Raw genomic sequence first — 1,153,433 nt, 5'->3', positions numbered from 1 at the left:
ATGCTGATGGGATTCTTCCTCTTGCTCAGAATAATCACCTGAGAGGGCATAAATTCAAATTGAGGAAAGACAGATGTAGGGTAGATGTGAGGAAATTTGCCTTTAGCCAGCGGGTGGTTGGTTGGTGGAACAGACTTCCATCCCTTGTCGTGGAAGTTGATAGCCTAAATAAGTTTAAGGCTCAGCTGGACAGGTATTTCAAATGAACAGAGGGGTGAAGTGGAAGTGGTTATTTTTTATTTATTTATTTTTTTTTTTTTTTTTTGGCTGATGCTGCATAAGCTTGCTTTCTTGCATCAAATGCCTCTACTAATGCTAAATGCTAGATACCATATTAGCCTATTATTGACAATTTTCTCCAAGATCTTACCCAAGCAGCTATAGGGCAATAGTTCTGTTGGTCTTTTCCCTGCTTCAGGAAAGCTAGTACTATTGCGTGGTGCCATTGATCTGGAAATGTATTCTCAAGGTATATCTTATTAAATAAATGTAACAGGGCTAATTGCGATTGTTCATCTAATTATTGTATCATTGCATAATGTACTTCATTGGGACCAACTGTGCTGTGTTTCGTCTGTATCAGGGTTTGTTTTAATTCTGCTACCTTGAGCAGCAAGTTGTATTGTTCATAGTGATTGGTGGAAAATTTTAGGTTTATTTTTTTCGGTCTCACTCTTGTAAGTTTTTTGAAAGCAGCTGAGTATGTGCAATTGGCAGATGTATTGGCAAAGTTTTCACCAAGCACATTGACAATATCTGAGGGGGTATTTGTGCCTAACGGTCCTTTCCACTTTAGTAATAGTGTTGGATTTATTTGGGAACTGTTTGTCATCCTTCTGATCTTCTTCCAGATAAGTGTAGCAGGTGTAGAACTGGTAAGGTAATAGTGGATGCAAATTTGATCCAACTTGCTTTTTTTGCTGATTTTGTGTGCTCTCCTGATCTTAGCTCTGGCTCTCTTGAATTGTATCAGGTTGTCCATTGTTGGATTTTTGCAAAAGTGATGCCAGGCTCTATTTTTCTCTTTTTTAGCTTCCTGGCTGTTCCACCACAGTTTTGGATATATTCTAATGTTAGAAGACGTTTTAGGTATTGTCTTTTCCAGTTTTCCAGTTTTAGATATTGACATAGTCCACTGCTGTTTGTACTGATTCTTGTTTAATGACATTCCAGTCTAGTCTTGCTAGTATTCTGAAGGTTTCCCAGTCTGCATCATATATTTCCCATCTAGGATGCTTGGTGCTGGGCATGGGGTTTTCTTCATAATTTTAAAAATTATGGGGTAGTGGTCACTGCTCAATGGGTTCTCATACACAATCCATTGGATCTTCGGGAACAGATTGATAGATCTATTGCAGAGCTGCTTTTTGATAGTAGGTGGAAATATGTGTGTGGGTGCCATCATTCAAGATCATGAGGTGGTTGTCGTTTATTATTTACTCAATTTGTTTCCCTTCTGATCTATTTTGGGATCGCCCCATATGGGATGATGTCCATTTAGGTCACTAATATGCAAAATGGAGAAGGCAACTGAGCAATCAGCTCTTCGAAATCTTTCAAAGGGAAATCTTGACTAAGAGATATATATACTGACATTATGGTGATGTTGAAACTTATTGCTAGTCAGGCTGTGACTGCTTCTAAGGGTGTGTTCAACGGTATTGCTTGGGATGGCATGTGTCTGTTAACTAATACTGCAACTCCACCTCATGTTTTTGTATCTGATATGAGGTCCCCTCTATATATGGTATAATTTTTGATTGTATTGTTGTCCTATAATTTTAAATAAGTTTCTTATAGGCAGACACTTAGTGGATGATACTGGGTAATGAGGTCTATGATATCATTAATGTTTGAGCAAAAACTTCGAGAGTTCCACTGAATAATCATATCTGTCATTTAGGGTTAGATAATCCCTCTGATTATTTCATTAGGGCTGTTTTCACTTTGTCTGCCTTGGTTTTGTCTTTCTTTGGAAACTGGGGTCTTCCATTTCTTCTTCAACAAAAAGTTCAAGATTCTTTCTGTATCCATTTGTTCTGTCATTTTTCTTTCTGTATTACTTTTGTTTCCTTTGATTACTTTTCTTCTTACACTTTCTGCATTTTCCGGTGGAAAAGGCAAAGGTGTATTGACCATTTTTTCTTGTTGCTTTTGTGGTGGAGATGTATTGTACAATTCATGAGCCCATTCTGAGATTGATTCTCTTGAAGGAATTGTAACATTTGTTTGTGTTCCAACAGATTTTGAATTAGGAAGTCTCATTTCCAGAATCCTTTTGATTGTAGTAACTTCAGCATAAGTTCGTTTGTTTCCTTCTTTTTTTTTTAGCTTCTTGGTATGAAATGCCATTTTCTGCTTTGTACTTTTGGATTCTTTTTTCTTTCTTCCAGATTTCACACTCTTGAATATGCACTATGACCTCCTTTACAATTTTCACATTTATGGTTGTCTGCTGTACAAGAAGAAGTGGCGTGCTCTTGAGAACCACAGTTTGCACACGTTGCCTTACCTCTACATACAGTCTGCTAGTGGCCAAACTTCTGACAATTGAAACAGCAGCGAGGATTCGGGATAAAGTAAAAAAGTAAAGTGCAGCCATTATCAACCCACTGCAGGATGGAAGCCTCCTCAACAATTCATGCTGAGGGAAATGGACCATAATCTGCCACACTGTCCAGTGCGGGTTGGCAGATTGACCGTATTCAGCAGTCAGGGGCTTGAACCCCGGTTTACTCAAAGATCAAAGAGCATGTGCTTCTGCACTCCGGCTCCTACCCACTCAGCTATGGAGGCTGTAGATTCGGGATGTCCAGCTTTTACTGATCTGGGTGGTTTTGGTGTGTTAAAAGTGAGTATCAGGTTCCTAGTGGTAGTAATTTTCCCTTCTTTTTTAATTGTTATTCTTTTAACATTTATGACTCCTTGTTCCTGAAGTTCATTTTGAATTTCCTCCTTGAGTACATTTAGAAGGTCCCATTCCATAATGACACCTTTTGAGTTATTTACAGTATTGTGAGGGGATACTGTTACTGGAATTCCAGCAAAGGTTGTCATTTGTAACAATCTTTCAGATTGTTTAGAGTATACTGTTTCTACTAAAATATCACCTGATTTTAATCTCAACATTTTTTGGTGGGCCGACATAACTCTCAAAGGTTTTTTGTATGAGAAAAGGTGACAATTGGCCTACCGATTTCTCAGTGTTTGAGTGTATTATAAGGTAAGTTGGGGCGTGTTTAAAGCCTTTATACCTGTTTTTAATCACTTTGCGGAGACAGAATCATTTCTTTCACCTTTTCTAATCATTCTAATTGTATCTCCAGGAAGACTAGATTCCTCATATCTTAAATCAGTTATAATTCAGATCCATTTCACCCTGGCAGAGAGAACTTTTCCCTACGAGATTATCAGCCCTGCCACACGGAGGCAGGAACATTGACACTCTGTGACCAAGCACTAGAAGATTAGTAGTTAATATGTGAAGGTTGCTTTCCTTCTTAATCTAGTAAAGTTGTTTTCTTTACTATAGCTTAGTTAATCATGTGTTAATGATACTTTAAATAAGGAAGCAATTTCTATTTCAACAAAGAGTGCTAATTCAGAGCAATATACTGCTTGATCACAGAATCACTTGACACCTGGAGCCTTCTGTCTCTAGAAGTGTAGGTGAGAAAATGTTGGAATGGGAGCAGGTTCTCTCAGGTAACGCTATCATGTTGGCAAAATTGGATAGTGAGAATGATAGGGATGATAAGGACATTGCACTTTTGACACCATGTAGATCTCCTGAATATCCCATCAAAACATATCATCAAGGACGGAAATGCTATAGTGGGGAACAAAGTTCAGTTGGATCACTGTGTTCATCATGCAGTAGATCTCCCATTGTAAGATGAAGTAATAGGAAAAAGATCAAGATTAATACTCCTAAGAATGATTGGGATAAGGAATTACATAAAGTTAAGAGAAATGTTCTGAGTTATATGGATTTGGCTGAGGAAAATAAAAATTATTTTGCTAAAAACTGAGAATGAGAAAGGGAATGACACTAAAGTGAGTAGTGTCTAGATGGGATCTTGAGGCCGGTTTTGGAACTTGGAAGGATAGAATGTATGCATGAATCTGCTCAGAATTATAAGCAAGATATGGATAACCGACAGAATCAGAAACTTCATAGCAATGTAGTTAAGAGCGACGTGACTTCTGCTGCAAAGGACATTGACTTGAAAGCAAGTTCCTCAGATGATAAAGCAGCTAGATCATATGACGGAAATCAGGTTTTATTAATTCAAGCTAATGACGATTCTGTACTTAAAAGTAGTGAAGATGTCCGAATTGCTGTAGGTAAGGAAATAAGAAACTCATTGAGAAGGGTCAGGATACAGGAAGTAAGAAACGTATTTGACTGTGGCATTGTTTTAGAGATGCAAACTAAAAAAGGCATAGAAGAAATTAAAAAGTGTGAACAACTGCCACATCTTGGGTTAGCTTTTGGATTTCCAAAAAGACCTGGAATGAAGTTAATTGTGTATGATGTTAGTAAGGAAATTCAGAAGGATGATCTTCTACATGACATGTATGAGAAAAATCTTTTGCATTTGGGATTGAAGAAAGAGGAGATGGTTGCTGAGGTCACTTAGCATTAGTAGAGGCATTTGATGCAAGAAAGCAAGCTTATGCAGCATCGGCCAAAAAAAAAAAAAAAAAAACCACTTCCACTTCACCCCTCTGTTCGTTCGAAATACCTGTCCAGCTGAGCCTTAAACTTATTTAGGCTATCAACTTCCACAAAGGATGGAAGTCTGTTCCACCAACCAACCACCCACTGGTTCAAGGCAAATTTCCGCACATCTATCCTACATCTGTCTTTCCTCAATTTGAATTTATGCCCTCTCAGGTGATTATTCTGAGCAAGAGGAAGAATCCCATCAGCATTGACATGCTCAAACCATTCAAGGCTTTATACACCTCTATCAGATCACCTCGCTGGTGCCTAGTCTCCAGACACTGTAATTTGCAAAACTTAAACCTTTCTTCGTAAGAGCACCCCTTTGTTCCATTCACTAATCTTGTTGCCCTTTTCTGTACTCGTTCCAGCAGCTCTACATCCTTCTTGAAATGAGGCCTCCAGACCTGTATACAGTACTCTAGGTGTGGCCTGACCATTGCCTTATACAAGGGAATAATCACCTCCTTATCCCTGCTGGAAAAATTCCTGTATATCATTGACAATACTCCATGAGCTACTCTTGCAGCCCGTCTGCACTGTTCAGAGAACTTCATATCTGCCTGCACAACCACCCCCAAGTCCCTTTCATTCTCTACCACTATCAGTGTAGTACCACAGAGTTGATACGTTGCTCTGAGGTTGCTGTTTCCCATATGTAGTACTTTACATTTGTCAATGTTTAACTTCATTTGCCACCTCTCAGCCCATCTGCTCAACCTTCCCAGATCGTGTTGCAGTAGCATAGTGTCAGTAGTGTCCTTGACAACCCTGCCAACCTTCGTATCGTCTGCAAACTTGGACATTAAGCTTGATATACCATCGTCAATATCATTTATAAATACAGAAAACAATAATGGACCCAACACTGAACCCTGAGGGCCTCCACTGATAACATTAGACCACAATGAGCAGTGTCCACTGATTACCACTCTCTGTCTTCTCTCCTTCAACCACCTCTTTATCCATAGCAGCAATATCAAAAGCCTTTCTAAGATCCAAGTATATAATACCAAAGTTATTCCCTCCATCCAGTTCTTTTGTGACTGCATCATAGTATCCAATGAAATTGGTCAAGCAAGACTTCCCCTTAACAAAACCATGCTGTGTCCGAGCTATAACTGAAGTCTTGTCTAGATGATCCTGCAGAGCTTCTTTAACCAGTGCTTCCATTAATTTTCCTGGAACAGAAGTTAAACTCACAGGTCTATAATTACTTGAGTCAGCCTTTGATCATCCTTTGTGAATTGGGGTTACATTTGCACATCTCCAGTCTGTGGGTACCTCCCCTGAGTCCAAGGAAGCTCTCATAATATACCTGGATAGATCCCATCCACCCCAGGTGCTTTCTTGTCTTTATCTTCAACAATTTCTCCTCCACTTTACTCTCAGTTATTACAAGACACTCTAGCTTACTGCCAGAGTTGAATACACCTCTGGCATTCCCCTCGCTGAATAACTCCTCATGTGTGAATGTTGTTGCAAAATATTCATTTAGTTTGTTAGCTACATGAGCAGGATCATCAACAGTTGACTCATCGATATCAAGTGGACCAATCTGATTCATCCCCTTCCTTCTGGAGTTTACATAAGTAAAGAACTCTTTGCTACTTTTCTTTGCATCCCTTGCCAAAGATTTCTCGTAATCTGCCTTCGCCTGCCTAATCGCCTTTGTAACTTGGTTACAGATCAACTTGTATCTATCATAGGCTTCTGTGCCACGTTAATTTGTATGTATCCCATGCATTTTTCTTCTCTGCCATACGTCTCATTAGTTCATCTGACATCCATTTAGGCCTAAACCTTGAACAATATTTCTTAGTTGGTATGTAAAGCCTAGTAGCTTCCAAGATACGTTTTTTGAATGCTTCCCATTTTGAATTTACTGTCGGTAACATCATCAGTGGGTCCCACTGTATAGAATTTAAATACTGTCTCAGTCCATCGCAGTCGCCTTTACGAAAGCAATAACCCTTCCCTTTACCCCTAATGGTAGTTACCTCTTTGAGTAAATCCCACTTCAGCTCACTGTGATCACTGCCACCTAGTGGTTCATTTATCTGCAGATTCTTAAAGCATGAAGAATCACTACTGATAATCAAATCAAGAGTATTACTCCCTCTAGTTGCCTCCTAAACATGCTGACGTAGAAAACAATCATCCAATAAATCAACAAAAGCCTTGCTAGTGTGAGTGACCAGCCCCCAAATTCCAGTCAATATCTGGGAAATTAAAATCCCCCATTATAAGACTCTCTGATTTACTGGCCCACTCTATTTCCCTATACAGTTTCTTATTATAATCATCAGGGTCATCAGGCCTATAGCACACTTTTACTCTCAATTTTGATCTCCCAATGCTTATGTCACATCAAACTGACTCGACACTGCACTGTCCAGTGATGTCGACTGGCTTCACTTCCTTGGATTTTATGTGTTTCTTAACTAATAGCATAACCCCTCCTCCCTTCCTATCCTGTCTATCCTTTCTGTACACATTGTACTCCCCAAATTCCAGTTCTGCATTCCTTATATTTGTGTGACACCACGTCTCTGATATCCCAACAATATCAGCCTTTGATGTTTTGAGCAATACCTAAAATTCATCAAATTTATTTACCAAACTCCTAGCATTGGTGTATATGCAAGTACACATGCACCCGTTCTTATTCTTAGCTACTCGAACACAGCCCATGTGTTTACTTGTACCGCAATGACTCCCAGCAGTCTCTGAAATACCCTGCATCTTGTTTTACAGGCTGCTGCTCATTCCAATAGAAGCAGTGACAGAATCACTTTCACCTCTGCCAGTGACTACTGTTAATCTATTAGTCCTTGTATCCCCCAAGCTAGCAGTTTTCCGACCCACCTAACACTGCCTCGATAGCAACAGCAAATATTCTTGCACCCTTTCTATTTAAGTGTATCCCATCCCTGTAGAAGCAGTCTCTCCTGTTAACAAGTACAGTCCAGGCTGAAAAAAATTCTACCCCTTGAGCCTTGCACAATATTCCCAGGGCCGAATTGATCGACAAGGCTCTCATCTTATATTCCCTCCTATCGTGTCTGGGCAGAATTGCAGACACTTTCAATTTCAATCCTACATCACGGCTTTTTTTCGACAATGACCTGTACTTGTTTAGTAATTCTGCCGGTCTCCTACTCTTGATATCATTAGTGCCAACGTGTACAACTATATAGATGATATAGTTGTACACGTTGATGATAAAAGATGATATCCGCTCTACAACATCATCAACCTTTGCCCCTGGCAGACATATCCTGGTCCTGTTCCACCTATCCTTTTTACAAAGGATGTTCCCCGTTTCCCTGACAATAGAGTCACCAACAACTACTAGTTCCTGTGGGACCAGCGCATTCTGCTTTGGAGGTTGCCGCTGTGTTGCGTGATGACCAAGTGCAAGCTCTGGGGTTGATGTGGGCAGCTGAGAGCTTGATGGGCTCCTCAATTTAGTTCCTTCGAGGGCATCCACCCTGTCCTTCAAGCTCTCATATAGGCCCATACAATGCTGAGTTGTTGCCTGATTTCTATACACTCCTTGCATCGTGCATACACACACACAAAGACATCCCCCATGTCAATATCATGTCCCGTACCTGAATGCTCCACAAACATCATGCAATCAGTGCATTTTAAAAGGCTGTGATTCAGAAGGCAACTGCCCCCCTCAGTTCTCCTCTGAGCCACAGCACTTCCATTAGCTTGAGCTTTTTGCTTTGCTGCTCTGGTCTGAGTCATGATTTCTATTAATTTCAATAAAATTTCAATTTCAGTTCAAAATTATAACCCTAAACTTGTATCCCAACACAGTTATAACGGTATATATATTTTTCAGTGTCAAGTATTAATTATCTACGAGTTCCCTTTATATAACTTCTGTATCAGTTATGTATTAATTAATTATGTTACGTTTGTAATCTAAGTCGTTATATGTATTTAATTAAAAGTACAATTTAATTGACAATGAAGTTCAACAAGTTAAATAGATTCTACCGATTCAACTGACAACATTATAACCTATACTATACTAACGCTATCTAGTTCGGTATATAATGTATCATATGACAAAGGCGGCAATTACGAACGGTTAATTAACTTTCAAATCTCACTGTCTCAATTCAGAATAACTTACGATCCTTACTAGGTCTATATGCTACTTGCAGAAAATAATTTGATGTAAAAAATATTCAATAAAACAGCTAAATATGGCTAAAAAACCTCTCATTCAGCGGAGTTGCAACTTGTAACACGTGGATTTGATACTCTTACCGATACTTTTATGCAATTACAAGGCCAAGTAAAGAATAAATACACCAGATTAATCATAAAATCATAAAATAATGCTATACTACTACATTTAAATCAAATGTTTTAGAAAAACAATAATTTCAAATCAAAAAATAAGAAAAATCCACTTAGCAGCTTTGAACACGTCTGGCTCCCACTAGCCTCGTCAGCACTTTTCACTTCATAAGTAGAAACACGGTAATAACTGAATTTTGGAGATTTCGCAAAGAATTAGAATGTTTCTAATGCAACAGCAGTGTTTCTTTGTTGGACTGAAGTCATACAGGTTAAAAAATTTCTATCTTGTGACTGTATGCTACAATTGTTTGGGCATACTGCCAAAACATGTAGACGACAAGATCCTATAGGTAGCCATTTTGCTGGGAAAGACCATACATATAAAATTTGCAAAGACAATAACAAACAGGCTGTATTGCTAGAAATCATATGGGAGACCATTCTGTTCTTGATAAAAAGTGCCCAGAATATTAATGAGTGCTTAAACTAATTAAATTGCATACAGTTGATTCCTTTTGTAACTATGGCCAATAGTCCAAATTACTGTAACTCAAATCAGTAAGGTCCCAATATCAGTTTGTTTAAAGGTTTGAAAATAATGTAGCTGAATGTGCATTCATTCTTGATCTGTTGCAGATGAAATAAAAATTGTATGTCAAGGAGAAAATATTGATGTTGCTTGCATCCAAGAACCTTATTATGTGAATGATAAGATATTTGGTTATCCCCTTTCCTGTAGAGTCATATATTCTCCTGGTCCAGAAGTGAGAGCTGCAATAATTGTTTTTAATTCTGAGTTAGTATTAACCAAACCTGAATCCTTATGTAGCAGTAATGTGGTTTATATTAACATTCAGTCTAGCATTGGTGCATTTGTGTTTGTTTCAATGTATTTTAACAACACTGACATTGCTTTAACAACCATTGACCCGATAGTTGTGCCAGAGGTTTACAATAAATCATTAATACAAACTTTAATCATATTTAGCAGTCATTGGGCTTGAACCCCAGTCCACTCAAAGAGTGAATGCTACTCCACCCTCACTTCTTACCACTCGGCTGCATTAGGTCTTTCAGCCATATTTAGTTTGTATTGATAGACTTAATAGACTAGGTTCTTGATAGGCTAGGAGATTGTTTGCAATTGATTATAATGTCAAGAGTTCACTTTGGTTCAGTGGCACTATTGATGATAGAGGCAAAGCTTTAGATGATATGACAGTGGTGCAGAAGCTTATGGTTCACAATCAATCTGGGGAGTACTCTACCTTTTGGACAGTAAATGATGAATCAAACATCAACATAACTCTTACTAACTCAATTGCCACTAGATTTGTCCCCAGCAGCTTTCACTCTCCCCTCTTACAGCAGTAAGAAGATCAGAGTGGAAGAAGAATATGCTAAGAATCTCTGGGTACGACCAGGCTGCATACAAGGAAACTGAACTTGGCCTGTTACAATGTAAGATTGCACATCGGTGAAGATGGATACTAGAGCTGGAAAAGGAATTAGAAAATGTGAATTGGAATATCGTCGGTTTGGCTGAAACAAGAGGAAGAAATGAATCACTTATAGGTTTATCAAATGGAAATCTGCTGTACACCAATGTGTACAAACAGTGAAAGGAGCAAAGGTGGAGTTGGTTTCTGGTCCATAAAGATATAAAAAACAACATTTTGGAATTCAAAAGTATAATATCAAAGGCGTCAAGATCACTACTCAGGATTCTAAGAGGTACAAGCTAATGGTTATAATGATTTATGCACCAACATTGAGCCATGAGGATGAAGAGGTTGAAGAAATGTACACTGAAATTGAGTCTTCTAGATGAGCGGAAAACCTACTACACTATCATTATGGGAGACTTCAATGCTAAGGTTGGAAAGAGACAAAACAGTGCAGAAAGGTGAACTATAGGAAATTGTGGAATTGGTGAAAGAAATGAAAGAGGTGAAAAACTTGTGGAATTTGCAGAATCTCGAAGAACGCTTTTTTCAAGAAAAGTGTGAACAGAAAGTGAAAGCGGAAGAGCCCAAATGGATTAACAACTAATGAAATCAACTTTATCCTCACTAACAGAAGATATATCGTGAATGATGTTACCGTCCTGAACAAGGTAAATGTTGGAAGTGATCACAGAATGATAAGATGCACACTTGATATAGATGTAAGAAAAGAAAGGAAAAAACTGACTCAAGTAAATAATACAAAGGTCTTTGAGATAACAGAAGAGGAGAAAAGGCAGTATATTCTGGAACTTAAGAACAAGTTTGAGATTCTGCAGACTGTTCAGGACCAAAATATCGAGGAGGAATACTACACCTTTCTGAAAGTTATAAAGCCCAAGAAACCTATAGGTAAAAAGAAATCAAAAGAAAAAAAAATTAATCAAGAAACACTTGTTGTGCTGAACCGAAGACGACAAATGAAGAGCAAGATAAACACTGACAAAAATAAAACTGAGTATACTGAGTCATGCAAAGCCATTAGAAAGAGACTCAGAGAGGACATAAGAAGATTTAACACAAGAAAAGTGGAACAAGCATTAAGGGAAAACAAAGGACTTAAATCAGCAGCCATGAACAGTAATATAGAAAGAAAGACAAATGATAATGAAACTGAACAATAGCAATGGTGTACTTATAAATAGCAGAGAAGGCATAATTCAAATATAATTCAAATAGCAGAAGCTACTATAGAGAATGGGGCTTAGAGGGGAACAGGTATCCTGTGTGTTATCAGACACTCAGCCTAAAACACTGATGGATCCAATATCTCTCTATTACAGAAGATTTAGAAGAAGTCCGGTTGGCCTGCCTCCCTAAAATCCACTCATGCACACCTTCTCGATGGTAAGCCCTGTTACGTCACTTAGATGGCAACGAACGTGTAGAGTGGTTCTCTTCAAGATGCCTGGTCAGCGTGAAGAGGAAAAGACCAAACCCTCCAGCATATGACAGCACAACAAAGCAAATGGCCCTCAGTCCCCAGCAGCTTTCACTCTCCCTCTTACGGCAGCAAGGGGATCAGAGTGAAAGCAGAGGGTGCTAAGAATCTCTGGGTATGACCAGGCTGCCATGCATGGAAACTGAACTTGGCCTGTTACAACATAAGATCACTCATCGGTGAAGACAGGATATTAGAGCTGGAAAAGGAATTAGAAAATGTGAATTGGAATATCATCGGTTTGGCTGAAACAAGAAGAAGAAATGAATCACTTATAAGTTTATCAAGTGGAAATCTGCTGTACACCAATGGAAACAGTGAAAGGAGTGAAGGTGGAGTTGGGTTTCTGGTCCATAAAGATTTTAAAAACAACATTTTGGAATTCAAAAGTACATCACCAAGGGTGTCAAGACTAATACTCAAGATTCCTAAGAGGTACAAGCTAAAGATTATAATGATTTATGCACCAACATCGAGCCATGACGATGAAGAGGTTGAAGAAATGTACACCAAAATTCAGTCTTCTAGATGAGCAGAAAACCCACTACACTATTATTATGGGGGACTTCAATGCTAAGGTTGGAAAAAGGCAAAACAGCGCAGAAAGAGAAACTATAGGAAATTTTGGAATTGGTGAAAGAAACAAAAGAGATGAAAGACTTGTGGAATTTGCAGAATCTCAAGGACTGTCAGTAATGAACATTTTTTTTCAAGAAAAGGGTGAACAGAAAGTGGACATGGAAGAGTCCAAATGGATTAACAACTAATGAAATCGACTTCATCCTCACTAACAGAAGATATATTGTGAATGATGTTACCGTCCTGAATAAGGTAAATGTTGGAAGTGATCACAGAATTGTAAGATGTACACGATATAGATGTAGGAAAGGAAAGGAAAAAACTGACTCGAGTAAATAATACAAAGGTCTTTGAGATAACAGAGGAGGAGAAAAAGCAGTATGTACTGGGACTTAAGAACAAGTTTGAGCTTCTGCAGACTGCCCAAGAAACCTATAGGAAAAAAGAAATCCAAAGAAGAAAAAATTAGTCAAGAAACACTTGTCATGATGAACCGAAGACGACAAATGAAGAACAAGAAAAATACTGACAGGGAGAAAATTGAGTATACTGAGTTATGCAAAGCCATTAGAAAGGGACTCAGAGAGGACATAAGAAGATTTAACACAAGAAAAGTAGAACAAGCATTAAGGAAAAACAAAGGATTTAAATCAGCAGCCATGAGCAGTACACTTGAAAAAGATATAGGACTGTCAGTAATAGAGAAAGACAAATGATACTGAAACTGAAGAATATCGATCGTGTACTTATAAACAGCAGAGAAGGCATAATTCAAACAGCAGAAGACTACTTTGGAGACTTACACAAGGAGCGAGGGAATAATGCCAGCAGTGGGGAAGATGGATTACAAAGTAGCAACACATACAACATACCCGATATTCTTCCTGATGAGGTAGAACATGCATTGCAGAAAATGAAGAATCAGAAAGCCCCGAGGGAAGATGAAGTTACTGTAGAGTTGATAAAATTGGGAGGAAGAGACATAACACAAAAACTGGCAAGGCTCTTCACAAAGTGCATTAGAAAAGGTGTGATGTCTAAGCAGTGGAATAATGCAATCATAGTTTTGCTGCATAAGAAAGGAGATAAATCAGAAATTGGAAATTATAGACCAATTAGTTTGTTATCCCACATCTACAAGTTGTTCACAAGGATCATTACTAACAGATTAGAAAGAATACTTGATGAGAATCAACCGAAAGAGCAAGCTGGCTTTAGGACAGGATTCTCAACTATGGATCACCTTCACATAATATCACAGCTAATGGAGAAAGCAAATGAATATAAAACATCATTATGCCTGGCATTTGTGGATTATGAAAAGGCATTTAACTCCATACAGCATTAGGCAATGTTTCGGGCACTGGAAAGACAAGACATAGATACTCCATATATTATGATTTTGAAGAAAATATATGAGAGTGCTACCTCCTTTATTAGACTAGACAAAGACAGTAGAAAATTTAAAATCGAGAAAGGAGTTCGACAAGGAGACACAATATCTCCGAAGCTGTTTACTGCTGACCTTGAGGAAGCTTTCAGAAGATTAGACTGGTCGCAGAAAGGAGTCAATATGAACGGAGAGTACCTAAACCATTTATGATTTGCAGATGACATTGTGGTCATAAGCCACGATCCCAAAGAATTAGAGGAAAATCTTAATCAGTTATACGCAGTTAGTAAGGATTTTGGACTAAAGATGAATATGGCTAAAACAAAAGTAATGATGAACAAGTATGCCCAGAAAGGAAAATAATGATTGAAGGAGCAGTAATTGAAAAGGTGGAGTCATATACTTATCTGGGACAAGTTATTAGTTGTAATAATGATAAATGGCTGGAAGTCAAGAGAAGAATAAATTTTGGATGGATAGCATTCAGGAACTATAGTCACATACTGAAGAGCAATATCCCAGTTTGTCTGAAACGTAAAATAATTTTACGAAGCAATACTCGTGACTGTGAAGCTTAATGCCTGTTTAATTGATTTAACAGCAATCTACATACCCTCAGCTCCAGATACCGCAACAGCTGACGATGCTACTGGCTGGATAATGAGTAAGTTACACCCTTCTGCTATGCACATACTCTGCGGCGATTTTAATCTTCCACCCCCACCTGAGCCCTCTCTTTCAACGACTAATGAACAATCTCTCTCCATTAAAGTTGACGATTATCAATGAGGAACCAACGAGAGGCACCAATCGCCTTGACTTGATTCTATGTTCTGGAATTTGCAGAGTCGACATTCCACCAGAAACGTCCTTCAATTCAGATAACGACCCAATTGCATTACTTCTTGTTTTGCCTATGCCAACTTCAATTGCCATAATACTGTTGAAAAGAAAATCATATTCTCTCCAAATTTTCTGGATCAAAAAAAGTGCCTCGAGGCAGCGCAGTCTATTCCATGGCATGTGCTTGATGGATGTGACCCAATCCTCGCACTAGAGCCGACCGGGCTAGCCGAGTGGTTAAAGTATCTGCCCGGCAACCCAAAGGTCGCGGGTTCGATTCCCGCCTTGGGCTTGGATCAAAGCACTGCAAAAACCTTGGGAGGTGCAATATGGCCACAGAAGCCGATGCGCCAACAACTACCAAATCAAAAAAAAAAAAAAAAAACCCTCGCACTAGATGGATAAATACAGTCACCCTCTATGCGTCAGCTAAAACCATACACATTTCTCCAAGAACTAGAGCTTGGTGGACCAAAGATCTAGCGTGCAGTTTCCACAACAAACAGTATCTTTACAGGCAGTGGAAAATCTCTGGCACAACCCAAGATGGAATCCTATACTCCAGAGCAAGAGCTATGTTCAACAGACTCAAGGCATCAGCATTAAAGAGATACACTGATGCTACCTTGTCTAAAGGAAAAGCGCCATACTCATCAAGACACAGTCGCATTAATTCAAATCTTGATCTAGATAACTGGATGGACTACATTTCAAGATTCAATACCAATTCCGCCTCTGCTGAAATTCCTCTCCAAAACTCCCAATTTGCTCCTACTGATGACCTTTCCACAATTTCCATCACAAGACAGCAACTGATATATGCTATTAACTCCCTGCGACCATCTAGTACCGCAGGCCGTGATAAGACACCTAATTTCATAATTAAATGCCTTAGCCCCTATATCCTAGATGCATTACTCTCAATCTACAACTCTATTCTTTCCACACGAGTTTTCCCTGCTCAGTGGAATGAATACTCTATGAGGCCACTGCTTAAGGTCAAAGCACCAACAAGCCTAAAAGATTTCAGACCAATCTCAACTTCTTCCACCCTCCTCAAACTTCTAGAAAAGGTACTCCTTCCGGCATTAAACAAACAGCTGATGCCACAGAAGCCGAAACAGTTCCATTTCGCAGTAGAAAATAGATCCACCATAACAAACCTCATGGCCGCACAGACATCAATTCTTCAAGCCTTCGAAACTAAATCTGAATTAGCTATAGTGTACGCTGACATTGAAGCTGCTTTTGACAGCCTAGATGCCACAGCCCTTCTCAGACTCCTGCAATTCTTCTTCAGGATTAATGGAGACCTACTAGCTTTCCTCACCGCCTTATTGAAGAATAGAAGTGTCCACCTCACTTTGAAGAAAACCCACTTTACAAGAAAAATTGATCCAGGAGTCCCTCAAGGTGGTGTCCTGTCTGGCCTTCTCTTCTCAGCGATTCTGATTCCTTTCATGAGGCATCGTGATGATGCTCTAATATATGCCGACGATATAAAGTTTCTTATCTTAATCCCACCGTCTGCAAACCTAATGGAAATTACATCTTCCATCACAGAGAACTTGACCACTCTTTCAACTTACTTGAAGATGTTTGGATTAAACCTTAATCCATCAAAATCTGCAATAATGACTTACTCATTGAAACAGCAACCAACAATAATTCAACCTTCAGTTTTAGGTACTCTAATTCCAGTGGTTACCTGCCATAAAGATCTCGGGGTCTATTTTGATCCGAAGCTGAAATTTAATGATCACACAGAATACCTCCGGAAGCGTTTTAACACCCTACGCTGGAAAGCGAAACAACACTTACTTCATTCCAACGATGCCGCAACCACTACCAGATATCTTCAAGCCACTGTTTATCCGGCTATTTTATACGCTGCTGAAATTTGGGCATCTGCGTCGCCTTCACTTCAAAAACCGGTGTTCTCGTGTGAATACTGGACCCTGAAATGTGCCACAAATAAGCATCGCCGACCCCCTCAATTGAGAACAACTGACATGGCTGAGCAGCTAAATGTACCCAGGATCCCGAGGTTAATTGACAGCAGACATTTAATGACTTCAGTAAAAATGTACACAGGAGTAATAAACGCCCCAAACATCTGGGATTTCTGTCAGTGGCACAATCCTACGCCATCCTTGAGGTGAGAGCCCACACTAATCCTCAAATACAACCGGTTGAAACTGTGTAGTCGGTTCCTACCTGCCAAGGCACTCCCCAAAATTCAGGCACTGCTCCGTCTTGGAGTCGACCTTCAGAAATTAGCTACCGACTACAAATACCGTCACATGCTCCTCGAGTGGATTCCATCTGTTTAACTAGGATAATTTCCTCCATATGACGTTTAGTCCTCATTTTTCATTATTATAATTTACATGTTTGTAACTCATAATTTCCATGTAACGGGTTTTTTTTTTTTGCCAATTAATTTCATTTATAATTTCATTTATAATGTAAGACTCCTGGCCATGTCGCCGTGTTGAGTATTATTGTCTCTAGTACATGTCCTGTACTTATTAGCAATAAAGAATTTATTTATTTATGACTTATGGAAGTGAAACTTGGGCACTCACCAAAAGAATGGAAGAGAAGCTGAGAACTACACAGCGAAGAATGGAACGAATTATATTGGGAATCAGACTGTTAGATAAGAAGAGAAACACATGGATTAGGCAGCAAACTCAAGTAAAGGACATTCTTATCAAAACTAAAGAACTAAAATGGTCTTGGGCAGGACACATTGCTCGAAGACATGATGACAGATGGACTAAGAAAATAACAGAATGGTACCCAAGTGGAGCTAGAAGAAAACCTGGAAGACAAAGGCGGAGATGGATAGATGAAATTCATGAGTTTTTGGGTAGTAAATGGTTGGCCAGTGCTCAAAACAGAAGGAACTGGAAAGTTGCTGGAGAGGCCTTCATCCTGCAGTGGATTGAAAATGGCTGATGATGATGATGACTATAGAGAATTATACAAGGAGTGAAGGAATGATGCCAACAGTGGAGAAGATGGATCACAAATTAGTAACACATACAACATATCCGATATCCTTCCTGATGAGGTAGAACATGCGTTGAAGAAAATAAAGAATCAGAAAGCCTCGGGGGAAGATGAAGTTATTGAAGAGTTGTTAAAATGGAGGAAGAGACATGACACAAAACCTGGCAAGACTCTTCAGAAATGCATTAGAAAAGGTTTGATGCCTAAGGAGTGGAATAATCCAATCATAGTTTTGCTGCATAAGAAAGGAGATAAATCAGAAATTGGAAATTATAGATAGAAACTAGCTTGTTATCCCACATCTACAAGCCGTTCACAAGGGTCATTACTAACAAATTAGAAAGAATACTTGATGAGAATCAACCGAAATAGCAAGCTGGCTTTAGGACAGGATTCTCAACTATGGATCACCTTCACATAATGTCACAGCTAATGGAGAAAGCAAATGATTATAAAATACCATTATGCCTGGCATTTGTGGATTACAAAAAGCCATTTGACTCCATACAGCATAAGGCAATGTTTCAGGCACTGGAAACAAGACATAGGTACTTCATATATTATGATTTTAAAGAAAATATATGAGAACGCTACCTACTTTATTAGACTAGATAAAGACAGTAGCAAATTTAAAATTGAAAAAGGAGTTCGATAGGAGACACAATATCTCCCAAGTTGTTTACTGCTGCCCTTGAGGAAGCTTTCAGAAGATTAGACTGTTTGCAGAAAGGAGTCAATGTGAATGGAGAGTACCTAAACCATTTACGATTTGCAGATGACATTGTGGTCATAAGCCACAATCCCAAAGAATTAGAGGAAAATCTTAATCAGTTAAGCGATTTTGGACTAAAGATGAATATAGCTAAAACAAAAGTAATAATGAACAAGTATGCCATAGAAAGGGATAAATCATTGAAGGAGCAGTAATTGAAAAGGTGGAGTCATATACTTATCTGGGATAAGTCATTAGCTGTAATAATCATAAATGGCTGGAAGTTGAGAGAAGAATAAATTTTGGATGGATAGCATTCAGAAAATGTAGTCCCGTACTGAGGAGCAATATCTCAAATTGTCTGAAATGTAAAATAATGAACCAATGTATACTTCCCCACCATGACTTATGGAAGTGAAACTTGGGCACTCACCAAAAGAGTGGAAGTGAAGCTGAGAACTAACACAGCGAAGAATGTAATGAATTATATTGGGAATCAGACTGTTAGATAAGAAGAGAAACACATGAATTAGGCAGCAAACTCAAGTAAAGGACATTCTTATCAAAACTAAAGAACTAAAATGGTCTTGGGCAGGACACATAGCCCGAAGACATGATGACAGATGAACTAAGAATAAGAAAATAACAGAATGGTGCCCAAGAGGAGCTAGAAGAAAACCTGGAAGACAACGGAGATGGACAGATGAAATTCATGAGTGTGTCAGTAGTAAATGGATGGCTATTGCACAAAACAGAAGGAACTGGAAAGTTACTGGAGAGGCCTTTGTCCTGCAATGGATTGAAAATGGCTGATGATGATTGTCTGTGGATGGAAAGTCAAATCTCACTGGATATTAATGTGTTCATCTTCGATATTTTATGAAATTAATACACATATAAAAAACAGTGTTGCTTTGATTCAGTTACGGTGCTTTGCTGCTAAGGTTGCAAACTGGGATAACTTTGGAAAAAAGTCTTCAGCTGGCTATGATCACAGTCTCTGAGTTATCTAACATGACAGGAGGTAACTCTGTAGAATTTTCGCAAAAGTTATCTATGATGTGTGTGTGTGTGTAGCTGCTATGAAACAGAAATAAATAAAACATAGACTGAAAAAAACAGGTTAATAAGGCTAAGAAGCAATTTCAGAAGAGCAAACGTTGGGAAAGTGCCTCGAAAGTTACTCGATTAAAGAAAGACTATCAAAGTCTTTGTAACGAATACGTCCATGTTATCGCTAAACAGAAATATGACTACTGGAAAACGGTGAAAACAGCAGGAAAATAATGACCCTTGGGGACTGGTTTATAAAATATGTACTGGCAAATTCAGAGTAGCTGATGATGTTATATATTCTATTGACAAGGGCCTACTGAAACATGTAATTGGGAAGATTCCATGAGTGCAATCTAAGATCATCGTATAGGTAATGATAGAGTGAGTGAAGCGAGCTTTTTTTTAGTCACAGAACACGTTTCATCTCACAACATATTCACTGAACACTTACAAAACACAAGTTTAGAGGGAACCAAAGAACTATTTGCTAATATTTTATTACATATTACACACTGCGCATCAGGAGCATCTTTATTTCCAACACATGTAAAGCCGAAATTCAAATAACTGTCATTATACTTTCGTTTGGTCTTTTATTAGTTGGTTCCTGTTTTTTCACTTTGAATTTTTGGGGAACAAAAGGGTGCAATTGTTCTTCCTCACTTTGACATGTGACAATATTGTGTTTGTTTTCATTGACCACAGTTGCACTACTAGAAGTACTTTGCTTCTCTTTTTAAAGTTCCTTTGTTTCAACCACAAATCCATGGTCACATATTTTAATAATAATATTTCAAAACACTAATAATTATCAAAAACATTATACAAGGAGTTCAATTATGATATCAGTTTGCTTCCTCCTCTCCTTCAACCCATGTACTCCAGGCTAAATTACATACAAATGGCATATTAGAGCACTACATTGCTACTTTTTTGTAGATGTCATTACCTCTACGCATACTTCTCTATGCAAAAGCCTGCCAAAATAAAAAATTACAATGATACAAAAGTGGTGGTGTATGCTACAAATTTGCAAAATTTATTTATTTTTTTTTTTAATTATTAATTACGATTTTTCACGGAACACTTGTTCACATCTCATGGAACACAGTTTGGGAAACACTGATCTAGAACGTCGTCATGTCATATGCATGCATTGAATGAGTCTTATGGTAATGATACTGAAGAATCCTTTACCCATGATGAACTTCTCACTGTTCTTAAGTCCATTAAAAATAACAAATGTCCAGGTATGGACCTACTGGACCACAAACACCTAAAGTTCCATACCTGGACAGGAACTGAATTATAAATATACCTTGGGAATTTTTGTAGAATTTGCTAGTGCCTTTGATTCCATTAGTTGGGTCAGTGTATTGATGATGTTGTGCATGGCTAAATGTTCTTTTAATATTTTCTCTGTAATTAAAGATTATTTTAGGGATCGCACAGTAACAGTTAAGTCAAATTTTGGATCAATTACATGTCGTGTGACTCGAGGCTGTCTGCAGGGATCTGTCTTTGGCCCTTTAATGTGGAACTTGGTTTTGGAAGATTGATTCAAGAGAGAATTTAACCACTCCCATACAATAGCTTATGCAGATGATATGGTAATACCTGTGCACAGAAATTCCAGAAAGCAGCTTGAAATGAGATCTCATTGCACATTGAAACAATTATGCAAATGGTGTAGAGTACATAGGTTGACAATCACTACATTCAAAACTAAAATCATGATGTTGAAGGGTAAGCTGATTCTTAGAAGACGTCCTCTCTTAAGGTTCAATAGTATTTCCTTATGTTGCAGTGTGGTTAATGTTCTGAAAGGAATATACTGGCTTTACTGTTTTATAAGTGTAAACATGCTAAGGTTTTTGCAATAATCAACAAAAGTTGCTCTTTCAAAATAATTACGTATAAGCACTCTTAATTTCTTTACTTCTTTCTATACTAAGATAATGTAAGGTATGATATTGAATCTTACTGTTACACAATATTTCTTCAAACATTTATCTATATTCTGTTTATTGTTTTTGCATGGATTACAAATATTCAACAGCAAGTAATATTCAGGGTTACAGACCCCCTAGTTAGCAGGTGTACAATTATGCATAAAAACCATATAGTGCTTATTTTAAAGTCAACTTATCAGCTTTTAAACACTGAGCTGCACAAATCTAGTTATGCTGATGACAAAAATGAAACTTAGCAATCTTTGTTATTACATGTGAGTTGATTCAATTTCTCCATAGTACAATGTTATCTTTCTCTTTTCAGCTAAATTAACATGTTAGCCTATTTTTCACAAACATACCACCAAAATAAAACAAATTCTTAACATTTAAAGTAAAAGAAGTGAGAAAATTCTCTGCAGAGAATTCTCTACTGTAAAAATTTCTCTTGATTAATACTGACACGTTCTTAGCTCAGAAGAATTTTAAACAGGTTTAAAACAAAGTTTTAAACCTGTTTAAAACAAAGCAGCCACATTTTGGTCCCTCGAACTTCAAATTAACCAGGTTTTGTTGTATTTCTAAATCAGATACCTAATCTGTTGGTAATGATACTCTACAATAAAATAAATAAATCATGGATTTACCTTCTCAACTGATAATGTATCTGCATTCCTTGCTTCCTGTTCTACAACCTCATGTTTAGTCAAAGACAGAATAACTTTTTCTTTCTCTTGTAGCTGAAGCTGCAAATTATTAATGGCAGCCTCTGAATTCTTCAGAATTTCAGTATGTTCTTTCTCCTTCCTTTCCAACAAACCTTTAGTTTCTTCCAACTGTTTTTTGAGTATAATCATTTTTCCTCGATTTCTTGAATCAGATAATTCAAGAGTAGAATTACCTTCTTCCTGAAACAAAAAATTACAAATAAGGCCTGAGGCTAAAATGCAAATTATGAACTGGCCTAAAATGAAATTTATTAATTTATTTTATTTCTCTTTCACCTACACTTTATTTAGAAGTATTAATAATCTAATAACTAAGTTGATAAATACTGTGAACAGTTTCTTGTGCAATGTTATTTCTATAAATAACATTGCACAAGTTACAATCACAGCAGGTGCTAACCAAAAGCCAGCATCACTTGTTTAGAAACAACAAAGGCAAGAAGTTTTAAGCTGTCTGAGCATTTTTGAGATTTGCACAGGAAAAAAAAATAATAATAAAAAAAAAAAAAAAAAATATATATATATATATATATATACAGTGGATTCCGATTATTTGGGCCACCGGTTAATCGGGGCAGTCTTTTATTTGGGGCAAATCTTAAAAAACAGAAACCAACCGAGAAAATAGCCAGGGTTTACTTCACTTAATTGGACAGCATGCCGTTTAATCGGGGCAGGAGACCGCAGCACTGGAGATTACCCTACAATTGTCTCTGATGGTACCACGTGGTTCAGTCGAAATTCTGGAGGTCACAACCATAAAACAATTAGCAGTCACCTGTTTATTGGGCTTTTCTGTTAGTGAAATCTATCATAAACGGACAGTAAACTTGATCTTACTGAATTTGCGATAATACCGACAGCTGGAATTCTATGGATTATTATGGTGAAATGTGCTTACCCTTCCATGGAATCTTCTATCATATAAAAAAATTAATTTTCAGATCTTCTCTTCATTCCTATTTTTAAAGCTTTGTAACTCGTTACTCCGTTCTCACTTGTCTCACTTGCGCATATCGTGTTACTTGCAATTTGTGTGTGCCGTATTCTTTGTTATTGATTACTTATCTTTTTACTGTTTTAAATTTTAACCCCCGCCCACAAATGTCAGTGAACAGAAATGTCAACTAGTTCGTATGTACATATTACAGTACGTATTAATTATTCCGATTATCACGTATATTCTTCCGATTTTCACGTATCAATTTTTTAATTGGTAAGGTAATAAAAGGTAAATTTGTGCTTAATATATCTTTATTTTTATAGCCTGTGGATTTCCTCCTATTTTCCCTAATTAGAATCGCTGTTTAATAGAATTAAAATTCAATTGACAAACGTGATCACAATGACCGGCACTTACTACATATCGTATAGTGAACGGTACTTTACTATGGTGAGTTCGTCGTAACGTGATTTGATTGTACAGTGAACCAATTGTAAAGTGGGGGGGTATGTTGTATTTTTAACTATTTACGTGAAACTTCGGATAATTGGGGCAGCCACTTAATCAGGCCAAAATGCACTAGCCCCGATGTGTCCCCGATGTTATAGACAAAAAGATAATTATCAGTGTATTTGTGTATTTGGTAGGGGAGTTGAGCTATCAAGTATAATAACCATGGAAGAATTGAGAGAACCTATATGCTAAAAATACAAATTACCTGAAATAAAATGCAATTAATATAAGCATAATTATTGTAAGTACCTAAAGTGTCAGTCCTAGAACTTTAACTACTTCATCAGGGGGGTCAGCAGCAAAAATCGTAGGAGCCACCACAATAAGCCAGGTCTTTGTTTCTGTTATTATGTACACGTAAAAAAGTATCGTATATATCACAGCCAGCCCAACAGAGACCAGAAGGGAGAATAAAAGAATAAATAAACTTTAAAAAATAAAAATAAAAAATAATAATAATAATAAATAAATAAGTTCATGCTGGTAGAATCCTGTGGAAAAAAAATGAAATATAAAATCAAAGAAATCTAAGAGATGGAGCAAAACAAAAATACTTACTGTCTGTATGGACCAGAAGATGTAGAAAGTCAGTGGGGACTAAAGGAGAAAGCAAATGTTCGCGTGTGGTGTATATATGTCGGTTGAAGTAGCCCCGTGTGGGTTGGGGAAGGTTCATAAACAGGAACTGTACCCGTGTGACGGGGATGTGAGCAATTAAACAGATGAGGCAAAAAGAGAAACAAAAACTAACAAAGTAGTGTGGAAAAAAACAACTAAACTGTATTGTTGTTATTTGGTTTTTAGGAGCATTAGAAACTAAGTCCATATTGCTCCAAGGATATGCGGTGGTCATTCCCTGACCTTTCCGCATCCTCCTTATTTGGTGGTAATGGGCTCGAACCCCAGTCTAATCAAGAAGCGTGTGCTACGCACTGCTGCTCCTGCCCACCTGGCTACAGAGGTGGCATTAAACTTTGTAATAGAAGAAACAAGTAGCAATAGTAGAGAAAAAGCATCTCGATATTGCTTTCGGCCAGCTTAATTGCTCGCGAGAAATAAAATGTAGTAAAAAAGAACAGTAGAAAGTAATTGGAATGCAGGTGAATAAAGTAGTGCTCGGGCTGTCCAGGGTTGCATACCCGTACCATAGTTGGTCCCTGGACAGATATGACTGGACAATTGCCTCATGTGTTTAAGTCAATAATGGCAATATTAATGAAATTAAAACCGAAATATTATTTTTAAGATAAAAAATAAAATAAGCAATAACAAAGACAGGACAAGACAAATAACATAATACACATCCATATATAGACAAACTATGGGCACAAGCTTTCCACATTGTGAGATATACCTAATATATATACACCACGACAGAGTCTTGGGGGTATAAAACTGTACAATATGTATAGGCCCGAAAGGAAGTTAGTCTACTAACATATTGTTTAGAACTAAGTCGTAGTTTGTAATGTTTTTAAATTTAATAATTTTAAATGTTTTTTTAAAGTGATGGTAGAGGAAAGCAGCCAGGAATTTATTTTGTAGTAATTTATTGTAGAGTATTTTAATGTTGTCTGAAAATAGACTGATGCTTTTGCATAATTGTTGCAATTCTTATACATTGGGAAAGAATTATGTTTGCATGAAATTTTTTAGAAATGTTAGAATGCCAATGGGTAAGACTGACTACATTGAAGCTAAAAGCATCACCTATTGTATATGTTGATAGCAGCATGAGGGATGTTGATATTTATGTCTAGGTAGTTGGCTGAAAGGTCATTATTATTTGTTTTATCCAGGATCAGTTCTGAGGGGTAAAAACCTACAGTCCTGTTTAAAAGTAGGGTAGTTGAAAATTATCAAGTCATCAATGTGGTAGTAGTAGTGGCATGTGATGCAAGAAAGCAAGTGTAGGAGCTTATGCAGCATCAGCCAAAAAAAAAAAAAAAATCACACCATTCCCTCTAAATGCCTGTCCAGTTCCTCCTTAAATTTATTCAACCTATCAACTTCCACAACGACAGATGGAAGTTTGTTCCAGCAATTAACCACCCGCTGGCTAAAGGCAAATTTCTGCACATCTATTCTACATCTATCCTTTCTTAATTTGAATTTATGCCCCTTAGGTTCGTAATCCGAACAAGTGGAAGGATCCCATTAGAATTCAGCGTGCTCAACCCATTCAAGGCCTTATACACTTTAGCATTAGCATTAGCATTAGCATTAGTAGAGGCATTTGATGCAAGAAAGCAAGCTTATGCAGCATCAGCCAAAAAAAAAAAAAAAAAAAAAAAAAAAGTAACATAAATAAATAAAAATAACCACTTCCACTTCACCCCTCTGTTCGTTCGAAATACCTGTCCAGCTGAGCCTTAAACTTATTTAGGCTATCAACTTCCACGACAAGGGATGGAAGTCTGTTCCACCCACCAACCACCCGCTGGCTAAAGGCAAATTTCCGCACATCTATCCTACATCTGTCTTTCCTCAATTTGAATTTATGCCCTCTCAGGTGATTTTTCTGAGCTAGAGGAAGAATCCCATCAGCATTGAGCATGCTCAAACCATTCAAGGCTTTGTACACCTCTATCAGATCACCCCGCTGGTGCCTAGTTTCCAGACACTGTAATTTGCAAAACTTAAGCCTTTCTTCGTAAGAGAACCCCTTTGTCCCATTCACCAATCTAGTTGCTCTTCTCTGTACTCGTTCCAGCAGCTCTACATCCTTCCTGAAATGAGGCCTCCAGGCCTGTATACAGTACTCTAGGTGTGGCCTGACCATTGCCTTATACAAGGGAATAATCACCTCCTTATCCCTGCTAGAAAAATTTCTATATATCATTGACAATACACCATGAGCTACTCTTGCAGCTCGTCTGCACTGCTCAGAGAACTTCATATCTGCCTGCACCACCACCCCCAGGTCCCTTTCATTCTCTACCACTGTCAGTGTAGTACCACAGAGTTGATACGTTGCTCTGGGGTTGCTGTTTCCCATATGTAGTACTTTACATTTGTCAATGTTAAACTTCATTTGCCACCTCGAAGCCCATCTGCTCAACCTTTCCAAATCCTGTTGCAGCAGCATAGTGTCAGTAGTGTCCTTGACAACCCTGCCAACCTTTGTATCGTCTGCAAACTTGGACATTAAGCCTGATATACCATCATCAATATCATTTATAAATACAGAAAACAATAAAGGCCCCAATACTGAACCCTGAGGGACTCCACTAATAACATTAGTCCACGATGAGCAGTGTCCATTGATTACCACTCTCTGTCTTCTCCCCCTCAACCACCCCTTTATCCATAGCAGCAACTTGCCTCCAATGCCACACTGCTCCAATTTGTGCAGCAGTCTTCCATGTGCAACAGTATCAAAAGCCTTTCTAAGATCCAAGTATATAATATCAAAGTTATTCCCTGCATCCAGTTCTTTTGTGACTGCATCATAGTATCCAATCAAATTGGTCAGGCAAGACTTCCCCTTAACAAAACCATGCTGTGTCCTAGCTATAACTGAAGTCTTGTCTAGATGATCCTGCAGTGCTTCTTTCACCAGTGCCTCCATTAATTTTCCGGGAACAGAAGTTAAACTCACAGGTCTATAATTACTTGTGTCAGCCTTTGATCCCCCTTTGTGAATTGGGGTCACATTTGCACATCTCCAGTCAATGGGTACCTCCCCTGAGTCCAAGGAAGCTCTCATAATTATGGCTAAGGGTTTGCTTACCTCCTTTGCTGCCTCCTTTAATATAACTGGATAGATCCCATCCACCCCAGGTGCCTTTCTTGTGTTTATCTTCAACAATTTCTCCTCCACTTTGCTCTCAGTTATTACAAGATTCTCTAGCTTACTGCTAGAGTTGAATACACCTCTGGCATTCCCCTCGCTGAATAACTCCTCATGTGTGAATGTCGATGCAAAATATTCATTTAGTTTGTTAGCTACCCGAGCAGGGTCATCAACAGTTGACCCATCGATCTCAAGTGGACCAATCTGATTCATCCCCTTCCTTCTAGAGTTTACATAAGTAAAGAACTCTTTGCTGTTTTTCTTCGCATCCCTTGCCAAGGATCTCTCGTAATCTGCCTTCGCCTGCCTAACCTCCTTTGTAACTTGGTTACAGATCAACTTGTATCTATCATAGGCATCCGTGTCACGTGTTAATTTGTATGTATCCCATGCATTTTTCTTCTCTGCCATATGCCTCATTAGTTCATCTGACAACCATTTAGGCCTAAACCTTGAACAATATTTCTTAGTTGGTATGTAAAGCCTAGTAGCTTCCACGATAAGTTCTTTGAATGCTTCCCATTTTGAATTTGCTGTTGGCAATATCATCAGTTGATCCCACTGTATAGAATTTAAATACTGTCTCAGTCCATTGTAGTCGCCTTTACGAAAGCAATACCCCTTCCCTTTACCCCTAATGGTAGTTACCTCTTTGAGTAACTCCCACTTCAGCACACTGTGATCACTGCCACCAAGTGGTTCATTTATCTGCAGATTCTGAATGCATGAAGAATCACTACTGATAATCAAATCAAGAGTATTACTCCCTCTAGTTGCCTCCCGAACATGCTGATGTAGAAAACAATCATCCAATAAATCCACAAAAGCCTTGCTACTGTGTGAGTGACCAGCCCCCAAATTCCAGTCAATATCTGGGAAATTAAAATCCCCCATTATAAGACTCTCTGATTTACTGGCCCACTCTATTTCTCCGAACAGTTTCTTATTATACTCATCAGAGTCATTAGGCCTATAGCACACTCCTACTCTCAATTTTGATCTCCCAATGCTTATGTCACACCAAACTGACTCGACACTGCACTGTCCAGCGATGTCGACTGGCTTCACTTCCTTGGATTTTATGTGTTTCTTAATTAATAGCATAACCCCTCCTCCCTTCCTATCCTGTCTATCCTTTCTGTACACATTGTACTCCCCAAATTCCAGTTCTGCATTTCTTATATCTGTGTGACACCACGTCTCTGAAATCCCCACAATATCTGCCTTTGATGTTTTGAGCAATACCTCAAATTCATCAAATTTATTTACTAAACTCCTAGCATTGGTGTACACACAAGTATACATGCACCTGTTCTTTTTCTTAGCTACCCTAACACAACCCATGTGTTTACTTGTACCCCAATGATTCCCAGCAGTCTCTGAAATATCCTGCATCTTATTTTCCAGGCTGCGGCTCATTCCAATAGAAGCAGTGCAAGAATCACTTTCACCTCTGCCAGTGGCTACTGTTAATCTATTAGTCCTTGTATCCCCCCAATCTAGCAGTTTTCCGACCCACCTAACATTGCCTCGATAGCATCAGCAAACATTCTTGCACCCTTTCTATTTAAGTGTATCCCATCCCTGTAGAAGCAGTCTCTCCTGTTAACAAGTACAGACCAGGCTGAAAAAAATTCTACCCCTTGAGCCCTGCACAATCTTTCCAGGGCCGAATTGATTGACAGGGCTCTCATCATATACTCCCTCCTATCGTGTCTGGGCAGAATTGCAGACACTTTCAATTTCAACCCTAATTCACGGCTTTTTTTCATCAGTGACCTGTACTTGTCAAGTAATTCCGCCGGTCTCCTACTCTTAATGTCATTAGTGCCAACGTGTACAACTATATCACCTTTTGTGCCCTTAAAAGATGATATCCGCTCTACAACGTCATCAACTTTTGCCCCTGGCAGACATACCCTGGTCCTATTCCACCTATCCTTTTTACAAAGCATGTTTCCCGTTTCCCTGACAATAGAGTCACCAACAACTACTAGTTCCTTTGGGACCAGCGCATTCTGCCTTGGGGGTTGCCGCTGTGTTCCGCGATGACCAAGTGCAAGCTCTGGCATTGGTGTGGGCAGCTGAGAGCTTGATGGGCCCCTCACTTGTAATCCTTCGAGGGCATCCACCCTATCCTTCAAGCTCTCATATAGGCCCATAACAACGCTGAGTTGTCGCCTTATCTCCTTACACTCCTTGCATCGCACACACACAAAGACATCCCCCATGGCAGTATCATGTCCCATACTTGACTGCTCCGCAAACATCAAGCAAATAGTGCATCTTACAAGGCTGTGATTCAGAGGACAACTGCCCCCCTCAGTTCTCCCCTGGGCCACAGCATTCCCATTAGCTTGAGCCCTTTGCTTTGCTGCTCTGGTTTGAGTCATGATTTAGATTTACTTTCAATAAAATTTCAATTTCTGTACAAAATTAAATCCTAAACTTGTATCCAAACACAGTTATAACGCTATATTTATGTTTCAGTAACGAGTGTTATCTACGGAATATTTACGTTTCAGTAACGAGTGTTATCTACGAAATATTTACGTTTCAGTAACGAGTGTTATCTGCGAAATCCCTTTATATAACTTTCGTATCAAGTTATGTATTAATTTCTACATCTATCCTTTCTTAATTTGAATTTATGCCCCTTAGGTTCGTAATCCGAACAAGTGGAAGGATCCCATTAGAATTCAGCGTGCTCAACCCATTCAAGGCCTTATACACTTCAATCAGATCACCACGCAGGTGCCTAGTCTCCAGCCACTGCAATTTGCAGAACTTATGCCTCTCTTGGTAAGAGAATCCCTTCATTCCCTTTACCAATCTTGTTGTCTTCTCTGTACATGCTCAAGTAAATTTACATCCTTCATAAAATGAGGCCTCCAGACCTGTCTAGGTAGTTGGTATGCAGTACTCAAGGCGTGGCCTGACCACTGCCTTATACAGAGGGATAATCACCTTTTCCTTGCTAGCAAAATTCCTATATATCATTGACAAAACCCCATGACCTGCCCTGGCAGCTTGTCTGCATTGCTCAGAAAACTTCATATCTAACTGCACAATTACTCCCAGGTCTTTTTCATTTTCTACCACCTTAAGTGTAGTACCACACAGTTGATACGTTTCTCTGGGATTACTTCTACCCATATGCAGTACTTTGCATTTGTCAAGGTTAAACTTCAGTTGCCACTTCTTAGCCCATCTGCCCAAATTATCCAGATCCTGTTGCAGTAGCACACTGCCATTACTGTCATTAACAACCATGCCAACCTTTGTATCATCTGCAAACTTCGACATTAAGCCTGATATACCTTCATCAATATCATTGATAAATATACAAAACAACAGTGGACCTAACATCGAACCCTGTGGGACTCCACTAATAACATTAGTCCAAGAACAGCAGCACCCATTGATTACCACCCTCTGTCTTCTCTCACTTCACCATCCTTTTATCCATTGTAGCAACTTACCCTTAATACCATTCTGCTACAATTTGTACAATAGTCTTCCATGCGCAACAGTGTCAAAAGCTTTCCTGAAATCCAAATATATGATATCAAAATTATTTTTTGCATCCAGTTCCTTTGTAACTACATCATAATATCCTATCAAATTTGTCAGACAAGAATTTCCCTTAACAAACCCATGCTGTGTCTGAATTATTGCTGCAGTCTTGTCTAGATGATCCTGCAATGCATCTTTAACCAGTGACTCCATTATTTTACCCAGAACAGAAGTTAAACTAACTGGTCTGTAATTACTCGTGTCACCCTTTAATCCCCCTTTGTGAATTGGGGATACATTTGCACGTCTCCAGTCCGTGGGAACCTCCCCTGAGTCCAAGGATGCTCTCATAATTATGGCTAAGGGTTTGCTTAGTTGCTTTGCCGCCTCCTTTAATGAGCAGAAGCCTGAAAAACAAGATGCAGGATATTTCAGAGACTGCTGGTAGTCATTGCGGTACAAGTAAACACAAGGGTTGTGTTAGGGTAGCTAAGAATAAAAACAGGTGCATGTATACCTGCGTGTACACCAATGCTAGGAGTTTGGTAAATAAATTTGATGAATTTGAGGTATTGCTCAAAACATCAAAGGCAGATATTGTTGGGATATCAGAGACGTGGTGTCACACAGATATAAGTAATGCGGAACTGGAATTTGGGGAATACAATGTGTATAGGAAGGATAGACAGGACAGGAGGGGAGGAGGGGTTATGTTATTAATTAAGAAACACATAAAGTCCAAGGAAGTGAAGCCAGTCGACATCGATGGACAGGGCAGTGTCGAGTCAGTTTGGTGTGATATAAGCATAGGGAAATCAAAATTGAGAGTAGGAGTGTGCTATAGGCCTAATGACTCTGATGAGTATAATAAGATATTGTACAGGGAAATAGAGTGGGCCAGTAAATCAGAGAGTCTTATAATGGGGGATTTTAATTTCCCAGATATTGACTGGAATTTGTGGGTTGGTCACTCGCACACTAGCAAGGCTTTTGTGGATTTATTGGATGATTGTTTTCTACATCAGCATGTTCGTGAGGCAACAAGAGGGAGCAATTCTCTTGATCTGATTATCAGTAGTGATTCTTCATGCATTAAGAATCTGCAGATAAATGAACCACTAGGTGGCAGTGATCACAGTGTGTTGAAGTGGGATTTACTCAAGGAGGTAACTACCATCAGAGGTAAAGGGAAGGGTTTTTGTTTTCGTAAAGGCGACTATGATGGTCTGAGACAGTATTTAAATTCTATACAGTGGGACCAACTGATGATGTTACCAACAGCAAACTCAAAATGGGAAGCATTCAAGGAACTAATCTTGGAGGCTACAAGGCTTTACATACCAACTAAGAAATATTGTTCAAGGTTTAGGCCTAAATGGTTGTCAGATGAACTAATGAGACATGTGGCAGAGAAGAAAAATGCATGGGATACATACAAATTAATGGGTGACATGGAAGCCTATGATAGATATAAGTTGGTCTGTAACCAAGTCACAAAGGAGATTAGGCAGGCAAAGGCAGACTACGAAAAATCCTTGGCAAAGGATGCAAAGAAAAACAGAAAAGAGTTCTTTACATATTTGAACTCGAGAAGGAAAGGGATGAATCAGATTGGTCCACTGGATATTGATGGTTCAACAGTTGAGGATCCTGCTCAGGTGGCTAACAATCTAAACGAGTATTTTGCATCTACATTCACGCATGAGGAGTTATTCGGGAAGGAGAATGATGTAGGTAAAGTAAACATTGGCAGTGAGCTGGATGATTTTGTAATAACTGAGAGGAAAGTGGAGGAGAGATTGTTGAGGATAAACATAAAAAAGGCACCTGGGGTGGATGGGATCTATCCAGTTATATTAAAGGAGGCAGCAAAGGAAGTATGCAAACCCCTAGCCATAATTATGAGAGCTTCTTTGGACTCAGGGGAGGTACCCATAGACTGGAGATGTGCAAATGTAACCCCAATTCACAAAGGAGGATCAAAGGCTGACACAAGTAATTATAGACCTGTTAGTTTAACTTCTGTTCCAGGTAAATTAATGAAGGCACTGGTTAAAGAAGCACTGCAGGAACATCTAGACAAGAATTCAGTTATAGCTCAGACGCAGCATGGTTTTGTTAAGGGCAGGTCTTGCCTGACCAATTTGATTGGATACTATGATGTAGTCACAAAAGAACTGGATGCAGGGAATAGCTTTGATATTATATATTTGGATCTTAGAAAGGCTTTTGATACTGTTGCACATGGAAGACTGCTGCACAAATTGGAGCAGTGTGGCATTGGAGGCAAATTGCTGCTATGGATAAGGGGATGGTTGAGTGGCAGAAGACAGATTGATTGGTTGGTTGGTTGGGTTTTATTGGCGCATCAGCAACTAAGGCTATAATGTGCCAAAACCTTGTCATAAAAAAAGTAAAAAACGTTCAGTGACCTAATGAATTAGGTCACTAAGTCAAAATATAAAAACCAAGTATAAACTGTAAAAGATAAATATCAGTAAACAAGTAACAATAATAAGGTAGATTTTTTTAAATGTGCGTAAAGAGGTTTACTGATTTTAGAAAGCTAAAAATAGAAGACACATGGTCATTGTCAGATAAAATCTGACTGAGTGTATACGGCTCAGTCAAACGGTTAAAAGTGATAAAACGAGCATTTCTAAAACTAGTACAGTCACATAAAATATGTTGAACAGATAAGATGGTGTCGCATTGCTCGCACATAGGAGGGTCATCAGCCCTCAGCAGAAAGGAGTGTGTCAAATGACAATGTCCTATGCGGAGCCGAGCAAGAACAACTTCCTCTTTGCGATCCCTGCGTAAGCTGGACCGCCAAGGATGGATCACAGGCTTAATTCGACATAGTTTATTTGTAATAACCAGGCGATGCCACGAATCTTGCCACTGAGATTGTAGGTTACGACGGATCACTTGCCTGTAGTCTGTACAGGGGACTAACAGGCCAGGATTAACCATCAGTGGTGTCGATTTGGCTGCAATGTCAGCCAAATCATTTCCTCTAATCCCGATGTGACTGGGGATCCAGCAGAAGCGGATATCGAATCCACTTACATAGAGGTTGTATATTATCTGCTGAATTCGGGACAGGGTTGGATGATTAGTATGTGACATCGCTGTTAAAGCCTGTAGTGCACTCATTGAATCGGCATATATAATACACCGTTGGTAATGGTGTTTTCTTATGTGATCTAGAGCTAACTCTATACCATGCAGCTCTGCAGTGTAAATGCTGCAGTCCAGGGGTATCTGTTCTGATATGGTATCCAGAAGACAGAGAGTGGTAATCAATGGACACTGCTCAACGTGGACTAATATTATTAGTGGAGTTCCTCAAGGTTCAGTGTTGGGTCCGTTGTTGTTTTCGGTGTTTATGAATGATATTGATGATGGTATATCAAGTTTAATGTCCAAGTTTGCAGATGATACAAAGGTTGGCAGGGTCGTTAAGGACACTACTGACGCTATGCTGCTGCAACAGGATCTGGAAAGGTTGAACAGATGGGCTGAGAGGTGGCAAATGAAGTTTAACATTGACAAATGTAAAGTACTACATATGGGAAACAGTAACCCCAGAGCAACGTATCAACTCTGTGGTACTACACTGACAGTGGTGGAGAATGAAAAGGACATGGGGGTAATTGTGCAGGCAGATATGAAGTTCTCTGAGCAGTGCAGACGAGCTGCAAGAGTAGCTCATGGTGTCTTGTCAATGATATACAGGAATTTTTCTAGCAGGGATAAGGAGGTGATTATTCCCTTGTATAAGGCAATGGTTAGGCCACATCTTGAGTACTGTATACAGGTCTGGAGGCCTCATTTCAAGAAGGATGTAGAGCTGCTGGAACGGGTACAGAGAAGGGCAACAAGATTAGTGAATGGAACAAAGGGTTGCTCTTACGAAGAAAGGCTTAAGTTTTGCAAATTACAGAGTCTGGAGACTAGGCACCGGCGAGGTGATCTGATAGAGGTGTATAAGGCTTTGAATGGTTTGAGCATGCTCAATGCCAATGGGATTCTTCATCTTGCTCAAAATAATCACCTCAGAGGGCATAAATTCAAATTGAGGAAGGACGGATGTCGGATAGATGTGCGGAAATTTGCCTTTGGCCAGCGGGTGGTTGGTTGGTGGAACCGACTTCCATCATTTGTTGTTGAAGTTGATAGCCTAAACAAATTTAAAGCTCAACTGGACAGGTTTTTCGAACGAACGGAGGGGTGAAATGGGAGTAGGGGTTTTTTTTTTTTTTTTTGGCTGATGCTGAATAAGCTTGCTTTCTTGCATCATATGCCTCTACTAATGCTAATGCTAATAACTGGATAGATCCCATCCACCCCAGGTGCTTTTCTTATGTTTAACTTGAACAATGACTCCTCCACTTTTCTTTCAGTTATTACAAAATCATTAAATATCCTGCTACAATTTGATAGCCTTCTGCCATTTTCAAACCTTAATAATTCCTCATGTGTGAATGTAGATGCAAAATACTCATTCAGTTTGTTTGCTATCTGAGCAGGATCATCAACAGTCGAACCATCGATGTCAAGTGGACCAATCAGATTCATCCCCTTCCTTTTAGAGTTTATATAAGTAAAGAAATCCTTGCGGTTTTTCTTAGCATCTTTTGCCAAGGATTTCTCGTAATCTGCCTTCGCCTGCCTAACCTCCTTTGTGACCTGATTACAGACTAGCTTATATCTGCCATAGGCCTCTGAGTCGCTTGATAATTTATATGCATCCCATGCATTTTTCTTCTCTGTTACGAGTCTCATTAGTTCATTAGATAACCATTTAGGCCTAAACCTTGAATAATATTTCTTAATAGGTATGAAACTTTTAGTAGCTTCCACAATTAATTCCTTGAATGCTTCCCATTTAGAATTTACTGTTGGTAACATCGTCAGTTGGTCCCACTGTACAGAATTTAAAAACTGTCGGAGACCACTGTACTCACCTTTATGGAAGCAAAAACCCTTTCCTTTACCCCTGCTGGTAATTAAATCTTTAAGTAAATCTCACATCAGTACACTGTGATCACTGCCACCTAGTGGTTCCTTTATCTGCAAATTCTTAATACACGAATGATCACTGCTGATAACCAGATCAAGAGTATTACTTTCTCTGGTTGCCTCTTGAACATGCTGCTGCAGAAAACAATCATCCAATAAATCCACAAAAGTCTGACTAGTGTGTGAGTGACCAACCCACAAGTTCCATTCAATATCTGGGAAGTTAAAATCCCCCATTATAAGACATTCCGATTTACTAGCCCACTCTATTTCTCTGTACAATTGTTCACTGTACTCATTCGAGTCATTAGGCCTATAACACACTCCTACTCTTATTTTTGCTTTCGCAGTGCTTATGTCACACTAAACTGACTCAACAGTGCACTGTTCATCTATATCAACTGGATGCAATTCTTTTGATTTTATGTTTTTCTTAATTAACAGCATAACACCTCCTCCCTTTCTATCCTGCCTATTCTTTCTGTACACATTGTACCCCCCAAATTCCAGTTCAGCATTCCTTATATCTGTGTGACACCACGTCTCTGCTATCCCAACAATATCCGCCTCTTATGTCTTGACCAACACTTCAAATTCATCAAATTTACCATAAAATCTGAGGGTATAGCTGTCTCGGACCAGTATAGGTATAAGTTAGCTAAGGCGCAGCTAGCAGGGCTACCCATGGGGGTACCTATGGTTTGTAAGTAGATAGATTTACTGTCAAAAATGTAATTGTTGGAAACACAAAAGATTAACGAGGTTGTTCCAAAAGACTACTTACAACAAATAATATTTATGTAGTTGTTGTAAATTATATTTAGCACAGATTTTAAATTAGCTTGGTTTATGCTGGTGAATAGACTATTGAAGTCAAAGGTTTGCACATGAGAGATGTTATTTGTTTTTCTCACATCTATTCTATAACTGCCTTTCCCCAATTTGAATTTATGCCTCCCTCAGGTTTGTAATCTAAGCAAGAGGAAGAATCTCATCAGAATTGAGCCTGCTCAACTCATTCAAGGCTTTATACACCTCAATCAGATCACGTCACATGTGCTTATTCTCCAGATGCTGAAATTTGGAGGACTTAAGCCTTTCTTGGTAAGATCACCCCTTCATTCCCCTTGCCAATCTTGTTGCCTTTCTCTGTATTCACTCAAGTAACTACACATCCTTCCTAAAATGAGGCCTCCAGACCTGTAATGCAGTACTCAAGGCATGGCCTGACCACTGCGCTATACAAAGGGATAATCACCTCCTTTTCCCTACTAGTAAAATTCCTGTATATCACTGACAATACCCCATGACCTGTTCTGGCAGCCTGTCTGCACTGCTCACAAAATTTCATATTTTACTGCACAATTACTCTCAGGTCTTTTTCATTTTTTACAACCCTAAGTGTAGTACCACACATGTTGATAAGTTACTCTGGCGTTACTTCTACCCATATGTAGTACTTTGCATTTGTCAGTTGCCACTTCACAGCCCATCTGTCCAACTTTTCTAGATTCTGTTGCAATAGCACACTGTCATTAACAACTCTGCCAACCTTTGTATCATCTGCAAACTTCAACATTAAGCCTGATATAACTTCATCAATATCATTGATAAATATACAAAAAAACAGCAGGCCCAACACCAAGCCAGTGGGGACTCCACTAATAACATTAGTCCACAAAGAGCAACATCCGTTGATTACCACCCTCTGTCTTCTCCCACTCAACCATCTTTTTATCCATTGTAGCAACTTACCCTAAGTGAATCAGCAGTTGCTTAGTGCTGATTCACTTAACGTTGTCTTCGAGAAGTTGATAGTATATAACAGAGCCATAGTGCTCAATACATTCTAAGTTGATATCAATATTTGTAGAATAAAAGAAATTTACCTCAACTTGATACATAGAACACTTCTGTATGATACTCTCCAGAAATTAAAATGAATAAAAGATTAACGCAAAATGATTACAGTAAAAAATCAATTAAAAACAATTAAAAAATCAATTGAAAACAATTAAAATTCAAATAACAATTAAAAAAAATTAATTAAAGTTAAACATAAATTTGAAAAACAATTTTCCTTCCTGTAGCAGATAATGCTATTCGACAGTATGTGTGATCACAGGAATGGAAATTACAAAGTGCGTGGGCTTGAATCTTAAATAGAGAGGTTATTCATCCTCACACATGTGCATGAATGGCCGCAATTATTTGTCTTCACGCATGTGCACAAAAGACCACAAGTCGGAGATTAGATATGGATGGCGAACATTAATAGAATTCTCGTGTAATGTAATTTTTACGGTTTCTGCAATTAACAGTCTCATAATTACATTGGACACTAAGTATTTTGGCCTAATTAAATAAAAATGTATGTTTATCGTTAATGGCAAGAAAGGCTAATTCTGACGCTGCTGAACAAGAAGCACGAACTGAGGACGCGTGCTGTTTATGCGAACAGTCAGCAGGAATTGCACAGATCAATGGTAAGACAAGTCATAATCGCTGCAAGAAAAGTTGTATACCAAGTCATTTATTTGTGTCATGAAAGAGGAAAGAACTGAGTGATTGTTCAGTATAGCTTGTAATCTCCGAATTGGTCTGGCCACAATCTTAAATTCGGTATCTTTAAAGAATCTGTTAAGTTGCTTGTGCCACTGTTCAATGTATGGAACAGAAATAAAGTATTTTTTGATGTTACTATTGTTGGTTGGTGTAGTTTTTTTGTATCCTATCCTTAGTTTGTACCCTAATTCAGTTTATTGTAGCAAGGGGGTAAACTCTGTTTAAGAATCTGCTGGTTAATATCTGTATTTCTGAGTCTAAAGCAGATTCCATCACTGAATATTTATAAGCATTGAGAAGCTGATTAAAGATAATAGCCCTTTCGTAGGTGAATGGGTGATAGTTATAATGTAGAAAATGTAGAAACACACTGGTGTTTGTTGGTTTACAATAGATGTTAAATTGGATTTTATTCACATCTCGAGTAAGCGTGAAATTTAGAAAATTTAATGATTTAGTATCTGTGTTTTCCCTTTCCAATGTAAAATTGAGTCTAGGATTAATATTATTAAACGAATGTAAAATGTCTCGAATACTGCTATTATCAGTAATAACCAGAACATCATCTAAATACCTCCTGCAGTATGTGATACAGGGTAGAAAAGGCATCAAATTGTTAAGAGATAGACCTCGGATAATAAGCCGCTTAGACTCAATCCCATTGGCAAACTAAAAATTTGTTTATATACTTTGTCTTGAAAGGTGATATAGTTGGCTTCAACTAAAAGTTTAATTAAATGAAAATTTCTTTAATAGAAAGAATTTAAAATAAAGACATTATTATTCAGAGAGCAGATAAAAGAGACACAGTTGTAATACTTGATAAAACTGATTATATAAATAAGTTAGATTCAATTATATCAGATACCTCTACTTATCTTTAGGAAGACCCGGTACTATTTGTCAATTTGGTCAATCAATACAATAAAACGTTAACCATATATCAAAAAAATTACTACACTACCATGTCTTCACATGGTAATAACACAGGAATGAGAGAACATTCGTGGTTTTTATTTATTTTTTAATCACATTGCAACAGCATCAGTCAGTCTTGGATGAGGTGTCCACAGTTTTTCTTTTCTGGAAAGCGGAGTTTTTTTGTCCAGCAAAACAGGCAAATATAACACAGAATTCATGTAATTTACATTCACAATACACTCGTGCTTCACAGCCTTAACTGCCTCGAGCCTGACCACTCAGCTATGGCAGAATTTCCTTCCTTCTCCTTGCAAACAACTCTAACATAGAAAAATGTTGTTTCAGACCAGAATTACTCTCCAGGTTCATTTCCACAGTTCTGGAGAGCAATTCTAGAAAACATTCTCTGCTGCCTCAACCATGGGCGGTAAATAATTAAATAAACGTGAAAAATATTGCTACTCTTTGGTTTTACTAAACAATGCTAATCAAAACTTCTGGTGTGTCAAACATCTCTTAACATAATAATTTCACATTAGCATTTCTGAACATGGCTTGTTATTGTTTTATATTTCTCTGTTGTGTGAAATTATATTCAATAAATAAGAGATTCAGACTAAGCAATTCAAGCAGAATCAGACCATGAAAGAGATGCATCCAAAGATAAAGTGACTTTTGCAAAGAACTTCAACATTACTGCAGAAACTGAAGGTGATGACAACAATGAATCCTTGTAAGAGAACTTCGATGTTTATATCAGGAAAAATAAAATGATTGTATGTAGGAAATCTGCTGCCTTGTCAAGAATTCACAGACCTCATTTTAACACTGCTATTCATTTTCCAGGTGTGAAAGCTGCAGGTAAGAATGTGAAAATGCCAGTTGATTGTTTTTATTGTTTTTCAGTAATGAAATTATAAGCCATTTAGTGATTCATGCTAATTTGTATATTGTGAACGTCACCTGAAATTTCACACAGAATTAGAATGACCAACAAAAAAAAAAAAAACCATGATGAAATTAAAATTTTCACTGCGTTCTTTCTTACAGGAATGTGCCTATCAAGGCAACAAAACCTAGATTTGTGGAGTAAATGATAGGCTTAGTTTTGAAATGGTTTCAGTGACTGTGTCTCTGAAGAGATTCTTTCTTCTTTGGGCCAAAAGGTTCAAAGGCATCATGACAGATGCATTATAAAAGAAATGGACCAACATGCAGTTTTCTGCAAATTTCTGTCTGTGTGTTTAGACAGAACAGATGGCAGAGATATTATTTAGTTTCAGAGTAGTGGTGACAGTGGTGTAAAGGGTAGATGTTCATTCTGGCAATATCTATCAAATAAGGCAGCAAAATTGAATTAAAGGTTTTTACAGTATGTTACGAAAGGAGATATTACATGCTGAACATGGAAGTTTATGTGGAAAGACAATCTCCTGGGCACATATGCATTTTAAAATGCACCCCCAATGCTGTGATGTGGCTTGTGCACCCAATCAAAGGCACCAATCATAATTTGACTGTACAGAAATTAATTGTAAAGTACTGCAGGTTCTGCACTACTTTCCAATTACACTACCCAACATGATTTTTACCTCCAGCAAATCAATGGTTGTTTCTGGTCAAGTTTTATATATAGAATTTAAAATCAATCATAAAAATTTCCTATCACATCTCAGTTTTAAGATATAGATAGATAACTGGATTCTGTACAAAGATATCATTACTGTTTGAAATACAATTTTTAAACTTATTTGGTTGGTTTTGTTTCTTGGGCTAAAAGTTAAGCAAGTACATCATTACTGTTCTTGCAATTCAGTATATTTTGATTTTGATGCACTTTTCCAGACAAGTCAGTATTTTTATTAATTTTATTACACCATTCAACTGTTCAATATATAGCGTATGATAAACTATGCTACAAGAATTCACCTTCTCTTCAAATTCACAATTGCTTTTACTGTTTTCAGGTTAATGCATTGTTAAAATGGAGAAGACAAAGCACAGAACTTGTGTCAATCACCCAGACGTCTGAGATTTTTGTGGATATATTAACCCCAAAAACTCAGAGGAAGAAAACATACAATGTCACAAAAGTCACATATTCATTGTACTTCAGCTGCAAGGTCAGTGACCAAGAAAAAAATTGGGCTCCACATATCTGTTGTATTACTTGTACAACAAACTTAAGGCTGTGGTTATATGGCAAGCTGAGAGCATTACCTTTTGCCATCCCTATGGTGTGGCACAAGCCCAAGAATCATTTCGACGACTGCTATTTCTGCATGACAAAAATAAAAGGTATTTCCAAAAAGAGCAAGCACTGCATCAAATATCCAAATATCCCATCAGCAATTAGGCCAGTGCCAAACAGTAAAGAATTGCCAGTACCTGTGCCACAAAGTCTTGGGGTATTGGAAGTAGTGATGAAAGTACAGAAGGAATCGTTTTACCAGATGCCGCGGAACCATGTACTTCACATGATTTGGACTACAAGCTAGAAAAAGAAAAGGCCCCCACACTACATTGAACAAGAATTAAGTGATTTGATCAGAGACTTGGGCTTACCCAAAGAGAAGGCAGAATTACTCGGATCCAGACTACAACAGTGGAACTTACTCACCAAAGGTACAAACATTACAATATACCGTAAGTGAAATGAAGAGTTTAAGATATTTTACAATAGAAAACAACATGTGCGTCTGCAAAGATGTCGTTGGTCTTAAGCACAAACTGAACATTGATCATAATACCTCTGAATGGCGTTTGTTCATTGATGCATCAAAGCTAAGTTTGAAAGCAATATGGCTTCGTAACTTTACCATCAATTCCTCTTGTTCGTGCTGTAGGCCTGAAAGAAACTTTTTTTTTTTTTTTTTTATGAAAACCCAAAACATGAAAGGTATCAAAACCTATAGTACTTAGTACCATGCATGGGTTGAAGGAGAAGTATGGGGGAGGGGGATGCCGGAAACTTTGCTCTAGAGACTAAACATGGGTTTCACCGCTTCAAGCCTCCAATAAGCAAAGTGGTGGTATTTCACCGGTTGATGAAAGTCATCTACCACCTCTTACGATAGTATGTCCCAAATTCTTGCTGCTATACATTACAATGACTATGGTTGGAATATATGTAGTGATTTCAAAGTGATTGGACTGCTTGTTGGGTTGCAAGGTGGTTTCACTAAATACTGTTGTTTCCTGTGTTTGTGTGATAGTCATGCAACAGCCAAACACTACGTCATACAACATTGGGACAAGAGAGATGAATATATTCCCAGCAAAAGTAATGTAAAGTATGTTTCACTGGTTGATCCACAAAAGGTTTTTCTTCCCCCTTTATGCATCACGCTTGGAGTGATGAAGAATTTCACTAAGGCACTGGATAAAGAAAGCAGAGGATTCACATATTTACTGAAAATATTTAAAAATTTATCTCATGCAAAGCTGAAGGAAGGAATTTTCATAGGTCCTCAAATAAGAAAGTTCCTAAAAGATGAAGAATTTCAAAGAAACCTGAATGATGTTGAACAGGCTGCATGGAGATCTTTCAAGGCTGTGGTGCCCGGATTCCTCAGAAAGAGAAAAGAAGAGAACTATGAGCAACTGGTGACAAACTTGCTGAAATGCTACAAGAACATGGGGTGCCGAATGTCACTGAAAATGCATTTCCTTCATTCTCATCTGGATTTCTTTCCTGAAAACTTGGCAGATGTCAGTGATGAACAAGGAGAGCGCTTTCACCAGGACGCATCTACAAATGGAAAATACCAAGGTCGCTGGGACTCTGCCATGATGGGAGATTACTGTTGGTTCGTTAAACGGGAAAGCAATCTGGAGTATAAAAGGAAATCATTGAGTGGGAAACATGTCTAAGTATCATATATTGCATACAATTACATATATTGTGTACAATTACAACCATGTATGCTGATATTGTATAAAAACAAGGAATTTAAAAAATGCATATATCTTTTGATGTAGACGTGACAGAAGTAAAAGATTGATATTTTCATAATCAGGACATTAATTTTGTTCAGAATAACCAACTTTCATTCCAGAGGTATGATGGGAAAAAAATTTTGTTGGGTAGTGTTATTAGAAAGAAACACAACTCTTGCTGACATCCTTTAGAAAATACATAAATATTTAAAACTTCCCCATGCAATACTCCAATTCATTTAACACAGGACAAGAGAAAAAAAATTGTGCTGACAAACTTCCCCTCCCCTCCTACTTTGCCATAAAGGCATTTTTGCAAATTCCTTTCCTCGTGATTGGACTGGGTAGAAAAGACCCACTTCCTCCCCAGAATGGAAAATATATTTTTGTTTAGATCTCATATTGAAGAATTTAGTGAGGGACCCCCCCCTCACTAAATTCTTTAACTACATCAAGCTAGCATGATAATATATTATTTTAATATCTATTTTATTACATTAAAATACCTATTGATAATTTCATTTCTCTGCATTATCAACAGTCCTAATATCACTCAAAAAGGTAAACAGAGTTGTTTGAAAAACTGTTTCACCACAGCTGATTATGCGTCATATACATGTAGTCTTTTAGTGAGGATATGCTTTCTAAGTATGGCTGAATGATTAATTCTTATATTTAAAAAAATGTATATTATATGGAATGTTAAGTTAAGGTGTTTTGAAATTATACTCAAAGTAAAAACAAGAACAGAAAGGATTACTATATTTGCAGATAAATGAAGTATAAACTGATATTAAACCGAAAAGTTACAGAGGTAGTGAAATGATTGCTGGACACATTACATTACACAGCATTAACATTAGAAAAATGATGCAATAAAGCAAGTTTGTACGGCAAAAAAAAAGGCCAATTTTTGCATGTCAATTCTGCAACCACCTTTTTTCAATTTAAAAATATACCCGTGTGTGTGTGTGTGTGTGCATGTGTTCAAAATGAACAAAAATGCCATTAAGTTTACTCAACCCTTTCAAAACTTTATAAGACTTTTGGATCACCACACAGATGCCTACTTGCCAGATGCTGCAACTTAGCATCCCAAGCTTTCTTGATAAGAATACCCTTTTTTGCCTCCAGTCCATCTCATTGCTGTTTTCTTTACCCTTTCCTTCTTCCAAAAATGAGGTTTCCAAAACTTCATGCAATATTCAAGGTGAGGCCTACCATTTCTTTTTACAAAGGAATAATCACTTATAATCACCTATTTATCCCTGCTGGCACAGTTTCTGCATTTCAACAGAACCATATAACCTGTCAGTACTACTTCATTGTCAAGACTATAAAATTACCCCTAGGTCTTTTTTCATTACCAACTACTTGAGTGGTGCTACCTAAATGATATGTTATTTTAGGGTTACTGCTATCCATATTTTTTACCTTGCATTTATCTATATTAAACCTCAGTTTTTATATTTCAGCACAGCTACTGAGTTTATCTAGATCTTTGGGCCATGTTTGCCACTTTTTATCATCAGCACACTTGAAATACCTGTGTCAATATCATTAATAAATGTAAAAAAAAATACAGTTCCCAACACTGAACCCTGTGTTCCCCACTAATAACATTAGTCTATGAAGAGCAGTTGCCATTTACAACTACTCTCTATCTTAACCACTCCTTTATCACAAATTTTGCCTATAAATACACAACTCTCTAGTTTATACACCAACCATTCATGTGGAACAGTACAGAAATGCATTATTTCCCACTTAACAAATCCATGCTGTTATTGCCTTATAGTTCCATTTCTGTTAAGCTGATCTTGAGGTTATTTCATCTTCAACTATTAATTCCATTAATTATTTATTTTTTTTCTGGCACAGAAGAATCAAACTTGTAGGTCTGTAATTATCCACTTCATCATTGAACCAAGCCAAGTGATGCGCCCCCGATTCGGGTCATAGAAAAGAACAGCCAAGTGCTTACTTCTCTGGTTGAAGGAGATTTAGTTTTGTTGGAAGATTCTATTGTCAGGAAAATAGGCAACTTCTTCTGTAATAAAGTAAGTGGACCAGAACCAAGGTGTGTTTGCCAGGAGCATCAATTGATGATGTTACCAACAGATTGTCAATTTTTGGTGGGGGGGGGGAGGGAAAGCATCATTATTTATGTGATTTAGTTATTAAAGGAAAATCATGTTTAATTAACCTGGTAAACTTAAAATATTTTGACTTAATTAATTCAAGAGCTAGATGTAAGGAACAATTTCAATATAGTTTATTTGGATTTTAGCAAGGCATTTGACTTGGCTCCTCACAAGAGGTTACTGCATAAGCTAGAACCATCTTAGGATTAATTGGAAGAGTATAAAATGGCTTGCAGAGTGGCTGCAAGGCAAAAAAGTAGCTGCAAAGGTAGAGAGTTATGATTAATGGATATTCTTCAGAATGTAACATCAGATGACATAAATATAGACTGGGAGAATCATTAATGATCTGTGCCAAGCAGCACTCCTTCAGGATGACTCACTTCAATAATGGTCAAAAAAGTGGCAGCTATGGTTGAATGTAGAAAATGCAAGGTCTTATGCTTGGAAAATAACAACCCCAAATAACTTATACACTTGCTAGGGTCAAATTAAAAACAGTAGAGGAAGAAAGGGATCTGGGAGTTACAATATGGGCAGATATTAAGTTTTCCAAGCAGTATAAACAGGCCACCAGGAAAGCCTGTTGTGTCCTATCAATGATTTATCAAACAATATCCTGCAGAGATAGGGAGGTCATAATCCCTGTACAAGGCACTTGTAAGACTGCATTTGGAATACTGTGTCCAAGTATGGAAAACTTATCTGAAAAAAGACCAAGCTTCTTCAAAGAGTCTGAAGATGGCAACTCACATAGTGAGATCAGCAAAAGAGTGAACATACAAGGAAAGACTTCAGTTATGTGGACTACAGAGCTTGGAAATGAGGCACCTTAGAGGGGGCCTGACTGACATTTATAAGGCTCTGAGAGGGTTTAGTAAAATGAATGAATGTGGAATTTTTACTGTTATAAAGAACTAGTGGCCATAAATTCAAATTATGTGGAGAGAGAGAGAGAGAGAGGGTTAGACTAGATTGTAAGGAGTTTTCTTTTAGCCAAGATAGCTGTTAATTACTGAAACAAGTTTCCTCTGGAAGTAGTTGAAGCTGACAATTTCTTCAAAGGTCAACTGGATAATTTCCTACATGAGGAGTTAGCATAATTTGTATTATGCTTCTCAACTTTTTTTTTTTTTTGACTGGTGCAGCAAAAGTCTCTGGCTTCCTTGCACTATATGGCTAATAATAATACTAATCCTTTTAATCCCGGGGACTCACATCTGGTGAGTATGGGCTTGGCACACCCAGGGTCCTGAGCTGGATATCATCATTCTTCTCTTTCTTGGTGATTCCCTTCTACTGTTTACTCTCTCTGTAACTCGGGAGCTTTTTTTTTCCTGGTGCAGCATAAGCCTCAGGCTTCCTTGCACCCTATGGCTATTAATAATAATAATAATAATAATAATCACACTTGTGATGGGAGACATCCGTACATCCAGTCTGCAGAGATTTCCCTTGAACAAAGCAACTTAGGTGGCTGAAATGATTGCTGGAGAAAGATATATTATATAATTATTTTGATATTTATTCAATACTGTCACCTCATACAATTAACCATCAGTAATAATTAAACATACTAAAACAAAAAATATTTTTTTAAGTTATTCCTTCACTGATTAATAACATGAAATATGTTGCATTAAAAAAAAAAGCCACACTACCTTCTGTGGAATGGAACTCTCTTGTGCTTTTAGCTGACTTGTTAACTGAGAAATTTTAGCTTTTGATTGTAGTTTCAGCTTTTGAAATTTGAAAGAAATATCCTGTAAAATGTTTCAACATAAATAATGAGGGAAAAAAGGCCTGAATCACAGAAAATTTATGAGCAAAAAAAATTATATATGAAGTAAAAGACATATCCTGTAAATGTAAAATGCTTTGATATAAATAACAAGCAAAAAATTCTGAATGTGATAATGAAACTTTTATGAGCAAATCATAGAAGTCAATAAAAAGGAGGTGATTATCCCATTGTATAAGGCAATGGTCAGGCTACATCTACATCTCCAGTACTGCATACAGGTCTGGAGGCCTCATTTTAGGAAGCATGTATATCTGTTGTAATGGGTGTACAGAATGAGATTAGTCAGAACAGTAGGGTACACTTACCACATCAATTCTGCAAAATGCAGTATCTGGAAACTAGGACCATGCAAGAAGACCTGATTGAGGTGTTTAAGGCTCTAAATTGATTAAGTAAGTTTAATGCCAACAGAATCCTTCTTCTTGCTCAGACTATACAGGTGAGGGGACATAAATTCAAAGTGAGAAAGGAGGGTTGCAGTGCAGATGTGCAGGAAATTTTCCTTCAGCCAGTGGGTGGTTGATCATTGTTAGTTCAAGGTAAAACTATTTTCTTTTATAACTAAAAATAAAATAAAGTACACTGTAAAATTCAACACTTTACAATCTGGAATTCTTTAAAATCTGGCACATTTTACAAGAACATCAACACTTTACAAAGCTGGAATTCTTTAAAATCTGACACATTTTACAAACTAGAAATATGAAGAAAGCAATCTGGTACTCATATCAATGGTGACATTTGCCTTTAATATGTTTTTGTGGCCAACAAGGTTCAAACTACATAGAAAATGCAGTGGTCTTAAAATCACAACAGAAACAAACCTGCCTTTGCAAAGAGTTTCCTGGGTATTGCACTACTTGATATTACACTAGATGGATTTGTGAAAAGTTAATCAGCCCAATTGTTTAAAAGATGAGACTGCTATGACAGCATGTTTCAGGACCAAATGATCAACAATGATCAAAATTACTGACTAAACTAACCTAATCAGATAGCAGCTGGTCTATCGTGGCAACTAGAGTCCACCTGTTAGTAAACAAGATAGTAAACCTGCTATTTAAAGTTGCATGTAAACAAGATAACTGTAAAAAAAAAAAAAAAAAAAATTGTCTGATGTGTGATAACACACTAACATCTTTCAAATCACTTTTTGCAGATGTAATATAATTATCTGTTTTGTCTGGGTGTTGTTACTAAAGACCACTGGCTATCTGATGAAGAACAAGTTAGTCCTAAAACAGGCTGTCATAGCAATGTCTCATCTTTTAAATAAATGGCTGATAAACCTTTTGGCAAGGCTATCTGTTTGAAAGTAGTACAATGCCAGTGCAACACATTTGTTTTCTTCTGTGAAAATTAAAGATATTACATTGTCAATGAAAATTTAAATGCTGCAAGACACAAAAATAGATTTAAGGTCAAGACAGCCCTGGAACAAAGTTATTTCTCTGCAGCCACATAGCCATACACTCAGAAATATAGTGAAAACTGCTCTTGCAAATTACAGATATGTCATAGAGTTTATACAGTGCTTGGGTGAGCTGGTGACATTTGTACAGTGCTTGAGTGAGCTGGTGCCCAGTTTAATGTCACTTTAATCTCTGTTCCAACTAAGATGGAACAGAGATTGAAAATGTCCAGTATGTATACAGCTGTAAAAATATATGGCTCATTAAATCTGCAATTAATCTCTTCTATAAACAACAACTTACTAACGTGCACAAACTGATTGAAATTCAAAAAATGAAGGGTTTTTTTTTTTTGTCTACATCATAGCTAAGCATACAGCTTGTCAGGTGCATGACTAAAGTAGGGATAAAAACAACAGGCAGCTCTTCACTTGAATTCCCACTCCATATTAACACTTTGGAAGAGAAAGTCCTGTGTGTGTGACCTTCAGCCTTCTGTCATTTACCTCTCTAATATAGTTATAATGGTGGCAAAAATGAAACAATATTTTATAATTATATGCATGAAAATTATTGAATTTCTCTAATTAAAATGTCATGAAAATGATGAAGACTGCACAAAAAACCTCCACAGTGCCAATTTTCAACTTTCAAAAGCTGCTGCAGATATTTGTAGGTATTTGTAGCAGGAGGAAAAGTTGAGGTTTTTTTGGACAAAACAGGAAAAAAATTGTATTTTTTCAAAATACAGTTCTTCCCAAAAAACAATAAGAAAACATGACATTTTTCAAAAAAAGCAAGAGGTTTTTAAGTCTACGCTGTATTAGAAATTAAATTACAATAGGATTGTTTGCCGGTGCAGTACAATTTTAAACATCAGCATACCTACAGGGTTTGGAGCATCTTTCAGTATCTTTCTGAAGTGATTAGAAACCATTCATGATTAATGGATATTCCATTAAACATGAATGGTTTCTAATCACTTCAAGAAAGACACTGTTGCAGACTTCACCTTTATCAAAATGTTGAGTCCAAGTTTTATTCCTAATAATGAGCTTTCTATCAAGATTTAGCTGTCAGAAGCATTTTTGTGAAAAGAAAAGATCTGAAATCAATTTTTGTTTTTCTAATTTGGCTGAATACTCTGTGACAGCATTGCTATGAAGAATCATTAAAATGTCAAGAATGATTTGGGATAACTGTGTATGGTCCATGCAGTTCTGTTCACTTGCAGCTCCCTGATCAAAGACCACTAAATATAATTTTTTTGTATTTTAGCATCTCACAGGTTCTCACACTGGACTTCAAAGATCTACTTCTTTAGCTTCTATAATATTGAGAAATAGTGAATTTTTTTTTTTTTTTTTTGCAAATTGATTTGTTCCAAAAAAACCCTTCAGATTCTCCAAATAGATTTGACAAATTAATAACGCTATTTGGAGAAAAATAATTAAATCCATTACTATTTAATTACAAATAACAAATATATTTAAATTAATGTCTCTGATAACTCAGTTGGACAATTGCTATGTAGGAATTCTGATTCTTGCTAATCGTGCAAATTCTGAGAATTTGCTTCTATGAAATTTGGAGATAAGAGACTTTTGATTGCTATAAATAAACTTTAGTCATATGACTTTCATACGATTAGTGTTTTGGGCATATGAAAGTCATAGAGCTTCTGCTATGAGTGCATTAAATATATGACATTGTAATGGTTAAATACTTCCTATCAGCAAAAAATGATCTTAATGGTAGATGTAAATTTGCACTAATGCTGATTTTGCTTCTTTTTTTGTTATGCATAAAACACCTTACAGAAAAATTTTAGCACATTGCTCTGTTTTGACATTCAATGTGCATTGCATCTGTAGTTGTCTCACTGGTCTTTGTAATAGTGGCTGACAGGGAAGGCAGCCTTTACTAATTTATTAACAGTTGGAAGGCAGCATTTTGGCTAATATTTCTAGATGATCGCTAGTTAGGAGCTGAAATTGCACAATTTATTTTTTTTAAAAAAAAAATCTTTAAAGATTTGGTTTCAATGAATAAACTAAATTTCTTTATTAATCTTCACTGCTTTCTAAATTGGGAGAGGAAATCATCTCAGTACCATACCATATGCATGTACTGGAAATTAAAACCTGCAGAATAAAATTTATTTATGACTATCCGAGATGAATAAACTTAGCCACACTGTCAAAAAAGCTCTAATAAAAATTGCTTGCATCATTGATGGGATTCAAATGCAAGCCATTTTCACCCGGTGTGGAAAAGAGACTATAACTATTTTGCTACCCATGAGGGCAATAACTCTACAGTATGGAACTTTATTAATACCACTGTATATCCAACAATTTCTACAGCAGTGAAATCCAGGTCTCCGCAGCTCCCGCAAATGTTAAAAATAAATTTCACTCTTCTGAATTTTACCTACTTAAATAGACATTGGTGAAAACAGTAATGAAATTTAAAAAAAATTCACAATTTTTTTTATTCTAATTTCAATGCACTTTTACTTTTTTTTTTTTTTTTTTTCAAAAAGGAAAAGACTGACAAAAATGGCGTTCTTGAGAAAGACAAAACTCTAGTCTAGAGAATGAGGAGTCAAATTCAGCCCAAAAAAAAAACAGATTCTCAATGTAAATCAAGATAACTGACAGTTATGTTACTCTGTAAGAAGAACAGTTCATTTTTTTCTTGTCCTCCAATGCAAAAGTATTTTACCTCTGAAGTATATTCATAAATAATGTGACCACAATTCACAAAGGAGGCTCAAAGGGCGACACAAGTAATTATAGACCTGTTAGTTTAAATTCTGTTCCGGGAAAACTGATGGAGGCACTGGTTAAAGAAAAACTGCAGGATCATCTAGACAAGACTTCAGTTATAGCTCTGACACAGCATGGTTTTGTTAAGGGAAAGTCTTGCCTGACCAATTTGATCGGATACTATGATGTGGTCACAAAGGAACTGAATGCAAGGAATAACTTTGATATCATATATTTGGATCTTAGAAAGGCTTTTGATGCTGTTGCATGGAAGACTGCTGCACAAATTGGAGCAGTGCGGCATTGGAGGCAAATTGCTGCTATGGATAAAGGGATGGTTGAGTGGGAGAAGACAGAGTGGTAATCAATGGACACCGCTCATCGTGAACTAATGTTATTAGTGGAGTCCCTCAAGGGTTCATTGTTTTCTGTATTTACAAATGATATTGATGATGGTACATCAAGCTTAATGTTCAAGTTTGCAGACGATATGAAGGTTGGCAGGGTTGTTAAGGACACTAATGACAGTAAGTTGCTGCAACAGGATCTATAAAGGTTGAGCAGATGGGCTGAGAGGTGGCAAATGAAGTTTAACATTAACAAATGTAAAGTACTACATATGGGAAACAGTAACCCCAGAGTAATATATCAACTCTTTGGTACTACACTGACAGTGGTAGAGAACGAAAAGGACCTGGGGGAATTGTGCAGGCAGATATGAAGTTTTCTGAGCAGTGCAGACTGTCTGCAAGAGTAGCTCATGGTGTCTTGTCAATGATATACAGGAATTTTTCTAGCAGGGATAAGGAGGTGATTATCCCATTGTATAAGGCAATGGTCAGGCCACACCTTGAGTACTGTATACAGGTCTGGAGGCCTCATTTTAAGAAGGATGTAGAGCTGTTGGAACGAATACAGAGAAGGGCAACAAGATTAGTGAATGGAACAAAGGGTTGCTTTTATGAAGAAAGGCCTAAGTTTTGCAAATTACAGTGTCTGGAAACTAGGCACCTGAGAGGTGATCTGATTGAGGTGTATAAAGGATTGAATGGTTTGAGCATGCTCAATGCTGATGGGATTCTTCCTCTTGCTCAGAATAATCACCTGAGAGAGCATAAATTCAAATTAAGGAAAGACAAATGTAGGATAGATGTGCGGAAGTTTGCCTTTAGCCAGCAGGTAGTTGGAACAGACTTCCATCCTTTGTTGTGGAAGTTGATAGCCTAAATAAATTTAAGGCTGAGCTGGACAGGTATTTGGAACGAACGGAGGGGTGAATTGGGAGCGGTTTTCTTTTTTTTTTTTTTTTTTTGGCTGATGCTGCATAAGCTTGCTTTCTTGCATCATATGCCTCTCTACTAATGGTAATGCTATATTCACTGATATTCTAAAACTATACCGGAACTTAGAATTGACGTTATGGTACATGAGAACTTTTGCTATGAAGTTGTTTGTCATTTGTTTACATATAATGAATTGAACTTAACTGCTATTTACATTTTAATCACCCCACTGCCTTTAAGTCAATGTTTACAAATGTAAATAAGTTCAGTTGTGAGTGCTTAATTATATTATATTATATTGTTGTTGTTGTTGTTATTTGGTTTTTAGGAGCATTAGCAACTAAGGCCATATTGCTCCGGGGTTATGCAGTGGTCATTCCCTGACCTTTCTGCATCCTCCGTATTTGGTGGTCACGGGCCCGAACCCCAATCTAATCAAGAAGCGTGTGCTACGCACTGCTGCTCCTGCCCACCTAGCTACAGAGGCACCTATATATATTATATTATTTAATTATATTTATTGAAATGTGCTTCTCCCAAACTGCTCAACCACTAGGTTCATGCCTTTCTACAATTTTAAAATTTGATATCTTTCAATCCCCAAGGGGATCAAGATTTTAAAAAGTTCACAGTATCTCTATAAGAAAAAAAAATAAGTTCGAAGATGATAATCCCAATTATCAAGAATAATAAAGTGCATTACTTTCATAATATAAACAGATACCTCAATTTCTTTAGTTTTCTCTTTCAACTGATTTTCGTTTTCTCTCTGCATACTTTTCAGTTCCTCAATGACCAAACATTGCTTTTCTAGCTGCTCCTGCACTTCTGGTGTTGCAGTAACTGAAGTCTGGAAGAAAAAAAAAAAAAACACACACAATAGAATCTTAGTACTGATTTATGAATATAACTTTAGTGATTATTAAATTCCATTTATTGAATTTGTAAAAAATACAGAGTTCCTTAAAGGACCTCATTCCTTGATACATCCACACAAAGACACCACTCAGCCAAAAAGTCAACCAAAGGTCAGCAGCAATTAAAATACAACAGAAAGACATAAAACAAATACAATGTGTATAAAAAAGGACTAGAAAATAAGCCACAAAATATATGAAGAGATACAGAGTAACCATGCAATATTAAAATAATCTAGTTAAAAATAATGTGAGAATTATACATTGTAGTCAATGGATTTAAAGTGTAATTTAACATGAATAACTAAGAGGAAGAGAAAACAACTTCATATATAGTGACGAATGGGCCTGGAGTACTGGGGTCCATAGTTTCAAATACAGATAAATACAGTTATACCCAGTTATTTATTAACAAATAAAGTACAAATAAAATAAAATATAAGTACAAAAACCAGTAGCTTTCGGAACACGTGTCCCTTTATCAACTGATAAGTTAATATAAAATTTGAATACATTACAAGCAAAGTGTGGCACGTTAATCATGCGTCATTGTTGTAGCACGGACGTGTGCTGCTTTACGCCAGTGATCATCCATCAATAAAACGGTTGTCTCTAGGATGGGATGTAGACGCATGCCTTTCTGGCGATTTAATGCCTTAGGATTGTTTATTATGTTTAGTGACTCTAGCCATAGGCGGTGGCGAAAGTGTCGCGCGTGGTCCACTATCTCAAAGTCGCGCTTGGGGTCAAGATCGAGGCTCGCGATATGTTTGGACAGTTCATACGTTGGGGCACTGCAGCAAGACACTATAGGTCTGAGAGGAATCCCCGGTTTGTGGATCTTTGGTAATCCGTAGAATTGCGGTAGTTGGCAGCCAGTAGCACGTAGAAGATGGTGAGTCGTGGTCGGGATCTTCTTATCTTTAAGCCATGCGTGGACAAGTTTATTAACATTTGCTTCCAGACGTTTCAAGACTTTAACGGGAGGATCAGGTAGAGGTTCATATACGTTAGGATCGAGTAATAGGGTCAAGGCTTTCTCTCGGTAGGCTGATCGGTCCAGCACAACAGTCCGGCGCCCTTTATCCGCAGGAAGTACAACGATGGAGTTGTCTTTTCTTAAAGATGACAGGGCGGCACGCTGGCGGTGGTTGAGGTTTCAGTACGTTTTTCGAGTGTTGCGGAGGATTGCGGCAGTCTTGAATCGGAGTAGTAGCTAACATCGCCATGGAAGATCTGGAGGAGCAGATACACCAGAACCCACCTACACCTATTACAACGTGGTGTAGATACGTCGACGATATTTTTACCATAATACCACGTGGTTCTGAAACGGTACTACTAGAACACCTCAACTCCCTATCCAATTTCATCAAGTTTACCGTAGAATCAGAGGTGAACAGTTCGCTCCCGTTTCTGGACGTGCTAGTGCATCGCGTAGGCCCACGTCTAGAGACCTCAGTATACCGCAAACCCATGTGGTGCGGTCAATTCACCAACTACGGGTCCAGCCACGCTCCAAGCCATCTCAATAGCACTGCCCGCACCCTATTCTCCAGGGCCTGGAGCCATTCCAGCACCGACACAATTAGACGTAACGAGATCTCCCGGGTGAAGGCGGACCTAACCAGATGCGGTTATCCATCCCATGTACTAAATAGATGCTTGTTACAGGCAAAGAACTTACATCCAACCCAAGACCTCCGAAGCAAGTCGGCATATCGTCCACCTACATTCCGTACTATCCAGGAGTGTCAGGACGTATCTCGAAGGTCCTTAGATGTTACAACATCAAATGTGTGCAATTACCCGGTAGGAACCTACGTTCACTTGTCTCCAGCGTGAAGACCCCTGTCACACCTGTCTTATGCAGCAATGTAGTGTACCGTATCACCTGTAGGGCCTGTAACAGTTGCTACGTAGGTGAGACATCGAGACGTCTCCAGGATCACCTCACGGAACACAACAGAGCAATCCGGCTTGCCGAAACTGACCAGTCCGCGGTCGCAGAACATTTTTGGGCTACCAACCACGATCTTGACCCCAAGCGCGACTTTGAGATAGTGGACCACGCGCGACACTTTCGCCACCGCCTATGGCTAGAGTCACTAAACATAATAAACAATCCTAAGGCATTAAATCGCCAGAAAGGCATGCGTCTACATCCCATCCTAGAGACAACCGTTTTATTGATGGATGATCACTGGCGTAAAGCAGCACACGTCCGTGCTACAACAATGACGCATGATTAACGTGCCACACTTTGCTTGTAATGTATTCAAATTTTATATTAACTTATCAGTTGATAAAGGGACACGTGTTCCGAAAGCTACTGGTTTTTGTACTTATATTTTATTTTATTTGTACTTTATTTGTTAATAAATAACTGGGTATAACTGTATTTATCTGTATTTGAAACTTCATATATTTATAGCAATTCCATACCGCATATATGGCATATATGCGGTATGGAATTGCATCACTATTCCTACTGGCATCACTGTGTCTACTGGCAAGAGAGTAATTATGCTGTTAACCATGTGTAATAGCAGAGTCCTGTGCAGGTCCATTGTATTAGACTTTCACCCAAACTGCACTCAAACCCTAACCACACAATTTGTACCCACAAACAAAAAAAAAAAAAAGCTGTATAAAGAAAATCTGTCTTAATTTTTTTTATATATCAATAATAATTCAATAAATCACTGGATCAACAATACCGATTTTTTTTATTGTATATAATACACAAAATTAAAAAAAAAAAAACAAATAAAGAGAAAAAAAAATGTACTGAAAATATATTAACAGCATAATTAATTTTACACATTGTTTAAACTGCTATGCAGAAAGAGGACATCATCAATAGTTTCCAGGTTGAACTGAGCAGAATGGAATTGCATCACTATTCCTATTATTCCTTCCTTGGATAAGAAATCCTGCTGAAAAGATAAGAATTCCTGCTGATTCCTTCCTTGGATAAGAAAAAAATCACTTTCACTAGCTGCACTGCTGACAGGGATGGCAAGAATTAAATGAGTCATATTGCAAGATTTGGAAAAAATGCGTTATTTTTTCAACTTCAACAACTGAAAATCTTCTCTATTTGTCAAAAATTTATTATCACAATTATATCATTGTGATATAATTTTGAATTTCATCAAGTGGGGGTTTAACATTTTCATCACTTGGTGAAACCAAGTGATGAAAATGTTAAACCCCCACAGCAACTGTGTTTTCCTCTCTTCCACAGCAACTGTGTTTTCCTCTCTCCTTCATAATTATTTATTTACATATTTGGCAAAAGATGTATTATTTTTGGATGATCTGTTCAGTCGTTGTTATAAGTACATATTTTAAAATCGTTATTACAAGGAGCTTTTTGTTGTTTTTTTAACAAAACCCCAAACACAAGAGGTATTAGAACCTATAGTATTTAGTAAAATGCATGGGTTGAAGGTTGAGAAGATTAAAAAAGATATCCGTTGACATTAGACATGAACTTCTGTAAATTGAAATTTTCAGAAAATACATACGAAGGAAGGTTGTTCCAGAAAACAGAAGTTGAATGAATAAATGAGAAAGCAGAAAACTTGATTCTCTGATTTTGAAGTTGGACAGTAAAAGGATGTTGACTAGTTGTGGCATGAGTTCGGACTGTTTTGGAAGAGAGAGCAGGAATTATAGAAGCCAATTCAGAAGAACAGTGCCCGTGAAAGTATCTATAGAATAGGCATACAGCAGAAACAGCACATACATGAGACAGAGAGTGAATCGACGACACTGTTAGAGATTAGTCATTAATTAACTCTTTTGAATGGAATTGAGCAGCCTGAGAGAAGTTTTGGTGGCACTGCCCCAAATTTGGGAACAATACATGTTAGAATAAAAGTAGGATGCTAGCAGGTGAGCTTTATATCTTTGGCTGAAATGACAATAGAACTATCTGGTTTTGACAGAGATAGTAACAGAGATGGGCAAAAGTTGTGGCCAATAGTTTTGGCCACACACCACAATGCTCGACAACCATTTGGACAAGAAGCAAGTTTTCTACTCTTACCCTGTTTGAAATCTAGTTTGAGAGAGAGAGAGTCTTTATTGAAACCTAAGAAAAAAGATAGTTACAGACAAATGAATGTTGAACCCATCATGGCATACAGGCTAGTGGTTAACAATGCTGACACACAAAGTGAAAATAAACTAGAAAAAAAAAAAAACCTCAGTAAAACTGCTATCATTGTACGGAAAGCACTTGCTTTCTATATCTTTTATCACATACGAATTTGTGAAGATCAGCATCTAGTTTGTAGACCTGGGAGAGCATCTGAAAAGGAAGGAAACGATCTGTCAGGAAATGTCACAAATTCCGGGTGGCCAGTCTAGGAGTAGTCCGCAAGACAGAAATAGGGATGGTCCAGCAGCATGTATCCCACAAGGATGGCTCAGAGATAAGTCCTGTAACCATTTTCCCTGTGATGACCAACCTCTGATCAACAGGCTCAGAGAGACAAGACAGAGAACCCCCATTGCATTTGCTAATGCTATTGTTCTAGCTTGTAGCAGCAGACTGGATTTCCAACTGGCCCATTTCAGTAGACAATATTCAAATGCAATAAGAGGCTTTGAAGTCATTTGGGTGGCTGAAATCCAGACTTCCGATGCGTGTAGTAATGGTGGATAGATAATTGCTCTCATTTATTTGGTAATGATTTCATGATCCTTAATGTGCAGCACATTTTGTTTTGTTGTCCAACAAAAACTCGAGGCCCACGAGGCAAGTTTACCCATCTGTATATTAAAACAGACTTTAGGGTTAAACATTAAACTAGGCGGAAAGTGAATGCATTGAACCATTGAGGCTAATTATGAGAGCATCACTAGACTCTGGAGTGATTCTGTTGGATTGGGAAAATGCCAATGTATCTCTAATACATATGGAGGGGGGGTTCTAAGAGTGAAGTGAGAAATTATCGACAGGTCAGTCTAACTTCAGTAGTGGGGAAAATCGTGGAGACAATGATCAAGGTTGGAATTCAGGTTCATTTAGATGGAACTGGAATTCTGAAGCATACTCAGCATGGTTTTGTAAAGGGAAAATCATGTTCAACTAATCTGGTTAGATATTTTGACAGGTTCACTCAAGAGCTGGATTTAGGGAATAATTTCGACATTGTTTATTTGGATTTCAGTAAAGAATTCAGTCCCACATGAGTGGTTACTTTATAAGTTGGAATCACAGGGAAAATCCTTAGATGGATAGCTGGATGGCTTCAGGGCAGAAGGCAGAGGGTTGTGATAAATGGTTATTCCTCAGATTGGGTTGATGTAAGAAATGGGGCTGCCAAGGATCAGTATTAGGACCACTGTTGTTTTTGATTTTTCATAAATGACACTGATGAAGGGGCAAAGAGCATGATGTCTAAATTTGCAGATGATGTAAAGATTGGTAGAGTAGTTAATGATCACCACCAAGCAGAGCTTCTTCAGAATGACCTAGATAGACTTCAGGGATGGTCAGAAAAATGGCAGCTATGCTTTAATCCAACAAAGTGTAAGGTATTACATCTGGGGAACAGTAACCCCACAATAACTTATACACTTGGTGGAGATAACTAAAGCCAGTAGTGGAAGAAAGGGACTTGGGTGTTACGATACAATCAGACACAAAGTTCTCCAAGCATTGTAGACATGTTGCAAGGAAGGCCCATGGTGTCCTATTGATGATATATCAAACAATTGCTAGTAGAGTTAAGGACGTCATAATCCCATTATGTAAGACTATTGTTAAACCACACTTGGAATACTGTGTTCAAGTATGGAGACGGCACCTAAAGAAAGACATTATGCTTCTTGAAAAGGTCCAAAGACGGGTAACTCACCTGGTGAGATCAGCAAAAGGGCATCCACATGAGGAAAGACTTCGAATATGTGAGTTGCAGAACTTGGAAACTAGGTACCTTAGAGAAGACTTGGAGGTGTTTAAGGCTCTGAGAGGCATAAGTAAAATGAATGAGGAAGAAACTTTCAAGGTATAAATGATTCTAGAACTAGGGGCCGTAATTTCAAGTTATGGTTGAGATGTTTAGACTGGATTGCAGGAAGTTTTATTACAGCCAGTGAGTTATAAATTACTGGAATAAGTTACCTACATAGGTGTTGGAGGCTGACAGCTTGGAGAAATTCAAAGGTCAGCTAGATAATAACCGAAGGGAAAAGGGAAATGCATTGATTGTCTATTTCCTTTTCTATTTCTTTTTTAAAAATTTTCTTATTATTATTATTTTATTTATTCATTTTTATTATTTATTTATTTATTTTATTATTTTATTTTATTTTTTTGGCTGGTGCAGCATAAGCCATAGCCTTCCTTGCACTATGTGGCCATTGCTAACACATTTAAATGAGAATGTGAAGTAACAACAGTGATTTGGGTGTTACCAAAGGCGGGAGCAATCACAAAAGGATTGTTCTTCATCATCACCTTGATGATTGAACATCATCACCTTGGTCTAACCGGGGTTGATCTTTAGGCCAAAGTGCTGTAGAAAGGATGCAATTTCCAAAAAAGTATTATTAATGTGGTTAGTGTCATGATGAGGTTGGGACTGCACCCAACTGGGGTCAGAATCTTAAGGTCATCAGCATAGAATATGATTTCTTGGTTATTCCACACCAGCTGGGAAATAACTGCTGTGAACAACAATCCAGAGAGGAATGTTGTTCACAACCCCCCCCCCCCCGTGGGACTCCAGCTGTAATAGTCCTCCAATAGCATCTTCCTCAAGAGTCAAGTCACAACAACCTCTTGCTAAGGAGAGCAGATAGAAAACACAGCATGTCTCCATTGATGTCATAATATGACTGCAAAAGCCACAAAAAAGAAGGGACATTCACAGCATCAAACACAGCCTCGATATCTAAGTAAATTATGGCAAGTTCATGATTGATCTCAAACACTGCAAGTATGGCATTTGTGATTGCGAGTAGGTTTGTAGTTGTCAATCACTGTGAGAGAGTGTAGCGAATCTGGGGAGGCTTATCTGCAAGTATTTGTTTGGTGAGGACTGGTAGCAGCATTTTTTCCAATAACTTCAGAAGTGCTGAGGCTTCAGAGATTGGGCAATAACGTTTAATTAGTGATGGGTTACGGATCTTGGGTATAGGACTGACACTATAGCTGTTGCACTCAATTGGAAAGGAACGGGCCTTCAGAATGTTATTGTAAATAGACAGCAGCGATTGAATAATAAAATGGCTCAGACACTTAACGATGAATTGGGGAATATTAACAGCAGTGGGAGCCAATGATTATTTGTAGTGATTAATTACTGCTTTAGAATTGTTGCAAGCTTTGGTGAAGGCACAAAATGAATCTTCAGATTTGGATACATGCCAATTACAATATGCAATATTCTTCCCTTGAATATCCATTTCTTGGAAAAACAAGGCTTAGATGTAGAAAGAGATTTTAAGTTTGAGTGTAGAATAAAGGATTTCAGCCCTATAAGAATAATTTCACCAACACAATCTGAGCAAATGTTGACATCAGAAGATTTGAAACAGTAATCTGACCAACAAAAAGAAGAAAAGAAATCTTGCAAATCATCCCATTTTGCATTCTTGTAATGCCAAACAACATGAGGATGAGAATGGCCACAAGAGAAAGCCTCCATTGGAAAAGAGACCATTACCAAGTTGTGATCTGAGGTGCCTAGAGGACCACTCACCACGACCATGTACTTAGAAGGGTTGTTTGAAAGAAAAACATCAAGCATGTTGGCTACATGGTTATGAATGTCAGATATTCTGGTAGGTAAATGAACAATCTGTGTGAGGTCATTAGTAATTGCAAAAGCCTCAACATCTTGATCAGCTGGGTCCATGTGACTAGAAAATGAAAGACAGCTGGAGTTGTGAACATTAAAATCACAAAGGAAAATTACCTCACTGTTAAGAAAGCTGGACTGGAGAAAGCAAAATTTCAAAGAGAGGGAGGAGGTAAAAGAGTTTCAAGTGATTAGTAGAGTTGGGAGAATGATAGAGGCAACAGATGTATTTGACAGAATGTGGTAGAGAGATTTTAAGCAGGAGAAGATTGAAAACAGGAGATTCCAAATTACTGTTCTCAGACAGTGAATATCAGAACAGACATATGCACAAGTACCACCTCTGAAGTGAAAGGAATCATAACGAATAATTTGGACAATTGAAATAAGCATTGGTTAAATCAATTGATAACTGGGATTCTGTCAGAAAAAGTATATCGGATTTGGCAGAATATAAGTGAAAATGGAAATCACTGAGATTAAAACTGAGACCATGTATATTTGTTAAATAAATGAGGAAGTTTAGATCTTTTTGCAGATTAGTTTGTTCTATTAGCTTAACAATTCAGAAGTAAGAAAAAGTGGCAAGGACATGCTGAATGAAGTAATGAAATTTTTGGACATGACGTACCATGGTAAGAATATACCAAGCTCCTCAGCATAATGTCATCACGCAACAAATAAATACATGGACTGTTTTAGGGAAACTAAGAGTAAGAACAGGTGCATATACACCAATGCTAGTAAACAAATTTGATGAATTTGAAGTGCTGGTCAAGACATCAAAGGCGGTATTACTGGAATATCAGAGACGTGGTGTCACACAGAATGTATGTGACATGAATGCAGAATTGGAATTTGGGGAGTACAATGTGTACAGAAAGGATATACAGAATAAGAAGGGAGGAGGGGGTTATGCTGTTAGTTAAAAAACACATAAAATCAAAGGTAGTGCATCCAGTTGACATTGGTAGACACTGCAAAGCTGAGTCAGTTTGCTGTGAAAGCAAAAATAAGGGTAGGAGTGTGCACTGCGAAATCAAAAATAAGGGTAGGAGTGTGTTATAGGACAAATGACTCTGATGAGTACAATGAACAACTGTACAGAGAAATAGAGAGGGCCATTAAATCAGAATATCTTATAATGTGGAATTTTAACTTCCCAGATATTGACTGGAACTTGTGGATTGGTCATTCACACACTAGCAAGATTTTTGTGGATTTACTGGAATGATTGTATTCTACAGCAGCACGTTTGAGAGGCAAACACAGGGAGTAATACACTTGATCTGATTATCAGCAGTGATTATTCATTCATTAAGAATTTACAGATAAAGGAACCACTAGGTGGCAGTGATCACAGTGTATTGATGTGGGATTTACTTAAAAGATGTAAATACTATGAGGGGTAAAAGTGAAGGGTTTTTTATTTAGTAATGGTGACTACAGCAGTCTCAGAGATTTTTTAAATTCTATGCAGTGGGACCAACTGATGATGTTACCAACAGCAAATTCTAAATGGAAGTATTCAAGGAATTAATCTTGGAAGCTAGTAGGCTTTTCATACCAATTAAAAAATACTGTTCAAGGTTAATGTCCAAATGGATATCAGATGAACTAATTAGACCAGCAGCAGAGAAGAAAAATGCATGGGATGCAAATAAATTATCAGGTAACAAAGAAGCCTATGGTAGATATAAGCTAGTCTGTAATCAAGTCACAAAGGAAGTTGGGCAAGCGAAGGCAGATTATGAGAAATCTTTGGCAAAGGATGCAAAGAAAAACAGCAAAGAATTCTTTACTTATAAACTGGTGTTCAAAGAAAGTGCATCACCTAGGAATTTCACATTTCTAACCCTTTTTCGTGATGGTATGTTATATTAATTACTAGTGCCACAAATAGAAATATAAACAAAAGATATTTATTAATAGTTAAAGCAAAGCCAAGTAATATTTGACAATGTTTGTTGTTTGTTTGTTATTTGGTTTTTAGAAGCATTAGCAACTAAGGCCATATTGCTCTGGGGATATACGGAGGTCATTCCCTGACCTTTCCACATCCTCCGTATTTGGTGGTCACAGGCTTGAACCCCGGTATAATCAAGAAGTGTGTGTGTGTGCTACACACTGCTGCTCCTGCCCACATGGCTACGGAGGCACCTAATATTTGACAAATGCACTCAAAATATTCCAAAATGAGCATTTGCAACAGTTATACAACAGTTTTGGTAAACACGACAATTATGGCTGAAATGTTATCAGAAGCCCCTCACAATTTGCTTCAGTTTTTCATTCTAAATGGAAAACAAAATTAAATTTCACTAGGTACAAACTAATATTTAGTCTGGCCCTGATGACAGCAGCACACCATCAAGGCATCGACAAGATGAATTTCTGAAGATAATCACTGATAATTCGTGGTTTCAAACACGAATTACGGCTTCTTGAAGTTCATGAAGGTCTTTGGTTTCTTTCTGGCAACTGCAGATTCCACACGATACCAACAGTTCTCTATAGGATTCAGATCTGGACTGTTTCCTGGCCAGCTAACAGTTGTAACGGATTGTCCTTCCAACTATTTTTTCACCTCTAACAAATGTAAACACATTACTGTCGAACTTCTAATGCAGAAATGAAGTTAAAGTAACTACAGAAGTGCCTACTTACACTTTTTGCCTGATGACAAGGAGCAAAGTTGCAGTGAAAGATGCAATTACTTGGCAGGTTGAAATGGTCTCTAATGGTTGGCAGCAATTTGTCTTCCAATATAGCCAGGTATCCATTGGCATTTACGGAACCTTTTATAAACTGCAGGTGACCTACTCCGCGATACGAAATGCATCCCCCATATCATTTGGCTGGTAGGGAATTTCACTGTAGACACCATACAGTCTGAATGGTATTCTTCACCACGTGTACCGCGAATCATTTGTCTCCCATCAGAGCCATGCAGGTTGAATTTCTTCTCATCCAAGAAAACAATTGACTTCCACTACTTGGTGGGGGTCCATTTGACATGCTCCTTACACCAAATTACACTCCTGTATATTCTTCCCATTCTCTTTTCAGCTCAGACAAAGAAGCTTTATGGTTTTTAAGGCATAAGTGCTTCAAAATGTGGTCCTGTTTTGGTGTAGAGTCCGTTTGTGTCCAGTTCCTTTTTTCCTATCAGCAGAACCAGTATTATTCAGTCTGGAAAGAAATCTACTCACTGTCAACTGATTACAAGACACTCTATAAGCAATATGATGGGAAGAACATCCTTCCTAACATAAAGCAACAATAGCACTCTTTCTTCGTGGCTGCATGTAACTCGCCATTCTGACAGAATCAAGGAATGACTGCAACTCTTGCAGATCATGCTTATATAGCTGAAAGCAACAGCTGATGAAATATTGTCATCACCTACACGTCTCAATCTTATCTGACACAATCTGTAAGAAATATTGCCATATACTTAAGTATTTGGATGACAATTACAATTTTAAGGGGTGATGCACTTTCTTTGAACACCAGTGTATATACTCTGAAAAGAAGGGGATGAATCAGATTGGTCCACTTGATATTGATGGTTTGACTGTTGATGATCCTGCTCAGATAGCTAACAAACAATGAGTATTTTGCATCTACATTCACGTGAGGAATTTTGTAGGGAAGTGGAAAACAAAAGCTTATTAAACTCTAACAGGGAGCTAAATGATTTTGTAATAACTGAGAGCAGAGTGAAGGAGAAATTGTTGAAGTTAGACATAAGGCACCTGGGTTGGATGAGATCTATCCAATTATATTAAAGGAAGCAGCAAAGGAAGTAAGCAAACCATTAGCCATAATTATGAGATATTGTTGGACTCAGGAGAGGACCCCCACAGACTGGAGATGTGCAACTGTATCTCAAATTCACAAAAGAGGATCAAAGGGTGACAAGAGTAATAACAGACCTGTTAGTTTAACTTCTGTTCTGGGGAAAATAGAGTAACTAGTTAAAGAAGCATTGCAGGATCACCTAGACAAGTCTGCAGTTATAGTTCATACATGGCATGGGTTGGTTAAGGGGAAATCTTGTCTGACCAATTTGATTGGATACTACGATGTGGTCACAAAGGAATGCAAAAAATAGATGCAAAAAATAATTTTGTTATCATATACTTGGATTTCAGGAAAGCTTTTGATAAGGTTGCATATGGAAGACTACTGTACAAATTGCAGCAGAGTGGCATTAAGGGCAAGTTGCTGCAATGGAAAGAATGATGGCTGATTGGGAGAAGATAGAGTGGTAATTAATGCTGTTCATGGACTAATGTTATTACTGGAGTCCCCCGGGTTTGGTGTTGGGCTCATTGTTGTTTTGTATATTTAGCAATGATATTGATATCAGGATTAATATCAAAGTTTGCAGATAATACAATGGTTGGCAGGGTTGTTAGGGACAGTAATAACATTATACTACTGCAACAGGATCTAGAAAAGTGGGCAGATGGGCTGAAAAGTGGCAACTGAAGTTTAACATTGACAAATGTTAATTGATAATACCAGTTGTGTGGTACTACACTCATGGTAGTGGAGAACAAAAAAGACCTGGAGGTAATTGTGCAGTCAGATATGAAGTTTTCTGAGAAGTAGAGACAAGCTACCAGAGAAGCTCATGGGGTCTTCTCAATGATATACAGGAACTTTGCAAGCAGGGATAAGGTGATGATGCCTTTCTATAAGACAATGGTCAAGCCACACCTTGCCCTTCTGTACACTCAGTTGGTAGAACGAGTATACAGAAGGGCAACAAGACTGGTGAGGGGACAAAGGGGTGCACTTACAAAGAAAGGCTTACATTTTGCAGTGTCTGGAAACTAGGCACGTAATAGTAATAGACGCATGTGATGCAAGAAAGCAAGCATATGAGCTTATGTAGCATCAGCCAGAAAAAATTCACACAACCATTCCCTCTAAATGTTTGTCCAGTTCCTCCTTGAATTTATTTAAGCTATCAACTTCCACAATGACAGATGGAAGTTTGTTCCAGCAATTAACCATCTACTGGCTGAAGTCAAATTTCCGCACATTTATCTACAACTCCCTTTCCTCAATTTGCACTTATGCCCCTTTAGGTTAGTAATCTGAGCAAGTGGAAGAATCCCATCAGAATTCAGCATGCTCAACCCATTCAAGGCCTTATCAGATCACCTCAATCAGATCACCTCGCAGGTGCCTAGTCTCCAGCCGTTCCAATTTTCAAAACTTAAGCCTCTCTTGGTAAGAGAATCCCTTCATTCTCTTCACCAATCTTGTTGCCCTTCTCTGTACACGCTCAAGCAAATCTACATCCTTCCTAAAATGAGGCCCCCATACCTGTACGCGGTACTCAAGTCGTGGCCTGACTATTGCCTTTATACAAAGGGATAATCACCCTGTATATCACTGACAAAACCCCATTACCTGCTCTTGCAGCTTGTCTGCATTGCTCACAAAACTTCATATTTTACTGCACAATTACTCTCAGGTCTTTTTCATTTTCTACAACCCTAAGTGTAGTACCACACAGTTGGTAAGTTACTCTGAGGTTACTTCTACCCATATGCAGTACTTTGCATTTGTCAATGTTAAAAACTTCAGTTGCCACTTCTCAGCCCATCTGCCCAAATTTTCTAGATTGCAGTAGCAATCTAGAAAATAGTTGCAGTAGCACACTGCCATTACTTCATTAACAACCCTGCCAACTTTTGTATCATCTGCAAACTTCAACACTAAGCATGATATACCTTCATCAATATCATTGATAAATATACAAAACAACAGTGGGCCCAACAGAGAACCCTGTGGAACTCCACTAATAACATTAATCCACGAAAAGCAGCATCCATTGATTACCACCCACTCAACCACCCTTTTATCCATTGTAGCAACTTACCCTTAATACCATTATGCTCGTACTTGTATAGTCTTCCATGCACAACAGTGTCAAAAGCTTTCCTGAAATCCAAATTATTTTTTGTATCCAGTTCCTTTGTAACCACATCATAGTATCCAATGGAATTTGTCAGACAAGACTTTCCCTTAACAAACCCATGCTGTGTCTGAATTATTGCTGCAGCCTTGTCTAGATGATCCTGCAGTGCATCTTTAACCAGTGATTCCATTATTTTACCTGGAACAGAAATTAAAATAACAGGTCAGGTGATCTGATCTTATTAAGGTGTATAAGGCCTTGAATGGATTGAGCAGGATCAATGTTGATGAGGTTCCTCCTTTTTCTCAGATAAAAAAACCCGAGGAGGCATAAACTCAAATTGAGGAAAGACAGTTGTTGAATAGATGTGCAAAAATTTGCACATCTTTAGCCAGCAGGTAGTTAATTGCTAGAATAAACTTCCATTTGCCATTGTGGAAGTTGATAGCTTAAATAATTCAAAGAAGTGGACAAACTTTTGGAGCGAATGGATGGGTGATATGGTAAGGTTTTTTTCCCTTATGCTTTTATTTTTGGCTGATGCTGTATAAGCTTGCTTTCTTGCATCATATACCTTTGCTAATGCAGCTTTGACAATGCCCCTGGATACAACACTACTTGGAAACCCTTCAGTCACTATCTGGCAGAGCATAGGCAAGGAGATTATGCACCAGGTGATCCGAAAACCTCTAGGAGGTTTCCGGATCACCTGGTTTATAATCTCCTTGCCTATGCTCTGCCAGTATGATGAACACCCCATGGTGGTCTTCATACCCTCAAAAGGAATCAATCATACTGCATGATGGATGAGATAGTGGGGTGGGTTGCCAGCGCTTTGCTCTGGAGATTAAACATGGGTTTCACCACTTCAAGACTCCAATAAACAAAGTACTGGTGTTGCACCGGTTGATGAGAGTCAACTACCACCTAGTATTGCCTGGCAATACAGAGGATTGGCATTCCTCCATGTGGTGTGGATACCACACCTCATCCCCTGCTAATGTTGGTTTGCACATAGGTGTCATCCCCAGTATGCTAGGTGCCGTATTTCAGGACTTGCACCTACAGATTATATGCAGGGTTACTAACAATCTCAATATCGTGAAGGTGCATGCTAATGATTTGGCTGTCAAGGGACCAATCGGACTTCACCAAAATTAGATCCACTTGATTTGAGTGTCACCCGAATAACAGTTCCATCAACATTTTAAACTCCCTGGGTAGTAAGCAAAGCTTGGCATACCTCAGAGAATGTCTGTGACAGCCTCCATGGCATTCTAATATGGACAATTTAAAAAATAAGTTGCATCTGTTCAAAGCCTGGGTTTTAATTTCAACAGTATCTTCAAAGCTGTATCTTCAAAATGTAACTAACCATAATGCACACAGCATTTATAGTTAGTAACCTTATGGTTAGTTTCAAGCACATATGATTTTTTTCCCTCCCTTTTCTATGATTATTAGAAGTAGAAAACAAATACAATTATCTTCTTATCAATTAATTACTAAGACTATAACTCTAGCCTTATTGAAACTCTAGTTTAACATTCACTAAACTTAGTCTCTCAGTTTAATTACAATTATAATATTAAAAATTTTCTTCCTTCCCCTCTCTTTCTCTCTAACAAGTAACACCATATTCAACAGTCTTACATAACAAAAAAGGTCCATGTATAAAAGGTTTGCCTAAAGTTAAAAAATACTACATTACAACCATGTTTAATGTATGAATTTTTTTTTTTCTGACAAATTGTATTAGGAAAAATAAATAATAATTGCCGATTTCTATTTGTCCAACTTTAATGAAACTTAGGATTGATTGACAAATCTTTCTAAAAAAGAACTAAATATAAAATTTCATCAAAATCCATTAAAAGGGAGTGTCAAGTTGTTACAAGTGAAAGGAAATAGGCAGACATTGTGAAGACAATAGGTTCTTATGCACATATACTGTATATACATGGATTCTGGTTATTATAGTCACCATTAATCAGGGCAGCCATTTATTTGAGACAAATCTTAAAGAACAGAACCTAATCGAGAAAATAGTCAGGGTTTTCATTGCTTTGCTTAATTGGGACAACATGCCATTTAATCGGAGCAGGAAACTGCAGCACTCTAGATTACACCCTGATTGTCACCAACAGTTAGAGTCAAAGACAATTGTAAGCCATCGCAAAGTTAAATAAGTAGGCTGTGCTTAATATGTTCGTTGGTTAGTAGAATCAGCCAATTTATAGAATCCAATTTCAAAAAACCAATTCAAATTATTAAAATGCACTAGACTTTCATCATTATCATATGTTCAGTTATAAGAATCAATTTTGAACGCCTTTGTGATAATTTTTCTAAGGCACATTTCTTTCTCTACCATAAAACAATAAAAAAAATTTGAAGTTTCCGGTTTATTGGGCTTTTCTGTTACTGCAGTCTATTATAAATGGGTAGTAAACTCGATCTGATTGTATTTCTGATAATACCGATAGCTGGAATTCTGTGAGTTTTTATGTTATTATCATGAAATGTGTTTCCCCTTCACTGAAATCTTCAATCATATAAAAAATAAATAAATTTTCAGAAATTTTCTCTTCATTCCTATTTTTAAGCTTCATAAACTTCTTACTCCTTATCTCACTTGCGCATATCATGTTAGTTGCAATTTTCAAGAATATTTGCTGATGCTATCAAGGCAGTGTTAGGTGGGTCGGAAAACTGCTAGCTTGGAGGTGGGATACAAGTACTAATAGATTAACAGTAGCCACTGGCAGAGGTGAAAGTGATTCTTGCACTGCTTCTATTGGAATGAGTATCAGCCTGGAAAACAAGATGCAGGGCATTTCAGAGACTGCTGGGAGTCATTGTGGTACAAGTAAACACATGGGTTGTGTTAAGGTAGCTAAGAATAGGAACAGGTGCATTTATACTTGCATGTACACCAAAGCTAGGAGTTTGGTAATTAAATTTGATGAATTTGAGGTATTGCTCAGAACATCAAAGGCAGATATTGTTGGGATATCAGATATAAGGAATGCAGAACTGGAATTTGGGGAGTACAATGTGTAGAGGGAGGAAGGGAGGAGGAGTTATACTATTAGTTAAGAAACACATAAAATCCAAGGAAGTAAAGCTGGTCGAAATCGCTGGACAGTGCAATGTCGAGTCAGTTTGGTGTGACATAAGCATTGGGAGATCAAAATTGAGAGTAGTAGTGTGTTATAGGCCTAATGACTCTGATGAGTATAATACGGAACTGTACAGGGAAATAGAGTAGGCCAGTAAATAAGAGAGTCTTATAATGGGGGATTTTAATTTCCCAGATATTGACTGGAATTTGTGGGTTGGTCACTCATACACTAGCAAGGCTTTTGTGGATTTACTGGATGATTGTTTTCTACATCAGCAAGTTCGGGAGGCAACTAGAGGGAATAATACTCTTGATTTGATTATCAGTAGTGATTCTTCATGCATTAAGAATCTGCAGATAAAGGAACCGCTAGGTGGCAGTGATCACAGTGTGCTGAAGTGGGATTTACACAAAGAGGTAACTACCATCAGTGGTAAAGGGAAGGATTTTTGCTTTAGTTTGTTTGTTTGTTTGTTTGTTATTTGGTTTTTAGGAGCATTAGCAGCTAAGGCCATACTGCTTCGGTGGTCATGCGGTGGTCATTCCCTGACCTTTCCGCATCCTCTGTATTTTGGTGGTGACGGGCTCGAACCCTGGTCTAATCAAGAAGCGTATGCTACGCACTACTGCTCCTTCCCACCTGGCTACGGAGGCGCCCTTTTGCTTTAGTAAAGTTGACTACGGTCGTCTGAGATAGTATTTAAATTCTATACAGTGGGACAAACTGATGATGTTACCAACAGCAAATTCAAAATGGAAAGCATTCAAAGAACTTATCTTGGAAGCTACTAGGCTTTACATACCAACTAAGAAATATGGTTCAAGGTTTAGGCCTAAATGGATGTCAAATGAACTAATGAGACATAGGGCAGAGAAGAAAAATGCATGGGATACATACAAATTAACACGTGACACAGAAGCCTATGATAGATACAAGATGATCTGTAACCAAGTTACAAAGGAGGTTAGGCAGGCGAAGGCAGATTACGAGAAATCTTTGGCAAGGGATGCAAAGAAAAACAACAGAGTTCTTTACTTATGTAAACTCTAGAAGGAAAGGGATGAATCAGATTGGTCCACTGGATATTGATGGTTCAAATGTTGATGATCCTGCTCAGGTGGCTAACAAACGATGAGTATTTTGCATCTACATTCACCCATGAGGAATTAATCAGGGAGGGGAATGCCAGAGGTGAGTTAAACTCTGGCAGTGAGCTAGATGATTTTGTAATAACTGAGAGAAAAGTGGAGGAGAAACTGTTGAAGATAAACATAAAAAAGGCACCCGGGGTTGATGGGATCTATCCGGTTATATTAAAGGAGGCAGCAAAGGAAGTAAGCAAACCCTTAGCCATAATAATAAGGGGAGGTACCCATGGACTGGAGATGTGCAAATGTGACCCCAATTCACAAAGGAGGATCAAAGGAAAACACAAGTAATTATAGACCTGTTAGTTTAAGTTGTTCCAGGAAAATTAATGGAGGCACTGGTTAAAGAAGCACTGCAGGATCATCTAGACAAGACTTCAGTTATAGCTTGGACACAGCATGGGTTTGTTAAGGGAAAGTCTTGCCTTACTAATTTTATTGGATACTATGATGCAGTCACAAAGGAACTGGATGCAGGGAATAACTTTGATATCATATATTTGGCTCTTAGAAAGGCTTTGATACTGTTGCACATGGAATACTGCTGCACAAATTGGAGCAGTGTGGCATTGGAGGCAAATTGCTGCTATGGATAAAGGAATGGTTGAGTGGGAGAAGACAGAGAGTGGTAATCAATGGACACTGCTCATCGTGGACTAATGTTATTAGTGGAGTCCCTCAGGGTTCAGTATTGGGTCCATTGTTGTTTTCTGTATTTATAAATGATATTGCTGATGGTATATCAAGCTTAATGTCAAAGTTTGCAGACGATATGAAGGTTGGCAGGGTTGTTAAGGACACTAATGACAGTATGCTGCTGCAACAGGATCTAGAAAAGTTGAGCAGATGGGCTGAGAGGTGGAAAATGAAGTTTAACATTGACAAATATAAAGTACTACGTATGGGAAACAGCAAGCCTAGACCAACGTATCAACTCTGTGGTACTACACTGACAGTGGTAGAGAACAAAAAGGACCTGGCAGTAATTGTACAGACAGATATGAAGTTTTCTGAGCAGTGCAGGTGGTCTGCAAGAGTAGCTCATAGTGTCTTGTCAATGATATATAGGAATTTTTCTAGCAGGGATAAGGAGGTGATTATCCCCTTATATAAGGCAATGGTCAGGCCACACCTTGAGTACTGTATACAGGTCTGGAGGCCTCATTTTAAGAAGGATGTAGAGCTGTTGGAATGGAACAAAGATTAGTGAATGGAACAAAGGGTTGCTCATACGAAGAAAGGCTTAAATTTTGCAAATTACAGTGCCTGGAGACTAGGCACCTGCAAGGTGATCTGACTGAGGTGTATAAAGCCTTGAATGGTTTGAGCATGCTGAATGCTGACTGAATTCTTCCTCTTGCTCAGAATAATCATTTGAGGGGGCATAGATTCAAATCGAGGAAAGACAGATGTAGGACAGATGTTGGGAAGTTTGCCTTTAGCTAGCTGGTGGTTGGTTGGTGGAACAGACTTTCATCCTTTGTTGTGGAGGTTGATAGCCTAAATAAATTTAAGGCTAAGCTGGACAGGTATTTGGAACAAACGGAGGGGTGAAATGGGGCGTGTTTTTTTTTTTTTTTTTTTTTTGGCTGATGCTGCATAAGCTTGCTTTCTTTCATATGCCTCTACTAATGCTAATGCTAATTTGTGCATGCTGTGTTCTTTGTCACTGATTGCTTATCTTTTTTCAATGTTTTAATTTTACAAACAAACAAAAAAAAAAAAAAGACAGTGAAAATATATATCAATTAGTTAGCATGTACTATATATATTACAGTATTAATTAAGCTATGTAAGCGAGTGTAAATTTATTTTAATTTTGCTAACTAGTGGAAAATATTCTTCTGATTTTCACATATCAATTAATTTTGTTAATTGGTAAGGTAATAAAGTATAAATTTATTTTTACTTTTATTTTCTTCTTTTTAGCCATTATTGTCCCACTGCTGAGCAAAGGCCTCTCCAAAAACTTCCATCTTTTTCTGTCCCGCACCATGGTTGGCCAGTTTCCTCCAGCAAACTCCAACTCATCACACTGCACCATCTCCTTTTTTGTTGACCTCTGTTTCTATGTTCTTCCAGTGGCATCCATTCACTTTACTCATGCGACCTGCCCATTTCCACTTTAAATGTTTTGCTTCCACTATAACATCCATTATACAGTTCTTTTACTTAATTCCTCTTTTCTAACTCTATCTTTGAGTGACAGGCACAACATACTTCTTTCCATTGCTCTTTGTCCTACTTGCAATTTTCTTTCTTGCACCTTAGAAAGGGACCAGGTTTGTGCTCCATAGATAAAGATGTGCACGGAGATAAATGTATTGCCAATTCACAAAGGGAATTGGAGGTGCCTCCGTAGCCAGGTGGGTAGGAGCAGCAGAGTGTAGAACATGCTTCTTGATTAGACTGGGGTTCGAGCCTGTGAGCCACAAAATACGGAGGATGCGGAAAGGTCAGGGAATGACCACCACATATCCCCAGAGCAATATGGCCTTAGTTGCTAATCCTCCTAAAAACCAAAACAACAACAACAAAGGGGATTCAAAGGGTGAACAAATAATTACAGACCTGTTAGTTTCCCTTCTGTTCTGGGAAAAATAATGGAGTCACAGGTTAAAGAAGTGATGCAGGATCACCTAGACAAGACAGAAGTAATAGTTCAGACACAGCATGGGTTTGTTAAGGAAAAGCCTTGTCTGACCAATTTGATTGGATATTATGATGTGGTCACAAAGGAACTGGATGCAAAAAATAATTTTGATATCATATATTTGAATTTCAGGAAAGCTTTTGATACTGTTGCACAGGGAAGACTACTGTACAAATTGGAGTGGTATGGCATTAAGGGCAAGTTGCTGCAATGGATAAAGGGATGGTTGAGTGGGAGATGGCAGAGAGTGGTAATCAGTGGACATTGCTCTACGTGGACTAATGTTATTAGTGGAATACCCCAGGGTTCGGTGCTGGGCCCATTGTTGTTTTGTAAATTTATTAATGATATCGATGAAGGTATATCAAGCTTAATGTCCAAGTTTGCAGATGATACAGAGGTTGGCAGGGTTGTTAATAAATAATGATAGTAAAGACAGTATGCTACTGCAACAGGATCTAGAAAAGTTAGGCAGATGGGCTGTGAAGTGGCAACTGAAGTTTAATATTGACAAATGCAAAGTACTGCATATGGGTAGCAGTAACCCAAGAGAAACGTACCAGATGTGTGGTACTACACTCAGGGAGGTGGAGAATGAAAAAGACCTGGGGGGGGTAATTGTGCAGTTGGATATGAAGTTCTCTGAGCAGTGCAGATGGGCTGCCAGAGCAGGTCATGAAATTTTGTCAATGATATATAGGAATTTTGCTAGCAGAGATAAGGAGGTGATTATACCTTTGTATAAGACAATGGTCAGGCCACACCTTGAGTACTGCGTTCAGGTCTGGAGGCCTCATTTTAGGAAGGATGTAGAGTTGCTAGAATGAGTACAGCGAAGAGCAACAAGACTGGTGAGGAACAAAGGGGTTCTCTTAAATTCTCTCAGTTGAGCCATCTGGAGACTAGGACACCTCAATTCTGATTGAGGTGTACAAGGCTTTGAACGGTTTGAACAGGCTCAATGCTGATGTCATACTTCCACTTGCTGAGATTAAGAACCTGAGATGGCATAGATTCAAATTGAGGAAAGACAGTTGTAGAATAGATGTGCGGAAGTTTGCCTTTAGCCAGCGGGCAGTTGATTGCTGGAACAGACTTCCATCTGTTGTCGTAGCTTAACTAAAATTAAGGCTGAACTAGACAAACATTTGGAGTGATCAGATAGGTGAAATGGGAATGTTTTTTTTTGTTTTTTGGCTGATGCTCTATAAGCTTGCTTTCTTGTATCATGTGCATCAACTAATTGTAATGCTACATACAGGGTTTATGTATGTATTTAAGAGCTTTCTTTTTAGACAAACCAGCAGTTCTCCCTTTATATAGTCCCCGAGCATTCAGTACTTTTTCCAGCCATTTTTCAATCTCATATTGGTCTTGAGTGTCTGTCGAACGTGAAAAGATAGAATTTGCCCCAGATGCATGAACTGATCAACAAATTTGAGGTGTGTTATCAAGATTTATAATGGGATACCGCTGGCAATTTGTCATGATTTATGTCTTTTCGAGATTGATGTCTAAACCAGCAGTTGCACTTTCCTTCCTTAATTCATCTAGATTTTTGCAATTTTTGTGCACCTTCTGAAAACAAAACAATATCGTCGGCAAATCTTAGATGGCTTAATTTCTTTCCCAAGAAATGGGATACCGCTTCCTCTGCTTTCCCAGTTTAGGTTTCTGAAAATATACTCTAGTGTAGCTGTAAACAGTTTCGGCGAGATTGTCTTGTTTAACCCCTCTCTTAATCTTGAATTTCTCTTAATAATCTATCCAATTTTATTTAAGCTGTCCTTATAGATTTGCTGTAGTATGGTGATGTATTCTGTTGAGATACCCTGTTGCCGTAGGGCCTTGAAGAGTACTCTGTGGTTCATGGGGTCAAAAGCTTTATTGTAATCAATGAAGGCCAAGTAAAGTAAGTATCTTGTTGCATTCCTGGTACTTCTCTATTATTTGATTTAAAGTGTGTAGGTGGCTAGTCACTGAAAAGCCTTTTCTGAATTCGGCTTGTTCCCCAGGTTGGTTCTCATCTAGCAAGCAGGAAATATGTTCTTGAAATATAAATACTTTATAATTTTGCAAAATCAGGCTGATTGGGCAGTAATTGGCAATATCTAATTTACTGCCTTTCTTGTGGAGAAGTATTATATGAGACCTTAGCCACTGTACTGGTAAGATATTCGTTTGCAGATATCCTCACAGTATTTTATTGTAAAGTAGTTTTAAATATTCAAGTATTTCTTTATATCCAAATTTTATTATTTCCACTGTAATGCCAACTGGACCCAGACTTTTATTGCTTTTTAAATTCTTTAGTGAATACCGTATTATGTTCTTCAGAAAATACAGTATTCAATAAAGATACATTGAATCCATTTCAATGTATCTTCAGTCTCGCACTTGCAAATCCCTTTGTCTTGAGGCAGGCCCAGCCCAAGATATTTTAGCTTGGGCTTGGGCTAAAGTCTTATAATGGGGGATTTTAATTTCCCAGATATTGACTGGACTTTGTGGGTTGGTCACTCGCACACTAGCAAGGCTTTTGTGGATTTATTGGATGATTGTTTTCTACATCAGCATGTTCGTGAGGCAACAAGAGGGAGCAATACTCTTGATCTGATTATCAGTAGTGATTCTTCATGCATTAAGAACCTGCAGATAAATGAACCACTAGGTGGCAGTGATCACAGTGTGTTGAAGTGGGATTTACTCAAGGAGGTAACTACCATCAGAGGTACAGGGAAGGGTTTTTGTTTTCGTAAAGGCGACTATGATGGTCTGAGACAGTATTTAAATTCTATACAGTGGGACCAACTGATGATGTTACCAACAGCAAACTCAAAATGGGAAGCATTCAAGGAACTAATCTTGGAGGCTACCAGGCTTTACATACCAACTAAGAAATATTGTTCAAGGTTTAGGCCTAAATGGTTGTCAGATGAACTAATGAGACATGTGGCAGAGAAGAAAAATGCATGGGATACATACAAATTAATGGGTGACATGGAAGCCTATGATAGATATAAGTTGGTCTGTAACCAAGTCACAAAGGAGATTAGGCAGGCAAAGGCAGACTACGAAAAATCCTTGGCAAAGGATGCAAAGAAAAACAGAAAAGAGTTCTTTACATATTTGAACTCGAGAAGGAAAGGGATGAATCAGATTGGTCCACTGGATATTGATGGTTCAACAGTTGAGGATCCTGCTCAGGTGGCTAACAATCTAAACGAGTATTTTGCATCTACATTCACGCATGAGGAGTTATTCAGGAAAGAGAATGATGTAGGTAAAGTAAACATTGGCAGTGGGCTAGATGATTTTGTAATAACTGAGAGGAAAGTGGAGGAGAGATTGTTGAGGATAAACATAAAAAAGGCACCTGGGGTGGATGGGATCTATCCAGTTATATTAAAGGAGGCAGCAAAGGAAGTATGCAAACCCCTAGCCATAATTATGAGAGCTTCTTTGGACTCAGGGGAGGTACCCATAGACTGGAGATGTGCAAATGTAACCCCAATTCACAAAGGAGGATCAAAGGCTGACACAAGTAATTATAGACCTGTTAGTTTAACTTCTGTTCCAGGTAAATTAATGGAGGCACTGGTTAAAGAAGCACTGCAGGATCATCTAGACAAGAATTCAGTTATAGCTCAGACGCAGCATGGTTTTGTTAAGGGCAGGTCTTGCCTGACCAATTTGATTGGATACTATGATGTAGTCACAAAAGAACTGGATGCAGGGAATAACTTTGATATTATATATTTGGATCTTAGAAAGGCTTTTGATACTGTTGCACATGGAAGACTGCTGCACAATTGGAGCAGTGTGGCATAGGAGGCAAATTGCTGCTATGGATAAGGGGATGGTTGAGTGGCAGAAGACAGAGAGTGGTAATCAATGGACACTGCTCAACGTGGACTAATGTTATTAGTGGAGTTCCTCAAGGTTCAGTGTTGGGTCCGTTGTTGTTTTCGGTGTTTATGAATGATATTGATGATGGGATATCAAGTTTAATGTCCAAGTTTGAAGATGATACAAAGGTTGGCAGGGTTGTTAAGGACACTACTGACGCTATGCTGCTGCAACAGGATCTGGAAAGGTTGAACAGATGGGCTGAGAGGTGGCAAATGAAGTTTAACATTGACAAATGTAAAGTACTACATATGGGAAACAGTAACCCCAGAGCAACGTATCAACTCTGCGGTACTACACTGACAGTGGTGGAGAATGAAAAGGACCTGGGGGTAATTGTGCAGGCAGATATGAAGTTCTCTGAGCAGTGCAGACGAGCTGCAAGAGTAGCTCATGGTGTCTTGTCAATGATATACAGGAATTTTTCTAGCAGGGATAAGGAGGTGATTATTCCCTTGTATAAGGCAATGGTTAGGCCACATCTTGAGTACTGTATACAGGTCTGGCGGCCTCATTTCAAGAAGGATGTAGAGCTGCTGGAACGGGTACAGAGAAGGGCAACAAGATTAGTAAATGGAACAAAGGGTTGCTCTTACGAAGAAAGGCTTAAGTTTTGCAAATTACAGAGTCTGGAGACTAGGCACCGTCGAAGTGATCTGATAGAGGTGTATAAGGCTTTGAATGGTTTGAGCATGCTCAATGCCAATGGGATTCTTCATCTTGCTCAGAATAATCACCTCAGAGGGCATAAATTCAAATTGAGGAAGGACGGATGTCGGAGAGATGTGCGGAAATTTGCCTTTGGCCAGCGGGTGGTTGGTTGGTGGAACCGACTTCCATTCCATCACTTGTTGTTGAAGTTGATAGCCTAAACAAATTTAAAGCTCAACTGGACAGGTATTTCGAACGAACGGAGGGGTGAAATGGGAGTGGGTTTTTTTTTGGTTTTTTTTTTTGGCTGATGCTGCATAAGCTTGCTTTCTTGCATCATATGCCTCTACTAATGCTAATGCTAATGCAAATTGTATCTCTCTCTCTCTCTCTCTCTCTCTCTTTCTCTCTCTCTCTCTCTCTCTCCCCCTCCCTCCCTATTCATATGGTCCTAAAATATGTTCTTCACATTCTGATCTCTGGCCCAAATAACAGTCCAGGTTGTTCTAAAGTTGCTTATAGTTGAATTTAGTTGACCGTAGAATTCCTCTATTTCATCATCTTCATGGCTGCTTTTTTTTTTTTTTTTTTTATGTGGACCCCAAACACGAGAGGTATTAGAATCTATAGTACATAGTACAGTGCTTGGGTTGGAGGTTGAGAAGACGAAAGAAGATATTTGTTGACATTGGACTTGAACTTCTGTAGATTGTAATGAGGAAGATGAAAAGTTGGTTCTGTGGGTTTGAAGTTGGACAGTAAATGGATGTTGGCTGGTGGCGGCACGTGTTCGGACTGTTTTGAAAGAGAGAGAGAGAGAGAGAGAGAGAGAGCGGGAATTACAGAAGCCAATACAGAAGAACACTGCCCATGGAAGTATCTGTAGAAGAGGCATACAGCAGAAACAGTACGTCTATGAGAAAGCGAGTGGAGAGACTCTGTTAGAGATGAATCAGTAATTAACCTAACTGCCCTCTTCTGAATGGAATCAAGAAGCCTGAGAGAGGTTTTGGGGGCACCACCCCAGATGTGGGAACAATATTCCATGGCAGGGCGAATTTGCGATTTATATAGAGTGAGCAGCTGTTTGGAAGAAAAGTAATGCCGAGAGCGAAAGAGAAAACCAAGTTTTTTAGATGCAGAGGAAGCAATATTTGTAATGTGCTTGTGCCAAGAGAGATTAGAAGTCAGGATAATCCCCAAAAGAGATATATCATTTTGCCTAGAAATCGGAGTGTCACTAAAGATAAGCATAGCAGCAGAAGAATCCTTTTTGCGAGATATAAGACAAGACTGAGTTTTAGAAGGGTTGAAATCAAGTTGTCTTTGCCCCACTGGAGAATTACCTGAAGATCGGCATTTAAGGAATTGGTAGCAGATTTTCGAGAAGTTGAAGCTGATTGATCAGGACAAGGTTTCTCAAAATGGAAAGTGGAATGCAATGTGCTATCATCGGCAAAACTATGGATAGGATTTCCAGTTAATGGAAGAAGGTCATTAATATAGAAGAGGAAAAGAGTGGGGGAAAGAACCTTGGGGGACACCGGCATTAGTGAAGAAGTTAGAAGACAGAGAGCCATCTACCATCACCTTCAGTGAGCGATCAGAGAGAAAACTGGATAACCAGTTACTAAAAACAGTTGGCAAACCATAAGATGGAAGCTTGTTTAGAAAACCTTTATGCCAAACACGATTGAAAGCCTTTGAGACATCAAGAGCAACTACTTGTGTTTCACCGAACCTTTCTATTGAATTAGTCCATAAATGGGTAACATAAGCCAGAATATCACCAGTGGATCAACACTGACGGAATCCATACTGGCGATCGTTGATCAGATGGAAGGTTTTTAGGTAGTTTAAGAGTTGGCGGTCAATTGCTTGTTGGTGCGTAAATATGAATCAATGTTAGTATGATGTTTTTGTTAAAATGGAGTTTTAAAACCGCTATGCAATCTGAGACACCACTAAATTCTTCAATATAGTTCTTCCATCTCCTATGAATTAGCATTAGCATTAGTAGAAGCATTTGACGCAAGAAAGCAAGCTTATGCAGCATCAGCCAAAAAAAAAAATAAAGTAAAATAAATAAATAAAAAATAACCACTTCCACTTCACCCCTCTGTTCGTTCGAAATACCTGTCCAGCTGAGCCTTAAACTTATTTAGGCTATCAACTTCCACGACAGGGGATGGAAGTCTGTTCCACCTACCAACCACCCGCTGGCTAAAGGCAAATTTCCGCACATCTATCCTACATTTGTCTTTCCTCAATTTGAAGTTATCCTCTCTCAGGTGATTATTCTGAGCAAGAGGAAGAATCCCATCAGCATTGAGCATGCTCAAACAATTCAAGGCTTTGTACACCTCTATCAGATCACCTCGCTGGTGCCTAGTCTCCAGACACTGTAATTCGCAAAACTTAAGCCTTTCTTCGTAAGAGCACCCATTTGTTCCATTCACTAATCTTGTTGTTCTTCTCTGTACTCATTCCAGCAGCTCTATATCCTTCTTGAAATGAGGCCTCCAGGCCTGTATACAGTACTCTAGGTGTGGCCTGACCACTGCCTTATATGGGATAAGGAGGTGATTATTCCTGCTAGAAAAGTTCCTATATATCATTGACAATACACCATGAGCTACTCTTGCAGCCCGTCTGCACTGCTCAGAGAACTTCATATCTGCCTGCACAACCACCCCCCAGGTCCCTTTCATTCTCTACCACTGTCAGTGCAGTACCACAGAGTTGATACGTTGCTCTGGGGTTGCTGTTTCCCATATGTAGTACTTTACATTTGTCAATGTTAAACTTCATTTGCCACGTCTCAGCCCATCTGCTCAACCTTTCCAGATCCTGTTGCAGCAGCATAGTGTCAGTAGTGTCCTTGACAACCCTGCCAACCTTCGCATCGTCTGCAAACTTGGACATTAAGCTTGATATACCATCATCAATATCATTTATAAATACAGAGAAACAATAAAGGACCCAATACTGAACCATGAGGGACTCCACTAATAACATTAGTCCACGATGAGCAGTGTCCATTGATTACCACTCTCTGTCTTCTCCCCCTCAACCACCCCTTTATCCATAGCAGCAACTTGCATCCAATGCCACACTGCTCCAATTTGTGCAGCAGTCTTCCATGTGCTACAGCATCAAAAGCCTTTCTAAGATCCAAGTATATAATATCAAAGTTATTCCCTGAATCCAGTTCTTTTGTGACTGCATCATAGTATCCAATCAAATTGGTCAGGCAAGACTTCCCCTTAACAAAACCATGCTGTGTCCGAGCTATAACTGAAGTCTTGTCTAGATGATCCTGCAGTGCTTCTTTAACCAGTGCCTCCATTAATTTTCCGGGAACAGAAGTTAAACTCACAGGTCTATAATTACTTGTGTCAGCCTTTCATCCTCCCTTGTGAATTGGGGTCACATTTGCACAACTCCAGTCCATGGGTACTTCCCCTGAGTCCAAGGAAGCTCTCATAATTATGGCTAAGGGTTTGCTTACTTTCTTTGCTGCCTCCTTTAATATAACTGGATAGATCCCATCCACCCCAGGTGCCTTTCTTGTGTTTATCTTCAACAATTTCTCCTCCACTTTACTCTCAGTTATTAAAAGATTCTCTAGCTTACTGCTAGAGTTGAATACACCTCTGGCATTCCCCTCGCTGAATAACTCCTCATGTGTGAATGTTGATGCAAAATATTCATTTAGTTTGTTAGCTACCTGAGCAGGTCATCAACAGTTGACCCATCGATATCAAGTGGACCAATCTGATTCAACCCTTTCCTTCTAGAGTTTACATAAGTAAAGAACTCTTTGCTGTTTTTCTTCGCATCCCTTGCCAAGGATCTCTCGTAATCTGCCTTCGCCTGCCTAACCTCCTTTGTAACTTGATTACAGATCAACTTATATCTATCATAGGCTTCTGTGTCACGTGTTAATTTGTATGTATCCCATGCATTTTTCTTCTCTGCCATATGCCTCATTAGTTCATCTGACATCTATTTAGGCCTAATCCTTTAACAATATTTCTTAGTTGGTATGTAAAGCCTAGTAGCTTGCAAGATAAGTTCTTTGAATGCTTTCCATTTTGAATTTGCTGTTGGTAACATCATCAGTTGATCCCACTGTATAGAATTTAAATACTGTCTCAGTCCATCGTAGTCGCCTTTATGAAAGCAATACCCCTTCCCTTTACCCCTAATGGTAGTTACCTCTTTGAGTAACTCCCACTTCAGAACACTGTGATCACTGCCACCTAGTGGTTCATTTACCTGCAGATTCTTAATGCATGAAGAATCACTACTGATAATCAAATCAAGAGTATTACTCCCTCTAGTTGCCTCCCGAACATGCTGATGTAGAAAACAATCATCCAATAAATCCACAACAGCCTTGCTAGTGAGTGAGTGACCAGCCCCCCAAATTCCAGTCAATATCTGGGTAATTAAAATCCCCCATTATAAGACTCTCTGATTTACTGGCCCACTCTATTTCTCTGTACAGTTTCTTATTATACTCATCAGAGTCATTAGGCCTATAGCACACTCCTACTCTCAATTTTGATCTCCCAATGCTTATGTCACATCAAACTGACTCGACACTGCACTGTCCAGTGATGTCGACTGGCTTCACTTCCTTGGATTTTATGTGTTTCTTAACTAATAGCATAACCCCTCCTCCCTTCCTATCCTGTCTATCCTTTCTGTAGACATTGTACTTCCCAAATTCCAGTTCTGCATTCCTTATATCTGTGTGACACCACGTCTCTGAAATCCCAACAATATCTGCCTTTGATGTTTTGGGCAATAACTCAAATTCATCAAATTTATTTACCAAACTCCTAGCATTGGTGTATACGCAAGTATACATGCACCTGCAACCCATGTGTTTACTTGTACCCCCATGATTCCCAGCAGTCTCTGTAATATCCTGCATCTTATTTTCCAGGCTGCTGCTCATTCCAATAGGAGCAATGCAAGAATCACTTTCTCCTCTGCCAGTGGCTACTGTTAATCTATTAGTCCTTGTATCCCCCCAATCTAGCAGTTTTCCGACCCACCTAACACTGCCTCGATAGCATCAGCAAACATTCTTGCACCCTTTCTATTTAAGTGTATCCCATCCCTGTAGAAGCAGTCTCTCCTGTTAACAAGTACAGACCAGGCTGAAAAACATTCTACCTCTTGAGCCCTGCACAATCTTTCCAGGGCCGAATTGATCGACAGGGCTCTCATCATATACTCCCTCCTATCATGTCTGGGCAGAATTGCAGACACTTTCAAATTCAACCCTAATTCACGGCTTTTTTTCATCAGTGACCTGTACTTGTTAAGTAATTCCGCCAGTCTCCTACTCTTAATATCATTAGTGCCAACGTGTACATCACCTTTTGTGCCCTTAAAAGATGATATCCGCTCTACAACGTCATCAACCTTTGCCCCTGGCAGACATACCCTGGTCCTGTTCCACCTATCCTTTTTACTAGATACTAGGAAGCCAATGCCATTTTGCTCTGGAATGTCATTCTTGCAATACAGTACATTTCCACTTTGTCTCTCTCTATACGAATGATTCTGTTTTTCCTTTGACCTGCTATTCCAATGATATCCCAACATATGTGGAGTAGAGCATTTTCAAGTTCTGCAATCCTCAATTCAGTTCTTAACGTCCTTGTATTTAATGTACCAATTTCCAATCTTAATCTACTCTTGTTATATAAAAGTCAGAAGTTGAATTTTGGTCCAGGAATTTCGGTCTTGATCACTACGGCCCTTCTTTTTCTTTATGTTTGGGAGGTACGGCATAATCCCCTCACTGCAGGAATCTGTTTCTAGGGAATGCATTTTATACCTATCTGCCAGGTACCAAAAAAAAAAAACAAAAAAAACAGGCATTCCTAACATGGGGTTCAGACGGTGTTGTCAGCCACCCATTCTGGTCAAATACAGGTTGGAGTACTTCGTCTGGCCCCTACTCTTTGACCTGTCCGGCTGCTGCTGGACAGGTCAAAGGGTAGGGGTAGCAGTAGGAGTAGCTGGTGATAGCTACCTGCTGGTAGCTAAGCTACTGCTGGCATATCTCTCAGGATCACGGGGCATATAAGCTCCACCACCAGTGACAAGGTCCTGTACTCTGTAGGCAGAGCTTTACTTTTATAGCCTGTGTATAAATGATTCCTACTTTCGCTTATTAAAATTGCAGTTTAATAGAATTAAAATTCAATTCACAAACCTGATGACCGGCGCTTACTACATATCATATAATGAACGGTATTTTATTATGAAGAGTTCAACGTAAAGTGGGGATCCACTGTATTACAACTGAGTTTAGCCACTCAGAAGGCTAAACTCAATTGTAAGTTTAGCCTCCTGGGGGGCAGTCTTTGTTGTAATTGCTGGAAGAATGTCCATGACAAACCTTGGTAACCAACTGGCAAGCATGCCACTTTGGAGGCTACAGTAAAATTTCCCACCAGACCCTAAACTACAAAAATTAGAATAAATTCTTACCTGTCTATCACCAGTACCATTTTCAGAATCTGGAGCTACTTGATTCCACATTTTAATATCAGAATTTGCAACTATCTGAAAAAAACAATAAAGAAATATATAAAGAAATATATAAAAGAAATATATATAGGGCCAATAACCAACAGCTTGATAGTCAAGTATTTTACAGCTTCTTGCTACAGAATGAAATTCTAATTCATCTCAGCCAAACACAGAGAATGTCATAATGAAAATCTCCTTTAAATTACTTAATTATCTAAAAAAAACCTTGTTACAAAATGCATATGGGGAAATTTTTTTTTTTAATATAATGAAGCAGTTTAGATTAACAATAAAGAAACTGGTAGTCCACTCTTCAAAATTAGTAAAATGTTTCTGAGGCATTTGCTCACTGCTTTCTAGGGGTGTCACAAAAAAAAAAAAGTTTGTTTCAAGTTCATACCAGCTTAATTTTTAATAATTTATTGCTTTCATTCAATTCTAATGTTATTTATTAAATACTTCATCATTTTTGTATATACATAATGTTATAATACCATAGCAATTTCATGCATTGTCACTTGCATAGAGAAGTTTGGAAAATATCACTGTGAAAATGTTTCTAAAAGGCCCTTTCAATTGGAATTGTTTAATTGATTTCAGGTAAACATAATAGGTTGTGCAGGATATTCTGGTGTTTTTTCCAGCAGAGAAAAATGCAAAAATTGGCCTATGAATAAACCATGTTCCTTGAAGTTCATCATAGACATTCTCTCAATAATTACAAGCTAGAGCTTGCTACCTGGCAGTCAAACACCGATGGAAATAACATTTTGTGACACATGCAAACCAAGTGGACTCAATTATTGTGAAGTCCTTTCATTCTGCAACAACCAAACCTCTGATTGCACCTTCACAATGGTGGCACTATGAATATATTGTGCAAGTCTTGAAATATTGCACCTAGTATACTGAAAGTGACCATACAGGTGTGAACAAATGTAAACAGAAGAAAAGGAGTGGTGCCCACCAACACACAGAAAGACCATCTTTCTAATACTAGGTAGTAGATTACTCTCATCAACTGGTGCAATATCACCACTTTGCTTATTGGAGGCTTGAAGTGATGAAACCCATGTTTAGTCACCAAAGCAAAGCTCTGGCAACCCGATCTCTTGCATCATTAGGTATGATTGATGTCTTTTGAGGTGTTGATGGGCATCATAGTGAGATCCAATCTTCCTTACAGTTCAAGGGTACAGATCTAAAACAGCCACAAGATAGCCCACTGGAGAGAATCTATTCACAGCTCTCTAGGAGACGTCTAGATAAAATAGTTCATGATCTCACTTTATCAAGGCCACATTCTGTGAAGATGTAAGGTATATTCTTGCTGCATGTACACTATATATATATATTCATTACTTCATAAAACTTGTCCCCCAATCTCTAATTTTACTTTATTTAGTTAATGCATTAGGAATAGTCTAAATTGATAGATAAAACTTATCTGCAAAAATATCAAATCTCCCAAAAACTTCCTCGTTCATTAAACACGTGTGGTCTCAGTTCCAATCTCAACGATGTTCATTTCCACTTAGTCTTTCATACCCAGTGCACTTTTTCATTCACAACCTCAGTTATCAGGTGATTCAACCACTGCTTATCTCAGTTGTCATAATTATTTGGTGTACAATTCATTTCAGTTCAAAGGTGCTAGTTTTGCATACATTGGCTCTGATATTCCCCATCAAAGACTCATTAATTTGGAACTGTTTTTTTTTTTCATGCAAACCACAAACGAGAGGTATTAGAACCTATAGTACTTATGAAAGGTATTAGAACCTATAGTACTATAGGTTCTAATACCTTTCATAGGTTTCATAGGTTCTAATACCGAGAGGTATTAGAACCTATAGTACTATGAAAGAAGATATTTTTGACATTAGACTTGAACTTCTGTAGATTGCAATTTTCAGAAAATATGTTATGAAGGAAGTTTATTCCAGAGAACGGAAGTTGAATGAATAAATGAGGAAGAAGAAAAGTTGGTTCTGTGAGTTTGAAGTTGAACAGTAAAAGGATGTTGACTGGTTGCAGCACGTGTTCAGACTGCTTTAGAAGAGAGAGTAGGAATTGTAGAAGCCAGTTCAGAACAGTGGCCAAGAAATATCTATAGAAAAGGCAAGCAGCAGAAACAGAATATCTATGAGTCAGAGAGTGGAGAGACTCTGTTAGAAATGAATCAGTAATGTAAATGCCCTTTTTTTGAAAGGATTCTAGAAGACAGAGAGGTCACTCCCCCCCCCCCCAAGGTGGTAACAATATTCCATGGTAAGGCAGATTTGAGACTTGCACAGAGTGAACAGAAGAACTATTCAGAAGAACAGCTGCTTGGAAGGAAAGTAATGCTGAGAGCGAAAGAGAAAACCCAGTTTTTCAGATGCAGTGGATGCATGCGCTGATGCCAAAGGAGATTAGAAGTCAGGGTAAGCTGGAGTAACCTACCAATTGTATCATACTACACTCCACTCAGGTTACTGGAAAATTGAATAATACCTGGGATAATTGTGTATTTATATATGAAGTTCTCTGAGCGATGCAGACAGGCTGCCAGGACAAATCATTGAGTTTTGACAATGATATACAGGAATTTTGCTAACAGGGAGGTGATCATTCTAATGTTTAAGGCAATGGTCAGGCCACATCTTGAGTAGCATTAGCATTAGTAGAGGCATTTGATGCAAGAAAGCAAGCTTATGCAGCATCAGCCAAAAAAAAAAAAAAAAACACTTCCACTTCACCCCTCTGTTCGTTCGAAATACCCGTCCAGCTGAGCCTTAAACTTATTTAGACTATCAACTTCCACAACAAGGGATGGAAGTCTGTTCCACCAACTAACCACCAGCTGGCTAAAGGCAGATTTCTGCACATCTATCCTACACCTGTCTTTCCTCAATTTGAATTTATGCCCTCTCAGGTGATTATTCTGAGCAAGAGGAAGAATCCCATCAGCATTGAGCATGCTCAAACCATTCCAGAATTTATACACCTCTATCAGATCACCTCGCTGGTGCCTAGCCTCCAGACACTGTAATTTGCAAAACTTAAGCCTTTCTTCGTAAGAGCACCCCTTTGTTCCATTCACTAATCTTGTTGCCCTTCTCTGTACTCGTTCCAGCAGCTCTACATCCTTCTTGAAATGAGGCCTCCAGACCTGTATACAGTACTCTAGGTGTGGCCTGACCATTGCCTTATATAAGGGGATAATCACGTCCTTATCCCTGCTAGAAAAATTCCTATATATCATTGACAATACACCATGAGCTACTCTTGCAGCCCATCTGCACTGCACAGAGAACTTCATATCTGCCTACACAACCACCCCCAGGTCCCTTTCATTCTCTAACATTGTCAGTGTAGTACCACAGAGTTGATACGTTGGTCTACGCTTGCTGTTTCCCATATGTAGTACTTTACATTTGTCAATGTTAAACTTCATTTACCACCTCTCAGCCCATCTGCTCAACCTTTCCAGATCCTGTGGCAGCAGCATAGTGTCAGTAGTGTCCTTGACAACCCTGCCAACCTTCGTATCGTCTGCAAACCTGGACATTAAGTTTGATATACCATCATCAATATCATTTATAAATACAGAAAACAATAATGGACCCAACACTGAACCCTGAGAGCCTCCACTAATAACATTAGTCCACGATGAGCAGTGTCCATTGATTACTCTCTGTCTTCTCCCCCTCAACCACCCCTTTATCCATTGCAGCAATTTGTCTTGAATGCCACACTGCTCCAATTTGTGCAGCAGTCTTCCATGTGCTACAGCATCAAAAGCCTTTCTAAGATCCAAGTATATAATATCAAAGTTATTCCCTGCATCCAGTTCTTTTGTGACTGCATCATAGTAACCAAATTGGTCAGGCAAGACTTCCCCTTAACAAAACCATGCTGTGTCCGAGCTATAACTGAAGTCTTGTCTAGATGATCCTGCAGTGCTTCTTTAACCAGTGCCTCCATTAATTTTCATGGAACAGAAGTTAAACTCATAGGTCTATAATTACTTGTGTCAGCCTTTGATCCTCCTTTGTGAATTAGGGTCACATTTACACATCTCCAGTCTATGGGTACCTCCCCTGGGTCCAAGGAAGCTCATATAATTATGGCTAAGGGTTTGCTTACTTCCTTTGCTGCCTCCTTTAATATAACTGGATAGATCCCATCCACCCCAGGTGCCTTTCTTGCCTTTATCTTCAACAATTTCTCCTCCACTTTATTCTCAGTTATTACAAGATTCTCTAGCTTACTGCCAGAGTTGAATACACCTCTGGCATTCCCCTCGCTGAATAACTCATCATGTGTGAATGTCGATGCAAAATATTCATTTAGTTTGTTAGCTACCTGAGCAGGATCATCAACAGTTGACCCATCGATATCAAGTGGACCAATCTGATTCATCCCCTTCCTTCTAGAGTTTACATAAGTAAAGAACTCTTTGCTGTTTTTCTTTGCATCTCTTGCCAAAGATTTCTCGTAATCTGCCTTTGCCTGCCTAACCTCCTTTGTAACTTGGTTACAGATCAACTTGTATCTATCATAAGCTTCCATGTCACGTGTTAATTTGTATGTATCCCATGCATTTTTCTGTACTGCATATACGTCTAGTGGCCTTATTTTCTCTTACCAAGAAAGGTTGTAGTTCTGCAAAATGTAGCATCTACAGACTAGGAACCTGTAAGATGATCTGATTGAGGTGTTTAAGGTTTTGGATTCTTCTTGCTGAGACTACACACATGAGGGGACAAATTCAAATTGAGGAAAAACAATTACAGAATAGATGTGCAAAAGTTTGACTTTAGCCAGCAGGTGGGTTGATTTCTAGAAAACAAACTTTTATCTCTTGCAGAAGTTGAGGCCGACCGGGTTAGCCGAGTGGGTAAAGTACCTGCCCGGCAACCCAAAGGTCGCGGGTTCGATTCCCGCCTCGGGCTTGGATCAAGTACTGCAAAAACCTTGGGAGGTGCAATATGGCCACAGAAGCCGATGCGCCAACAACTACCAAATCAAAAAAAAAAAAAAAAAAAAAAAGCAGAAGTTGATAGCTTAAATAAATTCAAGGAAGACATAGACAAACCATTGGAGGGATTGAATAGATGAAACAGGAAGTTTTTTGTTTTTTTTTTTTTTGCCTGATTCTGTATAAGCTTGCTTTCTTGCATCATTTGCCATGGAAGTATCTACAAAAAAGGAATGCAGCACAAGTAGAATGTCTCAGCACAAGTAGAAAGACAAAGGGTGGAGAAGTTTTGTAAGAGATGTGTCAGTAAAGTGTGTTTAGGGTCAAGTGGCACCAGGGGGGTTCCCCCCATCTCTGCGTGGTTTACATTACTTTGTATATGTGTGATGCCTTGTACCATTGTTCATCTGGTCATTTAGCCGCCAGACCCCTACTGAGGCCCGACGTTGTCCCACTTTCGCCCTGTGGAGGCAAACCAGGTTCACTGGTTTGCCTCCACAAAAAAAAAAAAAAAAAATTGCGTACTAGGAGAAGTCCAAAATGTTGGGTAAAATTAATTTAGATTGGTGAGGCGTGTTCACGTTGCTGTCAGATAGAGTGGGGTGAAGGCTGAAGACTGGGGACAGATAGACAGAAATATGGAGCCAAAAGGGAAGGCAAATCCAGTTTACAGTGGGGCATGCCCATGCCCCACCAGAGGGAAGAAATAGGGTAGCGGGGGGACAGCATACTGTACCCTCCCCACCCTGCCAGGAAGAGGCGAGACAGTGAGCCAAACAAGAGAGCTGGCTCAGGTTGCCAATGTGGCCTGTGTGCATGGGTGGGAGCAAACCAGACCACAGGATCAGGTCTGCACCATCCAGAAAAACTTGAGGCCCAGCAGAGGTGATCCAATGTTGGTTTGGCTGATTAGGTTGTGCAAAATGTCATAGTTGGGAGTCATTCATGGGGCGGTTGTCCCGTCCGGTAATCAATGTTCTGGGAAGTGGAGTTTTTCACTTCTCAGAAGAGTTCCAGTTTTGTCCTGAATGAAGGATCAACCAAAAGACTCTGAGAAGCTTTGTTTGACATGTTTATTTGAAGTTTGCAGGCAGATGAATGGTCAATTGTCTGGCATACAGGTTCTGGACAAACTTGGTAAATGCTATGTATGAGGCTTCGTCTTCCAGTAAGTAGTATTCCCCGTTTTTGGGATTAAGGCACACTTGGATGATTAATTCAACACGAAGTATTGAATTAATCATCCAAGTGTGCCTTAATCCCAAAAACCGGGAACACTACTTACAGATGTGAGGTATGTTGTAAGGTGTAAGGTATGTTAGTGTCTAACGGCTCCTGGGATTTCTCCCATCTCCACGAGTGTACATTGTATCGGAGCCAGAGATTTGAAGTGTGTGGGGGTCATGTGCTGTATATTGTGTTGTGCCCTTTGTTCCTCCAGTCTATTAGCCGCCAAGGCCCTAGTGGAACCTGACGTTCCAACACCGTGCCACGGGGAAGCTGACCGGGTGCACCCCTGATGCTAGAGTACTCTGGCGTGTCCTGCCACCTACTTTCCTGGGATTTCAGTGGCTAGGACCAGATCTGAGAATGAGATGATTGCCATTTCTTGAGCAATGGTTGTAATTTTAGCAGAGCGTAGGGTTGTTCGCTTGTTCTAGGGCCAAATAGGTCAGATAACTTGTTCTAGGGCCAAATAGGTCAGGCAATAATTTTGATGTATTTAGATTTAGACCTGTGGGGCATATATATATATATATATATATATATATATATATATATATATATATATATATATATATATAAAAAAAAGTTGTGCAAGAGAAAAGTAAGGAAGGAAGGCAGAAGACTGGAGAGTAGGAAACAGAAGAAAGGGGCCAACAGGAAAATCATTGTGTAAGAGAAAAATAGGGGGGGGGGGCAAAAGGACGGATGGTAGGAAACAGAAGAAAGAATCCAAAAAAAAAAAAAAAAAAAAAGAGAGAGAGAGCCGCAAGTGCAGGGTAGGTACAGCTAGCACGGCCAGTCAGTTGGAGCCGACAACTTGCTGGAAATCCAGCAGGGTGAGTGCTGCTATGGTGGATGGGTTATGTTCAGGAAGGTCTAGTCCAGGTGTCGTCATTGGGACTCCATTTGGTAAGTCTGTGTCGCATCCAGACTGAAGGCTGGTCCAGTAGTCCATGATAACAAATAGTGGGGTGGTCAAAACCAAGAGTCGAAGATATGATGGTCAAGTCCAGGGATCGATGGTAGGTCTCTTCTTCATAAGATATGTCACGTCTGGTCGGGAGAAGTTGGTCCAGGAATCAATGATGAGGAATTTGTCAAGGTATGTGTGGACCCTGTCTTTGATTGCACTGCTAGTATTGTCCCAACCAAGTGGGGAGACCAGTTGACTACTTGAGATGTGAGGGATCAAGTTGGGTTCTGGGATCAAGTTGGGATGGTTTGTTGGTCAAGTCTTGTGTAATTGGTCCAAGGCGTTAGCATCCATGGCTCAATGATGCAGAGCAACAATTGGCAGTCATGGGTGTTATGACCTATTGGTTCAGATACTAAGGTGGTGGTAGTGCTTTCTGCCTGGTAAATAGGTCCATTGCAAATTGAGTAAGGGCTCGGTAAGTTTCTTCATTCTGTAGGGTGAGGTGTTCTTGATTTTGGTAATTGAAGCGTAGTTTCGTTATTAGGATCCTCCCGAAGTCCTCGTAGATTTCACAGCTGTGGGCAAGGTGCTCCTACGTCTGATCCTCTCCACAGTGGCAGCGGGGCAAGTCTGAAATTCTGAAGTCATGTAGCTTTTTCTGGAAGGAGCCATGTCCAGTGAGGAGGTAGGTAGCATAGAGTCCTGGTGAAAACCAGACAGGTGTGAGGGGGTAGGAGGCCCTGCCATCTGGGAGTAATCTTTGGTGACAGTGCCTTTAGTTGAGATCTGCCATCTTTCTTGCCAGGTGTCTGTTAGATGTTCATTAAGTCTCTTCTTTTCAGCGTTTCTATTATTTGCTGGGTCAGTGGTACAAGAAGGCCGTACAGTGGTGAAACCTGCACAGGTAACTGCTCTTCCTTTGGCTATTTGGTAGAGCAACCCATGACGAACAATCTCCAGGTCCAGTGGAAGAGATCCAGTGAGGACATGGAGTGCATGGGTGCTGACAGTGCGACAGGCACGCAAGGATGAAAGGAGAAGAGAGCACTGGATAGTTCCTAGGTGTGATCTGTTTACAGGTTGTATTGGCCTTCTTGTACCAGACTCCAGAAGCATAGGTGATAACGGGGATGAAAACTGCCTTATAGAAGAGGGGCAGCATTCTTTAAGCCCCAGTCCTTCCGGGCAATTCTTGAGACTTGGGCAGCATACTTTTTGATCTTAATCCTGAGTTGGTCTAGATGAGGAGTGAAGGAAAGGTTTTTGTCTAAGATCAAAACCAGATATTTAAGCTCTGTTTTTAGTTTTATTGTAACACCATTGACCTTGATTTGGGGTGGTCTTCTCAAATCAAGGGTACCTTTTAGTAGATCGAATTGGTTTTCTCTGGGGAGATCTTTAGGTTGTTATGCTCTGCCCAAGCTTGAAGGGTGGAGATGGCCTGGTTGGCAGTTGCTTCTAGATGGGCTCTGTTATTGGCAGAAAAGAGCATGACCAGGTCATCTGCATAGGCCTGTGTCTGTACATTGTTGAGTTTGGTGTTCAAGAAATCATCCAGCACCAGATTCCAGAGAAGAGGCCCCAGGATAGATCCCTGAGGGCATCCCCTGAAGACTGGTCTGGAGACACTGCAGTGGGGAGCGGATACGACAACTCACCTGCATCAAGACCTGGAGATAGGTCTTGATGCATCTATATAAGTTTTCTGGGACTTGCGCCCTCTGGAGCCTGCCCAGGTGGCCTGGCCACCAGAGGGAATCAAAGGCAACAGCAAAGTCAAAGGAGATTAGTAGAAAGTATTTGGAGTTGCAGTTGGTAGCAGCTTCAATGATTGTTTCCAGTGCATCTACCATGGAACATCCTTTCCAGAAACCGTACTGGTTAGGTGATTTTAGTGGGCCATTTTGGTGGGCTTCTATTCTATGGAAGATCATCCGTTCGAGAAGTTTGCTGAAGACTGGCAGCAGTGCAATGGGCCAGTAAGATTGTGGCAGATCATGTGGTTTGGTTGCATTCTTCAATATAAGTCTAACGGTTGCAGTCCTCCACTGTGTGGGGAAGAATCCTTGGTGGAGACAGTGCTTTAACAGGTTGAGTATGGTAGTGAGAATAAGTTCAATGGCTTTCTGAACGATTTCTGGATCGAGCATGTCTCTGCCCAGAGCCTTCTTGTTTCTGATTCTAGATGCAGCTAAGTTGAGCTCGGTTTGGGTGAAGGGGTTCTTCAATTCCAGTTGTGCAATATATTTCATTATCTGTGCAGAGCTGTAGCTGTTCCGTTGTATGTGGGTCAGCAGGCTGCTAGAATGTAGTGTCTAGAATATTATTGATAGTGTCTTGCCACGATCTGGTGTAGAGTCTGTTCGGTAATTTTGTGGTTGATATGACCTCGCCTCAGGGGAGCTTGTTAGTGATCACTTTGTACACAACCCCCCCCCCCCCAGGATCAGCATTCCCTTCAGTGCTTACCAGGACTTCCCATGAGCACCTTTTGCGCTGTTTTATTGTTGTGGTGTACTGGTTCCTGGTCACTCGATATTGCTGCAGTAAAGCCTGTTTCTTGCTGCAGTAAAGCCTGTTTCTTGCTGCAGTAAAGCCTGTCTCTAACTCAACCTGTTAAAGCACTGTCTCCACCAAGGATTCTTCCCCACACAGTGGAGGACAGCAACCGTTAGACTGGAACTAGAACTGGAACTGGAACATGGAGGCCATGTTCTTCTTGCAAGTTGATAGCGTTTTCGTTGGTAAATGACTTCGCATCTAAGAGCCTGGAGTTCTGGTGACCACCAGGGGACACCACCAGGTGTATGAATCTCTTCTTTTTGATAGCCTTGTTTGCAGCATTAGTGATGAGCTGTGTAATTGCACATTGATGCTGGTCTGGGCTGAGGCCGCTAGGATTGAAGTGGCTGGCTGCACTGGTCAATTCCTCTTTAAAAAGGTTCCAGTCAGCCTTATTTAGGGCATATCTTCTTTGTTGAGTTCAGTTGGTGGGTTGAATGACTAGTGAACGGTGTAGCTGGATTTGATTTGATTTGGGTTTTATTGGAGCATTAGCAACTAAGGCTATAATGCGCCAAGACCAGTGTAGTTGGAAGGTTAATACCATGTGGTCAGAGGTGGTCCAGTCCTCACGGACTGTCCAGGAAGCAAGGTGCTGAGCAATGGAACTTGAGGCTAAGGTGACACCTATTGTGGCTTCCCACAGGGTACTGGAGAAAGTTGGCAGGCAGTCAGGTTTGTTTAGAATGACCAGGTGCTGTTAGACAAGTAGTCCTCAAGACGTTGGCCATTTCTATTTCCTCTGTGATTTTGAGTTCGGCTGTGCCAGGCTGGGGACCTGCAGTTAACATCAACCCCTATAATGAGTTTGGCATTTGTAGCTGGATGGTCTGTAGATATCGGGTGGCAGGAAGAATATCTTCCCCTGGTCAACAGTATATCGAAACTAAGTAGAATTGCCCCAGTGGTGAAATATGGGCACACACAGCACAGCTAGTACACAGATCAGTGATTTTGGTGACAGTCAGTTCGGGGTTGCGAATGATGATCGCGGCCCAGAGTGTGTCACTATCAACCTGGACCACTTTAAATCTCAAGGAGTAGCCTTTTCCTCCTTGTTATGAGTTTATGGCTCCTGAAGAAGCAGCATATCTAAGTTTTTTCTCTTCATCTGCCTTTTTGACCAGTTGCAGCAACAGCCTTGGACCTCTGAGCGTTAGGTTGTGATATTTTCACAGTGGGGATATTTAGATTTGGTCCGTTACTCCCCATATTCTACTCATGATTGTTGAGCACTTCTGGCTTTGAGATAAAGTGTCAGTATAAGGTATGTTCGTGTCAGACGGCACCTGAGATTTCTCCCATCGCCGCGTGTGTTTTGTTGTATCGAGGAGAGTACACTGTCAAGCCAGAGACTTGAAAGTGCATGGGCCGTGTCTGTGCAGTGTGATATAAAGTGTAAAGTGTAAAGTGTAAAGTGTGTTTAGGGTCTAACGGCACCAGGGGTTACCCCCATCTCCGTGTAGTCTACATTGTCGCGTGTTACAGAACACTGTAAAGGCCAGAGATTTAAAAGTGTATGGATATTGTTGGATGTAGTGTCGTGTACCGTTGTTCATCTGGCTATTTAGCCGCTGGACCCCTACTGAGGCCCAACGTTGCCCACACTTAGCCCCGTGGAGGCAAGCCAGGTACACCAGTATTTTTAAATAAGTACTCTGGCAGGTCCTGCCACCTAATTTCCTGGGATTTCAGTGGCTAGGACCAAAAAAAAAAAAAAAAAAAAAAAAAAAAATGGGGGGTGCGCTAGAGGTTGGGTCAGGCCAAGGAGTTTTAAGTTATACAGTGTGGAATTAAGAATTTTGGGTGTAGGGCTAGGATAATTTTGACATGGGATGAACGCTAGTTGGAAAGCTAGAGGGGGGAGGGGAGACTAAAGGCTGGGGGGTGAGAGACAGAAGTATAGGGTCGATAGAGTAGATGACCCCAAAATCAGTGAGGCAGGCCCATGCCACACCAGAAGGAAAGGGGGGGTGGCGGGGAGAAACAGGGCCGCGCAAGGGAGCACGGGTTCAGGATCGCCACGTGGCATTGGCAGCAATGCTGCGTGAAGTCATAGTTGGCAGAGTCCACTCCGAGAAGGTAAGATTCGAGTAGTGCAGTCCTGGGACAGACAGGTCCCGGCCGGGTGGTGAAGTCATTTCAGTAGTGAGCTGCATGATGTATTTGGTAGAGTCAATCAGAGAGGATCAAATCCGAGTAGTGTCAATCCTGGGACAAAGAAGTCCCGTCCAGATAGTAGAGTCATTTCAGTGGTGAGTCAACTTGGTGGGAGGCGAAGCCGGAGCGGCAGTCATGGTAGATGAAGGTGATGTTGAGACTACATTGTAAAGGCACAATTATTGTGCAGGTTGAAAGTCTTCACGGGGATTGCAGTGTGCTGAAGCAAGTAGTGGTCTTAACACATGGCTGTTTAGGCCGTTTCATTGTCTGGTTGGGTCTGATTCTGTGGTTGTGGTAGGGTTTTCCGCCTCGTGAAGAGGCTCTGAGCAAAGTTCGAAAAGGCTGTGTAGGTATGGTGGTCTTCCAGGAGATGTTGCTCCTGATCTCTCGGGATGAAATGAATTTGTGTGATGAGAGAAGATCTGAGGTCATCATATAGTAGGCAGTCATGCATCAAGTGGTCCCAGGTTTCCTGGGCACCACAGGTGCAAAGGGGGCTGTCCGAAAGTCCAAGAAGGTTCAGTTTGCTGCGAAAGGCACCATGCCCTGTTAGGAGGTACGTGGTTAGAAGGCCTGGGGAGAACCAGGATGGTGATTTGGGATATACTTTGCATATGTCTGGTATAAATTTGCGGGTGATGGCCCCTTTGGTGGATTCAGACCATCTGGCTTGCCAGGTCTGTTGTAAGTAGGTTAGGAGTCTGCTTTTTTCACTGGAATAGGTGTTAGCAGGATCCGTGGTAAAATCAATAAAGGTGGTAGACTTTCCTCTGCTGAGTTGATACATCATCCCCACATGGGCCACCTCAAGGTCTAGGGGCAGTACACCGGCGAGGACTTGTAGGGCGTGCGTGCTGGAGGTGCAACATGCTCTGGTTATCGTAAGGAGAATTGGCCGTTGAATGATGTTCAGCTTTCTTCGTCCTACCACAGTGGAGGCTTTGGTGAACCATATGCCAGAACCGTAGGTGATAGCTGGTATGAATATGGCTTTATACAGTAAGGCTAGAGTGCGTTTTTTGAGCCCCCAATCTCGGCGGGTAACCCTGGCAACCAGTGCAATGTAATTTCTAATTTTCTTTTGTAGATAGTTGAGATGTGGGAGAAATGTTAGTTTGCTGTCGATGATAATGCCAAGGAGTTTCAGCTGAGTAACAAGCTTGATGGTTGTGCCATGTATCTTGATTTGAAGCGGCCTCTGCGGATCAAGATAGCCCTTCAGGAGAATGGATTGAGTTTTTGTGGATGAGATGGTCAGATGGTTTTCCGGACCCACGCTTGAAGGGTGGTAAGAGCTCTGTTGGCAGATACTTCAAGCTGAGCCCTGGAGTCCCCTGCCAGGATCAGGGAGAGATCATCAGCATATGCCAAGGTCTGGACATCGCCTAAGTCAGTACTGAGAAGCTCGTCGAGTACAGAGTTCCAGAAAAGGGGGCCCAGGACAGAGCCCTGAGGGCAACCTCGGTGGACACGACGTTCCACGCTGGAGAAGGGAGCCTGAACCACAATGCTCCTGTCACTGAGATAGTTGGCAATGCAGTTGTAGAGATTTCCTGGGAGCTCAGCGCGTCTCAGCCGTCCGAGGACGCTAGGCCACCATAAGGTGTCGAACGCCCCAGCAAAGTCGATCGAGATGACAAGGAGGTAGTTCTGGATGCAGTTCCTGGCAGCATTTGTAATAGCCTCCAGCGCATCGACCGTAGACATGCCCGGTTTGAATCCAAATTGATTTCGTGCTGGTAGCTGTGCAGTATTGTAATGGTTTTCCAGTCTCCGTCTAAGGAGCTGCTCAAAAACCTTACTCAGCACAGGAAGGAGAGCAATAGGCCTGTACGAGTCAGGGCGATCATACGGTTTAGTTGGATTTTTGAGTATGAGCCGAATGGACGCAGTTTTCCAATCAGTTGGGAACCATCCCTTTAGCAGGCAATGGTTGAAGAGGTTTAGCAGGGTTTCTGGAGCGAATTCAGCAACTTTTTTAATTATTTCGGGCTCGAGCATGTCCAGGCCTGGTGACTTGTTATTTCTCAGTCTCCCAATGGCCATAGAGAGATCCTCGACGTTGAAAGGCTCTTCCACGAGTGTTGAGTTATAGTTGTTATTGTCGAGGCAAAGCTGCTGTTGTTCTGGTGAGTTGTCATCTGGTGGCTGTTTGAAAGAGTAATCAAGTATGTTTGAAATTGAATGCTGCCAGGTGGAGGTCATGTGGCCTTGTGGGGTGATTGTGGAGCGAATAACTTCTCCCCTTGGCAGTTTGTTTGTTGTTACCTTGAACACGACACCCCAGGGGTCAGAGTTACCAACTGTTGATACCAGGTGCTCCCAGGACAGTCTTTTACGCTGCTTGATCATCGCGTTGTAGGCGTTTCGAGTTTCTCTGTACTCCTGCAGGAGGTATTCAATTTCTGCAGGGGGCCAGGATCGCCTGGCTCGTTGGAATGCACGCCTCTTTTGGTTTACTTCACGTCTGAGGGCCTGAAGCTCTCCTGACCACCAGGGGACTGCTCCAGGGATGGGATTTTTCCGTTTTATTGCTGTGTTTGCAGCGTTCGTAATTATGTCCGTGACCTTGCGCTGATGGGAGTCTGGATGCTGAACTTGCACATTCTCGGTTTGTAAGTGCAATATCCCATTGATGAGTGTTTCTTTAAACAGGTTCCAGTCAGCTTTGTTCAAAGCGTATCTGTGTTGCTTCTGTCTGATAATTGTGGACTGAGTAATCGATCTGTACATGTTGAAAGTTATGGCCCGATGGTCTGAGGTGGACCAGCCCTCCCGTACGGTCCAATCCGACAGAAATCTAGCAAAGGACCTAGTGGAGAGAGTCACGTCAATCGTAGATTCCCAAAGTGAGCTGGAAAACGTCGGCAGGCTGTTGGGCCTATTTATGACTTCCAGACCACTATTGGCCAGGAACTCCTCCAACCGCTGTCCATTTGCAGCACTTCTACGCCCTGGGGTCTCACTGTGCCAGAGGGCAGAGCGGCAATTTACGTCAGCACAAATGACAATCTTTGCACCCGCCAGTTCTGTTAAGACATATTGTAGGTACTGGACTGCAGGTAGAATGTCCTCTCCCGGCCTGCAGTACAGAGAAACGGCATAGAAGTCGCCCAGAGAGGACATGATGTGGGCACAGGCGGCCCATGGAGAACAGAGATGAGATATCTGCATCACAGTCAAGTGAGGATTCCTCACAGCGATCGCCGCCCAGGGTGTCACACCAGGAGCCTGGACAATTTTGTAGGACAAAGGGTATCCCCTTATTTTGTTTGAATGAGTGTAGGGTTCTTGTATTAAGAGAATATCGATGTTTTCCTCATCTGCCTTCTGTCGGAGTTGTGCCACAACGGCCTTTGCCCGCTGCGCGTTTATTTGCAGGAATTTTATCTTGTTGCTGTTATACTGTTTATGCAGTGTCCCCATAATTTATTCGTTGTTGGAGCGTGCTCTTGGCCTTGATGTAGACAGGGCATTTATTATCCCGAAGTGAGTGGGCATGAGGTAGTTTCTGGCTTTTACAGTTAGCACAGATTGGTTCATTGGCCTTGTTCGGGCAGGTTTCATAGCTGTGGCCTTTATCGGCACAGTGACCACAGGTCTGTTCTGTCTGGGTGCACGTGTGGGTCGTGTGACCGAAACGACAGCATCTGAAGCATTTTGGGACAGCTACATGCTCCTTGTAGCGGTGAGAGCCCCAATTTATGTACACTCGATTGTGGTGGGTCAGTATGTGCCAGGCTGTTGGTGCCAGTTCTACAACCCAGTTGAAGGAAGTGCCACTTCTAGACTTTGTTTGGTACTTTGGCTTTATTAGGTTAGCTGGGTTCTCTTTTGGGAGTGCATGTTGGAGGTTGCGCCTGTACAATTCATCTCGTATGTTGTTGGGGTCCAGGCCCTTGTCGATGTCATAAATTACTATTGAGGGTGCCTTTTTCCTTGGGGGCTCAGCTAGAAGGCCCAGGGTAGGTATCTTAGCATTTTTTAATATCATATCAGCGTCGTCCTTCGAGTCAGTTTCTATGATGATGCCAGTATTTCGGGTCTTTCGAATGGATTTTATTTTAGTGTTTCTCAGGTCATCAGTAAGGGAAGCGATTACAGTCTTCTTAATCTCCTCGCTTGTTTTTGGTGCATTGGCTGTGGCCGGCTTGACAACTACCAGGTGTGGTGTTGGTAGTAATGTCTTTCTTTTTGGTGGCGGGTCCGTTCTCGTATTTGGCTTTGTGTTCCTCAGCGCATCAGCAAAAGTTGGGGCGCGCTGTAGCATTTGTGTGCCCCTACATTCGAGGTATGCCTCGAGTTTGGCCTCATTCCTCTCAGAAGCAAGGTGAACGTTGCGCAGGATGGTTTCAAGCTTTGCCCAGATACCAACAATCTCGCCCCGAAGGGTTGAGGTAATGCGGCTGGAAGACTCTTTTAGTTTATTTTCTAGTTCAACTCGCAGGGCCAATACCTGCTCATTAACGGTGCCCTCTGGAAGAGTTGGGTCGATGTTAGTCGACTCTTGCTGTTTTGTCGTCTTTTCGCGGTTGTCTTGTATGGGGCCCTGGGATCCCTGGGGCTCTTGAGACTCACTTTGCGAGCGGGTTTCCCTGTCCGATTGGGGAACTACCCGTTTTCTATGTTTCTTTTTGGATACCGGTGTCAGCCGGACATCCTCAAAATTATCCGTGATTTCAATGTCAGGTTGGTCACTTTTTGTATTATCAGTGGTTTGTTGAGCGCTCGATGAACAAATCAATTCAGTGGGATTTGTACTGGGTGTATCCATATTCTCAGATTAGTTGGAAATATTGGTTTATCGGGAATATTCGGATAACAGATTATTGCTGCACAGTTTGATAGAGGTTGAGGAATGACGAAGTTTGGTGCCAACCACAGGTTTGTGGCTAAATTTGAAGCCAGATAGTGCACGGATGTCGATTTGGGCTATCCCCCACTGTAACGTGAGGGGGGGGACGCACAGCCGTAAGATAGCCTTGGAGAACCTGTGCTACTTTCTTCTAGCGTTTTCGCAGCCGCAGAAGCTTATGGTAAAGTCTGTTTTTCCACTATACAAGCAGGAACGAAAGTAAAAGCTGTCCATGGTAAGTCTATTGCAGCGGTGGGGTCACTGAAATCATGATTTCACCGAAAATTGTTCCCTAACATAGTTTGAAGATATTGGACGTTATCACAGTTCAAGGTTTCACAGGTGGAATTGCCGTCCCCAATCAAGGTCATAGCTGAAGGGGTAGATAATTCACTAATCCCTGCGCCGGAGGGGAGTGCTACACATTCCTCCCAAGTCTAGTGCAGGGTATTTGCGTGGCAACCACAGTATAATTGGTGCCTCTCTATAGCCCTGCTGTCAGCCGCATGGTGACCAGTACGGTCTGGCAACAAAGGATATAGATAAAAAACGCAAATAATCTGCAAAGTTCCCGTTAAATAATCAAAAGTTTCTCACCCTGAGATCCACTGTAGTAGTTATACTAAGGAGTAAACTTTTCAAAAACTAGTAGACACTGTTACCACATATTAGTGAACAAGATCCAGGAGCGCGGAGAACGTGCGTCCACACTAGACGGCGGCCATACTCGTGCAGTGTGATATGTTGGCCCACTGTTTATCCAGCTTATTGACTGCCAGGCCCCTAGTGGGGGCCTGACGTTGCCCATACCCTGCCATGTGGAGGCTAGCCAGGTGTATCCAGTATCACAACAAACTGCTCTGGCAGATCCTTTCACCTAGTTTCCTGGGATTTCAGCGGATAGGACCAACAAAAAAAAAAAAAAAAAATTATGTGTCTGACATTAATGCTTAATGGGATTGCTGTTAGGAAATCACTGGTTGGGGTTGAACGCTAAAGAGATATGTTAAACGCCAAATAGGTCGGGCAAAATTTTGATGTTATTAAATTTAGATATATGAGGCTATACGCTAGATAAAAGCTAATAATGTTAGTTGTCTTATAGATTTACACGAAACCGGTAGAATTTAGACATTGATTAGAATTTGGCAACATTGTTAAGGATGTACTCAGTCGATTTAGTGAGAGAGGGTGGGGGAGACTGAAGACTGGGGGCAAAAACATATAGACGAAAAGGGACGATAGAGTAGGCATCCCCAAAGAGGTCAGTGGAGACGAGCACCACCAGGCGAAGTATGGGGGGTAGGCAGGGAGAGAGGAGACAGAGATCCGTCTTCTTCCTCCCCTGCCTGGGGATGGGGTTTTAAAGTTTAGAGTACCCAGTTCAGACCGCCAATGGCGTGTTGGCAGCAAAGCCCCAGAATGTCTTCATCGGTGTCATGTCCAAGGAGTGTTGAATACGGTATGAAGTTCAAGCTGCCCATCCCGCTCCGGGGGTGGGATATGTTAGCTGGCAGTGGGGAACCCACCAGGCAAGGGGGTGGGAGACACACACATTTACTTCATTCATAATCTGCATTCTCACTCTACTTACATTCTTTTCTTTTTTCATTAGTATTTTTTTATTTATTTTTTATTTTTTTTTTTAATACTTTTTTTCTTATTTTATAATTTTTTTCCAAGTTTTTTTTATATATATATATTTTTTTTTTTTTATGTGAACCCCAAACACGAGAGGTATTAGAACCTATAGTACTTAGTACCATGCTTGGGTTTGAGGTTAAGAAGACAAAAGAAGATATTTGTTGACATTGGACTTGAACTTCTGTAGATTGTAATTTTCAGGAAATACGTATGAAGGAAGGTTGTTCCAGAAAACGGCAGTTGAGTGAATAAATGAGGAAGATAAAAAGTTGGTTCTGTGGGTTTGAAGTTGGACAGTAAATAGATGTTGGCTAGTGGCAGCATGTGTTCGGACTGTTTCGAAAGAGAGGGCGGGAATTATAAAAGCCAATTCAGAAGAACAGTGCCCATGGAAGTATCTGTAGAAGAGGCATGCAGCAGAAACAGTGCGTCTATGAGAAAGCGAGTGGAGAGACTCTGTCAGAGATGATTCATTAATTAACCTAACTGCCCTCTTCTGAATGGAATCAAGAAGCCTGAGAGAGGTTTTGGGGGCACACCCCAGTTGTGGGAACAATATACCATGGCAGGACGTATTTTCGATTTATACAGAGTGAGCAGCTGTTTGGAAGAAAAATAACGCCGAGAGCGAAAGAGAAAACCAAGTTTTTTAGATGCAGAGGAAGCAATATTTGTAATCTGCTTGTGCCAAGAGAGATTAGAAGTCAGGGTAATCCCCAAAAGAGATATACATTTTGCCTATAAATCGGAGTGTCACTAAAGATAAGCATAGGAATCCTTTTTGTGAGATATAAGACAAGACTGAGTTTTAGAAGGGTTGAAATCAACTAAGTTGTCTTTGCCCCACTGGAGAATTACCTGAAGATCGGCATTTAAGGAATTGGTAGCAGATTTTCAAGAAGTTGAAGCTGATTGATCAGGACAAGGTTTCTCAAAACGGAAAGTTGAATGCAATGTGCTATCATCGGCAAAACTATGGATAGGATTTCCAGTCAATGGAAGAAGGTCATTGATATACAAGAGGAAAAGAGTGGGGGCGAAAGAACTGAACCTTGGGGGACACCGGCATTAGTGAGGAAGTTAGAAGACAGAGAGCCATCTACCATCACCCTCAGTGAGCAATCAGAGAGAAAACTGGATAACCAATTACTAAAACCGGTTGGCAAACCATAAGATGGATAGAAGACCTTTATGCCAAACACGATTGAAAGCCTTTGAGATGTCAAGAGCAACTACTTGTGTTTCACTGAACCTTTCCATTGAATTAGTCCATAAATGGGTAACATAAGCCAGAATATCTCCAGTGGATCGACACTGATGGAATCCATACTGGTGATCGTTGATCAGACGGAAGGTTTCTAGGTAGTTTAAGAGTTGCCGGTTAATTGATTTCTCCATTACTTTAGAAAGAGCAGAAGTAATTGCAATGGGACGATAATTGGATGGTAGGGATTCGTCACCCTTTTAGGAACTGGCTGAATATGAACAAATTTCCAAGCAGAAGGAAAAACACCTTTGGAATAAGAAAGTTAAAAAAGGCGGCAAAGAATAGGAGTAAGTTCAAGAGCACAGGTTTTGAGAACAAGTGAAGAAATACCATCAGGACCTGGAGCTTACTTAGCATCAAGATTCATCAAAATCCTTCTGATATCCTTTTGACGGAAGACCACAGGAGGCATTGAATGGAGCGTGTTGGGAATGGTGGGAGGTGTTTTACCAAGATCATTAATACATGAGCTGGAAGAAAAATGGGATGCTAGCAGGTCAGCTTTATCCTTGGCTGAAGTGGCAACAGAACCATCTGGTTTGGACAGAGGTGGGAGCAAAGATGGGCAAAAGTTGCGGCCAATACCTTTGGCAAGAGACCAGAATGCTCAGCTACCATTAGGGCAAGAAACAAGTTTTCTACTCTTAGCCTGTTCAAACTCTAGTTTGGTCTGATTAATAACTGCTTTACAACTGTTGCGAGCTATGGTGTAGGCAGAAAATGAAACTGAAGAATTAGAAACAAGCCAATTACGATATGCAACATTCTTCTCTTGGACAGCCTTAGCACATTTATTGGAAAGCCAAGGTTTAGATAAAGGACGAGATTTTAAAGTGGAGTGTGGGATAAGGGATTCCATTGCTGCAAGAATAATTTCACTGACACGATCTGAGCAAACGTTGACATCAGAAGTTTTGAAACAGTAATCAGACCAAGGAAAAGAAGAAAAGAAGTCTCGCAGGTCATCCCATTTTGCATTCTTGTAATGCCAAACAACACGTGGTTGGGAAAAGCCATGAGATAAAGGTTCCATTGGAGAAGAGACAATCACCAAGTTGTGATCTGAAGTGCCTAAAGGACCTCTCACTTCGACCTTGTACTTAGAAGGGTTGTTTGTGAGAAAAAGATCGAGCGTATTGGCTGTATGATTAGGATTGTCCGGTAGTCTTGTAGGTAAATGAACAATCTGTGCTAGGTCACTAGTAATTGCAAAAGCCTCAGCATCTCGACCAGCTGGGTCGGTGTGACTAGAAAACGGAAGCCAGCTGGAGTTGTGAACATTAAAATTACCAAGGAAAATTACCTCACTGTTAGGAAAGTTGGACAGGAGAAAGTCAAGTTGCAAAAAGAGGAAGTCAAAGAGCTCCAAGTGATTAGTGGAGTTGGGAGAACGGTAGAGACAACAGATGAATTTGACACAATGAGGTAGAGAGATTTTAAGCTAGAGAAGATCGAAGAGAAGAGATTCCAAATTGCCAAGTCTTTGACAGGGAATATCAGAACGGACATATGCACAAGTACCACCTTTGAGGCGAAAGGAATCATACAGCGCATAATTTGGGCATCTGAGATGAGCAGTAGATGAATCAACCAATAACTGAGATTCTGTCAGAAAAAGTACATGGGGTTTGGCAGACTGGAAGTGGAAATGGACATCGTTGAGATTAGAATTGTAACCACGTATATTTGTGAAATGAATTAGGAAGTCCTTGGGAGGTTTAGATCTTTTCCCAGATAAGCTTGCTCTATTAGTTTGACAATTCATGGTGTATTCAATAGTAAGAAAAAGTGGGTGGGACATGCTGTATGAAGTAATGAAATTTTTGGATATGGCGTACATGTGGTAAGAATATACCCAGATCCTTGACATAACGTGGCCTCGACAATGCTCCCTGCATACACACTACTCGGACTCCCTCCAGTCACTATCTGGAAGAGTAGAGATTATACACTAGCTGATCCGGAAGCCTCCTAGAGAGTTACCAATAGGTTCAGTCCGTTTTAGAGCTGTACCCTCAAAATGTAAGGAATATTGGATCTCGCCACGACGTTCATCATAACCTCAAAAGTCATTAATCATACTGCATGATGGAAGAGATAGGGAGGGGTTGACCGGAACTTAGCTCTAGAGACTAAACATGGGTTCCACCACTTCAAGCCTCCAATAAGCAAAGTGGTGGTATTTCACCGGTTGATGAGAGTCATCTACCACCTAGTACTGCCTGGTAACATAGAGGGGTGACGTTCCTCCATGTGGTGTGGGCACCACACCTCGACCCCTGCTTACGTTGGTTCACACCTGGATGGTCACCCACCATGTACTTATGCATGGAGGTTATACCCAGGATTACTAACGGTCCCACCATCGTGAAGGTGCAAGCAGAGGATTTGGCTGTCACAGACCGTCCAGACTTCGCTGAAATTGGGTCCACTTGACTTGAGTGTCACCAGAATATCAGTTCCATCAGCGTTTTGGACTCCCAGGTAGCAAGTACAGCTTGTCTGGCATATCTGAGAGAATGTCTGTGACAACCTCAAGGACCAAAATATATATTTTTTTTTATTTTATTTTTTTTTTGTAATACTTTTTTCTTATTTTATAATTTTTTTTCTTCCAAGTTTTTTATATATATATATATATATATATATATATATATTTTTTTTTTTTTTCTTTATTTATTATTATTTTTTTTTTTCACTCAACTCGTTCATCTTTTTCTCACACACCAGGAGGGGATGCAATGATGTGTAGTGTAAATTTAAATACTAATTAAAACTAGGGTTAGTGTGTACTTAACTGTAGCATTTATGGTTTGTATTCTTTTTCTCACACGCTTACACTTTTATTCATTCTTCTAGCTCTCATCTCATTTATTCAACTCTTACTTTCTGCACTGCACTCTCTGGGCACCGCAACTTACTGTTATTCTTCAGTTGTGGTGCGGGCCTAGCCGCAAGTTTTTTTTTTTTTTTTGTTTGTTAGTACAGTATATATAAAGTAATGTAAGTTATTTTTAACTTTGTATTCTTTCCGCCAATTACATTTGCTCTTCCACTCATTCCCATTCACTCTCTCTTTCCCTCATGCTAGGTCACTCTTTCTTTCACCAAAACTGCCATTTATTCCCTTTTACCATAATTCCTAGTTCACTCAGTGCCCAGCCTATTTATTTTATCTTTCATTTTCATTCTGTCTTTCATTTTCATTCATTCATTCTACATTGCATCCCCTTGCTACTAGCTTACTGATATTTTTCAGTTAATCTGCTTCCCTGGCTGCCTGTACATCTCCCTCCCCTACATGGTGACTTATTTGGTGTGGGGGCCCCAGGTTCCTACACATGGCAGGGTAGTCCTGGGGAGTTTTATTATTTAAGGTTTCTGTCAGGGTGCAGAATACTGCTATCCTAACAATTTTTAAGTCATCGTCTGGGTGTGGTGGGAAACTTGGGCAATTTTACTATTGATTATTGTTTAATTGTTGGGAGGGGGGGCTGAATTGCCATTCTTTGCATTGCTCTGTGCATTTTGAATACTTTCTGTGTGAAAGATGTAAAAGCTTTATAATTTTGCTCTTCTATGATGAACAGATGTTCTTCTTCCCTGGGAAGGGGACCAATCTGTGCTATTAGCTCTGTTCTGGGGATGTCATATATTATACATTCATATAGAATGTGTGCCCAGTCTTCACTTTCGCCACAGGTGCTTGGGTCATCGGTCAGGCCTAAGGAGGTTAGTTTTGCCTTTAGGGAGCCATGACCTGTCAATATAAATGTTGTAAAAAGTCCAGGGGCATACCACTCAGGTGGCTTTGGGCTAACCATTGACACCCGTGGCAGAAACCGTTTGGTAACCAGACCTCTGGTTTCCTGCTGCCACTTTGTTTGCCATAGCTCATTGAGCTTTGTGGCTATTTTTTTCTTTAATCATTGAAGGTGTTGGTTGTATCAAGGGCTATCCCCAGAAATTCTGTGGGTATGCCCTTTTTAAATCTGTAATATAAGCCTCTTTTGGCTACTTTTTTTTTTTTTTTTTTTTATGAGAACCCCAAACACGAGAGGTATAAGAACCTATAGTACTTAGTACCGTGCTTGGGTTGGAGGTTGAGAAGACGAAAGAAGATATTTGTTGACATTGGACTTGAACTTCTGTAAATTGTAATTTTCAGGAAATACGTATGAAGGAAGGTTGTTCCAGAAAACGGCAGTTGAATGAATAAATGAGGAAGATGAAAAGTTGGTTCTATGGGTTTGAAGTTGGACAGTAAATGGATGTTGGCTGGTGGCGGCACGTGTTCGGACTGTTTTGAAAGAGAGAGCGGGAATTATAGAAGCCAATTCAGAAGAACAGTGCCCATAGAAGTATCTGTAGAAGAGGCATGCTTGTTTGTTTGTTTGTTTGTTTCGGGATTTATTGGGCGCATCGGCAACTATGAGCATAGTGCGCCAAAGAGGCATGCAGCAGAAACAGTACGTCTATGAGAAAGCGAGTGGAGAGACTCTGTTAGAGATGAATCATTAATTAACCTAACTGCCCTCTTCTGAATGGAATCAAGAAGCCTGAGAGAGGTTTTGGGGGCACCACTCCAAATGTGGGAACAATATTCCATGGCAGGGCGGATTTGCGATTTATACAGAGTGAGCAGCTGTTTGGAAGAAAAATAATGCCGACAGCAAAAGAGAAAACCAAGTTTTTTAGATGCAGAGAAAGCAATATTTGTAATGTGCTTGTGCCAAGAGAGATTAGAAGTCAGGGTTACCCCCAAAAGAGATACATCATTTTGCCTAGAAATCGGAGTGTCACTAAAGATAAGCATAGGAGCAGAAGAATCCTTTTTTGCGAGATATAAGACAAGACTGAGTTTTAGAAGGGTTGAAATCAACTAAGTTGTCTTTGCCCCACTGGAGAATTACCTGAAGATCGGCATTTAAGGAATTGGTAGCAGATTTTCGAGAACTTGAAGCTGATTGAGCAGGACAAGGTTTCTCAAAATGGAAAGTTGAATGCAATGTGCTATCATCGGCAAAACTATGGATAGGATTTCCAGTCAATGGAAGAAGGTCATTGATATACAAAAGGAAAAGAGTGGGGGAAAGAACTGAACCTTGGGGGGACACCGGCATTAGTGGAGAAGTTAGAAGACAGAGAGCCATCTACCATCACCCTCAGTGAGCGATCAGAGAGAAAACTGGATAACCAATTACTAAAAACAGTTGGCAAACCATAAGATGGAAGCTTGTTTAGAAGACCTTTATGCCAAACACGATCAAAAGCCTTTGAGATGTCAAGAGCAACTACTTGTGTTTCACCGAACCTTTCCATTGAATTAGTCCATAAATGGGTAACATAAGCCAGAATATCACCAGTGGATCGACACTGACGGAATCCATACTGGCGATCGTTGATCAGACGGAGGTTTCTAGTAGTTTAAGAGTTGGCGGTTAATTGATTTCTCCATTTCTTTAGAAAGAGTAGAAGTAATTGCAATGGGACGATAATTGGATGGTAGGGATTTGTCACCCTTTTTAGGAACTGGCTGGATATGAGCAAATTTCCAAGCAGAAGGAAAAACACCTTTGGAATAAGAAAGTGAAAAAAGGCGGCAAAGAATAGGAGTAAGTTCAGGAGCACAAGTTTTGAGAACAAGTGGAGAAATACCATCAGGACCTGGAGCTTTCTTAGCATCAAGATTCATCAAAATCCTTCTGATATCCTTTTGACGGAAGACCACAGGAGGCATTGAATGGAGTGTGATAGCAATGGTGGGAGGTGTTTTACCAAGATCATTAATACATGAGCTGGAAGAAAAATGGGATGCTAGCAGGTCAGCTTTATCCTTGGCTGACGTGACAACAGAACAATCTGGTTTGGACAGAGGTGGGAGCAGTGATGGGCAAAAGTTGCGGCCAATAGCTTTGACAAGAGACCAGAATGCTCGGCTACCATTAGGGCAAGAAGCAAGTTTTCTACCCTTAGCCTGTTCAAACTCTAGTTTGGACTAATTAATAACTGCTTTACAATTGTTGCGAGCTTTGGTGTAGGCAGAAAATGAAACTGAAGAATTAGAAACAACCCAATTACGATATGCAACATTCTTCTCTTGGACAGCCTTAGCACATTTATTGGAAAATGAAGGTTTAGATAAAGGACGAGATTTTAATGTGGGATAAAGGATTCCATTCCTGCAAGAATAATTTCACTGACATGATCTGAGCAAACGTTGACATCAGAAGTTTTGAAACAGTAATCAGACCAAGGAAAAGAAGAAAAGAAGTCTCGCAGGTCATCCCATTTTGTATTCTTGTAATGCCAAACAACACGAGGTTGGAATAGCCATGAGATAAAGGTTCCATTGGAGAAGAGACAATCACCAAGTTGTGATCTGAAGTGCCTAAAGGACCTCTCACTTCGACCTTGTACTTAGAAGGGTTGATTGTGAGAAAAAGATCGAGCGTATTGGCTGTATGATTAGGATTGTCCGGTATTCTTGTAGGTAAATGAACAATCTGTGCTAGGTCATTAGTAATTGCAAAAGCCTCAGCATCTCGACCAGCTGGGTCTGTGTGACTAGAAACCGGAAGCCAGCTGGAGTTGTGAACATTAAAATCACCAAGGAAAATTACCTCACTGTTAGGAAAGTTGGACTGGAGAAAGTCAAGTTGCAAAGAGAGGAAGTCAAAGAGCTCCAAGTGATTAGTGGAGTTGGGAGAACGGTAGAGACAACAGATGAATTTGACACAGATGTAGAGAGATTTTAAGCCAGAAAAGAAAAGATTCCAAATTACAAGTCTCTGACAGGGAATATCAGAACGGACATATGCACAAGTACCACCTTTGAGGCGAAAGGAATCATACAGGAAATAATTTGGACATCCGAGATGAGAAGTAGTTGAATCAACTGATAACTGAGATTCAGTCAGAAAACGTACATAGGGTTTGGAAGACTGCAAGTGGAAATGGACATCGTTGAGATTGGAATTAAGACCACGTATATTTGTGAAATGAATTAGGAAGTCCTTGGGAGGTTTAGATCTTTTCGCAGATAAGCTTGCTCTATTATTTTGACAATTCATGGTGTATTCAATAGTAAGAAAAAGTGGGTGGGACATGCGGTAAGAAGTAATGAAATTTTTTGATATGGCGTACAATGGTAAGAATATACCCAGATCCTTGACATAACGTGGCCTCCACAATGCTCCCCGCATACACACTACTCGGACTCCCTCCAGTCACTATCTGGCAGAGTAGAGGTAGAAAGATTATACACTAGCTGAACCGAAAGCCTCCTAGAGAGTTACCAATAGGTTTGGTCCGTGGTACTATCTAGCGGCCGGCCTGCGAACACCGTTTTAGAGCTGTACCCTCGAAATGTAAGGAATAATGGATCTCGCCACGACATTCATCATAACCTCAAAAATCATCACTCATACTGCATGATGGAAGACATAGGGAAGGGTGGGCCGGAACTTAGCTCTAGAGACTAAACATGAGTTCCACCACTTCAAGCCTCCAATAAGCAAAGTGGTGGTATTTCACCGGTTGATGAGAGTCATCTACCACCTAGTACTGCCTGGTAACATAGAGGGGCAGCGTTCCTCCATGTGGTGTGGGCGCCACACCTCGACCCCTGCTTACGTTGGTTCACACCTGGGTGGTCACCCACCATGTACTTGTGCATGGAGGTTATACCCAGGATTACTAACAGTCCCACCATCGTGAAGGTGCAAGCAGAGGATTTGGCTGTCATAGACCGTCCGGACTTCGCCGAAATTGGGTCCACTTGACTTAAGTGTCACCCGAATATCAGTTCCATCAGCGTTTTAGACTCCGAGGTAGCAAGAACAGCTTGTCTGGCATATCTGAGAGAATGTCTGTGACAACCTCAAGGACTTCCAGGTAAAGTGGGAGAGTTCTGGCCAGCAACTGTAGTGCAGGTGTGCTTACTGTGCGACATGCTCTGGTAATAGTGAGTAGTATTGTCCTTTGTATCGATTCTAATTTATTCCTATTTCTTACTATGGCCGAGCGGATGAACCACGCACCGGCTCCATAGGTGATAACAGGTAGGAACATTGCACAGCATTAGCATAGGCATTTGATGCAAGAAAACAAGCTTATGCAGCATCAGCCAAAAATAAAAAAAAATAAATAAATAAAAAATAACCACTTCCACTTCACCCCTCTGTTCGTTTGAAATACCTGTCCAGCTGAGCCTTAAACTTATTTAGGCTATCAACTTCTACGACAAGGGATGGAAGTCTATTCCAACAACCAACCACCCGCTGGCTAAAGGCAAATTTCCTCACGTCTATCCCACATCTATCTTTCCTCAATTTGAATTTATGCCCTCTCAGGTGATTATTCTGAGCAAGAGGAAGAATCCCATCAGCATTGAGCATGCTCAAACCATTCAAGGCTTTATACACCTCTATCAGATCACCTCGCCTGTGCCTAGTCTCCAGACACTGTAATTTCCAAAATTTAAGTCTTTCTTCTTAAGAGCACCCCTTTGTTCCATTCACTAATCTTGTTGCCCTTCTCTGTACTCGTTCCAGCAGCTCAACATCCTTCTTGAAATGAGGCTTCCACACCTGTATACAGTACTCTAGGTGTGGCTTGACCATTACCATATACAAGGGAATAATCACCTCCTTATCCCTGCTAGAAAAATTCCTATATATCATTGACAATACACCATCAGCTACTCTTGCACCCTGTCTGCACTGCTCAGAGAACTTCATATCTGTCTGCACAACCCTACAGATCCCTTTCATTCTCTACCGCTGTAAGTGTAGTAAGTGTAGTACCACAGAGTTGATACGTTGCTCTGGGGTTGCTGTTTCCCATATGCAGTACTTTACATTTGACAATGGTAAACTTCATTTGCCACCTCTCAACCCATCTGCTCAACCTTTCCAGACCCTGTTGCAGCTTCATAGTGTCAGTAGTGTCCTTGACAACACTGCCAACCTTCATATCGTCTGCAAACTTAGACATTATCAATATCATTTATAAATACAGAAAACAATAATGGACCCAACACTGAACCCTGAGGGACTCCACTGATAACATTAGTCCACAGTGTCCATTGATTACCACTCTCTGTCTTTTCCCCCTCAACCACCCCTTTATCCATTGCAGCAATTTGCCTCCAATGCCACACTGTTCCAATTTGTGCAGCAGTCTTCCATGTGCAACAGTATCAAAAGTCTTTCTATGATCCAAGTATATAATATCAAAGTTATTCCCTGCATCCAGTTCTTTTGTGACTGCATTATAGTATCCAATAAAATTGGTCATGCAAGACTTCCCCTTAACAAAACCATGCTGTGTCCGAGCTATAACTGAAGTCTTGTCTAGATGATCCTGCAGTGCTTCTTTAACCAGTGCCTCCATTAATTTTCCTGGAACAGAAGTTAAAGTCACAGGTCTATAATTACTTGTGTCAGCCTTTGATCCTCCATTGTGAATTGGGGTCACATTTGCACATCTCCAGTCTGTGGGTACCTCCCCTGAGTCCAAGGAAGATCTCATAATTACCACTAAGGGTTTGCTTACATCCTTTGCTGCCTCCTTTAATATAACTGGATAGATCCCATCCACCCCAGGTGCCTTTCTTGTCTTTACCTTCAATAATTTCTCCTCCACTTTACTCTCTGTTATTACAAGATTCTCTAACTTACTGCCAGAGTTGAATACACCTCTGGCATTCCACTTCCTGAATAACTCCTCATGTGTGAATGTCGATGCAAAATATTCATTTAGTTTGTTAGCTACCTGAGCAGGATCATCAACAGTTGACCCATCAATATCAAGTGGACCAATCTGATTCATCCCCTTCCTTCTAGAGTTTACGTAAGTAAAGAACTCTTTGCTGTTTTTCTTTGCATCCCTTGCCAAAGATTTGTCGTAATCTGCCTTCGCTTGCCTAACCCCCTTTGTAACTTGGTTACAGATCAACTTGTATCTATCATAGGCTTCTGTGTCACGTGTTGATTTGTATGTATCCCATGCATTTTTCTTCTCTGCCATATGTCTCATTAGTTCATCTGACATCCATTTAGGCCTAAACCTTAGAACAATATTTCTTGGTTGGTATGCAAAGCCTAGTAGCTTCCAAGATAAGTTCTTTGAATGCTTCCCATTTTGAATTTGCTGTTGGTAACATCATCAGTTGGTCCCACTATAGAATTTAAATACTGTCTCAGTCCATCGTAGTCACCTTTACGAAAGCAATAACCCTTCCCTTTACCCCTAATGGTAGTTACCTCTTTGAGTAAATCCCACTTCAGCACACTGTGATCACTTCCACCTAGTGGTTCATTTATCTACAGGTTCTTAATGCAAGAAGAATCACTACTGATAATGAAATCAAGAGTATTACTCCCTCTAATTGCTTCCCAAAAATGCTGATGTAGAAAACAATCATACAATAAATCCACAAAAGCCTTGCTAGTATGTGAGTGACCAGCCCCCAAATTCCAGTCAATATCTGGGAAATTAAAATCCCCCATTATAAGACTCTCTGATTTACTGGCCCACTCTATTTCCCTGTACAGTTTCTTATTACACTCATCAGAGTCATTACGACTATAGCACACTCCTACTCTCAATTTTGATCTCCCAATGCTTATGTCATACCAAACTGACTCGACACTGCACTGTCCAGCAATGTCGACTGGCTTCACTTCCTTGGATTTTATGTGTTTCTTAACTAATAACATAATCCCTCCTCCCTTCCTATCCTGTCTATCCTTTCTGTAGACATTGTAATCCCCAAATTCCAGTTCTGCATTCCTCATACGTGTGTGACACCACGTCTCTGATATCCCAACAATATCTGCCTTTGATATTTTGAGCAATATCTCAAATTCATCAAATTTATTTACTAAACTCCTAGCACTGATGTACATGCACCTGTTTCTATTCTTAGCTACCCTAACACAATGCATGTGTTTACTTGTAACGCAATGACTCCCAGCAGTGTCTGATATATCCTGCATCTTGTTTTTCACGCTTCTGTTCATTCCAATAGAAGCAGTGCAAGGATCTCTTTCACCTCTGCCAGTGGCTACTGTTAATCTATTAGTCTTTGTCTCCCCCCAAGCTAGCAGTTTTCTGACCCACCTAACACTGCCTCGATAGCATCAGCTATTTTGGGTTTTTTTTTTTTTTTTAGGGGCATTAGCAACTAAGGCCATATTGCTCCGGGAATATGCAGTGGCCATTCCCTGACCTTTCTGCATCCTCCATATTTGGTGGTGATGGGCTTGAACCCTGGTCTAATCAAGAAGCATGTGCTGTACACTGCTGCTCCTTCCCACCTGGATACGGAGGCACCTCGATAGCATCAGCAAATATTCTTTCTATTTAAGTGTATCCCATCCCTGTAGAAGCAGTCTCTCCTGTTAACAAGTACAGTCCATGCTGAAAAAAATTCTACCCCTTGCAAATATTGCAAAGACAAATGTCACTGAAGAAATGGTAAGAAAATACCACAAAATGTTTGGTTCCATTATATACATATTTCCTTCACATTCTCTATAATACAGCAATAATCGCACAGAATGATTTTCTTCGGTAATGTCCAACATGTGTAAAAGGTAACAAAATAAAGCAGAAACTGTGAAATTGGAGTTCAGATCTTATGGAAGAATGCAAAGATTTATACTATCACTTCTTAAGAATAAAAAAGTTTCTCAAAAATATAAACTTTAATACTCTCCTAAAATTGTAAATAAACAACCAATGCTAAATATAACTAGTGACAGAGGATAATTCTCCAGAAGAGGGGTCAAAAATTTCACAAAGTAGAACACCGATTAATAAATTATACCTTAATTTTAATAATCATGTAAACACGAAATTAACAATGTTCTGGTGCACTTATTAAAAAATCTGTGGCGAGAGCTTCCTATTTCTAAATTTATGGTGTAAAAATCTTAGAGACCTTGAGAATTATTACATGGGTTGGCACACCTAGGGTCCTGTGCTAGATATCATCATTCTTCTCTTTCTTGGTGATTCCTTTCTACTTTTGACTCTATGTCTCTCTCTCTCTCTCTCTCAAGGTAACTCGGGGAATTTTTTTTTTTTTTTTTGGCTGGTGCAGCATAAGCCTCAGGCTTCCTTGCAGACAGAGGATAATTCTCCAGAAGAAGGGTCAAAAGAGAAAATTTCGCAAAGTAGAACACCGATTAATAAATTACACCTTAATTTTAATAATCATGTATACATGATATTAACTATGTTCTGCTGCACTTATTAAAATCTGTAGTGAGGGCTTCCTATTTCTAAATTTATGGTGTAAAAATCTTACAGACTTTGAGAATTACTACACTTTCCTAAAAAAAAAAAAAAACACTACGTTGTGAAACTGGTGATGTATATTCGTAAAGCGCGCTAAAAAACCATTGGTATACATCCTAAAACGGTTTTCGTTATTGATAAGCATGTTACGTTTTGGAAGTAAAAAAATTAAAAAAAAAAACAGGTTATATTCAAATTATCAATACAACGTGGGTGTATAAAAACAAATATTATGTAAATACCTGCTTGTGATTCGACACAAATTAAGACATCGATGAACAGAAATGCACTAATTTTCGCGTTTCCCAAACTGTGGTCCATATATCCCTGGGGATCCGCGAAAGATCAACGAATTTTTTTTGTTTTAAAACTGAAAATATTTAGAGTATGGAAAGAATTTTGTTTAGCTTGAGGGAGCGCGAGACGGGATCCTTATGTCACTAGTCAAAATCACTGATTTAGATTACTACAGTCATTCCCCGAAGAAATCAACTTGACAATATATTCGCTATTTCTTATTCAATGTTTGATATTATTTGTATAACGTCCTACATATATTGTTTTTCATGAGGTACGTTTCCATACAATTTATATACATACATGTTTATTTATTTACTTTTCTTGTTACGTACATTACTACCTGGCACTTGCGAAACCACCAAGTGGCCGAAACCCAACAACCACACCACGGCAAACGTTTACCCGGAGAGTTACACGAGGGATCAATTACATACTGATACTGCATTTCCATACAGAGTAATCAGTATTTAGTATTCATTGATATATCTCCAGATTTCTAAAGATGCTTATTGCGCAGATTACTATTACATTTACTGCTTATTTACTTCTCTGGTTTTAAGAGATACTCGAAAATAACGCATTGATGGAAACTGTCCCAGTAATATTTTATCCAGTCACTAGTCAACTTTTGCTTCAGGTGTGTCAGAAGCAGAGGTGTGAGACGTGTTGTATCGTCGACACATGTAGTAAAAACTTCAAAAATTTTAATAACGAATCAAAATATTATTTTTTATAAATAAAAAATACAGAAAGCGTGTAATGCAACATTAGAATTAAAGCTTAAATTTAAATATCAATTGCACGTAGGTACATTCAAAGATTACATATTGAAAACAGATGGTATCGATTACTTGAGTAAAAGAGGGCGTAAACGGAACGATTTAAAAAAATAATAATAAATTAAAAAAGAATGTAAGGATTAGCCAATCATGTGACCTAAACCCAGTTTTCGGGAAATTCTCACAGAAAAAGAAAACTCCATTTTCTCATTACTCATACATGTAACAATCAAAGAAACGTTAATCATCATAAAAAAATCTTAACCCATGGAAGGAAATAATATTATGACAAACTGCGGAGTTAATTAAAAGTTGTATAAAAGATAGCATGGTAATCCACCGTCACGCACGAACAGACAGTTATACTGTATTTGCTTTCAAAATGAACTCATTAGTGGCAGTCTAGCAGAAATACATTAGCTCCAACAACAAAGCAAAGACTACTTATGTGAACACTACAAGTAAGGAGGTGAATCACAAAGGTAAAAAATTCAAATTATTATATTAGGGCCATCCGTAATTTCTTACATAACCCGTTTATTTGAAAACGAAATGCACAAGGCATAATCCTTATGGGTTTTGGTAATTAACTATATAATATCGGTTACACCATAGCTACACCATAGATAGCTACCAGTTATCTCGTTGTGAAGGCAACGACAATATCAGATACTATTAAAACGATGCCTTTTACACTACATATGTAGTTCACATTTATGGGTTAATTATGGTGTATCTACACCGATATTACATAGTTATACTCATTTATATATTATATCTGTAAATTAGCATTAGCATTAGTAGAGGCATATGATGCAAGAAAGCAAGCTTATTCGGCATCAGCCAAAAAAAAAAAAAAAAAAAAAACCCACTCCCATTTCACCCCTCCGTTCGTTCGAAATACCTGTCCAGTTGAGCTTTAAATTTATTTAGGCTATCAACTTCAACAACAAGTGATGGAAGTCGGTTCCACCAACCAACCACCCGCTGGCCAAAGGCAAATTTCCGCACATCTATCCGACATCCGTCCTTCCTCAATTTGAATTTATGCCCTCTGAGGTGATTATTCTGAGCAAGATGAAGAATCCCATTGGCACTGAGCATGCTCAAACCATTCAAAGCCTTATACACCTCTATCAGATCACCTCGCCGGTGCCTAGTCTCCAGACTCTGTAATTTGCAAAACTTAAGCCTTTCTTCGTAAGAGCAACCCTTTGTTCCATTCACTAATGTTGTTGCCCTTCTCTGTACCCGTTCCAGCAGCTCTACATCCTTCTTGAAATGAGACCTCCAGACCTGTATACAGTACTCAAGATGTGGCCTAACCATTGCCTTATACAAGGGAATAATCACCTCCTTATCTCTGCTAGAAAAATTCCTGTATATCATTGACAAGACACCATGAGCTACTCTTGCAGCTCGTCTGCACTGCTCAGAGAACTTCACATCTGCCTGCACAATTACCCCCAGGACCTTTTCATTCTCCACCACTGTTAGTGTAGTACCGCAGAGTTGATACGTTGCTCTGGGGTTACTGTTTCCCATATGTAGTACTTTACATTTGTCAATGTTAAACTTCATTTGCCACCTCTCAGCCCATCTGTTCAACCTTTCCAGATCCTGTTGCAGCAGCATAGCGTCAGTAGTGTCCTTAACAACCCTGCCAACCTTTGTATCATCTGCAAACTTGGACATTAAACTTGATATCCCATCATCAATATCATTCATAAACACCGAAAACAACAATGGACCCAACACTGAACCCTGAGGAACTCCACTAATAACATTAGTCCACGTTGAGCAGTGTCCATTGATTACCACTCTCTGTCTTCTGCCACTCAACCATCCCATTATCCATAGCAGCAATTTGCCTCCAATGCCACACAGCTCCAATTTGTGCAGCAGTCTTCCATGTGCAACAGTATCAAAAGCCTTTCTAAGATCCAAATATATAATATCAAAGCTATTCCCTGCATCCAGTTCTTTTGTGACTACATCATAGTATCCAATCAAATTGGTCAGGCAAGACCTGCCCTTAACAAAACCATGCTGCGTCTGAGCTATAACTGAATTCTTGTCTAGATGATCCTGCAGTGCTTCTTTAACCAGTGCCTCCATTAATTTACCTGGAACAGAAGTTAAACTAACAGGTCTATAATTACTTCTGTCAGCCTTTGATCCTCCTTTGTGAATTGGGGTTACATTTGCACATCTCCAGTCTATGGGTACCTCCCCTGAGTCCAAAGAAGCTCTCATAATTATGGCTAGGGGTTTGCTTACTTCCTTTGCTGCCTCCTTTAATATAACTGGATAGATCCCATCCACCCCAGGTGCCTTTTTTATGTTTATCCTCAACAATCTCTCCTCCACTTTCCTCTCAGTTATTACAAAATCATCCAGCTCACTGCCAATGTTTACTTTACCTACATCATTCTCCTTCCTGAATAACTCCTCATGCGTGAATGTAGATGCAAAATACTCGTTTAGATTGTTAGCCACCTGAGCAGGATCCTCAACTGTTGAACCATCAATATCAAGTGGACCAATCTGATTCATCCCTTTCCTTCTCGAGTTTAAATATGTAAAGAACTCTTTTCTGTTTTTCTTTGCATCCTTTGCCAAGGATTTTTCGTAGTCTGCCTTTGCCTGCCTAATCTCCTTTGTGACTTGGTTACAGACCAACTTATATCTATCATAGGCTTCCATGTCACCCATTAATTTGTATGTATCCCATGCATTTTTCTTCTCTGCCGCATATCTCATTAGTTCATCTGACAACCATTTAGGCCTAAACCTTGAACAATATTTCTTAGTTGGTATGTAAAGCTTGGTAGCCTCCAAGATTAGTTCCTTGAATGCTTCCCATTTTGAGTTTGCTGTTGGTAACATCATCAGTTGGTCCCACTGTATAGAATTTAAATACTGTCTCAGACCATCATAGTCGCCTTTACGAAAGCAACAACCCTTCCCTTTACCTCTGATGGTAGTTACCTCCTTGAGTAAATCCCACTTCAACACACTGTGATCACTGCCACCTAGTGGTTCATTTATCTGCAGATTCTTAATGCATGAAGAATCACTACTGATAATCAGATCAAGAATATTGCTCCCTCTTGTTGCCTCACGAACATGCTGATGTAGAAAACAATCATCCAATAAATCCACAAAAGCCTTGCTAGTGTGCGAGTGACCAACTCACAAATTCCAGTCAATATCTGGGAAATTAAAATCCCCCATTATAAGACTCTCTGATTTACTGGCCCACTCTATTTCCCTGTACCAGAGTCATTAGGCCTATAGCACACTCCTACTCTCAATTTTGATTTCCCTATGCTTATGTCACACCAAACTGACTCGACACTGCCCTGTCCATCGATGTCGACTGGCTTCACTTCCTTGGACTTTATGTGTTTCTTAATTAATAGCATATCCCCTCCTGTCCTGTCTATCCTTTCTATACACATTGTATTCCCCAAATTCCAGTTCGGCATTACTTATATCTGTGTGACACCACGTCTCTGATATCCCAACAATATCTGCCTTTGATGTTTTGAGCAATACCTCAAATTCATCAAATTTATTTACCAAACTCCTAGCATTGGTGTACACGCAGGTATACATGCACCTGTTTCTATTCTTAGCTACCCTAACACAACCCATGTGTTTACTTGTACCGCAATGACTCCCAGCAGGCTCTGAAATATCCTGCATCTTGTTTTTCAGGCTGCTGCTCATTTCAATAGAAGCAGTGCAAGAATCACTTCCACCTCTGCCAGTGGCTACTGTTAATCTATTAGTCCTTGTATCCCCCCAACTAGCAGTTTTCTGACCCACCTAACACTGCCTCGACAGCATCAGCAAAAATTCTTGCACCTTTCTATTTAAGTGTATCCCATCCCTGTAGAAGCAATCTCTCCTGTTAACAAGTACAGTCCAGGCTGAAAAAAATTCTACCCTTTGAGCCTTGCACAATCCCTCCAGGGCCGAATTGATCGACAAGTGTGCAACAATATCAACAATATTTATGTGCAACAATATCAAAATATTTCCTGAAATCCAAGTATATGATATCAAAATTACTTTTAAATATTTTAAATATTATAAATATTTAAATAAAGAAGCATAACAGAGTTCAGACACATGCAGAAAAAAGGAAAACATGCTAATGTCTTAATTTCAATATTTTGGATCAGTAAAAAAAATTCTTACATGTATTCTCTGGTCGATTTGTCTGAATGGAAAAATCCCAGGTTCTTTGAAAAACCCTTATTATCTACTCCAGAGACCGACTAACTTAGCCATGGAAAAAAGAATATTAAGTTCCTCGCGTCATCCGAAACTGGGCCTTTTCCATCCGATGTGAAAATGACGGTGACCATAACACTGTGCTACCGCACAAACAATCACAAAGATAAAACAGAAATGAATGGTTAAATGTTGATGATCAGCTCAGGTTGCTGACAAACTAACTTCGTGGGAAGCACAGTTGGTAGAATCGCTCTCCTCCCCAAACCGGGTGAAAAAGACTGGGTTCCAATCCTGTCGATGACGGAAGGAATGTTTATGGGTCTTTTTCACAAACTGGCTGAGTTAATTGGTCTTAGGCGAAAGTAGCATGGTTCCCCCCCCCCCCCGGAAACTCGGAATTTCCGTCCAGCATATAGAAAATCGACCTCAGAACACACTCAATTTATATACAGTATAAACGGAGTAACATGACCTTAGTCGCCGATCATTTTAAACTCAATAATAACAACTCACAAGCTGAATAGATATTTTGCATCAACATTTGCACATGAGGAATTTTTTCCAGAAGGTTATCCAATTCTAGCAGAGAGCTAAATGAATTTATAATAACTGAAAGAAAAGTTGAAGAGAAATTGTTGAAGCTAAACGGGAAAAGGACAGATGTTATCGGCCACTTAAAATAAATGTAGCAGCACAAAAAACATACAAACCAAAGCTTCACCTATTATTATGAGAGCATCCCTAGCTTCACCAAAGCTTCGTCTATTATTATGAGAGATTAGGTCTCTGTGGAGATCAGCAAATGTACCCCCAATTAAAAATTAAAACGGGGGATCGAACGGTTATATTAATAATTACAGACCTGTTAGAATGACTTCGTTTCCAGGGAAAACAACGAACTCGCTAATTAAAGAAGCAATGGAAGATAATCTAGATAGGGATGCAGACCTATTGCAGTCACAGCACGGATTTGTTAAGAGGCGATCTTTTCTGACCAATCTGATTAGATGCTATTATACAGTAATAATGTTTAGTAACAAATTAATTGAATGCAAAATAAATAATTTGGATTTCAGAAAAGCTTTTGATTCTATTGCACATAAAAGACATATAAAAATTGGAGCAGTGTGGGAAATGCTAATGTTATTAATAGAGTTCAGCCCAAAACCTGGGCTGAACTCTATCAATAACATTAGCATTCATCGGACTGATGTCCGATTAATGTTCTCTATATTCATTAATGATATTGATGAAGTTAGATCCGGCTCAATATCTAAGGAAGAAATTAACACGAGGGTTGCCAGGTAGAAGACCTGCCGCTAGATAATACACCGGATAGGACTTATTGGTAACTCTCTAGGAGGCTTCCGGATCAGCTAGAGTATAATCGGTATAATATTGCTACCACTACTCTGCCAGATAGTGAATGGAGGAAGTCCGAGTATTGTGTATGAATGGGGGGGGGGAATTGTCGAGGCTACGTTATCTCAAGAATCCTGGTATCTTCTTACCATGCGTACGACATATCCAAAAATTTCATTATTTCATACAGAATGTCCCACCCACTTTTTTTACTATTGAATACACCATGAATTGGCAAACTAATAGAGCAAGCTTATCTGCGAAAAGATCTAAACCTCCCAAGCACTTCCTAATTCATTTCACAAATATACGTGGTCTCAATTCTAATCTCAAAGATGTCCATTTCCACTTGCAGGTCTGCCAAACCTCATGTACTTTTTTCTGACAAAATTTCAGTTATCGGTTCATCAACTACTGCTCATCCCAGTTGCCCAAATTATTCGCTGTATGATTCCTTTCGCCTCAAAGGTGGTATTGTGCATATTTCCGTTTTCATATTCCCTGTCGGAGACTTGGTAATTTGGAATCTCCACTTTTCGGTCTTCTCTGGCTTAAAATCTCTCTACCTCATTGTGTCAAATTCATCTGTTGTCTCTAACGTTCTCCAAACTCCACTAATCACTTGGAGCTCTTTGACTTCCTCTCTTTGCAACTTGGCTTTCTCCAGTCCAACTTTCCTAACAGTGAGGTAATTTTCCTTGGTAATTTTAATGTTCACAACCCCAGCTGGCTTCCGTTTTCTAGTCACACCAAACAAGCAGGTCGAGATGCTGAAGCTTTTACAATTACTAATGACCTTAAATATATTGTTCATTTATCTACAAGAATACCGGACAATCCTAACCATAAAGCCAACACGCTTCCATTTTTCTCACAAACACCACTTTTAAGTACACGGTCGAAGTGAGTGGTCATTTAGGCACTTCAGATCACAACTTGGTGATTGTCTCTTCTCCAATGGAACCTTTATCTCATGGCTATTCCCAACCTCGTGTTGTTTGGCATTACAAGAATGCAAAATGGGATGACCTGCGAGACTTCTTTTCTTCTTTTCCTTGGTCGGATTACTGTTTAAAAACTTCTGATGTCACCGTTTGCTAAGATCGTGTCAGTGAAATTATTCTTGCAGGAACGGAATCCTTTATCCCATATTCCACTTTAAAATCTCGTCCTTTATCTAAACCTTGGTTTTCCAATAAATGTGCAAAGGCTGTTTAAGAGAAGAACGCTTCATATTGTAATTGGCTTGTTTCTAATTCTTCATTTCATTTTCTGCCTAAACAAGAGCTTGCAACAATTGTACAGCAGTTATGAATCAGTCCAAACTAGATTTTGACCAGGCTAAGAGTAGAAAACTCGCTTCTTGCCCAAATGCTAGTCGAGCATTCTGATCTCTTGCCAAACCTTGGTTTTCCAATAAATGTGCAAAGGCTGTTTAAGAAAAGAACGTTTCATATGGTAATTGGCTTGTTTCTAATTCTTCATTTCATTTTCTGCCAAAACAAGAGCTTGCAACAATTGTACAGCAGTTATGAATCAGTCCAAACTAGATTATGAACAGGCTTAGAGTAGAAAATTTGCTTCTTGCCGAAATGCTAGTCGAGCATTCTGATCTCTTGCCAAAGCTATTGGCTGCAACTTTTCCCCATCTCTGTTCCCATCTCTGTCAAAACCAGATGGTTCTGTTGTCACTTCGGGTAAGGATAAGTATGACCTGCTAGCGTCTTATTTTTCTTCCAAATCATGTATTAATGATCTTGGTAACACACCTCCCACCATTCCCATCATTCTCCATTCAGTGCTTCCTGTAGTCTTCCATCAAAAGGATGTCAGAAGGATTTTGACGAATCTTGATGCTAAGAAAGAAGCTGGTCCCGATGGTATTTCTCCACTTGTTGTCAAAACCTGCACTCCTGAGCCCTGCTCCTGCTCTTTGCCACCTTTTTTCACTTTCTTATTCCAAAGGTGTTTTTCCTTCTGCTTGGAAATTTGCTCACATCCAGCCAGTTTCTAAAAAGGGTGACAAATCCCTCCCATCCAATTATCGTCCCATTGGAATTATTTCCAATAATGGAGAAAATAAAAAATAAAATTCTAAAATAATGGAGAAATCAATTAACTGCCAACTCTTAAACTAACTAGAAACCTTCCGTCTGTTCAACGATCGCCAGTATGGATTCCATCAGTGTCGATCCACTGGTGAGATATTCTGACTTATGTTACCCATATATGGACAAATTCAATGGAAAAGTTTGGTGAAACTCAAGCAGTTGCTCTTGAAATCTCAAAGGGCTTCGATTGAGTGTGGCATAATGGTCTTTTAAACAAGCTTCCATTTTATGGTTTGCCAACTCTGTTTTTTTTAATTGGTTATCCAGTTTTCTCGCTGATCGCTCACTGCAGGTATTTGGCTCTCTGTCTTCTAACTTCCAGTCAATTTCCATTGACTGGAAATCCCATCCGTAGTTTTGCCGATGAAAGCACATTGCATTGCACTTTCCATTTTGAGAAATCTAACCCTGCTCAATCAGCTTTAACTTCTCGAATATCTGCTACGAATTCCTTATATTTCGATCTCCAGCTAATTATCCAGTGGGGCAAAGACAACTTAATTGATTTCAATCCTTCTAAAACTCAGTCTTGTCTTATTTCTCGCAAAAAGGATTCTTCTGTTTCTATGCTTATATTTGGTGACACTCGAATTTCTAGGCTAAATGATATATCTCTTTTGGGGATTACCCTGACTTCTAATCTCTCTTGACACAAGCACATTACAAATATTGCTTCCTCTGCATCTGAAAAACTTGGTTTTCTCTTTCGCTCTCGGCGTTACTTTTTTTTCCAAACAGCCGTTCACTCTTTAAAAATCGCAAATCCGCCGTACCATGGAATATTGTTCCCAGATCTGGGGTGGTGCCCCCAAAATCTCTCTCAGTCTTCTTGATTCCGTTCAGAAAAGGGCAGTTAGGTTAATTAATGACTCATCTCTCTAACAGAGTTCCTCCACTCGCTGTCTCATAGACGTATTGTTTCTGCTGCATGCCTCTTCTACAGATATTTCCATGGGCACTGTTCTTCTGCTTGACTTCTACAATTCCCGCTCTCCCTTTCAAAACAGTCCGAACACGCGCCGGCAACATCCCTTTACTGCCCAACTTCAAACTGACAGAACCAACTTTTCATCTTTTTCGTTTATTCATTCAACTGCCGTTTTCTGGAACAACCTTCATTCACACGTATTTCCTGAAAATTACGGCCTACAGAAGTTCAAGTCCAATGTCAACAAATATCTTGTTTCGTCTTCTTAACCTCCAACCCATAAAGTGGTGTCGCATGGTACTAATCACTATAGGTTCTAATACCTCTTGTTTTGGGGGTTTACATAAAAAAAAAAAAAAACACTAATGATGGTGCGCCGGTGCAAAAAAGATCTGGAAAATTAAGCAGGTATTATTATTATTATTATTATTATTATTATTATTATTATTATTATTATTATTATTGTTAGCCATATGGTTCAAGGAAGCCTGAGGCTTATGCTGCACCGGCCAAAAATAATTTTTTACCTGTTACCCTGAGAGAGAGAGAGAGAGAGAGAGAGAGAGAGAGAGAGAAGTAGAAAGGAATCACCAAGAAAAATGAAGAATTGTGATATTCAGCTCAGGACCCTGGATGTGCCAAGCCCATACTCATCAGTTGTGAGCCCCCTGCAGGTAGGGTGAGAAGTTCCAACCGAACTTTAATATTGGCAAATGACAAATGCAAGGTACTTCATATGGGTAGTACAAATTTCAGATTGACATACAAACTTTGTGATACTATGCTAAAATGAGGTGGTAGAAATGAAAATGACCCAGGGGTAATTGTGAGTCAGATATGAAGTTCTCTGACCAATTCAAGGAGCATGCCACCAGGACAGTTATTTCTGATTTATCAATGATATACAGGACTTTTTACAGTAGGGTGAAAGAGATGATTATCCCATTGTCCAAGGAAATGGTCAAGGCACATCTTGAATACTGGATATAGTCCTGATGGCCCTCATTTTAGGAAGAGCATGGATCTGTTGAAACGGGTGCAATAGACAGCGTCAAGGCAATCGAGGGGAATAAAAGGAATATCAGGAGAGACCTCGGACCTGCAAATTTCAGCGACAGGACACGAAGCATCTATAAGGAAATCTGACTGAGATGTATACTTTGAATGGATTGACCAAGCTCGCTGGCAATGCAATCCTTCCTATTGCTCAGACTACGCACACGAGGAGCCATAAATTCAAATTGTGGAAGGTTGGTTTTTAGAAAGTTTCTGTTTTTAGACAATACAGCATACATTTGGCCCAAATCTTTAATTTCCACAGATATTTTATAAGAAGCATCCGATAAGGGTGTAGGCAGTTTCTATGCATCAAAGGTACGATAGGATATGTTACGTTCCTCTTACTTGCATAACATCCTTGACCACAGCCAATATCACTTCCCACACTCTTCCTTCTAGTAGGACACGGGCCTGTCCCACTGTCAAATGCAGGAATCAATCTCTCTATCTATACACCTTACTTCCAACTCTGCTACCCAGTCTTCCGTCTCCCGACCAATCCTGTCTACTTCTCACAGCGTATGCCCCAAACAGTCGAAACTTAAGTATAGGTAACGTTGGGTCCCATTAGGGGCTCAGCTGCTAAATGACCAGATGAACAACGGTACATAACACTACACTGTACAATATCCATACACTTTTAAATCTCTGGCATTTACAGTGTATTGTATCACACGGCAGGTGGCGCTACTGTTCATTCTCTGTGTTGCAGCGAAGTTTAAACTGTTCACATGAAGTGCGGATTCTGCTTTAGATTTTCGGTTCCCTGGACTGCGTTGGCCGTTTCAGTGGATGCAGCATCGCTTCCTCTACTTGCGGGTGAAGTTTTGTTATTTTTTGGTGTGGGAGGGCCGTTTTGCAGGCAAGTGAATGTGTCGTCATCTGTTGAGCCCCATGTGGTTGCCGTAGCGGTGGTTAGTCGCAGAGGCGGTGTGGCCTGCGAACTGTGAAACTGACTTGGAGTGGAGTTCTCCCTGGAGGCTTTTTGACTGGCCACCTCGCATTCGTCTTTGTTTTGGGTTTAGCAGTTTGTTTTGGCTTATTTGTCATGTTTTTCTTCAGTCTCCTTTGTTCGTCACCGTATTATTTTGCTTGGCGAGCCTGCATGTTTTTCAAGTTGGCGTCAGCGAGTTTCCCGGTAATGACCGTAATTCTGACTGTTTTCAGCTATTTCAAGGAGAAGAGAAAAAGGAAGTAATAACAGATGGATTGATGAACAATAATAAAGTGAAGTGAAGTATGTTGGGGATTTGGATCTCAAACTGGAAACAGTGCCCCCCATGGTTGTGCTTTTGCGCCCTTCATGCAGAGAACGGCACTCCTCAAGCAACGAGGAATTTATTAAAAACATCTGCCCACACTCTGCTCCGATTAAATGGCTCAACAACAAACCAGCTAAGTTAGGCACTGATGTTTCTCACAACCGGATTTCAATAATAGTAATATTATTGTTGATGACGAGTCGAGGATATGAACACCAAGACGAACAACGCCACCCCTCCAGCTGAGCGAAAACGGCTAAATCCCAAAAAAGTCAATAAATCCACTAAGACCTGCTCACAGGGAAAACCTAGAAGAGGACTGAACCCCATGCAGTCCTCAATGAATAAGGATTGTTCTCACCTGGAGAAAATTATAATCCTCAGATCCATAATGGAATGCTGCCTTCACTTTGAAGAAAGTAGAATAACCAAGCCAGCTGCCCAAAAAGTTACAGGCTGCTCAGGTACCCTGGAGAAAATGGTACAAGTCTTCATACTCCAGAATGAACAATTAGGAGCATTCAATGAACAACTGAGTGAAACAAATTATATTCACCAGTTCAGCTCAGATCAGCCATAGCACCAAAAACTCTTTACTCCCAGATCTTACAGCCCAATCAAACCCCCAAACTCGGCCAGCACTGCTCCCTACACCTATCTCAAAATCGACTCATGCTGCTATGGTACAGCGCAAAAAATTAATGCTCCTCCTCCCATTCACACTTCCTTACCAATAGTCAGTAATGCTACCGCTTTATGGCCAGTGAACCGAATAACACATTTGATAATTACAAAAAGACCAAGAACCGGGAACTAAGTGAAATGCCACAGCGCCTCCAGTCCAGCGGCGTCGAGGATAAGCCAGAGGATAAACCAATGACAGATAAGCTATTTGCTCCTCCCAATACCAGACATAACAAACAACAAAACTTAGTCATTGTTCAGGATTGCGACTTTCTGGAGTTCGTTGTAAGTGTTCTCTGGGAGACCTATTGCTGCTAGGCTGCTATGTAGAGTCTTTCTAATTTTTTCCTCATGGGTTTTCTGGACATAGCTAGTGTTGGGCACCGCTATGTCAATCAGTTAGGTAACCTTTTCCATCTTGTCCACAAGAGTTATTTTATTATTATTACTATTATTTTTATTATTATTATTATTATTATTATTATTATTATTATTATTATTGTTGTTGTTGTTGTTGTTGCTCTTATTCCCTAATTGGGGAGTTCCACTCCGTGACGGGTACTGCTACCAAGTACACAGGGTGGTCGTAATGTCTGCTGTTACTGTCGGTCGAGGAAATCTCTGACTATCCTACAGGTGTTCAGGATTGCGACTTTCTGGAGTTCCTTGTAGTTGTTCTCTGGGAGACCTACTGCTGTTAGGCTGCTATGTAGAGTCTTTGGTACCATACCGGTGGTTGATACGTTGATTGGAATGGTTGATACTTCTTGCATATGCCACATCTCCTTGATCTCATGTCTCAGGTGCGTGTACTTCCTAATTTTTTCCTCATGGGTTTTCTGGACATTGATAATGTTGGACACCACTATAACAATCAGGTAGGTAGCCTTTTCCATCTTGTCCACCACAAGGGTTATGTCCGGTCTGTTGTGCGGGATGGTCTTATCCGTATTATGGCGCAGTCCCAGTACAGCTTGTGAGTTGGGGTCTCTAATACTGCCTGGGATTCATATTTATAGTATGATACACTTTCTTTGGTCAACGGGTATTTCCTCGCTAGCTTCTGATGTATTATCCTGGCTACCTGGTCATGTCTGTGGGAGTACTTATTCTGGGGAGTCACCTTGCACCCCGCAGTGATGTGTTGGATCGTTTCGAGGCCAGGTGGCATCGCCGACATGTGTCATCTGACATTCCGGGCTTCTTTGCGATGTATTTTCTAAAGTATTACCCGGCATTGGATGGCTAGCATGAATCCTTCAGTCTCGGGGAAGAGCGTCAGCTTGTGAGCCATGCATTGGAAGCAATGCTGTCAATGTGATCTTGATGGAGGTCATTGTAGTGTCTGCCATGGAGTGTCTTCTTTGCCCATCTTTCTAACTTCGTTTCATGTACTGTCTGGGCGGGAGGGGTTTTCTCGCTTAGATTGAGTGGAGTATACCAATTATATATACCAATTATCTATCTTCGTTATGGCCTGATGGAGTGGTGCTGTGTTGTTCTCGAAGTAATCCTTCAGGTTAACTATCGCTGCTTTCTGTTGTTCTATCAGGCCCTTCCTCACCCTTTCCAAGGTATTGTTATTCTCTCCACTGCTGACTTCGGGTGGTGTTGGTGACTCGTGGTCATCATTGTCCTTGTCTTTCGCAGCTCGGTGTTAGTCCAATCTATGACCCCGAATGTTTATGTTAGTACTGGTGCTGCATAGGCTTTTATGGCTTTAACTGTGTTCCCTCCGTTCAATTTTGCTTTCACTATGCTTCTGAATCTCTGATGATATTTTTCGGTCAGGCACTTCTTGATTTCCTTGTGCTCTAACTGCTCAGCCTGCATCATCCCTAGCTATTTGTAGGTCTTTCTTCCCTAGGTATTTGTAGGTCTTTCTTTCTGTCATAGCTTCGATCTCTTTACCTGTCAGCAGCTGGTAGATTCGGCCAACTAATTTTCCCTGGTGCAGTGTGTGGGTCTTGCATTTTTCTAGACCAAATTCCATCGTGATGTCCTTGCTAAATTCTTCGGTGATCCGGAGTAGTTGCTGTAGTTAGTTCTCGGTTTCCGCGTAGAGCTTGATGTCATCCATGTACATTAGATCGGTGAGGGTGTACAGGTTCTTTCTTCCTTCTTTGAAGTTATATCCATGCTTGCTATTTTTGAGCATGGTGGATAGCGGGTTGAGTGCTAGACAGAACCACAGTGGGCTCAGAGCGTCTCCCTGAAAGATTCCTCTTCTAATGGGGATTGGCCTGGTTGTGATGTTATCGACTTTAATGGTGGTACTCCATTTCGCCACTGATGCTCCTAGGAAGTTTGGCACTATCCGATAGGTTTTCTATTAGCCAGCTATGAAGTACGGAGTCGAAGGCCTTGCGGGCACCGATGTAGACCGTGTATAGGTTACAGTGCTTCTTGACGATTGCTGCATCACTGCGGAATTTATGGTTAATTGCTCCTTGCATCCTTTCTGCTGTTCGGCCATTATGTTCTGACTCTCTAAGTGGTCTGATATCTTAGTTATGCAGCTGGTCAGGATCTTGTACATCGTTGGGAGGCATGTGGTTGGCCTGTATTTCGACGGGTTTCTTGTATCTTCATCTTTAGGCTTCAGGTATGTGACTCCCTCAGTTAGAAACTTCGGTATTATCTCCGGATTGCTTATCATTCGAGTAAACTGCTCTGCTAGGTGCTTGAGTGTGCAGGTGAGCTTCTTGTACCAGTAGCTGTGGATATTATCAATTCCCAGGGTTCGCCAGTGGGGGTGCTCCTGAACGCTGTTTTACTTCTTCTTCTCGAATCTCCCAGTTTCTCATCTCTTGTATGTCCTTCGTTTTCTTCCGTTCTACTTCTATCCAGGGTGTTCTGCTGTTATGTCTTACTTCACTGCTCCAGATTTGAATCGTCTTCTTCTCGGGTGGTCTACTTCCTGCTTTCTCATGTTCACCCGGTTTCCTGTAGAAGGCTCTTTAGTCCTCATCGAAGATTCGGTTGTTTATTTTCCTCTGGTAGCTCTCTTTGTATCGGTGTAGTCTCTTGCTGAGCGCGAGGAGGTTCTGCATCGGTGTGTGTCTAAGTATTCTTCTTCTTCTCTGATTTCTGGTCTCATGTTTGCTGTGGACGCTGTCTCTCTTGATGATGCTCTTCACCTTTCCAATCAATTTCTTACTTCTATTACCCTGTTGGTACTGGCCAACTCACCTATCTTGAATCTCTATCTTCTGCTGAAATCTTATTTTTCAAGCTGGCGGTTCCTTCTGTTTTCGTTTCTTCTGCTGCTGGTCTCTCGTTTCTTTTCCATTAATCGTAGTGGCTACTATGGCAGCTCAGTATACGGTTGTGTGGATAGCCTTCAGAGTTGCACAATTGTTGTCAAGGTAATTTGTCATTATTGACCGAATTAGGTGGTCCGTTACTCTCCACAGGATTTTATTTGGCCTCTGCTTAGGTATCACATGGATTCTTGTGGCGTCCATTCCTCCGAATTCTGTTAGGACCTTCTTCCACTCGTCTTCTATTTTGGATAGCTTGACGTCGTCTCTTTCCACTTCAGCTACTCTGGGTTGTATTTCTTTTTGCTTTTCCTCCTCTGCTTCCAACGTATGCTATTTCTCCTCTGGTTCCATATTCACCATATTCTTTGTGCTTTGTAGCAGATCGCTGACATCCTGCTTGATTTTTTCCAAGATGGCAGAAGTTAATAGGTTCTTTGTGACGATGGTCCTTCTTTGGTCTGCTAATCGCTGTTCGGTGACCTGAATATCCGGGTATGCTTCCAACCTCTTGGTATGTAGTCGCGATCTGTACATTGTGGTGTACAGATCGCGATCAAGGTGTGGCCTGATCATTGCCATTATACAAAGGGATAATCACTTCCTATTCTCTGCAAGCAAAATGCCTGTATAATATTGACAACACCCCACGACCTGCCCTGACAGGCTGTCTGCATTGCTCAGAAAATTTCATTTCTGACTGCAAAATTACTCCCAGGTCTTTTTCGTTTTCTTTCTACCTACTTAAGTATAGTACCACACAGTTGGTACGTTTCTCTGGGGTTACTTCTATCCCTATGCAGTACTTTGCATTTTTCAATGTTAAACTTCAGTTGCCACTTCTCAGCCTATCTGCTCAAATTTTCTAGATTCTGTTGCAGTAACACACTGCCATTACTGTCATTAACAACCCTGCCAACCTTTGTATCACTGCAAACTCCGATATTAAGCCTGATATACCTTCATCAATATCATTAATAAATATACAAAACAACACTGGACCCAACATTGAACCCTGTGAGACTCCACTAATACCATTAATCCACGAAGAGCAGCACCCATTGATTACCAGCCTCTGTCTTCTCCCACTCAACCATCCTTTTATCCATTGTAGCAACTTACCCTTAATACTATTCTGCTCCAATTTGTACAGTAGTCTTCCATGCGCAACAGTGGCAAAAGATTTCCTGAAATCCAAATATATGATATCAAAATTATTTTTTGCATCCAGTTCCTTTGTAACCACATTATAATAACCAATCAAATTTGTCAGACAAGACTTCCCCTTAACAAACCCATGCTGTGTCTGAATTATTGCTGCAGTCTTGTCTAGATGATCCTACAATGCATCTTTAACCAGTGACTCCATTATTTTATTCGGAACAGAAGTTAAATTAACTGGTCTGTAATTACTCGTGTCACCCTTCGATCCCCTTTGTGAATTGGGAATACATTTGCACATCACCAGTCCGTGGGGTCCTCCCCTGAGTCCAAGGATGCTCTCATAATTATGGCTGAGGGTTTGCTTACTTCCTTTGCTGCCTCCTTTAATACAACTGGATATATCCCATCCACCCTAGGTGCTTTCTTATGTTTAACTTCAACAATTTCTCCTCCAATTATTCTTTACTCGGCCTTGTAATTGCATAAAAGTATCGGTAAGGGTTTCCACGTGTTTTCAACTCCGCTACCGTTCGCAACTTTCCCGTCTTTGTGATACGATAGTTATATACCGTACTAGATAGCGTTAGTTGAACTTCGTTAGCAGTTAAATTGTACGTTTAAATAAATACATATAACGACTTAGATTGCAAACGTAATATAATTAATTATATTTAACATAATTAATAACATAACATAATTAATTATAATTAATTAATAAATTAATAGAATCATGACTCAGACCAGAGCAGCAAAGCAAAAGGCTCAAGCAAATGGAAGTGTTGTGGCTCAGAGCAGAACTAAGGGGGGCAGTTGTCCTCAGACTCACAGCCTTATAAAATGCATTGTTTGCTTGATATTTGCAGAGCAATAGGGTACGGGACATGATACTACCAAGGGGGTCTTTGTGTGTGCGCGATGCAAGGAGTGTATCGATATCAGGCAACAACTCGGCGTTCTTGTGGGCCTATATGAGAGCTTGAAGGACAGAGTGGATGCCCTCAAGGAAACTAAATTGAGGGGCCCATCAAGCTCTCAGCTGCCCACATCAACGCCAGAGCTTGCACTTGGGCATCGCGTGACACAGAGACAACCCCCAAGGCAGAATGCGCTGGTCCCGAAGGAACTAGTAGTTGTTGGTGACTATTGTCAGGGAAACGGGGAACATGCTTTGTAAAAAAGATAGATGGAACAGGACCAGGGTATGTCTGCCAGGGGCAAAGGTTGATGACGTTGTAGAGCGAATATCATCTTTTAAGGGCACAAAAGTGATATAGATGTACATGTTGGCACTAATAATATTAAGAGTAGGAGACCGGCAGAATTACTTAACAAGTACAGGTCACTGTTGAACAAAAGCCGTGAATTAGGGTTGAATTTGAAAGTGTCTGCAATTCTGCCCAGACACGATAGGAGGGAGTATATGATGAGAGCCTTGTCGATCAATTCGGCCCTGGAAAGATTGTGCAAGGCTCAAGGAGTAGAATTTTTTTCAGCCTGGACTTTACTTGTTAACAGGAGAGATTGCTTCTACAGGGATGGGATACACTTAAATAGAAAGGGTGCAAGAATATTTGCTGATGCTATCGAGGCAGTGTTGGGTGAGTCGGAAAACGGCTAGCTTGGGGGGAGACAAAGACCAATAGATTGACAGTAGCCACTGGCAGAGGTGAAAGAGTTTCTTGCACTGCTTCTATTGGAATGAGCAGAAGCCTGAAAAACAAGATGTATGGTATTTCAGAGACTGCTGGGAGCCATTGCGGTACAAGTAAACACATGGGTTGTGTTAGGGTAGCTAAGAATAGAAACAGGTGCAGGTATACTTGCGTGTACACCAATGCTAGGAGTTTAGTAAATAAATTTGATGAATTTGAGGTATTGCTCAAAACATCAAAGGCAGATATTATTGGGATATCAGAGACGTGGTGTCACACAGATATAAGGGATGCAGAACTGCAATTTGGGGAGTACAACGTCTACAGAAAGGATAGACAGGATAGGAAGGGGGGAGGGGTTATGCTATTAGTTAAGAAACACATCAAAACCAAGGAAGTTAAGCCAGTCGACATCGCTGGACAGTGCAGTGTTGAGTCAGTTTGGTGTGACATAAGCATTGGGAGATCAAAATTGAGAGTAGGAGTGTGTTATAGGCCAAATGACTCTGATGAGTATAATAAGAAACTGTACGGGGAAATAGAGTGGGCCAGTAAATCAGAGAGTCTTATAATGGGAGATTTTAATTTCCCAGATATTGACTGGAATTTGGGGGCTGGTTACTCACACACTAGCAGGGCTTTTGTGGATTTATTGGATGATTGTTTTCTACATCAGCATGTTCGGGAGGCAGCTAGAGGGAGTAATACTCTTGATTTGATTATCAGCAGTGATTCTTCATGCATTAAGAATCTGCAGATAAATGAACCACTAGGTGGCAGTGATCACAGTGTTCTGAAGTGGAATTTACTCAAAGAGGTAACTACCATTAGGAGTAAAGGGAAGGGTTATTGCTTCCGTAAAGGCGACTACGATGCACTGAGACAGTATTTAAATTCTATACAGTGGGACCAACTGATGATGTTACCAACAGCAAATTCAAAATGGGAAGCATTCAAAGAACTTATCTTGGAAGCTACTAGGCTTTTCATACCAACTAAGAAATATTGTTCAAGGTTTAGGCCAAAATGGATGACAGATGAACTAATGAGGCATATGGCAGAGAAGAAAAATGCATGGGATACTTACAAATTAACACATGACACAGAAGCCTATGATAGATACAAGTTGATATGCAACCAAGTTACAAAGGAGGTTAGGCAGGCGAAGGCAGATTACGAGAAATCCTTGGCAAGGGATGCAAAGAAAAACAGCAAAGAGTTCTTTACTTATGTAAACTCTAGAAGGAAGGGGATGAATCAGATTGGTCCACTTGATATTGATGGGTCAACTGTTGATGATCCTGCTCAGGTAGCTAACAAACTAAATGAATATTTTGCATCGACATTCACACGTGAGGAGTTATTCAGCAAGGGGAATGACAGAGGTGTATTCAACTCGAGCAGTAAGCTACAGAATCTTGAAATAACTGGGAGTAAAGTGGAGGAGAAACTGTTGAAGATAAACACAAGAAAGGCACCCGGGGTGGATGGGATCTATCCAGTTATATTAAAGGAGGCAGCAAAGGAAGTAAGCAAACCCTTAGCCATAATTATGAGAGCTTCCTTGGACTCAGGGGAGGTACCCATAGACTGGAAATGTGCAAATGTGACCCCAATTCACAAAGGAGGATCAAAGGCTGACACAAGTAATTATAGACCTGTGAGCTTAACTTCTGTTCCAGGAAAATTAATGGAGGCACTGGTTAAAGAAGCACTGCAGGATCATTTAGACAAGACTTCAGTTATAGCTCAGCACAGCATGGTTTTGTTAAGGGGAAGTCTTGCCTGACCAACTTGATTGGATACTATGATGCAGTCACAAAAGAACTGGATGCAGGGAATAACTTTAATATTATATACTTGTATCTTAGAAAGGCTTTTGCACATGGAAGACTGCTACACAAATTGGAGCAGTGTGACATTGGAGGAAAATTGCTGCTATGGATAAAGGGGTGGTTGAGGGGGAGAAGACAGAGAGTGGTAATCAATGGACACTGCTCATTGTGGACTAATGTTATTAGTGGCGTCCCTCAGGGCTCAGTGTTGGGTCCATTATTGTTTTCTGTATTTATAAATGATATTGATGATGGTATATCAAGCTTAATGTCCAAGTTTGCAGACGATACAAAGGTTGGCAGGGTTGTCAAGGACACTACTGACACTATGCTGCTGCAACAGGACAGCCAACTTAGACTCTTCAAAGCAGTATGGCTGTAGACCAGGATGCTCCACTGAAGACGTTATGAACAATCTCCTCAACCACAGAAAAAATATCTACTGGCTATCTCCACTGACTTTGCTGGTGCATTCGATGTCATCTGGTGGCCCAGCTTTGTGAGATTACATCAACTCAATATTGCACTCAACCTCTACTGCTGTCTCCAAAACTACCTCTTCAATCACTCAGTAACTGTGCAAACAAATTTTCAGAAAACTTCCCTAGTTGTCAGAGGTTGTCCACAGGGCTCAGTTCTTGGCCCCTACTTTTGGAACTTATTACTAGATGAATTTCTTCTTATGGATTTTTCTTTGTGGACTGCATGGCCTAAGCGGATGACCTCATCCTCCTAATCAAAGCTGATTCTAGAACTAAGCTTGAGCAAATTGCCTCTCCTGCCTTAACGATCCTCCAAAATTGGGCAAACCACCACACGTCAGTCATCTCTGGAGAAAAACGAAGACTATCTTCCTCAAAGGATCCTTGGACATAAGAAGACTACCCCAAATTAAAATCTCTTGGCAGACATTGCAACTCAAAACGGAACTCAAATATCTAACAGTAACCTTTGACTCCCGGTTAACATTCTTACCTCATCTTAATTACCTCTCCAACAAAATACGTTGTTATATCGCCATGATCATAAGAATTAGCAGGGCAGACTGGGGTTTGAAGAGGACACTCATGCTACACTACAAAACAATTTTCTTACCAGCTGTGTGCTATGGTGCACGCATATGGTTCCCTCGCGCCATCATTGCATGTAATAAAGCAAAGCTACATACAATTCAATGCCTTATCCTACTCACTGTGACTAGAGCTTGCCGCACAGTCAGTAATCCTGCTATCCAGTTCTTAGCAGGTACTCTTCCTCTGGACCTGGAGGTATTCGTCGTGGCCTTGCATACCGCATAAAGAGAGGAATTCCACCACTATTCTGGACATAATACTCGATCTAGCTAATGATCCAAAAAACGAAATGAAACAGATTTTCTCCAAGCTGTTCCAACATTGGCAATGATCTTGGGAGCAAACAGCCAATGGTGAAACAACTAAAAGATTTCTTCCACAAGTTATGATTACTGCACAGAAGCCTCCGCCGTGGTACTCACCAGGCCTTCACATCTCGTTCTTCCTCACTGGTCATGGATCGTTCCAGGCCAAGCTGCATGCCCAGGGTCTCACAGATTGTCCTCTCTCTCTACCCTTGCAACAACAATGAAGACTAGATTTACTTCATGTATAATTGCCCTCTTTATGATTTACCCAGAAGTTTCCTAATTACCAGAACTGGAAATATACCCAATCAGCAGAAACATCTCTACATAATTGACGAAACCAACTACAAAGCCTTCACTACTTTGGCCTAGACTGTATTTGAAATGAGTCAAATCTACATACAGCAAATTGTTCAGCACACACCCCTCTTATAATGGACCCAAAACTCAATTCACAGAATATCTTCTGAATGGAATCAAAGAAAACGCCAACAGGATACTGATCTTTATCCTGAATAACAGGAATCTCTTGACGCTCACAAAGGAAATTCTCTTACAGACCCACCAACCCAAAAGGACTTCTCTACATTAGACACAAAAACTCCAAGCAATCTTTGAGCTTCAAGAATCCCTATGCCTCCACCCATTCCCTAACTTGAGAAGATGACCCATATCCCCTGCACAGGGAGGGACACTGCTCATTGCCTTCAAGTTACCCTTGGCCGAGGAAGATTTAATTGCTGATGCTGGGCCCTTACCCAGGGTGCAATCCACTCACTTGCTGGCACCTCTTCTCTTCAAGGTGTGGGACAATATCTGCTTTTCCTATTAGAGTAGTAACTCACATAAATACTCCTCCTGGAGTGGGACTGGCATTTGGCTTGTCAAATGCAGGGTCATGCCATTAGGCAACCAGACTTTGTGGGTCACCTGACCTCACAATCTTTTTTCCTTTTCCTGCGGTTGGGTGGGCTCCCCCTTTTTACCTCGCACTGTCTCTTCTGTTTACTTGCTTTCTTCTCCTCAGTCTCTCACCCCTTCTATTTCAAAATTTTTTTATTTATTTATTTTTTGGTCCTCCTTAGGAAGCTCAGGCTTACCCTGGGATTAGCCATCCAGAGTTCTCTTCCTACTTACTTGGTCCGGCTCCCAGTGATGGTAACTAGCGGTCTGTGGTGTTCCACGGATTCTAGGCTAAGCAGCCAGATGAACAACATAACACACAATAAGCAAACATGAACATACACTAACATATGCTATCTGGCCTCAACAGTACTGTCTTACTTCAGAAGGGATCCAAATGTGGATTTGTGCGAAAGCAGAGGTGCCACTTGTCAAAAAACACTATGTACCACACGAAAAATGTAAACTCGCAGTAATGGGAGAAACCCATTATGATTTAACCCTCGACACACTGATCACTGTCTGTTAATTGCTTCAGCAGCAAAAGGGTGTAAACTGCAATCTTGAAATGGAAATTTAGTGTGTACAGCAGCCTTAATGTATATTCAATCAATATATATCAGTGTAGATACACCATAGTTTACCCATAAATTTGAACTACGTATGTAGTGTCAAAGGCATCGTTTTTAGAGAAGACTACTGTTCTAGTAGAGAAGACATCTCTACTAGAGAAGCGTTATTTATTTGAAGTAGTGCAATACCAGCTATCTCGTTGTGAAGGCACCCACAATATGAGATACAATTAAAATGATGCGTTTGACACTACATACATAGTTCAAATTTATGGGTAAACTATGGTGTGTCTACACCGATATTATATAGTTAATTACCTAAACCCATAAGAAATTATGCCTTGTGCATTTCATCTTCTATTTCAATCAATATGCATGAAAGCTGACGTACACACTGAACATTAACTTTTAAATTTCGACTTTAAGTTTTATTTTATTATTTATTATTTTTATTTATTATTATTTTTTTTTAAAAATAGAACCTTTACAAAGTGCCAACTGGTTCATTTACTGCTTTGAGACTGTCACTATTGTAGAGGTGGCTACCAACAGCGACAAAAGACAGTAAGACAAAGCAAATGGAGTAAGAAATTTCTCCATTCACATCTTTTTATAGGCCTTTTCCGCATCGTGGCTGAGTTAATTGGTCTTGAACGAGGGCATCACGGTTTTTCTCCAAGAAATTTGGTATTTCCCTTTAGCAAACAGGTAAATCATGGGTACAGTATTAGCATTAGCAAGTACACATGATGCAAGAAAGCAAGCTTATGTAGCAAAAAAAAAAAAAAAAAACATTATTTCACCCATCCCCTCACTCCAAATGTTTGTCAAGTTCTGCCTTGAATCTATTTAAGCTATCAACTTCTACGACAGATGGAAGTTTGTTCCAGCAATCAACCACCTGCTGGCTAAAGGCAAACTTCTGTACATCTATCCTACAACTGTCTTTCCTTAATTTGAATTTATGCCCTCTCAGGTGATTATTCTGAGCAAGAGGAAGAATCCCATCAGCATTAGGCATGCTCAAACCATTCAAGGCTTTATACACCTCAATCAGGTCACCTCACAGGTGCCTAGTCTCCAGACACTGTAATTTGCAAAACTTAAGCCTTTCTTAGTAAGAGCAACCCTTTGTTCTGTTCACTAATCTTGTTACCCTTCTCTGTACTTGTTCCAACAGCTCTACATTCTTCTTAAAATGAGGCCTCCAGACCTGTATACAGTACTTAATGCATGGCCTGACCATTGCCTTATACAAGGGGATAATCACCTCCTTATCCCTGCTAGAAAAATTTCTGTATATCATTGACAAGACGCCGTGAGCTATTCTTGCAGACCGTTTCCACTGCTCAGAAAACTTCATATCTGCCTGCACAATTACCCCCAGGTCCTTTTCATTCTCTACCACTGTCAGTGTGGTACCACCAAGTTGATACGTTACTCTGGGATTACTGCTTCTCATATGTAGTACTTTACATTTGTCAAAGTTAAACTTCATTTTCCACCTCTCAGCCCATCTGCTCAACTTTTCTAGATCCTGTTGCAGCAGTATACTGTCATTAATAACTCTGCCAACCTTCGTATCATCTGCAAACTTGGACATACAAACTTGGATGGCCTGATATACCATCATCAATATCATTTATAAATTCAGAAAACAAATTGACCACAGAAGACACTATTATTTTTAGGCCACCCGAATAAATAAATTCATTCTTTATTGCTCCCTCGAGAGCAATAAAGTGAAGTGTATCCAAGAGTGCTTCTAAGGCATAGTCTATTTATCCAGTTGAAATTAATCAGCCATTTCAAAATTACATCTGTTTTTATATACTTGGTTGAGAAGATAACATCAGTGTTGTTTTCCCACCTCCAGTTCTCTTTTTGTCTACCTGTTTGACTTCTTAGGTTGAACTGGATTGAGAGAGGGATGTGATCAGAAGCAAAGTGAGTTGTACTATCAGTTAATGATGGGTACAGTATTGTAGTATACCAGGTCAGGTGCTACGTGCCTCTTGTGAGGGGTATTTCAAGTTGTTTCATTGACAGGTACATAGATTTGTGCGGTTTCCCTCAGAGATGCACCCTCCCATCTGCTCAGAATAACTGGGAATGGAACTCATCGGACCAGGAGACTCATTCCAATCATCTAAGGTCCAGTGACAATGTTCTCTTGGTCAGTTGAGGTCTAGAGTCCTGTGTTGTGGTGTTAGCAATGGGACTGTGGTGGGTTGGTGGCTCCCATAATTTATTACTGCTAATGACTGCATGATGGTCTTGGTGGAAACATTTATGGCACCTCCCTCATTGAAGATGGTGGTGATTTGTGCCACTGTCACTCTCCGGTTAGCTGAAACAATGCAAGACAGATGTCGACAGCCGCATTCATCCACCACCTTTCTCCACCCACAGCACTGTCTGCGATGAGATATTATTCTGGAAATGGTGTATTCCCAATACACTCTTGATACTATCAAATGGTGATAGTGCAATTTCTGGACTACCTCTGTGATAGAGTAACTATGCGTCGGGCACACACTATCATCCCTCTTTCAAAGTCAGTTAACTTACGTTTTTCCACACTGACATCAAATTACCATCTACGTGAGTGCAGTGTACCTATATACCTGCCAAGCAGTGCATTCGTCCACTAGCAAGAGGGGGGGGTGATAGTGTCGCATTCCCAGGAACCAGGTATCTCATGAATTCTGTCCTTTCAGTGAAAAGACTGCTGTGCAAAGAGTCATGTAGCATTAAAGGCAAGTTGTTGCTATGGATAAAGGGATGTGTGAGGTAGAAGACAAAAGAATGGTAATCAATGGACATTGTTCTTTGTTGACTAATATCTGTTGTTTTGGAAGTTGATAGTTTAAATAAATTCAAAGAAGACCTAGACAAACTATGGGAGAGAATGGATTGGTGAAATGGGAAGTAGTTTTTTTTTTTTTTGGCTGATGCTGTATAAGCTTGCTTTTTTGGATCATTTACCACTAATATTAATGTTAACTTGATTAATTAATTAAAGCTAACTGAAGCCTCCATCAGTATCATTGATGAACACTGAAAAGAATGGTATCAGTACTACTAGGTACTCCACAAATAATATTTGTGCAAGAGCAGTTCCTATTGATACCATATCTTGTCTTCTCTCACTCAACTATCCCTTTATCTGTAATAGTAACTTTCCTTGAATGCCACATTGTTCCAATTTTTACTACTGTCTTCTCTAGAAAAGTATGAAAAGGTTTTTGGAAATCTAAATATATATCAAAATAATTTTTACATCCAGTTCCTGTATCATTGTGTCAGAGTATCCAATCTGATTGTTCAGACAAGACTGCCCTTAACAATTCCATGTGACTGCAGTATAAATGCACTGCTGTCTAGACAGTTCTGGATTTATTAAATTAACAATGATTCTATTATCTTCTGTGGAACAGAAGTTAATGTAATAGGTTTGTAATTACTCATGTCGTCCTTGGATCCTCCTTCGTGAATTGAGGATACATTTGCACATATGCTGCCCATAGAGATCTCCTCTGATTGAAGGATATCATAATTATGGCTAAGGGTTTGATGAACTCATATACTGCCTCCCTAAATATAATTTGATAGATTTCATGAGCCTCAAGTGCCTTTTTTACATTTAGCTCCAATTTTAATTTCCTGTCAGTTATCACAAAATCATTTCACTCCATATTAGTATTTGATATCCACATCTTGCATCCACTTCCCTAAAAAATGTCCCATAAAAATGTGGATCCAAAATACCTATTCATTTTTTCAGCAACCTGAACAGGTTCACTAATGGTTAAACCATTTATGTCCAGTGGACCAATGTGATTCATTCCCTTCCTTCTAGTAATCTTCTTTAGCTTTCCTAATCTTCTTTGTGACTTAACTATAGACCACTTTAAATTTACTGTAGACTTCCGTAACACCACATTTTTATTCCCTGCCCCAAGTCTTATTAGTACATCTGACATTGATTTAGGTCTAAGTCTTGAACGTTATATCCTTATTAGTATAAAGAGCCTTGTAGCTTCTATGATTACATCCTTGATTACTTTCCATATAAAATTTGCTGTTGGTACCCTCATCATTTGGTCCAATTGCATATAAATTAAAAACTTTCCGAGATTGCTCTAGCCACCTTTACATCAAAAGCCCTTCCCTTTGCCCTTAACCGCAGTTACCTCTCTACTTAAATCCCACATCAATATAATATACCGTGATCACTGCCACCCAGTGTGTCTTTTACCTGCAAATTCTTAATGCATGGAGGGTTGCTGCCGATAATAAGATCAACGGTATTGCTCTCTCTTGTTGCATCTTTAAATTTCTGGAGTAGGAAAAAATCATCCAAGAAATCCACAAACTTCTTGCAACTGTGTGAGTGACTAACCCATAAGTTCCTGTCAATATTTAGAAAGTTACAATCTCCAATTATAAAACATTCTGATTTAACGGTCACTCTATGTCTGTACAGTTGCTCATTATATTTATCAGTCATTAGGCTCATAACCAGTGGTGTGCTGGTAAATTTTTAACAACCAGCTCGCCCTTTTTTTACAACCCCTGCCTTTGGGAAACCACATACGATTTCTCCCTTTGTGAAAATTACAACCCCCCCCCCCCAGAACGTATAAATGAATTCCGTGATCAGCAAACATCCGCTTAATTTTTACTGGGCTTCTTCTTCTTAGGTTAATGACCTTATAAGGTACATGACAATTCTAGCAGTGTGAAATCTTTGTAGTGCAGTTGCAGACATCAGGCATGGGAATGTCATTACCTTAAGAAGAAGCGGCCCAGGCAAAATTAAGCATCTGTTTGTTGGAAATAATATTCCCATAAAATTGCTAGCTGAGATAATCCCTAAACAGGCTGCAGTGCAAGGAAAGAGGGAGGGGAAAGGAAGCACAAAGAGTGCCGAAATAAGCATGCTAGCAGATTTTTCTGTGTCACTATATACAAGCTTATCATGCAAATGCTGCTGGCCATTGCAGATTGAAGTGCGTGCTGCTCTACAGTTTATAGCAATTGTCGGCTTAACAACCAGCTAGCAAAATTCTTGAAAATTTAACAAAGTTCGTGTGAGCCGGCTCTGGCACACCACTGCTCATAACACAATGCTACTCTAATTTTTGTCTTTCCAGTGTGTTTATTTCACACCAGATTGACTCCACATTGCATTTGACACCCATGTCAACTAGAAGCTCAGCCACAGATTTTGTGCTTTTTAACTATTAATATAATTCCTCTGCTGTTCTTTCTGTACACATTGTACTCCCCATACTCAAATTCCGCATCCCTTATATCTGAGTGACATTATGTCTGTAATATCCCTATATTGTTTGAAACTGATGACTTGACCAGTAGTTCAAATTCATCAAATTTATTTACTATACTCCTATCACTGGTGTACATGCAAGTATACATGCACCTCTTTTTTCTTTTAGCAACCCGAACACAGCCCACGTATTTGCTTGTTATATGAAGAACCCTAGCAGGCCTTGAAATTCCCAACACCTCATTTTCCAGGCTGCTACATGGTCCAATAGAAGCAGTGCAAGAATCACTTATATCCTTACTTGTGGCTGCTGTGTGGCTGATTCCCTCGAACTAGCAGTTTTCCCAAACAATCTAACACTGTCTTGACAGTACTAGCAAATAAAATTTGCATCCCTTCTATTTAAGTGCATTCCATCACTGTAGAAAGTCTATCCTGTTGACAGAGACCATGCTGAGAAAATTCTACCCCATGTGTCTTGCACTGTCTCTCCAGAGCCAAATTGATTGCTAAAGCTCTGATCATGTAGAGAAATCTTTATTGCAACACAGACATATACAGTTACATAGTAGTGCAGTTGCAACTGCCCATAACAGCATAGTGGCCAGGGGTTAACAATGTAATATAAAGACTGAGTTGCCAGAATAAAATAAAAAAAATACGAGTAAAAATAATAATGAATAAGTTAAAAAGTATTAAAAAAATAGAGAAATGAATTGAGTATACTAAGCATTAAGTGAGTGTACAGACCATTATTTACAAAATACATAAGAGTAACATCGAATTGAATTGCATAATTATATACATTGAATTAAGAGAATACATTGATTGGTGCTCAGGGTTATAATAGTGGTGGTGTTGGCCATCCACTATGGAGTATTCTTTTTCTGCATTGTCGATCTTGATTAAAAACTTGTTGAAGTCGACATCTAGAAACTGGACGAGTGATAACATCTGCTGAGGAAGCAACTGATCTGACAGGTGGAGGAGTGTTTGAAGAGGGCATGGCCATGGAGTTGCTCACAGATGCACCACTGGGATCCTCCATGCACAGTTATCCCAGACAGATGGAGACAAGATGGGACCAGTCATGAGCTTGACTGTAATGACAAGTTACCTTTCATCAATAAGCCACATGAGTCGTGGGATGTTGAGTGTGTTGGCCATAGCAGAGGTTTGGAGCTGAGGAGGTAGGCTGAGCTTGTGGCAAGCCCACTTGAGGAGCCAGTACTAGGAGAACACTGGTTTGGTGGTAGAAGGAGATGCAGATGCCCAAATCTCTGTGGCATAGAGAGGCGGGGGATCAACTAGTGTTGAAATGTATCTGATTATGGTGGATTTGCCTGTTACATGTTGCAGATGGTGCTTGCATATCCATCTCAGTCTAGTGGCTTTTGTGAGAAGCATATCTATATGTTGGCTGAACAGAAGCTTTGGGTCGAATCTGATCCCTAGGTCAATGTGATTTTGAACAATTGGGATGGAAGCTCCATTGAAGGCTGGATGGATTTTTGTTTAGTTTTGTTTTAGCGAGACTGTGCTCTCTCTCCTATCACGCGGGGAGGATTTCAGAAACCTTAAAATTATGAGCATAATCAATTTTTTTACACTCTAATACATGAGCTGATTTATAAAGTTAAAATAAAGATTGATTCGAGTAGCGTCATGCTATTTCTTTACGTGTTTGCAATAATCAATGTGAATCCAGTGCAATGCATCTGTTGTGACTACATCCATAAGCTAGCCATTGCAACAGTGCCATAAGGAGCACCAATAGTGAGTATGCCACAAAACTAAAATGTAAATTTCAAGAGTTGTGTCCAACTATTTTACACAGGCCTCCATAGCCGAGTAGTTATGAGCAGGAGTGCAGTAGCACACGCTCTTTGAGTAGACCGGGGTTCAAGCCCCTGACTGCTAAATACGGTTGATCTGCCAACCTGCACTGGACCAGCATGGCACATTATGGTCCATTTCCCTCAGCATGAATTGTTGAGGAGGCTTCCATCCTGCAGTGGGTTGATAATGGCTGCAGTTTACCTTTTTTTTACTTTACACATAAATGTTGCCCTCTAGGAATGCACACATATACTTCATTAAGAAACTTGAAATTAATGATTATACTGAAATCGACCCTTTAAAGTTATTCTCTTACTTCATATTTACTGCTTCTATTCTCTTCTACCTTCAAGACAAGCAGCAACAGTAGCAGTGAAATTTGGAAACTGCTTCTTTTGCTAAAATTATATTACATGCCACATTGAAACATAGATATCAGCTTAATGGTAATTTGTACTTATTAGCGAACAACTGTGACTTAAAAGTATATTACATTTACTGCCCTTCAAAGTGGCAACTAGTTCAGCTCTGGTTTGAGGGCAGCATCTCCTCACACACACACCTGACAATCCATTTTGTCCCATGGGTTATAGTCTATAGGACTGAGGTCAGGATTTTGGGCTGTTCATTCCAACTTTTCAATGCTCACATCCTCAAACTGGTTTGTCATAAGCAGTATTATATGGAGTTTTGTCCTGATAATACACATATGGACCTTTCCTGATATGAAGCCACAGTATGGGTAACACATTGTCCAGAATGTTTAGATAGACCTCAGAATTCTTGGTCTTGTCGAAAACAACCAGTGGGCCCAAGTAAAACTATGAAAAACAGGCTCAGACCATCATTTGGCCCCTGCCAAACTTCATTGTTGAGATGACTGCTCTATGCACCCTCTAAATGCAGCCATGACTGTCAGACCATGTACTGTGATGCATCACTCCAAAGCACAGCTTTCTATTGGTCTATGGTCCTGGATATTACACCAAACTAGACAATGTCTGGTATTAGTTGGGATGATTTGTGGCTTGTGAATGGCTGCATGATCATGGTAACCAATATCATGCAGTATCCTGCTCACTGTAATGATGCTACGTGTCCCAGTCACTTCACTGATGGTATGGGTATGTTGCGACAATGTTGATCTGCATTCCAAGTGTATGTATATGTATATACAGATACAGATGTGAGCAAATTTTCTAGATATGTTCCCTTAGTTCCCAAGGCAACTAATGTCATGAGGAATCAGTATATAGCAGGGGGGTGGCCAAACATAACCATAAGCTCAGTACAAGATAATTTTTGAAGATTTGAGAAATACAAAGTGCATAGGTAACTTTTAATAAAATTTACATAGACTGTAAAAATTTACTTTTCAGATTGAGCCATTTCAAAATTGGTTACTAGCTTCATTTTAACCACTACATCTAATATGCTCATTAATGAATAAAGTAAAAAAAGAACACACACACACACACACACACACACACACACACACACACACACACACACACACACACACACACACACACACACACACACACACACACACACAATCTTATAACCCATTGTAAGATGAGAGAAAATACAGCCAAAATCATAATCCATATTTTCCTGGAAGCTGCAGTTCAAGTGTCAATCAGTCATATATAAGTTGTGAGAACCACAGTTTAACCAGACCTGGTATATAGTTTGTAAATTTCATGTATTCTAATCTTTTGCCTATTTTGTAAGATGAAAAACTTGAGTTTCAGAAAAGCAAAAAACATGCAAGCCTCAGTGGAGATTGGCTAATTTGGCCATGGTATGAAAAAGTCTATAAAAATTCTTCCCATTGAGATGACAATTGAATCTAGCACTTCCCATGGCATGCAAAACTAGCAATAATAACCACTTAGGAGAGGATTACATTTCAAATTCTAATGTGAATAAATGTGTATTATCACTGATGTGCCTCATCCAAAAGCTTCCATGACTCCACAGTTTGAGAACAAAATTTTGAAGTTTTTGATCTATAGAACATTTGGTTAGAGTGGTGTTTTTAATAAATTAACTCTAAAATAGGTTTTTATATTTAGAAGCTGTTTTGAAGTACCTTTTTAAATCCGAAAACACTTCACATCTACAAGATTTTTTTTTTTTTTTTGGCATTAAAAGTGGCTCAGTTTTGTTATGCTTTTATTTTGGTATAATATTAGGCACTCAGTCTTCTACACAGAGCTAATATAATTAAGGTGCCATAGTTTGATTCAAGATGCATGCAGAAAAGTCAGTTTCGGAAATTATTAAAGCTATGCTTTTGTTTAGTTCAGAAGTATAAATATATTTGGCATGTTCAGACACTTTGCAAACAATCACAGATTTACTGAGTTCTTTTCCTTATGCTTAATTTTATTTCAATATAATGTTTAAGATAAATGATCTATAGAAAATGTGTTTTATAAATGTGGCCAAACATATTTGACTTTCACAGTCAAGGGTATTTCATTCAAATGAGGAGTGAACTAGTTAAAAAAATATTTTTAACCGTCTGCTGCTAGTATGCATCTGACACACAACAGTGTTAAATGTTATTATTATTTTTTTAAATTTGTAAATGAATTCAAATCCTCCTGTGTATACCTTTTCCCACCAATATTCCATAACAGTTATATATTTTCTGTTTGTTTGTTATTTGGTTTTTAGGAGAATTAGCAATTAAGGCCATATTGCTCCAGGAAAATGCGGTGGTCATTCCCTTGACCTTTCTGCATCCTCCGTATTTGGTGGTGATAGGCTCGAACCCTGGTCTAATCAAGAAGTGTGTGCTATGCACTGCTGCTCCTTCCCATCTGACTACGGAGGAACCTCATATATTTTTTGCTTTCATTTTGATACACTGCAAGATAAATTACAAGAGTTGGAATTTTTGTTCAGCATTTAACAGACATTAGACATTAGGTAAGCAAAAGCATTCTTCTAGGCAACTCCCATTCTAGATACCAGCAACAAGTGTTTAATCTTGCTGTAGAGCTTGGTTTCACCATCTAAATGTGAACAGCTGACAAAAATAGAGATGTTCACATTTGCATCTGCAAGATGCCATGCAACGCATATGCATTTCAATCTGGGGAATGGGTGACCTTGAAAATTCTAAAAAAAATTATGATACACTTAATTATTATTATTGCTTTCATCTTGTTTTTTTTTGATCGATCTAATGGAGTGTCTTACAACATTGGCGTTTTTCCTAAACTTCTCAGTTTGCAAGTGACAGTGGGTTAAAATAATTTTTACATTTGTATAAACAAAATACTATATAAGTCTTTGGAATTTCATCTCTTTGCACAGTTTATATTTTGAATTCCTTAAATTAATCAACCCGTTCATTCATCAGATGACCCTAAAAATATTTTATGGTGTTTTTAAAAATTCAATTTATAGGATAATCTGCATTTTCATAATTTTTTTTTGAAATTTAAAGAAATCTATGTTATTGTCAATATATTGTGAACAAACACAGGTTCACTCTATTAATACAGTACATTATTCAAAACACTGGAAATTTTTAAGCCAATTTCAGTGATCCTCTTCACAGGCAAAACTATATTTAAGTGTCATTTAAATAAACAAATTGCAAATATTTAAATATATTAGCTATTTAGAACACACTGTCAGTTCAATATAGTGAACTAACTATAAGTTACAGAATAAGTTTACCATATTCCTTTAAACAGATCATGAAAAATGAAACAAAGAATGCATAAAGCATGGTAACGTTGCTTCCTTCCTTCCTTGATTTTATACCCAGTCATCTCTCTCTCTCTCTCTCTCTCTCTCTCTCTCTCTCTCTGTCTCATGCTAACACTCAGCGTATGCCTCGAATTTTCCTCAGAGCACTAGTAACGATGCATAAATCTCCTTTGAGCTCACTAACCAGGTTCGCAATCTTTCGTGTATTGCTCAGTATTTCCACAGATTGGGTGTAGGGATTATACCGAAGACCAAAGGGCCGTTTAATTGTATTGGCAAAGTCCCTGATAAAAGGAGAAAAAAAAAAATCACCAAATCAGAGGAGCACAGTCAAATTCTGAAGGAATCAAATAACATAAAGGAATTCACTGAATAGCAAACTAATACAATCATTATTTATAATAATAAATAAATAATATTGGTGTAAAAATCCCATAGACAACTCTTAAAGGAATGATAACTCTTAAACTCTTAATGATGCTGTTTACTACTATCATACTACTATGATAGTAGTAAACAGCATCATTTCAACTGTATCTCATATTGTGCTCATCCTTTGCAACAAGTTACCATGTATTGCACTACCTTGAATAAGTAACACTTCACTAACAGAGAAGACTATTGTTATTTATTCACCACCACCCAGACTGCACTGTTTCAAGGCTTGTTGGCCTTTCATCGGTGGGTGGGCAGGCACCCTGTTATAGCAAACATGACAACCCAGTTGTGAAGATAATCCCACAATATGAGAGATGCCAAAAGGTGTACATGATAATGCTTAAGTAAGACTAAATGCAACTGGGCATAATATTTTTAAGAGCTTTAATTATCTATATAATACTGGTGTAAAAACACCATAGACAACTCTTAAAGGAAACATTATGATAGTAGTGTGAATGGCATTATTTCAACTGTATCTCATATTGTGCTCCTTCAGAACAATATATATTCACAAGCTATACCAGGGTACCTGCCCACCCACCGATGAAAGGCCAACAAGCCTTGAAACAGTGGTGGTGGTGCCCACCGAGAATAAGTAACAATAGTCTTCTCTATTAGTGAAGCGTTACTTATTCGAGGTAGTGCAGTACATGGTAACTTGTTGTGACGGATGAGCACAATATGAGATACAGTTGAAATGATGCTGTTTATACTACTATCGTAGTTTTTTCTTTAAGAGTTGTCTATGGTGTTTTTACACCGATATTGTATAGATAATTATAACTCTTAAAAATATTATGGCCATTTGCTTTTAGCCACTACTTAAATGCATTAGTTTTTCATCTAGTGAACAGCCTTATAGTCGCTTTGGTGTAAAAACTATACAGAGACAGATATTTAAGGTTTATCGTGTTTAATAACATCAGTTATTGATAATGGTAATATTTAAATATTACTCATCAATTGCATTATCAAATAAAATAGTTTATGGTTTAAAATCTACTTTGTAGTGTTCTCAAGAAGTGCTGAACAAAATGTTACTACACGATGTTCGCATCATCAGCAGATGTGAGTTGGGATTTGAGTAGTATTACTTTTATGGAGCGACAGGCACACAGGATTAAAGGATTAACTTAACATATCATACAACTGAAAAGCTCACTAAGAATATTCCATATAAATGCTGAAATTATACAAAACTGCTATTTCAAGCTTATAGTGATATTTCTCTCAGTAAAAAAAATGTACAAAATCAAAACTGGCCTCAGGGTCAACCGATCATATATAGTGTTAGTGATGCTTGAACATCTGACACAGTTTCATCTAAAATTTATGCAGTTATGTGCAAAAGAGGTAGATTACAATGAGACCAACGAACAATAGTAGATTTAGTACTTTCAGAAATTAAAGTGAGAATACATTTCTATTTCTGGGACCCATTTCATTTTAAAAAATACAAACACAAGATATTGCAAATAACTGTATAAGCATGTACACTATATTTCCAGAAGTATCTAGGCAACTCTGTGATTTGGCGGGGTGGGAAACCATACCGCTATCTATGCATCAAGAGTAGGCATAAAAGCAATTTGTTCATGTTGGAAGCAAACAAGTCAAAGTAACAAAATAAATGCGACAAGGACCCATTTATTTTATTTTGTGTTGGGCTTAGAGACATACAGCATCCTATGATAACTCCCCACTGGAAGTGGGGATGCTAACAATCATAGGATATTAGATCAATCTATTTGTGTCACTGATTTGTGTTTGTGTCAAATGGCAACATATATTAGAGATAGATGACATATAATTACTAAATGGAAGCATTATGGCATTGTAATAACTGAGAAATGTTTGAGTAGACCAAAGAAATTTATGGAAAGAAACTAGAGGGCACTCAGAAGCATCAGATCAGGAAGACTGCAAGAACTGATATCAGCATGAGGAAAATACAAAGGGGCTGCACAGCATTGGGTTTTACTAAAAGGTGTAGCACAAACTAAACAGCACAACACAATGCACAATGTTGACTTGCCTGCTGACAATCTACTCTAACTAGTCCTTAAAACATCAGAAAAACAGGAACAGTTCACAGTTTTCTGATCTCATGTAAATCTGTTGGAATCTAGCAGATGCCTAAATATTATTACCAGGGTGTTGTCCCAGCTATGATTAACTCTGTTTGGTGGAGGTGCTGTCATGTCTGGGATTGTTTCTTGCAGGTTGAGGTTGGATCGCTGATCATCATTCCTGAACAATGAATGGCTTGCACTACATTGATATTTTTAACAATTCTGTTCTTTCTTCACTGAAGCAGATGGAGAAAGCCCTTTCCTGATATTAATTATACTATAGTACCACATTCTTTTATTGTGCTGCACACCTGTAGTGATTGATTTAAAGTCTTTGATATGTAAAAGCCTCTTTAGCTTTCCCAAGGCCCAAACCTAAATCTCAGAGGAACTGGAATGTCAGTTTCAGGCCAACCTACTTATAATCAGTGAAATACTGCTTAATTATACATTTTATCGTAACAAAAATTGGACAATTATCCAATTCTCAATTCTATCAAGAATTATCCAATTCTTGATAGATTGTATTAAATTCAAATTAAGACCAAAGGTGGGCCACCACATTATTAAACATTGTATCAGTTGTTGTTGTTATTTGGTTTTTAGGAGCTTTAGCAACTAAGGCCATATTGCTCCGGGGACATGTGGTGGTCATTCCCTGACCTTTCCGCATCCTCATATTTGGTGGCTCACTGGCTCAAACCCCAGTCTAATCAAGAAGCATATGCTACGCACTGCTGCTCCTGCCCACCTGGCTATGGATGTGCCATTGTATCAGTAAAAAAGTTCTTTGAAACATGCAGGTGTCTGGTTATTACTATGGCTTAGTATTTACTATATACATGACTATATTCAAAGTTTACTATGATATTTTATACACCTACATATGTAGATTATAACATACTCGCGTTTTTAATGATTAACTCTAAAATAAATATATCAATTCCAAAATATATATCAAGAGTGTCAACGCTTGCTATTGTGCTTTAGGTATTGAGCTTTTTTTTCAGAAGGTTGACTACAAGGTCAACCCTGTGAAAAACAGAAATGGTTTACCACCAATGCAAACAATGGAGTTCATGAATTATTTGAAATACAGTTGTTCATCACACAATTTTTTCAGGAAAAGAATATATTTCCTTAAGTGATTTTTTAAGATGATCAACCTTTCCATTTCATTATACTATGAACGTTTGGGGTGGTAAAATATTTTTATTATGCAAAATATTAGCATTAGCATTAGTAGAGGCATACGGTGCAAGAAAGAAAGCTTATGCAGCATCAGCCAGAAAAAAAAAAAAAAAAACTGCTCCCATTTCACCCCTCCATTCATTCCAAATACCTGTCCAGCTCAGTCTTAAATTTACTTAGGCTATCAACTTCCACAACAAAAGATGGAAGTCTGTTCCACCAATCTTCCACCAATGGAAGTCTTTTCCACCTGCTGGCTAAAGGAAAACTTCTGCAGATCTATCCTACAATTGTCTTTCCTCAATTTGAATTTATGCCCTCTCAGGTGATTATTCTGAGCAAGAGGAAGAATCCCATCAGCAATGATGCATGCTAAAACCATTCAAGGCTTCAATCAGTTCACCTCACAGGTGCGTCTCCAGACACTGTAATCTGCAAAATGTAAGCCTTTCTTTGTAAGAGCAACCCTTCGTTCCATTCACTAATCTTGCTGCCCTTCTCTGTACTCATTCCAACAGCTCTACATCTTTCTTAAAATGAGGCCTCCAGACCTGTATACAGTACTCAAGGTGTGGCCTGACCATTGCCTTATACAAGGGGATAATCACCTCCTTATCAATGCAAGAAAGATTCCTGTATATCATTGACAAGACACCATGAGCTACTCTTGCAGACCATCTGCACTTCATATCTGCCTGCACAATTACCCCCAGTTTTTTTACCTTTTCATTCTCTACCACTGTAGAGAAAATGAAACCACAGAGTTGATACGTTACTCTGGGGTTACTGCCTCCCATATGTAGTACTTTACATTTGTTAAACTTCATTTGTCACCTCTCAGCCCATCTGCTCAACTTTTCTAGATCCTGTTGCAGCAGTGTACTGTCATTAGTGTCCTTAACAACCCTGCTAACCTTCGTATCATCTGCAAACTTGGACATTAAGCCTGATATACCATCATCAATATCATTTATAAACACAGAAAACAACAATGGATCCAACACTGAACCTGAGGGACTCCACTAATAACATTAGTCCACGAAGAGCCGTCTCCATTGATTACCACTCTCTGTCATCTCCCACTCAACCACCCCTTTATCCATAGCAGCAATTTGCCTCCAATGCCACACTGCTCCAATTTGTGCAGCAGTCTTCCATGTGGAACAGTATCAAAAGCCTTTCTAAGATCCAAATATATGATATCAAAGTTATTCCTTGCATCCAGTTGTTTTGTAACTGCAACATAGTATCCAATCAAATTGGTCAGGCAAGACTTCCCCTTAACAAAACCATGCTGTGTCCGAGCTACAACTGAAGTCTTGTCTAGATGATCCTTCAGCCACTGATAAATATACAAGACAACAATGGGCCCAACACCGAACCTTGGGGGACAACGTTAATAATGTTAGTCTGCAAAGAGCGTTTGATTGATTACCACTCTCTGTCTTCTCCCACTCAACCATCCTTTTATCCATTGTAGCAACTTGACCTTAATGCCATACTGCTCCAACTTGATATGCTTTTATAATGTCTGACATTAGACTTTTTGCTCCAAATCTGAAAGGATTCTAATAATGAATGTCACTGTTAGTGGAGCCATAAATTAAGGATTAATATTAATTATTTTAAGATTTTTTTTCATTTTAGATCTAAAAACAAAATTTGCAGATGGTCATAAGGACATTCCTGCAAACAGATATCTCAAATTCACTCATGGAAAATTATTACTGATTTAAGCAGATGAAACATACCTAGTGCACATGATGAAAGTCTTTTATATTTACTGCATATTTAATTTTCATACCTATATATGGAGGTATCACTTAGGGCAACTTTCATTATCAAATGGAGTTTTCAGGTGTATTAATTTAATTCACACCACAAACTTTACTTTACAGTTAGATGATCTCTGGATTTCTATTAAATTTACAATTGGTAGAATCAATAGCCAGTTGATATGTATAAAATATAGTAATATAGTATAATATTTAACATATGTAAAACTTTTTAAACACAGGTCCTTAATCTGACCATTCACAGATTTGCCTTTTGTGGACTTATTTTAGAACATAACTCCTAAACAGCAAGGTCCTGAATATCTATTATTATTATTATTATTTTTTTATTTATTAAAACTGAATGAAGAGGCTTACCTCAATATTTTCTTATGAAACCCTTGTATTCTGATACTCACTATATTACAGAAGTTAATATTTTATAAATTACTTAAATGAATTTTTTAAACACTGGAAGAAAGCGGACGATTCAAAATACGCACTATCAGCAATTGAAGACTCCAACCCTGATGCTTGGAATTATTTATAATGTGAAAAAGTTAATATTTTATAAATTACTTAAATGAATTTTTTAAACACTGGAAGAAAGCGGACGATTCAAAATACCCACTATCAGCAATTGAAGACTCCAACCCTGATGCTTGGAATTATTTATAATGTGAAACAAATTGAACTTTGTTGTTCTTATTTATTTTAATACCGTTATTATTTATTATTATTATTATAATAATTACATTTTTTTTTTTTTTTACCTCATCTTTTCTTTAGCCTCTTCAAAACTATTTGTATAAAAATAAAGTTCTTGAAAAGTTGTAATAAGGGGTTCCTGCTGAGAAGTGCGTTCTGGCTCAAAAGGCAAAATGCTAGCTGCAGGTGAAAGTGCATGCTAAATAGGAAAAAATTTGAATAACAAATCAGACACTAATTAAAAACCAAGTTTTAAGAAATAATACTGAAATTAGAAGTTACAGTTCAGAACTGTTGGTAAGCAATGTAAGATAAATTATACAGGTGATTTTTATTTCACACAGAGACTTCATTAATTATTATTATGCCAAAATGGCTACAAAACATATTCTAGTAAATAAAAATGTAATAAGATGGTACCTATCTATGAGGGCGCATCAATAATTTCAATGTCAAAGTATCTGCTGGCCCAGATGGGCAATCTTCAGTTAATTTTAAAAATGGACCTTTCCATGGCGCCTCTGTAGCCAGGTGGGAAGGAGCAGCAGTGCATAGCACACGCTTCTTGATTAGACCGGGGTTCGAGCCCATCACCACCAAATACGGAGGATGCGGAAAGGTCAGGGAATGACAACCGCATATTCCTGGAGCAATATGGCCTTAGTTGCTAATGCTCCTAAAAAGCAAAATTACAAACAAACAAACAAACAATAACCTTTCCATACCTGAAAACACAACTCCTACATCTGAATGTTCCTTCCAGACTGGCTACTTTCTACTTCCCTTAAAACGTTTTTATATGAACCTTGTTGTTCTCATATATTTTATTATCATTATTATTTATTATTATTACATTTTTTTTTTTTTTACCTCATCTTTTCTTTAGTCTCCTCAAAACTGTTTGTATAAAAGTAGAGTTCTTGGAAAGTTGTAATAAGGGATTCTTGCTGAGATTTTCTAGATCCTGTTGCAGTATGCTATTGCAACAGGATCTAGAAAAGTTAGGCAGATGGGCTGAGAAATAACAAATGAAGTTTAACATTGATAAATGCAAAGTACTGCATATAGGTAGCAGTAACCAAAGAAAAATGTCCAACTGTATGGTACTACACTCAGAGAAGTGAAGAATGAAAAAGACCTCGGGGGGTAATTGTGCAGTCAGATATGAAGTTCTCTGAGCTGTGCAGACAGGCTGTCAGAGCAGGTCATGGAGTCTTGTCAATGATATATAGGAATTTTGCTCGCAGAGAAAAGGAGGTGATTATCCCTTTATATAAGGCAATGGTCAGGCCACACCTTCAGTACTGCATATAGGTCTGGATGAATCATTTTAGGAAGGATGTAGAGTTGATAGAATGAGTACAAAGAAGGACAACAACATTGGTAAGAGGAACGAAGGTGGTGCTCTTAGCAAGAAAGGCTTAATGTAAAGTTGCGGTGCCTGGAGACTAGGTACCTGCAAGCTGATCTGATGAGATGTATAAGGCTTTGTTGAATGGTTTGAGTAGGCCCAATGCTCATGGGACCCTTCCACTTGCTCAGATTACAAACCTGAGAGGGACATAGATGCAAATTGAGGAAAGAGAGTTGTAGAAAAGATGTGGGGAAGTTTGCCTTTAGCCAGCAGATAGTTGATTGCTGGAACAGATTTCCATGTGTTGTTGTGGAAGTTGATAGCTTAAATAAATTTAAGGCTGAACTAGACAAACATTTGGAGTGACTGGATGGGTGAAATGGGTGAAATTTCTTTTTGTTTTGCTGATGCTGTATACGCTTACTTTCTTGCATCATATGCTTCAACTAATGCTAATGCAAATATCACTGTTTTATTCAAAATTTGCTCGACTCTTCCAACAGAAGAAATATTATTAATTTTTCAATATGAAAGGCATAAATTATTTACATACTACGCAAAAACACCGTACTATGCAGGAGTGGATATATGCAATTGACAGTAATTGAAAATTAAGCTTTAATTTAGCTGGAATTTTTTTTTACCTAGCTTTTATGCAGTATACAGGCAAAATGAACTAGGCAAAACTTTAATATTATCATAAATTTGTTCAATTTCCTCAGGTTCTTGTGGGACAATCAAGTTCTAAAGAAATTTAATCGGAGTGCGGGTCAGAAACAACCTAAAAATGTCCAGGTACCTCTACTATATAATGGCAATGTGAGAATGCACACACGCGCGCACGCACACACACACGCGCACGCACGCACGCACGCACACACACACACACACACACACCTTCAATTATTGAGGAATCACTACAATTTAAGTATCTTAAGAAGTTTAGCATCATAAAGAAATAGTTCCTAACCTCTCCTACAGTTCAGATTCTACTCCTTATGACTTCTTTCTATTTCCTAAAGTCAAGGATAACTAAAGAGTTTAATTTTCCATCAGACACTGACTTGAGCATTAGCCTTTTAGCATTAGTAGAGGCTTACAATGCAAGAAAGCAAGCTTATGCAGCATCAGCCAAAAAAAAACACTTCCAATTTCACCCCTCCATTCATTCCAAATGCCTGTCCAGCTTAAATTTATTTAGGCTATCAACTTCCACAACAAGAGAAGGAAGTCTGTTCCATCAATCAACTACCCACTGGCTAAAGGCAAATTTACGTACAACTATTCTACAACTGTCTTTCATCAATTTGAATCTATGCCCCCTCAGGTTCTTAATCTGAGCAACAGGAATAATCCCACCAGCATTCAGCTTGCTCAACCCATTCAAGGTCTTATACACCTCAATCATATCACCTCGCATGTGCCTACTCTCAGGGTGCTGCAATTTGCAGAACTTAAGCCTTTCTTGGTAAGAGCACCCCTTTGTTCCCCTCACCAATCTTGTTGCCCTTCTTTGTACTCATTCTAGCAACTCTACATCCTTCCTAAAATGAGGGTTTCAGAACAGTGCACAGTACTCAAGGTGTGGCCTGACTACTGCCTTGTACAACAGGATAATCTAGTCCCTGTCCCTGATAGCAAAATTCCTATATATCATTGACAAGACTCCATGACCTGCCCTGGCAGCCCGTCTGCACTGCTCAGTGAACTTCATATCTGACTGCACAATTACCCCCAGGTCTTTTTCACTTTCCACTTCTCTGAGTGTAGTACCACTCAGTTGGTACATTTCTCTTGGGTTATTGCTACTCATATGCAGTACTTTGCATTTGTTCATGTTAAACTTCAGTTGCCACTTCTCAGCCCATTTTCCTAACTTTTCTAGATCCAGTTGGAGTAGCATACTGTCTTTAACAACCCTGCCAACCTTTGTATCATTTGAAAATTTGGACATTAAATCTGATATGCCTTCATCAATATCATTGATGAATACAAAAAAAAAAAAAGGGGGGGGGCCTAGCACCGAACCCTGGGGAACTCCAATAATAACATTCATCCATGAAGAGCAGTGTCCATTGATTACCACTCTCTGTCATCTCCCACTCAATGCTGTACAAATTGGAGTGGTAATGCCATACCACTCCAATTTGTACAGCAGTCTTCTATGTGCAATAGTATCAAAAGCTTTCCTGAAATGCAAGTATATGATATCAAAAGACAGTCTTGTCTGACAAATTTTATTGGTTAGACAAGACATTCCTTTAACAAACTGATGCTGTCTTAACTATTACTGCAGTCTTGTCTAGATGATCCTGCAATGCTTCTTTAACAAGTAATCTAACAAGTAATTTTTCATAATCTAAGGGTTTGCTTAATTCCTTTGCTGCCTCCTTTAATATAACTGGATAGATCCCGTCCACACCAGGTGCCTTCCTTTGTCTATACATAATAGATATCACTCAGGATCTTAAATTATCCCTCACACAACAGCTTCTCAAAGTATTTAGGTATGGGCAAAGAGGTAAGGCAGGGCAGGGCATGTCCAGGAAGGGACAATTGCAATCATCAATTCCAAACTCTGTTCCAGAGCCTTAGTAAATTGGAAAAGAAAATACTATTTTGATTTATGTTATTAAGTTGCATGGTAATTCCTCATGGCTATATGTATATTATATACAAGCTAGTTAAAAATTCAAGCTCAATTTATTATCAGTTACATATATCATCATTCCTCCTCCTAAAAAATAAGTATGGATTCATCCCTGCACAAGTTCAGAGAAATTGATGGTGGTTATGACTAAAAGGAATAACCAACAGAAGTTCAAAAAATGTTTTATATTTTTAATATAATTTTCTCAATATTTTTTTATAATCTCTTGTATACTGTGAATAAGCAGACCACTTATTTCTTTTGAGGCTATTTGATCACTGCATGGTTTCACTGCTGAGTATTCAGTGGTGAATGACAAACTTAATGGCACCTGAGATCAATATCAAATAATCTACAGACTGCTAAAAAAATAAATCAGTCAGATATTATTTAAACTGATCTGGCCGAAGCTTTTGACTCCATCTGCATTTAGCCATACTGGCCATACTTTTGACTAAACTGAAATATTGTGGTTTAAAGGGGCTTACATCACTTGGCTGTTTGTGATAATTTTCAAAGGCACCTGACAATACCAAAACAGAGAAGATTGTGGGGGGGGGGGGGGAATTATGTGGTTTATATAATAATGCTATTAAATATTCCTTATTTGTTCTGTTCCCTTATAACTATATAGACCTCTTTTTCCTTATACCACCACTTACACATCTGACCTTGCTTCACAGGAGAATTCTACATTCAAGGAAACTTCTCAATTATGTATAATTCCCTTCGGAAAGGCTGAGTGTTCAAGAATAACAAACTCACAAATTAATAAACAACAAAGTTTATTTACATATATATATACAACATAATATACAATTGAATAAAAAAACATGTAATATGACATACAAAGTTAAATCAAGGATACCTTGCATAAATTATTCTTATTCCTGTTTCCCTTCACTAGCTAATCTGAGTTGACCATTATATGAAAACACTTGATTCATTCTTCTTGCCCTAACTAACTCCTAACACTTATACACATTCACCATACCTATTTCACTTACTCCTGGATAAAATTCTGTTTCATATATTAACAATCAATATGCTATTTTCATCATTATACTCTGTGTTTTCACCATTCTGTTACAAAGTACTGAAAACCAATCTTAACTTTCCTAAAGTCTCTATTTGTTATTAGTCTTTCAGATAAACCAACAATTCTTCATCAATACAAACACTATATTCAGATTTTCTCATATTTAAAAAAAGTAAAGTGCAGCCATTATCAACCCACTGCAGGGTGGAAGCCTCCTCAACAATTCATGCTGAGGGAAATGGACCATAATCTGCCACGCTGGTCCAGTGCGGGTTGGCAGATCGACCGTATTCAGCAGTCAGGGGCTTGAACCCTGGTCTACTCAAAGAGCGTGTACTACTGCACTCCCGCTCCTGCCCACTCGGCTACGGAGGGCATTCTATCATTAAAACATATTCAGAGTTGCTTGCATAACTCAATTATCTATCATTAAAACATATTCAAAGTTTCTCTTTATAAACTTTACTACCCTTCTAACACATTATAATTATTTGAACAACAATTTAATCTATTACTCATCCTTCGTTTCCCTTGCATTTTACAATAACCTTTTTTAACATAATAACTCTGTTAGTATATATAATTTACTTCAGAGATAATTTATCTATCACTTTACTTTCTAGTGCTACCCCCTTTTTTTTAATTAATTACTATACTGTTTCACTAACAGTCCTTGTTAACTTACAGTACTTACTATATTTCTCACCTACTTCTATCTTTTTTCTTTCCTTTCCAGGGAGGTTTCAAACTTTCATTTTTGACTCTCTGAGGATCTCCATCTGCTTTCACCTGAATCTGCTACAGATAATTTTTTGGAACTCTTGGCTGCATGAGTCTGGTGCCCTTTCTCTGTCTTATTCAGGCTACCTTCCATTCGCTGCTTCCTTCCTTCTCATCGAGCTACTAATTTTGTGGATTTCGCTCCTTCTCTCTCTCCACCTTATTAAAACTTATTCACAAAAAGAAAACTCACAGGGTTGAGAAGGAGTTAGTAGAGAAGGAGTTAGTGTGAGCTACTCTCACACTAACTCCTTCTCTAATCCACTTTTTTACAGCTCATCCACAAGGCGATAGCTCATAGGGTGCCACCCTCGCTTCTCCGCTCCACCTTTTAACATTACTTAACATTTTAACATTTACTCATTTCCATAATCTATTAGTCCTTGTATCCCCCTCCCCAACTAGCAGTTTTCCAACCCACCTAACACTGCCTCGACAGCATCAGCAAAAATTCTTGCATCCTTTCTATTTAAGTGTATCCCATCCCTGTAGAAGCAATCTCTTCTGTTAACAAGTACAGTCCAGGCTGAAAAAAATTCTACCCCTTGAGCCTTGCACAATCCCTCCAGGGCCGAATTGATCGACAAGGCTCTCATCATATACTCCCTCCTATCGTGTCTGGGCAGAATTGCAGACACTTTCAAATTCAACCCTAATTCACGGCTTTTTTTCAACAGTGACCTGTACTTGCTAAGTAATTCCGCCGGTCTCCCACTCTTAATATCATTAGTAAAACTCAACATAAAACTCAACTCGGGGTTCTGTGTTCTCTCCCCCTGTTCACTCACACTTTGTTCATCTGAATTGCGTCCGCCCTTGTTCTGAGTCTTAACCAATCTTTCTCATTTTATCAACTTTCACTCTGTCCCTATTTGCTCATGTTATCTTTTCCCAAGCTGTCCCCTTATTGCTCGATCTAACTTCTTATTTTACGAAATTTGTAAAATTTCTCAGGCTGTCTGTACCTTTGAAGTCAGCCGCTTATAGTTATACTTTACCAGACTTATTTCACAAGACCTACAAAACTTGCCATCACCGACAGCCAGACGCCAGTCTTAACTCTAATTCTAGCATTTGTCCCGTATTTACTACCTGTCTCTTCTCCAGGTGTCACCGATCAAAGAAATGTTCCGACAGTACCGTGGTCCACCGCACCATTGTTTTCCAGAGTTAACACATATTACCAACAGCCGTTGCTACCAGTTTCCATTGTTTTGATTTGTCCCTGTGTGCTGGGAACCGAAGTGTACCCAGATTGCTAATAGCCTTTCAGCTTACCGCTCCCCTTCTATAAACGTTGATTCAATCCCTTGCGAGTGACCTTAGTAATATTCTTGACTTGTAAGGTTTCACTCCCCCATATTGCTATATTATAAGTTTTACTTTAAATTAATCTCACTTTTCTATAAAATATTATACTTGTAAGATTTTACATCTTACAAGATGAAGAAGCTCCTCAGTGACAATTTCTTATCAGCTTAGAATTTCTCAGATTTAGTGTCTCTTTTTTAGCATTAGTATTAGTTGAGGTCCATTTCCTCAAAGGTCCATTATGGTCCATTTCCCTCAGCATTGTTGAGGAGGATTCCATCCTGCAGTGATAATGCAAGATGGTTGATAATGGCTGCAATTTACATTAGTTGAGGCATATGATGCAAGAAAGCAAGCTTATACAGCATCAGCCCAAAAAAAAAATCTTCCCATTTCACCCATCCGGTCACTCCAAATGTTTGTCTAGTTTGGCCTTAAATTTTTTTAGGCTCTCAGCTTTCACAACAACAACAGATGGAAGTCTGTTCTGACAATCAACTACCCGTTGGCTAAAGGCAAACTTCTGCACATAAATTCTACAACTGTCTTTCCTCAATTTGAATCTATGCCCCCTCAGGTTCTTAATCTGAGCTAGCAGAAGTATCCTGTCGGCATTGAGCCTGCTCAAACCATTCAAGGCCTTATACACCTCAAACAGATCATCTCGCAGGTGGCTAGTCTCCAGATGCCGCAACTTGCAGAACTTAAGGGTTTCTTTGTAAGCGCACCCCTTTGTTCCTCTCACCAATCTTGTTACCCTTCTCTGTACTCATTCTAGCAACTCTACATCTTTCCTAAAATGAGGCCTCCAGACCTGTATACAGTACTCAAGGTGTGACCCTGACCATTGTCTTATACAAAGGGATAATCACCTCCTTTTCTCTGCTAGCAACATTCCTATATATCATTGACAAAACTCCATGACCTGCTCTCGCAGCCCGTCTGCACTGATCAGAGAACTTCATATCTGACTGCACAATTACCCCTCATGTCTTTTTCATTCTCTACCTCCCTGAGTGTAGTACCACACAGTTAGTAGATTTCTCTTGGGTTACTGCTACCTATATGGAGTACTTTGCATTTGCCAATGTTAAACTTCAGTTGCCACTTCCCAGCCCATCTGTCTAACTTTTCTAGATCCTGTTGCAGTTGCATACTGTCTTTACTGTCATTAACAACCCTGCTAACCTTTGTATCATCTGCAAACTTGGACATTAAGCCTGATATACCTTCATCGATATCATTGATAAATATGAAAAATGATAAATAAACAATAAAAAAAACGATAAATATAATACACAAAATAACTTTTCAACTCAAGTGACCTCAGAATCAAAAAAAAAAAAATCATGTTACATAAAAATTTATTCTAATATTAATACAAATTGCAAGACTGGCATTTGTACTAATATTAGAATAAATTTCTGTTTATTCTTGGGCTGGCTGAGGACAGAAGAATTTTTATATTCAACACAACTGCATACAATATTCAATTAAGGGCAACCAGATTTTTTTAGTTTCACTACCATAGTTCACAAGAGGCCATCACCCGCAAATTTATACCAGACATATGCAAAGTATATCCCAAATCACCATCCTGGTTCTCCCCAGGCCTTCTAACCACGTACCTCCTAACAGGGCATGGTGCCTTTCGCAGCAAACTGAACCTTCTTGGACTTTCCGACAGCCCCCTTTGCACCTGTGGTGCCCAGGAAACCTGGGACCACTTGATGCATGACTGCCTACTATATGATGACCTCAGATCTTCTCTCATCACACAAATTCATTTCATCCCGAGAGATCAGGAGCAACATCTCCTGGAAGACCACCATACCTATACAGCATTTTCGAACTTTGCTCAGGGCCTCTTCACGAGGCGGAAAACCCTACCACAACCACAGAATCAGACCCAACCAGACAATGAAACGGCCTAAACAGCCATGTGTTAAGACCACTACTTGCTTCAGCACACTGCAATCCCCGTGAAGACTTTCAACCTGCACAATAATTGTGCCTTTACAATGTAGTCTCAACATCACCTTCATCTACCATGACTGCCGCTCCGGCTTCGCCTCCCACCAAGTTGACTCACCACTGAAATGACTACTATCTGGATGGGACTTCTTTGTCCCAGGATTGACACTACTCGGATTTGATCCTCTCTGATTGACTCTACCAAATACATCTTCATGCAGCTCACTACTGAAATGACTTCACCACCTGGCCGGGACCTGTCTGTCCCAGGACTGCACTACTCGAATCTTACCTTCTCGGAGTGGACTCTGCCAACTATGACTTCACGCAGCATTGCTGCCAATGCCACGTGGCGATCCTGAACCCGTGCTCCCTTGCGCGGCCCTGTTTCTCCCCTGTCCTGGCGGGGAGGAGGTGAAGGTCCCCTTGTCTCCTCCCCGCCACCCCCCCCTTTCCTTCTGGTGTGGCATGGGCCTGCCTCACTGATTTTGGGGTCATCTACTCTATCGACCCTATACTTCTGTCTCTCACCCCCCAGCCTTTAGTCTCCCCTCCCCCCTCTAGCTTTCCAACTAGCGTTCATCCCATGTCAAAATTATCCTAGCCCTACACCCAAAATTCTTAATTCCACACTGTATAACTTAAAACTCCTTGGCCTGACCCAACCTCTAGCGCACCCCCCATTTTTTTTTTTTTTTTTTTTTTTTTTTTTTGGTCCTAGCCACTGAAATCCCAGGAAATTAGGTGGCAGGACCTGCCAGAGTACTTATTTAAAAATACTGGTGTACCTGGCTTGCCTCCACGGGGCTAAGTGTGGGCAACGTTGGGCCTCAGTAGGGGTCCAGCGGCTAAATAGCCAGATGAACAACGGTACACGACACTACATCCAACAATATCCATACACTTTTAAATCTCTGGCCTTTACAGTGTTCTGTAACACGCGACAATGTAGACTACACGGAGATGGGGGTAACCCCTGGTGCCGTTAGACCCTAAACACACTTTACACTTTACACACTTTACACAGTTCACAAGAGGCCATGCATTTTCTTGGAAGGAGAACAAGCTGGAATCCACAGCCTCCTTAGCATTAGCATTAGCAAGGGCACATGATGCAAGAAAGCAAGCTTATATAGCATCAGCCAAAAAAACCCCCCTTATTTCACCCATCCCCTCGCTCCAAATGTTTGTCAAGTTCTGCCTTCAATCTACAAAGTATTTATGCTATCAACTTCTACAATGACAGATGGAAGTTTTTTCCAGCAATCAACCACCGGCTGGCTAAAGGCAAACTTCCGCACATCTATTCTACAACCATCTTTCCTCAATTTGAATTTATGCCCTCTCAGGTGATTATTCTGAGCAAGAGGAAGAATCCCATCAGCATTGAGCATGCTCAAACCATTCAAGGTTTTATACACCTCAATCAGATCAGATCACCTCACAGGTGCCTAGTCTCCAGACACTGTAATTTGCAAAACGTAAGCCTTTCTTTGTAAGAGCAACCTTTTGTTCTGTTCACTAATCTTGTTGCCCTTCTCTGTACTCATTCCAACAGCGCTACATGTTTTTTAAAATGAGGCCTCCAGACCTGTATACAGTACTCAAGGTGTGGCTTGACCATTGCCTTATACAAGGGGATTATCACCTCCTTACCCCTGCTAGAAAAATTCCTGTATATCATTGACAAGACACCATGAGAGCCTCTTGCAGACCGTCTTGCAAGACACCCTCTTGCATAATGTCTGCACTGCTCGGAAAACTTCATATCTGACTGCACAATTACCCCCAGGTCCTTTTCATTCTCTACCACTGTCAGTGTGGTACCACAGAGTTGCTACGTTACTCTGGGATTACTGCTTTCCATATGTAGTAATGTATCAACTCTCTCAAATATATGATATCAAAGTTATTCTTTGCATACAGTTCTTTTGTCACTACATCATAGTATCCTTATTGGTGGTAGCACACTAACCAAAGGACAATAACTGGCACTTGCTTGACAGTGCAGCAGTGTACTGTCATTAGTGTACACAATTAACAACCCTGCCAACTTTCATACTGTCTGCAAACTTGGACATTAAGCCTGATATACCATCATCAATATCATTTATAAATACAGAAAACAACAATGGACCCAACACTGAACTCTAAGGGACTCCACTAATAACATTAGTCCACAAAGAGCAGTGTCCATTGATTAACACTCTGTCTTCTCCTACTCTACCATCCCTTTATCCATAGCAGCAATTTGCCTCTAATGCCACACTTCTCCAATTTGTGCAGCAGTCTTCCATGTGCAACAGTATCAAAGGCCTTTCTAAGATCCAAATATATGATATCAAAGTTATTCTTTGCATACAGTTCTTTTGTGACTACATCATAGTATCCTTATTGGTGGTAGCACACTAACCAAAGGACCATAACTGGCGCTTGCTTAAATGATCCTAGGAAGTGGACTTTTTTCTACTTCTGCAAAAAAAATAAATAAATAAAATAAAATGAAATCACTCATAGTTTCCCCATCACCAAAAAGTGATTCTCCAATTGTCCTTTGAACTCAAATTCTCTGCCTCAGTCACCATGGCATTTATAATTTATTGCTTTTCAAGAGCCAGCCTTCTGTTATTCCCCCATATTTTATCTTTATCTCTCTCTTCCTCCCTCCCTCCCTCCAACCATTGAGAACATATACCTTTCATTATTTTTCTGATTCCCTTCAGAGCATTATACACCTTGAGTATGCCCCACTCCTTCTTAAGATGTTTAGTTGGCAAACTTTGCAGCCCACATCTTTAGCTGTTCTACCTATGAATATTACTTAGTGCCCTTGACCAATCAGGTCACTCTTCTCTGAACCCTCTCTGGATGCTTTTATTGTCTTATACAAGAGGACAATGAATCCTTCCCTCTATTTTCAAAAGTCCCACAAATCACAGAGAGAACACCATGTGCCTTTCCAGCTTGTCTCTTTATGCTGAATGGCAAATTTCTTATTTGATTGTATGATATCCTTAAGTCTATTTTGTCCAGAATCACTTCTAGCTCCTCCTCTCATCTCCAGCTCATAAGTAACTCCAAGATGCAAACCTTACATTTAGAAGCAGTAAATATTTATTATTATTATTAGCCACGTTGTGCAAGGAAGCCTGAGACTTTTGCTGCCAACCAAAAAAATATTTCTGAATTACTCTGAGAGAGAGAGAGAGAGAGAGAGAGAGAGAGAGAGAGAGAGAGAGAGAGAGAGAGAGAGAGAGAGAGAGAGAGAGAGAGAGTCAAAAGTAGAAGAGAATCACCAAGGAAGATGATATCCAGCTCAGGACCCTGGGTGTGTGCCAAGCCCATACTCACAAGATGTGAGCCCCTGGGGTTACTTGTCATTTTTCAAATAATATCTGACCAAGTCATTCTGAAGTAGCATGGCCTGATTCTGGTTGTTAACACTGAATAACATGTGGTACCCACATCCTTCTTAAAATGAGGCTTACAGACCTGTTATGTATGCAGAATTAAAAATGTAGCCTAACCTTTGCTTTATACAATGGGATAATCACCTCCTTGTCCCTGCCAGCAAAATTCATGAATATCATTGACAAACCCAATGGCCTGTCTGCACTGCAGACAGGCTACTGGGCCAGCTTAGAAAAACTGTTCAGAAAACTTCGTCTGACACACAATTAGCTCTGGATCTCACCACCTTTAGTGTCGTATCACCTAATTAACATGGAATACCGCATATTATTCAGAGATTACTACTCTGAATAATATGTATACTGCTGCCGATATGCAGTACCTTACACTTATTAACGTTAAATATAGTGAATTTTAAAATAAGCACAAGGAAGCAGAGTAGTGCACTTCTGCTTCCTTGCGCTTATTTTAAAATTCCATTAAATTAAATCTCATTCCCCCTTAATGCATTAACTTAACCATTCCACCTTATATTTAGCTATCAGTCTTTTCATAAAACCATTACAGATTATATTCAAGGTGAGTACCGCACTTTAAGCATTTTGCTATTTTTATATTTAGTATAATTTCAGTTTAACTCCCATTCAGAAACAGTCCCTTTTTCTTACTTGCTTCACATACTCTCCTCAGAGTTCCTTTCAGATGATGCTTGGAATTGCAAATTAGCGTAGCATCATCTGCATAATGAAGATTGTTTACCTTCAGTCCTCCAATTTTGATGCCAGAGTCTAAATCTTTCACAGCTTCATGCAAAATATCTTCAGCATAAAATGCAGCCCTGCCTGACACCTTTCCCGATTTTGAAAAAGTCTGTGTTTTCCAATGTTGGTTCTTACAGTTCCTTCTTGTTTCTGGTATAGTAGCTTAATCAGCTGAATTATGTGGATTGTGAATCCCATATTATTCATCATTTCCCATAGTTTCTCACGTAGAACACAATCAAATGCTTTGGAATAATCTATAAAACACAAAATGACTGGAACCTTGAATTCTTTGCATTTTGTAACAATCAGATGTAGACTTAAGATCTGGTTCTTCTGCCCTTTCTGAAACCTATTTGCTCTTCTAGCATTTCTTCTTCAAGTTTCTTGAAATTCCTGTAATTTGAACAAACTTTCAGATTTCCTTTTTTTGGAAAGGGAATGAAAACTGATTTCTTCCAATCTGATTGCCCTTCTCTGTACTCATTCTAGCAAGGATGTAGAGTTACTAGAATGAGTACAGAGAAGGGCAACAAGATTGGTGAGAGGAACAAAGGGGTGCACTTACGAAGAAAGGCTTAAGTTCTGCAAGTTGCAGCATCTGGAGACTAGGCACCTGCGAGGTGATCTGATCAAGGTGTAAAAGGCCTTCAATGGTTTGAGCAGGCTCAATGCTGACAGGATACTTCCACTTGCTCAGATTAAGAACCTGAGGGGGCATAGATTCAAATTGAGGAAAGACAGTTGTAGAATAGATGTGCAGAAGTTTGCCTTTAGCCAGTGGGTAGTTGATTGTTGGAACAGACTTCCATCTGTTCTTGTGGAAGTTGATAGTTTAAATAAATTTAAGGCTGAACTAGACAAACATTTGGAGTGACCGGATGGGTGAAATGGGAAGATTTTTTTTTTTTTTTTTTTTTTTGGCTGATGCTGTATACGCTTGCTTTCTTGCATCATATGCTTCAACTAATACTGATGGCCACTGTCCTGTCCTGTTTCTCAAACGTTTAGAATCATTTTACGAAAAACCTAGGTGCCCTTTATACCTGAATCTTTAATCAGTTCTGCTGGGATTTCATTAATTCCAGATGACTTGCTGCACATCAGTTTTCTAATGGCTTTTTTTGACTTCTTGCTTCTGGTTCATGATCACACTCTTGAAAATGGTGTGGCAGATCATTAGTATCAGCAGGTGTTATAAACAGCTGCTTAGTATTCTTTCCAGCTTTCTTAATTGAATTCTCCTCTGTTAAAATTTGCTCTTGCAGCCCTTAATTACATTAAGTTTTGGATGGAACTTTTGTTTAAGGACTTAATAACATCATGCATCTTCTTAGTGTTGTTTCATTTGTTGTAGTATTAAATTTCTTTGCACTTTCGATTGATATAATCCTGTTTGTCGTGGATTAAACAGCGCTTGATGACTTTGCCCAGTTTCTGATACTCTTCGTTTCCTTGAACACAGGGGTTTTTTTGCAATTCATCTCTGTTCAATAAGTTTAAAAGTGGCTTCTGTAATCTACTGCTTCCTAATATTTTTCCTTTCTCTAATGTATCTATTTTCTGAATCCTTAATAATGCTTTTTTATTTTCACACATTTCCTCAGGCAGCATTTCTTCATCCAGTTCTAACAGAGCTGGAAAACGATTGCTTGTTTCAATTATATAATCATTGGGAATATTTTCTATATTCCATCACCTAGGGAAAACAGTCTTCATGATCTTTTTCAGCTTCAACTTGAGATTGATGTGAAGTTGTTAATGATCACTGCCACAATCTGCACCAGGAAGTGCCTTTGTTGTGATAACACTGGAACACCATCTTTGCTGAATAAAGATGTAATCAATTTGATTCTTTCGTTTACAATCAGGAGATTTACATGTGTAGAGTCCCTGTTCATTTTGGGTGTTGCTGAAAGCGGGTGTTACATATGACAAGACTGTTCAAAGATGACAAAATTCAATTAATCTTTTCCCCTGTTCATTTCTAGTGCCAAGACCAAACCTTCTCCATTCTGGACTAGAAGAAATTGTCTTGCCTACTTTTTCATTGAAATCACTCCTCTAGATTTGCCATGTTTTGTGTTAACAGGGCCATCTTGGGAAGGATGTGGTCACCATGCACGGACAGCCTTAGGTAAGGAGAGGCTATGTATGACACACCCTTATTCCCCTGGGAATGAGGACCAGAACTAAAAGTGATGGTGAGATGAAACTGTCCTCAAAATACTTAGCCCCTCGTTTGGTATAACAAAATAAATATCATCCACTCCTGGAGTTTGACCTTTCTTCAAAGCCAGTAACTTTTCGAATAGATTCCTTGTCCCTGTTTCCCCATAGTTTGAATGGGCCTCCAGTAAATAGTATTGCAAAGTACCTGTTCAACTCATTTACCACTTCTTTTGGACTTTTTATGATTCCTCAAGATTGATATAGTAAGGGGGGTGGACGACCGATTCAATCTCTTCTTTTTTGTATTTACGTACAAATAATTTGCTAGCAATTTTCCACATTCAGCTTTTACCTGTCTTATCCTCATCAGTGGTTTTGTTACAAATGTGTTTGTAATGCTCATATAAATCAGTGTCATGTGATAGCCTGCAATTGTCCCATGTTCCTCCCTCCCCCTTTGCCAATTAGACTTTAACCTCTCATCATCCATTTTGGGAACTTTCTTTTGTGGAACTTCTCCACCGGAGGGAATGTTTTTGGTTTCCAGGATAATTCCTTGAAAACTTCCCATAATGAATTTATATCAAATAGCATACAGTTGTCCCTCCAGTTAACAGAGATCATGTTGAAACTGAAACCTTCACCTTGAACTTTGACTGCAGAAATCTCTTTCATTTCTGTGATCAAAGGAAAACAATGAGCTTTTTGGCCATTACTCAACAAGTTGAAGTTTTCAATGTAGTTTGGAACCCTAGTGAACAATTCATTGAGGATATCAGAGCCCTTTTGAAGAAATTCGTAGGTTAACTGGATAGTTACCAGTGTGAAGAGAGTGCATAATCTGTATCTACGTGTTTTTTATTTTCACCAGTGCAACAAAAGCCTGTTGCTTCCTTGCAATAATATGACTAATACTAATACTAACATATCAGCAGTCCCCAATTTCCAATCTGTAAAAGGAAAGTGCCTTAATTTTTTTTCACATTCTTCAAAATTATTTCGCACATAATATGTCCACACTTGGCACATAACAGGTCCTTGAGGTTGTCACAGACATTCTCTCAGATATGCCAGACAAGCTGTACTTGCTACCTGGGAGTCTAAAACACTGATGGAACTGATATTCGGGTGACACTCAAGTCAAGTGGACCCAATTTCGGCGAAGTCCGGACGGTCTGTGACAGCCAAATCCTCTGCTTGCACCTTCACGATGGTGGGACTGTTAGTAATCCTGGATGGTCACCCACCATGCACAAGTGCATGGTGGGTGACCATCCAGGTGTGAACCAACGTAAGCAGGGGTCGAGGTGTGGCGCCCACACCACATGGAGGAATGCTGCCCCTCTATGTTACCAGGCAGTACTAGGTGGAAGATGACTCTTATCAACCGGTGAAATACCACCACTTTGCTTACTGGAGGCTTGAAGTGGTGGAACCCATGTTTAGTCTCTAGAGCTAAGTTCCGGTCAACCCTTCCCTATCTCTTCCATCATGCAGTATGATTGATGACTTTTGAGGTTATGATGAACGTCGTGGTGAGATCCAATATTCCTTACATTTCGAGGGTACAGCTCTAAAACGGATTTCGCAGGCTGGCCGCTAGTTAGTACACCGGACCGGACCTATTGGTAACTCTCTAGGAGGCTTCCACATCAGCTAGTGTATAATCTTGCTACCTCTACTCTGCCAGATAGTGACTGGAGGGAGTCCGAGTAGTGTGTATGCAGGGAGCATTACGAAGCCACGTTATGTCAAAGATCTGGGTATATCCTTACCATATGTACGCCATATCCAAAAATTTCATTACTTCATACAGCATGTCCCACCCACTTTTTCTTACTATTGAATACACCATGAATTGTCAAACTAATAGAGCAAGCTTATCTGCGAAAATATCTAAACATCCCAAGCACTTCCTAATTCATTTCACAAATATATGGGGTCTCAATTCTAATCTCAACGATGTACATTTCCACTTGCAGTCTGCCAAACCTCATGTACTTTTTCTGACAGAATCTCAGTTATCGGTTGATTCAACTACTGCTCATCTCAGATGCCTAAATTATTCGCTGTATGATTCCTTTCGCCTCAAAGGTGGTACTTGTGCATATGTCCATTCTGATATTCCCTGTCAGAGACCTGACAATTTGGAATCTCCTCTCTTTGATCTTCTCTGGCTTAAAATCTCTCTACCTCATTGTGTCAAATTCATCTGTTGTCTCTACCGTTCTCCCAACTCGACTAATCACTTGGAGCTCTTTGACTTCCTCTCTTTGCAACTTGACTTTCTCCAGTCCAACTCTCCTAACAGTGAGGTAATTTTCCTTGGTGATTTTAATGTTCACAACCCCAGCTGGCTTCCGTTTTCTAGTCACACTGACCAAGCAGGTCGAGATGCTGAGGCTTTTGCAATTACTAATGACCTAGCACAGATTGTTCATTTACCTACAAGAATACCGGACAATCCTAATCATACAGCCAATACGCTTGATCTTTTTCTCACAAACAATCCGTCTAAGTACACGGTCGAAGTGAGAGCTCCTTTAGGCACTTCAGATCACAACTTGGTGATTGTCTCTTCTCCAATGGAACCTTTATCTCATGGCTATTCCAAACCTCGTGTTGTTTGGCATTACAAGAATGCAAAATGGGATGACCTGCGAGACCTCTTTTCTTCTTTTCCTTGGTCGGATTACTGTTTCAAAAGTTCTGATGTCAACGTTTGCTCAGATCGTGTCAGTGAAATTATTCTTGCAGGAATGGAATCCTTTATCCCACACTCCACTTTAAAATCTCGTCCTTTATCTAAACCTTGGTTTTCCAATAAATGTGCTAAGGCTGTTCAGTTCAAGAGAAGAATGTTGCATATCGTAATTGGCTTGTTTCTAATTCTTCAGTTTCATTTTCTGCCTACACCAAAGCTCGCAACAATTGTAAAGCAGTCATTAATCAGTCCAAACTAGAGTTCAAACGAGCTAAGAGTAGAAAACTTGCTTCTTGCCATAATGGTAGCCGAGCATTCTGGTCTCTTGCCAAAGCTATTGGCCACAACGTTTGCCCATCTCTGCTCCCACCTCTGTCCAAACCAGATGGTTCTGTTGTCACTTCAGCCAAGGATAAAGCTGACCTGCTAGCATCCCATTTTTCTTCCAGCTCATGTATTAATGATCTTGGTAAAACACCTCCCACCATTCCCAACACACTCCATTCAATGCCTCCTGTGGTCTTCCGTCAAAAGGATATCAGAAGGATTTTGATGAATCTCGATGCTAAGAAAGCTCCAGGTCCTGATAGTATTTCTCCACTTGTTCTCAAAACCTGTGCTCCTGAACTTACTCCTATTCTTTGCCGCCTTTTTTCGCTTTCTTATTCTAAAGGTGTTTTTCCTTCTGCTTGGAAATTTGCTCATATCCAGCCAGTTCCTAAAAAGGGTGACAAATCCCTCCAATCCAATTATCGTCCCATTGCAATTACTTCTACTCTTTCTAAAGTAATGGAGAAATCAATTAACCGCCAACTCTTAAACTGCCTTGAAACCTTCCGTCTGATCAACGATCACCAGTATGGATTCCATCAGTGTCGATCCACTGGTGATATTCTGGCTTATGTTACCCATTTATGGACTAATTCAATGGAAAGGTTCGGTGAAACACAAGTAGTTGCTCTTGACATCTCAAAGGCTTTTGATCGTGTTTAGCATAAAAGTCTTCTAAACAAGCTTCCATCTTATGGTTTGCCAACTGTTTTTAGTAATTGGTTATCCAGTTTTCTCTCTGATCGCTCACTGAGGGTGATGGTTGATGGCTCTGTCTTCTAAATTCTCCACTAATGCCAGTGTCCCCCAAGGTTCAGTTCCTTCCCCCACTCTTTTCCTCTTGTATATCAATGACCTTCTTCCATTAACTGGAAATCCTATCCATAGTTTTGCCAATGATAGCACATTGCATTCAACTTTCCATTTTGAGAAACCTTGTCCTGCTCAATCAGCTTCAACTTCTCGAAAATCTGCTACCAATTCCTTAAATGCCGATCTTCAGGTAATTCTCCAGTGGGGCAAAGACAACTTAGTTGATTTCAACCCTTCTAAAACTCAGTCTTGTCTTATATCTCGCAAAAAGGATTCTTCTGCTCCTATGCTTATCTTTAGTGACACTCCAATTTCTAGACAAAAGGATATATCTCTTTTGGGGATTACCCTGACTTCTAATCTCTCTCTCTCTTGGCACAAGCACATTACAAATATTGCTTCCTCTGCATCTAAAAAACTTGGTTTTCTCTTTCGCTCTCGGCGTTACTTTTCTTCCAAACAGCTGCTCACTCTGTATAAATCGCAAATCCGCCCTGCCATGGAATATTGTTCCCACATCTGGGGTGGTGCCCCCAAAACCTCACTCAGGCTTCTTGATTCCATTCAGAAGAGGGCAGTTAGGTTAATTAATGATTCATCTCTAACAGAGTCTCTCCACTCGCTGTCTCATAGACGCACTGTTTCTGCTGCATGCCTCTTCTACAGATACTTCCATGGGCACTGTTCTTCTGAATTAGCTTCTATAATTCCCGCTCTCTCTTTCAAAACAGTCCGAACACGTGCCGCCACCAGCCAACATCCATTTACTGTCCAACTTCAAACCCACAGAACCAACTTTTCATCTTCCTCATTTATTCATTCAACTGTCGTTTTCTGGAACAACCTTCCTTCATACGTATTTCCTGAAAATTACAATCTACAGATGTTCAAGTCCAATGTCAACAAATATCTTCTTTCGTCTTCTCAACCTCCAACCCAAGCACGGTACTAAGTACTATAGTTTCTAATACCTCTCGTGTTTGGGGTTCACATAAAAAAAACAAAAAAAAAACACTCTCATCTCCCCTTTATTGCAAGGTCATCTCACACTACAGCAGACTCAAAGCCCATCTGAACTTGATCTCTGGTTAGCATCATGTCTCCATTAGCCTTACCATATCAGCATTAGTTTACTTGATACAAAGCTAAAATTTGTTTATTTTACAATACTCTTTTTTAAATTTTGTATTTTATTCTTTTTACAATCCTGATAGCCCATACAGCTGTTTAAGTACCCCTATATCTTTCCCCTATATGCTGTTGCTAACTGAGGCTACCTACTAATTGATGAGGCGCCTCCATAGCCAGGTGGGAAGGAGCAGCAGTGCGTAGCACACGTTTCTTGATTAGACCGGGCTTCGAGCCCATCACCACCAAATACGGAGGATGCGGAAAGGTCAGGGAATGACCACCGCATATCCCGGAGCAATATGGCCTTAGTTGCTAATGCTCCTAAAAACCAAACAACAACTAATTGATGATGGAACTAAACAGTTTTCAAATCAGTCGCAATAAATAAAAGGATTCGCCTTCTTGGTTATGTCACTGAATAAAAATGGCATTAGTAACTTTAGGTTGACTTGTGGATAAATTATAGAAAAGACACTGATAGTGGTTTTTTTACTATTTATTAAAGAAAGAAGTATGGGTTGAGATCCATACTTCTTTCTTTGATGATGAAGGAACTAAACAGTTGTGAAACTAGTCACAATAGTGCCTAGTTTCACAACTAGGCACTATTGTGAGTTTTTAATAAATAAAAGTATTCACCAGTTGATGTTATTTGTTTAAAAACAACAATAGTTAATTTAAGTCAACTTGTGAATAAATGTAGTTTCCATCACCAAACAAGAGGGACAATAGTGTTTCCCTGGAAGTAAAGACAGAAAAACATAATGCAAAGTAGTGCTATTTTCTCAAACACATTGTGCACTTATTTTGATGATTGGTGGAAGTTCAACCCATGAGTTTTGTAAGGGAAAAAAAAAAAATTCTACAAAAATGGGAATTTATGATAATAAGCTAAAATTTTACCACTAAAATTACTTTATTAACATTTTTAATGCAAATACACACATTTTGAGATGTTTATCATTACTGAGACATATCTACTTGCTACTTATTATATTGGAAAAACATATATTTTTAAAATTGCAAATATTAATGAATTTTATTTATCCTTTAAACAAAACTTGTAAATTCTGGGACAACTTCTTAGAACACAATGTAATTCACTATGAACATCTATCAATTTGTTTCTTGCTTTACATTAAACTGACACCACACTAGAAAATCCAAGCTCAAAGAGAGGTGGTCCTAGTGGAAAAAACCACTAGGACCACCTATTCTGGTAAGCTGAAAATATTTTTATATTTTCCCTTCATCTTTAACCAAAACTATAAGCTTGCACCAGAATCTTTCAACATTTTGGCATCTCTATCTTAGCATAAACATTTACAACATCTCTTCTACAATAGTTACTTGGCATAAAAAAGGATTTTGAATGAGGGGAGAGTCATTGAAAAGTTGGGATAACCGGAAAATATTGCTCTCGTTCCATTTTTAGTGTTCACAAATATTTACAAATAGAAACTTTAACCTCACTTAGATCTACCTCATTGTCTTCTATAAACTGTGCCAGTGTGGGGAAAGCAGAAAAATGTGACTTCTTGACTTTTACAATCCAAAGGTTAAGCTTTTCTTGGAATGCACAAATTTTCTCTGTTGTGTCAATGATTGTTTTTTCTCATCCCTGTAATGTTTTATTCAGTACATTGTTTGCCAAAAATGTCTGCTAAATAGAACAATTTAGAGAACTATGTCAAATTCTCAAAATACAACAACTCATTCTTCTTCTTCTTCTGTTGTCTCAGAAATAAAGCTACTTCAGATAGGAGCTCAAACATTCAAGAACCCTTCCTCTCAATAATCAACGTACTTCCACAACGTACTTCCACATGAAAAGCAGCATTTCCCACATCCATATCCTAGCACAAAAGATGAAACAGGTGAGTTTTTAAAGAACTTCCGTTGATATATTTAGTACTTGTGACAACTATTTCTAGAACTGATTTCAAATTATTCAGGTAACATTTTCTTGGCTAGAGCTTCTCAGTGTAAAATACAATGATGGCTAATAATGTTTGAAACAAATGCCAAGCATTAAAACTTAAAGCCCTGATGTGATCTCTATCATAGCTTCTGCACCATCTTCTTGTGAATTCCACAGAGTTTATGACAGAGCAAATTATGTTGATTACCAAAATCTTGCAGTTTACGAAATATATCAGCTGCACAAGTGTGCTGATCAAGAGACAAGCAAAATAAAATAGATAATCTTGTTTAAACATATTGTCATGCATCCATCCCACAAATGCCATTAAACGTGCAGTGCTAGTAATGTCTGTGCCCTCAATGATTTGAATACCCTATGCTTTGATTGTTTGTAGCTCCCCAATCAGTTGCTCCTTAATATCCTCTGCCATAGTAAAAATCTGTCATTTTACTGTTGAATTACTCAGTGAGGTCTGGTCCAATAATCCAGCTTGCTCCTTACCAAACAGGTTGTAAATGATTAATTTTTCTGCTGGAATTATGAGTTTTTCAGCAATGGTGTGTGGGTTTTTTTTTTTCCTGCACAATAAGTAAAGAAACCTTGTAACTTACGGTCAGCGCTGCATGACAAGCCCTGTGTGAAACACTATAGGTGTCCAGTCTTTGCCACTTCACATTCTCTTCTTTCAGTTTGAAGTAATCAACCTCTTTGTTTGAAAGTTCAGGATGATGTGTCTTAAGATGCTGTTCCAGCTTGCTTGGTTTTAATGATTCTGGTGATAGAATCAACATGTAGACAACATGCTGAGGTTGTCTTTGTCTTCTCCATTTCAAATATACTATTGAATCCAAACTTGATTAAGGCTTCATTGTAGTTCCTTTTTTTTTTTTCTCATGTTTGCTGAAGATTATTTGCTAAAATCAAAAATATCACGCAATTTTTATATTAAAAAGTTTCAAAATTAGCTCTGATTCGATTAAAGTTAACAAGTTAAGTAACCTTCACCTCAATTCAAACAAGATTATACCCGATCAGGTTGGACTTACAGAATTCACTTATAGTAATGGATATGTTTACTGGCCAAGGCAAAAAAGCACAATTAATGCTAAGCACTGACTGCATGGAAATATATAATGTGAAAATATATGGCGTCTCTTAGAATTTTTATTGTAGAAATTTAACATATTGAATTTTAATTACGACTCATTCCACACAGCCGCACATAGATAAATACTAATTAAAAAAAAACTGTTCCAGATATCTTTTCAAACATTCACCTAAATGTTCACAGTGCATAATCATTGGATTGACTATTTCACTAGAGTGTAGTCAAGGATTGAGAGAATGAGGGAAAAAAAATTGTTGAACTAGTGAAGGCTGCTTGAAATCCCCACATAAAGAGGTATCTGCATTGTCACTGTCTTCTCCTTATAGTTACTGATTTATCCTCTTCTTGTACTGATCTAGAAGGCTTTGACTCTAAGCTGTTAGACTCAATTAATATATGGGTGAAACTATTCCAATGATTGACAATACACTCCCTAATGCAAAACACAAGTATCATTTAATATCACAAAAATTTCAACTTCGATTTTTTTACCCATCTCAAAGTATTATAAACTTAAGACTTATCTCTTCTAACGTACTTATGCAGTTAGCAAATTCTGCAGTCCACATATTCCAAGTTTCTTCTTGTATGAATGCCATTTGTACACATTGGCACTAATAATATTAAGAGTAGGAGACGGGTGGAATTACTTAACAAGTACAGGTCAATGTTGAAAAAAAGCTGCGAGTTAGGGGTGAATTTGAAAGTGTCTGCAATTCTGCCCAGATACAATAAGAGGAAGTATATTATGAGAGCCTTGTCAATCAATTCGGCCCTGGAGAGATTGTGCAAGGCTCAAGAGGTAGAATTTTTCTCTGCCTGGTCTGTGATTGTTAACAGGAGAGACTGCTTCTACAGGGATGGGATACACTTAAATAGAAAGGATACAAAAATATTTGCTATTGCTATTGAGGCAGTGTTAGGTGGGTGGGTGGGTTGGAAAACTGCTAGCTTGGGGAGATACACAGACTAATAGATTAACAGTAGCTGCTAGCAAAGGTGAAACTGATTCTTGCACTGCTTCTATTGGAATGAGCAGCAGCCTGGAAAACAAGATGCAGAGGATTTCAGAGACTGCTGGGAGTCATTGCAGAACAAGTAAATACATGGGTTGTGTTAGAGTAACTAATATATGTTGTTGCGGTTATTTGGAGCATTAGCAACTAAGGCCATACTGCTCAGGGAATATGCAGTGGTCATTCCCTGATCTTACCACACCCTCCGTATTTGGTAGTGACGGGCTCGAACCCCGGTCTAATCAAGAAGCATGTGCTACGCACTGCTGCTCCTTCCCACCTGGCTACGGAGGCGCCTAGGAGTAACTAAGAATAGGAACATGTGCATGTATACTTGCGTGTACACCAATGCCAGGAGTTTGGTAAATAAATTTGATGAATTATTTGAGGTGTTGGTCAAAACATCAAAGGCAGATACTGTTGGGATATCAGAGACATGGTGCCACACAGTTATAAGGAATGCAGAACTGGAATTTGGGGAGTACAATGTGTACACGAAGGACAGACAAAATAAATAGGTGAAAATGCTGTATGTATAAGCTTGCTTTGTTGCATAATATGCTTCTACTAATGCTAATGTTCAGTATTCAAGAACTGCACAAATTTTTTTAGAGCAGCATGTAAAAAGTAAAAAAAGAGTGAGAGAGAGAGAGAACTTAATTCTAATATAGGGGAAAAACTATGATAAAATGCAGCTCACATATGTAAGAGAATTAATCATTATTTTTTCCCTAAGTAAAACAGTTTAAAAATAACTTTCCAGCTTTATCATCCATCAGTTTGCAGCATTATTTTATACTTATATTTGAGTTTGAAATGTCTAACTGAAATGTGGTCAAAAAATTGAAGGGATTACATAAAATACAAGATGTGTTTATCATTCACATAAAAATACTACTTCATATAAAATGTACTAATTCATATAAAAATATAAAAATGAGATCAATTATTCCACATACTTTTAAAAAATGCCATTCCACTATAGTGTAGTTTCATTTGAAAACATAATGGAGACGTACACAATACAGAAATAAGTACATTTACCTGCAATTCAGCAACAGAAGAAAGCAGGCCTGCACCAAATACTCTCATTTCACCTCCCTGTTTACACAGTCCAAACTCCACCGTGAAGAAGTAACACTATTTAAAATTTAAAAATATAATAGATAAAATTAAGAGTTGAATTCTGACATTTGGTGATCAACTAATTTAAAACGTGCATGCACGCACACACACACACGCACGCACACAATATGATGTGTTACATAATATGGGTTGTACTTTCAAGATTGATTCTGGACCTGGAAAAACAATGAAAGATGTATATTTAAACTTCTTTCATTTTTTTTTTTTTTAAATTCAATCACTATTGTCTTACACCACAATGAGAGAGAGAATGAATCAATGTTAAAGTAATAGGAACCACAAATATACTCGCAGATTTTGATGAATGAATGTCTCATGTTATCATTCTCCTCCCCCATTCTTTTTTGCCGTAAATGATTCAGTTGTCAGCTGCTTACACATGTCAGGGGTTTTCTCTCTGTTCACTGTTGTTGATTGTTGTATATTATGTTCACTGTTGTTGATCTTGTCTAAGCTGAGAAAGAGGCTCGCCATCTTGAAAGTTACTTGTCACATACTCTATGACCTGTAATTTTTCTTACGTTATCTTACAGTTCTTACTTTTAATTGTATATAATTTTCATATTTAATTTTATGCAAGTACGTATTTTATTGCACATTTTAATCGTAATCTACTATTTTATGTTATTGTTTTTAATATATATATATTTTCAGTTTTAATTGAAGATATTTTACTAATTTTAATGTTAATAAACTGTCAAGTAAGTGGAAACTGTATATTTTTAATATATAAATATTAAAAAAATAAGAATAAACACAGTTGTAATTCAGCATGAATAAACATTTTACTAGGTTGTCTGTGTTCTTATTTATTATTTTTACCACTGAAAACTCTGTAACCATTCAGAATAAAACACATGCTCATATAAAGTTTTTCCATTGTTTACAGGTCCTGAATTTAACCATAAAATACAGCCATATGATATTCAATGACCCCTATACTGTATATCATATATACATAGAATATTTAACATACATAGTATGTATACACACTATATTTCCATAAAACAATGGACAGCTCTCAGGTTTCTAGGAATCCTGTATTGATAAAATATTGAATATAACATGTCAGCCCACCATTTCTTTGTTAAAAGACTGTGAAACATTTTTTGATAACAGGAAGACAGTATTATGATCCATTCCTCCTTCAACACAGTGATAAACACAGCTCTTATTTGGCCACTTTTTCCTGGCTCATAGCTGAAGGTCCAGTTCCTTATAAAATATTTAAGTAAGTTCTTCCTAAAGTGGGATTAAGACAGGGACTGGGGATGGGCCAATGAAGTTTTTGCATGTCCATTTCATCAAACCAAGTACTACATGACACAGTATGACACGGTGCATTGTCATCCTGAAACAGGATAAGGTCTTGCCTATACCGCTGCCATACTGTGTGAAGAATGGAATAGTCCAGCATGTCAACGTGCCATATGGCATTTGTTGTTCCAGAAATGACAATGACTAATTACCTTGTACCTTGTTTGGTAAAAGCCCAAACAAGGAGAAACAACAACCCTAGATGGTAACAGCACCTTTTCCGATTGGGACAACACTATGGTAAATAACATTCTCTAGGCACCCATTAGACCCAAACAGAGCTATCAGATTAGAAACCTGATTTGATAGTTGTGTTTTGTCATCCCATGTGTTACAGTGATTTGTGAGCACATAAAACAGCTTCCCAATTCCAGAGACCAATTATCAAATACACTGAATACTGTAATGGTTTGTTTGTGTGATGCAGCTCTTCCATAAAATTTTACACTATGCAGTTCCCTAAATATAATCCTTTTGCTAATATCAGTTCCTGTGGCTTCCCTGAACTCTAGATTGGCAGTATTTGATGAGGACTGATGGTATATATGTACCACTCCTCTGAGCACCTTATGGTCTCTTTTCATCAATTTCTGTGGTCTACCCACACATTTCCTGGTTGTAGTAATATCATGATATTTCTACTGATTACACTACCCAACATGATTTTTACCTCCAGCAAATCAATGGTTGTTTCTGGTCAAGTTTTACGTATAGAATATAAAAGCAATCAGAAAAATTTCCTATCACATCTCAGTTTTAAGATATAGATAGATAACTGGATTCTGTACAAAGATATCATTACTGATCAAAATTGAGAATAGGAGTGTGCTATAAGCCTAATGACTCTGATGAGTATAATAAGAAACTGTACAGGGAAATAGAGAGGGCCAGTAAATTAGAGAGTCTTATAATGGGACATTTTAATTTCCCAGATATTAACTGGAATTTGTGGTTTGGTCACTCACACACAAGCAAGGCTTTTGTGGATTTATTGGATGATTGTTTTCTACATCAGCATGTAAAGGAGGCAACTAGAGGGAGTAATACTCTTGATTTGATTATCAGTAGTGATTCTTCATGCATTAAGAATCTGCAGCTAGAGAAACCACTAGGTGGCAGTGATCACAGTGTGCTGAAGTGGGATTTACTCAAAGAGGTAACTACCATCAGGGTAGTAAAGGGAAGGGTTATTGCTTTCGTAAAGGCGACTACGAGGGTCTGAGACAGTATTTAAATTCTATACAGTGGGACCAACTGATGATGTTACCAACAGCAAATTCAAAATGGGAAGCATTCAAAGAACTTATCTTGGAAGCTACTAGGCTTTACATACCAACTAAGAAATATTGTTCAAGGCCTAAATGGATGTCAGATGACCTAATAAGACATATGACAGAGAAGAAAAATGCATGGGATACATATAAATTAACATGTGACACAGAATCCTATGATAGATATAAGTTGATCTGTAACAAAGTTACAAAGGAGGTTAGGTAGGCGAAGGCAGATTACGAGAAATTTTTGGCAAAGGATGCAAAGAAAAACAGTAAAGAGTTCTTTTCTTATGTAAACTCTAGAAGGAAGGGGATGAATCAGATTGGTCCACTTGATATCGATGAGTCAACTGTTGATAATCCTACTCAGGTAGCTAACAAACTAAATGAATATTCTGCATCGACATTCACACATGAGGAGTTATTCAGCGAGAGGAATGCCAGAGGTGTATTCAACTCTGGCAGTAAGCTAGATAATCTTGTAATAACTGAGAGTCAAGTGGAGGAGAAATTGTTGAAGATAAACATAAGAAAGGCACTTGGGATGGATGGGATCTATCCAGTTATATTAAAGGAGGCAGCAAAGGAAGTAAGCAAACCATAATTATGAGAGCTTCCTTGGACTCAGTGGAGGTACCCATAAACTGGAGATGTGCAAATGTGACCCCAATTCACAAAGGAGGATCAAAGGCTGACACAAGTATTTATAGACCTGTGATTTTAACTTCTGTTCCAGGAAAATTAATGGAGGCACTGATTAAGGAAGCACTGCAGGATCATCTGGACAAGACTTCAGTTATAGCTCGGACACGGCATGGTTTTGTTAAGGGGAAGTCTTGCCTGACCAATTTGATTGGATACTATGATGCAGTCACAAAAGAACTGGATGCAGGGAATAACTTTGATATTATATACTTGGGTCTTAGAAAGGCTTTTGATACTGTTGCACATGGAAGATTGCAGCACAAATTGTAGCAGTGTGGCATTGGAGGCAAATTGCTGCTATGGATAATGGGGTGGTTGAGGGGGGAGAAGACAGAGAGTGGTAATCAATGGACACTGGTCATCGTGGACTAATGTTATTAGTGGAGTCCCTCAGGGTTCAGTGTTGGGTCCATTATTGTTTTCTGTTTTTATAAATAATATTGATGATGGTATATCAAGCTTTATGTCCAAGTTTGCAGACGATACAAAAGTTGGCAGGGTTGTCAAGGATACTACTGACGCTATGCTGCTGCAACAGGATCTGGAAAGGTTGAGCAGATGGGCTGAGAGGTGGCAAATGAAGTTTAACATTGACAAATGTAAAGTACTACATATGGAAAACAGCAACCTCAGAGCAAAGTATCAACTCTGTGGTACTACACTGACAGTGGTAGAGAATGAAAAGAACCTGGGGGTAATTGTGCAGGCAGATATGAAGTTCTCTGAGCAGTGCAGACGGGCTGCAAGAGTAGCTCATGGTGTCTTATCAATGATATACAGGAATTTTTCTAGCAGGGATAAGGAGGTGATTATTCCCTTGTATAAGGCAATGGTCAGACCACACCTTGAGTAATTTATACAGATCTGGAGGCCTCATTTCAAGAAGGATGTAGAGCTGCTGGAACGAGTACAGAGAAGGGCAACAAGGTTGGTGAATGGGACAAAGGGGTGCTCTTACGAAGAAAGGCTTAAGTTTTGCGAATTACAGTGTCTGGAAACTAGGCACCAGCGAGGTGATCTGATAGAGATGTATAAAGCCTTGAATGGTTTGAGCATGTTCAAAGCTGATTTGATTCTGCCTCTTGCTCAGAATAATCACTTGAGAGGGCATAAATTCAAATTGAGGAAAGACAGATGTAGGTTAGATGTCTGGAAATTTGTATTTAGCCAGCGGGTAGTTGGTTGGCTGAACAGACTTCCATCCCTTGTTGTGGAAGTTGATAGCCTAAATAAATTTAAGGCTCAGCTGGACAGGTATTTCGAATGAATGGAGGTGTGAAGTGGAAGTTTTTTTTTTTTTTTTCTGGCTGATGCTGCATACGCTTGTATTCTTGCATCATATGCCTCTACTAATGCCAATGCTACTGTTTGAAATATAATTTTTAAACTTATGAACGTTTGGTTGGTTTTGTTTCTTGGACTAAAAGTTAAGCAAGTTCATCATTACTGTTCTTTCAATATAATATATTTTGATTTTGATGCACTTTTCCAGACAAGTCAGTATTTTTATTAATTTTATTACACCATTCAACTGTTCAATATGCAGTGTATGATAAACTACGCTACAAGAACGCATTCACCTTCTGTTCAAATTTACCAATTGCTTTTATGGTTTTTAGGTTAATGCATTGTTAAAATGGAGAAGACAAAGTACAGAACTTGTGTCAATCACCCAGACAACTTCTGCTATGTTTGTGGACACTTCACCCCAAAAACTCAGACAAAGAAAATATATAATGTCACAAAAGTTGCATATTCTTTGTACTTCAGCTGCAAGATTAGTAACCAAGAAAAAAATTGGGCTGCACATTCCTGTTGTATTACTTGGACAACGAACTTAAGGCTGTGGTTATATCAGCATTAGCATTAGTAGAGGCATACAATGCAAGAAAGCAAGCTTATGCAGCATCAGCCAAAAAAAAAAAAAAAAAAAAGCCCCTCCCATTTCACCCCTCCATTTGTTCCAAATGCATGTCCAGCTCAGCCTTAAATTTATTTAGGCTATCAATTTCCACAACAAAAGATGGAAGTCTGTTCCACCAATCAACTATCTGCTGGCTAAAGGCAAATTTTCGCACATCAATTCTACAACTGTCTTTCCTCAATTTGAATCTGTGCCCCCCCTCAAGTTCTTAATCTGAGTAAGAGGAAGAATCCCATCAGGATTCAGCTTACTTAACCCATTCAAAGCCTTATACACCTCAATCAGATCACCTCGCACGTGCCTACTCTCCAGTCGCTGCAATTTGCAGAACTTAAGCCTTTCTTCATAAGAGCACCCCTTTGTTCCCCTAACCAATCTTGTTATCCTTCTTCGTACTCGTTCTAGCAACTCTACATCCTTCCTAAAATGAGGCCTCCAGACCTGTACAGTACTCTAGGTGTGGTCTGACCATTGTCTTGTATAACCGGATAATCAGATCCCTGTACCTGCTAGCAAAATTCCTAGCAGGTACTGACAAGACTCCATGACCTGGCCTGGCAGCCTGTCTGCACTTCTCAGAGAATTTCATATTTCACTGCACAATTACCCCCCCAGGTCTTTTTCACTTTCCACTTCCCTGAGTGTAGTACCACACAGTTGGTAGGTTTCTCTTTGGTTATTGCGATGCATATGCAGTACTTTGCATTTGTCAATGTTAAACTTCAGTTGTCACTTCTCAGCCCATTTGCCCAACATATCTAGATCCAGCTGGAGTAGCATACTGTCTTTACTGTCATTAACAACCCTGCCAACCTTTGTATCATCTGCAAACTTGGACATTAAACCTTATATACTTTCATCAATATCATTGATAAATATACAAAACAACACGGCGCCTCCATAGCCAGGTGGGCAGGAACAGCAGTGCATAGCACATGCTTCTTGATTAGACCAGGGTTTGAGCCCGTGACCACCAAATACGGAGGATGCGGAAAGGTCAAGGAATGACCACCGCATATCCCCAGAGCAATATGGCCTAAGTTGCTAATGCTCCTAAAAATCAAATAACAAAAACAAAACAACAATGGGCCCAACACTGAACCCTGGGGAATTCTACAAACATTTGTCCACAAAGAGCAGTGTCCATTGATTACCACTCTCAGTCGTCTCCCACTCAACGAATCCTTTATCCATTGTAGCAACTTACACTTAATGCCATACCTCTCCAATTTGTACAGCAGTCCTCCATGTACAACCGTATCAAAAGCTTTCCTGAAATCGAAGTATATGATATCAAAATTATTTTTGGCATTCAGTCCCTTTGTGACCACATCATAATATCCAATCAAATTGGTCAGACAAGACCTCCCTTTAACAAACCCATGCTGTGATCTAACTATTACTGCAATCTTGTTTGTTTGTTTGTTATTTGGTTTTTAGGAGTATTAGCAACTAAGGCCATATTGCTCCGGGATATGCGGTCGTCATTCCCTGACCTTTCCGCATCTTCTGTATTTGGTGTTGATGGGCTCGAACCCTGGTCTAATCAAGAAGCTGTGCTACGCACTGCTGCTCCTTCCCACCTGGCTAAGGAGGCACCATCTGTAATCTTGTCTAGATGATCTTGCAATGCTTCTTTAACCAGTGATTCCATTATTTTCCCTGGAACTAACAGGTGTATAGTTAGTTGTGTCGCCTTTTGAACCCCCTTTGTGAATTGGTGATACATTTGCACACCTCCAGTCCATGGGGACCTCCCCTGAGTCCAAGGAAGCCCTTATAATAATGGCTAAGGGTCTGTGTGCTTCCTTTGCTGCCTCCTTTAATATAACTGGATAGATCCCATCCACCCCAGGTGCCATTTTTGAGTTTAACTTCAACAATTTCTCCTACACATTGCTCTAAGTTATTACAAAATTGTTTAGCTCGCTGTTAGAGTTTTAAAAATTTCTGGCACTTCCCTCATTGAAAAATTCCTCATGTGTGAATATAGATGCAAAATACTCATTCAGTTTATCAGCTACCTGAGCATGATCATCAATAGTCAACCCATCTATGTTAAGTGGTCCAAATCTGATTCATCCCTTTCTTCTAGAGTTTATATAAGCAAAGAACTCTTTGCTGTTTTTCTTTGCATCCTTTGTTAAGGATTTCTCATAATCTGCCTTCGCCTGCCTAACCACCTATGTGACTTGATTACAGACTAGTTTATATCTGCCATAGGCTTCTTGTGTCATCTGATACTTTGTATGCATCCCATACATTTTTCTTCTCTGCCACGAGCTTCATTAGTGCATCTGACATCCATTTAGGCCTAAACCTTGAACAGTATTTCTTAGTTGGAATGAAAAGCCTAGTAGCCTTCAAAATTAAGTCTCTGAAGGCTTCCCATTTAGAAGTCAACATTGGTAATGTCATCAGTTGATCCCACTGTACAGAATATAAAAACTGTCTGGGACACTCCCCTCTTTCCTAGACACCTTTACAAGCGCAACAGCCCTTCCCTTTAGCCTTGATGGTAGTTACATCTTTAAGTAATTCCAACATCAGTACACTGTGATCACTGTCACCCAATGGTTCTTTTATCTGCAAATCCTTAATGCATGAATAATCACTGCTGATAATCAGATCAAGAGTATTACTCCCTCTGGTTGCCCCTTGAACATGTTACTGCAGAAAACAGTCATCCAATAAATCTAGAAAAGTTTTGCTAGTGTGAGTGGCCAATCCACAATTTCCAGTCGATATCTGGAAAGTTAAAATCCCCCATTATAAGACATTCTAATTTACTGACCCACTCTATTTCTCTGCAGAATTACTCACTATATACTCATAATATGACAAGCTGAAATCATTACCTTTTGATGTCCCTATGTTGTGGCACAAGCCCAAGAATCTTTTCGACAACTGCTATTTCTGCATGACAAAAATAAAAGGTATTTCCAAAAAGAGCAAGCACTGCATCACATATCGAATTATCTCATCAGCAATTGGGCCAGTGTCATACAGTAAAGAACTGCCAGTACTTGTACCACTGGTATTGAAAATAGGGATGAAGGTACAGAAGAAATCGTTTTACCAGATGTTGAAGAACCATGTACTTCACATGATTTGGACTGCAAACCAGAAAAAGAAAAGGCCCACACTACATTGAACTAGAAGAATTAAGCGACTTGGGCTTACCCAAAAAGAAGGCTGTATTACTTGGATCCAGACTAAAACAGTGGAACTTACTTGCCAAAGGTACAAAAATTACAATATACCGTAAGTGAAATAAAGGGTTTTCAAGATATTTTGCAATGGAAAACAACGTGTGTCTGCAAAGTCATTGTTGGTCTTATGCACGAACTAAACATTGATCATAATACCTCTGAATGGCATTTGTTCATTGATGCGTCAAAGCTAAGTTTGAAAGCAGTATTGCTTTGAAACTTTACTATCAATTCCTCTTGTTCGTGCTGTTGGCCCAAAAGAAACTTACGGTAGCATGTGCTGTGCTGTGCAGTGTGCGTGTGTGTGTGTGTGTGTGTGTGTGTGTGTTTCATTCCTTGGATCCATGGGTGGAGCACAGATTCCCCTCTGAATACTGTGTGAGCATGGCCAAAATTTTGGCATTTTAAGGAATATGAGGTAATATCTTGCAATTCAGGTATCCAGTCTTAACTGTGGTTGGAAGGGCTAGTGTAGAAAAAGTCAGTATAACACTGCATGTAGTATAAAAGATCACCATCTTTCTTGATTTTATCTTTTTAATTCTTCTTCAGAAACGTTTAGTAAGTCCCATTCAGAAAGGAGTACCACATGCTACCCTATATACCTGCATCTGGAGGTATATAGGGGCAGCATGTGGAGTAACTGTGACAGGAATATTTTCAAAGTTTGATATGCAGAGTGAGGCTTCAGAATAGACATTCTGAAGTAATGGTCTTAAGTAAATCTCCAAAGCAGAATCATTTTGCCATTTTAGGTGATCTAGCAGCATTTGTGAGACATTTCTTCAGAATTGTCTTGAGAAAAGTAATGAAGAAAACATGCATGTATTGATTGGCTTGTTTTGGAATGTATTATTATTTAGAAATGAAGATGATTAATTAAGAAGTACGAAGCAGGACAAAGTTTGTCATCTATTGCATGGAATTAGGTCTTGCTGCTTCAACAGTGAATACTATTTTAAGGGACAGTGCGTGTATAAAAGAACATGTTAAAGGATTAACACATTTAAGATTAATAGTGATAAAAAACAGCATTCAGGTGCTATATTGAAGATGGAAAAGTTATTAATTATACATGGATGGAAGATTCAGAAGCAAGTGCCCCAGAGTCCAATGGCGATTCAAGCAAAAGCAAGAAGTATTTATGAAGATATTAAGGATAAATACAGAGAATCCCAAGCCAAGTTCATGGCAAGCAATGGGTGGTTTTATAGGTTCAAGTATTGCACTGGTTTCCAAAACATTAAAGTATGAAGTGAATTTTCCACCACCAATTCTGCAGCTGCAGAGAAATTTTGTGATGTGTTGGAAAAAACCCCTTCTAAATCTCCACAGCCCTCACCTTCTGCAGCGCCGTGCTTATCAGCTGGGGAGTTCATTCTGGCAATGATGCTCGAAAGGTAAAACTTGCTGACATTATGCCTGTCTTCTCTCTCTCTCTCTTTTTGTAATTTTATAATTTTAAAATTTTTGTAATTTTGTGCACTTTTGTAATTTTTCCTGCACACAAGATAAAAAAAAAATGAATAAATAATTCTATTTACATGTTCGTTGAACATTTCTTTTTTGCTTCATTCAAATTCAGCACACAGTTGCTAGTGCTGCATAAGCACTTAGGGAAATTTCGACTTACATAAAATTCAACTTACTTAGAGTTCGGTGGAACATAACCCTTACGCAAGTCAGGGAGTGACAGTATAAGCTAGTCTGTAATCAAGTCATAAAAGGTGCCTCCGTAGCCAGGTGGGAAGGAGCAATAGTGCGTAGCACATGCTTCTTGATTAGACAGGGGTTCGAGCCCGTCACCAACAAATACGGAGGATGCGGAAAGGTCAGGGAATGACCATCGCATATCCCGGAGCAATATGGCCTTAATTGATAATGAACTCCTAAAAAAAACCAAAAAAAAAAAAAAAGTCATAAAAGAGATTAGGCAAGTGAAGGCAGATTATGGAAATCTTTGGCAAAGGACACTAAGAAAAACAAAAAGGATTTCTTTACTTATATAAACTCTAGAAGGAAGCAGATGAATCAGATAGGTCCACTTGATATCAATGGTTCAACTTTTGATGAACCAGCTAAGGTAGCTGACAATCAGAATGAGTATTTTGCATCTACATTCATACACATGTGGAGTTATTAAGGGGGGAAAATGCCAGTAATTTATCAAACTGTAATAGGGTGCTTAATGATTTTGTAATAACTGAGAGCAAAGTGGAGGAGAAATTGTTGAAGTTAATCATAAGAACAGCACCTGGAGTGGATGGAACCTGTCCAGTTATATTAAAGGAGGCAGCAAAGGAAGTAAGCAAACCCTTAGCCATAATTATGAGAGCATTCTTGGACTCATGGAAAGCCCCCACGGACTGGAGATGTGCAAATGTATCCCCAATTCAGAAAGGGTGACACGAGTAATTACAGACCAGTCAGTTTAACTTCTGTTCTGGGATTCACTGGTTAAAGATGCATTGCAGGATCATTTAGACAAGACTGCAGTAACAATTCAGACACAGCATGGATTTGTTAAGAGAAAGTCTTGTCTGACAGATTTCATTGGATACTATGATGTGGTTATAAATGAACTGCATGAAAAAAATAATTTTGATATCATATATTTGGATTTCAGGAAACCTTTTGACACTATTGCTCGTGGAAGACTAGTGTACAAACTGGATCAGCATGGTATTAAGGATACGTTGATACAATGAATAAAAAGGTGGTTGAATGGGAGAAGATAGAGTGGTATCTTCGATGAACAATGAACGCTTCTATAATCAATGAACGCTGGGCTAATGGCCCAACACCTAACCCAGGGGAACTTCACTTATCAGTGAAGTTAATGTTAAACACCTAACCCAGGGGAACTTCACTTATCAGTGAAGTTCCCCTGGGTTAGGTGTTGGGCCAATTGTCGTTTTCTACATTTATTAATGATACTGATGAAGGTATATCAGGATTAATATCCAAGTTTGCAGACGATATGAAGGTTGGCAGGGTTGTTCATGATACTAATGACAGTAAGCTATTGCAACAGGATCTAGAAAATTTGGGCAGATGGGCTGTGAGGTGGCAACTGATGTTTAACATTGACAAATGCATAGTACTGTATATGGGTAGCAGTAACCCCAGAGTAACAACTGTGGTGCCTCCGTAGCCAGGTGGGAAGGAGCAGCAGTGCGTAGCACACGCTTCTTGATTAGACCGGGGGTCGCGCCGGTCACCACCAAATACGGAGGATGCAGAAAGGTCAGGGAATGACCACCGCATATCCCGGAGCAATATGGCCTTAGTTGCTAATGCTCCTAAAAACCAAATAACATCCCCCAGAGTAACATACCAATTGTGTGGTACTACACTCAGGGTAATGGAGAATGAAAAAGACCTGGGAGTAATTGTACAGTCAGATATAAAGTTTTCTGAATGATGCAGACAGGCTGCCAGAGCAGGTCATGGGGTATTGTCAATGATATACAGGAATCTTGCAATGGTTAGGCCACACCTTGAGTACTGCATATGGGTCTGGAGGCCTCATTTTAGGAAGGAAGTAGAGTTGCTTGAGCATGTATAGAGAAGGGCAACAACATTGATGTGGGGGAACGGAGTCCTCTTACCAAGAAAGGCTTAAGTTCTGCAAATTGCAGGAGTTGGAAACTAGGCACCTGCGAGGTGATCTGATTAAGGTGTATAAGGCCTAAAATGGGTTGAGCACACTGAATTCTGATGGGATTCTTTCCCTTGCTCAGACTATGAACCTGAGGGGGCATAAATTCAAATTGAGGAAAGATTGTAAAATAGATGTGTGGAAATTTGCCTTTAGCCAGCGGTTGGTTAATTGCTGGAACAAACTTCCATCTGTTGTTGTGGAAGTTGATAACGTAAATAAATTTAAGGAGGAACTGGAAAAAACTTTTAGAAGGAATGGATGTGTGAAATTGTTTTTTTTTGGCTGATACTACATAAGTTCATACACTTGCTTTCTTACATCACATGCCACTATTACTACTAGGGGGTATATATGATAGTAATACTATTATATATATAACAATAATAGTATTACAATATATATATAATATTATAAATATAATAATAATAGTATATATAATAGTAATTATATTACTATTAATATTATATTAAATCCAGGGGCTCACATCTGGTGAGTATGGGCTTGGCACACCCAGAGTCCTGAGCTGGATATTAGTATTAGTATTGGCCGCATGGTACAAGAAAGCCTATGGCTTATGCTACACCAGCCAAAAAAAAAAAAAAAAAAAAAACCAAATAAAACAATGATAAAAAAATAATAATAATAATTAATAAAAGAAAAGGAAATTAAACCTATCTTTCCTGACCCGAAGGTACTATCCAGATGACCTTCGAATTTCCCTAAACTGTCAGCCTCTACCACCCATGTAGGCAACTTATTCCAGTAATTTATAACTCGCTGGCTAAAATAAAACTTCCTGCAGTCCAATCTAAACATTTCCCCCCGTAACTTGAATTTATGTCCCCTAGTTCTAGCATCATTTATAATCTTTAAAATTTCATCCTCATTCATTTTACTGATGCCTCTCACCTCAATCAAATCTCCTCTAAGGTGTCTAGTTTCCAAACTCTGCAACCCACATATTCAAAGTCTTTCTTCATAAGGATGCCCTTTTGCCGATCTCGCCAGGCGAGTTACCCATCTTTGCTCCCTTTCAAGTAGCTCGATGTCTTTCTTTAGGTGCGGTCTCCATACCTGAACGCAGTACTCCAAGTGCGGTCTAACAAAAGCCTTATATAATGGGATTTGCAAAAGTTCAATAGATCATCGATAGGACACCATGGGCCTTCCTTGCAACCTGTTTACAATGTTTAGAGAATTTCATGTCTGACCGTATCGTAACACCCAAGTCCCTTTCCTCCAGTACTGGGTTTAGTTGAACTCCAACAAGTGAATAAGTTATTTTGGGATTACTGTTTCCCAGGTGTAATACCTTACACTTTGTTGGATTAAAGCATAGCTGCCATTTTTCTGACCATTCCTGAAGTCTATTTAGGTCTCTCTTGAAGAAGCTCAGCTTGACAGTGATCATTAACTACTCTACCAATTTTAACATCATCTGCAAATTTAGATATCACGGCCTCTATCCCTTCATCGATGTCGTTTATGAAAATTAAAATATCATCATTCTTCTCTTTCTTGGTGATTCCCTTTTACTTCTCTCTCTCTCTCTCAGCCATAAAAAAATTCCCAGGATAACTTGGGAATTTTTTTATATCTGGTGCAGCATAAGCATCAAGCTTCCTTGCACCATATAGCTAATAATAATAATAAAATAATAATTACTATTACTATTGTCAGGCCACACCTTGAGGATTGTATACAGGTCTGGAGGCCTCATTTTAGGAAGGATGTAGAGCTACTGGAAAGAATACAGAGAAGGGCAACAAGATTAATGAATGAAGGAAAAAAAGGGTTGCTCTTATGAAGAAAGGCTTAAGTTTTGCAAATTACAGTGTCTGGGGACTAGGCACCTGCAAGGTGATCTGATTGAGGTGTATAAGGCCTTGAATAGCTTGAGCAGCTCAATGTTGATGGGATTCTTCCTCTTGCCCAGATTAATTGCCTGAGGAAAATAAATTCAAATTGAGGAAAGATAGTTGTAGAATAGATGTGCAGAAATTTACCTTTAGCCAGCAGGTGGTTGATTGCTGGAACAAACTTCCATATGTTGTTGACAGCTTAAACAAATTCAATGCAGAACTAGATAAACAGCTGGAGTGAATGGATAAGTGAAATGGGAAGGTTTTTTTTTTTTTTTTTTTTTGGCTAATGCTATATAAGCTTGCTTTCTTGCATCATATGCCTCTACTAATGCTAAATAGCTCAGTCACAAATCACTTGGCACCTGGCACTACCAATGAGGTGGTAGAGAATGAAGAGACCTGAGGGGGCTGACAGTTCAATGTGAAGTTCCCTGAGCAATGCAAGCAGGCTGCTAGAAAAGCTCACATGATTCTGCCAATGATGCGAGAGCTATTCAATAAAAAGAATGTTTATGATTTTTCATGATACCGCTTCTCTTTCTATCTGAGCTGCAGAATTTAACATCAAGCCAAGCAAGATCACAGCAAATGTGCAGCTGACTTGTACATACAGTGTGATCTTGGTGGTCAGTCAAGTTTATGCCTGTTTAGTTCTGTGGAGGCCTACATAACTATGGACATGACACCTGAGGAATGATATATTACTCTCAAATTTTGTTTCCATCTCCATCTCAAGGAAAAAATCGGCTGAAGTATATGAAATGTTAAAATAGGCTTTTAACATTCAGCATTTAACAAAAAAAACAAAATGTTGAGAATATCAGTAGGAAGCGCACACAGTATTCTCCATGATCATCTCCATATGAAAAGTTTTTGCATATACTGGTTTCCAAGACTATTTACATGAGCAACAGCACGTTCGAATGAAGGTTTATCAGGAGCTGCAACAGTATGCATCTATATAGCACAGCTTGCAGGTAGTTTAGAATACTTAAAGATGGGCATGATTCTATAACAAAATTTGGTGGTCCTGGAGCTCCAACCACTGCTGCCACCCAGAAACCATAAACACAGCTTCTATAATCATGATAGAAAATCATCATATAACAGAAAAGCAAGATGTTGAGAATATCAATGGGAAGTGCACACGGTATTCTCCATGACCATCCCCATATGAAATGACGTGTTTGCACATACTGGTTTCCAAGATTATTTACATGAGCAACAAAATATTTGCATGGAGGTTTGTCAGGAGCTGCAACAGATGTTTACTGATGGTGAGATTCTGCACAAGGTGATAACAGAAAATGAGACATTGCATCATCATTTTGACCCAGAGAGCAAGCAAAAAAACTCTGTTTGGAAGTTTACATCATTGCAAGCACCAAAAAAAGCAGAAGCTGCTGCTTCTGCAGGAAAGGTTATGGTGAACTCATTCAAGGAATGCTTTACCAGCATGTTGTGCCATGTCATACGACTGTTACAGGACGTTATTATACTACACACTTTTGGGATCAAATTCATTGCAAATGACCACAAATGCAGGCAGGTGGGTGGATGCTGTGTCACGACAATGCGAGACCTCATACTGCTTGTACTGTCATTGAGTATTTAGCTAGCATTTATGTCAAATGTGTTCCTCATCCACCCTACATCCCTGACCTTGCACCCTGCAATTTTTATTTTTATTTTATTTACAAAGTTAAAGAAGGAACTGCAAGGAAAATGTTTCTAGTCATCAGAAGAAGTTGTAAAGACATTGGAGGTGATTCTCAAATGCATATCAAAAAATGGATTCTATCATGTTTTTGAAGAACGGCAGAAACATTGGAGTAAGTGCATTTCATCAAATGGAGACTTATTTCTTAACTTCAGTCAGTGACAGTAATCAAACCCAAATTTTTCAACACAGTACAAGAAAACAGTGATACTACTAAGTGTGCAAATCATAAGGGTTGCACAGTAAATACTATTACCATTTTCTTTCAAGGAACTTCAAAATATTTATTGAGGTAACCAAAATAAGGAAACATTTTTTTTATCTAAAAATATAATGGTGGATGGAATTCACAGCAAGACATAGATAAATTTTTAATAATTATATAATTAAATCATAATGAAATTAGATCTTTAAATATTAAATCAAATGTGCCATATAAATAAATGCATTATACCGTTGCAAGCTTATCAACCTCCTCTTCAGAAGCTCCAAGAGAGGCCAAACCTAGTTCTTGAGAAAACTGTGCAAAGCTTGCATCAGCCAGCAAGGGTATATGCCCTAGAAGCTCATGGCAGCAATCTCTGCAAAAGGAACAAATTTACTAAGCAGATTACATAAGCAGTATATCTAAAACTAAATTTTGAAACTGAACATACAGAATACTAAGTCCCTTCATGTGAAATGTTCAAATCAAAATACAGCATAATATCCTATGGTATGGTATACTTTGTTTGCAACTTTGAAAGACCCAATATTAAATTAGTAGTAATAAAAAAGTACTGCCAGTAGTGCCATCGATACTCTTAAAAGTGCCCGTCACCAACAAATACGGAGGATGCAGAAAGGTCAGGGAATGACCACCGCATATCCGCACATAAATAGTGTGGACTAGCACACTATTTATGTGCTAGTCCACATGATTCTAAAGAAAGAAAGGTTAGGTTACCCCTCCTAGTTACCTTCCATTTCAGGAAGGGTTCAAGTTCCCATGGGATTTAAGTGGAGCAATATGGCCTTAGTTGCTAATGCTCCTAAAATCCAAATAACAACAACAACTCTTAAAAGTACTGCCATTGATACTCTTATTTTCACAGCATCTTTGGATAATTCTGAGGATTTACACTTTAAATAAGTGCTTATATGTTGTGAATGTATACTCTACATGGTGTCTCAAAAATACACAGCATAACTTCAGGAATGAGTTCCTCATATGTAAATGATAAAAATATTTTATATCAATATAGTTCCGGAAATGCTTGGTTTCCAAGTTTTGAAGGTCTGTCTATGACACTTAACTGTTCACATCACCTTATAGTAATTGTTCAAAATGTCCACCTTCTGCCTGAATATCACTGGCAGAACATTACTCGAGCAGGGTAATCTGCTGGTGACAAGGCCTGTACCCGTTTCAGATGGTAAGGATACAGTTGGTGTTCCCGCAACACTCTCCAAATAGTCGAACGTTGAACAGCCAGTTGCATTGCTGTTCTGCGTGTGCTGATTCCAGGAGTGGCATGCATAACATCCAAAATCTCCTCCTCTACTTCAGGAGTCGTAGATCTTGGTCATCCTCTGTCGGCAGCACGAGGTGTGAAGGTCCCAGTTCACAAAGGTGGCAATGGATACCTTCAAACATTTTCCTGTCTGGACATCTTCATTCTGGGAACCTTTCGTGGTACAAATGACGAGCCTCCAGAGCATTGCCGTCTGCCAAACCATACATAAAGTGCATATCCACTTGCTCCTGATTTCAGTACGTGGTCGGAATGGAAAACCACCAGATTCTGTCAGTACCTTGTGATGAAGGAAATCACCTGCGGGAGATAAGTTTCATTTCAGTTAATAACTCGGGAATCAAGCATTTCCAGAATTATGTTGATAAAAAATATTTTGGCTAAGGTAAAGAAAGCCAATACGAGAACGACAAGAAACGTCGGATAACTTACGCAGAAAATTAGTTTTCCGACACCGGACTCAAGTGCTGCTCGCTTGGTAAACAGACGGCGTTATCGGTCTGGAACCGAAATCGAGAAGGATATACTGATTGATAGGTAGGCGTGGCAAATGATGAAATGATTGGTGGTGAGCGCAACAGAGAACAAGCTGTGTAGTTATTGGTTGGCATTATAATGTATATTTATGAGTAAAGAACGGTGCATAGTAGTTTTGTAATGAACGGTAAACAGGTAATAGTAGCGATGAATATTTTAAAGATGGAAGAAATTTGTAAGGAAAATAAAACGGTTGATTTTTTGATGAAAACTAAATTAATAAAAGTTTTGTTCTGTTCATTTTTATGTTATTCATTATGTTTTTTTCTCATTATTAAAAGCAGATTTTTGGAGTTCGTGAGTGTTTTTACTATACTGTTGATTTAGGTTTGGTTACGAAAAAAGGAAAAGGTTTCTTTATTTTTTGTTATATTTCGTAACCTGACCTTAAATGGTAGGTTAGGAAATAATAGAAATGGTTTCCTTATATTTAGTGATCTAACCTTAAACGTTAGGTTAGGAAATAATATAAAAAAAGAAAGAAAGATTCTATATATATATATATATATATAGTGAATAGCTGTTGAGGTGTTGATTGACGTTACGATACGTGTGTATCCGCACAAGTGTCTTTAAAAATAAAAGTACAGTAATAAAAAAATATTTTGTTAATAAACAATTTATGTGCTAGTCCACATGATTCTAAAGAAAAAAAGGTTAGGTTACCCCTCCTAGGTACCCTCCATTTCAGGAGGGGTTCAAGTTCCCATGGGATTTAAGTGGAGGAAACCTGACCTCTTTTCACCATTAGGGCATATTATTGAACAAGAAAATAAAAATAGTCATAAAAAAATAAATTTTTTTATGAATGTATTTCTAAATATGACTGTGATTCTAAAGAAAAAAGGTTAGGTTATCCCATCCATTTCAGGAGGAGTTCAAGCTCCCATGGGATTCAAGTGGAGGTAACCCGACCTTTTTCAACCATTATGGAAAGCGTTCATTAGGGCAAGTTACCATTAGTGCTTCTAAAATGATACTAACCCAATGTTATCGTGTGTTGTGTTCGCGCACCAGTCAGCATATTGTTTGCCACGCCTACCTGTCAATCAATATATCATTCACGACTTTGCTCCAGACCAATAACACCTACCATCTGTTTACCAAGTGAGCAGCGCTAGAGTGCCATATCGGGAAACTAATTTTCTGCATAAGTTATCCGACGTTTCAAATCGTTCTCGTGTTGGCATTTGTTTACCTTCGCCAATATTTTTATTGTCTACATATGAGAAACTCATATGTAGACAATAAAACCACCCTGTATAAAAAAAAATATATTTATTCTAAAATAACAATGTGCCTTCTCATATTGTTTAAAGGTTCCATTGATCAAAGATCAAGAAAGAAATTTTCCAAAATTATAATTATATCAGTTTATTCATCTGTGTGAAATATATTCCTGATATTAATTACATTCAACATTAATTGAAAAAAAAGCCGCAAGTCATTAGTCGAAAAAAAAGTCAGGTGTTATGGTTAAATTTGAAATTGTCAGCAATTTAAAATTTGGAAGCCTTGTCAACTAATTTGGCACTGGAGAGACTGTGCAAGGCTCATGGGGTATGTGCAGTGTGTATGCAGGGGGAATTTTTCTCAGCATGATCTGTGCTTGTTAACGGGAGAGAGTGCTTCTACAGTCTCTTTGGCTTAATTTTAAAATAATGCTTTTTATCACCAATTGCATTTTTATATATATTCTAGTAAAGTCCAGATTTTTCTAGTCCTATACAAACTTCGAGTTTAAGGTTAATACAGCATGTTTACATTTTTTTCATGTGTGCAAGTCCTGAAATATGGCACCTAGTATACTGGAGGTGACCACCCAGGTGCTAACCAACATAAACAAGGATTGAGGCATGGCATCAACAACACATGGAGGAATGCCTCCCCCTCTGTTACTAAGCAATACGTGGTAGATGACTCATTAACCATTACAATACCAACCACCACATTGGTTTTTGGAGGCTTAAGGTGGTGGAACCCATGTTCAGCTACCCTCCATCTCTTCCATCATGCAGTATGACTGATGTATTTTGAGGTTATGATGGGCATCATGGCAAGATCCAATCTTCCTTACATTTTCGAGGGCACAACTCTAAAATAGTGTTCACAGGCCAGCCACCAGATAGTTCACTTGGTTGAACCTATTGGTAACTCTCTAGGAGGCCTCCACATCAGCTAGTGTATAATGTTACTGCTTCTACTCTGCCAGATAGTGACTGGAGGAAGTTTGAGTAGTGTGTATGCAGGGGGAATTGTCGAAGTCATATTATTATTATTAGCCATATGGTGTGAGGAAGCCTGAGGCTTATGCTGCCCCAGCTGAAAAAAAAATTTCTGAATTACCCTGAGAGAGAGAGAGAGAGAACAAGAGTCAGAAGTAAAAGGGAATCATCAAGAAAGAGAAGAATGATAATATCCAGCTCAGGACCCTGGGTGTGCCAAGCCCATACTCACCAGATGTGAGCCCCTGTGGTTAATATTACGTCAAGGAGCTGGGTATATTATTGACGGTATGCCACATCCATATCATAACTTGATATGGAACTTATATAAAGAAACTCGAAGATAATACTTGACACTTAAAAAATATATATAGATATATTGTTACAACTGCATTGGGATACAAGTTTAGGGTTATAATTTTGTACTGAAATTGAAATTTTATTGAAATTGAATCAGAATCATGACAGACCAGAGCAGCAAAGCAAAAGGCTTAAGCTAAATGAGTGTTGTGGTTCAAGGAAAAACTGAGGGGGGGGGAGTAGCCCTCTGAATCACAGCCTTTTAAAATGCACTGTTTGCTTGATGTTTATGGAGCAATCAGGTACGGGACATGATATTGCCAAGGGGGATGTCTCTGTGTGCGCACGATGTAAGGAGTGTGAGGAAATGAGGCGACAACTCAGTGTTGTTATAGGCCTATATGAGAGCTTGAAGGACAGAGTGGATGCCATCAAGCTCTCAGTTGCCCACATCAACACCAGAACATGCACTTGATCTTCACCAACACAGCAGCAACTCCCAAGGCAGAATGCACTGGTCCAACAGGAACTAGTAGTTGTTGGTGACTCTATTGTCAGGGAAACAGGGTACATGCTATGTAAAAAGGATAGGTGGAACAGGACCAGGGTATGTCTGCCAGGGGCAAAGGTTGATAATGTTGTAGAGCAGATATCATCTTTTAAGGGCACAAAGGGTGATATTGTTGTACACATTGGCACTAATGATATTAAGAGTAGAAGACTGGCAGAATTACTTAACAAGTACAGGTCACTGCTGAAAAAAGCCATGAATTAGGGTTGAATTTGAAAGTGTCTGCAATTCTCCCCAGACACGATAGGAGGGAGTATATGATGAGAGCCTTGTCAATCAATTCGGCCCTGGAACAATTGTGCAAGGCTCAAGGGGTAGAATTTTTTTCAGCTTGGTCTGTACTTGTTAACAGGAGAGACTGCTTCTACAGGGATGGGATACACTTAAATAAAAAGGGTGCAAGAATATTTGCTGATACAATCAAGGCAGTATTAGGTGGGTCGGAAAACTGCTAGCTTGGGGGATACAAGGATTAATAGATTAACAGTAGCCACTCGCAGAGGTGAAAGTGATTCTCGCACTGCTTCTATTGGAATGAGCAGTAGTCTGGGAAGCGAGATGCAGGGTATTTCAGAGACTGCTGGGAGTCATTGCGGTACAAGTAAACACATGGGTTGTGTTAGAGTAGCTAAGAATAGGAACAGGTGCATGTATACTTGCATATACACCAATGCTAGGAGTTTGGTAAATAAATTTGATGAATTTGAGATATTGCTCAGAACATCAAAGGAAGATATTGTTAGGATATCAGAGACGTGGTGTCACACAGATATAAGGAATGCAGAACTGGAATTTGGAGAATACAATGTCTACAGAAAGGATAGACAGGGTAGGAAGGGAGGAGGGGTTATGCTATTAGTTAAGAAATGCATAAAATCCAAGGAAGTGAAGCCAGTCGACATCGCTGGACATTGCAGTGTCGAGTCAGGTTGGTGTGACATAAGCTTGTTGTTTGTTTGTTTGTTTGGTTGGTTTTTAGGAGCATTAGCAACTAAGGCCATATTGCTCCGGGATATGCGGTGGTCATTCCTTGACCTTTCCGCATCCTCCGTATTTGGTGGTGACGGGCTCGAACCCCGGTCTAATCAAGAAGCGTGTGCTACGCACTGCTGCTCCTTCCCACCTGGCTATGGAGGCGCCCTGACATAAGCATTGGGAGATCAAAACTGAGAGTAGGAGTGTGTTACAGGCCTAATGACTCTGATGAGTATAATAAAGAATCGTACAGGGAAATAGAGTGGGTCAGTAAATCAGAGAGTCTTATAATGGGAGATTTTAATTTCCCAGATATTGACTGGAATTTGTGGGTTTGTCACTCACACACTAGCAAGGCTTTTGTGAATTTATTGGATGATTGTTTTCTACATCAACATGTTCGGGAGGCAACTAGAGGGAGTAATACCCTTGATCTGATTATCAGTAGTGATTCTTCATGCATTAAGAATCTGCAGATAAAGGAACCACTAAGTGGCAGTGATCACAGTGTGCTGAAGTGGGATTTACAATCACAGTGTGCTGAAGTGGGTAACTACCATCAGGGGTAAAGGGAAGGGTTTTTTGCTTTCATAAAGGGAATTACAGTGGTCTGAGACAGTATATAAATTCTATACTGTGGGACCAACTTATAATGTTACCAACAGCAAATTCAAAATGGGAAGCATTCAAAGAATTTATCTTGGAAGCTACTAGGCTATACATACCAACTAAGAAATATTGTTCAAGGTTTAGGCCTAAATGGATAATGAGACATGTAGCAGAGAAGAAAAATGTCATGGGATACATATAAATTAATGGGATATGATAGATATAAGCCAGTCTGTAACCAAGTCATAAAGGAGATTAGGCAGGCAAAGGCAGATTATGAGAAATCCTTGGCAAAGAATGCAAAGAAAAACAACAAAGAGTTCTTTATCTATGTAAACTCTAGAAGGAAAGGGATGAATCAGATTGGTCCACTGGATATTGATGTTTCAACTGTTGATGATCCTGCTCAGGTAGCTAACAAACTAAATAAGTATTTTGCATCTACATTCACCAATGAGGAGTTATTCAGTGATGGGAATGCCAGAGGTGAGTTAAACTCTGGCTGTGAGCTTAATGATTTTGTAATGAAGTGGAGGAGAAATTGTTGAAGATAAACATAAAAAAGGCACCCGGGGTGGACAGGATCTATCCAGTTATATTAAAAGAGGCAGCAAAGGAAATAAGCAAACCCTTAGCCATAATTATGAGAGCTTCTTTGGACTCAGGGTAGGTACCCATGGACTGGAGATGTGCAAATGTGACCCCAATTCACAAAGGAGGATCAAAGGGCAACACAAGTAATTATAGACCTTTTAGTTTAACTTCTGTTCAAGGAATATTAATGGAGGCACTGGTTAAAGAAGCACTGCAGGATCATCTAGAAAAGACTTCAGTTAGAGCTCGGGCACAGCATGGTTTTGTTAAGGGAAAGTCTTCCCTAACCAATTTGATTGGATACTATGATGTGGTCACAAAGGAACTGGATGCAGGGATTAACTTTGATATCATATATTTAGATCTTAGAAAGGCTTTAATACTTTTGCACATGGAAGACTGCTGCACAAATTGGCAGATTATGAGTAGTGTGGCATTGGAGGCAAATTGCTGCTAGGGATAAAGGGATGGTTGAGTGGGAGAAGACAGAGTCTTAATCAATGGATATACTGCTCATCGTGGACTAATGTTATTAATGGAGTCTCTCAGGGTTCAGTATTGGGTCCATTGTTGTTTTCTGTATTTATAAATGATATTGATGATGGTATATCATGCTTAATGTCCAAGTTTGCAGATGATACAAAAGTTGGCAGGGTTGTCAAGGACACTACTGACGCTATGCTGCTGCAACAGGATCTGGAAAGGTTGAGCAGATGGACTGAGAGGTGGCAAAGGAAGTTTAACATTGACAAATGTAAAGAACAACATTTGGGAAACAGCAACCCCAGAGCAAAGTATCAACTCTGTGGTACTACACTGAGTGGTAGAGAATGAAAAGGACCTGGGGGTAATTGTGCAGGCAGATATGAAGTTCTCTGAGCAGTGCAGACGGGCTGCAAGAGTAGCTCATATCAATGATGTCTCATATCATATCAATAGTCAAACCAATAAAACAAACTTATCTGTGAAAAGATCTTTTAGATCTAAAAGATGTAAAGACTTCCCAAACAATTCCTCATTCCCTTAATAAATATGTGGTCTCAGTTCCAACCTCAATGATGTCTATTTCACTTAGTCTGCCAAACCCAAATATTTTTTCTAACAGAATCCCATTTATTCACTGTATGATTCCTTTCACTTCAAAGACGATACTTGTGCATATGTCCACTCTGATATTCACTCTCAGAGACAGTAATTTGGAATCTCTTCTTTTCGATCTTCTCTTGCTTAAAATCAATCTACCACATTCTGTCAAATGAATATGCTGCCTCTATCATTCTCCCAACTCCACTTGGGACGCCTTGATTTCCTCTCTTTGAAAGCTGACTTTCTACAGTCCAACTCTCCTAACAGTAAGGTAATTTTCCTTGGTAAATTTCCATTTCCGTGTTCAACAACTCCAACTAGCTTCCATTTTCTAGTCTCATAGAACCAACTGGTTGAGATGTTGAGGCTTTTGCAATTACTAATGATCTTACACTGATTTTTCATTAACTTACCTGCCAAGATATCAGACAATCCTAACTATACAGCCAACACTCTTGATATTTTTTTCACAAACCCTTACAAATATATGCTCAAGGTTAGTGGTGCTTCAGGCACCTCAGATCACAACTTAGTGGTCTCTTCTCCATTGGAGACTTTCTCTGATGGCCATTCCCAACCTTGTGTTGTTTGATATTACAAGGATGCAAAATGGGATGATATGTGCATTTTTTTCTTCTTTTCCTTGGTGGGATTACTGTTTTAAGTTTTCTGATGTCAGTGTTTGTTCAGAACATGTCAGTGAAAGGATGAAATTCTTGTAGGGATGAAATCCTTTATTCACACATCATCTTAAAATCTTGTTCTTTATCTATTTTCTGACTACACCAAAGCACACAACAGTTGTAAACCATTTATTAATCAGTTCAACTAGATTTTGAACAGTCTAAGAGTAGAAAACTTGCTTCTTGTTTAAATGGTATTCGAGCATTCTGGTCTCTTGCCAAAGCTACTGGCCACAACTTTTGCCTATCTCTATTCCCACCTCTGTTAAAACCTGATGTTTCTGTTGCAACCTCAGCCAAAGATAATGCCAACCTGCTAGCTTTCTACTTTTCTTCTAACTCTTATATTCATGATCATGGTAAATTACCTCCTACCATTCCTAATACATTCCATTCAATGCCAACTGTGATCTTCTGTCAAAAGGATGTCGGAAGAATTTTGAACAGTCTTGATGCCAAGAAAGCTCAGGGTCCTGATGGTATTTTTCCACTGGTGCTCAAAAGCTTACTCCTGTTCTGGTGTTACCGTTTTTTTACATCCACTTTCTTATTCCACTGGTATTTTTCCATCTGCTGGAAATTTTCTCATATTCTACCAGTTTCTAAAAAACAGGGTAACAAATCCCTGCCATCCCAATTATTGTCCCATTATGCTTACTTCTACTTTTTCTAAAGTAATAGAAAAATTCATTAACCACCAACCCCTAAACTATCTACAAACCTTCCATCTGATCAATGATCTCTAGTATGGATTCCATTAGTGTTAATCCACTGGTGAAATACTGGTTAATGTTACCCATATATGGACAAATTCAATTGAAAAGTTTAGTGAATCTCAGGCAGTTGCTCTTGACATTTCAAAGGCCTTTGTTTGTGTTTGGTAAATAAGCTTCCATGTTATAGTTTGCCAACTTTTTTTTATAATTGATTATTCAGTTTTGTATCCAATTACTCACTGGGGTGATGGTAGATGGCTCTCTGTCTTTCAATTTCTCCACTAATGCTGCATTCCCCACGGTTCAGTTCTTTCTCCTACTATTTTCCTCTTATATATTAATGACCTTCTTCCATTGACCAAAAATCATATCCATAGTTTTGTTGATGACAGCACATTGCATTCCACTTTCCAGTTTAAAAAACCTTGCCCTTCACAAACAGGCTTCAACTTCTCAAATATCCACTACCAATTCTTTAAATGGTGATCTCTGGGTAATCCTCCAGTAGGGCAAAGATAATTTAAGCCATCTCTCCATTCTCTGTTTCATAGGCATACTGTTTCTGGTGCATGCCTTTTCTATAGATACTTCCGTGAGCACTGCTCTTCCGAATTGGCTTTTCTAATTCCTGAAACTCACAGAACCAACTTTTCTTCTTCCTCATTTATTCCTTCCACTTCTGTTTTTTTTTGGAATAATCTTCCTTCATACGCATTTCCTGAATATTATAATCAACAAAACTTCAAGTCTAATGTCAACAAGTATCTTCTTTAATTTTCTCAACCTTCAACCCCTGCATGGTACTAAGATGGTACTAAACCTCTTGTTTGGGGGTTTCATAAAAAAAAAAAAAAAAAAAAGAAAATTATTATTAAACACTCTTTATTTAATGCATTTTCAGAATGTTTAATTATTTAAAAAATTCACAATCTCTTTGCTAATAGAAACATAGTTGGTGTAACTGACCCTGTAAATGTACTAGTTTCATAAACTTATCAGATTGATACCAGCTAAATGGCTTTTTACTCTGTGTGTGTGTGTGTGTGTGTGTGTGTGTGTGTGTGTGTGTGTGTGTGTGTGTGTGTGTGTGTGTGTGTAAAACTGTAAAAATAATGTTTGTGTGCATGTGTAAGACTGTAAAAATAATGTTTAATAGTAAAAATAAAGAAAGAAAGAGTTGACCATGAACATAATAGGCTGCAAAAGCAATATCCAATAACATATCACATAATATATAGAGGCAATATGGGAGGGGGAAGCAAAAAATGAATGAAGAAAGAAATAAATAACAAACACAGAAGTAGATATTCCTTCCACTCTCCTTCCATTTCTACTTTTGTCTTCATTATTTATTTGTTTCTTTGCTCATTTTCCACTTTTTTTTATATTGCCTCTATATAGGTATATATAAACAGAAATATGTATGCATATGCAAGTCTGAAATCTCACACCATTAACTGTTTTATGAACTTCGAAAATGGAAGGGGAGTAATAGTTTCACTTTCTATTTTATGCTTATGTTTTTTTATTTGTATATGATCAAGGTTTTATTTTCTTGACAATTACATGTGTAAAAAAAGCTCATTTTAAAATTTTTCAAATTTTTATTAAAAACAAAAAATTATATATAATAATTAAATGCAATCCATTGGTGAAATGTTACACATCGGTGTACTACAGAAAGTATATATAATAATTAGTATCTATATAATATCGGTGTAGATACACCATAGATAACTCTTAAGAAACTACGATAGTAGTTTGTGTGAGAGGCATCATTTGCTCTATATCTCAATATTGTGCTCTTCCTTCACAACGAGTTGCCATGACTACCTCGAATAAGTAATGCTTCACTAATAGAGAAGACTATTGTTACTTATTCTCAGTGAGTACCACCACCCAGATGTACCTGCAATACTAGGGTACCTGCCCACCCACCAATGATAGGCCAATAGCTTTGAAATGGTGCCGCCTGGGTGGTGGTACTCACTGAAAATAAGTAACAATAGTCTTCTCTATTAGTGAAACGTTACTTATTCGAGGTTGTGCATGGCAACTTGTTGTGAAGGAAGAGCACAATATGAGACAGAGCAAATGATGCCTCCCACACAAACTACCATCGTAGTTTCCTAAGAGTTATCTATGGTGTATCTACACCGATATTATATAGATATTAAACTTTTACTCTTAACGTATTATGCCTTGTTGCATTTAGTTATTTTAAATAATAATTAGTACAGTTCATTACATACTGAGTTGAAATGTTCGATAAGCATGTAAATAGAATTATTCAATTTTATTTATATCATGCACAGGAAAAATTACAAAAGTATTCAAGCTTACAAAAATTTCAAATTTATAAAATTACAAAAAGAGAGAGGAGACAGGCATAATGGCAGCAAGTTTTACCTTTCAAGCATCATTGCCAGAATTAACTCTCCAGCTGATAAGCACACTGCTGCGGAAGTTGATGGCTGTGGAGAATTAGACGGGATTTTTTCCAACACATCACAAAATTTCTCTGCAGCTGCAGAATCGGCACTGGCGACTCCTCCACATACTTTAATGTTTTGGAAACTAGCACGATGCTTGAAACTATTAAACTACCCATTGCTTGCCACAAACTTGGCTTGGGGTTCGCTGTACTTATCGTTATCTTCATAAATATGCAAGGCAATGGTCAGGCCACACCTTGAGTACTGGGTAATTGTGCTGTGAGATATGAAGTTCTCTGAGCAGTGTAGATGGGGGTAATTGTGCAGTCAGATATGAAGTTCCCTGAGCAGTGTAGATGGGCTGCCAGAGCAGGTCATGGAGTTCTGTCAATGATATATTGGAAATTTTCTAGTAGAGACAAGGAGGTGATTATTCCCTTATATATGGCAATGGTCAGGCCACACCTTGAGTATTGCGTACAGGTCTAGTGGCCTCATTTTAGGAAGAATGTAGAGTTGCTAGAATGAGTACAAAGAAGGGCAACAAGATTGGTGAGGGGGAATAAAGGAGTGCTCTTACCAAGAAAAAAAAAGTTCTGCAAATTGCAGGGCCTGGAGAGTAGGCACCTGTGAGGTGATCTGATTGAGGTGTATAAGGACTTGAATGGGTTGAGCAAGCTGAATGCTGATGGGATTCTTCCTCTTGTTGTTGTTTTTTTTTTTTTTTTTTTTAGGAGCATTAGCAACTAAGGCCACATTGCTCCAGGGTATTTGTCTAATTAAGAAGCATGTGCTACACACTGCTGCTCCTGCATACCTTGGTACGGAGGCGCCTTCTGCCTCTTGTAATAAGTAATCATTGTAATAAGTAAATTGCTCAGACTTCAGACTAAGAACCTGAGGAGGCACAGTTTCAAATTGAGGAAATATAGTTGTAGAAGAGATGTGTGAAAATTTGCCTTTAGTCAGCGGGTGGTTGATTGGTGGAACAGGCTTCCATCTTTTGTTGTGGAAGCTAATAGCCTAAATAAATTTAAGGCTGAGTTGAACAGGCATTTGGAATGAATGGAGGGGTGAAATGGAAGGGGTTTTTTTTTTTTTTTTTTGGCTGTTGCTGCATAAGCTTGCTTTCTTGCATCGTATGGCTCTACTAATGCTAATGCTAAATACTTCTTGCTTGAATGGCCATTAGATTCAGGGGCACTTGCTTCTGAATCTGATTTTCCATCCATATTATTAATAGCTTTTCCATTTTCGATATAGCACCTGAATGCTGTTTTGTGATCACTGTTGGGGCAGACTGGCCCTAGTATGAAATATGTTGATCCTTTAACATGTTCTTTTATACATGCACTGTCCCTTAAAATAGTATTCACTGTTGAAGCAGCGAGACCTAATTCCAGGCAATAGATGACAAACTTTGTCCTGCTTTGTACAGGGGATCCTCATTATCCGAGGATAATTGGTTCCAGAAAATTCCACTTAAAACAGGGACCAATTTTTGTAATGTTTATTATTTAAATAAAACTAAATGCAACTAGGCATAATATTTTAAGATTCTATATCTATATAATATCTGTGTAGATACACCATAGACAATTCTTAAAGAAAAACTAAGAAGATAGTAGTGTGAAAGGAATCATTTAATCTATATCTCATATTGTGCTCATCCTTCACAACGAGCTGCCCATGTATTGCATTTCCTCGAATAAGTAACGCTTCACTAATAGAGAAGACTATCGTTACTTATTCTATGTGGGCACCACCACCCAGACAGCACCATTTCAAAGCTAGTTGGCTTTTCATCAGTGAGTGGGGCAGATACCCTGGTATTGCAAATGAAGCCTTACTAATTCAAAGTAGTGCAATACATGGGCAACTCGTTGTGAAGGATGGGTAGAGATGGTCTATCTACACTGATATTATATTGTAATGTTTATTATATACTTGTACATGGTAAAAAATGTATGAAGGAACTGAAAGATGAGAAAATTATTTTATTAGACATTTTTTATTATAATACTTATAATACATTGTTACACAATGAGTTGCACAAAGTTTATTGAAGTTGCACTATTTTTTAATTGTACAAATAAAGAATGAATCCACAGTTGTTCGTGTTTTTTTTTTTTTGTCATAGTTTTTCAGATAAAACTGTGTTGTAGTTATGTCTTTAACTTTGCACTTAACATCTGTTGCACGATCATGAAGAAGATCGTTCTCACAAAAAATATCCAAGTGCTTGGTCAGTTTTCTCAAGGGAAAAAGCTTTAATTCTTCAAATTTTAAATCCTTGTAACTGTGTGGATTCAGATACTAGGGACCTCCCTGTAATTTTTAATTAATCAATTTTGTTTCATTTCGTTTCCTAGCATTGCCAGCACTTGCACTTTCCGTTGGTCACTTTCCCTTCATCATTGTAATAAGTAAATTGGAATGAAGAGAAGATTGCAAATGCAATAACATCAAGTTTACTACCCGTTTATAATTAGATGCACTAACAGAAAAGCCCAATAAACTGGAAAGTGCAATTTCTTTTATTGTTTTATGGTAGTGACCTCCATATATTTGTTTTAGAAAAATATCACAAAGGCATTCAAAATTGATTCTTATAATGGAACATATTATAATGATAAAAGTGTAGAGCAATTTCCATTATAAAAACGATCTTTTAGAGTAGTGGTGCTCAACCTGTGTGCTGTGGAACATTAGTGTGCACAGAGTATGCTTCAAGTGTTCTGCGAAAAATACAAATTTAAAAAAAAATAGTAAATCTTTAGTGGCACCCTGTTTAAAAAATTAAACAGGGTGCCACTCCAGAATGCTTGAATACATCCTGAATTAGTGGTGTAACATAACATAACATAATCTTTTTTTCACTGTAGTGCTAATCATTAATTAGTTGAATCCATCCTGCATTGGCGGCATAACTAACCTAACCTTTTTTTTTTTTTTCACTGGAGTTGCATCTTCTTCAAAAGTTAGCAAAAAAATTTATAAATCTAAGTTTTATAATGAAAATTAATTTTCGTTTTGTTTGTTTTATATAATTATGTTAATTTTTTACATATTAAATATTTTTTAATATGTAAAAAAAACATAAAAAAGAACATACATAAAATATTTCTTTTAAATATTTTATGTATGTTCAAAAAAAAGACATTAAAAGCATTTTAAACAAATAATAATTGCATTATTGAATATACCCAACAGAATCCTGAAATAATAAATTTTAGTGTGCCACAAAATTTTAGTGTCTTTTATAAAGGTGTGCTGCAAAATTTTAGTCTTTAAAAGTGTGTTGTAGCAACGAAAAAGTTGAGAAACACTGTTTTAGAGAGATAAATAGCTTAGTTATATAGCGAAAATTTCAACTTCCGAGGTCTTGGAACGAATTACGAAAAAAAAAAAAAAAAACACTGTGTTATTGGGTTCACATTACAATATTTTCACGATACCTCCATTTATTCCTATGTGATGCAAAATATGTTTCCATGATATTTTTTAAGTTTGCACCAGCTGGCAAAAACTTACGTAAAGTCGAATTTCCATATATTGCCCTAAAATTTGGCTTACATGCATATAAATGTTTGTAATTTAATATATTCATGCTTATTTTATTTTAAAATAATGAAATATATGACAATAGATGATACAAACATTGGCAGGTTTAATAACAGTAAAAAGGGTACAGTACTGCAACAAGATCTAGAAGGATTAGGCAGATGGGCTGAGAAGTAGCAACTAAAGTTTAACATTGACAAATGCAAGATAATGTATATGGGTAGCAGTAATCTCAGAATAACATACCAACTGCATGATACCACACTGAAAATAATGGAAAACATAAAGACCTGGGGGTAACTGTGCAGTTAGATACGAAGTTTTCTGAGCAGTGCAGACATGCTGCCATGGAGTTTTGTCAATGTTATACGGGAACCTTGCTAGCAGGGTTAAAGAGGTGATTATCCCACTGTACAAGGCAATGATTAGACCACAAATTGAGTACTGCATACAGGTCTGGAGGCTTCACTTTAGGAAGTGATGTTGATCTGCCGGAATGGGTAAAGAGAAGATTGGTAAAGGAAATGAAAGGGTGGTGTCACCAAGAAAAGTTTCAATTCTGCAAATTGCAGTGTCATCTGTGAGGCATCTGTGAGGTGATCTGATTGAGTTGTTTAAGGCTTTGAATGAATTGAGCGAGCTCAATTCACTGATGGCATTCTTCCTCTTGCTCAGACTACACATATGAGGGAGTATAAATTCAAACTGGGAATGAATGGTTGCAAGATAGATGTGCAGAGGTTTGTCTTCGGCCTGCAGATAGTTGATTGTTGGAATAAACTCCATCTGTTGTTGTGGGAGTGAGTAGTTTGAAAAATTAAAGGAAGAACTAAAGAAATTATTAGAGGATGGACAGATGATGTAGACTTTTTTTTTTTTTTTTTGGCTGATGCTTTATAAACTTGCATTCTTGCATCATATGCCACTACTAATAATAACAATAATAATAATAAATAATACTTATACACTTGGATTAAGCAGGGTTGTGTAATCATGTTTTTATCATTAAAATAATGTGAGAATTATTCAAATTTAAATTTTGGCACACATCTTCAAAAATTTAAGAAAATAAACAAACAACAAAAAAGCAGTAAACTAATTCTTCTCTGTGTTTTTCACTCTAAACAAAGAGGATCAGGAAATTTACAAAGTTTATACAGTAGATTCTCGATTTTCCGGGATAGATGGCAAAAAAACAAATTCCAGATAATCGATTTCCCGGTTAATCCAAAAATACAAAAGTCCCTGACATACATAAGAGATATGTTCCAGGACTTCTTACTTCGTCGAGTTTTATGTAATTCGGGAATGACTAATAACATATTGCTACTATATTATTATTGACAAATCTGAATTCCACGTGATACTTGTTAATGTTTTGCCATTTTCATACATCCTTATTAGTTTAATTTTCTGAACCAAATCGATGGCTTTCCTTTTGTTGGTAGATTTACTAGTACCGCTGTCACTTATTCTCTTAGTCGGCACCATAATAACGGTCGAAATGAAATTTTCTGAAAAGAACTTCACAGGGTTAACCGAAAATGCAACTCTTTTGCGTTTACCCATCATTTTCGCGATTTCTAAACAAATAAAAAAAAAATTACCATAAAAAACTTCTGATATCCCTGACATAAATAACGAAACAAAATTTGTCCTTTTGTGCTGCAACGGAACACAATAATCAACGCGATGCACTAAAAACAAACTAAACGTTTGGTCTCTTTTTTTTTTTTGAGCGGCGGATGCGAAGACATCGGGAATTGCAAGATAATAGGTACACTAATCTCCTAATGACGACTTATAATGCCGGTTGCTTGTGACTTATTTACGACTTGCAAAATATCTGTTTATACCTATTCTAGTTATTACTTGAATTTTTTGATTTCTGGTTGATTTTTTTTTTTTTAATTTGGAGTCTTGAAGTGTCCCAGTTAATCCGATCTCAGTTAATCGAGAGGCTGCTGTATATATATTTATTTACCCACATTTTAACTACTAGTTTATATATTTTCATCTACCTACATTTAAAATTACAAATTGCATACAATTTGCTTTAAAGAAGACAAGGACTGACCTCATTATGAACTCACTCTCTCTCTCTCTCTTCCCCCCCCCCTCGCATTTCAAGTTGTTGTTGTTATTTGGTTTTTAGGAGCATTAGCAACTAAGGCCATATTGCTCCGGGATATGCGGTGGTCATTCCCTGAATGACCTTTCCGCATCCTCCGTATTTGGTGGTGACGGGCTCGAACCCCGGTCTAATCAAGAAGCGTGTGCTACGCACTGCTGCTCCTTCCCACCTGGCTACGGAGGCGCCTCGCATTTCAAGTATTGTATCAAAAAATATAAAATTTTAGCATATATACTTACGGTTCTGGAGTGTAGAAAGGGTCAGAGCTATGTCTAATATACTGAGTGCAATGAAATATTCGGAATGCTAGTCCTGCTAGAAAATCCCGTGATGACAAATATCCTGCTACAGGACGAAGTTGAAATCCAGTACGCTCTATTTAAATAAGCAAAATAATAAAAACTTCCAACCAAGCAAGAAAAGGAAATATCTCATTCCATTTACATATAAACAACAAAAAAAGAAATTCTATTTTAAACTAATGAAGATTCTGTTAATTAATAGAGCTTATGTCAACCCTGTTTCAGGATAAGAGTAAAATCATGGGCTCATGGCCTTAGATTTCTTGGCTATTCTAAGGCTACACTGTTGTCTGTGGAAGTAACAGTTTTTTAATGTGAATATTTTAATTTCAGATAGCAAGGGAAAAAAAGATATAGGAAGTGATGGCATAAAGAATATAAGAGAAAATGGAGAAAAGATTTTTTTCCTCTGTGTTTTTACACCTCAACTGTTTTTATGCAGTCCCAGCAAAAAGTTAATTACTTCTATTCTCAAACAAAACATGGAGCATCATGTTGACCTTAATGGAAATTACTCACTCACTTTTAAGGACTCAGAAAAGCATCACTTTAAGGGAGGTTTCACTTTGGATGCTGAGCAAATAATGAATTACAGAAAGTAATATTTTGCTACACTTTGCTACACTCATCCCATTTTCTTTTCTTTATCAAATGATCCATATGTGATAATTCTGAGACATAGGGGAATTCACAAGAGAACCACTACCTTTATCAATCAGTTTCTTCTTAGTATTGAGTTAGGAAAAGGCTCATTCAACAAGATTAGTGAATGGAACAAAGGGTTGCTCTTACGAAGAAAGGCTTAAGTTTTGCAAATTACAGTGTCTGGAGACTAGGCGCCTGTGAGGTGATCTGATAGAGGTGTATAAAGCCTTGAATGGTTTGAGCATGCTCAATGCTAATGGGATTCTTCCTCTTGCTCAGAATAATCACCTGAGAGGGCATAAATTCAAATTGAGGAAAGACAGATGTAGGATAGATGTGCAGAAATTTGCCTTTTGTAGGATAGACGCGTGCGGAAATTGTATCAAAAAATATAAAATTTCAGCATATATACTTACGGTTCTGGAGTGTAGAAGGTTGGTGGAACAGACTTCCATCCCTTGTTGTGGAAATTGATAGCCTAAATAAATTTAAGGCTCGGCTGCACAGGAATTTCGCATGAACGGAGGGGTGAAATGGGAGTGGTTTTTTTTTGGCTGATGCTGCATAAGCTTGCTTTCTTGCATCATATGCCTCTACTAATGCTAATGCTGCCAGCATAGAATCTGTGTGGTGTAAGTTAGTTGGAAGCAAAAGGTATAATAACAGCAGGAGAAATCTACAGACAAGATGGTTGTGTTGTTTGTTGTTTGTTATTTGGTTTTTAGGAGCATTAGCAACTAAGGCCATATTGCTCTGAGGATATGCGGTGGTCATTCCCTGACCTTTCCACATCCTCTGTATTTGGTGGTCATGGGCTCGAACCCTGGTCTAATCTAATCGAACCCCGGTCTAATCAAGCGTGTGCTACGCACTGCCACTCCTGCCCACCTGGCTACAGAGGCACCACAAGAAGGTTGTGAAGAGTATAATGAGAGTCTCTACATGCAGATGGAATGGGCAAGCAAGTGTGAATTTCTTATTATGAGTGACCTCGATCTGCCCCTAATTGATTAGAATAAGTGAAAGGGAAGCACATCATGGGAAACAAAATTTTTAAATAAACTAGATGGTTATTATTTATTATCAGCATGTTAGAGAAAATACTAGGGCTAAAAATATTTGAGACCTCAAAATTAGTCCTGAATCAGATGACATCACAGGCTTAGAGTAGAGGAACCATTGGCAGGTATTGATCACAGTCACTAATTTTGAAAAATGAAGAAGGATGTTGCAGTAGTTAGATGTAAATGTTAGATGCATAAGTTTTAATTTTAGAAAAGGAGATTATGGCAGTTTAAGGTCCTATGGTATGTATTAATTAGGTGGATTGCAGAGGGATAGTGAATACATTAGAATCATGGAATACCCTCAAACAATAATCACAGAAGCCAAAACGCAAATATACCACTAAGAAAATATAGCATGAAGAGAATGCCGGGATGGATGAATACTGAGATGGCCAGTGTAATAGAACAGAAAAAAAACAGCATGGGAAAGTTATTATAGAGCAATGAAAAGTATACTGACGCCTACCTGTGGTAATAGTACCACAGATAAGATTAGGGAGGCTAGGATGAATATAAAAAAGCACTGGCTAAGAGAGCAAAAAATGGGGACAAGGAATTTTCCATGTATGTGAATACAAAGATTTCAAAATGTAAGAGCAATTAAGCACAGTTTTTCCTACTTTAAATACCCTTGTTTAAATATAAGTTCAATATCATACTTTTATTGTAGGAAATCTTGACCCGATGCTCAGATCAAACTAATCCGATTAATGTAATATAAAATCTTTAAGTATTAAAATCTTTAAAACCACGAACATATCCCTATTGAAGGGATATGTAGTGAATACAAAGAAGAAGAAAATGAATCAGATTGGACATTTGTGCACTGGGCGTGGGAAAGTCTTAGATAACCCAACTGATGTTGCTGATGAACTGAATAGGTACTTTTCATCAGCCTTTACTGACAAAAGAAAGATTGTTTATGCTGAAGAGAAGCTGTGCGAGTGGGGGCTGGGCCATTTGAAATTAGTGATTTCAAAATTATAGATGATTGTTTGTTAGAAAAATTTGAAGCCTAAAGGCAAGTAAGGCTTCTGGAGTTGATGGCATATACCCAGTAGTTTTTAGGGAGGTGGCCAGAGAGTGTATTGAACCACTGAAATTAATTATAACAGCATCTTTGGACTTGGGAGACATTCTACTACTACTACTTAGTCACATGGTGGAAGGAAGCCTGAGGCTTATGCTGCACCAGCCAAAAAAAAAAAAATTCCCAAGTTACCCTGTGAGAGACAGCGAGAAGTAGAAGGGAATCACCAAGAAAGAGAAGAATAATGATATCCAGATCAAGACCCTGGGTATTCAATATAATGATTAGCATTAGCATTAGTAGAGGCATAAAATGCAAGAAAGCACGCTTATGGCAGAATCAGCCAAAAAAAAAAAAAAAAATCCCATTTCACCCCTGGGATTCGTTCCAAATGCCTATTCAGCTCAGCCTTTATTTAATTTATTTTAATTATGACATGATACTCACACAGCCAGTTCTAGCCTAAATTTATTTAGGCTATCAACCTCCACAACAAAATATGGAAGTCTGTTACACCAATCAACTATCCACTGGCTAAAGGCAAATTCTGGCACATCTATTCTACAACTGTCTTTCCTCAATTTGAATCTGTGCCCCCTCAGGTTCTTAATCTGAGCAAGAGGAAGAATCCCATCAGCATTCAGCTTGCTCAACCCATTCAAAGCCTTATACACCTCAATCAGATCATCTCGCAGGTGCCTACTCTCCAGGTGCTGCAATTAGCAGAACTCAAGCCTTTCTTGGTAGGAGCACCATTTGTTCCCCTCAATAATCTTGTTGCCCTTCTTTGTACTCGTTCTAGCAGCTCTACATCCTTCCTAAAATGAGGCCTCCAGACCTGTACTCAGTACTCTAGGTGTGGCCTGACCATTGTCTTGTATAATGGGATAATCACCTCCCTGTCCCTGCTAGCAAAATTCCTATATATCATTGACAAGACTCCATGACCTGCCCTGGCAGCCCATCTCCACTGCTCAGCAAACTTCATATTTGACTGCACAATTACCCCCAGGTCTTTTTCACTTTCCACAGAAGGATATCCTTGCCATTTGTCAGCCCATTTGCCTAACTTATCTAGATCCAGTTGGAGTAGGATACTGTCTTTACTGTCGTTAACAACCCTGCCAACCTTCATATCATCTGCAAACTTGGACATTAAACCTGATATACCTTCATCAATATCATTGATAAATATACATACAAAACAACAATGGGCCCAACACCGAACCCTGGGAAACTCCATTAATAACATTTGTCCACAAAGAGCAGTATCCATTGATTACCAGTCTCTGTCGTCTCCCACTCAACCATCCCTTTAAACATTGTAGCAATTTAACCTTAATGCCATACCTCTCCAATTTGTACAGCAGTCTTCCATGTGCAACAGTATCAAAAGCTTTCCGGAAATCCAAGTATATGTAATCAAAATTATTTTTGGGATTCAGTTCCTTTGTGGCCACATCATAGTATCCAATGATTAAGCCACATCTTGAGAAATGAATAGAGATTACAGATCTGAAAGCCTCATTTTACTAAGGATGCATATCTATTGGCATGTATGTGGGAAAAGAGCAACAATATTAGTTGAGACCACAGAAGGATACCCTTACCAATAAAGAATTTGGTTCTGAAAATTGCAGCTTCTGGAAAAGAGGCATCTCCATGGAGACCAGATTGAAGTGTTTAAGGCTTTAAATGGATTGAATAAATTAAATGCTGATCACATCCTAACTTTTTCTCAGACACTAGACTCTACAGAAGGTATGCATGCCAGTATAGAATCAGTGTGGCGTGAATTAGTTGGAAGCAAAGATATAATGAGAGTAAGTGATCACATCCTGTACTTGCAAATGGAGTGAGTTGGTGAGCATGGGTAAATGTCTTATTATGGGTGATTTCAATTTGTCCTTAACCAAATAGAAAATGGGAGGGAAACTCACAAATAGGGAACAAAATTTTTAAATCAACTAGGTGATTATTATTTGTATCTGCATGTTAAGGAAAGTACTAGTGGCCAGAATATTCTACCTTTTATCATCACTCATAAAAAAAAGATAATATCACATGGCTGACAGTACTGAAGTGATTACAGCATTTCAGCTGGAAGAATAGAGGGGACAGAAGTCGTTAAAGGCAAAGGAATGGGTTTTAATTTCATGAAAAGAGATTATGACAGCTTAAGGTACTACACAACCTCTATCGGCTAAGGTAAAGAAAGCCTGCATGAGAAGCATGCAAAAGTTTGATGAAATTTACCGGTAAAAGCACTTTGCTGTAACGACATTTGTATTGTTGCTCGCTTGGTAAACAGACCATGGGTGTTGTCGGTCAGGAGTAGAAATTGAATCCCATGGGAGATTGAAACCTTCCCGAAGTGGAGGGGGTAACCTGACCTTTTTTTCTTTAGAATCACTGGTGGACTAGGGGATAAATTGTTTATTAAGAAAAAAAAAAAAAGGGAAGCCCACACCAGAAGCATGGCAATTTTTGAAAAAGTTTACTGGTGAAACTACCTTACAAACATTTTTTACGACGCCAGAACTTCCAATATGACTCTGTTCGTGATTCAATTAGTTAATTCAATTAGTGATTCTAAAGAAAAAAGGTCAGGTTACCCCCCTTCACTTTGGGAGGGTTTCAAGCTCCCTGTGGGATTCAACTTCTACTCCAGACCGATAACACCCACCATCTGTTTACGGAGCAAGCAACAATACAAATGCCGTTACGGCAAAGTGCTTTTACCAGTAAATTTCATCGAATTTTTGCGTGCTTCTCGTGCAGGCTTTCTTTACCTTAGCCCCTCTATCATCTGACAGAGAGCAAATTAATTAGAATTATGGAATACCTTTAAGCAATAGTCAGAGAAGCAATGAATGCATATATGTAATTAAGAAAATTTAGCATTAAATGTTGAGTCTTTTGATGCAAGAAAGCAAGCTTATTGAGCATCAGCCAAAAAAATAAATAAATAAATAAAAATAAAAAATGAAAAAAAAACCCCTTCCCATTTCACCCATCCGGTCACTCCAAATGTTTGGAGTGACCGGATGGGTGAAATGATGGATGGGTGACTGGATGGGTGAAATTTATTTAAGCTATCAACTTCCACAACAACAGATGGAAGTCTGTTCCAGCAATCGACTACCTGCTGGCTAAAAGCAAACTTCCGCACTATTCTACAACTGTCTTTCCACAATTAGAATCTATGCCCCCTCATGTTCTTAATAAGCATGAGGAGGATGCTGAGATAGATGAATAACGAACTAGCCAAGAAAGTTACAGAGCAATGAAAAGTAATGAATCACATAAAAGCTGTAAGTTGATCAATAGCAGTATCACAGAAAGAGGTGGGCTGGCAAGGGCAGATAATGAAAAATTACTGAAAAAGACAGCAAAGAATGGAGACGAGTTTTTTTTTTTTTTTTCATACATGCGAATAAAAAGAAGAAAACAATGAAGTAGAATGGCCTCTTGTGTTGTGTGTGTGTGTGTGTGTGTGTGTGTGTGTGTGTGGGACAAGTAACAGATTACCCAGCTTATGTTTCAGATGAATTGAATAGGTACTTTGCATCAATATTTACTGTAAAAAAAATAAATCAATATTTACAGATGAAAGAATCATTCATAGTGAAGAGAAGGTGTGTTAGTGAAGCTGGGAAGAATGAAATGTTCAATACTAAAATTACAGATGATTACTTATTAGAAAAAACATTCAACATAAAGGCAAGGAAAACTTATACCCTGTAATTTTGAAGGAGATGGCAAGAGAGAGCAAAATGAAATGAACCACTAAGGTTAATTATGAGGGGCTCATTAGATTCAAGAAGTTCTAATGTATTACCAATACATAAATTAGGTCCTAAGGTGATGAGCAGAGGGTAACTACTGACCAGTCAGTAGTTACCCTCTGCACTCTTTAGAAAATTATTTTACTCTTATAAAATGGAAAAGAAATTCCATTTATGTACAAATGACCCTAGACATGGTTTTATAAAGGGAAAATCATGTTGGCAAAGGTAAAGAAAGACAACATGAGAACCACAGCAAACTACGTGAAACTTACCAGACAAACTGGTTTTCCGCTACCGCAGTTTCTCCCTACATTTTCAGTAAACAGACGATGCATGTTATCGTAGCAGCAGTAGAAGTTAAGAACATTATATTGATTGCCACATAGACGCGACAGACTATGTATAGATTGGTGTGTGAACACAATAGAAGATAACATCATAGCGTTAAATGATTGACTGATGTAATGATACACATATATATAAAGAAGCTTTCTTTCTTTTCCTATTATTTCTTAGCCTAACATTTAAGAATGTTATTGTTACACCTGAATTAGTGGTGTAAACTAACCTAACCTTTTTTTCACTAGCCAAAAATGAAAGTCTATTAAAAAACCCACACAATTAAAAAATGCAGATAGTCTGGAGTGCACATTCTGTTCTAAATTTAGCCGAAACCGGTAAACCTTTTCCTTTTTTCCTAATCTTTGTCAATCAATATATCGTTCTCGACTTCTACTGCTGCTGCTGCTGATAACATGCACTGTCTGTTTACCGAGAATACAAGAAGAAACTGTGGTAGTGGCAAACCAGTTTGTCCGGTAAGTTTGCCATGGTTCTCTTTACCTTAGCTATCATGTTTAACTAACCTAGTTATCTATTTTGACAGTTACTCATGAGATGGATGTAGGAAATAATTTCAACATTATTTGAATTGAAGTAAATATTTGATTCAGTCCCTTGTGAAATGTTATTGCATAACCCAGAATGTGTTGGGATCATGAGCAAGGTCCTTAAATGGATTGCAGGCTGGCTGTAAGGCAGGAGAAGCTGCAATTGATGGTTAATTTTCAGACTCTGTAAAGAAGTGGGGTCTCACAAAAATCAGTACTGGGACCACTGTTATTTCTGATTTCTTAAATGACAAAGGGATACAGCATATGATGTCAAAATTTGCAGATAAAATCAAGAGTGGATGAGGAGTTAATGATCAATGCCAATGCACTGCTTTTCTGGGATGACTTAGAGAGGCCTCAGGGGTGGTCAGAAAACTGCAGCTATGCCTTAATGTAGAAAAATGCAAGGCTTTAAATGTGGGAAATAGCCAAAACAAAGTAATTTATACATTGTGGGGAGTGAGTTTAATTGAAAATAGGAGAAGCAGAAAAGGATCTGAGAGTACAGGTGGACATGAAGTTTTCCATGTAGTGTAGACAGGTGGCAAGGAAGACCCTGGTGTCCTATTGATGATTTATCAAACAATTGCTTGTAGAGATAGAGTGGTCATAATCCCAGTGTATAAGGCAATGTTAAGACTGAATTTGTGTACTGTGTCAAAGTGTAGAGACTACACCTAAAATATATCAAGCTTCCTGAAAGGGTCCAAAGATGGGCAAAATTTTTTGAGATCAGCAAAAGGACATCTATATGAGGAAAGACTTTGAATATGTGGGCTACTGAGCTTGATAAATGAACAATTCTCACAACTTTATACTCCTCAATTTGATAAATTGAGGAGTATAAAGTTGTGAGAGGAGACCGTAATGAGTAAAAATTTTACTGTTATAAATGAATCCAGCACTAGGGGCCACAAATTCAAATTACAACAGAGGAGGTTTAGACCAGACTGCAGAAAGTTTTCTTTTAACCAGCAAGTTTGAAAATTACTGGAATAAGTTTCCTCCATTGGTAATCGAGGCTGACAGCATGGAGACATTGAAAGGTCAGCTGGATACCTACCTATGTTAGGATGGAATCACATAGATAGTTCATTTATTTTATTTTATATTATTTGTTATTTTTTTGGCTGGTGCAGCAAAAGTCACTACATGGTTAATACTTATACTAAATGAATCCTTACCTTTCAGGAATTGGCTCAGATCTTCAAGCTGTGGAATGTTATCTTCCCTGTAAGAAAATTAAGGAGGAAAATGTTAAATGGTGTATTGCTGCTTCCATACTGAATAAAAATCTATACATGTGGCATTTATTGTTAAAAATTTGATTTACTTACCGATACCCACTGAATTTGATAAGAAGATTAAAGTTTTCCAAGAATTCCCTACAGGCATGAGTAGGATAAAGTTTTCTTAGCTGATTAAAAACAATTCCCCTGCAAAAGCATAAAATGTTTGCCTCTTACTGATACTATTTTCTGGTAGAAATGTAACCACAAAGTGGTAAAGATTCAATAATGCACTGAGAAAAAGATATCAAGTAAGTTCTTGCATATTTAAGTTCATACAAAAAAACACACTGCACTTCATGTGTAATTAACAAAATGATTACTTTCTTGATCTATATAATACAGGAAACAAAATTTCCCACACCCAATACACTAAAATAATTTCACTTGAAGTACAGCATTTTTTTTTTTAGATAATTATCTAAAATTAAGGAATCATATGGCATGGTCTTTGTAGCCGAGTGGTCAAACACCAGGGTGCAGAAGTACACATGCTTTGAGTGACTGGTGTTCAAGCCCATGACTTTTTTTTTTTTTTTATTTATTTATGAGAACCCCAAACACGAGAGGTATTAGAACCTATAGTACTTAGTACCGTGCTTGGGTTGGAGGTTGAGAAGACAAAAGAAGATATTTGTTGATATTGGATTTGAACTTCTGTAGATTGTAATTTTCAGGAAATACGTATGAAGGAAGGTTGTTCCAGAAAACGGCAGTTGAATGAATAAATGAGGAAGATGAAAAGTTGGTTCTGTGGGTTTGAAGTTGGACAGTAAATGGATGTTGGCTGGTGGCGGCACGTGTTCAGACTGTTTTGAAAGAGAGAGCGGGAATTATAAAAGCCAATTCAGAAGAACAGTGCCCATGGAAGTATCTGTAGAAGAGGCATGCAGCAGAAACAGTACGTCTATGAGAAAGCGAGTGGAGAGACTCTGTTAGAGATGAATCATTAATTAACCTAACGGCGCTCTTCTGAATGGAATCAAGAAGCCTGAGAGAGGTTTTGGGGGCACCACCCCAGATGTGGGAACAATATTCCATGGCAGGGCGGACTTGCGATTTATACAGAGTGAGCAGCTGTTTGGAAGAAAAGTAACGCTGAGAGCGAAAGAGAAAACCAAGTTTTTTAGATGCAGAGGAAGCAATATTTGTAATGTGCTTGTGCCAAGAGAGATTAGAAGTCAGGGTAATCCCCAAAAGAGATATATCATTTTGCCTAGAAATCGGAGTGTCACTAAAGATAAGCATAGGAGCAGAAGAATCCTTTTTGCGAGATATAAGACAAGATTGAGTTTTAGAAGGGTTGAAATCAACTAAGTTGTCTTTGCCCCACTGGAGAATTACCTGAAGATCGGCATTTAAGGAATTGGCAGCAGATTTTCGAGAACTTGAAGCTGATTGAGCTGGACAAGGTTTCTCAAAATGGAAAGTTGAATGCAATGTGCTATCATCGGCAAAACTATGGATAGGATTTCCAGTCAATGAGGAAAAGAGTGGGGGAAAGAACTGAACCTTGGGGGAAAGAGTGGGGGAAAGAACTGACTGCTAAATATGGTGCTATTTCTCGTATTCTATGTATTTTGTGAACTCCTCTGACCATGTGGTCATCTCAGAGTATAAATTTTTTTTTTTTTTAAATATTCATTCTGCAGTTGGTGAAGCACAGACTGTAAAAAAAGACATTTCCAAAATAATCTGAAATTATAACAAAAATGAAATAAGTGACTGCATTTAGAATTTCAGGTTGCACTTAGGTTGTTAATTTGTAGAGTCTGTATATTCCTCCATAACTATTTTCCTTCATCTCTGGTAGAGATGAAACTACAAAATCTGGTACATGACAATCATGGTTATGTCACATAAACATGAAAAACCACTGAATTACACAGTATGGACAGCACAATCTGAATTAAAAATTTGCAAGAGAATATGTGAACTAAAAATGATTTAGTTCTATCTATTTGAGCATATTATCTAACAATAAAAAAGATTAAATAACAATATCTATTTAATAAAATAAATGAAATATACAAAAACAGTAAATAAAAATAAGATCAAAAGAAAAAATACAAAAGATTAAGGAGGCCAGAAAGGGAAAAAAAAACCTAGCAAAATTGTAAATACAGATTAGATAAACATTACATACCAAGTTTTTACTTCTTCTGCAGTGTACTGTACTCGTGGAATGGGTTCACCACTATAAAAAAAACTCAGATTCACTAATGTTAATTAATTAATCATGGTTAAAATATTATTTCAAAACAAAATCCTAAGAGGGCACTGACTGTCTTAGCAAGTTACAGCTGTGAATTACAAGCTCCAAAAAAAGCTTAAGTGTTTTACTGTTTTATTTACTTAACTGTCTATTTATATTGTACTTTATAAGTAGCTTTATAGTTCTAGTTATGCTCGCTATTTTTATTTTTAATTTATATTGAGTTTTTGTATGTTACTATTTAATATACATAAAAACCATTGTTTCGTTCGGATCTTGCAGCCATTGTTTTCATATAGAGTGAGTGGTAGGGAATTCAAATTTTTATTTGTGGTAAATAGGTAGCTCTAATGTAAAACTAGATAGCGTAATACGTATCACTGCATTTAGGAATCTATAAGGTAGTGTACTACTGATAATTAATTATTAATTAAATTTATTAATCTTATTAATTTTAGAGTTGGGTAGATGCCCTTGAAGGTAATAAAATGGGGGACCCATCAGGTGTTCAGCTGTCCAACTCAATGCCAGAGCTCACTCTTGTGCATCAGGTTGTTATTGTTGTTATTTGATTTTTAGGAGCATTAGCAACTAAGGCCATATTGCTCCGGGGATATGCAGTGGACATTTCCTGATCTTTCTGCATCCTCCATATTTGGTGGTCACGAGCTCGAACCCTGGTCTAATCGAGAAGCATGTGCTATGCACTTCTGCTCCTGCCCACCTGGCTCCATTGCATCAGGCAACAGAGTGGCAATCTCCAAGACAGAATGTGCTGATCCCACAAGAGTTAGTTATTGTCGGTGACTCTATTGTCAGGGAGATTGGTAATATATTGCATAAAAAGGGGTAAGGTATGTCTGCCAGGGGCAAAAGTTGATGACATTGTAGAGCAGTATCTTTTAAGGGCACAAAGGGTGATACTGTTGTACACATAGGCAATAATGATATTAAGGATAGCAGATCGGCAGATTTACTTAACAAGTACAGGTCAATGTTGGAAAAAAGTCATGAGTTAGGGTTAAATCTAAAAGTGTCTGCAATTCTGCCCAGACACGATAGGAGCGATTATGTGGTGAGAGCCTTGTCAATCAATTCAGCCCTGGAGGATTGTGCAAGGCACACGAGGTAAAATTTTTCTCAGAGTGGTCTGTGCTTGTTAACAGGAGAGACTCTTCTACAGGGATGGGATACACTTAAATAGAAGGGATGCAAGAGTAGGGATGCTATATAGATAGAAGGGATGCAAGGGATCAAAGAAACATTAGGTGGGCTGGAAAAAATGCTAGCTGTGGGGGGGGGGGAATTCACAGACTAAAAGGTTAAAAGTAGCCACAGGCAGAGGTGAAAACGATTCTTGCACTGCTTCTATTAGAGTGAGCAGTGGCCTGGAGGGTGGGGTGCTGGGGGTTTCAGGGACCTTTGGGAGGAGCCATGTAACAAATAAATACATCGGCTATGTTAGGGTAACTAAGAATAAGAATAGGTGCATGTATACTTGCATGTACAGCAATGCTAGAAGTATAGTAAGTAAATCTGATGAATATAAAGTACTGGTCAAGATATCAAAGGTGGATATCGTTTGGATATCAGAGACGTAGTGTCACACAGATATAAGGAATGCAGAATTGGAATTTGGGGAGTACAATATGTACAGAAAGGATAGACAGGACAGGAAGGAAGGAGGGGTTATATGTTAATTAAGAAAAACAAAATCAAGGGAAATGCATCAGCTGATATAGCTGGACAGTGCACTGTTCAGTCAGTTTCATGTGAAAGCAAAAATGAGTAGGAGTGTGTTATAGGCCTAAGGACTCTAATGGGTACAACGAACAATTGTACAGAGAAATAGAATGGCCCAGTAAATCAGATTGTGGTATAATGGGGGATTTTAACTTCCCAGGTATTGACTGCAACTTGTTAGTTGATCACTTACACATTAGCAAAACTTTTGTAAATTTATTAAATGATTATTTTCTGCAGCAGCATATTCGAGAGGCAACCAGAGAGTGTAATACCCTTGATCTGGTTATCAGCAGTGATTATTCGTCCATAAAAATTTGCAGATAATGGAACCACTAGGTGGCAGTGATCACATTGTACTGATGTGGGATTTACTTACAGATGGAACTACCATCAGGGATAAAGGGAAGGGTTTTGCTTCCATAAAGGTGACTAAATTCTGTACAGTGAGATCAACTGATGATGTTACCAACAGCAAATTCTAAGTGGGAAGCATTCAAGTAACTAATAGTGGAAGCTACAGGGCCTTTCATACCGATTAAGAAATATTGTTCAGGGTTTAGGCCCAAATGGAGGTAAGATGAACTAATGAGACTAGTGGCAGAGAAGAAAAATAGATGGAATGCATATAAATTATCAGGCAACACAGAAGCCTACAGCAGATATAAGCTAGTCTGTAATCAAGTCACAAAGGAGATTAGGCAAGCGAAGGCAGAGTACAAGAAATCTTTGGCAAATGATGCTAAAAAAAACAGCAAGAACTTCTTTACTTATACAAACTCTAGAAGGGGATGAATCAGATTGGCCACTTGCTATCGATGGGTCAACTGTTAATGATTCTGCTCAGATAGCTGATAATCTGAATGAGTATTTTGCATCTACATTCACACATGAGGATATTAAGAGATGAAAATGCCACCAGTTTATCAAACTGTAACAAGGTGCTTAATGATTTTGTAATAACTGAGAGCAAAGTGGAGGAGAAATTGTTGAAGTCAACAAGAAAGGCACCTCAGTAGATGGGATTTATAAAGTTATATTAAAGAAAAGTAAGTAAGCAAACCCTTAGCCATAATTATGAGTGAATTCTTGGACTCAGGGGAAGTCCCCATGTATTGGACATGTGCAAATCTATCCCCAATTCAAATGGGGGGGATCTAAGGGTGTCACGAGTGATTACAGACCAGTTAGTTTAACTTCTAGGGAAAATAATGGAGTCACTGGTTAAAGTAGCATTGCAGGATCATTTAGACCACAACAGACTCAAGGTTCTTGAGGCTGTCGCAGACATTCTTTCAGATATGCCAGAAAAGCTGTGCTTGCTACTTGGGAGTCTAAAACGCTGACGGAACTGACATTCGAGTGACATTCAAGTCAAATGAACCAATTTCGGTGAAGTCCAGATGGTCTGTGACAACCAAAGCCTCTGCTTGCACCTTCATGATAGTGGGACTGTTAGTAATCCTGGGTATAACACACATGTGCAAGCACACTTTGGGTGACCACTCAGGTGTGAACCAACATAAGCAGGGGTTGTGGTGTGGCACCCACACCACAGGGAGGAATGCCGCCCCTCTGTGTTACCAGGTGATACTAGGTGGTAGATGACTCTCATCAACTGGAGCAATACCACCACTTTGCTTATTGGAGGATTGAAGTGGTGAAACTCATGTTTAAGAGCTAAGTTCCGGTCAACCATCTTCATCTCTTCCATCCTGCAGTATGATTGATGTCTTTTGGGGTTATGATGAACACAGGCGCCTCCGTAGCCAGGTGGGAAGGAGCAGCAGTGCGTAGCACACGCTTCTTGATTAGACCGGGGTTCGAGCCCATCACCACCAAATACGGAAGATGCGGAAAGGTCAGGAAATGACCACCGCATATCCCGGAGCAATATGGCCTTAGTTGCTAATGCTCCTAAAAACCAAATAACTAACTAACTAACTAACTATGATGAACACCATGGCAAGATCCAAAAATCCTTACATTTTGAGGGTACAGCTCTAAAATGGTGTTCGCTGGCCAGCCACTAGTTAGTACACCAGACTGAACCTATTGGTAACTCTCTCTCTAGGAGGCTTCCGGATCAGGTAATGTATAATTACTGCCTCTACTCTGCCAGATAGTGACAGGAGGGAATATGATTACTGTGTTTCCGGGGGGGGGGGGCAATGTTGAGGCCACATTCATGTCAAGGATCTGGGTATATTCTTACCATGTGCATGCCCTATCCAAAAATTTCATTACTTCATACAGCATGTCCCCCCCCCCCCGCGCACTTTTACTTACTACTGAATACACCATGAATTGTCAAACTAATACAGCAAACTTATCTGTGAAAAGATCTAAACCTCCCAAACACTTCCTAGTTCATTTCACAAATATATGTGGTCTCAGTTCTAATCTCAATGATGTCCATTTCAACTCAAGTCTGCCAAACCCCATGTACTTTTTCTGATGAATCTTAGCTATCGGTTGATTCAACCACTGCTCATCTCAGTTGCTCAAAGTATTCGCTGTATGATTCCTTTCGCCTCAAAGGTTGTACTTTTGCATATGTCCATTCCGATATTCCCTGTCAGAGACTTGTTAATTTGGAATCATCTCTTTTTGATCTTCTCTAGCTTAAAATCTCTCTCCATCATTCTGTCAAATTCATCTGTTGTCTCTACTATTCTCCCAACTCCACTCATCACTTGGAGCTCTTTGACTTCCTCTCTTTGCAACTTGACTTTCTCCATTCCAACTTTCCTAACAGTGAAGTAATTTTCTTGGTGATTTTAATGTTCACAACTCCAGCTGGTTTTCGTTTTCTAGTCACACCAACCCAGCTGGTCGAGATGCTGAGGCTTTTGCATTTACTAATGACCTTGCACAGATTGTTGATTTACCTACCAGAATACCAGAACAATCCTAACCATACAGCCAACATGCTTGATCTTTTTCTCACAAACAACCCTTCTAAATACACAGTTGAAGTGAGCGGTTCTTAAGGCCTCTCAGAGCCTTTATGGAGCCTTTATCTCATGGCCATTCCCAAACTCGTGTCATTTGGCATTACAAGAATGCAAAATGGGATGACCTGCAAGATTTCTTTTCTTCTTTTCCTTGGTTGGATTATTTTAAAAACATCAGAATGACGTTTACTCAGCTAGTGTCAGAGGGCGCCTCCGTAGTCAGGTGGGGAGGAGCAGCAGTGCGTAGCACACGCTTCTTGATTAGACTGGGGTTCGAGCCCATCACCACCAAATGCGGAGGATGCGGAAAGGTCAAGGGAATAACCACCACATATTCCCGGAGCAATATGGCTTTATAACGAAACAGGCCTACGCGCTCTGGATTCATTAAGAGTTTATTACAGTTATACACAGAGCGTACAAATAAAGAAGAAATATATGAGCTTTCGGCTATATGGTAGCCTTCATCAGAATTAAAAATACATGAATGGCAGTTGGAATGAAGATGTGCACTGCCAGGTGCGTGAGACGCGAGGTTTAATTGTTTGTTGACGTCTGTGGCTGTGACGCATGATGACGTGGCCAGCGCTTGTCCAATGATAGAACTACTGACTCTGTGATCGGGTTGACTTGGCAACCACTGTTCCTGTTCAAGGATTTATCCGAAGATTTTATATTTAACGATTCCAACCAGGTACGTTTTAGGTAATGGTGGGATCTGTCTACCACCACGACATCGCGGTGTGGGTCGATGTCGTGGTGGGTTGTCCAGACATGTTCGGCGATAGCTGAGTGTTCTATATCCGCTAAACGGATCGCTCTTTTGTGCTCCGAGAGACGTTTCTCGAGTCGACGTCCAGTCTCTCCAAAGTAGCAGCTAGTGCAGTCACGGCAAGAGATGCGGTAGACCAAACCGCTCTGCAGAAGGGTGGGGACAGGTGTTTTCACGTTGGAAATGAAAGAACGCAGTTTCTTGCCTGGGAGTTGGATGCACTTTATTCCGTGCGTTCTCAGGATTCTACCGATCTGTTGTGACAGGTTGGGGTAGTATGGGATGAATGCCCTCGTGGATGGCTCGTCACTGTTGGTGTTGTAGCTGGTCGTCACGATGTCACGTGTCTGTAGATCACACCTGTCGAGGACGTCAATGGGGTAGCCACACCTCGTAAGGTCTACTTTGACCCTAGTGACCTCTTTGCGTCTTTCTCCAGCTCCGCTGATGAAAGACGCAAAGAGGTCACTAGGGTCAAAGTAGACCTTACGAGGTGTGGCTACCCCATTGACGTCCTCGACAGGTGTGATCTACAGACACGTGACATCGTGACGACCAGCTACAACACCAACAGTGACGAGCCATCCACGAGGGCATTCATCCCATACTACCCCAACCTGTCACAACAGATCGGTAGAATCCTGAGAACGCACGGAATAAAGTGCATCCAACTCCCAGGCAAGAAACTGCGTTCTTTCATTTCCAACGTGAAAACACCTGTCCCCACCCTTCTGCAGAGCGGTTTGGTCTACCGCATCTCTTGCCGTGACTGCACTAGCTGCTACTTTGGAGAGACTGGACGTCGACTCGAGAAACGTCTCTCGGAGCACAAAAGAGCGATCCGTTTAGCGGATATAGAACACTCAGCTATCGCCGAACATGTCTGGACAACCCACCACGACATCGACCCACACCGCGATGTCGTGGTGGTAGACAGATCCCACCATTACCTAAAACGTACCTGGTTGGAATCGTTAAATATAAAATCTTCGGATAAATCCTTGAACAGGAACAGTGGTTGCCAAGTCAACCCGATCACAGAGTCAGTAGTTCTATCATTGGACAAGCGCTGGCCACGTCATCATGCGTCACAGCCACAGACGTCAACAAACAATTAAACCTCGCGTCTCACGCACCTGGCAGTGCACATCTTCATTCCAACTGCCATTCATGTATTTTTAATTCTGATGAAGGCTACCATATAGCCGAAAGTTCATATATTTCTTCTTTATTTGTACGCTCTGTGTATAACTGTAATAAACTCTTATATGGCTTTAGTTGCTAATGCTCCTAAAAACCAAATAACAAACAAACAAAAAACATAGTGTCAGTGAAATTATTCTTGTAGAAATGGAATCCTTTATTCCGCACTCCAAGTTAAAATCTCGTCCTTTATCTAAACCTTGGTTTTCCAATAAATGTGCTAACGCTATTCATCAAGAGAAGAGCATTGCATATCGTAATTGGCTTGTTTCCAATTCTTCAGTTTCATTTTCTGCCTACACCAGAGCTCGCAACAATTGTAAAGCAGTTATTAATCAGTCCAAACTAGATTTTGAACAGGCTAAGAGCAGAAAACTTGCTTCTTGCCCAAATGGTAGCTGAGCATTCTGATCTCTTGCCAAAGCTATTGGCTGCAACTTTTGCCCATCTCTGTTCCCACCTCTGTCAAAACCAGATGGTTCTGTTGTCACTTTGGGCAAGGATAAAGCTGACCTGCTGGCATCCTATTTTTCTTCCAAATCATGTATTAATGATCTTGGTAAAACACCTCCCACCATTTCCAGCACACACCATTCAATGCCTCCTGTGGTCTTCCGTCAAAAGGATGTCAGAAGGATTTTGACGAATCTTGATGCTAAGAAATCTCCAGGTCCTGATGGTATTTCTATACTTGTTCTCAAAACCTGCACTCCTGAACTTACTCCTGCTCTTTGCTACCTTTTTTCACTTTCTTATTCCACAGGTGTTTTTCCTTCTGCTTAGATATTTGCTCATATCCAGTCAGTTATTAAAAAGGGTGAAAAATCACTTGCATCCAATTATCATCCCATTGCAATTACTTCTACTCTTTCTAAAGTAAATGGAGAAATCAATTAGCAAAATTCATATATATCATTGACAACACTCCATGACTTGCCCTGGCAGCCCGTCTGCACTGCTCAGGGAACTTCATATTTGACCGCACAATTACCCCCAGGTCTTTTTCACTTTCCAGTTCCCTGAGTGTAGTACCACACAGTTGATACGTTTCTCTTGGGTTATTGCTACTCATATGCAGTACTTTGCATTTGTCAATGTTAAACTTCAGTTGTCACTTCTCAGCCCATTTTCCCAACTTAGTCTGAGCAAGAGGAAGAATCCAACCCAGTTGGAGTAGCATACTGTCTTTACTGTCAACCTTTGTATCATCTGCAAACTTCGACATTAAACCTGATATTTCTTCATCAATATCATTGATAAATACTGAAAACAACAATGTACCCAACATCGAACCCTGGGAAAATCCACTAATAAGATTTGTCCACGAAGAGCAGTGTTCACTGATTACCATTCTCTGTCTTCCCCCAATCAACCATCCCTTTATCCATTGTAGCAACTTACCCTTAATGCCATACCTCTCCAATTTGTACAGCAGTCTTTCATGTGCAACAGTATCAAATTCTTTCCTGAAATCCAAGTATATGATATCAAAATTATCTTTGGCATTCAGTTCCTTTGTGACCACATCATAGTATCCAATCAAATTGGTCAGACAAGACCTCCCTTTAACAAACACCTGCTGTGTCTTAACTATTACTGTAGTCTTGTCTAGATGATCCTGCAATGCTTCTTTAACCAGTGATCCCATCATTTTCCCCAAAACACAAGTTAAACTAACAGGTCTGTAGTTACTTGTGTCACCTTATGCACACCTCCCATCCATGGGGACCTCCCCTGAGTACAAGGAAGCTCTCATAATTATGGCTAATGGTTTGCTTACTTCCTTTGCTGCCTCCTTTAATATAATTGAATAGATCCCGTCCACCCCAGGTGCCTTCCTTATGTTTAACTTCAAAAATTTCTTCTCTACTTTGCTCTCAGTTATTACAAAATCGCTTAGCTCCCTGTAAGCAAGCATTTGATAAACTTCAGGCAAACACTAACAGGGAGCTAAGTGATTTGCCAGAAGTTTATCAAACTTCTGGCACTCCCTTCATTCAATAACTCCTCATGTGTGAATGTAGATGCAAAATACTCATTCAGTTTATCAGCTACCTGAGCATGAACAAACTATTTTAAGTGGTCCAATCTGATTCATCCATTTCCTTGTAGAGTTTACATAAGTAAAGAACTCTTTGCTGTTTTTCTTTGCATCCTTTGCCAAAGATTTCTCGCAATCTGCTTTCGCCTGCCTAACCTCCTTTGTGACTTCATTACAGACTGGTTTATACCTGCCATAAGCTTTTGTGTCACCTAATACTTTATATGCATCCCATACATTCTTCTTCTCTGCCATGAGCCTTATTAATTCATCTGACATACATTTAGGCCTAGTTGGAATGAAAAGCCTAGTAGCCTCCAATATTAAGTCCCTGAAGGCTTCCCATTTGGAATTCAATGTTGGTAACATCATCATCAGTTGATCCCACTGTACAGAATTTAAAACCTGTCTGAGACCTCTGTAGTCATCTTTATGAAATCAAAAGCTGTTTCTCTTTATCGTTGAAGGTAGTTACATCTTTAAGTAATTCCCACATCAGTACATTGTGATCACTGTCACCCAGTGGTTCCTTTATCTGCAAGTTCTTAATGCACGAATAATCACTGCTGATAATCAGATCAAGTGTATTACTCCCTCTGGTTGCCTCTCAAACATGTTGCTGTAGAAAATAGTCATCCAATAAATCCACAGAAGTCTTGCTGATGTGCGAGTGACCAATCCACACGTTCCAGTCAATATCTGGAAAGTTAAAATTCCCCATTATAAGACATTCTGATTTACTAGCCCACTCTATTTCTCGGCACAATTGCTCATTACACTCATCAGATTCATTAGTCCTACAACACACACCTACTCTCATTTTTTCTTTCCCAGTGCTTTCACACCAAACAGACTCAACACTGCATTGCCCACCAAAATCAATTGGATGCACTTCCTTAGATTTTATGCATTTTTTAACTAACAGCATAACCCCTCTTCCCTTTCTGTCCTGTCTATCCTACCTGTGCACATTGTACTCCCCAAATTCCAATTCTGCACTGCTTATATCTGTGTGACACCACATCTCTGATATCCCAACATACCTGCCTTTGATGTATTGACTAGCACTTCAAGCTCATCAAATTTATTAACTATACTCCTAGCATTAGTGTACATGCAAGTATACATGCTCCTGTTCCTACTCTTAGGTACCCTAACACAGCCCATGTATTTACTTGTTCCACTACAACTCCCAGCAGTCGTGGAAATCTCCATTAACTTGCTTTCCAGGCTGCTGCTCATTCTAATAGAAGCAGTGCAAGAATAACTTTTGCCTCTGCCTGCGGCCACTGTTAACCTCTTAGTCTTTTTTCCCCCCAAGCTGGCATTTTCCGACCAACCTAACACTGCCTCGATACTTCTCCACTAATGCTGGTGTCTCCCAAGGTTCAGTTCTTTCCCTCCACTCTTTTCCTCTTGTATATTAATGACCTTCTTCCATTGACCGCAAATCCTATCCATAATTTTGCTCATGAGAGCACATTGCATTCCAATTTCCAGTTTGAGAAATTTCCCTGCTCAATCAGCTTCAACTTCTCGAATATCCACTACCAATTCCTTAAATGCCGATCTCCAGGTAATTCTCCAGTAGAGCCAAGATAACTTAGTTGATTTCAATCCTTCTAAAACTCAGTCCTGTCTTATATCTCACAAAAAGGATTCTTCTGCTCCTATGCTTATCTTTGGTGACACTTCAACTTCTAGGGAGGATGACATATCTCTTTTGGGGATTACCCTGACTTCTAATCTTTCTTGGCACAAGCAAATTACAAATATTACTTCCTCTTCATCTAAAAAACTTGGTTTTCTCTTTTGCTCTCAGCATTACTTTTCTTCCAAACAGCTGTTCACTCTGTACAAACTGCAAATATGTCCTACCATGGAATATTATATTGTATTTGCCCTTAGGCAGTTGTTGGTTAATTGGTGGAACAAACTGTCATCTGAAGTTGTGGAAGTTGATAGCTTAAATAAATTCAAGGAGGAACTGAACAAACGTTTAGAAGGAATGGATGTGTGAAATTATTATTATTATTATTTTTTTTTTTTGGCTGATGCTAAATAAGCTCATACACTTGCTTCCTTGCATCATATTGCTTCATTACTATTACTATTAATGGCATTAAGTTTCAGAAGGCAATCTCATATGATTTGCCATAATCCTTTTTACACTTGTTTCTGATAAAAAAATTAATGCCTCGAGGACCTTCATAATCACACAAGAAATGTATTACTAATAATAAATGTTACACACATAAATAATTATAAATTACTACTTACTGTTTATAACGCATTGCAAGATCTGTGAAATACTTGCGCCTCTGCCTGTAGGTATTATCTTTAAAGCCCTTTGAGATGTCATTTTATAAATGAGGTAAAAAAAAAAAAGAAATTAAATTTATTAGTGAAATTCACAAAATAGCATCAATTAGTTATTAACAATTTATAGTTAGTAGGGTCACAATTACTGAATGAATGTTAATACTTATTGATCTGTGCAATCAATTTATTTTTATATGGAAACAATTTAGATGTGTATTGAAGATAAATTTAGCTGTTTATGCCAGCTCTTAATCAGTCCACGAAAACATTGCTAATTTGGAGGGATGTCATTAATTTAATTTAAGATCACATTTCCTTCTTAGCAAAAAGAAGGGAGCTTGCCAAGACTTATCCAGGAAACTTATGCCTACCGAGTGGAGTGTGTTAAATGGAATATATGGATGATAAAACTATTTTTTGAGATTTTTTTTCCAATACTAGGTTGAGTCTTGCAGAAAACTGGTTTTTCATGAATTTACTAGCAAACTAGTAAATTTTTCTACTAGAAAAAGAAAACTGTTTTTTTATAAAAAACAAATGTAACTTCTAAAAATGAAATATATCCATAAGATGGACTGAGCTGCCACCTGCACTAATCTGAACAATCCAACCATTACCCACTTTTTTTTTTGTTGGATAGTTTTTAACCATTTGAGGGGGAGGATTTTTAACCCTTTTTATATCATTTTTATCAATTAGAAGGCAATCTCTTGGATTAAACTGGATTAAAGCCAGTTTAATCCAAGAGATCAAGGATTCCAGTAAAGATGCTGCAACGTACTGCTGAATGGGTTTTATTGTGAAGGGTGCAGATAATTCCTATCAATCCTTAAAGACTACTCAAAGCTTTTTTGTACTTATTTGTGAAGATAAGTCAATTTTAATTTAATTTACTAAGGAACAATATACCATATAGAAATCAAAAACCCACAGCCGAAACTGGTCAAGTGCAATGACATACAAGTAAGCATATTTTGAGTGAAACTGGTTCGAGCCTGCGTGACTGCTAAATATGGTGCTATTTCTTGTGTTTCTATCTTGTGAACTCCTCTGACCATGATATGGTCATCCTGGAGTATAAACAAAAAATTTATTTAAAGTTTATTTATTAATTAAATATAAAATTAGTGAAATTATTAAATGAAAATACTAGCTGCTAGACTGAAACAAAAGCAAATGTACAGATAAGATGGGCTAGTTCACTGACCTTAACTCTCATTTAGATATCGTTTTTGTATTAGTGTTTTGGCGTGTTTTGGAGCAATGTTATTTTTTCAATAGTTCTCTATAATTGTGCATTTGTATGATGAAATATAAGAAAGCAGAATGACATCAAACTAGCAGCTTTTTAGGCAGTTTGTTTTGTTTCATAAGCACAATCTGCAAATGCTTATCATCATGAAGCAATTTCCTTAAAATGTCCATAGCAAGGAACAAAATAGTCAATAGTTCATAAGGAAATGGAGTGAAAATAAGTTTACATGATTCTTTATGCTTAATTCATTAAAGTTTCATATAAATGAGACTATAAAGAATGACACTGCTTTTAATTGCATAATTAAATATATCAATTACATTATGTGTACCAATGAAACTATTAGTCTAATTTGATATCCTATATTTTGGTCATTTTATGCAAACTGTATCATAATAATAGACATTGACAAATGTAAATGAAGGTCCCTCCCCCACTGGATGTCATTTTATTAATTACCATATCGAGAGGCTAATTTCATTGCCTTTAAAGGATCATACACTGTATAAACAATCTATGGATTTCCTATATTCTCATAGTTACTTTGTTAACTAAACCCCTTTATCCATTGGTGAGCTGTGAATATTTTAACAATGGGCACGCAGTTTTCCGGACTTTCTACCCAGTAAATTTTATCGGTCACAAAAGTGACGTCATCCGCAGCTTCCACTAGAGGCGCTTCCCACACTAGCACTACAAATAGTATGATTAGAGCTTGTGACATGTTTTTCATGACTGGTATGATATCTCAAGTAAGGAAAAGATTTCGAGAGGTGGACAGATGCGGCTTATTACACTCTTAACCCTGCATATAAGTGAATGTTTAAAACGTTCCTAGGTCTATATAAAAGCGGCGCCTCCGTAGCCAGGTGGGAAGGAGCAGCAGTGCGTAGCACACGCTTCTTGATTAGACCGGGGTTCGAGCCCGTCACCACCAAATACGGAGGATGCGGAAAGGTCAGGGAATGACCACCGTATATCTCGGAGCAATATGGCCTTACTTGCTAATGCTCCTAAAAACTAAAATAACAACAACAACAACAACAATCTGTATAAAAGAAAAAAAAAAAATAAAGCTTAAAAACCTTGTCGTCATGCCTCGACATACAATGATGTTGTTGTTGTTATTTGGTTTTTAGGAGCATTAGCAACTAAGGCCATATTGCTCCGGGATATGCGGTGGCCATTCCCTGACCTTTCCGCATCCTCCGTATTTGGTGGTGACGGGCTCGAAACCCGGTCTAATCAAGAAGCGTGTGCTACGCACTGCTGCTCCTTCCCACCTGGCTACGGAGGCGCACATACAATGATAACTGGATATGACAGTGTCTGGAGTTCTAACTTTTGAGAGAATTTTTGAATAATATGATATCACAATCATGCTTCCTGAAGTTACTACTGCAGTAAGTATGATTGCAATAATAAAAATATATTATATATTATAAAATATATTATATGACAACAATTTCTTTTTACGTCTTGCATTTTCATTACATTCCATTATTAGGTTCCTCTAACAGCTGCGTATGTCACTTCAGCTACAAGGTCAGTACATCAATCAGTACTGTTTTACAGAGATATTTAGATACGTTGCACTCACAAGTATACATCTCTTACTTTAGTTACAATAAATCCGTTGTATCTTGTCTTCCAGAAATTATGAAAATTTGTGAACGATCAATAAGATATTTACAATAAAAAAGCTCTTTTATTTCTTAATCGATTTCTTTTATTTTTTATTATTTTATGAAAACCCAAACACGAGAGGTATTAGAACATATAGTACTAAGTATCATGCTTGGGTCGGAGGTTGAGAAAACAAAAGAAGATATATGTAGACTTGAATTAGACTTGAACTTCTGTAGACTGTAATTTTCAGGAAATACATATGAAGGAAGGTTGTTCCAGAAAACGGCAGTTGAATGAATAAACGAGGAAGAATAAAAGTTGGTTCTGTTAGTTTGAAGTTGGAGAGAGTAAATGGATGTTGGCTGGTGGCAGCACGTGTTCGGACTGTTTTGAAAAGGAGAGCAGGAATTATAGAAGCCAATTCAGAAGAACAGTGCCCATGGAAGTATCTGTAGAAAAGGTAGTAGTAGTAGTAGTAGTGGCATGTGATGCAAGAAAGCAAGTGTATGGAGCTTATGCAGCATCAGCCAAAAAAAAAAAAAAAAAAAAAATCACACCATTGCCTCCAAATGCCTGTCCAGTTCCTCCTTAAATTTATTCAACCTATCAACTTCCACAACGAAAGATGGCAGTTTGTTCCAGCAATTAACCACCCACTGGCTAAAGGCAAATTTCCGCACATCTATTCTGCATCTGTCTTTTCTTAATTTGAATTTATGCCCCCTTAGGTTCGTAATCTGAACAAGTGGAAAGATCGCATCAGAATTCAGCGTGCTCAACCCATTCAAGGCCTTATATACCTCAATCAGATCACCGCGTAGGTGCCTAGTCTCCAGCCACTGCATTTTGCAGAACTTAAGCCTCTCTTGGTAAGAGGATCCCTTCATTCCCCTCACCAATCTTGTTGCCCTTCTCTGTACACACTCAAGTAAATCTACATCCTTCCTAAAATGAGGCCTCCAGACCTGTACGCAGTACTCAAGGCATGGCCTGACCATTGCCTTATACAGAGGGATAATCACCTCCTTTTCCCTGCTAGCAAAATTCCTATATATCATTGACAAAACCCCATGACCTGCCCTGGCAGCCTGTCTGCATTGCTCAGAAAACTTCATATCTGACTGCACAATTACTTCCAAGTCTTTTTCATTTTCTACCACCTTAAGTGTAGTACCACACAGTTGGTACGTTTCTCTGGGGTTACTTCTACCCATATGCAGTACTTTGCATTTGTCAAGGTTAAACTTCAGTTGCCACTTCTTAGCCGATTTTCCCAAATTATCTAGATCCTGCTGCAGTAGCACACTGCCATTACTGTCATTAACAACACTGTCAACCTTTGTATCATCTGCAAACTTCGACATTAAGCCTGATATACCTTCATCAATATCACTGATAAATATACAAAACAACAGTGGACCTAACACCGTACCCTGTGGGACTCCACTAATAACATTAGTCCACGAAGAGCAGCACCCATTGATTACCACCCTCTGTCTTCTCCCACTTAACCTTAACCATCCTTTCATCCATTGTAGCAACTTACCCTTAATACCATTCTGATCCAATTTGTATAATAGTCTTCCATGCGCAACACTGTGTCAAAAGCTTTCTTGAAATCTAAATATATGATATCAAAATTATTTTTTGCATCCAGTTCCTTTGTAACCACATCATAATATCCTATCAAATTTGTCAGACAAGACTTACCCTTAACAAACCCATGCTGTGTCTGAATTATTGCTGCAGTCTTGTCTAGATGATCCCGCAATGCATCTTTAACCAGTGATTCCATTATTTTATTCGGAACAGAAGTTAAACTAACTGGTCTGTAATTACTCATGTCACCCTTCGATCCCCCTTTGTGAATTGGGGATACATTTGCACATCTCCGGTCCATGGGCACCTCCCCTGAGTCCAAGGACACTCTCATAATTATGGCTAAGGGTTTGCTTAGTTGCTTAGGTATGCAGCAGAAACAGTACGTCTACGAGGCAAAGAGTAGAGAGACTCTGTTATAGTAAAGTAAAGTGCAGCCATTATCAACCCACTGCAAGATGGAAGCCTCCTCAACAATTCATGCTGAGGGAAACGGACCATAATCTCCCAGGCTGGTCCAGGGCGGGTTGGCAGATCGACCGTATTTGGCAGTCAGGGGCTTGAACCCCGGTCTACTCAAACAGCGTGTGCTACTGCACTCCCGCTCCTGCCCACTCGGCTATGGAGGCCATCTGCTGCCTTCTAAATGGAATCTAGAAGCCTGAGAGAGGTTTTGGGGGCACCGCTCCAGATGCGGGAACAATATTCCATGGTAGCGCGGATTTGCAATTTGTACAGAGTGAACAGCTGTTTGGAAGAAAAGTAACACCGAGAGCGAAAGAGAAAACCAAGTTTTTCAGATGCAGAGGAAGCAATATTTGTAATGTGCTTGTGCCAAGAGAAATTAGAAGTCAGGATAATTCCCAAAAGAGATATATCATTTTGCCTAGAAATTTGGATGTCAGCAAAGGTAAGCATAGGAGCAGAAGCCTTTTTTGCAAGAAATAAGACAAGACTGAGTTGAGTTTTAGATGGATTGAAATCAACTAAGTTGTCTTTTCCCCTGAAGAATTACCTGGAGATTGGCATTTAAGGAATTGGTAGCAGATATTCAAGAAGTTGAAGTTGATTGAGCAGGGAAAGGGTTTTCAAAACGTACAGTGGAATATGTGCTATCATCGGCAAAACTATGGATAGGATTTCCTGTCAATGGAAGAAGGTCATTAATATACAAGAGGAAAAGAGTCGGGGGAAAGAATTGAACCTTGGAGGACACCGGCATTAGTGGAGAAGTTAGAAGACAGAGAGCCATCTACCATCACCCTCAGTGAGCGATCAGAGAGAAAACTGGATAACCAATTACAAAAAACTGTTGGCAAACCATAAGATGGAAGCTTGTTTAGAAGACCTTTACGCCAAACACAATCGAAAGCTTTTGAGATGTCAAGAGCAACTGCTTGAGTTTCACCAAACTTTTCCATTGAATTTGTCCATATATGGGTAACATAAGCCACACTATCACCAGTAGATCAACACTGACGGAATTCATACTGGCAATTGCTGATCAGATGGAAGGTTTCTAGGTAGTTTAAGAGTTGGCGGTTAATTGATTTCTCCATTACTTTAGAAAGAGTAGAAGTACTGTAATTGCAATGGGGCGATAATTAGAAGGAAGGGACTTTTCGCCCTTTTTAGGAACTGGCTGGATATGAGCAAATTTCCAAGCAGAAGAAAAAACATCTTTGGAATAAGAAAGTGAAAAAAGGCAGCAAAGAAAGGAGTAAGTTCAGAAGTGTAGGTTTTGAGAACAAGTGGAGAAATACTATCGGGACCTGGAGCTTTCTTAGCATCAAGATTCATCAAAATCCTTTTGACATCCTTTTGACGGAAGACCACAGGAGGCATTGAATGGAGCATGTTGGGAATGGTGGGAGATGTTTTACCATGATCATTAATACATGAGTTGGAAGAAAATGCGATGCATTAGCATTAGAATTAGCATTAGTAGAGGTATATGATGCAAGAAAGCAAGCTTATGCAGCATCAGCCAAAAAAAAAAAAAAAAAAAAAAACCACTCCCATTTCACCCCTTCATTCTTTCAAAATACCTGTCCATCTGAGCTTTAAACTAATTTAGGCTATCAACTTCCACAACAAGGGATTGAAGTCGGTTCCACCAACCAACTACTCACTGACTAAAAACAAATTTCCGCACATTTATCCTACATCTGTCTTTCCCCAATTTGAATTTATGAGCTCTCAGGTGATTATCCTGAGTAAGAGGAAGAATCCCATCAGCATTGAGCATACTCAAACCATTCAAGGCTTTATACACTTCTATCGGATCACCTCACCAGTGCCTAGTCTCCAGACACTGTAATTTGCAAAACTTAAGCCTTTCTTCATAAGAGCAACCTTTTGTTTCATTCACTAATCTTGTTGCCCTTCTCTGTACTCGTTCCAGCAGCTCTACATCCCTCTTGAAATGAGGCCTCCAGACCTGTATACAGTACTCTAGGTGTGGCCTGACCATTGCCTTATACAAGGGAATAATCACCTCCTTATCCATTCTAGAAAAATTCCTGTATATCATTGACAAGACACCATGAGCTACTCTTGCAGCCCATCTGCACTGCTCAGAAAACTTCATATCTGCCTACACAATTACCCCCAGGTCCTTTTCATTCTCTACCACTGTCAGTGTAGTACAACAGAGTTGATATGTTGCTCTGTGGTTACTGTTTCCCATATGTAGTACTTTACATTTGTCAATGTAAACTTCATTTGCCATCTCTCAGCCCATCTGCTCAATCTTTCCAGATCCTGTTGCAGCAGCATACCGTCAGTAGTGTCCTTAACAACCCTGCCAACATTTGTATCGTCTGCAAACTTGGACATTAAGTTTGGACATAAACCATCATCAATATCATTTATAAATACAGAAAACAACAATTGACCCAACACTGAACCCTGAGCAACTCCAATAACAACATTAGTCCATGAGGAGCAGTGTCCGTTGATTACGACTCTCTGTCTTCTCCCCCTCAACCATCCCTTTATTCATAGCAGCATTTTGCCTTCAATGCCACACTGCTCCAATTTCTGCAGCAGTCTTCCATGTGCAACAGTATCAAAAGCCTTTCTAAGATCCAAATATATAACATCAAATTTATTCCCTGCATCCAGTTCTTTTGTGACTGCATCATAGTATCCAATCAAATTGGTCAGGCAAGACTTTCCCTTAACAAAACCATGCTGTGTCCGAGCTATAACTGAAGTCTTGTCTAGATTATCCTGCAGTGCTTCTTTAACCAGTGCTTCCATTAATTTTCCTGGTAGAGAAGTTAAACTCACAGGTCTATAATTACTTGTGTCAGTCTTTGATCCTCCTTTGTGAATTGGGGTCACATTTGCACATCTCCAGTCTATGGGTACCTCCCCTAAGTGCAAAGAAGCTCTCATAATTATGGCTAAGGGTTTGCTTACTTCCTTTGCTGCCTCCTTTAATATAACTGGATAGATCCCATCCACCCCGGGTGTCTTTTTTATGTTTATCCTCAACAATTTCTCCTCCACTTTCCTCTCATTTATTACAAAATCATCTAGCTCAATGCCAGAGTTTACTTCACCTCAGGCATTTCCCTTCCTGAATAACTCCTCATGCGTGAATGTAGATGCGAAATACTTGTTTAGTTTGTTAGCCACCTGAGCAGGATCCTCAACTGTTGAACCATCAATATACAGTGGACAAATCTGATTCATCCCTTTCCTTCTAGAGTTTATATAGGTAAAGAACTCTTTTCTGTTTTTGCCTTTGCCTGCCTAATCTCCTTTGTGACTTGGTTACAGACCAACTTATATCTATCATAGGCTTCCATGTCTCCCATTAATTTATATGTATCTCATGCATTTTTCTTCTCTGCCATATGTCTCATTAGTTCATCTGACATCCATTTAGGCCTAAACCTTGAACAATATTTCTTAGTTGGTATGTAAAACCTAGTAGCTTCCAAGATAAGTTCTTTGAATGCTTCCCATTTGAGTTTGCTGTTGGTAACATCATCAGTTGGTCCCACTGTATAGAATTTAAATACTGTCTCAGACCATCATAGTCGCCTTTACGAAAGCAAAATCACTTTACCCCTGATGGTAGTTACCTCTTTGAGTAAATCCCACTTCAGCACACTGTGATCACTGCCACCTAGGGGTTCCTTTATCTGCAGATTCTTAATGCATGAAGAATCAGTACTGATAATCAAATCAAGAGTATTACTCCCTCTAGTTGCCTCCCGAACATGCTGATGTAGAAAACAATCATCCAATAAATCCACAAAAGCCTTGCTAGTGTGTGAGTGACCAACCCACAAATACCAGTCAATATGTGGGAAATTAAAATCTCCCATTATAAGACTCTCTGATTTACTGGCCCACTCTATTTCCCTGTACAGTTTCTTATTATACTCATCAGAGTCATTAGGCCTATAGCACACTCCTACTCTCAATTTTGATCTCCCAATGCTTATGTCACACCAAACTGACTCAACACTGCACTGTCCAGCGATGTCGACTGGATTTACTTCCTTGCATTTTATTTGTTTCTTAACTAATAGCATAACCCCACCTCCCTTCCTATCCTTTCTGTACACATTGTACTCCCCAAATTCCAGTTCTGCATTCCTTATATCTGTGTGATACCACGTCTCTGATATCCCAACAATATCTGCCTTTGATGTTTTGAGCAATACCTCAAATTCATCAAATTTATTTACCAACTCCTAGCATTGGTGTACACGCAAATATACATGCACCTGCTCCTATTCTTAGCTACCCTAACACAACCCATGTGTTTTCTTGTACTGCAATGACTCCCAGCAGTCTCTGAAATACCCTACATCTTGTTTTCCAGGCTGCTGCTCATTCCAATAGAAGCAGTGGAAGAATCACTTACACCTCTACCAGTGGCTACTGTTAATCTATTAGTCCTTGTATCCCCCCAAGCTAGCAGTTTTCCAACCCACCTAATAGTGACTCGATAGCATCAGCAAATATTCTTGCACCTTTTCTATTTAAGCATATCCCATCCCTGTATAAGTAGTCTCTCCTGTTAACAAGTACAGACCAGGCTGAAAAAAATTCTACCCCTTGAGTCTTGCACAATCTTTCCAGGGCCAAATTGATTGACAAGGCTCTCACATCATATACTTCCTCCTATCATGTCTGGGCAGAATTGCAGACACTTTCAAATTCAACCCTAATTCACAGCTTTTTTTTTCAATAGTGACCTGTACTTGTTAAGTAATTCTGCTGGTCTCCTACTCTTAATATCGATATATTCTAAATCACAAAAATTCGTTAGAAAACCATCAACACTTTCTATACTGGAAATCAATGGAAAAGAGTCTAACAAATTCTGGACTTACTGATGATGCTCTATAAAAAACAATTTTAACAGAAAAAGAAAAATGAGACGAATTTTAAAAATTATTCTGGACGCAATATTATTTTGTGCAAAAAATAATCTTGCATTAAGAGGTTCAATGTTTGTTTGCTTGTTGTTCAAGAGCATTAGCAACTAAGGCCACATTGCTCGGGGATATGCGGTGATCATTCCCTGACCTTCCTGCATCCTCCGTATTTGGTGGTGACGGGCTCGAACCGCAGTCTAATCAAGAAGTGTGTGCTACACATTGCTGCTCCTTCCCACCTGGCTACGGAGGCACCAAGAGGTTTAAATGAGATACCCCTTGAACTAGCAGAATATATTGATGATGGTATATAAAGAACTAGCAGAACAAATTTCAAATCATTGAAAAGGAACTGTGAATTATTTATTGTATAAAAATTCAAGACAAATTTATATGTTTAATTGGAAATGAAATTTGGGCCAGTATTATTTCAAAAATCCAAGTACTTCTCCTTTTTAATTGATTGCATACTCGATTTATCACATCATGAACAAATATCCCAAAATAGTTAGATATGTGAAAATTATTGACGGAAAAATATCAATAGAAGAGTGTTTCACTGATTTTATAGAAAGTAAAGAAAAGACTGCCACTGGATTGGCGACAGAAATTCTTACCAAATTAGAAAAGGATGGACTTTGGCATTAAAAATGCAAGGATTCAAAAACAGAGTCATTATGGTGGGAAAATATAAAGGCAATACAGGCAATAATTGAAAAAAACAAAATGAATTTGCAACATTTGTGCCATGTGCAGCACATAGTCCTAATTTAGCTGGTGCACATGCAGAGTCAATAACATCTGGGATGATAAGTTTTTTTGCCATTGTTCAAAGAATATTTACCTTTTTTTTCTGGTTCCACTAGTTGCTGGGAAATTTTAATAAATACTTTGAAGATTTCACTTAAAGGACATACAGATACGAGATGGTCGTCCAAAGAACAAGCTATAAAATCTTTGTTCTTACAAATAACAAAAGTTCGTGAAGTCTTAATTAACATTGAAGATATGTCTGCAAATGTGGAACTATCAGTATTGCTCAAAGTCTGCTTTTTTTTATGCAGATTGGCTATATGAAATAAAATTCTTCATAATACTGACTGTGTAAATAAAGCATTGCAAGCTACAAAGCTTTGCACACATAACTCCTCCCAGTTAATAAGCAGATTGATAAAAAATCTCCAAGAAATACAGGAAAGTGAATTTCAAGATATTTTTGGATATGCTTCTACCAAAGCAGAAAAAATGGATATACCAGCTATATTTCCAGATGAAAGTAGAAGGAAAAACAGAATGATGCTTTATCTACCGAGCAACAATTTTTTAATGAAATTAAATATGTTTTGGATGTTCTGATGAATGACTTAAGCACTAGATTTGAAAACCTGAATACTGTTTCTTCAGATTTTGAATATCTATTTGGAACTTCACTCACAAGTCACATTAATAAATGTGACTTGCAGAAGGTTGCTTCTGACCTTGCATTAAAATACAACAAAGATTTGAATGCATCAGATATTTCAACAGAAATTGAAAGTTTCAAAAAATCATATTTTATCAATTCTGCATGATATAAAATCTGTAACCTCTTTACAACTTCTCCAATTCATTCACGAGTATTGTCTAATAGAATCTTATCCAAATATAGAAACAGCATTATGAAATTTTCTTATCCTGCCTGTAACAGTAGCTTACACGAAAGGTCCTTGTGAAAGGTCCTTCAGTAAACTTAAATAGATTAAAAATTACCTTAGATCAACAACTAGATAAGAACGACTAACCAACATACCAATTATATTTAAGGATGTAAGGATCCTTCAAAAAGGGAAAGATCATCCTTTAGAAAGTGATGTAAAAAGCCATCAGAAGAGAATAGAGCCATCAGAAGTATAAAGAAGTAAAAATAATGCAAAGGGAATAGCAAAGGAAGAGAAGAAATGGTTGGAGAGATGGTTCAGGATCTACAGGATGATAATAATAGGAAAAAGATGTGGTGAAGAATGAGAGGAAGGATATGGAAGAATAATACTACCTATATAATGGAATAGGAAATATAATTACAGATGAGGAAGAAATAGAGTTGGAAAGGCTATTTTAAGAAGTGATTGGACATGGAAGAAAGAAAAGATACATTGTAAGATAAGAAAGGAGAAAGAGAGACAGAAAGATAACAAGAAGAAGAGGGGAAGTTGAAATGGAAAAGACAAAAGGAGAAAAATATAAATGGTAAGATGAGCAAGATAAGCAGGGCTGCAATGGATGACAAAGTAATGAAAGCAGTGTGGGAAGAAAAAAGGGTACAGGGGATTGAAAAAAGGACTGTTGTGCCTATACATAAAAAAAGAGATAGGAAAAAGTATGAGAATTATAGAGGAATCACTTTGACTTGGAGAAAGTGTACAAAAGAATATTGGAGAGGAAAGTATGAGAAAAGGCTGAAAGTAAAATGATGGAAGAGCAAAGTAGTTTCAGAAGATGCAGACCAACTAAGGAGGCAAATGATGGAAAAACATTGAGTACAGAAGGAATTTGTGTGTGTGGATACAGAAAAGATGAGAGAGAGAGATATGGTGGGAGGATAGAGCTATATGGAGAAAACTGGTTTCCTTACCAACCCAGAAAAAACTAGAATGGCAACAGTTAAGTAACTGAGTATTCCATTTACTAGTATAACATTTTAATACATGTATAATATATATATATATTATTAATACATTTATAATGTTTTAATGTATAAATGGTTTAGAATATTCTAATTCAACTCCTACCCACCTTCCTCCGAGCAAGCTTACATGCCACCTAAGGAAAAATCTTTGTAACCTATCTTTATTGTGATCAGGCATATGCTCCTTACAGATTTATCATGAAATAATAAATAACTCAATAAATAGAACACAGTGATAAAAATTTTAAGTGTTTTATTAATATTACACTCATTCAATGGCAGTTAATGGCCAAGTTAAAGGTTTGCAGTGAATCCACACCTATATTCAATGGTATTTCCAAGCATATACAGGATTTCCAGAGATCATCATAACAATAAAGCTTGATTGGATTGCACAACATTTGTAATTCAGTGGCTCAATGAATGCTTTGTTAGAACACCATATTTTGTAGTTCCTTGGGTTGGGACAAGTAGAGAATTATGTGATTACAGCAACTTTATAAATATAATTTAGTTTTAAATTTAAAAATTTTACCTACATTATCAAAAATTATTACTTAAAATTATATAAAGTAATGATTTTTGAAAATTTGCAGTTTCAAAAATCAAAATGCAAGTTGCAACCACTAGTTTTTTATATGACAAATTGGCACTGCACTCATAATCCTATGAACACTAATATTATCATATATTTTTCTTTAAAAGAACACTCATGCAAATTTCTAAAAGTGTGAACATTTTTAGAAATACGAATCTTGTATCTGATCCACCACCTACTAAGATTTCAATAAAAATTTGTGCAGACATCTATAAATACGTAACTCATAAAACCCACCAAAAACAAAAAAATGAATGTGCAAGTCACAAAAATGTAATCGATTCAGAAAAATCATACAACATTCATGATATCAATGAAGGTATTTTAAACAGAGCATTACAGATGAACAGGAGTTTATATTGTTGTTGTATTTTGATACCATATGACCTAAAGCTAAATATTAGTTGATGTGCAGACATTTTTCATTGCATCTGATTATAAATACAAGACACTAGTTGTATTTTGATTTTGCTGCTCATAAATTGACTGCAACTTTCCTTTACCTTGCAGTTATAAGTCTTGTTTCTTGGATCTGTACTCATAGAAAACCTTGACAATCAAATAACTTAGCAACCTTCACATGTTGAAAGTCTATCTCCATAGTTCAACAGTTCATCACCAAGAGTAATCCAGATGGTCTCTCACTCCAATGTTATATGGCACTTAAATCAATAAACTAAGTAGCAAAACTAGTTTACTACTTGGTGCATCGATTTAAAGTCTACTTAGTTCTATGTACAGAATTAGGCTATGCTCCCCTTAGTATAGTGAAACTTCCCTTTAATGGACAGCCATGGGGAACAAAAATGTGTCTGTTAGAGAGAAGTGTCCACTAACAAGAAGTCTGAGGGAGAAAAAAAAAAAAAAAGAAAGAAAGAAAGAAAGAAAAATCGTTAAACGTTTAATGTAAAATTAAATTAAAATATATACAGATTTTGAACAATATTTTTGTAAATAATATACAATTACATACACAAGAGATATAGAAAAATCATTACACGTTTAATGTAAAATTAAATTAAATTAAATTTTTTACAGATTTTGCACAATATTTTTATAAATAATACACATACAATTGTGCTATGCATATTATGACTTTATCTTAAGAAAAATACATACAGTAATCACTTATTTTCTTCTGCACCTTCTTCCAGCTGATAATTTTGTTTTCAACATTCGTTTGGAGTGAAGAAACCATCGAAAGTCCTTCAGTATCTTCTTCAGCGGTGAAAAACATTTTTAAACGACTGATTTGTATGAGCGCTTCTTCTATTTTCATCGGTGGTTCATCGTTAATATATTCTTCGACAGAATGACCTCCTTCCATTTCTTCATCCTCATGAGGATCTTCTTGAAAAATATCGATGATAATGTCGTTGATATCTATAGCACCATCTTCTGTAGTGAGGTTCGAGTCTATATCTTTGTAGCCAGGGTCACTTGTAGCTGAAGTATCGTACATTATCAATAGATGTTGAAGTTCTTGTTCTTCTTGGTGCACCACATTGCTGTTCACAACTTCAATTTTTGCGTTTGGGAAGCCAGACTTTACAAAACAGTTCAGGACAGTTTGTTTTCTAATTGCGTTTACTGAAGAGGAAATCCATTGAATCGCATCTAGGATGCTGATTTTCTTTGCAAGGTCACTCGCACATGTTACATCATTCATGTTTGCAATGAGATGTCTTAAAACACGTAGTGAAGTTTAAAATTTTTTAATATCTCTTGATCCAAGGGCTGACACTCTGCAGATGTGTTTGGTGGCAGAAAAACGATTTGAATGATACAATTCAATGTGCGGGTGAGATGCAGCATTATCCATGAAAAGAATAATTTTTTCTGTTTTGACGAATCATGTTTTGGTTAAAGTGACTTATCCATTCGCTCATGATATCTCGTGTCATCCACGCTTTTTTATTAGACTTTCAGTCAACATTCAAAAGATTCAACTTTATGCCCTTGAAACAACGAGGATTTTGTGGTTTTCCTATAACAAGAGGTTGTTCAAAGTCTCCCAGCATATTTGTACACAATAGTACAGTCAAGCATTCCTTAGAAATTTCGCCCTGACACTTTTCATTTTTTAGACTCATTGTTTTTTCAGGAAGAGCTTTAAAAAGCAACCCTGTTTTGTCACAGTTGTAAATATCCTTAGCTTCAAAATCACAACATAAATCTTCCAATTTGACGGTCCACTCTGTTACAACCCCAGTATCAACAGATCCACCTTCACCACTTACGGTTTTCCAAGAAATTTTATGCCGAGTTTTGAACTTGTCTAGCCATCCCACAGAAGCTTTGAACTCATTTACTCCCATAGATTTCGCAACCTCCAAAGCCTTTTCCCTAATAATAGGCCCATTAATGGGAATTTTTTTAGCACGTGCGCGACAAAACCACTCATACGTAACATTGTCAATTTGAAGTCCAACAGTTTTTGGGAATGATTTTTGAACCTGATCATTTCCGTGTTGCCAAAATTGTTTTAGCAGTTCATTTTTTTTTCTTTGGGATGTTGCTTACCTGCATCTTCCCGATTTTGAATTTTGCAGCGAGATTGCGAACACTATTTTTTTTGCTGATCATACGCATTAATGAGTTCGACTTTATCTTTTAAAGTTAAATGTTTACGAGAAGACTGTGCACTTCACACGACACTGAACAAAACTGAAAACTGAAAGTGAAAAGACGAAAGGTCGACCATATTCCCTACCTCCCTGCACACACAGAATTCATCAGAAGTTTTACATGTGCCTTAAAATTCTTGAAAAAGGGTTTAGAACCGCGACGTAAACCTTAATAAATTTCAGAGAATCGGAAATAGAAAATAAACACACGATTGAGGCAATATGTGGAACAAAAGTTCCTAGAAAAAGGGCCGTAAGCTCGCCCGCTGTCCGTTATGGGGAGATCAAATTAAGTGCTAATCTAAACGAAACAGTGCAGATTGCCTGTCCGCGTCCGTTACAGAGAATGTCCGCTAGACAGAAGCTGCAAACACGTTAAAACCAATGGAGGTGAGTTGGGGAATTTGAAAATGTCCGTTGTAGAGAGACGTCCGTTAACGAGAGGTGTCCATTAGGTGAAGTTTCACTGTATTAGTATTAACAAGGCTAAATGATACATGGAACAATGAGCCAAAAAAATAAATAAAATAATAATATAAAACAAGATAATAATAGAATAAAACAGTATTCATACTTCTCAATCTCACAAGGTAATCATCCAATTTTGCTGCTTTGAATTTGGCCTGACTCATTACTTCTACCATGTTGGGAGGCAATTTATTCCAGGCTTATATAGCGCCCATTGCCCACAGGAAAAACTTCATGAGATATCTTCTGTTATTTCCAGAGATTTCACATTTGTGCCCTCACCTTCCTCACAACACACCTTCCTCATTCATTTTATTCAACATCTTTAGCATATTATACACCTCAATCACCCCTTAGATGTTTACTCTTCACACCAGCCCACATTTTCTAAGCCATTCTTAATATGAGCATCAATTTGTACTCATTAGCATTAGCAAAGGCACATGATGCAAGAAAGCAAGCTTATATAGCATCAGCCAAAAAAAACAAAAAAAAAACCTCCTTATTTCACCCATCGATTCACTCCAAATGTTTGTCAAGTTCAGTCTTGAATCTATTTAAGTTATCAACTTCTACAATGACAGATGGAAGTTTGTTCCAGCAATCAACCACCCGCTGGCTAAAGGGAAACTTCTGCACATCTATCCTACAACCGTCTTTCCTCAAATTGAATTTATGCCCGCTCAGGCGATTATTCTGAGCAAGAAGAAGAATCCCATCAGCACTGAGCATGCTCTAACCATTCAAGGCTTTATACACCTCAATCAGATCAGATCACCTGGCAGGTACCTAGTCTCCAGACACTGTAATTTGCAAAACGTAAGCTTTTCTTTGTAAGAGCAATCCTTTGTTCCATTCACTAATCTTGTTGCCCTTCTCTGTACTCGTTCCAACAGCTCTACATCTTTCTTAAAATTAGGCCTCTAGACCTGTATACAGTACTCAAGGTGTGGTCTGACCATTACCATATACAAGGGGATAATCACCTCCTTATCCCTCCTAGAAAAATTCCTGTATATCATTGACTTCATATCAGAAAACTTCATATCCGCCTGCACAATTACCCCTAGGTCCTTTTCATTCTCTATCACTGTCAGTGTGGTACCACACAGTTGATACGTTACTCTGGGATTACTGCTTCCCATATGTAGTACTTTACATTTGTCACTGTTAAACTTCATTTGCCACCTCTCAGCCCATCTGCTCAACTTTTCTTGATCCTGTTGCAGCAGTGTCCTTGACAACCCTGCCAACCTTCGTATCGTCTGCAAACTTGGACATTAAGCCTGATATACCACAATCAATACCATTTATAAATACAGAAAACAACAATGGACCCAACACTGAACTCTGAGGGACTCCACTAATAACATTAGTCCATGAAGAGCAGTATCCATTGATTACCACTCTCTGTCTTCTCCCACTGAACCAACCCTTTATTCATAGCAGCAAGTTGCCTCCAATGCCACACTGCTCCAATTTGTGCAGCAATCTTCCATGTGCAACAGTATCAAAGGCTTTTCTAAGATCCAAATATATTATATCAAAATTATTCTTTTCATCCAGTTCCTTTGTGACTACAAAGGTACTGGATGCAAATTAGTCAGACAAGACTTCCCCTTAACAAACCCATGCTGTGTCTGAGCTATAACTGAAGTCTTGTCTAGATGATCCTGCAATGCTTCTTAAACCAGTGCCTCCATTAATTTTCCTGGAACAGAAGTTAAACTAACAGGTCTGTAATTACCTGTATCTCCTCCCCTTTGATCCTCATTTGTGGATTGGGGTCACATTTGCTCATCTCCAGTCCATGGGTACCTCGCCTGAGTCCAGGGAAGCTCTCATAATTATGGCTAAGGGTTTGCCACCTCCTTTAATATAACTGTATAGATTCCATCCACCCCAGGTGCCTTTCTTCAATTGTTTATCTTCAACAATTTCTCCTCCACTTTACTCTCAGTTATTACAAGATTATCTAGCTTACTGCCACAGTTGAATACACCTCTGGCATTCCCCTCCCTGAATAACTCCTCATGTGTGAACGTCGATGCAAAATATTCATTTAGTTTGTTAGCTACCTGAGCAGGATCATCAACAGTTGAACCATCGATATCGTGGACCAATCTGATTCATCCCCTTTCTTCTAGTTTACATAAGTAAAGAACTCTTTGCTGTTTTTCTTTGCATCCTTTGCCAAAAATTTTTCGTAATCTGCCTTGCCTTCACCTGCCTAACTTCCTTTGTAACTTGGTTACAGACCAGCTTATATCTATCATAGGCTTCTGTGTCACATGTTAATTTATGTGTATCCCATGCATTTTTCTTCTCTATCATATGTCTAATTAGTTCATCTGACATCCATTTAGACCTAAATCTTGAACAATATTTGTTTGTTGGTATGAAATGCCTAGTAGCTTCCAAGATGAATTCTTTGAATGCTTACCATTTTGAATTTGCTGTTGGTAACATCATCAGTTGGTCCCACTGTATAGAATTTAAATACTGTCTCAGACCACCATAGTCACCTTTACAAAAGCAAAAACCCTTTCCTTTACCCTTGATGGTAGTCACCTCTTCGAGTAAATCCCACTTCAGCACATTGTGATCACTGCCACCTAGTGGTTCCTTTATCTGCAGATTCTTGATGCATGAAGAATCATTATTGATAATGAGATCATGAGTATTACTCCCTCTAGTTGTCTCCCGAACATGTTGCTGTAGAAAATAGTTATCCAATAAATCTACAAGAGCCTTAGTGTATGAGTGACCAACTCACAAATTCCAGTCAATATCCAGGAAATTAAAATCCCCCATTATAAGACACTCTAATTTACTGGCCCACTCTATTTCTATGCACAATTGCTCATTATACTCATCAGATTCATTAGGCCTATAACACACACCTACTCTCATTTTTTTCCTTTCCCAGTGCTTATGTCACACCAAACAGACTCAACATTGCACTGTCCACCAACATCAATTGGATGTACTTCCTTAGATTTTATGTGTTTCTTAACTAACAACATAATCCCTCCTCTCTTCTTGTTCTGTCTATCCTTTCTGTACACATTATACTCCCCAAATTCCAGTTGAGCACTGCTTATGTCTGTGTGACACCATGTCTCTGATATTCCAACAATATCTGCCTTTGATGTCTTGACTAGCATTTCAAGCTCATTGAATTTATTAACTATACTCCTAGCATAGGTGTACATGCAAGTATACATGCACCTGTTTCTACTCTTAGTTACCCTAACACAGCCCATGTATTTACTTGTTCCACTATGACTCCCAGCAGTCCTGGAAATTCCCATTGCCTTACTTACCAGGCTGCTGCTCAATTGCATTTCAATAGACGTAGTGCAAGAATCATTTTTACCTCTGCCAGCGGCTACTGTTAATCGATTAGTCCGTGTATCCCCCCCCACCAAGCTAGCAGGTTTTCAACCCACCTAACTCTGCCTCGATAGCATCAGCAAATATTCTTGCACCCTTTTTATTTAAGTGTATCCCATCCCTGTAGAAGCAGTCTCTCCTGTTAACAAGTACAAACCAGGCTGAAAAAAATTCTACCCCTTGAGCCTTGCACAATCTTTCCAGGGCCGAATTGATTGACAAGGCTCTCATCATATACTCCCTCCTATCATGTCTGGGCAGAATTGCAGACACTTTCAAATTCAATCCTAACTCATGGCTTTTTTTCAGCATTGTCTTGTACTTGTTAAGTAATTCTGTCGGTCTGCCTCTTAATATCATTAATGCCAACGTGTACAACAATATCACCCTTTGTGCCCTTAAAGGATGATATCTGCCCTACAACGTCATCAACCTTTGCCCCTGGCAGACATACTATGGTCCTGTTCCATCTATTCTTTTTGCATATGTTCCCCCATTTCCCTGACAATAGAGTCACCTACAACAACTAGTTCCTTTGGGACCAGCACATTCTGCCATTGGGGGTTGCCTCTGTGTTGCATGATGTTCAAGTGTAAGCTCTGGCATTGATGTGGGCAGCTGAGAGCTTGATGGGCCCCTCAATTTAAATCCTTCGAGGGCATCCACCTTGTCCTTCAAGCTCTCATATAAGCTCATAACAATGCTGAGTTGGCGCCTGATTTCCTTACATCACGCACACACAAAGACATTCCCCTTGGCAATATCATGTCCCATTCCTGATTGCTCTACAAACATCAAACAAGCAGTGCATTTCAATAGACTGTGATTCAGAAGACAACCGCCCCTTTCAGTTCTCCCCTAAGCCACAGCACTTCCACTAGTTTGAGCCTTTTGTTTTGCTGCTCTGGTCTGACTCATGATTTCTTTTCAAGTTCAATAAAATTCCAATACAAAATATACCCTGAACCTATATCCCAATGCAGTTATAACACTATATATATGTATTTCGGTATCGAATATTATCTCCAAGTTATATTATATGACTTTCTTATCCCCTGTCAACTTATATGTATTAATTTATGATGTTACATTTGTAATAACTAGGTCGCTATATTTATTTAATTAAAAAAGTACAATTCAATTGACAATGAAATTTAATAAGATTAATAAATTTTACTGATTAATTGATACTACTATGCTCATTATCTAGTTTTCTGTTAAACCTACGCTATCTAGTTTTCCATTACACCTTACGCTAGCACAGTTGTATTGTATAAGAATGGTGGCAAGTTACGAATGGTTAATCTATGGACACAAGGTATTATTTACTTTCCAAATCGCGCTACCTAAATTCAAAATAAACCACGGAGCTTGACTAGGTTTATAAGCTACTTATAGAAAATAATTTAATCTAACAATTAAGTCAATAAATCGGCTAAATATAATTAAAAACTTGTCCACACGTGGATTTGATACCCTTACCGATACTAAGTAATAACCTACAAAATCTCTATCTAAATTCAATTTAAACTAAAGTATTGTTACTAGAAATATAAAGAAACTATAAAAAATAAATTAATATGCAATTTAAGTCAATAAAAAAAGCAAAAACTTCTCTAGTTGCTGGAGCCATAAAAACTTCACCTGTTCACATGTACTCTCGCACCCATCACTAATCATTTCTCATCACTAATCTCGCCATCCCTCTTTGAATCTTCTCCAGATCTATTCTTAATTTTTTTTTTTAATCTTTTTTTAGGTGTGATCTCCATATCTGAATATAATATTCAGAATGCAATCTAACCATCATCTTATACAAAGGTATAAGATGATATCATCCTCCCTACTGACAAAGGTTCTATAAATCATGGGCAGGACACCATGTGTCCTTCCTAGCCACCTGTTTACACTGCACAGCTTATAAGTTACTCCAGGATTTATGTCTCCTAAATGTAACCTTACACTTAGTATTAAATTTTAGTTGCCATTTTCTGGACCAAATAAACAACTGATTCAAGTCTTTTTAAAGTGTTGTGGCCTGCATCAAATTGTTAACCACCCTTCCCACCTTCAAATCATCAGCAAATATTGACAATTTCCCTTGGCTACTCTTTTCAATATTATTTAAGAAAATTAGAAATAGAATTAGGGTCCAATTCTTAAATGACCCCACTTGTTATGCTGGTTGCTCTGAAGACTGGCCATTTATGACAACCCTTTGTCTCCTACATTTTAGACAGCCTTCAATCCAGTGTCGGATCTTACCAGTAATTCCAACTTCTTCCAGTTTATACAGCAGCTTTCCATGAAGAATGGTACCCAAAGTTTTACTAAAGTTTACATATATGTCAAAAAAATTGTTATCTGCATCCAACTGTGTTTGTTTGTTGTTTGTTATTTGGTTTTTAGGAGCGTTAGCAACTAAGGCCATATTGCTCCGGGGATATGCGGTGGTCATTCCCTGACCTTTCCACATCTTCCGTATTTGGTGGTCACGGGCTCGAACCCCGGTCTAATCAAGAAGTGTGTGCTATGCACTGCCACTCCTGCCCACCTGGCTACAGAGGTGCCTATCCACTTGTGTAATGAGTGCATCATAGTAATTTACCAGATTGGTCATGCCTAACCAATCTGGTAAATTACCCCTAAACAAGCCCATACTGAGATACTGGACACTATTCTTGTCAAAACTGTCCTGAATCACATCCTTAACAATAGATTCTATGATCTTCTCCTATTGCAAAAGTCAAACTCCCTGATCTGTAGTTACCCAACTCCTATTTAGCACAACCTTTGTTGATTAGGGAGATATTAGCACTTCTCCGATCAAAGGGAGGTTTGACAACAATATTCCATACAACCTTTTGGAATATTATGCCATCTCCTGGAACAAACAAGATATCACATTCAAATAGGCATTCAAAATCCTTACTATCTTCACTTATGGTTGGTCTTCCCCCCCCCCCCCTACTGGTTGCTCTCTGCTACAGTGAATTGTTTATGTGGTATCCCTGTGAATATAAAATGTTGCTCAAATGTATTCAGTATCCATGCAAATTCAAAATGATTTGTATATCAGAATGATGTACACTGCATTCATTTGTGGTTTCATCAGTTCCTTTTACTGTGTGCAGAACTTAAATTTTATTTACAAATGCATGCAATCATGATATACCTTAAATTTTGTCTACCAGTGTATGTTTGATTTCCCATCATTGTCTGCAACAGGAATCATGGCCTGTTAACCATTTTGATATTAGTGAATTTTATTATCGCCTACTGTTAGAGTGGAGTTGTAAAAATATGACAGTGGAGGTAATACCCCACTCAACTTAAAGAAAACATAAATTTCATTCACATATAGAGTAATTTCCTCACTTACTGGGTGGTCTGCATCCAATTCAGCACCATACATCAAAACACGACAGGCTGTTTTATCCAAATCGGAGAGTTTACGTGGAAACCACGGCATTGCTTCAAAATCTGCAATTATATAAATTCTTTATTTTGAGAAGCAAACAGAAAAAAAAAGTATAGTAGACTATTTTTTTGTATCTTTCAACATCTAATTAAGCTAAGCTTGATAAAAGCTGCCCCAGCTTCAGAAGACATGCATACCAGTACAAAATTTGTGTGGTATGAGTTAGCTGGAAGCAAAGTCATAATGGGAATAGAAGCAATCTATAGATCATAAGATTGTGAAAATTATTCCTACTCGCATTTGCCTTCCATGAACCAGATGACATCTTAGGGCTGACAGTACAGGAACACAAGTAGGGAGTGATCACAGAGCTCTATGTGGGATGACGAGGAGTTTGGTAGCAGTTGTTAAAAAGCAAAGAAATGGATTTCAATTTCAAGAAATACAATTATATCTATTTAAGGTGCTATGGCTTTATCAACTGGGGAGATAACTCACAGAGTGCAAATACATTAGAATTAGAGTATAATTTTAAAGACATAGTTGCAGAAGCCTTTAAAGGGTATACACCATTAAGAAAATATACCACAGGGCATTAATAGGGCATTAATCTGAAAGATAATACGACAGTAGAGTATTAATCATTATCTAATTCTTGGCTTTAATATTTTCTAAGGATGTTACATGACCGTTTTCCATTAAGATTATTACTAAATATAATACCATTCTTATACCACACAAAATTAATAATATAGTTTATTAAACTATTTGCCTAAACTACTATACTGTAATAATACTGTTCTGTATTATACTATACCATACTATACTGTAATAATACTGTTCTGTATTATACTATACTGTACTATACTGTAATAATACTGTTCTGCATTATACTATACTGTACTATACTGTAATAATACTGTTCTGCATTATACTATACTGTACTATACTGCATTTGCCTAAACTACTGTATAGTAGTTTAGGTAAATAGCTTAATAAACTATATTATTAATTTCACGTAGTATAAGAGTGGTATTATATTTAGTAATAATCTTAATTTAATATTTTCTTTATTTGTTTTTAATAGTTTTTATGGATTATAATAGTTTATTGATGGCCTTCTTGAAGAAATAGCAACACTCAATTGAAGTATTTTATATTACTTGATTTTTATTGTTATTTGGTTTTTAGGAGCATCAGCAACTAAGGCCATATTGCTCCAGGGATATGCGGTGCTCATTCCCTGACCTTTCCACATCCTCCGTATTTGGTGGTCATGGGCTCAAACCCTGGTCTAATCAAGAAGCGTGTGCAGGAGCAGCAGTGCTACACCTCCGTAGCCAGGTGGGCAGGAGCAGCAGAGCTCCTGCCCACCTGGCTATGGAGGTGCCTTGATTTTTATGTTTTCTTTCTGCACTTCCACATTTCTATGTATACATTTCTCCTCTGCATCGGTAAACAGTGCTAAACACCTGTATTTTTGTTTCTTTGGTTATTGTTTTAAATCTGTTATTACTATCAGTTTAGGTGAGTCCCAGAAGTGATCACAATAAGCAGCATCCACTGTACTTAGATTTCAGAAAAGCTTATGACACTGTTGAATATAAAACACTACTGTACAAATTGAATCAGTATATGGCATTAAGGGAAAGTTAGCAATATGTATACAGGGATGATTGAAGGGGAGAAGACAAATATTAGTTAACAATGAACATTGATCTTTGTGGACTAATGTTATTAGTTGGACTCTCCCAGAGCCATGCCGAGCCATTTTAGTACCTGAGGCAAGAATGAAAAATTGTACCCATCCCTAAAATAAAAAAATTTTAATTAAAAAAATATGACATTTAAAATACATTTCTGGTACCGTTTTAATAAAAATTAAAGGATGAAAAAAAAATTAAATAAAACTGTTTAAAATAATTTTTCTTTTTTAGTGCATAGCACATGCTTCTTGATTAGACCAGGGTTTGAGCCCATGACCACCAAATACGGAGGATACAGAAAGGTCAGGGAATGACAGCAGCATATCCCCGAAGCAATATGGCCTTAGTTGCTAATGCTCCTAAAAAAAAAACAAATAACAACAATTTTTATTCTCATAAGCAGTATTTATTATAAATATATTTATGCGTCATTATTTCAAGTATGTTCATGCAATGAACATACTCGAAACATGTTTTTTTCAAAAATATCACAAATTAGAATAATTTTAATTATAAATAAACAATATTTCTTTAATCAAAATGAAAATGTTGGCAATTATTTAATCTTTCTTTTAGTGCCCCTTTCAGCTTTTAACCTGAGGCAAGAGCCTTGTTTGCCTCACCCTTGGTATGGCTCTGCACTCCCCCAAAGTTTAGTGGTGGGACCATTGCTGTTTTCTATATTTATTAATAACACTAATGAAGGCCTATCAGGCTTAATGTCTAAGTTTGCAGATCACACAAAGGTTGGCAAGATGGTAACCACAATAACTCAGGTAAGCTACTGCAACAAGACCTAACATTTTAGGCAGATGGGCTGAGAAGTGGAAATTGAAGTTGAACACTTCAAATGCCACTTCAACACTGACAAATGAAAGGTACTACATAAGAGTAAAAGTATCTCAGATTAACATACCAACTGTTTGGTATGACACTCAGTGTGGAGATGAAATCAACCTGGGGGTAAGTGTGCAGTCAGATATAAAGTTCTCTGACCAACATACACAGATTGCTACAACAGCTCATGTGGTTTCATCAATGATATACAGGAATTTTTCTAGCAGGGATAAGGAGATGATTATCCCTTTGTATAAGGCAATGGTTAGGCCACATCTTGAGTGCTGCATATAGATCTGGAAGTCTCATTTTAGGAAGGATGTGGATCTGTTGGAAGAGGATACAGAAAAATGCAACAAGACTGGTGAGGGGAGCAAAAGGGGTGCTCTTACCGGTTAGAATGCAGTTAAGCCATCATTCTGATGACTAAACGTGAAACTGCGTGACTTGCAGTTTGTCATCGAGGAGAGGGAGGTGCTTAGCTTTGATTGTGCAGAACAAAACACATATTAATGTAAAAACAATTCAAAACATATTAATATTCTGAATTGTTTTTACATTAATATGTGTTTTTGTTCTGTTACTGATTTATGCCATTAATTCAGAACAGATTCCAGTAAAAGAAGTGTGGGTTTTTTAAAAGACTTTCATTTTTCGCTAGTGAAAAAAATGTTAGGTTAGTTTAAGTCACTAATTTGGGACAGATTCAAGCAAAAGAAGTGTGGGTTTTTTAATTGACTTTCATTCTAATTTATCAGTTTTACATGTACTGAAAAAATATGAAATTACGAATTGTGTGAAATGTTTAGGTATAATTTAGCAGGTTTCTTTTTCTTTCACACACTGTATGATATTTCTACAGTTTGTTCAGTTGATGATATCACTGGCCACCCATTTTCTATAATTACAGCTTGCTTCTAGTCATAGACCTTCTATAATTACAGCTTGCTTCAGTGTACAGAATTATTGTTCATCGAATGGCATAGATAGATTGACTTCAGCCCAGAGAAGAGAGAATGTTATGATATACCTTATTGAACAACAGAAGAAAGCTTAGTGTCATGTGCAAGTGGAGTGGAAAGCGACGTATGGAATGTGGCTTGTTTCTGCCAATCACTATTGCTGCTGCTCCTCCTCGCCTTCGCCAAAGGTAATTCACATTAGTTTCGTGTTTAGTCATCAGGACTGCCAGATTAAATGCATTTTTACCTTCTTACCAAAAAAAAGGCTTCAGTTCTGCAAATTACAGCATCTGGAGACTAGGCACCTGCAAGGAAATCAGATTGATTTGCCTTAAGGTTTGAATCAATTGATTAAGTTCAATGCAGATGGAATTCTTCCCCATGTTCAGACTTCACACGAGGAGGAATAAATTCAAATTGAGATGGAGGGTTGCAGGATAGATGTACACAAATTGGCCTTCAGCTAGCTGGTAGTTGACTGGTGAAACAAACTTCCATCAAGTTTATGGAAGTGGGTAATTTGAATAAATTTAAGGACAAACGAGACAAACTATTGGAGGGAATGGACAGGTGATGAGGAAGTTTTTTTTTTTTTTTTTGGATGATACTGTATAATCTTTCTTTCTTCCTGCCACTACTAATACTACTAATACTGCCTTGTTTGTTGGTGTTTTTTTTTTTTTTTTTTTTTTTGTGTGTCAAAAAGATGGAATTTTCTATTGAGGACTGGGCTTTTGTTTCCAGGTCACAGCCATATACTCACAATTCATCAACAATGGAAGAAAGTGAGTGACCAGCAAATTTATGAAGATCATGACATACAAAAACTTGCCACTGTCTTTCATAATCAGCAAGCAAGTGAGGCAAAAACTTGGCCGAATCACGACATTCTCCCAAATCTTCTGTTAAAGTTGAATGTTCTGTAAGAAATGCCAATTTCACCAGCAACTTCATGGACAGCTAAATGTCACTTCTAATGAGATCATGAACACCAGCAAATAAATAGCTGGTTTTTGAAGCTGAAGGACAGCCAGAGTGTACAAGCCACTCCCCAGCTTACATAATACTCGACTTACGGAAATTCGACTTTACGTAAGTTTTTGCCAGCTGGTAAACTTAAATGGAGATATCATGAAAAATTATAATGTGAACCCAACAACACATTGTTTTTTTTTTCTTTTTTTGGTAGTTCATTCCAAGACCTCGGAAGTTGAAATTTTCACTATATAACTAAGCTATTTACCTCTGTAAAAGGTCATTTTTATAATGGAAATTGCACTACACTTTCATCATAATCATATGTTCAGTTATAAGAATCAATTTTAAATGCCTTCGGGATATTTTGCTAAAACCCATTTCTGCAGGTCACTACCATAAAACAATAAAAACAATTTGCACTTTCCGGTTTATTGGGCATTTCTCTTGGTGCAATCTATTATAAATGGATAGTAAACTTGATCTTATTGCATTTGCAATAATACAGATAACCGGAATTCTGTGGGTTTTTACGTTATAGTATTATGGTGAAATGAGTTCCCCTTCACTGAAATCTTCAATCGTATAAAAAACATAAATAAATTTTCAGAATATTCTCTTCATTCCTATTTACTTATCACAATGGTAAAGGGAAAGGGACCAACGGAAAGTGAAAGTGCTGGCAGTGCTAGGAAAACGAAACAAAATTGATTTAGAAATGAAGATAATTAATTAAGAAGTATGAAGCAGGACAAAGTTTGTCATCTATTGCATGGAATTAGGTCTTGCTGCTTCAACAGTGAATACTATTTTAAGGGACAGTGCGTGTATAAAAGAACAAGTTAAAGGATCAATACCATTAATAAATACAGAAAACAACAGTGGGCCCATTTTTTAATATGTTAAAATAATGAACTATTTTTTAAACAACATATTAAAAATTAATAAAGAATGAAAAAAGATTAAAAAATATTTATTACAGGACTTATAGAATGAAATGTTTGTTTTTATATTAAAATTATTACAAATTTTGAGAAGAACTGATGCATTGATTTCACTACAAATTTTTAAATTTGTAGCAAAAGTATTTACCATTCTGAAACACTGGACTGGTGGGTGTAGCTGGAGGAAGGTCCATTAGATCAACTTTCCCTTTTTCATATTCCTCTAATGAAATGCATTCCACTTCATGCTGCAGGGCATGGATCAAGTCTTTCATCTGCTCTCTTTCACAATTCACATCTACATAAATTTCATACTGCATAGGAAACTTTCGAGACTTTCTTGATTCAATATGGACTACATTTACATTCTTTTCCTAGAAAGCAAGTAGATATTTGATTGAAAATACAGATGAAGTTAAAAGTTATTTCGAAATCAGCAATTATTTCAAAATCTGAGAATTTCTTCAGTTGAATGGTAAAACAACACTATCATATTTCTATAGTTCAAATAATATTTTAGATGATTTTAAATAATAATAACTTCAGTGAGGATCATGGTCTATAATAGTTAACCTACCTGCACAGTATAAATTTTAATTTTGCAGTTTAGGATATTTGATAGAGTTTCTAGCCTCCTTTTAAGTGATAATTTAAGTAATACTTTGCAAATTTATTTAATGCAATATTTTGTAGGTTTATTGGTGCAATATTTTGTAGATTTAATATTGAATACTTACAAGTAACATTAATATGACAGCTTCCAAGAACATCATTAGTATTAGTTCTCATGAAGGTCACCATTGGACAACATTTTGTTGATTAATGGAATAAATTACCTCCAAGGCAGCTGAGGTAGAAAGTTTAACAAAAGTTCAAAGTGCAACTGAGTCATTATATTTTTTTTAAAGATGGGAAAAATTGTGATTGTGACTGACTCCGGGATTTCTTTTTTTTTTTTTTTTTGGAAGGGCTTGAACTTATTTGAACTGCATTAGCCAAATAAGTTCAAAATAAGTTCACTTTTTTCACTGGTTGAGAGAAGAAGTAAAATGAATGAACTATTTTCTCTCACTGGAATTTTTACAACAAAAAAAGAACACATTAGAGGAAACAAATGCAAACTATTAGGGAAAATTTAGTTGACCTTAAAACTTTCATTTGATTAGTGTACTGCTGACCACTAGAATAAACTGCCTCTTTGACTGGTTGATGCTAATAGTGTTATGAAATTTTAGAAAATGGATCAGCACCTTCCAGAAATGGGTAAAGTGTGAAAAAATTAAGAGTAGCTTTCAGCCTTTACTAATATTAATAATAATTTAAAAATTAATAATTTCAACAGTATTCAGACAGTTGACAAATTGACCTGATGAATAGATGTACAACTGTACTGATATACATCATAAATTACTGGTACACTATGACTAAATCAGTGGATGAGCCAAAGAATTGCCAACCGTGCACTGAATTGGACATGCAGAAATTGTATTTTTATTAAAGAAATTAATAACGTGCTGTTAACCTGAGTGACAACATTATTCACTTGTGGCAGCCTTCAACACAGTTTGCAGTAACAACCAGCTGGAATTTTGGGCCGTCTCTTCAATCAGCACCAGACTGGAAGATTTTTACACCTGTGAGTCCCAAAAAGTCACGACTTACCATGTCATGACTAATAGTCCATGACCCAAATTTACTGTTGGCACCTGGGTACCCTGCCTTCAATGCAGTCACCATCAAATTGAACCATACTAGCCTTGCTTTAATTCTGCCTTCCAGTTCAATCCTATGGAACTAAAATCAGCTATCTGAAAATGTAAAGTCAAATTTTGAACTTTGATTCCTCAAACCATGTTGACTTGTGTGTATATATATATATATATATATATATATATATATATATATATATATATATAAGTCTGGCTTTATTGGATGGAGAATTTCCATGCTATAACAAGAAAGGCAATATTCCATAGACCGGAAGGTTAGGTGCTACTGATTTTTCCAAAATGTCAATATATGACACAGCAATGGCTTTTTGGCACTACAACCAACAGTCCCACTGAGAACCACCAGAAGTGACCTCAGACACCCTGACACACTTTTTCCTCCTCTGAAATCATTGTCAGTATCATGCACTACAGATATACACAGATGCTTGCGAATAGTTCTCTTAACATTCAGAACTTTCATGTCAGGTTTTGTATACATGCCTTCAAGAATAATGTATAAAGATTGTTTTAATACAGCAGAATTTTGGAGTAAATGGTTCAGAGATGCACTTGATAAAAAGCAAGCAGCCAGAGCACTGAAATAGCTGTTCCATTTGGCAGTATAATGGAACAGCTATTTCAGTGTAATGGAACAGCACTGAAATAGCTGTTCCATTACACTACCAAATCAGGCATAAAATCAGCATTGTACTACATTTGTTGCTGGTGAAGCTAACAAGATGGTCTCCTTTGCCTCATCATCCAAGTGAAAGTAATACTCCTGGGTGGAGGGATCAAAGATGTGGTGACAGGTCAGAATGTAGACTAGGCATAAAAGGTGTTACAGCATTTCACTTATGACAGTACAGCTGCATATGGAGGTCAAAAACTGTGTGAGGTTTCACGTTTTTAGTGGAGCTACAAAGCTGCTTTGCCTTTATAACCTATGAGATGAGTATTGACTGTAGCACCATACAACAGGATTAATGTATAGAGAGATAATATATTAATTATAATAAGTAAAGGCTGTATTCTTTATCAACAACAATTAATAAAGAACAAAGAGAGAGAGAGACGAGTACATATGTAAATGATAAATCTTAGAAAGGCTTTTGATACTGTTGCACATGGAAGACTGCTGCACAAATTGGAGCAGTGTGGCATTGGAGGCAAATTGCTGCTATGGATAAAGGGGTGGTTGAGGGGGAGAAGACAGAGAGTGGTAATCAATGGACACTGCTCATCGTGCACTAATGTTATTAGTGGAGTCCCTCAGGGTTCAGTATTGGGTCCTTTATTGTTTTCTGTATTTATAAATGATATTGATGATGGTATATCAAGCTTAATGTCCAAGTTTGCAGATGATACGAAGGTTGGCAGGGTTGTCAAGGACACTACTGACACTATGCTGCTGCAACAGGATCTGGAAAGGTTGAGCAGATGGGCTTCGAGGTGGCAAATGAAGTTTAACATTGACAAATTTAAGTACTACATATGGGAAACAGCAACCCCAGAGCAACGTATCAACTCTGTGGTACTACACTGACAGTGGTAGAGAATGAAAGGGACCTGGGGGTGGTTGTGCAGGCAGATATGAAGTTCTCTGAGCAGTGCAGACGAGCTGCAAGAGTAGCTCATGGTGTATTGTCAATGATATATAGGAATTTTTCTAGCAGGGATAAGGAGGTGATTATTCCCTTGTATAAGGCAATGGTCAGGCCACACCTAGAGTACTGTATACAGGCCTGGAGGCCTCATTTCAAGAAGGATGTAGAGCTGCTGGAACGAGTACAGAGAAGGGCAACAAGATTGGTGAATGGGACAAAGGGGTGCTCTTACGAAGAAAGGCTTAAGTTTGCGAATTACAGTGTCTGGAAACTAGGCACCAGCGAGGTGATCTGATAGAGGTGTACAAAGCCTTGAATGGTTTGAGCATGCTCAATGCTGATGGGATTCTTCCTCTTGCTCAGAATAATCACTTGAGAGGGCATAAATTCAAATTGAGGAAAGACAGATGTAGGATAGATGTGCGGAAATTTGCCTTTAGCCAGCGGGTGGTTGGTAGGTGGAACAGACTTCCATCCCTTGTCGTGGAAGTTGATAGCCTAAATAAGTTTAAGGCTCAGCTGGACAGGTATTTCGAACAAACAGAGGGGTGAAGTGGAAGTGGTTATTTCTTATTTATTTAGGTTACTTTTTTCTTTTTTTTTTTTTTTTTGGCTGATGCTGCATAAGCTTGCTTTCTTGCATCAAATGCCTCTACTAATGCTAATGCTAATGTAATGTAGGATGACAGATAATGAATAAAGATGATGGCAGATCATTAACTATCGACCTTGGCAATTTAATGTACTGGTTGTTATTTAACATACTGGTCAATATGAAGCTACTAATGGAGTTGGTAAAAGTGTTATAATAAATATTATACTTGCTTTAATATAAATGAATTGGGAGAACCAATGTGTCAGTACTATTTGAACAATGTGTTGTTCAAATATGAACAGTCTTTGTTCAAAAGAATTTGAACAAAGTCTTGCACCAATGAAACAGCCAGTTTTGCTTTAAAAAAAGCCCAGATTTCAGAAATTTTACTTGCAGTCTCTGTAGTATGTGTCAATCAGATATGAATGACAACTCACCCTCCTCGTGACAGTATGTCAAATGATCCAGCCAACAATAAATGTCCACTAACTATCCACCCTCTGTCCTCATATACTGCATCACTGCACACTAGGCACACATTTGAATGTATCATTATTTTTCCCAACTTGTTGTTGTTGTTGTTGTTTGGTTTTTAGGAGCATTAGCAACTAAGGCCATATTGCTCCGGGATATGCGGTGGTCATTCCCTGACCTTTCCGCATCCTCCGTATTTGGTGGTGACGGGCTCGAACCCCGGTCTAATCAAGAAGCGTGTGCTACGCACTGCTGCTCCTTCCCACCTGGCTACGGAGGCGCCGCTGCTTCCCAACTTGTAATCCTACTGTTATTATACTAAAAGTACTAGTTGAAGAAATACTGACTATTTCTAAGTTTGCTTTTGGAGCAGAAGTTTACTGCATGTCACAAAGTCTTTCTTGAAAAGATAAGGAAGAGTTAATGCAAAATTAATCCAATATAACCTCATTCAGTTAAAAGGCTTTCTTCAAATGAACATATGTTGCAAAAACTTTATATATGCAAGCCTAGATGCATCTGGTAAGCAATAATTGGACTTGGATCCACATAACACGCTATCTACACAAATTCAGATTTCCTTCTATGATCTTAGGAAATACAAATGACTGATTAGGTTAATTTGCATAGTTGCACCCTCATTCCATCTTCACATAACAGAAGCAAACATTTATGATGTTAGGAGTTTCAAAGTGAGAGATGTAGTCTTCATTCAAGATTGCAACCCTCTGTTTACCATCCAGGTCGTCTAGTGCCAGTCCCTGCCTCTTGTAACCATTTCCAAAATCTGTGTACAGACAGCTGTGCAATCAAAAATGATCCAACCAGCAACATCTGCTTGTGATGCGACCAGCCCCTCAAGCCTTCCAATCACTCATCAACATGTAGATAGTTTTCTTTCAAACATTCCTCAATGTACTGTTTATCCAGTAAAACCAACTATGACTAGTTGGTTCACCAAATGAGTCATACCCTCACTTTCTCCCTCACATAAAGTACTATAAATAAAGTCATAAAAGTTTCGCATAAAGCCATGCTCTCTTATGAAGTACCACTGCTAAACACATTGTCTCTTCGAAGTCGGGTTACATTAGTTTGTATGCGAAATCATATATAATGAATGTTACATATAATGGACTATTCATTGCACTTTAGAATGTGGAAAATACATTACAAAGCAGGTATCTGCTTAAGTTTTGGAAACTAGTGAAGTTGCTTGTCAACAATGACAAAATTGGTAAGAGTGACTTTATCTTGTGCTCATTAACTAAAAGCATGGTTTATTTATTTCAAAAAATATGATGGCTTATTAAAAAGTTCTGAGACTGATTCAATAACATAAAAATAGCATTACTTTCGTACTGCTGGAATATGCCTCCTTTACAGTAGTCTTCTTGTGACTGAACTGTCTTATTCCAGTGATGCTGCCACCATTTATTGAAGCATAATTACTCTTTCAGAATGGCTCTTAGTATTGTCATTGGATTTTCAATTGTGTCCTCCCTTTTGGCAAGTTGAGTTTTCAGCTTAAGAAACTTGGTAAAAATTGCAAGGGTAAGTTGAAAGAATGAGGAAATACACTGTGCTTTGCCAGATATCCAACTACAGAAAGGATGGCATGAAATAAGCATTCTTATGATTGAGAGAGCAATAGCCAGGCATTTCCCCATTGGTGTTTCTTTCTAACTGTCTTGACTTAAAAAAGACAAGATCACGTTGACATTTGACAGTAATACTTTTTTCAGCGGTTTTTAAATTATAAAACTATTGGAATTTTGTTTCTTGAATCAGAATGGAGAGAGGAAAACCTAGGTTGCAATTAGCAGCAGAGTATGACATTGTAAGTGCATTCTATGAGAAGAAAGACGAGCACAAAATAAACATTCAAAAGAATGTTTAGGGATGCAAGAAAAATTGTTCATTTTCCTAAAATAATTTACAAAAATCAAAAAAATTAAAATTACTTATTTTTTTAACAAAATTATGTTAGTTTAAGCAAAAATGGCTAAAAAAGCTCCATTTTTAAAAAAATTTCTTTTTCATATTTTCTGCTTGAAATCAATTATACGAAATTTATGTTTTCTATACCTTTATAAATTACTTTCATTTTTATTTTATTGTAATCCAATATTTATACAATACTTATTATGTATACCAGAGAAAGTAATACTCTTGATCTGGTTATCAGCAGTGATCATTCATGTATTAGGAATTTGCAGATAAAAGAACTACTAGGTGGCAGTGATCACAGTGTACTGACGAGGGATTTACTTAAAGATTTAATTACCATCAGGGGTAAAGGAAAGGGTTTTTGCTTCCGTAAAGGCGAGTACAGTGGGGTCTCCGACAGTTTTTAAATTCTGTACAGTGGGATCAACTGACGATGTTACCAACAGTAAATTCTAAGTGGGAAGCATTCAAGGAATTAATTGTGGAAGCTACTAAAAGTTTCATACCTATTAAGAAATATTGTTCAAGGTTTAGGCCTAAATGGTTGTCAAATGAACTAATGAGACTCGTAACAGAGAAGAAAAATGCATGGGATGCATATAAATTATCAAGCGACTCAGAAACTTGTGGCAGATATAAGTTAATCTGTAATCAGGTCACAAAGGAGGTTCGGCAGGCGAAGGCAGATTACGAGAAATCCTTGGCAAAAGATGCTAAGAAAAACAGCAAGGATTTCTTTACTTATATAAACTCTAAAAGGAAGGGGATGAATCTGATTGGTCCACTTGACATCGATGGTTCGACTGTTGATGATCCAGCTCAGAGAGCAAACAAACTGAATGAGTATTTTGCATCTACATTCACACATGAGGAATTATTAAGGTTTGAAAATGGCAGAAGGTTATCAAATTGAGCAAAGCAACTAAGCAAACTATTAGCCATAATTATGAGAGCATCCTTGGACTCAGGGGAGGTTCCCACGGACTGGAGATGTGCAAATATATCCCCAATTCACAAAGGGGGATCGAAGGGTGACACGAGTAATTACAGACCAGTTAGTTTAACTTCTGTTCAGGGTAAAATAATGGAGTCGCTGGTTAAAGATGCATTGCAGGATCATCTAGACAAGACTGCAGCAATAATTCAGACACAGCATGGGTTTGTTAAGGGAAAGTCTTGTCTGACAAATTTGATAGGATATTATGATGTGGTTACAAAGGAACTGGATGCAAAAAATAATTTTGATATCATATATTTGGATTTCAGGAAAGCTTTTGACACTGTTGTGCATGGAAGACTATTGTACAAATTGGAGCAGAATGGCATTAAAGGTAAGTTGCTACAATGGATAAAAGGATGGTTAAGTGCGAGAAGACAGAGGGTGGTAATCAATGGGTGCTGCTCTTCTTGGACTAAAGTTATTAGTGGAGTCCCACAGGGTACGGTGTGAGGCAGATATGAAGTTTTCTGAGCAATGCAGACAGGCTGCCAGGACAGGTCATGGGGTTTTGTCAATGATATATAGGAATTTTGCTAGCAGGGAAAAGGAGGTGATTATCCCTCTGTATAAGGCAATGGTCAGGCCACGCCTTGAGTACTGTGTACAGGTCTGGAGGCCTCATTTTAGGAACGATGTAGATTTACTTGAGCGTGTACAGAGAAGGGCAACAAGATTGGTGAGGGGAATGAAGGGATCCTCTTATCAAGAGAGGCTTAAGTTCTGCAAATTGCAGTGGCTGGAGACTAGGCACCTGCCCGGTGATCTGATTGAGGTGTATAAGGCCTTGAATGGGTTCAGCACGCTGAATTCTGATGGGATCCTTCCACTTGTTCAGATTACGAACCTAAGGGGGCATAAATTCAAATTAAGAAAGGATAGATGTAGAATAGATGTGCAGAAATTTGCCTTTAGCCAGCAGTTCGTTAATTGCTGGAATAAACTTCCATCTGTCGTTGTGGAAGTTGATAGGCTGAATAAATTTAAGGAGGAACTGGACAGGCATTTGAAGGGATGGTGTGATTTTTTTTTTTTTTTGGCTGATGCTGCATAAGCTCATACACTTGCTTTCTTGCATCACATGCCACTACTACTACTACTACTACTAAATTCATTTATGTGAAAAATTACTTTATCTCCTTTTTCTGTTTTTATTATTTCAAATTTTTTAATTGGACAACATACAATAAGATCTAAGTCTTATAATTTTTTGAGTGGAATAGATTGGAATTGCCCAATGTTTTGCAGTTGTTTCATTAGTTTCATTTACAAAAACACAATTTTTTCAAATAATTTAAAAATTAGTTGAAAAAATTGTGTTTTTATAAATGGAAATAAAATAAAATAAAATAAAATGCTGCAAGAAATGTGAGCAAGAAAAATATGAAAGTGAATTTAACGTATTTCATCCATATTGTAGAGATTGTAATAAAGCATATCAAAAAGAATATTATAAATCTAAAACATCACTCAAAAACAAAGAAGTTATTTTATATGAATGTGAAAGATTAGCACAAAATATTATTTGGAGAAACAAAGGAATAGAGATTTATATGTAAGAAGTCTTATGGAAATTAAAGGGAAAAAGATATGCAAGAAATGTCAAAAAGAAAAATACTGTTTCACAATTTCAAAAATATTCAAGGGCTGAAAGATATCATACAGTATGTAAAGAATGTGTGAAAAATTCTCATTAACAAGTATAATTATATCATAGGTTGTGAATGCGGAATGAAAGTTTGTAAATTAAGTACATATAATCATAGAAAATCAGGACAACATAGAATGAATCTTCTGGAAAAAATATGAGACAAAATGAATTAATTGTTAAAATATAAGAGAATCACTGAATATGTTACTCATTTTATCCATAAAAAAATTAAGTATTAAGTAATTAATTTTTAAGTAATTTTTATTTAAAAAAAAATTTTTTTCTAATAAATGAGTGAGAAAATGTGCCCTGTATTAAGTCAGATGACTAGACTTAAAAGATATTTGTAAATACTACAAATTTATACAATATACAAATTTAAATAGAGAAAATTTAATTAATTTTATAATGTGAAAACCAGAGTTACATAGAAACAACAGAGTTGAATATATTCTTGAAAATAAAAGTATTAGTGAATTGAAAAAATATTGTGATGAAAATCAATTTCATGGTTATACAAGAATTAGAAATAGAGAAACTTTAATTGAATTTATAATGAATGAAATTGAAAAACAAAAAAGAGAAAAACATGATAAAAGAGAAGGACAAATATTTGCTAGAATATTGGGTATACTTGATGCTAATGAATCATTTCCTAATTTTTTTGAAATTCAAGAAATAGAATCAATATATGAAGGTAGATAAAAAAAAAAAAAAAAAAAAAAAAACTTATCTTATTAGAAATTCAATAAGTGAATTAAATCCTATGATATTTCTAGAAATTTAAAAAGATATTATTATTACAGAAATAAAAGCAGTTTCGCAGCAAATGAGTTTTAAAGTTGATAATAAACTTAACAGTTGAATTTGTAAACAAGATAAACATGATGTATATTCATTTAAAAGTAAAAATAGTACAATTCTACAAGGAACTAACTTAGATGACTATTATAACTTACTTTTGAATTAAATGCAAAAGAAAATGATACAAGTAAAATTTCATGCTTCAGGCTGGGTTATACGTGGTATTGAATAAGTATATCTTAATATATTGAATATGAATATATCTTAATATGAATATGTATATATATTAATATTAATATGTATAATCCTTTATGAGGAAATTCTTACATTGATTTACCTCGAACTATTAAAAATTTAAAAAAAAAAATCTTAATGTGAAAAATCAAAATAATCAGTGTTTTAAATGGAGTGTATTGGCTGCTTTACATCCAGTAGAAAGAAACCCTCAAAGAATTTCAAATTATAAAAAATATGAAAATAATTATATTTTAAAAGAATTTCATTGACCATTTCACTATACAGCATTACCAAATTCGAAATTAAAAAAAATATGGTAAGCATTAGCATTAGTAGAGGCATTTGATGCAAGAAAGCAAGCTTATGCAGCATCAGCCAAAAAAAAAAAAAAAAAAAAAAAACCCACTTCCACTTCACCCCTCTGTTCGTTCAAGATACCTGTCCAGCTGAGCCTTAAACTTATTTAGGCTATCAACCTCCACCACAAGGGATGGCAGTCTGTTCCACCAACCAACCACCCGCTGGCTAAAGGCAAATTTCCGCACGTCTATCCTACATCTGTCTTTCCTCAATTTGAATTTATGCCCTCTCAGGTGATTTTTCTGAGCTAGAGGAAGAATCCCATCAGCATTGAGCATGCTTAAACCATTCAAGGCTTTATACACCTCTATCAGATCACCTCGCTGGTGCCTAGTCTCCAGACACTGTAATTTGCAAAACTTAAGCCTTTCTTCGTAAGAGCACCCCTTTGTTCCATTCACTAATCTTGTTGCCCTTCTCTGTACTCGTTCCAGCAGCCCTACATCCTTCTTGAAATGAGGCCTCCAGACCTGTATACAGTACTCTAGGTGTGGCCTGACCATTGCCTTATACAATGGAATAATCACCTCCTTATCCCTGCCGGAAAAATTCCTGTATATCATTGACAATACTCCATGAGCTACTCTTGCAGCCCGTCTGCACTGCTCAGAGAACTTCATATCTGCCTGCACAATCACCCCCAAGTCCCTTTCATTCTCTACCACTGTCAGTGTAGTACCACAGAGTTGATACGTTGCTCTGGGGTTGCTTTTTCCCATGTGTAGTACTTTACATTTGTCAATGTTAAACTTCATTTGCCACCTCTCAGCCCATCTGCTCAACCTTTCCAGATCCTGTTGCAGCAGCATAGTGTCAGTAGTGTCCTTGACAACCCTGCCAACCTTTGTATCATCTGCAAACTTGGACATTAAGCTTGATATACCATCATCAATATCATTTATAAATACAGAAAACAATAATGGACCCAACACTGAGCCCTGAGGGACTCCACTAATAACATTAGTCCACGATGAGCAGTGTCCATTGATTACCACTCTCTGTCTTCTCCCCCTCAACCACCCCTTTATCCATAGCAGCAATTGGCCTCCAATGTCACACTGCTCCAATTTGTGTAGCAGTCTTCCATGTGCAACAGTATCAAAAGCCTTTCTAAGATCCAAGTATATAATATCAAAGTTATTCCCTGCATCCAGTTCTTTTGTGACTGCATCATAGTATCCAATCAAGTTGGTCAGGCAAGACTTCCCCTTAACAAAACCATGCTGTGTCTGAGCTATAACTGAAGTCTTGTCTAAATGATCCTGCAGTGCTTCTTTAACCAGTGCCTCCATTAATTTTCCTGGAACAGAAGTTAAGCTCACAGGTCTATAATTACTTGTGTCAGCCTTTGATCCTCCTTTGTGAATTGGGGTCACATTTGCACATTTCCAGTCTATGGGTACCTCCCCTGAGTCCAAGGAAGCTCTCATAATTATGGCTAAGGGTTTGCTTACTTCCTTTGCTGCCTCCTTTAATATAACTGGATAGATCCCATCCACCCCGGGTGCCTTTCTTGTGTTTATCTTCAACAGTTTCTCCTCCACTTTACTCCCAGTTATTTCAAGATTCTGTAGCTTACTGCTAGAGTTGAATACACCTCTGGCATTCCCCTTGCTGAATAACTCCTCATGTGTGAATGTCGATGCAAAATATTCATTTAGTTTGTTAGCTACCTGAGAAGGATCATCAACAGTTGACCCATCAATATCAAGTGGACCAATCTGATTCATCCCCTTCCTTCTAGAGTTTACATAAGTAAAGAACTCTTTGCTGTTTTTCTTTGCATCCCTTGCCAAGGATTTCTCGTAATCTGCCTTCGCCTGCCTAACCTCCTTTGTAACTTGGTTGCATATCAACTTGTATCTATCATAGGCTTCTGTGTCATGTGTTAATTTGTAAGTATCCCAAGCATTTTTCTTCTCTGCCATATGCCTCATTAGTTCATCTGACATCCATTTTGGCCTAAACCTTGAACAATATTTCTTAGTTGGTATGTAAAGCCTAGTAGCTTCCAAGATAAGTTCTTTGAATGCTTCCCATTTTGAATTTGCTGTTGGTAACATCATCAGTTGGTCCCACTGTATAGAATTTAAATACTGTCTCAGTCCATCGTAGTCGCCTTTACGGAAGCAATAACCCTTCCCTTTACCCCTAATGGTAGTTACCTCTTTCAGTAAATCCCACTTCAGCACACTGTGATCACTGCCACCTAGTGGTTCATTTATCTGCAGATTCTTAATGCATGAAGAATCACTGCTGATAATCAAATCAAGAGTATTACTCCCTCTAGTTGCCTCCCGAACATGCTGATGTAGAAAACAATCATCCAATAAATCCACAAAAGCCCTGCTAGTGTGTGAGTAACCAGCCCCCAAATTCCAGTCAATATCTGGGAAATTAAAATCTCCCATTATAAGACTCTCTGATTTACTGGCCCACTCTATTTCCCTGTACAGTTCCTTATTATACTCATCAGAGTCATTAGGCCTATAGCACATTCCTACTCTCAATTTTGATCTCCCAATGCTTATGTCACACCAAACTGACTCAACACTGCACTGTCCAGCGATGTCGACTGGCTTCACTTCCTTGGTTTTTATGTGTTTCTTAACTAATAGCATAACCCCCCCCCTTCCTATCCTGTCTATCCTTTCTGTAGACGTTGTACTCCCCAAATTGCATTTCTGCATCCCTTATATCTGTGTGACACCACGTCTCTGATATCCCAACAATATCTGCCTTTGATGTTTTGAGCAATACCTCAAATTCATCAAATTTATTTACTAAACTCCTAGCATTGGTGTACACGCAAGTATACCTGCACCTGTTTCTATTCTTAGCTACCCTAACACAACCCATGTGTTTACTTGTACCGCAATGGCTCCCAGCAGTCTCTGAAATACCATGCATATTGTTTTTCAGGCTTCTGCTCATTCTAATAGAAGCAGTGCAAGAATCTCTTTCACCTCTGCCAGTGGCTACTGTCAATCTATTGGTCTTTGTCTCCCCCCAAGCTAGCATGATAAAAGAGAAGGACAAATATTTGCTAGAATATTGGGTATACTTGATGCTAATGAATCATTTCCTAATTTTTTTGAAATTCAAGAAATAGAATCAATATATGAAGGTAGATAAAAAAAAAAAAAAAAAAAAAAACTTATCTTATTAGAAATTCAATAAGTGAATTAAATCCTATGATATTTCTAGAAATTTAAAAAGATATTATTATTACAGAAATAAAAGCAGTTTCGCAGCAAATGAGTTTTAAAGTTGATAATAAACTTAACAGTTGAATTTGTAAACAAGATAAACATGATGTATATTCATTTAAAAGTAAAAATAGTACAATTCTACAAGGAACTAACTTAGATGACTATTATAACTTACTTTTGAATCAAATGCAAAAGAAAATGATACAAGTAAAATTTCATGCTTCAGGCTGGGTTATACGTGGTATTGAATAAGTATATCTTAATATATTGAATATGAATATATCTTAATATGAATATGTATATATATTAATATTAATATGTATAATCCTTTATGAGGAAATTCTTACATTGATTTACCTCGAACTATTAAAAATTTAAAAAAAAAAATCTTAATGTGAAAAATCAAAATAATCAGTTTTAAATGGAGTGTATTGGCTGCTTTACATCCAGTAGAAAGAAACCCTCAAAGAATTTCAAATTATAAAAAATATGAAAATAATTATATTTTAAAAGAATTTCATTGACCATTTCACTATACAGCATTACCAAATTTGAAATTAAAAAAAATATGGTAAAGAAGTCCAACATAAGAATCACAGGAAGCTTCGGTAAACTAGCCATAATTATGAGAGCATCCTTAGAGTCGGGGGAGATCCCCTAGACTGGAGATGTGCAAATGTATAGCCAAAGGGGGTTCAAAGGGTGACACAAATAGATCTGTTAGTTTAACTTCTGTTCTGGGGAAAATAATGGAGTCACTGGTTAAAGAGTTAATACAGGATCACCTAGACAAGACAGCAGCAATAGTTCAGACACAGCATGGGTTTTTTATGGGGAAGTCTTGTCTGACCAATTTCATTGGATACTACAATGTGGTCACAAAAGAACTGGATGCTAAAAATAATTTTGATATCGTATACATAGATTTCAGGAAAGCTTTTGAGACTGTTGCACCTGGAAGACTGCTGTACAAATTGGAGCATTATGGCATAAAGGGCAAGTTACTCCAATAGATAAAGGGATGGTTGAGTGGGAGACAGCAGAGAGTGGTAATAAATGGAAACTGCTCTACGTGGACTAATGTTATTAGCGGAATCCTCTAGGGTTCGGTGCTGTGCCCATTGTTGTTTTGTGTATTTATCAATGATATCAATGAAGGTATATCAGGCTTAATGTCCAAGTTTGCAGACGATACAAAGGTTGGCAGGGTTGTTAATGACACTAAAGACAGTATGCTACTGCAACAGGATCTAGAAAAGTTAGGCAGATGGGCTGAGAAGTGGAACTGAAGTTGAACAGTGATAAATGCAAACTACTGCATATGGGTAGCAGTAATCCAAGAGAAACGTACCAACTCTGTGGTACCACACTCAGGGAGTTGGAGAATGAAAAAGACTTGGGGGTAATTGTGCAGTCAGATATGAAGTTCTCTGAGCAGTGCAGATGGGCTGCCAGAGCAAGTCATGGAGTTTTATTAATGATATATAGGAATTTTGCTATCAGCAGACACAAGGAGGTGATTATCCCTTTGTATAAGGCAGTGGTCAGGCCACACCTTGATGCTGTATAAGCTTGCTTTCATGCATCATATGTCTCAACTAATGCTAATGAAATAGGTGTGATGTTGTTTTTAATCGTTCATTAAGTGATGAATTCATAAATGAAAATTATAAAAAGTTAGTTTTATATATGTTAGCAAAATTATGTATGAAATAAAAGAGCTTGAAAAAAAATTATGACTATTAAATAGCAGATATTCTTAATACAACAAATGATGCCTACTATTTATTTTTTGAGTACTGTATACAGGTCTGGAGGCCTCATTTTAGGAAGGATTTAGAGTTGCTAGAACGAGTACAGAGAAGGGCAACATGATTGGTTCGAGAAACAATGGGGGTGTGCATATGAAGAAAGGCTAAGATCTGCAAGTTGCAGCATCTGGAGGCTAGGCACCTGTGAGGTGCCTAGTGATCTGACTGAGGTGTATAAGGCCTTGAATGGTTTGAGCAGGCTCAATGCTGACAGGATACTTCGGCTTGCTCAGACTAAGAACCTGAGGAGGCATAGATTCAAATTGAGGAAAGACAGTTGTAGAATAAATGTGTGGAAGTTTGCTTTTAGCCAACAGGTAGTTGATTGCTGAAACAGGTTTCCATGTGTTGTTGTGGAAGTTGATAGCTTAAATAAATTTAAGGCTGAACTAGACAAACGTTTGGAGTGACCAGATGGGTGAAATGGGAAGGTTTTTTTTTTTTTTTTTCTCCTTTGGCTGATGCTGTATAAGCTTGCTTTCTTGCATCATATGTCTCAACTAATGCTAATGAAATAGGTGTGATGTTGTTTTTAATCGTTCATTAAGTGATGAATTCATAAATGAAAATTATAAGAAGTTAGTTTTATATATGCTAGCAAAATTATGTATGAAATAAAAGAGCTTGAAAAAAAATTATGACTATTAAATAGTAGATATTCTTTATACAAACCTACAAATGATTCCTACTATTTATTTTTTGGCCGGTGCAGCATAAGCCATATGCTTACTTGCACCATGGACATTGCTAATACAGTACTAATAATACAATGTACAATGTATTATTAGTACTGTATATTAAGAATACAATGTACATAAATTTAAAACTATTAAAAAAAAAGCCATCAGCATTCATCATATAGCAGAAGTTTATGTTGAAGAAAGAAAATTATTTCAAATTTATATGCCAGAAAAGTTTAGCCAAATCTTATCTGATATCGATATTTAAAATTTTAATTTAAAATTAATTTACTGAGGGTTACAAAATAATACTGAACGCGTGTGGGTGTGTGTGTCAGAAGTAGAAGGGAATTGCCAAGAAAGAGAATGATGACATCCAGCTCAGGACCCTGGATGTGCCAAGCCCATACTCTTCAGATGTGAGCTCATGGAAGCACTCACCATGTTCGTTGCTGACGGCACCACAGTTTGGTGGGAAGAAATGCATATTTTCTCGAACTTTTCGTCTTTGGAAAAGTTGCCTTATTTGTAGACCAATGAAAATGTCTGCCTTAATCTTGGGAATTTATTTTGCAAGTATGAATGCAGGACTGTTCACTTCCAAAGCCTTCACAAAATTTTTCATGAGTATGATGTGGAGTGGTGGAAGCAAAACTTTATTTGGATCTACCAGAGGTTCAAATGCTATATTCTTCATTCCAGGTGTTAATGATTTTCGTTGAGATCAACGCCTCTTCTAATAGTGCATATCCTTGGAATGACTATCCCACTCGCAGAGAAAGCAACAATAATTAGTGTAACCCTTTTGTAGTCTTAATAAAATGGCAATTACCTTTAAATCACCACATATCTGCCACTCATACTTCTGATAGTGTACGCATAAGAGGATGTTTCCATGTTTGCATATATATCTTTTTTGTGTACAGCATATGCAAGAGGTATTGAAGGCAGCATATTTACATTATGTAATAACACAGTCTTAAGGCTGTGTTATTACATAATGGAAATATGCTACCTTAGAAGCAACTATAAATTGTTGTCATTCTTTGGGAACTTGCCTCATATTCATTGCTGCCATTAGACAATCAACATCCTTACAAATAGTGAATTCACTTTCTGTTTGATAAAATTTAGCATAGTCTTTATTTCGATACAAAATGTCACTTTCACAGAATGATCTAGAAGATTCCACTGTTGTAGCCTCGAGACCAAAAGCTCTGCCTTATTCTTTGGCAGTTCAAGGTCCCTGATGAGGTCATTAAGCTCACTTTGTGATCTTACGTGGTTCAATAGGATAAAGGTTTGGACAAAATGGTGGATTCCTTGATGTAGATGGCTGCTGTACTTCTTCGTGTATATCAAGTTGATGTTCATCAGTGTGTATAGAAAAACGTTCAGGTGGTTCATGAATACATAGTACTTGAAATATACCATCTGCAATTTGTCCCGTGAGGCATGAGTCAAATTGCAGATGGTATATTTGGATACATCACTGTCCACTTTTTCTTCATTATCATCCCTTTTCTGATAGGTGGCACCATACAGAAGTAACAGTCTGTGATGTGATTTGTTGGCTCCCTCCATATCATGGGCACTGCAAAAGGCATAAAACGTCCCTTTCGATTCACCAACACATTGAGTTTTGATGAACAGGTAGTGCAGCATATGTGTGGAGCCCGGTTCTTGTCCTGGTCACCTACTTTACACCCAAAGTACAAGAAGTAGGCCTTTTTTATGGCTCTAATTAAGGGAGGCTTTGTTGAAGCTAACGTGATTTCTCCACATAAGCAAGAGAAAGCAAGAGGTGGTTGATTGCTGGAACAAAGTTCCATCTGTCGTTGTAGAAGTCGATAGCTTAAATAGATTCAAGGGAACTTGACAAACATTTGGAGTGAGAGGATGGATGAAATAAGGGGTTTTTTTTTTTTTTTTTGGTTTTTTTTTGGCTGATGCTATATAAGCTTGCTTTCTTGCATCATGTGCCTTTGCTAATGCTAATGTTAAATCATCCAGACTATTCACACAATTTTGGGGCATATTATCTTACATGATTCAAATACTGCACAAAAAGTAGGAATCTCAGAGAACAATCATTAACTGAGAACAAATCCCCAGGACCTAGCCATATTCGAGGATTACTGCAACAGAGTTGAAGACACATTTGAGACCACAACAACTTATCACGTGATGCAGATCACATGATAAGAGTGTAGTGTTACTGAAACTGAGGTGTTGCCGTGCATTTTGCCAAGAGCCATAGTTGATAATGTAAAGTAGCTCACTAATATGAGACCCCAACTCTAATTCAAAAACAAGAGCCAATTGACAAATTTTAATGTGATTTTCATGTTCAGTGGCATAAAATTAGTCAAGATTGGCTGTTTTCATTTTCGTAACATTTTATGTCTTGATCAGTATTATTTTAGGAAAATTAATGATTTTAAAGGAAGAGAAGGGTATCTATATGGAGGGGTGTTTTTTTGCATTTTTAAAAGTGTACATTTGTGCTATAATCCCCATTTTCTATACTAAATATCCTGGACTAGATAAGCATGGCTTTAACAAAGGAATAAAAATTTTTAAAAATATATAAAAAGGTCATTAAACCTTGAGATAACAAATCTGCAATAAATTAAAATTTGATATCAGTGAGTCTAAAATAGCTTTTGTGCACACCTTGTCCTGAAATCAGATATCAAGGATCAGATTGTAACAGGTGGCTAACTTGATAAAGTTGCTAATGAATGAAGAATCAAAAATTTTTATTCTCGAAAGTTTAGACTGAAGAGATGGTGTCACTCTGGTAGGTAGTCTTGGATGTAATTCGTCACAAAAGAAAGAAAGACCTACATTCTGAGGAAATCACTTTGCCCAGCCATTAGAGAAAAAACAACAAATAGCTTTGTGTTGCTAGTGAACCATAACAGGCACAATTTCATTTTGTTGGTACAGTTGACGTCGAGATGACACAATAGAAGGCCAAGCTTGGTATTTAGCCATTTGATGAGAAAATAGTCTACTGACATGAGAGGCTGAAGGCCAGATTACTAATGCACTGAAAAAATACAGATACAGTCATCTTTGTCATCTATATTCTGTATACAGCCAACTTGCATAAGGATTGCATTCTGTGGAACACCATGTAAGTTGAATTTTACATAAGTCAGAATTTCCCTAAATGCTTATGCAGCACTCGCAACTATGTGTGCTGAATTTGATTGGAGCAAAAAATAAATATTTTATGAACATGTAAATAGAATTATTTATTCAATTTTTTTATCTCATTTGCAGGAAAAATTACAAAGTGTACAAAATTAAAAATATTTCAAATTTATAAAATTACAAAAGGAGAGAGAGGAGACAGGCATGATGTCAGCAAGTTTTACCTTTCGAGTGTCATTGCCAGAATTAACTCCCCAGCTGATAAGCACACAGCTGCAAAAGTTGAGGGCTGTGGAAATTTAGAAGGGGTTTTTAAAAAACATCACAAAATTTCTCTGCAGCTGCAGAATTAGCACTGGCAACTTACCCACATACTTTAATGTTTTGGAAACCAGCGCGATACTTGAACCTATTAAACCACCTTACTTGCCACGAACTTGGCTTGGGGTTTGCCGCACTTATCCTTAATATCTTCATAAATACTTCTTGCTTTTGCTTCAATGACCATTGGACTCAGGGGGCACTTGCTTCTAAATCTGATTTTCCATCCATATTATTAATAGCTTTTCCATCTCCAGTGGGTGGTTGATTGCTGGAACAAACTTCTATCTGTCATTGTAGAAATTGACAGCTTAAACAGTTTCAAGGCAGAACTAGACAAACATTTGGAGCGAGTGGATGGGCGAAATGAGAGGATGTGTTTTTTTGGCTGATGCTATATAAGCTTGCTTTCTTGCATCATTTGCTAATGCTAATCTTCGACATAGCACCTGAACACTGCTTTGTGATCAATGTTGATCTTAAATGCGTTGATCCTTTAACATGTTCTTTTATACGTGCACTGTCCCTTAAAATAGTATTCACTGTTGAAACAGTGAGAACTAATTCCGTGCAATAGATGACAAATTTTGTTCATACTTCTTAATTAATCATCTTCATTTCTAAATCAATTTTGTTTCATTTCCTAGCACTGCCGGCACTTGCACTTTCCGTTGGTCCCTTTCCCTTCACCATTGTAATAAGTAAATAGGAATGAAGAGAAGATTCTGAAAATTTATTTATGTTTTTTATATGATTGAAGATTTCAGTGAAGGGGAACTCATTTCACCATAATACCATAATGTAAAAACCCACAGAATTCCAGTTATCGGTATTATTGCAAATGCAATAAGATCACGTTTACTACCCGTTTATATTAGATTTTGCTAACAGAAATGCCCAACAAACTGTAAAGTGCAAATTGTTTTTATTGTTTTATGGTAGTGACCTCCAGAAATGTGTTTTAGAAAAATATCACAAAGACGTTCAAAATTGATTCTTATAAAGGAACATATTATAACGATGAAAGTGTAGTGCAATTTCCATTATAAAAATGACTTTTTAGAGAGATAAATAGCTTAGTTATATAGCGAAAATTTCGACTTCTGAGGTCATGGAATGAATTACCAAAAAAAACCAATGTGTTTTTGGGTTCACATTACGATTTTCCATAATACCTCCATTTATTCCTATGGGATACAAAATAAGTTTCCATGATTTTTTTTAAGTTCGCACTGGGTGGCAAAAACTTGTGTAAAGTCGAATTTCCATAAGTCGAGTATCACGTAAGCCAGGGAGTACCTATATCTATATATAGAATATAGATGACAAAGTATTTCTTTACAGTGTTTGGATTATGAATAGGAGTGAGATGATATTTCATAAACCAAAATGCTGTTTTTAACCCCAGCGACTCACATCTAGGCTTGGCACACCCAGGGTCCTGAGATGGATATCATCAGTCTTCTCTTTCTTAATGATTCCCTTTCTACTTCTGACACACACACACACACACACACACACACACACACACACACACACACACACACACAGGGTAATTCAGAAATTTTTTTGGTTGGTGCAGCATAAGCCTCAGGCTTCCTTGCACTATATGTCTAGTAATAATAATAATAATAATAGCAGCAGAGCAAAGCTTTGAGCAATAGACTGCAAAGAATCTAGAATCCCGATTTACTCCCAAACACAATTATTTACAGAGAAAAATCGGATTTTAACTTGTAGGAAAGAGGAGGATGTCAAAGAAGCAAAATGGTAAATATTTGGTCTTTGAGAGGCCTTATATTGAATTTGATTTGGTCTTATATTGAACCAAAAAGTTCAATATAATACAAGTAGTCATCAATCAGTTGTTGAGTCTTACACGATGGAGTGAGAAGGCCAATATTACCAGAAGGTGCTGTAAAGTAAGGAAAATGTCATCCACTGAAGTTGGGGTGAAAGAATAGGAAAGAGTAGTACAGTTAAGAACAAGGCACAAAGGCTCCTTATTGGAGTAGGAATAAACAAATGTTCTAAATAAAGTTTGTGGATTTGTTAGAGAAGATAAGAGTGCAATCATAAATAAATTGTTAAACTTTCAGCAGGGGTCCTGAGATGCAATAATAGTTAAGGAGCAGAGGCACAGGACCAACACCAACTAAGTCATAGGCTGCGGTGATATCAAGGAAGAATCAGTGAAGATTCTCCTTTTTTCTGCCATGCTGCATAAATTGTGTAAATGAGTTGAAAAAGATGTTTCAGTTGAATATGATAAGATGCCATGGTGAATTGAGTCAGCAGTTGGAGTCAGCACTGATTTTGAGTCAGCAGTTGGAGATATCATCTCGTCCTATTGCAGAGAAGTTTGAAAGGGAGTTGATTAGCCAAAGGATGAAATACCGAATTCTGACAGCATTTCACAACATGGAAAGCCCTTGTTTTCCATGGGAACTACATTATTTGATAATGTAAGACCAAATGTAGTAAGGTGATCTGCCCAGGCCTCCAAGTGGAAGTCTTGAGGAATGAATGAGGTTTTCTGTGAAAGGATTCTCTTTCCTTTTTTGAAACCAAGCATTAATAAATTGAGTTAGGGCTGCATTCTTAGTGGTATTAAACAAGGAACAGTGAGCTGAGAGGTCCTGTGAGAGGGCTGCCTTCCAAACTCCCAAAATGCTTTCTTCTTATTCTGGAAAAGGGTTGATAAGCTGAATGTCCAACATGGTTTGTTTTGTGAGGAGAACGGCACTACCTAGACAAAGTTTCACATGAAATAAAAGAAAGTTAATGAGCAGTCAAAACTATACATCAGGGAGAGAAATCTGAAGGCAGATTGACCAGGGGGAAAAAGATGAGACGGAACATGGAAATGTCCTCCCCAGAGACTTAGGAAATGTTCTTGGAATTGTAAGATGGCAAGACACTGCAATTGTAGCTAGCTGGAAGGGGAGGGTAGTCTCAGTCAAAACAAATTGGTAGATTTTCAGTGAAAACAGCAACTTGGCTGTTATTATTTGCTAATTAGGAGGAGAAACTAAGGGAATTGCAAAACCTGTAAGATAATTAAAGGGAGGATACAGAAGATAAAGAATAAATCATGTAGCAAGATAAAATAGTGGAAATTGAATGTTGAAAGGAAAGTAACTTTTAGGGAAAAGTTTTACAAAAAAGAAAATTAGAATTGCAGTAGGAAGTAAGCATGATATGGAAACAGATTGCAGAAGTAGGGTGGCAGTGCAAGAAAGAAGTAGTAAATGAAACAAGGGTGAGTTTTTATTATCCAAAGAGATATGGTTGTGAAATGAGAAAGTGATATATAAAGCAATTTTGAAAAAGATGGTGGTTTTTAAGAGATGGCAGAGGATTAGAGAAAATACAGATTGGGAAATGTATAACAGTGTTAAGAAAGCCAGAAGAAGAAGAGTATAAAGGCAAAATTTTAAATATATGATTATTATAGAGGGTTATTCACTACCAGTATGACAAACTTGCAGGAGGTGTAGGGGACACAAAGACGAATCGGAATCACATAGCATTGCAGGGTCCGAAATGCCTTCGTCATGCGGTAGAGGACGTTGAATGGGAGGTCGCGTGAACAGCGATCCCGCTGGAAGTCAGCATTTGCGAACCAGTTCCCGAGGCAGTAGGATGGACGAGTATTCAAACGTTGAACTGGCCAACATGCACCTCGCGTATGGAGCTGCGGACTGTAATGGCGCACCGGTCTGCGCTTGTACCAGGAACGTTCCCGCACAGGCGTGCTCCTCATCATACGATTTTCGCACATGTGCACAAAGAAATTATGTGAGACTGGTTGTTTCACAAAGGTACCATGAATTGAGAGCGAACGACGAGGATGCCAGACAATGAGGAGAATGTCCTACGTCTTTCAGAAGGCAATCCGAGTACGAGTATGAGTACTCGAGCGATAGGCCAACGATTGGGTATTTCCCAATCCACTGTATGGAGGATACTGTCAACAAACCAAATGAGTTCATACCATCTGCAATGCGTCCAATCATTGGAGCCTGCTGATTATCCACTCCGGAGGACTTTTGTTACTTGGTTTCTTCAACAGAAACGGTTCGCAAATGCTGACTTCCAGCAGGATCTCCCATTCAACATCCTCTACCGCATGACGAAGGCATTTCAGACCCTGCAATGCTATGTGATTCTGATTCGTCTTTGTGCCCCCTACACCTCCTGCAAGTTTGTTGCACTGGTAGTGAATCACCCTGTATAGTAGGTTGGATACTTAGAAAGAAGAAAGAATAATAAATAAGTCTAATATCAACAAGTATCTTCTGTTTTCTCAACCCATGCACAGTACTAAGTGCAATACGTTCTATTACCTTTTGTGTTTGGGAATTTCAAAAGTTGCTACCCTAGAGAAGAATAAAAAGATATCTACTCACTAGCAAAGGAAATAGAGCATAAAATGTCAGAACTATAAGATAAATCAAGGATGAGAACAATTTCTGACAAGGGAAGAGGACATTGGAAAATGATGGGAAAAGTACAGGGTCGTTAAAATTAAAGTATCCAAGTGCTGGGATTCGAGGTGAGCGGACGCGCTTCGTCAGGGCTTCTCAGTTAAGTGATTGGATTACTGTTGATTAGTACTTTTAAGTATCTGATTTATTTAGATATTGTTGGATTATTTTGTTATAGGTTTTCCTGTAATAGTTTGATTTTAATAATATTAAAAAATTAATTTTTTAAAGTTAATTTTCATTGATATTTAGCTAATTTCATAATGGTAGTTACGAGATCTGCCTTAAAAGCGTCACAGGGTATCGTGACTCACACGGAAATAGCCGATGGCGATTTACAGGTGAGTCATGATTTAATCCGTTGCGGAACCTGTGGAATGTTTTCCAAGGTCGACCTGGTGACTAATCATAGCTCACCTGTGGTGTTCTTTTCTTTGTGATCAATGTAAGGAGTGTACCGATTTTAAATTACAATTTGGTGCACTGATGGAAAAATTTGAGTCCCTGAAAAAACGGGTGCTTGCCCTCGAGAATAATGCATCTGGGAGCTCGTCAGGGACTCAAGTCTCCAGCAATCTACCAAGTGGTGCACACCCGATTCGGACCTCAAAATAGAAAAACCAAGTGCAAACTACTCTGGTTAAAAAGGACATTGTTTTATTAGGAGACTCCATTGTCAGGGAAACGGAAAATATTTTTGTAATAAGGATAGGTGGAGTAGAACCAGGGTATGTCTGCCGGGAGCAACTATTAGTGATGTCACCAACAGATTGTCAGATTTTAAGGGGGGTAAAGAGAATATTATTATTCATGTGGGGACAAATGATATTAAACGTACACGATCTGACGATTTGTTGGAAAAATACAGGACCATGCTGAGGAAATGCTGCGAGCTCGGCCACAATGTCTATGTGTCTGCAATTATGCCCAGACACGATAGGAGGGATTATATGTTAAAAAGCCTTGTGGATTAACTCAAGACTTCAAGGACTCTGCAAGGCTTTAGGGGAGGAAATTTCTATCAGCATGGCCCACACTAGTAGGTAGAAGGAATTTGTTTTGTAGAGATGGGATACACTTAAACAAAGGTGGTGCAAAAGTTTTTGCCAGTATTATTGAGGATACCTTAAAGGCTCAGGGAAACTGCTAGTTAGGGGGGATGTGGGTAATACTGACACGCGTTTATCTGATAATATTGGTCAAAACTCTTGCACATACCTCAAGAGTTCTTATCTGTTACCCCATCTAGACATATTATCTAGATGTTCTGGGGGCAGAAACGTATCAAGTGAGCAGGTAGCTAATTCCAGGGAAGTGAGCCAAAAAACTTCAAGGGTTGTGTTAGGGTTGTTAAATATACAAGAACAGTAAGTCTTAATTGTTTATATAGTAATGTTGGAAGTGTTGTCAATAAAATGAGCGAATTTGAACTGCTGGTTAAAACAAGTAATGCGGACATAATAGGGATTATGGAGATGTGGTGCCACCCGGAAATTGGGGATGATGAGTTCCAGTATGGCTTGTATAATGTATTTAGGAAGGATAGGGTAGATAGATAGAAGGGATGGTGGGGTTATGCTTCTTATCAGAAACAGCCTGAGTGCGACGATAACTTTCCCGGATTCAGATGTTTCACGTGCTAGTATAGAATCTGTATGGTGTGAGATAGTTGGAAACAAAGGTATAATGCGAGTAGGAATAATCTACAGACCAGGTGATTGTGAAGATTATGACGAAAGCCTCTACATGCAAATGGAATGGGCAAGTAAGCCTCAATGTCTTATTATGGGTGATTTCAATTTGCCTCTTTAAATTGATTGGAGTAAATGGGAAGGAAACGCGACATGGAGAACAAAATTTTTAAATCAACTAGATGACTTATTTGTATCAACATATCAGGGAAAGTAAATTTCGACATTGTTTATTTCGATTTCAGCAAAGCTTTTGACTCAGTCCAACATGAGCGGTTGCTTTATAAGATAGAACAGGTTGGAATCACTGGGAAAATCTTTAGATGGATAGCAGGATGGCTTCAGGGCAGGAGGCAGAGGGTTGTGATAAATGGCTATTCCTCGGATTGGGTTACTTTTTTTTTTAATTTTAGTTTTTTTTTTTACGTTTTTTAATTTTCATAAATGGCATCGATGAAGGGATAGAGGGCGTGATGTCTAAATTTGCAGATGATGTTAAAATTGGTAAAGTAGTTAATGATCACTGTCAAGCTGAGCTTCTTCAGAGAGACCTAGATAGACTTCAGGAATGGTCAGAAAAATGGCAGCTATGCTTTAATCCAAGAAAGTGTAAGGTATTACACCTGGGAAACAGTAATCCCAAAATAACTTATTCACTTGATGGAGTTCAACTAAACCCAGTACTGGAGGAAAGGGATGGGTGTTATGATATGGTCAGACATGAAATTCTCTGAGCTTTGTAAACAGGTTGCAAGGAAGGCCCATGGTGTCCTATCGATGATCTATCGAACTTTTGCAAGTAGAGATAGGGACGTGATAATCCCATTATATAAGGCTTTTGTTAGACCACACTTGAAATACTGTGTTCGAGTATTGAGACCACATCTAAAGAAAGACATTGAGCTTCTTGAAAGGGTGCAAAGATGGGTAACTCGCCTGGTGAGATCGGCAAAAGGGCATCCTTATGAAGAAATACTTCGAATATGTGGGTTGCAGAGTTTGGAAACTAGACACCTTAGAGGAGATTTTATTGAGGTGTTTAAGGCTTTGAGAGGCATCAGTAAAATGAATGAGGACGAAATTTTAAAGATTATAAATGATGCTAGAACTAGGGGACATAAATTCAAGTTACGGGGGAAAGTGTTTAGATTGGACTGCAGGAAGTTTCATTTTAGCCAGAGAGTTATAAATTACTGGAATAAGTTGCGTACATGGGTGGTAGAGGCTGACAGTTTGGAAAAATTCAAAGGTCATCTGGATAGTATCTTCAGGTCAGGGAAGCGCATAGGATGATAGGTTTAATTTCCTTTTCTTTTATTAATTATTATTATTTATTTATTATTTTTCTTTTTATCATTGTTTTATTCGTTTTTTTTTTTTTTTTTGGCTGGTGCAGCATAAGCCATAGGCCTTCTTGCACCATGCGGCCATTACTAATACTAATATCCCTGGATATATCTGGAGCAAGTTCTAAGGTTCGTATTGAGGAGAAATTTGGACAACAGGTACAATAAAGAATGTCCTCGCCATTTATTGGAAAAAAAAAAAAAAGATTAGTTAAAATTTGTCTCTATATGGTGCTGTTGCAAACAAATCACTTGAACAGTGCTACAATTGTTCAGTGTGTCCTCCATTTTGGTCAACAACAGTTTCTATTCGAAGAACAGCATTTTCTACAGCAGAACGTAACAAGTCAACTGGAATAGCCAGCACCTGACGTCTAATGCTGTCCTTCAGATCTGCCAGAGCTTTACATCCTTCCCGATACACCTGGTTATTCAAAAAACCCCACAACCAGAAGTCGCACAGGGTCCGGTGATCACCATATCACTGGAGGTCCGGTGATATGGTGATCAAGATGTCTGGAAACAACAGCTGATGACCCGTTTGTCTGTAAAGTGTTGCCTTAGAAATCTTTGGACACAACGGTGGATGTGGTGTGGTGCACCATCTTGCATGAATATTATTATTATTATTAGCTATATGATGCAAGGAAGCCTGAGGCTTATGCTGCACCAGCCAAAAAAAGATTCCCGAGTTACCCTGAGAGAGAGAGAGAGAGAGAGAGAGAGAGAGAGAGAGAGAGAGAGAGAGAGAGAGAGAGAGAGAGAGAGAGAGAGACAAAAGTAGAAGGGACTCGCCAAGAAAGAGAAGAATGATGATATCCAGCTGAGGATCCTGGGTATGCCAAGCCTATACTCACCAGATGGCCCATGGGGATGTGGTATCCTGCCACATTGTTGCAACTTGTGAAATTTGCCAACATTTCATAACATTGCTGTCCAGTGATGGAACAGGTGTGGGGTTATGTTTTGTTTGTTTTGTTATTTGGTTTTTAGGAGCATCAGCAACTAAGGCCATATTGCTCTGGGGATATGCGGTGGTCATTCCCTGACCTTTCCGCATCCTCTGTATTTGGTGGCTCACAGGCTCGAACCCCAGTCTAATCAAGAAGCATGTGCTACGCACTGCTGCTCCTGCCCACCTGGCTACAGAGGCACCTCCAGGTGTGGGGTCCAGTCAGTGTTAACTGTTCAAAAAAATATGGCCCAATCATGAAGGTGGCCATAAATCCACACCACACTGTCACTTTTGGAGAATGCAACAGGACCTCTTAGATAACTCGAGAGTTTTCTGTTGTCCAAATGCAAAAGTTGTGCGTAATCACTTGTCCATTTAAGCAGAAGTGGGCTTCATCATTCCAAAGGATGTTTTCCATGGCCAAGTGATATCCACTGTCATTCGCACCAGAAACTGAAGTGTGTAGGCGAAACGAATATCTGCATCACCATGCTTTATCTGCTGTTGCATATGCATCTTGTAAGGATAGTACCACAACACCTGATGCATTACTAGCCTTACAGTGGAATACGGCATGTCCACTTCATGAGAAACAGCTGGCATGCTTGCGCTACCACATGGAGATTGACGATAAATCCACAACAGCCATAGCCACATCTTCAACATGAGAGGAGTCCACTTGTTTTCGACCTCTACCTGGTTGAACGCCAAGATGTCCTGTCGCTTAAAATTTCGCAATCATTTTGCAGACAGCACAAACAGTCATAGGTCCACCTATGACAGTCATCACCTTATGTGCTTCAGATGCCAGAATTCTCTGATAGCCACAGCTGCATTGTTGCTGTTCTGATAGTACAATTTCACTAATAGCACCTTTTCCTGCAATGGTGTTGGCATTGCTGGTGTAGTGCAGGCAAACATCTACTGTATGATTTTGAAGAGACTGCTTTGGTTTTATACAGTACAGTAGAGCTAAGTAGTGGCACCGTGGCAATAACTTACATGCATAATCGTAAATAGTTAAGTGCCATACAGTGACAAATTTTGTAACTAATTTTTTTTCCCGATAAATGGCAAGTACCTGTTGTACCTGTTGTCCAAATTTTCCTTCAGTATAAGCTTTAGAACTCGATCCAGAGCCCTCTACATAGGGATACTTTAATTTTAACAACCCTGTATTTCAAGGATTTATTTAATAAGGAATACCATATTTATTAAATAAGGAATACCATGTTTATTAAATAAGGAAACCACAATTGCCACTTTTTAGCCTATGTATAATTTTTCTAGGTCTTCTTCCAGTAGCAATTCTTGATTTTTGTCATTAACCACCATGATAACATTTATACCATCTGCAAACTTAGACTATACCCTTGATATGCCTTTATCAACATCATTAATAAATATTGGAAACAGTAAGAAACCCAGCCCTGAGAGTCTGCTCGAAAAAAATATTCCAAGAACAGTAATCCACATTGATAACTGCCTTCTGTTTCCTGCCACTCTACCATTTCTTTACCCACACCACAAATAGACCATTAATATCAGACTACTTTGTACAGCAGTCTTTCATGTCAAAAACATTCTGAACCTGTATGCAAAATTATTTTTTGCATCCAGTTCCTTTGATACTACATCAAAGTGGCTGATCAGACTCGGTCAGACATGATCTTCCCTTAACAAATCATGTTGCAATTTCTGTCTTTAACTCCATCCTTATGAAGATGATCCAGCAATACTTCTTTTAACCAATGACTCCATTATTTTCTCTGTAACTGAAGTCAAGCTTACAGGCTATAATTACTCACTTCATCCCTTGATTTCCCTTTGTGAATAAGACAGACATTTGCAAATCTCCAATCTATAGAGGGGATGCCTCCTGAATCCAAGGATGCTTATATAATTATAGCCAAAAGTCTGCTTAGCTCTTTTGCTGCTTCTTTTAATATAATTGGATAGATGTCAGAGCCTCAGGTACCTCATTTACTTTTAACTTCACGAATTTATCTACCACATTTTTCTCAATTATCACAAAATCATTTAGCTTTCAGTTTTAACCCTAATTCACATCTTTAAAAACTCCTTCACAGGTAAATGCAAAATATTTATATAGTTTGTCAGCAACCTGAAAGGATCATCAACAAGAGAGGGGGGAAGTCATTCAATAGTTTTCACCCACATCTATTAGGCCAATGTGAGTCATCCCTTTCTTTCTAGTGGTAAGCAGAGAATAAGTATATTCTTTTCTATTTTTATTTGCATTTTTAGCCAAAGACTTCTCAAATTTTGCCTTAATTCCATCTTAACCAGTTAGTGACTTGATTGTGGATTAGTCTGTAATTACAAACTACTCTGTGTCCTCTGATAATTTGTAATCATCTCATGCATTTTTCTTCTCTGCCACTAGACTCATCACTTCATGCCACATCCAATTTAGGTCTAACCCATGAACAATATCTCTTTGTTGTTATAAAAAAGCTTAGTGGCTTCTATGATTGATTACACTCCTGAATGCTTCCCATTTAGAATTTGCTGTTGGTAAAATCATCAGTTTGTCCCACTGAAAGGAATTTAAAAAGTGTAAAATCACTGTAGTCTCCAATATGAAAGCAAAATCTCTTCCCCTTGCCCTTAAGAGCAGTTATATGTTGAAATAGATCCCACATTGACATATTACAATCATTGCCCCCAGTGGTTTCTTTATCTGGAGATTCTTGACACTCAAAGAGTCACTGATGATAATCATATTTTAGTCAATTAGTTACCATTCTGTGTTTTAACTGAATACATATGAGATGAAGTAACAGTGATCACAGAACTATTTTGACAAACCCCTCATAAAATATTTTACAATTCATTGTATAATGAGAAGACAGAGTGGTAATCAATGGACACTGCTCTTCGTGAACTAATGTTATTAGTGGTGTCCCTCCCAGGGTTCAGTGTTGGGCCCATTGTTGTTTTCTTTATTTATTAAAGATATTGATGAAGGCATCTGACTTAACGTCCAAGTTAGTATTAGTATTAGTAACGGCCGTATGGTGCAAGAAAGCCTATGGCTTATGCTGCACCAGCCAAAAAAAAAAAAAAAAATCCGAACAAAACAATGATAAAAACAAAAAATAAATAAATAACTAAATAATAATAATTAATCAATAAAAAAAAATAAAATAAAAAATAAATAAAAAGGAAATTAATCCTATCATCCTATGCGCTTCCCTACCCGAAAGTACTATCCAGATGACCTTTGAATTTCCCCAAACTGTCGGCCTCTACCACCCATGAAGGCAACTTATTCCAGTAATTTATAACTCGCTGGCTAAAATAAAACTTCCTGCAGTCCAATCTAAACATTTCCCCCTGTAACTTGAATTTAAGTTTGCAGATGACAGAATGGTATACTGCATACAGGTCTAGAGGCCTCATCTTAGAAGGGCAACGAGATTGGTGAGTGGAACAGAGGGGATTCTCTTACCAAGAAAAGCTTCAGTTCTACAAATTGCAGCATCTGGAGACTAGGCACCTGCAAGGTGATCTGACTGAAAATTTGAAGAATAAAGAACAGATTGAGCAAGCTCAATTGAGCAATGCTGATGAGATTCTTCCTCATTGATCAGACCACACACAAGAGGGGACAAATTCAAATAGAGAAAGAATACTATTGGAGGGAATGAACAGGTGAAGTGGGAGGTATCATTGTGGGGTTTTTTTTAGATAATGCTGTAGAAGCTTGCTTTCTTGCATCATTTGCCATTGCTAATGCTAATACAGATACAAAAAATTATTTTTTTTTACTAAAAATAAATAAATTTCAATTTATTTTCAATATAGTCGAGGCTAGAATCATTTACATATTCACGTTGACTGAATATACATTAATTATTAAAGGCATCCAGAATTTTCAAAGCCACAGTTCACAACAAGGCCATCCATTTTTTATGGCAGCATATGGGCTAAAGACTGCAACCACCTTATTTGTGACTGCACATGCTAATCATGGCTAGTCCACAATATAAGCATCTTACAATAATCCCTCCATCAATAACTTTATCAGAAACACGCCTATAAACTGTAAAAGAAAAACTCGTGATAATACTGTAACCGTAGAAATGATGGACTTTGGAAACCAAGAAACAACACTCAGTGAAGAAATACTTAACTTTGCAAAATATCAAATTTATAATGGCAAAATGCTGAATTTAAGTTAAATAATGCACAAAACAATATTGTAACACTTATAATAGAATAAATCTATTAAAAATCTATCTATTACAATAGAAATACATTATAATAGAAAAAATCTATTATCATTTCTGACAGACTTTAAGGCAAACACAAGGAAGAATTTATTATTCACTAACCTGGAAAATTCGCAACGCCCGTACTAAACCACCAACTTGGTTTCTTAAGGAGAAGATGACAGCAGAGCCCTTCTCATTTGCATCTTCTTCCTCCTTAACAGAATCTTCATTTTCAACGTTATGATCATACAGACTTCCACAATCTGGAGAATGATGATCATTGTCCCGATCTTCCTCATCAAAGTGCCTAAAGATTTTACTCTGAAATCAAACAGTGTTATCATGTGATAAATATACACAAGAAATTCCAAGGGCATAATTAACACTAAATTAATTGTGTGGCAATGCTCTGTAAGATATATGGTTGTCCACTTGTGTGTTTTGATCAAGGGGTGTAATACTATTGTGTGAAATGGTGGTATTTTGAAATACATATGCTGTTGTTATATTGTTATTTGGTTTTTAGGAGCATTAGCAACTAAGGCCATATTGCTTCAGGGATATGCGGTGGTCATTCCCTGACCTTTCCACATCCTCCGCATTTGGTGGTCATGGACTCGAACCCCGGTCTAATCAAGAAGCGTGTGCTACGCACTGCCACTCCTGCCCACCTGGCTATGGAGGAACCAGAAATACATATGCTGATCTCTTCTAAGTCTATGATAATACCTTGCTTTAAAATTTCTTCTTTCATTTCAAGGGATATATTTCTTAAAATTCACAAGCTTAAGATATTATGTAAACATAGGAAAGGACATTACAGTTCTGAGGAAAGTAATCACATTGCTTCAAGATAAGTTCTTTGAATGCTTCCATTTTGAATTTGCTATTGGTAACATCATCAGTTGGTCCCATTGTATAGAAGTTAAATTCTATACAGTGGGACCACTGTCAAAGTTTTGCTGTTAGAGCCAGGTAGCAGTCTGTTCTGGTTGACCTACCACCCTGCTGACCTTGACCAGCTCTTGTAATGGTTCCTGTATCCTGAAACTGCTTCCATATATTTTTTAATTTATTTATTTATAGTGTCTTCTGTATGACCGCTCCAGGAACATTAGTTCAACTCCGCCATGATAGTCTGTGATGATACAAAACTCTGTAGAACAGCTAGAAATTATATTTGTGTAGAGAATGTGTTGTTCTGTTGTTTAGTTGTTTCTGGCCTCTCTCTGCCACTGGGGAGGCGATCACCTGGAAAGCTTGCCTGGTGTCCATCTATACCATGAAGAGATGAGCCTCAAGTAGATGTGTCCCTGACCAACTGGAGACAGGCCAATTTTTGTGTGCCTGGAGAGGGCGAATCCCGCATTAACCGGATGGTAGTGTAATACCAGTAGATGCCAGCAAAATCCTGTGTACCCATAACTACCCAAACCAAGGGTATCGGCATAGAGAAAAAAAATTTAAATAAAATAAAGAAGATAATAAAAATTTATAAATATAAGTTTTAAAAAAAAACGGCAAATAAGGAATATAACTATTATATTTAGGCCACCCAAATAATGAAATTCATCTGCCGTGCTGTGTCTTATGTCTGTTAATTGCATGTGTTCTATGGTCGATTTGTCTGTTTTGCTGAACGAAAAACCCCAGTTTCTGGTGGGGAAACCTTGCTATCTACGCCTGAGACCGACTAACGCAGCCATGGAGTGGGAAAAGCCCATTAAAGTTCCTCGCGTCATCGATGGGATTCGAACCCGATCCTTTTCCACCCGGTGTGTGGGGGGGCGCCTCCGTAGCCAGGTGGGAAGGAGCAGCAGTGGATAGCACACGGTTCTTGATTAGACCGGGATTAGCAACTAAGGCAATATGGCCTTAGTTGCTAATGCTCCTAAAAACCAAACAACACATACCTGATGTGGGGAGGACGCTGACGATACCACTGTGCTACACACACAAATTAAATATAGAATATAGTGCCGAGACGACGCTGCACGACAATTTAAGCCAACGTGCCACTTCCACCTACGACTGTCCGGCTCAAGTCGTCCAACGGCCCGAAAGAATCATCTAAACCAGGGGTCGGCAACCTGCGGCTCTTTAACTTTTAGCATACATGGAGAACAATATGAAATGGAGTTAGAGGACTTAAAAATCAAGAACATGTAGTGTGCAAGACTAAAATGACTTAAAACTTAAATTGAGGATTTGTAAAGCAAAAGGCTGCCCTTGCAATTCTACACAAATGGAAGGCGATAGATGAGCTGAAAAAGCAAGACCAAATTGTGGAGTAGTTTACCGGATATATAAATTTGAAAATATTTGCATTTGGACTTCTCCAGTGTTTGGTTGGACGTATTTCTGCAAGCATATATTTTCGAACATGAACTATGTTAAAAATAAATCAAGAAACCGTCTGAACAATGCAAGTCTCCCAGCAAATTACGGCATACTCAACTGATTTTATTATTATTATTATTATTATTATTATTATTATTATTATTATTAATAGCCATATGGTGCAAGGAAGCCTATGGCTTATGCTGCACAAGCCAAAAAATATTCCCGAGTTACCCTGATGTTGAGAGACTCGCTCAAGAAGTTCAGCAGCAAAAGTCACATTAATTCGTGCCTAATTGGATGTTTGTTACGTTTTTTCAGTATTAATAAATAATATTTTTAAAAATATATTTTTTTTAAAAAACACCTTCACACTCTATTCCATTTCTTAAAAAACTTCCCCCTCCTCCAGCTTGAGCTGAGGCTCTTCGGATTCTCTTTTTTTTTTTTTTCATAATTAGATCAAAAATGGTTGCCGACCCCCGATTCTAAACGACGACGACTTGCCAGCCTTAGTACTGGAGATGTGGCTGCGAGCGAGCCAAAAAACGGGAACGAAATGGTGCGGTCGCAACTCGTGTTGCGAGTTGAATAGACATGAATAATTTCATAAAGAGAGGCTCTGTAAGGTGGTAGATCGATTTCTATTGAGCAGTCGGAATTTGCATGTCAGAATGCCTATTACATCATATATTTGCCTTCGGCGACACTGTTCATAATTTTCATATTCATATTCGTGAAAAAATTTTGTTCAGTTAATTTTTTCTGAGCAGTGTAGCGATATTACACACTCACTATTTAATTTATGATGTTAATCCATGCACTGAACACAGAAAGTTACAAAAAACGTAACTTTACTGATACAATACGAAACAGCTCCTGCGGAAGAGAACCCTAAAGTTTAACTTAAAAAAATGCCTCGGGTGGATGGGACTATCCCATTATATTGCAGTCGCCCCTTATTTTATACTTAATTAATTATTTTATTTATTATTTTATTTTTTAAATGATTTGTTGTTGTTGTTTGCCTTGCACCCTACTGAAGTCCGGGGGGGGGGAACACAAACCACAATTCTGACTGCAATTGACAGAATATTCAAAATTAAAGTGGTGGTGAGTTAGCAATGCATGAAGACTACACAATTTTTTTCATAAATAAAACTTTTAATAAGCATTATATAACAAAATTTACATAAATAACAATTTTTTTGTGAGACATAAAACAACATTTACATACATGTATGTACATAACAATTCCAACTTTAATTTTACATATATAGTATACACTGATGAGCCAAAACATTACGACCAGTGAGTCGCTTTGCAAATCGAAGCAACTACAGGTTAACTAGGCGCGTGCGCAGGTCGGGACACGATATGAAAAACACCTGATATTGATCTCCGTTAATCAGTGTTACTCTTGTTCTTCAGATGGGAAAGGTAGGGGACTTAAGCGAGTTTGACAAGGGCCAAATTGTAATAGCCAGACGACTGGGTCAGAGCGTATCTGAATCGGCACGACTGATGGGCTGCTCATGGTCAGCCGTGGTTAGTACCCACCGAAAGTGTTCTCAGGAGGAAAAACTCCATGAACTGCCGGCGAGGCATTGGACGACCATGGCTCATCGATGCTCGAGGTGAGCAAAGGCTCTCCTGGCTAGTATGTGGCAACAGAAGGGCGACTGTGGCACAACTCGCCAGTAATTGGCATGCTGGTGACGGGAGTAATATGTCACAGCATGCAGTACATTGAACCATGCTAAAATGGGGCTGTGTAGCCGCAGGCTGCTCCGAGTGCCCATGCTAACCATGGTTCACCGACGACAGCGCCTACAATGGGCATGCGAGCACCGAAACTGGACCTTGAGTGATGGGAAGAAGGTCGTCTGGTCCGATGAATCATGTTTTGTGTTGCACCATGTAGAGGCCGGGTATGTGTACGTCGTTTACCTAGGGAAGTCATGGCGCCTGGATTTACTGTGGGATGAAAACAAGCCGGTGGTGGCGGTGTCATATTTTGGGCGACATTCTGCTAGGATATTCTGCGTCCAGTCATTCAATGTGCCAGGCACTCTGATGTCTATCTTGCTCTTGACTTTGGAGGTGCAACGCTGCTTGTAACCTTGAACATTAGTGTCCCAACATTTCCCACTAAACTGTGTGTGATTTTACCCAAAAATAATGAGTTTTGTGTGCTTCCCCTCCCCTCTGCCATAGACTTTCCATGGTAAGGGCTGAACTTTTTTCTGGAAGATTCTACTGTCTTTTTAATGCCACCATTGTGTTCGCCGCGACTGAAACCCCATAGGGAAGTAGTCCCGTTGTTCTAGGGCTATTTTTACACCTGGCTATTCCCCCTACAAGTGACTGAAGGGGAAAGCCCAATAACTTAAAGGCTCATAACTCACCTTCTTTTTGTGCTACGAACTTGTGGCTGACTTCATTTTTCATAACGCTCACAGTGTTTCTCGATAGTAGAGAGGAAATCTCGATAAACGAAAGAGTCTCGGTTATCCAGAAATAGTGATATGGAAGGGAACATGGACAAAAGCAGAGACCCTCTTAGGGAAACCCAAGGCGACGAATGCACTATCATCACAGACCAACAGGACGAAAGGTTGGTTAGATCCCCGTTCTGGGACCCCCAAACAGGTAAAAAGAAAAACAAAAAGGCCATGATACCAAAATTTGAACGAGAAACCCATTCCCAGACAGAGATAAGGGAAATGCAGAAGAATCTCACAGCTATTGCAACAAAGGAGACTAGCGATGGCAGGACACAGGAAACCTGCCTGGATCCTACCATACCCGAGGGTCCAATATATCCAAAATCCCTGTTCCTAAAAACTGCTCTAGAAACCCTATTTAAAGAGCAAACAAACAAAGTCACCACTGCACTAAGAGCTCAAATAATAACATTGTGGTGGTGACTCTGTTTGTTTGCTCTTTAAATAGGGTTTCTAGAGCAGTTTTTAGGAACAGGATTTTGGATATATTGACCCTCGGGTACAAATATCCAAAATCCTCGTCGAGGCCTACCTCGAGAGTGAAAGGGCCAATGCTAAGCTGCAAGTCTACACTGAATGTGGGGCAAAACAAATGCCACAGTATATACCTACATATGCACAAGTGCTGAGGACCACGGCTCCAGATACCTCTCCTCAACTGCCACGTGTGGCAACTACTACAAAACGCAAGACACTCCTGCTGACTCCACACCTAGTAATATTAAAACCGACCTCAACAGCACAACACCACACCACACCAGTGAAGAGGTGAAAAAAAATCGTTATGAAGAAACTGTTATTAGATCCTCTAACAGGATCTAAAGACTACAAAAATCAAATCTGTCCAAAAAATAAGGAAAATGGGTGTCATCTTTGAAACCCATATGAAGGAGGATGCAAACCAAATCCTCGACAACCTGTGGATCCAGGCACTTGGTTTAGAGGCAGCACCCCCCCCAAGAAAAAGGGCCCCAGTATAGTCATTTTTAACACCAACAAGAATCGAAAACCATAAGCTCTGCAAGAGGAACTATATTCCAGGAACCTTCAGCATGTATACCCAAACGTGAAACTAGCGACACTGATCACCCAAAAATTCCAAACAAAATCCAGGCCAGGAGACCATACAAATTGGTGGTCGAACTCACACTAGAGGCACAGAAGATTATTACCCAAACAACAACGGTTTTCATATAGTGGGGCAGCCATCGCTTCAAAGAGCATGTGTCTGTTCCCAAAATGCTTCCATTGCTGTCGATTTGGACATACGATGCACACATGTGCCCAGACAGAGCCTACTTGCGGCCACTGTGCAGAGAAAGGTCATGAGTTTGGCATCTGCCCTAAAAAAGATGACCCGTCCACCTGCGCAAACTGTAAATCGCAGAAGATGCCAGCGGACCACTCACTCAGGAACAATCAGTGTCCCAGTTACATCAAAGCTAAGGGTGTGTACCAAATGAGCATTGATTATAGACGCATGCCTTAACCTTTTAACCTGCGCAAGTTCAACTTCGCACAGCTAAATGCGCAGTGATCTAAGACCGTGGCCGGACAACTCACCAAGAAAGTGAATGAACAAAATCTCAACATCTTATTCATCCAATGCACCATGTGCACAGCCGGCAGGTGAGAGGATATCCCCTGTCCTACAAAATAGTTCAGGACAACAGAGAGAACCCCTGGGCTTGCATCCTGATTAGGAATCCTAGTATCAATTTAGCATTAGCATTAGCATTAGTACAGGCATTTGATGCAAGAAAGCAAGCTTATGCAGTATCAGCCAAAAAAAAAAAAAAAAAAAAAAAAAAAAAACCACTTCCACTTCACCCCACTGTTCGTTCAAAATACCTGTCCAGCTGAGCCTTAGCCTTAAACGCTGAATATTCCCAGGAGGGGATATCCTCCCAGCTACCAGTTACCTGCAGAGTTTACTCATAGCATTTCAGAATGCCAGGATTGTCGTGGGAGCGGATGTCAACTGTCGACCCCCGGCGTGGTTCAGCCAAATCCCAGGGCATCGCAGAATGGACAACACCTAGAAGAGTTCCTGGCAAAGAGTACCTTCACTATACTCAATCAGCCAAATAACCCACCACCTTTTCCAGCACAATGTGGGAAGCCACAAATGACGTTACACTCGCCTCGAGGTCTCTGGCTGGTCACCTCTAGGGATGGATGGTCAGGGAAAGCTGGACCACAGGGTCATAACCTTTGAGCTCCAATGCACCATAGACAGGCAACGACCAACTCGACAAATCCAACATAGATACGCCATACAGAAGGCGAACGGAGCACTCTTCCAGATTACCTTAAGAGGAGCAGCACAAACTCTCCAAATATATGGGCTCAGCCCGGACCAGCACCAAACTACTGGCGTACCTCATCACTGCCGCTGCAGACCTCTCAATAAAAAAGAAAACTCCAACTCCAGGGGCAGACCCCTGGTGGTTCCTTGAACTACAACAGCTCAGATCTGAGGTGAACAGAAGGAGAAGACTATTTCAGAAAGCGTGACTTTCCTGGCCTGCAGCAGAAATAAACCAACTCCGCGACACTATCGCGCCGCAAGAAATGAGTACACGGCTCTAATTCGACTCAGGAAACATCGTTTGTGGAGCAACTAGTTTCTACGACCAGAAACGAACACACCTTGTGGGTTGTCTACAGAATAACAACGAATAAACTGCCAGGGGAGAAGTCATCCCCACAAAAAAGACGCCATTAGGGACTTATACCAAGACTTGGCAGGATAATATCAACAAACTTTTGGACAGCATTTTTAGAATTAGCATTAGCAGAGGCATATGATGCAAGAAAGAAAGCTTATGCAGCATCAGATAAAAAAAAAAAAAAAAAAACTTCCACTTCACCCCTCCGTTCGTTCGAAATGCCTGTCCAGCTGAGCTTTAAATTTATTTAGGCTATCAACTTCCACAACAAGGGATGGAAGTCTGTTCCACCAACCAACTACCCGCTGGCTAAAGGCAAATTTCCGCACATCTATCCTACATCCGTCGTTCTTCAATTTGAATTTATGCCCTCTCAGGTGATTATTCTGAGCAAGAGGAAGAATCCCATCAGCATTGAGCATACTCAAACCAGTCAAGGCTTTATACACCTCTATCAGATCACCTCGCCGATGCCTAGTCTCCAGACACTGTAATTTGCAAAACATAAGCCTTTCTTCGTAAGAGCAACCCTTTGTTTCATTCACTAATCTTGTTGCCCTTCTCTGTACTTGTTCCAGCAGCTCTACATCCTTCTTGAAATGAGGCCTCCAGACCTGTATACAGTACTCAAGGTGTTGCCTGACCATTGCCTTATACAAGGTAATAATCACCTCCTTATCCCTGCTAGAAAAATTCCTGTATATCATTGAAAAGACACCATGAGCTACTCTTGCAGCCCATATACACTGCTCAGAGAACTTCATGTCTGCCTACACAATTACCCCCAGGTCCTTTTCATTCTCTACCACTGTCAGTGTAGTACCACAGAGTTCATGCGTTGGTCTGGGGTTGCCGTTTCCCATATGTAGTACTTTACATTTGTCAATGTTAAACTTCATTTGCCACCTCTCAGCCCATCTGCTCAACCTTTCCAGATCCTGCTGCAGCAGTATAGCGTCAGTAGTGTCCTTAACAACCCTGCCAACTTTTGTATCGTCTGCAAACTTGGACATTAAGCTTGATATACCATCGTCAATATCATTTATAAATACAAAAAATGATAATGGACCCAACACTGAACACTGAGGAACTCCACTAATAATATTAGTCCACGATGAGCATTGTCCATTGATTACCACTCTGTCTTCTCCCCCTCAACTATCCCTTTATCCATAGCAGCAATTTGCCTCCAATGCCACACTGCTCCAATTTGTGCAGCAGTCTTCCATGTGCAACAGTATCAAAAGCCTTTCTAAGATCCAAGTATATAATATCAAAGTTATTCCCTGCATCCAGTTCTTTTGTGACTGCATCATAGTATCCAATCAAATTGGTCAGGCAAGACTTCCCCTTAACAAAACCATGCTGTGTCCGAGCTATAACTGAAATCTTGTCTTGTTTCTCGGACATATTACTCCCACTACACCAGAACAGCAACAATTATGTCAAGACAACGATATATACTACCACCAATCAGGAAGAACCGCTGAACAGCACAAAACTTCACACTGATGCAGCAAAACTGCACAATAAGAAATCACCGGGTATTGATCTAACTGGAGCCTGAAATCGCCAAGTAGGCCATCGAGACCATTCCAGAGGTAATACTCACCCTCTTTAATCACTGCCTGAACGAGGGATGCTTTCCACACGCTTGGAGAACTGCTAAATTACGCTTAATTCTGAAAAATCCAAAGAAGCAACAGAAGCTTCCAGAGTCATACCTACCAATAGCCCTTCTCTCAGTACTAAGTAAACTCTTCGAACCCCTCCTCTGAGATAGAATCGAAATCTGCTACATGGCTGCAGGCCTCAATCACAGAATAAATTCGGCTTTAGGAGGGGCTGCTCCATTCTGGATGCCCCTGAAAAACATTACCAGAGCTGCTGACACAACAAACCGCAAATATCTAATTTTATTCGCAATAGATTTTGCCAGGACGTTTGAATATGGTGGCCAAGCGTTCTCGGCAGACTTCGGAATGCCAACGTCCAGGCCAACCTATACCATTGCATCAAAACATATTTTGGCAACAGATTGGTTGTCATAGGATCTCCATACCGTTCCATTTTTAGACAGATCTTCGGAGGTTGTCTTGGGTCCACTCTTCTGGAACATGGTCCTCGACGGCTTCCTAAACCTAGACCTAGGTCGTGTGACAACTCAAGCATACGCGGACGACCTGACCCTGGTACTGCGAGAGGACAACAGAGCCATGCTAAAGCTTACGCTACTCGCACCATTGATACCTTACTGAAGTGGGCAGATGAAAACAATCTCTGCATATCCTCAACCAAAACCAACTCAGTACTGCTAAAAGGTACCCTGGATATCAGGAGACCACCCCAAATCCGCATCCAAGGCTCTACAATTAAGCTCACAAAGGAGCTAAAACACCTCGGGGCTGTCCTAGACAATGATAAGGAATGCAGAACTGGAATTTGGGGAGTACAATGTGTATAGAAAGGATAGACAGGACAGGAGGGGAGGAGGGGTTATGCTATTAGTTAAAAAACACATAAAATCCAAGGAAGTGAAGCCAGTCGACATTGATGGACAGGGCAGTGTCGAGTCAGTTTGGTGTGACATAAGCATAGGTAAATCAAAATTGAGAGTAGGAGTGTGCTATAGGCCTAATAACTCTGATGAGTATAATAAGATACTGTACAGGGAAATAGAAAGGGCCAGTAAATCAGAGAGTCTTATAATGGGGGATTTTAATTTCCCAGATATTGACTGGAATTTGTGGGTTGGTCACTCACACACTAGCAGGGCTTTTGTGGTTTTATTGGATGATTGTTTTCTACACCAGCATGTTCGGGAGGCAACTAGAGGGAGTAATACTCTTGATCTGATTATCAGTAGTGATTCTTCATGCATTAGGAATCTGCAGATAAAGGAACCACTGGGTGGCAGTGATCACAGTGTGCTGAAGTGGGATTTACTCAAGGAGGTAACTACCATCAGAGGTAAAGGGAAGGGTTTTTGCTTTCGTAAAGGCGACTATGATGGTGTGAGACAGTATTTAAATTCTATACAGTGGGACCAACTGATGATGTTACCAACAGCAAATTCAAAATGGGAAGCATTCAAGGAACTAATCTTGGAAGCTACCAGGCTTTACATACCAACCAAGAAATATTGTTCAAGGTTCAGGCCTAAATGGTTGTCACATGAACTAATGAGACATATGGCAGAGAAGAAAAATGCATGGGATACTTACAAATTAACACATGACACAGAAGCCTATGATAGATATAAGTTGGTCTGTAACCAAGTCACAAAGGAGATTAGGCAGGCAAAGGCAGATTATGAGAAATCCTTGGCAAAGGACGCAAAGAAAAACAGAAAAGAGTTCTTTACCTATTTAAACTCAAGAAGGAAAGGGATGAATCAGATTGGTCCACTGGATGTTGATGGTTCAACAGTTGAGGATCCAGCTCAGGTGGCTAACAATCTAAACGAGTATTTTGCATCTACATTCACACATGAGGAGTTATTCAGGAAGGGGAATGTCGTAGGTGAAGTAAACATTGGCAGTGAGCTAGATTATTTTCTAATAACTGAGAGGAAAGTGGAGGAGAAATTGTTGAGGATAAACATAAAAAAGGCACCCGGGGTAGATGGGATCTATCCAGTTATATTAAAGGAGGCAGCAAAGGAAGTAAGCAAACCCCTAGCCATAATTATGAGAGCTTCTTTGGACTCGGGGAGGTACCCATGGACTGGAGATGTGCAAATGTAACCCCAATTCACAAAGGAGGATCAAAGGCTGACACAAGTAATTATGGACCTGTTAGTTTAACTTCGGTTCCAGGAAAACCCTAGCCATAATTATGAGAGCTTCTTTGGACTCGGGGAGGTACCCATGGACTGGAGATGTGCAAATGTAACCCCAATTCACAAAGGAGGATCAAAGGCTGACACAAGTAATTATGGACCTGTTAGTTTAACTTCGGTTCCAGGAAAATTAATGGAGGCACTGGTTAAAGAAGCACTGCAGGATCATCTGGACAAGAATTCAGTTATAGCTCAGACGCAGCATGGTTTTGTTAAGGGCAGGTCTTGTCTGACCAATTTGATTGGATACTATGATGTAGTCACAAAAAAACTGGATGCAGGGAATAACTTTGATATTATATATTTGGATCTTAGAAAGGCTTTTGATACTGTTGCGCATGGAAGACTGCTGCACAAAGTGGAGAAGTGTGGCATTGGAGGCAAATTGCTGCTATGGATAAAGGGATGGTTGAGTGGCAGAAGACAGGAGTGGTAATCAATGGACACTGCTCAACGTGGACTAATGTTATTAGTGGAGTTCCTCAGGGTTCAGTGTTGGGTCCATTGTTGTTTTCTGTATTTATAAATGATCTTGATGATGGTGTATCAGGCTTAATGTCCAAGTTTGCAGACGATACCAAGGTTGGCAGGGTTGTTAAGGACACTACTGATACTATGCTGCTGCAACAGGATCTGGAAAGGTTGAGCAGATGGGCTGAGACGTGGCAAATGAAGTTTAACATTGACAAATGTAAAGTACTACATATGGGAAACAGTAACCCCAGATCAACGTATCAACTCTGTGGTACTACGCTGACAGTGGTAGAGAATGAAAAGGACCTGGGGGTGATTGTGCAGGCAGATATGAAGTTCTCTGAGCAGTGCAGACGAGCTGCAAGAGTAGCTCATGGTGTCTTTTCAATGACATACAGGAATTTTTCTAGCAGGGACAGGGATGTGATTATTCCCTTGTATAAGGCATTGGTCAGGCCACACCTTGAGTACTGTATACAGGTCTGGAGGCCTCATTTCAAGAAGGATGTAGAGCTGCTGGAACGAGTACAGAGAAGGGCAACAAGATTAGTGAATGGAACAAAGGGTTGCTCTTACGAAGAAAGGCTTAAGTTTTGCAAATTACAGAGCCTGGAGACTAGGCATCGGCGAGGTGATCTGATAGAGGTGTATAAGGCTTTGAATGGCTTGAGCATGCTCAATGCCGATGGGATTCTTCCTCTTGCTCAGAATTATCACCTGAGAGGGCATAAATTCAAATTGAGGAAGGACGGATGTCGGATAGAAGTGCGGAAATTTGCCTTTAGCCAGCGGGCAGTTGGTTTGTGGAATAGACTCCCATCGCTTGTTGTTGAAGTTGATAGCCTAAATAAGTTTAAGGCTCAGCTGGACAGGTATTTTGAACGAACGGAGGGGTGAAATGGGAGTAGTGGTTGTTTTTTTTTTTTTTTTTTGGCTGATGCTGAATAAGCTTGCTTTCTTGCATCATATGCCTCTACTAATGCTAATGCTAATGCTAATGAGAGACCTCTCATTCACCCCTCATCTGACCTACATATAGAAAAAGATCAGAAGATACTCTGCTCTGTTCATGAGGGTCTCCCACAAGGATTGGGGCTGTGGAGGAGATCCCTCAAGCTATTCTATAAAACCGTATTCCTGCCCGCCATAACGTGCCGCTGGCGTGTGGTACTGGAAGGCCACCACGGCCGTCAATAGAGAAAAACTGGACACCACACAGCGGTATATATTACCTACAATAACAAGAGCTTGCAATACTATAAGCTGCCACTTTTCTGACCATCCCGGAAGTCTATCTAGGTCACTCTGAAGAAGCTCTGCCTGGCGGCGATCATTAACTACTCTACTGATCTTTACATCATCTGCAAGTTTAGACATCATACCTTAATCCATTCATAGATGTCATTTAAGAAAATCAAGAACAGTGGTCCCAATACTGATCCTTGGGGAACCCGGCTTCTTACATTTACCCAATCTGAGGATTAACCATTTATCACAGTTCCGTGCCTGGTGTCCTCAAGCCATCGTGTGCTATCCATCTAACGATTTTCCCTATGATTCCAGCTTGCTCCAACTTATAAAGCAAACGCTCATGTGGTCAAATGCTGTGCTGATATCTAAATAAACAATGTTGAAATTATTCTCTAAATCCAACTAACTGACATGTCAAAATGGCTAACCAGATATGTTAAACATGATTTTCCCTTTACAAAACCATGCTCTGTATCCTACAGAATTCCATTTCCATCTAAATGACCCTTGATCATTGCCTCCATGATTTTCCCTACTACTGAAATCACACTGGCCAGTCGGTAATTTCCCGTTACACTCCTAGAACCGTCTTTATGTTCCAATTTACACCAATCCAACGGAAACTCTCCTAAGTCCAGTGATGCTCTCATAACTAGCCTTAATGGTTCAATGCACTCACTTGCCGCCTCCTTTAAGATTATAGGGTATATGCCATCAACCACAGGAGCCTTACTTGCCTGCGGGCGCGAAAGTTTTCTCATTAAATCACATGTGAAATTTCAACATCATTAATTACATTTTTTTTCAACTTCACTCCCATAATTTCTCATTGACGTGAAGGGTTTTTCTTCTGCAAATATCGATGCAAAGTAACTGTCGAGTTCATCTGCATCATCAGTTGGGGTATCTAATACTATCCCACGCAATTACATATGCGTCCAATCTAATTTGTCCTTCTCTTCTTTGCATTTATATATGTGATGTATTCCTCTTTGCTCTCTTTATTCCTTATCCTCACTCTTTGCTCTCTCCCAGACTCAGTAATGATACTATAGTGAAAATTATACTTCGCTGAATAAAAAGCCTTTCTCCTTCAGAAAATTATGAACAGAATTCAAACATGAAACAGAACATTATTGCAATAAATGTTTATTTAAAACTTGAATTCAAGTAATTACAGTACTTGTTTTTTTTTTTCCTTACTTTATTAACTGTCATCAAAATTTATTGAGATAAACGTTTGTTTTTGTAATACTGGTATCCCGGTTTCATAAATTAAAAGTACCGAAATACCAGTATTAAGATGTTGACCGGTATTGTAAGACCTAACATGAACTTCACCGTGGACCCTGAAACCGAGCACAAAGTGGAATGCAAGTGTCTCCTAGCACACCTCAACCAGACTTGGCAAACCGCTGGCAGACATCAACCAAAGGTGAAATGAGAAAAAAATTTATTCCCAATATCAAACTTGCATACCCAAACTATCCACCTTCGCTTTCTCCTGGACTTCTCGCCACCTACCTGTTGACCGGCCATGCCGCCATAAGAGAAAAACTTCATGGATTCGGTTTAAGTGACATCCATTATGCCACTGCGGTCCATGCGAGACATGGGGCACTTGATAAATCGGCAGCGCAGTCCTCGTACAGTGGGCAGTACATCAAGTGCCTCATGTCTCGCGTAGACCGCAGTGGCATAACGTCTGTAGGGATCTGCAGCCATGCTGCCTGCAAGGGTTCCTACAATCGGAAAAAATATGACGGTTGCATGTCTATACACCTCACTTCCCATCCAAAAATATTACATAGGTATTCAACTCGTTTGAAGTCAGGCAAATTTGGATTCCAATCAAGATTAGTGATATCTTCATTGTGTTCCTCGAACCAATCGTACACAGTGCAAGCACGATGACACGGCGCATCATCGTCTTGGAAGATCCCGTTTCTGTCCTCGAAAAAATGCAACATGGCAGTGTGCATATGGTCTCCTAAGACTTCGCAATGAAACTATCCATAAGCACTAGAGATCCTAGTTCTTGCCAGCGTGTTTTGCTGGCAAAACACGCTGGCAAGAATTAGGAAACACGCTGGAAAATGTTCAAAGTGATAAAATAGAAGTTATGAGACAGTGTTGCTTATTATCCAGCATGATCCTAGTTGGTATGTCCACTAGGATTATTCTGGCTAATAAGCGACCACCGCCAACATCCTGGACAGTGGGGATGTTGGATACATGGACTCGTTAACTGCGCTACACACGCAATTAACAGGAGTCCGCGTGTATTCGTCGGCGTGTTACATCCGGTATTTGAACTCGTCCGACCAGCACACTCGTTTCCAATTTCTAACCAGAATGTTGTTGACAACACAGCATTCGCCGTTAACGATGGTCAGCAGTGAGTAGGGCGTCTCTTGGGTTGTCTGCTGTGAAACCCTATATGTCTGAATGCGCGGTGCATCATCATTTCGGATATTGTTCATGCATTCCCCATATTGTATTGTGATGTTAGCTGTCGCACCGTGACCTGCCGTTGAACCCGTACAAAGCACTGCATGCACTCTTCACTCACCATGAACCTTGCGTAATCCTTTACAGTTCTGTGGTCGCGAAGTAGTTTGACCCATTCGACACCATTCTTTGCACACCTTAACCAGGGGCTCACATCTGGTGAGTATGGGCTTGGTAAACCCAGGGTCCTGAGCTGGTTATCATCATTCTTCTCTTTCTTATTTTCTTGGTGATTCCCTTCTACTTCTGACTCTCTCTTTCTCTCTCTCTCTCTCTCTCTCTCTCTCTCTCTCTCTCTCTCTCTCTCTCTCTCTCTCTCTCTCTCTCTCTCTGAGGTTAACGTGGGAATTTTTTTTTTTTTAGCTGGTGCAGCATAAGCCTTAGGCTTTCTTGCACCATATGTCTACTGCTTCTGCTACTACTACTAATAATAATAAGGGGACACGATGACCCAGTGGTTAAGACATTGGGTCATCGTGCCCGGGAATACAAGCCTGATGGAACCGGCCTCGAATCCCGTTTTGGTGGAAGCGAACGCAGCTCTATTACGCTGGGAGACCGATATAATAATAATAATAGAAAAAAAAAAACCATCGTGAAAGTTGCTCCATTGGAGCAACTTTCACGATGTTTTTTTACCTTCCCCCAAGGTCGGAGTGACGGCTGAGGCGGATAGTTGCGCCATCTGGGATCACTCGCGAGAACTAAATAAAAACTACTGGACATAAGCCGAAGCTAAACAAGAGAAATATTAATCATACTGCATCGAGTGTGGCGCATCGAGAAATATTAATCATAATGCATCGAGTGTGGCGCATCGAGAAATATTAATCATACTGCATCGAGTGTGACACCAACATGGTAATGTTGGTGTCACACTCGATGCAGTATGATTAATATTTATTAGAAAAGTGAAGGGAGGCAGCGTTCATGGCAAACATGAGACTAGAAATTAAAGAATAGGAGAATACTCGGACACACTGAAGCAGAACCTCCTCGCACTCAGCAAAAGAATACGCCGATACAAAGAGAGCTCCCAGAGGAAAATAAACCTAATTCTGAATGAGGACCAAAGAGCCTTCTAGAGGAAACTGGGAGAAGATGAGAAAGCAGAAAACGGAACACCCGAGAAGAAGACGATCGAGAAGTTCTGGGGAAATATCTGGAGCAGTGAAGTAAGACATAACAGGCGATCCCCCTGGACAGTAATAAATGGAAGAAAACAGAGAAGGTACAATAGATGAGAGAGTGGTAGATTCGAAAAAAATAAGTAGTAAAACAGTTGATCAGGAACACCCACAAGTGGCGAACCCCAGGAATTGATAACATCCACAACTCGCCTGCACACATAAGCACCTAGCAGAGCAGTTCATTCGAATGATAAGGCACCCGAAGACAATCCCGAAGTTTCTCACTGAAGGAGTCACATATCTGAAGCCTAAAGGCGAAGATACAATAAACCCGAAGAAATACAGGTCAATCACCTGCCTCCCAACGACGTGCAAGATCCTGACCAGCTGCATAACCAATAAGATATCCGACCACTTAGAGAGTCAGAACATAATGGCCAAACAGTAGAAAGTCTGCAAGCAGAGGAGCTAAGGATGCAAGGAGCAATTAACCATAGATGCTGCAGTTATGGAGCAAGCCTACAAGAAGCACCACAATCTATACACAGCCTACATCGATTACTGCAAAGCCTTCTACTCCATACCTCATAGCTGGCTAATAGAGACCATAAAGATCTACAAGGTCAATCCGATTGTGACAAACTTGCTAGGAGCAACAATGGAGAAATGGAGTACCACCATTAAGGTCGAGAACATCACAACCAAACCAATCCCCATCAGAAGAAGAATCTTTCAGGGAGATGCTCTGAGCCCACTGTGGTTCTGTCTAGCACTCAACCCGCTATCCACCTTGCTTAATGGCAGCAAATATGGATATAACCTCAAAGAAGGAAGAAAGAACCTGTACACCCTCTCCCACCTGATGTACATGGATGACATCAAGCTCTACGCGGCAACAGAGAAGCAACTACAACAACCACTCCGGACCACCGAAGAATTCAACAGGACATCAGGATGGAATTTGGTCTAGACAAATGCAAGACCCACGCACCGCACCAGGAAAATTAGTCGGCCGAAACTACCAGCTGCTGACTGGTAAACAGATCGAAGCTATGACAGAAGGAGAGACCTACAAATACCTCGGGATAATGAAGGCTAAGCAGTTAGAGCAAAAGGAAATGAAGAAGCGCCTGACCGAAAAATACCATCAGAGACTCAGAAGCCTATTGAAAGCAAAATTGAATGGAGGGAACACAATTAAAGCCATAAACACCTATGCAGCTCCAGTACTAACATACTCCTTTGGGGTCGTAGATTGGACTAACACCGAGCTAGAGGATATCATGCGAAAGAAAAGGACAATGATTACCAACAGCCGCCAACACCAACCGAAGTCAGCAGTGGAGAGACTAACAATAGCTTGGAAAGAGGGAGGAAGGGGTCTGATAGAGCAACAGAAAACAGCGATAGTTAACTTGAAGAATTACTTCGAGACCACAGCACGACTCCACCAGGCTATAAGGAAGGTAGATAAGTGGTATACCCCACTCAACCTAAGCGAGGAGCCCCTTCCGCCCAGACGGCACAAGAAATGAAGCTAGAAAGATGGGCAGAGAAGACACTCCATGGCAGACACTACAATGACCTCCATCAAGATCACATCGTTAACATTGCTTCCAATGCATGGCTCAAAAGCGGGACGCTCTTCCCCGAGACTGAGGATTCATGCTGGCCATCCAAGACAAGGTAATCAACACCAGAAACTATAGAAAATACATCGCAAATGTCGACGATGCCACCTGGCCTCTTAAACGATCCAACACATTGCAGGGGGATGTAAGGTGATCACCCAGACTGAGTATGCTCGTAGCCACGACTACGTAACCAGGATAATACATCAGAAGCTAGTGAGGAAATACCAGTTGACCAAAGAAAGTGTATCATACTACAAGTACTAACCCTAGGCAGTACTAGAGACCCCAACCCACAAGCTGTACTGGGGACCCGCCATAATAACGGATAAGACCATCCCGCACAACAGTCCGGACATAACCCTTGTGGACAAGATGGAAAAGGGTACTTATCTGGTTGACATAGTGGTGCCCAACACTAGCAATGTCCAGAAAATCCACGAGGTAAAAATTAGGAAGCACACGAATCTGAGACATGAGGTCAAGAAGATGTGGCATATGCAAGAAGTAACGACCATCCCATTCATCGTGTCAACCACCGGTATGGTGCCAAAGACCCTATATAGCAGCAATAGGTCTCCTAGAGAACACCTACAAAGAACTCCAGAAAGTCGCAATCCTGAACACATATAGGATAGTCAGAGTTCCTCGATCAACAATAACACCAGACATTACAACCACCCTGTGTACTTGGTAGCAGTACCCGTCACGGAGTGGAATCCCCCAATCAGATAGAAATAATATAAGAGCAATAATAATAATAATAATAATAATAATAATAATAGTATGCCGTGAGCAAACGACAAGAGACGTGCCGTTTCCGATATGGAAGCATTCGACGCACAAACTCCTACATTCGTTCCCTTTTGAAATTCCGTGATATCGTTACACTGTCTCATAACTTCTACTTTATCACTTGGACTTGCACGACCAGATGCAGATTGTCACTGATCTAGCGTACGAAGCTGTTCGGCATTTTATACTTCGATCTATGTGGCATAATCCATTACGGGTGGGGTGGTCACACAATGATCACTGAGCGTATATACCATTAAGAAAATATAGCATGAGGAGGACGCCGAGGTGGATGAATACGGAGCTGGTTAGTCTAATAGAACAGAAAAAAGATAGCATGATTTGGGCGATGAAAAGTAATGAAGCTAACAACAGCCACAAGTTGATTTATAATAGCACTACAGATTAAGTTAGGGAGACCAGGGCTGAGTATGAAAAAGGCACTGGTTAAGAGAGCAAAGAACGGGGGTAAGGAATTTTTCATGTATGTGAATGCAAAGAGGAAAGGGAAAATCGGATAGGACCCTTGCAATGGGCGTGGTAAAGTCATTGATCGCCCAGTTGATATTACGGATGAATTTAACAGTTACTTCACATCGGTGTTTATTGATGAAACGCCTTTTATACTGAGGAGAGGCTGTGAGATTGGGTCTGAGCCTTTTGAAATTAGAAATTTCGAAATTACAGATTCCTGCTTACTAGAAAAACTTTCCAGCCTAAAGGTAAGCAAGGCTCCTGGAGATGATGGCATATACCCAGTAATTTGAGGAAGGCAGCCTGAGAATGTATTGAACCATTGAGGTTAATTATGAGAGCATCTTTAGATTGAAGACTTCCCAACTTATCGCCAATAAATAAAATGCGGTTCTAAGAGTGAATTCGGTAATCATCGGTTAGTCTGATTTCAGAGGGGAGGGGGAACTTACAGACAATGATTAAGAGTGCAATCTAGGGACATTTAGATAGAAATGGCAATCTGAGGTGCAACACGGCTATCTTCAGGTAAAAAATAGTCCTAACCTATTTTATCTTAGTAAGCTATTTTAACTTGCTTTTTTTTTTTTTTTTTATGAGAACCCCAAACACGAAAGGTATCAAAACCTATAGTACTTAGTACCGTGCATGGGTTGAAGGAGAAGTATGGGGAGAGGGGAGGGGGATGCCGGAAACTTTGCTCTAGAGACTAAACATGGGTTTCACCACTTCAAGCCTCCAATAAGCAAAGTGGTGGTATTTCACCGGTTGATGAAAGTCATCTACCACCTGAGACTGAGATAATCACCCAGTCATCTGGATGTAACGAACAATTTCGGAAGTTTTTTTGGATTTTAGTAAAGCATTTGACTTAGAGGATGCAACATAAGCTGACACATGTTGGGATTACTGGAAAGATTCAAAGATGGATTGCCTTTGAATCTTTCCAACTCTCTGCCTAATACAACCACATTCAGGGTGGTTGCAGAAGGCAGAGAGTAATGGATATTCTTCAGATAGTGTAACGTCAGAAGTAGCGTCCTCCCAATGATCAGTATTTGTACCACTATTTTTTTCTGATTTTCATAAACGAAATCGACGAAGGGATGAAGGTCGTGATGCCAAAATTTGCGAACGGCTTAAATATTGGGAGAGTCGTTAAGGATCAGTGACAAGCAGTGCTCTTTCAGGATGACTTGAACAGGCTTCAAGAATGGTTATGTTTTAATACGGAAAAATGCAAGGCCTTACACTTGGGGGACAGTCAACCAAACCTAAAATAAATTCTACCCTTGGTGGGGTTGAATTCAAACATTAGATGAAGAATCCGATACAGGCAGATATCAAGTTTTCTGAGCATTGTACATACGCAGGCGGTCAGGAAAGCACGTGGTGGCCTATCGATGATTTATCGAACATTATCCAGAAGAGATAGGGAGGTCATAATCCCACTGTATAAGGCAATTCTAAGGCCACGTCATATTTGGAACATGTCCAAGTATGGAGATCTCATAAAAAAAGACACTGAGCTTCTGATAGGGTTAAAAGACGAGCAATTCTCATGGTGAGATCTGCAGAAGGGCTACTGTAAGACTTCGATTATGTGGGCTGCATTGTTTGACAATCCTTAGAGAGAACCTGACTGGAGTTCATAATTCTCTGAGGGGGTTAGCAAAATGAATGAAGGCGGAATCTTCACTGTTATAGAGAATTCTAGAATTAGGGTTTGTTTGTTATTTGGTTTTTAGGAGCATTAGCAACTAAGGCCATATTGCTCCGGGATATGCGGTGGTCATTCCCTGACCTTTCCGCATCCTCCGTATTTGGTGGTGACGGGATCGAACCCCGGTCTAATCAAGAAGCGTGTGCTACGCACTGCTGCTCCTTCCCACCTGGCTACGGAGGCGCCCTAGAATTAGGGACCATAAATTCAAAATTCAGGGGGAAGAAGTTAAGATTAGCTTGTAAGAAGTTTTCTTTTAGCCTGCGAGTTGATTACTGGAACAAGTTGCCTTGCACGTAGTTGAGGCACAGTTTGAAGAAAATCAAAGGTCAATTGGAGCAAAGGTCAAGTGCAGCAAATGTCTGTGTCTTCCTTGCACTATATGGCTAATATTTCCTCCTGTTGGTCTATTTTTTTTTTTTTTTTTAAATCGGAATACTACCTGGCCAGCTCTCAGACGACGCCAGGGTTTGTCCCCACCAGAGTAGTTCTTCGTCTACTCATTTAATGCTCCGGCCCACCTCTCCCAGGTATTGACGGACAACGGAGGGTGCTTTGTTTCCAAGAGCTCCGCGCTTAAAAGGCCAGATGAACATATCAACACAACACTGCACTGCACGAACCGTACACTTACGCAATCTGTCCTATACTGTGAATTGAATGCATCGCAGAGATACTACACGGAGTTGGGGAGACCCTCGGTGCCGCCAGACAATTAATACAATGCCGCTAATACTGTATTCTTTTGATTGTATCATGGCTTGATATGTGAACCCTGGCATGCGGCCGTAATGAGAAATTTGCAATATAAATTGCTTATAGTTCTATTTTAATATTTCAATAGTGTTTTCCCCCTTTCATAGTAGTGTGCTTCTCAAAAAGTGTCAATCCTGTGCTGGTGTATACAGTTATAACGAAATGGAGAGAACCGATCACTTGTATTGATATTTAAACAAAATAAAAATAAAAAATAGCGATTGTGCCATATTATCTGCCACTAGAGGGCTCTGCTATCAATTATATTCCCTTTGATTCTTTGATTGTTGAAAGGGAAAATCCAATTTATTACTGTCTGCTAAGACGTTTTGCGAATTCAGGCCTGCATGAATTATAAATTATCCTCTTAAGAATTAGTACCCTCTTCGCAGTTCTGGTGATACATAAATAATAAGTATTCCTGGTATATTATTTATGAGAACACCCATACATGTCTTTGATAAAAAGCGATACAACGAGGAATTCAAGTTCACTTCGAAGAGTCAGGCTCATTTCGTTTCTCCCGCACAGTACTCCATTTTTTCCCCTTGCCTTCAGCCCCTTACTCATACTGCGAACTTTACTTTCGTCTTAGTGATATCATTCTTTTATTGCAGACACTACGGTAGTGCTAACTCCGTCATATTCACGTATTTGTTAACGGTGCTAATCAAGCAGCTTTCGCTGTCCAGACCGCATCGCTCATTACAAACAGCTTAGGCAACGGCACGCACAACCGAAGGAACTCCAGCGCTCCTCCGAGGCGTAGGTGATTGGTGGGTGGATTCCAAACCTCTGGCGTTGGCATCCTGTTGCTCGGCTGACAGCGCGATATTTCTGGAATCATTAAAATGTGAATAGATTCCATAGGTGTCAGACACTTTTGGAAACGGCGAAGCAACCGAAGTACCTCCCTCAACGAAGGGACAGTAAAGTAGCGATGCCGAAACTGTCGATAAAAGTTGCCTCATTAAATCTCCTCATTGGCCGGTCCATGAATAATAGCGGGGCGAAGTGGTCGCGATAAAATTTATGAAGCGGCCAGTAGCCGTATCTGAGTAAGTTATTGATGACGGCTGAATACTCAAGAGGGGAGATCACATTTTCGCTGCCGTCTATTTTCCACGGTGCCAAACACTTAACATCGTTTGCCTGGATATCTTAGTTTAAAAAAAAAAAAAAAAAAACACAGCTGTAGGAAGAATTTTGATAGGTCATATTTTTTCGTTCCACACCAGTGGACTTCTAAATATAAAATTTTTGACCTGATATTTGTTATGTCTAGAGAACAGCACATCTCGTAAATCAGAAAACTGTTTGAATAACAAAAAATGAAGATCCATTATGTGCTCAGTACAGTAGCTAAAATCATTGAAAGGTCACAGTAACATGATTAATACTTATTAAAATAAAAATAAAAAAATAGATGAATATTAATAATAGCGATTGGTTGTTTGGTTATTTATAAATAGTGGCAAGGCAACTACGGTAATGCGGAGTCGATATACACGTTCTCTATACACATAGTCGCTATGTGTATAGCGACTATGTGTATACACATAGTCGCTATTCACGTTCGTAAATTGTTTATTCTATGGTTAGTTTTTGCCTGTTTTGTTGGATAAGAAACTTATCCAACAAAAAAACTTGGATAAGAAAATTTCGAGGGGGGATGCGATGCGCACAATGGTAGTTAGTCGCCACATGCCGACCAACTCTGCTACTACGCACAAGAACCCTATTTTAAAAAAAAAAATCCTCTCGTCTCGACAGAAATAGGATCCAGGTCGCGAGGGAAATTCAAAGTACTCCATAATACCTGTAACGTAAAATGAAATTTAGAGCTTCGTTTCTGAAAAATTAATTTCTAAGTACGTACTATAGCATAATGAGCGTGGTTTTATCGAAAATACTGGAACAACTAAAAAAATTAAATGACTTTAGTCAATTTTTTGGTAACTGCAACGCGCAGTTAAAAAAAAAATCAAATCGTCACCGGTTATTACTTACCATTACAAAAATGATTTTCACTCGTCATCAGTAGGGAAATTACCATACTGCCACCGCAGAGTCCCTGAAATAGCGGAGGTATTTTTTATTTTTATTTTTTCCAGCAAGATTGTTAATTAATGAGCACAGGTGCCGAATTTCAATAATTTATGCGATAATCTCGGTTTAAAAATACATATTTACAATTAAGATTATGATATTCTTCAAATAGGCCTCTGGGGTTCAATAACTACAGCGAAGCGTACCAACCGTCTATGGCCAAAACTTTATTAAAATAATAATAAAATACGACGGGACAAAATTTGTTGTAAAAATAAAATACACCGACTGTAAAGTTAAAGGCTATAAAATGATAGATAAAATTAAAATATGCGAAATTAAAAGCGATAAAAACAACCGTAGCTTAACCGTTACTGCACCTCCCTTAACTAACGTCAGCATTATCACGGCACCTTAGGTCACAGTGGCGTCCAACCTTTCCCCGTACGGGGGCCATATTCAAAGTGTTTCGCGGGCCGCACTGAGCAATCCGAGAAAAAAAAATTGCGTTACATTTCCATATCTTGTTACAGGTAAGAGAAAGTTTCTATTTTCATGTTACCGTTTTTTATTTTATTTTCAGGCTATATATAAAAAATGCAAATTCCCAACACCTTTATGTGCAACAAATCTATGTCACTGATTTATTTTTTAGATTTTATTAAAATTATAAGAATATGACTTACTTTTTTTTTTCTTTTTTTTTTTAATACTTTACCTTTGTTTTTAAATGGTCACTTTAGAACATTTACAACCTGAAAAGGATCACTGCTTTCAATGTTAAGGTGAATAAATCAATATAATGATACACCTGAAATTGAAAATATTCGAAAATTTTATTAAATGTATATCATTTATGGAACAATAAATGAGGTGATTGAGACTGGATATTTTTAGATAATTGATCAAAATTTGGTTGAAATTTTGTGACGCCAATTCTCAATACGGAATGAAGATACTCCTCTGTTATTCCGTTTTCTTTTTAAATATTTATTTGATTTCATCCGTGAAAAAAATTGCTCGCAAACATAAGTTGATCCCAACAAAGTAGCCATTTTCGTGGCATTTTCTTCTATTAGCAGAAAATCTTCAGATGGGAGAGCCTTGTAGAATTCAAGTAGTTTATTTTCGCAGTCAATATACAGGTAACCCTGGAATAACGCGGTAGTTAGGTTCCTATAAAATCTCTGGTAGTGCGAAACGGTGTTATATGGGACTAAGAACCAGTACAAAAAAGGAGGTTACGTTCCAAAAGCTAACAAAAACACACCACTTCGTTAACAACATTCTAGATTTCGTGTGTCTTCTGCTCTCTTTAAAAAAATCATTAATCTGGGTTTGTTTTTGTTTTTGCTTGATAGATCTTTATAAATTTCATGGTGTGGAACTAAGCATTTTTGAAGCTTACGTTTGAACTTTGGGCTCCTTTCAGTCGAAGAACCTGCATTAAAAAAATAATAAAATAAAATAAATAAAATAAGATTTTAATTGCTCCGCTAACTTTATACTTCATCTGTGCCATCATCCTCTGATTGATTTGATTTGCCTCCAATACCATTACCACCAAATCTGCTTCGCCAGCCTCTTTTTCTAACAGTAATTCTTGATCGTCTTCAGTAATCATACTATCTTTTTTTTTTTTTTTAAGAGCATCGGCGACTAAGGCCATGTTGCTCTGTATATATTGTCCATAAATTGCGTGTGTTCTGGGTCGATTTTCTGTTTTTCTGAACAAAAATCAGAGTTTCCGGGAGAGAAAACCATACTAACCTCGCCTGAGACCGACTAACTCAGCCACGTTGCGAAAAAGACCCATAAGAATTCCTCGAGTTATCGATGGGATTCGAACTTTGGTCTTTTCCAACCGGTGTGGGGATGAACGCGATTCTACCAACTGTACTACGAGAGTTTCAGTAGTCATATCATCAAAACCCTCGCCTCCTACCGACTTAGCAAGTTCTACTATTGCACCGATTCCGTTTTCTGCCGGTTCGACCATATTTCCTGAAGAACTGACTCTGGCCATACATTTTTCCAACACGCATTTAATGTTGACGGTTTTACTTCTTTGAGCAATAAAGCTATGATTCCGATACAGTCCACAATTGAAAAATGTTTCCATGCCTCCATCACTTCAATTCTAAATAATTTTTTTTCCAAAATCTATTGTAACGATTTCTGATGTAATGAGTTTCAAAGGTAGATATAATGCCTTCGTCTAATGGCTGAATTACAGTAGTTGTAATAGGTGGTAAGAACAATGGAACAATACTTCAACGTTTGGATGACTTAAATCTCTTGGATGGCCTGGCACGTAGTAATAAAACTTTGAAATCTAGATTTTTCTACAAGTTCAACAAGCACAAGTTCAATAGCATAGAACCTAACACGGGGATTTCCCAATAATTTCTTTTTTTTTTTTTTTTTTTCTTTGCCTAGCGATTAGCGAGCCAAAATTCACAAAAAAAAAAAAAAAAAAAAATGGAAATGTTTAAAAATTACATCCAACATAACAGCAGAGTTTTCCCCGCACAAAATTTCAAAAATTCCGTGTTATGTGAGTTTGCCACAATTCTCTATTAGAGCGAAACCGTGCTATATAAGTACAGGATTGCCGCACTTTATCAATTGTGTTAGAGAGAAATAGTGTTGTAGACGTACCGTGTTATACGTGTCATACCGTGTTATGCTGTTTTAGTTAACGCGCGGGTCGTATAAAAATTATTCGCGAGCCGTATGGTGCCTCCGTAGCCAGGTGGGAAGGAGCAGCAGTGCTTCTTGATTAGACCTGGGTTCGAGCCATTTGCGGTTCCAATACCTTCAACAGTGACGGCATCGCTTGGAGAAATTGTGGTTCTTCTTCTCTCAGAAGTGTTCAGCCACAGAAGATTTCCCATAGTCTGCTGTCTTTATTGCGTTAACATTATCTTCGAACCTGCGTTTTGTCTCTCCAACATAGCACTCCTCACATTTGATCTCATATATGACCCCACTTGTGCCCTAAGGTACAGGATCTTTTGCCTTTGACACGGCTGTGTGCAATCTTCGCCCTGGCAGCTGCACATAGCGTCTATGACAAGTGCGTAATATTCTATGTGGTGGTAATTGGTGAGAACGGCTCTCTTCGCCCGTGTTCCGCTTCTCGGATATGTTTGTCCAAGGTCTTCTGGGATACCCGCATTTTCGGAGATCCTCTTTGACACGTTTAGAAAGGAGATCAAAAGTTCAGGTTAAAGTGTAAAATTTCGAGTTATAAAAAACCGTCAACCAATTTCAAATTCCAGGAATGAACTAGAATGTTGTAAGTATCTATATTAGAAGGATCTATATACATAATAATTGTCTATTTATCTTTCTCAGTGCTTAAGCTGCTGGCTCACCTCCTCTGTTCCAAAAAGTGGATATGCCTTCAATCTCGAAGATGCTAATCTTCTAGTTTAGTTTATTTCGTAAATTAGTTGATAACATAAGCTCCTTAGATACCTCCTGTTTCCTTCTCCTTCGTCTAGAGGCCCCTCTTATATACTGATATTCACAAATCCACAAACAACTTACCCGTCAACTGATCAATTTCTCTTTTTGGCTTCCATCCACCTTTGCCGTCACAGATAACCAAAATCAAATATAGTTGGAGGACTACGTGGTGGTTTTCCATTGAATCTAGATTTCTATAATTACCACTCGTATACCACATAGATATTAAGATAGTTTATTTGGCTATAAATCACATTAAGGTACGTTTTGGTAACCTTGCCGAAACCCATCCTCAGACCACACATAGGCTGTTTTTAAGAACACAAATAAAATATTTTTCTTTTCAAGGTTCCCGAAATGTTACTTTAATGTATAGCGATTTAGTTAATAGCTAAATAAACTACCTTAATATTCACGTGGTATAAGAGTGGGCATTAAAGACATCTAGAAACCAAAATCGAGTTAAGACCTTCCAGTCAGAACGAATCAGAGTTTCAGAAGAAATCAGTGTTTTAAAAACAAAAAAAAAAAATTGTTTGTGCCGAGCACGCATAGCGGAAGTTAAGTAAAACTTCTTTAGAATCTTTTGAAACATTTATTATTTCAATGTTACAGTTGTTTAATATTTTACAATTGTTTTACAAGTTTATTACAGATCTCTCCTTCCTGCTCAATGGAAGTGGTTTCGGTGGTCGAATTACACGTATATGTGCTCTGTACTATACCTTAAACACTCACTATTAGTCTTCAGCATATTGAATTAAATTAATTTTTTTTTTTCGTCGAAATTTATGAATACGGTCGAGAAGGACGAAAGAAATATTTGGGTTTTTAAAATTTGAAAATCGGACTGCTAGAAGCTGAGATATATAGCTATTTAAAACATAAACGCGACAAGCGTGCGAGTTACACCGTGGCCGCGTTGTAGGAGTACTGATTGCTTCATGCACCGCTGCTACGCACGTCACTTCGTGTCGATATTTGTAAATCCACGGACGCAAGTTACTCCCACGTGAAACTGCCTGGGGCGCGCCTAAAGAAATTTCACTTCAATAAACATTTTTCATTTATTAATTATTATTATTGCTATCATTATTTCTCCCTGATGAGGGGGACATTTCACCCTGTAATGGGTACTACACTGGTATGCAAAATTTAAGGACCAGTCAGATTTGCACCTGTAGCTTCTCATAGGAGTGGCCTAGATATGAGAAAAGCATACCAAAGGAACCTCTTGAGGTGCAGAAATGATGAAGGAAACAGCAACGGAAACAAAACGGTACAGAGGGACTTTATTCAAAAATGGCAACATAGCATTGGTTGCCATGATACAGATGCATCACTGCCAAAGATGGAACAAAGGGAAGAGGTGGTGCTCAGTAGGAGATATGGCCACCCCTAATGTCGATGCAGGCTTTGCACTGCCTGTCCATACTTAGAACAATGTTGTTGATAAGTTCTTGCGGTTACGTCGTCCATTCCTTTGTCAGTGCCATCTTCAGCTGGTGAACATTTTCTGGTGGGTGTGGAAGTGCCGCTAGGCGTCTTCCCAGAGTGTCTAATATGTGTTCTATGGGATTTAGATCGGCGAGCGGGCAGGCTAATCCATACGAACAATGTCCTCACTTTCCAAAAGCATATCAACAGCTGCAGTGCGATGGGGTACAGTAGCGTGCACCGGTTACAGTACTGCCTTCCAGTATCTGGAGTTGTGTACGTCCATCCAAGATAACGCCGCCCCAGACGAGGAGAGGCGTTATCTTGCAATCTGGGGAGGCGTTATCTTTCACTGATGTTTGCAGGGTGATACCATTTGCCAACCTCTCGCCAGATTAGCTGAAGTCCAGAATCGCTGCTGGGACTTAATCTACTCTCATTATTAAAGAGTACCTTAAGTAAAGATTTTTTGGTTGTAACTTTTAGAAATAGTGTTGGTCCTTAAGTTTTGCACACCAGTGCAAATATAACAACCATCAAGTGCACATGGTGGTTACTATATCTGGTATTCCTTGTATGTGTTCTCTGGGAGGCCTATTGCTGCTAGGATGTTATGTAGGGTCATTGGCACCATACTGGTGGCTAACACGATGATTAGGATGGTCGTTAATTGTTGCATATGCCACATATCTTTGATCTCCTGACTTATGCCAGTATACTTCCTGTTCTTTTACTTCTGATGCCCAGGAGATAATGGTGCTGAAGCCGATAAAATCTGGAGCCGGATCGAAGGGATAACAAACATGCTGACCGGATGAAATGAATCACTTTTAGGGAGCAAAGGTACCCGAGACCCAGGAAGCAAATCCGATAACTCCTGTCGAACTCTCCAAGTGTTTGTAAGATGCATTCCAGATGGAATAGACCTGCTGTTCACTGCGAGAAAGATGAAGGACATGCCTCAGAGCCTTTCAAGATAACTAAGTAAATGATTAGTTCTCTTAAGTATTTTCATTCACACAAAAGACTGTAGATACCCTGATAGCTGAATTGGTAGAACTTTTAAACAGAACACTGAGATAGTTATAAGAATTACTCAGTTGTAAGTGTAGGTTATTGTAGGATATGTGCTGAAGGACAATAGCCAGGGCATGTTAATAAGTGTATAGAAGTCTTTTAGTTTATTCGAAGTAATTAATGCCTTGTTTATAATTGCTTGATAGGCTACAATTAAATATGTTTTGGATGGGAATTAGAAGTGATTGATACCTGTTAATAATCATTGTAATAAGTAAATGAGTAAGTGTTGAATTTTGGAAAGGAATTATAGGGAATAAGAAAAACGATGGTAGCCATCAAATGTTCAAGTTGTTATTTGTATAAATTGGCAGTGGCATGATTACCTGTATTGAAGAAGGTTGTAAATTATAATCTGTTATAAAGGGGGGGGGGGGGAATAACAAATTCTCCAGAAATTAAGAGTATAGTAGTTTAATCTAATTTTGGAGTAAGAAATTGATTTTGTAATGGAAGAGAGAATGTTAACAGATTTTTGAAAGCTATTTGAGCTCAGGTGTAAGGAGGAAGAAACATTGTCAGTTCTTGAAAGGGGAATTTTGATTATGATATATATATACACAGTATAAGTAGATGAGATTACATTATTTTGTCATGTGTTTGAGTTTAATCATTTTGGTTTTGAGGTATTCATGTAAATATGTACAATAAACTAAACTTTATATACAACTTTTGTGTATTTTTTGTTGTTCTGAGCACCAGCCTATCCGAAGGGCATTAAATACATCTAAAGAGCTTTTCCCCTTGAACCTAAAATTTTCTGTGAAGTTAGTCAGATGCGCAAGTGGGGAGTTATTTAAAAGGAGAACTAACAAGAAGGATATATATGCAAATAATAAATAAATAAATAAAATCCCCACCCCCACAATTGGCGAAAACCCAGACAGGATATAATTCCTAAATGGAAGGCAGTGTACCAGAATAACAAAGAATTAAGGTAATCCCAGTTGCTGAAACTGAGAAAAAAATTCAGCTGGCGAGCCTGAATACTAGTTCATATTGATTTAGAATTGTTGTGTAATATCAAATTGATTATTGGTCGAAAAGGGTAAATTTTCTTAAGGTAAATAACTGTGGAAATAAAAAGTTAAGCACTGAGTTATGATTATTTATGTGTTATTGAATTGATCATCAGGTAAATTTTCTAAGATAGAAAATTGTAGATTTAAAGAGTTAAACATTGAAGTAGGGTTAATTATGTATTAATGAATGGATCAGAGATTGAATAGATAAATTCCATGAGTAGATAAATGTGAATATAAAGAGAGAAATATTGAAGTATTAGGAGTATTTAAGTGTAAAGGAATTGATTATTAAGCAAAGGGATAAAGCATTTAGGACAGATTAAACTAACTAGGGAAATTATATTACTATCAATAGTAGAATTAATTAATTTGTCAATTAAAACTATAGATGGCTACTAGAAGGGCACATAGCAGTAGAGATAGGGAAGGAACAGAAATTAACAATGGAAGGGAAGGATCAGTGGAAATAGGGAGCAACAATATTGGATCTTTTAGATTGAGTAAGTTCTTAAAAACCTTCAGGGGCGAACCATCGGAAAGTGTGGACTACTTCCTACGCAAACTGCTAATGATAAAAGAAGGGCTATAACAAAAATAAAAGGGGCGAAAAAGGGCACAAGAAAGGGTGTGAGGGAGAGACAGTCAGAAAAAAGTTGTAGCGAGCGATCGCAAAAATGTAAGGGAGTGAGACAAACTGCAGAAAGTGGAGGAGAGAGTTAGGCAGAGCAGAGTTAAAATGTGAAGTTAAGATGTAGCAAAGCTGAGAATGGAAAGCAGCAGCCCGGATAGATGGACAAAGCCATAGATGAAACGTAGGAGCCTTGGTGAGCCCGAAAGTAGCAGCCTTGTAGAGCTGAAAGAAAGAGTCCTGGGAACGCAGTAGGGAAGAGTCCTAATGAAGACACTTGATGAAGGTCCCTTATGAAGACACCTGACCATAGTATCTAAGTAAGTGAAAGTTATATTGAGCAATAGTATGACGTCACAATCATGCTTCCTGAAGTTACTACTGCAGTAAGTATAATTGCAACAATACAAATATTTGTCAACAATTTCTTTTTTCGTCTCTCATTTTCGTTACATTCCATTGTTAGGTTCCCCTAACAGCTGCGTATGTCGGGTCAACTACAAGATCGGTTTTACAGAGCTATTTAGATACATTGCACTTGCAAGTATACATCTCTTACTTTAGTTAAATCCATTGTATCTTGTCTTCCAGAAATTATGAAAATCTGTGAATGATCAATAAAATATTTACAATAAAAATCTCTTTTATTTCATAATCAAAATACCTTTTAAATCAAAATACCTAAAAGAAACGCAAAGGATGTTTCGCATAAACCATCTACCGCACGTCCTTCCATCCTGCAGTGGGTTGATAATGGCTGCACTTTACCTTTTTTTTTTTTTACCTTTGTAAATCTAAGCAGACGCCATTACAGAATTTTTAGTGCGAACCCCCTGGAACACTATCGCGAACCCCCAGGGGTTCGCAAACTACCGGTTGGGAACCGCTGTATGATACAGTATCATCACCGAGAATCTTTGCATTCCTGCATCTCTTGGTACTGACCGAATTTCCATACTGCGAGTCCACGTTGCCACTTACTGTACACTGCCAGTTCTATACACTCTCAGCAATACCGTTAACCAAAAAGCTTATCTCAAGTTATGTTCCCCAGACTTCCAAACCTTTCGTGCCATTTTAAAAAATAAATAAGCTGCACGCTTTTCTTTCAGTACCGGAATGCCGGTCTCCGATCACCCGTCAGATCTTGGGCGATCGTCCCATTTTAATTTTTACGGCATCAGTGCTCGATCCTCTTCCCGTGCCTTCACACAACAGGTATCAAGGAGGAATCTCTATCCTTTCTTATTTTCACAACAGGTATCAAGGAGGAATCTCTATCCTTTCTTATTTACTTTGATTACACAGATTCTGTAGCCAAGACAGACAATTTGTGGAGACGGACCTAGGTCCTGGAGCCCCTACAAACAGGCCACGTACATACACAAATGTCATTGAGTGTGCATACATGCATTCCTTTTACTTTTGAGAGTTTTGACATCTCATACCTTATACTCACTTGCAAAGTCAGAAATTAATATGCTGACATAGTGGCAATCCAAGGAAGGTCCAAAGCAGTGCTCGGAACATCATTCTTTAATTAAAAAATCCACATCATTTGATCATAATGGGGGAGGACCTAGCCATTTTATCCTCTAACTTGAACAGCCCCTGCTTTGGCATTCTTGTCTTCCCAGTTGTTTGGCATCTTCTTTGTTCCATTTCTTGAGAAATTCCCAACTACACATCTTTTGCGGACGAAATCTTTTTTTGTTTCATCTACCTTCCATTCCATCGTTCATATTAACAGTACATTTGAAGTAAACGTCCTGATCTCAGAATTCATTACTTTACGAGAATCAAAAGAGGGTAACGGAAATAATACTTGCGGCGAGTGAAGCATCAATGAAGAGGAGAAATCCCAAACCGGGAGCAGTCCCGTGGTGGACTCACGAGATCCAGCAACTCAGAAGGGAGACCATGAGAAGAAGAAAACTCTTTCAACGGGCAAGACGCACATGGCCTGCTGCTGAGGTCCAGATACTAAAGGAGCACTATAGAGAAGCAAGAAACAGATATACGGATGCGATAAACAAGAGCAAACAAAGAGCCTGGGAAAACTTGGCAGGCATAACAGGAAATAATGAGCCATGGGGGGTAGTCTATAGGATAATCACAAACAAACTCCCCAGGGGGGAAGTTATTTCTACCACATTGACACCACAGGGGAGCCAAACCACCACATGGCAACAGTCAATCACAAATATTCTGGGCACTATTTTCCCGGAGACTGCCATGCCTACTTCACCTGAACAGCATAGAATATGTCAAGAAAATGACATATACACCACTGACTCCCGTGAACCACCGTTCACGCTAGATGACATCAAATCCGCGGCAAATCACGTAAGAAATAATAAGTGCCCTGGCCTCGATTATCTCGAACCGGAAATTGTCAAAAAAGTAACGGATCTGACCCCCGAACTCCTTCTAAATCTGTTTAACAACTGTTTGCATCAAGGCATCTTCCCAAGAAACTGGAAGACTGCGGGACTGAAGCTGATCCCAAAAACACCCACGAAGCCTCCACAACAGCCAACCACTTACAGACCGATAGCTTTGCTACCAGTGATCAGCAAACTATTTGAGAGAATGCTATATGCCCGAATTGACACACATTACAAGAGTGCTGAACTGCACATGTCTACCCAGTTCGGCTTTAAGCCTGAGTCTTCGACAGTAGAGGCACTTAGACATCTGCTGCACGGTGTGGCCAGTTGCAACAGTAAATACTACCTAATCATCTCCATAGATTTTGCCGGGGCTTTCGACACCATTTGGTGGCCAAGTGTCCTGGCAAGGCTAAGGCGGGCCAACCTTCCCTGCAATTTGTATCTCACTATCAAGTCTTACCTTACCGACAGGAGTATTAGTGTCGTGGCACCCTATGGTAGGGTAAACCGCCGTGTCTGCAGGGGTTGCCCCCAGGGTTCTGTCCTGGGGCCGCTGTTGTGGAACATTGTCTTGGATGAGTTCCTGGCCATGGACCTTGGTGACGTCCAAACCCAAGCTTTTGCCGACGACTTAATCTTGAAAATTGCTGCCGACAGTAGAACCCAGTTGGAGGTAAAAGCAAACCATGCCATCAGGATACTACAGGACTGGACCATCTTACACTGCCTAAAAATCTCACCAACTAAGACATCCTCAATTTTACTGAAAGGCTCCCTTGACCTGCACAGGCCACCTCAAATAAAGGTGAACAACACCACAGTGAAACTCCAAAGCCAGCTTAAGTACCTGGGGGTGATATTAGATTGTAATCTTTCCTTCAAGCAGCATCTCACACATTTAAGAACAAAGATAAGGAAGTACTCTGCACTGTTAGCACGTGTGGTTCGTCGGGACTGGGGACTTAAACGTCGCGTGCTCTCCTTATATTATAAAACGACATTCCTACCAGCTATAACATACGCCTCTGCGGTTTGGTATCACAAGGCATCAACCGCCGTAAATAGACGCATAATCGACTCAATCCATAGAACTATCCTGTTAACCATTACCAGAGCCTGTAGCACCACTAGCACTGTTGCCCTACAGGTCTTGGCCGGAGCCCTTCCCCTTGACCTGGACATCATACGTACTGGAATAGCCTATTATATAACCAAAGGAATGCCTTGCACCCACCAAGACTACACAGTGGATAACAATGCAACCCACAAGGCTGAAAAGAACAGGCTGCAGAAATACCTAAAAGAAACCTGGCAATACCGCTGGACAAACACAACAAAAGGGAACATCACCAAAAAGTTCATCCCGGACGTAGACAGAGTATACCCCATTCTTCCAACCTGGCTGCAACCCGGACTTTACACGACCTACCTCCTTACGGGTCATGGGGCTTTCAATGCAAAGCTTACAGCATTGGGAATAGTGGAGGATCCGCGTTGTACTTGCGGGGAACAAGAAAGCTGGGTGCACATTATGTTTGAGTGTGTCCAATACGAAGACCTTAGATGCAGACTAATAACTAGAGTTCACTATTTACCGAGGGATCTCGAGTCACATCTACTAGATACACAAGAAGAATATTTAGCCTTAACTGATTTTGCCCAGGGATTATTTAGCAGGCGCCAAACACTAGCCGCCATATACCGAAGACCTTAACGGAATGAGACAAAACAAAACTGCAAATAGCTGCGAGACGACACAGAGGAACCGACTATACAGACCTTGGACTGACTACAAAATGCACTAGGAAAAGACAAGTGACAACAGATTGTCGAACTACAAGAGTCATGATTACCGCCAATAGAAGCGAAAAAACACCTTTAAATAGTCGTGACATCAGAACAAAGGGACACTGCCCCAAGACCTTGCAGCATAGACCCACTACATAATGACAAAAGGTAGTGTAAGGACTAGCAAACATCACGAAAGGGATAAAACCCCATAATGACAGCCAGTAGACTTGATTATGACCCCAAGATAATGACCAGAAAATAAGCCCCAGACCACATGCAGTCTGGAAGGATGACATCCAGATTTAATCCCCTATTAGTGTCCCACCTAGATGAGACTCAACGGCCAATTTTTTAGGGCCTGCAAACTGATGGAGACGACATACGTGGCACTCTCCCGCCGGAACAGCCTATTGGCGACCCAAATCCGCACTCTCTTGAGCGGATCTTTCTTTCCAAACTCCTGGGGAGGAGAGGCTTGCCTCTCCTTGCCTCCCCAATTTTTTCACTCTGGTGGGGCACGGGCATGCCTCACTACCTGCAGGGGCCATCTACTCTGTCGGCCCCTTATTTCCAATTTCTTCCCCCCAGTCTTCATCCTCCCCCCAAACTTTTGTCTTGCACAGCGTTTAGCCCTACATGTCAAAATCAAAAGAGAACATCAAAATTCTTGCCCGAACCTATTTGGTTTTTAAAACTCACTTTCACCACACAGCCCCACGTCGCGCAATATTAATACTAACTTGTATCACTAATATCAACCTCGATTTTTTTTTTTTTTTTTTTTTTTTTTGGTCCTAGCCACTAAAATCCCAGGAAAGTAAGTGGCAAGACCAGCCAGAGTACAAATATTGGTAACACCCGGCCGGCCTCCCTGTGGCAGGTATTGGTAACGTCGGGTCTCACTAGGGGCCCGGCGGCTAACAGGCCGGACGAACAATGGGCACAACAAACTACACAGTACATATCCCACACACTTTTAAATCTCTGGCTTGTCCGATACAGAGAACATACGCGGAGATGGGAGAAATCCCAGGTGCCGTCAGACCCCGAACATACCTAATACCTAATACCTAATACCTAATTCATTACTTTTATGAAGTTATGCGGCCTTTATCTAAACTGGACCGAAACCTATTCTTGGGTGTGATACTGAAATCAAAACTTCATTTCCACAACCGCTTCTCTGGCTAAAAATTCTACGTTCCCTTAAAATCGATCTGTATATGATATTTAATCCAAAAGTGATTACGGAACAGTTTCTGGCTTATTTATTTCCTATTGCGCACCCATTTGGTCCTTAAAATCACTCTACACTAAGAGTACTAAGCATTCAAATGGATCAGCTTCAAATATGACTGGAATACAACTGTATATCCGTCTCCATTGTATTCCATTTGCCTTTCTCTAGAAAATTCAATCTCACGATGCACAGTGACCTGGGGTGATTTTTAACAATATTATTATAACCATGTAATCAGAATTTGTTATTAGTGCCACGTAATATGCATATAGATGTAATATGCATAAAGAAAAACATAATAACTAGTAAGTTCTTGAGGTCCGTGAGATCCCAAGTGACTGGAGTCCAGCATTTTATCAGTTTTTGCTTCTAGACGAAAAGGGCTAAGATTTGGGCTATAAGTTCTTTAACATCCGGTTGTCTCTTTAGTTATTTTACCTTTGTCAGTATTCATGATGTTGCTCTTGTGATAGTAGGGTTCAAGTGAATCAGCAACTTAGACCATATTGCATTGTATATACACTATGTGACATTGAAATTTCAGCACCCTGAAGCTGAAGGAACGTGAATACAGACAAGATACTTAAAAGTAATGATAGCCAAGGAGTTAAGAAACACGTGATAAAAGTTGCAGACGCTAATGTGTGCGTGTGTTTGAACACATTTAATGACACAAAATGATACTTATAATGAACAGATCAGTATGATGTTAATACTGATTAACATCATACTGATCTGTTCTGGTGTTAATACACCACGCTTTCCGATACATTAAGCTGTATCGTAAGCTGAGTTAGTGTGCAGGATATCAGTGGTCCTGCAGGATATCCGTGGTCTGTGCTGGCTGCAGGGTAGCTTTGTAGATTGCGTCCAATCATGGCCCAGATGTGCTCGATAGTGGGAGAAATCCGTGGTGGCTGGCCAAGACACAGTATTTCTCCATATGTACGAAAATACTCAGAGTACATACCCCACCTGCGGTATGTATTCGGGTGTTTTCCTTCTGAAAATTGGCAGCAGGCACCCTAGAAAGAAAGAAAGGGGAAAGCAGTGAGTTCCATAATCTCGGAGACTAGTGAGATAGTCATTGACGAACATCAGTGATGACCCACTATCAAAACTGATCGTTCTCCAAATTATAAACACCAATCGTTCCCAAACTATAAACACAAGAAGGACGTTCAGTATGGCGTTCAACAATGCCTCCAGGATCACTGCATTCACCACGTCGTCGTCGTCACACATGCAATCATTAGGCCCCCAATCAGATTCATTGCTGAGAACCACTGGATGCCATTCTTTATCCCAAGTGACCCGTGCCCGACACTATTTCAGAATCCCTGGAATAGTGTCGATGTCTGTTGACGATGGGCACCGGTCATTCCATTTAAAACTCCTCGAGCCTACCACTCCCGGTGCCGAAGCATATCCGTGGCTAGGTTCTTAATTTTTGGCCGGTCAAAATCTTTATGGGGTCCTTTATTAAAAACATATATTTAAAATCATTAAAATAACATAATAATTTTCTGCTGCTGAGCTCTTAGCCCGCCTTGAGAAGAAAAGCCTTTAGTATTTTACTTGCCTTTCCTAATCAAGACGGTTACCGCCCCTGCCTCGGGGAGGCGAGCTTCTACTATCCAGCAGCAGTCTTCTTCTGAAGACTTCATCCACATATTCATTAAAATATTTAAAATTTATTCTATTTTCAAACATATTTATTAGTGTCTCTTCCCTCAATATACCAATTTTTCTTTCCAGGAAAGCTCTAGTGCCTGTATATTGGACACAATTCAGCATTATGTGCTTAGCTGTTTCAGGGTTCCCGCATGTGCATAATCCTGATTCATGCAGACCCAGCTCTGATAATTTAAATTTTAGTCCATGACCCGTTATTAGGAATGTTGCATTAAGCCAAAACTGTAACCAAGGCTTTTGCTTTATATCTACTGTTTCCACACTAGGCAGAAACAAGTAGGTCTGTCTTCCTTTGTCAGAGTTTTGCCAAGACTCTTGCCATTGGTTATTGATATCTCTTAGAATTCTTGCTCTTTCTGCTCTCACATCATTTCTTGTATACACATAGTCATTTTCCAGACATGTTCTTATATTCATAATGACTACTCTTATATTGTTCTTAGTGAGATACAGTAATCCTTTTAATAAAACTTCATAGTAAGCTGGCATCTCCCTGCAACCACCTGCAAGGCCTCAGAAGAAACAGTCCGACACGCTCTAGTGATGCCCAATAATGCGAATCTTTGTGCTTGGACTAAGTATTTCTGGACCATCACAGTTTCTACTCTATGTACCCAAGCTCCAGCTGCATATGTAACAATTGCGACAAATAAACACTTATACAGTAGATTCAAGGATCTACTCTTAATGCCCCAATCAGCTCGTACTACCCTTCGGAGCTTGGCATACAAGAGCCTTATTTTATTTTTCAGATATTTAACGTGTTCAGTAAAGAACAAACGTTCCTCCAACTGGAGACCCAGATACTTTGTCACTTTAGTATATCGAACTGATCCTCCATTAAGCCGCAAGGTGGGAGGTCGATTCATGCTCAGCCTACCTTTTAAGAGCATTTGAACAGTCTTTCCAAGAGATATCTCAAGTTTGTTCTCAATGCTCCACTCACTCAGAGAGCACAGAGCAACTTGTGCTCTAGCTTCTATCTGTGATCGTGTACGTCCATGGACCAAAATTGCTAGATCGTCTGCATACGCTACATACTGAACACCTTCCAACTCATTCTCAAGAAAGGTATCAAACACAATATTCCAAGCAAAGGGCCCATCACCGAGCCCTGAGGGCAACCTCGATACATACCTCGTTTTATTTGTTCACATCTTGTTTTAACGAGAATGCATCTATTGTTAAAGTAGCTCTGCATAACTTTATATATGGTCCTTGTACAACCCATACTTCTTATTCTAGATAAGATGCTCTCCCCCCAAAGTCTATCGAATGCACCACGGAAGTCTACAAAGATCCCCAGAACATATCTTTCGTCACTCCGCTCCACAATTTTGGTCAGTTTAAAGACTGCATCCTCCGTACTCTTTCCTTGTTTATAACCAAATTGGTTATCAGAGGACATAGATTTCTCTTCATATAACTTAGTCAATCTATTAACGCACAGTCTTTCATAAACCTTCCCCAAAACCGAGAGCAAAGCTATCGGTCGATATGCACTGGTTTCATTTAAAAGTTGATCTGTGCTCTTTATTAACAACCTCACGTGTGCAACCTTCCAGACCTTCTTTTAAACATTTGTTGTACAAGTTCACATATATTTGCGCAGTTAGCATAAAAGCCTTCTTCAACGCAACTACTTCTACCCTATCCAAGCCCGGCGACTTACCATCCTTAGCCCGGAACACAGCGGACTCCACTTCTTGATACGTAAAGTCTTGCTCATCGCTTTCCTGCAAATGTTGTTCATATTCCTTCATTTTATTAAAAGAATTTACATTAACATCTAATCTTGGGAAGAGATCATTCAATATTTTTTCTATGGTATCTTTCCAGTTTAGGGTTTGGCTGCCCTCAACTCCAACTGTAGTACATATATTTACAGCTTTTGGTTTTAAAATTTTATAAATCGTTCCCCATGGGTCTCTGGATCCCTGTTCTTCCACATATTTTCTCCAATGGAAACTTTTCGATTTATTAATTTCATTTATATATTCCCGCCTTTTAATTTGATGTGCCAAAACATAATTTTCCAATATATCACTGTTACCACGCCTTCTATGTTTTTGACATAATCGCCTTAAATTATTTACTTCTTTTCTTAATCGGGACAAACTTAAACTCCACCAGAAAACTGGTCTACTTGGTATACATTTCTTTCTCATACTATATCTACAAGTTTCTTCAATAATATCAGTTAATACTTTAACATATTGATCCTCAGGCAAATCCTCCCAGCACACATTCGAAACCTTTTCTAAATATTTCAATTTAAATCTTGTCCATGCAGCAGTCTTTGTCGAAAACCGATCCAAGTCATTCCAGACCCTTACAAAATTTGGGCTTTCAACCAGCTGGCTATCACCCCATCGCAGGTTGAACTATTTCAAAGAAATGGTTCAACCTGCGATGGGGTGATAGCCAGCTGATGTCACAGCTCGTAGTCCGGGTGGTTGAAGGTGCGGTGTAAACTTGTCGACGAATAAGACCACACCGGGTTGAAAAGGCCAGGGTTCGAATCCCGTCGATGAGGCGAGGAGCTTTAATGGGCTTTTTTCACTCCGTGGCTGAGTTAGTCGGCCTCAGGCGTATATAAAGTATCTTTTTCCCGGGAACCAGGGGTTTTTCGTCCAGCAAAGCAGGCAAATGAATCAGAGAACATACAATTTAAGACAATACACATAGGTAGTTGAAGTGACTTTCTAGGCGACTCTAATAAATAGTTTTTTGTCGACGATTAAGACTGTGCTCTCGTTTTGTAGTCCTCCACTGCCATTGTTCAAGCAGATAATTTGTCCTCTGTAGAAATCGCTGATATGGGTGGTAAACGTAATGTCTTGGCCTTCTTTATAGTCTACTACTTGAAGTCTGTTCCTGCGAGAGAGAGAGAGAGAAGGTTGTTAACTGCCTGTTAATGAGTCAGAAGCCTTTTAAATACCTGTTAAAACATCAGATATGCGCTGTTTTAAATCCCACAATCTCTACTTTTTTTATATCAGCAGAAGCGTCCGTCCCGATTGGTCCTATATTTTAATCATTATTAATCAAAAATCTCGGCGCAACTCATCCGCCTGCTGATTTGCATGTACTTCCGATCATTCCTTCTGGCTGCTCCACTTTCAATGTCACATCAGTGCATTATGCCAATAAATTGCATGGTCGATTTCCCTTCTTGATGGACGAAAACCCTGGGGAGGAGCGAGATATCAATTAACCCAGGCATCTTTTGAAAATTGTCATAAAAATTATTCTCCTCATCGACCGGAATTCGAACTCCGATCGTTTCCACCCCAGTGTTGGGAGGAATGTATTTATATCAAATGTGGTACACACGAGGGCACCATGCATGTTGCATATCTTAGAAGTTGCTTACATACATGTTTCTTATATGTCGCATTTCTTATTGAGAATGTTAAAAACTACAGTGCATTTAAAACTGCCCGATTTTATTTTCTCATTTATCATTGAAGGTGTATTTTTGTGTTTTATTTTTCAACGATTTGTTTTAATGTACGAGGGGATATCAAAAGGTTCGTACCCTTACCTAGATAAAACATCAATAGGAAGATGCTGTTTTTAATATAAGTTGGGTACATGTTCAGTAACTAAAGTGTCAAATTTCATTCCCGTTGGTGATCGTATACCACAGGTGGAACCCGGATTCTGAGGAAGGACGCTATGGTTGACAATGTGGTGTATCGAGCAGTGATCAAGTTCCTGCATTTGAAGGACAAGAAAGCTCAGGAAATTGACGAAGAAATGAAAGCTGTGTATAGCAGAATTGTCCATCCTACGACACTAAAAATTGGAAACGGAAGTTCCAGTGCAGTTTTATAAGTGCCTTTGACAAGCCAAGAGAAGGAAGGCCATCAACATCCACAGACAGTGAGACGGTTGCAAAGGTTGAGCAGCTGGTGCTGGGTGAAAAACGTGTGACAATTCATTTTAAATCACAAATGCAGTGGGAATTATTTATGGGCCTGCCCGCAGCATTTTAACTGACTGGAAAAAAAAACTTATTATATTTAGGCCACCCGAATAATTAAATTCATCTGCCGTGCTGTGCCTTAAGTCTGTTAATTGCGTGTGTTCTATGGTCGATTTTTCTTTTTGCTGAACGAAAAACCCCAGTTTCTGGGAAAAAAACCTTGCTACCTACGACTGAGATCGACTAACTCAGCCTGGAGTGAAAAGACCCATTAAAGTTCCTCGCGTCATCGACGGGATTCGAACCCGGGCCTTTTCCACCCGGTGTGGGGAGGGCGGTGACGATACCACTGTGCTGCTACCCGCGCAGCAATCTTGGAACCCATCGTCTCCACACGATGGGTTCCAAGATTGCTGACGCCTTTGCAGAAGTAATGTCGAATGCAATGTTCTCGTCAACTGTTGGATTTGTGTAATGCAGATGTTGAGAACTTTTTTGATCGGTTGGTGACAAATGACACCTCTGGATCTTGCTGGGTGCACCAGTATGATCCGGAGACTAAAAACATGTCAAAGCACACCTCCTCCCCACCTCCCAAAAAGGCAAACACCACTTCATCTGCGAAGAAGGTGATAGTGTCCGTTGTTTGGGACAGAAAAGGTGTTATTCTGATAGATTACCTACCTCGTGGTTGCACACTTACCGGAGAATATTATAGAAATATTTTGAATGCCTTGAAGGTGAAAAGGCGTGGAAAGTTAACCAAAGGTGTCCGTCTTCTGTCAGACAATGCACCGGCTCACACGGCCGTTGCCACCATCAACTTTGTTGCCCAGTGTGGCTTCGAACTACTGCAGCACCCACTACATCAGTGTTGAATCCAGAACAGTGATGTAGAGTGTTTGCACCGGGGAGGGAGAATGTAAACTTCGGAGAGGGTTCATGCACTGGGCTAAAGGGACTTAGGTGCGCTACAGCAGTTTGCGGCAGAGGTATTCAGGCGTAGGAGGATCTTCCCAGCAGCATCTGCAAATCAATAACTTAGTGGCTGCTTGGCTTAACGCCGACTCATTACTTCTTTCGTCCCGCACGAGAAGAAATGAGTTTCTTCTCTCTCTCTCTCTCTCTCTCTCTCTCTCTCTCTCTCTCTCTCTCTCTCTCTCTCTCTCTCTCTCTTCTCGCGATATGCTCTGGGTGGGAAGTTTTCCGTGACCTGGAGTACCCCTAGCACTCTCATGCTAGTCTTTCTCTATTCGTCCAGTGCGGGATGAAGAAAAAAAAAATTTTTAAATAAAAAAATAATTTTTTTTTCTCTCTCTATCATTCTGCCTGCTGACATCTTAGCCGACGCTCTCTTCCTTTCCTTGACCAAGTTGTGGGACTTAAACTTTTTTTTTTTTTTTTGCGTTCTTACCTGGGCTGGGGCTCCCCCAGACAAGGCCAACTCCTCTCTCACCCTATGTTTTATTTATTTATTTTATTTATTACTTTTCTTTTTGTTTGCGTTGTTGTTCTAGCAATCCATCCGGGACTTTCCTGGACCCGGATAGTCCCTGTCCTCTTTTCTCCTTCTCTCTCTCCTCATCTTATACAAGTTTTTCTTTCCTCCCTGGGAAATTCATTCCCCAGGGAGGAGGGCGTGCAGATAGTAGGGGAGGCCTTGTTGTTTGTTTGTTATTTGGTTTTTAGGAGCATTAGCAACTAAGGCCATATTGCTCCAGGGATATGCGGTGGTCATTCCCTGGCCTTTCCGCATCCTCCGTATTTGGTGGTCACGGGCTCGAACCCCGGTCTAGTGTGCTACTGCTCCACCTGGCTACGGAGGCACCCAGAAGGCCTTGCCCTCCATCTGCTAGGGACGAGTACCTGGAGGAAGTCGTCCAGGTGATCACTCCTTCCAGGTAGTCAAAAGGCCAAAACACAACAGAACACACGCAAGCTCACAGTTTTTCTTTGTCACTTTCTTCGGTGCGGGATGAAAAACTTTTTTTCTCTCTCTCTCTCTCTCTCTCTCTCTCGCCTTTCTTTTCATCTATTTTCATCCAGTATGAGATATTCCTATGTGGGATGAATTTTTTTTTTTTTTTTTACACGGCACACACTGGCCTTACCTTGACAGAGTTTGTAAAAACTGAACAAAGCAACGAGGCAGAGATGAACTTTTTTTTATTTTTATTTTGGGCGGCTCCTAGAACAAAAGCCCTTGGGGGGAGAAGAATGTAAACTTCGGGGGTTACATGTAGTATATATTTTTTATTATTATTTAATATTTACAGCATATGTATATGTTGCAAACAAATCTGCATAAATATAAATTATGCGTAAATATTTATATTTATTTATGAATGTTATGAGAGAATATGAGAAAACAAAAGGAAATATTTATTATTTAACATCTAAATAATAATAGTCAGTTGACAAAAACCACAGTTTAATAATATGAAAATCACCGATTAAAATTTGCAAAAAAAAAAAAAAATTATACAAATTATTATCAAACATGCAAGTACAGTACTGTATTGTAGTAATGGTATTCTTCTTTGCATGTGTATCAATAACTTATTAATTTTTCCGATTACTCATTCAGGCCCTCTAAGCTTATTTTCATGCAATTTTGCAATAGTACAGTACACTATAGATGCATATATATTAAAAAGGATAAAATATATTGTTTATAGACTGCGACCAAACAGTCTCGTTTGCGGTATACAAAGATAGAATTAGCCACAAGTAGACTCTCGCTGTGGAGAAAAAAAGGAATGTGAAAATCATAAGCGAAACTGCTGACGATTGAATTAGTGACTGCAGACTCCCCTGAAAGTCGCGGAACACTTTATAATTACAATAGCATCTGTCAAGAACCAATTCAGGCGAACCTATTTGCGGCCTGTAATCTTGTTTGCGATATACATACAAAGAATTAGTTGCAAGTAGACCGTTTGTGTGAAACACTATCGAGAGATGATTTGTGTGAAAATAAAAAAGGAACAACTGATCCATAGATGGGAGAAATGTACTACTATACATGGAGTACATAAAAAAGGATTAAAGTTCGTGTAAAGTTTCACCTTTCTAGGGCTATTATTTAAATAAAATAAATAAATTTTCTGTTTATACTCCGGGATGACCAAACGGTCAGAGGAGCTTACAAGATACACAGAGTACAAGAAACAGCACCGTATTCAGCAGTCACGGGCTTGAACCCCGGTCACTCAAGGCACATGTACGTATGCATCCGCGCGCCTGACCACTACGGCGGCCTCTAGGTAAGGGTACAAACTTTTTGATACCTCCCTGTGTGTGTGTGTGTGTGTGTGTGTGTGTGTGTGTGTGTGTGTGTGTGTGTGTGTGATAAGCAAACAAGCATATTTCAATACATGTACAAGCAATTTTTGTCCAGGTTCATGTTTTTCCAATTTCAATAAATTTATTGAGATATTCTCAATAATATCTCAAAGAGTGGCTGCGATAGTTGGGTTGTTTGCAAGGGTTAATTTCTTTTTACTTAAAACGCTTTTTTTTTCTTTTTTTTTTTTTTACATTTAGCAAACGGGCGAACCAATCGCAAAATAATACGCAGTTTGCAGACAGAATCCCCGACGCCTCGTGGCCTTAGTGCAAAAACAACGATTAAAAATTAATCGGAGGACTAATTTCTAGTCGCCGCGTTAAATTATAATTAATGGCGTTGTGTCGCAATTTAATAATATTCGGTGACATCTTATTAGCGACTTCAGAATTCGAGCGAAAATATTTCCTTCCTTCGCATTAACCTCTAAGCAATGGCGGTTACCATAGGACACGTGATTAGGACAAACAATGTTGTTCGTTACAGAGGTATTCGGGAAGCTTCGATGCCGAACTATTCTAAGTTTCATTCCAAGCGAACTTTTCACGTCACCCCAACAACGGAGAAACTGTTTAACAGAAGCGCAAGATTTTTCTGGAGCATTTGGACTTTGCGAGAGCTTGCAGCGCTGTTCAGAGCAGTAAAGATATCCGACTACTCTGCTGCTGCTTCTTTTGTTTGCGTTATAATTCAATAGTGGAGCCGTTCGCAAATTGTGTAATGCGCGAGGGGGGGCAAAATATTACCGTTCATTACGGGGAGGAAGGGACCTCGCGAATGTCGTTTAGTTAGTTACCGGGATTAGAATATTCCCGTTCTGAAGAAAACAGGAAAGACATCCCAGAGATTGACAACTGCGCGACTACAGAAGCTCGAAGAAGAATCGGCCAACGTGACCGCACACTTCCGTTCGCGTTGCAGCGAAAGGACAGCAAACTGATCGGGCTATTAAACGCGTTCTTATGTTTTAGCGAGGAAGTAATCTTGACGTTGAAATAGTTGTGTGTAGAATGCAAATGTAATTTTTTTATTAAATTCCCACAGCCTCCTAAATTTATGAATAAGAATTTTGTTTCTCCATTCGTGAAGTCAAATTCATCAGTTTCGGTATACATTTGAATTATGACATCTTGTTATGCACGTCAAATGAATGCAATTCCGCGTTCAGTAAAGAATTACACCAATCATCATATATAGCATCTGGTGATTTTTATTCCTACTTTCTTTACAACTAAACACATTCTCTGATATTTTAGCAGGGAACTAAATTATTAGTTGGGTATGTTCTAAGGAAGAAATCCAAAATGTTCACGCAAGCTTGAAGCACCATTCACTCAAACGCGTGGACCAATGATTCATTAGATCAGTTGAATCCAACCTGCGGTTTGTTCCTTCCTATTGTGTGGCCCGCAGCCTTAAGTGCAACACACCCTTTTTCCACCTCCCAAAGTTTAAAACTAGCGTATCACGAAATACGCACCTTTTGAAAATATGTTTTTTTGCATTGCTTTCTTATAATCTTTCACGTAGAATATCACGATAACTATGCATTAAGAATGCTATTTGGTGTCATTTAATATTTGCGTTGGATTTCGTATTTAATCATAAAACGTAAAAACATTAAAATATAGAATGTGGTCATGTGTATAGGGCGGCACCTGGAACGTCTGTTCAATTCCGCCTCGTGTCTCTGTGAAGAACAGAATCAACTGTAAAAGGGCCAGAAATATGTTGGTGTAGGTTTTCATGTATTCTGTTCTAGCCTGGCCTCTTGGCTACCCAGAAGCATCAGTCACCTGGATAGATGATTCTGGGTACTCGTCCACACCACAGGAAGGTGGGCCAGTTCCAGTAGAGCACGTAATGTTTCAAAAGAGACTCTGATCAACCAAAATTAAAATCTTATTTTGAAAAATATATAATTAACTTTAAATAATTGTTCCTACTCATGCAGCCCGCGACTTACAACATTTTGTTTAGAGCTCTAGACAAAAAAAAAAAAAAAAAAAAAAAAAGACTCCTCCCCCAATAGATGCTCAGTTTGTCTGTAATACTGGATCACTTCTTTATCGATGTGTTTGGATCTTTTGTGTGGCAAAAGTTTTATTTTAATGGTGGTTTGCCCATTAACAATTCTCAGAGGAATACATAGTCCCGTTCATTGATTGAAGGAATTTCTAAATGCTTCTCCAATCGGGGCTGTAATTAGCCGATCTCAGTCGGAAGAATAAGGTTCTCTCTCCCACCCCTCCCCAGCCAGAGCAACATGCAAATCGGCTCGTGAACCCACGTACAGATGTAATACACAAAAGCGCAATATGTCCTAAATTGCTAAAACCCAACACCAGCAACCCTTCTCTTATACTGCCTTGCCAAGGTAGCACAATGGAGATAAGCACCATCCTCCCCACATCAGGTACAAAAGGCTAGAGTTCGAATCCAAACAATGCGAGAGGAATTTTTATGGGCTTTTTCAGTGGCATATTCGGTTCGGTCTCGAGCATGGGCTGAATTGTTTTATCTTTCGGAAGCTCGGGTTTTCGTTGACTATGGAATACATGCAATTTACAGATACAATATACGCCTCATAGCCTTAGTTGCTTTAGCGCTTAACACACATCAGGGATGGCGCTAGCATTTGTGGCGCCTAAGGCAAAACCTTGCAACGGCACCTAATTCATATAACAAATATGCAGTAGCGCATATAGCAGCGCCTGTGGCAAGGGCCTCAGTAGGGGTCCAGCGACTAAACGGCCAGATGAACAACAGAACACAACACTACACATGTACAATATCCATACACTTTTAAATCTCTGGCCTTCCCAGTGAACTGGTACACCCACAATGAAAACCCCGGGGGCTCACATCTGGTGAGTATGGGCTTGGCAAACCCAGGGTCCTGAGCTGGATATCATCATTCTTCTCTTTCTTGGTGATTCCTTTCTACCTCTCTCTCTCTCTCTCTCTCTCTCTCTCTCTCTCTCTCTCTCTCTCTCTCTCTCGGGGTAACTTGGGAAATTTTTTTTTTTTTTTTTGGCTGGTGCAGCATAAGCCTCAGGCTTCCTTGTACCATATGGCCATTAATAATAATAATAATAAAACAACGCGGAGATGGGGGAAACCCCTGGTGCCGTTAGACACTAAATACACTTTACACTTTTACTTAAGCACCCCTATCGTCGGCTCTGACATACACACCTCTTGCAGTACGCATCTTTTATTACGAAATACATGCCTGGACTGTGATAGAGAAGAAATTTTTTGGTTACTTGCCGAGCTCATGGCGGTTCTAGAGTTCCGGGAATCTGGGCACAAGAAGTATCACCTTCGGTCTAGGTAAGGAAGATTAGATGATACTAACATTACTTCTTGCGCCCAGATTCCTGGAACTCTAGAACCGCCATGAGCTCAGCAAGTAACCAAAAAATTTCTTCTCTATTGTTGAATTCAGAAAAACCTATTCACACACTTTCCTCTGTGACAAAGGTCGTCGGCATATACATACTGGTCATCCTAAGCTGAATTTTATCTCCGGTTTCACCCGTTCTGTATTCAAAAATCATACTTTTTCTGACCTCCATCTTTCTACAGCTTTCCGCGTATGAGGCAATTTGAAATGCGTCTCTCTGATAGCCAATGATAATTTCATTCAAGGGATGACGTTTCATGTGTTTTGAACTTGACGCAAAATAACTCCCTGCACTGGTGGTTTCACGTTAGATGCACAGCTGTAAATAATGAAACACTTTTCCAATTTTCATTTGAACCACGCTCACACAAACAAGGCAGGCCAAATAACTTTAGGGAAATGGCTACAGGCATACGAGAGCCATAAAATGTTAATATACGCGAACTGCAAAATCCTAAGTTGTTTATGTAACCAAAAGCAAACTAAGTTTGCTACTAAATGCATGGTCTCATATTGTGAAGCAATATGAGATCTCTCATATTATGGAATTTAATGGCCACTGAATTGTTAGGGCCTGAACTGATGGCGCCCAGTTACCCTAACGAAAAGACAATGTCTAAAACGGCCTTCTGAGCAACAGCACTGTTCCTTAGGGTTGAAATTCTGTTTAGTTGAAGTGCAGTGGAGTGGAAATTCATTGCGAGCCATTAACTCAAAATACGAATTAGTGATGAATTTCGCAGCAAATTGTTTGCTTTTGACTACGTATAATAGTAAACTCATTTATACTGTTTTGTAAACTTGTGGTACATTAATGTTCTGTGAACAAAAATGTCCTAATTGATACAGTGAGTTAATGAAATAGTAGTAGCGGCAAATGATGCAAGAAAGCTAGCTTATATAGCATCAGGCAAAAAAATCCCCCTACACAGTTCATCCTAGTTCTTCCTTGAATTTATTCAATCCATCCACAACGACAACAGATGGAAGCCTGTTCCACCTGTTCCAACAATCAACAACCTGCTGGCTGAAGGCAAACTTTTGCACATCTATCCTGCAACCATCCTTCCTCAATTTGAATTTATGGCCCCGCATATGTGTAGTCTCAGTAAGAGGAAGAATGCCATTAACATTTAGCGTACTCAATCCATTCAAACCTTAAGCGCGTCAATAAAATCTCCCTCGGAGGTGCCTAGTTTCCAAACTCTGCAATTTGCAACATTGTAGAAGATTCTATAAAGTGGCAGAATATTGTTTCCATATTATAGAAGATTGTAGATGAGTGTTCTGCAAGGATATGAATTGAGGAGTAAGAACCGCAGCTTGTAAAATCGAACACCCGTCATTCAGAAAGAGTGATATTTGTGCGTGTCGTGATAAACGTAGCAAGAAACAGGGAACTGAGTGTAACAAAAAGACGTGCTATTATAAATCTGTATAAAGAGTTTTCCCACGAGAAGTATTGGCAAAAACTAGGTGTTTCATTTAAAGGAGTACAAACTACAGGGGATCCTCGTTATCTGAGCATAACTGGTTCCTCAAAATTCCGCTTAAAACGGGGACCAAATTTTCGTAGTGTATATTATGTACTTGTACGTACAAAAAAATGGATTGAGAAACTGGTGCATTCCGTCACTTATCTTATTACAATTATTATTTTTATCATAATATGTTGAACAATGTAAGGTTAAGTAAAGTTACACTATTTTTCAGTTTCACAAATAAAGAACGAACCCAGAGTATTATTTTCCCCCCCTTCTTTTTGGGCTTATTTTTTCAGATAAAATTGTGTGATAGCATTTAGTTATGTCTAACTTCGCGCTTAACTTTTGCTGCATGATCATGAATGGGGCTGTTCTCACAATATTCAAGTGGTTGGTCAATTTTTCTCAAGAGCTTCCTTTAATTTCTCAGGTCCCTCCCCCCGCCGGCTTTTAGTCTTAGTCACGGTTTACTTTTATTTAATTTTTTTTATTTCATTTAACTTTTTTATATATTTTATTATTATTATTTTTTGCTGGCTTTCCAGTGTGGGTAGCTTGGGAGCGGGATTGCTGGCACCCACCGGTATTGCATTACCTTCAGTGGGTGCAGGATTATAGTGCAAATTGCACAGACAGCACAGTAGACCCAGGCCCGGCTCCATGTGCCTAGCCGGGTGGCAGACACCTAGCCGGTGCCTGGTAACCATCCCTGGGCTACCTGGTGCTACATGTTTTGTTTTGTTTGTTTTGTTGTTACACATACACAATACAGATTATACAGGTGGAGATGGACATAGGTCCGGGTGACACCGTAGACATATATACATATGCTACTTTAATTGCTCAGGTTTCCCTTCATCGAATTAATTTTTAATTCTTTAATTTTGGAATACCCGCAACTGCAGGGACTCGAATAATGAACACTCGGTTAACGGGGGCTCCCTGTACCATTCTACGATTCAAGTAGACTGGCAGTTTAAAGGACCCCACGATCAGGACAATCGCGCGTAACAACGGAAGCAAGAGAAGACCATAACACTGATTTCTAATTGCAATCGACGACTTACTCCACCTGACATCTGAGCCAAGTTCAATAGGAACAGAGATATACTAGACGGCGCTTAAAGCGCTAGCATTGTAAACGCCTCCAAAACAGCAAGCTATACGTAGCGTTTCTAGCGTCAGATCTGCGCATACAGTTGATTGGTAGGAGAAAGAAGACGATGATGGATTCGTCCAGCAATTCAAATACGTTAAAACAGGACAGTTTTATATTATGTTTGTAACACAGGAAGTTCCCCAGGAATTTTTTTTATTTTACAATGTCGATATGAACTTCTAATGTTAGTTAAAATCAAAATTTGATACCATGATGCAGAAATCAATACAAACTACTGTTTTACTGCAATAGACGATGGTGCTTATGGATGCGATGGCGATTCGAACATTTTTAAAAATTCAAAAGTCGATTGCTAATGAAACAATTTAATTTGCCGTTAAATAGAGCTCTTCCTGGTACAAATAAGCCTTCCTACTTTGCTCTTTTCTGGGGATGCCTATTTCTCTTATCCCCTTGCTTTCTACCCACTTTCCTTTTCCTCCATTTTCCATACTACTCCTTCTATATCCCTCTTCCTTTCTTTGAATACCTTGGGGCTCCCAGACTTGCCTGATAGCCCCAGTAAGAGTCTCCGCTAGAAAGTGGACCCTGGAGCGCCTCCACGTGGCCAAGGTTGGGGGGGGGGGTACAGGTGGCTGCGAAGTCGCCAGGTGCCGGCACTCAACATAATAAGACATACTTACACACACATACATATATACACTTGCCGTCCTGGCCTTTGCAGATGCTACAGCGGCATATAGGGAAAACCCTGGAGACCTCAATTAAAACAAACACCTTGACCTTGGTACAAATGAGCCGGCAATGCCATTTGTTTTTGTAAATGGCGAAGTGCTACATTTGGACTGACTGAAAATTTAATACGACCATATCCATCAAAAATTTTGATCAGCAAGGCGACTTGTAGAATGCACGTTTAGAATATTGAGCAATAAGTGGCGCATTTTTCACTCTAGCATATTACTGAATCACCATTCTACTATCGACGTAATAAAAAGTTGTTGCACATGACATAATTTTGTGAGAAGAAGGGATGGATATGCTTTTGAAGACACATTAACTTGTGAGATGGAAGGGAATGGAAACGACAGCAGTTGGAGAGTCTCTTCAGGCGTGCCAATATGGAAATCTTTTTCTACATATTTCAACGGCGCCCTTTCATGGCAAAATACTAGAATATATTTATAATAAAATTGGAACAATTTTTTAAAAAATAAATATTAGTCTTTAGTAGAAAATTAAAATTCTGAAAAATAAGAAACTATGTACAACGAATTTGAATTAAATGTATGTGGCAATCAAAAGATTTCAATTATTTAATAAATTTCATTAAAACCCTTTGTTAGTCCTCTGCAGGAATTTTTACCCGGTTTAAGTTTCAACTAAAAACTAATTTTTGAAATGTGTAATTTTACAAAAATTTCAATATTTTCTAATAATACAAAGAACGTTACGACTAATGGGTTGTTCCCAAAATGTTGCTATTATTTGTATCGTTACGAAATATTTCAATATTTCCTTAGTGTGCATTTGAAGTTATCATAAAGTTAAGGCAGAAATTCTTTTTGAGTACACAAGCCAAAAAAATTAACCATCCAGTGTTATATGCTGTTACAAAGTCTGCATTTCCTGTTTTTGAAATGTTTTCTTTGTTTGTAAAATTGCTTTATTTCTGCCCTCCATTGTTATTCAGAGATTAAGGTATTTGTAAGACTGTCTTTAGAGAATTATTTTTCTTAACATAAAGGGAAACTTTGTGTGATTTTACCGCAAGCGCCTTCTCAGAAAAAAAAAAACACTTATGTTACGGTCTTCACACCATTTACAGATGGAATATTGACAAGTACTTTCCATCCTTTTGAAGCATTCTCCACCACCACACTGTAATGGATTACTTTTCGCACAATAAAGGATTACTACTGTTTGATTTTACGAATGTTCATGCAAAGTTCCTTCGACACCACTTTTCGAAGTGTATAACGCAGCTATCAATTCAAACATTTTCTTGAATTTCGTTAGAAGATAAAATATACACCCAGAAAACGTGCTGTACCGATGTTGTTCCCTAAAAACAATTAAAATAAAGCAAACTTTTCTTTTATCAAATGCGCATTGTAGGGTTATCAGTTTTACACCAGTTTAATAATAAGGGTCTTCATTAACTTAAATTATGTACATTCGTGATTCCGTACACATAACCAGAGGAGTTTAAAAATAAATTGTCTATACAAGTGAACAAACTTTTATTTTGTTAACTATTGAAACAGTACCAAAACTCTGCAGTACCCCTTCTTTGCTCTCAAGGCTCCAGAAGTTAGTTTCAATAGACACTTCCCTAATGTGGCTTTGGACCCTCACCATCGACCTATGGTCTATTGACAAGTCATATCGAGTGACATCTTGGCCTATCTTACTGTATGTAAAGGACAGGTGTGTAAGTGCCGTTCCTAGTATGCTGATGTCATTTTATGTTATGCTTAATTTGTATTATTATTATCAGTTTATTCAACAAACACCCCTGTACAGAAATTATCTAGGAGGGTGGCTCATACATACATCCAACTAAACTTATTAGAGTGTAACATAAGATAAAATGTCAGCAAATACATAAGATATATAACTATAGAGGAAAAATTACATAGATACAGAAATCATACATTCACAGAAAAATTACAAAACATTATACATACATAGAAAAATGACGTCGTCATTTACACTATGAATTGGTCCTCATTGTCATTCTCTTAACAAAAGAATACCCTCAAGTCCTATAAGAGTCTTTTGGAAACACAATATATCGTTCATTTAAGATTTTTGAGTTCGAGGCACTTGAAGTCTATCTTGAATTACGTTCTTCATCATATTTGTAGTTTCATATACAGATCCGCTGCAATGAGCTTCCTCTAAGTTTTCTCATGGCAGTACCTGTCCGGGTCTATTTTGAGGTCTCTAAACAGCTCCAGAGTATTGGCAGGAAACATCCGCCTTAATCCGTCTGTGTTATTGAGAGCGCTTCGGAGACTATGAGGGTTGTGGAAGCGGGCTCCAGGGCGGGGCCTTACTACAAGATTTTCAATTTGAGGGGCATCTAAACTCCCAGTAAGAAGTTGTGCTAGAGTACTGATGTTACGTATTGTGATCATCTGAATCCACGGAGCTGTGTTCAAGTTTCCGTACAGTGTGGATTTCAAAATTGTGAAGGGCTTCCCGGCAATCCTATTTAACCACCGGAGCAACCAGTATTCCAGGCTGAGAAATTTCCTAATGTAAGTATTTAGAGCAGAGGACCAAATTGTCGAAGCATATAAGGATACAAGAACGATACATCTTTGGATATATTGGGTCACTAGTTGCTGGTTTCGAATCCCAGTTATTTCCTGTCTTACAGCCCATATGGCAGCGAGAGTTTTTGTTCTCGTGTTCTGAAAGTGCCTTTGAAAGGTAAGGCCCTCGTCCCACGTCACTCCTAGGTCGGTGTATGAGTTAACTTTCTTAATCTGTGCTCCATTAATAGATAATTTGATTTCATTTTTTATCTTCTTATTAGTTATTGTCAGTTGTGCTGACTTGTCTGAATTTAGCCATAAACCGATTTTACATAGGTATGTCTCCAGTTCATACAGCTTAGCGTTAACATGGAAATTGACGTTGGACACCAGAGATCCTTCTTTAGAAACAACAAAATATTTTATATCATCGGCGTAGGAAATAAAATTCTGATTCCGCGCCAGAAAAGACTCCAGGGCGGCAGCGAACAGAAAAGCTGATAAGACACCTCCCCGAGGGCTGCCCCAAGTGAGGGTGTATTCTGCACGGAATTCTTGGTGTTGCACAATTAGGTACAACGGTCTTGATGATCTGCAATAGTTTGCCCTCAATGCGGAAATAAACTTTCAATATGTTTTCAAGCGCAGGTAACGACGCATTATCGAAAGCTGCCTTTATATCAAGGAATATGATGCCAATTTGGGCTTTTTCATTTAATGCGTGCTGCATTCTGAAGAGAGTCTCCAACAGATTAGTAGTGGTGGATCGTCTCGGTACTACGGTATGGAAGTGGGGTGGCCTGTGCGCAAAACACTGTTGGGTTAAAGCAGGAAGGATGGCTTTTTTTTCAAAAAGTTTTAAAAGAGAACAACTGATGGATATAGGTCGAAAGTCTGAAGAGGCCTTAGGGTTATTTTTTGGCAACGGGCGCACAAAGTAGTGATTCCATCTCTGGGGGAGGACTCCATCTCTCAGGATGTTTTGGAAAATGTGCAACAGCACATCAACAATATAGGCACTGCATATTTTTAAAATAAAGATAGGAAACACGTCGGGGCCGATCGTAGATTTGGTATGCATGGAATTAATGGCACTGATGAGATCTTCTCTAGAAATAGCGACTGTGGATAAAGCATTCTCACAAACGCCTCCTCTCGCTAAAATACGTTGTGCCATATTCTCCAGCTGATATCCTTGGATCCTTGGACATTTTTTGCTTTACCTTCAACTGGCATCCTTTCAAAGCACTCCTTAGCCCAGTGTCCGAATGTGGTTTCTTCCATTTCAAATTTAGCGGCCTTTTTGCTCACGATTCTTTTCGAATGTCGAAGCTTTCTAATAACCTCTTCGTAGCGTGAATGTCGTTTCTTTTTCAAGAAAATGGCTCTTTTTTTTTCTTGTAGTCCGTGAAGTCTTCAATCCTGATTTTTTTCCATCTCCTATAAGCCTTTTGCTTGACCACAAACGCCTGTTTTAAATTTTTGTTGAACCACGGTTTAGTTTTTTCGGTGACCGTTACCTCTTTTGAGACACCCAGGTCAGCAATAAATAGGAGCTCTTCCTCAATCAAGTTGGCAGCTTCTTCCACCGGTTTATTGTATAGAGCATTCCAGTTGTAGGTCTTGAGATGTTTTAAAATAATCTCGGGTCTAATGAACTTAAGAGAGTATATCTTCTTGGTTTGACGAGTTTGCTCACCTGCACTATTGGATAGGGAAATTTCACAACATATTGGGTTGTGATCTGACTGGAATTTAGTTTGAGGGAGACATTTTTTTTTTTTTTTTTTTTTATGTTTATCAGATTATGATATAATAAATCCAAATGCTGCTCTCCCCTAGTCGGAAGCGTATCAAGTAGGGTCAGTCCTAAGGTTTGGAGGGTTGCATCAAGGCATTCTTTAGCTTGATCGTGCCTTGGCATATTAAAGTCGCCAGTTAAATCATGAAAATATCTGTGCCAAGATTCTCTGAAATCCACACAAGAAGCTCGGTCCTGGTGTCAGCACTGTGTTCTGGCGGAAGATAGATAAGGCAGACTTGGATTTCTTGAGCCTTCCTCCTGAAAGACGCGGATATGGCTTCAAAGTTTTCAGACTGAATTGGTTTAATTTTTGTAGGATGGAAACTTTCATGATAAAGGATTGCAACTCTTCCACCCCGCTTATCTATTCTGCTGTTCCCAATAAATCTGTAACTGGAGGATTGTACCAGCAGATCCAGTTGCCTGTTATAATTTAGCCAAGTCTCCACTATACACATAAAGTCATATTCTTCAAGCAGTAGGCAGGTCTGCAATGTGTGCAGTTTGTTAACAACACTTCTAACATTCTGAATAAAAAAGCAAATGGTCTGGCATTCTCCAGAAGGGGCATTCTGTTGCTTTAGTGGCTATATAGGTTGATGCGTACTACTGGTTCTCTGCACGTATGCGAAGTTCTTTTCTCGATATCTTTTAACCAGTGCACCCAGTGGCCAGTTGTTGTATTCAAGGATTAGATTTAGGTCATCAGGGGGAGCATGTGAGCAAAAATGACGCATATGAAGGATGCCTTGTTTTCAGCTGTTTTATTTCTGTGTGGACTCCAAATACTTGAGCAAACATGGCCTTTATGTCATTCGCCTACGTGTTCGGGGCAAGCCTAGTAACAAAGACTTTCTCTCGGGTTCTGACGGCTGTAATATTGAACCTCCTTGCCAATTAGCCATCTACTGGGAGGTTTGTATGCGCTGTATCTACATTAAAATTGTAGTCCAGAGATTGTGTAGAGGGATAAGAGTTATTATTCCGGATCTGGCTATTGTTTACATTTGTTATGGAAGTTGCTCTTCGGTTGGTAGCCTTCGACATACTCTGATTCTGCTTTCTCCCATAAGTCTTCTGGGATAACGTTTTCCTTGTATTTCCGTTTGATGTTATTTCATCATATGTCAGCCTGGGATACTTTCCAGGGCACACTCTATCAGCCTCACATATGGCCGGAGAATAAGAGCTAGATAGGTCTTGTGGTAAGGGAGATGGGGAGGCTCGGGTAGGGGTCTTAGATCCTTGGTGCATGTATTCTACCAGGGGCTGTTGCTCATGATTATCTATCACCGGTGGTTGCTCGATAAATACTCTAGTTTCTCTGTTTCGCTGATAGGCAGTGAGGGGAGGGATATTTAAAATGGCATCTTTTGGTCTATGTCCCACTAATGGTTCAGCATTAATAGCCGAGAAGGGGGCATCAGCTTGGGCATCCTGTCCGCTTCTATGGAGTATAGCGCCATGTTCTTCGCGTTCAGGCTCCGAGGTTTGAGGCACTCGCGGTATTGTTTGGTAATCTGGCTTACCCCATAGCATCATACAGCTTTTCAGGTCAGTGATCTGACCTGAAAAGCTGTATCAGTGATTACCTCTTAGTGAGCAAATTTCCTGTTTTATTTCTTCGTTCTGTGCGCGGAGTTCTTGGTTGATAATGAGAAGGGTGGACAAGCGCTCGAAAATTCGGGGAAATTTTTCTTCTAGATTATGCATGTATTCTTCGGCCTGGATTGCAACAGGTTTAAGAAATTCCCCAAATACTTCATCTGTCACGCTTTTGAGCATTTGTTTCGTGCCACGGGAAAAGGCGGTGTTCGCCCGATTAGCCTTAGGTGGGTTTGCCTGTGGGCTGACATGGGGATTTGCATGAAGACAGTCCTCGGGACAAGTATCACAACCAATGACGTTTAAAATGTTAGAATCGAGTCCTGAGCTCGTGTGTTTCCCATTAACATCCTTTAGACAGTCATTTGTTCGTTCATGGCCATAATTGTCGTGATCTTTCTCGTCGTCTTTATTATTTTCTAAATTATTACTTCTTCCATTGTTTTCCTAATCACTGTGATGTGCATCAGCGGTGGGGTGAGAGGTCAGCGTAGCCACTTCCTCCGATGTGTTGCATCCTTCGGTCGGCGCATTTCTTTCTCCCTGTCGGGGGGGGGGGGATAATCGGGCTTCTGATTGGAGGTTCTTGCAGCTCCTGTCTGTTTACTATTTAAGCAGCATTTTTCCATGAACACTTTCCTCTTGTTGAGCAATAAGCGCGAGAGGCTTCAGTATCCTGAGCATAACCGGCATATTCTATGCTTTGATTTACTGCAAAGTAGGGTTTGATCTGCGGAATTATTGAAGAGATCACATATGCCGGGAGTTACTGCGGTTGTCAGGTTTAAGAACTGGTCTGGTGGTTAAAGTTGCAGCGAGGTAAGAATGCAGGGAAGGGTTTCTTATTTTTACTCCAAATTTAAATTTATACACACTGTCCAAATTAATGCACACCGAAACTGTCCAGTGTTCAGTTTCTTAGCAGAGATGTCATGAAATCTCCTCAGGCACTGTAATCGGCTGATACGTATTTTCCTTAATAGATTTGATAATTGAGAGCTATTATGTGCTCGATAATTTCTATATTCTATTATATTATAAATCAACAGTGATTACCTTTATTTTAGATATAGGAAGCTGCTTTTCCAACTTTCCTAGTACAAAACAGTTTTTGTAAGATTCTTCTGGTTGTTTGTGCATACAATCACAAATGTATGCGATTTAACTTAAAGAATATTATTATTATTAAAATAGAATTAACTTCCAAAATAAAGCAAGTTCAGGAGTTAGCTTCTTGATTCTTCTCATCATTACATAGTTGAATCCAATTCGGAAACATTTCTTTTCCAATTTTAGTACAACACTTTGCCTTTATTTCTTTGTTGGAGTAGTTTTTAATGAAATGTTGCACAAGGCAAGCCTCCTTTCCACCTCACAAATAAGCTTCTGTGTCAAACAGTCTTCCCCAAAGTATAATAAACAAACGAATGAAGGCTCACGGGGAGAATTTCCCTGCAGGCTATATAAACGTTAAGTCGCTAGCGCTTGCAACGCCTCCGACTGCATTAATAGGCTTTGAACGCCAGCTAATATCGTCCAACGCAGCGTTTCAACATCCATCTAGTTTGTACAACTTTTCCCTCTGTTTCCTGTAAAACCGGTCGTTTGAAGGAGTTTCCGACGCCACTCTTTAAGCGCCCGTCTTGTATAGCCTGCAAATCTTCATCTTAAGCAGAATTTCGTGGTGACGAAGCGGTTCGAAAACCCTTATTAAAATCGGAAAACCGAAAGAAATGGTTGGCTTGGGAAAAGAGCCATCAACATTGGTCGACCGAAGAGTAGAAAAACGTACTGTGGACGGATGAATGCAAATTTGAAATTTTTGGACCCAAACAGTTTGAGAGACGATCAACTGGAGATTTAAAAAAAAAAAAAAAAAAGAAGAAAAAAAAGTGCCACATTGTTTAGTGCTACAGTCAAGCACGGTGGCGGTTTCATCATGATCTACATGATGCTTCTGTTTTTCTGGAAGCGGGTGACATCAGAATTTAAGGAATTTTAAGAAAAGACTCTAAAAACTCTTGTACATATGCAATATTCTCTGGACTTCGACTTTGTGGAAGAAATTTTATAGTACAAGTAGACACGAAGCTGCGTAGGGACTTTCTAGCAAGTAAACAACAGGCGGGGATATTGCAAATTATAGTTTGGCTGGCCATCCCACTCGCCTGACTTAAAGGCAATAGAGCTTTCATGGGATCACCTAAAACCGTCAAGTTTGTTCGTCTTCACAAAATTTATGGGAACTTTGGAACAATGTTAGTGAAGACACTTATGAAACTAATCGCCAGAATGGCAAGTCTGTGTGATAAAAAATCTCGGAGGATATTTTGATGAAAAATCAAAATAGTTGTTAATATTAATCATTACAATATTTTTTTGCTGTGAAATTTTCAATGCTTAATAAAATATCTTAAAATACTTTAATTTTTTTTTACATTAAACATTATGTTGTCATAACTAATTTCCAAAAAAATTAACGAAAACTGTTGTCATAAGCTGTGATTCCAAACTTTTAGGAAGGAGTGTACTTAGCGGGGAGTTCCTCGCATATTGGTCCCAGATGCAATTCAACCAACGGCCTGCTCTGAAAAATGCTTTTCGTTGGGAGGGGAATAACTTTCCACGTGAGCGTTGGTTTTTATTTTGCGTTTTGTCTCTTAAAAAGTGTGGCTTTTCATCCTCCAAAAAATAGGCACATTGGCAGGAATAATCGACAAACGCTTCCTTTCGCACCGTTTGTAAAGGCGAGGGTTCGAAGGTTGTCAAGTAGGGGTGAACTTTAATCGGCTGTTTTTCATAACATTGCCGATTAACCGCTGGTCCCAGCCAGGTGAGCGTTGCACGGTTTTGTCTCTCAGAAAGGAGGATTCTTCGTTTAGTACAGAATACACGCTCTCTCTCTCTCACACACACAGTCGCCTCATCACTTTAGTTGCCTTTGCGTTCAACGCGCACACGAACAAATGTCGCCACGAGGTCCCTACAACCAACTCAAATAAACGTAATGAGCACCACAATTAAATTGTGATACTAAGGAGTTGTGTGACCGCACACGTGATGCGGGGACGGGGAACAGAGAGAGAGACTATCATATGTGTGTCGTATGTATTACGCACCAAAGCAAACGTGAGGCGTCAGTATCTTGTGATTGTAACAGCGCATGTTCTTCGATAGGTTTTTGGAATTAAAAAAAAAGAAAAAAAAAAAACAGATAAGAATTCCTCGAGTCATTACGGGTTTCGAATTCAGGACTTTTCCAATCGTGGGGTACACTGCCGGATCCAGAACGGGGTGTTCCCTTCAGAGTTGAGCGAACCAGAACAAATACTACGTGTATTATTATGTTAAGTTAAATGATGGAGTACTATGTGTTGTAACTGAGGCAGGGCCGCCTAATATAATATAATATAATATATGTGTTGTATTGTGTGACGCCGTTAAAAATTTAAGATAAAATTTCGGTTACTATCAATCATATATCACCACCATCCTTCCATAGAACTATCACCATTGTTATATCGCTCTTCCTTAGCAAAAAAAAAAAAAAAAAAAAAGAAAAGTCAGAATTCCCCATTATCGTTGACGATTAAAACCACCCTGTTACCCGCAAAGGCATGTGCGTTCATCAGAAAGATGCTGCAGCCAGAAGTATTCAGGATGTGGAATGAAAATGGATATATTCAGGCGGATACAGACGTGTACAGGGCCGGATTTACATACAGCAATACTTATGCTAAACTATGTGAAGAGGCACCAAAACATTTAACCATAGACTTTTATCCTCACAAAAAAGGAAAGGTAAGAATTCAAAACTGCTTATTTGGCCTGGGTCCTGAGCTGTATATCATCATTCTTCTCTTTCTTGGCGATTCCTTTCTATTTCTGACTCTCTCAGGGTAACTCGGAAATTTTTTGACTGGTGCAGCATAAGCACCAGGCTTCCTGGCACCATATGGCTAATAATAATATAATAATCCGGCACCGCTCATGTAATAAGAATTATTACTGTTATATTTTTATGTATATTAATATAGTAGAACTGAAAGTTGGGCAATATAAAGTACAAAAATGTTCATCCCGTTTGAAATAAAATTAAATCCTTTATATTGAGAACTTAGATACTTAAATGGAGCAAAGTATCTGGTTACTTTTATGAATTTGAGACGCCAAATGGGGGAAAGCTTCTTTTTTCCGCGCATACCACATAATTCTGCCTGTCGGATGACCAAAATCGCAGCTCACTGATGTTGTCACAGCTAACTGTTAAACGTTTATGGTCGCGTACCTAAGTGAAAACGGTGATACCTAAAAGTGACCTTTTAGTTTATGGTACAAACGTCATCACTTTTACTTCAAATCTCCCTCTCTTTCCGCTCGCTCGCCTTTGCCGGTTGAGGAGGTGGCCACACATATTGGATAATAATGACAAAGTTTACGAAGACTGACACACACTCTTACCCTAATTTCTTCAATGTAGTCGTCGGGAAAGTCAGGCAGACTGGCCATGGCTGGCGTACTGCAGCACCGGCGTTTCTGAAAGACGTGGCGTCGTTCGTGTGCGCCCTCCATCGAATCTCGCGCGTGTGTTTCGTGAAAAGAGACTAGCAACGACAAACATCCACTCGCAGTTTATATCGCTTTTCGATTGATCCTATGGCAGCGACACGGCAAGCAAGAGCCAATCAGAGTCCTGCACACTGCTCATGGCCACCCATAGATATCTCACGAACTAACAATATTGGAATCTGTAATAACGTGCGTGACCACTATTGAAACCACTTGTAAAATTAAAGCATAGTATGACGTCAGAGCGAAACAGTAATTTTTAAACATCGATACCAACAACATTTTCGGGGTTAAGAAGCCAAGACAAAACAGAAAGGAAAATTAATCGTGCACATTTAAGTTTCGTTAATGTACGGTCAGCGAATAAATAAATACTTCGTTTTCTTGGTTTTTTCGCTAATGAACAACAACAGTAAACGACTGTTAGAAGTGAATTAAACCATACTTACAGCAATGTTTTCCCTCGTTTTTTCCCACTATTATCCCGGGGTTGAGGTGTAGTCACACCTCAGAAATTCTGGCATTACAGTGTTGGACTGGCCCGGAACAGTGCAGATTTGAACCCTATTGAAAATTGCCAGTACATAATGTACATAATCTAAAATTGCTCAGAAGTCAACAAGTAAGATTCAGCTGCAGGAGAGCATTATAAGGAACTAATCTGGAATTACTTGTCGAAACTTAATGTGGAATTATTATAATGCTGTAGCTATCGATCTGGAAATTACGAAAAATCTCTATTTATATTTCTTAAAATTATATGGTCCACACCCACCAAGGTAAATTGTAGAAAATAATACCACTTTTTTTTTTTTTAAAGTAACACTAAAAAGCAAATGGGCCATATTGTTTTGGGAGAAAATCACCATTGTTAGTTTTTGTTCATTCAAAAGTTAAAAGTTTTAGCGTGTGGTAGAAAATAACTATTCATTTTGATTCTCAAAGCAAATTGAACGTTTAAAATGTTGCGTTTTTTCAGATCAACAGCTTTACGCATCCGATTGTGATGTAACAACGTCACTGCGGCATCTTGTTTGTGTGCAGGATGGAAACTTTGCGGGACGAATAATCTTGTTTTTCTGGAAGATAAAAAAAAAATCTGCACTGTTTCCATCTGTTGTTGAGATCTGAAAATAAAAATTCTTTGCTATTTCTATCTGTTGCTGAGACCTGAAAATAAAATTATCTGTATTCTTAAAGTTTTTCTTGACCAAAGTTCCACCTGTTCTTGAAAAGTTGAAAAATTAAACCTATGTGTTTCCTTGCAGTTTATCAAGTTTATCTGCAATGTTGATGTGTAAAATGTATTCCAAAGTAAAATTAATCAGTTGTTAAAAGGTTATTACCTGTTTCTGACAAGATGAAAATTAACTCTGTGTGCATGCGCATGCGTGCTTGAAGTCTTGTCAACTTTATTGCAATGATTGTTATTTTCTCAAAAACTCGATATTTGTGAATATCGAGAACAAGACAATTCGATTTTAGAGCTATAGAAATGAATATATATTTCTATCGTCAACAGTTTATTTTTATGCATATCTCTTTCCAGAGTAATCAAATTATCTGTATTTTTAAAGTTTATTCTTGACCAAAGTTCCACCTGTTCTTGAAAAGCTGAAAAATTAAACCTGTGTCCCTGTGTGCGCGTGCGTGCGTTTGAAGACTTATCCAGTTTATCTGAATTATTGTTATTTTCTCAAACTTCTGTATATACTTAATTTGTAAAACCTATTTAAGATTTAAAATTTAACAGTTGTTTAATGCTTAAAAGGTTATTTTTCTCTCTAAAACTAAAGACACGGATAACATTTGCAAACAAAAAAAGAATTTTTATTGGATAAATATAATGTCACACGTATTTTTTACACAGAATACGTTTTCTGTCTTTTTTCCATCTAGTTGAACGGGAAAGCACTATATTTGCGAGAATAACTGGCATCTAGTTCTCTCATCATAGCCACAACACCCTGGTAGTAGTAGTAGTAGTAGTGGCATGTGATGCAAGAAAGTAAGTGTATGAGCTTATGCAGCATCAGCCAAAAAAAAAAAAAAAAATCACACCATTCCCTCCAAATGCCTGTCCAGTTCCTCCTTAAATTTATTTAACCTGTCAACTTCCACAACGACAGATGGAAGTTTGTTCCAGCAATTAACCACCCGCTGGCTAAAGGCAAATTTCGGCACATCTATTCTACATCTGTCTTTTCATAATTTGAATTTATGCCCTCTTAGGTTCGTAATCCGAACAAGTGGAAGGATCCCATCAGAATTCAGCGTGCTCAACCCATTCAAGGCCTTATATACCTCAATCAGATCACCGCGCAGGAGCCTAGTCTCCAGCCACTGCAATTTGAAGAACTTAAGCCTCTCTTGGTAAGAGGATCCCTTCATTCCCCTCACCAATCTTGTTGCCCTTCTCTGTACACGCTCAAGTAAATCTACATCCTTCCTAAAATGAGGCCTCCAGACCTGTATGCAGTACTCAAGGCGTGGCCTGACCATTGCCTTATACAGAGGGACAATCACCTTCTTCTCCCTGCTAGCAAAATTCCTATATATCATTGACAAACCCCATGACCTGCCCTGGCAGTCTGTCTGCATTGCTCAGAAAACTTCATATCTGACTGCACAATTACTCCCAGGTCTTTTTCATTTTCTACCATCTTAAGTGTAGTACCACACAGTTGGTACGTTTCTCTGGGGTTACTTCTACCCATATGCAGTACTTTGGTAGATGGGCATAGGAGTTGAATGTTGGATATCTATCTTCTCTCTTACATTTAGTTAAACATTTTTGCACCGTAATAAAAGGACTTGCTCTGCGTAGATAGTGTTCATAAACAGGCAAAAATGGTATTTCGAACGAACCAGGAAAATATTCAGATCTCAGTCGCTCACGTACCTTATCGAGGTCTTCCATTACTGTTAGCTCCATTAGATGGAATAATGGTTTTTCTGATTCCAATTGGTGTAAGAAATCATCAATGAATGCGATTTCAAAAGATAAGACCTCCAACTCGGAAATGTCAAGAGTTAATTGCACTTGAGTGTTACCAACGACAGTGAGTCATTCTATAACTGCATGAGCATTACCTATTTCGATTGAATTGAAATAGGTAGATCGCCTGTGAAGATGTAAGGGCTTTTTAGCTCTTCCACATATGAGAAGTAAAATTTTATCAAGTCCGCCTTTCAGCTTAGTTCATTGGTTTTTGAACAACCTTATGCAAGCTTTAAACGTTTTAATGGGGATAATGTGATGGAAATAGAAAAACAGCACACGGAGTTTGTTGAGTGCACCCAAACGTCTATAGAAAACAACATTTTTCTCACCCGAGCAGGATAAGTCATAATCTGTACTTGCCATTTTGGTTATCGAACAGACGCTTAATGACTGAGAATGAAATGACTCCTTCAAGTCTTATCTCTTGACATTGCTTCATTGATGATTTCTTGCACCAATTGGAATTATAAAAATCATTATTCCATCTAATCAAGGAAAACTTGATAAAATTTTACTTCTCATACGTGGAAGGGCTAAAAAGCCCTTACATGGAAGGGCTAAAAGACCTCGATCAGGTACGTGAGCGGCTGAGATCTGAATATTTTCCTGCTTAGTTCGAAATACCATTTTTACCTGTTTATGAACACTATCTACGGACAACAAGTCCTTTTATTACAGTGCAAAAATTTTTATCAAAATGTAAGAGAGAAGATAGACATCCAAAATTCAACTGTTATGCAATATACCAGGCTGTTGTATCTATGTTGAGAGAACTAGAAGACAGATATTCTCGCGAATATAGTGCTTTCCCATTCAATTAGATTGAAAAAAGATAGAAAATGTGCTCTGTGTAAAAAATATGTGAGTGGCTATTGGGTCAATTATATTGACCCAATAAAAATTATTCTTTTTTTTGCAAATATTATCTGTCTGTGTTGATTCTTTAGTATTAGAGAGAAAAATAACCTTTTAAGTGTTAAACAACTGTTAAAATTTAAATCTTAAAAAGGTTTTACATATTAAGTATTCAAGCGCGCACACACACACAGGTTTAATTTTTCGGCTTTTCAAGAACAGGTGGAACTTTGGTCAAAAAATAACTTTAAGAATACAGATAATTTAATTACTGTGGAAAGAGATATGCATGAAAATAAACTGTTGATGATAGAAATATATATTCTATATAGCTTTTTCAAGGGAAAATATCCATTTTAATTCCAAAGAAGAGCAATATAACAAAAATAAAATCGAATTGTTTAGTTCTCGATATTCACAAGTTAGTTTTTGAGAAAATAACATAATCATTGCAGATAAAGTTGACAAGACTTCAAGCACACAGGTTTAATTTTCAGCTTTTCAAGAACAGGTAATAACCTTTTAACAACTTTTCAATTTTACTTTGGAATAGATTTTACAAACCATCACTGCGGATTAAACTTCACAAGACTTCAAAGAAACGCACAGTTTTAATTTTCAGCTTTTCAAGAACAGATGGAACTTTGGAAGAAAAACTTTAAGAATACAGAATTTTATTTTCAGGTCTCAGCAACAGATGGAAATAGCAAGGAATTTATCTTTCAGGGAAAAAAAAGTTTTTCATCCCGCAAGGTTTTCCCTCCCACACACACAAGGGGCGGGCGGTGGCCCACAGCATAACAACTCCAAAATAAAACTTCCCAGAATTCCTGGGACTACCCTCCACCACAGCATAACTACCCCCAAAATAGAGCATCCTGATTAAGACCCACAATGCATTGCCACATAATTAACATTAAAATTATTCACATAAAAATTCACTATGATGTCACAATCGATGCATTCAAAATCTACATCTAACCAAAATCTAATGGGGGAACTCACACAATTGCGAGGTGAGATCACCGCTCAATAAGCATAACAACCCTGGTTCATGCCCCAAAAAATAAATTGAAAATTAAATTCTGAAATTACAACTACCGCCATCTATTGAGAGAAAAACAAACCTTTCTATTTCCCGCCTCCGTCCCCGCAAAATCGGTTCATATTGTCGGAACCCACATCCTCCTGGGGACCCGTCCCTGCAAAATCGGTTAGTACCCTATCCCATTACTATTTGCATTCACTGTTCTGTTAATAAACTTATTTCGCCCCGCTCCTTTGCTTGTTATGCATCCCCTGACCATCTGACCGGCGGGGAACTTTACTTTACAGTCGATGTTATGCAGTCAGGATGGTATGCCTCCGATTTTCGTCTTCTGACATATCATTTCCCATCCGAGCCACGCAGGTTGAATTTCAATTCGTCAGAAAAGACGACGGTATCCCATTGCTCTTTTGTCTATGAAACGTGGGTTTTAGACCAAGCATCGCTTCTTCCTCATTTGTTGGGTCAACAAAAACTTCTTCTTGGGCCAATAGGTATGCAGACCACATTCCGAAAGCCATGTTTGGATAGTTCGTGCAATTGTTTCAACACCACAGGCCAGCTCAAAGTCCAGCTTTAGATCAGGAGCACTAGCATGGCAATTACGAAGGCATAGTCATTTCAAATATCGATCTTGGGAAGGTGTAGTTACTTTCTTACGGCCTCATCCAGGTCTTCTATGCACATCACTGGTTTAATGTTTTAATTTTCAGCACCCAGGATACTGTTGATTGGTGGCAGCCTTTTTTATCAGTGAGAGCATGGGTAGAAGTCCTTCCTGGGACTGAGCAACAGCTACACTTTTTTTTCTTGGTGTCAACTGAAGATATGGAGCCATGCTTACACCTCCCCAAAACAGGATGCTAATGAGCATGTATACCCTTCCAACACCATATTTATAGAAACGGCTGATGCAATTCCTTGCAATTACTGTATGATGCAATACCTTTGCTTTGTGACAAAATGACTGTAATCAAACAATATCTTATACATTTCATTATAAATGTTACTTTTTTTTAACGTGATGCAGTTTTTTTGTCCGTCACTGTATATACAATGTATAGTCATTTTGTTTGTCACAAAGCAAAGGTATTGCATTAGACAGTAATTGCAAGGTATTGCATCAGCTGTTTCTATAAATATGGCATTGAAAGGGTATACACGTTCATTAGTATCCTGTTTTGCAGAGGTGTAAGATGGCTCTATATGTGCTACTGCACACAGGGGCATTCCTATAGTATGTGGTGCCTGGGCAGTAGTGCTGCATTCCTATGTGCCGCCAGTAAGCAAAATAAAATCTGCTGCCCTAAATGTTGAATACTGATAAGCGTTAACCAACCAGAAAACAATATCGAAAAAAAATTTGGCGCCCTCTTGAACTGTCGCCTGTAAGTGATGCTTATTTACATATTTGTCGAAGTTTGCAGATGACACGAAGGTTGGCAGGGTTGTTAATGACAGTAATGGTAGTGTGCTACTGCAACAGGATCTAGATAATTTGGGCAGATGGGCTAAGAAGTGGCAACTGAAGTTTAACCTTGACAAATGCAAAGTACTGCATATGGGTAGAAGTAACCCCAGAGAAACGTACCAACTGTGTGGTACTACACTTAAGGTGGTAGAAAATGAAAAAGACCTGGGAGTAATTGTGCAGTCAGATATGAAGTTTTCTGAGCAATGTAGACAGGCTGCTAGGGCAGGTCATGGGGTTTTGTCAATGATATATAGGAATTTTGCTAGCAGGGAAAAGGAGGTGATTGTCCCTCTGTATAAGGCAATGGTCAGGCCACGCCTTGAGTGCTGCGTACAGGTCTGGAGGCCTCATTTTAGGAAGGATGTAGATTTGCTTGAGCGTGTACAGAGAAGAGCAACACGATTGGTGAGGGGAATGAAGGGATCCTCTTACCAAGAGAGGCTTAAGTTCTGCAAATTGCAGTGGCTGGAGACTAGGCACCTGCGCGGTGATCTGATTGAGGTCTATAAGGCCTTGAATGGGTTGAGCACGCTGAATTCTGATGGGATCCTCCCACTTGTTCAGAATACGAACCTACGGGGACATAAGTTCAAATTAAGAAAGGATAGATGTAGAATAGATGTGCGGAAATTTGCCTTTAGCCAGCGGGTGGTTAATTGCTGGAACAAACTTCCATCTGTCGTTGTGGAAGTTGATAGGTTAAATAAATTTAAGGAGGAACTGGACAGGCATTTGGAGGGTATGGTGTGATTTTTTTTTTTTTTTTGGCTGATGCTGCATAAGCTCCTACACTTGCTTTCTTCAAGTGCCACTACTACTACTACTACTACTACTACTACTACTACTTGCGGCGTCCCTGCACCCGGGTGCAAATTGTAATTTGGCACTCCCTTTAAAATTTTCTTCATATGTGTAAGTTTCAGGTTTTCAGGCGCCCCCTTTGACATTGATGCCCGGGTGCAGTGCAACCTTTCACCCTTGGGACAGTTCGCCCCTGCCTGTGCAGACACAGACATACAGATATTACAGAAGCGTGCGCGTGTGCGTGATTGCTTGGGTCATCAGGTGATTTACACGCTCTGCAAATTTCAATTGTTTTAGGTTCTTAAACCAGTGTAACCATCTCAATTTTCATCTAGTGACTTAGATTTATATTCACAGTTTGTGATGCTTATTTACTGAAGTATATTCATACAGTAATTTCATACTCATATATTCATACTGTATATTCTGTATATACAGTAATTTCAGAATTTCCTGCCAGTATTGCTAAAGGTAAATTCGGACCTCGTAGTTCGCCAGTGTTAGCTCACAACCACACAGCTCTAATATTTGAAGCCCACTTACTGTGTTAAGTACACGGTCAGCTTCTCGCCACCTGGCTTAATCCTAGCCAGAAGGAATTTCCTCGGTCAGTGAGTACATTTTTGCTTTTACTTAATCTGCAACTTGACATACATCTCCCAGTAGTGTACATCGCATTTCTAATGCAATGCCGTCGAAAAATATGCAATCCTGCTCGAGCTGCTAAAACTTTCTGACTGCCTGATTAAATATACAGGATCATGCCAGCTTCTTTTTTGTAATTTGTGTAGTGGTATAAAAGATTTCAAACGGACTGCACAACTTAGGAGATCAAAATAGAAATGCACACTCTGCCACAAGCAACAAAGGGATTTGTCAAATATAATAGGTATGCAGGCTGCTCCCTTTTCTAATTTCCTCCTCCACAATCTCTCCCTCTGGAACGCTGAAAGAGGTTGATGACATCAAGACACATAACGATTCCACTCTCAGTGAACTGGCTACAAACAGCAAGCTTTTGCCTGAGGTTACAAACGAAAACACGAGCTTCAGTCAGCTGCTCCTTTTGCGGTTGTAACTCGGAGAAACTGGGAAACCATTGAAGCCATTCTAAGAATGCTGTACTCAGAAAATAGCTCTCTCAGAGGACATCTGAGCCAGCTTAAAGACTACTAACGAAAGTCCTAGAGCCTACTACAAGGTCTCTTGCCCTTGAACATCAGTCCTCCCAGTCCTGTCTCACAGGAATGCCATTCCCCCTCACCTGTCATCTGTACGTCTAGAGACGGAAATAGTTGCACCCTCTATAGACAGCGCTTATAGCGACATGCTAAAATCGGCGAAACAGGGCTCAAAGACTGAGCTTCATTCATACCTACATGAATGAAGCTCAGCCAGACCAGATACCAGGACCAGCTCTGATGCAAGCAACCCCCACGTCAACTGCATTACAGAAACAGTAAGATCACCTTGATCGGCACGAGAGTGGTTAACACGCACCTCACACAAGCCAGCAATATTCAGTCGAATATTTTCATTAGCAGACTGGATCGATTGGCAAAAGTGGACCAAATTGAGGCACTATTGAAGGGACTAGGCATACCTGGTAAGCCTTATAAAATCAATACAAAGAATCCCTCTAATGCCTCCTTCAGGATTCAAATTGATGGGCCCAATTATCAACGATACTTCATTGCGGAATACTGGCCCAAATGCCTATTAGTGATACCATACTATGGAAGTCTAAAGGCTCAGAACTCAGCAAGCCCAAACCCGATTCAACAACAATGCACAATTGTGACAGCATAGCTACCTGACTTCTCTAGCGGAGTCTCTCAAAGTATATCTGGAAGCGGTTGAAATTCGTGTATGTCTCGCAGGTTGACGACGAACGAACATAAGACTGGTCTAATTCCAATAAGAATATTCAGCAACAGGGTTCATCAAACGCGACACCGCCCAGATGAGACTTCGGATCATTATAGGACCAGCAGATACTGTTCGGAGAGAAATCTCATCCTGGTACAACCCTCCGTGGAGGTAAATATCCAATTCTTCCTACAAAACACCAGGAGTGTCAAAAACAAACTAGGTGGCCTACTCGATTTATTTTCCTGTGCAGAGTACAACTTCCTAATTCTGATCGAAACCTGGCTCAGAGATGAAATGGAAATTGCAACCTTTCTCAGCTTCTCTTCCATTCTTTTGGTGAGTGCCCAAGTTTCACTTCCATGTCATGGTGGGAAGTATACATTGGTTCATTATTTTACATTTCAGACAAACTGGGATATTGCTCCTCAGTATGTGACTATATTTCCTGAATGCTATTTCCACCCAATTTATTCTTCTCTTGACTTCCAGCCATTTATCATTATTACAGCCAATGACTTGTCCCAGATAAGTATATGACTCCACCTTTTCAATTACTGCTCCTTCAATCATTATATCCCTTTCTGTGGCATACTTGTTCATCATTACTTTTGTTTTAGCCATATTCATCTTTAGTCCAAAATCCTTACTAACTCTGCATAACTGACTAAGATTTTCCTCTAATTCTTTGGGATCGTGGCTTATGACCATAATGTCATCTGCAAATCGTAAATGGTTTAGGTACTCTCTATTCACATTGACTCCTTTCTGTGACCAGTCTAATCTTCTGAAAGCTTCCTCAAGGGCAGCTGTAAACAGCTTTGGAGATATTGTGTCTCCTTGTCGAACTCCTTTCTCAATTTTAAATTTCCTACTGTTATTGTCTAGTCTAATAAAGGAGGTAGCGTTTTCATACATTTTCTTCAAAATCATAATATATGGGGTATCTATGCCTTGTCTTTCCAGTGCCTGAAACATTGCCTTATGCTATATGGAATCAAATGCCTTTTCATAATCCACAAATGCCAGGCATAATGGTGTTTTATATTCATTTGCTTTCTCCATTAGCTGTGATATTATGTGAAGGTGCTCCATAGTTGAGAATTCTGTCCTACAGCCAGCTTGCTCTTTCGGTTGATTTTCATCAAGTATTCTTTCTAAATCTGTTAGTAATGACCCTTGTGAACAACTTGTACATGTGAGATAACAAGAAAATTGGTCTATAATTTCCAATTCCTGATTTATCTCCTTTTTTGTGCAGCAAAACTATGATTGCACTATTCTACTCCTTTTCTAACGCATTTTGTGAAAAGTCTTGCGAGTTTTTGTGTCATGCCTCTTTCTCCCAATTTTAACAACTCTATAGTAACTTCATCTCTCCCCCAGGGCTTTCTGATTCTTCATTTTCTTCAATGCATGTTCTTCAATGCATATCCTACCTCATCAGGAAGGATATCGGGTATATAGTATTGTGTTACTAATTTGCGATCCATCTTCCCCACTGCTGGCATCATTCCCTCGCTTCTTGTATAATTCTCTATAGTAGTCTTCTGCTATTTAAAATATGCCCTCTCTGTTATTTATAAGAACACCATCGGTATTCTTTAGTTTCAGTATCATTTGTCTTTCTGTATTACTGCTCATGGCTGCTGATTTAAGTCCTTTGTTTTCCCTTTCTTGTGTTAAATCTTCTTATATCCTCTATGAGTCTCTTTCTAATGGCTTTGCATAACTCAGTATACTCAATTTTCTCCTTGTCAGTGTTTATCTTGCCTTTATTTGTCGTCTTCGGTTCATCATGACAAGTGTTTCTTGACTAATTTTTTCTTCTTTCGATTTCTTTTTACCTATAGGTTTATTGGGCTTTATCACTTTCAGATAGTTGTAGTATTCCTTGTTGATATCTTGGTCCTGAGCTGTCTTCAGAAGCTCAAACTTGTTCTTAAGTTCCAGTACATACTGCTTTTTCTCCTCTTCGGTTATCTCAAAGACATTTGTATTATTTACTCGAGTCGGTTTTTTCCTTTCTTTTGTTGCATCTATATCAAGTGTGCATCTTACCATTCTGTGATCACTTACACTCACTCACCAAAAGAATGGAAGAGAAGCTGAGAACGACACAGCGAAGAATGGAACGAATTATATTGGGAATCACTGTTAGATAAGAGGAGAAACACATGGATTAGGCAGCAAACTCGAGTAAAGGACATTCTTATCAAAACTAAAGAATTAAATGGTCTTGGGCAGGACACATAGCTCGAAGACATGATGAACTAAGAGAATAACAGACTGGTACCTAAGAGGAGCTAAAAGAAAACCTGGAAGACAACGACGGAGATGGACAGATGTAATTCATGCGTTTGTGGGTAGTAAATGGATGACCATTGCACAAAACAGAAGGAACTAGAAAGTTGCTGGAGATGCCTACATCCTGTAGTGGATTGATAATGGCTGACGATGATGACCTACGGTCCCCATATTTTCTTGGAGAAAATAACGGACAAACCCAAGAAAATGAAGGACAAACCTGAGAAAATAAAGGACAAATCTGAAATAGGTTCATAAGGATAAAAAATTATCTTTATGAACAAAGAGCAAAACTAAGAAAAACTTTACAAAAATATTTAACAAAACGCATATTCTAATAAAATTATCTAACATAAAATAATATATGTAAATTTATTTAAAAAAGACAACTCAATTTTCATATTTTTGCATGAATGTACTTTTTTTAAAATATCACACTCATCTTTTTAAGGGACATAAAACTGCATACAACTCATATCAAAATTGCATTTAGTATAAATGTATGCTTCCCCTGTTTCAACTTTTAGTTGTGTTTTCTCGCTGGTCCACATATTATTACTGAATATATTTTCTCAGTGGGAGCATTTGATCCTGGGAGACATAGGCAAAATTCTAATATTTTTAAAATATTTTTAAGATATTTGTTTATCAATAAAATATCTAAATATTTCAACCCATTTATGATGGCAAGTCATTTCCACATTTTGTCGCCACACTTCGGGTTTTTCCTTAGTAATATAATTTTTAAGACAACCAACTTCATCGAATAACTGGCCATCATCAATATTCAGTTTTCTTTTATTTGAAATAAAAGAAACATTCTCCTCAACCTTCGTCCACAATGGAGTTCCTCACAGAAGGTTCCATTCAAATACTTCCATTTCTAGGAAGGCGCTGTCCCATTGATTCAAATAGTCAATGCAGGTTTCGTAAAATTATTGAACTGATCCCTTAAATAATTTTACATCAAGATTGTTTTGTTTTTCCTCTAATTCTGAAATGATTTTCTTAATATTCATTGGTAAAAATTCTTCATGTTTTCCTACACTCAATTTTAATTTCAATTCATTTAAATTGACAAAAGTTTCACAAATAGAAATCTTGAGATTCAATTTTTAGAATATGTTTATGAAAAGTTGGAGCTTGACTGTGAGCAAAAAATAACCATGATTCAGCTGACGGATCATTAAAAAAATTTCGTTGAACCGTGGGACATCTTTCTTGTTACAAAAAATACAATTTTAGTGGCTTAAAAAGTTTCAAAATCCTTTTTAAAGCCGGTAGAAGAGTCAACTATCTAGTTTTGCTGTAACCTGGTAGTTTTTTATACTGAACATGCAGGGGTGGGCCATCCCGAGGGTGAAAGTGGTGCACTGCACTGCACCTGGGCGACAACATTCGAGTGGCACCTCATAATTATTGAGGTGCCGCTTGTTCCACTTGTTCAGATTATGAACCTAAGGGGGCATAAATTCAAATTAAGAATAGACAGATGTAGAATAGATGTGCGGAAATTTGCCTTTAGCCAGCGGGTGGTTAATTGCTGGAACAAACTTCCATCTGTCGTTGTGGAAGTTGATAGGTTGAATACATTTAAGGAGAAACTGGACAGACATTTGGAGGGAATGGTGTGATTTTTTTTTTTTTTGGTTGATGCTGCTTAAGCTCATACACTTGCTTTCTTGCATCACATGCCACTACTACTACTGCTACCTGAAAACCTGACTTACATATACATATAAAAAAATTTTAAAGAGGGGTGCCAAATTTCAATTGGCACCCGGGTGCCAAATACCCTATAACGCCCCTGTGAATATATATCATCACATATTTCTTTAAATTTTTCAATTCTAACTGTGTAGATGTAAAAGTAAATAAAGTTTCACTAATACAACTTCAATATCAACTGTGAAGCATTCTACACCAATACTAATGCAGTTGTTGCATATGTGGACGGCACAAGTGACACCAATCAACATATTGCCGAAGATATTTTGAATTTTATGGAAAACGTTGTTTTTGCCTTTTCTTTGCGTACCACCAGAAAATGCGATACCGAACATCAATTTGGCACTGAAATATTCTGACTTGTGTGAATATTCTGAAATATGTGCTTTGTTCATATGAACGTGTACATACCTTGGTGTATGTCTGCCTTATACTCATATCTATTGAATGGTTAATGCTACGTTTTTTAAGTTATTTTAATGTTATGTTATCTATACTGTACATATTTTTAAATTACCCTATATCATTGTCAAGCCCCTGGCCTCCTGGCTGTGGCGGGCACATTATTGTATCTTTATTGTACAATAAAGATTTTCTCTCTTTCTCTCTCACCAAATTTACAATTGGTATTGTCCGCTCATAAAGCAATTAAGTTTTCAGTAGTTTCATATTTGTCCAGCGATTAGCAGCGTTTCTCAAACTGTGTTCCGCGGAACGCTAGTGTTCATTGAGATGTGAACAAGTGTTCCGCGAAAAATCGTAATTAATAATTAAAAAAAAAATAATAATAAATAAATTTTGCATATTTGTAGCATATACCACTTTTGTATCATTATAATATTTAACATTTTTTTTCCCGGTTATTAATATACTGGCATAGACTAATAATCAGATAGACAGCGGAACACTTTATTTTGGTGGGCTTTGCACAGAGAAGTATGAGTAGAAGGAGCAATGTGGTGATCTAGTATGCCATTCGTATGCGATTTAGCCTGAAGTATACGGGTTGAACGAGAGGAGAAAGCGAACCGATATCATAACTAAACTCACTTCCTTGTATACATTTTTTTTTATAATTATTAGTATTTCGAAATATTATTATTAAAATATGTGACCATAGATTTGCGGTTGAAAAAATGAACTTTAAAATGAGAAGCAAAGTACTTCTAGTAGTGCAACAGTGGAGGATGAAAATGAACACAATATTGTCACACTTCAAAGTGAGAATGAACAATCGCAGCCTTTTGTTCCGCAAAAACCCGAAGTGAAAAAACAGGAACCACTTAATAAAAGACCAATCGAAAGTATGATGACAGTTATTTGAATTTCGGCTTTACGTGTTGGAAATAAAGATGCTTCTGATGCACAGTGCGTCGTATATAATAAAATATTAATAAACAGTTCTTTGACCCCCGATAAACTTGTGTTTCGTAAATGTCCTATGAATATGTTGTGAGATGAAAAGTGTTCCGTGACTAAAAAAGTATGGGAAACCCTATTATACAGGGTCATCGAAAAAGGTGTCTGTCATTTCGCTTTTAATTATCTTTGTAAATATTTGATCGATTGCTGTGATCGTAGCAGCGAACAGTGTGGTAACTCACTGAAGTTTTATTTACACCTCAACAATGACCTTAGCTGTGCTGTGAGCAGTCAATGTCAGTAAAATGGCCATGCAACAGAAAGCGCAGTGTGTGGTACACTGAATTTCAAGTAACCCCAGGGGCTTACATCTGGTGAGTATGGGCTTGGCACACCCAGGGTCCTGAGCTGGATATCAATCATTCTTCTCTTTCTTGGGGATTCCCCCCCCCCCTCTCTCTCTTAGGGTTACTCGGGAATTTTTTTTTTTTTTTTTGGCTGGTGCAGCATAAGCCTCAGGCTTCCTTGTACCATATAGCTAATAATAATAAATAATAATAATATCGACTTACGTCGGGATTGCCGTTCTGCTGTTATGACAGATTTAAATTCAGTGTACCACTACACACACTGCACTTTCGGTTTCACGACCATCTTACTGACACTGACTGAGGCGGTGTGTAGGAGTTACTACACTGTTTGCTGCTACGATAACAGAATTTGATCAAATATTTCCGAAGATAATTAAAAGGGAAATCACTGACACCTTTTTAGATTACCCTGCATTAGGAGTGAGTGAGAAATTTTGATAAAAGGAAGATAGTGGGCGTGAATTAATTCAACCACCTATGCTTTTCATAGGCATTAAATCCCTAAGTGCTTTCAGACGTAATGTCCCCGCAATCCTTGGTGTTTCCACCTTTCCAACAGCTGTGACCTTGGCGGTGGTATGGTGAACATGGTTTATTTATTTATTATTTTCTTTCATTGGTCAATATATGAGCCATGGATGGGACAAGGAAATGTTTGCCCATTGTTTCTACTTTCTAAGCGAAATTAGTATCGATTTATGGTTTCCACCATAAATTTAGATTTAGTATCGATTTATTTATGTGTTTCCACCTTTCCAACAGCTGTGACCTTGGCGGTGGTATGGTGAACATGGTTTATTTATTTATTCTTTTCTTTCATTGGTCAATATATGAGCCATGGATGGGACAAGGAAATGTTTGCCCATTGTTTCTACTTTCTAAGCGAAATTAGTATCGATTTATGGTTTCCTCATGGAAGTTGTTTATTTTTGACCCACAGTGCTTTTGTGAGTGACATGGGCTATGAGAGTTAAATAAAAATAGTTTATATTTTATTATTTAATTCTTTGTAGTTATTCAACACATCATCAATCATGTCAAGTGCTGAAAAAAAAAAAAAAATTAAAAAGTGTCCACGGTATCTGGATGAATATCTAGCTTATAGTTTTATTGAAAGCCCATTCCACTCAAGACAGCCCATATGTCTTATGTGTAATAGTTCTTTTTCAAATGAGGCTATGAAATCATCAAGACTTTTATATCACTTAAAAAGGAAACATCGATAAAGTTGGTAAACATATCGAATATTTTAAAAATTTAAAACAGAATTTTGAGCATCGTAAAACTGCAAAAACTGGCAGTGCTCATACAATTGCTGAGACTTATACGACCTTCAATTAGACAGTGTAATTTCAACAGTGATGCATCAAAATTCTTCCAGTATTTCAAAGGCATTGCCATTGAGCAAAGATTCAATTCGAAGGCAAATCGATAAGATGTCAGTTAAAATTGAAGAGCAGCTAATTGACAAACTAAAAACTTGAAAATTTTCTATTCAGATTGATGAATCTACAATTACTGACAATAAGGTTTTTCTGATGGCATACATTCGTTATTTCGATGATGATGATGATTGCAAATTTGGTCCTTGAGGTTGTCACAGACATTCTCTCAGATATGCCAGACAAGCTGTTCTTGCTACCTGGGAGTCTAAAACGCTGATGGAAGTGATATTCGGGTGACACTTAAGTCAAGTGGACCCAATTTCGGCGGTCCGGACGGTCTATGACAGCCAAATCCTCTGCTTGCACCTTCACGATGGTGGAACTGTTAGTAATCCTGGGTATAACCTCCATGCACAAGTACATGGTGGGTGACCACCCAGGTGTGAACCAACGTAAGCAGGGGTCGAGGTGTGGCGCCCACACCACATGGAGGAACGCCACCCCTCTATGTTACCAGACAGTACTAGGTGGTAGATGACTCTCATCAACCGGTGAAATACCACCACTTTGCTTATTGGAGGCTTGAAGTGGTGGAACCCATGTTTAGTCTCTAGAGCTAAGTTCCGGCCAACCCTTCCCTATCTCTTCCATCATGCAGTATGATTGATGATTTTTGAGGTTATGATGAACGTCGTGGCGAGATCCAATATTCCTTACATTTCGAGGGTACAGCTCTAAAACGGTGTTCGCAGGCCGGCCGCTAGATAGTACACCGGACCAAACCTATTGGTAACTCTTTAGGAGGCTTCCGGATCAGCTAGTGTATAATCTTGCTACCTCTACTCTGCCAGATAGTGACTGGAGGGAATCCGAGTAGTGTGTATGCGGGGAGCATTGTCGAGGCCACGTTATGTCAAGGATCTGGGTATATTCTTACATGTACGCCATATCCAAAAATTTCATTACTTCATACAGCATGTCCCACCCACTTTTTCTTACTATTGAATACACCATGAATTGTCAAACTAATAGAGCAAGCTTATCTGCGAAAAGATCTAAACCTACCAAGGACTTCCTAATTCATTTCACAAATATACGTGGTCTTAATTCCAATCTCAACGATGTCCATTTCCACTTGCAGTCTTCCAAGCCCCATGTACTTTTTCTGACTGAATCTCAGTTATCAGTTGATTCAACTACTTCTCGTCTCAGATGTCCAAATTATTTGCTGTATGATTCCTTTCGCCTCAAAGGTGGTACTTGTGCATATGTCCGTTCTGATATTCCCTGTCAGAGACTTGGCAATTTGGAATCTCCTCTCTTTGATCTTCTCTGGCTTAAAATCTCTCTACCTCATTGTGTCAAATTCATCTGTTGTCTCTACCGTTCTCCCAACTCCCCTAATCACTTGGAGCTCTTTGACTTCCTCTCTTTGAAACTTGACTTTCTCCAGTCCAACTTTCCTAACAGTGAGGTAATTTTCCTTGGTGATTTTAACGTTCACAACTCCAGCTGGCTTCCATTTTCTAGTCACACCGACCCAGCAGGTCGAGATGCTGAGGCTTTTGCAATTACTAATGACCTAGCACAGATTGTTCATTTACCTACAAGAATACCGGACAATCCTAATCATACAGCCAATACGCTTGATCTTTTTCTCACAAACAACCCTTCTAAGTACACGGTCGAAGTGAGAGGTCCTTTAGGCACTTCAGATCACAACTTGGTGATTGTCTCTTCTCCAATGGAACCTTTATCTCATGGCTATTCCCAACATCGTATTGTTTGGCATTACAAGATTGCAAAATGGGATGACCTGCGAGACTTCTTTTCTTCTTTTCCTTGGTCTGATTACTGTTTCAAAACTTCTGATGTCAACGTTTGCTCAGATCATGTCAGTGAAATTATTCTTGCAGGAATGGAATCCTTTATCCCACACTCCACTTTAAAATCTCGTCCTTTATCTAAACCTTGGTTTTCCAACAAATGTGCTAAGGCTGTCCAAGAGAAGAATGTTGCATATCATAATTGGCTTGTTTCTAATTCTTCTGTTTCATTTTCTGCCTACACCAAAGCTCGCAACAATTGTAAAGCAGTTATTAATCAGTCCAAACTAGAGTTTGAACAGGCTAAGAGTAGAAAACTTGCTTCTTGCCCTAATGGTAGCCGAGCATTCTGGTCTCTTGCCAAAGCTATTGGCCGCAAGTTTTGCCCATCTCTGCTCCCACCTCTGTCCAAACCAGATGGTTCTGTTGTCACTTCAGCCAAGGATAAAGCTGACCTGCTAGCATCCCATTTTTCTTCCAGCTCATGTATTAATGATCTTGGTAAAACACCTCCCACCATTCCTAACACGCTCCATTCAATGCCTCCTGTGGTCTTCCGTCAAAAGGATATCAGAAGGATTTTGATGAATCTTGATGCTAAGAAAGCTCCAGGTCCTGATGGTATTTCTCCACTTGTTCTCAAAACTTGTGCTCCTGAACTTACTCCTATTCTTTGCCGCCTTTTTTCACTTTCTTATTCCAAAGGTGTTTTTCCTTCTGCTTGGAAATTTGCTCATATCCAGCCAGTTCCTAAAAAGGGTGACAAATCCCTCCCATCCAATTATCGTCCCATTGCAATTACTTCTACTCTTTCTAAAGTAATGGAGAAATCAATTAACCACCAACTCTTAAACTACCTAGAAACCTTCCGTCTGATCAACGATCGCCAGTACGGATTCCGTCAGTGTCGATCCTTCTGGCTTATGTTACCCATTTATGGACTAATTCAATGGAAAGGTTCGGTGAAACACAAGTAGTAGCTCTTGACATCTCAAAGGCTTTTGATCGTGTTTGGCATAAAGGTCTTCTAAACAAGCTTCCATCTTATGGTTTGCCAACTGTTTTTAGTAATTGGTTATCCAGTTTTCTCTCTGATCGCTCACTGAGGGTGATGGTAGATGGCTCTCTGTCTTCTAACTTCTCCACTAATGCTGGTGTCCCCCAAGGTTCAGTTCTTTCCCCCCACTCTTTTCCTCTTGTATATCAATGACCTTCTTCCATTGACTGGAAATCCTATCCATAGTTTTGCCGATGATAGCACATTGCATTCAACTTTCCATTTTGAGAAACCTTGACCTGCTCAATCAGCTTCAAGTTCTCGAAAATCTGCTGCCAATTCCTTAAATGCCGATCTTCAGGTAATTCTCCAGTGGGGCAAAGACAACTTAGTTGATTTCAACCCTTCTAAAACTCAGTCTTGTCTTATATCTCGCAAAAAGGATTCTTCTGCTCCTATGCTTATATTTAGTGACACTCCGATTTCTAGGCAAAATGATATATCTCTTTTGGGGATTACCCTGACTTCTAATCTCTCTTGGCACAAGCACATTACAAATATTGCTTCCTCTGCATCTAAAAAACTTGGTTTTCTCTTTCGCTCTCGGCGTTACTTTTCTTCCAAACAGCTGCTCACTCTGTATAAATCACAAATCCGCCCTGCCATGGAATATTGTTCCCACATCTGGGGTGGTGTCCCCAAAACCTCTCTCAGGCTTCTTGATTCCATTCAGAAGAGGGCAGTTAGGTTAATTAATGATTCATCTCTAACAGAGTCTCTCCACTCGCTTTCTCATAGACGCACTGTTTCTGCTGCTTGCCTCTTTTACAGATACTTCCATGGGCACTGTTCTTCTGAATTGGCTTCTATAATTCCCGCTCTCTCTTTCAAAACAGTCCGAACACGTGCCGCCACCAGCCAACATCCATTTACTGTCCAACTTCAAACCCACAGAACCAACTTTTCATCTTCCTCATTTATTCATTCAACTGCCGTTTTCTGGAACAACCTTCCTTCATACGTATTTCCTGAAAATTACAATCTACAGAAGTTCAAGTCCAATGTCAACAAATATCTTCTTTCGTCTTCTCAACCTCCAACCCAAGCACGGTACTAAGTGCTATAGGTTCTAATACCTCTCGTGTTTGGGGTTCACATAAAAAAAAAAAAAAAATTGCAAGAAGAGATATTTGTATAGAAACTGACTGTACTGGAGCATCCATTTTTGTTGCTGTAAAAACATGGTTTGATGAAAAGTTTTTTTTTTTTTTTTTTTGTCCTCGCCTTTTTCCCATTATTATATGGGGTCAGCGTTTTTATTGTTTTGGCATGCAATTTCTACGGCCGGATGCCCTTCCTGACGCCAACCCTCACCCTTTATCAGAGCTGGGAATATGCGATGGTCATTCCCTGACCTGCCGCATCCTCCGTATTTGATGGGTACGGGCTCGAACCCTGGTATAATCAAGAAGCGTGTGCTATGCACTACTGCTCCTGCCCACCTGGCTACGGAGGCACCTGTTTGATGAAAAACAAATACGATTGGAAAATTTGGTATCCTGTGCCACTGATGGTGCTACCTCCATGGTTGGAAGACAAAGGTTTTATAGCCCACCTAAAGGAAGTATGTCCCGAAGTTCTTGCAATATACTGCATTGTGCACTGACATCATCTGGTTGCAAAAAATATTATTCAACTTCTTTATCAATCTCTCAGTATAGTTATTAAAACCATCAATAAAATAGTCACATAGGAAATATGATCGCCTTTTCAGAAAATTGTGTTGATAATGAAGAACAGTACGTGATACTTTTACATACAGAAGTCAGATGGCTTTCTAAAGGAAACTGTCTAACAAGATTTGTAAACCTTTTTGATACGATAATTAGTTTTTTAGAAAGCACAGGAGCCACAGATTTAGCAAAGGAGATCTGCAAACACAAAAACAACATATACTATATAGCTTGAAATTTTTGAAAACTCAATGAAGCATCACTTCAACTTCAAGGGAAATTAATTACGGTGATAGACTGCAAAATGTGCATTAAAAGCCTTCACTGAAAAACTGGAAATAATTGAAAGCAATTTAATGAGAAAACAATTTCATGGTATGCAAGAGTTAGTTGAAATCAATGAATCTCACACCCAGAATGATCTCAAGAATTATTCAGATCATTTGCATACTTTAAAAGGTGAAATGATAAATACAGGTTTATACAGGAATTTATACAGATTATACAGGAATTTTTCTAGCAGGGATAAGGAGGTGGTTATTCCCTTGTATAAGGCAATGGTCAGGCTACACCTTGAGTACTGTATAAAGGTCTGGAGGCCTCATTTCAAGAAGGATGTAGAGCTGCTGGAACGAGTAAAGAGAAGGGCAACAAGACTAGCGAATGGAACAAAGGGGTATGCTTACGAAGAAAGGCTTAAGTTTTGCAAATTAGTGTCTGGAGACTAGGCACCAGCGAGGTGATCTGATAGAGGTGCTGGAATGCTTGAGCTGGAATGCTCAAGCCTTGAATGGTTTGAGCATGCTCAAAGGTGATGGGATTCTCCCTCTTACTCAGAATAATCACCTGAGAGGGCATAAATTCAAATTGAGGAAAGACAGATGTAGGATAGACGTGCGGAAATTTGCCTTTAGCCAGTGGGTAGTTGGTTGGTGGAACAGACTTCCATCCCTTGTCGTGGAAGTTGATAGCCTAAATAAATTTAAGGCTCAGCTGGACAGGTATTTCGAATGAATGGAGGGGTGAAGTGGAAGTGGTTGTTTTTTTTTTTTTTTTGTTTTTTTTTGGCTGATGCTGCATAAGCTTGCTTTCTTGCATCATATGCCTCTACTAATGCTAATGCTAAAATGATAAAAATAGATTTTCAGATTTATTTTCTTTTGAAGTGAAGCTGTGGATGTTAGATCCAATTGGATAGGTTGCCAGGTCTGTCAGTGAAGGACTCATGAACTCACTGAATTAAAATGTAGTGAAGAATGCAAATATAAATTCGAAAAGGGATTAAAAACAACTAAACTTCTTTATCCAATAATGTGGTCTGAAGTGGCCAAAATACTTCTTTGTTTTCCAACATCTTATATAGTTGAAAGTGATTTTAGTTCAGTAAATAAAATATTAACAAAGGAAAGAAATGAAATTAAAATTATTTCAAGAGAAGCCATTAGAATTAAACTTACTAACATCATACCGAACGTTGAACTTTTAGCTAAGAAGCAGCAGGCTCAGGAATCCCATTGAATAAAAGGAGTAAGTATAAAATATTTTCTTGTTTAAAATTTAATGGGGCACGATTAGGGGGGGGGAAACAAAGTATAATAAAGCCCTTTATGGGGTGATAATTAAAAAACGGTTGAGAAACACTGATGTACACCAATGCAAGAAGTCTAGTAAATAAATTTGATGAATTTGAAGTGCTGATCAAGACATCAAAGGCCCAGAGACACAGAGACATGGTGTCACACAGATAAGCAGTGCAGAATTGGAATTTGAGGAGTACAATGTGTACAGAAAGCACTGACAGGGTAGGAAGGGAAGAGACATTAGGCTGATAGTTAAGAAACACACAAAATCTAAGGATGTGCATCCAGTTGATATGGGTGGACAGTGCAATGTTGAGTCAGTTTGGTGTGACATAAGCACTGGAAAAGGGAAAATGAGAGTAGGAGTGTTATAGGCCTAATGTTTCTGATGAGTACGAGCAATTGTGCAGAGAAATAGAGTGGGCCAGTAAATCACAATGCCTTGTAATAGGGGATTTTAACTTTCCTCACTCACACGTTAGCAAGACTTTTGTGGATTTATTGGATGATTGTTTTCTACAGCAACATGTTCGAGGGGCAACCAGAGGGAGTTAGACTCTTGATCTGATTATCAGGAGTGATTATTCATGCATTAGGAATTTGCAGATAAAGGAACCACTAGGTGATAGTGATCACAGTATACTGATGTGGTATTAACTTAAAGCTGTAACTACCATCAAGGGTTAAGGGAAGGGTTTTTGTTTTCATAAAGATGACTACAGAGGTTTCAGACAGTTTTTAAATTCTATACAGTGAGTGGGATCAATTGATGATGTTATCAATGGAGAATTCTAAATGGGAAGCCTTCAAAGACTTAATCTTGGAGGCTACTAGGCTTTTCATACCAACTAAGAAATACTGGTCAAGGTTCAGGCCTAAATGGATGTCAGATGAACTAATGAGGCTCGTGGCAGTTGTTGTTGTTGTTGGAGATTTTATGGTGCAATGGCAGCTAAAGGCCATTAGGGGCCAAACTATGGTAGGAACTCATGGCAGAGAAGAAAAATGTATGGGATGCATAGAAATTATCAGGTGACTCAGAAGCCTATGGCAGATATATGCTAGTCAGTAATCAGGTCACAAAGGAGGTCAGGCAAGTGAAGGCTGATTAAGAGAAATCCTTGGCAAATAATGCAAAGAAAAACAACAACAAAGATTACTTTATTTATGTGAACTCTAGAAGGAAGGGTATGAATCAGACTGGTCCACTTGATGTTGGTGGTTCGACTGTTGATGATCCTGCTCAGATAGCTGACAAACTGAATGAGTATTGTGCATTCACACACAAGGAAGTCTGTAAGGAAGGGGAGGACAGAAGTTTACTAAACTCTAACAGGGAGCTAAATTATTTTGTAAAAATGGAGAGCAAAGTGGAGGAGAAATTGTTGAAGTTAAACACAAAAAAAGGACCTGTGGTGGATGGAATTTATCTAGTAATACTGAAGGAGACATTGGGGGAAGTTAGCAAACCCTTAGCCATAATTATGAGAGCATCCTTAGATTCAGGGGAGGCCCTCATGGACTGGAGATGTGCAAATGTATCCCCATTTCAAAAAGGGGGTTCAAAGGGTGACACAAATAATTATAGACCTGCTAGTTTAACTTCTGTTCCGGGGAAAATAATGGAGTTACTGGTTAAAGAAGTGATGCAGGATCAGATAGACAAGACTGCACTAGTAGTTCAGACACAGCATGGGTTTGTTAAGGGGAAGTCTTGTCTGACCAATTTGATTGGATACTACGATGTGGTTACAAAGGAACTGGATGCAAAAAATAATTTTGATATCATATACTTGGCTGGCATTATTCACAGAATTCTAATTAATATTCAAAATTAGCCACAGAATTCAAAACAAAAACAATACTCTCAAGCAGAGGGTAACTACAATATTATCTATAATTATTTAATTAATAAATGAGGGTATCATTTCAAATGCAGGTTACTGCAATGGTTTAAACAGCTTATAAATAATGTTTCTGTGCATTAACTTTTGCATCAACTGTCAGGGGATGCGGTTTTATCCTAGTACTGCACTGTCACGAGAGAGAGAGAGAGAGAGAGAGAGAGAGAGAGAGAGAGAGAGAGAGAGAGAGCGAGCATAGGGTCCTCTAATTTTTTTTTTTTTTTTTTTTTTTTTTGGTAGTTATTGGCGCATAGGCTTCTGTGGCCATAATGCACCTCCCAAGGTTTTTGCAGTACTTTGATCCAAACCCGAGGCGGGAATCGAACCCGCGACCTTTGGGTTGCCAGGCAGGCACTTTACCCACCCGGCTAGCCCGGTCGGCGGTCCTCTAATGGTTGACTGCAAAAGTTAATGCAGAGGAGTTTCATTTAGAAGCTGTTTCAGTTTACATCATCTGTTTTATGTAATACTCTGATACACAAAAAAAAAAAAAAAAAAAAAAAAAAAAAAATAGTGAAATGGTAATAGCTTTTAATATATATATATATATATATATATATTTGGATCTATACATTTTAATAAAAGAAGTGACCCAATAAATGGACTTTTTTTACATTAATTTTATTTTATATTCATCCATAGGTAAAACTAATATCACTTCTGTGACTGTTGTTCTTTCTCTTTGATCTTGGAACAGAATGCAGCGTTTTTACATATAGACAACTTATCAGGTTCAACATCACAATTTTAAAAGTCTCACTTTCTCAGAAATAAACATGAAAGCCACCGAAGAGTAGTATGGTAGGCAAAATGCTATTAATGCAAATTCAAAACTTCGACAAGAAATGGTCTCAAGGCTCCATTCTGTTGCCAATTAAAAAAAAAAAAAAGGCAACTAAATCACGTTTTTTTGTTCTTTTTTTTAAATTTCATACCGATCAAAGAATTATAAAGAATAACTTAATATTAATATCTATTTTTTAAAATATATAATGATATATATTTTTAAATTTACATTTTTGTTATATTGAGAAAAAAAACAAACAAACAAACAACAGACTGTAAAATGTTACCGACGGATGGGAGCATGGTGTATTTATACATTATGCCATTTGTTGTGGGAGAAGATCCTGTGCCTTTTTCTCAGTGGTATCAACTTAGGCAGAATCAGAAAGTACAGTGCAACATAGTGTTATTCAGTTTTTTATAGCATTTGCTGTCATCCTTGGTGATTTTTTTTTTTTAAATAAAGTGCTACTTATTTTAAAAAAATAAGAAACATAATTCCCCTAAACATAAGTCCATATAAACTCATCCCATATATATATATATGGGATGAGTCATGAAATTTTATTTATATTTTACATGATATATATATATGGGGATGAGTCAGATGAAATTTTATTTATATTTTACATAATATATATATATATATATATATATATATCCGATAATTCAAAATAAAACAAAATAAAATAAAACATAAGCCAGTAGTATGGCAAAAATCTGGGCATCATGTGGAGGATGTGCATTTTGCTGCTTCTAATGACAGCTTAATATTTATTTATTTTTTTGTTTTCTTATTTTATGTTATTACATCTTAAATTTTAAGCCATTATTTAAATATATATATATATATATATATATATATATATATATAAATTATGAAAAATATAAATGGAAGAGTAGAATATACAGAGATATTAAAATATTATGGTTTTCACATTTGTGTGAACAAATAGTGCTGCTAAGCTGCAAACACTCATTTCGATGGAATATATCAATTTTAAAAAGTACTGGTGGTACTGGACAAAGAAAAAAGAACCTAAATAATTTAGACCAGGGGGTGGCCAACTTAATTTGTGATGCGATCTATTTTTTTCTTCAAAATGTGCCACAATCTACCATCTCAAGAATTTCATTGCACATGATTAAAAAAGTTAATCAACACATATTGAAAAATGTTGTTTATAAATTTTAAAATTAAATACAATTCAGAATTCTTATTTTAAATTCATAAGTATTTAAAATTTTAATTTATGTGAAGTTTGTGTCTTCATGTCATCTGCCAAGCTTTCAAAATTGAGGATATACTGTGATAGCACCACTTGTAAAGAATCTTCTGTATGCAAGTCCGTAAGAGTAGAGCGATTCTTCATCTTTGTTTGTTTAAAATTGAAAATGCCGATTCACATAGATATGTGGAACCAAAACAGGAATTTAAAAGTTCACTGCATTTTTTTACATTTGGGTACTTTTCTCGGCAAACACATTTCCAAAAGTCTTTTTCCGATGATCTGGCTTTTAGGAAGATATTGTTTCACAATGTAATAATTTCATTTTCAAGTAATATTTTCTCCTTGTGAAAAATTTCAGTAATTTTTTTCTACAATTTGTTTTGTAAGTTGACATTAAATGGATAAGAAATATATTGAACAATGTCTTAAATTGTTTTAAAATCACTGAATCTGGTTTCAAAATCATTCACAACTTTCTCAATTTCAGAAACATATTTTTCACTATTAAATTCGAAAACAGGATATTTTTGCAAATGATATTGCATCTTTGCAAAATGATTGAATTTTTTTTCCTTTGAGATCCTTAGCCATTGCCAAAAATTTATATTTATATGCAGAAATACTACTAATCATGTCACCCACATTTTTATTTTTTCCTTGTAACTCCAAATTTCAGATCACTTAATTTACTGGTAAAATCTGCCAAAAAAAAGCCAGATCACACAACCACTCCATATCTTGGAGCTGCTGATAACCATCTTCCCTTTGATCAATAAATTTTTTAATTTCAATCAGCAAATTTTGAAACCTCTGTAGAAACTTACTCCAACTGAGCCACCTGTGTGTAATATTAGATCTGGTTCATTTTTATTGAGTTGCATTTTGAAAAGTCTCCTTTGAAGAGATTTTCCTCTGATGGAATTCACAATTTTGAAAGCTATGTCCATAAAGCTTTTAGTATTTAAGTATTTAATCTTTTGCTGGTTAACACATGTTAGCCAGCAAAATATGATACAGTGGTAACTCAAAAAATTTGGAAATTCATCATCCTTTTGGCACAATGTGATGAATCCTTTAAGATGCCCCGTCATTGCTTTAGCTCCATCTGTTGTTATCGATATGAGCTTAAATAGTGGCAATTTAATTTTTTCGATAAAATTTTTGAATGGTTAAATATATCAAGACCTCTAGTGATTTTCTTTTAACAAAACCATACCCAGCAGTTCTTCTCTAGTGGCAGAATCATCGAAACCCAGATGAATAAAACGAGTAATTAAGCTATATTACTGACATCTGTAGATTCATCCAGTTGTAAAAAAAAGGACACACACAATTAGTAATATGAGCATGCAATTGTTGCTCACATTTTTACTCATTTTTTCGATGCATCGCATCACAGTATTTTGAGATAATTGCTGATCTTGAAGAGCACTTTTAATTTCATTTTTGTTCTTCAAGTTTCAAAAAGAGAATATGTTATTTCTAAAAATACGTCTTTGATGAATTTACCATCAGAAAATGGTTTGCATTTTTTTGCAAGAAGATGACTCACTTTAAATGATGTAACAGTTACTGCTTTAGATTGTAAATTAGGTGTCATGAAGAAATTTTGTTGTGCTATTAATCTGGATTTAAGTTCTTTTAATTTATTTTTTCTAAGGTCATTATTAGGCAGAAAACCCGATTAGTACCATGGAGTGCGCTGAAGTACCTTTCTAAATTTCCTTTTTTGGGTATGGCCACAGACGGAAGCATTGCAAATCAAACAACAACATTTTTCTTTTAGAATTACAAGAAAAGTATTTAGTTCCCGCCCTTCATGAAAATGATATGTTTTACTCTTTTTTGTAGTATGTATTAATTTTAAGTCAAATATTAAAGTAACGTAGAAGTACTGTCCACATACACTATGCTCTCCACAACGTAACTGCATGAATTTTCACTAGACAAGCGTAGCGGCTGCACGGTGACAAGCATAGTCACTTGGTTCAATGGATTTGTAATAAGCTTATGCAGTGGGGTGCATAATAATAATAATAACATTTAGATTTTGACTAATCTATTTTTTATATCATTTAAATTTCTTCTTGATCGACCAACACGATCAACTTGTTCGCCACCCCTGATTTCGACCACAAATGAATAATTTAGAACCATTTGGTTCAATCAAGTTTTCTGAATTATAAGTATTCTATACAAAGTCAGTTTCAGAGACTATGTCTCACTTATACAGAGTAACAAAGATAGAGAATGATGTAAATATATATATATTTTTTAAAAATTTTGCCTAAAAATTTGGTAATGATGTCACAAATAGCATTAGCAGAGGCATATGATGCAAGAAAGCAAGCTTATGCAGCATCAGCCAAAAAAAAAAAAAAAATCCGCTCCCATTTCACCCCTCAGCTCGTTCCAAATACTTGTCCAGTTCAGCCTTAAATTTATTTAGGCTATCAACTTCCACAACAAAAGATGGAAGTCTGTTCCACCAATCAACTAAACGCTGGCTAAAGGCAAACTTCCGCACATCTATCCTACAACCGTCCTTCTTCAATTTGAATTTATGTCCTCATTCTGAGCAAGAGGAAGAATCCCATCAGCATTGAGCATGCTCAAACCATTCAAAGCTTTATACACTTCAATCAGGTCACCTTGAAGGTGCTTAGTCTCCAGACACTATAATCTGCAAAACTTAAGCTTTTCTTCATAAGAGCAACATTTTGTTCCATTCACTAATCTTGTTGCTCTTCTCTGTACTCGTTCCAACAGCTCTACATCCTTCTTAAAATGAGGCCTCCAGACCTGTATACGGTACTCAAGGTGTGGCCTGACCATTGCCTTATACAAGGGGATAATCACCTTATCCCTGCTAGAAAAATTTCTGTATATCATTGACAAGACACCATGAGCTACTCTTGCAGACTGTCTGCACTGCACTGCTCAGAAAACTTCATATCTGCATGCACAATTACCCCCTGGTCCTTTTCGTTCTCTATCACTGTCAGAGTTGATACATTACTCTGGGGTTACTGCTTCCCATATGTAGTACTTTACATTTGTCAATGTTAAACTTAATTTGCCAACTCTCAGCCCATCTGCTCAACTTTTCTTGATCCAGTTGCAGAAGCGTACTGTCTTTAGTGTCCTTAACAACCCTGCCAACCTTCGTATCGTCTGCAAACTTGGACATTAAGCCTGATATACCATCATCAATATCATTTATAAATACAGAAAACAACGGACCCAATACTGAACCCTGAGGGACTCCACTAATAACATTAGTCCACGAAGAGCAGTGTCCATTGATTACCACTCTCTGTCAACCATCCCTCCCACTCAACCATCCCTTTAGCAGCAGTCTTCCATGTGCAACAGTATCAAAAGTCCTTCTAAGATCCAAATATATGATATCAAAGTTATTCCTTGCATCCAGTTCCTTTGTGACCACATCATAATATCCAATCAAATTGGTCAGACAAGACTTCCCCTTAACAAAACCATGCTACATCCGAGCAATAACTGAAGTCTTGTCTAGATGAACCTGCAGTGCCTCTTTAACCAGTGCCTCCATTAATTTCCCTGGAACAGAAGTTAAACTAACAGGTCTATAATTACTTGTGTCGCCCTTTGATCCTCCTTTGTGAATTGAGGTCACACTTGCACATCTCCAGTCCATGGGTACCTCCCCTGAGTCCAAGGAAGCTCTCATAATTATGGCTAAGGGTTTGCTTACTTCCTTTGCTGCCTCCTTTAATATAACTGGATAGATCCCGTCCACCCCAGGTGCCTTCCTTATGTTTAACTTCAACAATTTCTCCTCCACTTTGCTGTCAGTTATTACAAAATCACTTAGCTGCCTGTTAGCGTTTGATAAACTTCTGGCACTCCCCTCATTGAATAACTCCTCATGTGTGACTGTAGATGCAAAATACTCATTTAGTTTGTTAGCCACCTGAGCAGGATCATCAACAGTTGAACCATCAATATCCAGTTTACCAATCTGATTCATCCCTTTCCTTCTAGAGTTTACACAGGTAAAGAACTCTTTTCTGTTTTTCTTTGCATCCTTTGCTAAAGATTGCTCATAATCTGGCCTAATCTCCTTTGTGACTTGGTTACAGACCAGCTTATATCTATCATAGGCTTCCATGTCACCCATTAATTTATATGTATCACATGCATTTTTCTTCTCTGCCACATGTCTCATCAGTTCATCTGACATCCATTTAGGCCTAAACCTTGAACAATATTTCTTAGTTGGTATGTAAAGCCTAGTAGCTTCCAAGATAAATTCTTTGAATGCCTCCCATTTTGAATTTGCTGTTGGTAACATCATCAGTTGGTCCCACTGTATAGAATTTAAATACTGTCTCAGACCACCGTAGTCACCTTTACAAAAGCAAAACCTTTCCCTTTACCCCTGATGGTAGTTACCTCTCTGAGTAAATCCCACTTCAGCACACTGTGATCACTGCCACCTAGTGGTTCCTTTATCTGCAGATTCTTAATGCATGAAGAATCACTACTGATAATCAGATCAAGAGTATCACTCCCTCTAATTGCCTCCTGAACATGCTGATGTAGAAAACAATCATCCAATAAATCCACAAAAGCCTTGCTAGTGTGTGAGTGACCAACCTACAAATTCCAGTCAATAAATGATTTAGGACAGAAATAGGCAACTCCCACTCTCAGATAACTTAACAGCCCAGAGTGTTGAAATAAACAGAAAGTTCATAGTATGTGAATGAAGACTAGTTTGTGATTGGGTTTTCTGGGAGCATGACTTTCCTTCGGTACTAGTCATAGCCATGGCAATCATCATTATGTTGCTAAGGGAAATGGTAGTATATGTTTTTAAAATTTGCTGGTCTGTAAGGCAAATTGCTATGCAGGAAATAGGTGGTAATGTGAGTTGATACTGCATAAGGCAAAAATATGTAATAATTAGTATTAGCCACATGGTGCCAGCCAGCTGTAGATCCCAATGCTGCACCATCCGAAAAACAACAACAGTAATAATAATTAATTAAAAAACCATAACAATAAATAAATAATAAAATAAGTAAACTACATAAACTAATTATTTGACTCCTCCTCATGTAGGTACCCACCAGCTGATCTCTGAATTTTGGTACATTTATTAACTTTGAACTTTGTTAGCTGTCGGATGGTGCAGATGGCACAAAGGCCAATAAATAAATATATTATTGTTTGTAATTTAAGTAATATGGGTAATTGTATAGGCCACTACTGAAGTGCTATGGTCTCAATCAGACATATAAAATTCATACAATACACTAATACATATAAAAAACAACTTTTATTGTAATCAATGCATTTGGGTTCTGCTTTTGCTTTTTTTAATTTTATTTATTTATTTATTTTTACTTATCACAGTCTATGCACATGCAGTGGAAGTGATTACCTAAAACCCTAATTTGTTCTTCAACTGCAACATTTTGCACATTTAGTTACTGCCATTGCTTTGTACAATTCCTATGGTTATTGGTGTCGTTACTCCATGAAAGAAAGTACTGTATCTGTATTCTTAGTCTGACATTTTAGAGTACAGCATTCAGATCCATCCTGGATCTGCAAGCGGCCTTTGACTCAGTGCAGGTTAATCCTCTCATGGGCCTCCTGGAGAACTACTATGGTTTCACAGGTAATGTCTCTAAGCTCCTCAGAAATCTACTCACCAAGAGGTTCCTTCTTTCTAGCAAGGGAATAACTGCATCACCAAACAAGTGGAAGTCGGTATACTCCAAAGTGGATCATTGTCAGCACTGCTTTTTTTGGCGATATTTATACTTACTGCTAACGAATGAGATACCTGAGTTTATGGCCTACATCGATGATATTGTTTACTATCTCCCAAACCCTGCTAATCTCTCACTAGACCTGGCAAAGGAAATATCAAATTCTATTATCCTTAACAAGTATCTGTCCTCTTTCTGTGAACAGAAAGAGGACAGATACTTGTTATGAGCTTGTTTGTTTGTTTGTTTGTTTGTTTGTTATTTGGTTTTTAGGAGCATTAGCCTATTATGAGCTTGTTTGTTTGTTTGTTATTTGGTTTTTAGGAGCATTAGCAACTAAGGCCATAGTGCTCCGGGGATATGCGGTGGTCATTCCCTGACCTTTCCGCATCCTCTGTATTTGGTGGTGATGGGCTCGAACCCCGGTCTAATCAAGAAGCGTGTGCCATGCACTGCTGCTCCTTCCCACCTGGCTACGGAGGCGCCTATTATGAGCTTAAACTAAACCCTGAAAAATCCCAATATATCATCATCTCACTTAGAGCACAAGCAGACCTCAATCTAGCAGCCTTCCACTGTGAGGCATGTTCTCGTTGCTGCTCATTCTGTTAAATTCTTAGGGGTGATAATGGACAAAAATCTAACGTAAAAGGAACAAATCCAGCAACTGCATTCAAGAGCATTGCAAGCTTTCTGGGGCATGAAACTCGATCTCTGTAGATTGTATAATAAGGAAACAGTCAGAAACTTTCTCTGCTACTACTTCAGCTCTATCATCAGTTACAGTATTGAAGTTTGATCCGCCGCTCCTATGTCCAGTCTGAAGATGCTTTGGGATCTAGAATTCTGAGTTCTAAAGTGGGCTAACAATTGGGCTCACCCACCCCACATGGCATCAAAATCACAGCTCCGCAAAAAAATCTCAGCTACACCCCCAGCCCAGCACTCTTGGCATATGTGTGGAAGCTCACAATGGCACTTAATCTGTGCTCTGCTGTTCGTGACTTCATCAACACCAGGGGAATCATGTGCTGGAAATCGCGGGTAGAATTCTCAGGAACTCCAGTGCTCTGCTCAAACCTACAGAAGCTCTTGACCTTCAAGCGGCACTTTTTCAACAGCATTATTGGTGGGCTGAGCTTCATCAACATCGTTGATCTGTGGTCTGGAGATTTGGCCTACAGAGGAGAAAAGTGCAAATCCATATTCATGTGCCGTCAGCATTCCTGCAATTGTCATTAGAACTAATACAAACTCCCAGTGAAAGATGTCTAGACTATCTCAATCTGTTCTAGCGTGTTATACCTAGAGTATACTGTACTGTGTGGTCCTATATAATCATTATTTCAGAAGAACAACCAGTTCAAAATGTAAAGCTATAATTCAAATCTGACTATGTTAGCTTTATGTTGGTGGAAACGAGATTTTAGCAGTTTCTATGTTTTCTATGTATTTCCTATGTATTCTACGTAGTTTTCTATGTATTGACAGTTTCTGCTGTATTTAATATAATGTCTCTAGTTAATTATTAGATTCCTCTGGTCGCCTGTAGTGCAAATCGTGTCCTTGCACAATTTTGTGAATAAAGAATTTTATTATTATATTAATGTTTTTGTAATTCTTGATTTTAATATTTTCTTTATTTATTTTTAATGGTTTGTACGGATTTTCAGAAAAATTATAACAGATTCATTTTTATTGATGATTTTCTTGAAGATCATCAATAAAATAGTGGATGGTCAAATTAAAGTATTTTGTATTGCTTAATTTTAATGTTTTATTTTTTCCTTCCACCTTTTTATGTACACATTTCCACTTTGCATCGATAAGCAGCACTGAACAGCTGCATTCTAGTTTCTTCAGTTATTGTTATCAATGAAGCAGTGTCCCGAAGTGATCACAATAAACTGTGTACACTGTATATGTAAATACGTTTAAGTTTATAATGATGACTAATTTTACAGCTGCAAGCCTGAAGTACTGTTGATTATCTATTAAGATTCTTAGCAAGCTTATTATCTTAGTACTCACTTCTAGATCCGTAGTGGTTAGGGTTAAATTTACATAAAGGAAAGTAAAGAGAGTAAAAGTAAAGGTTTCCAATTATATTAATATAATTGGAAATAATCCTCGCATTGATAATATTAGTACTGATCATATACAAAATACAATAGTCACACTTCCATATCATAGCCAACTTGCACCTGAGCTCTGGAATATTTTTAGAGGGACAAACATTACACTGATTTTTTCATCATATAATAAACAAAGTACTTTTTTCAGCAAATACAGGGGAACATATAAATACAATATTCAAGACATAAACAATATAATATACCTTATAAAATGCCAATCTGGATGTAATGCATGTTACATAGGTAGCACCACCACAAAATATGGAACTTCTAGAACAGCCAACACGAGAGCATACTATCATCATAAGTTTCAAATCAGATCAACCAGGAACTAAACTCAGGTCAGCACGTACACTCTTTTAATCATGATCCATTAATAGATAACGCAATCCCACTAATTAAACTTAAATCGAATTATAAGATATTCTAGTACGAAGTCCTAGCTATAGAATAGTTCCACCAAAATAGATCATATGAAATTTTAAACACTAAATTACTCACGAATCTATCACCAATATGGCAGCGCACACGAATTAAATTTCCACGTGTTTAAAGTAATGAATCCTGGGTACTACGATACTATAAATCAACACTTACAACTCATGTCATTCACCAACTGATGATGACGACATTGAAAGCTTCTCATCCAACTCTTGGTTTTTCAAACATGTGAAACATGGTTGGTGGAACAGACTTCCATCCCTTGTCGTGGAAGTTGATGGCCTGAATAAGTTTAAGGCTCAGCTGGACAGGTATTTCGAATGAACAGAGGGGTGAAGTGGAAGTGGAATTTTTTTCTTTTTTTTTTTTTTTTTTTTTGGCTGATGCTGCATAAGCTTGCTTTCTTGCATCAAATGCCTCTACTAACGCTAATGCTAAATCTTCTTCATATAATTTTAGAAATGACAACCAGGAAAAAGTGGTGCATTTCCACTTCCTAGAGACATGTTTTTAAATTAATTAATCTATTAATATAATTGGAAATCTTTACTTTTACTCTCTTTACTTTGCTTTATGTAAATTTAACCCTAACCAATATGGATCTAGAGGTGAGTACTAAGATAATAAACTTTGCTAAGAATCTTAATAGATTAAGTTTATATTAACAATAGATCATCTGACTAATCAAATTAGTTACTATGAGGTTGTCAGTAAAGAAGTGGATGGAAATAATAGCTTTTGATACTGTTTAATCAGATTTCGATGAAGCTTTTGATACTGTCTCACATGAACAACTACTGCACAACCTGCAGCAGTATGGCATTGAGGAAAAATTACTACTATGGATAAAGGGATGGTTAAGTGGTAGGAGGAAGAGGGTAGTTACAAATGGACACTGTTTTTCATGGACCAGTATTATGGGTAGGGTCTTTGGCCACTTACTGTGCTAATATTGATGTAGGTATTTCAAGTTTAAAGTCCAAGTTTGTTGATGATGCAAATGTAGTGGGCAGAGTAGTTAACGACAGTAATTATGGTATGATACTTCAAATAGAATTAGATAAATTATTCACATGGGCTGAGAAACAGCAGCTGGGACACTGATTTCAATAATTCACTGATTTCAGCATCTGATTTCAGTAATCCTAAAATAATGCAACAAACTCAAAACAGTTGAAAATGAAAAGGACTTGGGAGTAACTATAATTTGGATATAAAGTTTTCTCAACTGTGTAGGCAGGCTGCTAGTAGAGCTAATGGGTTTCTCCCAATGATATATAGCATTTTTGCCAGCAGAGATAAAGAGGAACCTATTCCATTATGTAAAGCACTGTTTAGGTTACATCTTGAGTATCAGTATTAGTAGCAGCAAATGATGAGAGGAAGCAAGCTTATACAGCATAAGCCAAAAAAATGATGAATTTGAAGTGCTGACCAAGTTATATAAGAAAGGTATCTGGGGTGGATGAGATCTATCCAATTATATTAAAGGAGGTGGCAAAGGAAGTAAGCAAACTCTTAGCCATAATTATGAGGGTGTCCTTGGACTCAGGGGAGGTCCCCACAGACTGGAGATGTGCAAATGTATCCCCAATTCACAAAGGGGGATGTACCAACTGTGTGGTACTACACTTAGGGTAGTGGAAAATGAAAAAGATGTGGGGGTAATTGTGCAGTCAGATATAAAGTTCTCTCAGCAGTACAGACAGGCTGCCAGGATAGTTCATGGGGTTTTGTCAATGATATACAGGAACTTTGTCAGCAAGGATAGGGAGGTGATTAACCCTATTGTACAAGGAAATGGCCAGGCCACATCTTGACTACTGCATAGAGATCTGGAGGCCTCATTCTAGGAAAGGATATATAGAGCTGCTGGAATGGGTACAGAGAAGGGCAATGAGATTGGTGAGGAGAACAAAGAGGTGCTCCTACCAAGAACGGCTTCAGTTTTCTAAATTGCAGCATCTAGGCACCCGTAAGGGATATGATTGAGGTTTTTAAGGCTTTGAATGGATTGAGCAAGCTCAATACTGATGAAATTGATGGAATTCAGACTACACACAAGGGGGTATAAATTCAAATTAAGGAAGGATGGTTGATTCGTAGAACAACTTTCCATCTGTTGTTGGGGAAGTGGTAGCTTGAATAAATTCAAGGAAGAACCAGACAAACTATATGACGGGATTATAGGTGAAATGGAAAGTTTTCTCTTTTTTTTTTCTTGGCTGATACTATATAAGCTTGTTTTCTTGCATTGTTTGCCTCGACTAATATTAAATAATAATAAATTAAAAGCATTTAGAAATTTGTTTAAATCTTCCTTAAATTAATTCAAACTACACACATTCACAAAAGCAGGTGATAGTTTGTTCCAACGATCAATCTCTCTGTCTCACTGAAAGCAAATTTTTGCAGATTTATCCAGCAACCACCCTTTTCCAATTTGTGACCCTTTATGTGTTTTGTCCAAGAAAAAATAAGGATGCCATTAGCATTTAGTTTACTCAATGCTAATGGCATCAGGCCCTCTTACAGTTACCTAATTTTCAAGCATTGCAAAACTACAGAAATGAAGTCTTTTATGGTAAGAGTAACCTTGTTTTCAATTTAACTTGTTGCTCTTCTCTGTACACATTCTAGCAGTTCCACATCCTCCTTAAAATGAGGCTTACAGACCTGTATGCAGTACTCAAGATGTGGCCTGAACATTGCTTTATACAGTGGGATAATCATGTCTTTGTCCTTGCTGGCAAAATTCCAGTATGTCATTGACCAAACCCCATGAACTACTCAGAGAACTTTCATTTTAAGGAGGTGATTTCATCATAAGGAGGTGATTATTCCCTTGTATAAGGCAATGGTTAGGCCACATCTCGAGTACTGTATACAGGTCTGGAGGCCTCATTTCAAGAAGGATGTAGAGCTGCTGGAACGGGTACAGAGAAGGGCAACAAGATTAGTGAATGGAACAAAGGGTTGCTCTTACGAAGAAAGGCTTAAGTTTTGCAAATTACAGAGTCTGGAGACTAGGCACCGGCGAGGTGATCTGATAGAGGTGTATAAGGCTTTGAATGATTTGAGCATGCTCAATGCCAATGGGATTCTTCATCTTGCTCAGAATAATCACCTCAGAGGGCATAAATTCAAATTGAGGAAGGACGGATGTCGGATAGATGTGCGGAAATTTGCCTTTGGCCAGCGGGTGGTTGGTTGGTGGAACCGACTTCCATCACTTGTTGTTGAAGTTGATAGCCTAAACAAATTTAAAGCTCAACTGGACAGGTATTTCGAACGAACGGAGGGGTGAAATGGGAGTGGTGTGTGTTTTTTTTTTTGGCTGATGCTGAATAAGCTTGCTTTCTTGCATCATATGCCTCTACTATTGCTAATGCTAATGCTAATTTTGCTCTGTATAATTATCCTTATTTCTCTTTCATTCTCCAACACCACGAGTGTGGTACTATCCAACTGGTGTGTTATTTTGGGATTGAAGCTGCCCATATGCAGTACTTTGTATTTATTAGTGTTAAACCTTAATTGTCACTTCTCAGTTCACACGATTATTTTTCGAGATCTTATTGCATTGATTACTGTCATTAATGATCCTGCCAACCTTTGTATCATCTGAAAACTAAGCCAATAAGCTTGATATGTCTTCCATCAATATCATTAATAAATACTGAATACAGTAAGGATCCCTGCACTGAACTCCAGATGCTACTAATGACATTAATCCAAGAGAGAATTCTGCCCTTTTATAACCACTCTCTCTGTTTCTGCCACATCCATCCTTTTTAACTATAGTATTAGTAGCATCAGTAAAAAAAAAAAAAAAAAAAAAACTTCCCACATCACCTCTGAGAATTTGTATAAGTCTTCCTTGAATTTGTTGAAAACTACCCACTTCCACAAAAACATACAGAAGTTTGTTCCAACAAGCAATTACCCGCTAGCTGAAGGCAAGCTTCCGCACATCTATCATACCATCTTTCCTGAATATGAATTTATACCCTCTCCTGTGTGTAGTCTGAGTAAGGAAGAATGCCATCAATATTGAGCTTGCTCAATTCATTCAAAGTCTTAAACACCTCAATCAGATCACCTTGCAAGTGCCTAGTCTCCAGATGCTGCAATTTGCAAAATTGAAGCCTTTCTTAGTAAGATCACCCTTTCGTTCCCTTCACCAATATCACTTCCCTTGTCTGCACTCATTCCAGTAGAACTACATCCTTCATAAAATAAGGCTCCAGACCTGTATGCAGGATGTAAGATGCGGCCTAACCATTGCCTTATACAATAGGATAATCACTTCCTCTCTCTCTGCTGGCAAAGTTTTTGTATATTATAGACAAAACTCCATGAGTTGTTCTAGCAGCCTGTCTGCATTTCTCAGAGAATGCCATATCTGACTGCACAATTACCTCCAGGTTTTTTCCATTTTCCACTGCCTTGAGTGAAGTATCATATTTTGGCATGTTAATCTGGGATTACTGTAACCTATATACAGTATGCTGCACTTGTCAATGTTGAACTTCAACTGCTATTTCTCTGTCCATATGCCTAATTTTTCTATATCTTGTTGCAACATTAATACGAGGTGCTACCCAAATGTTCCTGAAATTTGAATGTTACATGGGAACTACATCTAGTACAGACTTATGGTGCTAGGTAACACTGCATGCATCCTTTGTGAATCAGTGTGCCATGTGGTGTTGGGCTGGATAGAGTCATTGAATATTTATGCGCAGTTCTTTGGAGGTGTGTTTCATATATTTTGTGATTGTTGTGATGGCTGATGTGAGAGAGCAACGTGCTTGCATCAAGTTTTGTTTCCTCCTTAATGATACAGCAGCAGAAATCCATAAGAAGTTGAAACAAGCTTTTGGTTGTTGTTGTTATTTGGTTTTTAGGAGCATTAGCAACTAAGGCCATATTGCTCTGGGGATATGCGGTGGTCATTCCCTGACCTTTTCGCATCCTCCATATTTGGTGGTCACAGGCTCAAACCCTGGTCTAATCAAGAAGCGTGTGCTACGCACTGCTACTCCTGCCCACCTGGCTACGGAGGTGCCTACAAGCTTTTGGTGACAATGCTTTAGGCCAGAAGCAGACCTACGACTGGTTTAACTGTTTTAAAAACAGTCGAATGTCCGTTGATGACGACGATTGCTCTGGGTATCCATCACTGAGCACCACCCTGGAAAATGTCACAAAATTTCGGGTGGCAATTTGTGAAGACTGCAGGTGGACCATCCATCCACGACATTTGTGACATTGTAGGACTACCAATCGGCATGTGTCAATGGATTTTGTCAGACGAGTTGAACATGAGAAGGATTGCAGCCAAGTTAATGCCACGAGTGAAGACCAAAAGCAGCATCGCATGGAAGCTAGTAGAGATCTTCACGAATGGGACAGAAGTGATCAAAACTTCCTTTCTAGGTGACAAGAGTTGGGTGTATGGGTATGATCCAGAAACCAAACAACAATCATCCTAGTGGAAGAGCACATCTTTGCCCCGACTGAAGAAAGCCTGACAAGTGAGGAGCAATGTGAAGTCCATGCTGATCTGTTTTTGGACATTGACGGGATTATCCACAAGGAATTCGTCCTTCCTGGCCAGACTATCAATGCAAAAGTTCTGCTGCGGCGTCCTGAGGCAGTTAAGGGAAGCTATCAGAGGAAATGTCCAGAGAAGTGGCGCAAAAAGAACTGGGTCCTTCATCATGACAATGCACCGGTCCACACATCCCTCGCTGTGGCGCAGTTTTTGGCATACAACAACATGACAATCGTGCCCCCCTATTCACCAGACTTAGCCTAACTCCCTGTGACTTCTTCCTTTTCCCAAGAATGAAAATCGAGCTGAAGGGTCGAAGATTTGACAGCATAGAGGACATCCAAATCAAATCACAGGCGGTGCTGAACACTATGACAAAGAAGGACTTTCAGGACGCATTCAAACCATGGGATAAGCGCTGGGATCGGTCTTTACGCTCTCAAGGGGACTACTTCAAAGGTGACGGTGGCAAATAAGACCAGAAATTTTGGGTAGCGCTTTGTATAGCATTAACTTACCTCTAATGCCACACTGCTCCAATCTGTGCAGCAGTCTTTCATGTGAAAGAGTGTCAAAAGCATAATGCATACAGGTTTGGAGACCCCCTACTTAGGAAAGAGTGGACCAGTTGAAGCCAGGAAAGAGCAACTACATGAGTAAGGAGACAGAAGGATATTCTTATCAAGGAAGACTTGCGCTTTGTAAGCTACAGTGTTTGGAAATCAGGATTTTGGATGGAGGATAACCTGAATGACATGTGACTTGAAAGGTTTGAATAAATTAAATTACTAAGGGAATTTTTGCACTTAGTCACGTGACACACAAAGGGGAAAAATTTAAATTGAGAGGGGATAAACATAACTAGATATCTGAAAATTTGCTTTAGTGAAAGAGTAATTGACTGTTGGAATAAATTCCCAACTATTATTGTTTGATTTTCAAGTTTATCTAAATTTAATTATGGACTGAATAAATATTTGAAAGAAATTGGTAAAAAAATTTGGAAGGTGACACTGATGACTTTTTTTTTCCCCCTCTGGTTGGTGCTATAAAACTTGCTTCATTGCATCATTTTGCTAATACTAATTTTATATATAAATAACTTGATAGATATCTGAACACTGATCAGGTGTAAGCACTAATTAATAATTATCTAATTACAGTACCATACTTTTGAAGTCTTATTTTTGCCTATTTACTGTATATCTCAACTGAGTCATTCACTCTAACAGAGCATTTTTGAATTGAATTTTGTGGCTTTAAAGCTGTTGTGAATATGCTGAAATGTTTCGATATTATTATCTGTAAAAGTGATCTGTTGTGATGTACAAATAAACAATACATGCTAAATTCATTTTTACAGCTACACACACACACACACACACGCACAAATATAAAAAAAACACGCACACACATGCACAAATATAAAAAAAAAAACACGTGCAAATATTGATTATATGGATAATTTTTAAATCGTAATCAACAAAGTATTATGTAGTAATAATATATGTATAAATAACATCTTCACAATCATTTTTATGTAACTATTTAACACCTTGAAATGAATGCACTGGAGGCATTCAATTCTGTTATTCCTATCCAGTAACCATAATAAAGGGTTCTAGCCTTTCTTCTGGAAGAAGAAGATGATTCAGTGTATCCATACTTTCAATAGTTTCTGTCAGTGCCATCTGACAACGCTTTAGAGTAGCAGATATTTCATGCACTTTTCCAAGTTGTTCAGCATATTTTGCAAATTTCTTTTGGCGTTCAGTTAACATGTTCATTAGTGTGGCAATGGCAAAGTCAATCTAAAAGAAATAAATTCAAATATTTATAATATGCTGTTATAATTTTAATGATTATCTTTATGTTTATTTGTGCATTAATTTCATTCTAAGGAGTCAAAAGGGATTAGATAAAAAAAAAAAAAAAAAAAAAATATATATATATATACACACAATATACACTCAGTGACCACTGAATTATGACTGCCCCATCAGTAATGGAGTATGCTACATAGTTTGCAGTATAAAAAGCCAAACAGCTCCCTACCCTAGAGCAGTGGTAATAGGCATCTGGTTGTGAAAGTGATAAAGTAGCAGTTAATGGATGTAGTAAAGACATCATGGAGTTTTGAAAGGACATGATTATGGGAGCTCATGTGTAGGGTGCTCTCATTAAGGTGTATAAAGAATGGCATTGAATGGGTAAAACTGCTTCCTGCCGACAGAATTGTAAAGGATTGTGCAAGGTGGATGTCCATGACGAGTGAAGGGTGCAGCACGTTGTAGGCACAGTTGACATCATAATACAATATGGGGGATGCAAGAACAATATCCCAATTAATTGTGCCGCACACTTAGTCATATGGGGGGTTCCACAGCAGACAACACAAGAGATACTCTCTCGCCCCACTGCTGATCATTATCAATGGTGTCAATGTGTTGGTTACAGCAGAGGACTGGAAACAAGTGTGCCAGTCGCACACTTGTGACAAGTGTCCAAATAACTGGTTCAACACACCAATGAATACCTTTGTGTGAGATATTCATTGGCATGCATGGTGCCCAATATCCAAGGAAGGTGGCGTTGGTTGCTGTGGGGAAAATTTTGGACAAGTTTTGCAGGCAAAAACTAGGACCTCTGTTATGTAAGGATCAATGTAACTGGCCACTCTTAGGAGACCATGTGCAGTTATGTTGCATTTTTTACCAGACAGAAATGCATATTCCAAGACAGAATTTGGCACATCATGGGGGGCCACACTGTGCATGAGCAGTTTGAGGAACACAGTGAAGATATCACCCATTTTGATTGGCTTCCAAAATTTGCCTAACCTCAATCCAATTGAAAACCTGTAGGATGTTTTGGAATAGGAAGTGAGGCACATGAGCACACAACCATCATCTATTCTGACTTTGTGGAAAGCCTTGCAAGGCAGCATGGTTGCATATTCCTATGGATGTTTTCAGACATTTAGTGGAGTCCACGCAGTGGTGAGCTGTGAATATTTTAACAATGGGCTCGCAGTTTTTCCAACTTTCTATCGAGTAAATTTGATCAGTCATGGAAGTGACATCATCTGCGGCTTCCACAAGAAGCGCTTCCCACGATGTGCAATACGATTAGAGTGGTGACGTATTTTTTGTGACTCGGTATGATATCTCGAGTCAGGTGTGGATTCAGGGAAGTGGACAGATGGGGCTTATTTCCCCCTTAACCGTGCGTATAAGTGTATATGTATAAAGTTCCTAGGTCTAACTAAAAAAAAAAAAAAAAAAAACACTCAAAAATCTTTTGTAGATTTATTGGATGATTGTTTTCTGCAGCAGCATGTTCGAGAGGCAATCAGAGAGGGTAATACTTTTGATTGGGTTATCAGCAGTGATCATTCGTGTATTAAGAATTTGCAGATAAAGGAACCACAAGTTAGCAGTGATCACAGTGTACTGATGTAGGATTTACTTAAAGATATAATTACCATCGGGTAAAGGAAAGGGGTTTTGCTTCCGTAAAGGTGACTGCAGTAGTGTCAGACAGTTTTTAAATTCTGTACAGTGCGATCAACTGATGTTGTTACCAACAGCAAATTCTAAGTGGGAAGCATTCAAGGAATTAATCATGGAAGCTACTAAAAGTTTCATACCTATTAAGAAATATTGTTCAAGATTTAGGCCTAAATGGTTGTCAAATGAAATAATGAGACTCGTAGCAGAGAAGAAAAATGCAGGGGATACATTTAAATTATCAGGTGACACAGAAGCCTATAGCAGATATAAGCTAGTCTGTAATCAAGTCACAAAGAAAGTTAGGCAGGCAAAGGCAGATTACGAGAAATCTTTGGCAAAGGATGCTAAGAAAAACAGCAAGGATTTCTTTACTTACATAAACTCTAAGAGGAAGGGAATGAATCTGATTGATCCACTTGATATCGATGGTTCGACTGTTGATGATCCTGCTCAGATAGCAAACAAACTGAATGAGTATTTTGCATCTACATTCACACATGACGAGTTATTAAGGATTGAGAATGCCAGAAGGTTATAAATTGTAGCAGGGTGCTTAATGATTTTGTAATAACTGAGAGCAAAGTGGAGGAGAAATTATTGAAGTTAAACATAAGAAAGGCACCTGGGGTGGATGGGATCTATCCAGTTATATTAAAGGAGGCAGAAAAGGAAGTAAGCAAACCCTTAGCCATAATTATGAGAGCATCTTTGGACTCAGGGGAGGTCCTGGACAGGAGATGTGCAAATGCATCCCCAGTTCACAAAGAGGGATCGAAGGGTGATAGGGGTAATTACAGATCAGTTAGTTTAATTTCTGTTCCGGGTAAAATAATGGAGTCACTGGTTAAAGATGCATTGCAGGATCATCTAGACAAGACTGCAGCAATAAGTCAGACACAGCATGGGTTTGTTAAGGGAAAGTCTTGTCTGACAAATTTGATTGGATATTATGATGTGGTTACAAAGGAACTAGATGAAAAAATTATTTTGATATCATAATACTTGGATTTCCAGAAAGCTTTTGACACTGTTGCGCATGTAAGACTGCTGTACAAATTGGAGCAGAATGGAATGGTATTAAGGGTAAGTTGCTGCAATGGATAAAAGGATGGTTGAGTGGGAGAAGACAGAAGGTGGTAATCAATGGGCGCTGGTCTTTGAGGACTAATGTTACTAGTGGAGTCCCACAGGGTTCGGTGTTGGGCCCACTGTTGTTTTGTATATTTATCAATGATATTGATGAAGATATATCAGGCTTAATGTCGAAGTTTGCAGATGATACAAAGGTTGGCAGGGTTGTTAATGACAGTAATGGCAGTGTGCTACTGCAACAGGATCTAGAAAATTTGGGAAGATGGGCTGAGAAGTGGCAAATGAAGTTTAACAGTGACAAATGCAAAGTACTGCATATGGATAGAAGTAACCCCAGAGGAAGTACCAACTGTGTGGTACTACACTTAAGGTGGTAGAAAATGAAAAAGACCTGGGAGTAATTGTGCAGTCAGATATGAAGTTTTCTGAACAATGCAGACAGGCTGCAAGAGTAGGTCATGGGGTTTTGTCAATGATATACAGGAATTTTGCTAACAGGGAAAAGGAGGTGATTGTCCCTCTGTATAAGGCAATGGTCAGGCCATGCCTTGAGTACTGCATACAGGTCTGAAGGCCTCATTTTTAGGATGTAGATTTGCTTGAACATGTACAGAGAATGGCAACAAGACTGGTGAGGGGAATGAAGGGATCCTCTTACCAAGAGAGGCTAGGCTTAATTTCTGCAAACTGCAGCGGCTGGAAACTAGGCACCTGCGAGCTGATCTGATTGAGGTGTATAAGGCTTTGAATGGGTTGAGCACGCTGAATTCTGATGGGATTCTTCCACTTGTTCAGATTATGAACCTAAGGGGACATAAATTCAAATTGAGGAAAAACAGTTGTAGAATAGATGTGCGGAAGTTTGCCTTTAGCCAGCAGGTAGTTGATTTCTAAAACAGACTTCCATCTGTTGTTGTGGAAGTTGATAGCTTAAATAAATTTAAGGCTGAACTAGACAAACATTTGAAGTGACCAGATGGGAAAATGGGAAGTTTTTTTTTTTTGGCTGATGCCGTATAAGCTTGCTTTCTTGCATCATATGTCTCAACTAATACCAATGCTAATATGTTTAAAATTTCTTTCAATTCCTCATTGTCAATGGTATTATTTTCTTTATTTAATTTAAAATCACTCTCTGTTGCATTAATAACTTATTCTTTAAGGATAAAACAATGCATTTAATAACTTGTCACGAGGTAATTTTGCGTAAATATGTTCTTACTTTCGATTTTGATTCATTCAAATTCTTTCCACTTCAACATGCTCTCAATTTTAGCTTCATAATTTCCTTCAAAATTTTTCAAATTAGCAATAGCACTGACAGTTCGAATAATTAATTTATTTGCTTTTACCATAGTGATTCTGTAAAGCTTCTGAAATCGTAAGAGAGCTCCTGCAGGATGTCGATCATTAATGCTAAATCGAGAAATTCCAGATTAAAAGTCAGTTTAATAATCCCAAATATTTAACTTCTGATTCAAAATGTTTGTACAAAGCGGGATAATTCCTCCAACCCTGAATTGCCATGCACAAGCTACAAGCTGCCCATCATGGTCCAAACACACAACCGATCTTTATAGTTCCTATATATTTTAGAACATTTTCTGCACAGTGATTTGTTATTTGTTATTTGGTTTTTAGGAGCATTAGCAACTAAGGCCATATTGCTCGGGAGATATGCGGTGGTCATTCCCTGACCTTTCCGCATCCTCCATATTTGGTGGGCACGGGCTCGAACCCCGGTCTAATCAAGAAGCGTATGCTACGCACTGCTGCTCCTGCCCACCTGGCTATGGAGGCGCCTTCTGCACAGTGAAAGCCTCGACAAAGTTTCAAAATCCGCCAACATTTCATCTTCGGAAAGTTTATGTAATATCTTAGTTGCATCAATTCCACCCCCTACGTTCTTTGAATTCTGTGCAAAATGTCGGAATCACACGGATATTCAACTACTGATTCCATGTAAACATAGACGGAGAAATCACTCACTTCTCCGAAAAACATGCCTATTTGTCGGAGTAAAGGGGAACCACAACACAGGTTGACCAGAGGCTATTACTCGTGTCGGGAATCTTCTTAATCCTCTTCTTAATTCCCTATGGAAAGCATATTGACTTCTCATTTATGTGACTGCAGAGGTTTTATGAACACCACTAATGTGAAATGGTAATCCCTTTCACCTTTAATTCGCACTTTCTAATTACCTAAATTGCCTAAAGGCCAGTGGTGAGAACAATGCCTAGAAAGTTGTCTCTTGGATTCTGTTCATTATATGGGAATTTTCTTTGTTCAACGGAAACTATTTTAAATGTAATTACCAAGGGGGGAATTCAAAAAAATTCACTATAAAGAAGTTTGTTAAAAAGAGGACTGACTACAATTAAATCAAAAATGAAGCAATTTTAAAATTACGTAACTGGTCAATTGTGCCATTAAAATGCTGGGGATAGTGACCCTGCTCGCCCCACCGTAGTTTCGGCTCTGGATACTCAATAATTGCATTCAGGATTTCATTTGTAAAATAAATGATCATCTCAACAATGGCCTCTCATGAGCCCATGCGAGCCCACTATAGCTCATCACTCAGTCCACGTGTAGGCGAATAGCAGCTGTTATCTGTGCAAATGATGTCCCACCTACCAAATACCATGTTGAGCTTAGGTATATGGTTATTATTCATTGATCACTCATACGTATAATAGCATTTCGAAAATGAAATAGACTAGTAACTCAAAAATATAGAATTTTCAATAATCCAGCATTTTTTAATATTTTTTTGAGGTTAATCAACCATACAAGGATTGAAGAAGTAACTAGCCAGATTTAAAAAAAAGGAAAAAAGAAAAGAAAGAGTAGGCACTATTAATAATTTCCAAACACTAACTTTTTTGTTTTACATATTTTCTATACTGTATATAACCGTTACTATGTCTTTGCGATGTATAATTGTTTTGTGGAGAGATTACTGGGGTCAGAGCTACTGTATTATCTTATAAAAACAACAATGTATAAAATCATTCATTTTGCAAGATATTCAATACTAGTTCACAATATAGTACTTATAAGTACAATAGTTTGTATTTAATTTTAAAGGTAATTTGATTGCTAAAATCATATCACACTCTCATATTAAAAAATATTGCAATTACACACATACCAGAGGCACACTTGAACTAATAACTATTATTATTTTTTAGGCAAGTACGTTACTGGACCAATCTGGCAGGACAGATTACAAATTCGGCTTAATGCAGGTAACTATCATTCTGTAGAGTTTATAGGCTTCAGAGCTACTGTATTATTTATTAAAAAATAATAAAAATTACTCACAAATACTTAGGCTACATGCATAACTTTCAAAAAAAAAAAAAAAAAAACAGAATTTTCAAAAACCTGGCACTTCTAGGTCTAGAGCATGTGGGATTTACGGGGTTTTTTATTTATGTAGATGTAGATGAGAGATAAAGTTATTCCAACTAAGCTGCAACAAGTTTTATTGTTAATTGAATTGTATTTAAACGGAAATCATGCCCCAAACCAGAGCAGCAGAGCAACTTGCGCCAAGGAGCGAAAGTGCTGTGGTTCGTGGGACAACTGTAGGGGACGATTCTCCAACGCATCACAGTCTAAAAAAATGTGCAAAATGTGACATGTTTGCAGATCTCTCTCGAAAAGGACATGATCTAGCCATGGAGGTGTCTTTGTGTGTGCTAGGTGCAGAGAATGTGAAGAAATTCGGCACCAACTCAGTGTTCTGATTGGCATCTATGAGAGCTTGAAGAGTTGGGTGGATGCCCTGGAAGGAATTAAAATGGGGGCTCCATCAAGTTCTCAGCTGCCCAGCTCAATGCCAAAGCTCACTCTTATGCACCAGGCAAAACAGCGGCAACCTTCAGGATAGAATGCACTGGTCCCACAGGAGCTAATTATTGTTGGTGACACAACTGTCAGGGAAACGGGAAATATAATGTGCAAAAAACAGATAGGTGGAATAGGACCACGGCCTCCATAGCCAAGTGGCCCGGAGTGCAAGTGTGGTAGCATACGCTCTGACTAGACGGGAGTTCAAGCCCCTGACTGCTAAATACGATCATTTTGCCAACCTGCATTGGACCAGCGTGGCAGATTATGGTCCATTTTCTTTAACATGAATCGTTGAGGAGGCTTCCATCCTGTAGTGGATTGATCATGGCTGAAATTTACCTTTCTTATTTATGTCTGCCAGGGGCAAAAGTTGATGATGTTGTAGAGCAGATATTATGTTTTAAGGGCACAAAAGGTCATATCATTGTACATGTTGGCACTAATGACATTAAGTGTAGGAGATCTGCAGATTTATTAAGCAAGTATAGGTCAATGCTGAAAAAAAGTCAAGAGCTAGGGTTAAATTTGAAAGTAGTAGTAGTAGTAGTAGTAGTGGCACATGATGCAAGAAAGCAAGTGTAGGAGCTTATGCAGCATCAGCCAAAAAAAAAAAAAAAAAAATCACACCATTCCCTCCAAATGCCTGTCCAGTTCCTCCTTAAATTTATTTAACCTATCAACTTCCACAACGACAGATGGAAGTTTGTTCCAGCAATTAACCACCCGCTGGCTAAAGGCAAATTTCCGCACATCTATTCTACATCTGTCCTTTCTTAATTTGAACTTATGTCCCCGTAGGTTGGTAATCTGAACAAGTGGAAGGATCCCATCAGAATTCAGCGTGCTCAACCCATTCAAGGCCTTATAGACCTCAATCAGATCACCGCGCAGGTGCCTAGTCTCCAGCCACTGCAATTTGCAGAACTTAAGGTTCTCTTGGTAAGAGAATCCCTTCATTCCCCTCACCAATCGTGTTGCTCTTCTCTGTACACGCTCAAGCAAATCTACATCCTTCCTAAAATGAGGCCTCCAGACCTGTACGCAGTACTCAAGGCGTGGCCTGACCATTGCCTTATACAGAGGGACAATCACCTCCTTTTCCCTGCTAGCAAAATTCCTATATATCATTGACAAAACCCCATGACCCGCCCTAGCAGCCTGTCTGCACTGCTCAGAAAACTTCATATCTGACTGCACAATTACTCCCAGGTCTTTTTCATTTTCTACCACCTTAAGTGTAGTACCACACAGTTGGTACGTTTCTCTGGGGTTACTTCTACCCATATGCAGTACTTTGCATTTGTCAAGGTTGAACTTCAGTTGCCACTTCTTAGCCCATCTGCCCAAATTATCTAGATCCTGTTGCAGTAGCACACTGCCATTACTGTCATTAACAACCCTGCCAACCTTTGTGTCATCTGCAAACTTTGACATTAAGCCTGATATACCTTCATCAATATCATTGATAAATACACAAAACAACAGTGGACCCAACACCGAACCCTGTGGGACTCCACTAATAACATTAGTCCACGAAGAGCAGCACCCATTGATTACCACCCTCTGTCTTTTCCCACTTAACCATCCTTTTATCCATTGTAGCAACTTACCCTTAATACCATTCTGCTCCAATTTGTACAGTAGTCTTCCATGAGCAACAGTGTCAAAAGCTTTCCTGAAATCCAAGTATATGATATCAAAATTATTTTTTGCATCCAGTTCCTTTGTGACCACATCATAATAACCAATCAAATTTGTCAGACAAGACTTTCCCTTAACAAACCCATGCTGTGTTTGAATTATTGCTGCAGTCTTGTCTAGATGATCCTGCAATACATCTTTAACCAGCGACTCCATTATTTTACCCGGAACAGAAGTTAAACTAACTGGTCTGTAATTACTCGTGTCACCCTTCGATCCACCGTTGTGAATTGGGGACACATTTGCACATCTCCAGTCCGTGGGAACCTCCCCTGAGTCCAAGGATGCTCTCATAATTATGGCTAAGGGTTTGCTTAGTTGCTTTGCCGCCTCCTTTAAAATAACTGGATAGATCCCATCCACCCCAGGTGCCTTTCTTATGTTTAACTTCAACAATTTCTCCTCCACTTTGCTCTCAGTTATTACAAAATCATTAAGCACACTGCTACAATTTGATAACCTTCTTCCATTTTCAAATTGTAATAATTCCTCACGTGTGAATGTAGATGCAAAATACTCATTCAGTTTGTTTGCTATCTGAGCAGGATCATCAACAGTCGAACCATCGATGTCAAGTGGACCAATCATATTCATCCCCTTCCTTTTAGAGTTTATATAAGTAAAGAAATCCTTGCTGTTTTTCTTAGCATCTTTTGCCAAAGATTTCTCGTAATCCGCCTTCGCCTGCCGAACCTCCTTTGTGACCTGATTACAGACTAGCTTATATCTGCCACAGGCTTCTGCGTCACCTGATAATTTATATGCATCCCATGCATTTTTCTTCTCTGTCACGAGTCTCATTAGTTCATTTGATAACCATTTAGGCCTAAACCTTGAACGATATTTCTTAATCGGTATATAAAGTCTAGTAGCTTCCACGATTAATTCTTTGAATGCTTCCCACTTAGAATTTACTGTTTGTATCATCGTCAGTTGATCCCACTGTACAGAATTTAAAAACTGTCTGAGACCACTGTACTCCCCTTTACGGAAGCAAAAACCCTTTCCTTTACCCCTGACGGTAGTTACCTCTTTGAGTAAATCCCACTTCAGCACACTGTGATCACTGCCACCTAGTGGTTCCTTTATCTGCAAATTCTTAATACACGAATGATCACTGCTGATAACCAGATCAAGAGTGTTACTTTCTCTGGTTGCCTCTCGAACATGCTGCTGCAGAAAACAATCATCCAATAAATCCACAAAAGTCTGACTAGTGTGTGTGAGTGACCAACCCACAAGTTCCAGTCAATATCTGGGAAGTTAAAATCCCCCATTATAAGACATTCTGATTTACTGGCCCACTCTATTTCTCTGTACAATTGTTCATTGTACTCATTCAAGTCATTAGGCCTATAACACACTCCTACTCTTATTTTTCCTTTCGCAGTGCTTATCTCACACCAAACTGACTCAACAGAGCACTGTTCATCTATATTAACTGGGTGCACTTCCTTTGATTTTATGTTTTTCTTAATTAACAGCATAACACCCCCTCCCTTTCTGTCCTGTCTATCCTTTCTGTACACATTGTACTCCCCAAATTCCAGTTCTGCCCAGACACAATAGGAGGAGTATATGATGAGAACCTTGTCAATCAATTTGGTCCTGGAGAGATTGTGCAGTGCTCGTGGGGTAGATTTTTCTCAGTGTGGTTTGTGCTTGTTAACAGGAGAGATTGCTTCTACAGGGATGGACTACACTTAAATAGAAGGGGTGCAAGAATATTTGTTGTGCTATCAAGGCAATGTTAGGTAAGTCAGAAAACTCCTAGCTTGGGGTGATTCACAGACTAACAGATTAACAACAGCCGCAGGCAGAGGTGGAAATGATTCTTGCACTTCTTCTATTGGAATGAGCAGCAGCCCGGAAAGACAGTTGCTGGGAATTTCAGGAATTGCTGGGGGTCATAAAACAAGTAAAACCTGGGCTGTGTTAGAGTAACTAAGAGTAAGAACAGATGCATGTATACTTGCATTTACAACAATGCTAGGAGTATAGTAAATAAATTTGATGAATCTGAAGTGCTGGTTAAGACATCCAAGGTGGATACTGTTGGGATATCAGAGATGTTGTGCCACTCAGTTATAAGGGATGCAGAATTGGAATTTGGTAAGTACAATGTATACAGAAAGGATAGAGAGGATAGGAAGGGAGGAGGATTTACGCTGTTAGTTAAGAACACATAAAATCTAAGAAAGTGCATCCAGTTGACATAGATAGATAGTGCAATGTTGAGTCAGATTGGTGTGACATAAGCACTGGAAAGCAAAAATGAGGGTAGGAGTTTGTTATAGGCCTAATGACTCTGATGAACACAATGAACAATTATACAGAGAAATAAGAGTGGGCCAGTAACTCAGGGTGTCTTATAATGGGGGATTTTAACTCCCCAGATATAGACTGGAATTTGAGGAATGGTACTCGCACACTACCAAGGCTTTTGTGGATTTAATGGATGATTGTTTTCTACAGCAGCATGTTTGAGTGGCAACAAGAAGGAGTAACACTGTTGATCTGATTATCAGCAGTGATTATTCATGCATTAATAATTTACAGATAAAGGAACCACTAGGTGGCAGTGATCACAGTGCACTGATGTGGTATTTACTTAAAATGTAACTACCATCAAGGGTAAAGGGAAGGGTTTTTGCTTTCGTAAAGACAACTACAGTGGTCTCAGAGATTTTTTAGGTTCTATACAGTGGGACCAAATGATGATGTTACCAACAGCAAATTCTAAAAGGGCAGCATTCAAGGAATTAAACTTGGAAGCTACTAGGCTTTTTGTTCCAACTATGAAATACTGCTCTAGGTTCTGGCCCAGATGGAACAAAAAGCCTAGTAGCTTCCAAGTTTACTAGGATAGAAACTAAAAAGTTTCTGACATTTTCCAATGTCAGAAACTTGTCGCCTGACATTTTATGTCAGGCGACAAGTTTCAGCCTGACATAAAATGTCAGGCTTCTGTGTCGCCTGACATAAAATGTCAGGCGACACAGAAGCCTATGGTAGATACAAGCTAGTCTGTAATCAAGTCGCAAAGGAAGTTAGGCAAGCAAAGGCAAATTATGAAAAATCTTTGGCAAAGAATGCAAAGACTTCTATACTTATATAAACTCTAAAAGGAAGGGGATGAATCAGATTTGTCCGCTTGATATCAATGGTTTGACTGTAGATGATCATTCTCAGATAGCTGCCAAACTAAATGAGTATTTTGCATCTACATTCACACAAGAGGAGTTACTCAAGGAGAAGAGGGCCAGATGTTTATCAAACACTAACAGGGAGTTAAATGATTTTGTAATAACTGAGAGCAAAGTGGAGAAGAAATTGTTGAAGTTAATTTTATAAGAAAGGCACCTGGGATAGATGGGATCTATCCAGTTATATTAAAGGAGGTGGTAAAGGAAGTAAGCAAACCCTTAGACATAATTATGAGAGCATCCTTGGACTTTGGGGAAGTCCCCACGTACTGGAGACGTGCAAATGTATCTCCAATTCACAAATGGTGACATGAATAATTACAGACCTGTTAGTTTGACTGATGTTCCAGGGAAAAGAATGGCGTAACTGGTTAAAGAAGCATTGCAGGATCATCTAGACAAGACAGCAGTAATAATTCAGACACAGCATGGGTTTATCAAGGGGAAGTCTTGTCTAATCAATTTGATTGGATACTATAATGTGGTCACAAAGGAACTGGATGCAAAAAATAATTTTAATATCATATACTTGGATTTTAGGAAAACTTTGATACTGTTGCACATGGAAGACTACTGTTCAAGTTGGAGCAGTATAGCATTATGGGCAAGTTGCTATAATGGATAAAAGGATGGTTGAGTGGGAGCAGACAGAGAGTGTTAATCAATGAGTACTGCTCTACGTGGACTAATGTCATTAGTGGTGTCCCTCAGGGTTCGGCTTTGGGCCCATTGTTGTTTTGTATATTTATCAATAACAGTAATGACAGTATGCTGCTGCAACAGCATCTGGAAAAGTTGGGTAGATGGGCTGAGAAGTGGCAATTGCAGTTTAATATTGACAAATTCAAAGTATTGCATATGGGTGGCAGTAACCCCAGTACCAACTGGGTGGTGTTACACTCAGGGCAGTGGAGACTTGGGGGTAATTTTGCAATCAGATATGAAATTTTCTGAGCAGTACAGACAGGCTGCCAGGGTAGGTCATGGGGTCTTGTCAATGATATACAGGAATTTTGCGAGCAGGGAAAAGGAGGTGATTATCCTTTTGTATAAGGCAATGGTCAGACCATACCTTGAGTACTGCATACAAGTCTGGAAGCCTCATTTTAGGAAGGATATAAGCTGCTCAAACAAGTACAGAGAAGGGCAACAAGACTGTTGAAGGGAACAAAGAAGTGCTCTTACAAAGAAAGGCTTAAGTTCTGCAAATTGCAGTTTCTGGATACTAGGCACCTGCGAGGTATAGTCATTTTCCATTTGCAACAGTATCAAAAGCTTTCCTAAAATATATGATATCAAAATTATTTTTTGCACCCAGTTCCTTTGTGACTATATCATAGTATTCAATCAAATTGATCAGACAACACTTTCCTTTAACATACCCATGCTGTGTTTCAACTATAACTGCAGTCTTGTCTAGAAGATCCAGTGGGGCTTCTTTAATCAGTGATTTCGTTATTTTCGTCGGAACAGAAGTTAAACTAACTGGTCTGTAATTATTTGTGTCACCTTTCAATCCCCCTTTGTGAATTGGGGATACACATTTGCACATCTCCAGTTCATGGGGACTTCCTCTGAGGGTCCAATAATGCCCTCAAAATCATGGCTAAGGATCTGCTTCCTTCCTTTTTGCCTCCTTTAATATAACTGGATACATCCAATCCACCCCAGGTGCCTTTCTTATGTTTAACTTCAATCCTCCTCCACTTTGCTCTCAGTTATTACAAAATCATATAACTCCCTGTTAGAGTTTGATGAGCTTCTGGCCTCCACTTCCCTATAGTATTCCTCATGTGTGAATGTAGATGCAAAATACTCAGTTTTTTCTACCTGAGCAGAACCATTAAAAATTGAACCATTGATATCAAGTGGACCAATCTGATTCATCCCCTTCCTTCTAGAGTTTACATAAGTAAAGAAGTCTTTACTGTTTTTTTGGATCCTTTGCCAAAGAATTGTAATATGCCTTCGCTTGCGTAATCCCCTTTGTAACTTGATTACAGACTAACTTATATCTGCCATAGGCTTCTGTGTCTCTAGATAATTTATATGCATCCCATATATTTTTCTTCTCTTCCATGAGTCTCATTAGTTCATCTGACATCCATTTAGATCTAAACCTTGAACAGTATTTCTTAGTCGGTATGAAGAGTCTAGTAGCTTCCAAGATTAATTCCTTGAATGCTTCCCATTTAGAATTTGCATTTAGAACATCATCAGTTGGTACCACTCTACAGAATTCAAAAACTGTCTGATACCACTGTAGTCACCTTTATGAAACCAAGAACCCTTTCCTTTACACCTGATGGTAATTACATCTTTGAGTAAATGCAACATCAGTACACTGTGATAACTTCCACCCAATGGTTCCTTTATCTGCAGATTCTAAATGCATAAAATCCACTTATGATAATCAGATCAAGAGTACTACTCCCTCTGGTTGCCTCTCAAACATACTGCTGTAGAAAACAATCATCCAATAAATCCACAAAATTCTTGGCCAGTGTGCCAGTGACCAAGCCACAAGTTCCAGAGTATATTTTGGAAGTTAAAATCCCTAATTATAAGACAATCTGATTTATTGGCCCACTCTATTTCTCTTTACAGTTGTTTGTACTCATCAGAGTCATTAGGCCTATAACCCCAGGGGTTCAATCTGGTGAGTATCATCTTGGCATACCTAGGGTCCTGAGCTGGATATCATCATTCTTCACTTTCTTGGTGATTCCCTTATACTTTTGACTCTCTCTTTCTCAGGGTAACTCAGGGAATTTTTTTTTTTTTTTTTGGCTCATGCAGCATAAGCCTCAGGTTTCCTTGCACTATGTAGCTAATAATAATAATAATAACAAAACACTCCTATTCACAATTTTGCTTTAGAGTACTTATGTCACATCAAACTGACTCAACACTACACTGTCTACCTCTGTTAACTGGATGCACTTCCTTAGATTTTGTGTTTCTTAACTAATAGCATGACTCCTCCTCCCTTTCTATCCTTTCTGTACACATTGTACTCCTAAAATTCCACCTGCATTCCCTATATCTGTGTGATACCACATCTCTGATATCCCAACAATATCTGCCTCTGATGTCTTGGTCAGCACCTCAAATTCATCAAATTTATTTACTATACTCCTAGCATTGTTGTACATACAAGTATACATGCACCTATTCTTACTCTTAGTTATGTATTTAAGAAAAGTGAAGCCCATGTATTTACTTGTTGTGTGATGACTCCCAGCAGTATTTGAAATCCCCAGCACCTCATTCCAATAGAATTAGTGCAAGAATCACTTTCACCTCTCTCTGCGGTTACTGTCAATCTATGAGTCTGTGAACCCCCCCTCCCCCCAAAGCTAGCACTTTTCTGACCCACTTAACACTTCCTCAATAGCAATCAGCAAATATTTTTGCTGATTGCTATTGAGGAATACTTCCTGGCATACATTTCTATTTAAATGTATCCCATTCCTGTAGAAACAATCTATCCTGTTAACAAATACAGACCATGCTGAGAAAAATTCTGAGTGTGGTATGTTGGCAAAATTGATTGACAAGGCTCTCTCTCATTATATACTCCCTCCTATCGTGTTTGGGCAGAATTGCAGACACTTTCAAATTTATCCCTAACTCACGAGTTTTCCTCAAAATTGCCCTTAACTAAGTCAGCAGATCTCTTACTCTTAATGTCATTAGTGCCAACATGTACATAGTATATATATTCAGTCAATATTACCCTTTGTGCTATTAAAAGATATCTGCTGTACAATATCATCAACTTTTGCCTCTGGCATACATATCTTTGTTCTATTCCACCTATCCTTTTTGCACAATATACTTCCCATCTCCCTGACAATAGTCACTGACAATAACTAGCTCCTTTTGCACCAGTGCATTCTACCCTGAAGATTGCTGCTGTGTTGCCTGATGCATAAGAGTGAGCTCTGGCACTGCGTTGGGCAGCTGACAGATTGATGGGCCCCCCTCTCATTTTAATTCCTTCGAGGGCATCTACCTACTCTTCAAAACTCTCATTGATACCCATCAGAACACTGAGTTGCCACCTAATTTCTTGTCACTCTCTGTACTTAGCACATACACAAAGACCTCCTCCTTGGCTAGATCACGTTCTGTTCCAGAAAGGTCTGCAAGCATTTCACAAGTTGCACATTTGTTTAGGCCGTGATGCGTTAGAGTATCATCCTCTTCTGTTCTCCCTTGAGCCACAGCATTCCCGCTACTTTGTTCACATTGCTTTGGTGCTCTGGTCTGGGGCATGATTTCCGTTTAAAATACGATTTAAACTATGTATATATTAAGTGCAATAGCATCATTAATACACAGCCATTTCTGAATAAACAGAATATTTATAAGGCGGCATCTTTTTAAGTTATATCTCATATTGTGAATACCTTCACGAGTTGCCATGATATTGCACTACTTGATATTGCACTATCATAGCAACTTGTTGTGAAGGTATTCACAATATGAGATATAACTTAAAACAATGCCGCCTTATAAATATTCTGTTTATTCAGAAATGGCTGTGTATTAATGATGCTATTGCACTTAATATATATATAGTCTAAATTTGCTCGCAGATTGAGGCTTTAGCCCTAAATGCATCTTAGTCTAAATACGATTTAATTAATTGACAATGAAAATTAATAAAGTAAATAAATTTAATTGATTAATTGACTGTACTATACTATACAATACTATACTAAGCTAATGCAGTGATACATATAACGCTATCTAGTTTTACGTATACCTCACACTTATCAAGTTTGAGATATACGCTATCAAATTATGCTATACTGTAACATTGTAAAGCTAAATTATTTTTATATTAAATTTTATTAACAAGATATGCACATGACTTAAATTTTTGTTCTTCCTGAAAAAATTTAAATGTGTTCCTTACAAGAATTTTAAATTATACATTTCTGGGATCCTACTGCTCAAAAGTGACCCAAAAATATTTGCAATAAATGCTAATACTTGTAATCACAAATAAAAGGAGTTATAAAATATATTTTATAACTTCTTTTATTAGAAGTCTTCTTTTATTATAACTTTATAACTTCTTTTATTATAATAAAAGAAGTTTATTATAACTTCTTTTATTATAACTTCTTTAAACAGTAACCCCAGAGCAACGTATCAACTCTGCGGTACTACACTGACAGTGGTGGAGAATGAAAAGGACCTGGGGGTAATTGTGCAGGCAGATATGAAGTTCTCTGAGCAGTGCAGACGAGCTGCAAGAGTAGCTCATGGTGTCTTGTCAATGATATACAGGAATTTTTCTAGCAGGGATAAGGAGGTGATTATTCCCTTGTATAAGGCAATGGTTAGGCCACATCTTGAGTACTGTATACAGGTCTGGAGGCCTCATTTCAAGAAGGATGTAGAGCTGCTGGAACGGGTACAGAGAAGGGCAACAAGATTAGTGAATGGAACAAAGGGTTGCTCTTACGAAGAAAGGCTTAAGTTTTGCAAATTACAGAGTCTGGAGACTAGGCACCGACGAGGTGATCTGATAGAGGTGTATAAGGCTTTGAATGGTTTGAGCATGCTCAATGCCAATGGGATTCTTCATCTTGCTCAGAATAATCACCTCAGAGGGCATAAATTCAAATTGAGGAAGGACGGATGTCGGATAGATGTGCGGAAATTTGTCTTTGGCCAGCGGGTGGTTGGTTGGTGGAACCGACTTCCATCACTTGTTGTTGAAGTTGATAGCCTAAACAAATTTAAAGCTCAACTGGACAGGTATTTAGAACGAACGGAGGGGTGAAATGGGAGTGGTGTGTGTGTTTTTTTTTTTTTTTTTTTTGGCTGATGCTGAATAAGCTTGCTTTCTTGCATCATATGCCTCTACTAATGCTAATGTTATAAAAATATCTTTATATACAGGTAGTTCCCGACTTTACAAGTTAATTCGTTCATAGTGCGCTCATAAAGCAGGAATATATTCCCATAGACAATGTTAAAAACAGGTGTTATGTTATCAATATAACACCTTAGTTAGTAATTAGTTTATGTTTAAACAATGATTGATTTATCCAAAGAAAAGAAAACATAGCCTGTAAAATCAAGAAAATTATAATTTAAAGAAATTATTTATGAATTAACAAATGTTAAAGAATATTTATTCTTCATCATTCACTAAATGCACACTCATTGTTGGGTCACCACCCATTATTGGTTTGTTGCACAAGGAGTTATCTTCTTCAGAAATGCTTCAAGAGGCATTTGTTTCCAAGATAATTTCTTCTCTTTTCTTTATAAATTTCACGATAGCATGTGTAAGCATTTTTTTAACGGCACGCACAAATTGCAACTAACTAACAAGAGGTGCCTCCATAGCCAGGTGGGCAGGAGCAACAGTGCATAGCACATGCTTCTTGAATAGACTGGGGTTCGCGCCGGTGACCACCAAATACGGAGGATGCGGAAAGGTCAGGGAATGGCCACCACATATCCCTGGAGCAATATGTGGTCTTAGTTGCTAATGCTCCTAAAAAAAACCAAATAACAATAACAAACTAACAAGATACGCGCAAGTAAGATTGCAACTAACACAATTCGTGGGGAGTAACAAGTTTACAAAGCTTATAAAAAAAAAAAAAAAAAGAACAAAGAGAATTCTGAAAAATTATTTATGTTTTTTTATATGACTGAAGATTGCAGTGAAAGGAAAATGCATTTCACCATAATAATGTAAAAACCCACATAATTCTAGCTATCGGTATTTTAACAAATGCAATAAGATCGAGTTTACTACCCGTTTATAATTGTTTGCAGTAACAGAAAAGTCCAATAAACCTGAAAGTGCAAAATTGTTTTTATTGTTTTATGGTTGTGACTTCCAGAAATGTGCTTTAGAAAAATATCACAAAACCATTCAAAATTGGTTCTTATAACATATGATAACGATGAAAGAGTAGTGCGTTTAATGATTTCAATTGGTAACTAATACAATTTACATTATAAAAGACCTTTTAGAGAGATAAATAGCTTACTTATACAGCAAAAATTTCAAATTCCGAGGGCTTGGAATGAATAACTAAAGAACAACATGTTATTGGGTTCACATTACGATATTTTCACGATACGATGGAACAGATTAATATCATAAAGAGGGGTGCACTGTATTGTACAGCTACGTGCGTGGTTTGAAATGTGGGATTTATGAATGTTTAGCATTCATTTTTTGCAATTAATCTTCATATTTTCGATTTTGTTGATACTTGATACTTGGGAAAAAAAAACTCGCAAAGCAGGAACTGCCTGTATTTATATTTTAAAAAATATTTTAAATTATCAGGAATAAAAGTTCTAGAATATGGTGATTTTTTTTGTTAAAAACATGCTATAATGTTTAAAAAGAAATTAATAGTAGAATCTGTTACGACTTTTATTAGTGAATACGGTGGGTTGATTCAGCCTTTTGATAATGATTTTGACATTAATCCTGCTTGTGACGTATGGCAGCAATGTAAATGTATTTTTCGCGCAGGTGCAGTCCTAAACCTTATCAACAGGTGCATCAGTTGTAGAAGTTGTTTTAATGTCGACATGCCTCGGAAATTGGACCATTGGTTGAAAGGTTACATAACTTCATGGTTATGTAACCTTTCAACCATGAAGAAGGGTACAGTTATGCGAAAATTATTGATAGGTGCAAGTCGAAAAATTTTAGCGTATCGAAGTTCGGTATCCATAAGGTTTTGAATGGCAAAGGAAAATTCCGCGAAGCTGCTGCAAGTGGGCGGAAAACACCGAAGAAACTGCAACCTGCTCCAAGTCGAATGAGGGAGGTAGTATGAAAAGTGCAGTCACCCATTGTCAGTGAAAATCCAAAAGCCCCAAAGAACTATAGCGTCACATGTGAGGAACGTGCCAGTCAACTGTTTGTTGCATAATCAATGAAAATTTGCAACTGGAGAAGAAGCACAAGGCCCGCGTACACTACCTAGGAGCAAGGCACACTGCAGGTCAATGCTTGAAAACTCTATGAAAAATATCTGGCAGCTGAAAAGTGGAAATTCGTAGCAACACTGGACGAAGCGTGGGTATACCTTCCGACTGCAACAAAATTCGGGCAATTTATTACCATCCACAGGGTGATAAGGCCTTTCCAACATGGGCACATCAGTGAAAGGAAAGTTTTGGCCAAGGTTTTATTATGGTTGTAGCCGGTTTTTGTTATAACGGCAAATTTGAGTTGCGTAGAGTTGCTAAAAATGTGAAAGTCAACTCAGTGTATTACCAGACTGAAGTTCTACAGCCATTGTTTGAATGTGAAATACCCACATTGTACGGTTCTGATGCTGAAAAGGTCTGGATGCACCAGGATAAGGCGTCCAGCCACACGTCAAACTTCAGTTGCTTAAGTTTTGCAAATTATAGTGTCTGGAGACCAGGCACCTGCAAGGTGATCTGATTGAGATGTATAATGCCTTGAATGGTTTGAGCATGCTCAATGCTGATGGGATTCTTCCTCTTGCTCAGAATAATCGCCAGAGAGGGCATAAATTCATATTGAGGGAAGACAGTTGTAGGATAGATGTGCGGAAATTTGCCTTTAGCCAGTGGGTGGTTGATTACTGGAATAAACTTCCATCTGTTGTAGAAGTTGATAGTTTAAATAGATTTAAGGCAGAACTAGACAAACATTTGGAGTGAGTGGATGGGTGAAATGAGAAGTGGTGGTTTTTTGAGAGGCGGTGTTTTTTTTTTTTTTTTTGGCTGATGCTATATGCTTGCTTTCTTGCATCATGTGCCTTTGCTAATGCTAAGATCTGTAAATATAAATCCCATCAGAAAGCAGTCTCTATGAGGTGAATTAAATTTGATGGGGCAGATTGAATTCTGCTATTGGAGGACTTCTGAAATTTAAAAATAACCACTAAGTAAATCACAAATGTACCTGCATTTTTGCAGTAAGACACAATTAAAAAAATAAAAATAAAAATAATTCCTTTTTGTTCTATGTTAAAGAGCCATTATTTCATCATAAAGGGAACTGTACTGCATTTAGTTATTTGGTAGAAATAAAGAAAGTCTTCTGTAGGTAACTCAAATGGGTTATTTCTCTTTTAAAATGCTCTTTGCCAATAAAACTCATGTTAAAATCTGCAAGAGCAGTTACTATTATTTAGATGTAATGAAAATTGACAAAGAACACAAACATAATGTAACACTATTCTAAAAATGATTAGTCACTATTGTTATTAATATTTATGAAGCACATCGCATCTAAGGCCATTGCATTGTGTATATTATGTCTGTACAGGCCAATCCACATGTTTTGAGTTGCATAGAGTTATGTTTGTGAGAGAGAGATATGTTTGCACATCTCCATTCCCTGGGGATTTGTAGTATCCCAAATCCAAAGATGCTCTTATGACTAAAGGGTTTGCTTACCTTCTTTGCTGTCTCCTTTAATATAATCAGATAGATCACATCCACCCAAAGCACCTTCTTTATGACAAGCTTCAACAATTTCGCTTCCACTCTCTTCTTAGTTATTAGAAAATCATTTAGCTCTCTTAAGATTTTGATGTAGATGAAATCTTGAATGTAGATGAAAAATACCTATTCAGTTTGCCAGCAAACTAAACAAGATCATCAACAGTTAAATCACTGACATCAAGTGAACCAATGTGGTCCGCTTCCTTCTACTGTTAATATAAGTAAAGAAGTCTTTTCCGGAGATGTCTCATAGTCTGCTTTAGTTTGCCTAAGCTCCTTTGTGACTTGATAAAGGCAATAGCAATGCCTCTTTCTGTACGTAGCTCTCTCAAACTGGACATACTACTTACCACATGATGTTTCATAGAAATATGTTGTGGGACATATTCAAGTGATTTATTCCTAAAGCCAGAAATGTATTTGTACCAGTGGCCAAGTTCCATTGTTGTACGTTGCCAAAACTAGTGAGGTTAAGAGTTTTATTGAGCAAAAGAAACAAGTGTGTAACAATTACAGATAATCATATGATGTAGATGTAGTTGCATTAGCATTATGAGAGAATATGTAACAAAGCCATAGTTAGGTCTATGGCAAAAACCCTCAAGCTATGAAAGCTATATAAAGTATATCTTTCATAGCTTGAGCAGACAGCCTCTTTCTGTACGCAGCTATGAGCAAACTGGACCTACTACTTACTACATTGATATCATGTTGTTTAGGCACTTTACCCTGAACTGCCTTGGTATTCACTACTATAAATAAAAAGCATTGCTCCAATTGAGAGGTTTAGTTTATGCTAGAACCCTGGTTTCAATCTTTATTATTATTATCATCAGTTTATTTCTCTTAGGAGAACACCCGGTTACAGCCACTGGCTAGAGGGTGATCATACATATACAACTATGTTACAAAATATACATCTATGTTACAATTATAAAATGCATGAAATACATAATATCTGATTTATAAGTACACTTTATCTGGAATATAGAATATTTGAGTTATTAATTACTCGCAAAGGCTTTTACTACTGTAAACTGGTAAGAACATAATACCATGCCAATTGAAGCATACCTTCTGCTTAAACACACACAAGTGAGAGTTTCGCCATATTTACATAATCACAAATATTTACAGCCAAACAACGTACAGCATACGAAACAACAGGAATGACCGCGATACAGCAAAATAAAAATGTGAAAGTTCTATTTTCCAGTAGTCGTCTTCTTCTGTGGGGATTAGAGTTGTGTAGGTAGGACAATCCTGACACCTATTTCTTGATGAGGTCGGGTTTCCTAAAGCCCAGTGGCTCGTGCCTGGCCGAACAAGGTGCTGAAACTATATCCTTACATCTGTATTTGCAAGTAAGTGTTTCTGAGAACTTCCTTTCTGTAGGATTTGCAATTGCAGAGCTTTTCAGGATTGATGTTGAGGTTGTTAAATAGCTGGATGGTGTTTGCTGGAAAGAATCTTCCGAGGCTATCCAACTGCATAAATGCCGCTTTCAGTTGCGGTTCCTTATCTGCAACTCGTCTTGGTTTTTCGCCGGGTATTATTATCCACTCTCGGGCTTTCGGTGCATCCAGTTGTCCCGTTAAAAGCTGAGCGAGGGTCATTATGTTTCTTGACGTGATTATTTGTCTCCAGGGTGTGACCTCTAAATTGGAGTATAGTATAGTTCTTAAGATGGTAAAAGGCTTAGCTGAAATTCTGTTCAGCCATAAGAGCCAGTATTCGAGTCCTAGAAAGGCTTTGATACTGCATTCGGGAGCTGAAGACCAGATTTGTGCCGCATATAGGGGAATAAGAGTAACACATCTGTTGATGTATTGCTTCATCAGACTGGGGTCTTTAATACCGGTGTTTTGTTATGTTTTGTTACGGATGTATCCGAAGTGCAGGCGGAAGGTCAGGCCTTCGTCCCACTTGAGACCAAGATCAACGTGTGACTGTGCCTTTTGGACGAGGATGCCGTTCACAAATATTTCCATTTTGTTTGGCTTTATTTTATTTGTGAAAGTCATTTGTGCGGTCATTTTTTTCATTTAACTGCAGCCCGATACAATCTAGATACTCTTGAAGTTCTTTTATTTTAGTATTAGCCACTTGGTTGTGGTAGTCAGCTGATTTCTGATCTCCTGAGGTAATAAAAAATTTTATATCATTGGCGTATGTAATGAAGTGCTTCTTATTCTGGGCTATGGCAAAAAGTGTGGCAGACCAGACTCCGCCTTGCGGGACACCTTTATCAACCTCATACGTTGCGCACATGTTTTTGTTTGTCACCGCAATTTGTCTGCGCCGAAGAGTGCTCTTTAATAAATGGAGGGCATTTCCTGTAATGTGAAAATAGTCCCGCAGAATGACTATGAGAGCTGGGATGGATATGTTATCATACGCAGCTGCCACATCTAAAAAGACTATGTCCATCTGCTGCTTGCTGTTTAGTGCTTGCTGGATCCTTAGCAGTGTCCCCATGAGATTGGTGATGGTTGATCTCTGTGGAAGTACTGAGTGCAGGTATTCTGGCCTGTGCTTGAAGCAATGCTCGATAATGGTGTGCAGGATTGTTTTTTCAAAGATTTTTTGCAAAGAGCATCCAAGAGCAATTGGTCTGAAGTCTTTTACAGATTTCGGGTTTTTTATTTTGGAGATAGGTTTTACAAAATAGCTTTTCCACAGCTTCGGGAAGTTCGCCTCCATCAAAATTCTCTGGAATATGTGTAGTGGTACATCGATGATGTAACAGCTACAGTTTTAATCATAAATAGTAGGAAATTATCTGGCCCAATCGTTGCTTTATTTGGGAGGCTGTTGATTGCACTTTTTAAGTTGTCTCTGCTAATACTGATTTCCTTTAGATGTTCATTGTTAGTGACAATCTGATTGCTATTGATAGATTCCTTAAACCCCTTGATTACATCTTTACCCTGTTACTGTTTGCTTCGCTGTCAATTTGGTTTTCCTTGAGGGGTGTTCCGAAAGTGGCTTCAGTCCATTCCTTAAAAGATGTCTCAGTCATTTTATGCACGAAGCTTTTTTTGCTGAGAATTCTTTTACCTTTTTTTTAGTTTTGCTTTAGCCATATCTATGTGTGCCCGTTTCTTCCCCTTCATGAAACATGCTCTTTCATGTTTGTACCGGGTGTGGTCCTCTGGATGCCCAGTTCTTTTCCATTTCCTGAACAATTTTTGCTTATTTTTGAAGATTACTTTCAACTGTGAGTTGAACCAGGGCCTTGCCCTGTCTGATAATTTTATTTCCTTAGATGCTCCTTCTTCAGCCATATGCATGAGTGATTGTGAGAGCGCTGATAAGGCATCATCAGTGTCCAAAAGGTATAGGTTTTGCCAATTATATGCCATCAGATGTTTCAGAATGACGTCACTTTTAATATATTTTGATGAGAAAATTATCTTTGCATTACTTTTTGGATGCGGTTCAGTTTGACGGATGTCCCGGATTCTTCTTAAAGTGGCTTCACACGTGAGTGGTTGGTGATCCGAAGTGAATTTCATGTAGCTATTCCTCAACTTTATATCTGGGGTATTGTAGTATATGAGATCTAGGCACTGAGTTCCTCTTGTTGCTGGTGTTTTCAATTGGATCATGTTTAAAGCTTTCACTGTATCGTCCAACTTGCTTTTTGCCTCCCGATGTTTTGGTAGTGGCATATTTAGGTCCCCCATTATGATTGTATCTGTGTTTGTGCTCAGATTTGAGGTGAGCCACGTAAGAAGCTCGGCTCTGTTTTCTTTAGTGTGCTCCGGTGGTAGGTATATTATGCCTAATTACAATCTCCTCGTTTCCGTACCAAAAAGTGGCAATGATAGCCTCGAAATTTTCCGATTGCGCCACGAGTTCTTTGACTACTGAGAATCCTTTCTTGAAAAGAATCATTACACAGCCTCCTCTTTTACCCTCTCTTCCATTTGCGATGCAGTTGTAACCGGAGGGGTGTGCAAGGGCGTCCAGGTGTCTGTTATTATGGAGCCATGTTTCAACTAAGCATATGCAATCATTCTCCGAGTTGAGTAGTAAGGTTTGTAGTGCGTGAAGCTTATTCGATATGCTTCTTACGTTTTGCAAGAAGATAATAATCTGGTTCGATTCTTTTGCGAGAGAAAAATTGACTGTTGATTGCTATTGGGCTCTTGAATAGGTTTGCGGTGATGTTCCTAATTGTGGGCTTCCCAGCCCTTTCTGTGTATGTCTTCACTAGCGTTCTTACTGGCCAGATGTTTCTGTCCAAGAGCCGTCCTTCACTATTTAGTGGGCAGGAGAGTATGAAAGAGTTATATGCAGGATGTCTTGTGCGTATTTGCTTGACCTCTATGTCAATCCCTAATCCTCTGTCGCACATTTCTTTAATAAGATTTGGACCTGTCTGCGGGTTGAGTCTTGAAATAAATATTTTTCCTCTGGTTTGTACAGAGGATATGTTAAATCTATCGGCAAGCCTCTGACTTTGTCCCGCGACATGTTTCGTTGTGGTCTCGGTTCTATTGTGCTCATCATTGATTTGATTTGTTTTTTGAACCCTATAGTCCGCGACATTGTTCTCAAACATGGATTGATTTGCGCAGGAGGGAATCGATGGGGCAGATTCACTCGTCTTGTTTATTATTCTTATCATTCCTTGCTTTTCCCTTCGTATCCCTCTGTAATTTGGATGTCTGTGTATGCTGATCTGTCCGTGCCTTATCCGCATCCTTGTATTGGGCCCTATTTTCTTGTTTTTTCATAGCTAGTACAGCAGTGTCAATTCTTCTATCTGTTAGTTGTAACTGCGCTAATAGTGTGTTCAATTTTTCTTCTAATAACTTTTGACTTCTACATCCTTTCCACCAATGGCGATCCCAACAAAGATCAAAACCTGGGTTATGGATAGTGGCATACATGTTAATTAAATAAAAAGCAATATACTTCTCCAGTGGTGCTTTTTTTTTAGAGTAGTGCAATATGAAGACGTGCAATATGACTCCCAAAATCTAATGTGCTTCACATACATTGTGGGCACTTCACATACATTGTGAAGTGCCCACCACAACATAAGATTGATGCACTAAGTAGCAAACCAGTTTGCTCAAAGCTATGTACAGAGAGGCTCTGCCTGACATATACAACAATATTAATTAATACATTCAGTAATATTGTTCACTTTAGAATACAAACTAATTGAACTAAAAAAAAAAAAAAAATTGAAACATACCCCTTGTCTTTTAATACAATCTGAAAACAGCATTAAAAATTAAATGCATAAAATATTATCCTTTTTAAAATATATGTTATAGGTTGTTTCAAAAATCATACTTCACGAATCCTTGAGGCCAAAATATTCTGTTCAGCACCAACAGCTTCTGCACAATAGCACAAGTGATCCTGATACCTTTGACAAAGTTGTAGCACAGTTTGATGGTCAAGTTTGTCTAATACTTCAGGATCCTTTATCGTAGGAATATTCAGGGCGCCTCGCATTATAGGTAGAAATGTAGGTATGCTCTAGAAATAAAAATTAAAATACATATATAGTATTGTTTTTCTTTTTCCTAAATTTGTCTTATTTAATGTGTATCTATGTGCATCACATGGAACATTTCTTATGCTAACTCAGATAAATATTAATCATAATTAGTTATGTTTGAAAGGATTTCAATTTTTTTTTTTTTCGACATTAAAACAAATTGGAGTGTAAAAAAGAATGCACTACATTTATTAGTATTACTTAAAACGGCAGATGGATAAAATGAAGAAAAGCATGTTTCTTTTCCAAAAAAAAGTTTCTCTCTAGTTTCATAGTTTACCTACTTATTCTCTATATTTATCTAATCCATATTTAAATGTGTTCATCTGAATCTGATTCCGCTAGGTCATAACTTCTTTTGTTCACCGAATAGTCTTTGACCAAAAAACAAAATTTTTCACATTCGGTTTACAGTTATTTTTCCTTAATTGAATCTGTTCTCCTTGTTTTGCATCATTATAGCAAGACAAAATATGTCTCCCAAAAAATAAATCTGCTCAATCCACTTAAGACTAGATACATAAATAAGATTCTCACATAGCTGCCCAGATTCAAAACTTTGTAGTTTACAGAAAAATTGAGGCTCTGCCTGTAATTTCCTCTAATCTTTCAACTGAATCAAATCAAAATTGGAAAGCTGCTAGTTTGGGGGAAGACTAATAATTTAATGGCAGCCACAAGCAGAGGTAAAACTGATTTCTTGAACCATTTCTACTGGGATATGCAGAAGCCTGGAAAACAAGGAGTGGGGGACTACTACTGGTCTTACTGGGGGTCTTCATGGGAAGAGCAAATTTATGGGCTGTGTTTCTAAGAACAAAACCAGGAACACATACATATTTGCCCACTAGTATAGTAAATAAATTTGACGGATTTGAAGTACTGGTTAGGCAACAAATGTTGACACATTTGTATCATCACCTAAAACAGAACTTAAGAGATGAATTTCATTTAAAGTTTGCAGTAGCCTGCAGTACATTCTAGTAAATTTGCTAGAGAACAGTAAGAAGGCATGGCACTTTACATGCTCATAAATCTAATGTGCTTCTATCAATAGGCAAAGTGTCAGCAGTTTGAGGAGGATGGCTGTGTAAAGAAACAAAAATGACCTTGTGTGGCTGGTGTTCATACTCCAGAACATGTTGAAGCTCCCCAAGTTGAATGCAGCATAGTCCAGGAAAGTTAACATGAAAAACAACTTGTGAAGTTGTAATGTCTTGGTGCTCCATTCAATAAATCATTCAGGTGGATTTGCAAATGTTCCCATACAAGGTTACAGTGCTGCATAAGGATACATCCTTATGCAGCCCATGTCTTATGACATGGGCCAAAGCTTGCACACATTTCAAGAGTTTTTTGTTTGTAGCTACCCTTGATATTTGCAAGCTGTAGTTATGAGAGTAGTGGTGTTTCATGTGAACAGGAAACTAATGCTAAGGGAAAAAGCTTAAATAACTTCAAAGGGTGTGTCAAGGTAGTAAACTTTTCAAGAACACTTAGTCTTAACTGTGTCTACAGTAATGTTAGGAGTGTTGCCGATAAAATTACTGCCAATACTTCTGACTGTCAACCAGAAATGGGGGGGAGGGGAGGAAGAGTTTTATGTCATATATATATTGAATTTAGGAAGGACATGTAAGATAGAGGGGATAGCAGGTCATGCTTTTTATCGAATGCAGCCTAATTGCAACAAAGGTTTTTCCATATTCAGAACTTATGCATGCCAGCATAGAATCTGTGTAGTGTGAGGTAGTTGGAAGCAAAGGTACAATGTGTGGAATGGGCTTTTCAACAGTAAAATTAAGTAGGAACTAATGGAACATGGTGGGAGTGCCAGAAAACGAGAGGCAGTGAGATCACTATGGACTGGATTTGAGATACCCCATATGATATGTCAGTAGTTATAGAGAGAGAAGTCAATTTGCAATCCTTGTTCTGACTCATTATGCACGTGAACAAGAACTTGGTAAAGGTTTGTAACATAATGCTAGTTTATTAAAATTATTTTGTGAATAGTTTATTTCTTGAGAGTGTGCTTTGCTACAGAACAGAAGATTGTACAGAGTGTTTGAGAGTCTCTACATGCAGATGGAATGAGTGAGTAAATGTGAATGTTTTATTTCAATTTGCTCCCTATTGACTGAATGGTGATTTGCAACTTACTGACTGCAGCAAGCATGAGGGAAACTCACCATGGGGAGGGGACAAAATGCTTAACTAGATAATTATTACTTATATACAGGGTGGCTGGTCGTGGCTCGCGGCACTGAAGTGCAAGATTACCATGTAAACAATACTCACCGAATAGTGTAATCATCAAATAACTCCTTCAAGATTAACTGACCTTCCAAAAACCGCATTATACCTTCTAGGTTATGAGTACTCAATGCAGCCTACGATACAAATATCACAAAAAGCAAAATCTTTAATGATATAATTCAGAACCACAAACTAGTGACACATCTCAGTACCTAGTCAGCCATTTCTTGTTATATAAATGCCCTCTGTTATCTTTAACTTAAAAGTTAATTGTGTTAACTTTTTATGCTACAAATAAAAATAAATTTTCTGTTTATACTCAGAGACAATCAAACGGTCAGAGGATTTCAGAAGACAGAGAGAATATAAAAACCAGCACCATATTTAGCAGTCACGTAGGGTTGAATCACAGTCACTCAAAGCGCATGTACTTTTCCCAGGGGCTCACATTTGGTGAGTATGGGCTTGGCAAAGCCAGGGTTATGGGCTGGATATCTTCATTCTTCTCTTTTTTTGTGATTCCCTCCTACTTCTGACACACACACACACACACACACACACACACACACACACACACACACACACACACACACACACACACACACACACACACTCTCTCTCTCTCTCTCTCTCTCTCTCTCTCTCTCTCTCTCTCTCTCTCTCTCTCTCTCTCTCTCTCTCAGGGTAATGCGGGAATTTTTTTTTTTTTTTTTTTGGCCAGTGCAGCATAAGTCTCAGGCTTCCTTGCACCATATGGCTAATAATAATAATAATAATATCAACATGTTAGAGAAAATACTAGGGGTAAGAATATTCTAGACCTGATAGTCATCCATGAATGAGAGATGACACCATACAGCTGACAAGCATGGGAACCATTATCAGGAAGCAGTTATGCAGTTCTAAGTTGAAAGATAAGGAAAGAAGTTGCAGCTGTTAACAGTAAAGACATGTTTTAGTTTCAGGAAAGGGGACAATAACAGTTTAAGATGCTACATAGCCTCTATAAACTGTGCAGTTGGCAGAGGGAGGGGTCAGTGCATTCAATGATCAGAACCAAGCATTAGAATTATGGTAAAATTTTAAAGTAATTGTCATAGAAGCCAAGAATGCAATAAGTACCATTAAGAAAATATAGCATGAGAAGGATGCTGAGATAGATGAATATGGAGCTAGCCAGTTTAACAGAGCAGAAAAAAAAATAGCAAGGGACAATTACAGAGCAATGAAAAGTACTGAAATCTATAACAGCTACAAGTTGATCTACAATAGTACCATAGAAAAGGTTAGAATGGGAAGGGCTGAGTATGAGAAATCACTGGCTAAGAGAGCATGAAAATGGGAATAAGTATATAAAGAAGAAATGAATAATATCAGACAATTACACAATGGGTGAGGAAAAGTCTCAGACAACCCAGCTGATGATGATCTTTACAGATGAGAACCCCCTTCATAGTAAGAGGGGATTATGCGAATGAGGTTTACTAGTACAAAAAAAAAAAAATTTCGAGCCTAAAGGCAAGTTGGGCTCCAGGAGCCGATGGCATATACTCAGTAACCTTGAGGGAGGTAGTGAAAGAGAATGCACTGAGCTGCTTTTAGGCATCACCAATACATAAAGGCAGTTCTAAGAGAAAACTACCTTTATGTATTGATAGGGAAAATCATGGAGGAAATAATGAATAATGCAATAAAGGGATTTGAGATAAAAATGGAATTCTGAAAGATACACAAATGGTCTTGTTAAGGAAAAATCATGATTAACTAACCTGGCTAGCTAATTTGACACAGTTATTCATGATCTGGATGTGGGAAATAATTTTAACATCATTTATTTGGATTTTAGCAATGCATTTCAATCAATCCTACACGAGAGGTTACTGTATAAGCTGAAATATGTGTTGGAATCACAGGTAAAATTCTAAGGTGGATTGCAGGTTGGCTACAGTGCAAGAAGCAGCAGAGGGTTGTGATTAATGATTAATCTTCAGATTGTCTGATGATAGAAGTGTCTTCCCCATCCCTAATGGTTCTCATGGGTAAAAGAAACTGCCAGCATTTATGGAAATTTCTTAATATTCTTCCCCTTACCCCAGTTAGTAATACAGTGCACATCGCTTATTGTAATCATGGATAATGTTATCACTTTTACAAAGTCCCAACCAGATGTATAAGAATACACAGAAAAAATAGTGTTTATTATAATGAGCACTTAGATTTATATTATCACTTTTTTGCCCTATCATAGTTTATGCATGTGCAATGGAAATTATTACATAACATCCCAATTTGTTCTTAAAAACATCAATGAGAAATTATGGGAGTGAAATTGAAAAATATGTAATTAATGATATTGAAATTTCACATGATTTAATGAAAAAACTTTCGAGCCTACAGGGAAGTAAGGCTCCTGGGGTTGATAGCATATACTCTATAATTTTAAGGGAGGCAGCAAGTGAGTGCACTGAACCATTAAGGCTAATCATGAGAGCATCACTGGATTCAGCAGAGATTCTGTTGGATTGGAAAAATGCCAACATATCTCCAATACATAAAGGCAGTTATAGAGTGTAGTGGGAAATTACCGACTGCTCAGCCTAACTTCAGTAGTGGGGAAAATCATGGAGGCAATGATCAAGGGTGGAATTCAAGATCATTTAGATAGAAATGGAATTCTGAAGGATATGCAGCACGGCTTTTAAAGGGAAAATCATGGCTTGTGTTTTGATTTTTCTTAAATGACATCAATGAAGGGATAGAGGGCGTGATGTCTAAATTTGCAGATGATGTAAAGATTGGTAGCGTAGTTAATGATCACCGCCAGCAGTGACCTAGACAGACTTCAGGGATGGTCAGAAAAGTGGTAGCTATGCTTTAATCCAGCAAAGTGCAAGTTCTTACACCTGAAGAAAAGTAACCCCAAAATAACTTATACACTTGGTGGAGTTGAACTAAAGCCAATAGTGGAAGAAAACACTTGTAGTTACAATACGGTCAGACATGAAGTTCTCCAAACATTGTAGACAGGTTGCATGTAAAGCCCATGGTGTCCTATCAATGATTTATCGAACGTTTGCTAGTAAAGGTAAGGACGTCATAATCCCATTATAAAAGGTTATTGTTAGACCACACATGGAATACTGTGTTCAAGTGTGTAGACTGCACCTAAAAAAAGACATCGAGCTTCTTGAAAGGGTCCAGAAACTGGTAAATCACCTGGTGAAACAGCAAAAGGATGTCCTTATGAGGAAAGACTTAGAATATGTGGGTTGCACAGCTTGGAAACTAGGCACCTTAGAGGAACTTGATTGAGGTGTTTAAGGCTCTCAGAGGCAACAGTAAAATGAATGAGGATGAAATTTTCACAGTTATAAATGATTCTAGAGCTAGGGGCCATAAATTCATGTTATGGGGAGAGACGTTTAGACTGGAATGCGGGAAGTTTTATTTTAGCCAGCGAGTTATAAATTACTGGAATAAGCTACCTACAGGAGGAGGGGAAATGCATAGGTTGTCTATTTCCTTTTCTCTTATTATTATTTATTAATTATTTAGTTTATTTAATTTTATTATTATATTTTATTTTTGGCTGGTGCAGCATAAGCCTTAGGCTTCCTTGCACCATATGGTTATTACTAATACTAATACTAAATTCCGATGTGTTACGCGGCCACTTACTGCTTTTTTTTTTTTTCTATGTACGTTTCATATGGTTGTTGAACAACATGAGAGAACTTTCTCTCATGTCGCTACTCCATAAGAGAAAGTTCTTTATCTATAGTCCTACCAGATAAAGTCTGGCTGTTTTACAGCACAGTATTAACCTTTTCTAATACTTGATTTTAATATTTTCATTCTTTGTTTTTAATGGTTTATATGAATTTTAAGAAACGCTTTGAGAGTCATTTTTACTGATAACTTTCTTGAAGAAATAGCAAACAGTCAAATTAAAATTTATATTTGCTTGATTTCAGTGTTTCCTTTGTGTCCACTTCCACCTTTCTATGTATACATTTCCACTCTGCATCAATAAACAATGCTGAACAGACGCAGTTGTATTTCGATTATTGTTATGGCTTAGCTGAATCCCAAAGTGATCACAACTTATCTAGTTTACAAAATCCCAAATTTGTTATTAATAAATGCAGTATTTTTTTTTTTTTTTTTTTTTTTTTTTTAAATTGGATTTATTTGATTTCATTCTTTTCTTTTTGACACTGGTTTTTAGAAGTTTATAATGCAACTCCAAAAATTTTACTTGAAATTTTGTTAAGCCATATATCTATATATATACATATATTTTTTTCATGTAAGGTAAGATGGATGTGAAATTTGTTTGACATCAGTTTTCGGAAGTTTATGACATAGCTATCAATACAAAATGTTTTTGAAATCAGGTTAAATGATTGAATATGCATCCAGGAAAAGGTACTCTACCAATATTGTTTCCAAAAAAACAATGATAATAATTATACAGAATTCTTTTTTTCTTATCCATTATGCCAAGCGGCATTTTCTGTTTGACAAGAGAATTTGAAATTTATAATGCAGCTTCCAATAGATATACTGAGAGATAAATTTTTGTTAGCAGATGCAATACAGGTAACCCCCATATAACACGGTACTTCTACAACACGGTTTCGCTCCAACACAGTTTCGCTCTAACACAGTTTGAGAACTGCGGCAATCCTCGCATAACACGGTACTCATACAGTATGGTTTGAGAATTGAGGAAATCTCACATAACATGGTATTTTTGAGCTTTTCTGCTGGGAAAACCCTGATATTATGTTAGATATAATTTCAATGTTTCCATTCCTTTTTGTGAATCCCCGCTGTTGACTCGCTAGACGTTATCGCCTTTGTGATATTTTTCCAAAACACATTTCTGGAGGTCACGACCATAAAACGATAAAAACAATTTGCAGTATCCGGTTTATTGTTTTTTTTTTTCCATTAGTGTAATCAATTATAAATGGGTAGTAAACTCGATCTTCTTGCATTTGCTATAGTACCGAGAGCTGGAATCCTGTGGGGTTTTCACGTTATTGTGGTGAAATGTGTTTCCCCTTCCATGAAATAATCAATCACATAAAAAACATAAATAAATTTTCAGAAACTCATTACTCTGTATCTCACTTGTGCATGCCATGTTCTTTGTTATTAATTGCTTATCATTTATACTATTTTAAATTTTACAACCAAAAAAAGTCAGTGAACAGAAATATCAATTAGTTAGTATTTACATATTACAGTACATATTAATTAAGCTATGTACGTAAGCGAGCGTAAATTTATTATGTTAACTGGAAAATATTCTTCCAATTTTCATATTATTTAATGTTGTTAATTGGTAAGGTAATAAAGTTAAATTTGTACTTTATATCTAAGCGGGGTGTCCACTGTATTTTGTTGGGAGATCCCTGGATTAGGTTCTGTGCTACTGAACTTGTGCTTGTTTGAAACCATAATAAATTGTGACTTCAAAGTGTCCAGAAGGTACACGAAATCTAGATACTGCAGAAGAGATTGTGCTTAGCAGCAAAGAAGAGGAAGAAAATTAAATGAACATACATTACCTGACATTTGGTCCTTGGGCTTGTCACAGACATTCTCTCAGATATGCCAGACAAGCTGTACTTGCTACCTGGGAGTCTAAAACGCTGATGGAACTGATATTCGGGTGACACTCAAGTCAAGTGGACCCAATTTCGGTAAAGTCTGGACGGTCTGTGACAGCCAAATCCTCTGCTTGCACCTTAACGATGGTGGGCCTGTTAGTAATCCTGGGTATAACCTCCATGCATAAGTACATGGTGGGTGACCACCCAGGTGTGAACCAACGTAAGCAGGGGTCGAGGTGTGGCGCCCACACCACATGGAGGAACGCCACCCCTCTATGTTACCAGGCACTACTAGGTGGTAGATGACTCTCATCAACCGGTGCAATACCACCACTTTTCTTATTGGAGGCTTGAAGTGGTGGAACCCATGTTTAGTCTCTAGAGCTAAGTTCCGGTCCTATTTCTCCTTTCCTATATCTTCCATCATGCAGTATGATTGATGACTTTTGAGGTTATGATGAACATCATGGCGAGATCCAATATTTCTTACATTTCGAGGGTACAACTCTAAAACGGTGTTCGCAGGCCGAAAGCTAGTTAGTACACCGGACCGAACCTATTGGTAACTCTCTAGGAGGCTTCCACATCAGCTAGTGTATAATCTTGCTACCTCTACTCTGCCAGATAGTGACTGGAGGGAGTCCGAGTAGTGTGTATGCAGGGAGCATTGTCGAGGCCACGTTATGTCAAGGATCTGGGTATATTCTTACCATATGTATGCCATATCCAAAAATTTCATTACTTCATACAGCATGTCTCACCCACTTTTTCTTACTATTGAATACACCATGAATTGTCAAACTAATAGAGCAAGCTTATCTGCAAAAAGATCTAAACCTTCCAAGCACTTCCTAATTCATTTCACAAATATACATGGTCTCAATTCTAATCTCAACGATGTCCATTTCCACTTGAAGTCTGCCAAACCCCAAATACTTTTTCTGACAGAATCTCAGTTATCGGTTGATTTAAGTACTGCTCATCTCAGATGCCCAAATTATTCGCTTTGTGATTCCTTTCACCTCAAAGGTGGTACTTGTGCATATGTCCTTTCTGATATTCCCTGTCAGAGACTTGGCAATTTGGAATCTCCTCTCCTCTCTTTGATCTTCTCTGGCTTAAAATCTCTCTACTTCAATGTGTCAAATTCATCTGTTGTCTCTACCGTTCTCCCAACTCCACTAATCACTTGGAGCTCTTTGACTTCCTCTCTTTGCAACTTGACTTTCTCCAGTCAAACTTTCCTAACAGTGAGGTAATTTTGCTTGATGATTTTAATGTTCACAACTCCAGCTGGCTTCCGTTTTCTAGTCACACCAACCCAGCTGGTCGAGATGCTGAGGCTTTTGCAATTGCTAATAACCTTGCACAGATTGTTCATTTACCTACAAGAATACAGCCAATACGCTTGATCTTTTTCTCACAAACAACCCTTCTAAGTACACGGTCGAAGTGAGAGCTCCTTTAGGCACTTCAGATCACAACTTGGTGATTGTCTCTTCTCCAATGGAACCTTTATATCATGGGTATTTCCAACCTCGTGTTGTTTGGCATTACAAGAATGCAAAATGGGATGACCTGCGAGACTTATTTTCTTCTTTTCCTTGGTCGGATTACTGTTTGAAAACTTCTGATGTCAACATTTGCTCAGATCGTGTCAGTGAAATTATTCTTGCAGGAATGGAATCCTTTATCCCACACTCCACTTTAAAATCTCGTCCTTTATCTAAACCTTGGTTTTCCAATAAATGTGCTAAGGCTGTTCAAGAGAAGAATGTTGCATATCGTAATTGGCTTGTGTCTAATTCTCCAGTTTCATTTTCTGCCTACACTAAAGCTCGCAGCAATTGTAAAGCAGTTATTAATCAGCCCAAACTAGAGTTTGAACAGGCTAAGAGTAGAAAACTTGCTTCTTGCCCTAATGGTAGCCGAGCATTCTGGTCTCTTGCCAAAGCTATTGGCCGCAACTTTTGCCCATCTCTGCTCCCACCTCTGTCCAAACCAGATGGTTCCGTTGTCACTTCAGCCAAGGATAAAGCTGACCTGCTAGCATCCCATTTTTCTTACAACTCATGTATTAATGATCTTGGTAAAACACCTCCCACCATTCTCAACACGCTCCATTCAATGCCTCCCGTGGTCTTCCGTCAAAAGGATGTCAGAAGGAAGACTAAAATATTACAATAAATTACGATAAAATAAACTACGATAAAACGTTAAAAAAATAGTTAAAAATGCTGAAGCAATAAAATTATCTAAAATAAACTGGATTAAAAGCGATAAAACCTGAAGCTTTTGGAGACTGCTGTCTCCTTCTTCAACAGTATACTATTACTGCAATGACACATCCTAAATTGCAAGCCCATGGCACTCATGCACGTGGTCTCAGACACATGGTCGGCATTCCCCACGCGCACATCGGAAACGGAAGTGGCTCGGGAGCATGTCAAACAGAACCGGTCATCCCGTCTAAGGACAGCCGCCTCAAACAGGGGGTGTAAACGTGTCCCCCTCTCCCTGTTAATAGTATTACGACTGGATGAACCGATTCGCAAGCTCTCGAGCCACTTGCGTTCCCAAAATCCATGGGCACAGTCCGTAATGACCGTGTCTTCAGGGGAGATCCGATGCTGCTTCTCCCAGAAATGCTCTGCCACAGCAGACCTCGCATAATTAGCAGTCATTAATAACGGTCATGTGCTCCCCCAGACAGTCTTTTAAACGTCGCCCCGTCTTCCCCACATAACACTCCTCACAATCCGGGCACTTAATCTCATACCTTGAGATTAAGTGGCCGGATCTCATACCTCTAATCTCATAATCATTAACTTGAGACACCACTGTGTGCAATCTCCATCCCGGAAGTTGCACACAGCGGGTCTGACACTCCCGCAGTGCCCGTACAATGCGTTCTGAAAGGCCCGGATAGTAAGGAATGTATGCGGTAGCCACAGGGGTAGGCGACTCCCTACGATTGGACTCTACTCTATAAATATATTTGTCCAAGACCCTTTGGGGGTACCCACACTTCCTGAGGTCTGGCGTGACTCTGTAAATTTCCATTTCCTTATCCTCGGGGGTACTACAGTGGGTCCCCACTATTCTTATGATGATAAGCCTGTGCCGAGCTGTAATGAACATACTGGCCATGGCACATAGGCTTTCTATAAATCGTTGTCTTTATTCTAGACCCATCTCTGCTAACCAGGACATCCAGAAACAGGAGGGACCCAGCTTTTTCCACCTCCGAGGTGAATTGTACAAATGGGGAGAAGCTGTTAAGTAAATTGAGCACCTCATCTTCCTTCCCCTTTTTTAAAATGGTGAACGTATCGTCCACATATCTCCTCCACTCGTGCATGGGGAAATCCAACTGATGAAACACCCTGGTTTCCAGTTCCTCCATTGCCAAATTGGCCACAATGGCACTAATGGGGGAACCCATGGCCGTGCCATGGACCTGCTTGTACATAACTTTTTGAAAGATCATGGTAGTGCTAGTGAGGCTGGCACTCATACAAGGCTGGCAAAATAACTAAAGAAGTTTATTGGACTCTTCATGCCTCAGGATGTCGATTACCCCGGTTCTATGGCCTCCCAAAGACGCACAAGGTGGGCATTCCATTGAGACCAATAGTATTGTTTGTGGGTAGTCCCACCTATGCCTTATCTGGATTTTTAGCTAGAGTTATTGCTCCTATAGCGGGAATGCTCCAGTTTAGTAGTTAAAGATAGCAAGGAATTTGTGAACTTTATAAGAAGCCAGTCTATACGTGAAGATGAACTTATGATCTCGTTTGACGTTGTATCTTTGTTCACATGTATCCCCATTGGACATGGGGTGCATTGTGTAAGATTGGCCTTGGAACAGGATGATAACTTAAGTGCTAGATGTTTACTAAGTATTGACGATATTTCTAAAGGTGCTGAGTTTTGCCTTGCTAGCACTACCATGATCTTTCAAAAAGTTATGTACAAGCAGGTCCATGGCACGGCCATGGGTTCCCCCGTTAGTGCCATTGTGGCCAATTTGGCAATGGAGGAACTGGAAACCAGGGTGTTTCATCAGTTGGATTTCCCCATGCGCGAGTGGAGGAGACATGTGGACAATATGTTCACCATTTTAAAAAAGGGGAAGGAAGATGAGGTGCTCAATTTACTTAACAGCTTCTCCCCATTTGTACAATTCACCTTGGAGGTGGAAAAAGCTGGGTCCCTCCCGTTTCTGGATGTCCTGGTTAGCAGAGATGGGTCTAGAATAAAGACAACGATTTATAGAAAGCCTATGTGCCATGGCCAGTATGTTCATTACAGCTCGGCACAGGCTTATCATCATAAGAATAGTGGGGACCCACTGTAGTACCCCCAAGGATAAGGAAATGGAAATTTACAGAGTCACGCCAGACCTCAGGAAGTGTGGGTACCCCCAGAGGGTCTTGGACAAACAAATATATTTATAGAGTAGAGTCCAATCGTAGGGAGTCGCCTACCCCTGTGGCTACCGCATACATTCCTTACTATCCGGGCCTTTCAGAACGCATTGTACGGGCACTGCGGGAGTGTCAGACCCGCTGTGTGCAACTTCCGGGATGGAGATTGCACACAGTGGTGTCTCAAGTTAATGATCCCGTAGCCCAGGACTATACTAGTAGTGTGGTCTATGAGATTAAGTGCCCGGATTGTGAGGAGTGTTATGTGGGGAAGACGGGGCGACGTTTAAAAGACTGTCTGGGGGAGCACATGACCGTTATTAATGACTTCTAATTATGCGAGGTCTGCTGTGGCAGAGCATTTCCGGGAGAAGCAGCATCGGATCTCCCCTGAAGACGCGGTCATTATGGACCGTGCCCATGGATTTTGGGAACGCAAGTGGCTCGAGAGCTTGCGAATCAGATCATCCAGTTGTAATACTATTAACAGGGAGAGGGGGACATGTTTACACCCCTGTTTGAGGTGGCTATCCTCAGACGGGATGACCGGTTCTGTTTGACATGCTCCCGAGCCACTTCCGTTTCCGATGCACACGTGGCGAATGCCAACGATGTGGCTGATGGACTATGTGCATGAGTGCCATGGCCCTGCTACTTAAGGATGTGTCATTGCAGTAATAGTATACTGTTGAAGAAGGAGACAGCAGTCTCCGATAGCTTCAGGTTTTATCGCTTTTAATCCAGTTTATTTTAGATAATTTTATTGCTTCGGTATTTTTAACTATATTTTTAACGTTTTATCGTAGTTTATTTTATCGTAATTTATTGTAATATTTTAGTATTCCGATAGTGTATTTCATTATATTTTATTTTTAAAGTACAAATTTTTAATTCCTTGGTTGGTGTTTGTCTTTAATTATTGCAGTATGAAATTTCCCAGCCCATTAGGCCTGTTTGAAGATGTCAGAAGGATTTTGACGAATCTTGATGCTAAGAAAGCTCCAGGTCCCGATGGTATTTCTCCACTTGTTCTCGAAACCTGTGCTCCTGAACTTACTCCTATTCTTTGCCACTTTCTTTTCACTTTCTTATTCCAAAGGTGTTTTTCCTTCTGCTTGGAAATTTGCCCATATCCAGCCAGTTCCTAAAAAGGGTTACAAATCCCATCCATCCTATTATCGTCCCATTGCAATTACTTCTACTCTTTCTAAAGTAATGGAGAAATCAATTAACCGCCAACTCTTAAACTACCTAGAAACTTTCCGTCTGATCAATGATCGCCAGTATGGATTCCGTTAGTGTCGATCCACTGGTGATATTCTGGCTTATGTTACCCATTTATGGACTAATTCAATGGAAAGGTTCGGGGAAACACAAGTAGTTGCTCTTGACATCTCAAAGGCTTTCGATCGTGTCTGGCATAAAGGTCTTCTAAACAAGCTTCCATCTTATGGTTTGCCAACTGTTTTTAGTAATTGGTTATCCAGTTTTCTCTCTGATTGCTCACTGAGGGTGATGGTAGATGGCTCTCTGTCTTCTAACTTCTCCACTAATGCCAGTGTCCCCCAAGGTTCAGTTCTCTCCCACACTCTTTTCCTCTTGTATATTAATGACCTTCTTCCATTGGCTGGAAATCCTAGCCATAGTTTTGCCGATGATAGCACATTGCATTCCATTTTCCATTTTGAGAAACCTTGTCCTGATCAATCACCTTCAATTTCTCGAAAATCTGCTACCAATTCCTTAAATGCCGATCTTCAGGTAATTCTCCAGTGGGGCAAAGACAACTTAGTTGATTTCAACCCTTCTGAAACTCAGTCTTGTTTTATATCTCGCAAAAAGGATTCTTCTGCTCCTATGCTTATCTTTAGTGACACTCCGATTTCTAGGCAAAATGATATATCTCTTTTGGGGATTACCCTGACTTCTAATCTCTCTTGGCACAAGCACATTACAAATATTGCTTCCTCTGCATCTAAAAAACTTGGTTTTCTCTTTTGCTCTCACCGTTAATTTTCTTCCAAACAGCTGCTCACTCTGTATAAATTGCAAATCCACCCTGCCATGGAATATTGTTCCCACATCTGGGGTGGTGCCCCCAAAACCTCTCTCAGGCTTCTTGATTCCATTCAGAAGAGGGCAGTTAGGTTAATCAATGATTCATCTCTAACAGAGTCTCTCCACTCGCTCTCTCACAGATGTACTGTTTCTGCTGCATGCCTCTTCTACAGATATTTCCATGGGCACTGTTCTTCTGAATTGGCTTCTATAATTCCTGCTCCCTCTTTCAAAACAGTCCTAACACGTGCCGCCACCAGCCAACATCCATTTACTGTCCAACTTCAAACTCACAGAACCTACTTTTCATCTTCCTCGTTTATTCATTCAACTGCCGTTTTCTGGAACAACCTTCCTTCATACATATTTCCTGAAAATTACAGTCTAAAGAAATTCAAGTCCAATGTCAACAAATATCTTCTTTCGTCTTCTCAACCTCCAACCCAAGCACGGTACTAAGTACTATAGGTTCTAATACCTCTCGTGTTTGGGGTTTACATAAAAAAAATAAATATATATAAGTATCAGTAAGGTAAGACGTTTGTTCAGTTACTACTATTATAAAAATAAAGTTAAAATATTAAGTTATTACTACTATAAAAATTAAGTTTCTGATAGTTATAAAAAAAAAAAAAAAGTAGTATATTTTTGTTAGCTTTTGGAATGTAACCCCCCTTTTTGTACTGGTTCTTAGTCTCGTATAACACGGTTTCACATTACATGAGATTTTGTAGGAACCAAACTACCGTGTTATACGAGAGTTACCTGTACTCTGAAGAAAAAAAGAAAGGAAGTTTTTTATTTTATTTTGCGCACAAGATAAGATGGATGAGAATTTTGCTTTATAGCAGTTTTCAGAAGTTTATAACACAGATATCATTTCCAAAAAAACAATTATAATAACAGAAACTTCTGTTTTTATCTACTGTGCAATGGGGGGTGTTATCAATTTGACACCAGTTTTTCCAATAGATGAATTTCCTTGAATTTTTATTAGCAGTGCAATACACACCGAAGAAAGAAAGTATCATTTTTTTTTCAATTGTTACATTATAATTCTTCACGTGTAAAGAAAGAGTTAGTCTATTTAATTTTCTATTGCTAGTAATAAATGTGTAGGAGCATGCAGGTGCCTTACTGAGAAAATCACTTAAGGCAAACACAACCCACAATACTGAAGATCAACATTTTGGATTCCTTGTGAACACGATGATATTTTCAGTTTAATGCAAATCCGCGATACACACTATCCTTTGATTTCTGTAAGAACAATAATAAATGACGACTTGTAACTTTACTGCAAAGTGTTTGAACATATACAGTATTTATTTTTTAAAAAGTTCACTGGATGCATGTAAAATCACAGAAGTCATGTGCATACAAGACACAATTATTTTGCTGTTTCATGCCAGTAATGATCTGTTACCAGCATGTAACAGAGTGCATTATGTTTTCCTTTTTCTCCCGATTTTTCGACCGTTTGTTAATTTCAAAACACGCAAGTAACAGTCAATACATCCATGTGGAAAAGCAGTTTTTGTGAGTATTGATTTGGTTTTGTGACAAAAGGTGTTAATCCCCACTCCAAGGGGATTAACAACTGAATTTTAGTTTTTTAAATACTTTATTGTATAGCCAATAAAAGACTGAAATAACACAATTGCATATTATTTCCATTATTATTCTTTGTACAATTTTTCTTAGACACAGTATCAATTATCACACAAAAAAAAGACGAGAAAAATTGATAGTATGTATGAAGTTTGAATGCCAAAAAACTTCCAGATTTTCTAATGCAATCCTGCTTATAATCACAATATAATTCTTTGGACCCTGAACATTGAATTACAACGGGTTTCACCTGTATTTCATACTTAACCAATTTTCTAACAGAGATTTCTGGAATTTTCAATTGAGAAATTAAAGAAAAACTTTTGTTAACAGCTATTGGGAATTTTAGCTGTGTGAACAGACTAGGTGAATAGCATGAAATTGTTGAAATTCAAAATGTTTTCTTTGGCTCCTGTGCACCTATTATGACAAAATCTTTAGATGATATCAGGATTGGAAAAATGTTTAATGGCCAGTCCCAAGTAGTGCTCTTTCAGAATGACTTGGATAGGCTTCAGGAATGTTCAGAAAGCTATGCAATACAGCAATTTTACCTATTGATTTCCAAGTTAGTGTATGTCCAAATGTGACAGCCTGAATTAGTCAAGAATTTAATTTAATTGGCTTTTACCATATATTAATACATCTTAATATTCTAATTAATGTATAAATATCTTAATCCACCTCAGTAGAATCAGCAAGTATCTTGCAGCTTTTCTTTCAGTGTATCCTGTCTTTTGAAAATCAATCCCTTCTGTTAATAGAAGGGATTGCTTTACTAAAGAAACATAAGTTAAACTCGGATGGATTCCAATTTCAATTTAGGTGTTATTTAAAATTTTATGAGATTCAGTACAGAATTTATTTTCACTAGTTATATAGTAGAACTTCATAAATCCATGTTTTTGAAGGTTATGCACACAGCCTAAATATTCAAGGGGTACTTGGCTATTTTTATTAGATAATACAGTAGCTGTGATTCCTATAATGTCCAGTTACCTTTACCAGTGCAGGAGTGGACTGGTAAAGGAAAAACAATACAATGAATTTAAAAAAATATGTTTTTTTGGCTAGGAAGGTTCTGTTTGTAAGGAAATTCTGGAAATAAATATAAGGTTATTACCTCAGAAATCAGCGTAGTGCATATCTTGTAGAATCCCACATCTCCATGTGGGGTCTTGAGCCTTTCAGTGTTAAAAAATTTGGATATTATATGTTGCAATTTGGTGAATTCTTCTCTGATGTTAGCTTCTATTCTAACCAGATTATCCAGATTAGATGTATTACTTCTGAAACTACATTGTTTTAGACATAACAGGTCTAAAACAGTATGGTAATAATTGTTTGTGAAAATTTTATTTTCCTCTAAATACCACACTACTTACTTATGTTTTTCTAGTAGTTTTACTAAGCAACTGGAAAAAATCTGATAATTGCAAGCATTTGCAATTATCAGATTCTTTCTTTACCAATTTTAAGGAAGGAAATACATTCCATGGAATATTCTCTTTTACAATTTAGGAGATTTTCTGCAGGATGATTCAAAATTTGTGCAACCCTGGCCACCTATTGACACTGCATGCTAATGTTTGATGGTCATGCCTGACTATCAAATAACCAAGTCTCTTTCTATTCTTGGGTTATTATTTCCCAAACATAGAACCTTGCATTTGCCAATCATCCATGAAACCAAATGAAATCAGAGTGAAGAAGCTCTGGCAGATTTGGACTGCTAACTGTCCTTCCAACCTTTGCACCATCTGCCAATTTCAACATCGTATCCTTTATTCCCTCATTTATATCATTCAAAATTCGAAAACAAGAGTGGTCCTAGCATGAAAGACAGATCCTCCCCTTGTAATTCCGGTCAACTTAGAAGAATTACCATTTATAGTAACACTCTGCCTCATGTCCTTCAACCATCACTCAACCTCAGAATCTTACCTGAAACCCCCCTGCAATTTATTAGGTTGGCCAAACAAGATTTTCTCTTTGCAAATCCATGTTATCATCCATTTAGGATATTATACTAATAAAGATAATTTTTTAATGCATCTTTGACCACAGACTTCTCTGCCACTGAGGTTAAACCATCTAGTCTATAATTACTCATCTGCTCCTTAGCCCCACTCCAAAGGGATTACTCCTGAATCTAATAACCTTATAATTAATGCTATAGGTTTAGTGCTTTGCAGCTTCTTTCAATATGACTAGGTAAATACCATCTGTACCCAAGTCATCCACTTCCAAGTGCAGTAGTTTTTTTTTGTTAGATTCTTGTAATAATAATATCTTACACTGCTTTAGTATATTAGCATAATATCCTTCCCCCAACAGAAAGGGACTTTCTGCTTGAAGATTGATACAAACTATCTATTCGGCTCACTAGTGATATCTGCTGGATTATTTATGATTCTTCCATTTCCACTGAGTGAAGTGATATAAGCTCTTCATATTTTAAGTATGAATATAAGCTACCACTTTTTACTTTCAAAAATATGGAGATAGGTATTTGTAGGCAGGAGGAAAACAGGTAGTTTTTTTACAGTATGCCTTTAAACATTAACTTAACCTAACATTTTTCTCTGTGGGTTTCTCTTTGGATTGTCTTTTTTATATCAAATTATGATTGCTTCAAAAATGTAGTATAGTAGTGTACATAGTCTAGCAGACATTGCACCTCTCCTGAAATTCTGTCAAAGTTTTGTTTATAACAGTCGAACTGCTATTCAAACTGGACTGTCAAGAGCATTTCCAAAACTACACCAGAAAGCGATCTGAATTCATATTTTTTTTTCACCTGGAAAGGTTTCTTTTAACGTGGTTGAATATTCTCTGACAATTAGCTTTGCTATTAGGAATTATAAAAATGGCAAGAATGACTTAGCATAACTTATTATAATTATATTTCATGCCTCCTTGTGCACTTGTCAGTATATCAATTCTTTCTTAATACCGTCTGGTAGGTTCTCACATTGAAATTGACAGAACTGATCTACCAAAATATCTATTTTTTTTTAAATTTCAATGATACTGAGAGGTATTGGAAACTTTTTATTTTTGGAAAATTGATTTAAAAATAAAAAATTAATTTTCTGTTTATACTCTGAGATGACTACTCTGTCGTCCCGGAGTATAAGGCTGGAGAGGAGTTCACAGGATTGAGAAAATACAAGAAACAGGACCATATAGTAGTCATGCAGGCTTGTATTTTCAAAGCATGTACTTTGAATGACCAAATTGAAACAAATCAGTACATAAGTACTGATTTGTTTCAATTTGGTTCAAAAAGATTGTTCTCTGAATAGCAGATGATGAATCAGTTCTTCAAATGCGATTATATTTAAGTTGAATATTTAACTCAAACATTTCTGATAACCCAGTTGGGGAACTTTCAATTTATACGTTCTGTTTGGAGCTAGCTGGCACTTTCAAATGCTGTAAGGAAACACACTATGGTCTTAGGAATTCATGATAGAACAGCTTGGTTTGGCAGCCAGCAATACCCCACATAGCACTGCAAACTAAGTCTGCAGTATACCAAATTTTCACAAAAACTGATATATTTGAAGTTGTAAGACCATAAGACATGATTTTGCTTAGTTAATAAAGAGGGATACAATGCATAGAGTAAGATGGGTACTATGTATCCTAATATTCCATCTGTCATAAGACCATTCCTACATGGAGATTACCTGTTGATTCCATGCCCTCCACTTATATTGGAGAATGCAGCAGCAGCAGAGAGTGCTGAAATTGAAGCTTCTGATGATGAAACTAAACTCTACATGCCTGGAAATATCCTGTGAAAACAGCTGATGGCAGCATGTTCACAGCATGACTTCAATGATCTGGCAAGAGATTTATATTTACCAAAGGAATCTGCAAAACTCCTTAGTTCTAAACTTAAGTCGAAAAACCTTGTAGCACATGGGACATTTTTTCTCATGGTACAGATACAAAAAACGAGAACTGGTCCTCTACTTTTCTGAGGACATTCCTATGGTTTTTTGCAGTAATATAAATGACTTAATGAACTATTTAGGAATTAGTTACAATCCTAAACAGTGGAGACTTTTTATTGACTCATCAAAAAGGAGTATCAAAGGTATGTTGTTACACAATGGAAACAAATATGGGTCAATTCCAGTAGCTCACTATGTATTTGAAAGAAATATACGAGAACTTCAAAAAGTTGCTGACAAATGTTAAGTATGAAGAATATGGTTGGTCTGTGCTGACTTTAGAGTGAGAGGCATATTATTCAGACAGCAATCTGGCTACACACAAATCCTTATTTAGTTTTCTTAATTAAAATTTGTGTGAGTGGGGTAGTCAGGCAGGAATCGGCACTGGGATGTCAAGGTCTGGCCAGCAAGGGGCAGCTTGTTGCCTGGATCAAAGAACATTAGCATTAGTAGAGGCATACGATGCAAGAAAGCAAGCTTATGCAGCATCAGCCAAAAAAAAAAAAAAACCCCTCCCATTTCATCCCTCCATTCGTTCCAAATGCGTGTCCAGCTCAGCCTTAAATTTATTTAGGCTATTAGTTTCCACAACAAAAGATGGAAGCCTGTTCCACCAATCAACTACCCTCTGGCTAAATGCAAATTTCTGCACATCTATTCTACAACTATCTTTCCTCAATTTGAAACTGAGCCCCCTCAGGTTCTTAGTCTGAGCAAGACGAAGAATCCCATCAGCATTCAGCTTGCTCAACCCATTCAAGGCCTTATATACCTCAATCAGATCATCTCGCAGGTGCCTACTGTCCAGGCACTGCAATTTGCAGAACTTCGCAGAACTTAAGCTTTTCTTGGTTAGAGCACCCCCCCCCCCTTTGTTCCCATCACCAATCTTGTTGCCCTTCTTTGTACTCCTTCTAGCAACTCTACATCCTTCCTAAATTGAGGCCTTCAGTCCTGTACACAGTACTCTAGGTGTGGCCTGACCATGCCTTGTATAATGGGATTCTCACCTCCATGTCCCTGCTAGCAAAATTCCTATATATCATTGATAAGACTCCACGACCTGACCTGGCAACCCATCTGCACTGCTCAGCGAACTTCATATTTGACTGCATAATTACCTCCATGTCTTTTTCACTTTCCACTTCCCTGAGTTTAGTACCACACAGTTGATACATTTCTCTTTAGTTATTGCTACCCATATGCAGTACTTTGCATTTGTCAATGTTAAACTCCAGTTGTCACTTCTCAGCCCATTTTCCCAACTTATCTAGATCCAATTGGAGTAGCATACTGTCATTACTGTCGTGAACAATCCTGCCAACCTTTGTATCATCTGAAAACTTGGACATTAAACCTGATATACCTTCATCAATATCATTGATAAATATACAAAACAACAATGGGCTCAACACTGAACCCTGGGGAACTCCACTAATAACATTAGTCCACGAAGAGCAGTGTCCATTGATTACCACTCTCTGTCTTCTCCCACTCAACCATCCCTTTATCCATAGCAGCAATTTGCCTCCAATGCCACACAGCTCCAATTTGTGCAGCAGTCTTCCATGTGCAACAGTATCAAAAGCTTTCCTGAAATCCAAGAATATGATATCAAAATTATTTTTGGCATTCAGTTCCTTTGTGACCACATCATAGTAACCAATCAAATTGCTCAGACAAGACCTCCCTTTGACAAACCCATGCTGTGTCTTAACTATTACTGCAGTCTTGTCTAGATGATCCTGCAATGCTTCTTTAACCAGTGATTCCATTATTTTCCCCAGAACACAAGTTAAACTAACAGGTCTGTAGTTACTTGTGTCACCTTTTGAACCTCCTTTGTGACTTGGTGATACATTTGCACACCTCCAGTCCATGGGGACCTCCCCTGAGTCCAAGGAAGCTTTCATAATTATTGCTAAGGTTTGCTTATTTCCTTTGCTGCCTCCTTTAATATAACTGGATAGATCCCGTCCATCCCAGGTGCCTTCTTTATGTTTAACTTCAACAATTTCTCCTCCACTTTGCTGTCAGTTATTACAAAATCACTTAGCTGCCTGTTAGCGTTTGATAAACTTCTGGCACTCCCCGCATTGAATAACTCCTCATGTGTGAATGTAGATGCAAAATACTCATTCAGTTTATCAGCTATCTGAGCATGATCATCAATAGTCACCCCATCTATGTTAAGTGGTCTGATCTGATTCATCCTTTTCCCTCTAGAGTTTATATAAGTAAAGAACTGATGGCTGTTTTTCTTTGCATCCTTTGCCAAAGAGATCTCATAATCTGCCTTCATCTGTCTAACCTCCTTTGTGACTCGATTACAGACTAGTTTATATCTGCCATAGTCTTCTGTGTCGCCAGAAACTTTATATGCATCCCATACATTCTTCTTCTCTGCTACTAGCCTCATTAATTCATCTGACATCCATTTAGGCCTAAACCTTGAACCGTATTTCTTAGTTGGAATGAAAAGCTTAGCAGCCTTCAAAACTAAGTCCCTGAAGGCTTCCCATTTAGAATTCACTTTGGTAACATCATCAGTTGATCCCACTGTACAGAATTTAAATACTGTCTGAGACCTCTGTAGTCACCTTTACGAAAGCAAAAGCCCTTCCCTTTAGCCTTGATGATAGTTACATCTTAAAATAATTCCCACATTACTGTGATCACTGTTGCCCAGTGGTTCCTTTATCTGCAGATTCTTAATGCATGAGGAATCACTACTGATAATCAGATCAAGAATATTGCTCCCTCTGGTTGCCTCTCGAACATGTTGCTGTAGAAAAGTCATTCAATAAATCCACAAAAGTCTTGCTAGTGTGCGAGTGACCAAACCACAAGTTCCAGTCAATATCTGGAAAGTTAAAATCTCCCATTACAAGACATTCTGATTTACTGGAACTCTATTTCTCTGCACAATTGCTCATTATACTCATCAGATTCATTAGGCCTATAACACACACCTAATCTCATTTTTCATTTCCCAGTGCTTATTTCACCAAACAGACTCAACACTGCATTATCCACCAGCATCAAGTGGATGGACTTCCTTAGATTTTATGTGTTTCTTAACTAACAGCATAACCCCTCCTCCCCCTCCTATCCTGTCTATCCTTCCTATACACATTGTCTCCCCAAATTCCAACTCTGCACTGCCTATATCTGTGTGACACCACGTCTCTGATATCCCAACAATATCTGCCTTTGATGTCTTGACTAGCAGCACTTCAAGCTCATCAAATTTATTAACTATACTCCTAGAATTGATGTACATACACCTGTTCCTGCTCCTAGCTACTCTAACACAGCCCATGTATTTACTTGTTCCACTATGACTCCCAGCAGTCCTGGAAATCTCCATTACCTTGCTTTCCAGTCTGCTGCCCATTCTAATAGAAGCAGTGCAAGAATCACTTTTGCCTCTGTTTGCAGCCACTATTAAACCTTTTAGTCTGTGTATCCCCCCACACTAGCAGTTTTCCGACCCACCTAACACTGCCTCGATAGCATCAGCAAATATTCTTGCACCCTTTCTATTTAAGTGCATCCCATCCCTGTAGAAGCAGTCTCTCCTGTCAACAATCACAGACCAGGCTGAAAAAAAATTCTATCCCTTGAGCCTTGCACAGTCTCTCCAGGGCCGAATTGATTGACAAGGCTCTCATCATGTACTCCCTCCTATTGTGTCTGGGAAGAATTTCAGACACTTTCACATTCAACCCTAACTCGCGACTTTTTTTCAACATTGACCTGTACTTGTTGAGTAAATCTGCAGATCTCTTACTCTTAATGTCATTAGTTCCAATGTGTACAACAATATCACCTTTTGTGCCCTGAAAAGATGATATCTGCTCTACAACATCACCAACTTTTGCCCCTGGCAGACATAGTTCATAAGCCACTGGTAGACCCCAAAACTGTCCTCCTTCCACCCTTGAACATCAAACTGGTTTTGATGAAACAGTTTGTGAAGGCTTTACCCGAGGAAGGTCCCTGCTTCAACTACCTCTGACAATTAGCTTTGCTAATTGTCAGAGGTAGTTGAAGAGATAGTTATCTTTGCTAATCTGCACTAAATTCCCATTGATCATCCAAGAGAAGCTAAAACAAGGTATTTTTTGCTAGACCTCAAAAATTCATAAACTGATGAGGGACCGAGATTTTGAGGGAACTATGAATAAAAGAGAAAAACAGGCATGGATTAGCTTCAGATCTGTTGTTGAGAAGCTTCAGGTCTGTTGTTGCCTTCTTAGGGAATGAAAGGATCTAGACTACAAGAATATACAGCCAGGCCTCATATAATATGAGTTTGATTAACACATTTTTCAGTTACCACGATTTGAAAAAATTATACCACTTTTTACTTTACGCGATGCAAATTTCCAGTTAACGTGATCTTTTTTATGTGATAGTTGAAAAAGATTCGAATCTTGTGCTAAGTGTCTGATAGCCAATAAACAAGCGTTTGCCTACTACCCGTCTTAGTGTGTTCCATCAACCATCGGAAGCAGACATTTTACTTGTTTGTCTCCTGCTAATAAAGTCATGTGCAGACACATTTAAAAATTCTAATTTTCTACCCCTGTTAATTATGGATAAAAGAAAGAGTGAAAAACAACATGATTGCATTATCTAACAACAATATTCAGAGCAAAGCTATTAACGTTTTTACTAAGCTCAAAGAAACAAAATATCAAGGGGAGACTGAAATGTTCGTTTCAGTCTCCTAACATCGAAAGAAGCACATTATTTCCCAGGGCCTAGAGAAGCTTGTTGTCAGCTATTGGAAATTGCATGATGAAAAAAAGAAAGCCAAAACTGTTCAAACGACTGTGTTCAAATATTTCCGTAGCAAATAGTTAGTTTCTTCATTATGTATTTTACACAATAAATATTTAAAAAATTTATTTAAAAGATATTTTTAAAATTCTTTATGGACATTCCTGAAGGTCATGGACCAATTATAATTTTTCCTATTGATTATTATATTCGATTAATAGATTTCTATTTTGCACGATGTGCTTGCGGGATGAATTAATCACGTTAATCGAGGCCAGCCTGTAGTTGAAAATATGTTGGCAAACTTCAAGAAGCTGGGCTGCAATACGAGTGTCAAGGTACATTTTTTACACTCCTATTTAGATCCACTACTTCATGGAAATTCTAGGAAGTATTAGTGAAGGACAGGGTGAGAGGTTTCACCAGGGCATTAAAGACATGGAGATAAGGTACCAGGGGAAGTGGAATGGCAACGTGATGGCTGACTATTGCTGGATGCTGAAGAGGGATTGTAAAGTAGAAGGATGTGCAAAAAAACCAAATAAAAGAAAATTTGACCCATCGTAGATCAGTTTTTTAAAATGAGAGGTAAGTGCTTAGTGTACTTTTTAATAGTGTCTTCAATGTGTATTTAAATATAAGTCTAGTAAAAGTAGTATTTTGTTATAATTTCGGTGCACAAATTCTGTCAAAATTAATAAAAATTGGTGAAAAATCAAATTTTCTGTCCTGATTTTTGAAGAAACTTGATGGAAACAAACAGAAGTCATTTTTGAAATCAGCACTAGAAAATGATTCAGAAGCTCACTTTTCTGAGAAAAAAATCAGTGAATTTTTTTCAAAATGCAGAGTAGTATAAGACATAAGTACACACTAGTCTTACAGTTGTTGTTGTTGTTATTATTTTGGTTTTTAGGAGCATTAGCAACTAAGGCCATATTGCTCCGGGATATGCGGTGGTCATTCTCTGACCTTTCCGCATCCTCCATATTTGGTGGTGACGGGCTTGAACCCCGGTCTAATCAAGAAGCGTGTGCTACGCACTGCTGCTCCTTCCCACCTGGCTACGGAGGCACCTAGTCTTACAGTAGCTAAGTGTTAGCAATTTCCTGAAAAATGTGGTAACACCACTTGGAAAAGGCTGAATCATGCATAGGTACAACATTTTTAAAGTATACATTATTAATTTTTAAATCAAGGCAGAAGACTGGAGTTATCATAACAATATGAATTTTGAAAACATTTTGAAGTGGACAGAAAGGAAAAACTTATACCAAATCTTTCATTTAACTGAGAAAATTTAATAGAAAGCAGTAGCTAATAGTAGTTAACTTTAAAGCAATAGTTAAAAGTGTCCAAAAACATAACAATATGAGTGAGTGCAGCACTCTGAATGGAGATAATACATGGTTGCAGAAGAACAATGTCATATATAGCAATGATCACAGAAAATCAGAACTTCTGAAATTGGTCAAATGACGTATAGAACACTAAAAAATTTTTAAGGCTCATGTTCTTTATAGATTTCACTATGCCAGATCTGAAAGTGACTGAGCTTGTCTGGGAAGAGATCAAATGCTGAACTGCCTTAAGAAACACTGTACTGTACTGATGTTGTGAAATTGCTGGAGGAGAAGCTGTTTGAATAATGCACACCACATAAACTGAAAAGGTGTTGAAATCATATAATCAAAAAGTTAAATATTGTGAAATAAGGAAGTTGAATGGATGAAGAAATTGACGGAATAATAAATAAATACAGGATAAGATGCACTGGTATTCAATTTTGATTGGGACTGGGAAAACAGTCCAGAAAATTTAAATGAATTAATGAATTGAATTGAACTGGTAATCTCAAAAAAAAAGCAAGCCTGGAAAAATATAAATTAACAGTCTCTCCTAAAAATTTTATTAAGGCATACATATCTCAAAACTGCCTCTATAAATCGGACATTTTTAAAGAGAAAATGTCTGATTTATGCTGTCAATTCATATTTTTCCATGCAACTTTGTTTTGTTCTGCCAAATGAACTTGGTTCTGACTCGAATTTAATTGCTTTAAATGAATACAGCAATTTTGTAAATTTTCATAACTGAAAACATTTATGAAGTAAACAAAAGTTCAAATTATATTAAGTTAACTAGGAAAACTAGAAATTATAACACTTCACTCCGAGTAAATATTTAAGTCTACAAGTACTTGTTACAATCACATCAAAATAACTCAATTCACTCAATAGTATTTCAAACTCACTTTGTTGTTCATTATGAAGTATGAAGTTTAGAAGAAGGCCATTAAGTTATGCCATACAGAAACTGTTAAGATACCACTTAGCAATTCAAGTGCCATAGTTTAGCAGTTGTCACCCAAACTCCATACATGATAATAAGTTCCAAAGTGAGTTTTTGAAAAGTTGACTACATTGTTGAGTTATCTGAATGTCATCATAACCCCAAATCAATAAACTTATATTTACAACCAAATAATTTATGCAGAGTGAAGGGTTTTAATTTTTATTTTTTCTAATGTAAAGTACTCATACATGCCTTTCACACAAGAAATAAAATTTAAGACTAACATGTAATCGGACAAGTTCAGGATCAGTTTCCAGAGTATCCATAGAAGGTGCTCCTTCCTTTACAACAACAATATCATGGCCTGAAGTGGAGCCAGCATAAGATCTTGGACGTGGAGCTTTAGGTGATGGACGAGGAGAAGGGGAGACATTACGCAAACTATGTGCTGGGCTTTTGGTAGGTAACTTGGGAGAATCTGGTAAATACAGCAAGCAGTATTCTAAAAAATGTTATCAAAGCTGCCAATCTAGACAAATGAAATTTAGTCAAATCTAGTATATAAAATTAGTAAATTCAAATCACTTACTATATAACACTCACCTAGAAGTACAACTAGGATATGGTGAATACGATTCTGGTTGAAAGTGATAATTTGTCATGGGCATTAAAAGAGGAAGAAAAGCCCTCATAGGACTGAATTTACAAGTCATTTTTTAAAAAAAATCATTACAATTGCCATTATCAAAATGAATTATTACGAAAGCAAAATGCTTTTTTATAATAATAATTTAATAATTATTATTCTAATTTCGTAATTTATTTATAAGGGTAAGTAAGCAAATTCTCTTTATGGGAATTCAATTTTCTCTTTACTGATGAGAGCAACGGGGAGGGGAAGTCACAATGGGAAACAAATTTTTAAATCAACTAGATGATTGTTATCTATATCAATATGTTCAGGAAAGTATATTGTGGATCTAATCATTAGTGTTTCAGAGATATTATCATAGGGTTGATAGTACAGGAACACCCCCAAAGCAGGGAATGATCATGGAGTGCTAAGGTGCATGAGGATGAGTGACATCTTGGTATTTAACGGTGGGGTATTCAATTTATGTTTTAAATATAATGGGAAGGGTTCAATTTCAGAAAAGGGAATTACGACAGTGCGAGAAGCTTCATTGCCTGTATCAGTTGGGAAGACAATGTGTAGTGAGCCAACGCAGGAGGATTATTGAATAAATTGAAAGCCATCATCATGGAAGCTACATGTACATTTTTGAAAGGGTGGGCAGAGTAGGGCAACCAGATTAATCAAGAACATTCTGCTGATGAGGCTATCTGGATGTGCAACTTTTTTGGGAGCTGATAAGTGGAACTTTCTTTATTGTTTAAAAATTATTGTTTTTTTAATAACTTTTGATTTAAAATTAGTAGTTTTAGTTATTATTCGTGATTCTCTGATTAAGTTGATGAATTTGTTTGTTACTTAGCCTTTGTACAGGCACTCCCCGGCTTACGTAATACTCGACTTATGGAAATTTGATTTTATGTAAGTTTTTGCTAGTCGGTGGTGCAAACTTAAAAAATATTGTGGAAACATATTTTGCATCCCGTAGGAATAAATAGAGGTATCATGAAAATATCATAATGTGAACCCAATAACATTGTTTTTTTTTTGGTAATTCGTTCCTAGACCTTGGAAGTTGAAATTTCCACTATTTATAACTAAGCTATGGAAACTGCACTACACTTTCATCATTATCATATGTTCCGCTATAAGAATCAATTTTGAATGCCTTTGTGATATTTTTCTAAAACACATTTCTGGAGGTCACTACCATAAAACAATAAAAACAATTTTCACTTTGTCTGGGCTTTTCTGTTAGTGTAATCTATTATAAATGGGTAGTAAACTCCATTTTATTGTATTTGTGATAATACTGATAACTGGAATTCTGTGGGTCTTTACGTTACAGTATTATGGTGAAATGAGTTCCCCTTCACTGAAATCTTCAATCATACAAAAAAACATAAATAAATTTTGAGAATCTTCTCTTCATTTCCACTTACTTATTACAGTGGTGAAGGGAAAAGGACCAACAGAAAGTGCAAGTGCTGGTAGTGCTAATCAAAATTGATTTAGAAATGAAGATGATTAATTAAGAAGTACAAAGCAGGTCAAAATTTGTCATCTATTGCACGGAATTAGGTATTTCAGTTGTGTTACATGACTGTTGCACTGACCTACAAATCTCACAGTAGGTACTCTAGTGCGGAGGCTACCTTTAAGAAGGAGTTTTATCTTTTCAACAGTAGCTTATGAATCTGAGACCAATGTTGAAGTTTTATGGGTGAGACCAACATTGAAACCAACGTTTACAGTTGGTGCATTAGCAACATAGGCTGCTAGGTGATAAGACAAAAAAGTAAAAGGCCATTGGTAGTAGGGAGTTCAAGGCTTGCACAAGACTGTACCACTCAGGTTAACAAAGTCATCAGCAAAGGCCACCATGTCCACAACATTCAACTTCTTGGCAAGACATTCATCCAGGATGATGTTCCATAAGAATGGTCTCACAATATAGCTATTGGGGGGGGGGAGCCCTTTAAAAACTGGTTTGGTATGGTATCTGGTATTTAATATGTATGGTGAAAACACAGTTAGTCAGATAACTATGCATGAACTTACAGAGGTTGGAAGAAACATTCATCCAGTGGAAATGCCTGAGGACACTTCCCTACTAGATGACCTCAAAGGCTCCCTCAAAAATTCATATTGCAACAGAGGTGATCTCTATATGGGATGTTTTCAGTATAGACAGGGCAGGGGGTTATGCTCTTGGTTAATAGCTTCATTTCGCCTCCCCTTAGAATCTAAGGCAGTTTACGTGGATGGCTAGTGTTACATTGAGTCACTTTGATGTGTCATAAGCATCGGGAAAACAAACACGAGAGAGTCTGTTATAGACCTAATGAACAAATATAAATAGAGTGGGCCAGTAAAGCAGAATGTCTTATAATGGGGGATTTTAATTTTCCAGATATTGACTGGAATTTGTGGGTTGGTCACTCACACAGTAGCAAGACTTTTGCGGATTTATTGAATGACTGTTTTAGAGAGGCAATAAGAGGAAGCAATATTCTCAATCTGATTACTGTCAGTGACTCTTCATGGATTAAAAATCTGCAGATAAAAGAATTATCTGCAGATTTTTAATTCTGCAGTGATCTCGCTGTACTGATGTGGAATTTACTTAAAGATGCAACTATATCAAGGGTAAAGGAACAGGCTTTTGCTTTCATAGAGGTGACTACAATAGTATCAGACAATTTTAAAATCTATTGAGGACCAATTAAAAGGATGCTGGCTCGGAAGCATAGATTTAATAGATTGCAAGCTGTTGAATAGGTTATATATTTAAGTCAAATAATACTGAACTTAAACTTAAATACTGAACTTAAATCGTCTCTTCTTTCTCTCGGCATACAAGTCTTTGTAGCATTGAATCCCATCTTGTAAAATTTGCCGTATTTTGACGTTACGTTCAACATTCAGATATTCATTCATAATCATCTCGCAGGCCATGTAAACTTCCTGAAAAACTTTCTCCAATTCTTCTGTTGAAAATTCTTTTGGTGCCACTTCAGTGTTATCCACTTCAGAATTGTTTTCCTCTCCTTCCTATGCAGATGACCGTTCGTTAATTTCAAGGAGAGTTGCATCATCTAAGTCATTTGCATGTAAGTCAATGCAGTTATGTACATTGACAGTGTCCAAAATTTTGAATCCCAAGTCTTTTCACAATGTCTTAGGGAATTGCCTGAACTTGTGATTCAAAACTAGTGAAATCATTTGCCAAATGGGACAAAATATGCTGCCAAACAGAACGCATGTTGTTGGCAGTGATTTCTAGCCAAGATGCAAATATATTTTTGATTGTATTTAAAGAGGTAAAAAATAAATTGTGAAATGAAAAGTTTGAAAAGCTATCATGTCATCTCGTCAGGATGGAATTAACACGTTGATTGCCAAGCTAGCTTAAGAAAAAAAAATTCCCAAAAAATATTTAGTAAATAATTTGATTAATAATTCTAAAATAAATATTGAAATGTCAGTGTCATGCAGTTTTTTCGCTTAAAATATCAAAAAAGAGTCTTTTTTGTGTCGCATATATGTGGCCGACATGTCCCAGTAGTTTACTTTATTTCTTGAGATGCCGTGTCGGCCACATACGTGTGATGCTATTATGGCATACATATGAAAGTCGTCTGTAATTAGTTTATTGCGAGTGCTGAAATAAAGCTAATCGCAATAAAAGAAACTCTCAAACGTCACAATAAGTTTTTCAGTACAGTTAGAGATTTTTTGAAAATAAGTTCGTTGGCACACTGTATTACCCCATTATTGCTGTGTTGTGTTTCTCTGCAAGTTTGTACAAGTGTGTTGTAAAAAAAAATCTAAAAAGCAATGGCTAAAAGAAAATTACTAAAAGAAGAGGAACTGAGAGAAATTGCTGAAAATCTTAGTAGTAGTTCTGAAGATGAAAAATATTTCCGACTCTGATGATTCGGTAAAAGATCCTGACTCGGATATTTCTTCAAATGAAGGAGGGATACTGGAATACTGGAAAATATTGAAGAAGTGCTTCAAGACCGGATGGAAGAAGAAAACACGGATGAGCAATTTGAAAAGACCGAAGAACCTGAGATTGAAGCAACTGAAACAAGTGAAGCTATTGAATGGACAGAATACGAAGGACGCCAAAAAAGATTTGATTTTACAGGTAAATTAGAACTGCAAATAGATGTATCAAGAAACATTACTCATCTTGAGGTGTTTTCATTATTTATTGATGAAGAAGTAATAAATCTTATTGTAACGGAAACAAACAGATATGCCGAACAGAAAATTCAGAGTACCCGAGCTTCGTGGCAGAGTTGTCTAAAAAAGTGGGTTTCAACAACTGCTGATGAGATGAGAAAGTTTTTTGGGAGAAAGTTTTATGTGGATAGGACTAGTAAGATTGGGCAGTATTGCATCTTACTGGTCAACCAAACCTATCTATAAAAATAATTTAGTAACAAAAATTATGTTTGTAACAGATTTGAATTGTTGTTGTTGTGCCTCATTCACTTTTCAGACAATGAAACCCCTATTCCAGGGGAGAGGCTCAGTAAGATACAACAACTGATAGATATTTTGCAGCTGAAATATCAGAAAATATTTTTCCCTGGCGAAGATTTCGTCATTGACGAAACTCTTATTCCTTGGAGAGGCAGGCTGATATTCCGACAGTATATTCCAAATAAAGAGCACAGGTATGGAATCAAGCTGTTCAAATTATGTTCCACTGAAGGATATACCTGGTTGAGCAAGATCTATTCAGGTAAATCTGAAAATTATATAAAATCCATAGGTTTAGCTGCAAAGGTCTGTGAAGAGCTATCGCAAGGACTTCTATATGAAGGTCGCACCTTGTACGTAGACAATTTTTAAACCAGCTACCATCTGGCATTATTGTTTCTTCATAAAAAAAAACTCACATTGTTGGTACATTACGAGCGAATAAAAAATTTATGCCCAAAGAAGTCATGTATTCAAAGCTAAATAAAGGGGAGATGATCGCCAAGGAAAAAAAAAATGGAATTATTGTTCTAAAGTGGAAAGATGCTTGAGATGTGAGACTACTAACAACAAAGCATGCCCCCAGAAATGGTTGATGGACCCTCCACCAGTAAAGAAAGACAGAAAGAAGCAAAAAAAAAAACAAAAAAAAACACCACTTTCTATTCTAGCTTATAATAAAGGAAAGGCAGGCATTGATCTGTCGGATCAAATGGGTTCGTATGCCACAATGCTAAGAAAGGATATAAAGTGGTACCGGAAATTAGCGATAGAATATATACTCGGAATATCAGTTGTCAATGCTTACGTGGTATACAAGAGTGCCACACGAAAACAAATAAAAACAAGAAGCTTTCGGGAAGAGGTAGTTACGGATTTGCTAAATATAGAACGGAAAGAGAAACGTGAAAAGCCAAAATGTGGTAAAACTCATATACTAATGACAAAAATCAATGCAAACAACAAGAAAGTTAGATGGATGTGCGTTTTTTGTTACGCAAAATTGAAAGAGTCAGAAGGAAGATCAGTTGTAAGCAGAAAGAGGAAAAGAGTTTCGATGAATTGTATTCACCCCAGACTGTATTCATTAGCCTATCATGTATTTGGAGTGTTTTGGACAACGCCATAAATCTTCAAAATTTTGTAATTATAAAATTTGTAATAATAAAGAATTTTTAAATAATGACCAGTTACTCACTTATTTTTTCTCATAACGCCATGCAAATTTCATCACATATATCACTGGAGGCCATACTTTTAAAAACGCAAATTTCCAACAATCATCAGCGCTATACAGCCAACGCAGCTCCCACTGAAACAGTGGGTGTCGACAATATATGTCTGATGCGGCACCTGAAAAACGTAATGGTGTCGGACATATACGGCCAACGTGTTAAGAATACTGAACACTGTTGAACGTTGTCGCTGACTGCCTTAGGGGAGCTATTGGCACATGAGCATGTGGGACAATAGAGTTGGGGCCACAGCATATATGTATGCATACCTAGGCTATGACAATGCAGCATATATGCAAAGTACATGTCTAGGCTATTGAATGAGTTTTAATATGTACAGTTAATTTGACTTAAACTTAATTGAAAACTGTGTTATAGTGAAACCTGTGCTAAGTGAGGTATTGCTATATACAAATGTATCCAAATCACAAATCAAAACTTAAGGGTGACATGAGTAATTACAGACCTGTTAGCTTAACTTCTGTTCCAGAGAAAGTAATACAGACACTAGTTAAAAAAGCAATCCATCAGAGAGGACTGGAATTATACTTCAGACACAGCATGGGTTTGTTAAGGGGAAATCTTGTCTGACCAATTTGATTGGATACTATGATGCACTCGCAAATGAACTGGATACAAAAAATAATTCTGATATCATATATTTGGATTTAACAAATGCTTTTGATACTGTTGCACATAAAAGACTACTACTGTACAAATAAGAGCAGTGCGGCATTAAGGGCAAGTTAGTGCTTTGGAAAAAAGGATGGTTGAGCGGAGAAGACAGAGTGGTTATCAATGGACACTGCTCTTTGTGGACTAATGTTATTAGTGGAGCAAACCAGGGTTTGGTATCAGGCTGATTGTTGTTTTCTACAATTTATTAATCATATTGATGAAGGCATATCTGGCTTATTGTTCAAGTTTGCAGATGATACAAAGGTTGGAAAGGTGGTTAATGACAGTAATGATGGTATGCTAATGCAACAGGATCTAAAAACATTAAGCAGATTCACTGAGAAATGACAATCGAAGTTTAACCTTAGCAAATGCAAATTACTGTGTATGGGTAGCAGTAACCCCAATTAACATATCGACTGTGTGATACTGCATTCAGACTGAAAATGAAAAAGACCTGGATCTTTTTCATTTTCAGTCAGATATGAAGTTCTCTGAGCTATGCAGATAGCATACAGGTCCTGCATACGGTCTGGTGGCTTGATTTTAGGAAGGATATAGAACTGCTGGAATGGATAACAGAGAACGGCATTGAGATTGGTGAGAGGAACAAAGGGGTGCTCTTACCACGAAAGGCTTCAATTTTACAAATTGCAGTGTCTGGATACTAGGCACCCATGAGGTGATCTGAATGAAGTGTTTAAGGCTTCGAATGGATTGAGCAAGCTGAGTGCTGATGGGATTCTTACTCTTGCTCAGATTATGCATATGAGGGAACATAAATTAAAATGGAGGAAGGATGGTTGCAAAATAGATGTGCAGAAGTTTTGCTTCAATCAGCAGGTGATTGATTGTTGGAACAAACGTTCATCTGTCATTGTGGAAGTGGACAGCTTAAATAAATTCAAGGAAGAACTAGATAAAATAGTGGAGGGCATGGATACATGAAATGCAAAGGTGTTTTTTTTTTTTTTTTTTTGTTGCAGATGATATACAAGCTTGCTTTTTTGCATTATTTACTAATACTAAATTATGTATAAATAGATGTAAAAGATAAATTACTTTAAAATAAAGAAGTGCAAATTCTTTATGATCTTTTAAAAAAATTTTAAAAAATTCTGATTTGATTTTGATAAGAACAAATAATAAAAGCTGTTAGTACAGAGTTTTCATTTTTATGAAACTCAACCTACAGCCCATAACTAACAAAAAACTCACCTCTCTCAGGGACCCGTAGATTTTCAATAAACTCACTCTGGCAATGGTGAAAAGTATACATATACACTCACTTTCAAAAACACAAAAATAAAATAATATAAAAATTTACACATATAATAATGTAAATTTTTTGAGTGTTATTAAGTATGTTTTTAAATGCTTTTGTTTAAAAAAACAGTGTAAAAATGTATTAAATAATTCTTACCTCCAATTGGACGATTTACAGTGTAAGAAACATAAGGTATATCAGAATCAGAACTAATTGAAGGCCTAGGAGAAGAACTCCTTTTAACAGGATGTGTTGCTTCTGTTTTACTTATATTATTACGTGCTGACCCATGTAAATTTCCACTTGAATGGCTGCTCTGTTCTGATCCCATTGCATATGAAAATCAAACCTGCAAATAAAAAGAAAGGTGACAGTTTTTAAAATCAATGTAGTTTGAGAGTTAATCTAAATGTATCTATGCAGTGTCATAGAAAGCTTCTGAAGCACAAGGGTCTGAACTATTTTGGATAAACATTTCTGGATAGTGGATATCTTAACTCCTACCTGGCACACCAACTGGTAGCAACCTTTTCTTTTCTTTCTTTCTTTCTTTCTTTTTAAATATGGTAGGAAAAAAGTAATGTTATAAATCAAATAAATTTAGAAAATGTTTCATTTAACACAAAAAAAAAAATCCCATGTATCATACTGTGACATAAATAAATACAATGAATATATTGGATTATATACAAAGAAATATTCATCGTAATCTATGGATGGAAAATTAGTAACATGTGTTTATTTGGAACTGATTTTAGGAAATTGTTTAACACAATACATCAAAACAGATAATCTCATGATGTAAATACAATGAAATATCTATATTAGATAATTCAATACTTGCACAAAAAATAAACTAATAACACATTCATTAACTGCAAAAATATATAATGTTAACAATTAATGGTGCAGCAAAAAACTTGGGGCTTCCTTGCACTATATGGCTAATAACTAAGACTATGAAAACAAGATTATTTTATTTACATTAAATATGATTATTTCATTTATTTACGGTACAGTACAGCATTGCTTCATCTGAACAGCAGTAGTACAGCATAATCCAACAAAGTGTAAGGTATTACACCTGGTAAACAGTAATCCCAAAATAACTTATTCACTTGGTGGAGTTCAACTAAACCCAGTACTGGGGGAAAGGGACTTGGGCGTTACGATACGGTCAGACATGAAATTCTCTGAGCATTGTAAACAGGTTGCAAGGAAGGCCCATGGTGTCCTATCGATGATCTATTGAACTTTTGCAAGTAGAGATAGGGACGTGATAATCTCATTATATAAGGCTTATGTTAGACCACACTTGGAATACTGTGTTCAAGTATGGAGACTGCACCTAAAGAAAGACATCACGCTTCTTGAAAGGGTGCAAAGGCGGGTAACTCGCCTGGTGAGATCGGCAAAAGGGCGTCCTTATGAAGAAAGACTTCGAATATGTGGGTTGCAGAGTTTGGAAACTAGACACCTTAGAGGAGATTTGATTGAGGTGTTTAAGGCTCTGAGAGGCATCAGTAAAATGAATGAGGACGAAATTTTCAAGATTATAAATGATGCTAGAACTAGGGGACATAAATTCAAGTTACGGGGGGGAAATGTTTAGATTAGACTGCAGGAAGTTTTATTTTAGCCAGCGAGTTATAAATTACTGGAATAAGTTGCCTTCATGGGTGGTAGAGGCCGACAGTTTGGGGAAATTCAAAGGTCATCTGGATAGTACTTTCGGGTAAGGGACGCGCATAGGATGATAGGTTTAATTATTTTTTTTATTAATTATTATTATTTAGTTATTTATTTTATTTATTATTATTATTATTATTTTTTTATCATTGTTTTGTTTGGATTTTTTTTTTTTTTTTTTTTTTGGCTGGTGCAGCATAAGCCATAGGCTTTCTTGCACCATGCGGCTGTTACTAATACTAATACTAATAATTAGCAATATCTGATACTGCAGGCAGCAAAGGAGAAAACACACAAAAAAAAAAAATAAATAAAACAATAAATCTATTTCAGGCTGTCGAGAAAGTAGCTCACTCACCCATTATTTATTATGACTGTAAATTGTATCTGTTCTCTGGTTACTTTTGGCTGTTTCCTGAATGCACTATGATAACATCCAGTATGGTATATAAAGGGCAAACCTGTGTTTCAGGAAAACCTTGCTATTCTACCCCAAGACTGACTAAATTAATCAGTGTGCAAAAGTCCATAAACATGTATGGACATAAACATTTTGTGTCATTGATGAGATCTAAACCTGGGCCTTTTCCACAGTGTGGATTGCTTACTTCCTTTACATAACTCATTATTTCAATCACTTTGGCTGTAGTTTTTTTTTTTTTTTTTTTTTTATGAAAACCCCAAACACAAAGGTATCAAAACCTATAGTACTTAGTACCGTGCATGGGTTGAAGGAAAAGTATGGGGGGGGGATGCCGGAAACTTTGCTCTAGAGACTAAACACTTCAAGCCTCCAATAAGCAAAGTGGTGGTATTTCACCGGTCGATGAAAGTCATCTACCACCTAGATTTTATAGGTAGAACAAATCCACGAAAATCAGAAGAATCACAAGCAGATTCATGGCTATATTTATTATTGGCCCATTCATTTTTCAAGAAGACAGCCACTCCCTGACTTATCGTTCCATGGAACTCTATGTAAGTTGAATTTTAAGTAAGTTGGGATTTCCCTAAAGGCTTATGCAGTACTCGCAACTATGCGCACTGAATTTGATTGAAGTGAAAATGAAATGTTCAATGAATATCTAAATAGAATTATTTATTCAATTTTTTTCCTCATGCATAGGGAAAATTTCAAAAGTGTGCAATTACAAAAACTTTACTTTAACGCTGTGGAAACCAGCACGATGCTTGAACCTATTAAACCACCCATTGCTTGCCACGAACTTGGCTTGGGGTTTGCCGTACTTATCCTTAATATCTTCATGAAAAGCTCTTGCTTTTGCTTCAATGGCCATTAGACTCAGGGGCACTTGCTTCTGAATCTGATTTTCCATCCATATTATTATTTGTAAAATAATAAGAGAAGTTTACCTCAATATAGTATGTAGAACCGACTATACAATGCGTTCTACGTATTATATTGAGGTAAATTGCGATCACTGTTGATCTTAAATGCATCGATTCTTTAACATGTTCTTTTATATGTGCACTGTCCTTTAAAATAATATTCACTGTAGAAGCAGCAAGACCTAATTCCCGTGCAAATAGATGACAAATTTTGTCCTGCTTCTTACTTCTTAATCATTTTCATCTTCATTTTTAAATCAATTATGTTTCATTTCCTAGCACTGCCACCACTTTTATTTTCCATTGGTCACTTTCCCTTCATCATCCCCAGGGGCTCACATCTGGTGAGTATGGGCTTGGCACACTCAGGGTCCTGAGCTGGATATCATCATTCTTCGCTCTCTCAGGGTAACTCGGAAATTTTTTTTGGCTGGTGCAGCATAAGCCTCAGGCTTCCTTGCACCATATGGCTAATAATAAGTAAATAGTAATGAGGAGAAGATTCTGAAAATTATGTTTTTTATACGATTGAAGATTTCAGTGAAGGGGAAACACATTTCACCACAATAACGTAAAAACCCACACAATTCCTGCTATCGGTATTAGCACAAATGCAATAAGATCGAGTTTGCAATAAAGATTGCGTTTATAATAAAGATTGCACTAACAGAAAAGCCCAATAAAAAAAATTGTTTTTATTGTATTATAGTCATGACATCCAGAAATGTGCTTTAGAAAAATATCACAAAGGCATTTAAAATTGATTCTTATAACAGAACATATGATAATGATGAAAGTGTAGTGCCTTCTCCAGCTGGACCACGTAGTCCTTCCTCCTCCCTTGTGTGTTTTGTTTATGCATCCTTTAGTCAAAAGTGATTTGTGTGTTCTGCTTATTTGGCATAAATTTATATAAAACTAATACGATTCCCATTATAAAAATGACATTGTAGAGAGTTAAACAGCTTAGTCATATAACGAATTATAAACGATACAACGATTCCCATTATAAAAATGACATTGTAGAGAGTTAAACAGCTTAGTCATATAACGAAAATTTCAACTTCTGAGGTGTTCGAATGAATTACCAAAAAAAAAAAAAAATCCATGTTACTGAGTTCATATTATATTTTCATTATACCTCCATTTATTCCTACGGGATTCAAAGTACGTTTCCATATTTTTTTCTGTTTGCACCGGCCAGTAAAAACTTATGTAAACCCAAATTTCCGTAAGGCGATTATTACGTAAATTGGGGAGTGTCTGCATTTGACTTGTAATGCATTAATATACTGCTAAAAGGTACCAAGACATGTTAGCAACTGTCGTCATTCCAAAACTACAACTGTGAGGGTGTCTGCAAATGAATTTTTATGTGAGACAGAGCATCTTCACATATAGGGAGATCTCTATAGGAACTGTTGAAACAGATTTTACCAATAAAAGGATATTCACCTGCCCATCTCCCACAGTGTGGACACCTCAACCATCACCCTACCTAACTTCATTAAAAAGTTGTGCAATAAAGTGATATTATAACGCTACTAGTAATCCTTTACAAGGCACATTAGTGGTAAATGTTCACAAAGGCAACTTAAATTTGAAGATGATGATGCAAGTTTATACGGCATCAGCCAAAAAAAACAACCCTTCCCATTTCACCCATCTGGTCACTCCAAATGTTTGTCTAGTTCAGCCTTAAATTTATTTAAGCTATCAACTTCCACAACAACAGATGGAAGTCAGTTCCATTAATGGAAGCATTGGTTAAAGAAACACTGCAGGATAATCTAGACAAGACTTCAGTTATAGCTCGGACACAGCATGGGTTTGCTAAGGGGAAGTCTTGTCAGACTAATCTGATTGGATAATATGATGTAGTCACAAAGGGATTGGATGCAAAGAATAACTTTGATATCATATATATGGATCTTAGAAAAGCCTTTGATACTGTTGCACATGGAAGACTGCTGCACAAATTGGAGAAGTGTGGCACTGGAGGCAAATTGCTGCTATGGATAAAGGGATGGTTGAGTGGGAGAAGACAGAGAGTGGTAATCAATGGACACTGCTCTTCGTGGACTAATGTTATTAGTGGAGTCCTTCAGGGTTCGTTGTTGCTTTCTGTATTTATAAATGATATTGATGATGGTATATCAGGCTTAATGTCGAAGTTTGCAGACGATATGAAGGTTGGCAGGGTTGTTAATGACACTAATGACAATACACTGCTGCAACAGGATCTAGAAAAGTTGAGCAGATGGGCTGAGGTGGCAAATGAAGTTTAACACTGTCAAATGTAAAGTACTATATATGGGAAGCAGTAATCCCAGAGTAATGTATCAACTCTGTGGTACCACACTGACAGTGGTAAAGAATGAAAAGGACCTGGGGGTAATTGTGCAGGCAGATATGAAGTTTTCTGAGCAGTGCAGACGGTCTGCAAGAGTAGCTCATGGTGTCTTGTCAATGATATACAGGAATTTTTCTAGCAGGGATAAGGAAGTGATTAGCCCCTTGAATAAGGCAATAGTCAGCCACACCTTGAGTACTGTATACAGGTCTGGAGGCCTCATTTTAAGAAGAATGTAGAGCTGTTGGAACGAGTACAGAGAAGGGCAACAAGATTAGTGAATGGAACAAAGGATTGCTCTTACAAAGAAAAGCTTACGTTTTGCAAATTACAGTGTCTGGAGACTAGGTACCTGCCAGGTGATCTGATCTGATTGAGGTGTATAAAGCCTTGAATGGTTTGAGCATGCTCAATGCTGATGGGATTCTTCCTCCTGCTCAGAATAATCGCCTGAGGGGGCATAAATTCAAATTGAGGAAAGACGGTTGTAGGATAGATGTGCGGAAGTTTGCCTTTAGCCAGCAGGTGGTTGATTGCTGGAACAAACTTCCATCTGTCGTTGTAGAAGTTGATAGCTTAAATAGATTCAAGGCAGAACTTGACAAACATTTGGACCGAGTGGATGGGTGAAATAAGCTTGCTTTCTTGCATCATGTGCCTTTGGTAATGCTAAGTGATCCTGTATAACCTCTTTAACCAGTGACTCTATTATTTTCACTGGAACATAAATTAAACTAACAGGCCTATAATTATTTGTGTCATCCTTTAAACTCCCTTTGTGAATTGGGGATACATTTTTGCAAATCTCCAGTCCATGGAGACCTCCCCTGACTCTAAGGATGCCCTCATAATTATGGCTAAGATTTTGCTTACTTCCCTTGCTTCCTCCATTATAACTGGATAGATTCCATCTGCCTTTTTTATGTTTAACTTCAACAATTTCTCCTCCACTTTGCTCTAAATTATTACAAAATCACTTAGCTCCCTGTTAGAGTTTGATAACCTTCTGGCATTCCCCTCCTTGAATAACTTCTCATGTGTAAATATATATGCAAAATACTCATTCAGTTTATCAGGTACTTGATCAGGATCATCAACAGTCGAACCGTCTGTGTTAAGTGGACCAATCTAATTCATCCCCTTCCTTCTAGAGTTTACATCAGTAAAGAACTCTTTGCTGTGTTTTTTGCGTCCTTTGCCAAAGATTTCTCGTAATTTGCCTTCGCCTGCCTAACCTCCTTTGTGACTTGATTACAGACTAGTTTATATCTGCCACAGGCTTCTGTGTTGCCTGATAATTTATATGCATCCCATGCATTTTTCTTCCCTGCCGCAAGCCTCATTAATTCATCCGACATCCATTAAGGCCCAAACCTTGAACAGTATTTCTTAGTTGGTATGAAAAGCCTAGTAGCCTCCAAGATTAAGCTCCCGAAGGCTTCCCAGTTAGAATTCACCTTTGGTAACCTCATCAGTTGATCCCACTGTATAGAATTTAAAAACTGTCTGAGACCAATGTAGTCACTTTTATGAAAACAAAAACCCTTCCCTTTACCCTTGACGGTAGTTACATCTTTAGGTAAATCCCACATCAGTACACTGTGATCACTCTCACCTAGTGATACCACTCTCACCTAAAATAAAAATATCTATTAAAGTGAAAATTAAAGTGAAGTAAAGGAATACTAAAATGTGCATTTTAGTATTCCTTCATTACTGCACCAGGATCTAGAAAAAGTTGAGCAGATGGGTTGAGAGATGGCAACTGAAGTTTAACACTGACAAATGTAAAGTACTGCATATGGGTAGCCCCAGAGTAACATACCAACTGTATGGTACTACACTCAGGGTAGTAGAGAATGAAAAGGAACTGGACCTAATTGTGCAGTCAGATATGCAGTTTTCTGAGCAGATAGAGAGGCTGCCAAAGTAGCATTTGGTGTCTGGTCAATGATATAGGAATTTTGCTAGCAGGGATAAGGAGGTGATTGTCCCCTTGTATAAGGTATAATGGTCATAAAGGTATAAAGTCAATGGTCAGGCCATGTTTTGAGTACTAAATACAGGCCTGAAGGCCTCATTTTAGGAAGGATTTAGAGTTGCTTGAGCAAGTACAGAGAAGGGCAACAAGATTGGTGAGGGGAAGAAAGGGGTGCACTTACGAAGAAAGGCTAAGTTTTGCAATTTGAATTTATGCCCTCTCAAGTGATTATTCTGAGCAAGAGGCAGAATCCCATCAGCATTGAGCATGCCCAAACCATTCAAGGCTTTATACACCTCTATCAGATCACCTCGCCGATGCCTAGTCTCCAGACATTGTAATTTGCAAAACTTAAGCCTTTCTTCGTAAGAGCAACCCTTTGTTCCATTCACTAACCTTGTTACCCTTCTCTGTACTCGTTCCAGCAGTACTTGAAATGAGGCCTCCAGACCTGTATACAGTACTCAAAGTACTTTCCAAAGTAATGGAGAAATCAATTAACCACCAACTCCTAAACTACCTCGAAACCTTCCATTTAATCAATAAGTGCCAATACAGATTTCATCAGTGTCAACCGACTGGTGATATTTCTGAATGCTGAAAGGCTAAGAGTGCTTCTTGTTCAAATGCTAATCAAACATTCTGGTCTCTTGCCAAAACTTTTACCCATCTACTCCCAATTCTTTGAAAACCCGAAGGTTCTATTGCCACCTCACCTAAAGATAAAACTGACTTATGAGCATCCTACTTTTCTTCTAACACTTTTATTGATGAACTTTGTAAACTTACCTCCTACCATTCCCAGTACGCTACACTCAATGTCTCCTGTGGTCTTCTGTCAAAAGGATGTCAGAAGAATTTTGAACAATCTTGCAAACAATCATTGTCTAATTGCACTTACCTCTACTCTTTCCAAAGTAAAGGAGAAATCAATTAACCACCAACTCCTAAACTATCTCAAAACTTTCCATTTAATCAATAACTGCCAATACAGATTTCATCAGTGTCGATCCACTGGTGATATTTTAGCTTATGCCACTCATCAAAGACAAATTAAATGGAAAAGTCTGGTGAAACTCATGCAGTTTCACTTGACATTTCAAAGACTGATCGTGTTCGGTATAAAGCTGTTCTTAACAAGCTTCTATCTTACTGACTGCTGACTATTTTTTTGAAATTGGGTATCTGGTTTTCTTTCTGACCACTTTCTGTGAGTAATGATAGATCATTCTCTGTCCTCTAACTTCTTCACTTGCTATGGCATTCCCCAAGGCTCATTTCTTTCTCCCAGTCTTTTCCCTGTATATTACTTATCTTCTTCCACTGACTGGAATCCTATCCATAGTTTTTCTGATGATAGAAAAACTTGTATTCTACCTTTCAGTTTGAGCAACCTCACCCATGACAAACATCTTCAGCTTCTCGAATATCCACTACCAGTTCTTTAAATGCTGATCTCGGATAATTCTCCAATGGGACAAATATAACTTAGCTAATTTCAATCCTTCTAAAACTCAGTCCTATGTTATATCTTGCTAAAAAGATTCTTTTGCTCCTATGTTTATCCTTGATGACACAAATTGCTAGGCAAGATCACATGTCTCATTAGGGATTACACGACTTCTAATCTCACTTGGCATAAGCACATCACAAATATTGCTTCCCCTGTATCTGAAGTACTGCATTTTCTCTTTTTCTCTTGGCACTACCTTTCTTCTAAACAACTGCTCACTCTGTACAAATCGCAATTTGCTCTACAATGGAATATCGTTCCCACATCTGGGGCAGTGCTCCGAAAACTTCTCTCAGGCTTCGAGACTCCTTTCAGAAGAGGGCAGTCAGGTTACTTAATCAACGGTATCTTACAAAGTCTCTCCACTCTCTGTTGCATAGAGATTCTGTTTCTGCTTCATGCCATTTCTATAGATACTTCCATGGGCACTGTTTGTCTGAATTGGCTTCTAGAATTCCCCCCCCCCCTCTCTCTTCCATATCGAACATATGCTGCAACTCAAAATTCACACATATTCACGCATAGTTCCCTTCACACATATTTCCTGAAAATTACAATCTATAGAAATTCAAGTCTAAAGTCAATGATTATCTTCTTCAATCTTTCCAACCTTCAACCCATGCATGCTACCAAATACTATAGGTTTTAACATCTTTTGGGTTTGGGGTTTCCATAAAGGAAAAAAGGTCTGATAAAAGATGAGCACTATCCTGACCTTTGATTTGAAGCAAGTGAATGGAAATATTCATTAGTGTTAGAAGTTTTTTGTCTGCAATAAAGTGCCAATCAACTCAGGATACAGTTTTTTCGATATTTGCGTCTTTCAAGTTTTCCTCGCTGAGAGTGAAGCCAACACCCAAATGCAAGTGTTAAAAAACATTACGAAAAGTGGATGTGTGAAGTGTGTCTGAGGAGGATTTATTTTAAAAACTTCATTAAAAATATGTTTTCAATATAAAAAATGGATTTTTTAAAGTTGTGCTCTTAAAATATTGAAAATTAAGATGAATTCCATCATAAAAGTGAACAATTTTGACACATTTCATGCCTTTATTCAAAACATAACAGTGGTGGCAAAAGTTTATCGTCTATCTGGTGTTATTTTTTTCACATACCTGGTAAAAGGGTTAAAAGCATTTCTATATTTTCGGTAAAAAATTCTATCAACATATCACATAATAGTTTAATTATTCATAGAAGAATGTTACTATGGTGGTGGTGATTTTTTTTAACTAATTGGAACATTTTGGAACTGAAAAAATTTTTCAGTTCCAAAAAAAATAAATAATTGCTGCTTTTTAACTTAACATGTCTGCAAAAATTGTGATTAATAAGTCACATTCATTAGCTTTTTAAATTTAGTAGTGATTTTGAGTATCGGTGATTTTGGCATGGATATCACATCTCTTAACAGTGTAGTTAAGAGATGTGATATCTTAGTGTAGTGTTTTAATCATGATAAGTAGCTGAAAGGTTCTAATCACATAGGATGGCACATTTTTTTTTTTTTTCGTTTTTAACTAAGCAACTTCATTATCTAGTAAGGATATAATTTAAACATTACAAATGTATACGTGTATAGCATAATACACATAACACAGACTTGATTATATAATATATATATAATAAAATAAACTTGCTAGTTAATATGTATTATTGCTGCATTTATATATGCATTATTTAAGTGTAGTATTATCAAATTGATCACAGAATGGTAAGATAGATGTAGATGTAGATGTACTTGATATAGATGTAGGAAAGGAAAGGAAAAAACTGATTCGAGTAAATAATACAAAGGTCTTTGAGATAACAGAGGAGGAGAAAAGCAGTATGTATTGGAACTTAAGAATAAGTTTGAGCTTCTGCAGACTGCTCAGGACCAAGATATCGACGAGGAATACTACAACTTTCTGAAAGTGATAAAGCCCAAGAAACCTATAGGGAAAAAGAAATCCAAAGAAGAAAAAATTAGTCAAGAAACACTTGTCATGATGAACCGAAGACAAGAAATGAAGAGCAAGAAAAACACTGACAGGGAGAAAATTGAGTATACTGAGTTATGCAAAGCCATTAGAAAGAGACTCAGAGAGGACATAAGAAGATTTAACACAAGAAAAGTAGAACAAACATTAAGGGAAAACAGAGGATTTAAATCAGCAGCCATGAGCAGTAATACAGAAAGAAAAATGATACTGAAACTGAAGAATAGCGATGGCGTACTTATAAACAGCAGAGAAGGCATAATTCAAATAGCAGAAGACTACTATAGAGAATTATACAAGGAGCGAGGGAATGATGCCAGCAATGGGGAAGATGGATTGCAAAGTAGCAACACATACGACATATCCAATATTCTTCCTGATGAGGTAGAACATGCATTGAAGAAAGTGAAGAATCAGAAAGCCCCGGGGGAAGATGAAGTTACTGTAGAGTTGTTAAAATTGGGAGGAAGAGATATAACACAAAAACTGGCAAGGCTCTTCACAAAGTGCATTAGAAAAGGTGTGACGCCTAAGCAGTGGAATAATGCAATCATAGTTTTGCTGCATAAGAAAGGAGATAAATCAGAAATCGGAAATTATAGACCAATTAGCTTGTTATCCCACATCTACAAGTTGTTCACAAGGGTCATTACTAACAGATTAGAAAGAATACTTGATGAGAATCAACCGAAAGAGCAAGCTGGCTTTAGGACAGGATTCTCAACTATGGATCACCTTCACGTAATATCACAGCTAATGGAGAAAGCAAATGAATATAAAACACCATTATGCCTGGCATTTGTGGATTATGAAAAGGCATTTGACTCCATACAGCATAAGGCAATATTTAGAGCACTGAAAAGACAAGGCATAGATACCCCATATATTATGATTTTGAAGAAAATATATGAGAGTGCTACCTCCTTTATTAGACTAGACAAAGACAGTAGGAAATTTAAAATCGAGAAAGAAGTTCGACAAGGAGACACAATATCTCCAAAGCTGTTTACTGCTGCCCTTGAGGAAGCTTTCAGAAGATTAGACTGGTCACAGAAAGGAGTCAACGTGAATGGAGAGTACCTAAACCATTTACGATTTGCAGATGACATTGTGGTCATAAGCCATGATCCCAAAGAATTAGAGGAAAATCTTAATCAGTTATGCAGAGTTAGTAAGGATTTTGGACTAAAGATGAATATGGCTAAAACAAAAGTAATGATAAACAAGTATGCCACAGAAAGGGAAATAATGATTGAAGAAGCAGTAATTGAAAAGGTGGCGTCATATACTTATCTGGGACAAGTTATTAGCTGTAATAATGATAAATGGCTGGAAGTCAAGAGAAGAATAAATTTTGGATGGATAGCATTCAGGAAATATAGTCACATACTGAAGAGCAATATCCCAGTTTGTCTGAAATGCAAAATAATGATCCAATGTATACTCCCCACTTATGGAAGTGAAACTTGGGCACTCACCAAAAGAATGGAAGAGAAGCTGAGAACTACACAGCGAAGAATGGAATGAATTATATTGGGAATCAGACTGTTAGATAAGAAGAGAAACACATGGATTAGGCAGCAAACTCAAGTAAAGAGATTCTTGCACTGCTTCTATGAGAATGAGCAGAAGCCTGAAAAACAAGATGCATGGTATTTCAGAGACTGCTGGGAGCCATTGCGGTACAAGTAAACACATGGGTTGTGTTAGGGTAGCTAAGAATAGAAACAGGTGCAGGTATACTTGCGTGTACACCAATGCTAGGAGTTTAGTAAATAAATTTGATGAATTTGAGGTATTGCTCAAAACATCAAAGGCAGATATTGTTGGGATATCAGAGACGTGGTGTCACACAGATATAAGGGATGCAGAACTGCAATTTGGGGAGTACAACGTCTACAGAAAGGATAGACAGGATAGGAAGGGGGGATGGGTTATGCTATTAGTTAAGAAACACATAAAAACCAAGGAAGTGAAGCCAGTCGACATCGCTGGACAGTGCAGTGTTGAGTCAGTTTGGTGTGACATAAACAATGGGAGATCAAAATTGAGAGTAGGAGTGTGCTATAGGCCTAATGACTCTGATGAGTATAATAAGGAACTGTACAGGGAAATAGAGTGGGCCAGTAAATCAGAGAGTCTTATAATGGGAGATTTTAATTTCCCAGATATTGACTGGAATTTGGGGTCTGGTTACTCACACACTAGCAGGGCTTTTGTGGATTTATTGGATGATTGTTTTCTACATCAGTATGTTCGGGAGGCAACTAGAGGGAGTAATACTCTTGATTTGATTATCAGCAGTGATTCTTCATGCATTAAGAATCTGCAGATAAATGAACCACTAGGTGGCAGTGATCACAGTGTGCTGAAGTGGGATTTACTCAAAGAGGTAACTACCATTAGGGAAGGGAAGGGTTATTGCTTCCGTAAAGGCGACTATGATGGACTGAGACAGTATTTAAATTCTATACAGTGGGACCAACTGATGATGTTACCAACAGCAAATTCAAAATGGGAAGCATTCAAAGAACTTATCTTGGAAGCTACTAGGCTTTACATACCAACTAAGAAATATTGTTCAAGGTTGAGGCCAAAATGGATGTCAGATGAACTAATGAGGCAGAGAAGAAAAATGCATGGGATACATACAAATTAACACATGACACAGAAGCCTATGATAGATACAAGTTGATATGCAACCAAGTTACAAAGGAGGTTAGGCAGGCGAAGGCAGATTACGAGAAATCCTTGGCAAGGGATGCAAAGAAAAACAGCAAAGAGTTCTTTACTTATGTAAACTCTAGAAGGAAGGGGATGAATCAGATTGGTCCACTTGATATTGATGGGTCAACTGTTGATGATCCTGCTCGGGTAGCTAACAAACTAAATGAATATTTTGCATCGACATTCACACATGAGGAGCTATTCAGCGAGGGGAATGCCAGAGGTGTATTCAACTCTAGCAGTAAGCTACAGAATCTTGAAATAACTGGGAGTAAAGTGGAGGAGAAACTGTTGAAGAAAAACACAAGAAAGGCACCCGGGGTGGATGGGATCTATCCAGTTATATTAAAGGAGGCAGCAAAGGAAGTAAGTAAACCCTTAGCCATAATTATGAGAGCTTCCTTGGACTCAGGGGAGGTACCCATAGACTGGAAATGTGCAAATGTGACCCCAATTCACAAAGGAGGATCAAAGGCTGACACAAGTAATTATAGACCTGTGAGCTTAACTTCTGTTCCAGGAAAATTAATGGAGGCACTGGTTAAAGAAGCACTGCAGGATCATTTAGACAAGACTTCAGTTATAGCTCAGACACAGCATGGTTTTGTTAAGGGGAAGTCTTACCTGACCAACTTGATTGGATACTATGATGCAGTCACAAAAGAACTGGATGCAGGGAATAACTTTGATATTATATACTTGGATCTTAGAAAGGCTTTTGATACTGTTGCACATGGAAGACTGCTACACAAATTGGAGCAGTGTGACATTGGAGGCAAATTGCTGCTATGGATAAAGGGGTGGTTGAGGGGGAGAAGACAGAGAGTGGTAATCAATGGACACTGCTCATCGTGGACGGATGTTATTAGTGGAGTCCCTCAGGGCTCAGTGTTGGGTCCATTATTGTTTTCTGTATTTATAAATGATATTGATGATGGTATATCGGGCTTAATGTCCAAGTTTGCAGACGATACAAAGGTTGGCAGGGTTGTCAAGGACACTACTGACACTATGCTGCTGCAACAGGATCTGGATAGGTTGAGCAGATGGGCTGAGAGGTGGCAAATGAAGTTTAGCATTGACAAATGTAAAGTACTACACATGGGAAACAGCAACCCCAGAGCAACGTATCAACTCTGTGGTACTACACTGACAGTAGTAGAGAATGAAAGGGACTTGGGGGTGGTTGTGCAGGCAGATATGAAGTTCTCTGAGCAGTGCAGACGGGCTGCAAGAGTAGCTCATGGGGTATTGTCAATGATATACAGGAATTTTTCCAGCAGGGATAAGGAGGTGATTATTCCATTGTATAAGGCGATGGTCAGGCCACACCTAGAGTACTGTATACAGGTCTGGAGGCCTCATTTCAAGAAGGATGTAGAGCTGCTGGAACGAGTACAGAGAAGGGCAACAAGATTAGTGAATGGAACAAAGGGGTGCTCTTACGAAGAAAGGCTTAAGTTTTGCAAATTACAGTGTCTGGAGACTAGGCACCAGCGAGGTGATCTGATAGAGGTGTATAAAGCCTTGAATGGTTTAAGCATGCTCAATGCTGATGGGATTCTTCCTCTAGCTCAGAAAAATCACCTGAGAGGGCATAAATTCAAATTGAGGAAAGACAGATGTAGGATAGACGTGCGGAAATTTGCCTTTAGCCAGCGGGTGGTTGGTTGGTGGAACAGACTTCCATCCCTTGTGGTGGAGGTTGATAGCCTAAATAAGTTTAAGGCTCAGCTGGACAGGTATTTTGAACAAACAGAGGGGTGAAGTGGAAGTGGTTTTTTTTTTTTTTTTTTGGCTGATGCTGCATAAGCTTGCTTTCTTGCATCAAATGCCTCTACTAATGCTAATGCTAATGCTAAAGGACATTCTTATCAAAACTAAAGAACTAAAATGGTCTTGGGAAGGACACATAGCTCGAAGACATGATGACAGACAGATGGACTAAGAAAATAACAGAATGGTACCCAAGAGGAGCTAGAAGAAAACCTGGAAGACAAAGGCGGAGAAGGAAAGATGAAATTCATGAGTTTTTGGGTAGTAAATGGATGGCCAGTGCTCAAAATAGAAGGAGCTGGAAAGTTGCTGGAGAGGCCTTCATCCTGCAGTGGATTGATGATGATGATGATGATGATTATCAAATTACACTGAATTTACAAAGGAGTCATGTCTCAGATTATAACTGCAAAGCAAATGGCTCAAAGTGCCAAGACTGTTTTTGCTCAGCGAGAACTGAGGGGGGGGGGCAGATTTTCTACAAATCAACCAAGCTTATAAAGCATTATAGAAAAAAAAAAAAAAAAAACCCACCCCACCCCATCCCATATATCAACTAGCCATCACTTCCAATAATTTGTCTAGTTCTTGAAGTTATTAAAATGCTCACATCCATAACAGATTGAAATTTATTGTGATAATCAACCACCTGCTGGATGAAAGAAAACAGATGCATGTCTATCCTGCAACCATCCTTCCTCAATTTAAATTTATGCCGCTTGTTGTTTGTGCTCAATCCATTCAAAGCCTTAAACACCTCAATCAGATCAACTTACAGGTGTATAGTGTCCAGACACTGCAATTTGCAGGACTGAAGCCTGCCTTGGTAAGACTATCCTTTCTTTCTTTCTTTCCCCTGCAACAATCTTGTTGTCCTCCTCTGCACCTATTACAGCAGATCTACTTTCTTCTTAAAATGATGCCTCCAGACCTGTATGGTACTTGAGATATGGCCTAACCATTGGTCTATACAATGAGATAATCAATTCTTTAACCCTGTTTAATATACTACAATATACAGCAAAGTTCTGTATACTGTAGACAAAATCCCTTGAGCTATTCAGGCAGCCTGTTTGCCTGTTTAGAGAAAATCATATCTGACTGGACAATTACCCCCAGTTCTTTTTTTGTTCTCTGTTACCCTCAGTGTGATACCACACAGCTAGTATGTTAATCTGGGGTTACTGCAACTTATATGTAGTACCTTGCACTTGTCAATGTTAAACTTCAACTGCCTAATATATTTTAAACCTTGTCTAGCAGTGTCTATTTAGCATTAGCATTAGTAGAGGCATTTGATGCAAGAAAGCAAGCTTATGCAGCATCAGCCAAAAAAAAAAAATAAAAATAACCACTCAACCATCCCACATTTAATAACCACTCAACCATCCCATTATCCAGAGCAGTAATTTGCCCATAATGCCACACTGCTCAAATTTGTACAGCAGTCTTTTATATACAACGGTATTAAAAGTTTTCCTGAAATCCAGATTTGACATCAAAATTATTTTTTGCATCCAGTTCTTTGTTACTGCAACATAATATCCAACCAAATCGGTGAGACAAGAGTGAGCCTTAACAAATCCATGCTGTATAATTTCCTTTCTGTTTAGATGTACTACGTTGTTTCGTTAACCAGTGACTCCATTCTTTTCCCTGGAAAAAAAAGTTAAGCTAACAGGTCTGTAATTAGTCATGTTGCCTTTTGATCTCTCTGTATGAATTGAGGATACATTTGCACATTTCCAGTCCATAAGGATCTCTCCTGATCCAAAGATGCATTCATAATTACAGCTAAGGGTTTGTTTACCTCCTTTTGCTGCCTCCCTTAATATAATTAGACAGATCCCACCCACCCCAGGTGACTTTTTTATTTTTATGTTAAGCTTCAACAATTTCTCTTCCACTTAGCACAAAATCATTAGCCTTCTTATAAGATTTTGGTGTACTTCTGGCATTCCCCTCCCTAAAAAACTCCTCATCGGTGAATGTAAATGCAAAATACCTATTCAGTTTGTCAGCAATCTGAGCAGAATCATCAGCACTTAAACAATCAACATCAATAGGACCAATGATTCAACCCCTTCATTCTACTCTTAACGTAAGTAAAGATGCTTTTCTTGGCATTCTTTGCTAGAGACTTCTTATTATCTGCCTTAGCTTGCATAACATCCTTTCTGACTTGATTGCAGACTAGTTTATATCTACTATAGGCTTCTGTATCACCTGATAATTTATATGCATCCCATGCATTATTCTTCTCTGCAATAAGTCTCATCAGTTCACCTGGCAACCATTTAGGTCAAAGCGCGGAAAGATATTTTTACTTTTTTTTTTTATGAGAACTCAAAACATGAGAGGTATTAGAACGTATAGTACTTAGTACCATGCATGAGACGGAGGTTGAGAAGACAAAAGAAGACATTTATTGACATTAGACTTGAACTTCTTTAGGCTGTAATTTTCAGGAAATACATATGAAGGAAGGTTGTTCCAGAAAACAGCAGTTGAATGAATAAACGAGGATGATGAAAAGTTGGTTCTGTGAGTTTGAAGATGGACAGTAAATGGATGTTGGTTGGTGGCGGCACGTGTTTGGAATATTTTGAAAGAAAGAGCGGGAATTATAGAAGCCAATTCTGAAGAACAGTGCCCATGGAAGTATCTGCAGAAAAGGCATGCAGCAGAAACAGTATGTCTATGAGACAGAGAGTGGAGAGACTCAGTTACAGATGAGTCATTAACTTAATTAATCTAACTACTCTCTTTTGAATGGAATCTAGAAGCCTCAGAGAGGTTTTGGGAATCTGTCATCAAAGATAAGCATAGGAGCAGAAGAATCCTTTTTGAAAAATATAAGACAAGACTGAGTTTTTGAAGGATTGAAATCAACCAAGTTGTCTTTGCCCCAGTGGAGATCAGCATTTAAGGAATTGGTAGTGGATATTCAAGAAGTTGAAGCTGATTGAGCAAGGCAAGGTTTCTCAAAATGGAAAGTAGAATGCAATGTGCTATCATCGGCAAAACTATGGATAGGATTTCCAGTCAATGGAAGAAAGCCATTATTATACAAGAAGAAAAGAGTGGGGGAAAGAACTGAACCTTGAGGGACACCAGCATTAGTGGAGAAGTTAGAAAGCTATCCACCATCATCCTCAGTGAGCGATCTCTCTGATCGCTCACTGAGGATGATGTCGCTGGATAACCAATTACAAAAAACAGTTCGCAAACCATAAGATGGAAGCTTGTTTAGAAGACCTTTATGCCAAACATGATCGAAAGCCTTTGAGATGTCAAGAGCAACTGCTTGTGTTTCACCGAACTTCTCCATTGAATTTGTTCATAAATGGGCAACATAAGCCAGAATATCACCAGTGGATTGACTCTGACAGAATCCATACTGGCGATTGTTGATAAGACAGACAGTTTCTAGATAGTTTAAGAGTTGGCAGTTAATTGATTTCTCCATTACTTTAGAAAGAGTAAAAGTAATTGCAATGGGATGATAATTGGATGGGAGAGATTTGTCATCCTTTACAGGAACTGGCTGGATATGAGCAAATTTCCAAGTAGAAGGAAAAACACCTCTGGAATAAGAAAGTGAAAAAAGGCAGCAAAGAACTGGAGTAAGTTCAGGAGTGCAGGTTTTGAGAACAAGTGGAGAAATACCATCAGGACCTGGAGCTTTCTTAACATCAAGATACTTGGTATTAAAAGTATATTGGTATTTCATACTTGGTATGAAAAGCCTAGAAACATCTATGGTTAATTCCCTAAAGGCTTTCCATTTAAAATTTTCTGTTTGCAACATCAGATGGGTCACTGTGTAGAATTTAAAAACTGTCTGATAACTTACAAAAGCTCTTCCATTTACCCTTGACAGTAGTTACGTCTTTAATTAAATCCCACATCAGCACCCTTTAATCACTGCCACCCAGAGGGTCTTTTACTTGCAGATTCTTAATGCACTAAGAATTGCTGCTGACAATCAGAACAAGATTATTGATTCCTCTTGTTCCTTCTTTAAGATGCTGCTACTGTAGGACACAGCCATTCAATAAATCTTGTTAGTGTGTGAGTGACCATCCCAAAAATTCCGGGGGTTGTAGAATAGATGTGCAGAAGTTAATAGTTTAAGCTCACTTTCTTGCATCATTTGTCACCGATAATGGTAATGCTAACATTCTGATTTACCAGCCCACACTATTTATCCGTATAGTTGTTTGTTACACTCATCACAGTCATTAGGCCTATAACACATTACAAATGCCATTTTTTGTTTCCAGTGCTCACACCACAACAAATTGATTCAACATTGCATGTATGTCTGTCCCTTTTATACATGATAAACTCCACATATTCAAAATTTTCATTCTTTATGTCTGAGTGACACTGTGCCTCTGATTTTCCCACAATGTCTGCACTTGATGACTTAATCAGTACTTCAAATTCATCAAATTTATTTACTAAGCTCCATTAGTGTAGATGAATGTATACATGAACTTGTTCTTTCTTGTAATTATCCTAATACAGCCCATATATTTACTTGTTTCATGATGACCCACAGTAGTGCTTGAAACCTCTAACACCTCTTTGTTGCTTCTGTAACCTGCTGCTGTAGAAAACAGTCATCTAGTACCCACTATTAGCAAAACTTTTGTGCATTTATTGATCGACCTACAAGTTGAAAGACATGATACAGCCATGTGGATGTCTTTGTGTGTTTGGTGAGGAAATTAAGTGTGATCTGAGCATTCTGCTGGGCATTGATGAAAGCTTGAGAAACAGGATGGATGCCCTTGAAGGAATTAAAATGGGGTCCATCTTAAAACCAGAGCTTACATTTGTGCATCCAGCAATCCCCAAGGCATAATGTGCTAGTTTCACAGGAGGTAGTTTGTGTTGTTTCCACTATTTTCAGGGAAACAGGAAATATGTTTCCTGTTTCCCAGCAAAAAAGGAATAGATGGAATAGAAACAGAGTATCAACAACATCTAGTTTTTCCAGGGGCAAAACTTGATGACGTTGCAGAGCAGTATCGTACTCAGACATAAGGAATACAGAATTTGAATTTGGGGAGTACAATTTATACAGAACAGAAAGCCAGCACTGGGGCATGTTATATGCTTAGATAAGAAGCATATAAAAAATTAGGCAGTGCATTTATTTAACATGGGTGACCAGTGCACTGTTGAGTCAGTTTGGTGTGACATAAGGAAAAAAAAAAAAAAAAAAGTAGGCATGTGTGCTATAGACCTAATGGCTGTGATGAGTATAATGATCTCAACTATACAAGGAAATACAGTGGGCCAGTATATCAGAATGTATTATATTATTATTAGCCATTTGGTGCAAGGAAGCCTGAGGATTATGCTACACCAGCCAAATAAAAGTAATTTCTGAGTCACCGAGAGAGAGGGAGAGAGAGAGAGAGAGAGAGAGAGAGAGAGAGAGAGAGAGAAAAGTAGAAGAGAAGAATGTATGATATCCAGCTCAGGACCCTGGGTGTGCCAAGCAAATACTCACCAGATGTGAACCCCTATCAAAAAAAAGCCCTACTCGAACTTCCCTTCCACATGATCGAGCATGTTGAATTTTAATGTTGTTCTATTGTTCCAACCATGAAATCATATAATAAGGGATTTGAACTTTCCAGATATTGACTGCAACATGTGATAATCATTGCTTTATGTTGTTTCAGAGCAGTGCTTTCTGAAACAACAGAAAGCAATACTCTTACACTGATTATTAGAAGCAATTCTTAATGCACTAAGAATTTAGCATTAGCATTAGTAGAGGCATTTGATGCAAGAAAGCAAGCTTATGCAGCATCAGCCAAAAAAAAAAAATCTTATCAACTGATGCTATACTACCAGTTTGTTTACTGAAGGCTTTAAGCAGTGAAATCCATGTTCAGTTTCCACAGCAAAGTTTCTGGCATTTCCCCCCCCCCCCCATCTCCTTTAATTCATGCATGGTACTATGGGTTGTGATTCTTTACATGTTTACAGGTTTTAATAATAAAAAAAGATGTTCAGTAGCCATTTTAACTGCAGGAAGTTTAGTAGTATTAGTAGTGATAAATGATGCAAGGAATCATGCTTACACAGTATCATCCAAAACAAAGAAAAGACATTAGCATTAGCAGAGGCACATGATGCGAGAAAGCAAGCTTATATAGCATCAGCCAAAAAACAAATCTTCTAATTTTACCCATCCACTCGATCCAAATGTTTGTCTAGTTCTGCCTTGAATCTATTTAAGCTATCAAATTCTACAACAACAGACGGAAGTCTGTTCCAGCAATCAACCACCCGCTGGCTAAAGGCAAACTTTGCACAACTATCCTACAACTGTCTTTCCTCAATTTGAATTTATGCCCTCTCAGGCAATTATTCTGATCAAGACGAAGAATCCCATCAGCATTGAGCATGCTCAAACCATTCAAGGCTTTATACACCTCAATCAGATCACCTCGCAGGTGCCTAGTATCCAGACACTGTAATTTGCAAAACTTAAGCCTTTCTTCCTAAGAGCAACCCTTTGTTCCATTCACTAATCTTGTTGCCCTTCTCTGCACTTGCTCCAGCATCCTTCCTAAAATGGGGCCACGAGACCTGTATACAGTACTCAAGGTGTGGCCTTGGGGATAATCACCTCCTTATCCCTAGTAAAAAAATTCCTGTATATCACTGACAAGACACCATAAGCTACTCTTGCAGACCATCTGCACTGCTCAAAAAACTTCATTTCTGCCTGCACAATTAACCCCAGGTCTTTTTCATTTTCTACCACTCCAAGTATAGCACCACACAGTTGGTACATTACTCTGGGGTTACTGCTTCCGATATGCAGTACTTTACATTTCAATGTTAAACTTTTGCACCTCTCAGCCCATCTGCTCAAATTTTCTAGATCCTGTTGCAGCAACGTACTATCATTACTGTTATTAACAACCCAGCCAACCTTTGTATTGTCTGCAAACTTGGACATTAATAAGCGTGATATATCATCATCAATATCGTTAATAAATACAGAAAACAACAATGGACCCAACACTGAACGGTGAGGGACTCCACTAATAACATTAGTCCACGAAGAGTACTGTCCATTCATTACCATTCTCTGTCTTCTCTCACTCAACCATCCCTTTATTCATAACAGCAATTTGCCTCCAATGACACACTGCTCCAATTTGTTCAGCAGTCTTTATAGCGCAACAGTATCAAAAGCCTTTCTAAGATCCAAATATATGATATCAAAGTTATTCCCTGCATCCAGTTGCTTTGTGACCACATCATAGTATCCAATCAAATTGGTCAGACAAGACTTCCCCTTAACAAAACCATGCTGTGTCCGAGCTTTAACTGAAGTCTTGTCTAGATTATCCTGCAGTGCTTCTTTATCCAGTGCTTCCATTAATTTTCCTGGAACAGAAGTTAAACTCACAGATCTATAATTACTTGTGTCAGCCTTTGATCCTCCTTTGTGAATTGGGGTCACATTTGCACATATCCAGTCCATGGGTACCTCCCCTGAGTCCAAAGAAGCTCTCATAATTATGGCTAAGGGTTTGTTAGTTCCTTTGCTGCCTCCTTTAATATAACTAGATAGATCCCACCCACTCCAGATGCCTTTTTTATGTTTATCCTCAACAATTTCTCCTCCACTTTCCTCTCAGTTATTACAAAATCATCTAGCTCACTGCCAGAGTTTAATTCACCTCTGGCATTCCCCTTCCTGAATAACTCCTCATGTGTGAATGTAGATGCAAAATATTCGTTTAGTTTGTTAGCCACCTGAGCAGGATCCTCAACTGTTGAACCATCAATATCCAGTGGACCAAGCTGATTCATCCCTTTCCTTCTACAGTTTACATAGGTAAAGAACTCTTTGCTGTTTTTCTTTGCATCCTTTGCCAAAGATTTCTCATAATCTGCCTTTGTCTGCCTAATCTCCTTTGTGACTTGGTCACAGACCAGCTTATATCTATCATAGGCTTCCATGTCACCCATTAATTTATATGTATCCCATGTATTTTTCTTCTCTGCCATATGTCTCATTAGTTCATCTGCATCCATTTAGGCCTAAACCTTGAACAATATTTCTTAGTTGGTATGTAAAACCTAGTAGCTTCCAAGATAAATTCTTTGAATGCTTCCCATTTTGAATTTGCTGTTGGTAACATCATCAGTTTAAATACTGTCTCAGACCACCGTAGTCGCCTTTATGAAAGCAAAAACCCTTCCCTTTACCCCTGATGGTAGTTACCTCTTTGAGTAACTCGCACTTCAGCACACTGTGATCACTGCCACCTAGTGGTTCCTTTATCTGCAGATTCTTAATGCAAGAATAATCATTCCTGATAATCAGATTAAGAGTATTACTCCCTCTACTAGTTGCATCCCGAACATGCTAAAGAGTATTACTCCCTCTAGTTGCATCCTGAACATGCTGTTGTAAAAAACAACCATCCAATAAATCCACAAAAACCTTGCTAGTGTGCGAGTGACCTACCCATAAATTCCAGTCAATATCTGGGAAATTAAAATCCCCATTAGAAGACTCTCTGATTTACAGTTGTTTATTATACTCATCAGAGTCATTAGGCCTATAACACACTGCACTGTCCAGCCATGTCGACTGGCTGTACTTCCTTGGATTTTATGTTTTTTTTAACTAATACCATAACCCCTCCTCCCTTCCTATCCTGTCTATCCTTCCTGTACACATTGTACTTGCCAAATTACATTTCTGCATTCCTTATATCTGTGTGACACCACATCTCTGATATTATTATTATTAGCTATATGGTGCATGGAAGTATGAGGCTTATGCTGCAACAGCAAAAAAAAAAAAAAAAATTCCCTAGTTACCCTGAGAAAGAGAGAGAAAAGTAGAAGGGAATCACCAAGAAGTGAAGAATGATGATATCCAGCTCAGGACCCTGGGTGTGCCAATATCCCAACAATATCTGGCTTTGATGTTTTGACCAACACCTCTAGTTCCTCAAATTTATTTACCAAACTCCTAGCATTGGTGTACACGCATCTGTTCCTATTCTTAGCTACCCCAACACAATCCATGTGTTTACTTGTCCTGGAATGACTCCCAGCAGTTTCTGGAATCCCCTGCATCTTGTTTTTTAGGCTGCTGCTCATTCCAATACAAGCAGTGCAAGAATCACTTTCACTTCTACCAGTGGCTACTGATAATCTATTAGTCCGTGTATCTTCCCAAGTTAGCAGTTTTCCGACCCACCTAACACTGCCTCGATAGCATCAGCAAATATTCTTGCACCCTTTCTATTTAAGCGAATCCCATCCCTGTAAAAGCAGTCTCTCATGTTAACAAAGCACAGAACAGGCTGAGAAAAATTCTGCCGCTTGAGCCTTGCACAATCTGTCCAGGGCCAAATTGATGCATGGTACTAGGTACTATGGGTTTTAATTCTTTACATGTTTGCAGGTTTTAATAAAAAAAAAAAAAATGTTCAGTAGCCATTTTGACTGCAGGAAGTTTGGTGGTATTAGTAGTGATAAATGATGCAAGGAATCGTGCTTATACAATATCATCCAAAACAAAGAAAAAACATTATCTAACCAATCTTTCAGTCCCATTTAACAAAGTTTAATTCTTCCATCAATTTACTTAATCTACCAGCTCCGCAATGCCAAAGTTTGTTCCAACATCATTTGCATCAATAAATTTGCTAAAACAAAATTTATGCACATCTATCCTACAACCATCCTTTTTCAATTTATATCATTTTATATAGGTTGTACAAACAAGAGTTAGCATGTCATTACCATTTAATTTGCTGAATTCATTTAAGGCCTTAAACACTTCAATACAGGTCATGTTGCAGATGCCTGGTTTCCGGACACTGATTTGCAGGATTCTGCAAATCAGTCTGGAAACTGATTGTTATTTTTCTTTGCATCTCTACACTACTCAGAAAACTTCATGTAAGACTGTAAAATTACTCTCCTCCCAACAAGTTGTTTTCATTTTCCACTACCTTAAGTTTGTGAAAACGCAATTTGTAGGTAACGCTGGAATTACTGTCTCTTACATGCAGTACCTTGCATTTTTCAGTTAATCCTCAATTGCAACTTCTCAAGCCCATCTGCACAGTTGTGCCTCAAATTCTCTTGTTAACCACTCTGTGAACCTCTGTATCACTGCAAACTTTGATATTAAACTTCATGTCTTTATGAAGCACGAATCCTGAGGGACTCCAATAACATCAATCCAAAAAAGGGCAGTACCCATTAATAACCACTTTGCCTTTTAACCATTCAATCATCTCTTTATCTTTTTTTTGCCATGTAATGGCTCACTGCTCCTATTTGTATAATAGATAGTCTAGTCTTTCAGGTATTAATAGTATCAAATAGCTTTGCTGAAATATAAATATATGATCCAATTCCTTTTTTACTATGTTATATGAGAGCTATTCAATAAAGAATGATCATAATTTTTCACAAACAACCATACTACTTGCTGTTTCTAGCTAAGCTGCAAAATTTAAGGCCAAATCAAGCTACATCACACAACGACTGTACAGTTGAATCGCATGCATGGTGCAACCTTGCCGATCAGTCATGTTCATGCTTGTTCAGTTTCACCTATGTAACAATGGATGTGACATGTGAGGAACAGTATGGTGCTCTCAAATTTTGTTTCTGTCTCAAGAAAACATCAGCTGCAACATATGAAATGCTAAAATAAGCTAATGGTGAATCTATGCTTTCATATAGGACAGCTTGTAGGTGATTTAGAATGTTTAAAGATATATGTGATTCAATTACTAAATTTGGCACTTTTGGAGCTCTAACCATTGCTGTCACCACAGAAACCATAAACGCTGCATCTATAATCATGAGAAAAGATCATCACGTAAGGCAACTAGCAGAAATGTTGAGAATATCAGTAGGAAGCATGCATGGTATTCTCCACACCATTTGCATATGACACGTGTTTGTGTATGCTGGGTTTCAAGACTACTCACACCTAAGCAACAGCAAGTTTGCATGGAGGTTTGTCAGATGTAATGGATGGTTACTGAAGATGATAAAGTTCTGCACAAGGTGATAAGTGGATGAGACATGGCTTCATCATTTCGAACCAGAGAGTAAGCAACAAAGCTCTATTTGAAAGTCTACGTCATCTCCAAAACCGAAAAAAGCAAAAGTTGTGGTTTCTGCAGGAAAGGTTATGATCATCTGTTTTTCTGACATTCAAGGAATGGTTTACCAGCATGTTTTGCCATACAACTATTACAGGACCTTCCTACAGAAATGTACTGCACACTTTGCGAGATCTCATTTATTGCAAATGACTACAAGTGCATGCTGCTTCACAAGTCAGGCCTCACATTGCTCATACTATCATTGAGTACTTAGCCAGCATTAATGTTAAATGCGTTCTTCATCTGCCTTACGGCACTGACTTTGCACCCTGCGGTTTTTTGTTGTAGATGTCAGAGCAATTCTCAAACATGTCAAAAATTGGCTTCCACCATGCTTTTGAAGAATAGCAGAAACGTTGGTGTTAAGTGCATTTCGTCAAATGGGGACTACTTTGAAAAGGACCATCAAAATATGGATGATTAATAAAGGTATGTTGTGAAAAAAAAATTACGATCATTCTTTATTGAACAGCCCTTGTAGTAGCCAATCAGATTGGTCAGATATGATTTTGCCTTGATAAACCTGTGCTGTGGTTGCCATATAGCTGCATTACTTATTTGATCACTGACTCCATTATTTTCACTTGAACAGAAGTCAAGCTTTTAGCACTGTAATTACTCACTTCTCCCTTTCATCCTCCTTTATGAATGAAGGAAGCCATTTGCACAACTGCGATTCATTGGGGCCTTCCCCTGAATCCAAGGATGCTCTCATAATTATGGCTCAAGATTACTCCCATCTCTTGCTGCTTCTCTTAATATACTGGAAAGCTTCCATCAGCCTCAGGGACTTTACATTAGCATTAGCATTAGTAGAGGCATTTGATGCAAGAAAGCAAGCTTATGCAGCATCAGCCAAAAAAAAAAAAAAAAAAGTAAAATAAATAAATAAAAAATAACCACTTCCACTTCACCCCCCTGTTCGTTCGAAATACCTGTCCAGCTGAGCCTTAAACTTATTTAGGCTATCAACTTCCACGACAAGGGATGGAAGTCTGTTCCACCTACCAACCACCCGCTGGCTAAAGGCAAATTTCCGCACATCTATCCTACATCTGTCTTTCCTCAATTTGAATTTATGCCCTCTCAGGTGATTATTCTGAGCGAGAGGAAGAATCCCATCAGCATTGAGCATGCTCAAACCATTCAAGGCTTTATACACCTCTATCAGATCACCTCGCTGGTGCCTAGACTCCAGACACTAATTTGCAAAACTTAAGCCTTTATTCGTAAGAGCACCCCTTTGTTCCATTCACTAATCTTGTTGCCCTTCTCTGTACTCGTTCCAGCAGCTCTACATCCTTCTTGAAATGAGGCCTCCAGGCCTGTATACAGTACTCTAGGTGTGGCCTGACCATTGCCTTATACAAGGGAATAATCACCTCCTTATCCCTGCTAGAAAAATTCCTATATATCATTGACAATACACCATGAGCTACTCTTGCACCCCGTCTGCACTGCTCAGAGAACTTCATATCTGCCTGCACAACCACCCGCGCCTCCGTAGCCAGGTGGGAAGGAGTAGCAGTGCATAGCACACGCTTCTTGATTAGACCGGGGTTCGAGCCCGTCACCACCAAATACGGAGAATGCGGAAAGGTCAGGGAATGACCACCGCATATCCCGGAGCAATATGGCCTTAGTTGCTAATGCTCCTAAAAACCAAATAACATAACATAACATAACAACCACCCCCAGGTCCCTTTCATTCTCTACCACTGTCAGTGTAGTACCACAGAGTTCATACGTTGCTCTGGGGTTGCTGTTTCCCATATGTAGTACTTTACATTCGCAATGTTAAACTTCATTTGCCACCTCTCAGCCCATCTGCTCAAACTTTCCAGATCCTGTTGCAGCAGCATAGTGTCAGTAGTGTCCTTGACAACCCTGCCAACCTTCGTATCGTCTGCAAACTTGGACATTAAGCTTGATATACCATCATCAATATCATTTATAAATACAGAAAACAATAAAGGACCCAATACTGAACCCTGAGGGACTCCACTAATAACATTAGTCCATGATGAGCAGTGTCCATTAATTACCACTCTCTGTCTTCTCCCCCTCAACCACCCCTTTATCCATAGCAGCAATTTGCCTCCAATGCCACACTGCTCCAATTTGTGCAGCAGTTAATTTCAGCTTCCACAATTTGCCTTGTATTTCCAAAATACTTAATTTCAGCTTCCACAATTTCTCTTCCACTCTTCTTATTAATGGGATCTAAATGATTTCAAAAAAATCATTTAGATCCCATTCATAAGTTGGTATACTTCTGGTATGCACATCCCTAAACGGTTCTTTGTGCATGAATGTAAATTGAAAATATTTATTCAGTTTGTAATCAAACCAGAACAGGACCATGCAATTCAATCTAGTTTACCAAATAGTTCATTTCTTTTCTTCCTGTATTAACATAAAGAATGAACTTTGCCTTAACCACAGACTTTTCATATTCCTCAGCCTGCCAAACTCCCTTCCCTGAACTGATAATTTATAATTATTCCATGCATTTTTTCTCTATCACTAGTCTCATCAGTTCTCCTTCTAGGTCTAAACCTTGACCTAAAAGGATGACAGTATTCTTAGTTGCTATGAAAAGTTTGATAGCTTATACAATTAGTTCTTGGAATGATTCCCATTTAGAACTTGCAGTTTTCAAACTATTATCACCTGGTCCCACTGAAATAAATTTAAAAACTGTCAAACCATTGTAGTTACGATAGCAAACTCCCTCCCGGTTATCCTTGGCAGCAGTTACATCTTTATGTGAATCCCATATCAACACACTGTGTTCATCCATCTAGTGGCTCTTTTACCTACAGATTCTTAATGCACAAAGAGTCATTGCTGATAAATAAAAAGTATTGCTTTCCCCTGTTGTCTCTCTAACATGCTGGTGTGGAAAGCAGTCATTCAATAAACCCAGAAAGGTTCTACTACTGTGTGAGTGACCAGCCCACAAGTTTCATTCAGTTAAAAGTCCCCCATTATATGACATTCTGAATTACTGGCCCAATCTACTTTTCTGTTTAGCTTTTCATTATATGCATTACAGTCATTTAGCCTATAACACCTACCCCTACCTCTGTTTTTTGAGTGCTTGTAGCATGCGAAACTGACTCAATATTGCATTGTTCACCTATGTCAGCCAGGTGCACTGCCTTAGACTCTAAGTGCTTTTTAAACCGGGGCGTAACTCCTTCCCCGTCTGTCCTTTCCATAAAATTTACACACTCTATATTCAAATTCTGCATCCCCTATGTCTGAGTGGCATTATGTTTTTGATATCCCTACAATGTCCACATTTTATGACCTAACCAATACTTCAAATTTTCAAATTTAATTACTGTACTCTTAGCATTAGTGTATCAACAAGCACATGTGCACCTGTTTTTGCCCTAGTAACCCTAACACATCCCATGTAATTGCTTGTCCCATGAGGGCCACCAGAAAGCTTCTAACTTCCCACACCTTGATTTCCTGGCAGTTTTGTGTCCCAATAGAAGCAGTGCTAGCATCAATTTCACCTCTGCCTAAGGCTGCTGTAAAACTGTTAGTTTGTGTACTTACCCCAAAGCTTTCTAATCCACCTAACACTGCTTCCATAGCATCAGCAAATATTCTTGCATCCTCCTACTTACAGGAGGATGGGCCAGGAGTGTTGTAAATAAATTTGATGAATTTGAAGTACTGATTAAATCATCAAATGCAGACAATTGTAGAAATAGCAGAAACATAATGTCATTCAGATGTAAGTGATGCTGCAATTTGAATATGGGGAGTACAATGTATAGAGAAGGGACAGGCAGGAGGGGGTGTAGGGTTACGTTCTTAGTTAAGAAGCATATTAAATCTAAGACAGTGCATTCAGTTGACATGGGTGATGTATGAAATGCCCAGTCAATTTGGTATGATATAAGCACTGGGAAAACAAAATTGAGAGTAGGAGTGTGTTATAGGCCTAATGACTGTGATGAGTATACCAAACAGCTATACAGCTATAGAGTTGGCCACCAAATCAGAATGTCTCATAACAGAGATTTTAACTTTCCAGATGTTCATGGGAATTTGTGGATTGTTCACTCACACACTAGCAAGACTGAGATTTCCTGGATTACTGTTTTCTACAGTAGCAGCAGCATGATAGAGAGGCAAACAAGAGGAAACAATTAGTTGATCTAGTTATCAGCAGTGATTCTACATGCTTTAAGAATCTGCAGGTAAAAGATCTATTGGGTGGTAGTGATCACAGTGTACTAACGTGGAATTTAATTAAAGACATAACTACTGTTAAGGGTAAAAGGAAAGGCTTTTGCTTTCATAAGGGTAATTACAGTAGTTTCAGACAGCTTTTAAATTACGTGCAGTGGTACCAACTGGTTATGTTACCAACAGCAAATTCTAAATGTAAAGTATTCAGGGAAGTAATCATTGAAACTACTAAGCTTTTTATACCAACAAAGAAATACCACTCAAGGCTTAGACCTAAATGGATATCAGATGAACTACTGAGACACGTGGCAGAGAAGAAAAATGCATGAGATACATATAAATTATCAGGTGATAAAGAAGCCTATAGTAGATATTATTATTATTATTATTAGCCACATGGTGCAAGGAAGCCTGAAGCTTATGCTGCACCAGCCAAAAAAAATTTTTTGAGTCACCCTGAGAGAGAGAGAGAGAGAGAGAAAAGTAGAAGGGAATCAGCAAGAAAGAGAAGAATGATGATATCCAGCTCAGGACCCTGGGTGTGCCAAGCCCAAATTCACCAGATGTGAGCCCCTGGGGAAGAATATAAATCAGTCTGTTATTACGATAGCAAAGCTGAGGCAGATTATGAAAAGTCTGCAGCAAATAATGCAAAGAAAAACAGCAAAGTCTTCTACACTTATATATTAACAGGATTTGAATCACATTGGGCCACTTGATGTCAATGGGTTAACTGTTGATGATCCTGCTCAGGTTGTGGACAAATTGACTAAGCATTTTGCATCTACATTCACGCACATGGAATTCTTTAAGGAAGGGGATGCCAGAAGTTTACCAAACTCTAATGAGGTGATAAATAACTTTGTGATAATTGAAAGGAAAGTGGAGGAGGAAGAACTATTGAAACTAAACATAAAAAAGACACCTGTGGTAGATGGAATCTATCCAATTATATTAGGGGAAACAGCAAAGGAGATAAAGCAAACCCTCAGCCATGAGAGCATCCTTGGATTCGGGGGAGGTCACTATGGACTGGAGATGTGTGAATGTATCACCAATTCATAAAAGGGGTTACAAAAGGTGAAAAGAGTAATTACAAACCTGTTAACTTAATGTCTGTTCCAGGGAAAGTAATAGAGTCACTGGTTAAAGAAGTAATGCAGGACCATCTGGACAAGCATGCAATCACAGCATGGATTTGTTAAGGGGCAGTCATGTTTAACCAAAGTGATAGGTTACTATGATGCAGTGACTTTTTTTTTTTTTTTTGGTAGTTGTTGGCGCATTGGCTTCTGTGGCCATAATGCACCTCCCAAGATTTTTTTTTTTTTTTTTTTTGCAGTACTTTGATCCAAGCCCGAGGCGGGAATCGAACCCGCGACCTTTGGGTTGCCAGGCAGGCACTTTCCCACCCGACTAGCCCGGTCAGCAAATGATGCAGTGACTGGGAACTGAATGCAAAAAATAATTTTGACATCATATACTTAGATTTCAAGAAGGCTTTTGATACTGTTGCATATAAAAAGCTGCTGTACAAACTGGAGTAATGTGGCATTAAGGGCAAGTTACTGCTATGGATAAAGGGATGGTTAAGTTAAAGAAGACAAGAGATTGATTATCAATGGGCTCTGACATTTGTGGACTAATGTTTTATTAGTGGAATTCCCTGGGGTTCAGTGCTGGGCCCATTGTTGTTTTCAATATTTATCATGATTCTGATGAAGTTATATTAGGCTCAATGTCTAAGCATGCAGATGATACAAAGGTTGGCAAGGTGGTTAACGATTGTCATCAGGATGAGCTACTACAACAAGATCTAGGAAAATTGGGTTGACAGGCTGAGAAATGGCAACTGAAGAAAAACATTGACAAATGCAAGGTACTGCTTATGGGTAGCAATAACCCCAGAGTAACTTATCAATTTGTGGTAATACATTCAGGATAGTGGAGAATGAAAAAGACCCAGAGTAACTGTGCAGTGCAGACATGAAATTCACCGAGCAGTCAGTGCAGACATGCTGCCAGGACTGCCCATGGGGTTTTGTCAACGATATACAGAAACTTTGCTATCAGGGATAAGGAGGTGATTATCCCTTTGTATTAAGGCCATGGTTAGGCCACATCTTGAGTACTGTATACAGGTCTGGAGCCCTCACTTTAGGAAGGATGTAGATCTGCTGAAATGGGTGCAGGGAAGGGCAACCAGTCTGGTGAAGGAAACAAAACGATGCTCTTACCTAGAAAGACTTCATTTCTACAAATTACAGGGTCTCGAGACTGGGCACCTGCAAGGAGATCTGATTGAGGTGTTTAAAGCCTTGAATGGATTGAGTAAGCTGAATGTTAATGGTATTCTTCTAGTTTCTGAGACTATACATGAGGGGGCAGAAAATTCAGGCTGATGTCAGATGGTTGCAGAATAGATGTGCTGAAGTTTGCCTTCAGCCAGCTGGTGGTTGATTGTTGGAACAGGCTCCCATGTGTTGTAGTGGAAGTGGAGGACTGAATAAATTCAAGGAAGAACTAGACTAATTCTTGGAGGGTACTGAAGGGTGAACTGTTTTTTTTTTTTTTTTTTTTTTTTTTGGCTGATGCTATATAAGCTTGTTTTCTAGCATCATTAGCCGCTGCTACTAATACCTAAGTGTATGCCATCCGAAAAAAAAAACAAAAAAAAAAAAAACATTCTCTCCAGCTACCAAGCATAAATACTACATCTAGATGAAAGAGAAACTAAGACAATGAAGATCAGTAGAACCACTGAGCTCTATATTTTGGCTGGCCAGTGCCTGTTTTCCTCATTGCTAAAAGTAGTCATCATAATGGTTGGAATATAGAACATGGGTGATCTTCATTCAAACCTCATAACTATTTGAATGTAGACCACTCCCAAGTATGCACTAGATTTTTCAACTGGACAGTGGCAGGCTCATTTCATTTTGTTTATTCCTTTCGGGTTATACCAAAGAAGGGTTAAAAAGGTAAAGCCGTATAAATTGAAAGGGAAGACTCCAGAAGTTCTGTGGCAAATGTAGGCAGAAGCATCCTTCTCTGAAGAGATAACAGAGGTTTCTTTGCATCTGTATTATAAACCTAGTGATGTTCAGAAAGCATCTAAAGTACAAATGTTAAGTGGGATATATATTCAAGGTACAGATAAAATGGATCTTAAATAATTGATTATAGGCTGAGAAGACAGATGTTTGCGATTACTGTACATTATCAGGAGCCTATATATTATCACTTACTAATGATTTATAATAATTTATATTTACTCTCAATATTACAATAAATATAAATTAGTCTTTAAAAACTAAGAGGATTAAGTATACTAAGGCAGATTATAAGCCCTTAACTAAAAGTGCAAAGTGTATTGGAAAGGAACTGCTTGCTTATGTTAGCAATAAAAGGTAAGGAATCAATAATGCTAGTCTATTTGATAACTGTGGAAAATTACAGAATCATAAGTAGACCAATTCAAGTCCACCATCAATAAGAACCTTTTGTCTACTCAACCTCCAATGCATTCAATGGTATTAAAATAACTACAGGTACTAATACCATACATGTTTGGAGTGAAAGAGAAAAAAAACAGAAATCAACCGTACTGGTCCATATGATACCTGTGGTTAAAGTATTGATTTTCCTGAACTGGTTGCTGATAAGCTAAATAAATACTTTGCATCTACATTTATGTGAAGAAGTTTTAAACATGGTGATACCAGTAACCTAGATAATACTAATTAAAAGTTAATAATGTCATGATAACTGAAAAGGGACTATAAGGTTACTACAAACAAGGCAATTATATCAAAAGTGGCAAAAAAGTAAGCAAATCCTCAGCTATTATAACAAAAGCATGCTTATTTTCCAGCAGATCCCCCTATATACAGAATGAAACTATGCAGTTTTCTACTTATAAAGGTGGCTCACAGGCAGAAATGAGTAAACACAGTCTTGTAAGTTTGACTTCTTTTATCAGAAAAGATTATGGAGCCTTAGTGGAGGATGAAACACAAAATCATTTGGATAGAAATGAAATAAAGGAAGGAAATCACAGCATAGCTTTTTAAAGGCAGATTGTGTTTCATAAAATTAATAAGCTTATGGAAGTTGTCACTAAAGAAGTGGATGCAGAAAATAATTCTGATGTCATTTATTTAGAATTCGGTAAAGATTTTGTTAATACACTCTGAAATAAATGATTATCACATAAATCCGAGCAATGTGACATTAGGACAAATTACTATTACGGATAAAAGAATGGCTAAAAAGCTAAGAGCCAGGAACAGTTACACTTTTTAGTGTTTTTAATGTTTTCAGAGGCTTTGGCACTCCTTACTGTCTCTAATATTCACTGGTATTAGTAGTAGTGAACAGTGCAAGAAAGCATCAGCCAAAAAAAAAAAACCTTCCCATATTACTTGTCCATCCCCTCTAATAGTTTTGTCTAGTTCTTTTTTCAAATTTATTCAACTTATCATTCAAACCACCACCTTCTGAAAACTCTAGATGGAAGTTTGTTACAACAATTGGCTATCTGCAAATTAATACTATTGGTATAAATTGTCGTTCAATTTATACCAATTGGTCGATTCAACTACTGCTCATCTCAGTTGCCAAAATTATTCACTATATGATTCCTTTCACCTCAAAGGTGGTACTTGTGCATATGTCCATTCGAATATTCCCTGTCAGAGATTTGGTAATTTGGTATCTCCTCTTTTCAATCTTCTCAGGCTTAAAATCTCTCTCTACCTCATTGTGTCAAATTCATCTGTTGTCTCTACCCTTCTCCCAACTCCACTAATCACCTGGAGCTCTTTGATTTCCTCTCTTTGCAACTTGACTTTCTCCAGTCCAACTTTCCTAACAGTGAGGTAATTTTCCTTGGTGATTTTAATGTTCACAACTCCAGCTGGCTTCAGTTTTCTAGTCACATCGACCCAGTTGGTCGAGATGCTGAGGTTTTTGCAATTTCTAATGACCTTGCACAGATTGTTCATTTACCTACAAGAACACGGAACAATCCTAACGACAAAGCCAACACACTTGACCTTTTTCAAACAAACAACCCTTCTAATTACACGGTCAAAGTGAGTGGTCCTTTAGGCACCTCAGATCACAACTTGGTGATTGTCTTTTCTCCAGTGGAGCTTTATCTCATGGCTATTCCCAATCTCGTGTTATTTGGCATTACAAGAATGCAAAATGGGATGACCTGCGAGATTTCTTTTCTTCTTTTCCTTGGTCGAACTGCTGTTTCAAAACTTCTGATGTCAACGTTTGCTCACATCGTGTCAGTGAAATTATTCTTGTAGGAATGGAATCCTTTATTCCACACTCCACTTTAAAATCTCGTCTTTTATCTAAACCATGTTTTTCCAATAAATGTGCTAAGGCCATTCAGGAGAAAAATGTTGCATATCGAAACTGGCTTGTTTCCAATTCTTCAGTTTCAATTTTCTGCGTACACCAAAGGTCACAACAATTGTAAGGTCACCCAAATCAGTCCAAACTAGATGTTGAACAGGCTAAGAGTAGAAAACTTGCTTCTTGCCCTAATGGTAGCCAAGCATTCTGGTCTGTTGCCAAAGCTATTGGCCGCAACTTTTGCCCATCTCTGCTCCCAACTCTGTCAAAACCAGATGGTTCTGTTGTCACTTCAGCCAAGGATAAAGCTGACCTGCTAGCATCCCATTTTTCTTCCAACTCGTATTAATGATCTTGGTAAAACACCTCCCACCATTCCCAACACACTCCACTTAATGCCTCCTGTGGTCTTCAGCCAAGAGAATGTCAGAACGATTTTGACGAATCTTGATGCTAAGAAAGCTCCAGGTCCTGATGGTATTTCTCCACTTGTTCTCAAAACCTGTGCTCCTGAACTTACTCCTGTTCTTTGCCACCTTTTTTCACTTCCTTATTCCAAAGGTGTTTTCCCTTCTGCTTGGAAATTTCCTCATATCCAGCCGGTTCCTAAAAAGGGTGACAAATTCCTCCAATCCAATTATCGTCCCATTGCAATTACTTCTACTCTTTCTAAAGTAATGCAGAAATCAACTAACTGCCAACTCTTAAACTACCTAGAAACCTTCCATCTGATTAATGATCGCCAGTATGGATTCCGTTGGTATCGATCCACTGGTAATATTCTGGCTTTATGTTACCATTTATGGACAAATGCAATGGAAATGTTCAGTGAAACACAAGCAGTTGCTCTTGACATCTCAAAGGCTTTCGATTGTGTTTGGCGTAAAGGTCTTCTAAAAAAGCTTCCATCCTATGGTTCGCCAACTGATTTTTGGAATTGGTTATCCAGCTTTCTCTCTGATCGCTCACTGAGGGTGATGGTAGATGGCTGTCTAACCTCTCCAATAATGCTGGTGTCTCCCAAGGTTCAGTTCTTTCCCCCACTCTTTTCCTCTTGTATATTAATGACCTTCTTCCATCGACTGGAAATCCTATCCATAGTTTTGCCGATGTTAGCACATTGCATTCCACTTTCCAATTTGAGAAACCTTGCTCTGCTCAATCAGCTTCAACTTCTCGAATATCCCCTACCAATTCCTTAAATGCTGATCTCCAGGTAATTCTCCATTGGGACAAAGACAATTTAACTGATTTCAATCCTTCTAAAACTCAGTCTTGTCTTATATCTTGGAAAAGGGATTCTTCTGCTCCTATGCTTTGGTGACACTCTGATTTCTAGGCAAGTATCTCTTTAGGGGATTACCCTGACTTCTAATCTCTCTTGGCACAAGCACATTACAAATATTGCTTCCTCTGCATTTAAAAAACTTGGTTTTTGTCTTTCGCTCTTGGCGTTACTTTTCTTTCAAACAGCTGTTCACTCTGTACAAATCGCAAATCCGCCCTACCATGGAATATTGTTCCCACATCTGGGGGGGGGTGCCCCCAAAACCTCTCTCAGGCTTTTAGATTACATTCAGAAGAGGGCAGTTAGGTTAATTAATGACTCATCTCTAACAGTCTCTCCACTTGCTGTCTCATAGACGTACTGTTTCTGCTGCATGCTTTTCTACAGATACATCCATGGGCACTGTTCTTCTGAATTGGCTTCTATATTTCCCGCTTTCTCTTTCAAAACAGTCCGAACTTGTGCCGCCACCAGCCAACATCCGTTTACTGTCCAACTTTTCATCTTCCTCATTTATTAATCAACTGCCATTTTCTGGAACAACCTTCCTTCATATGTCTTTCCTGAAAATTGCAGTCTACAGAAGTTCAAGTCTAATGTCAACAAAATCTTCTTTCGTCTTCTCAACCTCCAACCCAAGCATGGTACAAAGTACTATAGGTTCTAATACCTCTCGTGTTTGGGATTTTCATAAAAAAAATAATAAAAAATACTTTGTGCTTAAAACTTTCCATGAATATGTACAAAGAAGTTTTGTCAAGGTAATTTCAAATAAAAGTTGTCCATTTAGTATTAATAGTGCCAATGGAGCAAGCTTATACAGCTTCAGCAAAATGTTTACACACCATACCCCCACCTAATAAGTTTTATCTAAATCTTCATTAAATTTATTCAAACTACCTGCTTCATGAAACCAGATGGTTGTTTGTTGCTTCATGAACTTGCTCCCTCACCGAAAGAAAATTTTTGCACATTTATATCCCATAGCCACTCCCTTTCAATTTGAATTTATGTCCCCTTATTCAGCGTTTAGTTTACTCAATCCATTTAACCTGTAACAAGTCAAGTGAAGAAAATTGTTACTCCTCTAGGCACAGGTGTCTAAGTGGGCCCAAACACATGCAATTTTAAAATTCAGCAAGAAATAATTCAAAATTGTTCACTTTAATGATGCCATTTTAATTTTCAATCTATTATGAATTCAACAGTAAAAAATATATTTTTTGTATTAAAATATAAATTTTAAATTTTTTAAAAATAAAATGGCTTCAGCCATGTGGCAGACCTGTTGGTGATGAGTGTAATATAAATTGAAACACACACACAATACAACAATTGGATGCTGGCCAGTCAATAACACGAAAACTAGAGTGTAACAATTGAAGCCACTGCCCATGCTGCAACCAGCAGACACCAGCCAGCCACTTCAATGTCATGAAGCCAGAGAGTATAACTATTGCAGGCACTGTCATCTAACATAAAGGCAGCAACACTGCAATAATTCTATGAAAGATGCTACTCAATACATGCAAATAATTAGGATTAACTTGATCCTGTATTTTTCTCTTTGCACAATAACAGACTACTACTACTACTACTACTACTACTACATTTCTGAAGTTTTCAATTGAGAAATCAAAGAAAATATTGTTAACAGTTGTTGGGAATTTCCTGTGGACGAAGTAGATTATGAGGTGACCAAGTAGATATTGCTAAAGTTGTACTGGACACTTGTAACTCTGCACACCAGGGGTCAGCAACCTGCGGCTCTTTGAACACATAACTGCAGCTCTTTAACTTTTAGCCCACAGAAAGCACAATTTGAAATGGAGTTAGAGGACTTAAAAATCAAGGACATGTGGAGTACAAGACTAAAATGCCTTAAAACCGAAACCTAGGATTTGGAGAGGCTAAAGGCTGCTCTTGCAATTCTACACAAATGGATGGCGATAGATGAGTTGAAAATGCAAGACCAAATTGTGTTCGATGCGTGGAGTAGCTTACCAGACATGTATATAAATTTGAAAATATTTGCGTTTGGACTTGTCTTAGTTTTTTGTTCAACGTATTTCTGTGGGTAAACTTTTTCGAACATGAACTATATTAAAAATACAGCAAGTAACCGTCGGAACAACATAAGTCTTTCAGCATGTTTAAAGATAAAAATTACGGCATACTCACCTGATGTTGAGAGACTCGCTCAAGAAGTTTAGCAGCAAGAGTCACAACATTAATTTGTACCTAATTGGATGTTTGTTACGTTTTTTCAGTATTAATAAATAATACAGTGGATTCTGATTATTTGGCCACCGGTTAATCGGGGCAGCTGTTTATTTGGGGCAAATCTTAAAAAACAGAAACCAATCAAGAAAATAGCCAGTGTTTACTTCGCTTAATTGGGACAGCATGCCGTTTAATCGGGGCAAAAGACCGCAGCACTGGAGATTACCCCATGATTGTCTCCGACGGTACCACGTGGTTCGGTCAAAATTCTGGAGGTCACAACCATAAAACAATAAAAACAATTAGCAGTCACCTGTTTATCGGGCTTTTCTGTTAGTGAAATCTATCATAAACGGACAGTAACCTCAATCTTACTGAATTTGAGATAATACCGACAGCTGGAATTCTGTGGGTTATTATGGTGAAATGTGTTTACACTTCCATGAAATCTTCAATCATATAAAAAAATTAATTTTCAGATCTTGTCTTCATTCCTATTTTTAAAGCTTTGTAGCTTGTTACTCCATTCTCACTTGTGCATATCGTGTTACATGCAATTTGTGTGTGCTGTGTTCTTTGTTATTGATTGCTTATCTTTTTACTGTTTTAATTTTTAACCCCCCCCCACAAATGTCAGTGGACAGAAATGTCAACTAGTTCGTATGTACATATTACAGTACATATTAATTATTCCGATTATCACGTATATTCTTCCGATTTTCAAGTATCATTTAATTTTTAATTAGTAAGGTAATAAAGGGTAAATATTCCTCCTATTTTCGCTAATTAGACTCGATTTAATAGAATTAAAATTCAATTCACAAACGTGATCACAATGACCGGCGCTTACTGCACATCGTATAGTGAACGGTACTTTACTATGTTGAGTTCGTCGTAACGTGATTTGATTGTACAGCGAACCAATTGTAAAGGGGCGTATACAGTGTATTTTTAACTATTTACGTGAAACTTTGGATAATTGGGGCAGCCGCTTAATCGGGCCAAAATGCACTAGTCCCGATGTGTCCAAAATAACTGGATGGACTGTATTTCAAAATATATTTTTTTTAATAAAAGACCTTCCCACTCTATTTCATTTCTTAAAAAAACTACCTCTTCCCAGCTTGAGCTGAGGTGCGGCTCTTCAGATTCTCTCTTTTTTTAATTAGATCAAAAATGGCTTTTCACTTAAAAAAGGTTGCCGACCCCTGCTGTACACCCAGCTCAGGGTTAAAGCCTTAAACACTTCAGTCACATCTCTTTGCAGGCATTTAGTTCTAGATACTGCAATTTACAGAAATGAAGATATTCTTGGTAAGAGTATCCTTTTGTCCCTAATTAATCTTGTTTCTCTTCTCCTGCATCCATTCCAGCAGAGCCATACTCTCCTAAAATGAGCCTTTCAGACAACTGTTAGGCTAAACAACCTAACAGTCGCCTTATCCAATGAACTAAAATCAACATCTTGTTGCTGCAGGAAAAATTCCTGCATATCATTGATATGCAGGAATTTTTCATGTGAACCTCATGCACTGTCCTAGCAGTCTGTCTGCACTTCTCAGGGAGAACTTCCTGTCTGACTGTACAATTATTCTTAAATCTATTTTGTTGTCACTACTGCGAGTGTTGTGTCCACCCAATTGGTACTGTTACTTGGATTGCCACTATCAAAATGCTGTATTTTTCATTTATCAGTGTTAAACTCCAACTGCCACTTCTCAATCCGGTTGCCTAATTTCCAATGGTCTTCTTGCAGTACCATACCCTGATTCCTGTCATTAACTACTTTTCCAACTTTGGATCATCCACAAACTTACATTAAACTAGATTTGCCTTCATCAATATCGTTAATAAATATGCTAAACAGTAAGGAAACCAGCAGTGAAGCCTGAGAAACTGCACTAATAACATTAGTCCATAAAGAGCATTAAAAACCACTGTCCCAATAAATTTTTCCTAATGTCATACTGCACCAATTTTCTGTATTTACTAGATGACTGCTTTTATCCTATATTTCTACAGTAATACTTTACATACAAGAGAAGAAATATTTGTTCTGATTATCAGCAGTGACTCTTTTATGCACTCCAAATGGCACTGATCATAATATATTGATGTAGATCTACAGTATTTCCCCATGTATAAGACGCACCCTTTTTCGAAAAATTTTGGGGTCTAAAAACTGGGTGCGTCTTATACAGTGGTCGTAGATTTTTTTTACTTGCATTTCCTGCTTTTTCGCACTTGTTGTCTTTGCGCTCATTGTTTCACACTTGTCACTGGTATATTAGGTTACGTTTTGCCACGTTCTGCCCAGAAATGGCTCAGAAAAGATTTTCGTACATTGCTGAATTCAAGTTAAAAGTGATCCAGTTTGCAAAAGTGAATGGAAATCGTGCTGTTGAACGTAACTTTGGTCCTCCTCCAACTGAGAAAACAATCCGAGACTGGCTACAGGAAGAAGAAACCCTACTGAAAACGCCACGGCAGAAGAAGGCCATGAGATGCAAGTCAGCAAAATGGCCTGATTTAGAGAGGGAATTGAAGATATGGATTGAACAGCAAAGGGCAATTGGAATTCCTGTGTCCACAAAGATGGTTCAGCATGAGGCAAGAAGAATTGCTGATGAAAAAGAAGTTACTGATTTCAAAGGAGGACACAATTGGTGCTTCAGGTTCATGAAACAGAATGGACTAAGCATGTGTACATGCACCAGACTTTCCCAAAAGATGCCTGAAAGCTATGAGCAGAAGTTCCTTGAATTTCATCGTTTTGTCATTCGATGTCGGAAGACATATCAGTTTGAATTGGGACAGATTGCAAATATGGACGAAGTCCCCCTTCAATTTCATGTCCAAGTAACAGAACTATTGATAAGAAGGGGGTGAAAACTGTAACTGTGAAGACAAGTGGACATGAAAAGATCCATTATACAGTTGTTCTAGCTTGTTGTGCTGACGGAACCAAGCTGCCTCCTATGCTGATTTTCAAACGCAAAATGCCAAAAGAAGACATTCCTCGAGGAATGATTGTCCACGTTCTTGACAAGGGTTGGATGGATCAGGATGGGATGAAGATCTGGTTTGAGAAAGTTTGGAACAGGAGACCAGGTGGTCTCTTACGCAAACCTGCCCTATTGGTGCTTGATCAGTTCAGGGCACACATAACAAAAAACACAAAGAAGATTGCTGCAGAGCAAAAAACAAAACTTGCCGTCATACCTGGAGGCATGACATCCCAGCTCCAACCACTTGATGTCAGCATTAACAAATCTTTCAAAGCTGCCATGAGAGATGAATGGAACCAATGGATGAAGTCTTCTGGGGACAATTTGATATCAGCAGGAAGAGTGAAGAAACCAACTATAGGAGAAGTTTGTACCTGGGCAAAAAGATCCTGGGATAATATCAAGATTGAGATCATTGTCAAGTCATTTAAGAAGTGTGGCATTTCAAATGCCATAGATAGAACTGAGGACGAGGCAATATATAAAGACAGTGATTCATCAGACACAGATGAGGAGAGGCTAATGGATGGGAGTTTTGACAGTGATGAGGAGTTATATGAATTTTATGTTGAATAAAACTTGAGTTCAATAACTTTATGTAATACATTTTTTTTCAAATTTCGGGCCCCAAAATTAAGGTACGTCTTATACATGGTGAAATATGGTTTTTAAAGATAGAACCTACTGTAAAAGATAAAGAGGATGGATTTTGCTTTGTGAAGGAGAATACAGTGGTCTTTTACAGTTTTTTAATTTTCTTTCAATGGGACCAACTGATGATGTTCATCATCATCATCATCAGCCATTTTCAATCCACTGCAGGATGAAGGCCTCTCCAGCAACTTTCCAGTTCCTTCTGTTTTGAGCACTGGACATTCATTTACTACCCACAAACTCATGAATTTCATCTATCCATCTCCGCCTTTGTCTTCCAGGTTTTCTTCTAGCTCCTCTTGGATACCATTCTGTTATTTTCTTAGTCCATCTGTCATCATGTCTTCGAGCTATGTGTCCTGCCCAAGACCATTTTAGTTCTTTAGTTTTGATAAGAATGTCCTTTACTTGAGTTTGTTGTCTAATCCATGTGTTTCTCTTCTTATCTAACAGTCTGATTCCCAATATGATTCGTTCCATTCTTCGCTGTGTAGTTCTCAGCTTCTCTTCCATTCTTTTGGTGAGTGCCCAAGTTTCACTTCCATAAGTCATGGTGGGGAGTATACATTGGTTCATTATTTTACGTTTAAGACAAACTGGGATATTGCTCTTCAGTATGACTATATTTCCTGAATGCTGTCCATCCAAAATTTATTCTTCTCTTGACTTCCAGCCATTTTTCATTATTACAGCTAATAACTTGTCCCAGATAAGTATATGACTCCACCTTTTCAATTACTGCTCCTTCAATCATTATTTCCCTTTCTGTGGCATACTTGTTCATCATTACTTTTGTTTTAGCCATATTCATCTTTAGTCCAAAATCCTTACTAGCTGTGCATAACTGATTAAGATTTTCCTCTAATTCTTTGGGATCGTGGCTTATGACCACAATGTCATCTGCAAATCGTAAATGGTTTAGGTACTCTCCGTTCACATTGACTCCTTTCTGCGACCAGTCTAATCTTCTGAAAGCTTCCTCAAGGGCAGCAGTAAACAGCTTCGGAGATATTGTGTCTCCTTGTCGAACTCCTTTCTCAATTTTAAATTTCCTACTGTCTTTGTCTAGTCTGATAAAGGAGGTAGCACTCTCGTATATTTTCTTCAAAATCATAATATATGGGGTATCAATGCCTTGTCTTTCCAGTGCCCGAAACATTGCCTTATGCTGTATGGAGTCAAATGCCTTTTCATAATCCACAAATGCCAGGCATAGTGGTGTTTTATATTCATTTGCTTTCTCCATTAGCTGTGATATTACATGAAGGTGATCCATAGTTGAGAATCCTGTCCTAAAGCCAGCTTGCTCTTTCGGTTGATTCTCATCAAGTATTCTTTCTAATCTGTTAGTAATGACCCTTGTGAACAACTTGTAGATGTGGGATAACAAGCTAATTGGTCTATAATTTCCAATTTCTGATTTATCTCCTTTCTTATGCAGCAAAACTATGATTGCATTATTCCACTGCTTAGGCGCCACACCTTTTCTAATGCACTTTGTGAAGAGCCTTGCCAGTTTTTGTGTTATGTCTCTTCCTCCCAATTTTAACAACTCTACAGTAACTTCATCTTCCCCCGGGGCTTTCTGATTCTTCATTTTCTTCAATGCATGCTCTACCTCATCAGGAAGAATATTGGGTATGTCGTATGTGTTGCTACTTTGCAATCCATCTTCCCCATTGCTGGCATCATTCCCTCGCTCCTTGTATAATTCTCTATAGTAGTCTTCTGCTATTTGAATTATGCTTTCTCTGCTGTTTATAAGTACACCATCGCTATTCTTCAGTTTCAGTATCATTTGTCTTTCTGTATTACTGCTCATGGCTGCTGATTTAAATCCTTTGTTTTCCCTTAATGCTTGTTCTACTTTTCTTGTGTTAAATCTTCTTATGTCCTCTCTGAGTCTCTTTCTAATGGCTTTGCATAACTCAGTATACTCAATTTTCTCCCTGTCAGTGTTTTTCTTGCTCTTCATTTGTCGTCTTCGGTTCATCATGACAAGTGTTTCTTGACTAATTTTTTCTTCTTTGGATTTCTTTTTTCCCTATAGGTTTCTTGGGCTTTATCACTTTCAAAAAGTTGTAATATTCCTCGTCGATATCTTGGTCCTCAGCAGTCTGCAGAAGCTCATACTTGTTCTTAAGTTCCAGTACATACTGCTTTTTCTCCTCTTCTGTTATCTCAAAGACCTTTGTATTATTTACTCGAGTCAGTTTTTTCCTTTCCTTTCCTACATCTATATCAAGTGTACATCTTACCATTCTGTGATCACTTCCAACATTTACCTTATTCAGGACGGTAACATCATTCACAATATATCTTCTGTTAGTGAGGATGAAGTCGATTTCATTAGTAGTTAATCCATTTGGACTCTTCCATGTCCACTTTCTGTTCACCCTTTTCTTGAAAAAAGTGTTCATTACTGACAGTCCTTGAGATTCTGCAAATTCCACAAGTCTATCACCTCTTTCATTTCTTTCACCAATTCCAAAATTTCCTATAGTTCCTCTTTCTGCGCTGTTTTGTCTTTTTCCAACCTTAGCATTGAAGTCTCCCATAATAATAGTGTAGTGGGTTTTCTGCTCATCTAGAAGACTCTCAATTTCGGTGTACATTTCTTCAACCTCTTCATCATCATGGCTCGATGTTGGTGCATAAATCATTATAATCTTTAGCTTGTATCTCTTAGAAATCTTGAGTATTAGTCTTGACACTCTTGGTGATGTACTTTTGAATTCCAAAATGTTGTTTTTAAAATCTTTATGGATCTAAACCAGAAACCCAACTCCACCTTCACTCCTTTCACTGTTTCCATTGGTGTACAGCAGATTTCCACTTGATAAACTTATAAGTGATTCATTTCTTCTTCTTGTTTCAGCCAAACCGATGATATTCCAATTCACATTTTCTAATTCCTTTTCCAGCTAATATAATAGATGATGTTACCAACTCCAAATTCTAAGTGGGAAGCATTCAGAGAAGTAATCATACAAGTTACTAATTTTCTATACCAACAAAGAGATATTGTTTCAATGTTTACACCTAAATGGATGCAGTACCAGCCACAAACAAACTCAAGTACTCGGTCGAACAGGGCCCAGCACTCAAATGGTCTAAATATCATCCGCATATTTTCTGCATTTCTATTAACGAGCCTACCGCCATCTTAATGGTTTGTACTTGTTAACAGGAGAGACTGCTTCTACAGGGATGGGATACACGTAAATAGAAATGGTGCAAGAATATTTGTTGATGCTATCGAGGCAGTGTTAGGTGGTTCGGAAAATTGCTAGCTTGGGGGAGGGGGATACAAGGACTAATAGATTAACAGTAGCCACTGGCAGAGGTGAAAGTGATTCTTGCACTGCTACTATTGGAATGAGCAGCAGCCTGAAAAACAAGATGCAGGATATTTCAGAGACTGCTGAGAGTCATCGCAGTACAAGTAAACACATGGGTTGTGTTAGGGTAGCTAAGAATAGGAACAGGAGCATGTATACTTGCATGTATACCAATGCTAGGAGTTTGGTAAATAAATTTGATGAATTTGAGGTATTGCTCAAAACATCAAAGGCAGATATTGTTGGGATATCAGAGACGTGGTGTCGCACAGATATAAGGAATGCAGAACTGGAATTTGGGGAGTTCAATGTGTACAGGAAGGATAGGAAGGGAGGATGGGTTATGCTATTAGTTAAGAAACACATAAAATCCAAGGAAGTGAAGCCAGTTGACATCGCTGGACAGTGCAGTGTTGAGTCAGTTTGGTGTGACATAAGCATTGGGAGATCAAAATTGAGAGTAGGAGTGTGTTATAGGCCTAATGACTCTGATGAGAAACTGTACAGGGAAATAGAGTGGGCCAGTAAATCAGAGAGTCTTATAATGGGGGATTTTAATTTCCCAGATACTGACTGGAATTTGTGGGTTGGTCACACACACTAGCAAGGCTTTTGTGGATTTATTGGATGATTGTTTTCTACATCAGCATGTTCGGGAGGCAACTAGAGGGAGTAATACTCTTGATTTGATTATCAGTAGTGATTCTTCATGCATTAAGAATCTGCAGATAAAGGAACCACTAGGTGGCAGTGATCACAGTGTGCTGAAGTGGGATTTACTCAAAGAGGTAACTACCATCAGGGGTAAAGGGAAGGGTTTTTGCTTTCGTAAAGGCGACTACGATGATCTGAGACAGTATTTAAATTCTATACAGTGGGACCAACAAATTCAAAATGGGAAGCATTCAAAGAACTTATCTTGGAAGCTACAAGGCTTTACATACCAACTAAGAAATATTGTTCAAGGTTTAGGCTTAAATGGATGTCAGATGAACTAATGAGACATATGGCAGAGAAGAAAAATGCATGGGATACATATAAATTAATGGGTGACATGGAAGCCTATGATAGATATAAGCTGGTCTGAAACCAAGTCACAAAGGATATTAGGCAGGCAAAGGCAGATTATGAGAAATCCTTGGCAAAGGATGCAAAGAAAAACTGAAAAGAGTTCTTTACTTATGTAAACTCTAGAAGGAAAGGGATGAATCAGATTGGTGCACTGGATATTGATGGTTCAACATTTGAGGATCCTGCTCAGGTGGCTAATAAACTAAATGAGTATTTTGTATCTACATTCACACATGAGGAGTTATTCAGGAAGGGGAATGCCAGAGGTGAAGTAAACTCTGGCAGTGAGATAGATGATTTTGTATAAACTGAGAGGAAAGTGGAGGAGAAATTGTTGAGGATAAACATAAGAAAGGCACCTGGGGTGGATGGGATCTATCCAGTTATATTAAAGGAAGCAGCAAAGGAAGTAAGCAAACCCTTAGGCATAATTATGAGATCTTCTTTGGACTCAGGGGAGGTAACCATAGACTGGAGATGTGCAAATTGAGGATCCTGCTCAGGTGTCTAACAAACTAAACAAGTATTTTGCATCTACATTCACAAATGAGGAGTTATTCAGGAAGGGGAATGCCAGAGGGGAAGTAAACTCTCAGATATGCCAGACAAGCTGTACTTGCTACATGGGAGGCTAAAACGCTGATGGAACTGATATTCGGGTGACACTCAAGTCAAGTGGACCCAATTTTGGCGAAGTCCGGATGGTCTGTGACAGCCAAATTCTCTGCTCGCACCTTCACGATGGTGGGACTGTTAGTAATCCTGGGTATAACCTCCATGCACAAGTACATGATGGGTGACCACCCAGGTGTGAACCAACGTAAGCAGGGGTCAAGGTGTGGTGCCCACACCACATGGAGGAATACCGCCCCTCTATGTTACCAGGCAGTACTAGGTGGTAGATGACTCTCATCAACCGGTGCAATACCACCACTTTGCTTATTGGAGGCTTGAAGTGGTGGAACCCATGTTTAGTCTCTAGAGCTATGTTCCGGTCAACCCTTCCCTATCTCTTCCATCATGCAGTATGATTCATGAGTTTTGAGGTTAGGATGAACATAGTGGTGAGATCCATTACTCCTTACATTTCGAGAGTACAGCTCTAAAACTGTGTTCGCAGGCCGGCCGCTAGTTAGTACACCGGACCGAACCTATTGGTAACTCTCTAGGAGGCTTCCAGATCAGATATAATCTTGCTACCTCTACTCTGCCAGATTGTGACTGGAGGGGGTCCGAGTAGTGTGTATGAGGGGGAGCATTGTCGAGGCCACGTCATGTCAAGGATCTGGGTATATTCTTACCATATGTACGCCATATCCAAAAATTTCATTACTTCATACAGCATGTCCCACCCACTTTTTCTTACTATTGAATACACCATGAATTGTCAAACTAATAGAGCAAGATTATCTGCGAAAAGATCTAAACCTTCCAAGCACTTCCTAATTCATTTCACAAATATACATGGTCTCAATTCTAATCTCAACGATGTCCATTTCCACTTGAAGTCTGCCAAACCCCATATACTTTTTCTGACAGAATCTCAGTTATCGGTTGATTTAAGTACTGCTCATCTCAGATGCCCAAATTATTCGCTGTATGATTCCTTTCGCCTCAAAGGTGGTACTTGTGCATATGTCCGTTCTGATATTCTCTGTCAGAGACTTGGAAATTTGGAATCTCCTCTCTTTGATCTTCTCTGGTTTAAAATCTCTCTACCTCATTGTGTAAAATTCATCTGTTGTCACTACCGTTCTTCCTATTCCACTAATCACTTGGAGCTCTTTGACTTCCTCTGTTTTCAACTTGACTTTCTCCAGTCTAACTTTCCTAACAGTGATGTAATTTTGCTTGGTGATTTTAATGTTCACAACTCCAGCTGGCTTCCGTTTTCTAGTCACACCGACCCAGCAGGTCGAGATGCTGAGGCTTTTGCAATTACTAATGACCTTGCACAGATTGTTAATTTACCTACAAGAATACTGGACAATCCTAATCATACAGCCAATACGCTTGATCTTTTTCTGACAAACAACCCTTCTAAGTACACGGTCGAAGTGAGAGGTCCTTTAGGCACTTCAGATCACAACTTGGTGATTGTCTCTTCTCCAATGGAACCTTTATCTCATGGCTATTCCCAACCTCGTGTTACTTGGCATTACTAGAATGCAAAATGGGATGACCTGTGAGACTTCTTTTCTTCTTTTCCTTGGTCGGATTACTGTTTCAAAACTTCTGATGTCAACGTTTGCTCAGATCGTGTCAGTGAAATTATTCTTGGAGGAATGGAATCCTTTATCCCACACTCCACTTTAAAATCTTGTCCTTCATCTAAACCTTGGTTTTCCAATAAATGTGCTAAGGCTGTTCAAGAGAAGAATGTTGCATGTCATAATTGGCTTGTTTCTTATTCTCCAGTTTCATTTTCTGATTACACCAAAGCTCACAACAATTGTAAAGCAGTTATTAATCAGTCCAAACTAGAGTTTCAACAGGCTAAGAGTAGAAAACTTGCTTCTTGCCCTAATGGTAGCCGAGCATTCTGTTCTGTTGCCAAAGCTATTGGCCGCAACTTTTACCCATCTCTGCTGCCACCTCTGTCCAAACCAGATGGTTCTGTTGTCATTTCATCCAAGGATAAACTGACCTGCTAGCATCCCATTTTTCTTCCAACTCATGTATTAATGATCTTGGTAAAACACCTCCCACCATTCCCAACACGCTCCATTCAATGCCTCCTTTGGTCTTCCGTCAAAAGGATGTCAGAAAGATTTTGAATAATCTTGATGCTAAGAAAGCTCCAGGTCCCGATGGTATTTCTCCTATTCTTTGCAGCCTTTTTTCACTTTCTTATTCCAAAGGTGTTTTTCCTTCTGCTTGGAAATTTGCCCATATCCAGCCAGTTCCTAAAAAGGGTGACAAATTCCTCCCATTCAATTACTTCTATTCTTACTAAAGTAATGGAGAAATCAATTAACTGCCAACTCTTAAACTACCTAGAAACCTTCCGTCTGATCAACGATCGCCAGTATCGATCCACTGGTGATATTCTGGCTTATGTTACCCATTTATGGACTAATTCAATGGAAAGGTTCGGGGAAACACAAGTAATTGCTCTTGACATCTCAAAGGCTTTCGATCGTATTTGGCATAAAGGTCTTCTAAACAAGCTTCCATCTTATGGTTTGCCAACTGTTTTTAGTAATTGGTTATCCAGTTTTCTCTATGATCGCTCACTGAGGGTGATGGTAGATGGCTCTCTGTCTTCTAACTTCTCCACTATTGCCGGTGTCCCCCTAGGTTCAGTTCTTTCCCCCACTTTTTTCCTCTTGTATATTAATGACCTTCTTCCATTGACTGGAAATCCTATCCATAGTTTTGCCAATGATAGCACATTGCATTCCACTTTCTATTTTGAGAAACCTTGTCCTGCTCAATCAGCATCAATTTCTCGAAAATCTGCTACCAATTCCTTAAATACCGATCTTCGGGTAATTCCCCATGGGGCAAAGACAACTTAGTTGATTTCAACCTTTCTAAAACTCAGTCTTGTCTTATGTCTCGCAAAAAGGATTCTTCTGTTCCTAGGCAAAATGATATATCTCTTTTGGGGATTACCCTGACTTCTAATCTCTCTTGGCACAAGCACATTACAAATATTGCTTCCTCTGCATCTAAAAAACTTGGTTTTCTCTTTCGCTCTCGGCGTTACTTTTCTTCCAAACAGCTGCTCACTCTGTATAAATCGCAAATCCGCCCTGCCATGGAATTTTGTTCCCACATCTGGGCTGGTGCCCCCAAAACCTCTCTCAAGCTTCTTTATTCCATTCAGAAGAGGGCAGTTAGGTTAATTAATGATTCATCTCTAACAGTCTCTCCACTCGCTCTCTCATAGACTTACTGTTTCTGCTGCATGCCTCTTGTACAGATACTTCCATGGGCACTGTTCTGAATTGTCTTCTATAATTCCCACTCTTTCTTTCAAAACAATCCAAATACATGCCGCCACCAGCCAACATCCATTTACTGTTCAACTTCAAACTCAAAGAACCAACTTTTCATCTTCCTCGTTTATTCATTCAACTGCCGTTTTCTGGAACAACCTTCCTTCATACGTATTTCCTGAAAATTACAGTCTACAGAAGTTCAAGTCCAATGTCAACAAATATCTTCTTTCGTCTTCTCAAACTCCAACCCAAGCACAGTACTAAGTACTATAGGTTCTAATACCTCTCGTGTTTGGGATTTACATAAAAAAAAAAAAAAAAATGTGACCCCAATTCACAAAGGAGGATCAAAGGCTGACACAAGTAATTATAGACCTGTGAGTTTAATTTCTGTTCCAAGAAAATTAATTGAGGCACTGGTTAAAGAAGCACTGCAGGATCATCTAGACAAGACTTCAGTTATAGCTTGGACACAGCATGGTTTGTTAAGGGAAAGTCTTGCCTGACCAATTTGATTGGATACTATGATGCAGTCACAAAAGAACTGGATGCAGGGAATAACTCTGACATTATATATTTGGATCTTATAAAGGCTTTTGATACTGTTGCACATGGAAGACTGCTGCACAAATTGGAGCAGTGTGGAATTGGAGGCAAATTGCTGCTATGGATAAAGGGGTGGTTGAGGGGGAGAAGACAGAGAGTGGTAATCAATGGACACTGCTCATCGTGGACTAATGTTATTAGTGGAGTCCCTCAGAGTTCAGTGTTGGGTCCATTATTGTTTTCTGTATTTATAAATGATATTGATGATGGTATATTAAGCTTAATGTCGAAGTTTGCAGACGATACAAAGGTTGGGAGAGTTGTTAAGGAAACTATTGACGCTATGCTGCTGCAACAGGATCTGGAATGGTCGAGCAGATGGGCTAAGAGGTGGCAAATGAAGTTTAACATTGACAAATGTAAAGTACTACATATGGGAAACAGCAACCCCAGAGCAACGTATCAACTCTCTTTTACTACACTGACAGTGGTAGAGAATGAAAAGGAAATGGGGGTAATTGTGCAGGCAGATATGAAGTTCTCTGAGCAGTGTAGATGGGCTGCAAGAGTAGCTCATAGTGTCTTGTCAATGATATACAGGAATTTTTCTAGCAGGGATAAGGACGTGATTCAGCCAGCAGGTAGTTGGTTGGTGGAACAGACTTCCATCCCTTGTTGGAGAAGTTGATAGCCTAAATAAATTTAAGGCTCGGCTGGACAGGTATTTTGAACGAACGGAGGGGTGAAGTGGAAGTGGTTTTTTTTTTGGCTGATGTTGCATAAGCTTGCTTTCTTGCATCATATGCTTCTATGATGATATATGGTTCATATATGTAGCATGAGCATATGCTTCATATGCTCATGCTACCCGCATTGTTTCTTAAAGAGTGCTTGCATGAATGGACTTGAAAATTGCTAGAAGTAGAGTGTATACTTCATTCTTAATGTGTGTTTTGATATCAAACATAAGATGTTATTTAAAAAAGGTTCACAGGGCCTGCAAGTACAGCAAAACCCCGCCTAGCACTGATAATTGGCACCAAAACTGTTCAGTGTTATGTAAAGCCGTACTGATTGAGGTATAATTATAATGGGTTTTAATTGAATGCATATCAGAGAAACAGTCTATAAACAAATTATAATAAATCTATAAACAATTTGTGCTTGATAGACAATTAAAAGGATTTGAAATAAAAAATATTGCAAAAATTTTATTAATGAAAAGACATCATGAGAGATGAGAAAAAAGCTTTATTGTTTATTTAGGTATTTCAATAATGAAGTCTGGTGAAATCGTCTCTTCTTCTTCTCGGTGTACAAGTCGTTGTATCATTGAATCCATCTTGTAAAATCTGCCATATTTTGATGCTACGTTCAGCATTCAGATCTCCATTCATAATCGCCTCGCAGGCTATGTCAATCCCCCGAAAAACTTTCTCCAATTCTTCTATTGAAAATTCTTTTGGTGCCACTTCAGTGTTATCCACTTCAGAATTGTTTTCCTCCTCTTCGTATGCAGTTTGCTTGTCAATTTCAAGGAGAGTCACATCAGGAGCTCACATCTGGTGAGTATGGGCTTGGCACACCCAGGGATCTGGATCATATTTAAGAGATAAAAAATAACTTTTGAAATGAAAAGCTATCACGTCGTCTCATCAGAATGGAATTAAGAATATTGAACACTGTAGCATGTTACTGCTGACTGCCTGAGAGAAGCTACTGGCACATGTGCATGTGAGACAATAGAGTTGGCAGCACAGTATATATGTATGTGTACCTGGGCTACAACAACGCAGCATATATGTAGAGTACGTGCCTAGGCTATTGAATGAGTTTTAATATCTACAGTAAAATTTTGACTTAAATTTAATTGAAACCTGTGTTATAGTGAAACCCGTGCTGTTTGAAGCTGTGGTATTGCTGTAATTTTTGATCAGGGCCCCACAAATTTTGGGGCCAGCAATGAATGGATGTCACAAGAACCAATGAGACTAATGGCAGAGAAGAAAACTGTATATAACGATTATAAATTCTCAGGTGAGAGAGACTCCTAAAAATTAGAATTATCAGGGGACACAAACTTGTCTGCAACCAAATCATTAAGCAAGATAATGCAGTTTACAAGTGGTCACACTAGAAGAAAAGGAATTAATGATATAACTACTGATGATGTTGTTCAGGTTGCTGGCAAACGAAAGAAATAACTTTGCATCTACATTTACCCATGAAGAATTTTTAGGGATGGGAATCTCTAAAAATACTTCGTGGGCAAATGTAGTAATAACTGGGAGCTAAATGATTTTATGATAACTGAGAAGAAAGTGGAAGAGAAATTGTTGAAGTTAAAAGTAAACCAGAAACCTGGGGTGGATGGGATCTATCCAATTATATTCAGGGGTGGGCTGAGGGGGAATACGCCCCCTCAACCAAAAATTTGTAATTAACGAAAAAGAATTTTTTTAGAATGTGTAGGAGGCATTCTAAAAAAAAAAACAAAAAACTCAAGACTGGTCACCATGCCCCCCTTACGATGATACCTGAATATGCCACTGAGGGAGCAGCAAAAGAGGTAAGCAAACCTTTGGCCACAATCACGAGAGCAAGTCAGGACTCAGAGAAAGTACCTATGGATTGAAGGTGTGCAAATATTTCTCCTATTCACAAAAGGGAGGGGGGGGGCAAACAGGTATCTGTTCCAAGGAAAATAATGGATGGAGTCAGTGGTTAAAGAAATATTGTGGGATCATCTTGAGAGGAATAGAATTATATGGAAATCATAAAATGGATTTGTCAAGAGGAGATATTGTTTGACCAATATTGATTAGCTACTATGGTGCAGTACCAAAGGTGCTGGATTCAAAAAATACTTTTGAGATAAAATACTTAAATTTCAGTAAAGTTTTATTTTTGAAACTATTCCATATAAAAGGCTGTTGTGCAAATTAGAGCAGTATGGCATTATGGGCAAGTTACTGCAATGGATAAATGGTTGGTTGAAGTTTAGAAAATTGCTAATAAATATTATTTTCAATTTTGAAGAAGGCATATCAAGCTTATAGTTTAAGTTTGAAGTTGATATGAAGGTTTTCTGAGTGGTTGATTACATGAATCGAGGCATATTATTGCAACAAGGCATAGAAAATTAAGGGTGGATTGAGACATGGCAATTGATGTTTAATATTCATAAACCAAAGCACTGCCTGCGGTAGCAGTAATTTCAGAATGGCCAGACCATGGGAGTTATGTCAATGACATACAAGAATTTTGCCAGCAGGGACAGGAAGTGCTTATCCTATTTTTTTTTTTTTTTTTTTTTGATTTGGTAGTTGTTGGCGCATCGGCTTCTGTGGCCATATTGCACCTCCCAAGGTTTTTTTTGCAGTACTTTGATCCAAGCCCGAGGCAGGAATCGAACCCGCGACCTTTGGGTTGCCGGGGCTTATCCTATTGTATAAGGCAATGATTAAGCCACATTTTCAGTACTGTTTACAGATCTGGAGATTTTTAGTTCTGTTTATAGATCTGGAAGCCTTATTTTAAGAATGATGGAATGGGTGCAAGGAAGAGCACCCAGATCAGTCAAGGACACAGAAGGGTACTCTTACCACAAAGGTCTATGACAGCATCCTTACTCTTTCCCAGGCAGCTTGCACAAGATGTAAACTTAAATTGAGAAAAGGATGGCTGCAGGATAGTTGTGCAAAATTTGCTTTCAGACAGGGAGTAATTTATTTTTGGAATACACTACCATCTATTGTATGCATTTTTGGATACATTTAAGGAAAAATTAGACAAATTAATAGATGAGACAGAGTGATCAGTTTTCTGTTGTTGTTGCTGTACAGTCAGTCCTCGTATAACACGATAGTTGTGTTCCTAGAAACCGTCGTGCAATGCAAAATCGTGCAATATAAACAACAGGCCCTATGGGAAAAATAGGGTTAGGTGCCGACCACCCAAGATTGAACACACATTTGTAACCAAAACATTACCAAACACAATAAATAATCGTAATAAAATATTGCTAATGCTTTTGTTTCTATTGTAAGCAAACTTGTTTTTTGTTTGATTTTCTACCCAAACAGTTGATACCGTTCCATTTCTTCCAATTCTTTGTGTCTTAATCTAATGGATTTTAATTGCACTTTGAGTTGTTCCTGCTATGAAAGTTGTTTTTATTTTCTCTGCATTCTTTGTAATTCTCGGCGTTGCCTCATTTAGGTCTGTAGCACGTGCAATATCACATGGTCTTTCATTTCGCTCAAAGCGTTTCACAGTTTCATATTTTTTCGCTATCGACAGTGGCGGACTGGCCATAAGCTTTACCGGGGGAAACCCCGGTGGGTCGGAGGTCGGTGTGATTTTGGCCATAAACCGTGGTATGAGGCCACTATAAATTTTCCCGGGTAAGAATTTTTGACCCAGTCCGCCTCTGTTTATCGATACTGCTTTTTTTTCCCTCTCTGAATCTGCAGTGTCCTCACCAGGACGCTTTCTTTTCACACCTTTTAAGTATTTTACTCATTTTTAGGGAATAGAGCACAATTGCAAAACGAGGAGGCGCGCTCGATTCACATAAACACAGCTGCGCACATGTAACAACTGAATAAACAACACCGTAAATACACTATTAACACCTCATATCTTACTAAAGCACATTTCTAGGGATTACTACCATAAAACAATAAAAACAATTTCCAGTTGCGTTTCTGCTAGTGAAATCTGTTATAAACTGGTATTAAACTCGATCTAATTGCATTTGCGATTATACCGATAGCTGGAATTGTGTTGGTTTTTACGTTATTATGGTGAAATGTGTTTCCCCTTCACTCATATAAAACACATAAATACATTTTCAGAATCTTCTCTTCATTCCTATCGTGTTGCATTCGGTTGAGATGATTCTGCGTTCAACTGCCATTTCTTGTAAACACAAAGGTGAATCATGCATAAGCGAATTCGGTTCGTGTTATATAAGATATCGTTCCTCTATTTACAAATTGTGTATGATCGAATTCGTCTAGTGTAAACACGTGTTATACGAGGACTGACTGTATTAGCTTCTTTTCTTGCATCATTGGCCACTATTTACTATCAAGATCTTTAATGAAATCTATATACAGTAAACCCCCGCTATTCGCTGGGGTTACGTTCCTAAGAAATTCTGCGAATACCGAAAACTGAGTTATGGCTCCCACAGTAATAAAGGGGTTCCGTTCCAAAGTATGAAATATATAAAAAAAACTAGTCTAAAATTTTGTCTATTTATGTATTATATGTACATTCATAATATGACTATGTACATAGACAGTACATAGTGAAATGCAACCATATGGCATCGAAATGAAAATAAGAAACAATTTAATATTAAATATAATATTTATTAGAAATTTCAAACAAATCTTTCAAACCAGCGCCTTTGCTATAGCTAAAAAACTTATCCCGCCAGTGCTATCACCAGTTTCGCTAAAGTGTTGATAAAGGAGTTTTGCCTTTTCACGAATGTTGAGTGAACTTAACGGAATTTTATTTTGAGTTCGGTCTTCTATCCACAGATTTAAAGCTTTTTCCATTTTTTTCTAATTTAACATCATGAGTTACAGAGCAAATTTTTGAAGCAATTAGCGCGTCTTCACGGACACTACGGCGGATTTTTCTTCCGATTTCTTGATTGATCGTACCGTTGACTCATTGATTTTATAATGTTTTGCCACTGAGGAGACACTTTCACCATTAGAAATTTTGTCTAATAACTCAATTTTATTCGCTAATGTTCAACAGTGTTCGGCTTTTGTTCAACAGTGACCTGTACTTGTTAAGTAGGAGACCGGCAGAATTACTTAACAAGTACAGGTCACTGTTGAACAAAAGCCGAGAATTTGGGTTGAATTTGAAAGTGTCTGCAATTCTGCCCAGACACGATAGGAGGGAGTATATGATGAGAGCCCTGTCGATCAATTCGGCCCTGGAAAGATTGTGCAAGGCCCAAGGGGTAGAATTTTTTTCAGCTTGGTCTGTACTTGTTAACAGGAGAGACTGCTTCTACAGGGATGGGATACACTTAAATAGAAAGGGTGCAAGAATATTTGCTGATGCTATTGAGGCAGTGTTAGGTGGGTCGGAAAACTGCTAGCTTGGGGGGAGACAAAGACCAATAGATTGACAGTAGCCACTGGCAGAGGTGAAAGAGATTCTTGCACTGCTTCTATTAGAATGAGCAGAAGCCTGAAAAACAAGATGCATGGTATTTCGGAGACTGCTGGGAGCCATTGCGGTACAAGTAAACACATGGGTTGTGTTAGGGTAGCTAAGAATAGAAACAGGTGCAGGTATACTTGCGTGTACACCAATGCTAGGAGTTTAGTAAATAAATTTGATGAATTTGAGGTATTGCTGAAAACATCAAAGGCGGATATTGTTGGGATATCCGAGACGTGGTGTCACACAGATATAAGGGAGGCAGAACTGCAATTTGGGGAGTACAACATCTACAGAAAGGATAGACAGGATAGGAAGGGGGGAGGGGTTATGCTATTAGTTAAGAAACACATAAAAACCAAGGAAGTGAAGCCAGTCGACATCGCTGGACAGTGCAGTGTTGAGTCAGTTTGGTGTGACATAAGCATTGGGAGATCAAAATTGAGAGTAGGAGTGTGCTATAGGCCTAATGACTCTGATGAGTATAAAAAGGAACTGTACAGGGAAATAGAGTGGGCCAGTAAATCAGAGAGTCTTATAATGGGAGATTTTAATTTCCCAGATATTGACTGGAATTTGGGGGCTGGTTACTCACACACTAGCAGGGCTTTTGTGGATTTATTGTATGATTGTTTTCTACATCAGCATGTTCGGGAGGCAACTAGAGGGAGTAATACTCTTGATTTGATTATCAGCAGTGATTCTTCATGCATTAAGAATCTGCAGATAAATGAACCACTAGGTGGCAGTGATCACAGTGTGCTGAAGTGGGATTTACTCAAAGAGGTAACTACCATTAGGGGTAAAGGGAAGGGTTATTGCTTCCGTAAAGGCGACTACGATGGACTGAGACAGTATTTAAATTCTATACAGTGGGACCAACTGATGATGTTACCAACAGCAAATTCAAAATGGGAAGCATTCAAAGAACTTATCTTGGAAGCTACTAGGCTTTACATACCAACTAAGAAATATTGTTCAAGGTTTAGGCCAAAATGGATGTCAGATGAACTAATGAGGCATATGGCAGAGAAGAAAAATGCATGGGATACTTACAAATTAACACATGACACAGAAGCCTATGATAGATACAAGTTGATATGCAACCAAGTTACAAAGGAGGTTAGGCAGGCGAAGGCAGATTACGAGAAATCCTTGGCAAGGGATGCAAAGAAAAACAGCAAAGAGTTCTTTACTTATGTAAACTCTAGAAGGAAGGGGATGAATCAGATTGGTCCACTTGATATTGATGGGTCAACTGTTGATGATCCTGCTCAGGTAGCTAACAAACTAAATGAATATTTTGCATCGACATTCACACATGAGGAGTTATTCAGCAAGGGGAATGCCAGAGGTGTATTCAACTCTAGCAGTAAGCTACAGAATCTTGAAATAACGGGGAGTAAAGTGGAGGAGAAACTGTTGAAGATAAACACAAGAAAGGCACCCGGGGTGGATGGGATCTATCCAGTTATATTAAAGGAGGCAGCAAAGGAAATAAGCAAACCCTTAGCCATAATTATGAGAGCTTCCTTGGACTCAGGGGAGGTACCCATAGACTGGAAATGTGCAAATGTGACCCCAATTCACAAAGGAGGATCAAAGGCTGACACAAGTAATTATAGACCTGTGAGCTTAACTTCTGTTCCAGGAAAATTAATGGAGGCACTGGTTAAAGAAGCACTGCAGGATCATTTAGATAAGACTTCAGTTATAGCTCAGACAGCATGGTTTTGTTAAGGGGAAGTCTTGCCTGACCAACTTGATTGGATACTATGATGCAGTCACAAAAGAACTGGATGCAGGGAATAACTTTGATATTATATACTTGGATCTTAGAAAGGCTTTTGATACTGTTGCACATGGAATACTACACAAATTGGAGCAGTGTGACATTGGAGGCAAATTGCTGCTATGGATAAAGGGGTGGTTGAGGGGGAGAAGACAGAGAGTGGTAATCAATGGACACTGCTCATCGTGGACTAATGTTATTAGTGGAGTCCCTCAGGGCTCAGTGTTGGGTCCATTATTGTTTTCTGTATTTATAAATGATATTGATGATGGTATATCAAGCTTAATGTCCAAGTTTGCAGACGATACAAAGGTTGGCAGGGTTGTCAAGGACACTACTGACACTATGCTGCTGCAACAGGATCTGGAAAGGTTGAGCAGATGGGCTGAGAGGTGGCAAATGAAGTTTAACATTGACAAATGTAAAGTACTACACATGGGAAACAGCAACCCCAGAGCAACGTATCAATTCTGTGGTACTACACTGACAGTGGTAGAGAATGAAAGGGACTTGGGGGTGGTTGTGCAGGCAGATATGAAGTTCTCTGAGCAGTGCAGACGGGCTGCAAGAGTAGCTCATGGAGTATTGTCAATGATATACAGGAATTTTTCCAGCAGGGATAAGGAGGTGATTATTCCATTGTATAAGGCAATGGTCAGGCCACACCTAGAGTACTGTATACAGGTCTGGAGGCCTCATTTCAAGAAGGATGTAGAGCTGCTGGAACGAGTACAGAGAAGGGCAACAAGATTAGTGAATGGAACAAAGGGGTGCTCTTACGAAGAAAGGCTTAAGTTTTGCAAATTACAGTGTCTGGAGACTAGGCACCAGCGAGGTGATCTGATAGAGGTGTATAAAGCCTTGAATGGTTTAAGCATGCTCAATGCTGATGGGATTCTTCCTCTCGCTCAGAATAATCACCTGAGAGGGCATAAATTCAAATTGAGGAAAGACAGATGTAGGATAGACGTGCGGAAATTTGCCTTTAGCCAGCGGGTGGTTGGTTGGTGGAACAGACTTCCATCCCTTGTGGTGGAGGTTGATAGCCTAAATAAGTTTAAGGCTCAGCTGGACAGGTATTTTGAACGAACAGAGGGGTGAAGTGGAAGTGGGTTTTTTTTTTTTTTTTTTTTTTGGCTGATGCTGCATAAGCTTGCTTTCTTGCATCAAATGCCTCTACTAATGCTAATGCTAATGTCATCACCTTCTTTGATCTTTTCACATTTCCCTTGTTATTATATGATGAGAGTATATGATGAGAGATATGATGAGTATATGATGAGAGCCTTGTCGATCAATTCGGCCCTGGAAAGATTGTGCAAGGCTGAAGAGGTAGAATTTTTTTCAGCCTGGACTGTACTTGTTAACAGGAGAGATTGCTTCTACAGGGATGGGATACACTTAAATAGAAAGGGTGCAAGAATATTTGCTGATGCTATCGAGGCAGTGTTAGGTGGGTCGGAAAACTGCTAGCTTGGGGGGAGACAAAGACTAATGGATTAACAGTAGCCACTGGCAGAGGTGAAAGAGATTCTTGCACTGCTTCTATTGGAATGAGCAGAAGCCTGAAAAACAAGATGCAGGATATTTCAGAGACTGCTGGAAGTCATTGCGGTACAAGTAAACACATGGGTTGTGTTAGGGTAGCTAAGAATAGAAACAGGTGCATGTATACTTGCGTGTACACTAATGCTAGGAGTTTAGTAAATAAATTTGATGAATTTGAGGTATTACTCAAAACATCAAAGGCAGATATTGTTGGGATATCAGAGACGTGGTGTCACACAGATATAAGGAATGCAGAACTGGAATTTGGGGAGTACAACGTCTAAAGAAAGGATAGACAGGATAGGAAGGGAGGAGGGGTTATGCTATTAGTTAAAAAACACATAAAATCCAAGGAAGTGAAGCCAGTTGACATCGCTGGACAGTGCAGTGTTGAGTCAGTTTGGTGTGACATAAGCATAGGTAAATCAAAATTGAGAGTAGGAGTGTGCTATAGGCCTAATGACTCTGATGAGTATAATAAGACACTGTACAGGGAAATAGAATGGGCCAGTAAATCAGAGAGTCTTATAATGGGGGATTTTAATTTCCCAGATATTGACTGGAATTTGTGGGTTGGTCACTCACACACTAGCAAGGCTTTTGTGGATTTATTGGATGATTGTTTTCTACACCAGCATGTTCGTGAGGCAACAAGAGGGAGCAATACTCTTGATCTGATTATCAGTAGTGATTCTTCATGCATTAGGAATCTGCAGATAAATGAACCACTGGGTGGCAGTGATCACAGTGTGCTGAAGTGGGATTTACTCAAGGAGGTAACTACCATCAGAGGTAAAGGGAAGGGTTTTTGCTTTCGTAAAGGCGACTATGATGGTCTGAGACAGTATTTAAATTCTATACAGTGGGACCAACTGATGATGTTACCAACAGCAAATTCAAAATGGGAAGCATTCAAGGAACTAATCTTGGAAGCTACCAGGCTTTACATACCAACCAAGAAATATTGTTCAAGGTTCAGGCCTAAATGGTTGTCAGATGAACTAATGAGACATATGGCAGAGAAGAAAAATGCATGGGATACATACAAATTAATGGGTGACGTGGAAGCCTATGATAGATATAAGTTGGTCTGTAACCAAGTCACAAAGGAGATTAGGCAGGCAAAGGCAGATTATGAGAAATCCTTGGCAAAGGATGCAAAGAAAAACAGAAAAGAGTTCTTTACCTATTTAAACTCAAGAAGGAAAGGGATGAATCAGATTGGTCCACTGGATGTTGATGGTTCAACAGTTGAGGATCCAGCTCAGGTGGCTAACAATCTAAACGAGTATTTTGCATCTACATTCACACATGAGGAGTTATTCAGGAAGGGGAATGTCGTAGGTGAAGTAAACATTGGCAGTGAGCTAGATGATTTTCTAATAACTGAGAGGAAAGTGGAGGAGAAATTGTTGAGGATAAACATAAAAAAGGCACCCGGGGTGGATGGGATCTATCCAGTTATATTAAAGGAGGCAGCAAAGGAAGTAAGCAAACCCCTAGCCATAATTATGAGAGCTTCTTTGGACTCAGGGGAGGTACCCATGGACTGCAGATGTGCAAATGTAACCCCAATTCACAAAGGAGGATCAAAGGCTGACACAAGTAATTATAGACCTGTTAGTTTAACTTCGGTTCCAGGAAAATTAATGGAGGCACTGGTTAAAGAAGCACTGCAGGATCATCTGGACAAGAATTCAGTTATAGCTCAGACACAGCATGGGTTTGTTAAGGGCAGGTCTTGTCTGACCAATTTGATTGGATACTATGATGTAGTCACAAAAGAACTGGATGCAGGGAATAACTTTGATATTATATATTTGGATCTTAGAAAGGCTTTTGATACTGTTGTGCATGGAAGACTGCTGCACAAATTGGAGAAGTGTGGCATTCGAGGCAAATTGCTGCTATGGATAAAGGGATGGTTGAGTGGCAGAAGACAGAGAGTGGTAATCAATGGACACTGCTCAACGTGGACTAATGTTATTAGTGGAGTTCCTCAGGGTTCAGTGTTGGGTCCATTGTTGTTTTCTGTATTTATAAATGATATTGATGATGGTGTATCAGGCTTAATGTCTAAGTTTGCAGACGATACAAAGGTTGGCAGGGTTGTTAAGGACACTACTGATACTATGCTGCTGCAACAGGATCTGGAAAGGTTGAGCAGATGGGCTGAGAGGTGGCAAATGAAGTTTAACATTGACAAATGTAAAGTACTACATATGGGAAACAGTAACCCCAGATCAACGTATCAACTCTGTGGTACTACGCTGACAGTGGTAGAGAATGAAAAGGACCTGGGGGTAATTGTGCAGGCAGATATGAAGTTCTCTGAGCAGTGCAGACGAGCTGCAAGGGTAGCTCATGGTGTCTTGTCAATGATATACAGGAATTTTTCTAGCAGGGACAGGGATGTGATTATTCCCTTGTATAAGGCATTGGTCAGGCCACACCTTGAGTACTGTATACAGGTCTGGAGGCCTCATTTCAAGAAGGATGTAGAGCTGATGGAACGAGTACAGAGAAGGGCAACAAGATTAGTGAATGGAACAAAGGGTTGCTCTTACGAAGAAAGGCTTAAGTTTTGCAAATTACAGAGCCTGGAGACTAGGCATCGCCGAGGTGATCTGATAGAGGTGTACAAGGCTTTGAATGGCTTGAGCATGCTCAATGCCGATGGGATTCTTCCTCTTGCTCAGAATAATCGCCTGAGCGGGCATAAATTCAAATTGAGGAAGGACGGATGTCGGATAGATGTGCGGAAATTTGCCTTTAGCCAGCGGCCAGTCAGTTTGTGGAATAGACTTCCATCACTTGTTGTTGAAGTTGATAGCCTAAACAAATTTAAGGCTCAGCTGGACAGGTATTTCGAACGAATTGAGGGGTGAAATGGGAGTAGTGGTTGTTTTTTTTTTTTTTTTTGGCTGATGCTGAATAAGCTTGCTTTCTTGCATCATATGCCTCTACTAATGCTAATGCTATTCGTAGCCATATTTTTTACGGGTAAAAAAGAACTTGTCCACAATAAAGGCACTTTCTTCCGTTAACACACACGAAAAAGTCTGTTTTACACTGCAAAATGGTAGATTTATCACTTTTGTAAGCATATCAATTTATAAATTGATAAATTTATTCAATTTATAAGCATATAAATTAAAAGCAAACGATGTAACCTTCCATGACAAGCTAATAACACATACTGAACAAGGATTAGCGAGAAACATCCACACTCGCGATTTTGTCACCCCTATCCCCCACCCATTGAGCGCTGTTTTGATTGGGAAAGATAATTTTAGCCACGCCCATGTTTTTTTATGGTGGAAAATGTACACGGCGCTTTAAAATTCACATTTTTTTAGGTTTCATTTTATATTAAATCAGCGACCACGAATACATGAATACAGATACCGCGAATAGCGGGGGTTTACTGTAATATAAAAATTATTTTTTGCCTCCAGTTCATTTGTTACTATGTAACAGTAGCTAATCATATTGGTCAGACAATATTGACATTTAAATTGTGTTATGATTGCCATATTACCACAATCATGCCATGATGGTTGTGCATTATTTCTTTAACCATTGACTACTTTCCCTGGAAGAGAAGTCACATTTACAGACCTGTAGTTACTTATTCCCCTTTTTTGTTGTTTTGGTTTTTAGGAGCATTAGCAACTAAGGCCATATTGCTCCGGGATATGCGGTGGTCATTCCCTGAACTTTCCGCATCCTCCATATTTGGTGGTCACAGGCTCGAACCCCGGTCTAATCAAGAAGCGTGTGCTATGCACTGCTGCTCCTGCCCACATGGCTACGGAGGTGCCCTTCCCCCTTGCAAATAGGAGAGAGATCTTACAGACTGGAATGCAAATGAGCATCTCAAATCTTTAGGAACCGATCTAAATCAAAAGTTATTATACATATACATAAAGGCCAGATTCCATCACCCCCAGATACCTTACTTACTTTTAGCTTCAATTTTACACTTTCCTCTCTTTGGAAGCATGTGTTATTCTTTTGGCCATTACACACAAATTAACACCATCCTTTAACTGTTCTTGTTTCCAGCTTCTCATCAGAACATGCAAAAGATCCAATGTAAAGAAATATTACTTTCAACGAGATTAGACTTAATGACTCAGAGGAATAGTCGTAGTAGCAGAGGCATTTAATGCACGAAAGTAAGCTTATGCAAAAAAAAAAAAAAAAAAAAATTCCGCACACCAATTCCCTCTAAAAGTTTGTCCAGTTCCTCCTTGAATTTATTTAAGTTATCAACTTCCACAATGACAGATGGAAGTTTGTTCCAGCAATTAACTACCAGCTGGCCACAGGCAAATTTCCACACATCTACAATTCTACTTTCCATTTTGAGAAACCTTGCCCTGCTCAATCAGCTTCAACTTCTCGAAAATCTGCTACCAATTCCTTAAATGCCAATCTTCAGGTAATTCTCCAGTGGGGCAAAGACAACTTAGTTGATTTCAACCCTTCTAAAACTCAGTCTTGTCTTATATCTCGCAAAAAGGATTCTTCTGCTCCTATGCTTATCTTTAGTGACACTCCGATTTCTAGGCAAAATGATATATCTCTTTTGGGGATTACCCTGACTTCTAATCTCTCTCTTGGCACAAGCACATTACAAATATTGCTTCCTCTGCATACAAAAAACTTGGTTTTCTCTTTCGCTCTCGGTGTTACTTTTCTTCCAAACAGCTGCTCACTCTGTGTAAATCGCAAATCCGCAATGCCATGGAATATTGTTCCCACATCTGGGGTGGTGTCCCCAAAACCTCTCTCAGGCTTCTTGATTCCATTCAGAAGAGGGCAGTTAGGTTAATTAATGATTCATCTCTAACAGAGTCTCTCCACTCGCTGTCTCATAGACTTACTGTTTCTGCTGCATGCCTCCTTCTACAGATACTTCCATGGGCACTGTTCTTCTGAATTGGCTTCTATAATTCCCGCTCTCTCTTTCAAAACAGTCCGAACATGTGCCGCCACCAGCCAACATCCATTTACTGTCCAACTTCAAACTCACAGAACCAACTTTTCATCTTCCTCGTTTATTCATTCAACTGCTGTTTTCTGGAACAACCTTCCTTCATACGTATTTCCTGAAAATTACAGTCTACCGAAGTTCAAGTCCAACGTCAACAAATATCTTCTTTCGTCTTCTCAACCTCCAATCCAAGCACAGTACCAAGTACTATAGGTTCTAATACCTGTCGTGTTTGATGTTTACATAAAAAAAAAAAAAAAAAAACCAATGAACAACAGTACAAAGAAACAGAGTGAGTCAGTAAATCAGAATATCATGTCTTATAATGGGGGATTTTAAGTTTTCAGATATTGACTGGAACTTGTGAGTTGGTCACTCATACATTAGTAAGACTTTTATGGATTTATTGGATGACTGTTTTCTATAGAAGCTTGTTAGAGGTAATAAGAGAGAGTAAAACTGATCATCAGCAACGGCAATTCATGCATTAAGAATCTGCAGAAAAAAAGAAACAATAGGTGGCAGCGATCAAAGTGTACTGATGTGGGATATACTTAAGGATGTAACTTATGTAAACACTAGAAGGAAATGGATAAAACATATTGGTCCCATTCAGGTTGCTGACAAACTGAATAAGTATTCTACATTCATGCATGAAAAATTCTTTAGGGAGCTAAATGATTTTTAATATCGGACAGAAAAACTGTTAGTTAAACATAAAAAAGTGGATGTGTTATATTAACGGAGGCAGCTAAGGAGGTAGAGCAAACCATTAGCCATAATTACGAAAGCATCTTTGGATTCAGGGGAGATCACTGTGAATTTTAGATGTGGGAATGTATCCCCAATTTGCTTAGGGGATCAAAGGGTGACATAAGCAATTACAGACCTGTTAGGTTAACTTCTGTTCCAGGGAAAATAATGGTGTCACTGGTTAAAATGCAGGACCATCTAGACAGGAGTGCAGTTATATTTCAGACACGAGTTTGTGAAAGGCAAAATCTAATGTGACCAATTTGATTGGTATTCTGTGATGTAGTCAAAAAAGAACTGCATGCAAAAAAATAATAGTGATATTACATACTTGGATTTCAAGAAAGCCTTGGATACCATTGTACATAAAAGACTGCTATACAAATTGGAGCAGTGTGGCATTAAGGTCAGGTTACTGCTATGGATAAAGGGATGGTTGAGTGGTAGAAGACAGAGAGTAGTTATCAATGGATACTGCTCTTTGTGGACTAATGTTATTAGCCTTTGTCTCCCTAATGTTATCTGGGGTACTGTTACTTATCAACTTGTATTTGTTGTAGGCTTCAGTAACTTTCCCAAGCTATATTTTGCTGCTCTATATTCATCAATCTCGTCATTCTTCTTGTGTATATTTTCTTTATGGTATATATGCATTCATGGCTGGTTATTACTGCTAGCTATTATTTTCTAGCAGGGATAAGGTGATTATTCCATTGTATAAGGCAATGGTCAGGCTAACATCTTGAGTACTGCATACAGGTCTCGAGGCCTTATTTTAAGAAGTACAGTAAATCATCGCTAATCTGGATGTCGGATAATCTGAATCGAAATATGAAAAATTCCGTTCACAGTACTTTGAAAGACACATGGGATTTAGGAAAGCAGATGAGTCACTCTGACTGTGCGTAATGCCGAAAGGGCATAATTGCATATATTTATTCATTTGCGAACTTCTTTATACATATATATGTACAAAAGTTAATATATTTTATATATTATGGGTTTATATAATTGTTGGCTAACTACAACACCATTGCCTGTGAAACAGTGTACATACGAGGACCTCGTATGTACACTGTTTCATAGTTTTTCTGATAGTCATGCCTTTAATGCTATCAGATGTGCCAGTAAAATCTAATAGCTTCAATTTATTTTTTACAATGTAGCATATGGTTTTGTTACCAACATTATAATGGTTCATTAAAGATTTAACGGAGGCACCATTTCAAACTTTTGAATTATTTCAAGTTTTTGTTCAATTGAAAGCACAACTCTCTTGCCTTTACCCATCATTTTTGCGATTTCTAAACAAAAAAAAAATATTTAATATAAAAAAAAAAATGTTGACACTCGACATAAAATTTGTGTTTTTGTGGCGTGACAAAACACGACAATCAACACAACGCACTAAAACAAACTTAAACATTTCTCTTTCCATTGTTTTTTTGAGTGGCGGTTGTGAAAACAGAGGAAGTTGTGGGATAATAGACACATTCATCTTCCAATCACTACTTATAATACCATTTCTTGGCGCTTACTTATGACTGTCAAAACATCTGTTTATACCTATTCAATTTATTACTCAAATTTCATGATTTCCGGTGGATATATATATATTTTTTTGCTTTAGAGTCTTGAAGTGTCCCAGTTAATCCGATCCCAGTAAATCAAGTCTCCTGTACATCTTCTGAGTCTTCTATCATTGGATAGAATCAATGTACAGGCGGGCCTCGATTAACGCGATTAATTCATGCCACGAGCGCATCGCGCAAAACGGAAACGCGTTACTCGAATATCATAACCAATAGGAAAAATTATAATTGGTCCTTGACCTGGAATGTCCATAAAGAATTTTAAAAATACCTTTTAAATAACTTTTTAACTGTATATAATGTAAAAGATAATGAAAATAATTATGGAATTAAATGTTTATTGCATAAAACAGTGGTTCTTAAACTGTGCGCCGCGGAATATTTTAAATTTTCAAGGGAAACACAGCGATACTCGACATCTGTCGGACACCGCACGAACTACTAGCTCGAGGTAGTTCACAGTTTCAGCATTTCTTATTAAGTTGTTTGGACCTAACTACTAAACGAAACTGTTAAGTATTTCTTTTGGTCTGGGTGTGCCTTGAAAAAAATTACTGAGGCATTAAAGGCGCTGTGAACCGAGAAACTTTGGGAACCTCTGACACAAAATACACAATGAAGAAATTACTGTTGCGGAAATATTTGAACAGTGTTGACTTTCTCTTTTCATCAATCAATTTCCGATAGCCGACAACAATCTTCTCTGGGCCCTGGCGAAATAAATATCGCAGAGAACATCAAACCTTTTGTTTGAGGTTCTATGCGATACGAAAGATTTCATCTAATTCTTTTACGGTTATCTCCTTCGCGGTAACATTTTCATCTGGCTCATTTAAAAATTTGAATTTTTAAATGCGAGTCTGCATTGACTTTATTAGCAGGAGACAAACACGTCTTCTTCCGATGGTTAATGGAACACGCCGAGGCAGGCAGCAGGCAAATGTTTGTTTATTGACCGTACGACTCGCAGTAAGCTTAACGCACGATTCAAATCTTTTTCAACTATCGCATAAAAAAAAAAAAAAAAAAAGATCGCGTTAACTGAAAATTTGCATCGTGTAAAGGGGTATCATTTTTCAAATAGCGTTAACTGAATACCGCGTTAATCAAACTTGCATTATGTGAGGCCTAGCTGTATTGTCTTTTTATAGTTTTTAAACAAAGGCTCTACAGTGATATATTTTTTTATTTATTTTCATCAGCACTGCATATATCATTAAATTTTCTATTTATTTGTGTTCTAAATTTTTTGTCTTTTAGGACTATTTACAATGTCGCTTCACTAATCTGGACGACTCCTTCCCCCAGTTAATCCGGATTAGCGAGGATTTAGTGTTTGCATATATATTATTATTAGCCATATAGTACAAGGAAGCCTGAGGCTTATGCTGTACCAGGCAAAAGAGAGAGAGAGAGAGGTGTATATATAGCTGCTGAAACGAGTACAGAGAAGGGCAAGATTGGTGAGGGAAACATAGGAGTGTCCTCACCAAGGAAGGCTTCAGTTCTGCAAATTGCAGCATCTGGAGACTAAGCAACAGTGTGGTGATCCAGTTGAGGCATTAAAGGTTTTGAATGGATTGAGCAAACTCACTGCTGATGGGATTCTTCCTCTTGCTCAAACTAAGTACACAAGTGGAAATAAATTGAACTAAGGAAGGACATCAGTTCTACAACAGATGTGCAAAAGTTTACATTTAGCCAGCGAGTAGTTGATTGCTGGAACAAACTTCCATAAATTCAAGGAAGAACTAGACACATTGTTAGAGGTAATGGATGGGTGAGATGGGAAGTTTTTTTTTTTTTTTTTTTTTTTGACTGATGCTGTATAAACTTGCTTTCTTGTATCATCTCCCACTATTAATGCTAACTGTCACGCTACCCAGTTTCTGAAATTAAAATCTGTTCCTCTTACTACTTCTTGATTCAGTTAAACGTCTTAGTATTCCAACTGAGTGCATGATCACTACCTGCCAATGCTTCCTGTGCTGTAAGCCCTATAATGTCATCTGATTCACGAGTAAAGATGAGGTCTAGAATATTCTTATCCCTAGTACTTTCTCTAACAGCACGTTAGAGAAAATACCACCACGGAACAAATAACAATCATTGAGTTTATTTAAAATTTTTTCTTTTCATGGTGAGTTTCCCTCCCACTTGTTCCAATCAATTAGGTGCAGTTGAAGTCCATTAGTACACATTCACACTTGCCCATTCCATCTGCATGTAGAGACGCTCATCATACTCTTCACAATCCTCTGGTTTGTAGATTACTCCCACTCTAATTAGCCCTTTGCTTTCATCTAATTACACCATGCAGATTTTATGCTGGCAGAAGTAACTTCTAACTCAGCAAAAGCTTTTTTTGTGCTCTGACTGCTTTTGATAAGAAGCATAACCCCACTACCCCTTCCTTTTTCTCTATTCTTCCTAAATACATTATGCATGCCACAGCGAAAGTCATCATCCCCAGTTTCTGGATGACATCACATTTCCTTAGCTCTATTATGTCAGCATTAGTTGTTCTAACCAGGAGTTCAAATTCACCCATTTTATGGACAACACTCCTGAAATTAGTGTAGACACAGTTATGACTAAGTATTCTACAGTTTACCACTCTGACACACATGTTGAAGTTATTTAGGTTTATTTCCATAACTTTATCTTCCAGCTCAACTGAAACAATGTCTCCTTCAGAACATCTTTCCAACATTGGCTATTGTGGCAACAAACAAGAATTCTTGAAACGTGTGCAAGCATTGCTTTGACCCATATTATCAGATATCATGTCCCGTACCCGACTGCTCCGCAAACATCAAGCTGTTTGCTTGATGTTGCGGAGCAGTCGGGTACGGGACATGATACTGCCAAGGGGGATGTCTTTGTGTGTGCACGATGTAAGGAGTGCAAGGAAATCAGACGACAACTCAGCGTTGTTATGGGCCTTTATGAGAGCTTGAAGGACAGGGTGTATGCCCTCGAAGGAAATAAATTGAGGGGCCCATCAAGCTCTCAGCTGCCCACATCAACGCCAGAGCTTGCACTTGGTCATCAGGCAATACAGAGGCAGCCCCCCTAGGCAGAATGCGCTGGTCCCACAGAAACTAGTAGTTGTTGGTGACTCTATTGTCAGGGAAATGGGGAACATGCTTTGTAAAAAGGATAGGTGGAATAGGACCAGGGTATGTCTGCCAGGGGCAAAGGTTGATGACGTTGTAGAGCGGATATCATCTTTTAAGGGCACAAAAGGTGATATAGTTGTACACGTTGGCACTAATGATATTAAGAGTAGGAGACCGGCAGAATTACTTAGCAAGTACAGGTCACTGTTCAAAAAAAGCCGAGAATTAGGGTTGAATTTGAAAGTGTCTGCAATTCTGCTCAGACACGATAGGAGGGAGTATATGATGAGAGCCTTGTCGATCAATTCGGCCCTGGAGGGATTGTGCAAGGCTCAAGGGGTAGAATTTTTTTCAGCCTGGACTGTACTTGTTAACAGGAGAGATTGCTTCTACAGGGATGGGATACACTTAAATAGAAAGGGTGCAAGAATTTTTGCTGATGCTGTCGAGGCAGTGTTAGGTGGGTCGGAAAACTGCTAGTTGGGGGGGATACAAGGACTAATAGATTAACAGTAGCCACTGGCAGAGGTGGAAGTGATTCTTGCACTGCTTCTATTGAAATGAGCAGAAGCCTGAAAAACAAGATGCAGGATATTTCAGAGACTGCTGGGAGTCATTGCGGTACAAGTAAACACATGGGTTGTGTTAGGGTAGCTAAGAATAGAAACAGGTGCATGTATACCTGCGTGTACACCAATGCTAGGAGTTTGGTAAATAAATTTGATGAATTTGAGGTATTGCTCAAAACATCAAAGGCAGATATTGTTGGGATATCAGAGACGTGGTGTCACACAGATATAAGTAATGCGGAACTGGAATTTGGGGAATACAATGTGTATAGAAAGGATAGACAGGACAGGAGGGGAGGAGGGGTTATGCTATTAGTTAAGAAACACATAAAGTCCAAGGAAGTGAAGCCAGTCGACATCGATGGACAGGGCAGTGTCGAGTCAGTTTGGTGTGACATAAGCATAGGGAAACCAAAATTGAGAGTAGGAGTGTGCTATAGGCCTAATGACTCTGATGAGTATAATAAGATATTGTACAGGGAAATAGAGTGGGCCAGTAAGTCAGAGAGTCTTATAATGGGGGATTTTAATTTCCCAGATATTGACTGGAATTTGTGGGTTGGTCACTCGCACACTAGCAAGGCTTTTGTGGATTTATTGGATGATTGTTTTCTACATCAGCATGTTCGTGAGGCAACAAGAGGGAGCAATACTCTTGATCTGATTATTAGTAGTGATTCTTCGTGCATTAAGAATCTGCAGATAAATGAACCACTAGGTGGCAATGATCACAGTGTGTTGAAGTGGGATTTACTCAAGGAGGTAACTACCATCAGAGGTAAAGGGAAGGGTTTTTGTTTTCGTAAAGGCGACTATGATGGTCTAAGACAGTATTTAAATTCTATACAGTGGGACCAACTGATGATGTTACCAACAGCAAACTCAAAATGGGAAGCATTCAAGGAACTAATCTTGGAGGCTACCAGGCTTTACATACCAACTAAGAAATATTGTTCAAGGTTTAGGCCTAAATGGTTGTCAGATGAACTAATGAGACATGTGGCAGAGAAGAAAAATGCATGGGATACATACAAATTAATGGGTGACATGGAAGCCTATGATAGATATAAGTTGGTCTGTAACCAAGTCACAAAGGAGATTAGGCAGGCAGAGGCAGACTACGAAAAATCCTTGGCAAAGGATGCAAAGAAAAACAGAAAAGAGTTCTTTACATATTTAAACTCAAGAAGGAAAGGGATGAATCAGATTGGTCCACTGGATATTGATGGTTCAACAGTTGAGGATGCTGCTCAGGTGGCTAACAATCTAAATGAGTATTTTGCATCTACATTCACGCATGAGGAGTTATTCAGGAAGGAGAATGATGTAGGTAAAGTAAACATTGGCAGTGAGCTGGATGATTTTGTAATAACTGAGAGGAAAGTGGAGGAGAGATTGTTGAGGATAAACATAAAAAAGGCACCTGGGGTGGATGGGATCTATCCAGTTATATTAAAGGAGGCAACAAAGGAAGTAAGCAAACCCCTAGCCATAATTATGAGAGCTTCTTTGGACTCAGGGGAGGTACCCATAGACTGGAGATGTGCATATGTAACCCCAATTCACAAAGGAGGATCAAAGGCTGACACAAGTAATTATAGACCTGTTAGTTTAACTTCTGTTCCAGGTAAATTAATGGAGGCACTGGTTAAAGAAGCACTGCAGGATCATCTAGACAAGAATTCAGTTATAGCTCAGACGCAGCATGGTTTTGTTAAGGGCAGGTCTTGCCTGACCAATTTGATTGGATACTATGATGTAGTCACAAAAGAACTGGATGCAGGGAATAACTTTGATATTATATATTTGGATCTTAGAAAGGCTTCTGATACTGTTGCACATGGAAGACTGCTGCACAAATTGGAGCAGTGTGGCATTGGAGGCAAATTGCTGCTATGGATAAGGGGATGGTTGAGTGGCAGAAGACAGAGAGTGGTAATCAATGGACACTGCTCAACGTGGACTAATGTTATTAGTGGAGTTCCTCAAGGTTCAGTGTTGGGTCCGTTGTTGTTTTCGGTGTTTATGAATGATATTGATGATGGGATATCAAGTTTAATGTCGAAGTTTGCAGATGATACAAAGGTTGGCAGGGTTGTTAAGGACACTACTGACGCTATGCTGCTGCAACAGGATCTGGAAAGGTTGAACAGATGGGCTGAGAGGTGGCAAATGAAGTTTAACATTGACAAATGTAAAGTACTACATATGGGAAATAGTAACCCCAGAGCAACGTATCAACTCTGCGGTACTACACTGACAGTGGTGGAGAATGAAAAGGACCTGGGGGTAATTGTGCAGGCAGATATGAAGTTCTCTGAGCAGTGCAGACGAGCTGCAAGAGTAGCTCATGGTGTCTTGTCAATGATATACAGGAATTTTTCTAACAGGGATAAGGAGGTGATTATTCCCTTGTATAAGGCAATGGTTAGGCTACATCTTGAGTACTGTATACAGGTCTGGAAGCCTCATTTCAAGAAGGATGTAGAGCTGCTGGAACGGGTACAGAGAAGGGCAACAAGATTAGTGAATGGAACAAAGGGTTGCTCTTACGAAGAAAGGCTTAAGTTTTGCAAATTACAGAGTCTGGAGACTAGGCACCGGCGAGGTGATCTGATAGAGGTGTATAAGGCCTTGAATGGTTTGAGCATGCTCAATGCCAATGGGATTCTTCCTCTTGCTCAGAATAATCACCTCAGAGGGCATAAATTCAAATTGAGGAAGGACGGATGTCGGATAGATGTGCGGAAATTTGCCTTTGGCCAGCGGGTGGTTGGTTGGTGGAACCGACTTCCATCATTTGTTGTTGAAGTTGATAGCCTAAACAAATTTAAGGCTCAACTGGACAGGTATTTCGAACGAACGGAGGGGTGAAATGGGAGTGGTGTGTGTGTTTTTTTTTTTGGCTGATGCTGAATAAGCTTGCTTTCTTGCATCATATGCCTCTACTAATGCTAATGCTAAATGCATGTCTGTATTGCCCTTCTCCCTGCTAACCAGAAGTTTCCCTGAATCCTTAAGGTATCCTCAATGATAATGGCAAAAAGCCTTGCACTACTGTGTTCAAACAAAGTCTCTACAAAACAGATTCCTCCTATCTACAGGTAGACTTGTCAAAGGTTGCTGTTTTACCAGTGTTCAAAATCTTTTTTACTTCAGTGGTATGCATCATTTTAAATTGTTTAAATCTATCTTTCCTTTTAGCCCTTCTTTCTGAATAGTAGTAAATTTTCACCAAATATTGATTCCCTCTCATAGCAATGTATGCAGTAACCATTTCAGTCACAAATTCATAAGACAACAAGACCAACCTATTACCACTAAGTTCTCAATCATTTCTTTTAAAACTTTCTACTTCTATTTTTAGGACTACTATAACAGCTTATTATCAACAGTTAAAGCAATTAATCTGCTTTCCATATCTGTGCAATTTTTTTTTTTTTTTATTTTACTATCAGGAAACTTTTCTGAATAAGGCATCTGCATGGTAAACACAACTCAGAGACAGAGGAAGATTATGTTCTGTAATGAAAGCTGCAAATAAACATTTGGCACATATGATGTCATCATCACTATGAAATGCTATCTATTTTTGCATTTGTTTCTGCACACTGCATGCTGTTCCTATGCTTATTTGTTTTCAAATATCTGCTTACATTGCATTTCCTACTGCTTGAAACTGAAAAATCACATTTATGAGGAGAGTTCAAAAAATATTTGCATTTATCCATAGGTAGTTGCGATATAAGGTTGAAACAAACACCACGTCTTAAATTTTTTCAACGTACTCACTAGACAAACTGACACATTTTTGCAGTCTCTCAATACACTTCCATAGGCCAGTTTTGTAGAATTTATTTGACTGTTCTTCAAACCATGACTTTTTGGCAACAGGAATCACCTTATCATCAGGAGAAGCAATGTGTTTTCCTCAAAGAAAGGATTTCAGGGTAGGAAACAGGAAAAAGAAATCTGAGGGTGCAAGGTCAGGGGAATAAGACTAGGCAGCAATATTTCAGTTTTTCCTAGCATGTCAACAACATTTCACATGCACATTGTGCATGTGAAATGTTGATAAGGGGTCAGAAATCTGGGAACCCATCTAACAGACACTTTACTCACTAATACGACGATCTTCCAGGATTGATGTCTCAATTTTTGCAACATTCTCTTCTGTTGCTGGGCATCCCAGAATTTCTTCATCATGCACTGAGGTTCTTCCACATTTGAATTGTTTATACCAATGTGCAACAAAACAGTAACCTGGGCAATCTTTTCCATAAACAACAATCATTTCCTTGTGGATTGTTTTGGGCGATTTCCCCTTGCAGAAAGATGAACCAAATCATGACTCTGTATTCTACTTTATCCATTTTGACACTTCATTCAGCACTACAAAGAAAAAAAAAAAAAAAAAAAAATTAACAGTCCTCTTGAAATCAAAATTTGTGTGACTGCTATAGAGATTTCAAGGTATCAAACAAAAATAAAATTTAATCTTTCTATCACAACAAGTTCTGGGTGGATACAAATTTTTTTTGATCCCGCCCCCCCCGCCATATATAAAGTATACAAGGCAAATGTGTTACCTTTTTTCAGATTTTACAGCACACACCCAACAGCAACTTCATTAATGAAAATGAGCAAAAATTCCATTTTTAATATATAGCTTTATAATTTTTTTTTGTGAGAGAGAAAAACTGTTTTGTAAAAACAATGGAGAAACTTTTTTTATCCAACTGAACTGTGATGGAGGTGTCAATCGAGTAAAAAATGATGGATTCACCATTCTAACTGTTATTGAATGATTTCACAAATTCAGAGAATAAGGAGTAATAATGAGATTAGTGAGCATGTGAGTGTACAATTTAGAATAAGAAACACAGGTTTTAACATTCACCGATCACTTCCCAAACGTCGGGTGAATCCATTCGGCCACAACGCAGTTGTGCCAATGTGTGCAACTTCTTGATGACTATCTCAGAAGTCAATAATCTGTCCTAAGAAATCTTGAGTTTGAGCTGAGCAGAGGAGGCCCCAGACCAAAGCACAGATGCATAGAGCAGTACAGGGATCCAAGAGAAACCCTCAAGCCTTAAGACTAACCAGCACCTGTCGGATTGCCCAGAGAGCCGTGAGCATTTTTTGCCTGGCCATATTGAGGTGGTCTTTGAAGGTCAGTCTGTCATCCCACTTCAACCTCAAATCAGTGTGAAATGAACTTTTTCATTGACGGTCCTGTTTTACTTTGTTTTCCTTTTTGTAAAGATCATCTGAGCTGCTTTCTGAGGATTCAACTTTAGCCAGTGACATTGTAGATAATCCCGGAGTTCAATCAGGACGTTCTGTGTTTCAAAGGTGACTGCATCTACTTTTGCTGGATTATCTGATGTGATGAGCATCTTGAGATGATCAGCATATGAGAGGAAGTTTGGGTGCTTCACAAGGAAGGGCTCTAAAGCTGTGGCAAAGAACCATGAGAGCATCCTCCTGTGTTTCTTATTCTAAACTGAACCATGAGAGCATCCTCCTGTGTTTCTTATTCTAAACTGAACCATGAGAGCATCCTCCTGTGTTTCTTATTCTAAACTGAACCATGAGAGCATCCTCCTGTGTTTCTTATTCTAAACTGAACCATGAGAGCACCCTCCTTGTGGGATGCCAAAAGAGGTCGTCGTGGTGCTCTCCAATCTATGGTTATATTTTCCTATTGTTAAAGAAGTTGATTTAGAATAACAAGTAGGTTTCCATCGATTCTGAAGTAATGTTTCAAAATTTTCACCAGCTCTGTCATCCAAAGTGTGTCAAAAGCTGCTTATATGTCATGGAATAGGATTTCGAGTTGTTTCTTGGCATTTAGGGCTTTGTGGATTGTCCAGCTAGTCATTAAGACATTAGCATTAGTAGAGGCATATGATGCAAGAAAGCAAGCTTATGCAGCATCAGCCAAAAAAAAAAAAAAAACGCTCCCATTTCACACCTCCGTTCGTTCGAAACGGAGGTGTTCCAACTTAAATTTATTTAGACTATCAACTTCCACAACAAAGAATGGAAGTCTGTTCCACCAACCAACTACCCACTGGCTAAAGGCAAACTTCCATAGATCTATCCTACATCTGTCTTTCCTCAATTTGAATTTATCCTCTCTCAGGTGATTATTCTGAGCAAGAGGAAGAATCCCATCAGCATTGAGAATGCTCGAACCATTCAAGGCTTTATACACCTCAATCAGATCACCTAGTCTCTAGACACTGTAATTTGCAAAACTTAAGCCTTTCTTCGTAAGAGCAACCCTTTGTTCCATTCACTAATCTTGTTACCCTTCTCTGTACGCGTTTCAAAAGCTCTACATTCTTCTTAAAATGAGGCCTCCAGACCTGTATACAGTACTCAAGGTGTGGCCTGACCATTTCCTTATACAAGGGGATAATCACCTCCTTATCCCTGCTAGAAAAATTCCTATATATCATTGACAAGACACTATGAGCTACTCTTGCAGACCATCTGCACTGCTCAGAAAACTTCATATCTGCCTGCATAATTACCCCCAGGTCCTTTTTGTTCTCTACCACTGTCAGTGTAGTACCACAGAGTTGATATGTCACTCTGGGGTTACTGCTTCCCATATGTAGTACTTTACATTTGTCAATGTTAAACTTCATTTGCCACCTCTCAGCCCATCTGCTCAACTTTTCTGGATCCTGTTGCAGCAGCGTACTGTCATTAACAACCCTGCTAACCTTCGTATCGTCTGCAAACTTGGATATTAAGCTTGATATACCATCATAAATATCATTTATAAATACAGAAAACAACAATGGACCCAACACTGAACCCTGAGGGACTTCACTAATAACATTAGTCCATGATGAGCAGTGTCCATTGATTACCACTCTGTCTTCTCCCACTCAACCATCCCTTTATCCATAGCAGCAATTTGCCTCCATCACTTGCAACACTGCTCCAATTTGTTCAGCAGTCTTCCATGTGCAACAGTATCAAAAGCCTTTCTAAGATCCAAATATATGATATCAAAGTTATTCCCTGCATAAAGTTCCTTTGTGACCACATCATGGTATCCAATCAAATTGGTCAGGCAAGAGTTTCCCTTAACAAAACCATGCTATGTCCAAGCTATAACTGAAGTATTGTCTAGATGATCCTGCAGTGCTTCTTTAACCAGTGCCTCCATTAATTTTGTCTAATGTGACTAGACGGTCCACATTAGACAATGTGGACCTTCTTGGAATAACAGTATGGAGATGATGTGGTCATCCGTTGAAACAGTGTTTGACTAAGATGGGTTGGATCGTTTTTTTCAAAAACTTTTAGCAGCTCACAGGATATGGAGATTGCTCTGTAACCTTTTAGGCCATTCAGTTTGTTAGTTTTTGGTACTGGTAGGGAGTGATAGATATTCCACATTGTTGGTGTGAAACCAGACTGGAGAATGGTTGAAGATGTTATGCAAAAGGTCGATCACATAGACACTGCAAATTTTCAGAATAAAGAGTGGAAATCCATCGGGACGAAACTAGGTTTGTTGGGTGGCTGTCAATCGCTTTCATTATCATACCTCTGAAGATTTTAACATTTGAAAGTGAGGACCTGGCCATATCTGTGATGGCCGCTACAGGGAGGGGAGGATGTTAAGGTTGACTGTGCCCACTTTTTGAAAGTTTCTTCATCCATTGCCACCTGACATTCACATGTAGTAATGATGCATTTAGAATGCCTGAGCCTTCTTTGGATATACAGAAGATGAGCCCTCCTCCTTACATGCTGGAAATTCGCTCTTTTTTTGTTGCAGGGATTCAGACCCTTTCCAAGTTCTGTAGGCTTTTTGTTTTAGGTTGATAGCATGTTTTGCCTCAGGGCTGAACCACTGCTTGATTTTTGAGGAGATTTTAAATGCCTTTGACGCACCAATGAGAGAAATGTGTTTCGATTCATTAGAAAGGACATTTATTGCTTCGTCCACAGGTTTGGAGTAGAGGTTGTTCCAAATTAAAGCTTTAATTGCAGTAAGGATAACATTTGGCTTGATCAGGTCAGTTGAGAACATAGTTACAATACGCACCGGGTCCGCAGATTTGCTCAATGAGACTGAGGTTGCAGATGCTTGTGCAGATTCAAAAACTATTGGAAGGTGGTCTGATTTGAACTTGGAATTATAGAGAATGATTAGAATTTTCTTGAAATTGTGAAAGACGCTGAAAAGGACCTGATTACCGCAGGTCAGTGGAGTATTCGGGGGGGGGGGTAATAAGCCCCACGGTCTGCATGATATCTTCCATGTCTTGCCTTGCCTCGAACCTTGGCAAAGACATGTTAAAATCCCCTAAAACGGTTGTCTGGATTTTGGGGCAAAGATGGGAAGATATCCATGCAAAAAGGTCTTCTTCTGATTGATGATGGAGTGTGTGTCTGGGGGAGATACATGTAGCTGCCTGAAAGAGGTCTTGAAGAAGATAAAAACACTGCCTCCACTCATCTTTTTCTAGTTTGTGAGATAGCAATAACGAGTGAATGGGAGGAGAACTCTGAGGTGTTTCCTCTCATCAATCCATGTTTCCGAGATGCAGATGAAACCAATATCTAATGGTAATTCAAACTTAATAGTTTAGACTTATAATTCACAATTAACTTATATGTAATTGTAATATTAGTAATTGCTATTGTAATATATTCAAATTTGTAATGCATTATATTTTTATGCCTCCTTCCCCCAACATCACAGTCTGATGATGGTATCAGTAAGATGCCTGAAATGTCACCTTAAATGTATAGTGGTTTAGGCGATTAGCTTAATAAACTATATTATTAATTTCACATGGTATTAATTATAGTAATATGTCTCTGTTTTTGTTAGCAGGTCAAAACTTTTTAAAAAGTATCTACCCTGATATAATGGGAGGAAGCATGAAAAGAAAACTGAGCAGCTAGAACATAAAAAAAAAAAAAGAAGAAAAAAAAAAAGAAGTAGAACGAAAAACAGTTGAAAGCTATGGATCAATTTATATTGAGGAAAATTTCTATAACAAATAAAACTTCTTGTGAAACTTGACATATACCCTTCATCTTCTCTGTTGCGTAGCTGTGAGAATAAAGAAAACAAATCTCCAATATATCTTGTGCAAGATGTAGAAAAAGATGTAGTTGTAATTATTAATAGTGTTACTATTCAATGATCCATTTTTGTGGCCAAATGTTTTAAACAATAATATTAGACAACTTATTGTAAACAAGTAATATAAAAAAAAATTTTTTAAAGTCAATTCCTACTTAGGTCAACAAAGAAAAATTTTATTTTAGTTACTTTTTATTAAATAATTACAATTAATATAAATATTTATATACATATGACAGAATCACAATATTAAATGGCAAAATAGAAAGCGAATTTCCTTGCAATTTTCCATTTTCCTTTCTATATATGTTGTTGGACTATTATTTTTATTCACGTTTCATTTTCCATTTTGTTCCCTCCTTGACTCAGACTAGAACCCAGAATGAAAAAAGAATCTGAAAAAGAAATTTTTTTCCAGCGATCTACACGCTTCGCCACTGACGGTATTTATTCCTAAATTTATATCCTGCTAAATATCTTATATAAGAGAATTTTTTTTCTCCCATATAAAACTAAAATTAATTAATTAATTAAATTTAATTAATGAATTAATATTTGAAAAAACTGTATTAACATCAAGTGTCATCCACTACAAGTTTAAAAAAATGTATTTGAACTTGAGTGGATGAATAACAAAAATTTATCAAAAAATTATTGATTTTCGCAAGAATTGAACTCGCATTCTTCAGCTTCACGTGAAAGATACTGAAATCCTTGCATTTTACCGATTGAGCTACTGCCTGTTGATTTCAATTTTATTCCTAAATTTATATCCTGCTAAATATCTTATATAAGAGAAATTTTTTTATCCCATATAAAACTAAAATTAATTAATTAAATTTAATTAATGAATTAATATTTGAGAAAACTGTATTAACATCAAGTGTCATCCACTACAAGTTTAAAAAAATTTATTTGAACTTGAGTGTATGAATAAAAAGTATTTTATTAACGATTGAAAATTTGAACAAGACATATCCCTCAAAGTGATGATTGGTGGTTTCCAACAAATTTTTATAACAGTCTTAAATAATAATGAAGTGAATGAAAGATCTTGGCTTGTTTACTCCATAACAAACGATGCAGTTTATTGTTTTTGTTGTAAATTATTTTCCTCCAACAGGTGAGGTTGGCCAAGCAAAGGCTTTTCAAAGTGAAAAAATCTAGGTTGCACATTAAAAATACATGACAAAAAAATAAAGAACATAGCAATCTTTTAAAATTTGGAATGGGTTAGCATTGCATCTTAGAACAGAAAAAAAAACTACAGATTGTGAAAACAAAAGATTAATCAATGCTGAAAAAAGGCATTGACGTGTTTTAGAGAGACTAATTAGTGTTGCGGCAATTTTTGGCAGGTAAATCATTAGCATTTCAAGGAAAGTCAGGTAACTTATTCCATCAATGATAATGGGAACTTTTGATAGTGTGATGTCATAACATTTACTAAAAATAAAAGACAATACCACATGTACTCATTATCTTAGTAAAGACATACAAAATGAATTAATTAATTTATTGGCTAAATCGGTGCAGACTAAAATCTTAAAAATGGTATTAGAAACCACATATTACTCAATTATTTTAGATTGCACACCCAATAAAAGTCATACCGAAAAGATGACTATTATTATTAGATATGTTATTTTAAATAAAGATTGGAAATAAAATATAAATGATATAAAACTCAAAAAATGATCCTTAAGGTCATTTTTTGAGTTTTATATCAGTATCTGATACCACCGGTTTGGGCTAGTGCGTTATTAGAACAATTAGAAAGTTTTGGTTTACTTTTTGGGTGATCTACGTGGTCAAGGATATAATAATGGGAAAAATATGAAAGGTAAAAATTTAGGTTTACAGCAGGAAATATTAAATTTAAATCTACGTGCATTTTTCATTCCTTGCACAAATCATTCATTAAATTTAGCGATTAATGATTCTGTATCAGCATCAATAGAAGGAATAGCTTCATTTAATACCATCCAAGAGCTTTATGTATATTTTTCCAGTTCTAATTCTAAGTGGGCTACATTACTAAAACATGTTCCATCAGTAACTTTAAAACCTCTGTCAGAAACACGGTCAAATTGCATAGATGCTCTTGAACCACTGCGATATCATTTAGATGGTATATAACAGGGGTGGCCAACAAGTCGATCGTGACTTTAATTCAGGTCAATCACGAAGAATTTTAAATATATATACAAAATAGATTAGTCAAAATGTAAATATTATTATTATGCACCCCACTGCATACACTTATTACAAATCTGTTGAACCAAATGACTACTCTTGTCGCCGTGCAGCCACTAGGCTTGTCTAGTGAAAATTCACGCAGTTACGTTGTGGAGAGCATAGTGTATGCATCAAATTCTTATTTAGCTTACTTAATATTAATAACTGGACAGTACTTATACGTTGATTTATTGATTTAAAATGAATACTATGAAAAAGAGTAAAGCGCATCATAAAAGAGCAAACGTATCAAGAGTGGGAACTAGAATACTTTTTTGTAATGATAAAAGAAAAATGTTGTTGTTTGATTTGCAATGTTTCCGTGGCTGTACCCAAAAAAGGAAATTTAGAAAGGTACTTCACTGCACTCCTGGTAAATACCAATTGAATTTTCTGCCTAAGAAAAAATCAATTAAAAGAACTTAAATCCAGATTATTCGCATAACAAAATTTCTTCGTGACACCTAATTTACAATCTAAAGCAGTAACTGTAGCATTATCTAAAGTGAGTCATCTTCTTGCAAAAAAATGCAAACCATTTTCTGATGGTCAATTCATCAAAGATGCATTTTTAGAAATAACAGATTATCTTTTTGAAAATTTTAAGAACAAAAATGAAATGAAAAGTGCTCTTCAATATCTGCAATTATCTCGAAATACTGTGATACGACGCATTGTAAACATGTGAGCGAACAATGCTCACATTTTTACTCATTGCGAACAATGAGTAAAAATGTGAGCGAATTATTGCTAGCTTAATTGGGAGCAATTAAGCTAGCAATAATTGTGAGCGAACACAATTATTGCTAATTGTGTGTCCTTTTCTTTACAACTGGATGAATCTACAGATGTCAGTGATACAGCTCAATTGCTGGTTTTTGTTTGTATAGTTTTCGATGATTCTGCCACTAGAGAAGAACTGCTGGGTATGGTTTCGTGAAAAAGAAAGAACTAGAGGTCTTGATATATTTAACGCATTCAAAAATATTATTGAAAAAATTAAATTACCACTATTTAAGCTCGTATCAATAACAACAGATGGAACTAAAGCAATGACGGGGCATCTTAACAGATTCATTGCATTGTGCCAAAAGGATGATGAATTCCCAGATTTTTTGAGTTACCACTATATCATCCAGCAACGAGTGTTAGCCACCAAAAGTGTTATAGACATAGCTTTCAAAATTGTGAATTCCACCAGACGACAATCTCTTCAAAGGAGACTTTTCAAAATGCAACTCGATGAAAATGAACCAGATCTGATGTTACACACAGATGTGATTTGGCTGAGTCGGAGTAAGTTTTTACAGAGATTTAGAAATTTGCTGAATGAAATTAAAAAATTTGTTGATCAAAGGGTAGATGATTATCAGCAGCTACAGGATACAGAGTGGTAGTGTAATCTGGCTTTTTTGCCATATTTTACCAGTAAATTATGTGATCTGAATTTGGAATTATAAGGAAAAAATAAAAATGTGGATGACATGATTAGCAGCACTTCTGCATATAAATATCAATTTTTGGGAATGGCTAAGGATCCCAAAGGAAAAAAAAATGCAAGATCATTTGCAAAAATATCCTGTTTTTGAATTTAATAGTGAGAAATATGTTTCTGAAATTTAGAAAGTTGTGGATGATTTTGAAACCACATTCAGTGATTTTAAAACAATTGACGACATTCTTCAATATATTTCTTATCCATTTAATGTCGACTTAGTTACAAAACAAATTACAGAAAAAATCGCTGAGATTTTTCACATGGAGAAAATATTACTTGAAAATGAAATTATTACATTGCGAAACAATAACTTCCTAAAAGCCAGATCATCAGAAAAAGACTTTTGGATATATGTTTACCGAGAAAAGTACCCAATTGTAAAAAAATGCAGTGAACTTTTAATTTCATGTTTTGGTTCCACATATCTATATGAATCGGCCTTTTCATATTTGAAACAAAAAAAAGACGAAGAATCGCTCTACTCTTACGGTCTTGCATACAGAAGATTCTTTACTGTTGGCCTTATCACAGTATATCCCCGATTTTGAAAGCTTGGCAGATGACATTAAGACACAAACTTCACATAAATTAAAAATTTAAATACCTATGAATTTAAAATAAGAATTCTGAATCGTATTTAATTTTAAAATTTATAAACATTTTTCAATATGTGTTGATTAACCTTTTTAACCATGTGCAATGAAATTCCTGAGGCGGTAGATCATGGCATATTTTGAAGAAAAAAATTCGATTGCATCACAAATTAAGTTGGCCACCCCTGGTATATATGATGTGCTGTTGGAGTTGTCAGAAAATAATGAAAAAGACTTTGTCTGGTCATTTAGCAGTCACTAGCAAGAAAATAATAACTTTCAAATTTATATGTTCAGTTGTGATATGGTACAGTATCCTAAAAGAACTTAATGTGGTTTGCAAAATCCATGTTTAAATCTTATAGAATGTTTAAGAGTTAGAAACTAAAGATTTTTTAGTAGGAAAATGTTCTGATATAGGGTTTGAAGAAATGATACAAATCTCTAGCAAACTTACAAATGCTTTAGACACAGAAGCTACTTTTAAGGATATTGTATCCCCCAAGAGCTAAAAAAAAAAAAAAAAAAAAAAAAAAAAAGAAAAGAAAAATTTTGATTATGAATCATGCAATGAATGTATTCAGGACCCCACACTCAAATTTAAGATTGAATTTTACTTCAATGTTCTAGATAAAGCAATAGCTTCATTGAAGAATGATTCAAGTTATTGGAAGATCACTGTAGCAAGTTTCACGTTTTGTATAATTTTAAAACGTTAGGAGCAATGTCAAAAGATGATTTAAGCAAACACCGCATAGATTTACAACTATTTCTTAAGGATGGTGAGCATAAAGATATTAATGAGACAGAGCTTTTTGAAGAATTACTAGATCTCTTCCCACTGATATTCATTACCCTTTAGACGTTTTCATATATCTGCATAATAATGAATTGCTGTCTTTGTTTCCAAATGTAATAATTTCATTAAAAATTTTACTCATTTTACCTGTATCTGAAGCTTCGGGAGAATGCAGTTTCTCGAAATGAAAGATAATTAAAAACTACATGAGAATGACACAAGATCGTTTAGTAACAATGGTAGTAATTGCTACAGAAAAAGATATTGGAAAGAATTGGTTATTCTGAACTTTTAAACAAATTCATGGCTGTAAAAGCCAGAACGACTGAGTTTATGTAAAATTTGTTTATTTGTAACCCTTTATATTTTTGTTTTGGATCTTTTGTAATAATACATAATACTGTCTTTATTAATTTAATAAATTTATATACCCATGTATTATAGCATCTTTAATTTATTATAATTATCTTCTATAAATAGTGTGTTTTTACTTGACCCTCTTGTTAATGTTTTACAAATCAAAATTTTGAAAATATGTCTAAATTTTGGAATTATTAATAAACTATTTTATCAAGTGCTTTCTTTTAATGGTTCTGTAGAGTGCAGACACTTTTCTGTATTAAGCACTGTTACAATGTTTTGCTTCAGGCACAAATGTTAGGGCTGGCCTGGGTGAAATGGACCAGATTTTAAGGTCATCAGAGTGTGGCACAAGAGATTTTTATTTAGAAAAGAATGGGGGAATAACAGCACAGAAAATCAGGGAAGATAGGGACTGACCTGTCCCAAGGAAGTCGAATTTACACAGACTTCAAGAGCACACCACATTCTGAAGAAAAAATGCTCCATTAACCAGAAATGAAAGAATAAAGTTGAGGAGATTTGCTTGAATGTCATAAAAAGAATCGAAGAAGAGAGCAATGCATGTAGGGATTCAACAAAGCAATGTCAAAAAGACTAAATCTAACTGCATGTTTTCAGTAAATGCTTCTGTTACTATAAAAGAAGTCTCCAAGAGACTTCTTTTATAGTAACTGCAGAGACACGTTTTTTGTAATGTATATGTTGAAAATAACACGGAATAATCTGTTTTGTCAGCTTTGGAGAAATTTAAGAATAGAGGAGGAAATAAAGATGGTTCTGAAGTGCATACACTAACTGAATTTGGGGGTTAGGGTATTGAGAATGTAATACTAGGCAATTTCAATACTAAGTTGGAATTAAATGGTATTTTCGTAATTGCCTCAACTTGAGATGGAAATGGTGGAGACAGGTGCCTGAAATATGGATTTTCAGTACACCAAATCTACAGTTCCAGAGGATAAGTTAAAACAAGTACTGAAGTTTAGCCATTTTTCAAGATCACCGGTACATCTGGTCATGTTGAGAAATGGATCTGCCATGCACATAGAAAACAGTCTTCCTTGAGATATGATGCAAGAAATTCCAGAGCCAGTTCTAAGATGAATTTTCTTGAAAATATGGGTTTATCAAGCAAGCTTACATTGTCCCCACTTCTTATGAATTTTTATTTTTATTTGTATATTAGTAATTCCATTTCTTCTTTGAATTTATTTATTTAAATTACCAACTTCCACAATGCAAGATGGAAGTTGTTCCAGCAATCAACCACATGCTGGCTAAAGGCAAATTTCTGCACATCTATTCTGCAACTGTCTTACTTCAATTTGAATTTATGTCCCCTCAAATGGGTAATCTGATCAAGGGGAAGAATCTCATCAGCATTGAGCCCGCTCACACCATTCAAAGCCTTGTACACCTCAATCAGATCACCTTGCAGGTGCTTAAGTCTCCAAATGCTGAAATTTGCAGAACTTAAGCCTGTCTTGTAAGAGCACACCCCTTTGTCCCCTCACCAATCTTGTTGCCCTTCTCTGTACTCATTCCAGTAGCTCTACATCTTTCCTATAATGAGGCCTCCAGACCTGTATGCAGTACTCAAGTTGGAGCCTGACCATTGCCTTATACAAAAGGATAATCACCTCCTTATACCTGCTAGCAAAATTCCTATATACCATTGACAAGATCCGATGAGCTGCTCAGGCAGCTTGTCTGCCCTGCTCAGAAAACTTCTTACCCGATAGAACAATTACCCCCCTTCATTCTCCACTATCCTGCATGTAGTACTGCACAGTTGGTAAGTTACGCTGCGGTTACTGCTACCCATATGCAGCACTTTGTATTTGTAAATGTTAAACTTCAGCTGCCACTCTCAACACATATATTCTAGATCCTGTTGCAGTAGTGTACTGCCATTAGCATTAACATTAGTTGAAGCATATGATGCAAGAAAGCAAGCTTATATAGCATCGGCCAAAAAAGAAAAAGAAAAAAAACCTTCCCATTTCACCCACCATCCGGTAACTGCAAATGTTTGTCTTAAATTTATTTAAGCTATCAACTTTCACAACAACGATGGAAGTCTGTTCCAGCAATCAACCACCTGCTGGCTAAAGGAAAATTTCTGCACATCTATTCTACAACTATCTTTCCTCAATTTGAATCTAGGTTCTTAATCTGAGTAAGCAGAAGTATCCCATTAGCATTGAGTCTGCTCAAAGCCTTATACACCTCAATCAGATCACCTTGTCTCCAGATGCTGCAACTTGCAAACTTAAGCCTCTCTTGGTAAGAGCACCCCTTTTTTCCTTTCACCAATCTTGTTGCCCTTCTCTGTACTCATTCTAGCATCTCTACATCCTTCCTAAAATGAGGTCACCAGACCTGTATGCAGTACTCAAGGTGTGGCCTGACCATTGCCGTATATAAGGGGATAATCACCTCCTTGTCTCTGCTAAAAAATTTCCAATATATCTCTGACAGAACTCAATGACCTGCCCTGGCAGCCCGTCTACACTGCTCAGAGAACTTTATATCTGACTGCACAATTACCCCCATGTCTTTTTCATTCTCCCTCTCTGAGTATATACACACAATTGGTATATATTTTTTTTTGGGTTACTGCTACCCATATGCAGTACTTTGCATTTGTCAATGTTAAACTTTAGTTACCACTTCTTAGCCCATCTGCCAAACTTTTCTAGATTCTGTCACAGTAGCATACTGTCTTTACTGTCATTAACAACCCTGCCAACCTTTGTATCATTTGCAAACTTAAGCCTGATATACCTTCATCAATATCATTGATAAATATACAAAACAACAGTGGACCTAACACCAAACCCTGTGGGACTCCACTAATAACATTTAGTCCACGAACAGCAGCACCCATTGATTACCACCCTCTGTCTTCTCCCACTTAACCATCCTTTTATCCATTGTAGCAACTTACCCTTAATACCATTCTGCTCCAATTTGTACAATAGTCTTCCATGCGCAACAGTGTCAAAAGCTTTCCTGAAATCCAAATATATGATATCAAAATTATTTTTTACATCCAGTTCCTTTGTAACCAATCATAATATCCTATCAAATTTGTCAGACAAGACTTTCCCTTAACAAACCCATGCTGTGTCTGAATTATTGCTGCAGTCTTGTCTAGATGATCCTGCAATGCATCTTTAACCAATGACTCCATTATTTTACCCGGAACAGAAGTTAAACTAACTGGTCTGTAATTACTCATGTCACCCTTCGATCCCCCTTTGTGAATTGGGGATACATTTGCACATCTCCAGTCCGTGGGAACCTCCCCTGAGTCCAAGAACGCTCTCATAATTATGGCTAAGGGTTTGCTTAGTTGCTTTGCCACCTCCTTTAATATAACTGGATAGATCCCATCCACCTCAGGTGCTTTTCTTATGTTTAACTTCAACAATTTCTCCTCCACTTTGCTTTCAGTTATTCCAAAATCATTAAGTATCCTGCTACAATTTGATAACCTTCTGCCATTTTCAAACCTTAATAATTCCTCATGTGTGAATGTAGATGCAAAATACTCATTCAGTTTGTTTGCTATCTGAGCAGGATTATCAACAGTCGAACCATCGATGTCAAGTGGACCAATCAGATTCATCCCCTTCCTTTTAGAGTTTATATAAGTAAAGAAATCCATGCTGTTTTTCTTAGCATCTTTTGCCAAGGATTTCTCGTAATCTGCCTTCGCCTGCCTAACCTCCTTTGTCACCTGATTACAGACTAGCTTATATCTGCCATAGGCTTCTGAGTCGCTTGATAATTTATATGCATCCCATGTATTTTTCTTCTCTATTACGAGTCTCAGTAGTTCATTAGATAACCATTTAGGCCTAAATCTTGAACGCTTCTCACTTAGAATTTACTGTTGGTAACATCGTCAGTTGATCCCACTGTACAGAATTTAAAAACTGTCGGAGAGCGCTGTCTCACCTTTACGGAAGCAAAAACCCTTTCCTTTACCCATGATGGTAATTAAATCTTTAAGTAAATCCCACATCAGTACACTGTGATCACTGCCACCTAGTGGTTCCTTTATCTGCAAATTCTTAATACACAAATGATCACTGCTGATAACCAGATCAAGAGTATTACTTTCTCTGGTTGCCTCTCGAACATGCTGCTGCAGAAAACAATCATCCAATAAATCCACAAGTCTGACTAGTGTGTGAGTGACCAACCCACAAGTTCCAGTCAATATCTGGGAAGTTAAAATCCCCCATTATAAGACATTCCGATTTAATAGCCCACTCTATTTCTCTGTACAATTGTTCATTGTACTCATTCGAGTCATTAGGCCAATAACACACTCCTACTCTTATTTTTGCTTTCGCAGTGCTTATGTCACACCAAACTGACTCAACAGTGCACTGTTCATCTATATCAACTGTATGATTTCCTTTGCCTCAAAGGTGGCATTTGGGCATATGTCCGTTCTGATATTTCTGTCAGAGACTTGGTAATTTGGAAGCTCCTCAGGTTTAAAATCTCTCTACCTCATTGTGTCAAATTCATCTGTTGTCTCTACCGTTCTCCCAACTCCACTAATCATTTGGAGCTCTTTGACTTCCTCTCTTTGCAACTTGAATTTCTCCAGTCCAACTTTCCTAACAGTGAGGTAATTTTCCTTCGTGATTTTAATGTTCACAACTCCAGCTGGCTTCCATTTTCTGGTCACACCCACCCAGCTGGTCACAGATTATTCATTTACAGATTAAATGAATAATCTGTACCCTTGCACAGATTATTCATTTACCTACAAGAATAATGGACAATCCTAATGAGAGCCAACACGCTTGATCTTTTTCAAACAAACAACCCTTCTAATTACACGGTCAAAGTGAGTGGTCCTTTAGGCACCTCAGATCACTACTTGGCAATTGTCTCTTCTCCAATGGAACCTTTATCTCATGGCTATTCCCAACCTCGTATTGTTTGCCATTGCAAGAATGCAAAATGGAATGACCTGTGAGATTTCGTTTCCTTGGTCACATTATTGTTTCAAAACTTCTGATGTCGTTTGCTCAGATCGTGTTAGTGACATTCTTGTAGGAATGTAATCCTTTATTCCACACTCCACTTTAAAATCTCGTCCTTTATCTAAACCTTGGTTTTCCAATAAATGTGCTAGCTGTTCAAGAGAAGAACGTTGCATATTGTAATTGGCTTGTTTCCAATTCTTCAGTTTTATTTTCTTTCTATACCAAAGCTCACAACAATTGTAAAGCAGTTATTAATCAGTCCAAACTAGATTTTGAACAGGCTAAGAGTAGAAAACTTGCTTCTTGCCCCAATGGTAGCCGAGCATTCTGGTGTCTTGCCAAAGCTATTGGCCACAACTTTTGCCCATCTCTGCTCCCACCTCTGTCAAAACGAGATGGTTCTGTTGTCACTTCAGCCAAGGATAAAGCTGACCTGGTAGCATCCCATTTTTCTTCCAACTGATGTATTAATGATCTTGGTAAAACACCTCCCACCATTTCCAACACGCTCTATTCAATGACTCCTGTGGTCTTCCGTCAAAAGGATTCTAACAAATCTTGATGCTAAGAAAGCTTCAGGTCCTGAAGGTATTTCTCCACTTGTTTTCGAAACCTGTGCTCCTGAACTTACTCCTATTCTTTGCCACCTGTTTTCACTTTTTTATTCCAAAAGTGTTTTTCCTTCTGCTTGGAAATTTGCTCATATCCAGCCAGCTCCTAAAAAGGGTAACAAATCCCTCCCATCCAATTACTTCTACTCTTTCTAAAGTAATGGAGAAATCAATTAACCACCAATTCTTAAACTATGTAGAAACCTTCCGTCTGATTAATGATCGCCATTATGGATTCCGCCAGTATCGATCCACTGGTGACATTTGCTTATGTTACCCATTTGTGGACAAATTCAATGGAAAAGTTTGATGAAACATTAAGCATCTCAAATTTGCTCTTGACATTTCAAAGGCCTTTGATCGTGTTTGGCATAAAGGTCTTCTGTACGAGCTTCCATCTTATGGTTTGCCAACTGTTTTTTTGTAATTGGTTATCCAGTTTTCTCTCTGACCGCTCACAGAGCGGTAACGGTAGATGGCTGTCTTCTAACTTCTCCACTAATGCTGGTGTCTCCTAAGGTTCAGTTCTTTCCCCCACTCTTTTCCTCTTATATATTAATGACTTTCTTCTATTGACTGGAAACCTTATCCATAGTTTTTTGCCAATAATAGCACGTTGTATTCCACTTTCCATTTTGAGAAACCTTGCCCTGCTCAATCAGCTTCAACTTTTCGAATATCTCTTACAAATTCCTTAAATGCCGATCTCCAGGTAACTCTCTAGTGGGGGAATTACCTAAGATAACTTAGTTAATTTCAATCCTTCTAAAACTCAGTCTTGTCTCATATCTCGCAAAAAGGATTCTTTCGCTCCTATTCTTAACTTTGGTGACATTCCGATTTCTAGGCAAAATTATATATATCTTTTGGGGATTACCCTGACTTCTAATCTCTCTTGGCACAAGCACATTACAAATATTGCTTCCTCTGCATATCAAAAACTTGGTTTTCTCTTTCACTCTCGGCATTACTTACTTTTCTTCCAAACAGCTGTTCACTCTGTACAAATTGCAAATCCGCTCTACTGTGGAATATTGTTCCCACATCTGGGGCAGTGCCCCCAAAACCTCTCTCAGGCTTCTAGGCAGTTAGGTTAATTAATGACTCCTCTCTAACAGAGTCTTTCCACTCGCTGTCTCATAGACATACTGTTTCTGCTGCATGCCTTTTCTACAGATACTTCCATGGGCACTGTTCTTCTGAATTGGCTTCTGTAATTCCCACTCTCTCTTTCAAAACAGTCCAAATGCATGCTGCCACTAACCAACATCCATTTACTGTCCACCTTCAAACTCACAGAACCAACTTTTCATCTTCCTCATTTAGTCATTCAACTGCAGTTTTCTGGAACAACCTTTCTTCATACGTATTTCCTGAAAATTACAGTCTAGAGAAGTTCAAATCTAAAGTTTAGCATTAGCATTTTAGCATTAGCATTAGTAGAGGCATTTGATGCAAGAAAGCAAGCTTATGCAGCATCAGCCAAAAAAAAAAAAAAAAAAAAAGTAACATAAATAAATAAAAATAACCACTTCCACTTCACCCCTCTGTTCGTTCGAAATACCTGTCCAGCTGAGCCTTAAACTTATTTAGGCTATCAACTTCCACGACAAGGGATGGAAGTCTGTTCCACCCACCAACCACCCGCTGGCTAAAGGCAAATTTCCGCACATCTATCCTACATCTGTCTTTCCTCAATTTGAATTTATGCCCTCTCAGGTGATTTTTCTGAGCTAGAGGAAGAATCCCATCAGCATTGAGCATGCTCAAACCATTCAAGGCTTTGTACACCTCTATCAGATCACCCCGCTGGTGCCTAGTTTCCAGACACTGTAATTTGCAAAACTTAAGCCTTTCTTCGTAAGAGAACCCCTTTGTCCCATTCACCAATCTAGTTGCCCTTCTCTGTACTCGTTCCAGCAGCTCTACATCCTTCCTGAAATGAGGCCTCCAGGCCTGTATACAGTACTCTAGGTGTGGCCTGACCATTGCCTTATACAAGGGAATAATCACCTCCTTATCCCTGCTAGAAAAATTCCTATATATCATTGACAATACACCATGAGCTACTCTTGCAGCTCGTCTGCACTGCTCAGAGAACTTCATATCTGCCTGCACCACCACCCCCAGGTCCCTTTCGTTCTCTACCACTGTCAGTGTAGTACCACAGAGTTGATACGTTGCTCTGGGGTTGCTGTTTCCCATATGTAGTACTTTACATTTGTCAATGTTAAACTTCATTTGCCACCTCGAAGCCCATCTGCTCAACCTTTCCAAATCCTGTTGCAGCAGCATAGTGTCAGTAGTGTCCTTGACAACCCTGCCAACCTTCGTATCGTCTGCAAACTTGGACATTAAGCCTGATATACCATCATCAATATCATTTATAAATACAGAAAACAATAAAGGCCCCAATACTGAACCCTGAGGGACTCCACTAATAACATTAGTCCACGATGAGCAGTGTCCATTGATTACCACTCTCTGTCTTCTCCCCCTCAACCACCCCTTTATCCATAGCAGCAACTTGCCTCCAATGCCACACTGCTCCAATTTGTGCAGCAGTCTTCCATGTGCAACAGTATCAAAAGCCTTTCTAAGATCCAAGTATATAATATCAAAGTTATTCCCTGCATCCAGTTCTTTTGTGACTGCATCATAGTATCCAATCAAATTGGTCAGGCAAGACTTCCCCTTAACAAAACCATGCTGTGTCCTAGCTATAACTGAAGTCTTGTCTAGATGATCCTGCAGTGCTTCTTTCACCAGTGCCTCCATTAATTTTCCGGGAACAGAAGTTAAACTCACAGGTCTATAATTACTTGTGTCAGCCTTTGATCCCCCCTTTGTGAATTGGGGTCACATTTGCACATCTCCAGTCAATGGGTACCTCCCCTGAGTCCAAGGAAGCTCTCATAATTATGGCTAAGGGTTTGCTTACCTCCTTTGCTGCCTCCTTTAATATAACTGGATAGATCCCATCCACCCCAGGTGCCTTTCTTGTGTTTATCTTCAACAATTTCTCCTCCACTTTGCTCTCAGTTATTACAAGATTCTCTAGCTTACTGCTAGAGTTGAATACACCTCTGGCATTCCCCTCGCTGAATAACTCCTCATGTGTGAATGTCGATGCAAAATATTCATTTAGTTTGTTAGCTACCCGAGCAGGGTCATCAACAGTTGACCCATCGATCTCAAGTGGACCAATCTGATTCATCCCCTTCCTTCTAGAGTTTACATAAGTAAAGAACTCTTTGCTGTTTTTCTTCGCATCCCTTGCCAAGGATCTCTCGTAATCTGCCTTCGCCTGCCTAACCTCCTTTGTAACTTGGTTACAGATCAACTTGTATCTATCATAGGCATCCGTGTCACGTGTTAATTTGTATGTATCCCATGCATTTTTCTTCTCTGCCATATGCCTCATTAGTTCATCTGACAACCATTTAGGCCTAAACCTTGAAGTTAACAAATATCTTCTTTCGTCTTCTCAACCTCTAACCCAAGCAAGGTACTAAATACTATAGGTGCTAATACCTCTTGTGTTTGAGATTTTCATAAAAAAAAAAATAAAATAATTAAAATACTTGTGCAAGAAAGAGAAGTGCACATCCCACTTCTTGGTTGTCATATATAGGATCTGTGTGTTAACACTGATAGTTGAGTAGTTAATGAGAAAAAGCTAACAGTCGTGAACGGGCAACTTTCGAACTTTCCGTCTTCCTAATTTACCCTATAAATGTGAGAATGTATTACTCCAGAATATTTACAATATTTTTCTGGTTGGTCCCTCAGGGTTTGGTGCCATGCCCATTGTTGTTTTCTGTATTTATTAATGATATTGATGAAGGTATATCAGGCTTAATGTCTAAGTTTGCAGGGTAGTAATGACAGTATGCTACTGCAACAAGATCTAGAAAAATTGGGCTGAGAAATGGCAACTGAAGTTTAATATTGACAAATGTAAAGTACTGCATTTGTCAATATATATGGGATTACACTCGGGGTAGTGTAAAATGAAAAATATCTGTGGGGGGGGAGTAATTGCGCAGTTAGATGTTAGATATGAAGCCTTTTGAGCAGAGCAGATAGGCTGCCAGGACAGCTCATTGGGTTCTGTCAGTGATATGCAGGAATTTTGCTAGCAGGGATAGGAGCTGATTATCCCCTGCAATGAGGCCTGACCTCTGTGGTAAGGTCACTTCTTGAGTACAGTCAGTCCTCGTATAGCACGATAGTTGTGTTCCTAGAAACCCTCGTGCAATGCAAAATTGTGCAATATAAACAACAGGCCCTATGGGAAAAACAGGGTTAGGTGCCGACCACCCAAGATTGAACACACATTTGTAATCAAAACATTACCAAACACAATAAATAATCGTAATAAAATACTTAGGTATTTTATTACGATAAGTAATAAAATATTTTACTCATTCATTTTTATTTAAGATAAGTATTTTACTCATTTTTAGGGAATAAAGCACAATTACAAAACGAGGAGGCACGCTTGATACACATAAACAAAGCAGTGCATGTGTAGCAACTGAATAAACAACACCGTAAAGGCAGAGATACACTATTAACACCTCACATTTTATTAAAGCACATTTCTAGGGGTTACTACCATAAAACAATAAAAACAATTTCCAGTTGCGTTTCTGCTAGTGGAATCTGTTATAAACTCGATCTAATTGCATTTGCGATTATGGAATTGTGTTGGTTTTTACGTTATTATGGTGAAATGGGTTTCCCCTTCACTGATATAAAAACATAAATACATTTTCAGAATCTTCTCTTCATTCCTATCGTGTTGCGTTCAGTTGGGGTGATTCTGCGTTCGACTGCCATTTTTTGTAAACACAAAGGCGAATCGTGCATAAGCGAATTCGGTTCGTGTTATATAAGATATCGTTCCCCCATTTATAAATCATGTATGATCGAATTCGTGTAGTGTAAACACGTGTTATACGAGGACTGACAGTACTGCATATAGGTCTAGATGCCTCATTTTAGAAGGATGTAGAGCTCCTGGAACAGGCACAGAGAAGGGCAACGAGATTAGTAACAAAAAAAAAAAAAGTGTGCTCTTACCAAGAAAGACTTCAATGCTGCAAATTGCAGCGTCTGAAGACTAGACACCTGTAGGATGATTTGATTGAGATGTTTAAGGCTTTGAATGGATTGAGCAAGCTCAATCTGCTGGGATTTTTCCTGTTGCTCAAACTGAACACGATGGGGCATAAATACAAATTGAGGAAGGATGGTTGCAGAATAGATATGCAGAAGAGGACAGCTTGAATAAATTCAAGAACTATAAAAATTATTGGTGAGGATGGATAGGTGAAATGGGAAGTTTTTTTTTTTTTGGCCGAATCTGTATAAGCTATCTTTCTTGCATCATTTGTCACTACTAATATGTGCATCCAGCAATCATTGAAGATATGATCATTTAATCCTAGTATGTATGCAAAATATGCCTCCGTAGCCGAGTGGGCAGGAGCAGGAGTGCAGTAGCACACGCTCTTTGAGTAGACCGGGGTTCAAGCCCCTGATTGCTGAATACGGTCGATCTGCCAACCCGCACTGGACCAGCGTGGCAGATTATGGTCCATTTTCCCTCAACATGAATTGTTGAGGAGGCTTCCATCCTGCAGTGGGTTGATAATGGCTGCACTTTACTTTTTTTATGTATGCAAATAGTGGCACATACTACTTGGAAAACACTGTCAACATGCAATGTTCAGCGGAGCATCTCTGTGCTGATGGTTACAGTTACTCATCTATGGATGGAAGTACAGTCCAAACGTAAGCTGGAAGATGTCCATACTTGTGATAAACTTTTTTGTCAATGTTACATTGTTCAAGCCACATAAACATGATTATAGCCTTAAATTTATTTAGGGTAGCAACTTCCATAACAAAAGATGGAAGTCTGTTCCACCAATCAACCACTCGCTGACTAAAGGCCAGCACACATCTATTCTACAACTGTTTTTCCTCAATTTCAATCTATGCCCCAATCAGGTTTTTAATCTGAGCATGAGGAAGAATCCCAAAACCCATTCAAGGTTTTTTACACTTCAATCAGATCACCTCACAGGTGCCTACTCTCCAATTTGCAAAACTTAAACCTTTCTAAGTAAGAGCACCCCTTTGTACTTGTTCTAGCAACTCTAAATCCTTCCTAAAATGAGGCCTCCAGACCTGTACACAGTACTCTAGGTGTGGCCTGACCATTGCCTTGTACAATGGGATAATCACCTCCCTCTCCCTGCTAGCAAAATTCCTATATATCATTGAAAAGACTTCACAACTGCCCTGGCAGCCCATCTGCACTGCTCAGCAAACTTCATATTTGACTGCACAATTACCCCCAGGTCTTTTTCACTTTCCACTTCCCTGAGTATAGTACCACACAATTGGTACTATTTGGTACATTTTTCTTGGGTTATTGCTACCCATATGCAGTACTTTGCATTTGTCAATGTTAAACTTAAGTCGCCACTTCTTTGCTCAACTTTAGCATTAGCATTAGTAGAGGCATTTGATGCAAGAAAGCAAGCTTATGCAGCATCAGCCAAAAAAAAAAAAAAAACCCACTTCCACTTCACCCCTCTGTTCGTTCAAAATACCTGTCCAGCTGAGCCTTAAACTTATTTAGGCTATCAACCTCCACCACAAGGGATGGAAGTCTGTTCCACCAACCAACCACCCGCTGGCTAAAGGCAAATTTCCGCACGTCTATCCTACATCCGTCTTTCCTCAATTTGAATTTATGCCCTCTCAGGTGATTTTTCTGAGCTAGAGGAAGAATCCCATCAGCATTGAGCATGCTTAAACCATTCAAGGCTTTATACACCTCTATCAGATCACCTCGCTGGTGCCTAGTCTCCAGACACTGTACTTTGCTTGCTTAAACCATTCAAGGCTTTATACACCTCTATCAGATCACCTCGCTGGTGCCTAGTCTCCAGACACTGTAATTTGCATTTGTCAATGTTAAACTTAAGTCGCCACTTCTTTGCTCAACTTGTCTAGATCCAACTATATCAGTATCAGTTGGAGTGGCATACTGTCTTTACTGTCGTTAACAAGCCTGCCAACCTTTGTATCATCTGCAAACTTGGACATTAATCCTGATATACCTTCATCAATATCATTGATGGATACTAAACAACAATGGGCATAGCAGTGAACCCCGGGGAACTCCACTAATAACGTTTGTCCATGAAGAGCAGTGTCCATTGATTACTACTCTCTGTCGTCTCCCACTCAACCATCCCTTTATCCATTGTAGCAACTTATCCATAATGCCCACCTCTCCAATTTGTACGGCACTCTTCCACGTGCTACGGTATTAAAAGCTTTCCTGAAATCCAAGTATATGATATCAAAATTATTTTTGGCATTCAGTTCCTTTGTGACCACATCATAGTATCAAATCAAATTGGTCAGACAAGACCTCCCTTTAACAAACCCATGCTGTGTCTTATCTATTACTGCAGTCTTGTCTAGATCCTGCAATTCTTCTTTAACCAGTGACGCCATTATTTTTTCCCTGAACACAAATTAAACTAACAGGTCTATAATTATTTGTGTCACCTTTTGAACCCCCTTTGTGAATTGGTGATACATTTGCACACCTCCAGTCCATGGGGACCTCTATTGTAAACCCCAGTGATCCGATAGTTGTGCAAACAAAAAAAAAATTTTTTTTTTTTTTTTTAAACAGAAGACATTTACAAGCAAACCTGCTGTATTTCTAAGTATTGTCTGCAGAAGATCCACTTCTTTTTTGATCACTTTTGTATGTTCCCGGTGAAAATAAGACTGCAGACTTTTAATTTCATTTAGAACCAATTTTAAATCATCCATAGCGTTCTTAGACCCTAACTGCTGGAGAGCATCTCGTCTCATTTCTCCATTTTTATCAGCAGAATGCCAAAGTGCAGGGAATATTCTGTAACCTTCCACAATCTTTATAGTTTGTTCTGCAGTCCACTCCATGATATCAGAATTCCTGGATAGAAAAAAAGGCCTGGTCCTCAAAATTATTTACTTGTTGACCTGAAAGACTGTGTTGCAAGGAGATTCCAACCCGCACTGGGAAATGTGTGCCTAGCCATGTGCACAGGTTTGACATATGCAGCATTGCATTCCTCATGTCACATGAAAAGAGGCACCATCTAAATGAGCCATTAGGTCAGTTGTTCCAACTTCCAATTTTAGGGGGAATAGAGTTGAATGAAACAGCCCAGAAAATTAAATAACTCTTAGGTATTTAATTTTCTGTTTTATAAAAATGACTATTGATGCAGTCCATTTTAAGAAAATTATAACATTTCAGCAAACAGAATCTTTACTGAATTTCTTTCACCAATCAATTGTTACCTTACAGTACTGTAAAAATAAAATAGCTTCTTATAAAAGCAATTAGTTATTTTAATTTTTCCACAAACTAGGCTTCATTTCAAAAGTAATTTACAGCCAACAAAATTTTTAATATATTTCTTAAAACTCCTGCTTAGCAACTGAAGTGCTTATAAAAATTATTGAGCACAGAAAATATATATAAATAAAATCCAAAATGAAAATCATTCATTTTGGACCACTATTTCTATAATCACTATATCAGCCAGGCCTAAACTTTCAACTATAATTTTACTTTTATTCATAAAGACTGCTTCTGCTAAAATTATTTTACTGCCAGTTGTCTTTGAAAGGTACTGAAGATTGCTCCCCTGAATGATGCATTTTTGGTAGTAAAATTTTGAAAATTACTGGGGTACTTCGTAAACCCCATGTGATACCTCAAGGGTGGAAGCTGGCAGAATTGACAAGAGTACATTCGACTTATGAAGATAGAGCATATCCCCTCCCACATCCTTGCTTAAAAATATATAGAAATGAGCTTTAAATGAGCATAGTGCCTTGCTGTTCTGTTAAATATCATATTATTATTAAGAATTTTACAGTACAATGCTTTAGAATGGAATTAAATTAGGAACAACTAAATTATATGATTGACATTAGCTGAAAATTTATATAGCCATAAAACACAGTATTTGTTCCGATTTCTTCAGGCTCCTGGATCTACCACGGAATTTAATTTAGATAAGGTAAGAGTTAAAAGATCACAGCTAAAAAAAGGATGTTTTTGAGTATCGGTTATATATAGCCAACATTTAACTATGGTAACCATTATGTAAGTAAATATTTCCATTTATCTAACTTATTTATTTACCACTGATGACAGATTTCACACTTCAAAAACATTTTAACTCAAATGTTTCTGACATCTAGCACTTCCTACTGTTCCCAGGGGTGACCTGCACTTGGTTCAAATTAAAAAATAAATACCGTGGTCAAATGGTATTTGAGAAATAAAAAAATATTTTTTTTCGGTACAAAATTCTTCACATTTAACATGCCCTTTTGAAACTTTATCTTAAACTGATTGAAATTTACTACAGGAGTAGAATAATCATGTCAAAGTGGGTGACTGACAGGTTGATCAGCCAAAGAGCACATATTGGGAAAGTGGGATGCCCAATAATTTATCATATACTTTTAATTTAATTCTGTCTTTAAATTTATGACTAACTTAAGCAATATATTATCATATTATTTTGCAGCAAATAGAATAATTTTTACATTAAGCTTCTATAAATAGCCAACACAATAGATATATGAGAACAAATAATTAGACAGTAAGAACCAGAGCTGTAATGCTCAATAGAGAACAAATAATGGAGCACAGTTGTTGCATCTGCTGTCTGTCTTGATTGAAGGCACCAAACCTATAATTGAGCAGCAACATTTTATATTTAGAGCAGGTTATTGTGATGGCATGCTGTCTCAGGTTTCCATTATTATGTTTGAGATAAGCTTGTTGAAACTTGGTGGGGGTAGAAATTTTGGTTACAAAATTTCTATCCCCACCAAGTTTCAACAAGCTTATCTAAAACACAAAACCACCTCAATATACTTGATTATAACCATCATACTTAATTATATACTTTAGAATTAGCAAAGGCACATGATGCAAGAAAGCAAGCTTATATAGCATCAGCCAAAAAAAAAAAAAAAAAAAAAACTCTTATTTCACCCATCGAATATACTGTGGTATCACGTCTCCATATGAGCTAGTCTTTGTTTTGTAAATTATAACGAGTTAGTTTTGATGCTGCCTTACTGCATCAAAACAAGAAAAAAACTGTCAAATATGTAGTGCAACATAGTTATATAGATATTCGATTGTGTTGTCATAATTTTATAATCAGAATGCCATTAATAAGCTCTATAAACTTGTTCAATTTAAAAAATCCTAGGGCTGTTAATTACAAAATTCATGCTACTAATAGCTAGCATATTTATCTTCTTATATGCAACTAAGATTATGAATACTCTTTTGTATTATAAGATGTTTAAGAGCATGCAACTTACCGATATTAATTGATAATACAAACAGTAATCATTCCCATATCTGTATAAGCGAGAACATTTTGTTAATAATATAATATATAGATATATATATATTTTTTTTTTTTAAAATTAGGATACAAAAGTATTTTCACAATTCTGGGAATAAATGCCAAGTTATTTGGACATGCAATGTTTTAGTGATGATTGGCTTATTGCACAAGAAATATAATCTCACTGTACTTCACGTAAATCTTTTTATTTGCACTAAGTATATATAAAAAAAAAGGAACACAGCACACATGAAACAGGTTAACACAGTTTTAGAATACGAAGTTTAACGTATCCACGTTATATCATAGATTAATAATTGCACCAGGCACCTCTTCCGCCATCTTGATTTTCCGCGTATTCGATGATTAAATTCAGAATCCCTTTAAGTATGTGGCTGTATACTGGTCCTCTGCACCTCTATTAACATAAGAAAGCTTTTCTTGAAAAATAGCTTGCGAAAATAAATAAAATACTGCATGAAACAAGAAATTACTGACAAAACAAAAATCAACCACGCTCACGTTGCAATAGACCAGTTTCACCATGAAAGTACTACAGTAGTGCTGGGGGCAGAATTCAGGAAGGGAAGTTAGTTGGCAGCGCGACGCGCGCCTGCGTGTCTGAAAGCCGTGTTGGTGAAGCTGCGGGTGTGATATTCCAGTCGAATCTTTTATACTTTATGTTCGCTGTATATAGGTCCTGATGACGGGGTATTCACATATAGTACTGTGATTTTCCGGGTGCTCTGTTATACACATCTGTTTATTGTTTTACCTATTTTGTCATGGAAAAGTTGCATAAAGAACCAGACACGTATAGGAGGGATTACAACGCTTTCATCAACGAGCTGAAGCAGTTCCACCTCAATAGGGGGTAATGTATTATTACTTTGCTCCAGAAATCGCATATGAGCATTTACTTATATCTGTATATATTATTGCTTGCAACATCGAACCAACACGGTAGTTTTTAATTAAGCCTGCTTCTTGTTTCAGCACCCATTTCCGCAGTCTACCTAGGATTAATGGTCGTGAAATAGACTTGTATTCGCTGTACAACCAAGTGACCGCCTTGGGCGGGTGGCAGAAGGTAAACGTTTGCTATTTTGTTTTCAGTCCTCAGCATAAGTGTTTGAATTTACCTTTAAATATTTGTAGTACAGATGAACTATGGAGTATAATTTTAGGATTACATTAAACTTAGTTACCTGTTTAATTATATGTTGCTGCGAATCTTATCAGGTAATACACTAAAAGTAGTAGTGTTTGAGTTTAATCGTAGCGTTCCGTGAGCTACTGACTTCACTTTCATCGTTTGCTCTGAAAAAACCTGTGTTGTTTTCATCGGTTCACCTGTGACCGCCGGTGATCGCGGGGCGCTTTATCGGTGTGCGGTATCCCGTTTGCAATTGACAGTATTTTAAAAGCTAATAACAATCGTTCTGAATGTAAATGACATTTGCTGACATAGCATATCCTAAACAAAGGATAAGGTGTTAAGCCTAACGTGGAGCTACATTATATGACGTAGTTGCAGTGTTCAGAAAGTATTAAAAGTATTTTGTAATGCTTAAATAAAGATTGGGTTTTTATATATCATATATTGAAGTACAAATACACAATTAAGTGCCGATGGACACTCCCTGCATATATTACTGTTTTGTTTATATCCGTGCATTCTCTGTGTGGGTGTGTATACGTATGTATATAGTGTGTGTGTATATATATATATATATATACACACACACATACACACACACGATATATATACACACATATGTAGAGAAGTGTATAATATGTAATGTTTTTAATTCTTAAGGTTAACGACAGTCAGAAGTGGGAAGCGATTTTGGAGAGCTTGAAATTACCAAAAGCATGCATTAATGCTTCACTAGCACTTCGTCAGTTATATATCAGGTATGTTTTTGCACTAAAACTTAGCTAATATTTTAATATATAGTTTACATGAGAATAAGTTATTTCAAGTAGTTAAGTTGATTTACAAAATCTTCTGCAGTCGCTTAAAATATTAAAAGCTTCAAACTTGTTGACTAGTAGTTTAACACTTTTACTAAACGTTTTATATATGAACACCAGTTATTAAAGGTTTATGATATTAAATTAAGGGATGCCAATTTTAAATTAATTTGTTGAAATACTGTATTGCTGTTGCTTATGTGTCATGACCAAAACTCAATGAATAGCTTAACATGTTTTTATATAACCTGAAAGCTATAAGTACTTTGATTTTTGTAACATGTTAGAGAGAAAGTATGTTTCATTGGTTATATTTTGTTTGTTTCGTTTTTGTTGACAGCTTTTCTGATTATCTAAGCCATGTACACAAACTAACTGTAATTTGTTGATTATGCTTTTACTTTTTTATCCTCTAAAAATGGTATAGTTCATTCAGAATAATTAATATTTATGATGTTTTATTTTGTTCACATTTTGACAATGGGAATAATTTAAAAATGTTAATAGCTTAATAACATTTTGAGTTTTTTAATTTTAAGTTAGTGTACATAACTGTGAGGTCCTGCCCATTTAATGTTTGCATAATTTCTTTTCATATATATATATATATATTCATTCATAAGAAATAACTTAAGCTATTTGTTATTTTCATTACAAATTTTAGTATTTTATTTTGATCCATTGTCATTTATGTGTAAGGTGACTGCTCATTTCATAAATAAAATTAGTAGTGGTCTTTAAACACTGTCATTTGCTTATGACATACCCTTCTTTCCTTTAAATGATTGGACTTGATTGAATCAGCAGAAATAGTATTTTTATTTATTTCATTTTTAAATTAAGTAGTACAGGTAATTATGATAAGTGTGATCAATTTTTAATTAGTATTGGTAGTGGCAAATGGTGCAGGGAAGCAAGCTTATACAGCATCAGTTAATTTTTCTTATTTACACTAATAATTTGTCCTTAAATTTATTCAAACTGTACTCTTTCACAACACCAGATGGAAGTTTGTTACAAAAATCAATTCAAAAAAGTCTGGCTGAAAGCAAATTTTGGTACATTTGTCCTCTAGCCATACTCCATTTTTTTTTTTTTTTTACCCTATGAGGGTTTTGAAACCCATAGATTTCATGTACATCTCCAAGGGATAGACATTCCCTTCATATAGTTTACACTTTAACACTTCTGTATAAAACAGATCTATAAGATTGGATTCATTTCTATGGTCAAGGGTTTGATATGTTTTTGAGTGCTGCCATAAAGTGTTTTGTGACTGGGGGAATTGCAGCAATGAATAATGATTGGAAGATATCATATCTGTTAATTGGCCGCTTCCAGTCCTTTTATCTCTGAACGTTCCGTTAATTACACTGATTATACATTCTAAGATATGCGCAAGATGTATTTCTTGTGCATATCTTAAAACAAGATTAGTATTTGTGTTGAAAGCCAGAAGCTTTTGTTATACCCAATGGGGGGGGGGGGGACCACTACCTATATTTTCATCTTTCCATAAATATCTGTCCAGCAATCTTGCAGTTTTCTCCAGGCTGTTGACTTCAGTTACTATGGAGTAACTTGTTGCTGTGATTAGCAGTTCACTTGTTAAAGGACAACTAAACAGTTCAGTCTATAATTCTCTTCCCCCCAGTGTGAATTTATCCCTGGTTTTAGCATCACTTAAGATGATTATTATTGAACATAGTCTTAGAAACTTGCTTATCTATGATACCCTTGCTTCTGTTGGGTTGGCAGTACATTTTCTGCAAGCTGTCAGCATCATTGCTATTAGTTATTTGTTTTGGGCTCATGTTAGGATGTCTTATATATTGAGTAATTAAGAAAGGAGAATGGGAGTTCTTCCTCAAAAAAAAAAAAGTAGTTATAACATGATTTATTCTCTAGTACATTAGAATCATACCCCTACTTATTTGTTAAAAGTTAATTTTCACTTTAATAAATAATTAATTTCTCTATTGAAAGTAAGCTGTAAGGAACTTTGGCAATTAATTACATAGACATATAAATTATAAGGTTCATTTGTTGGTAGTGGTTTTTTAATATGAAAAAAAAAAATGCTAAAAATAGCATAATTGTCTAATAAAATTTTTTTGATAGGATTGATTGGTATTGTAACTTTTTTTTTAATATTTCAAGGATTATAAATAACAATTTGAGAAAGAATGGTTTAAATACTACTTTCTTGAAAATATGCTGAAGGCTACTGATGTTTATTTATATAGTCTATATATTATTATATTGGGATTGTTTGGTTATAAACTTTATTTATTTTATTTTTTTATATTTTAAGGGTTATGAGAAAGGATGGTTGAATTACTTCTTTCTTGCTTAATCCAAGGTACTTACAAATTTGCTGAAGGCTGCAAATGTTTATGGTGTATATTAGTTTGTTGGAATCATAATATTAGGCACAAGGAATGTATGCATGGGGTTCCCCATGCTTAACAGAGAACACTAATGATCAGGTAATCAAACAAACAATTGAAAAAAAAAAAAAAAACTATTTTGGCAAGAGTATATTTCAGTCAGCATTTGTGTATTCCTGTAGTCATTGTCATTTTTTTTTTTTTGGGCTAGTACATTTCTATATATATTGAGGATGGAACACTAATATTTATATTGGACATCAGTCAGTTTTAAAAATAATCCTTTATAGAAAATAAAAAGTCTTATCATTATTACAGAATACTCCTTGTCTTTTAAAAAATAAAAAAATGCCCAAAGAAAGAGATATAGGTAACAAATATTCATCACATAGTGAAAAGTAGGAAGAAAATCACGTTGGATGAGATAGCAAGGGACTTTAAGGAAATTCAGTAAAAAAAGATAAAATAAAAAAAATGTAGTTCTGTGGTATTAGCAGTGGCCAACTATTATTGATAAATTAATAAAATGATAATAAAATAGAGCCATCTGAGAATTATCATCCAATAATGAATGATATGAAGATACTGTTGGAGAATTAGGTAGTAAAATACATTTATTATCAGTTGCTACCAAAAGCTAATCAAATGATATATCCAGTTGGCTAGATATAACTGATGATGTTATTGAATAATATTTGAGAAATGAACCAAAAAACCATTACCGTTATACTATAGCTGTATTAATCTGTTCATATCATGATCATGACAAAATATGTTAGAATGTTTACTTGAGAAATAATGTGATCATATATTAGTAACATTTCACTTTCTAAACATCTGTGATAATTAATAGTGGCAAAATGATGTAAGGAGTGAGATTATACAGTATCGCTCAAAATTGGGGAGGTTATCAGATGTTTGCAGTCTGTTATCACAATTTATACATATGTAGGTTTTATGTTTACTCAAAAGTCTTATATCCTACTAAAATTTATGGAAGTAGATATAATGTTTGCAGTAATGTTGGGAATGGTTAACATGTTCAACCTTGTCTGTCAGCCAGCCTCCCACTTCCTCTTTCAGTAAAAGAAAGACAGATTATGTGCATTCTATTGCATATTGTGAGGAGAAGCTAAGGAAGTGTCTGAACCTAGTGTTGCAAAATGTGAATATCCTTTGTATTTTGGCCACAAGATTTTTGATCAAGACACTGGCTCTACATATGTGCTGTTTTACATGCAGCACAAATTTGAGGATGTGGCCAACTGGGAAAATTAAAAGTATGACTGCTGTTCCTATGGTGTGGCAAGAACTGTGCTACCACACTAATAATTGCTATTTCAGAATGGCAGAAATATCAAGGGTATCTAGAAAAAGCAAGCACAGCATCAAATACCCTAACATAAATTTTCAATAAGGCCTGTTCCACATAATGAAGATCTGCCAATATCAGATTCTCCCAAAATCATACGAATACAGCAGACTTCATGTGTTTTTCTGCAAAGATATTATTGATCTTCTGAATGAAATAGGCATTGAACATGATCCTGAAATGAATGGTGTATATTTATTGATGTCTTAAAATTAAGTTTAAAAGAGTTTTGCTGCACAATAGAAGTACATTCCCATCAGGTCTTCTACTTCAAGCTGTTAGCTGAAAAGAAAAAACATAATGAAAGTTTGTCCAAGATCCTGAATGCATTAAAATACCATGACTTTGCTTGGAATAACTGTAGTGATCTTAAGATAACTGGATTGTTTACATCTGTACAGAGAGAGAGCGGTTTCACAGAATACTGTTGTTTTCAACATTTATGAGATAGTTGTGAAACAGGAAAAGTGCAGCAATGTGAAAAGAGGGAGGAACCAATGAAAAGTAATATAAAATATGTTACACTGATTGAACCAAAAAAGGTTTTTCCACCTTTATATATAGAGCTTGGATTAATGAACAATTTTTTTAAGGCTCTGGACAAAGAAGGAATTGGATGCTGCTACCTTTCCAATTTAACAAATGCAAAAATGAAAGAAGGAATTTTCATTGGGCCTCAAATAAAGAAACTCAAGGATGGCATATTTGAAACACAGCTAGAGGATACTGAGCTGGAAGCTTGATGATTGTTTGAAGCAGTTGTGCATGAATTTCTTAAGGGAAGAAGTTAATTATGACTCTGTGGTGTCAATTTTACTGGAATGGTATAAAGATATGGTATGGTAATACCAAAGCCATTGGGAGATTGCTGTTAGTTGAGGGTAAACAAAATGGACTGTAAACTCTCTGAATGATGAAAAAAATTTGTAAGGAAATAGAATGTATGCAGTACATTATATGTTTGAGTATTTCAAAATGAATTACTTGTTTTTAAGATAGCACATGTATTAAAAATATGATATTTGAAATTGGTCTTTCATTAGGTTACTAAAATTTTGGTATATTTTTCAATGGAGATGTGATAGACACACATAATTTTGTAATTTTTGCTCCAGAGTTATTTTCCAGAGAATTTTTGTTACCCAATGTTATTAATCATTCGATTATGCTGTCCCAGAAGTTAAGTCAGTTTGGATCACATTTTTCCTATAGAAACAATGTGATAAATAGTTGTTGTGAAACCAGTGTGTTCAGCTAAAAGCATATATTTAACCCATGATTCAAAAATACTACAGGTACCAGACCATTTATCCGGCAAGCTGGAGGTGATCCGGTTTTCTGGACCAAGGCTTAATATATACTTAAAATATAAAATAAACAATGAAAAGTAAAGAAAGAAATTGTATTTAACAGATACAAATTAATACACTTCTAAAGCAGGGTCTGTTTAATCAATATTAATCCACTAATCTTCATTTGAAGATGATTCAACATCTGGGGTGACAGGTACAGGAAGAGAAGAAGCAGGCATTGAAGGTTGAAGGTTCAGGCTGAACTTCACTTGAAAGTTTCTGGTTGATCTTTGGAAATATGTCCTGCAGATTCTATTGTTTCATATACTTTGGTTTTTCTTTAATGAAAACCTCTTATATTTTATACATCCACATTATATGCTGCTCATCGATGAAGCTCTTTTGCTCCATTCCCCAAGTCAGTTCCTCAGTCAGGCTGATGCACTATCTATAGACACTTTCAGTGCACTGTCATCATCATCACTCTCATCTGATTTTTCTTATCAGCATTCACTATCAATGAGTTGGAGCACAACTGGAGCAACACCATCAATGTTTATACACTCTTGTATACTCCCTTCATCAAGTGACTGCCGACCGGGCTAGCCAGGTGGATTTAGTGCCTGCCTGGCAACCCAAAGGTTGCGGGTTCGAATCCTGCCTCTGGCTTGGATATCACGATGGTGCCGCACCTCCGGTTATGGTTGGATTTCATGGCCACGATACACGAAGGAAGCATGAAAAAACTGGTTCCTTCGTGTATTGCTCACATCATACGAAAAAAAAAAATCAAGTGACTTGGCTACTTCACATGACAAACCTTTTGCATATTCCAATAAATTCTTCACTATTTCTTCCTCACCAGACATACGAAAACCACAAAAATCAGGTTCATCATCACCTTCAAGAAATAAGTTTGATGGCCATAGTTTATGCCAGCCATTTATCAAAGTATCCTTGGGTACATTATCCCAGGACTTTGCTGTACTCCAAAGTGTGTCTTTAACATTGAATGCTTTCTGAAATTCTTTTATCCCTGTATCTTTGTTGCATCTAGCATTTTTCACAGAAATACATCCCTGTACCTGCACGAAGAATGCCTTGGTCTAAAGGCTGAATTAGCAAAGTACAATTGGGATGCAAGTAAACAGTAAAAAAACTTCAGCAGGAGGATGTGCAGAAGAATTATCAAGCACTAAAATAATTTTGCAGTCATCAGGTAGTCCCACAGATTTACAATGAGCCCTGGCGTCAGGCACAAAGTTCTTTAGAAACCATTCGGTGAAAATCTGTGTTGTAATCCAAGCTTGCATATTTGCCTTATAAATCACAGGAAACACTGCCTTCCTTAAATGCCCTAGGATTCTGACTTTCCCAACAGTGAGTAATTTGCACTTGTGGGTGCCGGCAGCTGCATTGGAACATGCAAGAATCATGTCATTCCCTGGAATCCTTATACCCTGCTGGTGCTGACTCATCTGGTGTTACATACGATTTCCTTGGTATGTAATGCCAGAATAAAGAAGTTTCATTTGCATTGTACACCTGTTTAGCTGACAGTCCCTCATCAGAAACCAACTTGACAAATTCATCTAAATACGCTTCTGCAGCATCGTGGTCCGCAGAAGCCTTTTCTCCACAAACCTTCATCTTGCGAATGCCGTGCCTTTGTTTAAATCTGTTGAACCACCCAGATGAATATTCAAATGGAGTTGTCAAATTTAATTCCTTGTGAAAAAGTTGAGTTTGGGCCATTATAATGGAATGATCAAGTGGAAAGTTTTCACTCTGACGCTGCCTAATCCATTCATGCAACACTTTGTCCACATATATACTCTTCAATTGGTGTAAAGTTTTTTGCTTATCCATTAATTTAGGCACATCACTGTCACCGTAGAATTTAAGTATCTTTCCTTCTGTTTCTTGATATCGTAGATAATAGATGTACCAACACCATACTCCTCACTGAAATGCTGCACTGAAGCACCTTTATCGAGTCTCATAAGTAACTCTACTTTCTTCGATATACTGAGGGAAAAATGTTTCCTTTTAGACATGGTATTAAATGAAAATTATAATAAATTGGGACAAATAATCGCATATATGTAGAGGGGCAAGTGTACACAGCAGCTGTCATACTGAAACTGACATGCAATTGATTGCTATGAATCACGCTTACTATATTCTGCACTTGCATGTTGTCAAAAAAAGCCCTCCAATTTGAAACTAGCCTGTTTTCTGGAAGCCGGATAAATGGTCCGGCACCTGTATAAAGTATAGTCCTACCACCACAAGAATAGGCCCAAATCAGACAATCTGTTTTAGAAGTAAACAGATTCATGTAGGAAAAGGGAGTAAATGCACATATTCAATTTACTGTTTAATAATAATAGAGTAATACTAATGAAAATAAGATAAACATACTGAAATTATTTGTGATAAAAGCAGCTTCAAATAATTGAAAATCAATAGACAATCTTTAGTCTAATTAGATATGTAAAGAATCCCTTTAAATAGGCTGTCCAGTAGTTACCTTGGCAGTATGATGTTAAGTCATGATACGACGAAACTACTGTAAATTTGAATTTAAAAATAATTGAAAGCAATCTCATATTAAGTGTTTGATTAAAGTATTTTAAAATGAATAAGATAGCATATACTTATTGTATGATATTTGGAATTGGTCATAATTGTTACTAAAATTTCAATATATATTTCATAGAGATGTAGTGACATAATTTTGTTATTTTGGAATCAGTGGATCAATTTCCTTTGGAATCTGCAACTTTTGCTCCAGAGGTATGATTTTTTAGTTTTTATTGGCCAGTGTAATTTGCCCAATCTTTCTTTAAATCTATTCCAATTATTCACTTCTACGATACCAGGTGATAATTTATTTCAACAGTCAGTTGACATTCTCTCTGAACAGGTGTATAATGCAAATGAAACTTCTTTATTCTGGCATTACATACCAAGGAAATCGTATGTAACATTCTCTCTGGTTAAAAGCAAATTTTTGCACATCTTTCTTTGTCATGATTGTATTGATGATTATTGATAATGAATAATACATCAAATTTAGAAATGTTTGTGCGACTTGCCAAACTTACTGAAATAATGAATTTTTTTTAAAGGGTAAAAGTGGAAACTATCTAAAATGTAGTGAATTCAGTGCTTTTTTTTTTTTTCTCTCTTTTGTAAAACCATATGTTGTTATGGCAATGTTAGTTGAGGATATACTAGATACCTGTCACATAATACCTGTGATGAATTTATAGAAATAATAGCATATCACAATCCCAGGGGCTCACATCTGGTGGCACACCCAGGATCCTGAGCTGGATATCATCATTCTTCTCTTTCTTGGTGATACCCTTCTACTTCTGACTCTCGCTCGCTCGCTCTCTCTCTCTCTCTCTCTCTCTCTCTCTCTCTCTCTCTCTCTCTCTCTCTCTCACAGAATTCAGAAATTTTTTTTTTTTTTTGGCTGGTGCAGCATAAGCCTCAGGCCTTCTTGCACCATATGGCCAATAATAATAATAATCACCTTAAATAAAATTGGGCAATGCTATAAATTACCTTTATTAATTACCTTTATCTAAAATATTGATAGAACTGATATGGAATTCCCACTTGTGAATCAAATGCACTGAAGTTAACCAGATTCTGATCATTTTTCAGAAACCAGATATGCTGTTTACACCTTCATGATAGCGGTACTGCTAGTAATCCATGGTATATAATATTTGTAAACTTTGCACATATCCCTTATGTGCAAAGTTTACAAATATTATACCCAGTCTATTAGATGTAATTACCAGGGTAAACAGGGATCAGAATATAATCTTAACGGGAAGGGCCAATCCTCTGTTATGCTAAGCAGCAGCAGTTGGTAGATGCATTATCACTATGTTGCTTAGCACTTACATTGCTGAATGTATTATTTTCTATACTTGTGACCCTATTTGGTATTTGAGAAGGTGTCAGAATAGGATTAATATTCGAATAATCAATATAAAATCCTGAAAATAAGAGAGAAACAAAGCAACACTCACTCTCAGCAGTGGAAACACAAATCTTCATCCAAGAAGCAAGCCCTCACAACCACCAAAGTCTATTTAAACTATAGAGGCAAATGGACATGGCTTTTGTTATGATTTGAGTTTAGTTTTTTCATTGCTTTCAGTCTGTATTTGGATTGTATGGGTAATTCCATTGATATTTGGCTGGACTGCAGTCAACAGCTAAAATACAATCTTTTTTGAAAAGTTGACAAGTGCCTAGCACTTGTGAACTTTTCCGTCACAAGCATCGGTCTTCCAGAGAACATGTGAACCGTATATTGACATGTTCTCCGGAAGACTGATGCTTGTGAGTTCCCTAGCTTTATTTGATTTCCTTTATTGTGAAAGCAGTACTCATACTTTGGTAAGCGTGAGTTGTAGGTTTGCATTGCTGAAGGAAAGTGCTGCTTTGTTTCTCTATTATATGCTTACGTCAGGAGAGATTAGATTTCAGGGCAATCCCTAATAGAGATATGTAACCTTGCCTAGAAATCTGATCATGAACCAGATGACATAATAGGGCCAACAGTACAGGAACCAGTAGCAGGAAGTGATCATGGAGTTTTATGGTGGATGATGAAGAGAGAGCGGTAGCAGTAGTTAAAGGCAGAGGAATGGGTTATAGTGACAGCTTAAGGTGCTACATGGCCCTATTAACTGAATAGATATCTCACAGAGAGCAAATACAATTGAATTATGGTATACCTTTAAAACAAAAATCACAGACACCTTGAATATACTTTTTAAAAAATACTCCATGAGGAGGATTCCAAGTTGGATGAATAATGAAGTTGTCAGATTACCTCAGCAGAAAAAGATGGCATGGAAAAGTTACAGAGCAATAAAAAGTACTGAAGCCTATAACAGCTACAAATTGATCTGTAATAGTGCTGCAGAAAAGATTAGTAGTTGTTACTTGGTTTTTAGGAGCATTAGCAACTAAGACCATATTCCTCCGGGGATATGCGGTGGTCATTTCCTGACCTTTCCGCATCCTCCGTATTTGATGGTCACGGGCTCGAACCCCAGTCTAATCAAGAAGCTTGTGCTACGCACTGCTGCTCCTGGCTACGGAGGCGCCAGAAGAGAAAAGATTAGGCTTGCAAAGGCAGATTATGAGAAATCGCTGGCAAAGAGTGAGGATAAGGAATTCTTCACACACGTGTGTATATATATGTGTGTGTGCAAAGAAGAGAAGGACAAACCAGATGGGACTTTTGTGTAATGGAAGTGGGATAGCATTAGATACTCCGGCTGATGTTGCAGATGAACTCACCAATTACTTTCCTTTGATATTTACAGAAGAAAAACCCTTTATGCCTTTAAGAAAAACCCTTTGGGAGTGAAGTTGAAAAATATGTAATTAATGATGTTGAAATTTCACATGATTATTTAATGAAAAAACTTTCATTGGATTCAGCAGAGATTTTGTTGGAATGAAAAGTGCCAAGGTATCTCCAATACATAAAGGTTCTAAGAGTATAGTGGGAAATTACTGAATGGTCAGTCTTACTTTGGTAGTAGGGAAAATCATGGAGGCAATGATCAAGGGTGGAACTCAGGATCATTTAGATAGAAATGTAATTCTGAAGGATATGCACCATGGTTTTGTAAAGGGAAAATCAAGTTTAACAAATCTGGTTAGCTATTTTGACAGGGTCACTCACCAGCTGGATTTAGGGAATAATTTTGACATTGTTTGTTTAGATTTCAATAAAGCATTTGACTCATTCCCACATGAGTGGTTACTTTATAAGCTGGAACAGGTTGGAATCACAGGGAAAATCTTTAGATGGATAGAAGGATGGCTACCAGGCAGAAGGAAGAGTTTTATTATAAATGTTATTCCTCAGATTGGGTTAACGTAAGAAGTGGGGTTTCCCAACGATCAGTATTGAGATCACTGTTGTTTTTTGATTTTTCTTAAATGACATCAATGAAGGGATAGAAGGCATGATGTCTAAATTAGCAGATGATGTAAAGATTCGTAAAGTAGTTAATGATCACCGTCAAGCAGAGCTTCTTCAAAGTGATCTAGATAGACTTCAGGGATGTTCAGAAAAGTGGCAGCTATGCTTTAATTCAAGAAAATGCAAGGTCTTACACCTGGGGAACAGTAACCTCAAAATAACTTATACACTTGGTGGACTAAAGTCAGTAGTGGAAGAAAGGGACTTGGAAATGTGTTTTTGAAAATTACATGAAATTTCTGTAACTGTTATAGATCATTTAACTCTCAACTTTTAGTAATGTTACTGCCCCTCTTGGTACAATTTCTGCCATTATTCTAGCCTTATTTGTATAAAGATTATCTTTATGATGGTGTTAGGGGTTTATTCACATGGTCCTCTCAGCTTTGGAAATGATTCTAAACAATCATCTGTTTATGGAAATAATTTCTCTTACATGCTTATGAAGCATATTTTCTATAGCGATATTCCTTTTACTTGTAGGACATAGGGTATTTATGTTCTCTATAACTTTAAAGATTACAGTTGTTTTGTATCTGTTCTGTATAGTATATATTTTTTTCAAATATTCAGTTCAAATGAATCACTTTGCTATGTTTAACTCTTATTTTATTACACTGGATCTTCACAATTTTATATATTGTTATTAATGACCATATATAAATATGAGAAGATCAATTTGAAAATTTAATCATCTGTTAATTTCTCTGGTATACTTGACCATTATGAATATTATATCCTTTGATATCTGGTTTCCCCTCTCATTATTTTCTTATTCAATATGTGTAATAAATTTTATTAGTATTTTGTTATAACTTTGTTTAGCTCTGTGTGCTGTCACCAACAGAATGTGACATTTGTCTTTTCCACAAGCCAGTCACTAAGAGGAACATGAGTTATACATTTTGTAAACATATTGCTAGTATATATCTCTTGTGTATACATAATTGGTATGTTTTCTCCCCAAATGTTACTCTTCAGATCATTCTCATATAGGTAATAATTTCATTCTTTGGTAATAGTTTATACATATTCATCTTTTCTACATGTTTAATAGATTTTCTTAAAGTATAACTGGAAAAAAAAAAAAAAATATATATATATATATATATATATATATATATATATATATATGTGTGTGTAGTACAGAAATTTTCTTTTCTGTAAAGGTTTAGTTTTTTCATTGCTTTCAGTCTGTATTTGGATTGTATGGGTACTTCCATTGATATTTGGCTGGACTGCAGTCAACAGCTAAAATACAGTCTTTTTTATAAAATCGTAGGTTTTTTCCTTTTTTTGAAAGGTAAATCATAGCTCTTTGCTAGTACACAAATCAGTTAACATTGGCATTTTATCCTTAAATAATGTTATCTTATACATTCATTTAGCCACATTCTCAACCTTTCCAATAAAAAAAAAAAACTTTCTGTCATTGATATTAGTTAATAAATAACTATTTTATTTAATAGAAACATGCTTTTACATAAATTAGGTCATTAATTATTTTACATACTTATAATTATCTGTTACACTTTAAAATATGAACTTTGCCTCTAAAGATGGTATTACCTTATGGCAGTACTTAATTTTCAGTCTGTAAATTTAACAAGCATTATTCTGTGCTTCTTAATTCCTTTCTAGACAGTTGTTAATAGGAAAGCGAGCATGAAAAGGAACTGGGGGTAATTGTGCAGTCAGATATGAAGTTTTCTGAGCAGTGCAGACAGACAGATGCAAGAGTAGCTCGCGGTGTCTTGTCAATGATATACAGGAATTTTTCTAACAGGGATAAGGAAGTGATTATCCCCTTGTATAAGGCAGTGGTCAGGCCACACCTTGAGTACTGTATACAGGTCTGGAGGCCTCATTTAGGCCTAAACCTTAAACAATATTTCTTAGTTGGTATGTAAAGCCTAGTAGCTTCCAAGATAAGTTCTTTGAATGCTTCCCATTTTGAATTTGCTGTTAGTAACATCATCAGTTGGTCCTACTGTATAGAATTTAAATACCGTCTCAGATCATCGTAGTCGCCTTTACGAAAGCATAAACCCTGCCCTTTACCCCTGATGGTAGTTACCTCTTTGAGTAAATCCCACTTCAGCACACTGTGATCACTGCCACCTAGTGGTTCCTTTATCTGCAGATTCTTAATGCATGAAGAATCACTACTGATAATCAAATCAAGAGTATTACTCCCTCTAGTTGCCTCCCGAACATGCTGATGTAGAAAACAATCATCCAATAAATCCACAAAAGCCTTGCTAGTGTGTGCGTGACCAGCTCCCAAATTCCAGTTAATATCTGGGAAATTGAAATCCCCCATTATAAGACTCTCTGATTTACTGGCCCACTCTATTTCCCTGTATAGATTCTTATTATACTCATCAGAGTCATTAGGCCTATAGCACACTCCTACTCTCAATTTTGATCTCCCAATGCTTATGTCACACCAAACTGACTCAACACTGTATTGTCCAGCGATGTCGACTGGCTTCACTTCCTTGGATTTTATGTGTTTCTTAACTAATAGCATAACCCCTCCTCCCTTCATATCCTGTCTATCCTTTCTGTAGACGTTGTACTCCCCAAATTCCAGTTCTGCATTCCTTATATCTGTGTGACACCACGTCTCTGAAATCCCAACAATATCTGCCTTTGATGTTTTGAGCAATGCCTCAAATTTATTTTCTAAACTCCTAGCAATGGTGTACACGCAAGTATACATGCACCTGTTCTTTTTCTTAGCTATCCTAACACAACCCATGTGTTTACTTGTATCCCAAAATATATATATCATTTATATCGATATCATCAATATATACGCAAGTATATATGCATCTGTTGCTATTCTTAGCTACCATAACACAACCCATGTGTTTACTTGCACTGCAGTGACTCCCATCAGTCTCTGGAATACCCTACATCTTGTTTTCTAGGCTGCTGCTTGTTCCAATAGAAGCAGTGCAAGAATCACTTTCACCTCTGCCAGTGACTAGTGTTAATCTATTAGTCCTTGTGTCCCCCCCCAAGCTAGCAGTTTTCCGACCCACCTAACACTGCCTCGATAGCATCAGCAAATATTCTTGCACCCTTTCTATTTAAGTGTATCCCATTTCTGTAGAACCAGTCAGCAGTCAGTGAGAACCCGACAAGCAGAGTGTAGTGCCTATTGTTGTGTCTTATTCCTTTTTGTCATTGTCACCTGTGAAGTTATAAATTTAATACATAGTATTACACATTTTTAAAAAATAAATATTTATATAAATATCCTGTCATTTTTAATATGGATAAGTGGCCCACCTAACAAGTCACGTGATGTGCAGCCTAGTAGAAGTAGAGATAATGGAAATAATATTAATAAACCCCCTGGCAATGGGCAGACTGACAGTGTGGAAAAGAAATCCACAACCTATTGGACAAAGCAGTATTATGAAGATTATTTAAAATTTGGTTTTATTTGCGATAACCATATGTTTGTTTCAAAATGTTATTTGTTTTAAAACGTTGTCGAATGAATGCATGAAACTGTCAAAACGGCACTTAGATTGTGTGCATCCAGAATACTTAAATAAGCCAAGGGAAATTTTTCATTAATAAGAAAAATGAATATATTTCATCTAGAAAAGGTTTTGTAAAGACGGTTTCTGTGAGATGTTACAATGAAGACTTGGTTATGGTTTTATATGCAAGTGCAAAACTAATAGCAGGGATGCGATACCCTCATACTATTGGTGAAAAGTTAATACTTCCCACACTAAAAGTAATTACATCTTGCCTTTGTGGCGCCTCCATAGCCAGGTGGGAAGGAGCAGCAGTGCGTAGCACACGCTTCTTGATTAGACCGGGGTTCGAGCCCGTCACCACCAAATACGGAGGATGCGGAAAGGTCAGGGAATGACCACCGCATATCCCAGAGCAATATGGCCTTAGTTGCTAATGCTCCTAAAAAAAAAACATCTCCCCTTTATAAAAAGAAAGAAAATCAGCTGCATTTATTCTCCTTATCAAATAATACAGGTAAGTGTAGAATTGTGGAAATGATGAATAATATTGAAGAAACTCTCATGAAGCGCATTCAAAGCTGTCAATTTTTTTTTTTTTTTTTTAACAAGTGAGTGAAAGTACAGACATAGCAAATAATGCCAATTTAATGTGCTTTGAAGGTGTGACGTAAGGACACAGTCAGTGAAGATTTTTTGTTTTGTAAATCCTTACCAATGAGAACAATGGCTGAAGAACTATTTAAATTAATCAATAATTATATAACTCAAAGTGGAATCGATTGGAACAAATGCGTGAGATTGCATTGTAATGGTGCCCAGTCAATCGCAGATTTCCATACGGGACTTTTTCGGAGGGTCTGAGAGGTGGCTCCAGATTGTGAATGGGTGCATTGTAATATTCACAGAGAAGCGTTAGCTGTATAAAAATAGCTTTGGTTTTGAATTCAGCTATTCAAGAATGTGTCAAATCTGTATAAAAGCTCATTCCTTGAATTCCATAATCTTTACTGCTTTATGCATAGAATTAGGAAGCGATTATGGACTTCTATCACACAGTGAAATTCAGTGGTTATCAAGCGGGAATGTATTGAAATGAAGAATGAGTACTTATTGTTTTTGGTGCAACATCCTCCATCAGCAAAGGATGCAATATTCAAAATTAAAGACAGGTTTAATGATTTTAATTGGTTAATTAATGTGTCCTACTTATGTGAAATCAAACTTTCAAGAATATTTTCCTCCAATTGACAGCAGTAAAATGTGGATTCGCAACCCATTTACTTTTAATGTGGAAGAATTCTGATTATTGATTTTGTTATTGAACTGTCATGTGACACAGCATTGAAAGACTGCTTTAATCAGGTCTTATTGATAAATTTTTGGCTAACTTGCCATGAAGAATATAAGCATTTATCAGAAAAAGCACTGAAATTTCTTATGCCATTTGTAACAACTTACAAATGTGAAACTGGATTCTCAAAATTAGTTTTTTTAAAAAACACATGCTGGAAAACAGATTGGACATCGAGCCAGATTTCATTTAAGGCATCTCCGTGGCCAGGTGAGAAGGAGCAGCAGCAGTGCGTAGCACACTCTTCTTGATTAGACCGGGGTTCGAGCCCGTCACCACCAAATACGGAGGATGCAGAAAGGTCAGGAAATGACTGCCACATGTCCTGGAGCAATATGGCCTTAGTTGCTAATGCTCCTAACAACCAATTTCATTTAAGTTGACATCTTTTCTCCATATCTCCATTATTCTTTAGTTTCTTCATTATATGCAGAATTGTAATTTGGAAGGTACAATGTGTACAGAAAGGATAGGAAGGGAAGAGGGGTTATGCTGTTAATTAAGAAAAACAAAATCTAAGGAAGTGCATCTAGTTTACATAGATGGACAGTGCTATGTTGAGTCACTTGGGTGCAACATAAGCACCGGTAAAGCAAAAATGAGAGTAGGAGTGTGTTATAGGCCTAATGAGTACAATAAACAATTGTACAGAGAAATAGAATGGGCCAGTAAAACAAATTGTGTTATAATGGGGGATTTTAATTTTCCAGATATTGACTGGAACTTGTAGATTGGTCACTCACACTCTATCAAGACTTTTTGTGGATTTATTGGATGATTGTTTTCTGCAGCAGCATGTTCGAGAGGCAACCAGAGAGTGTAACTCTTTGATCTGGTTATTAGCAGTGATTATTCATGCATTAAGAATTTGCAGATAAAGGAACCACTAGGCAGCAGTGATCACAGTGTACTGATGTGGGATTTACTTAAAGATATGCAGCAGACTCTCGATTTACCGGGAACACTTCAAGACTCCAAATTAAAGAAAAAGAAGGGAAAAAATCAACCAGAAATCATAAAATTCAAGTAATAACTAGAATAGGTATAAACTGATGTTTTGCAAGTTGTAAATGAGCGACAAGAAGCTGCGTTATAAATCGTCATTAGGAGATTAATGTACCTGTTATCTTGCAATCCCCACTGTTTTCACACCTGCTGTTCAAGAGAAAACAGAACAAATGTATAGTTATTTTTGTTTTAGCGCATCCTGTCGATTGTTGTGTCCTGTCGCACCGCAAAAGAACAAATTTTTGTTTCATTATGTCAGGGATGTCAGAATTTTTTTTTTTTTTTTTCGTTTAGAAATCGCAAAAATGGTGGGCAAACGCAAGAGTTGTGCTTTCAAATAAACAAAAACTTGAAATTATTCAAAAGTTTGAAAACGGTGTATCTGTCAAATTTTTAAAGAACTATTATAATGTTGGTGACCAAACCGCCATGCCTGTTTGCATTGTAAAAAATAAAGGGAAGCTATTAGATTTAAAATTGACATCATAAAAAAATAAAGGGAAGGGCCACGCAAGTAGTGAGTGTGTGGTAAGTTTTATCGTCTTTTATTGCTATGTAAAAAAGTATCGCCATACTTTTTATGTAGGTTGCTGAACATTTTTTGATATAAGACCCCAGCTTACATTACATTATTTATGGTTTTTTTTTTGTTGTTGTAGTAACCCCCAACCTGGAGGACCCAGGATATTTGAAAGTATTTTTGATGCTGATTTCAAATTTTATACAAACATTAAAATAGGTGACACTAGTACAATTTTTTTTTTTTTTTTTTTAACGATGAACTTCTTATCTTTAACTGAACTAGAATTTAGCTCCTCCTGGTGATTTCTTGTTGTATTTTGCCGTGGAAATCTCTCCTCAGCACCCAATGGTAATCGGCCTGCACACTTGGGCTCCACTTGCCCTGGTATAGCTTTTCCATTGTGAAAATAGTTTGATGGAAATGCTTACCACTGACAGTTCCTAGGTTTTCTGGGAAGAACTCCAAATGTGAATCCAAGAAATGGATCTTTATGGACATATTAAATCCCCTAACTTCATAGTTCTCAAAAAGCTCATTGACTATTTTGTGGTAATTTTTGGCCTTGAAATTTCCAATAATAAAACTGAAAAAATTTTTCAGTAACTTTTTTAATGAGTTCCATGCAGTTTGTTCAACTCGTCTTAAAAGTGTTCACCTTTCATTAGTTTTCCTATTTGGGGTTCCACAAATATGCCCTATTTCATTTTGTTCTCACTGATTCTAGTGAATCCCTTGTTCAGGAAAACCTGCTCTAATTTAATCCACTGCTTCGACAAAATTTTTTTCATTAAACCAAGTTTAATATGCAGTGGTGGTAATAAAACTTTATCAGGAGTTACCAATGGTTTGTCCGTAATCAGTTCTTTTCTTTGAGGCCATTGTTTTTTAATATAATAGCTTTTCTTGTCGCTACAATTCCATTCACAAGAAAAGAACTGAAAGAGTAATCACTTTAAGATCACCACAGTTATGCCAAGAAAACTGCTTATTCTTGATTCTTGTCAAGAAACTAGTGTGATCATAGTTTTCTTTCATTTGTGCAGCATGTACTGATGGTAATGTATTTTGTTATGGAGCAACACTGTTTTAATACTAGCTTTTTGAGCCATCAGTGGATAACTGTTATTGTGGTGTCCTAGAGTTTCCATTAGAGAATTCATATCACTGCAGTAAACTGTTGCCTTCTTGAGAAAATGAATGTATAAATTTCCTGACATTTTCAAAAATAGCATTTTGATGTCCTCTTGTAGGAGATTTCAGCCTAGAAGCTAAAGTTCAGTTTGACTTTTAGATAAAATCAGATCATGAACAAGATCATTTAGTTCCTCTTGAGATATTAAGTGTGTTTTTGAGGATGAACATGTCATTTGATATGTGGGGTCACTAACTTGCTGGTCTTCTCCATAGACTTTCTGAGTCACCATCAAATTCAAAATTATCTGGTTTCATCCAAATTGTAAGTTTCCAGTGGTTTTGGTACAGGTAGTTCTTCACTGTGTAAAACAGGTCTTGTGATTGATGGTACATTTGGATATTTTACAGTATGTTTAGATTTAGAGGTAATCTCTAAAAAGTTTGTTAAACAAAAATAACAATCTGTGGAATGGTCTTTTGGTTCCCTCCAAATCATAGGAACTGTAAATGGTACACAATCCATTGAACCAGGCAGCAAGTAATTTAATGCAACTGATACAGCAGAAATGAGGGACCCAAGACTTATTTTGATTACCCACTTTACATCCGAAATAAAGTTTGTAAACTTTTTTAACTAGAGGAGTGAAGTTTTCATCTCTGTGATTTAAAGTTTGCTCACTACACATATAGTAAAAACTATTAGGATGATTGATACCTTTATGAGGCATCTTATATTGTAAATGCACAGAGCCATTTAAAAAGTATACACATTTCATTACTGCATTATTTATATCAAAATTTGTGCATGATAAGAAATGTGTTTTTGAATTCAAAGAAAAAGGTAGAATTAGCAAGAAATGTTTGTGTGACAAAATGTCTTGTTGACCAATGTTATTATACACTTGTAATTAAACTGAATGACTAGGTTTAGAGAATGTAAAACTGTAGAGTTAAGTGTTATATAAAGTTAGAACCTTAGTAATTAATTTTATAAGGAAATAACTATTCTTTTCACTTCTATTAATTGCAGAAAAAATAAAAAATTGAACATGCCTGAAATGTAACACACTGTATACATTAACTCTTTTTTTCCTCCCTACAACTACATTTCTCACTGTTAAATGTAAATGTTTAACCTGTAGCAACTTTATAAAAAAAATGTTCATTTCATTTTCAAAAAAATATTTTTGAAAATATTCTTCGAAATATTTTTTAAATGATTCTCCTTCCATTCCTTTATAATTTCATTGTTCACATCTGCACTTTTGCCACACACTTTTTTGAGCACAGCACATGACAAGTCTTAAATTTCTGGAACCATCTGTTGAAGACTTAAAATCTTTAATATTCATCCCAAGTGCAAATGATTCATCCTTAGTTTCTAAGGTTTCTGTCCACAGGAACGTTTTTTGCACACATCATCATTAGCCTTTCAAAGAATATCTTTTCCAAACCCGGAAACTTCTTTTTTCATCTCTGATCTTATCCGGTGCAGAAGATTTCTCCAAGCCATTCAGTCTTTAGAATGGGGTGAACAGTGTGCTTTTAGGCATGCCATTCTTAGAATGCACACCATTACCTGCACACCGCTTGTAAAATGTTAATTTTGACTGCGATTGGCATATAGATAAACATACGTATTGTGATAAACTTCTAGCCAAAGTTAATTTCATTACACCAATAAATGTGAGAATTGTCAATGAGTGATTTCTCACAGTCAGTTCTACAAGCTCATCATTAGCTTCAGTGAATTAGCATTCTTTCATGGTCATTATAACAAATATAAAATAGCATTAGGTTTGTGGCAAGTTGGCTGGGACCTATAACTTAGGTTGTTAAACATGCTGGGATGTTAAAAAGAAAAAGAGGGTCATTATAGAGCTCTGACTGTATTATTAATATTAATTCATCATCATATTTTTTTTCTTATTACCATTATCGTTATCATTGTTACTTTCTTATTCAAGAAAGTAAGAAAGTAATAGTAATTCTAAATTATCATACAGCAATTCGTTGCTGTATGATAATTTGTTGCAAATAATGAGAAAGTAATGCTTTGAGTGACTGGAGTTTAAGTCCGTGATTGCTAGATACAGTGCTGTTTCTTGTATTCTATCTTTTGAACTCTTCTGGCCATGTGGTCGTCCCAGAGTATAAACAGAAAATTTATTTATTTTTAACATTACTTTCTCATTATTTGTAATAATGTGTTTTGCCTAATTTGTAGACTGCTATATTACCTGACCTAGCTTCCTCCAGTGTATATGCCATAATTGTTTGTTATCTTCCCTCTTTCTTTTTTTTTATAGTTTTTTTTTTTTTTTTTTAAATTCTCATATGTATATACAGTTTGGACTTCTCTTTAACAAACTTCCATATAATGAATTTTTCTGTTTAGCAAATTCTTTTGATTTTCCCTTGGTCATCACATTGAAAATAGTTTCTGTATAACAAACTGATTTCGTGAGACCTGGGTACACATTGTTCGCACCTCTGGCCTTTAGGCAAAAGAGCTGATGCTGTAGAAAGCAGGAATTAAGAGCTAAAAGGGTTAAGAATTAAGATCTAAAACATTCCACAATTTAGTGGCCCGTAAAACCTATACAACCGCCTCTACTGTACTGAGAAGTCATGCTGGTCAACTGCTATCTGTGTCCGCAGCCATTGGCAAAGATTAAGGCATATTCCTGACATGGACATTGGCTATGGTTAATCTATTTTCTACTATAAGTACCATATTAGAGAATTAGAAGAGAGTGATTTTTCTTTATCCTGGAATTCATCTGCTGTTTTGCAGAAATGAGTCATTCACACTTTCACTAAATTTCACTTGTCTGTGTTCAGATGGTGGGTAAGTAAAAAAAAAAAAGTAAAGTGCAGCTATTATCAACCCCAGGATGGAAGCCTCCTCAACAATTCATGCTGAGGGAAATGGACCATAATCTGCCAAGCTGGTCCAGTGTGGGTTGGCAGATCAACCGTATTCAGCAGTCAGGGGCTTGAACCCCGGTCTACTCAAAGAGCGTGTGCTACTGCACTCACGCTCCTGCCCACTCGGATACGGAGGCCTACAGATGGTGGGTACTTGGTCCCTAAATCAGTTTTGTTTTAGCTGCTGTGCAAGTAACCTTACAGTGTCTAAGAGAAATCCCTGAGTGTAGTGTGAAAAACTGAAAGTGCTTAATAGTGTAGATCGTGGAGTTAAAAAAAAAAGAAATCACTTTAAAATTTGGTATCTCTGCCAGTATTATATCAACCATTCTACTGTATTTCGTGTTTCAGTTCTCAAACTGTTTGAGGAAACGGGACCCAGTTGGAAGCATGCAAAATTATGCCTGCATGAAGATGTAGATGTAACTGTTTTTAAGTGGGTGAAGTTGATTCAAGACCAAAACATGCTGATATCGGGGCCATTAATAAAAGAAAAGACTATGGAGTGTACATCTTTTCTGGGGCATAAAATGTTCCAAGCCAGTTCTGGTTGGCTGGACAAATTTAAAAAGCACCATGGCTTACTGAAAAAAAGTTATTTCTGGTGAAAGTGGAGTTGTAATTGAAGAAAACTGTACCTATTGGAAATAAACAGTTTTGAAAAAAAATTATGGAGGACTACAAGCCAAAAGACATATTCACATTGATGAAACAGGTCTTTTTTAAATGTTTACCAAACAAGACACCAACTTTTAAAGGTAATAAATGTTTAGGCGGTAAAAATAGTAAGGAGAGAACCAGTCTTGGTTGGTGCAAATATGGCTGGTAATGAAAAACAAGCATTTAGTAATAGGCAAAAAGTAAACAACCCTGATGTTTCAAAGGAGTAAAGTCGTTAAGAGTTGGACTACAACTTTTTTTTTTTTTTTTGTCCTCGCCTTTTTCCCATTATTATATGGGGTCAGCGTTTTTAATGTTTTGGCATGCAATTTTTACGGCCGGATGCCCTTCCTGACGCCAACCCTCACCCTTTATCTGGGCTGGGAATATGCGGTGGTCATTCCCTGACCTACCACATTCTCCGTATTTGGTGGGTACGCGCTCGAACCCCGGTCTAATCAAGAAGCGTGTGCTATGTACTACTGCTCCTGCCCACCTGGCTATGGAGAGTTGGACTACAACAAAAAATCTTGCGTTACAAGTGAAATTTTTGTATTTTAAATTTTGATATAAAGATGATGAAATAAAACAGAAAAATCACGTTGATTTTTGACAACTGCCCTGCCCACCTTCACTCGGTAATTTTGGGAGTGCTTTCACTTGGCACTCCCCTCATTGAGTGACTCCTCATGTGTGAATGTAGATGCAGAATACTCATTCAGTTTGTCAGCTACTTGTCAGCATGATCATCAATAGTCAACCCATCTATGTTAAGTGGTCCAATCTGATTCATCCTTTTCCTTCTAGAGTTTACATAAGTAAAGAACTCTTTGCTTCTTATAAAGTTAAAATCCCCCATTATAAGACATTCTGATTTACTGGCCCGCTCTATTTCTCTGCACAATTGCTCATTATACTCATCAGATTCATTAGGCCTATAACACACACCTACTCTCATTTGCCAGTGCTTATTTTGCACCAAACAAACTCAACACTGCATTGTCCACCAACATCAATTGGATGTACTTCCTTAGATTTTGTTTCTTAACTAACATCATAACCCCTTCCTGTCCTGTGTATCCTACCTGTACAATGTGTACAGGTAGAATAGAATTCTCTTAATTCCAATTCTGCACTGCTGATATCTGTGTGACAGCACGTCTCTGATATCCCAACACTATCTGCCTTTGATGTCTTGACTAGCACTTCAAGCTCATCAAATTTATTAACTATACTCCTAGCATTAGTGTACATGTAAGTATACATGCTCCTATTCCTACTCTTAGGTACTCTAACACAGCCCATGTATTTACTTGTTCCACTATGACTCCCGGCAGTCCTGGAAATCTCCTTACCTTGCTTTCCAGACTTCTGCTCATTCTAATAAAATCAGTGCAAGAATCACTTTTACCTCTGCCTGCGGCCACTGTTAACCTTTTAGTCTGTGAACCCCCCTCCCCCAAACTAGCAGTTTTCCTAATGATGGTGACTCATATCCAGATCCATTAGTGATCCAAAAGAGGTTTTGAAAGAAGACAAATTAATGAACGCCAAGAAACTGAATTGAATTGCAGACCTCTGCAAAGCAATTCTAAACAGCTAAGCAAGCTGATAATTCTGCAATGTGTTATTCTTACTCGTGCAGATCTGTTCATGTTTTCCTCTTCTGACTTGATTGAAGTCATTTGCCCGTTTTAAATATTATGGCAGTGTTTGAAAATCTGAACATAGGTCTTCAGTCCAATGAACCTTTCATCCATATACTAAAGTCTTTACTTCTAGATATTTTGAAGACTGTGTTGCGTAAATTTTTTAGATCAACAGATGTTAAATCTTCCACTTCCATTTTGGAAGTTAATTACCATAGCAGACTAAATCTATAGGATGATTGACTTAATCATAGGCATTTCTTCTGCCAGAGTCATGGAAAGTCTGAAACAAGACAGGAAGTTAATTAAGCAAGCAAAGGGCATCACCAAAAGGTTAATGTGTGATTTATTTAAAGGATCAGACTGCTAAGACAGCTTGTTTTGGATCATATTGTATTCTTAATACAGAGCAGGTGATCTCTTTTAAAATTAGCCAGAGTCCAAGAGTGTGTATGTGGGAGGCATTTTTGCAGCCACATTTTGTCAAGGAACTGGGTACATTCTTGCTGTGTGTATGCTATATCCAAAAATTTACTTAATTCATAGAACAGAATAAACGTATCCATGAAAAGATCTAAACTTTCTCAAAAACTTCTTTATTCATTTTACGATTATAAGTAGTGCCAGTTCCAATCTCACTTGATGTCCATTCATATCTACAAACTGCTAAGTCCCATTTACTTTTTCTGATTAAATCCAAATTGTTGTTAGCTATCTCAAACACTATCCATTTCAGTTATCCTAATTATTCATTGTAATTTCCTTAATTTTAAAGGTGGTACACTCTGATATTCCTTGTTAAACTTGCTAATTTTGAATCTCCTCTACTTAAAATTTGTCTAGCCCATTTTGCTACATTCTCTATCATTTTCCCAATTGTGCTAGTCTGTTGAAAATCTTTCATTCCTTTCTTTGAAGCTCAAATTTCTCTAATACAACTTTCATAACAGTGTGGTGATTTTAATGTTCACAACTCCAGTTGGCTTCACTAGCATGCCCCCAGCTGGTTGAGAAGCTGAGGCTTTGCAATTACTAATGACTTCACTCAGCTTATTCATTTACTTTCCAGAATATCAGAGAATCCTAACTGCACACCCAGTTCCCTTGATCTCTTTCTTACCAGCAGCTCTTCTAAATATATGGTCAATATTAGTGGTCTTCTAGGCATTTCATAACATTACTTCATGTGCTTGTTTTTTCTCCAACAGAGCCTCTCCCATGGCCAATCTCAGCCTCATGTCATTTGGTACATGGCCTGACTGACATAGCTGAGTGGTTATGGTAAGAGTGCAGTAACGCATGCTTTTTGAGTGAACCATGATTCAAGCCAACATGACTGCTAAGTATGAATAATGATTATTTATGATTTATTGTTGGTTGTGTCAGAATATAAACAAGAACATAACAGGAATGCGAAATGAGGTGATGACCTACTCGATTGTTTTTATTTTCCTTGGTTGAATTAATTTTTTAAATCTTCTGATCGCAATGTTTTTTCAGATTGTGTCAGTGAAATTCTTCTTGAAGGTATGAAATCCTTTATTCTGCATTCTACCCTAAAATTTCATCCTTTACCTAAACCTTGGTTTTCCAATAAGTGTAGTAATGTTCATGATAAGAATGTACATTTTGCAAATGGCTTGTATTCATATCTCCATCATTTTCTGCTTACACTAAAAAAAAGCTTGAAACAGTTGTAAAACAGTTATTAATCATTCCAAACCTGATTTTGAACAGGCCAAAACCTTGATTTGTGTCAAAATTATAGTCGCACATTCTCTTCTCTTGTCAAAGCTGTTGTATGCAATTTTTATCCACTGATACTCCCACCTCTGTTACAACCTTATTGCATCATCAGTTAGAGAAAAAGCCAACTTACTAGCATTATACTTTTCTGTTAATAAGTTTGGAAATTTGCTCATATGCAGCCAATTCCTAAGAAAGGATGACAAATCCCCACCCAGTTATTGTCCAGTTGCAGAATAATGGAAAAATTCATCAACTGCCAACCTTTAAAACTATTGTGAAATCTTCAATTTGATCAATGATTGCCAACACAGATTCTATCAGTTCCAAGCTGCAGTTGGTACAACAGACTCTCGATTAACCGGGACATGTCAGGACTCCAAATAAAAAAAATAAAAAAAAAATCAACCAGAAATAAAAAATAGGTATAAACAGATATTTTGCAAGTCGTAAATAAGCGGCATAAGTCGTCATTGGGAGATTAGTGTACCTATTATCTTGCAATCCCCGCTGTCTTCACATCCGCCGCTCAAAAAAAAAAGAAAAAAAAAAAAAAAAAAAGAGACCAGATGTTTAGTTTGTTTTAGTGCGTTGCACATCGATTGTTATGTTCCGTTGCAGCTCAAAAGGACAAATTTTGTTTCATTATATTTGTCAGGGATGTCAGAATTTTTTTTATAATAAATTTTTATTTTTTTTGTTTAGAAATCGCAAAAATGATGGCTCAATGCTAAAGAGTTGCGTTTTCAGACAAAAACTTGAAATTATTCAAAAGTTTGAAAACGGTGCATCTGTTAAATCTCTAAAGAACCATTATAATGGTTCTTTAGAGATTTAACAACTTGCAAGATATCAAACTCCTACCTAGCAACTTTCGATTCCAATCTGATTACTCGCCAATTGCATGTAAACTATCCTTACAGAGCAATTCCCTTGGGTTCCCTGACTAGTACTCTGTTGAATTGCCTAGGATAGCCTTGTCTACCAAATATCTGAAGCCAGAGATCATTCCCCAGTCAAACCCAGACTGGGGGTGTCTCTATCCTGAGCCATTGGAGGATGCCGTTATGCTCCTGTCCGAACAACTGAAGTTAATTGCACTACGTGGTGCAGCCAGAATCATCAGGATTGGTAACAGGTCGAATTGGGGTTTTAATAAGGAAACTAAGATGGCTTTCATCAAGAAGCAGAAGGCCTACTGGAAATGGCAGAAACTTCCCTCAGACCGTTCCATCTTTAAGAAAGAAAGAGCTTGCTTCTTGAAGAAGAAAAGGCACGTCCTTAACCAAGCTGTTCTCAATAGGTTGAAGAGTGGTAGAAAGATCCTTTTGCATCACCATCATCTAGCCATTGACCAAAAGCTTGTCCAGGAATGGGCACAGTTAAGATTTTCCTGACTCTGATTCCTCTCTCTCGCAGGAGGACTGGTTATCTAGGGCACACTTGTCTGAAATAGAAATAACTAGAGAGAGACCCTAATTGATGTCATAAATAAACTACCCAACAAAGCCACTGTAGGTCTGGATGGTTTCCCACTCTTTATCAAAATTTGCAGCCCATATATAGTCGACCTTCTCCTTCACCTTTTCAGACAAATCCTGAAATCTGGAATAGCTCCTTCAATTTGGAAAACTTACCATGTTAAGCCCTTTCCAAAGATCAAGAAACCCAAATCTCCTAAAGACCTCGACCAATCTCCGTCAGTTGTTCTTTACTCAAAATTTTTGAAAAAGTAATTCAGCCAACAATTGCCGAGCATTGCTTTGCACACAGGCCCGAGTACCTGCATACCATTCTACAAAGGAGATCGACAACTACCAATCTTCTTTATACCCTCTTCAGAATTCAGCGCACCCTTAACAACAAATCACAGATTGATATCATATTCCTCGACATAAAATCGGCTTATGACAGAATACACCTCCCAGCTCTTTTTAACATTCTGAAACACTACTTCGGCCTGGCAGATATCTTACTTCAAATTTTGAAGTCTATTTTACTTCCTAGACACCTGTCTGTGACCCACAATGACTTTAAAGTAACTATTGACGTCTCAAGAGGCATCCTGCAAGGAAGCGTACTGTCAGCTATCCTGTTTGCAGCAGTTTTGGAGCCCTTCCTTGCTCAGAATCTGAATTTTGTCTCTTATGCCGATGATTTGAAGTTCTACGTGAGCTCAGATCATAATCATCAGATTCATGATATCAATCAGCAAGCTTCTAGGCAGATATTGAGCTGAAAGTTATCTTGCCACAATTGGGCTGCATCTGAGCCCTTCCAAATCCGCACAACTGACGATAACCAAGAAGAGAGTCAAAAATGATATCCAAATCTTTGTTAGTGGGGAACTGGTGCAAAAAGTGATCTCTCATACTACCTTGGCCTCACCTGGGATGTTGGGCTCACATTTCAGCCTCACTTTGTCAGGATGAGGCAGAAGACGTACGCAGCTCTTTGGGCAGTGCGTTAAGAGCTCATTGGTGTGCATCAGCCAGCGCTGCTTGTTCGGCACATCCTAAGGTGTATTACACCGATTCCTCTCTATGCTTCAGAAATTTGGTCATCTGCCCCTGCCTCATACCTTCAGAAGTATCTCAGTTTAGAGTACTGGTTGCTTAGATGGATGAACAGGGTGGTAGGCCACCCCCTAACTATCTCCAGATCGATCCTACAGGCAAATCTAGGCACCACTCCCTGGAGACATATCATCATGACAAAAAATGTCCTCACACTTGCACGGCTTATAACGAGGCGAATTGATGCTCCATCAGTATCCACATTAATCTCTGGCCCGAGGAGGGCAAGAGGGGAGCACCCCAACTCCTGTCTCCCTCTGCGTCTTACGCTGTCAAACATTGATTCCCTGAGGAACATGTTTCCAGCCAATTGTCTTCGGATCTTCAATAAATTTAGGATCCACCCTGATAGGTTCTGTGAAGACAAGCTCTACAGGAAGGAAATTCTCAAGAACTTCTACCAGATAATGAATCTATGATACCTGCCTCCTGGACATGACTGACTTGTTTTTTTTTTTTTTTTTTTAACTTGCCTGTTTGTGAATCAAAATTGCCTTGTCAATCAAAATATATGATTGACAAGGCAATCATATATTTTGTATATTACTGTATATTTTGTATATTTAATCCTGTAAAAGTCTCGGGTCGAGCACGCATGTACTCTTGTTTATTGTACATTGTGTTCCTCGCACCTTAGTCTGTAAATATTCACACCCTTCTGGCATAGAGCCGTCCCAGGTTGACCCAAGGTTTCTTGGGAAATAAACAGATTTTAATAATAATAATAAATAATGTTGGTGACCAAATCATACGCAACATCGTAAAAAATATAGGGAAGCTATTAGATATAAAATCGACATCGTAAAAAAATATAGGAAAGCTATTAGACTTAAAATGGACATCGCAAAAAATAAAGGGACGTGGTAAGTTTTTTATCTATCGCCCTATTTTTTATGTAGGTTGCTAACGTTTTTCGATACAGTAAGTCCCCAACTTACTCAACTACGGATTTACGTAAATTTTTTTTTTTTTCGGATTGTAAAATTTAAAACAAAAATAATGAATAAATAAAATAAGTAATCAATAACGATAATCATGGGATGCAGAAATTGCACAAGTGAGATACGGAGTAACAAGCAAAAAAAATAGGAAAGAAGAGAAGGTTCTTACAATTTATTTATGGTATTTTTTTTTTATATGACTGAATATTTCATTGAAGGGGACATATTTCACCATAATAACGTAAAAACCCACACAATTCCAGCTATCGGTATTATCGCAAGTACAATAAGATCGAGTTTACTACCCGTTTATAATTAGATGCAAGAACAGAAAAGCCCAGTAACCCAGAAGGTGCAAATTGTTTAAATGCAGTGACCTCCAGAAATGTGCTTTAGTAAAATGTGAGTTTGCGTGAAGTGATAATAGTGTGTTTTCCCCCTTAACCCTATGAAGTTCTTTTCAGAAAATTTCATTTTGACCGTTATCGTGATGCCGACTAAGAGAATAAATGACAGCGCTACTAGTAAATCTACCAACAAAAGAAAAGTTATTGATTTAGATCAGAAAATTAAACTAATAAGGATGTATGAAAATGGTCAAACATTAACACGAATCGCACGTAATTCAGATTTGTCAATAATAATATAGTAGCAATATGTTATTAGTAATTCCCGAGTTACGTAAAACTGGATGAAGTAAGAAGTCCTGGAACGTATCTCTTACGTATGTTGGGGACTTTTGTATTTTTGGATTAACCGGGATTTGTTTTTTACCATATATCCCGGAAAATCGAGAGTCTACTGTATATTGGAAAAATTCAATGGCAAAGTTTGTTGACATTCAAGCAATTGCTCTCTTAATGTTTCCAAGAATTTATAAATTGTATTTGGCATAAAGGTCTTCTAGAAAGTCTGCTATCTTGTGGATTGCTGACCTACAATCTCTGTTATATAGTTTTAACTCAGTGCTCTCAAACTGCTGTTTCCCACAACAATGGAAGGAATACTTAGTCAAGCCAAGGCTAAAAATTCAAACTCCATCACTGGTGAAACATTACAGGCCAATCTCAAACTCATCCGGCTTGCTGAAGCTGCTAGGAAAAATACTGCTGCCAATCCTCACTAAGCAGATCCTGCCGAACAACCTCCCCCCACAGATTCACTATGCACTTCCGTACAGATCAACTGTGACCAATCTTCTAGCAACTACTAACAGAATCCTCACAGCCTTCGAGAATAGAGAACTAGCAGCCACCTGTGTAAATATCTTGTCTGCATTCAATACTGTGCACATCCCATCTCTCCTGAAGCTACTAGAGAACCACTATCAGATAGGTGGCGACATCTTAGCTTTCCTCATATCTCTGCTGCAAAACTGTGGACAACACCCAATACTGCAAGATAATCTCGATTGGAGTCCCACAAGGGGGGGGGGAGTACTATCTGGCCTCCTCTTCACCACCCTCATTGCCCCACTTGGTAGTCATGGAGCCGAATACCCTGGTTTATGCTGATGACTAAGATACTCACGGCAATTAAGGCAAACCAAGACCCTCACCAAATCTCAGCAGAGCTAACCTCATCACTATCTACTTAGCTCAAGCAATTTGGTCTATGCACAAATCCTGAGAAGTCAGAAACCATGGTTTTCTCACTCAAACAAAACCCAACAAAAATCCATCCTGCCTTCAGTGGAGCTTCTATCCCATTTGTTCAAAATCACATTGACCTAGAGATCAGATTCGACCCAAAGCTTTTGTTTGGCCAACATGTAGACATGCTTCTCACAAGAGACACCAGACTGAAATGGTTATGCAAACAGCACCTGCAACATGCAACAGACAAATCCACCATGGTCAAATACATCACAACAATGTTTATCCCCCACTCCTCTATGCTGCAAAGATTTGGGTATTGGCATCTCCCTCTACCACCAAACCAGCCGAGTACAGGCTCCTCAAGTGGGCTTGCCACAAGCTCAGCCTAACTCCCCAGCTCCAAACCACTGCTATGGCCAACACATGACATCCCAAGGCTTACGTGGTTTATGAAAAGAGACTCGTCATTAAAGTCGAGCTCATGACTCGCCTCATCTCCTCTCCTTCCTTCTGGGACAACTGTGCATAGAGGATCCCAGTGGCATATCTGCGAGCAACTCCACACCTCTTCGAACATGCATGCCTTCACCTGTCAGACCGGTTCCTTCCTCAACAGATGTTAGCAAGCGTCCAGGATCTAGATGACAGGAAAAGAATACTCCGTGGTGGGTGCCCAAGGCTACCACTATTATAACCTGACCCTGAGCAATGCACTCTATTATTCAATTCAATCCAATGTATATAATCATGAAACCCAACATACTGGGTGGTTATAAAATAAGTGTCCCTCTTCAGGACACACTAGGTTAGAGATAGTGCTGTGAAAATTGGTGGGTATGTCATTTAGGGTATGGGGAAGCAATTTGTAGAAGAAAAAATATTAGTTCAAATTTCTGCCACCAGGGAAGAAACTGTAAACGTGAGATGTAAGTACTGTAAACATGAGATGGAATACTTAACTTAGGATTAGATTTTAATATCAGAATTTAGAAATCTACAATATTGTTCTATGTGCTTTCCTTCACTTGAGATGACATTCTGAAAATGGAGGATTGCGTGCGACACAGTTTGGCATAGCATCTCATTGGGGATGTTGGCTACATGTTGTTTAATGCTTGCTTTCAAATCGATAAGCGTCTGTATGCCGCCACAGTAAACTCTGTCTTTCAGGTATCCTTACAGCCAGAAATCACAGGAATTGAGATCATGTGATCATTTCTGAATTTTGAACGGAGCAGTTCCTTCACTTGTCGGCCAACATGAGGAGGGGCACCATCTTGCATGAACACTACGGTCTCCAAGCATTGCCTTTCTTGCAGAGTGGGAATAATGTGATCTCTTAGAAGAGTACAGTACTGTACACTAGTTACCGTACACCTTACCGGGGGGCATGAAGTGTAGACTCTTCGAATCAAAATGGTCCGATTATAAACTCTGCTGTGAATTCACACCATACTGTAACGTATGGACTTTGTAGTGGTCTATCTCTTCAAATACGTCTACGAGGTTGGGAAAGTTCATGTTCATAATGATTGCACTCGACACCAACCATGCGATTAAATAAAATATTTTTACTGAAATTATATGTACAATGAGTAATTAAAACTGATACATTAAAAGTGATAAAATAGTTAAAATATTTACAATAACTAAAATAATATGACTAAAATCCTTAAAATACCGGTAACCGTAGCTTTCAGAAGCAACAGCCTCCTTTCTCAACGGTATACTTCTGTTGTACAGCACATCCTTAAGTAGCAGGTTCACGGCACTCACACACGTGGTTCCACAGGAACATGATCGATATTCCCCACCTGCGCACTGGAATCGGAAATGGCTCAGGAGCGTGCTATATGGAACCGATCGTCCCGTCCGAGGACAACAGCTGAGGCTGTTGTCCTCAGATCAGTTTTTATTATTCATTGTACATATAATTTCAGTAAAAATATTTTATTTAATCGCGTGGTTGGTGTTGAGTGTAATCATTATGAATTTGTAATGGTCTTTCATGCACGGATGGACAAGAAGTTCCCCATATTTGGCAGTTTTGTGCATTTACAGCCCCATGAAGAGTGAAATATGACTCATCAAACCACAAGATCATTTGAGCCCATGTATCGTCAAGTTCCACACGGGCCAACAATCATAGAGCAAAGTCTATTTGCTTTTGCTGATTATAAGACTTTAGCTCTTGCACTACGTGAATCTTGTACGGGAACCAGCGTAAAATTATTAGAAGTACTTTACGTACAGTAGACTAAGGAAGGTTCAAGTCTCTTGACACACCTCTGGCACTACTGACTGGTAGTGTTTTGCATTCTGACCTGGAGGCCATTGCAACAGCCACTTCATCCACTACCTCCATTCCGATACGTGGTCGTCCCCTGCCTAAAATTACACCTAACTTTCTAGTCGCTTCAAATTTCTTTATTAGTTTCGAAGCCCCACTGACGTCAAAGGTCCTTTACGCAAACCTTTAAGTTTCTGATATTCACATAGTGCTGCATTACCACTACGTGAATATCGGAATCTGCTATTATTCTGTAGAACAGTACTAAAAGAGCACATTTCTTTTTTGTAAGAGCCATAATAGTTATTGATGGCATTGGCCTTTCTGCTTTTATCTAACAGGATGACGACTTTATGCTGTTACTTAAGAAACAGAAAATCTAAGGAGGTGCACCCAGTTGACGGGTGGACAGTGCAATGTTGAGTCTGTTTTGTGTGACATAAACACTGGGTAAGGGAAAATGAGAGTAGGAGTGTGTTATAGCCTAATGATTCTGATGAGTACAACGAACAGTTGTACAGAGAAATAGAGTAGGCCAGTAAATCAGAATGTCATGTAATGGGGAATTTTAACTTTCCAGATATTAACTGGAACTTGTGGGTTGGTCACTTGCATGCTAGCAAGACTTTTGTGATTTATTAAAGGATTGTTTTCAACAGCAACATGTTTGAGGAGCAACAGAGGGAGTAATACTGTTGATCTGATTATCAGCAGTGATTATTCATGCATAAAGAATTTGCAAATAAAGGAACCACTAGGTGACAGTGATCACCGTGTACTGATGTGGGATTTACTTAAAGATGTAACTGTCATTAAGGGTAAATGGAAGGGTTTTCGTAAAAGTGACTACAGTGGTCTCAGAGATTTTTTAAATTCTGTACAGTGGGATCAACTGATGATGTTACCAACAGTGAATTCAAAATGGGAAGCCCTTAGAAACAATCTTGGAGAGCTACTAGGCTTTTCATACTAAGGAATACTGTTCAAGTTTCAGGCTGAAATGGATGTCAGGTGAATTAATGATGCTCGTAGCAGAGAAGGAAACTGCATGGGTTGCATATAAATTATCAGGCGACACAAAAGCCTACAGCAGATATAAGCTAGTCTGTAATCAAGTCACAAAAGAGGTTAGGTGGGCAAAGGCAGATCACGAGAAATCTTTGGCAAAGAAAAACAGCAAAGAGTTCTTTACTTATGTAAACTCTAAAAGGAAGAGAATGAATCAGATTGGCCCACTTAACATAGAAGGTTGTACTATTGATGATCCTGCTCAAGTAGCTGATACACTGAATGAGTATTTTGCATCTACATTCACACATGAGGAGTTATTCAAGGAGGGAGAAATGCCAGAAGTTTATCAAACTCTAACAGGTAGCTAAGTGATTTTGTAATAACTGAGAGCAAAGTGGAGGAGAAATTGTTGATGTTAAACATAAAAAAGGCACCTGGAGCAGATGGAATCTATCTGGTTATATTGAAGGAGGCAGCAAGAGAATTAAGCAAACCCTTAGCCATAATTATGGGTTCATCCTTAGACTCAGGGGAGATCCTCATGGACTGGAGATGTGCAAATGTATCCCCAATTCACAAAGGGGGGTGACACAAATAATTATAGACCTGTTAGTTTAACTTCTGTTGCAGGGAAAATAATGGAGTCACTGGTTAAAGAGGTGATACAGGATCAGCTATACAAGACTGCAGTATTAGTTCAGACAGCATGGGTTTGTTAAGTCTTGTCTGACAAATTTGATTGGATACTACGATGTGGTCACAAAGGAACTGGATGCAAAAAATAATTCTGATATCATATACTTGGATTTCAGGAAAGCTTTTGATGCACATGGAAGACTGCTGTACAGCTTGGAGTGGTATGGCATTAAGGGCAAGTTGCTGCAATGGATAAAGGGGTGGTTGAGTCAGAGGCGGCAGAGAGTGGTAATAAATGGACACTGCTCGACATGGACTAATGTTACTAGTGGAGTCCCCCAGGGTTTGGTGCTGGGCCCATTGTTGTTTTGTGTATTTATCAGTGATATCGATGAAGGTATATCAGGCTTAATGTTTAATTTTGTAGATGATACAAAGGTTTGGCAGGGTTGTTAATGGCAGTAAAAACAGTATGCTACTGCAACAGGATCTAGAAATATTATGCAGATGGGCTGAGAGATGGTAACTGAAGTTTAACACTGACAAATGCAAAGTACTGCATATGCTTTGCAGTAACCCAAGAGAAACTTATGGGAGCATCCTTAGAGTCAGGGGAGGTCCCCACGGACTGGAGAGGTGCAAATGTATCCACAATTCACAAAGGGGGTGCAAAGGGTGACACAAATAATTATAGACCTGTTAGTTTAACTTCTGTTCCAGGGAAATGTTACTAGTGGGGAAAAGCAGAAATGGGAAGGGGTTTTTTTTTTTTTGGCTGATGGTACTGCACTCAAGGAGGAGACTTGGGAGTAATTGTGCAGTCAGATATGAAGTTCTCTGAGCAGTGCAGATGGGCTGCCAGGGCAGGTCATGGAGTTTTGTCAATGATACATAGGAATTTTGCTCAGAGACAAGGTGATTAGCCCTTTATATAAAAGGCAATGGTCGGGCCACACCTTGCATACTTTGCACAGGTCTGGGGGCCTCTCATTTTAGGAAGGATGTAGAGTTGCTAGAATGAGTACAGAGAAGGGCAACAAGATTGGTGAGAGGAACAAAGGGGTACACTCACAAAAAAAGGCTTAAGTTCTCTAAGTTGCAGCATCTGAAGACTAGGCACCTGCGAGGTGATCTGATTTGAGGTGTATAATCTCTTAAATGTTTTGAGCAGCCGCAATGCTAACGGGATACTTTCGCTTGCTCAGATTAAGAACCTGAGGGGGCATAGATTCAAATTGAGGAAAGACAGTTGTAGAATAGATGTGCAGAAGTTTGCCTTCAGCCAGCGGGTAGTTGATTGGTGGAATAGACTTTCATCTGTTTTTGTGGAAGTTGATAGCTTAATAATTTAAGGCTGACCTAGACAAATGTTTGGATTGACCGGATGGGTGAAATGGGAAGGGTTTTTTTTTTTTTTTTTTTTGGCTGATGCTGTATATGCTTACATTCTTGCATCATATGCTGCAACTAATGCTGATATGTACAGTACTGTTTTCTCCTGGTGGCAGAAATTTGAACTAATTTTTTTTCCTTCTACAGATTGTTTCCCCATAGCCTAAATGACATACCCACTGATTTTCACAGTGCTAATTCTAACTGTTTTGATACTAGGGTCTCCTGAATAGGGAAACTTATTTTATAACCACCCGGTATATTCTATGTTATGTATTTTGTAATCAAGGATGCGTATAATCACTTAATGTGTAGTATACTTAATTATTTATTATTATTATTATTATTATTAGCTTATTCATTATTATTTTATGCTTTTATCCTTTTGATTTATTCAAGCAACCTTGCCTTCATATTACTTTGTTAACCCCTGGCCATTGTGCTGTGACTGGCAGTTGCAACTACATTATTATGTAATCACCTGTGTTGCAATAAAGATGTTTCTCTCTCTCTCTCTTGCAGTTGGGTATCCAGTTTTCTCTCTGACTGTTCTGTGCAGGTGATGGTAGATGGATCTTTCTCTTTTAATTTTTCCAAGCTGGGGTTCTCCAAGGTGTATTCTTTTTTCTCACACTCTTTTCCTCTTGTATATTAATGACTTTCTTCCACTGACTGGAAATCCTGCTTTGCTGATGATAACAATACATTCCACTTTCCTGGTTGAGAAACCTTGTCCTGCACAAATAGCATACACTTCTCAAATATCCACCAACAATTCCTTAAATGCCAATCCCCAGGATTAGTTGACTGAGTTTTCTAAAACTTCGAAAACATAGGGCTGAATTTTAGGATTGACTTATCTTATTTTTGGCAAAAATATCTGTTTCTGTCTTCATTTTGATGATACCCAATTATTTCCAGACAAATACTGCTTTCTTTGCATCAAAAAATAAACAAGAAAGAAAGTAAATAAAAGAGTTTATTTACTTTCAGCATTACTTTTCTTATAAGCAAGTATTTATGATATGTACAAATCTCAAATCCACCACTGTTCCTACATCTGGGATGGTGTCTCCAAAACCTCTTTCAAGCTTCTGGACTCCATTCAAACGAGGGCTGTCAGGTTAATTAATGACCCATCTCTTACAAAGTTTCAGTGTTTCTGATGCATTCTTTTCTAACAATAGTTCTGACACTTATAATTTACCACTCTCTCCCAAATCACTCTGAACTTCTGCTGCAATCAGCCATCATCTTTTCACTTTCCAATTCCAAACTCACAGAACCAGCTTTTTTTCTTCTTTAATTGTTCTTTCTAGTTGTGCTTTCTGCAATAACCTTCCTTCACATGTATTTACTTAAAATTATAATTGACATAAATTCACATCTAATGTCAAAAGGTATCTTCTGTCTTCTCAGCCTTCAAACCACGCATAGTACTAAGTACTGTAGGTTTTAATACCTTTCCTAATTGAAGGTGTTCATTAAAAAGAAGAAGAAAAAAAAAGTCAATGTATTCATGATATCATTTGTTTGAAGGCAATGGAATATCAGGACGACTCATTGTGAATGCCTAGTTTCTTCTGTTGTGAGCGATAAAGCTATTGAATTAACTAAGCAATTTAAATCCTGCTGGTCAGAAAAACACACAAAAGAAAAAGAACAAGGCAGTCCTTTTTGTTTCGTATAAAGTAGCTTATTGAAAATTCCCATTAATGCTGTAATTTACAAACACAATGTTGTATTGTTAAAGCTGTAAGCATTGGTTGGTGTTCAGGAAATGCATTATGCCAGCTTAATTCTTAGCATAACACATTTCATAAGGGTCAAGAAACTCTTTCGAGTTTTCTATCACTAATATCAATGAATCAGTAATACTGCCCATGAAGCAGTATGGCATTAAGGGCAAGTTGCTGCAATGGATAAAAGGATGGTTGAGTGGAAGAAGACAGAGAGTGGTAATCAATGGACACTGCTCTTCATGGACTAATGTTATTAGTGGAGACCCCCAGGGTTCGATGTTGGGCCCATTGTTTTTTTTCTGTATTTATCAACAATATTGATGAAGGTTTATCAGGGTTAATGTCTAAGTTTGCAAATGATATGAAGGTTGGCAGGGTTGTTAATGACGCTAATAATAGTACGCTACTGCAACTAGATCTAGAAAAGATGAGCAGATGGGCTGAGAGGTTTATTATTTGGTTTTAGGAGCATTAGTACTGCATACAGGTCTGGAGGCCTCATTTTAGGAAGGATATAGAGCTGCTGGAATGAGTATAGAGAAGGGCAACGAGATTGATGAGTGAAACAAAGGGTTGCTGTTACCAAAGTAAGGCTTAATTTTTGTTGATTGCAATGTTTGGAGACTAGGCACCTGCGAGGTAATCTAATTGAGGTGTAGAAGGCTTTGAATGGTTTGAGCAAGCTCAATGCTGATGGGACATAAAGGGGACATAAATTTCAAATTGAGGAAAGACAATTGTAGAATAGATGTGCGGAAATTTGTCCTTAGCTGATTGCAATGTTTGGAGACTAGGCACCTGCGAGGTAATCTAATTGAGGTGTAGAAGGCTTTGAATGGTTTGAGCAAGCTCAATGCTGATGGGACATAAAGGGGACATAAATTTCAAATTGAGGAAAGACAATTGTAGAATAGATGTGCAGAAATTTGTCCTTAGCCAGTGGGTGGTTGATAATTGGAACAAGCTTCCATCTGTTGTAGTGGAAGTCAACATCTTAAATGAGTTTAATGTAGAACTAGACAAACATTTGGAGTGAATGGATGGGTGAAATGGGAAGGTTTTTTTTATTTGGCTGGTGCTATATAAGCTTGCTTCCTTGCATCATATGTCTCTACTAATGCTAATGAATAGTAAGAGCATCTTGTGACCTTCAACAAACTTTCCCCATGATGGTTGTAACTTGTATGTGCACCTCTCTTTGATATCCTGTCTGAGATCTGTGTACTTTCTGAACCCTTCTGTGTTTTCTGGAGGTTACCAGTGTGGGATACTGCTATGTCAATTAGATAGGTAGCCTTTTCCTTCTTGTCAGCAAGGGTTATGTCCAGTCTGTTGTGTGGGATTTTATTGTCCATTATTATGGCCCAGTTTATTTATTTATTTATTATTCAATTTATTACATATGCTTCACCCCTGAACAGCCTTCAGCTAGGAGGGTGCCTATATACATTTGTACATTATAAGTTAGAGAGCAATCATAGGAATCGTACATAAATTACGCATATTATTATTATTTCTATTTTATAGAAACATTAGTTTCTATATAATATTATAAACATTAGTTTCTATATTCCAACAATTAACATCTAACGTGAGCAAATAAAGCAGATACAAATATATACAGTGACACAAGCAAAAGGTAGAGACATATAAACACATACGCGTCCTAATATATGCATATACAGCTAATACATATACATACAAAACAATGATTTAAAACAAATTAATTCTTCAGCAAAGTAGAGTTGATGGATCAGGAAACTTTTACAGTTGTATGTGATGGTACATGTCCTGTATCTTCTCAGATCTGTACGCTTTCTCATCACAGTATTTGTGGGGATCAATCTTCAGGGTGTTGTACGTTTGGAGGATGTTAGACGGAAAACATCTTCTAAGCATAGTTAAATTCTGTAATACGCTTCTTAGGGGAATCCATGAACTATTGCAAAGGACGCGGGAAAGCCTAGGGCCTGCAACAAGATTATGGACATTTGGAGCGTCAAAGCGATCGGTAAGGAGTTGACAGAGATTACGCAGATTTCCTGTAATGAGCAACTGATTCCAAGGGGTGCAACCAAGGTTAGTATACATGACTGATCTCGAGATGGTGAAAGGGTGGCCATTCACACGGTTCAACCACCACAAAATCCAGTACTCAATACCCATGAATTTTTTGATGTTAGTGAGGGAAGCAGAGGACCAGATCGTCGAGGCATACATGGGAATCGGAACAAGACATGTTTTTTGTATGTAGTGAGTGGCAAGTTTTTGGTTGTTTACTCCAGTAAGTTCCTGTCTTATCAGGAAATTACTGGAGTAAAAGACATTGCTGACAGAGTTTTTGCTTTAGTGTTGGCAAAGTGCTGTTGGAAGGTCAGGCCTTCATCCCAGGTGAGCCCTAGATCAGTGTGATGAGAAACCTTTTGGACTCTAATACCATTGATGTAGATGTCTATGTTCATCTTCTTCAAGTTGGTGAAAGACATTTGTGCTGACTTGGTTGGATTTTTGGATAGGCCAATATTCACAAGATAATGGTCAAGTTCTTCTATTAGGGCAGTGGCATGGGCAGTGATTGCGTCAGATTTGTCACCGTGTTTTGACGAGATGAAGAGTTTTATATCATCTGCATAAGAGCTGCAGTCAGGATGCGTAGAGAGGAAGGGGTCCAAAGCGGCAGCAAAAAATAGTGCGGAAAGGACGCCACCTTGGGGGGACTCCTCTGTAGACGATGTGGTTCGATTGGAAGGTTCTATGTTCTACTCTCAAATGCCTTTGTTTGAGAATGGAAAGGATGACTTTTAATAGGCCTCCCTGTATTCTGAAATGCCTTTCAAGTATTGTCATCAAGGAATTGATTGAGACATTATCGAAAGCAGATTTAATGTCTAAAAATACTACATCAATCTGTTCTTTGGCATTCAGAGTCGTTTGGATCCGAAATAGGGTGTCCATTAGGTTAGTCACAGTTGATCTCTTTGGAATCACAGTGTGTAAATATGGTGGTTTTTTATGGAAAAAATGCATAACAAGAATTGGCAGCAGGGTCTTCTCGAACAGTTTTAGTAAATTGCAGCTTATAGAGATGGGACGAAAATCCTTCTTGTCTTTCGGATGTTTGACTTTAGGCATGGGTTTTACAATATAATGTTTCCATATTTCAGGGATAATTCCAGTGTGTAGGGTTTCTCTAAATATGTGTAGCAAGACCTCGATGATGAATGGACTGCTTACTTTCATGATAAAGAGGGGGAACATATCGGGGCCAGAAATGGATTTATTTGTGAGACTATTTAATGCCTGAATTACATTTTCTTTGGTTATGGTGATTTCTGTTAGTAGTGGTCTGATATCAAGATTGGATCCGGAAGGAGTCATGTTATTCATGTAATTTACCAGCCAACTGATATTGTCTGGTGCGAGAGAGTTATACTTTAAATTAGGATCTGGAGAGATTCCGAAGGCACTGTTCGCCCATTCCCTAAATAAGGTTTCATCCATGCTGAAGTTGGTATTCTTGTTGTTATTGATTCTTTTAGACTGTTTAAGCTTTTTAGAAATTGCAAAGTTGTACTCTTGGCATTTGTGCTTTAAGAAACAGGCTCGTTCCTTTTTGTAAGCCATGTAGTCTTCAGCGGTTCTGGTTTTCTGCCATTTTCTGTAAGCCTTTTGTTTTCTTACAAACACAACCTTCATATTGTTGTTGAACCACCAGTTAGATCGATGTGAGATCCGAATCTCCTTAGACGCACCAACACAAGCTATTTGAAATAATTCTTCAGCCAAGATGGAAGCCGCTTCAGGCCCTGACTTTTCTAACAGACAGTTCCATTTATACGAAGTGAGGCGATGGAGAATTATTTCTTGCTTAATGAACTTGTTTGAAAAGACTCTTCTCATATGCAGCGGGCCACATCCTTCAACCGAGGTATTAGAGAGGTCGGAACGGGCATAAAATTCACAATCTAACGGTTGATGATCTGATTTGAAGAAGAAGGTTGGTTCGATAAGTTCTGCATGAAGTATATTGTGAAAAATGAGGTCGAGCTGCTGATTTCCGCGAGTTGGGGGAGTTTGAAGAGGATGAAGGTCGAGCATATGTAACATGTTTTCCAGAGAAGACCGAGCCGTTGAGTACCTTGGCAGGGGCATGTTGAAGTCCCCTACGAGAATAGTAGGGACGTTGGGTTGGAGATTGGTAGTAATCCAGGTCGCTAATTCCGTTCTAACCTCTAGGGTGTGTTCTGGAGGGAGGTAGACAGTGCAAACCTGTATTCTAATTTCATCGAGGTCAATTATTACAGAGATGGCTTCAAAGTTTTCGGAACTACTTGAGTTGGTCCTGTGTCGAGAAAAGGAATTTTTATAGATGATTCCAACTCCACCGCGGCGAATGGCACGTCCATTAACTTGAGCAGCATAGTTCAAAGGGAGGCAAAGAGTGTCAATACATCTATTGTGGTTCATCCAGGTCTCCATTAAACAAATAATATCGTACTCAGCAGTAAGGAGAACAGATTGAAGTGTATGGAGTTTGCAACATATGCCTCTTATGTTATGAATGTAGCATCTGATAGTTACAGATGCGGGTGTGGATGGGACACTCTGTAATTGCTATACCTGAGTATTATTATGTCCCCTCTGAAGCACGCTAGCTTTTCTGTATTCAAAAGGTTTAATTAGAGTATTTTGTGGCCATGGGTCCAAGCTTATTAGCGGTTGGTAGGAGTCAGCTGGCTTTGAGACAATGAAATGGCATAAGATGCGTGCCGCGTACGTAGTTGTCTAACATCTACTCTGATGGAGTATTCCTTCCAATACATTTCTGTGATTGCCTGAGTAGTGGTTTTTGGATTTAATCTTGACACAAAGATTTGGTCCCGAGTCCGTACAGCCGTATGTAGTTATATGCTGGGCAAGTCTTTCATTGATTGGGTTTCGGATGATGTTTTATGATACCCTTTTCATTAATGTTTGTTAGAGATGGAGGGGAAATACGACACAGCGCTGGGATTAAGAGGTTGGTTCTCTTCATGGGTGCCGTTTTGGTTGTCTCTACCTTTGGGTCGGACGCCAGTTGGGCTGATAGCGGTAACGTTGGCATAAGACCGCCAAAACGATTGTTTTTGCTCTGGCGGGTTTAGGCAGCAGCCGACAACCTCATTGACTGTATCTACTGAATTAGTACCAGCAAGTGTTACACCCCTTATCTTCTGAGTATCCTTTTTCAATGTATGCTCTGTTGTCTTTTTTTTTACTGTATGAATTTCAGATGAGGAGTTTTTATGCATTGAGATGCAGCTCTGAGAGGAAACGGTTGTACTGTTATGCGGATGCTTATTGATTTTTTCCTGTTCGAAGGTGACAAAACATTCTTCAGCTTGCACTATGTGGCTACTTGTTGCTGAGATCATCACTGGGAACTTTTGCTACACGTGGATACTGGTACTCTCTCTCTTGCTCTGGTGTGACACTGCTATCAGTGACCCGTTGTCGGGTTTCTGTTGAGATAGCGTCTGAATCATGATATTCATTATCCCCTTGTTTGTACTTGCCATATGCTATACTTTCAGGTCTCATTGTGTGTTCTGATAAATGGAGATTCATGATGAATTGCTTGAGGGTGAATAGCTCTTGAGAGATTTCTGTATTTTGCGCTCGAAGTATTTGGTTTTCGTCAATCAAAACCGCTAGATTTTCTTGAACGTTCTTCAGATTCAGAGCTATACTTTCTATTGCTGCTGAGAGTTGTTCAGGGGCTTTTCTTGTGCTCTGGAAATCATATTTACCATTAGCAGTGCATGACTACTCTCAGCATTGCTTATACTTTCCGTTTGCGTACTTTTATTCAGAGAACGTGTACTGATTTCCTGATTGTCAGAGGTCTGATAGGACTCTAGATCTAAGTAATCTTGAGTGCTCAGAGGAAATTGTGTAAAATTATTATCATCCAGCGATTCATTTGTTTCTTCATTCATTTTTGAAACTATTTCTAACATGTGGTCACTCTCAGGAGTATCGGCATTTTCAGGGTGTTTATTTTGTGGTTCTTGAATGAGAGCTTCATCTATCGCCTTACAGGAAGCTATTTGTTTCGTATTTTCTTTACACTGATCGCAAATAAATAGCCGTCTTTTAGCTTTGGGCAATTTGGGCAATTCTTGGTACAAGAATTACATATCAACCCGAGGCATTTAATGCATTTAATAATCGTTTCTTCATTATTTCCACAAATTTTACATATTAATAGACCCGGAATGATCTCTTGCTGATCCATAATGTGGACTTAATATGCAATTCTGCATAGTTCTGAAATTGTTCTGCTACCTTTAGTGCACTTTTAAGCTTTCTAGTACTTTCAGTGATTAAGAGATTATTGTGCCACCACCTGTGGGGTGGTACATTGTTTGACCTTTATTGCTTGCGGCATTGTCTTAAGATGATTTGGAGCACTCGTCTTACTTCTTAGTTGACTACCTACGTAGGCAGCATTTACACGTGGTGAATCCCAAGGGGTTTATCCCGACAGCGATATATCCTGAAAGTTGTTGGTAATTAATGTGCCCAGCTCAGAGAACTCCCTATTTTCATCTTAAAATACAAATAATATATTACCTTTGTAAATCCAGTATTTGAGTGATGTATCCTCTTGTTCAGCTCACAATGATGAATCCAACCATACTAAATTATAAGTTATACTTTACGGAAAAGTTAGTAGAAATACCTGAAAACGAAGAGCACTAAAATCACGCGACTATAGTATCTGGCGCAAGGGCAGTCCCCCCCCCCCCACTTGTGAACCATGCATTGGAAGCCATTTTATCTATGTGATCTTGATGGAGTGTCTTCTTTGCCCATCTTTTTTAGCCTTGTTTGTCCATCTGGGCAGAAAGGGACTCCTCGCTTAGGTTGAGTGGGGTATGTCAGTTCCAGTACAGCTTATGGGTTGGGGTCTATATTACATCCTAGGGTTTGTACTTGTAATATGGTACACTTCTTTGATCAACTGTTATTTCCTCGCTAGTTTCTGATGTATTTTCCTTGTTACCTGGTCACGTCTATGAGCGTATTCCATCTTGGTGATCACCTTGTATCTTGCAATGATGTGTTGGATTGTTTCTGAGGCCAGGTGGCATCGTCGACATGTGTCATCTGACACTTTGGGCTCTTGGTGATGTATTTTCTATAGTTCCTTGTGTTGATTACCTGGTCTTGGATGGCGAGCATGAATCTTTCAGTCTTTGGGAAGAGCAACCCCCCACTTGTGAACCATGCATTGGAAGCCATTTTATCTATGTGATCTTGATGGAGTGTCTTCTTTGCCCATCTTTTTAGCCTTGTTTGTCCATCTGGGCAGAAAGGGACTCCTCGCTTAGGTTGAGTGGGGTATGTCACTTGTACATCTTCTTTATGGCCTGGTAGAGTTCTGCTTTGTTTTTCTGGAAGTAATCCTTCAGGTTAACTATTGCTTCTTCTGATGATGTCTATAAAACCCCTTCTTCCTCCTTTCTGAGGTATTATCAGTCTCTCTCTCTCTCCATGGCCGACTTCACCTGGTGTTGGAGGTTCTTAGTCATCATTATCCTTGTTTTCCTTATGATATCCTCCAGCTTGGTGTTAGTCCAATCTATGATTTTGAAAGCGTATGTTAGCAGCTGGACTGCAGCGGTGAGTCTCTGATGGTATTTTTCATCAGGCAGGCCTTGTGCTCTAAATGCGGAGCCTGCATTATCTCCAGGTATTTGTAGGCCACTCCCCCTGTCATGGCTTTAATTTTTTTACCAGTCTGCAGCCTGGTAGTTTTGGCCAACTAATTTCCCGTGATGTAATCCGTGGGTCTTGCATTTGTCTAGACCAAATCTGAATTCTTCAGTGATCCAGAGTAGTTGCTGAAGTCACTTCTTACTTGCTGCATATAGCTTGATAGAGTCCGTGTACATCAGATGGGATAGGGTGTGCAGGTTTTCTTCCTTCTTTGAGGTTATTCCATACTTGCTATTGTTGAGCATGGTGGATGGTGAGACCAACAGTGTTCTCAGCACGTCTCTCTCTGAAAGATTTCTCTCCCGATGGGGATTGGTCTGGTTGTGACATTCTCAAAATGGTGGTACTCCATTTTGCCATGGTTGCTTCTAGGAAGTTTGTCACTGTTGGATTGAATTTGTAGATCTTCAGCGTTTCTGTTAGCCAGTTATGAGGCTTGCAGTATAAGACCTTGTAGTAATCGATGCAGGCCCTGTACAAGTTGCAGCACTGCTTGTAGGCTTGCTCTATAACTGTGGCACAATAGTTAATTGCTCCTTGCATCCTTTCTGCTGTTCAGCCACGATGTTCTGGTTCGCCAAGTGATGCGATATCTTCTTGGTTATGCAACTATGGTCTGGATCTTGTACATTGTTGGAGACAAGTGAATTGCCTGTATTTTGCTGGGTTTCTTGTATCTTGATACCTTGAGTAAGAAACTCTGGGATTGTCTCTGAATGCCTTACCATTCAGGCGAACTGCTCTGTTGTGTGTGTGTGTGTGTGTGTGTGTGTGTGTGTGTGTGTGTGTGTGTGTGTGTGTGTGTGTGTGTGTGTGTGTGTTCTGAATTAACCTGAGAGGGAGATGTTGATCTGCCAAAACAATGACAATTAACTTCCCTTCTGGCCAAATTCCAACCTGAGCTAAAAGCAAATCAACGAAATGTGGTACTTGCTCCAAATGCAAAACATGGTTGCCCTCATTTGATAGTATTGTACAAACATTAAGAGCAAATTCCTGTTCATTAGGAAGGCCAGAGACAGGTATAACTTTTCATAATCATTAGGAGTTGCAAACTGCTGAGATAATCCTGTTGCAGCTCAGGCAGAATCTTGAATGAGGTAATGTGGTATTATTTGCCGATTGTGGTGGTCTGACTCACCACAGGATTCTATTGAGTCTCTGCTTCGGTATCATGTGGAGGATAATTCCTTAGAATTCTGTTAGGACCTTCCATTTGTCTTCTATTCTGGATATCATGACCTCATCTCTTTCCACTTCAGCTGCTCTAGGTTGTATTTCTTCTTGCTCTTCCCTCTCTGGTTCCATGTTGTCCATATTCTTTGTTGTTTTTTGTAGTTGGTTGCTCTCACGTCCTGCTTAATTTTTTCCAAGATTGCAGGAGGTATCAGTTTCTTGATGATGATGGTTCTTCTCTGTCCGCTGTTCGGTGACCTGAAAATCTGGGAATAATTCCAACCACTTGGTATGTAGTCTCGGCCTGTACATTGTCATATAGGTTTCTAGCTTGGTTATATTGTAATATGTTCACATAATGAATGTATTCATTTCGATGCTCCACTGCATGTGTTGGTGTTTTCTTCCATCCTGGATGGTCACTTCCATAAGAAGCATTTCCAATTGGTTGGACTGGATGGTCTTATCCTTCCCACTGCCCTCCTTGGGAGACTGTCTGACTTTATCTTGTGCCACACTCAGTGCAATATGATTATTACTTCTCTTCGACATCATCATCCATCTATGGATGATTATAATTATTATTAGTAGTAGCAGTTAGTATCAGCAGCAGTAGTAGTGCCATATGATGCAAGCTTATAAAGCATAACAAAAGAAAACTGCCTCATCACCCGTAAATCCTTCTAATAATTTGTAGCATCCACTAAACCCACAGGTGTTCTGCTACTGAGTGAATGAACTATTTGTAAATGTAAACTCCTCTTGTGTTTTAAAGAAGAATTTGTCTGCAATTCTTCCTTGAATTTATTCTAACTGCCCACTTCCACAACAACAGATAGAAGTTTGTTCTAATAATGAACCACCCATACATTTTTCTTCTCTGCCACTGGACTCTTAGTTCATTTGACATTCATTTAGGTCTATACTGTGAACAGTATAGACCTAAATGAACTAAGAGTCCAGTACATCATAGTTGGTATTAAATGCCAGGTAGCTTCTACAATTACTTCTCTGAGCATTAATTGTTTAGCATTTATATTTGTCAACATCAGTGGACCAACTGAAAAGAATTTAAAAACTGTCTAAGTATATTGCAGTGACCTTTACAAATGCAAAATTCCTTCCCTTTAGCCTTGACAGCGCTGACATCTTTAAATAAATCTCGCATCATCAGTACATTACTATCACTTCTTCACCCGAGCCGACCGGGCTAGCCAGGTGGGTAAAGTGCCTGCCTGGCAACCCAAAGGTCGCGGGTTCGAATCCCACCTCTGGCTTGGATTAGAGTAAAATGCAAAAACTTTGGGAGGTGCATTATGGCCACAGAAGCCGATGCGCCAACAACTAACAAAAAATCACCTTCACCCGAAGATTTTTATTTCATGAAGAGTCACTACTGATAATCCTGTAGCATAGAGGAAATCCACAAATGTTCTGCAACTGAGTGAGTAAACTATTTGTAAACTTAAAATCCTCTTCTGTCTGAAAGTTAAATTTTCCTTTTTTGTCTTGAAGTAATGCCATGCAAGACATTCATTTTATTTGGGCTGATAGGCTACAGTATAGCCCTATACTGTAGCCTAAAAATAAGAGATTTTTAGATGTTTTTTATTGCAAGCAGTGCCAGGTTTTGGCAGTCTGGTGCCCTGGGCAGATATTTTTAGTAGCCCTTTTCTAATGTTTTCCATATGTACATGCTTAGACTCCCACAGACTATTTTAACCTGAATGGGTTATGAACAAGTGGATGGTAGAAATAAATAGATTTAAACAATAAACAGAAAGACCAATAAATACCAAAATGAAATGTGATTAAAATTTTTAAAATAGGTGTTACATTAATTGCATTGGTTAGGGGCCTTGTGACCTTAGGATCTTGAAGCAGTTGCGCCACTGTGTCCTGGTCATCTGGTCTCAGTGGTGAGTTGTTATAAATTACCAAATTATTAAGAGTTCCATATGTCCTATATCAAGGTATATTTCACATTTAATGAAAATGCTTTCATCTTTGGCTTCCTGATGGTTGTAGGAAAATATTGGATTTCCTTCTGAATAACATCAAGTTCAAAATACTTTGCAAATTTTTCATTGGAATGCAAAGGAAGCCTGAAATTTTAGATTTTTGTGAATGCTGGCACTGCCAATACCTTCTAGAAAAAGTTCTACATATGTGGCCACTGACCACTAATTTCAGGAAAACAATAAAGGAAAATATTTGATACAAAGAGAAATGCTGCCTAACTGTGCTGCTAAACTGAAAACTCAGTCAACTGAATTTTGATTCTGAAAACACTTAAATCTCTGATTACTGCTGTTGAAAATTTGAGAAATTAATGTTACAAATTGTGCACCACTTAAAATATTTACATATATGTTTACCAGTTTTTTATGTAAATATTTAAAAAGTTTTTGTTATTTAAAACATTAGACACTGTTAATACAAAACAACATAATAAGTATGACTGCCCTCACTATCATCAGGACAGAACATCCATCCTCCTTTCCCTAACAAATCTTCGAGAACTGAAGGCATTAAAACTTATTATTGGTGATGATGCAAACATCAGTGAATTTTTCTTTATTGAAAAAAATTGGAATCTATCATAAATTTTAAAAGGGCTCTCTAATAAAAAAATTTCTATGAATAAGTGCACATAGCCTCAGCAGCTTGTGCACCATTAAACACCCATAACACACACAATAAGTAAGTCACATGTCAAATAAATAACATATGTTAGTCAGTTATACTTTTCATTATGTAACCACTTTAAAAAAAATTACACTTTTCAAGTTTTATGTGATGTCTTATTTTTTAAATTAAACATCCAAAGTAAATTTGAATACATATTTAAAACCTGAAATACTTAATAAATTTATATTAAGAAATGACTAATTATGATGCACAGAATTTATTAGTACACTTTTAAGAATTATGTCGTAAAATATTTGGTTATTTTTTGTTGTACACTGGATTCTACTGTACATCGTTCATAAAAATATTCGCATTTGTTTAAACACTAAAATATATTTTCTTTTACATTTTCTTCCCACTGAAGGCCTCAACGAAAAGTTTCAAATGCTGTCAACATTTCTTGTTTGGAAGGTTTAATGTTGCTCATTAACTCCAGCTCATCGTCGATATTGTCACTAGTTCTTTAAATATGCTCCAAAATGTTGGAGCCACTTGGATATTCAGCTAGTATGACATCATTATCAATTCCAAAATATTTATCAAGAACAATTTCTCCACTGATCAAACCTCGCTTGGAACTCTTCCCAATATTGCTCAATGTCTTGTAGTAGTTCATCCCTCTCTTGGCTGTTAATTGGCATTTTTGCAAAACCTGCTTTTGCAAAACAATTCTTAATTGTTGTTTCCATCACATCTTGACTCCACGCTTTTGCCAACTCTGATATGCACATCCACAAATCTATAACAAAATCTATAGGTCGGTTGGTTTCTATTTTCTGTATAAGTTTTTTTCAGTTTACTCCTTTGGTAGTGCATTTTCAAATCCTTGGTCCATTGGCTGCAGTTCAGATGAGTTATGGGCAGGGCAGTTATCGACAATCAGCGCGTTTTTTCTGTTGCGGCATTGAAAGAAAACAGAAAAATATCGAAATTTAAAGTCCACTACTCAAAAATTTCACTTGTCGTCCAAGATTTTTTGTTGTAGTTGTAGTCCAACTCTAACAGCTTTACTCCTTTGAAACATCAGGGCTGTTTACTTTTGCCTAATAGCAAAAGCTTCAGGGTTTCATTACCAATCATATTTGCACCAACCAAGACTGTAATTCTCTCCTTATATTTTTACCACCTAAACATTTATAACCTTTAAAAGCCAGTGTCTTGTTCGTCAAACATTTAAAAAATAGACTTTTCATCAACATTAAATGTCTTTAGGCTCGTAGTCCTCCATAATTTTTTTTCAAAACTGTTTCTTTCCAATTGGTATAGTCTTTTTCGATTGCAACTCCACTTTCATCAGAAATAACTTTTTCGAGTAAGCCATGACACATTTTAAATTTGTCCAGCCAACCAGAACTTGATTGGAACATTTTATGCCCCAGAAAAGATGCATACTCCATAGCCTTTTCTTTTATTAATGGCCTTGATATCGGCACATTTTGGTTACAAATCAACTTCATTCACTTAAAAACTGCTTCATCTACATCTTCTCAAATAATTTTGCATGCTTCCGACTAATTTTAAAGCAATTTCTTTCTTTTTTTTTTTTTTTTTTTAATGCCCCGATCTACACTATTAAGCATGTTCACTTTCTTCACACTACACTCAAGGATTTCCTCTTAGACACTGTAACGTTACTTGCACAGCAACTAAAACAAAACTAATTTAGGGACCACTTGTCCCTACCATGTAAACAGAGATAGGTGAAATTTAGTGAAAGTGTGGATGACTAATTTCTTTGAACAACAGATGAATTTCCAGGATAAAGGAAAATCGCTCTCTCCCAATTCTGTAATAGGATGCTTACAGTAGAAAACAGGTCAACCTGTTTTCTACTGTAATGGCTCTGTTTGACCAGAGCCATTACAGTAGATAGCAGTTGGCCAGCGTGACTTCTCGGTACAGTAGTGTTATAGGTTGTGTAGGTTTTACTTCTTCTTTTTAGCCATTGCTGACCCACTACTGGGCCAAGGTCTCTCTTCTATCCCAGGTCATCTTTTTCTATCCCGAGCCATGGTAGGCCAGTTTCCTCTTGCAGGGTTTTACGAGCACCACCAAATTTTAGAATGTTTTAGCTGTTAATTCATGGAATTAATCTCCTGAGCTCTTAACAGCTAAATGGAATAATTCTTAATCCATTTAATTCATGCTTTCTACAGCATCAATTCTATTGCCTAAAGGCTACAGGTGCAAACAATGTGCACCCAGTTTGTTATATGGAAATCAGTTTGTTATATGGAAATTTGCTTCGTTATACGGAAACTTTTTTTCAATGTATTGACCAAGGGGGAATCAAAAAAAAAGTTTGCTACATAGAAAAATTTGCTATATGGAAGTTTCTTAAAGAGCGGTCCAACTGCATATGAATATGTCATTTTATTTTTCATTTTCAATTGTTTAATATAACAAAGGCACCTCCGTAGCCAGGTGGGCAGGAGCAGCAGTGCATAGCACACGCTTCTTGATTAGACCGGGTTCGAGCCCGTGACCACCAAATACAGAGGATGGGGAAATCCCTGGAGCAATATGGCCACCGCATATCCCTGGAGCAATATGGCCAACGCATATCCCTGGAGCAATATGGCCACCGCATATCCCTGGAGCAATATGGCCTTAGTTGCTAATGCTCCTAAAAACCAAATAACAAACAAACAAACAAACAATATAACAAAAAATGAAGTTTTCATTTTTCGGGTCAAAAATAACCTGCAAGACCAGTTATGTAGACAAAAATTATAATACCTGTTATGGAATAACATTAGAGTTATGGTTACCGTATGCTTTGAATTTGATATTACAAAAGCAATGCTAATGAAGTATAATTACAATCGCTAGTGCACCTAGAAAGTTTGTTTGTGTGGTGGAGGGATGCTTGTACATTCCACATTAGTAGCTTTTACAAGTGTCTACACTACAGTAACATTAGTTAATATAAAACAACATGTTCTTGGTGAGCAGGGCTTAGTACTCTCAGTGCCCTATGGATGAACCTGATAACTAACCTTTCAAAATAAACTAAGCCAACTGATGCAGGTGGTATGTACTCCATGTGATCAGAATAGAAAGCTTCATTTCCTTCCCGACCAACAAAGGTAGTTAACTCAATTTATGAGCGATTGGGGTTATTGGTGATGAGCATAATCAAAACAATCAATTATGGAAATAATTGATTGTTGTACAAATAATTCTATTATGAAATCAAAAACAACAAAAGTTAAAAAGAAAAAAAAAAGACAATGAAGGGATTTAAATTGATGTTATAAAAACTAAAGCTGAACTTCATCTTTAGTAACACCAGATTGAATCTTCCAGTTCCATAATCAGTTACACTGGCCAATATTATTTTTCACCTCACTTAATTTATTAGTTGTTTTTGCAGTCAATTTTTATACGTAGATTTCAAAAATATTTTCTTAAAATTTTACATCGTGATGATTTCTACGTATAAAAGTTTTGTGTATACCCATAATACATATATTTTCCTATAATTTAAGGATGTTGTGACGCTGATCTGTTGTATTACCTGCAGATAATAATGTTTGCACCTGCTTATAGATGGCATTGGCAAATGTATCCCCAATTCACAAAGGTTGTAGGGGATGACAAGAGTAATTACAAACCTGTTAGCTTAACTTCTGATACAAAATAATGGAATCACTGTTTAAAGAAGTAATGCAGAACCATCTAAACAGGAGAGCAGTTATATTTCAGATACAGCATGGGTTTATTAAGGGGAAATCTTGTCTGACCAATGTGATTGATTACTATGTTGTGATTACAAAGGAACTGGATGTAAAAAATAATTTTGATATCATCTCCTTTGATTTCAGGAAAACTTTTGATACTGTTGCACATAAACCAACACAGTACAAATAGGAGCAGTGTTGCATTAAGAGCAAGTTACTGCTATGGATAAAGGTCTGGTTGAGTGGAAGAGAAACAGAGAGGAAATCAGTGGATTCTGCTCTTTGTGGATTAATGTTATTAGTGGAGGCCCCCAGAATTCGGTGTTGGCCCATTGTTGTTTTCTATATACGTCAGTGATACTAATGAAGGCATATCAGGCTTAATGTCCAAGTTTGCAGATGATACAAAGGTTGACGGTATGATTAATGACAGGAATCACAGTATGTTACTGCAACAAAATCTAGAAAAGTCAGTCAGAAGGGCTGAGAAATGGCAATTGAAGTTTTAACATTGACAGATGCAAAATACTGCATATGGGTAGCAGTATTCCCAGAGTAATGTACCAACTGTGTGGTACTACACTCAAGGTTGTGGAAAATGAAAAAAACCTGAGGGTAATGCATAGTCAGATATGAAGTTCTCTGAGCAATGTAGACAGACTGCCATGAGAGCTCATGTGGTTTTGTCTATGATATACAGCAGCAGTTCCCAACCTTTATTCAAATAAATGAAAACATAGCCTGTAAATCAAGAAAATTATAATTTAAAGAAATTATTTATGATATTACAAATGTTAAAAAATGTTCATTCTTCATCATCATCGACTAAATGCACACTTGTTGATCACTCGTTGTTGGGTCAGCACTTGTTGATTTGTTGCACAAGGAGTCGTCTTTTTCAGAAATGTTTCAAGAGGAGTTTGCTTCCAAGATAATCTCTTCTCTTTTCTTCATAAATTTCACGATAGCATGCATAAGCATTTTTTAATGGTACGCACAAATTGCAACTAACTAACACAATATGCGCAAGTGAGATTGCAACTAACACAATTCGTGCAGAGTAACAACTTTACAAAGCTTAAAAAAAAAAAGGAATGAAGAGAGTATTCTGAAAATTTACTTATGTTTTTTTTATATGATTGAAGATTGCAGTGAAGGGGAAACACATTTCGCCATAATAGTGTAAAAACCCACACAATTCCAGCTATCGGTATTTTCGCAAATGCAATAACATCGAGTTTACTACCCATTTAAAATTGATTGCCCTTACAGAAAAGCCCAATACACCGGAAAGTGCAAATTGTTTTTATTATTTTATGGGTGTGACCTCTAGAAATGTGTTTTAGAAAAATATCACAGCCGTTCAAAATTGATTCTTATAACGGAACATATGATAACGATAAAAGTGTAGTGCATTTTAATTATTTGAATTGGTAACTAATACAATTTCCATTATAAAACAGACCTTTAAGAAAGATAAATAGCTTAGTTATATGGTGAAAATTTCAAATTTTAAGGTCTTGGAACAAATAACCAATAATAAAGAACTATTGGAGGCTTGAAGTAGTGGAACCCATGTTTAGTCTCTAGCGGTAAGTTCTGGTCAACCCTTCCCTATCTCTTCCATCATGCAGTATGATTAATGACTTTTGAGGTTATGATGAACGTCGTGGCGAGATCCAATATTTATTACATTTCGAGGGTACAGCTCTAAAATGGTGTTTGCAGGCCGGCCGCTAGTTAGTACACCGGACCGAACCTATTGGTAACTCTCTAGGAGGCTTCCGGATCAGCTAGTGTGTATAATCTTGCTACCTCTACTCTGCCAGATAGTGACTGGATGGAGTCCAAGTAGTGTGTATGTGGGGAGCATTGTCGAGGCCACGTTATGTCAAGGATCTGGGTATATTCTTACCACGTGTACACCATATCCAAAAAATTTCATTACTTCATACAGCATGTCCCACCCACTTTTTCTTACTATTGAATACACCATAAATTGTCAAACTAATAGAGCAAACTTATCTGCGAAAAGATCTAAACCTCCCAAGCACTTCCTAATTCACTTCACAAATATACGTGGTCTCAATTCTAATCTCAACGATGTACATTTCCACTTGCAGTCTGCCAAACCCCATGTACTTTTTCTGACAGAATCTCAGTTATCGGTTGATTCAACTACTGCTCATCTCAGATGCCCAAATTATTTGCTGTATGATTCCTTTCGCCTCAAAGGTGGTACTTGTGCATAGTCCGTTCTGATATTCCCTGTCAGAGACTTGGCAATTTGGAATCTCCTCTCTTTGATCTTCTATGGCTTAAAATCTCTCTACCTCATTGTGTCAAATTCATCTGTTGTCTCTACCGTTCTACCGTTCTCCCAACTCTAATAATCACTTGGAGCTCTTTGACTTCCTCTCTTTTCAACTTGACTTTCTCCAGTCCAACTTTCCTAACAGTGAGGTAATTTTCCTTGGTGATTTTAATGTTCACCACACCAGCTGGCTTCACTTTTCTAGTCACACCGACCCAGCAGGTCGAGATGCTGAGGCTTTTGCAATTACTAATGACCTAGCACACATTGTTCATTTACCTACAAGAATACCCGACAATCCTAATCATACAGCCAATACGCTTGATCTTTTTCTCACAAACAACCCTTCTAAGTACACGGTCGAAGGGAGAGGTCCTTTAGGCACTTCAGATCACAACTTGGTGATTGTCTCTTCTCCAATGGAACCTTTATCTCATGGGTATTCCCAACCTCGTGTTACTTGGCATTACTAGAATGCAAAATGGGATGACCTGTGAGACTTCTTTTCTTCTTTTCCTTGGTCGGATTACTGTTTCAAAACTTCTGATGTCAACGTTTGCTCAGATCGTGTCAGTGAAATTATTCTTGGAGGAATAGAATCCTTTATCCCACACTCCACTTTAAAATCTTGTCCTTCATCTAAACCTTGGTTTTCCAATAAATGTGCTAAGGCTGTTCAAGAGAAGAATGTTGCATGTCATAATTGGCTTGTTTCTAATTCTTCAGTTTCATTTTCTGCCTACACCAAAGCTCGCAACAATTGTAAAGCAGTTATTAATCAGTCCAAACTAGAGTTTGAACAGGCTAAGAGTAGAAAACTTGCTTCTTGCCCTAATGGTAGCCGAGCATTCTGGTCTCTTGCCAAAGCTATTGGCCGCAAGTTTTGCCCATCTCTGCTCCCACCTCTGTCCAAACCAGATGGTTCTGTTGTCACTTCAGCCAAGGATAAAGCTGACCTGCTAGCATCCCATTTTTCTTCCAGCTCATGTATTAATGATCTTGGTAAAACACCTCCCACCATTCCCAACACGCTCCATTCAATGCCTCCTGTGGTCGTCCGTCAAAAGGATATCAGAAGGATTTTGATGAATCTTGATGCTAAGATAGATCCACATCCTGATGGTATTTCTCCACTTGTTCTCAAAATCTGTGCTCCTGAACTTACTCCTATTCTTTGCCGCCTTTTTTCATTTCTTATTCCAAAAGGTGTTTTTCCTTCTGCTTGGAAATTTGCTCATATCCAGCCAGTTCCTAAAAAGGGTGACAAATCTCTCCCATCCAGTTATCGTCCCATTGCAATTACTTCTACCCTTTCTAAAGTAATGGAGAAATCAATTAACCGCCAACTCTTAAACTACCTAGAAACCTTCCGTCTGATCAACGATTGCCAGTATGGATTCCGTCAGTGTCGATCCACTGGTGATATTCTGGCTTATGTTACCCATTTATGGACTAATTCAATAGAAAGGTTCGGTGACACCGGCATTAGTGGAGAAGTTAGAAGACAAGAGAGCCATCTTATAGTTTGCCAACTGGTTTTAGTAATTGGTTATCCAGTTTTCTCTCTGATTGCTCACTGTGGGTGATGGTAGATGGTTCTCTGTCTTCTAACTTCTCCACTAATGCCGGTGTCCCCCAAGGTTCAGTTCTTTCCTCCACTCTTTTCCTCTTGTATATTAATGACCTTCCATTGACTGGAAATCCTATCCATAGTTTTGCCAATGATAGCACATTGCATTCCACTTTCTATTTTGAGAAACCTTGTCCTGCTCAATCAGCTTCAATTTCTCGAAAATCTGCTACCAATTCCTCAAATGCTGATCTTCAGGTAATTCTCCAGTGGGGCAAAGACAACTTAGTTCATTTCAACCCTTCTAAAACTCAGTCTTGTCTTATATCTCGCAAAAAGGATTCTTCTGCTCCTATGCTTATCTTTAGTGACACTCTGATTTTTAAGCAAAATTATATATCTCTTTTGGGGATTACCCTGACTTCTAATCTCTTTTGGCACAAGCACATTACAAATATTGCTTCCTCTGCATCTAAAAACTTGGTTTTCTCTTTTGCTCTTACCGTTACTTTTCTTCCAAACAGCTGCTGCTCACTCTGTATAAATCGCAAATCCGCCCTGCCATGGAATATTGTTCCCACATCTGGGGTGGTGCCCCCAAAACCTCTCTCTCAGGCTTCTTGATTCTATTCAGAAGAGGGCAGTTAGGTTAATTAATGATTCATCTCCAACAGAGTCTCTCCACTCGCTTTCTCATAGATGTACTGTTTCTGCTGCATGCCTCTTCTACAGATACTTCCATGGGCACTGTTCTTCTGAATTGGCTTCTATAATTCCCACTCTCTTTTTCAAAACAGTCCGAACACGTGCCACCACCAGCCAATATCCATTTACTGCCCAACTTCAAACCCACAGAACCAACTTTTCATCTTCCTCATTTATTCATTCAATTGCCGTTTTCTGGAACAACCTTCCTTCATACGTATTTTCTGAAAATTACAATCTACAGAAGTTCAAGTCCAATGTCAACAAATATCTTCTTTCGTGTTCTCAACCTCCAACCCAAGCACGGTACTAAGTACTATAGATTCTAATACCTCTCGTGTTTGGGGTACACATAAAAAAAAAAAAAAAAAAAAAAACCCTAAAAAAGCAGTGTGTTATTGGGTTAATTTCACGATAAGATGGTGTCTCTAGAACTTATTAATATTGTAAAGCGGAGTGCACTGTATGTATAGCTACGTGCACGTTGTTTGAAATGCAGTAATTATGAATGTTTAACAATCATTTTTTTGCAATTATTGTTTGTATTTTCAATTTTGTTGATACTTGGAAAAAAAAAAAGTCGTAAAACAGGAACTGTCTGTATATAGAAAACAACAATGGGCACAACTCCAAACCCTTGGGGACTCCAATACTAACTTGTCCAAGACAAGCAGTGTCCATTGATTACCACTCTCTGTTTTTAGTATTAGTAGAGGCATATGATGAAAGAAAGCAAGCTTATACAGCATCAACCAAAAAAAAAAAACACATGTCCCGTTTCACCCATCCATTTGCTCCAGAAGTTTGTCCAGTTCTTGAATTTATTTCAGCTGTCAACTTCCACCACGATAGAACTGTGATGACTCAACATTTCTCAGGTGGGCAAAGTCTGCAGTAGTGTCAGTAGTAAAGATTTAGAAGCAATAAAAATCAGTTGATATCTAATTGAAAATCCAAAATGTTAGGTAACCTAATGTTTAAAAGCCTATTGTACTGGTAAATAAACAGTTCTGTGGCTGCATTTTAAAATAAAATTTTAATATATTTTAATATGCATTTTGCTAGAATTAAATTTATAATACAGTGTGCACTTTAAAAGAACTTCCTCCTTTTTTCCTTCTGTTTACAAATGTCTGATCTCCAGCATTTTGAAATTCAAATTGCTTTTTAAAAGGTTAATCACCAGATTTGCGCATTGAATTACCTGAAGTCTGCTGAGTAATTGACAACCAACCGAAGTCTCAGTAAATGAGATTCATTCCTATGAGTCATTGCACTATTTGGTTCAGGAAAAAACAAACGGCAAAATTGTTGTCACTAAGTTTTACAGAAATTTCTGAAAAATCTAACTTGTACTTACCTCTTTATTAATAGAAATGTGTATATCTGTTGTTTAATCGTATTTGCCAATGAAATTGATCTAGTACTCAGCTTCAGTGGTTACTTATATTAGTATTAGCATTATAAGCGGCATATGATGCAAGAAAGCAAGCTTATACAGCATCAGCCAAAAAAAAATAAAATAAGATAAACACTTCCCATTTTACCTATCCATTCTCTCTAAATGTTTGTCCAGTTCTTCCTTGAATTTATTTAAGCTATCAGCTTTCACCATTACAGATGGAAGTTTGTTTAAGCAGTAGGTTTAGTAGTGTTCGTTAGCTATAGGTTTAGTAGTGTTCGGAAGTTACGACTCCCGGTTTTGGCACCAATATTGTTGAACTATGCTGCCATATTATAGTTGATAAGAAACAGCATAACGTCTGTATATCTCAAACTGATAGTGTAAAGCATAAAGTAAAACTAGATAATGTAATACGAAGCACTGTATTAGGAATCTGTTAGCTTAGTATAGTATTATCAATTAATCAAAAATATTATTGTTCATTAAATTGTATTTAAACAGAAATCATGACTAAGACTAGAGCTGCGAAGCAAAGATCACAGATTAGCAAGAGTGCTATGACTCGGGGGAGAAACAAAGGGGCGATTCAACAATGCACCACATTCTCAAAAAATGTGTGAAATGTGAAATGTTGGCCGACCTTTCTAAAACAGGACATGATCTAGCCGAGGAAGACGCCTTTGTGTGTGTTAGGTGTCAACTCAGCGTTCTGATGGACATCTATGAGAGCTTGAGGTATAGGGTAAATGCCCTCGAAGAAATTAATATGAGGCCCCATCAAGCTCTCAGCTGCCCAGCTCAATGGCAGAGCTCACTCATGTGCATCAGGCAACATAGAGGCAATCCTCAAGGCAGAATGCGCTGGTCCCAAAGTAACTAGTTATTGTTGGTAATTCTATTGTCAGTGAGACTGGGAATATACTATGCAAGAAGGATAGGTGGAACAGGACCAGGGTATGTTTGTTATTTGTTTTTTAGGAGCATTAGCAACTAAGGCCATATTGCTCCCGGGATATGTGGTGGTCATTCCCTGACCTTTCCACATCCTCCGTGTTTGGTTGTCACGGGCTCGAACCTCAGTCTATTCAAGAAGCGTGTGCTACACCTGCTGCTCCTGCCCACCTGGCTACGGAGGTGCCACCAAGGTATGTCTGCCAGGAGCAAAAGTTGATGACATTGTATAGCAGATATCATCTTTTAAGGGCACAAAAGGTGATATTGTTGTACACGTTGGAACTAATGACATTAAGAGTGAGAGATCTGCAGATTTACTCAAGAAGTACAGGTCAGTGTTGAAAAAAAGTCGCGAGTTAGGGTTGAATATGAAAGTGTCTGCAATTCTGCCCAGACACGATAGGAGGCAGTATATGATGAGAGTTTTGTCAATCAATTCGGCCGTGGAGAGATTCTGCAAGACTCAAGGTGCAGAATTTTTTTCAGCCTGGTGTGTGCTGCATGACAAGAGAGACTGCTTCTACAGGGTTATTTGGTTTTTTGTTAGGAGCATTAGCAACTAAGGCCATATTGCTCCGGGAATATGCACTGGTCATTCCCTGACCTTTCCGCATCCTCTGTATTTGGTGGTGACAGGCTCGAATCGCGGTCTAATCAAGAAGCGTCTTCTTCTACAGGGAAGGGGTAAACTTAAATAGAAAGGGTGCAAGAATATTTTCTGATGCTATCCAGGCAGTGTTAGGTGGGTCGGAAAACTGCTAGCTTGGGGGGGGAATACACAGACTAAAAGGTTAGCAGTCGCCGCAGGCAGAGGAAAAAGTGATTCTTGCCCTGCTTCTATTAGAATGAGAGGCATCTTGGAAAGCAAGGTAATGGAGATTTCCAGGACTGCTGGGAGTTATAGTGAAACAAGTAAATACATGGGCTGTGTTAGGGTAACTAAGAGTAGGAACAGGTGCATGTGTACTTGCATGTACACCAATGCTAGGAGTATAGTTAATAAATTTGATGAGCTTGAAGTGCTAGTCAAGACATCAAAGGCTAATATTGTTGGGATATCAGAGATGTGTCACAGAGATATAAGCAGTGCAGAATTGGAATTTGGGGAGGACAGGACAGGAAGGGAGAGGTTATGCTGTTAGTTAAGAAACACACAAAATCTAAGGAAGTGCATCCAATTGATGTTGGTGGACAATGCAATGTTGAGTCTGGTGTGAAATAAGCACTGGCAAAGGAAAATTGAGAGTAGGTGTGTGTTATAGGCCTAATAGATCTGATGAGTATAATGAGCGATTGTGCAGAGAAATGAGAGTGGGCCAGTAAATCAGAATGTCTCATAATGGGGGATTTTAACTTTCCAGATATTGACTGGAACTTGTGGATTGGTCACTCGCACACTAGCAAGACTTTTGTGGATTTATTGGATGACTGTTTTCTACAGCAACATGTTCGAGAGGCAAGCAGAGGAGTAATACTATTGATCTGATTATCAGCAGTGATTATTCATACATTATAGGTAAAGGAACCACTGGGTGATGGTGATCACGGTGTCTGATGTGGGAATTACTTAAAAGATTAACTACCATTAAGGCTAAAGGGAAGGGCTTTCGCTTTCGTAAAGGTGACTGCAGGGGGCTTAGACTGTTTTTAAATTCTGTACAGTGGGATCAACCTATGATGTTGATCATCAGTTGATCCCTAAGTCAACTGACTTCGGCCACACCTAGAGTACTGTGTACAGGTCTGGAGGCCTCATTTTAAGAAGAATGTAGAGTTGCTAGAACGAGTACAAAGAATGGCAACAAGATTGGTGAAGGGGAATAAAGGGGGCCCTTATGAAGAAAGGCTAAAGTTCTGCAAATTGCAGTGCCAGGTGTATAAGGCCTTGAATGGATTGAGGAAGCTGAAGGCTGATAGGATTCTTCCTCTTGCTTAGATTAAGAACCTGGGGGGGGGACAGATTCAAATTGAGGAAAGACAGTTGTAGAAAAGATGTGGGGAAATTTGTCTTTAGCCAGCGGGTAGTTGATTGGTGGAACAGACTTCCATCGTTTGTTGTGGAAGTTGATAGCCTAAATAAATTTAAGGCTGAGCTGGACAGGCATTTGGAACAAATGAAGGGATGAAATGGGAGGTTTTTTTTGGCTGATGCTACATAAGCTTGCTTTCTTGCATCATATGCCTCTATTAAAGCTAATGCTACCAACATTGAATTCTAAATGGGAAGCTTTCAGAGATTTAATTTTGGAGGGTACTAGGCTTTTCATTCCAACTAAGAAATTCAGTTCAAGGTTTAAGCCTAAATGGATGTCAGATGAATTAACAAGGCTCGTGGCAGAGAAGAAAAATGTATGGAATGCCTATAAAGTATCAGGTGACACAAATCCTATGGCACATATAAACTAGTCTGTAATCAAGTCATAAAGGAGGTTATGCCGGTGAAGGCAGATTACGAGAAATCTTTGGCAAAGGATGTAAAGAAAAACAGCAAAGAGTTCTTTACTTATGTAAACTCGAGAAGGAAAGGGATTAATGAGATTGGACCACTTAACATAGATAGGTTGACTTTTGATGATCATGTGCGGGTAGCTGATAAGCTGAATGAGTATTTTGCATCTACATTCACACATCAGGAGTTATTGAATGAGGCAAGAGCTTCCTTGGACTCAGGGGAGGTCCCTGTGGACTAGAGATGTGCAAATGTGACCCCAACAACAAATATTATATTATCCAATTATATTAAAGGAAGCAGCAAAGGAAATAAGCAACCGCTTAGCCATAATTATGAGAGCTTCCTTGGATTCAGGGGAGGTCCCCATGGAGGTTCATGGGGACCTCCCTTGAGTCAAAGGAAGGTATCACCAATTCACAAAGAGGGTTCAAAAGGTGACCTGTTAGTTTAACTTATGTTCCAGGGAAAATAATGGTTAAAGAAGCATTGCAGGATCATCTAGACAAGACTGCAGTAATAGTTAGATCCAGCATGGGTTTTTTAAATGGAGGTTTTGTCAGACCAATTTGATTGGATACTATGATGGTCATCAGTTGATCCTTAAGTCAACTGACTTAGGCCACACCTAGAGTACTGTGTACTGGTCTGGAGGCCTCATTTTAGGAAAGATGTAAAGTTACTAGAACGAGTACAAAGAAGAGCAACAAGATTGGTGAGGGAAACAAAGGGGGTGCTCTTACGAAGAAAGGCTTAAGTTCTGCAAAATGCAGTGCCTGGGGAGAGATCTGCAAGGTGATCTCATTGAGGTGTATAAGGCCTTGAATGGGTTGAGCAAGCCGAATGCTGATAGGATTCTCCCTATTGCTCAGATTAAGAACCTGAGGGGATACAGTTTCAAATTGGGGAAAGACAGTTGTAGAATAGATGTGCGGAAATTTACGTGAACCAACTTGTACAATGACTGAAACGACTGACAACATTTACCCTTTGCATGCAGCTAGTGGGGTGGGGGGGGTCGAGGCTACACAGCGAGAGGACGTAACGGTTTACAGCGTGGCCACTGACGGAAAAAAATTATTCTCGAAACTTTATTGTCACATCTCGTATGTTCATCGTGTTCTTGCGGTGTAGCAATATCACTAGCGTTATATGCCTTGGGTCAAAAGTTTTTTTCCAAAATTTAGTAAATGTTGAACTTGCAATTTCATTCTATGCTAGTGCCATATTGTAAACACGTCTGGATGTTGGTGCATTTTTATTACAGCCAATCTGATTGTGCATCCATATTATTAATAGCTTTTCCATCTTCGATATAGCACCTGAAGGCTGTTTTGTGATCACTGTTGATCTTAAATGCGGTGAGCCTTTAACATGTTCTTTTATACGCACACTGTCCTTTAAAATAGTATTCACTGTTGAAGCAGCGAGACCTAATTTCCGTTCAATAGAAGACAAACGTTGTCCTGCTTCATACTTTTTAATCATCTTCATTTCTAAATCAATTTTGTTTCGTTTCCTAGCACTGCCAGCACTTACACTTTTCGTTGGTCCCATTCACTATTGTAATAAGTAAATAGGAATGAAGAGAAGATTCTGAAAATTTATTTGTTTTTTTTTATATGATTGAAGATTTCAGTGAAGGGGAACTTATTTTACCAATAATACCGTAATGTAAAAACCCACAGAATTCCAGTTATCGGTATTATCGCAAATGCAATAAGATCGAGTTTACTGCCCGTTTTTAATAGATTGCGCTAACAGAAAATCCCAATAAACCCGAAAGTGCAAATTGTTTTTGTTTTATGGTAGGGACCTGCAGAAATGTGTTTTAGAAAAATATCACAAAGGCGTTCAAAATTGATTCTTATAAAGGAACATATGATAACAATGAAAGTGTAGTGCATTTTCTATTATAAAAATAACCCTTTAGAGAAATAAATGGCTTAGTTATGATAGTATGAACCAAAGCTATAATGCTCAATACTCCTCAAAAGGGCAATATACGCACTATAATTCAGCCCTGACCTTAAGGACTGTGTATTTGGCTGTAATGATAATTTATTCTCACTAGATGTTACCTCGTTATATACGAATGTAAACGTTCAATACACATTAGATATTCTTTGGGGTATGTTAAATAATAACTCGATACCGATTAATTATATGAAGCTTCCTATTAAGGAAATTTATTACTTAATTAAACTCTTAGTTGAAGCCAACTAGATCACCTTTCGAGACAAAGTATACAAACAAATTTTTGGTGTGCCAATGGGATCAAGCCTGAGCGGCCCAATATCGGAGATCTATCTCTCGACGATTGAACGTATACATTTGACGCCTTTTCTACCCCGTTGTTGTTGTTGTTGTTATTTGGTTTTAGGAGCATTAGCAACTAAGGCCATATTGCTCCGGGAAATGCGGTGGTCATTTCCTGACCTTTCCGCATCCTCCGTATTTGGTGGTCACAGGCTCGAACCCCGGTCTGATCAAGAAGCGTGTGCTACGCACTGCTACTCCTGCCCACCTGGCTACGGAGGCGCCTTTCTACCCCGTATCCAGTGGTGTATTCGGGCCGGAACGACGTTCTGGTCCTTTTTTTTTCTAAATGTCTTAATATAAAATCCTAAATTTTTTACACCTATATTATGAAACAATGGCATAATCAAATGGGGTGGGAAGAAATATCTATTTTACCCATTGCTGCTAAAATATATATTAATAGTAATCTTTAAAATTAATAGATTTCTTTAAAAAAATTTTATTTAAAAACAAAAATATAAATTTCGCAATGAAACTTGAACGTTTCTTACTAAAGTACAATGTGTTAGATAAACAGATCCAGCGAATAGATATACTATGATGCGTGCGAACGCTGCATTTTGATTCGCCATGAGCCGAACGCTAGAACTAGTTGTTTCCTGAAGTCTGATTCAGTTACTATACAGTGGATGTGGCGTTATCATATAGTCTTCTGGAAAACGAGCGTTCCGGCGCTATTTTTTTTAGCAATACACCTTTACCCGTATTACAAATTATGGGAGGTATTTAGACGATGTTCTAGTCATTACCGATAGTAGTACTATCCAAGACATTTTACATTCGTATAAAAATATTCATTCTAGACTCAAATTTACATTGGAGAGGAAGAATACGGATACTAAGTCGTTAAATTTTCTAAATTTCACGCTTACTCGGGATGCGAATAAAATCCAATTTAACATCTATCGTAACCCTAAAAACACCGATATGCTTCTGCATTATAACAGCTATCACCCGTTAAACTACAAAAGATCGATTATCTGAAATCAATTGCTCAATGCTTATAAATATTCAACGACGGAATCTGTTTTGGGCTCAGAAATACAAATATTAACCAGCAGATTCTTAAACAGGGGTTACCCACTTGCTACAATAGAGAGAATTTGGGTACAAGCTAAAGATAGAATACAAAAAAATACACCAAACAACAATAGTAATATCAAAAAAATACTTTATTTCTGCCCCATATGTTGAACGGTGGCACAAACAACTTAACAAGTTCTTTAAAGATACCGAATTTAAAATTGTAGTCAGGCCAATACGGAAATTACACACTAAACTGAACAATCGCTCAGTCCTTTCCTCGTTCGCAACACAAATAAATGACCTAGTATAGAACGTTTTTTGCGGTGATTGCGACTCGTCTTATCAGGGTTCTAAGCGGTTTCCTCTGAATTTTCGTGTTAATCAACACGCGGCCTCGGTTCGTGCTTCTCGTTGAGCAGCGTCATAATTCGCCTTTCATGCCGTTAATGTAAAACATACTTTTTATTGATGAGGCCAAAATACTTAGTGTCCAACGTAATTATACGAGACTATTAATTGCAGAAACCGTCGAAATTAAACTACATGAGAATTCTGTTAATGTTCGCCGGCCCTTTCTAATCTCCGACTCGTGGTCATTTACGCCCATGCGCGAAGACAAATAATCCCTATTTAAGTTCCATACTCACCCATATTCGGTAATTTTCCTGTGATCACGACATACGGTCGAAAAGCAATGTCAGCTTCAGGAAGGAAAATCGTTTTGCAATTTTCATTAATTTTTTAATTGCGCTAAATTGATTTTTAATAATTGTTAATTATTTCTTAGTGTAATGTAAGATTTTTTTTCATTGTTTTCGTTTTAATTTCTGGAGAGTGTTCTACGTATCATATTGAGGTAAACTTCTCTTATTCTTTTACAAATAGCTTAGTTATATATTGCTGCTTGTGAGGTCTTGGAACGAATTACCAAAATAAAAAAAAAAAAAAAGAACACACACCACAATGTGTTGTTGGGTTCACATCACGATATTTATTCGTATGGGATGCAAAATACGTTTCCACGATTTTTTTTTTTTTTTTTTTTTTTTTAGTTTCCACCGGCAAAAACGTACGTAAAGTCGAATTGCCGTATGTTATGTAAGCCGGGGAGTGCCTGTATTGTATAAAACCGAACTTAAAATCTAGCCCCTGTCTACTCTTTACACATTCTGGGACTCCTTCATCCCTAGCATAGATCAGATTTTACATTCTATGGTAAAAACACAAGTGAGATGTGAATGAACATAATCGGGGGGGGGGGGGGGGTACCTTTACGGAAGGTTCAAATTCATAATAACGAAAATAAACTTTCAATAATGGTGAGTTCGTCTATGATGATTTTTGTGAGTTCATGTAAACTGGTAAGGGTTAACAATTTATGTGAAGGTGAAGAATTTGTGTAATTAGTTGATTTTCCAACAGCAAAAGGCAACAATTTGCATTGGCAGCATGCAGTAGTCGTGATCCTCTTTGGATTTTTTGTATCTTGGTGTTGCAGGTTTCGCCTTTTTATCATCGTTTTAAATAAAAATATTATAATCAAACCTATTTTGTCTATATTGTGTAGTTGTTTTCCAGTCAATTTTTCTCTGTTGAAATGAACTTAAATCTTAAATTTTTGATTAGCAGACGATCTCTACCTACTAATACTTGAATATCATGACATTTTTACTAACGGCCAAGTCTTTTTTTTTTTTTTTTTTTTTTGTTTGCTGTAAAACATACTGAACATCTTACATCAAATTCTTTTGATGTTAAGACCTTTCCTTTAATGCTGCTCTTATGGATCCAGATATTTGGTTCGCGTTGTATGTCTGGCATTAAACCAGTCATAATGCATTGGATCTCTTATTATTATTATTATTATTATTACTACTAGCCATATACTGTACTGTAGTTCAAGGAAGCCTGAGGCTTAAGCTGTACGAGCTAAAAAAAAAAAAAAAAAAAAAAAATCCGATTATCCTGAGAGAGAGAGAGAGTTAGAAGTAGAAGGGAATCACCGAGAAAGAGAAGAATGATTAATCCAGCACAGGGCCCTGGGTATGCCAAGCCCATACTCACCAGATGTGAGCCCCTGGGGGTTTATCCTAATTTTGATTTGTTCATAGTACAGCGAGAACTTGTGTAAGAGCGCAAACCACTTCTAGCTTAGGTATCTCTCTCTCTCTCTCTCTCTCTCTCTCTCTCTCTCTCTCTCTCTCTCTCTCTCTCTCTCTCTCTCTCTCTCTTTTAGGATTGTTTCGCCCACGCCATTTTTTTTTTTTACAGACACCTGAAACACTAGAACAATTTTTTTTACAGACACCTGTATTGAGTTTTCAAATCATCCAACCTAGTTTTCTTAGAAACAACAGCCCTTTTCTCATTCATATTTCGTTAGTTTACGTAGTATTTAATTAAATTATTCAGCGTAATTACAATAAATAATTTAAGTGGTGCCAACACGTATAGAAAAAAAAAAAAAAACACACAACTGACTTCTCAGTAAGCATACAACGCAACAGGTGAGCTCGATGTACTGCACTAGCACACTAGATGAAAGCGTACTGGACCACTGCCCAAGACACACTGTAGTTGTCGTGGGCATCATATGGTATATTGTATTTTGAAGAGGAAAGGGAGAGCGTCAGTTAATGAATGAAAGATACTGTATTACGCATATACCCTGAGGTGTTTACGTGAAAACATCAAAGACAAACACGGAGGACTTGTGAGCAGGCGCTTTTTCCGCAGGACAACGCGCCTGCACACAAGTTTGTCATTGCCTTCGCTTCACTGCATAAGATCGGCTTTTGAAACCTTGGCCCATAATCAGATATGACATAATCAGACTTTCATCCATTTTCTAATTTGAAAAAATACCTGTCTGGAATCCATTTTCCCACTGATAGTGACGTATTGCTGCAGTGGATGCATTCTGGAGGCCCGTCAGACTTTCTTCGCAGATTTAATTAACACATTGCGGCATCGGTGGCAAAAGTGTATTGACTCAAAAGGGGATTATGTTGAAAAGTAACATTTTATCGTAATGCTTCAATAAACTTTTCATGCTCAAGGCACGAACTTTTCAAACTTCCTTCGTATATAAAAATATATGATCTAGTAATATTTCTCTTGAAGGTGTTAAGGACCAACACCCTCAAGTTCTGAGCTGCTAAAGAAGTGTTAAGTGAAAATATAATAACGAAAAAGAAATTTTGCCAGAGTAATAAGCTGAAATGTTTATTCAGCTTAAAATAAACATTTCCGAATAACCATCTGAAATATGGTAGAATTAATCAAATCAAAGTAAATTAAAATCAAAAAAGTAAAAGATGGAAAATTGAAAAAAAAAGAAAACAATGGAAAATTTATGCTTATTTTGAGGGCACTTGCATTGAGAGAATCTTCGAAACCCGAAGTCTGGAAACCTCGGGACCTGATCCTTGTAATTTCAGGCGGTCGTATTATAGTCCTAAAAAAGATATGAATACTGTAGGTTATTGTACTTAGTACAAGCGGAGCCTCTTTATCAAGAGAAAGGTAACACATCCCGTGCATATAATATATCATTTTTCCACTCCTTGTATTATCTTTAACGGAACTTTTGCAAAGTTAAAGATTGTTTTTATTTATTTTTCCACTAAAGCAGTGAGATCTATAGTTTGTTTTCATTTAGTGGTTAATGTGCAACCGTAGTTTCTTGACCTGCGAAGATGTATGGCATTCATTTATTTATATTTCCTTTCCATATGTTGCTATTCTTTCTCGAATATGCCACGAAATTTTAAACGAATGAAATTTTCAACAGTGCGCTTAGATTTGTCGCACTTATTACTGTGCATTCGAGTAATCGACGAAGTAAACATTTTCACTCAGCTGAAGAAATTAGTTTGGATCTTTGCTATTTTTACCCCTTCTAGCTGCAAGTGAGACATGCCCTCATCGATCGTTCCTTTCAACTTCGCGCTGTTACAAATACATGCTTATAGCAATAAACAATTTTATTTAAACTACTGCTTTATTAACAACCATTAGATTGCCTTTTTTTTTTTTTGTCAAAATTTGAATTTCTGAACCCTATATATATATATATATATATTGTTTTGAACTAAATGTTATGGGATGTGGTCACAGGAAGTCTGACATACAATACAATAACAGAAGTAGTCTAAAATATAACCAAATTCACTCTAAGACGATGTATACAAAAATAAAATACTGTTTAATTATAAGATAAATATTTTTATAGTGTGTGTGTGTGTGTGTGTGTGTGTGTATATATATATATATATATATATATATATATATATATATATATATATATATATATATATACGTATGTATGTGCGTATGTATATATATATACACACACGTACATATATAAGTGCATGCACTTTGAGTGACCGTGGTTCAAGTCGCGTGACTACTAAATACGGCAGAATAACTTGTATTTTCTCTATTCAAGAACTGACTTTATGTGGTTGTCCTGGATTTTAAACGGAAAGCGTGTGAGTACACACACACACACACACACATATATATATATATATAAAAGCATGTAAGTGTAAATAAATCTGAAAAAAGTTAACTTTTTTTCAGATTTATTTACACTTGCATGCTTATATACTTTTGCATCCTTTACTGCTGCTTTGCGCGTGTTTTGGTGCATTTGTCATACCTTGTTTATTCATTTTTGTTTTTTTTTTTATTTTTATATAATAATAAATAAATTTTCTGTTTATACTCCGGGACGACCAAACGGTCAGAAGAGTTCACAAGATAGACAGAATACAAGAAACAGCACCGTTGTACATACCCTATTATTTTGTTAAATATATGCATTAATTTATGGGGACTAGCCGGGTTGTCATGGGCGAGGGTGCATAAGTACACATGCCTTGAGTGATCGGGGTTCAAGTCCGTGACTGCTGAATACGGTGCTGTTTGTTGTATTCTCTGTCTTGTGAACTCCTTTGACCGTATGGTCGTCCCGGAGTATAAACAGAAAATTTATTTATTATCGTAAAAGACATATCCAAATAAATCCATGGAGGACGCATAGGTGAAGTATGTTACATATACGCAAAGGATAACATACAAAAACTTTTCGCTATATACCTACAATTTGGGTGACTTCTTCCGGGGTCAGCCATCCAAACCGAAAGGAAAAACAACAAGAGGGTTCTCTGTTTGTGTAATGATTAACATGCACTATGGTAAAATCGATTTCGAGGTTATATAACAAATAATAGAAATTTGGATTATATAAAATATAATAGGAATTAAGAAATTTCGAATTTATATAATGCATTGTACACATCGATTAGGGTCAACGATGATCAATGTGTATTATGCATTATATACATTCGAAATTTCTTAATTTCTGTTACATATTATATACAGTAAGTCCTCGACTTAGCCGATTAATTCGTTCCAGCGATTTTCGCGCAAGTTGAGAAACCGCGTAAGTTAAATAGTTTAAATAAATATATTCGTTTGAAAGGAAAATTCAAGCAAATCAACTTCTATTTATGAAAACTTTGTGGAAATAAAACTTTATTCAATATCCTATCGAGTATATACTCGTACATAAATTTAAAAACGAATCTAATTTAGCTGAAAATACCCATTATATACTAATCGTTTAGTATGTTCTCAGACTCTGGAGATTTTGATGGTGCCTTGAAGCACTTGTTCAATAATGTCTGCATTGTAGCTCTTTTTCTCGTCGTAAATCAGTTTGTAGCATGCAATTGCACCGCTCAAATTACTTTTTCAAACCGTTCGTTGCCTGGATCCTGAACTTTTAAGCCAGCTAGTCCGTCGATCGTTTTGCCATTTGATACTAAGGAAAAGCATTTTGCCATTTCCTTAGTATCAAATCGTTTTGATGGTTCAACTTCTTGTACGTCCTCCGAAACCTCGTCTTCATTTTTATGGTCACCAAGCTCCATTAAATCTTCATTGCTTAATTCCTTTCTGTGACTTTGCAACATTTCAATAAAGTCATTTTCCTCTAATTTTAATTCCAATGTTCTGGTCATTTCCACAAGCTCTTTAATTACATCTTCATTTTCTTCACTTCCCAAAGCGTTTCTTCCAGACGACATTCATGGTTGATATTGTAATTTCACTCCAGGCAGCATCTGTGTTTTTAACAGCTTTATAAATGTCGAATTCTTTCCAGAACTGTTTCAGTGATCTGGCATTCTGACCTTCAGTGGCCCTTACTTCCTATCTAAATGTTGTTCGTCGATAATACTTTTTGAATGTCTTTTTGTATTTGCAGGCAAAAATATAACTTTTATGTTTTCATGATATTCAATATCCTATCGAATACCCATAGTTGTTGGGTGACCAACAACTATGGGTATTCGATCACAAGTGCATTATCGACGAACAGTCTTAAATTGGTTTTTTGGCAATATTTTTTAACTCCTTGCATAAAATAATGGAGAAACCAGTGCCGCAAAATTTCTTGTCACCCATGCTTTTCGATTGGACTTCCACACAACAGGTAGCGATGCCTCTGAAACATTTTTTAAGGCCCTTGGACTTTCGCTATGGTAAACTAACAGCGGTTTTATTTTGGAACCTCCAGCATTTCCACCGAAAAGAAGGGTTAATCAGGCCTTTGATACCTTAAATCCTGGCATAGTTTTTTCTTCTTGCGATATGTAAGAACGATCTGGCATTTTTTTTTTTTTTTTTTTTTAAATATAAACCAGTCTCGTCTACATTGAAGACCTGTTTTGATGATTTCTGCCAAAGTCTCGGGGAACTCCGTAGCTGCTACTGTGTCTGCACTAGCAGCTCACCTGTAACTTTGATGTTGTGTAGTTTAGAAGGGCCCTTAAATCTTTGAAACCATCCGTGGCTTGCAATGAATGTTGCACTAGCAAAATTCTCACCAGTTTAGTTCTTCAAAACGAAAAGCTTTTTCTTGTATGAGCATAAGATTTATCGGCATTCATTGTTGTTTCATGTCTTCTGTCGCCGGGTGGGCAGAAACAGCAGTGCGTAGCACACGCTTAGACCGGGTTTTTTTTTTTTTTATGAAAACCCCAAACACGAAAGGTATCAAAACCTATAGCACTTAGTACCGTGCATGGGTTGGAGGAGAGGTATGGGGGGGGGGGGATGCCGGAAACTTTGCTCTAGAGACTAAACATGGGTTTCACCACTTCAAGCCTCCAATAAGCAAAGTGGTGGTATTTCACCGGTTGATGAAAGTCATCTACCACCTCTCGAGCCCGTGACCACCAAATACGGAGGATGCGGAGAGGTCAGGGTATGACCACCGCATATCCCCGGAGCAATATGGCCTTAGTTGCTAATGCTCATAAAAAAAAAAAAAAAAAAAAAAAAAAAAAAGAAGTCTTCTATCCAAATCATCAAAAATTTTTCCATTTATTCTATTAATAAGCCTCTTCTTTTGGACATGATCGTAGATTGCATTGGCACAGACTTTCTACGTGCTGCATAATCCTAATCTTTTATAATGGTTCTAACAGTCGATTCATTCATTTCGTAACCTCTCAATGCCCACAAATTTCTTGCCTTTTTCATGTTATGATTTCGACTTTAGTTTCCATAGTTATAATGTGCCCCTCCTTATCATTATGATTACTGTTCTCACCATTTTTTTCTTTTTGCAGACATATTTAGGGTTTATATTTATTTTGTTAACAACAAGTATAATTCGGCCTCCGTAGCCGAGTGATCTGGAGCGGGAGTGCAGTAGCACACGCTCTTTGAGTAGACCGGGGTTCAAGCTCCTGACTGCTGAATACGGTCGATCTGCCAACCCGCACTGGACCAGCGTGGCAGATTATGGTCCATTTCCCTCAGCATGAATTGTTGAGGAGGCTTCCATCCTGCAGTGGGTTGATAATGGCTGTACTTTACCTTTTTTTTTATAAGCTCACAAGATACAATTTAGAGTGGAAAACAAAGCGCCGATGCCACTATTAATTCACATTGGCAGACATTAACGCAGTATATTACGTGCATATTGACTCTTGATTTTTAAGCTATACATACGATCTAGTAATTACGTGTATATTTAAAGTGGCGCTTAATGGATGCCGTGGCTAGTCGTAAGTAGAAGTAGCGCAATCACGTAAGTCGAGGACTTACTGTAATCCTAAATTCAATTATATGTGCGAAGATCGATGCGTAAATTTACACAAAATGCCAAAACTAATAGGAGAAAGATAGCAGAAATTGGAGATGTTGGCGTGAGAAAGAATGTGAATATCCTACATGATATAATGAATTAAACAAATTTATAGGCTGAATTGAATAGCCAATTAGAGATAAGGGAACTGTAAAGCAAAAAATGATTAAATTAATATAAGGACTAATAGCCAGATTGGGTGGGCAGTTTTGGTTATAAGTCCAAGAAAGGGGTAGAGAAATTATTAAATAAAAATCTGATGTTAGCTAAAAATGAATATTGTTACATAATCAGGTATTTCATTAGGGGACTACACCTGACCACGTATCAAAGACTGCGTTTCTATACTTGTCCATACCTGTGGAAGAAAAGCAAATTTAAGAATAAAACTGAGTGAAATCAAATATGGGGGGGGGGGGGGGTTCTCTTTCTCACGCCTACATCTCAAGTTTTTGCTATCATTCTCCTATCAGTTTTGCCCTTTTGTGAAATTTACGCATCCATCGTCACACGTTTTTAACAGACTTATTAATTCTATCTCACATATATAAACTTTTGTATCCTTTGCTGCTGCTTTGCGCACTCAGGTGCAATTGTCATATCATCACCCTCAGGGGCTCAATCTGGTGAGTATGGGCTTGGCACACCCAGGGTCCTGAGCTGGATATCTTCTCTTCTCTTTATCTTCTCCTCTTTCTTGGTGATTACTTTCTACTCTCTCAGGGTAATTCATAATTTTTTTTTTTTTTTTTTTTGCCTGGTGCAGCATAAACCTCAGGCTTCCCTTGCACCATATAGCTAATAATAATAATCTTTATGATTATTTTGTTTTATCTCTCCGTTACCACTTACCTTTTCAACCCATTATTATACTTATATCATATATATTTTTGATAGTATATAACAGAGCTATGGTGCTCAATATATATATATAGACTCCAAATAAAAAAAAAATAAAAATTCAAGTAATAACTCGACTAGGTATAAACTGATATTTTGCAAGTCGTAAATAAGCGACAAGAAGTGGCGTTATAAGTCGTCATTAGGAGATTAATGTGCCTATTATCTTGCACCCCCGCTGTCTTCACACCCGCCGCTCAAAAAAAAAAAAAAAAAAGAGACAGAGAGAGACCAAATGTTTAGTTTGTTTTAGTGCGTCGATTGTTGTGTTCCGACGCACCGCAAAAAGACAGATTTTGTTTCGTTATTTATGTCAGGGATGTTGACATTTTTTTTTTATAGTGTGTGTGTGTGTGTGTGTGTGTGTGTATATATATATATATATATATATATATATATATATATATATATATATATATATATATATATACACACAGTGAAACTTCCTTTTAACGGACAGCCATGGGGAACGAGAATGTGTCCGCTAACAAGAAGTCTGAGGGAGAGAAAAAAAAAAGAAAGAAAGAATAAACGTTTAATGTAAAATTAAATTAAATTATATACAGATTTTGCACAATATTTTTGTAAATAATATACAATTGTGCTATGCATATTATGACTTTATCTTAAGAAAAATACATACAGTAATTACTTATTTTCTTCTGCACCTTCTTCCGGCTGATAATTTTTTTTTCAACATTTGTTTGGAGTGAAGAAACCATCGAAAGTCTTTCAGTATCTTCTTCAGCGGCAAAAAACATTTTTAAACGATTGATTTGTATGAGCGCTTCTTCTATTTTCATCGGTGGTTTGTCGTTAATATGTTCTTCGACAGAATGACTTCCTTCCATTTCTTCATCCTCATGAGGAACTTCTTGAAAAATATCGTTGATATATAGAGCACCATCTTCTGTAGTGAGGTTCGAGTCTATATCTTTGTAGCCAGGGTCACTTGTAGCGGAAATATTGTACATTATCAATAGATGTTGAAGTTCTTGTTCTTCTTGGTGCTCCACATTGCTGTTCACAACTTCAATTTTTGCGTTGGAAAAGCCAGACTTTACAAAACAGTTCACGACAGTTTGTTTTCTAATTGCGTTTACTGAAGAGGAAATCCGTTGAATCGCATCTTGGATGCTGAGTTTCTTTGCAAGGTCACTCGCACATGTTACATCGTTCATGTTTGCAATGAGATGCCTTAAAACACGTTTTCTGTAGTGAAGTTTAAAATTTTTTATTATCCCTTGATCCAAGGGCTGACACTCTGCAGAAGTGTTTGGTGGCAGAAAAACGATTTGAATATTGGACAATTCAATGTGCGGGTGAGATGCAGCATTATCCATGAAAAGAATAATTTTTTTGTTTTGACGAATCCTGTTTTGGTTAAAGTGAATTATCCATTCGCTCGTGATATCGCGTGTCATCCACGCTTTTTTATTAGACTTCCAGTCAACATTCAAAAGATTCAACTTTATGCCCTTGAAACAACGAGGATTTTGTGGATTTCCTATAACAAGAGGTTGTTCAGTCTCCCAGCATATTTGTACACAATAGTACAGTCAAGCGTTCCTTAGAAATTTTTCCGCCCTGGCACTTTTCGTTTTTTAGACTCATTGTTTTTTCAGGAAGAGCTTTAAAAAGCAACCCTGTTTCGTCCCAGTTGTAAATATCCTTAACTTCAAAATCACGACATAAATCTTCCAATTTGACGACCCACTCTGTTACAACCCCAGTATCAACAGATCCACCTTCACCACTTACGGTTTTCCAAGAAATTTTATGCCGAGTTTTGAACTTGTCTAGCCATCCCACAGAAGCTTTGAACTCATTTACTCCCATATATTTCGCAACCTCCAAAGCCTTTTCCCTAATAATAGGCCCATTAATGGGAATATTTTTAGCACGTGCGCGACAAAACCACTCATACGTAACATTGTCAATTTGAAGTCCAACAGTTTTGGGAATGATTTTTGAACCTGATCATTTCCGTGTTGCCAAAATTGTTTGAGCAGTTCATTTTTTTTTTTTTTCTCTTTAGGATGTCGCTTACCTGCGTGTTCCCGATTTTGAATTTTGCAGCGAGATTGCGAACATTATTTTTTTGCCGATCATACGCATTAATGAGTTCGACTTTATCTTTTAAAGTTAAATGTTTACGAGAAGACACTGCGCACTTCACACGACACTGAACAAAACTGAAAACTCAAACTCAAAAGACAAAAGGCCGACAAAATCCCCCCCCCCCACTGCACACACCGAATTCATCAGAAGTTTTACACGTGCCTTAAAATTCTTGAAAAAGGGTTTAGAACCGCGACGTAAACCTTGATAAAATTCAGAGAATCGGAAATAGAAAATAAACACACGATTGAGGCAATACGTGGAAGAAAATTTCCTAGAAAAAGGGCCGTGAGCTCGCCCGTTATGGGGAGATCAAATTAAGTGCTAATCAAAACGAAACAGTGCAGATTGCCTGTCCGCGTCCGTTACAGAGAATGTCCGCTAGACAGAAGCTGAAAACACGTTAAAACCAATGGAAGTGAGTTGGGGAATTTGAAAATGTCCGTTGTAGAGAGATGTCCGTTAAAGAGAGGTGTCCGTTAGGAGAAGTTTCACTGTATATATATATATATATATATATATATTTTTTTTTTTTTTCTTTTTGTTTAGAAAACGCAAAAGAGTTGCGCTTTCAGTTAAACAAAGACTTGAAATTATTCAAAAGTTTGAAAACGGTGCATCTGTTAAATTTCTAATGAACCATTCTAATGTTGGTGATCAAACCATATGCGACATTGTAAAAAATAAAGGAAAGCTATTCGATTTAAAATCGACATCGCAAAAAAATAAAGGGAAGCATCGTATTGGACACACGAGTAGTACGTGGTAAGTTTTTTAGCTCTTGCCATATTTTGTACGTAGGTTGCTAAAAAATTTTCAATACAGTAGCATACTTACCCCCGCTTTACCCCCCCCCCCCCCGCATTACCCCCCCCGCCTTACCCAACTACGGATTTACGTAAATTTGTTTTCCCTCAAATTTTTTTTTTTTTTTTTTGATTGTACAATTTAAAACAACAAAATAATAATAATAAGCAATCAATAACGACGATCGCGGCACGCACAAATTGCATAAGTGAGATGGGAGTAACAAGCAAAAAAATAGAAAAAGAGAAGATTCATACAATTATTTATGGGTTTTTTTTTTTTTTTTTTTTTTTTTTTATGACTGAAGATTTCAGTGAAGGGGACACACACACTTCACCATAATAACGTAAAAGCCCACAGAATTCCAGCTATTGGTATTATCGCAATTGTAATAATATCGAGTTTACTACCCTTTTAAAATCGATTGCGCTAACAGAAACGCCGAATAAAACGGAAAGTGCAAATTATTTTTATTGTTGACCTCCAGAAATGTGCTTTAGTAAAATGTGAGCTCGTGATGGGTGATAATAGTGAGTTTTCGCCTTAACCCTGTGAAGTTCTTTACATAAAATTTCATTTTGACCGTTATCATGGTGCCGACTAAGAGTGACAGCGGTACTAGTACATCTACCAACAAAATAAAGCGATAGTTTTGGATCAGAAAATTAAACTAATAAGAATGTATGAAAATGGTCAAGTCGCGCTGAATTCAGATTTGTCAATAATAATATAGTAGCAATATTCCTGAGTTACGTAAAACTCGACGAAGTAAGAAGTCCTGGAACGAATCTCTTACTTTTGTCGTCGGGGACTTCTGTATTTTTGGATTAAACGGGAAATCGATTATCCGGGATTTGTTTTTAGCCTTAGCAAAGGCACATGATGCAAGAAAGCAAGCTTATATCGCATCAGCCATCTATCCCGGAAAATTGAGAGTCTACTTTACACATAAACGCACACACGCAGGAACTCCCCGACTTACGTAATACTCGACTTTATGTAAGATTTTCCCGGCCCGTGCAAACTTAAAAAAATCGTGGAAATGTATTTTGCATCTCGTAGGAATAAATGGAGGTATCGTGAAAATATCGTAATGTGAACCCAATAACACATTGCTTTTTTTTTTTTTTTTTTATTGCAATACGTTCCAAGTCCTTGGAAGTTGAAGATTTCTCTATATTACTAAGCTATTTATCTCTCTGAAAGGTCATATTTATAATGGAAATTGCGCTACCCTTTCGTTGTTATCATATATTCCTGTTATAAGAATCAATTTTGAACGCCTTTTTTTTTTTTTTTTTGTGATAATTTTCTAAAGCACGTTTCCGGTCACATTTTGTTTTATGGTCTTGACCATAAAACAATAAAAATCATTTGCACTTTCCGGTTTATTGGGATTTTCTGTTCGTGCATCTAATTATAAACAGGTAGTAAACTCGATCTTATTGCATTTGTGATAATACCGATAACTGCAATTCTGTGGGTCTTTACGCAGAATGAAATCATATAAAATACAAATTTTCAGAAACTTCTCTTCATTCCTATTTATGTATTACACTGGTGAAGGGAAAGGGATCAACGAAAAGTGCAAGTGGTGGCAGTGCTAGGAAACGAAACAATTGATTTAGAAATGAATATGAAAATGATTAAGAAGTAGGACAAAGTCTGTCATCTATTGCACGGGAATTAGGTCTCTCTGCTTCAACAGAGAATACTATTTAAAAGAACAGTGTGTGTATAAAAGAACATGTCAAAGGATCAATGCACTTAAGATCAGCAGTGACCACAAAACAGCGTTCGGGTGCTATATCGAAGATGGAACAGCTTTTAATAATATGGATGGAAAATCAGATTCAGAAGCAATTGCCTCTGAGTCTAATGACCATTCAAGCAAAAGCAACAAGTATTTATAAAGATATTAAGGATAAGTACCCCAACTCAGGTTCGTGGCAAGCAACTGGTCGTTTAATAGGTTCAAGCATTGCGCTGGTTTCCACAGTGTTAAAGTATGCGGTTAAGTCGCCAGTGCCGATTCTGCAACTGCAGAAATTTTGTGATGCGTTGGAAAAAATTATTGATGAAAGCGGCTATTGAACGAAGCCAATTTTTAGTGTTGACCAGACTGCTCTGTATTGGAAAAAAAAAATGCTGAATCGAACATACATTGCCAAAGAGAAAAATACAATGCCACATTTCAAGGTGTCAAAAGATAGGGCCACGCTCTTGCTTGGGACTAATGCAGCTGGCAATTACAGATTAAAACCACTACTTGTGTATCATTCTGGAAATCCTCATGCATTAAGGGCATCAATAAAGCCACCCTACCCGTGCATTTCTGATCGAACCAGAGAGCATGGATAACAGTACCTCTTTGAGGATTGATTTAAATGCTGCTTCATTCCGGTGGTTGAAAAATATTGTGAAGACAACAATGTTCCTTTCAAGATTTTGCTTCTATTTGATAATGCTCCTGGACATCCTACGCATCTAAATTCGAACGTGAGAGTCATATTTCTACCGCCAAACACGACTTCACTCATCCAACCTATGGGTCAGTGTTATTTCAAATTTAAAAGCATACTATTTATGCACAACATTTGCTCAGCCATTGTCTGCAGTAGACGGTGAGATAAATTTTACATTAAGAGACAATATTTACCACGCCATCTTAAACATTAATAAGGCCCGGGCAGAAATTACTAAAAGTTGTTTAAATGGCGCATGAGAGAAAATATGCCCACGGCACGTAAAAGGCTTTGAAGTATTTGAAAACGACGAATCATATGAAGCGGTTACAGATAAGATTGTAAAGATTGCAGAGCTACTTCAGTTGGAGGTTGATGTCAAAGACATGGAGGAGTTAATAGATGAAGAAGAGAAGGAATTATCTAACGAAGAACTTATAGACTTGCAGGCAGCGATAGTGAAAGAAGAAAATGCTGACAAAGCTCAAGATGAACCAAATGAGGAGCCGAGGCGCTTCATCACCAGAGAGACGGCAATGGCATTTCGTGAAATTGCATCGGCAATGGCGAGGTTTGAAAAGATGGATCCTGACAAACGATTCTTAAAAGTTAACAGAGGGGCGAGTGATATGCTTGCTTGCTTGCTTGCTACAAAGAAATCTACGATGAAAAGAAAAAAGCCGTCATCCATTAATATGTTCTTTCGTAACGTTGAGGGGCTTCTAAATCTCCACACCTCTCAACCTATGCAGCGCCGTACTTATCAGCTGAAGACTCTGGCAACGATGCTCTAGAGGTAAAACTTGCTGACATTATAATTCCCTGTGTAATTTTATAATTTTGAATTTTTTTTAAATTGCACGCTTTTGTAATTTTTCCTGCGTATGCGATAAAAAAATTGAATAAATACAATAAATAATTCTGTTTACATGTTTGTCGAACATTTCTGTTTTGATTCAATCAATTCAGCGAGTGTTGCACAAGCATGGGACAATTTTCCGACTGACGTAGCGTTCCATGGCGTGCAACCCTTACGTAAGTCGTTGAGTTCCTGTGTGTGTGTAAAACGTTCTGCTAAGGTGATGTAAGCTAATGGCTAGCCGTAAGTGTATTTCTGAATATCTTTGGAGGAACATGTAGAACTAAATACACAAAGCTATAATTTCAACCAATGAAATTATGCAAAACGATATTGGAAAAAAGTGAAAAGTCCAACCTGTCGTAAAACCCTACCAAACATGCACCTATCAAGTACAATCCATTCCTGTTATTTGGGACACATTGGGACTAGTGCATTTTGACCCGATTAAGCGGCTGCCCCAATTATCCGAAGTTTCATGTAAATAGTTAAAAATACAATGTACCCCCCCCCCCCTTACAATTGGTTCACTGTACAATCAAATCACATTACGGCGAACTCAATATAGTAAAGTTTGTCTTGTCTGTCATTTGGTTTTTAGGAGCATTAGCAACTAAGGCCATATTGCTCCGGGGATAATGTGATGGTCATTCCCTGACATTTCCGCATCCTCTGTATTTGGTGGTCACGGGCTCGAACCCCGGTCTAATCAAGAAGCACGTGCTACGCACTACTACTCCCGCCCACCTAACTACTGAGGCGCCTACATAGTAAAGTACCGTTCACTATACGATGTGCAGTAAGTGCTGGTCATTGTGATCACGTTTGTGAATTGAATTTTAATTCTATTAAACAGTGATTCTAATTAGCGAAAATAGGAGGAATATTATCCACAAGCTATAAAAGCAAAGATATATTAAGCACAAATTTACCCTTTATTACCTTACCAATAAAAAAAATTAAGCAATACATGAAAATCGGAAGAATATACGTGATAATCGGAATAATTAATACGTACTAGAATATGTACACACTAACTAGTTGACATTTCTGTTCACTGACATCTGTGGGTGTGGGTTAAAATTTAAAACAGTAAAAAGATAAGCAATCAGTAACAAAGAACAAGACACACAAATTGCAAATAACACGATATGCGCAAGTGAGAATGGAGTAAAGAGTTAAGAAGCTTTAAAAATAGGAATGAAGAGAAGATTCTGAAAATTAATCTTTTTATATGATTGAAGATTTCATGTTAGTGTAAACACGTTTCACCACAATAACCCACAGAATTCCAGCTGTCGGTATTATCACAAATTCAGTAAGATTGAGTTTACTATTCGTTTATGATAGATTGCACTAACAGAAAAGCCCAATAAACAGGTGACTGCTAATTGTTTTTATTGTTTTATGGTTGTAACCTCCAGAATTTCAACCATGTGGTGCCGTCGGAGACAATCGTAGGGTAATCTCCAGTGCTGCGGTCTCCTCCTCTGATTAAACGGCATGCTGTCCCAATTAAGCGAAGTGAACCCTGGCTATTTTCTCGATTGGTTTCTGTTTTTTTAAGATTTTCCCCAAATAAACGGCTGTCCCGATTAACCAGTGGCCCAAATAACCGGAATCCACTGTAATAACAAAACAGATTGGTGAAATTAAGAAGGTACATTAAAATAACTTGTTTCACTAAGGAATGAAATACAGCAAGCTCTTTAAAATCCGGCACCTCAAAGATCGAGATGCCCGATTTAAAATTTTCCCTTTAGAAAGGTATACCTAGTGGTGAAGCAGTTTTGGGAAAGCACATTTCCATGAATATTAAGCACTAACAGTTGAATTTATAACTATACTTCTCTGCTTTAATACATACTCAGCTTTACTTATTCCAATTGATACTACTACTACTACTACAGAAAATACCCACTACTACTACTATTACTTCTGAAAATGGATAAGTTTTTGCAAAATTTTGATTTTTTTTTTAAACTTAATTTTTATAATTAATCATGTTTAAATTAAGCTAATCATTGATGTTATATTTGAATTTTGTTAAGGATTTCATGTTACAATGTTACAATTTAATATTAATATCGCCTTTGTTATATGGTAATTTTGACGAAAACATATCTCGTAACTGTAAATCATTGTAGTATCGGACATCGTAGTAGTTAATTGCAATGTTTTAAATTATAATTATATTTACTATTAATTATAATTAAATAATAATTATAATTAATAGTAAATAAATAATTCAAAGGACCTAATACGTAGGTTTGCCACTTTTTGTACTTGCTAAACATTTAGAAAGTCTATAGAGTTTTATAGAAACAATACTTCCGTCGTACCACGTAATAGCGGGTACAACGACGGTACGTAACAGCGTAGTACGTACCGCTGTAGCTGGAATACTGTATCATTATTATACTGTACTGTTAGTTCGTTTGGTATTTTTAAATTAAAATTAGACCAAAATCATGCCTGAAACAAGAGTAACAAAGCAAAAAGCACAAAATTTTGTCCAAGAAGCCAAAGTATTCCCTCTACTTATTGTCATCTTTTTTTCGTTGTTATCTCTAGTGACCACCCAAAAGCATCCCCCCTTTGGGTGTATCATATCACCCAAAGGGGGGATGCTTTTGGGTGGTCGTGATCATTTAGTTGTTTATTTTCTTGGAACGTATCCCTCTGAAGTGAAGAAGTTAAGTGACAATTCAGCGTTTTCTGATGTGCATAGAAGGCATCAAAACTGTTCTTCAAGAACAGTTTTGATGCCTTCAAAGGTATAAAAGATGGATATGTTGAGGAAAAAAAGTCACAAGTGAGGATTAAATTTGAAACTGTCTGAATTTCTGCCCAGACTCGATATAGTGAGTACATGGTGAGAGGCATGTTGGTCAGTTCATCCTGGAGAGACTGTACAAGGCTCATTCTCTCCAGATTTTTCCTGTTGTTGTCTGTGCTTGTTAACAATAGACATTTTATAGGGATGGAATACACTTAAATAGAAGTGACGAGAATATTTGCTGATATTGTTGAGGCAGTGTTAGATGGGTCAGAAAACTGCTGGCTTGGAGGGATACGCACAGACTAGATCAACAACAGCCGCAGGCAGAGGCGAAGTAATTCTTGCACTGCTTCTATTAGAAGGCCTACTGGGGGGGGGAATCCTCATAGCACAAGCAAATACATGGGCTGTGTTAGGAATACTGTACGTAGAGTAAAAACAGATGCATGTGTACTAATGATAGGAGTTTAGTAAAAACTTTGATAAATTTCAAGTACAGTACAGTACAGTACAGTCAGTTGTGTTCCTATAACTCCTCGTGCAATGCAAAATCGTGCAATATAAATAACAGGCCCTATGGGAAAAATAGGGTTAGGTGCCGACCACCCAAGATTGAACAGACATTTGTAACCAAAACATTACCAAACACAATAAATAATCGTAATAAAATACTTACATATTTTATTACGACTATTACATAATAAAATATTGCTAATGCTTTTGCTTCTATCGTAAGCAAACTTGTTTTTTTGTTTGATTTTCTATCCAAACAGATGACAGCCGTTCCATCTCTTCTATTTCTTTGCGTCTTGATCTAATGGATTTTAATTACACTTTGAGTTGTTCCTGTAATGAAAGTTGTTTTTATTTTCTCTGCATTCTTTGTAATTCTCGGCGTTGCCTCATTTAGGCCAGTAGCACATGTAATATCACATGGTCATTCATTTCGCTCAAAGCGTTTCACAATTTCATATTTTTTCTCTATCGACAGAGGCGGACTGGCCATAAGCCTTACTGGGGAAACCCCGGAGGCTGCTGTGATTTTGGACCTAAACAGTAGTATGAGGCCACTATAAATTTTCCTGGGTAAGAATTTTTGACCCAGTCAGCCTCTGTTTATCGATATTGCTTTTCTTTTTCTCTCTGAATCTGCAGTGTCTTCACCGGGACGCTTCCTTTTCACACCTTTTAAGTATTTTACTCATTTTTAGGAAATAAAGCACAATTACAAAATAAGGAGGCACGCTTGATACACATAAACAAAGCTGCGCGCGTGTAGCAACTGAATAAACAACACCGTAAAGGGAGAGACACACTAACACCTCACTAGCTCACATTTTACTAAAGCACATTTCTAGGCATTACTACCATAAAACAATAAAAACTATTTCCAGCTGCGTTTCTGCTAGTGGAATCTGTTATAAACTGGTAGTAAACTCGATCTAATTGCATTTGCGATAACACCGATAGCTGGAATTGTCTGGGTTTTTACATTATTATGGCGAAAAGCGTTTCCCCTTCACTGATATAAAAAAACATAAATACATTTTCAGAATCTTCTCTTCATTGCTGTTGTGTTGCGTTCAGTTGGGGTGATCCCTCATTCGACTGCCATTTCTTGTAAACACATAAGCAAATTCGGTTCGTGTTATATATGATATCATTCCCCTGTTTATAAATCGTGTATGATCGAATTCGTGTAGTGTAAACACATGTTATACGAGGACTGACTGTACTGTGTAAGTCAAACAAGAACATTGTAGGCATATTGGACACATGGTGCCACTATAAGGAATGCAGAATATGAATATGGGGAGTAAATGTGGGCAGACATGTCAGGGGGTACTTATTAATGTCATAGTTTAGAAGCACATAGAATTTAAGACAGTGCATCCATTCGGCAGAGGTGACCAGTGCAATGTTGAGTTGGTTTGGCGTAGTACAAGCACTGGAAAAACAAAATGACAGTAGGAGTGTGTTATAGACTGGAATGAGTATAATGAAGAGATATACAGACAAATAGAGTGAGTCAGTAGATCAGAATGTTTTTATAATGGGGGAATTTTAATTTTTTGAATATTGATTGGAATTTGTGGGTGATTACTTAAACAATAGCATGACTTTTTTGGAATTATTGGATGACTGTTGCATTTGCAACATCAGTATGTTACAAATGCAACAAGAGACAGCAATACTCTTGATCTGGTTATTAGCAGCTATTCTTTATGAATTGAGAATCTGCAGAAACCATTATGTAACAACGATCACAGTGTATTGATGCTCGGAATTGTTCTAGGGAATTAATAAGTGAAATCGGAGGGATCGTTTTTTTTTTTTTTTTTTTTTTTTTTTAACCATACCGATGCTGTGGTATAAGCTTGCTTTCTTGCATTGTTTGCCACTGCTAATGCTAATGTGGAATTTATTGAAAAGTGTAACTACTGTCAAGGTCAAAAGAAAGGGTTTTTGCTTTGGTAAAGGTGACTGTAATGGACTCAGACAGCTTTTAAAAATTTATTCATTGGGATCAGCTGAATGATGTTACAGTAAATTCTGAAAGAGAAGCAGTTAGAGAAATGAGACTAGTGACAGAGACAAAAAATGCATGGGATGTTTATAAATTATTAAGAGATACAGAGACTTGTAGGTATAAACTGTTCTGCAATCAAGTTTACTAAGGCAGCTAGGCAAGAAAAGGAAGATCATGAGAAGTCTGAAAGTAATGTTAAGAAAGGTAGTAAAGACTTCTATACTAGAAGGTAAGAGCTGAATCACATTGGTTGAATGGCATAATATGAATGGCATGAGACAAATGGCATAATTGTTGATTCTCCTGCTCAGGTTGCTGACCAACTGAATAGATATTTTGCATCTACATTCATTCATGCAGAGCTTTTTAGGGATGCTAAAGGTGTATCAGATTCTAACAGATTTTGCAATAACTTTGAGGAAAGTGGAAGATAAATTGTTGAAGCTAAACATGAAGAAAGATAATAATTAGATAAGTTATAGGATTTCTTCAAGTGCCAATATGATTGGACTTAAGTTCAAATAGCAAAGCTTAGTAATTAAGGGAGATAGTAAAAGAGGTCAGCAGACCTTTAGCCATAATTATAAGGTTATCCTTGGGTTCGGGGGGGGGGGGCCCTCTGTGGATTGGAGATGTTCACAGTAGTGCAAGGAATAATTTTGACATCATGTATTTAGATTTCAGAAAAGACTAATGTTGTTAGTTAATCTCATCCCCCACTGTTGATTCTGTGTTTAGCCATCAATATCATAAATAAATATTTTTATGTTTCTTAATATATTGATATTAAGAAACATAAAACCTACCAGGACTTAATGTTCAGGATTAAGTTCACAGATGTTACAAAGATTGGCACGGTGGTTAATGACAGTGATCAGGGTTTGCTACTGTAACAAGATCTAGACAAATTAGGCTGAGAAGTGACAATTGAAGTAGTCTAACATTGAAAAACCCAAGATATTGAATATGAGTAGCGGTAATCCCAGATGAAGTATCAACTGTGTAGTACCACCTCAAGGGTGGAAGAGGACAAAAAAGACTTGGGAGTAATTGTGCAGTTAGATATGAAATTTTCTGAGCAGTGTTGACAGGCTACTTGAACAGCTCATGGGGATTTTGTCAGTAGGGATATGGAAGTAATTATCCTATTTTAATAGGCAATGGTTAAATATCTGGACTCACAATGGACTACATCTTGAGTACTGCACAGGTCTGGAAGCCTCATTTTAGAACAGGTGCAGAGATGGGCAACAAAAGTTTACTCTTAACCAAAAGTTTCAAATTGCAGCGTCTGGAATCCAGGCACTTGCAAAATCTTATTGAGGTGTTTAAGGCTTTGTGTGGATTGAGTAAGGTAACTGCTGATGGCATCTTTCCTCTTGCTCAGAAACACACATCAGGGGGTATTGAGGAAGGATGGTTGCAGGTTAGATGTGTAGAAATATGCTTTCAACTTGCTGATTGTTGGAACTAACCTCCATTATGGTGTTGTGGATGTGGGTAATTTGAATAAATATGAGGAAGAATTAGAAAAATTATTAAAGGGGTTGGTCAAGTTTGCCAACATTTTTTTTTTTTTTCTGATGCTGTATAAGCTTATTTTTTTTTTGCATCATTTGCCATTAGTAATACTGTTTACTTCCATAAATATTCATATTGACTAAAAGATAGTACTATTAGTTTGACACGTAAATGACAGCTTCATTTTTCATTTATAAAATATGCATAAATGACAATAAACTGGTCACAGGAAATGTCAAAATATCAGTGGATGTTCTTCAGAGAAAAAATACTTTTGCAATGGAGAATAAGAAAAAGAATAACTGCTTTTTTTAAAGGAATAATTATTATATTAAGACAATGACAATCTGCTTTCAATTATGTACTGTGAAGAAATTCAAGGAATAATTATTATATTAAGACAATGACATTCTGCTTTCAATTATGTACTGTGAAGAAATTCAGTCAGTTTCTGCCCTGTAATAAAAAAAATATTGCTGAGTCTTCTTTTTTGCTGCCAATATAACTAGCAGAAGAAAATTCTATAGGAGGTGCAGCTTTCTCTTAGTAGCATTAGTATGTAAGAAGTCAAGTGAGTAACTTTGTGTGACCTGTTGTTTTTCTCTCAACTTTAGTCATGCAACTGATGAGCTATAATTATAGTTATAATGGCAGCAAAAAACGTTTAGTGAAATTAAACATATTATTTGTGCAAATCAGTGAGTCGCCATTTTATGGAAGGTATTTACCTATACCCCACAGTGGGCATTTTCATTCTTTCTTTGTTGTCACCTGTTCTAAAGTGCCCTTAGAGTGGTCACTAGCTCATGCAACCACTATATGATGAGCTGTGTAGAGTATTTGCAAAAGCAGTTTGCATTAAGTTACAGAGCATACTGAATAAGAGATAGCACTAAAAGTGAGGAGTTCAAATTTATAATATAGCTGAGGGTACTTTGCCTCAGAGAAATTGCAAATTGTTTATAGGAATACCTTATTTTTTTGCCTGTTTTGACTGCCAGCAGGATTAAACTGCATTAATAATGTATAATTCTTAATTCCCAGAAGAAAACTTGTCTTTGTAAAAAGTTGTCCTAGACTAATGTTATATTCTGTTTTAGCACTAACTGGTCTTCCCTGAGATAGCAGGTGATCTTTAATGACACCACTCAGGAAATTTTTTTCTGAGTGCTCTCACTGTAGTCTGGAATTATCAAGTCATGATTCTGGAATGTTGAGGAGCACACCACACCACACCACACCACACCACAGTATTTGTCACTGAAGAAATAGTGACAAATACTGTGGTATGGTGTTGCTTCTCAACCAATTAAAGCCAGCAATTTGAAAGAAGCATTGTCATTTGCTGTCCTCTGGTGTGTGATAATGCCTGTCCTTACACCTCCTGTTCTGTAGTGAATCAGATACAGAAGATAAAGTTTGAGGTATTTTATATTATGTTATTACCCCATCCTTTTATATTATATTATTGCTCCATTCTTCATATTCACCAGATTTTGGCCCATGATTATCACCTTTTATTTGGGCACTAGGAGATACATTAAGAGGATGTCACTCAGTTCTTATTAGATGAGGGTGGATGATTCGCTTCAGTGCACCACAACACTTCTCCTGAGAAACCGGTAATTGTGCTGCATTGGAGGAAGTGTTTGAACATGATGGGACTACATTGAAGATTGACATACATAGTTTCCTTGTTGTTTGTGAAATATAAATTTTATTTAACTTTTGTAACCTTTACTTGAAAACTTTTGTATAGTTAGGAAGGTACTGAAAATTTTAGCAATTAACCCTAACTAATAATTTATGCATAGTCAGTTTTTTCGAGTGGTACCTAACAGAACCAGTACAACCAGCACAGGTTAAGGAGAAGGAGGCTTTGTTCTCTAAAGAGGTTCAGAAGAGGGAGAGTGAAGCATCTTGATTACATACCAAGTTATAAATTACATCAAAAAAATAACATCTTGTCTTTTTTTAGGTATTTAGGTCAGTACGAAAAAATCCATTATCTTGGTGAAGATCCTGATGATGATGCAAATCAATCTCCAGAAGGGCGTTCAAGGAAACAGCAAACATCTATGTTGCATTTAGTACCAATGTCCTATAATTATGCCCAACATGAAGTTTCAGGTATTCAGTTTCTTGCATTTTTATGTAATAGTTAAAACAGTAATAGGAAAGAATCCTGCGCATAATTTATCCACCCATTATATTTCAAGGCACTGATATACAATAGAAATTTGACAAGATAGTTTATTTTTTGCATTGTATCTGCATGTTATTATTTATATTGATAAACTTAAAACATGTTGAACATCTAGAATTTGTAATTGCACATTATTGGTTTCTTTGTTTATTGCCACTGTGATATTAATTTTACAATACTATACTTTGGTAACAAACATATCTAGAGGCAAAAGCTACCATGTTTCATCCTCACCCATAATTTTTATGAAAGTCCAAAGTCTTCTTGATTTTTACTTGAAAGTTCAGAAATATAAAAGGGCTGAGGATAGGTGTGTGTGTGTGTGTGTGTGTGTGTGTGTGTGTGTGTGTGTGTGTGTGTGTGTGTGTGTGTGTGTGTGTGTGTGTGTGTGTGTGTGACTCCAATGGGAGACTTTGATGGCGAAGTTGTTGATGAGGAAAAGGTCAAGATTATTTGATGTGTGATTAGTATTGTCCAGTATTCTGCTAAGTAAATGAATAAGTTGTATAAGGTCATTAGTAATAGCAAAAACCTCAGCATCTCAATCAGCTATACAAGTATAATCATATGTACAAGTACTATGTAACTAGAAAATTGGAGTCAGCAGGAGTTGTGAACATTTAAATCACCAAGGAAAATCATTTCATTGTTAGGAAAAGTTTTATGGGAAAATTTGCATTTCTAAGAAAGGAAGTTAGAATATTCTGAGATTTTTGTAGAATTAGGCGAATGAGAGAGACAACAGATGAATTTGACAGCAGGGGGGGGGGGATTTTAAGCCAAAGGAAATTAGAAAGAGGATATTTCAGATTAGGAAATCTTTGACATGAAATATCAGAGCGAACATACACTGTGCTGCCACTTTATTAGGTACACCTATCTAGTAGTGTGTTGAGCCTCCTTTAGCCTTCAAAACAGCCTGAATTCGTCTAGACATGGATTGAACAAGATACTGAAAATGTTGTGCAGGAATGGAGCTATGCAGACATGAGTGTGTCACATGGTTCCTTGAGATTTGACGGACGTGTAGGCCTGCAGCAAACAGCCCTTTCCAGCTCATCCCAAAGATGTTCAATAGGATTGATATCCGTGGACTGAGCGGGCCACTGCAGCAAAGAAATGTCATTGTCACGTCCCTGGAACCATTCCATAGTGATTCAGGCTTTGTGCACTGGTGCATTATCCTGCTGGAAGTAACCATTTGACTGAGGATAAACTATCAACATGAACAGATGCACTTGGTCAGCAACGATGTTTAGGTACAATGTGGCCTTCAGACGTGAATCTATGGTATCAATGGACCCAACGTGTGCCAAGAAAACATTCCCCACACCATAACACTGCCCCCACCACCTTGCACAGTAGTCATCAGACATGATGGGTCCATGGATTCATGTTGTTTTTGCCAAATTCTGAGCCTTCCATCAAAATGATGCACCCAGAACTTCGACTCGTCAGACCAAGCAACTGTTTTCCAATCCTCAATAGTCCAGTGCTAGTGTTGCTATGCCCACAGAAGGCGTGCTCTCTTGTTCTTGATTGATAACAAAGGTACGCTATGTGGCCATCAGCTGTTGTAGCCCATTCACAACAAAGTGCAACTATTGGTCCATTGCAATATTTTGTTCTGTGCACCAAGGTTGTATTCTGATGTGATGTTCGACATTGTGGCCTGTCTGTTTGCTTGCACAATTCTAGCCATCTTCTTCATCAACAAGTGATTTTCTTCCATAGGAATGCCATTGAGAGGATGTTTTCTGTTTGTTACACCATTTTCAATACACCTTTGAAACTATGGTGCTTGAAAAGTTCAGGAGAACTGCCGTTTCAGAGATGTTTTGTCTAGCACATCTTTCACCTACCACCATGCCACGTTCGAAGTTCGTTAGATCACTCCTTTTCCCATTTCTTGCTACGGTTTGTACAGTCAGTCCTCGTATAGCATGATAGTTGTGTTCCTAGAAACTCTTGTGCAATGCAAAATCGTGCAATATAAACAACAGGCCCTATGGGAAAAAATAGGGTTAGATGCCAACCACCCAAGATTGAACACATGTTTGTAACCAAAACATTACCAAACACAATAAATAATCGTAATAAAATACGTCAGTATTTTATTACGTAATAAAATATTGCTAATGCTTTTGCTTCTATCATAAGCAAACTTGTTTTTTGTTTGATTTTCTATCCAAACAGATGACAGCCGTTCCATCTCTTCCAATTTTTTGTGTCTTAATCTAATGGATTTAATTACACTTTGAGTTGTTCCTTCTATGAAAGTTGTTTTTATTTTCTCTGCATTCTTTGTAATTCTCGGTGTTGCCTCATTTAGGCCAGTAGCACATGCAATATCACATGGTCATTCATTTTGCTCAAAGCGTTTCACAATTTCATATTTTTTCTCTATCGACAGAGGCGGACTGGCCATAAGCCTTACTGGGGAAACCCCGGAGGCTGCTGTGATTTTGGACATAAACAGTAGTATGAGGCCACTATAAATTTTCCCGGGTAAGAATTTTTTACCCAGTCAGCCTCTGTTTATCGATATTGCTTTTCTTTTTCTCTCTGAATCTGCAGTGTCTTCACCAGGACGCTTCCTTTTCACACCTTTTAAGTATTTTACTCATTTTTAGGGAATAAAGCACAATTACAAAACGAGGAGGCAAGCTTGATAAACAAAGCTGCACGTGTGTAGCAACTGAATAAATGAAACCGTAAAGGCAGAGATACACTATTAACACCTCACATTTTACTAAAGCACATTTCTAGGGATTACTACCATAAAACAATAAAAACAATTTCCAGTTGCATTTCTGCTAGTGGAATCTGTTATAAACTGGTAGTAAACTCGATCTAATTGCATTTGTGATTATATCGATAGCTGGAATTGTGTTGGTTTTTACATTATTATGGTGAATTGTGTTTCCCCTTCACTGATATAAAAAACATAAATACATTTTCAGAATCTTCTCTTCATTCCTATTGTGTTCCGTTCGACTGCCATTTCTTGTAAACACAAAGGCGAATCGTGCATAAGCGAATTTGGTTCGTGTTATATAAGATATCGTTCCCTTATTTATAAATTGTGTATGATAGTGTAGTGTAAACACGTGTTATATGAGGACTGATTGTATGCTAACTGATACTAGAAAGGTTGTTCTGCTGCATTTATATCCACAACTGTGGTCATGTGACTTGCAACGTTGTGGGACAAACCGTTTGTGTGCACAGCAGGGGTGTACCTAATAAAGTGGCAGCACAGTGTATATATAGCTACCAGTTTTGAAGTGAAAGGAATCATAGAGCAAATAATTAGGACAACTGAGAGGAGTGGTTGAAGCAACCAGTAATTGAGATTCTGTCACAGAGTTGTTCCTCTCTCCCTGTTTTTTTGCTGTGAATTGACTCATCACAAATAGCCATTACACAGTATGTAATGACTCTTTGTAATGCATTGTGTAGATAAGGTAAAAGTAGAAGGAACATGTATGAATTTATGAAATATTTTGGATATGGAATACTTACAACAAGGATATATCCAGCTCCTTGACATGATATGCTGTCAACAGTGCCTCCTGCATACCACTGCATAGACTACCTCAAGGCCATTGTAATGCTTTAGGTATGCTTGTAACATTATCATAAGACTTATATCGAAACATTTTTTTATATGAGTCATGGCTTGCATTTTCATTCTGCAATTATGTTTTTTTTGTATATGGGTATACTGCTTGTCATTTGCTTTATTGAAATGTCATAATTTGTTTTGTTAAACTGTATCAGCAGATGCTAGTCAGTACTCTTTCAGCTATTAATCAATCGGTTTAGTTGGCAAGTGAAAAAATTTTTAATTTTAAATGAAATGAATTCCTTGATTTAGAAACAAAGAATCATAATGTGAGGAAATATGTTTTACCTCATAATATTTGTGCCCCTAAATGGAACAAATGGATTTAGGGGAGGTCCCCATGGACTGGAGGTGTGCAAATGTATCTTCAGTTCACAAAGGGGATTCAAAAAGGTGACTCAAGTAACTGTAGACCTGTTAGTTTGACTTGTTTTCCGGAAAAAATAATGGAGTCACTGGTTAAAAAAGCATTGCAGGATCATCTAGACAAGACTGCAGTAACAGTTAAAACACAGCATGGATTTGTTAAACGGAGGTCTTGTCTGACCAATAAGATTGGGGGCACCTCCGTAGCCAGGAGCAGCAGTGTGTAGCACATGCTTCTTGATTAGACCGGGGTTCGAGTCTGTGAGCCACCAAATATGGAGGATGCGGGAAGGTCAGGGAATGACCACCGCATATCCCCGGAGCAATATGGCCTTAGTTGCTAATGCTCCTAAAAACCAAATAACAACAACAATATGATTGGATACTATGATGTGGTCACAAAGAAACTGGATACAAAAAATAATTTTGATACCATATGCTTGGATTTCAGGAAAGCTTTTGATACTGTTGCACATGGAAGACTGCTGTACAAATTGAAGCAGTATGGCATTAAGGATAAGTTGCTACAATGGATAAAGAGATGGTTGAGTGGGAGATGACAGAGAGTTGTATTCAGTGGACACTGCTCTCTGTGGACAAACATTATTAGTGGAGTTCCCCAGGGTTCGTGCTGGGCCCATTGTTGTTTTGTGTATTCATCAATGATATTGATGAAGGCTTAATGTCAAAATTTTCAGATGATGCAAAGGTTGGCAGGGTTGTTAATGACAGTAAAGACAGTATGCTACTGCATCTGGATTTAGATAAGTTGGGTAAATGGGCTGAGAAATGGCAACTGAAGTTTAACATTGACAAATGCAAAGTACTGCATATGGGTAGTAACCCAAGAGAAACATACCAACTCTGTGGTACTATATTCAGCAAGTGGAGAGTGAAAAGACCTGGGGGTAATTGTGCAGTCAGATAAGAAGTTTGCTGAGCAGTGCAGACAGGCCGCCAGAGCAGGTCATGGAGTCTTGTCAATGATATATAGGAATTTTGCTAACAGGGACGAGGCAATCGTCAGGCTACACCTTGAGTACTGTGTACAGGTCTGGAGGCTTCATTTTAGAAAGGATGTAGAGTTGCTAGAATGAGTACGAAGAATGGCAACAAGATCGGTGAGGGGAACAAAGGGGGTGCTCTTACCAAAAAAGACTTAAGTTCTGCAAATTACAGTACCCTGAGAATAGGCACGTACGAGGTGATACGATTGAAGTGTGTAAGAGCTTAAATGGGTTGACCAAGCTCAATGCTGATGGATTCTTCCTTTTGCTCAGATGAAGAACCTGTGGGGGCATAGATTCAAATTGAGGAAAGACAATTGTAGAATAGAGCTGCAGAAATTTGCCTTTAGCCAGCAGATAGTTGATTGTTGGAACAGACTTCCATCTCTTGTTGTGGAAGTTGATAGTTTAAATAAATTTAAGGCTGAGCTGGACAGGCATTTGGAGTGAATGGATGGGTGAAATGGGAGGGTTTTTTTTTTTTTTTTCTTTTGGCTGATGCTGCATACACTTGCTTTCTTGCATCGTATGCCTCAACTAATGCTAATGCTAAATACAGGCAGTTCTCGCTTTACGAGTTCCCGGGTTTACGATTTGTTTTTTCTAAGTATCATAAGTATCAACAAAATCGAAAAATATGAACATTAATTGCAAAAAATGAATGTTAAGCATTCATAAATACTGCATTCCAAACCACTTACGTAGCTATACAAAACAGTGTACCCCACTTTACGATATTTAATCAGTTCCATAGACACCATTGTATCGTTAAAATATCGTCATGTGAACCCAGTAACACATTGTTTTTTGGTAATTAAAAGATTAAATTAACAGAATGTTAGCAAAATGGCATCCTAAAAGTCTAGACTATGCCGTTTTGCTGACATTCTGTTAATTCATATTTGGCTATGCATTATTGATGCTTTCGCACTATACTTATACATAGTCTAGACTTTTCCATAGCTTGAGGCTTCAGCCCTAAACGCTTTATAGTCTAAACACATCATGCACCTTCAGGCATCTCTCATATTGTGGAGTTATACTTCATAACTGTTTTGCCATCATTGCATCACTCGGGTACCTACTACCTACCCACAGAAGAAGGGCCAAATAGCCCTGAAACGGTGCCGTCTGGGTGGTGGTATCTATCTGAGAATAAGTAACATTAGTCTTCTTCTCAGGTGAAGCGTTACTTATTCAGAATAGTGCAATATCATGGCAACTCGTTGTGAAGGTATTCACAATATGAGATATAACTTAAAACAATGCCGTTTTGCTAACATTCTGTTAATTCAGATTTGGCTATGTATTATGTTTTATGTATTATTGATGCTTTCGCACTATACTTATACAATTCAAATCATTAAAATGCACTACACTTTCATCGTTATCATATGTTCTGTCGGTGCCTCTGTAGCCAGGTGGGCAGGAGCGGCAGTGTGTAGCACACGCTTCTTGATTAGACCGGGGTTCGAGCCCGTGACCACCAAATACAGAGGACGCAGAAAGGTCAGGGAATGACCACCGCATATTCTCAGAGCAATATGGCCTTAGTTACTAATGCTCCTAAAAACCAAATAACAACATATGTTCTGTTATAAGAATCAATTTTAAACGTCTTTGTGTGCATCTAGTCGATGATGATGAAGAAATAAATATTCTTTAACATTTGTAAGTCATAAATAATTTCTGTATTATTATTAATTTTCTTGATTTAAAAGGTACGTTTGCATTTATTTTGATAAATCAATCATTGTTTAAACATAAACTAATTAGCTAACTAATTTCATTGTTGAGAACGTAACCCCTATTTTTAATTACATCTATGGGAAATAAATTCCCTCTTTACGAGTTTTCGCTTTACAAGCGCATGCTAGGGATGAATTAACTTGTAAAGTTGAGAACTACCTGTACATTCCTTTGGTATCTGTGAGATTTTTTTTTAATTATAAAAATAATTTTTAGTTTTTTTACTGAATTAAACTATTATGATATGCTCAAGTCAGTTAAAAAATATCAAACAAAAATAAAAATAAAAAAGCTAATATTAATAATCAAGTTTTTTTTTTTTATATTTCTAAAAATTTTCAAGGCCATTTCTACCTGAAACTGAAACTCAAATGCTCATGGGGCATTTGGCCAAAGCAACATGAATGTCTGTAATTTCAGTTGATTACATTTAGTCAGTGAAACCACAGCTATATGGTTAAGATTAGTCATCTCTTGCTGGTGTCTCACAGATGACACATGGGAATGAGACTTGAATGATAAATACTTTTGTTTGCCTGATATGTGCTAAATGCCAAAAAAAAATAAAAAATAAATAAATAAATAATAATTTCCTGTAATTAATATAATATATTGAAACAAAAACAGCAAAGACCGTATAGTGATCTAGAGAATATTGGTACCCGAAGGATTTGATTTAATATACAAATTTTAAAACATAACAAAAAAAAAAAAAATTTCAAGTGGCACCTATTATTTAAAAGTGTCATGTTAGTAGCTTAGGGTTAATAGAAATTAAGGCATACCAAAATTCAAATAGCATTTCTGCCAAGTGGCTTACATTATTTAATTTAAATAATGTAAACTACTTGGCAATAAAATCACATTACGACATGTATCATTATGCAAACAATTAATGACATCAGTTTTATTAAAATACTGGAAATGAATTGTTTAAATTATAGCAATGCTTCTAAGTATGTAAATTAATAGTTTTCCCCACCCCTTACATTTGCATGTGTGATGTGACACACACACACACACACACACACACACACACACACACACACACACACACACACACACACACACACACACACACACACACAGTTTCTGTAATTTGGAACTATATCATTGTTTATTAATGTTCAAAGTATAGAAACATTTTCGTTGAATGGAATAATCTTATTGGCAGTAGTACCTAATTGATTTTTGCACAGCTGTTAAGCTGAGGAAACTGACAGCCTGTTACATATAATCTCAAAATGTTTGTTCTTCAATTTTCTTATTAATACCACACCATATTTTTAAATCTCTGCTGCTCTTCTTTGCACCCATTCCAACAGATCCACATCTTTCAAAGCTTCCAGAACTATAGCAGTACTCAAGAGGTAGCTTAACCATTGTATCATCATCTTCCTCACTGTTCCAATCTAAGGCTGGGTCAGGTGAGTCAAAGCCTTCCTTTTTTTTTTTTTTTTTTATATTCCCAGATCTTGTCTTCTATCATTCTCTCCCACTCAGTTCCTTTTGTTTTCACATCTTCTCTAATCTGATCTGTCCATCTCTTCCTAGGTCTTCCTCTTGGCCTCTTCCTGTCCATTTTCATTTATGTGATACAGTAAGAAAAGCTTTTCTGAAATTTAAGTGTATGATGTCAAAATTCTTTTTCATCTGGTTCCTTTGTTACTGTGTCATATTGGTCAGACCAGTCACCCCCTTAAGAAATCCATGCTCTAACTGTAGTATAACTACATTCCTCTCTAGATGGTTCTGCATCACTTCTTTAACCAGTGACTCCATTATTTTCTCTGTAACAGAAGTCAAGCTTATAAGTCATCAATTACTCACTTCAGCCTTTAATCTCCTTTTGTGAATTGAATTTGGGGAGATGCATACACATCTGCAATCCATGAGGACCACGTCTGAATCTAAGGATGCTCTTATAATTATGGCTAAAGGTTTGCTTACCTCTTTTGTAGCCTCTCTTAATATAACTGGATAGATCCCATTCACCCCCACATGCCTTTTTACATTTGGCTTCGGCGGCTCCATAGCCAGGTGGACAGGAGCAGCAGTGCATAGTACACGCTTCTTGATTAGACTGGGGTTCGAGCCCATGAGCCACCAAATACGGAGGATGCGGAAAGGTCAGGGAATGACCACCACATATCCCTGGAGCAATATGGCCTTAGTTGCTAATGCTCCTAAAAACCAAATAACAACAACATTTGGCTTCAGCAATTTCACTTCTCTTTCCTATCAGTTATCACAAAATCATTTAGCCCTCTGTTAGAATTTGATATACTTCAGGCTTCACCATCCCTAAAAAATTTCTCGTGTGAATGTAGATGGAAATATTGTGGACCAGTGTTATTCACCCCTTTCCTTGTAGTGCTGAAGTAAGTAAAGAAGTCTTTCCTATGTTTTTTTGCCAGAGACTTCACATAATTTGCCTTACCTTGCTTACCTTCTTAATTTCTTGATTGTAGACTAATTTATACTTTTTTTTTTTTTTTTTATGAAACCCCCAAACACGAAAGGTATCAAAACCTATAGTACTTAGTACCGTGCATGGGTTGAAGGAGAAGTATGGGGAGAGGGGAATGCCGGAAACTTTGCTCTAGAGACTAACTTACTGTAGTTTCTGTATCCCCATTTAATTTGTCATTGGATGTACAGTAACTGAGCATTATGTATACCGTAAATATGACTTATTACACTGGCATAATTCTGAGTTATTTAAATTTCTGTTTGTTTACATTTTACCCAATATGCCCACTGGTTAAAAGAATGTCTACTTTTCTTTCCAAACCAAATTTAGTACCTCATGAAATATAGTGCTAATCCATTCCCCCCCCCCACTCATATATTTGTTATTTGATCTAATAGCATTATCATAATTCTTTCTTGATAGGTAACTTATATCTCTTCTACACAGGCAAGCTTTATTTGTAGTTGCCATGCATATGACATAATGTCAACTTGGTAACTGGGTGTTGACTTAAAACTTTCTCTGTCTTTATAGCTGTCTGAAATGTTAGGATTCTTTGGAATGGAATGTTTGGATTAAAGCAGATTTGCATCCTAAAGTTAGAATATCTATTTGATTTTCATTGTGTTTTGCTGTTATTATACAAATATGCACTTAATTCAATCTACTTTTAGCATTTTCCTGGTTATTACCTGTTAAATCTTCTGATCTGTCTCTGTAGTGTTCTAACATCCCCAGCTAGTCTCTCTCTCTCTCTCTGTTTTTACTGTTAAATTTCAAAACTTAGCAAGGTGTTTTGGAACCCATCTTTATGAGAGCACTTTGCTTCAGTGTATTGAGAGAAGGACGTCATTAACTCCTCTGACCGTTTGGTCGTCCCGGAGTATAAACAGAAAATTTATTTTATTATTTTTATTTGGATGTACATAATATATTAATGTAAAATACAAATAATACTAATTAAATCACATCACTTGTCAAGTGGGCGCCTCCGTAGCCAGGTGGGAAGGAACAGAAGTGCGTAGTGCACGCTTCTTGACAGACCGGGGTTCGAGCCCTTTCACCACCAAATACGGAGGATGCAGAAAGGTCAGGGAATGACCACCGCATATCCCGGAGCAATATGGCCTTAGTTGCTAATGCTCCTAAATACCAAAAACAACAAACAACAACAACAGACTTGTCAAGTGAATGTTATCAAGTATAAAGGAAATCACTAAGTTAAATTCACAATGCAAGTATTTAATAAATGGTGATGTTTCTAGATTCCATGTTAAATGCTATCACCACACTTAATAAGGAAATAATGAGAGCTAGAATTAACTCTATAAGGTAGAATACAGTCTTCTATCCTGTATGGTCTCACTTGATAATAAAATTAAATTCAACATTTTTCTTCATTATAGTCAGTCCTCGTATAACACGTGTTTACACTACACAAATTCGATCATACACAATTTATAAATAGGGGAATGATATCTTATATAACACGAACCGAATTCGCTTATGCACGATTCGCCTCTGTGTTTACAAGAAATGGCAGTCGAACGCAGAATCACCCCAACCGAACGCAACACGATAGGAATGAAGAGAAGATTCTGAAAATGTATTTATGTTTTTTATATCATTGAAGGGGAAACACATTTCACCATAATAACGTAAAAACCAACACAATTCCAGCCATCGGTATAATTGCAAATGCAATTAGATAGAGTTTATAACAGATTCCACTAGCAGAAACGCAACTGGAAATTGTTTTTATTGTTTTATGGTAGTAACCCCCAGAAATGTGCTTTAGTAAAATGTGAGGTGTTCATAGTGTGTCTCTGCCTTTACGGTGTTGTTTATTCAGTTGCTACACACGCGCAGCTTTTTTATTTGTATCAAGCGTGCCTCCTCGTTTTGTAATTGTGCTTTATTCCCTAAAAATGAGTAAAATACTTAAAAGGTGTGAAAAGGAAGTGTCCTGGTAGAGACATTGCAGATTCAGAGAGAACAAGAAAAGCAATATCGATAAACAGAGGCGGACTGGGTCAAAAATTCTTACCCGGGAAAATTTATAGTGGTCTCATACTATGGTTTATGGCCAAAATCACACCGGCCTCCGGCCCACTGGGGTTTCCCTGGTAAGGCTTATGGCCAGTCCGCCTCTGTCAATAGAGAAAAAATATGAAATTGTGAAACGCTTTGAGCGAAATGAAAGACCATGTGATATTGCACATGCTACAGACCTAAATGAGGCAACACTGAGAATTACAAAGAATGCAGAGAAAATAAAAACAACTTTCATAGCATGGACAACTCAAAGTGTAATTAAAATCCATTAGATTAAGACACAAGGAATTGGAAGAGATGGAACGGCTGTCATCTGTTTGGATAGAAAATCAAACAAAAAAACAAGTTTGCTTACGATAGAAGGAAAAGCATTAGCAATATTTTATTACGATTATTTATTGCGTTTGGTAATGTTTTGGTTACAAATGTGTGTTCAATCTTGGTTGGTCTGCACCTAACCCTATTTTTCCCATAGGGCCTGTTGTTTATATTGCACGATTTTGCATTGGACGAGGGTTTCTAGGAACACAACTATCGTGCTATACGAGGACTGACTGTATTTAATTAACCAACATGCTTTTGAAGATTGGCAGGAGAGTTTTGATCTACCCTCTGTGTTCATCTTTAGCATTAGCATTAGTAAAGGCACATGATGCAAGAAAGCAAGCTTATATAGCATCAGCCAAAAAAAAAAAAAAAAAAAACCTTATAATTTCACCCATCCACTATCTATTTAAGCTATCAACTACAATGACAGATGGAAGTTTGTTCCAGCAATCAACCACACACTGGCTAAAGGCAAACTTTTGCACATCTATACTACAACTGTCTTTCCTCAATTTGAATTTATGCCCTGTCAGGTGATTATTCTGAGCAAGAGGAAGAATCCCATCAGCGTTGAGCATGCTCAAACCATTCAAGCCTTTATACACCTCAATCAGATCACCTCGCAGGTGCTTAGTCTCCAGACACTGTAATTTTCAAATCTTAAGCCATTCTTCATAAGAGCAACCCTTTGTTCCATTCACTAATCTTGTTGCCCTTCTCTGCACTCGCACCAGCAGCTCTACATCCTTCCTAAAGTGATGTAGTGCCTAAAATGAGGTCTCCAGACCTGTATACAGCACTCAGCGTGACCTGACCATTGCCTTATACAAGGGGATAATCACCTCTATCCCTGCTAGAAAAATTTCTGTATATCATTGACAAGACACCAAGAGCTACACTTGTAGAACATCTCATAATACTTCATATATGCCTGCATAATTACCCCCAGTTCCTTTTCATTCTCTACCACTGTCAATGTAGTACCACACAGTTGATACGTTATTCTGGGGTTACTGCTTCCCATATGGAGTACTTTACATTCGTCAATGTTAAACTTCAGTTGCCACCTCTCAGCCCATCTGCTCAACTTTTATAGATCCTGTTGCAGCAGCAGCAGCATACTGTCATTATTGTTATTAACAACCCTGCCAACCTTCATATCGTCTGCAAACTTGGACATTAAGCCTGATATACCATCATCAGTATCATTAATAAATACAGAAAACAACAATGGACCCAACACTGAACCCTGAGGGACTCCACTAATAACATTAGTCCACGAAGAGCAGTGTCTATTGATTACCACTCTGTCTTCTCCCACTTAACCATCCCTTTATCCATAGCAGCAATTTGCCTCCAATGCCACACTGCTCCAATTTGTGCAGCAGTCTTCCTTGTGCAACAGTATCAAAAGCCTTTCTGAGATCCAAATATATGATATCAAAGTTATTCCCTGCATCCAGCTCGTTTGTGACCACATCATTGTATCCAATCAAATTGATCAGACAAGACTTCCCCTTAAAACCATGCTGTGTCCGAGCTATAACTGAAGTCTTGTCTAGATGGTCCTGCAGTGCTTGTTTAACTAGTGCCTCCATTAATTTTCCTGAATGTATAGTCCCTTTGTTGTATAATCGATAATATGTTAGCAATTTTTATTTTTTGTTATATAACTTGATAATATCAGTTAAATTGAACATTTTTCTTCATTATTTGATGTACCTTCTATGTTCATCTTTAACTTATGTATAAAACACTATGTGGTCCTAAGTAGTTTTTCTACTTTTCTGTTATATGAATATTAGACCAATGCATTTTTAAAACTTTATAAGTAAAAATTTTGATTTTTTTTTTTTATAAGTGCATTTTACACTACATTCTTTCCATTGTTGTATCATAATGTGATTTTAATTGGATATTGTTGTGCTAAACAGGTGATATTACTTTGTAATTAATTTTTAATTATGAGTAGTAGAGGAATTAAATAGTTGATTATGATTATGTCTGAATCGGTTATTTAATTTTAATATGATATAAGGACACTTAGTTAAAGGATGTAATCTGAAGTGATATTGTGTATATTTATTTCAAGATTCTGCCCGAGCTGCAACAGGATTATCTCAGCAGTTTGCAACTCCTAATGATTATGAAAAGTTATGCCTGTCTCTGCTTTCTGGTCTTCCTAATGAACAGGAATTTGCTCTTAATGTTTGTACAATACTATCAAATGAGGGCAACCATGTATTGCATTTGGAGCAAGTACCACGTTTGGTTGATTTGCTTTTAGCCCAGGTTGGAATTTGGCCAGAAGGTAAGTTAATTTGCATTGTTTTGGCAGATCAACATCTCTCCCCCCCCCCCCCTCTCTCTCTCTCTCTCTCTCTCTCTCTCACACACACACACACACACACACACACACACAATTATATATATATATAAGCCATCAATTCCTAAGAATCTAAAAACATTAGGCCATCAAATATATAGAGCCAAGTTTTAGCAAATGATAGAATGTCATTTTTATGTTAGGGCTGCCATGTGCAGGTTGTGCACTTCACAAAGGCACCTAATCATGGGAGAGCCATCTGAACTTTAATAGTTTGAAAATATTAAAATAAAATAGATAATAGTCATACATTGAAGCACTGGCTCAACCTACTGCTTAGTTTTACACTTTGTTATGTGTCTAGCTATTTGGCACCCTATAACTTGTAAAATCCTCAACAGGAAAATTACTATTACCTTAAATTTTCATTGTGAGTTGAAATATATTTGGTGTGCACTTAGTGTATTTATGCTGCCTGTAAATGTAATCTTGAAGGTAGTTACATATGATATTTAAATATTAGTAAAAAAATATTATTATGAAGGCAAAAAAATACTGTTTCCCAAATTTTTTTGTAATCTTTATTTAAATGGAAGAACTTTTTTTTTTTTTTTTTTTTTAAATTTCACTGCTGATACCAAGTTATCTCATTTGCTGTAAGAGATGCTTCAAATGTTATGTTTTGACAGACTTTTATGTTTAAATACATGTTGAAAACATTAAAAAAGGACAGTGTGATAAAAGGTCCACTAAATGCTTGCCTCTCATTTTGAAAACTGATCTACAGTAGGTGAAATTTTTTTTCCTTTGATTTTCTTGCAGATCCATCTACTTTATAGTCCAAATGTCTTCCAGTTATATTTTTAGCATCTAACAATAGTCAGCCATCGTGTTGACATTCCACCTCTCCAGTACCACATCAACATGTCTTTAATGTCCTGGTGAAACCTCTCACTCTGTTCTTCACTGACACTTCTTAGCTTTTCTGAAAAGTAGTTGACATGGAAGTGTAATAAATGTACCTCGACACTCATGTTGCAGCTCAGCTTCTTGAAGTTTGCCAATATATATTATTGTAATCTTGATTCTTGTTGTTCCTTAAGAAGTTCCCAGCAACAGACCTGAAGCCAATCCATGCCTGTTTTTCTCTTTTATTCATAATTCCTTCAAAATCTTGGCCCCCTCATCAGTTTGCAAATTTGAGGTACAACAAAAAAAAAACCTTGTTTTAGCTTCTTTTGGGTGATTGATGGGAATTTAGTTCAAAGGTCGTTGAAACAGGACCTTCCTGAGGTAAAGCTTTCACAAACAGTTTCATCACCAGTTCGATGTGTAAGGGGAGGGAGGACAGTTTCAGGGGTCTAGCAGTGGTTTATGAACTTTAATGTCCTTTAATGTTTATGTTCTTTAATCCAAGCAAAAAATTTCCCCTCTTTTGCCAGGCCTTGACATCTCAGTGATTACTCCTTGTCCGACTGTCCTAATCACTCAAAAAGCAAAGCATTTTTGTATAGCTGTATTGCTGTCCAAGTACCATGCCTATCACTTTAAAGTCAGCATAGACCAACCAACCATGTTCTTCATACTTAATATTTGTCAACAACTTTAGGTTCTCATTTGTTTCTTTCAAATGTACAGAGTCAGCTACTGGAATTGACTCATATTTATTTCCATTGTGGAGCAACACACCTTTGAGACTTCTCTTTGGTCAATAAAAGTCTCCACTGTGTAGGATTATAACTAATTTCCTAAATATTTCATTAAGTCATTTATATTACTGCATAAACCCATAGAATCATCTTCAGAAAAGAAGGGAACTAATACTTGTTCTTTGCGTCTGTACTATGAGAAAAAAGTCCAATGTGCTAGAAGATTTTTTGACTGAAGTCTAGAATTAAGGAGTTATACAGATTCCTTCGGTAAATTTAAATCTCTTACCAGATCATTGAGTTCGTGCTATGAAAACAGTTGAGGGCTGGACTGAATGTCTCCAGGCATGTAGACTTCAGTTTCATCTTCAAAAGCTTCATTTTGGTGCTCTCTGCTACATTCTCCAGTATAATTGGAAAGTATGGAATCAGCAGTTTATCACGTGGGACTGGTCAAATGGCAGATGGAATATTAGGATAAACAATGCCCTTACTCTTTGCATTGTATCCCTCTGCATTAACTAACCAAAAGTAACAGTCATCACAGTGGTTTGTAGGCTCCCACCAAATCATGGGAAATGCAAATGGCATAGCTTTTTTTTTTACCATTTCCACAATTTCAGTGCTTCACCACAAGTTTGACAAACTTTATGTGGAGCCCATTGTTTATCTTGGTCACTCCAATATAGGCACAATACATATATACATACATATTTTACAGATTTTGTAATTCTTGTCTTTGCTTGAGTACTACATAACTTCCATAAATATAACAAAATAAGTTTGGATTGTTCAAATATGTGCGTGAAGACTTTTACTCACTTTTCAGCACCAGTTTGACATGGTAACTGCAAAAGACTAAACTGAGTTGACACTGATAACACTGCTGCCTGGAGCTCTCTAGGTCAGGAAACAAATGACTGAAGGTAGTGTTGCCAACATGTGAAGATTTAGTTTACAAATTCCCAGTATTTGCTTAATACATTCATGACATTAACTTAAATGATATCTGAGAAAATAGTATGTGATAGGAAAAAAACGAATAACATTTCTGAAATCAGCGTAAATGAGTTAAAAACAGCTATAGGTTCAAACATCAAAAACCATACAGAATGTAATTAATGTATTAATGTAGGGATATGATAAACATTTTGATAAAAGACAGTTTTTGTTGTTGTGTAGAGTGTTAGAACATTGTTGCAATGTTTTTTTTTTTATTTTAAAATGTATTTTTTATGTGTTCATTGAAAATTACAAAATATATTAAAATAACTGTGTATGATTATTTATTATTTTTGGGGGTGGTCCAATAAGACTGCATAAAAGCACCTCACAGGCACATGGTGACCCTGACTACATTGCATGTCAAATGTCCTTGAATGCTTTGAGCATTTCGATAATATATTGAATTAGTTTCAGATTGACATGAACTTAATTTCTGGTGTTTAATATGTTACTTAGTATTAGACAAACTGGTTAATTGCTATTTATCTTTGGGAGCTATTATTATTATTATTATTATTAGTAGTAAAGGCATGTGATGCAAGAAAGCAAGCTTATGTAGCATCAACAACAAAAAAAAAAAAACATTTCACACATCCATTCCCTTTAAACGTTTCCCAACTTCCACAATAACAGATGGAAGTTTGTTCCAGTAATCAACTACCTGCTGGCTAAAGGCAAATTTATGCACATATATTCTTTCCTCGATTTTAATTTATGCCTTCTCAGGTTTGTAATAATCTGAGCAAGATGAAAAATCTCATCAGAATTGAGCCTACTCAACCCATTCAAGGCCTTATACACCTCAATCAGATCACCTCACAGTGATCTGATTGAGGTGTATAAGGCCTCAAGTCACTGCAATTTGCAGAACTGAAGCCTTTCTTGGTAAGACCACCCTTTTGTTCCCCTCACCAATCTTGTTACCCTTCTCTGTACTCGCTCAAGCAACTCTGCATCCTTTTTAAAATGAGGCCTCCAGACTGGTATGCAGTGCTCAAGATGTGGTCTGACCATTACCTTATACCAGTGGTTTTCAACCGGGGTGCCGTAACAACATTCCAGAGGTGCCACGTAATTTGGATTTAAGTTACTTAAACTTATTATTTTTTAATTTATATGTTTATTTCATTATAAAAAGGTGTACAGTATCTTTTTAATTTTGTGGTGATCTCTATATAAGGAATAAAATTATATACTGTATATATATATTATATATATAACTTGTATTATGAAATGTAATTTTTATAATTATATTATTGTAAGAAATATCATATAACATATATTTTAACATTATCATCAATTTTCTCAAAAAAAAAAAAAAAAAATATATATATATATATATATATATATATATATATGTCCAAATTAGATAAGTTATAGTGTAATGTAAGTACCTCCATAGTTTGAAAATCGATGTAACCACTGGCCAACCGTACCTCCAGTATACATGAAAAAATACATGAAAAATATAAAATATTAGGTTAATTAACATAATAAGCCTTACATGGGAACCCATTTTGCAAGAGACTTTGTCGAGGGCTAAACCCCTACAAAATAACCAACCCATGTTAGACTGAGCCATCGGTTTCTGTTATCATCTGCCTGTATGCCAAATCCAAATATCCATAATAATGGATAATTCATCTAATTTAAAATTAGGTTATAGTAAAGACTATAAATCAGTATAAATCTAGCCGTCCAAAAAGGGGTATGTCTAACCATAATTTGTAAGAATACAGGCTGGATGATATTTAGCCCGACCAATCGCTGCAACATTATAAGCACAACTGAGAAATTATTAATATTTGCTGAACAATTTGCAGAAAAATGGCTAAATTAGCTAACTAAAGGCGAACGGAAAGCAGTGTAGTTAAAGCAATAGTACCTCACTCCCCCTCGAATTACTCTAATAGTTCGTGAGATATGAAAAAATAAGGCAAGAGGATAGATAAAAGTGAAACAGAAAAGGAAAAGCAATTTATCGATATTACATCGGATATAACCGGGAGTGTAACTTCCCGACCCTAATAGTAGGGATCCTGGTTAAGTAGTAAGAGCCGGTAAAATATATCAATAGAATGCGAAAAGAAACAGAAAAAACGGAATGGCTAATTCCTAAGATAATTTACTATAAATCTAACGTCAAAATATCAAGTAGTGGCGAACTTTATGTAAAGCGTTAAAAAACAAAGGAGGGAATGCCGTTAAACAACAAAGGAGCGAATACCGTAGAACCAGTATGTTCCCAGTATATTTCTATGGTATTCCCTCCTTTGTTGTTTAACGGCATTCCCTTCTTTGTTGTTTAACAGCATTCCCTCCTTTGTTTTTTAACGCTTTACATAAAGTTCGCCACTACTTGATATTTTGACGTTAGATTTATAGTAAATTATCTTAGGAATTAGCCATTCCGTTTTTTCTGTTTCTTTTCGCATTCTATTGATATATTTTACCGGCTCTTACTACTTAACCAGGATCCCTACTATTAGGGTCGGGAAGTTACACTCCCGGTTATATCCGATGTAATATCGATAAATTGCTTTTCCCTTTCTGTTTCACTTTTATCTATCCTCTTGCCTTATTTTTTCATATCTCACGAACTATTAGAGTAATTCGAGGGGGAGTGAGGTACTATTGCTTTAACTACACTGCTTTCCGTTCGCCTTTAGTTAGCTAATTTAGCCATTTTTCTGCAAATTGTTCAGCAAATATTAATAATTTCTCAGTTGTGCTTATAATGTTGCAGCGATCGGTCGGGCTAAATATCATCCAGCCTGTATTCTTACAAATTATGGTTAGACATACCCCTTTTTGGATGGCTAGATTTATACTGATTTATAGTCTTTACTATAACCTAATTTTAAATTAGATGAATTATCCATTATTATGGATATTTGGATTTGGCATACAGGCAGATGATAACAGAAACCGATGGCTCAGTCTAACATGGGTTGGTTATTTTGTAGGGGTTTAGCCCTCGACAAAGCCTCTTGCAAAATGGGTTCCCATGTAAGGCTTATTATGTTAATTAACCTAATATTTTATATTTTTCATGTATTTTTTCATGTATACTGGAGGTACGGTTGGCCAGTGGTTACATCGATTTTCAAACTATGGAGGTACTTACATTACACTATAACTTATCTAATTTGGACATACCTAACGTCCGATGTAATGTTCTATCGTTTGATGGCATTAATCGGTTAGTTCTATATGTAACACTTAATAATTTTATGTATTTTTACAATTTAACTCTGTAATATTTGGATTCTATATATATATATATATATATATATATAGAGAGAGAGAGAGAGAGAGAGAGAGAAAGAAAGAAAATTGAGTAGGAGTGCCGCAAAATAAAATAAATTACTCAGGGGTGCCGTTATTTAAAAGGTTGAAAACCACTGCCTTATACCATGGTTTCTTAACCTATGGGTCGGTTGGCATTAGGGCTTGCAAACCGGTTTTATAAAACGGTTAAATCCGGTTTTCATATTGAGTTGTTAAAACCGAAACCGAGCTTCTAAAACCGGATTCAAATATTTTTTTTAGTTAGCCCTCGAATATAGTTTTTTGTTACGCACATTTTCTTTTGTTTGTTCGTTTGTCTGGATTGTTCAACTGCTTTATGTTTTAAACATGTTTTTTATTTTATTTTATTTTATTTTAAGGTACGAATCTCGTGGGCAAGTGGCCCAAATCTAGGTGGGGTACCTTTTATCTTCCCACCTACATCATGGCACGATGCAGGTGTACTCATTTACGACTGAGTGAGTCGGAGCGATAGCGTAAAAGAAAATGCTCAACATTTCTCCGTTCCATCTATGTTGTTCGCCAGGCAAGTTATGGAACGCGCCTTATTCGTGGTTACCCACTAGAAACAGATTGGCTGAATATTGCATCAAATTTCAATCGTAGAAAGTTTTTTGCTTCTTTATTCCTATTAAATTTGCGAACAAATGTTCTCCAAAAAACAGCTTCACCAAATTTAGCTTTTATGTAATTTTTAAAATACAATAGATTTAATTGGGGAAAAAAAATTGCAAGTAAATAAATAAAAAATTTCTTTCGTGAAAATTGTGAAACTTGCCTCGTTTAGACTCTTCATTCAGTGCTTGCGGGAGTGACACATAGTATTGTGCCTTTGTTATCTTTAATATTTTTATTTAAAATTTTCGGTGATATAAATTCCTACTAAGTAATATTTATTACTCTGAATATGTCTAAGATGAAATCAAATGTGTGGAATTATTTTGCTCGAAAAAGCAAAGATGAAGCACAATGTTCGAAATGTCTGAAGATAATGAAGTCATCTGGAAGATCTACACCATCTTTGATGTTGCATTTAAAGAAAATGCATCAGATTGACATTAAACAAGATAACAGTGAACCTCCCGTAAAATTGGTAAAAACATTAGAAAACTTTATCGTTTAAAAATCTATGGAAGAAGAGATTTCAAAATTAGCTGCTTTAGATGGATTTTCTTTTAATTCAATTGCCAAGAATGAGTTTATACAATCAAGCCTTCACCTTCTGAGAAATAAATACGATAAATTACCACCAACCTCAGTGAATGGAATTAAAAATATGGTTCTGAATTATTATAAAACTAAGAAAGAAGAACTCATTCAGCATTTCAAAAATTCATTGATTTTGGGTGCACGGTATTCATTTACTCTAGACGAATATATGTCTATACAAAATAAAAGGTATACGAATATAAATGTGCATTCAAAAGACAATCATTGGTCGTTAGGTCTTATTGAGATTAATGGTTCACTTGATAGCAGAAGAACTGAGCAAGCCGACTGGGCTAGCCGAGTGGGTAAAATACCTGCCCGGCAACCCAAAGGTCGCGGGTTCGATTCCCGCCTCGGGCTTGGATCAAAGTACTGCAAAAACCTTGGGAGGTGCAATATGGCCACAGAAGCCGATGCGCCAACAACTACCAAATCAAAAAAAAAAAAAAAAAAGAACTGAGCAAATTGTGAATGGACACTTGAAGGAATTTGGTTTGAACTTGGATGAGGATATTGTTGGCTGCACCACCGATGGAGCAACAATGATGATTAAGTTTGGCAAGCAAATTACGCCTAATCATCAACGATGTATAGCCCATTGTATACATCTGTCAGTTATAGATGTATTTTATGAAAAAGCAATCAATTATGGTGCCACAGTCTCTGAGTCTCCCAAAGATAATGAAGAAAATGAAAATAATGAAGAAGTTGAAGAAAGACAGCAAGGCATGCTTCATCAAACCGACTTTACCGACGAGCTCATTTATTTCTTCAATCCAATGGCCAATATTGCACAAACTATTAACAAAGTCAGAAAAATTTGCAAGCTTTTTCGAAAATCGCCTACAAAAATGACATATTACAAAATTTTGTTAAAGCAAAATTCAATTGGAAAGAATATAAACTTATATTAGATTGCAAGACTAGATGGGATAGCACATTCTATATGATTGAGAGATTATTGAAATTGAAAAATTGCATTCCAAATGCTCTATGTGCAGTACTGTCAACTGAAGCTGTGTCTGACGATAACTGGAAAACACTTGAATTGCTACGTGAAACTTTGCGACCAGTTGAAATGATTCTGAAGGCTATAACCTCAGAAGATACAGACTTATTTAAAGCAGAGTTTTCAATAGAATTTCTGCTTGCTAAGCTTGATACAGCAGAAAACCCATTTGCTTTAAAGTTTCACCAAAGCCTTTTGCAGCGTTACAATGCAAGACGAAATTGCCAAACTGTGTCTTTGCTGAGCTATCTAAACAACCCCAAAAAGTTTAGGAAAGAAGATTCAGGTTCAAGAACTTGATTTTCCAAGTAAGCAAGTTTTGAAAAAGCATGCTGAAGAGATTTATCAGAGATTATTTGCAAAACATTCCAAAGGAGTCTTAGCATTGAATGAAGAAACTGAAAATAAACGAACTGTTCTTTTAGAAGAAACAAAGACTCGTCTAGTTCCGATGTTGGAGATACACTCATGTGAGAGTATGATAGTGTAATAAAGAAATTAACTGAAGAGCCTTCAAAATATTCGAGTGAATTGGAAATCAGCAAAGAATTTAAACTTTTGGAGGCAACTAGCAGTAGAAGTGAAAAGCTGGAGAAAGTTTATAGAGCACTGCTGACCATTAAACCAAGTGTCCAATCTGAGAGAGTGTTTTCGATCACTGGTCTCTTTAACACAAAAATAAGGTCAAGTCTATCAGGAAAAATGCTTAATATACTGTGTTTTTTAAAGGATCATTTTCAGAAAAAAGCTGAGCAAAAAATAGTCAAGTAATTTCCCCAAGCTGTTTTTTTTCACATTATTTTTATTTATTTATTATTATAGGGCTTATTATTTTTTGTTTACTATACAAGAAGATAGTTTTTATTCAAAGGATTTGAATACAATTTGTAATTTTGTATAATCTCAAGCTGGTTACTTTTTTTGGAGCATTTTAATTTTTTTATTTTTTTTACTATAAGAGTTGATAGATTTTGTTTAAAAGATTTGATTACGATTTGTACAATCTACCCAAGATTAAACAAATACTTTTATTTATTTTCCCTAAGTCTGAGAAAATCGGTTTTAAAACCGGTTTTAAGAGTAAACTTCGGTTAAACTCGGTTTTGAAATTTCTCGGTTTTATGCAAGCCCTAGTTGGCATATTGAGTGGGTTATGAAATATTTTCAACAATAACAATATCTTTGTCTAATAACATACAATATATTACAAATGTACAAAAATCATTTTAAAAACTTTTCGAGCCACTGTGTGTCGAAAGTAACAGCTTCTTGGTATTCAGAATTTGCTGAAACTTATCATAAACACGAGTCGGATATAAACTGGTTCGTGTTTATGTTGAGAACTGAGCAGCAAAGAACACTGCTCAGTCGACGCATTACCATACCACGGTGCACAGAGCTGAAATAATTTCTTGCGGGATTATGTTGATGTTCTTTTTTACAAGTGTTAGCATTATTTTTGTATACGTATAGATTCTTAAAATTTAACTTACCCATAATGCCGAAACATGAATACAAATAAGCATTTTTAGAGCTAGGTTTCACCTGCATTAATGATCGCGGAGTAGACAAACCACAGTGTGTACTATGTTGTGAAATATTAAGTAATGAATCAGTGATGCCAAATAAACTTAAAAGACGTTTTGAAACGAAACACAAAACATTTATGTTTACTGGTAAAGATGCCTTTTTTTTTTTTTTTGAAAGAAGAGAAGAACAGATCAAAAGACGGCATTTGGATGCTCCAAACAATGGTATTGTATATTCTGCTCGACAAGCTACGTTGGCTTCCTATCATGTTACTTGGCGGATTGCAAAGCAGAAGTCTCATACCATTGGGGAAAATCTTATAAATCTAGCTACTATTGATATGGTGTGTATTACCTGCAGAGATGAAATTGTGAAAAAAGTGCAACAGATTCCCTTGTCAAATTATACAATTCATGCGTGCATCATAGACATGTTGAATGATATTAAACAACAACTAATTGCAGTTATAAAAATTGGTTGTATATTTAGTATTCAGCCTGATGAATCAACTGATGTAAGCAACGACGCTCAACTCATGGTTTATGTACGATATCCAGGTGTAAAATATATGGAAGAAGACATCTTATTTTGCAGACCAGTGACCACTACAACAACAGGAGTAGATATTTTTTAAATGGTAGATTCTTTTTTCAATGAAGAAGGATTGAATTGGAATCAATGCTTCAGTGTATGCACCGATGGTGCACCGGCAATGCTAGGGGCTCAGCAAGGGTTTTCTGCAAGAGTAAAAGAAGTTAATCCGCAGGTTAAAACCTTTCATTGCTTCCTACATAGACAAAATCTTGTCTCAAGCTCAAGAAATCTGTCACCTGAGTTGTGCACTGTGTTAAATGAGATAATTCAGGTGGTCAATTTTATTAAATCAAGGGCTCTCAATTCTCGAATTTTTAATCAGATGTGTTCCGATTTTGGTGCTGAATATGAACACTTGCTATATTACTCTGAAGTCAGATGGCTGTCTTGCAGAAAAGTGCTTCAGTGAGTTTTATCCTTACGAAATGAGATTGAAATTTTTTTTACCGAGAAAAATAACCCTCTGGTATCAAGATTCACCGATTCAAAGTGGATTCTTCAAGCAGCTTATTTTTCAGATATTTTTTTCGAAATTAACAACTTAAATACATCTACACAAGGGCGCAATCACACTCTTATCGAATTAGCTGAAAAGATAACATGCTTTGAAAGTAAGCTAAAATTATGGAAGAAAAGAAACTTGCCTTTTTCCAGACCCTTAATCAACTTATTAAAGATAAAAATATTAATTTCACTGATGCTGACATACAAGAAATTATTGTCAGACATTTAGAAAACCTAATATTAGAATTTGATCAGTATATTCCTGAAGGAGATATCTTCAAATATAATTGGGTACGGATGTCATTTAATTTTGAAGTAAATGATTTGCACGAAGATTTTGTCAATATTAATAACCTACAAGAGCAAGTCATTGAAATACAAAGTGACATGGCCTTCACTACACTTTTAATAAAAGCACGGAGTCTTTGTGTGCATTCTGGTTGAAATGAAAAAGCAAAAAGCCAACATTAGTAAATGAAGCACTGAAAGTACTACTGCCCTTTGCAACAACGTACATGTGTGAGTCAGGGTTTTCAGTTCTAACTATAACAAAAACCAAACTGCGAAACAGACTGCAGCCTGAAGATGACTTAAGGTGCAGCCTATCTAATAATAACACCAAGATTTGAAAAGCTTTCAAAACTTATTCAAAGCCAAGGTTCACATTAATAAGATTTAATGTTGTTACCAATATAAGTAATGTATTTTCTATTATAAAATATAAAATTTATTTAATTGTTATCTCTATGTGTTATTTTATTAATCTTTGCTTGGGTCGAGAAACCAAAACTATTACCGTAATCTGGGTCATGGTTCAAAAAGGTTAAGAAACACTTCCTTATACAAAGGGCTAATCATCTCCTTTTCCCTACTAGCAAAATTCCTGTTTATCATTGACAATACCCCCATGAGCTTCTCTGCACTGCTCAGAAAATTTCCCATCTGACTGCACAATTCCTTCCAGGTCTTTTTCATTTTCTACCACCTTAAGTGTAGTACCACACAGTTGGTACGTTTCTCTGGGGTTACTTCTACCCATAAGTAGTACTTTGCATTTGTCAATGTTAAACTTCAGTTGCCACTTCTCAGCCCATCTGCCCAACATTTCTAGATCCTGTTGCAGTAGCATACTGTCTTTACTGTCGTTAACAACCCTACTAACCTTTGTATCATTTGCAAACTTCGACATTAAGCCTGATATACCTTCATCAATATCATTGATAAATATTCAAAACAACAGAGAGCCCAACACCGAACCCTGGGGGACTCCACTAATAGAATCAGTCCACGAGAGCAGTGTCCAGTGATTACCACTGTCTTCTCCCACTCAACCACCCTTTATTCCATTGTAGCAACTTACCCTTAATATCATACTGCTCCAATTTGTACAGTAGTCTTCCTTGCGCAACAGTGTCAAAAACTTTCCTAAAATCCAAGTATATGATCTCAAAATTATTTTCTGCAGCCAGTTCCTTTGTAACCACATCATAGTATCCAGTCAAATTTGTCAGACAAGACTTTCCCTTTTCTTAATTATTACTGCAGTCTTTCAACAGAAAACCTTCAAGTTATCCAAGAGGTCCCAATGCATTCTCCAAAAGTGACAGTGTGGTGTGGATTTGCGACCACATTCATGATTGGACCATATTTTTTTGAACAGGTAACACCGACTGGACCCTGCACCTGTTCCCTCACTGGACAGTGATATTATGAAATGCTGGCAAATTTTGCAATAACATGGGTGCCTTCAGGATATATCCATGCAAGCTGATGTGCCACTCCGCATCCACCATTGTGTCTACAGATTGCTAAGGCAACACTTTACAGACGAATGGGTCATCAGCTGTTGTTTCCCGACGTCTTGGCCACCCTGATCACCGGACCTCATGCGACTTCTGGTTGTGGGGTTGTTTGAAGAACCAGGTGTATTGGGAAGGATGTCAAACTCTGGCAGATCTGAAGGACAGCATTAGACATCATGTGCTGGCTATTCCAGTTGACATGTTACATTCTGCTGTTCTTCGAATGGAAACTGTTGTTGAGCAAAATGTAGGACACATTGAACAATTGTAGCGCAGTTCAAGTGATTTGTATTGCCACAGCACCATATAGTGATAAATTTTGTAACTAATTTTTTTTTTTTTTTTTTTTTCAATAAATGGCAGCGCATTCTTTATTGTACCTGTTGTCCAAATTTATCTTCAAAACTCTCCTTAGAACTCGCTCCTGAGCCCTCTACATAGGGATACTTTAATTTTAACAACCCTGTACTTGTAGGGCAAGAAAGGAAAGCCACCTTCTTTTTCTTATAGGTCTATTATTAACCCCTACTACTTTACACTTGGTCACATCAGGCACTGCTTCTGCCTCTCTGTGGCCGGTAACCTGGGTGGTAAAAACAAACCCCCCAGGGCTAACATGAACCATCATGGATATAAGTAACTATCCACCTTTAGAGCCCTCGAGCTCAAGATCAGAAATTCCTGACATCGACCATGACTCCAATCATCCAAAGCGACTATGGATGGAAAATCAGAATAAAGACGTGCCACCATTTTGTAAACTGTTGCCTTTTCTAATACAGAAATGTTTAGAATCAGTTTGTGGATCTCCTAAAATGGTTAAACGTCTCCAGTCTGGAGACCTTCTAAGACAACTCATTCAGAGCTGTTGTTGAAATTAATGTCATTTAACAGTATTCCAGTGTCACTCTGAACACCTCAAAAGGCATTATCAGCGAATGGGACTTACTATCCGTGTCTGAAGAAGAGATAATACAAGAACTCGCGGAACAAAATGTGACTCGTGCGTGGAGAATAATGACCAAAAAAGATGGCAACCTACTACCAACTAGGTTCATCATTTTGACATTTAGTACTCCGATTCTTCCATCTTCTGTTAAAGCAGGTTATTTAAACTGCAAGATTCGGCCCTACATCCCAAATCCCATTCACTACTTTAAGTGTCAGAAGTATGGCCATTCTCAGATGGCATGTTGAGGTGATGCTGTGCGTGTCCTATTTGTGGCTCTAAGGAGCATTCCCAAGGAGACTGTATAGATTCCACTCCTACTTGCCCAAACTGTAAAGGAAGCCAACTGGGATTTTCTAAAGCATGCGACCTTTGGAAAACAGGCAAAAAAATCCAGAAATATAAAGTGGGGCATAAAGTCACATACCCTGAAGCAAGGAAGCAAATACTGTTAACCATGCCTAGCCGATCATACGCATCGGTCACTAAAAACAGCTGGTCAGCTGCAACTCAAACTGATGTCTCCATAGAACCAAACATTTCCTTTGCCATCTGGGCCAAAAGTGCTAACATGGAATAAAAAATCTACAGTTAATAAAACTAGCAACATGCCAATTAGTATCGCAACTGATGCCATCTCAACCTCGCCTGAAACAACAAAATCTGTAGTGTTGAAAACCAGAAGAAAGTGAAACCACGCTATTGCAACATGGAAATGGAGGTTCAGTCAGAGGATGACAACACAGTACTAGAATTATATGCCAATGATACCATGGACATAGGACGCCCAACCTTTCCCAGAAATGAAAAATCAAAACTAAGCAGACAGAAAACTTCTCAGAAGAAACAGTCAGATCCGTCTTCCTCAAATAAACCCATTCAATGAACAAATTCCTACAGTGGAACTGCAGTGGATTATGTTGTAATATAGATGACCTGAATGATTTACTCACACAAACTAAGAATACACAGTAGGCGTATGCTTACAGAAAGCATTTTTATCACCAAAAGTTTCACTCAAATTCAAAAACTATACTATGTTTAGACGAGACAGGGATTCTGACTCTTCTTCTCCTCATGGAGGGGTAGGTATTCTTGTCAAAACTACCATACTATAAAGACATCTCCAACTAGAAACCTTCTTAGAAGTTGTAGCAGTTCAGATGGCAATAGGAATTTCATTAACCCCTGCATCTGTTTATATACCACCTAATTATCCTTGTTCCCAGACTGAACTTGACAACCTTTTAACACAACTGCTACCTCCTGTCTGTTTACTCAGTAATTTTAACAGTCACCATCCACCATGGATAGCAGAGGCCAATTAAAACATTCCTAGATAACCATAATCTGACTGTATTAAACACTGTCTCTCCAACTCATGTTCAACTACCTACAGGTACATCAGCCATAGACTTATCCATCTGTTTAGCATCTCTTTTTCCAAGCATGGAATGGTTGGTGCTGAATGATCCATTCCACAGTGACCATTTTCCCATCATCAGCTCAATTCAAACACAGGTTGTGTCATGCCCTAAACCCCGTATTTCTTGGAATTTCCACAAAGCTGACTGGCAAAACTACTCCACTTGTTTTTTTTTTTTTTTTTGTTAGTTGTTGGTGCATCGGCTTCTGTGGCCATAATGCACCTCCCAAAGGTTTTTGCATTTTACTCTGATCCAAGCCCGAGGCAGAATTTGAACCCATGACCTTTGGGTTGTCAGGCAGGCACTTTTACTCACCTGGCTAGCCTGGTCGGCACTCCATGGTTGTACTACGCAACAAACAGTATATACAATAACAACATATTGATGATATGACTGAACACATTACCAGCCACATGGAATGGTTGGTGCTGAATGATCCATTCCACAGTGACCATTTTCCCATCATCAGCTCAATTCAAACACAGGTTGTAACACATTCAAACACATATTATTGGCAGCTGAAATTTCCATTCCAAAATCCGACCAGCGCAAATGGGTACACCAAAACCAATGGTGGAATGAAGATTGCTCCAAAGCTAAAAGAGAGAGAGAAAAAAAAACAGTGCTTGGAACCAATTTCGAAAATTACCAACTACCACCAACCTAATTGTTTAAAAAAAAAAAAAAACTCAGAGCCAGAGCAAGATAAATTACAAAAATACTGATACTCTGATTATCTGGAAAAAATACAAGCAAAGGAAATTTTTACCATTGCAGTATCCAATAATACAATGGAATGGGCAGGACTTATCCTCTCCTACTGATATTGCAAATGCTTTAGCAGAATCTTTCAATGCATTAAAACTAATGAAGAATGTATTAAATTGAATTTTTCAACTAGTGCTCACTTCTGTATAACCAGCCCTTTGCTTACGCTGAGCTGAAAGAATCCCTGAGCAAATCCCCATCTAGTGCTGCAGGACCAGATGGCATTCACTACAGTATGCTGAAGCATCCATGTGAAGCCGATCTATGCATATTATTGCTCTTTTCAGAAAATACATACTCTCTCTCTCTCTCTCTCTCTCTCTCTCTCTCTCTCTCTCTCTCTCTCTCTCTCTCTCTCTCTCTCTCTCTCTCTCTCTTGGCATCATTCCTATATTTGCGCTATACCAAAACCCGGCAAAGATCCATCTCTGATTCAGAATTATAGACCTATATCATTGACAAGCTGTTTGGGAAAAATATTTGAAAGGATGGTGCATAAGAGGCTCACCTGGATTCTAGACTCTGAAAATCTACTTTCTGATCACCAATATGGCTTCCATAAAAACAGGTCTACTCTCAATTTACTTGTAAAAAGTGAATCCAACATTCTTAATGCCTTCGTCAGGAGACAACATCTATTTATGGTAAACCTGGATATTTATAAAGCATTTGACACCACATGGCGTCATGGTATCATTAAAGATATGCATCAGTTAGGACTGAGAGGCTACCTCCCTTTAATAATTCAGAACTTTTTAAAATTGCACTCGTTTGAAGTTTGATATCAAAACATGCTGTCAGCATCTCACATTCAATAAGAGGGTGTCCCACAGTTCCATATTGAGTCCATCCCTATTTGCAATTAGGGTCAACAATATACTGGAAGATCTTTAAGGTGAGAGTATGGCAGGATATGGTGAGGCTGACAACCTCACCATATCCTGCCAATTGGCAAGCATGAATACTATCGAAAGACAGCTACAAATTGCTCTAACCAGAATTCATTCCTGGACCTTACGCAATGGATACCATCTTGCTGAATTCATTACCACTCATTTCTGAAAACTTCAGTCACTTCATCCTGATCCAAAGCTAAAGATAAATAACGTGCCAGTTCCTTTTGCTCACACTGTCCAATTTTTTGGCCTGATACTAGATAGGAAACTGAACTTTCAAGCACATGTGGCTTATCTTCGAACTATCTGTTTGAAGAAGTTGAATTTCCTCCGGTGTGTGTCATCCTTGTTTGTTATTTTGGTTTTTAGGAGCATTAGCAACTAAGGCCATATTGCTCCGGGGATATGCGGTGGTCATTCCCTGACCTTTCCGCATCCTCCGTATTTGGTGGGCAGGGGCTCGAACCCCGGTCTAATCAAGAAGCGTGTGCTATGCACTGCTGCTCCTGCCCACCTGGCTATGGAGGTGCCGTCATCCTTGTCATGGGGGCACTGATTGACATACCCATATCCATCTTTATAGAGCTCTCATCAGGTCTCGCTTGGACTATGGTTCTCCCGTGTATGACTCTGCGAGAAAATGTACTTTAGAGCAATTAAACACTATCCAGCACAGTGCTGTAAGAGTTGCTCTAGGGGCTTTCAGAACCTCCCCAGTTCAGAGTCTACATCAAAGCCCGTGAACCTCCCTTACATCTTTGCAGAAAAACATTACTTCTGCTTTATGGCGCAAAAATTTGTAGTCTTCCCTCTCACCCTAGCTGGAGATGTCTATACAGAACCGAATGGGAGTCATTTTACAATAGTAAACCGAATGAAAACCGATCTGCTCCACTTAGATTTAAGGAACTGACTCAATCACAGAATATAGAAATCGGTAATATATTTCAGGATATGACAGCACCAGATCTACCCTGGTCAAATATCTGTTATTTTGTGGAGAAAGAACATCTTATCCCTCTCCAATATTGCACAGTTACACGCAGCTTACTCTCCTTCTCATTCACAGGCCTGTGAAATCTACACAGATGGATCGAAAACTGAGACCCAAGTAGGTGCTGTGGTAATATTCCAGTCATTCACCACTTCTGTCTCATTACCAGTGGAATGCAGTATCTTCACTGCTGAGCTTTATACCATAAACTTAGCTCTGGATCACATTATTGAACATCTAATTCCATCTACTTTAATATACAGTGACTCACTCAGTGCTGTCTCTGCTGTAAATAGTAATACCATCTCCTCTCACCCTGTTATAAAAAAAATCCATTCTAAATTACTTTTGTGTAATGAGACAAAACTGTGACATTCTGCTGGATCCCTTGGGCATTCTGGGATAGCAAGAAATGAAAAAGCAAATCTTGCAGCCAAACAACCAGGTACTTTTATTTTACAGACTTGTCAATATACTGATTTCAAAATTCCATATACCGATTTCAAACCCATCATTCTTAAAGTATGTTACAATAGCTGGTCAATAATCTGGAGAAGTTATCCAGGAAACAAACTTTACCGAATAAAACCACAGATCCAAAGCTGTGGCTGTCCAGTTTCTGGAAAAGCAGATGAGAAGAAGTAATTCTAGGAAGACTAAGAATTGGGAATACTTGCCTTGCACACCTTTATCTATTAACGAATGACAGTGCTCCTCAGTATACATCATGTCATGTGCAACTGACTATTCATCATTTATTAGTGGACTGTCCTCACTTTCTCAATATCTGCTCAAAAAACATGTGCACAGTCATCACTAACATTATTGCAGATTCTTGGAGATGACCCTAATAAGAAAGAACTGTTTACCTTCCTAAATAATATAGGAATATGCCATAAAATATAACAGGTATTGCAGTAATGTTAGCATTTCCTATTAATCATTAGAAAGACACGATATGGCCCTAGCAGCCTATGTGTTGTTAAATCCGAACACAACAACTATGGTGTTGTCTAGATGATCCTGATGCATCTTTAACCAGTGACTCCATTATTTTCCTCGGAACAGAAATTAAACTAACTAGTCTGTAATTACTCGGACCACCCTTAGATCCCCCTTTGTGAATTGGGGATACATTTGCATATCCCCAGTGTGTGGGAACTTCCCCTGAGGCCAAGGATGCTCTCATAATTATATCTAAGGGTTTGCTTACTTCCTTTGCCGCCTCCTTTAATATAACTGGATAGATCCCATCCACCCTAGGTGCCTTTCTTATGTTTAACTTCAGCAATTTCTCCTCCGCTTAGCTCTCAATTATTGCAAAATCATTAAGCACCCTGTTACAGTTTGATAACAAACTTTGTTATAGTTTTAGGCAATTTGTCAATAAATGGATGCATTGAAGTTCCCAGTGCCCAACTATTTTGAATCAGTATCATTGTGAATGAATGATTAGGATTACATAAGATGCAGAATGAAGATTATGACTTAAATCTTTATCTAATTTTTCTGATATGTACAGTTTTTTTATAATACGTTCTTAAAAAGTCAATTCGTCCTTAAGCATTCCAACCTTAACTACTTCTAAGATATTGACATGCAATATCTTGAATAATAATATGCTTCTGTTTGTGGCTACAGCTTGGGCATAGGAATCAGAAGCAGAGTATTATTTAAGATCTTGGTTGTCATTAACTTAGAAGTAGTTTACATTGGAATGCTTCAGAACGAATTGACTATTATTAACTATGGACTGGGTGATTGGAAACATTGGTCTACTGGTAGTTATTGTAGATTTTTTTATGGTTTGTTGTAATGGAGACTCCTCTATCCAAGCTTTCTTACTAGATTTACCTAGAGGAACGAGTTGTAAAGAACTTTTAATGATCAGTGTTGAAGCATTGCTAACATTTTTCCATGAAGAACACTTCTCAAATGTTCCATTGATTGGTGATCTAGGAGAGGGATTAGAGGAATATCTACAAGAGATATATCATGTCTGGGTGAAAATACCACACAAGTATTAGGATTGGAATTAAAATCACGGGATACAACGAAGCACAGTTCATTGAATTTATTGATGATGAAACACATCTTTAGATTTGTTGTTGCTTAACTTTGGTTTTGGTACAGATTGTTAAGGAACTCTGGTAGGGTGAGATACATGATCATGATTTTTGGACAAAATTATATCATCAAACTATTTCCTGTTATATTGGTTTGGATTAATCTGAAATCGTATGGGTAGAATGCTGTGTTTCATGACATTTAGATCCTATCATGGAGATTTCACAAAGCTAATGCTATCTTTGATCCATTAACGTATTTCTGTAATATCATCTGCTATTTTATCTAATTTTGTTTGCAAGTGAAGGAATTTTAAATTCGACTATTCTTTATTCATAATGTATAAACATCTAAAATCCTTCACCTCGAAGAATGGACACAAGAGTTGACCTAAAGTTATGCATTTTCTCCTCTGGGAGATCTGATTGAAATGGATGGAGTATGTGTATAAGAAAGTTTTCTACAGTTTTGTCTGAATCTTCTGTCTGATGAGGCAGATGAGTGACTTTGAGTAGATGAGACACCATTGTTTAATAAATTCATTGCAGATGAAGAGATTGAGATTGTGCAGCTGAGCTTTTGCTTGATGAGTTGTAAAATTCTTTATCATCCAATGCAGGAGGTTTGATTCATTCAAAACACCTCACAGCAGGAGACACAAGTCAAGTACTCTGCTGTTTTTGTAGAAAAGAATTTACAAGTTGCTAAATCTTCATCATAATGTTCAGGATTTCTTTATGTCTGGTATACTATTTTTAAAATTTATATTAAGCAATTAATCAATTTAACTTTCTCATTATGAACTAAATTTAATATATGATGTATAAAGCAGGTGGTATTCTAATCATAGATGTCACTAAGTTTTTATACAAACTAAGAGATATTATTCAAGAAGAAATGAAATATTATATGAACTGATATACTTAGTGACAGAGAAAAAACATAAAAATTTATTTAAGAAATATATATATAAATTTGTTTTGGACAAATTACTGGAAGGACTGGGCAAATGAATTGTTTTTTGACTGATTAAGCAATGCTTCCTTGCATTATATTTACCAGTGCTAATACTAATTTCTCTCTTTTAGTGTTTGTTCAGTAAACTTCATTTCTTAGTGCAAACTGCTCTTGCAAATTACAGGTATGTGACTAGTTATATGGCCCTTGCATAAGCTGGTGACTGGGTTGATGTCACTTTAATACAGCTGAGAGCGAGGGGAGATATAAAATGTCCAACATGTGCACAGCTGGAAAAATGTAATCTCTTCCATAAACAATGGCTTGGTGATGCACACAAATATTTTATTTAATTTCACACAAGGTTTTTGCCTCCATTGTAACTAATTGTATTCTCATCAGCTCCATGACTGAGGTAGAAAAAAGCAATGGGCAGCTCAAGATAGGCCTCCTGCTCCACACTAAAACCATGGAATGGAAAATCTGGTAAGTGACCTTGTACTGCCTATTGCTTTTCTCTCTGCTATATAATGGTGGCAGATATGAAACTTAGGGATCTTTATATGTGAAACATGTGAGAAATTAATTATAATCAATTTTTCATATGTATTAAAATCAAAATGTCAAATAGACTGATAAAGTGCCTGGTTATAATTATTCCTTAAAAATAGTTAATTTTTCTTTTTTTTAATCCTACAGTAGAAGAATATTTTTTCTTTGAAGTTTCATTGACATACTCTCTGATACTGTGGTAGATATGCATTTAAATTTAACATTACAGTACTGGCATCACCCGTTTTATGCAGCTTTTATGTGACTGACTCCTTTCTTCCAAGTGTCCTCGTTATGACAGGAATTTACTCTACCGCTACCGGTAGAGTAAATTCTCGCCAAATGCCCAGAAGTTCACTAAGATGCACCCCACAAACAATACGTGATTCTTTCTGCCAAAGCCTGCCAAAATCCCTTGCTCGGGTTTCAGTCATGCACTCGCTATCGTCGTTTGTGGACATGGGAGATGGGGAATCCCCCCCCCCCATCTCCTGTTTTATCTCCCTCCATCTCCATTTACCATTTACTTCCATTCCTGCTATGGCTGCCATTGTTGTTATGGAGTCAAAATCACTGTCATCATGTTCTCCAACCCCTGCACCTCAGATGAAAAGAAAAAGACCTTAACATTGGACACAAGTTGGAAACATTATGCTGCACTGACACTGGTAAACATTTGTCATCCATAGTGTTTGATTTCAACCTGGGCAAGCCTACTATACGTAACATAGAGAAAAATGCTGATAAAATTCATAGTGCTGTGATGCATTCTAACTCTTTGTCTGCCAAAGTAATCACGTGTTAGAAATCCACTTATGGAAAAGTGGAGAAAATTGCTCTCACTGTACGTAGAACATGAAGCCAAGAAAAAAATATGCTCAAGAAACCTAGTGCTTAGGAATAAAGCTGTCAAGATTTATGAGCATTTTTGTCAAGAAAATGTTGCAGAGCCAGAATAATTTTACACTAGTAAATGCTGATTGGCAAGGTTCATCAGACTTGAAAAGCTGCGCAATATGAAGGTTACAGGTGAATCAGCAAGTGCTGGCCATGAAGTGGTCCTTGAGGCTGTCACAGATATTCTTTCAGGTATGTCAAGGCTGGCTTGCTGCCTGGGAGTCTAAAACACCGATGGAACTGATATTCAAGTGAATATTGGAAGTCAAATGGACCCAATTTCGGCAAATCTGGTTGATCTGTGACAGCCAAATCCTTTACATGCACCTTCATGATGATGATGGTACTGTTAGTAACCAGAGTATAACCCCCATGTGCAAGTCTGGAATAACAACTATATACTGGAGGTGACCATCCAGGTGCAAACCAACCTAAGTAGAGGTCGAGGTGTAGTGCCACACCACACAGAGAATTGTCACCTTTCTGTGTTACTAGGCAATACTAGGTGTTTGATAACTCTCATCAACCAGTGCATTACCACCACTTTGCTTATTGGAGGCTTGAAGTGGTAGAACCCATGTTTAGTCTCCAGAGCAAAGCTTCAGCATACTCCCCATCTCCTATGTCATGCAGTATGATTGATGTCTTTTGAGGTTATGATCGACATCCTGATGAAATTCAATCTTCCTTACATTTTGAGGATACAGCTCTAAAACTGTTGCAAACTGATATTCCACTGGATAACCTATTGGTAACTTGCTAGGAGGCTTCTGGATCAGCTAGTGTATAATTTTGCTGCCTTTATTCGTCCAGATAGTGAATGGAGTTGGAGACTTGTCAAGTCATCGTCAACTCGGAGGCATTGTCAAGTCCACGTTATGTCAAGGAGCTGGTTACATTCTTACCATGTGCATGCCATATCCAAAAATTTCATTACTTCATATAGCATGCCCCCCACCTTTTCTTACCACTGAATACACCATGAATTGTCAAACTAATAGAACAAACTTATCTGCAAAAAGATCTAAACCTCCCAAACACTTCCTTGTTCATTTCACAAATATATGTGGTCTCAGTTCCAATCTCAGTGATGTCCATTTCCACTTACAGTCTGCCAAACCCCATGTACTCTTTCTGACAGAATTCCATTTATCAGTTGATTCAACCACTGCCCATCTCAGTTTTCAAAATTATTTTGCTGTATGATCCCTTTTGCTTCAAAGGTGATACTTGTGCATATTTCCATTATGAATATTCCCTGTCAGAGGCTTAGTAATTGGTATCTCTTCTTTTCAGGTTTCTTTGGCTTAAAACCTCTCTACCACATTCTGTCAAATTCATCTGTTGCATCTATCATTCTCCCAATTCTGTTCATCTCTTGGAACTCTTTGACTTCCTCACTTTGAAACTTAACTTTATATAGTTCAACTTTGCTAACAGTGAGTAATTTTCCTTGCTGATTTTAGTATTCACGACTTCAGCTGGCATATGTTTTCGAGTCACACAGATCCAGCTGGTTGAGATGCTGAAGCTTTTGCAATTACTAATCACGTTCATTTACTTACCAGGATACCAGACAATCCTAACCACCCTGCCAACATGCTTGATCTTTTTCTCACAATCTTTTTCTTCTAAGTACACGGTCAGGGTGAGAGGGACTCTAGGTACCTGAGATCACAACTTGTTGATGCGCCTCCGTAGCCAGGTGGGAAGGAGCAGCAGTGAGTGTAGCACATGCTTCTTGATTAGACCGGGGTTCGAGCCCGTCACCACCAAATACAGAGGATGTGGAAAGGTCAGGGAATGACCACTGCATATCCCGGACCAATATGGCCTTAGTTGCTAATGCTCCTAAAAACCAAATAACAACAACAACTTGTTGATAGTCTCTTCTGCATGGAGACTTTCTCTCGTGGCCATTCTCAATCTCATTTTGTTTGGTATTTACAAGAATGCAAAATAGGATGATCTGTGAGATTTTTTTTTTTCTTGAGAAGCAGATTTTCTTAAAAGCCTGCATTTTTTTCATTCTCTATGTTTTTGAACTTGTTCCTTTTCGACGCTTCTTCAGTGCCTTTGAAGCTTTTATTTTCTAGCATAATATTACTACCTGCTCTTTACTCTATTGAATCAACGTTAGTAACTGAGTTAGCATAATTTATAAACCTCCCAAACACTTCCTTGTTCATTTCACAAATATATGTGGTTTCAGTTCCAATCTCAGTAATGTCCATTTCCACTTACTACTCTGAACTTACTCTACCAAATCAACATTAGTGACTGGGTTAGCATTGTTATCACCATTTAGGAAGTGACGTCATTTGTGTCATTTAAAATCTAACAGCCACTTAATAGAAAATGACGTCAATTGCGTCATTTCTGTACGAAAATTTCGTTACCTATCAGTTTTACTCCAGTGCAGCCATAGATGTTTTCACATCAAAAATACCAGAAAGTGGGTGGCTTATCTCACCCCAAAGTAAACAGATTAAAGTTGGAGGAACAGTGTCCTCTGGGAGGGAGGGAGGGGTAGACAGTGGACCTTGATGTGGTGAGAATTGCCACCCATGAGATCCTGTGCAAGTAAGAGCCAGTACCTGCATATAATACCATGCCACAGTGAATCACCAGATGTCAGCATCAATCCCACATTGGGCCATTTGGGTTGCTGTCAGCAGCAATTAATAGTTAGCAACTAGTTCAACACAGGCTGCAGGAGGTTAGTGTTAATATTATGTCAGTATGTTTGTAGTGTTAGTGTTAATATTATGTCATTATGTTAGTGTGTGCAAGGAAAAATGATTTTTTAATAGTAAATTTTTTATTTATTTGTAATCCCCCCCCCCCCCGTTTTTAATGAAAATCCCAAACAGAGAGGTATTAGAACCTATAGTACTTAGTACTGTGCTTGGGTTGGAGGTTGAGAAGATGAGATGAATGAAGACATTTGTTGACACTAGACTTGAACTTCTGTAGACTGTAATTTTAAGGAAATATGTGTGCAGGAAGGTTGTTCCATAAAATGGCAGTTGAATGAATAAACGAGGAAGATGAAAGGTTGGTTCTGTGAATTTGAAGTCGGACAGTAAATGGATGTTGGCTGGTGGCGGCACGTGTTCGGACTGTTTTGAAAGAGAGAGAGCGGGAATTACAGAAGCCAGTTCAGAAGAACAGTGACCATGGAAATATCTGTAGAAAAGGCATGCAGCAGAAACAGTACGTCAATGAGACAGAGAGTGCAGAGACTCTGTTAGAGAGGAGTTAGAGATAAAATGGAATCTAAAAGCCTGAGAGAGGTTTTGGGAGCACCGCCCCAGATGTGGGAACAATATTCCATGGTAGGGTAGATTTGCGATTTGTACAGAGTGATCAGCTGTTTGGAAGAAAAGTAACACCGAGAGCGAAAGAGGAAACGAAGTTTTTTAGATGCAGAGGAAGCAATAGTTTTAATGTGCTTGTGCCAACAAAGATTAGAAGTCAGGGTAATCCCCAAAAGAGATATATCATTTTGTCTAGAAATTGGAGTGTCACCAAAGATAAGCATAGAAGCAGAAGAATCCTTTTTGCGAGATATAAGACAAGACTGAGTTTTAGAAGGATTGAAATCAACTAAGTTGTGTTTGCCCCACTGGAGAATTACCTGGAGATCAGCATTTTAGGAATTGGTAGCAGATATTTGAGAAGTTGAAACTGATTGAACAGGGTACGGTTTTTCAAAATGGAAAGTGGAATGCAATGTACTATCATCAGCAAAACTATGGATAGGATTTCCAGCCAATGGAAGAAGGTCATTAATATACAAGAGGAAAAGATTGGGGGAAAGAACTGAACCTAGGGGGACACCGGCAATAGTGGAGAAGTTAGAAGATAGAGAGCCATCTACCATCACTCTCAGTGAGCAATCTGAGAGAAAACTGGATAACCAATTACAAAAAACAGTTGGAAAACCATAAGATGGAAGCTTATTTAGAAGACCTTTATGCCAAACGCGATCGGAAGCCTTTGAGATGCCAAGAGCAACTGCTTGGGTTTCACCAAACTTTTCCATTGAATTTATCCATAAATGGGTAACATTAGTAAATTAATAAGAGGAGTTTACCTCAATATAGTACGTGGAACACTTCCGTATGATACCCTCCAGAAATTAAAACGGAAAAAACGAAAAAATCGACAACTTACCGGTACATTAAAGTAAAATATAAATAATTAAAGTAAAATATAAATAATTAAATAATCAATTTAACACAATTCAAAATCAATTCAAAACAATTAAAATTCAAATTAACGCAATTAAAAGAATCTAACGAAAATATTCAAAACGATTTTCCTTCCTGAAGCTGACAATGCTTTTCGACCGACTGTCGTGATCACAGGAATGAAAATTACCGAATCAGGCTAAACCTGCAACTTAAATAGTGATTATGTGTCTTCGCGCATGCGCGTAAAGGTCCACGCATCGGAGATCAAATATGGCCGCCGAACATTAACAGAATTCTCGTGTAATTTAATTTCAACGGTTTCTGCAATTAATAGTCGCGTATAATTACGTTGAACGTTAAGTATTTTGGCCTCGTTAAATAAAAAAGTATGTTTTTCGTTAATGGCATGAAAGGCTAATTCTGACGCTGCTGAACGAGAAGCACGAACAGAGGCTTCGTGTTGATTTACACGGATATTAAGAGAAAACCGCGTGGAACCCTGATAAGACGAGTCGCAATCACCGCAAGAAATGTTGTATACTAGATCATTAATTTGTGTTGCGAACGCCGAAAGAACCGAGCGATTGTTCAGTATAGTGTGTAACTTCCGTATAGGTCTAGCTATAATTTTAAATTCGGTATCTTTAAAGAATCTGTTAAGCTGTTTGTGCCACTGTTCAACATATGGGACAGAAATAAAGTATTTTTTGATATTACTATTGTTGATTGGTGCAGTATTTTGTATCCTATCCTTAGCTTGTACCCTAATTCGATTTATTGTGTTAATGGGATAACCCCTGTTCAAGAATCTGCTAGTTAATATTTGTATTTCTGAGTCTAAAGCAGAATCCGTCGTTGAATATTTATAGGCATTTAGAAATTGATTAAAGATAATCGATCTTTTGTAGGTGAACGGGTGGTAGCTATTATAATGTAGAAGCATACCGGTGTTTGTGGGTTTTCGATAGATGCTAAATTGTATTTTGTTCGAGTCCCGGGTAAGCGTGAAATTTAGAAAGTTTAATGACTTAGTATCCATATCTTCCCTTTCCAGTGTAAATTTGAGTCTAGAATGAATATTGTTAAACGAATGTAAAATATCTTGGATAGTACTACTATCGGTAATAACTAGAACATCGTCTAAATACCTCCCATAGTATGTGATACGGGGACGAAAAGGTGTCAAATGTATCTGCTCAATCGTTGAGAGATAGATCTCTGACATTAAGCCACTCAGGCTCAAACCCATTGGTAATCCAAAAATTTGTTTGTACACCTTGTCTCGAAAGGTGATGTAGTTAGCCTCAACTAATAGTTTAATTAAGTGAAAAATCTCCTTTATAGGCAGCTTCGTATAATTAATCGGTGTCGAGTTTTTATTTAACATATCCCAAATAATATCTAATGTGTATTCAACGTTTACATTCGTATATAATGATGTAACATCTAATGAGAATAAATTGTCATTGTCGCCGAGTCTACAGTCTTTAAGATTATTAAATAATGTATCGTAATTCTTAATCCCAAATTGTATAACCTGTCTAAAAGGTTTTATAATGTTATATACATGTGTGGCTAAGGCTGAAAATGCCGAGTTCCTCTAGGAAACAATAGGTCGAATCGGAAATCCAGGTTTGTGTAATTTTACCTGACCAAAAAGTGCAGGAATATTGTATGTTCTGGACTTCAATTCCTTCAACTGAACCATAGTAATGTAGTCGTTTTTACGATATGTGGTTAACGTTTTATTGTATTGATTTACCAAATTGGTAAACAGTGTCGGGTCCACTTCACAATAAGTGGAGCTATCAGATACAACTGAATCTAACTTATTAATATAATCATGTTTATCTAGTATTACCACTGTATCTCCTTTATCTGCCCTCTGTATAATAATGTCCTTATTTTCTCGAAGTTCTCGTAAAGCTGAACTGTCATGTGTATTCAATTTAGGAAGTCGTGTTTCTTTTATGTTATTCACTACTTGGTTAACTTGTTGAATAAATACATCTTTTTGTGGAACACTACGAAGTCCAAATTCAAAATCAATTACGCATTGTTTTTTTGGCAGCTTTCGAGGTGGTAAATTATAATTTAATCCTTTGGATAAAAGTGAAATCTGGTCCTGCGATAGTGTACACGAGGAAAGATTTGTAACCTGTTGATATGTCGGTTCGTTGGATACTGGGTGAGGGGGTGTTCGTGAACTAGCCGACATATTCTGTGGTAGTGCGTTATGTGTCTGTGGGGGGGATGTCACCCAACTCGTGTGAACTTGGTCGCAAGCTCGCGACAATGTGTTAGAATTCGCATGAACGTGTCTTGAACTATTCGATAATGTTTGCAACTTATTAACGTGTCTGTTTTTTATTTCTGAGGCTTGTGCTTCCCGTCGCAAATCTATGGAGGTCTTCAATACAGACCAATCGTTCGGATGTAGATAATTTTTTAATTTATCGCGAAGCTTCCTAACCTGGGAAAGGTATTTTTGTTTATCCGAATATCGAGATTTTAAGGCAAGCTTAACAATATTACGTGATGTCGCCAGTGATAGTTGTTTTATGCCTGAAATTTTTTGATTTAAATTTACCCTGGCAAACTTCGGAACGATGTTGTTGTTAAAAAATTATCTACATCCGAACGATTGGTCTGTATTGAAGACCTCCATAGATTTGCGACGGGAAGCACAAGCCTCAGAAATAAAAAACAGACACGTTAATAAGTTGCAAACATTATCGAATAGTTCAAGACACGTTCATGCGAATTCTAACACATTGTCGCGAGCTTGCGACCAAGTTCACACGAGTTGGGTGACATCCCCCCCACAGACACATAACGCACTACCACAGAATATGTCGGCTAGTTCACGAACACCCCCTCACCCAGTATCCAACGAACCGACATATCAACAGGTTACAAATCTTTCCTCGTGTACACTATCGCAGGACCAGATTTCACTTTTATCCAAAGGATTAAATTATAATTTACCACCTCGAAAGCTGCCAAAAAAACAATGCGTAATTGATTTTGAATTTGGACTTCGTAGTGTTCCACAAAAAGATGTATTTATTCAACAAGTTAACCAAGTAGTGAATAACATAAAAGAAACACGACTTCCTAAATTGAATACACATGACAGTTCAGCTTTACGAGAACTTCGAGAAAATAAGGACATTATTATACAGAGGGCAGATAAAGGAGATACAGTGGTAATACTAGATAAACATGATTATATTAATAAGTTAGATTCAGTTGTATCTGATAGCTCCACTTATTGTGAAGTGGACCCGACACTGTTTACCAATTTGGTAAATCAATACAATAAAACGTTAACCACATATCGTAAAAACGACTACATTACTATGGTTCAGTTGAAGGAATTGAAGTCCAGAACATACAATATTCCTGCACTTTTTGGTCAGGTAAAATTACACAAACCTGGATTTCCGATTCGACCTATTGTTTCCTACAGGAACTCGGCATTTTCAGCCTTAGCCACACATGTATATAACATTATAAAACCTTTTAGACAGGTTATACAATTTGGGATTAAGAATTACGATACATTATTTAATAATCTTAAAGACTGTAGACTCGGCGACAATGACAATTTATTCTCATTAGATGTTACATCATTATATACGAATGTAAACGTTGAATACACATTAGATATTATTTGGGATATGTTAAATAAAAACTCGACACCGATTAATTATACGAAGCTGCCTATAAAGGAGATTTTTCACTTAATTAAACTATTAGTTGAGGCTAACTACATCACCTTTCGAGACAAGGTGTACAAACAAATTTTTGGATTACCAATGGGTTTGAGCCTGAGTGGCTTAATGTCAGAGATCTATCTCTCAACGATTGAGCAGATACATTTGACACCTTTTCGTCCCCGTATCACATACTATGGGAGGTATTTAGACGATGTTCTAGTTATTACCGATAGTAGTACTATCCAAGATATTTTACATTCGTTTAACAATATTCATTCTAGACTCAAATTTACACTGGAAAGGGAAGATATGGATACTAAGTCATTAAACTTTCTAAATTTCACGCTTACCCGGGACTCGAACAAAATACAATTTAGCATCTATCGAAAACCCACAAACACCGGTATGCTTCTACATTATAATAGCTACCACCCGTTCACCTACAAAAGATCGATTATCTTTAATCAATTTCTAAATGCCTATAAATATTCAACGACGGATTCTGCTTTAGACTCAGAAATACAAATATTAACTAGCAGATTCTTGAACAGGGGTTATCCCATTAACACAATAAATCGAATTAGGGTACAAGCTAAGGATAGGATACAAAATACTGCACCAATCAACAATAGTAATATCAAAAAATACTTTATTTCTGTCCCATATGTTGAACAGTGGCACAAACAGCTTAACAGATTCTTTAAAGATACCGAATTTAAAATTATAGCTAGACCTATACGGAAGTTACACACTATACTGAACAATCGCTCGGTTCTTTCGGCGTTCGCAACACAAATTAATGATCTAGTATACAACATTTCTTGCGGTGATTGCGACTCGTCTTATCAGGGTTCCACGCGGTTTTCTCTTAATATCCGTGTAAATCAACACGAAGCCTCTGTTCGTGCTTCTCGTTCAGCAGCGTCAGAATTAGCCTTTCATGCCATTAACGAAAAACATACTTTTTTATTTAACGAGGCCAAAATACTTAACGTTCAACGTAATTATACGCGACTATTAATTGCAGAAACCGTTGAAATTAAATTACACGAGAATTCTGTTAATGTTCGGCGGCCATATTTGATCTCCGATGCGTGGACCTTTACGCGCATGCGCGAAGACACATAATCACTATTTAAGTTGCAGGTTTAGCCTGATTCGGTAATTTTCATTCCTGTGATCACGACAGTCGGTCGAAAAGCATTGTCAGCTTCAGGAAGGAAAATCGTTTTGAATATTTTCGTTAGATTCTTTTAATTGCGTTAATTTGAATTTTAATTGTTTTGAATTGATTTTGAATTGTGTTAAATTGATTATTTAATTATTTATATTTTACTTTAATTATTTATATTTTACTTTAATGTACCGGTAAGTTGTCGATTTTTTCGTTTTTTCCGTTTTAATTTCTGGAGGGTATCATACGGAAGTGTTCCACGTACTATATTGAGGTAAACTCCTCTTATTAATTTACTAATATTATTATCAACGTAGAACATATTGAGTATTACAGCTCTGATTCATACTATCTAATTAATTTTCAAACTCTTATTGACTATTTCATTCACTTCCTGTCTCTCCAGTAGTATACAATCGATACACACAATTATGGGAGATTTTTTGAATGGCTTGGTACAAAATTACATTAAATCTACACTAAGGTACTCGGCCCAAAGTTACCATATTTCTTTCCTAAAATATTGCCTTCAAAACAACATCGTTCCGAAGTTTGCCAGGGTAAATTTAAATCAAAAAATTTCAGGCATAAAACAACTATCACTGGCGACATCACGTAATATTGTTAAGCTTGCCTTAAAATCTCGATATTCGGATAAACAAAAATACCTTTCCCAGGTTAGGAAGCTTCGCGATAAATTAAAAAATTATCTACATCCGAACGATTGGTCTGTATTGAAGACCTCCATAGATTTGCGACGGGAAGCACAAGCCTCAGAAATAAAAAACAGACACGTTAATAAGTTGCAAACATTATCGAATAGTTCAAGACACGTTCATGCGAATTCTAACACATTGTCGCGAGCTTGCGACCAAGTTCACACGAGTTGGGTGACATCCCCCCCACAGACACATAACGCACTACCACAGAATATGTCGGCTAGTTCACGAACACCCCCTCACCCAGTATCCAACGAACCGACATATCAACAGGTTACAAATCTTTCCTCGTGTACACTATCGCAGGACCAGATTTCACTTTTATCCAAAGGATTAAATTATAATTTACCACCTCGAAAGCTGCCAAAAAAACAATGCGTAATTGATTTTGAATTTGGACTTCGTAGTGTTCCACAAAAAGATGTATTTATTCAACAAGTTAACCAAGTAGTGAATAACATAAAAGAAACACGACTTCCTAAATTGAATACACATGACAGTTCAGCTTTACGAGAACTTCGAGAAAATAAGGACATTATTATACAGAGGGCAGATAAAGGAGATACAGTGGTAATACTAGATAAACATGATTATATTAATAAGTTAGATTCAGTTGTATCTGATAGCTCCACTTATTGTGAAGTGGACCCGACACTGTTTACCAATTTGGTAAATCAATACAATAAAACGTTAACCACATATCGTAAAAACGACTACATTACTATGGTTCAGTTGAAGGAATTGAAGTCCAGAACATACAATATTCCTGCACTTTTTGGTCAGGTAAAATTACACAAACCTGGATTTCCGATTCGACCTATTGTTTCCTACAGGAACTCGGCATTTTCAGCCTTAGCCACACATGTATATAACATTATAAAACCTTTTAGACAGGTTATACAATTTGGGATTAAGAATTACGATACATTATTTAATAATCTTAAAGACTGTAGACTCGGCGACAATGACAATTTATTCTCATTAGATGTTACATCATTATATACGAATGTAAACGTTGAATACACATTAGATATTATTTGGGATATGTTAAATAAAAACTCGACACCGATTAATTATACGAAGCTGCCTATAAAGGAGATTTTTCACTTAATTAAACTATTAGTTGAGGCTAACTACATCACCTTTCGAGACAAGGTGTACAAACAAATTTTTGGATTACCAATGGGTTTGAGCCTGAGTGGCTTAATGTCAGAGATCTATCTCTCAACGATTGAGCAGATACATTTGACACCTTTTCGTCCCCGTATCACATACTATGGGAGGTATTTAGACGATGTTCTAGTTATTACCGATAGTAGTACTATCCAAGATATTTTACATTCGTTTAACAATATTCATTCTAGACTCAAATTTACACTGGAAAGGGAAGATATGGATACTAAGTCATTAAACTTTCTAAATTTCACGCTTACCCGGGACTCGAACAAAATACAATTTAGCATCTATCGAAAACCCACAAACACCGGTATGCTTCTACATTATAATAGCTACCACCCGTTCACCTACAAAAGATCGATTATCTTTAATCAATTTCTAAATGCCTATAAATATTCAACGACGGATTCTGCTTTAGACTCAGAAATACAAATATTAACTAGCAGATTCTTGAACAGGGGTTATCCCATTAACACAATAAATCGAATTAGGGTACAAGCTAAGGATAGGATACAAAATACTGCACCAATCAACAATAGTAATATCAAAAAATACTTTATTTCTGTCCCATATGTTGAACAGTGGCACAAACAGCTTAACAGATTCTTTAAAGATACCGAATTTAAAATTATAGCTAGACCTATACGGAAGTTACACACTATACTGAACAATCGCTCGGTTCTTTCGGCGTTCGCAACACAAATTAATGATCTAGTATACAACATTTCTTGCGGTGATTGCGACTCGTCTTATCAGGGTTCCACGCGGTTTTCTCTTAATATCCGTGTAAATCAACACGAAGCCTCTGTTCGTGCTTCTCGTTCAGCAGCGTCAGAATTAGCCTTTCATGCCATTAACGAAAAACATACTTTTTTATTTAACGAGGCCAAAATACTTAACGTTCAACGTAATTATACGCGACTATTAATTGCAGAAACCGTTGAAATTAAATTACACGAGAATTCTGTTAATGTTCGGCGGCCATATTTGATCTCCGATGCGTGGACCTTTACGCGCATGCGCGAAGACACATAATCACTATTTAAGTTGCAGGTTTAGCCTGATTCGGTAATTTTCATTCCTGTGATCACGACAGTCGGTCGAAAAGCATTGTCAGCTTCAGGAAGGAAAATCGTTTTGAATATTTTCGTTAGATTCTTTTAATTGCGTTAATTTGAATTTTAATTGTTTTGAATTGATTTTGAATTGTGTTAAATTGATTATTTAATTATTTATATTTTACTTTAATTATTTATATTTTACTTTAATGTACCGGTAAGTTGTCGATTTTTTCGTTTTTTCCGTTTTAATTTCTGGAGGGTATCATACGGAAGTGTTCCACGTACTATATTGAGGTAAACTCCTCTTATTAATTTACTAATATTATTATCAACGTAGAACATATTGAGTATTACAGCTCTGATTCATACTATCTATATAAATGGGTAACATAAGCCAGAATATCACCAGTGGATCGACACTGACAGAATCTATACTGGCGATCGTTGATCAGACGGAAGGTTTCTAGGTAGTTTAAAGAGTTGGTGATTAATTGATTTCTCCATTATTTTACAAAGAGTAGAAGTAATTGCAATGGGACGATAATTGGATGGGAGGGACTTGTCACCCTTTTTAGGAACTGGCTGGATATGAACAAATTTCCAAACAGAAGGAAAAACACCTTTGGAATAAGAAAGTGAAAAAAGGTGGCAAAGAACTGGAATAAGTTCAGGAGCACAGGTTTTGAGAACAAGTGGAGAAATATCATCAGGATCTGGAGCTTTCTTAGCAACGAGATTCGTCAAAGTCCTTCTGACATACTTTTGGTGGAAGACCACCAAATGAATGGAGCATTGAATGGAGCGTGTTGGGAATGGTGGGAGGTGTTTTACCAAGATCATTAATACAAGAGTTGGAAGAGAAATGAGATGCTAGCAGGTCAGCTTTATCCTTGGCTGAAGTGACAACAGAATCATCTTGTTTTGACAGAGGTGGGAGCAGAGATGGGCAAAAGTTGCGGCCAATAGCTTTGGCAACAGACCAGATTGCTCGGCTACCATTAGGGCAAGAAGCAAGTTTTCTACTCTTAGTAGAGGCACCTCCGTAGCCAGGTGGGAAGGAGCAGCAGTGCGTAGTGCACGCTTCTTGATTAGACCAGGGTTCAAGCCCGTCACCACCAAATACTGAGAATGCGGAAAGGTTAGGGAATGACCACCGCATATTCCCCGAGCTGTATGGCCTTAGTTGCTAATGCTCTTAAAAAACCAAATAACAAATAACAAAATTTTAGACTCCCAGGTAGCCAGTACAGCTTGTTTGGCGTATCTGAGAGAATGTCTGTGACATCCTCCAGAACGCCTAGCATTATTAAAGGTTAGTTTCCCTAGCCTGTATTGGCATAGTAGTAATAGAAATAAATAAAAGGAAAATTTATAATAAGTATAAAATCACTTAGTATGATAAAATATAAAATACATATAAATACATATAGGATAAAAAAAATATGAGTACCAATCCCTCCAGCTGACTGACAGCCGTTAATTATATTGAAAAAAAAAATAGAAATAATGATTTATTTTCTATATATATATTTTTTAAACTAAAGTTAGGATCAAATTTAACAATATTTATCTACAACAGCCAAGGGGGCCAATTCCCACACTTGGATCCAGTAAGGCCAAATGTCAGCTAGAGTTCTACCCTAGGAGTGCCCCGGGGTTGTCATGATCCCACACAAGGTCAGTTCACCTGTATCAGCAGTCCTGGTCCTGAGAAGTTAGCCCTTGTCTTTGTATAGATGAGTCCACTTACCTGCCATGAAGTAGGGCCCATTATAAAACCCTGATTTGTAGGGAAACTGCCTTCATCCTTTCTGGCTCCCAGCCAAAGTGTTCTCATTACTCTCTAAGTTTAAGTTTAAATTAAGTTGTTCGTTTTAAGTTGAAATTGAAAATACAATGCCAAATTAAGATATACTTAAGTACAATAATAACACTAAACTGTTCCCAGCTTCTGTAGTAGTATGTGCGTAATTAATAAATGATATCTTCTATTTTGATGTCATTTATAGTGTAATTATATAATTATGTTATAAAATCATATTCATATAGTTTTTAGTTTATAATTTATCAACTTAATATTAATTACACACGTTATAAAATCACATTCATATAGTTTTTAGTTTATAATTTATCTACTTAATATTAATTACACACCCATGGAATTGCATTAAAAGATATTAGGCTTTATATTGTGTGCTTGTATAAGTATAGTGAACACAATTGCAACAAAATTATCTCCTACTTCCACTCTCATTTTTGAGTGAATTCCTATACTAAGTAATATATAGTTTCAATTAATTAGATAAATGCAAATAGTAATAGTATTTGTTGTATAGTGCAAGGAAGCCACAAGCTTCTGCTGCACTAGCCAAAAAGCAAAAAAAAACAAAAAAAAAACAATAACACCAAGTAGATAAGAAAATACAAATTATATGCTCCCTCTTCACACAGTTACCTGTGTGAAGAGGGAAGCATATAACTCAAAGGTTCACTATCCAGTTAACTTTTGAATTCAAACTGTCAGCCTCCTGCGAGGGCAACTTGTTCCAGCAATCAATGACTCACTTGCTAAAAGAGAACTTCCTACAATCTGATGTAAACCTCAAACTCTGTAATTTGAATTTATGGCCCCCAGATTTATACCAGTGTAAATTCCACCTTCATTCATCTCAACGATTCCTCTGAAAAGGTGGTAGATGACTTTCATCAACCGGTGAAATACCACCACTTTGCTTATTTGGAGGCTTGAAGTGGTGAAACCCATGTTTAGACTCTAGAGCAAAGTTTCCGGCATCCCCCCCCTCCCTTCCCCCATACTTCTCCTTCAACCCATGCACGGTACTAAGTACTATAGGTTTTGATACCTTTCGTGTTTGGGGTTTTCATAAAAAAAAAAAAAAAAAAACCTCAATTAGGTCATTTCTGAGGTGTCTGGTTGCCAAACTCTCTAGCTCAAATAATCGAAGTTTTTTGTCGTGCGGTCATCCTTTTGTCGATCTCACCATTCAAGCTGCTCATATTTGGACCCTTTCAAGAAGCTCGGTATCTTTTTTTTTTTTTTTTTTTTTCAGATGATGTCTCCCTTCTTGAACACAGCATTCCAAATGTAGTTTTACTGTTGCCTTATACGGTGCAATTATGACCTCCCTATCTCTATAGGATAATGTTTGATAAATCATTGATAGGACACCATGAGCTTTCCTGACTGCCTGTTTACACTGTTCAGAAAACTTTATATCTGCCCTTATCTAGCTCTCAGATCCCATTCCCCCTCCATTGTTTCTAATTCACTACCACCAAGTGTATAATTTATTTGTGGGTTGCTATTCCCCAAGTGTGAGACATTGCATTTAGCAGCATTAGAACATTGCTGCCACTTCTCTGACCATCTTTGAAGTCTGTTCAAGTCATCCTGAAGGAATGCTGCTTGGCACTGATCATTAATGACTCTACCAATGTTCACATAATCTGCAAATTTTGACATCACGCCATCTATCCTTTCATCAGTGTTATTTATGAAAATGAGAAACAACAGTGGTCCAAGAGCCAATATCCTCCCACTTCTGACATTACATCAATCTGAAGAATATCCATTAATCACAGCCTTCTGCCCTGCTGGGTGGCTGCAGGGCAGAAGGCTGTGATTAATGCCCTGCAGCCACCCAGCAATCTATCTTAGAATCATACCAGTAATCCCAAACTGTTTAAGCTAATACAATAACCTCTCATGAGGGACCGAGTCAGATACTTTTCTAAAATCCAAATAAACTGTCGAAATTGTTCCCTATGTCCAGCTCGTTAGTAACTGTGTCGAAATAGTCTACTAATTTAGTTAAACATGATTTTTCCCTTAAAAAAGCCATGTTATGTGTCCTTCTGAATGCCATATCTATCTAAATGTCCCTGGATTGCACTCTTAATCACCGCCTCTTAAGATTTTTCCTTCCACTGAAGTCAGACTAACCAGTCTGACTTCAGTGAAGAACTGCTTTTATGAAGGACTGACTTAGAACTTCCTTTATGTACTGGTGATACATTGGCATTCCAATCCAAAGAATCCAATTCAATTCCCTTAGTCCAAAATGCCCTCATAATTAACTTCAATGGTTCGATACACTCCCTGGCGGTCTCCCTCAGTACTACTACAACTCCAGGCGTCTTACTTGCCTTTATGCTCAAACATTTTTCTGTAATTATGAAACCCATTAATTTCATATGGCTCAGTGCCACTTTCACAGCCTATTCTCAGCACGAAGGGTCTCACAACAGTAAAGACCGATGCAAAGTATTCAATTCATTGCAACATTGGCTGGATTAACTATGGTATTTTCCACACCCAATGCATAAGGTTCCAATCTAATTAGCTTAATTCTTTGTTGCATTCACATATGTGAAAAATTCCTTGTCCCCACTCTTCGCTGTCTTAACCAACACTTTCTCATACACAGACTTGGCCTCCCAGACCTTATTACAAATCAGCTTGTACCTATTGTTGGCTTCAGTACTTTTCATCACTCTCTAACTGTCCCACCCTATCTTTTTTTTTCTCTATTTGACAAATCAGCTCTGCAGTCATCCATTTGGCATCCTCCTACTGCGTAGCCAGGTGGGAAGGAGCAGCAGTGCGTAGCACACGCTTCTTGATTAGACCGGGGTTCGAGCCCGTCACCACCAAATACGGAGGATGCGGAAAGGTCAGGGAATGACCACCGCATATCCCGGAGCAATATGGCCTTAGTTGCTAATGCTCCTAAAAACCAAATAACATAACATAACATAACATCCTCCTACTGCAATATTTTCTTAAAGGTATGTGTGCATTCATGGCTTCTATGATTTTTGCTTTAAAAGTATTCCATAATTCAAATGTATTTGCCGTCCCTCGGCAGTCCGCCCAGTTCACAGATGTCATATGGCACCTTAAACTGTCAAAAGTTCCCTCTTCTGAAGTTAAAACCTGTGCCTTTACTTTTAACTACTGCAACACCTTCCAACTGACAATTGCATGATCACTTCCTGACAGTGTTTCCTGTCAAGAAGTGATCTTTCTGTTTTGGAAAACATGTAACATGTTTGTGTATGATTTATTTTGAAGTTTTGTTTTTGTAAGTAGCATTAATTAAGCATTTTGACATTTTTAGATGTTTTTGTGGTATGTACTTTAGAATATCCCACCCTCACCCTTCTTGTCTTTATTAAAAAAGGCTCTGGAATGCAAAAAATTTTCAATAGCCAGTCCTATATCAATGAACTGAACAAAAAAGAATTAAAGTACTTGGAGGGTAGATAGCTTTAAAATATGATTTATTACATAATGACATATAGAACTGAATTTGAATGAGGCACAGTTTGGGTGAAATATTCTAGAATACTGTTCCAGCATAGTCTCTTTTAAAGACAGAGCTATTTTACAGTTAGTGCATTTGCATCATTTCTGTACATAGCCAACTACATATAGAACAATTTATGACTACATAAGTAGTCATAAATTGGCATCATTAAGTATATCTAATATTATGAATACCTTCACAATGAGTTGCCATGATATTGCACTACCTCGAATAAGTAACACTTCACCATAGAAGAAGACTATTGTTACTTATTCTCAGCGGAAACCATCACATACGGCACTGTTTCGGAGCTTATTGGCTTCTCATCGGTGGGTGGGCACGTACTTTGGTGTTGCAAGATGACAACCCAGTTGCGAAGTATAAATCCACAATATTAGAAATGCCTGATGGTGTGGAGTAATTTAGATTACGGTATAGTTTAGGGCTAAAGCCTCAGGTTACGTGAATAGTTTAACTAATGTACAAGTTAGTGCATTGGCATCATTTCTGTACATAGCCAACTATATAGGCCTGACATAGCCAAGTGGTCAGGAGCGAGAGTGTATAGCACACGTTCCTTGAGAAGACCGGGGTTCAAACCCGTGGCTGCTAAATACGATTAACACTTGTATTGCTTGATTTATTGTAAACTCCACTGACCTGGTGGCTGTGCCGGAGTACAAACAGAAAATTTATTTATTTATTATAAGTCATAAATTGGCACCATTAAGTATATCGTATTGTGAATACCTTCACAAATACCTTTATACATCGCAACTGGGTTGTCATCATTGCAACACCAGGGTACCTGCCCACCCACTGATGAGGAGCCAGTAAGCTCCGAAACAGTGCCGTTTGGGTGATGGTATCCGATGAGAATAAGTAACAATAGTCTTCTCCTGTGGTGAAACGTTACTTATTTGTGCAATATCATGGCAACTCGTTGTGTCACAATATGAGATATACTTGATGATGCCAATTTATGACTGCTTATGTAGTTGGCTCCTTAGCCGAGTGGTCAGAAGCGGGAGTGCAGTAGCACACACACTCTTTGAGTAGACCGGGGTTCAAGCCCCTGACTATTAAATACGGTCGATCTGCCAACCCGCACTGGACCAGCATGGCAGATTATGGTCCATTTCCCCCAGCATGAATTTTTGAGGCTTCCGTCTTTTTTATGTAGTTGGCTATGTACAGAAATGATGCAAATGCACTAACTTGCACATTAGTTAAACTATTGACGTAACCTGAGGCTTTAACCCTAAACTATACCCTAAGACAGAGCTATATTGAAATTTTTCTGCATTTCATTTCATTTCCTATAATTTTAAATGAATATTTATAAATTTTTATATAAGGAATTGCCATGTTTGGTGACCCTGCACTCAGATTTGTGTTTTAAGAACAACAGCAACCACTATTTTATGCATAAACTTTATATTGGAAATAATTTTGATAGTTGCTTACCTTATATAGACAATGTAAGTGATTGTGAAGGACATAAGTTTTATTTTCTTTTAAGATGATCCAGTGCTATCAGAGATGCTGCTAAATTCTTGGAAGGATTTAAAAGGCAGAAGTATGAAACGGTTTTGGTTGAGTATTGTTGACTCTGGGAATCCTGATATTCTTAAGCTGTGGGGTATTGAAAATGGTAAGTCAAAATGGTAATATAGGGAATAAAATATCATGATAACTCAAATTTGTTTATTTTTGGTAAACTAATTATTTAAACAAGTTTTTAAAAAAATTATAATAATTGATTAAATTATACTATTTTTTTTTTATTCATGGTTTTCAAACTCAAGTCTGCATTGAAAAGGCAAAAGTCTTTTCATATGGTCTTATTTCTCTCCTACAGCTTTCCACTGAGTTACCCTTGCAGCACTTCCAAGAAGAGAAGTATTTTATTATTTATATAAAAGCAGTTAGCAGTAGTACCAAACTTAAAACTGTTTTGATGGTACATACTGCTATCTTGTGAAAAACTTGGTGGATATCAATTAATGCAGACTTTACAGATGAGAAAAGAAGTGATTGTGAAATACCATGTAGTGACTGAAAATTTTTACTTTGTGAAATTAGATGCTAGAACTGTAGATTTAGGTGGAAAACTAAATGTGGTGAATAGTTATAGTACTGTTCTTTTTATTAAAAAGTTTTTTTTATGGTATATGCTTTCATATTTTTTCAACCTTATGGATAAGAATTATTTTATATAAAGTGCAGCCATTATCAACCCACTGCAGGATGGAAGCCTCCTCAACAATTTATGCTGAGGGAAATGGACCATAATCTGCCACGCTGGTCCAGTGCGGGTTGGCAGATCGACCGTATTCAGCAGTCAGGGGCTTGAACCCCGGTCTACTCAAAGAGCATGAGCTACTGCGCTCCCGCTCCTGACCACTCGGCTACTGTGGCTTGTGTTATTATACAAGCATAAAAAAAAAAATAATAATAAACAGGCAAAAATCTTTTGCAGCAACAAAACCTTGATAAGAAAACTGTTAAAATATTGTCTATAGTCAAATGTTGGTTGACACAGGGGTTACACACACTGCCTTTTTAATAATGCACCATGTTTCTCAGTTTTGAAACAGATTTAGGAAGAATTAGTGAAACTCACACTTTTGTCTGCTAAGACTATCTTTTATCTTCTGACTTTGGAACATTGCATTTCTCATGTAGTATGGGCACTTGCAACTGTTTCACTTAGTACCTACTAATGTCTAGCCATACAAAAGTAACTGATTCCTAACATTTACTGTTGCTTATATTTGAGAGAAGGTATTCCATTTGCCATTGTTTCAGAATGTTGAGTATTGCTAGGGTTACCATCATGAACCTGTGTTTGTTTCTCAATTTTCTTTTTATCTGTGATTCTGTGGCACAATATAATAAATAACCAGCAGAAATGTTTTCTCTGCTAATTAGGCCCAACATAGTAGAGACCATAAGCATACAGTATCACATAGAGTGGACTGTGGTTAACTCTGTTGACTTCCAGATATGGTTTACGGTTGTATTCATTGTCAAAATGATTTAATTGTGAAGTTTTCTAATCTAATAGTTGTGTTAGAGTATGAAAAGAATTTTATTTTAACGACTGTATCATCTTAAAAGGTCATAGTAACCTATGCCAGTGATTTGTTTTCTGCAGCAACATGTTCGAGAGGCAACCAGAGAAAGTAATACTCTTGATCTGGTTATCAGCAGTGATCATTCGTGTATTAAGAATTTGCAGATAAAGGAACCACTAGGTGGCAGTGATCACAGTGTGCTGATGTGGGATTTACTTAAAGATTTAATTACCATCAGGGGTAAAGAAAAGGGTTTTTGCTTCCATAAGGGTGAGTACAGTGGGTCTCCGACAGTTTTTAAATTCTGTACAGTGGGATCAACTGACGATGTTACCAACAGTAAATTCTAAGTGGGAAGCATTCGAGAAATTAATCGTGGAAGCCACTAAAAGTGTCATACCTATTAAGAAATATTGTTCAAGGTTTAGGCCAAAATAGTTATCTAATGAACTAATGAGACTCGTAACAGAGAAGAAAAATACATGGGATGAATATAAATTGTCAAGTGACTCAGAAGCCTATGGCAGATATAAGCTAGTCTGTAATCAGGTCACAAAAGAGGTTAGGCAGGCAAAGGCAGATTACGAGAAATCCTTGGCAAAAAATGCTAAGAAAAACAGCAAGGATTTCTTTACTTATATAAACTCTAAAAGGAAGAGGATCAATCTGATTGGTCCACTTGACATCGATGGTTCGACTGTTGATGATCCTGCTCAGATAGCAAACAAACTGAATGAGTATTTTGCATCTACATTCACACATGAGGAATTATTAAGGTTTGAAAATGGCAGAAGGTTATCAAATTGTAGCAGGATACTTAATGATTTTGTAATAACTGAGAACAAAGTGGAGTAGAAATTGTTGAAGTTAAACATAATGATGTTTAAAACATGATGATGACTTAATGATTTTGTAATAACTGAGAGCAAAGTGGAGGAGAAATTGTTGAAGTTAAACATAAGAAAAGCGCCTGGGGTGGATGGGATCTATCCAGTTATATTAAAGGAGACGGCAAAGCAACTAAGCAAACCCTTAGCCATAATTATGAGAGCATCATTGGACTCAGGGGAGGTTCCCACGGACTGGAGATGTGCAAATGTATCCCCAATTCACAAAGGGGATCGAAGGGTGACAGGAGTAATTACAGACCAGTTAGTTTAACTTCTGTTCCGGGTAAAATAATGGAGTCACTGGTTAAACATGCATTGCAGGATCATCAAGACAAGACTGCAGCAATAATTCAGACACAGCATGGGTTTGATAAGGAAAAGTCTTGTCTGACAAATTTGATAGGATATTATGATGTGGTTACAAAGGAACTGGATGCAAAAAATAATTTTGATATCATATATTTGGATTTCAGGAAAGCTTTTGACACTGTTGCGCATGGAAGACTATTGTACAAATTGGAGCAGAATGGTATTAAGGGTAAGTTGCTACAATGGATAAAAGGATGGTTAAGTGGGAGAAGACAGAGGGTGGTAATCAATGGGTGCTGCTCTTTGTGTACTAATGTTATTAGTGGAGTCCCACAGGGTTCAGTGTTGGGTCCACTGTTGTTTTGTATATTTATCAATGATATTGATGAAGGTATATCAGGCTTAATGTCGAAGTTTGCAGATGATACAAAGGTTGGCAGGGTTGTTAATGACAGTAATGGCAGTGTGCTACTGCAACAGGATCTAGATAATTTGGGCAGATGGGCTAAGAAGTGGCAACTGAAGTTTAACCTTGACAAATGCAAAGTACTGCATATGGGTAGTAGTAACCCCAGAGAAACATACCAACTGTGTCGTACTACACTTAAGGTGGTAGAAAATGAAAAAGACCTGGGAGTAATTGTGCAGTCAGATATGAAGTTTTCTGAGCAATGCAGACAGGCTATCAGGGCAGGTCATGGGGTTTTGTCAATGATATATAGGAATTTTGCTAGCAGAGAGAAGGAGGTGATTGTCCCTCTGTATAAGGCAATGGTCAGGCCACACCTTAAGTACTGCATACAGGTCTGGAGGCCTCATTTTAGGAAGGATATAGATTTACTTGAGCATGTACAGAGAAGGGCAACAAGATTGGTGAGGGGAATGAAGGGATCCTCTTACCAAGAGAGGCTTAAGTTCTGCAAATTGCAGTGGCTGGAGACTAGGCACCTGTGCGGTGATCTGATTGAGGTGTATAAGGCCTTGAATGGGTTGAGCACGCTGAATTCTGATGGGATCCTTCCACTTGTTCAGATTACGAACCTAAGGGGACATAGATTCAAATTTAGAAAGGACAGATGTAGAATAAATGTGCGGAAATTTCTCTTTAGCCAGCGGGTGGTTAATTGCTGGAACAAACTTCCATCTGTTGTTGTGGAAGTTGATAGGTTGAATAAATTTAAGGAGGAACTGGACAGGCATTTGGAGGGAATGGTGTGATTTTTTTTTTTTTGGCCGATGCTGCATAAGCTCATACACTTGCTTTCTTGCATCACATGCCACTACTACTACTATTTTCAGTCAGGGTATGGCAAGGTTTTGTTTTTTTTATGGAATGCTGCAAAATTAGAAGCAAGTTGATTAAGATTGATAGCAAATATTCTTTAGGAATGCCACAATATTAGGTATTTAACTGAGTGTTCTGAGTGACAAATGGCTCAGAACTACCCTTTTGGTAGAGGTTTAATCTTTGTTAGGCTACATTTTATGATTTAAATGTGGAACTTATTAGCATTTCATGCTGACAATGCACTTTTCCTTGAATACGCTATTTGAAACACTGATATAGGCGCAGGCTTAGTATACAATGTAGTTTCGCCTTCTTTCAATCCCGCTTAATATACTACTGTAATATTAAGAGAAAATAAAGTTGACCGAACCTAGTGTGCTATGATAAGGTTAAACGTACTACCTTCCATGTGGAATTTTAAAGAGAATGCTAAACTTTTAATTATAGAATTGATTCCTAACATTTACTAGCACATGTCAAATATATTTTAATATGGTCTAATTTTCACATATATTTGTAATTAACCTGGCAGTAATATTCTGTTGCCTGTCAGCATTTGCAGGAAAATATTTAATCCTTGACTGCTAATTACTGACATACTTGTCAGGAATTAGTAGTTGTTACTTTCTGTGTCTTTGTAATTGTGTCTTTAGCCTTGTGGTGTGTGTTTTTTTTTTTTTTTTTTTCGTCTGATTATATTTTTGCTAACTTTGTGGAAACTAATTGAGCTTCCAAAGCTATGCAGTGATATTGTTTACATTACTGCACTATTTAGATAGTATGAATAAGAGCTGTAATGCTCTGATTCATGCCTATGTTCAACGCTATTCGATAATTTTTTAATTCCTGTGATCACGACATACGGTCGAAAAGCGTTGTCAGCTTCAGGAAGGAAAATCGTTTTGAATATTTTCGTTAGATTCTTTTTAATATATTTTTAATTGTGTTAAATTGATTTTAATTGTGTTTAATTGGTTTTTAATTATTTTTTACTCTAATGTAAGTTTTTCTATTTTTTTCGTTTTAATTTCTGGAGAGTATCATACGGAAGTGTTCTGCGTACTATGTTGAGGTAAACTCCTCTTATTATTTTACAAATATTACTGCACTGTATCCATCCAAGTACAGTTCATGTAGGGAAAGAATGCTTTTCACAAAAATCAAAAAAATTTAAGAGTGCACCACTGAACTTCAGTATAATAAAATAAATCAGAGAAATTCCAGTAGAATTTATGGCAATTAACAGTAAATCGGCTAACCCCAGTGTATTTACATTCCAGGAAGATGTCTCCTAAATTACCAAAAAGGCCAAAATGTTATTCTGACATATAGCATGTATCGTAGCAGTAAAATTGGTGCTTGAACAGGAGGTGGGGCTACAAATCGTCACATTTTACCCTTCCCTGAAAGGTGGGCTATGGTAGTTTAATAAATTTTGTTCTGTGTACTATATCAGCTGGATACCATACCCTGCTGTTGGTAATTCCCCCAAACCCCAGTGAAATTAGTAGACATCAATATACAAAAGATATTTCATATACATGCAGGTAGTAATATGCAAAAAAGGCTATTTATAAGAACAGTAAAAAAAATATAGTGATAAAAGATGGGCACAAAGCAGTGTGTTGCCATTATTCTTGTATTTTACTCATACAGAATTTTTACATGATGAATATCGCAAGAATCTTGGAAAAAAAAAAAAAAAAAGAATACGAATGATTTCAATTTACTATTTCATGTTTATGATACACACAGCAGAATTAATAAAATTTACTAAATTTTTAGTAATTTTTAGTAATTTTTTATGAAAAAATATACTAAAATTTTTTAGTATATGATGTTCCTTTCAATCAGGGAAGGTCCTCATGGACTGGAGATGTGTAAATGTGTCCCCATTCACAAAGGAGATCAAAGGGTGACACAAGTCACTACAAATCTGTTAGTTTAACTTCTGTTCCAGGGAAGGTAATGGAGTCACTGGTTAAAGAAGCACTGCAGGATCATCTAGACAAGGCTACAATTATAGTTCAGATAGCATGGATTTGTTAAGGGGAAGTCTTGTCTGACCAATTTGATTGGATACTATTATGTGGTCACAAAGGAACTAGATGCAGAAAATAATTTTGATATCATATACCTGGATTTTAGGAAAGCTTTTGAAACTGTTGCACATGGAAGACAACTTTACAAATTGGAGCAGTATGGTATTAAGGGCAAGTTGCTACAATAGATAAAATGACGGCTGAGTGGGGGAAGACAAAGAGTGGTAAACAATGGGCACTGCTCTTCGTGGACTAATGTTATTAGTGTAGTCCCCCAGGGTTCGGTGCTGTGCCCAGTGTTGTTTTCTGTATTTATCAATGATATTGATGAAGGTATATCATGGTTGATGTCTAAGTTTGCAGATGATACAAAGGTTAGCAAGCAGGGTTGTTAATGACAGTAATGATAATATACTACTACTGCAACAGGATCTATAAAAGTTGAGCAGATGGGCTGAGAGGTGGCAACTGAAGTTTAACATTGACAAATGTAAAGTACTGCATATGGGTAGCAGTAACTGCAGAGTAACATACCAGCTGTTTGGTACTACACTCAGGATAGCAGAGAATGGAAAGGACCTGGAGGTAATTTTGCAGTCAGATATGAAGTTTTTTGAGCAGTGCATACAGGCTGCAAGAGTAGCTCATGGTGTCTTGTCAGGGCTATGCAGAAATTTTGCTAGAATGGATAAGGAGGTGATTATCTCCTTGTATAAGGCAATGGTCAGGCTGCACCTTGAGTACTGCATACAGGTCTGGAGGCTTGATTTTATTAAGGATGTAGAGCTACTGGAACGAGTACAGAGAAGGGCAACGAGATTGGTGAGTGGAACAAAGGGTTGCCGTTACCAAGAAAGCCTTAAATTCTGCATAGTTTGGAGACAAGGCACCTGCGAGGTGATCTAATTGAAATATACAGGGTGTCTCAAAAATATTGGTACAAATGTTTAGGGGAGGTAGGTAACATCTAAAGGAATGTGAATCGCATAGGAACCCATAACTGGAAACCTCACTGTAAGTCGGTACACGGCGCTGTTCTGATGAACAGCGCCGTGTACCGACTCGTGTTCCGAGAGGGAAAATTTCTGGTTTACTCATTCAGGCAGTAGTTGCCGCATGAACAGCATGCATCAATATATGAACTGTGAGCTGGCAGACATGTACCTAGTGTATGGTTTAGCAGAGGGCCCACACGGTGTGTGCCCCATGCAGCACAACATCGCTTCACAATAAATATGTGGGCAGGTGTCTGTTGCTGAATGCCGTTTCCGAAGCAGCCATGAATCGACATATTTTGCTTAATCGAAACGTGTCAGTTGTGGGCCTACAATTTTAAGAAATAGTAGTGAAGAAATTGTTTTTGTCATCAACGAAGATCTGGTTGGGCTGCTGATCAGATTGGTTTGTGAAAATCCTCGTTCACTTTCACTCGATGAAATTGGTAATTGTACCCAGAGCATTCATAAAATTCTTCAATTCTTCTGAAACCATCTTATCAATTAGTTTTCCCCAAAATCCACGAATTGCATCTCTTTCATTTAACTGTAACTTAATTGACAATTTTCTAACTTCATTTTCACCAAATACCAACATTTTATGTTTACGTTTAATACCTTCGTTGTCCTCATTTTCCTTCTCTATAATCATCATCATCAGCCATTTTCAATCCACTGCAGGATGAAGGCCTCTCCAGCAACTTTCCAGTTCCTTCTGTTTTGAGCACTGGCCATGTTTTGAGCATTTACTACCCAAAAACTCGTGAATTTCATCTATCCATCTCCGCCTTTGTCTTCCAGGTTTTCTTCTAGCTCCTCTTGGGTACCATTCTGTTATTTTCTTAGTCCATCTGTCATCATGTCTTCGAGCTATGTGTCCTGCCCAAGACCATTTTAGTTCTTTAGTTTTGATAAGAATGTCCTTTACTTGAGTTTGCTGCCTAATCCACGTGTTTCTCTTCTTATCTAACAGTCTGATTCCCAATATAATTCGTTCCATTCTTCGCTGTGTAGTTCTCAGCTTCTCTTCCATTCTTTTGGTGAGTGCCCAAGTTTCACTTCCATAAGTCATGGTGGGGAGTATACATTGGTTCATTATTTTACGTTTCAGACAAACTGGAATATTGCTCTTCAGTATGTGACTATATTTCCTGAATGCTATCCATCCAAAATTTATTCTTCTCTTGACTTCCAGCCATTTATCATTATTACAGCTAATAACTTGTCCCAGATAAGCATATGACTCCACCTTTTCAATTATTGCCTCCTTCAATCATTATTTCCCTTTCTGTGGCATACTTGTTCATCATTACTTTTGTTTTAGCCATATTCATCTCTAGTCCAAAATCCTTACTAACTGTGCATAACTGATTAAGATTTTCTTGTAATTCTTTGGGATCATGGCTTATGACCACAATGTCATCTGCAAATCGTAAATGGTTTAGGTACTCTCCGTTCACATTGACTCCTTTCTGCGACCAGTCTAATCTTCTGAAAGCTTCCTCAAGGGCAGCAGTAAACAGCTTCGGAGATATTGTGTCTCCTTGTCGAACTCCTTTCTCGATTTTAAATTTGCTACTGTCTTTGTCTAGTCTAATAAAGGAGGTAGCACTCTCATATATTTTCTTCAAAATCATAATATATGGGGTATCTATGCCTTGTCTTTCCAGTGCCCGAAACATTGCCTTATGCTGTATGGAGTCAAATGTCTTTTCATAATCCACAAATGCCAGGCATAATGGTGTTTTATATTCATTTGCTTTCTCCATTAGCTGTGATATTACGTGAAGGTGATACGTAGTTGAGAATCCTGTCCTAAAGCCAGCTTGCTCTTTCGGTTGATTCTCATCAAGTATTCTTTCTAATATGTTAGTAATGACCCTGGTGAACAACTTGTAGATTTGGGATAACAAGCTAATTGGTCTATAATTTCCAATTTCTGATTTATCTCCTTTCTTATGCAGCAAAACTATGATTGCATTATTCCACTGCTTAGGCGTCACACCTTTTCTAATGCACTTTGTGAAGAGCCTTGCCAGTTTTTGTGTTATGTCTCTTCCTCCCAATTTTAACAACTCTACAGTAACTTCATCTTCCTGCTGGGCTTTCTGATTCTTCATTTTCTTCAATGCATGTTCTACCTCATCAGGAAGAATATTGGGTATGTCATATGTGTTGCTACTTTTCCAATCCATCTTCCCCACTGCTGGCATCATTCCCCTGCTCCTTGTATAATTCTCTATAGTAGTCTTCTGCTATTTGAATTTTGTCTTCTCTGCTGTTTATAAGTACACCATCGCTATTCTTCAGTTTCAGTATCATTTGTCTTTCTGTATTACTGCTCATGGCTGCTGATTTAAATCCTTTGTTTTCCCTTAATGCTTGTTCTACTTTTCTTGTGTTAAATCTTCTTATGTCCTCTCTGAGTCTCTTTCTAATGACTTTGCATAACTCAGTATACGTTCAGTGTTGGGTCCATTGTTGTTTTCGGTGTTTATGAATGATATTGATGATGGGATATCAAGTTTAATGTCTAAGTTTGCAGATGATACAAAGGTTGGCAGGGTCGTTAAGGACACTACTGACGCTATGCTGCTGCAACAGGATCTGGAAAGGTTGAACAGATGGGCTGAGAGGTGGCAAATGAAGTTTAACATTGACAAATGTAAAGTACTACATATGGGTAACAGTAACCCCAGAGCAATGTATCAACTCTGCGGTACTACACTGACAGTGGTGGAGAATGAAAAGGACCTGGGGGTAATTGTGCAGGCAGATATGAAGTTCTCTGAGCAGTGCAGACGAGCTGCAAGAGTAGCTCATGGTGTCTTGTCAATGATATACAGGAATTTTTCTAGCAGGGATAAGGAGGTGATTATTCCCTTGTATAAGGCAATGGTTAGGCCACATCTTGAGTACTGTATACAGGTCTGGAGGCCTCATTTCAAGAAGGATGTAGAGCTGCTGGAACGGGTACAGAGAAGGGCAACAAGATTAGTAAATGGAACAAAGGGTTGCTCTTACGAAGAAAGGCTTAAGTTTTGCAAATTACAGAATCTGGAGACTAGGCACCGGCGAGGTGATCTGATAGAGGTGTATAAGGCTTTGAATGGTTTGAGCATGCTCAATGCCAATGGGATTCTTCATCTTTCTCAGAATAATCACCTCAGAGGGCATAAATTCAAATTGAGGAAGGACGGATGTTGGATAGATGTGCGGAAATTTGCCTTTGGCCAGCGGGTGGTTGGTTGGTGGAACCGACTTCCATCACTTGTTGTTGAAGTTGATAGCCTAAACAAATTTAAAGCTCAACTGGACAGGTATTTCGAACGAACGGAGGGGTGAAATGGGAGAGGGTTTTTTTTTTTTTTTTTGGCTGATGCTGAATAAGCTTGCTTTCTTGCATCATATGCCTCTACTAATGCAATGCAATGCAATACTGAATTTTCTCCCTGTCAGTGTTTTTCTTGCTCTTCATTTGTCGTCTTCGGTTCATCATGACAAGTGTTTCTTGACTAATTTTTTCTTCTTTGGATTTCTGTTTCCCTATAGGTTTCTTGGGCTTTATCACTTTCAGAAAGTAGTAATATTCCTGTCGATATCTTGGTCCTGAGTAGTCTGCAGAAGCTCAAACTTGTTCTTAAGTTCCAGAACATACTGCTTTTTCTCCTCCTCTGTTATCTCAAAGACCTTTGTATTATTTACTCGAGTCAGTTTTTTCCTTTCCTACATCTATATCAAGTGTACATCTTACCATCATTTCCAACATTTACCTTATTCAGGACGGTAACATCATTCACAATATATCTTCTGTTAGTGAGGATGAAGTCGATTTCATTAGTTGTTAATCCATTTGGACTCTTCCATGTCTACTTTCTGTTCACCCTTTTCTTGAAAAAAGTGTTCATTACTGACAGTCCTTTACTGACCTTCTCAATAATATCATTGATAATTTCACTAGTTCTTTAAACTAGTTGTTAAATTTGAATTTTCTCCTATTTTATTATTATTTTTTTTTTGAAACTGTCCAAAATGTCGGTGTTATTCAGATATTGTGACAATGTAAACAGAGATAAGGCAAAAAAATTTATAGTTAATTCACAGTGGTTTCCAACCTATGGCTCTCGTTGAAAGTGAACTAAAACAGCATTTTTAATTTTGTTAATTATCAAATGTTTTGTTCAGTAAATGTAATTGTGTATTGAACTTAATAAAATTTTTGAATATTTTCAATTTTACTTTTACATGTAACAGCATCCCATTTTTGCTAGCATCCCATTTTTCTTCCAGCTCATGTATTAATGATCTTGGTAAAACACCTCCCACCATTCCCAACACGCTCCATTCAATGCCTCCTGTGGTCTTCCGTCAAAAGGATGTCAGAAGGATTTTGATGAATCTTGATGCTAAGAAAGCTCCAGGTCCTGATGGTATTTCTCCACTTGTTCTCAAAACCTGTGCTCCTGAACTTCTCCTATTCTTTGCCGCCTTTTTTCACTTTCTTATTCCAAAGGTGTTTTTCCTTCTGCTTGAAAATTTGCTCATATCCAGCCAGTTAGTGCAGCTAGTCCACTCAAAGAGTGTGTGTGTTACTGCACTCTCACTTTTGATCACTGAGCTATGTCTGGCCTGATGGTGGATTGTAGTGTGCTATGAATGGGAGAACTATAAATATGATTTTCATTTCAGTTGAAGATAATCATTAGTACACAAATGGAAAAGAATGAGAGAAAGAACTGAACCTTGGAAATATCAGCATTAGTTAAGAAGTATGAAGACAGAGTTTTACTATCATTCACATGCCACAAGCACACACAGAGAGAGAGAGAGAGAGAGAGAGAGAGAGAGAGAGAGAGAGAGAGAGAGAGAGAGAGAGAGAGAGAGAGAGAGGGGGGGGGGGGGTGAGTTGGGTGGGGGTGGAGATAGAGAGAGAGAGGAGGAAGAAAAACTTGTTACCTAATTGTGATGTAAGCCTGTGTAGAAGTCCTGTGTTAAAACACGATCAGAAGCCTTGGGAATGTTAAGAACAACTGTTTGAATTGCTCACCAAGCTTTTCTGTTGTCTTTTTCCAGAAATGAGTAAACATAAGCCAATATATATCATTGGTAGATTGGAATCTGAACTGGTGACTATTCATCAGGTGGAAGGTTTCAAGATGAGTAAGAGTTTTCTTTTGATGAGTTTTTCCATTACTTTGGAGATATTAGAAAAAATTGCAATGGGATGATAATAAAAGGAGAGATATGTCACACTTTTTAAGGAACTGGCTGGAATTAGCAACTTTCCAATCAGATGGCAATAGGAAAGTGTAAAAATGTAACTCAAAACAGGGACAAAGCTTAGGAGCCCAGGTTTTCAGAATAAGTGGAGAAATTCCATCTGGATGTGGAGCTTTATTGACCTCAAGATTATTCAGAATCTTCTGACAACCTGTTAGAAGATCATGGGGTGAGCATTTAGGGGAGTGTGTGTGTGTGATTCATTAATTTCTTTTTTTCTTAATTTACACCCACAAATTGCAGCCTAGAGGCATGTACATTAAATTATATACAAGATATATTTAAATACGCTCTATACATATCTTTAACGTGGGTGCATGTTCTTGATCGGGGTAGCTCCCAGGCATAAGCCCAACTCCAATTTGGATACATGTGATAGTATAGATTGTGCAAGACTCAAGGGTAGAATTTTTTTCAGCCTGGTCTGTACTTGTTAACAGGGGAGACTGCTTCTACAGGGATGGGATACACTTAAATAGAGAGGGTGCAGAGAATATTTGCTGATGCTATCGAGGCATTGTTAGGTGGGGTTGGAAAACTGCTAACTTGGGGAGGGATACAAGGACTAATAGATTGACAGTAGCCACAGGCAGAGGTGAAAGTGATTCTTGAACTGCTTCTATTGGAATCAGCAGCAGCCTGAAAACAAGATGCAGGGTATTTCAGAGACTGCTGGGAGTCATTGTGGTACAAGTAAACACATGGGTTGTGTTAGGGTAGCTAAGAATAGGAACAGGTGTATGTGTACTTACATGTACACCATTGCTAGGAGTTTGGTAAATAAATTTGATGAATTTGAGGTATTGCTCAAAACATCAAAGGCAGATATTGTTGGGATATCAGAGATGTGGTGTCACACAGATATATGGAATGCAGAACTGGAATTCCTTGGCAATATACTTACTGGAATATACTTACAGGCCCTCTCTGTAGGGATTCTATTAACATTGGCATTAGCATTAGTAGAGGCATATGATGCAAGAAAGCAACCTTGTGCAGCATCAGCCAAAAAAAAAAAAATAAAAAAAAATCACCACTCCCATTTTACCCCTCCGTTCGTTCAAATACCTGTCCAGCTGAGCCCTATTTAGGCTCTCAACTTCCACAACAAGGGATGGAAGTCTGTTCCACCAACCAACTACCCGATGGCTAAAGGCAAATTTCCGCACATCTATCTACATCTGTCTTTCCTCAATTTGAATTTATGCCCTCTCAGGTGATTATTCTGAGCAAGAGGAAGAATCCCATCAGAATTGAGCATGCTCAAACCTCAAGACTTTATACACCCCTATCAGATCACCTTGCGGTGCCTAGTCTCCAGACACTGTAATTTGCAAAACTTAAGCCGTCTTCGTAAGAGCAACCCTTTGTTCTATTCACTAATCTTGTTGCCCTTCTCTGTACTTGTTCCAGCAGCTCTACATCCTTCTTGAAATGAGGCCTCCAGACCTGTATACAGTACTCAAGGTGTGGCCTGACTGTTTCCTTATACAAGGGATAATCACCTCCTTATCCCTGCTAGAAAAATTCCTGTATATCATTGACAAGACACCTTTCTCTGGGGTTGCTGTTTCCCATATGAAGTACCTTACATTTGTCAATGTTAAACTTCATTTGCCACCTCTCAGCCCATCTGCTCAACCTTTCCAGATCCTGTTGCAGCAGCATAGCGTCAGTAGTGTCCTTAACAACCCTGACAACCTTTGTATCATCTGCAAACTTGGACATTAAGCTTGATATACCATCATCAATATCATTTATAAATACAGAAAACAACAATGGACCAACACTGAACCATGAGGGACTCCACTAATAACATTAGTCACTATGAGCAGTGTTCATTGATTACCACTCTCTGTCTTCTCCCCCTCAACCATCCCTTTATCCATAGCAGCAATTTGCATCCAATGCCACACTGCTCCAATTTGTGCAGCAGTCTTCCATGTGCAACAGTATCAAAAGCCTTTCTAAGATCCAAATATAAAATATCAAAGTTATTCCCTGCATCCAGTTCTTTTTGTGACTGCATCATAGTATCCAATCAAATTGGTCAGGCAAGACTTTCCCTTAACAAAACCACGCTGTGTCCGAGCTATAACTGAAGTCTTGCCTAGATGATCCTGCAGTGCTTCTTTAACCAGTGCCTCCATTAATTTTCCTTTAACAGAAGTTAAACTCACAGGTCTATAATTACTTGTGTCAGCCTTTGGTCCACCTTTGTGAATTTGGGTCACATTTGCACATCTCCAGTCTATGGGTACCTTCCCTGAGTCCAAAGAAGCTCTCATAATTATGGCTAAGGGTTTGCTTACTTCCTTTGCTGCCTCCTTTAATATAATTGGATAGATTCCATCTACCCCAGATGCCTTTTTTATGTTTAGTTTCAACAATTCCTCCTCCACTTTTCTTTCAATTATCATTTAGCTCCTCGTTAAAATTTGATAAACTTTTGGCATCCTCTTCCCTAAAGAATTCCTCATGTGAATGTAGATGCAAAATACCTATTTAATTTGTCTGCAACCTGAGCAGGGTCATTAGCATTAGTAGAGGCATATGATGCAAGAAAGCAAGCGTATGCAGTATCAGCCAAAAAAAAAAAAAACCACAAAAAACCCCCCTCCCATTTCACCCCTCCATTCGTTCCAAATGCCTGTCCAGCTCAGCCTTAAATTTTTTTAGGCTATCAACTTCCACAACAAAAGATGGAATTCTGTTGAAAAAATGTTGTAGAAAAAAAAAAAAAAAAAGGATGGGGCAGTTGAATAAGTCAACCCTGCTGGCTAAAGGCAAATTTCCGCACATATATATTCTACAACTGCCTTTCCTCAGTTTGAATCTGTGTCCCCTCAGGTTCTTAATCTGAGCAAGAAGTATCCTATCAGCATTCAGCTTGCTCAACCCATTCAAGGCCTTTTATTATACACCTCAATCAGCAGTTTATCAACAGTTAACCTGTAGTCATCAAGTGGCCCAATGTGATTCAACCTCTTCCTTCTACTGTTATTTTAAAAATGGAAGTCTTTGCTGTTTTTCTTTGCATTTTTTGCCAGAGACTTCTCATAATCTGCTCTAGCTTTATTAACCTCCTTTGTGACGTGATTACAGACTTATTTATATCTACCATAGGCTTCTGTATCACCTGATAATTTATATGCATCCCATGCACTTTCTTCCCTACCGCGTATCTCACTAATTCATCTGACATCCATTTAGGTCTCAGCCTTGAATAGTATTTCTTCATTGGTATGAAAAGCCTTGTAGCTTCTCTGATTACTTCTTTAAATAATTCCCATTTTGAATTTGCGATTTGTAACATCATCAGTTGGTCCCACTGCACAGAATTTACAAACTGTCTGAGACCACTGTAGTCACCCTTATGAAAGTAATTTGTAGGTCATTGGTAGTCAGTCTCAAAAGTCTCAGTGCCTTGACCAACTGGTTGCTTGTATCTAGAAAAATTAAAGCCAACTGGAGTTTAATATTAAAAATCACCAAGGTAGATTACCTCACCATTAGTGAATGTTAGATTGGAGGAAAGCGAGTTTCACAGAAAGGAAGTCAAAAGGTTTTGGGAGAGTGATAGAGGCAATAGATAATTTTGACAGAATAGAGAAAAGAGATATTAAGCAAGAGGAAATTCCAGATTAGGAAGTTTCTGACAAGGAATATCATAGTGAGCATATGCATGCAAGTGAAATCTTTAAAGAGAAAGGAATCACAGAGTGAATAATTAGAGGCAACCGAGATAAGTGGCAGTTGGGCTAATCAGTAATTTAGATTCTGTCAGAAAAAGTAAGTTGGCCAGATCATAGGGAAAAATGGACATCATTGAACTGGGATCACATATATTCTTTAAACAAATGGGGAAGTTTATTTGGGGGGGGGGGGGCTAGATGTTTTCATGGTTGAGTTCTGTTGATTTGACTATTCAGGATGCATTGTGAGTAGCTGAGGTAAAAGTAGGTTGGTGCGGGACATGTTTGGGATACGGAATACACAGAGCAAGATTATACCCAGCTCCTTGACTTGACAAGGCTTTGGCAGCATCTCCCATAGAAATGTTACTGTGTTTCCTTCCAGTCACTAGTTGGTGGAGTAGAGATAGTGAAATCTGGATGGCTCCTCGAGAGTTATGAATATGTTAGGTCCAGTGCTAACATATTCATAACCATTGGTCTAGCAGCCAGCTTGTGAAAAATGGAAATATAAGGAATATCAGATCCCACCACAGTGCTGATCATGACCTAAAAAGGCATTGCTCATACAACATGGCTGGGTGGATGGGGCGGTTGGAGCTTTCCCATTGAGACTAAATGTGTTTTACCACTTCAGTAGTTAAATTCTAGTATTAGCCACATGTGCAAAGGAGGAGGTCCTATGCTTTTGCTGAACAAGCCAAAAATAATAAATATATAAATAAAATAAACTACCTGTTTGACTTCCTCCTCACGTAGACCTTTGAATTTCCCCAATATCATAAACTTCCCACATGATTCCACCCATCCAGCTGACCTTTGAATTTCTCTAATCTGTCAACCTCAACCACCCATGGAGGTAATTTATTCCAGTAATTAACAACTTGCTGGCTAAAAGAAAACTCCCTTCCATCTTGTCTATAGCTCTTTTCCTATAATTTGGATCACTCTTGTTCACTTTATTTTCACCTCTCAGAGCCTTATACACCCCAGTAAAGTTTCTCTGAGGCGCTTAATATCAAATTTCTGTAGCCCACATATTCAAAGCCTTTTCTCATATACTTCATAGCCTTTTCTCATATATTTCCCTTTTACTGATCTCACCAGGTATTTTGCCCATCTTTTGATCCTTTCAAGAAAGTCAGTGTTTTTTTTTTTTTTTTAAGGTATGATCTTTATATCTGACCACACTTAGAACACTGATCCCACTTTATAAACTGTGGATTAGTATTCCACCTAATCTCTCATTGTATAAACAGTGAGATTATGACCTCCCTATCTCTACAAGCAAAATGTTAGATAAATCATCAATAGAATACCATGGACAGTCTTTGCTGCTTGACTACACTGCTTGGAGAATTTCATGTTTGACCATGTAGTTCCTGAGAATCCTTCTTCCTCTACCCTTTAGTTCAATCCAACTAAGTGTATTGTTTAGTGGTTGCTATTCTCCAGGCATAAGACCTTACATTTTGCTGCATTGAAAAATAACTGCCACTTTTTGACCATTCCTGAAGTCTGTGTAAGTTGTTCCGAAGACGCTCTGCTTGGCTCTGATCGTTAACTACTACTGATGTTGATATCATCTGCGAATTTTGACATCGCATCCTCTATCCCTTTGTTGATGTCATTTAAGAAAATCAAAAAAAAACAGTAGCCCCTGTACTGATCCATGGGGAACTTTCACTTACATTAACCTGGTCTGAAGAATAGCCATTAATCACAATCCTTTGCCTTCCATGCTGTAGCCATCCTATGACAAAGGCTTTTCCTTGTGATTCCAGTATGTTCCAGCTTATACAGTAACCTCTCATGTGGGACTGGATCAAATGCTTTGTTGAAATCCAAGTAAATGTCAAAATTATTTCCTCCATCCATCAAAATATTCTTTTTTTGGTTCTGTTTTCCATAAATTTGTAGCTGTTATAGGCTTCACTACTATTTATTGTGTACACACACACACACACACACACACACAGATTCGAGGCTTCTGTGACTGTAGCTTTAAAGGTATACCATAGTTCTAATGTGTTCGTGCCTGCGAGCTGTTTCCCCAATTAATAGAAGCAATGTAGCATAATTTCCTTTCTTGAAATTGAAACCCATTTCTTTCCCTTGATAAGCTTCTCTCCTCATCATGTAATGTAGAACTCTGTGGACACTTTTTGCTAATGTCAGTCTAGAATATCTGCCCATAGTATTTTCCGTCATGCTGGTACAAATAATGATAATCTAGTTGATTTGAAAAAATTAGTTCCTCATGTTAAATTTCCCTCTTCTTGCTCCAATCAATGAGGGCAAATTGAAATCACCCATAATAAGATATTCACAGTTGCTTGCCCATCCCATTTGTATAATAGAAGCTCTCATCGTTATCTTCACAATCCTCTGGTCTATAGATTTTTCCATTTCTTGTTATATCTTTTGCTTCCAACTAACTCAAACTGCAAAGATTCCATACTAGCATTCGTAATTTCTAAATCTGGGAAACTTTTGTCATACATGGTCTGCTTTTTATGAGAATTGTGGCCCCCAGCACCACTTCTATCCTCTCTACTATTCTAAATACATTATATGTACACAGCAAGATTCATCATTCCCTACTTCCAGGTGGTACCACGTTTCTTTTAACCCTGTTTTGTCAGCATTGGTTGTCCTAACAAGGAATTAAAATCCCTCATTTTGTTGACAACGATCCTGACATTACTTGTGTACACAGTTAAGACTAGGTGTACTTGTGCAGTTTGCTATCCTGACTCACCACTTGAAGTTTCTATATTACTCCTATATTTCATATATATTTCTATACTACACCTATATTTCATATATATTTATACAGTCCATTCCGGTTATTTGGGACACATCGGGACTAGTGCATATTGGCCTGATTAAGTGGCTGCCCCAATTATCCGAAGTTTCAAGTAAATAGTTAAAAATACAATGTATCCACCCCCTTCTTTTTTACAATTGGTTCACTGTACAATCAGATCACGTTACGGCGAACTCAACATAATAAAGTATTGTTCACTATACGATGTGCAGTAAACGCCGGTCATTGTGATCATGTTTGTGAATTGAATTTTAATTCTATTAAACAGCAATTCTAATTAGCGAAAATAGGAGGAATATTATCCCCAGGCTATAAAAGCAAAGATATATTAAGCACAAATTTACCCTTTATTATCTTACCAATTAAAAAATTAAATGATACGTGAAAATCGGAATAATTAATATGTACTGTAATATGTACATACGAACTAGTTGACATTTCTGTTCACTGACATTTGTGGGCAGGGGGGGGGATTAAAATTTAAAACAGTAAAAAGATAAGCAATCAATAACAAAGAAAACAGCACACACAAATTGCAAGTAACACAATACACGCAAGTCAGAACGGAGTAACGAGTTACAAAGCTTTAAAAATAGGAATGAAGAGAAGATCTGAAAATTAATTTTTTTATATGATTGAAGATTTCACGGAAGTGTAAACACATTTCACCATAATAACCCACAGAATTCCAGCTGTCGGTATTATCACAAATTCAGTAAGATCGAGTTTACTGTCCGTTTATGATAGGACTAACAGAAAAGCCCAATAATCAGGTGACTGCTAATTGTTTTTATTGTTTTATAGTTGTGACCTCCAGAATTTTGACTGAACCACGTGGTACCGTCGGAGACAATCATAGGGTAATCTCCAGTGCTGCGGTCTCCTGCCCCGATTAAATGGCATGCTGTCCCAATTAAGCGAAGTAAACCTTTGCTATTTTCTCGATTGGTTTCTGTTTTTTAAGATTTGCCCCAAATAAACGGTTGCCCTGATTAACCGGTGGCCCAAATAACCGGAACCCCCGTATATTACTCCTATATTTCATATATATTTCCATATTACACCTATATTTCATGTATATTTATATATTACTCCTATATTTCATATATATTTTGATATTAGTCATGTATTTCTTATTCTATATTACTTCTGTCCTTCTTAACTAGCAGTTTCCTCCCTGAACCCTTAAAGTATCCTCAGTGATACATGCAAAAACTCTAGCACCACCTTTGTCAAAATTTTTCTTATCTCCACAAAATAAATTCCCTTTGCCTACTGTTGGAGGTCACGCTGATATAAAAAGCAAAAATAACTTTTCCCAGAAAAGCATTGCAGAGTCGAAGTCTTCAGTAAATCTACAAGACTTCCTGTATATAGTTGCTCTCATCTGCCTGACGTAGCCCAGTGGTCAGGAGCGAGAGTGCATAGCACGCGTTCCTTGAGTGGACCGGGGTTCAAGCCCGTCACTACTAAATACGATAAATATTTGTATTGACGATTTATTGTAAACTCTACTGACTTGGTTGTTGTGCCTGAGTATAAACAGAAAATTTATTTATTTTTTTTTACCATGGGCAGAATTACATACACATTCTGACCTTACTTGAAGCAATTTTTTTCAGCATGGTCATCTATTTATTTTAAAAATCATCCGTTTATATATTCTTAATATCATGTCTCCAATTGAATAATAATGTTTTCTTTATCTTCTTCCCCCACCAAAATCTGGCAATTTGTTGGTAATGTCATTAATCTTTGCTCCCAACAGGCATAATCTGTTTCTAGCCCACTGATCCTTAACTACAAAAAATCTTACCTGTTTCCCTGACAATAGACTCTCCCAATAAAATCCATTTGAACTAGAACAGTATGCACTTGATTATTCTGTTCTGGGACTCAAACTGGGGATACATTACTTGATTCCCTAATAAGCTACCAGTTGCATTTGTTTTTAGGAATCTTTGTTAAGATTCACTAGAAATTTTGCCATAGGTAGTATTTTATCATAGAGAAGTTATAATGCTCGTTAGAACTATGCGTATCCAGGAATAATGGTCATTATTCCTGGATATTATAAAGAATGTTATGGGCAGCTTATATCAGATTAAATGTACAGGATGATTCTGAGTTAGTCAGGCATTTTTACTGCCGAAGTCATGGAGTATGTGACTAGACAGTGCACACGTTCCCTTTGAAAAATTATGTTCTTATAAGTGCTGAGGCAGCACAAATTTCAATTGGCAGTGCATCTTTTTCAGATTTGAAATTTTTTGTCACCAAGTTTCTAATACTTTTTTGTGTTATTAAAGATAAAGAAATAGATGTTCTGCTGCGACATTCGTTCTATCAGTTTCAATGATAAACCTACTGGATGCTAATATGAAAGAAGAAAGAAAGAATTGATATACAGTGCTCCTTAGTTGGGGAACTGACAAGTGCACATGGAAGCTTGAAATATAACAAATGATTCCAGTTCATGCTTGGCATTTTAACAATTCCTCATAGCAATGCTGAATGTGAAAGAGTATATTCAGACAAACCAAAAAGGAAACTGAGTTCAGATCTCCTTCTGGTGAAACTTTTGAAATGCTCCCAAACAGCCATGTCTAGACAGCAAAGCCATTGTTATGAACAAAACTTTGACTTAACATTTGTGAAGGGGGAAAACGTCTGCAACTGTCTTTTTTGAAGTTAGCGGATGTCTAATTGAATATTGAAACAGAAATTCACAGACAGGAAAATGATAAGTAAGTTAATGTTTAAAAGCATGCTGTTCTGGTGAGCAATCATATGACTATGTTCTAATATGAAATGTGCGTTTTGCCAGTGAAATTTAATTTCTAGTTCAGTGTGGACTTTAAAAAAAAACTTCCTGCTTTTCCAAAATATCTCTAGTTTTCTTCCTGTTTTTTGAGAAGCACTCCTGCTTTTTTCACACAAAACCTGTTTTCCTTCTACTTACAATTGCCTGATCTTGTTTGAATAGTTGGTGAAGGATGGTTGCAGGATAAATGTGTGAAAATTTGCCTTCATCCAGCAGGTAATTGATTGTTGGAACAAACTTCCATCTGCTGGTGTGGAAGTGAGAATAAATTAGCATTAGCATTAGTAGAGGCATTTGATGCAAGAAAGCAAGCTTATGCAGCATCAGCCAAAAAAAAAAAAAAAAAAAAAAACCACTTCCACTTCACCCCTCTGTTCGTTCAAAATACCTGTCCAGCTGAGCCTTAAACTTATTTAGGCTATCAACCTCCACCACAAGGGCTGGAAGTCTGTTCCACCAACCAACCACCCGCTGGCTAAAGGCAAATTTCCGCACGTCTATCCTACATCTGTCTTTCCTCAATTTGAATTTATGCCCTCTCAGGTGATTTTTCTGAGCTAGAGGAAGAATCCCATCAGCATTGAGCATGCTTAAACCATTCAAGGCTTTATACACCTCTATCAGATCACCTCGCTGGTGCCTAGTCTCCAGACACTGTAATTTGCAAAACTTAAGCCTTTCTTCGTAAGAGCACCCCTTTGTTCCATTCACTAATCTTGTTGCCCTTCTCTGTACTCGTTCCAGCAGCTCTACATCCTTCTTGAAATGAGGCCTCCAGACCTGTATACAGTACTCTAGGTGTGGCCTGACCATCGCCTTATACAATGGAATAATCACCTCCTTATCCCTGCTGGAAAAATTCCTGTATATCATTGACAATACTCCATGAGCTACTCTTGCAGCCCGTCTGCACTGCTCAGAGAACTTCATATCTGCCTGCACAACCACCCCCAAGTCCCTTTCATTCTCTACCACTGTCAGTGTAGTACCACAGAGTTGATATGTTGCTCTGGGGTTGCTGTTTCCCATGTGTAGTACTTTACATTTGTCAATGTTAAACTTCATTTGCCACCTCTCAGCCCATCTGCTCAACCTTTCCAGATCCTGTTGCAGCAGCATAGTGTCAGTAGTGTCCTTGACAACCCTGCCAACCTTTGTATCGTCTGCAAACTTGGACTTTAAGCCCGATATACCATCATCAATACCATTTATAAATACAGAAAACAATAATGGACCCAACACTGAGCCCTGAGGGACTCCACTAATAACATCAGTCCACGATGAGCAGTGTCCATTGATTACCACTCTCTGTCTTCTCCCCCTCAACCACCCCTTTATCCATAGCAGCAATTTGCCTCCAATGTCACACTGCTCCAATTTATGTAGCAGTCTTCCATGTGCAACAGTATCAAAAGCCTTTCTAAGATCCAAGTATATAATATCAGTTATTCCCTGCATCCAGTTCTTTTGTGACTGCATCATAGTATCCAATCAAGTTGGTCAGGCAAGACTTCCCCTTAACAAAACCATGCTGTGTCTGAGCTATAACTGAAGTCTTGTCTAAATGATCCTGCAGTGCTTCTTTAACCAGTGCCTCCATTACTTTTCCTGGAACAGAAGTTAGGCTCACAGGTCTATAATTACTTGTGTCAGCCTTTGATCCTCCTTTGTGAATTGGGGTCACATTTGCACATTTCCAGTCTATGGGTACCTCCCCTGAGTCCAAGGAAGCTCTCATAATTATGGCTAAGGGTTTGCTTACTTCCTTTGCTGCCTCCTTTAATATAACTGGATAGATCCCATCCACCCTGGGTGCCTTTCTTGTGTTTATCTTCAACAGTTTCTCCTCCACTTTACTCCCAGTTATTTCAAGATTCTGTAGCTTACTGCTAGAGTTGAATACACCTCTGGCATTCCCCTCGCTGAATAACTCCTCATGTGTGAATGTCGATGCAAAATATTCATTTAGTTTGTTAGCTACCTGAGCAGGATCATCAACACTTGACCCATCAATATCAAGTGGACCAATCTGATTCATCCCCTTCCTTCTAGAGTTTACATAAGTAAAGAACTCTTTGCTGTTTTTCTTTGCATCCCTTGCCAAGGATTTCTCGTAATCTGCCTTCGCCTGCCTAACCTCCTTTGTAACTTGGTTGCATATCAACTTGTATCTATCATAGGCTTCTGTGTCATGTGTTAATTTATATGTATCCCATGCATTTTTCTTCTCTGCCATATGCCTCATTAGTTCATCTGACATCCATTTTGGCCTAAACCTTGAACAATATTTCTTAGTTGGTATGTAAAGCCTAGTAGCTTCCAAGATAAGTTCTTTGAATGCTTCCCATTTTGAATTTGCTGTTGGTAACATCATCAGTTGGTCCCACTGTATAGAATTTAAATACTGTCTCAGTCCATCGTAGTCGCCTTTACGGAAGCAATAACCCTTCCCTTTACCCCTAATGGTACTTACCTCTTTGAGTAAATCCCACTTCAGCACACTGTGATCACTGCCACCTAGTGGTTCATTTATCTGCAGATTCTTAATGCATGAAGAATCACTGCTGATAATCAAATCAAGAGTATTACTCCCTCTAGTTGCCTCCCGAACATGCTGATGTAGAAAACAATCATCCAATAAATCCACAAAAGCCCTGCTAGTGTGTGAGTAACCAGCCCCCAAATTCCAGTCAATTCCAGGTAATAGATTGTTGGAACAAACTTCCATCTGGTGGTGTGGAAGTGAGAATAAATTCAAGGAAGAATTAGACAAACTATTAGAAGGGTGATATGGGAAGTTATAATTATGGTGATATTTGCTGATATATGGGAAGTTATAATTATGGTGATATTCAGTGATATGGGAAGTTATAAATTATGGTGATATTAGGTGATGTGGTAAGTTCTGTTGTTGTTTTCTTGGCTGATGCTTGATAAGATTGCTTTCTTGCATTATTTGCTGCTATTAATACTATATTAAAATGCTTAGTGGACTCTGTTTACTTCTCTCTCTCTATGAGCTTCCCACTTTAGCATTTACATTTTTAACATCAGTAGGCCCTACTGAAAAGAGTTTCAAAATATTTCTGAGTCCATTTTAATCAAAAATCAAAATCTCTTCTGTTTACCTGTGACTGTAGTCATTCTTTGAATAAATCCCACATTACTATTTAGTGATATCACTGTCAGTTGAATGTTCGTTAACCTGAAGACTGCTAATACACGAAGAATACTGCTGATAACCATATCAAGAACGTTGCTTTCCCTTATGTCCTCTCTAACTTGTTGGTGTAAAAGGCAGCCATTCAGCAAATTATGAAATATTAGTTACTCCATCAGCTGCAAACTCACAAGTTCTACTTGATATCTGGAAAGTGAATTTTGCCATGATAAGACATTCTGATTTGCTGGCCCACTCTGATTTCCTGTATAATTGTTTATTTTGGTCACATATTCACAGTCTTTTAGCTGTAACAGACTCCAACTCTCATATTTGTTTTATGTTGGTATTTATGTCACAACAGATTGACACAGTATTACACTGGCAGACTGTGTTTACTGTGTTCTTTTCCATATATCTGTAACCAGAAGCATCACCCCACATAATATCTGTCCTTTCTATATATACACATTATAATCAACTGTTTTAAAATTTTGTATCGTCAACATCAGTGAAACTGTTTCTGTTATGCCTATGTCAGCATTTGAAAATTTGATCAATATTTCAAACTCATCAAATATATTTACTATATTCATAGCATTAGTGTACAAGAAAGGTAATGTGTGCTGTTTGTGTTTTTAGTATTACCCATACTAACATTTTAGTATTATCCATGTAAAGTAATACTTAATGTAATTGCTAGTCCCCTGTGGACCCTCATCAGGCCATATAATCTCCACCTGCCCACTTTTAATGCTGCTGCATGAGAAGTGGGCATAGAAAGGGAATTATAATTAAATTAGAAACAATGAGAATCAATTTTACTTTTGTCTGTTGATAAATAGCTAGTCTGGGTATCACCCCAAACTAACAGTTTTCCAACCTTTCTACCATTTTCTCAATAGTGTCAGCAGATATTCATGTGCCTCTTATATTGAAGTGCATCCCATCTCTGAAAAACAAACAGTCTCATCTGTTAATCAGCTATTATAATGAAAGAATCCTTGGATTCGGGCAAAGTTCCTCAAGAAATGATATGTGCAGACATAGGATGAAATGAGTAACCACAAACCTGTTAACCAGGGAAGATTATGAAATGCTTAGTTAAGGATGTAATACAAGAACTTATGGACAGGATTGGAATTATGAGATGGGGGATCTCAGCATACCTTTGTTAATTAGGATAATGTATGACAGAAGTAATCGTCTACTATGAAGTTGTAACTAAAGAATTGAGTGCAAGGAATAACTCTGACATTGAATTACTAAATTGGAGTAGTATGATGTTACGGGTTATAAATGGCCACTCTCCGTCTTGAACTATTGTTATGATTGGATTACACAGAGTTTGCTGCTTGACTGTCTTGCTATTACTGATATTCATAAATAATATTGATATGGGTGTTTCATATTTAATGTATAATTTTTCTGACGATTTTTAAAGTTGAGAATGTTAATTAATTATCATTAACTTAGCATTAGTAGAGGCATATGATGCAAGAAAGCAAGCTTATGGAGCATCAGCAAAAAAACAAAAAAAAACAAAAGAACAACCACTTCCATTTCACCCCTCCGTTTATTCGAAATACCTGTCCAGTTGAGCCTTAAATTTATTTAGACTACCAACTTCCACAACAAGGGATGGAGGTCTGTTCCACCAACCAACTACCTAAAGTCAAATTTCCACACATCTATCCTACATCTGTCTTTTCTCAATCTGAATTTATGCTCTCTCAGGTGATTATTCTGAGCAAGAGGAAGAATCCCATCGGCATTGAGCATGCTCAAACCATTCAAGGCTTTATACACCTCTATCAGATCACCTTGCCGGTGCCTAGTCTCCAGACACTGTAATTTGCAAAACTTAAGCCTTTCTTCTTAAGAGCAACCCTTTGTTCTATTCACTAATCTTGTTGCCCTTCTCTGTACTTATTCCAGCAGCTCTACATCCTTCTTGAAATGAGGCCTCCAGACCTGTATACAGTACTCAAGGTGTGGCCTGACCATTGCCTTATACAAGGGAATAATCACCTCCTTATCCCTGCTAGAAAAATTCCTGTATATCATTGACAAGACACCATGAGCTACTCTTGCAGCCCGTCTGCACTGCTCAGAGAGAACTTCATATGTGCCTGCACAATAACCCCCAAGTCCTTTTCATTCTCTACAGCAAGACTAGATAAATTATTTGAATGGACTGAAAAATGTCAGCTGAGGTTTAATATGGAAAAATGTAAGATCAAGGTGGCAGTAATTGGAGTAATCAGTCACCTGGGTACTACAAAACACAAGTTAGTTGATAAATAAAAGAGCTTGAGGGTAATTATTTTTTGGGCAGTGTGGAGAATGGTAGGACAGCTGATGGGTGTTCTGTCATTGATACATTGGAACCATGCCAATAGATTCATGGTTGTAAAGAATGCGAAATCCTGAATACCAAGTGATTTCTAGTGATTGAGCAATTAAGAAACGATATAAACTTACAGCCAAGATATTCTTTCTCAGTGTATTCTGTTTTCTGTCTAAGTACTTTATTCTATAAAACAAAAAAAAAAGCATCAGAAATTAAAAGTAAACAGTGGTTCAGAAATAAAAGATAACCCTTTTTTTTTTTTTCGCTAACTCACTAAGTTACACTGCCACCTAGTGCCCGTGTAACTCTCCACATGCCTCCAGGTGATAGGGACTGGAAATCTGGGAGGAAAAGGACTCAGTCCCAGGATAAGAAGGAGTAACCATGACATGAAATAGAACTAAATTTTGTCGTCAGCCTACCTATTAATTTTGACCATTTAAATGGTCAAAATTAATTGCAAAAATGAAGGGTACAGCAAAAATTCAAAGAACGAATGCAAAACACACATGCAGGAAAAATTGCAGGAAAACCTTCACCATTTCTAATACAGAAGAGAGCTAAAAGGAATATCTGTAACACTCAAATCTATCAGATGCTCAGTTTTGGTTATATATTAATATATATTAGGGGGGCTTTGCCCCATGCTCGCTTCTTTTGATAAAATAAAATAAAATACTTATAGAAGCTTTCGACACTGTGTGTGTGTTCCTCAGCTATGAATACATAAATGCATTACATATGGAAATCAAGAATGGTATCGCGTGGTCATCCTAGAAAAACAAAGTGCATTCCTGAGGTTTATCTAGCATGATCATGCTAAAACAGAAGCTTGTTTTACCACAGTAAAACAAGCTTCTGTTATGTAGTTTAGTATTTGTTACGTATTACCACGTAACCCACATCCCTCTTCTCCCATTGGCTGAATGAATATCACTAGGAGGATAATTATTTTAATGTATAGAAAGATATATAATTTTTTTTTTTTTTTAATGAAAACCTTAAGCATGAGAGATTCAATTGAAACTGCTAATACAAAATAGTATGAAAAACTTCTAAAAGTAACCAGCCTTGGAGGGCTTTCATTTGCAGTACCATCCCACACAACACTCAATTTATCTAGAGTACTAATTTCAGATGGATCTCTTCAAAGTGACAGAGGATGAAATGTATAAAGTTGTGATTTTTTTTATTTTTTAAAATTATTTATTTACTTATTTTTTGGCTGATGGCTGTGTAAGCTTGCTTTCTTGCATCAATTGCCAAATGCTTACATTAATTTCTATCAGATGATGACAGCGTTTACTATTAGTATTAGTAGTGGTAAATGATGCAATAAAGCGAGCTTATACAATATCAGACAAAAAAAAAGAACATTTCATCTATCCATCCTCTCCAATAGCTTGTTTAGTTCTTCATTTCTGAATATCCACTTCCACAACAACAGGCAAAAGCGTGTTCCATCAATCAACCATGTATTGGCTGTAGGGAAACTTCCACACATCTATTCTGCAACTGTCCTTCCTTAGTTTGAATTTATGCCCCATCATCTGCATAATCCTATAAAGAAGAAAAATCCCATCAGCATTGAGTTTGCCCAAGCCATTCAAAGCCTTAAACACCTCAATCAGATTACCCTGCAGGTGCCTGGCCACCAGAAATTGCAGTTTGCAGAACTGAAGCCTTTCTTAGTAAGAGCACCACTTTGTTCATGCCACCAATCTTGTTGCCCTTCTCTGCAACCATTCCAGCAGCTCTGTATCCTTCCTAAAATGAGGCCTCAAGACCTGTATGCAGTATTCAAGATGTGGCCTGACCTATGCCATATTCAGTGGGATAATCACCTCCTCATTCCTGCTAGAAAAATATCTCTATATTATTGACAAAACCCCATGAGTTGTCCTGGCAGCCTGTCTGCACTGCTCAGGGAACATCGTATCTGACTGCGCAATTGCCCTGAGGTCTTTTTTAATTTTCCACTACCCTGAATGTAGTACCACAGAGTTGGTATTACCTTACCCTGGGATTACTGCTACCCATATGTAGTAACTTGCATTTGTCAATCTTAAACTTAAATTACAATTTCTCAGCTTATTGTCCTAATTTTTCTGACACTTGTTTCAGCAGAATACCTTCATTATCAATAACCCCAGCCAAACTTTGTCATCTGCAAAATTAGACATTAACCTGATATGCCTTCATCATTATCATTAATAAATATAAAGACAATAATATGCCCAACACTGAGCCATTGGGTTCTGTGCTAATAACATCAGTCCATGAAGAGCAGTGTTCATTTGATAACCACACTATTTTCTAACAACTCAATCGTCACTTTATCCATAGCAGTAACTTGACATTAATACCACACTGCTCCAATTTGTATAACAGTCTTTTGTGTGCAATAGGATCAAAAGATTTCCTGATATTCAAGTATACATCATATTAAAATAATTTTTTTGCTTCCAGTTCCTTTGTTACTGCATCATAGTATCTAATCAAATTGGTCAGACAAGATCTCTCCTTAATGAACCTTTGCTGTTACTGAAATATCACTGCACTCCTGTCTAGATGTTTCTGAATCACTTTGTTAAGCAGTCATTCCATTATTTTCCCTGGAACAATAGTGAAATTATAGTAATCTTATAATACCGTGATAAATCTGATTACAAAATGAATAGCAAATGCTTAGAAAATGGTACTCACCTTGTATAAATCTGCAATAGATTTTTTGGTGGATGGTGGCTAAATTTAGGTTGGAAGAAGCATTAAAAAGAACTAAGGCAGGGAATGGGGTGAAAATATTTTAAACAGATTTTAAAATGAGCACAAGGAAGTAGAAATGCAGATCTCCAATCCTCAGTGCAGGATTGACTTGTCCTGAAACTGTTGAAGTGGTAGTATGCGCAGGTATTGGAAGTTGTGGAGGAACCGAATTTGGTGGTAGTGCTGCCGATGTAACAGGTGTCGCAGTTTGGTTGGCATTTTATGAGATATATTATATTATTGAGATCATTGATGGGATATTTGTGTGTATCTTTATAAGAATTAAATAGGAACCTAGTTTATTGTAAGTGGAGAAGGTGAGGGAGATGTCGGTATCTTTGAATGTACGTCGGAATTGTGCTGCGAGTTCACTATGATAAGGAAGAACTATGCGAGTATTTGTCTTGTTACTGTGTCTGGTGGGGTTATTAATACTGTTTTTAACGGTGGATATGTTGGATGAGTTGAGGGGGGGGTAGCTCCTAGTTATGAATTTATCAGTAAGGTATTGAAGTTCATTGTGTAGATCGTTTTGTGAAGAGCTGAATTTGATAGTGTTGTAAATTTGGTTGTGTAGGACGGCTTTTTTGGTACTAAGGGGATGATGTGAAGTGAAATGTAGATATTTACCGGTGTGCGTGTTTTTTCTGAAAATCTTGGTATTTAAATTTGTGTCTGTTGTATAAATAGTAAGATTAAGAAAATTAATCTGGTTGTCCGTTGCGATTTCAAGTGTAAGGTTTAGCCTGTCATGTATTGTATTGAATTTTAAAAAAAGATTGTCTATGGTTGTTCTGTTGCCTATTATTAGGATATCATCAGCGTAGCGGATGTATAATTTAATTTCAGAAGGGAAAGGCTGTAAAATTTGGTTTTCAATAGTGGCGAGATAAATACACCAGTCTAACAGGATAATAAATTCTAAACTCACATCTCTCCCTAACAAAAAAAACAACAACTCTTGGATTTACAAAGACTAAGCAAAACCCCAAATATCATCATCCAAAAAGCTGTCAAAGGAGACACAATCATTATCCTGAACAAGAACACCTACACAGAAAAAATGGAGTTAATTTTAGCCGACCAATATGCATATACAAATGACAAAACTTAAAAATAAACTTAACACAATTCTCAGAAAACTCAGACAGAACAAAGAAATCAACCTCTTTACATTACAACAGATAGGTATTTGCAACAAGATTCTACCCCACATGTTCGGAATAACCAAGTTACACAAACCTGGCCACCCACTAAGACCTATCGTTTCTTTTAGTAGATCAGCTTTTGCTAATTTATCCACCTTCCTTGTCAAAATTATATCCCCACTCACTCGATTCTCTACATTCAAAATTAATAATACCAACCAAGCATTCCAAAAAATCAGCAACACCACCATATCCGACGAAGACGTATTAGCTTCTTTTGACGTCATATCCCTATACACTAATGTGCATATCCCTTTCACCCTACAAGCATTACGCGTACTTCTAACAGCTGATGACACTTTAACGAAACGTACCTCTCTTTCAGTTGACCACATCCTTGAACTTACCACTCTTTTACTAGACGCTAGATATTTTAGATGCTAGATATTTTAGATTCAATAATAAAATTTATCGACAAACATTTTGTTTACCAATGGGTTTAGGCATTTCTGCCCCCCTTTCTGAAATTTATCTCACCACTATTGAAAACCAAATTTTACAACCTTTCCCTTCTGAAATTAAATTATACATCTGCTACGCCGATGATATTCTAATAATAGGCAACAGAACAACCATAGACAATCTTTTTTTTAAAATTCAATACAATACATGACAGGCTAAACCTTACCCCCGAAATCGCAATGGACAACCAGATTAATTTTCTTAATCTTACTATTTATACAACAGACACATTTAAATACCAAGATTTTCAGAAAAAACACGCACACCGGTAAATATCTACATTTCACTTCACATCATCCCCTTAGTACCAAAAAAGCCGTCCTACACAACCAAATTTACAACGCTATCAAATTCAGCTCTTCACAAAACAATCTACACAATGAACTTCAATACCTTACTGATAAATTCATAGCTAGGAGCTACCCCCCCTCAACTCATCCAACATATCCACTGTTAAAAACAGTATTAATAACCCCACCAGACACAGTAACAAGACAAATACTCGCATAGTTCTCCCTTATCATAGTGAACTCGCAGCACAATTCCGACATCAATTACATTCAAAGATACCGACATCTCCCTCACCTTCTCCACTTACAATAAACTAGGTTCCCTATTTAATTCTTATAAAGATACACACAAATATCCCATCAATGATCTCAAATATAATATATCTCATAAAATGCCAACCAAACTGCGACACCTGTTACATCAGCAGCACTATCACCAAATTCGGTTCCTCCACAATTTCCAATACCCGCGCATACTACCACTTCAACAGTTTCAGGACAAGTCAATCCTGCACTGAGTTAACAACCCGTGCTCAAACCCACAACCACACGCCCCTTGTTGACTCTGCCATCACTATTATTAAACTTAGATCGAGCTACAGAATTCTTCAATATGAAGCCCTCACCATCGAATGGTATCGATACCATTCCGATCTCAACATTATTAACGCTAAACTTCCCTTCACTCTTTCACCGGCTTGGAACCTCTCGCGGCTAAAGTTCCCACGTGTCAAAAAGAGCATCACGAGAGTATAGATAAAGTTTAAATACAACACGCGCCCACTTCTCTCCCATTTGCCAACTGATGACGGTTTATTCAACGAAAGTCCCTCGTAACGATTATTGGCACCACCGGTCTTCTCTCTTTTTTCATTTTTTCATTCGCGTCTTTTATGACAACCAAGAATTGGAGATCTGCATTTCTACTTACTTGCACTCATTTTAAAATCTGTTTAAAATATTTTCACCCCATTCGCCTTAGTTCTTTTTAATGCTTCTTCCAACCTAAATTTAGCCACCATCTACCAAAAAATCTATTGCAGATTTATACAAGGTGAGTACCATTTTTCTAAGCATTTGCTATTCATTTTTTTTCCCTGGAACATAAATGAAGCTAACAGTTTTGTAATTACTTTTGTCATCCTTTGATTCCCCTTTGTGAATTGAGGATACATTCAGACACATCTCTAGTCCACTGAGACCTCTCCTGAATCCAAAGATGGTCTTGCAGTTATGCTCTTCTTTCTGCTGACCTTAATATAATTGGATAGATTCCATTCACCCCACTTGCCTTTTTTATGAAGCTTCAGCAGTTTCTCTTCCACTCTCCTTTCAGTTATTACAAAATCATTTAGCTCTCTTTCTTAGATCTTGATAAATTTCTGGCATCCACTTCCCTAAAGAATTCTACATGTATGAATGTGGATGCAAAATGCCTATTCAATTTGTCAGCAACCTGAGCAGGATCATCAATGATTAAACCATCGATATCAAGTGGACCAAATGTGATTCATCCTATTCCTTATAGTGTTTACATAAGTAAAGAAGCCTTTGTACAGCTTCAAGCACAGACTATGCTGTGAAAAATTCTACCCCTTGAGCCTTGCACAGTTTCTCCAGGCTGAATTGATTAACAAGGCTCTCATCATGTACTCCCTACTATTGTGTATCAGCAGAATTGCAGACACTTAAATTTAACCCTAACTTGCAACTTTTTCCCAACATTGCCCTGTACTTGTTAAGTAAATTCTCAGATGTCGTATTCTTAATGTCATTTGTGCCAACGTAACGTAACATAAGTAAACTGCATAACTTACTTGTAAGTTATGCAGTTTACTTACGCCGTTATCAATCCACTGCAGGATGGAAGCTTTCTCAATGATTCATGTTGAGGGAAATGGACCATAATCTGTCACACTTGTTGGCAGATTTACTGTATTTAGCAGTCAGGGGCTTGAACCCCAGTCTACTCAAAGAGTATATGCTACTGCGCTCCCTCTTCTGACCACTTGGCTACGGAGGCCTTATGCCTTTGTGCCCTTAAAAGTTGATATCTGATCTACAACATTATCAACTTTTGCCTCTGTCAGATATACCCTTGTCCTAATCCACCAACCTTTTTTTGAACGATATATTTCCTGTTTCCCTGACAATAGCTACTTACTCTGAGACCAGTGCATTCTGCTTTTGGTGTTACCTGATGCAAAAGTGCATACTCTTTGACATCATTGAAGGAAGAATGTGATAAAGGAACATCAGTCATAGAGTTTTTTATTTTGTTTTGTGCACAGAGGGAAATCAGGAAAACTTCAGGAAACATCAGGAAAACTTTTGAAAAACACTCAAATTGTTCATATCAAGGATATCTCTGAAAATACAAGTTTGAACATGTGACAAAAAACTTATTCAGTTGGATTGAGCTAGTACACTTCTAGTAATTTTGCTGCTTTTTTTTTCTTTGGTGGATATCTATCACTTATCTGTTACTATCAAAAGCATCTTTTCATAATTTCTACTTTTTGGACATCAAAGATTTAAGAGAATAATTTACAAGTTGAGTGCGCGTAGCACAAGTTGTTCTTTCCAGCAATTTGGAAATTTAAAGTTGAGCACATAGTTAAGTTAGCCCTAAACCAAGGTACATAATTTTTCTTAGGATATGTAGAGAAATAACAATTTTGCTGAGTTTTACAAATGCATTTATAATGAAATGAGTCTATAAATGCCATGTTTGCAATAAAAGATGGTGCTGTTTGTCTATGTTAATGTGAAAATAGAACTGAATGAATTAAATATGAACCGAATCACCATAGTTTAAACAAACTGTAATAGGAAAATTGTAAAATTTTAAAATGAACTGTAATAGGAACAAATAGGAAAATTTACGTGACAGAGGCTCAAGAGTTCTAACTGAATATACAGGATAAAATCATATTGTTGGTGATATGATTTCCCTCCTGTATCAGACATGTGAAACCAGGAATAAGGCATGAGTAACTATATGTTTCCCTCTTGCTAAACTGTACAGAGCTCTGCCACATCACCAAAATATAGTAATCATAATGATGCTTTTTTAATAATACAGAGTTTTACAAAGTAGTTTAAAAACTTTAAACATTTGTGAGCACTATACTTTCAGAAACTTAAGGGAAGATAAATATATAAAATTAAAGAGGAACACCTAAAGTTTCGATGAGTGTTATAGCTACAAATATGGGCAACAGCAGTTATTTAAAAAAGATACCACTGAAAATCAAGCTTCTCCCACACTTTATGCATCATTCTTAGGTTACTTTTGGTATGTCATCAGCAATTCTGGCCTTCAGTTCAACCACATTCTTTGGTAGTGGTGGTCAGTAGGTGTAATTTTTCATGAAACTCCAAAGATCAAAATTCATATGAAGTCTGAGAGGAGTCATGAAGACAAGTGAATATGACCTGAATGACCAATCTATCTTAGGAGTGTTGATCCAGGCATGCTGTCAATTCTTCATGCTAATAAGGTGGAGCTCCATCTTGTTGGAAGAAGAATTGCCCATTGGGATCATTAGCCTGATTTGTGGTATCATAAAACTCTAGACATATCAAGATATGTTTACTATTATGGATAAAGGATTGTGTGGATTGTGTGGAAGAAGACAGAGAGTAGTTATCAGTGGAATTTTCTCTTTTGGACTAATGTTATTAGTGGAGTCCCCAGGGTTCAATGCTGGAGCCCATTGTTGTTTTCTGTATTTATTAATGATATTGATGAAGGCATATTATTTGTCTTAATGTCTAAGTTTGCAGATGATAATAAGCTTGAAAGGATGGTTGATGACAGTAATCAAGTTATGCTACTACAACAAGAACTAGAAAAATTATACAGATGATCTGAGAAATGGCAGTTGAAGTTTAACAAATGATAAAAAGTTTTTAATTACTTTCATTGTTTATCATATGCAAAGTATATCTTTGAAAAAAGTAAAGAGATATGTCTTGTTTAGGATTCCTGTTGAATTTAAGAAGAATATTTGTTTGAAGTTATGAGCTAAATTAAATGAAAAATTTATCAAGGGTTCTGTTATGTTTGTTTGTTATTTGGTTTTTAGGAGCATTAGCAACTAAGGCCATATTGCTCCAGGATATGCAGTGGTCATTCCCTGACCTTTCCGCATCCTCCGTATTTGGTGGTGATGGGCTCGAACCCCGGTCTAATCAAGAAGCATGTGCTATGCACTGCTGCTCCTTCCCACCTGGCTACGGAGGCGCCGGTTCTGTTATGATTTGAGTCAGTTGAGACTGAACATTTGTTTTGTTTTCTCAACAGGAATGTTTTAACACAGTTTGCATTTTTTTTAAAAGAAACTTTAAAATTGTTTTTTTAATGAGGTGTGATTCAGCTTTAAAAAAAAAAGAATAAAAATTTAACCAAATGTTTTATAGCATTCCTTCAAACAAATGGCAGCTTTTTTTTTTTTTTTTTTTTTTTTTGGCCAGGATTGACATATATTAATAGTGGCAAATGATACAAGAAAGCAAGCTTATAGAGCATCAGCCTAAAGGGGGGAAAGCTACCCCCCACCACACCCATTCATCCCTTCCAATAATTTGTCTAGTTCTTCCTTAAATTTATTCAAACTACCCACTTCTACAAAAACATATGGAAATTTGTTCCTACAGTCAACCACCTGCTGATTGAAGGTAAATTTCCACGCATCTCTCTTGCAAACATCCTTCCTCAATTTGAATTTATGCTCTCTCTCATATGCATAGTCTTAGCAAGAGGAATATTGCAAAGAATGCCATCAACATTGAGCTTACTCAATTCATTCAAGGCCTCACCTCAAACAGGTCTCACAGGTGGCTAGTCTCCAGACACTGCAGTTTGCAGAACTTACGCCTTTCTTTGCAAAGAAAGGCTTCAATTTTGCAAATTGCAGTGCCTGGAGACTAGACACCTGTGAGGTGATCAGGTTGAGATTCTTAATGCTTTGAATGGCTTGAGCAACCTCAGTGCTAATGGGATTTTTTCCCTTGCTCAGACTATACACATAAATTCAAATTAAGGAAGTGCGGTTGCAGAATAGATGTTCAGAAGTATGCCTTCTGCAACTGGTGGTTGATTTTTGGAATAAACTTCAATCCTTTGTTGTGTAAGTGGACAGTTTGAATAAATTCAAGGAAGAACTGGACACACTATTACAGGGAATAAATAGGCAAAATTGATTTTTCTTTTTTTTTTTTTTTTTGGATGATGCTGATGCTGTATAAGCTTTCATTCTTGCATCATTTGCACTACTAATACTAAGAGCAGTGCTAATTGATAACCATCCTCTGTCTTCTCCCAATGAACCATCCCTTTAGCCAGAGCAGTAACTTGCCCTTAATTCGAAATTGCTCCAGTATATAAAGCAGTCTTTTATGTATAACATATGAGAAGCCTTCCTGAAATTCAAGTATGTGATATCAAAATTATTTTTTGCATCCAGTTCCTTTGTTACTGCATCATAGTATCCAGTCAGGTTGGTCAGATAAGGTCTTGCCTTAATGAACCCATTCTGTGATTGAAGTATAACTGCACTCTTGTCTAAGATGGCCCTGCATTATTTCTTTAACCAGTGGCTCCATTGTTTTTCCTAGAACCAAAATTAAGTTAACATGTCTGTAATTACTCATATCACCCTTTGATCCCCCTGTTGTGACGAGGATAAATTTGCACATCTCCAGTAAGTAGGGACCTCCCCCTATATCCTAAAGAATTCCCTATTCTTGAATGTAGATACAAAATACTTATTCAGTTTGTTAGCAACCTGAGTAGGATCATCAACAGTTAAACCATTGACATTAAGTGAACTAATGTAATACAGTCCCTTGCTTCTATTGTTAATATAAGTACAAAAGTCTGCTGCTTTTCATGGCATTCTTTTCTAAGACTTCTCATAATCTGCCTTCACTTGCCTAAACTTTTTTGTGACTTGATTGTAGACCTGTTTATAATGACCATATTATGATTTATATGCATCCCATTCATTTTTCTTTTCTTAGTTGATATGAAAAGCTTGATAGCTTCTATGATTATTTCTCTGAATACTTCCTATTTAGAATTTACTGTTGTTAACATCATCAATTGATCCCACTGCTAGAATTTAAAAATTGTCTGAGACCACTTTAGTCACTCTTACAAAAGCCCCTTCTCTTTACCCTTGATAGTAGTTATGTGTTTAAGTAAATCCCACATCAGTACACTGTGATCACTGCCACCCAGTAGATGTTTTACGTGCAGATTCTTAATCAATGAAGAATTTCTGCTAATAGTTAGATCATGAGTATTGCTTTCTCTTGTTGCATCTTTAACATGCTTCTAAAGAAAACTGTCATCTGATAAATCCATAAGTGTTGTTAGTGTGTTAGTGACTAACTCACAAATTTCATTTAACATCTCGAAAGTTAAAATCCCCCTTATAAGACACTCTGATTTACTGGCCTACTGTGTTTCTCTCTGCAGTTGTTTGGTATACTCATCACAGTTATTGTCCTACTCATCAGAGTCCTATCCTATTGGTATACTCATTACAATCCTACTCTCATTTTCCCCAATGCTTATGTCACACAAAACTGACTCAATATTGCACTGGCCACCCATGTTGCCTTAGATTTAATATGCTTCTTAAGTAAGAGCATAACCCCTACACTCTCCTATCCTGTCTGTATACATGCACTTCCCATATTCAAATTCAGGATCTCTTATTATTATATCTAAGTGACATTGTGTCGCTGATATCCCTACAATGCTGCATTTGATGATTTAATCAGTACTTCGTATTCATCAAATTTATTTACAATGCTCCTAGCATTAGTGTACATGCAAGTATACATATCAATGTTTAAAAGCAATCTGCCCTTCTAATGGATGAAATTTTCAGAAAATAAGTTGGTCCCTTTACAGCTTATGTTTGAAAAATATGTTGAGCTATGCATTTTATGGAAGACCTCTTTTTTCTAATCATTATAAAAAAAACAAAAATTTCCTCAGTAAAGTTTTCAAGAGTATATCTGATTAAATTTGCATTAAGGTAAAATTGTGCTTTGAAACGTTACACAGCTATTTTATGCTGAAAGCCAAATCACCAATAATGGTGGTTGTGTAGATCAACTATAAGTTAATTTTATTGCTGCTGATCCATAATTTACTTTATTGCTGCAGATGCTGCTAGGTTCCAAGATGCAACCTCTATCATATCTTAAAACCAACTAAAATTATGGTACTTAGACTGTAGTACTTTAATTAATGTTGAACTCATTCTGAATTTCAAAAAATGAAATTCAGTTTTTTTCATTATTCGTAATTTAAATAACTTCTTTTGTCATTATTACAGATAGTACATTATGTGAAGACGGATTACTCAAGCCAAATAAAGAACTTGGAAGTAAAAATTTAGAGGGACAGCGAGTTCTAAGGGTAAAACATTGTTTTAATAATGCATTATGAATTAAACTGTTCTTAAACAAAAAGAGAATAATAATGCTCTTAAAACACACATGTTTTTTTGAAATGTTCCTTACATTTAATCATACAGTGGATATGCCATAAATAAATTTCAGGAGCAAGGCACACTGATGCATTCTGTTCGCTTACTTAAAAATCTGGCACTTTAAAATTTTATTCTTAATTCTGGCACTACACTAGATAATGTCTTCAGTAGCTTTAGTATTGTAATGAGGGGAGGTATCAAAAAAAAAACAAGTTGTCTTGCCCTGGACAGCATGTTACATCCTGACTGTATGGACACAATGAATGAAGGTGGCCATGTCTGAGCTACTCACCCCTGTCAGTCTGGTCCTAATGATCCTCCCCTGTTTGGCACTCAGGCTGTGCCTTTAGTCCATTGTACAGATTATATATATGTATATTCTTCACTTTACCATGCACGAAATATCTATTCTTTGCATGCTATGGTGAGGGACTTTGCCCTAATACAGGGTTACATTATCTTATATGAGAACCCAGAAAATGTGTATAACTTTGGATGAAAGAGTGAGGTCATGAAATTTAAAGTTAAATTCTTTTTTCTCTAGCATTACTTAATTTATCAGGAAAAATGTTGAAAATGATTACCATATCATCGTCAAGCACAGTGAAGCATGTGTATGACACAAAACGATGGTAGATATGAAGTTTTCTGAGCAGTGCAGACGGTCTGCAAGAGTAGCTCATGGTGTCTTGTCAATGATATGCAGGAATTTTTCTAGCAGCAATAAGGAGGTGATTATCCCCTTATATAAGATGTTGGTCAGGCCACACCTTGAGTACTGTATACAGGTCTGGAGGCCTCATTTTAAGAAGGAAGTAGAGCTGTTGGAACAAGTACAGAGAAGGGCAACAAGATTAGTGAATGGAATAAAGGGTTGCTCTTACGAAAAAAGGTTTAAGTTTTGCAGATTACAGTGTTTGGAGACTAGGCACCTGTGAGGTGATCTGATTGAGGTGTATAAAGCCTTGAATGGTTTGAGCATGCTCAATGCTGATGGGATTCTTCCTCTTGCTCAGAATAACCACCTGAGAGGGCATAAATTAAAATTGAGGAAAGACAGTTGTAGGATAGATGTGTGGAAGTTTGCCTTTAGCCAGCGGGTAGTTGATTGGTGGAACAGACTTCCATATTTTGTTGGGGAAGTTGATAGCCTAAATAAATTTAAGGCTGAGCTGGACAGGTATTTGGAATGAACAGAGGGGTGAAATCAGAGCGTTTTTTTTTTTTTTTTGGCTGATGCTGCATAAGCTTGCTTTCTTGTATCGTATGTCTCTACTAATGCTAATGTGTCTTTTCTTTTCAGTTCTTTCTTTTTTTTTTTTTTTTTCCAGAGTGTGTGGATTATTTTTGTTGGCATTTTCTTTGATATGGCCCCCATATATACAAGGTGGCTATTAAATAAATATAACAAAATATTTCACATCTTACAAGTTACCCCATTCAAAATAATGGATTGGGCTTACACACCCTGTTCGATATGTTTCTTCCAAGCACAGAAATATTTCTGAAAGTCAACTTCTGTAAGCCCTTTTAATACTTTGGTCATTTTTTTCTGAATGTCTTTATTGGATGAAAATGGATTCCCTCAACTACACTTTTCAGTATTGGGAAGAGAAAAGGGTGTCAAGGGAATAATTTTTTGGCCAGAAACTGGCAAATAGAGAGCATGTATGCTGGTGCATTGTCTTGATGGAGCATCCAATGATCCTTCCATAATTCAGGTCTCTTCCTTTGAATTTTTTCATGCGGCCTTATCGGAACGTTTTGTTTGATTGACACTCCGATTTGGTGGGATGTATTCAGCCATAATAATTCCTTTAATATTGAAGAAAACAAGAAACCTGGTTGGTTTAATTTTTGATTTTGGCATCCTTGCCCCCCCCCCCCCCCTTTTTTTTTTTTTTTTTTTTTTAAGATCTATCACTGGGAGGCCATGGAAGATTGGTTTCATCGACAAAGGTGTGTATCTTGACTTTTTGTGTATCTGATTTTGTTTAAATCTACGAATCAAAAATTCCAATCTTTCATTTGGTCCACCTTTATATTTATTAAATTACAGCATAGTGGAGGACCAACCCATAGATTTGTCGCTAACATATATTTGTACCTATTCATTATTAATTCTTTAATGTTTTAAATTATCATGCATTACACATTACTGAAATTCTTCATGGGAATTACCTTGTTATTATATTGGAGAAAACAACACTTGTCTGTTTGCATTGACAAAGAAATTTGTTAAATTTATACAATTAAAAATTTAGAACTCATCACAATCCGACTCTCATTTTCATTTTCCCAGTGCTTATGTCACACCAAACTGAGATTAATTTACTTTAATGAAGCCATACATTATGATCCTTTTATGATCCCATCATAATTGGCAAAACAAGTAAATGATTTGAACTTTATATGTCTTTGTTTGTTTGCCCCAAATGAAAGCAGTTGCAGTTTTATTCTTTCATTGTCAGAAACCAGTCTGCCATTGCAAGAATACCAGCTAGAAGCATAGTTGTTGATCACCAAACAGTATGTAGACATTCCAACAGTAATTCATTCTTTTAATCAACTGACACTAGTGCAGAAGCTTGATCGATCTCATGAGGACTATAAAAATATTAACGGTTGAACAATTTACATAGTATTCAAATTGAATGTTGATGTAAATTGAAAATTATAAAATTACATACAAATATGACCGAATTCTTGATGAAATAATGTATACATTCATTCCATTGTCATTTCAGCCACAGTGAAGAAAGAGCATAAGGAAAGTAAAAGGTCTGGGACAAAGAGAAGTGAGGTGAAAAATATGCACAGTCTTGATTGAACATGTGACTTCTCTTCATTGTGAGCTAAGCCAAATGCCATAGATATTGGGGAGATTAATTGAAGAATACACTGATATATGCATTGTTATTGCTACTGGCAGAAATGTTGATTGGATCTCACTAAAGTTTGGACTCCTTACAGGACATAAGGTTTTGAGACTAGCTTGAGAACAGTGGCTCTTATTTTGTCGCCTGTTATTAATTCTTGTTAGTACTGTGTTGGTGAGAGTTAGTGAGGTTGGTGGTAGGCAGATAGTAACTCTGCTAATGTTCCTGTTGACTTTTTTTTTTATCTTTCTTTCTGTGGAATGCCTCAAGGAAATGCCACCTTTTTTGGTGAGGAACAATGAGTTGAAGATTTGCATGACAGTCTTCAGAAATAGAGTGGTATGCCATATCATTTTGGGCTAGTGCATTATTTTATGTGATCTAGGTGACCACAGCTTTAGCCAGGTTTATAGATTACATGTGCTGTGTGGAGCAGAGAGAATTAAGGATTTATTTAAGCTTTTCCTACTGCTTATTGGAGGCTTGAAGTGGTGAAACCCATGTTTAGTCTCTAGAGCAAAGGCCCCCCCCCCATACTTCTTCTTCAACCCAGCACGGTACTAAGTACTATAGGTTTTGATACCTTTTCGTGTTTGGGGTTTTCATAAAAAAAAAAAAAAAATCAAATCTTTTGTTTCATCAACCATTAATAGAATAGCTAAAAAAACATTGTTTTTTTAGCTATTCTATTAATGGTTTCCCCTATACCTTGATATTAGGGAAATATGAGTTTGTGATTTGTCTGAGGAGACTGTCTTGTGGGAAGGGAAGTGGAAGTTTTCAATACTTCTAGATTTATAAATTGTGATTTCTGAATTTTGATTGTGAATAAGTTTAAGTTTTATGTTATTAAGTTGTCTGCTAAGCAGATTCAGAGAGCTCTCAGAGTCATACTAACTAATAGCAGGATTTTTTTCTAAACAGAAGTGGTAAGTTTATTATTCTTAATGCAAACATTTGCTCCTACAAAAGTGGGACGATTTTTTTTTTACCTCCCTTGTATACTAAGATTTCTTTTGGGAGGGGGGAAGAGATTTGATATATTGGTGTTCAGAACAATTCATTTAGAATTGTCTATTTTCTAAATGAAGAGTGTTCAGTTGAAGGCAGAAATAAGTTTGGGCTATAGTTACATCAGAAGCTTCCCTAATGTCATTTATTTCATGTAAATGGGGAGGAAAGTTGAAATCAGTCTCTTGAAAGAATTAATGGCTCTCGGAAGAGAGGGGTGAGGGATGTTAGTGACCTTTTTTTCTCTTCTTCTTTTTTTTTTTTTAAATGAAAGCCCCAAACACGAGAGGTATTACAACTTATAGTACTTAGTACAATGTTTGAGTTGGGGATTGAAAAGATGAAAGACGATATTTGTTGACATTAGATTTGAACTTCTGTAGATTATAATTTTCTGGAAATATTAGCATTAGTAGAGGCATAAGATGCAAGAAAGCAAGCTTATGCAGCATCAGCCAAAAAAAACCACTCCCCTATTTCACCCTTCCCTTCATTCCAAATACCTGTCCAGCTCAGCCTTAAATTTATGTAGGCTATCAACTTCCATAACAAAGGATGGAAATCTGTTCCACCAACCAACTATCCGCTGGATAAAGGCAAACTTCCGCACATCTGTCTTTCCTCAATTTGAATTTATGCCCTCTGAGCTGATTATTCTCAGCAAGAGGAAGAATCCCATCAGCATTGAGCATGCTCAAACCTTTCAAGACTTTATACACCTCAATCAGATTACCTCGCAGATGCGTAGTCTCCAGACACTATAATATGCAAAACTTAAGCCTTTCTTCGTAAGAGCAACCCTTGGTTCCATTCACTAATCTTGTTGCCCTTCTCTGTACTCGTTCCAACAGCTCTACATCCTCCTTAAAATGAGGCCTTCAAGGAATTAATCGTGGATGCTACTAAAAGTTTCATACCTATTAAGAAATGTTGTTCAAGGTTTAGGCCTAAATAGTTATCAAATGAACTACAGGTGACCCCCGCTTAACGCTGATAATTCGTTCCGCAAAAGCAGAGCGCTAAGTGAATCCGGGCTAAGCGAGCGCCACATTCCCATAAGGGAACATATGTATTTGTGAGTTGGTCGGTGCCATAGGATATTTTCTAATCAATAATAAACGGTAGTGAAAAGATGTACAAATGTCAGTCAGAATATTTAATATTAAAATATTTGTACATATAAAATATTCTGCATTACATATGTATATAACTATGTGGTAACTACTTACGTATCAAAATTAAACTTAAAATTCCAATTAAAATCATGAATTTAATTGATCTATATTGATTTTAATTGATGAATTTAATTATGAAAAAGTGTCGATTTTGGGTTGAACTTTGGCCCTCTTCCAAATAAACTAAAAGGGGTATTAATTTAAAATCCCCCACAGCGTTACCACTCAACAATAAAGTCAACCGATCCTTCGCCGCTTTGAAACCTGGTATGTTTTTTTCTTCTTTCAATATGAAACTTCTTTTAGGCATTCGTTTCCACAAAAGTCCTGCTTCATCTATGTTAAAAACTTGTTGAGAAGTATAACACATAATACCCCCCTTCAATAATTTTAACAAGTTCTTTTTTGAAAGTTTTGGCTCCTTCTGCACTTGCAGCTTCTCCCTGGAATTTCAATCTATTCAACCAGCCCTTACTAGTTTTAAATGGATCCACATTTTTTTTTTTTTTTTTTTTTTTTTAGGTGAGTTTTCTTCAGATCATCATATTGGCTACTCTCTCTCTCTCTCTCTCTATTTTAATAAAATTTAACTTAACTGAATTCTGCATTGGATATTATCTTCAATAAAATTAGTTAGTCTTTCCATTTCAATCCTAATAGTCGGCCTAGCCCTAGTTGCTTGCAGTGGAACAGCTATCTTTCCCTCTGCTAAAATTAATTCTTTATTTTTTTATAATTGTTCTTACAGTTAAACTTGCAAGTCCTAAATTATGGCACACATCCGCTTGTCGTTGACCGGAATCGATTTCACTTCAAAACGTCTAATTTAATTTTCAAATTCAGTATTTTTCTAACATTTATAGTCTTCATACTGCGCCCAGACGTTGCTTTTTTATTCTTATCGGCAATTATTAACTCTTCGAAAATGTAACTGCATTGGTTGCATTAATTATGATACAACGTTCGAGTAAACTGTCCATTACGCACAATGTCTAATACTGTACTGAGTGATGACGAGACTTCGGATAAATGCATATAACGCTAATATTACAAGCAATATGCTCGATCATTTTTTAAAATGTTGATCTCGGAACTATGTACCAAGCCACTGTACTGCAATTAAATTAGTGTACGCGAGAAAATTTCACTGAGCATGGGAAAATTTCTCAAGTCGGCGTGGGAAACGTTTTAATGCTGTTTTGGTATTCATTTTCAAGCTATCGACTCCATCAAATGAAACGATTTCGTTAAATATGCCAAAAATGCAATCTGTAAAAGAGCGCTATAGTGATCTGTGACAGCGTTTGGGCGCCTCTGTAGCCAGGTGGGCAGGAACAACAGTGCGTAGCACACGCTTCTTGATTAGACCGGGGTTCCGGCTCGTGCCCAGCAAATACGGAGGATGCGGAAAGGTCAGGGAATGACCACCGCATATCCCCGGAACAATATGGCCTTAGTTACAAAGGTTGGCAGGGTTGTTAATGACAGTAATGGCAGTGTGCTACTGCAACAGGATCTAGATAATTTGGGCAGATGAGCTGAGAAGTGGCAACTGAAGTTTAACCTTGACAAATGCAAAGTACTGCATATTGGTAGAAATAACCCCAGAGAAACGTACCAACTGTGTGGTACTACACTTAAGGTTGTAGAAAATTAAAAAGACCTGAGAGTAATTGTGCAGTCAGATATGAAGTTTTCTGAGCAATGCAGACAGGCTGCCAGGGCAGGTCATGGGGTTTTGTCAATGATATATAGGAATTTTAATAGCAGGGAAAAGGAGGTGATTGGCCCTCTATATAAGGCAATGGTCAGGCCACACCTTTAGTACCTATACAGGTCTGGAGGCCTCATTTTAGGAAGGATGTAGATTTGCTTGAGCATGTACAGAGAAGGGCAACAAGATTGGTGAGGGGAATGAAGGGATCCTCTTACCAAGAGAGGCTTAAGTTCTGCAGATTGCAGTGTCTGAAGACTAGGCACCTGCGCGGTGATCAGATTGAGGTGTATAAGGCCTTGAATGGATTGAGCACGCTGAATTCTGATGGGATCCTTCCACTTGTTCAGATTATGACCCTAAGGGGGCATAAATTCAAATTAAGAAATGACAGATGTAGAATAAATGTGCAGAAATTTGCCTTTAGCCAGCGGGTTGTTAATTGCTGGAACAAACTTCCATCTGTCGTTGTGGAAGTTGATAGGTTAAATAAATTTAAGGAGGAACTGGACAGGCATTTGGAGAGAATGGTGTGATTTTTTTTTTGGCTGATGCTGCATAAGCTCATACACTTGCTTTCTTGCATCACATGCCACTTCTACTGCTACTACTACTAATAGAGATGTGTGATCTTGGTTAGAAATCGGAGTGTCATCGAAGATAAGTCTAGGAACAGAAGAATCCTTTTTGCAAGATATAAAACTGGACTGACTTTTAGAAGGATTGAAATGAACTAAGTTATCTTTGCCCCACTGGAGAATTACCTGGACATCAGCATTTAAGGAATTGGTAGTGGATATTCAAGAAGTTGAAGATGTTCAAGCAGGACAAAGTTTCTCGAACTGGAAGCGGAATGCAATGTGCTATCATCAGCAAAACTATGGATAGGATTTCCATCAATGGAAGAAAGTCATTAATATACAAGAGGAAAAGAGTTCGAGAAAGAACTGAACCTTGGGGAACACCAGCATTATTGTAAGTTAGAAGACAGAGAGCTAACTACCATCACTCAAACATGATGCCAAACACAATGAAAAGTCTTTGAAATGTCAAAAGAAACTGCCTGAGTTTTATCCAACTTTTCCATTGAATTTGTCCCTAGATGGGCAACATATGCCAGAATATCACCATTATTCATACATGCCAACATTGTTCAGATGCAATGTTTCTATATAGTTTAAGAGTTGGTGGTTAATTGATTGCTGCATTACTTTCGAAAGCGTAGAAGTAATTGCAATGGGATGATAATTGGATGTTAGGGATTTGTCACCCTTTTTAGGAACTGGCTGGATATGAGCAAATTTCCAAGCAGAAGGTAAAACGCCTTTGGAATAAGAAAGTGAAAAAAGGCGGCAAAGAACAGGAGTAAGTTTCGCACAGGGTTTGAAAAGAAGTGGAGAAATACCATCAGGAACTGGAACTTTCTTGGTAACAAGATTTGTCAAAATTATTCTAACATCCTTTTGACGGAAGACCACAGGAGCCATTGAACGAAGCATACTGGGAATGGTGGGAGGTGGTTTACTGAGGTCATTAATACACAAATTGGAAGAAAAGTAGGATGCTAGCAAGTCAGCTTTAACCTTGGCTGAAGTGACAGTAGAACCACCTGGTTTTTACAGAGGTATGGGGTGCCTCCGTAGCCAAGTGGGCAGGAGCAGCAGTGCGTAGCACACGCTTCTTGATCAGGCCGGGCTTCAAGCCCGTGACCACCAAATACGGAGGATGTGGAAAGGTCAGGAAATGACCACCACTTATCCCCGGAGCAATATGGCCTTAGTTGCTAATGCTCCTAAAAACCAAATAACGACAACAAAGGTATGAACATATGTTCATATAGGCAATATTCATATAGGCAATGGGCCTAACACCAAACTCTGGGGAGGCGCCTCCGTAGCCAGGTGGGAAGGAGCAGCAGTGCGTAGCACACGCTTCTTGATTAGACCGGGGTTCGAGCCCGTCACCACCAAATACGGAGAATGCGGAAAGGTCAGGGAATGACCACCGCATATCCCGGAGCAATATGGCCTTAGTTGCTAATGCTCCTAAAAACCAAAAAAACAACAAACAAACAAACTCTGGGGGTCCCTACTAATGACATTGTCCAAAAAAAGCAGCGTCCATTGATTACCACTCACTGTCTTTTCCCACTCAACTATCCCTTTATCTATAGCAGCAACTTTCCCTTAATGCCATACTGCTCCAATTTTTACAGCAGTCTTTCATGTGCAACAGTATCAAAAGCTTTCTTGAAATCTCAGTATATGATAACAACATTATTTTTTGCATCCAGTTCCTTTGTGATCACATCATAGTATCCAATCAAATTGATCAGACAAGACTTCCCCTTAATAAACCCATGCAGTCTGAACTATAACTGCAGTCTTATCGAGATTATGCTGCAATTCTTCTCTAACCAGTGATTCCATTAAGTTCCCCGGAACAGAAGCTAAACTAACAGGTTTGTAATTACTCATATCGCGATTTGATCCCCTGTTATGAATTGGGAAAACATTTGCACATCTCTTTGCCAATGAGGACCTCCCCTGAAGCCGAGGATGCTCTCATAATTATGGCTGAGGGTTTGCTTACTTCTTTTACTGCCTCCTTTAATACAGTTGGATAGATCCCATCCACCCCAACTGCATTTCTTGTGTTTAACTTCAACAATTTTACCTCTACTTTGCTCTCAGTTATTTCAAAATCATTTAGCTCCCTGTTAGAGTTTGATAAGCTTCTGGCCTCTACTTCCCTACAGCCTTCCTCATGTAAAATTCTTCAACAAGAGCAGATTCTTTAGCAATCGAACGTTGACATCAATTGGACCAATCTGATTCATCCCCTACCTTCTAGAGTTTACATAAGTAAAGAAGTCTTTGCTGTTTTTTTTGCATCCTTTACCAAAGATTTCTCTTAATCTGCCTTCGCTTTCTAACAACATTTGGAAGTTGATTACACACTGGCTTATATCTACCATAGGCTTCAGTGTTGCCTGATAATTTATATGCATCCCATGCATTTATCTTCTTCTGTCACGAGTCTTTCATCTTACATTCATTTAGTCCTAAACCTTGAACAGTATTTCTTAGTCAATATGAAAAATCCTAGTAGCTTCCAAGATTAATTCGTTGAATGCTTCCCATTTAGAATATGCTGTTGGTAACATCATCAGTTGGTCCCACCTTATAATATTTTAAAATTTTCTGAGACACCCTTACGAAAGCAACAACACTTCCCTTTACCCCTGATGGTAGTTGCACTTTTAAGTAAATCCCACGTGAGTACACTGTGATCACTGCCACCAAGCAGTTCCTTTATCTGCAGATCCTTAATGCATAAATAATCACTTCTGATAATCAGATCAAAAGTATTACTCACTCTGGTTGCCTCTTGAACATGCTGGTGTAGAAAACAATCTTCCAATCAAACCAGAAAAGTCTTGCTAATGTGCAAGTGACCAACCTACAAGTTCCAGTAGGTTGGAAGTTAAATTCTCTGATTATAAGACATTCTGATTTACTGGCTCACTCTATTTCTCTGTACAGCTGTTCATTGTACTCATCAGTCATTAGGCCTATAGCACACTACTACTCTCATTTTTGCTTTCCCAGTGTTTATGCCACACCAAACTGACTCAACATTACATTGTCTACCCATGTCAGCTGGATGCACTGCTGTAGATTTTGTGTTTCTTAACTGATAGCATAATTCCACCTCCCTTCCTTTCCTGCCTATCCTTTCTATACACATTGTAGTCTCCAAATTCTATGTGCATTCCTTATGTCTGTGTGACACCACGTCTCTGATATCCCAACAGTGATTGCATTTGACATCTTCACGAGCACTTCAAATTCATCAAATTTATTTACTATGCCCCTAGCATTGGTGTACATGCAATTATATATGCACCCGTTCTTACTCTTGGTTACCCTAACACAGCACAAATATTTACTTGGAGCCATGATGATTCATAGCAGGTCTTGAAATCCACAGCAACTTACTTTCCAGGGTGCTGCTCAGTCTAATAGGAATAGTGCTAGAATCACTTTCACCTCTTCCTGCAGCTACTATGAATTCTATTAGTCAGTTCTGCAGCTACTATGAATTCTATTAGTCTATTAGTCCCAAGCTAGCAGTTTTCCAACTCACCTAACACTGCCTCGATAGCATCAGCAAATATTCTTGCACCCTTTTAGTTTAAGTGTACCCTATCCCTATAGAAACAGTCTCTCCTGTTAACAAGCACAGACCATGTTGAGAAAAATTATCGCCTTTTGTGCCCTTGAAAAATGATACCTGCTCTACAAACTCATCAACTTTTGTCCCAGGCAAACACACCCTGTTCCGGTTGCACCTGTCCTTTTGGCACACTCCCTGACAATAGTGTCACTGACAATAACTGGCTCCTTTGAGACTGGCCAGTGCATTCTGACTTGAAGATTGCCACTGCTTTGCTTGATGTACAAGAGTGAGCTTTAGTGTTGAGTTGGGCCTCTGAGAGCTTAATCGAACCCCCCACCCCTCCATTTTAATTCTTTCAGGTGAAACCAGAGAGGGTAACACTCTTGATCTGGTTATCAGCAGTGTTCATTCGTGTATTAAGAAATTGCAGATAAAGGAACACTAGTGGCAGTGATCACAGTGTACTGACGTGGGATTTACTTAAAGATATAATTACCATCAGGGGTAAATAAAAGGATTTTTGCTTCCATAAAGGTGGCTAAAGTGATCTGACAGTTTTAATTTCTATACAGTGGGATCAACTGATGATATTAACAACAGTAAATTCTAAGTGAGAAGCATTTAAGTAATTAATCGTGGAAGCTACTCGACTTTTCATACCTATTAAGAAATGTTGTTCAAGGTTTAGGCCTAAATGGTTGTCAAATAAGCCAATTAGACCTGTGGTAGAGAAGAAAAATGCACGGAATGCATACAAATTATCAAGCGACACAGAAGCCTATGGCAGATATATCAGCTAGTCTGTAATCAAGTTACAAAGGAGATTAGGCAAGTAAAGGCAGATTACGAGAAATCTTTGGCAAATTATGCCAAGAAAAACAGCAAGGATTTCTTTACATATATAAATGATAAAAGGAAGGGGATGAATCAGATTGGTCCATTTGATATCGATGGTTCAACTGTTGATGATCCTGTTCAGATAGCAAACAAACTGAATGAGTATTTTCCATCTACATTCACAAATGAGGAAGGAAAATGGAAGGAAAGAAAATGCCAGAAGTTTATCAAATTCTAACAGGGTGCTTATTGATTTTGTAATAACTGAGAGCAAAGTGGAGGATAAATTTTTGAAGATAAACATAAGAAAGGCTCCTGGGATGGATGGGATCTATCCAGTTATATTAACGGAGGCAGCAGAGGATCTAAACAAACCCTTAGCCATAATCATGGGAGCTTCCTTCGAGTTAAGGAAAGTCCCCATGGACTAGAGATGTGCAGATGTATCCTCAATTCACAACGTGGGATCGAAGGGTGACGCGAGTAATTACAGACCAGTTGGTTTAAATTTTTCCACGTAAAATAATGGATTCAGTGGTTAAAGATGCATTGCAGGATCATCTACACAACACTACAGCAATAAGTCAGACACAGCATAGGTTTGTTAAGGGAACGTCTTCTCTGACAAATTTGATTGGATACTATGATGTGGTTACAAAGGAACTGGATGCAAAAAATAATTTTGGCATTAGCATTAGTAGAGGCATATGATGCAAGAAAGCAAGCTTATGCAGCATCAGCCAAAAAAATAAATAAATAAAAAAAAAGAACAACCACTTCCATTTCACCCCTCCGTTCGTTCGAAATACCTGTCCAGTTGAGCCTTAAATTTATTTAGGCTATCAACTTTCACAACAAGGGATGGAAGTCTGTTCCACCAACCAACTACCCGCTGGCTAAGGGCAAATTTCCGCACATCTATCCTATATCTGTCTTTCTTCAATTTGAATTTATGCCCTCTCAGGTGATTATTCTGAGCAAGAGGCAGTATCCCATCAGCATTGAGCATACTAAAACTATTCAAGGCTTTGTACACATCTATCAGATCACCTTGCCGGTGCCTAGTCTCCAGACACTGTAATTTGCAAAACTTAAGCCTTTCTTCGTAAGAGCAACCCCTCGTTCCATTCACTAACCTTGTTGCCCTTCTCTGTACTCGTTCCAGCAGCTCTACATCCTTCTTGAAATGAGGCCTCCAGACCTGTATATAGTACTCAAGTTGTGGCCTAATCATTGCCTTATACAAGGGAATAATCACCTCCTTATCCCTGCTAGAAAAATTCCTGTATATCATTGACAAGACACCATGAACTACTCTTGCAGCCCGTCTGTGGTGCCCAGAGAACTTCATATCTGTCTGCACAATTACCCTCAGGTCCTTTCCATTCTCTACCACTGTCAGTGTAGTACCACAGAGTTGATACGTTGCTCTGGGATTGCTGTTTCCCATATGTAGTACTTTACATTTGTCAGTGCTAAACTTCATTTGCTACCTCTCAGCCCATCTGCACAACCTTTCCAGATCCTGTTGCAGCAGCATAGCGTCCGTAATGTCCTTAACAATCCTGCCAACCTTTGTATCGTTGGCAAACTTGGATATTAAGCTTGATATACCATCATCAATATCATTTATAAATACAGAAAACAATAATGGACCCTACACTGAACCCTGAGGGACTCCTCTAATATAAGTTATTCCCTGCATCATAGTTATCCAATCATATTGGTCAGGCAAGACTTTCCCTTAACAAAACCGTGCTGTGTCCGAACTGTAACTGAAGTCTTGTCTAGATGATCCTGCAGTGTTTGTTTAACCAGTGCCTCCATTAATTTTCCGGGAACAGAAGTAAACTCACAAGTCTATAATTACTTATGTCAGCCTTTGGTCCACCTTTATGAATTGTGGTCATATTTGCACATCTCCAGTCTATGTGTACCTCCCCCGAGTCCAAAGAAGCTCTCATAATCTCATAATTATTGCTAAGGGTTTGCTTACTTCCTTTGCTGCCTCCTTTCATATAACTGAATAGATCCCATCCACCCCGGGTGCCTTTTTTATGTTTATCCTCAACAATTTCTCCTCCACTTTCCTCTCAGTTATTACAAAATCACACTGCCAGAGTTTACTTCACCTGTGGCATTCCCCTTCCTGAATAATTCCTCGTGTGTGAATGTAGATGAAAAATACTCGTTTATTTTGTTAACCACCTGAGCAGGATCTTAAACTGTTGAACCCTCAATATCCAGTGGGCCTATCTGATTCATTCCTTTCATTATAGAGTTTACATAGGTAAAGAACTCTTTTCTGTTTTTCTTTGCATCCTTTGCCAAATATTTCTCATAATCTGCCTTTGCCTGCCTTACCTCCTTTGTGACTTGGTTGCAGACAAGCTTATATCTATCATAGGCTTCCATGTCACCCATTAATTTATATGTATCCCATGCATTTTTCTTCTGTCATATGTCTCATTAGTTCATCTGACATCCATTTAGGCCTAAACCTTGAACAGTATTTCTTAGTTGGTATGTAAAGCCTAGTAGCTTCCAAGATAAGTTCTTTGAGTGCTTCCCATTTTGAATTTGCTATTGGTAACATCGTCATCAGTTGGTCCCACTGTATAGAATTTAAATACTGTTTCAGACCATCGTAGTCGCCTTTATGAAAGCAATAACCCTTCCCTTTACCCCTGATGGTAGTTACCTCTTTGAGGAAATCCCACTTCAGCACACTGTGATCACTGCCACTTAGTGGTTCCTTTATCTGCAGATTCTTAATGCATAAAGAATCAGTACTGATAATCACATCAAGAGTATTACTCCCTCTAGTTACCTCCTGAACATGCTGATGTAGAAAACAATCATCCAATAAATCCACAAAATCCTTGCTAGTGTGTGAGTGACCAGCACCCAAATTCCAGTCAATATCTGGGAAATTAAAATCCCCCATTATAAGACTCTGTAATTTACTGGCCCACTCTATTTCCTTGTATTGTTTCTTATTATACTCATCAGTGTCATTAGGCCTATAACACACTCCTAAATTCAATTTTGATTTCCCAATGCTTATGTCACACCAGACTGACTGGAAATTGCACTGTCCAGCAATGTCGACTGGCTTCACTTCCTTGAATTTTATGCATTTCTTAACTAATAGCATAACCCCTCCTTCCTTCCTACCCTGTCTATCCTTTCTGTAGACAGTGTACTCCCCAAATTCCAGTTCTGCATTCCTTATATCTGTGTGACACCACGTGTCTGATATCCCAACAATATCTGCCTTTGATGTTTTGAGCAATACCTCAAATTCATCAAATTTATTTACCAAACTAATAGCATTGGTGTACACGCAAGTATACATACACCTGTTCCTATTCTTGGCTACCCTAACACAACCCATGTGTTTACTTGTACCACAATGACTCCCAGCAGTCTCTGAAATATCCTGCATCTTGTTTTCCAGGCTGCTGCTCATTCCAATAGAAGCAGTGCAAGAATCACTTTCACCTCTGCCAGTGGCTACTGTTAATCTATTAGTCCTTGTATCCCCCCCCCCAAGCTAGCAGTTTTCCGACGCACCTAACACTGCCTCGATAGCATCAGCAAATATTCTTGCATCCTTTCTATTTAAGTGTATCACATCCCTGTAGAAGCAGTCTGTCCTGTTAACAAGTACAGACCAGGCTGAAAAAAATTCTACCCCTTGAGCCTTGCACAATCTTTCCAGGGCCGAATTGATCTACAAGGCTCTCATCATATACTCCCTTCTATCGTGTCTGTGCAGAATTGCAGAAACTTTCAAATTCAACACTAATTCACGGCTTTTTTTCAACAGTGACCTGTACTTGTTAAGTAATTCTGCTGGTTTCCTACTCTTAATATCATTTGTGCCAACGTGTACAACTATATCACCTTTTGTGCCATTAAAAGATGATATCTGCTCTACAATGTCGTCAGCCTTTTTCCCTGGCAGACATACCATGGTCCTGTTTCACCTATCCTTTTTACAAAGCATGTTCCCTGTTTCCCTGACAATAGAGTTATCAACAACTACTTGTTCCTGTGGGACCAGCGCATTCTGCCTTGGGGGTTGCCACTGTGTTGCATGATGACCAAGTTGAAGCTCTGGTGTTGGTGTCGATGTGGGCAGCTGAGAGCTTGATGGGCCACTCAATTTAGTTCCTTCGAGGGTATCCACCCTTTCCTTCAAGCTCTCACATAGGCCCATAACAATGCTGAGTTGTCGCCTGATTTCCTTACACTCCTTACATCGCGCACACACACAGAGACATCCCCCATGGCAATATCATGTACCGTACCCGATTGCTCCACAAACATCATACAAGCAGTGCATTTTAAAAGGTTGTGATTCAGAGGGCAACTGCCCTCCACAGTTCTCCCCTGAGCCACAGCATTCCCATTAGCTTGAGCCTTTTGCTTTGCTGCTCTGATCTGAGTCATGATTTCGATTCAATTTCAATAAAATTTCAATTTCAGTACAAAATTATAACCCTAAACTTGTATTCCAATACAGTTATAACGCTATACAGGGTGATTCACTAACAGTGCAACTGACTTGCAGGAGGTGTAGGGGGCACAAAGACGAATCAGAATCACATAGCATTGCAGGATCCGAAATGCCTTCGTCATGCGGTAGAGGGCGTTGAACGGGAGGTCGTGTGAACAGCGATCCCGCTGGAAGTCAGAATTTGCAAACCGGTTCCCGAAGCAGTAGGATGGAAGAGTATTCAAACGTTGAACTGACCGACATGCACCTCGTATATAGAGCTGCGGACTGTAACGGGCGGGCCGCTCTGCGCTTCTACCAGGAACCTTTCCCGCACAGGCGTGCTCCTCATCATACAATTTTCGCGTGTGTGCACAGAAAGTTACGTGAGACTGGTTGTTTCACGAGAGGTACCATGAATCGAGAGCGAACGACGAGGATGCCAGACAATGAGGAGAATGTCCTACGTCTTGCAGAAGGCAATCCGAGTACGAGTACTCGAGCGATAGGCCAACGATTGGATATTTCCCAATCCACTGTATGGAGGATACTGTCAACAAACCAAATGAGTTCATACCATCTGCAACGCGTCCAATCATTGGAGCCTTCGGATTATCCACTCCGGAGGACTTTTGCTACTTGGTTTCTTCAACAGAAACGGTTCACAAATGCTGACTTCCAGCGGGATCGCTGTTCACGCGACCTCCCATTCAACGTCCTCTACCGCATGACGAAGACATTTCGGACCCTGCAATGCTATGTGATTCCGATTGGTCTTTGTGCCCCCTACAACTCCTGCAAGTTTGTCGCACTGGTAGTGAATCACCCTGCATATATTTTTCAGTATCGAGTATTATCTACGAGTTCCGTTTATATAACTACCGTATCAAGTTATGTATCAATTAATTATGTTACGTTTGTAATCTAAGTTGTTATATGTTTTTAGTTAAAAAGTACAATTTAATTGACAATAAAGTTTAACAAGGATATCATATATTTGGATTTCAGGAAAGCTTTTGATACTGTTGTGCATGGAAGACTGGCGCCTCCATAGCCAGATGGGAAGGAGCAGCAGTGCCTAGCACACGCTTCTTGATTAGACCGGCGTTCGAGCCCATCACCACCAAATAAGGAGGATGCGGAAAGGTCAGGGAATGACCATCGCATATTCCCGGAGCAATATGGCCTTAGTTGCTAACGCTCCTAAAAACCAAATAACAACAACAGCATGGAAGACTACTGTACAGATTGGAGTAGAGTGGTTTTAAGGGCAAGTTGCTGCAATAGATAAAAGGGTGGTTGAGTGGGAGAAAACCAAGGATGGTAATCAATGGAAGCTGCTCTTTGTGGAGTAATGTTATTAATGGAGTCCACTGTTGTTTTTTTTTTTTTTTTATTTATCACTGATATTGATGAAGGTATATCAGGATTAGTGTCAAAATTTGCAGATCTTACAAAGTTTGGCAGGGTTGTTAATGACAGTAATGGCAGTGTGCTACTGCAAGAAGATCTAGAAAAGTTGGGTAGATTGGCTGAGAAGTGGCAACTGAAGTTTAACATTGACAAATGCAAAAGTACTTCATATGGGTAGAAGTAACCCCCACAGGAATGTACCAACTGTGTGGTACTACACTTAGGGTGGTAGAAAATGAAAAAGACCTGGGAGTAATTGTGCAGTCAGATGTGAAGTTTTCTGAGCAATGCAGTCAGACTGGAAGAATAGGTCATGGAGTTTTGTCAATGATATACAAGAATTATGCTAGCAGTTAAAAGGAGGCGATTATCCCTTTGTATAAGGCAATTGTCAGTCCATGCCTTGAGTACTGCGTACAGATCTGGAGGCCTCATTTTAAGAAGGATGTAGTTTGCTTAATCATGTACAGAGAAGGCCAACAAGATTGGTGAGGGGAATGAAGGGATTCTCTTACCAAGAGAGGCTTAAGTTCTGCAAATTGCAGCGGCTGGAGACTAGCCACCTGTGAGGTGATTTGATTTAGGTGTATAAGGTCTTGAATGGGTTGAGCATGCTGAATTCTGATGGGATTCTTTCACTTGCTCAGATTACGAACCTGAGGGTGCGTAAATTCAAATTGTGGAAAGATAGTTCCAGAACAGATGTGCGGAAATTTGCCTTTAGCCAGCGGGTGGTTAATTGCTGGAACAAACTTCCATCTGTCTTTGTGGAAGTTGATAGCTTAAATAAATTTAAGGAGGAACTGGACAAACTTTGAGGGAATGGTTGTATGAAATTTTTTTTATTTATTATTATTATTATTATTTTTTTTTTTTTGGCTGATGCTACATAAGCTCGTACGCTTGCTTACTTGCATCACATGCCTCTATTACTGTTATTGTCTACCCTACTCTTCAAACTCTCTTAAAAGCTCCTCAGAATGCTGAGTTGGCACCTAATTTCTTCACACTCTGCACACACACAAAGACATCCATCCTCCTTGGCTAGATAATGTCCTGTTTCAGAAAGGTCCACAAACATTTCACAAGTTGGTCCATTTTATTAGGCTGTGATTCTTTGGTGAATCGGCACTTTGATTCTACCCCGAGCCACAGCAATTTTGCTGCTTTTTGCCCATTGCTTTGCTGCTCTAGTCCAGGGCATTGTTTCTGTTTAAATGCAGTTTAATTGATTAACAATGAAAATAGGATTAATAAATTTAAATGATTAATTGACAATACTGCACTAAGCTAATAGATTCCTAAATGCATATTACGCTATCGAGGTTTATGTTATACCTTGAGCTATCAAGTTCGGGATATACATTTATGTTGTACTCTAACAATCACAATATTAATTTAATTATAACCTTAGGGAAACAAAAAAGAGATATATGCCTTACAAGTGATTAGAAGTTAATAATAGTATTTAACAAAATTATCCAACTTAAACCAACTTAAGTGATTCAAACTTAAGAGGATAACTGTTTACCACAATTAAAATATTTGAATTCCCCTACCACACACACACTATAACAATGGCTGCAAGATTCAAATGATACACACGTTCTACGTATATTTAGTAGTAATATACAAAATCTCCAGCTAAAGTAAAAAATAAAATGAGCATGACTAGGTCTATAAAGCTACTTCGAATAAGATTTAATATGACAATTAGGTCAATAAACCAGCAAAATTCTTCTAAAACTTATCTATTGCTTGCAGCTGAAAATTGTTTGATTCTTGGTTATGTGACATTCTTGCAGAAAGTTGCTTTGTTAAACAGAAAGTCACTTCACAAATGAATAATTCTTTTTCTAATTTGAATGAATACTTCTTTTTCTCATTTCACACATGTATTGAAAATGATAAAATCTGAATAATTTACAAACATTAAATTTTGTTGTAATAGTAGTAAGTTAGTCATGGAAGCACACTTGATAAATTTAGGTCATAAATCTGTTCTTAAGGTAAAAAAAAAAGGAATTAGTCAAAAGATGCTGATTGCATTTTTTGACATTGAAAAGATATAGTTTTAACAGAATTCATTCATTCCTACTATCATGTCATAGACTACATGAATTCTGATAATACTATTAAGATTATGAATACCATTAAGAGTGTTACCATGAGCTAATGCTCTTAATACTGTCTACTACCAGTAATTTTTTAAAAAATAGTTGAGAGATATTAGCATTAGTATTAGTAGAGGCATATGATGCAAGAAAGCAAGATTATATAGCATCAGCCAAAAAAAAAAAAAAAAAAAAAAATTCCCATTCACTCCAAGTCTACTTCTGCCTTGAACTTATTTAAGCTGCTGACCTCCACTACAACAGATGGAAGTTTATTTCCACTATCAACCACCTCCTGACTAAAGGCAAATTTCTGCACATCTATTCTACAATTGTCTTCCCTTAGTTTGAATTTATGTCCTTTCAGTGAGTAATCTGAGGAAGAGGAAGAATCCATCAGCATTGAGCTTGGTCAACCCATTCAAGGCCTTATACACCTCAATTATATTACCTCGCAGGTGCCTAGTCTCCAGAAGCTGCAATTTGCGAAACCAAAGCCTTTCTTGGTAACAGCAACTCTTTGTTCCACTCACCAATCTCGTTGCCCTTCTCTGTACTCGTTTCAGCAGCTCTGCATCTTTCCTAAAATGCCTCCAGACCTGTATACAGTACTCAAGGTGTGGCCTGACCATTGCCTTATACAAGGGGAGAATCACTTCCTTATCTCTGCTAGCAAAATTCCTATATATCATTGTCAAGGCACCATGAGCTACTCTTGCAGCCTTTTTGCACTGCTCAGGAAACTTTACATCTGACTGCACAATTACCCCCAGGTCCTTTTCAATCTCCACTACCCCGAGTGTAGTACCACACAGTTGGTACGTTTCTCTGGGGTTACTACTACCCATATGCAGTACTTTGCATTTGTCAAGGTTAAACTTCAGTTGCCACTTCTTAGCCGATCTGCCCAAATTATCTAGATCCTGTTGCAGTAGCACACTGCCATTACTGTCATTAACAACTCTGTCAACCTTCATATCATCTGCAAACTTAGACATTAACCCTGATATACCTTCATCAGTATCATTGATAAATACAGAAAACAACAACGGGCCCAAAACCGAACCCTCGGAGACTCCACTAATAATATCAGTCCAGTGTCCACTGATAACCACTCTCTGTCTTCTTCCACTCAACCATCCTTTTATCCATTGCAGCAACTTGCCCTTAATGCCAACTACTCCAATTTGTACAGTAGTCTTCCATGTGCCACAGTATCAAAAGCTTACTTAAAATCGAAATATATGATATCAAAGTTATTGTGACCACATCATAGTATCCAATCAAATTTGTCAGAGAAGACTTCCTCTTAACAAACCCATACTTTGTCTGAATTATAACTGCAGACTTGCTTAGATGATCCTGCATCGCTTCATTAAACAGTGACTCCATTATTATTTTCCCTGGAACAGAAGTTAGACTAACAGGTCTCTAATTAGCCGTGTCACCCTTGATATGATTATTCTTTGCGTCCAGTTCCTTTGTGGCCGACCGGTTTAGCCAGGTGGGTAAAGTGCCTGCCTGGCAACCCAAATGTTGCGGGTTCGAATCCTGCCTCCGGCTTGGATCAGAATAAAAAGGCAAAAACTTTGGGAGGTGCATTATGGCCACAGAAGCTGATGCGCCAACAACTAACAAAAAAAAAAAAAAAAAAAGTTCCTTTGTGACTACATTATAGTATCCAGTCAAATTGGTGAGACAAGAGTTCCCCATAACAAATCCATGCTGTTTCTGAACTATAACTGCAATCTTGTCTAGATGATCCTTTACTGCTTCTTTAATCAGTGCCTCGGTTAATTTCTCCAGAACAGAAGTTAAACTAATATGTCTGTAATTACTTGTGTCACTGTCTGAACCCCTTTGTGAATTGGGTTCACATTTGCACATCTCCAGTCCACGGGGACCTCCCCTGAGTCCAAGGAAGCTTTCAAAATTATGGCTAAGGGTTTGCTTACTTCCTTTGCTGCTTCCTTTAATATAACTGGATAGATCCCATCCACCCCGGGTGCCTTTCTTATGTTCAGTTTCAACAATATCTCCTCCACTTTGTTCTCAGTTATTACAAAATTAGTTAGCTCCCTGCCAGGGTTTGATTAACTTCTGCCTCCGCTTCCTTACAGACCTCGTGTGAACATAGATGCAAAATACTTTTTCAGTTTGTCAGCTATCAACAGTTGAACCGCCGATGTCAAGTGGACCAATCTGATTCATCCCCCTTCCTTCTAGAGTTACATAAGTAAAGAAGTCTTTACTCTTTTTCTTTACTTTGTTTACTGTTAATCTCTTAGTCTGTGAATCCCACCCGCCCATGCCACTAGTTTTCCGACCCACCTAACACTTCCTCGATATCATCAACAAATATTCTTGCACCCTTTCTATTTAAGTATCTCTCCTGTTAACCAAAAATTGTTTCCCAAAATTTTCTTGTAATCTGCCTTTGCTTGCGTAATGTCCTTTGTGATTTTATTACAGACTGTTTTATATCTGCCGTTGAAATCTGTCTCTCCTGATTATATATATGCGTTCCATGCATTTTTCTTTCCTGTCATGAGTTGCATTAGGTCATCTGACATTCATCTAGGGTTAAACCTTGAACAGTATTTCTTAGTTGGTATGAAAAGCCTAGTAACTTCCAAGATTAATTCCTTGAATGTGTCCCATTTAGAATTTGCTGTTGGTAACATCATCATTTGTATAGATGATGTATAGAATTTAAAAACTCTCTGAGACCACTAAAGTAACCTTTTTGAAAGCAAAAACTCATACACGTGATGGTAGTTACATCTTTAAGTAAATCCCACATCAGTGCACTGTGATCACTGCCACCTAGTTGTTCCTTTATCTGCAGATTCTGAATGCATGAAGAGTAAGATATCAAGAGTATTACTCCCTCTGGTTCTCTAAAACATGCTGCTGTAGAAAACAATCATCCAGTAAATCCACAAAATTTTTGCTGGTGCGTGAGTGACCAACCCACAAATTTCAGTCGATATTTGGGAAATTAAAATCCCCAATTATAAGACAGTCTGATTTATTGGTCCACTATTTTCTTGTACATTTGTTCATTGTACTCATCAGAGTCATTTGGCCTTTTTAACACACTCCTACTCTCAACTTGGTTTTCCCAGTGCTTATGTCACACCTGTACTTGTTAAGTAAGTCTGCAGATCTCCTACTCTACTGTTGTACACATTAGTGCCAGTGTGTACAACAATATTACCCTTTGTGTCCTTAAAAGATGATATCTGCTCTACAACGTCATTAACTTTTGCCCCTAGCAGACACCCTGGTTCTATTCCACCTATCCTTTTTGCACAATATCTTTCCCATCTCCCTGACAATGGAGTCACCGACAATAACTAGCTCCTGTGGGACCAGTGCATTCTGCCCTGAAGGTTGCCGCTGTGTTGCCTGATGATCGCATGCAAGCTCTTGCATTGATGTTTGCAGCTGAGAGCTTGATGGGTTCCCCAGTTTAAGTCCTTCGAGGGCATCTCCCCTCTCCTTCACGCTCTCATAAAGGCCCATAATGATGCAGAGTTGGCACCTAACTTCTTTACACTGCTTACATCAAGCACACACACAAAGAGATACAATCTTCTACTGAAAATAATCCAGAAAATGGCAACATGGTTGGCTACATCATTACAAGCTTCTGGACATCAGTTGTGCAGTAAATTTTGATCAGCCAAAACATTCCATTTGCACCACACTCACTTTATTTGCCTGATTTGGGACTATGTGACTTTTGGCTAGTCCCAAAATTAAAACATGATGTGAAAGGAAAGCAATTTAAATAAATTTCTTTCCTGTAACGTAGATTCAAGAAATTGAATTATACATGACATACTGGCTAAAAGTTTCCCAAAAAATTTTCCAAAAATGTTTTGATCCATGCTAGGCATTATGGAACCAATGTGTGGTTCTGGAAGATTATATTGAAAATATTAAGAATGTAAACATTTGTCATCAAAAAATAAATAAAATATTTGCAAAATTCTCTGAAGTTTTTGATAAAATTTTCTATATATATGTATTATTAAAATGAAAAATTATATTTTAAATTCAATATTTATCAGTTGCAAATCAGAATAATACCAGCTAGGTCAGCAATGTAAGATTACTATCTTGTATTGATCGGCTATCTGGTATTGTCATCCTTCGCTATTATGATTTAGAGCTAGCTGGTACCATTCTCATTTGTAGATATAAATCATGGCTTTAAAACATATTTTATCTCTCTCTTAATATTATCTTATCATCACATAATGTCAGTGGTGAGCTATAGTGGGCTTGCGAGAGGCCATGGTTATTTTATTTTTTTTTTAATTTTCTAGCCCATTGTTGAAAAGATCATTTATTTTGCAAATGAAATCCTGAATATTGAGTATCCAGAACCGGAACTACGGTGGAGCGTGCGGGGCCACATCCCAACTATTTTAATGGTGCAATTGACCAGTTATGTCAGATGTTCCCAAACTTTCTCAGTTCACGGTGCCCTTAGTGTCCCAGTAATTTTTTCACACCACCCTTAGGCCAAAAGAAATACCTAACAGTGGTTTTCGACCTCTTAATATTATACCTATATAATAATTTTATTCTTTCTATAGAGGTATTAAATAATGGTCAATTATAGATCACCACAAAATTAAAAAGATACTGTACAATGGATACCATATGCCTTTTTATAATGAAATAAATATAGAAATTTCAAAAAAAATAAATAAATAAATAACAATAATAATAACTTTCAGTAACTTGAACCCAAATTACACGGCACCCCAAGAATGTTGTTGCGGCACCCCGGTTGAAAACTACTGAGTTATGTATTTTAAAATTGCTTCATTTTTGATTTTATTACAATCAGACCTCCATTTAGAAACTTCTTTGTAGCTAATATTTTTAATTCTTGGTAATTACATTTAAAATAGTTTCCATAAAATGAAAAAAAATTCCATATAATGAACGGATTACAAGAGACAACTTTGTACACATTGTTCCCACCTCTGGCCTTTAGACAATTTAAGCAGTTGAATTAAGGGTTAAAGGGATTGCCATTCTGTAATGTTAGTAGAGCCAATGCAGCCACCTATCCCACCTACTGAGAAGTCGTGCTAGTCAATATGCTTTCCATAGCCAGAGCCAGTCAGAAGATTAAGGTGTATTCCCGACACGGATAATAGCCAGTGTTGTGGTTCTCCTTTACTCCAGAAAGCAGTCATCTGTTTTTCAGAGAAGTGATTGGTCCACACCTTTCAGTAAATTTCCCTTGTCTAAGTTTACACAGTCACAGTAGCTGAATATCTGAGTGATTCCGAAATTTTGGACTGAATATCTGAGTGATTCCGACATTATCCAAAAAACTAGTGACAGTAGTGACATCTAAGGAGAGGGGAGGGGGAATGAGGGCAGCTAAGATATTAAAAGAACTTTCCGAAGACAAAATGTTAGCAGATTTTGAAATTGCGTCAAGACCTTCACCTTGAAGAAAATGTTCCCAAATATAATGGCATACAAGCAATAATAATAATAATAATAATAATAATAAAAAAAAAAAACCAACTATGCATTATATCACCTTTCTCCAAAAAACCAGTGCGATTTAAGGATAATTGTTAAAGAACTTAAGAACGATGGACAGCTTGCAGACTGCAATTGTGGTTTGCAGGAATTATCCTGTTTTATGCATACAAATCAGAAGTTAAATATTCCGGATCATTAAACTGAATTTTAAATCTGGAATTTCTTAATGGTTTAGCACTAATGATCAACACCCTGCAGGAGCTCTCTTACCTTTCAGAAGCTTTGCAAAGTCGCAGCATCATTATAGTAAAAGCAGTTAAATTAATTATTTGAACTATCAATGCTACTGCTAATTTGAAAATTTCTGATGGAAATTATGAAGCTAAAATTGAGTTCATGTTGAAGTCGAAAGAATTTGAAGGAATCAAAATCGAAACTAAGAACATATTTAAAAAATTACCTCATGACAAGTTATTAAACTGCATTGTTTTATCCTTAAAGGATCGGTTATTAACGCAACAGAGGAATTTTAAATTAAATAAAGAGAATAATGATATCATTGACAATTAGGAATTAAAAGAAATCTTTAACATATGCTACCTGAAATCGTGGAATAATGAAAAACTTTTGTCTCCATGGCATGAAAAATGAATAAAATATTTAAGATTTCTAATAAAATATGAAATAAAAATTATTTATTTTAAATATTTTGCCAAAGACACTGTATCTTTAATATTGAGTGAAATTCCCTTTTCATTTAAAATAGCCAAAAATATCCTTGAAACCATTGCGATTAGCAATGCTGAAGCTGAGTGAGCTTTCAGCTTAATGAATAATATTGTAACAATAAAAAGAACGTCTTTGACAATTAAACATAATGTAGATAATATTATATCTAAATGGAAAACCATTGCTTCAATTTGGTCCAGATCGGTACGTCACATCTTTCCTCCGTAATCATCACTCAGCTATTGAGCAAAGCAGGTCGACAACAAATATTAATAAAGAAGTAAATTCTATATGGCAATTTTTAGAATAATTTTTCTTGAATATTTGTGTAATAATTTTTTTCATGTAATCTGTGATTTTTGTGTACCTTTTATAGAATATTTTTATTTTTTTAGGTAATATTTGTTTTATATTGCAGAATGTTTTGTGATAGTTTTCATGTTATTTTTTATTCACAATATTAAAATTTTATCGTGAAAAAAAAATGCATCCATTATATTTCCCTTAGTAAAAAAAAGAATAAAAAAAGTGGTGTTTGTGCTAAGCACACACAGTAGATGGTTTTATGTGAAACATCCTTTGCGTTTCATTTAAGTATTTTGATTTGTATATATTGACAGTATAAAAAGAGGTTTTGTATTGTAAATATTTTATTGATCATTCACAAATTTCCATAATTCCTGGAAGAGAAGATACAATAGATTTATGATAACTAAAGTAATAGACATATGCTTACAACTGCAACATATCTAAATGTCTCTGGAAAACAGTGTCGATTGAGGTACCAGATCTTGTAATTGATATACGCAGCTGTTGGGGGCACCCAACAATGGAATGCAACAAAAATGCAAGATGAAAAAAGAAATTGTTGACAAATATTTGTATTGTTGCAATTATATGACAAATACTTGTATTGTTGCAGTCATACTTACTGCAGTAATTATGATTATGACGTCCTACTATTTAAAAATTCTAAAAAAGTTCGAACTCAAGATATCGTACTGGTCACGAAAAATGTGTCGCGCTCTAATCACACTGCTTGTGAGTGCTTGACACAGACTAGTGGCATGAGCATAGGAAGCATCTCTGGTGGATGACGTCTTTTCCGTAACTGATCAGATTTACTTGGTAGGTACCCCCAAGGATGTTTCACATCAAAAAGTCAGCAAAACTGCGACCCCATTGTTAAAATATTCACAGCTCACAACTGTGTAATGTTTAATATAATACATTGGCATTAGGGATCACTAGTAGATTACCTTATAATCAAACATTTTACAAAATGTTTTACCATCATGTTTATGTTATTTATATCATTATTGACTTTATATATGTACATATGAAGCAGTATCGGAATACATTTCTTTTATATTTTAGTTTTTAATTATTTTGTTATACCATCTTGCAGATTAAAGATCGTTTGCTTTATATTTTCAGGTGGCACTGATTCTGTATAACCTTTCCTTCGAAAAATATAATATACCAGTTTTAGCTGCAAATTCCAATTTTGTTAGGTAAGTAAAATCAACTTTCATTGTATAAACATTTTAAAAATTGCTTTGAATAATGATACAGATGTCATATTTGCATACAGAGTTAATTTCTCTGATATGCCTTATGTTTTGCACTACTGACTCTCAAATAGTGTGTGCCACAGTACTGTGCTATGTTGTGAGTTTTCCATTAGACTAGGAAACACTACTTATTCTGTATTGGTAATTCTATTGATAAGTGGTGAATATAAATAAATAATTAATACTTAACTTGATACGGAAGTTCATAGATAACACTCGATACTGAAACATAAATATAGCATTATAACTGTGTTGAGATATAAGTATAGGGTTTTAATTTTGTACTGAAATTGAAATTTTATTGAAATTAAATCGAAATCATGACTCTGAGCAGAGCAGCAAAGCAAAAGGCTCAAGCTAATGGGAGAACTAAGGGGGGGCAGTTGCCCTCTGAATCACAGCCTATTAAAATGCACTACTTGCTTGATGTTTGTGGAGCAGTCAGGTACGGGACATGATACTGCCATGGGGGATGTCTTTGTTGAAGGACAGAGTGGATGCCCTCAAAGGATTAAAAGTGAGGGGCCCATCAAGCTCTCAGCTGCCCACACCAATGCCAGAGCTTGCACTTGGTCATCGCGCAACACAGCGGCAGCCCCCAAGGCAGAATGCGCTGGTCCCAAAGGAACTAGTAGTTGTTGGTGACTCTATTGTCAGGGAAACGGGAAACATGCTTTGTAAAAAGGATAGGTGGAACAGGACCAGGGTATGTCTGCCAGGGGCAAAGGTTGATGACGTTGTAGAGCGGATATCATCTTTTAAGGGCACAAAAGGTGATAGTTGTACACGTTGGCACTAATGATATTAAGAGTAGGAGACCGGCGGAATTACTTAACAAGTACAGGTCACTGTTGAAAAAAAGCCGTGAATTAGGGTTGAATTTGAAAGCGTCTGCAATTCTGCCCAGACACGATAGGAGGTAGTATATGACAAGAGCCCTGTCGATCAATTCAGCCCTGGAAGGATTGTGCAAGGCTCAAGGGGTAGAATTTTTTTCAGCCTGGTGTCTGTACTTGTTAACAGGATAGACTGCTTCTACAGGGATGGGATACACTCAAATAGAAAGGGTGCAAGAATGTTTGTTGATGCTATCGAGGCAGTGTTAGATGGGTCGGAAAACTGCTAGCTTGGGGGGATACAAGGACTAATAGATTAACAGTAGCCACTGGCAGAGGTGAAAGTGATTCTTGCACTGCTTCTATTGGAATGAGCTGCAGCCTCGAAAATAAGATGCAGGATATTTCAGAGACTGCTGGGAATCATTGGGGTACAAATAAACACATAGGTTGTGTTAGGGTAGCTAAGAAAAAGAACAGGTGCATGTATACTTGCTTGTACACCAATGCTAGGAGTTTAGTAAATAAAATTGATGAATTTGAGGTATTGCTCAAAACGTCAAAGGCAGATATTGTGGGGATTTCAGAGACGTGGTGTCACACAGATATAAGGAATGCAGAACTGGAATTTGGGGAGTACACTGTCTACAGAAAGGATAGACAGGGTAGGAAGGGAGGAGGGGTTATGCTATTAGTTAAGAAATGCATAAAATCCAAGGAAGTGAAGCCAGTCGACATTGCTGGACAGTGCAGTGTCTAGTCAGTTTGGTGTGACATAAGCATTGGGAGATCAAAATTGAGAGTAGGAGTGTGCTATAGGCCTAATGATTCTGATGAGTATAATAAGAAACTGTACGGGGAAATAGAGTGGGCCAGCAAATCAGAGAGTCTTATAATGGGGGATTTTAATTTCTCAGATATTGACTGGAATTTGGGGGCTGGTCACTCACACACTAGCAAGGATTTTGTGGATTTATTGGATGATTGTTTTCTACATCAGCATGTTCGGGAGGCAACTAGAGGGAGTAATACTCTTGATTTGATTATCAGTAGTGATTCTTCATGCATTAAGAATCTGCAGGTAAATGAACCACTAGGTGGCAGTGATCACAGTGTGCTGAAGTGGGATTTACTCAAAGAGGTAACTACCATTAGGGATAAAGGGAAGGGTTATTGCTTTCGTAAAGGCGACTACGATGGACTGAGACAGTATTTAAATTCTATACAGTGGGACCAACTGATGATGTTACCAACAGCAAATTCAAAGTGGGAAGCATTCAAAGAACTTATCTTGGAAGCTACTAGGCTTTACATACCAGCTAAGAAATATTGTTCAAGGTTTAGGCCTAAGTGGATGTCAGATGAACTAATGAGACATACGGTAGAGAAGAAAAATTCATGGGATACATATAAATTAACACGTGACATGGAAGTATATGATAGATACAAGTTGATCTGTAACCAAGTTACAAAGGAGGTTAGGGAGGCGAAGGCAGATTATGAGAAATCTTTGGCAAGGGATGCAAAGAAAAACAGCAAAGAGTTCTTTACTTATGTAAACTCTAGCAGGAAGGAGATGAATCAGATTCGTCCACTTGATATCGATGGGTCAACTGTTGATGATCCTGCTCAGGTAGCTAACAAACTGAATGAATATTTTGCATCGACATTCACACATGAGGAGTTATTCAACTCTGGCAGTAAGCTAGAGAATCTTGTAATAACTGATAGTAAAGTGGAGGAGAAATTGTTGAAGATAAATACAAGAAAGGCACATTGGGTGGGTGGGATCTATCCAGTTATATTAAAGGAGGCAGCAAAGGAAGTAAGCAAACCCTTAGCCATAATTATGAGAGCTTCCTTGGACTCAGGGGAAGTACCCATGGACTGGAGATGTGCAAATGTGACCCCAATTCACAAAGGAGGATCAAAGGGCGACAATAGTTTAACTTCTGTTCCTGGAAAATTAATGGAGGCACTGGTTAAAGAAGCACTGCAGGATCATCTAGACAAGAATTCAGTTATAGCTCAGACACAGCATGGTTTTTTTAAGGGAAAGTCTTGCCTGACCAATTTGATTGGATACTATGATGCAGTCACAAAAGAACTGGATGCAGGGAATAACTTTGATATTATATACTTGGATCTTAGAAACGCTTTTGATATTGTTGCACATGGAAGACTGCTGCACAAATTGGAGCAGTGTGGCATTGGAGGCAAATTGCTGCTATGGATAAAAGGGTGGTTGAGGGGGAGAAGACAGATAGTGGTAATCAATGGACACTGCTCATGTTATTAGTGGAGTCCCTCAGGGTTCAGTATTGGGTCCATTATTGTTTTCTGTATTTATAAATGATATTGATGATGGTATATCAAGCTTAATGTCCAAGTTTGCAGACGATACGAAGGTTGGCACGGTTGTCAAGGACACTAGTGCATCCAGTTGATATAGATGAACAGTGCACTGTTGAGTCAGTTTGGTGTAACATAAGCACTGCGAAAGCAAAAATAAGAGTAGGAGTGTGTTATAGGCCTAATGACTCGAATGAGTACAATGAACAATTGTACAGAGAAATAGAGTGGGCTATTAAATCGGAATGTCTTATAATGGGGGATTTTAACTTCCCAGATATTGACTGGAACTTGTGGGTTGGGCACTCACACACTAGTCAGACTTTTGTGGATTTATTGGATGATTGTTTTCTTCAGCAGCATGTTCGAGAGACAACCAGAGAAAGTAATACTCTTGATCTGGTTATCAGCAGTGATCATTCATGTATTAGGAATTTGCAGATAAAAGAACCACTAGGTGGCAGTGATCACAGTGTACTGACGTGGGATTTACTTAAAGATTTAATTATCATCAGGGGTAAAGGAAAGGGTTTTTGCTTCCGTAAAGGCGAGTACAGTGGTCTCCAACAGTTTTTAAATTCTGTACAGTGGGATAAACTGACGATGTTACCAACAGTTAATTCTAAGTGGGAAGCATTCAAGGAATTAATCGTGGAAGCTACTAAAAGTTTCATACCTATTAAGAAATATTGTTCAAGGTTTAGGCCTAAATGGTTGTCAAATGAACTAATGAGACTCGTAACAGAGAAGAAAAATGCATGGGATGCATATAAATTATCAAGCGACTCAGAAGCATATGACAGATATAAGTTAATCTGTAATCAGGTCACAAAGGAGGTTCGGCAGGCAAAGGCAGATTACGAGAAATCTTTGGCAAAGGATGCTAAGAAAAACAGCAAGGATTTCTATACTTATATAAACTCTAAAAGGAAGGGGATGAATCTGATTGGTCCACTTGATATCGATGGTTTGAGTGTTGATTATCCTGCTCAGATAGCAAACAAACTGAATTAGTATTTTGCATTTACATTCACACATGAGTAGTTATTAAGGTTTGAAAATGGCAGAAGGTTATCAAATTGTAGCAGGATACTTAATGATTTTGTAATAACTGAGAGCAAAGTGGAAGAGAAACTGTTAAAGTTAAACGTAAGAAAAGCTCCTGGGATGGATGGGATCTATCCAGTTATATTAAATGAGGTGGAAAAGCAACTAAGCAAACCCTTAGCCATAATTATGAGAGCATCCTTGGACTCAGGGGAGGGCAACGTATCAACTCTGTGGTACTACCCTGACAGTGGTAGAGAATGAAAGGGACCTGGGGGTGGTTGTGAAGGTAGATATGAAGTTTTCTGAGTAGTGCAGATGGGCTGCAAGAGTAGCTCATGGTGTATTGTCGATGATATATAGGAATTTTTCTAGCAGGGATAAGGAGGTGATTATTCCATTGTATAAGGCAATGGTCAGACCACACCTAGAGTACTGTATACAGGTCTGGAGGCCTCATTTCAAGAAGGATGTAGAGATGCTGGAACGAGTACAGAGAAGGGCAACAAGATTAGTGAATGGAACAAAGGGGTGCTCTTACGAAGAAAGGCTTAAGTTTTGCAAATTACAGTGTCTGGAGACTAGGCACCGGCGAGGTGATCTGATAGAGGTGTATAAAGCCTTGAATGGTTTGAGCATGCTCAATGCTGATGGGATTCTTCCTCTTGCTCAGAATAATCACCTGAGAGGGCATAAATTCAAATTGAGAAAAGACAGATGTATTATAGACGTGAGGAAATTTGCCTTTAGCCAGCGGGTGATTGGTTGGCGGAATAGACTTCCATCCCTTTTCATGTAAGTTGATAGCCTAAATAAGTTTAAAGCTCAGCTGGACAGGTATTTCGAACGAATAGAGGGGTGAAGGGGAAGTGGTTATTTTTTATTTATTTATCTATTTATATGTTTATTTATTTATTTATTTTTTTTTTTTTGCCTGATGCTGCATAAGCTTGCTTTCTTGCATCAAATGCCTCTGCTAATGCTAATATTGTTCTCTATGACATGCTTTGGCTGTAACTGTGACTCACTGAAGTAAGTAAAGTTTAAGAAATCACTGATTGAGACTACTAGAGTAAAGAAAATATTTTCGTTTGTTTTTTTGCATGCACTCTAAATTTGTCTTTGCTTTATTTGGAGGGAGCCTGGTGTAATGTTAAAATAAGGATGAGAGGAAAAGAAAAAAATGGATTTAGTAAAGGTACTTTACCACATGAAGTATTTAATTAGTTTATTGGAACAAGAGGTCAATTATTATAATAGACTCAAACAGTACCAACATCCAAATAAATTGGCTATGTTTGGGATTTCTGTATTGAAATCATTATTCTGCCTGTATTTCTGGTTTAGGATAAATTTATAACTCTACCATGGAAGACCAAACTGCACTACAGGCAATACCAAACTATGCCTTAGGGTAACTCGGTCATACCACACAAACCTACCACTACCAGGAAGTACTGGTAGGTTTTTGTGGTTTGGATTCTCCTGCACAGTTTGGTCTTCCATGCTAGACTTGTTAACTAATCCTAAACCAAAAAAAAAACTCAGGCCCAATATGGATTTTAACACAGAAATCTGAAACATAGCAAATTATTTGGTTGTTGGGACTCTTTGGGTCTCTTGTAATAATTATCCTCTTGCTCAAATAATGTAATTAACTTTCTCCCAGGAAGTTGTAAACACTTTATCCCATGAACCTCTAAGACCCTATATGGTACAATAATCCACTCTGTTGTAGTGGGGGGGGAGGGGGGGGACTGGTGTTTTAACTCTCAAGATGAGGGACTGCAGCTTTCTCCCTGGAAGTTGTAAACACTTTATCTGATGAACCTGTAAGACCCAGGTTGCAGTGCCTCGTCTTGAGAGTTAAAACACCAGTTCTTCCCTACAACAGAGTGGATTGGTGTATTGTATTTCCTGGCATGATTTCACTGGCTGTTACATTGGAGAAACCGGCAGAAGACTTAGTAATCAGGTCTTTGAGCACGAGGAAGCCATCCATTTGGCAGACGTCGATCACTCAGCAATTGCTGAGCACTTCTGGTCTACCCAGCACAGCATTGATCCACGTCGAGATTATTGACCCATTCCACAACTACCATTGCCATGTCTTGTTGGAATCGCTCCACACATCATGTTGTAGTGGTTATTTTAACTGGAACAGAGGATGTTACATCAGCCCCATCACTGAGGCAACCATCCTCCTAGCTGACAAACATTGGCACTTAGAGCATTTCCCAAGTATTGCAACTACAACCACAAGCCTCCACTTCAAAAACACAGCTAATTGTTGCAAGCACGTGTAGCCCGCGATTCTCACCATGCATGACCACCATGGCACGCACATGATATCTGTATTTTTACAATAACGGTAGCTGTCGCACCTGAAGAAGTGCACCTTCCATCCAAAACATTTGTTTATTACCTTTTGTTTTTTGTTCTAATCAGTTATTAAATGAATTTTAACCCAACCGTTTATATTGTATTTTTATTTTCCTGGTTTCCCAGTGATGCAATATTATTGCTAGATTTTTTTCACGTAGCTTACTCTGATTACTGTCATTAACCACGCTGTCCACCTTTGTATCATCTGCAAACTTATACATTAAGTATAGCATATCATTATACCCTAATCAATATCATAAATAGATATAGAAAACAACAATGGGCCCAGCACTGAGCCCTGGGAAACTTAACTAATCATTACTCAATGAGGAACAGTACCCATTAACAGAGAAGGGCAACAAGATTAGTGAATGGAACAAAGGGGTGCTCTTACGAAGAAAGGCTTAAGTTTTGCAAATTACAGTGTCTGGAGACTAGGCACCGGCGAGGTGATCTGATAGAGGTGTATAAAGCCTTGAATGGTTTGAGCATGCTCAATGCTGATGGGATTCTTCCTCTTGCTCAGAATAATCACCTGAGAGGGCATAAATTCAAATTGAGAAAAGACAGATGTATTATAGACGTGAGGAAATTTGCCTTTAGCCAGCGGGTGATTGGTTGGTGGAATAGACTTCCATCCCTTTTCATGGAAGTTGATAGCCTAAATAAGTTTAAAGCTCAGCTGGACAGGTATTTCGAACGAATAGAGGGGTGAAGGGGAAGTGGTTATTTTTTATTTATTTATCTATTTATATGTTTATTTATTTATTTATTTTTTTCTCTCCCACTCAACCATCCCTTTATCCAGAGCAGTAACTTGCTCTTAATGCCACACTGCTCTAATTTATACAGCAGTCATTAATGTACAACAGTATCGAAATCTTTCCTGAAATTCAAGTATAGCATATCAGAATTATTTTTAGTATCCAGTTCCTTTTTAACCACATCATAGTATTCAGTCATATTGGTCTGACAAGATTTTTTTAATTTTTCAGAGACTGAATATTTACCCAGGAACAGAAAGTAAGCTAACAGTTGTCTAATTACTGATGTCAACTTTTCATCGCTCCTTGTGAATTGGGGATACATTTGCACTCTCCAGACCATACGGACATCACCAGAATCCAGAGGCACTCTCATAATTATGGCTAATTATGAGAGTTGCCTCTACAGTTTGTTTACCTCCTTAGCTGCTTCCCTTAATGGATAGATCCCATCCACCCAGGTTTTTTTTACCTTAACTTCAACAGTTTCTGTTCAGCTTTCCTCCCAGTTATTACAAAATAATTTAGCTCCCTGTTAGAGAGTTTGATAAACTTCTGACATTCCCTTCATTAAAGAAATCCTTGTGTGAATGTAGGTGCAAAGTCAGCAACCTGAGCAGGATCATCAGCAATTAAACCATTGACATCAAAGTCTACCAATATGATTCAACTCCTTCCTTCTATTGTTAGTATAAATGAAGAAGTCTTTGCTGCTTTTCGTGGCAATCTTTGCCAGGAACTTCTTATAATCTGCTTTAGCTTGCTTAACCTCCTTTGTGACTTGATTATAGGAATTCTTTTATCTACTATAGGCTTCTGTATCACCTGATAATTCATATGCATCTCATCTGCATTTTTCTTCTCTGCCACGTGTTTCAGTTTTTCATCTGACATCCATTTAAGTCTAAACCTCGAACGTAATTTTTTGGAGTTGATATAAAAAGCCTAGTAGCTTCTATGATTATTTTCCTGAATGGTTTTCATTTGTAATTTGTTGTTGGTAACATCATTTGTTGGTCTCTGTGTAGAAATTAAAAACTGTCTGAGATCACTGTCATCTGCTTTATGAAAGCAAAAATCCTTCCCTTTACCCTTGGTGGTAGTTACATCTTTTGTAATTGATCTTCAGTATGTGATCACTGCCATCTCTTGTTTCTTTTAAATGCAGATTCTAAATGCATGAAGAATCACTGCTGATAATCAGATCAATTGTATTGCCCTCTCTTGTTGCCTCTCTAACATGCTGATGTAGAAAACAGTCATCCAATAAATCCACAAAAAGTCTTGCTGGTGTATGAGTGGCCAGTGCATAAGTTCTAGTCAAAATGTGGAAAGTTAAAATCTCCCATTATAGGACATTCTGATCTACTAGCCACTCTATTTCTCTATATAGTTGTTATACTCATCACAATCATTGGGACTATAACACACTCTTGCTCTCATTTTTTTTCCCCAATGCTTATGTTACAGCTAACTGACGACTGGCTGCCCATGTTGAGTGGATACACTGCCTTAGATTTAATACATTTCTTAAATAAGAGCATGACCCTATCCTCGCTACTATCCTATCTGTCCATTCTGTGCGCCCCAGGGGCTATTCTGGGGTGCATACAGTGCGAGTTATCCGAGTGATATATAGATTTGATTGTGAATTGTGTTAATTTGCTTTCTTGTTTATTTTACTTGTATTGTTTGCCAAAGCCAGTTTAGCTAGCCGTACTTCCTCGTAGTCTGGGGTGGGCAGTCGAGGAGAATTCCCCGGCTGGCTAGACAGGCTAAATTGATTTTGTTTGATTTGGGATTTTGGAGAGCTTGTTAAAAAGCATTTCCGTGCCCTTGAGTTTTGTTCCTGGGACCATAACCCGTTTAACTTGGGTGTGGGCGGTTTTAGTTGGTTTCTGATAGATTTCAGAGATCTTTTAGTAAGTTCATTCAGCAGCTGTGTATATTCAGTGTTCATTGTGCAGGACTCTCGAGCCGTGTACATATTGTAAATAGTTGTTATTTCTCACTGTTGAGACTTAACTTTTAAATTGTAAATAGTTGTTTTTATTGTATACATGGCAAGTATTGAAGAATCAGATGTAACGTCAAGTGATAAAGAACTGGCAGAAGTAATATCTGAGGCTACAGGTGATGAAAAGATGGAGATAACAGGAGAAGTTCCGTCTAAGCAAGTTCAAGAACTGTCAGAGATGCAGGTCTTTACTGGAAGAACATTGTTAAGGACTCCTCCACGTCTTAGGTCCTCCTCTCTCTCAACTTCCCAACAGAATTCACAAAGTTGTGGTGAAACTAAAAATATGAAAGCAAGAGCTGGTAATAGTGCTGAAAAGAACAATCAGGAAAGTGTAAAGAAAACTGGTTTTCATAAGAAAAGAAGAACTGATGGCAGCAAAGAAAGATCCAAGTACGAAGGATTGGAATATGTCAAAGAAATAAGGGGTAGGCTTAGACCCTACTTATATGATACGCAAAATAAAGTTCCCACAACAGCTATGAAAACAATTTTAGAGCTGTGGGACATCTTGGAAATGAAGGCTATGGATGTTCACATAGAAAACTTGTTATTAAAAGAAAAGCTAGAGGGAAAGAAAAAAAGAAAAGAAAGAAAAACTACGCTTATGTTGCTCAAGAATCAGTAAACTAAACCAATAAACCATCAACGTGTGTATTGATTAAAGCAGCAAGTGAAAGATTCAAGACAAGCGAAGACATAAAACAAGAAGTCTTGAAAGAACTTAGACCAGTTCTGAAAGAAGTAAAAGTAAAAAAATATAAGAACAATAAGAGACTGCGGGATTGTGTTGGAGGCGGAGGGAGAGGACAACATTAAGAAAATTAGAGGATGTTCAAAGATACAAGAAGTTGGATTAAAATACGTAATTCCAAAAGTTGTTCATCCTAGGATTGTAGTTTTTGATATTGAAAAGGATATTCAGAAAGATGATTTTCTGGAGCAGGTTTGGATAAAAAAATTGTAAAGAATATGGGGTATCCAGGAAAGAATTCAATGAAAATGTCGAAATTGTCTCTATAAATAATGTTAAAAATGGTAGTGTCAAATTGGATATTGGAGGTTAGATCGAAGCTTCTGAATATAATAAGACAAAAAGAAAGATTATATGCCGATTGGATGGCATATAAATACAAAGAAATATTCTCTGTGGCTCAGTGTTACAAATGTTTAGGATTCGGTCATGTATCCAAATATTGTAAAAGAGAAGCTGTATGTGGACATTGTGCCCAGAAGGGACATGCATACAGAGACTGTAAAAACAAGACAGAGGGACCAGTCTGCTGTAACTGTAAAAATAGAAGCAGAAAATGTGATCACTCTGCTACTGATAAGGATTGCCTTGAGTACAAAAGAGCTTTGGAATTATATAAAAATAAAATCAATTATGGCTGAAAAAACTAAGTGCTACAACTAAATGCACAACGAGCAAAGGCTGTAGCGGCTCAAATTCACTTTGAAATGGAAAAGAAGGGTATTGACATGTCTATTGCAGGATCCCTATGAACTAGGGAGCAACGTACAAGGATATCCAAGTAATTATAGGATTTTGACAGATGGAAAAAGCCCGAAAGTTGAGATAGTAGTGAGAAGATACGATCTTGTGATTACTGAGATCACAACTCTATCAAATGAAAACATGAAATGTGCTGAAGTCATTGGCGCATTTGGTAGAGTGTACATGATCTCACTATACTGTCAGCACTCGGTTGATATAAATCCTTATATCAATTACTTGGAGAAGATAAAGGACGTACTTCAAGGTTGCCATATAGTTGTTGGAATGGACTCTTAATTCTAAATCTGTATGGGGTAGTGCGGAATTTGATTATAGAGGTGAGATCCTTGAGGACTTCCTATCTACCTCTGGTATGGTGGTTGTCAATACTACTGGCCATATACCAACATATAGCTCTGTACATGGGCAATCCTATATAGATGTTACAGTATGTACTACGTCAATTCTTGATAAGATACATGACTGGAAAGTAGTTGATGATTATTTGACTACAAGTGATCATAATGGTATTTTGTTTGAACGGAGTCAGATAAAGAAAGTACGGCAAATAAAGGAAACTGAAAGGTTTTCTGTCAAAACAGTTAATTGGGAAAGTTTTGATCTAGCCTTCAATCATGAAGTAAATGAAATTAACTGGGATTTACTAAGTCCTGAAGAATATGTATGTAAATTTCAGGACATAGTTTATAAAGCTTCAAAATTATCAATGAAAAAGAAAAAGCTTGTAACCAGACCTGCAGTGTGATTGAATAGGAACTTGCAACAAATGAAGAAAGAACTAAGAAAAGCCAGAAAAAGATTCCAAAGGTATAGAAGGTTGGGGGACGCTCAAATGACGGAATTGTATAAGAATACGTATAGGAATCTGTGTAAAAATTATGTTAAAGCAATTAATGATTCAAAGCAGACTTCTTGGAAGTCGTATGTGACAGAAAAAGGCTTGGGAGATCCCTGGAATACTGTTTTTAAATTAATTACAGAACAAGAAATATAGATACCTTAGGATGGAGTGGGTCCATGGACGTGATCCTGGATGAGTTGTTTCCTGATATGGACACACAAGAACTGAGCCAAGAACAGAAGGAAATGATACAAGGCAATGCCACTCATCATTCCAATATATGTGAACAAAATTTTGCCATAGAAGAGGTCCAAGATGCTGTTGCACAGGCGGTTGACGGCCGGTCGCCTGGTCCCGAGTTAATAGAAGTTAAAATAATGAAAGGGGTTTTTAATATAAAACCCGATTTAATGGTCAAGATGTTTAATAAATGCTTGGAGATGGGTTCGTTCCCCGAGGTGTGGAGAGTGGCCGTTTTGAAACTGATTATTAAAAGTCCGGATAGACTACCAAGTGAAGCGGGTTCGTATCGTCCCATAGCATTGTTGTCTGTAATAGCTAAAACTTGTGAAAGACTGTGTATCAGTCGACTAATGATTAAATATGATGAGAATCAAATGTCCTATGATAACCATATGGTTATAAAAATGTATGGTTATAAAAAAGGTAAGTCTACAGAGGACGCTATTTATCAGATTACAACATACGTTCAGAGCTATGAGGGGCGTTACGTTCTTGGAACTTTTGTTGATTTTCACAGCGCATTCAACATGCTTTGGTGGGAGGGAATCCTGGAGACGATTCCCTCCCATTGGATGTTCTGAAAAATTGTATTCAGTTTTTAAAGAATATTTTTCAAATAGAAAGATAATTGTTAGGACAAAATATACTGAAATAAAAAGGAATGTTAAACGAGGCTGTCCACAGGGCTCGTAATTGGTCCTCACGCCTGGACAATAGTTATGGATGATTTTTTGAGAAGAAATCACGTTGGTATGAATGTAGTGGCATATGCCGATGACTTGTTAATCCTGGTATATGGCAATGCAAGGTCCCAACTAGAGGTACGTGCCTCTCAAATAATGGAGGAACTGATGGAGTGGTCCAAATTGTATAAGTTACAGATCTCAAAAACAAAGACTGTACAGATGCTGCTCAAGGGACGCCTGAGTATGAATAGAAATCCAGTAGTTAAAGCATTTGATATGTCAATTAGGTATGTGACCTCTGTAAAGTACCTTGGTGTGTGTGTGTGTGTAGGGGAGAGGATGGCATTTTTGGAGCACATGAAGTACTTAAAAAATAAAGTGCGAGTGCTATACGCCAAGCTGAAAAGAATGATGAGAACAGATTGGGGGATAAAAGGAAGAGGCCTGAATCTCCTTTATGATTGTGTATTTGTCCCCATAATCACATATTCTTCTGTGGCTTGGTTGCACCGAATAACTAATACTGTTGAAAAGAAGTACTTGCTCCAGGCACAGAGGTTCACTCTCTTTTGCACAACACGAGCCTGTAGAACAGTGTCGACAGATGCTCTGCAGGTATTAGCTGGACCATTTCTGGCTGATTTGCAGACCATCTTGGCGGCGTTACTATATTGCACTAGAAAACTGTGAAAACTGTGTTGGGTGTGTCCTCTTGCCCAGATCTAAATAAGAAATATTTGAGATCTGATTATAAACAAGAAAAGGCAAGAATTAAAAATGAACTGATGGCTGTATGGCAACAGAGGTGGGACATGAGTGAAAAGGCCGTGTCACCTATATGTATCTACCAAGAGTTGACATATTAAATGTGCGGGAAAGTCCTTGGCAGCAATTTGGACTACTTGCCACTTTCCTTATCACTGGACATAGATTGACAAAAAGACTCCATGAGTTGGGCCTTGTGAAAAATGATTTATGTTCTTGTGGGTTACAAGAAACTAGTGTCCATATTATGCTCCATTGTGATCAATATGTTGATCTAAGGCATGAACTGGAGATAAGTCTAGATAGATTTGAACAACAAGATCTATGGATCATGTTCACGTATAGGGCTCGCCTATGGTACTTCAATAAGTTTGTGAGTTTAGTTTTTAAACTAAACTCACAAACTATGACTATATATGGCTATGGCTAAGAGGATTAGCGCTCTCCCAAGATGTGTTGTGTTGTTTGAATTTTAAATAGTATTTTATTATTACTATATTAACATTTTTAGAACAGCTCAAGATAATAACACTGAAATAGCATAATCCACATATAAGCCTAGGCTTAGGAGGTGGACTTGCTGAAGGTGAGTTGAATGAATGTCCATTCTGTGTGCTGACTTTGTTAGCATCCCAGTCGCAAGGCAATTGTGAGCAATCCTGGAGACAACAACCAACAACATCTGAAAAGACTAAGCCCAGTGGACTACTAACAATAAACTAACAGTCTCCATAGCAAAAATAAATTAGTTGTTACTCAAAAGCAAACTAGCCATACTGCCGCAGATAAGATATGCTGGAATCAGGTTTAATCAAATGCAGAAGACTAAATGCCCTTAGAGTGATAGTACACCCAAATCTAACCTTTCTCCTGCATACCATCTACCTATAGGACAAAACTAAGAAGATAATACGAAAAATTAGAAGAGTGACCTAAAAGGAATGGGGTCTCAGATCCAGAACACGCCACCTCTACTACAAAACACTGATAGTTCCTATAATCACTTATACAGCAACAGCCTGGGGACACAGGGCAAACCTGGTTGCCCCTGCCAAACATCTTCAGCAAGCACAAAGGTCAGCGCTGTTGGTCATGTTCAGAACCTGTAGGACAGTGGCCACTTCTGCAATGCAGGTTCTAATGGAAAAACTTGCAATCAACTTGGACGTAGAATTTCAATATACTACCACAGAATGGACATCCCCATAGAATTTTAAAATACTACCACATAATGGACATCCCCATAACCCATAAAATCATAACTGTCAATTCAACAGCCCTACTAAATTAGAAATAACTAGAATCAGAAGTCTATTAATTGACAAGTGACAGAGGAATTGGGCTCTGACAACTTAGGCAGAGTGACCCACAAATAAATCCCATCTCTTATTGAAATTACCTAAGCGAATAGATCCCCCAACCTCCAGGCAAGAACTCAGGTGTTGGGACATGGATCAATCAAAGAGAGACTATTCAGATTTAACCTCACGGAAGACCTCCACTACACATGTGAGGAGGTGGAGACATGGAAATATGTTATTCGACTGTTGGCAATATACTGACATAAGGCAGGACCTAGAAATAGAGATAGGAATGTTGCAACCAGCCCAAGAATATTTTTGTATATCCAACTAGCAGCTTTCTTATATCCAACTAGCAGCAACTTTCGTATATCCAACAAAGCTTTTGTAACTTAAACAACAAGAATCATCAAAAGAAGAACATCTTTACTTCAGCATAGATAACCTGACCTGATGATAAACAAGCTGTGAAACAAAAGATATTCGATAACAAGAATGATCTGCCCAGCCAAGGAACAACTGCTAAAGAAAAGATACCACCTACTGTGACTATCCCTACATGAACCCACCCAAAAAAAACTTCCAACCAAGAGAAACCACCTACATGGCAGTCACCTAAACTAAACTGCCAAACTGGATTGCTGACCATTGGGCAACAATAGTTAGCAATGATGGGACATCACTGCTGAACCTGGACTACATTCAGGGTGGAATCATTCTGGGCTTGACACGACAGGATTCACTAATTGTTAACCAGCTTCAGGGTAGGATGCAGACTCTAGCTCAGGGTGAGAATAGCTGCACAACCAGCTAGGAGGCAGCTTAAACTTACTAACGCCCGCTTCTTTGGAGGTGGGATACAGCTGACCCCGGCCAATGCCGGGGTGGAATCGCACACACCGCCCCCTATTCTTTTCCAACCTTTCTAACTCTTCTCACTTCCCACTATCTTCTCTCTCCTTTCCCACAACTGGGGACTTTGTCCCAAGTGGCCCAGTTGTGGGAAACACAACACAACTCTCATGCACCTGACACTGCACACATGACTGGCTAGGTGCAAGCCTTGACACAGATGGCTCAGTGACAAATGGGGGGAAACTCTCATTCTGCCACACGTACACAAATGATACTTGACTTGATACTTATCCTTTCTATACACATTGTACTTCACTTACTCAAATTTTGCATTCCTTATTTCTGACTGACACTATGTCTCTGATATCACCACAGTCTGCATTTGGACACTTAATCAGTACTTCAAATTCATCAGACTTATTTCCTATGCTCCTAGCATAGTAAAGCATAGTTCGGTCATAGTAAAGCATAGTTCGGTCCTAGAGACATTCTTTCAAATATGCCAGACAAGCTGTATTTGCTACATGGGAATCCAAAATGCTGATGGAACTAATATTCGAGTAACACTCAAGTCAAGTGGACCCAATTTCGGCAAAGTCCGAAATTGGGACTTTGAAATCCAAATCCTCTGCTTGCACCTTCAAGATGGTGGGATTATAGTAATGCTGGGTATAACCCCCATGTGCAAGAACACTCTGGGTAACCAACCAGGTGTGAAACAACATAAGCAATGGTCGAGGTGTGGTGCCCACACCACATGCAGGAATGCCACCCATCTGTGCTACCAGGCAATGGTCATCTACAACTAGGTTGTAGATGACTCTCATCAACTGGTGCAATACCACTACCCTGCTTATTTGGAGCTTGAAGTGGTGGAACCCTTGTTTAGACTCCAGTCAACCCCTCCCCATCTCTTCCATCATGCAGTATGACTGATGTCTTTTGAGGTTAGGATGGACGTCATGGCGAGATTCAAACTGCCTTACATTTTGAGTGTACAGCTCTAAAATGGTGTTCGTAGGCCAGCCACTATTTAGTACATGGGCAGAACCTATTGGTAATCTCAAGGAGGCTTCTGGATCAGTTAGTGTGTAATCTTGCTTCCTCTGCTCTCCAGATAGTGACTGGAGGGAGTTTTTTTTTTTTTTATGAAAACCCCAAACAAGAGAGGTCTTAGAACCTATAGAACTTAGTACCAGGCTTTGGTTGGAGGTTGAGAAAATGAGAGAAGATATTTGTTGACATTAGACTTGAACTTCTGTAGACTAATTTTCAGGAAAGACATATGAAGGAAGGTTGTTCCAGAAAATGGCAGTTGATCAATAAACGAGGAGGATGAAAAGTTGGTTCTGTGAGTTTGAAGTTGGACAGTAAACGGATGTTGGCTGGTGGCAGCACGTGTTTGGACTGTTTTGAAAGAGAAAGCGGGAAATATAGAAGCCAATTCAGAACAACAGTGCCCATGGATGTATCTGTAGAAAAGGCATGCAGCAGAAACAGTATGTCTATGAGACAGCAAGTGGAGAGTCTGTTAGAGATGAGTCATTAATTAACCTAACTGCTCTCTTCTGAATGTAATCTAAAAGCCTGAGAGGTTTTGGAGGTACTGCCCCAGATGTGGGAACAATATTCCATGGTAGGGCGGATTTGCGATTTGTACAGAATGAACAGCTGTTTGAAGGAAAAGTAACGCCAAGAGCGAAAGAGAAAACCAAGTTTTTTAGGTGCAGAGGAAGCAATATTTGTAATGTGCTTGTGCCAAGAGAGATTAGAAGTCAGGGTAATCCCCTAAAGAGATATATCAATTTGCCTAGAAATCAGAGTGTCATCAAAGCATAGAAGCAGAAGAATCCCTTTTGCAAGATATAAGACAAGACTGAGTTTTAGAAGGATTGAAATCAATTAAGATGTCTTTGCCCCACTGGAGAATTGCCTGGAGATCAGCATTTAAGGATTTGGTAGCGGATATTCGAGAAGTTGAAGCTGATTGAGCAGGGCAAGGTTTCTCAAATTGGAAAGTGGAATGCAATGTGCTAACATCGGCAAAACTATGGATAGGATTTCCAGTCGATGGCAGAAGGTCATTAATATACAAGAGGAAAAGAGTGGGGGAAAGAACTGAACTTTGGTAGACACCGGCATTAGTGGAGTAGTTAGAAGATAGACAGCCATCTACCATCACCCTCAGTGAGTGATCAGAGAGAAAACTGGATAACCAATTACAAAAAAACAGTTGGCGAACCATAAGATGGAAGCTTTTTTAGAAGACCTTTATGCCAAACACGATCAAACGCCTTTGAGATGTCAAGAGAAACTACTTGTGTTTCACCAAACCTTTCCATTGAATTAGTCCATAAATGGGTAACATAAGCCAGAATATCACCAGTGGATCGACACTGACAGAAACCATACTGGCGATCAGATGATCAATGATCGAATGTTTCTAGGTAGTTTAAGAGTTGGTGGTTAATTGATTTCTCCATTACTTTAGAAAGAGTAGGAGTAATTGAATGTGACGATAATTGGATGGGAGTGATTTGTCACGCTTTTTAGGAACTGGCTGGATATCAGCAAATTTCCAAGCAGAAGGAAAAACACCTTTGGAATAAGAAAATGAAAAAAGGCGGCAAAGAACAAGAGTAAGTTCAGGAGCACTGGTTTTGAGAACATGTGGAGAAATACCACCAGGACCTGGAGCTTTCTTAGCATCAAGATTCGTCAAAATCCTTATGACATCCTTCTGACTGAAGACCACAGGAGGCATTGGATGGAGCGTGTTGGGAATGATGGGAGGTGTTTTACCAGGATCATTAATAAATGAGTTGGAAGAAAAATGAGATTCTAGCAGGTCAGCTTTATCCTTGGCTAAAGTTATAAGAGAACCATTTGGTTTTGACAGAGGTGGGAGTAGAAATGGGCAAAAGTTGCGGCCAATAGCTTTGGCCAGAGACCAGAATGCTCGGTTACCATTAGGGCAAGAAGAAAGTTTTCTACTGTTAGCCTGTTCAAAATCTAGTTTGGACTGATTAACAGCTGATTTACAATTGTTGTGAGCTTTGGTGTAGGTAGAAAATGAAACTGAAGAATTGGAAACAAGCCAATTACAATATGCAACATTCTTCTCTTGTACAGGCTTCCCACATTTATTGGAAACCAAGGTTTAGATAAAGGAGAAGATTTTAAAGTGGCGTGTGGAATAAAGGATTCCATTCCTACAAGAATAATTTCAATGACATTGATCTGAGCAAACGTTGACATCAAAAGTTTTGAAACAGTAATCAAACCAAGGAAAAGAAGAAATGAAATCTCGCAGGTCATCCCACTTAGCATTCTTGTAATGCTAAATAACACGAGGTTGGGAATGGCTGTGAGATAAAAACTCGATTGGAGAAGAGACAATCACCAATTTGTGATATGAGGTGCATAAAGGACCACTGACTTTGACCGTGTACTTAGAAGGGTCGTTTGTGAGAAAAAGATCAAGCATGTTGGCTGTATGTTTAGGATTGTCCGGTAAATGAACAATCTGAATATTCTTGTAGGTAAATGAACAATCTGTGCAAAGTCATTAGTAATTGCAAAAACCTCAGCTTTTCGACCAGCTGTGTTGGTCTGACTAGAAAACGGAAGCCAGCTGGAGTTGTGAACATTAAAATCACCAAGCAAAATTACCTCACTGTTAGGAAAGTTGGACTGGAGAAAGTCAAGTTGCAAAGAGAGGAAGTCAAGGAACTCCAAGCGATTAGTGGAGTTGGGAGAATGGTAGAGACAGCAGATGAATTTGACATAATGAGGTAGAGAGATTTTGAGGCAGAGAAGATCGAAGAGAGGAGATTCCAAATTATCAAGTCTCTGACAGGGAATATTGGAACGGACATATGCACAGGTACCACCTTTGAGGCAAATGGAATCATGCAGCGAATAATTTGGGCAACTGAGATGAGCAGTAGTTGAACCAACCGATAACTAAGATTCTGTCAGAAAAAGTACATGGGGTTTGGCAGAGTGCAAGTGGAAATGGACATCGTTGAGATTAGAATTGAGACCACATATATTTTGAAATGAACTAGGAAGTGTTTGGGAGGTTTAGATCTTTTCGCAGATAATCTTACTCTATTAGTTTGACAATTCATGGCGTATTTAATAGTAAGAAAAAGTGGAGGGGAGATGCTCTATGAAGTAATGAAATTTTTGGATATGGCTTACACATGGCAAGAATATACTCAGATCCTTAACATAATGTGGTCTTGACAATGCCCCCTGCATACACACTACTTGGGCTTCCTCCAGTCACTATCTGGCAGAGTAGATGTAGCAAGATTATACACTAGCTGATCTGGAATCCTCCTAGAGAGTTACCAATAGGTTCGGTCCGGTGTACTAACTAGCGGCCGGCCTTCGAACACCGTTTTAGAGCTGTACCCTCGAAATGTAAGGAAGACTGGATCTCGCTTTCATACTCATCGTAACCTCAAAATGAAGGTTATGATGAGTTGTTATACGTTATATATCACAAACTAGATAGCATTATCTTAGTATAGTATATAATATTATCAATTAATCAGTAAAATTTATTAATCTTGTTAAACTTCATTGTCAATTAAATTGTATTTTTTAACTAAATACATATAACAACTTAGATTTTACAAACGTAACATAATTAATTAATACATAACTTGATATGGAAGTTATATAACGGAATTCGAAGATAATACTTGATACTGAAAAAAAAAAAATAATAAATAAATATATAGTGTTATAACTGCGTTGGGATACAATTTTAGGGTTATAATTTTGTACTGAAATTGAAATTTTATTGAAATTGAATCGAAATCATGACTCAGACCAGAGCAGCAAAGAAAAAGGCTCAAGCTAAATGGAGTGTGTGGCTCGGGGGAGAACTGGGGGGGGGGGGAAGTAGCCCTCTGAATCACAGCCTTTTAAAATGCATGGCTTGCTTGATGTTTGTGGAGCAATCAGGTACGGGATATGATATTGCTAAAAGGGGATGTCTTTGTGTATGCATGATGTAAGGAAATCGGGCTACAAATCAGCTTTGTTATGGGCCTTGAGAACTTGAAGTATAGGGTAGATGCCCTCGAAGGATCCGAATTGAGGGCTCATCAAGCTCTCAGCTTCCCACATCAGCTGCCAGCACTTGATCATCATTCAACACAGTAGTTTCTGTAGGATACCAGGCCATGTAGGCATCAAAGGAAATGAATACGCAGATCAAGCCGCTAAACATCCAATTAGTGTAAGATCTCCTAACTACCAAGTGCCATACACAGACTACAAATCAGTCATAAAAAACGTGTGTGAAGAGCAATGGTTGCAAGTCTGGCAGGCTCAGTACAGCAATAAACTGCTTCAATTTAAACAGGAACCTAAGTTGTGGCCCCTGCAGCATGCGATCAAATAGGCAAGAGGAGGTGATCCTGGCTAGGACGCATATTGGGCATACGTATCTAACCCATATTTATCTTCTCAAGGGGGAAGATCTGCCTATTTGTACATTTTGTCAGACTACACTTACGGTGAAGCATATTGTAATAAATTGCAATCATTATAATAATTATCGAAACAAAATTTTCAAATCGCTTTCACATCTTCTGCAAGAACCTTTGACATTACCACATCTGATTGGAAACAATGCAAATCTAGCTGAGTTCTTTTATTTCTTAAAGCAGACGGGATTATTTTACAGATTTTAATTGGTAATGGCACTACCGAATAGAATCTGGCACAATATGGCCTTAGCAGCCCTTGTGCCATTAAACATCATATCAACCAACCAACTAACCAATCCAGAATTGCAAATGTCAAACTGTGGTAGAAGTTGCAAATCATTGTTATCTTGGGTTATGGATTAACTACAGTCTAAGTTGGGCAATTCATATAACAAATTTGTACAAAAAAAATGAGATTTTATGTGTACTTTTTTTTTTACTTCATTAAGAATAAGTTAAATCCTAGAACAAAAGTTACCTTATATTAGTGGACTCCCAACTCAATTACTTAGTAAATGTATGGGCACGAGCAAATATAACTGAAATAAGGGTAATAAACAATTTGATTAACAGAATTTTGAGTCTTTTAATGGGGATAAAATTTTGTAATGACCTGAATAAGAGAAGGCAATTTTTGTTGAAATATAAAATACTTATTCCAGTTCAAAAACTGAAGTTAAATTTAATCTTGAAGAATCTTAACACTATTTTTGAAGAGTTGAATATGCAAAGGAATTTCTCACATAATTTAAGGAACCCAAAAGCAATTGTTTTGCCTCACCCTAGGGTACTAAATAGATTTGGAGATAGGCATACAATGAATATAATAAACAACTTGTGGGTTAGTGTTGATTTCAGGCTTAGGAGAATTATCCTATCTCCAAATTAAAATTCCTAATAAGAAAATTTTTTATACTCAATGATACAGTAGATTAGAATTGCTATCTCCGTTTGCAGTGTGGAATGTACTATGTGTTGTGATTTCATTATCTTTTCTGTTAGATAACAAATTTGTATGGAAAAACTGTTGTATATGAAGAATTACAACTTGTCAAGAAATTTACTTTATTTAACAATTTCATTTATTGTAAACAAATTCCTCTGATGAAAATAAATTGTATTGTATTATTATTATATTATTTCTCCCTGATTGGGGCTTCTACCTCGTGACAGGTATTGATACCAAGTACACAGGGTGGTTGTTGTTATGTCTGGTGCTACTGTGGTCGAGGAACTCTGACTATCCTACAGGTGTTCAGGATTGTGACTTTCCTGAGTTCCTTGTAGGTGCTTGCTGGGAAACCTATTGCTGCTAGGCTGTTATGAAGGGTCTTTGACATCATACTTGTGGTTGGCATGATAATCAGGAGGGTCGTTACTTGTTGCATATGCCACATCTCTTTGATCTCCTGTCTTAGGTTTGTGTACTTCCTGATTTTTTCCCCATGGGTTTTCTGCAGGTTGGCAGTATTGGATACTGCTATGTCAATCAGATAGGTAGACTTTTCCTTCTTGCCAACAAGGCCTATGTGCGGTCTGTTGTGCAGGATTGTCCTATCCGTTATTATGGCGTGGTCCCAGTACAGCTTGTGGGTTGGGATCTCTAGTACTGCCTGGGGTTCATACTTGTAGTATGGTACACTTTCTTTGGTCAACTGGTATTTCCTTGCTAGTTTCTGAGGTATTATCCTGGCTACCTGGTGGTGTCTATGAGTGTACTCAGTCTGAGTGATCACTTGGCATCCCGTGGTGATGTGTTCGATCGTTTCTGAGGCCAGGTGGCATCGTCGACACGTGTCATCTAACACTCCGGGCTCCTTGGTGATGTATTTTCTATAGTTCCTGGTGTTGATTATCTTGTCTTGGATGGCGAGCATGAATCCTTCAGTCTCGGGGAAGAACGTCCCACTCGTGAGCCATGCATTGGAAGCAATTTTATCTATGTGATCCTGATGGAGATCATTGTAGTATGTGCCATGGAGTGTCTTCTCTGCCCATCTTTCTAGCTTTGTTTGTATCCTGGCTTGGGGTGGGGGACTCCTCGCTTAGGTTGAGTGAGGTATACCTCTTGTCTATCTTTCTTATGGCCTGGTGGAGTGCTGCTCTGTGTTTCTGGAAGTAATCCTTCAGGTGAATGATCGCTGTCTTCTATTTCTCAATGAGGTCTATCAGGCCCATTCCTCCTTCTTCCCGGGCAGTTGTCAGTCTCTCCATGGCAGATTTTGGGTGATGTTGGTCATCATTGTCCTTGTCTTTCTCACGATATCCTCCAGCTCAGTGTTAGTCCAATCTATGACCCCGAATGAGTATGTTAGCACTGGGACTACATAGGTGTTCATGGCTGTAACTGTGTTCACTCCATTCAGCTTTGCTTTCAGCAGGCTTCTGAGTCTCTGATGGTATTTTATAGTTAGGCAGGCCTTAATTTCCTTGTGCTGTAACTGCTGAGCCTGCCGCATCCCCAAGTATTTGTAGGCATCTCCCTCTGCCATAGCTTCAATCTCTTTACCACTCTGCAGCTGGTAGTTTCGGTTGACTAATTTTCCCTGATGCAATCCGTGGGTCTTGCATTTGTCTTATCCAAATTCCATCCTGATTGCTGGAGTTGCTACTCGGCTGCTGCGTAGAGCTTGATGTCATCCATGTACATCAGGTGGGTGAGGGTGTACAGGTTCTTCCTTCCTTCTTTGAGGTTATATCCATACTTGCTACTGTTGAGCATGGTAAATAGCGGGCTAAGTGCTAAACAGAACCACAGTAGACTCAGGGCATCTCCCTGAAAGATTCCTCTCCTGATGGGGATTGGCCTGGTTGTTATGTTTTTAACCTTAATGGTGGTACTCCATTTTGCCATCGTTTCTCCAAGGAAGTTTGTCACTATCGGATTGACTTTGCAGATTTTCAGTGCCTCTATTAGCCAGCTATGAGGCACGGAGTCAAAGGCCTTGCGATAATCGATGTAGGCTGGATACATGTCGCGCCACTTCTTGTAGGCTTGCTCCATAACCACAGCATCTATGGTTAATTGCTCCTTGTATTCTTTGCTCAGCCGCTTGCATCCTTTCTGCTATTAGGCCATTGTGTTCTGGCTCTCCAAGTGGTCTGTATCTTCCTGGTTATGCAACGGTCAGGATCTTGTACATTGTTGGGAAGCAGGTGATTGGCCTTTCTTGTATTCTTCCGGGTTTCTTGTATCTTTGTCTTTAGGCTTCAGATATGTGATTCCTTGAGTGAGAAACTTTGGGATAATCTCTGGGTGCCTTATCATTCAGGTGAACTGCTCTGCTAGGTGCTTGCGTGTTCAAGTGAGCTTCTTGTACCAGTAGTTGTGGACGTTATCTATTCCTGGAGTTCGACAGTTGTGAGAGTTCTCGATCATCTGTTTTCCTTCTTCTTCCCAAATATCCCACCCTCTCATTTTTTGTATGTGCTTGGTTTCCTTTCGTTCTAGTTCTATTCAGGTGGCTCAGCTGTTATGCTTTACTTCCCTGCTCCATATGTTTCCCCAGAAATGCTCAATCATCATCTTCTTTGAGATTGTTCTTCTCCGAAATTCATGTAGAAACCTCTTTGGTCTTCATCGAGATTCAGTTGTTTATTTTCCTCTAGGAACTCTTTGTATCAGCGTAGTCTCTTGCTGAGTGCAAGGAGGTTCTACTTCAACGTGTCCAAGTACTCTCCTATTCTCGGATTTTTTTGTCTCATATTTTTAGTGGATGCTGTCTCCCTCTGTCTCTTGAGGATGCTCTTCACTTTTCCAATTAATTTCTTACTCCTATTGCCCCATTGGTACTGGATCAGTTGGCCTATCTTGACTCTTAATTCTTCTTTCTTCTGCTGAAGTCTTCTTTCCGAATCTGGTGGTTCCTTCTGTTTTCGGTTCTTCTGCTGCTGATCTCTGGCTTCTCTTCCATTAATTGTCTTGTGCTGCTACTGCAGCACAGTACATGGCTGTGTGGATGGCCTCCAGTGTTGCACAATTGCTGTGGAGGTAATGTGGTATTATGTGTCATTTCAGGTGGTCTGTGACTCTCCACAAGGTTCTATTCGGCCTCTGATAAGGTAGTCACGTGAGTCTTTATGGGTTCCATTCCTTCGAATTCTGTTAGGGCCTTCTTCCACTTGTCCTCTATTCTGGATATCATGACCTCATCTGTTTAAACTCAGCTGCTGTGGGTTTTATTTCCTCTTGCTCTTCCTCCTCTGGTTCCATATTCTTTATCCTTTGTAGTTGATCGCCCACATCCTGCTTGATTTTTTTCCAAGATTGCATGTGACGATGGTCCGCTATTCGCTGTTCGGTGACCTGAATATCCGGAAATCGTTCCAGCCGCTTGGTATGTAGTCCCGCCCTCTAAGTTGTCATATCGGTCTCCAGCTTCGTTATTTTGTAGTATGCTTGCATAATGTACGTATTCATTTCGGTGCTCCACTTCATGTAGTAGTAGTAGTGGCATGTGATGCAAGAAAGCAAGTGTATGAGCTTATGCAGCATCAGCCAAAAAAAAAATCACACCATTCCCTCCAAATGCCTGTCCAGTTCCTCCTTAAATTTATTCAACTTATCAACTTCCACAATGACAGATGGAAGTTTGTTCCAGCATTTAACCACCCGCTAGCTAAACGCAAATTTCCACACATATATTCTACATCTGTCCTTTCTTAATTTGAATTTATGCCCCCTTAGGTTCGTAATCTGAACAATTGGAAGGATCCCATCAGAATTCAGCGTGCTCAACCCATTCAAGGCCTTATACACCTCGATCAGATCACCGTGCAGGTGCCTAGTCTCCAGCCACTGCAATTTGCAGAATTTAAGCCTCTCTTGATAAGAGGATCCCTTCATTCCCCTCACCAATCTTGTTGCTCTTCTCTGTACACACTCAAGCAAATCTACATCCTTCCTAAAATGAGGCCTCCAGACCTGTATGCAGTACTAAAGGCGTGGCCTGACCATTGCCTTATATAGAGGGCCAATCACCTCCTTTTCCCTGCTAGCAAAATTCCTATATATCATTGGCAAAACCCCATGACCTGACCTGGCAGCCTGTCTGCATTGCTCAGAAAACTTCATATCTGACTGCACAATTACTCCCAGGTCTTTTTCATTTTCTACCACCTTAAGTGTAGTACCACACAGTTGGTACGTTTCTCTGCGGTTACTTCTACCCATATGCAGTACTTTGCATTTGTCAAGGTTAAACTTCAGTTGCCACTTCTTAGCCCATCTGCCCAAATTATCTAGATCCTGTTGCAGTAGCACACTGCCATTACTGTCATTAACAACCCTGCCAACCTTTGTATCATCTGCAAACTTCGACACTAAGCCTGATATACCTTCATAAATATCATTGATAAATATACAAAACAACAGTGGACCCAACACCGAACCCTGTGGGACTCCACTAATAACATTAGTCCACGAAGAACAGCACCCATTGATTACCACCCTCTGTTTTCTCCCACTTAACCATCTTTTTATCCATTGTAGCCACTTACCCTTAATACCATTCTGCTCCAATTTGTACAATAGTCTACTATGTGCAACAGTGTCAAAAGCTTTCCTGAAATCCAAATATATGATATCAAAATTATTTTTTTCCTTTGTAACCACATCATAATAACCAATCAAATTTGTCAGACAAGACTTTCCCTTAACAAACCCATGCTGTGTCTGAATTATTGCTGCAGTCTTGTCTAGATGATCCTGCAATGCATCTTTAACCAATGACTCAATTATTTTACCCAGAAGTTAAACTAACTGGTCTATAACAGAAGTTAAACTAACTGGTCTATAACAGAAGTTAAACTAACTGGTCTATAACAGATGTTAAACTAACTGGTCTATAATTACTCGTGTCACCCTTCGATTCTCTTTTGTGAATTGGGGATACATTTGCACATCTCCAGTCCGTTGGGACCTCCCCTGAGTCCAAGGATGCTCTCATAATTATGGCTAAGGGTTTGCTTAGTTGCTTTGCCGCCTCCTTTAATATAACTGGATAGATCCCATCCACCCCAGGTGCTTTTCTTATGTTTAACTTCAACAATTTCTCCTCCACTTTGCTCTCAGTTATTACAAAATCATTATGTCTTTTTTGCATCCAGTTCCTTTGTAACCACATCATAATAACCAATCAAATTTGTCAGACAAGACTTTCCCTTAACAAATCCATGCTGTGTCTGAATTATTGCTGCAGTCTTGTCTAGATGATCCTGCAATGCAATTTGATAACCTTCTGCCATTTTCAAACCTTAATAATTCCTCATGTGTGAATGTAGATGCAAAATACTCATTCAGTTTGTGTTGTGTGCTATCTGAGCAGGATCATTAGATTCATCCTCTTCCTTTTACAGTTTATATAAGTAAAGAAATATTATTTATTTCTTTACTTATATTTATTGCTCTTATATTATTTCTCCCTGATTGGGGATGCCACTCCGTGACGTGTACTACTACCAAGTTGGTAGATGACTTTCATCAACCGGTGAAATACCACCACTTTGCTTATTTGGAGGCTTGAAGTGTTGAAACCCATGTTTAGTCTCTAGAGCAAAGTTTTCCGGCATCCCCCTCCCCCCATACTTCTCTTTTAACCAATGCACGGTACTAAGTACTATAGGTTTTTGATACCTTTCGTGTTTGGGGTTTTCATTAAAAAAAAAAAAAAAAAAAAAAGTACACAGGGTGGTTGTAACGTCTGGTGTTACTGTTGGTCAAGGAAATCTCTGACTATCCTACAGGTGTTCAGGATTGTGACTTTCTCGAGTTTCTTGTAGGTGTTCTCTGGGAGACCTATTGCTGCTAGGCTGAGTCTTTGGTACCATACCAGTGGTTGACACGATGATTGGGATGGTTGATACTTCTTGCATATGCCACATCTCCTTGATCTCATGTCTCAGGTTCGTGTACTTCCTAATTTTTTCCTCATAGGGTTTCTGGATATTGCTAGTGTTTGGCACCACTATGTCAATCAGGTAGGTAGCCTTTTCTATCTTGTCCACAAAGGTTATATCCAGTCTGTTGTGCAGGATGGTCTTATCCATTATTATGGCGCGGTTTCAGTACAGCTTGTGGGTTCGGGTCTCTAGTACTGCCTAGGGTTCGTACTTGTAGTATGGTACACTTTCTTTGGTCAACTGGTATTTCCTCGCTAGCTTCTGATGTATTATCCTCGCTACTTGGTCTTGTCTATGAGTGTACTCAGTCTGGGTGATCACCTAGCACCCTTCCGGTGATGTGTTGGATTGTTTCTGAGGCCAGGTGTCATCTGATATTCTAGGCTCCTTTGCGATGTATTTTCTTTAGTTTCTGGTGTTGATTACCTGTTCTTGGATGGCCAGCATGAATCCTTCAGTCTCGGGGAAGAGCGTCCTGCTTGTGAGCCATGCATTGGAACCAATGTTATCGATGTGATCTTGATGGAGGTCATTGTAGTGTCTACCACGGAGTGTCTTCTTTGCCCATCTTTCTAACTTCATTTCTTGTACCGTCTGGGTGGGAAGGGTTTCCTCACTTAGGTTGAGTGGGGTATACCACTTACCTATCTTCCTTATGGCCTGGTGGAGTGGTGCTGTGTTGTTCTCGAAGTAATCCTTCAGGTTAACTATCGCTGTTTTCTGTTGTTCTATCAGGTCCCTTCCTCCCTCTTTCCGCGGCATAGTTATTCTCTCCACTGCTGACTTCGGGTGGTGTTGGCAACTCTTTGTCATCGTTGTCCTTGTCTTTCGCACGATATCTTCTAGCTCAGTGTTAGTCCAATCTATGACCCCGAATGTGTATGTTAGTACTAGAGCTGCAGAGGTGTTTATGGCTTTAACTGTGTTTCCTCCATTCAATATTGCTTTCAGCAGGCTTCTGAGTCTGATGATAATTTTTCGGTCACACACTTCTTGATTTCCTTGTGCTCTAACTGCACAGCCTACATCATCCATAGATATTTGTAGGTCTCTCCTTCTGTCATAGCTTCTTTCTCTTTACCAGTCAGCAGCTGGTGGTTTCGGCCAACTAATTTTCCCTGGTGCAGTGTGTGGGTCTTGCATTTTTCTAGACCAAATTCCATCCTGATGTCCTTGCTGAATTTTTCGGTGAACCGGAGTAGTTGCTTCTCGGTTGCTGCGTAGAGCTTGATGTCATCCATGTACATCAGGTGGGTGAGGTTGTACAGGTTCTTTCTACCTTCTTTTAGGTTATATCCATACTTGCTGTTGTTGAGCATGGTGGATAGCAGTTTGAGTGCTAGACAGAACCATAGTGGGCTCAGAGCACCTCCCTGAAAGATTCCTCTTCTAATGGGGATTGGCCTGGTTGTGATGTTCTCGACCTTAATAGTACTATTCCATTTCGCCATTGTTGCTCTTAGGAAGTTTGTCACTATCGGATTGACCTTGTAGATCTTCAGGTTCTCTATTAGCCAGCTATGAGGTACGGAGTCGAAGGCCTTGCGGTAATCGATGTAGGCCGTGAATAGGTTGCGGTGCTTCTTGAAGGCTTGCTCCATACCTGCGGCATCTATGGTTAATTGCTCCTTGCATCCTTTCTGCTGTTCAGCCATTATGTTCTCACTCTCTAAGTGATCTGATATCTTCTTAGTTATGCAGTTGGTCAGGATCTTGTACATCATTTGGAGGCATGTGATTGGCCTGTATTTCGCCGGGTTTCTTGTATCTTCATCTTTAAGCTTCAGATATGTGACTCCTTCAATGAGCAACTTCGAGATTGTCTCCGGGTGCTTTATCATTCGAGTGAACTGCTCTGCTAGGTGCTTGTTTGTGCAGGTGAGCCTCTTGTACCAGTAGTTGTGGATATCAATTCCTGGGGTTCGCAATTGTGGGTGTTCCTGATCGACTGTTTTACTTCTTCTCGAATCTCCCACTCTCTTATCTCTTGTATGTCCTTCGTTTTCTTCTGTTCTACTTCTATCCAGGATGCTTTGCTGTTATGTCTTACTTCACTGCTCTAGATATTTCCCCAGAACTGTTCGATTGTCTTCTTCTCAGGTGGTCCGTTTCCTGCTTTCTCATCTTCACCCAGTTTCCTGTAGAAGGTTCTTTGGTCCTCATCGAAGATTCAGTTGTTTATTTTTCTCCGGGAGCTCTCTTTGTATCAGTGTAATCTCTTGCTGAGTGCTAGGAGGTTCTGCTTCAGTGTGTCTAAGTATTCTTCTATTCTCTGATTTCTAGTCTCGTGTGCTGTAGGCGCTGTCTCTCTTGAGGATGCTCTTCACCTTTCCAATCAATTTCTTACTTCTATTACCCTGTTGGTTCTGTGTCAGCTGACCTATTTTGACTCTTAATTCTTCTGTCTTCTGCTGAAGTCTTCTTTCCCAAGCTGACAGTTCCTTCTGTTTTCGGTTCTTCAGCTGCTGGTCTCTCGTTTCTTTTCCATTAATCCTAGTGGCTGCTATGGCAGCACAGTATACAGCTGTGTGGATAGCCTCCAGCGTTGCTCCATTGTTGTCAAGGTAATGTGGCATTATTTGCCGATTGAGGTAGTCTGTTACTCCACAGGATTTTATTTGGCCTCAGCTTAGTAATCACGTGGGTTCTTGTGGGGTCCATTCCTTCGAATTCTGTTAGGGCCTTCTTCCACTCATCTTCTATTCTGGATAGCATGGCTTTGTTTCTTTCCACTTCAGCTACTCTAGGTTGTATTTCTTCTTGCTGTTTCTCCTACAGTTCCATGGTATGCTGTTCCTCCTCTCGTTCCATATTGACCATATTCTTTATGCTTTGTAGCAGATCGCTGACATCTTGCTTGATTTTTTCCAAGAATGCAGGAGCTATTAGCATAATGATGCTCCTCTGTGCTCTGTTAATCGCTGTTCGGTGACCTGAATATCCGGGTATCGTTCTAACCACTTGGTATGTAGTTGCAATCTGTACATAGTCATATTGGTCTCTAGCCTGGTTATTTCATAGTATGCTCGCATGATGTATGTATTCATTTCAATGCTCCACTTCATGTGATTTTCTTCCTTCCTGGGTGGTCACTAGCACAGTTGCGTAGAAACACTTCAAGTTGGTGGGACTGGATGGTCTTGCCGTTCTCTTATGGTAGCCTTACAGGGGACAGCACCACTTGCTCGGGAGACTGTCTCCAACTTTTTTGAACTGACTCCTCTACCTAAGGCCTGAACACGGGTGACTTTATCCTGCGCCACACTCGGTGCAGTATGAATAATATTTATCTGCGACATCATCCATCTATGGAGGCGGACTTGTTTAGCTTCGGTTTATGTCCAGTGGTCTATTTTTTTATTTAGTTAGTTAGTTCTCACGAGTGACACCATATAATTAATAATAATAATAATAATTATTATTATTATTATTATTAGCCATATAGTGCAAGGAAGGCTGAGGCTTATGCTGCACCAGCCAAAAAAGAAAAAAATTCCTGAGTCACCATGAGAGAGAGAGAGAGAGAGAGAGTCAGAAGTAGAAAGGAATCACCAAGAAAGAGAAGAATGATGATATCCAGCTGAAGACCCTGGGTTTGCCAAGCTAAATATATTTCCAGTTTCCCTGACTGATCAGTATCTCATATGCACATTCTGCCTTTAGGGTTGCTGCTATCTTGCCTGATTCAAAAGTGAGGGCTCTGGCATTAAGTTGGGAAACTTAGAGATTTCTCTTCCCCCCCCCCCTCCATTTTAATTCCTTTTAGGACATTCATCCTGTTTTTCAAACTCTCATATATCCTTCCGAATGATGAGTTTGTGCCTAATTTCCTCATGCTCTTTGCACTGAATAAACGCAAAGAGATTTCTCTCTGCTGTGTAATGTCCAGTTCCAGTTGAGTCTGCAAACAGTACATTTCGTTAGACCGTATTTCATTAGAGAACCCCCTTCCTTCATTTCTCTCCCAAGCCACAGCATTCCTTCTACTTTGAGATACCAAAATTCAAAAATACATGTAACGTTAACAAGTTTATACTATATATATTTCTCTATACCACTACATTCGTATAGTTTTAAATTAGTGGTAGCCTTAACCAGAAATAAAATTAAAAAAATGCATGTTAACCTTCATGATTAGAACCTATGAGCCACTTATTTTCCAAAATTAAAACCCTTCAGTTCTACTACCATTCACTAAGCTGCTAATTATGTGATATGCTGAATCACCGATACAAAACCTCTGAAAATATCAAAGTCAAATATTTACATCAGTACTATGTAATAAAGTCAAGTAATTAAAACACATTTGTATTGTTATAAATTATAGTTTGTATGGCCTCATCTGATAATGATTACACTGCTACAAAACTCCTTAGAATCCTCCAGTTATCACCTATATCAATATTATAACAGAGGTGGCAAAATTCGAACATTTTTATCAATACAACACAACAGTAGATGTTGACTTTGGTTTTTTAAGCAATTACAAATACCAAGTAAAGAATAAACTTAATCAGAGAATCACAGATAATGACTACACTACTAATTTTAAATCAAAAGTTATTAAAAAATAATAATTTTTGAGCAATAAATAAAATTGTGCTTAAGAGCTCCCAACAAAGTTGTGCATCCAGTCCCATCAGCAGAATCCTCTTCAAGTTTAATTAATAATTAAATAAAGGTATTATACTTAAATATATTTTATAATTTTGTAACCTAGATGATAGCTATACTAGGGGGGCGATCCTCCAACGCATCACAGCCTAAAAAAATGTGCAACTTGTGAAATGTTTGCCGAACTCTCTGGAACAGAACATGATCTAGCCAAGGAGGATGTCTTTGTGTGTGTGCCAGTTGCAGAGAGTGTCTAGAAATTAGGCATCAACTCAGCGTTCTACTGGGCGTCTATGAGAGCTTGAGGTGTAGGGTGATGCCCTTGAAGAAATTAATATGAGGGGCCCATCAAGCTGCCCAACTCAAAGCCAGAGCTCACTCCTGGGCATCAGGCAACACAGCGGCAATCTCCAAGGCAGAATGCGCTGGTCCCAAAGGAACTAGTTATTGTTGGTGACTCTATTGTCAGGGAGACGGGGAATATATTGTGTAAAAAGGATAGATGGAACAGGACCAGGGTACGTCTGCCAGGGGCAAAAGTTGATGACGTTGTAAAGCATATATCATCTTTTAAGGGCACAAAAGGTGATATTTTTGTACCCGTTGGCACAAATGACATTAAGAGTAGGAGATCTGCAGATTTACTTAACAAGTACAGGTCAGTGTTACAAAAAAGTCGTGAGTTAGGGTTATATTTAAAAGTGTCTGCAATTCTGCACAGGCACGATAGGAGGGAGTACATGATGAGAGCCTTGTCAATCAATTCGGCCCTGGAGGGAATGTGCAAGGCTCAAGGGGTAGAATTTTTTTTCAGCGTGGTCTATGATTGTTAACAGGAGAGACTGCTTCTACAGGGATGGGATACACTTAAATAGAAAGGGTGCAAGAATATTGCTGGTGCTATCGAGGCAGTGTTAGGTGGGTCGGAAAACTGCTGGCTTGGGGGGATTCACAGACTAAAAGGTTAAAAGTAGCCGCAGACAGAGGTGAAGGTGATTCTTGCACAACTTCTATTAGAATAAGTAGCAACCTGGAGCGAGGGGTTTCAGGGACTGATGGCAGTCATCGTGAAACAGGTGGGTATATGGGTTGTGTCAGGGTAACTAGGAATAGGAATAGGTGCATGTATGCTTGCATGTATACCAATTGTAGAAGTATAGTAAATAAATTTGATGAATTCGAAGTGTTGGTCAAGATATCAAAGGCGGATATTGTTGGGATATCAGAGACATGGTGTCACTGATATTAGGAATGCAGAATTGGAATTTGGGGAGTACAGTGTGTACAGAAAGCATAGACAGGATAGGAAGGGAGGAGGTGTCATGCTGTTAATTGAGAAAAATATAAAATCAAAGAAATTCATCCAGTTGATATAGATGAACAGTGGACTGTTGAGTCACTTTAGTGTGACATAAGCACTGCGAAAGCAAAAATAAGAGTAGGAGTGTGTTATAGGCCTAATGACTTGAATGAGTACAATGAACAATTGTACAGAGAAATAGATTGGGCTAGTAAATCAGAATGTCTTATGGGGGATTTTAACTTCCCCAGATATTGATTGGAACTTGTGGGTTGGTCACTCACACACTAGTAAGACTTTTGTGGATTTATTGGATGGTTGTTTTCTGCAGCAGCATATTCGAGAGGCAACCAGAGAGGGTAATACTCTTGATCTGGTTATCAGCAGTGATCATTCGTGTATTGAAAATTTGCAGATAAAGGAACCACTAGGTGGCAGTGATCACAATGTACTGATGTGGGATTTACTTAAAGATATAATTACCATCAGGGGTAAAGGAAAGGGTTTTTGCTTCCATAAAGGTGAGTACAGTGGTCTCAGATGGTTTTTAAATTCTGTACAGTGGGATCAACTGACGATGTTACCAACAGTAAATTCTAAGTTGGAAGCACTCAAGGAATTAATTGTGGAAGCTACTAAAAGTTTCATACCTATTAAGAAATATTGTTCAAGGTTTAGGCCTAAATGGTTATCAAATGAACTAATCAGACTCGTGACAGAGAAGAAAAATGCATGGGATGCATATAAATTATCAAGCGTCTCAGAAGCCTATGGCAGATATAAGCTAGTCTGTAATCAGGTGACAAAGGAGGTTAGGCAGGCGAAGGCAGATTACGAGAAATCTTTGGCAAAGGATGCTAAGAAAAACAGCAAGGATTTCTTTACTTATATAAACTCTAAAAGGAAGGGGATGAATCTGATTGGTCCACTTGATATCGATGGTTCGAGTGTTGATGATCCTGCTCAGATAGCAAACAAACTTAATGAGTATTTTGCATTTACATTCACACATGAGTAGTTATTAAGGTTTGAAAATGGCAGAAGGTTATCAAATTGTAGCAGGGTGCTTAATGATTCTGTAATAACTGAGAGCAAATTGGAGGAGAAATTGTTGAAGTTAAACTTAAGAAAGGCACCTGGGATGGATGGGATCTATCCAGTTATATTAAAGAAGGTAGCAAAGCAACTAAGCAAACCCTTAGCCCTAATTATGAGAGCATCCTTGGACTCAGGGTAGGTCCCAACGGACTGGAGATGTGCAAATGTATCCCCAATTCACGAAGGGGTATTGAAGGGTGACACGATTAATTATAGACCAGTTAGTTTAACTTCTGTTCCGGGTAAAATAATGGAGTCACTGATTAAAGATGCATTGCAGTATCATCTAGACAAGACTGCAGCAATAATTCAGATACAGCATGGGTTTGTTAAGGGAAAGTCTTGTCTGATAAATTTGATCGTATATTATGATGTGGTTACGAAGAAACTGGATGCAAAAAATAATTTTGATATCATATATTTGGATTTCAGGAAAGTTTTTGACACTGTTGTGCATGGAAAACTCAGAAGACTATTGTACAAATTGGAGCAGAATGGTATTAAGGGTAAGTTGCTACAATGGATAAAAGGATGGTTGAGTGGGAGAAGACAGAGGATGGTAATTAATGGGTGCTTCTCTTCGTGGACTAATGTTATTAGTGGAGTCCCACAGGGTTCGGTGTTGGGTCCTCCGTTGTTTTGTATATTTATGAATGATATTGATGAAGGTATATCAGGCTTAGTGTCGAAGTTTGCAGATGATACAAAGGTTGGCAGGGTTGTTAATGACAGTAATGGCAGTGTGCTACTGCAACAGGATCTAGAAAATTTGGGCAAATGGGCTAAGAATTCTGATGGGATCCTTCCACTTGTTCAGATTACGAACCTAAGGGGGCATAAATTCAAATTAAGAATAGACAGATGTAGAATAGATGTGCTGAAATTTGCCTTTATCCAGTGGGTGGTTAATTGCTGGAACAAACGTCCATCTGTTGTGGAAATTGATAGGTTAAATAAATTTAAGGATGAACTGGACGGACAGGCATTTGGAGGGAATGGTGTGATTTTTTTTTTTTTTGGGTGATGCTGCATAAGCTCATACGCTTGCTTTCTTGCATCACATGCCACTACTACTATTAACAGTTTTTCTGTTTTTTGTGCAATTACTTCAAAGCTGATAGGCCTGTTTGATTATTCCTTCATAAAACTCTCTCTCTCTCTCTCTCTCTCTCTCTCTCTCTCTCTCTCTCTCTCTCTCTCTCTCTCTCTCTCTCTCTCTCTCTCTCACACACACACACACACACACACACACACACACACACACTCTCACTCTCTCTCTCTCTCTCTCTCTCTCTCTCTCTCTCTCTGATTTTTCCACTTGGAGCTGGATAGTTTTCCTTGGCGAACCTGCGATAGAAGTTTTTCATTCGAGGGAGGCCTCTTACCTGTTTAATGTTCTTTAGAAGCATAAAATGTAATTCAGCCTTGTTGTTTTTTTTAATGTTTTTATTCTGTCTCTTGTAATTTGATAATTTCATACAGGCTTTTTGTTTCTGAATTCTTTCTCAAACACAGTTATAAGTTTATAAAAAGTTTGCCCTACCTTAGCTCTTCTTTATAGCTTGCAAAACCTTTCAATTTCTGGAGAGAGAGAGAAAAACAAATCTTCGTCTGTACCTGGAAAACATTCCATTTTATCCAACAGCATATTGCATTTAAACTTTTGTTCTTTAATTAGATTATCTGGTTCCACAAAAACAGGCCTGCTAAAAAATTTCTTCATTGCATTTTTTTTATAAATTCTAGTTTGGAATTCTTGAATTACCACACATAACCTATAATTAAACTATATGGAAATAGTAATTGCAGTAGTAACCGTGGCATGTGATGCAAGAAAGCAAGTGTATGAGTTTATGTAGCATCAGCCAAAAAAAAAAAAAAAAAAAAAAAAATTCACGCAAACATTCCCTCTAAATGTTTGTCCGGTTCCTCCTTAAATTTATTGAACCTATCAACTTCCACAATGACAGATGGAAGTTTGTTCCAGCAATTAACCACCCGCTGGCTGTAGAAGTGCAAATTTCTGCACATCTATTCTACAGCTGTCTTTCCCCAATTTGAATTTATGCCCCCTTAGGTTTGTAATCTGAACAAGTGGAAGAATCCCATCAGAATTCAGCGTGCTCAACCCATTCAAGGCCTTATACACCTCAATCAGATCACCTTGCAGGTGCCTAGTCTCCAGCTGCTGCAATTTGCAGAACTTAAGCCTCCTTTGGTAAGAGGATCCCTTCATTCCCCTCACCAATCTTGTTGCCCTTCTCTGTACACGCTCAAGCAAATCTACATCCTTCCTAAAATGAGGCCTCCAGACCTGTACACTTGTACTCAAGGCATTTCTTGACCATTGCCTTATACAGAGGGACAATCTCCTCCTTTTCCCTGCTAGCAAAATTCCTGTATATCATTGACAAAACTCCATGAAAAAAAAAAATCCTAAAACTATCAATTTTCCACTGTGGGCTATTAGTTAATACAAGAGGAGTATCTATTTCTATTCTAATTACCTACCTAATTTTTCCTCCGGTTAGTTAAGCTGCGATCCTGTTAATTATACACATTTCTGCCATTAGCCTTTGTCTGTTCTCAACAATGGTTTTTGTTTTAATTTCTTTGTTCATTTTTGTTTCATTGTTCAAGTCAAAGTCAATGCAGCAAGGCATCATATGTTTAAGAGTATAAATAATCTATATAATATTGGTGTACATACACCATAGAAAACTCTTAAATGACAAAACTATGTTTGTAGTGTGAAAGGGCATCATTTTATCTGTATCGTCATATTGTGCTCATCCTTCACGACGGGTTGCCATGTATTGCACTACCTCGAATAAGTAACGCTTCACTAAAAGAGAAGACTATTGTAACTTATTCTCAGTGGGCACCACCACCACCCAGACGGCACCGTTTCAAGGCTTGTTGGCCCTTCATTGGTGGGTGGGCAGGTATCCTGGTATTGCAGACATGGCAATCCAGTTGTGAAGATAATCACACAATATGAGAGATGCCAAAAGGTGTGCATAATAATGTTTAAATCAAAGTCGATGCAGCAAGGCATCATATGTTTAAGAGTATAAATAATCTATATAATATTGGTGTACATACACCAACTCGTTGTGAAGGATGAGCACAATATGAGATACAGATAAAATGATGCCCTTTCCCACTACAAATGTAGTTTTTTCATTTAAGATTTTCTATGGTGTAAATGAGTGAATTCAGGCTGTTTGTTAGGACAAGTAACACTGACATAATAGGACTTAGGGAAATGTGGTGCCATCTGGATAGAGGGGATGATGAGTTTCAGGTATGGTATAGTATGTTATAATGTATTTATGTTTCATTTTGATTTGATTTAAGAATTCTTGGTGCAAGAGCTACTGCAGCTAAAATGCGCCTGTAAGATTTTATATATAAATTATTTTATATAATTTCCAAGAGAAACAGAGAATGACTATAGCTTGCTCTAGAGATAATATTTAGTTTTATATTTGATTATAGTAATTTTTTTTCTTGAGGAACTGAAAAACATCTGCTATATTTTTTCTATCTTCCAGTATGGTTTTGAGAGTGAGGGAGTGATGTTTGTTTATCTCTTTTAAGGATCTGCAAAAGCTGGACAAGTAATCAGTACATGTTCTACTGTTTGTTGTGTGTGACAGATAGGGCATGGGGGGGGGATCCTCTCCTCGCAAAAGATAAGAATGACTGAAATACGTATGTCCTATCCTTAACCTAGCAAGTATCACTTCATCACGTCTATTTTTCTGAATGCTGGATTTCCATAGTTGGAGTAATCTTATCTGATGCAATTTGTTAGTGGTAAGTACTTGCCATTGCTGCTGCCAGTGATGTATCCCACTGTGATCAATAACGTGTTTGTAGTCCGAGAAAGGGATATATTCTGATGCAGAAATATTGTTGTTGGCTTCTTTGGCAGCTCTGTCTGCTTGCTTGTTACCATGTATTCCGACATGACGTGGGATCCAGCAAAATCTAATGTTACGACGTTGTTCAAGGAGTTTTGATATTCTATATTGAATCTGCTGTTGTAGTGGATGTTTGTTAGAACTGATATTTTGTATTGCCATCATGGAACTACAGGAGTCCATAAAAATTATGCTGTTTTGAAAACTTTAATGGTCGATTTCGTTTAGTACTAACATAATGGCTTGCAGTTCTGCAGTATAAATGCTACAGTCTTTTGGGAGTTTTTGGACCAATGCAATGTCAGAAAAGTAAACTGCTGCTCCCACATGAGAATCAGTTTTGGATCCATCTGTATATAGAAAGCAATGATCTAACAATTGTGCCTTATAAGCAGCATGCAGCTGTTGATGGTTTATATGAGAAAGGGTTTGTTTGCCCCAAATGTGGAAGGAGAAGTCGCATAAAGGTTGTCTGATTATCCATGGTGGAGTAGACTGCTTCGTCAGTGGAATTATGTTATCTAGGTTAAGCTCTCTACTGAGAAGAAGGTTTTTTAATCTCACATTCGCAGGTTTATTGATTCTTTGTTGTTGCTGATAATGTTGTTCCCATTCAGAAGCAAAAAGAGTTTTCTGTAGAGGGTGGTCTGGTAAGGATTTTATTTTAGCTGCATAAGAGAGTAATTGATTTTGTCTTCTGATTTGCAGAGGAGGTTCTTGAGCTTCGGAGTACAGGCTCTGCATGGGTGAGGTGCAGAAAGCTCCAAGGGCTAAACGGAGTGCACAGTGATGTACCGGGTTGAGCCATCTCAGGGCACTAGGTCTTGCCAAGTCATAGACTTGGGCACCATAGTCTAGCTTAGACCGAATGAGAAGGCAATATAAACGTAGTAGGATTGTCCTGTCTGCTCCCCAGGATATAGCGGATAGGACCTTCAAGATGTTCATTTTCTTCAAACAGTGGACTCTTTATGTGATTGATATGCTCTAGGAAAGTCAGTTTTTTTGTCAAAAACTAATCTTAAGAAACGGACACTATTTTTAACTGGGATGATCTGTTCTTTTAGCCTGAGTTCTGGGTCAGGATGGCGATTCCTTTTTCTGCAGAAATGTATACGTGCAGTCTTTTGTACCGATATTCTATATCCATTTCTTTCTGTCCATTTTATGACTCTGTTAATGGCTACTTGCCATTGCCGTTCTATTGTCCTCATATGCTGCGCTTGATAAGAAATTCTGAAATCATCAGCATAAACAGTTGTAAAGATATTGTTTGGGATTTGTTCTATTATTGTGCTGAAGTGGACTGCAAAAAGTGTGGCACTAAGTACAGATCCTTGAGGGACCCCTTCTTCTTGATAAAATATATTGGAAAGTGTATTGTTCATTCGAAGTTGGAAGGTCTGATTCTTAAGGAAATTGTGTATGTAGAGGGGTAGATGGCCTCTAAGGCCAAGTTGATGTAACCTTTTAAGTATACCATATCGCCACGTGTTATCACATGCCTTTTGGATATCAAAATTAACCATGACTTGGTGTTGTTTCCTGAGAAAAGCATTTCTTACTTGATTTTCCAGTTGTATAAGTACATCCAAGGTACAGCGATTTTTTTTTTTTTTTTCTAAAGTCAAATTGTTCTGAGTTGAGAAGATCATTATTTTCTAGATATCATGTTAGTCTATTGTTGACCATTTTCTCTAAGATCTTGCCTAAGGCAGCTAGTCAAAGCTATGGGATAATAGTTCTGTGAGTCTGATAGATCTTTTCCCTGTTTTGGGAGAGCTAGTATTATTGTGTGGTGCCATTTGTTTGGGAAAGAATTTTCAAGGTATATTTTGTTGTATAGATCTAACAGGGCTAATTGGGACTGTTCATCTAGTTGTTGTATCATTGCATAATGGATTTCATCAGGACCGACTGTGCTGTGTGCTTTGCCTGTAGCAGAGTTTGTTTTAGTTCTGCTACTGTGAGTGGCAAGTTGTATTGTTCACACTGATTGCTAGAAAGGTTTAGTTTTATTTTTTCGCCCTCTTTCTTGTACGTTTTGAAAGCAGTGGGGTATGCACAATTAGCAGATGTATTCGAAAAATTTTCACCAAGCACATTGACTATATCTAAGGTATTTGTAACCAACTATCCCTTCCAATTTAGCAATGGAGAGGGGTTTAATTGAGAATGGTTTGTCATCCTTCTGATCTTTTTCCAGATAAGTGTAGCTGGTGTGGAAATAGTTATAGTGGATGCAAATTTCATCCAAGCAGCTTTTATGCTTATTTTTTGCACTTTCCTGACTTTAGCTCTGGCTTTCTTGAATTGTATCAGATTGTCTGTTGTTGGATTTTTGCGAAAAAGTTCCAGGCTCTATTTCTCTCTTTTTTAGCTTCCCAGCGCTGTTTGTTCCACCATGGTTTTGGATATATTCTAATGTTGGAAGATGTTTTAGGTATTGCCTTTTCTGCAGCTTGAAGCATACTATCAGTAACATAGGCTACTGATATTTGTACTGATTCTCATTTAATAATGTTGCAGTCTAACTTGGCTAGTAACCTGATTGTTTCCCAATCTGCATCATATATTTTCCATCTGGGGTGCCTACTGGCTTGGAATAATGTATTTAGGAAGGATACGACTTGAACAGTTCAGCTTCTGAGAACTGTCTTGCCAAGATGTGAGTGCAATCAGTAGTATGGTGCTGAAGGTCTGATGTATCAAATATATTTGAAATATACTAAAATATATGTGGTAACTGAAATGGCAGTGTGCAGTGAGTTACATTTTATTTTATTTTAAAATTTTTTTAGATATGTATTATACAGTATGATGAAACAGTTTCAAATTTTAACTCATCTAAATTATATATAATCTGAAAAGATACAGCTAAAGCTTCAAGGGTTTTTCTGGTTAGCTGCTCCTGGTGCAAAGTAATGCTTTCAGCTGGAAAAAAAAAATGCATTGGTACCCAAAAACTGTAGTTGTATTGCACATGTAACATCTATATATTTAATACGGAAGCCGTATTCTTTACTCCGTCAGTGTGAATGTTAGGCTTAACTGATTGGGCTGGAAGTGGTCTCAAATTGAAGCTATTTCTTCCTAGATGTGCACAAAGTTGTTAAAATTCAAAAATTCCAAATAGCTTTATTTTATGGGACGGGTCAGTTTTGTAGTTCAAATGAGAATAGTTCAACGTTCACTTCATAGATGGAGCCACTGGAAGATGTTAACTGTTAAATAGTTGTCTAAGTTGATAAGACATTTTTTCCTGATTAACAATTTTCACGTTCTCACAATTATGTCCTTTGTTCCGGAAAAAAAAAAATAATAAAATAAAATAATAATAATAATTCTCTACTAGCACTGATACCTTAAAATTATTATTATTATTAGCCATATGGTACAAGAAAGCCTATATAGACGAGGCTTATGCTGCACCAGCCAAAAAAAAATTCCCGAGTTACCCCCCTGTGTGTGTGTGTGTGTGTGTGTGTGTGTGTGTGTGTGTGTGTGTGTGTGTGTGTGTGTGTGTGTGTGTGAGAGAGAGAGAGAGAGAGAGAGAGAGAGAGAGAGAGAGAGAGAGAGAGAGAGAGAGAGAGAGAGAGAGAGAGAGAGAGAGAGAGAAGTAGAAAGGCATCACCAAGAAAAAGATGAATGATGATATCCAGCTCAGGACCCTGGGTTTGCCAAGTCCATACTCACCAGATGTGAGCCCCCGGGGTTAAAGAAAGAACTAATCATTAGGATTCCATTGCACTGCTCGCTCACTATATGTCCCCACGTTGCGCACACAAGCTCATAACTCATTGCCATTTGTTACGTTTAAAACATATTTGAAATGAAATTGAATTAGATCCTAATCTAATAGTTCATGACAGTGTGATTCCGTTTGTTTTTGGCTATAACCTTACTTATGTAAATGCCGTTTCGTTGCGTGCTATTCTTGCCTCAAAAAATGACGAGTGTTAAAGAATCAGTTTATAAATTTTACAAATGATGCCTTGTGATTAATTATAATATGGGCGTTAACACAATTATATCTGAGGATACCAAAGAACTTTTGCGATATCCAACCGAATTCTTGGACAGCCTTAGTTTAAGTGGTTTACTACCCAACATTTTAGAGTTGAAGGTAGGAGCAATTGTTATTTTACTGCAGAATATGGCAATTACAGAAGGATTGATCAGTGTTACGAGGCTTACAGTCAAAGTTATGCCTCAGAATTGTTTGTTCCAATAACCAACCAACCTCAGAATTGTTTGGAAATAAAAATAATAACAGGAGAATCTAAAGGAAATTGGGTACTCTTATTGCATGTAGATTTGACCTCATCTGATTTGACTTTACCATTCTCATTTAAGAGATGGCAGTTTCCTATTCAGCTAACTATAAATAAAAGTCAAGGGCAAACGTTTGATAGAGTTGGAATTTCGCTTACTAACCTTGTATTTAGTCACGGCCAATTGTATGTAGCATTGTATCAGGTCGGATCATTCCAGCATGTTAAGATAAGGTTCCAGCATGTTAAGATAATGTTAAGAGAAGAGCACAAGAATACAAAAAAATGTCATTTTCAAAGAAGTATTATATAGAGACTGCTACATTTTAAGAAGTTGGGTTGCAACATGATTGTCACAGTATGTTTTTACACTTCCACATCGACTTTTCCCAGAAAATTGAGGAAGTGTAAGTGAAGAACAGAGGGAGAATTTTCATCAGAACATTATAGACATGGAGATGAGTGGAGGTGATCAGTTTTTAAAATGAAAGGTGAGTTTTTAGTGGACTTTTTACTATTCTGCCCCTTTTAGTAGTATTTTTAAGATGTATTTGAAAACTGCAAAATTTTCACAATGGGTACTGTTAGTTTGTTTTATTATATATCATTTCTTATAAAAATACTGGAAAATAAAATCTGCAGATTTCATTTTCCAGTACTTTTATAAGAAAAAATTTGGATACTTTTGGGAAGGCAGCTAAAGATTTCTTGAATATAAATTGGTATTATAGGTGATGGCATTAAATCAGATTGGTTTTGAGTACTTGTAAAAATATTAATTATTTTATATAGAATTCTTTAAAATGAGCTCATCATTCTTTCAGATTCCTTCTGTTATGTATCCACTGCAGTTGGTCTTGTTTAAAACATATAGCTTTGGATACTTTAGGAAATCTGGCAAACCAAGTAGGTTTGAGTTTAATTTGTCATATTTTAATGTTTTAATTTTTAACTTGAAGTTTTTATGAATACAGTTGGAAAATGTTAGAACTACCATCATATTCATTGTCATTTTTACTTTTTAACAGAATTTGTATTAATACTGTGAAAAACCTGCTTTTTTTAATTAAGCTGATTTTTTTTTTTTTTTTTTGTGCTCTTTTTTTTTTTTTTTTTTTTTTTTGCTTTTTTGTGCTACTATAATTCTTTGTAATTATCCCTTTTCATAGTGGTGGAAAACTTTGATTAGAGAAGAAAAAAAAGAAAAAAAAAGGTGAACCATTTTCTTAAAAAGCACAACTTGAGGCAAACTAGAAACACTGTATTTAGCTTGGGCTACTTACAGACAATCTCTTAAATCACTTCAAAGAGCGACTAGAGGGGAAACTGAATTAATTAAACACATGCACACTGTCATAGCCAATTATCACACTAGAATTGTGATAATTGGCCATAACAGTGTCAGATTATTAGATATTCCAGGGTATTTGGCATTTATTTAAAAATACTTTTGAAATCTAAATAACCCAAATTTTTTGGTGTCCTTTTTCTACTTGTTATTTATTTTATATTTCATCAGCTAATTATTTTATCCACTAAAATAATAAAAATATATAATACTGTATGGTAGATTAATTTATTTGTTAAATTATCTGTACAAAGAGCTTCAAAATTATAAACCGATGCTATTTGAGCTTATGAAATTATATAAAGTTGGGACAGTTGTCTTGTTAATGCAGTGGGTCTGTTTGCTCTCTGCAGATTAAACTTTGCCGTCACAGTGCATTACCCTGGATTGCACTACTTTCATAGAAATGGCATTGCAAAAAAGTAACTTTCATTCACTTATAAGAAACTATGTATTCTTTTAAGATGGTTTAAATCGATGTATTCTTTTAAGTCTTTGTTTAAATTTATGTATTCTTTTAATCTTGGTTTAAATAAATTACTTTATCCTTTTGACAGTGCCATTTCATTGAAAGTATTGCACTACCAGGCAAGTCATTGTGAAGGCTGTTGTTGTTGTTTTTAGGAGCATTAGCAACTAAGGCCATATTGCTCCGGGGATAGGCAGCGGTCATTCCCTGACCTTTCCGCATCCTCCGTATTTGGGGGGCACGGGCTCGAACCCCGGTCTAATCAAGAAGCGTGTGCTATGCACTGCTGCTCCTGCCCACCTGGCTACGGAGGCGTCCATTGTGAAGGCAAAGTTTGTTCTGCTCCTCTGAGTGTTAATGAATTAGCTGGACAGTTTTGATTCCTGCTCGCTGCAGAAACACCTGAAAGGAAAAGACAGTCCTCCCAACTTCATATATTTGGACTTTAATCCAAGTATATGAAGATTATTGGAAGAATACACTATATAGTTAAAAAGGCCTATGCGCTCCGGATTCATACTAGTAAAATAAAATTACGGCTTTCTCAGAGCGAATTGTAACAGGTTTAATAAATATACATAGAAACATACAAAGCTTTCAGTTGGTTAGACAACCTTCTTCAGTTGAAACAAAAACATAAAATGACAGTTAGAATGGAGGCGTGTACTGCCAATCTGGTATGTGAAGCGCATGGCTAATTGTTTGAGGTTGAAGCCTGTGGCTGTGACGTATGTGGACGTGGCCAGCGCTTGTCAATGGACAGGACTATTGCTTCGGTGATAGGGTGGACTTGACAACCACTGTTCCTGTTCATTGAGGTATTGGAGCATTTGATGTTTAACGATTCCAACCAGGCGCGGCGCAGATAATGGCAGGACTTGTCCACAATCACGACATCGTGGTGTGGGTCAATGTCGTGGTGGGTTGCCCAGACGTGCTCAGCAATAGCTGAGTGCTCCACATCCGCCAAACGGATCGCCCTCTTGTGTTCGGAAAGGCGTTTTTTGAGCCGCCTTCCGGTTTCCCCGAAGTAGCAGCTAGTGCAGTCACGGCAAGAGATGCGGTAGACTAACCCGCTCTGCAGTAGGGTGGGGACAGGTGTTTTTACGTTGGAAATGAGGGATCGTAGTTTTCTGCCTAGGAGTTGGAGGCACTTTATCCCATGTGATTTTAAGCTCCTACAGACCTGTTGTGATAGGTTTGGGTAGTATGGGATAAAGGCGCTCATGGTTGAGTCACCACTTTGGATGTTTCTGTTGGTCGCTACGTGGTCGCGTGCCTGTAGGTCACACCTGTCAAGGGTATTGATGGGATAGCCACACCTCGCAAGGTCCGCTTTGACTCTAGCGATCTCTGTGCGCCTCTCACTTACAGAGCTAGAGTGTGTCCAAGCACGAGTCAACAAGGATCGCGCAGTGGCAAGAAGATGACTACGTGCGTGTGCTGACCGGAAGTTGGTAAATTGGCCAGCACACATAGGTTTACGATAGACTGTCGTCTTCAAGGATGTGCCCTCGCGCCCGACAAGGGTGTCTAGGTATGGTATGGTGTTGTTCGACTCTAGCTCGATCGTGAATTTTATGAAAGGTGACAGAGAGTTGAGGTGGGCTAAGATTCGTTGACCTGAATCTCTGGGGATAACTACGAACACATCGTCCACATAGCGACACCAAAAGGCAATGGGATCTGGTACGTTTGTAAATGCACGACCCTCTAACTCCTCCATCGTGTGTTTGCTGTGACCGAACTAACTGGGGAACCCATGGCTGCACCGTGCACTTGCTGGTAAACGGAGTCGTTAAACATGATAGCACCACCGGTTAAGCACAGTCTGAGGGCGGTGGAGATATCGTCTGGTGTCAGTTTGGTTCGGCTGCCAAGGGTTTCATCACATCCCATCAATACCCTTGACGGGTGTGACCTACAGGCACGTGACCACGTAGCGACCAACAGAAACATCCAAAGTGGTGACTCAACCACGAGCGCCTTTATCCCATACTACCCAAACCTACCACAACAGATCTGTAGGATCTTAAAATCACATGGGATAAAGTGCCTCCAACTCCCAGGCAGAAAACTACGATCCCTCATTTCCAACGTAAAAACACCTGTCCCCACCCTACTGCAGAGCGGGTTAGTCTACCGCATCTCTTGCCGTGACTGCACTAGCTGCTACTTCGGGGAAACCGGAAGGCGGCTCGAAAAACGCCTTTCCGAACACAAGAGGGCGATCTGTTTGGCGGATGTGGAGCACTCAGCTATTGCTGAGCACGTCTGGGCAACCCACCACGACATTGACCCACACCACGATGTCGTGATTGTGGACAAGTCCCGCCATTATCTGCGCCGCGCCTGGTTGGAATCGTTAAACATCAAATGCTCCAATACCTCAATGAACAGGAACAGTGGTTGTCAAGTCCACCCTATCACCGAAGCAATAGTCCTGTCCATTGACAAGCGCTGGCCACGTCCACATACGTCACAGCCACAGGCTTCAACCTCAAACAATTAGCCATGCGCTTCACGTACCAGATTGGCAGTACACGCCTCCATTCTAACTGTCATTTTATGTTTTTGTTTCAACTGAAGAAGGTTGTCTAACCAACCGAAAGCTTTGTATGTTTCTATGTATATTTATTAAACCTGTTACAATTTGCTCTGAGAAAGCCGTAATTTTATTTTACTAGAATACACTATGCCTACCTAAAAAGAGTTTCTTGGGCACCTCCCATTATGGGGGACACTGAAGAAACTTTCAATTTTTCTGTCACTAACCTTCAGTGAGTATCCTCTGTCACTAATCTTCAATGAGCAGAGGATTTCATGACCTTAAAGTAAACTTTCCTAATGCCATAAATATCATTATACACCGCAACATTGTAGGTTTTGAAATTTCCATTTTTAATTTTCCCCCTTGAATGGCAGTGTCACATTATCATAGAATATACTTCCCAGCATTCAAAGGGTGAAGTTGAAAAAAAAAAAAAAAAAACCTACATCATCCAGAATTGCCAAGAATGTTATTTTACATTCTTAGATTCTGGATTATTGGTATGTATGAGGGTGGTTCAATAAAGAATTGCCATCACCTACTTCCACATATCGTAGAGTCTATATTTTATGTGTAGCATCATACATATCTCTGTACTAAAGGTGTAAAATTTCAGCTGTGTCTTAATTTGTTTTTCTCTTACAGAGCTGAGCGTGTGACGAAGTCGCATCATGGACAAAGTTGAAGCCAGAGCTGTAATCCGGTATCTGTTCTTGAAGGGCAAATCGCCTAAAGAAATCTGCAAGGAGATGACTGCTGTATATAAGGATGAATCCCCACCCTATGATATTGTGCAGTCGGATATTGATGACAGCATGATCAGAAAAGTGGAGTCATTAATCATGGAAGATCGCCGGATATCTGTGCGTGAATTATCCCAGGAGGTGAAGATTAGTGTGGGCTCTGTTGAAACAGTCATGAAGGACTGTTTCAACATGAGATCAAAACTGGCTATATTAATTGTGCAATGCATCCAGGTGTCTCAAATTCTCTAAGGTGCTTTAAGTACCATAAATATGGACACCTACAAATGGCCTGTCATGGAGCCCTTGTGTGTGCTTGATATCCTGCAAAGGACCATGAAACTACATCGTGTTCAACCACAAAACCCACCTGTATTAATTGCCAAGGAGAGCCCTCTGCTTACTCACAAGCAGAGTTCTCTCCTTAGAAATGGTAATAGTGAGTAAGCACTGCTTACTCACTATTACCATTTCCACTTGCAATCTGCCAAACCCCATGTATGTTTTCATACCAGTGGTGGAAAAAAGAAAAAGAAATTCAAAGGCTTAAAGGCAGAACTGAACATATCATATCAGAAGGCAAAAAAAAAGCAGCGAAACCTTTAAACCAACAAACCTATGTACATTCGGAAGGTGGCAGGCCAAACAGAAATGACAATCCCACAAAAAGATTCATTCACCCCAATCACCTGTTAAGCTGAAAGAAACCTGCACAGAACAATCATTCACCTGCCACTCCGTTATTTCCCATTTCATTACTTCATACAGCAATAAAAAATAAGAAAAATGTCCCCCCCCCCATTTTTCTTACTGTTGAATACACCATGAATTTTGAAACTAATAGAATAAGCTTATCTGTGAAAAGATCTAAACGTCTCAAACACTTCCTAGTTCATTTCACAAATATACGTGGTCTCAGTTCTAATTTCAACTAACCATTTCCACTTGCAATCTGCCAAACCCCATGTACGTTTTCTGACAGAATCTCAGTTATTGGTTAATTCAACTACTGCTCATCTCCATTGCCCTCATTGTGTCAAATTCATCTGTTGTCACTACCGTTCTCCCTATCCCACTAATCACTTGGAGCTCTTTGACTTCCTCTCTTTTCAACTTCTTTCTCCAGTCCAACTTTCCTAACAGTGAGGTAATTTTCCTCGGTGATTTTAATGTTCACAACTCCAGCTGGCTTCCGTTTTCTAGTCACACCGACCCAGCAGGTCGAGTTGCTGAGGCTTTTGCAATTACTAATGACCTTGCACAGATTGTTAATTTACCTACAAGAATACCGGACAATCCTAATCATACAGCCAAATACGCTTGATCTTTTTCTCACAAACAACCCTTCTAAGTACACGGTCAAAGTGAGAGGTCCTTTAGGCACTTCAGATCACAACTTGGTGATCGTCTCTTCTCCAATGGAACCTTTATCTCATGGGTATTCCCAACCTCGTGTTGTTTGGCATTACAAGAATGCAAAATGGGATGACCTGCGAGATTTCTTTTCCTTGGTTGGATTACTGTTTCAAAACTAATGACATCAATATTTGCTAAGATCTTATCAGTGAAATTATTCTTTTAGGTATGAAATCCTTTATTCCACACTCCACCTTAAAAATCTTTTCCTTTATCTAAACTTTGGTTATCCAATAAATGTGCTAAGGGTTTTCAAGAGAAGAATGTTACATATCTTAATTGGCTTGTTTTCAATTCTTCAGTTTCATTTTCTGCCTTCACCAAAGCTCGCAACAATAAGTGTTGAAACAAATTTGGGAAGCAGTTATTAATCAGTCTGAACCACATTTTGAACAGGTTAAGAGGAGAAAACTTGCTTCTTGCCCTAGGTAGCCGAGCATTCTGGTCTCTTGCCAAAGCTATAGGCAACAACTTTTGCCCATCTCTGCTCCCACCTCTGTCAAGGCGCCTCCATATGCAAGTGGAAAGGAGCAGCAGCAGTGCATAGTACACGCTTCTTGATTAGACCGGGGTTCAAGCCTGTCACCACCAAATATGGAGGATGCGGAAAGTTCAGGGAATGACCACCGCATATCCCCGGAGCAATATGGCCTTAGTTGCTAATGCTCCTAAAAACCAAATAACAAACAAACAAACCTCTGTCAAAACCAGAGGGTTCTATTATCACTTCAGCCAAGGATAAAGCTGACCTGCTAGCATCCCATTTTTCTTCCAACTCATGTATTAATGATCTTGGTAAAACACCTCCCACCATTCCCAACACACTCCATTCAATGCCTCCTGTGGTCTTCGTCAAAAGGATGTCAGAAGGAATTTGACGAACCTTGATGCTAAGAAAACTCTCCAGGTCCTGATGGTATTTCTCCATTTTTTCTCAAAACCTGTGCTCCTGAACTTACTCCTGTTCTTTGCCATCTTTTTTCACTTTCTTATTCAAAGGTAGTTTTTCTTCTGCTTTGAAATTTGCCCATATCCAGCCAGTTCCTAAAAAGGGTGACAAATCCCTCTCATTGCAATTACTTTCTAAGGTAATGGAGAAATCAATTAACCACCAACTCTTACACGATCTAGAAATCTTCTGTCTGATCAGTGATCACCAGTATGGTAGCCAGTATAGAAGCTAATTCAAAAGACTTCTGCCAGTGTTGATCCATTGGTGATATTCTGGCTTACGTTACCATTTATTGACAAATTCAATGGAAAAGTTTGATGAAATACAAGCAATTGCTTTTGACATCTCGAATGCTTTCAATCGTGTTTGGCCTAAAGGTCTTCTAAACACGCTTCCATCTTATGGTTCGCCAACTGTTTTTTTGTAATTGGTTATCTATTTTTATCTCTGATCGCTCACTGAGGGTGATGGTAGATGGCTGTCTGTCTTCTGACTTCTCCACTAATGCTGGTGTCCCCGAAGGTTCGGTTCTTTCCCCCACTCTTTTCCTCTTGTATATTAATGACCTTCTTCCATCTGTAGAGCAGAGGTAGCAAGATTATACACTAGCTGATCCAAGTGAAAGAAAGCTCCAGGTCCTGGTGGTATTTCTCCACTTGTTCTCAAAACCTGTGCTCCTGAACTTACTCGTGTTCTTTGCCACCTTTTTCACTTTCTTATTCCAAAGGTGTTTTTCCTTCTGCTTGGAAATTTGCTCATATCCAGCCAGTTCCTAAAAAGAGTTAAAAATCCCTCCCATCCAATTATCGTTCCATTGCAATTACTTCTACTCTTTCTAAAGTAATGGAGAAATCAATTAACCGCCAACTCTGGTAATATTCTGGCTTATGTTACCCATTTATGGACCAATTCAATGGAACGGTTCGGTGAAACACAAGCAGTTGCTCTTGACATCTCAAAGGCTTTTGATCGTGTTTGGCATAAAGGTCTTTTAAACAAGCTTCCATCTTTTGTTTTGCCAACTGGTTTTTAGTAATTGGTTATCCAGTTTTCTCTGTGATCGCTCACTGAGGGTGATGGTAGATGGCTGTCTATCTTCTAACTTGTCGACTAATGCCTGTGTCACCCAAGGTTCAGTTCTTTCCTCCACTCTTTTCCTCTTGTATATTAATGACCTTCTGCCATCGACTGGAAATCCTATCCATAGTTTTGCCGATGTTAGCACATTGCATTCCACTTTCCAATTTGAGAAACCTTACCCTGCTCAATTAGCTTCAACTTCTCGAATATCCGCTACCAATTCCTTAAATGCTGATCTCCAGGCAATTCTCCAGTAGGGCAAAGACAACTTAATTGATTTCAATCCTTCTAAAACTCAGTCTTGTTTTATATCTCGCAAAAAGGATTCTTCTGCTCCTATGCTTATCTTTAGTGACACTCCGATTTCTAGGCAAAATGATTATATCTCTTTTGGGGATTACCCTGACTTCTAATCTCTCTTGGCAGAAGCACATTACAAATATTGCTTCCTCTGCATCTAAAAAACTTGGTTTTCTCTTTCGTCCTCGGCTTTCAAAAAAAAAAAAAAAAAAAAAAAAATCACACCATTCCCTCCAGTTCCTCCTTAAATGTATTCACCCTATCAACTTCCACAACGACAGATGGATGTTTGTTCCATCCCTCCTATCGCTATCAAGTCTGGGCAGAATTGCAGACACTTTCAATTTCAACCCTAACTCACGGCTTATTTTCAGCATTGTCTTGTACTTGTTAAGTAATTCTGCCGATCTCCTTCTCTTAATATCATTAGTGCCAATGTGTACAACAATATCACTCTTTGTGCCCTTAAAGGATGATATCTGCCTACAATGTCATCAACCTTTGCTCCTGGAAGACATACCCTGGTTCTGTTCCGTCTATCCTTTTTGCATAATATGTTCCCCCGTTTCCCTGACAATAGAGTCACCTACAACAACTATTTCTTTTGGGACCAGCGCATTCTGCCTTGGAGGTTGTCGCTGTGTTGTGTGATGTTCAAGTGCCAGCTCTGGCATTGATGTTGTAGCTGAGAGCTTGATGGGACCCTCAATTTAAATCCTTTGAGGGCATCCACTCTGTCCTTCAAACTCTCATATAAGCCCACAACAATGCTGAGTTGGCTCCTGATTTCCTCGCACAAACACAAAGACATTCCCCTAGTTAAAAAAGTACAATTCAATTGACAATGAAATTTAATAAGATTAATAAATTTTACTGATTAATTGATACTACTATACTCACTATCTAGTTTTCCATTATACCTTACGCTAGCACACGTATCGTATAACAATGGGGCAAGTTACGAACGGTTAATCTACGGACACCAGGTATTATTTACTTTCCAAATTGTGCTGTCTAAATTCAAAATAAACCACGGAGCTTGACTAGGACTAAGTGACTTATAGAAAATAATTTAATCTAACAATTAAGTCAATAAAGCGGCTAAGTATAATTAAAAACTGTGTTTGCGGGAGCTGCAAAACCTGTCCACACGTGGATTTGATACCCTTACTGATACTAAGTAATAACCTACAAAATCTCTATCTAAATTCAGTTTAAACTAAAGTATTGTTACTAGGAATATAAAGCAACTCTAAAAAATAAATTAATATGCCAATTTAAATCAATAAAAAAGCAAAAACTTCTCTCTATTTGCTGCAGCCGTAAAAACCTTTCCTGTTCACATGTACTCTCGCACCCACTCTCTGATGTTGTGGAAGTGAGTAGTTTGAATAAATTCAGTGTAGAGCTGAATAGACTGTTGGACGTGATGAATATCTGAAATGGGAAGTTTTGTTTATTTATTTGTTTGTTTATGAAAAAAAAATTTTTTTTTTTGGTTGAAATGAGTGCAAAATATTTTAAATGAAGATCGTGGAGGGGTTAAAGTTGTCGAAAGACAATTCTTATGAAATTTGCCCACAGTTCAAACAATTGTGTTATCCAGTTAATGGCCATGGATGACACTTGGAGTCGTTACTGATTCAGAAGTTGAACAACAGTCCACATGGTGTGGCATTGTTTAAAGATATGCTAATCACAAGAAATTTTGGATGCTATTGAGGTGAAGACATCAGAGCAGGAGTGAAAAAGTTATATGCACTGATTACTTAAAAAAAAAAAAAAAATAGTAAATTCATTATGGATATTATTCTTTATTGCTAATGAAATTTTATGAGCAATTCAGGGCGAAATGTCATGAGAACCTCATCCCTGCAGTTTCTTTCTACCTATTGTGTGTGTTTACCCAGGTATAAGGCTTGTGATATCTTAGAGACAGTCAGTGATTTAGACTATAAATTGATAACACATCAACCAACGCAGATATGGTTCCTATGGATTACTACCTGTTTGAGAGGAGGGGGGGAGGAAAAACTTTTAAAAGGCTGCAACAGCATTACCAATGGCATATGATGCAAGAAAGCTATCTTATACAGTATCAACAAAAAAAAAAAGCAAATTCCCATTTCACCTATCCATTCACCATAGGAAGAATTCGTCCAATTCTTCCTTGATTTTATTTAAGCTACCAACTTCAATAACGGCAGATGAAAGCTTGTTCCAGCAAGCAATCAATCATTCGCTGGCTAAAGGCAATTTTTTCCCACTCAAGTGTGTAATCTAAGCAAGAGAAAGAATCCCATCGGCATTGGGCTTGCTCAAACCATTCAAAGCCTTGTACACCTCAAGCAGATCAACTTGCAGTACCTAGTCTCAAGACACTGTAATTTGTAGAACTTAAACCTTTCTTAGTAAGAGCACTCCTTTGTTCTATTCACCAATCTCGTTGCTCAACATCCTTCCTGAAATGAGGCCTCCAAATCTGTATGCAATACCCAAAGTGTGTTCTGGCCATTGCCTTATACAAAAAGATGATCGCCTCCTTATCATTGCTTGCAAAGTTCCTGAATATCATTGACGAGGCCCCATGAGCTGTTCCTGCAGCAGATCTCCACTGCTCTGAAAATTTCACATCTGACTGAACAATTAACCCCCAGGTAATTGTTCATTCTCCACTACCCTGAGTGTAGTACCATACAGTTGTTGCATTGCTCTAAGGTTACTGCTACTCATATGTAGTATTTTGCATCTGTCAATGTTCTTTTGCCACTTCTCAGCCCATCATTTCTAGATTTACAGCAGTGTACTGTCAGTAATGTCATTAACAACCTTCCAACCTTTGTATCATTTGCAAACTTGGACATTAAGCATGATGTACCTTCATCAATATCACTGATAAATATAAAAAACAACAATTGGGCTAACACTGAACCCTGGAGGACTTTACTAATACCATTAGTCCTTGAAGAGCAGTGCCTATTGATTACCACTCTGTGTCTTCCACCCCACTCAACCATTACTTTATCCATAGAAACAGCTTGGCCTTATTGTCATACTGCTCCAATTTGTACAGCAGTCTTTTATGCGCAACAGTAGCAAAGGCATTTCCTGAAATGCAAGTATCTGATATAAATTATTTTTTGCATCCAGTTCCTTTGTGACCACATCGTAGTATACAATCAAGTTGGTCGGACAAGATTTCCCCTTAACAAACTCATTCCGTGTCACAACTCTAGTTGCAGTCTTGTCTAGATGATCCCTCATTCCTTCTTTAACCAGGCTCCATTATTTCCTCCAGAACGGTAGTTAAACTAACAGATCTGTAATTACTTGGTCCTCCTTTGTGAATTGGGGTTGCATTTGCACATCTCCAGTCTGTGGGGACCTCCCCCTGAATCCAAGGATGCTCTCATAAATATAGCTAAGGGTTTGCTTACTTCCTTTGCTGCTTCTCTTAATATATCTGAACAGATCCCATCCACCACAGGTGCCTTCCTTATGTTTCAATTTAATTCACAAAGAAATTCAATTTATTCAGCAATTTCTCCTCCACTTTCCTCTCATTTATTACCAAATCATTTAGCTCCCTGTTATAGTGTGATAAACATCTGGCCTCCACTTCTCTAAGGAATTCCTCATGTTTGAATGTAGATGCAAATTCCTCATTCAGTTTGTCAGCTACCTGAGCAGGATCATCAACAGTTAAACCATAAGTATCAAATGGACCAATGTGATTCATCCCTTTTCTTCTAGAGTTTACATAAGTAAAGAAGTCTTCTCTGTTTTACATTGTATCCTTTCCCAAAGATTTTTCGTAATCTGCCCTCACTTCCTTTGTGGCTTCATTACAGACTAGCCTGATAAGTAATATGCATCCCATGAATTTTTCTTCTCTGCCATGACTCTCATTAATCCATCTGACATCCATTTGTGCATTAACTTTGAACAGTATTTTTTTTTGGTATGAAAAGCCTAGTAGCTTTCAAGATTAATTCCTTGAATGCTACAGTGAGACCAACATCGGTTAGTCTGATTGTATAGAATTTAAAAATTGTCTGTGACTACCATAGTCATCTTTATGAAAGCGAAACTCCTTCCTTATACCCCTGTTAGTTACATCTTTAAGTAAATCCCATATCAGTACACTCTGATCACTGCCACTTAGTGTTTCCTTTATCTGCAACTTTGCCACAAATAATGATGTTATTCATGGTCAAGTTTAGTGGACCAAATCAATTGGTTTCAGCTTTCTAAGAGTTTAGAAGATGTGGGGACATTTCATTTGTTGAATAAAAGTTGATATATTTTCAGACTTTCATTCTTTCAGTGATAGGCCAGAAATGTAATGTATACTTTCATGTTTCATACAGTTTGGATAGTATTTTATGCTATTATCAGAGTTGTTTGAAATACAAAGGAAGATCGTGAAAACAACAAATCTCTTCAGAGATTAATTTCTGATTCCAGTTTGATCGTATCTCCATACAGCTTCTTTAATGTAATCACCTATAATTATTTTATATGAGGTGTGGCAGGTAAAGCTCCAAACTGTTGCTATCATATTTGAAGAGTTTGAAAATAAATGGAAGTGGTATGTTGTAGTTCATTCTTCCTCCATCAGATGCTGGAACAGATTGTTTATTAGGCAGGCAGGTTGCTAATAGCAACCAGTTTCATTAGTAGCATTAATGTTCCATGTTATGATTTTGCAATGGAGCAACAAATTAATACCAAATTTTTTTTTTAAACAGGAAAAATCTGCAATAGAAATGTATGAATTTTAAAAACTATTTATGGTGATGTAATATTAAGTTGTACCGTGTGTTTGAATGGTATAACCAGTTCAAAGATGGATGGATGGTATTTGCAATGTCCCAAGAGTCCAGCATCTGTCAACCTTTTAAACTGAGGACATAGCTCAGGAAATTTTGGTGAGAGATTATCGATTTAACCCCAGAATGATGGCTGATGAGTTGAATATGAATAAGGAGGTGATTCATCAAATTCTGCATGAAGATTTAGAACCTCACAGATGAGCAGAAGCAATGAAAAATATAACTATGCAAAGGCTTTATCCACACTTGTGAAGGCAATTCTAATTACCTCGACTCTATTTTCACTGAAGATGAGTATTGGACAACCCAGAGATGAGTGTCAGAACATGCAGCGAACTTCAAAATCATCACTGAAGCCCGAAAAAGTTTTGTTTATAGAAGTCCAGGATCAAGAAGATTCTCATCACGTTTTTTGACAAACAGGGTTGGATTCATTAGAAATTTGTACCAGAAAGAAAGATTGTGTGTGCGCGTGCGTGCGTACCACAAACACGGATGGTATCAAAAACCTGTAGTACTTATTATTGTGCATGGGTTGAAGGAGGTGAGGAGGGAGGGGATCCCAGAAACTTTGCTCTGGTGACTAGACGTGGGTTTCACCACTTCAACCCTCCAGTGAGCAAAGTAGTGGTATTGCACCGGTTGATGAGAGTCATCTGCCATCTGGGATGCTGTTAGTTAATGCTGCATTTTACATACAGTTGCTCTTTAAAGACTGTTGAAGTGCATTTCCCAGGTGAGACTGCAATCTTGAGAGAAAGGCAGTTGTTTCTTGTTGCACAACATTGCTACAAGAAATAGCTTCCCATTGTGCACTTGCTGTTGAACCCCATTGTGCATTTCTGATGAGCTATAGCATTGTATAGATCAACCATCCATCCTACTCTCCTGATCTAGCACAATGGGCTTCTTCCTCTTTCCGAAGGTGAAAAATGTCTTCAAAGGGAAGTGATTTCAGGATGTTGAATATGTAAAGAAAAATGTAACTGCTGAAATGAATATCATCTCTTTGAATGCCTTCATTGACTCTTTTCAGACCAGTGCACATTTAGTCAGGTGGTGATTACTTTGAGTAAAACTAAAAGTTTTTGATCCTCTTCACTTTGTGCTCTCTTTATTGCACTAGTCTGTGAACTTTATTTTTTCCAACTGCTGCCCAAAAACATGTTTTTGGGCAGTAGTTGGAAAAAAGTAATTTCCAAAAGAAAAAAAGACATGTATAACCTGAAGAATATTTGGGTTTTTGGATTATTTTATATTTTCTTTCTATTGCTGTGTTTCATTTGTTTAATTTTTGAGATTACAGTACTAAAATGGAGTGAGAAGAGGGCTAGATTTTTAAATTTGTAATTGCATTCTAGACCTTACTTTGTAATTCCTTGGATTCAGAAATAGTTATTATCAAAGTAGATAATATATAGTTAGGTAGATATAACCACTTCAAACCAACTGAATCTGTTAACCTTCTTCTTTGTTTTAGATTTAACCAATTTTGAAGCACCATTTTGTATCTCACATATTGTGGATATATCTTGTCACTGTTTTGTTCAGGTCTTCACAATTTCTATTTGCACACTGTTGGGATCCTAAAGAATTTGAAACTCAATTTATTATTCTTAGTCTTATTAGAAATTTAATTTATTACTGTTAGTCTTATTAGTGGCATTTGCTTTAAATAAAAAGCATTACTTTGGAGCAGTGCTTTTTGTTTAGAGTTAGTGCAATACCATGGAAAATGTGGTGTCTCCATAATGAGACCAGTGCACTGAGTAGAAAAACCCAGTTTTCTCACAGATTGTATACAGAAAAAGACTATGCTCAACACATACAACTTTTTTTTTTTTTTTTTTTTTTAGTGTGTTGTCTTCTTATATATGCTCATGTTCATTGCAGATTAGCTTATCATTGGAAAAAAGTATGTGTTCGAGGATTATGCTTCAAACCATTACAGAAGGTATCCATTCTTCTGACAGATATATGGTTATACGATGCATGGAAATTTTGGCACAGCTGTGCCGGTGTGAACATAATGAAGATATTCTTCCTTCCAAATTAGAATTTGAAGTGAGTATATTATAATTTAATAATATTTCCTTTATTTGCAAATTTTATTAGTTCATATATATAAACAGTGCTTTTTTTTGTAAAAAAAAAATAGGTTCCGGTACTCACTTTGCTATCAGGAAAAATTGAAAATTAAAAGGATATGAAAAGTTCTCTAATTTTTTTTTTTTTTCTGATATTGTTACTTTAGTACTAATGTTTTTAGAATAAGAACAACAAATTAAGTATATTAACACAGTTTATTAAGCATAAATTTATTATTCAAGTATATAATTCAATATTATTCAAATATATATTAAAGAGTTCTTCTTATATAAAAAAATAAGTAAAATGTGAGTAAAATAAGTAAAAAATAATTTCATAATAAAGTTATTGTAGAATATTCCAAATTTTTATTAAGTTCTCATCCCAAACCGTATGCCAGGGGTCGGCAACCTTTTTTGATTGAAGAGCCATTTTTGATCTAATTAAAAAAAAGAAAGAAAGAGAATCTGAAGAGCCGCACCTCAGCTGAAGCTGGGGTGAAGGGGGGAGGCGGGAGTCATTTAAGAAATGGAATAGAGTGGGAAGGTGTTTATTAAAAAATATATATTTTTTTTGAAATATTATTTATTAATACTGAAAAAACGTAACAAACATCCAATTAGGTACAAATTAATGTGACTTTTGCTAATGAACTTCTTGAACGAGTCTCTCAACATCATGCGAGTATGTCATAATTAAACATGCTGAGCTTTAAACATGCTCGCATTGTTCAGACAACGGTTTCTTAATTTATTTTTAATATAGTTCATGTTCATAAATATTTGCTCGCAGAAATACATCGAACCAAAAAGTGAGAGAAGTCCAAACGCAAATATTTTCAAATTTATATATGGGTCCAGTAAGCTACTCCACGCATCGAACATAAATTGGTCTGCATTTTAAAGTCATCTATCGCCGTCCATTTCTGTAGAATGGCACCTGCAGACTTTTGCCTCTCCAAATCCTCAATTTCAGTTTTAAGGCATTTTAGTCTTGCACTCCACATGTCCTTGATTTTTAAGTCATCTTACTCCATTTCAAATTGTGCTTCATGTGAGCTGTAAAGTTAAAGAACCGCAGTTAAGTGTGAAAAGAGCTGCATGCGGCTCGCCAGCTGCAGGTTGCCGACCCTGTCCTATGCCGACTCCTTTTCTTCCTTCCTCTTTGTCAGTTGCTGAATGACGTTTCCAAAGCAGCCACGAATCGACATATTTTGCTGGATCGAAGCGGGTCAGTGGCGGGCCTACAATTTTAAGAAACTGTTTTTGTCATCAACGAAGCGCTGGTTGGCATGGCGATCAGATTTATTTGTGAAAATCCTCTTTCACATTCACTCGATGAAATTAGCATTAGCATTAGTAGAGGCATATCATGCAAGAAAGCAAGCTTAAGCAGCATCAGCCAAAAAAAAAAAAAAAAAAAAAAAAAACCCTTCCACTTCACCCCTCCGTTCATTCGAAATACTTGTCCAGCTGAGCCTTAAATTTATTTAGGCTGTCAACTTCCACAACAAGGAATGGAAGTGTCTGTTCTACCAACCAACTACCCGCTGGCTAAAGGCAAATTTCCGCACATCTATCTTTCCTCAATCTGCATTTATGCCCTCTCGGGTGATTATTCTGAGCAAGAGGCAGTATCCCATCAGCATTGAACATGCTCAAACCATTCAAGGCTTTGTACACCTCTATCAGATCACCTCGCCGGTGCCTAGTCTCCAGCCACTGTAATTTGCAAAACTTAAGTCTTTCGGCTTAAGATTGTACAATGTTTCATTGTACAATCAAATCACGTTACAGTGTACTCACCATAGTAAAGTACCATTCACTATATTATATGTAGTAAGCGCCGGTCATTGTGATCACATATGTGAATTAAAGTTTAATTCTATTAAACAATGATTCTAATTAGCGAAAATAGGAGGAATATTATCCACAGGCTATAAAAGTAAAGATATACTGTATTAAGTACAAATTTACACTTTATTATGTTACCAATTAAAAAATTAAAATGATATGTGAAAATCCGAAGAATATTTTCCACAGTTTCGCAAAATAAAAATAAATTTACGTTTACGTGCATAGCTTAATTAATATGTACATATACTAATTAGTTGACATTTCTATTCACTGACATTTGTGGGCGAGGGTTAAAATTTAAAACAGTAAAAGAGATGAGCAATCAGTAACAAAGAACATGGCACACACAAATCGCAAGTAACATGATATGCACAAGTGAGAACGGAGTAGCAAGTTATGAAGCTTAAAAAAAAAGGAATGAAGAGCAGATTTTGAAAATTTATTTTTTTTATATAATTGAAGCACTAACAGAAAACCCATTAAACAGAGGCCTGCTAATTGTTTTATGGTTGCGACCTCCAGAAATCCAACCGAACCACGTGGTATGGTCAGAGACAATTGTAGGGTAATCTCGAGTGCTTTTGTGGTCTTCTGTCCCGATTAAACCGCATGTGTTCCCAATTAAGCCAAGTAAACCCTGGCTTTTTTCTCGATTGTGTTCTGTTCTTTAAGATTTGTTCCAAATAAACGGCTGCCCTGATTAACCGGTGGCCCAAATAACCGGAATCCAATGTATTTCCAAAAAAAAAATTATACAAATTTTGAAGAATGTCGAAAAATGATGAAACCTTATTACAACGATTTACACTATCATTAATAACTTATTTATTAATAAAATTAATAAATAAGAAGAATTCCTTCCTTATTCTAGATGTATCGCATTGCTGAAGAGCTCACCGAGAAAAATATTTTAATTGCATGTTGAGTCTGTCTGTAGGCCTCTACTTGCATCTGTATAGGCGCTGGTGAAGTAGGGCCCCTAGTCTTTGTCTACTTTTGCTATACGGTAGCTACGCCCTTGCTTTTGAGGTATGTGAGGAAATGAATGGTTCCTCCACCCCACCCCACCTTAAATCCAGGCTGTGGATTCTTGAAGTAAAGGAAAAAAAATTTCATAACTTTGTTCAGATACAGTGATGTATGGCATACTGCCTGCCAGCATTTTCTTTGTCAGTTCCATTGATAGTGCAACTTCAGACATGGGAAAGTGTGATCAAAGTTCTTGTTTATTTTGTGAATAAACACATTGTCTTATTTTAATTGCAAATTAAAAATAAAAATTTTAACTTATTCCCATTTTCCTAACCCAATGATATGAAATTTATTATTAAAATAAGCTAGGTTGGTTAGGGAAAAATAAGAATAACAAGGACGGGAATATATTATCTAAAGTGATCATTTTACTGGTATGAAGGCTTTAGATGTCCTGTGATTAGTTGTGTGATTTGAGTGGATGTTATCTTTGGTTGGCTTTCATTAGTGACATTTTGGCATCTGTGTCAGCTAAGTCAGACACAGTACAATATATTGTCATCTGCCACTTGATTGGAGAAGTCCGAGAAATAAATAATGAAAGAATTTCTAAAATCCTCTTCAGTCGAGAATATAGTTAGCTAATCTCAGATGAAGGTAATAAGGTTTTCCCTTCGTGGGTTTTTGGGATTTTTCAGCCCAATTGTATTTTTGGCAGACTGCTAAAGCACCGTGTCACGTAGCATGGCCCAGTACATTCAAAATTCTCTCATCTTGGTAGAAATGACTGTATATGATACCAAGCACACACACACACACACACACACACACACACACACACACACACACACACACACACACACACACACATATATACTCCATGAGTTCATGGGTTGTTTTGGATTTTGTAATTTGTGATCAAGTGCTTTTTCTAGAAAATCTACTTGTTAGTAAGAGTAATTAATCTGTGTGTTTTTCATTCAAACAAGACAATTACTCAGTTATTTTTGTCTGTATATACTGTATTTATAAAATCTATCTGAAGAACTCCATCTAACAAAAGCATCTGATGCTTTTGTTAGCAGCCAAGGATCAGATCGAAAACCAACATACTGTTACAGTATTTTATTTGGCTTTAGGGGGTTTGCATATAAGCTTAAAAGTGAAGAATTTCTTTGTGTGCAGCAATACATTTTCATATATTATATATTGTTTAGTGATGCAGATATATAAACAAGCTGGCAAATTTGTATAAGACCATTGATAATACGAAAACTTCAAAGATGGTTTGCATTAACTATTTATTTAGCTTACAATTTTTAAACAGGGGTATGGTGGAGTATACCGAGTATCCCTTGTCCCAAAAGGTTCTTGGGATAAGAGCTCATTTAAATTTAAGTGATAATTTAAAGGTCATTTGGGGTATATATATCTCCTACCTACCCTAAAAGGTATCATAATTTTTTAGCAATTTAGGTTTAAAAAGCCTTAGTGTTTTACAATAAAATATGACATATTAAAATATATTGGTAGAGAAAAAAATTATTTACCATTAGTAGAGGCATATGATGCAAGAAAGCAAGCTTATTTAGCATCAGCCAAAAAAAAAAAAAAAAACCGCTCTGATTTCATCCCTCCGTTCGTTCCACATACCTGTCCAGCTCAGCCTTAAATTTATTTAGACTATCAACTACCACAACAAAAGATGGAAGTCTGTTCCACCAATAAACTCCCCGCTGGCTAAAGGCAAACATCCGCACATCTATCCTACAACTGTCTTTGCCCAATTTGGATTTATGCCCTCTCAAGTAATTATTCTGAGCAAGAGGAAGAATCTCATTAGCATGCTCAAACCATTCAAGGCTTTATACACCTCAATCAGATCACCTGGCAGGTGCCTAGTCCAGACACTGTAATCTGCAAAACGTAAGCCTTTATTCGTAAGAGCAACCCTTTGTTCCATTCACTAATCTTGTTGCCCTTCTCTGTACTCATTCCAACAGCTCTACATTCTTCTTAAAATGAGGCCTCCAGACCTGTATACAATACTCAAGGTGTGGCCTGACCATTGCCTTATACATAGGGATAATCACCTCCTTATTGCTGCTAGAAAAATTCCTCTATCTCATTGACAAGACACCATGAGCTAGTCTTGCAGACAATCTGCACTGCTCAGAAAACCTCATATCTGCCTGCACAATTACCCCCAGGTCCTTTTCATTCTCTACCACTGTCAGTGTAGTACCACAGAGTTGATACGTTACTCTGGGGTTACTGCTTCCCATATGTAGTACTTTACATTTGTCAATGTTAACAATGTTACATTTGTCAATTTAAGTAATTACACAATTACAAAGTGTATCAAACTTTAGATCAATGTCCCAAGAAAACCCACCTGATCATATCTGTATTACTAAATAATGAAAACGTATTACATGTTGTACATCATGTCCCCATTTTCGTGCTTGTAAGCATGCATATCACTATTTTCTTTGTTGGTGAAACATGTAGTTTTTATTTTATTTCTATATATTTTCTTTTTATTATTTGAATCTATATAAAAATATCTGTTTTGCCAATTTTAGCATAGTTAAGGAAATTTTCCAAATTCATTATCAGTATATCTTGACTGCTGCTTTGACACAACTTGCATATCAAGTAATCCTTTTAATAGCTAATTTCATTTGTCAAAGTTTAAATTTCACTGATCTTAATGATAAGCAAAAAATGGATCAAAATTATAGAATTACAGATAATAAGTCTTCTTAGAATACATACTGAAGTATAAAAAAAAGAGAGAAAGAAAGTGAGAAAATCAGATTAGTAAGATATTCCCGAGCACTCCCAGATATTCTTGGGAGTAACTTCAACAAATAAAATCATGTATCAAGTGGCCAGTGCACTACCAGCAGAAGAGCAGTTTGCCAAAGGTGCCAAGGATTTTTCTTTTGTTTTGTTTTTTTATATGAAAACCCCAAACATAGAAGGTATTAGAATCTATAGTGCTGTGCATGGGCTGAAGTATGAGAAGACAAAAGACACTCATGGACATTAGATTTGGATTTCTGTACATTGCAATTTGAGGAATACGCATAAGGAAGGTTATTGTTCCAGAGAACAAAAGTAGAAGGGATAAATGAGGAAGTGGAAAATTTGTATCTGTGAGTTTGGAATTCGACATGGAGGCTCTCTGGTTTGTGCACGTGTTAGGACTGGTTTGGGGGGGGGGGGAAGAGAGAGAAGAGGGATAGTATAGATAAAAATAAATAAATTTTCTGTTTATACTCCGGGACGACCAAACGGTCAGAGGAGTTCACAAGATAGACAGAATACAAGAAACAGCACCGTATTCAGTAGTCACAGGCTTGAACCCCGGCCACTCAAGGCACGTGTACTTATGCACCCGCGTGCCTGACCACTAGGCTACGGCTGCCATTTCAGTGCCTGGAGAAGTATCTACAGAAAAGGCATAAACAAAATATCTAAACATCTATAAAGGGGAGAGAGAGAGAGAGAGTGAGAGAGTGAGAGTGAGTATGTGGAAAGACTTCGTAAGAGTGGCTCATAAATTAACCTGACTGCCCTCTTGAATGGAATTTAGAAGCTTGAGAGAGATGTTTAAGGGGCATACCATGATGTGGTAACAAAATTCCATGTTAGAGTGGAATAGTTTTAGGAAGGGATGTTTAGAGTGGACTAAAAATTTGAATCAGTATTTGTTTACAAAAAAAAAAAGAGTAATGGCAAGCGAAAACAAAGAAATCCCTATTTCTTGATGTACCGGAAACTATTTGTGACATGCTTATACCAAGAGAAATTAGAAGTTAGGGTAATCTCTAATAGAACTGCGACTTCTCCAGAAACATTTGTCATCAAAGATGAGTATACGAGCAGTATACTTGTTTTTTCAAGAGACAGGAGAGAATTTTGGAGGGATTAAAGTAACTGTTTTCTTTGACCTAATGTCAAAATACATGGAGATCAGCATTTACGGAATCGGATCCACTTGATGTCAATGGTTCAACTTTTGATGATCTTGCTCAGGTAGCTGACAAACTAAATGAGTATTTTGCATGTACATTCACACATGAGGAATTATTCAGGGAGGGGAATGCCAGCGGATTATTAAACTCTGGCTATCTGAGATAATGATTTTTGTAATAATTGAGGGCAAAGTGGAGGAAAACTTGTTGAAATTAAACATAAGGAAGGCACCTGGGGTGGATGGAATCTGTCCAGTTATATTAAAGGAGGCAGCAAAGAAAGTAAGCAAACCCTTAGCCATAATTATGAGAGCTTTCTTGGACTCAGGGGAGGTTCCCATGGACTGAAGATGTGCAAATGTGACTCCAATTCACAAAGGAGGATCAATGGGTGACACAAGTATTAAGACCTGTTAGCTTAATTTCTGTTCCATGGAAATTAATGGAGGCACTGATTAAAGTAGCAATGCAGGATCGTCTAGACAAGACTTCAGTTATAGTTCGGACAGAGCATGGGTTTGTTAAGAGGAAATCTTTTCTGACCAATTTAATTGGATGGTATGATTGTCACAAAGGAACTGGATGCAAAAAATAATTTTGATATCATATACTTGGATCTTAGAAAAGCTTTGGATACTGTTGCAGATGGAAGACTCATGTACAAATTGAAGCAGTATGTCATTAAGGGCAAATTGTGGAAGAAAACAGAGAGTGGTAATGAATGGAGACTGCTCTTCATAGACTAATGTTATTAGTGAGTCCCTTAGGGTTCATTGTTGGGTACATAGTTGTTTTCTGTATTTATTAATGATATTGATGAAAGTATATAAAGCTTAATGTCTAAGTTTTCAGATGATACAAAGGTTGGCAGGATTGTTAATGACAGTAATGACAGTACATTACTGCAACAGAATCTAGAACAGTTGAGCAGATGGACTGAGAGGTGGCATCTTAAGTTTAATATTGACAAATTTAAAGTACTGCATATGGGTAGCAGTAACCCCAGAATAACGTTTTCAACTGTGGGTACTAAACTCAAGGTAGTAGAGAATGAAAAGGGCCTGGGGGTAATGTGCAGTCAAATATGAAGTTTTCTGAGCAGTGCTGACAGTCTGCATTGACAAGACACCATGAGAGTGGTGTCTTAGGATGGATTTTCATAGGGGCTCACATCTGGTGAGTATGGGCTTGGCACACCCAAGGTTCTTAGCTGGATATCATCATTCTTCTCTTTCTTGGTGATTCCTTTCTACTTTCTCTCTCTCTCTCTCTCTCTCTCTCTCTCTCTCTCTCTCTCTCTCTCTCTCTCTCTCTCTCTCACACACGCGTGCGCGCATGCACAGGGTAACTCGGGAATATTTTTTGGCTGGTACAGCATAAGCCTCAGGCTTCCTTGCACCATGTGGCTAATAATAATAATAATAGTTTAGCTACAAACCTACAGGCAAGAAAGATGTTGGTTGACCAAGACAACGATGGCGAGATCAAGACCATCTCCAAAGGCTACAACAGAACATGTCTTAAAAGACCTAAGCCGGATCAAGTTCATGATGATGATGATGATGATGATGAATATACTGGAATTTTTCTAGCAGGGATACGGATGTGATCGTCCCTTTGAATAAGGCAATGCTGAGGCCACACCTTGAGTACTGTATACAGGTCTGGAGGCAAATCTGCAGCTCTACATCTTTTAGGAAAAGATGTAGAGCTGCTGGAATGAGTACAGAGAAGGGTAACAAGATTAGTAAATGGAACAAAGGGTTGCTCTTACGAAGAAAGGCTTAAGTTCTGCAAAGGTTGGCAGGGTTGTTAATGATAGTATGCTACTTCAACAGGATCTATAAAGGTTGAGCAGATGGACTGAGACGTCCATGTGCTCAACTTTGTATTACAGTGTCTGGAGACTAGGCACCTGCGAGGTGATCTGATAGGATTCTCCCTCTTGCCCAGATTAATTGCCTGAGGGGAAATAAATTTAAATTGAGGAAAGACAGTTGTAGAATAGATGTGTGGAAATTTGCCTTTACTCAGCTGGAACAAACTTCTATCTGTCGTTGTAGAAGTTTACAGCTTAAACAAATTCAAGGCAGAACTAGACAAACTTCTGGAGCGAATGGATGGGTAAAATTGGAAAGTTTTTTTTTTTCTTTTGTTTGTTTGACTGTTGCTGTATAAGCTTGCTTTCTTGCATCATATGTACCTGCTAATGCTAATAATCAAGTTTGGATTGATTGAAGATTACTTTACAGTTGTTGCAATGTTTAGTATAGGCAGAAATTAATGTGGGGAATTTGAATTCAAGTCATTTGAGATAGGCAATACATTCTTATTTTGAACTGCCTCTGAACATTTATTGGAAAAGCCAAGGCAAACAAAGAACAAAATTTTAGAGTAGAATGTGTGATAATTTCACTAGAATGATCTCAACAAATATTGTAATCTAAAGTTTTAAAACAATACAGCCTAGGAATAGAATGATTAGACATGAATCAGATCAATCATTTCTGTATTGCTAAATGACACAAGACTGAGAATGAAAGTGAACGAGAGAGAAAGAGAGTGGCTCCATTGGAGAAGAGACAATTGCCAAATTTTGACCCAATATTTCACAGTATTAAATTCTATTCGTATGTAGAGGACAATTATCGTTGACTATGAATTCAATGTTACTTTGAAGTTGAAGGTCTGTTTCTGAAGAAAAGATCAAAAATTGTTTGGTGCAGGATGAGTATAACATATACCTGTACAGACAAATAGAATTAGCCAGTAAATCAGAATAGTAGTAGTAGTAGTGGCATGTGATGCAAGAAAGCAAATGTATGAGCTTATGCAGCATCAGCCAACAAAAAATAAAAAAAAAATAAAAAAATCACACCATTCTCTCCAAATTGCCTGTCCAGTTCCTCCTTAAATTTATTCAACCTATCAACTTCCACAACGACAGATGGAAGTTTGTTCCAGCAATTAACCACCCGCTGGCTAAAGGCAAATTTCCGCACATCTATTCTACATCTGTCTTTTCTTAATTTGAATTTATGCCCCCTTAGGTTCGTAATCTGAACAAGTGGAAGGATCCCATCAGAATTCAGCGTGCTCAACCCATTCAAGGCCTTATATATCTCAATCAGATCACCGCACAGGTGCCTAGTCTCCAGCCACTGCAATTTGCAGAACTTAAGCTTCTCTTGGTAAGAGGATCCCTTCATTCCCCTCACCAATCTTGTTGCCCTTCTCTGTACACGCTCAAGTAAATCTACATCCTTCCTAAAATGAGGCCTCCAGACCTGTACTCAGTACTCAAGGCGTGGCCTGACAATTGCCTTATACAGAGGGATAATCACCTCCTTTTCCCTGCTAGCAAAATTCCTATATATCATTGACAAAACCCCATGACCTGCCCTGACAGCCTGTCTGCATTGCTCAGAAAACTTCATATCTGCCTGCACAATTACTCCAAGGTCTTTTTCATTTTCTACCACCTTAAGTGTAGTACCACACAGTTGGTACTTTTCTCTGGGGTTACTTCTACCCATATGCAGTACTTTGCATTTGTCAATGTTAAAATTCAGTTGCCACTTCTTAGCCCATCTGCCCAAATTATCTAGATCCTGTTGCAGTAGCACACTGCCATTACTATCATTAACAACCCTGCCAACCTTTGTATCATTTGCAAACATCGACACTAAGCCTGATATACCTTCATCAATATCATTGATAAATATACAAAACAACAGTGGAAACAACACCGAACCCTGTGGAAATCCATTGATAACATTAGTCGACGAAGATCAGCACCCATTGATTACCATCTTCTGTCTTCTCCCACTCAACTGTCCTTTTATCCATTGTAGAAATTTACATTTAATACCATTCTGCTCCAATTTGTACATCCAATTCGTACAATAGTCTTCCATGCGTAAAAGTGTCAAAAGCTTTCCTGAAATCCAAGTAAAAAGTAAATTGCAGCCATTATCAACCCACTGCAGGATGGAAGCCTCCTCAACAATTCATGCTGAGATAAATGGACCATAATCTGCCACGCTGGTCCAGTGCGGGTTGGGAGATAGACCGTATTTAGCAGTCAGGGGCTTGAACCCCGGTCTACTCAAAGAGCGTGTGCCGCTGCACTCCCGCTCCTGACCACTCGGCTATGGAGGCCTACGGAAATCCAAGTATATGTCTATCCTTTCTGTACACATTGTACTCCCCAAAATGCAATTCTGCATTTCTAATATCTGTGTGACACCACGTCTCTGATATCCCAACAATATTCGCCTTTGCTGTCTTAACCATCACTTCATCAAATTTATTTACTATACTTCTAGCATCGGTATACATGCAAGAATGCCTTGTAATGGGGGAATTTTAACTTTCCAGTTATTGGCTGGAACCTGTGGGTTGGTCATTCACTAAGTAGCGAGATTTTTGTGGATTTGTTAGATAACTGTTCTTTTAGCAACATTTTAGAGAGGCAAAAAGAGACAGCAGTAGTCTTCTTCTGATTATCAGCAGTCAGTCTTCATGCAATAAGAATCTGCACATAAAAGAACCATTAGGTGGCAGTGATCACAGTGTGTTGAAATGGGACTTTGAGATGTAAATACTGTCAAGTGCAAAGGGAAGGGCTATTGTTTTCATAAAGGTAAATAATAATGTTGTCTCAGACAGTATTCTATCTAATGAGACCAAATGTTGATATTCCCAAAATTAGCAAATTCTAAGTTAGTAGCATTATGGAAGTAATTATAGATGCTACTAGAGTTTTATACCAGCTAAGAGATATTGTTCAAGGCTTAGACTTAATATTTCAGATGAACTGATGAGACGGGTAGCAGAGAAGGAAAATGCATGGTTTTTTCATATAAATATCAAGTGATAAAGAATACTAAAGTGAATATACACAAGTCTGCAATTAAGTCACAAAGAAAGTTAGGCAAGCTAGTGCAAATTAGCATTTAGCATTGCCATTAGTAGAGGCATATGATGCAAGAAAGCAAGCTTATGCAGGATCAGCCAAAAAAAAAAAAAAAAAAAAAAACCACTTCCATTTCACCCCTCTGTTCGTTCGAAATACCTGTTCAGCTGAGCCTTAAATTTATTTAGGCTAGTAACTTCCACAACAAGGGATGAAAGTCTGTTCCACCAACCGACTACCCGCTGGCTCAAGGCAAATTTCTGCACATATATCCTACATCTGTCTTTCCTCAATCTGCATTTATGCCCTCTCGGGTGATTATTCTGAGCAAGAGGAAGAATCCCATCGGCATTGAGCATGCTCAAACCATTAAAGGCTTTAATCACCTCTATCAGATCACCTCGCTGGTGCCTAGTCTCCAGACACTGTAATTTGCAAAACTTAAGCCTTTCTTTGTAAGAGCAACCCTTTGTTCCATTCACTAATCTTGTTGCCCTTCTCTGTATTTGTTCCCACAGCTCTACATCCTTCTTGAAATGAGGCACCAGACCCGTATACAGTACTCAAGGTGTGGCGTGACCATTTCCTTATACAAGGGAATAATCACCTCCTTATCCCTGCTAGAAAAATTCCTGTATATCATTGACAAGACACCTTGAGCTACTCTTGCAGCCCGTCTGCACTGCTCAGAGAACTTCATATCTGCCTGCACAATTACCCCCAGGTCCTTTTCATTCTCTACCACTGTCGGTGTAGTACCACAGATTTGATACATTGCTGCTCTGGAATTGCTGTTTCCCATACGTAGTACTTTACATTTATCAATGTTAAACTTCATTTGCCACCTCTCAGCCCATCTGCTCAACCTTTCCAGATCCTGTTACAGCAGCATAGCGTCTTTAGTGTCCTTAACAACCCTGCCAAACTTTGTATCGTCTGCAAACTTGGACATTAAGCTTGGTATACCATCATCAATATTATTTATAAATACAGAAAACAATAATGGACCCAACGCTGAACCCTGAGGGACTCTACTGATAACATTAGTCCACGATGAGCAGTGTCCATTGATTACCACTCTGTCTTCTCCCTCTCGACCACCCCTTTATCCATTGCAGCAATTTGCCTTTAATGCCACACTGCTCCAATTTGTGCAGCAGTCTTCCATGTACAACAGTATCAAAAGGCTTTCTAAGATCCAAAGATATAATATCAAAGTTATTCCCTGCATACAGCTCTTTTGTGACTGCATCATAGTATCCAATCAAATTGGTCAGACAAGACTTCCCCTTAACAAAACCATGCTGTGTCCGAGCTATAACTGAAGTCTTGTCTAGATTATCCTGCAGTGCTTCTTTAACGAGTGCCTCCATTAATTTTCCTGGAACAGAAGTTAAACTCACAGGTCTATAATTACTTGTGTCAGCGTTTGATCCTCCTTTGTGAATTGGGTTCACATTTGCACATTTCCAGTCTATATGTACCTCCCCTGAGTCCAAGGAAGCTCTCATAATTATGGCTAAGGGTTTGCTTACTTCCTTTGCTGCCTCCTTTAATATAACTGGATAGATCCCATCCACCCCAGGTGCCTTTCTTGTGTTTATCTTCAATAATTTCTCCTCCACTTTACTCTCAGTTATTACAAGATTATCTAGCTTACTGCCAGAGTTGAATACACCTCTGGCATTCCCCTCGCTGAATAACTCCTCATATAAATTGTTCCATTTATATGAGGAATTGTTCCTCATGTGTGAATTGTTGTTAACTCATGTGTGAATGTCAATGCAAAATATTCATTTAGTTTGTTAGCTACCTGAGCAGGATCATCAACAGTTGAACCATCGATATCAAGTGGACCAATATGATTCATCCCCTTCCTTCTAGAGTTTACATAAGTAAAGAACTCTTTGCTGTTTTTCTTTGCATCCTTTGCCAAAGATTTCTCATAATCTGCCTTTGCCTGCCTAACCTCCTTTGTGACTTGGTTACAGACCAGCTTATATCTATCATAGGCTTCCATGTCACCCATTAATTTATATGTATCCCATGCATTTTTCTTCTCTGCCATGTGTCTCATTAATTCATCTGACATCCATTTAGGCCTAAACCTTGAACAATATTTCTTAGTTGGTATGTAAAGCCTAGAAGCTTCCATGATAAGTTCTTTGAATGCTTCCCATTTTGAATTTTCTGTTGGTAACATCATCAGTTGGTGTCACTGTATAGAATTTAAATACTGTCTCAGACCATCTTAGTCACCTTTACGAAAGCAATAACCCTTCCCTTTACCCCTGCTGGTAGTTACCTCCTTGAGTAAATCCCACTTCAGCACTCTGTGATCACTGCCACCTAGTGGTTCCTGTATCTGCAGATTCTTATTGCATGAAGAATCACTACTGATAATCAAATCAAGAGTATTGCCTCCTCTAGTTGCCTCCCAAACATGCTGATTTAGAAAACAATCATCCAATAAATCCCCAAAAGCCTTGCTAGTGTGTGAGTGATCAACCCAGTCAATATCTGGGAAATTAAAATCCCCCATTATAATACAATCTGATTTACTGGCCCACTCTATTTCCCTGTACAGTTTCTTATTATACTAATCGGATTCATTAGGCTTATAGCACACTCCTACTCTCAATTTTGATCTCCCAATGCTTATGTCACACCAAACTGACTCGACACTGCACAGTCCAGCGATGTCAACTGGCTTCACTTCCTTGGATTTTATATGTTTCTTAACTAATAGCCCCTCCTCCCTTCCTATCCTGTCTATGCTTTCTGTAGACGTTGTACTCCCCAAATTCCAGTTCTGCATTCCTTATATCTGTGTGACAACACGTGTCTGATATCCCAACAATATCCACCTTTGATGCTTTGAGTAATATTTGAAATTCATCAAATTTATTTACCAAACTCCATTATTTACCAAATTCCAAGCATTGGTGTACTTGCAAGTATACATGCGCCTGTTCCTATTCTTAGCTACCCTAAAACACAAGTAAACACAACACATGTGTTTACTTGTACCGCAATCCAGGCTTCTGCTCATTCCAATAGAAGCAGTGCTTCTATATCCATTAGATAAATTATTAGATGTCCCTGGCAAATAAAATCATTAAAGATTTATGTAACTTCCTGTTAGTGTTTTCTTATGTAAACACTAACAGGAAGGGGATGAATCCCGTTGGTCTCCCAGATATTTGGTTTAACTGTTGATGATCCTGCTCAGTTTGCTAACAAACTGACTAGGCATTTTACATCTACATTCACATGTTAGGAATTATTTAGGGATGCCAGACATTTATATAAAATTTCAATAGGGAACTGAAAGATTTTATGATAACTGAGGAATTATTCAAGCTAAATGTGAAAAATGCACCTGGGGTGGTGGATGAGATTTTTCCAGTTTTATTAAGGAAGGCAACAAAGGTGGTAATTAAACCTTTAACCATAATTATGAGAGCATCCTTGGATTTAGTGAACTTGCCTGTGGAATGGAGATGTGCAAATGTATCCCATTTCAAAAGGTGGACAAACCGTAACAGGTAATTACTGACCTGGTAGCTTAACTTCTGTTCCACAGAATATAATGGAGTCACTGGTTAAAGAAGTAATGCAGAACTGTCTTGACAGTAGAGGAAGTAAATACTGTGGCCACATCATAGATTTGTTAAAGGATGATTTTCCTCTATTGTCAAGACGGTTCTGCAATTTGTACAGCAGTCTTGACTGCTGTACAAATTGGGGGATATTAGTATTAACTTGTGGGATATTAGTAGTTCTAACTTTATTTATCCAAATTATTCAATTCTACAACAAAGGATGGAAGCTTGTTCTAGAAATAAACCACCCATTGGCTGAAGGCAAATGGTGAACATCTATTCTACAACCATTCGTCCTCAATTTGAATTTATGCTATTCATGCACTTAGTCACAATGTACACTGAAGGGGCAGAATTCATGGGATACTCGGTTCCTGGGCAATGCAATGCTGTCACCCCCTCTTGCTAGTGGGCAAACCCACCGTTTGGGAGGGTTCATCCAATCCATTCATGTAGATAGTAATTCGATGTCAGTATAGATAAATGTTGTGAGTTAACCAACTTTGAAAGAGGGATGATAGTGGATGCTTGACGCATAGGTCACTCTATCACAAAGGATGGTACAGAAATTGCACTATGCCCGTTCAACAGTATAAAGAGTGTATCGGGAATACGCCATTTCCGGAATAACATCTCATCGTGAACAGTGCTGTGGGCGAAGAAAGGTGGTGGATGAACGTGGCTGTTGATGTCTGTCTCACGTTGTTTCAGCCAGCTGGAGAATGACAGTGGCAGAAATTGCAACCGACTTCAACGAGGCAGGTATCAGAAACATCTTTACCAAAACCATCAGACAAACATTAGCTGCAATGGGTTATGGGAGCTATCAATCCACCAGAGTCCCATTGCTAACACCATGACACAGGGCTCAATGCCTCAGCTGGGTGAAAGAACATCGGCACTGGACGTAGATGATTGGAGGCAGGAGGGTGTGTGTCTGGTGGAAATTGCACAAAGCTATGTACCCGTCATGTCAACAAGGAACTGTTCAGGCAGGTGGGTGGTCGGTAATGGTCTGGGGCATGTTCAACTGGCATACGATGGGACCTCTGCTAAGTCTATACGCATATTTGAATGGTCCAGGTTACATGTCCATCTATGCAGACTATCTATGCCTTCATAGTCATCGTGCACCCACAGAGCAATGGACTCTTCTAAGAGGACAGTGCGCCTCCCCACAGAGCCGTGGTGACTAGAACATGCTTCGAAGAGCATCTCACAAATTTGACCACCATGAAATGGCCTTCCCATTCATCGGACATGTGCCCTGTGGATCATCTTTGCAATGCTATGGAAAGGTCCATCAGAGCTTTGAATCCTCCACCCGTGAATACAATGGAATTATGGACAGCGGTGCAGCAAGCATGGATGGAAATACCTGTGGAATGCTTTTGTGAAATGCTGGACACAATGCCTCACCGTGTGACTGCCCTTATCTGGGCAAAAGGTGGTCCTACCCGTTACTAGGTAAATATTCCATGATTTCTGTTCACTCACACAGTGTATAAAGGAAGGGTGGACAGGATAGGAGAGGTGGAGGGGTTATTCTCTTAGTTAAGAAGAATATTAAATCCAAGACTTTGCATCTAGTTGACTTGGGTAATGAGCAATGTTCCCTCTAATTTTTCTTATAGCTGTGCAGTGCAGAAATGCACCTGAGTAAAAAATTTTCAGACAAGATTAAATATGTGCATTATTTTTACAAATTGTTTTAATTATAAGTAGGCACATACATAATAATAATAAAAAAATTTAACAATAAATTTACATTTTACAGTTATTTATTTTCTTGGAATTTTTCTCTTCTGTTCTTTTTAGAAGTCCATACTTTGTAGACATTGTCTACATCTATTGCACCATTAGCTAAATGCAATTTGATTCTCATAAGGTCACTTAAATGATCTTCATGTATTCTATTTTGATTTTTTTTGTTTTAAGTGAATTCATAGTGCTAAATTCTCACTGGCAGTCTGCACTTGATGCTTAAAATGTTCCCATAATATCATAGAGAATGGATATGTTACAAAACTCTAAATTTGTAAGTACAAAATTTAAAGTGTCACTGAAAGTTTTAAATGTTCCAGTTTTAGTTTTTTTCAGCAATTATAAATTTTAATTCTGAATATTCTTCTGATATTTTAGAAATAACATCACTTTCGTTATTTGTAATAAATCATGAATATTTTTTTCCAAGGCATATCACATTAAGTTTCCCAAAGTCAAAATTATTGCTTTCATTTGTGATAGCATTAACATCAAATACTTTCTAATCGTTCCAATTCATCATCAGGAAATCTGTTATCTTAGTGATCACATACACGTTTGATAAAGCAAATTATAGCTGCAGTGTCAACATCACTTTTAATTGATAATACTTCTTTCACATTTTCACTCCAGAAAATATTTTTTCCAAGATATTGGCTTCTTAATTTGTTTATTTTAGTTTTAACATATTGATGTGCATCAATAATGTTTGAACAACGTTTTTGTAGATATTTGCAAAGCGATGCAAGCTCTCCTAATACATCATTGAGTGCAATTAATGCCACATGATATTATGAATTTGTCAAAATTTCTAAACGATATTTACTAATAGGTTCATTACATTCGTTAACGTGCTCATTGCAATATTCAATTAATATTTCATAATTTTTTACTGAAGCATCAGCTGCAAAATGTCTGGATAACCATCCACCAGAGTCCCATTGCTAACATTAGCATTAGCAAAGGCACATGAATGCAAGAAAGCAAGCTTATATAGCATCAGCCAAAAAAAAAAAAAAAAAAATACCCTTATTTCACCCATCCACTCGCTCCAAATGTTTGTCAAGTTCTGCCTTGAATCTGTTTAGGCTTCCACAATTTTTACGTATCAACTTCTACAACAACAGATGGAAGTTTGTTCCAGCAATCAACCACCCGATGGCTAAAGGCAAACTTCCACACATCTATCCTACAACCGTCTTTCCTCAAACCACTAACACCACGACATAGAGCTGTATGCCTCAGCTGGGTGAAAGAACATTGGCACTGGACCTTGGATGATTGGAGACGGGTCTCGTGGTCCAATGAGTCCCGTTTCCAGTCAGAATATTGGGAGAAGACAGAGGGTGGTAATCAATGGATGCTGGTCTTCGTGGACTAATGTTATTAGTGGAGTCCCACAGGGTTCGGTGTTTGGTCCCCTGTTGTTTTGTATATTTATCAATGATATTGATGAAGGTATATCAAGCTTAGTGTCGAAGTTTGCAGATGATACAAAGGTTGGCAGGGTTGTTAACGACAGTAATGGCAGTATGCTACTGCAACAGGATCTAGAAAATTTGGGAAGATGGGCTGAGAAGTGGCAACTGAAGTTTAACATTGACAAATGCAAAGTACTGCATATGGGTAGAAGTAACCCCAGAGGAACATATCAACTGTGTGGTACTACACTTAAGGTGGTAGAAAATGAAAAAGACCTGAGAGTAATTGTGCAGTCAGATATGAAGTTTTCTGAGCAATGCAGACAAGCTGCCAGGGCAGGTCATGGGGTTTTGTCAATGATATATAGGAATTTTGCTAGCAGGGAAAAGGAGGTGATTGTCCCTCTGTATATGGCAATGGTCAGGCCACGCCTTGAGTATTGCATACAGGTCTGGAGGCCTCCTTTTAGGAAGGATATACATTTGCTTAATCGTGTACAGAAAAGGGCAACAAGACTGCTGAGGGGAATGAAGGGATCCTCTTACCAAGAGAGGTTTAAGTTCTGCAAATTGGAGCGGCTGGAGACTAAGCATCTGCAAGGTGATTTGATTGAGGTGTATAGGGCCTTGAATGGGTTGAGCATGCTGAATTCTGATGAGATTCTTCTACTTATTCAGATTATGAACCTAATGGGGCATAAATTGAAATTGAGGAAAGACAGCTGTAGAATGGATGTGCAGAAATTTACATTTAGCCAGCAGGTGGTTAATTGCTGGAAAAACTTCCATCTGTCGTTGTGGAAGTTGATAGGTTAAATAAATTTAAGGAGGAACTGGACAAACATTTAGAGGGAATGGTTGTGTGAATTTTTTTTTTTTTTTTTTTTGCTTTCTTGCATCAAATGCCAGAATTACTATTACTTCATTTAATGGTCTAAAAAATACAACATCGTGTTCTGCAGCCTGAGCTAGTTCTTCTAATTTTCCTTTTTTTTTATGCTAGACCTATTAACATTGTGTATGCAGTTTTAAGCAACGTCTCTATATCTTGCATCATAGATACATTTTTCCATGTGTTGTCCAATCCTAAATCTTTTCAGTGTGCAATACAATGTTGTTCAGTTAGATGTAATATTTCCTTTTTGAGAATTGCTGCTACTCCATTTTTTCTTCCAAGCATAACACTTGCTCCAGCTGATGTGAAAATTACCATCTTTTGAATATCAAGATTATATTTGTTGTGAAAATTTTTTATTTTTTCTAAAATGAACATACTGTTACAGTTTGTAAGCTTCAAAATACCTCCAAATACTGATTTGTAATATGTTTAATTTTTTGCTCGAAATTTAAAATACAAAATTAATACATTTTGTACTGATATATCAGTACTTTCGTCTACAATTAACATGTGAAAAGTAGATTCTCTTATTTCGTTCAAGATATTTTTTATGAGAACAGAATTTATATATTCAGCAAATTCAAATGAATAATTTTTGCTTCTGCAATTTCCATAAATTTTTATAGAAATATCTATAAATATTTCTAAAGTTATATCTATAAATTTTTCCATTCATTCATGAATGTCTTCTACAGAGTTCTTTGATGCATTAATTTTTATGGCTAATATCACATCATTAATTAAAATCTTAACCATATCAAAATTTGATTTCAATCGTTCACTTTCTTTTTTTATGTTATGTACTTCTACAGTTTCTGTCAAAATACTTAAAATTCTGCATGTATCTTCTGACTTAGATGCCATTTTAAATAATTTAGTTTCAATTCTTCCCATTTTCTTCCTGTATTAAATTCTCCTGCAACTTTTGCTTCTGCACAAAAAGTACAAAAGACGACATCTGTATTAAGAAATATCTCCTAGTTTTAGGCTTTACTTTTTGTTTGATGATGAAATTTCAGTATCAATTTGTTTTAAAAGCCAATCCTTTTTAAATGTTTTGTAAGTTTTTTTTATTTACAGTACTTACGTCTTCAGTATTTCTTTTGGACACTTTTTATCTGAAAATTTTTAAATTAAAGAATTTTATTAATTGTCTGTATTTTGTAAATGAAATTATTACGAAATATTAGGAAAAATCACAAATTTTTAGCACATCATTAAAATAGTTTATAAAAATTTTAAAAAAAGTTTAATTTTTCATATTGTACCTTCTTTAATAAAATATTAAGTAATACTAAACGTTTTTGGTTATACATAAAAAAAAACCGGATTAGTAGATCCACCGACAATCCGCCCACATATTTTTACGTATTAATTAGAAAAAATTTAAGCATAAAAAAGAACTCCATTTTGAAAATTTTCTCGATCACAATACATTCCTTATATTCTGTCCACTCTACCCCCACACATACTATGTATGTGTGTATGGTTGAGTGGACAGAATGTAAAAATGCTGACCTTTCCTACTTATGGTGTTTATATTATTTTTATAACAATAAACTCACCTTAAAAACATACAATATAAACTACAATCGCTACAGTCCTCTATATATCTGTAATGTAATAATTTTTTTTTTCATATAAATAAAAATCAACACAACTTTTCACTATCCACTATGTATTTGCAATGCACTATGTATTTGTAAATAAAAGATGTGGGAATATGTCATACAATAGCGTATCTTATGGCATGAGCTATTCCCCCTTCCTATATTCATTTTTCCACTAATAGTCCTCTCACCATCTAGTATATTGACTGTGTGCATGGGAAGTAAAAGCACCTGTGCAACTTCATAGAAATCAGTGCGCGGCTGTGCACGCACGCAGCTTAGAGGGAACCGTGGTGATGAGCACAATGTTGAGTCAGTTTGGTGTGATATAAGCACTGGGAAAACAAAATTGAGAGTGTGAGTGTGTTCTGGCCTGATGACTCTGATGAGTATACCAAAGAGCTACACAGAGAAAGAGAGTGGGCTAGAAAATCAGTTTGTCTCATAATGGAGGATTTTAACTTTCCAGATCTTGACTGGAATTTGTGGGTTGGTCACTCACACACTAAAAACACTTTTGTGGATTTCTTGGATGACTGTTTTCTACAGCAGCATGTTAGAGAGGCACAAGATGAAAAAATACTCTTGTTCAGGTTATCACCAGTGATTATTCATTCATTAAGAATCTGCAGGTGAAAGACCACTGAGTGGCAGCGATCAGAGTGTACTAATGTGGAATTTAATTAAGGGCATAACTACTGGCAAGGGGTGAGGCGTTTGCTTTCGTAGGGGTGACTACAAAGGTCTCAGACAGTTTTTAAATTGTGTGCAGTGAGACCAGCTGATGATTTTACCAACAGCAAATTCTAAATGAGAAGTATTCAGGGAAGTAATCAAAGGAGCTACTAGGCTTTTCGTTTCAACAGAGAAATACTGTTCAAGACTTAAACCTAAATGGGTGTCAAATGAACTGTTGAGACATTGTGACAAAGAAGAAAAGTTCATGGGATGCATATCAGGTAGATAAAAATTAGTCTTTAATCACATCACAAAGAAGTTTAGAAAAGGTAAGGCAGATTATGAGGTCTCTGACAAAAAATGCAAAGAAAAACAGCAAAGACTTCTATGGTTAATTAACAGTAGAAGGAAGGGGTTGAATCACATTGGGCCACTTGATTTTTATTGGTTAACCATAGATGACCCTGCCCAGGTTGCAGGCAAATTGAATATGTCTTTTGCATCTACATTCATGCATGAGGAATTCTGTCGTGTAGGGGACGTCAGAAGTTTATCACACTCAACAAGGAACTAAATGACTTTGTGATAACTGAAAGGAAAATGGAGAAGAAATTGTTGAGGATGGGCATAAAAAAGGCACCTGAGGTGGATGTAATCTATCTAGTTAAATTAAGGGAGGCTGCAAAGGAGCTAAACAAACCATTAGCCATAATTATGTTAGCATCCTTGGATTCAGTGGTGGTCCCTGTGGAGATGTGTGAAGGTATCCCCATTTCACAAAGGGTAATCAAGGCCTTGTCATTAATCACAATGTGAGTAATGACCTGTTGGCTTAATAATGGAATCACTGGTTGAAGAAGTAATGCAGGACCATTTGGATGGTTCTCTAGGCATGCAATTATACTGCAATCACATCAATGATTTGTTATGGGGTAGTCTTGTCTTACCAATCTATTAGGTTACTATGATGCAGTGGCCAAGGAACTGGGTGGAAAAAATAATTTTGATATCATATACTTATATTTCAGAAAGGCTTATGATACTGTTGCACATAAAGGGCTGCTGTACAAGCTCAAGTAATATGGCAATAAGAGCAGGTTATTGTCATGGATAAAAGGATGGTGAAGTTGAGGAATACAGAGAGGGGTCATCAGTGGGTACTGCTCTTCATGGAATAGTGTTATTAGTGGAGTTCCCCAGGGTTCAGCGATGGGCCCATTGTTTTCATTATTTATCAGTGATTTTGATGATAATTGATGATTGAAGGTATGTCAGGCTCAATGTCTATATTTGTAGATGGTACAGTGTTGGCAGGGTGGTTAAAGACAGACTGGGTGAACTAAGCAACAAGGTCTACAAAATTTCGGTCAATGGGGTGAGAAATAGCAGTTGAATTTTAACACTGACAAATGCAAGGTATTGCATTTGTCAATGTTAAACTTCAACTGCTATTTCTATATTTGCATATGGTTAGCAGTAATCCCAGAATAACTGAACAACTGTGTTCAGTTATTCTGGGATTACTAGAATAACGTGCAGGGTAGTGGAAAATGAAAAAGACCTTGGGGTATTTGTGCAGACAAGGAGGTGATTATCCCTTTGTACAAGGCAATGGTCAGGTCACACCTTGAGTTCTGCATAGGTCTGGTTAGACCGGGGTTCGAGCCCGTGCCCACCAAATACAGAGGATGCGGAAAGGTCAGGGAATGACCACCGCATATCCCCAGAGCAATATGGCCTTAGTTGCTAATGCTCCTAAAAAACAAATAACAAATAGCGTATAGGTCTGGATTTCTCATTTTAGGAAGGATGTAGAGTTGCTAGAATGAGTACAGAAAAGGGCAACAAGATTGGTCCAAATTTATTGGGCCAATCTTGGTCCAATAAATTGGACCAAGAGAAGGAACAAGGGGGTGCGTTTAGGAAGAAAAGCTTAAGTTCTGCAAGTTTCAGCATCCGGAAACTGGCACCTGCGAGGTGATCAGATCGAGGTGTATAAGGACTTGAATGGTTTGAGCAGGCTCAATGCTGACAGGATACTTCTGCTTGCTCAGATTAAGAACCTGAGGAGACGTAGATTCAAATTGAGGAAAGACAGTTGTAGAATAGATGTGCGGAAGTTTGCCTTTAGCCAGCAGGTAGTCAATTGCTGGAACAGACTTCCACCTGTTGTTGTGGAAGTTAATAGCTTAAATAAATTTAAGGCTGAACTAGACAAACATTTGGAGTGACCGGGTGGGTGAAATGGGAATGGTTTTTTTTTTTTTGTTTTTTTTTGGCTGAGGCTGTATAAGCTTGCTTTCTTGCATCATATGCCTCAACTAATGCTAATGCTACCACGACAGCTCACAAGGCCTTGTCAAACATTTGGAGTGCCGGGTGGGTAAAATGGGAATGGGTTTCTCTCTTTTTTTTTTGGCTGATGCTGTGTAAGCTTGCTTTCTTGCATCATATGCCTCAACTAATGCTAATGCTACCACGACAGCTCACAAGGCCTTGTCAGTGATATATAGAAACTGCTAGAAGGGATAAGGAAGTGATGATACCTTTGAATAAGGCCATGGTGGTTATAAGGTTAGGCTGCATCTTGAGTACTGTATACAGGACTGAAGGGTTCACTTTAGGAATGATGTAGAACTGTTGTAATGAAGGCAGAGGAGGGCAACTAGATTGGTGAAGGGAACAGAAGGGTGCTGTTACCTATAAAGGCTTCAGTTCTGCAAATTTCAGTGTCTCAGGACCACGCTCCTACTGGGAGATCTGATTGAAGTGTTGAACCCTTGGCTGGATTGAGTAAGCTGAATATTAATGATATTCTTCCACTTGCTGAGACTACACACCTGAGGGGACATAAATTCAAGTTGAGGAAGAATGGTTGTATGATAGATATACAGAAGTTTGACTTCAACCAGCGATTGGTTTATTGTTGGAACAGGCTTGTATCAGTTATTGTGGAAGTGGACAGGTTGAATAAATTCAATGGAGAACTAGACAAATCCTTGGAAGGTACAAATCGGTGAACAGTTTTTTTTTGTTTTTTTTTTGGCTGATGCCAAAAAAGCTTGCTTTCTTGCATCATTTGCCATTACTATTACTACTACTACTACTACTGTTAGTTTGAGCATGAATAGGCTGACCATAATTTCTTGAGGCCAAAACGGTACGGGGAACGATGAAAACGGGACGATGAACGAGCTGATGCTTTGAACCGAATTCCAAGTTTCTCAGCATCTTTATGTTTCTGACTATGCAGATGTTGGTTAATGTCATTCCTAGCTCCATGTGCAACAGAAAAATAAACATTGCAATATTGACAAACCAATTTTGTTTTACCACTATACCAATTGTCCAGTTTAATAAATTTGAATTCTCTTTGAAGGTCTTCGTGAAATGTGGAATTTATCCTTTTTGACATTTTAAATGCAAATTTGACATTTTACACTTAAAACTTTTACAATTATAAAATAAAAAATTTCAAGTGTGTGTATGCGACAACTGATACACAACACATTGTTGACTGATGTTAAAGGCCTATGACAATAATCATCGGTCTCTTTCAGTCGTGGTGGTAACCACCGGCAGATAGAATTCTCAGCATTCAGTCGACGCACCTCTACCTGTGGTTACATGAATAACTACTACCTACGATATAATCATGATTATAGGTTATGTTGCACCAATATTTAAGCGTTTTTTAAAGTTTTTTTTTTTTAAATAATGGGACAAAAATTATATTTTTTCTAAAACGACGGGATTGCTGGGACATAGCAAAAAAACAGGACGTGTGGTCAGCCTAAGCATGAGAAAAAATCCCATTAGGCATTGATTTACTGAAACCATTTGTGGCCATTAACACCTCAATCAAAATCCTTGCAGTTGCCTACTCTCCAGAGATTGCACTTAGCAAAACTGGTCTTTCTTGTAAGAGCACATCATTGTTCCCCTCAGCAATCTTGTTGCCTTTCTCTGTACCTGTTCCGGCAGCTCTACGTCCTAACCTGTATGCATCTCCCCCACCCCATTCATTTTCTTTTTCCACTACCCTGAGTGTAGCACAACTCAGTTGGTATGTTACCCTGGGTTTACTGCCACCCCATATGTAGTAGCTTGCATATGTCATTGTTAAATGTCAATGGCCATTTCTCAGCCCGTCTGTGTGATTCTTCTGGATCTTGTTTTACAGCATACTTTCATTACTGCGATTAATCCCTTTACCAACTTTTGTATCATCTGTTAACCTAGACATGAGCCTGATATACTCTCATGAATGTCATAAATAAATACAGAAAAAAACAATGGGCCCAGCACTGTGTACCATATGGTACTCCACTAATAACATTATTTCACAAAGAGCAGTGGTAACCACACTCTATCTTCTCCCACTCACCCATCTCTTTATTCATAGCAGTAACTTGCTCTTAATGCCACAATGCTCCAATTTGTATAGCAGTCTTTTTTGTGCAATGGTCTAAAAAGCTTTCCTGAAATCCTATTATTATAATTTTTTCATCCAGTTTCTTTGTTACTGTATCATAGTATCAAATCAAATTGATCACACAAGGTCTCCATTGAATGAACCCATACTGAAGTATAATTGCACTCCTGCCCATGCAGTCATACATTACTGTGACTGCACCATCAACCATCGCTTTATTCATAGCAGTAACTTGCTCTTAATGCCACAATGCTCTAATTTGTATAGCAGTCTTTTTCTGTGCAACAGTCTCAAAAGCTTTCCTGAAATCCAAGTATTATTATTTTTTCATCCAAATGTATCATAGTATCAAATCAAATTGGTCACACAAGGTCTCCATTGAATGAACCCATACTGAAGTATAACTGCATTTCTGCCCGCCGACCGGGCTAGCCAGGTGGGTAAAGTGCCTGTATGGCAACCCAAAGGTCGCAGTTTCGAATCCCGCCTCGGGCTTGGATCAGAGTAAAAAAACATTCCTGCCCATGCAGTCATACATTACTGTTTTAACCAGTTGACTGCATTATTACCAAATCAAATTGGTCACACAAAGTCTCCATTGAATGAACCCATACTGAAATATAACTGCATTCCTGCCCATGCAGTCATACATTACTGTTTTAACCAGTGACTGCATTATTTTACCTGGAATAAAACTTAAACTAACAGGTCTGCAATTACTCATGTCACCCTTTATCACCCCCGCCCCCTTGAGAATTGTTGATATGTTGCAGGACTGCAATATACCAACTGTAGAAAACAGCCAAGTACTTATGCTGTAGAAAACAGTCAATCCAGTAAATCCACAAACGTCTTGCTAGTGTGGGAGTGACTAACGTACACGTTCAAGTCAATATCTGGAAAGTTAAAATTCCCTATTATGTAGGACATTCTGATTTACTGGTCTACTCTGTTTCTCTCTATGGTTGTTTATTGTACTCATCACAGTCATATCGGCCTGTGACACACAAACACACATTGGAAAAGAGGAAAGTAAAAAGAAGAACAAGGAAGTCGAAAAGATTTAGGCCAAACATTGAATTGCATGACTGTCTCTCTTTCTAATTGAAGTTTTGAACTTATTTTACATTATTCAGGTCCTGAAATACTAGGAAGTGTTGTCACACACCTTGATTTCCAAGTCAAATCCTTTAAACTTTCTTGCCATTCATTTTACTTTCCTTTGATATCTTTCCTTCTCCAAGCTTATAGTGAAATACAAGCGCACGATGATGTTCTGCGGTTCTCTCTTTCCTTTTTGCCTTCATTCGCTTTGTCCTCTTTAACCCTGAAGTAATTCAATGTTATGAGCTATTGTGCTGCTAAGTAATTTGTGCCACTTCACTTCTTACCCCTTTTAAGGTGTTATTTCAAAAAGATTTGTCTTGTTTCTAATCAGCATCTATTAACTTGCTTTGCACCTCTTTGATTAGAATAGCTTCTTCAGTTATAGGAGAATTGAGGTTAAAAACTATTAGGTGTTTTCTATGAGTTCATTCCTTTGACTTCAGCTTATACAACTGGGAAGGTTTTAGGGATCTTTGTCTTTAATGATGGATCTTGCTTTTGCGAGAATGTTTCAGACATGTTTTAATTTTCTTTTTATTATAATTTTTATTTATTTTATTCCTTGGCTCATAGTGTTCACTGATTATTTAAATACAGTGTTTCTTTTAACAACAAATTATTAATTTGTCAACCAATCTTACTTGGTTGAGATTAATGTAGTGTTTTTTTCAATAGGATTTTAGTATGAAAGCATTTGTTCCTCTGTGCATAAATAGTGGGGTTTGAATCAGAAGCAACTCACCCAGTATCATATTAGGTTTTACATTTATGAGACAGTAGGAATTTCCATCTTCCCTCTTTGATAAAGATTTCTGACCCTTAGTCACAATGAACAGTAATATTTTTGTCTTATGAATTTGTATTTCTAATACAACCACAAGTCCAGTTTTCCTAATGCTGAAAAACTATTGACAAGTACACTTTTGGCTACTCATAAAATGGCTAAAATCAAATCATATATGTTTTGTTACTTTGTGACCACATAGTATCCAATCAAATTGATCAGACAAGGCTTCCCTTTAACAAACCCATGTTGTGTCTGAACTATAACTGCAGTTTTATCTAGATGATCCTGCAATGCTTCTTTAACCAATGACTCCATTATTTTCTCCGGAACAAGTTAAACTAATAGGTCTGTAATTACTCTGGAAGTTATATAGCCCACAACCAAAGGCAAGATATTACAGAATTTGTAAAAGAAATGTGTATTGTGCTTATTTTGGAAAGAAATTCAAATTCAGTGACGAGGATAAACAATGGACTTTACATAAAGTTTGTCTAACCTGTGATGAAGCACTGAAATTGTCAAAAAATGGTAAAAAGAAGGCTATGCCATTTGTAATTCCCATGATTTGGTGGGAGTCTACAAACCACAATGATGACTGTTACTTTTGTTCAGTTAATGCAGAGGGATACAGTGCAAAAAGTAAGGGCATTGCAAATCCTAATATTCTATCCGCCATTAAACCAGTCTCACATGATAACCTGCCACTTATTCTGGAGAGAATATAGCAGCAGAGAGTGCCAAAACTGAAGTCTACATGCCTGGAAACATTGAGTCCAGCCCTCAACTGTTTTCACAGCATCAACTCAATGATCTGGTAAGTGATTTAAATTTACTGAAGGAATTTGTGTAATTCCTTGTTTCTAGACTTAAGTCAAAAAATCTTCTAGCACATGGGACATTTTTCTCATAGTACATAGAATGGGAATTAGTAGTCTTCCTCTTTTCTGAAGACGTTTCTATGGTTTTGTGGAGTAATATAAATGACTTAATGAACTATTTAGAAATTAGTTGTATAATCCTACACAGTGGACACTTTTTATTGACTCATCAAAGAGGAGGCTTAAAGTTGTGTTGCTTCACAATGGAAATAAATATGGGTCAATTCCAGTAGCTCACTCAGTGCATTTGAAAGAAACATAGAGAACCTGAAGAGTTGTTGGCAAATATAAAAATACTTAAAATATTATTTTAAGTATGATGAACATTGTTGGTTGGTCCATGCTGACTTTAAAGTGATAGGCATGTTACTTGGACAGCAATCTGGCTACATAAAAATACCTTGCTTTTTTTGTGTGTGAGACAGTCAGGCAAGGAGTAAACACTGGGATGTCAAGGTCTGGATAAAGAGGGGCAGTTTTTTGCTTGGATCGAAGAACATAGTTCATAAACCACTGGTAAACTCCAAAACTGTCATCCTTCCACCTTTGCACATCTAACTGGGTTTCATGCAACAGTTTGTGAAATCTTTATCCCAGGAAAGTCTCTGTTTCAACTACCTATGTACTAAATTCCCATTGATCACCGAAGGGAAGGTAAAGCAAGGTATATTTGTTGGACTTCAAATTTACAAACTAATGGGGAACTGAGATTTTGAGGGAACTATGAATAAAAGAGAAAAAGATACATGGATTAGCTCCATGTGTGCTATTGAGAACTTCTTAGGAAACAGCAATAATTCAGATTGCAAGAATGTAGATGAAAATATGTCGGCAAACTTCAAGAAGCTGTGTTACAATATGAGTTTCAAGGTACATTATTTACACCTCTCATATTGACTGCTTCCGAGAAAATATAGAAAGTGTTATTGAAGAATAGGGTGAGAGGTTTCACTAGGACATTAAAGACATGCAGATGAGGTACCAGGACAGGTGGAATGTTAACATGACAGCTGACTATTGCTGGATAGACAAGAGGGACTGTAAAATAAAAGGAACTGCAAGAAAATCAAAAACAAAAATTTGACCGTAAAGAATAATATATATAAATCAATTTTTAAAATGAGAGATGAGTGTTTAATTGAAAAAATTCAATGTGTATTTAATTTTAAAAGTTTTCAATGTGTATTTAATTTTAAAAGTTTTCAATGTGTATTTAATTTTAAAAGTTTTCAATGTGTATTTAATTTTAAAAGTTTTCAATGTGTATTTAATTTTAAAAGTTTTCAATGTGTATTTAATTTTAAAAGTTTTCAATGTGTATTTAATTTTAAAAGTCTGGTAAAAGTAGCATTTTGTTTTAATTTCAGTGCACAATTCTGCCAAAATTAATAAAGATTTGTGAAAAATCAAATTTTCTTTTGTTATTTTTGAAAAAACCTAACATAATGGATGTCATTTTTTGAAATCGGCATTAGAAAATTATTCAGAAACACCCTTTTCTGAGAAAACATCAGTGAATTTTTTTCAAAATGCAGAGTAGTATAATTTGTCCTCCTGGACGGAGATGTAGGTAAAATAATGTTAAGTGATAGATTTGTTCACATTGTTGTAATGAGTGAAATTAGCTTTGATATTCAGAAATGAAAGGAATGTCATTATTCAGCTGCCTATTATCGACAGATCCATTAGTTTTGTTATGAAAATTTCTCTTGGGATACTTATTTGCATATTTTATACATTTGAAATTCAGCAGCAGTATAGTTCTTCAACAGTTTCAGTGATATAATTTTAACAGCGTAATTTTTACGCAACATTCTTCACAGAAATTGTTAATAAAGTGTTATTTGAAGTAAGGCATAAGGTACTCACATCCATCCTTATGCAAAAGCCATGAGATTAGATTTTCCAATCAGTTACATTTAACATAATTAGAAAGAGTTGCATTTATACCTGTAGTTTCATGCAGAATTTGGAATTGTGATTATTATTTATTTATATGAAATTATTTATATAAATTATGAAGTTTGTTTGTTTGTTTGTTTTAATTAGGTTTATGAGAAGATGGTATCTTTACTTACGGTGTGTGATGTTATGTTGTTAACTTATGCTTTGGAAACTCTTTATAATCTCTCTGATTTGGGAAGATATGCATGTGAAAAAATAGTTCGTGTTCACAGATCTATAGGTGAGAGTTTTATTAATTTCACTCTTATTACATGGAAATATATTGTACTAATACCTACTGCATATATTTTTTCTCCAAATGTTGATAAAGGAATCAGGATCATTAAAAAAAAAAAAAAACTCGTTTGAAAATTTATCTTGTCTTTAAAAAATAAAGGGCACTTAGTGATAGAATTTGTCAGGGCATAATTTGTCAAAGAACACATCTAAATGATATTCCAGTATGATACATCATTTTGAGAAAAATTTCTTGATAATGATTGTTAATGGAGAAAGAGAACAAATTTAAATTTAAAAAATTTTGAGGGGGGAGGCTGAAAAAGTAGTGTTTCTTAGTGCATAACCTCGGCACTAGGTAGTACATGTTCCACCTAGGTTCTCTCTATAGCTAGTAGTTTCTGTTTTGTGCATTGTAGGATTTTTGTATGATGAAACACAACACTAAGCTGGTGTTTTGTGTTATGGCCAAAAAAAAGTGACAGAAAAGACGTTATCTGTTTCTAAAAAAGGTTTCATCTATTTAACACTCATTTGAAATTGACATGGGTAATCTTTAATTGAAAAAAAAAAAAAAAAAAAAAGCATTACAACACATCACTTTACTTTGCAGCATGAGAACTTCCCATGTTTAAAACATTGCCAATTTGCCTTGCCATTTATTTATTCCATGTTTTTTTTTTTTTTCAACTTGAATATAAACCACTACTCCATAAACAGAGCTAAAAAAATCGTGTTATCTACCAAAATATTGATTAAAATTGAAAATACCCCGGTCCTTGAGGCAGCGCAGACATTCTCTCAGGCATGACAAGCTGGGCTTACTAACTGGGTGTCTAAATCACAATTTGAACTTATATTCAGGTGACGCATAAGGCAAGGTGGACCGAATTTCAATGAAGTCCAGTCATTCTGCAGCAACGAAATCTGCTTGCACCTTCATGACTGTTATGTTTGTTATTTGGTTTTTAGGAGCATTAGCAACTAAGGCCATATTGCCCCGGGGATATGCGGTGGTCATTCTCTGACCTTTCCACACCCTCCGTATTTGATGGTCACGGGCTCGAACCCTGGTCTAATCAAGAAGCGTGTGCTACGCACTGCTGCTCCTCCCACCTGGCTACGGAGGCGCCTTCATGACTGTGAGACTATTAGTAACCCTGTACCCCCACGTCCAATCCTGACATACGGCACTTAATATATTATAGGGGACTACCCAAGTGTGAACTGATGTAAGCAGAGGTTAAGGGGGTTTGTCCACATGATATGGAGAAATGCCACCTTTCTGTTACCAGGCAGTACTAGGCTGATGACAATCATCTACCAGTACAATGCCATCATTTTGCTTATTGAAGGCTTGAAGTGAGGGAACCCATGTTTAGTCTCCAGAGCAAAACTCCTGTAAACCTTATCCAATCTATTCCCTCATGCAGTATGAATGATGTCCTTTGAGGTTATAATCGGCATCATGGCCAGAAACAATCTTCCTTACATTTCGAGGGTACAGCTCTAAAACAGTGTTCGCAGGCCAGCTGCTAGATAGTCCACCGGACCGAACCTATTGGTAACTCTCTAGGAGGCTTCCAGGTCAGTTAGTGTGTAATCGCGCTGGCTCTACTCTGCCAGATAGTGACTGGAGGAAATCTGAGTAGTGTGTATGTGGGGGGGGGGCATTGTTAGGAACCGGGTATGCCTTACTGTGCATATGCCCTACCCAACAATTTTATTACTTTATTTGACATGTCCTCTCCGCCTTTTCTTACCACTGAACACATCATGAATAGTCAAAATAATAGAGCAAACTTATCTGCAAAAAGATCTAAAACATCCCAAATATTTCCTCCTTCATTTCACAAATATACGTGGAACATTTGTGAAACAGTGTCACTTACAGCCTGCCAAACCATATGTACTTTTTCTGACAGAATTCCAATTGATTGAGTCGACTACTGCTCATCTCAGTTGTCCTAATTATTATTGGCATACAAGGGAAGAATCCTGTTAATTTGTTTCTCGATGCAGTTTCACTTCAGATGTATCCACCACAGAAATATTCACTGCTGATAAATAATTTGAAATGATGTGGGTTCTGTGATGAATTTGTGCACAGTAGTCTAGTGTTAACAGTATATACTAGAGGGGTATCAAAAAGTTTGTACCCTTACCTAGAAATAATAGCCCTAGAAAGGTGAAACTTCTCCCATCTATGGATCAGTTGTTTAATGCCTTGATCATAGAAGTCTGTACTTTTTTCCTGAAACCATGATTCCACTTCATTGATGACTTCCTGAGATGAATCAAAGCAGCGTCCATGCAATGAGTTCTTCATTTCTCGAAACAAGAAGTCTGAATGTGCTAGGTCAGGAGAATAGGGTGGGTACTGTAGTAGTTCGAAGCCGCACACAAATCCAACAGTTGGCGAGAACATTGCATTCAGCATTGCTTCTGCAAAGGTGCCAGCAATCTTGGAACCCATTGTGCAGAGACGTCAGACATGTGCAGATGGTCATTAAAATGCTGTGTGCAGACCCATAACTAATTCCCACTGCATTTGCGATGAAACGAATTGTCACACATCTGTCACTCATCACCAGTGACTGATGTGCTACAACCTTTGTAACCGCCTCACTGTCTGTGGATGTTGATGGCCTTCCTTCTCTTGGCTTGTCAAAGACACTTGTACGGCTGCACTGGAACTCCCTTTTCCACTTTTTTACAGTGTCATGGGATGGACAATTCTGCCCATGCATAGCTTTAATTTCTTCGTAAATTTCCTGAGCTTTTTTGTCCTGAGCAAATTGATCACTGCTCAATACTCCACTTTATCAACCATAGCGTCCTTCCTCAGATTCCAGGCTCCACCTCTGGTGTACAATCACCTATGGGAATGAAATTTCACATGTTAGTTATTGAATATGTAGACAACTTATATTAAAAACAGCATGTTCCTACTGATATTTTATCTAGGTCAGGGTACGAACACTTTTAATACCCCCTTGTATATTAGCTTAAACTTACTGAACTTACTCTACAATCCAGAAAGAAAGGAAGGAAAGGATGTGGAGACAAAGGGCTAGAGTGTAATTCCCTGAAGAAATGAGACGCAATCCACATCCCCTGAATGTTTTAGGGATTTCTCTGAAGCACTTTATAGTAGTTCACCTGTGTTCAAATATTTCTTCAGAATTTTTAAAGAAGAAGATGAAATGTTAACGCTTGTTATTTACCTAGATTTTAGTTATGCCACAGGTTATCCAACATTATCCAACATAGTTTGTATGGGAACAAATATAAAAACTTATACTTATTGTTCCTTCATTCGGCTTCAGTTCTAAAAATTATACAGAAAGTGGTTTTATGATTTAAAAAAAATTACGTAAACCCGAAGTTATACAACTAGGGTTTATGTAAGTCAGGGACTAACTGTATATATATACAGTAATACCCCGAAGTTACGCGATAGGTGGGTCCGACGAAAATCGCGTAAGTCGAATTCGCGTAAGTCGGGGTACAACTTTGCATATAAATACATATAAATTTTGCTTAATTGGGACCAAGGACTAACAAAAACACTAGTTTTGAGGAAAAATATTAATAAAATTGCAGTTCTTTATACATATTAATACAAAATACGTATTAAAAAATCAAATGACTTACGTTAAAAAGTTATTTCGATGTCGATGGCTTCATAAAATCTAACAAATTCGTCTGACGACACAGCGCGTTCTTTTTTTCACGCAGAATTTCTTCGTAGCAAGCTAATAAATTTTTTATTCCTTGCTTTGTAGCTATAACGCGTTCTTCGTTGAAGTCTATGTTTTCTAAAATTTTTAAGCCCTTTACAATTGAGCCCTTTTCAATTTTCAACCTGTCAAGTTTGCAATTGTCATGTGCTTTTCGCCGTTGCTTCATTTAGGCCTGTAGCACGTGCAATATCACATGGTCTTTCATTTCGCTCAAAGCGTTTCACAATTTCATATTTTTTCTCTATCGACAGCGGCGGACTGACCATAAGCCTTACCGTGGAAACCCCGGTGGGCCAGTGTGATTTTGGCCATAAACCATAGTATGAGGCCACTATAAATTTTCCCGGGTAAGAATTTTTGACCCAGTCCGCCTCTGTTTATCGATACAGTAATTGCTTTTCTTTTTCTCTCTGAATCTGCAGTGTCTTCACAGGACGCTTCCTTTTCACACCTTTTAATTAAGTATTTCACTCATTTTTAGGGAATAAAGCACAATTACAAAACGAGGAGGCACGCTTGATACGCATAAACAAAGCTACGCCCATGTAGCAACTGAATAAACAACACCATAAAGGCAGAGATACGCTATTAGCACCTCACATTTCTAGGGGTTACTACCATAAAACAATAAAAATCCAGTTGCGTTTCTGCTAGTGAAATCTGTTATAAACTGGTAGTAAACTCGATCTAATTGCATTTGCGATTATACCGATAGCTGGAATTGTGTTGGTTTTTACGTTATTATGGTGAAATGTATTTCCCCTTCACTGATATAAAAAACATAAAAGCAGCAAAATTGAATTTTGTTCATCTTTCGCTCTCATTCTCCGCCGTCGCACCGTATATCGATAACATATGAAAAACGACCTTGAAGATAGTGGGCGGCAGCGTTGCCAAACGAAAAAATCAAGAACCGCGTAAGTCGGGCTAGCGTAAGTCGGGGTATTACTGTATATCCCCAAATTAGGCTGCAGTGGGGGCAACCTACCAAGAAACTTCTCTGCTCTGCCGGCTTCATGTATCCTCTACTGGCACATGACATGGAATTTGCTGACACCAGCTTCAGCTGGCCTTGCTGGTGTGGGATTACTAACAAAGAAAAATTGCATGCCCACAGTGTTCTCCCCCCAATACATAGGGTGCCCTGAGCCTATTACTTTACTCCCCTCCGATCCCTACCTTCATTCCCCACTTTCCATCCCAACGCTTTCACCTGGTGGACCACCACAAATCTTTTTCTGTTCTAAACAATCCTTTCCATGTGGAGGATGGGCTTCCTATTTCCAGGTGGAAAGTCTTATCATCCATCCTTCTATATCTTTGTTACTCACATTGCCATCTGTCTCCCTGCTCCCTTTTTCACTTTTCCCCACAAAGTTTTTCTCCCCTAAAACTCACACCATCTCTGGCCTTTATAGAGTTTGTACTGACTCCCCCATAAGTGGGGGGGAGTCATACAAATCTTAACACTCAACACCATAGCATACTATCTTTAAGCTATAAAAAATTTAGTCATCCTTTTTCTCTTGTAATAAGGAAGAAATCACAACCAGATTGGTATTTCCTCTAAGCTGTTTATTATTAACAGTTTTTCTTTGGCATATTCTTGATTTCTGTTCCATTAACCTTGTTATCTCCCTTCTTTCTGCATGGCTAGTCTGAATTGCAAGTAGCGTATCTTCAAAAAAAAAAGGCTGAAATTTCTAACTTCTCCAAATTATGATGGGATCCCCACTTTTCTACAATGTTAAAAAAGAAACAAAATCTATTTAGAGAAAAAAACAAAATAGTTCTCGAAATTGTTCCCATTTCCAGTGTTTAAAATTATAGGATAGCTATAGCCAAATTTGTGAGACATAAAAGGGGATGAAATTCAAAAATTCCTTTCTTTTAGGATTTTTCTGTTAAAAATTTGTACCAAAAAGTAATCCTTCCATTGCACAATTGCTTCACTTGGGCATGCAGCTCAACTTTATTTATAGGGCTGTTTTCTCCCCAAGTCATAAGGCTCAGGGTCACCTAGGGTGGTACAGCCCAAATAAAGGTCTCTCAGATCACTTGGGGGAAACAGTCCCAATAAGATGTAATCAATAAATTATTATGGGAAAAATTATAGACAACAGTCAAAATAATTGATTGTCGCATTTTCATTATTGATTGTATGCAAATTTGAAATTGATATGAATAAAGACGAAGAAGGGAAAAAATGACAGTGGAAGGGATTAACTAAAGATGAAGTGCTGTTACCACTTGGGCAGCAGTTCCCTTCCCTCCCTCCCTCTGTATGTATGTATAGAGAGGGAGAATATCATCAGATCAGATTCTCCCCCTGTCATTTCCAAAACTACCTGAGTCTGCTGTGTTGGCAACAATTCTGCAGCCAACATCAATTCCTTTAACTTTGAAACACAACGTAAAAGATAATTAACTAGCTACCTGATACATGGTATTTCTGCGAAAAAATTTTATTTGTTGCATAGAGCATTAAACTACAATACATAAATAAGCTTTCGGCTGGGTGGCAGCCTTCATCGGATTAAAATACTTGAATGGCAGTTAGAATAGAGATGCACTGCCAGGATGGTGCGTGAGGCGCCTGGTTAATTATTTGTTGATGTTTGTGGCTGTGACGTATTGTGGTGACGTGGCCAGCGTTTGTCTATGGATAGAATTACTGACTCTGTGATGGGATTTTATATTTAACGATTCCAACCAGGTATGCCTTAGGTAATGGTGGGACCTGTCCACAACCACGACATCGCGGTGTGGGTCGATGTCGTGGTGGGTTGTCCAGACATGCTCAGTCTGAGTGTTCCACATCTGCCAAACGGATCGCCCTTTTATGTTCTGAGAGGCGTTTCTCGAGTCGACGTCCAGTCTCTCCAAAGTAGCAGCTCGTGCAGTCACGGCAAGAGATGCGATAGACCAAACCACTCTGTAGAAGGGTGGGGACAGGTGCTTTTATGTTGGAAATGAGAGAACGCAGTTTCTTGCCTGGGAGCTGGATGCACTTTATCCCATGTGATTTTAGGATTCTACCGATCTGTTGTGACAAGTTGGGGTAGTATGGGATGAATGCCCTCGTGGATGACTCGTCACTGTTGGCGTTGCTGTTGGTCGTCATGTTGTCGCGTGCTTGTAGATCACACCTGTCAAGGACGTCGATAGGGTAGCCACACCTCGTAAGGTCTACTTTGACTCTGGTGACCTCTTTGCGTCTTTCATCTGCGGAGCTGGAGTGTGTCCAGGCGCGAGTTAGCAAGTTTCGGGCAGTGGAGAGGAGGTGGCCCCGTGCGTGTGCTGACCGGAAGTTGGTAAATTGGCCAGCACACATAGGCTTACGATAAACTGTCGTCTTCAAGCATGTGTCTTCGCACCGGACAAGTGTATCTAGGTATGGTATAGAGTTGTTCGACTCCAGCTCAATCGTGAATTTTATGAAGGGCGATAGTGAGTTGAGGTGGGTTAGGAGTCGCTGACCTGAGTCTCTATGGATGACTACAAACACATTGTCTACATAGCGACACCAAAAGGCGTCGCTATGTAGACGTAATCTGAACAAGATTACGTCTATGTAATCCCATCGCTATGTAGACGTAATCTTTGCCGTTCTTCCAAAACACCCACCGATCACCGACATCGCCTTGGGTGTGGAAGCAAGCTTATCACGCCTCCCAGAAGATGTAGCCAACACAATCCACTTAAAGACTGCAGCAGTTCTACACCATGCTCGCCCCGTCTCTTCAAACCTCAGCCGTATACAGATTTCTACCCTCAAGGCACTGAAACAGGATACGTCCATCATCATTCTACCGGCGGACAAAGGCCGTCGTACGGTTGTAATGAACCGCACTGATTACATGGCGAAAGCCTTACTGCTCTTACAAGACACTACCGTCTACAAACCCTTAACCGTCAACCCCAACAGGGCTTTGGAACGATGGGAGTCAGAGGTGAATATCCTCATCAACACTTGGCTGAAACAAGAGAAAATCACACAGTCAACCCGTAATTGCCTCCGGGTGTCAGATCCCACGGTTTTACAGCCTGCCGAAGGTGCATAAAGAAGGCACAACTCTAAGACCTATTGTATCCTGCTGTGGATCACCGACTTACGAGCTGTCTAAATTTGTCTCGAGACTTCTTTCTCCTCTAGTTGGCAAGACCATCTACATCGTCTCCAACAGTGTTGAGTTCTTAGAAAGGATCCGCACTATATCCATCTCGCAAGATCAAGTCATGGCATCGTTCGATGTCATATCACTCTTTACCTCCATCCCAGTGGAACTTGCCATCTCTTGTGCAAAACAACTCTTGGACAATGATGGAACCCTTAGCGACAGAACTAGACTGACGCCTGATGACATTTCCGCCGCCCTCAGACTCTGCTTAACAGGGGGTGCAATCATGTTTAATGACTCAATCTACCAGCAGATACATGGCACAGCCACGGGTTCCCCTGTCAGCTCGGTCACAGCAAACATCGTAATGGAGGAGTTAGAGGGACGTACGTTTACACACGCACCGGATCACATCGCCTTTTGGTGTTGCTATGTAGACGATGTTTTCGTAGTCATCCCTAGAGACTCAGGTCAGCGACTCCTAACCCACCTCAACTCACTATCGCCCTTCATAAAATTCACGATTGAGCTGGAGTCGAACAACTCTATACCATACCTAGATACACTTGTCCGGCGCGAAGACACATGCTTGAAGACGACAGTTTATCGTAAGCCTATGTGTGCTGGCCAATTTACCAACTTCCGGTCAGCACACGCACGGGGCCACCTCTTCTCCACTGCCCGAACCTTGCTAACTCGCGCCTGGACACACTCCAGCTCCGCAGATGAAAGACGCAAAGAGGTCACCAGAGTCAAAGTAGACCTTACGAGGTGTGGCTACCCTATCGACGTCCTTGACAGGTGTGATCTACAAGCACGCGACAACATGACGACCAACAGCAACGCCAACAGTGACGAGTCATCCACGAGGGCATTCATCCCATACTACCCCAACTTGTCACAACAGATCGGTAGAATCCTAAAATCACATGGGATAAAGTGCATCCAGCTCCCAGGCAAGAAACTGCGTTCTCTCATTTCCAACATAAAAGCACCTGTCCCCACCCTTCTACAGAGCGGTTTGGTCTATCGCATCTCTTGCCGTGACTGCACGAGCTGCTACTTTGGAGGGACTGGACGTCGACTCGAGAAACGCCTCTCAGAACATAAAAGGGCGATCCGTTTGGCAGATGTGGAACACTCAGCTATCGCCGAGCATGTCTGGACAACCCACCAAAACATCGACCCACACCGCGAGGTCGTGGTTGTGGACAGGTCCCACCATTACCTGAGGCGTACCTGGTTGGAATCGTTAAATATAAAATGCTCGGACACCTCTTTGAACAGGAACAGTGGTTGTCAAGTTAATCCCATCACAGAGTCAGTAATTCTATCCATAGACAAACGCTGGCCACGTCACCACAATACGTCACAGCCACAAACATCAACAAATAATTAACCACGTGCCTCACGCACCATCCTGGCAGTGCATCTCTATTCTAACTGCCATTCAAGTATTTTAATCCGATGAAGGCTGCCATCCAGCTGAAAGCTTATTTATGTATTGTAGTTTAATGCTCTGTGCAACAAATAAAATTTTCTCGCATTATGAATCCGGAGCACGTAGGCTCTTTTCTTATGGTATTTCTGTACACAAAATTAAAAATCCTTCAGCTCTTAAAGGTTTTGTCCCATTTTTATCTCCTTTTCTCTTTTAAAGCTTATATAAAGAAGCATTACTTCCTGTCCTCCTCCAACAAATTCTTCTGGTTGAGTTTCCAAATAATGCACTGGAAATAATGAATCTCTACTGTCACAAATCTTTTGGAAATTTTCTTGACGGATTTCAATCAAAAGGCACAACTTGTCATTATCTTTCTGGATATCACTGCTGCCTTTGATTTAATTGCTGTTCCAGATCATTTCCCCTTCTTAATTAGTTCTGTGCAGTTTCAGGTGACCACTTGAATGCAGTTTCACATTCCAATTTATTAGTCTCCTTCATCAACAGGTACCTGTTCCTTTTCACTGCAGCAGACATGTATAATAGGAAGTGTTTCACCTGGCATTCCACACTGAGAAACCCTTTCAGCCTTACTTTTCTAATCCTTAATTCCCCCCCCCCCCTTATATCTTCCTTTTAGGGTGCGGTGTTTCTCCTCTTCAGCCAATCTGAAAGCCTTGGCCATTTCTAAGGCTCTTAAGGCTAACTTAATCATTGCCTAGAAATCACAAAAAAATTATTTCAAGTCTTTTGGTCTCTCTATAAACACAGTAGTTTTTGGATGAGAATTCCTTTTTAGTACTCATTTCCAAGAACTCTCTTGAAAAAAACATCACTATTAAGAGACTGGTACATATTACAATTCATTGTTTTCCAAAAGTTTATCAAGGTATTTCTTTACCCTTCCATTCTCTATGATTCTGAAGTTGTCTAGTGCTGCCTATTTCAATTTGAAGAGCATTCTAACAGTGGTGCCTCCGTAGCCAGGTGGGCAGGAGCAGCAGTGCGTAGCACACACTTCTTGATTAGACCGGAATTCAAGCCCGTGACCACCAAATACGAAGGATGCGGAAAGGTCAGGGAATGACCACCGCATATCCCCGGAGCAATATGGCCTTAGTTGCTAATGCTCCTGAAAATCAAATAACAACAACATTCTAACAGTAGAGTATTATTTTCTGACATGGGCTAATTTTAAATCTGGTTTTGTTTACACAATATCTAGAACTCGATTATCCCAAAATTTGAGTTTTCCTGACATTCTTATTGGCTTAAAATCTGTATCGTCCTTCACCAAATTATACAACCAGCATTGGCTCGCATCTTCTGTTTGGAGCAAAATTAGCTGGTATATTCTCCCTTAAAAATGCTGTAATACAAGACAACAGAATTAAATACCTTTATACATTTTTTTTCTCCTCCATTTTCATTCCTACACCTTATTAATGCATTTAATATTTATCACTCACAAAACTTTTGCATTGGAATAATTGATACTTTTTTTTTTGACATAATGCACTGCAAATAAATGAAACGCATTCAGGGAAGTATTCATAGACACTACTAGCTTTGTCGTGATGAGAAATACTGTTCAAGACTTAGACCTAAATTTATGTCACGTGAATTGATGCTACTTGTGTCTGAGAAGAAAAATGCTTGGGTGGCATCTAGAATATCAGGTCATACAGAAGCCTGTAATCAAGTGACAAAGGAGATTAGGCAACATCAGTTCCCTTAACTTTGAAAGACAGATTATGAGAGGTCTCTGGCAAACAATAAAAAAGAAAAGCAGATGTAATGTTGTAATGCAGATTTAATGTTACTGTGCAACACTATTAGGAAAAGATGACTAGGACATCTCTCAGCAGGAGTCATGCTTCTGCGTGATAATGCTATCCTACCTCTCCTGAGAACACAGCAGACCGAAGTCTGAATTTTTGATGATAATCCAAAATTCATCATCAAGTCTTCTGTGATATGAGCACCCCTATAGCCATGACTTAGTCACTAGTGATTATCATCTGTTTTGTTCTCTTAAGAAGCATCTCTTAAGTTGCTGAATTGAAATGGATTTTGAAGTTCAACAGTGCACATGGCCTGAAATTCTGTGCTTCTCCATTGCAATCACACTGTTACAAATGTCTTGCTTGCCATAATGACTGTGTGGAATAATAGTCTACATGTGTGATGGATACAAAATGTTTGTTTCAAATAGAATTATATTTTTACATGGACCAGTTACTTTCTGTTTATGGCACATCCCAAGTTTTTTTTTTTTAGATTAAAAGGCCTGACGTAGGCCAGGAGCGAGAGTGCATGGCACGCGTTCCTTGAGTAGACCGGGGTTCAAGCCCTTGACTACTAAATACGATAAATATTTGTATTGACGATTTACTATAAACTCTACTGACTTGGTTGTCGTGCCGGAGTATAAACAGAAAAAAAAAAAAAAAAAAAGAATTCTTTTAAATTTTTCCTAGACACATATATTGACGTTACAGAAGTTAAGTTTGCTCTTTGATATTTCTGTGTAAAAATGGTTTACTTATTTAGGAGCATTGGTGAGTCTTTTAACCTTGGATCCACAGCAGTATGGTTCTTCTGCTCAAACTGGAATGAAGATAGTAGAAACTCTTGTTCCTGCAGATGTTGGAGAATCAGAATCCCAGTCACTTCAGACAAAATCAAGTGCAGCTGGACAACAAGGTAATTTTCAGGTTATTATTAGCTTTATTTTAAACTTTTAGCTTATTTAGAGCTTTGTCTTCCCAGATTTTTGCCACTTCAAATAATAATAATTTAGGAGGAATGTTTATTAATACCACTTGTCAAGCATTGTAAATTGCATTAATATACTTGTCAGTTTTCCTGATTTATAATGACCCATCTTGTGTTTTTTTTTTTTTTTTTTATTATTATTACCGCATTATTCTTATTATTTTATTTTATTATTTTTTTTTTATTTCCTCTTTGTGTCTCTGATGTAACCTAGTTTTCCTTCATCTTTTTCACAAAAAAAAATGGAAAAAAAAAAAAAAAACCCTATGGTTTACTTTTAAATATATATATACTTAATCGCTAATTTTAAGTTTTAAAACTTTCAGTTGTAATGTAGTAATAGAGTATGCATGAGACATTCATTTAACATGGCAATCTGTCTGCTCAAAGCCCCTGAGGAAGTAGCAGAGGGAGATGGCCATGTGAATGAATGTATTTTTTTCCTTAATTTTTCTAAAATTCTTTCTTAACTTTATTTTATTTTATTAATAATTTCCTTTTTCCTCTAACCTTATATATTCATTTAAAAATTTCATTTAATTTTTCAACATATATCAGTAGGCAAGCCAGCAATTGCTAGCACTCCAAATGCTAGACAGACTGGCCTTAATGTCTGAAATCCCTCCCACCCAAATAAAAATCACCCACAAATGCAAAATCAAAAATTATATATATACACAGTAGGCCCTCGATTTAACGGACAAAAAATTTCTCTCCTAAAGGAAAAATTTAGAACCGTTTTTTTTTTTATTCGCGAATAGTGTGGGCTTAAAATTTCAGGGGAGTGATGGATGGCTGTGGCATTTTCAAAAGAGCCACGGCATTATTAATAAAAGTACCTGTGGTGAATCTTTAGGTGCAGATGAAGAACAAGTTGAGGCTTTCAGAAAATATCTAAATGACCTCATTAAAAATGAGTGCCACATTTTATCACAGCTTTATAATGCTGACAAGACTGGGCTTTTTTATCGTGCTGTTCCTGAAAATACCCAGGCTTACAAGCATGAAACAATCACCCCTGGTCATAAGCTAAATAAGAAGTGAATTTCAGTTTAATTTTGTGCAAATGCTGATGGCTTGCATCGGCTTCAGCTTATGGTAGTTGGTAAGACAAAAAAAACCTCGTGCTTTAAAGGATTTAATGAACCAGTTACCGGTGATATATTCCCACTCAGAAAATTCCTGGTTTACAATGGATATTTTCTGTGACTGGTTCTTTAATCATTTTATTCCTGATGTGCAGCGTTATCAGACATATGTGCTTAAAATTTCTTCTCATGAAATAAAGGCTGTTTTACTGCTAGGTAGTGCACCTACTCACCCTAGTGCTGAGAGGTTAGTTAGCAGGGATGGGGGAATTCAATGTGTTTTTCTACCTCCTAACACTACTTCACTGATGCAGCCGATGGATCAGGGTGTAATTGTTGCATGCAAGAGGTTGTATAAGAAGACGTTTTTGGAAGAGGTGATGGTTGTTTTGGAAGAAACAGAAGATGCAGAAGAAGATACAAGAAGCACCAGGACACTGCAAAATTTACATGCATACAACATCAGATCTGCTATCTTCAACTTAGCAGCTGCATGGAAAGATACGAATATTACTACCTTGGCCAATGCTTGGAAGAAATAGTGACGTAGAACCTGAAATGGGCTTTGAGGGAGTTGAGGCATCTAATTTTTGGGACATCTTTCTGAGGACCAGAAACAAAAATGCAACTGAGAATGATGTGGAACAGTGGCTCGAAAATGATGAAGATGATCCGGGCTATCAAATTTTTTCTAAGGTAGAGTAGAGATTGCAGAAATGTTCTTCATGAAGAACAAGAGGATGATGATGATGACAAAGAATCAGTTGCACCTCATCCTAAATTGTCTGTTATAAGACAACATATGGATGACATCATACATTATATTGAATCATCATCAGATCCTTATTATGGACATTTTAGAGAATTTCGATCTACAGTAATAAGGAAGCAGCACCAAGGTGTAAGGCAACTGAAGCTTGATGATTTCTTCAAGACCACTTCATCAACTGGACATGTTTCACCAGAACAACTGTTTCTGACTCTGAAAATTGTGATTCCTTTTAAATTAATATTAATATTATGTATCTTTTTAAACATTTTTTGTATGTTTTTTTATTCAATGGAGTTTAATAATTTTAAAGTATTTTTTTTTTTTTCCAAAAAAGCAAAAGGAAAAACAGATAGCATTATTATTGAAATTGCACACAAACTGAAAGAAGTCCTGCATTTAGCAATAGCTTTGAAAAATGCAGATAGCAGTAGTCAGGATTCCAAGCAATAACCCATTTTGGAGACCTTTCCTAATAATAATAATAATAATAATAATAGCAATAAATCATAAAATCAAAACAGTTTACTCTAAATACCTGTGTTGGCAGGTAACTTTATAAGGTACAATATTAGTATTAGTAGTGGAAAATTATGTAAGGGATAAGAACACTATGCACTACATCCATCTCCTCTAGTAATTTGTCTAATACTTCCTTAAATTTGTTCCAACAAGCTATTACTGTTTGCCCAAAATCAAAGTTTTGTACATCTATCATACAGCCATCCATTTTAAATTTAAGTTTACATTTGTTGTAGAAAGAGTATGGATGGCATCAGCATATAGTTTACACAATCACTGTTAACGTCTTAAACACTTCAATCAGGTCTTCTCGCTACCTATTTTCCAAGTGCTGTAGTTTGCAGAACCATGGTCTTTTGTAGTAACAGTATCCTATTTGTGTCCTTTGACTTCTCTGAACCATTTCCAACAGCTCACACCCTCTTAAAATGAGGCTTCTAGAGTATGCAGTACTCAAGATACAATCTAACCATTCTCTTATACGATGAGATAATCATGTCCTTGTCCCTCCTGACATAATTCTTGTATATCATTGATAGAATGATATACAAGAATTATGAGCTATCCTAGCTATCCTAGCAGCCCATCTGCACCATTCAAAAAACTATACAGGCAATCTTTTTATGAACATCAGGAAAGTATATGGGGATTCATTTGGACAACTGTTTTGCATTTAATAATAATATTGTCCTTGTTTTTACTGCAATTGCAGTACACACAAAATATACTTCTCACTTTTAAACAGTGATTGAATCTGTTTGGGGCTTATAATTTGTTAAGAATGTGGCTGCCCTTTGGAAGGAGTTTTTTTTTTTGCCCTTTGGAAGAATACCATTATATATGAAAGGTAATCATCAGTCAATTTTGTCAAAACTGCATCTTGGTTATATTCTTAGCTGAAGCTGCATGTTTGCTGGAGAACTGGATTTGGAAAATCAGTGCTAGGTTGCAATTTACAAAACAACAGAATGTCTTGACTGGTAGATATACTAATTATTTCCTTGTATTTTTGCAGGCTAAGTTTAATCCACAATGGAGATTGTAGTGGTAATAGCCATATAATGCAAAAAAGCCACAGGCTTTTGCTGCAGTGGCTGGGAGAAAAAAAAAAAACAAGAGTAGTTAAGAAAATACAAATCATTTGCTTCCCTCCTTCACCTAGGTAACTATCCATTTCACCTTTGAATATATTTAAATTGTCAGCCTCAACTACCTGTGGTGACAACCTGTTTCAGCAATTGACTTGCTGACTAAAAGAAATTTCTTCTTTCCCTGTAATTTGGATTTATGCCCCTTAGTTCTGGAAATATTTATAACAGTGAAAATTCTGCCTTCATTCATTTTACTAACCCCCTATGAGGTGCTTGGTTGCCAAGCTCTGCATAATCAGTCTTTCCTCATACACTCGCCATTTTGCTGATCTGACCATGCAAGTTGCCTGTATTTGGACCCTTTCAAGAAACTCAATGTTTCGTTTCAGATGAGGTCTCCATACTTGAACACAGTATTCCAAATATGGTCTTACAATTGCCTTATACAGTGGGACTATGACCTCCCTAACTCTACAGGATAATGTTTCATAAAAAAACATCGACAGGACAATGAGCTTTCCTGGCACTTCTCAGAAACTTCATATCTGCTCGTATTATACCTCCTAGATCCCTTTCTTCCTTTACTGTTTTTAATTCAACTCCACTAAGTGTATCATTTATTCTCCACTAAGTGTGTAATTTAATGTATTTTGCTGCATTAAAACATAGCGGCTACTTTTTTTACCATTCTTACGGCCTGTTCAAGTCATTCTGTAAGAGCGTTGCTTGGAACTGATCATTAACAACTCTATCAATCTTTATGTTGTCTGCAAATTTTGAAATCATGCCTTCTTTCCCATTATCAATGTTGTTTATGAAAGTCAGGGACAACAATGGTCCTAGAACCATTCCTTGGGAAAACCATTCTTCAGACTTTACACCAATCTGAAGAATATCCATTAATCACAACCCTCTACCTTTTGCCCTGCAGCCACCCAGCAAACCATCTAAGAATTTTCCCAATAATCTCACCATGTTCCCTCTTATACAGTAACCTCTCGTGAAGGACTGAGTAAAAAATGTCTTGCTAAAATCCAAATAAACTATGTTGAAATTGTTCCTTACATCCAGCTCATGAGTGACTGTGTCAAAATAGTCTATTAAGTTAGTTAAATGTGATTTTTTTCTTAACAAAATCATGTTGTTTGTTATTCAGAAAGCCATATCTATCTAAATGACATTTAATTGCACTCTTAATCATTGCCTCCCTACCACTGAAGTCAGATTAACTGGTCTAAATTAGATTATTATAATATGAAACTTAGTTTTAAGGTGACGTTTCAGGTATCTTACCGATACCCATCATCAGACTATGCTGTGGGGAGAACAGAAAGGGCTACAAATTTAAATATTTTAGGATATTATAGTAGTTACAGTTACCAATATTACAATTTGCAAATTGCAATTCTAAATTATTTAGTTTTGAATTGCTGTTACAATTGAAAACAGGATATCTAAGGTAATACAAAGAGATTAAATTCATACCTGCCGACAGCCTCCTCTTGCCGATGCTGCCAGCAGTTAATTTATAGCAGAAGGATTAACTCCATTAACCAATAGGATAATGTCATGTTTTTTATCCTGGATCCAGGGTTCTTGTATCGTAGAAGCCAGTGGTGATCATTACTCCCATGCTCTAAACATCAGGGTTCGTGTGCAGGCTAGTTCAGGATCTTATCAATTCCAAACATGAGACCATGTTGCTGGTGCCAGATTTTATCCTGGATTTGGAATTCTTGTGTAGTGGAAAACCTAGTGTGACCTTTGCTCTCATACTCCGTCCTTCAGGGTTGGTGTGCAGGCTGGCAAGGGATTAGGAAATCCCTAATTACTGTCACTAATGCCTATTGCTATTTAATGATTGGGTAAAGATTAACAGATTATTTTAATGATGTTTCAAAGAACAGGTCTGTAATTATCTGTGTCTTCATTTGTGGATTTGGGTCACATTTGCACATCTCCAGTCCATGCGTACCTCATCTGAGTGTAAGGATGCTCTCATAATTATGGCTAAGGGTTTGCTTACTTCCTTTGCTGCTTCCTTTAATATAACTGGATAGATTTCATCCACCCTCGGTGCCTTTCTTATGTTTATCTTCAACAATTTCTCCTCCACTTTACTCTCAGTTATTACAAGATTATCTAGCTTACTGGCAGAGTTTAATACACCTCTGGCATTCCCCTCCCTGAATTACTCCTCATGTGTGAATGTAGATGCAAAATATTCATTTAATTTGTTAGCTACCTGAGCAGGATCATCAACAGTTGAACCATCTGTATCAAGTGGACCAATCAGATTCATCCCCTCCCTTCCAGAGTTTACATAAGGAAAGAACTTTCTGCTGTTTTTCTTTGATTCCTTTGCCAAAGATTTCTCGTAATCTGCCTTTGCCTGCCTAACCTTCTTTGTGACTTGGTTACAGACCAGCTTATATCTATCATAGGCTTCTGTGTCACCTATTAATTTATATTTATCCCATGCATTTTTCTTCTCTGCCAAATGTCTAATTAGTTCATCTGAATTTAATCCATTTAGGCCTAAACCTTGAACAATATTTCTTAGTTGGTATGTAAAGCCTAGTAGCTTCCAAGATAAGTTCTTTGAATGCTTCCCATTTTGAATTTGCCATTGGTAACATCATCAGTTGGTCCCACTGTATAGAATTTAAAAACTGTCTCAGACCACCGTAGTCACCTTTACAAAAGCAAAAACCCTTCCCGTTACCCCTGGTGATAGTTACCTCTTTAAGTAAATCACAGTTCAGCACACTGTGATCACTGCCACCTAGTGCAGTGGTTTTCAACTGGGTGCTGCGACACCTTAGGGTGCCCAACAACATTCCAAGGGTGCCACGTAATTTGGGTTTAAGTTACTTAAGCTTATTATTTTTTAAAATTTATATATTTATTTCATTATAAAAAGGTGTACAGTATCTTTTTAATTTTGTGGTGATCTATAATTGATGTTTAATTAGTACCTCTGTATAAAGGATAAAATTATTATATATTGTACATAATTTGTATTATGAAATGTAATTTTTATAATTATATTATTGTAATAACTATCATATAACATATATTTTTTACTATTACACATGCACACACGCACACACACATATATATATATATAGAGAGAGAGAGAGAGAGAGAGAGAGAGAGAGAGAGAGAGAGAGAGAGAGAGAGAGAGAAAGAGAGTCGGATCTAACAGGCAGAAAATTGAGTATTCGGTAGATTGAGTAAGGCTGCCGCGAAATAAAATAAATTACTTAAGGGTGCCGTTATTAAAAAAGGTTGAAACCACTGACCTAGTGGTTCCTTTGTCTGCAGATTCTTAATGCATGAAGAATCGCTACTGATAATCAGATTAAGGATATTACTCCCTCTAGTTTCCTCCCAAATGTGTTGCTTTAGAAAACAATCATCCAATAAATCCACAAAAGCCTTGCTGACCAACCCACAAATTCCAGTCAATCTGTGGGAAATTAAAATCCTCCCATTATAAGACACTCTGATTTACTGGCCCACTCTATTTCTCTGTAAAATTGCTTATTATACTCATCAGATTCATGAAATTAAAATTAAGTCAGTAAGCCTATAACACAAACCTATTCTCATTTTTCCTTTCCAAGTGCTTATGTCACACCAAACAGACTCAACATTGCATTGTTCCCCAACATCAATTGGATGCACTTCCTTTGATTTTATGTGTTTCTTAACTAACAGCATAACCCCTCCTCCCTTCTTGTCCTGTCTATCCTTTCTGTACACATTGTACTCCCCAAATTCCAGTTCTGCACTGCTTATATCTATGTGACACCACGTCTCTTTTATGCCAACAGTATCTGCCTTTGATTCCTTAACTAGCATTTCAAGCTCATCAAATTTATTAACTATACTCCTAGCATTGGTGTACATGCAAGTATACACCTGTTTCTACTCTTAGTTACCCTAACCCTAACACAGCCCATGTTTTTACTTGTTCCACTATAACTCCCAGTAGTCCTGGAAATTCCCAGTCTTTCTTTCTATGCTGCTGCCCAATTGCATTTCAATAGAAGCAGTGCAAGAATCACTCTCGCCTCTGCCAGCAACTATCAATTAAACTAAAGATTAGTAAATTTTACTGATTAATTGATACTACTATACTCGCTATCTAGTTTTCTGTTAAACCTTAAGGTCCAAACCTTATTTTGGAGTATACGTTGTATCGTATAACAATGGCGGCGAGTTACAAATGATAAATCTATGGACATGAGGTATTAATTACTTTCAAAATTGCGCTATCTAAATTCAAAATAAACCACAGAGCTTGACTAGGTCTATAAGATACTTATAGAAAAAAATTTAATCTAACAATTAAGTCAATAAACCTGCTAAATATAATTAAAAACTTAGCATTAGCAGAAGCTACAAAACTTGTCCAACACATGCATTAGATACCCTTACCGATACTAAGTAATAACCTACAAAAAAATTATTTAAGTTCAAATTAAACTAAAGTATTGTTACTAGGAATATAAAGCAACTTTAGAAAATAAATTAATATGCCAATTTAAGTCAATAAAACAGCAAAAATTTAAGAAAACTTCTCTATTAGCTGGGGCTGTAAAAACTTTGCCTATTCACGTGTACTCTCATACCCAAAACGTAAGTAATTAATTACTTACGTTATTAATCAATTGATTCTGAGTATGTAATTATTCATTTTATCCTTTGAACCCCTGATACAAATTTTTGTCGTTAGCATTAGCATTAGTAGTGATAAATGATGCCAGAAAGCAAGTTTATACAGCATCAGCAAAAAAAAAATAAAATAAATAAACAACAACAAGACAATTATTTGTCTAGTTCTTCCTGGAATTTATTTAAATTACCAACTTCTACATGTCTATTCTGCAACCATCCTTCCTCAATTTTAATTTGTGCTCCCTCTTGTGTAGTATGAGCAAGAGGAAGAATTCCATCAGCATTGATGGAATTCTTCCTCTTGCTCATACTTGTTCAATCCATTCAAAATCTTAAGTCTTGTTCAATCCATTGAGCTTGAGCTTGTTCAATCCATTCAAAATCTTAAGTCTTATTTACATTGTTGTATTGTTTGTACATCTGTATTCTCTAGGGGCATTAGCAGAGGCATATGATGGAAGAAGACAAGCTTATGCAGATCAGCCAAAAAAAACCCTCCCATTACACTCATCTATTCACTCCAAATGCATATCCAGCTCAGCCATAAATTTATTTAATCTATCAACTTCCACAACAAGAGATGGAAGTCTGTTCCAGCAATCAGCTACACGCTGGCTAAAGGAAAATTTCCACACATCAATTCTACAATTGTCTTTCCCAGGTTTGAATCTATGCCCCCTCAGGTTCTTAATCTGAAAAAGAATCCCATCAGCATTTAGCTTGCTCAACCCATTCAAGGCCTTATACACCTCAATCAGATCACCTCTCCTGTGCCTAGTCTTCAGTCGCTGCAATTTGCAGAACTTCAGCCTATCTTGGTAAGATTGATGAGGGGAACCTTTGATACCCTCACCAAACTTGTTGCCCTTCTTTGTACTTGTTCTAGCAACTCTACATCCTTCCTAAAATGAGGCCTCCGGACCTGTACACAGTATTCAAGGTGTGACCCAACCATTGCCTTATACAACGGGATAATCAACTCCATGTCCCTGCTATCAAAATTCATATACAGTCGATTCCAATTATTTGGGACACGTCGGGACTAGTGCATTTTGGCCCGATTAAGCGGCTGCCCCAATTATTCCGAGTTTCACTTAAATAGTTAAAAATACAGCTTTACAATTGATTTTCTGTAAGATCAAATCATGTTATGATGGACTCACCATAGTAAAATACCGATCACTATACAATGTGTAGTAAGCTCTGGTCATTGTGATCTTGTTTGTGAATTGAAGTTTAAACAGCGATTCTAATTAGGGAAAATAGGAGGAATATTATCCAAGATCATGCTATAAAAGTAAAGATATACTGTATTAAGTACAGTTTTACACTTTATTACGTTACTAATTGAAAAATTAAATGATATGTGAAAATCGGAAGAATATTTTCCACAGGTTAGCAAAATAAAAATAAATTTACACTTACGTGCATAGCTTAATTAATACGTACTGTAATATGTACGTACTAACTAGTTGACATTTCTGTTCACTGACATTTGTGGGTGGGGGATAAAATTTAAAACAGTAAAAAAGATAAGCAATCAATAACAAAGAACATTGCATACATAAATTGCAAGTAAAACGATACGCACAAGTGAGAGCGGAGTAACAAGCTATGAAGCTTAAAAATAGGAATGAAAAGCAGATTCTGAAAATTATTTTTTTATATGATTGAAGCACTGACAAAAAAAAGCCCAATAAACAGGAGATTGCTAATTGTTTTATTGTTTTATGGTTGTGACCCCCAGAAATCCGATCGAACCACATGGTATGGTCGGAGACAATTGTAGGGCAATCTCAAGTGCCGCAGTCTCCTGCCCCGATTAAACGGCATGTTGTCCCAATTAAGCGAAGTAAACCCTGGCTATTTTCTCGATTGGGTTCTGTTCTTTAGATTTGTCCTGATTAACTGGTGGCCCAAATAACCGGAATCCACTGTATATCATTGACAAGACTCCATGGCCTGCTCTGGTAGCCCGTCTGCACTGCTCAGCGAATTTCATATCTGACTGCACAATTACCCCCAGGTCTTTTTCATTCTCCACTTCCCTGAGTGTAGTACCACACAGTTAGTATGTTTCTCCTGGGTTACTGTTACCCATATGCATTATTTTGCATTTATCAATAGGCGCCTCCGTAGCCAGGTGGGCAGGAGCCGTAGTGCGTAGCACACCCTTCTTGATTAGACTGGGGGTTCGAGCCCGTGACCACCAAATACAGAAGATGCGGAAAGGTCAGGGAATGACCACCGCATATCCCCGGAGCAATATGGCCTTAGTTGTTAATGCTCCTAAAAAAAACAAAAAACAACAACAGCATTTGTCAATGGTAAACTTCAGTTGCCACTTCTCTGACCATTTTTTGAACTTATCTAGATCCATTTGCAGTAACATACTGTCATTAACAACCCTGCCAACCAACCTTTGTATCATCTGCAAATTTGAACACCCTCTTTATTATAGACAGTTTGTGTACTTGCTTTGCTGCTATTTTTAATTAGATAGATTCCATTATTCCTGGTTGCCATGTATTCTTTTAGCTTCAGTTTCTCTTCCAGCTTCCTTTGAGTTATCACAAAATCATTTAATCCGAACTAGAATTAATTATATTTCTGATATCTCCATCCCTATTTCACGTATGGATCTATGATGCAAAATGTTATAGGATCATGTTCACGCTGCTGTCTAAATGTTTATGTGGTTACATATGATGAGTTTTAGTTTATGCTAGAAGCACTTTCAAGTTTATTGCTGTAATGTGTTTTTTTTTATTTAAAACAAGTGATATCAACCGTATTTCCTAAATGGTGCAAGCCTGCTACAGTACGTCATTTAATGTATGTGTTTTCATATAGCTAAGGCCATTTATTTATTTATTTTTTTATGCTTTATAATTATATTTAATCTTTCTTATTTCATCTTTTCATAGCATATAACAGGAGGGAACTTCTGCCCCCGGTCAACTCTGGCCCACTGTCTTTTTCAAAATATATACAGCAATACCTCGCTTAGCACGGCTGCTTCAAACAGCACGGGTTTCACTATAACATGGTTTTCAATTAAGTTTAAGTTGAAAATTTACCGTACATATTAAAACTCATTCAATAGCCTAGACATATATTTTACATATATGCTGCATTGTCATAGCCTAGGAATGCATACATATATACAAGTTTAAGGTTTTAATTTTGTTCTGAAATTGTAATTTTATTGACATTTAAATCGAAATCATGACTCTGACCAGAGCAGCAAAGCAAAAGGCTCAAGCTAATGGGAGTGCTGTGACTCAGGGGAGAACTGAGGGGGGCAGTTGCCCTCTGAATCACAGCCTTTTAAGATGCACTGTTTGCTTGATGTTTGCAGAGCAATCGGGTACAGGACATGATACTGCCATGGGGGATGTCTTTGTGTGTGCACGATGCAAGGAGTGCAAGGAAATTAGGCGACAACTTGGCGTTGTTATGGGCCTATATGAGACCTTGAAGGACAGGGTGGATGCCCTCGAAGGAAATAAATTGAGGGGCCCATCAAGCTCTCAGCTGCCCACATCAACGCCAGAGCTTGCACTTGGTCATCTTGCAACACAGAGGCAGCCCCCAAGGCAGAATGCGCTGGTCCCACAGGAACTAGTAGTTGTTGGTGACTCTATTGTCAGGGAAACGGGGGAACATGCTTTGTAAAAAGGATAGGTGGAACAGGACCAGGGTGTGTCTGCCAGGGGCAAAGGTTGATGACGTTGTAGAGCAGATATCATCTTTTAAGGGCACAAAAGGTGATATAGTTGTACACGTTGGCACTAATGATATTAAGAGTAGGAGACCAGCGGAATTACTTAACAAGTACAGGTCACTGTTGAAAAAAAGCCGTGAAGTAGGGTTGAATTTGAAAGTGTCTGCAATTCTGCCCAGACACGATAGGAGGGAGTATATGATGAGAGCCTTGTCGATCAATTCGGCCCTGGAAAGATTGTGCAAGGCTCAAGGGGTAGAATTTTTTTCAGCCTGGAATGTACTTGTTAACAGGAGAGATTGCTTCTACAGGGATGGGATACACTTAAATAGAAAGGGTGCAAGAATATTTGCTGATGCTATCGAGGCAGTGTTAGGTGGGTTGGAAAACTGCTAGCTTGGGGGGAGACAAAGACTAATGGATTAACAGTAGCCACTGGCAGAGGTGAAAGAGATTCTTGCACTGCTTCTATTGGAATGAGCAGAAGCCTGAAAAACAAGATGCAGGATATTTCAGAGACTGCTGGAAGTCATTGTGATACAAGTAAACACATGGGTTGTGTTAGGGTAGGTAAGAATAGAAACAGGTGCATGTATACTTGCGTGTACACCAATGCTAGGAGTTTAGTAAATAAATTTGATGAATTTGAGGTATTGCTCAAAACATCAAAGGCAGATATTGTTGGGATATCAGAGACGTGGTGTCACACAGATATAAGGAATGCAGAACTGGAATTTGGGGAGTACAATGTGTATAGAAAGGATAGACAGGACAGGAGGGGAGGAGGGGTTATGCTATTAGTTAAAAAACACATAAAATCCAAGGAAGTGAAGCCAGTCGACATTGATGGACAGGGCAGTGTCGAGTCAGTTTGGTGTGACATAAGCATAGGTAAATCAAAATTGAGAGTAGGAGTGTGCTATAGGCCTAATGACTCTGATGAGTATAATAAGATACTGTACAGGGAAATAGAATGGGCCAGTAAATCAGAGAGTCTTATAATGGGGGATTTTAATTTCCCAGATATTGACTGGAATTTGTGGGTTGGTCACTCACACACTAGCAGGGCTTTTGTGGATTTATTGGATGATTGTTTCTACACCAGCATGTTCGGGAGGCAACTAGAGGGAGTAATACTCTTGATCTGATTATCAGTAGTGATTCTTCATGCATTAGGAATCTGCAGATAAAGGAACCACTGGGTGGCCGGGATCACAGTGTGCTGAAGTGGGATTTACTCAAGGAGGTAACTACCATCAGAGGTAAAGGGAAGGGTTTTTGCTTTCGTAAAGGCGACTATGATGGTCTGAGACAGTATTTAAATTCTATACAGTGGGACCAACTGATGATGTTACCAACAGCAAATTCAAAATGGGAAACATTCAAGGAACTAATCTTGGAAGCTACCAGGCTTTACATACCAACCAAGAAATATTGTTCAAGGTTCAGGCCTAAATGGTTGTCAGATGAACTAATGAGACATATGGCAGAGAAGAAAAATGCATGGGATACATACAAATTAATGGGTGATATGGAAGCCTATGATAGATATAAGTTGGTCTGTAACCAATTCACAAAGGAGATTAGGCAGGCAAAGGCAGATTATGAGAAATCCTTGGCAAAGGACGCAAAGAAAAACAGAAAAGAGTTGTTTACCTATTTAAACTCAAGAAGGAAAGGGATGAATCAGATTGGTCCACTGGACGTTGATGGTTCAACAGTTGAGGATACAGCTCAGGTGGCTAACAATCTAAACGAGTATTTTGCATCTACATTCACACATGAGGAGTTATTCAGGAAGGGGAATGTCGTAGGTGAAGTAAACATTGGCAGTGAGCTAGATTATTTTCTAATAACTGAGAGGAAAGTGGAGGAGAAATTGTTGAGGATAAACATAAAAAAGGCACCCGGGGTGGATGGGATCTATCCAGTTATATTAAAGGAGGCAGCAAAGGAAGTAAGCAAACCCCTAGCCATAATTATGAGAGCTTCTTTGGACTCAGGGGAGGTACCCATGGACTGCAGATGTGCAAATGTAACCCCAATTCACAAAGGAGGATCAAAGGCTGACACAAGTAATTATAGACCTGTTAGTTTAACTTCGGTTCCAGGAAAATTAATGGAGGCACTGGTTAAAGAAGCACTGCAGGATCATCTGGACAAGAATTCAGTTATAGCTCAGACACAGCATGGGTTTGTTAAGGGCAGGTCTTGTCTGACCAATTTGATTGGATACTATGATGTAGTCACAAAAGAACTGGATGCAGGGAATAACTTTGATATTATATATTTGGATCTTAGAAAGGCTTTTGATACTGTTGTGCATGGAAGACTGCTGCACAAATTGGAGAAGTGTGGCATTCGAGGCAAATTGCTGCTATGGATAAAGGGATGGTTGAGTGGCAGAAGACAGAGAGTGGTAATCAATGGACACTGCTCAACGTGGACTAATGTTATTAGTGGAGTTCCTCAGGGTTCAGTGTTGGGTCCATTGTTGTTTTCTGTATTTATAAATGATATTGATGATGGTGTATCAGGCTTAATGTCTAAGTTTGCAGACGATACAAAGGTTGGCAGGGTTGTTAAGGACACTACTGATACTATGCTGCTGCAACAGGATCTGGAAAGGTTGAGCAGATGGGCTGAGAGGTGGCAAATGAAGTTTAACATTGACAAATGTAAAGTACTACATATGGGAAACAGTAACCCCAGATCAACGTATCAACTCTGTGGTACTACGCTGACAGTGGTAGAGAATGAAAAGGACCTGGGGGTAATTGTGCAGGCAGATATGAAGTTCTCTGAGCAGTGCAGACGAGCTGCAAGGGTAGCTCATGGTGTCTTGTCAATGATATACAGGAATTTTTCTAGCAGGGACAGGGATGTGATTATTCCCTTGTATAAGGCATTGGTCAGGCCACACCTTGAGTACTGTATACAGGTCTGGAGGCCTCATTTCAAGAAGGATGTAGAGCTGATGGAACGAGTACAGAGAAGGGCAACAAGATTAGTGAATGGAACAAAGGGTTGCTCTTACGAAGAAAGGCTTAAGTTTTGCAAATTACAGAGCCTGGAGACTAGGCATCGCCGAGGTGATCTGATAGAGGTGTACAAGGCTTTGAATGGCTTGAGCATGCTCAATGCCGATGGGATTCTTCCTCTTGCTCAGAATAATCGCCTGAGCGGGCATAAATTCAAATTGAGGAAGGACGGATGTCGGATAGATGTGCGGAAATTTGCCTTTAGCCAGCGGGCAGTTGGTTTGTGGAATAGACTCCCATCGCTTGTTGTTGAAGTTGATAGCCTAAATAAATTTAAGGCTCAGCTGGACAGGTATTTCGAATGAACGGAGGGGTGAAATGGGAGTAGTGGTTGTTTTTTTTTTTTTTTTTTTTTTTTTTTTTTTTTGGCTGATGCTGAATAAGCTTGCTTTCTTGCATCATATGCCTCTACTAATGCTAATGCTAAATGCTATGCTGCAGTGCCAAATCTATTGTCTCACATGCATATGCATATGTGCCAGTAGCTCCCCTCAGACAGTCATTGGCAATGTGCAACAATGTTCAGTATTCTTAATTCCATCCTGATGAGACGACATGATAGCTTTCAAACTTTTCATTTCACAATTTATTTTTTATCTGTTTTGAATACTATCAAAAATATATTTGCATCTTGGCTAAAAATCACTGCCACAAACATGAGTTCTGTTTGGCAGCATGTTTTGCCCCATTTTGCAAATGATTTCGCTGGTTTTGAATCACAAATTCAGACAATTGCCAAAGACATTGTGAAGATTGGAAAAGACTTGGGATTCGAAACTTTGAATGGAGCCAATGTATGTGAATGCACTGACTGACATGCAAATGACTTAGATGATGCAACTCTCCTTGAAATTGACGAGCAAACTGCATATGAAGAAGAGGAAAACAATTCTGAAGTGGATAACACTTAAGTGCCACCAAAGCAATTTTCAACAGAACTGGAGAAAGTTTTTTTGGGGGGGGGGGGTTGACGTGGCCTGCGAGGTGATTATGAATGGAGAACCAGATGTTAAATGTAGAATCGAGATACTGCAAATTTTACAAGATGGGATTTGATGCTACAAAGATTTTTACGCCAAGAAAAGATGAGATTTCTTTATTATTGAAATACCTAAATAAACAATAAAGCTTTTTTTTTTTTTTTTTCTCATCTCTCATGATGTTACCTTTTTATTAATAAATTTTTTGCAATATTTTTAATTTTAAATCCTTTTAATTGGCTATCAAGCGGAAATTGTGTACAGATTTATTAATCTTTCCTTTTATACATTTATACATTCTCACTATGTATATGTTGCTAAAAAAAATTCAAAAAGCAAAATAGCTAATCAAGCAAGCAGCGATTCAAAAGAGAAAAGGAGTCATAAACCATATTCAGAGATGCATTTTTCCCATTCTGTCTTATGCCTCCGAAATCTGGTCTGGTGTTTAAGTTACCGTCAAGAAATTCCTTGCCCTAGAGTATTGGGTTCTTAGATGGGAAAACAGTAAACTTTGTTTTCCCCATACAATATCCAGGGAACAGCTTTATGAAAACTTAAAAACAAAGCCTCTGCAATAGATGATCAATGAGTCTGGTGGTGCCTCTGTAGCCAGGTGGGCAGAAGCTGCAGTGCGTAGTACATGCTTCTTGATTAGACCGGGGTTCAAGCCCATGACCACTAAATACAGAGGATGCGGAAAGGTCAGGGAATGCTCATCGCATATCCCCGGAGCAATATGGCCTTAGTTGCTAATGCTCCTAAAAACCAAATAACAAACAAACAAACAAACGAGTCTGGAATCATGCTTCTTGCAAAGCTAATTACCTCTGCAACCGATTCATCAAACTTAGCCAACATGATAACTCCCACCAACAGAGAAAATTCAAGGAACCAAACAACAATTCAAATCAAAACTCTCCAGGCTAAAACAAATGGATGTTCTAAACAGCAGGATGTTCTCCAATGCATCCCTTCACCTCAAATTATCACAACATTGATTGCAAGAGGTTGCTCAACTCAGAACCTACAGGAGTCTCATTTCCAATCAATTGATGAGAAATATAAAAACAGCTGCCTATCTGCAACCCAGTAACTGCATCGGAGAGCCAAATGTGATGTTCTGCAATATATATTTTTGATGATTATAATTCATATTCGTTGTTAATGTATATATAGAATATGTTATGAATTTGTTTTTATATTTGTCTCCTTTGTACTGAATTTATGCCCCTAGCCTAGTGCTGTAATGGGCTTGCTGTTATTTGCAATAAATGAATATTTATTTATTTATTATAATTTGTTTATAGACTGTTTATTATACAGATAATTATACCTCAATCAGCACAGTTTCGCATAACATGTAACAGTTTCGGTACCAATTATCAGTGCTATGGTGGGGGGTATTGCTGTATATATAAATAAAAGGCCCGCCATTTATTATACAGTGAATTCCGGTTATTTGGGCCACCGGTTAATCGGGGCAGCCGTTTATTTGGGGCAAATCTTGATCCCAGGTGCCTTTCTTGTGTTTATCTTCAACAATTTCTCCTCCACTTTACTCTCAGTTATTACAAGATTATCTAGCTTACTCCCAGAGTTGAATACACCTCTGGCATTCCCCTCCCCGAATAACTCGTCATGTGTGAATGTCGATGAAAATATTCATTTAGTTTGTTAGCTACCTGAGCAGGATCATCAACAGTTGAACCATCGATATCAAGTGGACCAATCTGATTCATCCCCTTCTTTCTAGAGTTTACATAAGTAAAGAACTCCTTGCTGTTTTTATTTGCATCCTTTGCCAAAGATTTCTCGTAATCTGCCTAACCTCCTTTGTAACTTGGTTACAGACCAGCTTATATCTATCATAGGCTTCCATGTCACCCACCCATCAATTTATATGTATCCCATGCATTTTTCTTCTCTGCCATATGTCTCATTAGTTCATCTGACATCCATTTAGGCCTAAACCTTGAACAATATTTCTTAGTTGGTATGTAAAGCCTAGTAGCTTCCAAGATAAGTTCTTTGAATGCGTCCCATTTTGAATTTGCCATTGGTAACATCATCAGTTGGTCCCACTGTATAGAATTTAAATACTGTCTCAGGCCATCGTAGTCGCCTTTACGAAAGCAAAAACCCTTCCCTTTACCCCTGATGGTAGTTACCTCTTTGAGTAAATCCCACTTCAGCACACTGTGATCACTGTCACCTAGTGGTTCCTTTATCTGCAGATTCTTAATGCATGAAGAATCACTACTGATAATCAGATCAAGAGTATTACTCCCTCTAGTTGCCTCCCTTACATGCTAATGTAGAAAACAGTCATCCAATAAATCCACAAAAGCCTTGCTAGTGTGTGAGTGACCAACCCACAAATTCCAGTCAATATCTGGGAAATTAAAATCCCCCATTATAAGACTCTGATTTACTGGCCCACTCTATTTCCCTTACAGTTTCTTATTATACTCATCAGAGTCATTAGGCCTATAGCACATTCCTACTCTCAATTTTGATCTCCCAATGCTTACGTCACACCAAACTGACTCGACACTGCACTGTCCAGCGATGTCGACTGGCTTCACTTCCTTGGATTTTATATGTTTCTTAACTAATAGCATAACCCCTCCTCCCTTCCTATCCTGTCTATCCTTTCTGTACACATTGTACTCCCCAAATTCCAGTTCTGCCTTCCTTATATCTGTGTGACACCATGTCTCTGATATCCCAACAATATCTGCCTTTGATGTTTTGAGCAATACCTCAAATTCATCAAATTTATTTACCAAATTCCTAGCATTGGTGTACACGCAAGTATACATGCACCTGTTCCTATTCTTAGCTACCCTAACACAACCCAAGTGTTTACTTGTACCGCAATGACTCCCAGCAGTCTCTGCACCTGGTTTTGGCGCATCATAGCCTTAGTTGCTAATGTGCCAATAAAACCCAACAACCAACCAACCAACCCAGCAGTCTCTGAAATATCCTGCATCTTGTTTTCCAGGCTGCTGCTGCTCATGCCATTAGAAGCAGTGCAAGAATCACTTTCACCTCTTCCAGGGGCTACTGTTAATCTATTAATCGTTGTATCCCCCCCCCCCCAGCTAGCAGTTTTCCGATCCACCTAACACTTCCTCGATAGCATCTGCAAGTATTCTTGCACCCTTTCTATTTAAGTGTATCCCATCCCTGTTGAAGCACTCTCTCCTCTTAATAAGTACAGACCAGGCTGAAAAAAAATTCTGCCCCTTGTGCCTTGCACAATGCTTCCAGGGCCGAATTGATCGACAAGGCTCTCATCATATACTCTCTCCTATCGTGTCTGGGCAGAATTGCAGACACTTTCAAATTTAGCCTAATTCACGGCTTTTTTTCAACAGTGACCTGTACTTGTTAAGTAATTCTGCCAGTCTCCTACTCTTAATATCATTAGTGCCAACGTGTACAACTATATCACCTTTTGTGCCCTTAAAAGATGCTATCCGCTCTGCAACGTCATCAACCTTTGCCCCTGGAAGACTTACCCTGGCCCTGTTCCATCTATCCTTTTTACAAAGCATGTTACACGTTTCCCTGACAATAGAGTCACCAACTACTAGTTCTTGTGGGACCAGCGCATACTCCCTTGGGGGTTGACGCTCTGTCGTGTGATGACCAAGTGCAGGCTCTGGTTATAGCAAGTTCTGGCAAGACTTCAGTTATAGCTCGGAAAAAGCATGGGTTTGTTAAGGGGAAGTCTTGTCTGACTAATTTGATTGGATACTATGATGTAGTCACAAAGGAACTAGATGCAAAGAATAACTTTGATATCATATATTTGATATCATATCCTGTTGCACATGGAAGACTGCTGCACAAATTGGATCATTGTGACATCGGAGGCAAATTGCTGCTATGGATAAATGGATGGTTGAGTGGAAGAAGACAGAGAATGGTAATCAATGGACACTTCTCCTCATGGACTAATGTTATTAGTGGAGTCCCTCAGGGTTCAGTGTTGGGTCCATTGTTTTTTTCTGTATTTATAAATGATATTGATGATGGTATATCAGGTTTAATGTCCAAGTTTGCAGACAATATGAAGGTTGGCAAGGTTGTTAATGACACTAATGACAATACACTGCTGCAACAGTATCTAGAAAAGTTGAGCAGTTGGGCGGAGAGGTGGCAAATGAAGTTTAACCTTGAAAATGTAAATACTGCTTATGGGAAGCAATAATCCCATATCAACTCTGTGGTACCACACTGACAAGGTATAAGGTATGTTCGTGTCAGACGGCACCTGGGATTTCTCCCATCTCCGCGTGTGTTTCGCTGTATCGAGGACAGTACACTGTCAAGCCAGAGACTTGAAAATGTATGGGTCGTGTCTGTGCAGTGTGATATGTTGTGCCCATTGTTTATCCAGCTTATTGGCCGCCAGGCCCCTAGTGGGGCCCGACGTTGCCCATACCCTGCCACGTGGAGGCTAGCCGGGTGTATCCAGTATCACAACAATTTGCTCTGGCAGGTCCTGCCACCTAGTTTCCTGGGATTTCAGTGGCTAGGGCCTATTTAAAAAAAAAAAAAAAAGTTTATGCATTTGACATTAATGCTTAATGGGATTGCTGTTAGGAAATCGCTGGTTAGGGTTGAACACTAAAGAGATGTGTTAAAGGCCAAATAGGTCGGGCAAAATTTTGATGTTATTAAATTTAGACATGTAACGCTAGATAAAAGCTCATAGTGTTAGATATCTTAGAGATTTGCATAAAACCAGTAGAATTTAGACGTTGGTTATAATTTGGCGGCATTGTTAAGAGGTGTACTTGGTCGATTTAGTGAGAGAGAGGGGGGGGGGAGATTGAAGACTGGGGAGGAAACAGATAGAAGAATAGGGACGGATAGAGTAGGCATCCCCAAAGAGGTCAGTGGAGACGAGCCCCACCAGGCGAAATATGGGGGGTAGGCAGGGAGGAGAGGAGACAGAGATCCGTCTCCTCCCTTCCCTGCCTGGGGATGGGGTTTTAAAGGGAACCAGGTTAGAGTACCCAGTTCGGATCGCCAATGGCGTGTTGGCAGCAAAGCCGCAGAATGTCTTCGTCGTTGTCTTGTCCAAGGAGTGTCGAATCCGGTATGAAGGTCCAGCTGACCATCCCGCTCTGGGGGTGGAATATGTTAGCTGGCAGTGGGGAACCTACCAGGTACCACACTGACAGTGGTAGAGAATGAAAAGGAGTTGGGGGTAATTGTGCAGGTAGATATGAAGTTTTCTGAGCAGTGCAGATGGTCTGCAAGAGTAGCTCATGGTGTCTTGTCAATGATATACAGGAATTTTTCTAGCAGGGATAAGGAGGTTGATTATCCTATTGTATAAGACCACACCCTGATTACTGTATACAGGTTTGGAGGCGTCAATTTAAGAAGGATGTAGAGCTGTTTGGAAAGAGTACAGAGAAGGGCAACAAGATTAGTGAATGGAACAAAGGGTCGCTCTTACGAAGAAAGGCTTAAGTTTTGCAAATTACAGTGTCTGGAGACTAGGCACCTGCAAGGTGATCTGATTGAAGTTTATAAAGCCTTAAATGGTTTGAACATGCTCTATGCTGATGGAATTCTTCCTCTGGCTTCGAATAATCACCCGAGAGTGCATAAATCCAAATTGAGGAAAGACGGTTGTAGGATAGATGTGGAAGTTTGCCTTTAGCCAGCGGGTGGTTGATTGCTGGAACAAACTTCCATCTGTTGTTGTAGAAGTTGATAGCTTAAATAGATTCAAGGCTGAACTTGACAAACATTTGGAGCGAGTTGATGGGTGAAATAAGGGTTGTTGTTTTTTTTTGGCTGATCCTATATAAGCTGGCTTTCTTGCATCATGTGCCTTTGCTAATGCTAAAAACCTTGTTGACAACTGACAGTATACTTATTAGTTGATAGTTTTTTAAATCTGCCTTGTCAACTTTTTTGTGCAGTAGGATGGCTTCTGTATTTTTTCATGCTACAGGTACTTTGTTAAGTGGAAGACATTTTGAAAATAGTCTGGCTAGTGCTTTATATACCTGCTGGCCTCTAGCTTTTAACATTTCAACAGCGACTCTAATTGGTCTTGCTGCTTTGTCATTTTTCATTGATTTTATAACATATACTTCTTGTGCCAAAATTTTTGGTAATTTTGCTTCTGCATCTTGTGTCAGATTCAATTGTTTGAATAAACAACTGAAATAAAGATATGAATAAAATTCTTCCACTCAGTTAAGTATATGCTGTTACACCATCCTCAAGCTTCAAAGTTAACGTTTGGCTCTTGTGTGTAACCATTTTTCATTTTGCTTTCTTTAGCCCTTTATTTTCTGCTATTATTCTTCTGATGAGATCACTGCTGAACTTGTGCATTTCTTCCTTTATGTGCTTTCTTATGGTCTTTCACATTTCTACATATTCTACCTTGTTTCTTATATTACCACTTTGTTTTGTTTCTCATCACGGCATTTGTTTCTATTGATATTTTGGTTGGTTTTTCTTGTTTTTGCAGTAGGTGCAAGGGCATAGGCAGTGCATCAAGACTTTATCATTCTTGGTTGAATTGTCTGTCTCAGGAAAGGTTTGAAACACACAAAACTATTGCATTATTTGTTCAAAGTTTTGACAAATTTTAATTAGTTGGTTAGTGTCAATTTTCTTTTCTTTAGTTGACTTGACCAATTTCTTTCATTCTTTTTGCATTCAATTTTTATTTTTGCCCTCAGTAACTGATGGTTGCTTCCAACATTAAAATGGTTCAAGACTGGGCAGTCGATGAATATCATTTTATTGTTTGTCAGTATGAAGTCAATTTCACTAGTATTTCCAAAGGGCTCTCCATGTCTATTTTCATTGGGCTTTTTTCTTGAAGATTGAGTTCATGATGAACAAATTTTGTTCTTCCATAAATTCAGTTAGTATATTGCCTCTATCCTCACGTTTCCAGTTCCACAATGGCCACCAGATCTTTCCCCATTTTGGATCTTACCAATTGTCGTATTGAAATCTCCAATTAAAATTTAATAGTATTATTTGTACTGCTTGTAAAGGTGCAATACAACTTCATAAATATGAACTTTAAATATAAAATCATATTTAAAGCATTTTTTTGGCATAACCTTGAAGATATAATCGCTTTGACATTGTAAATAACTATTTTTTTCTTAATTTTAGCGCAGAATATGCTCGTACATTTTTCCTACAATTTTGAAACACCCTGTGTGTGGTACTTTTTTTTTTTTTTTTTTTTGTTATGACCTTTCTGTCTGTTTGTTGCATCTTTCAGGGAATGTCGGTTTATCTCTAGCTTATTGCTTTCTGTCTGTAAAAAATAAAATATCACGAATGACGAGTTTGGTTTATTTTATTTTATTATTTTGGTACCATTGCTTAAGTAAGATTTTAAGAAATTGAACTTTATCACATGAATATGGTATTGATTAGTTTGTTTGTTGAAAAAGGATAAAATTAATTCAGTTTGCTGTGATCAGTCCTGATATCCAAATTTAAAAGTGGCTAGGTTTCCAGAATACTGTAAAAAACTTAATCTGAATAAATTTAATATTAAATTCAGAAATGTATCAACTTTTTAATTTGAATATTGAAAATGATTATGGCAAGATTGCCATAATCAGTAAACTGATCAAGACAATATTCATTTGGTAAAGTGCAGTTTCCTAAAAACTTCTTAAAAACATTTGTGTATCTATTTATTACCTCTCTCTGACTCAATTCCTTGCTTTTTTTTTATTAGGAAATTCCAATGCTCCATTAGGTCAGTCACCAGCTGATATTGATTCAGAAACATTTGTTAGTAATTGGTAAGTTACTAGACAAATTTGAAAGAAATGAATATGCTGTATAATTACACATATTTAATATCTTTTAAAGATGTGTTACAAGTATATTAAAATGAAATTGTATTAATTTGAACTGAATTAAACTACATACTATATATTTTAGTTCTTAGAAATTTAAGAATAAATCTTGCCATGCCACTGAGTCATTGTTTACTATGAGTCTATACTGAACTTTCATTCTTTAGTATTTAATGATAGGAATAGAAATTCATTTTATTCTAAATGTTGCTGAACTGAAAATTTTGCCTTAGACTTGACAGAAAAACACTAACTTCATTTGTGCTTAATTTAACTAAAAGTGATTAAATTCGCTTAAGAATTTGGAGCACTTTTTATTATTATATATTTAATATCTTTCATTCCATGATATCCTGCTTATCAGGACATTATATGATATATTGTAATTATTGCTATTATCACATATATAGCTATTATTGTAGCTGTCATTATATTATGTTCACTTTTCTGTAATCTTTTATGAACCATATAAAACAGTAACCAGTAATCATATTATGTTATTATTTTATAGATCCTGAAACTATTCTAACTCCATAAATATAAAAGATATATCACATATCTTCTTGTGGTAGCATCATTTGTGACTAGAATGATGATTGTACTAAGGAAAGTACTTTGTGTTGTCAAGTTACTTCAAAAAGGATAAGTTGTTGATTTGGAGTATTCACTCATGCATCTGGACATCTTTATAGTAGTATTAATAGTAGTAGTAGTGGCATGTGATGCAAGAAAGCAAGCTTATGCAGCATCATCCAAAAAAAAATCACACCATTCCCTCCAAATGCCTGTCCAGTTCCTCCTTAAATTTATTCAACCTATCAACTTCCACAACGACAGATGGAAGTTTGTTCCAGCAATTAATCACCCGCTGGCTAAAGGCAAATTTCCGCACATCTATTCTACATCTGTCTTTTCTTAATTTGAATTTATGCCCCCTTAGTTTCGTAATATGAACAAGTGGAAGGATCCCATCAGAATTCAGCGTGCTCAACCCATTCAAGGCCTTATACACCTCAATCAGATCACCGCACAGGTGCCTAGTGCCACTCCAGCCACTGTAATTTGCAGAACTTGAGCCTCTCTTGGTAAGAAGATCCCTTCATTTTCCTCACCAATCTTGTTGCCCTTCTCTGTACACGCTCAAGCAAATCTACATCCTTCCTAAAATGAGGCCTCCAGACCTGTATGCAGTACTGAAGGTGCGGCCTGACCATTGCCTTATTCAGAGGGACAATCACCTCCTTCTCCCTGCTAGCAAAATTCCTATATATCATTGACAAAACCCCATGACCTGCCCTGGCAGCCTGTCTGCATTGCTCAGAAAACTTCATATCTGACTGCACAATTACTCCCAGGTCTTTTTCATTTTCTACCACCGTAAGCATAGTACCACACAGTTGGTACGTTTTTCTGGGGTTACTTCTACCCATATGCAGTACTTTGCATTTGTCAAGGTTAAACTTCAGTTGCCACTTCTTAGCCCATCTGCCCAAATTATCTAGATCCTGTTGCAGTAGCACACTGCCATTACTGTCATTAACAACCCTGCCAACCTTTGTGTCATCTGCAAACTTCGATACTAAGCCTGATATACCTTCATCAATATCATTGATAATTATACAAAACAACAGAGGACCCAACACCGAACCCTGTGGGACTCCACTAATAACATTAGTCCACGAAGAGCAGCACCCATTAATTACCACCCTCTGTCTTCTCCCACTCAACCATCCTTTTATCCATTGTAGCAACTTACCCTTAATACCATTCTGCTCCAATTTGCACAATAGCCTTCCATGCGCAACAGTGTCAAAAGCTTTCCTGAAATCCAAATATATGATATCAAAATTATTTTTTGCATCCAGTTCCTTTGTAACCATATCATAATATCCTATCAAATTTGTCAGACAAGACTTTCCCTTAACAAATGCATGCTGTGTCTGAATTATTGCTGCAGTCTTGTCTAGATGGTCTTGCAATTCATCTTTAACCAGTGACTCCATTATTTTACCGGAACAGAAGTTAAACTAACTGATCTGTAATTACTCGTGTCACCCTTTCATCCCCCTTTGTGAATTGGGGATACATTTTCACATCTCCAGTCTGTGGGAACCTCCCCCAAGTCCAAGGATGCTCTCATAATTATGGCTAAGGGTTTGCTTAGTTGCTTTAACCCCTCCTTTAATATAACTAGATAGATCCCATCCACCCCTGGTGCCTTTCTTATGTTTAATTTCAACAATTTGTCCTCCACTTTGCTCTCAGTTATTACAAAATAATTAAGCACTCTGCTACAATTTGATAACCTTCTGCCATTTTCAAACGTTAATAACTCCTCATGTGTGAATGTAGATGCAAAATACTCTTTCAGTTTGTTTGCTATCTGAGCAGGATCATCAGCAGTCAAACCATCGATATAAGTTGACCAATCAGATTCATCCCTTTCCTTTTAGAGTTTATATAAATAAAGAAATCTTTGCTGTTTTTCTTAGCATCTTTTGCCAAAGATTTCTCATAATCCGCCTTCACCTGCCTAACCTCCTTTGTTACCTGATTACAGATTTAAAATTTCATGTAAAATTTTAGTCATCTCTCTTCATTCATGCATAGAAGATGTCCAAACCATCTCAGCCTCTTATTTTCAGTTCGTTCTATAATATCTTCATCTGCATGCAAACGCCTTCTAATTTTCGCATTCATAACCCTCTCAAGCTTTGAAATTGTAGCACTTCAAGAAGGTAGTCCCTCTCTAGTGACCTAAGCTGCTTTTTGTCGCCCTCTTTTCAGTGTCCACGCCTCACATCTGTAACCAAGTACCTATTCTACTTACGACTATCTGATATTTTTTTTTTCTTCATATAGTTTTTTTTTATTATTATTCATAAATTCGTGTACTAGCTACTTTGATGAATTCATGAACTAACTTCTCTTTTCCCCAGTCCTTCCCTGGTCCTTCCTTTCCTTAATACATACAAGATACTTGTAGAAGTTAACAGGTTTTAGACGTATAGACTGTGTAACTTTCAATTTGTCTAGATGCTCTGCAAAGAACAGAATTTAGGAAGTCTCTGCTTTCATTTCTCCAGTTTGATAAATAGATACATTTTGGGGACATTTGGTACAAAGTTTTCTGAGTTACTGGCCTACTCAATTTCTCTGTGCAGTTGTTTGTTGTACTCATCAGAATCATTAGGCTTATAAAACACTCAATTTTTGTTTCCCACTGATTTTGTCACACCAAACTGAATCACCATTGCACTGTCCACCCATCTCAATTGGATACACTGCCTTAGATTTTTTTTTGTGCTTCCAAACTAAGAGTATATCTCCCCTCCTGTCCAGTTTGTTCTATCTGTACATGGTATGTCCCATCTGTAATTTCAATTGAACTTTAGACTTCACCTGTGTATGTAAAGTTTAGAATCTGTTATAGAGTTTAACAGTCATGTGTTCTGTATATCCTTCACTTCTTCAGACATTGAAAAATTAAAAATAAGTTTGTTTTTAGTTTAAAAAAAAAAAAAAAAATCCCACTTTGATCATACCCATGCATTCCCTGCAACAGTTTATCAACTAACAGCACAACAGATGGAAGTTTGATCCTCCAGTCAGCCACCTGCTGGCTAAAGGCAAACTTTTGCACACCTGTTCTGCAGCCATCCTTCAATATGAATTTATGCCTCTTCAGCAAAAGCAAGAATCTCATTAGCATTGAGCATGCTCAATCAGTTCAAAGCCTTAAACACCTTGATCAAATCATCTTCCAGTTGCCTAATCTCCAGACTGCAATTTGCAGAACTGAAGCCTTTCTTGGTAAGAGCACTCCTTTGTTCCCCTCACCAATCTCATTGCTCTTCTCAGTTGCCATTCCAACAGCTGTACAGCCTTCCTAAAATTGGGCCTCCAGACCTGAACGCAGTACTCAAGATGTGGCCAACTCACTGCTTTATAAAATACGATTATCTCCTCCTTTTCTCTGCTAGCAAAATGCCTTTATATCATTGATAGAACCCCATGAGCTGTACTGCTCAGAGAATTTCATGTCTGACAGCACAATTACCCCAAGGGCTTTTTCATTCTCTGCTACCCTGAGTGTAATACCACACAGTTGGTACATTGCTCTGTGGTTACTACTGCCCATATGCAGTACTTTTCATTTTTCAATGTTAAATTTCAATTGCCGGCTAAAGTAAAGAAAGCCAACACGAGAACCACTGGAAACATCGGCTGACTTACCCGATAAATTAGTTTCCTGATACTACACTCTAGCGCTGCTCACTCGGTAAACAGACAGTACATGTTATCAGTCTGGAGCAGGCAGAAGTTGAGAACAATATTTTGATTGACAGGTAGGCATGGCAAACGATGAAATTATTGGTGGTGGGCATGACAACTGACAAGCTACTGTGTAGTCATTGGTTGGCATTATGATGTGTATTTATGATTAAAGAATGGTGCATAATTAGTTTTGTAATGAACTATAAACAGGTAATAGTAGCGATGAATCTTTTAAAGATGGAAAAATTTGTAAGAAAAATAAAACATTGCTTGATTTTTTTTGATGGAAACTAAATTAATAAGACCGAAATTGTACTATTTTAAGTGCAATGATTATTTTAAATTAATTGAATCACTAAGAGTCATGTGGAAAGTTCTGGTATTGTAAAAAATGTTCTGCGTGAGTTTCTTTATTAAAATATAGTTTTATGGAAAATGCAAAACTTCCATTAAAAAAGATAATGTATATTATATACTTTTGGTCAACGTGCATACCAGTAACTATGACAGCATTCCATCTGGAGATTTCGAAATTAACAGCAATTAAGTTTTATAAGAAACTAAGAGATATTTGTGAATTTCAGTTGTTAAAAAAACCCATTAAGTTGGGTGGATCAGGGAAAATTGTAGAAGCAGACGAAACTGTATTGGTAAAACCGAAACATCACAGAGGACGAAATTTAACTGCTAAGAAGAAATCGATGTTTGGCATATTTGAAAGAGAATCAAAATTTGTCTTCATGAATTTCATAAAAAATCGGAAAGCAAAAACTCTTTACCTATTATTAGAAAAGTAGTGAAGAAAAATACTACTATCATAACAGATGAATGGCATGGATATAGGCTTATTATGGCCTTAGAAAAAAAGGATCACAAACATTTAACAGTGAAACCCAAGGAAAATTTTGTTGATCCACATACAGGAACTGATATGAATAACATTGAAGCCCAGTGGAAGAGACTAAATGTGTGACTAAAAGACTAAATGGCAGCTATAAAGATATGGATGGGTCACATGAATGAGTATATGTGAAGACAAATTTTTGGGAAAAATCATGAAGATGCTTTTCAGAATATTATTACTCAAATTAGCAAATAGCTATTGAGGTCCAACTATATGATTTGTATTCATGAATTTTTTTTTTTTCTGAAAAAGTTCTGTTCCGTTCATTTTTATGTTTTTTTCTCATTATTAAGAGCAGATTTTTGGAGTTCATGAGTGTTTTTACTATATTATTGATTTAGGTTTGGTTACGAAAAAAGGAAAAGGTTGCTTTATTTTTTGTTTTATTTCATAACCTGACCTTAAGTGGTAGGTTAGGAAATAATGGAAAAAGTTTCCTTATATTTTGTAACCTAACCTTAAAGGATAGGAAATAATAGGAAAAGAAAGAAAGAAAGAAAGATTCTTTATATATATAGATATATATTTGAATAATGACTAGTTAGGAAAATAAATAAAATAAAATAAATAAAGCTATCATTAGAGGCAGCAAAATACAGAATCCTCTACATGATGCCCAATGCATAACTGATACTAAGTATAAAATTAAAATATGCCAGTAGTATGCAAAACTGTTGAGCGAAAATTTAAACATAATAGTTAAATTAACATAAAGGTTAACAGGGAGGGGAAAGCAAAGGTAACAAGACTAAAATTGTAGCCGACAGTCTCTGAATAATTTAGAAATTCGATTACAAGTCCAGTTAAAAATAATTCCATTTTTAAATTTAAAATTAAAGCCAATTATATAGAAATTTAGCGGCACCCCTAGTAATGTGCTAGTTCCAAAATACGTGAAATATCACCAATAGAGACTAAACAAACTACGAAAATAAAACAAAGTAAGAAAAATAATAGGCTGACCATTATGCTCCATATCAACAGAGGACCATGAGGGCAATAATGGTCATGGATTGAAATGCAGCGATTCCATTTCACCCTCCACTTCAGGAGGATTCAAGTGGAGATAACCTGACCTTTTTTTCACTATTAGAGCATATTGAAGAACAAAATAAAAATACAGTAATAAAAAAATTATTTTTTGTTAATAAACAATTTATGCACTAGTCAACTCATGATTCTAAAATAAAAAGGTCAGGTTACCCCCTCCACTTCGGGAAGTGATCAAGCTCCCATGGGATTCAAGTGGAGGTAACCTGACCTTTTTTTCAGGGTTCATTAGGGCATGTGCAATTAGTGCTTCTGAGATTAGGACAAGTGATACTAAACCGCTGTTATTGTCTGTTGTGTACACGCACCAATCAGCACATCATTTGCCTCCACTTGATGAAGATACTTTTAGATACACGCCTCCCTATCAATCAGCATATTGTTCTCAACTTCTGCTCCACACCGATAACACCTACCGTCTGTTTATTCTGCGAGCACCGCTAGAGTGCGGTATTGGGAAACTGATTTTCCGTGTAAGATAGCCAACATTTCCTCTGGTTCTTGTGTTGGCTTTCTTTACCTTTGCCCAATTTCCATTTCTCAGACCATCTGCCTACTTTTCTGGAACCTGTTGCAGTAGCATACCATCATTACTGTTATTAACCACCCTTCCCAACTTTTTATCATATGCAAACTCCCTTAATATAATTGATAATGCCCGTCCATCCCAGGTGCCTTTCTTGTGTTTAACTTCAATGATTTCTCTTCCACTTTTCTCTCAGAAATTACAAAAACCATTTAGCTCCTTGTTAGTGTTTTGGTAAATTTCTGGCATCCACTTCCATAAAGTATTCCTCATATGTGAATGTAGATGCAGAAATGGCATTCAGTTTGTCAGCAACCTAAAGAGAATCAACAACAATTGAAACATCAATATCAAGTGGGCCAATTTGAGTCAGCCACTTCCTTTTATTGTTTAGAAAAGTAAAAAAGAGTTTGTATTTTTCTTTGCATCCTTTGGCAAAGATTTCTCATAATCTGCCTTTGCTTTCCTATCCTCCTGTTTTTACTTGATTCCAGACCAATTTATATCTACCACTGACTTCTATGTTGCCTGATAATTTATATGCTTCTCATGCATTTTTCTTCTCTGCCATGACTTCCATCTAGTTTATCTGACATCCATTTAAGCCTAAACCTTGACACTAGTAGGTATGAAAAGCCTAGTAGCTCCTGTGATTAATTCCTTCAATGCTTCCCATTTAGAATTTGTTGATGGTAACTTTACCAGTTGGTCCCACTGTATAGAATTTAAAAACTGTCTAAGAGGGCAAAAACATTTCCCTTTACTGTTAATGGTAGTTACAGCTTTAAGTAAATCCCATATCAACACCCTGAGATCACTGCCACCTAGTGATTCTTTTATCTGTAGATTGTTATTGCATGAATAATCACTGCTGATAAAAGTATTACTCACTCTAGTTGTCTCTCTAACATGCTGCTGTAGAAATCTAGAAATCAATCATCCAGTAAATCCACAAAAGTCTTGCTAGTGTGTGAGTGACCAACCACAATTCCAGTCATTATCTGGAAAGTTAAATTCTCTCATTGTAAGGCATTCTGATTTACTGGCCCACTCAATTTCTCTGTGCAGTTGTTTGTTGTACTCATCAGAATCATTAGGCTTATAAAACACTCCATTTTTGTTTTCCAGTGCTTTGTCACACCAGACTGAATCAACATTGCACTGTCTATCAATATCAATTGGACACACTGTCTTATATTTTTTGTGCTTCCAAACTAAGCGTATAACCCCCCCCCCCCCCATCCTATTAGGTCTATCCTATCTGTACACAACATACTCCCCAGATTCAAATTCTGCATTCCTTCTGAGTGACACCACATCTCTGATATCCCAAAAGTGTTTGCATTTGATTTCTTGACCAGCACTTCAAATCATCAAATTTATTTGCTGTGCTTCTAACATTGGTGTATGTGCAAGTATACATGCATCTATTCTTACTCTTAGTTACCCTAAAGCATTATATCCTTATTTGAATTATTAAGTTTAATATTTCTTATTTAATCTAACTGCAGTTGTCAGAAATATATGATAGAGTTGATAGTTTGCAGTTATATTGTTATCTAAACACCAAAAAGACCTAGCTGACAATAACTTCTAATTCCTGCTTGCAGGTGTATATGCTTGGGTAGAATTAGATTGCAGGGTTTAACTCTAAATCTTATCAGGTTATTGATAAGATTTCACTCTTTGTAATAATATTTCTGCTTTTTGTTTTTTTAATTGGTTCAGGATGTTTTTTTTTTAATATGCGTATCTAATTCTTATCTGTCTATATCTCTTTTTGTTTTTTTTTATTATTATTATTATTAGTGGTAGTAGTGCCATATGATGCAAGAAAGCAACCTTAGCTTCAGCCAAAAAAAAAAAAAAACACAACAGATGGTAGTTTGTTGCAACAATCAACCACCTACTGGCTGAATAATACACCCATACATTTTTCCTGCAACCATCCATGCTCAATTTGAATTTATGTCCCTTCATGCATGTAGTCTGAACAAGATGAAGAATGCCATCAGCATTGAGCTTGCGCAATCCATCCAAAGCCTTAAACATCTCATCATAATGCCTCACAAGTGGCCTGGAATCAACATGCTGCAATTTGGTGTGCTTTCTTGGTAAGCCCACACTCATTCCCTTCACTAATCTTGTTGCACTTCTCTGTACCTGTTCCCACAGATCTACATCCTTAGCTGTATGCAGTACTCAAGATGCAGCCTAGCCATTGCCTTGTACATTGGGATAATCGCCTTCTTATTCCTGCTAGCAAAGTTCCTGTATATCATTGACAAAATGCAATGAGCTGTTCAGAGAACTTCATATGTGATTGCACAATTATGTTCCATCTGTTGCCCCAAAATGCTTCTTTATATAATCTGTTATTAGCATTAGTAGAGGCATATGATGCAAGAAAGCAAGCTTATATAGCATCAGCCAAAAAAAAAAAAAAAAAAAAGCAGCTGACCACCACTACAACAGATACAAGTTTGTTCCAACTATCAGCCACCCACTAGCTAAAGGCGAATTTCCTCACATTTATTCTACAATTGTCTTTCCTCAATTTGAATTTTATGTCCCCTCAGGTGAGTAATCTGAACAAGACGAAAAATGCCATTAGCATTGAGCTTGGTCAATCCATTCAAGGCCTTATACACCTCAATTAGATCACCTTGCAGGTGCCTAGTATCCAGAAACTGCAATTTACAGAACTTAAGCCTTTCTTGGTAACAGCAACCCTTCGTTTCACTCACCAATCTCGTTGTCCTTCTCTGTACTCGTTCCAGCAGCTCTACATCTTTCATAAAATGAGGCCTCCAGACCTATATACAGTACTCAAGGTGTGGCCTGACCATTGCCTTATACAAGGAGACAATCACCCCCTTATCCCTGCTAGCAAAATTCCTGTATATCATTGACAAGACACCATGAGCTACACTTGCAGCCTTTTTGCACTGCTCAGAAAACTTTGTATCTGACTGCACAATTACCCACAGGTCCTTTTCATTCTCCACTACCCTGAATTTAGTACCACCAAGCTGATACGTTACTCTGTGGTTACTGCTCTCCATATGCAGTACTTTGCATTTGTCAATGTTAAACTTCAGTTGCCACCTCTCAGATCCTGTTACAGTAGCTCACTATCATTACTCTCATTAACAACCCTGCCAACGTTAATATCATCTGCAAATTTAGATATTAACCCTGATATACCTTCATCAGTATCATTGATAAATACCGAAAACAACACTGAATCCTGAGGGATTCCATTAATAACATTAGTCCATGAATAGCAGTGTCCATTGATAACCACTCTGTCTTCTCTGACTCAACCATCCTTTTATCCATTGCACCAACTTATCCTTAATGCCATACTGCTCCAATTTCTATAGTAGCCCTCCATGTGCCACAGTATGAAAAGCTTTTCTAAAATCCAAATATATGATATCAAAATTATTCTTTGCATCCAGTTCCTTTGTGACCACATCATAGTAACCAATCAAATTTTTCAGAGAACACTTTCCCTTAACAAACCCATGATGTGTCTGAACTATAACTGCAGTCTTGTCTTAGATGATCCTGCATCACTTCCTTAACCAGTGACTCCATTATTTTCACTGGAACATAAGTTAGACTAACAGATCTGTAATTACCTGTGTCACCCTTTGATCCGCTTTGTGAATTGGGGACACATTTGCACATCTCCAGTCCATGGGGACATGCCTTGAGTCAAGGAAGCTTTCAAAATAATGGCTAGGGAATTGCTTACTTTCTTTGCTGCTTCCTTTAATATAACTGGATGGATCCTTTCCACCCCAAGTGCCTTTCTTATGTTCAATTTCAACAATTTCTGCTTCAGTTATTACAAAATCATTTAGTTCCCTGCCAGAGTTTGATAAGCTTCTGGCCTCCACTTCCCTACAGACCTCCTCATGTGAATGTAGATGCAAAATAATCATTCAGTTTGTCTGCTACTTCAGCAGGTTCATCAACAACATCGAACTGCCAATGTCAAGTGGACCAATCTGATTTATCTCCTTCCTTCTAGAATTTACATAAGTAAAGAAGTCTTTACTGTTTAAGCTTCTGTGCCTCCTGATAATTTATATGCATCTCATGCATTTTCCTGCCCTGCCACAAAGTCTCATTAGGCTGTCTGACATATATTTAGGCCTAAACATTGAACAGTATTTGAACCTAATTATTGTTCAACCTATTTCGTTAAAACTGAAGTTTGGGAACAATTCGAACCATGTCCATCTGTCCATGCAAAGTGGGATTTGATTTGGTTATTCTGCTATTATCTGTGTCCGTTTTGCATTGTTTGACTCTCACAAACAATCTCCATTAACTCTCTCCATTGTAGGCATTACCCCCTTCCCCCCCAATACACACACAGACATTATTTTATTTTGCAAAACAGGAGTTTTGGTCACAAATATTTGGAAGAAATAGGTGGAAAAGTGTATGGTAATATTTGCTGTTTGTTCACTTATTGAAAGTATGTACAGAAAAAAAAAAAAAAAAAAAAATATATATATATATATATATATATATATATAGGTGTTGTTTGTATAATCCTGAAGAGGGAGTTTGAATTTTTGCACCCATTTGTCCTTCAAATCTGTTACCAGAAAACAACATATAGCGAGGTTTACTGGAATTAAGAGTTGTTTAGAGGTGTTTTTTTTTTTTTTTATTATTAACAATTAAACACCTTAAAATCCCACCATCCTATTGAAAACTGGATGCTTGCAACCAAAGCTCCCATATACAAACTGTAGTATAAGAATCAAAGAATGCGCAGTGGATACTGACAATTGCTGAATATCAACATCAGATCATGCCTTCTACTCATGGTCACAGAGAACGCAGTTGGAAGTTTTTCCAAAAATAAATTTTAACAACAAATAGGTTCAATAATAAGAGATTATATAAAGAAGCATTTATGACTGGTGCATTTGAAAATAACATAAGCTGAAACAATGGGATAGAAATAGATAACAATTGTATTCAAATATTAGAAACATACTTCTGAATCAATTAAAAAGAACACTCAGCAAAAATAGTACTACAAATAGCAAGCCCAATGAGTAACCTGAATCTAAATTGCCTCAGTTCTATTCCATGATCTCAAGGAATAGCACTGAGACAATTTAGGAACCTGGAGATCTTTACTTAATCCTACCTAATTGCACTTGTTGTATGATAGTATGTTACCTACACCCATGTAGGTAACATACTATCAAATAACACTGACAGCTGTGTCCAAATCACCTAGTTAAGCATATATAGTGGTAACTGTATATATGAAATATTTGTCAATTTAGTCTTTTGTGAGGGTGCAACAGCAAGATTACAAGTAGGTGATTTGCTTTGATATTAACTGTTTTAAATATTTTTGACAACTTCGTTTGGATTAGATTAAATTAAAATTAATAATTTAGTAAAAATATAATAAGGATAATGGATATGTAAACTGATTTTTGATTTTTAAATCACTGAATAAGCAGAAGAGAAACATCTGTGGAAAGTATAATTGTTAGTATTTATTAGTAATTAATAAATAGTAACAAATGGGCCTGGTGTACTGTGGTCCATGGTTGAGAGAAAAAAAATTAGATACGTATAATGATAACCCAGTTTAATGTAATAATAAAATATATAAGTAACAGGCAGTAGCTTTCAAGACTAACGAGTCTCTTTTTCAACTGAATTCAAATACAAATACAACTGATAAGTGCAATGAGCTGAGTGAGGCATGTTATTCATTTGCTATTGTTGTTGCATGGACGTGCGCTGTTTTACTCCACTGATCATCTAGCATTAAAACGGTTGTCTCTAGGATGGGGTGTAGACGTATGCCTTTGTGGCGGTTTATTGCCTTTGGATTGTTTAATATGTTAAGTGACTCTAGCCATAGGTGGTGGCGAAACCACCGCCTATGGCTAGAGTCACTTAACATATTAAACAATCCAAAGGCATATGTCTAAATAAATTTACTGTTTATACTCCGGGACGACCAAACGGTCAGAGGAGTTCACAAGATAGAATACAAGAAACAGCACCGTATCCAGTAGTCACGGGCTTGAACCCCGGTCACTCAAGGCACGTGTACTTATGCACCTGCGCGCCTGACCACTAGGCTGCGGCAGCCTACACCCCATCCTAGAGACAACCGTTTTAATGCTAGATGATCAGTGGAGTAAAACAGCGCACATCCATGCAACAACAATAGCAAATGAATAACATGCCTCACTCAGCTCATTGCACTTATCCGTTGTATTTGTATTTGAATTCAGTTGAAAAAGAGACTCGTTAGTCTTGAAAGCTACTGCCTGTTCTTAGGTGGTAGATGACTTGCATCAACCGGTGAAATACCACCACTTTGCTTATTGGAGGCTTGAAGTGGTGAAACCCATGTTTAGTCTCTAGAGCAAAGTTTCCGGCATCCCTCACCCCCCATACTTCTCCTTTAACCCATGCACGGTACCTTTCGTGTTTGGGGATTTCATAAAAAAAAAAAAAAAAACTGGGTTATCATTATACGTATCTAATTTTTTTCTCTCAATTAATAAATCCTAAACTTGACTCTGGTGAAGTGGTTTTATTTTAAGTATTTTGATCTAGATTTATCAGTTTAGTCTTTTGTGAGGATGCAACAGCAAGATTACAATGACTAGCAGGCTAACCATAGTGGCACTGCAGTAGTGGCTGTGTTAAAATATGCTCAGTTATATTAAAATTTGGTGGTTTAAGCATAAAAAAACTGAAAATACATCTTACCATACAGAAGAAGAGGTACAGAGGATTCATTAGACATTATATCTGTGTGGTAAATATTTAGGCTCTAAGATTAAAGTAGCAGTTTAATGGTTACCACATTCAGAGAATACAGAATATTATGCAGCAGTTAATGCTATATGAAAGGAGTGTAAATTTGAAATACAGGAACAAATATTTTAAAACGAAAGAAATGTATTCATTGGTGGTTAAGCCTGTGTGAATCAGCATGAAAATATATTTACAGTAAGGAAGCGTTGCTGTATGGTTTGGGAGAAAATTATTTTAAAATATATTCGACATGATTAATTGGAAATATTGGACATTAATTCGACATTGAAGAAGGAAGAAGAGGGTTAATAGCATCACCTTATGAATAAATTCATTTACTAAAAATATAATCACTACTTGTGTGAATCTAATAATATATGTCCGTTTATATATATATATAGACGACTTCTGGAAACCAGGTGAAAATCAGTTGTAATCAGCCTTCTGCCCTAAGCGGAGGGCTCTGCTATAGGCAACTTTCCTCTTCAAGAACATCTCGTGGGATGCATGATGACTCTTCCTATGATTAAAGTCGGCCCCTTTCAAAATCAGCCATGTTGTATGCAATGGCATACCACCACATTATCTGATGCCACAGAGAGCATAACAAAACCAACTACAAAAGCTGCTGTTAAAGGAAGACCTGCAAGTAGGTGGAAGGATGGGATCAGTGAACTTTTGGGCATGACATTTTGCGATGCCGCTCATATAGCATATGATCGATGCAGTTGGAGGAATTTGTTGGTGGCCACAACAGCTCCTTAGGGAACTATGTGACTGGAAGAATATAGATGACTTGTGCAACAGTGCTGTTCAAACATTATATTCAAAATTCTAGAGTGTGTAAGCTGCCACACAAAATAATCCAATAGAATTCCGGAAATTATCAGGATATCCAAAATAAAGAATAAATTGTGTATCTGCAGTTTGTATCCTGGGGCTTAGAGGGGAACTAGCATTCTGTGTGTTATCATACACTCAGTCTAAAACCTGATGGATCCAATGTCTTTCTATTTAAGAAGATTTAGGAGAAGTCCAGTTGGTCTGCCTCCCTAAATCCATTCATGCACACCTTCTCGTTGGTAAGCTCTGTCATTTTGGTGGCGACGAACATGTAGAGTGGTTCTCTTCAAGATGCCTGGTCAGCATGAAGAAGAAAGGATCAAACCCTCTATCACTTTATTAAATATGACCATTGCACAAAACATAAAGAACTGGAAAGTTGCTGGAGAGGCCTTCATCCTGCAGTGGATTGAAAAATGGCTGGTGATGATGATCTGCAATTTGAACTATTAGTATTATTATTATTAGCTATATGGTGCAACAAAGCCTGAGGCTTATGCTGCACCAGCCAAAAAAAAAAAATAATAATAATAATTCCCGAGTTACCTTGAGAGAGAAAGTCAAAGAAGGGAATCACAAAGAAAGGGAAGAATGATGATATCCAGCTCAGGACCCTGGGTATGTCAAGTCCATACTCACCAGATGTGAGCCCCTGGGATTGCATATATAGAGTTTGATTTGGTGATCCGGCATTTGGCAGTCATGTTTAGTGGAACATACTTTACATACTTCATAGCATTTTTTTTTTTTTTTTTTTTTTTTTCATTCAATTATATACCAAACTCCTGTGGCAAATCAGTGATATGAAAAAAAATATATATATTAAAAATTTTTTTTGTTTTCTGAAACTAATTGTGAGAAATGTTAATGTAAATCAGTTCTTAAATCTGTCATGTATTGATTGTGTTGCTTGCATCACAATCAGTATGTTTTAACTTGATATAAAATTACACAAAATTTTCTAAATATGAAATACTCTTCTCGTATTTTTAAATTTAGTTTTTATATGAAATTAAATTGTTGCTTATCATGCATGTTAATTTTTTCTCTCACTTCTAAATTGAAAAATGTATTGGAGTCCTCAATTTAGTGAGGGTTCATAAAATTATCACTTATGCACATGCATGCACACTGAAATGGTATATTTTTAAAAATGTGTCCCCTCCCCCCCACCCAATTGTCAGTTAGTAATTACCAATAATTTGTTTCTCCATCTTCTAGGCTTAAAAGTACCTATGAATTAGCACCTGGCCATTCAGTTGCTAGAAATGATATTTATGCTGACTATGTTAACTTTTGCAGCAGAGCTGGAAGAAAAGGAGTAGTTAATGCAAATATTTTTGCAAATAGTGTCAGGTATTTATATTTCCCTTCACTAAGAAATCAATTTCAGTATGTTTTACTTGTTAGTGATTAGCATATAAGCTTTCTTTTTATTTCACTTTTGATTTATAATTTACAGGGGAGCGAGTTTTTATTCATCATACCATTTTAATAATATCAGTAATGGCCATATCGTACAAGGAGGCCTAAAGCTTATACCAGCCAAAAAAAAGAAAGAAAGAGTAAAATAATAAAAAAATAAATAATTAATTATAAAAGAAAAGGAAATAGACAGCATATGCATTTTCCTCCTCACATAGGTAACTGTCCAGCTGACCTTTGAATTTCCCCCGTCATCCTCTAACACCCATGTAGGTAACTTATTCCAGTAATTTATAACATGCTAGCTAAAATAAAACTTCTTGCATTCCAGTCTAAACTCCCCCCCCCCCATAACTTCAATTTATTGCCCCTAGTTCTAAAATCATTTATAAATGTGAAAATTTCATCCTCGTTCATTTTACTTTTGTCTCTCAGAGCCTTAAACCCTCAATCAACTCTCCTCTAAGGTGCCTAGTTTCCAGACTGTGTAAACCCACATATTCAGTCTTTCCTCATATGGACACCCCCTTTTGCAGATCTCACCAGGCGAGTTACCTGCCTTTGGACTCTTTCAAGAATCTCTGTCTCGTTTTAGGTGTGGACTCCATACTTGAATACAATGGTATTAAGACGTCCTTATCTCTACTAGCAAATGTTCAATAAATCATTGATAAGACACCATAGGCCTTCCTTGAAACCTGTTTACAATTCTCGGAGAACTTCTTGTCTGACCGTGTAGTAACTCCCAAGTCCCTTTCTTCCATTACAAACAGTTCAACTCCACCAAGTGTATAAGCTATTTTGGGGTTACTGTTCCCCAGGTGTAAGACCTTGCACTTTGCTGACCATCTCTGAAATCTAACATAGTACTTATGCATGTGAAGAACTTATAATATCGTTTAGTAACAAATTAACACTTAAACAGTACTTAGCACCATCAGGAAATTAGTCTTTATGTTAATAGTAGAAATAATGCAAAAAGCAAACTTATACACCATAAGCTAAAAAATAATAAAAATAAATCCCATTTCACTTATCCATCTCCTCAAATAAGTAGTTTAGTTCTTTTCAGTTTATTCAAACTTTGCAGTTCCAAAACAGTGGACAGAAGCCTGTTCCAACAATCAACTACCTGTTGGCTGGAAAACTTCAGCATATCTGTTCTGCAACCATCCTTCCTCAGTTTAAATTTATGCTGCATCATGCATAGTCTGAGCAAGAGAAAGAATCCCTTTTTAGAAGCATTGAGCTTGCTCAAGCCATTCAAAGCCTTAAACACCTCAATCAAATCACCTCGCAGGAGCCTACTCTCCAGACATTGCAGTTTGCAGAACTGAAGACTTTCTTGGTTAGAGCAACCCTATGTTCCTGCATCCCTTTATGCAGTACTTTGCATTTACCAACGTTAAACTTCAGTTGCCACTTCTGAGCCCATTTTCCTAACTTTCCTGGATCCTATTACAGTATCATACAATAATAACTGTCATTAACACTGCCAACATTTGTATCATTTGCAAGTAGAGATAGGGACGTGATAATCCCATTATATAAGGCTTATGTTAGACCACACTTGGAATACTGTGTTCAAGTATGGAGACCGCACCTGAAGAAAGACATCGAGCTTCTTGAAAGGGTGCAAAGAAGGGTAACTCGCCTGGTGAGATCGGCAAAAGGGCGTCCTTATGAAGAAAGACTTCGAATATGTGGGTTGCAGAGTTTGGAAACTAGACACCTTAGAGGAGATTTGATTGAGGTGTTTAAGGCTCTGAGAGGCATCAGTAAAATGAATGAGGACAAAATTTTCAAGATTATAAATGATGCTAGAACTAGGGGACATAAATTCAAGTTACGGGGGGAAATGTTTAGTTTGGATTGCAGGAAGTTCTATTTTAGCCAGCGAGTTATAAATTACTGGAATAAGTTGCCTTCATGGGTGGTAGAGGCCGACAGTTTGGGGAAATTCAAAGGTCATCTGGATAGTACTTTCGGGTAAGGGAAGCACATAGGATGATAGGTTTAATTTCCTTTTTATTTTATTTTTTTTTATTTATTAATTATTATTATTTAGTTATTTATTTATTATTATTATTTTTTTTTTGTTTTTATCATTGTTTTGTTCGGATTTTTTTTTTTTTTTTTTTTTTGGCTGGTGCAGCATAAGCCATAGGCTTTCTTGCACCATGCGGCCGTTACTAATACTAATAATACTAATCATCTGCAAACTTTGACATTAAGCCTGATATAGCTTTATCAATATCGTTGATAAATATAGAAAACAATGATGGTCCCAACACCAAACCCTGGGGAACCCCACTCATAACGTTAGTCCACAAAGAACAGCGTTTACCGATTACCACTCTCTGTCTTCTCTTCCATCCCTTTATAATTTACCTTTATAATTTGACCTTAATGCCATACTGTGTTAATTTGTACAGCAGTCTTTTATGTGCAACAATGTCAAAAGCTTTCCTGAAATTAAGTACATGAAATCAGAATGTTTTGCATCTAGTTCCTTTGTGACTGCATCGTAGTATCCAATGAAATTGATCATACAAGATTTCCATTAACAAACTCATGCTGTGTCTGAACTATAATTACAGTCTGGCTAGTTGATCTTGCATTATTTCTTTAACCAGTGATTCCATTATTTTCCCTGGAACAGAAGTTAAATTATTAACAGATCTGTATTTATTCATGTCATTCTTTGCTCTCCCTTTATTTGAAGATTAGTTACAGTATGCTCACTGTTCCAAAGGCCATGCATTACTAAAAAGGAGAACACTCTGCGCACTCTGAAGCATGCCAGAGATGGAAGGGAGAAGAATAAATACAGAGAGGTAAGTTCAAACTGTACTTGAAGGCAAGAAAAACAGTGAAAAAGTCCTCATCACTTTAGAAATTGGCCGACTGATTTGCCAACCCAAATAATGGCTAAATTCCTGCAGTGGAATTGTTGTGGTTTCCACGGATCACATAACATCGAAGTCCTTCTGGAAAAGTATGAACCTATATTATTTTGCTTGCAAGGGACAACCCAAAGGCAGATGAAGCCTTTTTCCATGCCTAATGTTACTGTCATTCGTAAAAATAAAACTGCAGATGGATCTACCTGTGGAGTAGTTGTTGTCCTTGTTGGCAGCTAGATTCCCATTTTTGTTTGCAATTGTGTTCTTGCAGTGTGCTCTGTTTATTTGTCACCTGGGACAGATATCCCCTTGATGAATTACGCAGTGCCTTCCTCTGACTTACTTCTTTGGGATTTCAATTGGCATAATTGATTTTGATGTGGTCACAAAAGAACTGGATGCAAGGAATAACATTGATATCATCTATTTGGATCTTAGAAAGGCTTTTGATACTGTTGCACATGGAAGACTGCTGCACAAATTGGAGCAGTGTGGCATTGCAGGCAAATTGCTGCTAAATGGATAAAGGGATGGTTGAGTTGGAGAAGACAGAGAGTGGTAATCAATGGATGCCCCTTTTGCCGATCTCACCAGGTGAGTTACCTGCCTTTGGGCTCTCCACTAATGTTATTAGTGGAGTCTCTCAGGGTTTAGTGTCCTATTGTGTCCACTGTTGTTTTCTTTATTTATAAATGATATTGATGATGATATTGACGTGGTCCTTGAGGTTGTCAGATATGCCAGACAAGCTGTACTTGCTACCTGGGAGTCTAAAACGCTGATGGAACTGATATTCGGGTGACACTCAAGTCAAGAGGACCCAATTTCGGCGAAGTCCGGATGGTCTGTGACAGCCAAATCCTCTGCTTGCACCTTCACGATGGTGGGACTGTTAGTAATCCTGGGTATAACCCCCATGCACAAGTACATGGTGGGTGGCCACCCAGGTGTGAACCAACGTAAGCAGGGGTCGAGGTGTGGCGCCAACACCACATGGAGGAACGCTGCCCCTCTATGTTACCAGGCAGTACTAGGTGGAAGATGACTCTCATCAACCGGTGAAATACCACCACTTTGCTTATTGGAGGCTTGAAGTGGTGGAACCCATGTTTAGTCTCTAGAGCTAAGTTCCGGTCAACCCTTCCCTTTCTCTTCCATCATGCAGCATGATTGATGACTTTTGAGGTTATGATGAACGTCGTGGCGAGATCCAATATTCCTTACATTTCGAGGGTACAACTCTAAAACGGTTTTCGCAGGCCGGCAGCTAGTTAGTACACCAGACCGGACCCATTGGTAACTCTCTAGGAGGCTTCCGGATCAGCTAGTGTATAATCTTGCTACCTCTACTCTGCCAGATAGTGACTGGAGGGAGTCCGAGTAGTGTGTATGCGGGGAGCATTGTCGAGGCCACGTTATGTCAAGGATCTGGGTATATTCTTACCACATGTACGCCATATCCAAAAATTTAATTACTTCATACAGCATGTCCCACCCACTTTTTCTTACTATTGAATACACCATGAATTGTCAAACTAATAGAGCAAGCTTATCTGCAAAAATATCTAAACCTCCCAAGGACTTCCTAATTCATTTCACAAATATACGTGGTCTCAATTCTAATCTCAACGATGTCCATTTCCACTTGCAGTCTGCCAAACCTGATGTACTTTTTCTGACAGAATCTCAGTTATCGGTTGATTCAACTACTGCTCATCTCAGATGCCCAAATTATTCGCTGTATGATTCCTTTCGCCTCAAAGGTGGTACTTGTGCGTATGTCCGTTCTGATATTCCCTGTCAGAGACTTGGCAATTTGGAATCTCCTCTCTTTGATCTTCTCTGGCTTCAAATCTCTCTACCTCATTGTGTCAAATTCATCTGTTGTCTCTACCGTTCTCCCAACTCGACTAATCACTTGGAGCTCTTTGACTTCCTCTCTTTGCAACTTGACTTTCTCCAGTCCAACTCTCCTAACAGTGAGGTAATTTTCCTTGGTGATTTTAATGTTCACAACCCCAGCTGGCTTACGTTTTCTAGTCACACCGACCCAGCAGGTCGAGATGCTGAGGCTTTTGCAATTACTAATGACCTAGCACAGATTGTTCATTTACCTACAAGAATACCGGACAATCCTAATCATACAGCCAATACGCTCGATCTTTTTCTCACAAACAACCCTTCTAAGTACACGGTCGAAGTGAGAGCTCCTTTAGGCACTTCAGATCACAACTTGGTGATTGTCTCTTCTCCAATGGAACCTTTATCTCATGGCTATTCCCAACCTCGTGTTGTTTGGCATTACAAGAATGCAAAATGGGATGACCTGCGAGACTTCTTTTCTTCTTTTCCTTGGTCTGATTACTGTTTCAAAACTTCTGATGTCAACGTTTGCTCAGATCGTGTCAGTGAAATTATTCTTGCAGGAATGGAATCCTTTATCCCACACTCCACTTTAAAATCTTGTCCTTTATCTAAACCTTGGTTTTCCAATAAATGTGCTAAGGCTGTCCAAGAGAAGAATGTTGCATATCGTAATTGGCTTGTTTCTAATTCTTCAGTTTCATTTTCTGCCTACACCAAAGCTCGCAACAATTGTAAAGCAGTTATTAATCAGTCCAAACTAGAGTTTCAACAGACTAAGAGTAGAAAACTTGCTTCTTGCCCTAATGGTAGCCGAGCATTCTGGTCTCTTGCCAAAGCTATTGGCCGCAACTTTTGCCCACCTCTGTCCAAACTAGATGGTTCTGTTGTCACTTCAGCCAAGGATAAAGCTGACCTGCTAGCATCCCATTTTTCTTCCAGCTCATGTATTAATGATCTTGGTAAAACACCACCCACCATTCCCAACACACTCCATTCAATGCCTACTGTGGTCTTCCGTCAAAAGGATATCAGAAGGATTTTGATGAATCTCGATGCTAAGAAAGCTCCAGGTCCTGATGGTATTTCTCCACTTGTTCTCAAAACCTGTGCTCCTGAACTCACTCCTATTCTTTGCCGCCTTTGTTCACTTTCTTATTCTAAAGGTGTTTTTCCTTCTGCTTGGAAATTTGCTCATATCCAGCCAGTTCCTAAAAAGGGTGACAAATTCCTCCCATCCAATTATCGTCCCATTGCAATTACTTCTACTCTTTCTAAACTAATGGAGAAATCAATTAACCGCCAACTCTTAAACTACCTAGAAATCTTCCGTCTGATCAACGATCACCAGTATGGATTCCGTCAGTGTCGATCCACTGGTGATATTCTGGCTTATGTTACACATTTATGGACTAATTCAATGGAAAGGTTCGGTGAAACACAAGTAGTTGCTCTTGACATCTCAATGGCTTTTGATCGTGTTTGGCATAAAGGTCTTCTAAACAAGCTTCCATCTTATGGTTTGCCAACTGTTTTTAGTAATTGGTTATCCAGTTTTCTCTCTGGTCGCTCACTGAGGATGATGGTTGATGGCTCTCTCTCTTCTAACTTCTCCACTAATGCCGGTGTCCCCCAAGGTTCAGTTCTTAACCCCCACTCTTTTCCTCTTGTATATCAATGACCTTCTTCCATTGACTGGAAATCCTATCCATAGTTTTGCCGATGATAGCACATTGCATTCAACTTTCCATTTTGAGAAACCTTGTCCTGCTCAATCAGCTTCAACTTCTCGAAAATCTGCTACCAATTCCTTAAATGCCGATCTTCAGGTAATTCTCCAGTGGGGCAAAGACAACTTAGTTGATTTCAACCCTTCTAAAACTCAGTCTTGTCTTATATCTCGCAAAAAGGATTCTTCTGCTCCTATGCTTATCTTTAGTGACACTCCAATTTCTAGGCAAAAGGATATATCTCTTTTGGGGATTACCCTGACTTCTAATCTCTCTTGGCACAAGCACATTACAAATATTGCTTCCTCTGCATCTAAAAAACTTGGTTTTCTCTTTCGATCTTGGCGTTACTTTTCTTCCAAACAGCTGCTCACTCTGTATAAATCGCAAATCCGCCCTGCCATGGAATATTGTTCCCACATCTGGGGTGGTGCCCCGAAAACCTCTCTCAGGCTTCTTGATTCCATTCAGAAGAGGGCAGTTAGGTTAATTAATGATTCATCTCTAACAGAGTCTCTCCACTCGCTGTCTCATAGACGCACTGTTTCTGCTGCATGCCTCTTCTACAGATACTTCCATGGGCACTGTTCTTCTGAATTGGCTTCTATAATTCCCGCTCTCTCTTTCAAAACAGTCCGAATACGTGCCGCCACCAGCCAACATCCGTTTACTGTCCAACTTCAAACCCACAGAACCAACTTTTCATCTTCCTCATTTATTCATTCAACTGCCGTTTTCTGGAACAACCTTCCTTCATACGTATTTCCTGAAAATTACAATCTACAGAAGTTCAAGTCCAATGTTAACAAATATCTTCTTTTGTCTTCTCAATCTCCAGCCCAAGCACGGTACTAAGTACTATAGGTTCTAATACCTCTCGTGTTTGGGGTCCACATAAAAAAAAAAAAAAAAAAAAAAATATCAAGCTTAATGTCCAAGTTTGCAGATGATACAAAGGTTGGCAGGGTTATTAAGGATACTAATGACAGTATGCTGCTGCAACAGGATCTAGAAAAGGTGAGCAGATGGGCTGAGAGGTGGCAAATGAAGTTTAACAGTGACAAATGTAAAGAACTACATATGGGAAGAAGCAACCCCAGAGTGACGTATCAACTCTGTGGTACTACACTGACAGTGGTAGAAAATGAAAAGGACCTGGGGGTAATTGTGCAGGCAGATATGAAGTTTTCTGAGCAGTGCAGACGGTCTGCAAGAGTAGCTCATAGTGTCTTGTCAGTGATATATAGGAATTTTTCTAGCAGGGATAAAAAAAAAAAAAAAAAAAGGTGAAGTGCAGCCATTATCAACCCACTACAGGATGGAAGCCTCCTCAACAATTCATGCTGAAGGAAATGGATCATAATCTGCCACGGTGGTCCAGTGCGGGTTGGCAGATCGACCATATTCAGCAGTCAGGGGTTTGAACTCCGGTCTACTCAAGGAGCGTGTGCTACTGCACGCCCACTCCTGACCACTCGGCTACGGAGCAGGGATAAGGAGGTGATTATCCCCTTATATAACGCAATGGTCCAGGCCACACCTTGAGTACTGTATACATATCTGCAGGCCTCATTTTAAGATGGATGTAGAGCTGTTGGAACAAGTACAGAGAAGGGCAACAAGATTAGTGAATGGAACAAAGGGTTGCTCTTACGAAGAAAGGCTTAAATTTTGCAAATTACAGTGTCTGGAGACTAGGCACCTGCGAGGTGATCTGATTGAGGGTATAAAGCCTTGAATGGTTTGAGCATGCTCAATGCTGATGGAATTCTTCCTCTTGCTCAGAATAATCATTTGAGAGGGCATAAATTCAAATTGAAAAAAGACAGATGTAGGATAGATGTGCGGAAGCTTTTCCTTTAGCCAGCAGGTGGTTGACTGGTGGAACAGACTTCCATCCTTTGTTGTGGAAGTTAATAGCCTAAATAAATTTAAGGCTGAGCTGGACAGGTACTTGGAACGAACAGAGGGGTGAAATGGGACTGTGTTTTTTTTTTGGCTGATGCTGCATAAGCTTGCTTTCTTGCATCATATGCCTCTACTAATGCTAATGCTAATAATATACAATTACTGACTTCAAGTGGGCATGTCATAAAGCATATGCTCAATTATATGATCTCTCCCTTCTAAATTTGAGAACTGTTCTTCCACATCCCACATGCCTAGCCATTCTTTGCAGTTAATCTTTTTGTCTGCTGCTTCTCTTCTCTCCTCCATTCCTTTACTACATCAGAGATGAAGGAGAACCCCTATAGAAACAATCACTACCTTTTGAACCCTCACAGGTAGCACAGTTGATATAATCACCGTCCTCCATACACCAGGTGGAAAATACCAAAGTTCAAAGAATCCTGTCAGAGACGTGAAGAATTTTTATGAGCCTTTTCGACAATGTGGCTTAGTTAGTAGGTCTCGGAAGAGTGTAGCATGTTTTTTTCTCCCAGAAAAGCCATTTTTCATTTAGATAACAAGCACATTGAACACTTAATTTACAGACATAACTTCCCTTGATAATTTCATTACTTAGGGGAAGACTAAGTTTAGCTTATCACGATTGGAGATTGATCAGGCTGACTGAAATGCCTTCCAACATCTTGACAGTTTGACTTCACTATAGTCAGTCAGCAGTGGGGAAGATGGATCACAAATTAGTAACACATATGACATACCCTATATTCTTCCTAATGAGGTAGAACACGCATTGAAGAAAATGAAGAATCAGAAAACCCCACGGGAAGATGAAGTTACTGTAGAATTGTTAAAACTGGAAGGAAGAGACATGACACAGAAATTGGCAAGACTCTTCACAAAATGCATTAGAAAAGGCTGATGCCTAAGGAGTGAAATAATGCAATTTTGCTGCATAAGAAAGGTATGTGCAAGCGTTACTTTGGCCAATATTATCAAATGAACACTTATCTATTTGCCCCCCCCCCCCCAAACTAGCAGTTTCCGCAAACTTTAAGGTATCCTCAACAATACTGGAAAAAACTCATGCACCAAATTTTGTTTAAAAGTACCCTTCTAGATGTGGGGTAACAAGCTAATTGGTCTATAATTTCCAATTTCTGATTTATCTCCTTTCTTATGCAGCAAAACTATGATTGCATTATTCCACTCCTTAGGCACCACACCTTTTCTAATGTATTTTGTGAAGAGTCTTGCCAGTTTTTGTGTCATGTCTCTTCCTCCCAATTTTAACAACTCTACAGTAACTTCATCTTCCCCCGGAGCTTTCTGGTTCTTCATTTTCTTCAATGCGTGTTCTACCTCATCAGGAAGGATATCAGGTATGTTGTATGTGTTATTAATTTGTGATCCACCTTCCCCACTGTTGGCATCATTCCCTCGCTACTTGTATAGCTTTTTAAGTAGTCTTCTGCTATTTGAATTATGCCCTCTCTGCTATTCATAAGTACACCATTGCTATTCTTCAGTTTCAGTATCATTTTTCTTTCTGTATTGTTGCTCATGACTGCTGATTTAAATCCTTTGCTTTCCCTTAATGCTTGTTCTACTTTTCTTGTGTTAAATCTTCTTCTCTTTCTAATGGCTTTGCATAACTCAGTATACTCAATTTTCTCCCTATCAGTGTTTTTCTTGCTTTTCATTTGTTGTCTTCGGTTCATCGTGACAAGTGTTTCTTGACTGATTTTTTCTTCTTTGGATTTCTTTTTACCTATAGGTTTCTTGGGCTTTATCGCTTTCAGAAAATTTTAGTATTCCTCGTAGATATCTTGGTCCTGAACAGTCTGCAGAAGCGCAAACTTGTTCTTAAGTTCCAGTACATACTGCTTTTTCTCCTCATCTGTCATCTCAAAGATCTTTGAATTATTTATTCGAGTCAGTTTTTTCCTTTCTTTTCTAACATCTGGTCTTTGAGGTTGTCAAACTAATTCTCCAGTCCAACTTTCCTAACAGTGAGGTAATTTTCCTTGGTGGTTTTAATGTTCAGAACTCCAGCTGGCTTCCGTTTTCTAGTCACACCGACCCAGCTGGTCGAGATGCTGAGGCTTCTGCAATTACTAATGACCTTGCACAGATTGTTCATTTATCTACAAGAATACCGGACAATCCTAATCATACAGCCAACACGCTTGATCTTTTTCTCACAAATAACCCTTCTAAGTACACTGTCGAAGTGAGAGGTCCTTTAGGCACTTCAGATCACAACTTGGTGATTGTCTCTTCTCCAATGGAGCCTTTATCTCATGGCTATTCCCAACCTCATGTTGTTTGGCATTACAAGAATGCAAAATGGGATGACCTGCGAGATTTCTTTTCTTCTTTTCCTTGGTCGGATTACTGTTTCAAAACTTCTGATATCAACATTTGCTCAGATCGTGTCAGTGAATTTATTCTTGCAGGAATGGAATCCTTTATCCCACACTCCACTTTAAAATCTCATCCTTTTAATAAACCTTGGTTTTCCAAAAAATGTGCTAAGGCTGTTCAAGAGAAGAATGTTGCATATCGTAATTGGCTTGTTTCTAATTCTTCAGTTTCATTTTCTGCCTACACCAAAGCTCGCAACAATTGTAAAGCAGCTATTAATCAGTCCAAACTGGAGTTTGAACAGGCTAATAGTAGAAAACTTGCTTCTTGCCATAATGGTAGCCGAGCATTCTGGTCCCTTGGCAAAGCTATTGGCCCATCTCTGATCCCACCTGTGTCCAAACCAGATGGTTCTGTTGTCACTTCAGCCAAGGATAAAGCTGACCTGCTAGCATCCCATTTTTCTTCCAACTCATATATTAATGATCTTGGTAAAACACCTCCCACCATTCCCAACACGCTCCATTCAATGCCTCCTGTGGTCTTCTGTCAAAAGGATGTCAGAAGGATTTTGACAAATCTTGATGCTAAGAAAGATCCAGGTCCCGATGGTATTTCTCCACTTGTTCTCAAAACCTGTGCTACTGAACTTACTCCTATTCTTTGCCGCCTTTTTTCACTATCTTATTCCAAAGGTGTTTTTCCTTCTGCTTGGAAATTGCTTATATCCAGCCAGTTCCTAAAAAGAGTGACAAATCCCTCCCATCCAATTATCATCCCATTGCAATCACTTTTACTCTTTCAAAAGTAATTGAGAAATCAATTAACCACCAACTCTTTAAACTACCTAGAAACCTTCCGTCTGATCAACGATCACTAGTATGGATTCTGTCGATGTCGATCCACTGGTGATATTCTAGCTTATGTTACCCATTTATGGACTAATTCAATGGAAAAGTTCATTGAAACACAAGCAGTTGCTTTTCACATCTCAAAGGCTTTCGATCGTGTTTGGCATAAAAGTCTTCTAAACAAGCTTCCGTCGTATTTACGGTTTGCCAACTATTTTTTGTAATTCATTATCCAATTTTCTTTCTGATCGCTCACTGAGGGTGATGGTGCATGGCTCTTTGTCTTCTAACTTCTCCACTAATACCGGTGTTCTCCAAGGTTCAGTTCTTTCCCCCACTCTTTTCCTCTTGTATATTAATGACCTTCTTCCATTGACTGGAAATCCTATCCATAGTTTTGCCGATGATAGCACATTGCATTCCACTTTCCATTTTGAGAAACCTTGCCCTGTTCAATCAGCTTCAACTTCTCGAAAATCTGCTACCAATTCCTTAAATGCCGATTTTCAGGTAATTGTCCAGTGAGGCAAAGACAACTTAGTTGATTTCAACTCTTCTAAAACTCAGTCTTGTCTTATATCTCGCAAAAAGGATTCTTCTGCTCCTATGCTTATCTTTGGTGACACTCCAGTTTCTAGGCAAAATGATATATCTCTTGTAATCTCTCTTGGCACAAGCACATTACAAATATTGCTTCCTCTGCATCTAAAAAACTTGGTTTTCTCTTTTGCTCTCGGCGTTACTTTTCTTCCAAACAGCTGCTCACTCTGTATAAATTGAAAATCCGCCCTGCCATGGAATATTGTTCCCACATCTGGGGTGGTGCCCCGAAAACCTCTCTCAGGCTTCTTGATTCCATTCAGAAGAGGGCAGTTAGGTTAATTAATGATTCATCTCTAACAGAGTCTCTCCACTCGCTGTCTCATAGACGCACTGTTTCTGCTGCATACCTCTTCTACAGATACTTCCTTGGGCACTGTTCTTCTGAATTGGCTTCTATAATTCCCGCTCTCTCTTTCAAAACAGTCCGAACACGTGCCGCTACCAGCCAACATTAATTTGCTGTCCAACTTCAAACTCACAGAAGAAACTTTTCATCTTCCTCGTTTATTCATTCAATTGCCGTTTTCTGGAACAAACTTCCTTCATACGTATTTCCTGAAAATTACAGTCTACAGAAGTTCAAGTCCAATGTCTATAAATATCTTCTTTTATCTTCTCAATCTCCAACCCAAGCACAGTACTAAGTACTATAGCTTCTAATTCCTCTCGTGTTTGGGGTTTACATAAAAAAAAAAACATCTATATCAAGTGTGCGTCTTACCATTCTGTGATCACTTCCAACATTTACCTTGTTCAGGACAGTAACATCATTCACGATGTATCTTCTGTTAGTGAGGATGAAGTCGATTTCATTAGTTGTTAATCCATTTGGGCTCTTCCACGTCCACTTTCTGTTCACCCTTTTCTTGAAAAAAGTGTTCATCCCTGGCATACCTCTAGATTCTGCAAATTCCACTAGTCTTCCACTTCTTTCATTTCTTTCACCAATTCCAAAATTTCCTATAGTTCCCCTTTCTGTGCTGTTTTGTCTCTTTCCAACCTTAGCATTTAAGTCTCCCATAATGATAATGTAGTGAGTTTTCTGTTCATCTAGATGACTCTCAATTTCAGTGTACATTTCTTCAACCTCCTCATCATCATGGCTCGATGTTGGTGCATAAATCGTTATAACCTTTAGCTTATACCTCTTAGAAAACCTGAGTAGTAGCCTTGACACCCTTAGTGATGTACTTTTGAATTCCAAAATGTTGTTTTTTATATCTTTATCGACCAGAAAGCCAACTCCACCTTCACTCCTTTCACTGTTTCCATTGGTGTACAGCAGATTTCCACTTGATAAACTTATAAGTGATTCATTTCTTCTTCTTGTTTCAGCTAAACCGATGATATTCCAATTTACATTTTCTAATTCCTTTTCCAGCTCTAGTATCCTGTCTTCACTGATGAGCGATCTTACGTTGTAACAGGCCAAGTTCAGTTTCTGTGGAGGGCAGCCTGATCGTACCCAGAGATTCTTAGTAAGAGGGCAGAGTGAAAGCCGCTGGGGCCTGAGGGCCATTTGTTTCGTCTTACTGTCATGTGCTGGAGGGTTTGGTTTTTTCCTTTTCATGCTGACCAGGCGTCTTGAAGAGAACCACTCTACACGTTAGTTGCCACCTAAGTGACGTAACAGGGCTTACCATCGAGAAGGTGTGCATGAGTGGATTTTAGGGAGGCAGGTCAACTGGACTTCTCCTAAATCTTCTGAAATAGAAAGATATTGGATCTATCAGTGTTTTAGATTGAGTGTCTGATAACACACAGAATGCCTGTTCCCCTCTAAGCCCCAGACACAATGTACTATGTTAATTAACCAAGAATACGGTAAAAATTTAAAAATACTTATCTCTTTACAGTAGCCAGAAATCCACCGACTGTTCTCTTCTGCGACCCTAGCACCAACTCTATAGGTGCACATACTCACATTCGCCTGTCCACAGGAATAAATTCCGCAACTGATCTCACCAGCTGTTCACGTACATTATACCCTGCCATAGAATGGTCAACCATAAATGATTGTCATAATTTAAAGCAGCTGGGAAAAATAGAAGGGTCGTGCAATTTTAGAAGAAACTAAGATTGTAACTTTGGATATAGATGAAACAGCTGTATACATAATACTGAAAATTACAGTGCAGCAAAAGAAGCTATTCCAATTATAGTGTTATTTATGTAGCAAAACAAGAGAAAAACAAGAAATGTTATTACGTTTGGAAGTTTCCCAAGACTGAAAATGTCATCAAATGTAAACAGGCATTGGCTTATGCTTGCACTATCAGATGGTAAACTGAAAAAGAGTCTTGGATGCAATTTGCTTCCTCAGTAAACCGAGGAAGCAAATTTTATCCTCTGATTTTTTTTCCATATGCAAGAATCTTTTTTCGTATGGCATTTTCTTGCAAATTGCAAGACTGATTTTCTTCCATTTTATGTGGTTGTTAATACTAACATTCCCATAATATGGAAGAAAATTAAGCATATTGCTGGACAAACCTTGGAAATGTTAACCCCAGTCATAAAATAGAACGGAGAAGACATTGCAGAGCCAGAACCGATTGGAAATATTCTGGGATGTACCTTCAATAAACTATCTGCCACAGCCTCATGTTCATCATCTTCCTTGGTTCATACACAGCATGCAAAAAAAAAATAAAAAAGAAATTTCCACACTACTCAGAAATATCATATAACCAGCCTCTCACCATAATCAAGCTGCAAAACTACGTGTGATAGCTCCTGACGAGATATACTAAGTGATTCAGCAGCTTAGTGAACAGTCACTGCTCACTCTACCAACATTTTATAATAAAATATTTTTGGAGAAAATGTATCCCCACAAGCTATAAACAACACTCTATAATAACTGGCTTTTCCAAAACCTTAGTTTTGGAAAAGCCAGAAAGGACCATTCAAATGCATTTAAGTACTGTCCAAAATTTTATAAGAAATATACATTCATCTAATGTTATTTTTTTATAAATCCATAAACTTCTTAATCCTGATCACTATGGTTTCAGGAAAGGTGGATCAATGCTAGACCTTATGGTAGAAGCAGAATCTAACATAATATCACTTTTTAAGGAATGAATATATATAGTAGTGAGAGGTTGGACGTTGAAATGGCTTTTGGCATGACTTGGAAATATGGAGTCTTTTGTTACCTACATGACTTGGTGCCTCAAGGCTGTCTACCAACTGCAATTTTTATATCAGAGAACCTTCCATACACATTATACTCATGTCCTTCCCACATCTATATTGTTGTTATTTTGTTGTTATTTGGTTTTTAGGAGCATTAGCAACTAAGGCCATATTGCTCCGGGATATGCGGTGGTCATTTCCTGAAGTTTCCGCATCCTCCGTATTTGGTGGTGACGGGCTCGAACCCCGGTCTAATCAAGAAGCGTGTGCTACGCACTGCTGCTCCTTCCCACCTGGCTACGGAGGTGCCCCACATCTATATACAGCAAGTTGGAGTACCATAGGTTCAACACTTAGTCCCATCTTATTTGCAATCAGAATAAATCACAAACATAAGAATTGCCAGACTCTAGAGAGATACTTATATGCAGATGATCTAACTACATCATACAGCTCCCAAAATATGTATTCAGTAAATTACAAAATTCAGTAAATAAAATACAACTATGGACAGAGAAAATTGGATACTCCATCTCAAATAAAAAAAAAAAAATAACATTGCAACTATTTGCCTGTAGTATTAGATTTCTTGGTCAGTTCTAGATACTAAATTAATCATTCTAGAACATGTTAAAAGCTTACATACCACTTGCTTAAAATCCTTAAGCTCCTCTGAACAATATTTATGATGATGTGGGAACAGACAGTTACTCTGCTAAATTTGTGTCAGGCTATAATCCAATCAAGACTGTTTTATGGGGTACCAATTTATGACTCTGCGCCAAAATGTGTACTGAAATGGCTGGATCCCATACACCACAGTGTGCCGTGAGAATAACTACAGAAACCTTTCCCACTTCACCAGTGCAAAGGTTGTATATAGAGGCCTACAAACTGGCTTTCCATTTATGTTGGACAAAGATTTTTATTGAATTATGCCATAAACGTTTGCACTCAGTCATCCAGAATGGGAATATCTTCACAAACCAATATGGTCATTTTATATAGTCACTAACTAGCAAGTATACGTTTGCAAAACCGTGGAGTGGCAGATTAATCTAAACAATGTTGCAAAAGATAGCTAAGCACCATATCCCCCCATCTGACCTCCCAGATATGAGAAATATTTTCAGCAGTGGGGAAGAAATACCATTCCAAATCAGAATGTTATATGCCACTTTAGCATTAGCTTTAGTAAAGGCATATGATGCAAGAAAGCAAGCTTATATAGCATCAGCCAAAAAAAAAAAAAAAAACCTTCTCATTTCACCCATCCACCCGCTCCAAATGTTTGTCTAGTTCTGCCTTGGATCTATTTAAGCTATCAACCTCTACAACAGATGGAAGTTTATTCCAGCAATCAACCACCCACTGGCTGAAGGCAAACTTCTGCACACTTATGTATAAAACTCTGCAGATTACACATCTCTACTGATAGATCAAAATCAGACATGATCATAGGCACAGCAGTAATGCATTTAAACACTATAGAAACTAAAAAGTTCACTGTTATTTCCCTTTATTAAGCAAGTAGTGAGTAGGGCTTACAATACTGGGATCCTGGTCATTTTTTTCCAGTATTGAAATACCGGTATAGATGCAAAGAATACCAGATTTTCGCTACTAATTTTAAAAAAATAATTGTTTATAATTTAATCACATAAAGGTTATAAAATCACCTTTATGTGATTATAACGTCGTTATCTCTACTAGCAAATGTTCAATAAATCGTCAGTAGGACACCATGCAACATTGCAACCTGTCCACAATTCTAGGACAACTTCATGTCTGACCATATCATAACTCCCAAGGCCCGTTCCTTCATTACTGACTTTAGTTCAACTCCACTAAGTGTATAAGTTATATTGGGGTTGCTGTTCTCCAAGCATTTTGCTGAATTAAAACATAGCTGCCACTTTTCTGACCATATTGGAAGTCAATCTAGGTCTCTCAGAAGAAGCTCTGCTTGGTGGCGATCATTAACTTCTCTACTGATCTTTACATCATCTGCAAGTTTAGACCTCACGCCCTCCATCCCTTCACAGGTGTCATTTAAGATAATCAAAAACAACAGTGGTCCCAATACTGATCCTTTGGGAACCCCACTTCTTACATTAACCCAATCTGAGGAATAACCATTTATCACAATCCTCTGCCTGGTGCCCTAAAACCATCGTGCTATCCATCTAGGAATTTTCCCTATGATTCCAGCCTGCTCCAACTTATAAAGTAACCAGTCATGTGGGACTGAGTAAAATGCTTTGCTAAAATCCAAATAAACAATGTTGAAATTATTCCCTAAATCCAGCTCACAAATGACCTCTAAAAATGGCTAACCAGATTTGTTCAACACGATTTTCCCTTTACAAAACCATGCTGTGTATCCTACAGAATTCCATTTCCATCTAATTGATCCTGAATTCCACCCTTGATCATTGCCTCCATGATTTTCCCTACTACTGAAGTTAGACTGGTAATTTCCCCTTACACTCCTTTATGTTCCAATTTACGCCAATCCAACGGAATCTCTCCTAAGTCCAGTGATGCTCTCATAACTAGCCTTAATGGTTCAATGCACTCACTTGCTGCCTCCTTTAAGATTATAGGGTATATGCCATCAACCATAGGAGCCTTACTCGCCTGTAGGCGCTAAAGTTCTCATTAAATAATCATTTGAAATTTCAACATCATTAATTACATTTTTTTCAACTTAACTTCCATAATATCTCATTGACACAAAGGTTTTTTTTATATAAATATCAATGCAAAGTAACTGTTGAGTTCAACAACTTCAGCTATGTTATCTAATACTATCCCACGTCCATTACATAAGGGTCCAGTATGATTTGTCCTTCTGTTCTTTGCATTTATATATGTGAAGAATTCCTTAACTCCACTCTTTGCTCTCTTCTTTATTCCTTATCCCCACTCTTTGCTCTCCCCCAGGCTCAGTAAAGATACTATAGTGAAAATTATACTTCTCTTAATAAAACGTCTTTCTCCTTCAGAAAATGATGAACATAATTCAACCATGGAACAGAACATTAGTGTTCCGCAAATTCTTCCAAAAATAAGAAATTGCCTGACTCCAAGACTTCATCTTTAAAAGATGAACTTGAGTCAGAAATTAATAAAATACTTTTAACTATTTTTGCTAAAAAAAAAGTTCAAAGCCTACAAAATATGGACTGAGATTGTCTATGATTATCTCAGTACAATAGTACCAGAATAGAATCCGAAAGGGCGTTTTCTGCCACAATCAAATATGTACCAAAATTAGATCCATTTTAAATGATCATACTATTGATTGCTTATGTTTCTTAAGAGCTCACTTTATTCAGACAGGTAGTGTGGATGCTTAAACATAACTAAACTTTGCAGTAACAATATGTATTTTTTTTGTTTTTAGAATAACTGTCTGGTCTTGGCGCATTATAGCCTTAGTAGCTAATGCGCCAATTAAATCAAAACCAAACCAAACTTAGAATAACTGTATTTTTAATGATTTTTCTTTCTCAGAATATTTATTATTGCAATAAATATTTATTTAAAACTTTAATTCAAGTAATTACAGTACTTGTTTTATCCTTACTTTATTGCACCTGTCATCAAAAATTATAGAGAAAAAAGTTTGTTTTTGGAATACCGGTATTGTAACCCTAGTAGTGAGTGCCACTGATTCAAGTCTAAATTCAGTTCATAATCCTAAAGAATTTTTAAAAAGTTAATGAACTTCTCAAGGAAAGTTTTTTTTTTTTTTTTTTGAATCATAAACCATGGTACAAGCAATCCGAAGCAGTTTGAGCAGACTACTAACTCTAGGCAGGTTATCTTCACACATGCAGAAAGGATTCCCTCCCCTCCCCCGGCTTAAAAAAATTGTCGTGCATGTTAGTATTAGTAACGGCCGCATGGTGCAAGAAAGCCTATGGCTTATGCTGCACCAGCCAAAAAAAAAAAAAAAAAAAATCTGAACAAAACAATGATAAAAACAAAAAATAAATAAATAAATAAATAAAATAAATAACTAAATAATAATAATTAATAAATAAAAAAAATAAAATAAAAAATAAATAAAAAGGAAATTAAACCTATCATCCTATGTGCTTCCCTTTGAAGTGCTTTCTAGTATTTAAAAATCAGTATGTAGTTCTTTAGTCAACTATGCCCCACATTCGTTTGCTTGCTCATTACTCCTTTATTATTGATACATTGAAGAATGTCATATGTAAATTTCTTAGAACCAACAGTTAGTTCCATTCCTAAGGTTGTGGAGAATTTAAAAAATGGAAGATTCTGCTCTTTTGTTCATTAAGAAAATACTTTATTTCTGTATTTGATTATGTGGTGCACAACTTTCATTAACTGGCAGTTCAAAATTTTCAAATTTGAAGTCTTTTTTTTTAGTAAATATTGAAATCTTTTATTTCCAGTACTTCTCGGAATAAATGCAGTTGGAACTCCCTTTAACGAACTTCCACATAGCAAATTTTTCTATTACATTACATTGAAAATAGTTTCTGTATAATGAAGAAAATTTCCATATAACAAACTAATTTCGAGAGACCTGTGTACGCGTTGTTCGTACCTCTAGCCTTTAGGCAATAGAGCTGATGCTGTAGAAAGCACAGATTAAGAGCTAAAAGGATTAAGAATTAATCACTTTAGCTTTTAATAGCTAAAGGGTTTAATTCTTAAGAGAATTCCACAATTTAGTATTGCCCCTAAAGCATTTCATGTACCGAGAAGTCGCCCTGGTCAACTGCTATCTTTTTGTCCACAGTCATTGGCAAAGATTGAGAATATTCCTGACACGGACATTGGCTCTGGTCAACCTGTTTTCTGTTGTAAGCATCCTATTAGAGAATTAGGAGAGAGTGATTTTCCTTTATCCTGGAAATTCATCTGTTGTTTCTCAGAAATGAGTCATCCACACTTTTACTAATTTCACCTGTCTCTGTATGGTAGGTACAAGTTGTCCCTAAATCAGCTTTGTTACAGCTGCTACTGTGCAAGTAACCTTACAATGTCTAAGAAGAAATCCTTGAGTGTAGTGGAAAAAGTGTAAGTGCTTAATAGTGTAGATCACGGTGTTTAAAAAAAAAAAAAAAAAGCTTTAAAATCTGCTCTCCCTGCCAGTAGAGTGTTAAACTTTCTGAAAAACTGTTTTGATTCTCAAACTGTTTGAGGAAACTGGACCCAGTTGGGAGTGTGCAAAATTATGCCTGTATGAAGATGTAGATGAAGCCATTTTTAAGTCGGTAAAGTTGATTCGAGACCAAAACATGCCGATATCATGGCTATTAATAAAATAAAAGGCTATGGAGTACTCATCTTTTCGTGGGCATAAAGCTTTCCAAACCAGTTCTGGTGGCTGGACAAATTTAAAAAGCGCCATGGCTTACTTGAAAACGTTATTTCTGTTGAAAATGGGGTTGTAATTGAAGAAGACTGTACCCATTGGAAAGAAACAATTTTGAAAAAAAATTATGAAGCACTACGATTCCAAAGACATATTCCAAAGACGTTGATGAAACAGGTCTATTTTTTTAAATGTTTGCCAAACAAGACACTGACTTTTAAAGGTGATTAATGTGTACGTGGGAAAATAGTAAGGAGAGAATTAGTCCTGGTTGGTGCAAATAGGGCTGATAATGAAAAACTGAAGCTTTTGGTAATAGGCAAAAGTAAACAACCCCGATATTTCAAAGGAGTAAAGTTGTTAGAGTTGGACTACAACAAAAAAGGTTGAATGACAAGTGAAATTTTTGAACAGTGGATTTTAAAATTTGATAGAAAGATGACGAAAGAAAACAGAAAAATCACTTTGATTGTTGACAACTGCAGCCAATGGACAAAGGCATTATCAAGGATTTGAAAATGCACTACCAAAGGTGCATACTGAAAAATATTATATTGAGAATAGAAACCAACCAGCCTATAGATTCTGTTATAGATTTGTGAATGTACGTAACAGAGTTGGCCAAAGTTTGGAGTCAAGATATGACGGAAACAATGATTAAGAATTGTTTTGCAAAAGCAGGTTTTGCTAAAATGGAAATTAACAGCGATGAGAGGGATGAACTGCTACAAGACATTGAGCAATCTTGGGAAGAACTCCAAGCAAGAGGTTTGATCAGTGGAGAAATTGTACTTGAACAATTTTTAGGAGTTGATAATGATGTCATAGTAGCTGAATATCTGAGTGGCTCCAACATTTTGGAGAGTATTCAAAGAACTAGTGAGAATATTGACAATGAGTTATATGAAATTTAGGGCAATATTAAACCTTCCAAACATGAAATGTTGGTAGCATTTGAATCTTTGCATCGAGGCCTTCAGTGTGAAGAAAATGTGCCAGAAAATATGAGTGCTTAAACAAATGCAAACATTTTTATGAACAATGTACAGTAAAATCCAGTGTACAAAAAAAAAAATAACCAAATATTTAATGAGATAATTCTTAAAAATGTACTAATATATTGTGCGCATCATGTAAGTAATCATTTCTTAATATATGCATGTATTAATAAATTAATTGTTTTAAAAAATATGAAAATTTTTTATTCCCACTTATTTATTGTTGTATTACAGCATTTTTCATTGTTGAAAAGGTTATATCTCTTTATAACGAAATTTCTGTATAACGAATTTTTTAAAGCAAATGATCGATTTCATTATATGGAGGTCCGACTGTAGATGTTTTGCAGTATGAAGTTGTCAATTTCTCTCTCTCTCTCTCTCTCTCTCTCTCTCTGTCCGTGTGTGTGTGTGTGTGTGTGAATCTATAAACTAATATTGATGGTCCTTAACAAATGCAGAAGGAAATTTGAAATATAACAAATTTTCTATAAAGTCTTTTGCATAGCAGTGAGGGGATCCTCCAGTGATGCTGCTGGCCTTCCATATTAGCATCACCGGGATCTAACACCCATACCTTGGTTCAAGGGTTACCTCATTGGAATCAAGTGTGCACAGCCTTGTGCCATAATCCATGGAAATTCTGAAAGTCTAGTGGGTGAGGTGCCCAACCATAATACACTTTTTTGATCATCTGCTTCAAAAAGACAAGAGGTTCCAAACAGGCCCAACTGGGATCAATCAGTGGGTGGTTCGTATTGATAGGGTCAGGTGCATTTTAGTAGGTCTCCTTCCCTTTGGTCCTGGGTCAAGACTTATTGGAAATGAGGGTATGATGCTCTAAGTGAACTTGCCATCCCATTCACATATGCAATACCTGCCTGTTTGCAAGTGGGTGTCCCTCATAAGGCTCTGGTGGATGAATTACTTAGGGCATTTGAGACTATTTTATTCTTATGAGTATTTTAAATCCCTTTTCTTATTCTTTCTCTGCAACCCAACAAGACCCTTCCTAATCGATTTGACTGTACTGGCAACACCACTGCAAAAAAAGACCCAGAACTGAAGATATGACATCATTGACACGACTCTTCCTTATTCTCCATTCCACCAGAGAGAGCAGACAGTCTGGAAAATGTCACCCTTAAGGATTAGAAGAGTTGCGATCTGGAAATCTTTTAGTTGAAGTCTTCTGTGCCAGGTGTATAAGGTCTGCACTGCTCAGAGTTCTCTGAGCAGTGCACACGGGCTGCCAGAGCAGGCCATGGAGTTTTGTCAATGGTATATAGGAATTTTGCTAGCAGAGACAAGGAGGTGATTATCCCTTTGTATAAGGCAGTGGTCAGGCCACACATTTAGTACTGTATACGGGTCTGGAGGCCTCATTTTAGGAAGGATGTAGAGTTGCTAGAACAAGTACAGAGAAGGGCAACAAGATTGGTGAGAGGAACAAACAGGTGCACTTAAGAAGAAAGGCTTAAGTCCTGCAAGTTGCAGCATCTGGAGACTAGGCACCTGCGAGGTGATCTGATTGAGGTGTATAAGGTGTATAAGATCTGATTGAGGTGTATAAGCTATACCATACAGTGTACCCTCACTTTAGGCATGTAGTGAAACTGTACTGGAATTTGAGTGTATGGCTTTTTTAATTTTAGTGATGTGTATATAATGAATTCAAAAAACAGATTAATGAAACTAAATTTGTAAGATCTCAAATAACCTGTTTATGATGCAATTTTACTACTTCACAGGGTCCACTACTTTTTTTTTTTTTTTTTTTATAGCACAAACAACTTTCTGCCAAACTTCATCCCAAGAATATTGTGAGAATTGTTTCCTTCTTCCTTCACTGATTTGCAAAATCGGAATCCTGAATTGAGGGAACTGGGCAGTTGTTTATTTTTTTCTTTTTATGTTTGATTCCTAACCAGATGCACCGTTAGTTGTCTGTTTCTCATACATGCACTTCGTTAATGAGTAAAAAGTTACTCCATTTATAAACTTAAAATTAGCAACAAATAACTCATAATTGTTCTTTTTGATACCACCTTTATTTTCAAAAAATGAACAATTCTGAATTATTTCTTGTCATTTTTTAAGGTGAATAAATACATTTGTTAATCGTATTTAGCAGTCAATGCAGGATTGAACCACAGTCCACTCAAAGTGCATGTGCATGAGATCAGAGTTTAAAAATGGATTTTTCATAAACTGAAAAATCCATTTCTTTTTTTACTTAAAAATAACCTTTTAATTACTTTAAAAAAAAAAAAAAAAAAAAACATCTCTGCAGCACTTTAGATGTGCTTTAGGCATATTTTTTCCTTCTCTTATTTGGGAATTTTAAATACAAGCAGTTCCTGCTTTACGAGTTTTTTTTTTTTGTATCAAATATCAACAAAATCGAAAATGTCAACATTAATTGCAAAAAATGAATGTTAAACATCCATAAATACTGCATTTCAAACCACGCTCGTCGCTATACGATACAGTGTACCCTCGCTTTATGATATTAATTCGTTCCAGAGACACCATCGTATCATGAAAATGTTGTAATTTTAACTCAATAACACATTGTATTTTGGTAATTCATTCCACAACCTCAGAAGTTGAAATTTTCACTATATAACTCTCTGAAAGGCTGTTTTTATATAAATTGTATTACAGTAGTTACCAATTCGAATCATTAAAAGCACTACACTTTCATCGTTATCAGGTGTTCCGTTATAAGGATCAATTTTGGACACCTTTGTGATATTTTTCTAAAACACATTTCTAGAGTTCACTACCATAAAACAATAAAAACAATTTGCACTTTCCGGTTTATTGTGCATTTTCTGTTAATGAAGGCAATTATAAACAGGTAGTAAACTCCATGTTATTGCATTTGCAAAAATAGCAATAACTGGAATTGTGTGGTTTTTTTTTTTTTTTTTTTTTTTAGGCGCCTCCGTAGCCAGGTGGGAAGGAGCAGCAGTGCGTAGCACACCCTTCTTGATTAGACCGGGGTTCGAGCCCATCACCACCAAATACGGAACATGCGGAAAGGTCAGGAAATGACCACCGCACCGGAGCAATATGGCCTTAGTTGCTAATGCTCCTAAAAAACCAAATAACAATAACAAATAACGTGGTTTTTTTACATTATTATGGTGAAATGTGTTTACCCTATACTGAAATCTTCAATCATATAAAAAACATAAATAAATTTTCAGAATCTTCTTTTCATTCCTTTTTTTTTTTAAGCTTCGTAAACTTGTTACTCCGCGCAAATAGTGTTAGTTGCAATTTGTGCATTCCGTTAAAAAATGCTTATGCATGCTATTGAAATTTATAATGAATGAAAAGAGATTATTTTGGAAACAAACAAAGAAGATTTTTTTTTTTTTTTTTCGGTTTTTAGGAGCATTAGCAACTAAGGCCATATTGCTCCTGTGCGGTGGTCATTCCCTGACCTTTCCGCATGCTCCGTATTTGGTGGTGACGGGCTTGAACCCCCAGTCTAATCAAGAAGCTTGTGCTACGCACTGCTGCTCCTTCCCACCTGGCTACGGAGGCGCCTTTGAAGAAGATGACTCCTTGTGCAACAAACCAACAAGTGCCGAGCCAATAATGAGTGATCAACAAATGTGCATTTATTCGATGATGATGAAGAATAAACATTCTTTAACATTTGTAAGTCGTAAATAAGTTCTTTATTATTATAATTTGCTTGATTTACAGGCTACATTTTCATTTCTTTGGAAAGAGCAATCATTGTTTAAACAAACTAATTAGCTAACTAATTTCATTGTTGAGAACGTAACCCCTATTTTTAACATTATGTATATGGGAAATATATTCCCGCTTTACGAGCACGCACTAGAAAAGAATTAACTCGTAAAGTCAGGAACTACACCTGTATTATCTCCTGTATTACCTTGGCCTGAAAGTTAGCAAAATGTCAACAGAAAAACCTTACCTGCATGCTTCAACAATCAGACACCAGCCAGGTGCTTCCATAATACGAAGCCAGAGAAGTTATAAAATGGATGCAAGATATGCTGCTAGTTTTAATTTCATGTTTTTCGGTAAATGGATATAATTATCAAGAATAGGTTTAAGTTGATCCTGAATTTTCTTTCCTTTTATGCAATAACTAATGGAGATTTCTTTAATCTTTAAAAAAAAAAAAAAAAAACCGCCATTTGTCAAATAGTATTTGAGTGTTTAGCTATGCAGAAAAAGCACAATTGCTGACATGTGTCAAATGAAACACTGGATTGAATAAACATTCATGTTGAATATGAATACAAATAATTATATTAGCTGTGTCTTTACAAATAAAACTGAACAATACTGCAAAGAATTTTTAAAAAAATTATTTAGTAAACCAGTATGATACATCACCTAATCAGTACATTCTAAATTTTTTATATAAATTCCTTTTATGCTCTCAATTTTCTGATTAAAATTCATATTAGATGCTCAGGAAGGTTGCAGTATGTTAAGATGCTGTGATTATATAAGCACTTTTTTTTTTTCTGAAGAAATAATAATAGTATAAGTTTTTATTTTTGAGAAAAGGGATACATTATTTCACAATTTTTCCTCTCTTCTCTCAGGAGTGTGTTTCCACACTGTGTTCTTAAAAAAGTGGAATCTTCATCTGGAATTATAACATTTCATCATGATGGACTACGTAGGAAAACATCTCTTAACTCCTTGCCAGCTGCTCCTTCAAAAGAAATTGTAACAACATCATCTGTCCTTCAAAGGGGTAAGATTTTAAAACAAGGAAACACTCATTTACAGGATTTGTATTCTTAGTATAACTAATTTTGATCAATACATTAATGCTTTATTCTGTAAGTATATTGATTTTACAATGATTTCAGAAAATATTGAGATGTGAAACATTTTTTTTTTATGGTTACAGTTATAAAATCCACAGTGAACCTGGTTAATCTATCCCTAGCGGATTAACTGGGATCTCTGTGGTATGTTGAAGTCTAAGGAAATTCAATAAGTCAATCAAAAAGAAATACATGGAATCCCGGTGTTGGTTGCAATTTAATGTTCCTTGAAAAGGAACCTTGGTTTCTCAAACACCTCATCCTCACCCTTTGCTTTCTGCGTATTAGATCACCTTACTCAGTAATCCTCCAGTTTTACTATTGTACAGTTAATTCTGATGTCTCTAGCCAGGTGGGCAGGAGCAGCAGTGCTTAGCACACGCTTCTTGATTAGACCGGGGTTCGAGCCCGTGATCACCAAATACAGAGGATGTGGAAAGGTCAGGGAATGACCACCGCATATGCCCGGAGCAATATGGCATTAGGTGCTAATGCTCCTTAAAAAAAAAAAAAAAAAAAAAAAAAGAAGTTAATTCTGGCATTCTGAGTTTTTTAATTTGGAATGTATCCATCTCATCAAAAACCAATGAATCTCTACTTCACTACATGGAACAAGGACATATGCCAACAAAATGATACTTAAAAATTTACATAGTACCATTTGGGGGGGGGGGGACAGCAAAAAGAAATTTCGAGTTTTCTTATTTCAAGAAATAATATCTATATATCAAATTTTATTTAAAATCTCAAGCTGTAGTTTTACTTTAAAATAATTAGATGTTATTAGTAGAAAGTGGTGCAAGAAAGCAAGCTCATAAAGAATCATCATCAAAAAAAAAAAAAAAAAAAATTCCATCATCTGTCAATCTCTTCCAATATGTTGTCTAGTTTTTCCTTGAATTTATTCACATTACCCATTTCCATAACAGATGGAAATTTACTGCAACAACCAACTGCCTGCTGGATGAATGCAAACTCATGCACATCCTATCCTGCAGCCATTCTTCTTTTGACTTGGCAGCCAATGTGCCATAAAACAGTAACTGGCCAACCAACCACAATCATCTTTCCTCAATTTGAATTTATAACTCCTCATATGTAGTTTGAGCAAAAGGAAAAATGCAACCAGATCACCTTATAGGGGCCTAGTCTCCAGATGCAGTTTACAGAACTCAAGCTTTTCGTGGTAAGACCATAATTTTCCCTTCACCAATCTCCTTTCCATTCTATGCACTCATTCCAATAGATCCACATCCTTCCTAAAATTAGGCCTCCAGACTTGTATGTAATACTAAAGGTGTGGCCTAACTATTGCCTTATATAATGAGATAAACAGATCCTTGTCCCTACTATCAAAATTCCTTTTTTATCATTGACAAAATGTCCCATTTAGGCTGCCTGTCTGCATTTCTCAGAGAACTTCATATCACACTGATTCACATCTTCAATTACCAACGCGTCTTTTTCATTTCCCACTAATCTGAATGTAGTACCCCAAAGTTAGGTAATCTGGGATTACTGCTACTTATATGCAGTACTTTGCATTTTTCATTGTTAAACGCCAGTTGCCATTTCTAAGCTCGCTGCCTAATTTTTCTAAATCTTGCTACAGTAGCTTACCTTGATTACTATCATTAACCCTGCCAACCTTTGTATCATCTGTAAACTTAGACATTAAGGCTGATAACAGTATCATTAATAAATAGAGAAAACAATGAGCCCAGTACTGAACCCTTAGAGACTCCACTAGTCACATTAGTCCACAAAGAGCAGTGTTCATTAATGTCCACTCTGTTTGGTCCCACTCAATCATTCATATGTTCAAAGCAGTAAGTTGTTCTTAATATCTCACCACTCCAATTTATACTGCAGTCTTTTATGTGCAACAGTATCTAAAGCTTTTCTGATGTCGAAATATATTATATCAAAATTATTTTTTGTATCCAGTTCCTTTATTACTGTCATAATATCCAGTCAGATTGGTGTCAGACAAGATTGTCACTTAGCAAATCCATGCTGACTGCTGTATAAAATCCTCCATTAAAAGACATTTATATTTATTGGCCTACTCTATTTTTTTCTCTATTAAAATAAATTTAATTTTAATTTAGATTAATGAATTATAAGAGTGCATGTGTAGCACTTTGTTTCCTTACCCCAGTGTACTGTAAGTGAAATGTAGAAGTAAAAAAAAGTATTTGGTATATTTATCAATATATGCAGTTTTATTGAATTGTGTGTTTAGCATTATTATGCATATACAAAATTTACAAATCAAAATTGATTTAAAAATAATGCATAATGAAGAAGATAATGTAGAAAATAAGTTCAACAGAAACATATGTATAAAGAATTATTCATTCTGATTGAATGTTAATCTGCTCAAAGCTTGACAGTATAGTGGAGGGAATGTTTACCTAGAATAAATAAAACTCAAAAATTTTGCTCCTTTTTTTTTTTTTTTTTTTCCCCTCTGTTTTCCTATCTTTACTAATAATTTTGATTTAGAAAATTTACAACACAAAGCTTCTGAGTTTTCCAGTTATCATTAGAGTGCTTTTGTTAGCTTAAATTTTACTGTGCTTGCACACAGTGATAGATTAATATTAAAATGCCTTAAAAGTATTCAGGATACCATGACCAATAACAAAATTAAATTCCATTAACCCAGCAGTGGTGTGCTGCCTTAGCAAAAACAGGACAGGTGCGCATTACTTTTTTTTTTTCCTTGCTTGAACGGTGTTTCATCTTTATTGCAATCAATATTTCATAATTGATTGCAATGCTTAACTTCTTAAGTTTAAAAATAATATATATATATTTTTTATAACAACCTGTGTTATTTTTAAAAAAATAAAAAATATTTTGCTGAAAATTACAAAAATGTATTAGGCACAACATATAAGCATCAGTCTCATAGTCTCTTCCGTTTTCCAATTTAAAAAACCTTTAAGTGCATGAAATTTTAAACTTATATGCACATATATTTCTGCTCATTGTATAAACAAATATTATTAAGAAATCAAAAAACTTGTGTAATATTGTATATTCTGTTAGTGACTTCCATTATCAGGCTTATTTCTAATTTGACACCCTTCATAGCAAGTGAAATTTGAAACTATGTATGTTGCTTCCTGCAGAATAGTGACCATTTTGAGAGAATACTTGGTTTCAGGTTATTTTCTTTATGCCCTGAAAACAACAATAAATCTTTCAAAAACAACAGATGATAACCTGAAATTTTAAACAAACAACATCAGCACTTGCAGTACCATGTAATTTTTCAATTAAAAACAATTGTGGGGAACTTGACACCCAATTTTTATATGAAAACTCTAAGAGAGTCTGTATTTATGAAGGTAAAAAAAAATTTAAGATTTTTAATCATTAATTAACACACAATACAGGAATATTATTTTCACAGGGCAGATGTGAGGTGTCATACCACTACTGCCAGATTAAACAAGATTATAAACTACAAATATATATATAGATATAGATATAGAAAAGCAATATTCCATATGAACATGTCATTAACACTGTGTTTAGTGTCATATCAGTATTTCTTTATCAAATACGGAGGATGTGGAAAGGTTAGGGAATGACCACCGCATATCCCAGGAGCAATATGGCCTTAGTTGCTAATGCTCCTAAAAACCAAACAACAGCAACAACAATTTCTTTATCAGCATGTCCATCTTAAAATTAATGTATATATAAAAAAATTAGAAACATCCAAAAACCAGTAATGAAAAATCTAAAATAAAGATTAGATGCAAAGTAATTAAAGTAATAATAATAATAATGTACAAGATCCTGACCAGCTGCAAATACTAATAAGATATCAGACCACTTGGAGAGCCAGAACATCATGACTGAACAGCAGAAGAGATGCAAGGAGCAATTAACCATTGATGCCACATTATAGAGAGCAAACCTACAAGAAACGCTGTGGCCTACATCGATTACCACAAAGCGTTCAACTCAGTGCCTCATAGCTGGCTAATAGGGACACTGAAGGTCTACAAAGTCAATCCGACAGTGACAAACTTCCTAGAAGTAGACATGTGGGAGTACCACCATCAAAACAGGAATCTTTCAGGGAGATGCCCTGAGTCCACTGTGGTTCTGTCTAGCACTCAATCTGCTATTCACCAAGCTCACAACAGCAAGTACGGATATAGCCTCAAGGAAGGAAAGAAAAACATGTACACCCTCTCCCTCCACTTGACATACGGCCACTCCCCGACTTACGTAAGGGTTGCGTTCCACCGAAACCTACATATCGGAATTCTGCGTAAGTCAGAATTTCCCTAAATGCTTATGCAGCACTCGCAAATTTCATTTATTTATTTTTTTTATGAAAACCCCAAACACGAGAGGTATTAGTACCGTGCTTGGGTTGGAGGTTGAGATAGACTGTAATTTTCCATATGAAGGAAGTTTGTTCCAGAAAATGGCAGTTGAATGAATAAACGAGGAAGATCAAAAGTTGGTTCTGTGTGTTTGATGTTGCACAGTAAATGGATGTTGGCTGGTGGCAGCACATGTTCGGACTTTTTTGAAAGAGAGAGTGGGAATTATAGAGGCCAATTCAGAAGAACAGTGCCCATGGAAGTATCTGTAGAAAAGGCATGCAGCAGAAACAGTACATCTATGAGACAGCAAATGGAGAGACTAAGTTAGAGATGAGTCATTAATTAACCTAACTGCCCTCTTCTGAATGGAATCTAGAAACCTGAGAATTTTGGGGGCACCGCCCCAGATGTGGGAACAATATTCCATGGTAGGGAGGATTTGCAATTTGTACAGAATGAACAGCTGTTTGGAAGAAAAGTAATGCCGAAAGCAAAAGAGAAAACCAAGTTTTTTAGATGCAGAGGAAGTAGTATTTGTAATATGCTTGTGCCAAGAGAGAGATTAGAAGTCAGGGTAATCCCAAAAAGAGATATATCATCTTGCCTAGAAATCGGAGTGTCACCAAAGATAAGCATAGAAGCATAAAAATCCTTTTTGCGAGATATAAGACAAGACTGAATTTTAGAAGAATTGAAATCAACTAAGTTGTGTTTGCCCCGCTGGAGAATTAACTGAAGATTGGCATTTAATGAATTGGTAATGATTATTCGAGAAATTGAAGCTGATTGAGCAGGGCAAGGTTGAGTAGCACATTGCATTCCATTTTCCAAATGGAAAGTGGAATGCAATGTGCTATCATCGGCAAAACTATGTATAGGATTTCCAGTCATTGGAAGAAGGTCATTAATATACAAGAGGAAAAGAGTGGGGGAAAGAACTGAACCTTGGGGGGACACCAGCATTAGTGGAGAAGTTAGAAGACAGAGAGCCATCTACCATCACCCTCAGTGAGCGATCAGAGAGAAAACTCGATAACCAATTACAAAAAACAGTTGGCAAACCATAAGATGGAAGCTTGCTTAGAAGACCTTTATGCCAAACACTATTTAAAGCCTTTGAGATGTCAAGGGCAAATGCTTGTGTTTCACCAAACTTTTTCATTGAATTTATCCATAAATGGGTAACATAAGCCAGATTATCACTAGTGGATCGACACTGACAGAATCCATACAATCCATACTGGCAATCATTGATTAGATGGAAGGTTTCTAGGTAGTTTAATAAGAGTTGGTGGTTAATTGATTTCTCCATTACTTTTGAAAGAGTAGAAGTGATTGCAATGGGGCGATAACTGGATATGAGCAAATTTCCAAGCAGAAGGAAAAACACCTTTGGAATAAGAAAATGAAAAAAGGCTGCAAAGAACAAGAGTAAGTTAAGGAGCACAGGTTTTGAGAACAAGTGGAGAAATACCATCAGGACCTGGAGCTTTCTTAGCATCAAGATTCGTCAAAATCCTTTTGATGGAAGACCACAGGAGGCATTGATTGGAGAGTGTTGGGAATGGTGGGAGGTGTTTTACCAAGATCATCAATGTATGAGTTGGAAGAAAAATGGGATGCTAGCAGGTCAGCTTTATCCTTGGCTGAAGTGAGAACAGAACGATCTGGTTTTGACGGAGATGGGAGCAGAGACCGGCAAAAGTTGCGGCGAATAGCTATGGCAAGAGACCATAATGCTCCACTACCATTAGGGGAAGAAGCAAGTTTTCTACTCTTAGCTTGTTCAATATCTAATTTGGACTGATTAATAACTGCTTTACAATTGTTGTGAGCTTTGGTGTAGGCAGAAAATGAAACTGAAGAATTGGAAACAAGCCATTTACGATATGCAACATTCTTCTCTTGAACAGCCTTAGCACATTTATGGGAAAACCAGGGTTTAGATAAAGGACGAGATTTTAAAGTGGAATGTGGGATAAAGGATTCCATTCATACAAGAATAATTTCCCTGACACAATCTGAGCAAATGTTGACATCAGCAGTTTTGAAACAGTAGTCCGACCAAGAAGAAAAGAAAGCTCACAGGTCATCCCATTTTGCATTGTTGTAATGCCAAACAACATGAGGTGGGAATAGCCATGAGATAAAAGCTCCATTGGAGAAGAGAAGATCACCAAGTTGTGATCTGAAGTGGCTAAAGGGTCTCTCAATTTCACTGTGTACTTAGAAGGGTCGTTTGTGAGAAAAAGATCAAGCATTGGCTGTATGGTTAGGATTGTTCAGTATTCTGGTAGTTTTTCAATTCTGGTAATTGGACAATCTGTGTAAGGTCATTAGTAATTGCAAAAGCCTCAGCATCTCAACGAGCTGAGTCGGTGTGACTAGAAAACGGAAGCCAGCAAGAGTTGTGAACATTAAAATCACCAAGGAAAATTTCCTCACTGAAAGTTTGACTGGAGAAAGTCAAGTTGCAAAGAGAGGAAGTCAAAGAGCTCCACATGATTAGTGGAGTTGGGAGAACGGTAGAGACGACAGATGAATTTGACAGAATGAGGTAGAGAGATTTTAAGTCAGAGAAAGTAAAAGAGGAGATTCCAAATTACCATGTCTCTGACAGGGAATATGAGAATGGACATATGCACAAGTACCAATTTTGAGGCAAAAAGTGTTACAAGTACCACCTTTGATTGAAGCAAATTAGATTTAATTTGATTGAAGCAAAAAAGAAATGTTTGATGAACATGTAAATAGAATTATTTATTCAATTTTTTTATCTCATGCGCAGGAAAAATTACAAAAGTGTATAAGATTAAAAATTAGAAAATAACAAAAAGAAATAGGAGACAGGCATAACTCAGCAAGTTTTACCTTTCGAGCATCACTACCATAATCAATGTCTCCAGCTGATAGGTACGCCACTGCAGAGGTTGAGGGCTGTGGAAATTTAGAAGTAGTTTTTTTTTCAACACATCAAAATTTCTCTGCAGCTGCAGAATCGGCAGTGGCAACTTCACTGCATTCTTTAATGTTTTGGAAACCAGCACTATGCTTGAACATACTAAACCACTCGTTGCTTGCCACGAACTTGGCTTTGGGTTTGCCGTACCTATCTTTAATATCTTTATAAATACTTCTTGCTTGAATGGCTATTGGACTCAAGGGTTCTGATTTTAGCTTTTCCATCTTCAATATAGCACGTGAATGCTGTTTTGTGATCACTGTTGATCTTAAATTCATTGATCCTTTAATGTGTTCTTTTATACATGCACTGACTGTCCCTTAAAATAGTATTCATTGTTGAAGCAGCAGTGAGACCTAATTCCGTGCAATAGATGACAAACTTTTGTCCTGCTTCATACTTTTTATTCATTTCTAAATCAATTTTGTTTCATTTCCTAGCACTTGCACTTTCCGTTGGTTCCTTTCCCTTCACCATTGTAATAAATAAATAGGAATGAAGAGAAGAGAAGATTCTGAAAGATTTCAGTGAAGGGGAACTCATTTTACCTCAATACCATAACGTAAAAACCCACTGAATTCCAGTCATTGGTATTATTGCAAATACAATAAGATTGAGTTTACTCCCCTTTTATAATAGATTGCACTAACTGAAAAGTCCAATAAGCCAGAAAGTGCAAATTGTTTTTGTTTTATGGTAGCATAAGTCAAGTATTACATAAGTCAAATTTGCATAAGTCAAGTATTACGTAAGTCGTGGAGTTCCTGTATAGCTAATTATATTTTGAACTGGTTGTTCTGAAATAACGATTATATATGGCTGCACAGTAGAGTACATTCTTGGAATAACATGGTAGAACAGATTGAGACAGTCTAGACATCTTTCACTGAATTTCACTGATGGCATGTGAATATGGGTTTGCACTTCTGTAGGCCGAATCTCTGGACCACAGATCAAACTCAATGTTGACAGAGCTCAGGTTGCCGATGACGCTGTTTGGAAAGTGCCACTTGAAGGACAACATTATCTGCTGGTTCAGACTGGAGGTATCCTGAGAGCTCTACCCAGGATTTTCCAGCCCACTATTTCCCAGATGTTGAACAGCAGAGTGCAGATTAAGTGCCATTGTGAACTTGCGCCATATGCCAAGTGCTGGGCAGGGGTGTAGCTGAGATTTTTGTAGAGCTGTGATTTTGATGTCATATAGTAGGTGAGCCCAATTGTTGGCCCACTTTAGGACCAAGAATTCTAGACTCCAAAGCACCTTCAGACTTGACATAGGAGTGGCAGATCAAACTTCAATACTTGTAACCGATGATAGAGCAGAAGTAATAGAGGAGAAATTTTCTTACTGTTTCCTTATTATGCTATCTACAGAGATCGAGTTTCATTCCCCAGAAAGCCCATAATGCTCTTGAACACAGTTGCTGGATTTGTTCCTTGTACATTAAATTTTCGTTTATTATCACCCCTAAGAATTTAATGAAATGAGCATTGACGAGAACATGGCTAAAAATTGATTTCTTCAGAAAGACTGCTGGTTTGAGGTCTGCTTGTTGTCTAGATGAGATGATATATTTGGATTTTTCAGGCTTTAGTTTAAGCCCAAAATAGGTGGCTTATTTGCAGAAAGATGACAGATACTTGTTAGGGATAATAGAATTTGATAATTCCTTTTCTGGGTCTGGTGAGGTATTAGCAGGGCTTGGTAGATAGCATACAATATCGTTAGCGTAGGCCATAAACGCAGTATATCACCGAAAACGCAGTGACAACAATGATCCGTCTTGTACATATCAACTTTCACCTGTTGGCGATGCAGTGATTCTCTTGGTGTGTAGATTTCTGAGGAGATTAGAGACATTATCTGTGAAACCCTAGTAGTTCTCTAGGAGGCATACGAGAGAATTACCCTGCACTGAGTCAAAGGCTGCTTTCAGATTCAGCAAAACAGCATAAAGAATGAAGGGTTTGAAATTTAGAGCCTGTAGATGTGTTATTAGTGATCTTTGTGAGAGTGTGTAATGTGTACACTGAGGTCTCTGGGAAAGGATCTGATTCGCAACCACTTTGAACACGCACTTTTCCAGGCATTTGAGAAAGGGGAAGGAAATAGAAATTGGCCTGTAGTCAGCAGTTGAAGTCGGGTTTTGCATCTTTGGAACTGGAACAAGTCTGTAATTCAGCAAAGGGACAGGGATAACTCTCTGTTGTACAACTTCGTCAGATCAATGCTGATGAAGTAGACCGGTTTAAGGCAGAAGGTTGGAATTGAGTCACTTTCCATCATTTTCTTATCGGACAGTGCATTGGTGGCCTTGATTACTCCTCTTTGCAAAATGACACGTTAGTGAGGTTAGTTGCACCAGAGTGGGTACTGTTCCAGGGGAAGCCTGCTGCTCCACTGTCTGTTTTGAAGAACTGGATTACATAATCGCACCATTTTGCCAGGGCCTAATGATTCTGTTAACCAGATGTGATTGGCCGACCAGGATCACTGGCAACAGGCTATCCTCTTCACTATGAATGAGCTGATTGCCTTCTTCTTGGATTTCTGGAAGGTGCTTCTAGCTAGTGCATAAGCTAAGTATGTTCTTTCTGAGGGTAATCTCTTGAAATAAGCATGTAGTTGTTGCTGCTCCTTAAATTAGTGCATTAGGATGCTGGACCACCATGGTTTCAAGTGTGGGCAGATGACATATACTCTTGACATGGCCACTCTAGTAATGAATGACAACTATCTTTAAAACAAAAATGCAGCTTCCCCTGTATCGATTTCACTGAGAGTTTTTCCAGTGCTAGAGCCTAAAGAGGTCTATTGTCGTTAAAATTAAGTATTCTGGATCATAGACTGTCTTCCTGACTCTTTGAATCAGCTTTGATTGGTTACAGCATTCTTTTGACACAAGGATAAGAGATTCTTGAATTGGCCTGTGGTTGGAGAGAAATGCCAAATTAGAACTGATTACTTCACACTCCCATCGTTGGAAAAGATTCTCTGTAATGTGGCTTCTCCATGAGGGGGGGGGAATAGAAGCAATGGTTGTTGATATTTGACAGATCCAATATTAACCCATCAAGTTGCTTTGATGCAGCTGGCAAGGGCAGGTTGAAGTCTCCCAAAATTATCACTCTCTAGTTGCACTTGATCAAAGTCAAGAGTCAAGCAGAGAAATTAATAATGCATTGATCTGCAACAGGTGAGGGTAAGTAAACTTCACATCCTTGCGACTGGCATCCACTGACTAGGTAGTAGCCAAGAACGGCCTCAGAATGGTTACCAAGGTGTGCCCAAGATTTGATAAGAGGGAGCTTTTGCTTTTGGCAGATTAAATAAGACTCTGTCTCCTTTCCTGTCTCTGCTGTTTGCCAGAATTGACTGATATCCAAGGTTGGTGGTTAAAAGCAATATGTCCATGTCGTTGAGAAGCCAGGTTTCAATGAAGATAACAGTCATAATCCTGATGTCCTGATGTCTAGAAACCTTATCATTCCAGGCACTGAACTTGTTCTTCAGGCTCCGGATGTTCTGCATGAAGCATTTCAAATGTTTATTGTTGGCGAACTTAATCTGGATAAGGTTTCTAGGGTTCCTTTCCCTGATAAGGGTGAATAATGGGAGATGGATTCCCCATCCTGAGCTGGCCTACATCTAGAACCTGACCTACTGGTAATGTGCACTTTTATCCAGCTATCTGAATTGATGAGATTGCAGAATTTAGCATCTGCTCTTCTTTCAGCAGATTGAACGGGACAGTCTGGTTTGTTGCCTAAGTTGAGAGGGACACACTTCCCACCCACATCTGGTCTCAAGTTGGCATGTACAGCTGGTTCTTCATTATGGTCGTCAAATGATGCCATGCTTGCAGGCCAGATAGCGGTGTTTAGATTCACATCTACATTGGGACTGTTGATCCTGATCTGGAAAAAGGCATAGGATGTATGCGATGGACCTTAAGAGGGGTACCGGGTATGTTGAGCTGCTTGAGAAGGATTGCAATTTGCTCCACCTGGAGCCAGTGACTGTGTTGCAATTCTGATCTGCTTGGGCGATAAAGGTCTCTTTTCTGAGACTATTCTTGCCTGGCTTGGGAGGCACATTACTGCTGATAGGTGCAGATTTCATCACCCATGCTTTCACACTGTCTGGGGCGGCACAATGATCAGATTCTGTTTGTGTTGAATGTTGATCATTCTGCATAGGGACAGAGTCAGAGTCCAGGGTAGGCTTACTTATCGATTCCAGGAGCAAAGACACAGAGTGGCAAGTAGAATACTGTAGGTCTTGCAGCTGCTGTATTGACCCTCTTAAGTTTGTATTCTCCGTACAGAGCTTCATCAGAATATTCTCAAATAAGACAAGCTTCTCACCTACTATACTACAATTCTGACATAGAGGCTCTTCATGCCATTCTGGGAACTGATCGGTTTGCGACTGAATGTCTCAGTGCAGGAGATCTGGGGCAGTCTGACAAGTTTGCATTAGGTGATATGCAGTTGAATTCACAGGAGTAACTTGCTTGCAACAGAGGTGGGGAGAGAATTTCTCATGTCCTTGATTCAGTGTCACTCACTTGGGACCCTTGGCAGGCAGCATATTGCCAACAAGCTCATCTCTGGGCCGAGATCCGCTAAGCATTTTAAAAGAGAACAGGGCTCACAAGAAAACAAGCCTACAAGGGCTATTGCACTTGATCCAGCAGTTTGTGGACTGTGTGCATTTTTTGCATATTTCAGAGTGCTTCTGTGTCATGTTGCCACTTGCATAGCAAGGTATAACATTGCATGAAGAATATTTAAACGCTTACAATACTTACTTTATGACATTTTCTGTGAGAAGAATATTTAAACGCTTACAATACTTACTTTATGACATTTTCTGTGAGATGCTTCACCCAATGGGGAGATTATCACTCCTCGCAAATGATAAATACGACAATCAGCTAAGCAAATGAGCCGAAGCTGTCAAAAATGGAAATCTTCAGAAGCAGTAAGGTGCTCAATTCGATTAACTTGCAGGATAGTTGGATGCATTAGCAGGTACAGAACTTGAAGATTTTGCCTCGAGAGAGACATAACCATTTGGCCGTTGCCCTAGTATATGTGTAAAACTCTAAGCATTAACTTAGCATTAGCAGAGGCATTTGATGCAAGAAAGCAAGCTTATGCAGCATCAGCCAAAAAAAAAAAAAAAAAAAAACCACTTCCACTTCACCCCTCTGTTTGTTAAAAATACCTGTCCAGCTGAGCCTTAAACTTATTTAGGCTATCAACTTCCACGACAAGGGATGGAAGTCTGTTCCACCAACCAACCACCTGCTAGCTAAAGGCAAATTTCGGCACGTCTATCCTACATCTGTCTTTCCTCAATTTGAATTTATGCCCTCTCAGGTGATTATTCTGAGTGAGAGGAAGAATCCCATCAGCATTGAGCATGCTCAAATCATTCAAAGCCTTATACACCTCTATCAGATCACCTCGCCAGTGCCTAGTCTCCAGACACTGTAATTTGCAAAACTTAAGCCTTTCTTCGTAAGAGCACCCCTTTGTTCCATTCACTAATCTTGTTGCCCTTCTCAGTACTCATTCCAGCAGCTCTATATCCTTCTTGAAATGAGGCCTCCAGACCTGTATAGAGTACTCTAGGTGTGGCCTGACCATTGCCTTATACAAGGGAATAATCACCTCCTTATCCCTGCTAGAAAAATTCCTATATATCATTGACAATACACCATGAGCTACTCTTGCAGCCCATCTGCACTGCTCAGAGAACTTCATATCTGCCTGCACAACCACCCCCAGGTCCCTTTCATTCTCTACCACTGTCAGTGTAGTACCACAGAGTTGATACGTTGCTCTGGGGTTGCTGTTTCCCATGTGTAGTACTTTACATTTGTCAATGTAAAACTTCATTTGCCACCTCTCAGCCTATCTGCTCAACTTTTCCACATCCTGTTGCAGCAGCATAATGTCAGTAGTGTCCTTGACAACCCTGCCTACCTTTGTATCGTCTGCAAACTTCGACATTAAGCTTGATATACCATCATCAATATCATTTATGAATACAGAAAACAATAATGGACCCAACACTGAGCCCTGAGGGACTCCACTAATAACATTAGTCCACGACGAGCAGTGTCCATTGATTACCACTCTCTGTCTTCTCCCCCTCAGCCACCTCTTTATCCACAGCAGCAATTTGCCTCCAATGTCACACTGCTCCAATTTGTGCAGCAGTCTTCCATGTGCAACAGTATCAAAAGTCTTTCTAAGATTCAAGTATATAATATCAAAGTTATTCCCTGCATCCAGTTCCTTTATGACTGCATCATAGTATCCAGTCAAATTGGTCAGGCAAGACTTCCCCTTAACAAAACCATGTTGTGTCCGAGCTATAACTGAAGTCTTGTCTAAATGATCCTGCAGTACTTCTTTAACTAGTGCCTCCATTAATTTTCCTAGAACAGAAGTTAAACTCACAGGTCTATAATTACTTGTGTCAGCCTTTGATCCTCCTTTGTGAATCGGGGTCACATTTGCACATCTCCAGTCCTTGGGTACCTCCCCTGAGTCCAAGGAAGCTCTCATAATTATGGCTATGGGTTTGCTTACTTCCTCTGCTACCTCCTTTAATATAACTGGCTAGATCCCATCCACCCCGGGTGCCTTTCTTGTGTTTATCTTCAACAATTTCTCCTCCACTTTACTCTCAGTTATTACAAGATTCTCTACCTTACTGCTAGAGTTGAATACACCTCTGGCTTTCCCCTCGCTAAATAACTCCTCATGAGTGAATGTCGATGCAAAATATTCATTTAGTTTGTTAGCTACCTGAGCAGGATCATCAACAGTTGACCCATCGATATCAAGTGGACCAATCTAATTTATCCCTTTCCTTCTAGAGTTTACATAAGTAAATAACTCTCGTAATCTGCCTAACCTCCTTTGTAATTTGGTTACAGACCAGCTTATATCTATCATAGGCTTCCATGTCATCCATTAATTTATATGTATCCCATGCACTTTTCTTCTTTGCCATATGTCTCATTAGTTCATCTGACATCCATTTAGGCCTAAACCTTGAACAATATTTCTTAGTTGGTATGTAAAGCCTAGTAGCTTCCAAGATAAGTTCTTTGAATGCTTCCCATTTTGCATTTGCTGTTGGTAACATCATCAGTTGGTCCCACTGTATAGAATTTAAATACTGTCGCAGTCCATCGTAGTCGCCTTTAAGAAAGCAATAACCCTTCCCTTTACCCCTTTTGGTAGTTACCTCTTTGAGTAAATCCCACTTCAGCACACTGTGATCACTGCCACCTAGTGGTTCATTTATCTGCAGATTCTTAATGCATGAAGAATCACTGCTGATAATCAAATCAAGAGTATTCCTCCCTCTAGTTGCCTCCCGAACATGCTGATGTAGAAAACAATCATCCAATAAATCCACAAAGGCCTTGCTAGTGTGTGAGTGACCATCCTCCAAATTCCAGTCAATATCCAGGAAATTAAAATCTCCCATTATAAGACTCTCTGATTTACTGGCCCACTCTATTTCTCTGTACAGTTTCTTATTGTACTCATCAGAGTCATTAGGCCTATAGCACACTCCTACTCTCAATTTTGATCTCCCAATGCTTATGTCACACCAAACTGACTCGACACTGCACTGTCCAGCGATATCCACTGGCTTCACTTCCTTGGATTTTATGTATTTCTTAACTAATAGCATAACCCCTCCTCCCTTCCTATCCAGTCTATCCTTTCTGTAGACGTTGTACTCCCCAAATTCCAGTTCTGCATTCCTTATATCTGTGTAACACCACGTCTCTGATATCCCAACAATATCTGCCTTTGATGTTTTGAGCAATACCTCAAATTCATCAAATTTATTTACTAAACTCCTAGCATTGGTGTACACGCAAGTATACATGCACCTATTTCTATTCTTAGCTACCCTAACACAACCCATGTGTTTACTTGTACTGCAATGACTCCCAGCAGTCTCTGAAATATCCTACATCTTGTTTTTCCGTTTTCTGTTCATTCCAATAGAAGCAGTGCAAGAATCTCTTTCACCTCCAGTGGCTACTGTTAATCGATTCGTCTTTGTCTTCCCCCAAGCTAGCAGTTTTCCGACCCACCTAACACTGCCTCGATAACATCAGCAAATATTCTTGCACCCTTTCTATTGAAGTGTATCCCATCCCTGTAGAAGCAGTCTGTCCTGTTAACAAGTACATTGCAGGCTGAAAAAAATTCTACCCCTTGAGCCTTGCACAATCTTTCCAGGGCCGAATTGGTCGACAGGGCACACTTCTGTAAAAATTGGAGCATTATGGCACCAAGAGCAAGTTGCTGCCATGAATAAATGGCTCTCTCTCTCTCTCTCTCTCTCTCTCTCTCTCTCTCTCTCTCTCTCTCTCTCTCTCTCTCTCTCTCTCTCTCTGTCTGTCTGTCTGTCTGTCTGTCTCTGTGTGTGTGTGTGTGTGTGTGTGTGTGTGTGTGTGTGTGTGTGTGTGTGTGTGTGTGTGTGTGTGTGTGAACAGTACTTTTAGGCCAACGTTCTATATTTGTTCTGAATAATATTGCAGTAATGCTATTGTAGGATGAACAATTAAACATTATACGCGTATTTGATCCCGATAGATTTTGGTTTGCGAATGGTTTTGGTGGGAAGTATTACCGGTAATTAAGGCCTGGCTAGCTGTACTTGTACTTGCAGTTGTTGGATCACCTATGGTTCCATGTTAACTATTAACATGGGATCAAGTTAATAAAAATATAAAATAGGAAGGTGACTTTCTTTCACATGGCCATCTCTCTCTTTGCTACTTCCTCCTGGGCTTTGAGCAGATAGATAGCCATACTAAAAGAATGCCATAGGCATACCTATAGTCTCAATAACAGTTTTGCTTTGTAAGTACTCATGTTAAGTTATGGTTGTCCTAAGTTAATAATTCAAGTAAATCAAATAAATTTTATTAACTGTAATTGTTAATTTTCGGTTAACTTTAGTTTTAAATTTTTGATTATTATTTGCTGCAAACTGGGGTTGAGACCGCAAAGCCGGACAGGTATGCATCAGAGTTAATATAAAAAGTACATAGGTATTTACCTGTGATCAGTATGGCTGTAGGTTGGTGCGAGAAAGTTTGTGCAAGTTGCCCCGGAGCAGCTTTATAGGAGGTCGGGGTGCCTTTCATACCCCCATTCGGTGATTTTAACCTTGTGGCGCTTTGGACTTTATTATAAGCTGTAGGCATGGTGTAGCATATTAGTTTTTGTTGTTATTTGTGTCCCATTTGTTATCTAATGTCAAATATCCAGCGAAGTTTGTGCTAAGTGTAGTGATAGTTGTGTGGTTTAATATAGTCGGATCAACATGAGAACTGCTATTATAGTTATTGTTGTATTAGGGGTTGAATTTGGACATCCGGATTGCAGTGCAGTCGAACAACAAGCCTTGTCTGAGCGCAATGAACCCGGGGTCTAATAGGGGCCCAACAGTTGCCCTGATCCTATAAGGGTTAGAAAAGCCCCCAAGGAAGTAGCAGAGAGAGACAGCCATGTGAAAGAAAGTCACCTTCCTATTTTATATTTTTATTAACTTGATCCCATGTTAATAGTTAACATGGAACCATAGGCGATCCAAGAACTGCTAGTACAACTACAGCTAGCCAGTTAGTTAGGCCTTAATTACCGATAATACCCGCCAAAAAAAAAAAAATTCCAAACCACTCGCAAACCAAAATCAATCGGGATCTTGACCTAATATATATATGGTTGAAGTGAGATTATTAATAAAATGAGAGAGAAAAAAAGTGCTAACAGATGGATGTGTAAAGAATACAAGGTTACATAACATAACCTAACCAAAACTAATAGGAAAAGGATAGAAAGAAGGAGAAGAATAAAAGATGGAAGACAGGGAAAGAATGTGAAGAACCTAAATGGTACATAGAATTATATGAAATTAAAGGCTGAATTAATAAGCCAATTAGAAGGAAAGAAGCTAAAAGGGAAAAAATTATTAATTAATTTCAAAGAAATAGCAAGCATGAAATAGAGGGTAGGAAAATAATTTGATGTTATAATAATCTAAAAATAAAAGAAAAATAAAGGTTAAAATATTTGATGCATGCTATATAATGTTGATACATAATGCAGGTAATTCCTCATAGGACTAAACCTGATTTTGTATCAATAAACTGTTTCTATGCATATGTATAGTCAGTTATGGAAGAAAAATAGTAAAGGAAAATTCTAAATAGAGTGCATGCAAAAAAAAAAAAAAAAAAAGGTTTACTGAAAGGAGGGCAAAAGCAATAAAAATAAATATAGCAGTCCCAGTGCAATGTTCACAATAAAATTAAGGTAATTAAATAATTGATGGCATAATGATAAAATTAATTTAAAAAAACTGTGTGGAAAAGGTCAATATATATCATGAGTGTACTCATGTTATATAAAAGGAACTGTAGTCCCTTCTAATGACATGGTGAGTCAGCACTTCGTCGCATCTAGTCCATCTAGAAAACATGCTGAACTACATTCTTCTCCTTAAGGATGTTGTGTTAAATAATTTCCAGGAGAATCATACTTTTTGTTCTAACCATTTTGATTCATTCTACGAGGGGCATTCAAAAAATAAGTTAACATCCACCACCATCTCTTGGTATAATTGCACAACAAATGTGGCGCCTGTGCGGAATGGAGTTCTTATTGTGCACCCCCCTGGTAGGTGAGTTTCGTTGATGTAACGGTAACATCTGAATGCCATTATGAACGCTTGCTCCTACAGTTGTGTAGGAGCAAGCGTTCATAATGGCACATCAGCTAGAATGTTACTCCAATTTCAAGGTACATGGGACAGTACGATTTTTGTGGCAAACCATCTGAATTGTTCCGAGATTCATCATGAAATAAGGACAGTGTATGGGGAAAATGCAATGTTGTGTCTAGCCATAGTGAAGTGGTGCCAGCAACTTGAAAGTGGCCGCACAGAATTCACGGATGCTGATCAAAAAGGAAGGCCATCAACGTCGATCACTGCAAACAACACGATGTAGGTTGATGAAATGATTCGCAATAATCGAAGAATGACAGTCACAGAAATGGCAAAGGAGTTGGATATTTCTATAGGCAGTGTTCATTCCATCATCCGTGAACATCTTGACTATCGCAAATTGTGTGCACGACGAGTTCCTTGTTCACTGACAGACGAACACAAAGGTCGACATTTTTGTCTTCACTAGCCTTCCCACAATGCTATTCTGTGGAAGGCCATGACTTTTTACGCCTCATCATCACTGGCGATGAAACGTGGGTGCACCATTTCACCCCAGAAACGAAGAGAGCGTCTATGGCATGGAGACACACAACATTGCCTGTGCGGAAGAAATTCAAAGTTGCACCATCAGCAGGAAAGGTCATGGCCACTCTGTTTTTCGACTGAGGGAATTGTTTACAAGGAATTTGTGGCAAAAGGCACAATAATTAATGTTGCCGCATATTGCCAAACATTACAGTCTTTGCGAACAGCCATGAAAAACAAGAGGCCTGGAAAGTTAAGCAAAGGTGTTGTTCTCATTCAGAACAACACCACGGCACTTACTCCAAAGTTTTGAATGGGAGGTATGGCAACATCTGCCGTACAGTCCCGATCTTTCGCCTTGTGACTATCGCATCTTCGGCAAGCTGAAAGAACATCTAGGGGGCACAACAATTTGCAAACAATGAGTAGGTGCAAATGGCAGCTCAACGGTGGCTGAATAACCAAAGAGTGGATTTCTATCATCAGGGAATCGAACGTTTAGTCACACGTTCCAAGAAGTGTTTACACCAACTCGGTGACTATGTGGAAAAGTGGTGCAAGGTATGTGCTTTCTATTGCAAAATATTACTTAACTCAATAAATGTGTCTTCGGCTACAATGGTCAAGTAAAACTTATTTTTTGAATTACCCTCATATATTGAATATGGATATAACAAACTTGTTTTAAATCAAAATCTGTCTTTTTGTAAATGCTTAGACAAACGTTGTTTCACATGTCCCATGACGTCTAACTCTGAAATTAGTTATAATTCTCATCCTGCGCTTTTGCCTTTTTGTGAAACTACAAAAGTCATATATTGGCTTAACTCTGGTAACATTTGTAACATTAAGTACATTGGACCAACCTCCAACTTGCTCAATATTAGAATGCCACAGATTCAAAAGCAAATACCTTTCTATAGGAAAAAACAATGATACACATTTAGAATTAGTACATTTCCACTACCATTTCTTCAGCAATCACGTTGTAGAGTGGATATCATCTTTTAAAGGCACAAAAGGTGATATAGTTGTGCACGTTGGCACTAATGATATCAAGAGTAGGAGACCGGTAGAATTACTTAACAAGTACAGGTCACTGTTGAAAAAAATCCGTGAATTAGGATTGAATTTGAAAGTGTCCGCAATTCTGCCCAGACACGATAGGAGGGAGTATATGATGAGAGCCTTGTCGATCAATTCGGCCCTGGAAAGATTGTACAAGGCTCAAGGGGTAGAATTTTTTTCAGCCTGCTGTTGTTGTTGTTGTTGTTTGGTTTTTAGGAGCATTAGCAACTAAGGCCATATTGCTCCGGGATATGCGGTGGTCATTCCCTGAATGACCTTTCCGCATCCTCCGTATTTGGTGGTGACGGGCTCGAACCCCGGTCTAATCAAGAAGCGTGTGCTACGCACTGCTGCTCCTTCCCACCTGGCTACGGAGGCGCCTATTTCAGCCTGCAATGTACTTGTTAACAGGACAGACTGCTTCTACAGGGATGGGATGCACTTAAATAGAAAGGGTGCAAGAATATTTACTGATGCTATCGAGGCAGTGTTAGGTGGGTTGGAAAACTGCTAGCTTGGGGGGAGACAAAGACTAATAGATTAACAGTAGCAACTGGCAGAGGTGAAAGTGATTCTTGCACTGCTTCTGTTGGAATGAGCAGCAGCCTGGAAAACAAGATGCAGGATATTTCAGAGACTGCTGGAAGTCATTGTGATACAAGTAAACACATGGGTTGTGTTAGGGTAGCTAAGAATAGGAACAGGTGCACATATACTTGCATGTACAACACTGCTAGGAGTTTAGTAAATAAATTTGATGAATTTGAGGTATTGCTCAAAACATCAAAGGCAGATGTTGTTGGGATATCAGAGACGTGGTGTCACACAGATATAAGGAATGCAGAACTGAAATTTGGGGAGTACAACGTCTGCAGAAAGGATAGACAGTACAGGATAGGAAGGGAGGAGGAGGAGTTATGCTATTAGTTAACAAACACATAAAATCCAAGGAAGTGAAGCCAGTCGACATCGCTGGACAGTGCAGTGTCGAGTCAGTTTGGTGTGACATAAGCATTGGGAGATCAAAATTGAGAGTAAAAGTGTGCTATAGGCCTAATGACTCTGATGAGTATAATAAGAAACTGTACAGGGAAATAGAGTGGGCCAGTAAATCAGAGAGTCTTATAATGGGGGATTTTAATTTCCCAGATATTGACTGGAATTTGGGGGCTGGTCACTCACACACTATCAAGGCTTTTGTAGATTTATTGGATGATTGTTTTCTACATCATACGCATGTTCAGGAGGCAACTAGAGGGAGTAATACTCTTGATTTGATTATCAGTAGTGATTCTTCATGCATTGAGAATCTGCAGATAAATAAACCACTAGGTGGCAGTGATCACAGTGTGCTGAAGTGGGATTTACTCAAAGAGGTTACTTTGAGGTAAAGGGAAGGGTTATTGCTTTCTTAAAGGCGACTACGATGGACTGAGACAGTATTTAAATTCTATACAGTGGGAATAACTGATGATGTTAGCAACAGCAAATTCAAAATGGGAAGCATTCAAAGAACTTACCTTGGAAGCTACTAGGCTTTACATACCAACTAAGAAATATTGTTCAAGGTTTAGGCCTAAATGGATGTCAGATGAACTAATGAGACATATGGCAGAGAAGAAAAATGCATGGGATACATATAAATTAACATGTGACACAGAAGCCTATGATAGATACAAGTTGATCTGTAACCAAGGTTACAAAGGAGGTTAGGCAGGCGAAGGCAGATTACGAGAAATCTTTGGTAAGGGATGCAAAGAAAAACAGCAAAGAGTTCTTTACTTATGTAAACTCTAGAAGGAATGAGATGAATCAGATTGGTCCACTTGTTATCGTTGGGTCAACTATTGATGATCCTGCTCAGGTAGCTAACAAACTAAATGAATATTTTGCATCGACATTCACACATGAGGAGTTATTCAGCGAGGGGAATGCCAGAGGTGTATTCAACTCTGACAGTAAGCTAGAGAATCTTGTAATAACTGAGAGTAAAGTGGAGGAGAAATTGTTGAAGATAAACACAAGAAAGGCACCTGGGGTGGATGGAATCTATCCAGTTATATTAAAGGAAGTAAGCAAACCCTTAGCCATAATTATAAGAGCTTCCTTGGACTCAGGGGAGGTACCACAGACTGGAGATATGCAAATGTGACCCCAATTCACAAAGGAAGATCAAAGTTTGACACAAGTAATTATAGACCTATGAGTTTAACTTCTGTTCCAGGAAAATTAATGGAGGCACTGGTTATTATTAGTATTTATTATTATTATTATTATTAGCCACATGGTACAAGGAAGCCTGAGGCTTATGCTGCACCAGCCAAAAAAAAGAAATTTCCCGAGTTACCCTGAGAGAGAGAGAGACAGAGAGAGAAGTAGAAAGGAACCACCAATAAAGAGAAGAATGATGATATCCAGCTCAGGACCCTGGGTTTGCCAAGCCCATACTCACCAGATGTAAGCCCCCGGGGTTTAAAGAAGCACTACAGGATCATCTAGACAAGACTTCAGTTATAGCTCGGACACAGCATGGTTTTGTTAAGGGGAAGTCTTGCCTGATCAATTTGATTGGATACTATGATGCAGTCACAAAAGAATTGGATGCAGGGAATAACTTTGATATTATATACTTGGATCTTAGAAAGGCTTTTGATACTGTTGCACATGGAAGACTGCTGCGCAAATTGGAGCAGTGTGGCATTGGAGGCAAATTGCTGCCATGGATAATGGAGTGGTTGTGGGGGAGAAGACAGAGAGTGGTAATCAATAGACACTGCTCATCGTGGACTAATGTTATTAGTGGAGTCCCTCAGGGCTCAGTGTTGGGTCCATTATTGTTTTCTGTATTCATAAATGATATTGATGATGGTATATCAAGCTTAATGTCCAAGTTTGCAGACGATACGAAGGTTGGCGGGGTTGTCAAGGACACTACTGACAGTACGCTTCTGCAACAGGATCTGGTAAGGTTGAGCAGATGAGCTGAGAGGTGGCAAATGAAGTTTAACATTGACAAATGTAAAGTACTACATATGGGAAACAGCAACCCCAGAGCAACATATCAAATCCGTGGTACTACACTGACAGTGGTAGAGAATGAAAGGGACCTGGGGGTGGTTGTGCAGGCAGATATGAAGTTCTCTGAGCCGTGCAGACAGGCTGCAAGAGTAGCTCATGGTGTATTATTAATGATATATAGGAATTTTTCTAGCAGGGATAAGGAGGTGATTATTCCCTTGTATAGGCAATGGTCAGGCCACACCTAGAGTACTGTATACAGGTCTGGAGACCTCATTTCAAGAAGGATGTAGAGCTGCTGGAACGAGTACAGAGAAGGGCAACAAGATTAGTGAATGGAACAAAGGGGTGTTCTTACGAAGAAAGGCTTAAGTTTTGCGAATTACAGTGTCTGGAGACTAGGCACCAGCAAGGTGATCTGATCGAGGTGTATTAAGCCTTGAATGGTTTGAGCATGTTCAATGCTGATGGGATTCTTCCTCTTGCTCAGAATAATCACCTGAGAGGGCATAAATACAAATTGAGGAAAGACAGATGTACTATAGACGTGCAGAAATTTGCCTTTAGCCAGCGGGTGGTTGGTTGGTGGAACAGACTTCCATCCCTTGTCGTGGAAGTTGATAGCCTAAATAAGTTTAAGGCTCAGCTGGACAGGTATTTCGAACGAACAGAGGGGTGAAGTGGAAGTGGTTTTTTGTTTTTATTTTTTTTTTTTTTTGTCTGATGCTGCATAAGCTTGCTTTCTTGCATCAAATGCCTCTACTAATGCTAATGCCAGAATCAAAATAATTGCAGTTATTAAAGATAACACTACGAGAATATTATGAAAATTTATGCATGTATTCGTAAGTCATTATATCCACATGGTCTCAATAATAAATTTTTTAATAAAATCTTACTTTAGTAATGGCTGCTTAAACACCAACCACTGCGTTTATAAATTATTTAGTCTTAATCATAATCCCAGGGGCTCACATCTGGTGAGTATGGACTTATCACACCCAGGGTCCCGAGTTGGATATCATCATTCTTCTCTTTTTTGGTGATTCCCTCCTACCTCTCTCTCTCTCTCTCTCTCTCTCTCTCTCTCTCTCTCTCTCTCTGAGGGTACTCTTTTTTTTTTTTTTTTTTTTTTTTTTTTTTTTTGGCTGGTGCATCATTAGCCTCAGACTTCCTTGCACCATATGGCAATAATAATAATAGTAATAACAATATGCTGCAAATTCCACATGAAAATAAAAAAATACCAACTGAACAGGCACACCAAAAATAACTTCAACAGTATCCTGAACTCTTGGGAAGCCACTATCCTTGATATACGTAAAATCGGTCATTTTCTTTTCAGCATTAAAAAAAAAATTGAGTAAAAGAAGTAAAGCTTTTACTTCTTTTAATCAAGTTTAAATTCGGCAATATCAAGCTTAAACATATTATCCAAGATAGTTGCCTTTATAGAATAGGCAATATCACTACACGCACAGCAATATCAAATTCACACATAGTTGGTTTGATAGAATACCTTGGCGTTCTCTTCTTAATAAACACATTAGCCTACTTTCTTCACATAGGATTTATAACAAGGCTATTAATAGAGGCATATGATGCAAAAAAGCAAGCTTATACAGCATCAGCCAAAAAAAAAAAAATACTTCCCATTGCACCCAGCTGTTCACTCCAAAAGTTTGTCTTGTTCTGCCTTTAATTTATGTAAGCTGTCAACTTCCACAATGACAGATGGAAGTTTGTTCGAGCAATCAACCACCTGCCCTGGCTAAAGTCAAATTTCCGCTCATTTATTCTACAACTGTCTCTCCTCAATTTAATTTATGCCCTCTCAGGTGCTTAATCAGAGTAAGAAGAAGAATCCCATCAGCATTGAGCTTGCTCAAACCATTCAAACCCTTATACACCTTAATCAGATGCCTAGACACCAGATGCTGCAATTTGCAGAATTTAAGCATTTCTTTTTGTAAGAGCAACCCTTTGTTCCACTCGCAAGTCTTGTTGCCCTTCTCTGTGCTCGTTCCGGCAGCTCTTCATCCTTCCTAAAATGCATCATACCCTTTGTCGCCCTTGTGTCATAAAAACTGAAATCAAATCAAATCAAAATCTTTCCTAAAATGAGGCCTCCATACCTGCATGCAGTACTCAAGGTGTGGCCTGGGCATTGCCTTATACAAAGTATTATCATAATAATACTTTGTGTAAGGCAATGTATTATCAAAGTTACCAAAGTATTATCTCATAAGCTCCTTATTCCTGCTAGCAAAATTCCTGTATATCATTGACAAGACACCATTAGCTACTCTTGCAGCCTTTTTGCACTGCTCAGAAAACTATATAAATGACTGCACAATTACTCTCAGGTCCTTTTCAGAGTGTTGTACCACCAAGTTGATACATTACACTGGTGTTACTGCTACCCATATTTACATTGGTCAATGCTCAGTATCATTGATAAATACCGAAAACAACAATGGGCCCAAAACCGAACTCTGGGGGACTCCACTAATAACATCAGTCCATGAAGAGCAGTGTCCATTGCTAACCACTCTTCTCCCACTCAACCATCCTTTTATCCATTGTCAATGGATAAAAGTCAGTTACCACCTCTCATCTCCTCTGCCCAACTTTTCTAGATTCTGTTGCAGTAGCATACTGTCATTAACAATCCTGCCAACCTTAATATCGTCTGAAAACCTGGACATTTAGTCCAGTATACCTTCCTCAGTATCATTGATAAAAATAGAAAACAAAAATGGGCCCAACACCGAACCCTGGGGGACTCCACAAAGAACAGCATCAATTACTACTCTCTCTCTTCTCCTACTGAACCATCCCTTTATCCTTAGCAGCAACTTGCCCTTAATGCCATAGTTCTCCAATTTGTAGAGAAGTCTTCCACGTGCAACAGTATCAAAAGCTTTCTTTGATATCATATCCAAGTATATGATATCAAAATAATTTTTTGCATCCAATTCCTTTGTGACCACATCATAGTATCTAAACAAATTATTCAGACGAAACTTCCTCTTAACCAACCCATGCTATAACTGCAGTCCTATCAATATGATCCTGCAATACTTCTTTAACCAATAACTCCATTCTTTCGCATAAATAGAAGTTAAACTAACAGGTTTGTGATTACTGCCTTTTGATCCTCTTTTGTGAATTGGGGTTACATTAGCACATCTCCATTCCATGGGGACCTCCCCTGAATCCAAAAATGCTGTCTTGATATGTAATGCTGTCTTCAGAACAGCATGGGTTTGAAATCTTAAGTTAAAATCCCCAATTATATAATTTTCTGATTTACTTGCCCACTCTATTTCTCTGCACAGTTGTTCGTTGTACTCATCAGAGTCATTAGGCTTATAACACTTCCATTTTTATTTTCCCAGTGCTTATGTCACACCAAACTGATTCGACATTGCACTGTCCACACGTCAACTGGATGCACTTAATTTTGAAACGTTGGAGAGAATGACACAATAAAGCTTCTGAAAGATCATTTTGGAGATGGAAGGCTCATTGGATATCCTAGATTCTTGTAGGCAAATCTGCATATGGCAACATTACGACAGCAGGAACAGTTCCTGAATTTCTGCTTAATGTGCTTCAAGATAGTTAATTCACAGATGAATCGTTCAATTGTGACAAAACAGTGCTGTACTATAAACTTCTCCAAAAAAAGTCACTGGTTAGAGATGTTCTTGTTTATACTCCAGCATGACTACCAGGTCAGTGGAATTAATATAAATCATTGATACAAATGTTTATTCTATTTAGTAGTCACAGGCTTGAACCCCGGTACACTCAAAGAGCATATGCTGCTGCATTCTCGCTCCTGACCACTCGGCTACGGCACCCGACAAATCAGGCCTGAAAACTAATAAAGAGAAAATTACTCTTTACTGTACTGTGCAACGAGGCTAGAAATCACAAGCTAAAGCCATTATGCATCGGTAAAAGTCAAAGTCCACGGTGTTTTAAGCATATCAACATGAAATCTATACCTGTGATTTATAAAAATAGCTCCATTGCTTGGATTATAAATGATATTTTTTCTTTGTGGTTTGAAAGTGAGTTTTTACCATCAGTGAGATGCCACTTGCTTTCCAAAAAACATAAAGAAAAGCTCTGTTATTGTTGGATTATTGCACAGTTCATCCTTCAGCTGACTTCCTGAAATCAAAAGTTGGCAAGATCAGAGTCACTTTTCTGCCAAAGAACACAACTGCAGTGACTCAGCCCATGGATCAGGGCATCTCATTTCAGTCTTTAAAGCTGACTATTGTGGCGAGCTACTTGCTGGTGTTGTGAACTCAGAAATTCAAGTTCTAGAATTTCTGAAAACATTAACACTGAAAGACATTGCATAATATTGGATTAGTGTTGGAGAAAGTAAGGAACTGAAAACTGCTGAAAAAAATGTATTGGTAAAGACACGATCACTAATAATAACCTTGAATTAAGCAGCATTTTCAGAACAAGAAGCAAAGGCAACTTGTAATGTACTTGGTGCCAGTCTTGGAGCAAATGAAATGCCTGCTTGGATTGAGGTGGATGTGAAAGCTCCAGTTGTGCATTACCTGAGCTGAGCGAGGAAGAAATTGCTGCTTCTGTGAACAGTGGTAAGACAGTCAACAAACAGAAGGCCAGTGACATAGTCAGTGACTCAGAAGATATGTCGACTTATGTGAAGAAAAAAACACCAGAAATGAAAAAAGTGCTCAAAAACATTAATGAGGTTATGCCATGGTTAGAACATCAGAGTGATGATGAACAGCTTCATTTATTGCATCTGACCACTGTACTGAAAGAGGGGGGGAAATATATATATAATCGGGTGTAGCAAATTAAATTACATGACTATTTCAGAATTAATTGCATAACATTATGTATTAGTAGAATGTAAAGGAAATGATATAACGTTTAATACTTCGTCTTTTTGTCTGTATACTCATAAAACATTAGTATAAAGTATTTATTTACTAAGTACAGTATATTTATGTTTAAAAAAAATTAGGGGGGGGGGGGTGAAATGGTAAAATTTTTTCAAAGTTGTCTTCTGACATTCGCATTATGTCGCGTTTGCGCTGTATTTTTATATCGAAAATGAATAGTTTCTGAGTGTTGTAAAAGGTTAAAACTGTCAACTATCCCTCTCTAACTATTAGGAAAATAGTAGAAATCTTTATTTTAAGAAACATGAATTACCAATTAAAAGTCTTCTAGGCCAGCGTTTCTCAAACTGTGTTCTGCGGAACACTAGTGTTCCATGAGATGTGAACAAGCGTTCCGTGAAAAATCGTAATTAATATTTTTAAAAAATAAATACATTTTGCTTATTTGTAGCATACAACACTTTTGTATCATTATAATACTCAAATTCACTTTATTTCTGTTCACTGACTTCCCCTTAACAAAACCATGCTGTGTCCGAGCTATAACTGAAGTCTTGTCTAGATGATCCTGCAGTGCTTCTTTAACCAGTGCCTCCATTAATTTTCCTGGAACAGAACTCATAGGTCTATAATTACTTGTGTCAGCCTTTGATCTTCCTTTGTGAATTGGGATCACATTTGCACATCTCCAGTCTGTGGTACCTCCCCTGAGTCCAAGGAAGCTCTCATAATTATGGCTAAGGGTTTGCTTACTTCCTTTGCTGCTTCCTTTAATATAACTGGATAGATCCCATCCACCCCAGGTGCCTTTCTTGTGTTTATCTTCAACAATTTCTCCTCCACTTTACTCTCAGTTATTACAAGATTATCTAGCTTACTGCCAGAGTTGAATACACCTCTGACATTCCCCTCGCTGAATAACTCCTCATGTGTGAATGTCGATGCAAAATATTCATTTAGTTTGTTAACTACCTGAGCAGGATCATCAACAGTTGAACCATCGATATCAAATGGACCAATCTGATTCATCCCCTTTCTTCTAGAGTTTACATAAATAAAGAACTCTTTGATGTTTTTCTTTGCATCCCTTACCAAAATTTCATTAGTTCATCTGACATCCATTTAGGCCTGAACCTTAAACAATATTTCTTAGTTGGTATGTAAAGGCTAGTAGCTTCCAAGATAAGTTCTTTGAATGCATCCCATTTTGAATTTGCTGTTGGTAACATCATCAGTTGGTCCCACTGTATAGAATTTAAATACTGTCTCAGACCATCGCAGTCGTCTTTACGAAAGCAATAACCCTTCCCTTTATCCCTGATGGTAGTTACCTCTTTGAGTAAATCGCACTTCAGCACACTATGATCACTGCCATCTAGTGGTTCCTCTATCTGCAGATTCTTAATGCATAAAGAATCACTACTGATAATCAAATCAAGAGTATTACTCTCTCGATTTGCCTCCCGAACATGCTGATGCAGAAAACAATCATCCAATAAATCCACAAAAGCTTTGCTAGTGTGTGAGTGACCAACCCACAAATTCCAGTCAATATCTGGGAAATTAAAATCCCCCCCCTATAAGACTCTCTGATTTACTGGCCCACCCTATTTCCCTGTACAGTTTCTTATTATACTCATCAAAGTCATTAGGCCTATAGCACACTCCTACTCCAAATTTTGATCCCCCAATGCTTATGTCACACCAAACTGACTCGACACTGCACTGTCCAGCGATGTCGACTGTCTTCACTTCCTTGGATTTTATGTGTTTCTTAACTAATAGCATAACCCCTCCTCCCTTCTTATCTTGTCTATCCTTTCTGTAGACCTTGTACTCCCCAAATTCCAGTTCTGCATTCCTTATATCTGTGTGACACCACGTCTCTGATATCCCAACAATATCCGCCTTTGATGCTTTGAGCAATACCTCAAATTCATCAAATTTATTTACCAAACTCCTAGCTTTGGTGTATACGCAAGTATACATGCACCTGTTCTTTTTCTTAGCTACCCTAATGCAACCCATGTGTTTACTTGTACCGCAATGACTCCCAGCAGTCTCTGAAATATCCTGCATCTTGTTTTCCAGGCTTTTGCTCTTTCCAATAGAAGCAGTGCAAGAATCACTTTCACCTCTGCCAGTGGCTACTGTTAATCTATTAGTCCTTGTATCCCCCCAAAGCTAGCAGTTTTCCGACCCACCTAACACTGCCTCGATAGCGTCAGCAAATATTCTTGCATCCTTTCTATTTAAGTGTATCCCATCCCTGTAGAAGCAGTCCCTTCTGTTAACAAGTACAGACCAGGCTGAAAAAAATTCTACCCCTTGAGCCTTGCACAATCTTTCCAGGGCCAAATTGATCGACAGTGATCTCATCAATATACTCCCTCCTATCGTGTCTGGGCAGAATTGCAGACACTTTCAAATTCAACCCTAATTCACGGTTTTTTTTTCAACAGTGACCTGTACTTGTTAATTTCAGTGAAGGGGAAGCACATTTCACCATAATAACATGAAAATACATAATTTCGGCTATCAGTATTATCACAAATGCAATAAAATCGAGTTTACTACCCATTTATTGCATTAACAGAAAAGCCCAATAAACCAGAAGCTGCAAATTGTTTTTATTGTTTTATGGTTGTGACCTCCAGAAATGTGCTTTAGAAAAATATCACAGAGGCGTTCACAGTTGATTCTTATATATCTGAAGATGTCATTGTAATAAACGATGCAAGTGTAGTGCATTTTATTGATTTGAATCGGTTCTTCGAAATGTGATTCTATAAAGCAGCTGATTCTAATAACCAGTGATCACTATAACTCGCGCTTACTGTACTTATTTAAACACACCTCTTGCGATACTGTTTAAGAGACATATACTTTTTTATTTTGCTCAATTGAATGCTTAACCTCTTGTCGTCTATTTTGGTATCTTTTGTATCTTTTGGTGGTTTTGTAGAACTTCTCTAATGGAGTTCTTTGACTACTTTATATAATGAAGTTTTATCCAACAGCATATAGATGGCGCCTCCGTAGCCAGGTGGGAAGGAGCAACAGTGCTTAACACACGCTTCTTGATTAGACCGGGGTTCGAGCCCGTCGCCACCAAATACGGAGGATGCGGAAAGGTCAGGGAATGACCACCGCATATCCCGGAGCAATATGGCCTTAGTTGCTATAATGCTCCTAAAAAAAAAAAAAAAAAAAAAAAAAAAAACCAAACCAACAGCATATAGTTGTCTCTCCAGTTATTTAGAACACCCGTTGCCTTCCTCTGATATGATTAATCAGTAACAGAGATGGTTCTAAAACTATTTCCTTGTATTTTTCCAGTCTACAAGAAGTAGCTGGATGGTATTTTAACTTATTGTTCAAACAGTTATGTTACTTTACCTCATACTTCAAATCATACTTTTATAGATTTTCACTAGAATATTAATCCTTGATATATTAGAACTGTGGCTGGTGCCTCATGTATCAGAGGAGAAACTACCCCATCCTCACAAGATGTTGAACCATTGAATTTTCAAAGCAGGTTTAAATGAGTAACTCGTTTATCACTGGATCTGGCACAGTTGATCCATTCCCTGGTCAGTTCATTCATCCTAAAATTTTAAAGAAAAGGATATGTGCGTCTCCTGCAAAATATTTTACAAAATGTATGGAAAGACATTGATATTACATATGTGTAGAGCCATAATTGGAGCATGTATCAAATGTTATTAGCTTTAAAATATATTTGCCTTTCTAAATGTAATTTGAATTGCTTTATATCATTATTGATTTATTTACAAATTTTTGAAATCAGGAATATCATTTTGAATTATGTTTCTACAGTATGTTTTTTTTTTTTTTTTTTTTTTTGGATAATTGAGTATTTTAATGAATTCAAAATTTATATAAATATCTCAGTAGCTGTAAGTATATATCATAATACAGTCAGTCCTCGTATAACACGTGTTTACACTACACGAATTCGATCATACACGATTTATAAATAGGGGAACGATATCTTATATAACACGAACCGAATTCGCTTATGCACGATTTGCCTGTGTTTATAAGAAATGGCAGTCGAACGCGGAATCACCCCAACTGAATGCAACACGATAGGAATGAAGAGAAGATTCTGATGTATTTGTTTTTTATATCAGTGAAGGGAAGCACATTTCACCATAATAACGTAAAAACCAACACAATTCCAGCTATCAGTATAATCGCAAATGCAATTAGATCGAGTTTACTATCAGTTTATAACAGATTCCACTAGCAGAAACGCAACTGGAAATTGTTTTTATTGTTTTATGGTAGAAACCCCTAGAAATGTGCTTTAGTAAAATGTGAGGTGTTAATAGTGTATCTCTGCCTTTACGGTGTTGTTTATTAAGTTGCTACACGTGCACAGCTTTGTTTATGTGAATCAAGCGTGCCTCCTCATTTTGTAATTGTGCTTTATTCCCTAAAAATGAGTAAAATACTTAAAAGGTGTGAAAATGAAGCGTCCTGGTGAAGACACTGCAGATTCAGAGAGAGAAAAAAAAAAAGAAGCAATATCGATAAACAGAGGCGGACTGGGTCAAAAATTCTTACCTGGGAAAATTTATAGTGGCCTCATACTATGGTTTATGGCCAAAATCACACCGGCCTCCGATCCACCAGGGTTTCCCTGGTAAGGCTTATGGCCAGTCCGCCTCTGTCAATAGAGAAAAAATATGAAATTGTGAAACGCTTTGAGCGAAATGAAAGACCATGTGATATTGCACGTGCTACAGACCTAAATGAGGCAGTGCTGAGAATTACAAAGAATGCAGAGAAAATAAAAACAACTTTCATAGCAGGAACAACTCAAAGTGTAAATAAAATCCATTAGATTAAGACACAAAGAATTGGAAGAGATGGAGCAGCTGTCATCTGTTTGGATAGAAAATCAAACAAAAAGTTTGCTTACGATAAAAGCAAAAGCATTAGCAATATTTTATTACGTAATAGTCGTAATAAAATACTTACATATTACTTAAAATACTTAAGTAATTAAAATGCTTACGTATTACGTATTTTATTATGTATAATAATAAATAATTGTAATAAAATATTTTATTACGATTATTTATTGTGTTTGGTAATGGTTTGGTTACAAATGTGTGTTCAATCTTGGGTGGTCGGCACCTAACCCTATTTTTCCCATAGGGCCTGTTGTTTATATTGCACGATTTTGCATTGCACGAGGGTTTCTAGGAACGCAACTATCGTGCTTACAAGGACTGATTGTATATTATTTCTTTATCATTTCAAAAAATATAATAAATTATTTAATGAAATTTGTTTCTGGCTATTTTCTTCCATTTGGCTTCCTATGAAATGAGGTGGGATCATCTCTGTTTGGGTATATATATAATGGAATGTGATGGTTTTTAAATGACAGTAATAATCATTAATGTAAATCACTTTCTCTTAGGTTCACCTGTTTCCACTGTGTGTTCATCTGCAACTAGTTCTCCTCCACTAGCAGTAAATCCTAGTAGCAGTCCTATATTAAAAGCACAGCTCTCTGCACCTCCACGTCTTCTTTCATCTCCCCCTCACAAGCAGCAGCAGAGTTCCATTAGTCAACCAGTGTCTCCGTCTCCACCACCATCTCCTCTTTATCCTTCTCCAACATCCACACCTTCTCCTCAGCATCCTCCAACACCAGGTTCAAGCACACTTATTAAAAGTCTTCTAGCAAGTAAAGTCACACGAAATCTTCAACGGCAGCAGTTATTACAACAGAGGAATGTCAGCAATGCTAGTAACCCATTGAGTCATAGCAACAACCTTTCATCTAATCAAAATAAATCCAACCCTACCTCATCTTCACTAAAAAACTTGCAACATATTAAATCCGGGGTTCATTCTTCAAGAGCTATAATTCAAGCATGGTCAGCTCCAGGTAAAGGAAAGGTTCTGTCTACATCTGCTATTTCTAGTCGAGCAAAAGGAAATTCTGCAGTAGCATCAAAATCATCAAAGTGTCGGACAGGAACTATGACTGCTGCACGTCTCAATGGGGTTCAGCGGGAAGTGCAGTTAGAGGTAAATTAATCTTTTTCATAACACTTAAAATAAATTTATTGAATTTTTAAGTGGCTACTTTTAACACTACCAAATTCTTACTTACTAATATAAATAAAAGAATTGAGTATTTGTCTTTCTTATTTTAATGTTTGGCTTGAAGAACTGAAAGAAGAATTTTTTTTTTCTGCTTTAAATTTTTGTTTACAACTGAAAACAAAGTAGTTTACATGGTCCAGCTTCCTAACTGATCAGCTAGTTAGAGCTTTAAAATGTATGTACATCATAATGTTTCAGTTTTATAATGATGGTTCCCCAGGTCGATTACCTGTGTTAATACTTCACCTACCTCCAAAAAAATAAAAAATAAATTATAATTTTTTTATACCACTATGACTCTCTTCATCATCATTCTTCAAATTCCTCATCATTTATGATGATGAATATAATCCTACAGGGTTTGTCTGAGCTGATGTGCATGTGCAGGATGCAGCATGATTTTGAACTTATGAGTCATGGATCAGAATTTAAGTTACTTTTACATCTGCACATATCAGAAATTCTATGAAATATTCTGATATTGATGTTTCTAGATATATTTTTTTTTATACTGCAGTTTTTCATGTACATTTCATGGTGGCACATGTGTGTTTGTTTTCTACAATTAATCAGTTTATATTAGAACAACAGAATTTCCCATGTTTTGACAAGCTTTGTGTGTTTACAATCGTGATACAAAAGTGGAAATATATTTACATTTATTTTCTACATTTTAAGTTAAAATGACAGTGTGGACTGAAGGAAAAACATTTATTAACACAGCTATTCAAGGAAAGCAGTGTTTGAAAGGTTTAAAGTAATGAATACAAGGATGCTAACAGACAAAAAGATATTTTCCATGTTATAAAAATGAAACTTTCCATAATCAAATGGCATTTTCAACTTTTTTTTTTTTTTTATTTTAATCAGGGATTTTATCTTCATTTGTATAATATACAACTTTATATACCACATCAGTAACCACATGTGCTTGCAGCTGCAACTTGTAAATATAAACAGTTAACAATGAGGTAGGATCACTCCAAAATTCACTGTGACAGATATTCAAAGATAGAAGCCCATAGGTGACAATACAGTGAAATAAAGTTCTGGACAGTCTTGTAAACTCAGAACATTTGATCAACCATAAAGTGGATAGTTCATGCATCATATACATTGCCTGTAAAAAATTACTATTCAGTATTAGGGCAGCTGAATGCTTGTGACTAGTGATCATGATATGCTGAATGCATATCATGATCACTAGTCCAAAATAGTATTGCGAGTGATGTCATTCCAGACATTTGTAGGCTCCAGAACAGTCATAGAAGGTACCATAGAGTTAAAAATCTCCTTACACAACATTTTCTGTTGATGGACATATTTGGGTGTGGATATTGCCCAGTGAGTGTTTCCTGTCGCAGTGACTCATTTCAGCCATGAAATCTGGTGGGGACATTCTGATGGTATAGGCCATTTCAGCTGATTTGTAATTGGACCATTGATAGAGTCTGAAATTGTGAAATCCATGGCCACTGCAGCTTTTGTGCACTAAATACCCATAGTGCACATGTGCGCGTGCACACACACACACACACCGACAGTATCCAGAAACAGGCCTTGTCGGAATAATGATGTTTATTCCAAAACTCCCTGCCATACAGTAAGATTTGTAAAGGACTGGTTATGGACAGTGACATGACAACAATAATAGCCTCTAATCCAGCCCCCCCCCCCCTCCACTGAACATCTATGAGATTAAGTGCAGATTAGGCTGCAGACAATAAAGTCTTCTTCCAAACTGCTGCAATTACTTTTTAGGAGAAAGCAGTTCTGGTTGACATCTATCAAAAGTTGATAGAAAATATGCCCAGGAGGTTGCCACACTGGCCAAAGGTGGGTGGCTCTGCTGTGTATTATGTATTTGAAGTATGTATTAATTAATTATGTGTTCCAAGTTAATTAATGTTTAAGTTATTCTATGTGGAATCCTGTCTTATAGACCTGAAGGGGATAAGATAGAATCCACAATGACTATGTTGAGATCGAGACCTGTTGAGAAAAGGAATTTTTGCACCAGTGCCAAGTTAGTTGGCCTTGACCAAGGATTTCACAATCGCTTTCTCGGCTTAGTATTGTTGTGCAACAGAAGCCAATTCCCTTATCCATAGCATTACTTCACTGTAGGGGTGCCTCCATAGCTAGGTGGGCAGGAGCAGCACTGCATGCATACGCTTCTTGATTAGACCGGGGTTTGAGCCCGTGACCATCAAATACGGAGAATGCGGAAAGGTCAGGGAATGACCACCGCATATCCCCGGAGCAATATGGCCTTAGTTGCTCCTAAAAACCAAAATAACAACAAATAACAATAACTTCACTGTCTTACTTGATGGAAAAATGATTGCTGTTGAAGAATGTGATCAATGCCTTTGATTTTTGAAAAGGAAATACAGTCAGTTCTGCTATAACATAGTAAGTGTTCCTAAAAATCTCCACGTTATGGTATTTCGCACATTAAAAACAACAGGGCTTATGAGGAAAATAGGGATAGGGGCAGAACACTCAAAAAAATATGTTCAATCTGGTAAGTAAAATACTAAAAAAGTTAGAAACCCAATAAAATTGCTAACACGGGTTTAAACATCTTAAATTTCTAATAAATAAATATTACAGTAAATATTTATTTACTGTAATTACCTATGATTGCTGTCATTGACATCCTTGGTTAAATGAGAATTTTGAGAGATAGAGAGTACTTCTATTTTTATATTCTTCTAATGTTTGTACTGTACCATCTTCATAGCGAAGACGGGGGAAACCCCGGATGCCGTCATACAATTAACACTCTTTACACTTGTACTAGTAAACACTAAAATATTCTTTTCCTTTAATAAAGGTGTCCTATGTATATGAACATATCTATGCATCATCTGTGTGCCTTGGATAATAATAAATCTTTTTGTTGTACCATCTTCATTGTATAAATATAATAAATACTATTCAAAACCTATAAATGGCATATTTTTCACATTGCTCCCTAGACAAATAGAGACGGGGGGTCACATATTGCATGGCTTATATGGTTCATGGTATGGCTGCAGAACAAGATGGCGTGGGGGGTGATGATTAATGGTTACTCTTCAAACTGGGTTAATGTTAGACCACTCCCTCAATGATCAGTATTAGAATCATTGTTGTTTCTGATTTTTTTAATAACATTGACAAAGGAATATAACACGTGATGTCAAAATTTGTTTGACAAAGGCCAGCATCCCTTCAGGACAACTTGCGATTAGCTTCGGGGAGGGTCAGAAATGTTGCAACAATAATTAAAGGCAGTGTTTTATTCAACTAGAGAGAGAGATACCTGAATTTTTCTTGTGGAGAAATAACATGCAGCAAGGAGGATCCGTGGCATCCTGTTGATTTATTGGACATTTGCATGTAGAGATAGTGAGTCATAATCCCATTGTATATGGCACTGACAAAACCTTAATGTGGAATATATCTGTCCAGGTGTTGAGACGTTACCTGAAGAAAGATATAGAGCTTCTTGAAAAGGTTCGAGGGAGGGCTACAGGGCTTGATGGCCTTTGGTGGGGGGAGAATGAATGAAAGTGAATTAAATTTTCATGTTTATAATTGATACCAGGATGGGAGATAATTAAATTATGGGTGGTAATATTTATATTGGATTTTAAGAAGTTATCTTTTAGCCAGAGGGTTTTTAATTATTCAAATGAATTGCTCGTATGGGTAGTCGAGGCTGACAACTTGGGAATTCAAAGGTTAGATGGATTAGCACCTATGTGGGAGTGAAACACATATGGAAAGCTTGCAGGGTTTTTTTTTTTTTTTTTTCTGGTTCAGCAAAAGCTTAGGCCTTCTTTCCACCATTCACAGATACCAGTATTACCTTCTTTTGAGATTGAATTGTTTTCATTAATTAGATATTTGAAATATACATCGAACTTGAAGAAAATAATAGAGTAAATTTTCTTAATTTTCAAATATTTTTATGAATAATAACTTAAACGAATTTATAGAAAATCAGTTCATACAGGTCAGTTTCTACATTTCAAGTTACACCATCTAATTGCACTTAAGAGATCAGCTCACCCTGCTGTGGGTCATCATTAGCATTAGCATTAGCATTGGCATATGATGCAAGAAAGCAAGCTTATGCAGTATCAGCCAAAAAAAACCTTCCCATTTCACCCCTCCATTCGTTCCAAATGCCTGTCCACCTCAGCCTTAAATTTATTTAGGCTATCAACTTCCACAACAAAAATGGAAGACTGTTCCAGCAATCAACTAACCGCTAGCTAAAAGCAAATTTCTGCACCTCGGTTCTACAATTCAATTTGAAACTGTGCCCCCTCAGGTTCTTAGTCTGAGCAAGAGGAAGAATCCCATCAGCATTGAGCTTGCTCAACCAATTAGGCCTTATACACCTCAATCAGATCACCTTGCAGGTGTCTACTCTCCAGGCTTCAGTTCTGCAATTTGCAGAACTTAAGCCTTTCTGTGGTAAGAGCACCCCTTTGTTCCCCTCACCAATCTTGTTGCCCTTCTTTGTACTCATTCTAGCAACTCTACATCCTTCCTATAATGAGGCCTCCACACCTAGAGTACTGTACACAGTACTCTAGGTGTGGCTTGACCATTGCCTTGTATAACGGGATAATCACCTCCAGTCATGAAACAAGTAAATACATGGGCTGTGTTAGGGGGGGCGCCTCCGTAGCCAGGTGGGAAGGAGCAGCAGTGTGTAGCACACGGTTCTTGATTAGACCGGGGTTCGAGCCCGTCACCACCAAATACGGAGGATGCGGAAAGGTCAGGGAATGACCACCGCATATCCTGGAGCAATATGGCCATAGTTGCTAATGCTCCAAAAAAAAAAATAACAAATAACAACAGCTGTGTTAGGGTAACTAAGAGTAGGAACAGCTGAATATATACTTGCATGTACCCTAATACTAGGAGAATAGTAAATAAATTTGATGAACTTGAAGCACTTATTAAGTCATCAAATGCAAACAATATGGGGAAACAAATGAATATCGGGAGTACAGTGTGTGCAAAAGGACATGTATAGTGTTACGTGATTTGTGGCTCTGGGGGGTCTCCCCCAACTCCACATAGTATATGCTTTGTTGCAGTACAAAACTCTATAAAGGCCAGAGAATATAAGTTTATTGTGTAGTCTGTATAGTTTAGTGTTGGGTTGAATTGGTCGGTTGTTCCTATGGCCACTTAGCTCTGGGGGTTCTTGACAAAGATGGAAGCTTGCTTTCTTGCATTGTATGCCTCTACTAATGCTAATCCATATCATGTGGTGCTGATCGACATACCTTGATCCATCTTTATAGAGCTCTCATCAGGTCTCGCTTGGACTATGACTCTGCAAGGAAAAGTAGTTTAGGGTGATTGAACACAATCTGGCACAGTGCTCTGAGAGTTTCTCTAGTGGCTTTCGGAACCTCCCCAGTTCAGAGCCTTTACATTGAAGACCGCAAAACTCCCTTACATCTTTGGAGGAAAACATTACTTTTGATGTATGCCACAAAAATCCACAGTTTTCCCTCTCACCTTGTTGGAGATGCCTGTACGATACTGGATTGGAGTCATTTTACAATAGTAAACCAACTGAAAACCAACCTGCTGCCCTTGGAACGGGGGCGTTGCATGTCTCTGTGGAAGGAAGCACGATGTTTTTGATGCCGTCAAAATAGTGATTTATTTATAATTAATTGTGCTTAATCATCTTATACAAGCCATCTGCCTTTGCAGGAAGTGAAAGTATATCCACGGGCACTCTCCTCAAAAAGGTATTCGCTTTTCTTTCTTACAAATTAAGATGGTTTCCGTTTCGACGTTACGTGCTTGACAGAATGATGGCTGCCTAATGCGATAGATGTCATCAACGCAGAAGCACACATACAGGAAACGTGACGAGAAAGTAGTACCCCTCGTATCAGTGGAGCCTGAGAATATGTACTGATCTTTCGATATTTAATGATGGTTATTAGTCTTATGTAAGCAATCTGCCTTCGCTGGAAGAGAAATACTATCCACTGGCATTCTCCTCAAACAGGTACTCTTTTTACGTCTTGCATACTAAGATGGTTTTTCTAACTACGGTACGTGCTTGAATAATGGCGGCTGCCTAAAGTGGAAAACGTCAACAACGCGGAAGAGTACACCCAGGAAACGTGCACGAGAAAATAGTACCTCTCGTATCAGTGTTTTTCCGATAAACTGTACTGTAGAATTTAAGTGAAAACTTTAATCCAAAATAAGTGCATTTCAGTTACTCGGAAAGTAGAATAACACTCTAACAGCTTTCACTTTAATTTTTTTGTTTACACGCGTTTGGCTCCATTGCAATGTTACGACGCCAACGAAAATGGCGGCTACTAACTGTGAAACTAGATGTCAGGGCGGAAGCACATGCCCTGGTGCAACAGCGGCCGATTGCAATGACATTAACAGATCTTCGGATGGAAGGTTTAATCTCGCAGGCGAAGGCAGCCCAAAGTATATTACTTTATGTAATTACTGCCTGGATCCAAAACCTAATTTAACGTCCTGCTTCATCTGCAGTAAACCTTACTGCAGCAGATGCGTGCCAACGTTAAATCATCTGTGCAAAACCTGCGACGGTGCCAACATTATGAATTCACCACTGACACTACAGCGGAGATAAACCTAAGTCCAAAACAAGTGATAAAGGAAATTCAAACCGCTTATATACCCCCTTTTCCCGACCTGGACTTTGACGACCTAGGCTCAGGTGTGGAGGGAGCGCTAAACAATAATTTGAGAATCCAGCAGATATGGAAGACACTCAAAAACATACTGCAGGCCCAAACCAGACATTTTAACAGTGAAATTTCTAAATTAAAACAGTCGTTGGAAAAGGGATTTCACCAATTGGAAAATGGGAATGAGTTCCTAACCGAACACCTTACAACCCTAATAAAATTTATGAAATCCTGTGATCAGGGTTCTCCTAGGGTGGTGCTGTTCCCCTCCCACAAGGATCTGGCACAGCGGCTCTGAAGCTCTAACTCTCACAGATGAAAATTCACACAATTCGGAATCCCTCCCAAGCTTGGCAATTAATGAGCTCAAAACAAACCTTGCCAACCAAAACAATAATATCAATAAAGAGCTCAGCAACCTTAACAAGAGCATAATAGACCTTTCATGCTTGGTCAGCACATTGCAGGATACACGCTCCAACTCCTACCATGCAAAAAATGACAGTGAAAGGAAAACAAACAAGGAGCCAATGTTAGCCAAACAATCCAGCAACTCAACCCTGGGCAACCCTCAATTTAAATCAAGTATGAACTCACAAGCACAGATGAAGGTGTACTCACGTAAAGAAACCAATACTGAGTACAACCACAGCAGCAATAAAAAATCTGTTGCAACCCAAACTCACATTGAGGCCTCATCATGGACAGTGAACAAGCAAACCCAGACGGCATATGATATAACTCTAGGGGCCATCCCCAAGAGCAAGAATAAATCAGAACTGGCAAACAAAGCTATCAAATCCGACCCCAGGCACTCCTCTCAGAATGATGGTTCTTCTTCTCTTCCTTTGAGGAATCTAAAACAGACTTCGCAAATCGAGAATTATGTCGAAGCTAGCACTAAAGTGCACACTCATCCCAGTCAATCTACAGCCCCAATCTCAAAGGGGACTAAAAACCAACCCAGACACAATAACAAGACTAAGGATGAACATTCGCAACCTATTCACACCAGGGACACTCCTGACAGTGGATTTCTTAATATTTCTAATAAAAACAAAGACAAACTCACTGAAAAGGGAAACGAGAAAGGAACAGGCAATGATGGAATGAAAGCACACCAGGTCAAGGCTACTACTGAAATTATCTCTCTCAATAACACCAGTGATAGTAAAATAAGATTCATTGGTAAAGGGGATAGAGGAACCCTAGTAGTGGTTCCTAAAAAGATCTCGTGGCATGTCTCCAGGCTGGCACCCTCCATGGAGGAGGCTGACCTAGAGTGCTACTTTAAGAGAAAAATTAACATTAACATATCAGCTGAGAAAATGAAGTCACTTCATCCTGAAATATATTCCTCCTTTAAGATCAGCTTTGATCAAAAGGATATAGAACTAATGACATCCAAACATAACTTCCCTGATGGGGTCACAGTTCGGGCATTTAGGTTCAGAAAACATAAGATCTACAGGCCTATCACAGACAACACCATCTATAAAAATAATGGTCCTGGAAAGGCTGAAAGCAACCAAACTAGATAGCAGTCAATGAACGATAATGCTCATGGCAGAGACAAAGACAACAGTATCTTCATAAATATATACTATCAAAATTGCCGAAGCATCATTGAGAAGCTTAACAAATTTAAAATAGAGGTTAGCCAAGCTGAGTCTGATATCTGGGTTCTCACAGAAACCTGGCTAACCCCTGACATCTTAGACTCAGAAATTTGTCCCTCAAACTTTCAAATTATCAGAAGAAATGGGGAAAACAAGAAAGGGGGAGGAGTAATGATTTTACTGCACCATAAAATTGTCATCTCTGACATCATCTCCCTAGAAGATATTGAGGGCATTTACATCAAAGCCAAAGTTGGCAACATAACGGTGCAATTGGTAGGAATCTACCTACCACCACCTGTTAAAATGAACACCTTAAAAAAACTTGAGAAGGTACTTGAACCCATTCTTATCTCCTCCAGGAGTGATGTCAGAACAATAGTGCTAGGTGACTTCAACACTCACTTTGAGCATGGATCGGGCAAGGAAGACCATTACAATAAAAATAGCCACCTATTGCAGTTTCTGAAAGATATGTTTTTCAGACTCAACCTGAAGCAAAAATGCAAACTCCCCACCAGAAAAGAGAGATTCCTTGACCTGGTCTTCACAAATTTTGACATAAATATTAACTATACTCCCAATTATTTCCACTCAGATCATCTAGCCTTATTGCTTGACTTTGATATCAAGACCAAATATATCAGCAATGAAGTTAGGGAATGCTCCTTCAATTTTAGAAGGGCCCCTGGGACAAAATAAGAAATGAAATCTTAAATGTCAACTGGCAACCATTATTTAGGAGTCAAGACCCAGATATAATTCTGGATATGCTGTACAACAACTTAGACCTAATTATCAAAAACTATACACCCAAGAGCCATGCAAAGGCAAACACTAATAAATTTCCTATGTGGTTCAGAAAAGAAATCATTCAATTACTCAAGAAAAAAACAACAAATGTTCATCAATTTCAAAAACACACAGAGACATGACATTTACATTCAGTTCTCCAATCTAAGAAGGCAAATAAAAAACAGTATCAATTTGGCCTACCAAAATCACTTAGCTAACCTATAGAATGCAATGCTAAACAGGCATGATATGGGTCCATTCTGGAAGCATTGAAAAATGGGTTATAAAAAACACAAAAACATGAACAAAATGGAGACCATTCAATCAGATCAATTTGCATATTTCTACAGTGAACTATATACTGAAAAAGCTGATCACAGCAGTAAGCTTGATAACACCTCTCCCTCCTCATATTTCAGTGATACCCTGACACAATTTGAAGTCAATGCAGAGACTTTATTGAATACCCTCAACAAATTTAAATTATGACACAAACACCGGCAGTTTCCCCATGGCACTCTGGAAACACTGCTTTGTTGTATTGCAACAACAACTTATACATCTGATCACAGCCATTTTCAATAAGGGATCACTCCCTGGAATATTAAAGGAAACCACTATCACCCCTCTTTTTAAAAAGGGGGCTAAAGACACACCTTCCTCATTTCGACCCATACACAAATCTAATCCCCTAAGCAAGATCATTGAGAATCTACTTTACTCTCAACTCTGCTCCTTCATGAAAAATAAATTCAGCCACATTCATCATGGCTTCCTAATGGGCAGATCAACTGTGACTAACCTACTGTCCATTGAACATGACATAAAACTTAGCCTTGAGAATAACAATCAGATAGACATTATATACCTTGACTTACAGAAAGCCTTTGACTCAGTACCACACAAGTTGCTTTGCCTCAAATTAAAGAACATAGGTCTATCAAGTAATGCCTTATCACTTATGTCTAACTTTCTTGAAAACAGGAAAAGCAGAGTTCATTTTGAAGGAAGATACTCCTCCACTTTCCATATACAAAGGGGAGTCCCACAGGGTTCTCCTCTGGGGCCACTACTCTTTGCTGTATATATTAATGACATACAAGATTGTATGCAAAATGTTGACATCAAAGTGCTCTCATGCAGATGACTTGTAAAGTCATCTGCATATGAGAAAACCATCAAAACAACACAAGACTGTGAATCACTGGAAAATGGACTAGACACCATCACCCAATGGATCACAAACAATGGTCTAACACTAAACTTAAACAAATGCTGCACCATGTCTGTCACAGACTATCACAAAAAATACAAGATTAATTATCCCTATAAATCTAATAATCATGATCTATTGAGAATACATGAGGTTTCAGATTTGGGAGTATGGTTTTCTGAGAAGGGAAACTTCAACACACATGTAAATAAAACTACAGCTAAGGCCTCCAAATCCCTTGGACTGATTAAAAGAATCTGCTTTGATTTCACCAACGTACAGCTCATAAAAACAGCTTGCATAATGATCATCAACCCAGTTCTAGAATATGCCTCACAAATCTGGAATCCTCACACCAAAATTCTTATAAAACAACTGGAACGTATTCAGAAATCCATAGTCAGATTCCTGGTGTACAAATCTAGGTTGGAATTGAACACAAAATCCTACAATGAATGGTGCATTCACTTCGGGATTGTACCACTCTACCAAAGAAGAGCTGCGGCAGACTGCAAATTCCTAATGCATCTCGTGGCTGCTGGCAAGCTTGATGCCCCCCGAGCTGCTCTACCTCATCAACTTCAGCTGTCCTCCAAGAGTCTTGAGAAGACAAAATATGCTGGCACAAGAGCCATTCAGAACTGATCAACTCAGATTCCATTACTTCAACAGAACTGCAAAATTGCTGAATGAATCCAACATTGATATCCTAAATGAAAACATTAATATCAAAAAAGAGCTACAAAGGTTTCACAATCAAACTAATAGAGAATGAAAATAAATGACTAATTTAATAATAACAACAATAATAATACTATAAAGATAGGTATACTTAGCTTTAACAAAAAAAAAAAAAAAAAATAGGGGTAACAATAAGAATAATCATCATCATCATCATCAGCCATTTTCAATCCACTGCAGGATGAAGGCCTCTCCAGCAACTTTCCAGTTCCTTCTGTTTTGAGCACTGGCCATCCATTTACTACTCAAAAACTCATGAATTTCATCTATCCATCTCCGCCTTTGTCTTCCAGGTTTTCTTCTAGCTCCTCTTGGGTACCATTCTGTTATTTTCTTAGTCCATCTGTCATCATGTCTTCGAGCTATGTGTCCTGCCCAAGACCATTTTAGTTCTTTAGTTTTGATAAGAATGTCCTTTACTTGAGTTTGCTGCCTAATCCATGTGTTTCTCTTCTTATCTAACAGTCTGATTCCCAATATAATTCGTTCCATTCTTCGCTGTGTAGTTCTTAGCTTCTCTTCCATTCTTTTGGTGAGTGCCCAAGTTTCACTTCCATAAGTCATGGTGGGGAGTATACATTGATTCATTATTTTACGTTTCAGACAAACTGGGATATTGCTCTTCAGTATGTGACTATATTTCCTGAATGCTATCCATCCAAAATTTATTCTTCTCTTGACTTCCAGCCATTTATCATTATTACAGCTAATAACTTGTCCCAGATAAGTATATGACTCCACCTTTTCAATTACTGCTCCTTCAATCATTATTTCCCTTTCCGTGGCATACTTGTTCATCATTACTTTTGTTTTAGCCATATTCATCTTTAGTCCAAAATCCTTACTAACTGTGCATAACTGATTAAGATTTTCCTCTAATTCTTTGGGATCGTGGCTTATGACCACAATGTCATCTGCAAATCGTAAATGGTTTAGGTACTCTCCATTCACATTGACTCCTTTCTGCAACCAGTCTAATCTTCTGAAAGCTTCCTCAAGGGCAGCAGTAAACAGCTTCGGAGATATTGTCTCCTTGTCGAACTCCTTTCTCTATTTTAAATTTCCTACTGTCTTTGTCTAGTCTAATAAAGGATGTAGCACTCTCATATATTTTCTTCAAAATCATAATATATGGAGTATCTATGCCTTGTCTTTCCAGTGCCCGAAACATTGCCTTATGCTGTATGGAGTCAAATGCCTTTTCATAATCCACAAATGCCAGGCATAATGGTGTTTTATATTCATTTGCTTTCTCCATTAGCTGTGATATTACGTGAAAGTGATCCATAGTTGAGAATCCTGTCCTAAAGCCAGCTTGCTCTTTCGGTTGATTCTCATCAAGTATTCTTTCTAATCTGTTAGTAATGACCCTTGTGAACAACTTGTAGATATGGGATAACAAGCTAATTGGTCTATAATTTCCAATTTCTGATTTATCTCCTTTCTTATGCAGCAAAACTATGATTGCATTATTCCACTGCTTAGGCATCACACCTTTTCTAATGCACTTTGTGAAGAGCCTTGCCAGTTTTTGTGTTATGTCTCTTCCTCCCAATTTTAACAACTCTACAGTAACTTCATCTTCCCCCGGGGCTTTCCGATTCTTCATTTTCTTCAATGCATGTTCTACCTCATCAGGAAGAATATCGGGTATGTCGTATGTGTTGCTACTTTGCAATCCGTCTTCCCCACTGCTGGTATCATTCCCTCGCTCCTTGTATAATTCTCTATAGTAGTCTTCTGCTATTTGAATTATGCCTTCTCTGCTGTTTATAAGTACACCATCGCTATTCTTCAGTTTCAGTATCATTTGTCTTTCTGTATTACTGCTCATGGCTGCTGGTTTAAATCCTTTGTTTTCCCTTAATGCTTGTTCTACTTTTCTTGTGTTAAATCTTCTTATGTCCTCTCTGAGTCTCTTTCTAATGTTCTTGCATAACTCAGTATACTCAATTTTCTTGCTTTTCATTTGTCGTCTTTGGTTCATCATGACAAGTGTTTCTTGACTAATTTTTTCTTCTTTAGATTTCTGTTTCCCTATAGGTTTCTTGGGCTTTATCACTTTCAGAAAGTTGTAATATTCCTCGTCAATATCTTGGTCCTGAGCAGTCTGCAGAAGCTCAAACTTGTTCTTAAGTTCCAGTACATACTGCTTTTTCTCCTCCTCTGTTATTTCAAAGACCTTTGTATTATTTACTCGAGTCAGTTTTTTCCTTTCCTTTCCTACATCTATATCAAGTGTACATCTTACCATTCTGTGATCACTTCCAACATTTACCTTATTCAGGATGGTAACATCATTCACAATATATCTTCTGTTAGTGAGGATGAAGTCGATTTCATTAGTTGTTAATCCATTTGGACTCTTCCATGTCCACTTTCTGTTCACCCTTTTCTTGAAAAAAGTGTTCATTACTGACATTCCTTGAGATTCTGCAAATTCCACAAGTCTTTCACCTCTTTTATTTCTTTCACCAATTCCAAAATTTCCTATAGTTCCTCTTTCTGCGCTGTTTTGCCTTTTTCCAACCTTAGCATTGAAGTCCCCCATAATAATAGTGTAGTGGGTTTTCTGCTCATCTAGAAGACTCTCAATTTCTGTGTACATTTCTTCAACCTGTTCATCATCATGGCTCGATGTTGGTGCATAAATCATTATAATCTTTAGCTTGTACCTCTTAGAAATCTTGAGTATTAGTCTTGACACCCTTGGTGATGTACTTTTGAATTCCAAAATGTTGTTTTTAAAATCTTTATGGACCGGAAACCCAACTCCACCTTCACTCCTTTCACTGTTTCCATTGGTGTACAGCAGATTTCCACTTGATAAACTTATAAGTGATTCATTTCTTCTTCTTGTTTCAGCCAAACCGATGATATTCCAATTCACATTTTCTAATTCCTTTTCCAGCTCTAATATCCTGTCTTCACTGATGAGTGATCGTACGTTATAACAGGCCAAGTTCAATTTCCTGCATGGCAGCCTGGTCGTACCCAGAGATTCTTAGCACCCTCTGCTTCCACTCTGATCCTCTCGCTGCCGTAAGAGGGAGAGTGAAAGCTGCTGGGGACTGAGGGCCATTTGTATTGTTGTGCTCTCATTGCTAAGAATAATAACACAAAGCAATCAATGCAACCACTTAATGTGAACTATCAAGAAAAGAAAACAACAAAATGCTTAGAAATATTAATTTCTCTGTTACCACAGCTTTGCTAAAATGCAAATCGCTTGTAACGCATGATATGCATTGTATATGTTGTAAATTGACCTTGTATATTTGAAATTGTAAATAGAAGGATTACTATATTGCTACTGTCAAATTCCTCCTCTGTAAGGCTTCGGCTGTTTTGGAGTAATAAAAAAAAAAAAAAACTGACTCAAACATGGAATATAGAAATCGGCAATATATATCAGGACTTGACATTGCCTGATCCACCATGGACAAATATTCCTGCAATTTCTGATGACTGAGAGGCTGTCTTAAACTATCTGTTTGAAGAGGTTAAATATCCTCCGGTGTGTGTCATCCATGTCATGTCAATAACTGAGAGCAGTGGGGAAAAAACACCTTGTCTCCCTTCAATATCACACAGTTACATGAAATTCACTCTTCTTCTAATTCACCGGCATGTAAGATCTATACAGATAGATCAAAAACTGAGACCCAAGTGGGTGCTGCGGCAATCTTCCTGTCATTCACAACTTCTGTCTCATTATCAGTATCTTCATTGCTGAGCTTCAAGCTAAAAATTTGGCTCTGGATCACATTACCGAACTTTTAATTACACCTGCTTTAATATACACTGACTTGCTCAGTGCTATCTCTGCCATAAGTAGTAATACCAATTCCTTTCACCCTGTAATAAAACATATCCATTCTAAATTACTTGCTTGTAATGAGTCAAACCAAACTGTGACATTCTGCTGGATTCCAGGACACTGTGGAATAACAGGAAATGAAAGAACAGATCTTGCAGCCAAACAACCAGATACTACTCTTAATATAAATTATAAACATATTATCTGTAAAGCATGTTACTATAGCCGGTCACTAATCTGGAAAAGTTATCCAGAAAACAAACTATACCAGATAAAACCAGAACCAAAGCTGTGGCTCTCCAGCTTCCAGAAAATCAGACGAGAAGAAACAATTTTAGGAAGGCTAAGGATTGGGCATACTCACCTATATCTATTAACTAATGACAGCGCTCCTCAATGTACATCATGTCAAGTACAACTGACCATTTGCCATTTCTTAGTGGACTGTCCCCACTTCCAAATTATCCGCTTAAACACCTTTAAAACACTTGCTAATACACAGTCATCAATGAATTTATTGAAGATTCTGGGAGATGATTCTAATAAAAAAGAACTTTTTACTTTCCTAAATTGTATAAGAATATATTACGATGAAATTAATATTTCATATTCACCATATATTTCATATTCACCATAATATGAATAAATACAATTACTGTACATACTTGATAAATTAATCCTGTTTGAAAAATTCATTCAAACACAGTTGACAAGTTCTTGCCTTCTTCTCATTATAAAGAATCTTACAGCAAACAGTGGCATCACAAAGGCCTCCTCCTCTGCCAACATTATTACTGCTTTGAACATTGAGATTGGAGTCCTCTGTGACTCCTATTCTGTGGCACCTCCGTAGCCAAGTGGGCAGGAGCAGCAGTGCGTAGCACACGCTTCTTGATTAGACCGGGGTTCGAGCCTGTGAACACCGAATACGGAGGATGCGGAAAGGTCAGAAAAGGGTCATGTCCCCGGAGCAATATGGCCTTAGTTGCTAATGCTCCTAAAAACCAAATAACAACAGCTACTATTCTCTCTTCCAACTTCAAACTTTATCATGATTTCTATAGAACATTTGAGATTCAGGCTCTTTGAATGGAGTCACTGTCATCCCTTCCTTCAATTTGCATTTTTGTCTGAAATTAAGCCAGATCATTCACATCTTCAGTAACCATTTCCAGGTAAAGGTGTTTTGCCATGTCTATAATTTCCTCTATGACTTTTTTTTTTTTTTTTTTTGCTTCTTGGAAATCTTCTTGAAGCATGGACAAACTGCAGGCAAATCGTTTTTAAACAACCCATCATAATGCATTGCTTGATATCTTTCCAGTTTGCAGCAATGTAGCCAAGTGGTCAGGAGAAGGAGTGCAGTAGTACACACTCTTTGAGTAGACCTAGGTTCAAGCCCGGTTGATCTACCCACCTGCACTGGATCAGCGTGGCAGATTATGTTTCATTTTGCTCAGCATGAATTGTTGAGGAGGCTTCCATCTTGCAGTGGGTTGATAATGGCAGCAGTTTACTTTACTTTACTTTTTTTTTTTTTTTTTTTTTTTCTTAACACCTTAACATCTTATATCCCTTCCAAAACTTCATGAGAGAGAGTGAGAGAGTGTTGTTTCCTCCTCATTGGTAGTAGCTTGAGTCATATTTCTCAAAATCCCCTAATCCATAGGCTGGAGTAGGTAAGTGGTGAAAGAAACTAACTTGAGAGTGAGAATCTATTATATTATTATTATTATTAGCGATATGGTGCAAGGAAGCCTGAGGCTAATGCTGCACCAGCCTAAAAAAAATTCCCGAGTTACCCTGAGAGAGGGGGGGGGGAAATCACCAAGAAAGAGAAGGATGACCGGGGGCATTGTTGAGAAATAAATGATGTGCCTTAAAAGACATGTTCTTTTCCAACAAATATTTTTTGGAAAAGAACATTCCAGGAAAAGAGTTGCAGTAATCCATGCTTTCTGATTTGATTTCCAAATTACTAGCAATGAATACATACATTTTTTAAAGTCTGTGGATTCTCTGTGGAAGTGAAAGTTGCTTTAATTGGAAGTTGCCAGTTGCATTACTGCCTGTTAATAAGATCAAATAATCTTTTGGAGCTTTGAAATCAAGCAATTTCTCCTTTGTTGTAGTGTATATATGTGAGGGCAGTGGTGAGCTATAGTGGGCTCGCGAGAGCCCATTGTTAATTTTTTTTGAAAATTTGCGAGTCCATTGTTGAGAAGATCATTTATTTTACAAATGAAATCCTGAATGCAATTATTGAGTATCCAGAGCCGAAACTACGGTACGACGAACTGGGCATCCCCAGCATTCGATCAGTTATGTATTTTAAAATTGCTTCACTTTTGATTTAATTACAGTCGGACCTCTGTTTAGAGAACTTCTTTATAGCAAATTTTTTTGATTCCCCTTGGTAGTTACATTTTAAATAGTTTCCGTTGAATGAAGAAAATTTCAATGAAATGAACGGATTAAGAGAGACAACTGTGTATGCATCATTCTCACCTTTGGCCTTTATGTAATTAGAAAGTGTGAATTAAGGGTGAAAGCGATTTCCGTTTCACAATGTTAGTGGTGTCCCTAAAACCTGCAGTCATATACCGAGAAGTCGCGCTCATCAATATGCTTTCCATAGCCACTCAGAGGATTAAGCAGATTCCTGACATGAATTATAGCCTCTGGTCAACCTGTGTTGTGGTTCCCCTTTACTCCTATAAACATGCTATGTTTTTCTGAGAAGTGAGTGATCCATGCCTTCCAGTAAATTTCTCTTGTCTATGTTTACATGGTCACAGTAGCTGAATATCCATGTGATTCTGACATTGTGCACAATATTCAAAGAACTAGTGACAGACTGACAGTAGCAACGTAGAGGGGAAAGGGGTTGAAGCAACTAAAATATTACATGAACTTTGCAAAGAAGAAATTGGCAGATTTTGAAACTTCATCGAGGCTTTCACTGTGAAGGAAATGTTCTAAAATATAATGGCATAGGGGTAATAATAATAAAAAAACAACAACTGTATGAATTATATCACAAATCTCCAAAAACCCTGTGCAAATTAAGGATGATTGCTAAAGAACTTGATGCGGAAACTATAAAGATTGGTTGTGTGTTCGGGCTACAATGAACAGCTTGTTGCTTGCGGACGGAAATTGCGGGTTGAAGGAATCATCCTGCTTTGTGCAAACATTTTTAATCGGAAGTTAAATATTCAAGATTATTAAACTGACTTTTCAGTGTGGAATTTCTTAACGATTTAGCGCACAGAGTAGTAAGATATCTTACTACCCTGTGTCCTGCAGGAGCTCTCTTACCTTTCAGAAGCTTTACAGAATCACTATGGTAAAAGCAGATAAATTAATTATTCGAACTATCAGTGCTATTGCTAATTTGAAAAATTCTGAAGGAAATTATGAAGCTAAAATTGAGAGCACGTTGAAGTGAAAAGAATTTGAAGGAATCAAAATCGAAAGTAAGAACACATTTAAAAAATTACCTCTTGACAAGTTATTAAATGCATTGTTTTATCCTTAAAGGATATGCAACAGAGCGATTTTAAATTAAATAATGAAAATAATGATTCCATTGACGACGAGGAATTGAAAGAAATTTTAAACATATGCTACCCGGAATCATGGAATATGAAAGAACTTTCGTCTCAGTGGCCAGGTGGTGAAAACTGAATAAAAAATTTTTCGGTTTTCAAAGAAATTTTTAAAGTTTTACGATAAAATATGAAATAAAAATTAATGATTTTAGAGGTTTTGTCAAAGACAGTTTATCTTTAAAGTCGAGTGAAATTCCCTTTTCAATTAAGAAAGCCAGATATATCTTTGAAACCATTGCGATTAGCAGTGATGAAGCTGAGCGAGCTTTCAGTGTAATGAATAATATTGAGTGGATGAATGAATAATGTTGACAATTAAACACGTTGCGGATTATGACATCTACATGGAAAACCATTGCTTCAGTTTGATCCAGATCGTTACATCAAATCATCACTCAGCTATTGAGCAAAGCAGATCAACAACAGATATTAATAAAGAAGTAAATTGTATGTGGCAGTTTTTAGAATAAATTTTTCTTGAATATTTGTGTAATAATTTTTTTTTTTTTTTTCATGTAATAAATATTGTGGAATGCTTTGTGATAGTTTTTATGTTATTTGTGATATGGGAAATATTTCGTGTTATTTTTTATTCACAATATTAGAATTTTATCATGAAAAAAAATGTATCCATTATATTTCCCTAGTTGTTAAAAAAAAAGACGAATAAAAAAGTTGCATATGTGCCGAGCACGCGCAGTAGATGGTTTATGTGAAACAACCTCCGCGTTTCTTTTAGGTACAATATTTTGATTTGTTTATTGATTATGAAATAAAAGAGCTTTTGTATTGTAGATATTTTATTGAACATTCGCTAATTTTGATAATTTCAGGAAGACAAGATACAATGGATTTATGACAACTAAAGTAAGAGATATATACTTGCAAGTGCAAAGTATCTAAATATCTGTAAAAGAGCACCGATTCATGTACTGATCTTGTAGTTTAAGTGACATACGCAGCTGTTAAGGGCACCTAACAATGGAATATAACGAAAATGCGAGACGAAAAAAAGAAATTGTTCACAAATATTTGTATTGTTACAGTCATATGATAAACACTTATATTCTCGCAGTCATATGACAAATATTTCTATTGTTGTAATTATACTTACTGCAGTAGTAACTTCAGAAAGTATGATTGTGCCGTCATACTATTCAAAAATTCTAAAAAGAACCCCAGATTCTATCGTATCCAGGTATCATCGTAAGGGGAGGCATGAGGACCAGGCTTTTACGTTTTTTTTTTTTTTTAGATAGACCTTATACACACACACTGATATGCATGGTTAAGTGGGTAACAAGCCCCCCCCCCCCCACCAATCCGCTCCTGACTCGAGATATCATCATACCGGCAGTCACGAAAAATGCGTCACGTGCACTAATCCGCTCTACTAGAAGTGCAAGCTAGGGAAGCGCCTCTGGTGGAAACCGCGGATGACATCACTTCCATGACCGATCAAATTACTTGGTAGAAAGTCAGAAAAACTGTGAGCCTATTGTTAAAATATTCACAGCTCACCACTGTGTGAGGGCATCTGCTTCTTTCAAAATAATCCTGTTTCATCTATATTATGCGCTTGATTGCCATTTTATCCCCCAAGACTTATTGATTTCAGAGATTAAGTCAGGAAAATCTGCAGCTTTTTCTGAATCTATGTAATATAAATGACAAGAGAAGCTGCACCAGCAGCTTCTCCTGTCAATTTTACATTATATAGTCCTGTTTGGATCCTGTATCTTTGGAATAATCCTAATTTACATTAATCAAAATTTTTACCCTCTCCCATATGAGTTTTCAGATTCTCATAGATATCTTTTGCCTTTGACTTTCTCTCTGAAATTAATGAATCTCTTGAATCATTGCAAGTTTAACTAGAATCCGATGCATACATTTTTCATCAGTCTGTATTTTAAACTCTAAACAGAAGTGTTATGTTGCAGTCCAGACTTCCTTCCAACAAATGATGGTACAGAGATTGTCCAATAGGCTGACAGGTTGAAAGGAACAACTAGTTGAACATTATCATTACTAACAACCAGTTGTTAGTAATGATAATGTTCTGTGTCACTATTTGCAGTGGAGAAATAAAGAATACCAAAGTTTGCTTTAAACTAGAAAAATCTGCGCAGAAATGTGTGAAATGTTAAAAACTGTTTATTGTGATGAGAAACAGTGTCGATGAAACAGCAGTTCAGAGACGGATGTGAGGGTTTAGCAACGATCCAAGAAGTGGACATCCGTCAACATCTTCGCCAACAACAATGAGGGCAAAATTGCAAAAGTTCAGGAAACTGTAATAAGAGATCATCATTTGGCTCTCAGAATGATGGCTAATGAGTTGAATACGAATAAGATGAATTGTCAAATTCTGCATAAAGATTTAGGGGAAAAGAAAGTCTGTGCAAAACTTTTAGAATGATGTAATAAGTTCATTCAATCAGGGGGTGATTACTTTGAATAAAATAAAACCATTTTTGAGCTCCCTCACTTTGTGTTATTTTTATTGCACCAGTCCAGGAACTTTAATGCCACACTTCTTATATCATCATTGGATGTACATATACAGTACAATTTTTCTAATAAAATTGTGTTTGGCCTGTTGGTGTTTTTTGTGACAGTTTATCAGCAGGATTACAATTACTGAAGAAGGGGAGGAGACTTACACAGCAAGGTGCTTTCTTTTAATGTTTAGATAAGGTGGATATTATTTTACATACAATCACAATTTAATATGTAATTTATTCTCTTAACAAAATTAAAAATATAAACACAATAAAATACAACTTTTATAAAATTCCCATAATTAAGCATATTTTCATGATAAATTTTTTGTATCATCTCTTTAATTGTAAATTTTCTTTAATTGTAAAAGCTGTCAAAAAATGTCAAATAAATGCTGTTTTCTGAATAGGAGCTACATGGCTTTTGAGTGGAGTTGTGAGGTTTGTATGTGAAAAATGTCATAAATATTGGCATTTCACATTTAATGCTTGTCACTCTAATAATAAATACCATAGTGACAAATGGGCCTGGAGTACTGGGGTCCGAAAGCTACTGAAATATTTTATTTTATTTTATTTTATACTGGGTATACTGTAAATAAATATCTATTTGTTAATAAATACCATATTTTGAATTTAAAGTTCTTCAACTTTTGTTTTTACAAGTTTCTAATTTATGTTTTGCACACAAAAAAAAGAGAAAACTTACAGAACTGTGTTTTACATATTATATAGTATGATGCAATTTGTTCCATGTTTGCTGTAACTAATTTTTTCTCAATAAATGGATTTGATTTGATGTTGATGATATATTATTCCTAGAGTAGATGAAAAGTACACTTGCATTCCATTCCATTATAGGTAAGTATATTTTTTATCTACTCTGGTGTATATATATATATATTATTTATATGATTTTGAAAGAACTTTAAATGCATTTAAGAAATTCACTTCAGCATTTTTAATGAGTTTTTATTTACTTATATTCTTATTTTATTTTATTTTTAATTTTTGTTTATTTTTTTTAGTTCATGTTTATTTTTTTAGTTCAATGATATTTTTTCAACGGTAATCACTGCATTAATTCAGATATCAGTAAATGCAGTTTAATAACTAAAGTTTTGTTTATCCTCACGAAAGCCAGAAGAGTTTATATATTCAATATATATATATATTCATTGTAGCTTCATACATAATAAATTAAGGACATCCAAAAATTTTTGGTACCATATTTTTTTACCACAATAGGCAGTTCATTTTTCATGACAACCTACAGTGTGTCCCTATTTCCAGCATTTAGTGACCACAACCAGTAGTAACTTGGTTACTATGGCATTAAACCAGTCTTATTCAGTAAAATTATTAAGATTTATATTATCAATTTTGAATTTCCAAACTCAAAATTGATAAAATAAAATATATTTAAAATTGATATGACCACTAGGGAAACTTTAATATGTCATTAATTTTGAATTGCACATGTTCAGTTTATGATTAGTATATTTTACTTTTCATATTTCTTTATTTAAATTTCAGGTATGTTCCCAGGCAGAAGAAGCTAGAAGTCTAGTTGAGGCTCCTACTTTCCAGGAAGCCCACATTAAACGTATACAAAATCACGTAACACAGGAAAAAAATTTTATTGCTGATAGTAATGATAGTGCTCCAACTTCAGATGGTGAAAGTGGAATTTCATTACGGGAATCAGTTTTTAGTAGTGATAGTGAACAGAATTCATTATCTTCAGTGCACTGTGAAAACTCTGCCTCCAGTGTAAAGCATTCTAGTGATAGTGTATCAGGTAGTGTAACTAATGGTAGTAATAACAGTGGTTTATTATTTGCAAGATCAAAATCTTGTCCTACTGGGGGACAGCCACTTTTAGGCCTTGAAAACCAAAATGTATCTGTTGCCTCATTTGTACATAATATTTCTTCATCTCCTCCTCAGTGTCAGAAAACATTACCATCAAAATTACCATCTTCTTCTAATTTATTGAGGACTGTGTTGGGTGATCTGGATTGTAAAAAAAATGAAGAATCTATTAAAAGGAGATTAGAAAAAGAAAAAGTCTATAAACGTTCTCCTCTTCTTAATGGATTGTTAGACAGGGGAAAAATACCTCTCTCTAAAGAAAAGGAATTTCATCCAACAAATTTAGTTCAAAATGGAAATAGGTCTGGAAGGAGTAATGTAGCCAAAGAGTCAAATATTCAAGATGGTAAATTAGCTGCTGCTGCTGCATTATTGTCTTCAAATTCTTACTCAGCTAGTGTTTCAAATGCAGTGAAGTTTAGTACTGCTCAGCTTGCATTAGCAACTACAAATGTGCATGGTAATGAACAAATTTTAACTTTAAAGCTAGATCTGGAAAGTCCCGAGAATTCTAATACAAGTTCAGATTTATCTTCAATATCTGATATTGCCCGAACTCTGGAAAGTGCTTCAAAGGCAATATCAAGAACAAATGCTGAATGCCATTCTGCCCTGTCTACAGGTACAGCAGTGACTACAGCAACTACTACAACCACCACTACCACTACCATCACTACATCACCATCATTGTCATCGTCGTCATCCACGGTTATTTCTAATACATCATCCATAACAAGGACAAGTCAACAAATCATTGTAGTAACACCGGCAATAAATCAAACTCAGTTTCACATACAGTCTCCAAGTATTAAGTTTCGATTATTACATAATGTTGCCAAATTAGATGATCATATTGATCTTATTGGATTTCCTCGAGTGTCTCTAAGTCAGTTAAATCAGCTGAGGCAACCACCCGTAGAAGCCACTTTATCCACTACAACAGTTAAAAGGCCGTCCAGTGATCATTTAACAACTCTTGCATTAGTTGAAGCAAAAAGGCCACGCCAGGAAAGTAAAACCCCTTTACTGGAAGCAACACTAAGGTCTCCTGTCTCAGTACCCTGTCCTGTTACTGTGGTAGCCGCTACAAATACAGAAGATTCAAAATCATTCCATGATATTCGGCAGCAGCCAACAAAAGCACAATCAGGTTCTGAACAAACTGGTCTAAAGTTAAGTACTGTGCGATCAGCTTGTAGCTTGAATCAAAGTTTAGATTCACAGACAGATAAAGATCCAGATGTTTTTTCTGGTATTTCATCAAATACAGAGTGTTCATCTAATGGAACTCTATCAGCCAAACAGACTTTATCTGGTTCTAAATTAGAATATATTTGTGAATGGAAGGAGTGTTTGAAGTAAGTATATAGCAAAATTTTATATATGTCCATCTGTTTCTCTGCCTATTTATATTATATATATATATATATATACACATATGTCTGCATTCCTAAGCAAATTAAACAAAATTTATTTTTTACATTACTAATGATAATTCAGGAATGAAATGAGTGTACAAGTGCTCCCTGACTTAAGTAAAGGTTCCATTCCATTAAGGAAACCTGTCTGTAAGTCAAAATTTTACATAACTCAGAGACCACCCAAAATCTGTATATAAACATAAACATAAATCCGCGATTTAAAAAAATCACTATATTTATGTCTTATAGCATTACTTACGCATAACATATGCATTAGAATACAATTGCTTACTCGTAACATATGCATTAGAATACAATTGCTTACTCGTAACATATGCATTAGAATACAATTGCTTACTCGTAACATATGCATTAGAATATTATTTGACGTCTCCGTAGCCAGGTGGGAAGGAGCAGCAGTGCACACGCTTCTTGATTAGACCGGGGTTTGATCCCGTCACCACAAATACGGAGGATGCGGAAAGGTCAGGGAATGACCACTGCATATCCCGGAGTAATATGGCCTTGGTTGCTAATGCTTCTTAAAAAAAAAAAAAAAAAAAAACAGGAATATTATTTAAAAAATAAAACTTTTAAAGTATATATATGTACAACTTATTTTTAGTAGGGGGGGGGGTATATATGACACTAATATTAGTTGGAAGAAGATGAGGTTAAAGAGAAAGCTCTCATGACAATATCAAACTCGTTTTCTGGCTCTAAAATAGCTGAAGAGGTGGAACGTCCATAGAAGTATGGAGCTGAAGATGGATATGGAATTCTTATCCTCATTGCTGTGGATAAAATAAAAATAAAACTATTTTATAAAATAAAATAAAAATAAGTGTGAAATCATGTCAGTGAAATTATTCTTGTAGTATTAATCCTTTATTCCACACTCCACCATAAAATCTAAACCTTGGTTTTCCAATAAATGTGCTAAGGCTGTTGAATAGAAGAATGTTGCACATTGTAATTGACTTGTATCTAAATCTCCAGGTTCATTTTCTGCCTATACCAAAGCTCGTAATAACTGTAAAACAGTTATTAATGAGTCCAAACTAGATTTCGAACAGGCTAAGAGTAGAAAACTTGCTTCTTGTCCAAATGGTAGTCAGGTATTCTGGTCTCTTGCCAAAGCTATTTGGCTGCAGTTTGCCCATCTCTCTTCCCACCCACCTCTGTCAAAACCAGATGGTTTTGTGGCCACCTCATCCAAAGATAAAGCTGACCTGCTACCATCCTAATTTTCTCCTAACTTGTGTATTGACAATCTTAGTAAACTACCTACATTCAATGCCACCTCATCCAAAGATAAAGCTGACCTGCTACCATCCTAATTTTCTCCTAACTTGTGTATTGACAATCTTGAGGAAAACTACCTACATTCAATGCATCCTGTGATCTTCTGTCAAAAGGATGTCAGAAGGATTTTGACGAATCTTGATATTAAAAAAGCTCCGGTCCCTGATGGTATTTCTCCGCTTATTTTCAAAACCTTTGCTCCTGAACTTACTCCTCTTCAGTGTTGCCTGTTTTTTCTCTTTTTTTAATTCCAAGGGTGTTTTTCCATCTGCTTGGAAATTTGCTCATATCCAGCCAGTTCCTAAAAATGTGAGAAATCCCTCCCATCCAATTATCATCCCATTGCACTTACTTCTACTCTTTCTAAAGTAATGGAGAAATCAATTAACTGCCAACTCTTAGCCTATCTAGAAACCTTCCATCTGATCAATGATCACCAGTATATAGATTCCGTCAGTGTTAATCCACTAGTGATATTGTGGCTTATGTTACTCATCTGTAGTGAAACTCAAGCAGTTTCCTCTTGATATTTCAAAGGTTGATAATTTTGATCATGTTTGGCATACAAGTCTTCTACATCAGCTTCCATCTTATGGTTTGCCAACTGTTTTTTGTATTTGGATATCCAGCTTTCTCTCTGACCGCTCACTGCGGGTGATGGTAAGTGGCTCTATCTTCTAACTTCTCCGCTAATGTTGGTGTTCCCCAAGGTTCAGTTCTTTCTTGCACTTTTTTCCTCTTGTATATTAATGACTTTCTTCCGTTGACCAGAAATCCTATCTATATATCTATATCTATAGTTTTGCTGGTGATAGCACATTGCATTCCCCCTTCCTGTCTGAGAAACCTTTTGCCCTGCACAAACAGTTTCAACTTCTCAAATATCCACTACCAATTCGTTGAATGCTGATCTCCAGATAATTCTCCAATATGAGCAAAGATAACTTAGTTGAACTGAATTCTTCTAAAAGCTTAATCCTGTCGTGTATCTCGCAAAAATGATTCTTCTGCTCCTATGCTTCTCTTTGATCACACTCCGATTTGTAGGCAAGATCAGACTGCAAAAAACTATACATTTTTTGCATAAGCATTTTCTTCATCCTGAACCTGAATTTTACGTTTGGACAAAATACTGTTCCATTAGGACCAAGCACAAAATTCTTGGGGCTTGCATTTGATAAAAAGTTGCTTTTCTCCAACATACTCTCTGTGCTCCTTTCCTACTTTTTGAAGTGCAGATTGATGCATTTTACTACTCTTTCATGCAATCTAAATTACGTTACACCTGTCAAATTTATGCATCTGCTAGAAACAGTGTGCTTCAATGGTTGAATTCCATCTGCCATTAGGCTATCACTGTTGCCGTTGGAGCATTCTGAACATCTCCTGTCTAGAGTCTGTGTGAAAGTAAAAAAATAAAATAAAATAAACAGTAGTCTTGCTTTCAAATCGAAAGCCCTGCTGGACCATCCCCACATGGACATCTGTTTTGAAGCCATAATGGGAAAACTTGTATAATACCCATCAGACTGCCTCTTCGGTCTGATGGGTATTATACAAGATACATAAAAAATACATACAGGAACTGCTTAGAAATTTATACAGGTGGGTCCTTGGCATCTGAGGCCTCGCAGTTATGAGGTTGCAAATAATACATAAAAAAATACAAAAACATAAAAAAATACAAAAACATAAAAAATATAATGGTATCTATGCTCATGGAAAAAGTTATACCCTGATATCAGCTGTTTGTGAATATGATGAACAATACATTGTGACCGAGTTACAAAATGAAATTGTAAGTCTTGCAAAAGAAGCAGGATTCTATGAAGTTGATGACGGGGATATTGCACAATTGCTTGAATCAAGTGCAAAAACCACTTACAAATTAGGAGACAACAGAATTACACCAACTACCCACAGAAGAGGAGCAAGCTGAAAATTATGACGCAATGGAATCACCAATGGATAAAGATTTGAAAATTAAAGAATTAAAGGAACCCCTTGAGAAAATTGACCAAGCACTTGAATATTTTTGTGAGAACAATCCTCTTTCATGCAGCAAAAGTTAAGCACGAAGATAAAGACGTAACTAAATGCCATGACACAATTTTATCTGATAAAATACGGCAAAAAAAAGACAACTCTGGATTCATTCTTTGTTTGTAAAACTGAAATATGGTGTAACTTCAATAAACTTTACTTAACCTTAACCTTGTTCAACATATAATAAAAAATGTCTAATAAAATAATTGTCTCATTTTTCATTTCCTTCAATCCATCGTGTAATTAAAACATGGCAGGTCTAGTCTGCACAGTAATTGTAAATAGAAAGCTGTTCTTGCTCAGTTCAGAATTGAACACAATAGTCTTACACATTCTTTTCTCCTGAAAGTTTTTTAATCTCTTGTGTGCAAGTCCTTTGATACCATTTTAGCTATGTAACATGTTTTAATTGACTATTCCAGTGGAACTAATAAACAAAATTACGTTTTACCACTTTTAACCACCTGACTGAACCTTGTACATTGTTAGATTTTATCAAACAATGATCACATGGCAGTTGGTTTTAAGTTTTTACAAATTATTAAGTTGTACACTTCGTATAAAATACAGAATTTATTTTTACTCCATATTAAAGTTGCCGAACCCTTAATTTGACAATTCATCCTAGTCTTAGCATATTATAGCCTTAGTCACTGCAGTGCCAAATAAACAAAACTAAATCTTGTCCTTTATGTTACTAAGGCTTGTCCCTTTCTGGAGTAAGTTTTATGAACAAGTTAGGTTCCTGGCTGTGTTTTTTGCTATTCTGTGTAGTGAATTTCTTTGTGAAATCGTAAAATTTTTAAAAGTGAAAATTTTGTACATTGAAATATTTGTTTTTATTTTGACTTGGTTGCCCAAAATTAGAGTAAAATTATTATCAAAAATCAATTAAGAATTTAAAAAAAAATCATAAAGTTTGTAAAATATATATAAAAAAATCATCATCTTTACTTGTTTTTCTTGATGAAATAATATTTACATCTATTAACCCCTTCCTGGAACATTTTTTTCCTGAAAATGTGCCATAACAGATAGACTTTCTTTATTTTACAGATTAAAAGTATGCATCATGCAAATACTTATATAGTTTTTTTGTGTTTTTTATAAATTTTTTAGTAGAAAATACATGGGAGTAATTAACCCATTTGGGCCACCCCGGGTTATCTTGTGTATGCCAAAAAGTGTGCAAATTATACAGATTTTTTTAATAAATTAGTGCACTAAAAGAAAGGAACAGAAAAACACTCTTCACTACTCATTATATAAATAAATTTTAAAAAATCAAGTGGAACTCTCAACTTCTCACCACAAGCGATAATCGTGAACTAACTACATTCTGACATACGGCCACTGCAAATGTATAGTCAAGGTAAGCATCGCTTACGGGCTGTAGTTCAAGAGGGTGACGAAATATTTTTCGATATTGTTTTCTAATTGGTTAACACTTATCAGTATTCAGCATTTAGGATGCCAAATTTTATTTTGCTTACTGGCGACACATAGGAAGGCACGCTACTGTTCTGACATTTCTGTACAATAAGTGAATATAAGTAAAATGAAAGCCTTACGTCTGCTGCCAGGCGTAAGAAAATCCCGAGAAATCTCAGGATTTATCTGGCTAATGCAAAATTGGCCAGATAAATGCCCGAGAAAATATGTTTCAATCGTAAATTTGGAGGTGTTATTGTTTGCTTCGGGTATTATTGTATCCCGAGATATTTCGTGTATTCCAAATAACTTTTAAAACTAAAAATGAGAGATCTCAGGATAATCCATGAAGGGGTTAATCACTGGATTCTACTTTATCAAATTCTTGATCTGAATTCCAGAGAATTTCAGTTTTGTAATCCCAAATCAGACAACAGTGGCACAATCTCCTAAAATTTTAAAAGCTATTTTCATTTTGCATCTAGTATAAACTGTATATATAATTGCTAGGAAACACAAATAAGAGATGGCAGCATTCACTTAAGATTTCAAGACAAATTGCACATCAGCACACACATTATTTGAAACGTACTCCTCAGGGCTCACGTGTGTAAATATATACATACAAGGATGGACAAAATAATGGAAACACCTGATATGAAAGTAGTAGTTTTTGGAATGGTTGTATAATGTATTTATGAACGTTCAGTGACAAAATATTTTATTTTTTTTTTTTGTTTCTTGCATGTAGTACTGCGAAGGAAAGACATAAAAGCCGATGTTTATTTAGAGATGATATAAAGAGGTACGCTAAAAAAATGACTGACCTGACTGAATTTCAGAGAAGTCAAATTGTTGGTGTACTTTAAGCCAGGGCATTGATGACTAAAACTTCTGATTTGTGTAATACATCCAGTGCAACTGTATCAAAAGTGATGTCTGCATTCACCAAGTATGGAAGAACAAAATCTGATTGCGCAAATTGTGGCAGAAAATCGAAGCTGACTGAAAGAGACTGCTGGGCACTGAAAAGGATTTTAGCAAGAAAACATAAAACCTCTGGTTCAAAAATAACTGTAGAACTTAATGTGAGTTTCAGCAATCTAATTTCTAGCAAAACAGTTTGGCGAGAACTTCATAAAGCAGTAATTTTGGCAGAGCCACTATTGCCAAGTCACTAGTTGCTGATGGTAATGCTAGAAAGAGGATGGAGTGGTGTAAGGAACAGGAAAAGTGGACATTTGAAGATTGGAAATATCTTGTTTTCAGGCAAATAATCGTTCACACTTTTTCCAACATCAAAGAGAGTTTACATTTGGCATATGCCAAAGGAAGTGCATCATCCGGACTGTCTTGTGCAAACTGTCAAACATGAAGGAGGAGGAACAATGGTTTGGGCAGCAATGTTTTGGTATTCTTTGGGTCCTGTCATCACCCTGAATTGGCAAATTATTGCTACTGATTACCTTGCTATTCTGAGCAACCAAGTTTATCCCACATGCAAACATTTGTTTCCCACAAATGTTGCCTTCTTTTCAATGATGAATTTTTCGATGATAATGCACCAATATACACACAGGGCCAGATGTGTTCAGTCTTGGTTTGAGGAGCATGAAACTGAGGTTAAGCATCTCCCATGGCCTGCACAGTTATACTTAAATGCTGTTAAGCCACCGTGGGCATATTTGGAGAAGAGAGTGACAAGCAGATTTCCTCTGCCTTCATCGCTTGAGATTAAAACGTTTCTTCATGAAGATTTGTCTAGCGTTCCACTTAAGACAGTTCAGGATTGATTTGAATCTATTCCATGTAGAATACAAAAAACAAGCTGTTTTTAAAAAAAAGGGTCAGCATATGCACTAATATGGTGTCCCAACACCATATTAGTGCATACCTGTTACTCTGTAACACTTATCTTTTCCATCCCCTGTATATGCATATATACTCCAGAAAAGTATATATGCATATACAGAAAAGGAAAAAGGAAAAGTATTACAAAACTACTAATGGGGGTAAGAAAAGTAAAATCGAGTACAACAAATCGCTGTTAAAGAGGAATGATTCAAGGATGAGTTCTACGAATGCAAAAGAGAACAGAATATATCAGATTTGCCCCCCCCCCCCTTACAGGATAGACGCAGCAAATTCAGACAACCCAGATGTATTGAGAGATGAATGAACAGGTACCTTGCAGTGAAATATACAATTGAAAACATGTTTGAATCAAGAGGAAATAGTGAAGAAGACTCAAAAATTATTGATATAACAATTCCTGAGAAGCTTCTGCTGGAAAAGTTACTGAGGTTGAGGGAGAATATTCACCAAAGTTTAACAGTATACAGTTAGTATACTTAAAAAAAAAAAAAAAAAAAACCCACGAGCATAGTGCTACTCAGAAATAGAGGATGATGAGAGTCACCATGGTATGTATTTCGGAAAGATAGGGTAGATTGAAGGGATGGTGGTGTCGTGCTTCTTATCAAAAGTACCCTGAACACCACAAAAGCTTTTGCAGATTCAGAAGATTTTCATGCTAGAAGTATAGATAAGTATATCTGTGCATGATGATGAGGGTCACTATGGTATGTAGTTTGGAAAGATGAGAGTCACCAGTGGTATATATTTCGGAAAGATAGGGTAGATTGAAGGGATAGTGGTGTCATACTTCTTATCAAAAGGTACCCTAAACACCACAAAAGCTTTTGCAGATTCAAAAGTTTTTCATGCTAGAAGTATAGATAAATATATCTGTGTAGTTTAGGTTGGTTAGAAGCGAAGGAAGAGTGGGAGTAATATGCAGACCAGAACATTGTGATGAGACCTTTGTATGTTTACAGAATGGGCCAACAAGAGTGAATGTGTTATTATGGGTTAGTTTAATTTCCCCCTTATTGATTGAAGCAAGCGGGAGAGGAACACAACATCATGGAGAACAATTTTTAAATCAATTAGATATAATTATTTTTTTATCATCAGATTAGGGAAAAGTACTAGGGACAAGAATATTCTAGACCCGATCATCATTCATGTACCACCCAGCTCATAAGGGGCAGTACAGGAATCATTAGCAAAGTGTGATCACAGAGTTCTAAGTAGGTGACAAGTAAGGTAGTAGAGAAAGAGAGGGGGGGGGTGCGGTTGTTAAAGGAAAAGGAGTGGGTTTTAATTTCAGGAAAGGAGACTGTGGCAGCTTCTTTCCCAATGGTTAGGACCATGTAGCAGAGAAAATACATGGTCCCAACACTGGGAAAATAGCACCCAAAGGGCAAATCCATTAGAAATATGGAATACCTTTACATATTTTGAATTATCAATTTCTAAAAGTTATGAAGACATGTATACCATTAGGAAAATATAGCAGGCAGAAGATGCGAGATGGATGAATAATGAGCTAACAAATTTAATGAAGCAGAAAAAAAGATGGGATGGGAAAAGTTAGAGTAAAAAAGCACTTTAGCCTATTATAACAGCTTAAAATTGATCTGTAATAGTACCAAAGTAAGTTTGGCTGACAAAGGCTGATTATGAGAAATTTCTGGCAATGAGAGCAGAGAAAGTTGCAAGGAATTTTCCTTCTAGAGGCTAATGTATTCTAGTCCTGAATTCAAAGAAAAAAAGAACAAATGTGATCTAACCCCTTGTATAATGGGTGTGGGAAAGTCTTAGGTAACCCAGCTGATGTGGATGAGCTGGTTGAATATTTTCCATCTATGAGTACAAATGAAATAATGTTTGTGTCGAGAATAAACTGTTAGTGAAGCTGAGTAGTATGAAATTAGCATTATTGAAATTTCTGATTATTTTTTAGAAAAAAATTTTAGTCTAAAGGCAACTAAGGTACCTGCAGTTGACGACAATATACCCATTAATTTTGATAAAAGCAATGAGAGAATACATTGAAAAATTAGGATTAACTATGAAGGTATCACTGACCTCAGGAGAGAATGATCAAGAGTGAAGTATTGGGTCATTTAGATAGAAATGGAATTCACAAGGAAGAACAGCTTCTTAGTTAAGGGAAACTTCTGTTTAATATGATGAAAAGGAAGTAGACTGTTTTAGCCAAAAATAGTGTGGGGGGGGGGAACTGAATGTTATGTACAGGTGACCCCTGCTTAATGCTGATATTTCGTTCCCGAAAAACAGAACACTATGCAAACACCGTATTCCCATAATGTAACATATATATTTGTGAGTTGCAGTCTGTGCTATAGGATATTTCCTAATCAATAATAAATGGTAGCGAAAAGACGCACAAATTTCGGTCAAAATATTTAATATTAAAAATTTGTACATATAAAAAATATACTCCATTACATACGTATGTAATTATTTGGTAAGTAACTACATTACGTATTAAACTTAAAAGGCCAATTAAAATCATGAATTTTAATTTAACTATGCAAACACCGTATTCCCGTAATGTAACAAATATATTTGTGAGTTGCAGTCTGTGCTATAGGATATTTCCTAATCAATAATAAATGGTAGCGAAAAGACGCACAAATTTCGGTCAAAATATTTAATATTAAAAATTTGTACATATAAAAAATATACTCCATTACATACGTATGTAATTATTTGGTAAGTAACTACATTACGTATTAAACTTAAAATGCCAATTAAAATCATGAATTTTAATTTAACTATGCAAACACCGTATTCCCGTAATGTAACAAATATATTTGTGAGTTGCAGTCTGTGCTATAGGATATTTCCTAATCAATAATAAATGGTAGCGAAAAGACGCACAAATTTCGGTCAAAATATTTAATATTAAAAATTTGTACATATAAAAAATATACTCCATTACATACGTATGTAATTATTTGGTAAGTACATTACGTATTAAACTTAAAATGCCAATTAAAATCATGAATTTTAATTTAACTTTTAATTTTAACAGTCCCACGATGGTGGGACTGTTAGTAATCCTGAGTATAACCTCCATGCTGACTGAAAGAGAGACTCAATGAAGCTGACTGAAAGAGACTGCTGGGCACTGAAAAGGATTTTAGCAAGAAAACATAAAACCTCTGGTTCAAAAATAACTGTAGAACTTCATGCTACATGTACATGGTGGGTGACCGCTCAGGTGTGAACCAACGTAAGCAGGGGTCGAGGTGTGGCACACCCACACCACATGGAGGAATGCCGCCCCTCTATGTAACCAGGCAGTACTAGGTGGTAGACGACCCTCATCAACCGGTGCAATACCACCACTTTACTTATAGGAGGCTTGAAGTGGTGGAACCCATGTTTAGTCTCTAGAGCTAAGTTCCGGTCAATCCTTCCCCATCTCTTCCATCATGCAGTATGATTGATGACTTTTGAGGTTATGATGAACATCGTTGAGAGATCCAATATTCCTTACATTTCGAGGGTACAGCTCTAAAACAGTGTTCACAGGCCGGCTGCTAGTTAGTACACCGGACCGAACCTATTGGTAACTCTCTAGGAGGCTTCCGGATCAGCTAGTGTATAATCTTGCTACCTCTACTCTGCCAGATAGTGACTGGATGGAGTCCAAGTAGTGTGTATGTGGGGAGCATTGTCGAGGCCACGTTATGTCAAGGATCTGGGTATATTCCTACCATGTGTACGCCATATCGAAAAATTTCATTACTTCATACAGCATGTCCCACCCACTTTTTCTTACCATTGAATACACCATGAATTGTCAAGCCAATAGAGCAAGCTTATCTGCGAAAATATCTAAACCTCCCAAACACTTCCTAATTCATTTCACAAATATATGTGGTCTCAATTCTAATCTCAACGATGTCCATTTCCACTTGCCAAAACCCCATGTACTTTTTCTGACAGAATCTCAATTATCGGTTGATTCAAATACTTCTCATCTCAGATGCCCAAATTATTCGCTGTGTGATTCCTTTCGCCTCAAAGGTGGTACGTGTTCATATGTCCGTTCTGATATTCCCTGTCAGAGACTTGGCAATTTGGAATCTCCTCTCTTTGATCTTCTCTGGCTTAAAATCTCTCTACCTCATTGTGTCAAATCACTTGGAGCTCTGACTTCCTCTCTTTGCAACTTGACTTTCTCCAGTCCAACTTTCCTAACAGTGAGGTAATTTTCCTTGGTGATTTTAATGTTCACAACTCCAGCTGGCTTCCGTTTTCTAGTCACACCGACCCAGCTGGTCGAGATGCTGAGGCTTTTGCAATTAACCTACAAGAATACCGGACAATCCTAATCATACAGAAAAATGGCTTGATCTTTTTCTCACAAACAACCCTTCTAAGTACACGGTCGAAGTGAGAGGTCCTTTAGGCACTTCAGATCACAACTTGGTGATTGTCTCTTCTCCAATGGAGCCTTTATCTCGTGGCTATTCCCAACCTCATGTTGTTTGGCATTACAAGAATGCAAAATGGGATGACCTGCGAGATTTCTTTTCTTTTCCTTGGTCGGATTACTGTTTCAAAACTTCTGATTTCAACGTTTGCTCAGATCGTGTCAGTGAAATTATCCTTGCAGGGATGGAATCCTTTATCCCACACTCAACTTTAAAATCTCGTCCTTTATCTAAACCTTGATTTTCCAATAAATGTCCTAAGGCTGTTCAAGAGAAGGATGTTGCATATCGTAATTGGCTTGTTTCTAATTCTTCAGTTTCATTTTCTGCCTACACCAAAGCTCGAAACAACTGTGAAGTATTTATTAATCAGTCCAAACTAGAGTTTGAACAGGCTAAGAGTAGGAAACTTGCTTCTTGCCCTAATGGTAGCCGAGCATTCTGATCTGTTGGCAAAGCTATTCGCTGCAACTTTTGCCCATCTCTGCTCCCACCTCTGTCCAAACCAGATGGTTCTGTTGTCACTTCAGCCAAGGATAAAGCTGACCTGCTAGCATCCCATTTTTCTTCCAGCTCATGTATTAATGATCTTGGTAAAACACCACCCACCATTCCCAACACACTCCATTCAATGCCTCCTGTGGTCTTCCGTCAAAAGGATATCAGAAGGATTTTGATGAATCTCGATGCTAAGAAAGCTCCAGGTCCTGATGGTATTTCTCCACTTGTTCTCAAAACCTGTGCTCCTGAACTACTCCTATTCTTTGCCGCCTTTTTTCACTTTCTTATTCCAAAGGTATTTTTCCTTCTGCTTGGAAATTTGCTCACATCCAGCCAGTTTCCAAAAAAGGGTGACAAATCTCTCCCATCCAATTATCGTCCCATTGCAATTACTTCTACTCTTTCTAAACTAATGGAGAAATCAATTAACCGCCAACTCTTAAACTACCTAGAAACCTTCCGTCTGATCAACGATCGCCAGTATGGATTCTGTCAGTGTCGATCCACTAGTGATATTCTGGCTTATGTTACCCATTTATGGACTAATTCAATGGAAAGGTTCAGTGAAACACAAGTAGTTGCTCTTGACATCTCAAAGGCTTTCAATCGTGTTTGGCATAAAGGTCTTCTATCCATCTTATGGTTTGCCAACTGTTTTTAGTAATTGGTTATCCAGTTTTCTCTCTGATCGCTCACTGAGGGTGATGGAAGATCTTATATCTTGCAAAAAGGATTCTTCTGCTCCTACGCTTATCTTTAGTGACACTCCAATTTCTAGGCAAAATTATATATCTCTTTTGGGGATTACCCTGACTTCTAATCTCTCTTGGCACAAGCACATTACAAATATTCTTCCTCTGCATCTAAAAAACTTGGTTTTCTCTTTCGCTCTCGGCGTTACTTTTCTTCCAAACAGCTGCTCACTCTGTATAAATCGCAAATCCACCCTGCCGTGGAATGTTGTGCCCGCATCTGGGGTGGTGCCCCCAAAACCTCTCTCAGGCTTCTTGATTCCATTCAGAAGAGGGCAGTTAGGTTAATTAATGATTCATCTCTAACAGTCTCTCTCCACTTGCTGTCTCATAGACGTACTGTTTCTGCCGCATGCCTCTTCTACAGATACTTCCATGGGCACTGTTCTTCTGAATTGACTTCTATAATTCCCGCTCTCTCTTTCAAAACAGTCCGAACACGTGCTGCCAACATCCGTTTACTGTCCAACTTCAAACTCAGAACCAATTCATCTTCCTCGTTTATTCATTGAACTGCCGTTTTCTGGAACAACCGTTCTTCATCTTCCTTCGTCTTCTCAACCTGCAACCCAAGCACTGTACTAAGTACTATAGGTTCTAATACCTCTCGTGTTTGGAGTTTACATAAAAAAAAAAAAAAAAAAAAAAAAAAAATTATTAATCCGATGGCCCCAGGCTGCCAAGTTTTCGTAACTTTGGTTGATTTTGGGTTATACTTTGGCCATCTTCCTAGTAAACTAAAAGGGGTTTTACTTTAAAATGTCCGCAGCATTACCACCCAACAATTAAGTCAACCGATCGTTCGCCACTTTGAAGCCTGCATGTTTTTTTTTTTTTTTTTTCCTTTTGATATGAAACTTCTTTTAGGCATTCGTTTCCAAAAAAGTCCTGTTTCATCTATGTTAAAAACTTCTTCAGAAGTTTAACACCACTCTTCAATAATTTTTAGTTCATTTTTGAAAGTTTTGGCTCGTTCTTGATCTGCACTTTCAGCTTCTCCCTAGATTTTAAATCTATCTTACCAGCCCTTACTAACTTTAAATGGTTCCACATTTTTTTTTTTTTTTTTTTTAAGGTGAGCTTTAACTTAACAGAATTGTGTGTTGGGTATTATCTTCAAATAAAATTATTTAGAAGTCTCTCCATTTCAATTATAATAGCCAACCTAGTTGCTTGCGGTGGAACAGCTGTCTTTCCCGCTGCTAAAATTAATTCTTTATTTTTTATAATTGTTCTTACAGTTGAACCTGCCAGTCCTAAATTATTGCAACATCCACTTGTCGTTGAATGGAATCAGTTCGCTTCAAAACGTATAATTTAATTTTCAAATTCAGTAATTTTCTTACCTTAGTAGGCTTCGTACCACATCCAGACGTGTTTCCTTTTCAATTCTTATTCCCTATTATTAATCTTTGAAAATGTAATTGCATTGCATTAATTATGATACAGTGTTCGAGTAAACTGTCCATTACGGACGATGTCTAACGCTGTACTGAGTGACGACTAGACTTCAGATAAATGCTTATAACACAGATATTACAAGAAATATACTTGATAATTTTTTAAAATGTTGATCTCAGCACTATGTAACAAGTCACCATAGTGCAATTAAATTAGCGTGGGAGAAAATTTCACTGAGCGTGGGAAAACTTTGCTGTTCATTTTTCAAGCTATGGACTACATCAGATGAAACATTTTCATTAAACATGCCAAAAATTCAATCTGTATGCTGCTAAAAGAGCGTTATAGTGGTTGTGACAGCATTAGAGTGAGATATGGGTTATAATATAAGAACAGCATTATGGAGAAGCAACGTACACAAACCACATTATAACGAAGGCCTGCTGTAATGTGGCCTAGGAAATTTTAACAGCAGTTTTGATAACAGTAAGAGAAATTGGGATAGAAATAGACACCCATGCCTTCAGTAAATAACAGCTCAGAGTTTTAAAATGAATAGATGAAGGATGTTGAAAAGAATATGAATGAAAATTATAAAGTTTATACTTGGGTTATCTGAGTGTTTTCTCCCAAGTAACCCTCAGTAGAAATTCCTTTGGATCCATCCAGAATGTCGACCTCAGCTATCCATAGAGATAACTTATGTTACGTGACTTATGATCTATAAATATAAATATAAACTAAAAGAAAACGTTCTACAATTCAATTGCTTTCTTCCCCCCATAATTTGAATTTGCAAACATTTCATTTTCATTAATTTTACTCTCAAATCCTTTTACACAGAAGGATTTACTCTGTGGTCTACATATAGCACAAACTTGATACGATGCAGATGTCAGGCGACAACTTTAATTTTAATAAGTGTTATAAGTGCATTATGGCCAAAAAAAATTTTACCTTTTTTCCTGTTTTTTTAACATAAATAAACTTTACTACGTACAAGTTAGTGCAAAGGCAGCATCATTTATGTTATATCTCATATTGTGAATACCTTCACAACGAGTTGCCATGATATTGCACTACTTCAAATAAGTAATGCTTCACCAAAGGAGAAGACTATTGTTACTTATTCTCAGTGAATACCACCACCACCCAGACGGCACCATTTCAGGGCTATTTGGCCCTTCTTCGGTGGGTGGGTGGGTGGGTAGGTGCCCTAGTAATGTAACGATGGCAAAACAGTTATCCACAATATTATGGAGTTATACTTCATAATTGTTTCCATCATTACATCCCTCATCAAAGAAGGGCCAAATAGCCCTGAAACGGTGCTGTCTGGGTGGTGGTATCCACTAAGAATAGTCTTCTCCTTTGGTGAAGTGTTACTTATTTGAAGTAGTAAAATATCATGGCAACTCGTGAAGGTATTCACAATAAGAGATATAACTTAAACGAATGCCGCCTTTGCAAAAACTTGCTAATTTAGAGTTTAGCTGTGTACTAATATGATGCGTTTGCACTAACTTGTACGTAGTCTAATTCTCTTGCAGCCTGAGACAGAGGCCCTTAATGCATCTCAGTAAATAAACTTAACTTTACTTAATAAATAAATACTTTATTTACAGTTTTATGAGTATGCAGACTAAAAGACAAACATATTAAAGGTTATATCATTTCCTTTACATTCTGGAATAGTCATCATGTAATTTAGTTTGCTAGAAGTGGTGACAGTGTTTTTTCAGTACAGTGGTCAGATGCAATAAATGAAGATGTTCACCACCACTCTGACTTTCTAACCATGCCATTGCCTCGTTAATTATTTCGAGCACCTTGTTCATTTCTGGTGTTTTTTCCTTACACAAGTCACATCTTTCATCCCACTGTGAATCATTCCTTCTGGAATTCTTAGTCACTCTATGTCACTGGCCTCCTGTTTGTCAGTTGGCTTCCCACTGTTCATAGAGGCTGTGATTTCATCTTTGTTCATGTAATGCAAACTGGAGCAGGCGCCTCCTTCCCACCTGGCTACGGTGGGAAGGAGGCGCCTGCCGTCACAAACCCGTCACCACCAAATACGGAGGATGCGGAAAGGTCAGGAAATGACCACCGCATATCCCGGAGCAATATGGCCTTAGTTGCTAATGCTCCTAAAAACCAAATAATAATAACAATAGCAAACTGGAGCTTCTGCCATTACCTTAATCCAAGCAGCCAGGTCATTTGCTCCAAGACTCCCACCAAATACGTTACTAGCAGCCTTTGCTTCTTGTTCTGAAAATGTTATTATTTTTTCTGAAATTCTAGAACTTGAATTTCTGAGTTCATAACACCAGCAAGTAGCTTGCCACAATAGTCAGCTTTGAAAGCTCAAATGATGCCCTGATCAATGGGCTGATTAGTACAGTTGTATTCCTTGACAGAAAAGCAACTTTGACCTTGCCATCTTTCAATTTTGGGAATCAGCTGAAAGATGAACTGGGCATTGATCCAACAATAACAGAACCTTTTCTTCGGGTTTTTTGGAAAGCAAGTGACATCTCACTGATGATACAAACTCATTTTCAAACCATAAAGCAAAAATATCACTCATCATCCAAGCATTGGAGCTATTTTTATAAAGTGCAGGTGGAGATTTCACATTGATTTGCTTAACTCACCACTGAAGGCCTTAACACACTCTTACTGATGCACAATGGCTTTAGCTTGTGAAACAGTAATTCTCTCTGTCTTTGTTAATTTTCATGCCCACTTTGTTGGATGCCTTTTTAATATCCAGTGACTTGTTGGGGAAAAGTTTATAGTACAGCACCATTTTGTCACAGTTGTACAACTGTTCATCTGTGAATTCATTGTCATGAATCACATTATGCAGAAATTCAGTAAACACTTCTGCTGTTGTAATGTCACCAAATGCAGATCTGCCTACTTGATATGCCATGATGAGCCTTCCATCTCCAAGCCCCTTTCAAAAGCTTTAAATGTATCATCTCCACCAAGTAGCTTATAAAATTTAAGTGCTTGTGCTTTCAAAATTGCCCCATTTATCGGTACTCCTTAACCCAGTTTCTCTAGAAACCTCTTGTATAAGCATTGGTCCATATCACTGTTTTCACAAAGTTTAATTTTCTTTCTTTGGAGGCCTGCTTCATCTTCTGCAGAGTCTACGAATGAACACAGTTTTTCTTCCTCTTTCATCCCACTGCAAATCATTCCTTCTGGAATTCCACACTCACAAAATATACTCCATTTTGTTTCACCATTCTTAACTCTTTCGATAATGTTTAACTTTTTTTCATCTGTATACAGTGAAACTTCTCCTAACGGACACCTCTCGTTAACGGACATCTCTCTACAACGGACATTTTCAAATTCCCCAGCTCACCTCCATTGGTTTTAATGTGTTTGCAGCTTCTGTCTAGCGGACATTCTCTGTAAAGGACGCGGACAGGCAATCTGCACTGTTTCGTTTAGATTAGCACTTAATTTGATCTCCCCATAACGGACAGCGGGCGAGCTCACGGCCCTTTTTCTAGGAATGTTTCTTCCACGTATTGCCTCAATCGTGTGTTTATTTTCTATTTCCGATTCTCTGAATTTTATCAAGGTTTACGTCGCGGTTCTAAACCCTTTTTCACGAATTTTAAGGCACGTGTAAAACTTCCGATGAATTTGATGTGTGCGCGGGGGGGGAATTTGGTTGGCCTTTCGTCTTTTCAGTTTCAGTTTTCAGTTTTGTTCAGTGTCGTGTGAAGTGCACAATGTCTTCTCGTAAACATTTAACTTTAAAAGATAAAGTCGAACTCATTAATGCATATGATCGGCAAAAAAATAGTGTTCGCAATCTAGCTGTAAAATTCAAAATCGGGAAGACGCAGATAAGCGACATCCTAAAGAAAAAAAATTAACTGCTCAAACAATTTTGGCAACACGGAAATGATCAGGTTCAAAAATCATTCCCGAAAACTGTTGGACTTCAAATTGACAATGTTACGTACGAGTGGTTTTGTTGCGAACGTGCTAAAAAAATTCCCATTAATGGGCCTATTATTAGGGAAAAGGCTTTGGAGGTTGCGAAATCTATGGGAGTAAATGAGTTCAAAGCTTCTGCGGGATGGCTTGACAAGTTCAAAACTCGGCATAAAATTTCTTGGAAAACCGTAAGTGGTGAAGGTGGATCTGTTGATACTGGGGTTGTAACAGAGTGGACCGTCAAATTGGAAGATTTATGTCGTGATTTTGAAGCTAAGGATATTTACAACTGTGACGAAACAGGATTGTTTTTTAAAGCTCTTCCTGAAAAAATGAGTCTAAAAAACGAAAAGTGCCAGGGCGGAAAAATTTCTAAGGAACGCTTGACTGTACTATTGTGTACAAATATGCTGGGAGACTTTGAACAACCTCTTGTTATAGGAAAACCACAAAATCCTCGTCGTTTCAAGGGCATAAAGTTGAATCTTTTGAATGTTGACTGGAAGTCTAATAAAAAAGCGTGGATGACACGAGATATCATGAGCGAATGGATAAGTCACTTTAACCAAAACATGATTCGTCAAAACAGAAAAATTATTCTTTTCATGGATAATGCTGCATCTCACCCGCACACTGAATTGTCCAACATTCAAATCGTTTTTCTGCCACCAAACACATCTGCAGAGTGTCAGCCCTTGGATCAAGGGATAATAAAAAATTTTAAACTTCACTACAGAAAACGTGTTTTAAGACATCTCATTGCAAACATGAATGATGTAACATGTGCGAGTGACCTTGCAAAGAAAATCAGCATCCTACATGTGATTCAATGGATTTCCTCTTTAGTAAACGCAATTAGAAAACAAACTGTTGCAAACTGTTTTGTAAAGTCTGGCTTCTCAAACGCAAAAATTGAAGTTGTGAACAGCAATGTGGAGCACAAAGAAGAACAAGAACTTCAACATATATTGATAATGTACGATACTTCAGCTACAAGTGACCCTGGCTACAAAGATATAGACTTGAACCTCACTACAGAACCTCTAGATATAAATAAATTTTCTATTTATACTCCGGCACGACAACCAAGTCAGTAGAGTTTACAATAAATCGTCAATACGAATATTTATCGTATTTAGTAGTCACGGGCTTGAACCCTGGTCCACTCAAGGAACGCGTGCTATGCACCCTCGCTCCTGACCACTGGGCTACGTCATTTATCATCGATATTTTTCAAGAAGTTCCTCATGAGGATGAAGAAATGGAAAGAGGTCATTCTCTCGAAGAACATATTAAAGACGAACCACCGATGAAAATAGAAGCGCTCATAAAAATCAATCGTTTAAAAATGTTTTTCGTTGCTGAAGAAGATACTGAAGGTTACATTAAACGTTTAACGATTTTTCTTTCTTTCTTTTTTTTTTTCTCCCTCAGACTTCTTGTTAGCGGACACTTCTCTCTAACGGACACATTTTCGTTCCCCATGGATGTCCGTTAAAGGGAAGTTTCACTGTATTTTTTTCTTTTGTGGCCATTATTGCGAAATGAGATTATAATTCCCACTTCCTTGGAATATGATTATAAGCTCCAGGATGTAGAATATTTAAGCTCAAGCAAAAGGATAAGTTTTTTGTAAATTTTTACCATCTTCTTGATTAATTAGCATATTAAATTGTGTTTTACAAATAGACTAAATAGTCTTATTCATGTTCATTGGTTTATTTTTTAAATTTATCTAGTGATTTTGTAAGTTACGATTGACTACTCATACTGCTATTGTATCATTGTATCAGTGTTTTGGCAGCGCCTCCATAGCCAGGTGGGCAGGAGCGGCAGTGCATAGCATACACTTCTTGATTAGACCGGGGTTCGAGCCTGTGACCACCAAATATGGAGGATGCAGGAAGGTCAGGTAATGACCACCGCATATCCCCAGAGCAATATGTCCTTAGTTGCTAATGCTCCTAAAAACCAAATAACAACAACAGTGTTTTGGCGCTGATATTGTAGCACATAGCCAGTAGTGCAGAGGAATAGTAAAGTTTTAATTGTGATAAATAAGTACTTTGTTAGTCATATATCTTTTTTGTGTTTAGCTAAGGATACACTTGTGATCATTACAGTATAGTGTTATATATATCTCAAACTTGATAGCAACATAAGGTATAATGTAAAACTAGATAGCATAATACGTGTCACTGCATTTAGGAATCTATTGGTTTAATTTAGTATTGTCAATTAATCAATTAAATTGTATTTAAACTGAAATCATACCCCAGGCTAGAGCAGCAAAGCAACGAGCACAAAGTAGTAGGTGTGCTGTAGCTCAGGGGAGAACTGAAGGGGACAATTCTCCAACACATGACAGCCTGAAAAAAAGTGCGATTGTGAAATGTTTGCAGATCTTTCTGGAACAGGACATGATCTAGCCAGGTAGGATGTCTATGTGTGTGTTAGGTGCAGAGAGTGTGAAGAAATTAGTCCCGAACTCAGCATTCTGATAAGAGTCTATGAGAGTTTTAAGAGTAGGGTAGGTGCCCTTGAAGAAATTAAAATAGGGACCCATGAAGCTCTCAGCTGCCCAACTCAGTCCCAGAGCTCACTCTTGTACATCAGGCAACACACTGGCAATCTTCAAGACAGAATGTGCTAGTCCCACAGGAGCTAGTTATTGTCACAATATATTTCCCATTTCCCTGACTGACACCATAGTCAGGGAAATATATTGTGTAAAAAAGGATAGGTGGGATAGGATCAGGGGGCAAAGGTTGATGACTTTGTAGAGCAGATATCATCTTTTAAGGGCACAAAGTACAATATTGTACATGTTGGCACCAATAACATTAAGAGTAGGAGATCTGCAGACTTACTTAACAACTACAGGTCAATGTTGAAAAAAAACTTGAATGAGGGTTAAATTTGAGTGTCTGCAATTCTGCCCAGACATGATTGCAGGTACAGGCAGTTCCCACTTTACGAGTTCCCTGATTTACAAGATTTTTTTTTTCCCAAGTATCAACAAAATTGAAAATATGAACATTAATTGCAATAAATAAATGCTAACATTCATAAATAAGGCATTTCACACCACTTGCATAGCATCCTACTGACTCACATAACATAAAGCAGTTGCAGTTACCACGCTGACATTACAGAATGTTGTGCTGTGCTGCTCTTCATTTTTGCTGTCTTGTTGTATTTCAAATTTATCCCCCTTATTAATACTGTACAGTATGCTAAAAATACTACAGAGAGTGATGTTAATAAAAAGAAACAGCAGAGAGGAATAACATTGGAAACAAAATATGAGATCATAAGCAAAAATGCGGCCGGAATAACTGTTAAAGATCTTTGTGCATAATGATATAGTGAACTTTATAAAGAAACGAGGACTATATTGGGGGAAAAAAATGACCCTTGAAGCATTTCTGAAGAAGATTCCTTGTGCTTTCAGCAAACCAACAATGAGTGATGAACCATCAACTAGTGTGCATTCAAGTATAAATTCTAGTTGAAGAAAGGATGTCATGTGCTGTTGTTTACAAAAATTTACTTTGTAATTGATGTAACATACTTTATGAACAGTTGCTGTATTTCCCCCAGAGGTAGTTGTTTGTAATTAGGGTTGCACTGATATACTCTTTCATTGCATCTCTAGCCAGAGAGAAACTGTGTATGTTCAGTAATTATTGTGATGAGTCCTGTTGTCTAAAAAAATTATTCTGAATAGTGAATATATTGAATCGAATGTACAGCCAATTTTTAGCTAATTTCTATTCTTGAAAATACAGTAGGGATGTACAGTAAATATGAGTATATACAATATTCACATTTTCCAGTTTGCAATATGAAATTACTAATTCTTTGCACACATTACTTTTTTCATAATTCATTTTGCAAGACATGATTATACCCACAGTATAACCAAAACCTCGGTATGAAGAGGCACATTATACCAAGATTGCACTGTATTTGAAGTCTTTCATCACGTGCATGTCATTCTGACAGTTTTGTCAGGCACTGGTGGGCTGAGGATTTTCTGTGGGGGAGGGGCATTAAAGCAATGTTCTGAAGTAATCATTATGTTCATTGTACAAGAACTATAGCTGCTTTAGCCCTTTACCTGGAACTGCAAATGTTGCCATGCACATTTTGTCTTTTGGCGCTTTCAAAAAAAAAAAAACTTTTACGGTCTTCCTATTTGGAATAGTATTTCTAATTTAGTGTAATGATTGCCTTATAAAGATATTATATCTTTATTGCAATCAATGAAAAATTTTACATGTGTGCCTGATGTAATGCCCATAACAGCTGTTAATATTCTCCTGTAGTACGACCTTGCATTTTCCTTCATAAAAATATAGCTGCCATTTTTCTAATCATCCTTGGTTCTTATACAAGTTGTTTTGGACCACTGTTTTGTGCTGATTGTTACTCACCATCCTGGTTTGAAATCATGCATCTTTTGGAATCATATTGTGTATCCCTTTGAACACTGTGTACCCCTCAGCCATTCTTAGATCCAAGTAAGGATTTTACAAGTGATCCAAACATTCCAGCTTTTACGGCAGCCTGTTATGCATTTAGCAGTTGCCATCTTTAAACTTCAGTTACCATGTTTAATGTGTCTTGTTCTCATTATTTACCATTCTACCTGCCTTTACTTTGACTGTTCTCCCTATATACCCATATCATATGACTGAGGAAAATCTGAAACAAGGTGGGCCCCCGACACTGAATGCTGGGGGTCCCTGCTGGCTGTACTAGTCCACTCTGAAGGATCCACCTTCATCCATCTTCTATCAGCTTTCATTGAGTCAGTGTCGTTAAGCCAAATACAACCAACAACAATCACTGAGTCAGCAGCCAATCCACTTAGCCTCTTCCTAGTAACTGCAGAAAGCTCCAGTTTGTATAGTATCTTCTGATGGGGACCAGATCAAAAGCTGTAATAAAACTGAGGTATACAATATCGAGATTGTTTCCTGCATCTAGATTCTTTGTGACCTGATCACAGAAATGAACCAGATTTGTTAGGCAAGAATTTTCCTTCGCAAGCCCATGCTCTGATAACATTAGGATTTTATTCCTATTAAGATGCTTCTATGTTGGAATATTAGCATTAACATTAGTAGAGGCACATGATGCAAGAAAGCAAACTTATGCAGCATCAGCCAAAAAAACCTCTCCCATTTCACCTCTCTGTTTGTTCCAAGTACCTGTCCAGCTCAGCCTTAAATTTATTTAAGCTATCAACTTCCACAGCAAATGATGGAAGTCTGTTCCACCAACCGACTGGCACCAACCTTTACCCACTGGCTAAAGGCAAACTTCCGCACATCTATCCTACATCTGTCTTTCCTCAATTTGAATTTATGTCCTCTCAGGTGATTATTCTGAGCAAGAGGAAGAATCCCATCAGCATTGAGCATGCTCACACCATTCAAGGCTTTATACACCTCAGTCAGATCACCTCGCAGGTGCCTAGTCTCCAGACACTGTAATTTGCAAAACTTAAGCCGTTCTTTGTAAGAGCAACCCTTTGTTCCATTCACTAATTGTGTTGCCCTTCTCTGTACTCGTTCCAGCAGCTCTACATCCTTCTTGAAATGAGGCCTCCAGACCTGTATACAGTACTCAAGGTGTGGCCTGACCATTGCCTTATACAAGGGGATAATCACCTCCTTATCCCTGCTAGAAAAATTCCTGTATATCATTGACACCATGAGCTACTCTTGCAGACCATCTGCACTGCTCAGAAAACTTCATATCTGCCTGCACAATTACGCCCAGGTCCTTTTCGTTTTCTACCACTGTCAGTGTAGTACCACAGAGTTGATACGTTTCTCTGGGGTTACTGCTTCCCATATGTAGTACTTTACGTTTGTCAATGTTAAACTTCATTTGCCACCTCTCAGCCCATCTCTCAACTTTTCTAGATCCTGTTGCAGCAGCGTACTGTCATTAATTACTGATTCCATTATCATATCTCTTACAGAAGTCAAACTCACTAGCCAATAGTTTCTTATTCCTGCCCTGCCCTTCCCTTCCCTTCCCTTATGAATGGGTGAAATACTTGTGCTTGTCCAGTCCAGAGGAATCACCTCAGTGTAGTTTTTATCTCTTTTGCAGTCCAAATGGAATGGTGGCTCTTTTTGCCACATTCTGTTATATAAATGGATGGGGTGCACCCATCCATCCCAGGAGCCTTTCCCTCTCTCGCCCTATATATATAAAGTGGGGGAAAAAATTAGGGAGATAGAAGGTAAGAAATATGTATAATAAGAGATAAACTTTATAAAATTGATAAAATAATTACAAAATTACAAAATAAGGATTTTGCCACACAACTTAAAAAACTGGCCTCTCATCAGTGTCAATGGCCAGGATTGCAAGCAGATGTATCTTCATATCTGATATAAATCACAAGATAAAGGGTAAAAAGCATAAATAAAAATGAAAATAATTTTATTTTTTTTACAAGGATTAAAAGAGGTGTTTGTTGAAAGTGGCTCGTGAACCTTACAGTTGACATTATAAAGATGAAAAATTAATAACTGGAATTGAGAACAGAAATTTCTAGAAACATAACTTATTAGTCTAATCCAAGTAAAGGTAAAGAGATTTGAAAACATAGTAAAAAGCAAGTAGTCTTAAAAGAGAGCAAGAGACTTGAGAAATAGATATAAAACTAAACAAATATGAAACTAAACAATAGTGACACCTGAAAATAAATTTTAAACTGGAATCTACAAATTTCTAAGAAAAAAAAAAAAAAACAACTTGTAGAGACACGTGAGGAAAAGGTGGCAACACAACTGTATGCAGGACAAAACAAAACCTAAACCTAAATTAAATATGTGCACTAATGAGATACAAACATAAAGTTATAATACAGTGGCCCCTAATAATAAAAATTTTCAAAATTAGAAAAAAAAATGCATGCATCACATAGAAAAAATGGACTAAATGCAGTCATAAACTGTTAAATGTATGCTATATACATAGTTTACAAGCCTTGAGTAAAAAGTGCAAAATTAGGTGATAAAGTGAGATATAAGCAGTTATAATGGGAGATAAATAGATAGAGTAGGGAGAGATGTGGAAATATTGATGCTATCGAGGCAGTGTTAGGTGGGTCGGAAAACTGCTAGCTTGGGGGAAGACAAAGACTAATAGATTAACAGTAGCCACTGGCAGAGGTGAAAGTGATTCTTGCACTGCTTCTATTGGAATAAGCAGAAGCCTGAAAAACAAGATGCATGATATTTCAGAGACTGCTGGAAGTCATTGCGGTACAAGTAAACACATGGGTTGTGTTAGGGTAGCTAAGAATAGAAACAGGTGCATGTATACTTGCATGTACACCAATGCTAGGAGTTTAGTAAATAAATTTGATGAATTTGAGGTATTGCTCAAAACATCAAAGGCAGATATTGTTGGGATATCAGAGACGTGGTGTCACACAGATATAAGGAATGCAGAACTGGAATTTGGGGAGTACAACGTCTACAGAATGGATAGAAAGGGAGGAGGGGTTATGCTATTAGTTAAGAAACACATAAAATCCAAGGAAGTGAAGCCAGTCGACATCGATGGACAGGGCAGTGTCGAGTCAGTTTGGTGTGACATAAGCATAGGTAAATCAAAATTGAGAGTAGGAGTGTGCTATAGGCCTAATGACTCTGATGAGTATAATAAGATACTGTACAGGGAAATAGAATGGGCCAGTAAATCAGAGAGTCTTATAATGGGGGATTTTAATTTCCCAGATATTGACTGGAATTTGTGGGTTAGTCACTCACACACTAGCAAGGCTTTTGTGGATTTATTGGATGATTGTTTTCTACACGAGCATGTTCGGGAGGCAACTAGAGGGAGTAATACTCTTGATCTGATTATCAGTAGTGATTCTTTATGCATTAAGAATCTGCAGATAAAGGAACCACTAGGTGGCAGTGATCACAGTGTGCTGAAGTGGGATTTACTCAAGGAGGTAACTACCATCAGAGGTAAAGGGAAGGGTTTTTGCTTTCGTAAAGGCGACTATGATGGTCTGAGACAGTATTTAAATTCTATACAGTGGGACCAACTGATGATGTTACCAACAGCAAATTCAAAATGGGAAGCATTCAAGGAACTAATCTTGGAAGCTACCAGGCTTTACATACCAACCAAGAAATATTGTTCAAGGTTCAGGCCTAAATGGTTGTCAGATGAACTAATGAGACATATGGCAGAGAAGAAAAATGCATGGGATACATACAAATTAATGGGTGACATGGAAGCTTATGATAGATATAAGTTGGTCTGTAACCAAGTCACAAAGGAGATTAGGCAGGCAAAGGCAGATTATGAGAAATCCTTGGCAAAGGATGCAAAGAAAAACAGAAAAGAGTTCTTTACCTATTTAAACTCAAGAAGGAAAGGGATGAATCAGATTGGTCCGCTGGATGTTGATGGTTCAACAGTTGAGGATCCTGCTCAGGTGGCTAACAATCTAAACAAGCATTTTGCATCTACATTCACACATGAGGAGTTATTCAGGAAGGGGAATGTCGTAGGTGAAGTAAACATTGGCAGTGAGCTAGATGATTTTCTAATAACTGAGAGGAAAGTGGAGGAGAAATTGTTGAGGATAAACATAAAAAAGGCACCCGGGGTGGATGGGATCTATCCAGTTATATTAAAGGAGGCAGCAAAGGAAGTAAGCAAACCCCTAGCCATAATTATGAGAACTTCTTTGGACTCAGGTACCCATAGACTGGAGATGTGCAAATGTGACCCCAATTCACAAAGTTGATCAAAGTCTGACACAAGTAATTATAGACCTGTTAGTTTAACTTCGGTTCCAGGAAAATTAATGGAAGCACTGGTTAAAGAAGCACTGCAGGATCATCTAGACAAGAATACAGTTATAGCTCAGACACAGCATGGTTTTGTTAAGGGCAGGTCTTGTCTGACCAATTTGATTGGATACTATGATGTAGTCACAAAAGAACTGGATGCAGGGAATAACTTTGATATAATATATTTGGATCTTAGAAAGGCTTTTGATACTGTTGCACATGGAAGACTGCTACACAAATTGGAGCAGTGTGGCATTGGAGGCAAATTGCTGCTATGGATAAAGGGGTGGTTGAGGGGGAGAAGACAGAGAGTGGTAATCAATGGACACTGCTCATCGTGGACTAACGTTATTAGTGGAGTCCCTCAGGGCTCAGTGTTGGGTCCATTGTTGTTTTCTGTATTTATAAATGATATTGATGATGGTATATCAAGCTTAATGTCCAAGTTTGCAGACGATACAAAGGTTGGCAGGGTTGTTAAGGACACTACTGATGCTATGCTGCTGCAACAGGATCTGGAAAGGTTGCGCAGATGGGCTGAGAGGTGGCAAATGAAGTTTAACATTGACAAATGTAAAGTACTACATATGGGAAACAGTAACCCCAGATCAACGTATCAACTCTGTGGTACTACGCTGACAGTGGTAGAGAATGAAAAGGACCTGGGGGTAATTGTGCACGCAGATATGAAATACTCTGAGCAGTGCAGACAAGCTGCAACAGTAGCTCATGGTGTCTTGTCAATGATATACAGGAATTTTTCTAGCAGGGATAAGGAGGTGATTATTCCCTTGTATAAGGCAATGGTCAGGCCACACCTTGAGTACTGTATACAGGTCTGGAGGCCTCATTTCAAGAAGGATGTAGAGCTGCTGGAATAAGTACAGAGAAGGGCAACAAGATTAGTGAATAGAACAAAGGGTTGCTCTTAAGAAGAAAGGCTTAAGTTTTGCAAATTACAGAGTCTGGAGACTAGGCATCGGCGAGGTGATCTGATAGAGGTATATAAGGCTTTGAATGGCTTGAGCATGCTCAATGCCGATGGGATTCTTCCTCTTGCTCAGAATAATCGCCTGAGAGGGCATAAATTCAAATTGAGGAAGGACGGATGTCGGATAGATGTGCGGAAATTTGCCTTTAGCCAGCGGCCAGTCAGTTTGTGGAATAGACTTCCATCACTTGTTGTTGAAGTTGATAGCCTAAACAAATTTAAGGCTCAGCTGGACAGGTATTTCGAACGAACGGAGGGGTGAAATGGGAGTAGTGGCTGTGTGTGGTTTTTTTTTTTTTTTTTTTTGGCTGATGCTGAATAAGCTTGCTTTCTTGCATCATATGCCTCTACTAATGCTAATGCTATTGTATCTAAAAAAATTTTAAGGTTGGAAATAGCAATATTGTAGTTATTACATATGGTAGCAATTCTAACACCTTGGGAAATACTGATATTAAAGTCGACACCATTAGAAATATTGGGAAACCAATGGGAATAATTAACTTCTTTAAAGTTGAAAGAGTCTCTTCTATTATAAAGATCAACTGAAGTATGATAATTAACAATACTAATGTATTGTTACTAATGTTAAAATCCAAATAATTAGCTGTGTTATTACAGAAATTATTTTTTTCTGGAGTAAGTTCACAAGGGTACAGATGGCCAAAATCCTTAATAAAGTTTATAATTGATTCTGCAAAGGCCATCAGTATACTTAAATAACAGGATATTTTGAGGAAAAGAAATTCGTGTATATAGAAATCAAAGGAATATTGAAATCAAAGAAATTCGTGTATATAGAAATTTTGTGTATATAGAAATCAAAGGTACTCCCATGGGCATCCTTGCTGCCCATGGGAGTACCTTTGATCTTAGATAGATCTGAAAACCATCAAAAACATAATTATTAAAGACAGAGATTGATCAGATTTCCAAAAAGTGATGTTACAATTAATAACATGATTATATTTATGGAAAATTTCTAAAAGAACTGTTTTTAAATTAGCCAGATCTCTATACTAGTAAAGACTATGGAAATCAAAAGTTTGAATATCTTGTAATTTATTAGAAATATTTTAATGTTTCCAAAACAGGTAATTTATTCAGAATAATTTTGTTCTTAGATGAAATACCTAAGAGTGTAAGGGTGTAAGTAACTATTCTTCTAAGAACAGTTACTTCCAAGAAGGTAAACATAACTACTTTTAAAGAAGTAATAAATCTGAATTTGACAGGTGTTTTATGAAACTTTGGAATGAAATAAACAAAGGGAAATTTAAAATTATTAATATTTAGTTTTAATTTCTTAGTTAAAACTAATTGCTTTTTTTAGTGATAATGTTCAGAGAGAGAGAGAGAGAGAGAGATGGCACCTGTTTGTGTCACTCTCATGCTGTCCTTTGTTTAATGTATCAAAATAGAAACACTTACATGTAAAGGTATAGTTGGTGGAGGCTTTGTCTATCTGTGTAATAACAAAATGCTCGTGTATTTCTTGTAATTGTGTTTTGATCTTAGAAAAATTATAATATTTAATAGGATTATATGTAAATTTCAGTACACTTTGGAAAAATGATATAAAAGTTCTGAAAAAACATTATCATCAATATCGAATTATTATCATCATCATATTATCAGTATCATCAGATGAAGGCATGTTGCTATTTTGCTTGCAATCCTGGCCATTGACATCAGAAGAGAGGCTCATTTTTTAAGTTGTGTGATAACGTCTTTATTTGGTCAATTTTTTAATTATTTATCTTTTATTATACGTATTTCATTTGTTATAGAGGCTAATTACATTGATTTTCAATCGGACATTTATAGACAAATTTTTGGCCTTCCGATGGGACTTAACCTGAGTGGTTATTATTATAATTAGCCATATGGTGCAAGGAAGCCTGAGACTTTTGCTGCACCAGCCAAAAAAAAATTTCTAAATTACCCTGAAAGAGAGAAATCAAGTCAGAAGTAAAAGCTGAAATTTATCTTAACACTATTGAGCAATTACACTTAAATCCATATATTTCCTGGTTAACATTTTATGGTAAGTACCTAGATGATATCCTCATTATTTCACATGAAGACAATGTAAATAATCTTATCAATTCTTTTAATAATATACACAAAAGGCTTTGGAAAAGTAAAAACCAGGTGAGAACTCTATAAATTTTCTTAACTTTACATTTACAAGGGTCAACGAAGACATACACTTTAAAATGTACCGTAAATCTACTAATACAGGAAAATTTTTGCGTTATTCGAGCTACCACCTTTTTACGTATAAAAGGAGTATCATTTTTAACCAATTTTATAATGCATAGAGATATATTTCTACATAAGAATCTCTCAATGACAAACTCGGGGAACTAGCATTAGTAGAGGCATATGATGCAAGAAAGCAAGCTTATGCAGCATCAGCCAAAAAAAAAAAAAAAAAAACCTTCCTTCACCCCTCCGTTCGTTTGAAATACCTGTACAGCTTTGCCTTAAATTTATTTAGGCTATCAACTTCCACAACAAGGAATGGAAGTGTCTGTTCCACCAACCAACTACCCGCTGGCTAAAGGCAAATTTCCACACATCTATCCTACATCTATCTTTCCTCAATTTGAATTTATGCCCTCTCGGGTGATTATTCTGAGCAAGAGGCAGTATCCCATCAGCATTGAGCATGCTCAAACCATTCAAGGCTTTGTACACCTCTATCAGATCACCTCGCCGGTGCCTAGTCTCCAGACACTGTAATTTGCAAAACTTAAGCCTTTCTTCGTAAGAGCACCCCTTTGTTCCATTCACTAATCTTATTGCCCTTCTCTGTACTCATTCCAGCATCTCTACATCCTTCTTGAAATGAGGCCTCCAAACCTGTATACAGTACTCAAGGTGCGGCCTGACCATTGCTTTATACAAGAGAATAATCACCTCCCTATCCCTGCTAGAAAAATTCCTGTATATCATTGATAAGACACCATGAGCTACTCTTGCAGCCCATCTGCACTGCTCAGAGAACTTCATATCTGCCTGCACAATTACCCCCATGTCCTTTTCATTCTCTACCACGGTCAGTGTAGTACCACAGAGTTGATACGTTGCTGTTTCCCATATGTAGTACTTTACATTTGTCAATGTTAAACATCATTTTCCACCTCTCAGTAGGCGCCTCCGTAGCCAGGTGGGAAGGAGCAGCAGTGCATAGCACACGCTTCTTGATTAGACCGGGGTTCGAGCCCGTCACCATCAAATACGGAGGATGCGGAAAGGTCAGGGAATGACCACCGCATATCCCGGAGCAATATGGCCTTAGTTGCTAATGCTCCTAAAAACCAAATAACTAACAAACAAACCACCTCTCAGCCCATCTGCTCAACCTTTCCAGATCCTGTTGCAGCAGCAAAGCGTCAGTAGCATCCTTAACAATCCTGCCAACCTTTGTATCGTCTGCAAACTTGGACATTAAGCTTGATATACCATCATCAATATTATTTAAAAATACAGAAAACAACAATGGAACCAGTACTGAACCCTGAGGGACTCCACTAATAACATTAGTCCACGATGAGCAGTGTCCATTAATTACCACTCTCTGTCTTCTGCCACTCAACCATCCCTTTATCCATAGCAACAATTTGCCACCAATTCCACACTGCTCCAATTTGTGCAGCAGTCTTCCATGTACAACAGTATCAAAAGCCTTTCTAAGATCCAAATATATAATATCAAAGTTATTCCCTGCATCCAATTCTTTTGTGACTACATCATAGTATCCAATCAAATTGGTCAGGCAAGACCTTCCCTTAACAAAACCATGCTCTGTCTGAACTATAACTGAATTCTTGTCAAGATGATCCTGCAGTGCTTCTGTAACCAGTGCTTCCATTAATTTTCCTGGAACAGAAGTTAAACTCACAGGTCTATAATTACTTGTGTCAGCCTTTGATCCTCCTTTGTGAATTGGGTTACATTTGCACATCTCCAGTCTGTGGGTACCTCCCCTGAGTCAAAGGAAGCTCTCATAATTATGGCTAACGGTTTGCTTACTTCCTTTGCTTCCTCCTTTAATATAACTGGATAGATCCCATCCACCCCAGGTGCCTTTCTTGTATTTATCTTCAACAATTTCTCCTCCACTTTACTCTCAATTATTACAAGATCATCTAGCTCACTGCCAGTGTTTACTTCAGTTATGGCATTTCCCTTCCTGAATAACTCCTCATGTGTGAATGTAGATGCAAAATATTGATTTAGTTTGTTAGCTACTTGAGCAGGATCATGAACAGTTGAACCATCAATATCAAGTGGACCAATCTGATTCATCCCCTTCCTTCTAGAGTTTACATAAATAAACAACTCCTTGCTGTTTTTCTTTGTATCCCTTGCCAAAGATTTCTCGTAATCTGCCTTCGCCTGCCTAAACTCCTTTGTAACTTGGTTACAGATCAACTTATATCTATCATAGGCTTCTGTGTCACATGTTAATTTATATGTATCCCATGCATTTTTCTTCTCTGCCATATGTCTCATTAGTTCATCTGACATCCATTTAGTCCTGAACCTTGAACAATATTTCTTAGTTGGTATGTAAAGCCCAGTAGCTTCCAAGATATGTTGTTTGAATGCTTCCCATTTTGAGTTTGCTGTTGGTAACATCATCAGTTGGTCCCACTATATAGAATTTAAATACTGTCTCAGGCCATCGTAGTCGCCTTTACAAAAGCAATAACCCTTCCCTTTACCCCTGATGGTAGTTACCTCTTTGAGTAAATCCCACTTCAGCACACTGTGATCACTGCCACCTAGTGGTTCCTGTATCTGCAGATTCTTAATGCATGAAGAATCACTACTGATAATCAAATCAAGAGTATTGCTCCCTCTAGTTGCCTCCCGAACATTCTGATTTAGAAAACAATCATCCAATAAATCCATAAAAGCCTTGCTAGTGTGTGAGTAACCAACCCACAAATTCCAGTCAATATCTGGGAAATTAAAATCCCCCATGATAAGACTCTGATTTACTGGCCCACTCTATTTCCCTGTACAGTTTCTTATTATACTCATCAGAGTCATTAGGCCTATAGCACACTCCTACTCTCAATCTTCAACAATTTCTCCTCCAGTTTGCAACAACTTGCAACAAGATTTTTAAACGGGATATAATTAGGATCATTCAGTGACAGGCGAAACAAAATCCGAATCGGTTCCCCTTAGTAAGAACACTACACATAAATATGTTATTAAAGTTCCTTATGTACAACAATGGTATGAACAGTTTATTAAAATTTTTAGAAATACAGAATTCAAAATAGTTTCACAACCGACAAGTAAACTCCAGACAATATTGAGGGCAAGGAAACCAACCTCAGTCTCTAACATGGAGCGAAGAAGACGAGTTGTTTAGGGCTACACATAAAATACACTAACACTAACGATAGCCAATGAGCAAAAAAGAGACAAGACAGTGACATGAAATTAGTGAGATGTTTGACCTTGTTTTTGAGACACTAATGCTTCGATGGAAGTAGTTTTGCAATTCTCAGTGAGTTCTCAAGGTGCTCATCAGATATTTTGGTTCTAGTTTTATTCTTCGTGTGCTTCATCCTTGAAAATAGCTGCTCACAAATGTACATGCTTCCAAATAGCGATGACATGAATAAGGCATGATTGTGAAGCGAGGGATATTTTTCTCTGGGAAGATATATCTTATAGAAGTCCAGTAAAGAGACATGATCAAATTTTTCTTTAAGTTGAATGTCAGCTTGTAGCTCTATGCATTCCATTTGAAAATTGGCAGGTAATATGTTTATGTCGACTGAAAATGGAGTCACAGATATACCAAAAGATTAATGATTTTTCCGGAAATCTTGAAACCTGTTCTCAAATTCCTGTATCAAATCGAAAAGCAAGGCTGCATATTTTTCGTTGTTCACAGGACGTGTTTAGCCAATGTGTCGAAATGCATTGTTTGCCTTAATTTGAGATTGCCATAGTTTCATTTCGAACGCTGTTATAGTTTGAAACATTGTATTAATCAGTTGGTTTTCACCTTGAAGACGCATGTTTAACTCATTTAAATGAGCGGTCAATCTACTAAAAATGCCAAATCTGTGAGCCAGTTTTCATCATCAAGTTCTGGCACAAATTTTGTTTTTGATTCCATAAACGATTTGATTTCATTTCACAAATCATAAAATCTTTTCAACATTTTACCTTGACTTAACCATCTTACTTCTGAAAAGTAAATGATGACCCATAGTCAGCATCCATAAATTTAAGGAATTTCTGGAATTGGCAATGATTCAATCCCTTGGCCCTTATGAAATTTACAGCCTTGATGACAATCTGCATGACGTTATCCATCTTTAAAGCTTTTGCACATACATTTTCTTGGTGTACTATGCAGTGATATTTCATCATACGTAAATTTTGGGTAGCAATTGCATCATCATCTATTAATTTTGCAAGTCCATCTCTTTTAGCTATCATCGCCGGGGCACCATCAGTAGCTATACCAGATATGTTCACAATGGACAAAGAAAATCGCTTTAACGTATTTTTCACTGCTTAGTATAAATCTCTTGATTTAGTTGTGTTTTTTAATGGCACTAAAGAAGCCATTTCTTCAGTGATATTATATTCATCGTCAATACCTCTAATAAAAATTGCCAACTGAGCTGTATTAGTAGCATCAATACTTTCATCTATCACCAAAGCATAAAATTTTAAATTAGCAGCTCTACTCTCCAAACCTTTTTCGATAGATTTTCCTATTTCATCAATTCTCCTGGCTATAATCTGTTGAGACAAACTGATTTTAGAAAAATCCCCTTTTTTATCAGGGCAAATTATATCTGTCACGCTTTGCATAAATAGCTTTATAAACTCACCATCAGCATACGGTTTTGATTTTTTTGCTATCAGGTTTGCAACCACATAGAATCCATTTGAGTTATTTTTATAAAAAAAACTTTGTTGAGGCGCTATTTTGTCTTTACGACGCATTCCTTAATACGCACTAAATTTCGCAGCATGTTTTTGCGTGTAATGCCCTTTCAAATTGTAGTCTTTGAAAACTTTACACAAATTCCCTACAAATTAAGCAGATTGCCTTAGTATTTGCCTCGGCAAAAATGTAGTCATCTGTCCACTTTTCGTTGAATAATCTTCCTTCTTCTATAATTTTTCTTTTTTTGGTTCAGATTTCTTTTGAGACGCTATGGAAGCCATGCTGGAATTTTAAAAAAAAAATAGATTTAAAATTAGAAAGAAAGGTTTAATAATCAAATAAAAATACTTACATGTCTTCTAAATAACCAAAAATGTCTGTCGTTTACAAAGGTAGGTAGGTAGAAATATTATCAATAATCACTGCATTTTACTCACTAAATCGCCACAAACACGTAACATCTGCACCTTTCTTCGGTGTCAACTTGACTGTTTACAATTGCACATTGAAAGCCGTACCAGCATACCCATGGTGCACATAAAGAGAGACATCTATTGTGTGGTAAAAAGTAGGAAGCAAGAGTGCTAGTGCACCATTTATTATGTCGAGAAGTAACTACACACATGGGCAGCAATTTTGAATAAATACAATTATTTGAAAATGATTTTATGAATCTCTGATTGCTAAAGAATGTGTTAAATTCAAAAATTCATCGCTTATAAATTAATAGCATGTTAAAATTGTATTTGTAGTATTATTAATGATATTTTTAGTTGCAATCTCATAAAGTTTGTAAGTTTACAATTTTTTGTTGGGCTGCATGCAGGCCGCAAGTTGGACAAGCTTGGTCTATAACATTGCTTGTGGGGGAATGCAACTCTTTTTACATCGGTTCTACCCAAAATTATCTTTCGATGCATTTACAACAACACCAGGCATCTGTGAGGGCGAAAAAGACAGGTGCATCTGAACTTTCCTTTCACGCCATCCAGGAGAACCATGTTTTTCTTTTTAATGAGGCTAAAGTAATTAATACACAAAATGAATACATAAAATTGTTAATAGCTGAAACACTTGAAATGAAACTAAATTGTAATTCTGTAAATGTGCGGAGACCATACACTATTTTGGGCTCATGAGCCTTCACACACGTGTGAATACCGCAATTCACATTGGTTAGCAAAAATAATCTTGTTGCGGTGCACTAATTTTAAAGTGTAAGAGAGTGGATATTGTTTAAATTATCACTTTACTTCTTGTGAGCACGGTTCATAACCGAAATTTCTTGTCATGTATAAAGAAGTCTATCTAAAATATTTTAATACAGTTTTTAACATAGTTTGACAATTGTCTTCTGTTTCTAGTCTATCATTGCTGTCGGGTTTAGTTTGGGGTGGATTGATGTACATTGGCTACGCTTTGCTCTTCCTTGGTAGCAGTAAGTAGACAATGGGAATTGAAGACAAGATTAGTTTTATTAAAACCACATAATTTTACAATCTTTTAATAAGTATATTTTCGCGTTATAAACTTAGATCTTTTATATTATATTATATTATATCAACCAGATCAATTTGATATGAGCATCAGGTGAAGAAATTTCGTACAAAAAGGTATGATAAATCTATCTTATATTTTAACAATATTACTTAAAGTAGGAAGAATTGAGCTTCATCGCTCTTATATTTTGAAATCTTAGAAGTATTTCATTTGTTATGTTCTATCACTCTCTATCTCCTTTTTTTTTTTTTTTTCTTTTTTTTCCCTTTATTAATCCATGCTCTGCATAGGTTTAGCATTTGCTGCCATTGACTGCACTAGACTACTTCCCCATTTATTTTTCTGTCTTCTTTTTTTCCATTTTTCTCTGTCATGTTTCCTCTTTCTTGTTATTCTGTTTTTTGTTATACATACACACACACTGGCCTCGATTAACATGATTAATTCGTCCCACGAGCACAAAACGGAAATGCATTAATTTAATATAATAATCAGTAGGAAAAATCATAATTGTTTTGTGATTTTCAAGAATGTCCATAAAGAATTTTAAAAATACCTCTTAAATAACTTTTTAACTGCATGCCATGTAAAAGATAATAAAAATTATAGAATTAAATGTTTATTGCACAAAATATATAATGAAGAAACTAACTATTTGCCACGGAAATATTTGAACACAGTCATTTTAACAGTTTTGGCTTTCTTTTTTTCATCATACAAATTCTGATAGCCGACAACAGGCTTCTCTAGGCCCTGGTGAAATAACATGCTTCTTTCGATATTGGGATCAAGATCCATTACCTTTTGTTTAAGGTTCTCTGCAATATGAAAGATTTCGCCTAGTTCTTTTACCTTTATCTCCTTTGCGGTAACATTTTCATCTGGCTCACACTCTTTTTCTTCAGCTTCTTTGTGCACACGCTGTTCTTCTATTTGAAGGAGATTGTTCTCACTTAGCTGTTCTGAATGCAAATTCAGTGATTCTCCAACGTTAGCCGTATCCAAGCCTTTGAAACTGAGGTCATTACCAATATTAGTTTGTCTTCAATAACTTTTTGAACTGCATCTTTGAAGCCAGTAAAATCATTTGTGCAATGATGTAAAAGATGCTTCCAAACTGCTGTCATATTGCTGGCTGTCACTTCTTTCCATGCTTCATGAATGTTTTCAATGGCCACTCGTATGTTATATTTTTTCCAAAATTCTGGTATAGAAATTGCACTGTCTCCTGTTGTAGCTTCAAGTGCCTGTGCAAATGTTCTGTGGAGATAGTAAGCCTTGAAAGTTACAATTGTCCCTTGGTTGCAGTAACAAAGTCATATTCACTGGTCAAAAAACAACTTTCACATTTTCATTTAAGTCACCAAGTGCAGAAGGATGTCCAGGTGCATTATCTAAAAGCAACAGAGCTTTAAAAGTAAGAGATTATTTTTCTTGCAATAGGCTTCAACTGTTGGACAGAAATAAGACGTAAACCAGTCTTCAAATAGGACTTTGGTCATCCATGCTTTTTTATTTGAACCCAAAATGACTGGAAGAGTGTTCGATGGCTGTATCATTTTAAAGCTGTAAGATTTTGTGTACGGTACACAAGCATAGGCTTCAATTTAAAATCGCCTTCAGCGTTACCTCCTAATAAAAGTGTTAGTTGATCTTTTGAGACTTTATACCCAGGTTGTGATGCTTCATTTGCAGCCAAATAAGTTTTAGTTGGCATCCGTTTCCAAATTAGGCCATTTCGTCTACATTAAATATTTTCCGATCGTCGTATTCACCATCCTGAATGATGATTTTTTTGCAATTCTGCAGGAAATTTGGCTGCAACATCTTCATCAGCACTAGCAGCTTCCCCTGTTACTTTAACATTGTGCACTCCTGCTCGATTTTTGAAATGTTCAATTATCAACAAACGTTTCAGTCTCCCCTTTGATATTTTGTTTCTTTGAGCTTAGTAAAAATGTTAATAGCTTTGCTCTGTATATTGTCCTTAGATAATGGAATTCTTTTCTGATTGCAATTTTCTATCCAAATTGATAAAAGACTATCCATTTCAATCATTATTGGAGTTCTGTTTCTGGTATTTTATAAAACAAAAGAAGTTGATGAAACTTTACCTTTCTCTTTATATTCGTCCTACCGGCTCAAGATAGTTCGTACGGTAGACTCACTGTATCCTAGATCTCTTTCGATTTTCGCATGGTTTGCACCAATTTCATGCATTTTAATAACTTCAAGTTTTTCAGCTAAAGTAATAACTTTTTTTTTTTTTTTTTTATTGCAATCGCTATTTTTTCACTCTTTCTTTTATCCATAATTAACAGGGGTAGAAAATTAGAATTTTTAAATGCATCTGCATGTGACTTTATTAGCTGGAGACAAATAAGTAACACGTCTACTTCCGATGGTTGATGGAACACACTGAGGTGGGCAAACGCTTGTTTATTGGGCATCAGACACGTAGCGTGCGATTCGAATCTTTTTCAACTATCACAAAAAAAAGATCATGTTAACTGGAAATTTGCATTGCATAAAGTAAAAAGTGCTACAATTTTTTAAAATTGCTGTAACTGAAAAACATGTTAATCAAACTCGTGTTATGCAGGGCCTGGCTGAACACAATGCTTTTTTTCTAAAAAAAAATAGCTGGCTGTACTCATTCTTTGCTATCAGGAAAAACTGAAAATTAAAAGGTTATGTAACGTACTCTAAAATTTTTTTTCCTGATATTGTTACTTTATTAGTAATGTTTTTGGAATAAGAACAACAAATTAAGTATATTAACACAGTTTTTTAAGCATAAATTTATTATTAAGTTTATAAAAAAAATAATTAAAGTATGTAAAAAAATAAGTAAAGTGTGTAAAAAAAAATAAGTAAAATGTGAGTAAAAATAATTAAGTTCTCATCCGACACATTATGCCATTTGCTTACTGTTTATGTCTTTTGCTGAATAACATTCCCAAAGCAACCACGAATTGACATATTTGCTGGATCGAAGCGTGTCAGCAGTGGGCCTACAATTTTAATTTAGAAATAGGGCGCTTACAGTTGATTCACAGTGGTGTCCAACCTACAGCCTGCATGGAAAGTAAACTAAAACAGCATTTTAAAATTTGTTAATTATCAAGAAAATTTTCTCATTAAATGTTTTGTTCAGTCAATGTAATTGTGTATCATACCTAATAAAATTTCCAAATATTTTAAATTTTTCTTTTACATGTAACAAGGTATGGAAAAAGGAACACTAATTTTTCTCGAATCACTAAGTGCAGCCTGTGAAAGAAACTAACTTTGAATTATTTTGAATATGGCCTCTATACGGGAAAATTGTATTTGTATTTTGTATTTGTGTTTTTGTATGGGCGGCTCCTAGAACAGAAGTTAATTTCCACCTCATTGCTCTGTTCAGTTTTTACACTCTGTCAAGGTAAGGCCAGTGTGTGTTATGTAATAAAAAAAAAAAATTCCAACCAGTTGAACTAGAATAGGGGAAAAGGAAGCAGAGAGAGAAAAAAAAAAAAAGTTTTAATCCCACACGGAAGAAAGTGATAGGAAAGAAAAATTTTGTTTGTGAACTTGTGTGTGTTCTGTAGAGTAGTGTTGTTTATTGGTCTTTTAGCTACCTGGAAGCAGTGATCACCTGGACTTCCTCCTCCAGATACTCATTCTTAGCCGCGGGAAGGCAAGACCTCCCCTACTATCTGCTCACCCTATTTCCTGTGGAATGAGTTTCCCGGGGAGGGAAAGAAAACTAGAGTAAGGTGAAGAGGGAGAAGGATGAAAGAGGAGGGGGGATTCTGCCCAGGGGAGCCCCAATCCAGGATAAATTGCTAGGGGGGGAAAAATGTGGGTGAGAGGCTGCTAGCCTGACATGGGGGAAAGGTTGGACACCATTTCAGTGGAAGGTTGATCAAAGCCCATTGGCAGCATCAGAAATACCCCTTGATCTGCTCACTGTTGACCAGTGAAACTTCTCCCTGTGTGTGGGGCAGGTGGTTGAATAGGTGTTACGAGTACCCCTCAGTTGTAGAATGGTAATCCCGTTAGCTCTATTAATTCGTGCAGCAGCACTAATTGCCTGAAGGCCAGAAATATGAACAGTACATACCGAGTTAAGTCTATCCTAATCCATTCTTTATATGAAAATTTTCTTCACTCAACAGAAACTATTTTAATTGTAACTTCCAATGGGAATTCAAAAAAAATTGCTTTAAAAGGAGTTCATTAAACATAGGTCCGACTGAATAATTTTGAATTCTAAAAATGGTTATAAAGTTTTATATAAAAAATATCTTAACAATGGGCACAGAAAAATGCAAATTTAGTTAAATAATTTTAAGCTTATTTGAATAGCAGGTAAACATGCTAAAAAAATTTACTTAATATTACAAATTTTGAAGTGTACTGCATCCAGATATCACTCATCACTGTCAATAAAGGTGCCGGTATGCTGTACTGTTGCGTACCGTCCCAAAAAAAGCACTGTATATATATATTTGTAAAATAATAAGAGAAGTTTACCTCAAAATAGTACGTAGAACACTTCTGTACAGAAGTGTTCTACATACTATATTCAGGTAAACTTCTCTTATCATTTTTTGGCGCCTCCGTAGCCAGTTGAGAAGGAGCAGCAGTGTGTAGCACACACTTCTTGATTAGACCGGGGTTCGAGCCCATCACCACCACCAAATACGGAGGATGCAGAAAGGTTAGGGAATGACCAACGCATATCCCAGAGCAATATGGCCTTAGTTGCTAATGCTCCTAAAAACCAAACAACAAACAAACAATCTTATCATTTTAAAAAAATTTAGTTATATCAACATAGAATGTATTGAACATTACAGCTCTGGTTCATACTATCTAACTGTGTATATATATATATATATAAAAAGTTAGTTGAGAGAATGAGAATAGGAAATGAGCTACCAAACAAGGATTGGAACTATGGAAAGATATAGGAAAATAAAAATGAAGTACTTATTGCTGAAAAATATGAGTACAACATCTTCGCCAGCGGTCAACCATCAAAATCACAGGAAAGATAGCAAATGGCGGAAGCGGCATAAGAAAAATTTTAATTTAGTGGTAAAGGAAGTTATGCCTAATGTTATGAGAAGCAGGGGAAAGTGAACGTAAAAGTCAGCCAACTGAAGCGGAAAGCAAGAAGGAAAGTTAAAATCAAAAGGGAAAGTAGAATTCAAGTATAAATTACTAAATCCGAGGCTGAATACAGATGGAGAAAACTATCAGGACTGTATAGATAAGAAGTCAGAAGGTTTTCTGAAGCCCAGTAAATGTCTAGTTATAGTAGCTGTATACCAAACGACCCTGTGTGTCAAAATTCGGAAAGAGTGAATTACGAAAATGCGTGTTGAGAAATCAGCATTAAATATATGCTGATGCTATCGAGGCAGTGTTAGGTGGGTCGGAAAACTGCTAGCTTGGGGGGGGGGATACAAGGACTAATGGATTAACAGTAGCCACTGGCAGAGGTGAAAGTGATTCTTGCACTGCTTCTATTGGAATGAGCAGAAGCCTAGAAAACAAGGTGCAGGATATTTCAGAGACAGCTGGGAGTAATTCCGGTACAAGTAAACACATGGGTTGTGTTGGTGTAGCTAAGAATAGGAACAGGTGCATGTATACTTGCGTATACACCAATTCTAGGAGTTTGGTAAATAAATTTGATGAATTTGACATATTGCTCAAAGCATCAAAGACAGATATTGTTGGGATATCAGAGACGGGGTGTCACACATATATAAGGAATGCACAACTGGAATTTGGTAGTACAATGTCTACAGAAAGGATAGATAGGAAGGGAGGAGGGGTTATGCTATTAATTAAGAAACACATAAAATCCAAGGAAGTGAAGCCAGTCGACATCGCTGAACAGTGTAGTGTCGAGTCAGTTTGGTGTGACATAAGCATTGGGAGGTCAAAATTGAGAGTAGGAGTGTGCTATAGGCCTAATGACTCTGATGAGTATAATAAGAAACTGTACAGGGAAATAGGGTGAGCCAGTAAATCAGAGAGTCTTATAAGGGGGGATTTTAATTTCCCAGATATTGACTGGAATTTGTGGGTTGGTCACTCACACACTAGCAAGGCTTTTGTGGATTTATTGGATGATTGTTTTCTACATCAGCATGTTCAGGAGGCAACTAGAGGGAGTAATACTCTTGATTTGATTGTCAGTAGTGATTCTTCATGCATTAAGAATCTGCAGATAAAGGAACCACTAGGTGGCAGTGATCACAGTGTGCTGAATTGGGATTTACTCAAAGAGGTAACTACCATCAGGGGTAAAGGGAAGAGTTATTGCTTTCGTAAAGGCGACTACGATGGTCTGAGACAGTATTTAAATTCTATACAGTGGGACCAACTGATGATGTTACCAACAGCAAATTCAAAATGGGAAACATTCAACTTATCTTGGAAGCTACTAGACTTTACATACCAACTAAGAAATATTGTTCAAGGTTTAGGCCTAAATGGATGTAAGATGAACTAAAGAGACATATGGCAGAGAAGAAAAATGCATGGGATACATATAAATTAATGGGTGACACAGAAGCCTATGATAGATATAAGTTGATCTGTAACCAAGTTACAAAGGAGGTTAGGCAGGCGAAGGCAGATTACGAGAAGTCTTTGGCAAGGGATGCAAAGAAAAACAGCAAAGAGTTCTTTACTTATGTAAACTCTAGAAGGAAGCGGATGAATCAGATTGGTCCACTTGATAACCATGGCTCAGCTGTTGATGATCCTGCTCAGGTAGCTAACAAACTAAATGAATATTTTTCATCGACATTCACACATGAGGAGTTATTCAGCGAGGGGATTGCCAGATGTGTATTCAACTCTGGCGGTAAGCTAGATAATCTTGTGATAACTGACAGTAAAGTGGAGGAGAAATTGTTGAAGATAAACACAAGAAAGGCACCTGGGGTAGATGGGATCTATCCAGTTATATTAAAAGAGGCTGCAAAGGAAGTAAGCAAACCCTTAGCCATAATTATGAGGGCTTCCTTGGACTCAGGGGAGGTACCCATAGACTGGAAATGTGACCCCAATTAACAAAGGAGGATCAAAGGCTGACACAAGTAATTATAGACCTGTGAGTTTAACTTCTGTTCCAAGAAAATTAATGGAGGTACTTGTTAAAGAAGCACTGCAGGATCATCTAGACAGGACTTCAGTTATAGCTCGGACACAGCATGGTTTTGTTAAGGGGAAATCTTGCCTGACCAATTTAATTGGATACCATGATGCAGTCAGAAAAGAACTGGATGCAGGGAATAACTTTGATATTATATACTTGGATCTTAGAAAGGCTTTTGATACTGTTGCATATGGAAGACTTCTGCACAATTGCAGCAGTGTGGCATTGGAGGCAAATTGCTGCTATGAATAAACGGGTGGTTGAGGGGAAGAAGATAGAGAGTGGTAATCAATGGACACTGCTCATCGTGGACAAATGTTATTAGTGGAGTCCCTCAGGGTTCAGTGTTGGGTCCATTATTGTTTTCTGTATTTATAAATAATATTGATGAAGGGATATCAAGCTTAATGTCCAAGTTTGCAGATGATACAAAAGGTTGGCAGGGTTGTTAAGGATACTATGCTGCTGCAACAGGATCTGGAAAGGTTTAGCAGATGGGCTGAGAGGTGGCAAATGAAGTATAACATTTACAAATGTAAAGTACTACATATGGGAAACAGGAACCCCAGAGCAACGTATCAACTCTATGGTACTACACTGACCATAGTCAGTGTAGTACCATAGGTGGGTAATTGTGCAGGCAGATAGGAAGTTCTCTGAGCAATGCAGACAGGCTGCAAGAGTGGCTCATGGTGTCTTGTCAATGATATTAGGTATTTTTCTAGCAGGGATAAGGAGGTGATTATTTCCTTGTATAAGACAATGGTCAGGCCACACCTTGAGTACTGTATACAGGTCTGGAGGCCTCATTTCAAAAATGATGTAGAGCTGCTGGAACGAGTACAGAGAAGGGCAACAAGATTAGTGAATGGAACAAAGGGTTGCTCTTACGAAGAAAGACTTAAGTTTTGATAATTACAGTGTCTGGAGACTAGGCACCGGCGAGGTGATTTGATAGAGGTGTATAAAGCCTTGAATGGTTTGAGCATGCACAGTGCTGATTGGATTCTTCCTCTTGTTCAGAATAATCACCTGAGAGGGCATAAATTCAAATTGACGAAAGACAGATGTAGGATAGATGTGTGGAAATTTGCCTTTAGCCAGCCGGTAGTTGGTTGGTGGAACAGACTTCCATCCCTTGTCGTGGAAGTTTATAGCCTAAATAAATTTAAGGCTCGGCTGGATAGGTATTTCGAACCAACGGAGTGGTGAAATGGAAGTTTTCTTCTTTTTTTTTTTTTTTTTTGTTTGATTCTGCATAAGCTTGCTTTCTTGCATCATATGCCTCTTCTAATGCTAATGCTAATATGAAGTAGGATGTCCCAGGATAAAAAGGAAAATAGGCTTACATAGTAACAAGTTGCTAAACTTTACGTAGGCGAGAAAAGTATGTAATAGCATTTCGATATTGCGTTCGGTAAACTAATGGCTCACGAGAAATACAAATATAGAGTAGTAGGAAAGAAAAGAGAAAATAGTTGGGGTTTGGCATTCCGGAGTTACTATCCCATTCCTATGGTTAGGACCCTGAACATAGTTCTGGGTCCTAACCATAGGAATGGGATAGTGCACTTCATATTTTTAAGTCAGTTGTGCAGTAAACAGTTAAATCTAAAATAGACTAAATTAAAAAAAAAATATATATATATATATATATATTTTTTTTTTATAGATGCTTCTCTGAGATCAAAATTTCGCTAATCTTAGTAATCTGGATCTCCTTCTGTGTTTCTCTCTTTTGTGAAAACTGATGCAAAATATTTGTTCAGCTGATCTGCAGCTATGGTTTGATTATACAGTGGATTCCAGTTATTTGGGCAGCCGTTTATTTGGGGCAAATCTTAAAAAACAGAAACTTATCGAGAAAATAGCCAGGGTTTACTTCGCTTAATTGGGACAGCATGCCGTTTAATCAGGGCAGGAAACCGCAGCACTGGAGATTATCCTACGATTGTCTCTGATGGTACCACGTGGTTCGGTCAAAATTATGGAGGTCACAACCATAAAACAATTAGCAGTCACTTGTTTATTGGGCTTTTCTGTTAGTGAAATGGACAGCAAACTCGATCTTACTGAATTTGCGATAATACCGACAGCTGGAATTCTGTAGGTTATTATGGTGAAATGTATTTACACTTCCATGGAATCTTCAATCATATAAAAAAATTAATTTTCAGATCTTCTCTTCATTACTATTTTTAAAGCTTTGTAACTTGTTACTCCGTTCTCGCTTGCACGTATCGTGTTACTTGCAATTTGTGTGTGCCGTGTTCTTTGTTATTGATTACTTATCTTTTTACTGTTTTAAATTTTAACCCCCACCCACAAATGTCAGTGGGCAGAAATGTCAACTAGTTCGTATGTTCATAATGTACATATTACTGTATGTATTAATTATTCCGATTATCACATATATTCTTCTGATTTTCACATCGTATAGTGAGCGGTACTTTACTATGTTGAGTTCGTCGTAACGTGATTTGATCGTACAGTGAACCAATTGTAAAAAATTAGGGGTATATTGTATTTTTAACTATTTACGTGTAACTTCGGATAATTCGGGCAGCCGCTTAATTGGGCCATAATGCACTAAGCCTGATGCGTCCCAAATAACCAGAATGGACTGTATATGATTTCACCATTTTGGATTTTGTACATGGAAAGAAACTGTTACATGTCTTCTCTTTTCTATTCAATACAAGAAAAAATCCTTGTTTCTTCTCTTAATATTTTTTTTTTCCTGTACTCAGGTTTTCGCTCTTCTTTATGCAATTTCAGAAAATCATTACATATTTTCTTACAGTTTGTATGTAGTAGCATATTGTGATAATTTGTATGTTTCCTTCTTTAGTTGAAAAGGATCTCCAACTCTCTTGCTATTCATTTTATTAACTTCCTTTTGCGTTACTTTACCTCTGAAACAAATATGTTTAAATATTTCCAACATTATAAGTACAGTACTCATATTCAGCTTTTTGCTTTCCTGGTCTACTCTGAGCTATGATTTTAGTCTTAATTTTAGTTTAAAACCAACACACTAAATTAAGAGAAAAGAATTATAATAATCCTTTATATTTACAGGTTATGCAACTGTAGTACACACTGTTGTTTTTAGTTATGTTATTTATTACAGTGTGTCAGGTGATCCAGTTAGGTTGATATAATACACCACATTCATATTGTACAGGTTGACCATCACTAATCCGGTTCCACCGCTAATTCGGACATAATTTCCACGAATGTAATTTCAAATTTCCCAGGTCGGCGCACTGACCTGCCGCCACTGCTTTGGTGGCGTTGGTTGCAGCATCAGCTGTTGCCGCGAACCAGTAAACACTGGCAAACCATTCCCACTTGTTTTTCTGCATTTATTATTATAACCTACTCACATTTAGCCCCAGCCATGGTTCCAATGCATAAAGGAAGTGCCTCTCATGATGTAAAGTGCAAACACCGTACATTGCCCTTAATAGATAAAGTTGAACTTCTCTAAAAACTCGACAGCGGTGTGTCTGTGAGAAGTTTAAGTCTACATAATTGTAAATTCCAGCAATTTCTCTCAGTTCCTCTTATTTTAGTAATTTTCTTTTAGCCATTCCTTTTTAAATTTTTCTTTTTTAGAACACATTCGTACAAGCTTGTAGAAATCTCTAACAATACTGACAAACATATTGTGACGTTTGAGAGTTTATTTTATCGCAATTAGTTTTATCGCAGCGCTGGCCACGTGTGCAATAAACTAATCACAAATGACCTTCATATGTATGCTGTAATAGTGTCACACATATGTGGCCGACACAGCTTCTTAAGAAATAAAGTAACCTATTGGGCCACATCGGTCACATATGCGACATAAAAAAATGACTTTTTTTATATTTTAAACGAAAAAATGATAACACTTACATTACAATAATCATTTTAGAATTACTAATCAAATTATTTGCTAAATATTTTTTGGCCCCTGGGGAATTTTTTAGCTAGGCAGTCAACGTGTTAAAGATGGGATGAGGTGGTTAAACTGTATGTGCTAAAATAACCATTGGTGATCCGGCATATCACAGGTTCCAACGCTGCCTGATTAGCGATGGTTGACCTGTATATTCATAGTTTACAGAGTTAATAAAAAAAAAATTCTAATATTAATTATACTCCTACTAATTGCATAGAAGAATAGTAATTTACATTAATATCCTGTCAATACAAGGAGCAATCCTAGGAGAATTCTAATAAACTTCCATTTTTTAAACAGTTTCTTGAAAGACAAGTAGCAAACAATTATACCTACTATATCGGGTAAATACAATAACTGAACTAATAATTTTAAGCAGGTGGAATAACAAACATTAACCATTTTTTGGAAATACATAAGGCTACTTAGCAACTGTTCGATATTTGCTCCAACTCCTTAGTTGTGCATGTTTAATCCTATCCAGAGTGTCTCAGAAGATGTGAACCTGATTGAGGTCATTAATCCCCTTGACAGAACTAGCAGAATGAATGAGCAAGATATATTTTGGCAGGTGAAACTAAAACAAGGGGCAGAAATTAAAATTTTGGGAAACAGCAATGTACTCTGAAAGGTCTTATGAGATTTGCAATTACCTGATTTTTCATGGCAAGCATGAATTCTTCAATCTTGAGGAAGAGTGTCCTGCCCGTGAGCCATGCATTGGAAGCAATTTTATCTATGTGATCTTGATGGAGGTCATAATGTCTGCCACAGAGTGTCTTCTTTGCCTATCTTTCTAGCTTCGTTTCTGCCATCTCAGTGCTGGGTGGGAGGGCCTCCTTGCTTAGGTTGAGTAGGGGTGTACCACTTGTCTATCTTCCTTATGGCCTGGTAGAGTGCTGCTGTGTGTTTTCTGGAAGTAATCCTTCAGGTTATTAATTGCTGTTTTCTGTTGCTCGATGAGGTCTGTTAGACCCCTTCCTCCTTCCTGGCAGCTGAAACTAAAACAAGGGGCAGAAATTACAATTTTGGGAAACAGCAATGAAGTTTAAAAGGTCTTATGAAGTTCACACTGAAAAATCACCTCAAGTTTGTCTTTGGATTCCATATTATTATTATTGTTGCTCTTATATTATTTCTCCCTGACTGTGGGGGATTCCATTCCATGACAGGTACTGCTATCAAATACACAGGGTGGTTGTAATCTCTGAAGTTACTGTTGGTCGAGGAACTCATTGACTATCCTACAGGTGTTCAGGATTGCGGCTTTCTGGAGTTCCTTGTAGGTGTTCTCTGGGAGACCTATTGCTGCTAGGCTGCTATTTACGGTCTTTGGCACCATGCCGGTGGTTGACATGATGATCGGGATGGTCGTTACTTCTTGCATATGCCACAATTTTATCTATGTGATCAGGTTTGTGTACTTCCTAATTTTTTCCTCATGGGTTTTCTGGACATTGCTAGTGTTGGGCACCGCTATGTCAATCAGGTTAGTAGCCTTTTCCTTCTTGTCTACATGGGTTATGGCGCGATCCCAGTAGAGCTTGTGATCTGGGGTTCGTACTTGTAGTATGGTACACTTTCTTTGGTCTTCTTGATTTCCTTGTGCTCTAACTGCTGAACCTGCATCATCCCTAGGTATTTGTAGGTCTCTCCTTCTGTCGTAGTTTTGGTCGACTAATTTTTCCTGGTACAGTGTGTGGGAATTATTATTATTATTGTTCTTATATTATTTCTCTCTGATTGGAGGTTCCACCTCGTGATAGGTATTGCTACCAAGTACACAGGGTGGTTGTTGTTACTGTTGATCGGATTGCGACTTTCTGGAGTTCCTTGTAGGTGTTTGCTGGGAGACCTATTGCTGCCAGGCTGTTATGTAGGGTCTTTGGCACAATACCTGTGGTTGACACAGTGATCGGGATCGTCGTTACTTGTTGCATATGCCACATCTCTTTGCTGTCCTTTCTTAGGTTCGTGTACTTTCTGATTTTTTCCCCATGGGTTTTCTGCAGTTGCCATTGTTGGGTACCGCTATGTCAATCAGATAGGTAGCCTTTTCCTTCTTGCCCACAAGGGTTATGTCCGATCTGTTGTGTGGAATTATCTTATCCATTATTATGGTGTGGTCCCAGTACAGCTTGTGGGTTGGGGTCTCTAGTACTGCCTGGGGTTCGTACTTGTATTATGGTATACTTTCTTTGATCAACTGGTATTTCCTTGCTAGCTTCTGATCAATTATCCTGGCTACCTGTTCGTGTCTATGAGTGTACTCAGTCTGGGAGATCACCTTGCATCCCGCAGTGATGTGTTGAATCATTTCTGAGGTCAGATGGCATCGTCGACACATGTCATCGAACACTCCGGGCTCCTTGGCGATGTCTTTTCTATAGTTCCTGGTGTTGATTACGTGGTCTTGGATGGCGAGCATGAATCCTTCAGTCTTGGGGAAGAGCGTCCCGCTCATGAGCCAAGCATTGGAAGCAATTTTATCTATGTGATCTTGTTGGAGATCATTGTGGTGACGGGTCTTCTCTGCCCATCTTTCTAGCTTCGTTTGTGCCTCCTGGTTGGGAGGGACTCCTCACTTAGGTTGAGTGGGGTATACTGCTTGTCTATCTTTTTTATGGCCTGCTGGAGTACTGCTATGTGTTTCTGTAAGTAATCCTTCTGATTTACTATCACTGTCTTCTGTTGCTCAATGAGATCTATCAGGCCCCTTCCTCCTTTCCAAGCAATTGTCAGTCTCTATATGGCAGATTTCGGGCGGTGTTGGCAGCTCTTGGTCATCATTGTACTTGTCTTTCTCGTGTTTTCCTCCAGATCGGTATTAGTCCAATCTATGACCCCGAAGGAGTATGTTAGCACTGGGAATGCATAGATGTTTATGAATTTAACTGTGTTCCCTCCATTCAGCTTTGCTTTCAGCAGCCTTCTTCTCTGATGGTTTTTTCAGCCAGGCAGGCCTTAGTTTCCTTGTGCTGTAATTACTGAGCCTGCATCATTCCCTAAGTATTTGTAGGCCACTCCCTCTGATCTTTGTTAGGCTTTGATCTTTCTACCAGTCTACAGCCGGCAGTTTCGGTTGACTAATTTTCCCTGGTGCAATCCGTGGGTCTCGCATTTGTCTAGACCAAATTCCATCCTAATAGAATATCCAGCGTAGAGCTTGATGTCATTCATATACATCAGGTGGGTGAAGGTGTACAGTTTCTTCCTTCCTTCTTTGAGGTTATATCTGTACTTGCTACTGTTGGGCATGGTGGATAGTGGATTAAGTGCTAGACAGAACCACAATGGGCTCAGGGCATCCTCCTGAAAGATTCCTCTCCTGATTGGAATTGGCCTGGATGTGATGTTTTCGACCTTAATGATGGTACTTAATGATTTTGCCATCATTTCTCCTAGGAAGTTTATCAGATTGACTTTGCAGATGTTCAGCACCTCTATTAGCCAGCTATGAGGCATGAAGTCAAAGGCCTTGCGGTAATCAATGTAGGCTATGTACATGTTGGGGTGCTTCTTGCAGGCTTGCCCCATAACTGCTGCATCTATAGTTAATTGCTCCTTGCATCCTTTCTGCTGTTTGGCCATTATGTTCTGGCTCTCCAAGTGGTCTGATATCTTCCTAGTTATGCAGCTGGTCAGGATCTTGTACATTGTTGGGAGGCAGGTGATTGGCCTGTATTTCACCGGGTTTCTTGTATCTTTGTCTTTAGGCTTCAGATATGTGATTCCTTGAGAGAGAAACTTCGGGATTGTTTCTGGGTGCCTTATCATTTGGGTGAACTGCTCTGCCAGGTGCTTGTGTGTGCAAGTGAGCTTCTTGTACCAGTAGTTGTGGACGTTATCTATTCCTGGAGTTCGCCAGTTGTGAATTCTTGATCGTCTGTTTTGCTTCTTCCCAAATCTCCCACCCTCTCATTTCTTGCATTCTACTGGTGGCTCGGGCTGTTATGTTTTACTTCCCTGCTGCATATGTTCCCTCAGAAATCCTCAATCGTCGTCTTCTCCGAGATTCCTGTAGAAGCCTCTTTGGTCCTCATCGAAGATTCAGTTGTTTATTTTCCTCTAGGAGCTCTCTTTGTAACAGTGTAGTCTCTTGCTGAGTGCAAGGAGGTTCTGCTTCAATGTGTCCAAGTACTCTCCTATTCCCTGATTTTTTGCTGTGGATGCTCTTCACTTTTCCAGTTAATTTGTTACTCCTATTGCCCATTGGTCAATTTGCCTATCTTGACTCTTAATTCTTCTATCTTCTGCTGAAGTCTTCTTTCCCAAGCTGGCAGTTCCTTTGTTTTTGGTTATTCTGCTGCTGGTCTCTCGTTTCTCTTCCATTAATCCTCATGGCTGCTACCGCAGCACAATACACGGCTGTGTGGATGGCCTCCAGTGTTGCACCATTGCTGTCGAGGGAATGCAGTATTATGTGCCAATTGAGGTGGTCTCTGGCTCTCCACAAGGTTTTATTCAGCCTCTGCTTCAGTATCACGTGATTCTTTGTGGGGTCCATTCCTTCGAACTCCGTTAGGGTCTTCTACTCGTTCTCTATTCTGGATATCATGACCTCGTCTCTTTCTACTTCAGCTGTTGCGGGTTCTATTTCCTCTCGGTCGTCCTCCTCTGTTCGGCGGTGGTATATTCTTTATCCTTTGTAGTTGATCGCTCACGTCCTGCTTGATTTTTTCCAAGATTGTAGGAGCTATTAGGTTCTTCGTGACAATGGTCCTTCTCTGGTCCGCTGTTCGGTGACCTGAATATCTGCGAATCGTTCCAGCCACTTGGTATGTAGTCTCACCCTGTAAGTTGTCATATCGGTCTCCAGCTTCATTATTTTTTAGTATGCTAGCATGATGTACGTATTCATTTTGATGCTTCCCTTCCTGGGTGGTCACTAGCGCAGTTACTCAGGAAGTACTTCCATTTGGTGGAGTTGGATGGTCTTGCCCTTCTCTTGTTGTAGCCATATGGTGGACAGCGCCACTTGCTCCACTATCTTCCTCGGGAGACCGTCTCTGATTTTTCAAACTGACCCCTCTGCCTAAGACATGAACGTGATGACTTTATCTTTCGCCACAGTCGAAGGAGTATGATTAATATTTCTCTGTGACATCATTAATCTTTGGAGGTGGACCTGTTTAGCTTCGGCTTATATCCAGTGGTAGTTCTTGGGAGTGATGCCAGGTGGCGCCACAGTGTGCCTTAGCCACTACTCTGACCTTGGGGTAGGTATCTCCAGATAGGCCTACGAGGCTGCGAAAACTCATATTAAATAATTAAACGTCACACCAACCAGTACTTGAAAATATTTTAATACTGTAACTAAAAACATTGTATTTACAATAAAATGATTAAAACTAGTTTAAAATATTTAAAATATATAAATGAAAACAATTAAAATATGACTGAAAACAGATATTAAAGAATATTAAAAATTTTAAATATACCGTAACAACTGTAGCTTTCGGAGACGGCAGTCTCCTTTCTCAACAGCGTACATTTTGCTGTATGCCACATCCTTAAATAGCAGGTTCATGGCATTCGTCACATGGTTCCCCAGGAATGTGATTGGTATTTCCCATTTGCGCACCAGAACTGGAAATGGCTCGGGAGTGCACTACCCGAAACCGTTCATCGTGTCCCAAGACAACCGTTTCAAAGAGAGAGTTTAAACGTACACCCTTATCTCTATTAATGGTATTACTGGCTGCCCCAATGTGTAAGCTCTCAAGCCATTTACGGTTCCAGAACCCCTGTGCATGATCTGTGATGACAGCATCCTCCGTGGAGATCTCATGTTGCTTCTCCCAGAAATTCTCTGCCACAGCAGACTTCCCATAATTTGCAGTCTTTATTGTATTCGTGTGTTTCCCCAGCGGTCCTTAAGTCGCCGTCCCGTCTCTCCCACATAACATACCTCACAATCCGGGCATTTAATTTCATAAACTACCCCACTGCTGGCTTCCTTCGGTATGGGGTCTTTAACTCTTGATATCACTGTGTGCAACCTCCGTCCCGGTAGTTGCACACAGCGTATTTGACACCCCCGAACTATTCGCGCAATGCGTTCCGTAAGGCCCGGATAGTAAGGAATGTATGCAGTGCCCACAGGGGTAGATGGTTCACTACAAGTAGACATCACTCCCCTAATGAATCTGTCTAAGACACTCTGGGGGTAACCACATTTCTTAAGGTCTGCTGTGACTCTGATAATCTCATTGTCTTTATCCTCTGAAGTGGTACAGTTGGACCCTACCCTATCAATTAAAGCCTTGACTACACTGTTTTTGTGCCGAGTTGTAATGGGTATACTGACCCCGGCACATAGGCTTCCTAAAAACATTGGTTTTAATCCTAAATCCTTCTCTGACCACCAACACGTCAAGAAATGGTAGGGTTCCCTCTGTCTCCACCTCTGAGGTGAATTGGATAAACGGGGAGAAGCTGTTAAGCACATTGATTATTTGATCTTCTCTCCCCTTCTGAATAATGGTGAATGTGTCATCAACATATCTTTTCCATTTATGTATGGGAAATTCCAAATCCTTAAAGATCCTCGATTCCAATTCTTCCCTGGCCAAATTGGCCACAATGGTGCTAATAGGAGAATCCATGGCTGTGCCATGGACCTGCCTATACATGATGATGTCTTGAAAGACCATGGTGGTACTAGACAAACAAAATTCCACACCTTCACAAATATCATTAACACTTAAAAGTGACCTAGTACTTAAAGTTGTATCCTTTTCTAATGCTGTTCTGACACATTGAACTCAAAACTTAATCGGAATACAGGTAAACAAAGATATAACATCAAAGGAGATCATAATCTCATCTTCTCGTATGGTCTTATCTTTTATAAACGAACTCTTTACTATTCTTAATCACAAAACTGGAAAGTCCTACTATGAGTGCAATCAACTTGACTAAGTATCTTGATAAGGCATTAATACACCCCAACATGATAATCTTAAAGGTAAGTGCCTTAACCATATGGCTCTTGATGAACGATACAATTGGTCTTAGTATACCTACTTTATGTATCTTTGGGAGACCGTAAAATCCAGATACTTAGCCAAGTTGATTGCACTCATAGTAGGGTGCAATCAACTTTAGGCTTTCTAGTTGATTAAGAATCAACTGGAAGGCTTTCCAGTTGATTAAGAATAGTAAAGAATTCGTGGGTTTTATAAAAGATCAGATTATACGAGAAGATGAGATTATGATCTCCTTTGATGTTATATCTTTGTTTACCTGTATTTCAATTAAGTTTGGAGTTCAATGTGTTAGAACGGCATTAGAAAAGGCTACATCTTTAAGTACTGGATCGCTTTTCAGTGTTAATGATATTTGTGAAGGTGTGGAATTTTGTTTGTCTAATACCACAATGGTCTTTCAAGACGTCATGTACAGGCAGGCCCATGGCACAGCCATGGGTTCCCCTATTAGCACCATTGTGGCTAATTTGGCCATGGAAGAATTGGAATCGAGGATCTTTAAGAATTTGGAATTTCCCATACATAAATGGAAAAGATATGTTGATGACACATTCACCATTATTCAGAAGGGGAGAGAAGATCAAATAATCAATGTGTTTAACAGCTTCTCCCTGTTTATCCAATTCACCTCAGAGGTAGAGACAGAGGGAACCCTACCATTTCTTGACATGTATGAGATTATCAGAGTCACAGCAGACCTTAAGAAATGTGGTTACCCCCAGAGTGTCTTAGACAGATTCATTACGGGAGTGATGTCTACTTGTAGTGAGCCGTCTACCCCTGTGGGCACTGCATACATTCCTTACTATCCGGGCCTTACGGAACACATTGCGCGAATAGTTCGAGGGTGTCAAATACGCTGTGTGCAACTACCAGGACGGAGGTTGCAGACAGTGATATCAAGAGTTAAAGACCCCATACCGAAGGAAGTCAGCAGCGGGGTAGTTTATGAAATTAAATGCCCGGATTGTGAGGTATGTTATGTGGAAGAGACGGGGCGGCGACTTAAGGACCAGCTGGGGGAACACATGAATGCAATAAAGACTGCAAATTACGGGAAGTCTGCTGTGGCAGATCATGCACTGGGGTTCTGGAACCGCAAAGGGTCTACCACCCACCCCTTCCTTCCGCTAGAGGTGCAGTCTGCCACACCTCCCTCCGCTAGAGAGTGCAGCCTTCGAAACACTCTGAACCAAACTGACTGGGGGCAGTCCGCCTCCCCGCCACTAGAGGGTGCAGCCATTGAAACACTTTGAACCGAATTTCACAGCGGGTGGTCTACCATCTGCTAGAGGGCGTTGCCGTCAAAGCACTTTGGACCGATTTTAATTGGGACAGTCGCCCCTAGGTGGTGCCACCGTTCCACATAGGTGTGGAAGTTTTAGGGTGACAACGTCGCCAATCGTGACTCCTTCCCATGATCTTTTGCGCAGTGTCCTCTCTGGACTTTGATGTTTTTGACTTCCCATAATGCTTTGCAGCACGTTCACCCATGATCCTTTGCGCTCCCCGAATTTCATTTTCTTTTTTTTTTTTTTTTTTTTTGCTTATGGATGGCAGCACATGTATATTTAAAAAAGAATTTTAGTGGGATTTGAACCCAACATGATAATCTTAAAGATAAGTGCCTTAACCACAGGGCTACTGAGCTATTTACTTACTATGCTGAAAATATGGTATTTGAACACAATTTTTAAATGAGAAGATTATTTTTAATCAACATGTTAATGTTATTTTAAGCCAATAAATTAATTAGTGTTATTTTGAATTGCTATTTTTATTTTAAAGTATTCATGAACAAATCAATGGTATTATTTGAACGTAATTGAAGTATTCATGAGCAATATTTTTAACCAAAGGTCAACTGAAATTTAATTTTTAATGAAGACTCAGAATTATAATGAATGAGTAATATCTAATGAATAAAATCTTTTATTGAACACTGTTAACAAAATTATTTACAAGGGAATCATTATTTTGATAAAATCTTGACACAGCTCTCTTTTCAATGTGCACACTAATAATAAAAATGAGCACGTGTATGGTCTAACAACATGGATCTCAGTTCAGATAACGTTGAATTTACAGCATTGTATATTTGATAAGAATCGAATTGTGAGAAGAGGCCTTTACTTTTCTTTTCCCCATCAAATTCACGAACAACATCATAAGGGTATGCAGTCTTTAAATATAATTTATATATATCGATGAAATGTTCATCCTCAGCGCCTTTCAAGAAAGTATTGGTATGGAAGAGTTTTCTTTTTAGGAACACATCACAAGATCGATATAAACGTGAAACAATAATATCACCCATAAGTTTGAAGATAGCCACTTCCTTCTGTAAAATCTGCAGTCGTTTTTGAATGGATATAGTTTTAGTTGATAAAGTTTCCACCTCGAAATCATCGAGTTTGGCATTGTGAATATCGTTGTTCTCTATACAATGAATAGTCAAAAATCCATTCCCACACACTGTGTCTGCTTTTTGGTACAAATATTTTGTAAATTCCGGAAGTTTCTTTTGAAGCAGTCTCCATTCTTCACACTTAATCACAATTACACGAGAATCGGACTTCATCTGGACACGACACAGGAAACAAAATATGATATCATAAGCAAACATGTGGCCGGAATGGCTGGTTCTTTGTGCAAAATGCTATTGTGAAAATTATAAAGAAAAGAGACTACTGTCTTGGAAACAAATGACTGTTGAAGCATTTATGAAGAAAAGATGACTTCTTGTGCTTCCAACAAACTAACAACGATGCTGTGCCAACAACTAGTGTTGAACCAGCAAGATGAACCATCAACAAGTGTGCATTTAGCCAATGATGATGAAGAATAAACATTCTTTAACATTTCTATGACAAATAATTTCTTTATTATTATAATTTGTTTGTATTAATTTTTCATTTCTTTGGATAAATAAATCATTGTTTAAGCATAAACTGTTATTTTTGTTGACAATTATTTAACATTTATTTTATTTATTTTACGAGCATGCGCTACTTTACCACGAGCTTTCCCACTTTACAAGCATGCGCTAGGGGTGAATTAATTTAAAGTTTCGGGATACTTATATCTCTTCTCCCACTAGTACAATAAACAGTCTTACCTTAGTTGTTTTTGAAAAAGACACGAGAATTACTAAGATTTACTATTGTTTTCACAGAATAAAAATGGAACATGAAAACAACATTCTATCCAAATGGTCACTGCACTGCATAGTGTGATATATAGTTTCAAATTTTACATACTGTGAAGTGCACGAAATTTTAAATAAATTTTGAAGTAAACCTGAAAACGAGGAGAATAAATGGCATCAAATATATATATTATGTCTTTTTTTTTTTTTAAATATTTATATACATTAGCATTTAGTATTAGTTGAAAGTTATACGGTTCAAGAAAGCAAGCTTATGCAGCATCAACCAAAAAAAGTCTCATTTCGCCCATCCATTCACTCCAAATGCTTGTCCAGCTCAGCCTTAAATTTATTTAAGCTATCAACTTCCACAAAAAAAAATGGAAGTCTGTTCCAGCAATCAACTTCCCGCTCAAGGCAAATTTCCACACTTCTATTCTACACTACTTTTCCTCTGTTTGAATCTATGCCCCCTCAGGTTCTTAATCTGAGCAAGAGGAAGAATCCCATCAGCATTGAGCTTGCTCAACCCATTCAATTTTTCAGTTCAAGTCACCTCAATCAGATCACCCCACATGTGCCTAGTCTCCAGGTGCTGCAATTTGGAAAAGTTAAACCTTTCTTGGCAAGAACACCCCCTTTGTTCCAGTCTCTCCAAACCAATCTTGTTACCTTTCTCTGTACTTGTTCTAGGAACTCTATATCCTTCCTAAAATGCGGCCTCCAGACCTGTATGTAGTATTCAAGGTGTGGTGTGACCATTGCCTCATACAAAGGGATAATCACTTCCTAATTCCTACTAGCAGAATTCCTGAATATCATTGACAAGACCCCCATGACCTGCTCTGAAAACTTCATATCTGACTGCACAATTACACCCAGGTCTTTTTCACTCTCCACTTCCCTGAGTGTAGTACCGCACAGTTGGTACGTTTCTCTCTTGGGTTACTGCTACCCATATGCAGTACTTTGCATTTGTCAATGTTAAACTTCAGTTACCACTTCTCAGCCCATTTGCCCAACTTTTCTAGATCCATTTGCAGTAGCATTCTGTCTTTACTGTCGTTAACAACCCTGCCAACCTTTGTATCATCTGCAGACTTGGACATTAAGCCTGATATACCTTCATCAGTATCATTGATGAATACCCGAAGCAACAATGGGCCCAGCACTGAACCCTGGGGAACTCCCCTATATTAAAATCACTTAAAATCACGTTTTCTGTGGTTAATAGAAATGAAAAGTAAATATAGTTATCTCCTTATCAATTAATTACTAAGATTAAACTTTAAAGAACTATAGTTTTTTAGAAAGAACTAAAATTCTATAGTTTTATGTTCTCTAAATGAATATTTTGCATCAACATTCACACATGAGGAGTTATTCAGCGAGGGGAATACCAGAGGTGTATTCAACTCTAGCAGTAAGCTACAGAATCTTGAAATAACTGGGAGTAAAGTGGAGGAGAAACTGTTGAAGATAAACACAAGAAAGGCACCCGGGGTGGATGGGATATATCCAGTTATATTAAAGGAGGCAGCAAAGGAAGTAAGCAAACCCTTAGCCATAATTATGAGAGCTTCCTTGGACTCAGGGGAGGTACCCATAGACTGGAAATGTGCAAATGTGACCCCAATTCACAGAGGATCAAAAGCTGACACAAGTAATTATAGACCTGTAAGCTTAACTTCTGTTCCAGGAAAATTAATGGAGGCACTGGTTAAAGAAGCACTGCAGGATCATTTAGACAAGACTTCAGTTATAGCTCGGACACAGCATGGTTTTGTTAAGGGGAAGTCTTGCCTGACCAATTTGATTGGATACTATGATGCAGTCACAAAAGAACTGGATGCAGGGAATAGCTTTGATATTATATACATGGATCTTAGAAAGGCTTTTGATCATGTTGCACATGGAAGACTGCTACACAAATTGGAGCAGTGTGACATTGGAGGCAAATTGCTGCTATGGATAAAGGGGTGGTTGACGGGGAGAAGACAGAGAGTGGTAATCAATGAACATTGCTCATCGTGGACTAATGTTATTAGTGGAGTCCCTCAGGGCTCAGTGTTGGGTCCATTATTGTTTTCTGTATTTATAAATGATATTGATGATGGTATATCAAGCTTAATGTCCAAGTTTGCAGACGATACAAAGGTTGGCAGGGTTGTCAAGGACACTACTGACACTATGCTGCTGCAACAGGATCTGGAAAGGTTGAGCAGATGAGCTGAGAGGTGGCAAATGAAGTTTAACATTGACAAATGTAAAGTACTACACATGGGAAACAGCAACCCCAGAGCAACGTATCAACTCTGTGGTACTACACTGACAGTGGTAGAGAATGAAAGGGACTTGGGGGTGGTTGTGCAGGCAGATATGAAGTTCTCTGAGCAGTGCAGATGGGCTGCAAGAGTAGCTCATGGAGTATTGTCAATGATATACAGGAATTTTTCCAGCAGGGATAAGGAGGTGATTATTCCCTTGTATAAGGCAATGGTCAGGCCATACCTAGAGTACTGTATACAGGTCTGGAGGCCTCATTTCAAGAAGGATGTAGAGCTGCTGGAACGAGTACAGAGAAGGGCAACAAGATTAGTGAAAGGAACAGAGGGGTGCTCTTACGAAGAAAGGCTTAAGTTTTGCAAATTACAGTGTCTGGAGACTAGGCACCAGCGAGGTGATCTGATAGAGGTGTATAAAGCCTTGAATGGTTTGAGCATGCTCAATGCTGATGGGATTCTTCCTCTAGCTCAGAATAATCACCTGAGAGGGCATAAATTCAAATTGAGGAAAGATAGATGTAGGATAGACGTGCGGAAATTTGCCTTTAGCCAGCAGGTGGTTGGTTGGTGGAACAGACGTCCATCCCTTATAGTGGAGGTTGATAGCCTAAATAAGTTTAAGGCTCAGGTGGACAGGTATTTTGAACGAACAGAGGGGTGAAGTGGAAGTGGGTTTTTTTTTTTTTTTTTTGGCTGATGCTGCATAAGCTTGCTTTCTTGCATCAAATGCCTCTACAAATGCTAAATGCTAAATTTAGCTGTTCAGTTTAATAACAACTGTGTAATATTTATTATTCTTCTCACAAATGCTTTTATTTATTTATTTTTTTTAAGCCTTTTTTTCTCTATATATATATGCATCTCTTCAAAAGCAACATTCACAAATCATACAAATAATACATGCAAAGCAACCACAGACTGAAGGTAAAAGTGCTGCATTAAAATGACATTTAATCTACGAATTTCTTTTTTCCTTATAAATTGCATGTGGAAGAAAGAAATAATTGCCATATTTAATTTTTTTCAGTTTTAATGAAATTTGGAATGGCTTTAAAATCTTTCTAAAAAAGAACTGAGGGAAAAATTTTGTCAAAATCTGACCACTAGTAGTTGACTGAGAATTGCTTGCAGGCGGACATCTGGCGAAGGCAATACGAACTTGTGTATGAAACAGGCTGTGATTGAAACAGGTTCAAAAAATCTGCAGTGTGCTGCACCAGAAACGATCAGCTAGGGCTAATGTATCTGCAGATAGTTTCAGAACTTCAGGAAGTTTTTACCCGAAGACCTACAAATATCTACTGGGCAAGCCTGCAGCTATAAATTCTGTGAGCAACATTGCACACAGTGGTTTGCAATACTCTTAAAAAATTATGGTTTTTATAATTAAAATAAAAAGTTGTCTCAAAGATTTCACGTGAGCATGTCTGTTCCATTTAGGGGTATGAGTAACTTGGGGTTTAACCTGGTGGTGGTCACATTATACTTGGGTGTAGTGCAAAAAAAAAAAAAGAAAGAAGAATGAAAGAGAAAACTGCACAAAAAAAGTTTCGATTCACGATTAATGACTTAAACTTTCTCTAATTTCCTAAATGTAGATACTGTTTTACTAGGAGCCTCCGTAGCCAGGTGGGCAGGAGCAGCAGTGCGTAGCACACACTTCTTGATTAGACTGGGTTCAAGCCCATGACCACCAAATACGGAGGATGCAGAAAGGTCAGGGAATGACCACCGCATATCCCCAGTGCAATATGGCCTTAGTTGCTAATGCTCCTAAAAACCAAATAACAAACAGACAACCAAACAGACTGTTTTACTAGGCAAGTTTGTGAAGTAAAATTTTATTATTTTCAGAGCACAATTGCATGAGAGCCTCTTTCAGAGGCAACACAACCACTTTTGGTTTTTTTTTTTTTTTTTTTGTTTAGTGGTCACACTGCACACCAGAGATGTTACATACCTCTTCCCCCCCCCCCCCCAAATAATAAATAAATACATATATCATTTTCTGTGTGTATGTGCATGTGTTTTAATATTTATATACATAACGTATATACAGAAATGTGTTGTGTCATTTTGAATTTCGCATGCTTTTAAGCACTTGAAATTTTAAAAAACTTGCAAATGGAAGTAACTTATAATAACTTTAATATAAACAGGATGTCTATTCACCTGATTATGAAGCGCGGTTAAAATTTTATTGTATTGGATAACTTAAAATAGTTTGCTGCAGCTATCAAAGCAACTCAGTGAGTTTTTTCCTCATGCAGTTGGCAGCCATGAGAAAGCAAGCATTGCTACAGCACAGCATTAAAATGGTGAAAGTTCAGGAGAAAGCAATGTGTTTGTGTTGTAGCTGTGGAGTACCACAATTCCGATGACTGTAAAGAGATGTTTTCAACAGGAATTCCAGTAAGACCCACCTACGAAACAATCAGTGAGGCTGTGATTGAAACAGGTTCAAAAAATCTGCAGTGTGCTGCACCAGAAAGGGCTAATGTATCTAGGGCTAATGTATCTGCAGATAGTTTCAGAACTTCAAGATGTCTTTACCTGAAAACCTACAAATATCTACTGGGCAACCTGCAGCTGTAAATACTGTGAGCAACATTGCACACAGTGGTTTGCAAAAGATTGAAACTTTATGTTTACAAACTGTAAATTGTCCAGGAAATTAAGCCTCGTAACAAACCACAATGAGAGGAACTCGCTGTTCACATTCTCAACTGTATAGAAGACAAAGATGAGCACTATCTGAAAAATGTCTTCAGTAATGGAGTGACATTCCATGTGTTTGGTAAAGTTAAAAGAAGTTAAAAGTTAAAAAAAATTCCACAATTTTCAAGTATGTAATTAAAGAATTCTGTAAATACTGATCCTTTCAGGTTAAGCACACATGTTGCTCCATGTAACCCTGGACACATGTCCTTGCCTTAACCTATGAATGTAATAATCACCCCCTCAGCAAGCTTACTTCTGTCCATTTCGTGGCTCTAGAGCAGAACAGTAAACAGATATTAATAATAATTGTTGAATACAGAGATCTGAAAATCCCCACTCAGTTTACAAATGTGAGCGTGATAGTCCAAAGGAAAATGTGTGGTGCACACTGTCCTTCAACGTGGCGGTTGGGTCATTTTTCTTCCATGAAAACACAGTGAACTCTGCAAATTACTTAGATATGCTCGAATTGTATGCTGTACATCAGCTGGAAGATATGCAGCTACATGTGTCCCATCAGCAAGATGGGGTACCACCACACAGGAGCTAGCATGGGCACGATTTCCTTGATAAAAAAATTTTCTAACGAATGAATTGGCCATGATGATCCCATTCCTAGACCTCTTTGTTCCTCAGATATCACACCTGTGGATTTCTTTGTATGGGACTACATAAAGGCAATAAAGATACTGTTAACTTTTTTTTGTGTGCAAAAAGAAGTTAACAGTGTCACAGTGTTAAAAGACTGGATTGAATAGGCAGTGATTTCCGTTTCTCAAGAAATGCTTCAAAACACTTGTTATTGTTATTTGGTTTTTTTAGGAGCATTAGCAGCTAAGGCTATATTGCTCCGTGATATGCGGTGGTCATTCCCTGACCTTTCCGCATCCTCCGTATTTGGTGGTGACGGGCTCGAACCCCGGTCTAATCAAGAAGCCACTGCTGCTCCTTCCCACCTGGCTACGGAGGCGCCCTCAAAACACTTGGAATGAAGTCAACTGCCATCTTGACATTCTGTGTGCTACCAAAAATGCCCACGTGGAGGTTTACTGAAGTACAGTTGTGTGATAAGTTCATTGAGTTGCTTTATTTAGTGCAGCTAAACGTTATACGATACCCATTACAATAAATTTTTTATCAAGCTTCATAATCAAATGAATAATTTATAGGCACTCTGTATATATTTATTTATTTATTGAAAATTTATATAAATAATATATATGCGGAAATGTGTGTACATGCATAGGTTTGAAAATCGACTCTTAACATTTTTGAAATAGAAATTGAATTACTAATAATTTTATGTTTACATTTGATATTTATAACAATTTTAAATTTTGAAGAGAATTAATTAAACCTTTGCTTTGTTGAAAATTACATTTTTTAAAAAAATTAAATTTCATATGAGGATTAATACAATCCGTTTTAAAAAAGATGCACATTGTTAAACCACGTAGAATTCAAACCAACCAATTTTTTTTTTTTTTTTTTTTTTTTATAGAAATAGAAAAGAAAGTTATGCAGCTTTCAGATATAGCACGACAAAATTTTGGTACACAACAATTGCTGGATTAAACAAAGAATTCCTCAAAAACCTTATTTACCATTTATGACATTTATGCAAAAATTAAGGAAACAAAAGTTTTATGTTATATTTAGCCATAACTATTTAAAAACCAGTTTATTTAAACGATTAGTTTATAACTCTCCAAATTTCTCCAGCTCGCAGCACTAGCCAAATATTCCACTCTCACAATAGTTATCTGAGATTATTTGTTATTGTGTAAATTGCCCAATTAGATAGATAATTATTTAGATAGCTGTTTTATAATTTGTTTACTTTTGTTTTATATTTCTTTAAACAGGACTTTTCCAACACCACTTGGTGTTTTTGCACATGCAAGTAAAGCTCATGCACCTATAGGCAATGAAGATATAATTTGCATGTGGGATAATTGTGATGGCATGAGGAGAAAGAGGTTTTCCCTCTTGACTCATTTACAGGCAAGTATTGTCAGGCATTAGATACTTTTAAATTTTCTTAAGTTAAAAGTATCTAATGAATTTCTAGTGATAAACTTGAACTTTTATAGTTGTTTTTGCTGAAAATATTATTATTATCATCATCATCATCATCATGTGTTCTGCCACATGTAGGTCCACACATACAATCAACTACTTGTTTTATGTCCCTATCCTGAGCCCTCCTCTTCATCTCACCCATATCTACCAAATCCTCCCAGTTCATCTTCATTATCTCTCTCTCTCTCTCTCTCTCTCTCTCTCTCTCTCTTGACTTTTTTCCCTCAACTTTTTCCCTTCATCAATCCTTAAATTCACAGCACAAGTTCAATCCAGTTTTTCTTCTACCTTCCTATTATTTCAGCCAACCTCTCTCTCTTCTCACCTACCCTTTTCAAAACATCATTGTTTCTCATTTTATCAACCCATCTTGCCTTTTCATCACCCACCATACCTACATTTCATAATTTTTCAATGTTCTAATCTCTTCCATTCTCACTGTCCATGTCTCTGTGTTGCTACTCCCTAAAGTATCATACTTCATACTAGACATCATACCAATCTTTCTTAAACCATTTCCTTATCTTCCACATAATATTCTTCTTCACTTCAGAGAAGCTTTTTTACCCATGTTATTCTTATTATTTCTCTGCTGCTCTTTTCTAGTTCTACTGTTTTTTTTTTTTTTTTTTTTTTTTTTCCCAGCGGTAATGGCATGCTAAACCATCTTTTCAATGATCATAATTATGTAAGAAATGATCAGAAAGTCATAACCCCAACATAGAAAACATCTTAATTGAACAGTACCTAGATAAAAATTTTTATTATTATTATTTTTTTTATAGATCATCATAATTGTCAAGCATACTTAAAATATGTTACCAAAATGAGCTACATGCAGAAATTAGATTGTAAAAGAAAAACTTAATATGCCCCATGTGTCTCCACAGAGATTAAGTGATGCTTTGGGTGACACAACACCATCATATGCCACACCATTGAGAAGTTTACACAGAAATTTAAAATGGCTAAACAATGAAAATGCATGCCACATTGGAAAACCAAAAACACTCGTGACCAAGGAACTGATTCATCAAATCCACATTATAATGATGATTGAATATTGCAGTCCATGTCGCCAGAACAATTAGTTATGAAATGTTATCAGCAAATTTCATTTGGATCTTAACTCTTTTTCTAGTAAATTTGTTCCTTATGAGATGATGAAGGAATTTTATTGATTGGCTGTTTCAAATATGGACAGGCAGTATCAAGCAGTTATTATGAGTTGATTGAACAGTTATTGAGGTATTGAGCAATTATTATGAGTTGATTTCTAGAATAGTTTCTATTCTAGAAACTATATAAAAATTAAAGAGAAGAGGAAGGAAAATTTGTATCACTATGTGCTCTTTCTTCCTCTTCAGGTAGTTTTTGATCAAAAGTATCTACTTAACACACAGTATTTAACATACACATCATTTAACAAACAGTATTTGTGAAATTAAAGCCCAATTACATTAGCATTAATCAACCTGATCAACAGCTCAAATTCATTTAACTCTTTTACAGTACTTCTGGAATATAAACAGATTAAGTTTTTTTACGTTATTGCTTTGACAAGCCTGATCCCCCTCCCCATATAATTATTTAAAAGTGCTTTCCCACATGGTGTTCATTTGCTGAAGGGTTTTGCTTCTATTACACTTTCCATTTCAGTGTTTAAGATTTAACACAAATGCTCTCTTAGGGGGAAATGTAATTTTGGCCCATGCCACTTGAGCCATTCTTGCATCATACTTCATACTTCCCTAATCAACTTCCCTAATCTTCCTGAACTAGCAGTTTCCTTGAACCCTATGTATCCTCAGTGGCATTAGCAAAAACATTTGCAGCACCTCTGTTTAAATGAATTTAATTGAATTTAAATGAATCTTTGCAAAATAAATTCTGCTTATCAACTAAAGCTGACCATGCTTGGAAAAATTTTTCCCATAAGCCTTGCAGAGTTCCTTGAGCCTATAATTAATCCCCAAGTTAATCCATCATAAAGTCCCATCATTTCTGGCCAAAAATTGCAGGCATAAGAACATTTGCCTTTTCTCGCAACACTTTCTACAAGACCTTATGTTTCATAACCAATTCATCAGTTCATTTAAGCTTTAAGTCTCTACATATATTACTGTGCACCCACTAGTTCCATTACAAGCTGATAAATTGTTTGTTACATCATCAATTTTTGGTCCCAGTAGACATACCCTGGTTCTATGCCATCTGTCTTTCTGAAAAGAATATATTCCTTGCCTGCTTAAAAATTGAGTCTCCAATTAAGACTACCTCCTGTGGAAGCAGAGCATTCTGTACTGGTTGGTTTATTTCTGGGGATAAATTCAGAACATGTTGCCTAATGTAGCATCAGCCACTTAAGTCCATGATGTGCCCCCAGATGGAATTTGTTCTAGGGCATCCACTTGCTTCCTCAGTGACTCAGTCAGTCACAACCTATTATGTTGAACTTTGAATTTAATTTATCACACGTCCAGCATCTTGCACAAAGAAACAGCTCTCCATCAGCTAGCAAAAGTTCGCCATGCATAGGACAACAATGCAAGCAAAAAAGGGGGACATAATTCACACAAGAATAAGAGCTAGCAGTTCTGCTGTCAGTTACGAGACATTGTTTAGCATGATATTACTCACTTTTCTAGAACCCTATAATTGACAGTTTTTTGTTAAACTACAGTTTGCTAACCTCAAGTTTTGAAGTTCCCACCGAAATATTGATAATAACAAATGCTGTTTGAATATTAAGCTGTAGTTTCTAAATACAAAAATAAGCTAGTCTACATAACTACTTTTTATTAACTACAATTCAGTTTGTTAAGTTAAAAAAAAAAAAACAATCATAATTATTTCAAAAATGCAAACTCAAAATTATTTGAAATTTGTAGCTGCACAACATTACCTCATTCCCAGAATCCAGTGAATGAATTTGTGCGTGCATGTGTGTGTGTGTGTGTGTGTGTGTGTGTGTGTGTGTGTGTGTGTGTGTGTGTGTGTGTGTGTGTGTGTGTGTGTGTGTGTGTGTGTGTGTTTTTTCAGTGGGATAAAAATGCTACAGTACTTGGTGAAAGGTGCATTGAACTTCTAGGGACTTAATAATATAAAATAAAATAAAACAGAGAAATAAAATTATCATTTTATTTTCATTTAATTGATTGTTATTCAGAAGAACGTTTTGATCACCCAACATGTATGAGATTCTGATAAAATACCTACATTCAATTAGATATGTACAGTTTTATAGATTAAAAGATTCAGCAAGTCTTTGTTATTAGTAACTTACCTTAGTATTTTCTATTGAGTTTAAATGGAAAATAAATAAGTTTAAAAACAAAGTAAGTTAAGTATTCACCTATTAAGATGTAGCATCTTATAACAATCATCAAATAAAAACAGAATAATCGGTTGAAATCTTACAAAGAAATTATATGTGGGGGAAAGGGAATTGTGGGACAGTGACAAAAGTTAACTGGACTTTTCAGTTTATCCCTTCACAATACCACAAATGTGCATTCAGAGATGACTGTGAATAAATATAGAAACAATGTAAGTGGGCTTGGTTCTGGTTAGATGATGAGAAACAAATTCTCATGTTAGGTTGAACATGTTTAATCTAACCCTTGTATCAATGAGCTTGGAAAATAACCTTCTACCATACCAGACATGCTCACTCACTGCCTCTATGGAATTCTAATTCTGAACAATCTTGATGTGCAGAATTCTAACAGAAGGAAGTTAGAAGAATTCTGAACAATCTTGATGTGCAGGAAGCTTCAGGTCTTGAACTTGTTCAAATATTCTGTTGCCTTTTTTACACCTTATTTCACTGGTGTTTTTCCTTCTGCATTGGAATTTGCTTATATCCAGCCAGTTGCCAAACAGGGTGACAAATCCTTATCTTCCAGTTATTATAACATTGCACTTACCTCTACTCTTTCCAAAATAATGGAAAAATCCATCAACCACCAACTCTTAAAATAACTTGAAACCTTCCATCTGACCATTGTTCATACACTGCTTTATATTACAGTAGTGTCGATAACCCAAACTAATTGGGACCAGGGGTAGTTCTGATTTTTGAACTTGTAAAAAATACCATGCTGGAGACTAAAAAAAGTTTAGTAGGTTTAGAAATAAAAACAGTGGCTTTAAAACCTGAGGGACCACCTGATTTTTTTTTTTTTTTTAAATCCAGCACCTTTTCACACAACGAAGGTCCAGATATGAGTTCTCCTAAACTTTGTCGCTGTGTGAACCACAAATAAGCAGCATCTTCAAGGATGGGTCATTGCTCATAGTTTTTTTTTTTTTGCACCATCGGAATCAAATTTCAATGCAAACTTAAAAAATTTTTCCTTGTTGTTTTTAATGTCTGTTATGGGTTGACTTTCCAACCTCGTAAAATTTTGCTAATGAAAACTACAGTACAATAAAATAAAACTGTTCAGAATCTTTTTACTCCATATCTCACTTGCGCATATCACATTAGTTGCTATTCTGTGTGTTGTTTAATTGATTGACCTTATCTTTTTTTTACTGTTTTAGCTTTTACAACCCCCAAAATAATGTCTGTGAACAGAAATATCAGATTACAAATGTTATGTTTAGTTAGTACTGTACATATTTTAATTAAGCTATGTACATAAATTTATTTTTATTTTGTAAACTGTGGAAAACATTCTTCTGGTTTTCATGTATCATTTAATTTTGTTAATTTGTAAGGGGGGGGAAAAGGTGTAAATTTGTGCTTTATATCTTCATTTTTATCGCCTGTGGATAACAGCCCCCCGATTTTTGCTTATTAGAATCTCCTTTTAATAGAATCAAAATTCAATTCGGAAATGTGATCACAGTATCCTGCGCTTACTGCAATTATTTTATGGCACCAGCATAAAAATAAATAAATGCTAGCTCGTTCGGGTTATTGAAATTTTGAATTATTGATGTTCAAATTTTCAGTGCTCTACTGTACTTATGTTTGGACAGATTTGTTGTTCAATTGTGTAGTGAAACTCAACCAGTTTTGACATTTATAGGGCTTCCTTGGTATAATAGTCTTATAAACAAGCTCCCATCTTGTGCACTGCCATATATCTTTTAAAAATTGTATGCATTCTGCTCACTGTGAGGAATATTAGATGGTTCTCTAATTTCACTAATGTTGATGTTCAAGGTTTGGTTCTTTCTTCTGCTCTTTTCCTCATGTATATTAATGACCTTCCACAGACTGGAAATCCTGTCGATATTTTTGCTTATGATAGAACTCTACATTCTATCTTGCAGTTTGAGAAACCTCATCTTGCTCAAACAGCTTCACGAATATCTATCACTAATTCCTTAAATGCTGATATCCAGATAATTTGTCTACTGATCCTACACCCATCTTTGATGACACCCAAATTTCTATTAGAGATTATCTTAACTTCGAACTTCTCTGGACTTAAGCACATCACAAATATTTCTTTCCCCTGCATTTAAAAAAAAAAAAAAAAAAAAAAAAAACTAGATATTCTTCTCCTAGCATTACTTTTACACAGCTACTCTGCTACTACTCAATTTGCCCTACCATGGAATATTGTTTCCACATCTAGAGTGGTGCCCTTAAAACTTCTCTCAAGCTTGTAGATGCCATTCAGAAGTGGACAATCAGTCATTAATTAATGACCTATCTCTTGCAGTCTCTCTGTTTCTATCACATAGATGTTCAGTTTCTGATGCATAACTTTTCTGCAGATCCATGGGCACTGTTCTTTTGAATTGGCATCTGTAATTCTCACATTCTCTTCCGAACTAGTCTGAACACATGCTGCAATTAGTCAGCATCCATTCTCTGTTCATCTTAATTCACAGAACCAACTTTTCTTCTTACTCATTTATCCATCCTGCTTCTGTTTTCAGGAAGAATCCTTCACGTGGATTTCCTGAAAATTATAATAATAAGTATAATATCAACCTCTGCATGCATGGTACTAAGTACTAAAGATTGTTGTAGATTTCGTGTTTGGGGTTTTTATTATAAAAAAAAAAAACAAAAAAAAACGGTCGGGAGTCTGATTACATTAATTAGTATTGTTAACCAGAAAAAAAGAATAATAATAATTCATTGAATATGAAATATGGAAATGTGGTAAGCAACACTAATTAGTGGCATGTAAAGATTAATGTATTTTATTGAAAATTTTACAAAGTTAATTTGAACTTGTCAGTAGAAACACTGAAACAGATTGGTGACATCTTGACAAGTCACTATTTCTTGTAGTCAAGCTTGTTAGACTTATTCTTGAATTGTTGAGAAATGAAAACTACTGAAACTACTTCAGTTACATTACAAAATTATATAAAAATAAACTACTGCAGTTATGAATATATTTTGTACAAAGTTTGAGCAAAAAGTTTAGCAAATGTTTGCATTATTAATATTCTTCAGTATAATCTCCTGTAACCAAACAAACTGTGTGGTTGCAGAAGGAGATTATATTGAAGAATGTCAGTTATGCCTGCCACTGGTCAGAACATTTTTGGAAGTTTTCTTTTGTGTCTTGTTTTAATTTTGGGAATAGCCAAAATTTGCATGCTTCCAAATCAGGTAAATAAGGCAGATACGGCACAATGGGAATATTTTTGTCAGTCATAAATTGTTGGACAATGAGTGTGATACGGTATGTTATTGTTGTGGTACAGGAGACAATAATTTCACCATTTTTCGGATTGTTTACAGTAGAACGAATTCTGATAACATCTTTTAAAAAAAAATGCAATGCAATCAGCATAATCTTCGTGTATTTGTCATTCCTTTTCTTGACCTTAGTGACGATTTTGTTTTCCATTGGGAGCTTTGAATCTTGTTCTTGGGGGTCCCCCATACACTGAAGACTCATCACCTGTCATAATTTTTGTTAAACTTCAGAATCCAACACAGCTTGCTTGAACATCCTAGATGAAATGGACACTCATTGTCATTTTTCTTGAGTGATAAAACAGAACAGAGTAGCCTTATCTCACCTCATATCCAAATCTTCTATCAAAATGTCTTAAACTGGACCAAATGAAAGCGATGTCTCATCAGCAATTTTTATCAAATGGTCTGTCATTGATCCATTGGAATGATAGTGTGGATTTCATTTACGTTTTGACAGGTATTGACGAGTAGCCATTCTTCCCTCATTCTAAAGCAAAATATTTCCCTCATGAATCCTTTGAAACCACTTAAACTCCATAGATTGTAACCAACATCTCATGGGTTTTTGTGGGTGATTTCCAAGTTTGTAAAAAAAATTTTAATATTTGCATGTCATTCAAATTCTGCCATTTTTAATGCTTGTGACAAATGAGAAAAATAAGTTTTTTCTCAAAGCAGCTTTCCACTGGACTGGTTTGTAACTAGTTAAAACTTAGTGCATGTAGGCACAACATCTTTTGTCATTGCCCTGCTTACAATCTTTTAATTACCACTATGCATTCAAACACTAAGATCATTCATTGAACCTTTTTAATCAAACCTGTAGTTGTACTAATAAATTAAAAATATATATATTGTATATATGCAATAAATTTTAAGCCCAAAGTATGGATTTAGGGAAAAAACCTTCATCTTTGCAAAAATCAGAGGTTGACTTGAGGTACTGTAGTATGTGAGAGTAAGTAAGTAGTTATATAAATCACAAATGATTACCACATTTTTACATTATTTTAAAATTACTTTTTGCTGTTACATAGCTAATTCAGGCACTACTAAAAAGTTTTGGGTTTTGTCAACTTATGAACTCTACACTTTTATCTTTAATTTATTAATTATAACTAGAGTATTTGTTTGTAGTAAACTCTTTATACTGGTACTATAAAAATCTGATAACAAGCACTTGGCAATTCTTATTATTAAAAATATATGTAAATAAATAGGACTGGCACTGCAATGAAAAGGTATTACAGATACAAGCAATGAGACGACATCAGATAGCATTACAAGGGAAGACCACAATAGCTGCTCCCCAGCCACCACCGCCTCATCCTGGTTACGCCCCAGATGCTGCTCTTTTAGCAATTCGAAGGCATGCCCTACAGTATCTTAATCCAAAAGAAATGGCTGTAAGTTTAGAAGTTGATTGTAATTTTATAATTGTTTCTTGATTTATAAATTATTAGTTTCTAAAGTATGATGTACAGAAATGACTTTCCAAGTCTTAAGTAATTTTGCTAATACATCCAACCAAAGTAGCAATATTTTGACCTAAAATTGATTAATGATACATTTACTGTTAGCAGTCTGAAATGATTGTCAACATTAATTTTTTATTATTTTTACTTTTTTTATTTTTAATCTTGCAAGGTGGTATTTTGTTTTGTTTTTATTAGCAGTGTTCTTTTTAGAAAAAGATCATGTTATTACTTTACCCCTTACTACATGTTCTCAAATGTATATCTTTAATGGTGTATTATAAAAATGTGGTTACATTATACCAATGTGATGTTAGTGGGGTGGTTTATTTATTTTTTTGAAAACACTTTATATCATTACATTATGTCATGTTATACTGCTTGAATTTTATATTTATATCTGGCATAATTGTTGCAATACATATATTCATGACGGAAGTGCCATTATTCAGAATTCTGTTACCAAGTTTATATAATGTCAAGTATCAGGGTATGTTCTAGCAATGTAGGACAGATTAAAATTTGTCTGACAGTCTGATTGGATATTATAATGCAGTAACAAAGGAACTGGGTGCAAAAAATAATTTTGATATCATATACTTAGATTTCGGAAAAGCTTTTGACACTATTGCACATAAAAGACTGCTGTACAAATTGGAGCAGTACAGCATTAAGGAAAAGTTGCTGCTATGGATAAAGGGGTGGATGAGAAGACAGAGAGTGGTCTTACTTATTCAAAGTAGTGCAACTCATTGTGAAGGTATTCATAATATGAGATATAATTAAAACGATGCATTAAAAAACTACCTTGGTAGTAGAAATGATGTGTGTTCATTAGCAAGAAATATTTTTTAGATTAAACAACGGCACACCATCAGGCATCTCTCATATTGTGGAGTTATATTGTGGTGTCACTATTGTAACAACAGGGTACCTTCCCACCCACTGATGAGACGCCAATTAGGTTCAAAATGGTGCTGTCTGGGTAGTGGTATCCGCTGGGAGTAAGTAACATTAGTCTTCTCCATAGATGAAGCGTTACTTATTCGAGGTAATGCAGTACCACGGCATCTCATTGTGAAGGTATTCACAATATGAGTTATAATTAAAATGATGCATTAAATGAAACTTTGGTAGAAGAAATTGTGTGTGCATTACCCATGCTTAAGTAAACTCCTTCATACTCTTAGGCATTTAGCCAAGAAATATTTTTTAGAAAAAGATCATGTTATTACTTTAGCCCTTACTACATGTTCTCAAATTTAAACTTGTTTTCTGAGGAAACAGAAAGGTCAGACAAAATTTTGACAAAGAATATTTTCAGCTTAAAATTTTAGAACTTGCATAGTTTGATCCCAGCCTAGACTCCCAGTATAGTTGAATCCTCATTTTTGCATTTAGAACCACCACAATTCTTGGTCATTTCTATGGAATAATCTTGTTGACCTGAGATACTCTTCAGTAGCATCTGTATGAAGAATCTGGAACAATCCAGACCTCAGTAAAGTAGACCTGTCCGAATTATGTTATATATGTTCTATAAAATGTTTTGCAATAGTTTTACTGAATCCTATAGATAATTGACTGTGGTGCTGCCAAGGCATATCTTGAGTGTAGTACAAATATCAGTGGGGGGGTCAACATTACTGTCTTCTCTAATGCTTGCTTTGCAAATTCTGTGACTGTGATGTATCCGTACCAAAAAAGTAGCAACTCTTTTCTCACTTTGGAAAACTTTAGAACATGGCTGTTTGTTGCATATAGTTTCTGGTCTTCTAAAAGCTTATTGCTGTAAACCAGTTCAAACCACAGTGCTGAGTTCTGTGTGCTTTAGATTTCTCTTGGTTCTCCTACAAACACTTCTGTCATTAAGTGGTGCCAGGTTTCATAGGGTAAACTGTCTTATCCATAATGGCTGTGCATCCTGCTTTGTAAGCAGGAATGATGATAGTCAAATTATTTGCTTAAGTGGGAAACAACTATATTGCAGTTATTGTTCACTGTTTATTCAGATACCTGCATTAGTCCTCCATGGTAATTGCTGTGTGGATGGATCAATGAACGTTGAAATCAAAAGTGAACTTGTAGCCTTAGATAGTAGGTTATGATCATGGATTGCTCATAAGATTGAGAACAAAGTCTGGGGCCGGGGATTCTGCATTGGTTGTGATGGGGGATTTCTGATAACTGTTTCAAACTATACTGGTTTCTTGTGCATCCTTGGGGTGGGCCAGTGGTAATTTCACTGTGAATGATGGCCCTGTATATTTTGGCTTTAGATCATTGGAGCCCCTCGTGAATGGTTCATTCATATATTAAGGAATTTTCCAATCAAATTAGCATTAGTAGAGGCATATGATGCAAGAAAGCAAGCTTATGCAGCATCAGCCAAAAATAAAAAATAAAAAACCACTCCCTTTTCACCCTTACATTCGTTCCAAATACCTGTCCAGCTCAGCCTTAAATTTATTTAGGCTATCGACTTCTCCACAACTAAAGATGACAGTCAGTTCCACCAACCAACTACCCACTGGCTAAAGGCACACTTCCACAGATCTATCCTTCAACTGCCTTTCCTCAATTTGGATTTATGCCCCTCGCAGGTGATTATTCTGAGCAAGAGGAAGAATCCCATCAGTATTAAGCATGCTCAAACCATTCAAGGCTTTATACACCTCAATCAGATCACCTCGCAGGTGCCTAGTCTCCAGACACTGTAATTTGCAAAACTTAAGCCTTTCTTTGTAAGAGCACCACTTTGTTCCATTCACTAATCTTGTTACCCTTCTCTGTATTCGTTCCAGCAGCTCTACATCCTTCTTGAAATGAGGCCTCCAGACCTGTATACAGTGCTCAAGGTGTGGCCTGACCACTGCCTTATACAAGAGAATAATCACCTCCTTATTCCTGCTAGAAAAATTCCTATATATCATTGACAAGACACCATGAGCTACTCTTGCAGACTGTCTGCACTGCTCAGAAAACTTCATATCTGCCTGCAAGTACCCCCAGGTCCTTTTCGTTCTCTACCACTGTCAGTGTAGTACCACAGAGTTGATACGTTACTCTCGGGTTACTGCTTCCCATATGGTATTTTACATTTGTGAATGTTAAACTTCATTTGCCACTTCTCAGCCAATTTTATAGATCTTGTTGCAGCAGTGCACTGTCATTAGTGTCTTTAACAACCCTGCCAATCTTCGTATCGTCTGAAAACTTGGACATTAAGCTTGATATATCATCATCAATATCATTTTATTTATAAATACAGAAAACAACAATGGACCCAACACTGAACTCTGAGGGACTTCACTAATAACATTAGTCCACAAATTCTCATATAGTCTTCCCATGGAATGAACTTGGCCATTCTAGAATGGAGGTGGACCCTGATACATAGAACTGATTGAAAAGGTTTTACTCTGTCAAAATCTTGTAATGGATTCATACTATCTCTGAACATTAAGTATGAAGGAATTTTATATAATTAACATTAGTTAAAGGCATATGATGCAGGAAAGCAAGCTTATATAGCATCAGCCAAAAAAAAAAACTTTCCCATTTCACCCATGAATTCACTCCAAATGCTTGTGAAACAAATAAGTTCTGCCATGAACTTATTTGTTTTTGACCTTCACTATGGCTGATGGAAGTCTATTCCAACTATCACCCACCCGCTGGCTAAAGGCAAATTTCCGCACATCTATTCTTCAATTGTCTTTCCTCAATTTGAATTTTTGTCCTCTCAGGTGAATAATCTGAGCAAGAGGAAGAATCCCATCAGCACTGAACTTGCTCAAACCATTCAAGGCCTTATACACCTCAATTAGATTACCGTTCAGGTGCCTAGTCTCCAGATGCTGCAATTTCAGAACTTAAGTCTTTCTTGGTAGGCAACCCTTTGTTCCACTCACCAATCTCGTTGCCCTTCTGTGTAATTATTTCAGCAGCTCTACGTCATCATCATCATCATCAGCCATTTTCAATCCACTGCAGGATGAAGGCCTCTCCAGCAACTTTCTAGTTCCTTCTGTTTTGAGCACTGGCCATCCATTTACTACCTACAAACTCATGAATTTCATCTATCCATCTCCGCCTTTGTCTTCCAGGTTTTCTTCTAGCTCCTCTTGGGTACCATTCTGTTATTTTCTTAGTCCATCTGTCATCATGGCTACGAGCTATGTGTCCTGCCCAAGACCATTTTAGTTCTTTAGTTTAGATAAGAATGTCCTTTACTTGAGTTTGCTGCCTAATCCATGTGTTTCTCTTCTTATCTAACAGTCTGATTCCCAATATGATTCGTTCCATTCTTCGCTGTGTAGTTCTCACAGTTGGTGAGTGCCCAAGTTTCAATTCCATAAGTCATGGTGGGGAGTATACATTGGTTCATTATTTTACGTTTCAGACAAACTGGGATATTGTTCTTCAGTATGTGACTATATTTCCTGAATGCTATCCATCCAAAATTTATTTTTCTCTTGACTTCCAGCCATTTATCATTATTACAACTAATAACTTGTCCCAGATAAGTATATGATTCCACCTTTTCAATTACTGCTCCTTCAATCAATATGTCCCTTTCTGTGGCATACTTGTTCATCATTACTTTTGTTTCAGCTATATTCATCTTTAGTCCAAAATCTTTACTAACTGTGCATAACTGATTAAGATTTTCCTCTAATTCTTTGGAATCATGGCTTATGACCACAATGTCATCTGCAAATCGTAAATGGTTTAAGTACTCTGCGTTCACATTGATTCCTTTCTGCGACCAGTCTAATCTTCTGAAAGCTTCCTCAAGGGCAGCAGTAAACAGCTTCAGAGATATTGTGTCTCCTTGTCGAACTCGAACTCCTTTCTCGATTTTAAATTTCCTACTGTCTTTGTCTAGTCTAATAAAGGAGGTAGCGCTCTCATATATTTTCTTCAAATCATAATATGTGGGGTATCTATGCCTTGTCTTTTCAGTGCCCGAAACATTGCCTTATGCTGTATGGAGTCAAATGCCTTTTCATAATCCACAAATGCCAGGCATAATGGTGTTTTATATTCATTTGCTTTCTCCATTAGCAGTGATGTTATGTGAAGGTGATCTATAGTTGAGAATCCTATCCTAAAGCCAGCTTGCTCTTTCGGTTGATTCTCATCAAGTATTCTTTCTAATCTGTTAGTAATGACCCTTGTGAACAACTTGTAGATGTGGGATAACAAGCTAATTGGTCTATAATTTCCAATTTCTGATTTATCTACTTTCTTATGCAGGAAAACTGATTGCATTATTCCACTGCTTAGGCGTCACACGTTTTCTAATACACTTTGTGAAGAGTCTTGCCAGTTTTTGTGTTATGTCTCTTCCAATTTTAACAACTCTACAGTAATTTCATCTTCCCCCGGGGCTTTCTGATTCTTCATTTTCTTCAATGCATGTTCTACCTCATCAGGAAGAATATCAGGTATGTCGTATGCGTTGCTACTTTGCAATCCATCTTCCCCACTGCTGGCATCATTCCCTTGCTTCTTGTATAATTCTCTGTAGAAGTCTTCTGCTATTTGAATTATGCCTTCTCTGCTGTTTATAAGTACACCATCGCTATTCTTCAGTTTCAGTATCATTTGTCTTTCTGTATTACTGCTCATGGCTGCTGATTTAAATCCTTTGTTTTCCTTTAATGCTTGTTCTACTTTTCTTGTGTTAAATCTTCTTATGTCCTCTGAGTCTCTTTCTAATGGCTTTGCATAACTCAGTATACTCAATTTTTTCCTTGTTAGTATTTATCTTGCTCTTCCTTTTTTGCCTTCGGTTCATCATATCAAGTGTTTCAAGTGTTCCTTGAAACACTTGATATGATGAACTTGACTAATCATATGATGATTAGTCAAGTGTTTCTTGACTAATTTTTTCTTCTTTGGATTTCTTTTTCCCTATAGGTTTCTTGGGCTTTATCACTTTCAGAAAGTTTTAATATTCCTCGTTGATACCTTGGTACTGAGCAGTCTGTAGAAGCTCAAACTTGTTCTTAAGTTCCAGTACATACTGCTTTTTCTTCTCTTCTGTTATCTCAAAGACCTTTGAATTATTTACTTGAGTTAGTTCTTTCCTTTCCTACATATATATCAAATGTACATCTTACCATTCTGTGATCACTTCCAACATTTACCTTATTCAGGACGGTAACATCATTCACAATATATCTTCTGTTAGTGAGGATGAAGTCGATTTCATTAGTTGTTAATCCATTTGGACTCTTCCATGTCCACTTTCTGTTCACCCTTTTCTTGAAAAAAGTGTTCATTACTGACAATCCTTGAGATTCTGCAAATTCCACAAGTCTTTCACCAATTCCAAAATTTCCTATAGTTCCCCTTTCTGTGCTGTTTTGTCTTTTTCCAACCTTAGCATTGAAGTCCCCCATAATAATAGTGTAGTGGGTTTTCTGCTCATCTAGAAGACTCTCAATTTCAGTGTACATTTCTTCAACCTCTTCATCATCATGGCTCGATGTTGGTGCATAAATCATTATAACCTTTAGCTTGTACCTCTTAGAAATCTTGAGTATTAGTCTTGACACCCTTGGTGATGTACTTTTGAATTCCAAAATGTTGTTTTTTAAATCTTTATGGACCAGAAACCCAACTCCACCTTCACTCCTTTCACTGTTTCCACTTGATAAACTTATGTGATTCATTTCTTCTTGTTTCAGCCAAACCGATGATATTCCAATTAACATTTTCTAATTCCTTTTCCAGCTCTAATATCCTGTCTTCACCGATGAGTGATCTTACGTTATAACAGGCCAAGTTCAGTTTCCGTGCATGGCAGCCTGGTCGTACCCAGAGATTCTTAGCAACCTCTTGCTTCCACTCTGATCGTCTCGCTGCCGTAAGAGGGGAAGTAGAAGCTGCTAAGGACTGAGGGCCATTTGTTTTGTCGTGCTGTCATATGCTGGAGGGTTTGGTCTTTTCCTCTTCACGCTGACCAGGCGTCTTGAAGAGAACCACTCTACACGTTCGTTGCCACCTAAACGACATAACAGGGCTTACCATCGAGAAGGTGTGCGTGAGTGGATTTTAGGGAGGTAGGCCAACCGGACTTCTCCTAAATCTTCTGTAATAGAGAGATATTGGATCCATCAGTGTTTTAGACTGCGTGTCTGATAACACACAGGATACCTGTTTCCCTCTAAGCCCCGCAGCTCTACATCCTTTCTAAAATGCAGCCTACAGACCTGTATGCAGTACTCAAGGTGTGGCCTGACCATTCATCACCTCCTTATCTCTGCTAGCAAAATTTCTGTATATCATTGAAAAGACACCATGAGCTACTCTTGCAGCCTGTGTGCACTCCTCAAAAAAAAAACTTTATATCTCACTGCACAATTACCTCTAGGTCCTACTACCCTGAGTATAGTACCACATACAGTAATACCCCGAAGTTACGCGATAGGTGGGTCCGACGAAAATCGCGTAAGTCGAATTCGCGTAAGTCGGGGTACAACTTTGCATATAAATACATATAAATTTTGCTTAATTGGGACCAAGGACTAACAAAAACACTAGTTTAGAAGAAAAATATTAATAAAATTGCAGTTCTTTATACATATTAATACAAAATATGTATTAAAAAAACAAATGACTTACGTTAAAAAGTATTTCGATGTCGATGGCTTCATAAAATCTAACAAATTCGTCTGACGACACAGCGCGTTCTTTTTTTCACGCAGAATTTCTTAGTAGCAAGCTAATAATTTTTTTATTCCTTGCTTTGTAGCTATAACACGTTCTTCGTTGGAGTCTATGTTTTCTAAAATTTTTAAGCCCTTTACAATTGAGCCCTTTTCAATTTTCAACCTGTCAAGTTTGCAATTGTCATGTGCTTTTCGCCGTTGCTTCATTTAGGCCTGTCATATCACATGGTCTTTCATTTCGCTCAAAGCGTTTCACAATTTCATATTTTTTCTCTATCGACAGAGGCGGACTGGCCATAAGCCTTACCGGGGAAACCCCGGTGGGCCAGTGTGATTTTGGCCATAAACCATAGTGTGAGGCCACTATAAATTTTCCCGGGTAAGAATTTTTGATCCAGTCCGCCTCTGTTTATCGATAATTGCTTTTCTTTTTCTCTCTGAATCTGCAGTGTCTTCACCAGGACGCTTCCTTTTCACACCTTTTAATTAAGTATTTTACTCATTTTTAAGGAATAAAGCACAATTACAAAACGAGGAGGCACGCTTGATACGCATAAACAAAGCTGCGCGCATGTAGCAACTGAATAAACAACACCATAAAGGCAGAGATACACTATTAACACCTCACATTTCTAGGGGTTACTACCATAAAACAATAAAAATCCAGTTGCGTTTCTGCTAGTGAAATCTGTTATAAACTGGTAGTAAACTCGATCTAATTGCATTTGCGATTATACCGATAGCTGGAATTGTGTTGGTTTTTACGTTATTATGGTGAAATGTGTTTCCCCTTCACTGATATAAAAAACAGAAAAGCAGCAAAGTTGAATTTTGTTCATCTTTCGCTCTCAATCTCCGCCGTTGCACCGTATATCGATAACATATGAAAAACGACCTTGAAGATAGTGGGCGGCAGCGTTGCCAAACGAAAAAATCAAGAACCGCGTAACTCCGAGTTCGCGTAAGTCGGGGTAGCGTAAGTCGGGGTATTACTGTATAGTATAGTTCGTGGTATATTTCTCTGGGGTTACTGCTACCTATAAACAGTACAGCATTTATCAGCATTAAACTTCAATTGCCATTTCTCAGCTCCTGTCATTAACCATCCTGCCAACCTCTTGTATCATCTGCATACTTGGACATTAAGTTTGATATACCTTCGTCGATATCATTGAACCCTGGGGGACTCCGCTAATAACATTAGTCCACGAACAGCAGTGTCCATTGATTACCACTCTCTGTCTTCTCCCACTTAACCATTTCTTAAAATTCAAGTGTATGGTGTCAAAATTATTTTTCGAATCCAGTTCCTTTGTGATCATATCATAGTATCCAATCAAATTGGTCAGACAAGACTTCCCCTTAACAAATCCATGCTGTATCTTAACTATAACTGCAGTCTTGTCTAGATGATCCTGCAGTGCTTCTTTAACCAGAGACTCCATTATTTTCCCTGGAGTAGAAGTTAAACTAACAGGTCTGTAATTACTTGTGTTACCATGGGGAGCTCTCCTGAGTCCAAGGAAGCTTTTGTTTTGGTTAAGGGTTTCTTTACTTCCTTTACTGCATCCTTTAATATAACTGGATAGATCCCATCCATCCCAGGTGCCTTTTTTGTGTTCAATTTCAACAATTTCTCCACTTTGCTTTCAGTTATTATAAAATCATTTTGTCATGTGTGAATGTAGATGCAAAATACTCATTCAATTTGTCAGCTACCTTAGCAGATTCATCAACAATTGAACCATCGATATCAAGTGGACCAATCTGATTCAACCCCTTCCTTCTAGTTTACATAAGTAAAGAAGTCTTTGCAGTTTTTCTTTTCATCCTTTGCCAAAGATTTCTCATAATCTGCCTTCGCTTACCTAACCTTCTTTGTGACTTGAATACCGACTACCTTATATCTACTATAGTCTTCTGTGTCACCTGATAATTTATATACATCATTTGCATTTTTCTTCTCTTCCACAAGTCTCTTTAGTTCCTCTGGCATTCGTTTAGGCCTAAACCTTGAACAGCAGTTCTTAGTTAGGACAAAACACCTAGTAGCTTCCAAGATTACTTCCTTGAATGCTTCCAATTTAAAATTTGCTGTTGGTAACATCATCAGTTGATCCCATTGTATAGAATTTAAAAACTGTCTGAGACCACTGTAGTCACCTTTACGAAAGCAAATACCCTTTCCTTTACACTTCATGGTAGTTACATCTTTAAGTAAATCCCACGTCACCACACTATGATCACTGCCACCCTAGTGGTTCCATTATCTGCAGATTCTTGATGCATGAAGAATCACTGCTGATAATCAGATCAAGAGTTTACTCCCTCCAGTTGCCTCTCAAACATGCTGCTGTAGAAAACAATCAGTATGTGGGAAATTAAAATCCCCCATTATAAGATAATCTGATTTACTGGCCCGCTTAATTCTTTGCACAGTTGTTCATTATACATTAAGCCTATAACACATTCCTACTCTCAATTTTGCTTTCCCTGGGCATATGCTACACCAAACTGACTCAACGTTGCATTGTCCACCCATGTCAGATACATGTACTTCCTTAGATTTTGTGTTTCTGAACTAACAGCATGACCCCTCCTCCCTTTCTAACCTGTCTATCCTTTCTGTACATATTGTACTCCCCAAATTCCAATTCTGCATTCCTTTTCTTTGTGTGATGCCACGTCTCTGATATCCCAACAATATCCACCTTGATATCTTCACCAGCACCTCAAATTGATCAAATTTGTTTACTGTACTGCTAGCATTGGTGTAAATGCAAGTATACATGCACAAGTAAATACGTGAGCTGTGTTAGTTACTCTAACACAGCTCACGTATTTACTTGTTTCTTGACAACCAGCAGTTCCTGAAATCCCCAGCAACTTGTTTTCCGGGGTCCACCTCTGCCTACGGCTACTGTTAATCTATTACTCTGTGAATACCCCCCAAGCTAGCAGTTTTCCGACCACCCCGAATGCCTCGATAGCATCAGCAGATATTCTTGCACCCTTTCTATTTAATCGTATCCCATCTCTGTAGAAGCAATCTGTCCTGTTAACAAGCACAGACTACTCTGAAAAAAATTCTAACACATGAGCCTTGCACAATCTTTCCAGGGTTGAATTGATTTACAAGGCTCTCATCATATTCTTCCTCCTATCATGTCTGGGCAGAATTCCAGACACTTTCAAATTTAACCCTGACTCGCTTTTTTTTTTTTTTTTTTCCACATTGTCCTATGCAGGCAGTTCCTGAGTTTAAGAATTAATTCGTTCCTAGCACCCGCTCGTAAAGCAGGAATTAATTTCCCATAGGCATAATGTTTAAAAAAAAAGGCTTACATTCTCCCCAACGAAATTAGTTTATGTTTAAACAATGATTTATTTATCTAATGAAATGAAAACGTAGCCTGTAAAATCAAGCAAATTATAATAAGAAAGAAATTATTTATGACTTTCAAATACTAAAGAATGTTTATTCTTCATCATCATCATCAACTAAATGCACACTCATTAATCTCTCATATATGGCTCGGCACTCGTTGGTTTGTTGCACCAGGAGTCATCTTTTTCAGAAATGCTTCAAGAGGCGTTTGTTTCAAGATAATCGCCTGTTTTCTTTATAAATTTCTTATTATAAATTTCTTATTTTTTACCATGCATAAGCATTTTTTATCGGCACACAAATTGCAACTAACCTGATTTGCACGGAGTAACAAGTTTACGAAGCTCAAAAAAAAAAAAAAAAAGGAATGAAGAAAAGATTCTGAAAATTTATTTATGTTTTTTATGCAATTGAAGATTTCAGTAAAGGGGAAACACATTTCACCATAATAACGTAAAGTTTTCTACCCATTTATAATTGCTTGCACTAACAGAAAAGTGTTAAACCTGAAAGTGCAAATTGTTTTTATTGTTATAACCTCCAGAAATGTGCTTTAGAAAAATATCACAAAGCTGTTCAAAATTAGTTCTTATAACAGAACATATGATAACGATGAAAGTGTAGTGCATTTTAATGATTTGAATTGGCAATTAATACAATTTACACTATAAAAGAGAGTTATATAGCGAAAATTTCAACTTCCAAGGTCGTGGAACGAATGTGTTATTGGGTCCACATTATGATATTTTCACGATACAATTGTGTCTCTGGCACGGATTAATATCATAAGGCGAGCGTGGTTTGAAATGCGTATTAATGTTTAACATTCATTTTTTGCAATTAATGTTCATATTTTGATTTTGTTGATACTTGGAAAAAGAAAAAAAAAAAACTCGTAAAGTGGGAACTGCCTGTACTTGTTAAATAAGTCCGCAGATATCTTAATGTCGTTAGTGCCAACGTTTACAACAATATCACCCTTTGTGCCCTTAAAAGATATCTACTCTACGTCATCTACTTTTGCCCCTTGCAGACATAGCCTGGTCCTGTTCCACCTATCGTTTTAGCACAATATATTTCTCATCTCCCTGACACTAGAATCACCAACAATAACTAGCTCCTGTGGAACTAGTGCCTCTGAAGATTGCTGCTTTTTTTCCCCCAGATTATTTTGACTGTTTCTTTATGATTTTCATTTGATAGAGTTTAAAATATATATATATATATATATATAAAATGTAACAGTGTTAATTTTTCTTTGTATATATATTTGTAAGATATACTGTATTTTTGTTTTTTAATTTTTTTTTTTTTTATATATTATTGACCTTATATTGTTATTTAATTTATATTGTGCTGTTTTGTATTTACATTAAATAATAAAATAGAAGGGGGCTCATACCCCAGTTAATGTCTGTAAACAGTGGGAACAATTTGTTCTTTAATTGGACACTGTTAATAGAATACTTAATCAAGTCAATTCCAGCATACCGTTCACAACAGAAGAAAATCAGCATAAACAAGCAGAAAGGCTTGACATTCAGGTAGGAAGAAAACATGGAAATTTAAATGCCATGGTATACAGAAAGAAGTGTATTTCTTGGTGTGCGTTGGCTCAACTTAGTCCCCCCAATACATCTTTATCTGCCAAAACCTTAGCGCAGTGGTGGCCAACCTTTTACATACCATGTGCCAATTTTTTCATATACGAGTTCAGATGTGCCATACAACTCAAGCACCTTTTCTACCTTCTTACGTTCATAGTTGGGGTTGGAAAATAGGGATGGGGTAGGATCTGCTTCGCTTAGGGGAGGAAAAAGAATAACTCAAACACGCAACTAAATTAAATAATGTACGCCAGTTCAAAAGACACATGTTTATTGGAGCACCAATCTACAATAGTGAGAGATGGTCTCTTGGACGAGAGAGCAACTGCTGTCGTGGAACCCGCTGATGGTGCTACAGCTGCCGGAGAGTCTCGTTTGGCGAAGATAGCTCTCTACCACAATTTTTGGATGTGATGAGAGAGAGAGAGCTCTGAGCGAGATGGAGCACCGAGAGCGAGATCAGGTTGGAACTTGGAGTCGTCTGTTCTCTCTGCTCACTAGAAGGAGTCCAGGCATATCCTTAATAACCTTTTTAATAAAAGTATGTTTATGAACATAATTAACATTTTTAAATGATTTAATTATTGTATGTAAAGCAATTTCTATTATAGCAAATAAACATTACTTGCCATTAATGAGACTTTTGATCCTGTTTGGATTTCGCCAGTCTTTCAATGATTGATGCTAAATTTGTTACTGAGAGCAGCAGAGAATTCTTCAAATTTGAATCAGTCATTCGCGACCTCGTTTTGCTTTTGATCAATTTCATGGATGAAAATGCTTGTTCACATCTGTATGTCGTTCCGAAATGACATATATAATTTTTTGCAAATTTTCTTAGTTCTGGGAAATGTTCACAGGGTAATGAACGCCATAAATTAATAGGGGGACGCTCCCCCCTACTATTTCTTGAGTTGGCAAAATGTGATTGATGGAAATTTCTCATAGATGAAAATACCTCAAATTTATCATTTCATTGTTTCCTTTTAACCTGAAAGACTTCCGACAAAGAATCTATTTGTATATTCTCAGTCCCCTGAAAAAGTCACGTATTGCATTTATTTTCCCACTTGTGCATAGAGTCAGGTGCCGGAGGCAACGGCCATACAAAAGAATGGACGACTAGGTGCTCGATATATTTTCATAGCCATAGATCACTTACGGTCAAAATTCAGAAATGCATTTTTTTGGAGACTATTTAATTTATTTCTTTTGCTAAATTGAGGGAATTGACACGTTTATGTGCGTGTAAGTGGAAAGAAGGTGGTGAGTGTCTTAAGCCATATTCAGAAGGACCTGAAATGAAAGGAAATAGAACCAAAGAATCGACAATATGGGCTTTGGGTACTTGAGAAATTTTATGATGAAATGCGCCACTTGTAATCTTCCAAGGCGCCACATTTGGCACATGCGCCATAGGTTGGCCACCCCTGCCTTAGTGAATTGTGCATATTCTCACTTCAGTGACATACCAAGATGCAAACGACTTGATAGACAAACACTTTGCTACTCTCTAAACAACCATGCCTTCCCACATGTGACTACCTAAACAAATAGACCTTTAACCTCATCGGTCAAAGTCTTTATGTCCTTCTACCTTGGCATCACAAAATTCATTGAAATAATACTTAGCTTACATAGCATTAAGTGCATCTTAATCTCCCACTGCAAAACCAAAATTGAGTCAGTATAATATGTGCATATCCTACTACTTGCCATCATCTACATTGTTGAGCATATTGATTAGAACAACTTGTATGTTAGAAGGTTTGGAAAAAAATTTTTTTTTTTTTTTTTTTTTATTTCTCCCTGATTTTAGTATTTTGAATCATGTAGGATTGAATGAATTTTTTTGACTTACACTAATGTTTTCTCTAAATAGCCCCCGGGTTTGATCTACTGACTACACAGTAGTATCTCTTAAATTGTTGTACATACGTATGATGGAATTTTGAGAATAAAGTAATACTGAAGTGTAGTGTTTACTCTTATTTTAATTATAATGGTGTTAAATGTAAGCTGTTGTATCCACATTATACATTATTTAATATATAAATCTTCATTATATCAATAAAGTGACTATTATATGGATCTTCTGCCAGACTAGGTACATCAGATGGATTGACATATTGATCAGATTGATTATATGAAGGCTGGTCAATAAAGAATGATCATTATATATTTTTTTTTCAAAGTAGTCACCATTTGATGAAATGCACTTACTCCAACGTTTCTGTTATTTTTCAAAAACATGGTGAAAGCCATTTTATGGCATGAGTTTGAGACTCACCTCTGATGTCTTTGCTTCTTCTGACAATTGCAAATGTTTTCCTCGTAAATGTTTTAGTTCCTTCTTTAATGTTGGAAATAAAATTTAAAATATCACACGGCATAAGGTCAGGACTGTAGGGCAAATGAGGAACTCATTTGGCATTAATTCTGATTAAGTACTCAATGACAGTATTAGCAATGTGCAGTACCGTTCTGTACTAAGGTCCCGTAACAGTCGTGTGATGTGGCACAATATACTGGTAAACCATTTCTTGAATGTCAAAAAAAGAGAGGACCAAACCTAGAAGCCACAACTTTCACTTTTATTGGTGTTCTTGATGAATAGACTTCAGACAGAGCTTTGTTGCTTACTCTCTGGGTCGGAATGATGAAGTCACATCTCATCTGCCATTATCACCTTGTGCAGAACATCACCATCTCCAGTAACCATCCACTGCAACTTCTGACAAACCATGCAAACTTGCTGTTGCTCAGTGTGATTATTCTTGGAACCCAGCGTGCACAAACATGTGTCATATGCAAATGGCATGGAGAATACTGTGCCATGCTTCCTACTGATATTCCTAACATCTGCCAGTTGCCTTACTATTATATAATCATTCCTCTCATGATTCCAGAAGCTGGGTTTATGGTTTCTGTGGTAACAGCAGTGGTTTGAGCTCCTGGATGCAAATTTTTGTGATTGAATCACGTCCATCTTTAAACATTCTAAACCATCTGCAAGCTGTGCTATATAAAATCTTAGATTCACCATAAGCCTCTTTTAACATTTCATATGTCTCAGCTGATGTTTTCTTGAGGCAGAAACAACATTTGAGAGCCATATACTGTTTCTCATTGTGATGTAGGCAAAAACTGAACAGGCATAAACTTGATCAACCGCTAAAGTCACACCATGCACACAAGTCAATTGTACAGTTGCTGTGTGATGCAGTTTGGTATGGTCTCAAATCCCACAGCTCAGCTAGAAATAGCAAGCCGTTCAGGCAGTTTTTCATGAAAAATTGTCATTCTTTATTGAACAGCCCTCATATATACTAGTTGAAGTGAACTATGCAGCGCGTCTTCCTCTTTATTTACCACTGTATGATCACTTGGAACTGGACACATTTGTTCAAGAGGTGCCTCCGTAGCCAGGTGGGGAGCAGCAGTGCGTAGCACACGCTTCTTGATTAGACCGGGGTTCGAGCCCGTCACCACCAAATACGGAGGATGCGGAAAGGTCAGGGAATGACCACCGCATATCCCAGAGCAATATGGCCTTAGTTGCTAATGCTCCTAAAAACCAAATAACATTTGTTCAAGAAGCCCTAGAGGTTCGCCACAAATTTTGTCATATTTGGTCACTGCAGATACTGGAATCTACTAGGTTAATGTAGACTACCAGCAGAATTTGGACCTGGAAAAGCTTTCATTATAACTGCAATGTAATACACTAACCGTATAACTGAAACTTTATTAAAATAGAAATAATATTATAATATAAGACCGGATCAACTTAAAAATGATAAAATAAAATACAGTAAACCCCTGCAACTCGCGGGGGACGTTCCTGAGAAATTCTGCGAATACTGAGTTATGGCTCCCATAGTAATAAAGGGATTCCGTTCCAAAGTATGAAATATATAAAAAAACTAGTCTAAAATTTTGTCTATGTATGTATTATATGTACCTTCATAATATGACTATGTACATAGACAGTACATAGTGAAATGTAAGCATAAGGCATCGAAATGAAAATAAGAAACAATTTAATATTAAATGTAATATTTATTAGAAATTTCAAACAAATCTTTCAATCTAGCACCTTTGCTTTAGCTAAAAAACTTATCCAGCCAGTGCTGTCACCAGTTTCGCTAAAGTGTTGATAAAGGTGTTTTGCCTTTTCACGAATGATGAGTGAACTTAAAGGAATTTTATTTTGAGTTCGGTCTTCTATCCACAGGTTTAAAGCTTTTTCCATTTTTTCTAATTTAACATCACGAGTTACAGAGCAAATTTTTGAAGCAATTAGCGCATTTTCACAGACACTACGGCGGATTTTTTCTTCCGATTTCTTGATTGATTGTACCTTGACTTATTGATTTTATAATGTTTTGCCACTGACGAGACACTTTCACCATTGGAAATTTTGTCTAATAACTGAATTTTACTCGCTAATGTCATCACCTTCTTTGATCTTTTCACAATTCCCTTGTTATTCGTAGCCATATTTTTGTAGGGGTTAGAAAAGAATTTGTCCACAATAAAGTCACTTTCTTCCGTTAATACACTCGAAAAGGTCTGTTTACACTAACACACTGCAAAACGGTAGATTTTTCACTTTTGTAAGCATATCAATTTATAAATTGATAAATTTATTCAATTTATAAGCATATAAATTAAAAGCAAACAACAAAACCTTCCATGACAAGCGCATAACACATACTGAACAAGGATTAGCGAGAAACATCCACGCTCGCGATTTTGTCACCCCTCTCCCCCCACCCACTGAGCGCTGTTTTGACCGGGAAAGATGATTTTAGCCATGCCCATGTTTTTTTATGGCGGAAAATGTTCATGCAATTTAAAATTCACATTTTTTTAGGTTTCATTTTATATTAAATCAGCGACTGCGAATACAGATACTGTGAATAGCGAGGGTTTACTGTACACTGATTGTACAATAAAAGCAGTAAAATAATAAATAAAATATAAAGAATAGCAATTACACTATTTGGAATAAAAGCGATAAACCCAACCGTAGCTTTCAGAGGTGACTGCCTCCTTTATCAACAGTAAGACTTCACTTGTCAAAGTGCATCCTTAAATACCGGCAGAATCATGGCTCGCAGCAAGTGTTATCACAGGAGCATGGGAAGTTTCCTCGACATTGCGCGGAAACCCGAAGTGGCTCAGTAGCGTGCCAATCGGAAACCATTCATCCCGTCCAAGAATTATGATTTCGAAGAGGGGGTGAATGTGGATTCTCCTCTGTTAATGGTATTATGCTCAGAAGAGCAAATCCACAAACTCTCAATCCATTTGCTGCTCCAATATCTGTGTGAGTGATTGACTATAATGACTTCGCCATATAATATTATTTCTATTTTAATAAAATTTCAATTATACAGTTGCTGTATTACATTGCAGTTATTATGAATGAGAACTTTCTCAATCCCATAGTGGCCTATTTGAAGAATTGGTTATTGTTTATGGCCATTCTGTGTACGGTGGATCCATAAATTTCAAAAACTGAGTGTATGTGAAGCCAAGCAAAAACAGCATTTGGTCTTACTCCCCGTGGATTTCATGTCAAATTGCCCTTTGAGAATGATCATGTATTGCGTGCTGGCGAAGTGGTACCAGAATAAGGTGTTGCATATCTGGATTGGAAAACTACGTGATAGTTTGAACTATGTTAAAATGCAAAGGTATGGTATTTGAGAGTTTAAGTAGATGTGTGGCCCCTGAACATTTTTTACTCATTACGAGGATGGTGCTAGCTAAAGCAGCTCAACTCTCAGATGGCTACAGACAAAGGCAAGTTAATAAGTTTACTAGATTAATGGTGGAGGCTGCTGCCAAGCGTAATATTAGAAACGAGAATTCGGCTTGCAGTTTTATATGCAATTTGAGCAATAAACAGTTAACTAAGGAACACGAGGATGTTTTAAACTTGTGTAAAGTTTGCATTGGTTGCTCAAAACCCTCTGATAGCAGAAATAGCTATGGGTATTGAGCAGTGAGCAAGTTACTGGCTGCCATAGCTAATGAAATCCTTACAAAAACTTCAATGATTTTGAGCCAGGCTCGTGCAGCTCTTTTTAATCCTACTATTATCCAGAGGAAGGCTCTTAGGGAGCTAAGACAGGACAACAGCATTGTTTAATTTACCCGTAGGAATCCCTTGGTAGGATAGGAATGGCCTATCAACAAAATCCTGTAGGGTTGGTTTAATTCCGAGATCTCTAAAGACACCTATTGGAACACTTCATGCCATGGGATGCCAGCTTCCCAGGTTTTATGGTCTACTGAAAATTCATAAGGCGAGAATTCTTCTTAGGCTAGTTGTATTGTTTTGTGGGCAGCTATGCATGCATTATCCAGATTTCTAGCCAAACTAATATCTCCTATCGTAGGATGTACAAACTTTACCATCAAAAACAGTGGAGACTTTGTGCAGTATATGCATGTTCGGGTCATTGAAGGGAGTGAGGCCATGGTGTTATTCAATGTGGTGTCTCTATTTACATGCATCCCCATTGAGCATGGGGGGGGAATACGTGCACATGGCGTTGGAGAGGGATGACACCTTAAGGGACAGGACTCCCTTGAGCAGAGACGATATTTGTAGGGGAATGGAACTATGTCTCTTCAGTACTACTATGTTATTTCAAAACACTATGTATAAGCAAGTTCACAGTGCAGTGATGGGCTCTCCAGTTAGTGCTGTTAAAGCAAACCTAGCCATGGAGGAGCTCAAAATCTAAGATTTTTGATGGGTCTGCTTCCCCCATGCATGCATGGAAACTATACGTTTACAATACATTCGCCATTATACAGAGGGGAAGAGAGGATGAGGTTCTCAGCTTTCTTAATAGCTTCTCCCCTTTTATTCAGTTTACCCTGGAGGTGGAAATAGACGGTACCCTTCCTTTCCTCGATGTGTTGGTTTATCGAGATGGCCCCAGAGTAAGAACAAGTGTATATAGAAAACCGTGTGCTGGAGGCAATATACACATTATAACACAGCACAAGCCAACAATCACAAGAATAGTGTTATTCGGGCCTTGTTGGATAGGGCTGTGTCCCACTGTAGCACCTCCAAGGATAGAAAGGAGAAGATTAAACAAATCACAGCAGATCTCAGGAAATGCGGGTACCACATCCAGTTTTGGATAAATATGTTCATGAAGCGAAACGCAAATGTAGAAAGCCGTTCACACCCATTGCCATCACATACATTCCCTACAATCCGGGCTTAACTGAGCAAACCTCCCGAGTATTACATACTTGCCAGGCATGCTGTGTGCAACTGCCAGAGTGAAGATTGTACACAGTCATGTCAAAGGTTAAAGATCCCATACCCGTGGAAGGTACAAGTGGGGCCATATATGACCTGAGGAGTGCTGTGTTGGTGAGACAAAACGACGTTGCAAAGATCATATGAGGAAGCATATTAATGCAATAAAGGCTGCAGATTATGGGAAATCTGCTGTGGCCAGACGTTTTTGAGAGGAGAACCACCAAATTTCACCAGACAATGCCATCATGGTCGATCTTTCATGCACAATTGGACCACAAATGGCTCGAGAGTTTGTGGATTTGCTCTTCTGAGCATACCATTAATACCATTAATAGAGACAGGGAATCCGTATTCATTACCTCTTTGAAACCATAATTCTTGGACAGGATGAACGGTTCTGCCTGGCACGCTCCCGAGCCACATCCAGTTTCCATGCACATGTGGAGGATACTGCCCATGCTCCTACAGTAATACATGCTGTGAGCCGTGATCCTGCAGGTATTTAAGGATGTACTGTGACAAGTTGTCTTACTGTTGATATAGGAAGTGGTCGCCTCTGAAAGCTACAGTTGTTTTTATCGCTTTTATTCTGAATAGTGTAATTGCTATTCTTTATATTTTATTTATTATTTTACTGCTTTTATCATTAAAATTTATTATTTTACTGCTTTCATCATTTATCATTATTTTATTATTTTTAATTTTATCTGTTCTTATATTATTATATTATTTCTATTTTAATAAAGTTTCAGTTATATGGTTGGTGGATTACATTTCAGTTATTATGAATCAGAACTTTCCCAACCCCAGAGACCTATTTGAAGAAAAGATTTCAGTTAGATTTGCTCATTTATAATAGCACTTCATCATGTGTTGCTAGGAACTTCAAAAAAGAATAGTGTATAATTTAGTTTGGCTTTATTGAGAAACAAGTTTCAGCTTTAAGATATGTAGATTTTGGAAGGAATTTTCACAAAGACTTTCATAGTTTTGGAAGTTGAAGATTTTTGAATACCATGGCTTCCATCATTGTAAGCTTCTCTTGGCAAACCAAGGAACAAATTTATTCTTGTGTCCACTAGAGAGCCAAATATATGAGCCAACATTGCAGAAAGACTGCTGTCATTTTAATTTTAACTAATGCATTTTATCTTGTTGTAAAACTTTCTTATGTTTGCTTTTGCTTTAGGAGGAAAAAGAGGGACCGTTGGCTAAAAGCATTCGTCTAACAAGTGCATTGGTATTAAGGAATCTAGTGACTCATAGCTCGTTAGCAAGAAGGTAATTCATAACTACTAGACAGATTAGAAAAATCAAGCATTACAAATTAAGTTTTAAAATAAATCTGTTTATAAATCTTAGTTTTTTTCAATACATGTTAAAAAAATTTTGAGGTCCCATTCTCTGTTATCAGTATTGTTAAAAGGGTAATTAATAAAATCCGTTTTTCAGCTGAAAACAAGTTGCTTGTGTTGGTAAAAATTTACGAATACATCAGCATGAAGGGTTTTTTTTTTTTTTCATGTGATTCATCTAAGAGAATGCCAGACAAGTTAAAATTAATGTGAACGTTATAGTACTTGGTCCAAGGCAGTTATGTCTCATCAAAGGTGGATTAAAGAGAATTTGAAATTCCAGTATACATGTATTTCTGACAGCCAAACAAGGATTCAAATTTGACCTGGAGTTTTTTTTATTATTATTATTATTTATTTATTTATGTGTGTGTGTGTGTGTGTGTGTGTGTGTGTGTGTGTGTGTGTGTGTGTGTGTGTGTGTGTGTGTGTGTGTGTGTGTGTGTGTGTGTGTAAAATATTTTAAGTATAAAATATTGTGGGTAGAACACGTTAACGAGCTTTATGTAAAAATTAAAACTCATGAATATACAGTATACACTGGGAGTGATATATGTTGTGAAATAAAGGGGGTGAAGTGAACAGGAAAATAAAACGATAAGATTTGCACTGATTGAAACAATACCAAATAAATTTTGAAACAATTTTTAAAGATTTTGAAAAGACGTGAAAGATTTTGAAAGAACGATCAAGGTGGAAATAACATTGCAGTGTCTTTCATAATTTTTGTGTCTTCATCAGAGGTCATCCACCAAAATAATGAAGAAGACAGCAATGCTCTTACTTCTGTTTCCGACATGCTCTGTATGCATAGGTACACATGCGAAAAGACACGTGGTAAATTACAATTTAAATTTTAAAAATTTTGAATATAATTATACTAAATTTGATTTAACGTTAGTGTGCTAATAGAGGTGTTGCATACAGATCATGGATGACCTTACAGAAGTAAGTGAAATGCTAAGACAATGAAAAAAGTAAAGCCAAAAGTAAGGAAAATCAATATATACCGTAAGACAAGGACTTACCATTACTAGCCAAACTGAAAAAAAGACTGATTTCGCGGGTTACCCGTATATTTATGTGTGGGTATGCTAGCGGCTCCTAGCGTTAAAAAAAAAAAAAAAAAATTGGTGCATGTTTTTGATTTAAATGAGCGGTGATGCGCTAGGTTAAATGCATGATGTCCAAACTGCCCAGGATAGTTAAGAAATATAATAGCTGACAAAGTAGCGGTAGAAGGCAGCTAAACTTTGTTAAGGCGAAAAATAGATTGGGTAAAGCTAGAAAATAGAGTCCCGCTGTTGCGTTCGGTATACTAATGGCTCACAGGACATATGAAGTAGAGTCTAGTAAAGTAGAAGGTTATGGTAAAGATAAGTTGTAGGGCTCGGGTGGTTCAGCGTTGCAAACCCGTTCCAATAGTTAGGACCCTGAACGAATTTCTGGGAGTGAGTGCATCATGTATTTAAGGTCAGTTATGTAAAAGAGTGGTATAATGAAATAAAGTTAAGCTTGAATATATTTAAATAAAGTTAAGCTAGAATATAATTAAATATAATTATAATTAAATAATTACAAGATTAATACACTGTGATAGGCCAATTGGTGGGTACGAGTTTTCCAGACTGTAAGACACCACAGAGGTCTAGTGTATTGTATTTACACTATATACATACTTGATGCTTATGGGAAATAATTATTTGCCGATAATGCTATTTATATTAATATCTTTTAGTTTTTTTGTGCCTTAAGATGTTAAGGAGTTTACTAATGTGATGGCAAAGATATGCTTTAGGAAAATTGTTGTTTATAAGTTTTTTGTATAGTATCCTGACGTTATCAATAGCTGTTTCATTATTACTGCAAATTGTTGCTATCCTGATGCTTTGCTAGAATAATGTTGGCATGTACTCCTTTGGAAATGTTTGAATTCCATTGTGTGAGGTTGACTATATTAAAGTTGAATGTATCACATTTGTTGTACAGGTTGATTAGCATTAGCATTAGTAGAGGCATTTGATGCAAGAAAGCAAGCTTATGCAGCATCAGCCAAAAAAAATAAAATAAAATAAAATAAATAAAAAATAACCACTTCCACTTCACCCCTCTGTTCGTTCGAAATACCTGTCCAGCTGAGCCTTAAACTTATTTAGGCTATCAACTTCCACGACAAGGGATGGAAGTCTATTCCACCAACCAACCCGATCTTAATATCCAGATCTAGGAAATGGGCTGTAGTATCAATGTTATTAGTTTTTTCCAGAATCAGTTCATTGGGGTATAAGTGTCCATAATCCTTGATGAAATTAGGACAGTTGAATACTATGAGGTCATCTATATATCTGTAGAGATTAAGGTCCTGTGGAAATGAGATTTCTGACCAATATAGATATAAGTTAGCTATTATGCATGAGGCAGGGCTGCCCATAGGTGTTCCATTGGTTTGTTTGATGCACTGTTTTACCGTCGTATACATGTTATGTTATGGTGTTATTTGGTTTTTAGGAGCATTAGCAACTAAGGCCATATTGCTCTGGGATATGCGGTGGTCATTCCCTGACCTTTCCGCATCCTCCGTATTTGGTGGTGACGGGCTTGAACCCCGGTCTAATCAAGAAGCGTGTGCTACGCACTGCTGCTCCTTCCCACCTGGCTATGGAGGCGCCATCTTCGTATACATGGAGATACACAAGTTCAGTAGGTTGTTCCAGTAATAGGTATTGCAGGTTATATAATCTTTATATTTAGCATAAATATCTTTGAGTACTGTTTTTTGATTGGTTTGTTTGATACTTGTAAATAGGCTGTGGAAGTCAAAGGTTTGTATATTGGTAACATTATTATTCTGCAAGAAATTTAATACTGGTAGGTTGTTGCCTATGATTCTGCTGTTACGTATTTTGTTTAACAGTGGTTGCAGTAGTTGTTCAAGTGTTTTTCCAGGTTTGTGCACATAACTATTTTTGCAGGAATACATGCCAACGTTATTCTAGTGCAAAGCATCAGGATAGCAACAATTTGTAGTAATAATGAAACAGCTATTGATAACGTCAGGATACTATACAAAAAACTTATAAACAACAATTTTCCTAAAGCATATCTTCGCCATCACATTAGTAAACCCCTTAACATCTTAAGGCACAAAAAACTAAAAGATATTAATATAAATAGCATTATCGGCAAATAATTATTTCCCATACGCATCAAGTATGTATATAGTGTAAATAAAATACACTAGACCTCTGTGGTGTCTTACAGTCTGGAAAACTCGTACCCACCAATTGGCTTTTCATAGTGTATGAATCTTGTAATTATTTAATTATAATTATATTTAATTATATTCTAGCTTAACTTTATTTAAATATATTCAAGCTTAACTTTATTTCATTATACCACTCTTTTACATAACTGACCTTAAATACATGATGCACTCACTCCCAGACATTCGTTCAGGGTCCTAACTATAGGAACGGGTTTGCAACCCCGAACCACCCGAGTCCTACAACTTATCTCTACCATAACCATCTTTCTACTTTACTAGACTCTACTTCATATGTCCTGTGAGCCATTAGTATACCGAACACAACAGCGGGACTCTATTTTCTAGCTTTACCCAATCTATTTTTCGCCTTAACAAAGTTTAGCTGCCTTCTACCGCTACTTTGTCAGCTATTATATTTCTTAACTATCCTGGGCAGTTTGGACATCATGCATTTAACCTAGCGCATCACCGCTCATTTAAATCAAAAACATGCACCAATTTTTTTTTTTTTTTTTTAACGCTAGGAGCCGCTAGCATACCCACACATAAATATACGGGTAACCCGCGAAATCAGTCTTTTTTTCAGTTTGGCTAGTAATGGTAAGTCCTTGTCTTACGGTATATATTGATTTTCCTTACTTTTGGCTTTACTTTTTTCATTGTCTTAGCATTTCACTTACTTCTGTAAGGTCATCCATGATCTGTATGCAACACCTCTATTAGCACACTAACGTTAAATCAAATTTAGTATAATTATATTCAAAATTTTTAAAATTTAAATTGTAATTTACCACGTGTCTTTTCGCACGTGTACCTATGCATACAGAGCATGTCGGAAACAGAAGTAAGAGCATTGCTGTCTTTTTCATTATTTTGGTGGATGACCTCTGATGAAGACACAGAAATTATGAAAGACACTGCAATGTTATTTCCACCTTGATCGTTCTTTCAAAATCTTTCACGTCTTTTCAAAATCTTTAAAAATTGTTTCAAAATTTATTTGGTATTGTTTCAATCAGTGCAAATCTTATCGTTTTATTTTCCTGTTCGTTTTGCAATAGCAGTGTCCCTGATCCATAAGTTATGTTATTGTAATTCAGACTTATCTAATTTTGAACTTAATTTTCCTCCCATATCATATAGCTTCTCTATATCATTATTCTTAACTATATATATATATATATATATATATATATATAATTTTATAGAATAATAGAATGGAGAAGCTATTGGTATATGCGGGGGGAGGAAATTAAGATTTAGATAAGATTAGATAAGCAGAATTACGATAACATGAAATATGGATCAGGGTCACTGCTAACGCAAAAAATACCCTACAACCATAATGTATATATAAAGAATTTATATTATTAGTATAAAATATTTATGCTTAGAATTAGACTAATGAAAATACGGTGTACCCTGGGAGCGATATACGTGTTGACCGAAAGGGGGAAAGAAAGGAATCGAACTTAAAATAACAATAGAAAAATAAAAATAGAAAAAATAAACCAAATGGAATTTTGAAGAGACGACCAAGGTGGAAATAGCATTGCGGTGTCATTCATAATTTTAGTGTGTCATCCACCAAAACAATGAAAAAGACAGCAATACTCTTACTTCTGTTTCTGACATGTTCTGTATGTCATGGTACACGTGCGAAATTCCACGTGGTAAATCTAATATAAATTTTGAATGTAATTTTGAATAATAAGGTTATACAAGTTTGCCAATACAAATATGTGTTGATAACGTAATACATACAGATCATGGATGACCTTACAGAAGTAAGTAGAACGCTATGAAGCTGGAATAACCAAAGACAAAGGTAAGGAAAATTCGAATGACGGGAACTTACCGCTACTGGCTGGACTGACAGAAAAGACTGTTTCAGAGGATTACTCGTGTATTTATGCGTGGGCACATTAGCGGCGCCTAGTGTTAGACCAAATTTCGGTGTGTGTTTGAGATGAAATGAAATTACGTGGGCGGTGAAACTACGCTAGTATTAAGTACATGATGCTCCAACTGCCCAGGATAGTAAGAAATATAATAACTGACAAAGTAGCAGTAGAAGGCAGCTAAACTTTGTTAAGGCGAAAAAAAGGTTGGGTAAAGTTAGAAAAATAGAGCCCTGGTGTAGCGTTCGGTAAACTAATGGCGCACAGGACATAATATATAGAGATTAGCAAAGTAAAAAGATGATTATAGTTGAAATATGTAGTTTGGCTAGGGTAGTTCGGGGTTGCAAACCCGTTCCTATAGTTAGGACCCTGAACGAATGTCCGAGAATTAGTGCATCATGTATTTAAGTCAGTTGTGTTAAAAGTGGTATACTTGAATACAATTAAGCTATAATATATTCACATATAAATAAAGTTAGGCTTGAACATATTTACATGATAAATACACTGTGTTAGGCCAATTGGTGGGTACGAGTTTTCCAGGCTGTAAGACACCACAGAGGCCTAATGTATTGCATTTACACTATATACATACTTGATATGTATGGGAATAATTATATGTCAATAATGCTGTTTATATTAATCTCTTGAGGTTCTTGTGCCTTATTATGTTAAGGGCTTTAATGATATGATGGCGCAGATATGCTATAGGAAAAAGATTGTTTATCAGTTTCCTGTATAATATCCTGATGTTATCAATGGCTGTTTCATTATGGCTGCATATGGTTGCTATTCTGATGCATTGTGCCAGAATAACATTGGCATGTACCTGTTTGGAAATATTTGAATTCCATTGTGTAAGGTTTACTATGCTAAAGTTGAATGCTTTACGTTTGTTGTACAAATTGATGGAGGCTATGTCATTCTTTAACTTAATGTCTAGATCCAAGAAATGGGCTGCTGTATCAAAATTGTTTGTTTTTTCCAATATGAGTTCGTTGGGGTATAAGTGTCCATAATCCTTGATGAAATTCGGGCTGTTGATCACTATGAGGTCATCTATATATCTATATAGGATAAGGTCCTGTGGAAATGATGTTTCTGACCAATATAGGTTGGCTATTATGCACAAGGCTGGGCGTGTTCATAGCGTTCTACTTACTTCTGTAAGGTCATCCATGATCTGTATGTATTACTTTATCAACACATATTTGTATTGGCAAACTTGTATAACCTTATTCAAAATTTATATTAGATTTACCACGTGGAATTTCGCACGTGTACCGTGACATACATAACATGTCGGAAACAGAAGTAAGAGTATTGCTGTCTTTTTCATTGTTTTGGTGGATGACCTCTGAAGAAGACACTAAAATTATGAATGACACCGCAATGCTATTTCCACCTTGGTCGTCTCTTCAAAATTCCATTTGGTTTATTTTTTCTATTTTTATTTTTCTATTGTTATTTTAAGTTCGATTCCTTTCTTTCCCCCTTTCGGTCAACACATATATCGCTCCCAGGGTACACCGTATTTTCATTAGTCTAATTCTAAGCATAAATATCTACATACTATATTTTATACTAATAATATAAATTCTTTATATATATATATATTGATCGATCGATTTTGTTTAATTAAATGTTATTAATCTGTAGGCAATTAGGTGTATATGGATCAGGTTACCAAGCTAGCAAATGTAAACTAACTTTAGCCTGGGAGGCCTATAAACATTATATTAATGTAATGGTATTAAAAATAATATGATGCTAAATGATGAAAATAACAATATAAATGCAAATAAACAAAAAAAATGCAATTGAACAAAATAATTTGCAATAACATTCCCTCACTTGGCCATTAATCTGCTACTTCATTGTGGGCTTTGAGCAGAATGATAACCAGACTAAAAGAATGTTTCATACCTACCTGTTTCTGTTGTCCCCAGCATATCCATGGCAACACCATTAGGAATCAAACAAACAGGTTAATGCACATCTGCAATAATCTAAAGTACACTACGGAAGCAATTAAAAAACTCATAGAAACCCTCTTAAAGAATAATATACCCATCAAATACAGCAGACACCATATTAAAGCGGCCATTCATCCCAAACACCTGGAATTTGTGGTTGGTCACTCGCACACTAGCAAGGCTTTTGTGGATTTATTGGATGATTGTTTTCTACATCAGTATGTTCGTGAGGCAACAAGAGTGAGCAATACTCTTGATCTGATTATCAGTAGTGATTCTTCATGCATTAAGAATCTGCAGATAAATGAACCACTAGGTGGCAGTGATCACAGCGTGTTGAAGTGGGATTTACTCAAGGAGGTAACTACCATCAGAGGTAAAGGGAAGGGTTTTTGGTTTCGTAAAGGCGACTATGATGGTCTGAGACAGTATTTAAATTCTATACAGTGGGACCAACTGATGATGTTACCAACAGCAAACTCAAAATGGGAAGCATTCAAGGAACTAATCTTGGAGGCTACCAGGCTTTACATACCAACTAAGAAATATTGTTCAAGGTTCAGGCCTAAATGGTTGTCAGATGAACTAATGAAACATGTGGCAGAGAAGAAAAATGCATGGGATACATACAAATCAATGGGTGACATGGAAGCCTATGATAGATATAAGTTGGTCTGTAACCAAGTCACAAAGGAGATTAGGCAGGCAAAGGCAGACTACGAAAAATCCTTGGCAAAGGATGCAAAGAAAAACAGAAAAGAGTTCTTTACCTATTTAAACTCAAGAAGGAAAGGGATGAATCAGATTGGTCCACTGAATATTGATGGTTCAACAGTTGAGGATCCTGCTGAGGTGGCTAACAATCTAAACGAGTATTTTGCATCTACATTCACGCATGAGGAGTTATTCAGGAAGGAGAATGATGTAGGTAAAGTAAACATTGGCAGTGAGCTGGATGATTTTGTAATAACTGAGAGAAAAGTGGAGGAGAGATTGTTGAGGATAAACATAAAAAAGGCACCTGGGGTGGATGGGATCTATCCAGTTATATTAAAGGAGGCAGCAAAGGAAGTAAGCAAACCCCTAGCCATAATTATGAGAGCTTCTTTGGACTCAGGGGAGGTACCCATAGACTGGAGATGTGCAAATGTAACCCCAATTCACAAAGGAGGATCAAAGGCTGACACAAGTAATTATAGACCTGTTAGTTTAACTTCTGTTCCAGGTAAATTAATGGAGGCACTGGTTAAAGAAGCACTGCAGGATCATCTAGACAAGAATTCAGTTATAGCTCAGACGCAGCATGGTTTTGTTAAGGGCAGGTCTTGCCTGACCAATTTGATTGGATACTATGATGTAGTCACAAAAGAACTGGATGCAGGGAATAACTTTGATATTATATATTTGGATCTTAGAAAGGCTTTTGATACTGTTGCACATGGAAGACTGCTGCACAAATTGGAGCAGTGTGGCATTGGAGGCAAATTGCTGCTATGGATAAGGGGATGGTTGAGTGGCAGAAGACAGAGAGTGGTAATCAATGGACACTGCTCAACGTGGACTAATGTTATTAGTGGAGTTCCTCAGGGTTCAGTGTTGGGTCCGTTGTTGTTTTCGGTGTTTATGAATGATATTGATGATGGGATATCAAGTTTAATGTCCAAGTTTGCAGATGATACAAAGGTTGGCAGGGTTGTTAAGGACACCACTGATGATATGCTGCTGCAACAGGATCTGGAAAGGTTGAACAGATGGGCTGAGAGGTGGCAAATGAAGTTTAACATTGACAAATGTAAAGTACTACATATGGGAAACAGTAACCCCAGAGCAACGTATCAACTCTGCGGTACTACACTGACAGTGGTGGAGAATGAAAAGGACCTGGGGGTAATTGTGCAGGCAGATATGAAGTTCTCTGAGCAGTGCAGACGAGTTGCAAGAGTAGCTCATGGTGTCTTGTCAATGATATACAGGAATTTTTCTAGCAGGGATAAGGAGGTGATTATTCCCTTGTATAAGGCAATGGTTAGGCCACATCTTGAGTACTGTATACAGGTCTGGAGGCCTCATTTCAAGAAGGATGTAGAGCTGCTGGAATGGGTACAGAGAAGGGCAACAAGATTAGTGAATGGAACAAAGGGTTGCTCTTACGAAGAAAGGCTTAAGTTTTGCAAATTACAGAGTCTGGAGACTAGGCACCGGCGAGGTGATCTGATAGAGGTGTATAAGGCTTTGAATGGTTTGAGCATGCTCAATGCCAATGGGATTCTTCATCTTGCTCAGAATAATCAGCTCAGAGGGCATAAATTCAAATTGAGAAAGGACGGATGTCGGATAGATGTGCGGAAATTTGCCTTTGGCCAGCGGGTGGTTGGTTGGTGGAATCGACTTCCATCACTTGTCGTTGAAGTTGATAGCCTAAACAAATTTAAGGCTCAACTGGACAGGTATTTCGAGCGAACGGAGGGGTGAAATGGGAGTGGTGCGTGTGTGTGTGTTTTTTTTTTTTTTTTTGGCTGATGCTGAATAAGCTTGCTTTCTTGCATCATATGCCTCTACTAATGCTAATGCCAACCCATATACACTTATTTAAAATGCACTGTAACAAGTTAAAATACACTAGGTTGTCTAAAATATATGTATCCAGTTTCAAATAAGAAGAAAACTTCCCAAATTTTGATACCCGGGTTTATTACGCTCAGAAGAGGCTCGTCGTCTGACACCGCACTGTAACCCGGCCTACCAAATCCCCCCACCCCAAACCAGACAATCAAAAGTATGGGAAATTATCACTGGCTTAACTCCCAACAACAAAATAATTATGCCTGAGATATAATTTACACACCATATTGATATCCCTGCAGTTTAATCTTGTGACATAGGGTGAAAATTCACTTGAAAGAGGCTGTAAATATGTACATAGCTATCCCCCCGGACAAACACGGGTCGTTATGCCTTAGAAAAGCTATACCGGCCCTTGTCCAGGGTATAGCAACCCATTTTTATTAACATACTTCTTGTAAATTCCTGCAGTTTTTTTTTAACATACATCTTGTAATTTACAACACATGTAATGATATAAACACTCGATTCATTTATACTGGTTCCTTCCCACATCAGAAGCAAACCCCCCACCAAGCACAAATATAAACCCACCCACCCATGGCTTCCAAAACACTCGCACTGACATAGGATATAACCTTCACTGTTGAAGAAGGAGACAGCAGCCTCCGAAAGCTTCAGGTTTTATCGCTTTTAATCTAGTTTATTTTAGATAATTTTATTGCTTCGGTATATTTTTAACTATATTTTTAACGTTATCGTAATTTATTGTAATATTTCCGATAGTGTATCACATTATTTTTATAGTAAAAATTTTTTATTCCTTGGCTGGTGTTTGTCTTTAATTATTGCAGTATAGGATATAATGCCTACAGCAATTTCACCATCATACCATAATATACAAAAGGCACAACTGTGCAGTATAATCTTATCAACATATAAAACAACCAGAAGGCGGGAAATTACCCCCTTTTCAGCCTGACCACCACAGCACAAGACAGAAGTAAGAACCTTTTTCTTTTATTCTGATACATACCCGTTAGGCTTTGTTTCACCTATCCCAGTTTGCTATTTCAGACAATACGTAGGCAAAATTTAAATTTAATACTAGCACTTAAAAATTTATTACTGGCCAAACTGGTATGGGGACAACAGAAATGGGTAGGTATGAGACATTCTTTTAGTCTGGCTATCATTCTGCTCAAAGCCCCCCGATGAAATAGCAGATTGATGGCCAAGTGAGGGAATGTTATTGCAAATTATTTTATTCATTTGCATTTTTTGTTTATTCGCATTTATATTGTTATTTTTATCGTTATTTTCATCATTTAGCATCATATTATTTTTAATACCATTACATTCATATAACGTTTATAGGCCTCCCAGGCTAAAGTTAGTTTACATTTGCTAGCTTGGTAACCTGATCCATATACACCTAATTGCCTACAGATTTATAACATTTAATTAAACAAAATCGATCAATATAATTTCATGCACATATAATGTCTAATTGCCCTTTGTACAATAGCATTAACGTTGCACAACTGGCAAAATCCTAACACAGTAAAATTGACTAGATATCATTATCATAACCATCATTAAGACCACAATATATATATTTAGGCACCTGCAAGGTGATCTGATTGAGTTGTATAAAGCCTTGAATTTGTTGAGCATGCTTAATGCTGATGGGATTCTTCCTCTTGCTCAGAATAATCGCCTGAGAGGGCGTAAATTCAAACTGTGCAAAGACGGTGGTTGATTGCTGGAACAAACTTCCATCTGTTGTTGTAGGGGTTGATAGCTTAAATAGATTCAAGGCAGAACTTGACAAACATTTGGAGCAAGTGGATGGGTGAAATAAGGGTGGGTTTTTTTTTTTTTTTTTTTGGCTGAAGCTATATCAGCTTGCTTTCTTGCATCATGTGCCTTTAATAATGCTAATTAAGAAAAATATATTGTTTACACAGCATTTAATGTCAGTATGAAATAAGGTCTCATCTGCAAGCAGAATAGAAAAAGACATTAACAGTAAAAATTTCTTGCAATAACTAACAAAATTTTGCTAAAGTGTGATAAATAGAAAGAAAATTAAAAACAGGTTGTGGACAAAAATAATAAGAATATATAATAATAATAAAAGCTATAAAAATATACAAGTAAATAAGTAAATATATAAAATGAATAAAGGACACAAAAGTGATTAAAGGGCAAGAAAGTTTTAATATCTCTTTATTAACTTAAGTGGATGGATGGATGGCACACATTTAAAAAGGAAAACTACCATGTGACAGAACCGAGTGTGATGTGACAATGTTCACAGAAGTGGAGGGGATTAAGAAAAAGAAAGGATTGGATTAATAAAGACACTTTACCATGTGAAGTATTGGAATGGGAGGACAATTATTACAATAGACCTAAACAGTCTAAACTACCTAGTAATTGGCAACATTTTTGGTTTCTGTGTTGAAACCTGTCTCTGGGCTTGGATTTTTGGTTCTATATATATATATATAGAGAGAGAGAGAGATGTAACAAACTAATTAACATAAAAACAGGTAAAAATAAAGAATAAGAAATAAAAATTGATAAGGCAAGCATCAGAGGCAGCAAAATAGCATAATCCTCTGCATGTTGCATATTGTATAAAACAGGAAAAATAATAGTAATAATAAAACTTTAGCCAGCAGTATGGCAAACCAATAGAGCGAAAAATAGATCGAAATTAAAGACGTAAATGAAAACAGTGGGGAGGGGGAAAAGGTAGTAAGACAGAAAGTATTGTAGAAGTTACGCTCCAAATAATAGAATAAAAAATTGAATTAGATACATTTTAACAGCACCAGGTCCAAATTGCATGAACTATCACTATTAACAGAGTCAGAAACCAACTACAATACAAAATTAAACTAAATAAACAAAAAATAGACTGACCATTATGCCCCATCTCGTCGGAGGACCACGAGGCCAATAATGGTCAGAGAATCGCAGCATTTCAAACACTGGACAAATCGTCGCAGAGGTGAGTCGTTCAAAAGATCAGCCCCCTATCCAATTGATAGATCAACACGCCAGTGCAAAGGATTTGAACAGTGGTTGTCCTTATGCTGTAAAAATATAAATAGGATAGATAATAGCACTAATATGGAAACAATGTCTACTGCAGGCATTGTCTGCAGTAGACGATGAGGAAAATTTTACTTTAAGAGACTTTTGGAAATCTTACAATATTTACCACACCATCTGAAATATTAATAAGTCCTTGGCTGAAATTATAAACGTTCCTTAAATGGCGTGTGGAAGAAAATATGCCCACGGCATGTGAAAGGATTCGAAGGGTATGAAAAAAGACAAATCATGTGAAGAGGTTACAGATAAGATTGTAAAGGTTGCAGAGCTACTTCAGTTGGAGGTTGTTGCATTAGCAAGGGCACATGATGCAAGAAAGCAAGCTTATATAGCATCAGCCAAACCCTCCCCCCCCTTCTCATTTCACTCATTCATCCACTCCAAATGTTTGTCTAGTTCTGCCTTGAATCTGTTTAAGCTATCAACTTCTACAACAACAACAGATGGAAGTTTGTTCCAGCAATCAACCACCCGCTGTCTAAAGGCAAACTTTCGCACATCTATCCTACAACTGTCTTTCCTCAATTTGAATTTATGCCCTCTCAGGCGATTATTCTGAGCAAGAGGTAGAATCCCATTAGCATTGAGCATGCTCAAACCATTCAAGGCTTTATACACCTCGATCAGATTACATCGCAGGTGCCTAGTCTCCAGTGTCTGGAGACTGTTCTATAATTTGCAAAACTTAAGCCTTTCTTTGTAAGAGCAACCCTTCGTTCCAATAGCTCTACATCCTTCTTAAAATGAGGCCTCCACACCTGTATACAGTACCCAAAGTGTGGCCTGACCATTGCCTTATACAAGGGGATAATTACCTCCTTATCCTTGCTAGAAAAATTCCTATATATCATTGACAAAACACCATGGGCTACTTTTGCACACCGTCTGCCTGCACAATTACACCCAGGTCCTTTTCACTCTCTACCTCTGTCGGAGTAGTACCACACAGTTGATAAGTTACTCTGGGGTTACTGCTTCCCATATGCAATACTTTACATTTGTCAATGTTAAACATCAGTTGCCACCTCTCAGCCCATCTACTCAAATTTTCTAGATCCTGTTGCAACAGTGTACTGTCATTAGTTTCATTAACAACCCTGCCAACCTTTGCATCGTCTGAAAACTTGGACATTAAGCCTGATATACCATCATCAATATCATTAATGAATACAGAAAAACAATAATGGATCCAACACTGAACCCTGGGGGACTCCACTAATAATATTAGTCCACGAAGAGCAGTGTCCATTGATTACCACTCCTTGTCTTTTGCCTCCAATGCCACACTGCTCCAATTTCTGCAGCTATCTTCCATGTGAAACAGTATCAAAAGCCTTTCTAAGGTACAAATGTATGATATTAAAATTATTCTTTACATCCAGTTCCTTTGTGACGACATCATAGTATCCAATCATATTGGTCAGACAAGATTTCCCCTTAACAAACCCATGCTGTGTCCGAGCTATAACTGAAGTCTTGTCTAGATAATCCTGCAATGCTTCTTTCACCAGTGCCTCCATTGATTTCCCTGGAAAAGAAGTTAAACTAACAGGTCTGTAATTACCTGTCTCCCTTTGATCCTCGTTTGTGGATTGGGGTCACATTTGCACATTTCGAGTCCATGGGTACCTCCCCCGAAGCTGTCATAATTATAGCTAAGGGTTTGTTTACTTCTTTTGCTGCCTCCTTTAATATAACTGGATAGATTCCATCCACCCCAGGTGCTTTCTGGCATTCCCCTCCCTGAATAACTCCTCATGTGTGAATGTAGATGTAAAATATTCATTTAGTTTGTTTGCTACCTGAGCAGGACCATCAACAGTTGAACCATCGATATCAAGTGGACCAATCTGATTCATCCCCTTCCCTCTAGAGTTTACATAAGTAAAGAATTCTGTTTTATTTGCATCCTTTGCCAAAAATTTCTTGTAATTTTCATTTGCCTGTCTAACCTCCTTTGTGACTTGGTTACAGACCACCTTATATCTATCATAGGCTTCAATGTCACCCTTTAATTTTTATGTATCCTGTGCATTTTTCTTCTCTGCCATATGTCTAATTAGTTCATTTGACATCCATTTAGGCCTAAATCTTGAACAATATTTCTTTGTTGATATGAAAAGCCTAGTAGCTTCCATGATTAATTCTTTGAATGCTTCCCATTTTAAATTTGCTGTTGGTAACATCATCAGTTGGTTCCACTGTATAGAATTTAAATACTGTCTCAGACCACCATAGTCACCTTTACGAAAGCAGAACCCTTCCCTTTACCCCTGATGGTAGTTAACTCTTTGATTAAATCCCAATTTAGCACACTGTGATCACTGCCACCTAGTGGTTAGCATTAGCATTAGTAGAGGCATTTGATGCAAGGAAGCAAGCTTATGCAGCATCAGCCAAAAAAAAAAATAAATAAATAAAAAATAACCACTTCCACTTCACCCCTCTGTTCATTCGAAATACCTGTCCAGCTGAGCCTTAAACTTATTTAGGCTATCAACTTCCACGACAAGGGATGGACGTCTGTTCCACCAACCAACCACCCGCTGGCTAAAGGCAAATTTCCGCACGTCTATCCTACATCTGTCTTTCCTCAATTTGAATTTATGCTCTCTCAGGTAATTATTCTGAGCAAGAGGAATAATCCCATCAGCATTGAGCATGCTCAAACCATTCAAAGCTTTATACACTTCTATCAGATCACCTCGCTGGTGCCTAGTCTCCAGACACTGTAATTTGCAAAACTTAAGCCTTTCTTCGTAAGAGCACCCTTTTGTTCCATTCACTAATCTTGTTGCCCTTCTCTGTACTTGTTCCAGCAGCTCTACATCCTTCTTGAAATGAGGCCTCCAGGCCTGTATACAGTACTCTAGGTGTGGTCTGACCATTGCCTTATACAACGGAATAATCACCTCCTTCTCCCTGCTAGAAAAATTCCTATATATCCTTGACAATACACCATGAGCTACTCTTGCAGCCCATCTGCACTGCTCAGAGAACTTCATATCTGCCTGCACAACCACACCCAGGTCCCTTTCATTCTCTACCACTGTCAGTGTAGTACCACAGAGTTGATACGTTGCTCTGGGGTTGCTGTTTCCCATATGTAGTACTTTACATTTGTCAATGTTAAACTTCATTTGCCACCTCTCAGCCCATCTGCTCAACCTTTCCAGATCCTGTTGCAGCAGCATAGTGTCAGTAGTGTCCTTGACAACCCCGCCAACCTTCATATCGTCTCCAAACTTGGACATTAAGCTTGATATACCATCATCAATATCATTTATAAATACAGAAAACAATAATGGACCCAATACTGAACCCTGAGGGACTCCACTAATAACATTAGTCCACGATGAGCACTGTCCATTGATTACCACTCTCTGTCTTCTCCCCCTCAACCACCCGTTTATCCATAGCAGCAATTTGCCTCCAAGGCCACACTGCTCAAATTTGTGCAGCAGTCTTCCATGTGCAACAGTATCAAAATCCTTTCTAAGATCCAAGTATATAATATCAAAGTTATTCCCTTCATCCAGTTCTTTTGTGACTGCATCATAGTATCCAATCAAATTGGTCAGGCAAGACTTCCCCTTAACAAAACCATGCTGTGTCCGAGCTATAACTGAAGTCTTGTCTAGATGATCCTGCAGTGCTTCTTTAACCAGTGCCTCCATTAATTTTCCGGAACAGAAGTTAAACTCACAGGTCTATAATTACTTGTGTCAGCCTTTGATCCTCCTTTGTGAATTGGGGTCACATTTGCACATCTCCAGTCCATGGGTACCTCCCTTGAGTCCAAGGAAGCTCTCATAATTATGGCTAAGGTTTGTTTACTTCTTTTGCTGCCTCCTTTAATATAACTGGATAGATCCCATCCACCCCAGGTGCCTTTCTTGTGTTTATCTTGAACAATTTCTCCTCCACTTTACTCTCAGTTATTACAAGATTCTCTAGCTTACTACCAGAGTTGAATTCACCTCTGGCATTCCCCTTGCTGAATAACTCCTCGTGTGAATATCGATGCAAAATAATAATTTAGTTTCTTAGCTACCTGAGCAGATTCATCAACAGTTGATCCATCGATATCAAGTGGACCAATCTGATTCATCCCCTTCCTTCTAGAGTTTACATAAGTAAAGAACTCTTCGCTGTTTTTCTTTGCATCCCTTGCCAAAGATATCTCGTAATCTGCCTTCGCCTGCCTAACATCCTTTGTAACTTGGTTACAGATCAACTTGTATCTATCATAGGCTTCTGTGTCACGTGTTAATTTGTATGTATCCCATGCATTTTTCTTCTCTGCCACATGTCTCATTAGTTCATCTGACATCCATTTAGGCCTAAACCTTGAACAATATTTCTTAGTTGGTATGTAAAGCCTAGTAGCTTCCAAGATAAGTTCTTTGAATGCTTCCCATTTTGAATTTGCTGTTGGTAACATCATCAGTTGGTCCCACTGTATAGAATTTAAATACTGTCTCAGTCCATCGTAGTTGCCTTTACGAAAGCAATAATCCTTCCCTTTACCCCTAATTGTAGTTACCTCTTTGAGTAAATCCCACTTCAGCACACTGTGATCACTGCCACCTTGTGGTTCATTTATCTGCAGATTCTTAATGCATGAAGAATCACTACTGATAATCAAATCAAGAGTATTACTCCCTCTAGTTGCCTCCCAAACATGCTGATGTAGAAAACAATCATCCAATAAATCCACAAAAGCCTTGCTAGTGTGTGAGTGACCAGCCCCCAAATTCCAGTCAATAAATCCCCCATTATAAGACTCTCTGATTTACTGGCCCACCCTATTTCCCTGTACAGTTTCTTATTATACTCATCAGAGTCATTAGGCCTATAGCACACTCCTACTCTCAATTTTGATCTCCCAATGCTTATGTCACACCAAACTGACTCAACACTGCACTGTCCAGCGATGTCACTTACTTGGATTTTATGTATTTCTTAACTAATAGTATGACCCCTCCTCCCTTTCTATCCTGTCTATCCTTTCTGTAGACATTGTACCCCCTAAATTCCAGTTCTGGATTCCTTATATCTGTGTGACATCACGTCTCTGAAATCCCAACAATATCTGCCTTTGATGTTTTGAGCAATACCTCAAATTCATCAAATTTATTTACTAAACTCCCAGCATTGGTGTACACGCAAGTATACATGCACCTGTTCTTTTTCTTAGCTACCCTAACACAACCCATGTGTTTACTTGTACCCCCAATGATTCCCAGCAGTCTCTGAAATATCCTGCATCTTATTTTCCAGGCTGCTGCTCATTCCAATAGAAGCAGTGCAAGAATCACTTTCACCTCTGCCAGTGTCTACTGTTAATTTATTAGTCCTTGTATCCCCCAATCTAGCAGTTTTCCGACCCACCTAACACTGCCTCGATAGCATCAGCAAACATTCTTGCACCCTTCCTATTTAAGTGTATCCCATCCCTGTAGAAGCAGTCTATCCTGTTAACAAGTACAGACCAGGCTGAAAAAAATTCTACCCCTTGAGCCTTGCACAATCTTTCTAGGGCCGAATTGATCGACAGGGCTCTCATCATATACTCCCTCCTTTCGTGTCTGGGCAGAATTGCAGACACTTTCAAATTCGACCCTAATTCACGGATTTTTTTCAACAGTGACCTGTACTTGTTAAGTAATTCCGCCGGTCTCCTACTCTTAATATCATTAGTGCCAACATGTAAAACTATATCACCTTTTGTGCCCTTAAAAGATGATATCCGCTCTACAACGTCATCAACCTTTGCACCTGGCAGACATACCCTGGTCCTGTTCCACCTATCCTTTTTACAAAGCATGTTTCCCGTTTCTCTGACAGTAGAGTTACCAACAACTACTAGTTCCTTTGGGACCAGTGCATTCTGCCTTGGGGGCTGCCACTGTGTTGCGTGATGACCAAGTGCAAGCTCTGGCATTGGTGTGGGCAGCTAAGAGCTTGATGGTCCCCTCACTTTTAATCCTTCGAGGGCATCCACCCTGTCCTTCAAGCTCTCAGATAGGCCCATAACAATGCTGAGTTATCGCTGATTTCCTTACACTCCTTGCATTGCGCACACACAAAGACATCCCCCATGGCAGTATCATGTCCCGTACCCGACTGCTCCACAAACATCAAGCAAGTAGTGCATTTTAAAAGGCTGTGATTCAGAGGGAAACTGCCCCCCTCAGTTCTCCCCTGAGCCACAGCACTCCCATTAGCTTGAGCCTTTTGCTTTGCTGCTCTGGTTTGAGTCATGATTTCGATTTAATTTCAATAAAATTTCAATTTCGGTACAAAATTAAAACCCTAAACTTGTATCCCAACACAGTTATAACGCTATATTTATGTTTCAGTATCGAGTGTTATCTACTAAATCCCTTTATATAACTTCCGTATCAAGTTAAGTATTAATTATTTATTTTTCTAATTATTTATGTTATGTAACCTAACTCGTTATATGTATAGTTAAAAGTACAATTTGATTGATAATGAAGTTCAACAAGATTAATAGATTTTACTGATTAATTGACAATATTATGTACTATACTATACTATATTAAGCTTATGCTATCTAGTTCGAGATATTTTGTAATGTGTAACAATGACGGCAATTTAAGAACGGTAAACACGTGGATTTGATACCCTTACCGATACTAAGTAATACCTACAAAATCTCTATCTAAGTTACTTTAAACTAAGTATCGTAAATAGGAATATAAAGCTACTCTAGAAAATAAGTTAATATGCCAATTTAAGCTAATAAAACAGAAAATAAATCAGAAAAAACTTCTCTGTTCCAGGAGCGGCAAAAGGCTATGTCCGCACAGGCTACTCTCGTTCTAATTGTGCTGGTTACTTTATCTGCAGATTCTTAATTCATGAAGAATCCCTACTGATAATCAGATCAAGAATATTATTCCCTCTGGTTGCCTCCCAAACATGCTGACGTAAAAAACAATCATCCAATAAATCCACAAAATCCTTGCTAGTGTGTGAGTGACCAAATCACAAATTCCAGTCAATCTCTGGAAAATTAAAATCCCCCTTTATAAGACACTCTGATACTGGCCCACTCTATTTCTCCGCACAATTGCTCATTATACTCATCAGAGTCATTAGGCCTATATCATTTTTCCTTTCCCAGTGCTTATGTCACAACAAACAGACTCAACATTGCATTGTCCACCAACATCAATTGGATGCACTTCCTTAGATTTTGTGTTTCTTAACTAACGGCATAACCCCCCCTCCCTTCCTGTCCTGTCTATCCTTTCTGCACACATTTTACTCCCCAAATTCCAATTCTCCACTGCTTATGTCTGTGTGACACCATGTGTCTGATATCCCAACAATATCTGCCTTTGATGTCTTGACTAGCACTTCAAACTCATCGAATTTATTAACTATACTCCTAGCATAGGTGTACACATGCACCTGTTTCTACTCTTAGTTACCCTAACACAGCCCATGTATTCACTTGTGCCATTATGACTCCCAGCAGTCCTGGAAATCCCCATTGCTTTGCTTTCAGGCTGCTGCTCAATTGCATTTCAATAGAAGCAGTGCAAGAATCACTTTCAACTCTGCCAGTGCATACTGTTAATCTATTAGTCTGTGAATCCCCCCAAGCTAGCAGTTTTCCGACCCACCTAATTCTGCCTCGAAGCATCAGCAAATCTTCTTGCACCCTTTCTATTTAAGTGTATCCCATCCCTGTAGAAGCAGTCTCTCCTGTTAACAAGCACAGACCAGGCTGAGAAAAATTTTACCCCTTGAGCCTTGCACAATCTCTCCAGGGCCAAATTGATCGACAAGGCTCTCATCATATACTCCCTCCTATTGTGTATGGGCAAAACTGCAGACACTTTCAAATTCAACCCTAACTCACAGCTTTTTTTTCAACTAACAAAGAACTTATTGACTTGCCGGCAGCAACAGTGAAAGAAGATAATGCTGACAAAGCTCACTATGAACCAAATGAGGAGCTGAGATGCTTCATCGCCAGAGAGATGGCAGTGGCATTTCGGGAAATTTTGCAGTGGTGAGGTTTGAGAAGATGGATCCTGACAGCAAATGATTCTTAAAAGTTAACAGAGGACGAATGATATGCTTGCTTTCTTGCTACAAAGAAATCTACGATGAAAAGAAAATAAAGCCACCTTCTAAATCTCTACAGCCCTCAACCTCTGCAGCGGCATTCTTATGAGCTGAAGATGTCGATTCTGGCAGCGATGCTCGAGGTAAAATTACTGACGTTGTACCTGTCTCCTCTCTTTTTTGTAATTTTTCCTGTACATAAGATAAAATATAGAATAAATACAATAAATAATTCTATTCACATGTTTGTCAAACATTTCTTTTTTGATTCAATCAATTCAGCGAGTACAGTTGACTGCTTGTCAAGCATGGGGGAAATTCTGACTTACATAGAGTTCCATGGAACGCAACTCTTAAGTTAATCGGGGAGTGGCTGTATTTGTCAATTTTTCGTGTGTGTGTGTGTGTGTGGACTCTATGGATCACTAGACGGAAGGGGGTGAATCAGATAGGTCCACTTGATATTGATGATTCGACTGTTGATGATCCTGCTCAGATAGCTGACAAACTGAATGAGTATTTTGCATTTACATTCACACACGTTCTCCCCAGGATGTATCAAATGGGTGCACCTCCCAGCGAATTTAACTGACCACCCGGCTAAAATTTAAGCGATTCTCGTGGTACCGTATGGTACTGATCTCGATCAATAGAAATTCAACCATACTTTGCGATCGAGGTCAATGCAACGGGAGCAGATGCCAATCTACTTGGAATTGTGATTGGATGCGGAAATATCAGTAGAACTCAGTTTTCTAGTAGCCTACCTATGCAGTAATAAGCCCTCCTACTATCCGGCCATAGAGTTGACGGCATGCAACTATCATGTAGTTCAATGCTGTGAATCCAGATTACTGAGAATATTGTCATGAGCTTTATGTTGAGCGATCAGATGCAAGTCAGTTGACGGCGTCAATATGATGGTTGAATTCTGCAATTCACTGAGTCGACTCATGTTCACTTTTGTTATTCAAATCTTTCAGATACTTCTTGTGTCGTCTCAGTCAACTCACTCACTCTGCAGCCATCATCCTAACCTCTACTAATGCTAATACTAAATCCGAGGGTGCAAGGTCAAGAATAAGCAGGATGCAACAATATTTCAGTGTTTCCTGGCACGTCGACAACATCTCATGTGCACGTTGTGCCTTTACCTCCTCCTGGTTAAAGAGTCAGAAGTCTGGGAACCCAGTCCTCTGGCATCATGATATCTGAAGTGCTTTCACCAGCACTGTTTTAATCCTGAGACAATTTGACTGCAGTGTTAGATTATTAGGGCATTATTATCATTGATAAATATAAAAAACAATGGGCCCATCACCAAATCCCAAGTTAAAAAAGTTGCAGCATCTAAGTTCTGTTTTCAAGCTTTTTATTTTCTAAGCTGTAGAGTTAGTACTTCATTCTTAAGAAAATTAACCCTGAACTCGAATATGTCAGATAGTAATGACACTTACTGTAGATTTTACAAAATTCTAAAAATTCAGTCTTCAGAGATATGCATGTGATTTTTTTTTTTTTCCATAACCTAGTTTATGTAACTGATAATGATGCAAATATATTATCATCATTAAAAAGTGTTATGTCTGAACTATTCTACACATCTATAAACAATTTTGCATCACACACCGGCGCCTCTGTAGCCAAGTGGGCAGGAGCAGCAGTGCATAGCACACACGCTTCTTGATTAGACCGGAGTTCGAGCCCATGACCACCACATATCCCCGGAGCAATATGGCCTTAGTTGCTAATGCTCTTAAAAACTAAATAACAAACAAACAAGCATCACACACTTTTGAATTTAAACATGTATAATATACAGATAACTTCTTAAATTTAGAAAATACAGTAAACACTAGAAATCCCTTACTAGATATTTTAACCTGGTGATGGCACCCAAAATGTAACAAAAACAGTGGTGGTTCACCCGACAGGTGACCAACTTTCTTTTTAATTTCCTGAAATTATTTGGGGATTTTTTTTTTTTTTTTTTTGCATTCTGCTTTGGAGAATATTAATATTTCATCTTTTCTTAATGGTTTCAATATTTATTTTATTCAACTTTTTATTAAAATATAAATTTAATTATTTAAGAAATGCACTGTTTTTTACACATTTATTTTAAAAAATTATGAAATATATATTTTTATATATTATGAATATTTAAAAAACAAAAACACATTTTAGACATGAATCTATTAGATTTTTCCATTTTCTACTTTAAAAGATTGTTAAGAGGTCTGAAAATTTTAAGTGTGCAAATTCATGTATATTTCTGATTATTGTGTATAAACACTTTCAATAAATTATAACTTTATGTATACTGTTTTCATTTATGCTAGTATTCTGCTAGTCTTACGCTAGTTTTCATTTATGTTTTCAGTTATGCTAGAAGATATGAACCAGAGTTAGCTTATTTAGCTATGTCTTCAATAGAATCTTCACGGACCATAGCACAGTGCCTCTCAGAGTTGGCTAAACCTCATGAATGATTAAAAATACCTGGTGAGTTGAACTTGTGCCATGATTGAGCTTACATTGGCTATTATCTAGTTGGTGAATAAAGGATCAGTGTGCTTTGGCACAGGAAGTGCCCTGTGTGTGTGTACATATATTTATGTGTTGTGTAATCCCAGCACCTCACTGTACTACCCACAGGGTTAGCATATCATCCTGCCAGCCAGTCCAAGGCTGTGTGTTCCCACTGTATACAGTGTAGCGATGGAGCAGTCTCTGGCAAAAAAAAAAAAAAAGAAAAAAAGAAAAAAAAGAAAAAAAGAAAGAAAGAAAGAAAAAAAAAGGACTATAATGCAATTAATTTAAATGTTTTAAATGTATTTAAAGTCTTGTTATTGTATACTTTTTTCTTACCTTTGACTGTAAAGCCAAGGTGTTTTGAAGAAATTTTATATGCATACCAGAGAACTATTCTGATTTGTGTGTGTGTGAAACCTGTCACACACACAAAGATACTTTTCTGTGTAGATACTGTGTATGACAGTCTGTCTGTATTACAAGGACCAAGGCATCACAACACCAGTAAACTCAGGCTGAAAAGTTGGTGTATAAAGATATTGAACTAACTGTTGAAATAAATCAGTACAAAGTTGTACATCATTCATACATCCTTATGGATGTTCCACTGTGTATATTACCTCTGACAACCATTGCCCTGTATCATTGGAGAAAAAGACCTGTTTTTTCTATTATGATTATTTGTACTATCATTGATATAAGGATCGATAGAATTGGCAAAAAAAACTATGTAAAATGACGACAGCCAGTGTAAAGATGTGTGGCAGTTTGGCATTCCATACAATCATTACATTTATTTTGTAATATCATATCATCCTGTTTAAAATGTTTCCGTGTAATTTATTTGTCATCTTCCTTTGTCAAAATTTATCAGTGCTTTTGTATGTTTATATGTATTTCTGCTTTTTTTTTTTTTTTTTTTTTCTCTCATCAAAGGGAATACCACCAATTCATTAGCAGCAAAATTATTTAAATAAAGACATAGACAGTATGCATTTCATTGTTGCCATTTTTTATGAGGCTGTTTCACAAATCGTCTACTGTCTTGAGTGTATTGTATTAAATAAAATGTAGGAATAATAAAAGTTTCTCCATGTTTATAGATGTTAAAACTTACAAGCCTTTTTTTTAGGAAAATAAAAGTTTATTCTGTGTTGTTTTCTATTACTGTACATTACCTAGAATGATATGAGAAACTCACACAAGATAATATAGGGTTTCTGTCAAAGAATACGATATGCTAGAAATAATATAAGTAGAGTGACACTACACTGCATGAAATCAATTCATTTATTATAAAAGACTGCAAACCATACATTATCCTGAGTTTCTGACCACAAAACAAAATTATAAAACTTGCATTAAAACTGACCCCTGGTGGCCTTAATGTGAATATCTAGCCATATTCACAGAGCATGAACTGAGAACAGTATTTGTCTGTAAAGCAAGTTCTGTCTAAGCAGATAACCATTATGGGATTATTAAATATCTATCAGTCAGAAATTTATAAACTGCTTTTTCTCTACAAATTGTATGGACTTCTGCTATAAAATGGTTCTTGCCTTCCTTATGCCAGAAGAGGATCTAGTATTCTTAAAGCTCTGACCAGCTGCTTGTACAAGATCTCAAAAAAATAGCCAGTGCTCACCTTATGTTGTATTTTGAAGTAAACTCTTTTTCTGAGACAACTCCAAAGGAGCAGGCTGACACTTAACCACCTAATCTGATTTAAATGTCTATTCAGTGGGGGTGTTTTTTACCTCAAATGTGTGTACTACAGTGTCCCGGCATTTTCATTTATATGGGAAAAGTGCATGGCATGGTACAAATTAAAAATTTAGTTATAAATTCTTCATTAAAAATTGTGCATAAATGTTGCAATCTATTAGCAAAATATGAAACATTTTGTTATATTCTATGAATTAAAATGTGTTTCAGAAATAAAATTTCTATTCTGTTTTCTGTCCGCTGAGACTATAATGTTTGTTATTATTATTGGCACTTCTACCCGAAATGTCTGAAGAACAAACAGTGAATTGTCTCTGCCATATCTAATGATTTCAACATATTAAACCTGCTTATGTAAGTTGTTGGTTAATTTGACCAATTAACTGATGTGCCACGTTTTACTTGAAATGCAGTCAACAACAATTGCTCCAATTTATGTGCTCTGTTGGGAATTGACACAACTGTAAACTAACTTCCAAATTTATTTTTTTCTATGATTGTGTGGCATCTTGTTTAACCAGGTGCTTGAATGGTTAATTTTATGTGGAATGGTTGTGGCAGTACTGCAGTCATTGGATCATATTGGGTAATCATATGGAATCATAAAAACCATGGTGTATAAGAGCAAAATGAACACAACAGATGAACTTGAATGAATGTTTGTTGTCATCAGACATTAGCAGTTCTTAAGGCAGTATTAGTAGTGACAAATAATGCAAGGAATCAAGTACACATCATCTGTATGTTCCATCTAATTTGTCTAATCCTTAAGTTTATTCAAACAAGTCATTTACACAACAATGGAATGAAGTTTGTTCCAATATTCAGTTATCCGACTGAAAGCAAACTTTTGCTAATGAAACCTGCAACCATCCTTTTAATGCAATCGACATTTAGTTTACTGAGATTAATTAGTATTCATATCAATAGTGGCAAATAATGCAAGAAAGAAAGCTTATGCAGCATCATCCAAAAGAAAAAAAAAAATCCCATTTCACCTATCCATCCCAACTAATAGTTCGTCTACTTCTTCCTATCCATTTCCACAACAATGGATGGCTGTTCCAGCAATCAACCACCCATTGGCTGAAGGCAAACTTCCACACATCTATTTTGAAACCACCCTTGCTCAATTTTAATTTATGTTACCTGATGTGCATAGTCTGAGCAGTCAGAAGAATACCATCAGCATATCAAATTCTAAAGAAGCTAAATGATTTTTAATAACAAGGGAAATTGTTCAAGGTAAATGTAAATGTTGCCTTGTGTGGATAGAATTCATCCATTAGTAGTAGGGGAGAGCAATAGAGGTAAGCAAACCTTATCCATAATTATAGAACAATTTTGAATTAAGGAGTACGCTATGCACTGAAGGCGTGCAGATGTATCACCAATTCGCAAAAGGAGATCAAAGAGTAATGTGAGTAATTACAGACTTGTAAGCTTGACTTATGTTCGAGGATAAATAATTAAGTCACTGGTGACTTCAGATATTTTCACGGATTACCTCAAAAAGTTGGAAAAAGATCTTCATATAGAAAATTACAAAATTATGCAACTGTCCTGCACATCCACAGAAAGTCGACAATCTAAGTCCCATAATGCTCATTTTTTTGCCTTCAAACACTACAACAGTGCTACAACCAATGGATAATGGTGTGATCAGAAGTGTCAAAGCTCATGTTCATCTCCAACTGGTCTTTTGCTCGACAGAATAGACAAAGAAATTGAAATGAAAATGTCAGTTCTCAATGCTATATGCTTTGAGTGATGCATTTCACAAAGTTGCTTTCAGAACTGTTTCAAGAAGGCTGGATTTCAGTCAAAGCAAGTTACTGACGAAGATCACTTTCATGAGTGGTTGCAAAAAAGGAGTCCAGAGTATCTGAATCAACTTCCACACATCGTCAGTTGGGAGCATGTAAATGATGACATAACTTCAGGAGCTCTTACAACAGAGGACATTGTAGAAACTATCTGAATAGCAGGTGAAGAAAGCGAAGAAGAGGAAGTAGACTGAGAAAACTCCAGGCAGCCTTCATCATGTGGAGCAGCTGTTGACAGTGTAGGAACCTTCAGTGTTTTTTTTTTTTTTTTTTCGAAGTTATAGATGATACTGATGCAGAGGTGTTCAGTGCCTTAAGTCTGATTAGAAGAAAGTTGAGAAAAAAGCAGAAGACCAGTCAAATGACCCTATATTCGTTCCTGAAAATTGGATAATCACTTTTCAAAACAATCGGCTCTTTTTAGGACCACAAATAATTTCCATACGTAGGTGAATCTTTTACAGGTAGCAATTCACGTTTGCCTATGGTTCCCACACTTCTATTGTTCCGAACCACCTAACAAGTACTGGTATAATGAGTACTCGAATACAGTGAGCACACCTTGCGGTCCAGTGAAACTTGTTATAAACGAGTTCAACTGTAGTTATTTGTTCCTTTGATCATTTTCTCATCCGATTGTATCCTACTGCTCTGCAATGATGTTCTGGCTCTGTGAGTGGTTTGAAATCTTGGCTATTCATGGGAGAGGTGGTCAGCCTGTATTTTGCTGGATTTCTTGTAGATTGGTCGGTACCTTTCTGGTAGGGGATTCCTTCAGTAAGAAACTGGGATTGTAGATGACTTCTTCATCCAGGTGAACTTCTTGTACCAGTAGTGGATGTTATTTGTCCCTGTGGTTTGCCAGTTATGGGACTTCCTCAATGACTTTCTTCATGATTCTCCCTTTCTGTCATCTCTTCTATGTCCTAGGTTTTCTTCCACCTGGAGAGTCATCCTATGGCTAACTTTGCCCCCACAGTTCATCCCGGAATGCTGGGTACCTACTGGTTGGTGTTTCCATTGCCTTCTGTAATATTTCTGTAAACGTTTTCTGTTTTCCTCTTTGCACTTCCTGTATCAATGAATCTTGCTCGGTGCCAGAGGATTCTGCTGTTCTCCGATTTCTGATCTCGTGTTTGCTGTGGATGTGTGTGTTTCTTGAGGATGCGCTTCACTATTTCAATCAGCTTCTTACTCCAGTTACCTTGATACTGGATCAATTGGCCTATTTAGATTCTTAATTCATTTATCTTCTGTAGAAGCCTTTCAAATGCTGTAGGTTCCTTATTTTTCTATTTCTTTTGCTGAACATGGCACTACTACAACTGCTACAGCTGTGGATGGCCTCCAGCATTGCACCATTGTCAAGGCAATGTATTATTTGCTGCTTGAGGTGGTCTGTGACGCCACAAAATTTTAAAAGTGCTTTGGTATGGTGTGAGGGTAAATTATTTCAACTAGGGCCTTCCATTCATCTGGTCTGAATGTCATCACGTGATTTAACCTCAGCTGCTCTGTAGTCTGGGGGTTCATACTTGTAATACAACACACTTTCTTTTATCAACTGGCAATTCCTTGCTAGCTTGTAATGTATTATTCTGGTGGTGTCTACAAGTGTACTCTGGATCACCCTGCATCCAGATCGTTTCTAAGGCCAGGTGGCATTATTATTAGCTACATGGTGCAAGGAAGCCTGAAGCTTGTGCTGCACCAGCCAAAAAAAAAAAAAAAATTCCTGAGAGAGAGAGAGGAGAGAGACAGAGTTAAAAGAAGGAAATCACCAAGAAATAGAAGAATAGTGATATCCAACTCAGGACCTGGGTGTGCCAAGCCCATACTCACCAGATGTGAGTCCCTTGGGTTGACAAGTGCTTTCTGTTACTCTTGATGCCTTGGCGATCTATTTTCTATACTTGATCTTTGATGGCCAGCATAAATCCTTCAGTTTTGGGGAACCTTCAGTTTTGGGGAAGAGCATCACACTCAGCCATGTCCTAGAAGCCATTTTATCTATGTGATCTTGATGTAGGTCATGTTTGCCCTGGAGTGTCCATTTTTTCCAGCTTTGTGACCTTGGTGGGGGGGTGGACTCCTTGCTTATATTGAGTTGGGTTTTGTCTACCTTCCTCATGACCTAGTAGAATGCTGTATTTTTCTGGAAATAATTCTTCAGGTTGGCTATCACTGCATCAATGAGGTTTGTCAGGCCTCTTTCTGAGCTATTGTCAGTCTCTCCATGGCTGACTTTGGGTGTGTTGTGGCTCTTGGTCATCATTGTGCTTGTCTCTCTCTCGTGATATCCTCCAATTTGGTGTTAGTCCAATCTGTAATTATTATTTATTATTACCAGCCATATAGTGCAAGGAAGCCTGAGGCTTATGCTGCACCAGCTAAAAAAAATTTCCGAGTTGCCCTGAGAGAAAGAGAGTGACAGAAGCAGAAGGGAATCACCAAGAAAGAAGGAGTTCCTCCATTCAGCTTTGCTCTGAGCAGGCTTCTGAGTGTAATGGTGCTTTTTGGTCAGGCAAGCCAAGAAGGAGTTCCTCCATTCAGCTTTGCTCTGAGTGTAATGGTGCTTTTTGGTCAGGCAAGCCTTGTGCTCTTGCTGCTGAGCTTGCATCATCCCCAGGTATTTGTAGGTATCTCCATCTGACATGGCTTCCATCTCTTTACCAGTATGCAGCTGGTAGTTTCGGCTTATTAATTTCCTTGGATTCAATCCATGGGTCTTGCATTTTCCCAAATTCCATCCTAATACCATTGCTGAATTCTTTGGTGTTCCGGAGTACCTGTCGGCATTGTGTCACAGTTCCCTGTAGAGCTTGATTTTTCCATGTACTTTAGGTTAAAGAGGTACTGGGGGGTTTTTCTTGAAAATATGTTCATATTTGGTGGTGAGCATGATGAACATCAACTGCTAGAAAACCACAGGGAATCTATCTGAAAGATTTCTGTTGGGGATCAGTGGTATTGTGCAGGCTGTATACAGTAAATATGTTGCTGTGCTTCTTGTAGCCTTACCATCTGAACCCAGACGGCACCGTTTCAGGGCTATTTTGTATTTGTGTGGGATAACTCGACTATCCACTTGTCCCTATTAGACTTAGAAAAGCAAAAAGGTAGAGGGAAAGTAACAGTAGGAGTGGAAGAGGAAAAGAAACGGTGTAGAAGAATGAAAGGGACAGTAACTCCTTCAACTCACACCACTCATAAACTCCTCGAATAGGCAACGCTTCCCCAGTGGAGAAGGCTGTTGTTACCTATTTTTGGAAACTCCGGACATCATCAGTTTCCCCTGGTGCCGTTTCAGGGCTATTTGGCCCTTCTTCGGTGGGTGGGTAGGTACCCAAGTGATGTAATGATGACAAAACAGTTGTGAAGTATATCTCCACAATATGAGATGCCTGATGGTGTGTGATATAAGCTAGGACTAATGCATTAAGGGCTTATGCCTCAGGCTGCGAAATAGTTAAACTATGTATAGCTTAGTGCACTTGCATCATTAATATGCAGTCAATTATAGATTAGCAAATATTTGCAATAGCGGCATCGTTTAAGTTACATCTCATTGTGAATACCTTCACGATGACTTGCCATCACGTTACATCATTACATCACTTGGGTACCTACCCACCCACCGAAGAAGGGCCAAATAGTCTTGAAACGGTGCCAAACGATATCCAATGAGAAGTAAAAACAGTCTTCAGGTGAAGCGTTACTTATTCGAAGTAGTGCAATGTCATGGAAATTCGTGAAGGTATTCACAACATGAGCTGTAACTTAAACGATGCCGCTATTGCAAATATTTGCTAATCTATAATTGACTGTGTATTAATGATGCAAGTGCACTAAGATATACAGTCTAACTCTTTCCCAGCTTGAGGCATAAGCCCTTAATGCATTAAGAGTCCTAACTTATATCATACACCATCAGGCATCTCTCATATTGTGGAGATATACTTTACAACTGTTTTTTCATCATTACATCACTTGGGTACCTACCCACCCACGAAGAAGTGCCAAATAGCCCTGAAACACCACCAGGGGAAGCGTTGCCTATTCGAGTAGTTTTTGAGTAGTGTGAGTTAAAGGAGTTACTGTCCCTTTCATTCTTCTGCACCGTTTCTTTTCCACTCCTACCATTACTTTCCCTTATACCTTTTTGCTTTTCTAAGTCTAATAGAGACAACTGGTTAGTCGAGTTATTATCCCACACAAATAAAAAATACCCATGAAACGGCACCAGGGGAGCCTAATAATGTCCGGAGTTTCCAAGAATAGGTAACAACAGCCTTCCCCACTGGGGAAGCGTTGCCTATTCGAGGAGTTTATGAGTGGTGTGAGTTGAAGGAGTTACTGTCCCTTTCATTCTTCTACACCGTTTGTTTTCCTCTTCCACTATTACTTTCCCTCTACTTTTTTGCTTTTCTAAGTCTTAAAGGGACAAGTGGATAGTCGAGTTATTATCCCAGACATATAGAATAGTATCCACTGAGAATAAGTAACAAGAGTCTTCTCCTTCGGGTGAACCGTTACTTATTCGAAGTAGTGCAATGTCATGGCAACTCGTCATGAAGGTATTCACAATATGAGATGTAACTTGCAAATATTTGCTAATCTATAATTGGCTGTGTATTAATGTTGCAAGTGCAATAAGATATATATAGCCTTTCTTGACTTAATATTTCTATCTTCTGCTGAACCCTTCATTCCCAAGCTGGTGGTTCCTTGTTTTATCGTTTCTCTTCCATTGATCCTATTGACTATTATGGCAAACAGTATGCTTCTATTTATGGCCTCGAGCTTTGCACTGTTGTTTTCCAGGTAATGTATTATTTGCCAACAGATGATCAGTGACTTGCCACAGGATTGTGTTAGTTTTCTGCTTCGCTTTGGCAGGAGTCAGCAACCTGCGGCTCGCGAGCCGCATGTGGTTCTTTGAGCATGCAACTGCGGCTCTAACTTTTCACCCATATGAAGAGCACAATTTGAAAAAATCAAGGACGTGGAGTGCAAGACTAAAATGCCTTAAAACTGAAATTGAGGATTTATAGAGGCAAAAGCTGCTCTTGCAAAACCTGCACAAATGGACGGTGGTAGGTGAGTTGGAAAAAAGCAAGGCCAAATTGTGTTCGATGTGTGGAGTAGCTTACCAAACGCGTATATAAATTTGAAAATATTTGTGTTTCGATTTCTCAGTTTTTGGTTCGACGAATTTCTACGGGCAAATATTTTCAGACATAAGCTGCATAAAAATAAATCAAAAAACCTGAACAATATGAGTCTCAGCACGTTTGCTGCTGAATTTTTGAGAACTTGCTCAAGAAGTTCAGCACCATATTTATTCGTACCTAATTGGATGTTTGTTAAGTTTTTTTTCAGTATGAAAAAATAATATTTCAAAAAAAAATATATATATATATATTTTTTTTTTAATAAAACACCTTCCCCAGTTGAGCTGAGGTGCGGTTAAAAAAAAGGTTGACGACCCCTGTTTTATGGGATCCATTCCCTCAAATTTTGTTCCGGCCTTCAACTTGTCTTCTGTTCTGGGTATTATGACCTCATCTGTTTTTGGTTCAACTGATGTGAGTTCTATTTTTGCTCCACCTCGTCCAGTTGCATGTTAACTGCAGTTGGGTGGTCACATTGTGCTTGATTTTTTTCCTAGATTGCAGGAGTTATCAGGTTCGGGATGATGGTCCTTCTCTGGCTGCTATTTGTTTTTCACTGACCTGAACATCCAGGAATCGTTCCAGCCACTTGATATGTAGTCTCATCCTGTACGTAAAAATATGTAGTCTCATCTTATAAATAATAAATCTTTCCAAAATTTCCAGTTAAATTTTGCTTCAATATCAATAAAATTTCATATAATGTACACTATAAAAACAGAGCCAGTATATTAGCCCGTCGGCCCTAAATACACATTGTGTTATCCATTGCCTTGGCTGCTATTCCTATACCTCGTGATGAAATACCTCTACTATCACTTAACAACATGGCCCTACTTTTAAACACATTATTGAGAAACATTTAAAGGACACGACATGAAAACAAATCCGGCAAGGTATCCAAATCCAAATTAAAGAATTTCGATTTGGGTACTTTGTTCAAGTGTGCTACACAGATCTTCATGGGTTGCTCCTACGAAGAAAGGCTTGCCGGGTGGGTAAAGCGCTTGCCTGGCAACCCAAAGGTCGTGGGTTCGAATCCCGCCTCGGGCTTGGATCAAAGTACTGCAAAAAACCTTGGGAGGTGCACTATGGCCACAGAAGCCTATGCGCCAATAACTACCAAAAAAAAAAAAAGAAAGGCTTAAGCTTAGCAGATTACAGTGTCTGGGGAATAGACACCTGTGAGATGATCTGATTGAGTTGTATAAAGCGTTGAATGGTTTGAGCATGCTCAATGTTGATGGGATTCTTTCTGTTACTGAAAATAATCACATGAGAAGGCATAAATTCAAATTGAGGAAAGATGGTTATAGAACATGTGCAGAAGTTTGCCTATAGCCAGCGGGTAGTTGATTGGTGGAACAGAAGTCCATCTTTTGTTGTGAAAGTTGATAGCCTAAATAAATTTAAGGCTGTGCAGGACAGATATTTGGAACGGAGGGAGGGGTGAAATGGGAGAGTTTTTTTTTTTTTTTTTTATGATGCTGCATGAGATTATTATTATTATTACTAGCCATATAGCGCAAGGAAGCCTGAAGCTTATGCTGCACCAGCTAAAAAAAAAAAATTTCTGAGTTACCCTGAGAGAGAGAAGTAGAAGGGAATCACCAAGGAAGAGAAGATATCCAGCTCGGGAACCTGGGTGTGCCAAGCCCATAATCACCAGATGTGAGCCCCTAGGGTTTTCCAAGTGCAGTAACATGTCACACCAGGCACTAAGCAACCAATCATTTTCAATTGTACTGTACATACAGACGGGTCGAAATGGAAAATTTAAAAAACCGTGCTCGTTAATAAAATTTATTTTTAATAACAGTTTTGAATCTGAAATTACTGATATGTGTGATGAGCCAAAACCGTGTTCCCATGCATTCGGAGCCTTCTGTATAAACAAATACTGTATTGCAGTGTACTGTTCTTTTATTGTCGCAGTTGGTTTCCAGAACACTAACAGTTGGGTAAATAATTTCTTGGATGGTTTCTTTATTACTGATTAAGTGACCTTGGCTGCTGTCGGTTAAACACATTCCCTCTGTTCGAGGAACAGAGCACTAACACAACCAATTGTACACTTCGGAGCATATACACTGAGTGATCATTTAAATATGACCATCTAACTAATACTGTGTTGGGCAACTGTTCGCATGGACAACAGCCACTGTTCCTCTAGGCATTGATTCCACTAGATGTCTGAAGACGACAATAGGGGTCTGCAGCCATGCTGCAAAGCTTTCCACAGTATTGGAATAGATGGTTGCATGTCCATACGCTTCACTTTCTGTTCCAAAACATACCACAGGTGTTCAACTGGATTGAGGTCAGGTGAATTTGGAGGCCAATCAAAATGGGTGATATCTTCACAGTATTCCTCAAACCACTCGTGCACAGTGCGAGCCTGATGACGGTGCACATGATCTCCTAGGAGCTACTGTTGGTATATCTCACCAGTGAAATATTGTTCCATACACACCAGGGGTCCTAGTTCTTGCCAGCAAAACGTGGCCCATATTAAACAATCACCACCACCACCTGCCCGGATAGAGGGTACCAGGCACGATGAGTCCATTGACTCGTGTTGCTTGCGCCACACACGAAGTCATTCATTAGCATGTTGCACCAGGTATGGTATTTTCTTTTTTTATTAAGAAGGACTCAGTTATTCCACGAGAATTAAGTGAACCAAGGGACTGGCACAACTTAATGCATATTAGCAAAAATAACATATTATTGTTATCGTTGGAATCTCCATTAATAAAGTTTTTTTTAAATAAAGCCACGGTAATGAGAAAGGTCATATCCCCTCTCAAACTTTTAGCTTCAACATTGAGACAGTTGCAGGCAGAAGCTCGAAGACCTAAAATTTTCAGCAGTGATATTTCCCCAGGCGTTTCAACATTTTATTCATTCCAGTGCAGTTCCACCCAAACTGGTATCAAGAAAGTTAAGGTCTTCATATTGGGATATCGGCTGATTATAAACAATAAAATTGATACTGGTATCTGAAAATGCTTTCTCATACCAATTCCAAGAGACTGTAATTACTGTGATTTTTCACTCCTACATTGTGTGATTTTTTTTTTCCTTCTCCCTTTTATTCTTCAAACCAGTGACGGTAACGATATGAGGACAAAATGTCAGTTCGCAATGATCAAAACTGACTTCTTTTGCAAGATGCTAATTTCCATCTTTCTGGTTACAATTTTAAATGGGTAAAAAAAGTGCTTTAAATTTATGAACCATCAGTCAAGCACCAACCCACTTTGTACTTCTTTGACAGGAAATCATCTTATTTGGGAGGAGGTTGTTGTACTGCACTTACTTGGTACAATTTACAAGAGTATAACAAATTAATATTTTAGTGTATTCCTGTATTCTGCATTATACATCATTACATTAACAACGATATATCCCTAAAATCGACATGTGGGTTTTGATCACATGATATAAATGAAATTCTTATATCATTTTTTATTGGCACTCAGTAAGTACTGCCAGTACAACCAACCTTAACAATCAAGTCTGCTTACTACATCATTGGTGCACTAATCCGTTGTGCTAAGTTGGCCGAGGGGTAAAGGTAAAGTCTCCTTTCATGGCTTTTGTTCATTAGTAAGTTTGCTTTCGTTCGTGTTATTAGTGCTGTTGAGTTTGTACGAGTCTTGTGCTATTTCATCTCATAAAAGTGCTTTGAAATTTTAATGCCTAGAAAAGGTGGTCCAAAATTACACGTTTTTGGCTTTTCATTGAAGGATACTGTTTTAACTGATATAAATGGTTGAAAGCTATAACAAGGAAAGACTGTACCATCTGAACATTCAAAGGTAAGTTTGCTAAAATAAGTTTGTATTATGTTAATAATGGTTATCTTAAATAGTGGTATTTAACAGTAATGAAATGATAGTATAGTACATTTATCTAAATCATACAATTAGCTATCATAAGGAAATGTAACAGATATACACTAATGAGCCAAAACTCATGACCAGTGAGTCGTTGTGCAAATTGAAGCAATTGCAGGTGAACTATAGCACGTGCACGGTTAGGGATACTGTATAAAAAACACCTGATACTGAGCTCTGTTAATCAGTGTTACTCTTGTTCTTCAGATGGGAAAGGCAGCGGACTTAAGCAAGTTTGACAAAGGCCGAACTGTAATGGTACGTGTTTGGTACCAGATACCACAAGCACATTTAGAAATCTTGTTGCATCCATGCCCTGCCGGGTACGAGCTGTTTTGGCTGCATGTAGAGGACCAACATCATATTAGGTAGGTGGTCATAATGTTTTGGCTCATCAGTGTATTCCTGTAAGAATACAGAAGTAAATTTTGTCAGAATTTTGGATTTTGTAGTTTTTTATATATAAAATATTCATTTCATGTATTGGATACACTGAAGAAAAGTGCATGCTTGTTTAAGAAATCTAAAAATCTCAATATTTGTACAATACATTTCAAAAAATAAATCGTACTGTGTTTTTATATTTATTATTTCAGTCAGCACCTTCCATTGCCTATTCATTGTTGTGATTAGTGAAAATTTGATGTTGTCGGTATTTGTACGGAGTGCTGAAATTTAGGTGTAATATAATTTAGGCAAGTCAAAGTCAAACTTCCTGTGAAGGTGACTTGTAATTGCTCACAGCAGGGATGTTAATAATATTTGTTTTGTTTTAAATACCGCTTGTAGTTTACTGAATTCAATTGTGGGAGACATTAATAGCAAGAAGCATCAGTGTTTAGCATTAGTAGAGAGGCATATGATGCAAGAAAGCAAGCTTATACAACATCAACCAAAAAAAAAAAAAAAAAACACCCCATTTCACTGATCCATTCATATACATTTAAATTCATATGCGAATAATTACATTTGTTAGAATGTGCAAAGAATGCATAAAGATATTCCACTGAAGTATTAATATTATTATTATCATCAGCATATGGTGCAAGAAAGCCTTAGGCCCATGCTGCACCAGCCAAAAAAAAAAAAAAAAAAAAAAATTTGAGTACCCTGAGAGAGAGAGAGAGAGAGAGAGAGAGAGAGAGAGAGAGAGAGAGAGAGAGAGAGAGAGAGAGAATCACCAAAAGAGAAAAGAATGATGACATCCGGCTCAGGACCCTGGGTGTGCCAAGCCCATGCTCACCCTGGAGATAAGTATTAATATTGTCATCTTTGGTGTTTTCAATATCTCCACATGCCTAAAAATTTCTACAGCATTCTGCATTCCTACTTCTCCCTCATCCAAGTACTATTCATAGGCTCTGCTCTTCTCTAAACCCAAAAATTCCAGATGACCAGCAAGAGAATCATTTTCTTATGTACGCTAAACAGAAATTGGCAATTTTAAATTCTTCAGAATGCAAAATTAGCTTAATGATCAATGAAATTCATCTGAAACCTTATGTTGATTACAAAGGTGGAAGTGTACTGGGAAATTCTTTTGATAGTACTGAAACAGCTACAAGTGCTTATGTATTTATGATCAAAGCTTATTGTCAAATTACAAAGATGTCATTTATATTTTATCTGTAAAAAAATTACTGCAGAAAAATTACATTCAGTTTTGAAAAAAATTATTGTGGGCTTGGAGAAAATTTGTTATAATGTTGTAGCAATTGCAAGTGATAATATTTCAATTAACAAAAAAAGTATTTTAGAGAAATAATTTTAAATTTGCTAATTAATACCATTATCAATATTTTGCTCAACAATTACTGTAAAAAGAAAAATGATGTATTAAAGGCAACGTATAAATGTAATATTCAAACATTGAAAGTGAGCTAAATTTAAACGTAAAATAATTTCTGTTCAAATTAACCCCAGGGGCTCACATCTGGTGAGTATGGGCTTGGCACACCCAGGGTTCCGAGCCGGACACCATCCTCTCCTCCCCGGACTCCCCTCCCTTGCTCTCACTCTCTCAAGGCAATTCAGAATTTTTTTCTCCTGCCGCAGCATAAGCCTCCGGCCCCACCGCACCATAAGGCCATTATTAATAATAATAATAATAATAATAATAATAATAATTATTATTATTATTATTATTATTATTATTATTATTATAGTAACCAAATTATTAGATTTAAAGAATAAATGTATACATTAGTTGGATTACAAATTACACATAAAACATTCAAAATGTAATAAAATAGTTAACTGTAAAATGTGTTGTCTTCATTTTTTCAGAATGTTAAGATTAACAAAAATTATCACACTTAAGTATCAACTGATATTTTTTATTTATTATTATTATTTTTTTTTTTCATATTGTCCCTTGCAACATATATTATCTTTCCACTATGCACAGAGAATAAAGTAGATTTACATTCAACTCGCTTTCGCTTTTCTCAATTCTGTGCAGTGATGTAACTTTGTATATTTATAACCCACTTATGATGAAGTCAAATACGCAGTGATCAGGTGATTATTTTTACGGTGGCGACGGTACAAACTTGGACAGCATAATAAATTTTCAGTATATAGATATTTGGTTGCGATACTCGCTAGAATCGATATATGATTTTCTATTACCGTATGAGTGATATAATGATGTATTATAATTATTATTTTATTTATTCACTATTATTTATTTATTTTTGTTATTTCTATTTTTCAACCACTGCAGAATCAGCGCTAGCTGACGTCTTCGAGTGCCTACATATTGGCAAGCAAGCGCGCGAACGTCAGAGGGATGTTTTATTCCACGTTGGTTTCACATTGGCCGCGAGTGAGCCACAGAGCGGTTGCTGATTCTCGAGTGAGAAACTTTTGCGCATGCGCGCTGAATTTCCTCTCCCTCCTTTATTTATGCTGTCCACTGAACTCTTTTGCCATCTTTCACAAGAGCAACAGCAAGTGTTGCTCTTGTGAAAGATGGCAAAATTAAACTGAAATTTTAATAAGTGACTGTTTTAGGCACTTCTGCTTTTAAGTAACGCGCCTACACCTGGCTTTCCCCTGTCCGTCTGCATGCAACAACTCGACTCCTAGTAATAGTAACCCTCACCGTCAGCTTATTATTAATGTAGTATTTTTTCTATTTTTATCTGTTTTATTTTATATATTTATTTTTATTTATAGTAGTTGTAATTAATAGTAAAATACTGTATATCCTATATTTTATTATTAATAATACAATATTAATTTCTTGTTTCGCCCTATAAACGGTGTCTAGAATGCTCAAGGATTAATGATTTAGGAAGATTTGTTTTCTTGCATCATATACCTCTACTAATGCTATTATTCCTAGGATCACCTTAGACACGAGAGGGGACACGGATATGCCTGTCGTTCTGAAGAGACTCCAGTTCCCTGTTATTATATAAAATGACAAACAAACTCAACTCCAATTAAAGAGGATCGATTCTGAAACCCACCAAAACTGCAGGACTGTCTCCACGGCAGCTATTCAGGTAATTGCAGGAACTCTCCCGCTTTATTTGTTTACAGTTTTCCGCGGGCTCTGCTACAGAATGAAAAAAGCAAATACCAACCTGTATTCTGGATATGGAGCTTAATCTCGGTGTAGATGTAAAGTGTGAAAAAACACGATGTTACAACCAACTGGTCAACATATGGCAACAACACCAGGCGAAATACATCGCCACAAGGCACAGTAACCAAGAGATTCATTCCCGAGGTATTGCAGCGACCAAAACCACAAGTTGGAGGTACCGTCATGCTCGATTTTTTTGATTGCATCATTCACTGTCAACTCTGGATGCTGTAGGCTCTCAATTGCATGAGTCAAGTAACGAGCAATGTAACTTCAGAAGATGATACCCCATCTCGAAAACAGTCTGCTATGCTTTTGCTGCGCACCGCTCTACTCACCATGACAGGAGCAGCTAACTTGTGTTATACCTTCGTTATACAGAGCTAGTTCTTTAACCGGGATGGTCCGATAGTCTATGAAAAGAAGGGTACCTTCATACTTCTTTGGAGGGTTGAAGACATATAGTTCGGAATTAACTTAAGGTGAAAGTCCTACCTTATACTAGCATTTTATAGTTTTTGTGTTATTTAGTTGCAAAAATAAAAATATAAAAAAAATAGTTGAACTAAATTTACCAAAAATTATTTTTCGGTTCGGTTTCAAATTAAAATAAGCAGATGGACTGACAAGTGACAATTGAATTTCAACATTGACAAATGCAAAGTACTACATATGGGTACCACGTTATTCTGCGGTAGCAGTAAGCTACCACAGAGTAATGACTTTCGACTTCACTGAGCGTAGTGGAAATGAAACAGACCTGGGAGTAATTGTGCAGTCGGACATGAAGTTCTCTAAGATATTCAGACAGGCTGTATGGACGGCTCATGCGATTTTGTCAATGATATTCAGGAATTTATAAGTACAGGTCAATGCTGTACTTCTACAGGCGCTTAACAATTACAGGTCAACGCTGAAAAAAAGTCGTGAGTTAGGGTTGAATTTGAAAGTGTCTGCAATTCTACTCAGACACTATATACGGGAGTATATGATGAGAGCCTTGTCGAGCGATTCGGCCCTGGAGAGATTGTGCAAGGCTCAAGGGGTAGAATTTTTCTCAGCCTGCTCTTTTTCTTGTTAACAGGAGAGACTGCTTCTACAGGGATGGGATACACTTAAATAGAAAGGGTGCAAGAATATTTGCTGATTATATCGAGGCAGTGTTAGGTGGGTCAGAAAACTGCTAGCTTTGGGGGAGGTTACACGGACTAACATATTAATACCGGCTGGCATAAGAGAAAGTGATTCTTGTACTGCTTCTATTGGAATGAGCAGTAGCCTGGAAAACAAGATACAGGGAATTTCAGAGACTGCTGGGAATTATTGCAGTACAAGTAAATTAGAGTAGCTAAGAATAGGAACAAGTGCATATATACTTGCATGTAAACCAATGCTAGGAGTACAGTTAATAAATTTGATGAGCTTGAAGTGCTAGTCAAGACAACAAAGGCAGATATTGTTGGGATATCAGAGTCGTGGGGTCACACAGACACAAGCAGTGCAGAATTCGAATGTGGGGAGTACAATGTGTACAGAAAGGATAGACAGGGCAGGAAGGGAGGGGTTATGCTGTTCTTTAAGTAACACATAAAATCTAAGGAAGTGCATCCAATTCCTGTTGGTGGACAAGCAATGTTCAGTCAGGTGAGACATAAGCACTGGGGAAAGAACAATGAGAGGTGTGTGTTGTAGGCCTAATGATTCTGATGAGTATAATGAACAATTGTGTAGAGAAATAGAGTGGGCCTGTAAATCAGAGTGTCTTATAATGGGAGATTCCAATTTCCCAGAGATTGACTGGAATATGTGGGCTGGTCATTCACACACTAGAAACGCTTTTGTGGATTTATTGTATGGTTGTTTTCTACAGCAGCATATTCGAAAGGCAACTACAGGGAGTAATACTCTTGATCTAATAACAGTAGTGATTCTTCATGCATTAAGAATCTGCACTTAAAGGAACCACTAGATGGCAATGATCACAATGTGCTGAAGTGGGATTTACTCAGGGAGGTAACTAACATCAAGGGTAAAAGGAACGGTTTCTGCTTTCGTAAAGGTGACTATGGTGGTCTGAGGCAGTATTTAAATTCTATAGGGTAGGACCAAGTGCTGACGTTACCAACAGCAAATTCGAAATGGGAAGCATTCAAATAATTAATCTTGGAAGCTACTAGGCTTTTCATACCAACTAAGAAATATTGTTAAACTTTTAGGCCTAAATGGATGGCAGATAAACTAATTAGACATGGGGCAGAGAAGAAAAATGCATGGGATATATATAAATTAACAGGTGACACGGAAGCCTATGATAGATATAAGCTGGTCTGTAACCATGCCACAAAGGAGGATAGGCAGGCAAAGGCAGATTACGAGAAATTTTGGGCAAAGGATGCAAAGAAAATCATCACAGAAATCTTTACTTATGTAAACTCTAGAACGAAGGGGATTAATCAGATTGGTCCACTTCAATCGTTGGTTCAACTGTTGATGATCCTGCCCTGGTAGTTGACAAACTAAATGAACATTTTGCATCTGCATTCACACATGAGGAGTTATGCAGGTAGAGGAATGCCAGATGTGTGTTTAACTCTGGCAGTAAGCTGGAGAATCTTGTAATAACTGAGAGTAAAGTGGAGGACAAATTGTTCAAGATAAACATACGAAAGGCACCTGGGGTGGATGGAATCTATCCAGTTATATTAAAGGAGGCAGCAAAGGAAATAATCGAACCTTTATCCGTAATTATGAGAGCTTCCTTGGACACAGGGGTGGTACCCATTGCTTGGAGTTGTGCAACTGTGACTCCAATCCACAAAGGAGGATCAAATGGTGAGAGGTAATTACAGACCTGTTAGTTTAATTTCCGTTACAGGGAAATTAATGGAGGCACTCGTTAAAGAAACACTGCAGGATCATCTAGACAAGACCTCAGTTATAGCTCGGATACAGAATTGGTTTGTTAAGGGGAAGTCTTGTCTGACTAATTTGTATGGACACCATGATGTAGTCACAAAGATACTGGATGCAAAGAATAATTTTTATAACACGTATTTGAATCTTAGAAACGCTTTTGTTACTGTTGCACATAGAAGACTGCTGCACAAATTGGAGCAATGTCGCATTGGAGGCAAATTGCTGGTATGAATAAAGTGATGGTTGAATGGGAGTGACAAAATATTGTAATCAATGGACACAAGCAGTGCAGAATTGGAATTGGGGGAACCAACTAATTTTATTAGTTGGATCCCCCAGGGTTCATTGCGGTTCCATTGTTGTATTGTGTATTATTAATGATATTTTTATGGTATATCATATTTAATGTCCAAGTTTACAGACGATATGAAGGTCGGCAAGGTTGTTAATGACACTTATGACAGTAGTTTTGTTGGAACGGGATCTAGAAAAGTTGACCAGATGATCTGTCAAGTGGCAACTGAAGTTCAACATTGACAAAGATAAGCCTATGGGAAGCAGTAATCCCAGAGTAACGTATTAACTGTGTGGAACTACACGGACAGTGCTAGATAGTGCAAAGGACGTGGGGGCTAATTGTGCAGGCAGATATAAAATTTTCTGAGCAGTGCAAACGGTCTGCAAGAGTAGCTCATGGTGTCTTTTCAATGATATACAGGAATATTTCTAGCAGGGATAGGAAGATGATTATCCCCTTGATGAATATTTCTAGCAGGGATAGGAAGATGATTATCCCCTTGTATAACGCAATGGTTAGGCCACACCTTTAGCACTGTATACAGTTGCTAAAGGTGTATTCAAGAAGGATGTAGAGATGCTGGAACGAGAACAGAGAAGGGCAACAAGATTAGTGAATGGAACAAAGGGGTGCTCTTACGAATAAAGGCTTAAGTTTTGCAAATTACAGTGTCTGGAGACTAGGCACCGGCGAGGTGATCTGATAGAGGTGTATAAAGCCTTGAATGGTTTGAGCATGCTCAATGCTGATGGGATTCTTCCTCTTGCTCAGAATAATCACCTGAGAGGGCATAAATTCAAATTGAGAAAAGACAGATGTAGGATAGACGTGAGGAAATTTGCCTTTAGCCAGTGAGGGTTGGATGGTGGAATAAACTTCCATCCATTGTCGTGGAAGTTGTAAGTTTAAGCTGGACAGGTATTTCGAACGAACAGAGGGGTGAAGTGGAAGTGGTTATTTTTTATTTATGTATTTATTTATTTTATTTTATTTTTTATTTTTTGGCTGATGCTGCATAAGCTTGCTTTCTTGCATCAAATGCCTCTTCTGACGCTAATGCTAAAAAAAAGGTCAGGACGCCCCATTTTAAGAAGGAAGTAGAGCTGTTGGAAAGAGTACAGAGAAGGGCAACAAGATTATTGAATGGAACAAAGGATTGCTATTACAAAGAATGGCTTAAGTTTTGCAAATTACAGTGTCTTTAAATTAGACACCTGCGAGGTGATCTGATTGAGGTGTATAAAACATTGTGTGGCGTGAGCATGCTCAATACTGATGGGATTCTTTCTCTTGCTCAGAATAATCGCTGAGAGGGCATAAATTCAAATTGAGGTAGGTCATTTCTAGGTTGGAACTGCGAAAGTTTGCCTTAACCAGAGGTGAATGATTATTTAGCTTGATAGCTTAAATAGATTCTAGGCAGAAGTAGACAAATATTTAAAACGAGTGAATGAGTGAAACCTTCGTATCGTCTGCAAACTTGGACATTAAGCTTGATATACCATGATCAATATCATTTATAAATACAGAAAACAACAATGGACCCAACACTGAACCCTGATGGATTCCACTAATAACATTAGTCCCTGATGAGCACAGTGTCCATTGATTACCACTCTCTGACTTCCCCCACTCAACAATCCCTTTATCCCTAGTAGCAATTTGACTCCAATGCCACACTGCTCCAATTTGTTCAGCAGTCTTTCATGTGCAACAGCATCAAAAGCTTTTGTAAAATGCAAATTTATGATTTCATAGTTATTCCGTACATCCTGTTGCTTTGTGACCACATCACAGAATCCAATCAAATTGGAGAGGCGAGACTTTCCCCTTAACAAAACCATGCTGTGTCCGAGCTATAACTGAAGTCTTGTCTAGATGATCCTACAGTGCTTCTTTTACCACTGCCTCCATTAATTTTTCTGGAACAGAAGTTAATCTAACAGGTCTGTAATTACTTTTGTTGCCCTTTGATCCTCCTTTGTGAATTGCGGTTACATTTGCTAATGTCCAGTCCATGGGTACCCCCTCTGAGTTTAAATAAGCTCTCGTATTTATGGGTAACGGTTGGCTCACTTCCTTTGCTGCCTCCTTTAATATAACTGGATAGATCCCATCCACCCGGCGTGCCTTTTTTATGTTTATCTTCAACAATTTCTCCTCCATTTTTCCTCTCAGTTATTACAAAATCATCTAGCTCACTGCCAGATTTTTAGACACCTCTGGCGTTCCTCTACCTGAATAACTCCTCATATGTGAATGCAGATGCAAAATGTTCATTTGATTTGTTAGCTACCAGGGCAGGATCATCAACAGTTGAACCACCGATAGATGTGGACCGATCTGATTAATCCCCTTCGTTCTAGAGTTTACATAAGTAAAGAATTCTTTGATGATTTTCTTTGCATCCTTTGCCAAAAGTTCCTTGTAATCTGTCTTTGCCTGCGTATCCTTCTTTGTGGCGTGGTTACAGTCCAGCTTATATCTATCATTGGCTTCCTTGTCACCCATTAATTTATATGTATCCCCAGCATTTTTATTCTGTGCCATATGTCTGATTAGTTCATATACATCCCTTTAGGGCTAAACCTTGAACAATATTTCTTAGTTGGTACGTAAAGCCTCTAGTAGCTTCCAGGATAAATTCTTTGAATGCTTCTAATTTTGAATTTGCTGTTGGTAACATCATCAGTTGGTCTCACCCTATAGAATTTAAATTCTGTCTGAGACCTTCGTAGTTGCCTTTTGAACAGAAAAAACCCTTACCTTAACCCCTGATGGTAGATACCTCTTTGAGTAAATCCCATTTCAGCACACTGTGATCACTACCACCTAGTGGTTCCTTTATCTGCAGATTCTTAATGCATGAAGAATCACTATTGATAATCAGGTCAAGACTATTAATCCCTCTAGTTGCCTCCCGAACATGCTGATGTAGAAAACAATCATCCAATGAATCTACGAAAGCTTTGCTAATGTGCGAGTGACCAATCCACAAATTCCAATTAATATCTGAGAAATTAAAATTCCCCAATATAAGACGCTCTTATTTGCTGGTCCACTGTATTTCCCTGTACAGTTTCTTAGTATACTCATCAGAGTCATTAGGCATATAACACACTCCTACTCCCAATTTTGATCTCCCAATGCTTATGTCACACAAAACTGACTCGACACTGCACTGTCCAGCGATGTCGACTGTCTTCACTTCCTTGGATTTTATTTCTCAACTAATGGCATAACCCCCTCCTCCCTTCCTATCCTGTCTGTCCTCCCTGTACTCCCCAAATTCCAGTTCTGCATTCCTTATATCTATGTGACACTATGTCTCTGATGTCCCAACAATATCTGCCTTTGATATTTTGAGCAATACCTCAAATTCATCAAATTTATTTACCAAACTCCTAGTATTGGTGTATACGCAAGTATACATGCACCTGTTCCTCTTATTAGCTACCCTAACACAACCCATGTGTTTACTTGTACCGCATTGACTCCCAGCAGTCTCTGAAATACTCTGCATCTTGTTTTCCCGGCTGCTGCTCATTCCAATAGAAGCAGTGCAAGAATCATTTTCACCTCTGCCAGTGGTTACTGTTAATCTATTAGTCCTTGTATTCCCCCAAGCTAGCAGTTTTCCGACCCACCTAACACTGCCTCGATGACGTCAGCAAATATTTTTGCACCCTTTCTATTTAAGTGTATTCCCTGCTTGTAGAAGCAGTCTCTCCTAGCAAGTACAGACTTGTTAACAGGAAGAGGCTGCTGATGGGATTTTTCCTGTTGCTCAGATTACACACGGGGGAGTAAAAATTCAAATTGGGGAAGCACAGTTGCAGAAACGATGTGTGGAGGTTGCTTTTTGTCAGTTGCTTTTTTATTTTTTAGTTAAAATAAATTTAAGAATTAGGTAAACTATTGCAGCGAATGAATAGTTGAAATGGGAAGTGTTCGCGTTTTTTTTTCTTTTTGGCTGATGCTGAATTTGCTTTTTTGCATCATTTTCCCCTATTAATGCTAATGCTTTGTAATTTGTAATCTTTACTGATGTTTTCATTTCTGGAATGTACCACTTAGAGTTATCAAATGTAATCAGCTCTGAAGAATAAATATACAACTATGTTGGTGTATTTAGACTAAGGCGCATTTAGGGCTAGAGCCTCAAGCTGCGAACAAATTTAGACTATGTATATAAAGTGCTTAGCATCATAATACACAGCCATTTCTGAATAAACAGAAAATTTTTAAGGTGGCATCGTTTTAGGTTATATCTCATATTGTGAATACCTTCACAACGAGTTGCCATGATATTGCACTACTTCGAATAAGTAAAGCTTCACCTAAGGAGAAGACTAATGTTACTTATTCTCAGATAGGTACCACCTATGTGGTACCTATCTTTTCTCAGATAATATAATGACCTATGTGGTACCTATCTTTTCTCAGATAGGTACCACCTATGTGGTACCTATCTGAGAATAAGTAACATTAGTCTTCTCCTTAGGTGAAGCGTTACTTATTCGAAGTAGTGCAATATCATGGCAACTCGTTGTGAAGGTATTCACAATATGAGATATAACCTAAAACGATGCCACCTTAAAAATTTTCTGTTTATTCAGAAATGGCTGTGTATTATGATGCTA

The 1,153,433-nt window shown here is 38.0% G+C and overlaps 3 protein-coding genes across 5 annotated transcripts; 1 reads left to right on the top strand and 2 right to left on the bottom strand.

Moving 5' to 3' along the window:
* Positions 1 to 152,017: 152,017 nt before the first annotated feature.
* On the bottom strand, positions 152,018 to 363,863 carry LOC150074982 (tryptophan 5-hydroxylase 1-like). Its single transcript, XM_090388978.1, has 13 exons — positions 363,753 to 363,863; positions 300,530 to 300,730; positions 268,262 to 268,487; positions 262,651 to 262,751; positions 239,585 to 239,652; positions 228,520 to 228,570; positions 226,422 to 226,520; positions 226,269 to 226,315; positions 217,596 to 217,731; positions 199,868 to 199,994; positions 183,631 to 183,726; positions 158,174 to 158,307; positions 152,018 to 152,205 (listed from the first exon to the last, which is right to left on the bottom strand). The coding sequence occupies exons 1-13, from the start codon at positions 363,861 to 363,863 to the stop codon at positions 152,037 to 152,039; spliced, it is 1,566 nt and encodes a 521-aa protein (XP_090245104.1). The 3' UTR covers positions 152,018 to 152,036.
* A 41,678-nt stretch (positions 363,864 to 405,541) lies between these two features.
* On the bottom strand, positions 405,542 to 572,035 carry BORCS5 (BLOC-1 related complex subunit 5). Of its 3 annotated transcripts, none has more exons than XM_090388943.1 (5): positions 571,610 to 572,035; positions 467,909 to 468,101; positions 459,726 to 459,919; positions 432,198 to 432,386; positions 405,542 to 405,834 (listed from the first exon to the last, which is right to left on the bottom strand). In XM_090388943.1, the coding sequence occupies exons 2-5, from the start codon at positions 468,081 to 468,083 to the stop codon at positions 405,619 to 405,621; spliced, it is 774 nt and encodes a 257-aa protein (XP_090245069.1). In that variant the 5' UTR covers positions 468,084 to 468,101; positions 571,610 to 572,035; the 3' UTR covers positions 405,542 to 405,618. The 3 variants fall into 3 exon arrangements, with proteins under 3 accessions (XP_090245069.1, XP_090245070.1, XP_090245068.1); XM_090388944.1 differs by having other exon boundaries at positions 571,802 to 572,035; XM_090388942.1 differs by lacking the exon at positions 571,610 to 572,035 and adding an exon at positions 571,251 to 571,346.
* Positions 571,907 to 1,129,533, top strand: Bap170 (Brahma associated protein 170kD). The gene is made up of 21 exons (XM_090388941.1): positions 571,907 to 572,153; positions 572,276 to 572,369; positions 573,099 to 573,196; positions 663,222 to 663,373; positions 677,147 to 677,365; positions 718,405 to 718,536; positions 757,713 to 757,795; positions 785,387 to 785,463; positions 829,584 to 829,665; positions 844,347 to 844,517; positions 875,503 to 875,638; positions 887,499 to 887,651; positions 911,387 to 911,453; positions 927,161 to 927,295; positions 953,698 to 953,852; positions 987,020 to 987,636; positions 1,010,270 to 1,011,966; positions 1,076,163 to 1,076,301; positions 1,084,282 to 1,084,467; positions 1,105,706 to 1,105,797; positions 1,129,200 to 1,129,533. Exons 1-21 carry the CDS (start codon positions 572,065 to 572,067, stop codon positions 1,129,306 to 1,129,308), a joined length of 4,683 nt encoding a protein of 1,560 aa, XP_090245067.1. The 5' UTR covers positions 571,907 to 572,064; the 3' UTR covers positions 1,129,309 to 1,129,533.
* Positions 1,129,534 to 1,153,433: the final 23,900 nt, after the last annotated feature.

The sequence above is a fragment of the Mastigoproctus giganteus genome, chromosome 14 (genome assembly GCF_048544385.1).
Source record: "Mastigoproctus giganteus isolate SK-2022 chromosome 14, ASM4854438v1, whole genome shotgun sequence".
In the NCBI taxonomy this organism is placed as follows: Eukaryota; Metazoa; Arthropoda; class Arachnida; order Uropygi; family Thelyphonidae; genus Mastigoproctus; species Mastigoproctus giganteus.
This window is presented reverse-complemented; position numbering and strand designations above follow the sequence as displayed.

What these genes read in the sequence shown, in the direction of transcription:
- LOC150074982 (XM_090388978.1), bottom strand. Translation starts at nt 363,863, where the DNA reads ATGGAGGGCGCACACGAACGACGCCACGTCTTTCAGAAACGCCGGTGC. An exon ending in CAGTCCAGTGTTTCAGAATG is followed by an intron (nt 262,752 to 268,261) that starts GTAAATACTTTT and finishes ATATAATTGCAG; the next exon opens with ATTTTGAAGCAATGCCGTGG. An exon ending in AGGTTGATAAGCTTGCAACG is followed by an intron (nt 183,727 to 199,867) that starts GTATAATGCATT and finishes AATTTTAAATAG; the next exon opens with TGTTACTTCTTCACGGTGGA.
- BORCS5 (XM_090388943.1), bottom strand. Translation starts at nt 468,083, where the DNA reads ATGGGATCAGAACAGAGCAGCCATTCAAGTGGAAATTTACATGGGTCA. An exon ending in TGTAAATCGTCCAATTGGAG is followed by an intron (nt 459,920 to 467,908) that starts GTAAGAATTATT and finishes TGTATTTACCAG; the next exon opens with ATTCTCCCAAGTTACCTACC. An exon ending in CTGAACTTGTCCGATTACAT is followed by an intron (nt 432,387 to 459,725) that starts GTTAGTCTTAAA and finishes TTTTATTTCTAG; the next exon opens with AGCATACCTACATTTCTACC.
- Bap170 (XM_090388941.1), top strand. Translation starts at nt 572,065, where the DNA reads ATGGAAAAGTTGCATAAAGAACCAGACACGTATAGGAGGGATTACAAC. An exon ending in AGCGGGAAGTGCAGTTAGAG is followed by an intron (nt 987,637 to 1,010,269) that starts GTAAATTAATCT and finishes TTTAAATTTCAG; the next exon opens with GTATGTTCCCAGGCAGAAGA. An exon ending in CCCTCTTGACTCATTTACAG is followed by an intron (nt 1,076,302 to 1,084,281) that starts GCAAGTATTGTC and finishes GTAAATAAATAG; the next exon opens with GACTGGCACTGCAATGAAAA.